This window comes from Ochlerotatus camptorhynchus, unplaced genomic scaffold (genome assembly GCF_037179485.1).
Source record: "Ochlerotatus camptorhynchus isolate MF236.1 unplaced genomic scaffold, CSIRO-AGI_Acam_v1.1 ptg000361l, whole genome shotgun sequence".
Taxonomy (NCBI): domain Eukaryota; kingdom Metazoa; phylum Arthropoda; class Insecta; order Diptera; family Culicidae; genus Ochlerotatus; species Ochlerotatus camptorhynchus.
In genome coordinates, this window is record NW_027040849.1 from 24,390 (window position 1) to 1,177,822 (window position 1,153,433).

Here is a 1,153,433-nt window from a genome sequence, read left to right on the forward strand (position 1 = left end):
AAGTCAGAACTCCGGTTGCATTTTTTGGAGGAATCATGTACTTGTCGTAAAATCCGTGAGCGTTTCAGAAGATCTATATAATGTTCAGAAGTTTTGTGAAAAATAGGATTAGTCAAACTTGTCAGGTGTTTCGATTTGTTCCTTGGGAACAACGGAGGAATTGCAGATATCTTGTTCGAGATGTCGAAAATGAAAGTTCCATAAACTATTACATTTGAAACTTGAGTAGTCCGGAGAAAATATTTATTAATAAGACTTTCAGTCAGAGGCTGGTTCATCTCTTATATTCCTAGAAGTCCAGGGAACTACCCAAGTCCGTGAAGCTTCTGTTCGTGAACGATCTGTGTAGTCGACTGTGTTCTTCGAAACTTATGTTCGCCGATGACTTAAAGATCTTTCGTACAATTAAGTCAAGACTTGACTGTTGCGCACTCCAGAAGGATATTGATTCCCTTTTGCGCTGGTGTACATTGAACGGTATGCAGGTTAATGTCACAAAATGCTGCGCAATATCTTTTAGCCGTTCACGCGAGCCCTTACGACATGACTATAGGATAGGACTCAGTAGTTTGCTCTTCGCTTCTTCAGTTAAGGATTTGGGTGTTATCATCGACTCTAAAGTCAGATTCAATGAGTACATCTCCATGACAACTGCTAAAGCATTCGCCACATTAGGTTTCTTGAAACGAAACACAAACGCATTCCAGGACATCTACGCGCTGAAATCACTATGCTGTGCTCTCGTCCGCAGTCTTCTAGAGTATGCTGTTGTTGTGTGGGCACCCTTTCACGCTATTCAAGCTAACAGAATCGAAGCCATTCAGCGAAACTTCGTAAGCTACGCTTTACGTGTTCTGCCCTGGAACGATTCGGTAAATTTGCCGCCTAACGAAGAACGGTGCAGGCTGATTGACCTGGACACGTTGGCAGCAAGGAGGAAACTACTTCGTGTTTGGATTGCTTAACGGTAACATTAGTAAGTCAACTTACAGACATAGAATTCGACACCTAGCCTAGAAAATATCTGTACAACATTATGTTGAAGATTTAATTAAATAAATAAATAAATAAATAAATAAATAAATAAATAAAAAAGTATGTAGAAATTCCGAAACGTCCTTAGAATATCCAAGACGTCCATAGAACTTCCGGACCGATCGGCGTGAAATTTTTAAAGCAAGGGTTTTTGGGGCCGCAACAGGTTCTTAGACCCCTCCCTCTCTGTAAGAGGGCTCCTCAACTCAAGCTAATATTGAATCCCGAGCAAGGCCGGGCACACTCAACTAGTAGTCTATAAAGCTTCCGAAAAGTCCATAAAATATCCGATAGGTCCGTATAACATCCGAGCAAACCGTAGAACTACCGAAAAGTCCGTAAAACTAAAAGTTCCAAGAAGTCCAAAATGCTTCCGAAAATACCGTAGTACTTCCGAGAAGTCTATAGAACTTTTGAGCAGTTTGTAGAACATTCAAAAGTCAATAGAATATCTGAAAAGACCGTAGATCTTCCAAAAAGTACGTAGAAAATTCGAGAAGCCCATAGAACTTTCGAGAAGTTCGTTGAAATTTCAAAAAGTTCATAGAACTGCCGAAAGGTCCGAGGATGTTCTGAAAAAAAAAATCCTTGAACTTCCGAGAAATCCGTTGAATGTCTGTGTATTCCGTTGAATATCTGAGATTTCTTAAGCACTTCCGAGAAGTACGTATAACATCCAAGAAGTCCATAAAACTTTAGTCGTTTTGTTTTTTTACTTCGTTCATCGAAGAGAGGGGAGGAGTGGACAATAATTGCGTGACGTAAAAGTGGAAAATGTGGCAATCTGAAACAAAAGGAGCAGGGGGGTTAATTTTGTACAATTTTCGCGAGACATAATTAATGGATACTCCCTTAGTTGGTAGCGTTGTTTATCTAAAGACTGCGTGTTTCGTTCGTGACGAGATTGAAATTGCAATGCAGTCTATCGGTAGTCAGCGACAAGAGAAACTAACCCAATGTTTGACGAATCATTTCCATCGTAGGAAAAAGTGTCACTCAAATCTATTCAATAGCGGCGCCAGTGGTGTAGTGGTAAGTGTGATTACCTCTCATCCCAGCAGGCCTGGGTTCAATCCCAGTCGGCGCCACCGGGATGTTCTGAGACATAAGATCTCTGATCAAGGGCCGTTGGTCCCCGGTTCATGAGTTGATGGGTCGATAGGTAGGTAGGCAGGTGTGAGAGCTGCCTCCCTGGCGTCGGTAGCATTGGTGCTCAGCACGGAAAACAAGATCGACGGAAAACAATACAAGGGAAACAAATCTATTCAAGCTGCTAGCTGGTTCAATTTGTTTTATTGAACCTAGTCTGTAGTGAACGCTGCGGAGATTTTTTAATCAATGTTCGTGCATCATACCACATTGGCACTGCACACCAATAACAACGCTTCATTTCAAAGTTTATCTAATCAATTGAATCCCACATTCAATTCAATGGTTTGTCAGTTGACGTACTGGTAATTGGCAAGTGGAAAAAATAATTCATTGTTCGAAACTTAGATAGACTTTATGTTTCAGTCGTTCATGCAACTTTGATTTTTGCTGCATATAGTATCAAATGAAAGCTTATTGTTAAAGGGTGTGCTTTGTTACACCGTTGCTGCAAATTCTGCGGTTACATGTTATATCAGTCTATTAATTGTGTTTTGAATCCAGGGTCGGGATATTTTACATACAAGATGGAATGAGGTGCAACTAGAGTAAGGTGGGGCAAAAGTTTTACCTTAGTTGCAAATGTATCAGTATATCAAAACTTAAAGCATTGAATCACAAACTTAATGGCATTTTTTTTTGGCATGGTTTGAGTTTTCTAAAAATATTTAAAAATAATTAAAAACCCAATACAACCAATTTTTATTCTTAGATTTCTCAGAACGTTTACTGCGTATTTTGTATCATGCTTCCCAAGTAATAATTTAATACCCTCTTGGCTTTCACACTGCTTTATTGTGGTTTTATAACGGCAACACGCTATTTTTTAGTTTAAATACAGCATTTAATAGTGCAACATATTCTTGATTAGTTGTTCAGCATTTTGCTGAGTTAAAAAAGCTCATTAAAAAGTAATATTAAAACCATTCGGTTTCAAACGGGATCAAAAATTGGTTTTTTGGTGTCAATAAAGTGAATCATAAAACCCCCCCCACTGTTTACAAAGTAAACAAAATATATGAGTTCGCCTTGGGATAGAGAAAAAATAAATCGAGTGGAGCTTTTGAACGCAGAACCACAAGGAAATTCCGAAGGATAGTCAAGTAATGATACTAGCGACATTAGGAGGAATAATTCTAGCGATGCTGTCGACGGACGGGAAAAGGAATCCAACTCCAGAACTTCCTGGGACCCCAGCAGCTCAGACTAAACCGGTCGAAAACAACAGAGCAGCCGACTGAGAAGAGTGAAGAGAATGTGATTCACGAAGCACTGTAATTGATGGGAATACACAAAATATTATCAATGGCGTTTGCGTTTGAGACCAGCCTTCTCCAGAAATTGTGTTTCGAAGATAACGAATAACTTGCATCAGTGCTAAACTGGGACTATACGGAAAACTGCCCACAGGAAAAATCAGAAGCTGTCAGTCAGTTTAAACTTGCTCATATCGTCCGGGAGAAGGGATACTTTTCGGGAACGATTGAGCTTCCACCTGTTCTAAATTGTGTAGATACATTTCCTGATTATGTGCTTCCAATGGTTGTTGATCCAACGCTGGAGTAGAACCTCTTTACAGTGATCGTACAACAAAACTATCGAAAGATAAACACATTTTGACGTTTTACTTTTTCCAGGCTACTTTGCCGTCATAAAACTTAACGGAATAGGATCATTCAAAATAGTTTCAGGTAAAAACAATTCAGTCCAAGGACTAGGTCATTTCGCACACCAATCATGCGTTCTCTTTTGACGTTGGATAACGTCTTTCGGCAACATACGGGGGTACAAAATTGAAAACAGTCATTTTGGATGCGTTACGAAAAATTAAAAGATTTTGAACGATAATAACTCAACCGTCTCTCGATAGATTTACGAGATAATGGCATCAATCGACTGGATATATTTCTAGCAATTTGCTGAATGTTTCAAAACTATTGATTTTATTCTGTAAACTATTAAAACATGGTTAAAAGTAAACCATTGTCTAAAGATGGTGAAAATCGATTGATTTTTTTATATTCTTATACTTTCTCCAACCGAGACATCAGATGCGAGTATCTGACACCTCTGATATTTTCTGTTCTACTATATAAGCGTCCAACAAGGTCGCCCGTTCCATCATTGTCTATCCGATCGTCGACCCAGCAGCAGAGCAGCAGTACCAGAGCAGCGGAAGCAGAGCAACGGCAGCAGAGCCTGGGGGCGAAAGGGCAACTACGCCCAGTGCGTTGGTGCCAGTGCTCCGGTATACTGGGCCGCCGTCATGGAATGCCCAGCTGCTGCAGTTCTCAGTCGGTCGTATTCACCGTCTGCTCCGCAAGGGCAACTACGCCGAACGCGTTGGAAAAATGGCCCTTTTCAGGGCCACAACATTATCAAGAAAGAGTTTAACGATTAATTTTCTAATGCTTTTCCGACACTTGAATATCGAAAGTTGAATCTTCGCAGAGCCATAGATTCCATTTTTATTGCATTTTTACAAAACTTATTTCAGAATCGAACTCGTCTTCACAGACTGTGTGAAGAAGAACGATGCATCATCGAGCACAACCCGTTCCGTTCCAAAATCGTCCTCATCACAACCTCTAAAACAACCATCTACCCTCTCGACATCTCGAGTGGATTTCCCGGTTCATCATACCACCTAGCGCTGTTCTACTGATTGGTGATAATAATTACCCGGAGTTCACCGCACTCCGGTACCCATGCTCGGCATAACCATCATTCCAAAACCGCAACCACCAATAATTCGACAAAGAGTTAGTTTTGAAGACAATTTCTTTCCAGAATATCACAGTTACACTTAAATTTGGGGACTATACTGGGGTGTGGGAACGCTGGAAGGGGAGATGCTGTCTGTCTTCGAACTACCAACATCATTCCAAAGCTCCTCCAGGGCGACAGAGTAGAGCAAACACAACAACATCAGCCCAACAACATCAGCCCAACAAAACGGCCCTTTTCAGGGCCACCAAACTTTCGCAAAAGAGTTATTAAGGAATATTCCTAAAATATAATATACACAATTAAGTACAACACATAACAGACGTTATCCAACGCCAACCCTGCGGTCGTATCTAGTATACAACCCTTCCAACTTTTTTGTCAGTGTGCCGGTTGTGCTGGTCATACAATAAGTTGCGATTGTTTGTTAAATAACCAACTCAGCAACCCGGTATTTCTGACACCTATAATGTTTTGGTTTGAAATCGCAAGGATAAATCGGTCTAGTGGCAACCAAGGAGGAATGCAATGTCACCAGCCGATTGAGGATGACGTGAGAAATGGCAGGTGAGTGAAATTTTTCTTGTGTTTATAGGATAATAAGTCCTGTATATTAGGGTTTAATAATGCCTTCAAAAAAGACCACAAACCTAGCCTTTCATTATGTGAAAAGGATCGGTCCATCAGCGGCCGGAAAAAGTTGAAAACGGTGGGGAACATTGTTGAAGACCGAATATAGAGGATTTTATTTATATTTTCTTTATTTTTTTCTTTTGTTTGTTTTCCGTTGATCTTGTTTTCCGTACATAGTACCAATGCTACCGACGCCAGGGAGACAGAGCTCCAACACCAGGACCCTACCTATCGACCCATCAACTCATGAACCGGGGACCAGCGGCTTTACTTCCCTTCCGAAGGAAGGCGTGATCAGAGATTTAATGCCTCAGAAAATCCCGGCGGAGCCGATTGGGATTGAATCCAGGCTTTTTGGGGTGGGAGGCCATCACTTATATAGATGATGATGAATATTACTTCTGTAATTTATTTTGTGTGAGTTGCCGCATTATTTAAATTAAGGGTACTAATTGGGTCTGATTACCTGCTTCTTTCTCTCGATCCCACGTTAAAACCTACATTTCGGGTTTTAAATCTATAAGTAAACCGAGAAGTGAACTGATTCAATTAGAGGATGTTCCTGATTATACAGTCAAATAGCACGTAATGATCTGAACAACTTCAATGACAGTTGTCCAGCAGTGCTCCCATTTTACTATTAACAATCCAATGCCTATGAGATTGTGCTAAAGGTGTGCCGCTGGACGTGCCCAAACTGTGCCGAATCTAATTTCGGCAAAATTTGTTGAGTGACTTACCCCTTCATTCAGTCTGTAAATTATCGCCATGAAAACCACCTCGCTGCAGACCTGGCTGCTGGAATACGAGCTGACCGATACGATTACGGTGCTGTGTAAAAATAACATCTTTTTCCTGACCAGCAAGAAGAAGATCGACTTCTTTAAGCAGATCGAGAAGGACGGTGAGGAGGGCATTCCATCAGTGAACCTGTTGGTTCGGGATAAGAACGTCAAAGACAAGGCCAATTTTGAAAAGCTGCTGGAGGCGATCAAGGGATCCAAGGATAGCAAAACGTTGGGCGTCTTCTCCAAGCCTCCGTCAAGGATAAGAGCTTCGACCGGTGTGGATAGCAACTAGTTGGACATGTGCTACCCGTTAATTATCCAGTCGGGTGGCAATTATGCTTGAAGTTCAGTGCATTAGCGACAAGAACTATCTGCACTTCGGATCGATCATCTGTACTCAGGGTGCACGTTACTAGTCCTACTGCTCCTATGTCGTCCGAACGTTGCTGGTCAATCCGACGGAAACGATTCAGAAGCTTCGACGTCGGAACGGACTATGCCAAGAAGGAGGATCCAAGCTAAGACATTCGGTTTTGCCATCGGGTTGGAGTTCCGGGAGAATTCGATCGTAGTACCTCAATCAGTGAAATTCGGTTTAAAAATTGTAATTAGATTGAGAGGAAGCAATAAAAAATCCGTGGCCTTGGACCCTACTTTTCAGCAGAAAATCACCATCACTCGGTCAATTGGTCATCTGCTAAACCATACTCACTTGAACAATACCAAACTACTTTTCACAACACAATCACACGGAATTTGTATTGCTTCCACTCAACCTAATTAATATATTTTTATTTTATTTTATGTTACAAAAATTGAAAACCATTTATTCCCTCTCGTATAAGATGACACATATGCGAAAATAAAGCTACTCTTTTACTTAATTCTAATTTAAACAGAAATCTCTCTTCAAATTTACATACGTCGCATCGGTGGTAGGGTCACAGTTGTTACCCTTCACCGTCATCAAAGCATATCCATCGTTGCCCCAGTAGTTGGACCAGGAGTTTTTGATTGGCCAGTAATCTACTCCTTCGAGTTTTTCGTATCCAACAGCCACCACTGCATGATCCAATTTATCCTAATTGTTCTTGCATTCCGGTTTGTAGTACACTCCATTTGCGAAGTAGCTGACTTGCGACCGGCATCGATAGCTATCGACAGCCCTCGGAAGCCTACATTTCGTATTTAAATGTGAACCGAGAAGTGAATTTCTGGTATGAGCTCCTCTAGTATATTCAATTAGAGTTTGTTTCTGAAATACACAGTCAAACAGTACGTAATGTTGTGAACAACTTCAATGACAGCTCCCATTTTGTTTAGTGAACAATCCAATGCCTACGAGATTGTGCTGAAGGTGTGCCGATGAATTTGCCCAAGCTGTGCCGAATCTACTTTCGGCACACTGTGCTGAGTGACTTACCTCTTGGGTTTTGGTGTATGCGATAAAGGCAAAACTGTCTTGTCCAGGGTGTTATGAATGATGTTTTATAGTAGCTTTGTTAGTACTACAGTAGTACTTCATAAAACCTAAATGTTACTTGGGTTGGCTGCTGCGCTGAAAGTAATCCCTCAGAATTATTTTCGTTCGGCCTCAGCCATTTATCGACAAATATCAAATCTTTTGGTACCATTTGAACTACATAATTTAAAGCTTTACCCGGTATCAACAGATATAAAATCTATCGATTAATTGCTGAGCAATGATTTTTCAAACATTGCCAAATTGCCGTTACACAATTTTACCGAAGGCATCGTGTTCGAAGTGTTAATAGGATGGGTCACCGTTAACAAGAACACTCTTGTTTTGGTTCCATTTGAGGTCCCAAACAACTGTGCAAAAATTGGAAGGATGATTGGCTGTGATAACAAAGCGAGTATCTCGTCAACACATTCCTACCCATTGCTAATTGACCTGCATTTAGACGCATCCGGTGCTGCTATTGTCTATTATAAAGTTTGAGGCACCAGTTTTTACACGTTGAGGATGATAGCTAGTCCCAAGCATCTTCTATTGCATTCAAAGTGTTTTTTGTTACCTCATACATGAAGTTTATAATTTTCAGAGTCAGTTGGAAATGTTATACTTATATCAACATGAAGCTTTAGTGTGATAATTTATTAGCTCGATAAAGTTTTGAAGAGGATATGTTCATAGTTCCGCTACGGCAGAGTGAATCTTGAACAGAAGTTGAAATTAAGCGAAGGGCCATTAATGCGACAGTGCTAGTCAAACATATCAAACGGTAGAGGAGTGGCTAATAAATTATCACACTAAAGCTTCATGTTGATATTAGTATAACATTTAGAAACAACTCTGAAAATCTTCTGTTGGTTATCTGTGTAACTACAGCTGCTTGGACAATAACGGCGTAGCAGTGGGCGGTAAATCATGCTCATGCTCATGCACATGCTCTACGTCCCCAAAGTTGGTGCAAATATGATAATAGAAACAAACTTTTATCGATAGCTCTTTGAAATCATCACCGATTTTTGTAATATTTTGGGGGAAAGTCTGGCTCTGAAGGATTTTCCAAAACAGAGCTTATTTTTGAACGGGCTTCGAAAAACTAAAAACGATCTTTTGCTCCAGTCAAACTGTTGCCCCAACTTACTCTTTGTGTTTTCGGCATAGTTTTATTTATCTAGCTTAAAAGATTGTTATTGAAGAACCCTCAATTTAGATAGAAAGCTACATCAAACTCGTTGAATATTCGGAGTGCACTCTCACCAGTGATCGAAGTTTATAGAATCACATATCTGTAACATATGCATTTTCACCAGTTTTGAGCTGACATCGCCCTATCTATTAAATTCTGCTTCCATAATGTTGGGGCTGCTTAGGATAAATAAGTATTGGATTTGAATGGTCATACTAGATTTCAAAATCATTCATATTAGGTCAAATATAAGTCATACAAAATAGAATTTGGCTTCACACTAACTCAACACTAATCGCATCTCTAGTAGCTTGTCATTTCGCCTGGTCAGCTGATCTACGCGGGACTGAGAAATAATCATTCCGGTACCTGATTGGTACACACTATGAAGGTCATGACTAAGGCCAAGCGGAAGGATCCACCCACTTTGCCGCTGATTGGAGCCGTTATCAAGCGAGTACTGAATTTTGAGGTTCTCGGATGCGATTCCAGTGATCCAGAATATATAATGGTGCTGGGCAGCTGATAACGGTCGACTTAAGTGGCTTTGGGGTCCCACTTCCATTTCAGTGAATCTGAACTTTGAGGACATTAGAAGGACGGGAACGGTGTTCTTGAACTCACTAATACCAAAATCTCTGCTGAAAGAAGTTCGGTCAGTCACTCAGAGTAATAATTGGTAAATTTAAACTGACCTAAGTTTAGTCACCATGTAGTAAACTATATTGCAGTGCCTTTTCCCAGTTATGTTCAGCTTAGGATCGACTAGGATGTGATGTGGCTGTCCGGGAACGATTCCTTCCATCAGTTTTCCGCTGTGTTCCACCTTCAAATGTGACGAAAAAAAAGCAGCGCATACAAAATCACCACAGGTGGAAATTGGACACTGAAACGGTGTCCGATCTATTTTAAGCTCTTTAGCTGACTTCATCGATAGAGTACCATCATAATCCAGTGGTTCATCATTTCTTTTTTCACGCTGGGTTGGCCTTGCATCCGTTTTATTCTTGGACTCTTTACACTTCTCAACGGAGAAATCTCCACAAAGGTTCTTCTTTTGAATGACAATTTCTTGTTCAACGGGGGTAAAGAGAAGATTTACGATCTCGTGCTGGCGTTGCGTATCAAGCCGCCTGTATCCTTCCGTTGGATACCTACCCTTCGATAGGGAAGAATGTATGTCTTCAACGAGCTTTTCCCTCAAGCATGCGTTAACATATTCAAATGGAAGAACGTAATTTTTTCCACCTATGCAAACGGTAACCAGTTCCCTGCTGGCGTCAGCATTAGAATGTTCCACCATTTTCGATGGTCTGTTAGCTGGAGGTAGATCATTGCTTAGCTGATCATTTTCATTAATCATGCATTTCCGACCACAACTTGAAGATTGTCGTTTTCGAGTTGCCGCTTTTTCTGTAATCACTCCCCTATGTGAGATACAATAACCTAAAGATATCATTGCTACATACTTTGCATCCAATCTTCCTCCAGTTCCGAAAACGATGAGCTGCTATCAGAATGTTGCATCCCCGAAACAGCTTGTCCTGAACTTGACTCAATCTTTCCTGAACCAACAAGTATCGCAAATTTCAAACAAACAAACTACCGTGGAGCAAATTGGAAAATTTTGTGTCGTGGCAAATCAAATTAAATATCTGATACAAAACGGAAGATGACAGTTTCATGTCACGTCCGCTGAAAATCACGGCTAAGTGGATCGCTTTGCTCGATGCCGGTGACTTCTGAAAAAAAAAAGAAAATGTTAGGCCATTCGCAATGCTGTTGTATTTTATAAGGACTGTTTCAATTTGAAACTACAACAGAAACGCACCTCTCGCAATACTGAGTTGCAATTTTATTATTCGAGCACTATTTTGCAACTGCTCGACTATTCTGTTTTATTTCTGAGCGAGTTTGAAACACGAATGGAACTCTGTTTCAAATTTCTTTGGATGTATTTAAAGATGTTTCGAAGAGCTTCACAAAAAAACGGAGAACTTCATAGAGAACAGTAAAGTTTATGGAACTTGATGATTACAAACATCTTTTAGAACTGTGCGTTGCGCTGGTCAAGATAGCTTTGCCTATATTACATCCACGAAAACCTCATTAAGACTAGAATCTGTCTAGTTGGCCCACCCTGAAGAAGGTTCTAACGAGTGTATTATCGAGACATAGAGAACCATTTTAAATCCTTATTAAAAGTACAATAAAAGCCATTTGGCATAAATACCTGTGCCATTTGCCTTTGACGCTTGCTAAGCGCACTAAAAGTAAAGCATCAATCAAGATAAAAAGGGATACATAAATATCGTCCGATCTTGCCACATTAATTGTTCAAAAATGAATCAATCCTCATAAATTTCCTCATCATTAAAGTGAATGAAATACTAAAATTATCGAAACTCATATTGTGGTCTATTTTTAGGTGACAGTTTAAATCTAATGTGAAATGTGCTTCGGAAGATCGAAAAAAATAAGTCCACTTTCTGGAAAAGTTGATTTGACTAATTATTTTTAATTAAGGAAGCAAAATATAGTTATTTGTTATGTTAATCATTGCTCCTAGTCGAGACAATTTATGAGAATAAAGTTATTTTAAAGGAAAAACGCTGGGGCAAGACAGCTGCTCTCAGAGTAAATATATTTGCAGCGAGTAAATTTGAGTTGCTCATATTTACTCAAAAATGAACAAAGTAGTCTCGATTTTCTGATCAAAGAAATATCGTCTGACAGCATATTTCGTTTGAAGCATCTGTTCGCACATTTGACAGATCGTTCGTTTAACAAATCGAATTGTAGACAAACGAAATGCTTCTGTGGTGGTTTGACTGCACGACGGCTTGGATGCCTTTCAGGCGCCTTCCCTCGTTGGTGAGGATTGACACGGCCTAGGACGATACAGGAGTGATTGGAGTGACCCGTTCCAAAAGGGGAATGCTCCTTTTTGGTTACCTGAGGTACAATCTGAGCTTGAAACTTCGTTCGTGGTCAATAGAATTGGTCCTTGACTGCTGATTGTGGTATATTATGTAGCTGATAATTCTTGGCCAGATTAGTTCAGCTCTGGCCAGCTTCGCCAGCGAAAGAAAACCACTTCAACTTTAGCGCTTTGCCAGCAATCGTAAATGTATCATTGAAAAATCCTCTAGCAATGAATTAAAGTTTATTAAAACAAGCAATTGCGAAGTTTGACTGGATGTATTTAATGGTGAATAAATATCAGAAACTGAATAATTTAAAAAAAATACCATTTTGGGCATTTTAGAGGTCCGATTAAAAATTTTACAGAAGATTAAATTCAATGCTAACAGGAGGCCACAAAGTATATTGCTCTAAGAATTAAATTTATTGAATTATTTAGCCTAATCCGAACCTATCGAACCGCACCAAAAGTCCCTACAAAGAAATTACAAAAATGCACGTCAACTTATTGCTTGACAGCATCGGTTTTAGCATTATTTTTAATGTAACAATCAGGTTGCTATGAGTATATAAGACATTGAGCAGCGTGAGTTACTCAGAGTTGCTCAAAATTAACTTCGGTTTTACTCATGATCGATAGCTGTCTTGCCCCCAAGAAAAACGTCTTGAAAAACGAAGATTGAAAAAAAGCAAATGGAATATTAACAATATGGCGATAGAATAAACATTAATTTTCCATAAGCCATTTGTAAAAAAGCTGTTTTGCTTTCATGAAACCGCTAACAAATGCAAAACATTTTAATGCGGCTGAAGATAATTTACAGACTTTATCTGAAATCATTTTGCTTGATCCTATTCCGTTTAGTTTTATGACGGCATTAATGGTGGCAAAGTTGCCTGGAAAAAGTTAAACGTCAAAATTTGTTTATCTTTCGATAGTTTTGTTGTGCGATCATTGCAACGATGTTGTACTCCAGCGTTGGATCAATAACACTAGTTTACAAAACAACATAAAAAGTGTGAACTTTAGTGGTTGACCAACGTTTCTAATGCAAAATCCTACGTTGAATTCAATGCCGTGGTCAGAAAAAATTAAAGTAGAGCCATTTTTGAGATATACAAAAATTTTGATTTTTTGAATTTTGGACAAAAGTACGATTACTAAAATGTCAATATCTTTGGAACTAGTGCACCAATTTTAAATATTTTTTATGAAAATGAAGCTAAATAAGTTTTCTATCGTTCACTTGAATATTATGTCTTGATTAAAAATTTAATTTTGAAGTCATTTAAAAATTTACAGCATCTTTTTTTTTATTTTTCCTGCGAATTTTCCATAAAAATCTTGTTTTAATCAACATTTTAAATTAGATAAAAAGATTCAAAAAATCATTCCATAATTTATTCTTAAAGTCCATTAAAAACTGAAGAAAATGAGCCTTTAATGGATGAAACCGGTTGGAAATTGTCGAAGTTATGAAATTTTTTGTAAAATCATGGAAATTGAATGTTCTAAGATTGGCCGCTGTCCCGCTCCTAGGTTCATGCACCACTTCCAGTAAGCCTTTCTGCGGACGTGTACGCATACGGTGCATTTCACTAACACTACCAGCTGTCACGTAAAATTAAATGGGATATTTTCAACAATATAATTTACGCTAGTGTTTGTGAGACCGCTCGGCGAGAACCTAACGCAACCAACTCAATTTGACAGCTTTCTTTCTTTAACATTGCTTAACGATGTATACGACAAAACGTGAATTCAAGTGTAAAAATGATCCTCAAAAGTTTTGTTACGCGTGTGGCAACTATATATTTACAAAATCGGTCAATTTAACTGCTTCGTTGCAAACTGCATACAGGCTTTATTTTAAAATTGATCCTGGAGACTTTGAAGAACCGTGGATTTCAAAAGTATTATGTAGTTCGTGCAAAACGTGCTTGGTTAGGTGGATGTCAGGCGCAAGGTAAATTGATTTTTTGAATAACTTTCATATAAACAATTTATGTACAGCATGGTAGTGCTTTGTTCTTTCCTGATCGACATTATCTTACTTCATCTATTTTTGATAAGTGTTAATGTCTTACTTACTAACTCACTTATTTGTTATCTGTCAGTCGCTATTTGTCCTTTGACATGCCCACCATATGGCGTCGACCGTTTTGTCATGCAACGGATTGTTATTTCTGCTTGACAAAAGTTAAGCAACAAGGACGTCACAAAACAGTTGAGTATCCACAAGTGGCTTCTATGACAAAACCTGTTCCACATTTAAGTTTGGTCCCGTATCCTGTTTATCCAAAGCGGAAACGAGCGCCCTCTGTTGAATCGACCGTTACAAAAAGTGAGGAGGAATTCAAGGAGGAATGCGAGGAAGACTTCGAGGTGGAATTGGAAAGAAACCCAAAACTGTTTGCACAATCCGAATTTAATGATTTGGTGCGAGATCTCGACTTATCGAAGGAGAAATCTGAATTGCTGGCATCACGCTTGAAAGAACACAACATGCTGAGCAAGGAGGTCAAAATTTCTTGTCACAGGAATCGTCACAAGAAATTTGACAAATATTATTCTACAAAGGACAAGGCATGTTTTTGCCATGACGTAAACGGCTTGTTTGAAGAGTTTGGTGAGCCATATGATCCAGCTGAATGGCGTTTATTCATCGATAGCAACAAATTGAGCTTGAAAGCCGTTTTACTGCATCAAGGGAATGAGAAACCTTCTATTCCATTAGCTCATGCCGTTAATATGAAGGAAACGTATGAATCAATGGCTCTATTGCTCAATTTGATAAATTACAATCAACACAATTGGAAAATTTGTTCCGATCTTAAAGTGGTTGCCATGTTGACTGGATTGCAACAGGGATACACAAAATATATGTGTTTTTTGTGTAAATGGGACAGTCGAGCTCGTAAGGAACACTACGTCCGAAAAGATTGGCCAAAACGGTATAATTTCACAATTGGTAAAGACAACGTTAAAAATGATCCTCTTGTGGTAAAAAAACGCATAATACTTCCACCACTACATATAAAACTTGGGCTATTCAAAAATTTCGTCAAAGCGTTGCAAAAAGAAGGGCCGGCATTCCAGTACTTGAAATCAGTATTTCCAAATTTATCTGACGCAAAGATAAAGGAAGGTGTATTTGTTGGCCCACAGATCAAAAAAACTGCTCAATGATTCCGCATTCAATACAGTTTTGACACCAGATGAGGAAGAAGCGTGGAAATCGTTTCAGCGTGTTGTCACAACCTTTTTAGGAAATTTCAGAAGCCCAGATTATGAGGAAGCCGTCGATGAATTGTTCAAAAATTATGAGAAAATAGGTATAAATCAAAAATATTGTGTTTGTTACATATAATTAATTTCAAATCCTTTTATTTCACTGAACACAGGTGTGAATAAGTATTTGAAGATACATTTCCTACATTCTCACATGGATTTTTTCCCGGAAAATCTTGGTGACGAGAGTGATGAGCACGGCGAACGTTTTCACCAACAAATGAAGATGATGGAACGTCGTTACCTAGAGTTTTGGGATGAAGCAATGATGGGTGACTATTGTTGGTTTCTGATTCGAGAAACAAGTTCAAAACATCGAAGACAAAATCATTCGATTCTCAATCATTTTTAATAAAACCTAAATAAATTTCTTTTGTATCAACTCGGTTTTCAATCCTGAAATGCCTTAATCAAATTGATATGTAGAGAAAAGAATCTCCCATTAAAACTTTGCATGCGATTTGGATGCTTACAACGACACCTAGAAAAGGAACTCTAAAGCTGTTGTATTTCAGCAACATTTTTAAGTGTTTTACAAAAATGCTCATAACTTCGACAATTTCCAACCGATTTCATCCATTAAAGGCTCATTTTCTCCGGTTTTGAATGGACTTTAAGAATAAATTATGGAATGATTTTTTGAATCTTTTTATCCCATTAAAAATGTTGATTAAAACAAGATTTTTATGGAAAATTCGCAGGAAAAATAAAAAAAAATCCTGTAAATTTTTAAATGACTTCAAAATTAAATTTTGAATTAAGACATAATATTCAAATGAACGATAGCAAATTTATTTAGCTTCATTTTCATAAAAAAAAGATTTAAAATTTGTGCACTAGTTCCAAAGATATTGACATTTTAGTAATCGTACTTTTGTCCAAAATTCAAAAAATCAAATTTTTTGTATATCTCAAAAATGGCTCTACTTTATTTTTATCTGACCACGGCATTGAATTCAGCGTAGGATTTTGCATTGGAAGTTAACATCACCTTACCGAGTTCAAAAATGCTGTAAACTAGTGTAATTATAAAGCAAAGATTTATATCGAAATTTTGACAAAATACAAATCAAAGCCTTGACCTGAACAACATATCACCATAAGAAAATAGAGTCTACCAAAATGGAGAACTTAATATAGTTCTTTAATGTCCTGCACCGATAACACATCAGAACGCCCTCTCATAACCATTAACAAGTGTAAAATTCTGAATTGAATTAATGTTTTAATGTTTGGAATATTTGTGAACATTCTCCATTAAAGCAACATAATTTCGGCCAGTAGTGTACGGTTCATCCAGATATAATCCAGCTCACTGAGCTGTTACAGAAGTGTTAAATAGTACGTTACAATAACGTAGCTATTTTTCAAGACATCGTGAAAAGTTTACAAGTATTTTTTACGTTGCAGATGAGTGGATATTAAAATTATTGATACATATTGAACTGCAACAATACCGCGACGATTTTTCAACATAACTGTACCATTACGTATTATCGATGGTATACATGTTCCAGTTATGTTGAAAATAAGTAGCAAATGCGTAGTTTGAACAATCATAGAATTTGTTGAATATGTGCGTGCTTTAAACGTCACTTGTCAGTAGCAATGTGACATCGAGTGGTAGCGACATCGGTGCAGCTCCTCCGCCAGCAGTCATCAGGTTTCGGCATTATAAGCCACTAGTTCTGGCAATCCACCCGCTATTTGGTGCCGTTTCCAGTTCGCCAGCAGTTCCGGCAAATACGAGCTCCATCTCTAACGGATCCTCAACGGCCACATCTCCGTTCGGCGGTATCAACATATTTGCTGCCCCCAGCTCATGCAACAACCAATCCATCGTCATCTCAGGCTTCTCACCGTTCTATTTAGCCCTTTGGAACACCCGGTTGGTTGATAGACTACGGCCACGCCAGCCGCTGTTGGCATCGTCTTTAGTCACCATCGTCCCCCGCCATCCGTAATCCTATCTTCCTCGTCGTGGTCTTCCATTTCCTATGCAGATGTTAGCACATGCATAACGATTTCTCCGCTTTTGCCAATGTTGTCCAAAAATATTTTGCAACATCAAAGTGACAAGACATATTTAAGCCATGGTAGATACTAGATGGTTACAACAAACCTTTATAGTGACAACTTGAGTCAATTGGTTGTAAAACGAAATGTGAAAACTTAAAGATTCATACGCTTAATTGGAACAAGACTGCAAATAGGTTCTTCAACACATCTTGGTTCGTCAACTTTTTAGTAACATTTCGAAACAGTTGCTCAATAGGTACAAAAAAAAAACATATAGTTCACACTCTGTTGCACCAAAGTTTTAAGAAACATAATGTTCTATGGAACTCTCATTCAACAAACACAACACAAGTTAGATTTGTTGCTCAAGTGTTTCATACAATATCACGTAGCATCAGGCCCGTAGCCAGCATTTGGTTTCGGGGGGAGCTAATTTTATGACATAAAAACTTCAATGATTTATAAAATGTGCACATAACTGAACATCGAATGATACACTGTTTTTTTACCTTAAGGTTCAATTTACTTTAATGCATTTTCGAAAAATTCAACTGCAGTTTTTTTCGACGCATCATTCCAGATTGCAAAAAGCTCGCGTCATTTTGTGTATAATAGCAAGAAGAGTAGAATGACGCGAGCTTTTTGCAATCTGAAATGATGCGTCGAAAAAAACTGCATTTGATTTTTTGGAAAATACATCAAAGTAAATTGAACCTTAACCAAAATGGTTCAAAATCATGTGTCATCATTTTTTTTTTTTTTTTTTTATTCGTTTTAATCTTTGATCGGAATTTTTAATGAACCATCAGAATGTAAAACAATAATTTTTAAAACTCTTTAATACGCAGTTATGAGAAAAGTTAAACAAATGTATGGAATTCAAGAAAATATTTGTAGTTTTAATTGTTTTCTGTTGGTAATGATGATCAAGATTTGCATTCTGTTAAGAAAGACTTTTGTCTTATTATATGCTACATATTTTTTAAAACATAATTATCTTAAGATTTTAATGGTGTTTAATCGTAAAATCACCGGTACCGGATCATAATTCATTTAAATTTATGAAGGCGGTAAAAACAAACATCCCTCGATGCAGTGGTAGCAATGTGATCCACACGAAACACGAACAGCGAATATTTTTGCCTTCATCATTCTGTATGTTTTTAAGTTTTTGTTTTAGAATCACTGTATTTTTGTTTTGTTTTTGAATTGATCGTTATTCTTTGATATTTTGTATTGTTCCAGTTAGCTATATAAGTGCAAATATTTAATGCAATTAGATTAAGGGTGCTGCCTGAAGGAGGTAATAAATAGTGAATGAGAAATGTATTCTTTTACTTCATTTGAATCAGTTGCCGATCTCCAAAATGCTGTCCAAAAATCTGAGCAACAAATTAAACACAACGTAGAGCCATATCCTGGACATTATACCTGGTTATTACAAAAGTAATCTTCTAGCTTTACTCTAAGCAGTTAATTGATATTATAGCCAAGCCCAAAAGTCGCTGGTTTCCCATTAGTTTTAATTCGTTTAAGTGTGGAGAAAGATCTTTCTACACTGGCTGTAGTGACCGGGAGTGTCACCAAAAACTTCAACAAAACATTGATTGTTGGAAAATACGTCGAGTCACATTTATCAAGCAGCCCAAATGCCTCAAAATTCTTGTTAATATTTATGGATGCCCGGCACCAGAGCTTGTATTCCACCTTTACCTGCAATCAGCCAGTGATGCAAAATATCATGACACTCACGTGACACTCGTCTTTGCATCAACTGACTATCGCTGACAGCTATGGCAAACAACAATCACCAGTAATGGTCGCTGCTCACAAGCAAAACGTTACGCTCGCTGCTGATGATGAAAAGCACAACGAAAACAGTGAAGAATTCTGCAGTACGATGATGAGAAAAAGCGAAGCGACAGAAGAAAATGAAAACAATGCCTACGCATTCCAAGTTCGTCTCGGCAGGTGCGACTGTGTGAGTTACAAACAAAGCAGGCGACTGTGTGAGTTACAAACAAAGAAACGGAAGCTGTTGGGCTCACTCACCAACACACTCAAATAAGCAAGCAAAGCAGCAACTGCTTCAAAACGAGCACAGATGAGTGTCGTGATTATCGGGAATGACAAGATCGGTGATGGATCACAACAGAAGACGACATTCACCAGTTGCTTTTTACTTCTTTCGTCAACTTGATGGATGGTCATAGAGAGAGCTTCGACGAGCACATTGATAGGAATGTACAAAGCGTTACTACCATCAACTGTTTGGCGATCGTGATTGTGATAGGTCACAACTCTGGCAACCGCGCTGGTGAAATCACAGAGATAACAGTTAAGTTTGTCAAGTTGGGATGACTCTCCAATATCTGTAAAACCAGGCAACAATATTTGGAACACCGGAAGGATGTCATCATTTTTTGTGAAACGTCCCATCATGTTTTGGATCAATCCATCGAGTCATGGAATGAAAACTGCTCTTCGATAGTATTCCTCTGGTGTTTCTACTGGTTGATTTGTACGTATTGCTAGCTTGGATGCACGTGGGTGCAGTCGTAACTGCGCATTCGAAAGGCTGCATTCAAAATTTTAGCAAATTTTGCTTCAGCGTCAGCTCGTCTCTCCTTAAAAACCTGTATTATACTGCTCGCATGATTAAGAGCCGATATGAGGTCCACATATTTAGATTGTAATCCTATTGAAAGTGGTTGTGTTGAAAGATCACATTGATGTAATAAATATATAAGATGTTTGTATCCTCTTATAAACAGAAAATGCATACATTGCCTGAAGAATAAACTTCTAATATTTAAATAAGTTTTTAGACCGGTCCTACTTAATAATGTGCCAATATGGTCTAGATCTTGCACTACCAGGAAAAAAGAACTTCAAAGGATTAAGAACAAAGTTCTGAAGATGATTTTGAAATTGCCTCCCTGGTACAGTACTACCGAAGTACATAGAATTTTGAATGTTGAGACTTTAGAACAAATCTAGATAGAGCTGGAATTAGGGCGAAACAGCTTTTGTAAACAAAGAATTCTCTCGTCGATTTCTAGCAACTCAAGGCACCCCTACACAAATCAACATATCCATCGGGCAGGGGAAGTCTTCCCCTATTCGATGGTAATGTTGATTTGCCAGGAAGAGCCATGTCTTTTGAGAAATCATCGAGAGAAGCCATTGTTTACTATAGCTGTTATGCCCTAATTCCAGCTCTATCTAGAAATGTCCAACAAAATAATTAATAATTTTAGGGAAAAATCGTTGCAATATTTAATTGCAACGAATAATTTCCTTAATACATATATAAGATATAGTTTAAGTTTTTAGTTTTGATGTGATGTGTTATACTGACATGCAGGTTTAGAAGACCTGTTTAAAATACTGAATTTCCAAGGCAGGAGCAATTTAAAATCACTTAGATTCATTTCATAAAAATTACAGCAGATAAGTTACTAGGTGGCTTGAGCACCTGGGTTAAAACGAAAAGTAATTTATTTTGAATTTCAAACAATTGAAGAGTTAAAATCTTAATAGAAGCAATGTGTGACTCTTTATCAAATCCAATGGTACATATGGAAAGGTAAATAAATTAAGAAGTCATTTGTTGTAGAAATATTCTATTTTGTATGAAATCCTGCTTGAAAAAGAGGGGTACAGTGCGGATTGTGTTAAGAAGGCTACAAATTGGGTCTACACCCTAGTTCCTACGGAAGTGAAACGAGGCTGATCTTTCGTAAAAACTCGATGGTCCCATAATCTTTAACCGAATCGCTGCAAACATAAATTGTTCATGCACACTATATAGGTACAGCCCGAGTCCCATTGCCAGAGGGGGCTGTAGGCCTGAAGCCTCGTCCATAAATTATTTTAATATAATATGAAAAATAAAAAAAAAACCTTACCCAGGTAATGGATATCTATTACCTGTACAGTACAGGTAACAGATATGCATTATCTTGGGTCAGATTTTTCTTTTTCACATGATTATAATAATTTTGGGTGGGGGGCTTCAGCCCCATAGCCCCCCCATGGCTACGTGCCTGCGTAGCATATAACTTCATACCAATTTGAGTGTAACATGTTTGCTCCTCCCATTTGAGGCATGATTTGACAGGTCATCCAAGCAGTACATTGAAACAGTTGAGTTTAATTATTGTAACCTAATGTAAATGAAGCAACAAAGCTGAAACTTAGTCGTATCAAGATGTATTTCCTGTACCATTAAAGGGATTTATGGGCAACTTCAATAAAAAAAATAAAAGAATTGAGATGTTTTCTGTGTTGCTTGGGTAGTGAGTTGCCAAACAAGATTAGGAATGATGTTCGATGAAATCCGTTTTCAACAACTGAAACCAGCTGATCCGGCTGATCTCAAGGACCTGGCATGCCGTAGCGTTTTAAGTTTTTGCCGCATTTCATGACTTTATCAACCCAAATCGAGCACAGCGCCCACGTAGAGAAGCCAATCAATGTTTTCACACTCACTTCCACTGAGGTATTACACATTCAGTCCCAATCATAAGCATCCGCATAAGCGTACCTTGGCCCCTCGCATCATAACACACAGATATTTATTTTAATTATGATTGTTTGCGAAACTATGGCACCAACAGGAAATTACCAACTTTGCCGGTTTACGTCATCATCATCACCTCTTACTGGGTTTCTTGTTCTCATGCAGCCATATCATGACCGGGGACAGCAGAACCTCACACACTAACCAGCTCTGTGACTGTTGATTCCACAGCCGGAATGTGACGGAGGGTTCCTGGAAGGAAGAAGAAGCTCTAGGAACAGAAGTAGAACACTTTGCAAAACTTTAACTGGCCATTGCTAGATGAAAAGAGAATTGTGGCTGTTGTATTGAAGGTAAATTGTCCTTGTGAAGTTGTAAATGTTCCTTTCTTAGGGAAAAAGTTGTTGGAAACTTTGGAAACCTGCTGCTCTGACGAGTGATATTTTGATTTCGTTGTCGGTAAAAAAAAAAAACAATTCAGATTTGTTACCAACAATTCAATAAGCTTTCCTAAAGAAATCATTTTGAGATGGTTTTCAAAGCGAAAATGTATTGAATTAATTTGAACCCAATCCATTCGATTGGAAGCGGAACCTGCTGGTGAATGTTTTCCATTTCAAGCAGAATAAACTCAAGCATCGTTGCAACTTCCAGTGACATTTTGTTTGCAAATATAAGCATCCATATCATGTTTATATATTCCTCCACCCTCCATGCAAAGTTTAGAAGTCTTGTTTACATACTCTGCATCAGAAGAGAACCATCGCAGCCATTTAGTTTGAAAAGTGATATTTATCTTGAAACTAGACACATGCAAGCTTTTGACCCCAACTACAGTTCCGCACATTCAGGTAACCCGCTCCGGCGGATGTTTGAATTTCGACTTACCCATGCATTAATGGGTAGGTAAAGTGAACATTCCGGAGCAGAAATGAGCAATCACTTTGCATAATTAATACTATAATGGCCGATAAGTTTTCCCTTTCACAACAATAGAACATGATCAATTAGCAAAAAAGATATTCCATCATCCTTATCAGCACCATCATCATCATTATAGCGACCATCGCGAAGAAGACGCTCACCAGCCATAAACGCCCATGGAAATTATCCATGAGTTGCCGTGTCCTGAGAAGAGGATAATTAGATTTTCAAGAACTATCTCTAATTGGCTATCTCCCGGGGGCAAGAGGTAATCTGTTCCATACTCAAAACCAATCTACCACTGCAGGTCCACTCAGGTGATACATCGTTAGCCACCTCCTCCGCAAACGGTAAGTCGACTGGGAAACAAGTGAGAGTGTATCATTTAAATTGATACCGGCTAGTAAAAAAGCAACACATAATTGGATATGTGCACGCGACGCAGACGTCTCTAGGACGAAAACGCAACTCTGGAGGCAAAAATGGGCGAGGGAGGTAAAACGATGATCACTTCTCGAGATGTTTTCTCGCGAGGAAACGGAATGTCTCGATAGAATCCTTATGGCAGGTACGAGAAGCTGCCTACCTACCAGCCACGAATGAAAAGTGAACGGAAGAAAATGATGCAACAGGTTTCGGTTCTCGGCAACAACTTTCCTCTGTTTGTGTATACAATTTTAATGAGCTTGGCTAATTGAACAATGTAACGATAAAAACACTTGAGATGCATTAACGGAGTTGTTGCGCTGTTGTTGACGGAGGATTATAAACAAATTGGTCTAATGAGGTGGGTGTGCATTTTCGTGGGAAGCGATGGAAAGAAATGGCTGATATGAAAATAATTTGATTAGAAAAGTTTTTCGGAGGATGTTTGAAAGAGTTTCCGGATTTTTTTTTATCCTAAACAACAATGCACAACCCGTTGGTGTGTTCAACAATAAGCCATAATGGTTAATTTTGAATCATTATTATAACAAAGGAACATATCGTTCATTATTCTTGTGTATCAATTGTGTGCCGAACATTTATGTTGAAATGTGTTGCAAATTGAATGGATTCGACGAGGTATAATTCAAACTCCTTGTTAAATTTCAAGAGTACGGTATTGGCGGGTTATCCCACGCAGGTTACAATTTCACGTGCTTGACATTAAACTTGATGGTATTCATAGATATAGATACAAATCAAATGTGCATGCATGGTTCAATATGTTGCCCACTGTTCTCAAGAACTGTCAGCTATTGGTTTTAAATTGATTTTTTTTTTATGAATTGACAAATTATGTATCTTGACGAAGTTATTTTTAACGGATTATTTTGTATGCATAGCTATTATAACGACATTTTAATAATTATTGTAGCACTGCAAAAACTATTTCTGTTTGCCACGATGATGATGGATTTTCAATATTTGATTTAATAGTAGATTAATTAAAAAAAAAAAGTAGTCTACAAAGGTTTGAGCCTCGCGCGCGAATTGCGGATACAGAGGACTGAATTTAACATGTGAAATGCAATTTTGAAGCTTATTTGGAAGATACCTTGAGGTAGTAGTAAGTTTTCTGGCAAATGTTGGGGGTTCGTGAGCATTCCTGACATTGCTGAAAATTATGATAGCATCAGATTGCGGGGTTGCTAGTGTAATAGGATGCTTTGTTGATTGTTCATTAACTCTTGATTGCTTGTAATACTTATGAATACGTATTTATTTAATTATCTTAAAGATAAATCGTCCAGCTCAAACCTTTGTAGAGGTAAGAGGTGGAACCATCATCATCATCATTTTCGCGATCGCAGAATTATAACCTGCACTCTATAAATATGTTTCGAATGACATTCTTCACCGAATGTAATTCAATGCAAGGCTATAACACAGATTTTATCATATATCTACTCTAGACCTATTAATTTCAACAGAAATGTTCGGAATGCACCGGATAAAGGGTGATACGGTCAAAATTTGGTCAATATCAACTTGACGTATTTCTTCCAATTTTGCATTTAAAAAAACTGAACACCCCTCATTTTGAAGGTGTGTGTGTGTGTAGAATGTTGCTCCTATTTTGATTTTGGAATTCACTCTTCAGTTGTCAAAATGCCGTCCAAGCAAGAAGAGCAGCGTATCAAAATTTTGCTCGCGCATCGCGAAAATCCGAGCTACTCGCACGCAAAGTTGGCAAAATCGCTAAAAGTTGCCAAATCAACCGTTACAAATGTAATTAAAGTGTTTGGGGAACGTTTGTCGACAGCCAGGAAGTCTGGATCGGGGGGAAATCGAAAACCGGAAGCCACTGAGACGACAAAGAGAGTTGCCGGTAGTTTCAAGCGAAACCCTAACCTCTCTCTCCGAGATGCCGCAAATAAGCTGGGTGTATCGTCTACAACCGTGCATCGAGCCAAAAAACGAGCCGGACTATCGACTTACAAGAAGGTAGTGACTCCAAATCGCGATGGTAAACAAAATACGACGGCCAAAGCGCGATCCCGGAGGCTGTACACGACGATGCTGACGAAGTTTGACTGCGTGGTAATGGACGACGAAACCTACGTCAAAGCCGACTACAAGCAGCTTCCGGGACAGGAGTTTTATACGGCAAAAGTAAGGGGAAAGGTAGTAGATGTTTTCAAGCACATAAAACTGTCAAAGTTCGCAAAGAAATATATGGTTTGGCAAGCCATCTGTACCTGTGGCTTGAAAAGCAGCATTTTCATAGCTTCCGGGACTGTCAACCAAGAAAGTTACGTGAAAGAGTGTTTGAATAAACGTCTGCTGCCTTTCCTGAAGAAACACGGTTGTTCCGTACTGTTTTGGCCGGATTTGGCATCTTGCCATTACGGTAAAAAGGCCATGGAGTGGTACGCCGCCAACAACGTGCAGGTGGTTCCCAAGGACAAGAACCCTCCCAACACGCCAGAGCTCCGCCCAATTGAGAAATACTGGGCTATTGTCAAGCGGAACCTAAAGAAGACCAAAAAAACTGCTAAGGGCGAGCAGCAGTTCAAGGCAAACTGGCTTTCTGCGGCGAAGAAGGTGGACAAGGTGGCTGTACAAAATCTGATGGCAGGGGTCAAGCGTAAGGCCCGGCAATTCGGATTTGGAAAAGCGGAAGCCTAACTGAATATTTTTCCTGAATTTTATACTAATTGAACTTGAAAAAGGAATTTAATTTGATTTTTTAAATAAACGATTTCACCGATTTACACGCGTTTTCCCTTGACCAAATTTTGACCGTATCACCCTTTAAACTGTGATTACTGTTCGTCATGTTAATTTGAACTTCTGTGCAAATTTTCAGCATAATCGGTGATGATTTTGGGGTGCTTCAAGTTAATTTTATGTTTTTAAGGTAATTTACGGCTAGTAATATTTTTATCTCGAGACTGAAACAACGAGAACTGCTGTAACAATTTTCATAGCAAAGCTTAATGTGTTATCTACCAACTTTGTGATCAAAGGCTTGATTCAAAGTCAAGAATTTAGAAGTATTTGTTCTATGAACTTTCCACCCATATGACATAAAAAAAAATTAAGTTACGGCATAATGTTCCTTATACTGTTGTAAAAATTTTGTTCAAACATAGTTTTCGTGTAGATTCCATAAATTTAAAGATAAAAATCAGAAAAGAGGCCATTATAGCTAGAATTCACAAGACAACAGTGCCAATAAAAGTTTCAATTTGATTGACAGAACATAGTTGCTTTACTTTTCAATGACGACCGATGACTGTTTCGTTGATAGATGATATTTTTAGAAATATGAATCCTCAGTAGACGTGTTTTTTGACGTAGGACTACGTCTGTGATTTCTATATAAGGGTACACTTTGTGAAAACCGAAAATGGAACATGTAACAAAATTATGAAAGATTTTGAACGTTAATAACTCAGCTGCCCTTGGACCAATTTCAATAATTTTCAGAAATATTTCGATGCATCTGTTTAATTTAACACTTTATTATTTTTTAAATGTCACTATTGAAAATTGCACGAAGGAAAATTATCACCGATTACCTGCGAAAAGCGATTTCCCTAACACAGATTTCAAAGTGACCGAATTCCATCCGGTCTCACAAAACGGTGTTAATTCGATCACCGCGTGGTGAGTGGTGGTGTTCTCCAGTACACAACGAAAAGTTGTTTGCAAGCAGCGAGTTGCAGCCGACATGAGCATCCATAGAAGGAGGAAGAAGCCACACCGCTATTGATCGGAATCAGTAGCTCTTCTTGAGTCGCTGTGGGTCATCTATGTCAAGCGCGTCATACTAAAGAGTATGAACAGAGAGAACCCCGCTCAAACTCCTATTCCTACACAAAACACAAGCTCCTGCTGCAGTTAACACATAATATTTATTATATAAGCACACGTACCGTTCCGATTCAAATTTCGGACGATTCAAATTTCGGACACTTTCATTTTTAATTAAATATTACATCCAGTTAGAAACAAAGTAATAATGTTAGATGATCGTGGAGGGCACTAGTCAAAAAAATTTAAAATTTACAAGACATGTGGATCATATTCGACCGAGATAATCAACTTTTAAAAGTGTCCGAAATTCGAGTTTAAGTGTCCGAAATTTGAATCGGCTTTTTGAAATTTGAAATTTGAAATAGTCCTACGTCACCATTGCGTACAACCCCATAGGGCTGTCCCTTGTAGTTTTTTTTATCAAAGGCAAGTATCACTCGGACCATAACAGCAATTTATGAAATAACGAAAATTTTGGATGGCTCGACACTTGCCCTTGATAAAAAAAAACACGTCTACTGAGGATTCATATTCCTAAAAATATCATCTATCAATGAAACAGTCATCTTTCGTCATTGAAAAGTAATGCAACTATGTTCTGTCAATCAATTGAAACTTTTATTGGCACTGTTGTCTTGTGAATTCTAGCTATAATGGCCCCTTTTCTGATTTTTATCTCTCACCTTTGACATTTTCAGTTTAAAAGTGATAAAAATCTTTAAATTTGAAGTGGCTAGCGCCCGTGATATACACGTTCAAGTAAAAATTAGCTGCCTGATAAATATGTTCCGGGAAAAATGATCAAAATTGAAAATTTTGAGTGATTAGCGCCCCTATAAGCTTAGGAAGAAATTAAAAAATATATATATTAGATTTGAAATAGCTAGGTCTGGTAAACATGTTCCGGGGAAAATTGAAAAAAATGTTAAATTTGAAATGGCTTGCGCTCCTGGTAAATACGGTCTAAAAAAAATTACAAAATAAGTTATAAAAAGATAAAAAAATATTAAAATAATTTAATTTGAAGTTGCTGGTATCCATGTTGAGGAAAACATTAAAAGAAAAATTTTAAATTTCAAAAGGATTGCACCCTTTATAAACACGTTCAAGGATAAAATTTTGATTTTTTTTTTAAATGACATCCTGGTAGACAAGTTTAAGCTATGATTGTAACAGTGTTAAATATTAAATGAATTGCACCCCTGGTAAACATGATCAGGGATCATTTAAATAGCTAGCGCCCCTGGTAAACAGATTCAGGAAAAAATTGATTAAAATTGTAAAATTTTAATTGGCTAGCGTCCAGGTTCAGGGAAAAAAATGATAAATTCAAATGGCTATTCAACTAACCTACACACTCCTACACACTAAGATTATTTTGCATATTTCTGTGAACTTTTACCGAAATCTCAACAGCTGAACGTTCGGTGATTTTTCACAGCTCACACAAATCGGTTTTTTCATCTCTCTTTACCAAACTCCCCCTTTGGAGAGGGATGGTGAGGAGTGTCCCCCCCCCCCCCGCCACCACTGGCAAAAAGAGATGAAAACCGACCCGCTTGTACCTTCCTTAAAAGTTGTCCTAGCTCTCTATTCTAATATCTATATGCAATCTTCACACTGCCGTACTCTAACGGAACTATCAACTCTATGCTTTCATCTACTCCATCTATCGTATAAAAATTACCACTACAGTCTGTTATTTGAAATTAACATCTTCAACTTAAGAAAAATTATGTTAAATTTTAAAATTTAACATATGTTTTTTTCTATTTTTCCCTGAACAATTACACTCCTGATAAACATGATCATGGAAAATTGAAAAATAAAAAAATCTAAAATGGCTTGCACCCAAGTTCAGTCTGTAGACTAAAATGGCTTGTAGACAAGTTCAGGGAAAAATAAAAATAGTTTAATTTGAAACAATTAGTGTCCCTGGTACACTTACTTACCTTACCAATCAGGCTAAGGCCTTGTTGTCCTCTGTTGTCCGAAAAAGTCGTCTCCACTCTACTCGATCCATGGCCACAGTTCGTCAGCCTCGTAGTCTGCGAAGGGTCCGCAGGTCGCCTTCTACTTGGTCGATCCACCTCTTCTTCTTGTTCCTGTTGGATTGCTTTTGAAAATCATTTTCCCTGGGTTGACGTACGGCATTCTTACGACGTGCCCAGCCCACCGTAGTTTCCCAATTTTTGCAATGTGGACGATGGATGGTTCTCCCAGCAGCTGGTGTAATTCGTTCTTCATTTGCCTCCTTCACGTTCCGTCATCCATCTGCACTACACCGCAACACTTTCCGTTCGAAAACACCAAGGACGCGTTTGTCCTCCACGAGCATAGTCCATGGCCGTTGAGGACCACCGGTCTAATCAGCGTCTTGTAGACAGTCAACTTCGTACGGCGGCGAATTTGATTCGACCGGAGCGTTCTCCGGAGTCCAAAGTAGGCACAATTCCCTGCCATAATGCGTCTTTGAATTTCTCTGTTGGTATCATTTTCTGCGGTCACCAGTGAGCCCAAATACACGAACTCATCGACCACCTCGATTTCGTCATCGTCAATCTGAACTCAAGGTGGGAGGCTAACATTGTCAACCTCTTCATTTCATGTGTTTTGTCTTTAATGCGTTGATGGCAAGTCCAATCCGCCTAGCTTCAGCCTTCAGTCTGATGTCCGTTTCCGCCATCGTCTCAAAGCTCCGTGCCATGATGTCAATGTCATCGGTGATGCTGGATGGACTTCCTGAATATCGTGCCACTCGTGTCTATCCCAGTTCTTCTGATCACACCTTCTAACGCGATGTTGAATAGCAGACACGAAAGTCCATCACCTTGCCGTAGCCCCCTTCGGGATTCAAAGGGACTCGAGAGCGTCCCGATACTCGAACAATGCACATCACTTTTTTTTTTTTTTTTTTTTTTTTATTTTTTTTTTTAACTCTTTATTTGTTCCAAATTCAAAATAAATTACATTTCATTTTAACCTAGGTGCTCCAGTTACTGCAGTAACGTAACAGCCTTAATTGTTATGATATATATCTAAGTGTTTTTACATTGTTATGTATTGGCAATTCAGTATTTTAAACAGGTTTTTTAAACCTGCATGTCAGTATAAGAGTTGATATCTTAAAACTAAAAACTAAAACTAAATCTTATCTAAGTATAAAGGGAATTAATCGTTGCAATTGAGGATTGCAACGATTTTTGCCTGAAATTATTAATTATTTTGTTGGACATTTGTGCTAAAGTCTCAACATTCGAAATTCTATGTACTTCGGTTGTACTGTACCAGGGAGGCAACTTCAAAATCATCTTCAGAATTTTGTTCTGAATCCTTTGAAGTGCTTTTTTCCTGGTAGTGCAGCAACTAGACCATATTGGCACAGCGTAAAGCATGGCCGGTCTAAAAACTTGTTTAAATATTAGAAGTTTATTCGTCAGGCAAAGTTTGGATTTCCTGTTTATAAGACGATACAAACATTTTATATATTTGTTACATTTGGCTTGAATGCCCTCAATGTGATCTTTAAAAGTTAATTTTTGGTCAAGTATTAATCCAAGATATTTCACTTGGTTTGACCAGGAAATTGGAACTCCGTTCATAGTGACTATGTGACTACTACTAGGTTTCAAAAAGGAAGCTCTGGGCTTATGTGGAAATATTATAAGTTGAGTTTTGGAAGCGTTGGGAGAAATCTTCCATTTTTGTAAATAAGAAGAGAAAATATCTAAACTTTTCTGAAGTCTGCTGCAAATAACACGAAGACTTCTTCCTTTAGCGGAAATGCCTGTGTCATCAGCGAACAAAGATTTGTGGCAACCCTGAGGCAAATCAGGGAGGTCCGAAGTGAAAATGTTATACAATATAGGCCCAAGAATGCTACCCTGAGGAACTCCTGCCCTAACAGGTAGTCGATTAGATTTGGAATTTTGATAATTTACTTGAAGAGTTCTGTCAGTTAAATAATTTTGAACTAATTTCATAATATAAAGTGGAAAATTAAACTTTTTCAATTTAGCGATCAAACCTTCATGCCAAACACTGTCGAATGCTTTTTCTATGTCTAGAAGAGCAACTCCAGTTGAGTGGCCTTCAGATTTGTTTGAACGAATTAAATTGGTAACTCTTAAGAGTTGGTGAGTAGTTGAATGCTCATGGCGAAATCCAAACTGCTCATCTGCAAAAATTGAGTTCGTATTGATGTGAAGTATAATTCTATTTAAAATTATCTTTTCAAAAAGTTTACTTATTGAATAAAGCAAACTTATTGGACGGTAGCTAGAAGCTTCAGCTGGATTTTTATCCGGCTTCAAAATTGGAACAACTTTTGCATTTTTCCATTTATCAGGAAAGTATGTTAAATAATTTTACCAAGAAAGACAAGGTACTCTCTGGGAGTTTTTTGATGAGGATATAGAAAATTCCTTCATCACCTGGAGCTTTCATATTTTGAAATTTTTTAGTTATAGACCTTACTTCGTCCAAATCAGTCCCCCAGGAATCATCAAAAATATTTTCCTGAGAGAAAATTTTCAGAAAATCTCGAGAAACCTGATTCTCAATAGGACTAGTAAGACCCAAACTGAAATTATGGGAACTCTCGAATTACTTAGCAAGTTTCTGAGCTTTTTCCAAATTTGTGATCAAAATTTTACCACCTTCTTTAAGCGCTGGAATAGGCTTTTGAGGTTTTTACAAAAATTTTGTGAGTTTCCAAAAGGGTTTGGAACTCGGATCTAATTTAGAAATATTATTTTCAAAAGTTTTGTTCCTCAGGGCAGAGAATCGCTTTTTAATTTGTTTTTGCAAATCCCGCCAGATAACTTTCATGGCAGGATCGCGTGTTCTTTGAAATTGTCTCCTACGGACATTTTTAAGACGGATCAAGAGCTGAAGATCATCGTCTATTATAATTGAATCGAATTTAACCTCGCATTTTGGTACTGAGGCAGCTCTTGCTTCAACTATAGAAGTAGTCAGAGATTCAAGAGCATAATTAATTTCATCTTTGGTTTGCAAAGGAATGTTTGGATCGAAGTTATATTCCATAAATGTTCGATACTGCTCCCAATCAGCTCTATGGTAATTGAAAGTAGAGCTGTTGGGATTAGAAATTATTTCTTGGGATATTTCAAAAGTTACTGGAAGGTGATCAGAACCGAAGTCAGCATGGGTAACCAATTGGCTACAAAGTTGACATGAATCAGTTAAGACCAAATCAATAGTGGAGGGATTTCTTGCAGAAGAAAAGCATGTTGGGCTGTTTGGATATTGAATAGTGTAATAACCTGCAGAACAATCATCAAACAGAATATTACCATTGGAATTGCTTTGGGCATTATTCCATGAGCGGTGTTTTGCATTAAAATCACCAATAATGAAGAATTTAGACCTATGACGGGTAAGTTTCTGGAGGTCACCCTTGAGAAAATTCTTTTTCTGACCTACGCATTGGAATGGCAAATAGGCAGCTATAAACGTAAGTTGTCCAAATTTTGTTTCAACAGAAACTCCCAAAGTTTCAAAAACTTTGGTTTCAAATGAAGAAAGAATTTTATGTTTGATTCGTCTATGAATAATGATGGCAACGCCACCACAGGGTCCATCAAGACGATCATTTCTATAAATCAAGTAATTTGCGTCCTTCTTAACCTTATGGTCAAGTTTAAGGAACGTTTCAGTTATAACGGCAATATGCACGTTATGAACTCTCAAAAAATTTAATAGCTCGTCTTCATTATCTTTAAGAGATCGAGCATTCCAATTTACAATATTTAATGCTTTAAAACCCATTACTGAATTTTAAAGTCATGACAATATTATTTGCAAATTTTACTCCAGTTTGAATAGCATCAAACATGGAGTTAGATTTAAGCATATCAGAAATCATGTCAATTAATGAATTCTGTAAAAATTCCATTTTGGGGGCAGTAATGCTTCCTAAGTCAAAATTGTCAAAATTTCCGTTAGAACGTTGGTTAGTATTTTGATTTCTACCCGCTGCAATAGCAGCATAGGTAGCTCCATTAACTCGCTGAACATTGTTAGCAGCGAGGGGAGTATGTACAGATGAAAAATTTGAAGCAGGGGTGATATTTGTACCTACGGGTACGAATGTAGGATTTGTTCCTCGCTGACCGTTGTTAACAGCAGAGGAATTTGTACCTGGTCGGAAACGTGGAGCGTTTCTTACCTGTCGGTTAGAACGAGATTGTAGGATCGCTTTGCGAGTCTTACATTCCCAAAAATTGGATTTGTGGTTTTCACCACAATTTGAACATTTAAATTTCTTAGGATCTTCCTTCACAGGACAGTCGTCCTTTGCGTGAGAGGAATCACCACAATTCATGCATTTAGCTGGCATGTAGCAATTTTTAGTTCCGTGACCCCATCCCTGGCACTTACGGCACTGAGTGAGGTTTTGGAAATTTCCTCCAGTCTTCCTGAAGTGTTCCCACTTCACTCGGACATGGAGCATAAGGCTAGCTTTTTCTAAGGCCTTAAGGTAGTTTAGTTTACTAGACTTGAAGTGAACTAAATAAAAATCATTAGAAATCCCGTTGCGCGAATCGCCAGGACGGGATTTCATTTTCATTTTGATTACTTGGAGTGGCACAACTCCATGTAATTTTGCCAGTTCATCTTTGATCTGATCCAGGGATTCACCACTGGGCATTCCTTTCATGACAACCTTGAACACACGTTCAGTTTTGGTGTCGTAAGTAAAAAATTTGTGCTTCTTCTCAGTAAGATACTTGAGAAGACATTTAAATCCGTCCAAGGTTTCAGCCAATACACGGCATTCACCCCGACGTCCAATTTGTAGTGAAAACTTAACTTTCACGAAATTCAAAAGTTCCATGCGAAGAGCATGGAAATCGGTAGTGGTTATCACAATAGGGGGAATCTTTTCCTTCTTGGCATTAAGCCGGGAAAGTTTACTAGAATTTTTCTTGGATGATGGATCATTCTCATCATCCGTGAGCAAATCAAATTGATTACTCAAATTAATTTCATCAGAAGGGGGGTCAACAGTTTGCCCCTTTCTTTTGCGTTTAGGCGCCATGGCGGCAGTAAATTTTTATCCAAATCGACTTCCAAGCAGATTACTATAAGAATCTGAAGGATCGAAGAGGAATTTTCCAAATCGATATCCAAGAAGGATTACCTCGGGTAGGGTCCAAACAAGGATCGAAGAGGAATAAGAGTTGAACAAGGTAGACAATTTTTACAGGTTGAGCACTGAAAAGTGCTGTTTAAATTTGTTGTAGCTTTAGGTAGTAGTAACACTTCCTTCAGCAAAAAGCAAATAGATCCGCACGGCAAGAGAGCACGATGCGGACTGGGGAATGCACATCACTCGATCCATCGTCGCCTTGACCAATCGCGTCAGTTTATCCGGAAATCCGTACTCGTGCATAATCTGCCATAGCTGATCTCAATCAATTGTGTTGTATGCGGATTTGAAATCGATGAACAAATGATGTGTGGGCACGTTGTATTCGTTGTACCTGCCTAATCGCAAAAATTTGGTGCGTGAAATCCCGCCTGGTACTTCCCCACGAACTCTCTTGCATATGGTGACAGGTGACGGCATAGAATTTGGGAGAGTACCTTGTAGGCGGCGCTCAGCAGTGTGATCGCGCGGTAGTTGCAGCAATCCAACTTGTCGCCCTTTTTGTAGATTGGACATACGACACCTTCCATCCACTCCTCAGGTAATATCTCCTCCTCCCAAATCTTGGCAATTACCCAGTGCAGCGCTCTAGCCAGTGATTCACCACCGTATTTTAATAGATCACTTGGTAGTTGAGCAACTTGTTCTTCAGCCGACCGATCTCCTCCTCAACTTCTTGTAGATCAGGGGCCGGTAGCGTGTCGTCTTCTGCGCGTGCTCCAAGGTCTGTTGCCGTACCACCTTCGTTTTCTGCTGCTTCACCGTTGAGGTGCTCGTCATAGTACTGCTTGCACCTCTCAATCACCTCACACTCGTTCGTGAGAAGGCTACCGTCCAAGTCCTTGCACATATCGGCTTTGCGCGAACTATTTAGCTTCTCGTAGAACTTCCGTGTGTCGTTTACGCGGTACAGATTTTCCATCGCATCGCGATCTCGGTCTTCCTGCTGACGATTCTTCCTTCGGAAAACCGAGTTTTGTCTATTCCGTGCTTGTCTGTATCGCTCCACATTCAATCTCGTGCGGTGTTGCAGCATTCTCGCCCGTGCTGCATTCTTCTCCTCTACTTACAGTTTGCATTCGCCGTCAAACCAGTCATTTCTTCGGTCCGGGATTGCAGTTCCTAGTGCCGCCCGTCTCTGGTACACCCGAAAGTAAAAAAAAAGTGTGCGAATAATTCAACCTGCCAAATCATGCGATTTTTGCAATCAAAACGTGAGAATTAGAAAATCATTTTTGCCCAACGCGATCCACTAAGCTTTTATGAAATAATAAATGCCGTGTAAACTTGTGTGCTGGCTGCGTTATTGGTGGCTCTGTAACAATTTACTCCTAAAGTAAAATCACAATAAGCAACCACTCCACCGAAAATTCCCGTAAGAACCTGCAAACCTTTGCTAGAAGCGACGATTTTTGACGTAGGATTACGTCTTTCGGCAACATATTGGGGGTGAAATTTCAAAAAACTAGAATCGCCCACTTTACGAAAAGTGGTCAGGTTTTAACCACTTATAACTCTGTCAATAGCAAATGGATTTTAATTCTAAATAAGCCAATCGATTGGAAATTTTTCTACAAATCTTCTAAAATAAACATTTAATCAATTTTCAATAGGTCACTGTTGAAAATTACTCAAATTTCCAACTGTTGCAATGGTGATTAAAATTATCACCGATTGCCTGCAAAAAAAGCTTTCCCTAACACAGATTTCCAAATCGAATTCCATTCGGTCTCGCCGAACGGTGCTATTCCATCACCGTGTGTGGTGGTGTCCGGTCGGTCGTCATCATCATCATCATCATCATCAGCAACAGCAGTGCTTTCGGTGCGTGGCGTTGAAAATTGTTCTCCAGTACACAACAAAAGGCTGCCCGCAAGCAGCTCGCCAACCTCATCTGTGTCGAACACCCTAATAGCTCAGCATTACTCAACCATCACGACAAAACAGTTCTTTTCAGGACCACCATACATTATTGTTTTTTTTTTTTTTTTTTAATACTTTATTATAGAGATTTTTAGCCATAGGCTAGTTCATCTCTTATACATTATTGTTGTTTAAGAGTAAATTGTCATTGAACGTTCGCTCGCTTTGCTGCCAGCCACATCACCCCCAAAGCTCTTTGATAATTTACCCAGCAACCAAACGTTTGTGGTCAAATGCGTAACAGTATAGAAGTCGTACATAAGATTCTCGCTATGACCGAATACCACATGACCTTGTCGATTAACCAGAAACACTTCAAATTAAGATTTGAATTTGATTTGCTCCATGACGCTAGAAAAAAAGCACATAAATCTCTAATTTATATGATTGATCGCGAATATCTTGCGACTGGAAAAATTTAGCATGAAATTCCCTCAATTAATTTTCGCTTTTGTTATTATCAATTGAATAAACTAAAAATTCCGTGCGTTTTGTGCACGAAAATGCGTAATTTTGTCATCAGAAAGCGAGGCGTTTCCGAGATGGGAAAAAGTGGTTTCCCTAACACAGTCGCCGAATATTGATATCGAGGCACGTAAGGCTACGTCAAATCTACGGTCGTGTCTTGGATACAACCTCTTACTTTTTGACGGTGCTGTCAACGCTAATCATTGAACCAAATAACCTCGGCTGTCGTAGAAACTGTCATAAATATAAATATAGCTGAATCGTTAGCAGTAATGACACTCACACTGGTGATCAAGTTTTGAGTGTAGTCCAAATAACTTTGTGATATTTTTATGTTTTTATTCATCACAAATCATTTTGCTACTGATTTTACCATCAGTAGCTTAAAAAACATTGTTGTTGGTTAGATATTAAATCAACTGATTTTGCTATTCTCCTATAACCAGTGCTGCAAAATTTCGACAATACACGGTGATACTCAAAATTCTGCTTTGGTCACTCGTTTGAGCTAACAGTCATCGTCAAGGCAAACCATGTCAATTGTCAGTAGCATTTTTGTCAATGACGAACATGTGCTGATTTGTTTATTAGCTAAATTTGAAATGAAATTAAATGGCTTGAGCAAAACAATTACATGGAGCCATTAAAGTGAATAAGCATCTACGTCCTGAACCGCTTGGATAACAACAATGTGTTTCAGAACGCAAGAAATTACACTTTCTGTTACCAGGTGAATCTTTGTCATTGACGAAAAAATGAATGAGATTTTGACAAAGATTTTTTTGAGGATCAAGTCTATCATTGACTATGTGAAACACAATTTTGTCAATATCGCGCAAAAGTCTGTCAATGACAATGACAAATCTCAGCACTGCCTATAACTACCGGGACGTAATAAATTGTGCAATTGATCGTATAGTTCCTCGACTTGGATCGAAAAGACTTGTAGCTGTAGCACAGTAATTAATTAACGGTTGTGACATGCATATGGACCATGGGGCCATAGAAAGTTAATTCAGAAGATCCTGAACATTGGCAAAAAAGATTTTGTACTCATGAAACTGATCCTTGAATTCAAGATTTTTCACTCGAGATTTTACTATTGTACTGATGTATTTTAACAAGAGTTGTAATCTGATTACGGACCCTACGGGTAACCAGAATGTCTGGAACATCCATACAAAGTTTAAAATTTGTGAAACTGATCCTATAGGTCTTGGGAAGATATCCAATGGTATATTCCTTCCTTGGAATATCAGATAAGATTATAATTATTAAAAAAGATTTTCAGCCTTCATCTCTTCGAACTAACTTCTCGATAGTGAGTATCACGCCCAGGTACTCCTTCTCCGTTGGAGCGTATTTCTTCTGGGTCACCGAGAGTTTCTTCGAAAAGACGGATTCCCTCCTGAATCTGGATCAACACCGCACCTACAGCAACGTCCAAAGCGTCTGACTCGACTATGAAGGGAAGCTGAAAATCCATACAGTGAGGATGGACCAAGAGAAGATACGGGAAGTGGGGTTTCAAGCGACTATCGGCTGCCACGTCTGCCCAGTGAGAGGAGGAGGATTTTACTCAGAGTCGTCAACGTGAGGTACCCCAAGAGATACCCGTGGACCGACAGTGACACAGTTCTTGAACAGAATCACAGAATCGAGATTCTGGCCAAAAACAATGCCGTATCCGATCAGGAGCTCCTCTGCCAGGCAAACTTTTTCTTTAATGAAGGTTCTGAGGCAGAGGAATGGTATTACACCTTTTGTCACAAATTCTCAACATGGACGGCGTTTAAACATCACTTGCGATTAAGATTTGAGCAGCCGAAAAAGGATAGGATTATTGAGAGGCAGATGCTAGACAGACGTCAGTTGCCTAGCGAAACGTTCAATGCATTCTTAAAGGCGATAGAAAAATTAGCCCAGCAACTTTCGAAGCCAATGCCCGAAAGTAGAAAGTTAGACATCTTAATGGATGATGCATATAAGCTGATGCATATAAGCCGTTTTTGACCATTTACCGAGTCGATCGTATTGAGGATTTGGTGGCAGTGAGCTACAGCCTTGATGAATCGATGTACAAACCATTTCCCAACAGAGTTAAACCTTACCATCAGGTTAAGGACGAGGACGACCCAGAGGTGAACGCCGTCACTAAGCAACAAACACGTAAAAAGTCAGGAGGAAGATCGAACCAAGGTTATCGGCCACCGCAGGAATGGACCGACGAACCTACCACTGGAAAAAGACCAAAAGTTCCACAGGACGACGACAACAATGTCCTCTGTTCGAACTGTCGTCAGTTTGGTCATTTCTGGCGTGATTGTGAAAACCCCAAAAAAGTGTTTTGCCACTTTTGCGGACAGATGAACGTGATTACGAAAAACTGCCCAAAAAAACGAACAGGAGGAAAGAGCGTAGGGAGGGTTCTTTCTAATACGTTGCCAAATCTTCCTCAAAGCCCACCACCAGCGGGGGAAAATATCCATCCCACCACACCCGTACCATATTCAAGGTTCGCGGTGGTGCAACATTTAAAAATCAAACCTAACAAATGTCCACACCTCTCTGTAAGCATTCTGGGAACCACAATGAACGCACTTTTAGACTCGGGAGCAAGTGCGTTCATAATCGGTTCCAGAAGGATCATCGACAAGCACCGTTTACAGGTTCACCATATCAACTTAAAAATTAAGACGGCAGACGAAACTTCCTATGATTGTGAGGGTGTTGTATATGTCCCATATACGTACAAAGACCGTACAAATATAGTCCCAACTCTCGTCGTCTCAAGGACATCAGCTTAGAAATACCAGCCGTTGAGGAAACATCGAACGGAAACGTTACCACAGTGTCTACGGAACACAATCTAACCCCTGAAGAAAGACAAGAACTGGAGGAGATTGTGGAATCCCTGAAACACACATGCGAAGGAAAATTGGGAAGAACGAACTTGACCAGTCACAAGATTGAGCTCATTGAGGGGGCGAAACCAAAAAAGCCGCCCCAGTATAGATGCTCTCCTCATATCCAAAATTAAATCGATAAGGAAATCCAACGCATGAAAGATTTGGATGTAATTGAAGAATCGAATTCAGAGTGGTGCAATCCGCTTCTACCAGTTAAGAAATCGTCAGGTGACTGGAGGATCTGCCTCGACTGCCGTCGAGTTAATGAGGTGACCAAAACCGAAGCATATCCATTTCCGGACATGCTAGGGATTTTAGGTAGACTTGAGAAGTCGAAATACTTCACGGTCATCGACGTCTCGAAGGCCTACTGGCAGATCCCACTAGAGGAAGGCAGTAGAGATCTCACGTCGTTCAGAGCGGGGAGGTCTTTATACCGGTTTAAGGTGATGCCGTTTGGCCTGAAAGGCGCACCCATAACCCAAACGAAACTTATGAACAGAGTTTTGGGTTTCGATTTAGAACCGCGGGTTTATGTTAGTTTGGATGACATAATTATAACATCCAACACCCTAGCGGAACACTTCTCACTCCTTCGGACAGTAGCAGAAAGGTTAAAAGCAGCAAATCTTACTATTAGCTTGGAAAAATCTCGTTTCAGTCAACGTCGGATCAGCTACCTAGGGTACACACTCTCAGAAGAAGGGCTGGCAATCGACAGCACAAAGATCCAAGCTATTTTGGACTACCCGGCCCCAAGGACAACGAAGGAGATTGGCTGATTTATCGGGATGGTGAGCTTCTATAAGCAGTTTATAGACAGGTTTAGCGATCTCACAGCGCCAATAACAGACTTGTTAAAGGGAAAAAAACGCAGAGCTGGACGAAAGAGGCTGAACAAAGTTTTCTAAAAATAAAGTCTATATTAGTCTCACCTAATGTACTTGCAAATCCCGATTTTCAGCTTCCCTTCATAATCGAGTCAGACGCGTCGGACGTTGCTGTAGGTGCGGTGTTGATCCAGATTCAGGAGGGAATCCGCCGACCGATTGCCTTCTTTTCGAAGAAACTCTCGGCGACCCAGAAGAAATACGCACCAAAGGAGAAGGAGTGCCTGGGCGTGATACTCGCGATCGAGAAGTTTCGTCTGTAGGCAAGTAGAGGAAAACCACCATAGGAAACCTCTTTTGCCGATGTATTAAGGCTTTTCCCTGTTGGTAAGTCCCCCTTGTAATAAGACTTGTGATATCTTCCTTGACATCAACAATCTTGTTTGACGGTTCAATCTCGTCTCTTTATTCCTTTGCATTTCAGTTTACATGTCACTTAAATTCTACACATTTACATTTCTCTACACTTAGGTAGGAGGTGCCTGGAGTTGCTTCTAATCTTTGCTTAACCAATAAGGAATCGATTTGTCAAAGAGAAATCGACGCTAAAGCCAAACGAGAAAGAGAGTTCGGCGCCAACACGTGTAACATGATGCGCTTGGCGCTGGTCGTGCATATTCATGCGCACGCAATAATTTATTGATTGGGTAGAAGTGTCCTGTGTGGGAACTTTGTGTTATGATAGAGAAAGAGTCGTATTACGTTTGGTCTTGTTTTTTTGAAGTGGCAATAACATGGGTCGTTGTTCTACGTTTCCCACGTTACATGAGAAAAAGTGTTTGCAATAATTTAGCTTGGAGTGGAGGTTTATACTTGTACAACAAAGTCATCAATTATAAACCTTCACGAAGCTAATGGTCAGAAGTATGGGAACATACGATTCAAAAATGAAGGCTTGGTTAATATTTGTAGCATGCATGTTTCGTGTCATTTGCGCTCAACCTAATTTCAAGTCATTGGATATGCTACAACCAAATATGCTACACCCTTTTCGGAGTTCACAACCGCTTTGCCGCCATTAAGAGTTTGATTGAACTCGTAGTTCGAAGTTTAGTAGAACATATCGATATCTCTTTTCCCTGAGTGTTTTAACGATGAACAAAAGATGAAAATATTTCTTTCGTTGAATATTTTAAATACATACGCTAATCTTGGCACATCTACTTTCCATAATTGAAGGAATTGGAAAAAATTCCTGCACGGAATATTTAAGAATTGAAGGAAATAATTCCGTTTTCTACTATTCAAACAAAGTAGAAATGTTATCGTATTTGAGAAAAGGTTGCAAATACTCATTTCAGCTAAAATAATGTTTTTTTTTAATTATGAAATAATTAGATGCTATGATCATTTTTTGAATTGGTAAGATACAAGTAGAGCTTGCAAAGAATGTGTTTGACATATTAAACCTGTTTATTCCACTTCATGAGAGTCACAATCAGCGATTTTTCACATACTCACTCGCTCACTCACTCGCTCACTCACTCACTCACTCAGCGAGCAGCAAATCGCTGATTGTGACTCATAGAAAGCAAAATTTACAGGTTTTATGTTCCAAACGCATACTTTGTAACCTCTTCTCGTAAGTTACAAGTAAAACATGTCATCATACCATCTTTTGGTTTTATTATTCCGTAAAACACTATTTTAGCTGAAATGAGTATTTGCAACCTTGGTTTGAGATTGATAGTTACAAAATAAATACTCCATGGTTATTGTATCAAAAACCAAAAACATGTCATCGCTCAGCCAAGTTTATTTACCATCCATATAATTATTTTGGTTATCCGTATAAATTGCAACTATAATTTTATTTTCATAATACATGCCAGTATCAAAGAAGATTTTTTTTTTTAAATTTGGAAGTGTGAATACACTTCAGATATATGCATTTGAAATGTAATTATGTTCATGTGGTACATATTGTATATGAAGATGACCTCAGAATGTACGTGTATGAACAGGCATTCTTGAAATTGGTGATTGGATAGAGCTATCACATTTCATCTCCATGGCTAGAAATGTTTGCATCTATCGGTAAAAACAGTTTTATCAACAAATATGTTTCTTCCATAAAAGCACTGCCTATTCAGTGGGAGATGGATTGTATCGACACACCACACTCGAACATCTGTGTGATGGGCTTCTACCATCGGAACAGATTGTCCGTAGTGCTATTCTCAGTAGGTATTAATGGCCGCTTCCAACACTAATTGAAGGGATTTCATAGAAGTTTCACCAACAATGTGGAAGTTAAATGATTTTAGTAGAAGTTCTGAGAAATTGATAGAAACCCTGCTTAGGTTTGTTGAAGTTCAGTATACTTAAAAGTTATGGGTAAGGTAAGGGTAAGGTAAAGTGACCAGATATTTTCCGGGCTAATGCGGGACGCTCTGTCCAAAATACTGAACACATTGTAGTTTCATTTTTATACCTATGAACTTGACTTTTTTACCTAGGGGATGAGTACTTATGGGGTTAGATTTTGATAAATTCTTTAGAGGGAATGACACTGATGAAGACTGCACATTGTAGTCGAAATACGTATCTGTCATGGATACCAAAATTAATTAAGTGGAATTAAATGGAAGATAACCTTTTTTTGCTGTTTCATTTAAGTATTCCGCTAGCAACCCAATTTCATTATTTGATTATGATGGCTACCAACCCTTTGGGATTTTCCTTATTAGAGAGTTGTATAGATTTTTCTCCTTATTCTACAATATACTCAATTTTTTTTTTTTTTTTTTCTAAACTCTTTATTTGTTCCAAATTCAAAATAAATTACATTTCATTTTTAACCTAGGTGCTCCAGTTACTGCAGTAACGTACCAGCCTTAATTGTTATGATATATATGTGTTTTTACATTGTTCATGTCTTGGCAATTAAGTATTTTAAACAGGTTTTTTTTAACCTGCATGTCAGTATAACAATTGATATCTTAAAACTAAAAACTAAAACTAAATCTTATCTAAGTATAAAGGGAATTAATTGTTGCAATTGAGGATTGCAACGATTTTTGCCTGAAATTATTAATTATTTTGTTGGAAATTTGTTCTAAAGTCTCAACATTCGAAATTCTATGTACCTCGGTAGTACTGTACCAGGGAGGCAACTTCAAAATCATTTTCAGAACTTTGTTCTGAATCCTTTGAAGTGCTTTTTCCTGGTAAGGCAACAACAAGACCATATTGGCACAGCGTGAAGCATGGCCGGTCTAAAAACTTGTTTAAATATTAGAAGTTTATTCGTCAGGCAAAGTTTGGATTTCCTGTTTATAAGAGGATACAAACATTTAATATATTTGTTACATTTAGCTTGAATGCCCTCAATGTGATCTTTAAAAGTTAATTTTTGGTCAAGTATTAATCCAAGATATTTCACTTTGTTTGACCAGGAAATTGGAACTCCGTTCATAGTGACTACTACTAGGTTTCAAAAACGAAGCTCTAGGCTTATGTGGAAATATTATAAGTTGAGTTTTGGAAGCGTTGGGAGAAATCTTCCATTTTTGTAAATAAGAAGAGAAAATATCTAAATTTTTCTGCAGTCTGCTGCAAATAACACGAAGACTTCTTCCTTTAGCGGAAATGCCTGTGTCATCAGCGAACAAAGATTTGTGGCAACCCTGAGGCAAATCAGGGAGGTCCGAAGTGAAAATGTTATACAATATAGGCCCACGAATGCTACCCTGAGGAACTCCTGGTCTAACAGGTAGTCGATTAGATTTTGAATTTTGATAATTTACCTGCAGTGTTCTGTCAGTTAAATAATTTTGAACTAATTTCATAATATAAAGTGGAAAATTAAACTTTTTTCAATTTAGCAATCAAACCTTCATGCCAAACACTGTCGAATGCTTTTTCTATGTCTAGAAGAGCAACTCCAGTTGAGTGGCCTTCCGATTTGTTTGAACGAATTAAATTGGTAACTCTTAAGAGTTGATGAGTAGTTGAATGCCCATGGCGAAATCCAAACTGCTCATCTGCAAAAATTGAGTTCGTATTGATGTGAAGCATCATTCTATTCAAAATTATCTTTTCAAAAAGTTTACTTATTGAAGAAAGCAAACTTATTGGACGGTAGCTAGAAGCTTCAGCTGGATTTTTATCCAGCTTCAAAATTGGAACAACTTTTGCATTTTTCCATTTATCAGGAAAATATGCCAGATGGAAACATCTGTTAAATAATTTTACCAAGAAAGACAAGGTACTCTCTGGGAGTTTTTTGATGAGGATATAGAAAATTCCATCATCACCTGGAGCTTTCATATTTTGAAACTTTTTAGTTATAGACCTTACTTCGTCCAAATCAGTCCCCCAGGAATCATCAAAAATATTTTCCTGAGAGAAAATATTCCGAAAATCCCGAGCAACCTGATTCTCAATAGGACTAGTAAGACCCAAACTGAAATTATGGGAACTCTCGAATTACTTAGCAAGTTTCTGAGCTTTTTCCAAATTTGTGATCAAAATTTTACCATCTTCTTTAAGCGCTGGAATTGGCTTTTGAGGTTTTTTCAAAATTTTTGTGAGTTTCCAAAAGGGTTTGGAACTCGGGTCTAATTTAGAAATATTATTTTCAAAAGTTTTGTTCCTCAGGGCAGAGAATCGCTTTTTAATTTGTTTTTGCAAATCCCGCCAGATAACTTTCATGGCAGGATCGCGTGTTCTTTGATATTGTCTCCTACGGACATTTTTAAGACGGATCAAGAGCTGAAGATCATCGTCTATTATAATTGAATCGAATTTAACCTCGCATTTTGGTACTGAGGCAGCTCTTGCTTCAACTATAGAAGTAGTCAGAGATTCAAGAGCATAATTAATTTCATCTATGGTTTGCAAAGGAATGTTTGGATCGAAGTTATATTCCATAAATGTTCGATACTGCTCCCAATCAGCTCTATGGTAATTGAAAGTAGAGCTGTTGGGATTAGAAATTATTTCTTGGGATATTTCCAAAGTTACTGGAAGGTGATCAGAACCGAAGTCAGCATGGGTAACCGATTGGCTACAAAGTTGACATGAATCAGTTAAGACCAAATCAATAGTGGAGGGATTTCTTGCAGAAGAAAAGCATGTTGGGCTGTTTGGATATTGAATAGTGTAATAACCTGCAGTGTAATCAAACAGAATATTACCATTGGAATTGCTTTGAGCATCATTCCATGAGCGGTGTTTTGCATTAAAATCACCAATAATAAAGAATTTAGACCTATGACAGGTAAGTTTCTGAAGGTCACCCTTGAGAAAATTCTTTTTCTGACCTACGCATTGGAATGGCAAATAGGCAGCTATAAACGTAAGTTGTCCAAATTTTGTTTCAACAGAAACACCCGAAGTTTCAAAAACTTTGGTTTCAAATGAAGAAAGAATTTTATGTTTGATTCGTCTATGAACAATGATGGCAACGCCACCACAGGGTCCATCAAGACGATCATTTCTAGATATCAAATAATTTGCGTCCTTCTTAACCTTATGGTCAGGTTTAAGGAACGTTTCAGTTATAACGGCAAAATGAATAATACGTTATGAACTCTCAAAAAGTTAAATAGCTCGTCTTCATTATCTTTAAGAGATCGAGCATTCCAATTTAAAATATTTAATGCTTTAAAATCCATTACTGAATTTTAAAGTCATGACAATATTGTTAGCAAATTTTACTCCAGTTTGAATAGCATCAAACATGGAGTTAGATTTAAGCATATCAGAAATCATGTCAATTAATGAATTCTGTAAAAATTCCATTTTAGGAGCAGTAATGTCCTAAGTCAAAATTGTCAAAATTTCCGTTAGAACGTTGGTTAGTTTTTTGATTTCTACCCGCTGCAATAGCAGTATAGGTAGCTCCATTAACTCGCTGAACATTGTTAGCAGCGAGGGGAGTAGGTACAGATGAAACATTTGAAGCAGGGGTACCTACGGGTACGAATGTAGAATTTGTTCCTCGCTGACCGTTGTTAACAGCAGAGTAACTTGTAACTGTTCGGAAACGTGGAGCGTTTCCTACCTGACGGTTAGAACGAGATTAAAGGATCGCTTTGCGAGTCTTACATTCCCAAAAATTGGATTTGTGGTTTTCGCCACAATTTGAACATTTAAATTTCTTAGGATCTTCCTTCACAGGACAGTCGTCCTTTGCGTGAGAGAAATCACCACAATTCATGCATTTAGCTGGCATGTAGCAATTTTTAGTTCCGTGACCCCATCCCTGGCACTTACGGCACTGAGTGAGGTTTTGGAAATTTCCTCCAGTCTTCCTGAAGTGTTCCCACTTCACTCGGACATGGAGCATAAGGGTAGCTTTTTCTAAGGCCTTAAGGTTGTTTAGTTCACTAGACTTGAAGTGAACTAAATAAAAATCATTAGAAATCCCGTTGCGCGAATCGCCAGGACGGGATTTCATTTTCATTTTAATTACTTGGAGTGGCACAACTCCAAGTAATTTTGCCAGTTCATCTTTGATCTGATCCAGGGATTCACCACTGGGCAGTCCTTTCATGACAACCTTGAAGACACGTTCAGTTTTGGTGTCGTAAGTAAAAAATTTGTGCTTCTTCTCAGTAAGATACTTGAGAAGACATTTAAATCCGTCCAAGGTTTCAGCCAATACACGGCATTCACCCCGACGTCCAATTTGTAGTGAAAACTTAACTTTCACGAAATTCAAAAGTTCCATGCGAAGAGCATGGAAATCGGAAGTGGTTATCACAATAGGGGGAATCTTTTCCTTCTTGGCATTAAGCCGGGAAAGTTTACTAGAATTTTTCTTGGATGATGGATCATTCTCATCATCCGTGAGCAAATCAAATTGATTACTCAAATTAATTTCATCAGAAGGGGGGTCAAGGGTTTGCCCCTTTCTTTTGCGTTTAGGCGCCATGGCGGCAGTAAATTTTTATCCAAATCGACTTCCAAGCAGATTACTATAAGAATCTGAAGGATCGAAGAGGAATTTTCCAAATCAATATCCAAGAGGGATTACCTCGGGTAGGGTCCAAACAAGGATCGAAGAGGAGTAAGAGGAGTTGAACAAGGTAAAAAATTGGTACAGGTTGAGCACTGAAAAGTGCTGTTTAAATTTGTTGTAGCTTTAGGTAGTAGTAACACTTCCTTAAGCAAAAAGCAAATAGATCCGCACGGCAAGAGAGCACGATGCGGACTGAGAGAGTTGTATAGATTTTTCTCCTTATACTACAATATACTCAAAACTTTTCTGAACGACTGACCATTCAAGCACAAACGAAGTGACAGACGGAGCGGCTCAAAAACTTTGGTGACGCACCTGCTATTGCAATTTTTCAGTGTACCACATGGCAACACCATTACTACTGGATTGTACCACATGGCAACACTACTAATGGAATGTTTTGGTTCTATCTCTTTCACTCTACTCTAAACTGAAATGCATTAAAAAATGACAAAATGATACACTCTTTGCACACTGTCAAAGATCATATTGCACACAAAATCAACTATGTTCAAATCAAAACAAAAATACTAGCCCATCTGGTGGCTGATGGTACAAACATCTAAGAAAATTCGATTACAGCGAACCACATTATTTTAATTGTTTTCTTCGCCAGTTAGTCGCCTGTCACTTCGTTTGTGATTCAAGTACCTTATTCAAACAAACCCACTTAAAGCAATCAACTTTTTCAAATTGAACAATACGAGCTTCCAAGTACAAAATACATGCTCGATAAAAATTCTGCGTGCTAGTTCTAAACACGCCTGCGTGTGGCCAAGCGTCGTCTACAAGCTTTGTCAACTGATTCCGTACTGCTAAAGGAAGGTATTCCATTTTCAGCCTCTATTCAAGCTTGAACTTCAGCTCTCCTACTTCTGACGCAACTTCAACGATGGTTACATTATTTCCTTCTATCTTTTTTACTGTTTGATGGAATATTGCCGCTTGATTGTGCACAAAATAAAGCCATATTTCGGAACCATCATCTTCGAAGAAATCTTTTAGCATCCTTGGGCAATTATTTTTTTCTTCTTTTGTTTGTTTTCCGTCGATCTTGTTTTCCATGCTGAGCACCAATGCTACCGACGCCAGGGAGGCAGCTCCCACACCTGGACCCTACCGCCTATCGACCCATCAACTCATGAACCGGGGACCAACGGCTTTACTTCCCATCCGAAGGAAGGCGTGATCAGAGATGTTATGCCTCAGAACATTCCGGCGGCGCCGACTGCGATTGAACCCAGGACTGCTGGGGTGTCCTTGGACAATTATCAATTGAGCAACTTTTTTTAGTTACCTTTCTCTGTCAAGCTGCACACATGGATGAATAGCTTCATTATTTTCCCACTTATCTGCATGCGTCTTGCTCGCACTCCTTCAATTTGCAGTGTGTGCAGTATTGGCAAATCAAAGTTGGCACTCGTGGAGAATAGAAGAACTATGAGAGTGATGATGGTTTCAAAATTTTACACGGTGAGGTATACGAGTGCAATATAAAAATACTTTTATTTTGCAAATCGAGCATTTTATTTAAATCATAGTTGTTGACAATAGTTGACAAAAGTTTTGTTGTTGTTGTTATTGTTGTTGTTCCGATTAATATTGTTCTCTTTCTTTAAATGTCATTTCATACCCTTCAGTATTAGTCGAACCCTTTAGAAATGGATTTAAAATAAGAGTGCACTAATGAAAATTTTAAAATCACTTATCAAATGCGGGACGTTTTCCGGGACATTTGGTAATCCGGGACGTTTTCCGGGACACTTGTAAATGCGGGACATGTTGGATAAATCCGGGACGTCTGGTCACTTTAGGGTAAGGGTAACTTACTGGTAGGTAGGTTTGGAAACTTTCTTTTGTTCGAGGTTTTGGTTTCAGTTCAAAGTTTTCCCTGAATGTTGGTAAAAATCAAGTATGATATGAGATAAATTAAAAAAAAATGATGGTGCTTGGAAAATGTAGACGGAACTTTTAGAAATTCAGAATAATTTGAAGAAACAAGGGTAAATGAACTTTACGATACTCAAGGAACATTAGAGCGGCTTAAATGTGTGGTAAATGCTACCTTTGCCACCAGATAATTACGGTGCGATACAGTGTAAATGTTTTGCAATGTTCCATATTAACTAGATAATACACCGTTTGAAACAACGTCATCAACCTCAGGGGCGGGTGCATCGTTATTTTAGGCAGATTTATATTTTTTATATTTAGTTCAAATTTCAGGAGCCGGAGCCGGTGGTGTAGTGGTAAGCGTGCTGCTTTCCAACACCCTGGTCTGGGTTCAATCCCAGCCGAGGTCGGTGGGATTTTTCTGAGGCATAAAAATCTCTGGTCACGTCTTCCTTCGGAAGGGAAGTAAAGCCGTTGGTCCCGGCCCATGTGCGTGTTGAATGGGTGCGATATCCTACGCAAGTGTGGAAGCTGCCTTTCTGCACATTCGAATGCCGTCAATGGATGGCAATCGATGTCCGTCGGTGATTGGCACTAGATTGCGGAACAGAGACCGACGTTAAATAAAGGAAAAGAAAAAAAGAAATTTCAGGAACACAGCACTGTACAAACCTGTGATGTATAGACTTTTGCTAAACACAGCTGAAAATGCACAATTTAGGTACCCTCTCTAGGAGTGACCTTTATCCAATTCATAACTTTCCAACAATCGGTTTAATACCTGATTCGAAGAAACTACTCGTCAAGTTTCCATGCTTTCGGACGAGGAGAACGTTCCACACATCATCAATCGATGTCCATTTCTTCAACTAGTTTCAACTTAAGTGAAGTGTGTCTGTCACTCTGCTGCTAACATCCCCCGCCAGTACCAGTAACAGCAGCAACTAAACCCTATGCGGCGTTCCTCTGGGGAAATCGATTTGAAATTCTGAGTGGATTGGACACTTTGGGGTCAGTAGCAGCGAGTTTTCCGACCGTCCGTCCGTCCGCTCGTCATGTAATACTGAAATAGAACGGAGGCAGAGGAACAAGTGCGAAGGGTTTTATATTGCAAAAATGTGTACAATTCTTTTACGCTGATAAATTTGCATAGGAAGTGTCCGGTTTCACTTTCCGTATTAAATTTTTCTTTGTGACGCCTTTATACACTGCTTTGCCAAGGGAGTCAATCCACAAATTGGGTTCCGGGTGAGAATACGTGGTGATACTTTATCCTCTCAAACCCCAGAGGGGCCAATATGGTGCGCGCTGCCTGAGTTGATGTCGAGATTGAGGGATCGCTGGCGTCATCAAATGCCGGATGGGGAATTGAACTCGAAGCTGGAATTTCAATTATTTCCTCGTTGCCTGGAAGGGATAAATATTCGGTAAGGTTAATATTTTTCAAATAGACAAGAGTTCCAGCACCCGGCGGATGAGGAGGAAGTTTGCATTTGTGATATAAAATCCAAGAAATGGGGAATTTCTTTCCGGATAATTTGATTCCTACACCTGTTGGAAACGATGTCAGTTTTGCAGCTCAGCATCATGGGTAAAAGTGTTGTTATTTGTGGCAGCCGCTTAATGCGATGATAATTGCAAGCTTTGCAGAAACAGAATCAGGAGTTGTTGCAAAGTGCGCAGGAAATTAACCGCAAACAGTCGAGTCAGTAATAGGTGCACAGTGTTTAACAATTCCGGTTTATTACAGCTTTGAGCATCGCTGTGTTCTGTGTAACATCATATTTTCAGAAGCTTGTGTATAAAATTCAATTTTCTTCCAGCAGAGCAATCCTCAATTTAAGTGCTGGAAGCGATAAAAATTACTCTGTGATAGTAAGGCTTCATGGAGAAAACTACCATCTATCCCGGATAACAACAGTCATTCCGCAAGTGGCAACAGGCAGAAAATGAATTGACATCTAGTTTGTCCTACAACTTTGTGTAAGACTTCTCCGGTAGAGCTGCTGCCATGTGCTGAAGGAACCAGTGGGTGTTAACGATGGGTGCTCTTTCAAATGCCATGTGACAGGATGGATACCCGCACATCCATGTCGTACACGCGACATACTGGAGTCAGTTTGGCGGGATGTTAAATTAGTAGGGCAGGAAAATGAGCGGATGTCAGATCAAAATCGAACTGTAATGGAAAGTAATCATAAAATCAAAACATCCATTCACACCTCCCATAGCTTAGTCGGTAAATGCGTACCGTAAAAAGGGGCTACATTGATAGTTGTTTAAAGTATATATTTAAATATTTTTTACAGCCCTGATGTTTTTAAATTTAATTTTTTTAAACAAGTACTCATGATCAGGCATGGAAAATCATTTGCATTCATTTCGTGCATTCATTTACATTCAGTTGCCCCTATTTTTTTTCTTCAACAGAATTCCGCAAAATGGTGTATAGAGCTTTTGTAGGTTTTATTAACTACAACTTTTGTCAATAAGTCAAATCCGTATCTCTTATGCATGACGAACAAGAGCGAACAGGAGCCACTATTGTTTTTCAGTGAATGTATTTGACATTCACTGAAAAACAGTAACAAGCTCTGCCCGCTCTAGATCGTGATGCATACAGATTTGAGTTATAAGCAAAAGTTATAGCTAATAACAAAACCTATAAAAGCTCTATATATCATTTTGCAAAATGCTGTTGATGAAAAAAGTTAGATGCAAATGAATGTAAATGAATGTATGAAATGAATGCAAATAATTTCCCATGCCTACTCATTAGAGTGATGCAAAATTTGAAATTTTCGCTCCACAATACTTAAACGATTCCAAATCGGATCCAGACTAACCTCTCAAAATTTGAACTCATTTGGTGAGAAACTGAGATGGCACAAACCATTTGAAGTTTGTATGGGAATTACTATGGTAAAACCAAGATTTTTGTTCATGTATATCTAATAATTCACCATATCGATTTGCTTCAAAAGCCTTCAACTCTACTTGTAGGAAATTTTTCCAGCTACAACTTTGCTCAAGACTATTTTTTGATTAAATGCAAGAATCGAAATTTATCAATGGTTCAATGCGCTGATGTCTTATGATCATGCTCAATCAACTGCTCAGCAGGCAACATTGGTGTTTCTGGGGCGTTGAATAGGACACAAAAATCATGGCTGCTATGTCACACTGCAAAATACAGTGTTGCCTACAGAGCAGCTGCTTGATCATGTCATAAGTTTACCAATCTCTTAAATAATTAATAACTTTTTCCTGTCTTGTTTTACATAGAAAAAATTTTCAGCAAAGTTGTAGCTGAGAAAATTTTCTATAAGAATGGCTATAGAACTGTTCCACAGCTCAATATGGAAAAAGACTAGAAGGCAATGAACAAAAAGTTGAGATTTCCCATAGTAATTTACATGTAAACTTCAAATGGCTTGTGCGAAGTCTGTTTCTAACCAAATGAGTTGTAACTTTGGTAGGCTTATCAGGACCCGATTTGAAACCATTTTAGCACTGTGGAGCGAAAAATTGAATTTTGCATCAGTCTACTGCTCATGATCCTAGAGTCAGTTTGTTAGTAATATGTTTAACGGAAATCTTCCAACACTGTCAGCTACGTGTTTAGTTGTAAATTATTGACACTTTGTTATGTTGTTATATCGGTCATAAATTATACCTTCATCGTTCGTTCATTCGTTTATGTGCTACTGCATTCGAGTGCCGTGAATTTCATTCGGTGTGTTGTGTTTCTGTGGCGCTGTATTGTAGTGAAAGTGATTCATTTTTATCATTGTTTACAAACACTTTCCTAAGCAAACTCCATGCGATTTTTTCCCCAAGTGCCATTTATCAGCAAAATTTTGAACCTTGCGAGCTTCTATTGAGCTCATGGTGGCACTGCTGTAAACATTTTGGAGCTTTGCTATCACCTGGATTCTTCCGTGGAATTTCGCTTTCACCGTCTAGCTTATCTGCTCTGTTGTTGCATACTACTCTATGCGCATTGCTTTTAACCATTTAGTACCGCTGCTTTGGCAATCGCATCAAATCCTGACAAGTATGTCCTACTTCTATCCTGAAAATGACTTCTACTTGCCACTGATGTCGGTGACGATTCCATTTCATGCAGCGGCTTCTGCAAAGCGGAATTCCACCTCAAATGCGTCAATATCCCTTCAGCTGTTAACGATGAGATGAAAATGCGCTCGCAATTGTTCTGTACCAAATTAAAGGATGACATTCGTTTCCGCAATTCAACGAGGTAATTATGAGACTGGGCAAGAACATGTCCTTGGCGACCATAATGACATCGTTCCAAAAATTAAGTCGGAAATCATGAATGAGTTCAAAAGTGCACTTCGTCTGAAATTCACCGCTTTGATCAATTTCAGTGTACTTACAGCAAAATCATCAACTCATACTACGAAAGCCACTGGGTATTTGCAAAGCCGACATAAACCTGAACCTCCTGAACTCCTTCAACAGGATTTGATGTGTGGAACTGGAAATTCAATATCTCCAATTAATGGGAGCTTTCGCTGTACCACCTCCCAGGCAGAAGTTTTGGCTCTAACTTTCGCGTATTTCTCGTGACGTCACAGTGGAGCAAGTACGTGAACTGGCGAAGCAGAGGTTAGGAACAAATAACGCTGAGACATTCAGACTAGTCACCAATGGGATGTCAGCAATCTGTCATTCATTTCGTTCTAACTCGGTATAAGTCCTGACCTAAAAGCAAAGTCTCTTTCGACTGCAACGTGGCCGTCAGTTCAAGAATAACAGGACCGTTACAATTTTTTGGAACCCTTCCCGAACGCCAAATTCCAGTTTATCCCCCAGCACGGAGTCACCCAATTGACACACATGTTTCACTTGGCTCTACCGAACTTGATCCACCTCTTGGCCACTCCAGCAAATTCCATCTGGATTTTCGCATCAGCCACTGTTAATTTACTGTGCACTGGGACGCACCGAAGTTGGTCTCATGGAAGCCCTTGTACTTCCCACCGCAGTCGAGCCATTTCTGCCTGCATTCAGCAGTCGTCCCGGCCCTGCGTGCGGAAGTAGTTCAGGAGTCATTCAACTCAACGTGAAAGGCAAATATGGTGATTTAGTGTACTCAATGACTTCTGATCCATTAATCGCTTGCAGCCAATTTCTGACAGCCTTACATCTTCAGCCATCACAAGTCATCCGGACACTGTAGCGCACCAAAGTTGTACTTCCCACCGCAGTCGAGCCATTTCTGCCAACGTTCAGCCCGGCCCTGCGTGCGGGGGTAGTGCAGGGGTCTTCCAACTCGACAGCATAGGCAAGTCAACTTCTGCTATCGATTCAATGACTCCTGATCCGTCCATTGATTCCAGCCAATATTCACCTGCACCATCAAGGCATCATCCGCAAGTTGCTCAAACTCTAGGACGTATTGAAACTATACCTGCTCCTTCAGACTCGCTGTTGTATTATCAGAACGTCGGAGGGATCAATAGCTCTCTATCTGACTACAAGCTCGCATGCTCCAGCGTACTAGCTTGCATGCGCGACAGTACTAGTCAAACGAACACTCCTTTACCTAACTCATACATTATGGCACAGATTTCAAAATTGAATTCCATCCGATCTTACTGAACGGTGCTTATTCAATCGCCGTGTGTGGTGGTGTCCGGCCGGTCGTCAGCAGCAGCAGCAGCAAAGCCTTCGGCGCGTGGCGTTGAACATTGTTCTACAGTACACAACGAAAGGCTACCCACAAGCAGCGAGTTGCAACCCACAAACAAATGATTGAACTATTCCACAAATGGTTTGGATGATACCCCGAACACGTCGTTAATCAAATTAACCATAACATTTTTATTAGGGATGTCAGTTCCCAAATGTTTAAATCTAACATACCATTGGCGCGTATTCAATCAGACTCGATGATGGTCAGTTATTGCCTGATGTATCTGTGATTTCCAGTAAATCTACTGGTGGAGGAGTCCTTGTAGCTGTCCGTAGCGAGTTGGAGGCAATGGCCATCGAGAACGATTCATGGAACAATGTTGAGCATGTACTCCCGAATCCTTCGATGCTAAACGATGCGTCTTCGTTATCCCCGAATGGTCCATCTGCTCATCCGAAACACACCTTAGATGTTTCCACGATTTCCAAGAATAATGCTGCTACCTCTACTGCTTCTGAACCACCACCATCACCACCGAGACGCATCGTGGATAGCATTGTGGAAGCCCCTGATTTCTCTGCCTCAGTCGCGCTTATTCCGGCCAGCGCTCTGCATAGTCGTCTCGGCCCTGAGTGTAGATGTAGGTTGGGGGTCTTCCAACCAGCTATTACTGGCAAGTATATTGACGATTCAGCCTCTCCTTTGCCTGATACCGCTTCAACTTCTAGCGGTGTTTCCGGTTCTGCGACCTCCACACTAGCCACATCATGTCCATGCATCCATCCTGCCAACTGCCAGCAGGTTTATGCCACCACCTGCTCTTCCTCGGATCCGGGACACCCTAAAACAGGCACTGAGGAAGCTTCCGAACCTCCCGACCCAGCCGCGCTTGCTGCAGACGTCCGCCATCGTCATCGTCCCGGTCTTGGGGTCGGTGATGGTATCGGGGCTTCTGGCCTGCAACCTCAGGCGAGTATGTTAGCGATTCCGATCTTTCGGTAACTGATGTCCTTTCGATTTCTAGTTCCCGTAATTGCTCCTCGAATGGTCTCCGGATCTACTACCAAAACGTGCGTGGGCAGAGGACTAAAACTGACTCATTTTTTTCCTGGCTGTTGCGAAGGCCGAATATGATTTGATTGTGCTGACGGAAACGTGGCTGGACGACCGAATTTACTGATCGAAAATTTTTGGGTCACCCTATTCCGTTTTCAGAAATGACCGGTCTGCCCTAAACAGTCGAAAACCGTGCGGTAGCAGAGTCCTGATTGCAGTATCTACTAGACTAGCCAGCTACGTAAGTACGTCGCCCATTTTCAGTCATGTGGATTGTCGTAGAACTTCCGCAAAGCTAGCTTAGTGTAGGCGCAATCTACCTGCGTCTATCGACCGTTACGAGTTCCAGAAACCGGAGATCGATGCGTTTCAACATCCAGCGTTTGACAGTAGATGGTGTTGCTGCAGAGTACCACCAGAAGCTGAATGAGCGGATAGCGGAAATCAACGTAAACGAGAATCTCAACAATCTGTGGGAAGCTGTCCACGAAGCGGTGAGCACAACAGGACGAGAGGTGATAGGTACAGCTCAGAGGCGTCCCCAGAACGGGTGGTTTGACGAGGAGTGCCATCGAGTGACAGAGGAGAAGAACGTCGCCAGAAGCCGGATGTTGGTGTCTGGTACCCGTCAAAACAGAGAGCGGTACAGGGTAGCAAGGTCAGCCGAGAAACGAACCCGTCGCAGGAAAAAAGGCAGTACGAGGAACGCGTTATTGCTGAGGCGCAAGAAAGTATGGAGCAGAATGATATGCGAAGGTTTTATGCAACTGTCAATGGCGTGAGGAGTAAGACAGCGCCGTCTCCCGCCATGTGCTATGACCGTGAAGGTAATCTGCTGACAGATAAAACGATGGTGGCTGCCAGATGGAAGGAGTACTTCGAGACGTTGCTGAACGGAGAGAACGAGAGAGCATCTACAAACAGAACACACATCGACGACGATGGTCAAACTGTGGAACCACCAACGCTAGAAGAGGTGAAAAAGGCGATACGAGAGCTGAAAAACAGTAAGGCTGCGGGGAAGGACGAGCTCCCGGCCGAACTTCTCAAACACGGAAGTGAGCAGCTGCACCAGATGATCCACCGTATACTGCTCAAGATATGGGAGGAGGAAGAATTGCCCGCTAGTTGGTTGGATGGTCTCGTTTGTCCCCTCTACAAAAAGGGACACAGACTGGAGTGCGCCAATTACAGAGGAATCACGCTTCTGAATTCGGCGTACAAAATATTATCACGTGTTCTGTTCAATAGATTGAGACCGCTTGAGGAATCTTTCGTCGGCGAATACCAGGTTGGTTTTCGTGAGGGTCGATCAACGACGGATCAACTTCTCAAGGGTTTGACGCAGGGTAAACGTCAAACCCTTGAGAAGTTCCGGGAATACAACTTGCAGACTTATCATCTGTTCATAGATTTCAAGGCAGCGTACGATACAGTAAAGATAAACGAGCTATGGCAGATAATGCAAGAAAACGGTTTTCCGACGAAACTAATTAGGCTGATTCGTGCAACGCAGGATGGTTCGAAATCATGTGTACGGGTTGCAAACAAGATTTTGGCCTCATTTGTGACCTTAGATGGGTTGAAGCAGGGAGATGCTCTTTTGAACTTGCTATTCAACATCGCCCTCGAAGGAGCGATTAGGAGAGCTGGCGTGCTCCTTGGTTTTGCGGACGACATCGACATCATCGGAATCGACCGTAGAGCAGTGGAAGAGGCGTTCGCGCCTTTTAAGAGGGAGACAGCGAGGATTGGTCTCACGATAAATTCTACCAAAACGAAGTACATGGTCGCCGGTAGAAAGCGTGGGAGCAACAGTGGTGTTGGTAGTGAAGTGGTGCTAGATGGCGAAAAATTTGAAGTTGTGGACGAATTTGTTTATCTTGGTACTTTAGTGACGTGCGATAATGATGCTACCCGCGAGGTGAAAAGGCGTATTGCAGCCACGAACAGGGCTTTCTACGGGTTGCGTAGCCAGCTGAAGTCCCGCAGCTTGCGTACGAAAACGAAATTCGCGCTGTACAAGACGTTGATTTTGCCGGTAGCCCGGCTTTGAAAGAGGCCGATCGGAGAGCTTTCGGTGTCTTCGAGCGTAAAGTGCTGTGAACAATACTCGGCGGTAAACTGGAAAATGGCATCTGGCGGCATGAATCACGAGTTGTACCAAGTATATAACGGCATGGATATTGTGAAGCTTATAAAACACGGCAGGCTACAGTGGGCTGGACATGTGGCACGAATGCCGGAAGAGCGTCAAGCGAAGTCAATATTCAGCAGGGAACCCGGAAGAGGACATCGGCTTCGGGGTAGACCACGCACGCGTTGGCTTTATTCAGTTGAGGACATTAGGTCGACGGTTACTTCGTTCGGCGCAGATTTGAATTCAACGAGTCGTCGCCCATCAGGTACTCAGGTAGGTACTATTAAAAATTGCACGAATGTGCAACTGTTGCTATGATAGTTAAAATTATCACCTATTGCCTGTGAAAAACCCTTTCCTAACACAGATTTCAAAATCAAATTTCATCATGTTCATCATAAGAAATCATGTAAATCCAATATTATAAGATATCATTTAGGACGATTTACTGATTTAAATACCATTAGTTTTTCAATTTAGTTTATTGTAACTAGTAATCGATTTGCCCCGGATTACGGTACTAGTAATGCTTTCCTTCGCCGATGACCGGTAGTTTCAATAGTTTTCATTTACTGTATCCATCAATCAAAATTCTCCTGACCTATTTTCCTCATTGCACACTAGCTCCACATACCACCAAACCAAACACGGAAGCCATCTAAGCATACACATGCCGGTCGCTGCAGAGGGCAAACTTCTCTACATATGTCTCTCCTCCTCTAATACGATAACAACAACTGTGTTGATGATGATTATCATCCAGCCGTGGTGACCGCGTGGTGCCGATAACGAGGCGTAGGTAAGGGAGAACAGCCCATAATGCACCCCTGTGGTAAAATGTCCACTCACAGAAAAAACAACGATAACTTTTCCTCAGAGGCATTTTCCGTTTGTTTTCAACTGGAGGTTTCACAAATAATTCCTGATCATAAAATCATATAATTGATCAACTGATTCCTAAACAAAAATACATTTTGTGCAAAACATGACATATCAAGAGCATATTGCTCTCCAAACCTTGTGTTCACAATCCCTACCCTGCCATACATTTGTTACAATTGGTTACCCCTAAACTCGAGATGGTTGCGAGAAATGGGCCCCCGCTCTACTAACGTTAGTTTTAAGTAATTTTGTAATCTAATTAATGAATATTGGCTCCGCAAAGCTACAGCAAATGAGCCTGGAAAAATAAACGCATTATAAAAAAAAAACATGACACAGTTGTTAAAATCATCGACAACAAATTAAGCTTTTAACAGCATAAATCGCAAAAGAGTGGAACGAATTCACTTTTCCTATATTTTTTAGATATTTTACTTCATGAATCACAGTTTAACACTCTATTGACACCTTATTTCTGATGTAACATAGCCCAAGTAACAATTTTGGTTTTATTAGGGTTCTGTAGACCATGAATTGGACTTGTAGAACGCTTTAAAACCTTGATAAAACTTGCAATGTTACTTTGGAAATGAATAAGCATTTGAAATACCTCATGCCTTTGCACTCTCTACTTGCAGGGGTTATGGTTTGTCTATCATGCGGTGCATTTTACCCCAATGTTGTGGTGCGTTTTGCCCCAATGTTGTGGTGCATGTTGCATCATAAATCAGGCGTTTTGCCCTGCTATCATTTTGGAATTGATATAAATAATACCTTGAAAATCATGAAAAATCATCGTTTTGTAGTTCGAAATCACTTGATATTCGTAGAAAATATGGTTATGAACCATACACCACGACTTTCTCCTTGATTTTGCTTAAACGGTGCGTTTTGCACCATCCTACTTTACTGGGAACGACCCATCCTTCTCCCGATCAAAATGTGATCCAAATCATTTTACGGCTTCCCATACCGCACCGCTGCTGTTGCCCAAAGAACGATGTTCAAAGTTTGTTTCGGACCGAGTCAAAGGCCTTCCAATGCGTTTTGTTTGCCTGTTGCTATTTTTGCCAAAAGGACTCCTCCCCCTAGTGCGTCCTATAGTTGAATAACAGCACTTGGGTGGGGATTTCTGGTATATTTCTCTCTCGCTCTCTATCTCTCTGTCTATTGCTTTCCCTGTATGACAGATGATGAATAGTCCACTAACGAGAGCTAATTCGAGTTTCAAATTACAGCACGCTGAGAGGACATATCCTTTTCAATTTAATTAGATAAATAAATATAGATCCTGACTATGAGGGACGCAGGCCTCGACTGAATTGGTTGTTTTTGGGTTGTTTATTGATTTGATGTTTTACAAACAACCTACAATTTGGATAATTCCATTGAAACACATTATATGGTGGATGAATAAAAATACTATCAGCATAATTTTACGCAGGAAAAAGTTTCATACAAATTGGTACTTTTGGATTTTGATCAAATTCGAAAAGAAAAATCTACGATTTTTCTTTGGGAATGATTGAAATTAAAATAAGTTACCTTAAGAAAGCAGTCCTTCTTTACCTTTGTTCGGATGTCATCATGGTAATTGTTCGTTGGATACCGGGAGTCATTCGAGTGAAGTAATCATCTTTAGTGAGATTGTTTATTTTTATTCCAGCCAAACGGTTTTCCTTTCTTTTTCCTCTAACGGATTCTTCGGACTTGCGGATTTAGGATCAACCCAAACCCAATGCAGTGGGAAAATTTCCATGCAATTAGTGCGGTTGCCAAGATGGAGTGGTTGATGGTATTAGGAGCTATCTGCCGTTACGTGACGGATTTTTCCGGGTTGTTGTGAGTTTCCTATTCCTTTCGCTGAAACGCGGGTCTTGTTTCTTTAACTTGGTAGTTTCTTTTTTTTTCACTGCCATGTGTTTCCACCGAAGACGGCGTCGGTCAAATGGTTCCACTGATGATTATCTCACCGTTCAACTTTGTTGCTTCGGGTGATTCCGAGAATCTGAAGTCCGGTGATTACAGGCAGAGATGTAAAATTGAAAGAAAACAACAAAATAATTGCAACCGAGGGCAATTTGAGTCAATTACTATTATTGGCCCCTGAGGGTGGATTATCCGGTGATTTGTGTGCCTACAAATAGCCAATTGGTTCTGTAACGCTGTATTTTGTATGCATGCTAAATGTTACTACCTAAACCACAAATTCAACAAGAAACGAAAAAGTTTAAAATATCTATTTGGCAGTAATTGAGTTACGAACGGTTTAAGCTCCTAAGTACCTATGTCAAGTAATTGATTTTACTCAATATAATTCCAAAAGATGCTCTAAGATGTGATTATCATGCTGCAAAGAATGAGCGTTGAATGGTTTGAATTGTTTACGCCACGCTTGGAAGAGGGTCTCGGCCATGTTATCCAACATGGTCCTAGTTATTCTCTCATTGACCCTATTTTATTTTGATTTATTCTTTGCAACATTTATTTCGATAATTCAGTGCAAACATTTTAAAAAGGGTGAAACTGTTTTTTTTTTAGCAATGGCTTTAGTCGTCGATTTCTCATGAATAAAAAGTCACACATGAAAAATTAACGATACCATCAGGTAGATGGCCATCGTTAATTTGTAGTAGTGAACTTTTATTAACGAGAAATCACCGGTTGAAGTCATTGTTTACAAAAGCTAGCATCCTACTAAAACTCTCAAAAATAAAGTTAAACAATAAAATAAAAACAGTTTCACCCTAATGAAATGTAGGCCCTGAAATGTTTAGAAGGTGTAGAGGGTGTTCCAAAATAGATTTTTTGTCATGAAACCTGGGGGCTCACTCTCTAAATGATAGCTTAGTGTGTTACCTAGATGACAAGCAAACTTTCTCTATTTGGCCTACTTCACTTCAAAAGAACGGATGTAATTCGGACTCTTTAATGCGAGTTCCAAATTTATCCAAACCCTGGCTTTTCATATTTTTTAGAATGTGTGTCTTTAAGCAGCCATAACTCCACAACAAAACAAGTTCCGTATTATCAAGACCCACAATTTCAAAGGTTTTTTTTAATCTGATTGACTCTTTAAAATTTGCGATTTTTCAAATCATAAATTTATGAAACCATAAAAATATGCCATTTGATTAGGGTTTGAATTTTTTTTTCCAACAGGGTAGACGTACCAGTTTTAGCTATTACGGTGTGTTCCATGTATGGCCTTATCAAGCAAAAAATAAGAGCTCCATAGACAACAAGCGTGCACTGTTATCACAAGGACATTTTTGGTACCGTAAAACGGGGTATCTTTGATAATGCGGGTAACTTTTAAAGTATAATATAAAGATTAAATTTACTCGCAAACCATCACTTATGAAATGTATTTCCAATATAGCCATCACAAATTCAATGTTGTATTCTTATTGGTTATGAAGTCTTCTGATTATATACTCATTCAAAGTTTCATATTAAAAGAACTAAATTGATTGAATTTCACTAATTTTTTTTTTTTCATTTATGGAGCATTATCAAATTAGCCCCAAATCAATATACTGAAGTTCGGTTACAAAACTATAAAAATAGTGCAAAAGCTTTAATTTTCGTTCAACATATTCCTTACGAATCAACTCTTGGAGCATCAGTACTTGTTTTAAGAATATAAAATTTGAAAAACATTCATTACTGTACAAAATATTTCGAATATACTTAAAAAAATTATCAATTTTACCCCGTTTTACGGTAATTTAAGTTTTCAACACTTTTTTTGAATTTTTACTGAACTTTTTTAGAATAAAATTTTCTGTGTTTATTTTTTCTACAAAGAATTCACTTTTTTCCTCTACAACTTCGGGTTGTCCATCATTTCGGTTTGAAGTGACGTCTTCGTGCAACGATTAATTGAAAAATGCCAAATTCGCAATTTTTAAAATATTAGCAATATCCAAACTGATTGAATTTTATCACAAATGTCCACAATTATGGATCTATTCAAAACATCATAATTAAGGTATTTTACTGTTTTATTGCAATGCAGAACACGCTTTTCCGTTCCTGAATTTTTAATCCCTCGTTTGGTTTGGTAATTATTTCCATGTAATGAAAATTTCAGAGGTCCTAATTATGGATAATGTATATAGGTTAGACACAGCGTTTCTTAAGAAATGCCGAAAATTAAATCTAACACCTATCAGTCATAAGATTAGGGTCAAGACACCAACTCCCTTAAAAGTAGTTTGGAAGATGGAGTCCGAATTTATAAAAGCATGCATTCAGAGTATCTACTCAGAGATGGAAACAAAGTCGTTGGAATGTTATTCCCTGCATTTGAAATTGGCGTAAGTATTGGAGGACTGCGAGGAAAAAAGGAAAAGAATGCAGCAGTTCTCAGAAGAACAATTGACGCTTCTCAACAAGGGATTAAGATATACGATCTCCTCATAACCTGACTTGGAAAAGGCCATCGTTGACATGGATACGGCAATCACTCACACACTTCCTGTTCAATTAGTAAAGGGACATTCACTTAGTAAAACCGAAAAAGAGGAACTTCGAATTCTCAATTAACTAAAAACAAAGCCGGTATTCTACACAAAAGCGGACAAAAGTAATGCAGTAGTGATTTTGGACAAAGAAGACTATGACAATCGGATGACGGAAAAATTACTAATGGCCCATACAGACAGTTGATTGATTTTTTATTCATTTTAGGTTCTTTTTTAGAAATAATATTCTTCCAAAGCACAGGTTGCTTTAATCTTTTGAACAAATACGTTTTACAGTATTTTGAACGTTTAATTCACAAACCGCGGCCAGTCTATTGTCTGTCCCACATAAATCGCCCCCTATAGCGCCTAAGATATGAGACTATTGGTTGACTGGCCCCCTAATGAAGAGCCTAAGCTTAGGAACTCTCAAGATATTGAATCGGAGACAGCTAGAGGGCCTAGAAATTTCAGATTAAAATAATAAAAAATAACACATTCTAAGGGGTCTGAATAATAACGTGTTTTTGAAAATAACACTAAAAAAACTGTAATTGCAAAAAATAGTTGTAAATGTTAAGAAATCATTTGGATTCTACACTAATAAAAAATCTTCAAACTATTGGAAGCATGAAACTAGTATGCTACCTATAATCGCATATCAGTACCATATTGAGTTTCATCAATTTTGAGATAACAACGCTATCCACTATCAATTGCCATCTACTTTCATATTATGTGATAAAACTATGGACTTTGATCATTAAAAATGTGAAAACATCAGATTAGTTTGTCCCTTTAAGCAAAATAATCGGATTTCAGTCCCATCCTGAAATTCAATCGTCCATAGTTCAAGTTAAAGGTCTGCTTTTCGAATTGCCATATTTTTCGCTGATATAACAAAACATGCAAGCTTCATTACAACAGATTTTACCTTGAAAAAAGTAGAAAGGTCTGTGCCTAGGGGCACAAACGGAAGCTTGACGTAGGACTGCTAGTGAACGGAACAAATGTGAAGAGCATTTAGTTCTTTTCATTGAAACTCTTTCCGTTTTTGATTTGTAAGCGTATCAAATTTGCAGTATTTTTTTTTTTTCAAAGAGAAGTTGATGAAGAGAATCAATCAAAATCACATGCACCCCTGCTTCCAGGTTTGGTTACAAGATTACAACTCTGGAGAGCAGTTTGTGTGGTCGTTGAGGGCCTGTGGTTCTGAATATGGACAAACAGGCACAGATAAATTCTATTCCTACTCTTTACTGTTAAAGGGTGAACACGAAATTATTGCGACACCGAAAATGTCATGCCAATTTTAGAATCAAACCAAAATTTTAGGGTAGTTTTATACATATATTTACTTCAAAAATCAAAAGAAAAGTTAATCGATGGAGCCTTGAGTGTAAAATTGAACGCATTTTCGCTTGATGCCCTCCATCAAAGTCTTTACAGTGTCATCCGGTACCAGTTTCTCAGTTTTTTTCCATTTTCTTAACATGTCCTTCTCGTCTTTGACTGTCTTCATGCTCTTCCGAAGTTCCCGCTTCATTATTGCCCAGTACTGCTCCACCGGGCGCAGCTCCGGACAGTTTGGCGGATTCATGTCCTTGGGAACAAAATGGACAGAATTGGCCTCATACCACTCCAGGACACTTTTAGAATAGTGGCATGATGCCAAATCTGGCCAAAATAGCGGAGCTTCGTCGTGCTGCTGCAAGAACGGCAAAAAGCGCTTCTCGAGGCACTCAGATTTGTAGATCTCGCCATTTACTGTGCCCTTTGTCACGAAAGGCTCACTCCTCAGTCCGCAAGAGCAGATGGCCTGCCAAATGAGATATTTGAAGGTGAACTTCGACATTTTCTTCTTCTTAAATTTGTCGTCCACATCGAACTTGTTCTTGCCGGTGAAAAACTCCAACCCCGGAATTTGCTTAAAATCGGCTTTTATATACGTTTCGTCGTCCATCACACAGCAGCCATATTTTGTCAGCATCTTCTCGTAGAGCTTCCGTGCCCGAGTTTTAGCCGTCGATTGTTGCCGCTCATCGCGGTTTGGGAAGTTCTGTACCTTGTATGTATGTAGTCCAGCTCTCTTCTTTGCATTCTGGACGTAGCTCTGCGACATGCCGATCTTTTTAGCCAACTCACGACTTGAGACGTTGGGATTTGCTTTAATCATCCGCTTCACCTTTCCCTCCGTCTTTTTGTTCTCCGGTCCCGGTTTTCTTCCAGCTACTTTGCCGTGGTCCAACGTCAACCGCTCCTGGAACCGCTTCAACACTCTGGAGACGGTTGAATGGTGAATGTTCAATATTTTTCCCAACTGCCGGTGCGACAGGTCAGGAAATTCCAGGTGTTTGGAAAGAATTTGTTCTCTCAACTCGCGTTGGTTCACCTCCATTTTCGTTGAATCGAAAAACACGACTTCGAGTTTGACAGCATGTACAAAATACACATCAATGAGAAAGTGTGCAAAATTTGGTTGATTTTACCCAATGGTAAAAAAGTTATGCCCTGTTGAATGTGTCGCAATAATTTCGTGTTCGCCCTTTATAAGCTTGATGTCCCTGAAAAGGGCAGTTTTATTGTAGGCGACTTCCATGGCCGCTTACGCTTGGCGTGTTTAGTGTAGGTGACAGCATCACGGATCTCATTTTCTAGGAACACCTTCAGCACACCTCGTAGATCAGATCGGAGATACGTTTGACACCACCACGGCGAGCCAGACGACGGATGGCGGTTATCTCGAAGAACTTTGCGATGACGCTTGGTGCCTCTTTGACCAAGACCTTTTCCTTCTTTGCCGCGACCAGTCTATTGTTGCTTGTTGAATGTAGAAGGGTGAACTAGCCACCACCTTCCTACTGCTGCTATTGCTGATCACCAGGCCGTTCGAAGCGAAAATGAGTTGATGCCAGACAGAAGCGCCTTTTTATAAAGCAGAATGATGTGCAACCAAGTGGTATAAAACTTACGAAGACTCCTCCCATTATGAGTAGTTTGCTATCAAGTAGCGACACTGGCTCCTTTCCTTTTGCGTAGTTTGCCAATGGCAACACCATGAAAGTTAGCCGCTCCGGTGGTGTAGTGGTAAGCGTGATTACCTCTTACCCCAACAGGCCTGGGTTCAATCTTAGTCAGCGCCACCGGCATGTTCTAAGGCATTTTTATTTAGCTTTATTAAGGAGGCTTTCAGCCTTGGGCTGGTTCGCCTCCAACCATGTTCTAAGGCATAACATCTCTGATCACGCCTTCCTTCGGGAAGTAAAGCCGTTGGTCCCCGGTTGAGTTGATGGGTCGATAGGTAGCGTCCAGGTGTGGGAGCCACCAAGTTCATTTAAGAAAAGAGTTAGAGTAGAATTTTTAAAGAACTACAAAAGTAGTTTTCACCATAACTTCAAGGCTATTTTGACGTAGGACTACGTCTTTGATTTCTATATGGGGGTACACTTTGTGAAAACCGAAAATGGAACATGTAACAAATTAAGAAAGATTTTGAACGTTAATAACTCAACTGCCCCTGGTTCAATTTCAATAATTTTATTACCAATCGATCAGAAATATGGCTACGCATCGATAACAATGCTTCCGAATGTTGAACAAGATACTATTGAAAAACTGGTAAGCATTGTCCAAAAGCGTCGAATTAACTAACAAATCCACCAATTACCTACATGCATATGCTGCTTCCCCAGCACAGTCGTCAGAGTCAAAGTGGCATTCGCCTCCGATCCTCGGGCGCGTGCGAATAGGGAGGATGGAATTGCGTAATATTTTGCACACTCATCGCCATACTCAGAACCACATGCTCCCAACGACCACACCACTGTGTGGTGGTGGTCGGTCGTCGAAATTAGTAGCAGCAGTAGCAGCAGTAGCAGTGCTTTCGGCATGTGGCGTTGAAAATTGTTATCCAGTAACAACGAAAGGCTGCCAATTAATACTACAAATTTGATACGCTTACAAATAAAAAAACAGAAATAGTTAAGATGATTGATGATTGATCAATTAAAAGAACTAAATGTTGACATTTGTTCCGTCCACTAGCGGTCCTACGTCAAGCTTCCGTTCGTGCCCCTAGGCACAGACCCTTCTACTTTCTTCTCATTGATGGCGCTGTTCCATTGATAGTAAGTTAGAAATTTGGAAAAGTGGATGGAACGCTTTGGATGCATATTATGGTCAAAATAAGTCAAAAGAAATCATTCATTATCGTTCAGTTTTTTCCTAGAAATTTTTGATAAATAGTATTTTCTTGCAGGCTTTCTTGTTAAAAGGGACGGAATTTGTATGTATTTTTTATGCAGAATATTCAAAATGGGAGGGACTTCAAATGTTGATCCTCCCTCCCCCATCAAATTTTACAGAGTGTCAACAAAATACATGGAATGTTGAGATATTGAGATCGTGAGAGTAAATTTTCTCCATCAAATTTGAATGTTTTGGCTCTCTGGGGATTGGTAGTAAAGCGGTTAAAAAGTATGGGAAAACCGTAGTCATATTTCTGATCGATTGGTGATAAAATTATTGAAATTGGACCAGGGGCAGTTGAGTTATTAACGTTCAAAATCTTTCTTAATTTGTTACATGTTCCATTTTCGGTTTTCACAAAGTGTACCCCCATATAGAAATCAAAGACGTAGTCCTACGTCAAAATTATCAATTAATTTACTATTATTTACATGGGAATTGGGAATTCGTAACTTCAACTGCCATTTCCTCAATGCCTACTTTTTCCATATGGGACTGGTATGGGATTATAGGCAGTATGGTTGTGGAGTAGTCTCTGATTAATGATAAACAATATAAAATTCTCTAAAATCCAAATTTGTAGTCTAGAAGACACAATGCAGCACGCAAAATCTTATTTCCCAAATTGAGTTTAATATTTAAATAAAAATGGATTCCTTGTGTTGTCATGGCATCGGAATGTTTCTATAAGTAATCTTGATAAAAGATGATTAATATATGAAGTACATCAATTCTCCGAATAACGTGATGGGTGGTACTGTCCACCAACCGCGGCTGTCCGTCAAACTATTGAGCTAATTATTTGTAGGTGACTAGTATATGATTGACACTAATCACAATCAACAAATCAGCTTAATTAGTTGGACAGCCGAGAAATAGTGGTTGTTGAACTACCCACCGTGCTATTCGGGTGATTCCTGTATACAGTGCTTTCCCGATTTTGTCAGCTTTTTTTTTCGATTTTGTCAGCCAGAATATTTCGCTGAACTTTTTGGTTTTTAAGCATGAATTCTCAAACATTTCGCTCCAAATGACACGTAATTGTTTTGTCGCAACAATAACAGAGGTAACTCAAACAAACCTCCATTATTGCGACACTGCACAGCTGTATCGCGTCCTTCCCGATAAAGGTAACTAGGTGGTGGAATGGCTGCAATACAAGCTATGGACAGATACTCCATTCAATAAGAAGGTTTCGTGATCGCCAAAATTAACGGAATATTCATATGCAGCTGCTACACACCCGATGGACGATGGATCAGTTCCACGAGACGCTGGTTGGACTTACCGAAGGGCTGATCGGACGAAGACCGGTAGTCATCGGAGGAGACTTCAATGCTTAAGAAGTGGAGTAGGGCAACAGATGTACCAACACAAGAGGGCACATTCTGCTGGAGGCTCTGGTGAAGCTGGAAATTAGGCTGTTCAATAAAGGCACCACTAGCAGAGATCACCGGGAATCCATTATCGACGTCACTTTATGCGGACTGCAGTCCGTCACAGGTGGAAAACATGAATTGGAGAGTGTGTGAAGGATATACCCATAGTGACCATCAGGCAATCCGATATGGCATCGGCCAACGGAATCTTGTGGCAGTACAGAGGTCGAGAACTTGCGACCTGAAGTGGAAGATGAGTTGACAGAATCGTTAGGGAGAGCATTTGACACGACCATGCCGAGGAAACTGGAGCTAAATAACAGACGGCCTCCAGCTTACTGCTGCAACGAGGCAATTTGCACCCTCCGCGTGCTAGTTGTCTCAGAGTCAGAAGACGTGTTTAGATAGCAAGAACAGAAGCAGACAGCGAGGAAGATAGAGGAATGTTCCGAGCACATAAACGAAATATAAAGCAGAGCAAGTCAAACTGTCAACTGGAGCTGGGTCGAGACGCTGCTGCCAACGACGCACACCGTGTAGGTCAAGTCATGGCCACTGAAATCAAGAACAACATAAGAAAAGGGCATACAAGCTTTTTGTTAACAAACCTTATTATGCCCTTTTCTCACCACCCATATGACACCAACGCAAACCATCAACTTCACCGGGTAGGGGAAACTTTCCCCTTTCCGATGATTTGTTGGTTTTCATGGGAGACCCTCGGTTGGTGAGGGCCTACAAAGGTTTGTTTACAAAAAGCTTTTATGCCCTTTTCACATGTGGCTCTTGAAATGTGCTTAGAGAACCTGGAAGTCATCGTGGAAGAACTATTCTCGAAGCAAGATCCAACGACCTGGCCACCAGCGTTGCCAGGTCATTTTCACAAAAATCTGGACCAGTTAAAATATAAAACCTGGAAAAATCTCTAAAAATCCTGTTTTTACCATAATGCTATTGAAATCAAAGTGATGTGCCAAACTCTCGTAAAAATCGGTCAGTAGTATCATCTGGAATTTATTCAAAGTACCAGAATGTTGATGAATTACATGTTTAAATAAAGTATATAAAACAAATAACTTGTTAGCATTGCTTAAATCGTCCAAAAGTTAAGAAAAGTATTGACACATTGTGCCCAAAAAGTTTGAATATCCATCATACAGCATTTCAAAAATTGAGATAATTCATTAGTAAAATACTGCAGAAAATGTTTTTAGAATTTCTTTTTAAACTGTAACTTTTTTAAAAAAAGAATGCAAAGAATCAAGCAACTTTGATGGGATGAATTTTTAAACTAATAGTCGATGTAGTCCTTACTTTTTGATGCAGTACCATAATATGTCTTAAAGATTTTAATAGTTCCAAATAATTCTAATATTACCCTGAGGTTGATCAGACTTACAATGTAATTCTTGACAATTTTAATTTAAAATAAAATTTTAATTTAAAATAAAATTCACCAAGCTGAAGTGGAAATCAAAGCTTAACATCATCGTATTCACACACAGTTTACCTAAACTACAGGTAACTCAACTGTTTGCATTGCCATTACGAATAATTTTATTATATAACTAAGATAAAAGTCTGAAAGTGGAATTTATATATTTGCTGGGTCCCAGATCATGAAACATTTTGTTATTCTGAATTTACATGGAACTCTTCGTCCTTTTTCAGAGTTCCATTTGAATCATCCAAGAATTCCATCATACGTCTTTTCTGGATTCCTCTAAAATAATCTTGATAATATCCAAACGTTTTCAGCAACATTCTAAGAGTTCTTGTGTTATCTCTTATAAGTCTCTCTCCGATTCCGCAACTTCCTAAAACTAATTTCCAAGAATTGGCACACTCTTCATAATGGCCGTCACACTATTCTCAGACTTATCCGATAATTCGTTTTGAACTGCTTTGTAGGTAAGGTCAGAATTGATTTTGAAATCCTTTTCAGTATTTACTAAGTAATCAAATACTTTGCCAAAATGGCACTGAAAGTCTCCCAGAAATTGCCAGATATTGTTTTGGCATAATTTCGATTAAGATTCTTAAAATTTTATAAAAATTAATCTCCATAGAAACATTGAACAGAATTCCATTGAAATTATTCTCACGATTCGTATCAGCATACTCCTTATGTTTCATCATAAGAACTTTCTTTGAGTTTTCTAGTGCCAAGTTTTCAGTCTGTGTTCGGAGTTCCGAACTCTATTTCCATTCTTCACAAAATCTCCATGCAATTGTCATCAGAGTTTTTAAAAGACAACTGACTCTGTCTTCAACCAGAGGTTGCACAGACTGAAAATTTAGCACTAGAAAACTGACAACACACCACACCCAGTAGACCAGTAGGGAAATTTCCAGGTTGTGAAAAGTTCCACTGGCTGGAGCGGGATTCGAACCCTTACTTCGTGGCACTCACAAAACGCCTGGAGGACGGGTGACATCGCACGACCACAAAGCTTACAAAATGGATGGAACTCTTCTAAGAATTAACTAGAAATTTTCCTTTGGTATCGCAAAGAATTTGCCTCACACTTCACTGTAAACTTCACCATTACCTTCTGGGGCAATTTAAAATTCTAAAGAAATTCAGACTACTATAACTCAATATTCACAGGTACTAAAAAAAATGGTAAAAATTATCAGATGCCTTTCAAATTTTCCTTATGCATTATCCTCAAAATTCTCACAAACATACTTCAAAATCCTGGTGGTTGTCTAGAATCAAAAGCCTTGCTAATTTTCCAAGGCTGAATTGATTGTTTTCAATCCTGAACAGTTTTCGATTTCTCTAAATTAAAAAAAAAATATAAAAATTCCTCCATGTTGAAATTTTGTTGTTTTTTTTTTTAATAAAGAAAATAAATAAAAAAATCCAATTAAACAAACATTCAGGCCCACTATTTTTAAAAGTTTGAAGATTTTATACAGCGAATAAACTTTAGAAAATGGCTCCATTTTCATGAATCTGCAACCCATTAACATGCAAACATGTTGTTACAATTCCATTGTAATAATTTCCAACGTTGATGGCCTTTAATAATTAAAGAAGAGTGTAAATCAATTGCAATGATATTTTTAAAGCAACATATTTGAAAAATCTGGAACATATTTTAAAAATCTGGAAATATACGTGATCTGTCTGTGTATCTGGCCAGATGACCGAAAATCTGGAAAATCCAGATAAATCTGGAATACTGGCAACGCTGCTGGCCACCTATATCGTACGGAGACAGAGAGGGAGATAACGATGAAGTCCCCAACAAGCAACTCGTAGCAGTGCCTGCTGGATAAACTCGGAAAACTCTTGGAGAGGATCATCCTAAACAGGCTGACGAAATGCATGGAGAGTAAGTAAAGATTGTCGGAGAGGCAGTTCGGATTTCGAAAAGGAAGAGCAAAAGTGGATGCAACTCGGACAGTTGTCGAGAGAGCCGAGAAGGCTTCAAAACTGAAGTGGAGAGGAGATCGATATTACGCCGTGATAACGATCGACGTTAAGAATGCGTTCAACAGCTCCAGCTAAGAGGCCGACGCTACTTCCAGAACCGGGTTCTGATCTACGAGCCAAATATGGGACAGAGATCGATAAGGATCACGGTGGGAATTTCACAAGTCTCCATCCTTGGTTCAACGCTCTGGAACGTGATTTAACACGGCGGTCTAACGCTGAAGCTGCCCAAACGAGTTGAGATCGTTGGCTTTGCGGACGACGTCGTCTTAAGGTAACAGACAAGATGCTGGAATAGATGGAAATGTTGGCGACCGAGTCGGTCGTCATGATTGGAAACAGCGTAAAAATCGGTCAGTATGATCTGAAATTTATTTAAATTACTACATTGGTTATAAATTACATGTTTCGGTATATTAAATAAAGCAAATAACTTTTTAGCATTGCTAAAATCATCCAAAAGTTGAAAAGTATTGACACGGTGTGCTCAAAAAGTTCAAATATCCATTACGCAGAATTTCAAAAATTGAGTTAAATGTGGGTAAAAAACAGCGAAAAATATGGTTATAATTGTTTTTTAAACTGTAACTTTTTTAAAAAGAATGAGAAGCAAATAATCAAGGAAATTTGATGGGGTTTGATTTTTTGAACTAATAGTCGATGTATTCCTTACTATTTGATGCAGTACTAGAAATTAAAGATTTTATTAGTTCTAAATAATTCTAATATTACTCTGAGGTTAATCAGATTAACAGTTTAGTACTTGACATCATACAACACACAACACCCAGCAGACCAGTAGGCAATTTTATTTTGAAGCAAAACTCACCGGGTTGAAGTGGGAATCAAAACCTAACATCGTGGAACTCACACACAGTTGACCTAAACTACGGGTAACTCCACTATTGGCATGACCATTATGCCAAAGAATAATTTTATTATATTACTAAAATGAAAGTCTGATAGCTTCATTTTTGAAGTCTCAGGATATTGCAATGATTCTAAATTCCGGAATTTGTATTTTTCCTGCGTCTCAGATCATGATTTTTTTTTTTGTTAGTCTGAATTTACTTGGAACTCTTCACAGGATATCTTCGCCTTTTTTTTAGTTCCATTCGAATCACCCTAGAATTACATCATATTTCTTTTCTATATTCCCCTAAAATAATCTTGAAAATATCTAAACGTTTCCAGTAACATTCTAAAAGTTCTTAGCATTACTTCTTGTAATCTCTTATAAATCATTCTCCAATTCCACAACTCCCTCAAATTGGTAATAATTCCCAAGAATTGGCTCAATTTTGTGTCCATTTTTCTCTATGAAATTCTTAAAATATTCTTAACAAATTCTTTTGTACACTCTTCAGAATGACCGTCACACTCTTCTCAGACTTATGCGATAATTCCCTTTAAACTGCTTTGTAGGTAAAGTCAGAATTGTTTTGAAATCCTTTTCAGTATTACCTAAGTACTCAAGTACTTTGCAAAAATGATTTTGAAAGTCTCCCAGAAATTGCGCTTAAAATTTTATTAAAATTAATCTTAATAGAAACATTGGACAGAATTCCATTGAAATGATTCTCACGATTCGTATCAGCATATTCCTTAATTTTCATCATAAGAATTTTCAATGATTTCTCTTTCGGATTGATTTCCTTTATAGACAAAATCTTCATGCAATTGTCATCAGAGTTGACAAGACAATTGACACCGTCTTCAACCAGAGGTTGCACAGACTGAATATTTAACACTAGACAACGGACAACACACCCCACCCATTAGACCAGTAGGGAAATTTTCAGGTTGCCAAAATTAGCACCGGCTGGAGCGGGAATCCTAATGTATGGAGCGAATGACCTATGCAGATAGCCCATGCGAAGCTGCAGATAGCCCACAACAAAAGCGAGGTGGTATTGATCAGTAACTTTAAAGCAGAAATTACCGTTGGGGAGCACGCAATAAACTAGAAGCGCGTGATGAAATGCCTGGGACGACCGTTTGGCTTCAATAGCCACGTAGAATACACCTACGAGAAGGCAGCTAAGGCCATCAACGCGGTAGCCAGAATCATACCGAACATCTTGGGACCAAGCAGTAGCAAGAGACGGCTCCTGGCTAGTATATTTACGTTGACACTATGATATGGAGGTTCAGCCTTGGTTGCAGCGCTGAAAACCAAGCGGAATTTAAGGAAACCGAACAATACATACCGGCTCAACAAACCGTACGAAAACTTTTCGAGACGTTTGGTGTACCCTTTGTTGTAAGAATAGTAAAAAGATATCAGTAATGCCATTAATAGTGGATAAATAATGGTTAAACTTTTCCCGATTTTTCCAGCTTCCCGTTTTTGTCAGCCTTAAATTTCATATGGGGCTAACAAAAACGGGAAAGTACTGTATTATAATTATTTGTTTTTCTGTGAATTACCAGATTAAACATAATAATAAAATGGAGTATTTCTTTGCCTTGATTTGTTTTCCATCTAACTTGTTTTCCGTGCTGAACACCAATGCTACCGACGCCAGGGAGGCAGCTCTCACACCTGGACCCTACCTATCGATCCATCAACTCATAAACCGGGGACCAACGGCTTTGCTTCCCTTCCGAAGGAAGGCGTGGTCAGAGATGTTATGCCTCAGAACATCCCGGCGGCGCCGACTGGGATTGAACAAAGGCCTGCTGGGGTGGGGGACTAAAATTATGTTTGAAGTTATTTACAGCTACAATCTTCTAACAGATGCAGTTAGACTCGTTATGTAGATAGAAGCACAATCAACATGTTTGTGAATGCTGAATAAAAAAATTGAATATTTTCCGCTGGAAACAAACTAGTTAGTTGAACGTAGCACCAAGGTCGGTGAGATTTTTCTGGGGCATAAAAATCTCTGGTCACGTCTTCCTTTTTAAGGGAAGTAGCGCCACTGTAACGTACACTGTCTTTCACCCTGCTTGATCATCTTATATGCATTTCTGAATCTGCATTACCGATTTGTAACTTTTATTCTTTTATTCTCCTTTCGAATGTAAATGACTCTCAAATGAAACTTTTTCACGACATTAAGCTGAAAGCTTAACGCATAAGCTTCTTATGCATGACGTCCATAAGTAGTAAGCACTAAAGCGGAGACACTCACCATGACTGTACTAAACATTCCAAGGCACTATTCGCATGCCCTCGTTACAAGGCCACTGAGATTCACTCAGTGAGAGAGCTACCTTTACGTAATTGAATGGTAAATATCAATATTGCGAAACTCTGCTCCTAACGATTTATCGCATACAACAGACAAGTGACTATATCTCACTGCTGTCTCCCCGGTTGTGTAAGTAACGCTCAACTTAGAATATGTTGCTTCAAATTGGGCATTCCTATTGAATTTCCATTTAATTCTATCTTTATAGTTTCTTTGCCTAATTTTTCTCTACTTACATAATAAGGACAACAGTCACTTTGAGTTTCATACTTGAATGCCATATTGGAGGAAAGCATCAATGCGCTTTCATAAGCTTTCATCCAAGTTGCATGCAATGGTATCGTTTTCCACTCCAATTGGATTTTTCACCCATTCTCGCAATTTCCATCCTTCTACACCCTTCGCATTCTACTTTGACAGGTCCCGTATGCTATGGTGTGGGTAATTTCTGTTTGCAAACGATAACTTCTCCCATGTCGTCTCTACATCTGCCGTGTGTGTTGCTTTTTTCCAGATAAGCTCGCCGCTATTTCTTCCTCTATGCTGCTGCCATAGATTCGCACCCATTGGCAGAGGGGGTGGCATTTTCCAAGCGGAAAAGTGTAAACACCATCGCATTGCTGCTCCACCATAGTGATTTTGCGGTGAGGTGGCGGGGTGGTGTTTTTTTCTACATTCTCGGTATGCGACTCCGACGATCGGGTCTGTTTGATTTTCGGCATTTTGGTCAGGGGAAAAAGTGTCAGAATAAGCTATTTAAATGTGAATTTGTGTACTGTTTTTGTTCCGTAAAGCCGGTTATCGCTGGATGAAAAGTGAAGAGAAACATGGAGTAAATGCATAGCTTTTCATTTTCGCTCGAGTGTGTTGTGTGAAATTTGTGGATGGCTAGCTGGTGGAACAAAAGTGTGCGGAATCGATTTGTGGTTTGTGAGAAGGAAATTGCTCGAGTGAATGTTTCTTAAAGTGAAAAATCAGGGATTCCAGAAGTTTCATGGCTACATTGCAACGAATATCAATTTTGACGGACATTTTATAGCAGTTAAGGTAGGTTCTGCTCTCAGTGTGTTCAGTTTTCATTCAACATTTGAACAACTCGAACTGCAAAAAGCAGAATGGATTCTTTTTGCTGTCAGTTTTTTATTGTTTTTTCTCCTCCGGTCGATTTTGTTATCAATGAATTTTTTATCGATTCCATTTAACTCAAGCTTGTCTCCTATAATTCAATTGTTGATTTCAATTGCAAAGTAGTATTGAATTCCTGATCTGCTCAGATCTTTTCGGATAATCAATGTTCCCGATTTGTCGAAGCATAGTGCAACAATCACTGGCATCGTTCATATTCTGTTTTGTCAAATCTACTGAATAAATCATTCTCTTGAATTTGATCAGATTTGATTTGATTTGATTTGATTCACCTATCTAGAGTTCCTTTTTTTTCGATGAATTCATCGTCTAGGTCTTCTCTTCTTTGGCTTATTACATCGACACTGAAACTTTCAGCTAGCTCTCAACTTGATGTTCTAGATACACTTCCAAAGTTATTGAGAGCTTTCTAAATCCGTACCATTTTTGCATTAGTAAAATTATGTAGCAAGTACAATCGTACTTATACCCAGGGAAGTCGAGAAAATTGTCAACCCGAAAAATTCTTAGACCGGAACATGAATCGAACCTAGCCACCTCCAGCATGCTCCTGCCCTGACTGAGCTAAGGGAGGCTCCTTCTGGGTCTAGTCTGTTAAAATTTATTTTTAATTGTTAAAAGTATGGAAATCATCCAGAAATCTTATTATTGCCAACAATGCAGATATGTGATATTTCGATTGGTATACTCAATGACGTCTCTATCGTTATTGTTTTTAAAAGCTTGAGCCAGTCTTTTAACATATTTTAGGACATTCGTGACTTGTCCGGGGATGCGATTTGAACTCGTGACTTGTAGCTTGAGAGGTATGAATGCTAACGACTACGTTAGACCCATACCCACGCTTTAAGCGTATATGTCAAAAGTTTGAATGGACAAAAGGTCGAAAGAACAAAAGGTTGAGTGGACAAAAGGTCGAGTGAACAAAATGTCGAATGGACAAAAGGTCGAATGGACAAAAGGTCGAATGGACAAAGTATCGAATGGACAACAAAATGAATGATGAGAGGGGGGACAAAAGTTCGAATGGGCAATTGATCGAATAATTCAAAGAGAGACAAAATAAAAAAGTCGAATGGACAAAACGTCTAATGTCAAATGTTCTACGGTACAAAAGGTTGAATGATTTAAAGAGGGAACAAGGTTGAATGATGAGAAGGGGGACAAAAGGTCGAATAATGATACATTGTGTGGTGAAACCTTCCTGGCCAGATGTCAAATAGTGTAAAGAATACTTGATAGACTTATGTCACCGTTTCGTTAAATATTAAATGACTAATCATCAAATTCGATTTTTTTTTGTTATATGAAAACAGTGATGAAAAAAAAAAGATATTGATAATTCTATTCTACACACTTAAAAATACTTAATCTTACACTTGACCGAATCCATCTTTGACATAAATGATGAGACGTACACAAACATGTCATGTAAAATTAAGTGCTCCGAGACTGAAAAGTTTGAAAGTACGTTTGATTGAGCTGAATTTCGCGTCTAATATGACTCAATTTTATGTCAAACTTGACGCTCGTATATGTCAGTCTCAGAGCACATAAATTTACATTAAATTATCTAAGTGTGTATTTTGCAGTTTTTGGGCAAATACGGTTGGTGATTTAGTTCAAAATCAGCTTGTAAAAAACATAATAAAGTATTTCCAATACCGATCCGAGATATTCGATAAGAGGTTATAATAAAGAACGAGAAAAGATGAAAAGGAGAAAAAATAATGATAATGGGATCATAATACCCAGTGTCATATGCCGTAAAAACATTACTAGTCGAAAGAACTGTACTTGTTTATTTAAATGCAATAAAATAAACAAATAAAAATAATGCTATGTGCATTATTATATTGTATGTCCCTTTTTGTACCATTAGACTTTTTGCATATTCGATCTTTTGTCCAGGGCCATCCATCGATAATTCGACCTTTTATCTCTATTTTAATTATTTGACCTTTTGTCCATTCGAACTATTGTAGCTCTTTGGATAATTCGACCTTTTATCAGCATTCAACGTTTAGTCCATTTAGTCCTCTTTGGGCCATTCGTCCTTCTGCATCTTCACGGGAAGAACACTTTTGTTAAAAGAGGATGGTGAATTAGATTTGGAAAGATAACCTGATAAGGGGCATGGGAAAGCAACCCATGTTATTCTATTCAGTCAGCAAAAACAATTGTCACTAGGCCTCCGAGCCCCATACCACTGCAACTATCAATCGTTCTAGCCATCCGACATGTAGTAATTCCTATAGATTGTGGACTACTGCTGTTCGGCTTTTCACTATTTTCCCAGGCAAAGTCACCCGAAAAAAGTTCCGTCATTTTGCTGATCCAGTGAATCTGAATTCCACCAAAGACATCATATCAAAAAGACTGGCAACTTTGCCAGAATCCAAGCGACAGATGCAATAGCGCTGCACTTGAGCAAAAGTGGAAGCAACGCATAGAAAAATGAGCAAATACACAAACCTTTCATCTGAGGATAGAATGTTTACTATCAAATTCGTTCGAAGCATGTACCTTTGAGCGGCAGATGACGCAATTGTACCTGTCTCTAGCGGTCATAAGAGAAAATAGAAGAGTTGCTAGTCTTCTTGATATGTTGTCTTTGATTCCACGTACTTGAACTGTAACACGTACAGACTGCATGTCCCTTTCGCGAAATGTTACTGGCTGATTTACGGTGAATTCAAAGCATGTGATTTTTTAGATTGAATTCAAATTCAAAATCCGTGATGACGGCCGGACTTCATGTCTTCAAGATAAGGAAGGTGCCTAACCAAATCTATAAATAGAATACGGTGGCCAAAACCCGCGCCAAGAAGCTATACCGCGAGTAGTTGGTGCAGCCGAAATGCATCGTAATGGATGACGAGACGTACATTTTAGCGGACGCTAAGCAGAACCCTGGCCTGGAGTTTTTCGTCGGCAAGTCCTGCCTGAATGTTCTGGAGATGTTCCGGAAGAAGAAGGATGACAAATTTGCCAAGAAGTACCTAGTGTGGCAGGCGATCTGTGGGTGCGGCAAGTTCAGCAAGCCGTACATAACGACCAAATATATCAAGAAGAATGCCTCCAGAAGCGCCTGTTGTCCTTCCTCCGGTCCCACGAAGGTGACACTCTGTTTTGGCCGGATCTGGCATCGTGCCATTACGCGAAACCGGTGATGGAGTGGTACGAAGCCAACGATGATGTTTTTGTGCCGAAGGAGGCAAATCCGTCAAACTCGCCAGAACTTCGCCCAATAGACAAACTCTGGGCGACTATGAAGGGCAAGCTCCGGAAAACAGGGAAGGTCTTCAAAAACGTCAAGGATTTGCAGAAAGAATGGATGAAAGTGTGTAAAAAAAATGGCGCAAGTGTTGCACAGGATTTGATGGGTAGCGTTAAGTCTAAGGTGCGGGCATTTAGCCTAGGAGAGGAGGTTTAATGAAGCAACTTTGCAAAGACATAGCTAATGTGAGTTTATTTATTCCCTGAAAATTTTTGGTGATCATTTTTGTCTGTTGCATTTTGACGTAGGACTTCGTCTTTCATTTCTATAATGGGGGTACACTTTGTGAAAAACCGAAAATGGAACATGAAACAAAATTATGAAAGATTTTGAACATTAATAACTCAATAATTTTATCACCAATCGATCAGAAATCTTTCTACGCATCTATAGCATTGCATTCCTCTGATGATTTTTAGCGTGAAACTATTGAAAAAGTGGTAATGTCAAGTATTGTCCAATGTACAAATAAAAAGTGATAATTTTAATCACTGTTTTCATGAAATAAACGTTCTTCCCAAACCCAGTCCTCATAATCGAGCACATCATTCTGCTTTAACCTGAAAAGATATAAAAGAGCGCTGCTATATGGCATTAGCTCATTCCTCATTTACGTTTTGGACGGCGTGGTGAACAGCAATAGCAGCAGTAGGAAGTTGGTAGCTAGTCCACTCCTTCACACTCAACAAGCAACAATTGACTGGTCGTGGCAAAAGAGGAAAAGGTCTGGTGAAGGAGGTCCCAAACGTCATCGCAAAGTTCTTCGAGATAACTACCATCCGTCGTCTGGCTCGCCGTGGCGGTGTCAAACGTATCTCCGGTCTACGAGGTGTGCTGAGATGTGTTCCTGGAAAACTGAGGTCCGTGATGCTGTCACGTACACTAAACACGCCAAGCGAGAAATATAAATATATGAGCAACTTCATGAATTAGCTACATGGGTCTCCCCCAGGGCTCATGTAAGCCCCCTTCTTTATAATTTTTATGGAAAAGACATTGATGGTTGTCTTGATGAAAATTGCTCGCTAAGGCAGCTTGCAGATGATGGCGTTGTGTCCGTTATAGGGCCAAATGCACCGGACCTGCAAGGACCATTGCAAGATACCTTAGACAATGTGTCTACTTTGGCTATGAAGCTAGGTATCAGAATCAATTTTCTTCGTACAATTACCGGAACCGGGGGAGCACACCCGGAAGATCTTTTTTTTTTATTTTTTATCTAGTTCGTTTATTTGTAAGGCTCAATTGCGTTAGCTTTAAGGAGCCGATAATTAATTGTTCTTTGTTTGTAACAAAATTCACTTAATTCTATGTCTAGTAGGAGTTGGGTCGTATACTCGCGGCTTACCCAAGGTTAGAGAGGTAAATTGTCGAAGGATAGGAAAAGGGGAGGAGCTTGGGAGTAGGGTTTCGTTGTCTCATCAGAGCGATGTCACCAGTATCAACGGTAGTGTGGTTCTAGATTCGTCTGGAGTTCGACCGGCTATGGTGACCAGTGGGCGACGATGAGACTCATCGAGGCCACCCGGAAGATCTGATTAGGTTGTATCGAACAACCATCTTGTCGGTTCTAGAGTACGGTAGCTTCTGCTTTCAATCCGCGGCAAAAACACATATCTTGAAGCTGCAACGGTTTCAATACCGTTGCCTCCGAATCGCGCTTGGCTGTATGCACTCGACACATACGATGAGTCTCGAAGTACTCGCGGGTGTTCTTCCACAGACAGATCGTTTCGCGGAACTGTCCTTTCGGTTTCTTATCCGTTGTGAAGTAATGAACCCATTGGTAATAGAAAACTTTGAGAAGCTGCTCGACAGAAATCCTCAAACAAGATTCATGAGTCTCTATTACGAGTACATGACGCTGGAGATTGGCCCTTCTTCATTCAATTCCTCTCGTGTTTGCCTCCAAGACTTGCCAAGATTGCCTCACTACCATCTGAGCACAATTTTATTTTTACGGATAGTCTTAGCTCGTTGGAGGCTATTCGATCAATGAGGCCGATAAAGCACTTCCTGACCAAAATCCGAGCTAAATTGAGTACGTTATCTAACTGCTCCTATACCATGACTTTAGTCTGGGTCCCATCTCATAACTCTATTCCGGGTAACGAGAAAGTAGACTCGTTGGCTGAAGTGGGCGCTATGGAAGGCGATATTTTTGATCGACAAATCGCCTTTGCGGAATTTTTCTTAATTACCCGTCAGCAAGTCCTCACCAGACCAGCTATGGTAGATTATGCACGAGTACGGATTTCCGGAAAAACTGACGCGATTGGTCAAGGTGACGATGGATCGAGTGATGTGCGTTGTTTGAGTATCGGGGACACTCTCGAGTCCCTTTGAATCTTGAAGGGGGTTACGGCAAGGTGATGGACTTTCGTGTCTGCTATTCAACATAGCGTTAGAAGGTGTGATCAGAAGAGCTGGGATAGACACGAGTGGCACGATCTTCAGGAAGTCCATCCAGCTTCTTGGCTTCGCCGATGAAATTGACATTATGGCACGGAACTGTGAGACGATGGCGGAAACGTACATCAGACTGAAGGCTGAAGCTAAGCGGATTGGACTTACCGTCAACACAACAAAGACAAAATACATGAAAGGAAGAGGTTCTAGGGAAGACAATGTTAGCCTCCCACCCCGAGTTCAGATTGAGGGTGACGAAACCGAGGGGGTCGATGAGTTCGTGTATTTGGGCTCACTGGTGACCGCCGAAAATGATACCAGCAGAGAAATTCAAAGACGCATTATGGCAGCAGACGCATCGTGCCTTCTTTGGACTCCGGAGAACGCTCCGGTCGAATAAAATTCGCCGCCGTACGAAGTTGACTGTCTACAAGACGCTGATTAGACCGGTGGTCGTCTACGGCCACGAGAACTGGACTATGCTCGTGGAGGACCAACGCGCCCTTGGTGTTTTCGAACGGAAGGTGTTGCGTACCATCTACGGTGGAGTGCAGATGGATGACGGAACGTGGAGGAGGCGAATGAACCACGAATTGCACCAGCTGCTGGGAGAACCATCCATCGTCCACATCGCAAAAATTGGAAAACACCCTTTGCGGCCCATAAGAGACATCTTGGCGAGCCGAGATCTCGATTATTTTAATTTAATTTATGTGTTTTCTAAAACGGATCGATCTGAGGATTAAGTAGTTAGTGTCATCTTGTGTTCTCTCAAGCTGCTAGGTCCCCATCGGTGTACCCCGATGTTCTTATTTTCCTCCAGTATATCGCTTAGTTCTAGATCAAGAGCACATTGCTCGAAAAACCTTGTGTTCTCAATCCCTACCCTGCCATCCGTTTGCTACAATTTGTTACCCTTAACCTCGAGATAGCCGCGCGAGTTATCGGCCCCCGCTTTACTAACGTTAGTTTTAAGTAATTTTGTAACCCAAACGATGAATATCGGCTCCGCAAAGCTACGGCAGATGATTCCTGTTATGTCCTGTCACATGGGTAGCACTCGCCCTCTTAATTAGAACACCTATTTAGCTCTTAGTCTAATCGTCTGACGCTATCTCGCTGCCAAAATATTGGGAACTTCCGAAAGTTTGCCCTGCTATCGTAAAGTTGTTTGGATTGTCTATGTCCGAAAAAACGAAAATTAAAAAAATAGGAAGCTATATTTAAAGATAAATTTGTAGCTACCCTACCAAGCATCCCCTAAGAAAAATCACCTCGTGAACACATCTCCCGTCACTCTTGAAAGCCGCTGTTTTCATTAGAATATATAAATAAACTTAAACTATTTACGTGTCGGTGATTCTGATAGTGAATAATTGCTCATAAATAAATCAATTTCACTAATACTTCACGCTTTTACTGCGCCCAAACGCCGCACTGCCCCATATTCACGCTTTTTTTTATTATTTTGGAAGCTTAATTACGCATCTGAATATTTATTCAATGTTTCATCAATCGATGCCCTCAGTTCAAAGTACCACATCATCTGGAACTCTATCACACAATGGCGATGAAAAAAATAAACTATCAACGAAATATGTGCACACCACACATATTAAACACGCATTCCAAAACCCCGGACACAATCAACGCAAAGGTCAGTGGATGTCATAAAAAATCACTTTTTCCCATTGATAGCAAACGCTGCACAGTTCAATCACTCTCACATAACAGCTCACAGCTCAATAATTTCATCGAAGATGTTTGTCATTGTCTTTTCTGCGTTTTTTTTTTCTCTTAACAGTTTGAATATGATAGAATTCGGTCCCTGCAGTTGACTGTTAAAAACTTTCTGCATTTCAATTTTTTTTTTACCATTATCGACGTTACCAAAAAGACTCTGTGATAATGAAAATTATTCGGAAGATGAGTAGTTTAAATCTGAATTGGAGTTTTCTCAGTGTGTTTACAAGGTTATAAATAACACATTTCCTGATCTTGCAACATCCCAATGTTTCTCCCCTTTTCCATACTCTTTGAAAGCAGTTCCCCAAGGCAAACACGTCAGAAATAAATCAAAATTTGTTCACTGTTTGAACGAATAAATCACTCTTTTAGCGTTGGCCCTTGCATGGAAACTGACTGCGTGAAGATTTGGTTTCGTCGATGAGTTCAAGGAATGTCCAAACCGAGACGTGTCATAAACATTATCTCAACTGAGTGATGTCACTTTACTTCATACGTTGACATAATCGTAGAACTGGTAGCTACTAATCTAATTAGTATGCCGCCCAAATGTGAGACTTCCTAGCGCAAATAATTCTCTTTGCATTCTGGGGCGCCTATACAGCAGATGTGATTTGATTCGGGATAAGCCACTTTGAGATTCGCTAAACCAAATTTTAATTGAAATGTAATCACCTGCTGGCTGCAATAAACTGCAGCCGTAAAAAGAGCGCCTCGCGATGGCTTTGCCATTTCTGGTGATTAATTTGCAATTTTCGGCAAATGGTCAGCGCATGCGAAGCGAACCTTGGCTACAATGTAGAATATGGTTAATTTTATTTTTGTGATTACGTTATGGTCTTTGCGGTAGCAAATTCCATACTCAGCAAGCGGGCTGACTGGCGACATGGGACCATCTTTATTCGGAAATCTACGTTGAAATCGGGACGTTGAAGAATGCTGATTAACGTGACGAATTTACACAATTTGCTTTCAGTACGCTAGGTGGGCCATGGGAATTAAGGAAAATATTTAAAGTTCTTTTGCCCGTGTAGGTAACAAATCGTCTGGTATGGAATAATGGTCTTTCATTAGTGGGGCACCGATTATTAGGTCACCGTCATATTAAAGTGAATTTCGAGCAGAAAGTTGGCAATATTTCACTCATATATTTTGTTGGTTGTAAATCATGTAAGTCATTGTAGGGTAAGAAATGCTGAATTAGTATTAACTAAGCATATATATTAAAACGTTTGAATTGAACATTTGTATTTTGATAGTTGATTTATCTGTTTCGATCTTATTATGTACGATAAACTTGCACCATCGGACGCACGGTATACATAGCAAGATAGGCTACTCTCGACAGTAAATATCTAGTTTGGATGTAAATATATGACGACATTCCTATCTTTGAGCAGCGCTGACCGTAGTAACGCGAATCGTGAAGTGCGGGTTTGATTTCTTGAAAATGGTGAAGTGCGCTGTTATTAATTGCCAAAATTATGAAGGGAATAAACTGTGTTCCGTACAGTTAAAGTATTTTTGGAAGCAGTGTGGTTGAAAGCCTGCGGCAGAGATTCAAATTCGCAACAACACTTGAAAATTTGTTCGGAACATTTTTGTGAGCAGGATTACAGGCTGAAGGATATCTTGTTGAACACAGAGTGGCCAAAACGAAGGCTGAAACCAGGAGCCATTCCTAGTCTGAAATTACCATCGCATGATGTAATTGTTCCATTTTTGACTTTGCCACAGAACTCCGAATTAAGGTTTAATTCAACGGGGTCTAAAAATAAATTTACCTCAACGATATCTTCTCGCACTCTCAGTCTACAATCGTCAGAGGAATACACGAATGCCTCATTCGAATATTCTCTCCATGGTACCTCGGCCTTAATTCAGAATAATGTTGCTGTTCAGTCATCAAAACGGTTATTTTTCATGACGTTGTTGTCCAATCTGGTAGTTGTACCAGAAATAAGGCTGTTCAAAGGGGTAATCAGTTAATCGACAGTTTCTTTAAAAATGTAGCTATGTGATGCTTAAACATTACTTTTAGGAAAATTTTGGAAAGTTCTTTGAGAGGGTAGAATTCGGAGTTGAAGAAAAAGCTCAATAAAGAGAACCGAAAGAATAAGGTTCCCTGCTCCGGAAGTCCAAAGAATTGAATGGCAATGTTTCCAAAATATTTTCAAACGGGCAGCTACGAAAATTAAGGGATCCTCATCGGGTTCAGTGGACACCTGATGACATATCTCGTGCAATATCGTTACATGCTGCTGGTGCCAAAACATACCGATTGCTTTTGTCACGAGGATTTCCTCTACCTGCAGTTTCGACTCTCAAGAAATGGGCAGGTATTTCAAGCTTACCCCAGGTATTTTGAAACCAGTGCTGAACCTTTTGGAAAACAGTGAATATTGCGAAAAAGAACGGGTTTGCGTTTTGTCATTCGATGAAATGAAAATCAAATCAGTTTTTGAGTATCACCGGAGTTGCGATAATGTTTTGAAACCATCGAAGTACGCCCAAGTAGGAATGATTCGTGGAGTGTACAAAAATTGGAAACAAGTAATCTACAACAATTTTGATTCTGCTATGACAGCAGCTATGATAACGGATATAATCAAAACACTCAAAAATATTAAATTTCCCGTTGCTGCTGTTGTTTGTGACATGGGTCCGACCAAGAGCTTGGCATCAGCTGCTAGAAAACCTATTTCACCGTAGATGACCTGAAAGTTTTTTACGTTCGCAGACCCTCAACATCTCATGAAACTTATTCCTAATCCTTTTATCGATACTGGTTACGTATTGGACAAGGAAGATCAGAAACACTGGATTACCTCCAAGTAAGCAGTCGAGTTTTTAAACCTCCAGCCAAATGAACTAAATCACGTTAACCCATTTGGATGTCAAAGATGCTGCCCGTCAAAAGGTGAAAAAAACGCGGTACAGCTATTATCAAACTCCGTCTCACATGCAATTAGGAGAGCTGTGAGTTTAGGCGAGATAACATCTCAAGATGCTTTAGTAACCAGTGATTTCATAAAAATAATGAATGATTGGTTTGATTTGTGCAATTCATCGTCGGCAACGAGGGGTATGAGAGAAAAACTTAAAGCATTCGATCATACAAACCATGTTCATCACAAAATCATAAGTGATTCAAACGAACTGATTTTACATCTACGAGTTGATTTTACATTCTACGAGATTGGTTTAGATCTTATATTAGTTTAATAAAACCTATTTCAGCTTCAAGCTGTCCAAAACGAGACTGCTCTGAGGAAGTTGCTATCATTAATCCGAAAATTCTTGAAGAACAAAATCGGATACAACCTCAAAATGTCAGAGGGATCAACACTACCGTTGAGTGAAGAACAGAACTGCGATCGCTTTGTGAAGGCCATGACCACGTAGATGATATGGTCCAGTGTGATGTCTGCGATTTCTGGACCCATTATAGTTGTGCTGGTAAGACAACAGCTGTAAAGGAGGTTCCGTAGACGTGCTCGAAGTGCACAAATATGCTGAAGGTGCCGAAAGGAATCAAGAAGTCTGTCCCAAAGAAACCACCTAGCAGAAATAATAGTGCGAGGAGTGATGCCGGATCCGAATCTGGAAAAGGAAGTACCAATGAGGTCAGCCTGGAGGAATCCCTACACCGAAAAAAGTTTTCATATAGTTTCCATTGGGAACGCACATGATATTTTTCCAATAACAAAATTAATGATTATTATCTAAAATTCAAATAACATTCATATGATCACATAAATTCTATGTGATAAATTACATAAATTTCATTGGACACATAAGGTTCATGTGATTTTGTAGTGCGATTCCCAATTATGAGATCACATGAAAGCTATGTGGAATTCTAATGGATACTTTCCATTGGAAATGTGATTTATTTTTTGAGTGTAGACCAGTTGCAGCAGGAGAAAAGCGCAAAGGAGAAAGCGCTGGAGGAAGAGAAATTCCTCCATGAAAAGCGATAGGAGGCTGAGCGGGAGATTTTTCAAACCGAGAGTTATCTTCCGTCACTCTTTCAACAAAGATTTGGCTAGATTTAGGATTTAAGGATTCATTTATTATTTTAGTTAGGCACGCCAACGATGTAGAATGAGCTACTTACTAGTTGATGATGATGATGATGATGATGATGATGATGGTCCCACCTCTTACCCCTACAAAGGTTTGAGCTGGACGATTTATCTTTAAGATAATTGAATATGACATTTTAACCAGGTTGGCAAACAAAATCGAACTGGTTTCAGTTACAGATATAAATTCCCTTTAAAGTTTACAGTTGCTTCACAGCGATATAAATGTGGAAAAGCTCAGGCGTCCACCTCTTAGTTCGCCTTTTTGTCCACCTAAAATATTCATAAGTATTACAAGCAATCAAGAGTTAATGAACAATCAACAAAGCATCCTATTACACTAGCAACCCCGCAATCTGATGCTATCAAAATTTTCAGCAATGTCAGGAATGCTCACGAACCCCTAACATTTGCCAGAAAACTTACTACTAACTCAAGGTATCTTTCAAATAAGCTTCAAAATTGCATTTTTTTTTTTTATCAAATGTTAAATTCAGTCTTCTATATCCGTAATACGCGCACGAGTCTCAAACCTTTGTAGACTACTTTTTTTTTTAATTAATCTACTATAAAATCAAATATTAAAAATCCATCATCACCCTCGTGGCGAACAGAAATAGTTTTTGCAGTGCTACAATAATTATTAAAAAGTCGTTATGACAGCTATCTATATAAAATAATCCGTTAGAGATAACTTCGTCAAGATACATAATTTGTCAATTCATAAAAAAATCACTGGATAACTGTTCAAAAGACAGTTTTAACGTGTGAAATACAGTGTTTCTTAAATTCTGTAAGTGTTGCTAAACGTTTGATATGTCTAGGCATCGAATTGAAAACATTTATTCTTTTATAATATAATGAATTTTGTGAAGCACAAGTCAAGAAATGTGGTGTTCTTATTTCAACCGCGTTGCTAGTATTATATCTATGAAAGTCACTTCCTCTTTCAATTCGATCACACAAATATCGAGGCAGCAAACCGTTAACTACTTTAAAAATGAACACCATAGTCAAATATACAATTCTTTGCTTCACCGACAACCATTGTAAGGCGTCTAACATCAAAGTTGAGGAAGTGAATCTATTACATCTCAAAATCAAACGCATTATTTTATTCTGCAAGCGCTGTAATCTCGATATTTGTGTTGCATTGGCCAGAAATAAAATGGAAGGGCAAAAGTCAAGATGAGGAGAGATGATTGATTTGTATAGCTGTATTTTACTGGCAATAGTTAAATCGTTTTTCAGTCGGCATAGAATTCCATACTTCTTGGCAATTTTCTTGATGACATTGTCAATGTGAGAGTTGAACTTAAGTGTGTCATCAATAATCACGCCAAGATATTTAATCTCCCGAACGCGATCAATAGTCTCATCATCAATTACAACAGAGACGTTCTCATTTACTCGATTCCGCGAAATTATCATAAATTTAGTTTTACTTGTATTCAATTTTAACTGCTTATACTTCAACCACTTAGGGTAAAACAAGTATATAGCGTTTAGGAAAAAATTGTAGGTTACCAGATTTAAGGATCAAATTGTAGTATCTAGATTAAGCAAATATAGGGTTATTAAATTCAATATTTTCACTAATTCCACCTCCAACTAACCTACTTCAGTAGCTAGTTCACTTCAAATCACTACCATTTAATTAAACGATAGGTATAGTAACAAATTTAGGCAATTAACTTAATTTAGCTGTAACACGTGTTCTAAATGGTTTGGAATTGTACCTTCTTTCCTCTTTTTTTCTCGTTCTTACTCTGACTTTTATAAACTCACAGTTCCGTTGAACCAAACCTGACATCTGCCATTTCTGACATCGACCGTTACCGTAGCTCTCCGAATCTCCCACAGGGTTGTCGCTGGGCTTCGCGGTACAGGGTTGTCCCGATATTCCGAACAGCCATGATCCATAAATTAGACGTATATTATTCACGTTTCGGACACTATATTATTAATTTTGATCCATAAACCATGCAAAATTGCTCCATTACTGCGTAACTACTTAGATTTACTGTCCTGCTGTGTTTTTTCAAGTAGAGGTGCGAGCGATGGTCAAGCGTGAAGAATTAGCTTCCAAAATAAGCTTCTATAATAAATTAAATCAAAATTTAAAAAAAAAAATGTGTCCTAAACATGAATAATTTACGTCTAATTTATGGATCATGCCTATATTTTTAAGTGCGCAAACTTGATTTTTTATGGATCACTTTCTTTAGTTTAAGGTTTATTGCTGAAAATTTTATGGATCAATTGCAAAATGTTTATGGGTAATTCAAGGCTCATTCTTAAGAAATTTAGCGGTACATTTTTACAATTGTATTACTAAATTTTACATAAAATATTGATAATATTGTTATTTTTTATGGATCATCCACACTTTTTTAGGGATTTTCTCCGATGTTTTATGGATCATTTGAATGTTTTTAATGGAACGATTTTGAATATTTTATGGATAGTTTTATCAATTCTAAAGGTGCATACTTAGGGTTGCCGATTTTAAGTATTCATCATAAAATTAAAACCTAAAATCTGATTTTGACTACAAGAGACTGAAAGCCTTAGTTCATACCATTCTATGCCGTCAAGAAAATCTAAAAGTTGCTTAACTTAATACTAGATCAACCCTAGCTAAAGTTTCAGTCTAAAAGCTTGATCATTTTTTTTCCAAATCCAAAAATACCCTAATCTTGAAATAACAAAAACAAAAAATATCACGAGATTCAAATATTTTCAGCCCAAGATCTCAAATAATTCTTATATTACCTGTATCTCGTTTTTATTCTTTATTAAAGTCTGTTCCATTTAGAATTTGGCCGCACAAAATAGGTCATTTCTCCAAGGGCAAATAAAGTACAAAAACGCTAAAGGTATCATTTTGTAGGATTTTTATTTAGCTTAAGGGAAAATACAACAAAAACTATTCGCCAACTTTTCGGATGAATTTTCGAACTTTTCGCGGAATACCTCTCATCATGTCTTGCACATTAGTACTGTCAATCTCATCTACCATCCTTTTCCACCACTTCTCCAAATCAGATGGTATTTTGATTGTTTTGCCACATTTCTTCAATTTGCGCTTGATAATCGCCCAAAATTTTTCAATGGGACGAAAATCTGGACAATTTGGTGGATTGATACTTTTTTCAATCAAATCGACATTATTCTGCTTATACCATCCTATGACATCATGGCTGTAATGGAAGCTGGCTAAGTCAGGCCTGAACTTTACGGGACCCTCGTGTGATTGAATAAACGGCAAAATTATGTTCTGAAGACACTCCTCCTTGTAAAGTTGTCCATTCATAGTCGCTCCAGTGATGAAAACCTTTGTTTTCTTTCCGCAACTGCAGATGTCTTGCCAAATCATCAACTTGCGAGCGAATTTATCTGCAAAGACAAATTTGAATGTATCCGGAGCATCCCCCTTACGTTTAGCAAAGTAACATATTTGGCCCGGGATTTGTCTAAAGTTCATTTTTACGTAATTTTAATCGTCCATCAAAATGTGCGTGTGCAGAATTTTTTCACGCCTGTCACGTTCCATATTCGATAACTTTTTAACAAGTATATGAATCCTGATGAAATTTTCACTACTAAATAAACAATCCTTCCGGATCAAAACACTGTCAATAGTTTCTTGCTACGACAGGTAGAGGTGCTAGTAATTAAAAAGAAGCGGCCATATACTAACTGGAACAGACTTTAGTCAAACATGGTAACATGAAAATATAGCCTGGAAGATTTTATTCTAGACTTTATATCAATCATGTACACTACACTCTCATTTTACGTTCAATTTTCGATCGCCAAAGGTTATTTGAATGGTATGAATGGTATAGCATAAGTGTTCTACTACTACTTTTATTTCAAAATTTGGCCAACCCAATTCTGAGAAAATCAGTCACGATTCTTCAGAGTAAATTTTGAAAAATATTGTAGCTTTGGGTGAACTTTTAGCACACAAAATTTGAAAATTATATTGAACAATTTGCCTACGAGGAAAGTTCATTTCAATACCTTTCAAATGATCTAAAGCGAACGAAAATTGGACGTAACATGACAGAGATATGAACATAACAAATTTGTCATGTTTTTTTGGGGGTGTCCTTTTTTAAGTAATATAAACACTATATAAGTACACATCATACTAAAATTTTAAGATCTCTGGAAGATTTCTAGATTTTTAATGAGCTTACTTGCAAGTTCATCTTAGTTTCAGCACCATGATTAGTTTTCTAGACACGTGAATTTGTAGTTACATTAGAATTTCAAGAAATTTTATAATAAATATGTATCGGACATGTGTTTTTTTTTTGGTTTCAAAATCTTGATACAATATTTGACTTGGATCTCATTTTTCTATTTAAGCTTCATGGAAAATTCTCATGGAAATTCCAGAATTATCAAAACCTGCTAACTCTGATATCTTGATAATTTTTCGAGGTCTTTTGATTAATGTGATCCGGACTGGTAGGTCGTCAGATTGAGAAATGACTGCTTTACAATATTATAAACTTATGGCCACTTGCTCAAAATCAGGAAGCTGATTTGGTTCCATCTCAAAGCTTATTTAACATTTTATCGAAAATCATTGCAGTCTTCTTATGAAGTTCATCTAAAAATATTTAAATTCCACTTTTTCTGTGAGATGTAATATTGCTGCAGAGCCTTAGAATCTTGGACCATTTCATGCAATTTTCCTCTAAATTTTTCTCACAACGATACTTACTTACCAATCAGGCTAAGGCCTTGTTGTCCTCTGCTGTCCGAAGAAGTCGTCTCCACTCTACTCGATCCATGGCCACAGTTCGCCAGCCTCGTAGTCTGCGAAGGATCCACAGGTCACCTTCTACTTGGTCGATCCACCTTGCCTGCTGCGCGCCTCTTCTTCTTTTTCCTGTTGGGTTACTTTCTAGAACCATTTTCACTGGGTCATCGTGCGGCATTCTTACGACGTGCCCAGCCCACCGTAGTCGCCCAATTTTTGCAAAGTGGATGATGGATGGTTCTCCCAGCAGCTGGTGCAATTCGTGGTTCATTCGCCTCCTCCACGTTCCGTCATCCATCTGCAATCCACCGTAGATGGTACGCAACACCTTCCGTTCGAAAACACCAAGGGCGCGTTGGTCCTCCACGAGCATAGTCCAGGTCTCGTGGCCGTAGAGGACCACCGGTCTAATCAGCGTCTTGTAGACAGTCAACTTCGTACGGCGGCGCATTTTATTCGACCGGAGCGTTCTCCGGAGTCCAAAGAAGGCACGATGCGTCTTTGAATTTCTCTGCTGGTATCATTTTCGGCGGTCACCAGTGAGCCTTAACACACGAACTCATCGACCACCTCGATTTCGTCACCGTCAATCTCAACTCTGGATGGGAGGCTAACATTGTCTTCTCTAGAACCTCTTCCTTTCATGTATTTTGTCTTTGATGCGTTGATGGCAAGTCTAATCCGCCTAGCTTCAGCCTTCAGTCGGATGTACGTTTCCGCCATCGCCTCAAAGTTCCGTGCCATGATGTCGATGTCATCGGCGAAGCCAAGAAGCTGGATGGACTTCCTGAAGATCGTGCCATTCGTGTCTATCCCAGCTCTTCTGATCACACCTTCTAACGCGATGTTGAATAGCAGACACGAAAGACCATCACCTTGCCGTAACCCCCTTCGAGATTCAAAGGGACTCGAGAGTGTCCCCGATACTCGAACAACGCACATCACTCGATCCATCGTCGCCTTGACCAATCGCGTCAGTTTTTCCGGAAATCCGTACTCGTGCATAATCTGGCATAGCTGATCTCGATCGATTGTGTCGTATGCGGATTTGAAATCGATGAACAAATGATGTGTGGGCACTAGATTGATGCAAAATTTGACTTTTTCGCTCCACAGTGCTTAAATGGTTTCAAATCGGGTCCTGACTAGCCTCCCAAAGTTACAACTCATTTAACGGTTACGAAACAGACTTCGCACAAGCCATTTGAAGTTTACATGTAAATTACTATGGGAAATCTCAACTTTTTGTTCATTGCCTTCTAGTCTTTTTCCATATTGAGTTGCGAAACAGTTCGACAGCCATTCTTACAGAAAATTTTCTCAGCTACAACTTTGCTGAATGTAAAACGAGACAGGAAAAAGTTATTAATTATTTAAGAGATTGGTAAACTTATGACAAGATCAAGCAGCTGCTCTGTAGGCAACACTGTATTTTGCAGTGTGACATAGTTGTCATGATTTTTGGTCCTATTCAACGCCCCAGAAACACCAATGTTGCCTGCTGAGCAGTTGATTGAGCATGATCATAAGACATCAGCGCATAGAACCATTGATAACTTTCGATCCTTACGTTTAATCAAAATGTGGTCTTCAGCAAAGTTGTAGCTGGAAATTTCCTACAAGTACAGTTGAAAGTTTTTGAAGTAGACCGATATGGTGAATTATTAGATAGACATGCACAAAAATCTTGGTTTTACCATAGTAATTCCCATACAAACTTCAAATGGTTTGTGCCATCTCAGTTTCTCACCAAATGGATTCAAATTTTGAGAAGTTATTCAGGATCCGATTTGGAATCGTTTAAGTATTGTGGAGCGAAAATTTCAAATTTTGCATCACTCTAGTGGGCACGTTGTATTCGCGGCATTTCCTCAGAATTTGAACTAATAAATTACCCACAGAAAAAAAAACAAGGTATATTGGAGTAAAATTTTCTATAATATTAATGTTATCTGATTTTCAAGATTTCATCATTAAGATTCATATTATAGCAAATAATATTATTTCTAAGAAACATGTGTGACCTATTTAGTGATATTCAATCCACATTGTAATATTGTGTAGCACTGCTCATTATGTTCATTACATTATATATTAAAGAATTCATTCATTTATTCCTTTATTTAACGTCGGTCTCTGTTCCGCAATCTAGTGCCAATCACCGTCGGACATCCATTGTCATCCATTGACGGCTCATTATTTTTAGGTTAGTTCCAAGTACTTCGAGGATGATCAGAAAAGTTCAGAGCAGTCCCACAAGCTTCAGGAAAATTGCACAAACTTTCAATAAGTTCTGAGACATTATGGAATATTCTGGGAATTACAAGAATGTTATTAATACCTCAGGGACAATGCGGGATCTTTATAGAAGTTATATGAATATCAGGATTATTTTCGGAAGATTAGAAAATTTAGAAAATATTTCAGAAATGCCGAAAACTTCAGGAAAGTCCATTGAAGATTGGGAAAGGTTATGGAAAATTTACACGAGCACCAAATTCCAGGAAAATCACGGAAACTTCAAGGAAGATCTAGGAACTTCATGGTAATTAAATTAATTTCAGAAGAATAATGAGAACTTTTATAATCTACTGAAATATTTCTGGGAAGTTTAGAGAACTATACATTAGTTCAAAGATCTTTCGGGCAGTTCAAACAATATCAGCACAAAACGAAAAACATCAGAATAGTCTAGACTTTTGGGGAAGTTCTAAAATGTTGAAGAATAAGATCTGATAATGCATGGGTATTTCCATGAATTTCAGGGACGTTCAAAGAACTCCACTGAGGTTAGGAAATCGTCGAGAACACTAGAGATCAGAGTCCTTCGGGAACCTTATACAGGTTAAGGGAACACCCAATAACTTCAGGAAAACTCCAAGAACTCCAAGAAAGTTTCATGCACATCCGAAAAATGCGGGAAAATTTTCAAAGAAATTCCGTAAGCCTCAGGGCAGTTTTAATAGTTGTGGAACTGCAGGGAAGATGATTGTAGTTCTATTAATTTCAGTATAATTTTGAAATGTTCCCAGATTTTCAAGTAGTTCAGAAAACTTCAAATATGTAGAAACTTCAGTTTTGAGATCTCCACCGAGATTTAGAGGTTATCAATGAGGCTGAGGGATTCTTATGATTGTTCTATAAACTTCAGGACAGTACTAAGAGCTTCAGAAGAGTTTAAAGAGTTCTGAGACCTTCAGGGAAGATCATAGTATATTAGGACGGCTAGTTCACTTCAGGAAAATTACAGTAATTAAAAAAAAAGTCAGATTCTAGGTAATTATTAAAACTTTAGGAAATTCCAAGAATTCCAGAAATATTGTGGTAACTTTTGGGAAGAACAGAGGAAACCTGGAAAGTGTTAATATTTAAAAAAAAGAAGTTCGATGAGCATCCAAGTAGTTACGAAAACATCAAAGCAGTTCCATTTACTCCAGGAAAACTTTGGGAACTTCTAGAACCTCGAAGAAGTCCAGATCAATTCACGAAACATTTCAAGAACTTCAGGATAATTTTAGGGTTTTCAGGGATGTTCTATGAATATCTGGAACATTGCAGGATCTCTATGAATTTTGACTATAGCAAATAACAGTCACGATTTAAGCTACGCTGTCTGCCAGTATCTGTTGGAGATTCTAATCCTCGATTAAATACACAATCGCAATGGAGTTGCCAGACGGCGGGGTACAAGTTTCGACAGATCTACATAAGCTTATGATGAGATTCTATGGTGAGCTATAGTTCTACGTATAACTACAAGTTGTTGGCAATGCCGATTGATATTGTCCTACTCATTACTGCCACCGATTTTATTCAAGGTAAACTCCATTCATGACCTCACGTGTCACGCAACGTGCGAACCAGTCGAACGACATTCAACGATTGGTTGGTATGTACCTTTTGGGAAATCAAAACATAAACACTCGAGATAAACGTTGGCCTGCCCGAAGCCAGTCTACTGCGGCGGCTGAACCACAGACGTGCCCAAGTGGAAGGAGTTTTGGCGTGAAATGCATCCTCCTCATGGACACCGACGATAGAGAAACCGAGAAACAAACAGCTGAAAAGCAAACTATAACGAATAGTACGAATGTGTACAATGTTGTTGGAAATGGAGAAGCGCACAGCAGCACAGTGGCAAAGTTGTAAATATTTGGCAAGATTGGTAGTTTCGGTTGGGAAACGCCATATATAAAGAGAACCAAAATACACCCAGTGATCGTAAAGTACTTGTGCCGGCTTTAAAAATAAACAGCTGTAAAATGCCGCAAAATCTTTCCTCACATCCTTGATTTACGAGGGATTTCGGTTCCTTTCGGAGTAAAGTGCACGAATGAGATTAATACTCTCCAGCAGGGCAGGCAACAGCAGTTTACGTTTCGGTGGGCACTCGAAACAGGCCCATTTCGAAAATGTGAGCGAGATATAATTTAACACCTATCGTAAATGGAGCAACATCTGACGCCTGGCTACAGTCTACTGGTACTCACATTCGATGCAGCAGTGCCAGTTTTCAGACGGTATGGGTACTCAAGTTACGTTTTAAGGGCCGGCAATTGCCCATGCCAAAAACTGGCAGTACCTGTTAGAGTGTTTCGGTACGGAACGACTTACAGCGATGACCCCTTTTTTGTGAGTTCATTTCCTGTTGTATTACCTTCGGGGAAAATGATCTGCTGGAACAGATGGTACGGCCGCACAGGAGCAACAGAGGCGGGAGTAGTTGCATTCTCAGCCAATGACTACCGAAGTGCATCCCAGAGGTGTGGTTATGAATAATTAACATCCATCCGGTGCAGCAGTGGGCAGAAGTAAGAGCGGAAAACCATGCCCTGTGACCAAGTGACTTTATTTAGGGTTTTGGGATGTAAGGAATGCAAATATGCTGGAGAAGTAAAGCTGTTTTGGTATAGTCAAGTAATTATTAAAATATTGGTCGATATTGCTCATATTGAAGGAGTTTTTCCCGGAAAAGTGAGGAAAAGTAAACTCACGACTCAGTTACTTAGTTACTCTCATTAGCCGTGTACACCATACATATGTACACAATTTCCAATCAACGGCAGCATACAATTGCGTTAATCTACCTGATTGAGTTGATAAACATGTGAATTCCTGCAAGTAATTGGATTTAACTTTTTATTCGCTAATAATCAATGCTCACCTCAAAGCAGCACATCAACTACATATTATTCCGTTTCAAAGAATGCACCGCGCTCGCTGCCACGCGATTGCACAAACTATCACCTACGGTTCAAGCCCTAGATCTTCATCATCTCCGAACTTATTCTTGGCATCATCCATTTCCAAGAAAAACCTCATGTCGATGACACTCGTGCGCTCCACCACCGGTACTGCCTCTAACCTCTTTCCTATCTCAGTCTCCACCCAACAAGCAAAAAAGCAGGACGATGATTGAAGAGTAGATAGTTCAACGATGCGCATACATTAGAGACGGGTGCCGCTGCTGGGCTGACTGCCTAGGTCCAGAATTAGAACACCGTCTACTGTGGTCTCTTGTGTACATTTATGCCGACTTCAACATACTCTACAACAACTATATACTTTGCCACGCATATGCGCGAGTGCCAACTATCTATCTGAGGCATCTGTGTTTACCCGAGTGTCGCGTCGTGCTAGAGTATATATTTGCGTTACTGATGAGACGTTGCGACTGAAGGAGTACCAAACTGACTACACTTCCGCGTTTTTCTGGAGAGCAAGCACAATCTCCAAAAATTTGGGATTTCCTTTACATCATATCTACCAACACATTTTCTCCACGATGGGTTCAATCCCAGTCGCCGCCCTGCTGGGATGTTCTGAGGCATAACATCTCTCATCACGCCTTCCTTCGGAAGGGAAGTAAAGCCGTTGGTCCCCGGTTCATGAGTTGATGGGTTGATAGGTAGGGTCTAGGTATGAGAGCTGCCTCCCTGGCGTCGGTAGCATTGGTGCTCAGCACGGAAAACAAGATCGACGGAAAACAAATCAAGGAAAAAAATGTGTCTCCACCATAACCAACTTTTCTTATCGGTGCTAATCGCCATTCCAAATTCCTAGTCGCTTTTTCAAATAACAACAAATGTAGCAACCATAAATAAGAACTAAAATCCCATTCCTAGGAAGTGAAACCATCCTCTCTGAGTCATGCTGAGCTCAGCCAGATGATTATTTTGTCGTTCGGATTCCTCGACAGAAAAAGGACATTTATAATTGTTTTCCGCTTCTTCTTGGTGCGACTATCTGTCGCAGACACGTTCTCCTGGTGCTTTGTGTTTTATGCGTTCTTCATCTGCGCAAAGGGGTTTCCTTCATTTTTCTACCTGACCGGAGGACCAACTCGCCTGTATTCGCCACAAGTCCACAAGCGCCATTTGTCTGAAGTTTATCTCCCTGTAATAAATTTCCCCCGTCTCCTAGGGCAAAAGAAGGAACGAAACACCTCCGGCGTATTTATCGGGTTGTTTTGCTGTTGCTTGCTGCAGTGATCGATGATTACAACCGTTAAAAGGTAGGGCGAACCCAAATCGAATTAGTTGGAATCATAATTTTCAATGAGTGGAATTGGTTCATTCTTAAAGTCGGTGAGTTGGATTTTACCTGAGTTGGATCCGCAGGGTTGCGAAAAAAAGAACATTCTAACCTTAAAATTGCCATAAATAAATATATCGAATTACTTTCACTGGAATGGTGGCTGCTCTTACGCTAGGATTTATTTCATGCTCTCAGCATGGAATATTGGGTGTTGTATTGAATTTATCGGATCCAGTTAGTTTTTTTTTCTGACAAACAAAAGTATGCATCAGATTTCAAGGGGAATTGACCTCAATCAGGGCGGAGCGGGAGCTGATGAAAATTGGTACAAGATTTATGGATGCGATTGTGAATTGTCAATCTATCAAACTATAAATTTTAAAAGGAATCTTTCGGAGTCCAATGGCATTGCCAGTTTTAGAATGAGGGAGAGTTGAAACCAAATGAGACGCGTTTTAATATTATTATAGGATTTAAGGAATGGTTTACTCAAACGGAATTGAACCGATCATTAGTCAAACCATCAACTGAAGCAAAGTTTTCATGTATCAATTAATAAACGTAAAGATACAACAAATTAGCTGCTAGGTCTTTGTGTGGGCCCCAATTTTATATATTAACGTAATTCCAAATCATTCTGATTCATCTTCAAGATGGATGTTTAAGGTATACTTTTATGCAATAAGACCACTGAAAAAAGGGCATGGATTTTGTAGAACATTAGGAAACATTTTCAAAATAGGGGCTGACAAAATCGGGTCATTACTGTTCTTATTTTATGTTGATGCAACTTATGGATGCGTATGGAGGTCCCCAATAACGGTGTCAAATTTGAACGAATTTTGTTATGATCTGGATTTGCGGGAGAATTTAAAATTGTGTATGGGAAAATGTATAGCAAACGAATCGAACCTATCCATTGGCTTGCGAAAAATTCTAACATTGCTCAAATTTCACCAAATTTATTGGGAATACTATGCAGAATAACTATGTCTGAAAACCGATTAGACTTCTGAGAAAAAGTTAATATTATATTCATTTAGGCCTATTGCCCCGCTCATACCTACAGGTGGATATATGAGCATGCAGGTATGTGTGGAACCAGAGTTGCGACCTATCACAATCACGATCGTCAAACAGCTGATGGTAGTAACGCTTGGTATATTCCTATCAATGTGCTTGTCGAAGCACTCTTCATGACCATCCATCAAGTTGACGAAAGAAGTAAAAAGCAACTGGTGGATGTCGTCTTCGGTGGTGATCCAACACCGATCTGGCCATTCTCGACAATCACGACACTCATCTGTGCTCATTTTCAAGTAGTTGCTGTTTTGCTTGCTAATGTGAGTATGTTGGTGAGTGAGCCCAACAGCTTCCGTATAATTTGCCAGCTTTGTTTGTAACTCACACAGTCTCGCGTACCGGGATGAACTTGGAATGCGTAGGCATTGTTTTCTAACTAGTTCGTTTATTTGGAAGGCTCAATCGCGTTAGCTTTACGGAGCCGATAGTTCATTGTTCTTTGTTTGTAACAAAATTCTTTTAATTCTATGTCTAGTAGGAGTTGGGCCGAATACTCGCGGCTTACTCGAGGTTAGAGAGGTACATTGTCGAAGGATAGGGTCAGAGGAGGAGCTTGGGGGTAAGGTTTTGTTGTCTCATCAGAGCGTTGTATAGGCATTGTTTTCATTTTCTTTTGTCGTTTCGCTTTTTCTCATCATCGTACTGCTGATGTAAAGCACAACGAAAACAGTGGAAGTCTTCACTGTTTTCGTTGTGCTTTACATCATCAGCAGCGAGTGTTACGTTTTGCCTGTGAGCAGCAGGCATGACACATTGCTGGTGATTGTTGTTTGTCATGGCTCTACCTCTCACTGCGTGACAAAACGTTCTGTCAGTGATAGTCGGTTGATGCGTTGATATTTTGCATCACTGTGTGGAACACTTGGTCTGAAGTGAAACATCAGTAAGTTTTTGTACAAAGATCAAATCGATTTACAGCCTTGAACAAAGTTGTTTTGTATAGTATTCTCAATCAAAGTCCGAGATTTGGTGATATTTGAGCAATACTTGGAGACTTGGTAGGCAAATGAATAGGATCGTTCCTTTTTCAAATCATAAAATTTTCCTACCAAATTTAAAATTCTCCCGCAAATCGAGATTATAACAAAATTCATTTAAATTTTGCACATTTGTTGGGAACCGGGGTTTGTAAAGTTGACCCATCCAAATGAGAGCGCACAACTAAGAACACTGACAGCCACACCCAAGTAAAAATTCAGTAACCATTTGGCATCCACTCTGATTTATGATGACTTTATAATGGCAATAAACAAACCGTTTAGTTTAAAATACACCATTTCAAAGTGTAACACATTCTTGCTTAGTAATTCAACTTTTTACTGTTTTAAAAACCTTTTGTAGTCTGGCAAGAAAGCCAAAAACTGTCTTGTTTAAAAAATAAATTTAAAACAGTTCTCAATCCCTCCTTAAAACTGTTCTGTAATTCAAGCATAAACGTTATTAGCAATTGTTTAGTAATGTCTTGATATAATACTTTATAAACGTGTTCTATCATTATAAAAGCAAGTATAGAACCATTAAGTTTTGCCATAGAGCAAAAAGCATTTATTGTTGCTTTTTAGGCTTTTTAAAGTGCATCATATACGCCCCAACCTACGGTTTACGGTGAGGAGGTTTACAAATTGAGCTTGAAACATGGTTCCTCATAGTTAATAAAAGCCAAATTTATGTAGGATGTAGTAGGATGAAAAATTCAAGTCGATTTCAGCCAAATTTACTTCTTTAGAAGAACCAGCACACCATCAACGACTGACCATCTGGCGGAGAAGAGTAAAGTGAGCGTGGCCTTCGAATATAACATAAACATAAACATTGTCGAAAGTTTAAAAACATACCAGCCTTCTCCAGATCTTGCGAATAGATACCAATCGAAGTAATAACCGACATCAAACCACTGAAACTGTTAGTTAGCGGAGATTAGCTGGTTTCCGAAAATTTCGGCGAAAGAATCAACTCTTCAAAAATGCGAAATGTTGTAAAACAGTATCGCAAACTATCTGAGTAACTGCTCCCAATCCATCGGGATAAAACCGCCTGGAAGAACCCTGGATCCCACACGCTATTTCAAAACTACCCAAGTTTGGGTAGAATCCACCCAGATCGGTCAATACTGAATCTACTTAAAATGGGTAAACTATGTTCGGAGTTGAGAAATGAACAAAGTCGATCGGATACATGTCGATATGGTCCAATTGTCAACTTGTCACTCCTAACATAGTTTACCCATTTTTGGGTAGATTATTTTTTTTTCCTTTATTATAATACCCAATTTGTCTTAGGGAGGGGGGTTTTGACCGATCTGGGTAGATTCTACCCAAATTTGGGTAGTTTTGAAATAGCGTGCACAGCGCAGCTATCGAAAGATACACACTTAGAAATGGATGAGACGTAAACAAAAATGTCATGTAAAATTAAGTGCTCCGAGACTGAAAAGTTCATTACTCGACGAAAAGTACATTTGATTGAGCTGAATTTCGCGTCTATTATGACTCAATTTTTTGTCATAATTGACGCTCGTATATGTCAGTCTCAGCGCACCTAAATTTACATGAATTTTTCTAAGTGTGTAAACAAACTTTGACGTTTAACTTTTTGCAGGCAACTTTGCCTCCATAAATGCTGCTATAAATCTGAACGGGTTAGGATCAAGCAAAATGGCTTTAGCTAAATACAATTCAGGCTGCAAGTTTTCTTCATAAAAGCCATTTTAAAACCTTATGAATTTGTTAAGGATTTCTTGAAAGCAAAACAACTTTTCACAAATGACCCATGAAAATCAACTTTTATGCCACCGCCATGTTACAATTAGTTTGCTTGTTTTTTACAATCTTCGATTTTCAATCTACATTTCCATGGCTATAACTATATTTTGGTAAATTTAGCGATGAGCAAACATTTAAATGCAAAAACCATAAAAAAAAATTTGGGCCAAGCTCGATCTAAAGAATATTTTTTTTTTTTTCAATGTAAAATAATTAGTTAAATCAAAGTTTTACGAGGGTGGACTTTATTTTTTTTTTCGACATTTCACATAAAATTTAATGAGGCACATAAAACTAGGCCACTTAAAGAGAACTATTGTAATAAATTTGGATATTCAACAAGATTTTTATACCATCAGTTTCTATTTGGATAAGATCGGATTCATAAATCCTTTTCTATCTTGATTGATGCTTTCCTTGTGGATTTAGCAAGCGGCTAGGGGAAATGGCTCGGAAAGGGTTTTTATTGTTGCTAAATAGCTTTTATTGTAGCTTTCAAATGGTTCTCAATGCGTCATACAACCTTTTGCAGTGAATCAATCTTGAAGAGCTTCGATAATACACCCTTCAGAACCTTCTCCGGGGTGGGCCAACTAGACATATTCTAGTCTCAATAAGGTTTTGGTGGATGTACTAATGACAAAATAGCCTTGAACATGGTTTTATGAATATTGTTGTATAGTTGCTTTGTAGTATTTCATAAAACTTAAAATGTTACTTGGGCATTGAGTATCCAGGGCTACTTTGACCTTCTGCGTTTCATTGTTGTAGGCCTTTTAACGAATTTGACTCAGTCAGACCCATGTTGATTCCGGTTTCATTTTTGCTGAAAACATCGTTTGTTATTGACATTTTTAGTGCAATTGTTCAGTCTTCAATTTAGGCGTTCCCAATAAATTCAGAGAATTTAGTGCAAAATTTATTAGGTAGATACAGTTATGAGGAGCGAAGAACCTATATTCTGCTCTCTGCGAAGGAACAAGAAAAGATTTTGAAGTTTGTGTGTGACACATAAAATCTGAAAATTTAGTTTTGACAGCGTCACAATGAGCGATTTTCAGATCGCCTCTTCGCGAAGAGTGAAGAGCAAGGAGTGTGTGAGATAAATGTCAAAATTTCTTACTGCGACTCTCATGTAGCAAAATTGGCAGGTATTATGTGGCAAACAAAAACTTCACAATCTTTTCTTGTTGCTCACACAAACAAAATATTTTCATATTATCTTATTAACTATTTTTTATTAAAATTGAATGCAAGTCACCCTGGTCTGGATTAAGGTATCAAGAGACGGAGAGTGAGCAACTACAAAGACCATGTCACATGTGACGATTGTCGTGAAAAAATCTCTCTACGGCACAAAACGATCAAATCGATGCTATGACATACAAAAAATATCCCCAAGCTTTCTTGTAGAATTAGCAGTCAGAACCCCAAGAGTGCACAGTGCATGGCGATGCTGTGAACAAGCACGTTACTCGACAAAAGGACAGGCGTGCTGTGTCATAGCATCGCCTCACATTTTTTTTTAAACTACATCGCCGCTGGATAGATGAGATATTTATACATCAAAAGTTATCTTTTTTGACTAGAAATCGAATGCTTAGGTGGTTTTGCACGGCACGAATCATTTTTGGGTAGGTTGAGGTAAAAATAAGGAATTTTACAATATTTGTTAGTGCTATTCCCAACTAACATTTTCAACTTTATAAGCCAACTTTTCTAGCGTTGTGCTGTAAAGTAGCTGAAACAAAGCTGCAGATGCAGCTACAAGCAGAAGCTAGCAAAATAGTTTTAGAGAGCGTTTACTCAACTTTTTCACAACCATTATTCAATTTCTCAGTCGCACTGATTATCATCACCCAATAAACGCTAATGTCACTTCTATGCAAATATTAATCAACTTTCAACTTGTAGCTTTAAAACAATGCTAATAAAGCGAATATATTACTTACTTGATGGCTTCTACACACCCACCCACTCTTGCTGAATAACATAAACAACATAAGTGCCTTTTCAACAACGGAACAACCTGTACGCAACTAATAAACTGTGTTAGCGCTACTTTGGATGTATTTTAACAGTCAACTAGGTTTATTTTTAGACGTATGCAGTTTCACAGCTTTTACTCCGCTCCTTTACAAAGTTGAATTAACTAGTTGAGAAAAGTGATTCATGTGCACTATTTTAAAGCCTCTACTCAGCGATCGTGTTGTAGAAGGGCATCTATTTTGGTTTACGTCAGTTCAAAGTGTTGGCGTAGCGAAGTTGGTAGTAGGTTCGCCAATGCGGTCGTCTCGAGTTCAATTCCAGGTTCCGGTACAGTGTAAATAACTTGGTGGTGTGCTTATAACTAATTTCGATTAATTGATTCGCAGTAAAATAAACATGATTAATTCCTCCAACACAAAAAAAAAACATGAACAATATTTAGCCTGGCGTCAAAAGAAAGCTGTGAAGTGATTATTGGATAATCGGTTAAAGGTTGAGTAAGCGCCTTTCAAGTTCACACACAACTTAAACAGCAGGATAACAACTGTATAGAAGCGTAAATAGATATGCAATAAGAGCTTGTCCCAACCGTCACAACAGACATAAGTAGACTGACTAAGTTCGCCAAATCTGCTTGTAAAGAAGTTGAGTAAAGGTTTCCTCATATCGTATAACATTTGAATACAGTTTGAGGCTGTAGAAATGAAATGAGTAAAGCGGTTACATTGCGAAAATTGTTAGTTGGGTTGTTGGGTAGTCGATTACTAAGTGAAATATCAATCGATTTTAATAAAACCAGTTTCATTTTAAAGCTAATATTGTCCTTCATAATCGTAAGTATCATCGACGTAGCGCCAAAAACTTCTGGAAGAACCAGATTCAGCGGAAATTATAACATCGAACTTTTCTCTACACGCTAACACCTAGCGAATGAATTTCTAAGCCACCATGGCCGAGGCATAAGTCTACTGATCAACTTTGCGGAAGACATGAACCATATATCTTGTATCAATATTAAAATATTGCACGACCAATTAGACCAACCCAATTTTGAGTTTCCTTCGCTCAAATTCTTAAAAATATAGTTTTCTCATTAAGGTGGGTCAAGTTTGCATGGTGGATCCCAACTCCTTGTTCCCCACTACTCTTTCGATGTGCATTAAGGTAATCAACAGCGGAGTCAAATTTGAAAAAAAAAATAGCTATGATCTGGATTTGTGGAAGAATTTTAAATTTTGTATAAGCAACGAAAAATTCAAATATTCCGTTTAGATTTCTGAGGATTTCTGAGTTAATGTTATATTAATTTTGACCTATTGTTCCGTGCATACCTATAAGCGTATACACATATGAGCTGGTAGATACGTGTAGAACACTTGGCCTAAAGTGAAAGATTAGTAACTTTTCGTACATAGAACAAGTCGATTTGCAGCCTTCGATAAAGTTGTTTTGTGTAGTAATTCCAATCTTATGCTGAGATTTGATGAAATTTGAGCTAAATATGGATTTTTGGTAAGCAAATTAAAAAGATCGTTCCGTTGCCCATCTTCTTCTTCTTCCTCGCATTTCAAGCTTATTGCGTATGTCATTAGATTATTGCGTGCTCTCAACTTAGTGTTCTAGATGCACTTCCACAGTTATTAATTGAGAGTTTTCGATGTCTGTACCATTTTTGCATTAGTATAATTGTGTGGCAAGTACCATCATACTCTATGCCCAGGGAAGTCGAGAAATTTTCCAACCCGAAAAATTCCTAGACAGGACCGGGAATCGAACCCAGCCACCTCCAGCATGGTCTTGCTTTGTAGCTGTGCCTTTACCGACTGAGCTAAGGGAGGTCCGTTGCCGATACATCATAACTAAATTCATTCAAATTTTGCACATTTGTTGGGGACCTCAATACGCATTGAAAGAACAGTGGGGAACAAGGGGTTGTAAATTTAACCAACGCTATTACTCATTGACTAAATTAATTTTTCCGCTTTTCCAGCACAATTTTTTCAAATATGTTGAAAACCGACAGTCTATTAATATAATCGTGGACCGAGTAAAATTTTCGTCGATTTTCCTCATATATTAAGGACACTGCACAATGGTGTATTGGTGAAAGTTGTTTGTGATGATGAGAACTGCTATTTGCATAATTGACGTATGATAAAATAAGTAATCGCAAAAGTATCTCAAATTCCATTATATGAAAAACTGGGAAAAATTATGATGACTTAGAGAAACTTGTTCATGATGATCAGGACGACTATTTACATAACACACATATTTTATGCGTAATGACTTATATGACAGACGGGCCAACTATTTTTTTTAAATTATAGTTACTTTAACACTCTTGACAGGCAAAAATTCTGAATTTCCACCATCGCGTAAGATCTCTCCAAATTTAATTTTAAGCTGAAGTTGTTATAATCAACAAAATTGTTTGCTTGCGACTAAATTTACTGAAATACTTAATACTTAATTTACACACTTTATTTTTAAAACAGTGTTGGGTCATTCGTTACTTTTGCGGGGTGAGATTTGAAATCGTGACTTTAGCCTGAGAGGTATGGATGTTAAACAAACGCCGGGGCCGTCCCACACAGGAGTATTCAATTTGAAAAGTAGGTCAAAACTCCAAATCGACTTTTTTTTTGTTGAAATTGATTCAATTGATTGATTGGCAAATAAACTAATTGAAACCAAAAACATATCTTTGGGAACATATTGGCCATACCTGGACAAGTTCAAAGCAAGGTTGCAAAGACTCATTTCAGCTAAAACAATGTTTTTCTAAATTATGAAATAATTAGATGCCATGATCAAATTTTGAATTGGTAGGATACAAGAAGAAGTTGCAAAGAATGTGTTTGACATATTAAACCTGTTTATTTCACTTCATGAGAGTCACAATCAGCGATTTTTCACAAACTCACTAACTCACTCACTCACTCACTCAGCGATCAGAAAATCGCTGATTGTGACTCATAGAATGCAAAATTTACAGGTTTTATATTTCAAATGCATGCTTTGTAACCTCTTCTTGTAAGTTACAAGTAAAACATGCCATCATACCATCTTTTGGCTTTATTATTCCGAAAAACATTATTTTAGCTGAAATGAGTCTTTGCAACCTTGGTTCAAAGTGCCCTCTGGATTGCAAACAAATCACGAGGTACACAAATACAAAATATAAAACCAAATTTCTTACAGATAATGCTAAGGCGATGTCATGAGAAATTTGTAATAAAGTATTTAGAACTAATTCTGACCTAATAAAATTAATAAATTGGCATTCGAAATCAAACGAAAATCTGAAAAGTGCAACGCTTTTTTTTTTAGTCTTCCATGTTAATCGATTATATCCAATTAGATAAGCTCAACCTTCAAATTAGTGTTATTCTGTTCAAGATTATCTTGAATTACACATCTGAGATTTTACCAGTTGCACATACGTTCATAATTCATAATCCAGAGAAAGTAAGGCCACCCTAGTATTTAGTAGCATGATTTCACCTGCTCATCTTCTCTTGGGAAAATATCTAAAAAGATTTCATTTATTTCGGTAAGGAGTCCCGATACTTGACTTGGGAGCCGAATTATAAAAAAGAGCTCTTTGGAATGCTGAAACATGCACTCTTGAGATTTTCTCCCATCAACGGTATCAACTACGTGCCGAAGTATTATGAACAGCGGCTATCCTACATACCTACCTAGTGAGCCACAAATAAAATAAACGAAAGAGAGAAGGAAAAACTTCTTACCCAAACCACATTTTGCGGTGCAGCAGTCGTCAAATGCACAGTCTAATCGTCATCATCGGCATCGGTTTATGTTTGTAGTGCAGGCCGTGGTCGATGCATTTGGATAGAAATCGATTTCTAAAGCTCCGAATAGAGTTCCTTCTTGAATGTGATACTCTGACACTAGTTTGAAGATTCATTTTTTTTCACGCCACTTGCAGAGACTGCCTGGAAAGCCTTTTTTAAGCTTGGTTTTCCCCCTTTTCTACCTTGGGCATGATTCCGAATCGTGGCGGTTAAAAAGAAGCGAAAAAGTTTTTTTTTATTTAACTTTGTTGGAATCGAGCATAAATGACGGGAACGAGCAAGATGTAGTTAAAATGAATATGCGGGTATGTTGAAACGTCGATGCTGGACTCCCGGATCGCTGCTGGGGAGGCGCTTGAAGGAGTAAAATCAGCAGCAGTAGCAGCAGTTGGTTCAAACCAGCATGGCGGTGTGGCGAGAAGGGTCATGTGGTTGATAAATTAATATTCAACGACTTTGGCGATCGGCTCTTTCGACCAGCCAACCGAGCGACGGCCGGGCCGATGTGTACTGTACTCTTGATAGTGATCTATAGCTCAATAAGTTGCATTATACACGCGGTAGGGGTGATCAATTAGATGGGAATGAAATGCATCGATCCTGATGAGGAAAATAAAGGAAGGTAACCCTACATCGAAATATCAACATTGCAGCTGGTGCAGTGTGCGGCATCGAAACTGAAGGATAGAAAGCCGAAAAGAAAATCTCAAGCGACATAAAACAAGCGAAAAAAGTGAAAATGAAGTGAGGCATGATTTATGTGCTGATAGCAAAAGAGGATAATGGAAAGGTTCATTGGTTGGTTTTGTAATTAAAGGACCGTAACGACAACGAGTAACAGTTGGTTGATTTCCGAGCATCGACAGTGATTTTATTTTAATTTTTAAGAAAAAAAGACTGACAGTGGAGCGACAACACAACAATTTATCTGCTCGTCATTGCTGTGTGCTTTATATTACATTAATCCGTCATCAGTCATTTCCACGGCAGTTAACACCGAGCAAAAGGAAAATAAAAGTGCTTTCTTCCCATACATCTCGCCCGTTTACGAGTGGAGATCACTTCAAACCCATTTTTTTTTGTTATGTTGAGTCCCGTAAATTGTGTGAGGCGAGATGCTTCTGTTCGTCGGAAAATCCAGGAAGCATCAAAGACAGGAAAAAAAAATCCACATCGTCACTGGCACTATTGTGGGAAATATAAATAGATTTGTAGAAATTAGTGCGACAAGAGTGGAGCTTCTACGCTTCACTTCCCGCAAATTAGTGGCAATCGACACGTGCTTCGAGATGAGTACTTGAGAAAACGGATGACGGATATGGGTTTGACGGGAATTAATTGTTGTTTTCTCATTAAGGTGGAAAGTCAACTAAAAACAATATGTTGGAAGCTGATAAATCATGGAGGTTGTCTGGTTTTGAGAAGTTTCAATGAGATCGTTGGTTACCAGTTAGATTGTTGACAATGTCCTTTTAAAAAAAGGTCCATTTTAATATCATCTGTTTAATAAATGAACATAGCAATACGGTATACATCTATCGGGTACTCTCAGAAGAGAAATATACAACTAATGTAATGTAATCTTGGAAAGACTGTACTTTACGTAAAAACATCCACATCGACAAAGTCACACATCCATACCTTACCGTTATGCACGCTACATCTATGTACATTAATCGCATAAGGGGAAACCGAATATTTAGCCACGAACCCGAGCAAAGGTAGAGATCAAATTGAAATGAAAATTTGCTGTTATGATGTTACTTATTTTGAATACTCCATATGATTTAATTTTGGTTGACATAACGGTCAACACAGCAAAAATGAGAGAAACATTTTAAACTGTTGAATGAAACAGAAAACAATTTAATTGCTCATTTTGCATTCATAATTTTTAACTGAATACGGGCCTGGCGTTAATGGTAAGCATTCATGCTTTTCACGCTGAAAGACTTGATTTCAAATCTCACCTCTGTTTAGTCACGAATGACCTAAAATGTGTTAAAAAAAAACAAATAAACGACAGATGAACTTATATAAAATTTTAAACAAATTATAGAACTATTCCACAAATGATACCCCGAACCAGTGCTGAGATTTGTCATTGTCATTGACAGACTTTCGCGCGATATTGACAAAATTGTTCGTCACATAGTCACTGACAGACTTAATCCTCAAAAAAACCTTCGTCAAAATCTCATTCATTTTTTCGTCAATGACAAAGATTCACCTGGTAACAAAAAGTGTAATTTAGTACATTCTGTGTCACATTATTGTTATCCAAGTAGCTCAGGACGTAGATACTTGTTCACTAAAATGGATCCATGTAATTGTTTTGCTCAAGTCATTTAATTTCGTTACAAATTTAGCTAATAAACAAATCTGCACATGTTCGTCACTGACAGCATTTCCATTGACAATTGACATGGTTTGCCTTGACTGTGACTGTTAGCTCAAGTGAGTGATCAAAGCAGAATTATCAATATCACAGTGTACTGTTGAGATTTTGCAGCACTGCCCCGAACACGTCGTTAAGCAAACTAACCATATCAATTGTATTAGGGAAGGCGGTGTTCCAATGGTGAATTATCACTTAAATTTGACCGATGTAAAAATTTCAAATAAACCTGCTATTCCAGCATACTTGTTTCTGACCGATCAGGAATCAATCTTGAAAACACCTGCTCAAAAATTGGACGATCAACATCAGAGGGATTTTCAAACGCTATAATTTATTATCAATGTGTAAAGTTTAAGACGAATTTCACGCTAACTTGACAAAGGAATTGGCAGCACCCTCTCAGATTTCAATGAAACTTTGTGGGTGTGTAGATTTCGTCTACTTAAGCAACTTTGCATACTTATTTTTTTCAAACGCTTAACATTTAAAAAGGGCGAAACTTTTTTTTTTATTAATACTTTATTCAAAAAATTATAACTCAATAATGTCAAGTCCTACAAAAATTTTGCCGAAAATGATTTGTAGATAAATAAATGAGCTTGCATAATAAAATACCAAAATATTAAAAATGTTATGAAAAAAATGTTTCAAATTTAACTATTTAAAAAATACAATTTTTTTAAAAATTGGAATTTTTTTCTACAGATAGGCAGACCATTAATCTATAACTCGTTAATATATCTCAAGATGGGCACTTTTAAAGAAAAAAAGTTATTGAACAAATACTTTTTCGTGTTCGTACTGAATAAAATCAATTATTTTTTTTTTAGTGTAGACATGAAAAATATTGAAATGTTGAGACTCATGTGAAACCTACCACTCAACAAATTCCAAATGAAAGGTACACCAAAAAAGATATTGAAGGCGTATTCAATCCTAATGTGAATGATCTAGAAAATTTAATTTAAATGTTATGTTTAATTGGCAGAGTATGAAAAAATGGTGTTCTTATTTCATAAGTTTTTATTTAATCTTATTTAGAGAATAACTTATACATATTATTTCTTAACATTGTCAAAAACAGTAAATTTTTGTGGATGTTCCGTTGAATTAGAATATTTTTTAGCTGGCATCGAATGTATAGAGCTTCACTGAAATAGTTGAAAACGTAAACCCGCTGGTGACAAATCGTCGTTTTACCCGTGTAAATTTGAACTGTTTTAGTAGTGCTTTGTGTTATAGAGTGCGAGTTCGTTTGGTGTACCTCTGTGAAGTGTAAGATTTCGTGTAGCTTTGTGGATAAGTTGAGAAATTGTAGATTGAAAGTGTCGTCCCGTGGAACAGTGGTGTCAATCTTCATTTTATTTACATTTTTTGTTTTGTATCTGTCGCTGCACTACTGCTACCGTACTTAGCGTACCAAATGGTCAGTATCTCTTGTTGCATTACACTCTGCTACCGTACTTTTGCGTATTGAATAGTGTTTCTACGTCTGATTGCCTCATTTCGCGCATCGGAAATTTGCTATAGTTTTTCGTTACGTGGTAGTCTTTGTTGCGTGTATAAAGTTTGCGTCGCATTTTTTGTGATCATGGCTTGCAAGAAGTGCCAAAAAACCATTTCGGACTCCGAACGTATTGTTTGTTGCGGTTTTTGTGGTGACACATTTCACGTGATTTGTGCCAAAGTTGATCTCGAACTTCTCGATCAACTTGGATTGTACGAGAAGAATGTCTTCTGGATGTGCGATCACTGTGCGGCGCTTTTTTCAAACGGCCACTTCCGTAATATCGTGAGCCGTGACGTCAATCAGACTTCTGTGGCTCCAAATGCGGTTGATTCGATGAAAGAGGACATCGAGAAATTGAATTCGGCTGTTATTGCTCTTGCAGCCAAAGTGGAATCGAAGATCCCAGTCGGCTCAACTCCACGTTGGCGTAAAAATGACCGCTTTGATTCCGGTCGTGGCACCCCGAAACGTCGCCGTACTTCATCTAGCACTGACGACAAGCCCATACTGTGTGGTAAGAAAGCACATATCGACTCGGTCAGAACCGTGGACCTGAACGATGATCTAGTGTGGGTGTACTTATCGGCGTTTCATCCCACTACTACGAACGATGAAATTTCATCTCTTGTCTCTAAGTGTTTGTGTCTGGAAACAGACGAGAAACCTCGGGTTGCCAAGATGGTTCCTAGAGGAAAAGATCCGTCAACGTTAAACTACGTTTCCTTCAAAGTCGGCGTCAACCAAAACAAACGGGATGTTGCCCTTTCCTGCGATTCGTGGCCGGAGGGCATTCAGTTCCGTGAGTTCGATGATTCCCGGTCAAAGAAGGTGACCAAAATCACCCGTATTGGTCCAGCACAGTGACACCAGTTCCAAGATACTTCCTTTTCAATTACTAACGTGCTGTTGGGCGGATCTGGGACGCAACAACACAGCGCTTCGGAAGCCTCTGATCCCTCCGAACCAGTCGAGCTGTTTGTAGATCTAATCATCAGAAGTCGTCCTGGCCCTGGTTTTGGAATCGGTGACGAGGTCTTCCAGCCTGTACTTACAGGCAAGTATCGATACGTTCCAAAACCTTCTTTTTCTGAGCCACCTTCCGCTTCCAGCAGCGAATACTTAACGCAACCATCCGATCCAACCTCGCCTTCTGAAAACGACGTAGTAAGCTCGATGTCTTCTGAACTCTGGATGAACCAATCTGCTTTGCAACCGGGACGCATCGTGGAAAGCTTTATGGAAGCCCCCGGTTCCTCTAACTCAGTCATGCTAATTCCTGTCAGCGTTCATCATAGTCGTCCTGGCCCTGACTTTAGATGTGGATTGGGGGTCTTCCAACTTGCTAGAACAGGCGAGTACATAATTAATAGCGCAAATACGATGTCTGATGCCGGTCCAAATTTCAGCACCTTGAATGCCGCCGAATCAACTCTCGTACCTCGGAGCCCGGAACGCGCCGTAGAAAGCCTCGTGGAAGCCCCTGATCCCTCCGTCTCAGTCCAGCCATTTGCTGCCGCCGCTCACCATAGTCGTTCCGGACCTGTAGTCGGATGTGGAGAGGGGGTCTTCCAACCCAGTCACTATGGCGAGTATCCGCATGGTATTGTTAATGTTCATTCGCTGCCTGATGCTTCCGTGATTTCCAGGGAGAACAGACGTTCGATTGTAAGCCGCAAGCAGGACATCGTGATTTTCTTCCAAAACGCCGGCGGAATGAATTCTGATGTTGACGACTACCGGCTTGCTGTATCGGATCGTTGCTATGATGTGATTGTCCTATGCGAGACGTGGCTCGATTCGCGAACGCTTTCCAGCCAGGTGTTCGGATCCGATTATGAGGTTTTTCGTTGCGATCGGAATCCAAACAACAGCCGAAAATCTACTGGTGGTGGCGTTCTTGTGGCTGTCCGTTCCGGATTGGAGGCGAGAGCAATAGAAAATGAATCGTGGAACAGTGTGGAACAGGTTTGGACAGCCATTAAACTGGGCGATCGCACATTATTTTTGTGCGCATTGTACATGCCTCCAGATCGAGTTCGTGATCTTGAACTCATCGAGATTCACTGTCAATCAGTCTTCACAGTAATGGAAAGAGCGACTCCAATTGATGAGCTATTCATTTTTGGGGACTTTAACCTAGCAGGCGTTTCGTGGAGACCATCCCATAGTGGCTTCCTCTATCCAGATCCAGAACGTTCTGTATTTCATGCAGGAGCTATCGGCCTTCTCGATAACTATAGCGTAGCAACGCTTTCTCAAATTAACTTCGTAGTCAACGAGAACAGCCGTAGTTTGGACCTCTGCTTCGTGAGCACTCAGGACAATGCTCCGTTCATTTCCACAGCACCTTGTCCACTAGTTAAGCTTGTTCCGCACCACCCTCCTCTGATTGTCACTGTTGAGGACAATCTCGTTCGTGATTTCGATAGTCTTCCTGCTGCGGTTTCTAATGACTTTCGAAAGGCCGACCATCGAAGCATTGTAGATGTGTTGTCAAACATGGACTGGGAGAACATTCTCGATCATGACGACGTTGAGGCCGCTGCGCAAACTTTTTCTCATGTCTTGGCATATGTCATTGACAGACACGTCCCGAAAAGAATTCAACGCAAAGACTCTCACCCTCCCTGGCAGACGATTGAGCTGCGTAGGTTGAAGTCGACCAAGAGAGCAGCATTGAGAAGATTTACGAAGTATCGCACGCTTCATCTGAAACATCACTACGTGAGGCTTAATCACGAGTATCAGCGAGCCAGTCGTCGATGCTTTCTGCGATTTCAACGAGGTATTCAGCGTAACCTTAAACTACACTGGAACTACGTGAACGAGCAACGCAGAGAATCTGGCCTCCCATCGTCAATGGAATTGAACAGTGAAGTCGCTTCCACTCCGCAGGATATTTGTCGCCTTTTTTCTGTCAATTTTGCCAGTGTGTTCACTGATGAGAGACTAAGTGACGACCATGTTTCCCTCGCAGCCAGCAACATCCCACTAAATGGTCAAACGCTGAGTGCAATTGATGTCAACGTTGAGATGATTTCTAACGCTGCATCGCAGCTCAAATCGTCCTTCAACCCTGGACCCGATGGAGTTCCGTCCGTGTTTTTGAAGAAACATATTGCTTTCTTGTTAACTCCACTTCACCGTCTATTCCGGATGTCTCTCTCCAGTGGTATATTTCCATCCTTCTGGAAATGTGCACACATGTTTCCTGTCCACAAAAAGGGAAGCAAACGAGCCGTGGATAACTATCGTGGAATTACATCGCTGAGTGCTGTTTCGAAACTATTCGAGCTTGTTATTATGGAACCGTTGCTCTCTCACAGCAAGCAGTATCTGAGTGCTGATCAACACGGGTTTACTGGCGGTCGCTCTACAACCACCAATCTGCTATGCCTCACATCCTACATTACCGATAGTATGACTGAACGGGTACAGACGGACGTTATATATACCGATCTATCCGCGGCATTCGATAAGTTGAATCATGACATTGCGATTGCTAAACTCGACAGGCTTGGGGTGAGCGGTAATCTCTTGAGTTGGTTCCGTTCGTATCTTACTGGTCGCCAACTTATGGTTGCTATAGGAGATTGCAAATCAGCTAGCTTCTTTGCCACATCAGGTATACCGCAGGGAAGCCATCTGGGACCGTTGATTTTTCTACTCTACTTCAACGACGTGAACCTGGTTATCGAAGGACCTCGATTAGCATATGCAGACGACCTCAAAATATTTTTACGAATTTGCTCGATCGCTGACTGCCACAATCTTCAACATCAGCTTAATGTCTTCGCCAGTTGGTGTACTTTAAATCGAATGGTAGTGAACCCAGCAAAGTGCTCTGCCATAACGTTCTCACGAAAAAAGCAACCGATTGTATTCAGCTATGACCTGCTTGGAACGACACTCGAACGCGTGAATCAGGTGAAAGACCTGGGTGTGGTGTTGGATTCACAGCTAACATTCAGGCAACACATTTCTTATGTCATCAATAAGTCGTCTAGGACTTTAGGATTCATCTTCAGGATAGCTAAGAATTTCACCGATATCTACTGCTTAAAATCTCTTTACTGCTTCCTCGTACGATCGACGCTTGAGTATTGTTCTGCGGTTTGGAATCCGAATTACAACAATGGTGCCGAGAGAAACGAATCTGTTCAACGTCGCTTTCTTCGTTTTGCGCTTCGTAGACTGCCCTGGAGAGATCTGCTTCGGCTGCCCAGCTACGAGAGTCGCTGCCAACTGATAAACCTTGAACCTCTCCGGATTAGAAGGGACACCAACAGAGCTTTGATTATCGCCGACACTCTACAGGGACGAATAGATTGTGAGGCTATCCTAAGGCAAATTGACCTAAACGTGCAACCCCGACCACTCCGTAACAACCTCATGCTGAGACTGCCACTGCGTCGCACGAACTACGGGGCATATCATCCACAGATGGAGGAAGAAGCCGCACCGCTATTGATCGGGGCCATCTAGGCCAAGTGCGTCACCCTCATTACAAACAACATACAGCTCACCAGCCTTATCTGTGTTTAACACCTAGCTATTACAGCATTACTCAACCATCATAACACAACGGTCCATTTCAGGACCACCATAAATTTGTAAAAGAGTATTTTTTGGACATTTGTCAAGGTCCTCAATCGTATGCCAGTTCCCATATCAACTTGAATTGGACCTTACAGCTTTTGTAAACAATGACTTCTTTCGATGATGTATTGAAAGTCAAGGCTCACCCACGCAAATCAACATCACCATCAGATTACGCCTAATGCCAGCTCTATCTAGATATGTTTAAATCTAACAGACCATGTACTTAAAGGCAACATTGGGGGTGCGATTTCAAAAACCAAAGTCGGTCGCGGCATGAAAATGGTCTGATTTTGATCCAGAGATGATGGATTTTAATTCTTAATGAGCCAATCGATAGGAATTTTGTCTACGAATTTGTTAAAATTAAGACTTTATCATTTTTCAAAATATCAATGTTGAAAATTGCACGAATGTGCAACTGTTGCTTTGATAGTTAAAATTATCACCGATTGCCTGCGAAAAGTGATTTCCCTAACACAGATTTCAAAGTTGTGCTTATTCAATCCCCGCGTGGTGAGTGGTGGTGTTCTCCAGTACACAACGAAAGACTACCCGCAAGCAGCGAGCAGCAGTCCACATGAGCATCCATAGGAGGGAGAAACCGCACCGCTATTGATCGGAATCAGTAGCTCTTCGTGAGTTGCTGTGGGCCATCTGTATCAAACACGTCACTCTTTAGGAGCATAAACAGAGAGAATTCCGCTCAAATTCCTATGCCTACACAAAGCACAAGCTCCTACGGCAGCTAAAAAATAAGATTTATTATATTAGACCACGTAGTCCTACGTCACCATTGCGTACAACCCCAAAGGGCTGTCCCTTGTAGTTTTTAATGAGTGTTTTTAATTTTTTTTTTCGTGGACCATTTATTAGCTTCTATATGCAAAAGTATGTTTGCCGCTGAATACTGCTCTATTGATGTTGATTCACTTCTCTCCTGGGTAGGCAGGTACCGTAATCCGAGTGCAAATTGATCACCGGGGTGAAATTGATCATTTCGGGTTGCGTTTTTAGTTGTCCCGTAGAAAATTTTCAGTGCTGGATATCAAGAGAAATCTTGACAGCATTTCATCATGAAACTCTAATAATTGCTGATTGCAACGAGTTTCTCTTGACAAAAAAGATAATTTTACTGCATAAATATCAATGTTGTTTAACTTACGTTCAAACAGCATTCAAACAAACGATCAAAGGGCTGTTGCTATGATTTTTGTCATTTGGTTGAAAGTGGTATTTTTCATTTCCCTAACTATCAACAATGCTGCATAAATTAATAAATTACGGTGAAATGTTTTCAATATTGAGAAATCAATGTTTTCTGTTAAATTTTACTGAGATTTTGAATGCAATTGCCTACATTTAGGCGCAGCTAAGCATTTCTTGTAATATTTTATGTAATTTCTGCTGAAAATACTCTTCGCACAAAGATTTAAATATCTGATTAGGATTTAAGAAACACAAATTAGATAAGAACAGTTACTAGAAAATTACTTGAAAGTCATTTGAGGGATTGATCAACTTCACTCCAAATAGTTTTGTTCAAATTTGAGATTTCAAAATGGTCCTTATAATAAACAAAATACTCAATATTATACGTTATCAAGCAGAACGATAGAGTCCTCATAGCTGCTAATTTTAGTACCATGAGTTTGACAATTTCATTTAATGTAGAACTTTATTTCTATTTTTACAATATTAAGTGATCAATTTGCCCCCGGATTACGGTACGTGCTGCAGACGGAAGGTGCCCTAACAAATTGTTCCACAATTACCCTCCAGGACATTTCACATCCTACCGCTCACGGAACTTGGCTCTCAACCTAGACCGAGGTAGTATTGATTTTTTCACACTCTTCAATTTTCAAGACCATCATCCACTTGTAATAGGGGACAAATCCGCACCCGGCGAGTGGGCAAACAATTTGCCGCATTGATGAAAGTGAAATCAACGCGAATGATTCGCTGTAGCACTGTACCTACCAGAAAATCTGTGTTGAAAATTTAATTTTCAATTCGTATGCCACAAGTCCAATACAGAAATAACATTCAACGTTGTATTGCTAGGCGAGTGTTTTATCCGAACGGAGGGAACGTGACTTCATCATAACGTGTGTCAAAGTTGCACTTCTTCAGACAGCTTTGCCCGTACTTTCCTGCTTCGCTGTTTTTTTGGCCATTGCATCCAGCCATTGCATCCAGAGGTGTTCCGCTTTTGTTTTGTGTAGCTGTTTTGGATGTTCCGGTCGCAGTTTTTACCGAAGCGAATACACCGGAAGAGACTGTTTCCTTTTCAGAATGATTGTGCTCCGTGAGGAATAGGTGCTGCAAGGTTATTTTTGCATTGTTATGGGTGTGCCACAGGTCATGTTTTGATATGCATTGGATGAAAATAAAAGTGGGAGATCGTAAAAAAAAATACTCTTGAATATCTAATCCAATGAGTAAGGCTTTACTTAGGTTTTTGCATTGCGGAACTGTTCGGTAAATGTAAAAAAATATGTTGAAAATTCAAAATGAGACCATGTATTCCGAACTTGCGCAGACTTAGTTCCATTAACCCTATTTAATGATAGAAAATAAAATTTGTAGATTTCATTGATTCCTAACGGTTAACGGTAATTTGAATTTTTACCGACTTTTTCAGCAATTAAAAAACCCAGTAAAATCACTGACTCCTGTAAAATAATCTAAATGTGTAGATTTTATTTAACGTCCGTTGATTATCGTTGATTACATCTTTAAAATCTCACCCATAAACACTAGGTATAGCGATGCCGGTAGTGTAGTGGTAAGCGTGACTGCCTCTCACTCGAAAGGGCCTGGGTTCAATCCACTAAAGCAGCTTGGTCACGAGCAATCCGAGGCAGATCCATGCCTCTACGTCCGGCGCGTCAATGAAGTGCTATCGTTAATTTTGCCATATCTCAACTATATGGTAGTACCAAACAACGAGTACAAGAGGGTCTACAAATAACTCACGTGCTTGGGGGATGTTATTAACTACCTCCGCATGTAAGTGGAGGAAATGTGTTCCTGCTGGTTCTCATTGAACAAATCAGCTTACACTCGTAAGATTGCTGGGAGGCTTGACATGCGTCAAGCGAAGCCATTAAAATCACCCATGGATCCTGGATACCCAAACGGGCAGCAAAAGAAGGAGAAAGGTATGCCATCTGGCGAGCGCTACCAGAGTCAAGTCGGTGAGATTGCGGTGTCGATTGTGGGACTTAAAGTCAGTCAACCTAGCGAAGCAGATTGGATCGAGGCAAAAAAAACCCTGTGGTACCTCAACGCAACAGCTGAGGTGAAGCTAGCGCTTGGCGAAACCGGTGGTCTTGAGGTATTGGTTGATGCGGATTGAGGTGGTGATAGGGTGGATCGAAGATCCAATTCCAGGTTCGTTTTCAAGCTCAGATTTGTTCCAATCAGCTGGGCTTCTAGAAAGCAGCAGTGTGTCGGCTTGTCGTCAACAGAAGCTGAGTACGTTGCACTTCCCTACTAAGAGCTTGTCTGGTTAATGAAGCTTTTTCACGACATTGGCGAGGAAGGCGATGAACCAGTAGTGATGCACGAGGACAACCAAGTAGCATTGCCATGCTGTTATCCGAAGGAGGGAGCTGACGAACCAAGCACATCGATATATCAACCTCAAGTCATGAATTTCGGAACACCTCTCTTTTTCATTTACGAAAGTACGCCATGAATAAAAATCATGAAATCGCGAACATTGTTCCGCAAAATATACGTAACGCCTGCGTTACGGTGCACCGGGTACCAGCAAAGGCAACTTAAGTCATAGAAACTTGAACTGTGTTCTGAAACTCATTATCTGGTTCTGGGGAACGTGATTAAAGTTCATGAGTTGTGCTTGATATCGTGAACCTTTTCTCGAAACGGGAACATGGTTTATGGACTGTAAAATGTCAACAAAAGTCGTGAAAGCGTGTGATGATTTACAAGAGACAACCAACAGAAGCAAAATTGAACAGGCCACTTCTTCTTCGCATTTCAAGCTTATTGCATATCGCATATTAGCTTATCGCGTGCTCTCAACTTAGTGTTCTACTAAATGCACTTCCACAGTTATTAATTGAGAGCTTTCGAAGTCTGTACCATTTTTGCATCGATATGATTGTGTGGCAAGTCCAATCATACTTCTATGCCCAGGGAAGTCGAGAAATTTTCCAACCCTAGACCGAACCGGGAATCGAACCCAGCCACCTCCAGCATGGTCTTGCTTTGTAGCTGCGCCTTTACCGACTGAGCTAAGGGAGGCCCCAGGCCACTGCGACGTCCAATTTTCCCACGAAACAGGCCACTTTTCCAATGCAAACGCCCACGGATTCTCAGCTCAGAAAACGATCTGAAAAATCTTCCGCAGGCAGAAAAGATTCGCATTATTCTCACCTCGATAATTTGACCGATCAACTGTTCTACCGCAGTTCTCATACCTTTGAACACACGAAAGCAAAGCAAATGTTCAAATTGACCACCAAATGCGCCGACCAGAAAAGCAAAGTGGTGCGGTTCTTATGCCACATAATAATTTTTGCCGCCTGTTCTGATATTGGTTTTGTAATTCGAACGATCTCCCAGGAAGATCGACGAATTCGCACTCAGTTCTACTACCGCTGCTTTTGCTATTTTGACCGGAATTGTTCATATATTCTGATATAAAGAACTCGTGCCTTGCCTACCGAACGGTAATGCATGGTAATGTGCCTGCATTGCTGGAAATAACCAAGCTGAAAATGACTGCTCCGACTCTGCACGTGATCCAAGCTCACGGTTACAGGAACGAAATCACGATTATGGGTTCATGGTATCATGAAATCATGATTTTATTTTGTGTTTCTACAGTGTTACGAATTTGCTGGTCGCGCTGAAAAAACGTGAACTAAGTTCACGGATTTGGGGTTAAGTTCTTGAAAATCTGATTTACGTGATCACGTTTACGGGAACTAAGTCATGAATTCACATGAACTAGCAGTACAGGTTATCGTGATTTTTTGTTCACGAATTTCGGAACGGTTTTTCTTGCGTGAACTGATGTCGACTAGTGTAATGGAAGTCAGGTACGGAATCAATGATCGCGGACATAAAGACTGGAACGCTCAAAAATTGGTCGACAAAAAATTGTTTCTTTCAGTCAAAATTCATATCACAAAAATCTTCTTATTTTTCTTTTGGTAGTTCATTCATATATTTAAAGGAAAAAATGTTCGTTTATTATTTTGGTTTTTCCAAATCCGAACTGCCGTGCCTTCCGCTTAACCCCTTCCATTAAATTTTTCACAGTGGTCTCATCGACCTTATTCGCCGCCGAACGCCAGTTAGATTTAAACTGCTGCTCGTTTTCCATGGATTTATTAGTTTTTTTTTTTTAGATTCCGTTTGACCAAGTCCCAATACCGTTCGATAGGGCAGAATTCTGGGCTGTTGGGATGGTTGTGGTCGTTGGGTACCACAACCACGTTGTTCGCATCGTACCACTCGATTGCCTTTTTCCCATAGTGGCAGCTCGCCAAGTCCGGCCAGAACAGCACAGGACTATTATGTTGCTTTAGGAATGGTAGCAGACTCTTTTCCAGGCACTCCTGGTGCGGTATAAAACTCTTGTCCCGGAAGCTGCATGAAATCCGCCTTCACATAAGTTTCGTCGTCCATGACGACACAGTCGAACTTTGTGAGCAGATTCGTATACAGCTTTCGGGACCACTGCTTTGCCGACGTGTTTTGTTTGTAATCTCGGTTCACCACCTTCAACTTCTTAAATGTCGAAAATCCGGCTCGCTTCTTGGCCCGCTGCACAGTAGTATGGGAGACATTGAGATTGCCAGCGACGTCCCGGATGGAGAGGTTAGGATTCCGCTTATATTTCACCGCCACCTTCTTCGTCGTCACTGCCACGTCCGGCTTAAAATTGCCGCCACTTCCAGCCCAACAAACAATCGTTTATTGAAACAAACGACTTCTTGACGATTTTATTCAACTGTATGCTTAATAATACTTTTAATAATACTATTGGTATTGTATAAGGTAGGGGAAATGGCTCTAATGCTGGGCCCATCGCTAAAAATCTGCTATTTATCAATTTTATATAGATGAACGCGTCATTGGGACGGTACTAATGGATATTTTGGTCGCTATTGAAAATTTATTCAAATGCTGAATTTATGTATGGGCCAAAATAAGGGGCATTTAGGCCAACATTAAATCCATTTCTCCTATGTCTAGAATCTGTTATTCGACTTATGGGAGTTGTAATAGAGCCTATTCGATAATTTTTTTGATTATTCAGCGTTTATTAGACATCACTGCTTCCCCTTAATTAAAACAGTGATGCTCTGTATACGCTTGATTCTCATGTGAAGTAACGTTTAATTACACATTATTATGAATTTATTAAACGATTATTCAACTGTGGAAAATTAACCCGAAAATAAGAGAGACGGGGGGACAGGGATGGGTGTTAGTTATTCTTAAGTAGTGATTGTTTTCATTTTTTCTGACGTGGCACGTACCACACAGATATTAGAAAATCAACTACATACATGCATATACATGTCTCGTCGCATGGACCTTCCGCTCACCAGCCGCTTGCCTTGTCATCTCAGCTATCCTAGAATTCATCATAAGGGCAGCTCAATAATCAATAAAAGCTTTCTTGAAAGTGAATACCTATCAGCACTCCCGATCGCAACTCTAGCTCCGTCAAGGCCCTGTGGGAATGATTAATTCATTCATCGTTGTTTTACATGAGACCAATGTTACCTCTTCACCTCTCCAAGGAAAGGATGCTCAGTTATTTTAAAACTATATCAATGCATTCATTTTTTTATCTAGTACGTTTATTTGGAAGTCTCAATCGCGTTAGCTTTACGGAGCCGATAATTCATTGTTCACTGTGTATAACAAAATTCACTTAATACTATGTCTAGTAGGAGTTGGGCCGATTACTCGCGGCTTACTCGAGGTTAGAAGGGTACATTTTCGAAGGATAGGATCAGGGGAGGAGCTTGGGGTAGGGTTTCGTTGTCTCATCAAAGCGTTGTCGCCAGTATGAACGGTAGTGCTGTTCTAGCTTCGTCGGGAGTTCGACCGGCTATGGTGGGTGACCAGTGGGCGACGATGAGACTCATCGAGACGGGGGGACAAGACAAACAAAAACTAATAAAGAGAGACAAAAGACAAAAGGAATTAAATTCTTATACTAGACATTTGAAGAAAAACATAAACGGACTGCATATAGCAGAGATCACGGGTTGCCAACACGTCTCTGATAGGAACATAGGGTTGTCTTCCTTGGGCCTCGAGGGTATTCAAAAGTCGCTCTCTGGCGGATTCATTATCCGTACATTGCCAAACTGCGTGTTCGATGTCATCGTAACCGTTTCCACACCGACAGATGTTGCTGTCCACGAGGTTTATTCTATTGAGATGAGCATCTAGCGAGTAGTGGTTGGACATAAGTCTACTCATCACGCGAATTAAGTCACGACTTAAGCCCAAGCCTTTAAACCACGCTCTCGAAGAAACATTAGGAATAATTGAATGTAACCACCGTCCAAGATTTCCAGTGTCCCAATCGGTTTGCCAGCTCGAAAAGGTACGCTGACGCACTAAATTGTAAAATTCATCGTGTGAAATTTGCCTGTCATACAATTCGCCTTCCTGCGCGCCCACCTTTGAGAGAGAGTCCGCCTTCTCATTGCCTGGGATTGAGCAATGTGAGGGGACCCATACAAAGGTAATCATATATGATCTTTCGACCAGTACACTCATCTGCTCCCTTACCTTTGAAAGGAAATAAGATGAGTGCCTACCTTGTTTCATCGACCGAATAGCCTCAATCGAACTGAGACTATCCGTGAAGATGAAGTAATGGTCTGCGGGCATGTTGGAAATCATCCCCAATGCGAAGTTGATTGCTGCCAGCTCAGCAACAAAAACGGAACAAGGTTCCTGAAGTTTGCGGAAGGCGCTAGAGTTTTCATTGAAGACACCGAAGCCAGTGGATCCATTGAGACGGGACCCGTCTGTAAAATATCTTTTCATGCAATTGACTTGTTGGTACTTTTCACTAAAAATACGCGGAATAATAATAGGATTTTTATTTATTTATTTGTAGTTTGTTACAGTCAACAGGTTAAAATACCCAAATGACAATTAAAACTTAGAACTATCGCACTATTGCTACTGTGACATAAATCTCAAGAAATTCTGCCTATTGGACGCACGTGAAAAACTAAAGTCAAATACATGTTGACAATGATTGAACACACGGCACATGCTACGAACTGGCTCATTCAAACCATAATTTGTCCTGGAAGTATCGATGAACAAAAAGGCGTGTGTACGTAGCTGACGTCTCCTAATGTTTATGTTTAGCTGTGTAAGTAGCGAAGGGCAGTCGATGAGAGACGTTAACAGATCACTGACAAAGCAAGCTTTTGCAACATCACGTCTAACACTGAGTAGGTCCAGATGAATGAGTTTGCAACGACTCTCGTAACTAGGAAGATCCAGACGGTCAGTCCAGGGAAGGTGTCGTAGAGCATAACGGATGAATTTCCGTTGAATCTTCTCAACGCGTTGAATTCCATTTTGGTAGTATGGACTCCAAACAACGGAGGAGTATTCAAGTATGGGTCGCACCAAGCTGCAGTACAAGGCCTTTAAGCAGTATACATCTTTGAAGTGCTTGGCAAAGCGAAATATGAAGCCTAGCTGGGAAGATGCTTTCGAGATGATGTATGTCAGATGAGCGTTAAACGTTAGCTTCGAGTCCAAAAGCACTCCCAGGTCTTTAACCAAGGATTCTCGTGCTAGAGACACTCCGGACAAGCTGTAGTTATGGATGAGCGGTGAACGTTTGCGAGTGAAGGAAATCACTGAGCACTTGAATGTGTTTAATACCATACGATTTCTTCTGCACCAATCAGCAAACGTTTCGAACTGATGTTGTAAGAACTCGGCATCGTCTAGTTTCTCGATGATCGCATAAATCTTGAAGTCGTCTGCATAGGATTTCTTGTGACACCTTAGAACTGAGTTGACGTCGTTCATAAACAACAAAAACAGAAATGGCCCCAGATGACTTCCTTGCGGTACACCGGATGTAACAGGAAACGAAGTTGAAAACTGGTTGCCGAGCCGTACACGCATGTTACGCCCCATCAGATATGAACGTAGCCATTTGAGTAGCCTAGCATCAGCGCCTAATTTATCATACTTGGCCAGAGCGAGGTCGAAGTTGATCGGGAATCCCATGAGTTGCTTGTTTCATGGTCAGATCATATTCAATTGAGGAACTGCGATTGGTGAAGTGAACACGGTCTGGAGTATAACAAGGAAGACACATATCTGATGATGTGTAGTGGTGGTAGATTCTCATAAATCGAGATTGTGTGTTCAGCCCAAGAATTTCTTCAAAATTAGCAATTATAAGTGTGTTCGTCACTCCGAATTTGATTAGTATTCTGAGAGAGAGCTCCCAGAAACGGTTCTGGAGGGGTGTTACTCCTGCCAGAACCTCGAGACTCATGTTATGCGTTGAGTGCATACAGCCTAGAGCAATACGCAGACAACGATATTGAATTCGTTCCAATTTTATTAGGTGACTTTTTCTTGCCGAGAGAAAGCAGAAAGAGCCGTACTCTAGAACAGAGAGAATTGTTGTTTTATAAAGCGTTATGAGGTCTCCTGGATGAGCACCCCACCATGTGCCACAAATTGAACGGAGAAAGTTGATCCTCTGCTGACATTTTTGCTTCAAACACGTAATATGGGTATTCCAAGTGCACTTTGAATCAAACCAGACTCCAAGGTACTTGAAAGACAATGATTGGGTAATGTTTCTGCCCAAAAGATTAAGCTGCATTTGGGCTGGGTACCGCTTTCGAGTAAACACTACCAGTTCAGTTTTCTGCGGCGAGAAATCGATCCCTAGATTCATAGCCCAAGAAGACAAGTTATCTAAGGAATTTTGCAATGGTCCTTGCAAGTCCACGGCATGTGGACCTCTTACGGAAACCACACCGTCATCTGCAAGTTGTCTTAGCGTGCATTGTTCTGCCAAACAGTTGTCGATATCTTTGACATAAAAGTTATAAAGAAGAGGGCTGAGACATGAGCCTTGGGGCAGGCCCATGTAACTAATTCTGGAAGTTGTCATTTTTCCAAGAGAAAAGTTCATTTGCTTTTCTGACAACAAATTGTACAAGAAATTATTTAAAATTCCAGAAAGTCCACATCTGTGCAGATTGTCTGACAGAATTTCAATGGAAACTGAATCAAAAGCCCCCTTAATGTCAAAGAATACTGAAGCCAATTCCTCCTTGTGCGCAAAGGCCAGTTGAATATCTGTGGAAAGCAGCGCTAGACAATCGTTTGTTCCTTTGCTCTTGCGGAACCAATGCATTCATTGTCCTGAGTCATGTGATCGATGATTAGCATTTTAATTAATTAGACGTAGAACACAAATAAAAAAAGGGGTGAGCTTGGGATTGAACTTACAGCCTTCTACTTGGAAAGCGGAAACGATAACCACTACTCTACTGATTTTGTCTTGTTGTTAGACTGAACCAGTGTTGTGGAATGATGAATCTAATACGTCGTTTATAAAGCATTTACAAGGCATGCAAATAAAATATGGACGCATAGAGCTATTATGCTGACTGTTTCCACCTTTATTCAGCAATATTGTAAATCAATGCATTGACATCTAATAATGGAGCTAGAAAACATTTATTAGACCTCTAAAAAAGTTTGTTATTAAATCAATTGAAAACAGTTGAATTAAAGTGTCAATGTATGTGCAAATTACACTTATCAGTTTGTTATTAGATCAAACTTCTGGTTCTGAATCAGGAAGACAGTCAACGTTTATACAGCTTTTAATAAGAAAATTAATCAGTTCAGAGCAAACAGTGGAATAAACCGATCTCAATGAGCTTTATTCAGCACATAATTCAACCACTCGTTTTATTCAGCATTGTACACTGTAATACAGCATTTATTCAATATATATGCTTATTTGTGACTCTGAATTGTTTGTTGGGAGGCTTCCTGCCGGTTGACAGACGGTCCCCAAACACTTTTAAAACGTGTGTCACGGTAGATTTGACCACATCCAGCAATGTTGCCAACTTGGCGTGTGAGAACGTCGGATTCTCTTGCTGCGCGAGCAAAAACTTTGACACGCTGCTTCTCTTGCTTGGACGTCATTTTCAAAACAGGAGAGCAAACGGCGAGAACTTATCATAGCAACTATTTTATATACATTCAACTTCCAAATGCAGCATTTTAGGTTTTTTATTATGCATTTTTAACAGAAATACACCAATTTGAAGTTGACCAATTTTTGTGCATTCCAGACTTTACTAACGAGTCAAGCTTGAGAGGTTCCGTACCATGATTGGCCTGAAGTTCTTACACGTTGAGGAGGAGTGAAGCGATGCGATTAGCAACGTGAAGAACTACATTTCTGGGACGGGACTTGACAATCGAGCTTCTCACTCTTCTTAAGGTTTCCGATGGATGCCCTTCGAAATATACCAATGATGCCAGCAGGGTTGCTTCCACACTCAGAGTGAGCGGTCACGAATCGTAAAATCGCTGATTGCGACGCTCTGAAAGCGGAATTGACAGGTTTTATGAGTCAAACACATTCGTTTCAACCTCTTCTAGTAACTCATAAGAATATTAAAACATTATTACATCTAATGATTGCATAAATCCGAAAAACAACTTTTTATAGCATGTGAGCAGAAGCAACTCTGGATGCCAGGATTGAAGAATGTTTTATTTGTATTTTCATTTGGACTTGATTCGGAGTTTCTACCGCAGTTTAGCACCTTGTGCATCATTTCTTCTTAACACAACAAAAACAACCATAAACAAACTGCAGTATCCAGCACTTAACATACTAAGTGATCTCAATGTTTCAACTTTACTATCGCAAATATAAACAACTAACAACGCCATTGACGTTAACATTGTTTACATTTAGAACTTTTGATGACGCATATTTTTGCTCAAGCAACTAGGTTACTATCCTTTTTTTATTAGAAAGATAAAGGCTTTTTTCATCGAAAAATGGCTCTTTTCAATTGTCAATATCTCGAAATGGAGCAAACCGAATATCAAACATCGTTTTTTCTTCATTTTTGGTAACAAAAAAAACGATAAGAGTATTTTTTTCTGTTTTTTTCGTTTAATTTTATTTAAAAAAAAGTAATATTTTTTAGCAAAAACCAGCCATAAATTTTCAAATAAAAGAGATAACAACTTAGCAAAAATATGCGTCATAAAAAGTTCTTTAAGTGTCTAGTATAAAAATTTCACGAAAAATGAACGTATTAAAATATATTTAAAGAATGCCGATTGTCTAGGGGCCACCCTAACCTGTTTGTTTAAAAAATCATAACTCATGAACCATAAGAGACAGATATATGGTGCGTGTGTATGTGTGTGCGTGTTGGTGTGCTTTAAAAAAGGCATTGTGAAGCTTGCTACAGTATATACCGCAGATTATGTAACTTAGAAACGGATATTTTCCAAATAACACTTTACTTGTTATTCCAAATTTCAACTCGCAAAACACATTAAAACCTATCTGAAAGCTTACTTTTCTAGCTATCTTTTGGTTACTAAAGGATAGTGGGTGGATGTGCCCGTCATATGTCTTGCTTATATTGCTTTATTAGAAACTAACACTTAAAACAGTACAGACACTCAAGGTTGCAAATACTCATTTCAGCTAAAATAATGTTTTTCGGAATAATAAAACCAAAAGATGGTATGATGGCATGTTTTACTTGTAACTTACAAGAAGAGGTTACAAAGTATGCGTAATCGCTGATTGTGACTCTCATGAAGTGAAATAAACAGGTTTAATATGTCAAACACATTCTTTGCAACCTCTTCTTGTATCCTACCAATTCAAAATTTGATCATGGCATCTAATTATTTCATAATTTAGAAAAACATTGTTTAAGCTGAAATGAGTATTTGCAACCTTGCAGACACTCTTTTTACCATCAATTTGACGTGAAATAAGCCTAGGAACATTTTTGCTGGAGCAACCAAGTTGGTAAGCACATTATTTTTTGCTATATTTGAGCAAAACAGTAACAAGAAACATTACGATTTTTTCCAAAAATTTGTGATATCGCTACACTATAACAACCATAAAAAAATTAATCGACAGAACTGCACAAATCATTCAATTTAAGATACTCTTAACATGTAAAAATGATAAAAAATATTGAAATAAAACAATATCAACTTTAATTTTTGAGGTTTTGGCCAGCCAGTGATCGGGTGAACTGTTTTCGAGTAAAATTTTCTGAAGATAAGCTTGATATTTTTCTATAGGCCCTTTTCAAAATCAATCAGAAACTGGCTCGGATTTGACAGAAAATTGGCTTGAAATTGCTTCCCGATGGTCAATTTCGGTCCCAGCTACAGTCTAGTATTAAATATAGATCTTAATTAGTTATAATGATTTGAATAAAAATAATCGTTCTCTTCTTTATAGTCACTTTACTTGGCTCCATTCCTCCCAAGAATTTGTTGTTACTCCATCACTATTGAGAAATGATGAAGTAGGGGAAATGGCTCTAATGTTGGCCTTTGGATCTAAGATAGGGCACATCTCTAAAAATCGGCTATTTATCAATTTTATCTAGATGAACGCGTCATTGGGTACTAATGGATATTTTCGGTAGCTATTGAAAATTTAGTCGATTGCTGAATTTATGTATGGGGCCAAATTAGGGACATTTAGGCACATCCACATCGATTTTCCCTATTCGGTTTTGATACAGTTGTCATTCTTATTTGTGCGAAACCGATTTTAATTTAATGGTTCCTCCAAGGGCACGTCCCTTTGTCAGTCAAAATCGGATTCCTTAGTAAAAAAAATCAAGAAACGACACCGATATTGACCAGGACCCTAGTCTCAACCACTTCAAACTAGAGAACAACGATTATAAGATTAGGAATCACATATTTAGATAAATACTAACTCATTGTATCCATGTTTCAAGATCATCCTCGGTGGAGCAACCCGAGTCTTGTCACTATTAACAAGGCAAAAAACATAGCAAGGACTATGATGTGTTTTTTTGATTACTGAAAAATCCAGATCTCCTAGTTTGATTCTGTCAGGACTAAGGTTCGCACGTTCGCACCTCGAAAAGCAGATCTACCAGTGTTACTGGTTAAATTATTAATAGAGTTCTGATCTTGTTTTATGGAAAGTTCCGCTTTATTAATTTTCCCAACAATCTTCTAACTTAAAACAATTTTCATTTCCCTAACGTTAGTCCCATTTCGCTCGCACAGCCTGATGTTTTTTATGTATCATTCTCAAACAGTGAAAACAAGTCTGTCAGCATCATTCAGCCTGTGTCATTTTTCAAACAAGCAACACTCGAAATATCCTAACATAAAGAAGCCGACAGACACGTTAACAATACGTCTGAATTCTGGCTACCAAAATGTACAATCCACTGTCACTGGCTCTCAACGGTCATCGCTTTGGCAAACGTGTGTGCATCATCACGAATACCAACCGAGTGGAAACTGATTGGTGGTGACAGTTGAACCACAGCAGGAAGCTGTAAGCCAGCATTCGCGCATTCCTGGCGAAATTTATAAACCAGATTCCTAGCCCTGTGGAAAAGTGAAAATTATATGAATGAAACGGTACTTAAATTTAAATTTCATCATCTGCGCCGTACGTGGGTTGAACTTTGGCACAGTTTTAACGGGTGGGAAAGCTAAATCTCGTGGTGAATAGTTTTCACTCTATCCCCTTCAATTAGCATAATCTTGCCATCATAGGATGGCATAGTATCCACACCCACCACCGTCATAATTATCGTTCGTAATGGAATTCAATTTCCTGGCCAGAAGCGGCATCAAATTTTATAACGCTTTGCAATTACTCTTTCGGGTGCTCATGAAACTTGATGAAAATAAATTTCCATCAATTAATTTACTCTACTCTCGAAAAATCGCTCTTGCTCTAGTGGGTGAGCTAAATTTTCGAAATCCCTTGAAAATTAATATAAATTCGGATTTTTCAACGAAGCGCTCACAGCCGGACAAGGGAAAACCGGTTGCGTTAAAAGATCTAATTTTATTCCAAGCTGGTTCAAATAAGCCAAACTATGGCCGCAGTCCATCTCTCCGGTTGGCGTGGAAAAATTTATCAAATTAATTGCTATTTTATTGGCGCTGATCTGGAATCATCGCCAGGAGAGTAGCAGAGTTACACCACATAGTTGATGACGACGAGCAAAGTGTTTCGTCGGTGTGCTTAATTTGTAGCGTTTTCTCCTATCGTGCAGGGCCAGACAGATGCTAGACTTGTGGTCGCTCGTGCTCGTAAGATGAATTTGAACGGGGGTGGCCAGATGTTATCGATCTTATTGCGTTACCAGTTAGCTAGGTTGGGAAAGTATATGAAGGCCAAGATTTCGAAGAAAAGATTTGCTGTTGGATGAAAAAATACGTTTCCTATTGAAGAATTACTAAGTAGTTAAGCAGTACCGTGGTGTCACATTAGAGAATCGAAAATATTTCAAAATTTATCGAGATTTTGAATCCATGAAACGTTCATGGTGTGTGTGAATCCGCACTGAAACATATTCTCCCCTCATTTTCAACTCAAGTCCCGGCGTTGATGGTTAGCAATCTCGCATGTGCACTGATTTTATTTAAAATCCATAACCCTTTCTCCGCCGATTTTATAGCCATTGGAACACGCCCTAAAGTGCTACCCTTCCGAATAACGGTCTCTTCTTGGCCTGAAATGTAGCATCAAGAAGACTTGGAGAAGCGTAAAATTAACTGGATTATTTTCCCATCTGCACCAAGACCCCTCCAAGCATGCTGCAATTCGCGAGGGCGCTCTCCGCAAGAATCGATTGTCATAAATTTCATGATGCTATGTAGTAAAATGTTCATTTTGCTATGTGTCAGCACCCTAATTCGCGTGCTTTTGGCATTTTATTATTGGTACACGATGCAATTTGCCCGGATCGAGAAAATCAACTATCACTATGTGAGTTGTACAAGCATGTACGCAAACAACTGACTGATGACGACTGCTGGGTTTATATTGACAGCATTAATGTTATCGACAGCTTGTTGCTCTTTTTGGCTTGTGTCACAAGGGATTGACTTTTATTACCCCACATTAATCTGAATCACTTTCTCTGTATTCGTTTCAGGTACTGACAGCTGATGGATTTCCTTCGCCGGGTTAAAAGGTATATATATTGTCACTGTCTAAGGATCATTTCCGACTCAGTGATCTCAAATTTAAAATAATCCATGAAATACATTTTACGTGACTCCACTTCGCTGAATTTGAATAGCAGACATAATTGCACAGACAAAATCTAATTCACTTCGATGCCAACGATTAGCTCTAAACCATCCATTGTAAGGGAAACCAAAAATCAAAAATCGGCTTCCACCACCCCGTGTGCCCCAGCTTGGTGGAGCTTCCGTTATGCACCCTTCTATCCGGAACCCACGCTTAACCATCCGGGAAAATTTCATGTCAGAAAGGTAGAAATCAACATTGGAGGGGCCCCCATTGATTGTCTGGTAGCAATTTTTCCTTCCCGCTATAGAAGAGCAAATGGCAGCAAATCTCTTAATGGAAGCGGGATATAAAATATCATGCCGGTGGAACTCAGGGACAGAGAGGGACACCCCAAGGGCTTTCGTTTAAAAGGGGCTCATAAGTTTCAGTAAACAATATAGGTAGGGGAAATGGATGTAATGTCGGCCTAAATGCCCCTAATTTGAGCCCATACATAAATTCAGCAATCGACTAAATTTTCAATAGCGGCAAAATATCTATTAGTACCCTCCCAATGACGCGTTCGTCTAGATAAAATTAATAAATAGCAGATTTTTAGCGATGGGCCCAATCTTAGATCCATAAGCCAACATTAGAGCCATTTCCCCTAGTAGTTATTCTTTTCTTTTAAACTTTTTTTTCATAGAAAAATATCTGAAAAAATTGTTGGAGTTGTGTATAAGACACGACCGCATGGTTGTCGTAGACTGCGTTAAGCTGTGTAGTAAAATTCTCGTGCATTTTTCTAGATATTTATTTAAAATTCAGTAGAAGTAACCTACGATTTTGATCCTATTTTGGATTTCCTACTTAGTAAAACTTGGTTAAATTCAGGACCTCATAAAAATTGCGAATACTATTCTATTACATTTGGTTCCTAAATTACAATCAGGTTTTTCTCAGGTGATTCATTGAAGCGTCCAACAATGACCGTCATGATGGCTGATATTCCCTATCACTTCAAGATTTCTAGGGCACAAATCTTGGACGGTTGTGACATCACTCATGAAATTGAAACTCTTTGTGTAGTGCACTGCAGCAAACGTGAAGTTCCAGTTTCTTTGCTATAAGTTTTGTGAAAGCTGATATCTGTACTCTTGAAATTTTTATGTGGTAATGAGATTGATCAGAAATAAGGTTTCCACAGCGATTCAACTTCAAAACGCAAAAAAATGCGCACAAAAAAACGGAGTGCACAATTTTGCACCAATGTTATGCAAGATTTCGTAGTTGATCGGGAATATCTCGATTAACCATAAATCCCTCAAATAAGTTCTCGATACATCTTTTATCAACCGATTGAGCAAAAAAAATTACTAAATATTGCTGTTTTTTTTTTTAAAGATTTCGTTCGCGTTTTGTAGACGCACATGCATCATTTGGCGTAAAAACACTAGGCGTTTCTATGGGTTCCCATAAGTGACTTCCAAAAGTGACTTCCATATCTATCACAGATTTCAAATTCGACAGTGAGCATACATAAGGACGTAACCGCGATGATCGATTTTCTCTTTTGTTAATAACTCGCTTGGATTAAAGGGTGATACGGTCAAAATTTGGTCAATATCAACTTGACGTATTTCTTTCAATTTTGCATTTAAAAAACCTGAACACCCCTCATTTTGAAGGTGTGTGTGTGTAGAATGTTGCTCCTATTTTGATTTTGGAATTCACTCTTCAGTTGTCAAAATGCCGTCCAAGCAAGAAGAGCAGCGTATCAAAATTTTGCTCGCGCATCGCGAAAATCCGAGCTACTCGCACGCAAAGTTGGCAAAATCGCTAAAAGTTGCCAAATCAACCGTTACAAATGTAATTAAAGTGTTTGGGGAACGTTTGTCGACAGCCAGGAAGTCTGTATCTGGGGGAAATCGAAAACCGGAAGCCGCTGAGACGACAAAGAGAGTTGCCGGTAGTTTCAAGCGAAACCCTAACCTCTCTCTCCGAGATGCCGCAAATAAGCTGGGTGTATCGTCTACAACCGTGCATCGAGCCAAAAAACGAGCCGGACTATCGACTTACAAGAAGGTAGTGACTCCAAATCGCGATGATAAACAAAATACGACGGCCAAAGCGCGATCCCGGAGGCTGTACACGACGATGCTGACGAAGTTTGACTGCGTGGTAATAGACGACGAAACCTACGTCAAAGCCGACTACAAGCAGCTTCCGGGACAGGAGTTTTATACGGCAAAAGGAAGGGGAAAGGTAGCAGATGTTTTCAAGCACATGAAACTGTCAAAGTTCGCAAAGAAATATCTGGTTTGGCAAGCCATCTGTACCTGTGGCTTGAAAAGCAGCATTTTCATAGCTTCCGGGACTGTCAACCAAGAAATTTACGTGAAAGAGTGTTTGAATAAACGTCTGCTGCCTTTCCTGAAGAAACACGGTTGTTTCGTACTGTTTTGGCCGGATTTGGCATCTTGCCATTACGGTAAAAAGGCCATGGAGTGGTACGCCGCCAACAACGTGCAGGTGGTTCCCAAGGACAAGAACCCTCCCAACACGCCAGAGCTTCGCCCAATTGAGAAATACTGGGCTATTGTCAAGCGGAACCTAAAGAAGACCAAAAAAACTGCTAAGGGCGAGCAGCAGTTCAAGGCAAACTGGCTTTCTGCGGCGAAGAAGGTGGACAAGGTGGCTGTACAAAATCTGATGGCAGGGGTCAAGCGTAAGGCCCGGCAATTCGGATTTGGAAAAGCGGAAGCCTAACTGAATATTTTTCCTGAATTTTATACTAATTGAACTTGAGAAAGAAATTTAATTTGATTTTTTAAATAAACGATTTCACCGATTTACACGCGTTTTCCCTTGACCAAATTTTGACCGTATCACCCTTTAACATCCCAGGAAACAATTTCGGTTTTATAAGGGTTCTGCGGACCGTGATTTAGACTTGTAGCATGCTTTAAAACCTCCATAAAACTTGCAATGTTACTTGGGATTTATCGGTGTGTTTGCTGTTGCTTTTGATAGCCAATACAACATGTTACAGCACTACATTGAACAAATTTCAGATATTATTCAACATAACCAGTAACATTGATCGATTCTCTTCGTCGACTTTCTCTTTCGCTAATAACTTGAGCATATAACCATAGAGGTAACTCTAGGGCCAGAAGGTCCTGAAGAAACGTGCTCAACTTTTTGGCTCACCGCTGGTACTATCTTCGGTCCCAAGCTAATCGATGCACCCCTCGAAACATAGGAAAATCCACGAACTCCTCATTTTATCTGTCAAACTTTCATAGTAAATCAAAACAAACATAGTGTAGTACGAGAATTTCGACTAGAATGAGGTACGCTTATAGATGTACTTGGGACCAATTTAAAATCGTTAGTTTCCACCGGTTGATATAATCCAGGACCAGCAAACCGGGAAAACCGGGAATACCGGGAAATATCCGTGAATTTAAAAAGCAACCGGGAAAACCGGGAACATCCGGGAATTTGACGAGAGAACCGGGAAAAATAAATTAACCATACCATTTTTTTACACCAGAATTTCAGAATAAACCATTAAAACAGAGTGATCCTTTACCAAATGAATGTCTTGCTCTATTTGCTGCATAATTTTCTTCAGTTTCCCGTCTTATTGTTTTGAAAATTTATTCACTCAGCAATATTGCTAATTGATTTTTGTAGTTTCAATTTCAGATTTAAAGTGCATGGCCCTTAAAAGAAAATATTGAAGATGCTGGACTTTGGAAACAAATATTTGTAAAAACCGAAACTGAATTATTCTTTTCCGGGGTTTTAATTTTTCGTTTTTCAAAATTCTCATGATATGAATTGCAGAATAAACTTGGAATTCTGCTTTGAATTGTCATGGAATTCTACTGAAATTAACCAGAAAACACTCCGCGTAATAATTACCGTTGAATTAGTTTTGGAATTTACTGGAAACCCCTTATAAGAATTTAATTGGAATCCTTCTTAGAATTCTCTTGAATCTATTCGGAAACTTGGATTCCTTTGAAAACCTTTTCAAAAATTTCTGTAAACTCTATTCAAAACAGCAGAAATCTTTCGAAATATTATTTAGAAACGCTTTGGAGTATTTTAAAGATTTTTTTTTCTAAAAAAAATGTTTTGCAATTCATGTTGTTGGAGTTCTGCGATAAATCTTTCGGACTAGGGTTGAAGTTATTGCCAGAACAATCTTAGAACTCAGTTTCTTGTTGAATTCTGATGATAATTCTCTTGGAATTATTTTAATTCATCTGTCATTTTCCTATCGATTTAAAGTTTGGTTTTTTACAACTCCTTGTGAAATCTTCTAAATTTACCTAAAAATTTAATTTAGAACTTGCATTCTTCTCCACAGAAATCCCTTCAAATTCATCTAACAATTTCTAAGGACTCTAATTCTGGACTTCTGCTCAGAACTTCTCCTTCGAAAACTGTGTGAGAATCCTTCTTAATATATGTTCGAAATCAACACTTTGAATTCTTTTAAATTTTACTAAAAATTTCAAGCTTTGTCCGCAAGATTCTATAGATTGTTCTGTAATTTGTTATTACCCTTAAAATGCTTCCAAGTCTCAGAGCGTGACAATTATGACTCCACGACTCATAAGTATTATTTTTTTCAAATCTATGATCTTGAAATTGTTTCAAAATCTCACATTCTAATTATTTTTTCTCCAAATCTTGCATCACCAAGATTGTTATTAATCACAAATGTTGAAGAAAAGTTCTAGTTTCAGACTCTACACAAATTTCAAAGCCCCAGAATCTTGGAAATCTTCATAAATCACATTTTTTTTTATCCTTTCAGTAAATTCCTTCCAGCTTTTTGTTGAATATTAATAACCGGGAATTTTTTAAGATTTAAACCGGGAAAACCGGGAAAAACCGGGAATTTCAAAATGAAAATTCGCTGGTCACCCTGTATAACCGTTTCTTGTTGTGTTTGTCGTATTAGATGCTAGATAAAAGCTTCTTCATCGAAAGTCGACGAAGAGAATCTTGTCAATGTTAATTAGGACCTAATGCAATGTTCAGCTTGAATTGTTTCGCTTAGCTGTAGCAATGTAAAGAGAAAATCGATGAAGAGAATCGATCATTTCATTTCAAGTCGAATTTCAGTACCTAGCACTGAAAAAAAAACTCGATGGTACCTCTATTTATGCTAAGAGATAAGCATTGTAAGTCCCTCCTACTTGCAGAATTTTGCAATCGAACGGCTTGCTATGCCTCGCTCCCATCAGTAACAAATCTGAGATTTTATAATCCGTTCTATATCATAATTTTCCAAGCATAGTAGGATGGACTTTCATAGCTTATCTAAAAGCATAAATAAAAGTACCGTGAAGGCACCATATTAGACGCTGTTCCTAACTTGACGCACTTGATCATTTTAGACTATTTTACATTAATATTTTTGAAAATTTAACGCTGCAAATATTAGTTCCAGTGCTCTAGGGATGATAGTGTAACAAAGCTTTTAAAAATATCTCGCCAAAATCGAAATGCGATTAAAAATATACAATGGCCTCACCATTAGGAACCGCGTCAAATGTTGTGCTGGCATGGTACCGTCTGATAATTTCAGAGTTTGGTACAGAAATCTGTAATCTGCGTAGAGATTTTTTTTTACCACTGCAGAAAAACCCCGTTTTCTTATGAATGAATGTGCGTTCACAAAACTCACGAAATCTAAAAGAAACAACGAATTCAGTATTTTTTATTAAAAACATAATGTTTATTCTTCAAAAAAAAAACGTCAATGAATACTGGAGAAGGGCCCTGGTTAGCCGTATGACACAACTTAGTCGCGATGCTCTCACAAGTGCGCTGGGCGGTACTGAAATCATTCTCATTTTTTATTGAACACCCGTTACTAAGCACAACCTGCGCTTTATCTCTCTTTTCTGAACGAGTTTAAACAAAGAAAGGAATATTGCTGTCAAAGATGGCTTCTAAATTTGAGAACAATGAGCGTAAATATTCATGCAATGCGCTCGAACAGGATTTATGTTGTAGCTAATGAACTAACGCATCTGGGCATGCAAAGAGCCGAAATGATTCTAGGCCTCCACAGAACCGTAATTCATCTGGGCTTTCAAAGGACCGGAATTACACTGAGTCTCTAAAGGACCGGAACATATCTGGGCATCCAAAGGGCCGGGATTGTTCTGGGCCTCTACAGGACCGTAAATTCTCTGGGTCGTTAAAGGACCAGAAGTAGAAGAAAAATGAGTACTAACTTAAAATTTATCCAAATAAATCTTCACCATGTCAAAGGGGCAACCGGAGTCCTTTGTCGAAGATTCGCGAAGGAAAATATAATCGTGGCGCTAATTCAAGAGCTCATAAACACCGAGTTATTGTAATAGGCACGGCAGGTAAGCTAATTTATGATACTTTTGCTTTGTTTTTTCCGTCGATCTTGTTTTCCGTGCTGAGCACCAATGCTACCGACGTGCCAGGAAGGCAGCTCCCACACCTGGACCCTACCTATCGACCCATCAACTCATGAACCGGGGACCAACGGCTTTACTTCCCATCCGAAGGAAGGCGTGATCAGAGATGTTATGCCTCAGAACATCCCGGCGACGCCGACTGGGATTGAACCCAGGCCTTCTGGGGTGAGAGGTAATCACGCTTACCACTACACCACTGGCGCCGCTATGCTAATTTATGATGAAAGCAATCCAAAACCTCGGACAGCAATTTTAATAAAAGTGGGGAACAAATACGTACCTATAACACAATATATTACCAAAGATTTAGTTGCACTTCGAATGGAAATTCCCACAACTCGGGGGAAAACCGAAGCCTAAATAGCTTCGGCTTACTTTCCTGGAGATGTGGATACAGTTCCTCCACCCAAATTAGCAGCCTTCATTAACTTCTGCATAATTAACAACAAACACTTCATCATTGGATGTGATGCAAATTCCCATCACATAACTTGGGGAAGCACAGATACAATAAAAGAGGTGAAGATCTCTTTGAATACATATCTTTGAATAACATCGATTTCTGTAACAAAGGAGACAATTTGTAGTCCTATGCTTTCGACAAATATTAGAAACTGGCATGTCTCAGATGAAGAATCTTTATCGGACCACAAACATATAGTGTTTGAGTACAATGCTGGTGAATTAATCAAAGTAGCCTACAGAAATCCTAGGATTACCAACTGGGAAAGCTACGAGTTGAAAATGCGATCTGTAGGTATAAAATTGGACGATAAAATAGAATCAATCAGACAACTGGACAAAGCAGCAGAAAATATCACTGGAAAAATCATACATGCGTATGAAGCGAGCTGTCCAGTCAAGGAAGAACTCTCAAACAGAGATGTTCCTTGGTGGAATAGAACTTTGAATAAGCTAAGGAAAACAACTCGGAAACTTTTCAATCGAGCAAAAGTTTCTGGACAGTGGGACCAATATAAAAAGGCCCTTACAGCATACAATAAAGAATTAAGGAAATCACGCAGAAGAACCTGGAGGTCTCACTGTGAAAACATTGAGAAAACTCCAGATGTAGGCAAACTACAAAAAGTACTTTCTAAGGACCATTCAAATGGTCTTGGAAATTTAAAGAAAACAAATGGTGATTTTACTATTAATATAAAAGAAACTCTTGAAATAACGATGAAAACTCATTTCCCAGGATCAAATTTGGTGTCGAGTGATAATGTAGTAGGAACAGAAGAAAATTGTAGGCCATCCGGGACTACGACTGTAAATTCAGCCGTACTTAATACCATCTTCACACGAACTAAAGTTGAGTGGGCAGTGAACTCTTTCGAATCATTCAAATCTCCTGGAAAAGATGGTATCTTTCCTGCATTTCTTCAGAAAGGTGAAGAAGTACTACTTGATTCCTTAACTAATATTTTTAAAGCTAGTTTAGTGCTTGGTCATATACCAAAAATATGGACCCACGTTCGTGTTGACTTTATTTCTCAAGCAGGCAAAAGAGACAAAACAAATCCAAAATCGTTCAGACCAATAAGTCTCACATCTACCATGCTTAAAATCATGGAAAAGATAATAGACGAGTATATAAAATCAAAATATTTGCAAACGAGCACTCTTAACAGGTCTCAATTTGCTTATCAATCAAACAAATCTACAGTCACAGCTTTACATAAACTGGTTACAAAAGTAGAAAATACTCTTGACAAAAAATAAATTGCTCTCGTAGCATTTCTCGATGTAGAGGGCGCATTTGATAATACATCTTACAAATCTATAAAAAAAAACTGAATGGAAAAAAAGGAACGTTGATCCTTGCATTATAATTTGGGTTATGAAAATGCTAAATAATAGAGAAGTATCGGCTGACTTGGGAGAATCATCAATAACAATAAAGACCACTAGGGGGTGTCCTCAAGGAGGTGTATTGTCACCCTTATTATGGTCACTTGTTGTTGATGATCTTTTCAATAAACTAGTGGAAGAAGGCTTCGAAGTTATCGGGTTTGCTGATGACGTGGTCATAGTAGTTCGTGGAAAATTTGATCACATCATCACAGATAGAATGCAAACTGCATTGAACTGCACATTTCAGTGGTGCCAAAATAAAGGGTTAAATATAAACCCATCCAAAACAGTTTTGGTCCCGTTCACTCGCAGAAGACAAGTAACACTCAAAAGTTTGCCAATTAAGGTGATACTCTAAAGAGGCCTTGGCGTGAAACTTCGAAGGCACAAATGTCAGCTTCCAGAATACATACAAACGTGAAATTGCTACTCCTTGTTTGCTCTGCTGCTACAAACAGAGAGTAGTAATTTCAAATTTGTATGCTTTATGGAAGCTGACATTTGTGCCTTCGAAGTTTCACGCCAAGGCCTCTTTAGAGTATCACCTTAATGTAAGACCTAGAATAGTATACGCTTCGCAAAGCGTGACCCAGAAAAAGCTAGAAAAATTTTAACGTTTGGCCTGCATGGCCATAACAGGAGCAATGCACAGCACACCATCAAAGGCCATGGAGGCAGCTCTCAATATGCTCCCACTGCATCAATACGTGAAAATGGAAGCTGGAAAGAGTGCACTAAGGCTACGCAGAACAAACGTCTATCTTGAAGGCAATCTTTCAGGGCACCTTAGTATACTGAAAAATTTTCTCATTAATCCATTAGTAGTAATGAACGAAGACTGGATGGAAAAAAGGTTAAACCTAGATATACCGTATAAAGTAGTTAATGCTAACCGCGAAATATGGGAATTAGGAGGGCCAATAATTCCACCAGGATCAATAATTTTCTACACAGATGGTTCAAAAATGAATGATAGCACTGGAGCTGGGATCACAGGCCCGGGGCTTAATGTTTCGATACCAATGGGAAGATGGACAACTGTTTTTCTTGCAGAAATTTACGCTATTTTAGAGTGTGCATATATTTGTCGAAAACGGAATTATCGGCACACGCGAATCTGCATATTTTCAGATAGCCAGGCAGCATTGAATGCACTACAATGTTTCACATGCCAAGCAAAACTGGTGTGCATAATGCATAATACTTCTGAAGCAACTGGCAATCAAAAACCAGGTTTATCTGTACTGGGTACCAGGCCATTGCGAAATCGAAAGAAACGAAAAAGCCGATTTACTCGCTAGACAAGGCTCAAGTGTCCAATTTATAGGACCAGAACCTTTCTGTGGGGTATCTAAATGTGTAATACAAATGGAAATGAAAAAAATGGGAAGACAATATGATACAGTCAAATTGGGCTTCTACGAATACTTCAAGGCAATCCAAATTGTTTATTACTGCAAACAAAGGAATTACGGAAAAAATACTAAATTTAAATAAAAAATCACTAAACACACTTATTGGGCTACTTACGGGACACTGTCCCGTTAGATATCATTAGAAAAAGATAAATCGAAGTCAAACACATATCTGTAGGTTTTGTGACTGTGAGACAGAGACCTCTCAACATTTGCTCTGCGAATGTTCGGCACTATTCGTGCGCAAAAGACAATATTTCAACAAAAGCATACTAAGTCCTTCTGACATTTGGTTAAAAAATCCCAAAATGGTGATTGAATTAATTCTAAGAATCATACCAGATTGGGGTACTCCGCATTATCAGGCAACAACGGCAGTTACCCTAAATGGTAACTCGTCGTCCTGAACAGATGCGATACTAAACAGGGGTATACCACAATAGATCAGCTTAATGGTCGCAGTAGTTCAAATCCCAAAAAAAAAACGCATCGGAACAAACATATTATTGATTTGTGCACGGTGAAATCATTGATATTATTGATCTTTTCTGATCGATAGAACGTAAATGGGCGATTACGACGAAGTAGTACTCTACCCTCTATAGTATTTTTTTTATTCAATCAATAGATAATGTACCCAGAATTAAATGGAGGGATTTCAAGCGAAAATGTTCTGATCGCGAGATATTCACGATCAATCCGAAATTTCGCCCTAAATGTCAAACCCGTTTGTGTGTGTGTGCTGCTGATTTTCACTGTTGCCCAATGCTTTCATAAATAACGTAGTAGTTGAAGGAGGAGAGGAGTTTCAGAAGTTGTGACCGGCCATGTATTAGGTATAGCAAAACACGCTACGAGGGGGAAAAGGGGTTACTGGTCAAAAAATATCTACGTCATTTATGAATGGCCTCTAATTTTACTTCAAAGGCTGTGTCCTAATGGGCGAGTTAAATTTAACTCATGGTTAAAAGTGACAGTTGCGTTAACTTATAACTCTGTTATCCGAGCGTGGTTATTTCTGATCGACTAGAAGTTAAATTTTGGCAACCGTGGTTGAGTTCTGTTTGAAAATCGATAAATTTCCGGGATTTTCGAACATTGAAAATAACTTTCGTTATTCACGTTTAACTACGAGTTAAATTAAACTCTGCAATTTGGACACAGCCTTAGAAGTATTTCTCGATTACTTTTTTGATGGGACGTATCAGCTTTTGTAAACAACGCATTTGATCGTCGATTTGGCGTAACTGGTAGCTCACCCACGCGCCACGCATGCTAACACTACCATCAGATAGGGGAAATTTTCCCTTACTTCAGTGGTATAGTGGTGTTAGTATGCATTGGCGAGCTATCAGTTACGCCAAATCGACGATAAAATGCGTTGTGTACAAAAGCTGATATGTCCTTTCGAAAAAGTAATCGAGATTTGTAGAACGAGGGATCGTTATCATTCAGGCAAGGAGGACGATCCACTTCGGAGAACTTGCGTCATTGAGGCGACGGCACTGCCAGCAGCCAGTGATCTCGACGAACGATGCGCGCTTGACAGGAACCGCTGCCTTCCTACTACTGCTGCTACTGATACTTGCTCACCCGCCGTCCGAAGCGAAAATGAGTTGAGCCACAAAAGCAGCGCTGTTTCATAACTTTTCAGATTCAAGCACCACGATGTGCAACCAAATGGTACTCGATTATGACGACTGGGTTTGGGGAGAACGTTTATTTCATGAAAACAGTGATAAAATTATCACTTTTTATTTGCACATTTTTCAACAGTTTTTTTTTATGGAAAATTGAAAAAGATGTAGCAGAATATGAGAGTTATTTCCTATCGATTGATGTATTTGGATTTTATTTTCTTCTTTAAATGACAAAGTTATAAGCGTTCAAAACCTTACACCTTTTCGTGACGGTTGCAATTTTAGATTTTCGATTTACCCCCAGTACCTTCCCGTAAGACGTAGTTTACGTCACAATATTCTGCACCTTAAAGTTAGTAAATGATCGAAGTTTTTAATAATACCTACAGAATCCATCGAAGAAGCTGTCCCACTAGCTACACAAACAATTGTCAAAATTAAATGTAGTAATAAATGATTTCAATCTAATGTGTTAGGACTTAAGGAGCATATATTTGTGGTTTTGTAAAAAACCAAAAAGCTTCTCCGTAAATAAGGCCTAACATATGATTTCAAATCAAAGGTTGCAATTCACATCTGCACAGAGGACCACCAACTATCGACGAAGGACATTACGATTTTACGGACAGTATCTACACCATGGAAACTGGATGTTGCAGAGAGCCTCGAGATCAACAAACAACGGAATTCAACTTTACTCAACAGGGATCAAGGAAACGGACACACATGGCTTTTCAAGTTACTACCTAGAAAACATCAACGAGTAAGCAGCGGAGTGGGTGCTCCTACAGAAAATTAAATTTAAATTTACCTAGCTTCTAAGTGATAATGTACCTGTGTTAATATATATTCGGTAAATGCGATGTTTTTCTTCAGTCGAGTATTAGTACAAGACACTGAAGAAGACTTAGTCTGCACATTGTAGACGAAATACGCGTATCTGTCGAGGATAAGCAAATAAGATAGTGGAATTAAATGGAAATTACTAATCCATCTCTCTCTCTTTATACAATCCCATAGAAAATCGCCGTAGCAAAAGCCATGAAATTAAAAACAAAACTGTGTTTTCAATTATTCAAAATTAAATAATTAAATATGTAGGAAGATTATGTAAACTTACAATATTTCGTTTGTTTTTTTTTTTTCATATTAGCAAATGTTGAAAATTTAGTAAGTCATCTGATTCTATGTCAACCGATGCATGAATGAGTGTACCCCATTAGGCATAAATACGTTAGGCATACGGATGTTAGGCATACGGATGTTAGGCATACGGATGTTAGGCATACGGATGTTAGGCATACGGATGTTAGGCATAATGGACGTTAGGCATAACATATATTAGGCATAATGGACGTAAGACATAAAATACCTTGCTGCTGTGCAACTCTAGAAACCTGTTTCGAGCATGGTAAACAATGCTTAAATTAGGCTAAGCGTTGAATAAAAAATCATACAAGTTAAACAAACATAGTTTATTTAATAAGCACAGTTTGGAATCCATTATTTATCATATCACAAGTGACGTAGCTACATATTTACTTAGATCCAAGATTAGTAGCGATAGCGGTTAAGTAATCTGGCAATGAAAACTCTGCATAGTTTTGAACTATATCTTGAAATAAATCGCATCTAGAAATAAAAAAAATAATCACACATTTGTGGTAATATATTCTTACACACATATTGCAATTGTCAAAGAAGAAAAGGTTTTCCTCAAAGAACAGCTCATGAAATAAAGAATGGTGAATTCTGTGGTTTTTCATCAACAACAAAAACATACCTGCTGCTTCCAGGGTTTCCTGCCATACTTTTTTATACAACGATTCTGTTTTTGTTGTCATCAGAATGAAAACTAGCGGAACCGTCTGCTGATGTGAGGGAGCGATACTTCCATGAACAGTGACGAGTTACCGAAACAAACAAGGAACTGTGGCAAACGTACCATCTGTAACTCAATACTTTGCCTGTCCAAGACGTCGCAAGTTTTCATGAGTTTCAAAAATTAAGGCTCTTTCAGCAATCATTAGATGGTCCCCATTATCATCCTTCTGGAATTCATCGGGTAGATTATGTCTAACGTCCTTTATGCCCAACGTCCATTATGCCTATCGTACATTATGCCTAATATCCGTATGCCTAACGTCCGTATGCCTAACGACCGTATGCCTTACGTCGTGTACCCGTTTTTCACCCAGTTAGTATATCATAATTATTTAATTAACCCTCCGTTACTCGCGCCAACTTTTGTAACACGAGTACTCGCGCGTTGTACTTTGTACAACAGTGTGAGTTTTCCATTGCCATTTTGCGGCCGAGCTACCAATCGATATGCAACCAACGGGTATTCCTTTAAAAACTTGTTTTTAACAAAACAAGCTAAACTTTTATCACAGTTAACCCCAAAACATGCGGATAATAGAGAAAATGTGACTGTAAACTGCTTAAACGGTGTCCGTACTACGTCGGATTTGACTTAATTGGTTACAACATGGAAAACCTCGAGATCCTGATCAGATAGAGAGTTACTGTCGTCGACAAAGTTGTTGATGAGATCAAAGCCTATTTTTTAGTGCACAATAGTTCAAAATTTTCTCAATATGCGGCGCTAGTATACACGTGAAATTCTCATATAAAATATCTCGAGATTCTGACCAAATAGAAAGTTACTGTCTTGGGCAAAGTTTTTCAGGAAGTTAAGACTTTTTCGTTGGTAGAGTAGTTCAGAAAATTCTCACCACATGGCGCTAGTATATACGTAAAATTTTCGCATCTACAATAGCTCGAGATCCTGAGCAGATAGAAAGTTACTGTCTTGGGCAAACTTGTTCAGGGAGTCAAGTATTTTTGGCTGGTGGACAGTAGTACAGAATTTTCTCACTACGCGGTGCTAGTACACACGTGAAATTCTCATATAAAATATCTCGGGATCCTGACCAGATAGAAAGTTACTGTTTTAGGCAAAGCTGTTCAGGAGATCATAGCCTTTTTGCTGGTGAACAGTAGTTCACAATCTTCACACTAGGTAGTGCTCGTAAACATATTAAGTTCTTGCATGTGATACATCACTAGACCCTGACCAGATAGAGAGTAAATGTCTTTGGCAAAGTTGCTCAGGAAGTCAAGATCTTTTCGTCGGTGGACAGTTGTTCAGAATTTTCTCACTACTCGGTGCTAGTATACACATGCAATTCGCGCATATACAATAGCTCGAGATCCTGAGCAGATAGAAAGTAACTGTTTTCGGCAAATTTGTTCAGGGGGTCAAGACTTTTTGGTTGGTGGACAGTAGTCCAGAATTTTCTCACCACGTGGCGCTAGCAAACGTGTACAAGAGGTACACGAGATTCTGAACAGGTAGAAAATTACTGTTTTCGAAAAAGTTGTTCATGATGTCAATGCCTATTACTTAATGCACAATAATTCAGAATTTTCACACTACGTGGCGTTAGTATACACGCCAAATTCTCGCATATAAAATATCACGAGATCCAGACCAAATAGAATATTCCTGTCTTCGGCAAAGTTGTTCAGGGGGGCAAGGTCTTTTGGCTGGTGGACAGAAATTAATTTTTTTTCACATCATTGCGCTTGTATACACGTGCAATTCTCGCATTAGATATATTTCGAGACCTGCTAAACTGTCATTGGCAATGTTGTCCAGGAGATCAAAACTGTTTCGTTAGTCGACAGTACATAATTTTCTCACTACGTGGCGCTAAGATATATGTGAAATTTTCACATATATAATATCTCGAGATCCTGAACAGCTAGAAATTTACTGTGTTTGGCAAAGCTATAAGGAGATAAAGATCTTTTGGCTGATGAACAGTAGTTCAGAAATTTCTCAAAACTTGGCGGGTAATTCTTGCATATCAAATATCAGGAAATAAAAATACAATTTACATCAACCTAAGTAGGATAAGACAAATATACTCTGGATTTCTTTAATTGGTGAAGATTTTCATGTAGATTTACGGATACATAAATTGGGGTGAGTCGTTAAACTTGTATACCTCTGATAAATTAGTGGTAACACGTATCTCAGATGGAAAACATTATCTTAAAAGATCAATATCGCTGAATCTGTCACCAAATTAATGTTAAGAGTCTCGCTTTCATTTTAGGCTTATTTCAAAATGTCTTATCGAGGGGTCTAGAACAAAACAAAACCCTGTATTAACGTGTGCACGGACAACGAGACTAACTTAGAGAGTGAGGCACTTTTGCTCAGTTGAATGAAGAAATTTATAAAACCGTACACTCACGATCTTAAGTTTAAGGACACCCCACGTCCAATTTTCGTTCTTTTTAGAGCATTTGAAAGATTTTGAATGGAAATGCGAAGAGGCAAATTGCTTAATATCATTTTCAAATGTTGTTTACCAAAGGTTCACCCAAAGTTATACTATTTTTCAAAACTTACTCTGAAGAATCATGATTGATTATCTCAGAATTGACTTCAAAAAAAAATTGAAACTAAAAGTAGTAGTAGCACCCTTATGCTATACCATTCATACCATTCAAATAACCTAAGGAGATCAAAAATTGGACGTAAAATGAGAAAGCTTTGAACAAAACACATTTGCATGTTCACCATCCGGAAGAACTTTGCCGCATGTACAACTTTGATGATGACAGTTACTTCCTGACCTTAAGCTATAGCATATACAAATATTTTACCTGCACACTAGCGCTGCATACCGAAAATATTCTGAACTATTTACTGTTCACCAGCAAAACAGCTTTGATCTCCTTAACAACTTTGTCAAAGACAGTAATTTTCAAGCTGTTCGGGATCTCGAGCTGTAGCATATATGAGGATTGCACGTGTATACTAGCACAGCGCAGTGAGAAAATTCTGAACTACTGTTCACCAGCCAAAAGACCTTGACCTCCTGAACAACTTTGCCGAAGACAGTAACTTTCTATTTGTTCAGGATCTCGAGATATTTTATACGTGAAACTTTACGTGTATACTAGCACCGCGTAGTGAGAAAATTCTGAAACATTATGCACCAAAAAATAGGCTGTAACCTTCTCAACAACTTTGTTCAAGGCAGTAATTTTCTATCTGGTCAGGATCTCGAGATATATCACATGCGAGAATTTTACACCTATACTAGCGCTACGTAGTGAGAAAATTCTGAACTTATGTCCGCCATCGACAAAACTATGCGCTCCTGAACAACTTTGTCGGAGACAGTAACTTTCTATCTGGTCAGGATCTCGAGATTTTCCATGTTGTAACCAATTAAGTCAAATCCCACGTAGTATGGTCACAGTTTACGCGGTTTCCATTTACATTTTCCCTATTATCCGCAGTGTTAGGTGTTTACTGTAATCAAAGTTTAGCTTGTTTCGATGAAAACAAGTTTTTTGAGGAATACTCGTTGGTTTCAGATCGATTGGTAACTCAGCAACAGAATGGAAATGGAAAACTCATGTGTGTTGTACAAAGTACAACAGCGCGAGTAACGGAGGGTTTAAACTTAAGAATGTTCTGAATCTATTTCTTGAAAATACCCTCCATTCTGTTTTTACGGACTTTAAATTTCATCTATTTTTGATTCTATGATCTCAATGTGCAACCAAGTTTGATGCAACTTGTTTCAAAACAATACACTAAAATCAAAAATGCTGTACCTATCCTGCATACCAACAACAACAAAGACTTCAATCAGACTTGAGATTTATCAACAAATTATGCATTTATCGATGTGTGCATATTAAATGTTATTTGAATTTTCATTTTCTAGAGACATTAAATTTGCTATTGTATGTGTGGTCTTCAAGGTTGAAACAACCTAAATTTGAAATCATCTAGCAAAAACGGAGAAATTATAATGTTTTTTTTTTATATAAAGCTCACATGATTTAAAAATTAATATAATTTTGTTTTTTATTAAGAATAAATAGAAAATTACAATTCAATTTCAAAAAGTTGTCAGAATACTCATATGTGACTTTTTCTAACTGCTGAACAGTAAATGTTTAAGCATTGACCGTTTTATTCTGTTTCACTTCAATAGCGACACCCTGTATATGTGTAACAAGAACAATGATACTACGCTAAGGCCAAGGCAAGCGGATAAATGTCATCAACTGCAAAATAGATAATAAATGATACCGGGTAAAGGGCGGCTTCAGCAATACCTTCATTTATTACCGTCAGAGGGTAAACAAAGTCCTTGAGCGCTCAACTTTGCAACTTTTCATGCAAAAAAATGAGCACTTAATGACTTCATTCACCCCTTGCGATAAAAGGTATTGTTGAAGCCGTCGTTTATCGGTGTACCCCCATGTTTGTCTTTTTCATCAGAGCGTCACTTAGTTCGAGATCAAGAGCGAGATCATTGCTCTTCAAACGTTATGTTCACAATCCCTACCCTGCCATCCATTTGTTACAATTTGTTACCCCTACCCTCGAGATTGACGCGAGTAATCGGGCCCCGCTTTACTAAAGTTAGTTTTAAGTAATTTTGTAATCTAAAAAAATAATATCGGCTCCGCAAAGCTGCAGCAAATGAGCCTGGAAAAATAAACGCATTATAAAAAAGCCGTCGTTTACCCTACCCAAGTAACCATCAAGCCCGCTAACTACCCGATAATCGCCTCTTTTAAGATGTAAGGTTTCCGAACTTTATATCAGTCGTACATCAGCCTTATAAGGCAAAAAGGGAGATTAGCGGCCTTGTTGGTTACTTGGGTAATTAGCGTTGACATTTCTAGAACTGCAGATAAAAGTTTCAAAAATTACCCAGATAATGTTCACAAAACCAGTCCTGCGAAAATGAAGCGTGAAAACATATTCTAATAAAATCAACTTTGATCAAATAAGCACAAGAGCCCAGGAGCCAGGGGCCTTCAGTACTCGAAACGGCTCTGACTGAAAACATAATCGTTGCTATAGCTATAGGATTTTCCACGTACCACGTCTGATGCCAAGCAAGGGGAATCATGGTATTGTCTCGGTTTATCAATATGCTGCACTCTCAATTCAGGTGGGTGCCATGGAAACATGGGAATTCCGGATTTGCAATGTCTGATGGGGTTACGGCGATAGTCTATTTGTCCTCCCTGAGTAATTTCCGTGCCTCGCTGGGGTTTTATGCCGTGGATATTGATGAGCTATTTTTGTCGTTCATTTTAACAAGATCATTCCTGCAGTAGCTAAACGAGGATGATGTGTTTTGGTGTTCTTTGAAAACAAGCTTGTTTGCACTAAATATGATGTTATGAGTTTACTTCGTTATCTTAGACAAGTGTTGATTATCGCTGTTTCAACGATGCCCATATATTTCCACAATATTCAAAATAAATTCAAAATTATTCATCATTTAAAACAAAGACGAAACACCAACCGTTTGCTACTTCCACTAGCAGCTGTCATGCTTGTTGATGCTGTCAGTCGCGCAGAAACGCCGAAATCGAAAAACAACGCTGATGACAGCAGCAACGAGATTAGATAACCATCTCCGGATTTGTCTCCAGCTTCAATATTGAATTTCTTTCTCTCGGAGTTTCTCGGAACAAAAGTAAACATCGTTCTCCTTAGAATTCGATGTCAGTGGGCAGCTGGAGTGTGGTTGTGCTAGCTGACATGGAATTAAGTTTATCTTTCGTGGAAAACATAAGGTCCAATAATTTCCATTCACAGATGCTGGGTCACACACCATCATAGATTACTGACGTTCTTCGTTCCACCATCAGGTATAACTAAATCAAAACGATCTACTTAGGAAGCAAAGTGAGCCTCTCTCGCACTACCATTGAAATATTCATCGCATTGAATGGATCCGGGCCGAATGAGATTAATTACAAGGAGCAATTGTAGGGACGTGACTGTCATACATTGACATCGCAACATGGAGGAATGACCAAATTTCGGTAGGCTTGGAATAACAGAAAGATATCGAGATAATCGGACATGACCTTCACCGGAGAGAGCGTCCCTGGTGAAGGTACGAGACAAGTGGCTGCCAAACTCGATTCATCGGCTCCTGGAATGTAGACCAATAAGATAAATTTGACTTTCAGTGGTAGAAGCGTGTTGAAGTCGAGGTCAGTTCGAGTTCTTGTGCTTACAAGTAGTAAAATTGATCCAATGGGATTCCCTGTGGAGATTACATAAAGTTTGATAGGCACGTGAATAGAGCTAGCGGCACACTGTCTGTGGTTTGAAGTGTGGTTGTTCATATTTGTGGCTGACACGTTTTTTTATGCTTGATTGATTTAAAATTGATGGATAACTTATTGAGATAGTTCTTTTCTATCCTGGAGGTATTTATGGAGGGGAATACCATTTATAATCCATACCACGAATATCACGATATTTCTCATCTCTCTTAACTTTAGAAACTCGGGGCTTCATAAAATGTTCGAGTAGTTCGAACATAAAACCAATCACAGACCTCACAATAGACATGAAATTTCGCATTATAGCTTGTTTGACTTATCCTATGGACAAGATTTCTACGTTAATTTTATTTTAGTTGAATATGGGTGAAAAGCGTGTTAATTCAGTTTTTCGTATATATACAGAAAATTGTATTACATCCTTCCACTAAAAGAGCACCATCTATGAGAAAAATAGCCAAGACAAATCGAGAGAACCCAAACTGGTTGTTCCTCTATAGATTGAAAAAGAATAAAAAGGCAATTGACCGTCCCCAGCCAACACATATGTTCTATAACAGCTTATATAACTTTTGTACGACTGGTTTTGGTTAATTCAACATAATTCTATGAATTAGTGTTACTTGGGTCTACAACCAGAGGTTGAACAGAATTAATACTTAACACTTAACACCCAGTAGACCACACCGGTTGAAAAAATCATGTAAATTTCTGCGATATCTAGCGCACATGTTACTAACGCTATTTACACGATAATTCAAGAAAATTTAAGCACGATATTGCTAATTTATGCAATGTTGTAAACAAGCTTGTAAACAACTTCGTAGTTTATGCCAACTATAGCTCAAAATTAAACGAGGGAGATTTTACGTTATGATTAGAATTCAGAAAAAATTTCAGTGCTGTAGGAAAAGTTACTTTTTACGAAACGTTCCACCAGGAATCGAACCCTCACTTCGTGGCGCTCACATCCCAAGTAACATTCCCAAATCTAATTTGATTTATTCAGGTTTTAAAGCTGATTTCGATAAGAATTGAAAATATAACATGCACTTAAGGCGGTTTTGATTGAGTAATATTGGTTTTATTTAAGTTGCGGTTTTATAATATCCTAGAGAATCCCTTAGAGAACACAAATAAAACTTCGTTTTACTTGAGAATATTCGTGCTTATAGCAACTCTTATGATGTACTTGAGAATGTTGTCTGACGATATGATTTATAATGGCAATAAATCTACTTCATAAGTGCTGTATTAAACTCCTTGAAGAATACATTGATTTACGCAAGTTTAAAGGATCTTATTCAATACCACGACAGAACAACACATTTTCTATCGAAATGGAGGTAAACAAATGGCGAAAAAATTAAATCAAGTGGAAAGGTCAGTGCAAATTATAAATAAAAAAAACATTGAACTCCTCCGGAAACAAAACCGGAAATGAGCATATACCCAACATTGTATCGGAAAGTTGCAGCCATCATAACGAGACTCCTAATGAAAGAATTCGTAGATCACCACTAGCATTGAAGCTTCTGTAGCTTCCCGCTTGCTCGATAATCATTCCGACCAGTGGCAGATTTTTTTTAACTAGTTCGTTTACTTACTAGGCTCAGTCGTGTGTGACACTTTGCGGAGCCAAAAATCAGTAATGTTTGAGGATGGACCGCTGGAATCAGTGAACGAGTTCGGGGTTTCACTGGAAACAACACTCAGGCAGGTTTCTCCGTCCTCAATGGTTTGCACAACCTTGAAAGGCATCCTTTGAACAAAGAAACATAGTTAATTCAAAGTGTTTTTATGTTACTTCATACGCGAAGTTAACGATTTTCAGAGTTGGTTGGAAATGCTAACATGAAGCTTTAGTGTGATGATTTATTAGCTAGAGAATGATCTTTAGAAGAGGGTATGTGGTTAGTTCCGTTAGAATACGGCAGTATGAAAATTGAATAGAAGTTAAAAATGAGCGAAGGGCCATTAATGCGACAGTTTTTCAAGATAGACGCACATTTTTGCCTAACCCGTACGATGTACGCGGGGACTTGAAGTATGTCTCCAAGTCCACAGGCAAAAATGTGCGTCCCTCTTTTTGCTCATAAACTGACTGCGGCTGTGGAATAGTTCTAGCGACGTTTTCATCACTATCTAAAGCCCCACGTTGCGAGAGCATTTCCAGTCGATGGTGTGTTATAATGCAGTTCTTCTTTACCCAACTATTGTGTTCCTCCTCTCGTCATGACCAACGTGATCATCTCAGAGAGAAAGCAGTAGGGTGGTTGTTGCGTGCTGTACCATCATCAGCATTACGGCTACTCCCGCCTTGAGTTGTTACATTCAAAGTGTTTTTATGTTACTTCATACGCGAAGTTAACGATTTTCAGAGTTGGTTGGAAATGCTAACATGAAGCTTTAGTGTGATGATTTATAAGCTAGAGAATGATCTTTAGTTGGTCACGTTGGTCATGACGAGAGGAGGAACACAATAGTTGGGTAAAGAAGAACTGCATTATAACACACCATCGACTGGAAATGCTCTCGCAACGTGGGGCTTTAGATAGTGATGAAAACGTCGCTAGAACTATTCCACAGCCGCAGTCAGTTTATGAGCAAAAAGAGGGACACACATTTTTGCCTGTGGACTTGGAGACATACTTCAAGTCCCCGCGTACATCGTACGGGTTAGGCAAAAATGTGCGTCTATCTTGAAAAACTGTCGCATTAATGGCCCTTCGCTCATTTTCAACTTCTATTCAATTTTCATACTGCCGTACTCTAACGGAACTATCCACCTACCCTCTTCTAAAGATCATTCTTTAGCTAATAAATCATCACACTAAAGCTTCATGTTAGCATTTCCAACCAACTCTGAACATAGTTAATGTTCGCTTGAACTCATTAAAAACTGAATTATTACCTGGTTGAATGAAAAAAAAAACTTACGACGCGTAGAAAAAGTTTCGTACAGGTACAAACGTAAATAAACAGATGTCAAACTGCTGCTCACGCTCACGTGTCTTCTTATTCAAGATTTCTATAAAACCTTAAATAAAATCAATTATTTTGAAAGTTGGTTTAATGAAGAGAGAATAATTATGTATAGCGCAAAATAAATTAATTTGAGAATAATTGATCTTGTTTGATAGTAAGTTCACTCATTATTATTTTAACCAAGTTAATAAATAATTAATTGCAATTTGGTGATGCTTTTGCATGCAAAATATCGTCGTCATACTTACACGATCGAATACCCAATGAAAATATTGTATTAAATATCGATCAAAGCTTAATTTTTTAAACAAAATACTGCAAAATTAATAATAAGCTAGCTAACTCCACTCTGTCGGTCATTTTTTATCAAAATAATATATGATTTTTTTTATTTAATTATTGCTAAATCTTTCTATTTCGCATTATGTTAATGGCGATATGCTTTTATCTTCGATTTTATAGTTGATATTAACAGTAAGTTTTACAGGGCAGTAAAATTAAATGTTCAATAAGTACAAAAACTAATCATTCCAATTCACTTGAAGCTATAGTATATTCATCATTCAAAATTGTTCATACAATATCTGATATGGCCATAAAAAATTACAAAGATCCAAGGTATTTTTATTTTTTTTTTTTTTTGAGATTTGTTTCATGAATCACACAGCGGTCCATTTTTCACGAAGTAAATTTAAATTCTTCAAGTGTTCTTGAAGAAGCATCGAATAAATCTATATATTCTTCATGTACTCTTTTGCCTGCTTTTATGTTGTCTTGAGAACCATAAAAATACACGTTGAATAAAACCTACCAGTTTTAAGAAAGTTTTAATATAAGTATTGACAACATCTTGTAGGGTGAGCCAAATTGAATTTGTAAGTGTTGTAAGAAGGTTTTATTACGGTTTATGAGATAGTTTAGCTTCAAACCTGGTTTTAATGGATTGAACTATAAGGTTTCTTCAAGAAGATAGTAAATTTAATATTGTTACTTGGGATTATGTGCTTGAACGCAGGGTGTCGCCGCTAACCCGCACGCCCACGGTTTCTCGAGTATCTTCGGACTGTTAGAAAAATTTCCTTCGTTTGGATTTGGGAGCCTTCGTTTCGGCGGGCACCTTTTAGTGCGGTGAGTAATCAGGAAACGATACTAAAATTACGTAACACAAAAAAAACGTGTTTTACCCCCTCACCCGCCCGTATGTAACAATAAGTAACGCTTGATAAGACTCCCCCGCTAAAATTACGTAACGCTAACTCATTCAGATTCCCCTTTTTTCCAATATAAAACATTTAAATTAACAGTTTGAATAGTTCAAAACCTAATCACCCTTCAAATAGCGATTAAGGCAATATCTCCGGAGTTAAACGGATTTATAGACTTGGAAAACCCGAATCATGCTTTGGGCCAAATTTAAGAAAATCAATCGGGTATAAAAATATTGAACTACTAAAAAGTGGAACGGTCAAAAATTGGTCAATCATGATTCAGTGCACACTGATTATGTTAGTGTATAAATTATTGAACTTTTTTCTTTTTGAAGTTCAAATACAGGAAAATTTTTTGATTAGGCTTCCGATTTTCCAAATTTCACACCTTCACGTATCACACCTTCCATCAGATTGTGTACCCATTGCTGTATCAACCTTATTTAATGCTGAACGTCAATTTGCTTTGAACTGTTTCCCATTTCCAACTGTTTTCTGAGTTTTATTGAGGTTCCGCTTAACGATTGCCCAATATTTTGACAAACAAACTTTGACAACTTGCTCTGGTTACACTTATCTTGAACCTTTTCTTTTTCGGTAGCCATGTAAACTCTTGACCTGGGAGCTGCTTGAAATCCGCCTTGACGTAGCCGTTAGATCCTTAACGTAATCTTAGTTTTTTTTTTATTTTGAAATTAATTTAAAGGAATTTTTAAATAAATTTAATGTTAATTCTGAAAAAATGATTTCTAAGAGAAGAAGTTCATGGTAATTGTGAGGAAAATTTCAAAAATATTGATAAGGATCGATAGTCCCAATTCGAGGAATATTTCAAGGAAATTTAGAGAAATGTTCCAAAAATGTTCCAGTGATATTTTAGAGAATTAAAAAAAGATTTCGGATGGAATTTTATGGAATTTCTAGAATAATGAGGGCTTTGGGAGAATACAAAGTGAACGCTTTAAAAAATGCCAAGTGAATGTTCAGGGAAAATCTTCTGGAACAGTCTGAGGTCTTAAAAACTACTTCAAAGTTCGCAAAATTTCCCTGCATTTGATGTTTGATTGTTGAAGATCTTTTGTAGTTTGACAAACAAGCCTGATAATACCACAATACTTCTCTTCGAAATTTTCAAATTTATCTGAACATAATTGGACTTCCCCAATTTTCCAATCGGTCTTGGATCTTCTCTGAATTTCCATGAGATCACAATGTGACGTACATCCATTTATTGAATTGTTCAGAAAACAGTATAGCTTCCGAAATGTTTCTAGAATTCTAGTATGCCCCTGATATTTTAGCAATTTGCTGAAACTCTTTTTTTTTTTATTATAGTCACTTTAACACTCTTGGGTCATTCGTGACTTGTCCGGGGGTGAGATTTGAACTCGTGACTTGGGCGTGAGAGGTATGGATGTTAACCACTACGCCGGGGTCGCCCCTTCTCCGAACTGTTATTAAACAGGCTTGCAATTGCTCATTACAGCTAAAATGCTATTTTTCGTAATTATGAAACAATAAGATACTATAATGATAATTTTTATTTGCAAGATGCAAGAAGAGGTGGTAAAGTTTGTGTATGACAAATAAAATTTGTCAATGCTGCTTTCACAAGGTCACAACTAGCGATTTTATGATCGCTGATTGCTCGCTTATCGCGTTGCTCATCGTTACAGCTAATCGCTAGTTGTGACCTTCTGAAAGCAAAATTGACAAATGTTATATGTCATACACAAACTTTACCACCTCTTCTTGCATCTTACAAATAAAAATTATCGTTATAGTATCTCATTGTTTCATAATTACGAAAAATAGTATTTTAGCTGTAATGAGCAATTGCAAGCCTGTTTTTAAAATATATGTTTTTTATCAAAAGTTTATGGAACTTCCCTGAAATTTTAGTTAAACTGTCCTGAAAATGTGTATGCTTCCGTGAAGTTCACTGAATTTATGTGAAGAACTCAAAACATTTCTCATCATCTCTGGAGTTCTATGAAAATTTGAGAACTTCATAAAACTTCCCGCTAATTTTCTGAAATTCACGGAACTTTCCTGGAGTTGAGGAAATTTTTGTGCTTTCGAAACTTGATTGAAATGTTCCCGCTTTTTTCTAATGTTCATGAATCATTCGAGGAGCTCTCGCATCTTTCCTTAAGTTCCATGGACGTGTCTTCCCTTAAGTTCCATGGACGTATCTTCCCTTAAGTTCCATGGACTTTAATGAAGTTTTCGAATGAGTTCTTCAAACTTTTGAAGTTTTTATGAAATGTCTTTACTTCCCTGAAATTTCTGGAACTTTATTAAGTTCCCTCAATTCCTTCTGCAATCAAAACGAAATAATTTATGTGGATCTCAGAATTTCATAGAAGTTCTCATATCGATCATCATGTTCCATACGCTTTCTGTCTTGCGCACTCGTGACTTGGTGTTCATAAGACCCCCTTCTGTCTTGTAAAATAAAATGAAATCAAAGATTTTCACTGAAGTTCTCGAGATCGTCCGGATGTTCATGGAACTGCCCTTAAATGATCGACACTAATTCATAAACTTTCAAGGAACTTTGCCTTACCTAACGATTTTCCTGAACTTTTCTGGACATCCCTAGTTTTCTAGGACAAGTTTTCTATGCTTCTATGAGGATCCATAAATATGTATAATTTCCTGACCCTTAAAATCTCGGCAAATGTCATTTAATTTAATGGGATTGCTCTGAAGCTATCTAATCGTCTTCAATGTACTCGGGACTTTGCTGAATATCATGAAACAATCTTAAAGTTTTTAAATTTATTTGAAGATCTCCGGATTTACTTGAGAACATCGCAATTTTTGTTTAAATTATTGCCACTACCTTGAAATTGTCTTATCAACTTCGATGAATTTTCGCCAAGTTTTGAAGTTCTTGAAATTCTAATGATAGTCATATATTTTTTTAAATACTCTCACATTTTCCTGATAAGGATTCCTTCCCTCACGTTCTAGAAATTTTGTCGGAACTTTGCTGAAGATTCTGGAATTTCCCCGAATTTCTAGAAACTACTGTAAGGCTTCTGCAATTTCCTAGAAATTATTTGAACTGTCCAGATCAGAGAAGCTTCCCTGAAAGCTCACAATTCTTCAATATCTTGGTTCTGCTTAATGATTAACAAACGGAACTCTCTTGAACACATTTGAACTTCCTGAAATTTTCTGGACCTCTGTGAAGGTTCCGAAATTTTTCTGAAGTTTTCATAATTTCTCTGAAGTTTTCATAATTTCTCTGAAGTTTTCATAAGCTCCCTGAAGGTATCCATACCTCACTCAAATTCTTGGCACTTCTAAAGTATCCTCGTATTTTTTTCCTGAAGATCATGGAGCTGTCCCGAATTTATCTAATCTCACACTTTTAAACTCCTCCAAAAGTCTGGAGTTTCCTGGAGTTATGGGAACAGCTCGTTAGTTCTGTGCAATTTACCAAAAAATCTCTAGGTTTAGGTTTTTTGAAGTACTTGGAACTTGTTAAAAGATTTCACAGCTTTTCTCAAATTCTCTTCACATCTCAGAATTTCTTTTGACTTACATTAAGTTCTCTGAATATTCACATTGAAATATAAAAAAAATCCTGCAGCCTTTTTGAAGCAAATTGAACCACTTTGAAGTTCATAAGACTTTCATGAAGTTCCCCATATTGTAAAGATGTTTAAAAGCAGTTCCCTTCCCCTCCCCCCCCTCTCAACCCCATCTCCAATATTTCGTAAAATTAAATGCAAGCATGAAATAAATCTTTTTTTCTCTCTCATCATTATGGCACATGGAATTTATTTAATATCTCGAAATTGAACTTGAAACACGAAACTTCAAAATATTCCATATTTTGAGATCTTCAACTTACTCAAATTAATTAAAGGTAAACCTTCCCTTACGTTCTAGATATTATGTCGGAACTTTGCTGAAGATTCGGAAATTTACCTGATTTTTCGAAACTTCTGTAAGTAAGCCTTCTGCAATTTCCTAGACATTATTTGAACTGCTCTTTGGTTCACTGAACCGTCCAGATAAGACAAGTTTCCCTTCCCCCTTCCCTTCCCCCTTCACAATTCTTCAATATACTGGTTTTGCTCTGTGATAAACAAACAGAACTCTCGTAAACACGTTTGAACTTCCTGGGCTACTGTGAAGGTTCCGAATTATTTCTGAAGTTTTCATAATTTATCTGAAGTTTTCATAACTATTAACTATTAACTTAACTATTCTCTTACTTATTTTTTTTTCTGAAGATCATGGAGTTGTGTGGAATTTATTTAATCTCACACTTATAGATTTTTAAAATCCTCCAAAAGTCTGGAGTTTCCTGGAGTTAGGAAAACAGCTGGTAAGATCTCTGAAATTCACCTAAAATCTCTAGATTTAACTTTTCTGAGGTATTTCGAACTTTTCAAAAGTTTCCACAGTTTTCTTAAATTCTCTCCACATCTCAGAATTTATTTTGACTTACGTTAAGTTCTCTGAATATTTCGGAAATTCCAAGAAAATATTAGGAGTTCCTGCATGTTTTAAGCAAATGGGACCACTTTGAAATCCTTACGGCTTACATGAAGTTCTCCATATTTTAAAGATGTTTTAAGAGCTTCCCGGGAATTCCCGGGATTCGGGAAATTTTACAATTTTTTCATTTATCAATTAAAAATGATTTAATTTTACGCTCAAATAATGATTTTATATAGCGATAAACGAGAGCAGGTGTATCTCACCAATTGGGATGTAAAAGTCAAAGAAAAATACCGCATTCGTTTCTTACTGCAAAAGTTGGTTGAACCAGAAAAAAAATCCGTTCATTCTCGGCAGATGTTGGTTTGATTGATTTTAAGTTGTTGAGCATTATGTTCAAGTTTGATGTTAATTTTCCATTAAGGTCGAAAAGAACAAGTTCTTTCTGGATCAATGTGCTCATATTTGTAAACTCTTCAATAGCAGTTGTCAAGGAATGCTCTCTTATAGCTGATTTAAGTTCATCCTGTATAGTTAACGGTGTGGTCATCATCTCTTCTGGAGTAGATGGAGTGGTAGCAGTCTCAGTTGTTGAACATCTCAATAAACGCATTGCATCATCCTTAGCGAACTTGTAAATTTGAGACTTCGAAGACACTGGAAGTTCAGGAACAGTGTGCAAATTTTTGTTTTGCAAGAAGCACATCAACGAAACCAGGTCTTTGTTCCGTCGTTCAGTTATTGTCGTACAAACAGCCGAATAAAGCTGTTGAGCAATGTTGTTATTTTGACTTTTCAGTTTCGATAGAAGAAAACTGAAGCTTCCCGCCGCTGAGAGTACTGTAGCATCTCGTCTGCTTAATGCTTCGGAAGCGGGTTTAATGGGGTCCAAAGCATTCATCAGGTTGGCTATTATCTCCACATCAGTATTAGAAAGCATCATCGACTGACCGAGGTCAGGGAGTTCGTTTGAAACACAATCCTTTACTCTTATGAATCTCTCCAACATCTGCTGGGTACTGTTCCACCGTGTTTTCACATCGAGTAAAAGCTGAAGTTGTTTTCCACATGTTGCCTCAATCTTCTCTAGAAGGATAGTGTTCTTAACCTGGTGAGTTGCGGAAATGCTTAACAACTTTTCGAAATAGCTTTAGAATAACGCCTAAGTCCTGCGTTTTGTATAAATCTATTAACAAACAATCATATTACAATTTTGACACTGTCTTAAGTACAACCAAATCTACTTGAACTGTAAATTCGTTTTTCATTTTCTTCTTCGTCGTCATCGTCGGTGCTGTCTTCCTCATCATCGTCGTCCTCTGAGTCCATTTCATCGTTCTCCTCAACTATCCTCTTTGAGTACATAACATCACATACGGCGAGGTGGAGACCATGATTATAACATAGCTGATACCAAAACTCTGATAGCTTTCCAAATTTCTTCATAACTAATGCTGCGTCAGTTTTTTTTCCTTGGTTTGTTTTCCGTCGATCTTATTTTCCGTGCTGAGCACCAATGCTACCGACGCCAGGAAGGCAGCTCCTACACCTGGACCCTACCTATCGACCCATCAACGCATGAACCGGGGACCAACGGCTTCACTTCCCCCGTGGTCAGAAATGTTATGCCTCAGAGCATCCCGACGGCCCCGCTGCGTCAGTTGTTCCGGCAACAACAAGATCTTCATGCACTCCGAAAGCTTCAATGACTTCACGTACCTTTTGCTTCACCTTTTCAGCAGGAAAGGATCCATGCACGTAGGCTAAACCAAGGTTGTAGAAAGATCCATCTCCGAAGTGACCGTTCACATCGATGAACCGTTTGTTGTTCAGACTGCTCCACTCATCCGAAGTTAAGCTCATCATTTGCCTTTCATCAAGTTTACTTGCTATTTGAGACCTTGTCTGACCTTAAGCATACTCGTAATAATCACGAATCAACTGCGTTTCCGATGATGGGAGTGACATTCCTCGCAAGGTGAACGATTGTCTAATGAATTCACTCCGTGTTATCGCTCATGTGGAAAAGCCATCGACAGATGTCAAGCGTGATGCTCCTCGCCGACGTTTCACAAAGTTTAACATTGATGATTGCTTAGAAATCTTATCACTGGAGGTTCCAGCATCTTCGCCATCGACGACAGTACGCTTTAGAACAAGTTTGTGTTTATAGCTCAGGTGCCTTAGTAAGCCGCTGGTTGAAGAACCCTTGCATGCGAGAATTTGAGAACATTTTACGCATTTAGCTATCTCCGTGTCACCCGGAACTTTGTGAAAGTATGTCCATATTTCTGACATAGTTGAAGCTCAATACGGAAACAATGTCATGCAATCCATGAATAATTTCAAACAGAATAAACACAATAATTCGTTTGTCACTTACTTCAAGGAAATTCCCCACATGAAATAGCCATTTCAATTGGAACTACAGCACTTCTTTTTGTAAAATTATCACACACATTCAACTGTTTTGTAAATGTCCGAACCGAAAAGTGCAATCAAATTGAAAAGTGATTCAGTGCCTTATCGTTGAATGGAAATTTCAGCCGAATAAAAACAATGCGACGGACGAGTGGAAGTGGATGAATGACATTTGAGGGACAATGAAAGAAGGTATGCCTATGGTATACACGAATACAATAATGCGCTACAACTTTTTAGCGCCTATGCTTTTCTTTTATTCACAAAAGAGTGTCCGGGTATTTCCCGGGAAATAAAGCTGGTTTCCCGGGAAATGGGAAGTTGCTATTTTTGTTGATTTCCCGGGACGTCCCAGGCAATAAACACTAGTTGTTGATTTATAGAAAATATTATATTTTAACGCATTACAAAATAGATTTTATATTGCAAACTCCGTTAAAGCTCTGGAAAACTCAGGGAATTCTTTTTAATTAAATGAGAACCCTGCCTTAAATTAAAGATTCATAAAATGTCTTCCAGATTTTTTTTTAAATAAATGTATAGCTAAAGCTTGATTTTATTATTTTAGCGCACTTTAATTGTGGATATAAATGCCACGCATCAGTGCAATAGATAATTTAGTGTTTTTATTGGTTTAAGTGCTTAGTATGCAATTGCTAACCGTGACCACGCACAACCCCAGCACTGGAATTTACACGACACAATTAAAGTTTATTTATGCATTGAACTCTTTCATTATTTAACACACTACATCTGAAATAAATTACATTGACCACGAAGTTCTAAATTTTTAATGATTCTGAAATCTATTATCCTGCGGTTCTTGGTCTACCAAAACAGTGCATGTGTAATTTATGTTTCATGTAATCTTATCTCCAATTGTTGTACTGTTGGAATCGGATAGTTGCAAAGATCGTCCAGATGAGACAATGACAACACAACACAACACAACATGCAGCAATCGGTTGAAAAGTTTTGTTTTTAAACGCACAGTTGCGATTTGAATGTTGGTAGTACACATCGGTACTGTTTTTAAAAGATTACAGCTTGAGCTTGAGCTTGATTGACCCCCCACGGTTGCTACTCTGTTACTGCCAGATCAGCTGTAATTACACAGAGAACCAATAGACGATGCTTGGGACTAGCAATCATCCTCAATGTGTAAAAACTGGTGATCTTAAATTAGGCAATACCAGCGCCGGCCGCGTCCGAACACAGGTCAAGAAAGGAATGGGAAGGATTGTGTTGACATGACACTCGCTTTGATGGAAGCCGAGAACACCTCTGCACTTCCACGAGGAATCACTGGGATGTTGGATAAGAGGGTTGGGTTTGCAGCAGGGTTCGTTTTGGTAAACGATAAGCTGAATTGATGTCCTAACGATCATATAACGCGAAGGAGCTTGGGACTAAACCCACGGTCTTCTGCTCAGTAAGCAAAAACGTTTGCCACTAGGCAGACGAGCACCTTTTTAATCACCGAGTTGCTGTTATTACCATGTAGTCATATTAACAAATAAAACGATTGACGAATCTTGAATGTGGATGGGCCTGAGATTAGACTCATGATTTTCTGCTCAGTAAGCAAAAACGGTTGCTCTAAGGCCACCGAGCCCCTCATATCACATAATACCGTTGCTCAAATGTTTGTATCCATTCAAACCCGGAACCAACGACAACAACGAGTTTCGCAAACTACACGATACACAAGCGATTTTACCATAAATCTCTTTGATATGTAAGAACCTGGGACCGCGTTTTTCTGCTCAGTAAGCAGGCCACTGTAACCGACGATCTTTCAAATCCGAAAACTAAAAACTACGAAAAAGTACTTAGGCCTTCATTAAGTTCCACTTTCACGCGACGTTCAATGACAGGGTCCTATCCAGGATTACATCTGAAAAATCCAAATCTGGCCAACGCCCACCTTAAACCTAAACCTGTTCTAATCCACCTGAAATGACTACACGGCGAATGAGAACGACTCAAATCTGAGTCTAGTCCACTCACAATCGCCAAAAGTGCAGGAACTTAGCGATGAGTAAAATTTGTCTTATGGTTTCCTGTGGAAAACCTAAAAAATCTGCCGGAAAATGAGGAAATTGACGAAAATTTTATTCAGTCTCGGAGTAGTACCAACAGACTGAGTGAATCCAATCTTTACTTTTCTCAAATTCGGGAATTTTTCCCTGGAAAATCCTGGAAAAACCTGGGAAAACATGAGGCAAATTAATTCATCGCTGAGTTCCTGCACTCCTGGCGACTATGAGTGAACCAAACTCAAACTTGAGTCGTTCTCATTCGCCGTGTAACGAATGGAAGACTTTTACTACCCAGCCATGCAATAGTCTCATTCCGTGCCTTATGGCAACTTGATGATTCTATTGCGCTCATCTTTTGGCACCACCCAGGGGAGACTTGGTCCTGTACCCAATGCTTAACTTATCTCCATTCCACTCAGCTACTCGCAATTTCTTGTGATATAGTGAGCGGAATATTATTATATGAGACAATTCAATGCAGACGTCTTTCCAAATTTGGCAGATCGACAGGTAATCGGTGAGTTACCACGATAGTTGCTATTCAACAACTCGACAACGTCCCATCGTCAACGCCTGCTATGAGAATTCCCCATTGCAGACGCCAACGAAATGACGTCATCGAGCTATCGATCAACTACCCTGGTTATCGCCTGGTACCTTATAGCACGATGCTAGGAGGCGAACCGGAAGAATCGATGAGCTACCTCTCCCCCGATACTGTTTTTAAAAGATTACAGTAGATTATCTTCCAGAAATTATGAATGTTTTTAAATTGATCCCTAACACGTTAATCACCAGATAAAAACGCCTAGCATTAGCATGCTGTAATAACGGACACACACCTCGTAATTGCAGATCACCCTCGTCAGCAGCTACGCCCCAAAAAGTCCGAAAAGGAAATGCAAAGTCCCAAAACTGTCCGTCGTCACCAATTACGTTCTTCAGCACCTTAACCTACAACTGCAATGCATCTCCTGCTGGGCGTTGATGTTGATGTTCAGTTGCAAAACCAATGTTAATAGGCGTAAAATCATTCAACGCGTGTTTCTTGTGCCGCTGGCTATTGGGCTCGTCGACTGACTTAAACGCACTACTCACTACCAGCAGTAGCAACACGGCCACGAACGGGGCAATGAATTCATTACATTTTATTTCCTCCCAGTATTCATTCATTGTGTGGCACACGTCTCGCAGTCTTGTGCCTATACCGGAGGAACGAAAGGTGGAAGAGAACTATAAACGGGACGGACGGGAACTCTGGGACCGGAACAAAGGCGCGTAAAACTGCTGCTCTATAGAGCATTCTGATGCCGGGGCAGATGGTACCTACTTGAATAAAAATGTTGTTGTGAGTTGCTGACAATGAATGGGGATTGACCTTCAAGCGCAACCAAACCATGCAAAAGTGTATACAAATGCGTCGGCAAACAGCTGATGTAAACAAATACCTGGTCAATTACAACACGGGTACTTACTGGACGGTGACGAACGACGATGATGAGTCGAATGAGTACAGATGCATCTGTCCCTGGTTGAGAAAGAGGTCTTCTACAGCAAATGCGATGAAAACTCGAAAAAGAGAGTTGGTAATTAGAGATTGTGGTATTGAACCTGGGTAATCGAAGATCGTATTACTGAACATTCATAGAGGATCCAAATGGTACCGATCTGATGCATTCCTTCGGGTGAAAACTGTAAAATCTCTGATGCTTGCGACAGCGACAGTGACAGCAATTTATCATCATGAGTTCTTTAGATACTGCTTTGTTGGGAGTCTGTTCAAGGCAATAAATTGTAACATGACAGACGGGTGTGTCTTCCATGCACCAATAAATTCGTTTTCACTCGGGAGTGGTGATTGAAAGTGCAACAAAGACTTTCTGTTTTCACTTTTTGAAATGTGACACATGTGACAAACATTTCCTCTATTGGTTGGTTGGAAAATCAGGGAGCAGGTTTTCCATAAAATGTTAGCAAGCTGATTTTCGACAGCACAATAAAATAAATAAAGAAGGTGGCGTTCGGATACCAGTTCAGTGACACATATTCTCCTTGAATAACTAAGCAAATTTCGTCAGTCTTCAGTTGGTCTTCTTCTTTATTGCACCTTTCTTCCTTTGCTTCTCATCACCAGCAGCAGCCAACCTTCTCTGGTAACTTTTTCTCAGAACAATTTGAATCAAAATGGCTATCATCGCAACCGGTAGCAGACAGATTCCTACGATGCACAATGCCACATCCACCAGGTGCCGCTCCCAGAAGGTCAAATTTAGAGCCCCGGAACGAAGCTTCGGTACACCTCCATCGTTCTTCAGAACATACTCAATGTAGTAGATCGCTTTGTCCATCGGTTTCATCGGTTGTTCTCGGAACTGTTTAGACGCTTTGAGGGCGTTCTCTCGGAACCTGTCGTTTAAAGAGAACGATATAGCAGATATAGAATATTAAAATTCTCCTCGATAATGACTTACGACGAATCTTCCATTATTCGTTTGATTGACTCCAGCACAATCTCCTGGGTAATATTCTGGTAATTCAACTTCAATCCATACCCTGCTGCCACTGCTCTATCGACCAGAATTTCCTGTTCTCCAGCCAGCGGTAGCCCCAGAATAGGTTTGCCGTATTGCACCGATTCCATCATGCCCAACAACCCCCCGTGGGTGATGTGCAATCTAACATTTGGATGCGCTAGCAATTGCTGCTGTGGCATCCAGGGCCCGATGATCACATTGGAACTTTGATTCTCCAGCGTAGCGTTTTCCCACTTCCAGATAATTAGTGTTCCAGATAGATGAGTAAACGCTCCCGTGAAAGCTTTCCGAACGTTTTCCGGGAGATCGATTGACTTGGTATTACCTCCCATGCTGAAGTAGATTACACCGTTCTTGGCCGCTTCGACCCAGTTGATGACGTCCTGAAATATACTGATTTGTATAGAAAAATCTTTAGTAATCCAATCGAAAATAGGCACCTGTGATAGTCCACTAAATTCAAATTTCCTCAGATGAAGCCCACCGATTTCGATCATGCTGGGAACGACTGGTCGAGGGTAGTTGATCAATGGGTGCGAGTTGATCAAAACCAGACTGACATTATGGATGACGTCCAACAGCGGCGGTAGGTTCTTCTTGGAAAAGTGCCGCTGGTAGACTGCTTCCTGTGACGGAAGGTACAGGTACTTGAAGTTGAACTGTTCCGAGATTGAAACAAAGGTGTTCCACAGCCTTTGGTCGAACGACATCCGGTCCGAGTAACCTAGAGAGCTGATCGGGTTGTATGCAGGATTATGCGGATTAGCAACCATCTCATTTGTGAACTTATTTGTAGCCGTTGAGCTGTAGACGATTGCCGGTACTCCGTAGTGATTCGCTAGGCTAAGTAAATTGAAATTGTTATCTACCAATTATGAAACTTCAATTCCATCGAACCATACCCCAACAAACTGTCGGAAAGCACCTGATCCAGTATCAACAAGTCAAACGTTGCATCGGATTTTAGCAGCTCCTGAACCTTGGGATGTCCCAAGGTGTAGTCGGCCATTGCTGCCGTACCGTATATCAGGTTACTGTTCCCATAGAAGCTCGATTTGTCCCACTTGGTGAAGATGTTTGTGTTCATGCCGTAATCTGTCGATTGAAGTAAGTGGCAAGCACGGCGGCGGTCAATAAAAGCATTACGTTTAGTAATCACAACAAAGCCTGATAAGAACTACTCCGCACTCTCACTCGGGTTGTCTACGCAAACGTACCTTCTAGATGAGCAAACATTCCGGTCAGCTTGATTTGCTTGATGTTTTCGCTGTCATACTCAATCTCGAATGGGCTTATCACTGTTATCTGCGTGAAAGTGAAGAAGAGTAATTTCATACATTCCCAAACGTGACTTGCACGTAGAGCACTTACCTCATGGCCTCTTGAAGCGAGCTGCTCGAACAGCACCTGTCCGAAGATATAGTTTGTTTTGCTGGTACTCGGAAACACTGCCAGTATTTGAGATGCGTCGATAATAGACTCACCAAGGATAACTAAGAATAGAAATGTACCGAGTATTAGCGTTCTCATTCTGATTTAGGTTAAACTTTCCCCCATGAACGAATAATTAAGACTAAGGCTGCCCGGAGTGAACTGGATTGAGACTTTGCTTTTGCCATTGCTTTTAGGGAGCTGATAAGAGGCCCCACATTGCTGATAGCTCCGTTGCATCGATAAAGTATCGCAACTGGGGAGCAAATACGGACGGGCCACGTTCGAATTCGATACTGGAGTATGCAATCTGACGTGTCGATGAGGTTGCGAGCTATGTGATGACGTTTGACGCTCACTACTGACTTAGGTAGTAGACTAGCGGTGTGATATTTATTTGTTTTTACTATTTATTATTGTTTGTTTGTTTTTTTTTTATTTATTATATCTCTGACTAGAATTTTACATGAATAAAACATAAAGCTTACAGTCAATAAACAATTCGTATAACAGATACAAATTAAATGCGACTCTTAAATGCTTCATCAGAATGGGGAATTCAAACACATGATACATGTAGTTGAATTCGCGACCCATTGCCAAATCTTAATAATGCTCTCGGTCTGAGTTCTGAGGCACTAGCACTCTGGCTCCAGAAGGATGGGGGGGGCACTTTTCTCCTCATTGTGGTCATGTTGACCAGTGAAGGACTTCGGGGTGAATAAATGTTTCCTAGCAGTAGTTTAACAACAAACAAAGCTCTGGCTGAGCTACGTCATTGCTGAAGAGTTTTCATTCCGAGCGACGGTGGCAGGTTAGACCTAAACGCAAATCTGAAAAGCATGCGGGCTTCATGCAACTGAACCTGTTTCAAGAACCGAACAAACTAAAGCGTAATACAGTACCCGTCCGATTTTGTCCACAGGCCCAAAAATCTAGTGTTTCCAAAATTGAACCGCGCCAAAATCGAACGGTTTTATTTTGAAATTTATTTTATGATTTCGTTGATTTTTAACCACCGAGTTGCTCCTAATTAATCATTTATTAAAATTTGTAATCACAAGAAGGGAAAACAAAAGCGGTGCCAAAATTAAAACCCGTACCAAAAACGAACGGTTTTGTGGTTTTTTTTTGCCAAAATCGAACCGTGCCAAAATCGAACGGGTATTATATAATGAATGTAGGCAGTAATAATCTCGAGAGTCGTTGCGCGTTGGCAGTTCTTATTTATTTTGAAACCCATGTTTCTGTTTTCTTCAGCAATAAAGCCGCGCATGTAGTAGACCTCAAAGGTCCATCACTACGCTCTTTCTCAACTGGATATCCATTGATTTCATAAACCTAGTCAACTAAAGATGTCTTCTGTGTGAAGGAGATGCCACTATTTCTGTTAACTAATGGTCAGCTCATTCACAAAACACCAGATCCAAAATAGCTGAATTAGTCGCTGTAGTTCCTTGCGATCCTCAATGGAATTGACGGTGATAAAAATTGTTAGATTATCCACATATACAAGTCAACGACTCGGTGGGATGTCGAAAACACAACCTGAACTGTTCGTGAAGCAACAGGTCTGCGATGACCATCTATTAACCAAATAAGACTCCAGCCAACCAGTCAAGTGTGAAGCACTCAATCGATTAAATAATCTTAGGTACTGTCAACATCGTACTTGTTAGAGAATGCTTCACTAGCCACATGAACCTTTTCAGAAGCAATTACATTGGATTCAAATCAAATGTTTTGTTTTTTTATTTTTATTATTATTCTGCCCATATCCGCAAGTTATTCCGACCTGCAAAAAACTAAGATGAGATGGGAAAACGGCGTTCATACATTTTGAAAGTATTTTTGAAACTTATTTCGGGGGGATGATTTATAAAATAAATATGCAATGTGATAGAATGTACCTATTTTAAAAAGTATTAGATAAAATATCGTGAAACTTTATGTTATGCTCTACACAGAGTGGGACTAGCTTGCGATTACATGTTACGTCATTGAGGAAAATAACCGCAAATAACTTACAACGCCAAGACGATGCTGTGTTAGTTTAGCACAGTAATGAACAGCAGAAACTAATCGGGAAGAATAAATTAACCATGCCATAGGAACAAACAAAAAAAATTAATCACTCAGCAAAATTGCAAATTAATTTTTTTCGTTTCAGTTTCAGATGTAAAGTGCATGGTTCTTAAAACAAAATATTAAAAATGGACTTTGGAAACAAATATTTGTAAAAACCGAAACTGAATTATTCTTTTCCAATTTTTAGTTGTTCAAAATTCTCATGATATGAACTCCAGAATAAACTTGGAATTCTGCTCTGATTTATATTGAAATTGTTCTGAAATAAACCAGAAAACACTCCTCGTAATAATTAATTTTAATGAATTCTTTTTGGAATTTCCATGCAACCCTTTCTAAGTATTCAATTGAAATACTTCTTAGAATTCCTTTGAGCCTATCCAGAGACTTTGATTCATTTGAAAATCTTTTCAAAAATTTCTTTTAATTATATTCAAAACAGCAGAAATCTTTCGAAATTTTATTAAGAAACCTTTTGGACTATTTTAAAGAATTTTTTTTTTTCTAAATATCAGCAAATTTTTTGCATTCAATTTTGTTGGAGTTCTGTGATTAATCTTTCGCACTATGGTTGAAATTATTGCCAGAACACTCTGTGAACCCTGTTTCTTATTGAATTCTTCTTAAAATGTATCTGTCATTTTCCTCACGATCCCCTTACGAATCTCCTGAGAATAACGTAGGAATTTTCCGCAAAGTTTTGTTTTTCCCAACTCCTTTTTAAATCCTAAAATTTTTTAAATCTTCTAAAATTACCTAACAATTTAATTCAGAACTTGCATACTTCTCGATAGAAATCCCTCAAAATCACCTAAGAATTTCTAAGGATCAGAAGTCCAGAATCCTCAGAATAATTCTGGACTTCTGCTCAGAACTTCTCCTTCGAAAACTGTGTGAAAATCCTTCTCAATATTTGTTTGAAATCAACACCTTGAATTCTTTTAAATTTTACTAAAAATTCCAGGGTGTATCCGCTAGATTATATAGATTGTTATATAATTTGTTATAACCCTTTAAATGCTTCCAAATCTCAGAGCGTGACAATTATGACTCCACGACTCATAAGTATGATTTTTTTTTGCAAATCTGTGATCAAATTTTTCAAAATCTCACATTTAAATTTTTTTTTTACTCAAAATCTTGCATCACGAAGATTGTTATTAATCAAAAATTTTGAAAAAAGGTTCTAGTTTCAGACTCTACACAAATTTTAAAGCCCCAGAAACTTGAGAATCTGCTTAAATCACATTGTTATTATCCTTTCAGAAAATTCCTTTCTGCACGTTCTTAAAAAAGCCGTTCAATTTAGTTTTATTTTTGTTGAGTGTTAACAATCGGGATTTTCTTAAGATTTGAACCGGAAAACCGGGAAAAACAGGAATTTCAAAATGAAAATTCACTGGTCACCCTGTATGGTTCATAGAACTTATTTGATTTTTTGGACGTAGTACTACGTCTGTGATTTCTATTTGTGGGTTTACTTTGTGAAAAGCGAAAATGGAACATGCAACGAAATTATGCAAAACTTTGAACGTTAATAACTCAGCTGCCCCTGAACCAATTTCAATAATGTTATCACCAATCGCTCAGAAATGTTTCTACGCGTCTGTTAAAACTAAGACTACATCATTTATCAAAATGCCACTATTGAAAATTGCATGAATGTACAACTGTTGTAATGTTACTTAAAATTATCACCGATTGCCTGCAAAAAGCGCTTTCCCTAACACAGATTTCAAAATTGAATTCCACCCGCTTGCCAGCCTCATCCGTATTGAACACCCTAATAGCTCAGCAGTACTCTACCATCACGACAAAACGGTTATTTTTAGGATCACCGTAAAATAATTGCCGTTTAAGAGTTAGTTTTCATTGAACATTCGCTCGCCTTGCTGCCAGCCACATCATCCCCAAAGCTCTTTGATAATGTACCCAACAACCAAACGTTTGTGGTCCCTGTCCAAGGATGAGGGGCTTGATGATGATTTGTCAAGTGTCGCTATGATTTTTTTTTTTTGCAATTTGTTTAAATTGTAGTTTTTCTCCAGTTCATTGATTTGAAAGGTTCATGCGAGTTAATTTCACGGAGCCGTAAATTGTAGTTTTATCATAATTTTAATATTAGCATAAAATAAAATAGTAATTTTAAATTCGCTTTTGTAATGCTAAGGTAAATAGCTTGCTTTGAGTGTAAAGTTAATTTATAAGAAAGTTCTAACAGTTTTTTTTTTTGCACTTCGAAAATGGACGGGTCATACCTCTAACATAATAGCAGTGACAGTGTCGCATGTCCTAACAACAACTGCCTGCGACTAGTGTTCGAGGGGCCGACAGGGCTGAATACGGGTCAATACTAACAAAACTCTAACACTAACATGAACCCGAAACTAACGTTCATCCATTGCACTAATAGTTATAATGTAGTTGTACTTTCCTAATAACCCATCTATCACAGACAAACAGACATAACACTCGGTTGGACAGGTTGTTCATCGAATACGCATTTGACGGTCAATTCGAGTGTTTTTGGTTGGTGGTGCCGCCACCTGTGGCGCGCACGGTCGGTTCCCTTGCGTTTGACGTCTGCATACTAGCGCCATCTGTTCAGCGTACTATCCATCACATGATACAGATGGCGGTAGTGTTTTAGTGACTATGGTTTGTGGAGAAAAATATTAAATGTGTTATTTCTGTTTGTCTGTGCATCTATGTGCATCATGTTTCTTTTTCGTTGTGTGTGTGTGTGTGTGTGTGTGTGTGTGTGTGTGTGTGTGTGTGTGTGTGTGTGTGTGTGTGTGTGTGTGTGTGTGTGTGTGTGTGTGTGTGTGTTGGGGGGGGGGGTTAATGTTACCAATACTAATACCTTTCTTTCTGTTCTTTTATTCGTCTTCTATATCCCTTCACCATCACCCCATATCCCATCATTTTGACGAGAGATGACTTACTTGCATGGTGCATGCCCAAGTCGTACAACAGGATACTCTGAAGTCTTTTTTTACACGGTTTTTTTTTACGCGGTTTTTTTACACGGTTTTTTTACACGGTTTTCTGCGATTTACACGGTACGTTTTAAACGATTTCTCAACAACGAAACAACCTATCGACTTGATTCCAATCACATTATCCGTTTCAAGCTATAGGTAATCAAGGAATGGTATACTTAGAAAAAAAATCACAATTTTTGGTGTAAATACAGAAATTTTTAAAATATGTCTATATGGACCATAGCATGCTATAATTACAAATGGCATCAAAATCCGATTTTTTTTAAACATTTAAACATGTGAAAAATCAAAATCTTGTAGGTTTTTTTTACACGGTTTTTTTTACACGGTACGTATCCCCCGTGTAAAAAAAGACCTGAGTGTAATATGCTGAGCGTGGTTCTATCACAAATCGATAGAACTGAGGAATAATGAGGTAAATTCTACACAGTATTTTAAAGGAGCCAACTCTTAGCAGGTAATAAAAGCAATTAATAATCAAACAACCATAAAAAGGTAAGAATGAATTTATTTATTTTAAATACAGTAATGACCCGATTTTGTCCTTCCGCGCTTCAGACTTTTTTCTTTCAATAATTTCACATAATCATAAATTTTTTCTCATTCGTCATTCGTTAAGAGGGATATTTAAAGTATACTTTGGTGCAATAGGTTCAAGAAGATTACTGAAAAAGGGCATGGGTTTTGTAGAACATTGGAAAACATTTTCAAAAAAGGGGGCTGGCAAAATCGGGACATTACTGTATTCCATTTACATTTACATGATTTATCACATATTTCCGGAGAGCTTCGAGGTTGGAGCGTAGTTGCTTTTGTAGATGGGCACGTCATTTGTCGGTTTCTCGCGAATTGGGGCTCAGTCTGGAAAAACTAATAACACAAACAGGTAGAAGAATAGTTCCTCTATGATTTGTTATAGTTTGTTTGCAGGATTGTTCTTTTGTTCGCGGGAGGCTGACGATTGACGTGTTTGTTTGCAGGGGCGATTGCGCCCAGATCTCGGGGTTCTCCAGATTTATGGTCGTAATCTAATACACACAGTTGATCATAATACGAGCCTAAAAGCTGCAGTGACCTAGTGAGCACCATAGCTCGAGTCGTCTGAAAGTATTGTGTATCGCATGGAGAGCCCAACCGAGATGCTAGCCTATTAAGACTGCAGTTGGTCAACTCTCGAAAAAAAAAAAAAAAAAAAACAACCAAACGTTTGTGGTCAAATGCGTCAAGTATTGAAGTGGTACATAAAAATTTTCCGCAATGAACGAATACCACATGACCTTGCCAATTAACCTGAAACACTTTGAACTAGAGCTAGAAATTCCTCCAATCAATGTTCGCTTTTGACGTAGGACTACGTCTGTGTTTTCTATATGGGGGTACACTTTGTGAAAACCGAAAATGGAACATGTATCGAAATTATGAAAGATTTTGATCGTTAATAACTTAACTTCCCCTGGACCAATTTCAATAGTTGTACCACCAATCGATCATAAATATTTCTGCGCATCGATAACAATGCTACTGATTTTAAGACATATTTTATATTGCAGATGTTGGACCTGATCAATTGCTAAAAATAAGTTCACAGTAATATTTGCGCACTGATCATCAAATTTAAATATTGAGCTTCTTATTAAAGTTTTCATGAGCTCGAATGCATTAGTGTAGCTTGCTAGTACTGTTCTATTGCTGCTACCAAGGGGTAGGTCACACCGTACACCAATCTTGGGTCATCTTTTTTTTATCAGTGTGCCGCAGGTGTGCCGATTGTGTTGGTCATAGAGCAAGCTGAAATTGTTTGTAAAATACCCATCCCGGCAACCCGGTATTTCTGACACCATGAATGTTTTGGTATGAAATCGCAAGAAAAAATGGGATTGAGTATGTCGCGGGAAGTGGCGGGTGTGCGAAATTGTGGTAATATGTCTTCATATGATAGTAAAAGTCCTTCAAAGGCAGACCAGAAACCTATCATTGCATGATGTGAAAAGCTATTATCGGCCGGAAAGAGTAGGCACCGGTGGGGAACATTATTGGAGACCGACTATACTGCCGTTCTACGCATATCATGTTTCAAAACTTGCTTCTGAGAAAATCTCGAATAATGTTTCGAATCATTTCTGCTTATTGGAATTGTTCACATTTCAACAGAATCAATATTTTTTATTGAAAACTACAGAAATTACCTTCAATGAAATCAGTTAAGCCTATTTTTATACGAACAATATTGTTATGCCTAGAAATTTGCACTGAAGTAGGGAATTCTACAAATGTTAGTCCCACTAGGAACTGTTACTGTCAGTGTTGCTTTGATGGCCACGTTGCGTTTGACGTCTTTACTCTTGTGACTACATGAGCGTGCTTGCGTTCTCCGCAGTTTTGGAAGATCCTGGGTAGTTTGTACAGCTTTCCATCATTAAATTATACCAACAATAAATTTGTTGACACTTCTATGAAACCATCTCAAGAAACTAATGATGAATGCACTATTTAGAACATAAACTTCTTAGCATCTTATTCTACTCCTTAGCAAGGAGTTTGCCCTTAGTGGGCAAAAGATCAATACGTCACACGATCGTTGAACGTGGGTTTCGATGATTTCAAGAAATACTTTGGAAGAGTTGACATGCACATGTAAATTTCTTCCGTACGGAGTTGACTACGTATTATTATATTATATAAGGGGCTTTTCATGAAACACGTTGCACTAGAGAGAGTCTAGTATAAGAGAGGAGCGGACTAGATGGTTTTGAGCGAAACGAACTGTCAAAGCCAGAGTCAATCGAGCAGCGCCTATCTGAATTGCATTGGCAGTGTTGCTAGAAACTACCCAGGCATAGTACTATGGGCAAAAATGGGTCCAAAATTACCCAAAATTCAATATCTCAACAGCACGCTGAATTCCGGCCATGAAAAACGACTTTTCCGAAGGGAAATCGTCAGGGGAATCGATTGTACGTGGTCCCGTAGACCGGAGAGCCTTGTAGGTATGTGTTTTGGACCATTTTACCCCATTTTCCCCTACTTTTTGGAAGAAATGTTTTTTCACAGCTCTATTTTTCGTAAAAAATAAGCACTTTATGCATGGTTTTAGAATACTATGTCTTTAAATAACAGCTCATGAGATATTAGGGGAATACGGGGTACACTTTATAGGGGAGTAAGGGGTAAAAGTGAAAATACAATCAATGTTTTTTAATACAAAATTCATTTTTTTTAATATTAAAATATTTTTTTTTCTGAAACAAAATTTTAATTAACTTTCATTTGGTATTTTGAATTCCATCATCGGCCAAACAGTTCAAAAGTTGTAAATTTTTGAAAAAAATCAAAAAAATATATTTTTTTTGAGCGCCCTAATATATAAATAGTCACCCTAATGACACAATAAAAAATACGGGTCTAATATGTTGCGATAAGGAACAAAACCAATTTTTACAAAATTCTGTGAACCACTATATCGTTTTGCTGTATACAGACAAAAAAAAGTGAAAACTCTTTTAAAACAGATAGCAGTAAATTAAAACTTATTTAACCTCAATTAACTTAAAATTTCGAGAAAAAAAATATCTTATTATTGCAGGCAACCTTTAGGGTCATTCAAACAACCGCATCGTTCAACATTTTTATGAATTAAAATAAATTTAGCGAGGATTCACTTTTACCCCTTACTCCCCTATAAAATGTACCCTGTATTTCCCTAATATCTCATGAACTGTAGTTTAAAGACATAGTATTCTAAAACCATGCATAAAGGGTTTATGTTTTACGAAAAATAGAGCTGTGAAAAAACATTTCCTCCAAAAAGTAGGGGGAAATGGGGTAAAATGGTCCAAAACACATACCTACACAGCTCTCCGGTCTATGAGACCACGTGCAATCGTTTCCTCAGACGATTTTCCTTCGGAAAAGTTGTTTTTCATGGCCGGAATTCAGCGTGCTGTTGAGATATTGAATTTTGGGTAATTTTGGACCCATTTTTGCCCATAGTGCATAGGGTTGCTAAGGCAGTTTGTTTTGAATTCGCTCCTCTTTTATACTACACCCTCTCTAGTAGACATTATAGGGGGAGTGTGGGGGGTGGCGAGTGTCTACGTTAGTGTCTAATATTGCATTGTTTTAAATTAGAAACTGGCGTTTTAATATGAAGTCACGTTTTTCTTAGTAGTATTTATCAACATTAAATAAAACTGCCACTTCCTAAAATGGTTCATACTTCATACTGTTTATTTTGATTGCATAAATCCTGTTTCCATAATGTGTGTACACAAATCAATTCGTTAATGATAAATTCAGTCGAGAAAATCTTGGTGGGACAGTTATGCGTAGAATTTCAACATGGGACAATTAGGCTTGATGTTGTTTTTATACAAACCCAGAACAAACAATATGTTTTTCTATTTTCAATCCAAAGTCTACCTAAAATTGTACTGTTTCATGAACAAAAGTTAAAAGCTCCCAAAAGTAACCTGGGACAGATATGCGTAGAACGGCAGTATAGAGGATGATGAATATGACTTCTGTAGCTTGTTTTGTGTGCAGCATTATTTCAATTAAGGGTGCTAATGGGGTATGATTAACTGCCTCTTTCTCTTGAGCCAACTCTGGAACCTACCCCTTGACTGCTACTGTTTTCATATAAGACAATTTTTCAATATATTACTGCGCATTTATTGTTTGCATAGGAGTCTAAAGTGGTGCAAATATTTTCCCTAAAATTGATAATTTATGAAAAGTTTAACATAAGCAATACCATTTTTCATTTTCAATTGACACATAACGTTGATTCTGAAATTATCAGAAAAATATGTTTTACATTAAATATCAATTAAAAGGAAAGCTTCAATTCAAAAACATGGTTCTATGCCATTTTTAACGGTAGCATGTCTGGGAAATTATCACTTATTTCTATTAGATAGCACATGAATGAAACCCACTTTTCGCACCTTAGCGCAGAAAAGCGCAAAGAATTCTAATTTTTTTGCAAAGTACTTACACACTTAGAAATTACTAATTTTACACGTAACTTAATCCGTCAAAGATGAGACGTAAACAAACATGACATGTGATATTAAGTGCCCCGAGACTGAAAAGTTCGGTGCTTAACAAAAAGTACGTTTGATTAAGTTATGTCTCAAACCTATGTCAAAATTTACGCTCGTATATGTCACTCTCAGAGCACCTGAATTTAAATAAAATTTTATAAATGTGTAGGCCACAAATCTTAGTCGGTCTGATCGTTTTATACCATTTTATAAATATGTTTCAGAAACGTTGAAAATTAGTAATAGAATGTGTTTCAGTTGTTAAATAGAGTTATACCCCGTTCACATAACAGCCTATATCACGTAATATAGGCTGTCTTGCAATGAGCACTCATACATAGGATTTCCAGTGAAAACTAGATGTATGAGTGCTCATTGCAAGATATCGTATATCACGTGATATACGCTGTAATGTGAACGGGGTATTAATCGTCTAACTCGGCTAGACTGTAATATTGATCCAAATTACTTCAAAACAATAAACGATGCTGTTGTTTTTTAGGTTTTGGCCGGGTTTAGATTCATTGTTTACGCTAATCATGACAAGATGTCTTCACATATCACTTTTGCATGCAAATGAAACAAATGAATTTAAAACGATGATTTTTTTTAAAGTGCAATAATTTTTCAGGAACTGTTTAGCAACAACAAACTTCAAATAGAAGAGCGAACCATTCTTGAAATTGAAAAATAAATCGAAAACCCCTTGAGCGATTTCCTAAACTCCACCGAGTGTTTCTAACGGTCTACTGTTTGAAGTGCAAACATCACTGCCACCTATGCGTTCGTCATCACCCGATCGGAGCAACCGGCCGGTCGGCTGTGCTGCAGACGTAAACAAGCCGTCACTCTTTGAAGCTGAACCACACCCCCAACATCCAGCAACAATGCAGAAGAGTGTAGCAGAAAAAAACGCAATTCAAAACAACAGGAGGCCACAAAGAACTGCCCATTACGTTCATGAGGGCGGCTTCCGAACAAAAAAAAACGCCAGGTTTGGACACTTCGGTTGAGCTGTGAGTGCAAAAGGACATACCTACTCGCCTCGAACGAGATTGGAGGTTGCAACATCAAACGTTACTAATTCATGTCTGCCAGGATGGGGTTTGTCACCGCTAGGTGTATAAATCCGGGAAGAAAATAGGGGAGTACTATGAGTGGGTATTTTTTCTGCTCTCTTCAGAATCCCGGTTCAGCTGTCTATCTTGTCTGGTTTGTGTTGGTTCGAAACATGATGTTTGAGAAGCTGTGAATGATAAGCGCACGTTCTTCCGTGTGATGTATGGCATCTTCATTATTAGCACTCTCCATTTGAAAAGGTTGAATTCAAACAGACTGTTGTCGGAAGCAAGACTTTCTGCGGTTGACTGGTTTTCCGACAGTTTTAGCTTCATGCATGAGTTCAAAGGTAAATTATTCCAGTGCGAATCTAAATTGGCTTATTTATCTTCCAACTCACATATTTTGGATAAATTTGAATCCATTCTGCGCTCAACCATGTATAATGTGCTGAGCAAATAACTAACATGCCTATAATCTACCGTGAATAGAGCGACCCTAGTCTACATCCCCAATTCCACTAAGTCATAATGGCATCATAATTTTAAGCGCACACCCATTCAACTTTCATCGCAGTTATAACTCTCAGTATGCGGATCAGAAGCCCTGTTTGCTACAGCAGGAAAAATCCACCCTCATGATCTGCTTGATTACTTTATCCTTTACGCCCTTTACGCATAGGGTTAAGATCTAATTTCCGTCAAACTAAACATAACCCGTAGTTTACCACTAACAAAAAAACGAATGTTTCTATCAGAGATGATTTCTAAATTTATTTACCTTCCTTAACGAATCACAAATTGTTGAAATATTGTTAAAAATCTAACGCTGCTTCTTGATTCCAATTTCATACGAGTTTAAATTCCGTTCAAACACATTGAACTGTCAATGGATTCACAGTGGCATACGGATTCGCTAGGTACGCATCTTCTGTTTTTGAGAATAATGGATGTCAATATTCATATTATGCGTACACTCAAACGCAAAATGTATGATTCTATTGCAGATTTGCATCAAAAGTATGCAGAACTTGCAATGTTTTACGACATGAACAGATTCCATAATGCGGTCGCCGGAAGGTGTTTAAAATATTTTATAAATGTTTATCTTCTTTCCTTTATTTAACGTCACACAGTGGGGAATCGCTGGCCATTATACAAAATTTGCAAATTTGCATTTCCTCCTCTATTCTATTTTTTCCAACATTCTACCCTATTGACCCGTTCGAATCCAAAATTGAACGCAATATGAGAAAATTTGAATTTTTTGTTACTTTTTGAAGTTGGTTACCTCGCATTTTTTCGACACAAATGGCATAATCATCTGGTGGTTTAACGGTAGCTTGGATTGTAATGACGTCCGAGAGAAAGTTGTGTTAAAAATAATGTAGAACAAATTTGTTTAATTCAATTTTTGTAGAATCTTATATTAGTAGGCCTAAATCTTTATTTGATTAAAGAAAATAGTGATTATTTTCATAAAAATGAAGGTTCAAAGTTATGAAGCCAGCGGCGCCGGTGGTGTAGTGGTAAGCGTGATAACCTCTCACCCCGGCAGGCCTGGGTTCAATCCCAGTCGGCACCGCCGGGATGTTCTGAGGCATAACATCTCTGATCACGCCTTCCTTCGGAAGGGAAGTAAAGCCGTTGGTCCCCGGTTCATGAGTTGATGGGTCGATAGGTAGGGTCCAGGTATGGGAGCTGCCTCCCTAGCGTCGGTAGCATTGGTGCTCAGCACGGAAAACAAGATTGACGGAAAACAAATCCAAGGTAAAAAAAAGTTATGAAGCCAGGTTTTGCCATGGTTGACACCAGTTGCAAAAGGTAGTTTAAAATGTAAGGTTTCAAATGAGCATAGCCTGTTCTTGCACAGACTTGCGCAGGATGCTGATAGTGCGAAATGAAAAAAAGATATTTTTACTCAGGTGGCATTCTACAATTTTAAATTTGAATCACGAAAAATGCTTTCCTTCGAATGCGAATAAAGGGTTTGAGATGTTTTGGAAAGTATTCAACAGAAAATTTCTACAATCCCAACGGAAACGTGACCACTTTGAAAAGAAATATTTGGATTGGTTAGAGGAATAAGCAATACCACCATATGATGCACCTTGGCGGCTAGGAAAATCTGAAAAAGCTAAAAAGCTTTTGAAGAATGCAGTGATCGATCGAAGCGGCGCCGTACTGAGGAAATTAAAGCAAAATATTTGTCAAATCAATTAAGCTTTGCTGCGGAAATTAGTTTGCGAGCCGACCAAAATTACAAAGCAGCAAATTTAATCTCAACAACCAAAACACTCTGAAACTCATGTATGTTTACTTTAAGAATATTAACCTTAGATTGTAAGTTTGATTAACCTTATGTTTAGTTTGTATTTTGTACGTGTGGGTTTTTTATGTTTGTTTTCAAGATGAATAGAAATAAGTTCATGTTTTAAGATTAATTAAACATTTGTATCGTAAGCCACATTTCAAACCTCCTTCTCCCTTTTCCCATCCAAAAAAATTGTAAATCTCCACTAACCTCGAGACAACCGCGAGTATCCGGTCCAGCTCCTTTAACTTTAAATATAAGACATCAATAATGTATAACGAAAATGATAACTCGGCTCCGTAAAGTTTATTCGATTGAGCCTGTACAAATAAAGTAATTAATAAAAAAAAACCAAAACACTCAAATTACATCTGAGAAGGCGTTGTCCATTTTAGTGATTGCAAAGCTGACGAAATATAGTAACAACATTATTAGGGAACCAGTAAAAGACAGGTATTAAGTTTAAAGTAAGGAGTTTGTATGCAAAATACCTACAATGGTTTTATTATTTCAGGTACCCACCGTACTACCAAGTACAAAGAGCCGAAAAAGAGCCCCCACAAAACGCATTTTTTGTCACAGAATGCAATGTGAAGATTGATCTCCAGGCTATTCTAAATAAAACCACTGAAAGGTTACTGCTGCAGCTAGAAAGTACTATTGAACCCCGATTGCAACATGGTAAGGAGGAGCATTTTACTTTCCGTATCAACACTGGAGAAAATCTGGTTTTGAAACGTAGTCCGAGGCGAACAAGAAAATAATTCAGGCAAGCTTCAAGAGCAAAATGGGTCTGATTGTCGACAAACCGGAGCCAGGAAGATTTGGCAACAGCAATGACGGCAATACAGATGTTTTGCCAATCCTGAAATCAGCTCGAGATCACAGGAGTAGATTTGGAGTTGATTAAAAGGCTTCGGAACATTCTCATTGCAATTTCTTGTTCCCAGCAAATAGACCCAGCTAAATTCAAAATTTACTGTGCTGATACCGCGAAGCACTACGTAGAGTTGTATTGCAAGAATTGTCATTACATTTCAAGACCAACAATTCGAAAGGCCTCAACTTCATTTTGTAAACAAACCTTGGAAGGCCATGTTGTCGCGAACCGAAGTCCACCAAAGCAAACCAACAAAATTAACAGGTAGAGCCAATTCTCCTCTACCCGATTGTGTTTTAGGTTTGCGAATGTACACCATTCCAATATATTCTCATACAAATTCAAACATCGATAATGTCACATCAGTTATTCAGATTTTATTAGTAGTTGTGCTTATTGAAAGGTAATATAGTATGGATCAATTACAGTACGGCTTTAAACTGAACCAAAGTGGACACCTTGTGTTCGTTTATTTTTGACAGCATGTATGACCACACAAAATAATCCAAGGGGTTTAGATCTGGTGAACTGGGAGGCCATTCATCCTTGGCCAAAAAGTCGGTCAAATTTGCTCGAATACGCAAATACCTCCCCATACCATCACGGAAGCGGTGCTTTGGAACCGTGGAATGTTTCTGTCCCTATCTTGGATGTCCCTGGACCTACACGCACACAACCTGTCGTTTTGAAGATTGTGAGACTGCTGCAGGACAAATAACTTTTCATCGGAAAAGACAAAGTCTCGTCCAGCGTGCCGCGATAGTAGGATAGTTGCTCTTTCAAGCCTTTTTTTCTTGGAAGGTTCCGAAACTCCGTGAACTTTACGTTTCTTGAAAGCTTGGCATCCCAGGTCCTTGAGTACATTGTGCATGGTCGATTTTGAGACACTGAGATCAGCGGCCATTTTGCGTACAAAGCGTTGTGATTTTCGTCGAACTCGTTCCCTGACGGTCTTAATCACTCGTTCAGTTCTAGCTGAACGTCTTCGGCCGGATCTTTTCCGGTCATCTAACGAGGAAGTCTCACGGTACCTTCTAATGGTTCGATACACAAAATCCCGCTTTACTCCCAGATTCCGCAAACTCTTGAAAATAGCGCCAAGGCGCTCTCCTTGCAAAAACTTTTTTATTACCACAGCACGAAATTCTTTCATCGTTGATAAAAGATGGATACTGAATGAAAATAAGCAAACAGAACCGTCAATGGTTTGTGTAAACACAGTGCAAGATTACACCAATCCATATAAACTATATGAACTGTAGCTTCATCACTACGACAAGATGAAAAGGTGTATGAGAATATATTGGACACGGTGTAGGTTTCGGTTCGCGACAAAATGGCCTTATCAGGTTTGTTTGCAAAATGAAACGCCTTTTCAATATGAAACATATGCAGAGGATGTAATAAATCCAACCACACATTGCATTGTAGTATCCGAATTAAACTATCGTACCAAAAGTATGATGGATTCGTTCACGTCAAAATCATTGATATAGGGGAAATGGATTACAGCCTAAATACCCCATACATAAATTCAGCATTCGAATAAATTTCCAATAGCGACCACAAATATCCAATAGTACCGTCCCAATGACGCATTCATCTAGATAAAATTGATAAATAGCAGCTTTTTAGCGATGAGTCCAATTTTAGATCAAAAGGCCAACATTAGAGCCATTTCCCGTATTTGATATTTCTGCTCGGTATGACGGAAATGAGCGCTTATGCCGAAGTAGAATTCCACCCTAGGACATAAACAGAAAAATAAATCCACCAGCAGCGTTGTTTTACTTTCCACCCGTCTTTGAACGTGCCTCGTATGCCGAACGAATATATTGCAGTTACACGCACTGCCAAATGTAGCGGTTTCTATGGTAACAGTTTCAGCCTGATGGTTCATTCGGTAGAAAAGGGTCCATTTGTATTGACTGTATCTCTAGCTGGAGGTGATGGTTTTGCATCGTGCACAGGGATATTGATTTTTACTAGCCATGTTATCTTGCAGCGGATAAATGTACATGTGTAGTGTACTATGTTATTTACACAAACGAATGGTTCCCTCGGGCTGCATACGGAGGAATCGATTTCAAGGTCAGTCTGATTGAATGGATATTGGTGTTGTTCTTTTGGGATCCTGCAATGATGGGATGGAATTGATGCATTTTGTTCGCTGGATTGGGTTTTTATTGAGTTTTGTCTGTGTTTTGGGATGTGTATTTTTTCAATTTGCGAATTGGATGTTTTGGACCGAATGAATAGGAAAAAAGTAAAATACAGTGTCCCATGTTTTCTCGTGAGTAATGATCCTATTTTAACAGTCCCCTTTTTGAACATATTTTCTAGTGTTCTGCACCGTATGAAAAATTAATGTAAATTTCTGCGATATATAGCGCACATGTTATTAACGCTAGATTTGGCGTAATTTTACATGATATTTCACACAAATTTAAGCGTAATATTGCGTAAATCTGCAATATTATAAGGATGCTTATAAGCAATTTCGATGGTTACGCCAACTATAGCTCATAATTAAACAAGAGGAGATTTTACGCGACACTTAAAACTCAGAACTTTTTTCTGTGTGCGCTTTTCATGTGGTCTTATTGCACCAAAGTATACAGATGAATATCGCTCACTAAAAGATACATCCTACACAGTTATAAGTAAACGTGTAATATTACATTAAACTGCATGTAACAAAAAGACAGCATGATATATAACGTATTTCTACATTAACTTGCAAATTTACAAGTTGATTTTTTCATAAATGAAATTTACATGCTTCGGTTCTGTAAAATTCAATCCTCACGTAATCTTGACACATGCGGCACAATTTTGAGGTTATGAATAACATTATGTTTTCGGATGATTCTGAATGAATTACACTCCATGACTTTTTTTAATTTATTCATAGCAACACACTTTTTCAATTAAGAACAATGCATGAATGGCACACGAATAGGTATCTTGAAACAAGCCTATCAAATAAACCCTTCAGTTTCCTGTAGGTCCATCACCACCAACCACTGGAACGGTAACTTTCGGCACCTCATCCGATATCTGGTAGCGGTGGATTTCAAGAAAAGCTTCTTTTCTCGGACAATTCCGGTGAGATTTTTTAATTTTAACATGCGATTCTCTATTCCCGAAGATGAACCAGCCTGCGGCTGAAAATCTCCTGAATAAAGGGGAACTCTGTTTTTATTATTTATGCGCTTCTATCATGGTGGCAACAAATCAAAACGACAAACGTCAAACGCTGCGGTAAACACATTTTACGTTGAGTGCATGTAAAATTATATCGTATATGATGGAATATTAAATGTGTTTCAGTAAAATCTAAAACAGTCATGTAAAATTAAATCAAAATGAATCCAATTATGCATTAGATATAATGTTTTTGTTGTGTGCCTGGCTTCAAATGGAATCTTGCGTGTGATATTGCATTACGTTACATACGGCTTTTATTTGATAAAACTCTTCTAAACCATCAAATAATTAAAATTATTGAATCAATTTTCCTTTGACGATAATGAAATCAGTATCAAAGCAGAGAAAATGGGGTGGGGGAGAAGTTCAAAAAGCCAGACCTGTATTGAAGTTGGCACGGGGTGGTATCCACTAGTTGCCTAGTGTAGCTCCACTAAAACCCATTCCTTACTCTCTCCTCTGCCTGGATCCCCCGGGACCACACTGAAGCGACTACTTCGAGGGGGCTGGCACTTCTCATACTCTCAGTGCTAGCTGGCGTTGCTAGATCGCTGCTCATCTCTCCATTCCAAGTGCCTTCCTCGGGACACATTTCATCGACGACATTCTCCACGTTAAGGATAGCCATCTCCCTTAACACTGCCTCGCACCTTGGACAGTCGAAGACCACATGCTCCGGCGTTTCATCCACGTTGCCACACTCCGGGCAGAGGGATGACGCTGCGTGTCCACACCGATGCAGGTATTTCCTAAAGCAGCCGTGGCCAGACAGGAACTGCGTCCGGTGGTGGTTGACTTCTCCGTGTTTTCTGTTCACCTAGGTCAAAAGAATCGGTAATAACCTATGTGTACATCTACCGCTATCCACCGTATTCCACTCATATTGCCACTATGCCAAAGACTCTGCTTCCGCCACTTTCCGTACTCTACCGGCTTCTCTCCGACTGTAGCACTCGCTGTCCTCCATCGGGTGATGCCGATAGGGATCATTCCGGCGATAGCGCATACTGCTTCCGATGAGATGGTTCTGTACGCACTCACGACTCGCATTGCCATGAGCCGGAACGTACTGCTCAGTTTCCTTTGGTTCTACTTCGTTTCCAGTGCTGCAAACCAGGCTGGACCTCCATACCTCATTATCTAGCCAGAAGACGCCTCTTGATATTGCTGGGAATAGAGTTGTTCAGCATGATTCTAGCTATTGTGTTGATGGCCTTCCAAGCATTCTCACAGACATATTCGACGTGGCTGTTGAAGTTTAGTCGGTCATCGATCATCACTCCCAGGCAGAGCGTAAAATTATTGACTGCTAAGGCTGAGTGTGAAAGCTCTGGACTATTCAATCCATTGCGCTGTGCAGACCGTTTGTACCAAACGGTAAAGGACTAGGCAATGAAAGAGCAAACAAAAACATTCAGTCACTCACGAGCAGGTGAGTCACACCGCTTGCCTTCGCTCAGACCAGAACCAGGCTCTGGAAGTAACTCCTCAGAATCCTGCACAGGTAGTCGGGGACCTTCATTCTATGCAGCGCTTTGGCAATGGCTTTTCAGCTGCGCTGTTGAACGCATTCTTGGCGTCGATCGTTACCACGGTGCAATATCGATCTCCTCTTCGCTTCGGTTTGGACGCCTTCTAGACTGTCTCGACCATTGTCCGAATTGCACCCACCGTTGATCTCCGTTTCCGGAATCCAAACTGCCTCTCCGACAATCCAAACCAAAAGCTTATAGGGCTAATTAAGTTGAAGCATTGTCCCTTTCAATTGACGATGTTATTTATCTCCGTTGAATTCGAGAATAAGCGATGACGAAATTTAATCAAAACTTTATTGTTCAATTCAATGCAATATTTAATGCTCATTTTTATTCTCTATGAATAAATGTTGCTGACTATAAAGCAATGTTATTATTACAATTGCAAAAAATAGACAGGTTTTCCGTGGTAAAAATGATTTTTAAAGCAAACAGCAATTGAAAACAAATAATAGTAGGAGTATATTATATTAATGTAAATTAATTAAAATGTAAAAGGTACATTGGATGAAAGACCTGTACGTTGAATTGATTGGTATTTGAATGAAAAAGCACTTAAAATCGTCAATTGTTAATTTTACCTCGTATGCACATTTTACCCCCGCTTCCCCTAACATTCAGATTACAGTGAAGTGTAAGAATAACAATTAGTCATAGTGTAGAATTTGAGAATTCATGTTTAAAAACTCAAAAATGTAGTGAAATCTGCAGGCTGACAAAATCAGGGGTAGACAAAATCGGGGGTAGACGAAATCGGGAGCTGACAAAATCGGGAAAGAACTGTAATTGTTTTTGGAATAAATACTGCTCGAAATAAAATATTTTTTGAAAAGTCATCATTGTTCCTTTTTCAGAGGAATAATTGTTTTGCTAGGCTCATTGCCGAAAACATATCCAGCGACCGAGTGTTCTTCGGGTTAAAGTTTCACAACTAACAATATTGCATGCACAAAACACAGTTTATTTTTCTTAAATTACACTACACTCATTTAATCAAAGTTTATTTTTGTAACTTAACTAAACACTAAACAAATAATTGATTATCTTCATCGTTTGCCGAAGATGGCGACATAGATTGTCGGCGCGATGAATTTGTGGGCTACGCACCCAGCTGCGACGGTGGATTGATGTGCACTGACTCGTCCTATGGTGTATTGGTTTTCCCTTCGGTGCGGATGCTGTAGAGAGATGACATCGCGAACAGTGGTATGTTCCGTACAGTCGATGTGTGGGATATCGATCGGTGATTGTCCATTGCGTTGTGTTGCTAAGTTGGTGGTGGAGCGTTCATCGGTCACAGATTCGAGGACAGACGTATTGATGGTGTCGAACATCCTGCCCTCTGCAGAAATAACTATTTCTGGACTTCGACGGGACGTTGATTATCAGATAATCGTAGACATGCAAAGAAATAAGAGATCCGGTAGGCCTTTTCTACTGAAGTAAAAGATATGGACAGATCCTCACCTGGACCCTCCGGTATGAGAGCCTTGTATTGATTTGAATGCGGCTATTGAGTATCGGTGTAAGGTTGATCAGCTTGCTGAAACCGACGTTGCCAGGTTGATCCAAAAAGGAAACCTCTAGCTAGACCGCGCGGGCGGCTCTTCTGATGTGGTCGTTTGGTCGTCGTTGGGTGGTGGTATGGGTAGAACACAGATCTTTGAAGTTGGGCGTGTAAGCAAACTGGAGCCAGTCTGCAGTGTGACGACGCGGACAACGCCATCTTGACCTGGGTGGAGCTCGTGGATTCGAGCGATAGGCCAACGCATTGGTGGTTGATTCTCGTCCACGATGACGACGACTTGATTCTTCTTTAGCTCTATTGGTGGTTTTATCCATTTGCTGCGAGGTTGCAGTGCTTGCAGATATTCTACGTGCCAGCGTTTCCAGACATCCTGAAGCATTTTCTGGATCTGCTGCCATTGGTGAAGCCGATTCATCGGAATAGACTCGTAGTCGATGTCTGGAACAGACTGTAGCGAGGATCCGACGATGAAATGACCCGGCGTTAGAGCCTGCAAATCCGATGGGTCGTCGGAGAGTTTGGTCAACGGGCGAGAGTTGAGGCAGCCTTCGATTTGTACGAGAAGTGTCTCCATATCGTCAAAGGCTAGTTTTCGGTCACCAAGCACACGGACAAAGTGTTTTTGCGCTGACTTGATCGCTGCTTCCCATAGACCTCCAAAATGGGATCCACGAGGAGGATTGAAATGCCAGCGGATTCCTGAAGTCGAACATTCACTGGCGATGGAGTGGCGAAAGTCTTCGGAGCGCAACAGTCTTCGAAGCTCGTTAGCGGCACCGACGAAATTCTTGCCGTTGTCAGTGTATACATCTGCGCACAGACCGCGACGAGAAACGAAACGACGGAAAGCTTGGAGAAATTTCGCCGTACTCAGATCACCAACAAGTTCTAAGTGAACGGCCTTTGTGCTGAAGCACACGAACACTGAAACGTAGGCTTTTGTTGGTGCGTCTCTACGGTGACGAGGTTTGAGATAGATCGGCCCCCAAAAGTCGATACCAACGACGGAGAATGGCCGTGAAGCAGTGACACGCTGCGAGGGAAGTTCGGCCATGAACTGCTCGATGGCTTTGGGCTTTGCTCGTACGCACGTAACGCAGTTATGAACAATGCGACGGGTAGTATTTCTGCCTCCTAAGATCCAGAATCGTAGTCGGATGGTGTTGGTAAGAAGCTGCACTGCTGCGTGAAGAAGACGTTCGTGCAGACATCGAACAAGAAGCGTTGTAAACGGATGTGATCCTGGGAGCAGAATTTGATGTCGCGAATCGAAAGGTTGGGAAGAACGATCTATTCGTCCACCTATTCGTAAAATGTCGTCGGAATCGATCATCGGATGGAACCAACGGAGCCGAGAATGAGTTGGAACTGTTTGATTTGCTTTCACAGCTTTCAATTCTGCCGGAAAAGCGTCCTTCTGCACCAGTCGCACAAGAGCTAATTCGGCGCTACGAATTTCCGAAGTAGAAAGCGGTGATGAGACGACTCGTTCAAATTTTGCTAGATGTAGATTTCTGAAGTACCGCCTCCAGTAGGCAGTAATCCGTAGCATGTGCTGATAGTTGGAGAACCGACCGATGTACTCTTCGACGAAAGTAATCGAAGGAGATGCGGTAGCGAGTGATGTTTTCCTTGCTTCCCTTTCGGCTTCTGAATCTATGGCTTCATTAACTTGAACTTTCCACGATTCTTTGTCGTTTTGAAGCCATGGAGGACCTTCCCACCACTGTTTACACTGGAGAAAATCTCCTGCTGCTATTCCTCTGGAAATGATGTCAGCAGGATTCTCACAACCAGCGACATGGTTCCATTTACAGTTTTCTGTCATTTGCTGGATTTTTGAAACGCGATTGCCAACGAAAGTGGACCAGGTTGACGGTGTTTTTGCCTTGAGCCAACATAGAACAGTTGTTGAATCAACCCAGAAGTACGCTTTGGATGTGATTCGTAGTGCAGCGGATACCTTACGATAGAGTTCAGCAGCTAACAATGCACCACACAGCTCCAAACGTGGAATGCTTTGTTGCTTGAGTGGTGCCACCTTCTATCGAGACGTGAGCAGAGCAACCTTTACTTCCCCCAAAGCGTTCGTTGATCTGATGTACGCACATGTTCCATACGCAGCTAAAGAGGCGTCCGAGAAGAAATGGAGTTCGGCAGAGATAGAATCAGGGAGCAAAATGAATCGGTTGATACGCAAGTCATTCAAACGAGGCAGTTCGGAGCAGTATTCGATCCAACGGCGTTTCATATCTTCTGGCAATTCCTTGTCCCAGTCGTACGGCTTGTCGTTGTCATCCTTAAGACCCCATAACGATTGCATAAAAACTTTGGCAACGACTACAACAGGTCCTACCAAACCGAGTGGGTCAAACAACTTGGCTATGCAGGAAAGAGAACTGCGCTTCGTAATTATTGTATCAGCGTCGACGGCAGCTTCGGGAACAATGTATTTTAACTGGTCGGAGCACGGCTCCCAATGCAGGCCAAGAGTTTTTATTGACTGATTTTTATCGAAGTTCACCAGAGGTTTTAACGCTCGATTCTCTGGAGGAATTCCATCAAGCACTTCCGGACAGTTACTCGCCCATTTCCGAAGTTGCATCCCAGCTGAATTCAACATGGCGTCCATCTGCTTTCGCAGTTCAATGGCTTCGGCGACAGTACTTGCTCCGGAAAAGAAGTCATCTACGTAAAAATCTTCGCTGGCTGCGCTTGCTGCGAGCGGGAAATTTGAGCTTTCATCCTGTGCGATCTGCTTCAACACTCTAGTGGCTAAATACGGTGCTGAAGCAGTGCCGTAGGTCACAGTCTTCAATTTATAGATTTGGATCGGTTCTTCTGGTGATTGGCGCCAGAAAATCAAATGAAATCGACAGTCTTCAAGAAACAGCAGAATTTGCCGATACATTTTGGCGATGTCGGCGATAAGCATTATTGGATGCATGCGAGATCGCATCGTGATAGCTCTCAAGTCCTCCTGAACGATTGGACCAACCAGCATGGCATCGTTAAAGGAAACTCCACTAACACTCTTGCACGAGGCATCAAATACGACGCGGACCTTGGTGGTGCTGCTGTCTTCGCGAATGACTGGATGGTGAGGTAGAAAGTATGCAAGCCCAGATGCTGCCTCAGACTCGTCGATTCGCTTCATATGTCCTAACTTCTCGTATTCTTCCATGAATTTCTTGTATTCTATAGCTAGCTTTGGATCTCGTCCCAGGCGATTCTCGAGCAAACGGAAGCGGTGAAGTGCAGTGCGTTTATTGTTCTCCAACTTCTTCAAAACCTCTTCTTTGAACGGTATGCGCACCATATACCGTCCATCTTCGCAGCGAAAGACCGTGTCAGAAAAGAATTTCTCGCAGTAGGCTTCAGCCGGGGAGTGTACAACTCCCGAATCATCCTCGATGGCCCAAAACCGCTCCATGTTGCGTTGTATTTCGGCAGTAGTAGCTACGTTGCAGACAATGGGTGATCTTGAATGTTCTTGAGAAGTTTTGCCGCTAATCACCCAACCAAAGACTGAATTCACGAGGCACGGAAGAGACTCGCCCAATGGAATGCGACCTGCTACGCTGAAGAGATCGAAAAACACCTCCGCTCCCAGCACAACATCAATAACTCCGGATTGATAGAAAGATGGATCTGCTAACTGAATTCCCGTTGGAAGCGACCATCTAGAGGCGTCAACGGAAATTGATGGAAGGTCTACGGTGATCCTCGGTAGGACGAAGGCTTCGATTGTGGCAACATAGTTGGAGATTCTGGACTTTATGGTGGACTGGAACTTGCAGTGAACTTCTGTAGCAGCTTCACCAATCCCTGCAATAGGCAGATTCACCTTGCACCGACGAACCTTCATTCGCTGGAGTAGCCGCTCCGTTGCGAAACAACATTCGCTGCCTGAATCCAGTAAGGCTCGTACCGGATGCTCTATCCCGTTGTTGTCCACCATGATGACGATGGCTGTAGCTAACAGCACCTTCGTTCTAGATCTGTCCAAGGAAGTGCAACTCGTGATGCCAGTATGTGCCGCTGGGGTGGAAGAAAGTTGTTCGTTGTTGCTGCTTTGCTGACTTGGCTGGATGAGGGATGCGGGTCGACTGCTACCCTCTGATCTTGAGGCATAGCACAACTGCGTATGGTGCCGCCCTCTACACTTGCGACAGCTGCTTTCAGATGAACACTCCTTTGCCAAGTGGCCTCGTCGTAGGCAGTTTCGGCAAAGCTGATTGCGTCGGATTACACGCTCCTTCTCGTCAACCGACATTTTTGAAAATTCTCCACACTGGTAGAGAGAATGCTGGCTAGAACACGCTGGACATTGGCGCGATGCTTGCTGTGAAGCTCCGTGATTTGCTGAACGAGGTGGATTATGTTTCTTCGCTAGTGTTGCCATCTCCGCTGACTTGCCGCTAACCGTTTCCAACACATTGACTCGACGTTGAAGAAACTCTATCAACTGCTGAAACTTGGTCGTCTCGTTTGCCTCTGCATACTCTTCCCAATCGCGTCTCGTAACAGCATCCAACCGAGTACTGAGCAAGTGAATTAGTAGCACATCCCAGTGTTCAGTTTGCTCCCCCAACTGCTTGAGAATTTTGACATTGGCTTGGAACTTGTCAATAAGCGTGTGCAAGTCCATAGCTGTCTCACGCTTCATACAAGGAAAATCGAAAAGTGATTGGACGTAAGTACGTTTCAAGCGCCGCGTGTTCTGATAATGGCTCACGAGCAGATTCCAGGCAACAGGATACTGTTCGTTGCTAATTGGAATCGTTTGTATGAGTTTTAATGCCTCGCCAGCCAAAGAGGAGCGTAAATAATAAATTTTTTGAATCGTCGACAAGTTAGTCGAAGTGTGCACGAGGGATTCAAATAAATCGTGAAAATTTAGCCAGCTCTCAAAATGCCCATCAAAAACTGGTAATTTAATATCTGGCAGCTTGACATGGGACACTTGATTCATATCATGGGGCCGGGTAATGGGCAACGAGTCATTTTGATTTAGTTGGAGTAACGTACCCTTCGTCTTGTAGTATATTCGCTCTACATCTGTGCGCTCCTTTAAATATCCATCCAAGACATCGTCAGCTTCTTCTAGCGTTTCCAATTCGCCTTGTACAGCGTTGAATTCTGTCCACAAAGCGATCACATTCTCCAAGCGCACGGGTACTTCGCGCTTATCCCTGTCGACTTGATAACTGGTGACGAAGGATCCAATCGCCGATATTGATGAGAGAATGCTGCGTTTGCGATTCTTCAAACCGCGCAATTTCCTCTCTGCCGCTGACATATCGATGAGTGATGGAAGGATCTATAATCAAAAGACCGCGTAGACCGCGCGAAACGAGTACAAAAAAAGGAACCCTATTTACCTGGGAGCAGGCAATTTAGTGCCTTGATATTAATCAAATTTGTCTCCTCACTATGGTTGAGATGTGCAATCACAGTAGACGGATCTCTCTAACGACAAATGGCGCTATCCAACAGAGCAATTGTACCGCTTCAATGGCTACGTGTCTGCGTCATTGACCAGTTTTGAGGTCATCGACCGACTCCGGGAGTATTGACTCACTAGCATACAATAAAGGCTTCCATAGTCAGTCCACCAATTGTTGTTTATAGTTCAGCAATACGAAGATCACAGCATCCAAGCAGTAATGAAGTGCACATGCAAAAAAGATTCCGGTAGAACAACTCTCACTGGGTTAGATTGAATGGAATTGCACTCACCTATGTGAGGCATGAAAATGCCTGGTATTATTTCCAATCAACAGAGCGGCAACGAAATGGCGCATTCGCCATACAGCTCATGCGAGGCACTCAAAAATGTAGTGAAATCTGCAGGCTGACAAAATCAGGGGTAGACAAAATCGGGGGTAGACGAAATCGGGAGCTGACAAAATCGGGAAAGAACTGTAATTGTTTTTGGAATAAATACTGCTCGAAATAAAATATTTTTTGAAAAGTCATCATTGTTCCTTTTTCAGAGGAATAATTGTTTTGCTAGGCTCATTGCCGAAAACATATCCAGCGACCGAGTGTTCTTCGGGTTAAAGTTTCACAACTAACAATATTGCATGCACAAAACACAGTTTATTTTTCTTAAATTACACTACACTCATTTAATAAAAGTTTATTTTTGTAACTTAACTAAACACTAAACAAATAATTGATTATCTTCATCGTTTGCCGAAGATGGCGACATAGATTGTCGGCGCGATGAATTTGTGGGCTACGCACCCAGCTGCGACGGTGGATTGATGTGCACTGACTCGTCCTATGGTGTATTGGTTTTCCCTTCGGTGCGGATGCTGTAGAGAGATGACATCGCGAACAGTGGTATGTTCCGTACAGTCGATGTGTGGGATATCGATCGGTGATTGTCCATTGCGTTGTGTTGCTAAGTTGGTGGTGGAGCGTTCATCGGTCACAGATTCGAGGACAGACGTATTGATGGTGTCGAACAATCATGTATATGGATTGGCTTCCAACGTTTCCAAAAAATATTTCCTTTGAATTTTATATATGAGCCCATACGGAACACATAGGCTGACAATAGGGACAATAACCCTATAACTTATATAAAACCATTTTTTTTTTTAACACTCCAAATACGGTGGGTAAAAAACTTTACGCCGAAACGGCAAGTTTGCAACGGCATAACATAGCCCTTTCTTGACGGATTTAAAAAATTGTGGTACTTCTAGAATTCCTAGGGTCTGTAGATTATTTTGATTGAAAAAAGATTGAAAATAAGATAGGATTGAAAAAACGAAAAGAGTCGCTACACGTTGTTTAAGGTATGTGAAAGTGACATAAGATCTATAATTTAGATTGATGGGCACCAATGTTCATAATTAGCGAGAATATCGTCATGGTTCCTTAATATGGATCCTGGAGATAACAGAACGGTCCTCCGGATGATCAAAAACATTCGTAAAAGTGGTCAATCCACGAAACTGATCCTAGAGCACCGTGGAATTTTTGAAAACATTAGGAACTGTAGTATAAGAAAGAATTTTGAGTCGTGGCACAAACATGGATCTTGATGGCCATGGTCAATCCATGAAACTGATCCTAGAGCTCCGCAGTTTTTTGAAAAACACTAGGAACTGTGATGATAGAATCAATTTGGGATCGTGGAATAAACATGGACCTGGATGGCCATGGGATCGTCATGCGGAAGATCCAGAATATCCTTAAAAGTGGTTGATTCATGAAACTGATCCAAGAGTTCCACGGTTTTTTTTTTCAAAACCACTTGGAACTGTGATGATGAGCGGCGACGGTGGTGTAGTGGGAAGCGTAATTACCTCTCACCCCAGCAGGCCTGGGTTCAATCCCAGTCGGCGCCGCAGGGATGTTCTGAGGCATAACATCTCTGCTCACGACCTTGTTTTCCAATGCTACCGATACCAGGGAAGCAGCTTCTACACCTGGATCCTTCCTATCAATCCATCAACTCTCATGGACCGGGGAGTAACGGCTTTACTTCAAAAAGTTAACAAAACAAAACTAACAAAAGTTTCAAAAATTTTACGAACAGTTCTTGGCGTACGATGTTTGTCAAGTATCCATAATTTTCACACTCCAAAAAATTATTTTACATGAGTCATTAAAAAAAAAAACAAAAATTATGTGTTAAACATTTATTTTGGAAGTTTTACTTGAAATTACTATTAATAATTTTTTTTCCCAGATTTTTTTTTATTTCTCTGCACTTTTGTCTAAGACGTCGTTTTGATCAGAAGTTCCATTTCCGTGATACATTTTTTTTTTAATTTAAAGGTACCATTTAAAAAATTGTCAAGATCCAAAATAGCCGAATTTTAGCAAAATGTAAGCAATGTAAAAATTTAACGAACAATTATGCAAATTTTCATGCAAATCCGATATGGTTGAGATATACCGATTCACCATTTGGCGTGGAATTGTTCATTAACCTCATTGGAATAATTTCTGAGCTGCCTGGAATTATATGAGAGAATATCTGAGATATGTGATTTGGATTGTTGGATATTTTCAGAATGATACCTGAACAACCTGAAGCCTTGAAAAAATATCAAAAGGACTTTCCATGTAGTTCTAAAGAAAACCCAAATGATATTTAGAAGTACAAAGATGTTCAGAAATTCGGAGTGATTTGAGAGTTGAGCGTAATTGCATTTGTAAACAAACACGTTAATCGCCGATTTCTAGCGAATAAACGCTCAAACTAGAAAACTAATAACACTAACAGGTAGAGGATTGATTCCTCTATCATTTGGTATATTTTGTTTATGAGATTGAGGTTTTATTCAAGAGAAATCGGGAATTGACGTGTTTGTTTACCAACGTAATTACGTCCAAATCTCAAATAACTCCGTAAATACAGATTTTCAAAAGTATGGATAGTTTATGATAAGATTTACTAACTAGATAGCACTAAAACGAAAATGATCAAGTTGCGCCTTTTTAAATAGGCATTATATGACGCTATTCTTTAGGGCCAGCTAAGCCTCATTCCTTGAATTTTCAACCTGCCTTGTTCAACGGACTCCTGACTCTACAAATTTAAAACCCCTTTTTTTTACTTACAAGTACAACAAATCATCAGAACATCACATGATTTAATAATTCCGAAAAAAAATCTACTGCTTATAGCAAACGAATGGCAAAAACCATGCTTGGTGCCGGTGTTCTTATCAGAGCTTTTATTTAAATTGTACATTCCCCGGAACTCAAACAAGTTTAAGTATCAAATCAGGCGTAACATTTGATAACGGTACAAAAGCTTTTGTACACAAACTTTCTAAGGCTCTTTACAAGCGAACCAAAGTACGCCTACGCAAAGCAATACCACTTTCGGATAGGTGAGAGTTGCCCCTATCCGATGATGTTGTTGGTTTGCGTGAGCGTACTTCGGTTCGCGTGTAAAGGGCCTTAAAAAGTTTGTTTATAAAAGCTTTTGTGCCGTTATCAAATGTAACGCCTGAAATCTCGTTCTCCATAAGCCACGATTAATCATAGTTTCCCATTCATAGCCATTCCCAACAGTTGTCAATATCGATTAGCGAGAAATGACTAGCCCCATAAATAATCCGCATCTCATCTCTCCGGGTTGACCGTGACCTCTGGGTGATCGCGAATAAACTCATCAGTTATTATAGTGCAGTGGCCAGCGATAACAATCGTTATGAAAAAATGAGGACACAGAAAGGGCATCGTGGTATGTTTGCTGAAATGCATCCGCTCCTGCCGCCATCAATCGGTCACTGAGCTATTGTTGTTGCACCGCACCGTGAGCTGTTGCTCTTCTTGATGAGCCGATGTCGTGTTTAGACTTTGTAACGACGCTGCATTTCCGTTTGCTCGTTCGTCGTCGTCGCCCGAGCTGATACCATCAGACGCATCATCAACATGTGCGTTTATTTAATTTCCACTTTTTTCCTCCTAACTTTATTATGCTGCCTGTTCTGCTCACCCTGATTCGAAAAGATTTTAAGCTGAGCACAGTCAAGGAGAGCAACTAATTCATTCTTAAAAACGCCCGATTATAGTTACCTAGTGTCGGACGCGGTTGCCGACAGACTGGTGCTGTTTTCCAGAACCATGCGAAGGATTTCATTCATAAGCCGAGAGTACAATCAGGGCATATATGTAAATGCAGATGGATCTGTTTTTTTTTCCGATGGAACGATTCATAAATCCCATCTCACCATCCCAAGCAGAACAAAACGTCATTCTGTTTTCTGTTGCCCGGACATGTGTAGGAGATTCGACCTTAATTAAGATAAGCCAAGTGCGCCCTTTCGACTGGGCCAACTACATTCGAATTTTGAATGCATCGTGTACACACAAGACCTGAGATTGTTCGAATTGAAGTAACCGAGGTCTAGTAGGCAAATATTGATTCTTGATGATGACGACGACGACGACGACGACGATGAAGATGATGAAGTTATTGACCCGGGGAATGACCTTTGCAGCCAGATCGTCTCCTACGATGTGCTAGGTTAATTGAATTTGTGAGAATGATGAATGGGCACCAGATTGAACGAAATCAGAATATAATAATCACGACACGTGCGAATCAATATGGCGTGTGGAATGGTTTTCCAATAATTAAAATTCATCAATCACGCTTCGCCGACAGGAGTCAATCAAATTCGAATTATTCATTGAATCGGGATACGGGTGCTACTCAGACACCAGGAAACAACGAACCACCCCTAGTTAGTGGATCGAGATGATGGGCCGCTTGCTAATTTGCGCCTGTTTTTTTTTTTTTAATCGATCCATCAAAATATTGCACATAAGGGCAATTGACGGGAAAACGAGCTTCTAGCTGCTTGGTCTGCGGAATGAAGGGGGATGAAACGGAATGAATTTTTAAGCAATGTTTTCATTTTCCGATACTCAATTAGGTGTAAAACTGGCTAAATGCTCAGCTCACTGGAATCAGGGTTTGCCTGATGTTGGTCGTGTGGTTTGATGGTTGAACGTTGCTGTATTAGTGAAAACAGGAGAATTGAGGGATAAGGTGGGTTCAACTGGTTTAACGCAAAAGTGCATCAATATTTAAAGTCCTATGATTGGAAAATCGATCCCGTATGAGGCCTGTGGGTGGTTGGCTGCGAGTGGTCCCGATGATTTAATAATGCCAGAAAGTTGGATTTTTTACCCTGCTTGATGTGGTGACAGAAAAGATACACCACTATAATATGGTCATATAACTGCGGGACCAGTGTTGGACGATTTTAAGGCCTTCAACAAGTTGGTGAGTTTTGTGTTTATAGGAGATTATCTCAGTTTGTTGGTAAAATCAGCACCGTCTTCGTAAGGTTTCCTAACCCATGATGAACGAATGAAAACCATACTGGAACATGGAAGCTGATTAGACGAAAAATCAGTACAGTCATGGATGATTTGATGATTTAGAGCTGGTTACTCACTGATTTTGCATATGTGAACCCCTTTTACGGAGCACCATTAATTGTAATTTCAAAATGAATACACAATTTAGTTCCCTCTGATTAAAACTACGTCACGTGTACTACTTTTATTCGGATATTGGCTTTTAATATTAGCTGAGGATGAAAACACTAAAACTTATTATGTCCAACTTTCCGGTCTTTGGACGTTACCTTCTTTAGGGGATATAAAGTTGTACCGTCTTTCGTTCAGCACAACAATTTTTACGATCGTAAACTAAAACTAGCCCTGATGAACATCCCAACGAGATGACAATGACGGATTTCACGCCAACTCATCCAGTGGTTGGCAGCACCCTCTCAGAACCTTATGGAACTTTGTGGGTGTGGAGACTTAGCAATTTTAAGCAACTTTGCGTACTTATTTTTTTCAAAATTTATCTCGCCTAGCATTTGATAAGGGTCAAAGTTTTTTGTCGATTTTTTTTCAAATCGATATAGCTTAAAAATGACAAGCCCTACAAAAAAGGGATGTATGGCGAACTTTTAGCAAATAATCTGAAATTTTATAAAAAAATTTAAATAAAATAAAAAATCGGTTTCTACACTCTAAAAAAATATATTTAAAAATTAAAAGTCATTTTCCCAAAAATGGTACCCCTCAGATTTGCTTGATATTTTTTCTCATGAAAGGCAATATAATTACCTAACTTTTCTTCATACATCGCAAAGTGGGCGCTTTTAAGGAAAAAAAGTTGTTCGAACAACAACTTTTTCATGTTAATTTTTTTTTTAGCGTGTTTCACTCAAAGTCGAATAGTAATACGCGCACAACCTTATTAAAATTCGATTAAACTTTATGGGTATACTTTTCGATAATCTGGGCGAAATCTAGCCTAACATTTGAAAAGGGTACAGAGAAGTTACCTACAAATCGTCCAATAAGAGTTCAGAACAAAACGTTCTAATGAGGAACAGCCATCTCAGCATGGTTTGCACTTTCCTGTGATGGATTGTATTATAATATATGCATACACTCTATCCAACTTCTATAAAACCACCCTCAAATTGTTCCAAATCAACAGGTAAACTAAGTAAAAATCACTTAGTATGTTTTATTCATGAAAAGATTTCAATTCATGTATTTGTGATTAATTTAAGTAGAAAAATAATCATTCATTTATTTTTATGTATTAGGTGTGTCCATTAGTAAGCAATATGCATAAATGTTTATACCTCATCTCTCAAGTGAATACATATAATAGCGCAGGTAACTTAACGATTATTTAAGGCATGCATGCATGCATGAAACAATGACAATGCTAAATTTGTATTTTTTTTCCTTGATTTGTTTTTCGTCGATCTTGTTTTCCGTACTAAGTACCAATACTACCGACGCCAGGGAGACAGCTTCAACACCTGGACCCTACCTATCGACCCATCAAATCATGGACAGAGACCAATGGCTTTTCTTCCCTTCCAAAGGGAAGGGGGTGAGGTGAGAGGTAATCACGCTTACCACTACACCACCGGCGCCGCTAACATTATTAATCCAAGAACTGTGCTTGTTTGTAGGAAATATAAAATTCTAATATTTTCTTAAGATATCTGTGTGCATTATTATATTGTTTTCCCTTTTTGTACGCGTTACGCAAAAGTTGCTCATGATATCATGAATATTATTCATGGTGTATTTTCATAACATGAAAATACGCTGTGTTCATAAAATCATGAGTAATTTTTCTCATTTCGGAGATCGGATTTTTTCCCGTGTAATGGTTTTGAGATTCCTGGTTGCGTGCAATATATTTGTGAGAATATCTTTTTGAGATTTTATTAGTCACGTTTTGTTTGTAGTTTATATTTTATTTCTTTCATGTAATTATCGTAAATAATAGTCATTCAATAATCGATAGTTCATCCATATATTCGTACTTTGACGCGAAGCGCTGTGGATAATGAGATGCTCGATGACCCTGGAGGAATCGATTTTGCTTACTGAGCAGAAAATCATGGATTTAACCCCAAGCTCTTCCACAGCACAATAAATCGCCACCAACATTTGTATATTTTATATTGAACATTAACCTCGGAAACTATTTGCATAAAACGTAGTCGTATTTTGTCGCGAAGGGTTATGGTTATGAGATGCTCAATGACCCTGGAGGAATCGTTTTTGCTTACTGAGCAGAAAATCATGGGTTTAATCCCAAGCTCTCCATCATGACTCTTAAAATTCATGATCACTAAACAAAATGAATATGTTCTTTCGATAGCCGGCTTTCGAGAGATTAAATAAACAACAAATAAAAAATACATACTTTTGGTTGCATCGCCAACTTGAGGTCCCAGACAACCAAAAATCGTATAACAATGTACACACAGTATCGTAAATTGCTACAGTTTAAGTCAAAATCGCATATAAGAATGGCATACCTCGCATTATGTTTAAGTTACATCGTATAGAATGCAAATTTCCGACCTATATGCGATGACTCATTTTCCCGTCGTACTGTATCCCAAATTAAATCGGATTACATCGTAAGACTTTTCAAAATGAATTTGTTATTACAGATTAAATCGTGTATGATGTTAAATCAACTCGTTTAAAATTAATTTAAAATATTCACGTATATGGCCTCCACTTTTGTACGTATAAGCCATTTATTTGCATTATATACGAATTGTTCGTTTGTATATATGTTTGTACATCACGAAAACAACTTTGAATATACGTGCATTCTGGTTGTCTGGGGTGAATCCTAACCGAATACCCTACCCAACCCTCCAACTCCGTAGCACTTATGAGGGTGATGCTAATAGTGTTGCCAGATTTTTTTAAAGTTTATCGGTATCAAAGATTTAAAAAAAAAAATCGGTATATATCGGTATTTACTATTTTAATTTATTTTAGCTGTTTTTAAAAGTAAAAATTTAACTTTTGGGCTATGATCGGAAAATTCTGAAAGAAAACTCTGGGGAATGTTTGAATTAGATTCCCAAGGAACATCCAGAGAAAGAAGAAAGAAGCTCTTCTGGATGAAACTACCAAGACAAGAATTGAAAAACTTCTAGTGAATATTCAAAGAAACCATCGGAAAAAAATTGGATGTCACATCCAAAGGAAGCCATAAAAGCTTCGAAAAATAGAAGTAAACTCCAGAAGTAGCTGGTTCTAGGGAAAACCAGAAGAAGTTCGGAAAAACCTTCGAATAAAAGTCGAAAACCTATGGCTTATGGACACACTTCCAGAAGAAGACGGAAGAAACTTCCTGAAGACGCTGGCAGACACTTCCTAAGGTAGATTGCAAGAATCTTCTGGAGAAATTCGGAAGCCAGAGCGCCTACGGAACAGTCAGAAGAAACAAGGACATAATTCCGGAAGAAAGAGATATCTGGGGGACGTTCTAATGATCCAGCAAATTTTCCTGATATTCATAAAACACCCTGCAATGCCCCTGAAGTCTTCGGAACATTCCTGAAATGCACTTTGCATATTCCATAATTCCACGGAATTCCTTAAAAGTTCTTGTAATTTTCTTGAAATTAATAGGGCTGTTTAAGAGTTCTCTGATCATCCTCCAAGTACTCGGAACTTCCCTGATTATAATGAGGCTACCTGTATATTTTTAATCATCTATGAATGTATCTGAACTTTCTTGAAGATTACGAAATTTCTTAAATGCTCTCACAATTTTCTTCAATTTATTGAATCATGAGCATTGAAGATCTCTGATCTTCCTGATTTTTAAAATTTTATTTCTTAGCAATGTTCTCACAATGTTTTAATGTGCATGTAACTTCTCTTACGTTTCCTAAATTTTTGGAACATTGCCTGAGTTTCTCGGAAATCCTTATATCAGCATTTCCTTGAAAAATATCAGCATTTCCTTGAAATTAATTGATCTGTCCTGATGTTCACGGAGCTTTCCTAAAGTTCTCTCAATTATTTGAAACAAATTCAACTTTCCTCAAAACCATTAAATTTCTCTGAAGTTCTTTGAACTAGTGAAGTTTTCAAAATATTTCTTTTGTTTTCGTAAGTTCACTGGAGTTCACTGGACTTTCCTGAAATTTTTGGGTTTTGGAATTTGAACAGAAGTTAATGAATCTATGATTAATTTATCAGAACTTACTAAAAAGTCTAGACTTTTCTGAAGATTCAGAACTTCTTAAAAATTCTTGCAGCTAGTGTGAATCCGCAATAAACATCTGGAAACATCCCTGAAGTTCAGGGGAAATTGAAAAAAAAAATGGTGGGAGAAGACGGAAGAACCATTCGAGTGATGGCTGAAGAAGCTTCCAAGGTATAAGGGATAAGTTTTCGGTAGGAATGGAAAACTAAGTTATGGTGAAAGGTGGAAGAAAAATCCCAGCGAAAGTTGGGGAACAATTCAGAAAGTAAAAAATTAACAAAAACTTTAGGAAGTTAAATAATGTGTACTTCGCGATTCTGAATGAATAATCGGAAAGAGCGATCCCAGTTTCTTGATTCATGGGTAGCCAAAAACGGTGAAAAAATGGAAACATTAGTCAAAAGAGAATCAAGCAAATGACATTTTCAAAAATGATTTTTTTTAAAGAATTTTGAGGGATCCAAAATGTAAGATTATTCAAAAAGATACAAGTCTCTCACAATAATTTTCTCTGAAATTCGAGCGTGGGTAGGCAATAACAATTTTGATCATTTAAAAAATCGGTATAAATCGGTATACAATTTCAAAAATCGATATTCTGAGGAATCTTATCTGTATATCGGTATCTAGTTCGGAAATCGGTATAAATACTGAAAAATCGGTATATCTGGCAACGCTGGATGCTAAGTCGGTGGCCTCTCGTTAAGTAAGTACTACATGAACATTTCCTTCCCTATCCCTAGTTATGGTAAAGATGGGCGTGGCCGGGAATAACGACAGTCATGCTTCTGTTACTCTTGTTTAGATTGGACGAATGTTTACTCCCCAGCATTATTCCTGAAAGTAGTCTAACTAAGAATTTCAGAATATTTAGCAGTGAGTGTCGCTAGTATCCAATCTACGAAGTATATCATAACAACGCTAACGCTATTCGAGCTATTTTCCATTCGGTCTTTTGTCCATTCGGTCTTTTGTCCTTCTTTGGACCATTCGACCATTTGTGTATTAAAACATTTGTCTACCTTATAATTTTGTCCATTCAACCTTTTGCAGCTCTTTGGATCATTCGATATTTTGTTACCATTTGAAGTTTAGTACATTCGAATTTTTTCTCCTCTGGGCCAATCGACCTTTTGTCCCTATTTGGGCCATTTGACCTTTGGTCCCTATTAGAGTCATTCGACCTTTTTTCAATTCGACTGTTTGTCCATTCGATCTTCTATCCATTCGACCTTTTGTCCATTCGACATTTTGTTCCCCTTCGCATCATTTGTCCTTTTGTCCATTCGACCCTTTATCCATTCGACCGTATGTACCTTCGATCTTTTGTCCCACGACCCCCTGACTAGAGAAGGTAAATTTCATATACATGTAAGGGGTTAAAATATCGGTAAATTTTTCCCCCATTCATTTTAGTAGTGGCATCTTTGCAGAAAAAACGTACATTTACCACCTCGGTCCCTGAAGAATTTTGGGAAATTTGTCTGAAAGTTTCTCGCTATTTTCCAGAATTAAATGGAGCTGCCCTAAGTACTCTAAATTTAATTGAACTTCCCCCGATTTCCTGATAATCATGGAACTTCCCTGACGTCTCAAAACAGCTCATAGTTGCGTAACTTTATAATGCTCATCAAGATCAACTTAACTTTAGTAAATCTCTTTCATTTGTCCTGAAGTTAATGGATGCTGATGCTCTTTGATCTTCACTTAAGTTATATATGGAAATATATGGAACTGGCTTTCAGCTATCGGAACGTACCCTAAGCATGTAAAAACTTCTATGTTAGACTGGAAGTTCTTGAAACAACCCTGAAGTTTTCGGAAAATTTTCTCTTAAATTCCAAACAGACATTTTTTGCAATATACACGCTTTACTCATTTCATTTATACAGCTAAAGCTGTATTCAAATGTTATACGATATGTGGAAACCTTTACTCAAAGCAAATCTGGCGAACTTAGTCAGCTACTTACTTATGACTGTTGTGACGGTTGGGACAATCTCTTATTGCATATCTATTTACGCTTCTATACAGCTGTTATCCTGCACTCAAAAAATTTTACACGTCATCATCATGTGTCTTACACTTAATTTTGCGCTTATTGTGAAACACATCCATTTCATGTGTGAATCTTATGCTATGAATCATGCCTGAACGCTATGGATTTGAATTGTGACACACTTGGATTCTATGAGCCTCATTTGGTGATATCAATAGCTCTTCACATCATAGTTCAATATTCTACTTTATCGACTTCTACTTTAACGACTCTAAAAATGAATCGACAAATATATAAACAAAACTGCCATAGGCCAGAGCTTTCACATATCTTTTTAATGGGTCTAATTTGGGATTCGATCATGGACTGTTGGGGTGTGCTGCTGTCGGAGTCTTCGTTCGATCTCACTGTGCCACGGTTGTTCTCATATATGAGGCGGGTTGATAGGATAAAGTCACAAGTCTTGTTTTCGATGTTTACCTTTCTGAGCAGGCAATTCACATCGCATTGAAATGCAAAACACTTTAAATGCATCTGTTTTGAACAGTAGTGTGATTCAATGTGCAATACACTTCAATAGATAGTGAAAGATTTTCAACATTTCAAAGTTTGAAACACTATAAATTAACGTGTATAACACATTGAACCAAGGTGAAATACACTTAGAGTAAGTGTGATTGTGCATTTAAAAAATCAAGTGTCAAATTATTCGAAATTAGTTATAAGCACACCACTAAATGATTTACACTGTACCGGAAACTGGAATCGAACTCGAGGCGACCGCATTGGTGAACCTTGACACTATCAACTGCGCTACGCCAACACTTTGAACTGAAGTAAACACATCTACATGACTTTCTGCAACAAGATCGCTGAGTAGAGACTTTATAACAGTGCACATGAATCACTTTTCTCGACTAGTTAATTCAGCTTTATAAAGGAGCAGAGTAAAAGCTGTAAAACTGCAGAATAAACCTAGTTGACTGTAAAATAGCTTCCAAAGTAGCGCTAACACAGTTTATTAATTGAGTACAGGTTGTTTAGCACTTTTGATGTTTATGTTATGCATCAAGAGTGGTTGGTTGTGTAGAACCCATCAAATGAGTTATATATTCACCTTATTATCTTTTTTGCAGCTACAAGTTGAAAGTTGATTAATAGTTGCATAGAAGTGACATTAGCGTTTATTGGCTGCTGTTATTCAGTGCGACTGACAAATTGAATAATGGTTGTGAAAAAGTAGGGAAAACGCTCTCCAAAACTGTATCTGCAGTTTTGTTACAGCTACTTTACAGCACAACGCTGGAATAGTTGGCTTATAAAGCTGAAAATGTTAGTTGGGTTATTGAAATTTCCTTTTAATTCTTGGAATTTCTTTGAAATTCTCAGAACGTCTTGAAGTTTTCCGAAATTTTCTTGATGTTAATGGAAGTTACATAAATATTTTAAAATTTTCAATAAGTTCTCGGTGATTTATTAAAGTTTCCGTAATTTTCATGGGCCTTTCAACTGCTTTGCAGTTTTTTGGACTAGTTTTCTGGTTCTTGGAACATTTTTAAGATCCTGAAATTGTTAAGAAGTTAATCGAATCCTGAAGTTTTCGGAACTTTCTTCTAATTTGCACAATTTTCCAGATGCTCATGAAACTGTCCTGAAGTTCTCAGAACTTTCCCGAGGCTCTCTGAGCTTTGCTGAAGATGTTATAATTTACTTTAAGTTTTCTTTGAGTTTTCTTTTTTTTTTAGTTTCAGTTTAGTGTATGGATAGGAATTTGAACGGGATTCTCTCTGTTTATACTCTTTAGTATGACTATGATTGCCCTGAAAAGAACCTTTTGATATGAATTTTGTTTGGGACATGTTCAGAAATTTAACTCTTTTGGAAAAAATGGCCCTGAAAAAGCCCGAAGGTAGTACAGGCTTAAAGCCTTTGGTAGATGATGATGACGTGTAGGCAGCTAGATCAGCAAATCGGACCGGACAATCCAATATTCTTCGGCTAAATGATGGGGCACTTGCAAGAGTCTTGGCCCGTCTGCTGCTGGACAGGGGTTGAACTGGTGTCTGCGACAAGTTGGAAGGCCTCAGAATATCAGTGTTCACCCAGCTAAAGCTCCTCCCCTTTTAAGTTTTTCTCGTTAAACTCCTTCTCTCAACAAGTTGGTAAATCTTAGCCTTTAGCAGAAAGACGCTTAACACTTTTTTCGGCGAATTAATGATCTTGTTTCAAGACATAGTTCTTCTCTATGGCTGTTCAGATAAATAAGTACTTTTATTTATTTTCTCTACTGCGCTAAATCAAACGAAAAGAAATAAGGGATGTCGGTTACGCGCTCGAATAACTGAAAATTCGATAAATATTTAATTGAATAGTTGGAAAAATCTTTATGATTAATCGTTAATCGAATAATTGGACTTTTAGGCATCCCTAGAAAATAGTGTTATTTCATGTTCTTTGGTGGTCCTTCGACAATGTCGACAGCAGAATTGCAACCAGCATGTGTATCCCAAGAACCAAAAGCGGTGCGATGCTAATTTTCATTGCTATTTATGACGACGACTTAATGAAGGGGCTTAGAAGCAGAGGGGTGAAAGTCAATTCTCTTCATCGATTTCCTCTTTTGATGACCATGGCTGGCTTCACTAATCTATGTCGCACTATTTCTGCTATGCTCTTCTATCATCCAGAACAACAAACGTATCAATAAATGTGTATGCAGTCGAGTTATTAACGAAACAGAAAGTCGATGAAGAGAATCGATCAAAATCACTTGCATCCCTGCTTCTAAGTTTGGTTACAAGATTACAACTCTGGAGAGCATTTTGTGTGGTCGCCCCGTGTGGTTCTGAATATGGCGATGAGTGTGCAAAATGTTACGCAATTGCATCCTCCCTATTCGCACACGCCCGAAGATCGAACGCGAATACCACTTCGACTTGTTTCGTCTACTAACGACTTTCTGATGACAGTGTTGGGGAAGCAGCAATGCTACATTGCCATTTTTCGTCTATAAACGACTCTCTGGTGACTGTGTTGGGGAAGCAGCATATTCATCTATGTAACTTGTGGATTTTTTAGTTATTTCGACGCTTTTGGACAATGTTTCTTATTGAAAATCAACAGTCGGAAGCATGCAATGCGTAAAAATACTGCTGATCGATTGGTGATAAAATTATTGAAATTGGTCCAGGGGCAGCTGAGTTATTAACGTTCCAAATCTTTCATAATTTCGGTACATGTTCCATTTTCGGTTTTCACAAAGGGTAGAAATCACAGACGTAGTCTTACGTAAAAAAAACGATTGTTATCTCGGACCATGGAACGGTAAGTTTCTCTTTTTTTTTTCATTATAATGAGAAATGTAAGGGAGTTCTGGCAATATAGGGGAAATGGCTCAAATGTTGGCCTATGGATCTAAGGTTGGTCCCATCGCTAAAAATCTGCTATTTATCAATTTTATCTTGATGAACACGTGTCATTGGGACGGTACTAATGGATATTTTTGGTCGCTATTGAAAATTTAGTCGATTTATGAATTTATGTATGGGCATTTAGGCCGACATTGCATCCATTTCCCCTATATATTAAATTGAATTCTAATGGTATATTGTGCAGTGATTTCTTAAGAGTAATTTATGGCAGTTCTGAGTAGAATTACAAAGGAAACGAGAAGTGAATTAAACTGAAATTTTAACTAGTATTCAGGGATTTTTTGTGGCATTCTCAGGAAATTCTGAGGGATTCAAAGGGAAATCGAATCAAAAGACTGTTTGAAGAATATTTAGGGAATTCATAGAAACATTCTATGAGAATTGCGGGAATAATTCTAGGTTAATGTTGAGGAGAATTCCAATGACAGACTATTGGTAAATTCAATGAAGAGATTCCAGAGAGATCCGTGGTGATTTTGTTGAATAAAAATTACACGCTAAGATTATGTATCAAAAATTATTTCGTTTAAATCCTTAGTATCATTTAAAATTGTTAGATATCACACAGGTTTTGCGTATGAAAAAAACTGAAAATTTTAAGATATCCATTTGATATTCTAATAAAATAAAAAATCTCGTTGTATAAATTATGTGCACTACACAAATTACAAAAACACCACATTTAAATAATACTCAACCTAGGTGATGATGGAAATCATCAAATCCATTAAACCACAACTAGTCGCTTTGTCAGTTTCTAAAACATCATAAATCTTCCCCGGTGAAACCAACCTCAGAACGCCAGAGTGTAGAGCTGTGATCTTTTGTCTTTCAGAAATCTCCCAAAACTTCCTGTCTGTCGGTTCAACCTCCGGAGGGGGGAATCACTTTTCCACTATTTCATTTTAAAGTCCGCTGCACCGATGCAACAGAGGCGAGGCGGCGACCGCAGATTCATTCGAAAAACGTACTGTCTGTGGTATGCTCTTCTTTACATTAACTACTGACGATGACAACTAGTGCAGTGTGCAGAGAGTCAACTACTGCGCCAGCCAGTCAAGACCAATCCTTAGTGGTGGAACGAAGAACATCATCAAAGTTAAACGAGCGCATAGATGATGTGACTGCGAGCACACTTCTACCTTTCACATTTATAATGGTAACATATTACCAGATTACAATTGTTCATAATTCATTCAGATGCATACGGTCGGTGGAAAGTCGTGGTGGTGAGGGGGTGAAAAGCTGACGGTTCCCTTCTGAAGAAAGACGAATAGGAGAAATGTACTTGGGAAACTAGTTGCGGCTGGATAGTGGGATCAAAGTGGATTTCAAAGGCAGAAACTTTTCCAACATTACGTAGAGGATATTGTTCAAGAGCTTCGGAATTCCATGAAAACCAAAGGAAACCCATAGTTGAGAAGCTTGGATTTCCCCCACCAGGCTAGTTAAGTGTACAGTTTTATGGAGCGGTAGATTCACCTAATGCATTCCACTGAAAAACTGCTTTCTTGCATGCATGCATACGTTTCTCATGCGGCCATATGACACACAAGCCATGGAAGTCAGTGGTAACGGAAAGCGGCTAAATACTGTTGAATGCCTGCGCCATGCGCCATGTACTAGAAACCCTGTCTGTGGTGGCGGTTACAAGAAAATAAGAATATTAATAGCGGCCAGACCGAGAGTGTTCAACGTTGGCATTCCAACCAACCAATGCAATGTACCGACTATGATACATGCACTGGAAAACGGTTCTATTGCATTGATAGTTGTATTATAGTGGATGAATGGATATGCTATCCGTTATAAAGGGGATCCATCACAATTATCCACTGAAAAACCAAAAACACACTTAGAATCTCGATGGATGCAATATTTCACAATTTCACTTGAAGATTGAAAGCAAACACGTGAGACAGCAAACAGCTTCTCTATTTGGGTCTGAGGACAGTCAAATTCATAAATCCCTAAATCATCGAAGCATCGGAGAAAGGAGGCAAATGATCCGAAACTATAAATATTATTTTCCGTTCTAAAGCATTGTGTAAACAAGAAGCGGCTTAATTTATTTGTGACATTAATGCCTCGTTCCAATTGTAGTGTGGGACGTTCTTGTTGGTTCCGTTTCAAGTAACTTCATTTGAGGTATGTAATTAACCTTGAAATGGGATAGGCCTGTGTAATCCGCTCCCGTCGACGTCGTCCCGTGTCGAAAGTTGAACCAAAGGACTGCCTGACTGACTGACAGCGACAGGTCTGGAGAAGTGAATCCATCTGGATGGGGAAAGAGGAAGCCAAAGATTTATGATTTCTTATGATGGGAATTTAGAGTGAGATTGGAAGCGTACGAGGGGGGAAAGTTGAAGAATGTAAAATAAGTAGCATTAATTTTCAAACAATTTGAATTATGGAAACGGCGCTCAATGAACCTAACCTGGAGATGTAAGATTCTTTTACAGTACACATAATTTCACCCAACCGGGGGATGTAAGATTCTCTTACAATTATGTGGGATTCATCATCAGAGGATGGTAGTGGAGACCGCATGAACCGAGGATGCAATATACCTAGCTGCGGTCCAATGCAAGAAAATTGGAGACCGAAAAATGTAGAGTGTATTAGTGACATAAATTAGTTATGTCGAAAAAAATTGGAAGCAGACTGCCGACTGGACTCGAACCACGAACGTTGCGATTATCGGACCTGTGTTTTCTTCCACTGCTCTCTCCATGCTTTTGAACATGAATAGCCTAAAAGCAATCATGAAGCGCTCATTTTCTCGCATACTCGACTTCGTATGCTTTTTCTGCTGGAGAGATTCGAGGCAAGTGTGTGCGTCGTTCTACAATGTTCTGCAATGTGCGTCGTTCTACAAGCTTACTGGTATAGTCGAAAGCTTAGATAGCGAGAACGAGAGAACGCGAAATAAAAAAGACAAAAAACCATTACATCGCCTGCATGGTCAATTTCTAACATTCGTTGCGATGTTCATGCCCAAGTAACACCAATTCATATCATTATGTTGAGTAAACTTCTTTACAACCAAATCCAGTCATATAAAGGTTATATAAACTGATATAGAACATGTGTGTTGCTAGGGTGAACAGAGGATGATAGGAAACGGAACTAACATTCATTGTAATAGATTTTTGGTTTGCGTGTTGTAATGTTTCACCGCATGAACAGATTCTGCAATGTGGTCGTCGGAAGGTTTTTCAGTTTTCATAACAAAGTTTGTTGCCCCAAATGCACTGCGGCTAGAAAATGATATCGCGATGGTTTTATTCCAAAAAATCATTCTGGAAAAACCTGCTTGTTTGCTACAGTTCATTGTAAGTACTTTCATTGCATTTGTTGTAAGAAACATCTACAGAGGATGTAAGAAATCTTGACGTGCATTTATTGCTCATGTCATATGTTTTGCGTGTGGAAGATGCTTGTGTTGGCAATATTCGTCGATAATTGATCAAGCAGATAAATTATGGCACGGAATCTTTGTGCAAGGTTGAAGTATGGCATAACAGGATTCTTATTATACTCTCTTAACCTTGTCTGGAGTTATTGTGTGGTTGGAATCACTGGAGGAGAATGTGTGCGGAATGATGGTCATGCATGTCGGTTTGTCGGTGAATATCGAGGAGAATGATTCGGGCCCGTCTACCATAAGTAGAATGTATACATTTTGTATATGTTGGACGAGTTCCGGGTCGTTTTCTGCCATTTCTGAATCAAGTGCAATTTGAATTCATAATGCATAAATTGTACCATTGGACAACGTTCTTATGCATTTAACATACATACACATCGAGTATTAGTACAATACATACACATATTTGTTAGCATTGATCATGGTTTCTTGATTTTGTGAGTTTTTGAGATTGGTTTTTCGCTGATCGAAGTTTGTGATTGGGATAGATGATTAAGGTTCTGGCCAGTGAAAACTATATGGAAGTATCGTTATTAATATCAGGTCATCGTGCAGCTTTAGAATTAACAGCACAACATTATTCAAGTTTATCAGAAGTTTCCTTAATAAAGAAACAACAACAACAACATCTTATTTAAGATTATTTTTAGCTGCTCGATGATGAAACATTTTTAGATTCACTGTTTTCAGCCTTCGTTAACGCTGGGTTTATTGATTTATTTTTTCAGCCCTTCGATGATGGAAAATCTTTGGATTTATATTGTACTAAAATTTTTTTTTTTTTTGAACCTCCGTTCAGGCTAAATTTATTGAATTAAATTATTTAAGTTTATTATCAGCTCTTCGATGATGGAACATCTTTAGATTCACCTTTTTGTCAGTTTTCATTCAGGTTGAGTTCATTGATTAACATTTATTATCAGCGCTTAGATGATGGGAAATCTTTAGATTTCAATTATACACTCGTATTCTCGTTGTCTTTCGAACCGTGTTTTCCATACAAAAAAATAATTAATCGCGTTTATCTCCTTAATTGAGGCCTAATCGCGATTTGAGGGGTTGGGGTTTTGAAATCTTTAATCACGTTTATTTCTTTAATTAAGGCCTTAATCGTTATTTGAGTGGTGTTCAAAATCTTTACTTGCGTTTATTTTCTTAATTAGGGCCTGAATAGCGATTTATACATCGAGTCGATGAAGGGTAGAAGTTTTTACGCGTGAATTTTCGAAATCTTTGAAGTTTAGTTTTTTTTTTCTTTATATATATAGAAATAAAGACGCAATAAAGTTAACTTTTTTTTTGTTTATTTATTTTCATCAACCGATTTAGACTAGTATAAATACATATACAAATTTGTTTTTTTTTAAAGGAATATTAAAAAAATATATGTATTGTCTGTTATTCTTTTTTTTAAGTCACTTAAGAGTGTTATTAGGTCATTAGTGACTTGTTTGGGGATGAGATATGAACTCGTGGCTTTGCCTGAAAGGTATGGATGTTAACCACTGTTGGCGATTGGATCGGTAGGACTTCTACGATATCGTATGCGGAGAAATACTAGGTCGATCAGCTGATGCAGCACTTGTCGATATATCTTCTCGACATCTGCTACGATGGCGACAGCTCTTGTCCGGAATCTCAAATAGATCGAGTAGAGATCTTGCTGAACAACAGGTCCAACAAGCAGAGTGTCGTTCAAGGAATAGCCCGATGAAGTCTTGCATGACGCGTCGAAGACAACCCTGACTTTCGTGGTCATATTGGATTCCTTGAATACGACGTGATGTGGAATGTAGCAGTGTTGAATGTGGTCATCTACAGGCTTTTCCACCTTCTTCATGTGTCCAAGTTGCACATACTCCTCCATGAACCTATGTCCTTGGTCGCAGGATCTTGCTCGAGTCGACGTTCCAAGATCAGAAAGCATCGATCTGCTATTGATCCCGATTATTATCCGAGCATGCTTGTGGAGGGATAGCAGAGCCGTGGAATGCAGGTAGCCGTGCGAGCTGTGGGACCAGTAACCACCCAACCAAATGGGGTTTCGACTTTCGACTACCCACAGAAGATAAATCTTCCTACCCGTGTGGAGTTCCCAATATGTTTCACTGCCGATGACTAGGTCGACACTTCCGGGAATACTGAACTGAGACTAATGTTAAGAGTTTGGACTGCCATGCTGACTTGGCGGGAGCCAGAAGGTTCCACGATTGGTGACGTGGAAGGAAGCGATTGTTGAACCGAGGAAGCTGATGGTACAGCAAGATTCGGTGACACGGTAGAACTTTGAGACTCAGCTGAACTGGATAGAATGGCAGGCGTAGCTGATACCTTCATTGCAGCACGATCGTGCAAGAGAGAATGATGTTTGTCGTGGCAAGTTCGACAAGTGAATTTGGATCCACACTTCTTGGATTGGTGACCGAAGCTTAAGCAGTTCCAACATAATCGTTTCTGGGAAATCAGCTCGCGTCGCTGGCTGAAATCCTTCCCAAGAAACACAGGACAGCTTCGAATTGAATGACTGTCTGAACAAGACAGTGGACATGAATACTGTGGAGACGAAACTGTTGCTGCATTGGCTGATACCTTTGACTTGAATCCTTTATTATGGATGCCGGCGAATTGTTGCGAATCAGGTCCGACGGAATTGAGAATACGAACTCGTTGATAGAGAAAATCGACCAGTTCCTCGTACGTCACGTCGCCCCGTTGACTTGCCTTCTCTTCCCAGGCTCGTAGCGTTGCTTGATCCAGTTTGTACGAAAGTAAACTGATGAGCGGCGTGTCCCAGTTTGGTTCACCCAGTTTGGCGAGGGCGCAAACATGACGTTGATAATCGTCGACCAAACCGTGAATGCATTTCGCACACTCCTGCTTGACTGCTGGCAAGTCGTACAATGCCCGGAAAAGTTGTTTTTTGAGGTATCGTCGGTTGTCGTACCTCTTGATCAGAGCGTCCCGAGAAAAATCCCCGTTGAATTTCGGTAAATCAATTTTTGGTAGACGGAGGTGGAAGTTTGGAGTGAAATGTTGCGGAGCCAGCATAGAATTGTTCATCGACTGATTTTGATCCCCAGTGTGTTTCGTAAGTAGAAAACCCTTTGCCTTGCAGTACCACTGTTCGAACTCCACACGTTCGACGATATGCTCATCCAGTGATTCCGGTTTATCCAACTGTTCAATGGCATCCTGACAATCCAAAAAGTTTGCGTCCAATTGATCCAACGAATTCAACCCTACACACAGTTGACTGGCATCGCGATCGTGATCGTACTCGTGAACAAACTTCTCCAATGCATTGCGAATCGCAAGGAGTCCCTTACGTTGGGCCAAACGATCACCCAGATTTTTCTCCTCTCTCGTCGGCATCGCGGACGAAATCGAAACGTATTGCTCCTTCCCGATGCGGTGTATAAACCCCTTCGCGACGTTTCAATCTAACGGAAGTGAGTCGTTGATAATCGAAATCGATCTCTCCTTCCCATCGCGAACGTACCCACTTCTACACGGTTTCGCAAATCGAGGGCGCGAACGGTTTTCCACTCGATATGCGGACCGTCAACCACCAGCCACAATAGCCCTTGGCTACCCACTTTCTTACGTTATAGAAGCTACTGCTAGCCACATGCCGAATAACTTGGAACGGACTCACCGGGAGCAATCCAATGGATAGGATGCTTTCCTTCAGGCACAACGGTATTGCGCTAAATTGATCCAATGGCGAGCGATGGCGCCCAGTAGCGTTCCCAAGCGACGCAGGCAAGCGTCGAAGATGGCAGCGACGTGATGATTTAGAAGGGTTAATCACCTCCCCCAATGGCCACGATCCACAATGGCCAGACACAATGTCCTTTATTCTCCACACAACAGAGTAACATTCGGCTTAGTGCACTCTCAAGCGCAATATTCTTGTCCCGCATAAAATGCACGCGCTTATTAATTACCGACGGTGAAAATGTACCGAATATCGATCGTTCTGCTTTTCTCTCGCGATCAGCACACTAGCAGCGATAGTCACTATCTTCACTCAGTTCACCGTCGTAGCGCGATCGATATCAGTAATCGAATTTTCACACTAAGGCTGCCGAATAGCACCCGTATTGGTACTATGTCCACGCGAAGCACTCACAGCAGGATAGTTCTGATTGAATTTAATTAATTCCCACACTGTGGTTTACCCGACGTGGTAGAAACCTTGTCACACTATCGCACTTGTTTTTGACCAATGTAACGGCAGCCCCGTTGACCCGCGTTTTCGGTCAGATTGGTCACTTTCACACACCTCCGCGAGGCGCACTTCTCGGTCCGAATTTCCGGCTCGAAGGACCAAATGTTGGCGATACTCGCCTTGCCGTACTCGAAGGTCTTTCTTCACTAGCCAAGTGAACTAGCACCGAAAAATTCACTCTTTAGATGTGCTTCACCAATTACAAAATTCTTCCAAGTCCCTTTTTACGGGAGGACTTTGTCATCGAAGGACCAAAGAAAATTATTATTTTTATTTTTGTCGGTTATTTACAAATTGTGCATCTACCTATCCAAATGTTGACCATCGGCTATTGTCGTTATAATACCCTCTCTGTGCTCACAAATTCAATGAAAACTCCAATCCATGTGTTTTGAAACTGTTGCTATCTACAAATTCAAAATTCTAATGTATTAACTCTAACAACCACTACGCCGGGGTCGCCTCCATCTGCTATTCTATTTTTACTTCTTACGAGTTATGATTCCATGTGGAATCATAATATTATTGTTTTAGTTTAGTATTTTGTTTTCGTGCGTGATTGAAAATGGAGACCATACAATGCTGCAATATTTAAGTATTGACCTCACATAAGCAATATATAATGTTTTAATTGTGTATGGGTACTGAAAGTTATAGCAAAAGTGCTTGATAAAGCCTAGCATGTTGTTTGCCCAGCGAATGATTGTATTGTAATGGTCTATGAAAGTTAGTTTGGAGTCTAAGATAATTCCTAAATCCCTAACTCTTTCACATTTTTCTACATTGTGATTTCCTAATGCAATTGAAATATTGAAGTTATTCTTTTTTCAGCTAAATGAATTTAAGTTGCATTTTTTTTACGTCCAGTTCTAATAGGCTTTTTTTACACCATGTGTAGAATATGTGTAATTCACTCTGGAATATATTGATCTCTTCATCATTTCTTATTTCCAAAAAGAGCTTGATGTCGTCGGCATAGATTAGCAATTTTTTTTTTTGAGAATGAAGGATATATCGTTTAGATACAGACTCCTGTGGTGACTTGAATTGGGGTCAATTTTTTTCCATTGAATTTAATTATTTGTTGGCGGTTAGTTAAATATGATTCAAACCATTTTAGGAGTCCTGCGAACGTGAACGTGTGTTTCACCTGCTATGTGAGATTTCACCTAAACATGCTCAAATTCATTACATTTTGCTGTAGAGATAATTTCTGAGTTAAAATTGGTCGAAATAGCTATGAGGGCTCCGCCGCCTGTGGCATCTGGCATCCTTTTCCGTCCTCTACACGTCATCCCCTTTCCGGAAATACCCATATTGTAGGGTATTTGACAGTTTTTCTTGAACCGATCGCCGGCATCTTGGATTCTAAAATGACGTCTGGAATAGATTTCCGGCCTCAACACGTTTGGATTCCAAAATTGCGTCTGGCATGCATCCATCCATGGCCTCTGCACGTCGTCCCCTTTCCGAAAATACCCATATTGTAGAGTATTTGACAGTTTTTCTTGAACTTATGGCCGCCATCTTGAATTTCAACATGGCGTCTGGCATCGATTTCCAGTCTCTACACGTCGTTCCCTTTCCGAAAATACCCATATTGTAGGGTATTTGACAGTTTTTCTTGAATCGATGACCGCCATCTTGGATTTTAAAATGGCGTCTGAAATCGATTTACAGCCTCTCTACACGTCATCCCTATTCCGTTTCGTGACCTCATATTGCACAGCAACATCTTATATGGACAAGCTTTCCAGACATAACATATTATGAAAGTTCATGTGCACACTAGCGCCGCGTAGTGAGAGAGTTCTTAAATAATTTGACCATCATCCGAAAGGTCTTGATCACCTGCACAACTTTGCGGAAGACAGCAACGTTCTATATGGCCAGGTTCTCGAGATACAGTTAATATAGGAAGTTCACATGCACACTAGCGCTACGTAGTGAGAGAGTTCTGAACTAATATGAACACCATACAAAAGGACATGATCACCTGAACAACTTTGCTCAAGACAGTAACTTCCTATATGGCCAGGATCATGAAATATTCTATGTTGCACCTATGATCCATATATTATAGTACCCGTCATAAGTAACATAAAAGTGAAGCGCCTCTAGCGGCGTAGTTCCCAATTAAACCTGAATCCAATGACACAGGCTTGTTGCTCTATCACTACAACAACTTTGTCGAAGACGGTATAGCTCTATATATTGAAACAAATGAGATAATCCACTACAGCCCCTATTAGTGAAAATCCCATAAGCTGTTAGTATCCTTATTCGCGGTTCCTTATTCACGCCCCTGTTACCCCGGCAATAAGGATTCCTGACTGTATAGACATTTTAAGCGGGGAACTTGGACTAGGTTTTAAGCTTATGCAACATGGAGAGCGGCTAATAACAGATAATTCGAATGAGATCCTTTACAGTTATTTGTTTAAATCTAATTCAAACGTTCCCAAATAACGTCTCAAAAAATTAATTGAGGAGCTCCGCTAGCTTTTGCTTACTAATTATGAGATCGTCTGTTCAAGACGAGTTGATCGGAAAGCTATAGGAGAAATGGATGTAATGTCGGCCTAAATGCCCCTGATTTGGGCCCATACATAAATTCAGCAATCGACTAAATTTTAGATAGGGACCATAAATATCCATTAGTGCCATCCCAATGACGCGTTCATCTAGATGAAATTGAGCCATTTGCCCTATCAAACCCTTCTCAAGAGCAGTTGTTGTCGTCATCTGTGAGGTCACCACCGTGACCCAAATCTAGCAAGTTGACCGGGAATCGTACTTTTTTGAGAAATAAGGAGCTCTGTGGCCTAGTTGCGACCGATTTTGCTTATTAAGCAAAAAATTATGGGTTCAATGTCAAGCTTTTTTACATTATATAGTTTTAGTTTGAATTGGATTTATTCTTAATATAAGGTAAAGCGTATTGAAATTTGGTTGGAAGAACGAGTAAGAAACGTGTTGATTGGGAATCTAAAACAAATCATTCTCAAAAGTAGTTTTTACCATAATAACAGTAAATTGAGCACGAACTTAGTCGTAATTTTTAGTGAAATAAGAAGCTCGGTGACCGATTTTGCTTACTGAGCATAAAATCATGGGTTCAATCAAAAGCTCCTTCAAGTTATTGAGTTATACTTTAAATCGGCTTCCTTTCATAATATGATGTAAAGCGTAAAAACATTCGTTTTGAGGGACGGGTACGTAAACTAAGCAATATTTGAGTTTCAGGAAAGACGTGTTGATCGGAAATCCACATCAAATCCCTTTTCAACACAAAAGTACACATGGTGACTGAAAAATTCTTACAGTTTGAAAACCTTAAGATTTAAACATTTTTAGAAAATAGTTTGTTAAATACTTTCGATTCATCCTATCACAAATGCCCATTATCATCAACATGTGCCTTCAATAGCTATTCAGCCGTAAATTCCCAACTTCCCAGCTTAAATCACAAATTTCAACCATTTTCATCTTGTGGCTTTTACAGTCAGCAAAAGAATTACAGCGCTCCCAGCTACGGATCGTGATTTCACTGCAAAATTCACCAGTCACCACCGTGTGCTCGTTGCTCGTTTTGGGGTGGTTCTACTTTTGGATGCTGTGATTCCCAATTACTGCAATCAATCCAGGGAACGAACACCACTCCATGACGTTCAATGTCTTCATTTTCCAAGTCAGTTTTCCCAGTAGAAGCCACCCGCTGTCCACCGTCCTCGCTTCACGTGTCTTGCACAGCGGACGGAGAAAACGACGGAGATATGACTTTGAAGGAGCAGTTGCTATAGAGTGCCAGAAGGGGTGCTCTTTCCCAAAGTGCCAGGAATGAAAACAAAAAGGTCCATTCCATCGTTGTTGTTTGCAGCCGGTGAGATTAATTCAATAATATTTAATGATGGCACAATGTTGGTTGGGAAATGCCTTTCCTGCAATAACTAAGCGCGTGAAGTGACTTCGCATGGCTTCAAAGAAATTTGTTGGACTCGAAATACTTGCTAACTGAATTAATTCAATTTCCCGGCACTTAATTGTGGATGTTTGACATAAGAAAAGATGATCAAACATATATTTCAAGTTAATAAAAAAAAATTACGGTTGCGGTTGATATGTGACTTACTCATGTGGGAGTTGATCTAGGTCATCGTCGATGGAACATGTGACTCTAATTTCCACATCCGCAATACTTTCAGTTTATGAAGTGACATGCATCCAAAGACTTACGTTGCGACCAGAAAGAAGCTACATTGAACACGAAGCCGCTGGTGGTGGTGAAACAGCTCCTGCATCGCACGGTACGACCAATATTTATAGTAGGAGTTATAAATTTTATGACCAGTCGGGCCCTGCAGGCAAAGAGTCACCGGTCCAGTAAAAGAAACCTTCCACGCTGTAATGCTTGCTGCTATAGGAAGGATGCAAACATAAAGAATGAACCAAAACTGTAGATGTTGTTTATTTTGGCTTCCAGTAACCGCATAGTCAAGAAGCTTTGGGAAGATTCTCGTTTTGCTATGAGATGGCAAATATTTAATAGGTACATTGGTGATTAAGTGGTTTCGGCCATTCCAGTCGAAAATCAGCTTCATTTATTAAGTAAATTCCTGCTAAAAACAAAAACAGTTTGTTTTTGTGTTCGATTCAAATATTGAACTGTTTACACGATCCATGCCTCAACAAATCGTGCTGAACCACAAACGAAGGCGCGCAGTTCTCTAAGAGTTTTCAAAACACGGTTTAGGATAAATGTTCTAATTTCTACGTCACGTTGGTTCTTGCACATTAATCAGTCGAGTGAACATTGGATTGATGAAAAATCACACATTTAAGTGAATCGCCACAAAAACTGTCCGGTTAAGCCTCGGTTCCCTACCCAAGTCTGTGTATTGTAATACGAGTGTTGTATTCGAAAAGTGATGTCATTTAGTCGTGAAAGCTTTTGGAACAATTGTGCTTCGAGGAACCGTAATGTTATTCAAATATGGTAGTTTTACGTGAATGTTTCACCATTCTTCCATGATAAGATGCGGTAGTGCTACGTTCCAATCAAACTTCATTCACGATTCCTCGAATGGGCACCATATCCGTTACATGAATACTTTGAATATCGTTGTCAAAGCACCGATGATTTATACGGACCGAATAGCGTAGCAGATAGAATCTTTCGTTTTGCCATCTGTTCACCTAGAAAATTAATGTAAAACTGAAATTTTAGGACATCGATTCCTGGACGCCACATGAGCCCCAATGTACTTATTGATGAATCATGATCGATCACGACTTCTTCGTTCTTTGCCAATGTCAACCTGTTATGCGTTGCAGGTCTGCTGGACAATTCGGAGCCGAATTGCGTAATTAAATTCTACCCCTTTCCAGTTCAACATCTAATCGTAATTCAACGGGCTCTTTCTCACTGTCAGCTCCTGGGAAAACGTCATCCGCAAAAAAGAAGATGGGACATTTACTGCTGACTCTTTTGAAACATTGAAAGAAATGATAAGGACTCACTTCCCAGGGTCGACTCCTTTGGCGGCTGGAGAAGAACAGGACTTTGACAAGGCAATACATGCATGGTCTGAAGATGCCTATCTGAAAGCTTGTGAAATCTTCACACCATCTAGAGTTGAATGGGCGTTGAGTTCTTTTCAACCTTTCAACTCTGCCGGGAAAGATGAAATATTCCCAGCATTACTTCAACAGGGAAAAGAAGGTACTCATTCCCCTCTTAACTGAACTATTTAAAGCCAGTGTTGCTTTGAGCCACATACCAAATACATGGAGAAAGGTTCGAGTTGTCTTCATTCCAAAAGCTGGAAAAAGGGATAAAACGACTCCGAAAGCCTTCAGACCCATAAGCCTTTCCTCTGTTCTGTTGAAGACAATCGAAATAAAAATTGTGAATGACTTCATTAAATCAACAAGTTTAGCTAGGTTACCTCTTAGCAAATTTCAATTCGCTTATCAATCAGGTAAATCAACGATAACGGCATTACAATCGTTGGTTATTAAAATCGAGAAATCGCTTGAAGCCAACAAAATAGCTGTAGGATGCATTTTCGAATGCTCCTTCAATATAAGGAAAAGCAACCACGGCGGTTGCTTTTCTTTATATTGAAGGAGCATTCGAAAATGCATCCTACAGCTCAATGCGTTCAACTATGGAAGCAAGGGGCTTAGATAACTGCATTATCGAATGGATAATGGCGATGCTCACAGAGCAGAGAAATTTCTGCTGATCTTGAAGGTGCGCAACTATCTATAAGATCGATGAAGGGTTGTCCTCAAGGAGTGATACTATCACCCTTATTGTGGTCTTTAGTAGTGGACGAACTCCTTAAAAGCTTAGCGGAGCAGGGTTTCGAGGTGATTGGTTACGCAGGCGATGTGGCCATTATAGTGCGGGGAAAGTTGGAGAACACGATTTCAAATCGGTTACAAACTGCCCTAAACATGACCTTCCATTGGTTTAGGAGAGAGGGCTTAAATGTAAACCCTTCAAAAACTGACATAGTTCCTTTCACCAAAAGGATAAAAAAATATGTTGACAAAGCCTACTCTAGATGGTGTTCGAATGCAGTTTGCAGATGAAGTTAAATACCTAGGTGTTACTTTGGATAGGAAACTGAACTGGAACTCTCATCTTAAGAGGTTATCACTAAGGCTACAAATGCACTATGGGTTGTAGTAAAGCAGTGGGGAAAACGTGGGGACTACGACCGAATATGGTACACTGGATATATTCGGCCATAGTTCGACCAAAAATTACCTATGCTTCACTGATAGGGTGGCCCAAAATAAATGAAATAACCACTCAAAAGAAGTTAAGAAAAATACAAAGACTTGCTTGTATATCAATGACAGGAGCAATGAGAAGCACATCATCAGATGCTTTGGATGCCGTTCTCAATATTTTGCCCTTACACCAATTTGTTAAATTACACGCAGCAAAAAGTGCTTTACAGTTTAACCGTCAAAATAAAATTTTGGATGGTGACTTGGTAGGACAGCTAAAGATCCTTAAGGATTTCAAGTTAAATTCAGCTATAAAAACAATAGTAGATTGGATGGTAACAAAGACAAACTACGATGTTCCCTTCAAAGTGATTAAACCAAGCCGCCATACATGGGAGTGTGGTGGGCCAAACATACGTCCAGGATCTATTGTATTTTACACCGACGGCGCGAAGATGGGCGAACATACTGGAGCTGGGGTCTTTGGCCCTTCTTCTTCTTCTTCTTCTTCCTCGCATTTAAAGCTTATTGCGTATCGCATATTAGCTTATTTCGTGCTCTCAACTTAGTGTTCTGGATGCACTTCCACAGTTATTAATTGAGAGCTTTCGATGCCTGTACCATTTTTGCATTAGTATAATTGTGTGGCAAGTACAATCATACTCTATGCCCAGGGAAGTCGAGAAATTTTCCAACCCGAAAAATTCCTAGACCGGACCGGGAATCGAACCCAGCCACCTCCAGCATGGTCTTGCTTTGTAGCTGTGCCTTTACTGACTGAGCTAAGGCAGGCTCCTGGGGTCTTTGGCCCTGAAGTCAGTAAAATTATACCGATGGGCCATAGTCCCACAGTATTTCAAGCAGAAATTCAAGCTATTATAGAATGTGCAAACATCTGTCTAACAAAAAAATACAGGTTTGCCAAGATCTGTACATTCTCGGATAGCCAAGTTGCTCTTAATGCGCTTAAGGCGTTCACATATCGATCGAAGCTAGTGTGGGAATTCCTTAAAACAATTGGCCGAAAGGAACGAAGTCATATTATACTGGGTGCCTGGCCATTGTGGCATTGAAGGAAATGAAAAGACGAGCTCCTGCATCGAACTTCATCGGTCCGGAACCATTTTGTGGAGTCTCTGAGTGTACTATAAGGATGGAACTAAAAAGTTGGGAAACGTCCATAGTAGAATCCAACTGGTACGCCACAGATGTGATGTATCCAGACAGGCGAAAAGATTTATAAGACCAAGTGCAGCAAAAGCCAAGATTTTGCTTAATCTTAGTAAAAGAGCTCTTCGGGTAATAACTGGTCTGATGACTGGTCACTGTCCTAGCAGATATCACTTATATAAAATAGGAAAAAATCCGCCTAGCGAATGTCGGGTTTGTCAATTTGAAAACGAAACTGCTGAACATATACTCTGCAGCTGTGGAGCACTGTTCAATCAAAGAATGTCAACAGTTGGAAAAGGGATATTAGAACCCTTTGAAGTTTGGCAGAGAAATCCCAAAATGGTATTAGACTTTATAAGACGAATTGGGTCTGATTGGGACAGCGTGCAATGTCAACAAATGTCTATCGCACCTTATTTGTTAGAGGATATGTGACTAGCACCAAAATAAAATGGGTCGGACAACAATATTCCTAAGTAATGGACGCAGTTGTAAAAAGGCTCTACAGATAAGAGAAAAAAAACGTCATCCATATAAACGTTTTCATCCATTACCTTAGCTGCCAGTGGATATCGTAGTTGCTCGTCGGAAAATAGTTGCTGATGAATTTTGTTGTTCCAGCCAGGGATGGAAAATCATTTACATTCATTTGCCTCTAACTTTTTTCATCAACAGAGTTCCATAAAATAGTGTTGGAAGGTTTTATAGGCTTTGATATTAGCTACATCTTTTGTAAACAACTCAAATCTGTATCTTTTATGCATGATTAATCAGAGCGATAAGAACCCACCATTGATTTTCAGTGAATGAAAATTGCATTCACTGAAAAACAATACCATGTTCTGCCAGCTCTATTTCGTCATGCATAAGAGATACAGATTTTAGTTATTAGCGAAAGTTGTAGTTCATATCAAAAGCTTCTAAAACTGTCTGCCTCATTTTACAGTATTCTGTCCATGAAAAAAGTTAGAGGCAAATGAATGTAAATGAATGCACGAAGTGAATGTAAATGATTTTCCATCCCTGGTTCCAGCATATGCTACACTGCCGTTATACGCATATCAGTCCCATGTTTCAAAAGTTGCTTCTAAGATAATCACGAATAATGTTTCGAATCATTTCTGCTAATTGGGAGAAATATACGTTAAAATAAGTTACCGCATTGTTCACATTTCAACAGAATCAATATGTTTTAGTGAAAACTACAGAAATTACCTTCAATGAAATCAATTAAGCCTATTTTTATACGAACAATATTTAATGGGACTGTTATGCCTAGAAATTTGCAATGAAGTAGGATATTCTACGCATGTTAGTCCCACTAGAGACTGTTACTTTCAGTGTTGCATTGATGGCTACGTTGCGTTTGACGTCTTTACTCTTGTGCTTGCATGAGCGTGCTTGCGTTCTCCGCGAAGTTTTGGAAGATACTGGATAGTTTGTATAGCTTTCGATCATTCAATTATACCAACAATAAATTTGTTGACATTGCTACTTCTATAAAACTATTAAAAGTATGGGCATTGCAAGAAACTAATGATGAATGCACTATTTAGAACATAAACTTCTTAACATCTTGTTCTACTCCTTAGCAAGAAGGATTGTGCTTAATCATTATGAGTCCAACCATAGATTTATGGCGGCTGACATGCTGTGGACAAAAGATTAATACGTTACACGATCGTTGATCGTGGGCTTCGATGATTTCAAGAAATACTTTGGATGAGTTGACATGCACATGCAAATTTCTTCCGTACGGAGTTGACCTTTATGCTGCGTATTATCATATTATAAAAGGGGCTTTTCATGAAACACGTAGACACTATAGGGGGGGGGGGGGGGGAGTGGGGGTAACGAGTGTCTACGTAAGTGTCTAATAATGCAGTGTTTGAAATTAGAAACTGGTGTTTTAATATGAAATCCCGTTTTTCTTAATATTTATCAACATAAAATAAAACTTCCACTTCCTAAAATGGTTCATACCGTTTCTTTTGATTATATAAATCCTGTTTCAATAATTTGTGTACACAAATCGATTTGTTAATTAAGGATTCAGTCAAGAAAATCTGTGAGGGACAATTATGCGTAGAATTTCAACATGGGACAATTAGGCTTGATATTGTTTTTATACAAACTCAGAACAAATTATATGTTTTTCTATTTTCATTCCTAAGTCTACCTAAAAAAGTACTGTTTTATGAACAAAAGTGAAGAACGTCCAAAAGTAACATGGGACAGATATGCGTAGAACGGCAGTACAGGTTTAGTCTCATATGTTACAGTGGCAAGCTTCCCCACAAGATATATTGCAGCTCAAAGTCGAGAGCGCACATACAGATCTGCATTTTTTGTCCGCGAACTGGACGAAGATCCTTTTGAAGAGTTGGAATCGTTCAAGAAGATCCCAGTTGAGGTTCTACTTGAAGCGTCAAATACCATTCGATCTTTGACGATTCGATACTGTATTCTAGATAGAGCTGGAATTAGGGCGTAACAGCTTTTGTAAACAATGACTTCTCTTGTTGATTTCTCGGAATTCAAGGCATGCCTACACAAACCAACACATCCATCGGGTAGTAGAAGTCTTCCTCTACTCGATGGTGATGTTGATTTGCTAGGGAGAGCCATGACTTCCGAGAAATCATCGAGAGGAGTCATTGTTTACAAAAGCTGTTACGCCCTAATTCCAGCTCTATCTAGTATTGTTTGGCCACGGGATGATAGGGTAGATAACAACGAAATCCATCTTTAGCTTCTTGTAGGTTACTGTCCACTTTACGAATGTTGCCTAGTCGATGTACTCCTTCAAATTTAAATCAAGATCTTGGCTAGTCTGTCCTACAACCCTTGAAGCCGATTCATAGCGATTTCTCTTGACTCTCCGACTGTTGCTAAACTATGCCATAATTTTTTGGGGAGTGACACCTTATACCAGCCATCCGATGCTCTACTCACTGAATGTGCAAATTGCTCCTCGCAACGACGTTCCTCAAAGGAATAGTTTTTGTGAGACCATATCTCATCTAAGCACCAGATTCGGGATAGTAAATCTTCTAAGTCAACCGTTGTTCCCATGCTGCACGATATTTTTAGATGCCTCGTTGCTGGGAAAATCATCACCCAAATGACTCTTTCCGTTGGAGAAGAACTCAAAAAACTACATGTAAACTCCGATGATTTGATTTGACACTACGTTTTACCTTCAACCGTTGGCATAGGCGATCAGTCGTGAAATTAAGGACTGCTCAAGTAATAAAAGAGACATCAAGGATTGTCAAAGTTTGTGTTCATTTTATAACTTGAACCGTCCGGATCCTGAAACCAGCAGAGCTCTAGCTAGATCTGTATCTCCTTAGTCACATTAGATGATAGCGCTAGACTTCATAACGAAGCCGTGGCTTTTACCAGATTAAGTAGCGTTGCGTTCCTTATCCCCTTCTCTACGTGTTGATGGGTGTAATCGTGAACATTAGATATCTTCCAACAGGAGATCCTTGTAATCTGCAGTGATGATAAGCTGTTCCAGCTCCAGTAAGGTCCAGATCCCTTCGACAGACAGGTCAGATTGAACAGAGCATGAACCTGTCACCGTTTTAAAAGCTTGCTATCGTTGAACCGCTTTACCAAGGTATCTCCAGCGATTTGCGGTCACAGTAGTCGACACCTTCCCGAAAAAAAAAATAACCATGGTAAAACAACGATATTCAAAAGCGGTACCGGTGATGTAGTGGTCAGCGTTTTTACCTCTCACTCCAGCAGGCCTGGCTTCAATCTCAGTCGGCGCCGCCGGGATTTTCTGAGCCATAACATCTCTGATCACGCCTTCCTTCGGATCGGAAGTGAAGCCGTTGATCCCCGGTTCATGAGTTGATGGGTCGATTGTAGGGTCTAGGTGTGAGAGTTGCCTTCCTGGCGTCGGTAGCATTGGTGCTCAGCACGGAAAAATAGATCGATAGAAAACAAATCAAGGAAAAACAAAGATATTTACAGACAGACAGACAGACAGACAGACAGACAGACAGACAGACAGACAGACAGACAGACAGACAGACAGACAGACAGACAGACAGACAGACAGACAGACAGACAGACAGACAGACAGACAGACAGACAGACAGACAGACAGACAGACAGACAGACAGACAGACAGACAGACAGACAGACAGACAGACAGACAGACAGACAGACAGACAGACAGACAGACAGACAGACAGACAGACAGACAGACAGACAGACAGACAGACAGACAGACAGACAGACAGACAGACAGACAGACAGACAGACAGACAGACAGACAGACAGACAGACAGACAGACAGACAGACAGACAGACAGACAGACAGACAGACAGACAGACAGACAGACAGACAGACAGACAGACAGACAGACAGACAGACAGACAGACAGACAGACAGACAGACAGACAGACAGACAGACAGACAGACAGACAGACAGACAGACAGACAGACAGACAGACAGACAGACAGACAGACAGACAGACAGACAGACAGACAGACAGACAGACAGACAGACAGACAGACAGACAGACAGACAGACAGACAGACAGACAGACAGACAGACAGACAGACAGACAGACAGACAGACAGACAGACAGACAGACAGACAGACAGACAGACAGACAGACAGACAGACAGACAGACAGACAGACAGACAGACAGACAGACAGACAGACAGACAGACAGACAGACAGACAGACAGACAGACAGACAGACAGACAGACAGACAGACAGACAGACAGACAGACAGACAGACAGACAGACAGACAGACAGACAGACAGACAGACAGACAGACAGACAGACAGACAGACAGACAGACAGACAGACAGACAGACAGACAGACAGACAGACAGACAGACAGACAGACAGACAGACAGACAGACAGACAGACAGACAGACAGACAGACAGACAGACAGACAGACAGACAGACAGACAGACAGACAGACAGACAGACAGACAGACAGACAGACAGACAGACAGACAGACAGACAGACAGACAGACAGACAGACAGACAGACAGACAGACAGACAGACAGACAGACAGACAGACAGACAGACAGACAGACAGACAGACAGACAGACAGACAGACAGACAGACAGACAGACAGACAGACAGACAGACAGACAGACAGACAGACAGACAGACAGACAGACAGACAGACAGACAGACAGACAGACAGACAGACAGACAGACAGACAGACAGACAGACAGACAGACAGACAGACAGACAGACAGACAGACAGACAGACAGACAGACAGACAGACAGACAGACAGACAGACAGACAGACAGACAGACAGACAGACAGACAGACAGACAGACAGACAGACAGACAGACAGACAGACAGACAGACAGACAGACAGACAGACAGACAGACAGACAGACAGACAGACAGACAGACAGACAGACAGACAGACAGACAGACAGACAGACAGACAGACAGACAGACAGACAGACAGACAGACAGACAGACAGACAGACAGACAGACAGACAGACAGACAGACAGACAGACAGACAGACAGACAGACAGACAGACAGACAGACAGACAGACAGACAGACAGACAGACAGACAGACAGACAGACAGACAGACAGACAGACAGACAGACAGACAGACAGACAGACAGACAGACAGACAGACAGACAGACAGACAGACAGACAGACAGACAGACAGACAGACAGACAGACAGACAGACAGACAGACAGACAGACAGACAGACAGACAGACAGACAGACAGACAGACAGACAGACAGACAGACAGACAGACAGACAGACAGACAGACAGACAGACAGACAGACAGACAGACAGACAGACAGACAGACAGACAGACAGACAGACAGACAGACAGACAGACAGACAGACAGACAGACAGACAGACAGACAGACAGACAGACAGATGTTTATATAGGGGAAAGACATAGTATTCTAAAACCATGCATAAAGTGCTTATGTTTTACGAAAAATAGAGCTGTAAAAAAACATTTCCTTTTTTTTTTTTGGTAGTTTTGGGCCCATTTTTGCCCATAGTGCACTGCCTCAGGACGATCACTTTTCCAACGGATTAACGAAGAATATAGATCACAGATACTCAACCACTTATCAGTAATACTGTTAGACAGTATGTAATGTCATTTGTTAGAACCACACATGTTTTTTTTTTATAACGCGTTTATTATTCCAGGCTAATTTGCTGTAACTTTGCGGAGCCGGCATTCATTGTTTAGATCACAATTACTTAAAACTAACGTTAGAAAAGTGGGGGCCGATTACTCGAGGCTATCTCAAGGTTAGGGGTAACAAACTGTAACAAATGGATGGCAGGGTAGGGATTGAGAACACAAGGTTTGGAGATCCATGTGCTCTTGATCTCGAGCTAAGTGGCATACTGATGAAAAATACAAACATGGGGGTACACCGATGGGTAGCTAACAACTTGGGAGAACACAAGATGGCACTAACTACTAAATCCTCAGATCTATCTGTTTTAAAAACACATAAATTAAATTCAAATAGTCGAGATCTCGGCTCGCCAAGACATCTCTAACGGGTATCGCGGGTTGTTTTCCTCGGGCCCTGAGGGATGTGGATAACTTCGATCTGGCAACACGGTGTAGGGTACATAACCAAACAACATGCTCGATATTGTGATAACCACTGCCACACGCACATAAATTGCTGCCTGAGAGCCCAATTCGATAGAAGCGCGTGTCTAACGTATATAACGCGTATAAAGTCACGGCTTATGTCCAACCATTTGAACCATGGTTTGTTCGACACCTGTGGGAGAATAGAATGTAACCATCTTCCCAAATCACTATCATTCCATTTTTGTTGCCAACTTATGAGGACTTGCTGACGAGAAATGGAGAAAAAATCGTTGCAGGCGATTTGTCGCTCAAAATATCAACTTCCATAATCAAACATGTTTGGCCGTAGGCTGTTACGATAAATCAAGTCCACGAGCCGAAGCGTTCTTCGATGGTTTTTCAGTGTCCCAAAGTTTCTCCAAAAATGCCAATTTCGCTTTGCAGTAGCGTATGCTGAATTTAGAACGTTGTGTGATATATGTATACGTTTACATTTATCGGGTTGTGATTGCCGTGTGTTCTAATATTAGGCAATTTAGATTGGTAATCTAGAAGCCGATCACTATCAATCTAAATCGCCTAATAATATGATCTCTGTATCACTGGTGAAATGATCATGTATCGTAATGTCCGTAATATATCCGTGGATCTTCTCCCAAATTGCTTCCAGCTTCTCCAACCGGATGGTTATATGGTTATCGTTGTTGAAAAACCAAGTTTTTTTGCAGATTCGTACACGCAAACCAAAAATCTATTACAATGAATGTTAGTTCCGTTTCCTGTCATCCACTGTTTATGAACATCGCAACGAATGTTAGACATTGACCATGCAAGCGTAATGGTTTTTTGTCTTTTTTATTTCGTGTTCTATCTACGCTTTCGACTATACCAGTAAGCTTGTAGAACGACGCACATTGTAGAACATTGTAGAACGACGCACACACTTGCCTCGAATCTCTCCAGCAGAAAAAGCATACGAAGTCGAGTATGCGAGAAAATGAGCACTTCATGTTTGCTTTTAAGCCATATTCAGAAGCCTGGAGAGAGCAGTGGAGAAAGCACAGGTCTAGTAATCTCAACGTTCGTGGTACGAGTCCAGTCGGCAGTTTGTTGCCAATTTTTTTTTTCGACATAACTAATTTACCTCACTAATACACTCTACATTTTTCGGTCTCCATTTTTCGGTCTCCAATTTTCTTGCATTGGACCGCAGCTAGGTATATCGCATCCTCGGTTCATGCGGTCTCCACTAACATCCTCTGATGATGAATCCCACATAATTGTAAGCGAATCTTACATCCCCCGGTTGAACGCTGGTAGGATTTAAGCGTATTTTTCAGCCCACGCTTTGTAACTGCCTTCTTCTTAGTCATATTGCCAATGGTACTCAGTCGTCAGCAGCACCAGGAAACGGGTGTCAGTATACACACAGAGAGGAGGAAGAATGTAATATTTTGCATGACAATGGTATTACATACTGCTTTTATCTTTCGCAACTCCACCAATAATACAAAGTTCAACAGAGCAGTGGGGAGCAAGGGATTCTAAAGTTGACCCACCCTAGTAGTCACCTTTACCTTTTCCCCGTTTCTTGATGGGATCCTCATTGTTTGCTGGTTGATACCTGGCTTCCTGGTCTTGCTTTCACTATTGGATGACGGCAGGGCTATGTTTGTTTTATCATATTTGCACTGGATAACTATCTGAGACGATTCATTCCACTGCGTCCTAGCAAGAAGTACGGTCGACTTAGTTCGCGCTCCGCTATTTTGGAAGTTTTCTCGCTATTCGCTTGATTTAAATTGTCAGTTTTTTTCTCGCTTAGAGTTCCCAGCTAAATAATTAACTAAAAGTGAGTTTTTTTCTGAGAAGAAAGTGTGTTTTCGGCATCATCGGAAGGAAAATTGTTTTTACGATTGCCAATTCGCCAACCATTTTGCGCACCATCGGTGCGTGGTAACGCATACCTGCACACGGATCATCGTCATCGAGTGTCAGCATCTGCCTCCGCATTTACACCGCTCATCTATCATCGTGTGTTCAGCTGAGTGCCGACCCTCACATAAGCACACACCAACGAAGACCGCCCGCACACACTGATCGAAGATCATCCACGCTGCGCGTCGCTCCGCTGCTGCCGTTTAAACGCTCGGTGGTAGTAGTATAGGATTATCAGATAAGTTTTTGTTCTTGTTTCTCTCTTTCGCCCACAGTTAAATTTTAAGTTTGTGTTCTGTGTTTGTATTTTTTTTTGTGTATTGTGTCCGAGTGATTATCGTTTCAGTGGTAGAGCGTTTTTCGCTCCCACTAGTACGGCAAAATGGACATTTTGTCGCAAGACGAAATGGACGTTTTGTCGGAAGATGACACCACTTTGCCACGCGATGGCAAGAAGGGTCGAAAACGTACGTCACCTCTCCCTGGTTCATCGTCTCAGTCTGGCAAAGGACAGGCTCAGATAAACCCCCGATCGCGAGCCTATCCAGATGACTCGACTGGCCCATGGGTTGTCTACTTTCAGCCCAGAAACAAACCTTTGAATGTAATGCAAATTACTAATGATCTGACGAAGCGATACTCGGCCGTGACTGAAATCACGAAGGTTAGGCACAATAAACTTCGTGTCTCCGTCTCTAACCTGAAGCAGGCTAACGAGATTGCTGCCTCCCAGCTCTTCACGCTCGAGTACAGAGTTTACATCCCAGCTCGTGATGTGGAGATCGAAGGTGTGGTCACCGAAGCGAGTCTGACCCCCGAGATCTTGGAGAAGCAGGCGGTTGGCCGTTTCAAGAACCGTTTGCTTCCTCCGGTGAAGATACTGGATGTCCAAAAACTGGGCTCAGTATCTGTCAGCGAGGGTAAAAAGAGTTTTACCCCCACAGACTCGTTCCGTGTGACCTTTTCTGGTTCAGCCCTTCCTCACTACATCGAGCTGGGAAAACTTCGACTACCTGTGCGTTTGTTCGTTCCCCGGGTCATGAACTGCCAAAACTGTAAGCAGTTGGGACATACGGCCTCCCACTGTGGCAGCAAGGCACGCTGTTCCAAATGCGGAGAGAAGCATGGGGATGACACCTGTGCAGCTACCGCACCAAAATGCGTGTACTGTAAGGGAACTCCTCATGGTATCTCGTCATGCCCGGTGTACAAACAACGCGGGGAGAAATTACAACGCTCACTTAAGGAACGTTCCCGGCAGTCTTTTGCAGAAATGCTTAAGACGGTCACGCCATCGACCAACGACAAAAATCCCTTTTCTCTTTTGTCAGATGACGAGACTGACTCTGACTTGGCTGAGGAGGGAACTTCTTTCTGTTTTTCAGCACGGAAACGAAAACGCATCCGTTCGCGGAAAGTTGAGAATGAAGAACCCCAAATCAGCTTGTCCAAATCAAGGAGTGGTGGAAAAAAGGAAGTTTCTACTCCTCCTGGATTCAGAAGAACTGACTATACCCAGGATTTTCCACCTCTCCCGGGGACATCCAAAACCCCTGATGTCCCATTTTTAAGAACAGAAGCCCCTTCTTCATCTGGGTTGTTCTCATTTGATAAAATTGTGGACGATATTCTCAAGTACCTGAATATTTCTGATCCTCTCAAAAGCATTGTTCTGGCAATGCTTCCTACTGTGAAGACCCTCTTGAAGCAATTGACATTGAAGTGGCCCCTCATTGCAGCAATCATTTCCTTCGATGGATAATTTTCCAAACGAGGTCGGGGATTTGATCACTATTCTACAGTGGAATTGTCGAAGTCTTATTCCTAAATTAGACTCTCTTAAGTTTTTAGTTCACAATAATGATTGTGATGCATTTGCTCTTTGTGAAACTTGGCTCTCTTCGGATATCGATCTTCCTTTTTATGATTTTAACATTATTCGACTGGATCGTGAGGATTCGCGTGGAGGAGGGGTACTTTTGGGGATCAAAAATTGCCATTCTTTCTATAGAGTGAATCTTCCACAATCTACAGGTATTGAAGTTGTCGCATGTCAGGCTATTATTAAAGGTAAGAGCCTTTGTATTGCTTCTGTTTATATTCCTCCTAGAGCCGTTGTTAATCGAAAACAACTTTCAGATATATGTTCAGTACTTCCTGCTCCACGGTTGATTATGGGAGATTTGAATTCCCACGGTACAGGCTGGGGGGAACTGTATGATGACAACCGTTCTACTTTTATATATGACCTCTGTGATAACTTCAATATGACAATTCTTAACAATGGAGAAGTAACACGTTTGGCTGGACCATCTTCGAATGGAAGTAAATTAGACCTCACACTTTGCTCTAACTCATTATCGTTGGATTGCACGTGGAATGTGATCCAGGATCCCCACGGTAGTGATCACTTGCCGATCAAAATTTCGATTGCCAGTGGGTTCAATCCGTCGGAATCCGTTAACGTCGCGTACGACCTCACCCGTAATATCGATTGGACAACGTTCAAGACCGCGATAGAGGAAGCCGTGTCGTCGGTAGAAGGGCTTCCACCGTTGGAGGAATATAACTTCCTCTCCAATCTGATCTTGGACAGCGCGCTTCGAGCTCAAACTCGGCCGGTTCCAGGAACGTCTTTGCGTAGGAAACCTCCTTCCCCTTGGTGGGACCACCAATGCACTGAGGTTTATCGTAAAAAGTCCGACGCGTTTAAGCTTTTCCGGAAACGTGGAACACCCGTGTATTTCGAAGCGTACTCGGCTCTTGAACGCGAACTCAAGAGCCTCATCAAAGCCAAGAAACGCGGATACTGGCGGCAATTCGTGGACGGATTATCGCGTGAAACGTCGATGAATACGCTTTGGAACGCGGCGCGAAGGATGCGTAACCGGTCTTCGAACAACGAGAGCGAGGAGTACTCAGATCGTTGGATTCTCAAGTTCGCGCGAAAAGTATGTCCTGATTCCGTGCCGGCACAGATGATTCCTCGCGAAACGACAAATTCTGTAGACGAGATCAGCCAGCCTTTTTCAATGCTGGAACTCTCACTCGCGCTCCTTTCGTGTGGCAATTCGGCTCCGGGGGCTGATAGAATCAAGTTCAACTTGTTGAAGAACCTCCCAGACGTCGCTAAGAGGCGCATGTTGAACTTGTTTTGTCAGTTCCTGGAGCTCAATATTGTTCCGGATGATTGGAGGCAAGTGAGAGTTATAGCCATTAAAAAGCCTGGAAAACCCGCTTCAGATCATAACTCGTATCGTCCCATCGCGATGTTATCGTGCATTCGAAAATTGTTGGAGAAAATGATCCTTTTTCGCTTGGAAAAATGGGTTGAGACAAACCACCTACTCTCAGATACTCAATTTGGATTCCGTAGGGGCAAGGGAACGAACGACTGTCTCGCGTTGCTTTCCACAGAAATTCAGTTGGCTTTTGCTAAAAAAGAGCAAATGGCTTCTGTATTCTTGGATATCAAGGGGGCTTTTGATTCAGTATCCGTTGAAGTCCTTTCAGACAAACTCCACGCTTGTGGCCTTTCTCCATTAATAAATAACTTTTTGTACAATTTGCTGTCAGAGAAACATATGAGCTTTTCTCATGGAAACTCTACAGCTTCTCGATTTAGTTACATGGGTCTCCCCCAGGGCTCATGTTTAAGCCCCCTTTTGTATAATTTCTACGTCAGAGAAATTGACAATTGTCTAAGTGACAACTGCACGTTGAGACAACTTGCAGATGACGGCGTAGTGTCTATGACAGGGCCCAAAGGGGTCGACCTGCAAGGACCCTTACAGGATACCTTAGACAATTTGTCTACTTGGGCTATTCAGCTAGGTATCGAATTCTCCACGGAGAAAACTGAGTTGGTCGTTTTTTCTAGGAAGCATAGCCCAGCACAACCAAAGCTTCAACTTTTGGGTAAACCGATCACTCATTCTATGTCCTTCAAATATCTTGGGGTCTGGTTCGATTCAAAATGCACCTGGAGATCCCACATTGAGTATCTGAGACGAAAATGCCAACAAAGGATCAATTTTCTCCGAACAATTACCGGAACGTGGTGGGGAGCCCATCCGCAAGATCTTCTAACGTTGTACCGGACAACGATTTTATCGGTTTTAGAATACGGTAGTTTTTGTTTCCAGTCGGCGGCTAAAACTCACATCATCAAACTGGAACGTATCCAGTATCGTTGTCTTCGTATCGCGTTAGGATGCATGCACTCGACTCATACGATGAGTCTAGAAGTGTTGGCGGGAATGTTGCCACTATCGGATCGGTTCTCGGAATTGTCCCTCAGGCTCCTCACCCGTTGCGAAGTTATGAACCCACTGGTAATCGAAAACTTTGAAAAGCTTCTTGAGCTGAACCCTCAAACTCGTTTTATGTCATTGTACTACGTGTACATAACACAGGATGTCAGCCCTTCACAGCATAATCCTCATCGTGTATGCTTCTCCGACTTCGGCAATTCAGTTAGTTTTGATTTATCTATGACGCGGGAGATTCGTGGGATCCCAGAACATCATCGTTCCATGATTGTTCCGTCAATTTACGCTGCAAAGTTTGGCCAAGTTGATTCCGCAAGATCGTTCTTCACAGATGGATCACTAATAGAGTCGTCCGCTGGTTTTGGTATTTTTAACGAATTTCATAGCGCCTCTCGAATGCTTCAAGCTCCTTGTTCCGTATATGTTGCTGAGCTGGCGGCAATACATTATACGCTAGAAACGATCGCCTCACTTGCACCAGATCATTATTTTATTTTTACGGATAGTCTCAGTTCTGTCGAGGCTATTCGCTCTATGAGGCCGGTAAAGCACTCCTCGTATTTTCTCATGAAAATACGAGAGCTTTTATGTGCTTTATCTTTAAGATCTTTTGTCATCACCTTTGCATGGGTCCCATCTCATTGCTCGATTCCGGGCAATGAGATGGCTGACTCACTTGCTAAGGTGGGCGCTATGGAAGGCGATATTTACGATCGACAAATCGCCTACGATGAATTTTTCTTCATTTATCGTCAACAGTCACTCGTCAGCTGGCAGAATAAGTGGAGTGAAGGGAGTTTGGGACGATGGCTATATTCGATCATCCCTAAGGTGTCGAAGAGTTCTTGGTTCAAGGGGTTGGATGTGGGTCGAGACTTCATTCGTATGATGTCTCGCCTCATGTCCAATCACTATTCGTTAAACGCTCACTTGTTCCGTGTTGGGCTGAAGGACAGCAGTCTCTGTGAATGTGAACAAGGTTACCAGGACGCTGATCACATTATTTGGTCATGTGCTGAGCACCGCGGAGTCAGATCCGAGTTGTACGATTCCCTTCGGGCTCGAGGTAGACAACCTAATGTTCCAGTTCGGGATATTTTGGCTAGACGCGATCTGGAGTTTATGAAACTCATATATGTTTACTTTAAGAATATTAACATTAGATTGTAAGTTTTATTAACCTTGTGTTTAGTTTGTATTTTGTATGTGTGTGTGTATTTTTTTTGTAGATTTGTTTCTGTAATAATTGTATAATTACAGAGTTGATATAACGTCGATAGGATTAAGTATTTGTTTTAGAAATAGTGAAATTTTTGAATCATAAATCATATTCCAAATCTCCTTTTCCCTCTCCCGATCCAAACAATTGTCATCCACTAACCTCGAGAAGACCGCGAGTAATCGGTTCCAATCCTTTAATTTTAGATTTAAGACATTTATAATGTGTAAAGAAAATGATAACTTGGCTCTGTAAAGTTTATTCGAATGAGCCTGTACAAATAAAGTAATTAACAAAAAAAAAAAAAAAACTATCTGAGACGCCTGAACGTCTAAAAACCGTTCACAGCGTATTTCTTAACGCATGATTCAGGGAACAAGAGTTATAAGTATAATTACAAACGAAGTAAATAGCACAATACCAGAAAACACGTAGCTCGGTTTGACAGCCAAAACTAATTTGACTGACTATTATTTGTTGGGGTCCTAAAAACGTTAGCATTTAGGTGTGTGTGTAGCAACAATAGCTATAACATAAAATCGTAGGTGTTAAATCCTCTCTTCTAGCGATCCTACACCATCTGTCTACCCGTTTATAATGACATTTATTTTTCCTGACTAGACTCTCTACTGTTCATCCCAGAATCACACCCGGCACCATCCAACAATTGCCCCTAAACCATTCCGAATCATACAATTATACCGTCTAACGCAAGCTAGCGACTCACTTCGTACTGTCTCAGTCCTGGCGCCATTAACCCATTCGTAATGGTACCCAAAATGGCACGTAATTTGTAGTTAATTAAGTCCAAAATTGATTTTATGATCTCAACTATGCCATGGTTCACGACGCCGAAAACGACGTCCCACGCCACATACCAACAGCATATATGACTGTCGCTGTAAGCTAAATCCGATTAATGTCCCTTTGGGAGCTTCCATAAACATCGAAGCTCCGGTGGTTTGTTTGCTAAACCATTCCAGCTATGGCGCCATTCCCGTAACAATTTCCCTAAATCTACCGAAACGGTATTCACACCAAGCATGCAGAATGCAATGGGCGGCAAAAGGAAGGGATCGCGTACATAACATTTTAATTAAAATAAATTGAATAAAATAAACTTTTCTGTCTACCTACCGGTGAATCTCCCAAAGCTACCAACAAGCGCTCGGCTGCCGGAAAATGGATTGCGTTCACCGTAAATTACATTTGGAGACCCTACGATGATGATGGTGATGATGATGCTGCTCCTACCGGGGGTCTACACATTCACAGGCTATAGTCGGAATTTCCTATTTCCTAGAGTAGAGGACGCTATAACTATAGTCCCAAAGGGTACAGTTCCGATTGTTTCCATATAGGGGAAATGGCTCTAATGTTGGCCTATGGATCTAGTATTAGGCCCATCGCTAAAAATCCGCTGTTTATCAATTTTATCTAGATGAACGCGTCATTGGGACGGTACTAAGGGATATTTTTGGTTCCTATTGAAAATTTAGTCGATTGCTGAATTTATGTATGGGCCCAAATCAGGGGCATTTAGGCCGACATTACATCCATTTCCCCTACGCTTTAATCACATTTGCAAAAAAAAGAGTCTGAAAATGCATTCTATTTATTTTCACACTCAGCACAGATGATGTGCAAGCGTTTCTGTGTCACTCATTTGCACCAGAAAAAAAGGGGTTAAGAGTTTTTTATTGTTTTAAATACATTATCATTCGCCACAAGGCGGCAAAGTCGTTGCATACAACTGACGAAAGCAGGATTATGTCCAAACCGAGGGGAATTAGAGTGGATTTCAGCTTCCAATTCTCTATGCGAAGAAGTTCAAAAGAATTAAAAAAAAAACCATGTTTATCCAGCTATGGTGAGATCTGATCCTTCTTAATACAATTTTCAGCCACCTCCCAGGTCATATCCGGAACATGTTCTAGCTTTAAACTAGTCGCTCCCTCGCCGTACTCTAACGGAACTATCAACTCTATACTGTCATCTCCTTATCTATCGTATAAAATGACCACTTTAAGTCTAATATTTGATGTTAAGCATCTCCAACTATAAAAATTGATTTTTTAGTTAAGTTCATGTCGTATTACTTCATCACTATTGCGAAATGATGAAGTATTCGGTTTTGATACACTTGTCATTCTTGCCTTTATCGCAAGGATCTGATTCTAATTAAAAGGTCTCGTTCTTTATACCCATCGGAGTGTTGAAACATCCTCCAAAAACGCGCCCCTTTGTCAGTCAAAATTGGATTCCTTAGCAACAAAATTAAGGAATGACACTGATAATGACCATGCATCAGAACCCTAGTCTTAACCACTTTAAACTAGGGAACAACGAATAGAAGATTAGCAATAACATAGATGAAGACTAACTGACTCATTTTTTCCTTGTTCAAAGATCATCCTCGGTGGACAAAGTCGAGTCTTGTCACTATCAGTAAGACATAAAATGTAACAAGGACTAAGATCTTAGTGTTCCATCTACATATGTGTTCCTTTTGGTTACTGAAAAATCCTGTTCCCCTAGTTTGAAGTAGTCAGGACTTGGAATCGGTGGTAGATGTTACATCCCGTAACGTACCACGAAAAAGTGATCTACCCACTGTATGGGGCAAGTCAAATAGTTCATTCCAGGTAGGTAATCGTTACGATTGTAAAAGGTCCTAATTAATTATTTAGTTGGTCTATGGACGCCGTGGTGCCCGTTCTAGGTTGTTTAGTAAACATTTAGCAGTTCTATATTTTCTCCATTATTTGCCGGTTGGTCTCGTTGCTACAATTTTCAGTTGCGGGTACTTATTTTGGAGTGTTGTATCGAATAATCGCTTTGTGGTTGACGTGTGAACAAATATTTACAACGATCGAGTATTTTCACGATAGTCTTAATGCCAAAGCAAAGCACAATATATCTTGTTAATCACCATGCTCATCCTTTTTGGGTATACTTTGAACATGTATTATGACTTTTATGTGACTGTCAATAGTTATTGATTTCAGATGATTTATCGGCTCGTTGAATTTTGTGAGACATGAGAGTGAATCCGGATGTGGTTAATGTAGTCTGGGTCACATCCTGATCCACCCCGAGGCCGGCAGTGTGAAAATTGAATAGAGTGAGTAGAAAGCGATCAAAGGTCAATTTTCAGGAAGGCACGAATCATCTCCTTTACCAAACTCCCCTGTTGGGGAGGGTTGGTGAGGGGTATCTCCCCACGCCGCCACTGGCAAAAGAGATGATCGCCGATTTGCTCACGTACCTTCGATGTGCGGAAACAGTTCTGTCGATTGTTTCACACTCAAGTCGTCATGTGACGTAAGCATCTAGTCGATAGGTTCGGAAGTTGATGCTGTATGTGCTCTTGTCATCCTGTCATACAGGCAATCCTGCTGGCCGGGATAAAGTCGCCCTCGAAGAGGGCCCCGACCTTCACCTGGAGGTAGGCAAAAGTGCGCATCAACCGGAATATACCTCGGCTGACTATGACCAGGTTCAATATGTTGACCAGGGCCACTGTGTACTTGCGTACTGTGGAGCAAATCTGCTGAATGTGAAAGAATCGTCGGTTGAACCGAACCGGTACTCCTCCTCTTCCTTCTCATCATCGTTGAAGTCATCACTTCGAGATAGCTCCGTTTCAACCATGGTGATCTCAAAGCTGGAATCCTTGCTGCGACATTTGGTGGGCATGGAGTTCTAGTACGGCAAGGAACCGCTTTGGGAACTTCGTCTTCGGATTCGTTGCCTTCGGATCTGGATTCTTTCTTATCCGTTTGCAATTCCGACTGGAGAGGGATGTATTTCTCCCGGGTCTTCGTCTTTGAATGTTTTCCTTGCTATCAATGGATTCACATTCTGCGTAATCTGTATATGAATAATTTGTTTCTCCTGGATGAAAGTAAGGCACTCTTTGTTGACTGGCTGCATTTTGCGGTTACATTCATTCTTCTTTTGTTCCTCTCAGCAGTTGGAGCATCTTTTGAAATCGTCGCAGTCCTTGGTGATATGCCAAATGGCCTGACATTTGCTGCAAACTTTGGGCATGGAGAAATAGGTCTTCATTCCTTTATTTAACGTCGGCCTCTGTTCCGCAATATAGTGCCAATCACCGACGGACATCGATTGCCATCCATTGACGGCAATGGAATGTGCAGGAAGGCAGCTTCCGCACCTGCGTAGGATATCCCACCCAATCATAAACATACATGGGCCGGGACCAACGGCTTTACTTGCCTTCCGAAGGAAGACGTGACCAGAGAATTTTATGCCTAAGAAAAATCCCACCGACCTCGGCTGGGATTGAATCCAGACCCATTGGGGTCACGCTTACCACTACACCACCGTCGCCGGTTATGGAGAAATAGGTGTCCATTTTAATTCTCAGTAGTGCAATTTCAATCGTTTTCGGTTTCTTCGATCCCATGACCGCCATAATTCTACGTTCAAGACAAGGGGTTAGTCAGTTTACCAAAAACAGATTTGGGCATTCCTGGGTTCATTCATTGGGAAGGAATTTGGTTTCCTGTTGCTCTGACTTAACAGGGATGGTAAAAAAAACCGGTTTTTTGGTCGAGGATGGTTCTGGAGGTCGCATCAACTGCCTTCTTTGCCGCTTCACCCACATTAAGGGGAAGCTCACCGGCCCAAAAATAAAAAAATATTTTCGGTACGTTTTTATTTTTCTAAAAATATTGGGAAAAATTATCAAAAATCCAAGAAAATCAGTTTCTTCCTTAGATTTTTGCCAAAAATTACATGCAAAAAATTTTCTTCTATCCCATAATGAAAAAAAATTGGACTCTCAGAAAAACCGAAAAGTTGATGTTTTGTGGTTTTTTGAGTCCAACTTTATGCCATAATGACTTATAAAACATGTTTTTGCACGTGAATTTTCTTTAAAAAATTAGAAAAAATTTGATTTTTTTAGATTTTTGATACTTTTTTTCAATATTTTTAGAAAAATCAAAACGTAATTATTTTTTTCGAAGCGGCCTTCGGATCCCTTGGTTTCAAGATTAGGTAGATGAAGTTTGCTTTTCTTGGCCGCATTTTTTTCTGTAAGAAAAGAGAGAGAATACCAATTGTATCATTGTTCGCATATTTATATTGATTTATAACCAACAACCCCATCGAGTTCCGGGAGGTGAGGATCAGAGTTTAGGTACTCAGAGGTCACAAGTTAACTGATCCTCGGACAGATTACCAGACACGAGTGTTCTTTGTGAGCTACTGACCGAAAACAAACAAACACGATCCGCCGTGTCCTTACGGTCACTTGATCGTGTGCCATCATGATCGTGTGAGGGAGGACACGTATGCATACGACAGCACATCAAAATCTAATCGGTTAGGTGCCAAACCTACATGATCGATCGCGATCGCATCACACGTACCCATCCGTACAACCCGAGCCGCATTGCCTCTTGTAAATTGTCTGTACAATAAATCTTTAAAAGATACTATGTTATAACGATATTATCATTGAAAAAATTAAATGAAGTGATATGAAACAGTTGTGAACTAAATCTAATTTAATAAAACATCATTTATCGTCGCCCACTGGTCACCATAGCCGGTCGAAGCCCAGACGAAACAAGAACCGCACTACCGTTAATACTGGCGACAACGCTCTGATGAGACAACGAAACCTTGCCCCCAAGCTCCTCCCCTGATCCTATCCTTCGACAATGTACCTCTCTAACCTCGAGTAAGCCGCGAGTATTCGGCCCAACTCCTACTAGACAAACAAACTACAAACAAAAAACAATGAACTAACGGCTCCGTAAAGCTAACGCGATTGAGCCTTCTAAATAAACGAACTAGATAAAAAAAAATAAAGCATAATTTTTCCATCAATCGACAGACAGTGGCGTAGCAAAAGTAACATCCTCATATCTAATTCGTTTTCCAACATCATTAACCTTTTAAAAGCAAAGAAAACGCAATGCACGGCCTCTATAAAAACAAGAGCCTCGCTAAACGATAAACTACCTCTCTGGTCTGGTAAATCATTATTTCAAAATTTCAACCATAATCATAACAAGCAAATATAGGAAAAGCACCACCTTTTTCCCGCAAAACCCTCTCCGCAAAGCATCCTATCCTAACTTTGTTTTCCTTTCCATTTCAAAAATCCTTTCAACACGCCTCGCTCCAATCCAAACAAAAATCGTCAGAGTGTTTCGGAGAATTAAACCACTCGTCTCTCTTCCTCATTTGACTATTACGCCTCAATTGGAGCTTTTAACCTGTCGTCAACGTGGTGTTTTTGAGCACTTCTACATTTATTAATGGAGAGCTTCTAAGCCAGTGCCATTTTTGCATTTGTACGGAAATCAAAAACTTTACCAGTCCAACTAATTGCTTGACTTGACTGGAAATCGAACCCGCCACCTCCGGTACACCGCGCCGTTACCGCCTAACCATTTAGATCTTCCAAATCGTTAAGTACCTATAAAATGCTCGTCCGTTTGGCTGTTCCACGTGGAAGCCGTTTAAAAAGCGCGCATGCAGTCACCATTGGTCGGTCTGAAAAGGCCGAAGAAGAATGGAAGAAAACTATAATAAACGAGCCTCACAAAATTAATGAGCTGACATCAGCCTGTAGGTGGTGTTGGTGGTCTTTTGCACCCTTTTACTGCCAGTGGATGGTGATTTTTGCTCGTGCCATCCCCATAGAACCAATGGGAAGAATGGTTCTTTCTATTCTTTTTTTTTCAGCACTGCCGCCAGTTCGTTCGAAGAAGGCAAAGAGAGCTCTTCAAGGCAAGGTTGGAAGAAATTAACTGGCACAAAATAACATAATCATCTTCCTTTAGCCTTTACGATGGTGGTTGGCGATAGCACCAACAATGTGTCCTGGAAAGGATTTTCCTGAGATTTTGCTCGCCTCGCCACTTTCACGCGGCGCGGCTCAAAACGGATAGCGACGATTTGCAAATGGAAGGAAGTGGCTGTTCCACCCTTGCTGAACGAGGAAGTACCTAGTTGAGGAATTACGAATCTTCTTTGTGAGTGAGTAGTAGCCTTTCCGAACAATACCAACGTACCAATTGTTGGGTTCTTCTTTCGTAGAACAGCTTCTCTCGGTGAGTGGAATCAGTTATGACAAAAACACTTGCTAAGAATTACCTGACACTGGCGGGTTTCTGGATCCTTAATGAGACAGAGAAGCCAAACCAAGCTGACGGTAGCAGGAAAGCGATTATCGGTGAGTAATTATATTCTAGCTAATGACTACCACGACCTTTACGTCGATTAAAGTGGAACGTATGCCCGTTCGCATTCTTACGTCGACCGAACCCGCCACTCGAGAATTGTGTACTCAATGACTATCGAAGCCCCCCTAAAGCAAGGTAATGAGCATGCTAATTTATGCCAAATTAGGATCGTAATTAAACTGTCCTGGGAAGATAGTGTAATTTATGTAGTCGATGGAAAGCAAACCCACCTATAAAACCAAATTAAGCAATACCGCGTAAGGAACTCAAACTTTCTCCCATCCTACGTTGGTAGCTGATCCTCTTAAAGTGCCACTTACCTTAAGCTGGCTTTTGCGGGAAATAGTTTAACGGATTATCACCTAGCATTGCTGCACGCAGTTCTTCCCCCACCTCACCGAACCCAGGTTGAAAGGTAGTAAGGCAATCACGTAAAGAGGATTTACGACCTAGCTCGAACCTTATTTGCTTGTATGCAAAAATAAATCTGCAATCGATTGGCGCCTCCTAGACCACACGTTGTGTGTTGCCTTAATTAATCATGGGTCGATAGAACTGCAACAATTTATTAAATTTTGTGTCTCCTCTTGCTCTTCATTACAGATTCTGCAAAACAAACCAAGCGGGCAGCAGCAGCAGCAGCAATAGTGTCAGCAATATATCTACGAACAACGAATTTTACGACGACCATTTTCATATTGCAGATGGAACGATTCTCAGCTTTGGAAGTTGTAGGGTTTATCATCGATGAAAATAGAACATAAATAAGGTAAGTAAACTAGGCTGAGAAGGGTTCAGCCTTAGTAGGTGATAAATTGTACGATGCGTGAGGTGCATAGAATGAGATTGGGAGACGGGAAACACGTTGATTAGAATTATTTTGATGTTACGGCTTCGCTTATCACACACAGTTCTGGATTTAAACAATGAATACACGCAAAGCAAATGGCATTAACATCAAATGAATGCCTTGTATCCTCTGCATTATTTATTAAAACAAATGAAATGTCAATTCTTACGACGGATTGTAAGTTTTTTTTTTCATTATGTAAATTTTCGTACCAAACTTCACTACATGATTTTCTAATCGTAGTACATTTGGCCAACCAAACTCTGCATATAAATAATCAACACTTTTTTGATTTTTTTTTTATAATTACTCAACAATTTTTGCCATTTATATATTTCCTACACGCTAACCAGAAATGTATTACATTGAATGTTAGTTCCATTTCCTATCATCCTCCGCTACGAATGATATAAGTTGACCTCGCAGACGTAATGTTTTTTTTTTTTTGTATTTTTGACGTAGGACTACGTCTGTGATTTCTATATGGGGGTACACTTTATGAAAACCGAAAATGGAATATGTAACAAAATTATGAAAGATTTTGAACGTTAGTAACTCAGCTGCCCCTGGACCAATTTCAATAATTTTATCACCAATCGATCAGATATATTCCTACGCATCTGTTAAATTTAAGATTTGATCATTTTTCAAAATGTCACTATTGAAAATTGCACGAATGTACAACTGTTGCTATGATAGTTAAAATTATCACCAGAACACAACGAAAGGCTCCCCGTCAAGCAGCTAGCTATCAAGGCTGACTTCAACCGCTGATCGGATTCAGTTCCAATCACCGTGTGTGGTGGTGTCCGGTCGTCGGCATCAGCAGCAGTAGCAGCAGTGCTTTCGGCGCGTGACGTTGAACATTGTTCTCCAGCACACAACGAAAAGCTGCCTGCAAGCAGTGAGCTACAGCCCACATGAGCATCCATAGAAGGAGGAAGAAGCCGCACCGCTATTGATCGGAATCAGTAGCTCTTCGTGAGTCGCTGTGGGTCATCTATGCCAAGCGCGTCACTCTCACTCTCAAAAAGAGTATATTTTAGACATTTGTCAAGGTCATCAATTGGATGTCAGTTCTCATATCAAGAGTATATCTAGAATTAGGACGTAAAAGCTTTTGTAAACAATTTCTTCTTTCGATTATGTCTTGAAAGTCAGGTAAGATAGGGTAAGACTTCTTCTACCCGACGGTAATGTTGGTTTGCGTGGGCGTGCCTTGAATTCCTAAAAATCATCGAGAGATGTCATTGTTTACAAAAGCTGCTAGGCCTAATTCCAGCTATATCTAGATATGTTAAAATCTAATGGCTAAATTGGGGGTGCAATTTCAAAAACAAAGTCGGTCGCGGCATGAAAGTGGTCTGATTTTGATCCAGAGATGATGGATTTTAGTTCTTAATACGCCAATCGATAGCAATTTTTTCTACGAATCTGTATCATTTTTCAAAATGTCACTGTTGAAAATTGCACAAATGTGCAACTGTTGCTATGATAATTAAAATTATCTGCGAAAATTGACTGCGAAAAGTGATTTCCCTAACACAGATTTCAAGGTTGAATTCCATCCGGTCTCACCAAACGGTGTTTATTCAATCATCGCGTGGTGAGTGGTGGTGTTCTCCAGTACACAACGAAAGGCTGCCTGCAAGCAGCGAGCTGCAGCCCACATGAGCAACCATAGAAGGAGGAAGAAGCCGCACCGCTATTGATCGGGATCAGTAGCTCTTCGTAAGTTGCTGTGGGCCATCTATGTCAAGCGCGTCATACTAAAAGTATAAACAGAGAGAGTCCCGCTCAAATTCCTATTCCAACCTAAAACACAATCTCCTGCTGCAGTTAACAAATAAGATTTATTATATAAGACCACGTAGTCCTACGTCACCATTGCGTACAACCCCATAGGGCTGCCACTTGTAGTTTTTTATTTCGTGTTCTGTCCATGATTTCGGCTATTTTTATTTTATTTATAATATTGTAGAACGACGAACACACTTGCCTCAATTCTCTCAAATTCCAATTCAGCATAAAAAGATACGAAGTCAAATATGAGAGGAAATGAGTGCTTCTTATTCGCTTTTAGCCTATCCATATTGCGAATCATGGAGAGAGCAGTGGAGTGATAATCGCAACGTTCGTGGTTTGAGTCCCAGTCAGCAACCTTTTTTCCATCGGCATGATTCATTTCATTCGCTAATACACTCTACATTTTTGTTTCTCCATTTTCTTGCATTGCACAGTGGTCCAGAATGCAGATTTAGGTGGAAGGATATGTTTTGAGCCTAAAATTGAAACTTTATACTAAAAGTCTATTCTACAAAGTTGTTCCTTATAGTTCGGTCCTCATTTTTATGACAATGATTTCTTGGGTAGTTCTTATTATCTTGAAAATAAAAAATCTAACTTTTTTGTTTGAATAAATTAAGGTACACATTCTTGGGCAAAGTTATAGCTGAGCTAATTTCAAGCAACTTTCTATAAAAAAAAAACTTTTGACCAATTTAGAGTTATTTTCTTGAATTGAGTTAGGGTGTCTCTAAAAAAACAGTTGTTTTCCTCTAGTTTTCTTATTTAAAATTTCTCAGCAAAGGTGCCTTGAAATAACTATTAGATCTTTAGAAGGCTCAAACTTTTGCAGCACAAAGCTTGTCAATATCTTTCGCCGATCAAGAGTTATTGACATTTTTCTACTTAAAATTTGCCCTTTTCAAATGTTAATATCTATGGTTGGGGCAAACAAAAAAAAGTGTTTTTTAAGACATTTGAAAGGATGTATATTATTCCAATATTGTGAAAAAATAGAGGTATGTTATTTTTTAAACTCGTTTTAAATCAATTTGAATTTATTCATATTTTTACTATAATTGGGTTTAACTTTTTTATTGAAAGAGATACAGACCACAACTCTTAGTATGAAACGTGCATCTAAAAGAGCTTTAAAAGTCTCTAGAAGATGTCATGCATAAGAAATTTCAAATAAAAAAGTTATTGGCAAAATATGGTTTTCATAGGACCACTAAATGACAAATTTAAATAAAATGTGCTAGTACATTTGTTTCAATATTTGGACATTTAGTGCCTTCGGAGAAGTTTTTGTACTTAAAACTTCCCTTCTTTTGGTGTTTGTAAACGTCAAGGTGGTCCTCAAATTAGGAGATATTTAAAATTAACTTTTTTGTTTTACAAAATAAAAACATATTTTTTTTTTGAAAAAAAGTTGGTGATTTCAAGCAACCTTGTGGAAGATAATTTTTTTATCTCTAAACGTTCTCATTTTAGAATGTTTTTTCGGTGTTGACTTAGGGTGTTCCTGGAAAAATAGTGTTGTAACACTTACTTTTTTATTTCAAATTTTTCATGAAAGTCATCTTCTAGAGCTTTTTAAAATTCTTTAAGACGAATGCTTAGTAGCGAAATTTGTTGTTCGTATCTCTTCTAATAAAAAAGATAAACCCAATTATAATAAAACATATGAATAAATTTAAATTGATTTTATACAAGTTTAAAAAGTAACTTACCTCAATTTTTTTTTATATTATTGAGAATAACATACGTCCTTTCAAATGCCCTAAAAATTTTTTTTTTGTTTGCCCCAACCAGAGATATAAACATTTGAAAAGGCCATATTTTTAGTAGAAAAACGTCAAAAACTTTTGATCGGCGAAAGATATTGGCAAGTTTTGTGCAGCAAAAATTTGCGCCTTCTAAATATCTAAAAGTTATTTGCAAACATCTTTGCTGAGAAAATTTAAATAAGAAAACTAGAGCAAAACCACTGTTTTTAGAGACACCCTAAAACAATTCAAGAAAATAGCTTTAAATCTGGCAATTTAAGAGATACAAAAAAGTTTTTTCATACAAAGTTGCTTGAAATTAGCTCAGCTATAACTTTGCGCAAGAATGTATACCTTAATTTATTCAAACAAAAAAGTTAGATTTTTTATTTTAATGATAATAAGAACCACCCTAGAATTCATTGTCATAAAAATGAGGACCTAACTATAAGGAACAACATTGTAGGAAAGATTTTTAGTCTAAAGTTTCAATTTCAGGCTCAAAACATATCCTTCCACCTAAATCTGGATTCTGGACCGCTGTGCATTGGACCACAGCTCGTTACATCACATCCTCCGTCCATGCGGTCTCTACTACCATCCTGCGATGATGAATCCCTCATAATTGTAAGCAAATCTTGCTTCCTTCGGTTGGGTGATAGAAAGACTTTATTTATCCCTACAATTTTGTCTCAGACTTCGATTTCGATTAGAGGTGACGTTTCCGTTATAGGATTTATTGAAAAATGTGGAGTAAAGGGTGGAACGTTCAAAAATTGGTCAACTCAATCTTGGCGATTTTTTTAATGGCGCATTTAAAAAACTTGAACATCCCTCATTTTGTAGATCTGTGCGTAAGGAATGTTGACTCTATTTTGTTTTTTTGCCATTTTTCATTCAGTTGTCAAATGGCGTCGAAGCAAGAAGAACAGCGTATCAAAATTTTGCTAGCCCATAAGTGAAATCCTAATTATTCCCACGCATATTGATTGCGTAAGAAATATGATTGCGATTAATCATACGTCAAGACGGATTTCAAGCAGCTCCCAGGTCAAGAGTTGTCACGGCTACCGGAAAAAGGAGGGATTTCCTGCGGTGTTTTATGGATCATTTGGATGTTTTTTAAAGAACGTTTTTTAATATTTTATGAATCATTTTATCAATTCTAAAGGTGCATACTTAGGGCTGCCGTTAAGCGGAACCTCAAGAAAACAGTTGGAAATGAGAAATAGTTCAGAGCATATTGACGCTTGGCATCAAATAAGGTTGATACAACAGCGGTACACAATCTAATGGAAGGTGTGAAACGTACCCCGCTCGACAGATCACATTTGGAAAATCGAAAGCCTAATCAAATAATGTTCCTATATTTTTAATCATTGAACTTCAAAAATAAATAAAGTTTCCTGATGAATGTGGGCGTCTTAGTGGAAAACCTGTATAAAGAGAGAGAGATTAGTAATTTCCATTTAATTCCACTACCTTATTTGTTTATCCTTGACAGATACGCGTATTTCGTCTACAATGTGCAGACTTCTTCAGTGTCTTGTACTTATACTCGACTGAAGAAAAACATCGCATGTTACCAAATATATATATTTACACAGGTACATTTTTACTTAGGATCTAGGTAAACTTAAATTTAATTTCTTGTAGGAACAGGTACTCCGCTGTTAACTCGTTGATGCGCCCTAGGTAGTAACTTGAAAAGCCATGTGTGTCCGTTTCCTTGATTCCTGTTTAGTAAAGTTGAATTTTGTTGTTTGTTGATCTCGAGGCTCTCTGCAACATCGAGTTTCCATGGTGTAGATACGGTTCGTAAAATCGTGATGTCCTCCGTCGATAGTTGGTGGTCCTCTGTGAAGATTATTATTATTATTTATCTTTATTAGGGAGGCTTTCAGCCTTGGGCTGGTTCGCCTCCACCCTCTGTGAAGATGTGTTCTGCAACCTTTGATTTGAAATCATATGTTAGACCTTTTTCCTATTGCTTTTTGGCCTTATTAACCTCCGCTATATGTTCTTTAAATCTAGTTGCTAAAGTTCTCTTGGTTTGTCCTACGTATACTTTGTTACAATGATTACAGCTTATTTTATATACACCTGCTTTACCTAAAATCAGTGTTGGCAAAATCAGAAATCAATTGATATTTTTCCGCTCTCATGCGCTCGCAATATCACGCGTGATATTGGAACAAAATATCATGCTTGATATTGATTTTACAAGTTCCTTTGATATTACGAGACTATTCACAACGTTTCCATTGCACATCGTTTTCGTAGAAAGAGAAAGAGAAAGTTTGCTATCTCTTTTTAATCTTCACCGATGGCAGACGCGAAAGACTGCTGCTAGCCGTTATGAGAGTTTCGACTGCATTCGGGTGTAAGCAAAAATCATTAAACTCAATCTCACTCAATCTCACCACAGTTTAATTTTTTTAATATTTTCCCAACACTGCCTAAAACATTAACTGGGTCTTTAGTGGATCCTAACAATGATTTCAACTGGTTATGTCTACTGGTGAAAACTAAATCTAATCCGAATTGTTTTAACTGTGGTCTTAGCTTACAAGTAATATCTTGATCAAATGGAACGAACACTCGTTTCAAGGGTTCAGGTGCTGCGGTGAGGGTTGTAAATAATCTCCTTTGTAGAATTCTCGCTTTTTATCAATGATTGCCTGGATTGTGGTCTCCTTGTATCCGTTGAGTCTCGCTGGTTCGAAGATGTACTGTAATTCCTTAACCTTTCATGTATCGCTGAGTGGAAGAGTCTGCATCCGATGAATCAAGTGGTGGAAGGCGGCCAACTGCGGTTGATATTTCAAGCTGTGATATTGCAGCTCAGAATATCAAGGTAACAAAACTCACCAGCTGCAAATCTCACCAAACTGTGGTGAGATTTAAGTACATGATTTTGACTTTACACCCGAACGCAACCGAAACTTCCATAACGGCTGGCAGCAGTTGCTTCGTGTCTGCCATCGGTAAAGAGAAAAAAGAGATAGTATTATTATACCTTCTCTTTCTAAGAAAACGAGGTGCAACGAAATCAGTGAGTGAATTTGATATCCTTGTGAATTCTGTTGATCTCATCTAAAATTTGTGGAAGGGCTTTCCGCTGAAGATATTGTCAAAAAATCTCCTCCAACGGTTTGGTAATAGTCCTTTCTCCTTCAAAATTGTCTCCAAGTTGGCCATGAAAAGTTCACACAGGAAGGGGGATAGGGGGTTTCCCATTGGGGCTCCTTTCGTCTACTTGTAGAAGCTACCTCGGGTCAGCTTAAGGTACGTCCGAACCTTGTTTCTCCATGCTGCATCCTCTCGTTGTGTTAATAGCCAGTCCTCCAAATGGTTGATCGCTTCCTTGACCGGTACGCTGGGAAAAAGAGCTGTGACGTCGAAAGATACCATAATCTCGTCCTCGTTGATGTCTCCTGAAGATTGTAGTTGCTGGTCGAACTCCTGGGTGTTGCTAACTGCTTCACTCTGGAACTGATTCGGTATACTCTGGAACTCTCTGACTAGCCACTTCGCTAGTTTGTGGGTGGGGGAACCAACTGCAGACACGATCTCTCGCATTTCATTCCCCGGTGTGTGGACTTTGGGGGGACCTTTGATCCTGGGTAGAATGGGATTGGGTTCCCGTAAACGACCTGCTCCATCTCCGAATATCGATTTGCACTCCTTCAGTGCTTTCTCCACGCGTTTCACTATGTTCTGTAAGGGGTCTACTCGAAGCTCTCTATACGGTCCGTTGTTAATCTTCGTTGTCATCTGATTGTCGTAATCGTCCTTGTCTATGATAACGACCGCGTTGCCCTTGTCTGCTTTCACATAGTATACTGCTTTACTTTTCAGCTCCTTTACAATCCAAATTTCCTTCTCGTTGGCGCGACTTTGTTCCTGTCCGTCCTTGATTGTGTTCGATGTGATAGTCCTGATCGTATTCTGTGATAATGTTAGAAGTGTCGTGGTAATCGCTGTCTCTACGTCTCTACGTCAATGATGATCTGCTCCACGTCTGGCTTGATTGTAACCGTGTATCCTAGCCCCTTGTTGAGGTGTGTCAAAATAATTATCACAACTTTTTATCAAATGTATTTTATGTATTTATGTATTTTATCAAATGCTAAAATTTTCCCAAATAGTTATAACAAATAATGAGGAATCTAAAAAAAGTATTTTCTTAACTGTTCCAAACTAGTGGTGTATAAATATGCCATTTATGCAAATTAGGACAGAAATAGATGGGGAATTTTATTCAGAGTTATTGATGTAGACCTAGTTAGATATTTTGATATGCATAACATAACGAAGATCAGCAAACATTGTTGTCATTAGAATATGTAAAATTTTAAACACATATTAAAATGAGCTTTGTTAAAATTTTTGAAATATCTATCTAGGTCTACACTAACCACTCCCATAAAAAATCTGGCTCGTTTTTGTGCTAATTTGAGTTATTGGTATTTTTATACTCCAATATTTTGAAATATAAATAAATATAAGGACGCCATACAAAAATTTATGGAAAATTGTTCATTGTCGAAACATTATTAAGCATGTCAACAATTATGTTGACACCAAAATAATCAAAGAGTTTGTTCAAATAATCATAAAACTTCATTTCTGAAAAGTTTTCAGCAGATCCAATCGCTAGAAGTTCTCAAAAATCATAACAATCAGCATTAATAATTGAAGTAAAAGTAAAATCAGCGATGATCATATACGATATGTATGTATCTCTATCCTATGTAATATGCTTATAACTTTTCAGAAATGAAGTTTATTGATTAATTTGAACTAACTCTTTGATTATTTTGGTGTTTCGAAAATGACTAATATTCCATACATTTTTGTATGGCGTCCTTATATTTCCTGATGAATGTGGGCGTCTTAGTGGAATATCTGTATAATGAGAGAGAGAAGGAATAGTATTTTCCATTTAATTCCACTACTTTATTTGCTTATCCTTGACAGATACGCGTATTTCGTCTACAATGTGCAGACTTCTTCAGTGTCTTGTACTAATACTCGACTGTCGAGTATTATCTTTCTCTCTCTCGTCCTTATATTAATTTCCGAAGGAGAAAATCACACTTCCATCTAATTCTCCCACGTACATGATGCAATTGGTTATTTCTTAGGCTCATATTGTAGCATGATAATGTGGCTCCCAAACACACATGATATAGAATTCCTCTGATTCTTAGATTTGGGAAGTGCCATGATTTTTAAAGAGTCCTCATATTAATTTCCCTAGTATATTATGATGGTAATCAATTCATTTTTGAAACTTTTATTATATTGTCTCCGTAAGCAATTTCACAGTCAACGACCGTCTTCAGCGTCTCTCAGCTCATAAGCAGTAAATTTTCGGCTGGTAATCTACAAACGAGCGATTACTTCTTGCTCGTAAATGGGAGTCACGGACACCCCACCTGCTGGCATCCACAGAGGTGACAACGACGCAATATCCTTAAACGTGCCTATGCCTTAGCTGCAAGGTTGGAATTCTAATATATATATACTAGACCTGTTCATTTTAAACGAAATGTTCGGAATGTAACGGGTCAACCGTGATTACTGTTCGTCACGTTAATTTGAACTTCTGTGTAATTTTTCAGCAAAATCGGTTAAGATTTAGAGGCGCTTCAAGTTAATTTTATGTTTTTAAGGTAATTTACGGCTTATAATATTTGTATCTCGAGACTGAAATAACGAAAACTGCTGTAACAACTTTCATAGCAAAGCTTAATGTGTTATCTACCAACTTTGTGGCCAAAGGTTGACTATTCGAAGTGATTTTATTGAATTTTCACTTAGTTTCATGCATCAACACCGATTTTGCTGAAAATTTGCACAAAAGTTCAAATTAACATGACGAACAGTAATCACGGTTGACCCGCTACATTCCGAAAATTTTGTTTAAAATACTATATTTCACCTAACCGGGGAATGTAAGATGATTTTACAATTTTGAATAAAAAAATATCGGAATGTGTGAGGAATCATGGTATAAACAGGTTCTGCTTATTTTATGAGGTAAACACACTCCTGCCGATAAATGAAGCCCGCACAACTGTCTTATGATGGCTTTAAATGAAAAATTGTCTCTGGAAAATTATATGAGTTTACTAATCTAAAGAGGACGAACGAAATTCATGCCTAAATTTTGTACACATGCCATTTGTTTCACGTGTAAGAGCTGATAGGCAGATTCTTGATTTTCACCAAGCGGTTGGTGTACAACTGATGTGGTGTCTTACTGAGTCGAAAATGTATGCCTTTTCTATTCCAGTGCCGTAGGGGACGTAAAAGATAATCAAAATAAGTGAAGAAAGATGCAGCACCAACGGAGGCGTAAAATTTTTTATTGCCATTTATTAAAGGGCATTAAACGGTTGATTAGAGACTTCTTGTTACGTGGAACGTGAAGTTATGTCAATTTTTCCCAAATAAAAAAGGCAGCACGATTGCCTTACGCTGGCAAGTACCTGAAGTTATCTATCACTTAAGCTAAAAAAAAAGCATTTTCCGAAAAAAGAAACTTGCTCCGGAAAAGATAGAAATCATACGGTGGTAGTTTGGGAAAACTCCACCCGTCCTAGTATTGAGGATTTTCATTTCTCAAGTCAACTGTTTAAAAATTCCTACCATGTTCAATCGCCTTCCGGTTCGGTCTCGAGCGAATTCTGTGGAGCTTTCTTCGGTAAAAAGGAACCACCTCAGATGATCAAAGTTTTCATTCTTTCTCTCTAGCTGGTTGGGTGTTTTTATTTGGAAATTTATACATTTTATCGTAGTGATTTGAAATTTTTATGAACTTTGAACTTTTATGCTGTAGTAGTGATTCGGGGGTTAGATTTCGCCGGTCTCCGCTGTTTCTACACAGGAACGTGACCGGACGGAAACGGCATCTCTCCCGTACGAATCGGCTGCTGCTACATACGGTGCAGTCATTGTAAAGTTGAGAAATTTATTCGAGCGTTGTTGGATTCAGATTAATGAGGTTTTCCGATTGTATATGAATGAAACCGGCACAGTTTTGCTCGTACAGCGATAAATAAAGTTGAATTCTGTGATCCAGAAAAAAAGCATTTAAATCATATGAGTGTCCGAAAGTTTGACCGAACGCCTTTGAAAATGGAATGAAATCAAACCATAAGTAATGTTTGTAGGTAATTAAATCAAAAACTGTAGTGTTGTGAACAAAACTATTGTGATAAATCAGAATACAATATAAATGTTATTTAGGCAGAGAAAAAAAATAGTTGAAAGGCATTCCAAAACCACTAGCCTTCACATTCATTTCGTTGTGAGGTAGGAACACCCAACCTGGAAATGTAAGATTCTTTTAAAGATTTGGATGAAAAGTATGCAGTATTTTCAATCTTTCACGCCATGAGCAAATTATGTGATCTGGTCGTTGGATGGTTTTTTATTTTATTTTTTTATTTAAATAGGTAGCTTATTTTTCGGGCAAACTTTTTTTTTTCGACTTTTTGATTGTTCCAAATTCAAAATAAATTACATTCCATTTTAACCTAGGTGCTCCAGTTACTACAGTAGCTTACCAGTCCTGATTGTTATGATATATGTCTTAGTGTTTTTACATTGTTCCTGTCTTGGTGGCAATTCAGTATTTTAAACAGGGTTTTTAAACCTGCATGTCAGTATAACAATTAATATCTTAAAACTAAAAACTAAAACTAAATCTTATCTAAGTATAAAGGGAATTAATCGTTGCAATTGAGGATTGCAACGGTTTTTGCCTGAAATTATTAATTATTTTGTTGGACATTTGTTCTAAAGTCTCAACATTCGAAATTCTATGCACTTCGGTAGTACTGTACGGGAGGCAACTTCAAAATCATCTTCAGAACTTTGCTCTGAATCCTTTGAAGTGCTTTTTTCCTGGTAGTGCAACAACTAGGCCATATTGGCACAGCGTAAAGCATGGCCGGTCTAAAAACTTAAATATTAGAAGTTTATTCGTCAAGCAAAGTTTGGATTTCCTGTTTATAAGAGGATACAAACATTTTATACATTTGTTACGTTTGGCTTTAATGTCATCAATCTTTAAAACTTGATTTTTGGTCAAGTACTAATCCAAGATATTTCACTTTGTTTGACAGGGAAATTGGAACTCCATTCATAGTAACTATGTGACTACTACTAGGTTTCAAAAACGAAACTCTAGGCTTATGTGAAAATATTATAAGTTGAGTTTTAGAAGCCTTGGAAGAAATCTTCCATTTTTGTAAATAAGAAGAGAAAATATCTAAACTTTTCTGCAGTCTGCTGCAAATAACACAAAGACTTTTCCCTTTAGCGGAAATGCCTGTGTCATCAGCGAACAAAAATTGGTGGCATCCCTGAAGCAAATCAGAAAGGTCCGAAGTGAAAATGTTATACAATATAGGCCCAAAACTGCTACCCTGAGGAACACCTGCTCTAACAGGAAGTCGATTAGATTTGGATTTTTGATAATTTACCTGCAGAGTTCTGTCAGTTAAATAATTTTGAACTAATTTCATAATATAGAGTGGAACATTAAACTTTTTCAATTTAGCAATCGAACCTTCATGCCAAACACTGTCGAATGCTTTTTCTATGTCTAGAAGAGCAACTCCAATTGAGTAGCCTTCAGATTTGTTTGAACGAATTAAATTGGTAACTCTTAAGAGTTGATGAGTACTTGAATGCCCATGGCGAAATCCAAACTGCTCATCTGCAAAAATTGAGTTCGTATTGATGTGAAGCATCATTCTATTCAAAATTATCTTTTCAAAAAGTTTACTTATTGAAGAAAGCAAACTTGTTGGGCGGTAGCTAGAAGCTTCAGCTGGATTTTTATCCGGCTTCAAAATTGAATCAACTTTTGCAATTTTCCATTTATCAGGGAAGTATGGAGTGGAAACATCTGTAACTCTCTGGGAGTTTTTTGATGAGGATATAGAAAATTCCATCATCACCTGGAGCTTTCATATTTTGAAACTTTTTAGTTATAGACCTTACTTCGTCCAAATCAGTCCCCCAGGAATCATCAAAAATATTTTCCCGAGAGAAAATATTCAGATAATCCCGAGCAACCTTATTCTCATTAGGACTAGTAAGACCCAAACTGAAATTATGGGAACTCTCCAATTGCTAAGCATGTTTCTGAGCTTTTTCCGAATTTGTGATCAAAACTTTACCACCTTCTTTAAGCGCTGGAATTGGCTTTTGAGGTTTTTTTCAAAATTTTTGTGAGTTTCCAAAAGGGTTTGAAACTCGGGTCTAATTTAGAAACATTATTTTCAAAAGTTTTGTTCCTCAGGGCAGAGAATCGCTTTTTAATTTGTTTTTGCAAATCCCGCCAGATAACTTTCATGGCAGGATCGCGTGTTCTTTGATATCGTCTCCTACGGACATTTTCAAGACGGATCAAGAGCTGGAGATCGTCGTCTATTATAATTGAATCGAATTTAACCTCGCATTTTGATACTGTGGCAGCTCTTGCTTCAACTATAGAAGCAGTTAGAGATTCAAGAGCATAATTAACATCATCTTTGGTTTGCAAAGGAATGTTTGGATCGAAGTTATATTCCATAAATGTTCGATATTGCTCCCAATCAGCTCTATGGTAATTGAAAGTAGAGCTGTTGGGATTAGAAATTATTTCTTGGGATATTTCCAAAGTTACTGGCAGGTGATCGCTGTTTGGGTATTGTATAGTGTAATAACCAGCAGAACAATCATCAAATAGAATATTACCATTGGAATTGCTTTGAGCATTATTCCATGAGCGGTGTTTCACATTAAAATTACCAATAATGAAGAATTTAGACCTATGACGGGTAAGTTTCTGTAGGTCACCCTGGCCTACACATCGGAATGGCAGATAGGCAGCTATAAACGTAAGTTGTCCAAATTTTGTTTCTACAGAAACTCCCAAAGTTTCAAAAACTTTGGTTTCATATGAAGAAAGAATTTTATGTTTGATTCGTCTATGAACAATGATGGCAACGCCACCACAGACTCCATCAAGACGATCATTTCTATAAATGAAATAATTTGCGTCCCTTTTAACCTTATGGTCAGGTTTAATGAACGTTTCAGTTATAACGGCAATATGCACGTTATGAACTATCAAAAAGTTAAATAGCTCGTCTTCATTATCTTAAAGAGATCGAGCATTCCAATTTAAAATATGTAATTATTTAAAATCCATTGCTGAATTTCAAAGTCATGACAATATCATTTTAATTAATGATTTCTGTAAAAATTCCATTTAAGGAGCAGTAATGCAGTCAAAATTTTCAAAATTTCCGTTAGCATTACGTTGGTTAGTATTTTGATTTCTACCCGGTGAAATAGCAGCATAGGTAGCTCCATCAACTCACTGAGCATTGTTAGCAGCGAGGGGAGTAGGTATAGATAAAAAATTTGAAGCATGGATGAAATTTGTACGGGTACGAATGTAGAATTTGTTCCTCGCTGACCGTTGTTAACAGCAGAGGAATTTGTACCTGGTTGGAAACGTCGATAGTTTCCTACCTGTCGGTTAGAACGAGATTGTAGGATCGCTTTGCGAGTCTTACATTTCCAAAAATTGGATTTGTGGTTTTCACCACAATTTGAACATTGAAATTTCATAGGATCTTCCTTCACAGGACAGTCGTCCTTTGCGTGAGAGGAATCACAACAATTCATGCATTTAGCTGGCATGTAGCAATTTTTAGTTCCGTGACCCCATCCCTGGCACTTACGACACTGGGTGAGGTTTTGGAAATTTCCTCCAGTCTTCCTGAAGTGTTCCCACTTCACTTGGACATGGAGCATAAGGCTAGCTTTTTCTAAGGCCTTAAGATTGTTTAGTTCACTAGACTTGAAGTGAACTAAATAAAAATCATTAGAAATCCCGTTGCGCGAATCGCCAGGACGGGATTTCATTTTCATTTTGATTACTTGGAGTGGCACAACTCCAAGTAATTTTGCCAGTTCATCTTTGATCTACAACGGCGCCGGTGGTGTAGTGGTAAGCGTGATTACCTCTCACCACAGCAGGCCTGGGTTCAATCCCAGTCAGCGCCGCCGGGATGTTCTGAGGCATAACATCTCTGATCACGCCTTCCTTCGGATGGGAAGTAAAGCCGTTGGTCCCCGGTTCATAAGTTGATGGGCCGATAGGTAGGGTCCAGGTGTGGGACCTGCCTTCCTGGCACGTCGGTAGCATTGGTGCTCAGCACGGAAAACAAGATCAACGGAAAAAACAAACCAAAGGAAAAAAAATCTTTGATCTGATCCAGAGATTCACCACTGGGCAGTCCTTTCATGACACGTTCAGTTTTGGTGTCGTAAGTAAAAAAATTATGCTGCTTCTCAGTAAGATACTTGAGAAGACATTTGAATCCGTTCAAAGTTTCAGCCAATACACGGCATTCACCCCGACGGCCAATTTGCAGTGCAAACTTAAATTTCACGAAGTTTAAAAGTTCCGTGTGAAGAGCATGGAAATCGGAAGTGGTTATCACAATAGGGGGAATCATTTTCTTCTTGGTATTAAGCCGGGGAAGTTTACTAGAATTTTTCCTGAATGATGGATCATTCTCATCATCCGTGAGCAAATCTAAATGATTGCTCAAATTAATTTAATCATAAGGGGGATCAAGATTTTGCCTTTTGCGATTTCTTTTGCGCCATGGCAGCAGTATTTTTTTAACCAAATCGACTTCCAAGCATACTGTAAGAATCTGAAGGATCGAAGAGGAATTTTCCAAATCGATATCCAAGAAGGATTACCTCGGGTAGGGTCCAAACAAGGATCGAAGAGGAATAAGAGTCAAACAAGGTAGAAAATTTACAGATTTATTGAACACTGAAAAGTGCTGTTTAAATTTGTTGTAGCTTTAGGTAGTAGTAACATTTCCTTCAGCAAAAAGCAAATAGATCCGCACGGCAAGAAAGCACGATGCGGACTATCCGTTGCTTTGCTCATCCCTTTCAATGAATGAAGCGTCGATTTTCGGGTTGAAACGAAACCCCATTATGGCTTTCAATCCCTTTCACCGACACTATCTCACCGCTCTTTCAATTTGGTTAGTATGCGTTATGTTCCGTTTTCGTCACATTTTTTTTAGATAAATTCAACATATTACGTGTAGTCTTCAAGTGTTTTCACGCACGCTTTAAATATGCATTTTAATTCTCCTTCATAAACGTCATGAAAACTCTGTTGATGTGATTCATGAAAGACGAAACTAGCAAAGTCAAGCTTGACGAAACTATCGCCGAAGCTTGAAAGAAAGACCAATTATGCGACGGGAAAAAGTGAGACAAGGCGATTGAACATTTGCTTGTAGACGCCAACTGAGGTTCTAGAATGCTGCGAAGCTATTCGACTTCAACAGAAAAAAAAGTAGTCTCTTCGTCGCATCGATTTTGTCGATTGAAGCTGATATTGTGACGTCCTGATTGTAAGTTAAACTCGGGGAAAGATATATGCATTATTAGTATTCCAATTCGTCAAGTACACTCAGCCAATAACGCTACAAACTTGATTTTGGATATTCAACCATTCAACAGTCAATATTACAGCAACTGACATCAGGGTTCCTTCCATTCATTTTGGCTAAAAAAATGTTTTATAAAATTATGGAATAATAAGATATTATAATAATATTTTGTTTGTGTAAGCAACAAGAAAAGATTGTGGAGTTTGTGTTTGACACATAATACCAGCCAATGTTGCTGCATGAGAGTCACAATAAGCGATTTTGTCATTTATCTCACCCACTCTTAACTCTTCACTCTTCGCGAAGAGGCGATCAGAAAATCGCTCATTGTGGCTCTGTCAAATCTAAATTTGCAGGTTTTATGTGTCAAACACAAACTTTAAAAATTTGTCTTGTTACTTATACATACAAAATACCACCATAATATCGTATTATTCCATAATTTCCTAGAACATTTTTTTAGTCAAAATGAATGGAAGGCACCCTGACTGACATTGATGTTTATCCAAAAAAAGTTACACTGTTTGACGTTTGACCTGATGGCTGTCTGCGTTTCATCATTCCTCATTTTGACTATCAGATGCGTATTTCAGGCATTCCTGGTCGAGCATCAAATCGTGAATTAACTCAATTTCACATTATTGCCTTACAACATTAATCGAATCAACATCTGTTGAGCCCATATAGCGCATGCACATCGGTGCATTCTTCCACACCAATTGCATAGTAGGTCAATTGCCGTATGTGTCACCAATTGACAGCCGGTAGGGTGCGGGCCGTACGACTTTATGACCCCTTTACTAATTGTAGCGTAAGCCCCCATCGAGGAGAACGAAACCGAAACTGAGTGCCAGTCTCTCTGATTCTGGTTGAACAAATTACTTAATATAATTTAACGCATGATCGGCTCACACAACGTCGAATCGAGCACGTTCCAAACATCCAACGTTGCACAAATCGACTTTAAGTGGAAAATTCGTCGGTTCGAACCGTCTACCTACTCTTGCGAGCGATAATAATGAAACCCTCTTATTAGAACTTCAGCGAGCGAGCACTAAAGGTAAGTGCGCGCATACGCAGAATAAAACACACAGAAATTATGAATATGCATTTTGAAATTAATTTCCGGCTTATGCGGCAGGCCATTGAATCCAATAACACATTTCATGCTTCTGTTAGCATTGAACATACCACCACCCCGGACCGCCACTCTCTGACCTCCCGTGTTCGCGTTCATTCATACGCACTCACGTTGATCGTTCGGACCTTTAATATGGCTTGTTTTTCTTTTTCTCCCGGCGACGCTGTTGGTCTTTTGGCTGAGCTGATGCCATTTGGAAAGGCTTTTGGCCCCGGACCAAGAATCATACCGTACGAAACGTGACAATTTTTCCTAATAGAATTAGCACTATTTAGTATTCATCATCTGCCGCGCAAATCTCGGTACCTCTAGCAAACCCTTCTTGTGCCATATTCTTTCTCGAGACAGCTCAGAGCTTATGACATGCTCCATTTGGTTGCCAAGTCGCCAATCCGAACGATGACGACGACGACGACAACGATGTGGGCATACTTTTTTTTTCGTGCGTTGTTATTAGATATAATTTGTATCCACGACGATGGAATGTTTTGAGATGCAAATTTGTATCAATGATGCCGTCCTACTTAGCAAAAGGTCATACTTGTGAAGAAAACTGAACTGTTTCACACCAAAAAATCCTCCAATCGAGCTGCAATTTCGACCATATTTTCATGCATATTAATCACCGGTCTTATCTCCCAATTCCAATCATGATCATCAACTTTCGCTACCGGAGAACACTTTCATTTATCTACATCTCATTTCCAACCGCATCCGACCGACGAACCGGAGGCGACCATAACTCATTTTCACATTAGACGCGATGCCGCCGCGTCTAGTTCCGTCACATCGCGTCGTCATCGGTCCGAGGGAGATGTCACGTGAAAATTATTACCATAAACGTGCAGCGGGGTGACTGGGTGCGAATGCGAGCTACTACACCAACCGTGACATCATTAATCTTGCTCCCTGTTGTTCACAGCTAATTCCCATGCGCCGTTAGAGTTAAGCCCTAAGCCTAAAACTGGTCGCCAGCTGTTACTCCTCGGCTGGTGCTGCCCGAAGAACATGGATACCATCTCACCTGAGAAGTGAGCGAGCTAGAGGGAAGGAGAGATTACCTACTGCAAATTTAATCAGGATCTCCGTGTGGCGCGGTCTGTTTAACGTTGGTTCCCATTTGATGATTAATCTTATCTTATCTGATCGCTGACGGCGACGACATCATCGTTCGGCAACCACGGTTGTTAGTTTTGTTTTGGGGCCGAAGAAAAGAAAGGCTGAGGAATTGGATGATTTCACGCTGATTAATCAATGTTGTTTAATAAATGAATAAGGTTATTTTAATTCAATACACACATTTTCACACAACAAATCGAATTGTGAAATCATGTGGTGTGAGGCGACATGCTAGCAGATGCCACACCGCCACCACAACAGTCGGTACTTTGCCTAAAAAGCCTAGAAGGAAAGCCAAATATCACAGATATGGAATCATGAAAATTACTGTAAGGTCACTATTGCGAGGCCATTGAGCTGAATAGGAAGTAAGGTCGAACTTCGGAGGGACCCATGGAATGATATATGCTCTAAACTAATAAAAACGATGATATGCAACCATTGAAAAACGTTCCATTACCGAGAAGATACTCAAATTTACTATCCTCCCAGAGGAGTGGAGTGACCGGTATGCGTCTAGAGTAAGCTTCGAAAAGAAGATTCTAAAAAGTAACTTATTAACAGCTTCGTATGTTCTCACCAGTGGAAATTAAAAAAAAAACACTCAATTCCAGTCTAAAATTTGAGCATCACAACAGTACATTCAATCACGCACAAATTAACATTAATTCAACCCTCTTAAATAAACGGCAACTTGTTTGCACGTCCATTTACCGATCTCGTTATCGATAACACGCCGGTCTCTTCTAGAATTTAGACGCCACAGTCCGTTGCTATCTTAGCACCACTGTCCTCACGATATGCATGCAGCAAATTATGATTGCCATCCAAATCACGTTTCCACTCGCGTCGTCGTTGACATCAGTAATTGTCCAAAAATAAACCCAAACACCGCAAAATGACTGAATTCCTATTACGTTTACACCATCCACATCAGTATTGATAACAACACAAATAGTCGCTGACGGGATCAACAGTCAAACGAGCACTATTCAAAGAGTGTCATCCTTTTCAGCATATTTTCCCGCGGACCTCGTCTTATCTCGTTTGTCTCACACGTTCGGTGAACTCAGTGATGGCGTGTGTATAAAATACTTTGCTTGGTTACTCTTGGGAGTGTTGAGCTATGCAAAGCTTGAAAAATTCGTGGAATTTGAAACATTATCGCAATCCGTCATCGAACCGTGGAATTTCTTTGTTTTCTGTGATGATTGTGGCGACGAAAACATTCTCAGAGTTTTTTCTCTGAGTAATTGTAGGTAATTCTATGTGAGTTTGAGTATACAGTCGCCTTAAAATCACTGGGAGTAGTAAGGATTTGAAAGAGGCAGCGGGGCTCTTTTGGTGGCTGGTGATAAGTATGATATCAATTAGGTCGTTACCCAAGTAACAATGTTGGTTTCATGAGGGTTCTGGAGACAATGATTTAGACTTGTAGAATGCTTTAAAACCTCTATAAAACTTGCAATGCTACTAGGGTACATCAAATGGCTCAATAGGCATCAGGACTGTTCCAATTCATACAAAAATACATCGGTCAGCTATTGAAAGAAGGCAACATATAAATGATTCGTAGTGATAGCAACTTTACTAAAGAATATACACAGCAAAACGTGGTCATCGAAAATATCGTTCGAAAAAATGCAGCAGTTTCATCAAAAACTACCTTAATTATCTCGCTGAATATCATATTGGCAAAATATAGCCAGCTTTGAATAATCGAAGGCTTCATATTGATCTGAGTAAACACAGAACTTATATTTGAGTAAAATTTTGCTCGATCTATGAGTGTACTGAAATTGAGAAATGTGTTGCATACTAATCGAGCACATTAAGGTGATTCCTTGTAGAGTTCACAAATGGCCGCAACGTCTCTAATTTGTTTTTCTTTGATCTCTGAACCGTTCAACTACAAGAACACCGTAGTTATAATTAAACATTATATGTGTATGATCAAATAATGATGATTCATTTGACGCATGCCAGTTGTATATCATATCTGATAATTTCGAACTATATAGTGTTAGGCCAGTACTTCTTGTCTAATTAAATAAACAAATGTTTACTCTAATATTTAATATCTAATAGCAGATGTGGTGAGCTTTTGCATCACAACCAATGATGAGCTATTTGTTCTTCAATGTACAATGTTCAATAAACACAGCAACTTCTATTGGAGGAGCTTCAACGTTGTCATTATTGGCAGCTCTGTAAACGTACCATTAAAACAATGAAAAGCTCCGTAAGCCATTAAAAAGAGCGTTTGTTTACTATTTTTTACTATATAGCTACTCAAATTGACTGGCCTTGCCCGGGGCAAGCTTCTAGAATGAGCTTCCAGAAGAATTTAAAAATAGAATTTTATTTAAAGGCTTCTTTTAGAATCTTCCTTAGACACTTTTTTAAGGGTCTTCTTAATTGGAATTACTGTAATCAGTTGTAACGGTGTCAAGCCATTAGGCCTAATGATCATTACACCGAATGATTTCGAGCTTACCCAGACTTAAATAAAGGTTGATACAATGATAAGCACTTATATATTTTTCAGAGTATTCAGACTTGCAAAACTTTTTGAGCGATCTTGACTGCAATTTTTACTTTTTAGAAGAAATTTTATACATCCCCTGAAATTGGAAAGATTCATGTTTAACAAGCAATTAAAAAACACTGTTTTAAAGTATTTTTCCATCTTTTAAACATGAGCAGTCTTTACTAGTTTTACTTGTATTGTGATTGTTGGCTTTACGAATAAAGTATGACATCACATTCATTTGTATGCCCGTTCTTTTCTCACACCAATCTATGGTACTAAAATTTATTATTGGGTGTTGAAGAAATTTTATATAGGGTTACGGGATGTAATGTCAGCCTAGCCCCTTACTTTGGCCTATCAAGCAAATAACTCATTCATTCAGCAATAATACACAATAATTATGAAAAACTAATACCACATCTGCAGCAAAACTCTAACCCGTAAATCGATTGCCAATTTTTGGGACAAATTTTGAACATTGATTGCTCTTTTTCAATTAAAAAGTTTATTGAAATTATCTTTTTTGTAACTCCAAATTCAAAATAAATTACATTTCATTTTAACCTAGGTACTCCAGTTACTACAGTTACTTGCCAGCTCTAATTGTTATGATATATATCTTAGTGTTTTTACATTGTTCCTGTCTTGGTGGCAATTCAGTATTTTAAACAGGTTTTTTTAACCTTCATGTCAGTATAACAATTAACATCTTAAAACTAAAAACTAACACTAAATCTTATCTAAGTATAAAGGGAATTAATCGTTGCAATTGAGGATTGCAACGATTTTTGCCTGAAATTATTAATTATTTTTTTGGTCATTTGTTCTAAAGTCTCAACATTCGAAATTCTATGTACTTCGGTTGTACAGTACCAGAGAGGCAACTTCAAAATCATTTTCAGAACTTTGTTCTGAATCCTTTGAAGTGCTTTTTTCCTGGTAGTGCAACAACTAGACCATATTGGCACAGCGTAAAGCATGGCCGGTCTAAAAACTTGTTTAAATATTTGAAGTTTATTCGTCAGGCAAAGTTTGGATTTCCTGTTTATAAGAGGATAAAAATATTTTATATATTTGTTACATTTGGCTTGAATGCCCTCAATGTGATCTTTAAAAGTTAATTTTTGGTCAAGTATTAATCCAAAATATTTCACTTGGTTTGACCAGGAAATTGAAACTCCGTTCATAGTGACTATGTGACTACTACTAGGTTTCAAAAAGGAACCTCTAAGCTTATGTGGAAATATTATAAGTTGAGTTTTGGAAGCGTTGGAAGAATTCTTCCATTTTTGTAAATAAGAAGAGAAAATATCTAAACTTTTCTGCTGTCTGCTGCAAATATCACTTCTTCCTTTAGCGGAAATGCCTGTGTCATCAGCGGAAGGCAAATCACGGAGGTCCGAGGTGAAAATGTTATACAATATAGGCCCAAGAATGCTACCCTGAGGAACTCCTGCTCTAACAGGCAGTCGTTCAGATTTGGAATTTTGATAATTTACCTGCAGAGTTCTGTCAGTTAAATAATTTTGAACTAATTTCATAATATAGAGTGGAAAATTAAACTTTTTCAATTTAGCAATCAAACCTTCATGCCAAACACTGTCGAATGCTTTTTCTATGTCTAGAAGAGCAACTCCAGTTGAGTGGCCTTCAGGTTTGTTTGAACGAATTAAATTGGTAACTTATGATGTTGATGAGTAGTTGAATGCCCATGGCGAAATCCAAACTGCTCATCTGCAAAAATTGAGTTCGTATTGATGTGAAGCATCATTCTATTTAAAATTATCTTTTCAAAAAGTTTACTTATTGAAGAAAGCAAACTTATTGGACGGTATCTAGAAGCTTCAGCTGGATTTTTATCCAGCTTCAAAATTGGAACAACTTTTGCATTTTTCCATATATCAGGAAAGTATGCCAAATGGAAACATCTGTTAAATAATTTTACCAAGAAAGACAAGGTACTCTCTGGGAGTTTTTTTATATGGGTATAGAAAATTCCATCATCACCTGGAGCTTTCATATTTTGAAACTTATTAGTAATAGACCTTACTTTGTCCAAATCAGTCCCCCAGGAATCATCAAACATATTTTCCTGAGAGAAAATATTCAGATAATCCCGAGCAACCTTAGTCTCAATAGGACTAGTAAGACCTAAACTGAAATTATGGGAACTCTCGAATTGCTTAGCAAGTATCTGAGCTTTTTCCGAATTTGTGATCAAAATTTTAACACCTTCTTTAAGCGCTGGAATAGGCTTTTGAGGTTCCAAAAGGGTTTGGAACTCGGGTCTAATTTAGAAACATTATTTTCGAAAGTTTTGTTCCTCAGGGCAGAGAGTCGCTTTTTAATTTGTTTTTGCAAATCCCGCCAGATAATTTTCATTGCAGGATCACGTGTTCTTTAATATTGTCTCCTACGGACATTTTTAAGACGGATCAAGAGATGAAGATCATCGTCCATTATAATTGAATCGAATTTAACGTCACATTTTGGTACTGAGGCAGCTCTTGCTTCAACTATAGAAGTAGTCCGAGCTTCAAGAGCATTATTAATTTATACTTTGGTTTGCAAAGAAATGTTTGGATCGAAGTTATATTCCATAAATGTTCGATATTGCTCCCAATCAGCTCTATTGTAATTGAAAGTAGAGCTGTTGGGATTACAAATTATTTCTTGGGATATTTCCAAAGTTACTGGAAGGTGATCAGAACCGAAGTCAGCATGGGTAACCAATTGGCTACAAAGTTGACATGAATCGGTTAAGACCAAATCAATAGTTGAGGGATTTGCAGAAGAAAAGCATGTTGGGCTGTTTGGATATTGAATAGTCTAATAATAACCTGCAGAACAATCATCAAACAGAATATTACCATTGGAATTGCTTTGAGCATTATTCCATGAGCGGTGTTTTGCATTAAAAACACCAATAATGAAGAATTTAGACCTATGACGGGTAAGTTTCTGAAGGTCACCCTTGAGAAAATTCTTTTGTTGGCCTACGCATTGGAATGGCAGAGAGGCAGCTTTAAACGTTAGTTGTCCAAATTTTGTTTCTACAGAAACTCCCAAAGTTTCAAAAACTTTGGTTTCAAATGATGAAAGAATTTTATGTTTGATTCGTCTATGAACAATGATAGCAACGCCACCATAGGGTCCACCAAGACGATCATTTCTATAAATGAAATAATTTGCATCCTTCTTTACCTTATGATCAGGTTTAAGGAACGTTTCAGTTATAACGGCAATATGCACGTTATGAACTCTCAAAAAGTTAAATAGCTCGTCTCCATTATCTTTAAGAGATCGAGCATTCCAATTTAAAACATTTAATGATTTAAAATCCATTACTGAATTTTTAAGTCATGGCAATATTGTTTGCAAATTTTACTCCAGTTTGAATAGCATCAAACATGGAGTTAGATTTAAGCATATCAGAAATCATATCAATTAAGGATTTCTGTAAAAATTCCATTTTAAGGGCAGTAATACTCCTGAGTCAAAATTTCCGTTAGAACGTTGGTTAATATTTTGATTTCTACCCGCTGAAATAGCAGCATAGGTAGCTCCATTACCTCACTGAACATTGTTAGCAGCGAGGGGAGTAGGTTTAGATATAACATTTTAAGCAGGGGTGAAATTTGTACCTACGGGTCCGAATGTAGAATTTGTTCCTCGCTGACCGTTGTTAACAGCAGAGGAATTTATACCTGGTCGGAAACGTAAATCGTGTCCTACCTGTCGCTTAAAACGAGATTGTAGGATCGCTTTGCGAGTCTTACATTCCCAAAAATTGGATTTGTGGTTTTCACCGCAATTTAAACATTTAAATTTCTTAAGATCTTCCTTCACAGGACAGTCGTCCTTTGCGTGAGAGGAATCACCACAATTCATGCATTTGGCTGGCATGTAGCAATTTTTAGTTCCGTGACCCCATCCCTGGCACTTACGACACTGGGTGAGGTTTTGAAAATTTCCTCCAGTCTTCCTGAAGTGTTCCCACTTCACTCGGACATGGAGCATAAGGCTAGCTTTTTTCAAGGCCTTAAGGTTGTTTAGTTCACTAGACTTGAAGAGGACTAAATAAAAATCATTAGAAATCCCGTTGTGCGAATCGCCAGGACGGGATTTTCATTTTGATTACTTGGAGTAGCAAAACTAAAAGTAATTTTGCCAGTTCATCTTTGATCTGATCCAGGGATTCACCACTGATTGTTTGTTTGTTTATTTTCCAGTAGCGTAAGATACATATATTTTCAAATTACTACCTCCGGCTTAGCAATGGATACAAATATCAAAAATATTACTAATTAAATTAATCATTACTACCTAGCCTATTCAATTTATAAAACTCTCTAATTAATTTGGGACCAAAAATTGATGCAGCCACTCTTGAAAATTGCTTCCGACGAAGAGCGCTTCACTGCGGGTGGTAACAAGTTGTAGTTTACCACACCTCGAACGAACAGTGAACTGGCGTAACCTGCGGTGTTGTCAGCTGGTATACTAGGTTCTGCAAGTGACGACCTCGAGCTAGGATGAGTCTGCCATGAAGTATAGCTGGGGACTGTGTTGATAGCAGTTATCTCAGGAAAATGCAGGAGCGATATGCGTAGAAGTTTTGTAACCAACATCCAATGAGGTTCTGTTGCAGGTGACTCACATGGTCGTAGCGGCTCAATCCATAGACATATCTCACACAGCAGTTTAGCGCCACACGTAATCGGTCGAAGCAGCTTGCACTAGGACGGATGTGTAGAACATCGCCGAACAAGAAATGTGGTAGGATCAAGGATTTGAAGAGTTTCAATCTGGTGGAGGTACAGCAGTATAGCGAGCGAAGACAAGCATAGATCTTTCCGCACTGTTGCGTTATCAGGCCATCCCACTGCAGATCACTTTGGAAGATGAACGCTAGGTTGCTCACACTTTCCGACCATCCGATGCTCTGACCGTCAACAAAGCCGCTGGCTCTGCGACGCCGACTTGTGATGAACATCGCCTTACTCTTTGCTGGATTCACGTGAAGCTCGTTTCGCCGCGACCAATCCGCAACTCGTTCGAGATCTGCATTCACCATCCTGACCAACTCACGAGCACAAAGACCGAGCCGGCTGACGTAAAGTTCCACATAAAAAATCAAAAGCAAAAATCCGAATAGAACAGAACTGCAGCACCGTCGGTAGGTCGTTAATATGGCAGCAGAAAAGTAGAGGACCAAGGACTGAGCCTTGAGGTACACCGGACGGCACCTCGGCGCTGCTGGAGCAGCGATCACCACAGAATACCGTCTGTCTTCTTCCACGAAGGTACGACTCCATCAGGTTTACAGCACCAAAGGAAAAGTTGAACTGTACTTCCAGCTTTGCTAATAGTTTGCTATGAGGGATAGTATCGAAAGCCTTGGAGAAGTCCAGAAGTAGCAGTATACCAGCACCTTTTTACCCTTCTTACAAAGAAGGGTATAGATATCACTTGAAAAACCGACTGTCGATCCGAGGCCCGGAGGGCCGAGTGTCATATACCATTCGACTCAGCTCGACGAGATCGGAACATGTCTGTGTGTGTGTGTTTGTGTATATGTGTGCATGTGTGTATGTGTGTGTGTATGTAACGAAATGAATGCGCTCACGTTTCTCAGCAACCGCTCAACCGATTTGGACAAACTCGGCGCCAAATGATAGGTCTTGGGGTTCCATTGAACGCTATTGAACGGTTTTGGAATCGGTGAACCGGTTCCGGAGATATGGCCGGAATAAGATCCGGTGAATATGGGCCTTCACGCTGGATTTAACGGAAAACGTATCAAAACCATCATATACCATTCGACTCAGCTCGACGAGATCGGAACATGTCTGTGTGTGTGTGTGTGTGTGTGTGTGTGTACGTGTGTATGTGTGTATGTGTGTATGTGTGTATGTGTGTGTGTATGTAACGAAATGAATGCGCTCACGTTTCTCAGCAACCGCTCAACCGATTTGGACAAACTCGGCGCCAAATGATAGGTTTTTGAACGGTTTTGGAATCGGTGAACCGGTTCCGGAGTTATGGCCGGAATAAGATCCGGTGAATATGGGCCTTCACGCTGGATTTAACGGAAAACGTATTAAAACCATCATGCGACACATCAAATTACTACAGAATTCAAAAATAAGATCAATGCAAGTCGTGTTAAGTGTTCCAGACCACATTGGACACACTTGGACATGTTCCGGGTACCCCGGGGAAGTTGCTTGAATATGAATTGAATTAAAACCCATTAAATCACATTAAAATACGATGATAAGGTGATTGGTAGCCTCACCAAATAGACTACACCCGGATATATTCCGGGTACCCCCAGGCAGAGGCGTAGCGTCACTGGATGACACGGGGGTGGGGGGCTTGGTCACTGATAATGACAATAAAATAAATAAACTTGAATAAGTAAGAAGGGTCTGATCACACCATATGTGGATAAATTCAGGTTTTTTTATCAACGATGGCTCCTAGGTCGTCGTGCACTCGAAGAACCGCACCCTAGTAGCACGCTTGTCACAAATCAATTGTAGAAACTTATATACGACTTATTTCAGTCATAAACAAGTTGCTGTAACTTATTGTGATGAAAGTGTGCTACTCGGGCAGTTTTGATACTCTGGCCTCGACGGAAACCAGCCTGACAGTCAGTCAGCAGGTTGTTACCTTCGATGTACAAGGACATTTGCTGTTTGAGAAGCTTCTCAAAAACCTTCGACAACGCGCATGCTGATTGGGTGCAGATTGGTAATATCGTTTAAATGCGCTTTCTTTTTAAGAGGCAAAATTTTTGCGGGCTTCCAACAATCGGGAAAAATGGTAGATGTTTCTATGAACATGTTGAACAGATGAGTAATGTGTTGCAGGACAAACGGTAGGATGATCTTAACGAAGGTAATCGGTAAGTCGTCCATCCCAATAGCGTTTTATTTAATATCCCAGATAGTATTGACAACTTCCCAGTACCGCACAGGTTGGAAAGAGAGGCTATACGGTGAAGGAGATGCTCTTGCTACTCGGGTGCTGTTTGTAAAGTTGGCGGCGAATGTTTGATTCACTTCGTCCGGATCAAACTCACATGGAGGTGACGATTTATCCTTGCCGACTCCAAGGCTCTTTACCCGTTTCCAAAGGGTTTTCGACGGAGTTTTGCTGTCCAAGAAACGGTCTATATATTGTGTTTGGCTTGAACAATTTTCATGATAGCACGGTTCCTCAGCACCTTATACCGCTGTCGCTTTACGTCCTTCAATTGCGCCAAGTCTCGTTCGAGCAGGGACTGACGTACACTATCAGAGAACCACGGGTTATGCCGCCGGCGATTGGTACTGGCTCGAAGAGGGATGCACGAATCATGCACAGTTTTGATATGCTCGTTGAAGAATTCCATAGAGTCATTCGGGTTTGCGATCTCGTAAAAGTGGTTCCATGGAATAGACAGTAAAGCATTTTCCAGAGCATGCGGATCGAAATTCACATAGTCACGATAAGTGCATCGGCTTGAGGGCCGTGAGATGTTGAGATCTACCAACGCAAAGATAAGATCATGATGGGACAACCCAGGAAAACTGACCTGACCGAACCGCATAACTTTTTCGTTGCTATTTGTTTGGAAGAGATCAAGTTGTGAACATCCGCCTCCATGGAAAACTGTTGGTTCTTCACTTACGGATGACAACGAATGGCTGCGGAGCATCTATTCAAATTGCGTGCGCTTGTAGCTAGGGAGGAGCATGTCAGTATTAAAGTCTCCCACAGGAAATATGTGTTCATAGTGAACAGCGAAATCGGCCAACTTCTCTGCCAAGAAAGATGAACAATCGATCGTTATCGGGAGGGTTGTAGATGGTCATCAGCAGAATCTTGCTGCCGTCCACTCGAAACTCTAACGCCAAACATTTTTGTCCGTCGATTCTGCTGTAAGTACCGTGCCGTTGGAGCAGTCAAGATGTTCCTTGTAGTAAGCAGCGATTCCTCCGCCGCGTAAACAGTAATTCCTCCGGTGAAGATATTAAGCCACTGGGCAGTCCTTTCATGACAACCTTGAAGAAACGTTCAGTTTTGGTGTCGTAAGTAAAAAAAATTATGCTGCTTCTCAGCAAGTACTTGAGAAGACATTTGAATCCGTTCAAGGTTTCAGCCAATACACGGCATTCACCCCGACGGCCAATTTGCAGTGCAAACTTAAATTTCACGAAGTTCAAAAGTTTCGTGCGTAGAGAATGGAAATCGGAAGTGGTTATCACAATAGGGGGAATCTTTTCCTTCTTGGCATTAAGCCGGGAAAGTTTACTAGAATTTTTCCTGGATGATGGATCATTCTCATCATCCGTGAGCAAATCAATTTGATTGCTCAAATTAATTTCATCAGAAGAGGGATCAAGAGATCACCCTTTTCTTTTGCACTTAGGCAACATGACGGCAATAAATGTTTTATCCAAATCGACTTCCAAGCAGATTACTATAAGAATCTGAAGGATCGAAGAGTAATTTTCCAAATCGATATCCAAGAAGGATAACCTCGGGTAGGGTTCAAACAAGGATCGAATAGGATTAAAAGTCAAACAAGATAGAAAACTTACAGGTATATTGAGCACTGAAAAGTGCTGTTTAAATTTGTTGTAGCTTTAGGTAGTAGTAACACTTCCTTCAGCAAAAAGCAAATAGATCCGTACGGCAAGAGAGCACGATGCGAACTATTCATATCATGCGTTATTATTAACTTCGTTCGGTAGCTTTTGAACTAAAGTATCGTACAATTGACTTGTTAATGCCGAAGCCATGGATTCATTCCCTATGCAATCACATTTTTTTTTTTTCGAGCTTTTAAAAGCTGATCATTCTTTTTTTCACACTGATAGTTTACTTCGGCTAAGATTTTCTATAGTAGAAGACTTCATCTTGACAAGAGACAAAATTATTATTAGCGCTTTGAGTATAATATGGAAAAGCCGTATTAACCCTTTTGCTGGTTATTCTCTCATTATTACCAGCAAATTTTCTTTGCAAATGTTAAAAAATAATTTTCCAATATTCGGCCACATGTCCATTCAGTCTAATGACCCTTTAACCTAATAACCATTCGGCCTAATGACCCAGTACCAGTTCTTCCGTGTTTAATCCAAATTGCTAGTTATTGTGTAATCCAACATAGTCGAAGAAGTTAAGATTTATAAGCATTTACGACTGCTAAATTACCACCATCACCCACCTAAGATAGCTGGTCGTCTGTAAACATCAAGGTGCTTAAATCTGCTCCACTGAATGCAATCAAAACTTGTTGTGTTTGCATATCATGCACTTTTCATGCATGCAATACAGCATGCATAAACCGTCCTTTGGCTGATCTGATGTCTCTGTATCTGAAGTTTTTTTTTATCTACAGACTGGTTCAAACAGGTCTTCGAAGATGTCCTTGCATCGCTTCATCGTTGTCGTTCAATACAAGTGGGGACTTGCCGTCAGTAGGGAATAGGTTGTGTACATGAGTATTCATATGTAAATTATGTAAAAAATGCGAACATTTCTGTCTATTGATTTCTGATAGAATCACAAGTTGAAGTTCAAAACAGAAAACACTGCATCAAAAACTACGTTGATTTGTTTTATCGTTCATGAATGTATCTTAATCACGGAACATTTAACGACACACAGAAGAGAAAACTCTCCAACACGCGAATCCATCATGTCCAAATTCATTTGACCTACGGCTACAAAGTAAGTGCGCCATATTTTCTTCTTGTTCGAAAACATAAACTTTTACGTCTACCCTTTATTGCCACCAACCTCGAAGCCATAGGGTTAACCAACGAGCGAAGCATCATTTTTTGGAGTTTAATTTTCTATTTTATTGCCTTCCTGTTTTGATAAGGCAACAAGAAGCATGTTCAAATGTACTTTTCCCAACCAGCTTGGCGCACCAAGAGTTTTATTTCGGACCTCTACCAATCCAAATTTGGACCCCTTTCAGACCGCATTTTTCTGGCTGGTGCCACATGCCCATAGGGAGGTGTTTTACGTCAGTAGCATACTTAGCAAGAGTCCATTAACCAACGAATGCGGTGTGTCACAGCCAGTGTCAAATAGATTGTACGTACGTACAGGTACACAACCAGACAATCTGTGTATAGGACGACGTTGTATGGTAAACAGGCGCAAATGAAGTGAACAGAGAAGGAATGAAATCGGTCACCGGGTTAAGGTTAACCGGTGGTAATAATATCACTTTGGTTTTCGGCGCTCGGTTGCTCTGCAGGTTGGTTGCTTTATTTTTTTTTTGCTTCGTCCATTCTTTTACATGGTTGATGTGAAATGTTAATTACTTTTCATCCGGTTTTTTTCTTTAGTTTGTATTGCCTGCTTTAGGAAAGAAACCTGCAGGCTTTTATGTAAATTTTCTGAGTTAAGCTGCTTTTTTCACTTCACTCGATGATGACGTATATAAATCATCACTGACTGGTTTGATTGAACGATGCATGAAATTGATGAGCAGCATCGTGGTTATCAAAATTAAAGTATGGGGAAAGTTTTAAGGGATGCATAAATCGTTCATGGGAAAGATTAAAAAAATTATCATTTTATGCCATCAGGGTTACCAGACAGAGCTGAAGTTAAAACTATTCATTGCCGTCTGTCACCCAACTATACGCAAAACAAACGGCAGCAGATATAGGTATGGTTATTTAACATTTCTTGGTTGCTCTTACCCGTGCAGAAAATGAATACAAAATGGAAACTAAATTTGATATTTTGATATAATCGTTCGTGATAACATATTTTGCCTACCATGGGGTCAAATTAACAGTAATCTTAACAAAAAATTAGATCTAAATGCACAGTGGTCCAGAATGCAGATTTAGGTGGAATGATATGTTTTGAGCCTGAAATTTAAACTTTAGACTAAAAGTCTCTTCTATAAAGTTGTTCCTTATAGTTACGCCCTCATTTTTATGATAATGAATTCTAGGGTGGTTCCTATTATCATTAAAATCAAAAATCTAACTTTTTTGTTTGAATAAATTAAGGTATACATTCTTCGGCAAAGTTATAGCTGAGCTAATTTTAGGCAACTTTGTTGAATGTAACTTTTTTGTTATATTGAAATTTCTCATGAAAGTTATCTTCTAGAGAATTTTAAAACTCTCTAAGACGAATGTTTTATAGCTGCATTTGTTGCCTGTATCCAGTGCTGGTAAATCTCATTGTCATTGAGCAAATTCACACAAGATTTACAGATAATTCGGTTCCTCTATCGTTCCGCCAAATTGAGATGACGAAAATACACTTATCTCTATCATGAACTCACTGCTTGAAAGATTAAAATTTTCGTCACTTCTCACTCATACAAAAAGTCTATCATGACAAAGCTCTTGTGACAGCCACAGAAGGAATATTTCTCTGTCGCATCCAAAGCTTACAGTGACATAATAAAATTTGTTCAAGCTTTTACTCATCATGAAATATTTCACATCGATGTAAAAGCAGCTCCAAACTCACGCTTAAGTAGAGTTACCCTTTTTTTTCTTTAAACAATCAAATAGTTTTACTACTAATATCGTCACAATAATTCTTATCAGCATCATTGCACTTATGCTATATTTTTATAAACTGAGCCGGTAATGTTCTTAAACGGCTTAAATCACCATCGAAAAATGTCAGCATAAAAGCAAAAGCTAACTTGAAGTGCCAAAAGAAAATTGTTATTCACCCACAAATTTACCCGATATAAGTATATTACGATGAGTGTGCAGAATCTGTCACTTGCCAGAGCAAAGCACTGAGCAAAACAAATAATGTCATTGCATTGCAAAACATACAGTATTCCGTGGGAGAGTATTTATTCTTCACAGAATATTGTGAGTGGCGCCTAATTTCGTGTAATGTGTGATCAAGCCTAGTTGTTAATAACATTCGGCCTGTCAGGATCATAACAAACGGATTAGTAACATGTAAGATTGTATCAACGTTGCTGGATTATTAACTGTTTTAAAATATTCGTAGATGGAGGTGCAGGACGATCCTAAATGCGGACATATCTTTGTACTTTGGACCAAGCCGTTCCGGATATATTTCAAAGCTTCATCACGGACTGCTACTTTTTTCAATCTACTCTACTTGACGAATCCATATATTTTCATCAATGAGGAAAGTTGCTATCGTCGCTATGGTGGTGATATGGTGCGGAAACAGATCTTTCAACCAACATTTGAATAACCCCTATGAGAAAACGTAATTAATTACTAAACATCGATTTCTCACGAATCACAGCTTACCTACCTTTTTTGTATAGAAAATACGGTTTGAACGTAAACGCGAATATGGGTGATTATTTGCGCCATGCTTGGAATAGTGCCTTGAATGGATTGAAGCCGTTCAACACCCTAGTGGTATACTTGCCTCTTCTTAACATATCCTCTGAAGTTTGCTTTTTTGTATTGTATAAGGAACTTGGTTTTGAAGTAAATATGTTAAACTTGACCTGATAAAAGGTTCTATCAGCAGGGTATCGTACACTTAACTCATTACAGTTACGAAAGCTTATTCAATTAAATGTAGTATTGGCAGATCTTATATATGTGTACAAACTTAAGGCAAACAAATCGACAGTGAGCATGCATAAGGGCGTATACGCGATGATCGATTCTCTTCGTCGATTTTCTCTTTTGTTAATAACTCGCTAGATTTAACATTTCTCGGTGCATTTGCTGTTGCTTTTGATAGCCGATACATCTTGTTACTACTCTACATTGAACAAATTCTTGAAAATTGTTTCGCTTAGCAGTAGCAATGCAAAGAGAAAATCGATGAAGAGAATCGATCATCGCGTATTCGCCCTTATGAATGCTCACTGTCGAAATATATTTATTTATTTCACATCCAAAATGTTATTTTATTTCATTACAAGTAGGTGTTGTCAGATTTATCTTATTATTTCATTCCAATTCAATTTAATCCTTTTTATAGTTAGTTGAAATCTGTCTCATTATGAAAAAGATGATGACTCTGCAATAAACGTTTTCCAATCATGGAGTGTTGGTAGCACCTTCTGCAAAATATCCATGTTGAGTTTTATAATAAGGATATCCTCAAGTGTATCGTCGGATAAACCCGCCCTGATGTTAGACAGTACTAGTGCCAGTGCACTAAACGAACGTTCCACGGACACCTGCGTCGATGGGACGGAATGGACAACAGTTGCTACTGCATAAAGTTCCGGATGAGTATGTTTTCGTGCCATCCAGTGCTTCCAAACATCATAAATGTGAGGTTGTCTTGGCTCCACTTCTAATTGCCGAAGTTGCTTTCGAAATGATGTAACGTGTGGTTCTGATTCTGATACACTACACTGAGGCCCTCCAAATAGTTTGGTAATGTAGTCGTCCATCACATCGACCGTGTCGGCTTTGGATTTTACAGCAGCTGTAGTTGCTGATGTGCATGGTGACAGGGATTGGATTCTGTTCCAAGTATTGATAATAAAATTCTGAAAATTGAAAGCATAATTTGTCTAAGTGACTTATCTTAGAGGCTGTCCATATCCCACGTGGGTTTTGGAGGGAGGCGTGGGTATGTTAATTCAGAAAGTGTCTACGTTTAATTTTATTTTTAAATTTGTATCAACAAACGGTTTATGAGGAATATGGACATCCCTGGGCCCTCTTGGAGTATCTGTGTACTTTATGGACAGCCTATTTTAATATACTATTACCTGTATCGCTTCTTTTCTGCAGCAGCACCAAAAACAGTAGATCCTGGAAAATTGAATCTTGGATCAAGATATACAGCAGCCTTAAATGCCATATTTTCAAGCAATTTCTTCAGCCTATTTTGAAGCGCTTGAGCCAACGCGATGCTGAGAGGGTTATCCGTTTCACTTTCTACCATCAACGTTGCTTGAAGCCACTGAATGTAGAACTCACTCAATGGAACGTGTTTGTTTTGTAAGTTTTTCGTCAGTTTGTAAACGGGCTTGAACGCAGACAAGTAGTTCTTCATGTAGGTCCAGTCATCATCCGGAAATGCTATGAAGAAAATTTATAGTATATTTCATCATGATTTCATTATAAACATATATCATATATTGCTAGATTGTTATTATGGATTAGATGAGTAGTTAATTGGATTATAATCTATGTTATCATTTTCGTTCGAACTCGTTCCATACAACATTTTTTTTGTATGAAAAATACGGTTTGAACGAGATTAATAATATGGAAGAATATATACATAAATTGTGGGGAATTGTATGGGGAATAGATTCGAACTCGTGACTTTGGCATGACAGGTATGGATGTTAACCACTACGCCGGGGCTGTCCCCACTCGATACTGACAAAAGTATTTATGAAGCCCTATCAATTATGGGATGTACGTTTACGTACATACACTTTTTGCATACTTATTTTATATGAATAATTTTATGACTTTATGAGTTAATATGAACAAGTACTGTCTGGACGGAGGTATTAAAAATTAGATATCTTACCAACTTCCGGATACTCTTGTCCAAGTAGGATGTAGAACGACTCTTGTTTGAGGATCGATTTTATCATTTTGTATCGTCCACCCCATCGAGTAAAGCTCCATAGGGGGGCCTTGGAAGCTTTGTTGTGGTCGAATAAGATTGAGTACTTTGTTTTCCTGGTGTCTTTAACGATGTCTGTGATTTTTCTTATTTTTGGGTCATTCTTCGTGATCACATCCGTAATGGCCAATTGTAGAGTATGTACACTACATCTAATGAGATTAAGTGCACTTCCGAATTCACTGGTGATTCCATCGATCATACCACACTCCAGTTCTTCCGCGCCCTCTTCGTCCATGAGAGATTCCAGTGGAGCAACAGAGGTAGCGGCTAGTTTTTGCATTTCTTTTATCGCCGCAACCATATTGGCACCGTTGTCAGTTGTCGCCGAGAAAACTTGGTTTACTTCGATTCCATATGAATGCAGGATTTCGACTATTTTGTCCTTTAGAAATTTAGCAGTCTGGGATTGTTTAACTTCCATCATAGCTGAAATAAATGGAGTATATTAATATTTTGAGTGAATATTGCAAAGATTTATCTTTTTTTTTTTTACCTAGGGTCCTTATAACGATTTCCCCGTCTAGTTCATATTGGACGTTGAGACCGATGATGTGACGTCCATGCCTAGAAGCTGAATCTATCTTGATGGATACAAGCTTACCCTCCATCTCATTCCTGATGAATGCCCGGATTTTCTGAGCCGTTTCGCGGATGTGAATTTTGATGTTCCTTCGATTTACATGGCAGCTCAGTGTTTCCATAATGGGATCCAAAAGCATTTTGAACCCATCCCACTCAAAGCAGTTGAATGGGAGGTGGTGCTGAGTCACCAATTTCAGACATGCTTCGTATAAAAGCCGTTTGTCAATCGGGAAACTTTGTTTTGTTACCAATCGTGGCTTTTTTGCAGGAGATTCTGTTTCTTTGAGCAAATTTTTGCTGATTGCTGCCTTTGGATGCTGAGTTCTGAAATGACGAATGAAATTTCCAACATCGTATTTCTCCTGGACGTAAGAACATCCGCTTGTGGGCTCAATTGCACAAATTGTTTTTCCACCTTCTTTTCTAACGCACTCTTCGGCAGCAGCAGTATACGTTAGTTTTTTCTTTTCTGTTTGATTTTCCGCCATTGTAGATGGGTTCGGATCAGGATTAGAACTCAAATAATTGCAACAAAATCTGGTACACGAGTAACTTACAGTTTTGCAATTATCGCACGGATTTAAAGCGCTCCATATGAAAAAGGCGTGACTGCTAACATGTTATATGCATAAAGTAGATTGATAATCCAAAGACTGCTGTTTGTTGAAATAACAACTTTTACACGATGCATTTTTGAAAATAGTCACAGCTGCACCTCATTAGCGGATGTCAAAGGCAGAATAAAATAAATTGCAAAGAGATCGAAATCTAAACAATGCAAATTAAATCTGAATTAATGTTTTTGAAACATGTCATTTTCAGAATACAGTAAAGCACTTTAGTAAAAGTGTGGACGTCTGTCAAAAAGTTTTCCAATCGCAGTGCATTTTGACGGTTTGATTGGAACACATTTTGACAGACGTCCACACTTTTACTTAGAGGACTTTAGTTTGTGTATGTGATAGCTTATGAGAGAATGAAAATTTCACAAATCTCATTCTATCTCACCTCCTCACTGTGACACACGAGGTATTGTCAATCATTGAAGGAAGAATGAGAGATTTTTTTTCATCACCATCATGACGAAGGGACTGCGTGATATAATCATTCAACTTGATAAGTAACGAGAAGAGAATTTGTGATCCTTCATTAGGTTGTAAGAATTTGATATCCGCAATATTGTCATTTTCAAATGATGGACATGAGATTTACCAGCACTGCCTGTATCTCTTCTAATGAAAAAGATATAACCAAATATAGTAAAAAATATGAATAAATTCAAATTGATTTTATACGAGTTTAAAAAATAACATGCCTCCATTTTTTCATATTATTGAGAATAACATACGTCCTTTCAAATGCCGTAAAAAAACTTTTTTTTTGTTTGCCCCAACCAGAGATATTAACATTTGAAAAGTGCATATTTTTTGTATAAAAACGTCAATAACTCTTGATCGGCAAAAGATATTGACAAATTTTTGGCAACAAAAATTTGCGCCTTCTTAAGATCTAAAAGTTATCTGAAGACACCTTTGCTGAGAAATTCGAAAAAAGAAAACTAGAGCAAAAAAACTGTTTTTTAAGAGCCACCCTAACTTAATTCAAGAAAATAGCTCTAAATCGGCCAATTTAGGAGATACAAAAAAGTTATGTTCAATAAAGTTGCTTGAAATTAGCTCAGCTATAACTTTGTCGAAAAATGTATACCTTAATTTATTCAAACAAAAAAGTTAGATTTTTTATTTTAATGATAATAGGAACTACACCCTACAACAACTTTGTAGAAGAGACTTTTAGTCTAAAGTTTTAATTTCAGGCTCAAAACATATCATTCCACCTAAATCTGCATTCTGGACCACTGTGAAATGGTATATGGAGGATGTTAAAAAAGTCGGATAGTAGGATAGATATGGGCACGAACGGAAGCGTGACGTAGGACCGCTAGTTGACGGAACAAATATGTTGAGTCTTCAGCTCTTTTAATTGATCGATAATCTATTATCTTAACTCTTCCGTTTTTGAATTGGTGGCTCTGAAAAGGGCTGGTTGTTTTTCGAATGGTGGCCCTGAGAAGGGCCGTTATTTGTTCTTTTCTGGTATCTTGATCGATTTGGAGTGCTACCTGATACCTGTAGTTTTAAAAGTTTGTTTGTGACATTAATTTCTGAATGATGATAATACTACTTACTTATATCAGTAAGTATAGGCCGATGGTAAGAGAAATAGGTGATGAATACTTTACATCTTAGATCTTAGTTCTTTTAATTATTCGAAATTCTATTATCTAACTCCTTCTGTATTTGGATTGGTTGCCACCAATGAGCCGTTTGTTTGTTGGTTGTTGGCCCTGAAAAGGGCCTTTTGTTTTTCAAATGGTAGCCCAGAAAAAGGACCGTTTGTTGTTTCTTCCTGGTGTCCATCGAAAGGGTTGTTGGAGTTGAAGAGTACGGAACGAATAGGTACTAATCGCTGTTGCCTTTTGGCGTTATTTGTTGACATTGCTGTTGTATTTGCTTCAGTGGATGAAGAACTAACACGAAATGCATAAACGTGCTACCAATTGACGTCTGCGGGAAGGTTTAGAGCTGGATGATCTACGCAAGTTTATTCTCTCACGGAGACTCAATGACCCAAAGCTGCTAGTGATTTTCCGAACACTGCTATTGGCACTGATTGATGATTCTTTGCTGTTATTTCTCTCCATGATTCAAACATATTTCAATTTTGTGAACCTATTTTACCCACCATCTAGAGATCTTAAAAGATCTTAAATCTTTAGTGTAGAAATATAGTGGCCCTGAAAAAGACCATTTGGGATCCAAGAGATTTACATGCTGGTACTTTCGGGATGGCGTGCTTACACCATTTCACAGCGGTTGAAATTTGCAGGTGTTCAATGTTGTAGTCAATCTAACGGAACGACTCAGCTGCCAATGTCCTTCTGTATCCTAATTTAACGGTGACCTTTTCAGTCGCTAATGAAAGTGCCATTTTGGATCGAAGCGAACAAACTGGTGTACTTGGATATATCCAGAGACAGCGTGCTCAGTTGGCTTTCCTGGCAGCGAACGCCGTTGGTAATGCTTCTCATTCCAATGTCCGCGTCCACTTTCTGGGTCTTTCAAATTAATTGTGACGACTGTCGCCACAGCTAATGGAATTGCAACAGATCACGATGAATTACAGTCTGTTTAATACTTGCAGAATAGTTCCACTCATACGTCGTGTCCGACGCTTGTCCATCCGTTGCAGAAATTAAATGACGAAGAAGACGATTTGTCCTCCCTTCCATTCATTGGTGAAATGGTGAGCGGTCAACCGAGCGGTGAGCTCGCTCATGTGAGCATGCGCAATGTGTCGTGTGTTTGATTTGCACTCTATCGTTACGTCCGTGTTTGGAATTTTTCGTTACATGTCTAAATTTTGTTTTTTTTTTATGTGACCCCCAGTATAGAAATTAAAGACGTAGTCCTCCGTGAAAAGATAACAAATTATGTTTTCTTGATAACAAATCCATGCATGCGTTTTGGTATTAGTAATTTCGTTAATAATAAACGGAATAAGTTATCAATATGTTGATTTCAGCGATATATATTTCAGCTTTTGAGTTATGACCGAAAAGCTAACGCCACCATAGAAAAGTTTTGGAAATTATCGTACAGTAATACCTCCATATGTGCGGTTGGTGGTACCATCCGCTATTTCTCGGCTGTCCTTCAATAAATTGTGCTAATTTTTGTAGGTTATTAATGTCCATCATAAACTACTTATTTACACACAAGCAGCTCTATTCGGTGAAGCACAACTGAGAAATAGCGGTGGGTGTGCTGTACCACATAAATTAAGGGATTACTGTACCCTTGTCAGATTTTTTTTTAGAATAGCGCGTAACTGGCCATTAGTGTTTCGGTCACAACTTCAGAGCTACACTCAGAGATATATTTTTCACTATTAAGGCCTGTACTCGAAAAAAATGCACCAGACAAAAGTGTTCGCAAAAAAATTATTTTATGTCGGATTTTCTTGAAACTTTCGGGGAATGAACTAATACATATGGATTATGTTTTGGCATAATTACTTTATTCAATTTCCTTTCCATCGCTGAAAGCCCGCACCTTTCCCTTAAGACCCCTCATTACATTTTGTGCAATGGTGGAGCCGACCTTTTTGGTCACTTTCATCCATTCTTACTTCAACTCCAGCTCGTTCTTAAACACCTTGACGGATTTTCGAACTTTGGTCTTCATTATGGCCCAGAATCTTTCCACCGGACGAATCTCTGGTGAATTTGGGGGGTTGGCGGTTTTTGGTACAAAAACAACGTTATTATCTCTGTACCAATCCAACGTCGATCGCGCGTAATGGCATGATGCCAGGTCCGGCCAAAATAATGTCTCGCCTCCGTGGGACCGCAGGAAGGGCAACAGACGCTTCTGGAGGCACTCGGTGCGGTAAATTTCGCTGTTGATGGTACCCATTGTGATGTACGGTTTACTCAGTTTACCGCATTGGCATATGGCCTGCCAGAGCAACTATTTTCTGCGAAAAGAAAAGAATGATGAGAAGTATCTTCATAGCAGCTGTCGAGGCATTTGGAAATCGAAGATGCCCGAGACTCGATTGAACACTCGTTGCAGCCCACCTATTGCACCGTTCATGCCATAGTTTGTGCGCTGAAGTGGCAATCTCAGCATAACGTTGTTACGAAGCGCACGGGGTTGGACGTTAATGTTGACTTGTCCCAAGATTGCACTGCAATCAATTCTACCTTGTAAAGTGTCCGCAATGAACAGGGGCCTAGAGGTGTCTCTTCTAGTTCGGAGAGGCTCCAGATCAATCAGCTGGCAACAACTTTCATAGCTGGGCAGATGAAATGCGTTTCTCCAAGGCAGCTTCCGCAGAGCGAATCGAAGAAAACGGCGTTGAACGGACTAAACTCTCTCAGCACCATTGTTGTAGTTTGGACTCCAGACCACAGAACAATATTCCAGAATGGATCGCACCAAGGAACAGTACAGTGACTTCAAACAGTAGATATCGGAGAAATTCTTTGCTATCCTGAAGATAAATCCCAATGTCCTAGACGCCTTGTCGACAACGTACGAGATGTGCTGCTTGTACGTAAGTTGAGAATCCAGAATAACACCCAGATCTTTCACATGGTTCACACGGTCGATTACAGTGCCGATAAGTTTGTATTCAAATGTGATTGGTTCTTTCTTCTGAGTAAAAGTGATCACTGAACACTTAGTGGGGTTAACCACCATTCGGTTCAAATTACACCAGCTGGAAAAGGCTTCGAACTGACGTTGAAGGAAGTGACAGTCATCAATCGAGCGGATTCGTAGGTAGATTTTAAGATCGTCTGCATACGATAGTCGTGGGCCTTCGATGACCAAGTTCACGTCATTGAAGTAGAGTAAGAAAATCAAAGGTCCCAGGTGACTTCCTTGAGGTATTCCTGACGTAGCTAGATAGATATTGAACCGGTTGTTACCAATGGCAACCATCAGTTGCCGATCAGTGAGATATGAACGAAACCATCGCAAGAGGTTGCCGCTGACCCCAAGTCTATGCAACTTGGCAATCGCGATGGCATGGTTTAGCTTATCGAAGGCAGCTGACAAGTCGGTGTATATGACGTCTGTTTGAGTCCTCTCTGCCATGCTTTCCGTAAGATACGATGTCAAACATAGCAGATTTGTGGAAGTAGAACGACCGGAAGTGAAACCGTGTTGATCACCACTTAGATACTGCTTACAATGAGAGAGTAGAGGCTCCATGATGACTAACTCGAATAACTTCGAAACTGCACTCATCGACGTAATTCCACGATAAAGGGTGATACGGTCAAAATTTGGTCAATATCAACTTGACGTATTTCTTTCAATTTTGCATTTAAAAAACCTGAACACCCCTCATTTTGAAGGTGTGTGTGTGTAGAATGTTGCTCCTATTTTGATTTTGGAATTCACTCTTCAGTTGTCAAAATGCCGTCCAAGCAAGAAGAGCAGCGTATCAAAATTTTGCTCGCGCATCGCGAAAATCCGAGCTACTCGCACGCAAAGTTGGCAAAATCGCTAAAAGTTGCCAAATCAACCGTTACAAATGTAATTAAAGTGTTTGGGGAACGTTTGTCGACAGCCAGGAAGTCTGGATCGGGGGGAAATCGAAAACCGGAAGCCGCTGAGACGACAAAGAGAGTTGCCGGTAGTTTCAAGCGAAACCCTAACCTCTCTCTCCGAGATGCCGCAAATAAACTGGGTGTATCGTCTACAACCGTGCATCGAGCCAAAAAACGAGCCGGACTATCGACTTACAAGAAGGTAGTGACTCCAAATCGCGATGATAAACAAAATACGACGGCCAAAGCGCGATCCCGGAGGCTGTACACGACGATGCTGACGAAGTTTTACTGCGTGGTAATGGACGACGAAACCTACGTCAAAGCCGACTACAAGCAGCTTCCGGGACAGGAGTTTTATACGGCAAAAGGAAGGGGAAAGGTAGCAGATGTTTTCAAGCACATGAAACTGTCAAAGTTCGCAAAGAAATATCTGGTTTGGCAAGCCATCTGTACCTGTGGCTTGAAAAGCAGCATTTTCATAGCTTCCGGGACTGTCAACCAAGAAATTTACGTTAAAAAGTGTTTGAATAAACGTCTGCTGCCTTTCCTGAAGAAACACGGTTGTTCCGTACTGTTATGGTCGGATTTGGCATCTTGCCATTACGGTAAAAAGGCCATGGAGTGGTACGCCGCCAACAACGTGCAGGTGGTTCCCAAGGACAAGAACCCTCCCAACACGCCAGAGCTCCGCCCAATTGAGAAATACTGGGCTATTGTCAAGCGGAACCTAAAGAAGACCAAAAAAACTGCTAAGGGCGAGCAGCAGTTCAAGGCAAACTGGCTTTCTGCGGCGAAGAAGGTGGACAAGGTGGCTGTACAAAATCTGATGGCAGGGGTCAAGCGTAAGGCCCGGAAATTCGGATTTGGAAAAGCGGAAGCCTAACTGAATATTTTTCCTGAATTTTATACTAATTGAACTTGAAAAAGAAATTTAATTTGATTTTTTAAATAAACGATTTCACCGATTTACACGCGTTTTCCCTTGACCAAATTTTGACCGTATCACCCTTTAATTGTCCACATCCCGTTTGCTGCCCTTTTTGTGGATAGGAAACATATGTGCGAATTTCCAACAAGATGGAAATGTACCACTCGAGATGGACAATCGAAATAGGTGAAGCATGGGCATCAACAAGCTGGCGATATGCTTTTTCAGGAAATTCAAATAAAATTCAAAGGATTCATTTTCCATTATTTATTATTTATTCGTTATTCGTTATTCTTTGTTCTTTATTATTTTTTATTTATGCTTTGTTATTAATTATTTGTCCTATATTATTTATTTTAACCTTAATTCTTATTTCTTTAAACAACATTCTTCATTATGCATTCCTATTTATTTTTTCATTATTTTTAATTCTTTTTTATTTATTTTTTGTCCTTTATTCTTTCATAGTGTTTAAATTAAATTTACTTTAAAATTATGTTACTTCAAACGCGAAGTTTGCGAATTTAAGAGTTGGTTGGAAATGCTATCGAACATGAAGCTTTAGTGTGATAATTTATGAGTTACCCAACAAACAATTTTAGCTGCAGATTAGCTTATACAGCCAAAATTTGCCTTATGCAGCTAATTTTTGCTTGTATAAGCTAAGCTGCAGCTAAAATTGTTTGTTGGGTAGAGAGTGGTCTTAGAAGATGGTAGGTAGATAGTTCCGTTAGAGTACAACAGTATGAAAATTGAATAGAAGTTGAAAATAAGCGAAGGGCCATTAATGCGACAATACACACACTTCTTTACCTTACTCGTACACTGTACCAAACCACCGTTCTCTGTTCGAATGAAACTTCAGACTATTAAAATCGAAACATCGAAATCGCCTTTTCAAATGATAGCTGCAACCGTATAGTCGCTATTTTTATAGTTTGGCGGATAGAATCTCGGGAACCAATTGAGCTGTCAAATAGTGGAACCAATCGAGCAAATCATGACCAACAACAGAAAAGAGCACATCAGGTATTGTGAACAAAACTTCGGAAACCCTTTTCTCGTGACTCAAGGCTTGCCTACGCAAACTAACACCATTTTGGGTTGCCGGTAATTTGCGTTTGATTGGCGAGGAAAGAATAATCAACGTTTTGTTTATAAAAGTTGATACTACCTTTTCAATTGTTGGTATACAATATATTGAATTGATTCCGCTTCTTGATTAATCGAAATTCTATCCGCCAGACTATGAATATAGCGACTATAGATGACGGTTGTTTTGAAATCAGATAATTTTCCTCTCGAATACAGAATGAACATTGTTATGAGAAGGGATAGAGCCTTCAGTTGGAATGCGTAACGTTCTCTGCAGAATGATCATTTTAAATTGAAATGCTTTTGGTATTGGTTCAGCCCCTTAACGCAAATCATTCAAAACGATGATGTAAATAATTCTATCGAACGTCATTTGTTGTTCTGAGCAGACAAACGATGTGGAAGCATAGTCATCGCTATCAGAGGTGTTACGAACATTGGTAAAGCGTAGAAACCGTAGATTGTCTATTTCGTGGTGGAGGAAGTTTCCTCTACCAACAAATTTGTTTGTGTGTCCATGATGAATGACCGTTCATGGCTATTCAATATGAAAATGTAAACAATTGAATCAGTAATCTTACCTAATGCATTTGCAAGTCATCCTATCCATAAACTGTTGTCCTCTGAGCCCTTTACGTTTTACAGCCAAATATCATCCTTTATTTGGAGGACAGTCATATGGATGCTCATCAGTTGATGACGAATTCAACCATAAGGAAATCATCCGAAATTCGACAGCATATTGTTAAGGGCTCGAGCAATCCAATAATCAGTAGAAGTATTGCGGAAGTTTTCGTTCAGTGTACGATGTACGAGGAGATTTGCTGCTTTCTGAGATGACTAATTTTGTCATGACGAGAGGAGCAACACAATAGTTAGGTAAAGAAGAATTGCATTATAACACACCATCGACTGGAAATGGTTTCGGCAAAATAGGGCTTTAGGTAGTGATGAAACGTCGCTAGAACTATTCCACAGCCGCAGACAGTCTATGAGCAAGCCAAGCGCACACTTTTTGCCTGTAGATTTGATCACATACTTCAAATCTCCGCGTACATTGTACGGATTAGGCAAAGAAGTGTGCGTTTGACTTGTTCTGTCGCGCATTAATGGCCCTTCGCGCATTTGCAACTTCTATTCAATTTTCATACTGCCGTACTCTAACGGAACTATCTACCTACACTCTTATAATATCGTTCTCTAGCTCATAAATTATCACACTAAAGCTTCATGTTAGGTAGCATTTCCAACCAGCTCTTTATTCTTTATTTATTTTTCTTTATTCGTTATTTTTTTCGTTTATTATAGAAATTTTCAGCCTTTGGCTGGTTCGTCTATTGTAGTATTTTATACATAGAAGAGAGCTTATAAATACCTCCTCTGGGCTTGTTATCACTAGCTAAGTTCTACTGGTTATCCGTAATCTTGTTCATTTGCCGTTAAATTTTATCATTGTCTATTCTTCCTTTTGTCGTGTGTATTTGGTTGTTGTCTTCGGTTGCCGTTAGTTTACACGGCCGTTGAATTGGTTGAATCTGTGGTTATGATGTGGTGAGTATATCCGTTGAGGTGTGGCGTCATGTTTCTGGCATTAACTTTTTTTGTGATTTGTCAAGTGATTATTTTATTTTCTTCTGTTGGAATTTCAGATGAGGTGGAAGAGATCTGCATCTTTTAGGAAACAGATCAAGGCTACTGATGAAGTTTGGTTGTCTTGAAGGACGTCGTGGATGCTGTTTGAGATTTGGTGTTTTCCCGAAGATCGGCATATTTTGGGCAGGCGCAGAGAAAGTGCTCAACTGACAAAGGGACCCGGCCTAGATCGCACTCTATATGAAAAGATCTGCCGCTCATGTCGTGTGAGATTCTGGTGTGGCCGGTGCGAAGTCGGGATATTACCTTTTGTTCTCTGTGATCAGGGAGGGCCTCCCATCTGTGGATGCATCCTATGACCTTGCGCGTAAGAACAGTGTCGTGCGATTATTCCAAATAGTTGACCAAGAGTTATGAAAGACAGAATTGAGCCACAATTGGTATCGTGGCTGGGGACTTCATTTGTGAAATGGTTCGCTGTTAACCTGGAGGCTGCTAGATGGTCCGCTTCATCATTCCCCTTTATCCCACAGTGGCCAGGTATCCATGCGATGACGGTGTTAGGCATCCTCCTGTCCTGTATGGCCTGAATCCATGGGTGACGAGAGCGTACAGAAGAGAGAGCAGAAATAACACTGGCTGAGTCCGATAAAATCAGGAGCGGTTTTGCTGACGATGTAGTGGCTGCAATGGATACTGCCCTGGCTTCGGCAGAAAAAACCGAACAAAGATCAGGTATACGATGGGAAGCGCAGAGATTTGGACCCGTTATCCCAATGCCTACGCCGAGGGAACTTTTTGAACCGTCAGTGTAGCGAATGCAATGTCCGCTGTATTTCTTGTTCAGCCATTCAGTGACCGATTTCTTTAGAACGAGTGAATTGTCTCCAGCTCTGAACTTGCTCCTATTATGATTGTCGGTTTGGATCTCAGGTAGGCTCCAACTTCTTGGGCCGCAGCAATGAAGTTCGGATATGGGTGGGAGGTTACAGTTGCAGAATCGATTCAATAGTCTGTTGGCCTCTGTGATGAGGGTTGTCTCGTCATTCCCGGATGTCATCTCCATGTAACTCACTGCTCGTTTGCACACCGTGCTGGCAACTACGTGGGCGAAAGGAAGCACCGATGGCAACAAACTGGATACGGTTCGGATCGCCTTGTTGTATGTAGAACTCAGCTTATCTATCACAGTGTCAGCTGCTGATCATAGAATTGCTCCAAGAAGCTGAGTTGGTTGTCAAGTCGTACTCCGAGGATCCAGATCGTCTTCTTGTAAGGAATAGGTTGGCTGTTGACTGTGATCGGTTGAAGCGGTGGTCCGTGCCTTGATTTGCAGATGTGAGTGCGCACGCTTTTTACTGCAGAAAGGTTGTATCCGGCTGAATCGGTCCAACGGACTACGGCGTTTACTGCTGCCTGCAATTTCCTTCTTAGAAGAAGGGGACTTTTACCTGGAACTACTAAGACGATGGCATCCGCGTACACCAGGATGTAAATACCTTTTGGTAGCTGGTCGAAGATGCTGTTCATAGCCACTAAGAAGAGGGTCACGGCAAGGACTGAACCTTGTGGTACCCCAGTTTCCTCGAGCGGTGATTCCCAATTGTCACTTAGAAGGTTCTTTTCATAAGAAAATTCTGTAGGAAATGCATGATGTTCCCGGAGAGTCCCCACTGAGCCAGTTGTTTCAGTATTGATCACATACTTCAAATATCCGCGTACATCGTACGGGTTAGGCAAAGAAGTGTGCGTACTGTCGCATTAATGACCCTTCGCGCATTATCAACTTCTATTCAATTTTCATACTGCCGTATTCTAAAGGAACAATCTACTTACCCTTTTCTAAGACCATTCTCTAACTCATAAATTATCACACTAAAGCTTCATGGTAGAGAGTATTTCCAACCAACTCTTTATTCTTTGTTTATTTTTCTTTATTCGTTATTCTTTATTCCTTATAATTTATTCTTTATTAATTTGTCTGCACTACTTATTATGTATTGTTTATTGTTTATTTAACTTATGCTTCTTTATTATATGTTATTCATCATGTATTCCTTATTCTTTAATGTTTACTTTTCATTGAGAAGTAATCGACGGCTGCTATGTGAATGCGAGCAATCTTTTTCCTTATTTAGCTCAGAAACCATTAACAGTAAACAGTAAGAACTCGTACAAAGCCGTTTAAAATCTTGATATTACACTGCAACAGAACACATGCGTGTTGGTTCAGCTATAAGCCCAGAAAAGTCATAATGGCAATGATCAATGACGATCAAGACTCGAAGCATGATGGCGACCGCATCATCGTCTGGCTTGGCAGGCGGCCGGTTTTATTTTCCCTCCGTGATCAGAACGGCTTCCATTCGCTCACACTTACCACTGGCTGACCCACCATCGAAGCGCTGAATCGCGAAATGAAAGGGAATCTCATGCGCCTATATGTAGCGTAGGTACCGGTACTCTTCTCCCGTGGTATGATCTGTTATTTTTTCGCTCTCGGTTACCAGTGCAGTGGTTGTAGTGGTAATTGTTATTGTTTTCTGCCGGGTGCTCTGCTACCATGCCCAGAATCATCTTTCGCGGCTAATGCTCTGGGGGGAAGATAATATGATGAGTCTGGCGAGCATAGCGAAGCAATAATAACAATAACAGCACCCGAGCATAGCGCAAGTAAACATAGGGAGAGCCAGTTTTGGATTCATGTTAGAAGAGTAGGCATTTTCATTCATGTGCGCGAGTTCTCACATTTGATTGTGTTACATTTTCTTCTTCACTCATTCTCCACTCTCTATAAATGGTCGATTCAGCTCTGAGAGAAAATGGATCCTCTATTTTGGTTTATATTTGCGTCGCTTCGATGCTATATGGACTCAATAAATCACAAAATTGATATTATCATTATCACAAGATTAAACGGCCATTCATTAGTCAATGACGAAAATACCTCTGACATTGTTCATGCTTTGTTCGTTTGGATTTTCTAATAAATCATTATAATTAAAATGAAACAAAAGTAAAGTTAAAAAATTAATGCTCTGCTTGATTCTTATACAAAAACTGTAAGAGAATCTTACATTTCCTTGGCAGCACTTCACTCTAACTCCTCCGATTTGTTAGCTACTCGTGAGCAGAAACAGCGTGAGCGCGATTCTATATCCTCTTGAGAGAGTGAGTGAGGGCTGCTTTGGTTCGGTGACTCAATCCGGCAATCGAAGGTGTGTTCTCGATTACTCATCGCTCAGTTTGTCCGTCGCCTGCAGTCGGTACGGTTGTTGAATCCGGCTTTCGGATTGTACTTTACCTAGCTCTGGCCGGTGTTACTTCGGGATCGGGAGTAGAGCGTCAATAGGGAGTGTGGAAAGAGAGAGTAGTGCGTGCACGGTTGGGACTTCTTGTCATCATCATCTCGCGACTGCGATGGTGTGTATTCAAGTGTGCAAGAGAGAGAGAGTTCAGTTCAGTCATCATCAGTCGGCTAGTCAGTAACCCTCTGCTGGGACCGGTTCTTTTCTGCTGGAAGTCTAGCTTTGCTTCTCGACCAGGATTGTAGCGGTTCAATTACCACAGGGACTGTCCTCCCATAGTGCTTTGTGGAACGGTGCCGGAAGGTGTGCTCTGTTGGATTGAGCGGGTGTGCGTTTGGGATTATTCTTCTCTGCGTTCTTTTCGGGCACCCCGGAGAGCCCAGAGCGGTTGTCGAATTTCGCGGAAGCAGGATTCTTCCTGTATTGTGTGTTTACCTTACACGCAGTGGATTCAGAGGGGATTCAGATTCTGTGCAAAGCATAACGACAGAGGGTAAAGTGAGCACAAAAAGTGCTGTTAGTTTGGCTCGAAGGAAGAAAAGTGTATTCGTGGGATGAATTAAAGCCGCAAGGTGATATCGACAAGCCTGGAAGGAAGAAGAATAAATTCTATACGTGCGAGTTGAAGAGTAGAATAATCGGAAGAATAGAAGAAAAACACGAAGCTAGGTGAATCGAGTGCCAGTGTGCGGCAAGGTTTAATTAAAATTTCTTGAATTTTTCAGCTTGGCCAGCAATCATCAAACTTTCTGTAAGTGGTAGTGCTGATTCAGCATTCGATAAAGAAGATAAAAATAACAACGTGTGCTAAAATAATATTACACCATCAATCTATAAGTAAAAAAAAAGCAACAATCGTAACGAAAAGTGTACTCAGTGTGCAGCTCATGTTGATTGTGCAGTTTTTGAAATCAAGTGCTAGTGAACGAAAAGCCGATTTTAATCGGCATTTAGAAGGGCAGCTGGCTCCGTGCCTTGGATTAATTTTCAACGCCCATCTCAATTTCAGCTGGATTAATATACCAACCCCATGAGGTTGATTTGCACTTTCATCTGTTTGACCAGCCGGGCAGCCTCGGTCTCGACAGCATATTGCATTGATATCGACGAATACTGGCTTTTTTAAAGCATCGTTTATTGGCAATAATAGCAGCAGCAGCAGCAACAGCAGTAACATCAACATACAAAAGGTAAACGAGAAGCAGAAATCGGAAGGGTTAATGAAATACCTTCCATCGAGTATTGGTGGGATTCAGTAGCGTATGCAGACTTGCATGGAAGGGAGAATCATGGTTGTGATTTAACGAACTCACTACTAATACACTACTAAAGCTTGTATACAATGATGATGTTTATTCCAACTATAGCTGAAAATTAGGCGAGTGTAGTTTTTACGCGATGGTTAAAATTCAGAACTTCACAGCAAAAGCTTTGTAAATTCACATGGAGCACATTGATGTATTTTCTGGCATTAGTTGACAGCATTAATTTTACATGAGTTTAACATGCATGAGCAGAGCCGGTAAATATCAAGGCCGTCATGTGACAATGAGAAAACTGGTCCTCTCCCTATCATGAGACGAAACTACCTATCATTAGCTTTCTTGTCATTTTTCATTGATCAAGCACTCATGAGAATAATTCTTATGCGGTTTTGACATCAACATTTCTAACTGATTAAGATGAATTTAAGCAAACAACCGTATGTAATCAGTAGAGTGAAGATATTATTAAGATTTCCTCGGTACAAGTAACTTTACTAGCTTTAAATGAGCTAATAATAACGATGATCACAACACTGTCACGTTCTGTCATGACGAAAAATTCGATGAGATTTTGAAGAAAATCTCTATCATCGTTTTCTCATCCCATAGATAGTGACAGAAGTATCTCTGTAAATATCGCGTGAGATCTTTCATTGGAAATGACATTTGACAGCCCTGTGCATGAGTGGAATGGAAGTCAAAAGTTCAATTGAAATTGATATAACTTTCAATGAACAGGGATATAAAATTTGTAATTATTTGAACTTTAGTGTGTAGTTCATAAGTCTTGACACTTTTGTAAAGTTGATTGTCACTGCCCACTATACTGAAAAGAGCACGTAAGAGTTATCATGGTATTTTGTTATGGTTCAGAATCATTATACATAGTTATTATGATGCAAAGTTGACGCAACATTTGATAAAAAAAATCAACAGACCATGAGTGCATTATGATATAATCAAAAGAATCTTCCACCACACACTCAATCAACTTATTACGTCAAAAAACTGACTACGAATGACGTGCTGGATGCGAGAGTAATTAATCATTTAATTTTAGGGCGACATTTGTAAGGCCATTATGAAATTTTAAAGATGTATTTACTAGTTCACCAGGTATCAACCCATGTCATAATTGACAAGTAATATTTTGATATTTGCCTATATTTTAAGAGTTGGTACAAAGGTAGATCGAGACGAAGGCAATGCCATTGACAAATAGATATATCGATTAATAAGCGTCGTGGAATTGATGATCGCTATTCACATTCGAATTCCAGGGCTGGTAGCGAGTCACTTTTTAGTGACTTGGTCACTTTTTTCATGCAAGTCACTAAAAAGTCTCCTTTTTTAAGGCCAAGTCACTAAAGTCACTTTTTCTTGTAATCAGTCACTATTTTAAACTTTTTTTAACGTTAATTTATTTCAAGATTGATCATTCTTCTTGCAGTGCGTAGGATAGGCCTACATTTTGTTCTAATTTTTCCATAGGCCTTAATTTTGTTCTAACTGTCCACGAGTCAGTTGCGATCAGCTGAATTTTTACCAAGAACTTTTGACAGATCACAGTAGAACTGGCAGTTTATTCTCATATTAATTTCTGGTTCATTAACACCAGATCACTCACTCACTCTGATTTCTAGCTGTCAGTTCCACTGAGAAACGTCCCTTGGATCACCTTATTCGAAGTTGACGACCTTGTATAGAGTTTTTTTTTTTACGTTTAATAGTCTTTTCTATCTACAGGGTGTCCACTTATTTGGCTAAATAAAGTTCCTTAAGTTTTCCAGGTTTTTCTATAACTTTGCCGGACTATTTATAAAATGCGTTAAACATATGATTGCAACAATTAATGCAAACGTTTTTAAGACATGACAATCAGTTTTAAAGTAACAGTTTTACTTTATTTTAGTAAGTCTAAGATCACAACATGTTTAATGTATCGAAGTTACGTACTAGCAAAATTGTGGAAACTTTTAAGAAGTTCTATTTATCTCAGAAAAACTAGATCTAGAGATCTTTGGGGAATTCCAGCCCGGAAGTCTCCGAAATTTTAGCCTAGACTATTGAATTGGTTTAAAAATCTAAAAGCGTGAGTTCAGACAAATTCAGGATAATTCCATTATGTGCTGAAATAAAATCAAGAATCCTTTAAATGTTCCGAGAGATTCAGTACAGAAACCTTCAGAAAATTTATGAAAACTTCAGAAATATTTCAGGACCTTCACAGAAATCCAGAGAATTCCATTGAAGTTTAAAGGTGTTCATGAGAATTCCATTTATTTTAAAGCAGACCCGAGATCTTCATTAGAATTGAGAGCTTTAGAGAAGATCCGAGAACATCAAGACAGATCATAGAATTAAAGGGCAGTTAAAAAAATTCAAGGAAATTACAGAAACCTTAAAGAATTTCTCAGAAAATTTCTGGAATGTAATAAAAATTATATGAGCATCCGGATAATGCTAGATTTTTTCAAGGATGTTATATCATGGAAATTTCAAGAACTCAAAAATTTCGAAAATTTAGCTTAGTTCATTAAAGAACATCAACGAAGTTCCATAAATAAAAAAATCTAGAACTTTTAGCAAGTACCGGTATTTTCAATAAATTCCAGAGAACTTCAAAGAAATTTCGAAATTTTTTTTTTTGTTTCGTTATATTCAGTGAAGTTTCGAGCACTTCGAGATCGATCAGATAACATCACAAAAATCCCATTAATTTAAGCAAATTTGCTGCGACTTACAAGGAGCTCCTTGAAATTATGGGATATTCCGAGAATACTACGGTTGTTCTGAAAACTTTGGAAGATTCAGGGAATTATAAATATGTATATATACATCAGATAATTGACCCGAACATTTGATCAATTTCGAGAAATTCAGGTAGACATAGAAAATTTCAGAGGTGGACTTTCCAGGGAAAATTAATGATTTAAGGAAAAGTTCCGTGAGCGTTTATAAACTTTATAAAACTGGAAAATTGTATAACTTAAAGGCAATTCAATCAATTCCAGGGGTTCTTTTAAAAAAAATACTAAGATATTCAGGGCAGTCTAGTAAATTTTAAGGAAATTGAGAAATATTTTGTGCTGTTTTAAAAACATCAAGAAACTCTAGACTATTGAAGAAGCTATGAATTAGTTTCGAAAATCTATAAATCTTGAGAACTTCAGTGTAAATCATAGAACTATATTAATTATTTCGTTGCGGGAGCTAAAAGAAATTCCTTAAATTTCAGAACAACTTCGAAAACTTCACAGAAGTACAGAGATCTTCAGAAACAATTCTAGAACTTCATAAAAGTCTATGGAGCCTAAAGGAAGATCCGAGAACTTCAGGAACTTATATGGACATTCCAGGAGCATTTCAAATAAGTTTAGTAAAGCTTAAAAACAAGGGGAATTTCAGGGGAGTTCAGTTCCATTAGTTTTCACATAAGTCCAGAAGTTCACGGAAGCTTGAACATTTTTTGAAAAGTTCTATTAAATTCAGGGTAGTACAACAAGCTTCATGAGAACTGCAAGGTTCGAGAACTTCAAGAAATATATTGATCGCGCTAAAAATCTCGACAACAAAACTTCATGAAAGAACAGATATCCTCAGAGCAGAGATATTCCAGACAAGCATAAATTTTAAAAAAGATTCGAGAAATTCAGTGAATTGTTAAAGCTTTAGAGAAGATTGATGATCGTTAGGAGAGTTGTGGAAACTTTAGGAAGTCCGAGAAGTTAAAAACAATGATGAGAAGTATTGCGAGCTTCAGGCTAGTTTCTCAAACTACAAAAGAACTTCAAGGCAGTTTCATTAACTTCAGGAATGTTTTGGGAACTATCAAGTTGTTCTGAAGACCTAAGAATAGTCCATTACATATTCAACGGAGATTTCTCATGAAAATTCGCTCGGAGTTCTCCTAATCATTCACTTGTATTCTATCGAAACTCTCATGAAATTATTTCAGAAATTCACTTGGAACGCTTCTCTGAATTCTCTAAAAAATATCACAAGACTATAGTTAGAATACTTCTCGCAACTATCCTCCGAATCGAATCTTCGTTTAATTTTAAAATTCTCTTCAGTAAGAAATCCTATTTTTTTTTTTTTTTTTGTTAATTCGTTTATTTGTACAGGCTCAGTCGAATAAACTTTACAGAGCCGATGTATTCTTTTTCTTCTACAATAAGAATCTTAAAACTAGAGTTAAGGGGTTTAACCGATTGCTCGCGGTCGTCTCGAGGTTAGGGAGTTTTACAATTTAAGGATGGAAAAAGGTTGAGAGGATTACGAATTTCATTTGTTTTAATATGGTAACTATTTCTAAAACACTTAAGAAATCCTATGGAAAGATTCTAAGAATTTTCATTGAATTCATTTCAGATTTATTTTTTAATCTCTCTCCTTCCCTTGGAATACTACTTACATTGAAATCCTCTAAAAATTAATTTTCATTTCTCCTCACAAATTCCTTAGATTTCTCACCTTAATTTGTTTGGCAATCTCTCCGGTAATTATTTTCCGAAATTCTTTGGAATTATTCTCAGATTTAACTGTAATCCTCCTTTAAGCATCCTCTTCACCCCTAAGTATTCACCTTACAATTACGAGGACTTTTGCTCCGATTTCAAATGTGTGAATGAAATTAACTAGGAATATTGAACGTTTTTATTTTTAAATGCATTTTTTTCTTTGGAATATACTTAGTAAAATAATATTAAATTTCCTGAGTACTGATGATATTCCCTGAGACTTTCAGGTATTTTCAGTAGAAATGAAATTCCCTGAGAATTCCCGTTTTTTCAGGTTTCTCCAGGTAGTAGACACTTGGAGGCTTAGTCATACACTTTCTATTGAATCTTTCGCTCTAAAGGTTCCTACACATTTAAGTGTTTATGAGATTCTAATTGAATAAATCTAAAACATCAAGCATTTATTTGGTATGTCATCAGAACGACTTATTTTCTTCCCTTAGGTCACTTTTAGTCACTTTTTTACAACTATAAGTCACTATTTGGTCACTTATTTCTTCAACATGGTCACTAAAATCACTATTTTTGACAGCATTAATCGCTACCAGCCCTGGAACTTCCCCTTAAATGTTCTCGCCTTTCTAAATGTGCATTTAACTTCCTTTTATATTCAGATTTTTTCTAAAGCTATCGTTTTTGGAAATTCCCTGCTTTCCTGAAGTTCCTGTAATTGACTAGGAGCTAGTGCAACTGCCTTGAGAGTGTGTGAAGGTCTCAGAACTTTCTTGAGGATCTCGCATTTCTCCAGACGTTCGTGGTACTGCCTTGAAGTTAAGGACAGTCCTTAAGATGTTTAAATTTCCTTCAGTGATATTTTTGAATTATTTCTGTAGTTTCCAAACTTTTCTCGACTTCATTGGACTTCAAAAAAATTTCCTTTACTTCTAAAAGCATGTGCTCAAGTTATTAACGGAATAGAAAGTCGACGAAGAGAATCGATCAATATTACTTGGGACCTAATGTAATGTTCAACTTGAATTAATTAGGTTTTGCAATTCCTCCTACTTCGGTTAGCGGGAAAAGGGCCATACAAGTTTTGTTTATACAAGATGATAGGCCCTTCAAATGTTACGTTAGGTAGTGATTAATATACTAATGGATAATATGTCCCTCGAATTCATGGAGCATTAAAAAATAAAACAAAAACTAATATGTGGTGGTAAACTATAACGAACAAAGCTTGGTGCACAGGTTAAAAATTGAGGCACGTGACGCCTCTGTCTAAAAGGTTCTTGAAGTTTTACTAAAGTTATGCAACTGCCCTGAATTTATCGGACATTAAGCTGGCAGATCTTCAAACTTCATCGAATGTCTGGACATTCCTGATGTCCTTAGAATTTAATTATAGTTATTGAAACAGCCCTAATGATTAAGATTCCCTGAAGTAACTGAAACTTCTTTAAAGATTCCACAGCTTCCCTCAAGTTCTCTGGACTTATTTGAAGTTCTCTTGTTATCCCTTAAGTTCTCAAAATTTCTTGACGTGTGGACCAGGGCAGTGCTCGCAGAATTTCTCTAACGCTGATTAAACCACTCTTAATTTCTCATAGCTTCCCTAAATTTCACAATGTTTTCCAGAAGTTCTTGGAACTTCCATAATATGCCCGCTGCTTGTTCGTGAAACTTACCTGAACTGTTGAAATTTTCTTTCATACCTTGGAACGAGCAGATTCCCTGAAGTAACCGAAACTTCTTTAAAGATTCCACAACTTCCCTCAAGTTCTCTGGACTTATTTGAAGTTCTCTGGATATCCCTGAAGTTCACAAAACTTCTTGAAGTGTGGACCAGGACTGTGTTCCCAGAATTTCTCTAAAGCTGATTGAACCACTCTTAATTTCTCATAGCCAGGCTTGCTGAAACTCCTCAAACTCACTGGAGGATTTAAAACACTCTTGTCCTGCGAGTTTAGCCAGCCCTCACATCGAGTGAGTGGCGGCAGGAATATGGAAGAAGGAAACAAAAACTCCTCGAAAGAGAGGGAGAGTGAACTTCAGTGAGAGGATGATTTGATGTGAGGTGCGCTTTTCGAGATTCCGGATGACTTTTTTGTTCGACGCAGAAGCTCAGAGTTCACCTAGAGTGAGAGTAAAGGGCCACCCAGATTAGATCCGTTTGCGTTGCGTTGACGTAAATTTGACAGTTAGATAATAGATTTAGCTGCCACTTTGCCGCAACGCGTCCGATCCGGATGAAGAGCGTGTGATAGAAAACATGAACATGAATGGCAGCAAACCTCACTCTCATTTTATCCCCCTTCGCTCACAAGCTCTGAAGTTCAGCGGAATGATTTGGCAGTAGGCATTCTACTCCTCAGAAAAATGCTGCGCCCGGCTCATTTCAAACTCGCGAGTGAGGCTCCATCAATCCTGCTCATAGCTTTCCTAAAGTTTGCAATGTTTTCCAGAAGTGCTATTTTCCTGAAATATATAGGACGGCACTGAAGTTCATGTAGTTCTCCTGAAGATGTTTCTGGAATTGTCCTGATATAAACTTAACTGTCCATTTTTATTTAATGCGCTAAAGAAGTCTTAACTTCCTTCAAGTTCTCTGGGCTGAATTTATCGAAAGTTCTATAAAATTCACGAATTTTTTTCTAAAGTTTTCTGAGTTTCTCAGAAATTCTCTGGACTTTTTCAGGGACACTCTGCACTATTTTGTTGAAATTAATGGAAATGCCCTAAAGTTATCTAAATTTACTCGAAATGCTCGGATCATCCCTGAAGTTTCTGCAGTTGTACTATTATTCACGGTAACTTCCCTAAAGATGTATAAGCATTTTTGAGACTTTGGCAACTTCTGTAAGGTTCTTAAAATTTTCCGGAAGTTAATGAAACTGTCTTGAAACTCTATGATCTTGGTTGAAGATCGCGATATTTTTTTCTGAAATCCATGTAAATACACTGAAGCCATCGAACATACCCTTAAAAATGATAAATGATTCCGGAAGTTCTTGAAATTCTTGAAGTTATTGGAACTACCCTGAAATCCTGAGAAGTACCATGAAGTTTTTGGAACATCCATGAAGTTTAAAAAAACTGATGGAAGGTTCTCGACATTTGCCAGCAGTTAATGGAACTACCATCCAGTTCTTAAAATTTCTTTAAGCTCAGAATTTAACGATACTTTCCTAAAGTTCTCTTAACTTCTATGAATGTATCTCGACTTCCTTCTTCTGTGTTCTTAGAACATCTGGAAGTTCCTACAATTTTTCTGAAGTTATTAGAATCGTCCTGAATTTTTCAAAACTTTTCGAAAGATCCCATATTCTTTCTGATGTTCTTGGAACTGACTAAAGTTTTTCAAACTGCCCCGAAGTTCTCTGATCTTCTAATTAAAGGTCTTACAACTTTTTCATTAAACAATGAAGGGCGCAGGTCTAGTATGGATTAGGGCAAACCTGTATCTGTAGTGGCATTTTGGTGGGCAGCTTTGATAAGAGGAGCGCATGTAGATCGATACATTCGGCGGTCAATAAGTTGTATTAAAAAAAATACGGTTTTTGGAGCCAGGTTACTAATGAAGTCAGCACCATGACAGGCCTAACTGAATCTCAATCTGCACTTAAAGGATAATTCAAGGTGTGTTTTCAGTAAAAAACCCTGCCCCTTCCTCTGCACATCACCGCGCAAAACTTAAACCCCCTGAGCTCTTTCGATTTCACGCAGCAGAAAGGGTTGCCACCATACCACCAGACAGTCCAAGCAGAAGGAGCCATTGGAAATCGGGGCTTTTGTGCGCAACATTTTGCTCTCTTCATGGACCTTCCGTTCGTTGAGTGTAGTTTTATGATTCGTCGTACTTGCTAAGGTACTCTTTTTTTTTCATCCACTCGTTGCTATGCTGGCGGACCGCTCAGAGGCCTGTCAATTGTGTGACTAAAACAGTGCCCAGTGTCTTCCCAGAGCTGCAGTTAACCAGTTTACGGAATCACTCCCGCGATGCTTGATTGCTGTGCTTGGACTCTGATGTGCCGTTCGCGAATGTGATTGACTTTGGCTGCTGCTCTTTCTCCATCGCCGGAGATTGATTGGTTTCAATGATCTCAATTATCTGAGAGCTGTCTAAAATGCTAGTTTCACTGATTTCACTTCACTGTGCTGGTTAATTTGTACATTTTGTTTACCCTTTGATTGTTTGGCTCCGAGTGAGGAAGTCGATTCGCAGTGGGGTAAGGAAGGCCGCGTTCCGGAATTCTGATTTAGATTGTACGCGCGTTCCACAAGACCAGGGGAGGAAATAATGAGCCAGTCACAAAACAAGTTATCCAATTAGGCATGATTGTTAACTGAGGGATCTGTATTTGCTGTATTGTTGGTGAAATTGTTTGCTGAATTTTATTTCGGTGATGTTGCTGCGGAGGTGAAAGTTTGTTGATAGGAAGTCAATCAATTCGTTGCTGCAAACAAAGGAGTTCCTTTACGGCGTCAGTTGGAGGGTTAGATTGTGGTTAGGTTTTATAGCAGGGCTGGTAGCGAGTCACTTTTTAGTGACTTGGGCACTTTTTTCAAGTCAGTCACTAAAAAGTCTCCTTTTTTAAAAACCAAGTCACTAAAGTCACTTTTTCTTGTAATAAGTCACTATTTTCAACTTTTTTAGCGTGAATTTATTTCAAGATTGATTATTCTTTGCGTTGTGGCGTTTAATCGTCTTTCTCTATACACAGGATGTCTACTCATTTTTCTGGATAAAATTACCTGAGTTTTCCAAGCAAGTAAGTCCAAGATCTAAAAATATTCAATGTGTTGAAGTTTCGTATTCCATACGTACAAGTTCAAGATATTGAAAAGATTCAAAGTGCCAGGATTAAGTAAAACAATAAATGATTTATTTCAAGTTCATAATTAACTTTATGAAAGATTAGAAATCTTCAATGCAGTCCCATTAACTTTACAACAATTGTAGGAACTTTGTAGTTCTGAGGAATGATAGGAAATGCTGAGAATTTCAGTGAAGCTCTTTAAACAAACTGCAGGAACATAAGTGGTGAAACTATGGCAAACTTACTGGAAGCTGTAAGAACCTCAAAGCGGTTCTTTTAGCATCCGTGACTTTTCAGGAACTTTTATGAAGTTCCTAGAATTTCAGAGAAGTTCACAGCTGTTAAGCGAACTTGAGAAATTTAGAAAACTTGAGGGGTATTGTGCACATTTTTAAGAAGTTCTAAGCATCTCAGAAAAGCTAGATCTAGAGATCTTTGGGGAATTTCAGATCTTAAGAGCAATTCCCATAACTATAGTCCAGAGTGTTGGAGCAGTTTAAAATCAATAATCGTAAATTTAGATTAATTCAAAATAGTTCCATGATGTGCAAGGAAATATTTGAAAACTAAAGAAGTTTCGAAAAACTCAGTGAATTTCCGAAAACTTCAGCAAAGAGAAAACTTCTGGAAATTGTATGAACATCCGGAAAACGTGAGAGTATTTTAAGGGTGATGTATCATTGAGATTTCAAGAACTTAAAAAAATGCGAAAATTTAGCTAAGTTGATTAGAGAACATCAACGAAGTTCCATTCATAAAAAAGCGAGAAATTTTAGCAAGCAGCGATATCTTCAAGAAATTTCAGAGAACTAAAGTTCTGAGTGCTTCGAGGACGATCAGATAGCTTCAGAATAATCCCATTAACTTAAGCAAATTTGCAGCGACTTACAAGGAGTTCTGTGGAATAATAGAGTATTCCAAGAATTCTATGAATGATCCTTAAACGTCAGAAGCGCCAGGGAATTATGAATATATATATCAGAAAATTTGCTGGATTATTAATCAAATTTATAGAACTTCAGGTAAGCATAGATAAGTTCAGAGAAAGTAAGCGAGTGTTAATAATGGCTATAATGCTTAAGGAACATTCTCGAAACTTCAAGGCAAGTTATTTGATTTCAGTAAAGTTGTGGGTTCTTAAAAATACTGATAAGTTCTGGGCAGTCTAGAGAAATTTAAAGAAATTCAGTAATCGTCTTGGCACCAGGAAAGTCTAGACTATTGAAGAAGTTTTAAATTAGTGGGGAAGTTTTATGAACTTCAGAAAAATCTTGAGAACTTCAATGAAAATCTTAAATTATTTCGTTCGAATTCCATGAAAATTGCGGAGCACAAAAGTTCCAGAAATTTAGAAAAAACTTCGAAAACTTCACAGAAGGACTGGAGCTTAAGATGAGATCCGTGAACTTCAGGAAATTTTATGAATATTAGCAAAATGCGGGAGCATTTGAAAGAAGTTTAGTATTCTCCAAAAATTAGTTTCAGAAAATTAGTGGGGAATTTAAAGCAGTTCCCAGATTTTCAGATAACTTCAGAGACGTTAAAAAGTTGTTTGAGGTCTTCGCATAAGTTCAGAAGTTCATTGAAGCTTAAACAAATTAAATTCAGCGCAGTACAACAAGCTTGATGAGAACTGCAAACACTTTAGAGAAGTTTTGAGAATTTCAGAAAAAGAACAGAGAACCTCAGAGGAGTTCCGTCAACATTAGAGAAGTCACATAAATTTTAAAGAAGTTTAGAGAACTTCAGTGAATTTTTAAACCTTTAAAGAAGATCCATGATCGTTGAAACAATTGAGGAAACTTTAGGAAGCCCTATAAAGTTCCGGATTTGAAGAGAAGTATTGTGAACATCAGGCTAGTTTATCAAACTACAAAAGAACTTCAAGGGAGTTTCATTAACTTCAGGAAAAAATTGAGAACTTTCAAGTGGTTCTGAAGACCTCAAAATAGTCCATTCCATGTTCAACGGAGATTTCCTCAAAATCTCGATGAATCTATCGTCAGGATTAAATTTTCTTTCAGTTTTCTTCAGAATTACCTTGAAATTCCCCACAATTAAAAATTCTTTGGAAAGATTCTCCGAGTATTCATTGAATTTATTTCAGATTTCCTTTCAATCTCACTCCTTCCCTTAGAATTTTACTCACATTGAAAGTCTCCTAAAAATTCATTGACATTACTCCTCAGAAATTCGGTTAGATTTCTTCTCATAATTTGTTTGGAAAACTCTCCTGAATTTATTTTCCGAATTCCTTTGAAGATGTTCTGGGGTTATTCTCACATTTAATTGTAATCCTCCTTTATATATTTTCAAAAAATGTCCAAGAATTTGAGCTCCGGATTAATTTTTTCCCACAAACTTTATGAAATTATCCTCTAAATGGCCTTGGAATTTTCCGGTGAAGTTCACAAGAGTTGTGCTCCTCAGAAATTCCTAAGATTTTTCATTAAAGTTTACTTTTAACTCAACTATTTACTTTTAACTAACTAAGGCTTCACATGAAATCTAAAATTCATAAGAAACAACCTCGATAGCAGATTGCATTTGATGTTTTTCTGAATGACTTTTTCCCAGAGCTCCCTTGGAATGAGGTCCTTAGAAATTATAATAAAATTCCTCGAGTCTTTAAAACTGTGAACGGAATTTGACTCAAGATTCTTGAAAATTTCTTGAAGTATTATAGCTTTTAAGCCCAGAAATAGTTCAAATTAATTTTTCTAGTAAATATGCATGTTCCAAAACCCAAAAAAAAAAATCATTTTAGTATTTTTTTTTTCGTAACTGAAGATTAATCGACTGCGAATCTTTAAAGTTCAAAGTGTGAATGAAAATAACGAGAAAAATTAAATGGTTGTATTAAATACCCATTTATTATTTTCTTTAAAAAAATATGTTTTTAAATTCTTTGAGCCTTCCAAACGAACAATTTCCTGAGGATTCCCAGTTTTCCAGATTTTTTAAGCTAGTAGACACCGTGACCAATTATAGTTATACACTTTCTATTGAATCTTTCGCTTTAAAGGTTCATATCGTGTTGATGAGATAATAATTGAATAATTCTAAAACATCAAACATTTATTTGATGTGCCTGCTCTTAGGTCACTTTTTAGTCACTATTTTTACAACTATAAGTCACTATTTGGTCACTTTTTCATTCAACATTGTCACTAAAATCACTATTTCTGACAGCAGTGATCCCTACCACCCCTGTCATAGGCACTTCAATTTACTGGCAAAAAAAATCGATCAATTCCGCAATTCATGTGACAACATTTATTAACCCCTTCGTCTGGGCCAAAAAAAACTTACGTTGTCTGTACCAAACAATTCAAAATGAATGTAACACTAGCACCGCCTTGTGAGCAAATTCAGAAATAAACTCTTTTCCTTAAGATAGGTCTTGTCCATCTGAAAAAAAATCTGAAGAAGGGAACCATCCATATGAGCAGGATCAGTAAATAGCGTTATAAACTATGTTAAATACATAGTAAATAACACTATTTAGATGACGAAACTTGATCATTTTCATTTTAGCACCATCTAGTAAGTAAATTCTGCCATATACTAACCATAGTTTTTAAGACCTTGTATTCTAAAATATCGTTGCAGAAGGAAGCATCATCCTATACGGTTGCAATCTCGTGAAATAAACATCTCTCTAACCAGGGCCCCACAAAGTCACTTTCAATCGAAAATCGTCAAGTGACGATGAAGCTGTCAACCATCACTTTCAATTGAAACTCATTCTGTCTTCTCTTCGAGCAGATCCCCGTCAACATCAAAAGAACCACTTTCGATCAGTTTTCATGCTGCTTGACTCGTGTTCATTTCTTCTTTCATTGTCAAATGAACTTACTTTTGCATGCATTGAAGCGAAGCTGTTCGATCCAAATTCGTGCAGTTTTTATGCCTTTTGTGAGATCTGTGCACGTGGATGTCAAATTAATCATTGTCGGGTGGTTTGTTTACCCATCAATACGGGCATTTTTTTTAATCGGGGTGACGTCTAGAGATCAAAAACTGATATGCGACGCCATTTTGAAATCCAAGATGGCGGCTTCCAGTTTAAGAAAAAGTGGGTGGTATTGTTGTCAAATACTTATCAATAAAGGTATTTTGGGAATCGGGATGATGTCTTGAGGATGAAAATCGATATCCGACGCCATTTTGAAATCGAAGATGGCGGCTTCCAATTTACGAAAAAATTTAAATACAGTCAAATACACATCAATAATAGTATTTTTGTAATCGGTTTGAAGTCTACAGATCGAAAATTGATATGCGACGCCATTTCGAAATCCATGATGGCGGCTTACGATTTTAGATTAAGTGGGAAATACTGTCAAATACCCATCAATATAGGTATTTTTGGAATCGGGATGGCCTCTAGAGGCCGGAAATCGATATCCGATGCCATTTTTAAATCCAACTGGCGGCTTACTATTTCAAAAACCCGAATTTATCCACCTATGGTGTGATCAGACCCTTATTACTTATTCAAGTTTATTTATTTTATTGTCATTATCAGTGACCAAGCCCCCCACCCCCGTGTCATCCAGTGACGCTACGCCACTGCCTGGGGGTACCCGGAATATATCCGGGTGTAGTCTATTTGGTGAGGCTACCAATCACCTTATCATCGTATTTTAATGTGATTTAATGGGTTTTAATTCAATTCATATTCAAGCAACTTCCCCGGGGTACCCGGAACATGTTCAAGTGTGTCCAATGTGGTCTGGAACACTTAACACGACTTGCATTGATCTTATTTTTGAATTCTGTAGTAATTTGATGTGTCGCATGATGGTTTTAATACGTTTTCCGTTAAATCCAGCGTGAAGGCCCATATTCACCGGATATTATTCCGGCCATATATCCGGAACCGGTTCACTGATTCCAAAACCGTTCAATAGCGTTCAATGGGACCCCAAGACCTATCATTTGGCGCCGAGTTTGTCCAAATCGGTTGAGCGGTTGCTGAGAAACGTGAGCGCATTCATTTCGTTACATACACACACATACACACATACACACATACACACGTACACACACACACACAGACATGTTCCGATCTCGTCGAGCTGATTCGAATGGTATATGATGGTTTTGATACGTTTTCCGTTAAATCCAGCGTGAAGGTCCATATTCACCGGATCTTATTCCAGCCATATCTCCGGAACCGGTCAATAGCGTTCAATGGGACCCCAAGACCTATTATTTGGCGCCGAGTTTGTCCAAATCGGTTGAGCGGTTGCTGAGAAACGTGAACGCATTCATTTCGTTACACACACACACATACACACATACACACACACACACACAGACATGTTCCGATCTCGTCGAGCTGAGTCGAATGGTATATGACACTCGGCCTTCCGGGCCTCGGATCGATGGTCAGTTTTTCAAGTGATGTCTATACCCCTCTTTGTAAGAAGGGTAAAAATGTGAAATGCTGATTCCGTCCCATCAATATGGGTATTTTTGGAATCGAGGTGACTTCTGGAGATTGGAAATCAATATCCGACGCCATTTTGAAATCCATGATGGCGGCTTCCGGTTTGAGAAAAAGTTGTAAATTCTATCAAATACCCATACAAACGGTTTTTTTAGAATCAGGGTAACGTCTAGAAGCCGGAAATCGATATCCGGCGCCATCTTGTAATCCAAGACGGCGGCTTCCGATATGCGGAATAGCGTCAAATATCCTAAAATATGGTCATTTTCATAATGGGGATGAGACGTAAATGCCGAAAAAAGGATATCACACCGTCTTTAAATCCAAGATGGCGGATTTGGTTCAGAAAAACTGTGAAATACTGTCAAATACCGATCTATGTGAATTTTTTGGGATCGGGCTGACATCTAGAAGAAAGAAATCGATATCCGACGCCATCTTGAAATTCAAGATGATGGCTTCCGATTTCAAAAGAAGTGTCAAATTGCCTACAAATGGCATCGAATATCGATTTTCAGCATCTACGCGTCGTCCTCGTTCCGAAATACCCATATCTTAGGGTATTTGACACATTTTATGAAACTTGATGACCACCATCTTGGATTCCAAAATGGCGTCGAATTTCGATTGTCGGCATCCCCGTTCCGAAAATACCCATATTGTAGGATGGATGAAACTTTCTGAATCCTGATGGCCGCCATATAGGATTCCAACATAGCGTCGTATATCGATTTTTGGCATCTACGCGTTGTTACCGTTCCGAAAACAACCATATCTTAGGGTATTTGACACTTAATAACACCAATGGCCACTATCTTGAATCCCAAAATGGCGTCGGATATCGATTTTCAGCATCTACGCGGCATCCCCGTTCCGAAAAAAAATCCAATTGTAGGGTATTTGACACTTTTTCTGAAACCCGATGGCCGCCATATTGGATTCCAAAATAACGTCGAATATCGTTCCGAAAATACCCGTATTGTAGGGTATTTGAGACTTTCCCTGACCCCGATGGCTGCCATCTTGGACTCCAGAATGGCCTCGTTAATTTAAGTTTCGTTTAATATAAAATTATGTATTATTACTACACATAATCCGGATGCCATCCCTATCGGCAACCGATATTGTGCGGATACTATATATTGATGCTTGACGACGCGATGCGTGACAAGTCGAATGACCCCGAATTAAAGTGAAAGTGGAAAAACGAAGGAAGCAGTTTTCGAGTCATTCATTGCGTCAATTGAAACAAGTCTTTGCTTCAAATGAAATGAACTTAAGCACTTGACGAACGAAACAAGTGATAGTCCAGTCATGTTTGAAATGAGGAATGTTCATCGTGTTTTCACTGAAGCTACACTCGAGAGCGCTCTCAAGTGTACCTTCAGTGAAAACACGGAGTGTGCCTCTACAGTGCTGATATTTAGAATTTTGATAAGGAGGTGAATATCACTAAACTATCTTCTTTAAGATGGGATAACTAAAAATTCACTTGGATTTAACCGAAGACTACAAATCAATTTGATTTTGAATTTATAATTTGACTTGTAGTCTTCGATTTAACGTAAGCATTCTATCGAAAAAGTCCCAAAAGAGCGATCCATTCCTGTCTACAAGGCATTCAGAAGAATCCTTGTGCCTATGAATCATTCTTGAACGCCCACCATCGATAAATGCTTGTCGACAACAACTAATGCACCATCGCCACACACCGATACGGCACTAATTTCGATATGAATACATCAATCGCCAGACCCCGTTTTATCAGTTTCATTGTCATGTCAAAGCTGATTCTTACCAAAAATAATGCAGTACACAACATACATTTATCACATAGAAACCCACTCAAAGGAGGACTACACCGGGTTGACAAAACGCAGAACCCGAACAGAGGGTTTCCACTTGATTCACACTGCTGCATACCGTGGTGAGTAAGGTCCATCCACGAACCGTTCAACGAGTCTCGGGTGTACTTATCGATAAGAGAAAGTGATTAATGGAGGATGGTCTTTGCGGGTGGTGGTGTGCGGTGGCGGTGGTTGTGACGTTTTGAGGGTGATTTAATTGAATCTACTACACTCCACGAAGATCGCCAGAACGCGCACAGATACAAATGGGTAAGGGTAGATAAGTCTGAGAGCTCGGGTCTCTTTTTTTGCTTCTGTCCGCTTTAAAACCAAGAATGACAAATTTCTCCGCATTATTTGGAAGGAATTTGAACTTTTTGTTCGTTATCAGTCTCAAATATTTACCCTCTTTTTTTGGATCACAGCACTCAAGTCACGAGTTTTGGTTCCGACGCCACTACTGTCGCACAATCATTGGGGAAGTGGTGGTAAAATGTCCATAGCAGGTAAAATGAACACTTGACGATTGTATGGGCTTACTCATCAAAATATCAACCAATTCAGGACACAGGCAATTCAATCGATGCGTTTTTCACCCCTTCAATTGTTTGCCTGCTATTTAACTCCCACTTCCCCTACGACAGCTCACACAGTCAGTGATGATGAACAAGTTGCACGCCGGCAAATATCATCCCAGGCCTCTAATTAGCAAAGCAGACGCGCCGTTGTTCTTCTTCCAATCGGGGTCCCCGGAAAATTATGATGTGAGGCGTCACATGGGAATTGCTCCACTCCGGGATGTCAATACACTGTGAAATTTTCGTCGCATATGTTTGCCCGGAGGGACAGCCCACCGAATGATGATGTCACACTCGAAGTAGCTCCCGAAGCAGCATTGCGATAGAATCATCGTTCGTGTCTGGTATTAAATTGCGCAATCTAATTTAACTGTGCAAGCAGCGGACAATACCATTCGTTATGGTGTGTGGGACAGTTTTGGGACGTGTGCATTTGGAGCCAATGCTAAACCACAATATTTTATGTTTTTGGTGCACAACTTCAATATGATGTCATTGGCCGAACCGGTTCGTTTGCTTGCAGAAGGCTCAAACTGGCAAAGTTCTGTGCCAAATAGGCCGTTTACTGACACCGGTACCACATTGCTCCACAGGAATGTGTACCCCTAAGTGTTGACGCTATCATTGGCGGTCGTTTTAGTTAAATGAGGTTATATGAAAACGGTACATTAGGTTTTTGGTGCAGCTAACAGGGCTGGTAGCAGGTCACTTTTTAGTGACTTGGTCACTATTTTGAAGCCAATCACTAAAAAGTCACTTTTTACACCAAAAAGTCACTAAAGTCACTATTTCCTTTAAAATAGTCACTAAAATCACTTTTTCACTACTAAAATAGAGTGAAATTTAAAAATATCAACAAAATGTTGAAATTGAGTACTTGGCACTAAGAAAGTCTACAGAAGTTTTAACATAATATACATATCTTTTAAAAAAATTTAGGGGGACCAGTGAACCGCAAAACTTTAGAGCACCAGGAAAACTATTGGGAAATGCCTTCAATTTCGATTAAAAATTGGGGAAAATACACCCCCTTTCCCAAAAAATAAATTGTAAACCTTAGAATCTTTCCAAAGGTATTTATCTGTAATAGATTTTCAAAAGTCTTGCAAGGATGATTAAGAACTTTAAAAAATCCAAAGTAAATTTTAAGAGAATTTTAAAGGATTCGAGGGATGACACCAAGATATATCAGAGAAGAATACCAAAGTACAGACTATGAAAGTCTAACGTAAAATTAAGTGCTCTGAGAACCGATTTTTTCATCTCCGCTTAAATCTTAAGCCAGTTTTACCCATATAGTTTAACTTGGCTTAACACATACGAGCGTCGCTATTGATTATTGTTTAAATTATTAGAGACGCAAAATTCAGCTCTGATACAATTTTGGAAATAATTCCAATATAATTTATAGTGCATTTTAACGAGAGTTCTGAGAAGAATTCTATGATGATTCTAATAAGAATTTAAATAAGAATTCAAAATTATTTCTGAAATTTTGCTTAAGGGAGCTTTGATGAAAATTCCATGAAAATCCCATGAATCCCATACGGATAATTCTAAAAGAATTCTGGGGTGATTTTTGAAGATACTTCCAGGAGAATTCTAAAGGGTTCGAAATAAATTCCGAGAAAAATTCCAATGGAATCGAATTTTGAGGGTTCAATCTTAAAGGAATTCTGAGAAGAGTTTCAAAGTTATTCTGTGATGGATTTTTGTTTTGAGAATTCTGAGGAAATACTATGTGAATTCTAAGGAGAAGTCCAAGGTTATTCTAAGCATTTTTTTTTTAAATTTTCAGAGTTAAATTGCATGGAAATTCTAAGGAGCATTCAAATAAATCTAAAATAGATTTATGGAAGGAGCCCTTCAGGGAGTTTCTAGAAGAATCAATAAAAAATCTAAAATAATCTACTTTAATCAAATATCAGACTTCTCACCCCAGCAGGCCTGGGTTCAATCCCAGCCGGCGCCAGCGGGATGTTCTGAGGCATAACATCTCTGATCACGCTTTCCTTTGGATGGGAAGTAAAGCCGTTGGTCCCCGGTTCATGAGTTGATGGGTCGATAGGTAGGGTCCAGGTGTGGGAGCTGCCTTCCTGGCACGTCGGTAGCATTGGTGCTCAGCACGGAAAACAAAATCGACGGAAAAAAACAAACCAAAGGAAAAAAAAAAAATATATCAGACTTGAACTGCCGATTTTATACGATAGATGAGGACATTAAATTATAGAGTTGATAGCTCCGTTATAGTACGGCAGTGTGAACATTGTATATACAAAGTAGAAAGCGAGCAAGAACAATTTTGAGGAAGGTACGAAACGGGTAGTTGTTTACGTCAGATGGCGACTTGAGTGTGAAACAATCGATATACTGTTTCCGCACATCGGAGGTACATGAGAAAATCGGTGATCAACCCTTTTGCCAGTGGTGGCAGGGTAAAACACCCCTCACCACCTGATTAACGGATGAGCTTGGTAAAGGAGATGCTCTACTCGATTCGTACCTTCCTCAAAATTGTCCTTTATCGCTTTCTACTTTCAATATAAAAATTTCTCATTGCCTTACTAGTTATCACAGAACTATCAACTCTTTACTTTCATCTCCTCATCTATCGTATAAAATGTTCACTTTAATGCTGATATTTGATGTTAAGCATTTCCAACTACGAAAATAATTTATTTCCAAGAATATTGTTGATTGTTCTGCAATGAATTTCAAGAATGCAATATTATTTTTTGTAAAACCTTATTTGCCTCTAAGTTTAAGAGAAGGGAAATTATTCTAAAAAAGTTCTTGAGATCATTCTGAAGAAATTCTGTGAAAAGTTCTTAGCGAATTATCAATGTTATCTACCTAGATATTCGATTAAATTAGAGGTATTTATGAAATTTGATTGTAAGTTCCAAGTCATAAAAAAGTTTATTTCAATATCAAACCGTATTTGTATTTCTAAGTTACCATATAAATGGTTACTTATTAAGTATTTACAAGTCACTATTTGGTCACTATTTCCATAATTTTAGTCACTAAAGTCACTACTAATATACCGCATCAGCACTACCATTCCTGAGCTAATTCAGAAAAGCTGAATGTATCCACCTGAAGATCTGACTTTTCTTAAATACACTAGGAAGATCGCTAGGAAGAAATGTAGAAAATTTTCACATAAATGTGTCCATGTGAACGCCATGTGACTATGAAAGATTGATTGGATGATCACATAATGTGGTAAATGACCGAATTCATGTCAGCAATTTTCTTTTTAGATCAAAATGATTCACAGATGTTTGAAAAAATGTGAAGATCTGTGATTTTTGAATCCCAGAATTTAAATCATTATACACATTTTATAATGATTTAAATTCTGAAATCAAAAATAACCAAAACCTAGTAGCCTAACACCACACGACTTTTGCAAGTCTGCTCCCGGGGAAGGCGCCAGTTTTAAGATTGGACCAAAACCATCATGGCAATTAAAAAACTAGCACAATGGTAGTTAAATAATTGCCCAGGACAACATTGGTTTCAGTACTCCCAGGGAAGCGGCCAGTTTCTGACTTGGAACAGAGGAGATAAATGCGATTTAATTTACACCCAAAATCTCCATTAGAGCATTTTTTTAAAGGGATAAATGCGGAGATAGGAGTACATATGTGACGCCTCCAATGTTAGTCATAACAAGTGCACCTTGGGTAGTTTTCAGTTCCTTTCAAGGGCAAAAACTCAGTGGCGCCGGTAGTGTAGTGGTAAACGTGATTACCTCTCACCCCAGCAGGCCTGGGTTCAATCCCAGTCGGCGCCGCCGGGATGTTCTGTGGCATTACATCTCTGATCACGCTTTCCTTCGGAAGGGAAGTAAATCCGTTGGTCCCCGGTTCATGAGTTGATGGGTCGATAGGTTATGCTTCTGTAGCAAGTAGGGTCCAGGTTTGGGAGCTGCCTCCCTGGCATCTTTAGCATTGGTGCTCAGCCCGGGAAAAAAAAGATAGACGGAAAACAAAAAAAAGGGCGAAACCCCATCATATGGCACATTCCATCACATGAAAACTAAAGAGAGAGAGTTCCCAGATTGAGATTCCCAGATTCCCAGTGATCAACATCGGTTAAGGAGGAAAATGCAATTCATGATTTCGAACCTCAAAACCCGCTAAAATCTCGATAATGGCATGATTCAAGGATAAAAGCGCGATTTAAAATTTCGATCTTCAAAACCCCCAAAAATCTTGATTAGGGAATTATTTAAGGAGATAAATGCAATTTAAGATTTTGAACCCCTAAACCCACCTCTCGTTTAGGGCAATATTTAAGGAGAAAAACGTGATTTTTGGTTTGGAGCCTGATTAAGCGGGGTCGACAAAGGCGCGAGAATCGGTGGCAATCGAACACTACTTCTTTCCGTTAGCAATAGGAAAAAAAACGCGCGGTTCAAAAACGACACGAATCAAGATTTATTTCACTCTCCCGGTTATCGTAAGATAGAAGCGGACGACGTGTATATAGGTACGTTTGGATTGATGTGTATATTTCGACTGATCTGTCGGTCCAGCACAGAGATCTGATCTCTGCTGGGAGAATCAATATGTGAAAACGGATTGGCAAAAGGCCTTTCCGATCGATCACTGCTTCGATAGCCGAAAGCAGTGATAAGCTTATCTAACTGTGTTGCTGTATACATATAATGATCGAATGTGTAGTGTGATACAGAGGACGGAAATTCAATTATATGCTAAATCAGCACGAGTATTTTCTTGTTAGGGTGGTGCTCTAACAGAGCCTCAAAACCCAACGTCACAACGTTTTCAACAAATTTCCTCACTTTTCCTATCTTTCAGAAACGAACATTTTATTGTCAAAAGAAGCTAGAAGTGGCGCTACAAAAAAAAAGTAACTGTTCGATCGCATCATCGGCGTCGGGCTCTGCCACATTTGAAAATTTATAGCAGCAGCAACAAGCAATAGTGACAAGGCTTCGGTTTTTTTTCCACCAATTAATTAGTTAGTTTTCATCCTTGTGATTCCTAATCTTCTATTCGTTGTACTCTAGTTTGAAGTGATTGAGACTAGGGTTATAATGCATGGTGCATACCGGTGTCATTGCTTGATTTTGTTTTTTAGGAATCTGATTTCCACTGACAAATCATCTCTCAAATATTATTGAGTACCGTGCAGAAGATCCAAATACCTAACAAATGCATCAAAATCCGTACACTTCATACAAAATACCTTCTTTTCCCTTGAATAATTTAAGGTTTATAGTCATAGCTTAATTGGACTCCTAGGCATTTTATGCTTCTGTAGCAAGTCTTTTGGTGGCAAAGTAATTAATTGAAAGCTTTCTATGCCAACCAATGCATGAATCTGTATTATTACAAGCACAGTGATACTCTATGCCCAGGGAAGTTGAGAAAATTTCCAACCTGGGAAAGGAACATACTGAGTTCTTAAGGTGATACGATTCAGCGTCCACAAATCATAGGCACATTCACTGCCACTTCGAGTTTTCTAGGGAGTTAATCTCGGGCACTATTGCGATTTCCAGGGACTAAATTGTCATCACAGTTTTGTTATTGTATGTTTTCCGGTAGCAGATAATGGACTCCTGGAAAAAGTGAAGTGGAACCTGAGCCCGAGGTTCTGGATCGTATCACCTTAAAACAATTTCTATGTTCTGCCTCCCGCTTTTCATTAGTCAGCCAAAAGATCCCTTTAGATCGATCGTGTTTATCATAGTGGTCTATGCTTTTTTATTCATGATTCCGTTAAAAAAATGAGACTTTGAACAGTTATCTGAAGTCTGTGACTTGGAAAATTCAGAGGCGTCGCGTACCTCATTTGTTTACCTGTGCACCAAGCTTTGTTCGTTATAGTATTCCACCACATATTAGTTTTTGTTTTATTTGTCAATGCTCCATGAATTCAAGGGATATATTCTTCATTACTATATTACCCAAGTAACAATTTTGGTTTTATGAGGGTTCTGTAGACTACGATTTGGGTTCGTAGAATGCTATAAAAACTCTTTAAAGCTTGCAATGTTACTTGGGTAAACACTACCTAACGTAACATTTTAAGCGCTTATCATCTTGTATAAACAAAACTTGTATGGCCCTTTTCGCTCTAACCGAAATAGGAGGAATTGCAAAACTTAACTAATTCCAGATAACATTGCATTAGGTTCTAAGTAATATTGATCGATTTTCTTCGTCGACTTTCTATTTCGTTAATAACTTGAGCACATAACCATTTCTTGTTGTGTTTGTCATATTAGATGCTAGATAATAGCTTTTTTTTATCGATTGGTGTGCTGAAAATACCTGGAAATGTCTTTACATGGCCGTGGAGATACAAAGAGAAAGTCGACGGAAAAAATCTGTCAATGTTACTTAGGACCTAATGCAATGTTCCGCTTGAATTCTCGTTTTTATCACAAGACTAACTCTTTCGACTGAAGTGTAATAAAGAATATCCGTCAAACACTTCCGAAACATTTTTTGATACAAAACAGTGTCAAAATCTAGAGAAAATTCATAGTCTCCTGGGTAGCAAACTTGAATTAAACAACTCTTTATTCATCAGAACAACACTATCAGACAGGCAGGCGCACCGGCGCAACTATCAGTAATTGAGAGATTCACAACTGACAAGAGAGTGAGAGCGGGTTTTGCGCTCTCTTTCTCCATTACTCTCTTTGTCTGAAATCAGATAACCAAGTGCACAGCGATAAATGCACACTTTGGGCACCCATACATCACAAATGTTCTTCTAATTTAAACTCACACATTCAAACCGGTCTGCAAGTATGATAACATCGAAAGCGTACCAGACTGCTATTTCCGTGTTGCTCCCGTTTGACGCGTAACTGCTGAAAGCTTCAAGTACAACCAGTGGTGCAAACCGCCATGTATTGTGGAAAATTTGTGGTATGTTTCAAGAGGTGATAGAAGGTCTGTTTGGCTTACATCAGGCATTTGACCATTCACAAACTTGCCAGCTCGCTTTTAGGTGCACTATTTAACGAGTTTTGTCATGGTAGTGTTATCGACACGCTTAGAAATCAATGCGTTAGGGATTAGGCAGACCATCCGACCTGAATTTAACCCTTTATGAAGCAAACCAAGGTCGAAGATTTAATTGAACCACACTATAAAGTAGTGTATTCATGGTCACTTGTGGTCTGAAGTAAAGAAGTACAGCTATAATGTGACCATTAAAATCTATAAAACTCTAAACGCTTTTTTTTTAATTATTTACACCTGTGTCGTGCACAGGTTGCACATGTTGACGCGACGCTACTGGAAAATTGGTAACTACACTGCAATGCTCATTTCTGATTGTCAAACTTTGTAAACATATCAAACAGAAATGAATAAATAGTGTATTACTGAATTATATGTGGGGATGGGTGGCATTCACTAGCCCGAGAATACCCTCGAGATCCTAGCCTCTTCACCAACCATACATCAGTACACACTTATCCAGTCAGTAATTTTTCCCGAGTTTTTGAAGTGCGAAACTCTTCGGTAAAATTCAAAAAATCTGTGAAAAATTCAAAGTTGAGAAAATGTGTTACGAAAATTTACAGGCTTACTTCTGTTAACCCCGTTTAATGATGAAAAATGAATTTTTTTGATTTCATCGATTCTTTACGAATAATAGTCATTTGAATTTTAACCGAGTTTTTCAGTAATTCAGTAAAAAATACTGACTCCTTTAAAAAAATCTAAGTGTGTATACAGAAGCAGCGAAGCTGCACACTCCTTCATCGAAACAGCTATGAAATAAAAGGGATATCGACTTATTACCACTACCTACTTCTCTCCCTTCCGCTCACAGAAATCGCCGATTCGGTGCCTCTTAGATTCGGTGTCTCTCGTTGCGTGTTCTACTGAGACTGAGCAATATTCGATACCGCGAAACATCTCCGCAGTGATGTTTTCTTTTGGCGCAGGAGATATGCGGTAATCGAAAGTTAAGAATGTAGCTCAACATTTACAATAATATTCTACCAAACTCGAACAGCCGAACGTACGAGCGAATAGGGTGACATTTTAAGAAAACGTCGCTAGTTCTTATGGCTGTTTTAAATCAATAATTACGAAGAAACCATAAAGTCTACAAGGTTACTACCAAAGACACAAATCTGGGGAACTGCATGGAGAATGTTTTGTAGAACAACTAAATTAACAGCAATGAAAATTTTCAACTTAAAATCACTAAAATGTACGAAATTTCACCATTTTTTTTTTTTGTACTTTCAACATACTTTTCAATTTTAATGAATGATGATTAACTTTAATCGAGTTCCTTTCTAAAGACCATTGATAGCTAAGACTTTAATCTTTCATTTGGTATCTTGAAATCAGTAAACCACATTAAGATTAAAAAATATAGCTAACCAAAGTTGGCAATCAAAAAACATAGAATGTTAAATAACTCACTTAGCAGTCATTTTCGACCCTATGTTTCATGGGGACTTTTTCATAACTTTAGGCGCCCTATCTACCCTAAAAATATGTCTTTTATATGTTTTCAGATTTTTACCCTAAATAACTAAATAAAAATTACTGTGCATGTTTTTACTGAAATGGCTATATTTATTCTACGTCTTTGTGATTATCATATTTTCCTGCTAGCGGCGCCGATGGTGTAGTGGTAAGCGTGATTGCCTCTCACCCCAGCAGGCCTGGGTTCAATCCCAGTCGGCGCCGCCGGGATGTTCTGAGGCATAACATCTCTGATCACGCCTTCCTTCGGATGGGAAGTAAAGCCGTTGGTCCCCGGTTCATGAGTTGATGGGTCGATAGGTAGGGTCCAGGTGTGGGAGCTGCCTTCCTGGCGTCGGTAGCATTGGTGCTCAGCACGGAAAACAAGATCGTCGGAAAACAAATCCAAGGAAAAAAAAAATATTTTCCTGCTGAAATCACTGCAATGCAAGCCTGCCAGCTATACTCAAAACGCTTATTTCCATTCTCTACATGGTGTAAAATTCCCATTGAACTGCAAAATCCATCACGCAAATTGAAAGTTCTAATCAATGGAAAAACGCATCATTCACCCAAAAGCGGCCGACAAAATTCCATCGCTCCTTTTGTTCAGAGAATGAAGTCCAGCATGCTCTCGATTGAATGGAAGTCTCGTAACAATTCAAATCTATTGACCGGCTGCAAGAGGCATTACGGCATGTCCCGGTTTGGAATGCCTTGGGAAGCTGAATCTGTCATGTCTGTTGAATGGTGGTGGTGGTGGTGGTGGTGGTGGTGGTGGTTGTTGTAAAACATGGCTCATTTCCTTTCAATTAATCCCCGTCGAACAATGGCTTGCGGAGCTACTATGAGCTGACGAACGAAGGCCTATGGTTAGTTAGAAGCGCTTTCAACAGGATCAAAATGGATTTGTCATACTGCCTCTGAAATGCTATGTTTGTTCGATTCTATGGGCAGCAAGCAGATGGATATTCCCATTTGGAACAAAAGAATGGATCGAATCTCACATTTCACGATTCCTTTCAATCACGCTAATCGGATATCCACTGCAACTTTCAATCGGCTCCCAACATGGATGGGTTGGATAGTTGAAAGTTGAAACTAACCACCATCAATTTCCTCGCTCGAGACTGCATGCTGAGAGCACCGCAAGAAAACCCGCCCGAAAATCTGATGGGAAATTGATTCAATTTCCCCAGTCTGATCGAAGCCAAGACCGAAATTAGCGGTAGAGTAGGTGGTAAGCCCAGAGTGTTTCCGACTAGGCTCCACTTCGCTTCCAGAGAAGATGACTTTCCACTTTCAGAAACGAATTTCACCTTGTTGGTACGTGCCAGGAAAGGACTGAAATCAATAGTCATTAAAATATTAATTAAGCAGGTACGGGGAACCGAGTAAAGGGAGAAGGTTTTGTTGAACCAGCTTTGGGCTCTGCTAGGCTGTCGTCATGTGGTCGAAAAGTACTCGATAGCATTCGATAAGTCTGACTCATAAAGATCATAAAATTATACCTCATTGAGGAGGATTAATCAATATTGCAAAGCGGTATAACCTAATCGAAATTTATGATCAAAGGTTAAACAATTTCGAATAACATATTTTTACAATTGACATTCTATTAGCAATAACTGTCACACAATTGTTTCTATTTTTTCCATTTCGATTTTTCGGCGTTCGACCTAATAGCCCATCACCCATCACTGCCGATACTTCCGGGAAGCAAAATAAAATCCCTATACGTTCTACAGCCTGGGCAGACCATATCAAGGCTCACAGCGACCCTCTGCTGAACTCCCGTTGTTGACAGGCCATTTCATAGGAAGATGCCTCCCGTGTGTTTCTCATTAATTATTCAGATTTTCCCTACGCTTCGTCACCGTTCTTCATGCTTCCCTGGCAATTTTATCGGTGCACATTCCTCCAGACATAGGGGGAATCGGACGGACCTTCAACGCTACGAAAGCAGAATGTTCTTCCGTTTTTTTTTTGATTTATGAAAAATAAAAGATTCCATTCGCCAGCCATCGCACCTTCTTTGTTTTCCTTCAACCCTGGTTGTGGAGCTCGGCATATACGCTGATGACTAAATGGATTGTTGGTTATGGTTAGGATGATGAGGAGAAAACAAAAACAACAGAATGGACCACCACATCCGATGAAATGCGTCGAGATCTGCATAAGAAGACTTCGATCGCTATCTAGATGTGCAGCACTGTTGCCGCCGTTGTCTTAGTACGAACGTCTGCTCCAGCTCCAGAGCGTGGTCCCGGCTGAAGGTTGCACATTAATATCTATACAAATGGGTGTATAAATATTTTACGACCGGCTCCGGAGACGTTGATGGTTGATGGAAAAGTAATTAGAATGATTTATGGTGCTGATGGGAAAGGTTTTTTACCGGTGACCATAGGTTACACAGACAGGCGGTAGAAAAGCGTCGATGAAGTCTGGATTGAAAATGAGATTTTTCACTTTTGTGTGCCGTGATGGAGAATGTAGTTTAGTTAATCATCGATACAATAGGTTCCATGTCCTGTAAATAACATTGTAAAAAAAGTTTGAGTTTGTGTCTTTAAGCGTGGTTTGAGTTGAAATTAAAGTTTAGGGAATCTTTGAGAGCATGTTTAATGAACTCTCCGAACTGAGACTAAATTATTCATACGCGAAGATATACTAGCTCCAAACTAAATACACGCATGTTTGGAAAGCGCAGCCTGAATCAGGGTTAATTTCATGATGATAAAGCATTTCTTCAGAAAAGGGATGTTCAAATTGGGCTCCATTAAGACTATTTAGAAGCTAGTCTTGAATTGTCATTCATATTTTGCAGAATCAGATGTTTTTTGGGTTTTACGGCCATTTTGGTGTTACCGGCGATGCACGAAATCAAAAAAAAGTGGGGCATGGCTATTTGCGACGAAACGAGTGAGTGTAGCATTTTGATGTCTTTATTTTTTGAGTATTTAATTCAAGTATTGATTTTTTTTTTTTTGGATAAAAGGGATATACCCTAAGATAAAAAAAAATATCTTTTTAAAATTGATAACCATCTATGGAAACAATTTAAATAAAGCCTTTTTAAGACACTTTTTTAAAGACACAAATGTCCTATCTCTCAAGTGAACGAAGTTATAGGATGAAAATGGAGTTCAAACGGTAGTACCCCCTTAAGTGTTTTTTACCATAACTTTTTTAATTTCCTAATTAGGCAATCGGAAATTTTTGACCATATCGTAAATACTTTTCTTAAGCACGCCGTCGTATATTGGCAATATGGTTGAAATTTTTTAACTATAACGCTTCGGAAATTTCGAATTATAAATGTGCTATTTTATTGGCTATTTTCAATTTCCGGCAACCGTTTCCAATTTTCCGTACACGCAAAATTCAGCATATTTGTAGTTCTGTGTCAAAATTTCAGCAAAACAAAAACATAGTTGCAACATGTTTGTATGAAAATCGGCCTATTGTCCTATTTTAATGACCAGGTGTAAGAGCCACGATTGGCCGCCCACGGTTGCTACTCTGTTATTGCCAGACCAACTGTAATGACACAGAGAACCAATAGACGATGCTTGGGACTAGCAATCATCCTCAATGTGTAAAAACTGATGATCTCAAACTAGGCAATACCAGCGCTGGCCGCGACCGAACACAGGTCAAGAAAAGAAGGGGTAGGAATATGTTGACGTGAAATTCGCTTTGATGGAAGCCGAGAACACCTCTGCACTTCCACGAGGAATCACTGGGATATTGGGTAATAGGATTGGGTTTGCAGCAAGGTTCGTTTTGGTAAACTATAAGATGAATTTATGTCCTAACGATCATATAACGCCAAGGAGCTTGGGATTGAACACACGGTCTTCTGCTCAGTAAGCAAAAACGTTTGCCACTAGGCAGACGAGCTCCTTTTTAATCATCGAGTTGCTATTATTACCATGTAGTCATGTTAACAAATAAAACGATTGACGAATCTTGAATATCGATGGGCTTGAGATTGAAAAACTGTTGCTCTAAGGCCACCGAGCCCCTCATATCACATTACACCCTTACTCAAGTTGTTATAACTATTCAAACCCGGCACCGACGACAACAAAAAATACACGATAAAACAAGCGATCTTACCATACATATTTAATACGAAAGGACCTGGGACCGCGTTTTTCTGCTCAGTAAGCAAGCCACTGCAACCGACGATCTTTCAAATCCTAAATCCTAAATCCTAAAAGCTACGAAAGAGTACTTAGACCTTCATTAATATCCATTTTCACGTGACGTTCAATGTTTCGATTTGCTCTTTACGCATGGTTCAGGCAATCATAACAAGCTATGACCGACGTGACGATTTTTTAAGCCAAATTCTGATTTAATTTTGCTGTACATTTGCTCTTGAAAAATATGTTGCTGCGGGTTTGTTTTCTTTGCCTTAGCATATATACTTGTTTTGTTATCAACAGGAAAAATTGATATCAAATTGAGTTTTCAGTTTGCTTTCACTAATAGCAGAAATAGTTTTCAATGTGATGTCACAGGAAGATTTTTTGCTCTCAATTTTGATATTTTAACCGTTAAAACGACCAAAACGACAGCAACACAGAAATCACAACATCAAATTTAGATTTCAATTTGATCTCAGACTTTGCTCGGGTAAGGCGAATACGACAACAACAACAGCGAATTTATAACTTACCATTTGTCTAGGGTATAACACCTTTGCCCGGCACCTCCACTTGAGCTCCATGTCTGCTATCTGTCACTGTTTGCAAAAATATCTAATACCAATTACCTTTGTGGTAATACTTCCTGCATAACCATGGTCATCTGGGATGAGGTTTGGGTCTAGTGCTTTCCCCTGGATCTGTTCACGGCCACCAGCTACCGCCCGTCCAGTCTTGGGCGTATCCAGCGAGGCATCCTTCAGCTTGCTCACAATATCCGACACTGGCGAGAGACCAGCAGACGAGCACTTTTGCAAGCCGTAAACTCGCTGATTCACGGCAACGTCGGCCACCGAATCACCACCAAAATTTTGCGGCGGACACATTATCAGCACTTTCCCCAGCTAATTTACCAACCGGACCGTGTTCAAACTATAGAACTACACGCCGAAAGCGTAACATCCGCACACGGTGAACCGGCCTCCCGGTAGGCAATGAAAATCACAAGCACAATTCCACACCGCTGGTTACAAAGAAACGGATCCAATCAACGTCACACTCTAGCGAAAGCAAACCCGTCGTCTTCGAACGGCAAAAAAAGGAACTCGGTGAGCTATTTTGTGATACGGAATTTCCACTGAAAATCAACCGGGAATGCACGAATTTCACCACACCCAACTGCAAAACACGTTTAGAAGCACTTTTGATACACTTTCGGTATCAATTTCGGTCGAAAACACTTAATTTTTTGGGAAATAGTTGCGAGCGAATTAACATCTACACCGGCTGCACCGCGAGAAGCTGATCGTCTGCACTATGGGTTAGGATGGGTGTCCATAATGACCAAAATAATGTTCGTAAAATGCGGTTCACATTCGGCGTGAACAACTAGACCCAGGCATGGAAAATCATTTACATTCATTTCATGCATTCATTTACATTCATTTGCCTCTAACTTTTTTCATCAACAGCATTCAGCAAAATGGTGTATAGAGCTTTAGTAGGTTTTGTTATTAGCTACATCTTTTGCCCATTACTCAAATCTGTATCTCTTATGCATCACGAATTAGAGCGGGCAGAACTTGTAACAGTACTGGCTTCTGTTCGCTCTGGTTCGTCATGCAAAAGAGATACGGATTTAAGTTGTTAACAAAAGATGTAGCTTAAGGTGCTGCCACACGGCGCATGATATTTATGTTATAGTTCTCTACACCCAACCGGGGGATGTAAGATTCGCTTACAATTATGTGGGATTCATCATCAGAGGATGTTAGTGGAGACCGCATGAACCGAGGATGCGATATACCTAGCTGCGGTCCAATGCAAGAAAATTGGAGACCGAAAAATGTAGAGTGTATTAGTGAGGTAAATTAGTTATGTAAAAAAAAAAAAATAGAAATCAGATTGCCGACTGGACTCGACCCACGATCGTTGCGATTATCAGACCTGTGTTTTCTCCACTGCTCTCTCCATGCTTCTGAATATGGAAAGCCTAAAAGCAAACATGAAGCGCTCATTTTCTCGCATACTCGACTTGGTATGCTTTTTCTGCTGGAGAGATTCGAGGCAAGTGTGTGCGTCGTTCTACAATGTTCTGCAATGTGCGTCGTTCTACAAGCTTACTGGTATTGTCGAAAGCGTAGATAGAACACGAAATAAAAAAGACAAAAAACCGTTACATCGCATGCATGATCAATTTCTAACATTCGTTGCGATGTTCATGAACAGAGGGTGATAGGAAGCGGAACTAACATTCATTGTAATAGATTTTTGTTTTGCGTGTATGACATAGCCGATTTAGTTTTCTATATCATTGTTCTATGAGATTAGGGAAACAATTTTCAAAAACTATGAACTAGTTGAAAACTATGACGTAATGCTATAAAATAGAATTTTCGTTCGCTTAATGAACCTGTGCACATCATAAAATTGCAGGAAAGCAAAAATAGGTACTTCTGATAGCCTTAGACAAAAACAGAAAAGAATTGCTGCAGTTTTAGCGTATCTCATCTTGAAGAGGCGAATTGAGCGGAGAAGTCGTACAATCTGGACAAAACCGTGGATTGCTCGGCGTGAAGGCTTCGGAATCTAGACTCATCTACTGAAGGAGTTGAGCGATGAAGATCCAGAATACTACCGTAATTTTGTGAGAATGACACAGCAGGATTTTGATTATGTCCTGGAGAAAGTTTCACCGGTTACTACCAAGCAGGATACCAATATGCGCAACATCCTGAACATCCGTTAAAGTGGCCAATTCATGAAACTTATCCTAGAACTATACTTTTTTTTTCAAAACCATTCATTGACATCTTATTAATATGAATTCGAAGTTATGATCGGTATATTGACTCTTGGGTCCACGAAATGGCCTTCCAGAAGATCAAAATCATCCCTTAAAGAGGTAAACTCATGAAACTGATCCTAGAGCTCTTCTGATCGTTCAAAATCACTCATAGATGTCTCAGCAGAATAGAATGGGAGTTGTGACCGGAAAATGGACCCTTGGGACCACGCTTTGGTTCGGTTTTTCTTTTTTCAAAAACCAACAACATTTCGTATAATGAACGTATGAAAAGTTATTCAACTAAATCTGTTTTAGGGGCCACCCTAACCCCTTGTTTAAAAAAATCATAACTCATGAACCATAAGAGATATAAATTTGGTGTCTTAAACAAAAATGCTTCGAATTTATTGTTCTACAACTTTTTTAAACATTGCATTGGTCTATCTCAAATAATAAAAAAGTTTGTATATTCAATTCACCAATTTTGTCGACCACCCTATTTTCATTAACATATAAAGATTGGTCAAAAAATATGAAGCAACTTTCCCCAAGACTCTATATACCTAAAACTGACGGTTTGGGCGCAAACATTTTTGTCTTCCTAAATACGGCTTTGGGACTTCTGCAGTGGATGGTCTTCCGAAAGATCCGAAACACCCGTAAAAGTGGTCAATTCATGAAACTGATCCAACAACTCCGTATTATTCGAAAACTCTCATAGTCGTCTTATAATTATGAATTCGGAGTTATGATCGGAAAATAAACCTTAGAGACCATGAATGCTCCTCTGGAACATCATAGACGCTCCCCTGGAAGACAATAGACGTCTCTTCAGAATGAACTCGGAGTTGACTGGAAAATGGACCCAGGGTCTATTGGATGGTGCTCCGGAATAACTGGATATTATTATTATTATCCGGATAAAAATTGAAGATCGTTCAAGAAAACTAATCTCAGCACTCTATGTTTTTTTAGAACTGCTCATAGACATAATTTTTCAATTTATCACCACAAATGATTTCTAGGCGGTATTTAAGTGTTTAATAACATCTAGGAATTTTTGAATATTATTCCTTGGAATTCTTGGATTTTATCTCTTGACTTCGTAGAGATCTTTCTTTGGAGTTTTGGACTATATTTTCAATGTTTATAGTTTTAATTCATCACATCAAAATTGAACCAATAAGCCATTTAAAAATACCGTCTTATTGAGTTATTTTCATATTAATTTATGAGTGGTTAAAAAAAAACACGTAACTCCAGGATCAGTTTCATGAATTGACCACTTTTAGGAACTTTCCGGATCTATAAGTGGTTTCCAGCATCCATTGTCTGGTCAAAACTCTGAATTTGTTGTCATAAAACGTCTATTAGTAGTTTAGAAAAAAACGTGGTGCTCTAGGATCAATTTAATTAATTGATCACTTTTATGGATGTTCCGGATCTTCCGGTGGACCATCCCATAGTCTCCAGAGTCCATATTCTGAACAAAACTCCGAATTTATTTTGATAAGATGTCTATGCGTGGTTTCTAATACAAAAACAAAGCGCCGCGCACAGACTGCTGTCCAAAAACTATGACCAATTAACTATGAACTATTCCGGCTTGATGGAATAGTTTATAGCTTGCAACTATGATATAAAGGGTGATACGGTCAAAATTTGGTCAAGGGAAAACGCGTGTAAATCGGTGAAATCGTTTATTTAAAAAATCAAATTAAATTTCTTTTTCAAGTTCAATTAGTATAAAATTCAGGAAAAATATTCAGTTAGGCTTCCGCTTTTCCAAATCCGAATTGCCGGGCCTTACGCTTGACCCCTGCCATCAGATTTTGTACAGTCACCTTGTCCACCTTCTTCGCCGCAGAAAGCCAGTTTGCCTTGAACTGCTGCTCGCCCTTAGCAGTTTTTTTGGTCTTCTTTAGGTTCCGCTTGACAATAGCCCAGTATTTCTCAATTGGGCGGAGCTCTGGCGTGTTGGGAGGGTTCTTGTCCTTGGGAACCACCTGCACGTTGTTGGCGGCGTACCACTCCATGGCCTTTTTACCGTAATGGCAAGATGCCAAATCCGGCCAAAACAGTACGGAACAACCGTGTTTCTTCAGGAAAGGCAGGAGACGTTTATTCAAACACTCTTTCACGTAAATTTCTTGGTTGACAGTCCCGGAAGCTATGAAAATGCTGCTTTTCAAGCCACAGGTACAGATGGCTTGCCAAACCAGATATTTCTTTGCGAACTTTGACAGTTTCATGTGCTTGAAAACATCAGCTACCTTTCCCCTTCCTTTTGCCGTATAAAACTCCTGTCCCGGAAGCTGCTTGTAGTCGGCTTTGACGTAGGTTTCGTCGTCCATTACCACGCAGTCAAACTTCGTCAGCATCGTCGTGTACAGCCTCCGGGATCGCGCTTTGGCCGTCGTATTTTGTTTATCATCGCGATTTGGAGTCACTACCTTCTTGTAAGTCGATAGTCCGGCTCGTTTTTTGGCTCGATGCACGGTTGTAGACGATACACCCAGCTTATTTGCGGCATCTCGGAGAGAGAGGTTAGGGTTTCGCTTGAAACTACCGGCAACTCTCTTTGTCGTCTCAGCGGCTTCCGGTTTTCGATTTCCCCCCGATCCAGACTTCCTGGCTGTCGACAAACGTTCCCCAAACACTTAAATTACATTTGTAACGGTTGATTTGGCAACTTTTAGCGATTTTGCCAACTTTGCGTGCGAGTAGCTCGGATTTTCGCGATGCGCGAGCAAAATTTTGATACGCTGCTCTTCTTGCTTGGACGGCATTTTGACAACTCAAGAGTGAATTCCAAAATCAAAATAAGAGCAACATTCTACACACACACACCTTCAAAATGAGGGGTGTTCATGTTTTTTAAATGCAAAATTGAAAGAAATACGTCAAGTTGATATTGACCAAATTTTGACCGTATAACCCTTTAGAAACTATCGCTAGAGTGTACACACCACAATGAATTTGGCTCTATGTCATAGCTCTAAACTATAACTTGCAAGTCATAACTATGAGCTATCACGTCATAGTTTAGGTGTTCCTATGGGCTATAATATAGTTTTCTATCACATAGCTCGCTATATACTAGAAATAGCCTTCGTGTGGCGGCACCTTTATAACAAAACTACAAAAACTCCGTTTATCATTTTGCGGAATTCTGTTGATAAAAAAGTTAAAGGCAAATGAATGTAAATGAATGCACGAAATGAATGCAAATGATTTTCCATGTCTGACTAGACCTCGTCTCGACAATTTATTTCTAAATCAATTGGCAAAATCAAATCCAAAATTTCCCTTGACTGAATGTTTGGTTAAAAAAAAATCAATCTTTGTCCGCTCTGTGGCACTCCTGACCAATCGAGCCTTAAATTTCAACAGAGTCTTTTTTCGAGGTAATCACCATTTTGTATATGAACCGTTTGGGAAATTCAAGATGGCCGTTTTCATTTATGTTCCCTAATGAATATGCTTGAAACCCCTAGCATTAGAAGAAAACCTGGAGCTAGCTAACAATCAGAGATGAAACCATCACTGGCTCCATACACGTTCCCACACTACCATCGAGTGTAAAACAAGACCCAAAAACAAAAGTTAACCGAAAACTAAAATGCAAATCAAGAGCCATTGACATCAGCAATCAGCTTTCAGTTTCAGAACATTGCAAAAAAAACGAAAAGAAAAACTGCCGACAGTTAGTAGCTACTACTTTCCATGTCGCTATTAGCTCTACTTCTCCGCCAATTCGTATACTTATTCGTACGTGTGTCGACTAGGGTGGGTCAACTTTATATGCTGAATCACAACGGCTCTTTCGATTTGTATTGGAATCCCCAGCAACTTATCCAAACTTGAATGAATTCGGTTACGATCTGGATTTGCGGGAAAAAGTTTGTATGGGGAAGTGTATGCAAATTTGATCAAAACTATTCATTTACTTGACAATTATTTCTCAATTTTCACTAAACGTTGGACTTAGCTTGAGAAAACTATACAGAACAACTTCGTCGACGACTTCTGTGCAATAAGTTCGATAGTTAGCATACATAAGGACCTAACTGCGATGATCGATTCTCTTCGTCGATTTTCTTTTTATATTGCTACAGCTAAGGGAAGCAATTTTCTGAAATTTGTTCAATACAGTGCTGTAACACGTTGTATTGGCTCCGCACATACCTACAAGCTTATGTGCACCCCAGAAGGTATGCGTGGAACACATGACCATAAATTAAAAATAATAACATTTTGAATAAAAGTCGTTTTCAACGAAGTTGTTCTGAAGAATTATCTGAATCTAAGGCCCAGGTTGGGTAAAAATTGAGCGGTTTTTGAATTTTTGACATGCAATTCCAGATCGTAAGCAAGTTCGATAAAATTTGGCACAGTTGTTAAGGATCCCGATACGAATCGAATGAGCTGTGGGGAATATGGGGTCGTTAAGTTGACCCACCCTAGTGCCGATGCAGTAAATATAACACAACCATCGAGGACATTCACTCGGCAAGTTTCCAGCACTCATTCGCTTTTCATGCCATGTTCCGGAGCAAACGCAGCAGACACAACAATACCACGTCTAATTGAAAACTGCCAACCAACCAGCACTGTGCTGAATTGATTTTGGAGACAGTTTAATTGAAACGTTACTGTTCTTCCGCATCGGAGCTGTTTTTACTCTCGTTAGCCGCCAAGTCAATCAGGAACTCGCTTGAAACTGTTGTCGTATACATGCATAGATATTCGGTTCGTCCTCCCGGGCGGGATTTTGCAATCTATCTTCATTTAGTTTTATTTAGGGTCTGCTGCTTCACGGTTTCAAAGCGGAAGCCGCCGCCACGTGAACAGTTTCACTTATACTCGAAAACACATAGAGCACAGACACACAGAACAGGTCAGGTTCGGGTAAATTAATTCCCAGCTGGGCCTTTCGGACGCGCGGTTTCAGTTTTATTGCCTTTCAAAATATTTTCGCTTATCCACTCGAAATGCGGTAATTTAATTCTCCCCGTATTGTGCACACAAACATATTAACGGAAGCGTGCGCGCTTACCAAAACTCAGAGGTATTGGAAATTGCTTTGCTTTTTTTTTTGTTCTAGGTGATTCAATGTCGTACAATATGCGTGGCTGAGTTAGTTTTCGTTAGTCTTTATGGTGTAATTGTTTGATGCTTCAACGAAAGCATAAGTAGAGCTTCAGATAACGCGTAGTGGAGTTTTTTTTTATGCTAAAATAGGAAGCTCATCTCAAACGTAAAAATTAATCAACATAATTAAAGAATTTTAGGAATAAATGCAAGATTCAATATGGCTGAATTTGAGCTTAAATGTGAATGATCCATAACAATCAATCATGCAAATAGGAGAAGGTCGAGTCAAGTTTTTTTGGGATTTGGCCATGTACTGCTCTATAGTAAAAAAAAAAACAAAAGATTGCATTTTAAGAAGAACTGAGTCTTCTTATGGAAATTAATCCTAGCACCGTAAATAGTAATAGATCTACAAAAGATGGCTCGAACACTCAAAGATTAAACTTAATTTTGTGTCACTTCCAAAAAATATAATTATATTGCGAAGATTTTAACTCAATTTTCTTTGTTATGCTCTCTTTTCAGGTAAAACACTGGTTCGGAAAAAAGATCGTAAAAACCCACTTCAATTACTTCATCCACGGACATGGTATATTGATTCCCAGGTTTGATATTCGCACTGATGTTTTTGTGTCAATACAATTGACACTAAAAAATTGAATTGACTTATCACTTTAACTACGATCTAGAAAATTTCTGGATACTTCTGGTTTGTTATGAATTCTCACGTTGATGCCGTAATAGATTGATCCAGATACTTTATTTGTTGTTTTCATTTATGCTGGTTGCTGTTTTCGGAAAACTATAATGATTTTTCTTTTGATGGTGGGTGTGCTTGACAAATATTTGTTCAAAAAAAAAATTGGTGGGGTTGTGTACAAGCCACGACCGCAGGGTTGACGTAGACTACGTTAAGCTGTGTAGTGAAATTCTCGTGATTTTTTTTCTAGATATTGATTTTTCAATATCAATAATTCGCTTTCGGTGCATATTCAGGTCAAAAAAGTGAACAACAATCTAAAGAAATTAGTCAGGGACTTTGTCGTTCACTTTTTTCCCGGAAATTATTGTTAAACAAGCTACAACTAAAAATACGATTTTTTTCCCATACAGTTTTACCTGCGTTACTATACCAGTCCCAAGAGAGCCAAGAAATTCAAATTTGAGAGAGAAAATTTGCTCTCACGACCTCAATCTCTCAACATGCCATGTATTTTGATGACACTCGATTTGTCATTTCCCTTTCACAGACTACAAAATAAAGTACCTGACACTACAAAACATGTCTGGTACCTCTATATACGCATTTACTTTAACATTTGAAGTCCCTCCTTTTTTACCTATTTTCCACAAAAGATACTTTTTTTTTTTATTATAGTCACTTTAACACTCTTGGGTCATTCGTGACTTGTCCGGGGGTGAGATTTGAACTCGTGACTTTGGCGGGAAATTCTGTGAGGGGTGAGCTATTTTGTGTGCAGAATGTGTGCAGAATGTGTAAAAAAGGAGGGACTTCGAATATTAATCTAAATGGATATATAGAGGTACCAGATATGTTTTGCACTGCAGTGTCCTCTGTGAACAATTAACGGAAAAAAGATTGTGTGCATTTTCCGATACATGTCACTGCAAATAACAGCAGTGACATCTGATGGAACATGAATGCAGAAGCTTGACGAAATGATTAATTGTTTCGCTTAGCTGTAAACAGAAAATCGATGAAGAGAATCGAACATTACAAGTAGGCCCTTTTGAACGCTCACTGCCGAATTTCAGAACCTAGCACTGAAAAAAACTCGACGGTACCTCTATTTATGCTAAGAGATAAGCATTGCAAGTCCCTCCTACTTGAAGAATTATGCAAAAAAAAAACTGGAGTTGTATAAACCGTTCCATAGCATAATTTTCCAAGGATGAGGGACTTTCATAGTTAATCTAAAAGCATAAATAGAGGTACCGCCGGATAATTTCAGTGCTTGGTACAGAAAACTGTAATCTGTGTAGGAAAATCCTTTTTATCACCACAGAAACACCCCGTTCCCTTATTTATGCAAAATAATGAATGTGCGTTCACAAAACGCACGAAATCTTTAAAAACCATATTAATTTTTTTTTTAATTCAATCAATAGATTAAAGATGTACCGAGAATTAAATGGAGGAATTTCAAGCTAAAATGTTCTGATCGCGAAATATTGACTATCAATACCGAAATTTCGCATAACTGTCCAACCCATTTTGTGTGGTGTATGCTGCTGTCTTTCAGTGTTGCCCAATGATTAGGGAACTTTCATAAATAACGTAGTAGTTGAGGGAGGAGAGGGGTTTCAGAAGTTGGGACCGGCCATGTATTAGGTGTGTATTGCAAAACACGCTCCGAGGGGGAAGGGGGGTTAATTGGTCAAAATATACGTAATTTATGGATGGCCCTAATTTTACTTCCAAGGCTGTGTCGCAATGGGTGAGTTGAATTTAACTCGTGGTTAAAAGTGACAGATGAGCTATCGAATAACCCTGCAATACGAGCGTGGTTATTTCGGACCGACTAGAAGTTAAATCTTGGTAACCATGGCTGAGTTCTGTTTGAAAACTGATCAATTTCCGGCATGTTCGAACATTGAAAATAACTTACGAAATGTCACGTTTAACCACGAGTTAAATTTAACTCGGCAATTGGTACACAGCCCAAGATGTATTTCTCGATTACTTTTTCGAAGGAACGTATCAGCATTTGTAAACAACGCCCACGCATGCTAGTACTACCATCAGATAGGGGAAAATTTTACAAAAGCTGATATGTTCTTCCGAAAAGTAATCGAGATTTGTAGTTATCATTCAGGCAAGGAGCGCTTGCGCCATCGAGGCAACGCCGCTACCAGCAGCTAATGATCTTGACGGGAACGACGCGCAAAGTTCGAGGTGCAAAACTCGAACTCTGCGCGCTTGACAGGAACCGCCTTCCTACTGCTGCTGCTGCTACCTGCTTACCCGCCGTCCGAAGCGAAAATGAGTTGCGGCACATTAGCAGCGCTGTTTTATAAATTTTCTGATTCAAGCAGCACGATATGCAACCAAATTGTACTTGATTATGAGGACTGGGTTTGGGGAGAACGTTTATTTCATGAAAACAGTGATAAAATTATCACTTTTTATTTGTCCATTTTTAAAACAGTTTTTTTTATGAAAAATTGAAAAAAATGTTTATTGCAACAGCTTACGAAAGGTATTTCCTATCGATTGGTGTATTCGGATTTTAATTTCATCTATAAATGACAAAGCTTATAGCGTTCAAAAAATTACACCTTTTCGTGACGGTCGCAATTTTAGATTTTCGATTTACCCCTCATTAACTCCCGATACGCGTAATCATTAACATGGTCACTTTCTATCGAACTCTATGATAGCCAATATGTCCATGTTAACATATTATTTTATTTGATAACACTGTGTTTGAAGTGGTGGATTATTCAACTTTCAGGTACCGTAAAACGGGGTATCTCTGATAATACGGGTAACTTTGATAGTATAATGTAAAGATTAAATTTACTCGCTGCGCTTTTTCCAAATTTGAAACATTGGTTCCATATTATAGTTTAGGGTATTTCCGATGATATTGTAGGTAGTTTTTATATTGTATGTGTTACATATTTTACACACATATTACAAAACAATTTTCGTGTTTTTCGCCTGTTTGAAAAAGCACTCAAACCATCACTTATGAAATGTATTTCCGATATAGCCATCACAAATTCAATGTGGTATTTTTATTGCTTATAAAGTTTTCTGATTATATACTCATTCAAAGGTTCATATTTGAAGAACTAAATTGTTTGAGCTTCAACCATATGTTTCTACATTCATCGAGCATTATCAAAGTAACCCCAAATCAAAAAACTGAAGTTTGGTCACAAAACTAAAAAAAAAATAGTACAAATGCTTTAATTTACACACTTAGAAATAACTAATTTTACACTGGACGGAATCTGTCGTTGACATAAAAGATGAGACGTAAACAAACATGTCATGTAATATTAAGTGCTCCGAGACTGAAATGTTCGTTGCTCGACGAAAAGTACGTTTGATTGAGCTTTATTTCGCGTCTATTATGACTCAAATTTATGTCAAAATTGACGCTCGTATATGTCACTCTCAGAGCACCTAAATTTACATGATTTTTTCTAAGTGTGTACTTTTAATATATTACTGACTAACTGACTCTTGGATCCTCAGTACTTGTTTTAAAAATATAAAATTTGAAAAACATTCATTGCTGTAAATATTATTTAGAATATACTTTAAAAAACTATCAATGTTACCCCGTTTTACGGTACATCGAGTTTTTTCTTCACCAAAAGTTAGTTTGGGTGCTTACATTCCTAAATCAGTTGAATTTTAAAATATTCTATCGGGGGAAAAGGTTGATGCATTCTTATATGGGAAGGTTTTGGCTGTTCAGAGCTGTATCCTAAAATGTGTATGGAAAATCAGTATAAAATGAAATAATTAAAATTTCTCCCGATAAAATCCGCCACTTCTGATAAGGCGTTTAACAGTGACACATCACACAAATTTGAATGTAATATACTAAATGTAATTAATGCAAATAATTTCACTTTTATGTTTGTAATAAGCGCTATTTTGATTGATTGGATGATTGTTGCCAACCTTTTTCAACGCTAGAACTGGCGACTTGAGTGTGAAACAATCGAAGGTACGTGAGCAAATCGGCAATCATCTTTTTTGCCAGTGTACTCTAACGGAACTGTTAATTCCATATCCTCATCTATTGTATAAAATTATCCCTTTAAGTCTGATATTTGACGGTAAGCGTCTCCAACTATGTAAACAATCTTATATGTTTATGTTTCTGCAATTGAATAATATTCATAGATAAAATTCAAGTGATATTTAATTAAAGATACCATATGTCCACCGATTGGCCATAAAGCAAACTGTGCTAGGGTCGATCCATGGGTTCAATTTCCGTTATCAATATAGAACATTGTCATTTAGTCAGTTCTAGATTTGCCACTAAACATTTCCTTTATATTCTACTTTATCATTTCCATGAATCGAGGTACGGTTAGGTTTCGTTATCAAATAAATTTTCTTGAAACCCACCAAACTCCCAGTTGGTCGTTTCTCCAGGATAAATCAACTGCCATCTCATTGAGCAAACGACTTAACCATTTCCAGACCATCAAACGCATTTCTTTCACATGCAGCACAAATCCCTCCCCCCTCGAGCTCCCTAGACAACCGTCGACGAATCCTGCTTTCACATCACGTAGCGCATTTTGCCGTGGAAGAAACACTGACGACTTTGCTGTAAAGAACATGCAACACACGAAAGCAACAGAGCCAACATTTATCTATCATCAAACGCGATATTATGACGATTTTTCTCGCTTGTTCGCCCCTGCCTAGTTGCCACCGCCTGCTCGCCCGCACTATCGGTTTCCAGCATCAAGCACAGCATGAGCCTTTCCTGCCGTTTACGTTGTACAAGCTGCAACCGACAGGGATGTCTCGACGCAAGAAGAACGCAAGGCTCGAAGGAGGATGGAGAAAATGTGCATATCAATTCATTTATGTGGAATAAGGAAGGCACGTTTCTTTCCCAGGAATACCTATCGTCGAAGCGTCTGCTGGAATCAAAATTAGTTGCTCGATCAATGCGCAACAAGAAAACGGCCGATGGCGTCCGCAGATCCTACTGTAGATAGCTTTTCATTAAATTCGCGACGAACGAACGACTGGATGTAATGGAGGAAACTTTTAATGGTATTTAATGGCTGGTACACAGGTTTTTTTTTTCAGATCACTGCGAATCATCCACCCAGGCAGAGTTTCTGATGGCACCAACGGAACTTCATTGCCCATGAAATTCACAGAACAGAAACTTTATCGCTGGTGCAACTTTGATTCCGAAACAAATTCGAAGAAGTTGTTTCACTTGTGTCTTTTGCCATCGACAAGTGGAATGCTTAAAATCTCTCTTTAATTGGCCTGTCTTATGAATAATTTTATCCAACAGAAACCGATTCCGTTTCGCAGATTCTCAATTTTACTGATACGATAGATCTCGACAAAATCCTCGGCGAAACAAATTTGTTCACGGCTAAGGAAAAATGAATGTTGAAACAAATTATCTAGGGAGAGGGATTCGTTCCAGCTCCCGGCGCATTGCTTTGAACCCCCCGAGGGAAACAGGCAGATATGGTGGGATCCATAGAGAGGATGCGGTAGACCAAGCGGCAAACTTGTTGATTGATAAGAATGGAAGTAACGGAAAGCGATTGATCCATCTTCTCTGAGCGCTTGGTAGCATCCATTTTTTAATCGAGCGAAGATAAATATCAGCGCTGCCACAGCTTGACGGTTGCGTGGATACTACAAATTAATCTTCGTGAGATTTAAGAAATATGCATCGAAACGATGTATCTTCGATTGGTTAGGAAATTGGGTGCTTTTACTTGAGAATTTCGAATGCTTATTGTAACACATCTATATTTATTTGCTAAATTTCGGTCAGTAACTGAGATATCGGCAAAAACTTACGTTCACTTGCTGAGAAATAAAATATCATATAAAGAAAGGGAGAAGTATCAGTAATTTCCGTTTAATTCCACTAACTTATTCCTCTAAAGATACGCGTATTTCGTCTACAATGTGCAGACTTCTTGTCTTGTACTTTTACTCGACAGAAGACATCATCGCAGCTTACCGAATATATGTTATCCTAGGTACCTTCTCACTTAGAAGCTCGGTAAACTTAAATCTAATCTCCTGTAGAAGCATTTCCCACCAAACCATAAATCGTAAAAGAATGTTCAAATCAAGTCGTATATACAGGCATATTAAATTAGAATTGCATAGTAGTACCCTCCCCTTGGCTAGTTTTTGCACCTTCCTGTTGGTGGGCGGGCTTAATTTCATGCTTTATAGTGGAGTGTTGGAGACGGTAGGTAGCGTTGCTGGCTCATGCCACGATAGAATGGCGCCATGGGCAGGCAATGGGGATTACTAACCTTCCCCTCTCTGATGAACCACTGCATGAGAAAACAAAGATCTAGTCCAGCAGTGATAGTATCACACTTGTTACTCCATTGTTTGAGAGCCGTGTTGTAGTACGCTTACGTATAGGCACTGACGTTGGGTGCGATGCTGATGGGTTTTGCCGCAAATCACTCTTTTTTTACGCAGATAGATTTATTTGGGTTTGCAAGGGAATTATACTATTGAAATATTTCAGAAAGTGCCCAACAGTGCTCCTTCTACAAGCTTTAATTGTTGTTTTCATTGAGGTATTACTCAGGGAATAATGTTAAACACCATTTTTGTACATGGTATTGGAACTAATCTTATATGTGCTTCATTTTGATTTGTTATAAGTGTTTGAACTATGGCTCGGGATTTCCACTGTTGCGTGCTTCTATTGTGACATACCCATACGTATTTTTGTGGTGCGACATAGTGGAAGCGTGTGAGCATAGTTGGAGCATATACCCTATATAATTTAAAAATCAGCTAGGAAAAATAACTTCAAAATGAAGCATTTTAGTCACTTGAAGGTGTCACTTGGGTCGAACTAAGATATAATAAATAGGTATAGGTCAAAATCAAAAGTACTTGAAACACGTTTAAGTTTAGATTGCAAGCACAAGTCTAGGTACTTAATAAAGCATGGGTTATGATTGATTAGGTGAATTAGAGAGTTCAATTATTTATTAAATTAGACTAATGATACATCATAATCATCAAACGAACGTAAATAATTAGTATGCGGGGGTCCGCTTAGGGAGGCAACTAACCTTTAAAGTTGTAGAATAAATCTTCTTATTTAGTCTTGAACTTTAATAAGAAAACGCAAGCAGACCAATAGCATTAAGCAGATTAACAAGGAGAGGAATAGTTTAGGAAATAATTAAAAGTAGAGGTATGTGACAATTAATAACTTTTAAACTTTTGGAGGTATTGTATTCCCCTGAGTTTGTTGTACTCGATTACTATATTATTCTCTCAATACGTGAAATCTCTTATATATGCGGTTAAAGCATTTGAGTTAACTCATTTCTTAGTGTTCAAATACTTACATTTGTAAACAGCAGTCAATGTTAATCTATGAAATAAACCCTACGTAAAATCGATCTTTCTTTATGTGGTATTGATACATGTTTAACTTTTCGTGGCTGTTGGAATCAACGCGCCTACGTCTACGGAGCTTACGCAGAAGTGATTCGCAATGCGATAGAGCTCACCAAAAGTAGTATAGAATTTGTTCGGTACGGTCGCGAAATCTTGAAATGATTGATACGTGCAGTAAAATAACTAAATTGAAACAAAGCTCAACAGTAAAATAAGTAGAATATTTAGGGAGGAAACCAAAATTAATCAACTTGCCAACATAGGCTATCACATTTATTTTGGTGGCACTCTTTAAGTGATAATAAGCTGTTTTTTCACGCTTCAGTTGTCTGGCACTGCTTTCGGAATTCGCACGGTTTTCGTAACTTACATAATTTAGATATTTCTTGAAAGAATACACACGGAATCCAGATCTTGAAACAATACACACGGAATCCAGTGTTCAAGCAGCCAAACCAAGTAACAATGAGGGTTCTGTAGATCATGATTTAGACTTGTAGAATACTATAAAACCTCGATAAAACTTTCAATGTTACTTGGGAACATAGGCTTGTCTTTCTACTGTATTGTCAAAGATAGAAACAAAATTTATTCAAATGGGTCAAGTCTTGAAAACTAAGCTGTCACGCAGCTCCAGCTTGATACCCAATATATATAAAAAAAAAGTTCGGACGAACTGTTTTTATGCAAAGGATGAGAGAAGAAGAATATTATATTCAATATGAAAAACAACATGATTGTCCGTTTTTACTTACTGCTTCCAGTTCATGTCTACAAATATTATGTAAAATATGTTGCTATCACTTAAAACATAGCATACGAGCCTAATTAGAAATGTAAACAATTACATTAATCGTCTTGCGACTTTCATAGACCCATGCCTACATTCCACACCATATTATAAAGCATTTGTTGTTTGTTGACTGTGTGGACATAAATTGTTTTAAGTAGAAAGAGAAAATATTCCATAAGGAGTCCATAAGTCCTTGAACAGGTATCAGACAAATTTTGTTTTAAGGGGGTAGTACACTTTGAACGTCCAAAAAGTAAGGCATTTTCGTTAATTTTTTAAGCAATAAAACACTCAGGGAGGGCAAATATGTTATAACCCACTTATTAGTCATCCTTCGAACTACAATTTGTATTTTTTTTTAACTCGATTGGCATCTTCCCGTTGGCGGTGCACCAGGTCGCGCGGGCGTCCACGCGCGGAAGTCGGAAAACGGCGTGGGAAAATACTCCTTTCCATGTGATCCTGGAACATTAATCGAACAAAAATCCTGATTAGTAATGAAATTTGGGTTAGAAATACGTATTCCGATTTTTTTTTAATGAATTTTTTCAAAAGTTGTGGCCTTAGGAAAAAAAAAGTCCATTTTTACCCTTCTTACAAAGAAGGGTATAGATATCACTTGAAAAACCGACTATCGATCCGAGGCCCGGAGGGCCGAGTGTCATATACCATCCGACTCAGCTCGACGAGATCGGAACATGTCTGTGTGTGTATGTGTACGTGTGTATGTGTGTATGTGTGTGTGTATGTAACGAAATGAATGCGCTCACGTTTCTCAGCAACCGCTCAACCGATTTGGACAAACTCGGCGCCAAATGATAGGTCTTGGGGTCCCATTGAACGCTATTGAACGGTTTTGGAATCGGTGAATCGGTTCCGGAGATATGGCCGGAATAAGATCCGGTGAATATGGGCCTTCACGCTGGATTTAACGGAAAACGTATCAAAACCATCATGCGACACATCAAATTACTACAGAATTCAAAAATAAGATCAATGCAAGTCGTGTTAAGTGTTCCAGAACACATTGGACACACTTGGACATATTCCGGGTACCCCGGGGAAGTTGCTTGAATATGAATTGAATTAAAACCCATTAAATCACATTAAAATACGATGATAAGGTGATTGGTAGCCTCACCAAATAGACTACACCCGGATATATTCCAGGTACCCACAGGCAGTGGCGTAGCGTCACTGGATGACACGGGGGTGGGGGGCTTGGTCACTGATAATGACAATAAAATAAATAAACTTGAATAAGTAAGAAGGGTCTGATCACACCATAGGTGGATAAATTCGGGTTTTTCACCCTAAAATGCTTACAAAATCGTGGATTAAATAAAAATCCATTTTTGACAAAATCGAAAATGTGGATACGTATTTCTAAGCAGAATTTAATTCTGAACAAGAAAACTTAGGCAATATCCAAATTTGATGATAACTGGTTAGAGTTATTTCCCACGCCAGTTTGAAAAACCCCGTTTCGAGATAAACGCGTTTAAAGATAAAAATGCTCTCTCAGCGCGCCGGTACAAGTTTTAGGAAATCGCTTCGTAAAGCGGTAAGGAATATTCTGGTGGACTTGGAGTCTTTTCTAAATTAAAGTATACATCCCAAGGAACATTTTAAGCCAAAACACAAAAAATTCATTTTTTTGAAAAATCAAAGTGTACTCCCCCCTTAATGCATACCTATTCAACAATGGGCTTTGGTGTTGGTAGCAAATATATATTGCATAGGTGCTCAGTTAAATTGGTTTATAATTCAAAATAATAACATCAGTGTACAAGTATCTTCCTAAGCAATCTAAGTATAGAACTATTTAAAATTGAGTTTGAATATTATTATTAAATTATATGTATAGCATTTCTTTCCAACTCTGAATAAAGGAAACTTCACGTATGAAGTAACAAAACTCTTTGATTGAATGTAATTGAACTTAGTGTCAATCGAACTATTTTGACGTAGGAATACTAATTAGATTTCTATATGGAGGTACACTTTGTGAAATCCGAAAATGGAACATGTAACAAAATTATGAAAGATTTTGACCGTTAATAACTTAGCTGCCCCTGAATCAATTTCAATCATGTTATCACTAATCGATCAGAAATATTTCTACGCATCTGTTAAATTCAAGACTTTATCATTTTGCAAAATGTCACTATTGAAAATTGCACGAATGTGCAACTGTTGCTTTGATAATTAAAATTATCACCGATTGCCTGCGAAAAGCGATTTTCCTAACAAAGTTGAATTCCATCAGGTCTCACCAAACGGTGGTTATTCATGCACCGCGTGGTGAGGGGTGGTGTTCTCCGGTACACAACGAAAGGCTCCCCGCAAGCAGCTAGCTACCAAGGATGGCCTCAACCGCTGATCGGATTCAGTTCCAATCACCGTGTGTGGTGGTGTCCGGTCATCGGCATCAGCTGCAGCAGCAGTAGTTCGGCGCGTAGCGTTGAACATTGTTCTCCAGTACACAACGAAAGGCTGCCTGCAAGCAGCGAGCTACAGCCCACATGAGCATCCATAGACAGAGGAAGAAGCCGCACGGCTATTGATCGGAATCAGTAGCTCTTCATGAGTCGCTGAGTCGCACGGCAAAACGGTCCTTTTCAGAACCATCATAAATTTGTAAAAGAGTATTTTTTGGACATTTGTCAAGGTCATCAATCGGATGTCAGCTCCCATATCAAGATAGAGCTGGAATTAGGGCGTAACAGCTTTTGTAAACAATGACTTATTTCGATGATATCTGGAAAGTCAAGGCTCTCCCACGCAAAGCAACATCACCATCAGGTAGGGTAAGACTTCCCCTACCCGACGGTAATGTTGGTTTGCGTGGGTGGGCCTTGACAACATTGGGGTGTGATTTCAAAAACCAAAGTCGGTCGCGGCATGAAAGTGGTCTGATTTTGATCCAGAGACGATGAAATTCAATTTTTAATACGTCAATCTATAGGAATTTTATTCTAGGAATCTGTTAAAACTAAGACTTTATCATTTTTCAAAATGTCACTGTTGAAAATTTGCACGAATGTGTAACTGTTGCTATGATAATTAAAATTATCACCGATTGCCTACGAAAAGCGATTTCCCTAACACAGATTTCAAAGTTGAATTCCATCCGGTCTCACCAAACGGTGGTTATACCACCGATGAACCGACATGCCACTGGAGCATTTCGTTTGTCCGCAATTCAATTTGGCAAATGAGCGATCAGATCTGTCAAATGAGGTGAGACGCAAACCAAGTCAATATAAATTTTACGTATGTTGAGGTCCTTGCTCATGATATTACGCGATCTTTTGAGTAGATGGCGGTAGTGTTTAACGTTATTTAAATATGGCGTCTCGGGCAAGATTTTGAAAGTAGCTTCTATGAGCTGTCACGTCGGTTCATCGGTGGTTATACACTCACCGCGTGGTGAGGGGTGGTGTTCTCCGGTACGCAACGAAAGGCTGCCTGCAAGCAGCGAGCTGCAGCCCACATGAGCATCCATAGAAGGAGGAACAATTAGTAGCTTTTCGTGAGTCGCTGTGGGCCATCTATGTCAAGCGCGTCATACTAAAGAGTATAAACAGAGAGAACCCACTCAAATTCCTATTCCTACACAAAACACAAGCTTCTGCTGCAGTTAACAAATAAGATTTATTATATAAGAGCACGCAGTCCTACGTCCCCATTGCGTACAACCCCATAGGGCTGTCCCTTGTAGTTTTTTTCAAATGGTAACATATTTCCAATGTTTAAAGATTTAATTTCATTTCATAAATGAAATATTAAAAAAAAATCTGTGAAACTACCAGTGATATACCACATTTCGTACAAGAATTTAAGGAATCCAAATTTAATAAGAATATCTCATAGAAAGCCACTCGAATGCCATTTGAGGGGTTTATAAATTTCAGCCAATATCTATTTATTCCAATTTGAGACTTCAAAAAGGTCCAAAAACTAAACAAAACACTCATTACAATAAGTCTTCTTCTTCTTCTTCGCATTTCAAGCTTATTGCATATCGCATATTAGCTTATTGCGTGTTCTCAACTTAGTGTTCTAGATGCACTTCCACAGTTATTAATTGAGAGCTTTCGATGCCTGTACCATTTTTGCATTTGTATAATTGTGTGGCAAGTCCAATCATACTCTATGCCCAGGGAAGTCGAGAAATTTTCCAACCCGAAAAATTCCTAGAACGGACCGGGAATCGAACCCAGCCACCTCCAGCATGGTCTTGCTTTGTAGCTGCGCCTTTACCGACTGAGCTAAGGGAGGCCCCGTACAATAAGTAACCATGCGGAATAAAATAATCATAAAATTCATAAAATACCATAAGTTTGTAAATTTTCTTTAATGTTAGAAATAATTTCCTTATTTATATTTTATGTGATCAATTTTCCCCCGAATTTATTCAATTCAAATTGCGTTTATTATTTTTGTTTCAATGCTAGATAACAAAAATATAAATGTTGACGTCAATGCGTCAAAATCAACCTTCTTAATAACATTACTTTCAATGTTCAGCAAACAAAAATAACTCAGTCATTCATTAGTTATCGATGTCTGCAATAAGCTTAATTTAAAATTAATCAAAGCTAATTTGCTGAAAGATCTTTTAACTCAACTCAACAAACTTAATGATTGAACCAAAAATGGAAACTATTTGGTTTGTAGAAACAATATGAAAAATTAAAAAATACAACAAATATTTCCCCCCCTATGCCCCATTTAAATCCGGCCCTGGCCATATGACCGCTCACTTTACGCTTACGACCCCCGAGGAACCCATTCCCTCAGCCAATACACTCCATAAAAAGCAAGCATTTCCTGCTTCAATAAGTACTGCAAAATTATTTACGAACGTAGCGTAGAATCCCAAACTCTCGATTCTGTCACCAGCTTCATGCCATGTGGTGTCAATTTCCTCTGGATAATTGAATACATGCTGGTGGAAATCGATGACGCGGCGGCGCATGTTACACCATATGCGATCGGTGTGCTTAAGTCGTTTCGAGTACGAATCTAGAAAAAAAAAAAACCGCACTAATCCGTTTTGCCAGTCAGTTGCTTTCGTAAGTGTGACTCACCGACCGTCGACGTCGTACATTACGCCGCTCACCGCGTGTGCGGCTTTAGGTAGCACCAATTTCGCCGGTTCTATGCGCGCGCGGTGCTAGTTCTGTCCATGTCCGTCAAAGTTTATTATGCGCCAACGCAGGGAAGTGGGGTGGTGTGGCCACGCGAGTGCGGTTCGATTTGCACGCATAATGCGCGACTTCTGTCGGCTCTGCAGTCTAAAAATAAGCCGATACACGGACTCCTTGGCGAATCGTTCGGAGGTAGGTTGGTAAGAGAACTCCTCTGCCTACCGGTTCCCACAACTCAGCGAAGACGAAGACCGGAGTTTGGATTTTGCACTCGCCTTTCGCGTTTGTTAGTGCGGGATGATAGTTGTTGTCGTTGTTAGTGGGTTGAGCGAAATGTGCGCCCAGCGACCTGCGATGAAGGAGCACGAGTGCCGGGTTGGCGAGCGTGTTTTAACGTTTATTTATGGTGAAATGCGCAGGAAAATTAATGATCCGTGTACAAATGCCTAGACGCGTGTGCAGAGTCTGGTCCGGCGGTGGTTCATTTGGAAGATGTTTTATTTAAGAGAAAAAAATATCAAGGTAATTAAAATGAAACACGTACCTGAATTTATCAAAACCGCCCAAATTAACATTTTGGTCGGATTACCCAGTTGCGATTTTTTCGATTGTATTCCGATTGTCATCGCTTCGCGCACCGCTGATCATATGTCTCGTACATGGCACCAGTCATTTAGCGATGTTTTTCCTATTCTACTGACTGACGACGACGACGACGACGACGACATTCACGAAGGGGACGCAATATGATGACAACGGCAATTCAATAGTGTGTTTAGTAGCACTCTTTGGCGAAGAGGAGCGAAACGGTTGTCACTGAAGCGTCATATGTGGCACGTCGCTCGCTTTGAACCGCAGAATGACCGCTGCAGCACAAGCGCGCCGCTATGAAAGATGGGATAGCATCAGACGAGAGGAGAAATGCGAGTCGTTTTCTTTTCTAGCAGTCGTCGTAGTTACATTATGCGTCACAACTTCACTAGGAGTTGCATTCCATGCTGAATTGTGCAACGGTTTATATAGTGTTGTCGTCAAAAGATCTGTTTTGTATAAATCAAACGCCCACCTTTGTATTTTTACCCTTCTTACAGAGAAGGGTATACATTAGGGTGGTTCCAATTATCGATTTTGCCCATACCACGCCCCTGCACATACCCACATATCAGAGTTTTTTTTTCTTCCCTGAATGCAGACTTGACAATTTTTTTCCAGAAATAAAATACGTAAGATGTCAGATATCAACATTGGTGGATATATTCTGTTTTTCGTTATTATGTGAATTTCTATCACAAACTAAAAGAGCTGTCTATCTTATCTAATGTAATCTGAAAACAGACGCGAAAATTATTAGTTTAGATAACGCCTTATCATTGTTCTTGTCAATATTGATGTTTACAGCTTATCTGAGAAATAACGCAAACACCAAAAAGGGCCAGGCCTACTGCATTTTATTTGCCGCAAAAATGATTCTGTAAAATGATTCGAATTCAGGCGTAACATTTGATAAAGGCACAAAAGCATTTGTTTAAAATAAACTTTCTAAGGCCCTTTACGATTGGCGTAGCTACTGGGGGTGCCAAGGGGGCCAGGCCCCCTCCAGAATTATCTAGACCCCCCCCCCCCCCAGAACTTTTGGTGTTTTTTTTTATTCACCGGTATTTTGTCAAGCTTGTCAAGTTCGATATTACTAATCTTTTTTTAAAGTCCTTTATGTTGACTACTTTTCTCACGTTCTGAACTAGAAGAAGCAATTTTAAAAAATTATATTATAGGGTTAACTACCCCATTTCCGGCCTATTAAGCACAACTCGTACTTAGTCTTTCTTAACCTAGCGCAGTTTAGCATCAAACGAAATGTTATCATTACTGATGGCTTCCAAATTTATTTACCTTTCCGTATGTACCGTAAGATTTGATAAAGAGAAACCAATCGTTGAGATATTGTCAAAAGTCTAACGCTGCTTCTTGACGCCAAACTCGGCCTAACGCATTGAAACGCCATTTGAAACGCTAATGAATTTACTTCGGCCTATCGGATGAAGATAAAAATTGATTCGGTCGGAGCGCTTCTTTTGTTTTTGGGAATAATTCATATCACGCGTTCTCATTGACTTCGTTCCGTAGCTTATTAACTAAAGTATCGTACCAAACGCATAATTGACTTGTTAACTCTGAAATCATGGATTTATTTGAAGTTTTCTGCTCGATAGGCCCAGAATGGGCAATTAGGCCGAAGTAGCTCTCTACCCTATAGATATTTAATCGATGGCATAATAAGACTTCTACAGGATCTACAAATTGGTAATGAGCCCAGGGATTTTCTTTAACTTCTGGGAACTTTGCTAAACTTCAAGGACTTCTAAGATGTTCAGGAAACATCGTAAAAATTTAGAAAACTTATTAGAAATTTTGGGAACTTAATCGATCTACAGAAAAAAAATCGTAGAAACAAGAAACTTGGAAAAGTTCTAAAAACTGCGTAGAAGTGGAAAATTTATTTGAGTTTGAGAAGCTTTCGTCGACGTTAAGGGAACGTTATTTTATTTCAGGGAAGCTCATTATTGATCGGAAACATCTACATAATTTTAGGACACTTTTCTGGAGCCTCATGGTCTTGGAATAGCTGTGGAAATTACGTACAAATGCTAGAAATTTCGTTCGTGGAACTTCACGGAAAATCATCGAGAAACATAGAAGTACAAGAAAGTTTGTAGAAGTTTTGTGAATTTCGTAGCATTTTGAGAAGCTGCCTAAAACTTCATATAAGTGTAAGGAATATTTATTAAGTTCAGGGAATTTTGTAGCAGATCTAAAGATAGTTCAATAAACTTCTAGGAGATCTTAATTCTAAAAAGCTCCATGAACTTCTTGGGGGTTTTGAGAACTTCGTTAAATTTCAAGGAACTTTCCAGATGTTCAAGAATATTTGTAGATGATAGATGCCTTTCCAGAAGTGCAAAGATGTTCAGAGATCTTCGTAGAATTAAGAGAGACTGACAAGACTGGAATTTGGAATAAATTCAGGGAACTTCGTAGAAGTTGAGGAAATTTAGTAAAAGTTAAGGGGGTTTTGTAGACGTTCAGGAAACGTTGTATAAGTTACAGGATATTCTTTCAGACATGCTTTCTAGAAAGCGGGAAATATTCAAAAGATATCCATATAGACAAAGATATTTGTAAAGGTCTCTGAATATTTTTCCAAGTGCCACCGGTGGTGTAGTGGTAAGCGTGATTGCCTCTCACCCCAGCAGGCCTGGGTTCAATCCCAGTCGGCGCCGCCGGGATGTTCTGAGGCATAACATCTCTGATCAAGCCTTCCTTCGGATGGGAAGTAAAGCCGTTGGTCCCAGGTTCATGAGTTGATGGGTCGATAGGTAGGGTCCAGGTGTGGGAGATGCCTTCCTGGCACCTCGGTAGCATTGGTGCTCAGCACGGAAAACAAGATCGACGGAAAAAACAAACCAAAGGACAAAAAAAAAAAATGGTCGGTGATAGATATCAAGAGAAATATTAAAAGTATATCATCATGAGACTCCAATGAATGCATTGATCTCTTTTCCTAACAAAAAGAAAAAAATATTGCACAAATTTCAATTTTATAGATCTGACGATAAGTAGCATACAATATCAACATCCAAACAAACGATCATAGGACTGCAACTATTGATGTCATTACCATTCAAGTATCATTTTTGACTAAACTAAGTGTCAATGAATCCGGTACAATGTTTCAAATATCAAGACATCCAGAGATGTTCGCAAAATTACCAGTAATTTTGAATGAAATTGCTTACATTTAGGCGCAACTGTGCATTTAACACTTCTTTTTCGGCGTTTCTGCTCAAAACACTTTTCACACAAGGGTTTTAGCCATGCTTGGCATGCACAGTTGTACACACCAATTACTCATTTGTTATTAACTTTTCACACAGTTGTTGAAATTTAGTGTTATTTAAAGTAATTAATAGATTAGTACCATAGTTTACTGTAGACATGCAAAGAGTAGGTAAATCTTATCATTTGAATCAACACCAATGATTTTTTACACTTAAAGTCCGAGATGTGCAGCAAGCATTTCTCACTTCATTTTTGCAACGCAAAATCAAATACAGTTTATTGCTAGTATTAAAATATTCTTTTTATCGCGTATCTATAAGAAGCTTAAACTCTATTCTATCGACTGCTTCAAACAGAACTATGTTTCCTCAACTTTGTGAAAAGTTATTAGCAAATGAGCAGTTCGTGAGCAAAACTGTGTATGCCAAGCATGGCTTTAGCATCTGAATCGGATTCAGGGAACCGACATTTAATAAAAACAATTACTAGGGAACTGGGCACATTTGAGGGGTTGATAAATTTCACCCCATATCGACAATTTAAAATTTTAGATTTCAAAAATTTCCTAAACATTAACAAAACATCCAATATTATAATTAATCATGTACGACAATGGAGCCCTTATAGCTACTGATTTAAATACCATTAGTTTTTCAAATTAGTTTATTGTAGGAATTTATTTATTGACGTTAAATAGTGATCAATTTATCCCCGGATTACGGTATTCAAAAGTTTTCCAGCTAATTGAATCTGGTGGAATTTATATATATGAATCTAGATTCTCTTGGTGATTTAGCTATATTGGTAAGAATTAACGCTCCAGCAGCTACACATATCTAATGTGTACAAATTTCTTTCTTTTCGAAGAAATTTATTTCCGGAATTCAGCTGCAGGATAGTTTGAATGCCTAAATCCGTACTTTTTGTGTGTATTTTATGATTAAAAAAGCTCGTGTAAATAATTAATTGATTCCAAATGGGTATAACCAAAACTAACTTCATTTAAAATTTTAAAAAATCCCAATGCTAAAAATAAATTCAATTATTATCTAGTCACAAGCAGAGACACAATCATTCAAGTTACGAGTTCATTCCTTTCGATTAGAATTAAAGTTAAATCTTGATTGATTCCGAATGTTAGTAAGTCCGATGCATCGAATAAAAGATTGTTCAGCATAAGTGCTTTATTACTTTCTTTTCTCTTCAAATGTCAGAATCATGACAAATTATAACCAGATTGTTCAGTAATTTTCGAAATTTTTAAATTCTAACCTTGAACATATTTAAGTCCTAAATGTATGAAATTTATTCTGTTTATTCATGTTTCAAATTCAAACTCCTAGAATTTAATTTTGGTTCCCGTCTGAGATTTAACTGATAATGAAATATTCAGAATCTATAAAAAAGCTAGTTACAAAATTCATGGAATTATCTAGCTCTTCGCATTTTCTTAAGTTTGAGTTGGTTAAATGGTCGCTATGTGATTTCATTACACAAAGCATGAACAAAGGATCATTGCTTGTTCAAATTCAGTAAGTTTTTAAGGCTCTCCCAATCGAGGTCCCAATCATTGCTATGAAATAAATGTAATCAAATTTATTGTTTCACCATTAAAATAAAAGTAAGTTTCAATGTCATATTATTGGTCACAGAAAAAATGTACCCACAAACAAGCACCCCCCCCCCCCCCATAGGCCCCCTCTAGATAAATTTTCTAGCTACGCCAATGCCCTTTACACGCGAACCAAAGTACGCCCACGCAAACCAATACCACTTTCAGAAAGGTGATAGTTGCCCCTATGCCGTTATCAAATGTTATGCCTGAATTTGAATGAATATATTCAAAGAACGATGCATTTCGTGAATCTATAGTGGTGGAAGTATGCGTGGACATTAGACTGGCTCACATTTATATGGGGGAAATTTTTTATGATTTTTTTTCAACTGGCCAACCACTAGATTTCGGCCATTTGATGAGAAAGCCACTCTCTGCTCAGCTCATTCGGATGTACAGGGCGAATGAGAACGACCCAAATTTGAGTTTAGTTCACTCATAATCGCCAAAAGTGCAGGAACTCAGCGATGAGTAAATTTGCCTCATGAAATAGAAAGGAGGGCCATATAATGATAATCCAAGTGCTTTACACGGTAACCACAAAATACCCAATAATGACTACAAAGTAAGCATTTTCGAGGGAGACTGGGACTACCCATTAAATTAGTAAACATATTACCCATTTATGAGTATTTGTTACTCAAAAATGAATAATTACTACTTATTTTTGTAGTTTTTATTACTCATAAATGGTTAAAATTTTACTCATTTAACGGGTAGTCCCAGTTTCCCTCGAAAATGCTTACTTTGTAGTCATTATTGGGTATTTTGCGGTTACCGTGTAGTAAGCGAAACGCATAAAGTTTGACTGCAGTCATCGCTTGGCAGTCGAATGATAAATAGAGGTGTTCGTTGTGTTGCACACTGAAAACGAAGCTAACTCAGAGAGTGAATAACTTTTGCTCAGTTTTGAGTCACTTTTACTTATTCGTATGAATCGTGTAGGTTATTCAACGCATGAGTAACCTACGATTTGAAAAAAAAATCTCCATACGAATTAGTTAAAGAGACTAATTCTCAGAGTAATATTCGTTTTCAATGTATTTAGCTTGCCATCTCGGCTAGAAATTGGTAATTGGAAAGTCAAGCTCAGTGTGCAATTTGCATCTAATTCCATGTTTTAACTTGACAGCACGGCCAGAAAGCAGGTTTCTGTATTCAGTGAAGTTATTCGGATGGACAATGGACGCATGATTAGACTTTTACTTAGAATTTACTAGTAACATTTGATTCAAAAGTCTTGCTTATGCAGTGTACATTCACTGAAAACGAATTTTATTCAGAGAGTGAGTTACTATTACGTAGGTTACTCATGCGCTGAGTGACCAACGCTTTTAAAAATGTATCCTCACGAATGAGCAAAAGTTACTCACTCTCTGAGTTAGCTTCGTTTTCTGTGTTTCGACTAGATAGATAGATAGGAGATTGCTATATCTACACTCAAAAAAGTCCACATGTCTGATCGAAGTGTTTAAACACTCGATTTTTCATATGCACAATCACATGCACGGGGAAAAATCCGTTCCGAAATTCGTCAATCTCCAGTCACGATTTTCGGAACAAGTAAATTTTTCGTTTACGAAAGTACACCATGAATAAAAATCATAAAATCGTGAACATTGTTCCACAAAATAAACGTAACGCCTGCAAAAGCAACAAAAGTCATAGAATCGTGAACTCTGTTCGGAAAATCATGATCTAGTTCTGGCAAACGTGATTTATGTTCATGCGTTGTGATTGATACCGTGAACCTTGTTCTCAAAAACGGGAACATGGTTCATGGACTGTAAAATGTCAACTTCATTATAATTACCAATATTTTAAATGGAGTGAGGAAGCCTTGATGCAGGTTTTACCCGCATCCCAAACTGGTAGCAGGTATGTGTCAAGATGGAATGAACACACTTTCAGCCAAGTTTCAGCTCAAACACCACTTTCGACTTCCATCGGAGCGGCGGGAGAAAGAACAACGGATGCGTTCGGGGATTCTTTTTCTTCTAGGACGGCCAGTATGATGACATGTACCAGCCACTGCCATTGTGCCAGACCACCATTCTGATGATACGGCTCAGCTCACTCACTAATAATTACACTAGTTTACAGCATTTTTGAACTCGGTAAGGTGATGATCATTTCCAACGCAAAATCCTACGCTGAATTCAATGCCGTGGTCAGAAACAATTAAAGTAGAGCCATTTTTGAGATATACAAAAATTTTGATTTTTTGAATTTTGGACAAAAGTACGATTACTAAAATGTCAATATCTTTGGAACTATTGCACCAATTTTAAATCTTTTTTTATGAGAATGAAGTTAAATAAATTTGCTATCGTTCACTAGAATATTATGTCTTAATTAAAAATTTAATTTTGAAGTCATTTAAAAATTTACAGCATTTTTTTTATTTTTCCTGCGAATTTTCCATAAAAATCTTGTTTTAATCAACATTTTTAATGGGATAAAAAGATTCAAAAAATCATTCCATAATTTATTCTTAAAGTCCATTCAAAACCGGAGAAAATGAGCCTTTAATGGATGAAATCGGTTGGAAATTGTCGAAGTTATGAGCATTTTTGTAAAACACTTAAAAATGTTGCTGAAATACAACAGCTTTAGAGTTCCTTTTCTAGGTGTCGTTGTAAGCATCCAAATCGCATGTAAAGTTTTCATGGGAGATTCTTTTCTCTACATATCAATTTGATTAAGGCATATCAGGATTTAAAACCGAGTTGATACAAAAGAAATTTATTTAGGTTTTATTAAAAATGATTGAGAATCGAATGACTTTGTCTTCGATGTTTTGAACTTGTTTCTCGAATCAGAAACCAACAATAGTCACCCATCATTGCTTCATCCCAAAACCCTTGGTAACGACGTTCCATCATCTTCATTTGTTGGTGAAAACGTTCGCCGTGCTCATCACTCTCGTCACCAAGATTTTCCGGGAAAAAAATTCATGTGAGAATGTAGGAAATGTATCTTCAAAGACATATTCACACCTGTGTTCAGTGAAATAAGATCGGAACAAATTTTCCATTTGGGTTGATTGTAATTTATCAAATTGAGCAATAGAGCCATTGATCCATACGTTTCCTTCATATTAACGGCATGAGCTAATGGAATAGAAGGTTTCTCATTCCCTTGATGCAGTAAAACGGCTTTCAAGCTCAACTTGCTGCTATCGATGAATAAACGCCATTCAGCTGGATCATATGGCTCACCAAACTCTTCAAACAAGCCGTTTACGTCATGGCAAAAACATGCCTTGTCCTTTGTAGAATAATATTTGTCAAATTTCTTGTGACGATTCCTGTGCTCATTTCCGCTTTGGATAAACAGGATACGGGACCGAACTTGAATGTGGAACAGGTTTTGTCATAGAAGCCACTTGTGGATACTCAACTGTTTTGTGACGTCCTTGTTGCTTAACTTTTGTCAAGCAGAAATAACAATCCGTTGCATGACAAAACGGTCGACGCCATATGGTGGGCATGTCAAAGGACAAATAGCGACTGACAGATAACAAATAAGTGAGTTAGTAAGTAAGACATTAACACTTATCAAAAATAGATGAAGTAAGATAATGTCGATCAGGAAAGAACAAAGCACTACCATGCTGTACATAAATTGTTTATATGAAAGTTATTCAAAAAATCAATTTACCTTGCGCCTGACATCCACCTAGCCAAGCACGTTTTGCACGAACTACATAATACTTTTGGAATCCACGGTTCGTCAAAGTCTCCAGGATCAATTTTAAAATAAAGCCTGTATGCAGTTTGCAACGAAGCAGTGAAATTGACCGATTTTGTAAATATATAGTTGCCACACGCGTAACAAAACTTTTGAGGATCATTTTTACACTTGAATTCACGTTTTGTCGTATACATCGTTAAGCAATGTTAAAGAAAGAAAGCTGTCAAATTGAGTTGGTTGCGTTAGGTTCTCGCCGAGCGGTCTCACCAACACTAGCGTAAATTATATTGTTGAAAATATCCCATTTAATTTTGCGTGACAGCTGGTAGTGTTAGTGAAATGCACCGTATGCGTACACGTCCGCAGAAAGGCTTACTGGAAGTGGTGCATGAACCTAGGAGCGGGACAACGGCCAATCTTGGAACATTCAATTTCCATGATTTTACAAAAAATTTCATAACTTCGACAAGTTCCAACCGATTTCATCCATTAAAGGCTCATTTTCTCCAGTTTTTAATGGACTTCAAGAATAAATTATGGAATGATTTTTTGAATCTTTTTATCCCATTTAAAATATTGATTAAAACAAGATTTTTATGGAAAATTCGCAGGAAAAATAAAGAAAAATGCTGTAAATTTTTAAATGACTTCAAAATTAAATTTTTAATTAAGACATAATATTCTAGTGAACGATAGCAAATTTATTTAGCTTTATTTTCATAAAAAAAGATTTAAAATTGGTGCACTAGTTCCAAAGATATTGACATTTTAGTAATCGTACTTTTGTCCAAAATTAAAAAAATCAAATTTTTTGTATATCTCAAAAATGGCTCTACTTCAATTTTTTCTGACCACGGCATTGAATTCAGCGTAGGATTTTGCATTAGAAACGTTGGTCAACCACTAAAGTTCACACTTTTTATGTTGTTTTGTAAACTAGTGTTATTAGTGAGTGAGCTGAGCCGTATCATCAGAATGGACACAGAATAGACACTATTCTCGACGGATCCGAGCACTCTATAAGGATAAAATCAACAACAACTGAAAATGACAGCTGCAGCATTGCATCACGAAAATCACACTTATGGGTTCATGGATCACGAAATTATGATTTTATTTTGTGTTTTCTGTAGCGTTATGAAATCGATGATCGCGCTGAACAGGAGTGACTTAAGTTCATGGATTTGGGATTTATTTCATGAAAATGTTATTTACTCGATCACGTTTACGGGAACTAAGTCATGAATTCAAGCGAACTAGCAGTTCATGCTTTCGTGATTTGTTGTTCACGAACGGTTTTTTTTTTTGCGTGTGGCTCACCGTGTTCTACACAAGTTGATTTCTAGTGTTCCAAACTTTGAAATGTTGATAATCTTTCTCTATATAAATTCAAGCGTATTGCACATTGAATCACACTACTGTTCAAAACAGATGGATTTGAAGTGTTTTGCATTTCAATGATATGTGAATTGCTTGTTCTGCAAGGTAAACATCGAACACATGAGTTGTGAATTCATCCTTATCAACCAGCAGCCTCATATATGAGAACAACCGTGGCCTAGTGAGATCGTACGTAGCCAACGGCAGCAGCACATCCCAACAGTATAGGATCAATTCCCAAATCAGACCAATTAAAAAAATAAGCATGTGTATGCTCTGCCTTCTGGCAGCTTTGTTTATATATTTATCGTTACAACTTTTTGGAGTCGGTAAAGTAGAATTCGATAAAATAGAATATTGTAGAACATTGATATCACCAAGTGAGGCACATAGACTCCAAGTCTGTCACAATACAAACCAATAGTGTTGACGTATGGTTCAAACCAAAAGATTCACACATGAAATGGATGTGTTTCACAATAAGTGCTAAATTAAGTGTGAGACACATGATGATGACGTGTGGAGTGTTTTGAGTGTAGTAATGTTATTCAGAATGATAGGACGTATTTTATACTGGACACAGGGTGACCAGTAGACTGATGCAAAATTTGACTTTTTCGCTCCACAGTACTTAAATGGTTTCAAATCGGATCCTGATTAGCCTCCCAAAGTTACAACTCATTTGGTTAGAAACAGACTTCGTACAAGCCATTTGAAGTTTACATGTAAATTACTATGGGAAATCTCAACTTTTTGTTCATTGCCTTCTAGTCTTTTTTTCCATATTGAGCTGCGAAACAGTTCGATAGCCATTATTAAAGAAAATTTTCTCAGCTACAATTTTGCTGAAGATCGTTTCTATGTAAAACGAGACAGGAAAAAGTTATCAATTATTTAAGAGATTGGTAAACTTATGACATGATCAAGCAGCTGCTCTGTAGGCAACACTGTATTTTGCAGTGTGGCATAGTAGCCATGATTTCTGTGTCCTATTCAACGCCCCAGAAACACCAATATTGCCTGCTGAGCAGTTGATTGAGCATGATCATAAGACATCAGCGCATTGAACCGTTGATAACTTTCGATCCTTGCATTTAATCAAAAAGTGTTCTTGAGCAAAGTTGTAGCTGGGAAACAAACATACAAACAAGTACAGTTGAAAGCTTTTGAAGCAGATGGATATGGTGAATTATTAGATAGACATGAACAAAAATCTTGGTTTTACCATAGTAATTCCCATACAAACTTCAAATGGTTTGTGCCATCTCAGTTTCTTACCAAAGGGGTTCAGATTTTGAGAGGTTAGTCAGGATCCGATTTGGAATCGTTTAAGTATTGTGGAGCGAAAAAGTCAAATTTTGCATCAGTCTAGTGACCAGTGAACCGGGAAATCGGGGAAAGCCGGATATTCTAAATCACCGGAAGAAGTCCGTGAATTTCGATGATGAACCGGGAAAAAATATACTTCGTCCTCTCTTTGGAAAATAATAATCTTCTCAACTACTAGGTTTTCCGGATACAATCACTTTGAAGAACTTATTCGATAATTTGGATGAAATTTCCAAAGAAATTTAGAGGAAATTTTAGAATGAATTCTAGAGTTTTTGTCTTACCAATTGAAAAGAGGATTACATGTTAATTTCTAATGAATATTCTATTCTATTTGTCATTTATATATTATTGAATGGAACAGCACATCTCGTAGTTCTACGTCAACAATGCGGTCGTGCTTCAACTTTTTTGTTTTTGCTGTAGGCATCTTTCTGTAGGATGCTGTAAAACAATAATATGATCCAGCAAGTACAGGTAATATACGATAGCTTTCTGTATTTTTTTTAAATACAACAAAAAACAAAAATATGTTCCCGTACTTGCTGCACTATATTATTGTTTAACAGCATCTTACAGAAATCTGCAGCAATCTTCAACAAGAGCAAAAAAAAAGCAAGTACGGGAATAGATCTATTGGCACTTGGTTGTTAAAATTTTCGGATCTCTTTCGTTCTCTTCCTTATGATTGCTGCACTGACGTTGAGATCCACTCAAATTTGTAAAAATTCAAAAGTCTTTCCTGGAAAAGCTTGCAAAATGTTACTCACTTTGTGAGCTAATCCATTTTTTTTTTTTTGCAAAATTGAGCCGAATTCAACTCAATTTTGAGTCGATCTGCGAACCGAGCTATATAGGGAAAATGTCTCTAATGTTGGCCTATGGATCTAAGATTGGGCCCATCGCTAAAAATCTGCTATTTATCAATTTTATCTCGATGAACACGTTATTGGATACTTTTGGTTGCTATTGAAAATTTAGTCGTTTGCTGAATTTATGTATGGGCCCAAATTAGGGACCTTAGGCCGACATTACCTGCATTTCCCCTACTTCCTATTACGGACATCACATAAAAACAACAGTTGAAAACTACTCACGACGAGCCCTTCAAGGTGATACGGGAGACACTACCGTTGATACGGCAATACGCAGGAGTTTTTCTCTTCAACACTTGAGCACTTTTCCAATAAAAATGTTATACGTTGGCAAACCGCCATGGTCCGAAAATGACAAATAAAACGAAAAAAGAGATAGGTGGAAAACTTTTTGTGTCCACTTACAAGCACAAGCACGCTTCGATCTTAATATCACAAATTAAAAGATATCTCATGGATTAATATTAAAAGCTAGGTTTGATTAAGGCACACAAATAGTAATAGCTACCATTTTTGCATGTCACATTTGACGGTAGGTTTTCCCAAATAATCAACCTTTTTCACAGACAAACAAGCTTAACACATTTTTGATTGAAAAACTTCCTCTGTAAAACACTATCGCCATCACTCTCGACAATACTGATGTAGGACAAAGCGCGCAACGTATGGCGGTAGTGTTCAATCCTAAAACTCCAGGTGGCCAGCAAATATTGTTTCAACCAACAACCGTTAAATGAGTGAACGATGAAAAGCACGTGGAGTGCTACGTCTGTTTATTTGTGAGTTTTTGTTAAATCTATACTGCCACTCATCGCATGTCGGTCTCATTTGCGTTTTGGCTAATCTTAGTTTATCAATGGAGGTGTTAGCTGCTCACCCATAGATTCATTATACTGCATGAACTTTGTTCTGGAAAAGTTTGGAAAATCAGCCAAACGGGTTATCCCATTGCATAAGAAACAATGTTACGATGCATACTTAAAACGCGTTTTTATCGATTTGTGCCATGAGCGACAGTATATTCTGGAGAATATTTCACATTAAAAAAAAGTCCAACGTTAGAGCTTTCTTCAACTCGGCATGGAATTCCCCAGGAAAGTAAAATATATGAACCCGACCAACGCGTCGTCTTCTTACCATATATGGAACAGACTGGACTGCGGCCAGCACGTTGATATTGATAATGTCTGCTGCTTGAGGAACCGCTACTTCGGGACGTGGCAGTTTTATTTATTTATATATTTATTATTTAAATACACACATTGTTCCAAGAATTGATGGGCTCGCTCTTGCGTGCGCTTGGGTATCGTCATCGTCGTCGTCGTTGTCGTCGTCGTCGCTCAGATTGCCCGGTAATGATTGGATCGATTTCCTCCTTTCGCTGTACAGAATGTGTACGCCTTATGACACCCGAGGCCGTTTATTAACAATTTTTGGTCCGAATTTCCTCTATCGGCGTCTACTACGTACAAACATACGGTACATGCATTCAAAGTTCGTTCACCTTCTTGACTTGTGAGCGAACTGTGTACGTACACCAATCCAAAGAATCATGTGCTTTATCTAATTGAATCAAAAGAAATCATCTGCCGGCTTTTCGCTTCTGGTTCGTGTCTTGCAGCCTTTTGCTTGGTCTAAAGCGCTGGTTAATTAATGAATGAAACGAAAGGGAAAGCTGATGGGAGCGGAAGGCAAAAAACACTGACTTGATGATAAAGGAATGCCTTGTAGGAGATGTTCACGTTCTCGCATTTTTGCGCAAAAGTTTACAACGCGGTGGTATGATGATGAGTGAATGATTTGTTTGTTTATTTGCCAGTGAAAACTTTTGAACTTCCTTCATCACGATTGATCAGATGCATTTATATGACGTAATTCAATGTTATTATGAGCTTAAAATACATGGATTCATACTGCTGTGCCAAATATATTAAAACACCGTCGTAAGTTAATTGTTTTGCTGTCAAATGTCAACCGATTTGACTGAAACTGGTGTTGAATTGGCGTTGAATTGCCGGTCGAGTCTCTCCGTCTCCATTTTCAACTGGTGCAGATATGGTCGATTTGAATTTCAGCATGTGCATTTCATCCGATCACCATGTCGTTATTGCCACGAAATTCCGCAAACAGCTCGCTCATTTCCCCAAGACCATGGCAAATTTTGTGAGAATGGAATTACGCCCGGAGATTTTATTTTTGTCTTCTTTTTGTTCGTTGTTTACACGTGAAATATCAATCGGATGCATTTCAAATTAATCGGGCGTGACTAGATACTACAGAATCAGTACGTTTGGCATATTAAAACAATATAATTCGTAGCTCTGGTGCAAGGCGTAACAACCAGATGTATCATAGAGTTGAAAGTTGGAAATACGCCATGTGAGAAGAAACGTTTTTGATGATTTGAAGAGATATTTTCTTCTACTTGTTCGTGTTTATCGAGTAGTTTGTGAACTGTTCTCTCTATATGTGACATAATATGGTTTGTTTACATTTTGAAGTTACGCGCTTTTCAAATGTTAGTCTAGATTTGTTCAAGTATTTTGTAGCTAAATTAAATATTGTCTGGATCTCATAAGGATTTTAAGGATCTCAAATTTTTCATGTTAGATTATTCTCAGAGTTAGATAATTCCATAAATTTTGTAAACAGATTTTTCTTAGATTTTCCATATTCAATCGTCAATCAAATCTAAAAAATAGGAACCAAAATTAAATGCTAGGACTTTGAATCAAAAACCATAATTTCATAAACATTAAAGTCCATGAATTTAAAAATTAGGCATTTTAATTATTTTACTATGTTTCACCTGATTAAAAATTCAAGCTTCATAAAAACTCATAAAAATAAATATGCCTGAAAAATATTCCACCAATTTTTTTGAAATAAAAAAAATCTTTATTTAAAATCTTGGAAAACTTGCTTAGATTTTGAGATTTACATCATTTTTCGGGAGAGAAATTCTTCGAGATAAGAATTACAATTAAATTAATTTTTTTAAACTTCGAAAACTGAGGAAGCGTAGTCATAGAAAAATCATGAAAAATCAGGTTATAATTTAATTTTCTTCAGTCTTTTAAAACAACAAATGGATTTAGAATTTCCAGATTCTAATGCCTGATGAAAAAAGAAAATTATACAGCATTTATTCAGATTATTTTTATACCTCGGACTAACTTTCAAGATCACGAAATTAAATATAAAATCAAGATTAAAGTCCAAAATTTAGCTTCAATTCCAATTGAAAGGAACTCCAAACTTTTATGATTGTGCCCCTGTCTGTAACTAGATACTATTTATATTTCTTTCTACAAAAGCATATTGGGTTATTTTTTTTATTTGGAATGGAGTTAGTCTTGGTTGAACACATTCAGTACCAATTTTTTATTTACTCGTACGGAGGCGAACCAGCCCCTTGCTGAACACCTATCTAATAAAGAAAAGCTAACCCTAACCTATTTACTCGTACTTTATTCGGATAAGAGCTATTTTGGTGTTTTTATTTTATTAAAAAGTACACACGTAAATGATCGGAAATTTTATTAAATGTTCTAAGCCTTCCAAAACAACAAGCCGGTGGTGTAGTGGTAAGCGTGATTACCTCTCACCCCAGCAGGCCTGGGTTCAATACCAGTCGGCGCCGCCGGGATGTTCTGAGACATAACATCTCTGATCACGCCTTCCTTCGGATGGGAAGTAAAGCCGTTGGTCCCCGGTTCATGAGTTGATGGGTCGATAGGTAGGGTCCAGGTGTGGGAGCTGCCTTCCTGGCACATCGGTAGCATTGGTGCTCAGCACGGAAAACAAGATCGGCGGAAAAAACAAACCAAAGGAAAAAAAAAAAGCCATCCAAACTATCCTGGAGTGCTTATTCTTGGCAAAATAGCTAAATCACCAGGGTAAGGGTCTTCCCTATAGAAAATGTACAATCGTTATTAGAATTACCTGGAATACTTTTGAATACTTTCTGATCAACCTACAGTCTTCGAAGAATATATGACAGACGTCATTTGTACTTTCTAACCACTGCACGGAGGGGTATTTGCTCTACGCTAGCTGGCGATTTCTCAAAATAAGCCTAAACAGATTCTGAAAGCATGCATTGTATACTTCAGAGGGTAACAATGCCCTGTACTCATAATTTCTTTTTCTAAACTGACCGCGTTGTGGCATCAGTTCAAACTGGCCAGTTGTTGAATCGTGTTGGTTTGTTAGAAAAAATCGTTCCGCAGTGCCTTTGTTTTCGTGTCTCTACTTAGTGTTCAAGCAGGTATTGAAATATTTATTCCACATGACATCAGCTGATTTGACTTAGTTTTGACTTTGTTGAAGCAGTATTTGAAAATCTTGTCTTCAAGTGCTATTTGAACTATAAAATAAAAATATCGTGATAAAAAAGTTGACTGTAACATCCTGTAAAGCCATATATGAGGCATTATATGTGCATATGTAATGAAAAGCAAATCGTCAAAGAAAGAAAAGAACACATTCAAGAAAACTTCAGAAAGAATTGGGACTCCTTGTGGATTTTGCTGATCCGGAAACCGCTGCTCAGGTTGATTTTAACATTAGGTGTTGATTTTAACATTAGGTGTTGATTTTAATTTGATCTACCGGCTTCAGAGATGCGACCTATCACAATCACGATCGTCAAACAGCTGATGGTAGTAACGATTTGTACATTCCTATCAATATGCTCGTCGAAGCTCTCTCTCTTGACCATCCATCAAGTGGACGAAAATAGTAAAAAGCAACTGCAGGGAATAACGGGAAACATCCAGGAATTTGAAAAGTAACCGTGAAAACCAGGATAAACCCGGGAATTCGATAAGAGAACCGGGAAAAATAAACTAACCACACCATAGGAATAAATTTTGAGATCAAAATTTCAGAATAAACCATTAAAACAGAGTGATTCTATAATTTTCTTCAGATTCCCGTCTTATTGTTTTTAGAATTTAATCGCTCTGTCATATTTCAATTTGATTTGTGTCGTTTCAATTTCAGATGAAACGTGCATGATCTTTAAAACAAAATATTGAAGATGCTGCACTTAACAAACAAACATTTGTTATAACTGAAACTGAACTATTCTTTTCCGGAGATTTAATTTTATTAAAAAAAAAATTCTCATGACTTAAATTCCAGAATAAACTTGGAATTCTGCTCTGAATTATCATGGATCCTTCTACCCCCTCAGTAGTTAGTGTGAATAAGGGCGTCTATGTGATGTTTTGCTGTACCTGTTGTAGACATTTAGTGCATCCTGTTCCCTTAACCTGTTGAGGACACCCTGTCTTGCCTCAAAAGTTATCCTTTTTGAAGTACTAGTCTTCACAACATAAAGGGCGCCATTACGGAGTATGAGATTTGATCAAATTATTCGCAGTTCTACTTGTCCAACGCCCCCAGCTGGGTGAGGGATAGAGGATGACACACACACACACACACACACAATTCTGCTCTGAACTATCATGGATTTCTTCTGAAATTAAACAGAAAACGCTCGGCGTAATAATTATAACAGGATACATTTCTTGAAATTTTATTTAGAAACCCCTTGGAGTATTTTAAAGAATTTCTTTCTAATTATTAGCAATAAATGTTGTTGCACCTCTGTCATGAACCTTTCACACTAGGGTTTTAGTTATCGTCAGAACACTCTTAAAACTCTGTGTCTTGTTGAATTCTCATCATAATTCTCTTTGAATTATTCTTTTTTTCTCACGGTTCACATACAAATCTCCTCAGAATCACGCAGTAATTTTCTCTAAAGTTTTTTTTTCACAGCTCCTTTTGAAATTTTCAAAAATTACCTAAGAATTTAATTTTGAACTTGCAATCTTTTCCATAGAAATTCCATGAAATTCTTCTAACAATTTCTATGAACTTCATGTCAGAATTATTCTGGAGCTCTGCTCAGAACTACCCTTTCGAAAACTATGTGGGAATCCTCCTCAATATTTGTTTGAAATCAACTTTTTTGAATACTTTTAAATTTTACTAATAATTCCAGGGTTTGTCCGCAAGATTTTATCGATTGTTCTGTAATTTTATATTACCGTTAATATGCTTCCAAGTCCCAGAGCCTTAATAATTATAACTGCACGACTATTTAATAAATATGATGTTTTTTTCAAATCTGTAATCTTGAAAAATTTCAAAATCTCACATTTTAACTACTATTTGTTAAAATTTTGCATCACGAAGATTGTTATTAATCCCAAATTTTGAAGAAAAGTTCTAGTTTCAGACCCTATACAAATTTCAAAGCCCAAGAATCTTGGGAATCTACTTAAATCAATTTTCTATTATTTTATTAAATAACCTTTCAGTAATTTTTTCAAGTATTGGTCAATTGGACGTGGGTATTAAATTTCATTAACCATGTTTACTTTCACGTTGAGCGAGTTGCAATGTCAGTAGGTTTTACATTTTTATTTCGTGTTTAACGTTGTACATCAGCGCGAGTGTTGTAAGGTTAATATTTATGTTAAAGTAGGCAAGGGAGTCAAGACACATTTTTTTTCCGATATTCCTAACAATTTGCTCTAATTCTCATTTGTATCAAGTTCATTTTTTCTGATATTTTAAAATTTAAACTCTTATTCTTCAAAATTTTGTCTTACAACCCATTCATCCAGATAGCATTTACCCTAGTGACGTTAATTTCTGTTACTCTATAAATTCTAGGGCTTTTAAATCATAAGTAAAAAGTGGTAGAATTTGATTTTTAAAAGTATCTAGAAAAATCAATAAATTGTTTTGAATACATTAAGTGACTCATAGAGTTGAATTTTTTCTTTGGCTTTAGAAAATACTTTTTGTAATTTTGCTTTTATTTTTCCCACAAATAACCTCCAAAATTTTACAGTTGACCACTTTTTAAAAAATGCGTACAATTTCGTTTTATGTTAAATATAAAAAAACCGGGAAATTTCTATGAAAAAAACCAGGAAATTTCAAAATGAAAAGTCACTGGCCACCCTGCAACTGGTGAATGTCGTCTTGGGTTGTGATCCATCCCCGATCTGGTCATCGATCTGGTATCACGATACTCATCTGTGCTCGTTTTCAAGCAGTTTCTGCTTTGCTTGCTTAAAGGGTGATACGGTCAAAATTTGGTCAAGGGAAAACGCGTGTAAATCGGTGAAATCGTTTATTTAAAAAATCAAATTAAATTTCTTTTTCAAGTTCAATTAGTATAAAATTCAGGAAAAATATTCAGTTAGGCTTCCGCTTTTCCAAATCCGAATTGCCGGGCCTTACGCTGGGAGGGTTCTTGTCCTTGGGAACCACCTGCACGTTGTTGGCGGCGTACCACTCCATGGCCTTTTTACCGTAATGCCAAGATGCCAAATCCGGCCAAAACAGTACGGAACAACCGTGTTTCTTCAGGAAAGGCAGCAGACATTTATTCAAACACTCTTTCACGTAAATTTCTTGGTTGACAGTCCCGGAAGCTATGAAAATGCTGCTTTTCAAGCCACAGGTACAGATGGCTTGCCAAACCAGATATTTCTTTGCGAACTTTGACAGTTTCATGTGCTTGAAAACATCTGCTACCTTTCCCCTTCCTTTTGCCGTATAAAACTCCTGTCCCGGAAGCTGCTTGTAGTCGGCTTTGACGTAGGTTCCCGGATAAAAATAACCATAAAATTACAATAAAATACCAATAAAATACAATAGATTCTATTGTTGACAATTAATATTATTGTAATTCTATTGTATTGGCCAGATAATCAAATAGTCACCACAATAGGTTTACAACAAATTCTATGGAATCAAAATTTAGCACAATAAAACAACAATAAAATTTATTGTAATGAGATCAAATTTGTTAGAGAAAAAATTGATTTTTTTATGGTTACGGTAACTAACAACCCCCCTTTTCTATTGTAAATGTCTCATAAACAATAGATTATATTGTACATAACAATAAGTTCTATTGTATGTTTATTGTTTTTGACACTAACATTTATTGTTTCTACAATAGATTTTATTGTATTGTAACAATAGGTTCTATTGTTTTTGTATGGTAAATTTTTATTCGGGTTTCGTCGTCCATTACCACGCAGTCAAACTTCGTCAGCATCGTCGTGTACAGCCTCCGGGATCGCGCTTTGGCCGTCATATTTTGTTTATCATCGCGATTTGGAGTCACTACCTTCTTGTAAGTCGATAGTCCGGCTCGTTTTTTGGCTCGATGCACGGTTGTAGACGATACACCCAGCTTATTTGCGGCATCTCGGAGAGAGAGGTTAGGGTTTCGCTTGAAACTACCGGCAACTCTCTTTGTCGTCTCAGCGGCTTCCGGTTTTCGATTTCCCCCCGATCCAGACTTCCTGGCTGTCGACAAACGTTCCCCAAACACTTTAATTACATTTGTAACGGTTGATTTGGCAACTTTTAGCGATTTTGCCAACTTTGCGTGCGAGTAGCTCGGATTTTCGCGATGCGCGAGCAAAATTTTGATACGCTGCTCTTCTTGCTTGGACGGCATTTTGACAACTGAAGAGTGAATTCCAAAATCAAAATAGGAGCAACATTCTACACACACACACCTTCAAAATGAGGGGTGTTCAGGTTTTTTAAATGCAAAATTGAAAGAAATACGTCAAGTTGATATTGACCAAATTTTGACCGTATAACCCTTTATGTGAGTGTGTTCGTGAGTGAGCCCAACGCTTCCGTTTAATGTTGCCTTCTTTTTTATTGTAACTCACACAGTCGCGCCTGCCGATACGAACTTGGAATGCGTAGGCATTGTTTTCGTTTTCTTCTGTCATTTCGCTTTTTCTCATCATCGTACTGCAGAAGTCTTCACTGTTTTCGTTGTGCTTTTCATCATCAGCAGCGAGTGTAACGTTTTGCTTGTGAGCAGCGACCATTACTGGTGATTGTTGTGTGTCATGGCTCTACCTCTCACTGCGTGACAAAACTTTATGTCAGCGATAGTCGGTTGATGCGTAGACCAGTGTCCAGTGAGTGTCATGATATTTTGCATCACTGACCGGCGGAGATGAACCAGCCTACGGCTGAAAATCTCCTAAATAAAGAAAAAAAAATCTCTGACCGGCTTAAAGTTATATTGGAGTGGGTTTAAAATTGATACGAAAAAGTTTGAAACATTTACTCAAGAAACGTTCGACTGTATCCATGGTATCCGATGACATTGCAGAATTGAATTTTGCATAAAATTTTAATCCACGGTTATAGAACATGCACTGCTACCAATAGGGCAGTTGTCAGAAGAAGCTATACAACATGGATGTACTGGATAGACTGCTGCTTAGTTCTGATCCTGTAATCACAGGTAAACAAAGTGATGATTATCATACGTGGAAGTAAATAAATAATCTTTTAGGTTTAATAAAAATCCCGCGAAAAAAGTCAAGACAGAAACATTGCAAATGTTACTCCCAGAGGACCTCATGTAAGAAAACGAAGATAGGATGGAAAAATAGAGATAGACGAAACATGTCTTCCCAAATGCGGAATGAGGTTTTTTTTCGTGTAATTTCATTTGTTTTTTTTTTTTTACTTGTTGTTTTGTTTTTGTTTTTGTATTGTTAGATATGTTGTTTCTGTGTAATACTCGGTGTAATATAATTATTTTCTTAAGTTGAAAGTTGATATAATCCACAAATAGCCTCTATTTTGTTCATTTTGCCTTACCATTTCGAATTTTTGGCAGCACGAATCTCAGAAACTACAACGCTTCCATTCATGAAATTGTAATGGCATGTATGCTACAGTGCAGCAAAAGAGTGATTATAATTTGACACCCGAAATTCTTTTAGTTTGTGAGATCTGTGCCGCCAAAAATTCGAAGTGGCAAGGCAAAATAAACAAAATAGTGACCATTTGTGGATTCCATCAACTTTCACCTTAAATCTCAAATCTAAATAAAACTATCTTGTTCTTTTTTAGCTGAACTTATTTTTCAATGACTGATTTAAAACTTCAAAAAAAGCTTCAATATTTTGTATTCTTATAAATTGTTACACCTGCAGCCAAGAAAATAGCATCATAGGCGGATTTTCATGTAAATTAGCCTACTGTTATGTAATTTTGTTTTGTTATGATCAATTAAGGTAAAACTGTTTTGCAAAACCAAACTGTGGTGAATTTTGCGTGCACGAAAAATAATTTAATGTAAGGATCTTGAAATATTTCGAATATAAAAAATGCAATTATTTTAAACATTTTTAACCATATCGCCAATTTTCGCAGGATTTTCAAAAGGTTTGGCCTTTTGCTCACGCAAAATTCAGCATATTTTTGGTTCTGTGTCAACATTTGAGCTCAATTGATCGTAACAGAACAAAGTTACAGCATGTCAAATTTAGCAAGTTTGTAAACAAAGTTCGGCCTTTGATGCTTTTCTATTTACGCAGGTGTAAGTGATAAAACTTCGTCTTATGACGGTAACTAAATCCGAAGAATACTTAACAACTTAAAAATAATTAACCCCCCCCCCCCCCTTACAGAACACAACTCCGCCCTTTAAAAAAAAACAATTTTATTATCCTTGAATAATAAGACGTATGCGACAACTTAGAGTTGTTAAATATTTTTGGCCAGCTAGAATTAATAAAAACCCCACTATGCGCTGGAGATCTTCTGAACTTTATTGACCTGAAATCTTGAAAAACTACAGCGATACATCGGACCACATGCTTCTGTTTGGCAGTACAGTCAATTCTCTTTTACGCGATTTTTAACGCTTTTGATTTTTAAATCTCAAATTGCAGCCAAAGGAGATTGGGCAAATCCGGTCCTGTGATGTACACAAATGACATATATCTCATTTGAAAGGTCTCATTAAGACAAGAAAAAGTTGGTATGGGGTCAACATTGTTTATCGCGGGAGAAAAAAGTTATCCCGTATATTCTAAATGAATTTGAGCAGTTTTAGATTTTTCCATGAATATTGAAAAAATGATGTCTTACATGTCAGTCTTACAATCTGAAAACACTTTTAAAACTAAAGTAATAAGAATAAATCAAAGAATAATATGAAAAAATAAAGAAAACCTTTTTTATCTACTGGAGTTAGTAAACTGATTAAAAACATTTTTAAAGCTTTATTAGCGATATTTTTAGGCCTCAGTAGTTCATCTCGTGACATTATGTTAGCATACACAAAAAGAGCATATATATGAAATGTTATTTTGTTGGATGTTGTTCAAATTAATTATGAATCTCGTAGGCAGGTCAAATCATTTGTGGATATTGGTTGATTTAAAGCAATCATATATAACATTTATTAGAATCAGTAGGACGTCAAATATCGAGGAAGTTTAGTGTTCATTAAAAAAACATCAATGGTAGCTCTTCACAAGATTTTTCAGCTGCAAATGAATAAAAAGCACAACGAAAAATGGTTTATTTTATTTTTATGTATAAGAAGGTGAAACATAAAATTGTAATTCTCTGATATTTGATAAAAGATAATAGAGGTTTTTGTCATATTGCTTATTCAGCAATTACATTATCTAAAAATTGGGCAGGAAGATTAATGTAAGGCTGGAATCTTGCGGATCTTAAAAACCATACTACAATCATAATATTTGCGCAACATCCTAGGGTTCTTTTTCCAGAAATGCATGAGCAATAATAATTACCTAAGACTTGGAAACCGAAATTACCCACTCGCGACAATCGATTTTACTCTATGTACGTTACACATAACGTCGCATTTAGTGCGCTGTATTCGTTAAATGATGCGCTATAGTTTGCACTAGATGCGACGTTATCTTTAACGTAAACCACGAGAGTAAAATCGATTGTCGCAAGTGGGTCTTTCGGATTCCAACTCTAGTGACAATATATATGCACAAATCTGATTTGTGTGAGATTGAATGATATTGACAAGGGTTGTCAATCAAAAAGTCGACAATGTCTTTTCGTAAACGCCTACTGTGTGAATTTTTCATTGCAGACGTATACGAAAAGACGTTATCGAGTTATCGATAAACAATCCTGATATTGCACTCAATTCGTAGTCAAAATAAAAGGCCTTATCACGGTGAAAACGAAGTGAAATCATAGCTTGTCACTCACGGTGAAGTGATTTCCTATTCGATTTGCCCAGGAATCACTTCCCGTGAAATAACACCCGTAATAAGGGCCATATACTTTTTCCATAACACTAAAACCATACAACTCAAAAAAATCTTTTGCTTATTGAGGCACTCATCCCAAAAATATAAACGAATGTTCTCCCAAGTAACATTGCAAGCTTTATAGAGGTTATATAGCATTCTACAAGTCTAATGCATGGTCTACAGAACCCTCATAAAAACAAAATTGTTACTTGGGCTACCTCATTAGGTGCAACTGCATCAGCAATGTTTTTTTTTTTTTTTTTTCCTTTATTAACGAGACTTTCAGCCTTAGGCTGGTTCATCTCTAGTTGCATCAGCAATGAAAACGGCCACATCAGGATGTAATTCGAAGAAATCTCTAGTTAATAGATGAAGACATCTTTGAAGTACCGAACAATTACAAAGTAGGCAAAACATGATTTCTGTGTTGCACGGGAAATCTATTGAATTTATTCTAAGCGAATGCTCAGCAAAGTATCTGCACAACAAATAAATATTTTAAAGATAGTTGTCATTTCTCTTATGAATTTGATTACAGGGAAAAAATGTAACACAAAATACTGATATGTTAACAAATTCCGGTAATCAAAATGGAGCTGGCAATAAATCTGAGTGAATTTGGTTTAGATAGGATACACTACTCGAGCTCCGTCGAAACGTGACCTGAACTGATAGCAAATCAGAAAAAAGAGTGAGATCAACAAATGAGAGAATAATTATATAATATAGGCCATAGAGTGAATTTATTTTCACGTATTCAAAGCATCGACCAATGGTGTATGATAATGGTAAGCATATACGGGATTCTGAGGTCACTTGATTCCCATTATTATTTTCCGGCGCTATTGGATCCTTGTTATTAAATTGTTTATGGAATTCTCTAACAATCCTCAATTCCGATACATTTATTCAATACTCATTATTTGGCTACTCATCCTCATGTACTTGTTACATTCCGTTGATACGTAGCGTTAATTTGACTTAGTAGGCGCTAAAGCCAGATTTCTTTATGGAGTACCCCGAGAGACCCAATTAAAGAGATTACTGGTGTAAGGCTGCTCGTGTTTACCTACAAGCGTATGTGAGATCAGCGAGCTTGTAAATCGGAGCCACGGAACATTTGAAAACCACCGCTCTAAGTGAGTGCCGGGATGATATAGGCTACAGGTGACAAACACACACGCACACATAAACACGTACGCACGCACGCACGCACACACCACATGCAAAAAGGAAAACATGATTGAATAGCAAAATGAGCAAAAATGGCCAATTGCTAATATTACGCCTTGACTAACTTTTTTCTGCCACGGTTAATTTTTTTGACTACCAACTTTTTCTTGTCTCAATGATACCTTTCGAATGAGATATCAGTCATTGATGTACATTCTTGGACCAGTCTCCATACATTTTTGCCCAATCTCCTTTGTTTCCAAAAATCACTATAAAATCCTATAAAAATATGGAGGTTAATAAAAATGCTTGCATTAAGGCAAAATCGAAAAAAATAAAATCGTCGAGTCGAGAATACCTAAATTTATTTATAGGCCGATACCAAGGATATGTTCTAGATTTCTACTTGCGGAACCACAAGCAAGTCAAATATGGTTCAAATTTTCTAAACTAGAATAAAACATTCGACGTGCGTTGCGTTTACCTAACACGGTGACACACGAAAAGCGTTTAGCATGAAAGAACCGTTCATCATTTCTCATCACGATTCCGCCTGATGAACTTAGTGATTTACTCTCTGAATGTGGGATGACAAACATAGACTACGCAGTAGATGCGTGAATCATTTATGTCACTTTCCCAATTCTAGCACGCTCTGGCAAGAACAGTAAACCCGATACTGGTCGCATATGGTGGTGCTTTCTTTCTTCTGCCATCTGCCAATGGAATTAGTGCGGTGGTAACATGGTCGTAAATCTTAACAGTTTTACACCATCAGGCGGCGAACCGATACGATAGGAAGCGGCGCTTTCCAATGCCCTATTTCGAAATGTTGCTCCGTCGAAAGTGCATTCACATTCGCCGTCGTGACTGCCAGATGAGTATCGTTTTCATTGTGTTTTTGCTACACACTGACTGGCGCTGAGCAGTTTTGCATGTTGATACATATTCTCTTCATCATCGCCACTATATACGGAAGAAGTTGCTTTTGGGGTCACGTGCATGTCAATCTTTCCAGGCCGGGCAACGTTATGAACTCACGATTTTCCCCGAACAAGTTACAGCTGGCTGTTCAATGACCCTCAAAAAAAAAGCTGACTGCTATCCGTTTTTGGATTCCGTTTCAAATGGGCTCATTGTTGAATGGTTAACATCCACCCATAAAACCGTTCTAACATGTTGTAAAAGAGCGAGGAGGTCTGAAAAGTGGTACGATTATTATTACAACAGTCAGAATCATTATTTGTTCAGTCAAGGGGTTTGCCCGTGTGGAGACAGGGACATTAAAACGCCCTTGGTTGATCAATTGAGATCTCTCGAGCTCCTCTCAGGCAGCTGAAAATTGAACAAACAAGAGCTATAGTTTCGAGCTTCCTCTTCAAGTAGAAAAGCGTGAGTGATCTGGATCTGATTTGAGTACGCGTTCACAAGTTCCGTGCAGCTCACGTGTGCATGCGTGGGACGAAGTACAATCATTGCCGGGAATATTATTTTAATAACTTTTCTGTCGCTCGGAAAGGGCGAGGTCTTTTTGTTTACATTTCATGGCGGCGAGAAAACATCAAATCGACAAAATAAAATCAGTGCGTTAATGGAAACAGTGGGAGACAATTTCCGGGTGCTGGGAGTAGCGGTGAAAATACGGACGCATATGGTTTGACCTTTTCTTAACATAACGTGTCCAATGTCCATTTGGATGTGATTCATGCCATCTTGTGATGATGGCACACGGATAGAAGAGTCCAACCTTTATGGTGGAGGTTTGGAGATAAATGGTAAGCAAACAGAGTGCAGAAAAACAAATAGCCAGGAATAATGTGAATTTCTGTTTGTCCTTCCACGCCGTATGTCCGGAAATGTGTCGTGTCGTGTCGTGGATGCTGCCTCACGGATTATTTGATGCCTGAAGGGGCTTGTTGAGATGTGTCGCTCTTTTGTTCGTACAATTTACTGAAAAGTGGAACTAATTCCTTCCTACAAGGTGGCGCCCTTGTTGAACTGGAGTAGCTTTTGTGATGTTGAACTTGAACCGACCAAGTCGACCATTCTACAAAACACACAAAAAACAAAAATCAGGGACAAGCGGAATATGCTTGACCTTGACTTGGTACGAATCGATTTTGAGTCAAATAGTTTGAGAGAAGAAACTTGATTCATCTTCTCGGATCTTGCATCGAAAATCCAAACTGACCCAAATTAGTGTTATTGAAATGCTCTTGTAAGTGTGAAGTGAGATCTTGCTAAGCTAGAACTTTTTTTGCATTCGAATATTGTGTAGCAGACACAATGATATACTTTATCCAGCAATGTCGAAAAATTGTCTAAACCGAAAAAAATATTCGATCACATTCGATAACACGTGGGCTAGGATACCGAGGTTTCCCAACTTTATTCATACATAATAGATATTGAGTGATGTGCGACATCGTCGCAGCCGTGGTTGACCCACAAAATCTGAACTCCAGGACGGTTTGGAGAACCTTTATTATCCAATGCCTATGCTGGAGTCGGCTGGCGATATACCTAGCTGCGGTCCAATGCAAGAAAATTGGAGACCGAAAAATGTAGAGTGTATTAGTGAGGTAAATTAGTTATGTCGAAAAAAGATAGGAATAAGATTGCCGACTGGACTCGAACCACGAACGCAATGATTATCAGACCTGTGCTTTCTCCACTGCTCTCTCCATGCTTCTGAATATGTTTAGCCTAAAAGCAAACATGAAGCGCTCATTTTCTTGCATACTCGACTTGGTATGCTTTTTCCGCTGGAGAGATTCGAGGCAAGTGTGTGCGTCGTTCTACAATGTTGTACAATGTGCGTCGTTCTACCAGCTTACTGGTATATTCGAAAGCGTAATAGAACACGAAATAAAAAAGACAAAAAACCATTACATCGCCTGCATGGTCAATTTCTAACATTCGTTGCGATGTTAATGAACAGAGGATGATAGGAAACGGAACTAACATTCATTGTAATAGATTTTTGGTTTGCGTGTATAATATACATAGAAATGGATCTGGAATGTTGCGAATAAACTCTATAAATCAGCATAGACAGGGTGGTTAGTGAACCGGGAAAACCGGGATAGCCGAGATATATCCGGGAATTTGAAAAAATAACCGGGAAAACTGGGAAAAACCCGGGAAAACCCGGGAATTCGGTGAGAGAACCGGGAAAATAAATTAACCACACCATAGGAATAAATTTTTACAACAGAATTTCAAAATAAACCATTGAAACAGAGTGATTTTTTACCAAATGAATGTCTTTCTGTATTTGCTGCATAATTTTCTTCAGACTCCCGCCTTATTGTTTTTAGAATTTAACCACTCAGCAATATTTCAAATTGATTTTTTTGATTCAATTTCAGATGTAAAGTACATAGGCCTTAAAACAAAATATTGAAGATGCTGGACTTAAGAAACAAATATTTGTAAAAACTGAAACTGCCTAACAAACATTGAATGTTTAATAAGAGGTTATTCAGGCAAAAATAAGCTTCTTTAGCTAAAAAAATTGCTTATTCAGCTGTTAATCAACTCAAATTGTTTGTTGGGTGCAAGGTTGCTGATCCCCACAGCGAAGCAAAATTCGTTATATATTCCTCTCGCTGTTGCTGAAGTAGTGCTACAGTAGAGCGGCTCTCTTCTTGTGCACGAGAATATTTCTCCCACGAATGATGTAAAATAATTCGGTTTTGCGCTTCTTTTACATTCTCTCGTCGTTCGCTGAGTTACGGCTTTAGGCAAAACAACAATCGTCACTCATCCGCTTGTTCGTTACTGGACGAGTCTAGCGGGGTCCATTCAATTCGATTGCTATTCGTTTCTGGGTAATCTTCACAACGAATGCAAGATTCCACTCGCCATGAGCGTTTATGGCGATGCAATGTACTGAGCTGGACGCTTGAGTGGTAGCTTGACGCTGGACTGGAGTGAATCATTTTTATCATTCAGCAATCGCACTACTGTGGGCGAGACTGTGGGTACAGATCAGGTGTATGCGCGAGAACATAACCTTGAGTTAGCAAAAATACGTCATTAGCCTTTGAATATGCGGTTGCAATGTGTAGTATTGAATGAAAGGTGTTGGTCATTGCCTAAATTGGTAACCGCGTGACACTAAACAGTCGGTAACGCCACTGAATATAAAACGAAGATCTATTAAATTTTAAGCAATCTAAAGGCAGTATGTGAACACATTTTGATGCGTTTCCTTAAGAAAAAAAACGTAAGCATAATCGCATGTGGTCGGAAGTGTAGAACTCACTATGGCTGTTTCTGCTAAACTGTGGGTAGGACAGGAGTTATGATCTGCGAAGTCACATATACCGGTTACAGTAATGACCAGAATTTGTCAGCCTCTGCACGCATCAGACTTATCGGTAAATCCGTAATTCAAAATATTTCTCATGCCTTTCTTACTGTGCAATAAGACCACTGAAAAGAGCATGGGTTTCAAAGTGTATTCTAAAATATTTTCAGAAAGGGAGCCAGGTTCATTACTGCATTACTAACCCAGGGAAATATTAGCAGTGCATTTGTAATGCAAATTTTTCTCTGGATGTACATGGAGAGTAAATAAATAAAATGTATTACGAAGCAAGCTTCACCAAATAACAAATTGAGGGGGGATCCCATAGTAAGATTCATGGCTCTCGAACTTAAGTCAAAAATTTAAATCTCACAAATTACGAATGATCCAAGACTGTTAAACTGCTCTACATTTGGTTGACGACGAATAAATAAATAAATAAATCCTGTTAAATTGACCACAATAAAATCAAAAGTGTATTTTTTTCACAGGTTCAATACCCATTTGTCGATAAAAAAAACCATTAGTTTGATTCGCTTTCACGATGGATGTACAATACAGTATCTTCCCGTTTTTGGTAACGCATAATTTTCGACTTTTTTATTTTTTAGAAAGTCCATCCTATGTTAAATTCTTATTCTGATTTCACTAGACCATGGATGGATTCTTTCTACTTGGTATTGTATGATAAATTGCCCAGAAAGTACCAGCAAAAAAATGAGAAAAAATTTAGCTGATAAGGTGTTGCAAAAAACAGGAAGGCACACGGTGTATTAGTTGGAATAACTTTAAAACAAAAAAATCAGCGTTAGGAATTAACCTGGTCGACTCACCACCAATAGGAACCTTTGGCGTGCAAGCCAAGTGCAACATGTGAGAATCTGTGGTCTCTGGGCTGATCTGTCTCCGAATTTTTTGCTTACAGATAGAGTTCATCGTTTTGTGTACGAAAATAAATTTCAAAAAATTTTGGTGGTTAATTTTCCCTAAAGTTTTAGTTGAAGTTTCCGGACATCACGTACATTAAAAATTCATAACACATTATCCAATCATTGTAGAATGAATGTTATGTAAAAATATAAATAAGTTATCTCAGCAATCCATAAAAAAATGTAACCAGAAAAATTAAATCCACGAATATTTTCATAGTATAGGAAAATAGCAAGAAAAATGAGGAAAATCCATAGATGAAAATTGGTCAAATGATTTTTGTCATGAAAGAAAACTTCTTAGCTTTCAATGGTGAAAATTTCAGAGTGGTGTTTTTGACTGGTAATCACTTAAAAACTTCATCAACTTTTGGGCAAAATACCTTCTGCCAACATTTTGCAGACACAATTTGCCGCCTTATTTCAGAGCCTTTGTAGATGAACAGAGGCAGAGTATTCCGGGAGATTTTCAGACCGCACGCCTTCCACAGGGGCTCCAAAAGCAAATTGGCACATCCCAGTATGGATAACTTATGGGAAGGTTGTGCTCCGTTACCATTTGCAACGTACCCAGGAGCACATCACCGCTAGTCCGCGTCACTTATCTTCCTTTTTAAATTTCCATGATTAGTCTTGCTCATATCGGCAACTCGTAGCACTCGCCGCGAGTATTAAACTGACTCACCGTGAACGTTCACTCTTATCCGATCACACCAGTTCGTAAAGAACGATGAGAATAGAACGAGAATGAATGGAATGCAGCACGAAAACTCTTCGCACACATGTTACTCACGAAGGCTCACGTTAATGGTATCGTTCGGTTCGTTCAGGAATGTATGCTTTGCTTTCGTTATTCCAAACGCGTTCGGAGACGGAAAGCGTTTTTGAGTCGTACGATGCGAGTATCAGTAACCTTGGTTGGGTGAAATATTCTTTTCCCGGATTTTAATTTTATTCAAAATTCTCATGATATGGATTTCAGAATGGACTTGAAATTTTTTTTTTAACTCTATTCAAAACAGCATAAATCTTTCGAAATTTGGAATTATTTAGAAACCCCTTGGAGTATTTTAAAGAATTTCTTTCTAATTATTAGCAATTTTTTGCTATAAATGTTGTTGGAGCTTTGATGAATCTTTCACACTAGGGTTGAAATAATCGCCAGAACACTCTTAGAACTCTGTGTCTTGTTGAATTATCATCATAATTCTCTCGGGATTCTTCAATTTAGATTAGATACTTTAATTTAGAACTTGCAATCTTCTCCACAGAAATCCCTCCAAATTCTTCTAACAATTTCTAAGAACTTCATGTCAGAATAATTCTGGAAATCAACACTTTGAATACTTTTAAATTTGCCTCAAAAATTACATCCATTCCGGTTTGTCCGCAAGATTCTATCGATTGTTCTGTAATTTTCTTTAACCCTTAAAATGCTTCCAAGTCTCAGAGCCTTGACAATTATGACTGCACGACTTTTTAATAAATATGATATTTTTTTTCCAAATCTGTGATCTTGAAAATTTTTAAATTCTCACATTTTAACTATTTTTCTCCAAATCTTGCATCACGAAGATGGTTATTAATCCCAAATTTTGAAGAAAAGTTCTTTTTTCAGACTCTACACAAATTTCAAAGCTCCATAATCTTGGGATTCTATATTTTTATTAAATAATCTTTCAGTAATCTATTTTTTCCAGGTATTGGTCTATTGGTCGCCCGTATTAAATTTTATGAACCATGTTTAGTTTCACGTTGAACGAGCTCAAACGGAAGTAGATCTCACATATATTTTTTTTTTTTTTCGTGTTCAACTTTGTACACCAGCGCGAGTACTGAAAGGTTAATGTTTATGTTAGTATACACAATGGAGTGAACACAAATTTTCTTTATCCGAAACCACTATCAATTTGCTCTAATTTTCATTTGTATCAAATTCATTCTTCTGAGACATTTTTTAAATTAAATCTCTTATTCTTCACAATTCTGTCTTATAACCTATTCATCCAGATAGCATTTGGCCCATTGACCTTAAGGTTCAATTTACTTTGATGCTTTTCGAAAAATTGAAGAGCAGTTTTTTTCGACGCATTAGTTCAGCTTGTAAAATGCTCGCACTATTCGATTCCTTTTGCTATTCTACACAAAATGACCCAAGCTTTTAGCAATTTGAAATAATGCGTCGAAAAAAACTGCTTTTGAATTTTTCGAAAATGCATCAAAGTAAATTGAACCTTAATCTCTGTCATTCAATAAATTCTAGGGCTTTGAAATCCTAAGATGTATCGAGCATAAAAAGTGGTAGAATTCGATTTATCAAAGTATCTCGAAAGATCAATAAATTGTTTTGAATACATTAAGTGACTCATAGAGTTGAATTTTTCCTATAGCTTTGGAAAACACTTTCTGTAATTCGGCTTTTATTTTTCCCACAAATAATCACTGAAAATTTACAGTTGGGCACGTTTTAAAACATGCGTACAATTCCGTTTTTTGTTGAATATCAATAACCGGGAAATTTTCAAGATTTGAACCGGGAAAACCGGTAATTTCAAAATGAAAAGTCACTCCCGAGCAAAGTCGGTTAACAAAATGAAAGCAAATCGATATTAAAGTGTGCAGTTCCTATCATAATGAAAACTCATTTTGATTTCAAATGTGGCGACATAAGTCTGATATCATATTGTGCTTTTATTATGCAGTCAAGACGTTTTAAATGAAAGCAACTTAACTTGAAGTTCTGCTGTTTACGTCTTGTTTAAAATTTAATTGAAATTCATCTGTCGTTGAACTAATGATTATCGTTTATCTGATTTGTTTAACACATTTTAGGTCATTCGTGACTTGCCCGCGGTAAAATTGGAGCCTAAGTCTTTCAGCTTGAGAAACATGAATGGTAACCATTTACTCTAGGCCCGTATTCAGTTAAACATTATGAATGCAAAATCAGTCAAATTGATTTCATTGAAAGCAGGATTAGTTTTCCGTTTGCTTCAACAGTGTAAAATTTTGCTCTCATTTTTGCTGTGTTAACCGTTAAGTCAACCAAAATGAGATCAACTGGAGTATTCAAAATAAGTTACATCATAACAGCAAATTTTGATTTCAATTTGATCTTCAGCTTTGCTCGGGTGGCCCCCCTGCATAGATATGTTTCGTTGCTATGGACATTGTACAAGTCGTAATTGAGCTAGTTGATCATTTTATTTGAACTACAGGTTAATTTGGAGAACCTAGAACATCTAATATACATAGAAATGCATAGAGAAAATATTATGCACATATTCTCTATGAATCTGCTTCGACCTGTTTCGTTACTTTGGACATCGTCCCAGTCGTGGTTGATCATGTGGGGCCAATGATCTGAACTTTAGGATGGTTTGGAGAACCTAGAACATATTATATACATTTAAATGGATCGTAAATGATGCTCATAAACTCTATGAATCTGCTTGGACAGGTTTCGCTACTATGGACATTGTCTTAGTTGGGGTTGATCTTGTGGACCGAATGATATGAACTCCAGAATGATTTGGAGAACCTAGAACATCTTATATACATGTAAATTGTCACTCCACAAATACTTTACAATATGCGTATTTTTGAAACTGGAAGCAATCATCTTGGATTTAAAAATGGCATCGTATATCTATGTCTGGCCTCTAGACATCACTCCGATTCCAAAAATAGCCGTATTGATGTGCATTTGACAGTATTTCCCACTTTTTCTAAAACTGTAAGCCACCATCTTGGATCTCTTCGGATATCGGATATTGATTTTCGGCCTCAGCAGCCACACAGATTCGCAAATCGTTTCGGATCGACCTTTTACGATTATGATGAAACTTTGCACAGTTGTTTGTTATTGCCCAACATGCCATTTTACATATATGGTTCCCTAGTTTTGCACACGACTAACACTTGAAAAGGGCTTATGCAAAAATGATACGCATCAATAGAAAAATATATATCTCGTGAACGATTTGTTTGATCGAGATGGTGTCTTCGAAGAAGTTGCGGACAAGTATTGTGCCTTCCAAGAAAAAATATACACTGTAAAAAATTATACTATTTTTTTACAAAAAAAAAATCAAAATTATCAAAAAAAAAATTGAAATTACTCCAATTGCATATTTTTTTAAATTCTTTTTTATATTTATTTTGTAGTTTAGATCATAAACAAAAATGTAATGAATTATTGAAAAAATAAGTATTTTCCAAACAAAAATTTTTCCTACAGTTATCGAATATCTTTTAAATAGTGTTAGTATAGAACCACATTAAATTTACAACAAAAAAGCTAATAGTGCTTAAATTGCCCAAAGTTGTTATTTTCGAGATACTCGTAGGTTAAAATTTACTTATCGCATATTTTATGAAATTTTCGCCCTTTTGAGATGTTTACTCAAAATGCATATCTTTTTAAAATATTTTTTTATAATATTTTGTAGCTTAGGTAAGGAAATACCAATTGACACTGTGTATTTGCTGGGCAAATCATAATTAAAAAAGTTATGAATTATTGAATAAATAAGTATTTTCCAAAATACTACCGATAGTTATCGAATATCTTTGAAATAGTGTTAATATTAAAATACATTAAATTAACAACAAAAAGCGCTTAATAATTAAATTGCCCAAAGTTGTTATTTTCGAGATACTCGTGGGTTAAAATTCACTTATCGCATAATTTGAGCAATTTTCGCTCTTTTGAGATGTTATTCGTGAGTCATCTGTACGAAAGACATCTCAGACAAGTAATGCTGCTAAAGTTCGTAAAAAAAACGTAACCGAAATTCTGACAAGGTTCATGCAATTTTCGCATTCATGGAGATAACAATATTTTGATCTGGGCGACGAATCACTTTTCGAAATATAGTTAACAATCAGTCTTGAATGAATATTCTACGAAAGTTTGAAGCATTAAATCATTATTTTCGTGAATTGTGCAAACTCAAACATTACGTGAACCTGAAGCATTATGTAATTTGCAATGTTTCGCAAATCCACATGTATATCGCTGTGAAGCAACTGTAAACTCTAGAGGGAAGTTATATCTGTAACTGTAACCAGTTCGATTTTGTTAACAAACCTGGTTAAATTGTCTTATTTAATTATCTTAATCGTCCAGCTCAAACCTTTGTAGGGGTAAGAGGTGGGACCATCGTCATCATCTTTAAATGTACTGAATCCAATTGTATGTTCACTGATTTCGTTGAATCGATTACAATCCAAATCCTCTTTTGTATTTGTTAATGCTTACCATTATTGTTCACATATGTATAATCTATTTGTACTGACATTGCACAGTGGGAAAAAATCGACATAAAAGAAGCAAAATTCATTATCTCTGATCAGCGCTGATTTAACCTTTGCAAATATAATCATTCTTATGGGAAAAAGTCTCAGAAATCCAGTGGAAATAGTTTCGTCCTGTGCAAAATAGGGCAAGTTGGGGTTTTTGGAGCATTTTCCTCAAATTTCTTAAAATTTTGTATAAATGACTTTAAAAATGCCTCATTGTGGTTAAAATACGTTCCGAAATATTGTCATTCTTGTAGAAAAACATCTGGAGAATCCATTAAAAAATGGTTTCACACATCACCAGTCTGTGCAGACTATGAATTTTAGTAAATTTTATCCCTATTACCTTATTTTCGATATTTTTTAAAAGACAGTAGTCAGTGATAAGTGGGGCCTCATAGCCTAGTCAGTAAAGGCACGGTATTACCAAGCCGGAGGCGGCGGGTTCGATTCCCGGTCTGGTCGAGGGAATCTTTCGGGTTGGAAATTTTCTCGACTTCCCTGGGCATAGAGTATCATTGTGCTTGCCACACAATATACAAATTCATGCATTGGTATTGGCATCGAAAGCTCTCAATTAATAACTGTGGAAGTGCATTTAGAACACTAAGTTGAGAGCACGCAATAAGCTAATATGCGCTAAGCAATAAGCTTGAAATGCGAATAAGAAGAAGAAGAACAGTGATAAGAAAACCTCTCCCAAAGATAGTCCTTCTTGAAGGAAAACACCTTAGGGATCCAAAAAATACGTTTTAGATTACATCGAAGGGTAAGCTGAGGTACGGAGCCATTTTTTTCCTAATTCTCCCCTATTTATAAAGTTAATCAGTAGTGTTACACGATTATACGCGTTAGTGCCTGTCATACTATACCCTCGTGTACTGTATTACTGTAAAAATGACTGAGGAATCGAATGTTGATGTACATTACAGGTGACCCAGATTCTGCAACCGGCTTCAGCCACTACAATCAAGCAAACATGTTATCCAAAAACGATTCTTTGCTCACTGAGCATTATATGAGCCTGCAATTACGCTCGAATAATGGAGATATTATTTGGGAAAATCCAAGCCCACAATCACAATCATTTTGTAGAGTTCGATCGATGAGCTGGATTAAGGAAAGCGACAAGTTATCGAAGAAATGTTTTAAAAATTTCATCTTTGAGGTTGATTAAATTAACGCTAAACCAATCGGCATTGAGTTGATGGTTTCAATTTCAGCTTTGTACAGCCTGTGGGATGGAAAAGTAGCCAACGCGATCGTTGGCAATCGTGACACCCACGCATGCCCACTTTGCGCACTGGGTGCGGACGAACGATTAGGACCATCGTATTTTCATTCCCGCTTAAATTGTGTGGAGTGGATGATTCGGAAAGCGGCAAAAAAATCGGTCCCAGGACACCCGGCCCCCACACATCCCGACGTAAAATCTAAAACCAGACAGATGGCGAACGAACTCGAAGGGCATTTCTAGATGCACGTAAACCGCCCGAAAATTTGAGGTAGTGGAAGTTCCAATAATGGAAACATGGCCAGAAGGCTACCCTCTGAGCCAGAAAAGTTTGCAGAAGTTCTCAAGGGGAAGATTACCACCCAGGAAATAAAAAAAAAAATATTTTCGGCACATTTTTATTTCTTTAAGAGCATTGGAAAAAAATACCAAAAATCAAAGAAAATAAGTTTCTTCCTTAGATTTTTGAGAAAATTTACATGTAAAAATAGTTTTTCTATCTCATCATGAAAAAATATTGGACTCTCAGCAAAACCAAAAGGTTGATGTTTTGTGGTTTTTTGAGTCCAACTTTATGCCATGATAAATTACAAAAAATATTTTTGCACGTGATTTTTTTTTTTAAATACGAAAAAATGTGATTTTTTAGATTAATACTATCCCAATAATTTTAGAAAAATCGAAACTCATTTTTTTTTTTCGGAGCGGTATACTTCCCCTTAATGTGGATGCTGATATGATGAGAAACCTGCGTTTGATAAGCTGTTTGGCCTTGTCAAACCAATTTTTGAACAAGGACAAGTTAGCAGAGTTGCACAACATCCTAGAAGAGCTGTGTTTACAGAGTTCTACCTCCATGTATTCATAAATTCAAACATTTAGCAGAATACGTGGATAAGTTGGTAAGATCATTGCTTACAAATCTATGCATTATAAACAAAATAATTTCGTTTATTTTAAAGCCATTTCCTTTGAGTTTTGTGGATGAACAACCTGGAAAATCTTGCTACAATAATTATAAATATATTCGTCTCCATCTTGCTCGCGAAACTTCTCCAGAGGCCAATTTGTCAGATTTGATGAAGTCTGCATTGGCTCGTTCAGACCCCAAGATCGGAACATTGTTTATGGCACACAGTTCTAAACGAAAAAGATCTTCTGACGAAACATTCAGTCAAAAAATGAGAGAATTTTTCATAAATCCTCAATGCGAACCTTGTAACAATGATGACGATTCAGATGAATATGATAACTATAAAGGGTGATACGGTCAAAATTTGGTCAATATCAACTTGACGTATTTCTTTCAATTTTGCATTTAAAAAACCTGAACACCCCTCATTTTGAAGGTGTGTGTGTGAAGAATGTTGCTCCTATTTTGATTTTGGAATTCACTCTTCAGTTGTCAAAATTCCGTCCAAGCAAGAAGAGCAGCGTATCAAAATTTTGCTCGCGCATCGCGAAAATCCGAGCTACTCGCACGCAAAGTTGGCAAAATCGCTCAAAGTTGCCAAATCAACCGTTACAAATGTAATTAAAGTGTTTGGGGAACGTTTGTCGACAGCCAGGAAGTCTGGATCGGGGGGAAATCGAAAACAGGAAGCCGCTGAGACAACAAAGAGAGTTGCCGGTAGTTTCAAGCGAAACCCTAACCTCTCTCTCCGAGATGCCGCAAATAAGCTGGGTGTATCGTCTACAACCGTGCATCGAGCCAAAAAACGAGCCGGACTATCGACTTACAAGAAGGTAGTGACTCCAAATCGCGATGATAAACAAAATACGACGGCCAAAGCGCGATCCCGGAGGCTGTACACGACGATGCTGGCGAAGTTTGACTGCGTGGTAATGGACGACGAAACCTACGTCAAAGCCGACTACAAGCAGCTTCCGGGACAGGAGTTTTATACGGCAAAAGGAAGGGGAAAGGTAGCAGATGTTTTCAAGCACATGAAACTGTCAAAGTTCGCAAAGAAATATCTGGTTTGGCAAGCCATCTGTACCTGTGGCTTGAAAAGCAGCATTTTCATAGCTTCCGGGACTGTCAACCAAGAAATTTACGTGAAAGAGTGTTTGAATAAACGTCTGCTGCCTTTCCTGAAGAAACACGGTTGTTCCGTACTGTTTTGGCCGGATTTGGCATCTTGCCATTACGGTAAAAAGGCCATGGAGTGGTACGCCGCCAACAACGTGCAGGTGGTTCCCAAGGACAAGAACCCTCCCAACACGCCAGAGCTCCGCCCAATTGAGAAATACTGGGCTATTGTCAAGCGGAACCTAAAGAAGACCAAAAAAACTGCTAAGGGCGAGCAGCAGTTCAAGGCAAACTGGCTTTCTGCGGCGAAGAAGGTGGACAAGGTGGCTGTACAAAATCTGATGGCAGGGGTCAAGCGTAAGGCCCGGCAATTCGGATTTGGAAAAGCGGAAGCCTAACTGAATATTTTTCCTGAATTTTATACTAATTGAACTTGAAAAAGAAATTTAATTTGATTTTTTAAATAAACGATTTCACCGATTTACACGCTTTTTCCCTTGACCAAATTTTGACCGTATCACCCTTTAGTGACAGCCACGATGAAGAATAAGTATTAGAGATGTTACTAATTATAAGTTTGGTGTAGAAAGCCCTAAACAAGTACTTTGATCTTATGATTTAATAAAATGTATATTGAAAGAAATCGAGTTTTATATCAACTTCCTGCATCCTAGCCCTGTCACTGTAAAAAAGATAAACTGTCACGTCTTTTCCTTGAGTAAGCCATGAATATATGATTTCACATTTCACGCATCGTGAACATAATCGATTTTATCAGCAGAGTTAATATTTTACAATAGTTTTCATCAAATCCAATATATTTGTATTTTCTATTTACTGGTTCATAGAAATGAACGTTTGAAGGAATATAGATAAAAAGATAAGCGGTAAGGAACATACTCTGTAAGGAATTACCTACTAAGATCAGTTGAAACGGAACAGAATTGGAAATAAGCTGATATTTAGAAAGTTGATTGATTTTTGTTTGTTTCCTTACACACGAAACACGGATTGTGCAACTTATGAAATAATTAATTTTCTGTGATACATAAAGTTATTGAATGATATTTCTACGGTATGTGAGGTTCACTTAAGATGGGATTATCACCAGGACAGTGCTTGAGGATTTAATATGAATATGGCGTATAATCGTATGATTTTACTTTTTTCTTCAATAAAAGGGGTGTTCGTGCAAGCAACGATTACCGCCTTTACCCTAACCATAACACAGTTATTGAACCTGTCCATAGATGTCGCCCCTTGTCCATCTATAATTGTCACTTTTAGCATGGATCTACTGTAATGTGCTGTACTTGTATGTAAAAACAGACAATAAATATATAGTTTAATGCCTCCGCTATGGCAGGACGGCCAATAAATAGTTCTGTTTCAATTAATTATCACACAACGTAGAAAATCGGGTCCTACCGTGCGCGATCAAGGGGAGAATCGGGTAGAATGTTTAATTATTCAAAGTCTACGCAAGATGAGCCAAGCTTTTTTATGCTTTTAACATATTTACAATGATATAATAAACGAGTATTCAATATAACATGCGTGAATTCGAATACTACTTGATTTATTAAATTAAAGGGGATAATCGGGAAAAATGGGTAATAAGCTGATGTCAGCACAAAATAAGACCATCACCATTCAATTCCTCACACATGTTTACAGAGGGAAGGTGCCCGAACGATCAAAATAACAGACCTTAATTCGTATAAAAGTATATCATGATTTGTTTTCTTCAGTAAAAGGGGGAAACTGAAAATGCTCCAAAAACCCCAACTTGCCCTATTCTGCACAGGACGAAACTATTTCTCATAAGAGTGATTATATTTGCAAAGGTTAAATCAGAGATAATGAATTTCGCTCCTTTTGTGTCGATTTTTTCCCACTGTGCATTGCTCTGCTGATGTCATCGTCGTCAAAAAAGTGCAACACTTCGTGCTTTATTTATCGATCCAAACGACTGCCTCATTTATAATTGGCAGTAGCCAATACTCCTTTTTTGCAGCTAATTATTTTGCTGATACTGCAATTTTCACCTGACCATGAATTCGGTAAAACCGTTAATATCCGGAGTTTGTCAATTTTCGAGCAGTATGGTTCTAGAAATGTATCCTTTAATTTAGCAATAATTTCATCAAATGCCACAACCTTTGTTTTCAACGTATGTAACTCTTCGATTTCGTCTTGCGGTGGAAATCCAAACAAATGTTTTCTAATGCCTCCTGAAGCACTCAAGTGAATATAATAATAGAACAAAGTTCGTGCCGTTACCGGAAACAATATTATTCCCCAGCAACCATCCCAAATCTCTTCAGAAACTAATAATCTCCATTAATAAAGATTAATCCCATTGCAACATCCGCGCTGATGTTTTCATCGCAATTTTTCCTCCTTTACATCTTCTTCCCGTGGAAACATACAATCGTCTCCATTCACAATTCAGATCCAATTTTCGGCTTAGTCCGGAACGCGACAATACAGCAGCAGTTTTTGGAACCCAGTCCCATTGGCAAGTAGGAAAGAAATGCTCGAAAATCCACTCCCGGCTGCTACTCGTGGCTGCTTTGGGCACTGACTGAGATTCACCCAACGAAAAGAAAGGCACATTTATTTTTATGCTGATTTTAATATCAGTTTGTAATAATGATTCGCGTTTATTATTGTATTCCAAGCCTGCGTTGATGGGCTGTGCGGCTCTTGAAGAACTTTACTACTCAAAATGACATCTCGCGGCCTAAAGGAACGATGGAACACAACAAGTTGAGTGTGCAGCAGCTCACGAGCGAGCGGTACAAAAGATCGTCTTATTGGTCTTGGCAAAGTCAACGGAGAACGAAGAAGGAAAAGGATTTTAATCGAGACGACTGCTTTTTAATTAAATTTTTACTGCTCGTCATTTTTCTCCAGTGGATGCAAGCACTCGCGATACTCTTCGTGTGCTGTAGCTATAAAACAACACGCTTTAAAACAATCGCATCCAGCTTCAACTGATGCCATTGAGTATGAGCTCAACAACGATCAAAGGGTGTTTACGCTGGACGGCAATAAATGGCGATCATTGGTGTTGGTTTGCAGCTTTGCACTCTTGTATTGACCCTTTTGAAGCGAATGCGATAATTTTAAATAAAGTTTTCAGGCAATTGCCGACTTTCCGGCACTGAAAGGGTTGATTCAATTTCACCGTAGTTTGTTTTTCTAGAATATTTACAATGATTAATATTATCACAATTTGTTACGTCGGTGATTTCCCCCGCTATTTAAACTCCCATGTTCATCCCAGTAGCAGAGCATGCCCATAACCGACCTAGAAAATATCAGATTTAACTAATTTATTTAATGATGGCCCAGCCGCATTTTACGCTTATAATATTATAAATAAATGGTTCATTACAACTATTCTCTACCGCCTTATGAAGCGAAACCAATCGCTCTTGACTATTGCCACAATTTACAGCACTTAATTGTCTATTATTTATTCTAATTTCCTGATTTTCTCATTTTCTCCTATTTCAGGTGAGTCCGTTTCTTCAAATTTATCAAATCTGATCACAGTGGGTGCGCGCTGACTGCCGGCTTCCATATCTACAGAAAAAAACACAGGCATTTGAATGCAGCGAACAGCAGCAACAACATCAAAAGGTAACGTAACACAGCTCTAGGGGGGGAAAAAAAGTTGCTCTAATCGGCTTAAATATTACAACCCTAACGGGATCGTAAGGGCGGCAGCGGCGTCGGCCACGATGGTATCAGCATGAGGCTTCAGCAGCCATGCGTTGTTCCGCGGCGCATAGGAAATTTAAATTGAAATTAGCTTCTGCTAATGGATTCTTGGCGCACACCCTACCCTCAACTGTCCGAAAGAGAGAAAGAACATGGAGAACAAAGTCAGGCGTAACCAATTTGTCATGATCACCTGGTTTTTGGGAAGTTGAACAAATATGCATGCAGTCGATGCATGCATGATGAAGGAGGGAATTTGCTTTGTTCGAGGAAAAAGTCACAGCTTTTTCCCACGTGTTCGATAGGGAGCCGGCTAATGATGTGGGTACCGAATTCTAATTCGAACATAATTGGATACATTACAACGTATTTGAATGGCGAATGAATGGGTTTGGGAATCATGCGTGGAATCGATTATTGGTTGACTTTATTTTTCTGAGAACAAAAGATTTGAATAGCCTATAATGCGTTGCTCGGCGGCAAATACAAAGTGAGAGAATATCGAATACGGGAGCGTTGAGTTGAGTGCAGAAAATTAACGAGAGTTAACATTATTTTAATTCGCTATTCTGAAGAAACAGGCTGTATTTCAGATGATTAGACAATTCGATTTCAAGCTCACAACTATCCCATACAACACTAAAAATACTTCTCTATCTTTCAAAAGAGCTAAACAAATTCCGTTATCGTGGTATACATTAAGTGATCCAGTGAAATTTACTGTTGACGTAGGACTACGTCTTTCGGGAAGGGTGCCAATCCAGGGAAATGCAACGAAAATTTGTCCGTCTTTAAATGCTAATAACATGGCCAATAATCAATGGATTTTGATGATTTTTATGTCGATCGATTCAGAAGCTTCATAAGATTTATGTTACACATTCTTCTTCTTCCTCGCATTTCAAGCTTATTGCGTATGGCATATTAGCTTATTGCGTGCTCTCAACTTAGTGTCCTTGATGCACTTCCACAGTTATTAATTGAGAGCTTTCGATCAGTCCGCATCGTGCTCTCTTGCCGTGCGGATCTATTTGCTTTTTGCTGAAGGAAGTGTTACTACTACCTAAAGCTACAACAAATTTAAACAGCACTTTTCAGTGCTCAACCTGTAAAAATTTTCTACCTTGTTCAACTCTTATTCCTCTTCGATTCTGTTTGGACCCTACCCGAGGTAATCCTTCTTGGATATCGATTTGGAAAATTCCTCTTCGATCCTTCAGATTCTTATAGTAATCTGCTTGGAATTCGATTTGGATAAAAATTTACTGCCGCCATGGCGCCTAAACGCAAAAGAAAGGGGCAAACTCTTGACCCCCCTTCTGATGAAATTAATTTGAGTAATCAATTTGATTTGCTCACGGATGATGAGAATGATCCATCATGCAAGAAAAATTCTAGTAAACTTTCCCGGCTTAATGCCAAGAAGGAAAAGATTCCCCCTATTGTGATAACCACTACCGATTTCCATGCTCTTCGCATGGAACTTTTGAATTTCGTGAAAGTTAAGTTTTCACTACAAATTGGACGTCGGGGTGAATGCCGTGTATTGGCTGGAACTTTGGACGGATTTAAATGTCTTCTCAAGTATCTTACTGAGAAGAAGCTTAAATTTTTTACTTACGACACCAAAACTGAACGTGTGTTCAAGGTTGTCATGAAAGGACTGCCCAGTGGTGAATCCCTGGATCAGATCAAAGATGAACTGGCAAAATTACTTGGAGTTGTGCCACTCCAAGTAATCAAAATGAAAATGAAATCCCGTCCTGGCGATTCGCGCAACGGGATTTCTAATGATTTTTATTTAGTTCACTTCAAGGCTAGTGAACTAAACAACCTTAAGGCCTTAGAAAAAGCTAGCCTTATGCTCCATGTCCGAGTGAAGTGGGAACACTTCAGGAAGACTGGAGGAAATTTCCAAAACCTCACCCAGTGCCGTAAGTGCCAGGGATGGGGTCACGGAACTAAAAATTGCTACATGCCAGCTAAATGCATGAATTGTGGTGATTCCTCTCACGCAAAGGACGACTGTCCTGTGAAGGAAGATCCTAAGAAATTTAAATGTTCAAATTGTGGTGAAAACCACAAATCCAATTTTTGGGAATGTAAGACTCGCAAAGCGATCCTACAATCTCGTTCTAACCGTCAGGTAGGAAACGCTCCACGTTTCCGACCAGGTACAAATTCCTCTGCTGTTAACAACGGTCAGCGAGGAACAAATTCTACATTCGTACCCGTAGGTACAAATATCTCCCCTGCTTCAAATGTTTCATCTGTACCTACTCCCCTCACTGCTAACAATGTTCAGCGAGTTAATGGAGCTACCTATGCTGCTATTGCAGCGGGTAGAAATCAAAATACTAACCAACGTTCTAACGGAAATTTTGACAATTTTGACTTAGGAAGCATTACTGCCCCCAAAATGGAATTTTTACAGAATTCATTAATTGACATGATTTCTGATATGCTTAAATCTAACTCCATGTTTGATGCTATTCAAACTGGAGTAAAATTTGCAAATAATATTGTCATGACTTTAAAATTCAGTAATGGATTTTAAAGCATTAAATATTGTAAATTGGAATGCTCGATCTCTTAAAGATAATGAAGACGAGCTATTTAACTTTTTGAGAGTTCATAACGTGCATATTGCCGTTATAACTGAAACGTTCCTTAAACCTGCCCATAAGGTTAAGAAGGACGCAAATTACTTGATTTATAGAAATGATCGTCTTGATGGACCCTGTGGTGGCGTTGCCATCATTATTCATAGACGAATCAAACATAAAATTCTTTCTTCATTTGAAACCAAAGTTTTTGAAACTTTGGGAGTTTCTGTTGAAACAAAATTTGGACAACTTACGTTTATAGCTGCCTATTTGCCATTCCAATGCGTAGGCCAGCAAAAGAATTTTCTCAAGGGTGACCTCCAGAAACTTACCCGTCATAGGTCTAAATTCTTCATTATTGGTGATTTTAATGCAAAACACCGCTCATGGAATAATGCTCAAAGCAATTCCAATGGTAATATTCTGTTTGATGATTGTTCTGCAGGTTATTACACTATTCAATATCCAAACAGCCCAACATGCTTTTCTTCTGCAAGAAATCCCTCAACTATTGATTTGGTCTTAACTGATTCATGTCAACTTTGTAGCCAATTGGTTACCCATGCTGACTTCGGTTCTGATCACCTTCCAGTAACTTTTGAAATATCCCAAGAAATAATTTGTAATCCCAACAGCACTACTTTCAATTACCATAGAGCTGATTGGGAGCAGTATCGAACATTTATGGAATATAACTTCGATCCAAACATTCCTTTGCAAACCAAAGATGAAATTAATTATGCTCTTGAATTTCTGACTACTTCTATAGTTGAAGCAAGAGCTGCCTCAGTACCAAAATGCGAGGTTAAATTCGATTCAATTATAATAGACGATGATCTTCAGCTCTTGATCCGTCTTAAAAATGTCCGTAGGAGACAATATCAAAGAACACGCGATCCTGCCATGAAAGTTATCTGGCGGGATTTGCAAAAACAAATTAAAAAGCGATTCTCTGCCCTGAGGAACAAAACTTTTGAAAATAATATTTCTAAATTAGACCCGAGTTCCAAACCCTTTTGGAAACTCACAAAAATTTTGAAAAAACCTCAAAAGCCTATTCCAGCGCTTAAAGAAGGTCGTAAAATTTTGATCACAAATTTGGAAAAAGCTCAGAAACTTGCTAAGCAATTCGAGAGTTCCCATAATTTCAGTTTGGGTCTTACTAGTCCTATTGAGAATCAGGTTGCTCGGGATTTTCTGAATATTTTCTCTCGGGAAAATATTTTTGATGATTCCTGGGGGACTGATTTGGACGAAGTAAGGTCTATAACTAAAAATTTTCAAAATATGAAAGCTCCAGGTGATGATGGAATTTTCTATATCCTCATCAAAAAACTCCCAGAGAGTACCTTGTCTTTCTTGGTAAAATTATTTAACAGATGTTTCCATTTGGCATACTTTCCTGATAAATGGAAAAATGCAAAAGTTGTTCCAATTTTGAAGCCGGATAAGAATCCAGCTGAAGCTTCTAGCTACCGTCCAATAAGTTTGCTTTCTTCAATAAGTAAACTTTTTGAAAAGATAATTTTGAATAGAATGATGCTTCACATCAATACGAACTCAATTTTTGCAGATGAGCAATTTGGATTTCGCCATGGGCATTCAACTACTCATCAACTCTTAAGAGTTACCAATTTAATTCGTTCAAACAAATCTGAAGGCCACTCAACTGGAGTTGCTCTTCTAGACATAGAAAAAGCATTCGACAGTGTTTGGCATGAAGGTTTGATTGCTAAATTGAAAAAGTTTAATTTTCCACTTTATATTATGAAATTAGTTCAAAATTATTTAACTGACAGAACTCTTCAAGTAAATTATCAAAATTCCAAATCTAATCGACTACCTGTTAGGGCAGGAGTTCCTCAGGGTAGCATTCTTGGGCCTATATTGTATAATATTTTCACTTCGGACCTCCCTGATTTGCCTCAGGGTTGCCACAAATCTTTGTTCGCTGATGACACAGGCATTTCCGCTAAAGGAAGAAGTCTTCGTGTTATTTGCAGCAGACTGCAGAAAAGTTTAGATATTTTCTCTTCTTATTTACAAAAATGGAAGATTTCTCCCAACGCTTCCAAAACTCAACTTATAATATTTCCACATAAGCCTAGAGCTTCGTTTTTGAAACCTAGTAGTAGTCACATAGTCACTATGAACGGAGTTCCAATTTCCTGGTCAAACCAAGTGAAATATCTTGGATTAATACTTGACCAAAAATTAACTTTTAAAGATCACATTGAGGGCATTCAAGCCAAATGTAACAAATATATAAAATGTTTGTATCCTCTTATAAACAGGAAATCCAAACTTTGCCTGACGAATAAACTTCTAATATTTAAACAAGTTTTTAGACCGGCCATGCTTTACGCTGTGCCAATATGGTCTAGTTGCTGCACTACCAGGAAAAAAGCACTTCAAAGGATTCAGAACAAAATTCTGAAAATGATTTTGAAGTTGCCTCCCTGGTACAGTACAACCGAAGTACATAGAATTTCGAATGTTGAGACTTTAGCACAAATGTCCAACAAAATAATTAATAATTTCAGGCAAAAATCGTTGCAATCCCCAATTGCAACGATTAATTCCCTTTATACTTAGATAAGATTTAGTTTTAGTTTTTAGTTTTAAGATATCAATTGTTATACTGACATGCAGGTTTAAAAAACCTGTTTAAAATACTGAATTGCCAAGACATGAACAATGTAAAAACACTTAGATATATATCATAACAATTAAGGCTGGTACGTTACTGCAGTAACTGGAGCACCTAGGTTAAAATGAAATGTAATTTATTTTGAATTTGAAACAAATAAAGAGTTAAAAAAAAAAAAAAAAAAAAAAAAAAAAAAAAAAAAAAAAAAAAAAAGAGAGCTTTCGATGCCTGTACCATTTTTGCATTAGTATAATTGTGTGGCAAGTACAATCATGCCCAGGGAAGTCGAGAAATTTTCCAACCCGAAAAATTCCTTGACCGGACCGGGAATCGAACCCAGCCACCAGCATGGTCTTGCTTTGTAGCTGCGCCTTTACCGACTGAGCTAAGGGAGGTCCCCACACATTATAAATGTTAAATATTTAAATAGCTAAAAAATTAAGAAATATGGAAACAATCCAATTTCTCATACATTTTCTTCGACCGTAAGGTGCTCACCCCTAACACAGCCATCAGAAAGTTGGTCCCTAACAACACAAGCCGAAGCCGCATAATCATTCAAATGCTTAAGTAAGCGAAACGTAGAAAGTTTGACTGCAGCCATCGTTTGGCTGCCGAGTGATAAACAGGGGTGTTCGTTGCGTTGCACACTGAAAACGAAACTAACTCAGAGAGTGAATAACTGTTACTCATTTGTGAGTCACTTTTACTCATTCGTATGAATTTTTTTCTCAAAGCGTAGGTTATTCAACGCATGAGTAACCTACGATTTAAAAAAATCTCCATACGAATCAGTAAAAGAGACTCTCTCGGAGTAATATTCGTTTTCAATGTATTTAGCTTGCCATCTCGGCTAGGAATTGTATATTGGATAGTGAAGCTCAGTGTGCAATTTGGTTCAAATTCCATGTTTTTTAACTTGAAATCACGGCCAGAGAGCAGGTTTTTGTATTCAGTGAAGTTATTTGGATGAACAATACATATCGCATGATTGGACTCTTAGTTAGAATTCACTCACCATGCAGCGCTAGTAACATTGGATTCAAAAGTCTTGCTTAAGCTACATTCACTAAAAACGAATCTTATTCAGAGAGTGAGTCACTATTACGTAGGTTACTCATGCGCTGAGTGACCAACGCTTTTAGAAACGTATGCTTGCGGATGAGCAAAAGCTACTAAATCTCTGAGTTAGTTTCGTTTACTATGTTTCGACTAGATAGGATATTGCTATATCTAGTAATGTTATTCAGATGGATAAGACCTATTGTATACTGGACACAGCGTGACCAGTAAACCGGGAAATCGGGAAAAAGCAGAAAATTCTAAACCACCGGGAGAAGTCCGTGAATTTCGATGATGAAACGGGAAAAAATATGCCTCGTCCTTTCTTTGGAAAATAATAATCATCTCAACTAAGGCCTGTACACGAAAAAAATGCACCAGATAAAAGTGTTCGCCAAAAATTTATTTTAAGTCGGATTCTCTTGAAACTTTCAGGGAATGAATTAATACAGATGGATTGTGTTTTGGCATAATTACTTTATTCAATTTCCTTTCCATCGCTGAAAGCCCGCACCTTTCCCTTAAGACCCCTCATTACATTTTGTGCAATGGTGAAGTCGACCTGTCACTTTCATCCATTCTTTCTTCAACTCCAGCTCGTTCTTAAACACCTTGGACGATTTTCGAACTTTGGCCTTCATTATGGCCCAAAATCTTTCCACCGGACGAATCTCTGGTGAATTTGGGGGGTTGGCGGTTTTTGGTACAAAAACAACGTTATTGTCTCTGTACCAATCTAACGTCGATCGGGGGTAATGGCATGATGCCAGGTCCGGCCAAAATAATGTCTCGCCTCCGTGGGACCGCAGGAAGGGCAACAGACGCTTCTGGAGGCACTCGGTGCGGTTTTTTCGCTGTTGATGGTACCCATTGTGACGTACGGTTTACTCAGTTTACCGCATTGGCGTATGGCCTGCCAGAGCAAGTATTTTTTTGCTAATTTGTCCACTTTCTTCTTCCTTATGCCTTCCGGAACATCAAACCGTGATTTGGCAACGTAGAACTCCAGCCCCGGTATCTGCTTTGCGTCTGTCTTGATGTAGGTTTCGTTATCCATAACCACACACATCGGTTTCGTTAACCACTCTCGATACAGCTACCTTGCGCGGGATTTGGCCGCCGTGTTTTGTTGATCACGCCGGTTCGGTGCATTCCGGACCTTGAATACACGAAGCCCAGCTCGTTTCATGGTTTGCATCGCGAATCGAAAGGTTCGGATTACGCTTGAAATAATCCAACACCTTCCGGGCGATCACAGGGTTAGCTGTCTTAGATTTTCTTCCACTTCCAGCCCGGAGCTCGGTCGTCTGGGACTCCGTAAACGATTTTACCACCCGAGACACAGTTGTATGGGTGATTCCCAGTTGTCTTCCTGTCCATCTCATGGTCGCAGTCGGATTTTCCATGACGGCGCGCAAAATTCTCCGGCGATTTTCTTCTTGTTTCGATGACATCTCAATAACCACTGAACCGATTGTTATGAAATTTTGCACATGTAAACAATTCACTCCAAACTAGTTATACCCAGATTTTTATCAATTTTTACCCACAGATAAAAAAAAGATGTATAAAAATGGTGCATTTTTTTCGAGTACAAGCCTTAGGGGCTGTTAATAAACTACGTGGACAGTTTTTTGGTATTCTGACCCCCCCCCCACGTAGACAATTGTCCATACAATTTTTTTTAAATTTGTATGGACCGTGGATAATTGTAAACCCCCCCCCCCCTAAATTGTCTACGTAGTTTATGAACAGCCTCTTACTAAATTTTCCGGATACAATCACTTTGAAGAACTTATTCGATAATTTTGATGAAAATTCCAACGGAATTTAGATGAAATTTTATAATGCAGTCTAGAGATAATAAGGTATGTAAGAAACAAATTCCAATGGAGTTTTTGGAAATATTATACAGTTTTGACTACAACGCCAAGTCAATTGTTTAAGATCAAAGTAGAATTATTAGGTGGTTCTATGTGAAATTACATGACGACTGTAAAGAGGATTACAGGTTAATTTCTAATGAATATTCTAAATAAATTCTGAGAAGAATGTAAAAAGAGTTCTTATGAGAACTTCAAGGAAATTCCGAGAGTATTGAATTCTGAGGGGATTAGGAAGATAATTTCAAGTGAATTGTAATGAAAGTTCCAAGAGTTTCGGATTAAATTTCTTAACCATTTATTTTTTCATTTATATATTATTGAATGAAACAGCAAAATAGTCTCGTACTTCTACGTCAACAATGCGGTCGTGCTTTGGACACAACCTTCAACTTTTGTGTTGATAAAGAGAGAGAAAATTTCTGCCTAATTGGTATGGTTGCTATATTCGCCATGATTTTTCCTGAATAACTAATTGAATATAAGCCTTCAGTAGGAATTCATAAAGTTCTTTTAATTTACACAGCCTAACTCAGAGACTAACTCACTTCTACTGAGTTGTATGAGTAGTTTCTAAAAACGGAGGTTAGTCAGTGCATTTTTATTACTTTCACCAACAACGACCAGTGCTGAGATTTTTCATTGTCATTGACAGACTTTTGCGCGATATTGACAAAATTGTTTTTCACATAGTCAATGATAGACTTGATCCTCAAAAAAATCTTTGTCAAAATCTCATTCATTTTTTCGTCAATGACAAAGATTCGCCTGGTAACAGAATGGGTAATTTCTTGCATTCTGAGTCACATTATTGTTATCCAAGCTGTTCAGGACGTAGATGCTTGTTCACTTTAATGGCTCCATGTAATTGTTTTCCTCAAGCCATTTAATTTCATTTTAAATTTAGCTAATAAACAAATCAGCACATGTTCGTCACTGACAAAAATGCCACTGACAATTGACATAGTTTGCCTTGACGATGACTGTTAGCTCAAACGAGTGACCAAAGCAGAATTTTGAGTATCACCGTGTATTGTCGAAATTGTGCAGCACTGACAACGACAAAGCGATCGAGCTGCAGGCAATGAACGAAGCCCATCGAAACAAAAGCTGGTATCTATTACATTAGTTTATAAATAAAAGTTAAAAAAAAAAAGAATTTCAATGTTTGACCTATGATTCTTATGTAAATTCGTGCGCTGAATCCAAAAATGTAATTTGAAAAAATCTCAGTAGGATAGTTTTCTTCATACAGCTTAAACATCAGAGTAATAAATAATAATTACTAAAACACAAATATCTCCTGCTGTAATGAAGCTATATCAATTATATGAACGCCAAATTAAAGATGAGAAAATTTGAATTTGATCAACTGAACATCATTTGTCAGTGATATTAGTGGTACTGTTGTTAATTAATAGTTTGTATTTTTTATGTTTCGCATATATTCAAGAAAAATTGGATTTCAGCAAAGTTTTTAAGCAAGGTAAATACAAATGTTTGTAGTGGTTGTGCCGACAATACAACTAATCTCACTGAAAAATAGTATGCTGTTGATCGAAAGCCAAACAATTTCACTTTTAATTTGGTATTTAAATAATTGATATAGCTTCATTACAAAAGGAGATATTTGCATTTTAGCAAACAAACTTTTATTAGGTGAAATTTCATTTTTAAGCTGTATCTAGAAAACTATCCTACTTAGATTTTTTCTGACTACATTTTTGGGTTCAGCGCACGATTTTACATGGGAAATGACCATCAGCGTACAAAGTTCAAATATGCTGTAAACTAGTGTTTTCCAAACTATCGCGTGATTCACACCGAGTTGTACAATTGCTACTGCCAGTCTAGACAAAAGCTGAAAGTTATTCTTCTTCTACGCTTCATACGATTCTGTAGCTAAGTGCCTCGTTCCACCAGTAAACTGGACGCCGTCTGTTATTTGGCTCCAGTTTCCTCGGCATGGCAATGTCACATGCTCTCACTAACGTTTCTGTCAGCCCATCCGCGTTCAGAACCACGGGGCTCCTTTCCACACGGAGTGCCTCAACGAAAAGGTCCTTGTTGCCTTCATCTTCCGGTCACAAGTTCTCAACCTCCATACTGCCACAGTATTCCGTTGGCCGATGCCATATCGGATCGCCTGATGGTCGCTATGGGTATATCCTTCACACACTATCCAATCCATGTTTGCCACCATCGACGGACTGCAGAAAGTAACGTCGATAATGGATTCCCGGCCATCTCTGCGAAAAGTGCTGCTGGTGCCTTTATTGGCCAGCATAACTACCAGCTTTGCCAGAGCTTCCAGCAGACTGTGCCCTCTTGCATTGGAACATCTGCTTCCCCACTCCACTGACTGCCCAAGCATTGAAGTCTCCTCCGATGACTACCGGTCGTCGTCCAATCAGCTCTTCGGTAAGCCCATGCAGCATCTCATGGAACAGCTCCATCGTCCATATGGGAGGTGCGTAACAACTTTGGCGACCACGAAACCTTCGTATGGGCTGGCAATCACTTCTTGAATAGGGTATCTGCCCATAACTTGTATAGCCGCCATCCCAGCTCTATCCGCCTCCCAGTTACCGTTATCGGGAGGGACTCGATACGGCTCCGCAATGACTGCAACGTCGCACATTGTTTCTGTTGTCGACTGCCACTGCTGGTTGATTTGGGTTATCTCCATTACTGTTGGCCGGCCATCGCCTTTTTGTATGCTAGGCATTTGAAGCCTCCCGTCGTATGATCGTTTCCGTCCTGTTTTTTGCAGAGCATACACCTCGGTTGCTTCGTGCAGCCTCTCGCAATATGACCTTTCTCCCCGCATTTTATGCACAGATCAGATCTGTCAGGGCCATTGCAGTTCCTCGCCTGGTGACCGAAACCCATGTACTTGAAACATCGCTCTAGTTGCTTGGTAACCCGAGGAGTGGCTTTCAGTGAGCACACTTACCACGCAACCTTGACCTTGCCCATCTCCATCTCGCTGCAACTATCGAAAGTCGTATCACCGCCGTTTGCATGCCGCCATACGCTTTCCTCATCCGGATTGACATCGGGACATCTCCCAGATCTCAACTCCTCTTCTGTAGTGATTCGTCCAGATCCCTGCACTCGACCACTGTCTCATGGGATAGAGCTCTTACGCTCGCCCCTTTGCCAAGAGACTTTTCAACGAGCTCCTTGAAGCCTGGGTTTTGATGCGCAAGCTTTAACATAGAAAAACGATGGGAGTAGCCTGTGCGTCCGTACGGCCATGACGTTTGTTTTCTTTAACGCGTTTGAAAATTTGGAAAAAATTTAAAATTAATAATTTATGTGAGATAGTTTGTCTGCACATTTTCCGCGATTCGAAATTCCAGTGATGACCTGTGTTATATTTATACTTGGGTGCTGATCCAGTCAACAACTACCATAGATGGACCCGGATTCGATTGCCCGGTTCTGGGTCGCCACCAAAGCCGAGATTCAAGATGTTATTTTCACGAGCAGCTCAATTCCTTGCGCAAATAGCCAATCATCAGCAACGGAAGGTCTTCCATTCAGAACGCCGCGAGTGCACGTACATCGACGGTCTGCAGGACCTACAATATCCCCCAGCTTGTTCCTGGGGCCGCTGTCAAGCCACCAAACCCCCAACGTCCCATCGTTCAGTGCGATCATGTTGCCGAGGTAGGACTTTCAAGTGCCAGAGAGAAGTTTACAGCTGACAAACGTCAAATGGAAATCGGGAATTTGGTTAACATTGGCAGGGCTGTTACAACAGGCGCGGATTTGAACTTTCAGTCGCGAAAATCGCGGAAACATTAAATGATGTCGCGAAAATCGCGAAGGAACTGATGTGCTGTCACAAAAAATGTGGAATTCATTGTAACCGTCCCGGATTATTTTGCTGTCATCAATTTTGTTGTTCATTTGGCTCTCCGTTTTTGACCGGTTCAAACCAAATACCCAGTAAATAATCGATAAATGATCTCAATTCCATGAGTCACACCGGATTTACACGGAAATTCCCTGAAGTCTGTCCAATGTGAGACATTTTCCTTTTTTCCAATAAGAACATAGCATTTTGCGTTGTCAAATCATAAACGAATCGTATATAAGCGAGTAATTGCCATGTATACCGGATATTCTAGGTTCTCCAAATCGTCCTGGAGTTCAGTTGATTTGTTCTACTATATCAACCAAGACTGCAATAATGTCTGTAGTATCGAAATATGTCCAATCAGATTCAAAGTGTCTATGTGGATTGTACCCGACCTATGCGACCTACGTATACAAGATGTTATAGGTTCTGAAATCATTCTGTAGATCAAGTTATTTTTCTACTAGATCACCCAAGACTAATTCAATATCTGTAGTATCGAAGTCGCGGATTTCTTTTGAGAAATCGCGGATTTCGCGGATCAAATTTATAAAATCTTGTAACAGCCCTGCATTGGAGGAATTTGGTGAGATCCTTTCATTACACTGTATTTTATATACCATTCATTACATTGCATATTACTGTTACATTCACTCATAACCTAGCTCGGAGCGTTTGGTACGGTATGTCCACGCATCCTTCCACCCCTGAAGATTCACGAAATGCATCGCTGTTTAGATATACCATGCCAGCACCATATTTGACGCGTTCCTAATGATGACGCACTCGTCTATTTTGACAAGATATTTTTTAAAACCTTGTAACACCATCATCCCCTAGAGCACTGAAATTAATATTTGCAGAAGTAACATTTCAAAAATAATTATTTAAAATAGTCGAACATTATGGAATGCTTCGATTTAGGAACTGCTTCGAATATGGTGCCTCCACGATTTATTTGAACTCGAATCCTTTCATAGAATCATCTTTGCGGCAAATGCAACGCAGTAGGCCTGGCCGTTTTTATGTTTGTGTCATATCTCAGATATGGTGCAAACATCAATGTTGACAAGAAAAATGATTAGGTCTTATCTAACCTAATGATTTTCCAGGATGCTTTCTCTTAATGGCTGCGATTGTATTAGATTAGATTAGATTAGATTTGATTATATAGAAAGCTTGAACATAGAAAAACTATAAGGGGCAGCCCTATGGGATTGTACGCAATGGTGACGTAGGACTACGTGGTCTTATTTAATAAATGTTATTTGTTAACTGCAGCAGGAGTTTGTGCTTTGTGTTAGGATAGGAATTTGAGCGGAGTTCTCTCTGTTTATACTCTTCAGTATGACTATGATTGCCCAGAAAAGAACCTTTTGATATGAATTTTAAATGAGACATGTTCAGAAATTTAACTCTTTTGGAAAATCTTGGTGGCCCTGAAAAGGGCCGATGGTAGTACAGGCTTTAAGCCTTTGGAAGATGATGATGACGTGTAGGGAGCTGGATCAGCAAATCGGAACGGACAATCCCATATTCTTCGGTTCAATTATTGGAAGTCTCAGCCCGTCTGCTGCTGGACAGGGGTTGAACTGGTGTCTGCGACAGGTTGAAAGGCCGCAGAATATCAGTGTCCACCCAGCTAAAGCTCCACCCCTTTTTAGTTTTTCTCGTTAAACTCCTTCGCTCAACAAGTTGGTAAATCTTAGCCTTTAGCAGAAAGACGCTTAACACTTTTTCGGCAAATTTATGATCCTGTTTCACGTGGCTCTTCTCTATGCCTGTTCAGATGAAATAGTGATTTTATTTATTTTCTCTACTGCGCTAAATCAAACGAGTAGAAATAAGAAGGGATGTCGGTAACGCGCTCGAATAATAGAAAATTTGATAAATATTTAATCGAATAGCTGAAAAAATCTTCAAGACTAGTTGGTAATCGAATTATTGGGCTTTCAGGCATCCCTAGAAAATAGTGCAATTTCATGTTTTTTATGGTGGTCCTTAGAAAATGTCGAACAGTAGAATTGCAACCAGCAAGTGTATCCAAAAACCAAAAGCGATGCGATGCTATTTTTCAATTCTATGACGACGACTGAATTAAGGGGCTTAGAAGAAAAGGGCTGAAAGTCAATTCTCTTCATCGGTTTCCTCTTTTGATGACCATGGCTGGCTTCACTAATCTATGTCGCATTATTTCTGCAATGCTCTTCTTTCATCCAGAACAACAAACGTATCAATGAATGTGAATGCCGTCGAGCTATTAACGAAACAGAAAGTCCGCTTCTCAGTTTGGTTACAAGATTGCAACTCTGGAGAACATTTTGTGTGGTCGCCCCGTGTGGTTCTGAATATGGCGATGAGTGTTCAAAATGTTACGCAATTGCATCCTCTTGTTTCGTCAATTAACGACTCTCTGATGACAGTGTTGGGGAAGCAGCAATGCTACATCGTAATTTTTCGTCTAGAAACGATTCTCTGATGACTGTGTTAGGGAAGCAGCATATGCATGTACGTAATTGGTGGATTTGTAAGTTATTTCAACGCTTTTAAACAATGCTTGACATTTACCATTTTTTCAACAGTTTCTTGTTAAAAATCAACAGTCGGAAGCATTGCTATCGATGCGTATAAATATTTCTGATCGGCTGGGGATAAAATTATCGAAATAAATCCAGGGGCAGCTGAGTTATTAACGTTCAAAATCTTTCATAATTTCGATATATGTTGCATTTTCGATTTTCACAAAGTGTACCTTCATATAGAAATCACAGACGTAGATTTGAATTCTGGATCAAAATCTCACACGAAGAAATCAAAATTAACCAATTTTGGGGATTAGAATAATTAGAGATATTATTCCGAGAATTGACAAAACACAGGTTTAGGATTCCGAATTCAGTCCAAATAAATCAAATAGTAGAATTATGCAAAGTTCTGGTACAAAAAATAAATAAAAATCTTAGGCGTAGAAAATGTTTTAGTAACATACTTTAACTCGATTTTTTCCAGAATGTTGCCATTACCCACAAAATTATGGCCTCTCTGTTCGGTCTTAGTTTTTAAACAGCTAAAACAGTCAGATTTTAAAAATAATGTTTTTTTTTATTCGGTAAAAAATTCTAAATTTTACAGACTGTCGCTTTTTCATCCTATTCGTTTGATTATAAAAAAATATGTTAGTATTGACCATTTCATGACGTGTGACGGTTTTTTTTTCCGGTATACTAACTTTTTCAGCCGTTTGAAACCCTGTTAAAAAATAGTGAACCCAGTCAAATAATCTCTGTGTATAGGAACATTTTTGACGAGCAATTTTCAGCTTTTGATTTTGCAAAGCAGATATTTCCTCTTTAAATCTCGAGCGGTTCTTTCAGGGCACATCTTAGCAATGGGTTTTGACTCCATGGACAAACTTTACGTCTCCAGGGCTCTTCCAACACTTTTTGCTGCTCGTTATGTTCTTAAATAAAACATTACATTTACCGTATGATAGAAACATGTTTGAAATCACAGCCTTATGCCCCATTTGGCCCCGATAGCATTCGACCTAATGGCGTCCACTCCGGTGGTATTTGGCTTAATGTCCCATCTCCATCTTGTATATCAAGGATCGGATCGGGAATTGATCCACGACGCTCTATACAATCATGGCTATTGGAATAAACCACCCGTATATTTCATATTCACAAAATAACCAAGCCGGTCCTAATCCACAACACCTGCTGCGGGAGAAAATTGCCCTCGTATTGCCCTAATATCGAGCAAAATGCACTCCAACCAAACCCCCACGGTGGGAACGCCTGTCTTCACAGGCGGTTAATGCGCACAAATGTTGTGTAAACTAACCAACATGGAAGTTTGTTATTTTACTCCGTTTCTACAAAAGTTCAATACCTACCGATTACTAAATACACCGACCCAGCAGATCACTGACTACTGCGGTGTTGGCCCTAAATCGAGGTTAAATAAACTGCACATCACACCAACGGACCCAGCTTCACTCGCTCCACCAATCGCACACGGTGAAATCGGATGCGTTGAGGAAATTTTACAACACTAGCAGTAGTCAAATGTGACTAAAATTTCTGAGTGAGAAAATGGGTATCCATAAAAAAAATCTTCCAAAGGGTGTGGAAAACCGCAGAAAGCGCGGGCTCAGTGAAAGTGTGATTTGTTTTCCTCTTCCAAACCAAAATCTCTTTTCGACACACGGTGGTTGATAGTAAGAGCTCGCAAAGTAGGAAAAGCTAGGAAAACAGATTGTGATGAAATTTGTTTTCGAAAAACGAGATTGTTTTTGTGCTCGATGAAAAAAATACTTCCTCAAATTTTGACATGCTGACTGGCATGCAGCACAAACACACGCGAGAACGCGATGGAATGACTGTTTTGGACATAGCGAAAATTTCAACCGGATCGTTTGCCTTAAGAAGGCTGGTTCAAGCGGCTATTTGATGTGTCATGTGAAATATGTGTTTATGTTTGAACAAGGGATGCTCGGCGCTCGGAAAAAAGATGACGTGCTTTATTTCCAAATTTGAATATTGTTCGTCTCCAACGAACAAGAAGCTGAATTGAAAATTCCAAACCCTCCCGGCTCATAACGAAACCGTCCAATTACATCACATCAAGATGAATGATCCAATTTTGCGCAGTGATTCCCCCCAAACTCCACGGCACACGTTCGAATGGGATTCAGACGAAATTCCTTGTCTTTGCACCTCTGCCTCTGTAGAGAAATAAGCGAAATAAAACCAGTCGAAATCACTGACGCCGGCTTTCGGGTTCATCGGGGATTCAGAGACCTGCGATGGGTGAGAACTACACAACACGCAATCATTGCGACGGCTGCTGCGTTGCATTTCTCACAGTTTTATTTATAGCCGGAAAACTGCATTTGGCATCGTTACTGGTTCGCTGCTACTTAGTTAGATGGCCTGCCGGTTTGGTTACCACTATTGCTGCTGCACTGACTGGCTAGTGTTGGATCCGTTGTTCGTAGGAAGGGCAAAGAATTTTCACGCTTTTCGATTTTTATGCACATGTGTTTTTCGCTGCAGGAGATTCATTTTAGTGATGCACTTGTTTGAGAAAGGAAAAGAAGGAAAAATGTGATCGAAATTTGGAAATGTTTCATCACGCGCGACACAGTGTGTTAAATTCAATTATGGCAATCAATGTCATGCGTCCGTTTCGTTTGGATCGAGGTAATGGTATTACAACAGACTTTGGATGTTTTATGCTAACAAAAACGGTATGTATTATCTGAGTTATTGCAAATCATGAGTTCTAAGAATTGTCTCCATAAGAGATTATAATTTTATCGAAAGCCTTCGTTTTAAGCAATTGTACAGATATTAAAGAAGACCTTTCTAAGCCTATTAATATGATAATCAAACCCGCCACCTATCCTGAAAACAGCAGATTATTTATTATATTAGAGGATATGTACCAATCAGGCCTGTTATACTGGTTATTCATGGGTACTGCAGAAGTACCCAGCTCCGAAAACTGATTCTTATTATTAATATTTTTTTTTTAAATATATGCTGCCAAAATACATAAATGAAGTGATGGACTCCTATCCAAATAACTATGCACTAATGTGAGCACAATTGCCGTTAATACATACAACATGAGAAATGTTCTGTCTTAATCTAGAGTCAATCTGCTCCAATAAATGTGGATGGAAATACTGAAGTTACAAAAACAAGCGTTTGAAAAAACTCCGCTTTCAAAAATGTGATACGCCCATCAGGAACAAATTGTTTGCTTTTAATAGGGTCGCCTATGAAGACAGATACCTACATCTCCAAATTCATTTGTTTTGAAAATAATTTTATATATGTGCTCTTATAGATAAGGGCCTGTTCATAAACTACGTAGACAGTTTTTTGGGATTCTTGACCCCCCCTCCCCCTGCGTAGACAATTGTCCATACAAAATTATTAAAATTTGTATGGGCCGTGGATAATTGCCAACCCCCAGCCCCCTCCCCCCCTAAACTGTCTACGTAGTTTATGGACAGCCCCTACAGAAAATAATTTTCACAAAAAAAAATGTTTAACTTACATGAGAAAACATAATCCAAAAAATTAAAAGTATTTTAATTTGTGTGGTAGTTCCATTGACATCATAAAAATTGCGAACACTTTTAAATAGTAGATTCAAGAACATTAAGAACGTCCAGAACTGTGAGGAAATTTAAATATGCATCTCGAATGGTAATTTCCGATAGCAATACCCATATATTATGGGTAGATACATATTATACAGCCATTCCATAGCAAAACGGTATAGCTGTTCTCAGAATTTCGTCAAGATTTCTAGTTTTGTTTCTTATCGCAAAATATTAGACCGGTATTTTCAAGTCCCCGGCAAGGTGACAGATAACCTTAGTTTAACGTATCCACTTGCAAATAGTAGATGTCGCCACACGACGTAAAGAAAGAGATTGTCGTTCACCGCCGCAGCGGTATTTCTCTATGGAAAACCAACTTTTTGTTTCACCATGTGTGGATGTCAAACAAACAGACAAGAATGCCATATGAAAAGAGCTAATTTATGATTTTCGTGGTGAATTGAAATAAATCCATACAAATTGAACCGTGTTTCATCTTCTTATACCATCGAATGGCGATAATAATACTTTGGTTTCTTCAGTTATTTTTTGCTTTCAAATTTGACTATCCTTCAGATTATTGCTTTGAGCATAGTTGTAAAATAAAAAAAAGTTTACTTTCCCGTGTTTCTCTTACGGGGTAAGTGAAGTTAACAGCTGAAATAAAATATTAGTCAAATTGCATGATGCATTACATATTTAGCTTTAATGCATTAAAGGCCTTCAAAAGACGCACAAAGTTCACCACTGTAAAATGAGTAATCAACTCTGCACCATGTGCTGATACACAGCATGGCACACTGTTCGGCACGTTAAGGCACACTTTGACAAGTAGGACACAAATAATATAAAAGTAAACGGCATCACTGTTGAGTGTTGACGTTTTGCCAATCGTTGCTAAGGTTTACTACTCGGTTGAATACTTTGCTTATTCAAAAACTCACAGTTCGAAAAAGTAGTGTAAATTTCTGTTCAATATGATGCACATAAATGGAGCGTCACATATCATATAAGTTTACACTATAAATCATGTAAAGTTCTAAGATATTTTATGCAATGTATCAAATATTGCATACAAAGGCGCATCTTTTTAAACAACATTGTTTACAAGTTGCTCGGTTGCGTGAAATGAAATACAAGTTTACGTGAATGAATGTTTACATCACAATTAAAATTCATATTTTTTATCTGTGTAAGCTAGTGAGAGAATTTGTTATCATACCGGTTAAACATCGATTCAGTCAAGAATTAAAAAACGACAAACGGATACCCTCCGGTTTTTGAGGATCGTTCGAAAAATTCTGTAAGTATTCTCTGAAACGTGAATCTCTTCAAACCTAGCAATACTAAGTTCGTCCCATAGGTTCGTTCATCCATGCCATGGGTGGTTGGTCTTGTTGATACAGCAGTCAAGATGGCTGAAACGGGTTACCTCTAGTGACGATTCGTTTTCGATACGAAAATAAGAATACCATGCATCCTGCGAATATGGGATTTAAGTTTGGAACGGTAAGTATCGAGTATCTATAGCTCGATGAATCCACACATTGAGTATTGGAAAACTTCACCAAAAATCAATATGACTCGCGAACTTTTCCAACGCTGCTCCCATTCACGCTTTACACAAAAGTACTGGAGGCTCATTCCAAAAAACGTTTCTTATTTTTGAACTAAACATTTTGTACCGTCATGGATATCCAATTTCGAAGCGTACAATGAAGGATCTTCTGCGAGAGCTGAGCTACATTAACAATTTTGTTATGGAGAATGAACAATAAAGAAGAACAAAAACTTATCATAGGGTAGGCAGCCAGATTCTAAATCCGGGTTTGCCGAGCATCTTCTGGGATGGCCCTGCATTTTTCCTCGGATATTAAGGCCTGTACTCGAAAAAAATGCACCAGACAAAAGTGTTCGCCAAAAATTTATTTAAGTCGGATTTTCTTGAAACATTCAGGGAAGTATAGAAGTTGTATGGATGATTCCCAGTTGTCTTCCGATCCATCTCATGGTCGCAGTTGGATTTTCCATGACGGCGCCCAAAATTCTCCGGCGATTTTTTCTTGTTTCGATGACATCTCAATAACCACTGAACCGATTGTTATGAAATTTTGCACATGTAAATAATTCACTCCAAACTAGTTATACCCAGATTTTTATCAATTTTTACCCACGGATAAAAAAGTTACACTCGGATAAAAATGGTGCAATTTTTTCGAGTACAAGCCTTATTCCCAGTCATTAGTTTCATTTAGTATGGACTTCAATCAGCTGGGGATGTCAATACGTATTAATCTCAAATATATAAGCTCTTGAATCACGAATCGCTAACATTTATCATCTGTGTGGAGCTGAATGGATTGAGGGGAAACTTCTCTAGTTCTACACAGACCTACAGGCGCTTCCACTGAAGTCTGCGGTGGCCGAAAATAATCACCGATACCATAGGTTTGAGGAATATCTTCGAGGACACGCACTTCTGAGTCGATCAGATGCTTTATAACTGGTTCGAAGATGTTGTTCCTAGTGGGATTGAACTCTCGCCCGTTCAGGTTCTGGGGGATAATTTAATAGGCAGAAAATCACCTGTACTGTACACCTGTCCATCAACAATTCAAAGAGACATCGAGCCAGAATCTTGTGGATGGGTTAAATGTGCTTGAACGTATAGCCAATATAGCCATCAATCCCAGTTCCGCTTTCACCTCCAGACCTTACCTTACCTTACCAATCAGGCTAAGGCCTTGTTGTCTTCTGCTGTCCGAAGAAGTCGTCTCCACTCTACTCGATCCATGGCCAAAGTTCGCCAGCCTCGTAGTCTGCGAAGGGTCCGCAGGTCACCTTCTACTTGGTCGATCCACCTTGCCCGCTGCGCGCCTCTTCTTCTTGTTCCTGTTGGGTCGCTTTCTAGAACCATTTTCACTGGGTCGTCGTGCGGCATTCTTACGACGTGCCCAGCCCACCGTAGTCGCCCAATTTTTGCAATGTGGACGATGGATGGTTCTCCCAGCAGCTGGTGCAATTCGTGGTTCATTCGCCTCCTCCACGTTACGTCATCCATCTGCACTCCCTCTCTGCATGGTACGCAACACCTTCCGTTCGAAAACACCAAGGGCGCGTTGGTCCTCCACGAGCATAGTCCAGGTCTCGTGGCCGTAAAGGACCACCGGTCTAATCAGCGTCTTGTAGACAGTCAACTTCGTGCGGCGGCGAATTTTATTCGACCGGAGCGTCCTCCGGAGTCCAAAGTAGGCACGATTCCCTGCCATAATGCGTCTTTGAATTTCTCTGCTGGTATCATTTTCGGCGGTCACCAGTGAGCTCAAATACACGAACTCATCGACCACCTCGATTTCGTCACCGTCAATCTGAACTCTCTTGCAAATGGTGACAGGCGGCGGCATAGAATTTGGGAGAGTACCTTGTAGGCGGCGCTCAGCAATGTGATCGCGCGGTAGTTGCAGCAATCCAACTTGTCGCCCTTTTTGTAGATTGGGCATACGACACCTTCCATCCACTCCTCCGGTAATATCTCCTCCTCCCAAATCTTGGCAATTACCCAGTGCAGCGCTCTAGCCAGTGCTTCACCACCGTATTTCAATTGCTCACTTGGTAGTTGATCTACACCAGTTGCTTTGTTGTTCTTCAGCCGACCGATCTCTTCCTCAACTTCTTGAAGATCAGGGGCCGGTAGCCTGTCGTCTTCTGCGCGTGCTCCAAGGTCTGTTGCCGTGCCACCTTCGTTTTCTGCTGCTTCACCGTTGAGGTGCTCGTCATAGTACTGCTTCCACCTCTCAATCACCTCACACTCGTTCGTGAGAAGGTTACCGTCCAAGTCCTTGCACATATCGGCTTGCGGCACGTAGCCTTTGCGCGAACTATTTAGCTTCTCGTAGAACTTCCGTGTGTCGTTTACGCGGTACAGATTTTCCATCGCCTCGCGATCTCGGTCTTCCTGCTGACGCTTCTTCCTTCGGAAAACCGAGTTTTGTCTGTTCCGCGCTTGTCTGTATCGCTCCACATTCAATCTCGTGCGGTGTTGCAGCATTCTCGCCCGTGCTGCATTCTTCTCCTCTACTAACAGTTTGCATTCGCCGTCAAACCAGTCATTTCTTCGGTCCGGGATTGCAGTACCTAGTGCCGTTGCAGCAGTACTACCTATGGCTGAACGGATGTCCCTCCAGCCATCTTCAAGAGAAGCTGCGCCAAGCTGCTCTTCCGTGGGTAGTGCAACTTCCAGCTGCTGCGCGTAGTCCTGGGCAACTCCGGTGTCCCGTAGTTGCTCAATGTTGGGTCGTGGCGTTCGACTTCGACGTGTGTTATGCACCGTCGAGAGTTTTGAGCGCATGCATACTGCAACTAGGTAGTGGTCCGAATCTATGTTCGCACTGCGGTACGTGCGGACGTTGATAATGTCGGAGAAGAATTTCCCGTCGATTAGAACGTGATCGATTTGGTTTTCTGTGTGTTGGTCAGGTGATCTCCAGGTGGTTTTGTGGATATCCTTGCGGGGGAAAAAGGTACTTCGAACTACCATACCCCGGGAGGCTGCAAAGTTCACGCATCGTTGGCCGTTGTCGTTCGATACGGCATGCAGGCTGTTTGGCCCGATTGCCGGTCTATACATTGCCTCCCGTCCTACCTGAGCGTTCATGTCGCCGATGACGATTTTGACGTCCCGTTGCGAACAGCCGTCGTACACCTGCTCCAGCTGCGTATAGAACGCTTCTTTCTCGTGGTCGGGTCTCCCCTCCAGACCTGCTAACGCTTTAATGATAATGAAGGTAAATGTTTGCCATGATCAGAGAAATTGATTATGTAAGCATAATCACAAAAGTCATAGCTTTCAGGGTTGCCAAACTCATTGAATATTGACACTTTGATTGGCACACTTTGATTGAGCTTGATAGGTACGTTCAGCACAGTGCTTGGCACAGCTCTCGGCACGCTCAATCACTCGGCATGAATTAAGGTGTGCAGAGTTGAGCACTCCTTGCCATTGTACTCTTTTAAGCTAGTTCCTCAAATTGTACATTTTGCAGAACTAGCTGCGTATACAGTATCTCCCCACTTCGGCTTCCTTAATCCGACATTACGGTCTCATTGTCATTCGGGAAAAATTTCCAGTTGCCTTGCGCCTGGATATGCTGACAGGTGTACGCGGAATTTACATGGACGTAAAAGAGGAGATTCTCAACTCGCTATTTCCTCAATTAGAAGGGACCAAAAACTTGTGTTTACTTTAGAAGATGGAGGCCAGGAGGAGATCGGATGAACTCCTGCCCCAGGCGGAAGGAATGGAAGCTGTCAGTACAGCAAAAACAGGATGAAGAGAACAGACAACGGAACGAAGAAGAAACCAGTGCAGTGTCAGTACGTACGCTGGTGTAGTGACTGGAGGTGCATAGCCAACCGAGGAAGCGGTTGAGGTCCTGGAAGAAGAGATGGTGGTGATGGATGTGACGTCCCCGGATGCTGACAAGAACAATGGAGAGGAAGCAAGCGCTGCTGAGAAACAGCAGGAGCCTGTATTCAAACATTAATACGACGCGTATTGCTGCTACAATTTCGGGATAGTGGACTATACCAAGAAGGAGCGGATAAAAGGTAAAAAGGGCGCTGAACGGACGGAAAACAATTGGAAGAAGCAAGGGCGTTGAAGGCACGGCTGAAAGCAGATGCTAAGCTCAAGTCGTCTCCCAGAAAGAGTTAAAATAACTCATAAACATTGTCCCTCATTAATATTTATTGCCATTTAAAAAAAATACTGGTTTTCGGCCTCGTGGAGTTCATTGAGTATAACGAACAAACTAATTTAAAAAAAGTATAAGTTCCAATAAATTCAGAACAGTTCCATGAACATAAAGAAAGTTTTAAGAACCGTAAAAACGATCCGAGAATTTCAAAATAATCCAGAGATCTCCAGAGAACTTAAGAAAACTTCATAGAAAATTCGGGAACTTCAAAGAAGCTATGAGAACATGAGGAAAGTTTATAGGATTCATAGGACAGTTCCATTTATTGCAGGGCCGGAATTCAGAGAACTTTACGGGTGCTGCGAGATCATTAATATTAATCAAAGAACCTATAAGGGCAGCTTAATAAATGTCAAGGAAACTGTAGGAACTATAAGAAATTCTAGAAAACTCAATAAATTCTGAGGTTCCGTGATTAACATTTTGGAAAGAAACATGAACATCAGGAAATTGTGAACTGATTTTAAGGGAATTCCGTGGAAGTTTCAAGAACTTCAAAAAATAGCAGGAACCTCAGAGAAGAAATGTTTTTATGAATTTCCATTATATTCAGTGGTTAGATTTGAAGTACTACGATCAGAGATCTTCAGAGCAGTTTTATTAATTTAAGGAAAATTTCAGGGAGTTCCAACGAATTTTCCGAGAATTTTGGATATTTTAGGCGAAGTTCCGTGAGCTTTTAAAAAGTGTTCAAAACTTAAGGAATGTTACGGGAACTTCAAAGAATACCAGGGAACTTTAGGGCAATTGAACTAACTTCAGTTAAATTAAAGGTCAAAGTCCCTTGCTAAATTCAGGGAAGTCTAACGCACCTAAGGCAGATCTTTCTGGTAGTCCCAATATCATAAGTAAAGCACATGAAACATCAGGCAAGTCACTATTAGGAAATTTTAAAATTACGATGAATTTGTTTTCATTATTTTAGGGTGTTTTCATGAGCTTCAGAAAAATTTAGAGAACTTAAGTGAAAATCTTAGAAAAACATATATTGTTTCGATGTAATGAAATGTGGTTACTAGCGGAATGCTTGAATAAACATCAACATTTTCCTTATTGAATGTTTGAATTGATTTTTCTCCTTTACTTTACTTAAATCTTTGGGTATTGTAAGTTAGGTAGGTTCCGATTTTACAAGTTGTAATTTCATTTTTATACCATGACAGATACATAGATCACATGACATTTTTACCAAGGGGATGTGTACTTAAGGGGGTTAGGTTTTGATAAGTGTTGACCCTGGTGAAGACTGCACATTGTAGTCGAAATACGTATCTGTCATGGATACCAAAATTAATTAAGTTGAATTCAATGCTGTTTTATTTATTGTTTCGATTTTATTTCAGATAAACTGCAGGGACTTAAAGAAGTTAAAAACATTTCAGGAAATTCCAAAGAACTCCGGGAAGTTAAGAAATTACTGGAAAACTATGTAAACGTCATAGAATCCATGGAGAACGTTAGCAAAGTTTAAAATTTTTTAGTTAAATTCTGAGAACATCAGTAACATGCCGAAATATGTTAAAAGAAGTTCCGCAAGTTTCAGGGCTGTTTTGAGAACTTTACAGAAGATCATAGGCAATTCTATTAATTTCAGAACAATAGCGGGCAATTTTAGGAAGTCCCCAGATATTTCAAGAAGTTCAGAGATCTTCAGAGATGATGATTTTTTTTTTTGAACTTGATAGAATTTCAGAAAACTTAGGAGAATGAGAATTTTAAGAATTTTGGAGAGGTTCCGAAACTCCAGGAAAGATCAGAGAACCTTAGGACAATGCCATTAACTTAAAGGAAATTTCAATATTCTTAAAGAAGTTTCTAGATTTTCATAGAAATTGTTAAGACTTCAGGACGTTGCGAGAATTCCAGAACAATTTCGAAAACTTTCAAAATGATACATGATCGATAAAGAAATTGAGGAAACTGTAGGGACGTCCAGAGAAGTTCCAGGAAATTTAAGGATTTCAAAGGGAGTACCGTCAGCATCACAATTTATTTTACGAGATGAGGCTTATTGGTTTATTCATACTGCATTGGGCAACCCTAATCCAACAGGTGTGACGAGCTGTGTTTGTTTACATTGACTGATACTGAGTGGTTGAGCACATATCGTCGATAATAGACGATTGTTGAGTACTAGAGAACGCTTACGCAAAAGACTAGGGAGGGAAATGGAGTTGAAACTCAAATGTCATCAGCCAAATACATATAGGTCCACCGTTGTATAATTGGCAATGCACCCGTGGGGAATAAGATTTGTCGGTTTGAATCCCACCGGTACGGTGCCCTTAGATTTATTAGCAAACTAACAGTTAGGCATAATGGACGTTAAGCATAAATACATTTGGCATAATGGACGTTTGGCATAATATACGATAAGCATAATGGATATCTTTAACTAGGAGAGGTTAAGACTAGGGTTCTGATGCATGGTCATTATCGCTGTCACTCCTTAATTGCTTAGGAATCCGATTTTGGAGGGTATTTCAACACTCCGAAGGAAATAAATAGCGGGACCTTTCAATTGGAGTCGGATCCTTGCGATAAATGCAAGAATCACAACTGTAAAGAAAAATCGAAGTATATCTCAATAGTGATGGAGTAATACGACATGCACTAGTAGTGTTAGGTCCCGAATAGGAAAAAAACTAGTAAAGGTATGCCAGTTATAGAACTAGTACTCCCCTAATTGGTCATACGGCCTAACTCATGTTAAAAATAAGTTTTTCCATATTTTCAAACGTGAGCATAAATAACAACATTGAAATGAACTTCCTGTAGAAGAAATTTTGAGTTTAATTTACATGTACATGTACCTCTTTCTAAAGCAATCAAATTTTCATCCAAGAACAAGATTCATCTTACCATATCCCTCCATACAAAGTTAAATTATCATACTGTATCACTATCTCTCCAATCCCAAAAGCTATTGTTTCTTCCTAACTAAATTTGCATAACAAGCCTTGTTTTCAATTATTTCCTATACGCTTGACCTTTTTCCCATCTAGGTTTGTGCTTCCATGCAATGAATAAAGAAAAACTGATCACCCTACGTTGGCATCACCGCCTGCAGTAAAGCTTGCATGGTTCCACATGTTTCGGAAATCTAGGCCTAAACCGATCAAAACATACCAGCACAAACGAGAAATATGTGCACATATCCTATACCTAATCAAATTTGGCAACTTTGTTCTTCCGTACAAGCTTCCATTCACTGCGCCCCGTAAAATAAAATCACTCGCTTTGGCCCAAACGGTGCCGTGTTGAGAAAGTCAAAAAAAGGAAAAACAAAATCGCTTGGCGGTTCGATAAACTTCATGCGAACCCGAAAAATATTCACTGAACCGAAATACTCTGCCATGGTATGTGCGAAAGCTCGATCCTCCTCGAGCGCCTAGGTCATGTCGTGGAACCGCAGCAACGCGCCAAATGACGAGCCTCCGGTGTGTGTCAATTATGCATGAAAATGTTCACGCAAAAACGGCGCCGTTGGCTTTTATCGGGTTCCCTGTTGTGGTTTGGCTATTTGAGAAAAACCCAATTCATCAGAATTGAGAGGAATTTGTGAAGGATAAAAGGTATGTACTCTGTACGGTAGCTGAACGACGATATTCTGAGCGGTCGCTTAGCTTTGTACCGTTGCAACAATCCAAAAACTGTTACTGACTTGGGTGAACATAGAAAACTGTCTGTCTTTTTCTACCGTTTTCCAAGGCATCTTTCATCTGACAGTCCGTTAGCCACTCACTTGTCACGTTCAGCATTTAATCGCATAATCTCATCTTAAACACAAACTCATCAATCCTTTCATCATTTCTCTCTGTTCATGGAAAACACCACTGACAACATTGCTATTCCTCTCGCAACGGCAGATTTCTAATCCTAATCCTATTGTTCAGATTAATATGGGATCAACGAAACTCCGGTTGAACCGTCACAGCACAATACATCATTCTCACCTACATACATACTATCGCTCTGATAATCACGAAAGAGGCAGACAAATCATTGGTCAAACGAATCGCCGCCAACCGGCTGACCCGATCCATTCATCTGTCTCTTAACCGCTTCCGCCCTACCGATCCGATCCAAACGAACGCTCCTGGCAAAGTCCCAAAAGCCATTAATGTGGATCATGTCTTACAGCTGAATAGAGGAACAGATTGCCCCAATATCTTGGCTGCTCCAGCTGCTGCTGACTGGGGGTAGAACGACTTACAACCAGGAAGGTGTGGGTGGTGGTAGGTGGCAAGCGCTGTGGTCACCTTTTGAATTTTTATTGGAACAACTCATGTCGGAGCAGGAGACATATCAAAACATTTCAACGACAATAAATATACCTCCGAAGGACCGGATCGGAGAAGGGAAGCACCATATGCAAGAACGTGTCGTTTGTTCGAGTGCTCCATTTTGGTTCCCCACCAACACCGCCCGGTCAGAACGATGCACATGTTTTTTGTTGTTGTTGTTTTTGATGCTGCTGCTTGTTGAGCCATTTGACCACCAGCGGAGTCGATTCAATAAACTTTGTGTATGTAGTCTGTTGAAGGCGATGGGGAGGAGATGCTACAGGGACTACACTTTCACATCACGACTACTAAACCGCAACCAAACAGAGAAGATCCGAACGATTTTTATCCTCCCACGTTGGTCATGTTCACAGCCAGATTTGAATGAAGTTTTCGTCGTTCTGGTCAACAAGCTGGCTGAATCGATTAGATGCTGTATAGATTGCAATAGCATCTGCTTTGTTAAGGCAATCCAATTTCTAGTGTTTACTCCGGTTAGACAAACTGTTAACCGTTCAAATCACAACGCGATCATCTATCATCAACTCCTTATTCAGGGGCCTTTTAAGCATTTTTGGAATTTCCGTTTTCTAACATGGGATGGAGTATAACTTAGAAATAATTGATATAATCATGAACGGATCAAATGCAGAACATTTAAATATTTGATGTATGTAGAACAGTTCCACGTCAAATTCTAGACGCTTTTCGGTCGCTGCGCTCAGCTTTCTTTCATCTTTCCTTTATTTAACGTCAGTCTCGGTTCCGCAATCTAGTGCCAATCACCGACGGACGTCGATTGCCATCCATTGACGATAATCAAATGTGCAGGAAGGCAGCTTCCACACCTGCGTAGGATATCGCACCCATTCAACAAACATGGGCCGGGACCAACGGCTTTACTTCCCTTCCGAAGGAAGACGTGACCAGAGATTTTTATGCCTCAGAAAAATCCCACCGACCTCGGCTGGTATTGAACCCAGACCCATTGGGGTGAGAAACCAGTCACGCTTCCCACTACACCACCGGCAATAAAAAAAGATCTCGGGAAGGATAGTAAGTCTGACTACCAATGCAGTAAAAGAGCATTCTTCGAACGTTTAAGGAGCATTCCATCGTTTTAATATTGCAAAAACCATAACTTCCTTAAAAACAACTACAAAGATCGACCTTTTGGTTTTGTTTACATAGCAAAAAATTAATTTTAATATTGCATCCAAGAGGATGCACTTCAATCATGTCGAAAATCTCACTTAATTTTTATGGCCACACATATAAACAAATGCAGTAAAAGCAACGTAATGTCAGCACATGCACTGTATTAATGATAATTTTGCCCTTTTTGGCAAGTAATATTACACCATATTATCGAAACGATTGAAGTGCATCCACTTTGATGTGTGTGTGTGTGTGTGTGTGTCATCCTCTATCCCTCACCCAGCCGGGGGCGTTGGACAAGTAGAACTGCGAATAATTTGATCAAATCTCATGCTCCGTAATGGTGCCCTTTATGTTGTGAAGACTAGTACTTCAAAAAGGGTAACTTTTGAGGCAAGACAGGGTGTCCTCAACAAGTTAAGGGAACAGGATGCACTAAATGTCCACAACAGGTACAGCAAAACATCACATAGACGCCCTTATTCACACTAACTACTCAGGGGGTAGAAGGTCAAGAAGAGCCACCGCCGCCAACTAAAGCTTGAACCGGGTACCTGGGACTCCCACGATATACCCGCGGCAATGGTCAGCAGACGATGCCCTGTGCGTATTTAGTATGTAATATGTTTTATTTGGATACACAAAATGTTTGAAGCCATGCGTCATCTAAACCATAATATCACCACAAATACACTTGTCAACAATCTTCAACTGGAACGTACTCACCAAATCACTTCACCCGGGAGCGCATTCCCGATGCTTCCACGCATATTTTTTTCCCTCCACTCCAACCAAACAACAACCAAATATCACTTTTCTTCACTTTTCTTTTTCAAGTCACTCCGTACACAAAAGCAATGCACATCTCAAAACCCTGACAATAGATCAGCGCACTTCTCATCACCGCGTAAATAAACAGAAATTAAATTTTTCACTCGCGATGCCACAAATTTCTGGTCCGGGAGAAACAATCAAACCACGCCAATTTTGCAAACATGATGAATCTTGTTTTCTTTCTCGATTCTAAAACTTCTCGGAAAGCGAGAAACCAACACTCACACACGTATAACCGTCCGGGAGGCAGAGTGCCAGCGCTAATCCGGCAAATGCAGCCGAAAACTATGAAAGCGAATGCACGCACAAAACAGAGAACGAACTTAACACACAACCGTATCCAAAGGCGTTAGAAACTCGACTCCTGAAGTGCATCCACTTTGATGTGATATTAAAATTATTTTTTTGCTGTGTAGAGTTTCTACATTTTTTCATTTTTACATTTAAATATCAAGAATCTAATAAAACTAATTTTCTTATATTTTGGACATCCTTTCCCAGTTTTTTAATTCAAACGTTCCAAAAATAACATTATCAGTGTTCACTCGGCTGTCGTCAGAAGCAGACAACTCTCGATGTGTGTCACGCGATCGCCTGTTGGAAAGCAACCGTTTAGTGATGAGTGTGTGAGTGCTCACCACGTTTTGCGTCAATTGCTGCAATGGAAGTGCTCTGACCCCTATTGGCGTAACTGCCATACAATGAAACCATTGGAAGCAGAACCCATTCTGTTGGAGGACGCTTATTGGATACTGGAAGATAAAGTGTTTATTGTGTTGTACCGTTAGACTATAGTTTTAAGATATTTTGTATAGTGAACAAGAATCCTCGGCTCTGTAAAGTTAATTCGATTGAGCCTTATCAAATAAATTAATGGTCAATAAAAAAGAAATAACATTATGAATGGTAAGCTTCCCGTTCTGTACATGAAATCGGCAGCCAAAATCCATCGACTAAAAGCTAGCCAATTGGTTGGTGCACCACAAGACTTCGTCAACGACGAACATTACTGACGAGTCACCAGATTTTGGATGATTTCGTCAACAATCGATTTAATCTACTGTTTAAATAGTAGATGTCCCTTATGATATCCAATTTACGTCGGTGCATCAATCGACTGGCCTGTCGGAATAAAATTGGTCTTATGAACTTTGCCAGCTGGAAATTTTTATATGACGTTTACTTTTGATCTAAATTGCCTCCCAGTTTCAAACTATATTTTATATTAATTCTCGCGCAACACGAGAAAAGGGCCTATCATTGTTGATCAATTCTCTCAAACATTCGTGAGTGACTTCCGACCGAGTCGGACGTGTGTGCTGTTGCTAAGGCGTACAGTGTTTTCTGCTGGTTGGATGAAAGTGTTCTGCGGAAGCCGGTCTGGTGATACGGATTAGGAGGGGGTTTGTTAGTTAGTGGAGCGTTCACGAAGATTCGATAGAGTGTCTTGAAGATCCGGTGAAGACCGGAGTATTAAAGGCGAGCAGGAGTCCATTGTCAGCGGTGAAAATTATTCAGCAAGAAGAATAAGAAGCAGGAAGAAGCTGCAATTGTGTGCCTGTGTTTGGCAAGATAGGTGCAGAAGGGTAATCGGCAGTATCAGACGGCCCAACGACGGACATACAGTGAGCAGGTGGATAAACAGGATAGTGTTGGAGGAGTGTTAGGAAATTAATTGAGATCCAAACGGCGTCATTGGCAGTGCAGTAAATATTATAAAAAGAAGAAGAAGAAAAGAAAAATTATTATGCGTGGCGAGAAAAAGCAGAAAAAGCGGTAACCGAAAGCGCATGTGCGAGTGGCGTAGGGGCAGGTTCATCCTCTCTTACATCGCAGTGGGTTTGGAACGAAAAATAAGCAGAAAATAAGAGCTTTAAAATTTGAGAGACAGAAACAAAGAGAGAGAAATAGAGAGAGAGAGCGAGAGCGGTTAGTTGGGGTAAAGGAAAACGCGATAGCCGATGGGGGGAGAGTGAGTGCCACAACGAAAAAGGTATGGGAGCTCTTCGAAATCGCCGTTAAGTCATGGATTCCTTTGCAACATATCGGGTGATATTTTTCCCTTATTGTTCTCGTAACATTCATTCCATTATTATATGAAACATTTTATGTTGGATACCCGAGCAAAGTTAGAGATCAAATTGAAATCAGAATTTGCTGTTATGATGTAACTTATTTTGAATACTCCATTTGATCTCATTTTGGTTGACTTAACGGTTAACACAGCAAAAATGAGAGCAAAATTTTACACTGTTGAATCAAACGGAAAACTAATTCTGCTTTCAATGAAATCAATTTGATTACTGATTTTGCATTCATAATGTTTGACTGAATACGGGCCTGTCGTTAATGGTTAGCATCCATGCTTCTCACGCTGAAAGATTTGAGCTCAAATATCACCTCGGGCTAGTCACGAATGACCTAAAATACGTTAAACAAATCAAATAAACAATAATGGTTAGTTCAACGACAGATGAACTTAAATCAAATTTTAAACAAGAAATTAACAGCAGAACTTCAAGTTAAGTTGCTTTGATTTAAAAAGTCTTGACTGCATAATGAAAGCACAATAAGATATCAGACTTCTGTCGCGACAATTGAAATCAAAATGAGCTTTCATTATGATAGGAACTGCAAACTTTAATATCGATTTGCTTTCATTTTGTTAATCGACTTTGCTCGGGTATGGGTCCTACCATGGCACCCAATTGAAGCGATTTGGATGGGGAGAGTGGAATTTCCAGCTTCCTGTCTTAAACAGATCGTGAATTGAAGGCGGGCCTAGGATTTTATTGATGGCAGGAGATTCTCTTTGATCCTGCGGACTAAGCGTAAGTGTCTCTGCTTACAGGTTCGCCCTCCGTTTTTGGCCCTTCATACTTGATCAAGTCGTACGAGGTGGACAGTCCACTGTCTAATGGTTTTGCCTGCAACAATGAGTGGTTCCCTTTACATCATTGTTGAACGATTCTCTTCATCGATTTTCTATTTCGCGAATAACCCGACTGCAAATAAATTTTCAATTTAGTGTGTTGCTTCAGGCGCAAGCTAACATCATCTTCTGTCGAACTGTGCTGTGAGCCTAGCGAGAAATTCGTCTATGTAGCCGTCGTAAACCAAAGAGAAAGTCGATGAAGAGAATCGATCAACGAGGATAGGCCCTTTTCTCGTGTTGCGCGAGAATTCATTCATAAACAGCCTCACAGACAATGATGGGGTAGCGTGACCAAAACCTCTACTCGGCAAAAATGTGTTCCCATATTCGTGAACGGTCCGCGTAGTAGGAATTGTACACCGTGAACTATAGATCACGGCTCTGGATCACGAATATGGGAACTGATATTTTTGCGAGTAGCGCCGTGGGAATGCATACTTCGACATAGTTTTTCAGCCAGCTTTTGGTGGTTTCTGATTAGTTAGTATTCCTGAACGGAGTGTCCTACAAGGATGGTATTCAGAAATGTTGTCCAGGACATCAAAGACTTCAGACTCGCACAAGAAAATAATTTTAATAACGTTTTAAGCCCAGAAGTGTAAGCCTAATACGTAGGGTAAACGCTCCTATAGTTGGGGTACGTTAGAAGCGTTAGGTTCCTATAGTTGGGGTACGTTAGAAGCGTTAGGTTCCTATAGTTGGGGTACGTTAGAAGCGTTAGGTTCCTATAGATGTGTATTGAGTCTCCATGCACAACTATTTATTAGTTAGGTAGGTTCCGATTCAACACATTGTAGTTTCATTTTTATACCTATGATCTTGACTTTTTTACCTAGGGGATGAGTACTTAAGGGGGTTAGATTTTGATAAATTCTTTAGTGGGGATGATACTGATGAAGACTGCACATTGTAGTCGAAATACGTATCTGTCATGGATACCAAAATTAATTAAGTGGAATTAAATGGAAGATAACCTTTTTTGCTGCTTCTAACGTACCGCAACTATAGGAGCGTTTCCCCTAGTGCTTTATCAACATGCTAAAATTGTCCAGATTATTCCAAAATTGGAGGTATCTCATACATTTTATAAAAGTATTTTCTGAAATGTTTCAAATTAGTGGCGTATAAAAATACCATTTACCGAAATAAATGGACGAACAAATATAATCAGAGTTAATAAAGAATACCTAGTTGGACATTTCAATGTGTAGCATGCTTTCACTCGAAAGGCCTCCAATGGCCACCAGCATAGCCATTGTTTACGTTTGGTTGTTCCGCCTATTTCAATTGTTGGTCTAGATTTATCAAAAATGGTAACAAGTGTTCCGTCAGAGAGGCTGTTCTCTAAAACTGGTGAAACCACACAGAATCGATATCGGCTAAATGCAAAACGCATGGCTCAATTAGCTTTCTTGGGAACCTTTTCGGATGAGTTGTGATATTTGAAAGTAGATGAAATGGCTCTAATGTTGGCCTATGGATCTAATATTGGGACCATCGCTAAAAATCTGCTATTTATCAATTTTATCTAGATGAACTTGTCGATGGGACGGTACTAATGAATATTTATAATCGCTATTGAAAATTTAACCGATTGCTGTATTTAGGTATGGGCCTAAATTAGGGACATTTAGGCCGACATTACATCCATTTCCCCTACTTCCCGTACTTACCTGCTTTTACACCCTGACCATCTAATCGTTTTGTTTCATATGTTAATCTTTCATTTTTTAAATCGTTCATTTAATACTAATAAAACGAATATTATAACCTGTTAAATCATTTACCTAATCAAGTATCCTGAGCAAAAACTTCCACATGTCAAATGAAATAAAAATAGTCATTTACTATATTCGCATCTTGTATGTATGTTCAACACACAACTTTTTCTGCTTACGTACTACACAGTTTATTACTAAATTATATCAATCATCACACTAAATGACTATTATAAGTGAAATGTCATAGCAAGATAGCTTATGTAACGTATTATCAACTTTAGACTGATTTTGCATCAACTTTCCTATGATCCGTTATATTTGAAACATTTATGTGCCATTTTGAAAAATGAATCGATTCAAAAGATCGCTTCAAAATGATTGATTAAATCGGCAATCGGTTATTTTCAAAAAAAAAATGAATCGATTCACTAAGATCGATTCTTGCCTCAAGATCGCCCAATGCTAATTGGTACCGGCTGCTGAAACATTTGAGTTGGCAGGAAACGCCGGCTGTGAGAACAAAAAGACATTATCCCTCGTCAATTGACAAATCCATGTTTCAATCGACCACTGTGACGCTGCAATCGCAGCGGTGATAAGTCCGAAATAATGTGTCAAACTGAATACATTTTTGAAATTTCAACCAAAAAGCTATTATTTTCTATTTATTCTAGCGAGTTTCTGTGGAAGTCAAAACATGATCCGAGCAAACAAGTAGTTCTCGTAATAATGGTATATAATGCTGAATTTTATCGTGCTTTGTTTCGAAAATATCTTCCAAATAAACAAACATCATCCAAATCACCCGAATCGTCCACCGACTAAATCTATTGTCACTTAAAAATTAATTTCAGTCGGTGTATTAATCAGCAGATTAAATCGTTTTTCGTCTGGTGCTACACCGACCAATCGGCCTATTTAATAGTTTTTCGTCGATTGATTTAGTCGGCCAACTTTGTCTGTTGTTTAATCGGCAGATGATTTCAAACCTTAACATGTTTTCAGTAATTTATAAGTCTTGAAGTAGCTTTCTATTTAAGAACAATGCATTACAAAATAGTTTTATGCATTTTGAACAAGATTCATCCATGCTGACAAGAAATTTTCATGAAATTACATTGAAATTAAATAATTTTGCAAACAATCAATGAAATTTTCAAGGGCTGTCACAGACTTATCACCGTCGGTTTGTGCTTATTCCTGCCACCAGGCGCGCATGAGTTTAAGTTGGATTTCTCAATTGACAAATCCAACATTTTTCACGTTTTCATAGAAAAAAATGTATGAAACGGGTAGATTATAATTTCAATTTCAATTTTACTATCGCATTTTACTATTGAAGGTCTTAAAAATGTCAAAAATTGATTTGGTTTAAAATAGTATCAAAAAAGATTTTGTCAATCTTCAACCTCTCTTCATTCTTCATTCCTTTATTTAACGTCGGTCTCTGTTCTGCAATCTAATGCCAATCACCGACGGACATCGATTGCCATCCATTGACGGCAATCGAATGTGCAGGAAGGCAGCTTCCACACCTGCGTAGGATATCGCACCCATTCAAACACACATGGGCCGGGACCAACGGCTTTACTTCCCTTCCGAAGGAAGACGTGACCAGAGATTTTTATGCCTCAGAAAAATCCCACCGACCTCGGCTGGGATTGAACCCAGACCCATTGGGGTGCTAGAAAGCAGTCACGCTTACCACTACACCACCGGCGCGGGCTAATCTTCAACCTCATTTTTCTCGAAAAGAGTTAAATGTTAGATAGGACCTTTTGAAAAGTTAGGCGAGATTTGAATCAATACCAAAAATATATTAGGCCCTGAGCCAAAAATATATCTATTTGAATTTAAAAATCATTTATTTGCGTGTAGCAAAATCCACGAACCCCTTATTTTATCTGTCAAACTTTCATAGCGAATCAAAACAAACATAGTGTAGTACTAGAATTTCGAAACTATGCACTCATAATGTTTAAAAACAAACAAATAATGTTGAAAACATAAATGACCTATGTAACTGTGATTATAACAAAACGTCCTATATAATATGTCCAATGTACACCTGACAAGAGCAAAATGTCATATGTAACATTTTTCACGTTTTCATAGAAAAAAATTTATGAAACGGGTAGATTATAATTTCAATTTTACTATCGCTTAGGTCTTAAAAATGTCAAAAGTTGATTTGGTTTAAAATAGTATCAAAAAAGATTTTGTAAATCTTCAACCTCGTTTTTCTCGAAAAGAGTTAAATGTTAGATAGGAACTTTTGAAAAGTTAGGCGAGATTTATTCGGTGAACGAATCGGGTGATTTGAATGATGTTTGTTTATTTGGAAGATATTTTAACTTCCACAGGAACTCGGTAGAATATGTATTCAGTTTGACACATTATTTCGGACTTATCACCGCTGCGGTGGTTTCCCGTAACGACAAAGAACTAAATAACATTTCTAGATAAACATTTCAAAAGGTCCTATCTGCATTGATCGATTCTCTTCATCGACTCAAACTATGTGGTAGAATTAGCGCGAAATCTGTTTGCATAGCAGTGATTATGAAAAGAGAAATTCGATGAAGAGAATCGATCAAAGCAGATAGTACCATTTGAAATGTTCATCGAGATTTGATTTGCACAGAGAGTATTTTTTGTCACCTCACTAGTGACAGAGGGTCACGCTCTGAAAAAAAACCCAAAGTGCTGCTTGGCGTTACCATCTCCCAGAGTGGACTATCGTCTAATGTCCAGGCTACCCTTTAGCCTAAGTATGAAAAAGGCATGCATTACTTTCCGCTCGATCGATGACCATGCGCATTAAATCAAACCCTTCTTTTTCAGGGCGACAATTTTCGTTTTACCACTAAAGAGTTAAATTTGATAATATTGCTTCTCAAGTTGCCAAAAACCTAGCGAAGCAAAACCCACATGAAATATTCTAGGAATCACCCGCCAGTGGTACAACTTGACTTAATCATGCAATTAATCAATCGCCAATTTTATAGGAATCATACAAGAAATAATATTGTACTTAAAATAGGTTACATTTCAAGCTGAAAAATGCATTTAGGTCCAATGTAATGTTGACAGATTCTTTTTGTCGACTTTTTCTTTGTATCCTCACGGTCATGTTAAGACGTTTCCAGCTAATGATAAAAAACACAGATCTATGCAGCATTTGATATGACAAACACAACAAGATGCAGTTCAATACCCAAGCTATTTACGAAAGAGAAAATCGATTAAGAGAATCGATCAATGTTACTTAGTACCTAATGCATTGTTCAGCTTGATTTAGTAGCGTTGTTCTACGTCTATAGTTTATACAACCGCATTGGGCTGTCCCTTGAAGTTTTTTACTGAAGATCATAGACCATATTTTTTCAACATAACTTCACACTGAGACTTTACAATGGCTCTTATCTTAGTGTCTTTGAGCATTTCCATAGTTGTTAGTTGAAAGCTTTCTAAGTCTGTACAATTTTTGCATTAGTATATATTGTGTGGCAATTACAATCATACTCTATGCCCAGGGAAGTCGAGACATTTTCCGACCCGAAAAATTCCTAGACCGGGACCGGGAACCGAGCCCAGCCGCCTCCAGTATGGTCTTGCTTTGTAGCTATGTCTTTAACGGCTGAGCTAAGAGAGGCCCCTAGCATCCAGATCACAAAATCCCATCAATTGAAAAGTAAACAAAGTATGAGAAAACGTGTCCCGAAGTAACGGATAGGCAATGCTAACACCCACCAGCTCTCCAATAAACCTCGTTTCCTAGTTCAATAAATTTCCATCTGGACCACATGATGGTAACTACGTACGACGATTTGTTGTGAGAAGAAGCAACTGGAATGCTACAGCAATCCTCCCGCTCGGTGGTCGTGTTTCGATCGGTTTCGTTTTAAAAAGTCAATAAAACAGCATGCGGTCCTCCAGGCACCGTTTCCTTTCTTATGATTTTGTCTGGCAAGTGATACACACATACAAGGCAGAAGAAATCCTAAGGATTACCATTACCCCTAGGTACTTTAGAAAGAAAAAAAAACGGTGCAGGAGAGAAAGAATAGTTCCGAACTATCCCAACCGGAGGTGCTAAGCCCGGTATCTTTTTCTCAATGCTGTGCAAGAAAAGGGGTCTCAATAGCCGTTTGTGGAAAGCGAAATGGGTTTCACGGAAGCCGTGCTGAGAGCGATGGGTTCGAAAGGGCTGAGGTTTTTCTCTGTTAAAATAACACTTAGTTAAGTGTAGACGTATGTTCCAGCAGGAGCGTTGCAATCTACGGAGAATAATAAGAGGCACCGATTGAAGTTGCCAAGCAAAGCTTCTTAGGGACCTGTGTGTACCTATTTAGAGATGGAAGCTTTTAAAATCCTGTAGAGAAGAAGGAGAAAGGAAAATCCGACATCGGACGAAGGTTTTGTGCCAACCAACAAGGGAGAATAGAAAGGCAAAAATAGGCGACGGAAGCTGCAAATCACCGACTCCGTATGGAACGGAAGCACGGAGGTGAACATTTTCTTAAAGCATCAGCACTTCACAGTACGACAGTTTCGGAGGGGTGGGTAAAGCTATTTTCCATTAGCATAAGCGAAATTTCCCCTTCGGCACAATAACGGGCCGGATGGCGGTGGATGAAGACTGGGGAACGAATCTAGGTGTGAACACAGGTAGCACGATGATGACGACTCTCTTTGGAATGATAATTGTACTTTTTCAACCCAAGTGGTGCTTCAGGCTGTTGGGGAATTGCTACAATTGAATGCTGAAGGATTTTGGAATCCGTTTTTCGTTGAATTGATTGCTACTCTTTTTCGAGTGTCAAATACACTTAAGAATGAATGGTTTGTCAAGTTTTACAGAATTCAATAAACTCTGCTCCAAAATGCCAATTTTCCATTGAACATCATAGTTCAAATAAACCAATTTCCCTTATGAGTCATACGATCAAGCCCGGAATCATCGTCAATTGGATGTAATGGTGGCGCCCGGCTGTTTAACGACAAGGCGCGACTGGCAGTGGCGGCAATTCGACCGATCTTGAAAAAACAATGAACTGAAACGCACGTATGCCTCAGTAATAGTTTCCGACGGGCTAGGCAGCGAGAAAAACTGCAGTTTCATTAGCAGTTTGTCAATACCCTTGGAAAAAGTGTGGGAAGTTGTGAATTGTCTACGATGAGATGGCCATCTTTTTCTCTATAGTCGAATTAATATACGGGTGGGTACTCGTTTTGAAAGCTTATCTCCGACATCAATTGCTTGCTTAATTTTTCAGTTCTAAAAATATGACAACGTTATTAAAATTTGTTGAAAGAAGCTCATAAATCATGGACTAATTTAATCATAATTAATTTTCTAGTTCTCCTATGAAGAACAGCCCCTTGGGACGATAACTAGATTACACATACAATTAAGAAACTAGCAGTTGAAGCTGTTAGAACAAAGAGCACCCACTTCAAACGCTTGGTGCAAATGGTGCTGGCGGAGAACAGAAAAAAAACGGGAAAATAGGATGTTAATGGTACTTATGTATGTTTGCTGTGAATCCCCGCCCGACAGAGCTGATGTAGTTAACTCTCGCATTTCCAACTTGTACATAACAACAAAAAGGTTTTTCATTAAACATCGCTTTTTTTTTGCATTCCCAAGTGCAACTGATATGCGAGGTGTTCATGCTGCCAGTGCTTTTTCGAGTGTGCTGCATGAGCCTGCAACGAGGGGTAACTTTTTCTTCTTCCTGGGGGCTGTTTCCGGAGAGTGAGTTCACTAGGATACGATTGCATAATGTAAAACACTTTAACTGTAACAACTGTATGTTTTTGGTCACTCGACTCGAAGTGGCATTTAATTAAAATTCTAATTTGTTTTTCTCTTTCTTTTTCTTTCAGGTACTGAAGAGTGGCAAAACAAGAGGCGACTTTTTTAAATTATTCTGTGAGTGTTTTACAAAATGAAGTCTGAATGGAAACAGGAACAACTTTCCTTATAGTAACAGGAATGAAAAATCACATATTGCTTTATGATAACGATTCATTAGAATACCATTGAAATTTGTTATTCAGGTTAATCAGGATTTTTCATTGGTTACATACTCCAAAGCAATGAACAGAAATCAATGACCTCGCAGGAAATGGAGACCCCAACAAACAATTGTAGCTGCAGATCAGCTTATACAGACAAAAAATAGCTGTATAAGGCAATTTTCGGCTGTGTAAGCTAGTCTGCAGCTAAAATTGTTAGTTGGGGTGTCTTAGGGTGATCAAGAATGACGCACCTTCAACACGCCGCCATTTGTATCCCGATTGCGTTTAGCAGCTGTTCATCGATGTATGATGTTGTTTAAATATTGCAGAACAAATTTGTGTGCCGAAAGTGCATTTATTACTAATCATCAGATATGAGTGATTTTCCCGGAAAACTGCAAACAAATCGTGAACAAATTAAGTATTTCCTACCATTCACGAAGTAGGAAGGAAGTTGTTATTGGTGCAGCCGAAAGGTTTGAGACACATGGAACCTGTATACTGATAGCCAAACTAAAAGATTACCCGCACAGATTGTAAAAGAGTGCACTACACATTTTGAGAGACGTGCAATTCGGATAAGAGAGCACACGTGCAGTTCATCGTAGATGACATATAAACATATTAACAGCCTCGTGATAATAATAGTAGTAACTAGAGCAAGTTGTACAAACTCGTAGCTGGTACAAGTCCTAGACCATTGTTTGAGAGTATTGCCACCTCCGTCCATTACCATATTGACCACGATGTGGGATTGATATCAGTCTCTTAGATCTAGCAGCTAGAGTAGCACTATCTCCAACAATCGTGAACTGTCCTGGCCACGTCCTTGCAACTGCGGGGGATGGGAAGGATTGTTATTTGGACACTTACTCAAGAGACATGCAAATGTCACAGAAGTTTGGATGCCTGCCCAGGAAGCGGTTTGAAGTCTGCCTTGACGTAGGTTTCGACGTCCATTACCACGCAATCGATCTTCGTCAGCATCGTCGTGTATAGCTTCCGGGATCATGTTTTGGCCAACTTGTTTTGTTTATCGTCACAATTTGGAGTCACTACCTTCTTATAAGTCGACAGTCCGGCTCGTTTTCTCGATGCATGGTTGTTGACGACACTCCTAGTTTGTTTGCGACATCTCCGACGAAGAGGTTGGGGTTCTGCTTGAAACCGCTGGCCATTACTTCTGTCGTCGCTGCGGCTTCCGGCTTTCGATTCCCCCGATCCAGACTTCCTGGCTGTCGACAAACGTTCAGTTGATTTCGTGACAGTTGATTTCGCCACTTTAAACGATTGCGCTAACTCGCCGTGCGAGTAGCTCGGATTTTCCCAAAGCGCAAGCCAAAGTTTTGATGCGTTGCTCCTCTTGCTTGGATGCCATTTTGATACCTGAATAGCAAATTTCAAAATCAAAATAGAGGCACGCACACACCTATAAAATGAGGGGTGTTCAGGTTTTTAAATACTCGATTAAAAGAAATGCGTCACACGGTAGAATGATCGGGGATCATATATTCGATTTGCGTTTCAGACAGACTAGAATTTATCGTGGTTGATTCAACGAAAGTACGATACTACCGTAAGCTTTACGGTTGAAACTGCTAGGACCTGTGTTCGCGGTGGGGAATTCGAAATAGCGATCAGCTAGGCAACCTTCGGGGTCTGGTTCGGGTTATTCAAGGCGATTGTTTCCGGGATATGTTGTGCAAACCTCCACTTTTCCTCCTCTCCGTATACTACCTTTCACTTTCCTTCAACTTTCGTTTAACCTTCGACTCTAACGCCGAACTTCAGGTTTTTGCTGCATTACCGTAGTCTTTGGTGATTACTAAATTAATGAATTTTAAATTAGGTAAGCGTTGACCCTAACACACCAGCCGTTGACCCACAGCACGTGCCTCGAATTCTCCATTATACCATCCCCATGACAGTCCAATCATTGCTGCGCCAGCGTACTCTGGTGGTGTGGCTAGTGGCATTTCCCTATTCTTCATGGGGTAGTGTCTTCTACTGACTGCGTTCGTGGAGATTCTGGGACGTCTACCTTTCACAAACATACAAGTACTAGCTTGCTGTTATTAATCAAACTTTTCGAAACTGCACGCAGCAAATGTCACCAATCTCGGATGTAACGCATACAGTTGTTACGTAATGCATACAGTTGAAATTAGGAGCTTCATTGAGGTTTAAGAAGCGGCGAAATGATACTTCCAGAAAATTAAAAAATCCAATTGTATTGAATATTGTGTGTAAGTTCAAAATTTATGTATCAATAGAAAACCTGAAGTAGAAAAGTTATAAAAATGCAAAGTACTGAATAAGTCAGAGAGATGCTCGATTTGAAAGAACTGCAGAGAAAAATCGGAGGAGCTGTCCACGGAATCACTGCAAACCTATATGAATAAAATCAGTTAGCTTCACAATTAACTATGCTCTAAAGAATCCTAGTTCCCTTTCATTAACCCAAGGTTTCACAAACTTGCTCTACCTGGAAGGAATATTAGCCCGTCGTTTGTGCAAAAAATAATATTAAGTTATCTTTACCCTGGTGCCTCAGAAAATCCCGGAGGCACCGACTGGGATTGAACCCAGGCCTTTTGGGTGAGAGGGAATCACGCTTACACCTACACCACCGGCGCCGTTAATTGAACGGGATTTTTAAATTTCATATGTTATGTAAAGTAAATTTAGAGCACTTTAAATTAAAACAGTCCAAAAATGTGGTCTAGAAATTTTTCGAGTTGAACAATTTCTGGTCTTCCCTGGGCATATAGTATGATTATACTTGCAACATAATTACACTAATGCGAAAATGGCAAAAAAGCTCTCAATTAACAACTGCGTATGTGCCCAAAGAATTTAGCGTAAAGTCCCAGTAGGTACGTAATAAAGCTTAGAAAAGAAAGAGGTCTATCGTTGGGAGCTGTCATTGTAAACTTGTGCCTATGAAATGGAATAGTGCGAGGTTACAGATGTTTATACCACGAGATCCTCAACTAGATGATATTACATCCTTCAGCATTTGTATTTACAAAACCCCAATTTTTTTTAATAGTTTAAACTTAAATATCAAAAAATCATAGAAACATCTCTGACATACGACCATTTGAATTTGGGTCAAATCCAGGGTTCCAGGGTAGACAAACAATGTAAGTTTAATTACATATTCCAAGTAAACAAACCTATTCAAGTAAAAAATTAGACAAATTCATTGCCAATTATACAAGTTCTAGCCTGTCAAATTGCCTTTGGAGTAAGCATTAGACTGATGCAAAATTTGAAATTTTCGCTCCACAGTACTCAAACGGTTACGAATTGTGTCCTGATTAGCAATGGGCGATCTTGGATCGAAACACAAAAGATCGATTCTTTTGGTTCGATTAATCGATTTTTAGAATCGATCTCAAACACGACAAAAATCGACTGGATCTATCCTTTTCATTCGATTTTTGTTTCGATCAAACTTTTTTTTTTTTCAATATTGCAATTTCATATTGATTTCTTTTTGTCTTCACCTTTGCACATCACTTGCCTTGAACATGAATTCTGTAAGCAACCAGTGTGACAGTTCAGTAGAAACATTCACTTCTGATGACATATTTCAGGTTCTTCAGTCCTCTGCTATGTCAGAACTGAATCGCCATGGCAGGGCTGGTAGTGCTGAGGTTATACATAAATAGTAGTGGCTTTAGTGACTAAAATTACGGAAATAATGTCCAAATAGTGATTTTTAAATAATTGATAAGTAACCAATAGTGACATTTGATTTGATATTGAAATTATTTTTTTATGTCATGCAACTTAAAATAACAATATCATAAATTCTTCTAATTATATCGAATCTCACAAATGAATTTCCTATAAAGAGCATTTGAAGTGGTTTGAATAATTTCCTTTTGATTACGTTATACATGATGACTAACAAATAGCAATTCCCGGATTTTTTTTTAAATTTTACTGGTTGTGCGATATACGTTTAAATTTATGTATAAACCAATGAAGCCGTTAGCTTAAATAAGATTATGTAGATTATCACAACGACAGCATTTTTTGTTTTTGGAGATCTTGAATTTGAGGCTACGTTCGAAATATTTAAAATTAGAGGTAGATAACTTTGATAATTCGCTAAGATTTTTTCACAAAATTTCTTCAGAATGAACTCAAGAACTCTCCCTCTCTTAAATTTTACTCTAAAATAAGTTTAACAAAAATAATATTGCATTCTTGAAATCCTTTGCAGAACAATTAACAAAATTCTTGTTAATAGATTATGTTCGTAGTTGGAGATGCTTAAGGTGATTCCTTGTAGAGTCCACAAATGGCCGCCACGTAGACTATACATGCACTTCCACTTCGAATTTTCAACTACTCAACTTCGGAAATCAGTGCCTCACTTCATTTGAAAGTGCTACTTCATGTATGCTGCAGTTCAGCAAACATGGAGTAACAATTTGAATGTTGCACGTGTCGTAGGAGCTGATATTTGTGCACTTAAAGTTTCGAATTGGTCACGAGAATAAGAATGTCACAAAGAATCACCTTAACGTCAAATATCAGACTTATATACGATAGTTGAGGAGATGAATGTATAGAGTTGATAGTTCCATTCGAGTACGGCAATGTGAAATTTGTATATAGAAAGTAGAATGCGAACAAAGGTCATTTTTGATAAAGGCACGAATCGGATCGAACATTCCTTTTACCGAACTCACCCGTTGATGGATGGTGAGGGGTATTTCCCCTCGCCACCACTGGCAAAAGGGATGATCGTTCTATCGATTGTTTCACACTTAAGTCACCATCTGACATGCATCTAGTAAGCTTATGGTTATGCTCAATCAACTGCTCAGCAGGCAACATTGCTGTTTTTGGCTCGTCGAATAGAGCCCAAAAATCATGTCTGCTATGTCACACGGCACAATTCAGTGTTGCTCACAAAACAGCTGCTTGATCATGCCATAAGATTTTCAATCACTTCAATAATTAGTAACTATTTAATATGATGTTTGATGGAAAAAAGATTGCCCGCAAAGTTGTAGCTGAGAAAATTTCCAATAAGAATGGATATAGAACTTTTCTTCAGAGCAACATGGAAAAGGCTAGAAGACAATGAACAAAAGTTTGGTTTTCCCATGGTAGTTAACAGTTAAACTTCAAATGGTTTGTGCCAAGTCAGTTTTTTACCAAATGAGTTCAAATTTTGGAATAATCAAAACCCAATTTGGAATCGTTTGAGCCCTGTGGAGCGAAATTTTAAAATTTTGCATCAGTCTAATAAGCATACACAAGATTTTTAACTGAATAAAATGTACAGAATCTATATTTAAAACCCTGGACCGATATAAGATAATCTATACAAAAATCTTAAACTGTATGTCTGTTTAAATAACTGTCGAAATCATAATACAATATAATGAGAGAGAGAAGGATTAGTATTTTCCATTTAATTCCACTACTTTATTTGCTTATCCTTGACAGATACGCGTATTTCGTCTACAATGTGCAGACTTCTTCAGTGTCTTGTACTAATACTCGACTGCACATTGTAGACGAAATACGCGTATCTGTCAAGGATAAGCAAATAAAGTAGTGGAATTAAATGGAAAATACTAATCCTTCTCTCTCTCTCATTATACAGGTATTCCACTAAGACGCCCACATTCATCAGGAATCATAATACAAGTTTGTTGATCGTTGTTGATGAATTAAGGAGAATTCTCTGTAGTTTCTTGATCTTCCCTGAAGTTGAATTCTGTCTCTGATTTTTTTTTTGTTCCTGTAATTTGTATTCTGATCTTCGTTGTTGGAAGTACCACAATGTTTCCTCTAAATATCCCTGAACTTATTTCTGCGAGTTCCTTGAACTTTACCTCTGAAGATCCTTACATTTATTCCAGTTTTTCGTTGAATATTTTCTCTAAACATTAATCTGAAATTCCCTTGGTTTCCCAAATAAACAACAAATCCCTTATTTATTTATTTTTTATTAGTTGCTAAAATGCGGCTCAAATATATTTCCGGTTTTTTTTCCAAAACAATGAATTATCGGACTCATTAGTGATTTGGTTTTTCTCTTCAGTTCCCTGAAACTTCTATGAAGCTCCCTAAACTCTTAAATGATCTTGGATCTCCCTGAACATATTTTCTGAATTCATATTAAGTTGAATCGCTGTGACATCCTTATTCTCGGAACCACTTCGAAAATTTAAGTGCACAAATATCAGCTTCTATGACACGTGCAACATTCAAAGTGTTACGCCACGTTTGCTGCACTGCAGCATACATGAAGTAGCAATTTCAGGTGAAATAGTGGACCGATTTCCAAGATTTGTGTAATTGAAAATTCGAAGTGGAAGTGCATGTATAGCCTACGTGGCGGCCATTTGTGGACTCTACAAGGAATCACCTTAAGGCTTTCTAAGTCTGGAAACAATCTAAACCAGCGCTGCTTGGTTTCTGGATCTCAGCAATGATATCATTCTAGCCCTATTTTATTCATCAACGAAAATATTTAAGGATGCCAGATTTATTCGAACTACCAAAATCAATCATTTCGTAGGATTCCTGTATTTCACAAAGCGTACCGAATTATTCGTGTAAACAAAATGCCAGGATTGTAAATAATACGAAACATTTGTATATCCATTAAATCAAATACATTCATTGTACCAAAAGCGATTCGAAGGGGAAAGGGGTTCCTAGATTGTTCCTAGATTTCACGTGACGCACTAAATGGATGCTCCCATAGAGTCATGCTGCTTTCGCATCCATTCAAATACGATGAATCGCACAAACAAAGAATATACGACTACCAACTAGATTAATTCCATTTCCTGCACTCTCGTCTTACTTTTGCGACCCCATTCCGTATGCAAAAGCTATTTGGGTTGGGATTTCCGTAAAAATCTCACTCTCCCTAGCCATTTACTTCCACCGCTCCACAGTAGTTCATAACTTCACACAAAGCAGTCACGAACCCCCTCGATGGAGAGAATCCTTCTCTACCCGGGTAGAATCTTTTCTATTGATTTCTAAAGTTTATATGGATTAGCATTGCAGAAGAGGTAAAATACCAAGAAAAATGCCAAGTACCATTTTATAAACAAATCCTGATATTTGCATATCAAACAAATACCTTAAATGTAGAACTTTGTTATTGATTTGATACCGTAAATACTGCACTTGCTATTGTAACGGTATCGAAGGAACCATTTTCAGATATTATCTCTTGATATTTTACCTCTTATATCGTGCTAATGCATATCATTTTTTTTATATCAAGGACCTAATTTTGTACGACTAAGATATTTTCATCTACCCGGGTACCTACTCAAGCAGCTCATGCCTTGAATATCCTGACGACGATGCGACGGCGACGATATGGCAATGTTAGTCAACAGAAATGCGTTAAACGATGGAAAAATATCATTTTGCTACACCACCACCACCGCCGCCGTCGCTGTGCAGTAAAAATCCAAAACTTTTCTCGTTAAGAGAGCATGTTCACTACACTGTGAATGTTTTCCGTGCCCTTCTGTATTTGCTCAACTTTTAGTTTGCAAATGTACTCAGTCAGCAGTATAGCTACGAAGGACTCCTGCCGGTCCATTCATGCAAGAACTTTATCGATGTAACAGTGATAATTACGCTTTTTTTTTCCCTCGGATCAAAATCAAGAGAGGTGCTTCTGGAAATTGCCCTCATACATTCTAGCGTTATTTTTTATGACACCAAACCCTTTTAACTATTACTGCTCTGTTTGTGTGCTTATTTAGCAACTTTGTGCTGCCAGCAGAGAGCATGGATCGGTCGCTTTCATTAGCTCCGCTGCAGCTTACCAGCTATCTACTCAGCAAAGGTTTTTTTTCGCAATAGATTCACAAAGTTATTCTAGTGTTTTTTTTTTTTTTTCTTAAGCCAATGTGGTTAGAACAATTATAATAGTAGAAAACATAAACTGCAATTGCGGCTTGACAGTTTTTCATAAACGATAGGAGCACACAGTTGGCGCACCCCAAAAACTGCCCAATGGCAAAATTGTCTGCATGCTTCTGCTATGAAAAAGATAAACAGACATGTATGAACCCGAAAGAGGAGTGTGGTTTGCTGGTACTACAGAGGAAGGTCGAAGATGAAGGGTGAAGTAGGAGACAAATAGAAACGAGTGGGACAAGCCTCATAAATGCAATTAATTTCAATCATCGGGTTGTATGCAGATGCACGAACGCGTTCCACTTCTTCGCATGGCTATGGAGACTCAGTGGCTGGGACGAGATGAATTTTTACGCGGTAGGTTCAAATAGTACAAAGCAGTGCTGATAAAAATCATTCCTTCTACACTCAACTTAGCTGAAAATGAAGACAACCTCAACAGATAGACCAACTATCTGCATGAATTTGAATTTTGACATAAACACGTTCTCTTGATCAAGGCAACCTCTGAGTATCGAAGTCAACATTTGTTTTTGTTCATTCGTGGCTGGATGTTGTCAATATCAATATTCATCTTCATCTTGGTGGGGATGATTTTGAGGATCAAATGCAATATAATTATTTTCATATAACACAAATACAACGCAGTATTGATGGAAAATTATTGTCTCATGCTGAATTGAATATAATGTCGAGGTTTAAGGCTCTGGAATCTACAATATTCAAAATAATCATTTTGCCCAAAATGAATTTGATTGTTTTGCTTTTGAGGATCGCTTCTGATTTTGACAATTTTGGGTTGGATAATCAAGCAGTGGTGAATATCAACAAACGTGTATTTGTTGATGCATAATGAACTCATTTGTTCGTTTCGCTCGTTCTTCACAGCGAACATATTCAAAACGAACGCAATTCATCTACACTGGGTTGAAGCGCTACTCCTAGCGTGTGATGGTAAATAATGAAAACATACACTTTTACAAAGTATTTGGTGGGTACAAGATTACGTCGCACTCGGTTGGCATTTCAACTTATAACAATGCATTCAAAATGACACGTTGCTCACATGATCGTATGAACTAAATTTTCAACCAAATTTAAAACTGAATTTTAAAAATTTTGAAAACAGTCAAAGAATAAATACATAGATGGTATTAAAATTGCTGTATAAATCATCCTGAGTACCAATTAAAAAATTAAAAACAATAATAAAAAACATAATTGATATACTCAATGTCAATGCCTCCAATGTAGAGTTAAATAAATACAAATTTTAAAATAGTCTCAAAAAATGTAGATTGAAGCTCGATTGAAGATACGAAACTAACGATTTTAAATTGGCTCACTACTTGACTAGCCTATTGGTCCCAAGCAAACGATTAACGTACCCCATTCTAGTCGAAATTCTAGTACTACACTATGTTTGTTTTGATTCGCTATGAAAGTTGATAAGCTTAAATATAATGAGGGGTTAGTGGATTTTCTTATGTTTCGAGGGGTGAATCGATTAGCTTGGGACCTTAGACAGTACCAGAGCTGTGTGTATGTGTGTGTACAATCTAACCCCCACTGTCCGGCAGGGTTTTTATGGAAGAAAACTGCTTTTTATTACCCTTAAATTAAAGCAGGTTTAGTCCGGGAGTTAGAAGGTGTTAGCTCTATTGCAGCTCCAGTGACCCATTTCAGAATGCCTGGTAATTTACGACCACTCCGAGGTCACTTTTACTTACAATAAGCCCCGCATGTTCACTCTACCTTTATCAAATGGATAATGATATCATAAACACACTTCCAGATTCCAAAAATTTTATTTCCAAATCTGGCACGTATATAGTTTTGAAATTTGTTCAACTTGTATTAAATCGATTTGATTACCAATTTTGTTTCGAATACCTCTTGATTCATCTGCTGGCAGCACTTACTGGCCCTTACCGGCGACCAACTCGTCTGCCCGCAAAAGCAACAACGCCTAAATCTCAAAGCTCTCCGGACGTCCCCTCGAAAAAGCAATCGAGATATGTATAAGAACAATCTTCAACTGGAACGTACTCACCAAATCAATACATCCGGGAGCACATTCCCGATGCTTATTTTTCTCTCGCATGCCCGTCCGGGAGACAGAGCGCCAGCGCTTATCCGGCAAATGCAGCCGAAAAGCTATGAACGCGAACGCACGCACAAAACAGAGAACACAACCGTATCCAAAGGCGTTCGAAACTGCACCCCTTAGAGAGTACCAGAGCTGAGCCAAAAAGTTAAGCACGTTTCTTGGGGACCTTTTAGTCTTAGAGTTACCTCTATGGTAATACCCTGTATATTGTAATGCACCGAATGCCAGACAGTACTTTAACCCGTACATTTGTCATTTTATTTTTTATTTTTAACATCCACTTGGCAACATCAAAATCAAAATAATGTTTGATGAACATGGACGACATAATAGGATCATCATAAAATTTACGTGGAAATTCGATCATGTTACATGAAACTCAATCTCACCACAGTTTGTTGAGATTTGCAGCTGGTGAGTTTTGTTAGCTTGATATTCCGAGCTGCAATATCACAGCTTTCAAAATCAACCACAGTTGTTTGCTTGTTGAGTTTTGTCTACGAAAATCAAGCGTGATCTAGGACGTTGGTGAGATTTGATTTTTTAATATTTTCCCAACACTGCAATTGATTATGTCTTGTCATTGTAAAGAAAGTTTTAGACTTTGTAGCTTTAAATAAAAAAAAAACTTATTTTTACTGAACAGTTCAGCTGGGTAAAATTTCGGCTATAAATTATTCATGTGTAGATAAATGTGTTTATTATGCCTCCCAGATCACTTTCCTGATCTTTGACTTCCCTAATTTCCTTGAGATTGGCTGTGCTTTGTTTTTCTCAATTTTGGGTAGCCCTATTTTTGACCTCTGGAGAAACGCCTTAATTTTTCTTCAACCAAAACTCTCACGTGACATATCAATTGCATGGGCCCGAGAGGGATTCTGGAGAATAATAAGAGAGATTCCTAAAATTCTCAAAATTTCCTAGAATTCCTAGACATTTACAAAGTTTTCGCAACTCTCCAGATGATTATAAAGCAGCAGTTAAGATCTTGTATTTTTTTTACAGTCCTCTGAAATGTCGTGACGTTTACGTAACTTTCATAAAGATCACTAAACTATCATAAATTTTGAAGTACAAAATTGGGTTGTTAGCGGAATGCTTGAAAACAGCAAAAAAGGTTATCTTCCATTTAATTCTACTTAATTAATTTTGGTATCCATGACGGAAACGTATCAGTATCATTCCCACTAAAGACTCCCTTAAGTACTCATCCTCTAGGTAAAAATTAATTTTCATACCTGTGATCAGTGTTGGCAAAATCATCAATCAAATAAAAAATTTCCGCTCTCATACGCTATCAATATTACGCTTGATATTGATTTTACAAGCTCCTTTGATAAAGCGAGACTATTCACAACGTGCAAAAATCGAGCTGAGAGCTGACTCGACACAAAAATGATTCCGTTCCACATCGTTTCTTAGAAAGAGAAAGTATAGTTATCTCTTTTTACTCTTCACCGATGGCAGACACGAAGGGACTGCTGCCAGCCGTTATGGAAGTTTCGGTTGCATTCGGGTGTAAAGCAAAAATCATGAAACTCAATCTCACCACAGTTTGTTGAGATTTCCAGCTGGTGAGTTTTGTTAGCTTGATATTCCGAGCTGCAATATCACAGCTTGCAAAATCAACCACAGTTGTTCGCTTGTTGATTTTTGTCTACGAAAATCAAGCGTGATCTAGGGCGTTGGTGAGATTTGATTTTTTGATATTTTCCCAACACTGCAATTGATTATGTCTTGTCATTGTAAAGAAAGTTTTAGACTTTGTAGCTTTAAATAAAAAAAAATATTTTTACTGAACAGTTCAGTTGGGTAAAATTTCGGCGATAAATTATTCATGTGTAGAGAAATGTGTTTATTATGCCTCCCAGATCACTTTCCTGATCTTCGACTTCCCTAATTTCCTTGAGATTGGCTGTGCTTTGTTTTTCTCAATTTCGGGTAGCCCTATTTTCGACCTCTGGAGAAACGGCTTAATTTTTCTTCAACCAAAACTCTCGCGTGACATATCAATTGCATGGGCCCGAGAGGGATTCTGGAGAATAATAAGAGAGATTCCTAAAATTCTCAAAATTTCCTAGAATTTCTAGACATTTACGAAGTTTTCGCAACTGTCCAGATGATTATAAAGCAGCAGTTAAGATCTTGTATTTTTTTACAGTCCTCTGAAATTACGTAACTTTCATAAAGATCTCTAAACTACCGTAAATTTTGAAGTACAAAATTGGGTTGTTAGCTGAATGCTTTAAATAAAACAGCAAAAAAGGTTATCTTCCATTTAATTCCACTTAATTAATTTTGGTATCCATGACGGATACGTATTTCGACTACAACGTGTAGTCTTCATCAGTGTCATTCCCACTAAAGACTCCCTTAAGTACTCAACCTCTAGGTAAAAATTAATTTTCATACCTGTGATCAGTGTTGGCAAAATCATCAATCAAATAAAAAATTTCCGCTCTCATACGCTATCAATATTACGCTTGATATTGATTTTACAAGCTCCTTTGATAAAGCGAGATTAGCGGCGCCGGTGGTGTAGTGGTAAGCGTGATTACCTCTCACCCCAGCAGGTCTGGGTTCAATCCCAGTCGGCGCCGCCGGGATGTTCTGAGGCATAACATCTCTGATCACGCCTTCCTTCGGATGGGAAGTAAAGCCGTTGGTCCCCGGTTCATGAGTTGATGGGTCGATAGGTAGGGTCCAGGTGTGGGAGCTGTCTTCCTGGCACGTCGGTAGCATTGGTGCTCAGCACGGAAAACAAGATCAACGGAAAAAACAAACCAAAGGAAAAAAAAAAAGATAAAGCGAGACTATTCACAACGTGCAAAAATCGAGCTGAGAGCTGACTCGACACAAAAATGATTCCGTTCCACATCGTTTCTTAGAAAGAGAAAGTATAGTTATCTCTTTTTACTCTTCACCGATGGCAGACACGAAGGGACTGCTGCCAGCCGTTATGGAAGTTTCGGTTGCATTCGGGTGTAAAGCAAAAATCATTAAACTCAATCTTACCACAGTTTGGTGAGATTTGCAGTTGGTGAGTTTTGTTAGCTTGATATTCCGAGTTGCAAAATCAACCGCAGATGTTTGCTTGTTGATTTTTGTCTACAACAATCAAGCGTGATCTTGGGCATTGGTGAGATTTGATTTTTTGATGTTTTCCCAACACTGATTCATAATGTTCAATAATCTTTCCTGAAGGTCCCCCCATATTCTGGAATATTTATAACTTCCTTTCCTGGTGTATTCAGAAGTTCCCCGAAGCTCCCGAAACTAATGTAAAATATAAGCACTTTCCCTAAAGTTAATATAATTGCTCTGAAATTCATTGATCACTGATGTGCTCGAAATTCCTCTTTAGATCTTGCAATTTTCCTGATACTGTACTTCCTTGGACTTCTCTGAACTTCTGTGAAATTCTTGAAATATGTCTGAATGTTTCTTAACTACTCTGATGTTCTCTGAACTTCCTAAGAAACTGGGAACTGCTCAAAGTTTCCCGGAATTTGGGTTATTTTCCCGGTTGTTTTGAGATCAAAGAATTCATCCTAAGATTCGTTTCGAAAAAACTTACTGAATCTTCCTTACATACTCCTTGCATTCTATTTATAATTAGTCTGAATATTCCTTACAATTTTCATACAATTCTGCTGATAATTATCTTGGAGCTCTCCACTAAATTCATTCTGAAAATTCATTTGGAAATGCTCGAGATGCTCTTGGAATTAAACTAGGAATTCTCATAAAACTCATCTCAGAATTCCTTTGGAATTGTTCCCTCAAAATTCGATTCCCTTGGTATTTATCGTCAGATCCTTGAAACTCTCTTTAGAGTTCACTTCACTATGTTATCTTAATTTTTTTAAGAATTTCCTTCGAATTGTCATCACAATTCTACTAAGAACTTATTTTGAATATCCATTTGACATGGACCTGGAATCCGCTTCACAATCGTTATGAATTTTCCAGCAGAACTACCTAAAGATTCTTCTCTGAACATCTGAAGACAAATGAGCGGGAGTTCTATTGAAACCTCTCTTAGAGTTCTTAGAAAAGATCTATTGGTATTGGTATATCTGCAGAATGCATCCTACAATATTTTCAATATTTTGTGTCCTGAAAGCATTTTCCAGTCCAGGGGTCTTGCAATTGTTGAAAGGTCCAGAATCTTATTTTTCACGGTTTGTCATCGAAATTCACGGGCTTTTCCCGATTTTTTCCCGGCGATTTCAAATTCGCGCCTTTTTCCCGGTTTTCCTGAACTCCTGGATCACTGTAAAATAAATAAATATCAAACCATCATTTGCTTTATTTTAAAGGAGCATGACAAATGCTCAGGAGGGGTTGTGATTGTGAGTTTATAAAATTTCTCGATGTGGGTAGCAGTCAACGAAATATTGTAACCATTTTTTCCCGATCAATAAATGTCACTATTAGTCACTTTTTTTATTGCTTTAAAGCCACTATTTGGTCACGATTTTCGTTATTCTAGTCACTAAAGTCACTACTATTATATTACATATCCACTACCAGCCCTGCTTGAAAATTTTCGAAGTAAATAGTACTGCCCTGAAATTCACTAGTCTTTCCAGAAGTTCAAACGTTTTTTTAATCATGATGGGTGGAGCAACATTCCTTCACCTATAGGAAGCACCAATTGAAATTGGGATCCATTTTGACACATTTAAGATCATTTTTGGTGTTTTCGGCTGTTCTAACCATCTACCATTAACATATAGTTGGGCGCTTGGCATTTTAAGGGCATTTTTGTGGTTTATTGATATGTTTTAGCGTGTTTGACGCATTTTAAATATTTCAGCAGTTTTAGTTCCTTAAATTTTAACGATTTTAGGGTTTTTATTTTGGCTTTTCATAGCCATATAAAATACACCGATATACGGTTGTTAAACCACTTTTTTCAGTTTTGGCATTTCCATGGCATGTGTTAGCCTGTTTTGACGTAGACTCCGTCTTACGGGAAGGTACAGAGGGTAAATCGAAAATCTGAAAATGCGACCATCACGAAAAAATGTTAGGTTTTGAACGCTTCTAACTTTGTCATTTATAGATGAACTTAAAATCCAAAAACACCAATCGACAGGAAATTACTCTACAAATCTGCTGAAGTAAATACTTTTTTTTTCAATTTTCAATCATTTTTTTTTTTTAAATGTACAAATAAAAAGTGTTTAAATAAACGATCTCCCGAAGCCGAGTTGTCATAATCAAGTACCAAATGGTTTAAAAGTTATAAAACAGCGCTGCTGTCGTTCCTCCGCTCATTTTCGCTTAGGACGGCGTGTGAGCAGTAGGAAGACAGCGAGCGGTAAAAGGTGGATTTTCAACCTCTCTCTCTCTCTCTGCAGTCGAACAGAAGCAGAAGTGAAAGATAAATGATGTACCGATAATTCTTTTTTATTTTATTTATTCATTTAATTTCGGTCTCTACTCCGCAATCTAGTGCCAATCACCGACGGACATCGATTGCCATCCATTGACGGCAATCGAATGTGCAGGAAGGCAGCTTCCACACCTGCGTAGGATATCGCACCCATTCAACACACATGGGCCGGGACCAACGGCTTTACTTCCCTTTCGAAGGAAGACGTGACCAGAGATTTTGACGTAGGACTACGTCTGTGATTTCTATATGGGGGTACACTTTGTGGAAACCGAAAATGGAAAATGTAATAAAATTATAAAAGATGTTGAACATTAATAACTCAGCTGCCCATGGACCAATTTCAATAATTTTATCACCAATCAATCAGAAATATTTCTACGCATCTGTTAAATCTTTATCATTTTTCAAAATCTAACTATTGAAAATTGCTATGATAACTAAAAAATTATCACCGATTGCCTGCGAAAAGCGATTTCCCTATCCCTATGAGCATTCATAGAAGGAGGAAGAAGCCGCACCGCTATTGATCGGAATCAGTAGCTCTTCGTGAGTCGCTGTGGGCTATCTATGCCAAGCGCGTCACCCTCATTCCAAACAACATATAGCTCACCAGCCTCATCTGTGTTTAACACCCTAATAGCTCAGCATTACTCAACCATCACGACAAAACGGTCCTTTTCAGGACCGCCATAAATTTGTAAAAGAGTATTTTTGGACATTTGCCAAGGTCATCAATTGGATCAAGATAGAGCTGGAATTAGGTCGTAACAGCTTTTGTAAACAATGACTTCTTTCGATGATGTCTTGAAAGTCAAGGCTCGCCCACGCAAATCAACTTCACCATCAAGTAGGGTAAGACTTCTCCTACCCGATGGTAATGTTGGTTTGTGTGGACGTGCCTTAAATTCCTAAAAATCATCGAGAGAAGTCATTGTTTACAAAAGCTGTTACGCCTAATTCCAGCTCTATCTAGATATGTTTAAATCTAACATACCATGTACTTAAAGGCAACATTGGGGGTGCAATTTTAGAAACCAAAGTCGGTCGCGACGTGAAAGTGGTCTGGTTTTGATCCAGAGATGATGGATTTAAATTCTTAATACGCCAATCGATATGAATTTTTTCTACGAATCTGTTAAAATCAAGACTTTATCATTTTTCAAAATGTCTTTATTGAAAATTGCACAAATGTGCAACTGTTGCTATGATAATTAAAATTATCACCGATTGCCTGCGAAAAGCGATTTCCCTAACACAGATTTCAAAGTTGAATTCCAGCCAGTCTCTCCAAACGGTATTTATTCAATCACCGCGTGGTGAGTGGTGGTGTTCGCCATTACACAACGAAAGGCTGCCTGCAAGCAGCGAGCTGCTGCCCACATGAGCATCCCTAGAAGTAGGAAGAAGTCGCACCGCTATTGATCGGAATCAGTAGCTCTTCGTGAGTCGCTGTGGGCCATCTATGTCAAGCGCGTCATACTAAAGACTATGAACAGAGAGAACCCCGCTCAAATTTATATTCCTACACAAAATAAAAGCTCCTGCTGCAGTTAACAAATAAGATTTATTATATAAGACCACGTAGCCCTACGTCATCATTGCGTACAACCCTATAGGGCTGTCTCTTGTAGTTTTTATGCCCCAGAAAAATCCTACGACCTCGGCTGGGATTGAACCCAGACCCATTGGGGTGAGAAAGCAGTCACGCTTACCACTACACCACCGGTGCCGGCTTTGTACCGATAACTGATTGGAGGGATTTATCGCTAATCGAGATATTCGCGATCAATTATGAAATTTCGCATAAAATAGGTGTGTGAAATTTCGCGTTTTTGTGTGTATTTTTGTAGCGTTCTTGTGAATCGTCGTGGAAACCTTATTTCTGATCAATCTCATTACCACCTCAAAATTTCAAGAGCAGAAATATCAGGTATCATAAAACATACAACAATGAAACTGAAACTTCACGTTTGCTGCAGTGCAGTACACAAGTAGTTCCAATTTCATGAGTGATATCACAACAGCGTCCAAGATTTGTGCTCTAGAAATCTTGAAGTGATAGGGAATATTAGCCATCATGACGGCCATTGTTGGACGCTTCAAGGAATCACCTGAAGAAAGTCCTACCTTCATATCTGATTGCAATTTTATGAGGTCCTGAATTGAACTAAGTTTTAATAATTTGTACATAGGACTGAAATCATAGGTTACTTCTATTGTATTTTAAATCAATATCAAGAAAAATGCACGAGAATTTCACTAAACAGCTTAACGTAGTCTACGTCAACCATGTGGCCATAGCTAGTACACAACCTCACAATTTTGTAGTTTCCATTCCGATTTAAGCTTTTAAGGGGTTTTTTTTAACTTGGATAGCCAAGTGGATGTTTAAAGATAATTTTGACATAACTATTAATTTAGTAATTTTAGCGTCTTAAGGTGATTGTTTCGTTTTTAAAGATCTTCTTTGCTAAACCATTGTTGAACTTTAAGCTGATCAAAATCAATTAAATGAAATGCTTAATATTTTAATAATAGTTTACGAGGCTTAATGACACGATAGCACAGCTCGGAGAAAACATAACTTCAAATTTGTCATTTTTCGACCAATAAAATCACCACCGCCATTTTTACTTTAAACTAATTCGCAGGTTAGTGCGTACCGTAAAACGGGGTGCGGACTTTGATAGTAGAATATAATGATTTAATTTACTATGCACTATTTGCGAATTGAAAACTTTGGTCCTATTTTGTAGCTTTGATATCGTATAGTGTTTTATATGGTACGTTTGATATGTTTTACAATTTTCGTTTTTTTTTTTGCTGATTGAAAAGGCACTCAAACAATTATTTATTAAATGTATTTTCGATGTACCCATCACAAATTCAATGATGTCTTCTAATTGCTTATGATGTTTCTGATTATATACTCATTTAAAGTTTTCATATTTCTTGTAGGGTTTTGAACTAATTTCCGTCCTACTAAAAACAACCCACGCTTTACTTCTCTTTATTGAATGGATTTTAACAATAAATGAAATATTTCTACCAAAGATGACTTCTAAATTTATTCCCCTTTCCATAAGTACCGTTGAATTTGATAAAGAGCCACACATTGTTGAGATATTGTTAAAATCTAACACTGCTTCTTGATTCCAAATTCGTCCTATGAGTTTCAATTCCGTCCAAACGCATTGAAACGCCATTGGCTTTTCATCGTCCTACGGATGAAGGTAGAAAAAGCGAGTTCGCTAGGAGCGCTTCTTTTGTTTTGAGAACAATGAGCGTAAATATTCACACAAAACGCTCTAATAGGCTTTGTGTTGTAGCTTGTGAACTAACGCATCGGTACAAACGTATTACTGATTTGTGCACGGTGAAATCATTGATTATACTAATGTTTTCTGCTTGATATAACGGAAATGGACGATTACGACGAAATAGCGCTCTACCCTACTAAATTGTTTAACACTCCGAATACGATGCCTCCGAAAAACGTGTAACAAGTTTGCAATGGCAAGAATTAGCCATTTCTTAATGAATTTCAAAAATTATGGTACCTTTAGAATTCCTAGGGTTTGTAGATGATTTTGATTGCAAAAAGATTGAAAATAAAGTCGTCTGCTTTTTCAAAAAGCGAAAAGAGTTGTTGCACGTTTTTTTTGAAAAGTGTGTTTGTAGGGTTTTGCAAGTGGCGCAAGATCTGTAATTTAGATTAATGGGCACAAATGTTCACAATTAGCCAGAAAACAGTCATGGTTCCTATATATGGATCCTGGAGACAACGGAACGGTCCTCAAAAAATCCGGAACATCCGTAAAAGTGTTCAATCCATGAACCTGATCCTAGAGCTCTGCGTTTTTTTTTTCAAACATTAGGAACTGTGATATAAAAAAAAAATATTTGGGGCCGTGACATAAACATGAACCTGGATGGCCATGGGACCGTCCTCCGGAAGATCCGGAACATCCGTAAAAGTGGACAATCCATGAAACTGATCCACATTGATCACTTTTCCGGTTTTTTCGGATCTTCCGGAGGACGGTCCGATGGCCATCTGGGTTCATGTTTATGTCACGATCCCAAATTCATTCTAATATCACAGCTCCTAACGTTTTCAAGAAAACCACGGAGCTCTAGGATCAGTTTCGTGAATTTTCCACTATCACGGATGTTTCGGATCCTCCGGAGGACGGTCTCATCACAGTTCCTAATGTTTAAAAAAAAACCGCAGAGCTCTAGGGTCAGGTTCATGGATTGACCACTTTTACGGAGGTTCCGGATTTTTTGAGGACCGTTCCGTTGTCTCCAGGATCCATATATAGGAACCATGACTGTTTTCTGGCTAATTGTGAACATTTGTGCCCATTAATCTAAATTACAGATCTTGCGCCACTTGCAAAACCCTACAAACACACTTTTCAAAAAAAACGTGTAACGACTCTTTTCGCTTTTTAAAAAAGTAGACGACTCTATTTTAAATCTTTTTGCAATCAAAATCACCTACAAACCCTAAGAATTCTAAAGGTACCACAATTTTTGAAGTTCATTAAGAAATGGCTAAGTTATGCCATTGCAAATTTGCCGTTACACGTTTTTCGGAGGCTTCGTAGTCGGCGTAAAGTTTTTTACCCACCGTATTCGGAATGTTAAGATACACGAATGTTATTCTACATTCATCGAGTATTATCAAAGAAACCCCAAAAAAACTTATGTTCGGTCACAAGACAAAAAAAGTGCAAATGCAATAATTTAAACATTTTAGTTATAATGAACTCTAGGATCCTCAGTTCTTGTTTTAAAAAAAATATATTTGATAAACATTAATTGTTGTAAAAATATTTAGAATATACTTCGAAAAACTATCAAATTTACCCAGCTTTACGGTACATTGAAAAGTTAAACGACCGTTTCGTAATATTTTTTAAGCTTTTATTTTCTTCGTTAAGCCCACCTTTCCAAACGATTTGCTTTCAATGTAGATATCTACCGTACCGCACGAATCGCCTTATTTTCGCTCCCAGTCAACCGGCCCGAAGGCAATTCAAACGACAACAATCCAGCCTTGTTTGCCCGCTTTTCGCTCAATGTTTACACACATTCACTTTTGTGTCAACCAACTACTGAGGAGACTCGGTGCACTTTCAATGAATGGACTTGTCACAACAATCGATAAAGATGGGTGACAGGCACATAGCGGAAACGACAAATAAATATTAGCGGCGTTATTTTTATTAATTTAAATTGACAAACGGTTGAAAAGCAATCAACGCTGCGGCCAACTCACCGCATGCTGGAGAAGCAGAAGGAGCTGAAAATTCCTCGCAAAGCACGTTCGTTTTTCTCCATAAATCATCACCCATGGGAGGATGAAATTCTATGAATTGAACCATGCCGTTTTCACTCCAACGAACTAGAGGCACAATGTGTTGCATAAGAATTATAGATTTGTACAAATCGTCGGCTGGTATCCCTGCACCTGTTAGTTTTACGTTCATGAATGAATAGAAAATCAGTCAGACTACGCCCGTAAAACAAATTACCGGTAATTATACAGTCTGCCTTCTCTGAGCCAGACCTCTGCCTTCCATAGGCGGGAATCCTGCAAGTTGGCTGGTACATTGCTAGGTACTGCATATTGTATGATTTATTTCCATGAAAATGAAACACCACGTTCAAGAATGCAATGGATCATCTTCACTGTGAAGCAGACCACCCAGCAACGAACAACGTACCACTTCTTCGTGTAGTAGGATCCAGTGCCTGATGTTCCACGCAGTCCTATTGATGATTGTGCCATGTTGAAACATTGTAATTATTAAGTACCAAATTTGCTCGTAAACGGGTGGCGTGTGTGACCGCGTACCTCGAATCGAGTTGGTTGTCACCACGCTTGTTTGACACGTTTTCCGCTCGAAAAAAGAGAAGGGGGCTTAATTATGGCGACCACCACCACGTTGATTGCATTCGTGAGAACACTGGAACTGGATGCAAATGGGAAATCACCTACCACGGTGCGCCAAATGTGATGATTACGGGGGTGAGTGCATTGCTTAATTGTGCGTGACATGTGCGGTTGCATGCCTGTCATCAAATTGTTAAAATCGAATTGCTTTTTTATGGGCTTCTAAAAGAATGATTTTTGGTGACATCTTTAATGGCAATCAAAGCCCGAAACGTTTTGGTATCCGAGTTTTCTTTCGACAAAGGAAGTCAACCAAGATAATTGATTTAATTTTTTGGATTGTTCGTCATGAATAATTCCACCAGATGTTTTTCAATTCACAATTTTTCTCGTGTATAGAAATCACATAGGTTGTAAAAACGTGAGACGAAATTTCTTGTTTACATGACTACACCCCTTTCAGCCGCACAATTCTCTTTATCGTAAACGATCATCCGAGATCCAACTGTGCATACGCCTACAATCCGAAACGAGCTCCCCCAGACTGTTCTTGAGGTCAGCTGGCTCACAAGCTCTTGAAGGTTTTCTGGGTTCTCATTGCCATAAGAATTCATTCATTCATTGGTGTCTGCAAGCCGACCGCCACGTCGTGAAGCCCTGGGACAAAGAATTCCGTGGGGCACACAAGACCCTTCGGTGCAATAACATTGGATGATTGATGTCGAGCTAAGCGGACGACGCGGGTCGTAGGCAAGAGAAGGCATCGATTCTCCACCCTCACGCGCGCTGCTCAAGACAAGCAATTCATGCGAACAAGTAAATTGAAACGAGAAGATTTACAGGTTTACTTTACTGCTGCTGCTTCTGCTGCCGACTGCCCCCTTCCGCCTTATCGATGTATCAGACCTTTCTTACAATTTTATGATCATATGAACGAATTAATGGTAGGGCCAGTCTTATTAGGAACGTTCTGCTGAAAGAAAAAAACATATGTGTGTGGCGGGTTCTGAGCTTTGCAATACCAAATGTATGTGAACCGTCGAGATTTAATAGTTCTAGTCCCTGGAAATGGGTGCTCAATTATTGAGAGAGAGTTGGAAGAAACGACGGGAAAATTAACATTGACAACGACGTGGTAATTGCCATTTTGCCCTCGACAGCGTGTACAATTCATTCGCACTCACTATTGAATCCGTCGATCAAAACTTGCTCTTGCCTAAGCTTCGACCGGGTAGAACTTTACGCATTAATTCTCCATACAGTTCCAATCCCGGTAAGAAGCTGATGTCATCCACTTTCCCGACAGCAGCTATAATAACGAACGGCTCCAACTTGGCGCGGGGTCTGGGAATCGGTCGCAACTGAGGGCGTCAGCTGAAGTACCTACTTTGACAAATACGGTTTGTAATTTCCCCTTTTCCAGTGCTGTTTGAGTCATAGTTTTGGCCCACACCAGAGGGAACAAAGCCCCATTAAGGCAAACGTCGCCATCCATCCTCGTCCTGGGATGATGAGTAAGTGTTTCGATTCCAGGCATCCTATGAGTGGATTACTGAAGTATAAATACAACAAACGAGAAAGCAATGCTGAAAAGAGATTAACTTTGGCAATCCACGTCGCTCGTCGTCCCGGTTGAACGTGGCAAAATATCTGTTGTGTTATTGGTACGGACAATCAACATCCGTTCCGATTGCGCCGATTCACCCGAATCATCATTGTCGTCTTCGAGTTAACTTCAACTGCCTATATTGTGTATAGTGTAACGTTAAGCACTCTAGCGTGCATACGGTACACAGATAGCAATGCAATCGGTCATTTGAATGCTAATGAGATGGGACGACGTGAATAGGAAGGGTCCTCTCTATCTGCCTTTTGAAGCGATTTACTCCTGGACCCGTCCTGCATTGATGATGAACTTTGTCAGATTTGGCGCCCGGAGCAAATGGGCACTACTTGGAAGAGATTGTTGGAGAACAATAGCGCGACAAAGTTGAAATCATTTCCTTAATTCAATTCTCCGGATTCTTACTTTTTCGGATCCCGTTTAGTTAAATAATCAATTCCAATCGTGCTTGAAATGCAATTTAACATTATTAAGTTTTTAATCCAGCGATATGATCTTCTCTATTTCATAACAATTAAAATGTTACTATTCGTCCAGGAAAGTTGAGCTGTGCTCTTTAAACTGTTCCCCTGGTAGAGGAGAATTTAGTTCATTCGAGACGGCATAAGGGATCACCTTCCCGAGCTTCAAATAGCTCCCCAATGTCGCTTACCCTCACACACCATGGTCTTTAGGACCTTAAAGACTACCCTCTTGTCAAAAAGAAGTGAGGTTTTTTTTTTTTTTTTTTTCCTTTATTTTAGAGATTTTTAGCCTGAGGCTAGTTCATCTCTTAACTAAGAAGTGAGGTGACTATACAAGTCATTTCCTTTCCAATGGCACTTCAACCTACATAAGCTTATATCAAGTCGTATAAGTCAACCGCCCGCAAGAAATTGAGTACAGTCTGTTCTGTACTCCTGTCGTTGTACAATACCTCATGAATTGAAGCAACGACACCCATTTCTTCCCTCAATTGGGCCCGAGCCGGACACTCCACTAATAGATGATTTACATCTAACACCGCTCCGCAACCCTGGCAGTAGGCCACACTGCCGCTAAAACGAGGTCTATGGGTGAGCCGTGTATGACCAATCCTCAGCCGAGTCAGAACTTTCAGATCTCGAGAATTGGGTACATTTTTCCACTCTTGTGTAGTGTTCTTGATTCTACGCAGGAATGCATCACGGATGTTATGCCAAGATACATTCCATGCGAATCGCGAGGTCTGTTTCACCCAGCGGGTACTGTCACTATAGGGCACCGAAGTGACCTCTAGCTGAGCAAGACGACCCTGGTTAGCTAGTCTATCAGCAACCTCATTCTCTGGTATACCTGCTTGTCCAGATACCCATACAAAGGTTATGTTAGCGTACCGCTGCACCTCCAACAACCACGGGTGTCCAACCTGCCCATGCTCAATGGCAGAAAGACAACTCGCTGAGTCAGATAATACAACGGCCGGGAGACCCGTTTGCTAGCCTACAAGCTTGCAGGAGAGCATAGGCCTCAGCTGAGAAGATACCACAGAGACCGGATAACCGGCTGCAGTGGCTTATGGCCTCCCCAGACACCCCATAACCAACTTCCTCTTGGATCAATGAACCATCCGTAAATAGCATAGGCCTTCCCTCGTATGGGGCAGCAATCGACTTTCGGGGCAGTAGCATCCCATGCCCGTTGCCACAGCCTAACTCGCTGGGCTAACGTGGGAAAATCGACTCCCGTCAAGTCGCTCCACCATCCTCTTGCCCTTGCAAGCGTGGGCCTGTCATTGAGGATGGGATCCCTTTCTAACAACCTCCAGTGCCTTAGTGGCCAGGTCTTCGGTGACAACATTCACCAAAGGTACCTTTCCATTCTCCACCAACAGAGAAGCTATTGGAGCATGACCTCAGCGCTCCTTTACAAATTCTATACGCCTCATTGTACTGAGGTTCCAGAATCTTGAGCAGGGAGACACCACCCCTGCTCCCCAGTTCCGGCCGTAAAGGATGCTAGGGACAACCAGAGCCCTAGCAACCTTGGTCAATCTACAACGAGAGGCTTCAGAGAAGCGACCATTTAAGGTCCGAAGAATATTCAACTTGCTGGCGCGAAGACAAGTAGAACCTCCATGAGGCGTCCCATCATTAGTTCCATCATTCGTCTCAGCGTTGAGTTGCAGCGCTGAACCTGACAATTGGCCACGAAAAGGCTTGCCACACTTAGAAAAATTAATGTAAATTTAGGTGTTCTGAGAGTGACATATACGAGCGTCTATTTTGACATAAATTTGAGTCATAACAGACGCGAAATATAGCTCAATCAAACGTACTTTTCGTCGAGCAACGAAGTTTTCAGTCTCGGGGTACGTAATTACATTACGTATTACATGACATGTTTTTTTACGTCTCATCTTTTATGTCAAAGATGGATTCCGTCACGTGTAAAATTAGTTATTTCTAAGTGTGCATCAAAAATCGACTACATACATCCGAACATTTTTTATCTCAAATCGAGGGAAGACTACCATAAACCTGCACTCGTTCATGTTGATCTTCGTCAAGCTTCGTCTACAATTTGGACTTCTACATCAACACATGTCAAGCTGTCTTCAGGTTGAATTGGCTAAACTTGGTGAGTTCGTTCCATTTTGAAATTTTTATCTTTTCAAACCAGTAACGTTGCGAGATCACCTTTTTGTGGTGCGTTACTGGTAAAAGATCTACCTCCGAACCCTAGTCGTGATAACTTCAAACTGGGGAATCAGGATTTTCCAGTAATCAAGGGATCACATTTCAGTTCTTGTTACTTTTTATGACTTGATAATAGTGACAAGACTCGGGTAGTGACCACCGCCGTTATGCATTTCTATATTGTATATTTCAATTCGAAAATATTTTTTATGTTCATAGAGTTTACATAATCCTTTTCCCTTTGTCCTTCTTCTTTTCCTTTCCCTCTTCTCTTTTCAGAAAGCGAGTAATGGCGCTATAGCCATAAGCCATAAAAGGCTAGGACAAGAGTTAGTGCTCACGTCCCAACCGTCAGAAGAAAATGGAGCATCACTTAACCTTTCTAGCTTTGATGCTTCCAACAACCAACCAATCATATAATTACCAAAATCGGAACGTACGGTACGAGATGTCCACGTTTCATCCATTTATTGGATTCTGAAGCATCGTGTTTAAATCTTCGATTTAAACAGGCCCGATGTTTTCTGAATCATCTTGCCCCTTAAATGCTGCACAATAGGCCTGGCCGTTTTGATATGTGTGACGCATCTTCGATGTGAAACATATATCAAATAGACAAGAAAAATTATGGAGGTATATCCATCATTTTCCAGGACGTTTTCAAGAACTGGCTGTGTTGGTGTTAGATTAGATTAGAGATTAGAATAGTCACACCAAGCAGTTTCATCTCGCGCACGGTCTTGACTGCATGCTCACCGATGCTAACGAATGGCAGACTCGGTCTGTGATGATGACCAAAGCAGACGTGCATCAGTTTGGACTTCTCGGGGGAAATCACAAACCCAACACGATCTGCCCAGTCAACGACAGACTGCACTGCATCCTGAATTTTATGCCTAACCATCCTACCGTATCTACCGAATACGATAAGAGTAATATCATCGGCGTACACAATAATGTGTACTTCCTTGAGAATGCGTTCAAACACTGAGTTAATGGCAATGAGAAACAGTTTAACCGAGATGACAGACCCTTGCGGGATGCCATTCTCCAGCAACCCTGGGCTAGAGGTTGCACCAGCGTTCAAAACTCGGAACCTACGGTTCTGTAGAAAGTGTTCTACGTAGTTAAACATACATCCTTGGAAGTCTCACTTCATGAGGGAAGTCAAGATAGGAAGCTTCCATGTCATATCATATGCCTCGGACAAATCGAGCGAGACTACATCTACATGCAAATCTTCCGACGAGACCTTGTCTAATAAATGATCGAGCTCAGAGAAGAACTTCTCCGATCCATAGCCGCACCGAAATGCGTGTTGCTGTGGATGGATCCGTCCTTGCCTCTCCAGCTCTGTTGACAGACGACTTTCCGTTCGAGTGTTTTTTCCATACAGCTCAGTAGGGTTATCAGACTGTTGACAGACGACTTTCCGTTCGAGTGTTTTTCCCATACAGCTCAGCAGGGTTATCGGTCGATAACCATCCGTTTGGGTTCTATCCTTCTTTCCACTCATCAGGTATCTGGCCTGAAAGCCAGATTCTCAGAATTTAATTGAATTCATTTCAGAATTCTCTTTGAATTTCACTGCTTCCGTTGTTATTCTACTCTCATATTTTTTTATTCCGTATTGAGTATATTCATCACTGCCACCATATAGAGGAATCCATCTGGCCTGAAAGCCAGACCTAATTCATTGTGTCAAGAAGAGCCAATCGGCCGATAATAGGTAATCTCCTAAGCAGGGGATACCCAATATCGTCAGGGCCCGCAGCCTTACCAATGCCGCGGCGCAGGGCCCAGTTGAGCTCTTCAAGTTCGAAGACCCTGTTATAGTCTTTTACAAGACTATTCTGCCTGTAACGGGAGTAGCGGTAATCCCCCTCTGGGGAATATAAGCAAATGTCCAACCTTACAAGATTCTCGACCAGACCGGGAATGAAATTCGCAGCATCCAACAAGGCATGTACTGGCCTAAAGGGTTGGCTAATTATAGTTGCCCTTTGGGCTTACCTCGAAAGTCTTTCAGACTTATGCTCGCAGGGCTGCTGAATGAATAAAAGCACAATAGATTTTATATATGGTCGCAGTGATGAATATTCTCAATACGGAATAAAAAAATATGAGAGTAGAATAACAACGGAAGGAGTGAAATTCAAAGGGAATTCTGAAATAAATTCAATTAAATTCTGAGAATTATTCCACTGGGTTTCATATTGAGAAGAATTTCAAGGTAATTCTGAGGAAAATACAAAAAACTCCAAATTTTGAATTGGGAGGACAGTTCCAACGTTTTCAGGAATATTTCAAGTAAATTCCAGAGATTTTCTTTTCCTTTGATTTGTTTACTGTCGCTCTAAGTCCCAATGGTACCGACGCCAGGGAGGCAGCTCCCACACCTGGATCCTACCTATCGACCCATCAACTCTTGGACCGGGGACCAACGGCTTTACTTCCCTTGATCAGAGATGTTATGCCTCAGAAAATCCTACCGGCGCTGACTGGGATTGAACCCAGGCTCCTTGGGGTGAGAGGCAGTCAAACTTACCACTACACTATCGGCGCCACTTATTCCAAAGATATTCCGGAGAATTCAGAGATGCGTTTGAAGCGAATTCTGTGGAGAATTTCAAAAAATTTATGGAATTTCTAAATTTGATGAGAATTTCGGGAGAATGCAAAGTGAACACTGAGGAACACTCCAAGAGAATTTTTAGGAAAATCTCCCGGACTGATGTATTCAGAACTACTTGAAAGTTCCCAACATTTCCCTGAAGCTAATTAAGCAGTCTTGGAGTTCTTTTGTTGTTTGAGAAACTAGTCTGATGCTCATAATACTTTTCTTAATATTTTTTTATTTCTCTGAACTGCTTTGGATTTCTCTAAAGTTCCTCCATTTTTCGAACTGTCTGTTCTCAGAAGTTTCAGAAGCGGATGATTCTGAAGATTTTCTGTAAAAAGATGATGCGCGATCCAAGTAGATGCGAGATATGAAAGAAGATTTTTCGAAGATTGATGAGATTTTTCGAGAAAATAGTATTGAGATTTAGATGTGACGCATCCCTCGGAAGTTTCCGCAATTTTTTCTAAAATTCTAGGAAGCTCATTGTGATTTAACAATTCACTAAACTGTTCTAAATGACTAAAATTTTCCCAGAAACCTGAAAATTTATCAAATTTTTTGACACATTTTCTGTGCAACTTCTTTGAAATGTTCCCACATTTTCCTTCTGTTCACGAAACATTCTTGGATTTCTCGGATCTTTCCTACACAGCAAAAAAAATAATATCACATCAAAGTGGATGCCCTTCATTCGTTTCGAAAATATGGTGTAATATTACTTGCAAAAAAGGACAAAATTATCATTCAAATAGTGCATGAGCTGACATTACGCTTCTTCTACTGCATTTGTTTATTTTCGACATTATTGAAGTGCATTCTCTTGGATGTAATATTAAAATTTATTTTTTGCTGTGTATAGTTCCATGGATTTCTATAAAATTCTCAAAGTTTTTCTTAAGATCTCTGGACATCTGTGCAGTTTTGAAGTTTTTCTAAAATGTCATTACTTCCCAGAAATTTCTGAAACTTTTTTAATTTCTCTCAATTTTTCTGAAAAAAAAACAAAATAATATAGATCTAAAATTTTAAACAAAGTTCTCATATCGATCAACATGCTCCACTTCTCTTTTGGATTTTGGCCTGTGCACTTTTGCTTTGGTAAGACCTTCTTCTGTCTTGCAAAATAAAAATCCAATATTTTTACTGAAGTTAAATCATGTATGTGTGTATGTGTGTGTATTCCCTCTAACCCCCACTGGCCGTCAGTGTTATTATGGAAGAACTCTCTCTACAATGTCGCATTTATGGTCATTGTAGACAGCTTTAGTCCGGGAGTTAGAAGGTGATAGCTCTATTGCAGATCCAGTAACCCATTTCAGAATGCCTGGAGAGTCACGTAGTATTACACACACACACTTCCAGTTTCAAAATGTGCTTTTGAATCCTGGCACGTATTTAGTTTATGTTTTTTTTTTATTGTAAAAAGTATTTGGACTGGTCTCATCATTTTAATTAATACTTCCTTCGATGAACACAATTTTTCTTGCATTGCCATGGTCATCAGGGAGGAGGTTTGCGTCTAGTGCTTTCCCCAGGAACCATTCGCGGCCACCAGCTACCACTCGTCCAGTCTTGGGCGTATCCAGCGAGGCATCTTTCATATTGGTCGCAATATCCGACACCGACGAGAGACCAGTTGCCGAGCACTTTTGCAAGCGGAAAACTTGCCGATTCACGGCAACGTCGGCCACCAAATCACCACCAAAACACGCGACGGCACATTATCAGCACGTTCCCGGGCTAATTCATTAACCGGACTGAGTTCAAACTCGCCCACGGTGACGAATCTTTCAATAGAACAGAACTATACACCGAAAGTGTGGCATCTGAACTCGGAGAACCGGGCTCCCGGGAGGCAATGAAAACCGACACCAAACAATGGAACTGAAGCTGCGTCTTAGATTTTGGAAGTTAGATTCAAGGTCAACCGAGTCACTCAAGGCAAACACAGGCAAAACACGATATACCACTAAATGATAACTTTATGAACACTTGAAACTAAATTTCAGCACACAAATTAAACAATGTTTAATTCGCTGACGAAAAACACGCAGCAAAAGAAAAACACGTCAGTTTTCAAGCCATTTTTACTGAAGTTAAATTATCGACACTAATTCATAACTTTTCCAAAAGTGTATTGATATTGATGTACTCGGCACTTCGGTGAATATTTTTGGAAAAATCTAAAACTATCTATTTTTTATTTATTTATGAAACTGCCTTGAAGTTTTCTAATCAACTGAGTTGAATGTTACCCAAATTTCTTGAAATTAGCATCACAATCATATAAAATTATTAAATTCCTCTTACAATTACCTGATGCCAGTTCATTTTACAGGAGTCAGTATTTTTACTGGGTTTTTTAATTGCTGAAAAAGTCGGTAAAAATTCAAATGGACATTATCCTTAAGGAATAAATGAAGACATTTTAGTTATGTAAGTAAATTTTATGTTAACGAACATGGAAATGGGGCATCTCGCCGCAGGAAACTGAACTGGTAGTGTTTACTCGAAAGCGGTACCCAGCCCTAATGCAGTTTAATCTTTTGGGCAGAAACATTACTCAATCATTGTCTTTCAATTACCTTGGGGTCTGGTTTGATTCAAAGTGCACTTGGAATACTCATATTACTTATTTGAAGCAAAAATGTCAACAGAGGATCAACTTTCTCATCCGGGAAACCTCATAACGCTTTATAAAACAACAATTCTCTCTGTTCTAGAGTACGGCTCATTCTGCTTTCTCTCGGCAAGAAAATGTCACCTAATAAAATTGGAACGAATTCAATATCGTTGTCTGCGTATTTCTCTCGGCTGTATGCACTCAACGCATAACATGAGTCTCGAGGTTCTGGCAGGAGTAACACCTCTTCAGAACCGTTTCTGAGAGCTCTTTCTCTAAGAATACTAATCAAATGCGGAGTGACTAACACACTTATAATTGCAAATTTTGAAGAAATTCTCGGGCTGAACATACAATCTCGATTTATGAGAAACTACCACCACTACATATCCTCGGATATGTGTCTTTCTTGGTATAATCCAGACCGTGCTCACTTCATCATTAGCAGTTCCTCAATTGAATATGATATGTCCATGAAACAAGTGATTCATGGATTCCCGATCAACTTCGAACTATTATTATCTCACGTATTTTTACTGAAAAGTACCAACACGTCAATTGCGTGAAAAGATATTTTATAGACGGGTCACGTCTCAATGGATCCACTGGCTTCGGTGTCTTCAATGAAAACTCTAGTGCCTTCCGCAAACTTCAGGAACCTTGTTCCGTTTATGTTGCTGAGCTGGCAGCAATCAACTTCGCATTGGGGATCCAACATGCCCGCAGACCATTATTTCAACTTCTCGGATAATCTCAGTTCGATTGAGGCCATTCGGTCGATGAAACCAGGTAGGCACTCATCTTATTTCCTTTCAAAGGTAAGGGAGCAGATGAGTGTGCTGGTCGAAAGATCATATATGATTACCTTTGTATGGGTCCTCTCGCCCCGTAACGTGGGTAGATCACCTTTTCGTGGTACGTTACGGGATGTAAGATCTACCACCGATTCCTAGTCCTGACTACTTCAAAATAGGGGAACAGAATTTTTCAGTAATCCAAGGAACACATCTTAGTCCTTGTTACTTTTTATGCCTTGTCGATAGTGACAAGACTCGGCTTTGTCCACCGAGGATGATCTTGAAACAAGGAAAAAATGAGTTAGTCTTCATCTATGTGATTCCTAATCTTCTATTCGTTGTTCCCTAGTTTGAAGTGGTTAAGACTAGGGTTCTGATGCATGGTAATTATCAGTGTCATTCCTTAATTTTGTGGCTAAGGAATCTAATGTTGACTGACAAAGAGGCGCGCCTTTGGAGGGTGTTTCAACACTCCGAAGGGTATAAAGAGCGGGACCTTTCAATTAGAGTAGGATCCTTGATATAAATGCAAGAATGCAAGAATCATTCGCGTGATGTCAAGACTTAAAGGGTGATACGGTCAAAATTTGGTCAATATCAACTTGACGTATTTCTTTCAATTTTGCATTTAAAAAACCTGAAAACCCCTCATTTTGAAGGTGTGTGTGTGTAGAATGTTGCTCCTATTTTGATTTTGGAATTCACTCTTCAGTTGTCAAAATGCCGTCCAAGCAAGAAGAGCAGCGTATCAAAATTTTGCTCGCGCAACGCGAAAATCCGAGCTACTCGCACGCAAAGTTGGCAAAATCGCTAAAAGTTGCCAAATCAACCGTTACAAATGTAATTAAAGTGTTTGGGGAACGTTTGTCGACAGCCAGGAAGTCTGGATCGGGGGGAAATCGAAAACCGGAAGCCGCTGAGACGACAAAGAGAGTTGCCGGTAGTTTCAAGCGAAACCCTAACCTCTCTCTCCAAGATGCCGCAAATAAGCTGGGTGTATCGTCTACAACCGTGCATCGAGCCAAAAAACGAGCCGGACTATCGACTTACAAGAAGGTAGTGACTCCAAATCGCGATGATAAACAAAATACGACGGCCAAAGCGCGATCCCGGAGGCTGTACACGACGATGCTGACGAAGTTTGACTGCGTGGTAATGGACGACGAAACCTACGTCAAAGCCGACTACAAGCAGCTTCCGGGACAGGAGTTTTATACGGCAAAAGGAAGGGGAAAGGTAGCAGATGTTTTCAAGCACATGAAACTGTCAAAGTTCGTAAAGAAATATCTGGTTTGGCAAGCCATCTGTACCAGTGGCTTGAAAAGCAGCATTTTCATAGCTTCCGGGACTGTCAACCAAGAAATTTACGTGAAAGAGTGTTTGAATAAACGTCTGCTGCCTTTCCTGAAGAAATACGGTTGTTCCGTACTGTTTTGGCCGGATTTGGCATCTTGCCATTACGGTAAAAAGGCCATGGAGTGGTACGCCGCCAACAACGTGCAGGTGGTTCCCAAGGACAAGAACCCTCCCAACACGCCAGAGCTCCGCCCAATTGAGAAATACTGGGCTATTGTCAAGCGGAACCTAAAGAAGACCAAAAAAACTGCTAAGGGCGAGCAGCAGTTCAAGGCAAACTGGCTTTCTGCGGCGAAGAAGGTGGACAAGGTGGCTGTACAAAATCTGATGGCAGGGGTCAAGCGTAAGGCCCGGCAATTCGGATTTGGAAAAGCGGAAGCCTAACTAAATATTTTTCCTGAATTGTATACTAATTGAACTTGAAAATGAAATTTAATTCGATTTTTTAAATAAACGATTTCACCGATTTACACGCGTTTTCCCATGACCAAATTTTGACCGTATCACCCTTTATGTCCAATCACTTCTCGCTAGACGCACATCTCTACAGAATAAACCTCGTTGACAGCAATATATGTAGGTGTAGAACCGGTTATGATGACATCGATCACGCAGTTTGGTATTGCCCGGGTAATGACGCCTCCAGAGCACGACTGTTGGATACCCTAGTGGCCCGAGGTAGACAACCCTTCCGTGAAGTAACTTTACCACCTCTTCTTGCATCTTACAAATAAAAATTATCATTATAGTATCTCATTGTTTCATAATGACGAAAAATAGCATTTTAGCTGTAATGAGCAATTGCAAGCCTGTGTTAGAGTTTGAAGTGACCATCCCCTTCTTTCCAAACAACTTCCAGCCATTGTGTCCCAGTCTTATTATCATGAAATATATTTTATTTATTTTATATATCACCGTCTTCGACTAGTCGTACAGACTGAACTATTTTCTTATAAACTAAAGATTGCTTCTAATCCTATTTCTAAAAACATTTTTGGTCAAATTAAAATCAAATTCGTCACAAACAACATTGAACGAGCGAAGGCACGAATCGAACGGGTTGTTGTATCCGTAGTTTGTTCTGTGGTATGGAACTGCTAATAAAGGTGAGTTCCGAAACCGTCGGGGAGGAATGTTTAGTGGGATCTGTGCGAGAAGTTCAGGACAATCAATAAATCCTCCGATGACATCAAAAATAAATAATCGCTGCATCGTAACTCGTCTGGTAGATAGTGGCTCCAATCCTATGAGCTTACATCGGTCAGAATAGGGAGGAAGATTAGACGGATCGTTCCAGGGAAGCTGTCTCAATGCAAAACGTACGAACCTTTTCTGTACCCGTTCAATGGTAAGAACATGAACTACATAGTAAGGGGCCCAAACTGGAGCAGCGTACTCCAGAATGCTACGAACCAACGAACAGTAGAGAGTTTTTAACGCGTAAATGTCGGTGAACTCGGACGCATGGCGACGGATGAATCCCAGCACAGAAAAAGCTTTGGCAGTCATAATTCCCACGTGTTCGTTGAACCTTAGTTTCGTATCGATGGTAACACCGAGGTCGCAGATGGACGAAACTCGTTCTAATTCCGCCGTTTCCATCCTGTATTGATGCAGAATGGGGCTATTGCAGCGACTGAAGGAAATAATTTTGCATTTCTTGTTGTTAACTCGCATGCCGTTATCGCTACACCATATCATCGTAGTGTTGATATCCTCTTGCAGAGCAAAGCAGTCCAAGAGAGAAGCTATGACACGATAGAATTTAAGGTCATCAGCGAATGAGAGCTTGAACGAGGAAAGCCGCAAACACAGATCATTGATGAAAATGTTGAATAATAGTGGTCCCAAAACGCTTCCTTGGGGTACACCAAACGTGATGTTGAAAGAGCGGGAACGAGCCGAGTTGATCACAACATATGCGGTACGATCACATAAGTACGAAGAAATCCACTCCGTAATCCAATCTGGAAAACCTATGTGCCTCAGTTTCTCAATGAGCTGAATGTGCGGTACGGTATCAAAGGCTTTCGCGAAGTCAACATACACCGCGTCAACTTGCCGCCTCTCTTCTACTTCGCGGGACACTGTGGTGACGTAACACATGAGGTTCGTTGTTGTAGAGCGATGCTTCATGAAGCCATGCTGACCTTCGAAGATACTCGGAGACGCTACGTTGTATAAAACATTGTGCACCAGTTTTTCAAATATTTTACTGAGACAACAAAGAATAGATACTCCGCGATAGTTTGTCACCTGGTTACAGTTGCCTGACTTGTGTATAGGAACAACGTAAGCAGATTTCCAAGCCGCTGGAAAGGTCCTTTCACGAAGCGATTGATTGAATAAGTGAGCAATTGGATTCGCCAGTTCTTCGGAACAGTTTTTCAGCAGCAGAGGTGGTAAACCGTCTGTTCCGGATCCTTTTTTGGTGTCAAGGTCATCGAAAGCTCGTAGAACTTCTTCGGTGGAGAACTGAATGACAGGAAGGTTGATGATGTGCGACGGAATATGTGCAAAGCAGTCGCGCCTTGGTACAGGTGACACTTTGCTAAACACGCTCTCGAAGAATATGGCAAAAAGGTTAGCAGCATCCACATTTGTATTAGCCTGGAGATCATTGTAGCTAACGTTACATGGGATGCGAGTAGATGCTTTCCGATTCCTCACGAAGTCCCAGAAACACGACGGGTTTTGTTTTACACTGTCCTGGATCCTGGATAGGTAGCGTTCATAGGTGGATAGAAGAACTGTTTTGTACTGCAGCTCCACTTCACGAAGGTACTCGCGGTCGTTCTCAGATTTCGAAAGAAAGAAACGGTGACGTGCTTTTCTGAGGATGTTGCGAAGATGTCGTAGTTCAGGGGTCCACCATGGTTTACTGGAAACTGGACTGAACGTTCGCCTTTTCCGAGGTACATAGTCGTTGAGCACTGCGTAAAGTTTTTCATAGAATGCTGATAATAATTCATCCAAAGGCTCAGATAGCAGTAAAGCTTCCCAGTCGATTGCAGCCAGAGCCGATTTCAACTGTCCAAAATCGTACGAGTGGAAATCGAAGTTAAGATTTTCGTCCGACTCATTCTCTACCACTAAATTGTCATTGCTCTCATTGAACAGCAAAACAAAAGGCACGTGGTGAATGTCAGCGGGCAGCAGAGGCGTGGAGGGTTCAACGAGGTCCAGTTGCTCTGGAAGACTGGCGAATACGAGATCGAGTAGTCTGCCATTCCCATTCACGTAGCGGTTAACTTGCTGCAAACCAGTAGCAAACATAGTTTCTATGAGTGCCTGCTCGTGTTCGGAATGAACATTCAAGGGTATGAAACCGTTTACATCTTCGTCCAACTGCCAGCGTAAATTAGGAAGGTTGAAGTCACCCAGAGACATAATGATGTCTGCTGCGGTGGCACAGTTTGCAACATGTTGCACTGCGTTAGCATGTGCAGAATAAAGGTCGGCGCTTGAGTTTGGTGGAAGGTAAATCGCAACAAGGTAAAGTGATCGAGATTCCAGTCGTACACAAACTGCGACTTGCTCAAGATGATCGCAATCCAACAGTGGCATAGCTTTGCAAACGAGATGAGTTTTGACCGCGATTAGCACTCCTCCTCCACGAGAATGCTGACTAATCAATGCACTACGGTCGCAACGGTAAAATGTATAGTCGGACGAAATTTCAGTACTATCGATATCTGCTCGAAGCCAAGTTTCCGTGAAGACGAGCACATCGTAGTCGCAGCTGGAGAGAAGCAAACGTAACTGCACAATTTTGGTACGCATGCCTCTGACATTCTGATAGTACACCGAGATGAGGCGTTGAGATGAACTTGTTTTAGTTTCTGATCCAGAAACAACGGAGCATTGTAGGGACGTCGTAATGTTGACTGGACTCGTTGTGATAACTTCAGTGATGCATTGAAGAGCGGCTGAGTGGAACTGCGCTGACGGCCCTGGGCAGCTGGAAGCGATAGACGTTACCCGACAAGGAATGTTCTTACTGTGCGCGTACTTGCCTGCTGCGACGGAGTGGAAGACCCCTTCTCCAGCTTCGTACACAGGACCGGGATGACTGCAGGTCGCTGGCGGTGTAGGCTCGACTGTGACGAGAGGATTAGGGGCTTCCGTGAGGCTTTCAGGCATGCATCCCGGTGGCTTGAGTGTTGATGATGAGAGTGCACAGTGGTCTCCTGACATTGAGCGGCTGGAAGCGATGTGCATTACCGGGAGTGAGGTATTCAAATTGATTGTGTACTTGCCTGCGATAACGGGTTGGAAGACCCCTTCACCTGATTCGTACACAGGACCGGGATGACTGCTGGTCGCTGGCAGGAATGGCTCGACTGTGACGATAGGATTTGGGGCTTCCGTGAGGCTTGCAGGCGTGCATCCCGGTGGCTTGAGTGCTGATGATGAGAAGGTAGGAAACGATGATCGACTGAATTCGCCGAGATCCTCCGAGAAGCATCGGTGAGGTTTCGAACTTTGATCTCCTGGCGTTGAACGGCTGGAAGCGATGGGCATTACCGGAAGTGAAATGTTCAAATCGATTTTGTACTTGCCTGAAATAGCTGGTTGGAAGACCCCTTCACCGATATCGTGCACAGGACCGGGATGGCTGTAGGACGCTGGCAGGAATGGCTCGACTGTGACGATAGGATTAAGGGCTTCCATGAGGCTTTCAGGCGTGCATCCCAGTGATGAGGTGAGTTTTGGTGGAGTCGGTTGCTGCAGGTTGGGAGTCTTCAAGTAATGATTGCAATGATTAGTCTTCTGATGGCTTCCGAAAGTTTTTCGAACCATAATCTTCGAATTCTCTGAACATGATTCCTTCTGGCCATGTTGAGGGATCCAATGCCGTTGTCTTCAAATCCTGGTCGAGGCCGATTTTGAAAGAGATGAATGACAAGCCAGCGGTGTCCTTGCCCTTTGGTACCAGTTTCACCACTTCAGGATCAACGGTGGTTTCCAAGCATTCTTTCACTATCGCCGAAATCAATTCGTTCGTTGCGTCGGGACGGATGCGCGACAGGTAAAGCCAGAATTTGTCATTGCCGACAGTAGAGTTTTGAACTGTGACAATATTCTGACTTGATTCTTTCGATCCGTATTGAGCTGCTGTGTTTGCCATGTAACGTGCCTTTGGAGCTTGAGGGGGCCGGGGTTCAGGCCTTGGTAATGCAGGAGGAGCAGGAAGACTGGCGGGTTTGGTTGAAAGCTGTTTAATTTCGGTACGTAGTTCGTTGATTGCTTCCGATAACGATGCAAGCGGAGACGGCTCATGTGAACAACACGAAATTGAACGAAAATGGCTATTTTCGAACATTTCGGCACACTTCACGCACATCCAAAATAAATTCTTCTTGTGCGACGTAAAGTAGCTTAGAAGCGCTCGTGACACACCAGCGCACGTCATGTGAAAAATTCCACCGCAGTAACCACGACAAGCCACTTGATCGATACCAACGATAGCTTGGCAACATTCTGAGCAAGCCTTCTCCATCATGTGTACCGCGTTGATGTAAACCAAAATCGCCTACCAGTATGCTTGGAAAATGATGATGTGCCCACAAAGCAATGTTGGTTCGCGCTATTCGCCAGCAGATGTCGCTTCAGGAGAGAAAATCGGCGTGGGGAGGTAATAGGCCTTTGTTGTTTAATCACACTGACGAAAACAAAACACTCGCGGAATGGGATAAAATATCACCGTAGCACAAATAAACTAGCACGTACACACACGAATTTCGTTAACCGAGCTTAACTGGACGACGTAACAACGGAAATAATATTTACGGAGTTGAAAAACACGGAAAATAACAGAAAAAATCACGACCGATAATTGTCAATATTACGCACACAGAGCAGTGATGCTAGATTCATGCAGTTACATCCTCCTGTTTCTGTGCTACTTGGCCCTGCCCAGCCAGGATTTGGTCAACCGTCCGAGAGTAGTATCTGAAGGAGGCTTCAGAAACCAGTTTCCTACCTAGCTCCTTCCAGTCGAAAATTGTTACCCATTTACCTCGAGCCCGCCACGAGTAATTCTTACCCAATACTAACCTAGAACTACCGCTGTGTAAAATGTTAATTCAAACATTACTGATTTTGGCTCCGCAAAGTGTCACACGTGACTTAGCCTAGTAAATAAACAAACTAGTTAAAATAAATCATACATACCATTCTGAATGTGTTGATATAGATTGTCACATCTTGCCAAAATCTTTGTTCGGAAGATTGTAAGTTTTTTTGCAAAAATCGAATGCACCAGGGTGAGTATGCAACTACCCAACGAAATCTAAAATGACAGAAAATTAGATGCATAATACTACTCTTTTACTTAATTTTCTTACCATGATGCCATCAAATGCTTCATGTTTTCATGAAATTCTCCTATCTTCCAGTTGAAGGTTGGAATAGTGAACGTTCAACTGTAATGCGTCACCAAGGATAACCAAGAGCTCAGTGTACACGTAACAAAACTCCGTAAACAAAATATTTATGCGATTACTCGGTATTATGCTTTACTGAGACTGTTGATTTTACCGATTTTTTATAAATAACTAAACAATATCTTCTGTGAAAATAATTGCCAAATTCAATTTTGATTTAAACAAAACAGACAAATCGGTAATAAAAGCAACATAAATGTGTAAAGTTCTCAATTTTAGCTGATTACTCGTCATACTAGTGAGTTTACAGGGTAAAATCTGTAAAAAAAAAGACATTACTGAGGAAAAATGGAATCATTTCATACTTTATACCCTTTTTAAACAATTTAATGTTAAAATCTCATGGTAGCACATAAATTATAGAAAATTTCACTAAATGCATTCTTGATTATAACTTTTCAAAAACAATAAGATTAGATTGCTTTGGAATTGTTCCTGAAAGACTGAAATTAGCAGGACAGAACGAATGTTTCATATTCATAATCACACCAAACTTACTGTGGTAGAAGCTAACAACGTTGCGGCCGGTGGTGTAGTGGTAAACGTGATTGCCTCTCTTCCCAAAGGGCCTGGGCTCAATCCCAGTCGAATTTCTGATCATGCCGTCCTTCGAAAGGGAAGTAAAGCCGTTGGTCCCCGGTCCACGAGTTGAAGGCTCGATAGGTAAGGGACCAGGTGTGGGAGCTGTCTCCCTGGCGTCGTAAGCATTGGTACTCAGTACGGAAAACAAACCAAGGAAAAAAAACAGCTAACAACGTTGATTTGAACCAAATAAAGAATCAACCTGCCAGTCTAATGAGATAAACCGAAGCCATTTGGATCCATGACAGGCCATAAGCTCTATCACAAGCCTCCTAGCTGGCCACATTTTACCTGCCTTGATTTCAGATCATAAACTCCTTCCAGCACCATACACCATCGATTTATTACTGCATACACACTCGTCATCTTTGTGACACATTCACTCTCTGATCCTAGTCAGTCCATGGCTACTGCTCAGTCTCAAACCTTCAGCTCGAGCTGTCCGGATTGCCAGCCGAACCAAGGCATGATTTATGAAGAATCGATACTCCCAGTTGTGAAAATCTTCATCATAACTCGGGGTTTGTAGCTGCCGGCAGAGGCTACACAAAGTTGTTCACTTTAAACAAGATCCCACCGTACCCACATGTGAGTCACTGTCGAGCCAGTGAAATGCACAAATGATTCTACTTGTAAGATTTATGGGTAATCTTTATTTTTATTACCCCGCTTTTCTTTGGTTGGTCGCGTACGCTCGCTAACTACACATACATTCAGTTCATTTGCTTATGAGCAACATTTGTCTTCGTCTGTTTCGTGTCTGCGACCAGCAACAGAGACAACAAAAACTTGAATGTGTGGAAAAATGAACACCGCGAGCCAAGTGGCCCGAAACAAATACTCATAAATTGATCCCGACACGAGACGGCGAGGAAAATTCCTTTCCACATCACGAAAATTATGGCCTTGTATCGGGAAACGAGTATTGGGAACATTGCTATAGGAAGCGGATAAAAAATGGTTTATTTATGGAATAATTAATCAATGTTGAACAAATGAAGTCATTTTAAGGGGGATGCATGACACGGAATGGTGATTTCACTTGAACAAACAAAGTGTCAAACACTCATTTTATTTTTTTCTTTTTTCAATCATCTCAGATTTAAACTCGTGATTTTGGCGTAAGAGCCATGGATGTTAACCACTTCGCCAAGGCCGTCCCCTTTGAAACACAATTGAAATTGTCCTTGAACTTCAATATCCGAGTTCAAACGAGCGAACAAGGCAACAACATTAGCAATTCGGCCAAGTTCATTTTCGATTCACTCATGGGCACGGAGCTTCACATATGTATGTACATTTTACGTGACTTTCTCCCATTTACGACAGTGCTCCATTGTGGTGCCACTTTGGCACCATTTTCCTGTAAATATATTACATACACACGCACCAAAGCTCAAAACACGGTTTAGGGATTCACCATTAGTTCGTGTGCAGAACAACTTTTTTTTTCAAACTTGCTCAATTGGGCTTTGATGTACGATGTGCAAAATCCCCAACCACCCAGCTGGGCGGGATAGGAAATCTTACTTGAACAAGCAAGAGTGCTCGTAAACATTAAATATTTATGCACAATCTAGGTGGATTAACTAAGTTTGAGTGATCACTGTTGCCGAAAACTTTTCAATGTTGTCTGTACTGGTAGAGCTATTTTGAGGCTTATAATAAAACTTGCACTAGGGGTAAACAATTTTAGGAACCAGTTGTAGAAGACACGTACAAACTTCCAAAACTACTCCGATTGATGCTATACATATATATTTATGTGGTCTATTCCAATCACTAGTCTGCTGGTGGCTGTTGCTTCCACGTACTCTGTTGTCGACAAATTCACTCTACGCTACGCTTATGGCCCTCCGTATCGGAAGAAAATGATGTGTTGCTAATATGGAACCACTCTCGTGCCCAAGGAAACTGACTGGCTGGTTGGCCCTGGCTGGCTACGGAGTGGAAGTGGCTGGCGTGAAGATTTATAGTGCTGTGAAAGTTTTTGATTTGGTCTCGTGATTGGTTTTTCGTTATTCCATTTTCGTGCTAACACGATGTTCAAATAAACATGGACGAGTCGAGGGTGTTTCGGAATTCATATTCTATACCTTTTCTATGTTGTAGGGGAAATGATGGCTTCGGCATGACAGACTATTTTCGGCAACCCAAATTGAAACACTATTTTCACTGGATTTTCTTACGAAAACACTTCGCTGAATGTATGCAAACGATTCTTTATGCTTTCAGCTTCAATTTGACTATATTTTTACCACTGAGAAAAAGCAATCTAGCAAGGTTTTCTTGAAATGCAACACACGCACTACAAATTGTAGCTGATTTCGAGTTGCCGATAATAGAACAGCAGATTTACATGCAGTTCAAATGGAACGGTTGCCGAAGAAAAACTGGTTGCCGACAATACTCGCTCTCACTAGAGAAGATTGGAGCTTTGTAAAAGCGTTTCAAAACAGTTTTTGACAATTCTTTCGACTGAAATTGTTAGAGCAGCTGGCAGCAAAAGATTGTAAACAAACCAATACTGCATATGTGTGCGTTCCTTAGAGAAAAAGGCTATAGAAAGAAGGTTTGTTTAGGTTGCCGAGAATACGTAAATTCCCTTTTGTGCTTTTATGGTTTATTAAAAAACTTGTATTTCGAATATGGTAAAGATGAGTGAAAAATCCAACTGACAATCTTTTCTAATTATGCGGAAGAATATTCTGTGAAATTTTCAAAGTCCTGGGACTTCCCAACTTAAAAAAAAAACTACGAGGGAAAGCCTTATGGGGATGTACGCAATGATGACGTAGGACTACGTGGTCTTATATAATATGTTATGTTAATTGCAGCAGGAGCTTGTGTTTTGTGTAGGAATAGAAATTTGAGCGGGGTTCTCTCTGTTTATACTCTTTAGTATGACTATGATTTGCTGAAAAGAACCTTTTGATGTGAATTTTAGTTGGGACATGTTCAGAAATTTAACTCTTTTGGAAAATCTTGGTGGCCCTGAAAAGGGCCGATGGTACTGCAGGCTTAAGACCTTTGGAAGATGATGATGCCGTGTAGGCAGCTGGACCAGCAAATCGGACCGGACAATCCCATATTCTTCGGTTAAATGATTGAGCACTCACAAGAGTCTCGGCCCCTTCTGCTGCTGGACAGGGGTTGTGCACCAGGAACAACTGGTCACGGAAGCTGATGTTGTGGTAGGAACGCCGGTTCATCGGGTATACCGCCTCAGGTTTAAGCCCAAGCCGCTCCAGCTCGGATTGTGTTTTACCAGTTCGGCACCCTGCTTGGCAACTTCCTTCACCGGCGTGAAAAGCGGGGGAATCCGCTCTCTTCCGCCATTAGCACTTTCTTTGAAAGGCCCGCTGCTGTCTCATTGGTACGTTTACGTACCATTTGTTTCGTGTTTGCAAGTTCCAGTAGACTTGCCAGAACGCGAGAAGGTGGCGACAATTCCACGACGCAACATGACAGCACAAAACAAAATTACAACTCTGGAGAACATTTTGTGTGGTTATTGGGGGCGTGTGGTTCCAGGATTGGTAGCGAGTTATTTTTCAAGCCAGTCACTAAAAAGTCTCTTTTTCTTGTAATCAATCACTATTTTCAACTATTTTAGCGTGAATTTATTTCAACATCATTCTTTGCTTTGTGGCGTTTAATCGTCTTTCTCTATCTACAGGGTGTCTACTCATTTTTCTAAATAGAATTACATGAGTTTTCCAAATTTTTCCAGTAATTTAACGGATAATACTTTATATATAACTTTTTTAAATGCGTTTAAATATGCTTTTTTTAGATCAAAAACAACAGCAATTTACCCAACCTTTTTTTAAGACATGGCAATCAGTTTTAAAGAAACAGCTTTGCGAGAACTTTTAGCAATCAGTGGTATCTTCAAGACATTCCAGAGAACTTATTATAAATTTAGATACTGATACCGAGTACATCAAGGACGATCAGATAGCTTCAGAATTATACCACTAATTTAAGACAATTTTCAGAGACTTGTGTTCCGTTATGGGGTATTCTATGAATTCTATGATTGATCCGAAAACGTCAGAAGCGCCAGGGAATTATGAATGTATATCAGAAAATTTGCCGGATTATCAAACAAATTTAGAGAACTTCAGTTAACCATAGATAAATTCAGGGAAAATTAGTGAGCGTTTATAATGGTTATAATACTTAACGAAAATTGTCGAAACTTCAAGGCAACGTTAGAAACATTGAGGAAACTTTAGGAAGGCATATAAAGCTCAGGAAAGTTTAAGAATTTGATGAGAAGTATTGTGACCATCAGTGAGCATAGTTTCTCAAACTACAAAAGAATGTTAAGGCAGTTTCATTAACTTCAGGAAAAATTTGGGAACTTTCAAGTAGTTCGGAGACCCCAGAATAGTCTATTCTGATTTCCATTGAAATATTCCTCAACATTTCAATAAAGCTATCCTAATTCAATTTTCTTTTAATTTTCCTCGGAATTACCTTGAAATTCTCCACAAGAAGAAACCCTTTGGAAAAACTCTCCGAATATTCGCTGAATTCATTTCAGATATCCTTCCCTTGGAATTCTACTCACATTGAAAGTCTCCTAAGAATTCAGTGGCATTTCTCCTCACAAGTTCCTTAGATTTCTTCACATAATATGTTTGGCAAACCATTCTGAATTTATTTTCCGAATTCCTTTGAAGATGTTCTGGAGTTATTCTCAGATTTAACTGTAATCCTCCTTTTAGTATTTTCAAAAAGATTCCAAGGACTTATGCTCCGGATTCGTTTTCTGCCACAACTTTATAAAATTATCCTCAGAAGGCCCTTGGAATTTTTCTCTCAAGGAGTTGTGCTGCTCAGAAATTTTCAGAGTTTTCATTAAAATTTGCTTTTAATTCAATTCAGGATTTCTTCAATTTTTAGTCAAAACTTTCAGGCTTCACAAGAAATCTAAAATTCTTCAGAACTACCTTAAAAGCAGATTGCATTTGATGTTTTTCTGAAAGATTCTTTCCCAGAACTTCCTTAAAATAAGGTCCTTAGAAATTAAAGTAAAATTCCACGAGCTTTTCAAACTGTGCATGGATTTTTACTCCAGATTCTTGAAATTTTTTTGAAGTATTATAGCTTTTAAGGGAAAGTTCACCGCTCCGAAAAAAATAATTACGTTTTGATTTTTCTAAAAATATGGGAAAGAAATATCAAAAATCTAAGAAAAATCACATTTTTTTCTAGTTCATGATTCTCTGATGACTGTGTTGGGGAAGTAGCATATGCATGTACGTAATTGGTGGATTTATTAGTAATTTCATCGCTTTTGGACAATGCTTGACATTTACCACTTTTTCAAAAGGTTCTTGTTGAAAATCAAGAGTTGAAGGCATTGCTATCGATGCGTAGAAATATTTCTGGTCGATTGGTGATAAAGTTAATGAAATTGGTCCAGGGGCAGCGGATTTATTAACATTCCAAATCTTTCATAATTTCGTAACATGTTTCATTTTAGGTTTTCACAAAGTGTACCCCCATATAGAAATCACAGACGTAGCCCTACGTCAAAAAAATTACGCTTTCTGGCACCACATTTCAGTGACTTCTCAAAGTTTCTAGTTGTTAGAGTAAAAGGAACGAGAATTCCTCCTGACAAAAGATTTGTATTTCCCTAAGGATCATTTTAGCACAAAAACATGTGTGTATTCGCTTTAATGTTTGAGAAGTTCCTTCTAATGTACATGAATTTCTAAATTGGGAGAAAATCTTTGAGATAATCCTTTGCTGATCCCTCTGAGTAGAAGAGAGAATGAAGCATATACCATACTCGAGCAAGTACTGTGTTGCCAGTTGGAGGCCTATTTTTTTTCTTTTCGGCAAAGTGCGTAATAAATTATTTCATCTTTTTGATGATCGGAAATTTTACTGTAAATGTAGCAGCATCAGAATCTTTTCGAGTCTGTGAAGAATGTCTAGAATACAGTTTATCAAACCATTAAGTAAAATTGCGTTTATGTGAAAGTGTAAATAACTATTATCCCTCGGTCATTTATTACTGACAAATGCATATAAATAAATCAAAATCCTGTACGAGCTTGCAACTTGGTTATGTATGATCGTTGAACCCGAGAGAATGTTAACAAAGAAGTATGGAAAAACTGTCTAGTACTGTTTAGTAGCAATTTTTATTCCAAAGTTGCGTGACGTCTCATTTTTTTGACGTAGGATTACGTATTTCGGTAACATATTGGGGGTGCAATTTCAAAAAAAAAACAAAATTGACCGCATTACGAAAAGTGGTCAGGTTTTGACCACATATTACTCTGTCAATAGCGGATGGATTTTAAATTCTAAGCAAGCCAATCGATTAAAAATGTAGCTACGAATCTGCTAAATTGAACGCTTCATTAATTTTCAATAGGTCACTACTAAAAATTACACAAATGTCCAACTATTGCAATAGTGATCAAAATGATCACCGATTGCCTGCAAACAGCGCATTCCCTAACACAGATTTCAAAATCTAATTCGATCCTGTCTCCCTGAATGGTGCTTATTCAATCACCGTGTGTGGTGGTGTCCGGTCGGTCGTCAGCAGCAACAGCAGCAGTGCTTTCGGAGCGTGGCGTTAAACATTGTGCACAACGAAAGGCTACCCGCAAGCAGCGAGCTGCAGCCCGCATGAGCGCGTCCATTCACCGAAGAAGAAGGAAGAAGCCTCACCGCTACTGATCGGAATCCATCTTCGTGAGTCGCTGTGGGCCATCTATGCCAAGCGCGTCACCCTCGTTCCAAACAATAGCCTCATGCGTGTTGAACACCCTAATAGCTCAGCATTGCTCAACCATCACGAAAAAACCATCCTTTTCAGGAACACCATAAAGAGTTTTTTTTATTTTTTCAAGCTGAACATTGCATAAGATCCTAAGCAGTGTTGGGAAAATATCAAAAAATCAAATCTCACCAACGCCCAAGATCAAGCTTGATTTTCGTAGACAAAAATCAACAAGCAAACAACTGCGGTTGATTTTGCAAGCTGTGATATCGCAGCTCGGAATATCAAGCTAACAAAACTCACCAACTGCAAATATCACAAAACTGTGGTAAGATTGAGTTTAATGATTTTTGCTTTACACCCGAATACAACCGAAACTTCCATAACGGCTTGATGCAGTCCCTTTGCGTCTGCCATCGGTGAAGATTAAAAAGAGATAGCAAACAATGCTTTCTCTTTCTAAAAAAACGATGTGCAATGGAATCATTTTTGTGTCGAGTCAACTCTCAGCTTGATTTTTGCTCGTTGTGAATAGTCTCGCAATATCAAAGGAGCTTGTAAAATCAATATCAAGCATGATATTTTGTTCCAATATCACGCGTGATATCGCGAGCCCATGAAAGCGGGAAAATATCAATTGATATCTGATTTTGCCAACACTGGTCCTAAGTAACGTTGATCGATTCTCTTCATTGACTTTCTCTTTCGTTAATAATTTGAACACATAACCGTTTCTTTTCGTGTTTGTTGTAATATATGCTAGATAAAAGCTTCTTTTATCGCTCAGTGTGCTGAAAATACATGGGAATGTCATTACATGCCCGTGGGGATACAAAGAGAATGATTCAGAGATGATGGATTTTAATTCTGAATACGCAAATCGATAGGAAATGTTTCTACGAATCTGCTTAAATGAACTTTTTGACAGTGAGCATGTATAAGGGTGTAATGAATCGAGTTCGATGAGTTCTTGCTTCTTTTTCTTCTTTTCTGGTTGATTCCTTGTTGTTTTTTTGCATCCGGATACGTCGTTACTCTTCACGTTTGGTGCACGCCTTGTCCGTTGACAAATGATTTACACCGCAATTTGCACTTTCAAACAAGCTCCTTCAAGGATGCAGTGTTCAGTGCTATGCTCTTAGGAGCAAAAGTTACACTTTGGCTTCAAGTTGCAGTTCCGAGTGCCATGCCCAAAGTTTAAGCAGCGCTTGCACTGCGTGACACTCCGGTTGGGTCCTTTGTACGCCTCCCATTTGATGATGATATTGTTGATCGAGTGGATAGCTTGCAAAGCAACGAGTGTTGCACTGCCTTTGGCAAAATGTACCAAATACAGGCAATCGCGATACTCTTTGTCCTGATTTCGTTGGTTCATGGGAAAAACCGCCAGTGGATGTAGCTTGTAATTTGTCCTTGGTTTCCATGATGTGTAGTCCTCTGACCACTGCCTTGAATGGTTTCTCGGCTGCCACGTCATGCGTATAGAACTCTACGCCAGCCTTGCTCAGGTACGTCTTGAATTTGTTGTATTTATTACAGGTTGAGGTGACGATTTTTATCCCCATCCTTGTGAGCTGGAACTCGACGGTGTCCGTGGGACCGATTTAACTACCAGAGGGGGCAGCTCCTTCGCCATGATGTTTGCTTGACTCGGTATCAGGGTAGTTGCCTGCAGGTATTGCTTGCGAGAATTGGTCGTCTTCCACATCTGCGAGGATCGCAAATCGGTTGTTGTTCTGACATTGTCCTTCCTGTTAGTGGTATGAAAATCCACTGAACGGTTAGACATGTTACTGTTCCGTTTATCCTTCTTTCCAATAGGGCTTTCCTTCGTGTCGTTGGGGTTGAGACTTTTTTTCTTTTTCTTTCTACCCATGTTTTTGTTGAAAACTTGACTACACTTTCCGAATGTTCCAATATGTGTTCGCTTACTAAATATTTACGCTGAAATCCCAATCTTACAGAATTCTCTTAATAGAAGAGGTTTAAAATTTGCATCAAAAAGCATAACTGTAGGGTACCGTCTAGTAGACTCAGAACCGAGGACAAATTTCCATAACATTGTTCTAAACTGGCTTCCAAGCTTCCAACCCATCGGTCCTTTCAGGGCCACAAATGACTGATAAAAGAGTTAACTAAAGAGTAAGAGCTTGTTTCCAAGACATACCGTCCAGGATTGGCTTGTACTACATGGACATCGACAGAGCACCTCACTAACAGAACTCTCAAATTCCTTCCGAATTTCAACCTATCGAACTTTTTCTCTGATAACGAGTTAAGAAATCAATTTAATATATACTATACTTTTGCTGTGACATCAAAACTACCTTTCGTAATCCTACGTTAAATATACGGTCGTGTCTTGGATACAACCTCTTACTTTTTCAAAACTGGTTTTTATATGAACAAAATAAGAGGTTGTATCCAAGACACAACCGTAGATTCGATGTGGGATTACGAAAAGTAGCTTTGAAGTCACAGCAAAAGTATAGTAAATCTTAAATTGATTTCTGATTTTCCAATCTCTGACCAATCCCTCTAATAGGAAGGGCTTAAAGTTTGCCTCAAGAGGCATAAAGATAGGTTCCGTCTGGCATGCTCAGTGCTTGGTATCAACATTCGGCGACTGTGTGAGGGAAACCACTTTTCCCATCACGGAAACGCCTCGTTTTCTGATGAAAAAATTAGGCATTTCGTGCACAAAACTCACCGAATTTTTGTCTTATTCAATAGATAATAAAAAAGCGAAAATTGTTTGGAGAAATTTCTTTGCTATTTTTTTCCAATCGCGAGATATCCACGATCAACCATATAAATTCGGGTTTTGTTTTGCTTTTTCTAGCGTCCTAGAGAAAACCTTACCTTAATTTGAAGTGTTTCTGGCTAATTGACATGGTCATGTGGTATTCGGTCACTGCGAGAATTTGTATGTACCACTTGAGTACTTGACGCATTTGACCACAAACGTTTTGTTGCTGGGTACATTATCTTCCTCGTTCCTCAGCGAATGGACCGCTCAGTGGGCTACAGCTCGCGCTTGCGGGCAGCCTTTCGTTGGGCTCTGGAGAAAAATCTACAACGCCACACGCCGAAAGCACTGCTTCTACTGATGATGATGAACACTGGAAACCACCTCTCACCACACGCGCTAATTGAATAAACACCGTTCGGTGAGACCGGAATGAATTCGATTTTTAAATCTGTGTTAGGGAAAGCGCTTTTCGCATTCAATCGGTGTTAATTTTCATTACTATAGCAACAGTTGCACATTCGTGCAATTTTCAACATTAACCTTTTGAAAATTGATTAAGTGTTCATTTTAGCAGATTCGTCGATGACATTCAAATCGATTGCCTTATTCAGAATTAATTTCCATCCGCTATTGACAGAGTTATAAATGGTCAAATCCTGACCACTTTTCGTAACGCGATCGATTTGGGTTTTTTGAAATTTCACCTCCAATATGTTGCCGAAAGACGTAATCCTACGTCAAAAAACTGCATTGGGTCAATTTGATTTTGTTCTTATTTGAGTCAAAAAATCATCAGTCCGATAATAGTCAATGTGGTTCAGGGAACTCAACATCATATTTTTGAGTGTTCGATGTGTTATCAAATGTTCCATTTGATTTTACGTTTCGCATGATGAGTTTTGGCTCAAGTCAGATTCTGGTCACTTCTCCGGGACATATCCGTGTGTGACCATTTTGCTCTGAAGACTAAATGTGATCAAAAATGATGTTCATTTGAAGTCTGGTTTGATAGGTATGATTAGTTTGGACTCAAATAAGATTCTGACCACGTCCTCGAAGGCACTCGAAAATGTGGTTTGTGGGATCTTTGAATTAACAATCTCTCTTTGAATGTAATTATCTTATTGATTGGCTTTTTTACCATTATATTGGCAACACTGCCAGTGCTCATTCGCAACACGTATTGTGACTCTTTGAGAGAGGCAACACGTGGTTATTTAACGATTAAACGTGGCAATTTTGAACTAAACCGATAGAAGCCATTCAGATGATTATTATCACAATTGGAAACGAACATTTGTGGAGTTTCACGTGACAATACTAACGGGAATCTTTTTCTTTCTTTCTTACAGGTTGGTATATTTTGACTGATACCCGTGACTTTCTCAAGGATTAATTCTTTTTCAGATGAAAGGTAATGTTCGATATACGTTTAAGAATTTTCACTATGATTTATGAACAGAATAAGGCATTTATTTATATTCGGAACTCAATTTTCGATTTAAATATGTTGTGTGTGTATCGGTCACTTCATAATCCTTTGAAAATGTTAACGATTGAACTATTTAACTTATGCAGTTTTTTTTTTGTTCAAAAGTGGATGATATATTCAGCAAAGCAATACAAAACAGTAATTTAAGTAACTGTTCTGAAGACATGAACGCCGAATACGAAGTGAGTAATAAGTTGTAGATCGTTTACTATGACAACTATCCTCTTAAAATCAATAACTATGGTATATAAACTCAAGAATTCTGGTTTCTAATTATTCTATTCACATTAATGTAATAGGAGAAATGGCTCTAATGTTGACCTATGGATCTAAGATTGGGCCCATTGCTAAAAATCAGCTATTTTTCAATTTTATCTAGATGAACGCGTCATTAGGACGGCACTAATGGATGTTTTTGGTTGCTATTGAAAATTAAGTCGATTGCTGATTTTATGTATGGGCCCAAATTAGGGGCATTTAGGCCGACATTACATCCATTTCCCCTATGAAGACCTTCAAAATTCAGAGCAAAGGTAATTCTATATTTCAAACATTTATTTTAACAATCATGATGGACTCTCAATTTTCACCAGCGCAGGATTATAAAAATGTCTTAATTAGATATAATAAGTGATTTTTTAATTCAGGTGATGAAGATGTGTATCTGCTGTTGAATTGAAACCAAAATTGCATCTGCTGTTGAATCAAAGAGTGAAGGTTTAGTGGTACAATTTTGAGTCTGAACGGTTGAGTTAGTGAGAAGTTTGAGTACTTTTAGATTATTATTTGACTACATTTTGTTATTTATTGAAAAACAATGAACCAAATGAACTGTAACTTTCTCTGTTTGTAGTTTTTTGAAATCTATTCACCACGTAAAAAGTTTGAATTTATTTTCAATTTACAAGAAAATTGGGTGATTTTGTAATTAAGCCGTTTTGGTTTTTTAATTTGCGGTCAACAGTTCCATCTTCTATGTTACAAAAATATTCATATTATAGAGTTTGAGAAGGTATTTGAAAAACGGAAGCCCTCATCTGGCATAATTGTTGTTATCCATTGACATTGAGTTTTGGGATTTTTAACTTTTTTCACAGTACTATTTGCTGAACATTTAGAAAATTTACCAAATTGAGAATTTTTAATTTGGTGAATGGTTTGACTAGACAAGAAAAAAGGACAGCTCATTTGGCATTTAGTGCTTCAAGAAATATCAATTTAAAACTCAGTCAATAAATTTCATAACTTTAGCAATAAACCTTGAATATTTTATCCAGTATTTTAGAAGCAGCCAATAGTTTAGAAGGTTTGATTCAAATACTGGAAAATTACATCAATTCAAAACATTTAAGATAAACAAAACAAATTGCAGTGTTTGCTTTAATATTGCCAGTTATGTAGAAACGAATTGAGGAAATCTAATGCTAAAAAAATAAGACCCAACATTTTCATGACTTCAAACTAGGGAGCTTCTCAAACTGCCGAACTAAGAAAATAGTCAGAATTATCGAAAGAGAGCATTTAAGGGTTGAAGCAGATTTGATTATTCAAGACATCTGTAAATACAATCGCGGATGTGAACATTGACCACTATCATCTGCAAATATGCACACGAACGTTCTGTGTTTACGGCAACCATAAATATGTATAAGTACAGCCAGGCATGGAAAATCATTTACATTCATTTCATACATTCATTTACATTCATTTGCCTCTAACTTTTTTCATCAACAGCATTCCGCAAAATGATGTATGGAGCTTTTGTAGGTTTTGTTATTACCTACAACTTTTGATCATAACTCAAATCTGTATCTATTGTGCATCACGGACTAGAGCGGGCAGCACTTGTTACTGTTTTTCAGTGAATGTAAAATACATTCACTGGGAAACAGTAGTGGCTTCTGTTCGCTCTGGTTCGTCATGCATCAGAGATACGGATTTGACTTGTTATCAAAAGTTGTAGCTAATAACAAAACCTACAAATGTTATGTACATCATTTTGCGGAATGCTGTTGATGAAAAAAGTTAGAGGCAAATGAATGTAAATGAATGCATGAAATTAATGCAAATGATTTTCCATGCCTGAGTACAGCCATTCCATAGCAAAACGATATAGTGGTTCACAGAATTTCGTAAAAATTGGTTGTTATATTAGACCGGTCTTTTTTTGTCATTAGGGTGACCATTTCCATGTTAGAGGCTGGTCCAAAAATGACTTCGATTTCAAAGATCAAAATATCAAATAAAAGATAATTAAATATTCTTTTTAGGAAAAATATAATAATATTTAAAATTAGGACTTTGTCTTGAAAAACATTGATTGCATTTGCTTTTTATGATTTTCATGGTTTGTAGACAGAGGGCGCAAAGTATTTTTTATATTTTTACTCGAAAATTTAGGCTTTTTTACACAACATATAAAAATCAGCATTGTGTTTTTGAGTTATTTTTTTTTTAAATCATCAAGTTCTGGGTTTTCGCTCAATACTCTTATGCAACTAGTTACAGTCACTATAAACCAATACAGTAAGATAATAAATTTTCCAAATTTTGGAAATATTGGAAGTTCACGAATTTTGAAACATTTTTTTTCTTAGTATGTACAGGATTTTTTTTTAAACGCGATCTCCAAAGCTTTTCAAAATCAAATAGAAGGATTGGACTTTGGAATTTGAAAAAGAACTGGAATGAAGATTCTAACGGACCTTGAAATTTTTATTTGAAAGCATATATAAATATAATGGATCTTAAAAAATGCTCAAGGTTCATGGGCTTGAAGCAAATAGTCATGACTGTGGAATTTCGTGGCATCACTGAGAATTTCTGATGAATTTGGAGGCGAACTTAAAGGAAATTCTAAGAGAGATCTGACAGAAATTCCATTTTAGATTTTAGGAGAACTTCAACTTAAATCTATGGAATGCTTCCTAGGTAATTCTGAGGACCTTTTGATTCCTAGTCAATGCTCAGGACATTTCCACGGGAGTTCCAAGAAGAATTCCTAGGTAGATCAGAGGAGAACTCAAACGAAAAGAGTTTCAATTTCATTCCATGGAGAATTCCAAGGTGAGTAAATAATTCGAAAGATTATTTAAGCATTAATTACTAGGCAAATGTGAGAATAATTCCAACGGTATTCTGAGAGTTTTCCAAGTGACGCATGATTTCACGGGAGGAGAAGAGAGAACATAATGAAAGCCAAATAATATTGACTAGAAATTGTGAGGTGAGTTACAGGTGAGTTTTAGAGAATTCTGACGAGAATTCCAATGCAGATTAGGATAATTATGAGGAGAATTCGATGGAAATTTTGCGAATAAATCAAAATCAAATTAAAGGTTTATTCCAAAGAAATTGAGATACGATTTCTAGGAGAATTCTTAGGAAAGCCTTAATAGGAATTCAATTGAGAATTCCAATTAAATTCCTATGAGAATTCAATGAGAATTCTGAAGTATATTTTGAGAAATTCCTGAGCAGAAGGAGGAACACTTTGATACTTATAATATAAATACTACAAAGAAAATGCTGAAGAAAATTTCAAAAGAATCAAGAATTTTTCGATGAATTTTAAAGTAGTTCTACTAGCATCATTAGAAATTCGAGATGATATGAATACCGAGTAAAATATGCACAGAGTTTTCTGTAGATAATTTCTATAGTGTTTTGAAGAAAATTATATGGGTATTACCATAGAGTCCGAGTGCCTCGATGGATTTCTTAGATGATTTAAAGAAATTCTTGAAAAATCCTGTGAAAGGATCCAAGATAAATCTGTTTTGTAAAAAATAAGATTCTGATACTTCGGGATACTTTTTACCCTTCTTACAAAGAAGGGTATAGCTATCACTTGAAAAACCGACTATCGATCCGAGGCCCGGAGGGCCGAGTGTCATATACCATTCGACTCAGTTCGACGAGATCGGAACATGTGTGTGTGTGTGTGTGTGTGTGTGTGTGTGTGTGTGTGTGTGTGTGTGTGTGTGTGTGTGTGTGTGTGTGTGTGTGTGTGTGTGTGTGTGTGTGTGTGTGTGTGTGTGTGTGTGTGTGTGTGTGTGTGTGTGTGTGTGTGTGTGTGTGTGTGTGTGTGTGTGTGTGTGTGTGTGTGTGTGTGTGTGTGTGTGTGTGTGTGTGTGTGTGTGTGTGTGTGTGTGTGTGTGTGTGTGTGTGTGTGTGTGTGTGTGTGTGTGTGTGTGTGTGTGTGTGTGTGTGTGTGTGTGTGTGTGTGTGTGTGTGTGTGTGTGTGTGTGTGTGTGTGTGTGTGTGTGTGTGTGTGTGTGTGTGTGTGTGTGTGTGTGTGTGTGTGTGTGTGTGTGTGTGTGTGTGTGTGTGTGTATGTGTGTATGTGTGTGTGTATGTAACGAAATGAATGCGCTCACGTGTCTCAGCAACCGCTCAACCGATTTGGACAAACTCGGCGCCAAATGATAGGTCTTGGGGTCCCATTGAACGCTATTGAACGGTTTTGGAATCGGTGAACCGGTTCCGGAGATATGGCCGGAATAAGATCCGGTGAATATGGGCCTTCACGCTGGATTTAACGGAAAACGTATCAAAACCATCATGCGACACATCAAATTACTACAGAATTCAAAAATAAGATCAATGCAAGTCGTGTTAAGTGTTCCAGACCACATTGGACACACTTGGACATGTTCCGGGTACCCCGGGGAAGTTGCTTGAATATGAATTGAATTAAAACCCATTAAATCACATTAAAATACGATGATAAGGTGATTGGTAGCCTCACCAAATAGACTACACCCGGATATATTCCGGGTACCCCCAGGCAGTGGCGTAGCGTCACTGGATGACACGGGGGTGGGGGGCTTGGTCACTGATAATGAAAATAAAATAAATAAACTTGAATAAGTAAGAAGGGTCTGATCACACCATAGGTGGATAAATTCGGGTTTTTTAATTGAGATCTGATATGAATATTCCGATTAACAGAGATATTCAAAATGCTGGACATTACTAAAATTAAGAATAATTCTGACTTACTTACTTAAGGGTCCTGTGCACCACCAGCGGTGCAAAGGGCCAACCAATAATTCTGAGCAACGATAAAATTTAGGCTATTTCTGAAGTCCTAAATATTTGTTAACGATTGGTTGATAAACAACAGAAATACAATGTTTTTAATGAAAATATAATTTAAGGTGGCACTTTCTATTAACACGCACTGTATGAAATTATCTAAATTAATAGATTTAATTTTTCAGAAAACCCAACAATCGAGCCACCGCCCAAATCAGCCCAAGTTCAAATTTGGCACTTGGCGCGGAGATATGGCGTGATCAAAAGAATTTCCTTCCTTCTTTTTATTTTTCTTTTCCGTCCTCCTAACTCATTCAACTAACAAACAATATTGGCGGAAACTTTTCCCAGTTTCTGATTAAACCGATCCCCGACCATATGGTGGCAATACACATACAAGCGAGCAGGCAGGCAAACAGGCACTGCAACATGTTAAAGCCTGATCTGAGCGGAGTTCTGCCTCCATACTAGCCCTTAAAAGAATTCAGCCTCTTGATTCTCTTTCCCCCCAGCCCGGGTTCACAAAAGCCGTCATCATCGTGGGAGAAGAAGCAGCATAACACGAGCGGTTCTTTGACCTCTGGTAGCACAAAAAGCATCTCCAACTCTACATATCAGTATCCATCTAGCAGCATATCTTCTGCCACACTGAATGAGGAAGGAACGGTCCCCTTTCTTTTGGGTTTCCTCCTTTTTTCCAACTCTTGTTGACTTTTGCGCCGGAATGGTAAACAATAGCCAATTTTGAAAGATGACTTCATCATGTACTTTTAGGAGAGGCCAAACAATAATTCACTCAGGCTGGGAAGGGCGATGCTAGGGCTGAACAAAAATTGAACCCGCTGATGAAACCAAATTTAAAGCAATCCAACAGATAACTGGCCGCATGCAGTGTTCGAGTAATCGAACCGACCGCAAATGATACAAAGAATTCCACCAATGAATGCCCAATCAGTGGGTGGTATGCCGGGCACGATGCATTGGCATAGGAAACATACATATCCAGTTTCCAGCGCAGATCACTGCACATTGCTCGCTTTCTGCTATGCTAAATATGTACATCGTGGAAAGAACAACCGAGCAGCAACCTTCTCCCGGTCTACCCGGTCCTATCACTGGCGGTTAGTCAACATAACCCAGCCGCACGAACAGTCTATGGATCATTGGCATGTCGCGTCGTCGTTGTCGCGCTGGAAATGATGTTTACGCCCTTTTATTGTTTTGCTATTGTTTCTTCGTTTCCCGCAGCCTGAGCTACCCCCTGTTCCACTTGATGTGCTCCCCTTCAGTGTGGAAGAGCTCATCATTTCAATTTCACTCCAGTTTTCCGAAACCGCGCGCTGTGGTGTTCGTCATCTGTCTGACATCACTCAGTTTGGAATGTGTCACAGTTTGAGGTTAACCCGTTGTTTATGTTTAGATTATGATTATGATTGTATGATTGTATGATTGTTTCCATGTTGAGCATGTTTATGCGTCTCGTGGGGAATGTTCTCATTCAGCCCATCGGGGATGAAGTTGGATTCATTGTACATACACATTTCATGAAAATTGAAACCACTGAAAACCATAAAGCGCACGAGACATTTGGGAATATGTACGCTATTATGGTTAATTGTTGTACTGGATGAGTTGTGCGCGGTTCGTCTTTTGATGGGCATGTCATTCGGATCAACGGGAACTGTAAAAAAACGCCGTTGGAAGATAATTTAGTCCAGCAAGTTGAATTGGAAATGATGATTGTGGTGCTTTTTTCCTGGTAGTGTAACAACTAAACCGTATTGGCACAGCGTAAAGCATGGTCGGTCTAAAAACTTGTTTAAATAGGGGAATTTACGTATTATCGGCAACCTAAGCAGTGACCTTCTTTCTATAGCCTTTTTCTCTATGGAACGCACAAATATGCAGTATTGGTTTGTTTACAATCTTTTGCTGCCAACTGCTCTAACAATTTCAGTCGAAAGAATTGTCAAAAACTGTTTTGAAACGCTTTTACAAAGCTCCAATCTTCTCTAGTGAGAGCGAGTATTGTCGGCAACCAGTTTTTCTTCGGCAACCGTTCCATTTGAACTGCATGTAAATCTGCTGTTCTATTATCGGCAACTCGAAATCAGCTACAATTTATAGTGCGTGTGTTTCATTTCAAGAAAACCCTGCTAGATTGCTTTTTCTCAGTGGTAAAAATATAGTCAACTTGAAGCTGAAAGCATAAAGAATCGTTTGCATGCATTCAGCGAAGTGTTTTCGTAAGAAAATCCAGTGAAAATAGTGTTTCAATTTGGGTTGCCGAAAATAGTCTGTCATGCCGAAGCCGTCATTTCCCCTATTAGAAGTTTATTCGTCAGGCAAAGTTTGGATTTCCTGCTTATAAGAGGATACAAATATTTTATATATTTGTTACATTTGGCTTGAATGCCCTCAATGTGCTCTGTAAAAGTTAATTTTTGATCAAGTATTAATCCAAGATATTTCACTTGGTTTGACCAGGAAATTGGAACTCCGTTCATAGTGTCTATGTGACTACTTATAAGGTTTCAAAAAGGAAGCTCTAGGCTTATATGGAAATATTATAAGTTGAGTTTTGGAAGCGTTAGGAGAATTCTTCCATTTTTGTAAATAAGAAGAGAAAATATATCAACTTTTCTGCAGCCTGATGCAAATAACACGAAGACTTCTTCCTTTAGCGTAAATGCCTGTGTCATCAGTGAACAAAGATTTTTGGTAATCCTGGGGCAAATCAGGGAGGTCCGAAGTTAAAATGTTATACAATATAGGCCGAAGAATGCTACCCTGAGGAACTCCTGCTCTAACAGGCAGTCGTTAAGATTTGGAATTTGGATAATTTACCTGCAGAGTTCGGTCAGTTAAATAATTTTGAACTAATTTCATAAGATAAACTTTTTAAACTTTTTCAATTCATTCACCTTCATGCCAAACACTGTCGAATGCTTTTTCTATGTCTAGAAGAGCAACTCCAGTTGAGTGGCCTTCCGATTTGTTTGAACGAATTAAATTGGTAACTCTTAAGAGTTGATGAGTAGTTGAATGCCCATGGCGAAATCCAAACTGCTCATCTGCAAAAATTGAGTTCGTATTGATGTGAAGCATCATTCTATTCAAAATTATCTTTTCAAAAAGTTTACTTATTGAAGAAAGCAAACTTATTGGGCGGTAGCTAGAAGCTTCAGCTGGATTTTTATCCGGCTTCAAAATTGGAACAACTTTTGCATTTTTCCATTTATCAGGAAAGTATGCCAAATGGAAACATCTGTTAAATAATTTTACCAAGAAAGACAAGGTACTCTCTGGGAGTTTTTTGATGAGGATATAGAAAATTCCATCATCACCTGGAGCTTTCATATTTTGAAACTTTTTAGTTATAGACCTTACTTCGTCCAAATCAGTCCCCCAGGAATCATCAAAAATATTTTCCCGAGAGAAAATATTCAGAAAATCCCGAGCAACTGATTCTCAATAGGACTAGTAAGACCCAAACTGAAATTATGGGAACTCTCGAATTGCTTAGTAAGTTTCTGAGCTTTTTCCAAATTTGTGATCAAAATTTTACCACATTCTTTAAGCGCTGGAATATGCTTTTGAGGTTTTTTCAAAATTTTTGTGAGTTTCCAAAAGAGTTTGGAACTCGGTTCTAATTTAGAAACATTAATTTCAAAAGTTTGGTTCTTCAGGGCAGATAATCTTTTTTTAATTTGTTTTTGCAAATCCCGCCAGATAACTTTCATGGCAGGATCGCGTGTTCTTTGATATTGTCTCCTACGGACATTTTTAAGACGGATCAAGAGCTGAAGATCGTCGTCTATTATAAGTGAATCGAATTTAACCTCGCATTTTGGAACTGAGGCAGCTCTTGCTTCAACTATAGAAGTAGTCAGAGATTCAAGAGCATAATTAATTTCATGTTTGGTTTGCAAAGGAATGTTTGGATCGAAGTTATATTCCATAAATGTTCGATACTGCTCCCAATCAGCTCTATGGTAATTGAAAGTAGAGCTGTTGGGATTGGAAATTATTTCTTGGGATATTTCTAAAGTTACTGGAAGGTGATCAGAACCGAAGTCATCATGGGTAACCAATTGCACAGCTGTTACAACAGGCGCGGATTTCGCGAATTTAGCGGGTTTCGCGATTTTGGCGGATTTGTCGCGGATTTGAACTTTCAGTCGCGAAAATCGCGGAAACATTAAATAATGTCGCGTAAATTGCGAAGGGACTGATGTGCTGTCACAAAAATTGTGAAATTCATTGTAACCTTTCCGTCCCGGATTATTTTGCTGACTTCAATTTTATTGTTCATTTGGCTCTCAATTTTTAACCGGTTCAAACCAAACACCCTGCAAATAATTGAGAAATGATATCAATTCCATAAGTCACACCGGATTTACACGGAAAATACCTGAGGTCTGTCCAATGTGCGAAATTTTCCTTTTTTCAATAATGAATATAGCATTTTTCGTTGTCAAATCATAAAAGAATCGTATATATGCGAGTAATTGCCATGTATCCCGGATATTCTAGGTTCTCCAAATCGTCCTGGAGTTCAGTTGATTTGTTCTACTATATCAACCAAGACTGCAATAATGTCTGTAGTATCGAAATATGTCCATACAGATTCAAAGTGTGGATTGTACCCGACCTATTGCTACGTATACAAGATGTTATAGGTTCTGAAATCATTCTGGTGATCAGATTATTTTTCTTCTAGATCACCCAAGACTAATTCAATATCTGTAGTATAGAAATATGGCCAAACAAATTTGCAGTGTCTATGTGGATCATGCCAACATATTTTCGTGTATGCCAAATGAGCTAGGACTTCCAAATCGATATTTCGATACTACCAATATTATCCCTGTCTTTGTTGATCTAGTAAAACAAAACATCTGAACTGCAGGACGATTTAGAGATCCTAGATCGTCTGGTATACGTGGAAATAATTAAACATTATCCATATAGACACTATGAATCTGTTTGGATATATTTCGATACTACAGACTTTATCCCAGTCATGGTTGATCTAGTAGAATAAATCATCTGAACTCTAGAACGATTTGGAGAACTTAAAACATCTACTATACATGGCAATAGTTCATGCATGATCCGCATAGACACTGTGCATCTGTCTGGAAATATTTCAATACTAAAGACATTGTCCCAATCTCGGTTGATCTAGTAAATCAAATTATCTGAACTCCAGGACGATTTGAAGAACCTTGAACATCTGGATTACTCGGAAATAGATCATGCATGATCCAAATAGACACTTTGAATCTGATTGGACATTTTTCGATACTACAGACATTATTGCAGTCTTGGTTGATCTAGTAGAACAAATCAGCTGATGTCCTGGACGATTTGGAAAACCGATAATTTCCGGTATACATAGTTATAATAATGCATGATACACAAAGTCACATATACACGATTCGGTTACGATTTGACAACGAAAAAGTGCTAGGTTCATATTAGAAATAAAAAAATATCATGAAAATCTCTCACCATTGGAAGAGATGAACTAGCCTATGGCTAAAAATCTCTATAATAAAGAAAAAAAAAATCTCACCATTGGACAGACTTCAAGGAATATCCGTGTAAATACAGAACCGTGACGTGACCAACAAGTGTGACTTATGAAACTCTGGTAATTTCACGATTATGTGCAGGGTGTTTGGTTTGAATCGGTAATAAATTGAGAAAACTAGAGCCAAATTAACTACAACATTTAGGACAGCAAAATACGACAGAGACGCAAAGGTTAACTTTCAAGAAAATTTGCATTTCAAATGAAAATGCATTAATTTTTTTTAAAAAAAATAATGTTTCATTAAATCTAGGCCGGTATTATTCAACAGAATCTCGTTATGTAAGGGTGTTTTATTATGTTCACTAATTACTCAGAATTTATACTATACATAAATAACTGAAGATGATACTTTGTTTTTTTTTCAAAGGTTACAAACGATACTCCTTTAGCTCAGTCGGTAAAGGCGCAGCTACAAAGCAAGTCCATGCTGGAGGTGACTGAGTTTGATTCCTGTCCGGTCTATTAATTTTTTGGGTTGACACATTTCTCTACTTCCTTGGGCATAGGATGGTACAGGCATAGAAAGCTCTCAATTAAAATGTGAAAGTACCTTAAAGAACACTAAATTGAGAGCAATAAGCTTGAAATGCCATGTAGTAGTATGCAAATGGTATTTTTAGGCAATGAAAATTTTTTTTTTGTCGTGGATTAGTATTTGAAGTCGCGGATTTCTTTTGAGAAATCGCGGATTTCGCGGATCAAATTTAGAAAATCTTATAACAGCCCTGCAATTGGCTACAAAGTTGTCATGAATCAGTTAAGACCAAATCAATAGTTGCGGGATTTCTTGTTGAAGAAAAGCAAAGGAATTTGAATAGTGTAATAACCTTCAGAACAATCATCAAACATAATATTACCATTGGAATTGCTTTGAGCATTATTTCATGAGCGGTGTTTTTAATGAAGAATTAAGACCTATGACGGGTAAGTTTCTGAAGGTCACCCTTGAGAAAATTCTTTTTTCTGGCCTACGCATTGGAATGGCAAATAGGCAGCTATATTTAAACGTAAGTTGTTCAAATTTTGTTTCAACAGAAACTCCCAAAGTTTCAAGAACTTTGGTTTCAAATGAAGAAAGAATTTTATGTTTGATAGTTAGCTCCATTAACTCGCTGAGAATTGCTAGCAGCAAGGGGAGTGAGTATAGATGAAAAATTTGAAGCAGGGGTGATATTTGTACCTACGGGTACGAATGTAGAATTTGTTCCTCGCTGACCGTTGTTAACAGCAGAGGAATTTGTACCTGGTCGGAAACGTGGAGCGGTTAGAACGAGATTGTAGGATCGCTTTGCGAGTCTTACATTCCCAAAACAATGTATTTGTGGTTTTCACCATAATTTGAACATTTAAATTTTTTAGGATCTTCCTTCACAGGACGAGAATCACCGCAATTCATGCATTTAGCTGGAAGCATGTAGCATGTAGCAATTTTTAGTTCCGTGGCCACATCCCTGGTACTTACGGCACTGGGTGAGGTTTTTGAAATTTCCTCCAGTATTCCTGAAGTGTTCCCACTTCACTCGGACATGGAGCATAAGGCTAGCTTTTTACTAGGTCTTAAGGTTGTTTAGTTCACTAGACTTGAAGTGAACTAATTATAAATCATTAGAAATCCCGTTGCGCGAATCGCCAGCACGGGATTTCATTTTCATTTTGATTACTTGGAGTGGCACAACTCCAAGTAATTTTGCCAGTACATCTTTGATCTGATCCAGGGATTCACCACTGGGCAGTCCTTTCATGACAACCTTGAACACACGTTCAGTTTTGGTGTCGTAAGTAAAAATTTATGCTGCTTCTCAGTAAGATACTTGAGTCGACATTTGAATCCGTCCAAGATTTCAGCCAATACACGGCATTCACCCCGACGTTCAATTTGCAATGAAAACTTAAATTTCACGAAGTTCCGCGCAAAGAGCATGGGTATCGGAAGTGGTTATCACAATAGGGGGAATCTATTTCCTTCTTGGCATTAAGCCGGGGAAGTTTACTAGAATTTTTCTTGGATGATGGATCATTCTCATCATCCATAAACAAATCAAATTGAGTGAAATAATTTCATCAGAAGGGGGATCAAGAGATTGCCTTTTTGCGTTTAGGCGCCATGACGGCAGTAAAACTTTTATCCAAATCTACTTCCACGCATATTACTATATGAATCTGAAGGATTGAAGAGGAATTTTTCAAATCGATATCCAAGCAGGATTACCGCGGGGGACCCTACAAGTATTGAAGAGGAATAAGAGTCAAGCAAGGTAGAAAATTTACAGGTATATTGAGCACTGAAAAGTGCTGTTTAAATTTGTTGTAGCTTTAGGTAGTAGTAACACTTCCTTCAGCAAAAATTAAAATCGATCCGCACGGCAAGAGAGCACGATGCTGACGTTTTTGTCTTTTTTATTTCGTGTTCTGTATACGCTTTCGACTATACCAGTAAGCTTTTTATTTATAACATTGTAGAACAACGAACACCCTTTCCACGACTCTTTCCAATTCCCGATCAGCAGCACTCATCTTACATCCTTCTTTTGGGTGCAGGGAAGATCAGTTGCTCGCGCCGAAATAAGAAAGTTTCCATTTGAAACACCGTCGACAATCGTCGAATATATAACCTGAAACATAGCTTCTTATCCCCTCGATTTGATACAACAGCCTAGTGCTGCAAACGGCATCAAAACAAAGCAAACCCAGTTGATTGAACCATTAATTTAGGAGAGAAACCCTCGGCAGTGGCCCTCTCCATGTGCTGGACGTTGATCGAAAACTTTGTTTCAATCACATAAATTTGTGTTATGTTTACGCCTGCGGTACATAAATCAACTAATTCACTAATTGCCATTGTTGTTGTTGGGCTGTTGTGTTATTAGCATTAACGGCACGCTATATGTAGCCTTTGAGATCTGTCGCCTAGCGTGTGTGGAGGCTTTTAATGTTTTAATTTGGAGAGAAATTCCACTGTAAGATGGAGGAAAGGGCGTGTATACAAGAGGGAGAGAGATCATGTTGATATGAAATGTGATATCCATTAGCAGTAACCGTTTTGCATATTTGTGAATAAATTTTCACATGAGGCAGCACTTTACTTCGGTCAGAGTAAACGATTTATGAGCTTCTTGGGCACTTTGCCATTTTCAAATGTATTTTTTTGTTTCTTACAATACCAAATTCGATTTGTGACCCTCATATCACATAATTTCCCTATTCCGATCGGACATTGAGCAAGACTTTATACAAACGGCCCATACTGTTTCAATTTCAAGCAAATTGAATCAACCGCAAATGTGTCGGTCCGATAAAGCTGGTTTCACTTTTTCCTGTTCTGTCACTGCTTAAATTCGATCACCTCCGGCCTCCTACGAAAACAAAGTGGCAACAAAACCGCAAATGCCACGTTCGCCAAAAATCATTCAAGCCCGGGAAGACAATTCTCCCTTCTCGGAAGACGCAGACTATTGCCCATCGCCATCACAGGCGCGCGCGTACTGAAAGCAGAAATTCATCCATTCCTTCGCTTTTGGCTGTTTTTATCGGCTCTCGGGTGCATAAGGGTGGAGAGCTCGTCGTACCCGTATCAATGTCATATCTCTCATCTGTTCTCTGACACTTGTACTGATATGACGATGTGGTTAAGTAGATACCTACATTTCGGAACTTTTTTGGGTTCTCAATGATTGCACATTTGAGCAAAATTCCACTTACCCTAAATTTCAAGCAAAACTATTCCAATAATAAAGTCACTATCATTGCAATGACATGTGTCACATGGCGGGATTTGAATCATGTTCAAATGGAGTCACTTAAAATCCGTCATACTCCGGTCAGACAACCGTAAACAAAAGATTGATTCCTGAGGTTCTTAATAAAATTTTGTGGTTCTGGAAAAGATTTATATTTGCGATTTGATCAAATGTTTTAAAGTGTGATGTACCATACCACTGAGATAATATAACATTTACGAGTATTTGAGAGATCGTGACTGGTGTATAGAAGGGACTATCATGAAGATTTTCGGCTCTTTCAGGTTTCAAAAAGCACGAACACGATTTGCATGAAACTTTGCCTAATTGTTTGTTATGGACAATGATCCACATTTTTGCGTAAATTCAACCAATTTGGATCTTGTAAAATTTAACAAAATTGATCTTGTAAAATAAAAAAAAATAAATTCATTTCAAGTAAAAATTCAAAATAAATTAATAAACGAAAATATCTCAAAAAGTCCTTGCCCGAGATTTGAAACAAAAAAAAAATAAAAAAAGTTTCATGAAAAATACAAACTTTTAGGACATTTAAAATTATGGTCATTGACAAAAATCGTAGAACAAGAACATATGGTAAAATTTTAGAACTTTTTGTTATATCGCTATTATGTGTATATACAGAAAATGATTTATCTTGTCTCAAACATTACTTTCTTAGTATAACAGGGTATCTACTACCTGGAAAAACCGGGAATTTACAGGGAATTTTATTTTTTTCTGGAAAATCCTAGAATATTCAGGGAATTTTGGTTCCACTCAGGGAATTTTCCAATTATCACTTCATTCGTAATTCAAAAGAAGTTTTTCGTTCAGTTTCTCGAAACGTTTCTTAAGGACACTGAACTTGACAAGCATCTGACAGCTAAAACAACGTGTGCGAACGAGACAAGTTCATTCAGAGAGTCTTGTCACGCTCGCTCTTCGCTGATTTGTATGTGGAGGATCAAAATCGTCGTAAAAAGGAAACAGCCGAAAAAGAGAGACTGGCAACCGTCAAAAGGAAGCATACGAAGTATGTATTGTATAAGAATAAGCATGCCAGACAGCAGGTCTGAGAGCCTACATAGAATTTTTTTGAGCTTCAGAGAGGGTCGGAGATCTACTGAGAAATTTGTTGTGCTTCAGGGTAGTTCGTAGATCTTGAGAACAGAACTACAAACAAATTAAAAGTAATTAACAGAAATTCATAAAAACAAAATCACAAGAGAGGTCGTAGATCTTCAGATAAATGTTCAAAGAAATTTTCAAAACTTCAAGCCAGCAAAAATAAATTCAAATGAATTTGTAAAACTAAACAGGGAAATTCGCATAACTTCAGACAAGTCCAAGAATATACAGTGAAATATAAAGTATTTCACAGAAGTTTGGAGATCCTCGAAACATTATTCAACATCAGAAAAGTTCTTAGATCTTCAGAACAAAGCTACAGAACTTTGAAAAAAATTACAGGACTTCTGAAAAAATCTCAGAAATGTTAATGGATCTTCAGTAAAATTTGCAGAACTTCAGGGAAATGTCCGAAATGCCGTATTAATTATCTTTTATGTACATCGGGGTTTTTCTCACCAAAAGTTAGTTTTGGTTTTCGCATTCCTTCAATTTTATCATAATTTTCCATATAAATAATCATCCCATACAAAAATGCTCCAACAATTATTTCCTCCGACAGAATATTTTAAAACCAACCGATTTAGTAATGTTAGAACCCTACATAACATTTGGTGAAGAAAACTCACAATTATGGATCAGCTTAAAACAAATATCTGTCAGTCAATCTAGCGTGTTAATCAAATGGAAGTGATCCATAATTGTGAGGTCAGTGTACATAAAAGTTGATTAATCCGCCACATTGGACAAAAAGGCCGATTGTTTTGCAAAAATGATAATCATTGCCTATTAGACTGATGCAAAATTTGAAATTTTCGGTCGTACGCGGACCGGATGAAGGTTGTGAATCGCTGGAAGCTGTGCCACGTGTGTCTGAACGAACACGGTTCGGCGCAGTGTAAGTTCAAGCTGCGATGCAACGTTGGAGAATGCAGACAAGCTCACAATTATCTTCTGCATCCGATCGATGGTGCAATTGGTACCACAGCGCACATTCGGACAAACAACGTCACTTTGTTCCGAATGATACCGATTAGTCTTCACTGCGGAGAAATATCCATCACTGTGTTGGCTTTCCTAGATGAAGGTGCATCGGTGACTCTAGTGGAAAGGAACTTGGCGGATCGCTTGGGAGCAGTCGGAGTCCACGAGAAACTCACCATAAAGTGGACGGCCGACATTGCTAGAGTGGAGAAGGAGTCAAAGCGGATGAATTTGTGGGTCTCGGCTGTTGATGCGGATGAAAAACTTCTTCTGAAGACGGTCCGCACTGTCGAAAAGCTGGTGTTGCCTACAAAAGCCTTGGACGCAAAGGAGCTTTTGCGGCAGTATAAGCATATATGCGAGGATTGCCCATCACCTCGTATGACGGACGGCCGGAAATACTCATCGGGTTGAACAACATCCACTCGTTCGCCCCGATTGAAGCAAAGCTCGGTGCAGTGGTTGATACCGCACGATAGCCGTGCGGTGCAAGCTCGGATGGACGGTCTACGGACCGAAGCAAGCGAACGCTGGCGAAGCAAACAGCGAATATCTTAGAATCCACCAGGAAGTGACCAACGAAGACCTTCATAAGCTGATGAGAAAGCTCGCGAGATCCTCGAGAAGACCACGAGACGAATCGGTGACCGCTTCGAGACCGGGCTACTGTAGAAGACGGACGATCCAAGGTTCCCGGATAGCTACCCGATGGCGTTACGAAGGCTGAAGCAGTTGGAGAAGAAGCTACAGAAGAATCCGGAACTTCACGTGAACGTTTGTAAGCAGATCGATGAGTATCAGGAGAAGGGGTATGCGCACCTTGCTACTCCGGACGAGCTCGTCGGAACGGAACCCGATAAGCTATGGTACCTTCCACTAAACGAGGTACTGAACCCTAAAAAACCAGGTAAGGTACGCCTCGTGTGGGATGCAGCGGCAACGGTGCAAGGCATCTCCCTGAATTCACAGTTGTTAAAAGGGCCTGACTAGCCCTGGTCCTCACAAGTTCCTACTTCACGCCTCCTCGAGTCATATGATAACAAAAGACTACCAGCTGAAACATGGACACAGCTGGTTGGCGTAGCCTGGGCAATGTTGCCAGTCCGGCAATAGCAAAGTGAAGAGGTGCGACGCGAACACTGGCGCGGTAACCATACACAGCAAAAAAATAATTTTGATATCACATCAAAGTGGATGCACTACAATCATGTCGAAAATTTCATGTAATTTTTATGACCACATAAATAAACAAATGCAGTAAAAGCAGCGTAATGTCAGTTCATGCATTGTATTAATGATAATGTTGTCCTTTTTAGCAAGTAATATTACACCATATTTTCGACATGATTGTAGTGCATCCACTTTGACGTGATATCAAAATTATTTTTTTGCTGTGTAGTACGGTGATAGAGGAAATGCTTCACCAAACCTGAGCGTCTGCTCACCATGGAGGTGCGGCTCAAAACGGCGTCTGTTCTCCATGTTAGGAGCGGCTGATCATCGTCCTAGTGCCAGCGTGGGACTCTAAACAGAGCTGTGCACGATGGTCCCCCGGCGAGACAGGGGGTTGAGGCAGGCCCAACAAGCCGCCCTGGAAAAAAACAAAGTTGCAAATACCGAAGAAAGAAATACGGATCGGAACAATCGGCACAGACCTACGCGACGAAATAAGGACTACGATTGGAAACTCGGAACATGGAACTGCAAATCGCTCGGCTTCCCGGGTTGCGATAGGTTAATCTATGACGAACTTCAACCACGCAACTTCGAAGTCGTAGCACTGCAGGAACTTTGCTGGACGGGACAAAAGGTATGGAAAAGCGGGCATCGAGCGGCTACTTTCTACCAGAGCTGTGGCACCACCAACGAGCTGGGAACCGGCTTTGTAGTGCTGGGTAAGATGCGCCAACGCGTGATTGGTTGGCAGCCGATCAACGCGAGGATGTGCAAGTTGAGGATTAAGGGCCGTTTCTTCAACTACAGCATCATCAACGTGCACTGCCCACACGAAGGGAGACCCGACGACGAGAAAGAAGCGTTCTATGCGCAGCTGGAGCAGGTGTACGACGGCTGTTCGCAACGGGACGTCAAAATCGTCATCGGCGACATGAACGCTCAGGTAGGACGGGAGGCAATGTATAGACCGGCAATCGGGCCAAACAGCCTGCATGCCGTATCGAACGACAACGGCCAACGATGCGTGAACTTTGCAGCCTCCCGGGGTATGGTAGTCCGAAGTACCTTTTTCCCCCGCAAGGATATCCACAAAGCCACCTGGAGATCACCTGACCAACACACAGAAAACCAAATCGATCACGTTCTAATCGACGGGAAATTCTTCTCCGACATTATCAACGTCCGCACGTACCGCAGTGCGAACATAGATTCGGACCACTACCTAGTTGCAGTATGCATGCGCTCAAAACTCTCGACGGTGCATAACACACGTCGAAGTCGAACGCCACGACCCAACATTGAGCAACTACGGGACACCGGAGTTGCCCAGGACTACGCGCAGCAGCTGGAAGTTGCACTACCCACGGAAGAGCAGCTTGGCGCAGCTTCTCTTGAAGATGGCTGGAGGGACATCCGTTCCAACATAGGTAGTACTGCTGTAGCGGCACTAGGTACTGCAATCCCGGACCGAAGAAATGACTGGTTTGACGGCGAATGCAAACTGTTAGTAGAGGAGAAGAATGCAGCACGGGCGAGAATGCTGCAACACCGCACGAGATTGAATGTGGAGCGATACAGACAAGCGCGGAACAGACAAAACTCGGTTTTCCGAAGGAAGAAGCGTCAGCAGGAAGATCGAGATCGCGAGGTGATGGAAAATCTGTACCGCGTAAACGACACACGGAAGTTCTACGAGAAGCTAAATAGTTCGCGCAAAGGCTACGTGCCGCAAGCCGATATGTGCAAGGACTTGGACGGTAACCTTCTCACGAACGAGTGTGAGGTGATTGAGAGGTGGAAGCAGTACTATGACGAGCACCTCAACGGTGAAGCAGCAGAAAACGAAGGTGGCACGGCAACAGACCTTGGAGCACGCGCAGAAGACGACAGGCTACCGGCCCCTGATCTTCAAGAAGTTGAGGAGGAGATCGGTCGGCTGGTGTAGATCAACTACCAAGTGAGCTATTGAAATACGGTGGTGAAGCACTGGCTAGAGCGCTGCACTGGGTAATTGCCAAGATTTGGGAGGAGGAGATATTACCGGAGGAGTGGATGGAAGGTGTCGTATGCCCAATCTACAAAAAGGGTGACAAGTTGGATTGCTGCAACTACCGCGCGATCACACTGCTGAGCGCCGCCTACAAGGTACTCTCCCAAATTCTATGCCGCCGTCTGTCACCATATGCAAGAGAGTTCGTGGGGCAATACCAGGCGGGATTCATGGGTGCCCGCGCTACCACGGACCAAATTTTCGCGATTCGGCAGGTTCTGCAGAAATGCCGCGAATACAACGTGCCCACACATCATTTGTTCATCGATTTCAAATCCGCATACGACACAATCGATCGAGATCAGCTATGGCAGATTATGCACGAGTACGGATTTCCGGATAAACTGACGCGATTGGTCAAGGCGACGATGGATCGAGTGACGTGCGTTGTTCGAGTATCGGGGACACTCTCGAGTCCCTTTGAATCTCGAAGGGGGTTACGGCAGGGTGATGGACTTTCGTGTCTGCTGTTCAACATCGCGTTAGAAGGTGTGATCAGAAGAGCTGGGATAGACACGAGTGGCACGATATTCAGGAAGTCCATCCAGCTCCTTGGTTTCGCCGATGACATTGACATTATGGCACGGAACTTTGAGATGATGGCGGAAACGTACATCAGACTGAAGGCTGAAGCTAGACGGATTGGACTTGCCATCAACGCATCAAAGACAAAATATATGAAAGCAAGAGGTTCTAGGGAAGACAATGTTAGCCTCCCACCCCGAGTTCAGATTGACGGTGACGAAATCGAGGTGGTCGATGAGTTCGTGTATTTGGGCTCACTGGTGACCGCCGAAAATGATACCAGCAGAGAAATTCAAAGACGCATTATGGCAGGGAATCGTGCCTACTTTGGACTCCGGAGGACGCTCCGGTCGAATAAAATTCGCCGCCGCACGAAGTTGACTGTCTACAAGACGCTGATTAGACCGGTGGTCCTTTACGGCCACGAGACCTGGACTATGCTCGTGGAGGACCAACGCGCCCTTGGTGTTTTCGAACGGAAGGTGTTGCGTACCATCTACGGTGGAGTGCAGATGGAAGACGGAACGTGGAGGAGGCGAATGAACCACGAATTGCACCAGCTGCTGGGAGAACCATCCATCGTCCACATTGCAAAAATTGGGCGACTACGGTGGGCTGGGCACGTCGTAAGAATGCCGCACGACTACCCAGTGAAAATGGTTCTAGAAAGCGACCCAACAGGAACAAGAAGAAGAGGCGCGCAGCGGGCAAGGTGGATCGACCAAGTAGAAGGTGACCTGCGGACCCTTCGCAGACTACGAGGCTGGCGAACTGTGGCCATGGATCGAGTAGAGTGGAGACGACTTCTTCGGACAGCAGAGGACAACAAGGCCTTAGCCTGATTGGATTGGATTGATTGCCTGACATGCTTGTGCCGCTAGTGACTGTGGTCGTTGGGTTTCGGGAATACAGAATTGCTGTAGGTGGCGATCTGCGTGAAATGTATCACCAGATGAAGATTATCGCTCGGGATCGGCAAGTACAACGTTTCTTCTTCCGGAAAGATTCCAAGGGACCTCCACGCGTGTTCATCATGGACGTTTCCACGTTTGGATCGACGCTCAAGAGTACGCTGGGCAATATCCGGAGGCAGCAGCGGTGCTTATTAACCGTCATTACGTCGACGACTACTTTGATAGCAAGTCAGGTTCATTCACCAGAAGGGAGGCTTCGAGATTAGGAACTGGGTTTCGAATTCGCCGGAGGTACTCCAGAGCCTCGGTGAGCAGAAACCGGTTTCAGCCGTCCACATCACCGAAGACAAAGTAACGGTCACACGAACGCGTGCTGAGTATGATCTGGGATCCGGATCATGATGAATTATCTTTCTCTACCCAACATCGCCAAGAGCATCTTCCGTACCTATGCGGAGACAAACGGCCAACGAAACGTGCGGTGTTAAGCTGCGTCATGGGCTTCTTCGATCCGCTTCGATCGTGCAGCACTTATGGCGTAGTGGCTGCGATTGGGACGACGCGATTAACGATGATTGCTGGGAAATGTGGAAGCGCTGGATTGCTGTACTGCCGGAAGTCGAGAACATTAGGACTCCACGTTGCTATCTTGGAGATTCCTTGTCGTCTGCGGTTGAGTCAATCGAAGTTCACATCTTCACGGATGCCAGCGAACACGCATACGGCTGTATTGCGTATCTGCGAATAGTCATCGACGGAGCTGTGCGGTGTATTCTAGCTATGTCTCGATCGAAAGTGGCACCGTTGAAACGCCAGCCAATTCCACGACTGGAGTTGATGGCGGCTGTACTAGGAACACGGATGAGTCAAACGATGATCGCCACGCATTCACTGAAAATCGATCGATGCGTACTGTGGACAGATTCACGAACGGTTTGGAGTTGGATCCGGTCTGACCAATATAAATACAAACAGTTTGTTGCGTTCAGGATCGGAGAAATACTGGAGTTGACACGAGCGACGGATTGGCGATGGGTTCGAGGTAACGATCTGGAAAGCGATGGGGTATGGTTCACGGGTGCACCGCTCCTGCACCAGCCCGACGACCAGTGGCCGACTATGGAGGTGCCGATCAAAGAGACGTACGAGGAAGCCAGGGGCCACGTGACATTCCATGGCGTGGTTGAAGTAGACCGATGCTCGAGATGGACAACGCTGCAAAGGGTGATGGCGTGTGCGGTCAGGTTCATCGATAATTGCAAACGCAAGGTAGCAGGGCTGCCGATAGTCACCTTGAAGGCAACAGATAGCCAGCAACATCAAATCCTGGTACCGATGCAATCGATACAACGTCCGCTCGAGAGAGATGAGTTTCGAACTGCACATATCATCCTGTGGAAGCAAGCGCAGTTCGAAGGTTTCCCAAATGAGATGAGCATCCTCACCAAGAATCTGGAACAACAACCAGATGCAGTAATGGAAACGGCGAAGAAGAGCAGTTGCCTGTACAAATTGACTCCGATTCTGCCACAAAAAAGAGGCTGGCTACAAAAATTTTGGTTTGGTATACGAACATTCTCAATCGGTTCCAAATCGGGTCCTTATTAACATCCCTAAATTGATGCTTATTTGGAATGAAACTGACTAGGCACAAACCATTTGAAGATTATATGGAAATTGCTATGAGGAAACCAAATTTGTTGTTTATTGTCATCTAGTATATTGCCATATTGCACTGTTAAAAAGTTCTATAGAAATTTGTATGTGAAAGTTTCTCAGCTTTGCAGTAGATCGTTTTTCAGCTAAACGTGAAATTAAATAGTTAATAATTGTTTAAGATATTGCTAATCATGCCATATGATCATGCAGCTGTTTTGTGGGCAACACTGTATTGTACAGTGTGACATAGTAGCCATGGTTTTTTTAACTCTATTCTACATGGTAACCGCAAAATACCCAATAATTACTATAAAAGACTCAATATTATCTACAAAGTAAGCATTTTCGAGGGAAACTGGAACTACTCATTAAATGAGTAAAAAAATACCCATTTATGAGTATTTGTTACGCAGAAATCAATACTTACTACTAATTTTTGGGGTTGTAATGTTTGAAACAATGAGTAAAATTTTATTCCCTTAATGGGTTGTCCCAGTTTCCCTAAAAAATGCTAACTTTGTGGTGATTATTGGGTATTTTGGGGTTACCGTGTAGGCGCTAAGAACATCAATGTTGCCTACTAAAGAGTTTATTGAGCATAATCATAAGCCATCAGTTACTTGAACCATAAATAACTTTTGTTCATTTCATTTGATCGACAAAGTTGTAGCTGAGAAAATTTCCTACAAGCACAGCTGTCAATTTTAACATCAGAGCGAAATGGCTAATTTTTAGATAAGTATGAACAACAAAACGGTTTTCCCATAGTAATTTCCATATAAACTTTGAATGGTTTGTGCCATGTCAGTTTATTAATAAATGAGTTAAAATTTTGGTAGGCTAATCAGGACCTAATTTGGAACTGTTTGAGTACCGTGTAGCATGTGTGAATGAAGGCCAGCCATAACTCCAAATCGAAACCTTTCCTTGACTTGCTGCCTTCGACAAAGTGTCTCATAAGGACCAGCTTTTGACATAAATGGTAATAAAATCAATCCATCTTCTTTGTCATTCTGGAGTTTTAACGTCTTAGTTTATAAATTTCCAATGGATTTAAGACACACACAGCTGTTTACCTCGCTTGATACGATCTTCAATCGCCTCTAATGAACCGTTTTAAAATTCCTATATCAAACATGAACATCGACCAAAATGAATTCGATGCACCCCCCAAGAGGTTACCTTCACAGCAACTTCATCGCTACTGTTGAATTACGGTGCATTGTTGTATTAATCTCAACCACATGAATGCATGCTTCGTTTTGTGCGGTGGTTTTTTCACTTCTCTCAAATCACATTTGCACTTGGATGACCGAAACGAAGAAAAGCAAGAAATTATCGCAGAGTCGACAATAAGTATAGGATAAAATCTTGCTGTGAGATGCTTAATTTAATTGCGATTGCAGATGGTTTTCAGATTTGAGTGAAAAACGCTCAACTAACGTTTTAGTTTTTGCATAGAACTGCTGAAGCTCTGCAAAAAAAATGGAATGGAATCCTTAGTGTCATTTCATTGGAAAACACAATCCAGCCCATCGAAGAAAAAAAAAAGATGCATAAAAAGGACAAAGTGCCAACCGCTATGATTGAGCATCTGCGGTTCGTTTGTTCATAACACCAACACTCCACGCATTTATTTATGCTTCGTAACGCTTCATCATCAAGTCGCAATTCAAACTTCCCGGCAAAGGGTTTGGTTTGATGTGACGCATCGTGCATATATTTCCACAGCTGCAAATGATGCACCATGTTGCATTTTGTGTGTGTGTGCGTGTTTTACTCTTCTAGAGCATAAGATAAATATTACATTCATTCAGTCATAAGTTTTATGTAAAGGTTGGGAACGAGAAAACACTGAGTTGGTTGGATCCCTTTTTTCACCACTAGAATTAACATAGTCTGTTCGCATTTCAAATGCTCTAAAGCGGCTGAATCCTCATCTGCAAAAACTGTAAACCGCGTAACAGGCGGCCCCGCATTCTTGTCGTGCGGTTTTCAGGAAAAGAGCGAGAGACCTCCTGGGTGTATTCAAATTCTTCTGCCCAACCGGCACAACGGGAGTTTAGTTTAGTTCCATTTAAACGAAACTTTGCAAGTTCGATTGGTTAGCGCAAACCGGAGTGCAAATTATAACCGTTTTGCCTGGTTGCTAATTGATTTCAATTAGTCACTCACTTGAAGCCGCACTGCACTACAACACACTTTGACATGCACCCGGTCACCGCTGGTTGGCCTGCAGTGCAGCAGTGAGTGCGAAATGATGTTGGTATTAGCCGGCCAGGAGTGATTATTATTAATCGAGATCTCGGTGGAAAACGGGGAACTCGGCCCGGCCCGGCCGGCCCGTTTGGATAAGTACAATTATCCTATCGCGAGAAGAGGTTGGGATTTGAATTGATAGTTTGTGGCTTGCGTTCAATCGATCGATTAGAGAGGGACCTTCAATTAGTGCGATGGAAACCAATAATGGCTTGTGATAAATTATCGGATATACGTGTTGATGTTGAGATTGTGTACATAGCGATGAGAATTAGAGCACTTTGTAGAGCATGACCAAGATGCAAATGAAATGTCTGAGGATCCATTATCACAAACTCAGTAGGAGATAAGCGCATGCCGCAATACTTTGTGCTCTATCGTGGAATTAGCATTTCTTCACAATAAGCGCAATGACATCCGTTGAGTGGGTAGAGCACGTATTTTGTTATCTAAGCATAAATTCAAATGATGATATTGTGAAATTATTAAGTACTTGAGTTCCTTACGGGTGCACAACTACTAAAATTGACTGTTATCAATATCATTATGAATAATTTTAATCGTAAAATAAAAATTACATCATTTAGGGGAAATGGCTCTTATGTAGGCCTATGTATCTAAAAATTGGGCCCATCGATAAAAAAAAACTCATGTCCTTAAATGTTTCTAAGAACAATGCGTAAACTGGACAATACACACTGATATTTTTGTGGATGCCAGCGAAAAATTGTCAAACAATTCTATCCTTCGAAATTTATGTATGGGCCCAATATTAGGGAAATAGAATTGCTAAAGTTTCAGAAATTTTACAGTAGAAAATGTAATGCTTGCACAGAAAACCAATATTTTGAATTCTGTTGAGAGGTCAATCATTTCACAATGATGATTATAAACAGTCATCATCTGATTTACCGGTCCAAATTTAGCGTAATTGGTCCGATGGCGATCTACTGCGAACAAGTGTCGATTGCGTAATTGTTGGGAAGGTGCATACAAATTTAGTCTTGACAATAGATCAGCTGAGTCCACCTGTAAAAAAACATGTATTTCATTGTGAAACACATTCATATCGTTATCGCTTCCTATTTCTAAAAATAACTTCATGTCATCAGCATATATAAGTACCGTAAAACGGGGTAACATTGATAGTTTTGTAAAGTATATTCTAAATATTTTTTACAACAGAGGCATTCCACGAAGGTTCGCAAATCGATCCTGACCGATCATTTCCAATTACGCTGAAACTTTGCACAGTTGTTCCTTTTTAGTAAAGGCGCCATTTTGTGCTCTCAGTTTTTTATATTGAATTACGACTACTTTTTGAAAAGGGCCTGTGTAAAAATAGTACTAATGAGTTTAAAAATATATATTGCCGAAACGCTTTGTTCGATTGATTTGGGGTCTAGAGCAAAGTTGTAGATATTATTTTGGCAATTGTGTAAAAAATATACACTGTAAAAAATTTCGTTTGTATCAATGAAAAAAATTATATTTATTATTAAAAAAGTTAATTTCTCAAAAAGTACATTTTTGAAAACTTTCGTTTTAAGCCTCATTGAAGCTCATAATGTTTGCTACTAATTGGCAAAGTTTGGTGATGGTAAACTCAAAAAAGTTATGGTTTTTTGAATATTTCACGATTTTTACATTTTCATTAAAAACACATTTTTTTTAACCGTGTATATTTTTTCAAGAATTGCATTTTAATTTTGCACAACTTTTCGGAAGACACCATAGCAATCAAGCAAGCCGTTTTTGCAATGTATTAAAATGTTTATTTTATAACCGCTTTTCTACACAGACCCTATCGGAAAAGTAGTCGGGGCTCGCTATTACAATTTGTAATAGCGAATCCCGACTACTTTTTTTATTTTAAAATCTCAACTTAAATCCACAAAATACATTTATCTGCTCTTTTTTACTTTTCTTTTATTCGAAAACCTTATGGACAAATGATACATAATTTATTTTCATTGTAATACACTTACTTTCTATTTTTATTTACATTACTTCTTAAATACATCGAATATTTTGGCATCATTATCATTACAGTTTGAGTATCGTTTGGCTTTAATTTTATTTTCTGATACAGGAATGAAAGAATGAAACTTTTGAGTTCCTTGAATTATTTTTGCATTATTATATTGCTCGTTGAGGTGTGAAGCCATACTTTTCCTTCATGTTTTCTAAAACTTCTTTCAGTTCATTCACTTCGTCAGCCTCAGGCTCGAAGTTGAAAAGATTCTTTCTAATACCTTCGTTGATTTCACGGTGCTTCTTTTCGGGGTAGTGGATGTAGTTGAGTTTTCCCACGTCTATCGGTGATACCTGGATTCCTGCAATGCCTCGGTTGAATATCTCGATGTTGACTGGTTGATTAAATTCTTGGTACGATTGAACTGAAGTAACTGATGTCATTGATGGTACAGTTGTAAGGCTTTCACAGCTCGGTACGACAGGTACTATCACTGTAGTTGGCATCTTTGAACTTCCGGCAACATGCTGTTCCTCGTTTGAGATGAAAAGAGCTTGTTTATCAACACGAAGACGACAGGACGTGCAAATGCGAAAACCAGTATTCAATCCTGATGCTGCAGAATATCCAATCGATTTTAATTTCTGGATGGTAATATTCGAAATATTCCTCAGCTCTTTCGAGCACTTGACTTCCTCGAACGGCCGAATGCACCTGATAAAACATGCTCGTTCACTAATGTTGCTTCCTGTATTAAAAAAATTAAAAATAATATTCTTTAAAAATGATTTCATTGAAATACAACTGAAGGTTATGCTTACCTTTTAACCAAATGGTGTTACACTTATTTCCTATGATAACTTTTTAAGATGTATGCGGTAAAAAGCAATCTTTGTGATCAACTGCTTGTAACTATATAAGATATTAATGGAAATACCTTAAACTACAATATGGAACCAATGTTTCTTATTTGGAAAAAGCACAGCGAGTAAATTTATTCTTTATATTATACTATCAAAGTTACCCGCATTATCAAAAATACCCCGGTTTACGGTACTCTCATATTTTTTTTTAAATAAGTGAGATGTCATTAATGTACAAAATAAAAAGAAGTGGACCTAGGTGCGAGCACTGGGGAACCCCTAACGGGAAATGAATTGGCTTAGATGTTTTCTAGTTGAATCTTACAATTTGTTGGCTATCAACTAAATACGACTTAATCCAGGTGAGGAGCTTCATCTCAATTTCCATTTTTCTAATTTAAAAATCAGCACTGGAGATATCAATTCTGTCAAACGCTTTGCTGAAGTCCATATATTAGGGCTGGTAGCGAGTCACTTTTTAGTGACTTGGTCACTTTTTTCAAGCCAGCCACTAAAAAGTCTCATATTTTTAAGGCCAAGTCACTAAAGTCACCTTTTCTTGTAATCAGTCACTACTTTAAACTTTTTTAGCGTGAATTTATTTTAAGATTGATCATTCTTTGCTTTGTGACGTTTAATCGTCTTTCCCTATCTTCAGGGTGTCTACTCATCTTTCTAAATAAAATTAGCTGAGTTTTCCAGAACATTAAGAAGTTTTTTTAAGAAGTTCTAAGTACCTCAGAAAAGCTAGATCTAGATATCTTTGGGGAATTTCAAATCTTTTGGAGCAGTTTAAAGATCTATAATCGTAAATTTAGAAAAATTCAGGATAGTTCCAAATTCAGATAGTTAGAAAAATTCCGATTCAAGGATGTACAGACGCCTTCAGATAAATTATGAAAACTTTAAAAATATTTCAGGAACTTCACAGAAGCCCAGAGAATTTCCGGGAAATTTAAAGGTGTTTACGGGAATTCCATTTATTTCCGAGCAGAACTGAGATCCTCTAGAGCTTTAGGGAAGCTTCGGGAACATCAAGACAGATTAGAGAATCAAAGGGCACTTCAAATAATTTCAAGGAACTGTAGAAACCTTAAAAAAGTTTCGAGAAATTCCGAGAGAATTTCTGGAACGTGATGAAAATAATATAAACATCCGAGAAACGTGGGAGTATTTTAATGGTGTTATATCGTGGAGATTTCACGAACTTAAAAAAATGCGAAAATTTAGCTTAGTTGATTAGAGATCATCAACAAAGATCCATTAATTTAAAAAAAAAATGCGAGAACTTTTAGCAAGCTTCAAAGAAATCCAGAGAACTTCTAATACATTTAGATATTTTTAAATGGTTTCATGATATTCAGTGAAGTTGCAAGTACTTCGAGGACGATCAGATAGCTTCAGAATAATCCCATTAACTTAAGCACTTTTCAAGCGACTTACGGAGTTCCGTGGAATTATGGGGTATTCCAAGAATTCTATGATTGATCCGAAAACGTCAGAAGCGTCAGGGAATTATGAATATAGGGGAAATGGCTCTAATGTTGGCCTAAGGATCTAAGATTGGGCCCATCGCTAAAAATCTGCTATTTATCAATTTTATCTAGATGAACGCGTCATTGGAACGATACTAATGGATATTTTTGGTCACTATTGAAAATTTAGTCGAATGCCGAATTTATATATGGGCTCAAATTAGGGGAATTTAGGCCAACATTACATCCATTTTCCCTATGTATCAGAAAATTTGAAGGATTATCAAACAAATTTAGAGAACTTCATTTAATTTCAGTAAAAATGCGGGTTCTTAAAAAATACTGATAAATTCAGGGCAGTCTAGCGAACTTTAAAGGAAATCCAATAATCGTTTAGGCAGTTATAATACCACCAGTAGAGTCTAGACTATTGAAAAAGTTTTAAATTAGGGCCAATAATTTACGTTTCATGAACTTCAGAAAAATGTTGAGAACTTCGGAGAAAACCATAGAACTATATCAATTATGTCATTCTAATTCCATGAAAATTGCGGGAGCGCAAAAGTTCCAGAAATTTTAAATCTTCACAGAAGGACAGTGATCTTCAGAAACATTTCGAGAACTTCATAGAAATCTATGGAGCTTAAGAAGAGATCCGCGAACTTCAGGAATTTGTATGAACATCAGCAGAATGAGGGAGCATTTGAAAAAAGTTTAGTAAGCTTAAAAAATTGGAAGAATTTCAGGGGAAGGTCAGTTAAATTAGTGAAAATTTAAGGCAGTTCCCAGATTTTCAGATAACTTCAGATACGTTAAAAATTTAATTCTTCCCATGAGTTTAGAAGTTCAGTGAAGTTTTAACATTTTTAGCATGGTTCAATTAAATTCAGCGCAGTACAACAAGCTTCATGAACTGAAAAAAAAACTTTAGAGAAGTTTTCAGAATGTCAGAAAAGAACAGAGAACCTCAGAGCAGCTCCGTTATCATTAGAGAAGTCACATAAATTTTAGAGAAGTTTAGAGAACTTCAGTGAATTTTTAAACCTTTATAAAAGATCTATGATCGCTAGAAAAATTGAGGAAACTTTAGGAAGTCCTATAAAGTTCAGGGAAGTTTAAGAATTTAATGAAAAGTATTGTGAGCATCAGGCAAAAAACAACTGCAAAGCAATTTCATTAACTTCAGGACAAATTTGGAAACTTTCAAGTAGTTCTGAAGATCTCAGAATAGTCCATTCTGATTTTCATTGAAATATACCTAAGCTTCGAATTCAATTTTCTTTTAGTTTTCCTCGCAAATATCTTGAAATTCACCACAATAAGAAACCCTTTGATTAGCCTCCCAAAATTTAAACTCATTTGGAAAGAAACTGACCTGGCACAAACTATTCGAAGTTTATATGGAAATTACTATGGGATAACCAAACTTTTTGTTCATTGTCTTCTACCCATTTTCCATATTGCTTTTTCGAAAATTTCAATAACCATTCTTACGGGAAATTTTCTAAGCTACAACTTTGCCCAATATCGTTTTTCAGCCAAATGTCAAATTATATTGTTATTAATTGTTAAGAGCTTGATAATCTTATGGCATGATCAAGCAGCTGTTCTGTGGGCAACACTGTATTCTACAGTGTGACATAGTAGCCATGATTTTCGTCCTCTATTCTATGCGCCATAAACACCAATGTTGCCTGCTGAACAGTTGAATGAGCATAATCATAAGACATCAGTGACTTGAATCATTAATAACTTTTGTTCCTTACTTTTGATTGAAAAGTGGTTTTCACCAAAGTTGTAGTTGAGAAAATTTTCTACAATTACTGTTATCATTTTTAAAAGCAGAGTGATGTGGTGAATTGTTAGATAGTAATGAAAAAAAACATAAGTTTTCACATAGTAATTAACATATAAACTTGAAATGGTTTGTGCCAAATCAGTTTCTTACTAAAGTAGTTCAAATTTTGGGACGCTAAGCAGGACCCAATTTGGAACCGTTTAAGGGGTAACGCCTACCTGCAAGACCGAAAAAAGCGAAAGTGTGGATTTTTTTTTTCTCGAAAACGACGCAACATATTGAAAATCGGTTTTCTGCCGTTTATTGAACACACATTAAATGGTACATTTATCAGTCGATGCTGTAAAAACGAGGTCCTGGTGCCCCGCACGGCTGCTCCCCGTGGACGATGTTCTAAAAAACGCTTTTTGCGGTGCCAACTGCGGTTTGTGATGTAACCATCTGAAATAAAAAAAAACCATGTCAAATCGTTAAGCATGTGTTAAACTAGTCCTTGATCGTTCGGTTTTTTTTTTTAATTTTTTTTGACAAAATGGCGGCCTTGCAAAGTTGAAGTGCCGATTTTTTATCCTTAAAATTTGTCTTTGATCGGCTGTAAAAAATCGAAATTAAATGATAGACGCAATTCGAACGATCGTGGACTGCACAAAATAGTACTGAATAGAAATCAAAACGAATCGGACGAATCGAATGTATGCATTTCGAGAAATTTTTGGCACCGGTTTTGAAAATATGATTCCGAGATAATCGCGTTTAAAGTTTCAAGCTGGGTTTAGTCCACTATAAGTGAATATTTTTGTACGTCGCATAACTTTCACAATTTTCATCGGATCAACTTGATCTTTTGAGGAAATATTCTTGACTTTGTATACTTTCGATTAGGACAATAAAAAAATCGATTTTTTGAAAGTTTGCAGGTAGGCGTAACCCCTTAAGCACTGTGGAGCGAAAATTTCAAATTTTGCATCAGCCTAGTAGACACCCTTGACAAACACCGTGGGTTTGGTCATAAACTTTCTATTGAATCTTTCGCTTTAAAGGTTCATATCGTACATATGTCTTTATGAGATATTTGTTGAATAAGTCTAAAACATCAAACATTTAGAAAAACTACTTTTCTTCTCTTAGGTCACATTTTTGGTAACTATTTTTACAACTATAAGTCACTATTTGGTCACTTATTTCTTCAATATGGTCACTAAAATCACTATTTTTGGCAGCAGTGATCACTACTAGCCCTGATATATAGAGCTTCTACTTGGTTACCTCTGTTCATTGCATTTAATACGAAGTCCACAAATTCCAAAAGGTTTGTGGTGGTTTAACGGCCTTTAAAAAAACGGGTACACGACGTTAGGCATACGGACGTTAGGCATACGGACGTTAGGCATACGGACGTTAGGCATACGGACGTTAGGCATACGGACGTTAGGCATACGGACGTTAGGCATACGGACGTTAGGCATACGGACGTTAGGTATACGGACGTTAGGCATACGGACGGTAGGCATACGGACGTTAGACATAATGTACGGTAGGCATAATGGACGTTAGGCATAAAGGACGTTAGGCATAATGGACACTAGGCATAATCTACCCGATGAATTCCAGAAGGATGATAATGAGGACCGTCTATTGATTGCTGACATCGGTGACAATAATGAAAGAGTCTTAATTTTTGGGACTCATGAAAACTTGCGACGTCTTGGACATGCAAAGTACTCGGTTGCAGATGGTACGTTTGCCACAGTTCCTTGTTTGTTTCGGCAACTCGTCTCTGTTCATGGAAGTATCGCTCCCTCACATCAGCAGACGGTTCTGCTAGTATTCATTCTGATGACAACAACAACATAATCGTTGTATCGAAAACTATGAGTAAATCCTGGAAGCAACAGGTATGTTTTTTGTTATTGAATGAAAAACCACAGAATTTCATGAGCTGTTCTTTGGCATCATCTTTTATTCAACTTTAGCTGTTTTTTTGTTATTGAATGAAAAATCACAGAATTCACCATTCTTTATTTCATGAGCTGTTCTTTGAGGAAAACCTTTTCTTCATTTCCGGGGAACTTCGAGATTAATTGCTTTTGTAAACAAACATTTCATTTGAAGATTTCTCGCGAATTGAAGCTCAATCTCAAAACCTAACAACACAAACAGGTTGATGAATGGTTCCTCTATCGTTTGGTATAGTTTGTTCACAAGATTTTTCTTTTATTCACGAGAAATCAGCGATTGATATGTTTTTTTTTTTTTCAAAAGCAATTACGCCCAAATCTCAAAGTTCTCCAGATTTGCAATATTTGTGTAAGAATATATTACAACAAATGTGTGCTTTATTATTTCTCGATGCGATTGATTTCAAGATGTAGTAAAAAACTATGCTGAGTTTTTATTGCCAGATTACTTAACCGCTATCGCCAGGGATGGAAAATCATTTATATTCATTTCGTGCATTCATCTACATTCATTTGCCTCTAACTTTTTTCATCAACAGAATTGCCGTAAAATAGTGTTTGAGGCTTTTGTAGGCTTTGATATTAGCTACATTTTTTAAGAACAACTCAAATCTCTATCTCTTATGCATCATGAATCAGAGCGATAAGAACCCACCATTGTTTTTCTGTGAATGTAAATTGCATTCACTGAAAAACAATAACGTGTTCTGCCAGCTCTATTTCGTCATGCATAAGAGATTCAGATTTTAGTTATTATCAAAAGTTGTAGTTAATATCAAAAGCTACAAAAGTTTCATAAATTATTTTACGGTATTCTGTGGATGAAAAAAGTTAGAAGCAAATGAATGTCAATGAATGCACAAAATGAATGTAAATGATTTTCCATCCCTGGATACCGCTACTAATCTTGGATCTATGTAAATAGGTAGTTACGTCACTTATGATATGATAAATAATGGATTTCATTGTTTACCATGCTCCAAACATGTTTCTAGAGTTGCACAGCAGCAAGGTATTTTATGCTTAACGTATATTATGCCTAACGTCCATTATGCCTAATGACTTTATGCCTAACGTCCATTATGCCTAGCATCCGTATGCCTAACGTCCGTATGTCTAACGTATTTATAATGGGATACACTCTAAAAAAAACCTTGTTGTGCACTAGTTATTCTTTGTTTTATTTGGCCAAAAACGTTTTATTTATAATTGATTCGAAGAGTTTTGGACTGCACAAAATGATAGCAATCCGATGATAACTTCGAATATCGGGTATTAAGTAGAATATTTTCCATTCCTTCGGGAATATACCGGATTCAAGTGACATATTAAACAGCCAGAATAAAGGGGTTGTGATTTCAGTTGCTAAGTTTTTCATAAAAATAGGTGGGATTTCATCTGGTCCTGAACCTTTAGTGGCATCCAAATCTCGTAGTCCATTCCATTTGTCATTTTGATGGAAAGCTGCACGATTTCATTTTAGTTTTGACGTAATTGAAGAAGTTTCTTGGACATGATTTAATTTCATTCTCAGGTTTTTTGGTGTACTCAGACAGTGCCAAAGAAATTGCATAATTAAGTTGATCACGAATACTTAAATACTTATCGAGATTATCACGATTTTTATGTTTTCTGTATATTTTGTGAGCAAAAAGTTTATTATGATTATTGAACCAAACCGGATGCTTGGAGAAATAATTGCGTCGTCTCCTTTTCAATAGAATTTCCTCGTGAATTACGTCAAACAAAATTTTATAAAAAAAACCTCCACTGCACATTCAACATTTATCTGATCCTTTAAAATGGTTTTTCAAGTTACTCCATTGAATTTATTTTTAATATTATCATAATTAGCATTCTTGTAGTCGAGCACATTTTCATACTCACTGTCGTTGGGGTGTTGACTGTCATGAACAAATATAGAATACTCGATTGCTGTGTGGAATGCTTCATTCTTCCATAAAGGAGAAATAGATTTACTTACACAGAAATCTTCATGTATATTCGTTAACAAGAAATCTAGAAAACAATTCTGTTGGTTTCTTACATGGTTTATTTGGTTTAATCCTAAAAACGCCATTTTTTCAAATATAAATTGTAATGTTTCGTTTTCACCAACGACTGGGAGAAAAAAAATCGCATTATCTGAATCAGGAATAAAATACGATTTCTTCAGCTATTTGGAAGAAGTTGTCATACAAGCGTAGTCTGGGGGGAAATAGACTGTGGCGAAAATATGAGTTTCACCAGCTATATTTGTCTTTACCCACACAAAATGCTTGATTAGCAGGATGCATGAAAAAGATCGTGTGATTCAAGTTCGATATACCTCGTTATATCGTGTACCTTTCACAACTTTTGCGGGAATTTCCTTAGACAATGACATCAACCTTACTCATCCCTCAATTTGTCATCGGCGGAGTACGCTGGGATACCCCAGCATCTGACCACAATTTTGCGTCAGTTACAGGAATCTTCCGAATAGCGCGATGGGTAATTCCGTCCTCCCACCGCAATTTATCGGTTGTCCTCGTGATTAGGACCAACCATAAACTCGTCAGAAAATCAGCTCAATTGGTTGGAAAACAGCCACGTTATTCGCGGGATTCCTGTATTGCTTTACACAACTTCTCGAAACGGACCAACGCACGTGAATAAGCGAGTGTATGTAAGCTTACTTCAACTTCCAACAAACCGCCAGTGAGTCCAGTGAGCTAGCGCTAGGTAAACAAATCATGCACTCACCGGTCGTCAGTCATCGTTGGTCAACCTTGGACCGATTGTCTAACTGACTTTAAGCAGAGAAGTTGTGGGGTTTGTTGCTTGCTTACACAGTCGGCCAGCGTTTGTATATGAAATGAAATGGAAAAGATAAATATTTTCCTGTTTGTCCATCGGTTTCTGCTGTCATTTCCTTGACATGATTGAAACAAGAAGCAGTTCAGTAGGAACTCACGAGTGCGCTTTCAAGTAACTTATATTATCGTAACGGAAAGTCGGAACATTTTCCAGAACTAGATTACTAGATATGTTCTGCCATGACAACGTGACTGCGACATACGAGTAGAGGATTAAATCATCCCGGCGCACAGATCGGACGGACATCCTTCAGAAAGCCAAATGGTAAACAGAGCCGATTGAAATCAAATTCCTACGTATGGATCACCGCAGTTCTGCTGTCCGATTTTTTTTTTCAAAGCAGCAAGAACGGTGGTGGTAATTGAGCCCGCGTCACCACCCAGGAAGTATCACTGCCACCACGAGTAGAGACATGTGATGACTAGCAACTGCACGGTCATTTATCCCATCTCACATTTCTCGCGGCGCTTAGCTAATGAGAGTGCACGGACGGGGCGCGAAATCAAGCACACACAATCTATAGATAACGACGACCGGGTGTGGACTACACACTACCCTTTTCCAGCAATCATCGATCAGCATCGAATTTCCAATGGTGATTGGATGGTAAACACATGCTTGTTCAGGGGCAATCGTCGAGTTTGCAGTTGCATGCGACTGAACTGATTGACTTTATTGGCTGTTTCGTGAATGTTTGCTTTGCTGATATTGAAATTTGAAATTGACTATTTTAAACAACATTTAAATTTAATTCTATGGAAAGCTTACAACTCGATGATTACAATCATTGAAAATATCACCAAGACATTAAGTTAGATTTTTTTAAATATTAAAGGAGATGATGATGATTCGTAAAATAAATATGCAATCAATGTTTCGTCTAAGAACTAGACCAAGGGGGAAGTGTTCACTCGACAATCGACAAAAGCAGGGCACTCTCGATCGTCTGTTTACTCTGCAGCAACCAGTGTGTGGTCCTCTCCATTGTTCTTCTTCAGCCGTTCTTTCAGTCGATGCGTCGTCGACTTTGGAAAGCAACCGTTTCGTGATGAATGTGTGAGTGCTGACCACGTTTTGCGTCTATTGCTGCAATGGAAGCGCTCTGCCCCGGTTGCCCATACTGCCAAACAATGAAACCACTGAAAGCGGATCCCGTTGTGATGGAGAAGGCTTGTTGGATAGCGGAAGATAAAGTGTTTATTGTGTATCTTTTGACTGTAGTTTCAGGATGTGTTGTATGATGAATAAGAATCCTCGGCTCTGTTAAAATAATTCAATTGAGCCTCATAAGATAAATTAATAAACAAAAAAAATAGACCAAGGGGTTTAATATGATGGGTCAGCAGACTGAATATTAAAGAAAGACGTAGTCCTACGTCAAAACAGACACATAATTAGATTACATGCAGGGTTGTTAATAACGTTATCGTGGATAACGTCATTAACAACTCTAGTTAATGTCAACACATTCAGTACCCTTTATTTTTGACGTAGAACTACGTCTTTGTCGACTATACTGGGGTGCAAATCAAAAATATGTGTGGTGAAGGAGTGTTAGGTTTTGAACGCTTGTAACTTTGTCATTTATAGATGAAATTAAGATCCAAATACGCCAATCGATAGGATTGCTAAAAATAAATATTTTTCCAATTTTTCTTTAATTAAACTTTTGAAAATGTACAAATGATAATTTTATCACTGTTTTCATGAAATATTTTTTTGGCACTAAGAGCAGAAAAGTGTCAAATTTCAACATCGCTTTAATAACATAATGGCCTACTTTTCTAACTAAAATAACAGTGTCGAAAAGTGCTACTTTTCATCACCCAGTGCCGAAAAATTCTACCTTTCGACACTCTTTTGAGTGCAAAATAGCTATTTATGCAACATTTTACAAAATGAAGATTTTTTCAGCACAAGTCGAGGCTTGCCGAGTTGGAAAATTACTACGAGTGCTAAAAAAACATCAATTTTTCAACTAGTTCTACTTTTCGACACTCTTTGAGTGCAACAAATGTAGATTTATTGAACTCAACCCTGTTATTTTAGTTAGGAAAAGTAGACCATTTTGGTATTGAAAACTAAGACCCTTGCTGAAAAAATCTTATTTTTGCAACTTATTGCATAAATAGCTATTTAGGGTACATGTCCCTAACCTCGGTCTAATATCCCAACTAACAATTTTCGCAATGTAAACGCTTTACTCATTTCATTTATAAAGCCTCAAGCTGTATTTAAATGTTACACGATATGAGGAAACCTTTACTCAACTTCTATACAAGCAAATCTGGCGAACTTAGTCAGCTAATTATGGCTGTTGGGAGAGTTGTGACAAGCTCTTATTGCATATCCATTAACGCTTCTATACAGCTGTTATCCTGCTGTTTAGTTGTATGTGAACTTGAAAGGCGCTTATTCAACCTTTTCCCGGTTATCCAATAATCACTACACAGCATTGTCTTGAAGCCGGGTTAAATATTATTTACGCTTTTTTTGTTGGAGGAATTGAATTGATTGAGTTTATTTTGCTGTGCGAATCAAATTATTCGAAATTAGTTATAAGCACACCTCCAAATTATTTACCATGCACCGGAACCTGGAATCGAACGCGAGACGACCGTATTGGCAACCTTGACACCACCAACTTCGCTACGCCAAAACTTTGAACTGACGTTAACAAATATACATGACTTTCTACAATAATACCGTTGAGTAGAGGCTTTACAATAGTGCACATGAATCACTTTTCTCGACTAGTTACTTCAGCTTTGTAAAGGAGCAGATTAAAAGCTGCACAACTCTAAAAATAAACCTAAATAGTTTACTGTAAAAATGCTTCCAAAGTAGCAGTAACACAGTTTATTCGCTGAGTACAGGTTGTTTAGTTGCTGAAAAAGCACTTTTGATGTTTATGTTATTCATCAAGAGTGATTGGTTGTGTAGAAGCCATGAAATGAGTAATATCAACACAGGTAGGGAAAATTCTCCTCTACCCGATTGTGTTTTAGGTTTGCGAATGAAGGTTTCGGTTCGCGAGAAAATGGCCTTACAAGGTTTGTTTACAAAATGGAGTAAAGGCCATTTCAATTTTGGGTCTTGATATATTCACTTTGTTTGCTTTGTTTTGCAGCTACAAGTTGAAAGTTGATTAGTCTGTGAATAGAAGTGACATTAGCGTTTACTGGCTGATGTTATTCAGTGAGACTGATGAATTGAATAATGGTTGTGAGAAAGTTGAGTAAACGCTCTCCAAAACTATTTTGCTAGCTTCTGCTTGTAGCTGTATCTGCAACTTTTTTTCAGCTACTTTACAGCACAATGCTGGAAAAGTTGGCTTATAAAGCTGAAAATGTTAGTTGGGATGACGCCTTCAATTACATTGTATGCCGTATCATGCGTAATAATTGAGCTGCAGTTGTTATTTTACTGCCAATAAGCGAGCTTACATATTTTTATTATTTGGATATTAATTAAGCAAGACTGAAAATTGTAAAACTCACCATTTTAACAGGAAAACTTTCGAGGTACGTGGATGTAATGTCAGTCTACTGTACTCAAATTGGGTCTATAAATGGATGCAACATGGACCTATCAAAGATGACCCTCGATCTACAAAGGTCCGGCATGTGAAATCGCGCTACTTTTTCACTCCTTATCATTCATACGTAACCACATTGTTGACGTCACTTACACTTCTTGCGTAAGAAATGATGAGTAAGAAAGAGACATTGTTTTCTTCGCGGTTGATCCAAATAACATAAACCACGATGCTTTTAGAATCAACATAAAAGCCAAATAGATCATCTCACAACCACACACGCTATTTCAAAACTACCCAAATTTGGGTTTAATCCACCCAGATTGGTCAAAACTGAACGTACCCAAAAATGGGTAAACTATGTTGAGAGTAACAAGTTGACAAATGAACAACATCGACATGAATCCGATCGACTTTGTTCATTTGTGAACTTGTCACTTTCAACATAGTTTACCCATTTTTGGGTAGGTTCAGTTTTGACCGATCTGGTTCGATTCTACCCAAATTTGAGTAGTTTTGAAATAGCGTGCACATATAACGAACTGTCAAGTCCATTCTAGATCAATATGTGAAATGGGCATTTTTTTTTTTAAGGCTTTATTAAAGAGATTTTTAGCCTTGAGCTAGTTCATCTCTAAAATGGGCCTATGTTCAAAATGTAAACAATGACTTTAAACGTCGATTTCTCGCAGATTAAGACTCTTTCAGGCAAACCAACTGCAGCATCTGGTAGAGTAAGTTTGTTCTATCAAATGGTGTTGTTAGTTTGCGCAGACGTGTTGAGCAATCGTGTAAACTCTGGATGAACAATAGAAAAGGGCCCATCAGCATTTGTAAACAAACCGTTCCTAAGCCCTTTACTCACAAAGCGATGGCCACCCACGCAAACCAACACCATCATCGGATAGGAGAAACTTCCACCTACACGATGATGGTGTTGGTTTGTGTGGGCAGCCTTCGATTTGTGATTAATTGGCTTTGGAACGGTTTGTTTACAAATGCTGATGGGCCCTTTTCTATTGTTGATCCAGAACTCATTATTTACATTCGGCTCATAGGACCTTATAACATGTTGCTCAAGAAGTAAAGTCCGAAGGGACCTACACGCTATTTCAAAACTACCCTAATTTGGGTAGAATCCACCCAGATCTGTCTAAACTGATAGTGCCCAAAAATGGGTAAACTGTGTTGGCAGTTACAAGTTGACAAATGAACAACATCGGCATGAATCCGATCGACGTTGTTAATTTGTCAACTTGTCACTCCCAACATAGTTTACTCAGTCTAAGAGTATGTTCACACTTAGAAATACCTAATTTTACACGTGACGGAATCCATCTTTGACATAAATGATGAGACGTAAACAAACATGTCATGTAAAATTAAATGCTCCGAGACTGAAAAGTTCGTTACTCGACGAAAAGTACGTTTAATTGAGCTGAATTTTGCGTCTATTATGACTCAATTTTATGTCAAAATTGACGCTCGTATATGTCAGTCTCAGGGCACCTAAATTTACATGAATTTTTCTAAGTGTGTATACTAATAGACTGAGTAAAACCTTTCTCGACTTTCTTCATACTCGAAACGTTTTTCTTGGAAAACCGAGGAAACTTTTATTCAGTCCTGCGTTTTTGCGAATTTGAGTAAACGGAAGTCAAATATAAGTCAAATTTGGCGGTCGTGTGCCTTATGAAGTTAAATAATTTTTTTCTAATACATACTGATTTATTCTAAATCTTATAAATTTTTTTTGAACATATCTTACCTTTCGAATAATATTATTTTTTGGAATAAAAATCACTGTCGCTGTTTCCCAATGAGTAGCAATGAATTAGTAAGTTTTAACAGAAGGTTAAACACTCTGTCCTTCAGAACCTACCGGGCAAGCACCCTCTAACACACTTCCACCAGTGATGATTACTAGAGACGCACAAGGAATTATAGTCATTAGGCATGGTTCATTTTACGCGATGACAGCAGCCAGTTTGCCTGACATAACTGATAATAGTGTTGTTAATTCTCTCAGCGGGTAGGTAACTGTAAAAGTTTATTAATGAATTGAAAAAAATCCGTTCATCAGAGACGTCTCGTGAAATGGTGTTTCTCCCCAAAGCCTATGAACAGAATCATATTTCAGTTAATTAGCTAAACATCCTACAGTGCCTTTTTGCAATTCTTAGCTTGTAGCAAATACCAAAATTACAAATCAATTCAGGGACCACTGCAATGAATGTCAACATTAGTTGGTCAAATTGTTTATTGTGTCGCCAGCATGACGAATGTAAACATTCGTGTTAGTTTTAAATGGCAGAGTTATTTACTCGCTGGCTGTTTTGCATTTCTTAACATAAGAGACATTTCTAAATACCCATATAAAATAACTCAACTGTTGGGTAGTTTTGTTTTTTTCGTGTACGGGTATACGCCCTTTTAGAAAACTAGTTCGCTTACGGACATGGAATTTTCACGCAAAGATTGACACTTGGCTACGGGATTTTTCGGAAGAGCGACCGAATAAGAAAAAAGTCGCCATGTTTCATGCATCCAGTGACGTTTCCTTATCGGATTTCCCCATAGGAGTAAAGAGTTATAGAAGCTTTGTAGACGCGAATTGACGTACCGTTTGACCATTGGGACTTTTCAGTGGAGTGAAAAGGTAAAAAAAAAATAATTTTCATAAAGGAGTAAAGAATTGTAGACTCATCGTCTACGCAAATGGTTTCACCAATACCAATATACGGTCATCATATAAATTCCGTAGGCCATAATTAAAATCACGTCCCTAAAGTTCGGCCCATAGTTTTAAAACGCAAATTGCGTTAAATCTTCTGAATCAACGACACAAGTGAAAAATGTGATATTGATTTATTAGGCTACCATGTTATAAAAAGTAAGTAAAGGGTGTCCACGATGAAATTGCCACACTATGAAATTGCTCTAACTTTTTAACCGTTGGGTAGAATTTAATGAAAATTTGGGTGGATTTAGTTCATAGTGCATTATTTACATCCTGCAAGTTTTAAAGTCCTGTGATCAAAACTCGCGGAAATGGAGTCGAAAGAACAGCTCGTGCGTGATAAAATCTTGCGCATTCATCACGAGAACAAGGATCTCTCGCATCGTTCCATCGCTAAAACGTTGGGAATCGCGAATTCCACGGTGTCGCGAGTGATTAAGCGGTTCGAGGAACGGTTGACCACCGATCGGAAGCCCAGAAGTGAAGGAAAAAGTATTCCGTACAACACCAAAAATCACAACCGCGTAGTTGGGGCCTTCAACCGAAATCCGAACGCCTCCGTTAGGGATGTGGCTAAGAAGCTGCACCTAAGCCGAAGTTTTGTCCAGAAGGCCAAAACTAAGGCTGGGCTTCGAACGTTCAAGGTACAAAAGGCCCCTAATCGCGACGAGAAGCAGAACAAGTCCGCCAAAACCCGTGCCAGGAAGTTGTACCTCAACATGCTGACGAAAGACAAACAGATCCCCGGCAACCTGTTTTTCACGGCCAAGGATAAGTTCAGCGTTCCGGAGCATGTCCGCACTCAGAAGATGTCCAAATTTGCGAAGAAATTCCTGGTTTGGCAAGCCATCTGCACGTGCGGGAAGCGGAATGCACCTTTCGTGACCCAGGACACGATGAACGGACAGGTGTACATAAAAGAGTGCCTCCAGAAGCGGCTGCTTCCTCTCCTGAAGGCCCACAACGTCCCAACAATCTTCTGGCCGGATTTGGCCTCATGCCACTACTCCAAGGACGTGCTGAAGTGGTATGCGGACAATAAGGTCAATTTCGTGCCGAAAATGTTCAACCCTCCCAACACTCCGGAGCTCCGCCCCATCGAGAAGTACTGGGCGATTATGAAGCAGCACCTTCTTAAACGACCTAAGGTAGTGAAGACAGTCGAGGAACTGAAGAAAGTATGGGTTTACATGCAAAAAACGGTTGATTCACAGGTTGTGCAGAATCTTATGGCCGGGGTTAAGGCCAAGGTGCGGGCATTTGCGTATGGACTGTAAATAAAATACGAGTAAAATGGTAAAATGAAGTTTAATAGTTATTTCTCAATCCCTGAAAATTTGATGGCAATCGGATGAAAACTCGAATTTTGCGAATCAATTTTGTGTGTGGCAATTTCATCGTGGACACCCTTTAATTTCAATTCATGAAATTAACTGGTTTTTAGATGACCATCGCAGTGTAGATTTTCGATAGTGCAATAATACCAACCCGTGGAAACTAACGATTTTAAATTGGCTTACTACTTGACTAGCCTATTGGTCCCAAGAAAACCGATTAACGTACCCCATTGTAGTCGACATTCTAGTACTACACTATGTTTGTTTTGATTCGCTATGAAAGTTTGAAAGATAAAATGAGGGGTTATTGGATTTTCCTCTGTTGCGAGGGGTGCATCGATTAGCTTGGGACCGAAGAGAGTACCAGAGCTGATCCAAAAAGTTGAGCACGTTTCTTCGGGACATCCTGGTCTTAGAGTTACCTCTATGATAATACCATAGAGGTAACTCTAAGACTAGAAGGTCCCGAAATAACGTGCTCAACTTTTTGGCTCAGCTCTGGTACTCTCTTCGGTCCCAAGCTAATCGATTCACCCCTCGAAACATAGGAAAATCCACTAACCCCTCATTTTATCTGTCAAACTTTCATAGCGAATCAAAACAAACATTGCGTAGTAGTAGAATTTCGACTAGAATGGGGTACGTTAATCGTTTGCTTGGGACCAATAGGCTAGTCAAGTAGTGAGCCAATTTAAAATCGTTAGTTTCGTATTGATTGTTGATAACACGGCAAGATCATGGCGTCTCAAAATCGAAAAATATGAAAATTTCACTCAACTTTTTCTTTGAAAAAAAGAGCAACAAATGTACAATTTGTCCCGAAAATAGGCAATTCATTTACGGATTACAATTTCACAGCAGATGGGATATTAGTTGTTCATTAATATTGTGTATTATTGCTGAATAAATTAGTTATTTGCTTCATAGACCGAAGTGAGGGGCTAGGCTGACATTACATTCCGTAACCCTACGACCAGAATTAAAAACATAAAATCTAGCATACAAACATGCCACCGCCAGATGGGACTCCGCATTAGATCTGTCTCCGATCTCAAGTCTGCTCTAATTTCGATGGCCGCACCGAAATCTTGCCAATAAATATCAAGCTGCGGTATGAATTTACTGCTGCTCTTGCTGCCAAGCTACGCTGTGATGTGGCAACTCTATAACAGTCAGACAGGAAGATGAATCTTATAAATTCTTATACATTTTATCGGTGTGTTCGTGTGCTGTAAAACTGAAAATGAATCCGAGACCCCACTAACCTACTTGACATCCAGACAGATTCCATTTCCCTCCTGACCAAGTTAATAATCAAATCGCACCTGGGATGCCTCAGATGGTTATATTGGCATTGTTCTTCTGCTTTTTAATTAACTCCATCCACCGACCACCTGACACTTACGTAGTTGGTTACATCACCTACTTGTAGCCCCAGCAGCCAAATGAGTCAGCTTCGTTACGGGCGACGCATCAAAGATCGACGACACACCACACACACACAGCATATAAATGGCCTCTTTCGATGACCCTTCTAAGCTTGAACGACCTGAGCCATAAAACCATTTGATGCTCTCACACATCTCGTTCTTGCTCATCACTATAACAAAAATGATCTCATAAAACCATTTAGTGTCAACTAATGGTAACAATCGCCATCAGCTTCTCAGTTGTGTAAAAGTGTTTTTATTTTTTAATTTTCTCATTTTTTTTTGTTTTTCATTCTCTTACAGATAATAGTAAACAAGGTCCCATCAACGAGTTGCTGCTAACAATTCGGGCATCTTTAAACAATCTCAACCAGCAACAACATAACCAGGAGACCAAAGCTCACACGCACTGTGAAGTTGCTTACCTCCATCAGTAAACTAGGCGAAGGGATGTCAGGAATCCACGTGTAGCTGTTCGACAGGCTGTGTGTATGCAGAGGAGTTTGTGTGTGGTCGTGAATATAACAACGAAACCGGTCAAGTGGCAGTGTTTGAAACAAGTGAAACCAATGCAAAAGAATCGTCAATCAATAGTGAATAAGCAAGGAAGAGAATCCCATTTTTAAGTGAATATTCAACCGTAGTAAGATAATTCAATTTTCGCATCAAGTCTACAAATAGGCAATACGGCAATAGGTGATACGCCATCGAGAAAGGGGAAGTTGGAGATATATTTCGATTTTGGAAATAGGAAACTCCAGCTACAATGAATTTACGACATCAGGAAACGTTTTGTATCATACTTTTGATATGTACCGTCAGTATTACCTTCGGGCAGGACTTCCAGTTTGCCAGCGATAAGGAGGAGGAGGAAGTGCAGGTGAGAATTTTGCAACAACGGTTTCTATTGATGTGACTCTTGAAGGGAGATATGCTGACCAAAATGTATAACTTTGTTAGGTTTGTTGGCAGATTTGGGTTCAGTACTTGTGAATAGATGGTAAAATTTCAAGGGACTTTTATGTATAATCAATTATATGCGTGATGGATTTTTTGCGTCTTTCTAAACCAAGCTGTTTCAAATAGAAGCTGAATACATGGGTATCCCATTGCACATTTAACAGTAAAAAAAATAAGTTCAAACTAGTGTTCGTTTTGTTCAAAAATTACATAAATTCTTTTTAAAAAAATAATGACGTTTTCCTGGTCGTTTTTCTAAGTAAAAATAAATTTATATAAATTACGAAACAATTTACAAGCAAAACGATGCCGTTCAGTCCAACGAAATTATCCTAATCCACCGTAATCTGAAAAAGCAATCATATCGTAAATCGTGTTACCTACTTTGGATTGCAAAACTTTCAAGAAGTATACTTCCGTTCACCTTCTCTGGGCAGGTTTTTCTCAATATCCTCAGCAAATTTTCGTCAATTCAATTTCACAAACAAAAAGTAAAGTCCCGATCCAACTTTATGCAAATACAATTCCCTTTCCGGTCCAACTCCAACCAGCTGCTCTTTTGACAGTCATCTCCTTCCACACAAAACCACCGCGAATCAGAAAACCACTAAATCAGTTTAATTGATTTACAAATCGCTCCATTCCCCGTCGTCTCCGTCTTCCTGACTGATGATGACGATTTCCTTTCTCAAATCAAACTCCATGCACCTTTGCGTTGGGCACTGACTGATTTATGAAACTTTGCGTCGTCGTGTGCCGCTGCTGGATGGAAGGGGCAATGAAGCTAATAAAACACGCTGCCGAAAAATTGTGGTGAATTTGATTGGCATTCCGATAATTGAGTTTAACAGCTTTGCTGGGTTGGGATTCGGAACTTTCCCGTTGCTGCCAATGCAATGCTGCTGCTACTGATGATGATGATCGTGATGATGATGATGAGGTAGAATTTTAAGAATGTTTCGGGAAAAGCTCACGGTGAGGTTTGCACATCCATGATAGATTAAGAACTCGTGGTTGTTATGTTTAGAAACGTAGCTCAGGATTTTTGTCTAATTGGAAACGAAGGAGCTAAGATTCTGAAATCCGCAGCGAGGGGAAATTACTCAACATTCAATTTGTAATATGATTTCATGTGTCGTATGATAAATTTAGGCTCATATCTGGCATTTTATTTTGCTGGATCTCAATGAAAAATTTGCCGAGATTCAGTTAACAAACGGGAATTTTGCCGATCAGCTATAAATCATTAATTTGGCTGAATCTTGGTAAATTTTTCACTGGGAACCAGCAAAATAAAATGCCAAGCTGCTCGGTGGTGCCCACCTGGGCATAACATCTAAGTGTGCAGAATTGAAAAAAAAAACAATATTCTGAGTCTAGGATTTTTTTTTAATATTTATTTTAGGCTAATGTCACTTTGAAGAAATTTAAGCGACAGTCACTTTGCAGAGTTCCAAACGAATTTTAAGGGGAAGAGAACAATTATTTTAGGAATAATTTCACGAGTAGGTATTCAGAGCAATTGTAAGGACAGCTCCAGGAGAACTCTATGGAAAACTCTAAGCTAGTTATGATTATAATTTCAAAATAATTCTAATGAGATCTCCATGGGAATGGAAGAGAATTCCAATTCTGATGATAATAACAATTCATATACGAGAACGATTGCAAAGGATTTTTTTTTTTCAAATAATTCTAAAAGAATGTTGAGTAGAGTTCCAAAGGAATCCCAGTCTGAGGAGTTTGCTAAAGGAATTCCTAATAAAATTCCAATTTTTAATTGAGTTTAAAGGGAATTGCGAGGTGAATTCCTTCTTAAATAGTTCCTTTGGAATTCTGAGAAGGAATCCAAAGAAATTTTGGGGAAGAATTCTAAAGAAAGCTAAAAATATATTCTGAGAGAAAAACGAAAAAATCGGTAAAAAGAAATCCTGGAAACAATTCCACACAATTTCTTAAATGAATTCGTTGGAAATTCTGGAAAAAAAATTCAGGGGAATTCTAGAAACAATTCTAATTTACTTAAAGGTCCTGTGCACCACCAGCGGTGCAAAGGGCCAACGTGAAAGACTTCCATCCTGGGCGGCTTCTCGCTTTTGCCTTGACATGGGCCCAGGTCAGATTCCTATCGACTTGCTTAATTTCCTTATTGAGGCTCTGCCGCCATGAGCCCCTGGGTCTGCCTCTGCTGCGATGTCCTGCCGGATTCCAAACCAGCCCGTTTCCGCCCCGTCGAAGTGTGCGGCCGACCCACCTTCACTTTCGCTCTCGAATTTCTGTTGCTATCGGCTTCTGATGACATCGACGATGGAGCTCGGCATTCGAGATTCAGTTGTGAGGCAACCAGGCACGAATTATATACCGCAGGCATCGGTTGATGAAGACCTGCAGCTTTTGAGTGTTCTCCGCTGATACACACCACGTCTCGCTGGCGTATAACAACACAGAATTCACGTTCGAGTTGAAAATTCGGATTTTGGTGCGTTGACTTATCTGGTTGGATCTCCATACGTTTCGTAAACTCGCAAAGGCAGCCCTAGCCTTCTTGATTCGTGCACCTATTCGCTCTTGGTCCCACCGTCCGACGCTATTTGGCTGCCAAGATATTGGAAACTTTCGACCTTCTCCACTGCTTGCCCCGCTACCGTAAAGTTGGAAGGGTTGCCCGTGTTGATATCCAACGATTTGGTCTTGTTGAAGTAGATGGTGAGACCCGCCGCAGAGGAGCGTTCGGTTAGGTCATTGAGCTTACTCTGCATATCAGAGTGCCGTTGTGCTAGTAGAGCAACATCATCAGCCAAATCGAAGTCGTTGAGATGCTCCATGGTGATAGGCTGCCAAAGCAGCCCACGGTTCGGTACACGGTCAATTGCACCCACCATGATCTCGTCGATTACGATGAGAAATAGTAGCGGTGATAGTATACATCCTTGTCTCACACCAGCGACTACCCGGATAGGGTCGGACAAGGCTCCGTTATGCAGAACTCTGCACGTGAAAGCCTCATACTGCGCTTCGATGAGGTTGACGATTTTATCCGGGACTCTCTTGCGTCTCAGGGCACCCCACAGATTCTCGTGATTGAGACGGTCGAAAGCTTTTTCGTAGTCAATGAATACCAAATAAAGGGACTCTTGGAATTCATTGACCTGCTCCAGGATGATGCGTCCACACAAGATCTTCCGGCACGGAATCCTGCCTGCTGCCGTCGGAGAGTCGCGTCGATCTTCTCCTGTATCCGATTCAGGATAACTTTGCACAGAACTTTGAGAACAATACACAGTAACATGATGCCTCGCCAATTGTCGCACACAGTCAGATCCCCCTTCTTTGGGACCTTCACTAAGATTCCCTGCATCCAGTCGGCCGGAAAAGTCGCGGTGTCCCAGATATTACAGAATAGTTGATGCAACATTTGTGCGGATAGCCTGGGGTCAGCTTTGAGCATCTCTGCTGATATGCGATCGACCCCTGGAGCCTTGTTGGATTTCATGCTTCGGATAGCTGCTTCAATCTCCTGCAAATGGGGCCTCTGAATTGACGCGAGTGATGCGCCGCACCCTAGGCGGATCATGCCGAGATGTTGATGGCTGGTTGGCCGTCGAAACTTGAAGAAGTTGTTCGAAGTGCTCAAACCAGCGTTTCAGCTGGTCAGTGGGGTCGGTAAGCAATTGTCTAGTCGTGTCCTTCACTGGCATCCTCGGGTTCATTCTTGCTCCACTCAGGCGTCGTGAGATATCGTAGAGGAGGCGTATATCGCCAGTGTTTGCGGCTTTCTCCCCTTCGTCGGCCAGGGAGTTCACCCACGCTTGCTTGTCCCATCTGCAAGAGCGCTTGACTTCCTTCTCTAGAGCCGAGTACCGTTGACGGGCTTCGTTCTTGGCTCCTCTGGTTCTCGCCCGCTCTATCGCGGCTTTTGCTTCTCTACGCTCCTCAATCTTCCGCCAGGTTTCATCTGTGATCCACTCTTTCCTCTGGGTGCGCAGCTCACCCGGCATTCTTGATGGCCGTCCATTGTTCTTCTACGCTGCCACCTTCTGGAACGTCCGCAGCTCGAGTCTCAAGTTCTTCAACCGCTGGATCTTCAAGTCGGCGTGTGTTGAACCGCCGCCCGATGTGGTCGATCTGATTTTCGGTATGTCCATCACGGGAAACCCACGTGACTTTGTGCACTGGCCAATGGGGGAAGAGCGAGCCCCCGATCACCATGTCGTTATTGCCACAAAATTCTGCAAATAGCTCACCGTTCTCGCTCATTTCGCCGAGACCATGGCGTCCCATGACACGCTCATAGTCCGTGTTGTCGGAGCCGATCTTCGCATTGAAGTCGCCAGTGTAGATCTTGATGTCACCCTTTGGAACCTTTTCCACGACGGCATTAAGTTGACTGTAAATATTCTCCTTGTCCTGTAGCTCGGCAGCATCGGTTGGCGCATAACATTGGATTATGGTAAGGTTACGAATCCGTGTTCTAAATCTGGCAACGATTATCCTCTCATTAACAGGCTCCCACTTGATGAGCGCAGCACTTGCCTGGACGCTAAGTAGGAGACCAACTCCATGATGGCGGGGAGCGTTTTCACCTCGAATACCAGAGTATAGCAGTACCTGTCCCGACGGCAGTTTGAGTTCTCCAAAGTTTGGCCAACGAACTTCACTCAGTCCCAGGCTTTCTAGCTTCATGCGTCGCACCTAGTTAGCGAGTTGTGACAGTTTACCCTGCTGGGCTAACGTCAATACATTCCATGATCCAATTCGTGTCCGTTGTTTTGCGCTAAAAGTCGTTGCCGTTAAATCAGTTCGATGTCTTTCTCTGTTGGTTTCTGTAACAATTGTAAAGGTTTCAGAGACAGTAGGTGGTTGGCCTAAGGTCTCCTATCCGCCGTGATGGGGCTGCCATCTTAGGTGTAGCTTCCGGGGAAGAGCATTTCTTATTTCTTAGCCGCTGGATGCCAGTCAGACGCTGTTTAAGCCGCACCTCCATGGTGAACAGACGCTCGGGTTGGCGAAGCATTTCCTCTATCACCGTGCTATGGTTACCGCGCCAGTGTTCGCGTCGCACCTCCTCACTCTGCTATTGTCGGATTGACAACATTGTCCAGGCTACGCCAACCAGCTGTGTCCATGCTGGCAGTCTTTTGTGATCATATGACTCGTGGAGGCGTGAGGTAGGAACTTGTGAGGACCGGAGCTAGGTATATCGCTCCTTCCAGATTGTCACTCACCATTTTGTAGCCCAAAAACAATTCTAATGGAATTCTGAAAAAAATTTCAAGGCAATTCTGGAAACAAATCCATCGGAATTTTGGGAACGAATTCCAAGCGAATTCCAAAATAATTTTGGAAGAATATTCAGGGAAGGCTGGAAATCCGTGTAGAGATTTCAAAGACAAATTTGGAAATAATGACATGGGACTGCTGTGAAGAATGCCAAAGGAATTCATCGAATGATCAAATGTAATTCCGAAAATAATGCCAAAGAAATTCTAAGCAGAATTCAAATTTGGAGAAATTTGAGAGAAGTTTAAAGGTAATTTCGATATGAAATCCAAAGCAGTTCATGGAAGCATTCCAAGGGAAAATTGAGAAGAAATTCATGGAAATTTTTAATAGTATTCCAAGGAAAAATTATGCGGAAATAATTAGGGAACGCCGAGGATAATTGCTAGGATATCCAAAATATTTCTTCGCATTCCAAGATATTTCTAACCACAATTTCTAACCGATGGAGAATTCCGAGGTTATCTAATGCTAAGGAATATTCCAAGTTAAGGTACACTGGGACAAGTAGCAATACGTTTGTAAGTTGAAACGGAAGGCGTCCCTCTTAGTGGAAGTGACATCAAATATAACTGGACAAATACTACATGATACGGTTAAGTTTTTAAAAACAATGCTTACTTTAAATTTAGATTCTATAGATTGGAGACACTCGGATCATGTCAAGAGGCGATCAATGAAATTCTGTGATCATTAGCACCGTAAAACGGGGTTACATTGATAGTTTTTTAAAGTATATATATATTACCTACCCCACCCGTGTCCCCTCGAGATCGTCAAGTCGACGATGACAGGAGCACATATCGTGGTAGGGGTAAACAATAGTTGCAATTTCCAAACCTACGACTGGATGCCTTCCTTCAAATAACAATTGAAGTGCGGTAAAAATCGGTAGAACTGTTTCAAACACACAGTTGGTACTTGAACGGGTCGGTTTTCATCTCTTTTTGCCAGTGGTGGCGGGGGGGGGGGGACACCCCTCACCATCCCTCTCCAAAGGGGGAGTTTGGTCAAGAGAGATGAAAAAACCGATTTGTACCTTCCTTAAAAGTTGTCCTAGTTCGCTATTCTAATATCTATACACAATCTTCACACTGCCGTACTCTAACGGAACTATCAACTCTATGCTTTCATCTACTCCATCTATCGTATAAAAATTACCACTACAGTCTGTTATTTGAAATTAGCATCTTCAACTATGTAAATCGTTGACTTCACGTAGAAGTAATACTAAAAACATATAGTCAAAATATATTAAATATTTTTTACAGAAATGAATGTTTTTCCTATTTTATATTTTCAAAACAAGTACTGGGGATCCAGGAGTTAATAAGTTAGTAATATGTTTAACGGAAATTAAAGCATTTGCACTATTTTTTTTAGTTTTGTGACCGAACTTCAGTTTTTTTTATTTGGAGTTTCTTTGATAATGCTCGATGAATGTAGAAAAAAATGGGTGAAATTCAAACAATTTAGTTCTTGAAATATGAAACTTCAAATAAGTATATAATCAGAAAACATCATAAGCAATAAGAATTGAACATTGAATTTGTGATGACTATATCGGAAGTACATTTCATAAGTGGTGGTTTGAGTACTTTTTCAAACAGGCGAAAAACACGAAACTTGTTTTTAATATGTTTGTAAAATATGGAACACATACTATATAAAAACTATTTACAATATCAGAGGAATTAACCTACGCTACAATATGGAGCCAATGTTTCAAATTTGGAAAAAGCGCAGTGAGTAAATTTAATCTTTTTGTTATACTATCAAAGCTACCCGCATTATCAAAGATACCCCGTTTTACGGTACCTTTTAAAGGTAGTCTTTATAGAATAGTGATCTTAGTTCAATTTGTAACTATTCTAACTATTCGGTTCAATGAGTCTTGACCTTACCAAAAATGGTTAAACAACACCATGTATGGACAAAACAACTATTTTGAATGGTAATGTTTCTTAACAACCCATTATTTGTAAGGTTCACTTCCAAAGAACCATAATACATAAGGTTAAAACTTTATCACACAAAACGTTTATGTATAGTTCCGTAACCATTTCAGTTAAAGTTTAGCAGGGATTATAAATTATTTGTAACCATTTTCGGATAGGTCAGGTTATGATTCGCGTTTATGCGGGTAAACAACCGATTTGGATTGGTCTAATGATATTCGTCCTAATGATCCATCACTAAAAGCCTTAATGATGGTGACGAGTGGAACTTGAGAGGAATTGCTTGGTTTAATGGCTTTTTCAGTTTTAACCTTAACTACTTAGAGTCGTTAAACCAAGCAAGTAAATTGCCTTCTTTTAAAACCTGGCTACGCCCATGATTAATTTTAAATCTATAGCAATCGCACCTCCCTGGGACCTCCCTTAGCTCAGTCGGTAAAGGCACAGCTACAAAGCAAGACCATTCTGGCGGTGGCTGGGTTCGATTCCCGGTCCGGTCTAGGAATTTTTCGGGTTTGAAAATTTCTCGACTTCCCTGGGCATAGAGTTATGATTGTACTTGCCACACAATTATATTAATGCAAAAATGGTACAGGCATCAAAAGCTCTCAATTAATAACTGTGGAGGTGCATCTAGAACACTTGAAATGCGAGGAATAAGAAGAAGCAATCGCATCTGGAAAACACGTAAATTACACGTGTAGAAGACGATGGAGGAAGACGGCCACCCTAAGCTTGAAGTAAAATTTAACCAAAACTGTATAAAATTTCCGCGATATATTTAGTGATTATTTAGGCTTAGAGTACTTTCCCTAATTAGATTGATTTTCAGAAAATTTCCTTTTCATTTGATGATGTTTTATCACGAATCAAAAGCAGACTTAATATACATGCTGAGTTGGCCACCCGTTGGCCACATGGAAGATATCATGATCCTGGCCATATAGATGCTTAGTGCCTTCGGCAAAATTACACAGTAGGTCAAGGTGGATAGCGACCAGTAGAACAGAATTTTCTCACTATGCGGTGCAGATGTGCAAGTCAATTTCCTGTATAAAATATATCTTGAGATCTTTACTATTAAGAATGGTTCCGTCTTCGGGAAAGATGTGATCAATGTCTTCAAATTTGTGGGTTAGTTAGATCAGAATTCTCTCACTACGTGACACTAGTTTACGTGTGGACTTTTCATAGATGGTGAGGATTTCAGGATATAGCTTATAGATACAGAAAGTTCACATGTTCACTAGCGCCGCGTAGTGATGGGATTCATAATTTACTTGTGCACCATTACCACTTGGAATGCCTTGATCATCTTACATATAATGCCAGTAACAGAAGCTTTTTAGAAGTCCTGAACCTAGTTTTATGAATTGACTACTTTTACGGGTTCTGCATACGTTGCTGACGTCTGATGACGACTTGTGAAACAATCGATAGAACTGTTTTCGCTCATCGGAGGTACGTGAGCAAATAGGCGATCATCTCTTTTGCCAATGGTGACGGGGGGAGATACCTCTCATCATCCCTCCCCCAACAGGGGAGTTTGGTAAAGGAGATGATCAACCCGATTCGTGCATTCCTCAAAATTGACCATTGCTCGCTTTCTACTCTCTATATACAATTTTCACACTGTAGTGCTCTGACGGAACTTTCATCTCTATACTATCATCTCCACATCTATCGTTTAAAATGACCACTTGAAGTCTGATATTTGACGTCAAGCATCTACAACTATGGCAATATTGTTATTTACTTTCGGCTTACCCCGACATATGTCAAACTGTAAAAGCTTCTGTTATACCCCATAATTTAATGAAAATCGTATATTTTTCACAATAAATACATCCAACAGACATGTGTTTTCCTTAAAGTAACGTTACTTTTACATGATAAATTATATGATAGCTCTAAAGCAATAAATTCAGTAAACAAAAATTAACGAATGCAGGCCGCCGTCATGCGCAAACTATTTATACTGTAGCAAAGAACTCTGCAGCATTAATTTGCAAGAGTAGATTGTTTCAATAAGCAAAAGAGTGGTCGTCTTACCCCGGGTGGCCATCTTATACAGTCGTCCCCTATTTTAGCTTGTCTGTACACATATGTTCAATAATGAAAAACTACAAGAGAACAGCCTTCTGGGGTTGTACGCAATGGTGACGCAGGACTACGTGGCCTTATATAATAAATCTTATTTGTTAACTGCAGCTGGAGCTTGTGTTTTGTTTGAGAATAGGAATTTGAGCGGGGTTCTCTCTGTTTATACTCTTCAGTATGACGCGCTTGACATCGATGGCCCACAGCGACTCACGAAGAGCTACTGATTCCGATCAATAGCGGTGTGGCTTCTTCCTACTTCTATGGATGCTCATGTGGGCTGCAGCTCGCTGCTTTTTGTTGTGTACTGGAGAACAATGTTCAACGCCACTTGCCGAAAGCACTGCTGCTGCCTGTTGATGCCGACGACCGGACATCACCACACACGATAATTGGAACTAAATCCGATCAGCGGTTGAGGTCAACCTTGATCGCTAGGACCGGAGAACACCACCACTCACCACTAATTCAACTTTGAAATCGTTTTTCGCAGGCAATCGGTGATAATTTTAACTATCATAGCAACAGTTGCACATTCGTGAAATTTTCAATAGTGACATTTTGACAAATGATAAAGTCTTTTAACAGATTGATTGCGATGCGTAGAAATATTTCTGATCGATTGGTGATAAAATTATTCAAATTGGTCCAGGGGCAGCTGAGTTATTAACGTTCAAAATCTTTCATAATTTTGTTACATGTTCCATTTTAGGTTTTCACAAAGTGTACCCCCATATAGAAATCACAGACGTAGTCCTACGTCAAAACATGATTGCAAAAAACCGGCTCATGAGTGAGAAAATCATCTGTAAGCCATTCAGATCTGAACATTTAACAGAACGCTTCCTACCCCGCAATGGCCAAGTAGGCGGTTTGGCCCAACACCGATAACACGAACAATAATAATAATCATTATTGGACTGTTTTTAAACATTTCGAGTTAATTTAATCTGTATTTTCGAGATATTGTTAAAATAATTCTAAGGGAGTTGTAAAGATGTTTTGAGATTTTGAATCCAAAAGATTCAACGAGAAAGCTGTCATGATGGTGGCCATTTATCAACTCTATCCTCAGTATGTCGTTAAATAATATGTTCCATTCCAAAATAAGCTATGTTACCTATAAAGCAAACTTTATATTACTTGCCGTTTTGTGGGGCGGTGTATGTGAAATCATCGATATTCATACTAGTAAGAATTTTGATAAATCTAACCCATAAAATCCGCTGGATTGTCGAAATTCAACCACCGCAGAGCTGTGGAGTCTACTAATTATCGACAATCATTTGTTTCGACATGATTAATTCCGATATTTACAACTTGTTGATACTTCCCACTTTTCCGGCGGCGGCAAACTAGAACGCGTAACCAGATATCCCGTGTGAACGAGCCCGTTGCCGCAGAGGTACCTCCTAAGCCCCAAAGGCCAACCATGAAGCGTTAAGATATTCAAATTTATTCTCTGGCTTTGGCTGTGACACAAGCTCGTTCTGCCTTCTAATCGGAGTATTTATTAACGGTACTCGGACGCTTGACACCTCTCGCTCGGTTGCTTTCCATGGTAGTCTGCTGCTCATCGCATATGTGCAGGGAAAAGTCCTCTCCTAATGCGCCCAAACGTTGATATTGATTGCGATGGCGTCCAGATTTAATTAATTGCTACATTTTACTTCTTTCTCTTTTTTCCACAGCCAATGCCAGCGGCAGAACCACTGGACGTAGTTAGTAAAGCACAACCCATCAAATCAATTTACTCCAAGGTAGGTGGTAGTACAGCTCAATTTGTAATTTATTACCCTGCTGTTTGCGTAGGTTCTGGCCTTTCCGTCCGTCGGCGCCTTCGTCTTTGTCGTCGTCGATCCCAACGACAACGGCGACGGTGACGACGGCGGGATTTTCAAATTGATTCTGAGTTGATACCAACCAAGTCGAAGGCTGACAAAGGCGCCATCAGCTGCAGAACCAAGTCAAAAGTCTTAGTCCCTGCATTGACGGCAGAGGAACCAGCGACGTTACTCTCTCACACTGAGGAATGATTGATTACCCAGGACTTTGATCCTTCTTGGGTCGTGCATCTGAGTATAATTCATTTTCCTTTTTAGCCTTTTTTCTGTGTATAATAGAACAACCAGGAAAACGGCTTTGTTTGACAAGTGTTCTATCTTCATTATGTCCCCTGTTGGTTTCGTTTGTTCGGTTTTGTGCGAGATTACCTGGTAAAAGTGACATTGTGAACGTGAAGAATAAACTTTTAGAGAAATATACACAATTATTTTTTTTTCCTTGATTTGTTTTCCGTCGATCTTGTTTTCCGTGCTGAGCATCAATACTACCGACGCCAGGGAGGCAGCTTCCACACCTGGACCCTACCTATCGACTTATCAACTCATGAACCAGGGATCAACGGCTTTACTTCCCTTCCGAAGGAAGGCGTGATCAGAGATGTAATGTCTCATAACATCCCGGCGGCGCCGACTGGGATTAAACCCAGGCTTCTGGGATGAGAGGTAATCACGCTTACCACTACACCACCGGCGCCGCTTAATAAACAATGAATGCACTTATTGAAAATAAGCCTTCTTTTATTTTTGAGCTATTACTTCCGACTTGAGCTTTTACTTTGCCTTCAACTCAGTATTCATTGAGTACTTGACCATATATGTTAAGATCAGTCTTATCCTATAAGCAAATTTACATTCTAATATTATGTCTATGTCCAACGAAATCGCTAAAATTTTCATTCAAAAAATCCTGTCCCGAACTGGAATTTAACTCACCCCTTTCAGCAAAGGCTTACTGTGAAGCCTCACCTTAACTTTGTTCTAGGCTGTGTCCGATAGGTACTCAAACATAAAATGCATACTTCCCAACAGCCCAGCGGCGCCGGTGGTGTAGTGATAAGCGTGATTACCTCTCACACCAACAGGCGCCGCCGGGATTTTCTGAGACATAAAATCTCTTCGGAAGGGAAGTAAAGCCGTTGGTCCCCGGTCCACGAGTTGATGGGTCGATAGGTAGGGCCCACGTGTAAAAGCTACCTCCCTGGCGTCGGTAGCATTGGTACTCAGTACGGAAAACAAGATCGACGGAAAACAAACCAAAGAAGAAGAAAATCCCAACAGCCTGTTCACGCTCATTCTCTCTAATGTTTCCTATTTTTCAAGGAAAAAGCACAATGTCCACCATCGCAAAGCAGGATTATGCTGTCACTGGTGCTCCGGTCGCACAGCTGGGACGACATCGTCGAGAAGAAGCGTCAAAAGGCTATCAACAAGCTGTCCAAGTTCTTCCTGATTCCGAAGGTAAGCTCCCAATTCCAAAATGATGGATTAGTATACTCGCCCTAGAGGGAATATCCCCGTGGGAATCCTAGCAAGCTTTCCACGAATTCCGAATGCTGCCTCTATTGAAAAATTTCCGTTAATCTCTGAAACTCGTCACACGACGCAAGATCAAAGTGTGGCTCAAATTGTAGCGCCTTAAGATAAAGCGATTTTTGTCATCAACGATGATTTCACGCAGTAATGAAACGGTTTTATGCCCCTCAACGAATGGGTTTCAACTCGCACACGCGTGCCTCCACTAATGGACCCTACCTATTAATCATGATAAAATAATCCAATTTGTGTGTTTCTTCTACTTTTGCTCGAATGCAACTCGGCAGAGCGGTCGTCGTGTTTGTTAGTTTTTTTTTCGATTGGAGCGCAGTGGATGTGTCTCTGTCCATTGATAATGGAACGAATATATGAAGATATAGGCCTGTACATTCGATTTCAATCCGGTTCACTGATCCTCTCCATCTTGTTATATAGCTATGTTGAAACTTTTTATATGTGATGCGTGTTTCGGTGAGTGTTACGATAGGTGGGTCCAAAACAAAGGAAAATACCGCCATCTAACTATCAAAACGTTCCAGGAAAGGGATCTTCAAAAGAATCTTGATTATCAAACAAACCAGAGACCACCGAAGAAGACGCCAAATGGGCCAATTTTCTATCAAGAAATATGCAGGTCAATTGCACGCATACATTTGTTTTTACTTTTTAAAGTTGGGATTCACAGTGAATCACGATAAGAAAAAAATAAACAATATGGAAAGAATGAGTAGGCAAACCATAACTGCCCTATGACACAAAACAATTAAATTGCTTCACTATTTATGCATATGCATTGATGCGCAAATGGAGTGTCACTATTTTAATCGATATCCAGTATCATTAAGTAATTAAACTTTCTAAGCGGAAATATACAAAGTCACGTTGCTGGTTGTCGGTTGATACATCATTATCAATAGCACTTGAAACTCACGTTCTGGATATGATAAACTATCTAGTGCTCTCCAATAGTCTATTCAGTAGCTCAAATTACCTTCAAGTGAACACCTGCAATTAGTGAAACCAAAAATGACCTGTAAGTTTTAGAATTTTCATTTAACTAAATTATGATAACTTATGGATTTGCCTTCAGCTTCCCAGTTATGGATCCCAGCTCTTTTCTCCCTACTATCGACATCGGTAGTACTCAGTGAAAACGAATGCTCTTACAATGTACAATCTGCGGTGCAAATGTTGGCACATGCCGAAGATTGTGAGAAATACATTACCTGTGCTGGACAAATAAAAATCGTCCAATCATGCCCTGTAGGCTCATTCTGGAACGTGTTGGAAAAGACATGTTCATCAAACATTACCACAGTGAAATGTAGAAAGAAACGGAAAATTACGCTGATGAGCAAACTCGACATAAGGACTGCTTCGAACTCCGACGTAGAACCATCCATGTCTTGTGGCGAAAAATCTGGCCAGTGCCCAGCCGTATTTGATCCTACGCATTTGGTTCTGCGGCCACATGAAAACTGCGCAAAATACTACCTGTGTATTTCGTTCCTCCCGGTGGTACTATCGTGTCCCGTTAAGTTACACTTTAATCGTGAATCGTGTCAGTGTGACTTTCCTGAGAATGCCAACTGCGGTTTGACAACAACGCAAACGGAGTCCACTCCGATGGAAACAGAAACAGCTCCAACGCAATCCGAAACGGCATCAACTCCAACGGAAACAGAACCTGATTCGACGGAAACGGAGCCTACTCCGACGGACACAAGTCCAACGGAAACAACTCCAACGGAAACAAGTTCAACGGATACAAGTCCAACGGAAATGGATACAACTCCAACAGAAACAGAAACAGCTCTAACGCAATCAGAAACGGCATCAACTCCAACGGAAACAGAACCTGATTCGACGGAAACGGAGCCTACTCCGACGGAAATAGGTCCAACGGAAACAAGTCCAACGGAAACAAGTCCAACGGATACAAGTCCAACGGAAACAAGTTCAACGGATACAAGTCCAACGGAAACAAGTCCGACGGAAACAAGTCCAACAGAAACAGAAACAGCTTCAACGCAATCAGACACGGCATCAACTCCAACGGAAACAGAACCTGATTCGACGGAAACGGATATAACTCCAACGGAAACAGGTCCAACGGAAACGGATACAACTCCAACAGAAACAGAAACAGCTCCAACGCAATCCGAAACGGCATCAACTCCAACGGAAACAGAATCTGATTCGACGGAAACGGAGCCTACTCCGACGGAAACAGGTCCAACGGAAACAAGTCCAACGGAAACAAGTTCAATGGATACAAGTCCAACAGAAACAAGTCCGACGGAAACAACTCCGACGGAAACAGATACAACTCCAACAGAAACAGAAACAGCTCCAACGCAATCCAAAACGGCATCAACTCCAACGGAAACAGAATCTGATTCGACGGAAACGGAGCCTACTCCGACGGAAACAGATCCAACGAAAACAGGTCCAACGGATACAAGTCCAACGGAAACAAGTTCAGCGGATACAAGTCCGACGGAAACAAGTGCAACGGAAACGGATACAACTCCAACAGAAACAGAAACAGCTCCAACGCAATCCGAAACGGCATCAACTCCAACGGAAACAGAACCTGATTCGACGGAAACGGAGCCTACTCCGACGGAACCAGGTCCAACGGAAACAAGTCCAACGGAAACAAGTTCAACGGAAACAAGTCTAACGGAAACAAGTCCGACGGAAACAAGTCCAACGGAAACAGAAACAGCTCCAACGCAATCCGAAACGGCATCAACTCCAACGGAAACAGAATCTGATTCGACGGAAACGGAGCCTACTCCGACGGAAACAGGTCCAACGGAAACAGGTCCAACGGAAACAAGTCCAACGGAAACAAGTTCAACGGATACAAGTCCAACGGAAACAAGTTCAACGGAAACGGATACAAGTCCAACGGAAACAGAAACAGCTCCAACGCAATCAGAAACGGCATCAACTCCAACGGAAACAGAATCTGATTCAACGGAAACGGAGCCTACTCCGACGGAAACAGGTCCAACGGAAACAAGTCCTACGGAAACAAGTTCAACGGATACAAGTCCGACGGAAACGGCTACAACTCCAACAGAAACAGCTCCAACGCAATCCGAAACGGCATCAACTCCATCGGAAACAGAACCTAATTCGACGGAAACGGAGCCTACTCCGACGGAAACAGGTCCAACGGAAACAAGTCCTACGGAAACAAGTTCAACGGATACAAGTCCAACGGAAACAAGTCCAACGGAAACAAGTCGAACGGAAACGGATACAAGTCCAACAGAAACAGAAACAGCTCCAACGCAATCAGAAACGGCATCAACTCCAACGAAAACAGAATCTGATTCGACGGAAACGGAGCCTACTCCGACGGAAACAGGTCCAACGGAAACAAGTTCAACGGATACAAGTCCAACGGAAACAAGTCCGACGGAAACGGATACAACTCCAACAGAAACAGAAACAGCTCCAACGCAATCCGAAACGGCATCAACTCCAACGGAAACAGAATCTGATTCGACGGAAACGGAGCCTACTCCGACGGAAACAGATCCAACGAAAACAGGTCCAACGGATACAAGTCCGACGGAAACGGATACAACTCCAACCGAAACAGAAACAGCTCCAACGCAATCCGAAACGGCATCAACTCCAACGGAAACAGAACCTGATTCGACGGAAACGGTGCCTACTCCGACGGAAACAGGTCCAACGGAAACAAGTCCAACGGAAACAAGTCCGACGGAAACGGATACAACTCCAACAGAAACAGAAACAGCTCCAACGCAATCCGAAACGGCATCATCTCCAACGAAAACAGAATCTGATTCGACGGAAACGGAGCCTACTCCGACGGAAACAGGTCCAACGGAAACAAGTGCTACGGAAACAAGTTCAACGGATACAAGTCCGATGGAAACAAGTCCGACGGAAACGGATACAACTCCAACAGAAACAACTCCAACGGAAACAGAATCTGATTCGACGGAAACGGAGCCTACTCCGACGGAAACAGGTCCAACGGAAACAAGTTCAACGGATACAAGTCCGACGGAAACAAGTCCAACGGAAACGGATACAACTCCAACAGAAACAGAAACAGCTCCAACGCAATCCCAAACGGCATCAACTCCAACGGAAACAGAACCTGATTCGACGGAAACGGAGCCAACTCAAACGAAAACAGAAACAGCTCCAACGCAAGCCGAAACAACTTCAACTCCATCAACAGAGCTCCCCACCACTTCCACAGAAAAGTCCACTACTACAACAACTAGCATAGCTTCGAGTAGCACTACTGCCGAATCCACCACTACAACTCCCGCAACGGCTACCGCTACTGCGAAACCTCCCATGGCCCAGGAAATAATAGTTGCAGTTGGCAAAGCCATGAATGTTGTGAATAGCCTGATGGATATATTTTTCAATTATGTTATATAGTGGTAACTGATCTGTGCTAATTTATTCGTTAATAAAGTTGTTTTTTTTTTATTGAATATACCTGTTACTTATTTTGATGACTTAACGCCACACAATTTGAGTGTCCATTCGCAGTTTACTTTAACCTAAAAAAAATGGTCTTTTCTTCCGCAGGAAAACTTCATAATCGATGACGTCAACCGCGTGGAACTTCACGAGATGGCAGCAAAGGCACTGCGACGAGGTCGAAACAATCTGAACAGCAACAAGCGGAAGCAGGGACGTGTTGGATTTTTGGTAATTAGTACAGCTAATTCGTAGCATTATCGTAAATTTCAACCATGTTGTTCTCTTCTTCCTACGTAGATTGGCTGTGGAAAGACGATTTTCCCGAGCGAGAAACTGATTGTTAATACCATCGCTCAACAGATGAAAGAGCGAGCGCTGGATGACATTTCCGGATTAGACTTTGGTTGGTGGTCCATCTGGACTTGGCAGTCAGAGGACAATCTACCGCGGCGGGTGAAGCGGCAGAACGATCAGGATGAATACGAGAATGATGAAGACTACGACTACAACTACGATGATGAGGATGAGGCGTAAGTCAATCGAAACTGGGAGATTGATTGAATTGTTCACATGTTCCTATTTATTTCAGTGAGCCCACCGAGGTTCCTCAGCACGCTCACCGTCACCATCATGGAGACACCTCGGTAAGTTTGATTGTTCCTGTTTTTAGATTGGGTCTACTTTCCCTCACAAAACAGTTAAATTATTCTCATCTTAAAATAGTATTAGGAACTCACCCTCGATACTCATGTTTCATTTTCTAACATTTTCCAATAGTAGGATGCATCATATAAAATCATTAAACTCTCGACCACACTCGCATTCATCGTCCCATTCCATGCATAATCACATTTTCAGATACTTTCCACTCTCTCTCTCTATCTCTCTATGTACAGGTTTCACATTTAGAGCATTTCATGTTTCACTTCCCCTTCTTTACTTCTTCACCCCCATTGCCCTAATTCCTCCGAGTGTCTGTTTGGGTATGTGTGTTTCGGGTTAGTCACTAGAAATTTCAATTTTTTGATCTACTACTACATCCTCATCCACTAACCTTTGTGCCCCGATTGCCACCATCACCTATCGGACTTTGACATTTATGTGCAGTTTCATTTGAAATCATATTGATTCACTAAAACACAAGACTTCCACCATTTTTTTTTGTCGTCTGGTACACAATCATTTTACTTGGTTTTTTTTTCCTCCTGCATCATTAGATTCCATAGGAGTTGAAATTTTATGCCATATATCTTTCATCATGTTCAGGATTATTTGGTTTGGTATAAAAGATCATGTGTCAAAATTTTAATAACAAACGAGTTTATACCAAATCAAATTAGTTCACTTCTGATTTTAGTTCTCCCACTATAAGATAGATTATTTTTCACTGTACAAAACACCACCTCTACACAGGAAATGCGTTTGAACAGTTGTTTGTTACTAAACTAATTTAATTATTCAGAAAAAAGACAAACCTAACACTAGATAACCAACCAAATATCAATAGGACCATTTCGGTAATGTTTAGTTGTTACTCAAGCATTTCGTAAAGTCGAAAACTGTTTTGTTCATGTTTCTCTGTTATTTAACCGTTTGTTTCATTTCATTAGACTCTACTAATCGAGAGACAGTCCTGTTGTACAAATGTTTATTGTTCTTGTTACCGTTTTTCGCCCGCGATGCTACGAGGAAAGCTCATTTTCAGATGCTTGGGGAAACTAATTCTACAACACTTGTTATGTTAACAATCCCATCATACAAAGTGGTACAATTTGGCACCATCCCTAGAGTAAGCATAACTTCAAAATTAATCTACCAGCTCGGTTCCAGCTCGCTGAAGGAAGCGAACTACGAAAATGCCAACCAAATTGCCACGATCTCCGGACTAGATATGTAGTCGCATCATATATGTATGTCAGGTGCCATTCACTAGAAATGAATGCGAATGTTTGCAGCCTTTAAAAGCTGGGAAGCATTCTGTTTGGTCGGTCGTTCGTTCCTTCGTTCGTTCGTTAGTTAGTTCATCTGAAACACAATAAACTTTTCACACATGACTGCAAGCATATATACCTCATCGTTTTCGTCATAACTTTTCCAACACGAAACTTGAACTATTTAGGTAGGTTGATTGTCGCAACCGTTCGTGGAAGAGTGAAAGCTTTCTATTATCCCGACACAGAGTAGTGAAGAAAATATTTATGGTCTATGAAACGATTATGTCAGGACCATAACGGTAGGATGGAAGGATGACCGTGATATTGCCTTCCTGACGGGAGATATAGGGCAAAAGAGGAAGTCCGTTTCCCCTCAGTCGGCTAGTGAAGCCCCTTCTGCTTCATCGTTGGCAGCTTGAGTAAAACCTAATGTGGGATGCTTAACATTTCTGCGTGCATTATATTCATATAGCAGGGTAGTAGTACTAGTAAAGGTTAACTTCCACACGTTAAGTGAAGAATGAGGTCACGGATACTCACTGGAATGTCGAAAACGTTCGCAATTTTCAATTGCAAAAAAACCAAATCCACTTGAAATTTGCGCTTGCGTTTATTCTTGCTCATATCGATTGCAAATTGAACTCCACATGTACTCCGGTTCTAAAGTTTGACTTTTGGAACGCACTAAACAGGAAGGGTTCGATGACCTGCGCTGCAGCTGCACATCTGTCCAGTGTGCTCAACTTCAATCCACTTACCACTTGATGCACTCGCTCCAAGTATGCTTCCCTATGCTCGGTAACGCCAAGTTGAACATATAAATGGTCCCACAGTAATCCCGCATCATCATCGTACAGAGCAATGGCTTTTGCAACACATCGCACAAAGCACGGCTGTTGACAGCTATTTTGCAAGCTACGGTTTCCGTATCGGTACTCAGCCACAACCGCTCGTGAAATATCTAGTTTGTCCGCGCAGTCGAACATAGCCTGTGCACCCTGGATGTCCGTGGCTGGTACAAACTGTTCTCGACTGAAGAAATAGTTTCCAAAATGTTGTTTGTAGCAGTTCATCGACCAATACGCTTGAGCACATTTATCCGCCGCTAGACAGTTGTTTGCCACTAGATGCAAGCAGGCCTGCACTCGAACGTACGCATCGGCTGGATGATCTTCCGGTGTGAAGTACTGCTGGAGTGCAGAATGACGAACCCCGGTTTGATCATGCCACGCTCGTATTCCTGTGAGGATGCATCGCATGAAACAGTGCGTATACGGATCGTCGGGGAAGATCAACAGCTGGTATTGCGCATATCGATCCTGGGGAACTGACAGATCACGAGCACAAACTTCTAATGCGTGATAGAATGGTGAATCCTGCAGCAAGCCACTGTTACCTGCCACTCGGATGATCAACAGTATTAACAGGGGCAGCATGGTGAAACGGGTGCGCTTAGGATACTTATGGCGCCCGAAAGGCTCCCGACGGGAGTTATATATTGCTGGCGACGACGTATTGTACAATTAACCGTTGAAGACGAAAAACAACTCACTACGTGGTTTACATCACCGTGTTTTGAAAATAGGCATCATAACCATAAGCGGTTATGCGTGGTACGTGCCGAAATACATCACCTTCCCGTTAAGCGCATCATCCAAATGAATTCACCTTCCGCGTGACGATCTTATAAAGCCTGGGTTGAAATCTGGCACTACAGTTAGTCCTACACGAGAGCTAAAATGCTATCGATTACAATTGCAATTTTTCTCGCTGTTTTCGTTGCTTCCGAAGTAATCGTTATACCACTCGATCACGCCATAGAAACCTGCGGCCGTGATCTCCAAGTGTGTGAAAGTCGTCTTGCGTCGTACCGAGCGCTTACCTTCCCGGATGACCGGGACACGCAATGCTTCGTCAAGTGTGTGCTGATCGAACTTCACGCCTGGTCCAACCCCCGGGGACTTCTGAAACATTCCACGATTCAGCAGTACTTCATTCCCGATTCAGCCGACTGTGATTACGAAGAGCGCACTCGACGCTGCCTGGACCAAACCTTGCCAAATTGCATCCCCGGAGACAGCTGTTCGCGAGCGTACTGGTCGTTTCTCTGTTACAAAGACAACTATGGCAACTTGGTAAGACAGCTAAACCAATTCATTCCACCAACGGAACTGGACATCAGTCAGCATCAGCTAGATTGCGTAGATATCCTCAAACTTCCGCGAGAGGAACTACTGAATTCAGCTTCTTTAAACGATTCATCGAATTGCTATGCACGGTGCTTACTGCTGCGCAGCGAAATCTACACTGACGAGAACGGCTTGGATTTGGATCGACTCTATGTGCTGGTGGGATACAATGCTAAGAAAAAGGCATTTTTGGAATACGCTAAACAGTATCTGGCCGCAACTTCATACGACTGTCAAACGGACAGGTGTCGTGCTGCACAGGTACCTTACCAACTTTTCCACGAACAGCTGGTGCATATGTTCCGCACCGACGGCACGAGGGACATTTCCTATGTCTTTGATGTGAATAACGTATGAAGGAATAAATAATCTTTCACAACCCGGCACTGACACATAAATCTAACGCGAAAGAAAAGTAATTTAAAACCGGTATAATCCAACGACAAACTGTCAAAAGATCATATTTGCTTTCGCAATTTGTTTATCGTTTGGTAGTCTTATATACTCAATGAGCAGGGAAATGTAAAATGACATCTTTGCAGAATGCAACTCCTTTCAAACCATACTATGTACGTCTGGGGAAATTGGAACCCTTTGCCAGAGCGTTCGAGTCGTTGGAAAATGCAAAACCCAAACCACAAGCTACGGGAGTGGGAATGCGAATGGTATTTGAACAAGTTGAAATTCGAATCGCTGAAGTGTGCTGCTGTTGACTTGCCTTGCCTCTTGTCCGACACCGTCTTCCAAATTATCCTTCCTTTCACAAGTGAAACTTGACTGTGAGAGAGGACTCCCATGTTCAGTGGCAGCGGTGGTTGACAGTTTCTGTAAATTAGCATGAATACACACGACGATGGAAGCGACGGCGTTGGCGTCTTGGAAAATGCAAACGACAAATTGGATCCCGCTTTATCCTATATAGCACTGATTCAAGTGGGGGGAAAACTTTGCAACATGTCTTTTCTCTACAATGAGTGCAGGCGTGCGTGAAAGTGGAGCTAATTTTCTTCGTTCAGGACTAACGGCTAGGGAGGTGTGTAGATTTGTACAACTTGTAAATGTATTTAAATTGCACCGGGAGTTGGAATAGTGGTAGTCGGAGTTTTACAAAGAATAATTAAAAATTCTCAAATAATATGTTACTGATTGATTCATTTTTCATATATATTCTGCCAGAATATGCATCGACATAATAAGTTTCATGTACTTCGTAATGCCTTTATAGCTTTGCTCAAATAAAATCAGGAATTAATTCTACTAAACATAACAGGACCAATATTTCAAAATAATTTATCTCATATATCTAATCTAATCTAATCTAACACAACATAGCCGGTTCTTGAAAGCATCCTCGCAAATGATGGATATACCTCCATTGTCTATTTTTTATATGTTACATATCACAGATGCGCAACACCCTACTGTGCAGCATTTAAGGGGTAAGATGATTCAGGAAGATCGAGCCTGTTTAAATCTAAGATTAAAACACGATGCTTTAGAATCCAATAACTGGATTGAACGTGGACGTCTCGTACCGTAAGTTCCGTTGTTATGTTATTTATAAATAGTTGATCGTTGGAAGTATCAAGTCTAAAAAGGTTTTGTGGTCCTCAATTTTCTTTTGGCGGTTGGGACATGATCACTAACTCTATTTTGCTTATGATTTTAGCGCTTTCTGAATAGAAAAGAGAAGAAGGAAAGTTAAAAGAAAAGGGAAAAGAAGCTAGCCTTGTGAGCAGCTTGAATCGGATATCTATGTGTGTGTGTGCGTTTGAGTTTATGTCTTTAATACAACTCCCACTGGAGCAATATGGAGAAAATCGTGTCTGCATTACCAAAGGATTTGAATGCACACCAGCAATGTCTAGACCCCAGCACACAGCTTGATGTCAAATATAAATTAAAATTGTTCGAAAAATTATATAATAGGGGAAATGGCTCTAATGTTGGCCTATGGACCTAAGATTGGGCCCATCGCTAAAAATCTGCTATTTATCAATTTTATCTAGATGACCGCGTCATTGGGACGGTACTTATGGATATTTTTGGTCGCTTATGGATATTTTTGGTCTATCAAAAAGTTCATATTTTTTACCAAAAGTTCTTGTTCTACAATTTTTGTGGCATTTCGATCAGAAGTGCCGTTTCCGTTTTTGGAAATTGTCAAAGATGCCATTTTGAACAGAAATACAAGATCCAAAAATTTCAGATTTTAGCAAAAATGTGAACCAACTATGCAAAGTTTCATGCCAATCGGAGAAGGTTGAGTTTTTCCGATTCATCATTTAACGAGGAATTAATCTTCCCGTAAGGAAAAGCAGCTATATTTTTACTTTAATTACGGAATAATCACGCAGTATTGGAAAAATATCAAAAAATCAAATCTCACCAATGCATAGGATCATGCTTAATTTTCGTAGACAAAAATCAACAAGCAAACAACTGCGGTCAAGCAGTGATATCGCAGCTCGGAATATCAAGCTAACAAAACTCACCAGCTGCAAATCTCACCAAACTGTGGTGAGATTGGTTTAATGATTTTTGCTTTATACCCGAACTCAACCGAAGCTTCCATAACGGCTGGCAGCAGTCCCTTCGTGTCTGGTGGAGAGTGAAGAGTAAAAAGAGATAGCAAACCATACTTTCTCTTTCTAAGAAAACGATGTGCAACGGAGTCATTTTTGTGTCGAGTCAGCTCTCTGCTTGATTTTTGCACGTTTTGAATTGTCTCGCAATATCAAAGGAGCTTGTAAAATCAATATCAAGCATGATATTTTATTCCCATATCACGCGTGATATTGAGAGCGTATGAAAGCGGAAAAATATTATTTGATTGATGATTTTGCCAACACTGTAATCACGTTTACCCGTTGTTTTGGGAATAATTTTCGTGTAAGTCATTGTGTTTCTAGTTATCAAGTCACGATGAACATTCCTCCTGTCAAACATGACATGGCTATCGTTTGTTTCGTCCGTCAAGATCATCAGTTCATTTCATTTGAAACAAAGATTTTTTTTTTCAATTGACGCAATGAATGACTCGAAAAGTGCTTCCTTCGTTTCTTTCACTTTCACTTCAAATCGGAACTCATTCGACTTGTCACGCGTCTCGTCGTCGGGTATCAAAATATAGTATCCGGATAGTATCCGCACAATATAAATTGTTATTTTATATTAAACGAAAATTAAATTACCGAGGCCATTCTGAAGTCCAAGATGGGTATTTTTGGAACGGGGATGACGCGAAGGTGCCGAAAATCTATTTAAGACGCTATTTTGAAATCCGAGAAGGTGACCATCGGGCTCAGGTTAAGTCTAAAATGGGTATTTTCAGAACGTGAACGACACGTAGATGCCGATAATCGGTATTCGACGCTATTTCGGAATCCAATATGGCGGCCATCGGTTTTCAGAAAAGTGTCAAATACACTAAGATATGGGTTTTTTTCCGAACGGCGTTGATACGGAAATTGGATATTCGATGCCATGTTGTAATCCAATATGGTGGCCATCGGGTTTCGAAAAAAGTGTCAAATACCCTAAGATATGGGAATTTTTGGAACGTAGAACGAAAATCGTTATTCGATGCCTTTTTGGAATCCAAGATGGCGGCCATCGGTTTTCAGAAAAAGTATCGAATACCCTACAATATGGCTATTTTGGGAACGGGACGACGCGAAAATCGATATTCAACGTCATTTTGGAATCCAAGATGGCGGCCATCGGGTTTCAGAAAACGTGTCAATACCCTAAGATATGGATTTTTTTCGGAACGGGAACCACGCATAGATGCCGAAATTCCAATATGGTGGCCATCGGTTTTCAGAAAAGTGTCAAATACACTGAGATATGGGTATTTTGCGAACCGGAACAACGCGTTGATTTGGAAATTGGATATCCAATGCCATTTTGGAATCCATCGGGTTTAAAAAAAAAAAGTGTCAAATACACTACTATATGGGTATTTTCGGAACTAGGACGACATATAGATACCGAAAATCGATTGTCGACACTATTTTGGAATCCAGTATGGTGGCCATCGGTTTTCAGAAAACGTGTCAAATACCCTAAGATATTGGTTTTTTTTTCGGAACGGGAACGATGCATAGATGCCGAAAATCCAATATGGCGGCCATCGGTTTTCAGAAAAGTGTTAAATACACTAAGATATGGGTGTTTTCCGAACGGGAACAACGCGTTGATACGGAAATTGGATATCCGATGCCATTTTGGAATCCAATATGGTGGCCATCGGGTTTCACAAAAGTGTCAAATGCCCTACGATATGGGTATTTTCGCAACAGGGATGACGCGTAGATGCCGAAATCGATATTCGACGCCATTTTGGAGTCCAAGATGGTGGCCATAGGTTTACAAAAAAAATGTCAATATTGATCGGGATTTCACAGTATTTATGAAATACGGGACCCGTCATGGCGTCAAATATTTATTTCCAATCTGAAGACCACACCCCGATTTCAAAATTACCCATATTGATGGGTCGGCATAAGTATGTCCCCCTTTTTGTCTGAAAACGGAAGTCTTTATCTTGGATTTGAAAATGGTGTCGAATATCCATTTTCATTCTCTATACGTCATCCCGATTCAAAAATACCTATATTAATCGATATTTGACAGTATATTCCACGTTTTATTAAACTGGAAGCCGCAATATTGGATTTTAAAATGGCATCGCATATCGATTTTCGATCTTTAGACGTCACCCCAATTAACAAATACCCATATTGATGGGACGGTGTCAGTATTTCCCAATTTTTTCTGAAGTCGGAAGTCGCCATATTGGATTTAAAAATGGCGTCGGTCATCGATTTCCAGCCTCTATACGTCACCCCGATTTCAAGAATACCCATATTGATAGGTAAACGAACCGTACAGATCTATGCGCATGAACCGAGTGAGCGTGAATTTGGATCGAACAGCTTCGCTTCAATGCGAACGTAAGTTCATTTGACAATGAAAGACGAGATGAACACGTGAGCCAAGCCAAAACAGACAGCATGAAAACTGATCGAAAGTGGTTCTGTTGATGTTGAAGGGAATCTGCTCGAAGAGAAGACAGAATGGCTTTCAATTGAAAGTGATGGTTGACAGCTTCGTCGTCGCTTGACGATTTTCGATTGAAAGTGGCTATGTTGGGCCCTGATAGAGACTCTATGCTCTATTCTAACGGATAGCCCACCACTCACTAAAGGTGTGACATTCCCCAGAGCATTAATTTTAGCATCTAGCATTTCTCAAAAACCTTCAAAATATGCATCCTCTCATGATCTTGTCAGGCATGGCAAATCATTTACATTCATTTCGTGCATTCATTTACATTGATTTATCTTTAACTTTTTCCATCAATAGAATTCCGATCGATGATGTATGAAGCTTTTGTAAGTTTTCATGTTAGCTACAAGTGTTGTCAATAATTCAAATCTGTACCTCTTATGCATGACAAACTACAGCGGGCAGAACTTGTTATTATTTTTCAGTGAATGTAATTTACATGCACTGAAAAACAATAGTGGGTTCTGTACGCTCTGGTTCATCATGCATAAGAGATACAGATTTGAGTTTTTTTTTACAAAAGTTGTAGCTACCGTATGCGTGATAATGTTTGCAGCATTGAGCAATGTCAAAATTTAAAAAAAAATCTCAAAAATGTCGTTTTCGAGTTTTTTTTTTATTTATTCAAAAGGGGGATGTTTCTCAGAGTCTTAAACTAGGTTAATCATCGATCGAGTTTCCACTTGCTGCAATTACGGTCTCCACACGCTTCCGGAATGCACGGCAGGTGCTAATAATTTAGTCTGGATCCATTTCTCTCCAGGTACGGGTCAATGTTTGTCTGAGGCTTGCTGTACTCGGGTGGCGTTTAGAACAGGCCTTGGGCTTCATGACGCGCCATATTGAGTAATCCAGCGGATTAAGGTCGGGGCTGGATGGCGGCCACATATCCTTCGCCCAGAACGGAAGATGTTCCTGCAACCACTTCTGAGTGCGGTTCGAGGTGTGGCACGGAGCCCCATCTTGTAGAAATACAACATTTGGCTTTGGACCGTACTGTTCTTTGATCCACGGAAGAACATACTTACTTAAAATCCCCATGTAGACCTCCGTGTTGACCTTGTCGCCTGCTGGAATGAACACCGGGAGCATTGTTTTGCCAACGGAAGCCACCAATCCAAACACCATAACGCTAGCAGGATGCTTGGTCAGATACACGTTCTTGTGCTCATCGGCCACGTCTTTTACTGGAAGAGAACTAATATACCGGTTGGTTCTGGAATTTGATACGGGATCGACGGTAAACATGCTCTCGTCGGTGCACAGGATTACCGGATTTTTTCGCTTAAGGAAGTTCAAGATGTTCTTGCATCGTTCGACTCGTAGCTCCCGGATGCGGTTGGTAATCATGTGAGTTTATTTCCGTGCCCTCGACTTCGCCCCGCAATCTTCCTTTACGATCTTCCGTGCCGTAAAGTCACTGATCCCGTGGTCCTTTGCCATTTTCCTTATTGAACGCACTGGATCCACCCGAATCTTCCTTTTGATAGCAGCGATAACCCTCGGAACCCGAGCTAACCTCGGACGACCTGTATCCACCTTCGCGGATAGTTGTCCTTTCTTTTCTCGGTCTAAAACCCTTTTGACGGTCCACCGGGATACTCCCACGGCGATTGAAATGTCTTTTTGCGACATTTGCACGTGGGACAAATCACGAATACGCTGCCACTTCGTCATGGTGCAACTGTCAAACTAAGTAAATCATTTTCTTTTATACTCAGCCTACTACGGTATGAGCTATAGGTTACGTGCATGCAAAGAAAACCAAGGCATTGTATGCACAGGTGAAACGGGAACCTTATTTGTACGATGGTGCAAACATTATCACGCATACGGTAATATCAAAACCTGCAAAAGCTAAACACATCATTTCATGAAATTCTGTTGATGAAAAAAGTTACGGGACTGATATTTCATGTTTGTAACAAAATTAACTTATTTCTATGCCTAGTAAATAGGAGTTGGGCCGAATACTCGCGGCTTACCCGAGGTTAGAGGGGTACATTGAAGGATTGGATCAGGGGAGGAGCTTGGGGTGAGGTTTCGTTGTCTCATCAGAGCGTTGTCCCCAGTATGAACGGTAGGGCGGATCTAGCCACCCTAGTCACCTTCGCCAAAAGGAAGATCTTTTCTTGTGGACAAACTCTTCCGAAGAGTGCATAGTTTTCAAGATACAGATTTTTAACGTGAAATTTTGCGATTTCAACCATAGTGCACCCCCTGTCCATATAACATATATGGAACTTCTTCCAAAGTAACTGGCCCCTTTTTTGTATTGCCTCAGTGGTATAACTGGTATAGTTGGCCATCGATCTGTCAAAATAAAAATTTCATGATATCGACACTGAGCGTTCACAAGGACCAATGTTGAAAACGTAAGCAATGGCTTCTTTCGTAAATTTCTCCTTGTTCAAAGTCAATCCATGTTAGCCACCAATTCTGTCAGATAGATCTCCCTCTACATAATCATCGTGGTCGTTTACTTGAGTGGAAAAAGTAATCGTTAACGTTTGCGACATTGGCTCTTTTGGAAGAGAAGCAGATATATGGTTGCATGCTCAGTAAACATTGACGTTTTTCGACGACTCTGTATTGCAACTCTTTACTCCTATGGTAAAATTCCATAATCAGCTGTCAAACTGTGCATGAATCTAGCGAACTTTGTATTATATCTTCACTCCACCATAGTACCAGTGAAGCACCGTCTCTTCACGCAAAGCTTGACAGTATCTTATGGGATTTTCATAAGAGTTAAAGGGTAAGTTTTCGCGCACAGACTGACGTTTGCTGAAGGGAATTTACCCTAGGAGTAAAGAGCGATTTGTATATTATCAAGGTATTGCGGCCATTCTTTTTTCGACTTGCTCTACAGGGGGGCTTTTCAAAGGATTTTTTAACTATTATTTTCAAGTCGGTCAGATACGAATCAAAAGCGTTATTAACCAGTAATATTTTTCACTGTGCTTTTAGTAAGTCAACTTATGAATGTTATGATTTCAGCACGAAATATACTGTTGATGGATGTTAACATTTACATTTAAAAAAAGTCGTAGTTTTTCTGAAAAACGAAGCAATAAAACTAGGGTAACTGGCACACAGCTTTAGGCCCTAATGGTGCTCGAATTGACCCTATCTTAAATCCCCCCGTTCACTAGGTTTATATTACACATTTTAGCACAAATTTTCATTTATTTTACAATACAAGGTTCGAACATATGTTTAATTTAAAAATATATTTCAAATTTGATTTAGAGTCTTGGGTAAAAAACTGGACCACTATTGGCAAAACTAGTAAACTAACCCTACGCTAAATAGATCCAAACGATTGCTTTCGTTTGTAAATAGTGCTGAATCTTGATAGGAAAAATAGCCGTTCCTGGTAACTTCGAGACAGCTAGCTGGGAGTCTTAGCCTGGGACCTTAGCCATAGTGGTCGAACAAAGTTTATTAGGATCCTGTTTCGCCCCTCCTTTCCCTTTTAGATCAATCTTTCCACGTTTTTTTTAGTCCAAAGTAATTGGAGTAAATCTTTGTGTTGGCCGCAGTTGAGAAACATATGAAGGGTTGAATCCTTGGGTATTACAGGTATCAAAGCGCTCGATTTGATTTATCGTCCAGCTTACGAAATTCTTGCGAATGGAACGATGGTCACCTCAAAACACTGCATATTTTCAGCATATTTTATGCTGCTTCTCTCTGGACTTCAAAATGAATGCAGTAAACTACTAATTTACACAGTCATTTTTTTCCTCCTATGAAATGAATTCAAAGGTTGATGCAATTGGTTCCAAACAATTAGGAAAATTTTAACAAAAAAAATTGCACATACATTCTTCTTCTAAGTTTACAGAAATAAAATAGAAAAATATATCCGCACAATTTTAGAATGAGAAGAATTAAACCAGTATTCGCGTGGAGCTACCATTTTTGCCATAACTACAGAAAAACAATATCAGGTTAATATTATTTTAATAGAATTGACTACCCGCTTGATTCCCTTTCTCATTTTACAGCTGGTATAATCAATTTGTCAGATCGATGTCTTTCTACCTATACCACTTTAAATCACTGGAATGGGGTCGATTTTTGATGATCCAGTACCACATATATTACGTGCCCTGTCTCACAAGAGGATCGTCGTGCACAGCTCTCCTTAAATTTCACGCTGGCACCAAGACGATGATCAGCCGCCCCAGAAAAATCTCTCAAGTTATGAATGAGCTTTTTAGCTATGTAAGCGAAAGTTGTAAACTGTTTTCCCTCTTATAACTGTGCTCCATAAATACTCATCACTTTGCTTATTAAAAAATTATTGATACTCTGGAAATAACACCTTAAATAACTTATATAGAACGTTTCAGCATGAAACAAAAGAATCGCTGTAATAACTGATAAAAGTTTTTAAGTTAAGCTTTTTGTTTTATAAGTTTTATAAGAACTATAAAGACCCAAAACCAATTGAATAACTTCATCATTATCAATTTGTATCCTGAAATACCGAGTACCACAAATTTCAGATGCAAATAATTATAGTAAAAACATTCAACGAATGCAACGGTGTCAAGGAGGATACCTTGATTAAAATTTGAATTAAACTCAGAGAAGTTCTCTTGACCTAAAAAAAACTGATGAAAAAAATCCAACATCCTTTCTCGTAACATGTTCCCTAGTTCACGAGAAATGAGTTTCCATGCACACAAAAACACCCGTAGCAATCAGACATATAAACGAACGAACGAACCAACGAACGAACCGTTTCAAAAACACCGACGCATTTTCCTCATTCGGGTAAAATTGACTCCCAAACGCTCCATCGATGTTTCTCGTTTTTTTTTTTTTAATAAAGAAATTTTAACCGAGCAAAAATCCAACAGCGAATGACATCGGAAAAATCAAATTACACCACGAATCTACGGTCATACCCTTTCGTGTCGTTTCCGGTTCCCGTTCATTGATACTTTGTTCCCGGTTTTCCATGTCATCGTACAACTACGGTCAACTAGAAAATCGCAAAAAAAACACCAGGGCTGCAATATATTATGACCGCCTATGTCCCATCCTATCATGGTCCCATCCAGAACGAGCGGAAATATGCCATTACCGACTGGTAAGCGTATAATGGATACCTACCTCTATGGAAAATCTACTCACTCTTCCGTTTTCCTGCTTCCCATTCCTTAGGGTTCCGCGCTGCTTTGCCTGGTGGAATCTATTTTCGTTTTATGCGTTTAAAAAATGGGAATGCCTTGTTCTCATCATCGTTTTTGCGCTGCATCGCCGAACAGCCATTTATAAGTGCGTAAGACGAAGTTCCACAAAGTAACGCGAAACCCTACACCTATAAAGTTTGGAGAAAATCGATTGTTTCGTGTGGAAACGGGAAAAAATGCTTTCCCTTAATATTTTAATTGGCCCCTGAGGGACGGGCCACGGGGTTTTTCTTTTGGGAATAGTAGAGTCATTGGGTTCGGTAATAAAGGACGTTTTGAGTCATTTTTGTTTGAATAGACCCAGGGAGTTTCCCTCAATTTACACAATGACCATTTGTTTTCCCACAAATTCATCATAATTTCGTGCCATTCAGCAGGAGCTAAGTTCAATTCTGAGTTGTCGTCCCTGTAAACTTCCATAAACTGTTTTCGTGTGTTTGTGAAGTAAAACCCTTTAATGCCCTTTGTTTTCTCTCGTTGTGTAAATAACGTCATTGCTTTTTCTCTTTCCTGCGCCCCGGCACCCGTCATCCACTAACCGCCATCATCACCATCGCGTTACACCACCTGAACCGCAACGACAAACCATCGTGCGGCCGTTTCACTACTGTGTATGATTGGTATCTCTCCCCTCGATCGGTGGCGCCATCTACGTCAACAATGTTGCTTCCATGGAATGTGGCTTCCCCTATTTAGCCTTCACACGTGACCGTTACTAACAGTGAAAAATATAGTCATAAGCATAGCGACAACAATAACAAGTCTGGGACTGTGGGTGGCGGGCACAGACATCATGGGGAACCGGACGAAGACAATCAGATTGTACCTGCTGGAGTGCTGGATCGAAGCGTCGAAGGGCATGGCAAGAAGAAATCCTACACCAAGAAAATGGACGCAACACAGACCGAATCGAATGATCAGTTCGATTTCACTCAGGCCGACATCCGGGAAAGTGTTTCCCAGCTGGAATCGACCATTACGAAAACGATTGAGAACAACGAACAGCTGAAAAAGGAAGAAGAAAGCTTGCTGGCAAAGAAAGCTTCCAAACATAAGAAAATTGACATCCAAAGAATCGTCGAAACCGAACTGATGCTACCGGACATTGAGCAACTCAAAGGACGGGATGTCTTCAAGGACGATTACTCGATTGAAGATGCTGTGACCCCGGTGGTCCATTCAAAGACAACTACGACTACTCAAATCACTTCAACCACTGACAAACTTTCAACGACTCAGAAAACATTCCAATCAAGTGCAAACATCAAAACCACTACGAAGGAACCCGTCATCCTCCAAGCCAAAAGTAGAAGCTCGCTAACAAGCTCCAAAGTTGTCCCGCCAATAACGACTGCTACTACCGATGCCAGCAGCAGTACTACGACAACGACATCAACCAAAAACACGACACCGGCAACCAGCACTTTTGCCTCCACTCCGGAAATGACCACCGCCATTGATCCAACTAACGACGATAATTTATCTAATCAAGTGTGGACCGAAGAATCCCCACTGAGCACCGCCAGGAGTGGTAATCCCACATGGACCACCAAATCCTCGACCTTACCAATGACGATGACGACGACGACGACGACTATGAAGACTACAGAATTAACCACCTCGAATCCACCACCACCCACGACCACTATTCGCAGTCCCCTTACTTCGACTGGTACATCCCCCGGAACAGCACCACTAACCACCACCGGTAGCACCACCACCACCACCACCACGGCCATCATTATCAACAACAGCAACAATGAACTTGAAGACTTGGCGGAAAGCATCTCCACTGCCGCTACTAATGCTCGTTCTACTAACAATAACGACAAGCTTAGCTACATCGCCGCCGTCGATGCTGGTATGCCTTCTCCAGGAAGGCAGGACGGTCAAGCGAAGGTAAGCAGACCCCCTCGCGTGAAATCCGAGTGGCCCACCACCACCTCAGTTTTCTCAGTTTTCTTCCGCTTCCGTGTTGCGAATGACTGCTCTCGCGTAGGGCCGCACACACAGCCCCAAGTTCGATTTACTCTATATTACTCTTTTGCTCTCACGTATTTTTGGCTGTGTTCGTGCGTGATGATGATTTATTTTTTTTATTCTCGCGAAAAGTTTGATGAAATCAACTTATGATTTATTTGCGTTGCAATTCCTTGCTTGATGTTTTTTCTTTCTTTAATGGGTGATTTCAGTTACAATGGGATTCCTCCAGAAGCCTAGTAAAACGTTCTCGAAAACGTACTGCGCGGACATTCAGACCGACTCAAAATTGAGTCAAGTCAGAGTCGACTCCATTTCGTCAAAAGTGGATTTACAAAAAAGAGCGTTGAAAGGAAAAATTTCTTGAATATGAGAAAAATCGATAGAAGCTTTACCGAGTCTATTAGTAGACTCCTAGACTGAGTAGAATTTTCCTCATATTCAAAAAGTTTTTTGCCCGGAAAATTCAACTCACTTTTTGACTAAATCCACTTTTGATGAAATTGCGACGACTCGACTCCACTTTGAGTTGGTTTGATCGACCGTGCGGTAAAACCGTCCTAACAAAAGCTTCTCAAGAAGCTTGCTGAAGCTTCTCAAGAAGCTTGCTGAAGCTTCTCAAGAAGCTTGCTGTAGCTTCTCAAGAAACATACGGAAGCTTCTTAAGAAGCATACTGAAGCTTCTTAAGAAGCATACTGAAGCTTCTAAAGAATCATACAGGAGCTTTTCAAGAAGCTTGCTGAAATTTCTCAAGAGGCTCTTCTGAAGAAGCTTGCTGAAGTTTATCAAGAAGTTCTTCTCAAGAATCATACAGTAGCTTTTAAAGAAATTTATTGAAGCTTCTCAAGAAGCTTGCTGAAGCTTCTCACGAAAATTGCGGAAGCTTCTTAAAAAGTCTGCTGCAGCTTCTACAGAAATTTGCTGAAGCTTCTCAAGAAGCTTGCTGAAGCTTCTCAATAAGCTTGCTGAAGCTTCTCAAGAAGTTTGCTGAAGCTTCTCACGAAAATTGCGGAAGCTTCTCAAGAAGCTTGCTGAAGCTTCTCAAAAAGCTTGCTGAAGATTCTCAAGAAGCTTGCTGAAGCTTTTCAAGGAGCTTGCTGAAGCTTCTCATGAAGCTTGCTGAAGCTTCTCAAGAAGCTTACAGAAGTTTCTCACGAAAATTGCGGAAGCTTCTTAAGAAGTCTGCTGAAGCTTCTAAAGAAGCTTGCTGAAGCTTCTCATGAAGCTTGCTGAAGCTTCTCAAGAAGCATACTGAAGCTTCTAAAAATCATACAGGAGCTTTTCAAAAAGCGTACTGAAGCTTCTCAAGGAGTCTACTGAATAAATTTTCTGAAACTTCTAAATAAATTTTACTGTAGCTTCTAAAGAAGCTTGCTGAAGCTTCTCATGAAGCTTGCTGAAACTTCTCAAGAAGCTTACGGAAGCTTCTTTAGATGCATAATGAAGCTTCTAAAGAATCATACAGGTTCAGCAAGCTTCTCAAGAAGCTTACAGAAGCTTTTCACGAAAATTGCGGAAGCTTTTTAAGAAGTCTGCTGAAGCTTCTAAAGAAGCTTGCTGAAGCTTCTCATGAAGCTTGCTGAAGCTTCTCATGAAGCTTGCTGAAGCTTCTTAAGAAGCATACTGAAGCTTCTAAAGAATCATACAGGTTCAGCAAGCTTCTCAAGAAGCTTACAGAAGCCTCGCGAAAATTGCGGAAGCTTCTAAAGAAATTTGCTGAAGCTTCTCATGAAGCTTGCTGAAGCTTCTCAAGAAGCTTACGGAAGCTTCTTAAGAAGCATACTAAAGCTTCTAAAGAATCATACAGGAGTTTTCAAGAAGCTTACTGAAGTTTCTCAATAGGCTCTTCTGAAGAAGCTTGTTGAAGTTTTCCCAGAAGTTCTTCTCAAGAATCATACAGTAGCTTTTAAAGAAGTTTACTGAAGCTTCTCAAGAAGCTTATGGAAGCTTCTCAAGAAGCTTACTGAAGCTTCTCAAGAAGCTTACTGAAGCTTCTCAAGAAGCTTAATGAAGCTTCTCAAGAAGCTTAATGAAGCTTCTCAAGAAGCTTAATGAAGCTTCTCAAGAAGCTTACTGAAGCTTCTTAAGGAGCTTACTGAAGTTTCTCAAGAAGCTTACTGAAGCTTCTCAAGAAGCTTACTGAAGCTTCTCAAGAAGCTTACTGAAGCTTCTCAAGAAGCTTACTGAAGCTTCTCAAGAAGCTTACTGAAGCTTCTCAAGAAGCTTACTGAAGCTTCTTAAGAAGCTTGCTGAAGTTTCTTAAGAAGTCTGCTGAAGCTTCTAAAGAAGCTTGCTGAAGCTTCTAAAGAAGCTTGCTGAAGCTTCTCATGAAGCTTGCTGAAGCTTCTCAAGAAGCATACTGAAGCTTCTAAAAAATCATACAGGAGCTTTTCAAGAAGCGTACTGAAGCTTCTCAAGAAGTCTACTGAATAAATTTTCTGAAGCTTCTCAAGGAGCTTACTGAAGCTTCTCAAGAAGCTTACTGAAGCTTCTCAAGAAGCTTACTAAAGCTACTCAAGAAGCTTGCTGAAGCTTCTCAAGAAGCTTGCTGAAGTTTCTCAAGAAGTTCTTCTCAAGAATCATACAGTAGCTTTTTAATAAGTTTACTGAAGCTTCTCAAGAAGCTTGCTGAAGCTTCTCAATAAGATTGCTGGAGCTTCTCGATAAGAATTTTGAGGGATCAGCTCGAAAACCGTAACGAATCTTTCAGTCAGCTTTCAAAAGCATTTCATAAATGTTAATGCAGCTTCTTGAGAATCATGCGAAATTTCTCAAAAACCTTGATGTCTCAAGAAGCCTGACCTTTGCAGAATGTTGACGAATCTTTTCAACAAGTATACTGCTGCTCTGAAGCACCTTGCTGAAATGTTTCAAAAAGCTTGCGAAAGCTTATCCATAAGCACCCCAACAAACATTGCAAGCGGAACAAGAGCATATTCAGGCAAAATATGCTTGTTCAGCAAAAAACTGGATTATTCAACCATTGTTCAGCTCAAATTGTTTTTTGGGATACTAAAGTATCTCAAGAATTACATAAGTCTCATAGGAAACATGCTGCAGCATTTATAGAATCATATTGTAACTTCTCGAGAAGGTGAAGATAGAAAAAAAACTGAAAATTCTCAAAATGTTTGATGAAGCTTCTCAAAAGCAAGCAAAAGTTTCTCAAAAAGCTTGATATAACTTCGCAAAAGTCTAGTAAAAGCTTCTAAAAAAGCATGCAAAAACTTCACAGAAAGCTTGCTTCTTCTCAGTCTGCTCTACCATAAAGCATGCTGAAGCTTTTTCAAGTGCTTCTCGAAAGTATTAATGAAGCTTAAAATAGCATGGCGAAGCTTTTTCAAAAATGTTGGCGAATGCTTCTCAAAAATTCGATAGTACTTCAAAGCATCCCAGAAGTACGTTTCCTAGAGTTTCCAGAAGCATTAGTACCTTGACAACAGATTTAGGGTGAAACGGTCATTTATGGACATCCTAGTAGGTAAGCTTCAGATTGATGTCAAATTTATACTTTTTGAATTAACATTTAGGGGACGGCCCTGGCGTAGTGGTTAACATCCATTCCTCTTACGCCTAAGTCTCGAGTTCTAATCTCATACCCGGACAAGTCACGAATGACCACCCGAAAGCGTTAAAGTGACTATAATAAAAAAAATCCACGAAAATCTACAATTTAAGTTGAAGTGATGGTAAACCTTTAATGAACCACCCCGGGCCACTATAAGATTGAACGCTATCTAAAGCATTCACATCCGTGACTCAAACGTTTTACATTTTTAATTGCCACTTTTCAATATTTAAAAGAAAAATCAATTCGGGTGTTTGTCCATAGCAAGCAGGCTTATTGGAAATTTCGTATCGATCTCCAAGAATTCCGCTTTCTTTTAATGGATGTTCATTACACTGCAATATGAATATTCACCGTTATGTGATTCATGTAAAACAAAAATCCATCGGAGGCAGCAAAATGAGATAAACAAAAATTGCTCTTCTCGGTCAATATTTAAATACCAATCAGTGAAATCATTACATGACACCACTTCCCACTTCGTTAAATATTGCATTTGGTTAAGTTTCCCTCCTTCTGTTTCACTTCTCCTTTTGCCCAAGGGCAGCGTGGAAAACCCACCAGATCACCAAAATCATATTATCTTTGTCCGATACACGTTTCGTTATTGATAACAAAGGACCAATTTATTTTACCACCCCTGCCCTCCGGCGAATATTGCTCAGCGGTATTATTTCTACCACCAACCATGGCTCCCAAGTACTTCCGAATTTCCTTCATTTATTCAGTTTTTCGTAGGGTAAATGTACTAATTTTCGACTAACTGAAAAATCAGCACTTCCTGTTTGAAACATAACGAACCTATTTCGGTATGAAACCATCAGTTGCATCGAAAATAGGCAGAATATGATTTAGTTGTATGGAAAATGTCGATAATTTGCACACTTACCCTACTTCTGGTTTCCCGTCTTATTTTTTGTTGGCTTCGCTGTCGGGATTGCTTTAGTCTACTTATTTCCTTTCGGCATTTTGATTGTTGTTTTCATTTATTAGATCGAATCTCGCTTACCTTGACCGAATTCCGGCAAACTCACTTGTCTTGCTATCTTTCTCTCTCTATCTCTTATGAGCCTTTACTGCTGCTTTTCTGTCTTTATTCTTTATTGGGTTGGTTTCCCCCGTTTTGTTTTGCTTATCAATTTTGGCTTGGTTTGGCAGTTTTCCTTTTATCTTGAATTTATGAGAAGTAAGCTAAACATCATTTTTAAAGTATTTAGGTTTGGTCTGCGTATGCGGTTTTGATTTTATGGAAAAATATTACGTGAAAAGCACCCACTACTTGTGTAGTTAGGAATTGGTTGATTTGCAAACGTTTGTCAGCTGCGCACCTGTGTATATTTAAACACACACACTTTTCACATGGAAGAAAGTAAAGCAGCACCTGTTGAACCTTCGTAAAAAGAGTTTGTAGTAGGTATCTGGTGTCGTTCGTAGAAAAACACATTAACTGCTCCAAGCTAAAAAAAAAACCTTCACCAAATTGAATGACATCAGTAATTACATGGACAACTCAGTATAGCTACATAAGAACTCGCTAGAAGTCATCGACACACAACATCATGTGGGAATTAACACCCACTTTTCCCAGTATGTAGTGTTGGGGGGAAGGGTCAGAGGGTGAGAAAAAAGTAGGAAAACATCACTTTCACCGGCAAGAAGCAAATCAATTCGGTCGTCTTTTCGTCTATCATCGTGTCATTCTTTTCCTTGCCGTTGTGACATACTATATTCAGCTTCAGAAGACGACTCATTCTGAAAAACCAGAGAGAGGGCTGGACATCGGATGGGGGCTGTTCGCGAATGGCAAAAATGACACAAACCGTAACAGTTGATGAGGTATCCACAGACAAATATCATTTCTTGATAGATTGGGACTTGGTTCCCCCAGCAAGAATCACCCATAAGTTGATCCTTCCAGCCCATATAAATGTCTTAACTAAGCAATCTGTAGCGCCTCGTAGACGGTGTTTGATGTCAGTGCACTCCTCTACTTTTTTTCACACCCACTCTACCCCCAAAGCACTCTCTCTGAATTACGGAAGCTCCCGCTGTTTTTGCCTCTGGTTGTACCACTCTGTTCGACTGGAAGTGATTGACTGGCTGTGACAAAGCGTGATGTAACCTAAGGCGACGAGTGGTGCCTCGCTCATTCCGTTCGAAGTCTTGGTCGCCCATTTTAGTTATTGTATATCTTCCTTGTACTACATAGGTATAGCCCTCTATCTCTACACTTCCCCGATGCTAGCGTGTGATTTGGTTCTTGCTTCAATATTTGTTTTGTCATTACTTTAATGCAATCATAATTATTTTTATTTCGGTGTGTGATTGTGCCTTTGACTTTTGACTTCGGTGACTAAAATTTCTTAACTGGTGGTTCTTGATTCTATGAATTATAGTGCATAGTGACTTAGTGGTCTATTTTTTTTATTTTAGTGTTTAGCTTGATTACATCGTGTTTTTGTTTCTAATTTTTTTACTTGTTAGCGCTTATCTATTAAAAGCATCATAAAATGAGACAAATATTTACATAAATGATTTTTATTTTTGAATATCAAAAAATCTGAAGAGGCTGTTTGATATTAATTCTCATTTATTTGCTATTATACATCAGTGTAGGAAAATCATAAACAACAAGCTCCCACTCAGCTTACGAGAGATTAGTTTTGCTCAAGAAACGTTTTGAAAAATATCTTCACTGAAAAATGGTGCGATCTCCTATCACTCGCATCGAGTTGGAAAAAGTTTAGTTGAATAATACCGAAAAGCAGTTCAGTTTAGATTAGTTTCCTTTATTTCAGCGTTGGGCTGGGTCATTTACGGACAGTCCAGAAATTGATCTCCCTAGATAAACGTTTAATTCAGTTCTATTAATTTGACATGCTTAAAAGATTACTTTTCTACCAACAGACATCAATAAAAAAAAAACCAAATGCTGTAATTGTACCTAGAGTTGTAACACGATTTTGATTTTCAATTGTCGTTTCGTTTTTGCTGGCGAGATGAGTCAAACAGAAACAGCATTTCGATATTTCTCTAGTACTTTTCAAACCGACCAATCAAACATTCCCGCCCTATTGAGAAGAACTAAGTTGAAGTTCGACAGATTATTTTCTAAACTACTTTGAAACCATACATTTAACAAAAATATTTGTGCCGTAGTCAGTGAATAATATCGGTGAACATTCAGTATGAATGGTAAAATCACATTTTTATTTTGAATAACGTGCTACAATCATGCTTGCTGAAACTCCTCAAGCTCATTGGAGGTTTTAAAACACTCATGTCCTGTGAGTTTCGCCAGCCCTCACCTCGAGTGAGTGCCGGCAGGAATATGGAAGAAGTAAACAAAAACTCCTCGGGAGAGAGGGAGAGTGAACTTCAGCGAGAGGATGATTTGACGTGAGGGGCGCTTTTCGAGACTCCGGATGACTTTTTGTTCGACGCAAGAAGCTCAGAGTTCACCCAGAGTGAGAATAAGAGCGTGTGATAGAAAACATGAACATCAATGGCAGCAAACCTCACTCTCATTTTATCCCCCTTCGCTCACAAGCTCTGATGCTCAGTGGAATGATTTGGCAGTAGGCATTCTACTCCTTAGAAAAATGCTACGCTCGGCTCATTTCAAACTCGCGAGTGAGGCTCCATCAAGCTGGCTACAATATGTGAAAAAATCACATACGTCGTTTTAACTAGTCAAGTTTTTTTTTTCCTTTGATTTGTTTTCCGTCGATCTTGTTTTCCGTGCTGAGCACCAATGCTACCGACGCCAGGGAGGCAGCTCCCACACCTGGACCCTACCTATCGACCCATCAACTCATGAACCGGGGACCAACGGCTTTACTTCCCTTCCGAAGGAAGACGTGATCAGAGATGTTATGCCTCAGAACATCCCGGCGGCGCCGACTGGGATTGAACCCAGGCCTGCTGGGGTGAGAGGCAATCACGCTTACCACTACACCACCGACGCCGCTAACTAGTCAAGTTGTTCTTCGGACATTGGACGATTTTTCACAATTACATAATTTTGTTCCACACCATCTAGAATCCCTTTCACATACTTCAGAATAGAGTACCACATACCGGGAAAATGACTGGTACCCTTTCTTAGAACCTTAGATTGGTTTTCCATGACCCGCCTGTAGAAACTGAGCACCAATTAGGCAGACAAATTAACCTTAGTAACAATCAAGCACCTATCATTCTAAACTGTACATTGGACAATTTGCTACCTATGATTATCTTAAACAAATGTGAGTAAATTTAAATGGGTGTTAGTGTATAGAAGAGAAATAGTTGGCGTCGAATAACTCTATTAGTTAAAATTAGTTACTTAGGACCTTTTAAAAAAGTTCTCGAGATTTCGAGAATTTTTGCAAAGCTGCTCTACATTTGGGCTCGGTTTGGCGCTGTTTTTCTGTGTTGGATTTCTCCATTTAATGAATAAACAATTGCAAGCCTCTAAAGCTAGTCTACACTGGGGCTTTCGAAATTTTTGATGGAATTTAACTGATCTGGGGAATTGATTCCGCAATTATTGAAATCATTTATAAAGTGATTCAGTACTTTATGAAGTTATTCCAACACGCAAACCAAAAATCTATTACAATGAATGTTAGTTCCATTTCCTATCATCCTCTGTTCATGAACATCGCAGCGAATGTTAGAAGTTGACCTTGCAGGCGATGTAATGATTTTTTGCCTTTTTTATTTCGTGTTCTGTTTGTGCTTTCACCTACACAAGCAAGCATTTGCCTTGATTTTTATGTATAACATGGTAGAACGACGCACACACTTGCCTCGAATCTCTCCAGCAAAAATGAGCGCTTCTTGTTTGCTTTTACGCTATCCTTATTCAGAAGCATGGAGAGATCAGTGGAGAAAGCACAGGTCTGATAATCGCAACGTTCATTGTTCGAGTCCAGTCCGACAACCTTTTTCCTATTTTTTTCGACATAATTAATTTACCTCACTAATACACTCTACATTTTTCGGTCTCCAATTTTCTTGCATTGGACCGCAGCTAGGTATATCGCATCCTCGGTTCATGCGGTCTCCACTAACATCCTCTGATGATGAATCCCACATAATTGTAAGCGAATCTTACGTCCACCGGTTGGGTGTAAGTTTTGCAATGCTTTTCTAAGCGATTCCAGATTTAAAACTAACATGGTTCACTTCATATTCAAGTGATTTAAAACTTTTCACTTTCAGTTCTAATTCACTTCATATTCAAGTGATATCAACTTCAAACTTTTCCGGACTGATTCACGTCATATTCAAGTGATTCCAAGTTTTTAAGGTCTGATTATCTTCTTATTCTAGTGATTCAAAATTTTACTAGCCTGGTTCGGTTCATATACAACTGATTCCAAACATTTCATGCCTCATTCATTTCATATTCAAGCACAGAAGTGTCACGTAGTTACATAATTCATAAACAAACTAAGGAACTATCTGCTAGCCTCATGCTTGGCATCCACAGTTGTTCACATCAACTGCTCATTTGTTAATAACTGTTCACTCAGTTGTTGAAATTAAGTTTTCCTTAAAGTAATTGATAGATTAGTTTACTGTACACCCAACCGGGGGATGTAAGATTCTCTTACAATTATGTGGGATTCATCATCAGAGGATGTTAGTGGAGACATGGACATGAACCGAGGATGCGATATACCTGCTGCGGTCCAATGCAAGAAAATTGGAGACCGAAAAATGTAGAGTGTATTAGTGAGATAAATTAGTTATGTCGAAAAAAAATTGGAAGCAAACTGCCGACTGGACTCGAACCACGAACGTTACGATTATCAGACCTGTGCTTTCTCCACTGCTCTCTCCATGCTTTTGAACATGAATAGCCTAAAAGCAAACATGAAGCGCTCATTTTCTCGCATACTCGACTTCGTATGCTTTTTCTGCTGGAGAGATTCGAGGCAAGTGTGTGCGTCGTTCTACAATGTTCTACAATGTGCGTCGTTCTGCAAGCTTACTGGTATAGTCGAAAGAGTAGATAGAACACGAAATAAAAAAGACAAAAAACTATTACATCGCCTGCATGGTGAATTTCTAACATTCGTTGCGATGTTCATGAATAGAAGATGATAGGAAACGGAACTAACATTCATTGTAATAGATGTTTGGTTTGCGTGTAGACATGCAAAGAGTAGGTAAATCTTATCATTTGAATCTACACCAAATCTAGAAAACTTGAGTCTTGAGCAAAGGCAAAGGTTCAAAAGGCCAAGGGTATTCAGAAGGTGTAAAGCTTGAATTGAAATTCTATCAGTAGTGTACATGTAAAATTGAGCATTTTCGAAATTATTTTATCTCGTATTCCGACCTGATAGAAAGTTGGAGTTTTCTGAAAAATTGCTTAGAAGACGTAGGCTGTTTGACAGAGATAGTTTGGTTCACAATTCTGACACTGCGTGGTGATATGCGCTAGCGTTCTTGTAAAATTGAGCATTTTTGGATTTATTTTAGTACGTGATCCCGATGACCTTGAAAGTACGAGTCTTCGGCAAAGTTGTTCAGAAGGCCATACACAGTTTTGGCCACGAACTGCTCATTTGCTAATAATTTTGCACATAGTTGACGAAACATAGTTCTGTTTGAAGCAGTCTATAAAATAGAGTTTAAGCGAAGACAACAAATCAAGAAGACTGGCAACTTTGCCAGAATCCAAGCGACAGGTACAGTAGCGCTGCACTTGAGTGAAGGTGGAAGCAACGCATAAAAAAATGAGCAATACACAAACCCTTCTTCTGATGATGTAATCTTTGCTATCAAATCGCGGCAGATGACGCGATTGTACCTGTCTCATAGCGTTTGTATGAGAAAATGGAAGAGTTGCCAGTCTTCTTGATTTGTTGTCTTCGGTTTAAGCTTGTTATAGATACATAAAAAATGAGATTTTAATTCTAGTAATAAACTGTATTTGTCTTTGCGTTGTAAAAATGAACTGAGAAATGCTCGCTGCACATCTCAGACATTAAGAGTAAAAATTCATTGGATTCAAATGCTAAGATTTACCTACTCTTTGCATATCTATAGTAAACTATGATCCCAATCTATCTTTTTTTTTTCCTTTGATTTGTGTTCCCTCGATCTTGATTTCCATGCTTAGCACAAATGCTATCGACGCCAGGGAGGCAGCTTCCACACCTGAACCCTACCTATCGACCCATCAACTCATGAACCGGAGATCAATGGCTTTACTTCCCTTCCGAAAGAAGGCGTGATCAGAGGTTATGCCAGGGATTGAACCCAGGTCTGCTGGGGTGAGAGGCAATCACGTTTATCACTACACCACCGGCGCCGCTTACCAATCTATCAATTACTTTAAAGAAAAACAAAGTTCAACAACTGAGTGAAAAGTTATTAACAAATGACCAGTTAGTGTGTACAACTGTGCATGCCAAGCATGGGTATATGAACAGAATCAAGCCCCGTGCTCCATATCAACAATAGGGAAATTACAAATGTCAAGTGTTAAAGCGTCATCGGTCACACTGTTACTCCTGGGGATGAACATTAGGGTAGGTCTTGTTTGTATGGTGCCTCACAACCCTCTGTTGCCCACTACTCTTCCGATATGCATTGAGGTCCCCAATAACAGTGTCAAATTTGATCGAAATTGTATGGAAAAATAGAGCCGAAATGAAGCTAATCAGTCGCTTACCCGAAATTCGGATATTGCTCAAATTTCACCAAATCACAGAAATTGATTGGGAATATTATGCAACAACTTTGTCAAAAACTGAAATTGATTTTCTAATAAAAAAGATATTATTATTTTAACTTAGACCCATTATTTCGCGCATATCGACAGGCGTAAATATGAGCTTGTAGGTACGTGTGGAATACTTGAACTAAAGTGAGAGATTAGTAACTTTTTGTACAAAAATCAAATCAATTTGCAGAAATGCAGATGCAGATGCAGAGAACTCTACGGCCTTTTATAAGTGTCAAAGGAGTTTGGAGGTTTGTTAGTGAGGAGGGTAAAGCCGGTAAACGTTGCTGGCAGATTTTTATAGTAGAATAAAGCATAGTGAAAAAAAAATGCAAATGACCTTCTGCTCAGTAGCAGAAACGGTAATCTCTAAACTACCGAGTCCATTATTTTATGCTAATTGATCATAAGTAACATCAACATGAGAATTATTTCCCTATGTCTTCTTGTTCTACGCATTTCAAGCTTATTGCATATCGCATATTAGCTTATTGCGTGCTCTCAACTTAGTGTTCTAGATGCACTTCCACAGTTATTAATTGAGAGCTTTCGATGCCTGTACCATTTTTGCATTAGTATAATTGTGTGGCAAGTACAATCATACTCTATGCCCAGTGAAGTCGAGAAATTTTCCAATCCGAAAAATTCCTAGACCGGACCGGGAATTGAACCCAGCCACCTCCAGCATGGTCGTGCTTTGTAGCTGCGCCTTTACCGACTGAGCTAAGGGAGGCCCCGATGTAAAGTATATGAAAAATTTCATAATTTGAAATTTTGTAAGTTTTTAAAGTATAATTTGTGATCATAAAAAAATTGTGAAAAAATAAAATCATAATTTACAAATTTTGGAACAGTAGTAGGGATATCTAGTGTCCACAGCCTGTGTTTTAATAATATCCTCACGCAGAGGTTGGGGGATTCTAAAATCTATCAAAAACTTATTTGAGTTGATTAGAGCCTATAGCTAGTTCAAAATTTAGAATGATTACAAAATTTACAAAATTTTCAAAACTATCCAAAGTAACTAAATTTTCAAAACTTTCAACAACAACATTTTAAGTGTTTGCAAAACATTCAAAACGTACAGCACTGCTATAACTTTTAATAATTTATAAAATTTTAATCAAATTTATCAAAATGAAAATCAGATTTAATAATTATTACGATGAGCCCCATATTTAAATCCATAGGCCAACATAATAGCCATTTCCCTACATTACAGTTTTTTTTTTCAAAATTTATAATTATTAGAAAAATGACTTAATGAAATTATAAAATCAACGGAAATACAAAGTGGTTTGTGATCTAGGACTTGGAAAAACTTTAAAGATCAATCAGGCTAAGGCCTTGATGTCCTCTGCTATCAGAAGATGTCGTCTCCACTCTGCTCGATCAGCCACACATCACCAGCCTCGGAGTCTGCGAAGGGTCCGCAGGTTGCCTTCTACTTGTTCAATCCACCTTGCCCGCTGCGCGTCTCTTATTCTCGTTCCAGTTAGATTGATGGTTCTCCCCATCAGCTGGTGCAATTCGCGGATCATCATTCAATCGTGACATAAATTTATTCTTTTAGGATTGATGAATAGTTGAATAAAACAGTGTCAGTGCAGTTCCAGTTTACCACCAAATGAGCTCAAATGTTGGATCAGGGCTTGATTTCGAATCGACTGCACCGTGTGGACTAACAGTGATAATTTGAACCACCCCAATATCAGTTGCCAGTAGTGATTGCCAGTACTTCAATTATGACACGCATACGTCCCACTTTGCCACACTCTGGACAAACGAGCAGTGTACTTGCAATGATGATTTGATTTATGGGGACACTTCAAACCCGGCTCGTGGCAGAGGTTATCTCGAATACGCGCTAAGCACGCATTCAAAATAACATTTGAAGCGTGCTGCTCGAAAACAAGAGCGAGACTATAAATCCGCTTCTCCGACCAAACAAAAATTGTGCCCAGAGGCAATCCTCAAAGGTCCATGCGCTTCCAATGTTTAATAGATAAGTCAAACAATTATCCCAAGCAGAAAAGTTTCCTCATTTCACGTATCTCATTCCTAACTCTGTAACCCATATTCAATTATTCCAAAAGTATAAAGATAAACTGAACTAACTTTTCTCAACCGAGCAAACCGCCATTCCGGCGATCACCGCTCACTAACCAGAGTTGGTGAAATCCAAATTTCCTTAAATAAAAGAAAGGAAACTAGCAGCATAATGAAAATTTGTTGGCAGTACTCAAATATTCCCCCTCTGTTTTTATATATTCATCAGCGCTCTATCGCGGTTGTCGGATGAGCACCTTCATCCGTAGAGAGGTTTTGCCTTCTAGCACTGTCACCGAGCATTCCTTGTTGGCAGCCAGCATTTCACCCATAAAGCGAAAAGTTAAACACAGAAATCTAATTTCTCGTTATCCTTGACGCTCCTTTGCTTCTTTACGAGGATGTTTGCGATTTACGAGAAGTTTTGCTTGTGCTCGTCTTGAGTAGCGAAATTGTGTGCGCTGCTTGGAACCACTCGCTCAAATTATGTGACGATGTTGGATGTTTGCTACTCTCATGGTGGGTGTCTTTGTTTTCACGGGCAAATGTGATTAAATGTACCCTTGTGCAATGTGAACCATTGCCGGCGTGTGCGTTATAACCACGCACGCACAGCATTATCAAGGTCGGGCTACGTTTTCTGAATGGCTGTGTTGTTTTGGAGATAGAGTCCTCCGATAAAGTGACATACTTAGTAGGTGAGAGTGTTTACACTACTGTGTGGTGTAGGGGCCATTGGGCCGAATGGGTCATTAGGCCGAAAATATAAAGGTGATAGATTGAACTTAGAATGTTCTCTGCAACACTTTTGGCTGTTCGAGTAGAGACGTAATAAAGCCAAAGAAAAAGTGAATTAAATCTGAAAGAAGACAGAATATGTCTTATGATGTTTTTTTACTCATACAATATTGCCCATAGAAGTTATAGTAATCTGTATGGGCATCCACATTTTTTCCGCCCGCTCAATATTGATTAGAATAAAATAGTTTTCGGAGCTAATTACTCGTGGAGTAACCATGAGTACCTATCATGACACGCCTGTCCCCAGTGCATCAGGGGGGAAACAGCTTTTGTCGGGGGCTGGCTAACATAAACAAAAATAAACTACAATACAGAATCTGTTTCATGTAGTGAAACATTGCATTTCTGGATATCTTATCTTTCTTCTTTTTGATATCATTTATACAAATCTGTAAGAGAATCTTACATTTTTGTGACGGAAACATAATTGAGTAAAATTTTACCCATTTTAAAGAAAAGCTGCTTAGCTCATTAAGTGAGTAAAATTGTATTCATTGACTGAGTAACTGTTACGCATGAACGAACAATTGCTAGTAATTTAGAGGGTAGTAGTGACTCATAAATGGGTAACAAATTTACTCTTTTGACGAGCAAAAATTTCACTAATTAATGAGGAATTTAAGGATTTAGTCTATATTAAAGAGTGAAAATCGTCTGTAGATAAATAACTTTAGACGTTATTAAAAATATTAATGTAATACTGTATATTACTGAAATCCGGACACTTCTCAAAGATAATTATGAATATCAAAACAAACTTAAATAGCACGCAAATTGTATAATGGTTCTAAAGTTCTGTTCATCTAATCAAAACACATCCTGCACAAACAAAATTGAGCAATTTCTCTGTATTCAATTCACATACTATATATCGGCTAACAATCACTTGGACTAATTAAATACAAACACCTTTGTCACATCTCCAATTCCCGGCTATGGAAGAACCTGAAAACTGATCTCTCCCGAAACAATTTTCAATTTCATCATTGGCGTAGCTAATGGGGGTGCCAAGAGGGCCAGGCCCCCTCCAAAATGATCTAGACCCCCCCAGGAATTTAGATGTTTTTTAAACACCGGTATTTTGTCAAGCAGTTTTGAGGTTATCTTTTATTATTATTTATTTTTTATAAATGTCTACTTTTCATAATATTCTAGACTAGAAGAATCAATGTTGAGAGAGCTCTACAAGTTTGCCAAGAGGGAATACTTCAAAGATCTCTAAGAAGTACAGGGGAAATCGTAAAATTTAACGAAACTTAGTAGAAATTCTGGGAACTTCATAGAGCTTCAGGAAAATTCATAGAAACTCAGGGAGCTTTGGAAAAGTTCAGAAAATTGCGTAGAAGTGGGAACTATAATTAAGATTTGGAATCTTCGTAGAAGTTAAACACTATTTAATTTCAGGGAGCCTTATTATTGTTCGGGGATCTTCAAATAATTTCAGCACATTTTTTTTTTTTGAAACGTCATGAGCTTGGAATAGTTCAGGGAATTACGGACAAGTTCGAGAAATTCCATACGTGGAACTTCGCGGAAAATCAACGAGAAACGCATTTAGAAGTTCAGATCAAAAATAGTTCAGCAATCTTCTAAGATCTTCAGGGATTCTTTCTTCAGTTTAGGGAATTTCGTTGAAGTTTGTCAAAGATCTTACTTCAAAAAAGTTTAATGAACTTTTTGGAAGTTTTGATAACTACGTCAAATTTCAAGGCACTTTCCAGATGTTCCAGAATAATTGTAGATGGTGGGGTCTTTCCAGAAGTTGTTCAGATATCTTCGTAGGATAAAAATATGGAATTTGGAATAAATTCAGAGAACTTCGTAGAAGTTGAAAACTTTTTGTAAAACTTAAGGTCGTTTTGTAGATGTTTAGGGAACGTCACATACACAGGAAAAAATAAATGTTAATAAAGAATGGAACGCGCAAAAATTGGTCGACATAAAAATCAGTCAAAATTCATATCACAAAAATCTTCTTATTTTTCTTTTGGTAGTTCAATTCATATAGTTAAAGGAAAAATGTTCGTTTATTCTTTTGGTTTTCCAAATCCGAACTGCCGTGCCTTTCGCTTAATCCCTTCCATTGAATTTTGCATAGTGGTCTCATCGACCTTATTCGCCGCCGAACGCCAGTTAGATTTAAGCTGCTGCTCGTTTCCATGGATTTATTAGTTTTTTTATTGAGATTCCGTTTGACCAAGGCCCAATCCCGTTCGATAGGGCGGAGTTCTGGGCTATTGGGAGGGTTGTGGTCTTTAGGTACCACAACCACGTTGTTCGCATCGTACCACTCGATTGCCTTTTTCCCATAGTGGCAGCTCGCCAAGTCTGGCCAGAACAGCACAGGTCTATTATGTTGCTTTAGGAATGGTAGCAGCCGCTTTTCCAGGCACTCCTGAACGTAGATCTCTTGATTGATGGTTCCCGTAGTAATGAAAATGCCGCTTTTTAGACCACACGTGCAGATGGCCTGCCAGACGAGATATTTTTTTCGGGAACTTCGATAGTTTGATGGTTTTGAAAATTTCAGCCACCTTCCCTTTTCCTGATGCGGAATACTCGGTAACTCCTGTCCCGGAAGCTGCTTGAAATTCGCCTAAACATAAGTTTCGTCGTCCATGACGACACAGTCGAACTTTGTGAGCAGATTCGTATACAGCTTTCGGGACCGCTGCTTTGCCGACTAGTTTTGTTTGCAATCTCGGTTCGCCACCTTCACTTTCTTAAACGTCGACAACTCGGCTCGTTTCTTGGCCCGCTGCAAGGTAATATGGGAGACATTGAGCTTGCCAGCGACGTCCCGGATGAATAGGTTAGGATTCCGCTTATATTTCACCGCCACCTTCTTCGTCGTCGCTGCCACGTCCGGATTACCATTGCCACCGCTTCCAGGCTTTTTGGCGGTCGACAGACGCTTCCCGAACACTTTTAAAACGCTTGTCACGGTCGATTGGGCCACATTCAGCAATTTTGCCAACTTGGCGGCGTGTGAGAATGTCGGATTCTCTTGCGCGAGCAAAATGTTGACACGCTGTTCCTCTTGCTTGGACGTCATTTTGAAAACTGGAGAGCAAACGGTGAAAACTCATCATAGCAACCATTGTACATACACTCAACTTCCAAATGCAGCATTTCTGGTTTTTTTTTATGCATTTTTAATAGAAATACACCAATTTTTGCGCGTTCCAGACTTTATTACATTCAAGAGGATGCACTTCATCATGTCGAAAATCTCAATGCACTGTATCAATGATAATTTTGTCCTTTTTGGCAAGTAATATTACACCATATTTTTGACACGATTGAAGTGCATCCACTTTGATGTGATATTTTAATTAATTTTTTGCTGTGTAGGTTACAGGAAATTCTTTCAGACATTCTTCCTAGAGAGCAGGAAATATCAAAACACCTCCAGATAGACGAAGATATTAGTGAAGTTCTTTTGATATATTTGATCAAGTTCTCCAACTGTTAGAAAGAACAAATGACGTCTCTAGTATATTCTTCCAAGACTGTTGATCAGAAAGTTTTCAAAAGTACTCCGGCCAATCGAGTCTGATGGAATCTTGAATGATGAATTTAGATTTTATGGAGATGTTTGTACATTTTCTATAGCTAGACCCTTACCCTGGTGATTTAGCTTTTTTTGTCAAAAATTAGCACTCTAGGATTGCTGGGATAGCTTGAAACATGAAATAGAATTTGCGTTCTATTATTTGTGTAGTTATTGATATAACCAAGGGGTAGGTCACTCCGCGCACCAGTCTTGGGTCATCTTTTTTGGCTGTGTGCCGCAAGTGTGCCGCAGGAGTGCATATTGTACCGCTCATAGAGCGAGCTGCGATTGTTTGTAATAGGGGAAATTACGGCTTCGGCATGCCAGACTATTTTCGGCAACCCAAATTGAAACACTATTTTCACTGGATTTTCTTACGAAAACACTTCGCTGAATGCATGCAAACGATTCTTTATGCTTTCAGCTTCAATTTGACTATATTTTTACCACTGAGAAAAAGCAATCTAGCAGGGTTTTCTTGAAATGAAACACACGCACTACAAATTGTAGCTGATTTCGAGTTGCCGATAATAGAACAGCAGATTTACATGCAGTTCAAATTGAACGGTTGCCGAAGAAAAACTGGTTGCCGACAATACTCGCTCTCACTAGAGAAGATTGGAGCTTTGTAAAAGCGTTTCAAAACAGTTTTCGACAATTCTTTCGACTTAAATTGTTAGAGCAGCTGGCAGCAAAAGATTGTAAACAAACCAATACTGCATATGTGTGCGTTCCATAGAGAAAAAGGCTATAGAAAGAAGGTCACTGCTTAGGTTGCCGAGAATACGTAAATTCCCCTATATCCATCCCGGCAACCCGGTATTTCTGACACCGTGAATGTTTTGGTTTGAAATCGCAAGGGTAAATCGGATTGACGATGACGTGGGAAGTGACGGGTGTGCTATTTTTTTTGTAATGTTGTGAACAACTTCAATGACAGTTGTCCAGCAGTGCTCTCATTTTATTTACAACAATTCAATGCCTACGAGATTGTGCCGAAGGTAGGCCGAAGATGTGCCGATGGATGTGCCCTAGTTGTACCGAATCTAATTTCGGCCCAATGTGCTGAGTGACTTACCCCTTGGATATAACAACACCGAAAAAGCTTAAATAATTATAATAAATTGGTACCAAATGGGTTCAACCCAAACTAACTCCACTTCAAATTAAAAATTAAAATAACCCAATAAGCTTTTGTAGAACGGATTTAAAATAGTATCTAGTTACCAACAAGGGCCCAATCATACAAGTTTGGAGTTCAATCCTTTCGATTAGATTCTTGATTTTTTATCTAATTCCGTGATCAGGAAAGTGAATTACTCCGATGTATCGAAAACAATTCTGGATAAATGCTTTTTAATTTTCTTTTTTCTTCAAACATTGGAATCCTGACATTCGAAAAACAGTAGGTATCTTATAAGTCTGAAGGAAATTAAATTATAACCTTATTTTTCATGATTTTGCAATTTTTGTCTTACTTTCTTATCTCGAAGAATTTTCCTCGCAAAATGAACCAATGTCAGTTGTACAAGGTCTTTAATTACGATTTTATTTTGAAGTCCAAAAGATTAAAAACTGGTATAGTGTATTGAAAAACATTTGGTCGATTTTTATGACGTTTTTATGAAACTTGGTGGAACATAGAAAAATTGTTTTAAATTCTGGATTATTTTTTTTTTAATATTCATGCATTAGAATTTTTAAGAAATTACAGTCTAAGATAGAGTTTGCAATTTTACATTAGAGCAATTCCGTGCGAATACGCAAATCGGTTTATTTTTGTATTTTTTGATTTGGTTGAAAATTTGCAGAAACGTTTTTTATGACCGACAATGCTATTTTGCATCTTCAAATCGCCATTTTGAATCCAGCCTTATTTTTGAAAAGGGCATATAGAAAAATATCAAGCTTATCTTCAGAAAAATTTTACTCGAAAACTGTTTGCCCGATCGGTTTGGTGTCTTGGGCAATATTGCAGATAATGGATGAGACTATTTGAATAAAAATATGCACTCTAAGAAAAATTACCCAACTTTTTTTTTCAATTTCAAGTTAAACCTTAAAAACAATTCGACAGTGAGCATGCATAAGGGCCTATACGCGATGATCGATTCGCTTAGTCGATTTTCTCTTTTGTTAATAACTGGCTAGATTTAACGTTTCTCGGTGCGTTTGCTGTTGCTTTTGATAGCCAATACAACCTGTTACAACTCTGCATTGAACAAATTCTAGAAAATTGTTTCGCTTAGCCGTAGCAATGCAAAGAGAAAAACGATGAAGAGAATCGATCATCGCGTATTCGCCCTTATGCATGCTCACTGTCAAATTTTTCTCAAAAAAGGAGTTTTTGTATTTTTTTTTTATTTGTTGATATGTTTTAGGGGACAACAATGCCATCTATTGCACTATAGTTCAAGATGGAGAAATGATGGTCAAAAAAGTTAAAATGTTTTAAAAAACTCAAGTTTTTGGGAAAATATCCAAAACTTGGTCCAATTACTGTTTCGACTTTATATGATGAAAGTACACCAAATTTACAATAAAAAAACACCTGGGTAAAATTTTGCTAAGTCGCACTGTTTTCAAGATGTAGCGGTTTGAAAGTAGATATTTTTTAAATGTAAAATTTGCATTTTTAAGGGAGCCCTGCGAAATACATTTAAAAATGGCCAAAAACTACCAACATTTTTAAAATATCTACATTCCAACCGCTACATCTCGAAATCGGTGCGACTTAGCAAAATTTTACCCAGGTGATTTTTTATTGTAAATTTGGTGTACTTTCATTATATAAAGTCGAAACAGTAATTGGACCAAGTTTTGGATATTTTTCCAAAAACGAGTTTTTTAAAAAATCATAACTTTCTCCATCATTTCTCCATCTTGACCTATAGTGCAATAGATGGCATTTTAGTCCCCTAAAACATGTCAACAAATAAAAAAAAAACGAAAAATCATTTTTTAAGAAAAAATGTTTTTAAAATTTTATTTGAAATTAAAAAAAAAGATAGGTAATTTTTTTTTTGGAGTGCATATTTTTTTCAAATAGTCTCACCCATTTTCTGCAATATTGCCCAAGACACCAAACCGAGCGGGCAAACAATTTTCGAGTACAATTTTTCTGAAGATAAGCTTGATATGTTTCTATATGCCCTGTTCAAAAATATGGCTGGATTGAAAATGGTGATATGAAAATGCAAAATGGCATTATCGGTCATAAGGAACGTTTCTGCAAAATTCCAACCTAATAAAAAAATACGAAAATAAGCCGATTTGCGAATTCGTGGGGAATTGCTCATTAGTCTTAAAATTATGATAATGGATCAAATTTCGCGAACTTTTATTGACATTAGAATTCGAAGAATTATTGCTTACAACCTGTTATTAAGATATTTATTTCACAATTACAAAATCTTGACAACATATGGGTTTGACATCTGAAAACTATTTTCGTTTTAACTTTCAGAATTTTAAGAATTGTTCATTGACATATATTTTCAACGACAGCCAGAATTATTTTTAAATTATAAGTCCTTGAATTTAATTTTGGTACCTATGTCTGTGATTTAATTGATGCTTGAATATAGAAGATCTGAAAAAATCTAGTTGCAAAATTCATGGAATTATATAACTCGCAGAATTACATAACATAAGGATTTGCTTAAGTTCGAGATCCTTGAAACCATTATGAGATCCGGACAATATGCTTGTTTTGAAATAAATATAAGGAAGAGTTGGTTGGAAATACTAACATGAAGCTTTAGTGTGATATTTTATTAGCTAGAGAATGATCTTTAGAAGAGGGTAGGTGGATAGTTCCGTTAGAGTACGGCAGTATGAAAATTGAATAGAAGTTGAAAATGAGCGAAGGGCCATTAATGTGACGGTACAAAGTCGAACGCACACCTTTTTGCCTAACCCGTACGATGTACGCGGAGATTTGAAGTATGTCTTCAAATCTACAGGTACGACTTTGTACTGTCGCATTAATGGCCCTTTTCAACTTCTATTCAATTTTCATACTGCCGTACTCTAACGGAACTATCCACCTACCCTCTTCTAAAGATCATTCTCTAGCTAATAAATTATCACTCTAAAGCTTCATGTTAGCATTTTCAACTTTGCGTATGAAGTAACATAAAAAACACTTTGAAAATATAATGAAATTTAATGTTTCACAATTAAAATAATAGTAAGTCTCGCCATAAAAGGTCATATTATTTGACGAAAAGGAAATGTATCCCACAGGATAATTAAATAACAAATAGCCTTGACGCCTTTTGATTGAATAGCAGTTCAAGAGTTTATATTCAACCGTATTTTAACAAAACAAAAAAAAAGCCACGGACCCCCCTAAAATTTTCTAGCTACGCCAATGAATTTCATACGCTTCATTTCAATTGAACACGATCGTTGCGTTTTCCCTACTTTATTTCCAATCGACTGTTTACATTTGCTTCTTTTTTGCTGTCATCGTTTGCCATATTTACACAATTGCTGCTCTGTTTATTTTTTCTCCGCAATTCACTGTACTATATACCCGAGCAGGAACGAATATCTCGATACCTTAAATTGGTATGGATGAGCCTGACCTTTTACCTCTTATTAAAATACCAAAAAATAATACCAAAAAAATGTTCCCACAATACCATTCCAATACCAATTATGATAATGCAATACCAAAACAATACCACACAGGTATTCTTTTGGTATCCAAATATCAATTTTTGGTATTTACAAAGTATTTTCTATGTAATTTTTTGGTATTATTCTTTGGTATTTTACCTCTTATGTCATGCTGGTCAGTACCAAATTTTGGTATCAGATCAGAATTAGGTATTCATTAGTTATTCTCCTGCTCGGGATATCCATGCCAATGCGTGATATATACTCGATTAAATGGCAACTTTTTGTTTTGTCCCGGCTCTTTTCATTTAATTATACCGTGTAATCACGTTTTTATGCTCCATCCACCTCCCAGACCCGGGCATGTTTTATTTACATTGGAACTTTTTGTGACCCACCGCCGTGCCGAAGCGCAGCTACTCATTCTGTCTCTGTGTAGTTTGAGTCGAGGAGGTCCAATGTGGGAGATAGGGTAAATGCTGTCCGATGGTTGTTTAAAATTGAATTGATTTTTGCCGGTTCAGTTTTTTGCTCCCGAAAACGATAGTTTAAACGGCGTGGACTGGGAGGAATAATTAATGTAATTTTGTGTGGATTCAATTAGTGTTTCACTTTGTTGCGGAGTCCGGATTGAGCTAATAAAGGAGACGCATGGTTCTTTCGGTTTCATTTTGTTTCAACTCATCATCGTATCAAGTTGTCAAGTGTCATATTTCCAGCAAGGCATCTCAATTTTCCCTCGTAATCCTTTGTTTTCATCAGATTTATCATCACCCTCGTCATACGGTGTCAAGTTTTGTCGTTCTTTTCCACCGTTGTTGAACCTAACAGACGTCTATTGGGGGTGTGCTTCCATGAAGTTTGCGAGCACAGGTGGACTACGTTTCCCGTTCAGTAGAAGCCTTTGCTTTGGAAATATACTCGCTACGTTCTATCAAGATGTTAATTTTTCATTTCGCTCTGTCGGGGGCCTGCCTGCTTCGGTACCTCAAATTTTCCGGGCGCCTGTGCAAAAACCTCGCCAATTTTCCGCTGTAACTGTTTTTGCATCTGCCACAAGAAAAGATTCCCGGCCCGGAATTGGATTCTCGGCGGTAAATTGCTTCCAGTACCTATCCGCCGCCAGTCCGTCAATTCCCGGGTCATAAAAACGAACGTTGTTCAATCTCAACTGATAGTAGGTACCTAGGAACGATTCAAATACAAAGGTACTTTTTATGGAGCCCAAGTTTCCCTACGTGATAACCTAGCATAAAGCGAAATCCCTCCCCCTCAATGTCGCTTTTTGCCGGCCTCCGCCGTCATTCTGTGCACCATCGCATTTAACTTTCCATCTTCTGCGCGCTTCTCTAGAGGCTTCAAAATTAGCTTTCCTTGTAGTTTTTTTTATTCAGTTTGCAATTTTGCTTGTGCATGGAACATTTAATGATAAAATAATTTGGCATTTGTTAAATTTAGTAAAACATGTGGAGTTATGAGATCAGTAATGTATTATATTAATGTGCATGTGTAAAAATTTAAATTTTTTAATGTTCGCTTACCCCTCCTTAATGATCTTAGATACAAGTATATTTGCATGAGCACCGTAAATAGAAAAATAAATAGATGAATTATCCCAACACAAAGAATTTCTGACAAAAAAATATGATTTTTCTGGATGAAACCATCCGGAAGTGTGAGATTCTCCTGTATAACAGTTAAACATAATCTGTTATAAATCGCCGCATATACCGATTTTGTGATAAATTGATAATGAGTTTTATTAAATTCATGTTAACTAACGGTATAATTTTAATTTGCCCAATCAAAGTCTCATGTATGGACTATAAGGAACCACAAATGAATTTTATGCTAGCAAAATATAACTTTCCGTTTCCAAATCATGTTCCCAGTAGTAACAGTAGTAAGAATCCATTCAAAGATCTCCTATAGTTTCTAGGTTACAAAAAATCACTCGCAAAATAATCATAAGTTTAAACTTGGAAATCTGACACGTCAGGATGGAGTTTACACTAAAACTCCAAGTGATACTTTGGATTCACTGATGGATTCGCATTTTTCAGGCTCGTTAGTGCACATTAGGGTAGCCCAAAATAGTACTTTGTCTAGAAACCTGGGGGCTCCCCGTCCAGATGATAGCTAAGGATGTCACAAAAATCATTGGCGTAGCTAATGGGGGTACCAAGGAGGCCAGGCCCCCTCCAGAATAACTAAAGGCTGGAACGCGCAAAAATTGATCGACAAAAAAATCGTTTCTTTCAGTCAAAATTCATATCACTAAAATCTTCTTCGTTGTTCGTTTGTTCGTTTATTCTTTTGGTTTGCCAAATCCGAACTGCCGTGCCTTCCGCTTAACCCCTTCCATTAAATTTTGCACAGTGGTCTCGTCGACCTTATTCGCCACCGAACGCCAGTTAGAATTAAACTGCTGCTCGTTTTCCATGGATTTATTAGTTTTTTGAGATTCCGTTTGACCAAGGCCCAATACCGTTCGATAGGGCGGAGTTTTGGGCTGTTGGGAGGGTTGTGGTCTTTAGGTACCACAACCACGTTGTTCGCATCGTACCACTCGATTGTCTTTTTCCCATAGTGGCAGCTCGCCAAGTCCGGCCAGAACAGCACAGGTCTATTATGTTGCTTTAGGAGTGGTAGCAGCCGCTTTTCCAGACACTCATGGACGTAGATCTCTTGATGGATGGTTCCCGTAGTAATTAAAATGCCGCTTTTTAAACCACACGTGCATATGGCCTGCCAGACGAGGTATTTTTTCGGGAACTTCGATAGTTTGATGGTTTTGAAAATTTCAGCCACCTTCCTTTTTCCTGATGCGGTATACAACTCCTGTCCCGGAAGCTGGTTGAAATCCACCTTCTCATAAGTTTCGTCGTCCATGGCGACACAGACGAACTTTGTGAGCAGATTCGTATACAGCTTTTGGGACCGCTGCTTTGCCGACGTGTTTTGTTTGTAATCTCGGTTCGCCACCTTCACCTTCCTAAACGTCGACAACCCGGCTCGTTTCTTGGCCCGCTGCACAGTAGTATGGGAGACATTTAGCTTGCCAGCGACATCCCTTCTTCGTCATCGCTGCCACGTCCGGATTACGATTGCAGCCGCTTCCAGGCTTCCTGGCAATCGACAGACGCTCCCCGAACACTTTTAAAACGTTTATCACGGTCGATTTGGCCACATCCAGCACTTTTGCCAACTTGGCGTGTGAGAACGTCGGATTCTCTTGCTGCGCGAGCAAAATTTTGACACGCTGCTCCTCTTGCTTGGACGTCATTTTGAAAACTGGAGAACAAACGGTGAAAACTCATCATAGCAACCATTGTATATAGGGTAGGATGGTGCAAAACGCACCCTTTAAGCAAAATCGTCAATGGCTGGCGAATGGAGGCTAAAATCAAGAAGAAAGTAATGGCGTTTGGTTCATTACCATGTTTTCTACAAAGATCGAGTGATTTAGAACTACAAAAGGATGATTTTCCACGACTTTCAAGGTATTTTCTAAATTGCTTCCAAAATGATAGCGGGGCAAAACGCCTGATTCATGATGCAATATGCACCACAACATTGGGGCAAGACGCACGACAACAATGGCCAAAACGCACCACAACATTGGGGTAAAATGCACCCCATGGTAAACAAACCATAACCCCTGCAAGTAGATAATGCAAAGGGATGCGGTATTTCGAATGGTTATTTCTTTATGTTACATCAGAAATAAGGTCTCAAAATCTCAATAGAATGTTAAACTGTGATTCATCAAGTAAAATATCTAAAAAAATATACGAAACGTAAATTTGTTATATTTTTTTTGTGATATATGATGTTAAAAGCTTAATTTACAGTCGATGATTTTAACAACTGTGTCCTGTTTTGCACAAAATGTAATTTTTTTAAGGAATCAGCAGGTCAATACATGATTTTATGATCAAGAATTATTTGTGAAACCTCCAGTTGAAAACAATCACAAACCGTTACCCGGAAAATGCATCTGAGGAAAAGTTATCGCTGTTTTTCTAAAAGTGGGCATTTTACCCCAGGGGTGCATTATGGGCTGTTCTCCCTTACACTCAACTTCCAAATGCAGCATTTCAGGGTTTTTTATGCATTATTAACAGAAATACACCAATTTGAAGTTGACCAATTTTTGCGCGTTCCAGACTCTAGGCCCTTTCAAGAATTGATGGTGTTTTTTTGTCAACCTTGTCAAGTTCGATGTTACTATTTAACAGTGATTAATAAAACTTTAAAACGAAGATTTTTTAAAGTCCTTTATATTGATTACTTTTCTTATCTTCGGGATTAGAAGAAAAAAAATTGAGAGTTTGTTTTATATCCAATTTTAATCTGTTTTTTTAACTTTATTAGAGAGATTTTGAGCCGTTGGCTAGTTCATCTCTATAAAATAGGAGGCCCCAGAGGGGGGTTCTGCCAGCAAATTTTGTTACGGAGTTGGCTTACAATTCACATGTACTCAAATAGAAGCAATTAAAACAGATTCCAGTAAAAAGGCAACGAGAAAAAAAAATCTGGTACATCAAAGTTAGGTAGGGTTTTGAAAGAGATCGGAGCTCCACTGTAGGAGGGGTAATCCCCCGTCCGGTAGAGATGTACCGTCAGCCAAAAGAAAGTTAAAAGGACCTAAATGTTGTTGTATAACCCAGCGTCCTTGAGGAAATAAATAACTAAAGTGGAAGGTTCGTCGCCCAGTATGTCCCTAATGCTGCAGGGAAGTGCGTACTGCTCCCGTAGTTGTTGGTATTGCTGACACAGGCATAGGATGTGTTCCACCGATGCAGTGGTTCCGCAAATGTAGCACATTCTGTGGAACTGCGTCCCACCAAAACTATGTGAGATCCTTGTATGGCCTGTCCTAAGACGAGAAACCACCTTCTGGTCCCGTAGTTTCGACATATCCCTCCACTTGCTCGTCGTTCTTTTGATTCTTCGGATGAAGAGGGATTGGGATTGGCACCACTCTGCTTCCCAGGCTTCCCAAATTTTGCTGAATATCCATTGCTTTATGTCCTGTAGTGGCACTTCGTCGGTGTAACGGGGGCCAGCTGGTCCAGACCCTGCCTGGCTGTCGGCTTCGCTGTTTCCTGGGATACCGCAGTGCCCAGGGATCCAGGAAAACACCGTGTTCGGAGGTGTGGCCTCCACAATACCCTGTATCCAGGGGTGAGTCATGGTCTCCGATGTAAGGGCTTGTATCACGCTGTACGAATCGGATAGCACCAGTATGGGCCGGTCCGAGGGTGTTGTAACGGCAACAAAGATGGCCGCAGCTTCGGCGGAGAAAACCGAGCATTGTGGCGGTAGGCTGCTACTCAATTTTAATCGATGGCATAATCAGGCGTCTTCAGGCTCTACAAATTGGCCACGAGCCCAGGGATTTTTCTGTAACTTCTGTAAAACTTCAAGGACTTCTAAGAAGTTTTGGGAAAAAATTGAAGAAACTTAGTAGAAATTCTGGGAACTTCATAGATCTTCGTAGAAAAAAAGCAACTCGGAAAGATTCTGCAAACTGCGCAGAAGTTTGAGGAAATTCGTTGAAGCCTCATGAACTTGGAATAGTTGTGGAAATTACGTACAAGTTCAAGAACTTTCGTTCGTGAAACATTGCGGAAAATCAACAAAATACGTAGAAGTGAAGCAAACTTAATAGAAGTTTTGCGAATTTCGTTCCATTTTGAGGAGCTGTACAAAACTTCTTATAAGTGTAAGGAATTTTTAAAAAAGTTCAGGAAATTCTGTACAAGATCTAAACATAGTTCGATAAACTTCTTAGAACTTCAGGGATCCTCGCTTCAGTTTAGGGGACTGCGTTGCAGTTTGTCAGAGATCTTACTTCGAAAAGCTCCATGAACTTCTTGGAGGTTTTGGGAACTTCGTTAAATTTCAAGGAACTTTCGAGATGTTCAAGAATATTTAGATGTGCCTTTAAAGAAGTGAAAAGATGTTCAGAGATCTTCGTAGAATTAAGAGAGATGGAAATATGGAATTTGAAATAAATTCAGGGAACTTCGAAGAAGTTGAGGAAATTTCGTAAAACTTAAGGGAGTTTTGTAGATGTTCAGAAAACGGTGCATAAGTTACAGGATATTGTTTCAGGCATCCTTCCTAGACAGCTGAAAATATTCTAAAGATTTTCATACACACGACCATCTATTTAAAAATTCAAATACTCTTTCAAGACTGTATGTTGTTCAGCTAATTGATTCTGATGGAATCTTGAATGTTGAATCCAGATTTTATGGACATTGGATAGATGTTTGTACATTCTCTGTACACCGAATGGGTTTAACCAAAATTAACTCCATTCAAAATGGTTTACCCAAAATTAACTCCAATTATTAACTAGTTACAAACAGGGACACATTTATTCAAGTTTCGAGTTCTTTCCTTTCGATTATTTCATTCTAAATCTTGAAATTATATATAACTCCGAATGTTAGTTAGTCCGATGTATTGAATAAAAAATTGTTCTGCATAAGCTTTATTACTTTCTTTTCTCTTAAATTATCAAAATCATGACGTTCGAATTCCAGTATCTTAAAACCTGATGAAATTAAGTTATAACCTGATTTTCCGTGGGATGCGACACATCTAAATCTTAATTTTAGATTGTCGAAAAATCTGATGCTAGCGAATCAATCTAAAAAAAATCTTTTTTAATCTTTTGCATCTAAATCCATCTACTCGCATCGGTCTCTACCTTTTTAATATTCATGTACAAGATTTTTTATTAAATGACTGTCTAGGAAGGATAATGCAATTTTATCGTAGGCTTCGAATTAAGACAGTTGATCTAATTTTATTGACTTCAGTTACATTTGTATTCGAAGAATTTATATTTACCATCTATTTGTTATTAGTAAATCTCGAAAACCTATGGGTATGGGATCTTAAAACTATTTTTATTTTAACATTTAGAAAGTCCTAAATGTATGACATTTATTCTGTGTGCACTTTACCAGAGCCAGAATTTTAGAAAATTATAAATTTTAAACTAATAGCATTTGATTTTGGTTCCTATGTCTGAGATTTAACTGATGATGTAATATTAAAAATCTAATAAAAAATTCCAAGGGACAGCCCTATGGGGTTGTACGCAATGGTGATGTAGGGCTACGTGGTCTTATATAATAAATGTTATTTGTTAACTGCAGCAGGATCGTGTGTTTTGTGTAAGAATAGGAATTTGTGCGGGGTTCTCTCTGTTTATACTCTTTAGTATGACTAAGATTTCCCTGAAAAGAACCTTTTGATATGAATTTTAGTTGGGACATGTTCAGAAATTTAACTCTTTTGGAAAATCTTGATGGCCCTGAAAAGAGCCGATGATGGTACAGGCTAAAGCCTTTGGTAAATGATCATGACGTGTAGGCAGCTGGATCAGCAAATCGGACCGGACAATCCCATATTCTTCGGTTCAATAATTGGGCACTCGCTAGAGTCTCGGCCCGTCTGCTGCTATACAAGTGTTGTACTGGTGTCTGCGATTGGTTGGAAGGCCGCAGAATATCAGTGTCCATCCACCCGTTTTTAGTTTTTCTCGTTAAACTCCTTCTCTCAACGGTTGGTAAATCTTAGCCTTTAGCAGAAAGACGGATAACACTTTTTTCGACGAATTTATTATCCTGTTTCACGTCATAGATCTTCTCTATGCCTGTTCAGATAAATTAGTGCTTTTATTTATTTTCCCTACTGCTCTAAATCAAACGAGTAGAAATAAGAAGGGATGTCGGTTATGCGCTCGAATAATTTAAAATACAATAAATATTTAATCGAATAGCTAGAAAAATCTTTACGATTAATCGTTAATCGAATAATGGAATTTTAGGCATCCCTAGAAAATAGTTTAATTTCATGTTTTTTGGTGGTCCTTCCAAAATGTCGATCAGCAGAATTGTAACCCAAGAACCAAAAGCGGTGCAATGCTAGTTTTCATTGCTATGACGACGACTGAATTAAGGGGCTTAGAAGTAGAGAGGTGAAAGTCAATTCTCTTCATCGATTTCCCTTTTTGATGACCATGGCTTCACTATCCTATTTTGTATTATTTCTGCTATGCTCAATAGCAACAATAATCAATAAACGTATCATTGAATGTTTTTGCCCTCGAGTTATCGATGAAGAGAATCGATCAAAATAACTTGCAACCCTGCTTCGAAGTTTGGTTACAATATTACAACTCTGGAGCGCATTTTGTGTGGTCGTTGGAGGCGTGTGGCTCTGAATATGGCGATGAGTGTGCAAAATGTTACGCAATTGCACCCTCCCTATTCGCACACGCCCGAAGATCGGAGACGAATGCCACTTAGACTTGTTTCGTCTACTGACGACTCTCTGATGACTGTGTTGGGGAAGCAGCATATGCATGTACGTAATTGGTAGATTTGTTAGTTATTTAGACGCTTTTGGACAATGCTTGACATTTACCACTTTTTCAATAGTTTCTTGTTGGAAATCAACAATCGCAATCGACGCGTAGAAATATTTTGATCGATTGGTGATAAAATTATTGAAATTGGTTCAGGGGCAACTGAGTTATTATCGTTCAAAATATTTTATATTTTCGTTACATGTTCCATTTTCAGTTTTCGCAAAGTGTACTCCCATGTAAAGATCACAGACGTAGTCCTACGTCAAAAGTTAGTTGCAAAGCTCATGGAATTACCTAACTCTGAGAATTTTCTTAAGTTTGAGATGCTTAAATTTATGAGATCACGCTATGTGATTTCATAGCAAAAAGCATGAACAAACGATCATTACTTGTTCAAAATCAGTAAGTTCTAAAGGCTTCCCGTATCGAGGTCCCAATCGTTGTTATGAAATAAATATAATCAAATGTATTGTTTCACCATTACAATAGTAGTAAGCCTCAATGTCATATTATTGGTCACAGAAAAAATGTACCCAAAAACAAGTTGCCTTGACGCAATTTGAAAGAATAGCATCTTGGTGAGTTTTTATTAAAATCGTAGTTTTGCAAAATAAAAAATGCAACAGGCCTCCCCTAGGCTCCTTCCAGATAAACTTTCTAGCTACGCCAGCTAAACAGTGAAATTTGAATTTGAGCTATTTGAGACCATAGTACAATCATAGAGGTAACTCTAAGACCAGAAGGTCCCGAAGAAATGTGCTCAACTTTTTGGCTCAGCTCTGGTACTATCTCCGGTCCCAAGCTTATCGATGCACCCCTCGAAACATAGGAAAATACACGGTCCCCTCATTTTATCTGTCAAACCTTCATGCGAATCAAAACAAACATAGTGTAGTACTAGAATTTCTCATAACAAGTTGTTACTGAAATTGGACTGAAATTCTGAAATTGTTACTGAAATTCAAGGACCGTTAGTTTTCATTATACATTAATGATTTATTTACTATGTTAAAGTTTTGTTTTCGCTGATGCCGTCCAAATATATTTATGCTCTATAAATATTTATATTGATGAGATGGTGAATCTCTTGAAACGAAGAGTCCAAAAGTTGATGTTCATTTCAAGGATCAGAAATCGTATCCCGTTACCGGGTGTAATCCTTGTTCAACATATTATTCAATACGTTGATAAGTGTACTAATATTGGTTTCATTCTTAACTCTGATCTTGATTGGGACAGTCACGTATATGCTTTGTGTTCCAATGTATACAACGTTCTTGGATATCTATGGCTGACATCCAATATGCTTAAATCCGATTTAAAATGAAAGCTATTCAAGTCGTTAGTTATATCTCATTTTCGGTATGGTGCAGATTTTCTCATAAATGCTCATAGAGCTATCATAGAGCTCTGAATAAAATATGCATTGCTTTAAATAGCTCTGTTAGATATTTATTTAATTTAAATCGATATTCCCCAGCTAGTCACCTTCAAAAGCTATTACTCCGATGTAAATATAATGAATTTGTCAAACTGCGTGTTTGCTTAATTATATTATTATAACTAACTCATTATTTAAAGGGTGAATTGCAACCGTTTCGAAGTTCTCATTGGAACTCACTACCTTAAAAACAATAATCTATTCAGTGTATTTTGGCGAGATTGCGCGGCTTGGACCAAGAGGGGAAATCAGCAAAACTTTTGAATTATTCGTGTAAGTTAGTACTAACTTACATAAGTTGTTTTTGTTTTTCAATTAATATCTATCAAAATTAATTAGCATCTGGCTATGGTTATTTAAAGGTTTCACCTTACATCATAACAATTTAAAAGTAAATAAATAAATAGTTGAATAATTTTTTCAAATGCATCGACAATAAGTGCAACCGAGCCCTTTTATGTTTTAACACTTTTTTTGAGGTCCATACTATATGAGAAAAAACTATCACAACCTGCTAGATGATCCATTTTGTCATGGCATTTTTTCAATTCGCAGAAATCATGATTTTATAGATGCATAATTTCATTCAAGCGTCAAAAGTAGGTCTATAGATGATTTAATACAGCAGAGGAAATTTTATAACAAACAACTTAGCCAAAGAAAATGTACATCTTTTGTTGAAAGTTATTAAGTTAATTATGATTTTCTGGAGAAAGGGGGGTGCATCCTACCCCATTCAATATTACTTTTTTTGAACCCAAAGTGCTTCTAGAACCTTTGTAGTTGGCTAATAAATAACTGTTCTGAATGTCAATCTCTCCCTACCCCGATTGAGCAGTGCACGGTTCCTAACCTCACTTTTTGGTTCCAATCATTTTGTCTCTGAGTAAAAGAGATGGCAACGAATGGGGGCCAAAATAAACCACCCAAAACTGTCAAAATTTACGGGTGAGAGAAGAGTGCAGCAAATCTTCGTGCACTGATCTATAGCACCTTCAATTGGCGTTGACGGCGACTCTGTATCTCTTTACTCCTATGAGAAAATCCATAACCAAACGTCAGACTTTGTGTGAAACATGGCGGACTTTGTACTATCCTTTCATTCCACCGAAAAATCCCATAAGAAACTGTCTATATTTGCTGGAATAGCAAATTTTTCGACGGTCCCGTCAACGCCAATATATCATTGTACAAAACCTTACCAATATCTCCCTGTCTCATTTCCTCACGAATTTTGACAGTTCTACCAGGTTTGTTTTAGCTCCCGTTTGTTGCAATCTCATATACTCTCATGGCAAAAATTGAGGTTAACCTTTGCGTGGAGTGATCTACAGGGTGCGTGACGAATTTTTGCAGTAAATGACATATTTGAGAAAAATTACACCAGTTAGCTATTCTAGCAATGAATGTTATGTGATTTATTTTCTTTCGCAAAATATGGAAGTTGTTACTAATTTTATTGAAAAAATCGCCTTCCCTTTCGACGACTGTAGCTAGACGCTTCCGGAAACTGCCATATGCACGTTTGACAATGTTTTAATCCATAGATGTCATCACTACCTTGATTTTAGCTTTTAGGGACTTAAGTGTGGTGTTAGGGGTTCTATTGGTATTCCGTTCGACGATGCCCCGTACAAAATAATCCAACGGATTGATATCGGAACTGCTTGGGGGCCAAATTTCTTTCTCCCAAAATTCCGAAATATTTTCCGCAAGCCATTTCTGTGTTTTATTAGCAGTATGAGCAGGTTCTCCATTTTATCACTTTCCCAGGCCTTTTTTTTATATTATACACTGTTCTTTCAGACACATTTATCCACCGAATTATTTCTATTAAGCTTACTCCGGCGCGCAACAAAGCGACAGCGACTGACCGATTGCTCTTTTGTTTCGACATCTTTACGTTTACTCAACACTGTTTGTTTACATCTTACACCTAACAGTATGAGCAATTCAGTGCTGCCAAATATATCTAAATCATGATCCGCAAGCATGAGAAATTACTATTTGAAATTTACTGCAAAAATTCGTCATTCGAGAAATGGAAAGTTAAATGTACACAGTCGCCATAAACAGCACTTCATGTCATTTGACTTGAAATCACGTGGCTCTCAGCTATCTCAAGCTGAACAATGCATTAGGTATTAAGTAGCATTGATCGATTGCCTTTATCATCTTTCTTTTTCTTTAATAACTTGGGTACTGAACCGATTCTTGCCGTTTTTTGTCGTTTAAAATGAAATTAGCTGGGAATGTCTTAACATGGCCGTGACAATTCAAAGAGAAAGTCAACGAAGAGTATCTGCCAATGTTACTTAGGACCGGAATGCATTGTTCAGCTTGATCTAGGAATAAGCACAGACAAACAGACATAACACTCACAATTTGTTCATCGAACATGCATTTAACGGACAATTTAAAAGTATCGTAGTTGGTAGCACCACCACCTGTGGCGCTCATAGTCAATTCCCTTGCGTTTGACGTTTACACACTACCGCCATCTGTTCAGCGTAGTGCCCACCACAGTGTATTCAACAGATGGCGGTAATGTTTTAGTGACGATGTTTTACAGTGAGAAATATGCAATGTGTTATGTCTGCTTGTCTGTGGAATAAGCATGCATTGCAAACCATGCCAAGACGAACAGGTCTGTGGATTAGTCACTATTTCATTCTCCCTCATTATTCTTATAAGATAGCTCGTGTGACGTCAAAATCACAGTTCCTTTTAAAATCGAAGGAAAGAAAGAGACGACTAGTTTCACATATTCAAACCCCTGGTTCTCCTGGACATGACATTTCCAGCAGTCATAGAATTAATAGATCCTGTTAACTGAATTGATTGAAGGAATGTATATTAGCATGATGTAAATTAGAAACCTGCATAGTTTGGTTGCTGCACGATTTTAGCTTGACCAGACACCGAATCGCACCTTGATAATACCCAACACCACTTCCTCGCAACTACAGCACCCTCGATAATTTATAAAGTACAGTGCTACAAATACCATTCACTCTGATTGCAATATCTACCCATAACAATCAAAGTTCACTGATGATGATGAAATAACAAATCCCTCGTTCACTTTTACCCACCTCGGCCCGAATGATACTTAACAACCAAAACAAAACCTTCGAATCTTCCGATCGCGTTCGCCAACAACCGGAAACCATCGCCGCAAAATCGTCCCAAATGCCATAATTGCAAAATCACTTGATCAATCATCCCTTAGACGGCCGACAAGGAAGAAGAAGCACCTACCGTGCTAGTGACATCGATGGGAACCTCGCCACCCTCAGCCTCGTCCACCATTTCAATAACTTCGGCCGCACTGTTACCAACCGACAGTCATACGGTTACCAGCCAGGCTACGAACGTAGCTACCACAACTTCTTCAACCCCTACGCTCTCGTTTGGTCTGGATGAAGAAGTCGAAGAAGAAGGAGAACCGGAAGAGGATGAAGATGAATACGAAGATACGGTTATAATTACAGAGCTACCTGCTTCTGTAGCTCCAGTAGTAACGGTGGTTACCACTAGTACCATGCCTTCAACGACTAAGATGGCAACAAGTACTAGCACACCAACGGAAACGGAAACGGAGGCTTCCATTTCAACGGGTGTCGCTTCAACGATGACATTCGAACCATCATCACAGCCACCTCCAACAACCAGTACTCCGATAGTAACAACAACAACAACAGCTACAACAATAATCACAACAACAGCAACACCATCTACAACACCGCTTGAACTCGTAACAGCGCCACGTGTGGTTTTTGTTGAAACTACTACCGCCGAAACTAGTGCCACTACTACCACTACCTCTTCTTCTACCACTACTACTACTACTCTTGAACCAAAGGTAGCGAACTGTTAGAATCCAGTTTTGATTGTTTACATTTTATTTGAAAGCTAGAGCAAGTTTTTTTCAAAAGTGACACACGCAAACAAATCAACTATGAAAACAACTTTTTGACAAGCTTTGCTGATATAACAAAACCTGACATGCACCCAACCAAATGAAAAATGAAATAATCGCAACAAAGTTATTCTTTTTGCAACGGATAGTGTAAAATTTCGCAGCTGCTAGTTATATTTGTTTCGAAACTTTTGTATAAATTTTGTTTCCTTTGTTTCTACTTTTTTTTTTTGCAAAACTAACACCTTCATTTATCGTACCGGTTCGTTTCTTATGTACAAAGCAAATTTCCGATTTTGGGTTCATGTAATTATAACTGTAATTATCATTTTAACGCTTTTGGATCCCTTTCGTTAGTTACACTTATCATTTCATTTTTTTTTTTTCATTAAATTTTTGGATAACAATTTCCAAATGCTTTATTCGTCCTTCATTTTCAAAGAGCAGTTTTCTAGTATCTTAAAGTTAGAAGAAATGTGTTCCCTAATCGTCTTTATTTTCTACTTCCTAATTGAACCTTACGTCACAGATAACGACAGAACCAAGCGTAAGTAGTGGCAGCGGCAATAAAGCTCAAACAAAGCTGGATACCAAAGAAGACTACGATAACTACGACGACGAGTACGATGATGACATTGAAGAGGAACCTACTACGGTAGCTGTTCCCACCGGACGGCAAGCTGGAAGTCAACTGCCGGCGGTGATCAGCACAGAGGTAATTACTGTAAATTATAAACTATATCCTGGTTAGTCCAATTTCAATCAAATGTGCAACTTCGCCGGAGCCCATTTTTCATAAAAATTTTGTAAAGACGAGAGCGAACACTAGGGATTTCGATATTACTCGGGTTATCTCTAACTTAACAAAACATATTCCCACAGTCTACGACGACCGAACAACCAACGACAACTCCAGCAGCCACAACCGTCCCGGCCACGAGCCCTACCACAACGAGCACATCAACGACGCCAGCAACCACCACTAGCACCACCACCACCACAACTACTACAACGACAACACCTGCCCCGACGACCACCGTGCCAACAACAACTGAACTGGATGAACCGACCAACATGTATCCTATCATCAAGAACCGCATCCAGAAGCAGGCCATCATTGCCGGCAAAGTGTTCAGTCTGCCTGTCCCACTGGACACGTTCTATGATACGGAAGATGGCAACAATCTACGCCTGGAGCTGTTCGACAGTCACGGCTTCCCGTTGAAGAACAATTCCTGGATCCAGTTCAATGTGGAAACACGGGAAATCTACGGTCTTCCGCTGGAGAAGGACGTCTCCAAATGGCACTACATTCTGCAGGCCACCGACTCCGGCGAGAAGTCCGTGAACGAAACGGTAGACGTCGCCGTCCAGCAACATAAATCACACCGTAGTGTCAATCACGAAATAAGCCTAGCTCTCAAACTGCAGCGCAAATTCGGTAGGAACGTGGACTGGCAGATTGAAATCATCCGAGGAATCACCAAAGTGCTAGGAGATGCATCCCTCTCCAACGTAGTCGTGCGTGAGGTTCGCAACAGTATCCAAGATCCCAATCTCGCAACTTTCGTGTACACTAATGAAACCCTGCCAAAGGACCGCTGCCCGGAAGAGAAACTGGACGAACTAGTAGCTCAGCTTACCGAGAAAGCCCTGAACGATGCACTGAATCCAGATATTATGGTCAAATCGGTACAGGGACAACAAATTGGACAGTGCCTGAAGTCGGTGATTCCGAAGGTTAAGCCAACACAGACGATTGCTACGAAAAATTATGCCCCAACGACAAGAAACCAGGTTGACCGAGTTAATGCTACGGTTGGTCACCTGCTCGTTTACAAAGTACCGGCTGTAAGTTTTAAAATATTTGTTTATTCTCTCTAATGATCCCCAGCTAGCTACATAATCTAACATATTGCCTATACATACAGGATACATTCTACGATCCGGAGGATGGCAACGATCTTAAGCTGAAGCTATTGACCACCGAACGGAACCCGTTAGATCAGTACCATTGGTTGCAGTTCGATTCAAAAAATCACGAATTCTTCGGTATTCCTCAAATTCAGGATGTTGGTCAGAAGGAATATCTTCTGGTAAGCTTAACTCACAATCAAACCTAAAAAAAAACACTTTTTCCTAATCTCTTATTCTTACTGCAGATGGCTGAAGATCGCGAAGGTCTGACGGCCACCGACGCGCTAGTAGTCGTGGTCCATCAAGCGCACTACAAGCGCGACTACAGTGTCCTCTTCGAGCTTACCTTGGACACCACTCAGGAGCAGTTCAATACCGCACAATCCCAACGTAGATTCATCGAACGGCTGGCTCAGGTTTTCGGAGACTCGCATACCAACTTCATTCAGATCCGAAAGGTTCACCCAATGCGGCACATCGATCAGGTGCAAGTAACCTTCTTCAATACGACCCTCTACCGGCAGCACCAACGCTGTCCGGATGACGAAATCGAAGCCCTGCGCAACATGCTGCTCTATCCGGACGGAACGGTCCGCAACAAGGTGAAGGACATCCTCGGCCAAGAGTTCAACCTCTTAAATATGAGTATGATCCCGATGGGCACCTGCCAGGGCTTCGATACTCCCATCTACGTGACAAACGAACCGGAGAAAGCGCTCCCGCCTCCGATCGCCAAGGATGACTACCTTCTCACCTTTGTGCTTCCGGCTGTGATAATCCTGGCGATGCTGTTGATCGCTTCCATAATCGCTTGCGTTCTCTATCGGCGGCGGCTCACCGGCAAGATGGAACTTGGTAAGTCGATCAAACTCTAACTCGTGCTCAAAATTCAAATCACACTAACCCCAATTGGTGAAAGGCTAATACATTATCCAATAATCGAAGAATATATCAATTTCCAACCAATCGCATCCCAATCCAATCAAGGTACCGACGAGGAACGGAAATCGTTCCGCTCCAAGGGCATTCCGGTGATATTTCAGGACGAGTTGGAAGAAAAGCCGGAAATTGGCAACAAGTCGCCGGTTATTCTGAAGGACGAAAAACCACCGCTGCTGCCACCGTCCTACAGCAGTACCAACAATGATGGTAAGTGCAGGGTAGCGGGAACCGGTAAACCGGGTAAAAGTCGGGAATAGAAATATACTTCGTCCTCTCTTCGAAACCAAAATATGATGGTAAGACCCTTGGACTGGACTGGATTTACAGGATACAGTCACTTTGAAGAGCTTTTAAGAAAATTTAAAAAAATCTCAAAACAATTTTGAGCAGATTTTGGAATGAGTTCTAGATAAAACACCAACGTACTTCAGAGGGAAAAAATCCTTGGGAGTTTTAGGAAGAAGTCGAAGAGAATTTTGACTCCAATTATGCGGGATCAGAGTAAAAAATGTAAATAGCTCTGTGGAAAATTCAATGGCGATTGTGAAAAGGATTCCAGGATTCAGATCCGAGAAAAATACCAAGAACGATTTTGAATCGTTCCGCAAAGAGTTTTATGAAAATTTCGAGGATAATTTCCGAGTCATTCAAAGTGAATTTGCAGAAGATTTTATACCCCGTTCAGACTATGGCTTATATCATGTAATATAGGGTATCTTGCAATGAGCACTCATACATGAAGTTTTCACTGGAAATCCTATGTATGAGTGCTCATTGCAAGACAGCCTATATTACATGATATCAGTTATAGTCTGAACGTACTATTAGAGAAGATCTTCAAGATAATTTTGAGTATAATTTTAAGACTATTCTGAGGTGAGTTGCATGTAGGGTTACCATATCAAAAACTTGAAAAGGAGGACATTTCATTTGAGGTTTGGAGATTAAGGAGGACAATGATTCATTTTCTTAACAGTGTGTTACAGACAATGAGTTTTTATCAAACGTTTTAATAATATGTGCGCTATCACAACGTTCATGATTTGCAAAGGGTCAATTGAGATTGTTCATAGCTTGTAGTCGTTACCAATTCTCGGTATACTTCTGAAAAATGCATCAAACTAGCCTTCATAATTCAGTTTTGATACTTGAAAACGATCTAGTCTAGCTGATTTGCATGAAAACTACAGCTTTACAGCCTTAAAACCATCCCAACTTTTATCATGTACAAACATCAGGATACATCTCATCGCTGATTGAAACTAACATGGAACATCTAAGGCTCTGAACTATTTGGTGGATTATTTTAACTTTTGGTTAAAATTTGACAGATGGAAAGTTATCGATTAACCCTGCTATCCGAGCATGGTTATTTCTGACAGACAAGAAGTTAAATTTTGACAACCGTGGGTTGAAAACCGGTCGATCGACAGCACGGGGATTTTCGAACATAGAAAACAACTTTCGAAATGTCACTTTTAACCGAGGGGGACGACTCTATCTACGATGCAGAAAAGATTGTGTTTTACTGTGGCTAGCTGCGCGCACGCTGAGTAGACAGAAAGAAGATTGATGACGATTCAGAAGATTTCCTGCAAAAAGATGATGCACGATGCAAGTAGATGCGCCAAATGAAAGAAGATTTTTCGAAGATTGATTCGCTAGTGTGAGATTTGTTGAGCATCTAAACTTGAGATTTAGATGTGTCGCCCCCCTCGCTTTTAACCACGAGTTAAATTTAACTTGGCCAATGGTTCACAGCCTAAGCAACCTGTTAATTTTATCATTGATTCAGCATAGGACTCTTAGGCCGCTGCCGTAGTAGGAGCGAAGAGGCGCGCTTAGCGTTCTATACAAAAGAATTTCTATTATTGATATTATTCCTTACACTCGATTTCATGCTTCGCGTGCCTCTTCGCTCTCAGTATGGCAGCGGCCTAAACAAATCAAGCGTAACTATTCAAATTGACGTATCTGTTTTTTTATAAACAATCTCTTCAATCGACGATTTGTCTTAACTGCTAACTCACCCACGCAAAAAAACACCTTCATCAGGTAGGGGAAACTTTCGCCTACTAGCTGGTGTTGCTAGTTTCTGTGAGTGAGCTTGCAGTTGCAGCAAATCGTCGATTGATGTGATTGTTTACAAAATCAGATACATATAATGAGAGAGAGAAGGATTAGTATTTTCCATTTAATTCCACTACTTTATTTGCTTATCCTTGACAGATACGCGTATTTCGTCTACAATGTGCAGACTTCTTCAGTGTATTGTACTAATACTCGAATACTAATAGTAGTCGAGTATTAGTACAAGACACTGAAGAAGTCTGCACATTGTAGACGAAATACGCGTATCTGTCAAGGATAAGCAAATAAAGTAGTGGAATTAAATGGAAAATACTAATCCTTCTCTCTCTCATTATACAGGTATTCCACTAAGACGCCCACATTCATCAGGAAATCAGATACGTCGATTTCAATAGTTATGCTTGAAATACCTAAAATCCCGTAGAACCAGAACGTTAAAATCGAATACTATGGTTGGATTCAATCTGTGTGGCTGTGTTCCATTTGGTGAATTTTAACTTAAATTTGACAGATATAAAATTTTCAAATAAACCTGCTAAAGGGTGATCAATTTCAACTTGACGTATTTCTTTCAATTTTGCATTTAAAAAACCTGAACACCCCTCATTTTGAAGGTGTGTGTGTGTAGAATGTTGCTCCTATTTTGATTTTGGAATTCACTCTTCAGTTGTCAAAATGCCGTCCAAGCAAGAAGAGCAGCGTATCAAAATTTTGCTCGCGCATCGCGAAAATCCGAGCTACTCGCACGCAAAGTTGGCAAAATCGCTAAAAGTTGCCAAATCAACCGTTACAAATGTAATTAAAGTGTTTGGGGAACGTTTGTCGACAGCCAGGAAGTCTGGATCGGGGGGAAATCGAAAACCGGAAGCCGCTGAGACGACAAAGAGAGTTGCCGGTAGTTTCAAGCGAAACCCTAACCTCTCTCTCCGAGATGCCGCAAATAAGCTGGGTGTATCGTCTACAACCGTGCATCGAGCCAAAAAACGAGCCGGACTATCGACTTACAAGAAGGTTGTGACTCCAAATCGCGATGATAAACAAAATACGACGGCCAAAACGCGATCCCGGAGGCTGTACACGACGATGCTGACGAAGTTTGACTGCGTGGTAATGGACGACGAAACCTACGTCAAAGCCGACTACAAGCAGCTTCCGGGACAGGAGTTTTATACGGCAAAAGGAAGGGGAAAGGTAGCAGATGTTTTCAAGCACATGAAACTGTCAAAGTTAGCAAAGAAATATCTGGTTTGGCAAGCCATCTGAACCTGTGGCTTGAAAAGCAGCATTTTCATAGCTTCCGGGACTGTCAACCAAGAAATTTACGTGAAAGAGTGTTTGAATAAACGTCTGCTGCCTTTCCTGAAGAAACACGGTTGTTCCGTACTGTTTTGGCCGGATTTGGCATCTTGCCATTACGGTAAAAAGGCCTTGGAGTGGTACGCCGCCAACAACGTGCAGGTGGTTCCCAAGGACAAGAACCCTCCCAACACGCCAGAGCTCCGCCCAATTGAGAAATACTGGGCTATTGTCAAGCGGAACCTAAAGAAGACCAAAAAAACTGCTACGGGCGAGCAGCAGTTCAAGGCAAACTGGCTTTCTGCGGCGAAGAAGGTGGACAAGGTGGCTGTACAAAATCTGATGGCAGGGGTCAAGCGTAAGGCCCGGCAATTCGGATTTTGAAAAGCTGAAGCCTAACTGAATATTTTTCCTGAATTTTATACTAATTGAACTTGAAAAAGAAATTTAATTTGATTTTTTAAATAAACGATTTCACCGATTTACACGCGTTTTCCCTTGACCAAATTTTGACCGTATCACCCTTTATTGTACCAGACTTATTTCTGGCAGACCAGGAATCAATTTTGGCAAAAACCTCGAAAATCACACGATCAACAACAGAGAGATTTTCGAACATTATAATTTATTTTCGAAATGTCAAATTTAAGTAGTTCATCGACACACTTGTTTGTCAAAATTGATTCCTGGTTTGTATGAAATAAGTCTGGTAGAATAGCAGGTTTATTTGTAAATTGCCCATTTGTCAAATATAAGTTAAAATTCACCAAATGGACCGCAGGGGGGTGGGCAGCTGTAGCAACAATCAATACGAAACTAACGATTTTAAATTGGCTCACTACTTGACTAGCCTATTGGTCCCAAGCAAACGATTAACGTATCCCATTCTAGTCGAAATTCTAGTACTACGCAATGTTTATTTTGATTCGCTATGAAAGTTTGACAGATAAAATGAGGGGTGATTGGTTTTTCCTATGTTTCGAGGGGTGAATCGATTAGCTTGGGACCGAAGAGAGTACCAGAGCTGAGCTAAAAAGATGAGCACGTTTCTTCGGGACCTACTAGTCTTAAAGTTACCTCTATGGAGTTACCTCTATGGCTGTAGTATACTCCTACACACCAAATTTTAATTTTCATTATCAGTAAAACGAATTGCTGGATCATGATCAGCAATCCAATGCTTTACTGAAAAAAATCAAACGATATTTTTACCGAAAAAATCAGCTGACATAAACTAACACCCAGTCAAAGAGCTGTCCAACTGGTAGCATCACAGTCGCAAGTATTGTACATCACCGGTCAAACCGCAGGAGGAAGAGGTAAAAAAACTACAAATAAATAAAATAACGTAGGTAAGGACACTGGTTCGGACACTGGACACTGGTTATATTTAATAAATGATACTTGGAAAAGAGTCTGGCGATTTTATCTTTATTATTCGTATAAATCGTATATTTGTATCAACGATCTTTTACAGAAGCTGGAAGCTCATATAGTGAAAACAAATTCAATTTACGGAATTTAATAGTTTAACCAGCAAAATGCTGCCAAATGTCAGAATTTTGAATTGCTGAAAGATCAGTAAAGAAATATTGCTGATTTTCAGTAAAAGGTTGTCATATTTTGCTGGAACGTTTGCTGATCCTTCATCAAGTCAAAATTTTGCTGATTTTCAGCGATTTAAATTTGGTGTGTAGTCCCACCATTGAATGGCATTTGCTTGATAAGATGAAGTTGTAACGTATTTTTTCCTTATTAGAGATTTGAATAGATTTTTCTCCTTTACTTTACTAAAACCTTTGGTTATTATTAGTTAGCTAGGTTCCGATTCTACACATTGTAGTTTCATTTTTATACCTGTGATCTTGACATTTTTTACCCAGGGGATGCGTACTTAAGGGAGTTAGGTTTTTGATAAGTGTTTAGTGGGAATGACACTGATGAAGACTGCACATTGTAGTCAAAATACGTATCTGTCATGGAAACCAAAATTATTTAAGTGGAATTAAATGCTGTTTTATTTGTTGTAATCAAGGTCACTCCGCACACCAATCTTTCGTCATGTTATTTGTCAGTGTACCGCAAGTGTGCCGATGTTGCCGGTCATAGAGCAAGCTGCGATTGTTTGTAAAATACCAAAGATATTTAATTAACAAGATATCCCATTAATTAATTCCTCGTACAAGGTAATGGATACACTACCCTTATGTGATCGCAGTGACATCTAGTGAGTGCACATTGAAACTGTGAGGGTCCCCCGCCAACTTTACCACCAGGGTTCAATAAATGACAGGTGTCAGTATGACATATGCCAGTCGAGGGAAGAAGATGATCGATGTCATCATCATTATATTTCGATAGCAAAATTCTTACTTTGTTACGATTGTATCGATTTTCAATCATTACCACGTTATACGCAACAGAAACGCTTGAGAATACAAGGGCACACCCAAGCTGGGCTTGTAATATGTTTTACTTTCGAGTGAACGAGTTTCCAATATCACCACCGGTATCAGTAAAATGCATTGTTTACAATAGCAGATACGTCCCTTCGAAAAAGTAATCGAAAATGGATGATTTGTGAATTTGTTGCTCAACATAATCTTTATAAGCATAGAAGTATATTTCGAAAAACGCAACGTATTCAAATCATTGCTTTGTAAATAAATATGCCGTCTTCCTTGGCCAACGCTGCACGCATCTATTAAAAAATTACGTTGGAATAATGATTATTTTCCTATTTTATAAAGAAGGTATTTGTCAACGCCGCCGGAATCGCAAACTAAAGCTACCAGAACTGAGTGATGACACTACTTCGTGTTTTGATTTGCACTGTACCCTCTGCTCAGTGGTGTGGATTCTTACATGCATAGATGTTGGTGTGCGTGTTTTCTTTCAACGCTGCAGTTCAAAGTTGTATCGTCACAAACCTATTGGCGCTGTTATCTGTCTCTATAAATTCCAAAGAGTGAAAGGGGTCTGAAAATACCCATCTCGGCAACCCGGAATTTTTGACACCTTGAATGTTTTGGTTTGAAATCGCAAGTATAAATCGGATTGAGGATGACGCGGGAAGTGGCGGGTGTGCGAAATTTTGGTGTTTTGTGTTCATAGGATAATAAAAGTCCTGCCCTCAAAGATAGACCAGAAGCCTGGCCTTTTGTGATGAGAAAAACAACGGTCTATCAGCGGCCGAAACCGGTGGAGAACATTGTTGGAGACTGACTATTGAGGATGATGAATATGACTTCTTTAGTTTGTTTTGTGTGAGTTGCAGCATTATTTGAATTAAGGGTACTAATGGGGTTTGATTAAGTCCTCTTGAGCTCACTCTAGAACTTACATTTCGTATTTAGTGTGAGTTGCAGCATTATTTGAATTAAGGGTACTAATGGGGTCTGATTAAGTCCTCTTGAGCTCACTCTAGAACTTACATTTCGTATTTAGATCTATAAGTGAACTGCTGGTTTGAGTTCCTCTGGTATATTCAACTAAAGGATGTTCCTGTACATACAGTCAAACAGCACGTAATGCTGTGAACAACATCAATGACAGTTGTCCAGGAGTGCTCCCATTTTATTTTCAACAATCCAATGTATACGAGATTGTGCCGATGGATGTGCCCAAGTTGTGCCGAATCTAATTTCGGCATAGTATGCTGAGTGACTTACCCTTTGAATCAATCAGTTTGTGGGTTGTTAAAAGGGCTTGTTTACCGATTCGACTAATTCAAAATTAAATTAACCATAGTACCCAATACCTTGTGGTATGGTTAATTAAACAATAAGAAAGAAGAACTCACATCCCTTCTAACGGGAAATAAGAACATCTGAACATCAGAAGTCCGATTAGAATTAACGAAGATAATAAAATAATACTTTATTTAACGAAAATACGATTTGGGTTTGGTGCTCATAGCGGCTCCAAAGGAAGAAACTATTATGTATCGGAATGAATTAATATAATCTAGATTTAAATATATATCCTGCTTATTTTAAATATCTGAAAATTCTGTTTATTTCAAAAAATTCTGTAATCTGTATATACAGATATCTGTATCAAAATATCGACAAAAATCTGTATGATTACAGATAAATCTGTATATGTGCCTACTGCTGCTGCTGCTACCTGCTCACCCGCCATCCGAAGCGAAAATGAGTTGAGATTGAGGCACAAAAGCAGCGCTCTTTTATAACTTTTCAGATTCAAGCAGCACGATGTGCAACCAAATAGTACTCTATTATGACGACTGAGTTTGGGCAGAACGTTTGTTTCATGATAAAACAGTGATAAATTATCACTTTTTATTTGTACATTTTTCAAAAGTTTTTTTTTAATAGAAATTGGAAAAGCATTTATTGTAGCAGATTTTGAGAGTTATCTCCTATCGATTGGTGTATTTTGATTTTAATTTCATCCATAAATGATAAAGTTATAAGCGGTCAAAACCTTACACCTTTTCGTGACGGTCGCAATATTAGATTTCGATCAACCCCCTGTACCTTCCCGTAAGACGTAGTCTACATAAAAAAAATTAAGTAAGCTACAGTGAATTCTTAAACAAAGTTTAAGGTTCGAAGAGAACGATTCTGAAAAGAACTCTGTAGAGGGAAATGAGTTTAACCTTTCAACAATCGCGCCGCTGTACAAAGTAGAACATGAAAGCAATAATTAAAAGCCTATGTATCAGATTCACATTTCAAAAATATTGACACAGAACATTCAAAATTCATCATCACTGTCGCAACATCACGGCCAAAACTCTCCGCTGGAAGCCTTAATTTACAAAATAGAAAGAGAACCAGTTCCCTATACCATTCAAAGTTGCATGAGACCTCGCATATCAATGTGGACCATAGATGCTCTTCCCAGGCATGGAAAATCATTTGCATTCATTTCGTGCATTCATTTACATTAATTTGCCTCTAACTTTTTCTTCAACAGCATTTCGCAAAATGATGTATAGAGCTTTTGTAGGTTTTGTTATTAGCTACAACTTTTGTTAACAAGTCAAATCCGTTTCTCTTATGCATGACGAATCAGAGCGAACAAATGAATATAAATGAATGCGCAAAATGAATGTAAATGATTTTCCTCGCCTGGTGGGGAGCAAGGGGTTGTGATCCATCATATAAAGTTGACCCACCCTAATGGACTTACTTCGTCAAAATAAAGGGGTAATATCAACAATCAATACGAAACTAACGATTTTAAATTGGCTCACCACTTTAGTAGCCTATTGGTCCCAAGCAAACGATTAACGTACCCTATTCTAGTCGAAATTCTAGTACTACGCAATGTTTGTTTTGATTCGTTATGAAAGTTTGACAGATAAAATGAGGGGTTATTGGTTTTTCCTATGTTTCGAGGGGTGAATCGATTAGCTTGGGACCGAAGAGATTACCAGAGCTGAGCCAAAAAGTTGAGCACGTTATTTCGGGACCTTCTAGTCTTAGAGTTACCTCTATGGTAATATCATAAAGGTAACTCTAAGACTAGAAGGTCCCGAAATAACGTGCTCAACTTTTTGGCTCAGCTCTGGTACTCTCTTCGGTCCCAAGCTAATCGATTCACCCCTCGAAACATAGGAAAAACCAATAACCCCTCATTTTACCTGTCAAACTTTCATAGCGAATCAAAACAAACATTGCGTAGTACTAGAATTTCAACTAGAATGGGATACGTTAATCGTTTGCTTGGGACCAATAGGCTAGTCAAGTAGTGAGCCAATTTAAAATCGTTAGTTTCCACCGGATGGTGCTAGCAACAATCAATACGAAACTAACGATTTTAAATTGGCTCACCACTTTAGCAGCCTATTGGTCAAAAGCAAACGATTAACGTACCCTATTCTAGTTGAAATTCTATTACTACACTATGTTTGTTTTGATTCGCTATGAAAGTTTGACAGATAACATCAGGGGTGTGTGGATTCATGCAGAACATGCAGGGGTGAGTGAAATAGCTTGGAACTGCTTGGGACCGTTGTTCTGGTACTGAGTGAGCCAAAAATAATAATGATTTTCTTCGGGACTCAGTGGTCTTAGAGTTACCTCTATGGTGCTAGTGCGCAAGCAAAATACGCTTGACGATATTTTTTGAAGAATTTTCTTCTAAGAATTATGTCTGTTTGTCTGTGTCCAAACTTTTACCACAGACAAACAGACGTTGGTAATATTCTGTTTTAAATTTTCCTGCCCAGCAGTAGCTTTTTGACTCGTAAATGCTAATAATGCTTCACCTGTGTTCCCCTTTCTATCATTCCATTGAAGGCGACAACGAAGACGTCGACGAGTACGTTCCGCCGCCGGCTATGGTCATGGGTGGCCGCGAATCACGAGGCAAATCTCCGGTAACCCCGTCTTACCGAAGGCCCCCGCCGTACGTGTCCCCTTAGAAGCGAGCCAATCGCAGTGCCACCAGCACCGCCAGCACCACCACCTCCATCTCCAGCAACAATAGTAACAACCAGAACAGTTTCAACGGTAGGAAACCTACACGTAGCTAGGCAGGTAGCGCAGCACTACGATGGATAAGACCGGAGCATGCTCTTGGAGGAGTGATTAACTCCAATGAGTACGATTAATGAGTTAATATGTATGTAGGAAAGAACACAGGAAGCAAATATCCTCAAACATTTTTTTTCACAGAAAAAGTCTTTCGAGAGGATTTAGGTTTTTTAGAAGGAAGGTAATAGGAAGAAGGAGTTTCATATTTTTGTAAACAAGTGTTATAGTCATCGTATGCTAGTAAGGGATGGAATTAACCATTGCATGAAGGATACAAACTACAGGATAAGTTTTGTGTCTAGGACCGGTACCGGAAACGGAAAAGAATTGTGAATCCATAGTGTTCCCCGCCTCGATCACTCGAAATAGGTTTTAGTTCGTTTGATTTTTTTTTAATCTTTCCCTTCTCTTGTTGAAACATTTTTCGAGAGAAACGCACAATCAAGTTTTAAAAAGTTGTTCCCGTCACACAGCAGCAGCAGCAGCAGTTTAAGAGCTTAAGATGATAGACGAAAATACAAAGAATTTTATTCAGTTCTCGAAATCAATCGGCTAGCAAAAAAAAAAGTAGATATTATAGTGAACGTGTAATAATGCGCGCATAAAATTGCAGTAAATTTGCTCGTAGAACTCGTTAGGCTAATCAATCTAACTATTAGGCGGCAGCCAGAAGTGTGAATAATGTAATTTTATAAATTACAAAAAGAGTCATCCGAAGGCGGAGAACAGTTCTATATTGCGCTGTAAAAACGAAAATGATTGAAATTGAAATAAAGGTGAATTTACATTGGAAACGAACCGTGAAAGGCAAACACATAACAGAACGAACAGATCTTAGGAAAGGTAAACTGCTGCTCATCGCAAGTCGGTCCCATTTGCGTTTTTGTCAAAATTGATTTTTCAATGGAGATGGCAGCTAATCACCCATATTATCATAATACTAGACGAACTCAACAACTTTGTTATGGAAAAGTTTGGAAAAATTACCAAACCCATTACTTAAGAAACAATGATGAGAAGCAAACATTAAACGCATTTTTGTCGGCTTGCTGGTTTGTGCTATGGGACGGACTTGCCATGAGCGGCAGTTAACCAAAATAAAAACCATTACTATTGGTCCCACCAATTATACCAGGGCGGTTCTTCATGTAGCATGAAGTTGTCTTTGATATGACGGTAGAGTGAATGTGAAACGTGAGACTTTGATTTCAAATGTCACAAAATGCTCACAAATCTTGAAGCTTAGGTAACTAGCAGATTTTTCGTTGAGTTTTATTGCCTCATTTATTTGTTCCAATTTAGATCGTATTTCAAGACGTGTTGGATATGCAGTTATGTTGGATCATTAAGACAAAGTCCTTGATTATATCACATAATATTATCTAAGTAAACGCCGAATGGCTTCATCATATATGTTCCGTAAAAAGTATAAATGTTGACTAATTTCCAAGAAGAAATAATCTCAAAATAATATTTTATTTCTAAGTTCGAGTGATTGCAATTGTCATTTTAAACTGTTCAAATGAAGTGTTTATAATAGACAGTGCAAAGTGTTGACGAAAATTCATATGGCACTGCTATGTGAACGTAGGCAGCTCATGCCAAATGAAGAACCCCTTACGAGAATGGTTCTGATCTCAATTCTTTCAATTTTCCTGCATGGGAGCACACGAGACGATTTGATTATAATACCGACTTATCAAAGTTTCCAAAACTCGCGAACAGACAACTGCCATAATTACGAAATGTAGTAAAACGAACGGGAGAGGTATGATTCTTTGCCTTTAATTTTCAAACACACACAAAAAAAAAACATGCATTTAGTCACGTCCCACTAAAAATAAACAAAAAAAAACTTAATGCGGAATTGAAACTTCGCAGACCAGCACCAAATGAACATTACATAAAATTGCATTGGTTTCGAATGAACAGAAAAGGCAACAACAATCGACTACCAAAATCAGACAAAAAAATTTGTAAACTATACAATTTGCCATTTATCGAGCAACACAAAATAAAGTATCAATGTTTCGATGGTTATTTTTGTTTTCATCTTTACTGTAAATTATTATCTCTTTAACTCATGCAACAAAATGATAGTAATTCGGTAATTTTAATTGGATTTATTTAAGTGTAACGCTTTTTACAAATATATATAGATATATATACTTTTAACCATTAGGGAGCCTATCATTAGATTCAAGCAAACATGATACAGTCGCATACAATTATATTCAGTACGAATGTGAAAAAAACACACACTTGGACAAGTCCAGTTTCATGATTTATTTAAAACAAAACAAAACTAAAACCGAAAAATGTACAGCATTACTTTGAATTCATTATGTAGAACGTAAAACAATTTATCAATCGTCGTAAGGGACAGAAACAACGTACTTTAAGTATACCAAGAGCGTGAGAAGTAACGAGAATCGCCTCACTTCCCGTTTTCCCCGCAATTAAAAAAAAAGTCATTGAAGAGTCGGGATTCTCCTCCGTGCCCTAGGTATTTAATTCTTCTCGGGAAGCAAATAATTAAGTTTTGCTTTCCTTTTCTCGGTTGGTACGGAACTTACCCCATAGAACTGAAAATCAAACAAATCACTTTCATAGCAACAAATTAGTTTTCAAAAACAACCCAAACTGCAATTCAATGTCTAAAACGGTAAACACAAACACAACAAAAGAGAAAAAATATCAGAGAATAACAAGCAAAACCAAGGGAATGAACGAAAACTAAACTGTAGAATATACTCAAGCACTGATAGAGGACTTATACAAAAACAAGAATTATAAAAGAAAACCTAGTAAGATGTAATCAATGCGAAACCACAACCTTAAATCAATTTACGAAAACGATAAAAAAACGAACATAAAATATGAACTGGAAAGCAAAAATTGCCAACGCAGGAAGTACAGATAATGAGGTATGAAAAAAGTGAAAAAGATAACCAAATTGTACATTTTTTTAATAAAACGTAAGAAAAATCAGGATTTACTTTTGCATTGCATATTACATATCACATTCCCCGATAATCTACGTCAACGTGACTTCAACGTGACTTCTTCCATCTATTCCAATAGAGCAGTGCGCGGTCCCTAACCTTACTTTTTGGTTCCAATCATTTTGTCTCTGAGTAAAAGAGATGGCAACGAATGGGAGCCAAAACAAAACTGTCAAAATTTACGGGTGAGAGAAGAGTGCAGCAAATCTTCGTGCACTGATCTATAAATGCTGCATCCGCACTAGGACTGATGATGACTGTATTACTTCGGACCCGTTTTAGATTAAATTACGATATTTAGACTTATCAAACTTCAGCTTGTATTAATAATCCTCAGACCGACGTGTACTCTCTTTGATCGCCTTTCACGCTGTCTCTCTTACCTCCTGTCGCTACCATCCACCGTTACCATAACGAGGGGCTAGTAGATGTGCTCCGCTACCACATCTCCTTTTCTGTTGTAGACCGGAAGTATCACCTTACAACGTACAGTCTCTGGATGCATCTGGTAATCCTGGATATTTGCGTGGATTCTTCCGAGCTTCAGCATCAGCAATCTCTTGCTCGTGGCATCCGTCAGGTGGTGATTCTACCAACCTTCTTTAGATGAGATGAGTATATAGGTATAGGTAAGTTTGTGTTGTCTTCCACAGGTAATGTGTTGTCTTCCACAGTCACACGAGACCCATTGGCGTTGACGGGACCGTTGAAAAATTTGCTCTTCCTGCAAATATAGACAGTTTCTTATGAGAATTTTCGGTGGAGTGAAACGATTTTTTTTCCTCTGTTCAGGACCTAACACCACTGCGACCAGTAATTTGATCTATTGTAGTATATACCGTGTCCTTAGTTTAGTGCATGTCGTATTACTCCATCACTATTGAGAAATGATGAAGCATTCGGTTTTTTTACAGTTGTCATTCTCGCATTTATCGCAAGGATCGGACTCTTATTGAAAGGTCCTGGACCGTGGAAGAGGCGAGAGTGCGTGAAATAGTTTTCTTGTGTCGCGCTGTGTTTTAATTGCCTAAAGTTCATCAGTTAGGTCAAAGTTGACGTGCGGTCAATTTTTGAGAGAAAAGCCGTTCGACGGCTTTTTATGTAGGATTCGCTTCTAGCGATATACGGCCGAAGCTCGGCACACCGCATCTCGAGATAAAGCGCGACTCTCGACCCCACGATTCTGCGTCAAAAGTCCCGGCTTGAGGGGAAAGCCGGAAGGAAACAAACCGTTTCGACAGAGCGGCCATTTTGCCATTTCCGCCACGTACATCGACGTCCCAACGTCGTCAACAGCGCCAATTCATATTTCGGCGCGATTTCAGTACCAGCTTCGAGACCATCCATCGACTGGGAATTTCCGCAGCATCATCGCCAATCGCCGCATTTCGGGCGATAGCCACAATACCGCGGCAAACCAGCCGGTATCTGCTTTGCCGACCAATTCATCAGGCAGCTATTTCGGTACCGTGAGTAAACCCAACAATTTATCTAACCATGCGCATGCGTTAACGACACCACACACACACCACGAAGAACTCGATGAGAAAAGCTAGCTAGCGATCACTAGATCAAAATCCGCACACAGTAGGGAACAAGAGAGGAAGAAACACGAAAAATGAAAACCTAGGTTATACAATTAAATAAACTTACTTAAATGTTTTATAGTAGTTTACCCCAATAAATGTTTTTCCGTTAAATGTTAAAGTTTCCCATGTAACTTATTTTTTGGTTTCGAGTATTCTCACATTTCGCGTCGTTCTACTTTTTTGTGTTAATGTTCTTGTACGCCAGGTTAGACTGCCTGGGAAATCAGTCTCTCCACTCACGTGTCTCGATCGGCGGGGATCTTTGAATAAGTGAGTTCCTCCGGTGATGATACTGGTGAGTGTTGTTTTCGTGAGTAGGTAGAACGACCGGTAGCATCAACTATTCTCTCGTTGCGATTGTGGCGACCTCTTTGTGTGGAGAATCTCGATCCATCGTGCTGTTTGAGTCTTCTGTTTCGTTTGAAATTAAATTTTTGGTTCTGATTGAACAAACCCGCCCTGAGGTCGGGTTTCTAGCCGGGCAAACAAGACTCGACGGACGGTCCTCCTTGGAGGTGGCGCTTAAGCCGTCCGTTTATCGAGCCAGGGAACGATCCAGAAGACGGAAAACCGTTAGCCGCATTTTGCGCGCTACAACTCTAAGACCAGAAGGTCCCGAAGAAACGAGCTCAACTTTTTGGCTCAGCTCTGGTACTCTCTTCGGTCCCAAGCTAATCGATTCACCCCTCAAAACATAGGAAAATTCACTAACCCCTCATTTTATCTGTCAAACTTTCATAGCGAATCAAAACAAATATAGTGTAGTACTGGAATTTATACTAGAATGGGGTACGTTAGTCGATTTGCTTGGGACCAATATGCTAGTCAAGTAGTGAGCCAATTTAAAATCGTTAGTTTCGTATTGATTGTTGCTAGCACCATCCGGTGGAAACTAACGATTTTAAATTGGCTCACTACTTGACTAGCCTATTGGTCCCAAGCAAATCGATTAACGTACCCCATTCTAATCAAAATTCTAGTACTACACAATGTTTGTTTTGATTCGCTATGAAAGTTTGACAGATAAAATGAGGGGTTATTGGATTTTTCTATGTTTCGAGGGGTGAATCGATTAGCTTGGGACCGAAGAGAGTACCAGAGCTGAGCCAAAAAGTTGAGCACGTTATTTCGGGACCTTCTAGTCTTAGAGTTACCTCTATGATAGTACCAGAACTGAGCCAAAAAGTTGAGCACGTTTCTTCGGGACCTACTAGTCTTAGAGTTACCTCTATGCTTGCACCATCTATCATCCACATTCCCAAGCAATGTTTTGCAACCGGAGCATCCCTCGTGCTTGTAATTTTTTCACTAGTTGCTTTTCCCTCGTTCTGTCAACGCGTCAGCTGTGTTGAATAAAAACAAAACAGATGGAAGTCAGTGATGTCGGTTCTATGAATTTTTCAGAAGATCTATAGAATTGATTGAATTCTGCAGAAATACGGATCCGTAGGGAAAATTCTCAGAAGCTAATACTTTTTTTTATGGATTTGTTTGGTTTGCTTAGTGTGCTTTTTCTTTTGCAGGAGAAACGTTTTTAAACGAAGCAAAGCATCACTTATTAGTGCCGTTTTTACCACCGCTCATCACTTCAATGTGTACACAGAAGAAAAAAACTAAAATGTATCAATCAATGATATTCATGGTGAAGTATTGAACATCAATAACTGATAAAAGTTGATAGAATATTACAGTCATCAACATGATTTGTTCTCGAATGCTGTGTATATCGTACAACGTAATGAATGACTAATGTGCAGTAGTTTTGATGTAATATTCAACAATTTTTTTCTGTATTCGTCAGATGAGACACACTGAAGACCAGTGGGATGCCTTTACCACTTATCATTTTCAAGAGCTGACATCTACTAACTAGAAGTGAAAAAGAACTGGCAACACTGATAAGTTTGAAATGTGGTGGCTTGCTCAATGCTTCAGTTGCGCCACCATGACACATGCAAGCACATTCCCAACTAAAACATTATTTGCGATGAATGTGATTGGAAGTGTTATGTCTGTTTGTCTGTGCTTGAAGGTCGGCCTTCCAATCTCTTTTCAGTCCATGACTGAACTGAAGCCTTTTCAGCAAGGAACGATTTTATCGTTCCACCAAGCCCTTTTCTTGTGGCCAATAAGGTGTTGTGAAGTTGAGAGTGATCCCGCGTGCTTTAAGCAAACCCCACACGCATCAATATATTGACGCGAAGGGGAATTATTGACAATAATATTGATGATGTGAATTCATGAATATTGTCAATCTCGATATATTGACGTCAATATAGCATGTATTGACAATACGATTATTGTCAATAAAAGCAATCGTGTAGGGTTCACTTTACAATATTGGTCGAACTCATCATTGACGCGCGTTGTCGAGTGTTGAGTGTTAAGGGCCACCCACATTAGATCCGTTTGCGTTGCGTTGACATAAATTTGACAGTTAGACAGCTGTCACTTTGCCGCAACGCGTCCGATCCGGATCTAATGTGCGTGGAAACGGAAAGTTTGACAGTTGTCGCAAATGACATCAAGATGCCTAACCGAAGTCGATTTGATTCTAACTAATTTTTAAAATTTGTCGAACCTCTTAACGGAATCCCTTTATGAAGAGCTTTGAGTGTGTTGGTTTATTTGCTTTGAATTCTGTTATAATTGCTTATCTTTTGACAAAAGATAAGCAATTATAACGGAATTTAAAGGAAATAAACCAACACATACAGTAAAAAAGAAATCTAATATCGATCATATTAATTCAAGCTGATGTATGAAATAGTGATGTAATAGCAAAAAGCAGATACAATATTACATCAGTGGATGTAATTTTGTTCGCAAAATCGATGTACATCGTACAACGTTATATTACACAACCGATGGACTGACCTGGTTGCAGCAGTTTGTTTGTAATATTCAACAACTTTTTTTTATGTGCACTCAAAGCTCTTGATTCTAACAACACGGAACCGAAAAATTACCCAAAATTAAGTTCTTTTCACTCATCTCCTATGTTCCGTTCAAAAAGCTAATTTTCAGTAAACCGCTTATAGCAGTTTACATTTGACTACGGCAAAAATAATTACTTACTCGTGAGTATTTTCTACCCAAAATTAAGTTCAATTGACTCAAATTTGAGAATATAATATCATATACTCACTACAAACAAAAAAATCTCTCAATTACAAATTATTTTTTAAATTAATTGCTTTTATGATGCATGCAGAAAATAATCAATATTTATTTTAATGTAAGTCAGTGCCAACATTTCATTGCATTTGTAAACATTGGCTTTAGCCGTCGATTTCTCGCGGATAAAAGCTCACTCATGAAAAATAATAACACCAATAGGTAGAGGAATGGGAGAGGAACCATCTAGCATTGTTATTTTGAAGAAGTGAGCTTAAAGATGCGAGAAATCGACAGCTCAAGCCATTATTTACAAAAAGTAATTAATTTTTATGTTTCACTAACTGATGGATGTTGTTTGGAAAAATCTAACTCAGTCTCGGAACAGATAGTAGTCTTCGGCGGATAATGAAGGTTTTCTCCTAAATGCGGGGTTCCAACGTGCAGCGGACTTGGTCGAACGAAAGTGCATCTTGCTTTCGTTGCTGGCCGACGATAAGCACCAAAGCCGGGTATGGATCGGGCGTCTGAATTTTACCAGTAGGAAAGAACGGAGTCTATAATCCCTATTGATAGCCACCAAAAACGTCTCGGCTGTTATCAATTTCATGTTCAAAATCATCCTTGAAATATGTAGACAGTTAGCAATCTTACCTTCTGCGAAAAACTCAATCTTTTTCACTGCCTCCGGTACCTGAATCGGTTCCCCCGGTTGTGGAATTTCGGAAGTGTACGATGCACAATTGATTTTCTGCGGTCTGCGGTCTGCGGTCTGCGGTATCTTACCTTATATGCCCTATTGACTTCTCGACGCAAGATCTCACTAATACAACCTAGCGAGCGTAGCCGTGTAAAATCGATTTGTTTATTATTTTCAACCACGAAATCAGCTGTCAAAGTGTTCGACTTGACATCGGGTTTGTTTTTTTATTTTCAACCAGTAAAATGCATGTGTTAGTGAAACTTCTCACTAATACTAACGGTGGTAGCGAACTCTATTAGATTTTTGGACAATGACAATGAGCTTTTCAGGAGGTCATTTTGACATTTGAACAATTTTTGTTTTAAAAATGTGAACTTTTTAAATTACGTGTCGATAGTCAAATAAAAACTTTCAAATCATAGAAAATAAATTCACTTTGACTATTTTCGTATGTTGGCAAGTTGATTAATTTTGGTTTCCTCCCTAAATATTCTACTTATTTTACTGTTGAGCTTTGTTTCAATTTAGTTATTTTACCGCACGTATCAATCATTTCAAGATTTCGGGACCGTACCGAACAAATTATATACTACAGAAGCTCAAAAAACTTTTAGTGAGCTCTACCGCATTGCGAATCACTTCTGCGTAAGCTCCGTAGGCGCGTTGATTCCGACAGCCACGAAAAGTTAAACATGCATCAATATAACATAAGAAAAGATCGATTTTACGTAGGGTTTATTTCATAGATTAACATTGACTGCTGTTTACAAATGTAAGTACTTGAACACTAAGAAATAAGTTAACTCAAATGCTTTAACCGCATAAATAAGAGATTTCGCGTATTGAGAGAATAATATAGTAATCGAGTACAATAAACTCAGGAGAATACAATAGCTTCAAAAGTTTAAAAGTTATTAATTGTCACATACCTCTACTTTTACTTATTTCCTAAACTATTCCTCTCCTTGTTAATCTGCTTAATGCTATTGGTCTGCTTGCGTTTTATTTTTAAAGTTCAAGACTAAATAAGAAGATTTATTCTACAACTTTAAAGGTTAGTTGCCTCCCTAAGCGGACCCCCCGCATCCTAATTCTTTTGTAAATCTACTTAATGTCATTAGACTTTCTGAAGTTTCTTATTTAACTTCATTTGATGATTATGATATCTCATTAGTCTAATTTAATAAATTATTAAAAGCTCTAATTCACCTAATCAATCATAACCCATGCTTTATTAGGTACCTTCACTTGTGCTTGTAATCTAAAACTAAACGTGTTTCAAGTACTTTTGATTTAAGCCTATACCTATTTATTATATCTTAGTTCGACCCAGGTAGCACCTTCATGTGACTAAAATGCTTCATTTTGAAGTTAGTTTCCTAGCTGATTTTTAAATTATATAGGGTATATGCTCCAACTATGTTCACACGCTTCCACTATGTCACACCACAAAAATACGTATGGGTATGTCACAATAGAAGCACACCACAGTGGAAATCCCGAGCCATAGTTCAAACACTTATCCCAAATCAAAATGAAGCACATATAAGATTAGTTACAATACCATGTACAAAAATGATGTTTAACATTGTTTCCTGAGTAATACTTCAATGAAAACAACAAAGAAAGCTTGTCACGGAAATAGAAGGAGCACCGTTTTGCACTTTTTGAAATATTTCAATAGTATAATTCCCTTGCAAACCCAAATAAATCTATCTGCGTAAAAATAAATAAAATAAGAGTGATTTGCGGCAAAACCCGCCAGTATCGCACCCAACGTCTGTGCCTATACGTAAGCGTACTACCAACAATCAATACGAAACTAACGATTTTAAATTGGCTCACTACTTGACTAGCCTATTGGTCCCAAGCAAACGATTAACGTTAGACAGATAAAATGAGGGGTTAGTGGTTTTTCCTATGTTTCGAGGGGTGAATCGATTAGCTTGGGACCGAAGAGAGTACCAGAGCTGAGCAAAAAGTTGAGCACGTAATTTCGGGACCTTCTAGTCTTAGAGTTACCTCTATGGTACTACGGCTCTCAATTAAAGGAGTAACAAGTGTGATACTATCACTGCTAGACTAGATCTTTGGTTCTCTCATGCAGTGGTTTATCAGAGAGGAGAAGCTTAGTAATCCCCATTGCCTGCCCATGACGCCATTCTATCGCGGCATGAGCCAGCAACGCCGGCCATAAACCTACCGTCTCCAACACTCCACTATAAAGCATGACATTAAGCCCACCCACCAACAGCAAGGTGCAAAAACTAAACAAGGGGAGGGCAGAACAAGTTAAACATTGTTCTAGAGCCAAATTGGTTTTGAAGGAAGGTCAAACTACAACCGAACAGCTCAGTCGCTCTGAGAACCCTATGAAAATTATGCTTTCCCAATATGGTACATTCTCTCACTATAAACCTGTCATTTCTAGCCTATCTGAACTATTTAATAAATGGAAACCATAACATGGGTTACGCTCCTCCTAAGCGGGCCCTCCGCATCCTATCTCTGTCTTATCTCAAATGCCAATAGTTTGAATGTATCAATATATACATTGGAAATTACGTTCAAGCAAATAAACCCATACCCCACTCACTTGGCCAGGCTTCAGAATCATCCAGTGGGCAGTGCGCTCTACACTCCAAGTTCTCTTTCTTTCAAATTTACCCCAAATTTTATATTTTACCCCTTTGAGTGTAGATTAATCACAATGAAACATTGTGACAGAGCACGGACTTGAGATTACTAGAGTATTGAATAATCTAGGTCCTATTTAGGATTATATCTGAAAAATCCAAATTTGGCCAACGCCCACCCCAAACCTGTTCTGATCCACCTGAAATGACTAACGCATGGAAGACTTTGACTAACCAGCCATGCAATAGTCTCATTCCGTACCTTATGGCAATTTGATGATTCTATTGTGCTCATCACCTTGGTCCTGTACCCAATGCTTAACTTATCTCCATTCCACTCAGCTACTCGCAATTTCTTGTGATATAGTGGGCGGAATATTTTTATATGAGACAATTCCAAATTTAGCAGATCTTTCCAAATTTGGCAGATTGACAGGTAATCGGTGAGTTACCACGATAGTTGCTATTCAACAACTCGACAACGTCCCATCGTCGTGAGAATTTCCCATTGCAGACGCCAACGAAACGACGTCATCGAGCTATCGATCAACTACCCTGGTTATCGCCTGGTACCTTATAGCACGATGCTAGGAGGCGAACCGGAAGAATCGATGAGGTACATCCCCCAAGTTCCCTTTCCTTAAAATCGCCCCAAATTTGATATTTTACCCCTTTGAGTGTTGATTAATCACAATGAAACATTGTGACAAAGCACGGACTTGAGGTTACTAGAGTATTAAATAATCTAGGTCCTATTTAGGATTATATCTAGACTAACATTTGAAAAGGGCGTAATTCCAAAATGACCATATCGAGAAAATCGCTTCTGAATTTTGATGACCTAAAAATTAATCCTATTTCACGACTTTCCATTTTCGGGATGATTTTATAAGCTTTACGTATAGTTAATAGTGTAATCTATCATCATGCATCACTAAAAACTCAAAAAAAGTTTTCTTTGTCGTGAAATTGAGAAGAAAACATCATACGCCCTGATAATTTCATACATGTTGTTACCCCCCGGATCTTCCACCCTTTGAACTGCCAGCACTGGTGATACGCCGTGGAAGTACACCCTCTGGATTTTTTGTTTGTTGTTCCGCCTTGGTTCTTCGTTCGCAAAGTTTGTTAGAGTGGAATTACGTAAAATGTAAAAAATAAAATGTCCTTAATAAACAAACAAACAAAACATTACACCCGAAGATTTTTTTGGTCTTCTTTTTGTTCGTTGTTTACACGTGAACTATCAATCGGATGCATTTCAAATGAATCGGGCGTGACTAGGTACTACAGAATCAATACGTTCGGCATATTAAAACGATATAATTCGTAGTTCTGGTGCAAGGCGTAACAACCAGATGCATCAGAGTTGAAAGTTGGAAATACGCCATGTAAGAAGAAACGTTTTTGATTAATTGAAGTGATATTTTCTTCTGCTTTTTCGTGATTATCGAGTAGTTTGTGAACTATTCTCTCTATATGTGGCAAAATATGGTTTGTTTACATTTTGGCTCTTCCGCCCCTTTCAAATGTTAGTCTAGATATCTGAAAAATCCAAATCTGGCCAACGCGCACCAGCGTTGTTATCTTAAAATTGGCCCAAATCCATATGGGACTGATATGCGATTATAAGCAGTCTAGGTTAGATAAATGAACAAGATAAATATGCACAAATAGATTACTTTGTATTGCTTTTAATGCACGCAAACGCATTTAACTGGGAAATAAATACAACCATCTCAACACAGAATGTACAGACTCTTAATCACTAACGGTACCGGTAACTGTTTCCCAGTCTCTTCAGTCGATGTTGTACACATAAGGAATACTTCCTTGAATCTTGGCGCTCTGCCGTAGGAAGACAGCATTCGGTAGACTGCTGCTGCAGATGGCCAACACGTTCACATCGGCCAGCCGTTCGGCCGGAAGCGACTGCAGCAGATATACGTTATTGTTCTTGTCCACGCCACGAACAATTCCTGGAGGAAAGTGGAAGAGAGCCGAATTGATTAAGCTGTTACTCGATTGCTAATGTTTACTGTTTACATACCGATTCCCAAGCACTCGTACAACCCACCGTCAACTTTTTGGCAGAGATAGACGAGAGTGGCGTTCAACACCGATGGTAACTGTTCATCTGCCAAGGTTTGATCTTCCCGGGTGACAAGTACCTGCAGCTGACTTAGCGGGGCACAGAAAGGTTTCACATCGTTGAACCACTCACTGGATGTGTCGTTCAAGATGTCTGCCAAATGGGCCAACAGCATCAGAAACCGGCGCTTCGGGGCATTTAGAGTGAATCCCTTTTTCGGGTAGCAAACATTCAGTTCATAATGTTTGAATGTTGCTTTCCGTTGGATGTATTCTTGAACTTCGCTTCGTAGAATGTTGAAACTGAACTGATTGATGAATTCGCATGTTAGGCGGTTCTGGTAGTTTGGTATGGCCAGTAACTTGTTGGTCGACACAAGCTGAATCACGTCCGTAGGAGAGAACATCCGGAGTATCACTGCCATCAGTTCTTCGCCAAAGTCCGTCACGTACCCCATGGTGTTGATAATCCAGGGCACGTTGGCAAGTTCGGATTTGTGCTGCTCGCAGTAGCGGAGCAATTGTCGTACGTTCTGAATGTAGAAGATAAGTGATGATACGATGTTGAGGCTTCCGAAAAGCCAACTCTTGACCGGTTTGATTGGACTAAATGTGGCAACTCCCAGTAACGGTCTGTCCACGATTGTTACGCTTATCGTTTCCGGAATGTGCTGGATCGGTTGACCAATATCCAAGTCAATCAGGATGACTTTCCTAAACTTGGCTACGTTCCTATTGACAAGATACTGACACAGCGTAGACTTGCCAGATCCCTTTCCACCCATCACTACGATTTTGCTGTTATTTTTCACGTCTATCTTGTCCCACTCTGGATCGCTCCGGTACAAAGATGTACTCTTGTCCACGTGCTCTGTGTAGAACTCAACATTCAGCAAGTATTCTGTGGTGAATAATACGCTTTTCTTCAAAAACTCCACCCTTGGGAAAAGCAGATCTTCCGAAAGGTACTTGTCGACTACCGTAATCTTTTTGTTATTACAGTTCGCTTGCAGTAAAACTAGAACTGAGACCGCCGGATCGAAATTTTCCTGGATTTCCTGCAAATCCAAAACCTGGAAGTGCTTCTCCACGCGCGTCATCACCTTCCGAATCGTTTCCATTGAACTTGGAGTCGCTTCGGCGTGGGGACTTAAATTCAAGCTATGGAAACCTCGAACGGCATACACACTGCGGCATTCGCCAGGTCTCAGATAGTAACCCATCACTTCCAATCCACCAACCAACGGTTGAATCGTCAGGTGTCCACTGAAGTAGAGGGTTTCCTTCAGCACCAACAGCGACATACGCATATCGATCGAATCATAGATCCGGTAGTTGGAGTCGGCATCAGCATTTTGATCCACATCTTCATCCATCGCGTCATCCTGTTTGGCAAGATCTTTCAAATTGCGGGTGGGTAGCGGTGTATCCTCTTCCATCAATTCTCGTTCAGCACTGCTAGGAACTGGCGAACTCTGGTTCAACAACGATGGCTTTTGACTTGCATTTGTTTCAAGAATCTGAAAAAAGAAAACAAAATCCATTCACTTTTCCATCTTACATATAACCTGTTTTTCTTACCTTACTGCGATTCAATTTTTCAAGACTGTCGATCAAATTTCCCTCCGCGTCGTAGATGGGAACCAATTCCGGACAGCCTACCTTATCATCGTGTGGCTCCTGACTCTCGATTACGCTGAATATACACGAGCGCTTTCTTACGTCGTCGCATGGTAGTTCCACAATCTGTGCCGATTCCACATCACTGTTGAATGAAACCTGGTTGTCAGTGATTTCGTAAATCTGCGCTGCACCTCGACTGATGTACAGATCGTCCTCGTCCCCAGCGATGTAATCTTCGTCCTCATCACTATCGTACGACTCGTCCCAGTACGAAGGATACTCATCATCCGAGTCATCCAAATCGTCGGAATCATCTGAATCGTAGTCCGAAGAAAACTCATCATCTTCCAGTTCGGATTCATCATCATCCACTTCACTTTCAGAGTAATCCGAATCGGAAGTGGCTGAGTCATCATCAGAATCAGCCGCTTCCTGTGAATCCGATCCTTCATGTTCCAAGGACATCTTTAAAAGGGAAACAACCATGAATTATTGTACAACATAGAACATTTCAAATTTACCCATCCATTTTCGTCCTCTTCTTCCTCGCCGGACTCCTCCGACGACGCAGATTCCTGCTCATCATCTGATTTTTCAATTCGACCATTACCAGCTGGTACCAACATTTTGCAACCGGCTTCCTTTTCTCCGTCGGAATCATCGTAAACCAGATCCACATCGTTATCTTCCTCAATCCAATCGTTTCCCTGAGAAGATTTCGATTTCCGCTCTACCTTACCCGCTTTACCAGCTGTCTTCTTCTGCTTCCCGGCTTTTCCACCATCAGTAGCCCTATCTTGATGTTTGCCGTAAAAGTCGACCAACTCTTCCAACGACATGCCATTCTCATCGTTCTCTTGCTCGTTATCACCACCGGTGGACTCGCTTTCGTTTAAGTCCGATCCTTCCTCTTCCTCGCCACCAATCGGTGGAAGACCGTAAAGATCCGGCGCCGTCGGGTCTTCTTCCGGATCTCCATCCGAAACATCCTGGAAGAATCGGTCCATATAATCGTCCGCATCGCTGTCGGATTCCGACTGCGAACGTTTCTTTTTCTTCGCTTTCGTCTCTACGGCATCGATCTGGCTCTTCTTTCGCTTCTGCTGGCGATCCGCTTTAGTAGGTTCTGGTGGCGTTTGCTTTTTGGTAGCTTTTCTGTTTTCGACACTCTTCAACGAGTGTCGATCAGTCTTCTTCTCTTTTCCAACTTTCGTTTGAACCTCCTTGCGGGTGGTACGCTGGGGTGACTTTTGGGCTGATGATGTTTTCTCTTTTTGGCCGAACAGCTTCTGTTGATTGGATTTCTTTAGATTTTTCATATCAGCAAATCCGTTGGCCATTTCCGTGTATCTCAGATCTTCCGCAGGCAGCAGCTTAGTCTTGGCTTTCTCCGTAAGCGTTTCTTCACTTGTGGAAAACTGCTTCTTCCATGGTTTGCCAGGTTTCTTACCTCCGATTTTCTTCTGTTTGCCACTAAAACTGTGATTACGCGACAAAGTATCCTGTTTGGACTTGTTCATTCCGGAAGCTTCCTGTCTATGGATGAAAGTGAAAAATGTATACTATTCCTGATCGATGTGAACACAGACAGGTTATGTTGAGCCGGGGCAACGAACATGCTTTTGAAACCGATCAGTAGCCGATTTCTCGAGGTGAAAAGCTCAATCACTTTAACATACTATAATAAAAATGGTAGAGTAATCATTCCTCTCCCTAATTGAGTTTATAGTTTCCGAGATTGAGCTTTTATTCGTAAGAAATCGGCGATATAGGTATTTGTTTACAAAAGCATGCACGCCCAAATCACGAATCAATCCGGTCTTACCAACCTTTTATGCTAATACATCGGTGACTAATTCCAGATATTCGTGAACTTCGTTTAAGCCAAATTATGTAGATAACTAGTTAAAAAAGATTGAATCTTTTGAAAAAATGTTTTGATAGCCTATTCCAGTAATAACGAGTAAGCAAGTAGACCGGAATCCAAATACTGATTACAGGAGGGACGCATGCAATGATTATATTAGGTACAGCTCAACAGGCAGCTTGTTGGTGTTAGAAGTAAAATATATTGTAAACATTGCTGAGCATTCAAGGGACGACGTCACTCTACCATAACATTCCACACTGCGAACAGTGAGATTTACGTCAGTGCCAACAGCTGTTTTCGTGAATTCCAATGAAAGAACACCACTAAATTTGCACATTCACTAACACCAATAAGCCTGTTGGCTTGTACCTTATAATTATAAAAACATTGGGACGCAAGTACCAGCTTTCAAAACAGCAGCAACATCAAAACAAAAGTTTGACACTTCAACACGTGAAAGTGACCGCTGCGTAGAACTCGTGAGGGGCATTTTTATGAATTGAAAAGGCTTTTTTCGAGGGGTTTCTACACTGAGCGAATTTACCATGTCGTCATTGCATGATTAATCATTCAGAGCTATCCGATTTCTTTAACATCGAAAATAATATGAGATACCCGATTGACTGATAATTGACATTAAATGGGATGATTCATCATACATATCATAAAAAGGAAATAACATCAACCACTTAATGAAGTACCGTTCAAATTTTGAAAGGTATTAACAATAAATGAATTCAAGAACAGAAATGAACTAAAATCATCCAAGTGAACCCAACAACGAAAATCATACAACAACTGTCATACGATTAATTTTTTTATCGTTTCAGTCTCCCATTGCGTTTTGGCCTTACCATTTTTTCGCAGTTTGTTGCGTCTCTCTCGAATAGCAGTACACAGTTTTTTCGCATACCACGGGGAGTGTCACCAAAAAGCGAACGAGAAAAAAGTTTTCGGATTCATGTGGCAAAAAAATATCTACTCGTTCCGTTCCCGTTTGATTCGAATGCTTCAGTGCCCGTGGATTGTTCGCGATCCAGCCCCCCCTCGAGGAGGTGGTCAGCGACTTTGAGGAAAGCAAGTACCAAAACGCCGAACTGCCTCTTTCGTACTACGGCAAGTCGTCGAACGAGTGGAGTTTTACAAACTAGCCAAGTGGCCATAGACAGAAACGTGTAATCAAAACAACATCCGCTGGTTGATTCAAATTCCTAGACTTCAGTAAGTTACTGGGAGAGAGGTACTTTGTTTCAATCAAAACGATTCTAACAAAACAAATTTATCTTCCAGTGATATCATCAAGACCAACCAGCTGATGAGCTCGTTTAGCAGATTTTGGGACAACATTTTCAAACTGCTTTTTGAGGCCACAAACAACCCGAGCCAACATCCTACATTGCACAAGTTCCGACAGAACGTGATTGGGTTCGATTCCGTGGATGACGAGTCCGAACCGGCGAATCCACTGTTCGATGGGGACGCCAGGGGCGAGGCCGGCCCAGTGCAGCATTTAGTGTGGTTGTTTTATCATAAATAAATAAAACAATTGTTCAGCTTATAAAACAGAAGTGTTTCATTTACAACATTAATTAACAGTTCCAACAATTTAGAAGAGATATATTTCGTTATGATCACAATTTTTAAACAGTAAAATAAGCTTTCTGCTTCCATATATTTTTCATTCAGATTGCACTTATATTTCATTTAAACATTGCATGACAATTTATTTTGAAACTGTATGACGAGTCCGTATCTTTCTCAATGTTAATCATACGGTTTGTTCATTTCAAGTCTTCCTAAGAATGGATGATAATCATGCTAATGGTTTACAGCGTGCAGAACGAAAATCATCCTGTTTTAGAATTAATGCTATTCAGTTCTTCTGTGCTTTGAGAGCTGAATCAGAGAATGATAATCTTTCACAAATAGAAAAATAATCCGTATGGGGCTCAAGTGAAGCAATAATCATACATTGATGTATGGACAATTTGGTTCAGTGTACTGTAGATTAGGATTGGGCGATCTTAGATCGATCTTTGGAAGATCGATCTTTTTCATCCCGATTTCCGATTTTTCGGATCGATTCTTTGTCCACGAAAAGATCGAAAAAATCGATCCCTTCTTTCGATCTTTTCGATCTTCAATTTCTTTTAAAGTATATTTAAATCGAAAAAACGATTTACTCTCACCACAGACTGCGTAGTAAATTTAACGAACATAACGTCAACATCAGCATCGCTCCCTACAATGACGTCCCTATTTGCGTTTTAGATATTTACGAATACAGCAACATTTGAAGGTTGGTCTACCTCCTTCCTGTACTCATTGCTCATTAGGGGTTGTTCATAAACTGCGTGGACAGGTTAGGGGAGGTTAAAAATTCAGCAGTTCCACACAGATTCGCAAATCATTTCGGATCGACCTTTTACGATTATGATGAAACTTTGCACAGTTGTTTTTTATTACCCAACATGCCATTTTACATATTTGGTTCCCTAGTTTTGCACACGACTAACACTTGAAAAGGGCTTATGCAAAAATTATACGCATCAATAGAAAAATATATATCTCGTGAACGATTCGTTTGATCGAGATGGTGTCTTCGAAGAAGTTGCGGACAAGTATAGACAAGTAAAGAGTGAAAATTGCTCAAATTATGCGACAAGTGAATTTCAACCTACGAGTATCTCGAAAATAACAACTTTGGGCAATTTAAACATAATGAGCTTTTTTGTTGTAAATTTAATGTGTTTTAATATTAACACTATTTTAAAGATATTCGATAACTGTAGGTGGTATTTTGGAAAATACTTATTTTTTAAATGATTCATAACTTTTTTGTTTATGATTTTCCCAGCAAATTCACAGTATCAGTAGGTATTACTTAATCTAAACTACAAAATAAATATAAAAAAAATAAGCAAATTGAGTAATTTTAATTTTTTTTTGATAATTTTGATTTTTTTGTAAAAAAAATAATATTTTACAGTGTTTATTTTTTTTTCTTGAAAGGCACAATACTTGTCCGCAACTTCTTCGAAGACACCATCTCAATCAAACAAATCATTCGCAAGATATATGTTTTTCTATTGATGCGTATCATTTTTACATAAGCCCTTTTCAAGTGTTACTCGTGTACAAAACTAGGGAACCAAATATGTAAAATGGCATGTTGGACAATAACAAACAACCGTGCAAAGTTTCAACAGAATCGTAGAAGGTCGATCAAAAAATTAAAAAAAATCGTCATTTGAAATGGAACTGCTGAATTAGCAACGGCCCATACAAATTTAAAAAAAAACTTGGTATGGACAATTGTCTACGCAAGGGGAGGGTCAATAATGCAAAAAAACTGTCTACGTAGTTAATGACCAGCCCCTTGCCATCACGACAACAATTGAATAGTATAAAGGAAATAATTTCTAGAGGTACCAACGTAAACAAGCGTATTAAAATAAAAATCAAAAGATCAATCTATCAAAGATCGATTCTTTGGTACCGATTTAATCAGTGGATCGATTCTAGAGCCGAATCAGTGTTGCCAGATATACCGATTTATCCGAGGGGGACGACTCAATCTACGATGCAGAAAAGATTGTGTTTTGCTGTGGCAAGCTGCGCGCACGCTGAGTAGACAGAAAGAAGATTGATGACGATTCTGAAGATTTCCTGCAAAAAGATGATGCACGATGCAAGTAGATGCGCCAAATGAAAGAAGATTTTTCGAAGATTGATTCGCTAGTGTGAAATTTGTTGAGCATCTAAACTTGAAATTTAGATGTGTCGCCCCCCTCGGATTTATCGGTATTTATACCGATTTCCAAACTACACAGCAAAAAAAATGTAATATCGATCAATGTAAATCAAGCTGATGTATGAAATAATGATGTTATAGCAAAAAGCAGATACAATATTACATCAATGGATGTAATTTTGTTCGCAAAATCGATGTACATCGTACAACGTTATATTACATCCAAACTGCTGCAACCTGGTTGCAGCAGTTTGGATGTAATATTTAACAACTTTTTTTTCTGTGTAGATACCGATACACAGATAAGATTCCTCAGAATACCGATTTTTGAAATTGTATACCGATTTATACCGATTTTTCAAATGATCAAAATTAGTATTGCCTACCCGCGCTCGAATTTCGGAGTAAATTACTGTGATAGACTTGTATCTTTTTGAATAACCAAAATTTTTGAGCCCTCAAATCATCTTGTGGTGGCCAATTGGCGTCTTGCAGTGAAACTTTTCCAAGCTTTCGCCTCCTACATTTCGAAGTGAGAACTACTAGAAGGAGGATAGTTTCCAAATTTTCCAAGTAAAACAGACGATTTTTGGGGCAAATTGGTCCATAAAGAAAAACTAATAATTTCCCGTGGAAACTTTTGCTTGAATCGTGTAAGAAAACGTGTTTGAAAACTAATTGTTATTATTTCGGTATGGATCGGAGAGGTTTTCATGGAAAATTATGCATAACAAGTTTGCACCCACAGCAAGAGGTTACCTCCTGCGCAGCTGCATTTTTCGGAAAATGGTGAATATGTGCGATTTCCACTAAGATGAAAGTGTAAATAAAGTTAATTTACTTAGGAAAGTTTGTATCATGCTGGTGGTAATGGAGAATTGGTTGTATAGGACGCCAATATTCAATAAATGTTCATTTTGGCCTTTTCTAAGCAAACATATTGATACTCACAATTTTCGACGGAAAACGCAACGGAACTTGATTTACTCAACACGCACCATACTATAAAATGGTGCTAGATGGTCTTCAAAGTGATAACAAGATGACAAATCATCTTTATTTTGAGTAATTGAGAATTTCACATGGATGTGATCAAATTTGTGTAGTTAAATTATGGACGACTGTCACCACAAAACTGAAAAAAGCTGTTCCAATAGAGCAAAGCGGTGCATTTTGACGGTTCTATTGGGACAATTTTTGACAGACGTCCATACGTTTACTGTAAAGCTTTAATGGGATGTGCTGTCAAATCGGCCTACTGATCATCCATCAATGAGATGTAAATAGGTACCCTAATAAAAATAACCATAAGATAGATCTTAATGACGTGTACGGGGTATCATCCAAACCATTTGTGGGATAGTTCTACCAACCGGTGGAAACTACCCTAATAAACAAATACCATAAACGAACAATATCCCTGATGGGTTAACTATCCCACAAATGGTTTGGATGATACCCCAAACACGTCGTTAAGCTCTCTTTTATGGTTATTTTTATTAGGGTAACGATTTTAAATTGGATCACTACTTGACTAGCCTATTGGTTCCAAGCAAATCGATTAACTTACACCATTCTAGTCGAAATTCTAGCACTACACTATGTTTGTTTTGATTCGCTATGAAAGTTTGACAGATAAAACGAGGGGTTCATGGATTTTACTTTGTTTCTACGGGTGCATCGATAAGCTAAAGGACCGGAGATAGTACCAGAGCTGAGCCAAAAAGTTGAGCACGTTTCTTCGGGACCTTCTGGTCTTATCGTTATCCCTATTGTTCTATCATCCAGGTTACCGTTCGTTTATGGTATTTGTTTGTTAGGGTAAGGCCCACTAAATGTGTCGTCTCTTTCGTTCTCCCGCTGTTAAAATGGTTGAGAGTGTGATGTCAAACTCTGTCACCCATTTCACCAGACGGAGAACGACAGAATCGGAACTCATGGATTTTCCACAGACAAATTTTCTATATGTGAATTTGGCTCCAAACATCAACAAATCATCGTTTCTTGTTGTCGTTTGGAACCTCGTTGGAACCCGTTATGCGAGCTAGGCGACGATTGTTCGTATTTGACAGTTACCTCCTCCCCTTTGGTTTCTACCAACGTTGATTACCGTCTGCCGGCATGCCTATGAATTGGGTTCTTTAATTTTCAAAAAAATATGTCAGTTTTCATACATCATCTGAAAGGGCGTCTTTTTTTTTTTTTTTTTTTGAGCAAAATGATATTTTTTTTGATCCCATATACTTCCATCGCAATTCTTAAATCAAGATTTAAAGCAAAATAATCACTTCACTGCTTGACACAAAACTAACAAACTGACAGCTCGTTCTCATACGAAGTACTATCGAGGGGCGTTAAGATGGTGATTTTTTATAATGTAATCACACTTATTTAAAATAGTTCCCGTGCTCCAAAATTTATGAAATTTTGGATTTCGATTCCATTTGTAATGCAAATTAGGAATATGCAATTACCTCAATGTCAAAAAGTAAAGTGGATTTTCGCTTTAAACACAGCAAAAAATGTAATATCGGTCAACATAATTGGGTTCTTCAATTTTGAAAAATATATCGGTTTTTATATATCATCTAAAAGAGCTTCGTTTTCTGAGCACAGCGATATTTTTTTCAACCCACACACTTTCATCTCGATTTTTAAATCAAGATTTAAAGCAAAATAATAACTTCACTGTTTGACACTAAACTGACAAACTGACAACTCGCTCCCATACAAAATGACACCGAGGGGCGCTAATAAGGTGATTTTTGCAAATGTAATCGTACTTATTTAAAATAGTTCCAGTGTGCCAAAATTGATGAAATTTTGGGTTTGGGTTCCATTTTTAATGCAGATTACGAATATGCATTTACCTCAATATTTACCCCTAAAGACCCCAATTCCGAAGTCCTTTTTGATTGGGTCGCATGTAACATTTTTGTCAATTGAGTTCTTTTAAGGGTATTGAGGTAATTGCATATTCGTAATCTGCATGTCAAATGGAACCGAAATCCAAAATGGAACTATTTTAAATAAGTGTGATTACATTAGCAAAAATCTACATCTTAGCGCCCCTCGGTAGTACTTTTTATGGGAGCAAGATGTATTTTTTTAGTTTTGTGTCAAAAAGTGAAGTGGATTTTGGCTATAAATCTAGATTTAGAAATCGAGAAGGATGTTAATGAGATAGAAAAAAATATCATTGAGCTCAGAAAACAAAGCGCTTTCAGATAATGTATAATCGCTATAATATATTTCAAAATTAAAGAACCTAATTGGCTTCATTAAGGGTATTGAGGTAAATTCATATACGATATCTGCATAAAATATGGACCCGAAATCTACAATTTTATCAATTTTGATAAACTGGAACTATTTTAAATAAGTCCGATTACATTAACAAAAATCATCACATAGCGCCTCTCGGTGGGACTTTATATGGGGGCGAGCTGTCAATTTGGTAGTTTAGTGTCAAACAGTGATGTTATTATTTTGCTTTATATATAAGCCGATTTGTTGCATTTCTTATGGCAAAATAGTGAACTTTTCATGAACATTAACAGCAAAGAACTTTCTGACTGAAGGGAGTTCTATTCCACCTGTTATACCAACACCTAGATCCACGAAAATACCAACTTAGCCAAATAAAAACCATCGTCGTCAATCGTCATCGGGCCTTTTCGATGTATGAATGTATGTGCGAGTTACCCGCTGCTCTGCACAGGAGCTCAAAATGGGAGTTTTCCAACGGTGTGTGCGTGTCCAGCGATGAAGCTGTGTTGTGCGATACGCTTTGGCAGGCAGAGTGGCAGACCAGAGACTACTAGCTCGAGAGCCAGAGTGCATCAGCAACAGAGTGCCAAGTAGCTAGGAGTGAAGTGAAAACAGTCTGCGGCTGGGTTTGTAAACGAGTGCTCACGCGAATTTCTACGTCTGGACGTCGCCGTCGTGAGTTGTACGCTACTAGCATCCTGGAAAGTTGATTTTTCTTCCTTAATGTGAATTTCTGTTGTTCTAGTTCCTGCTCTTGTGCTTTCACGAGGAATTTCACGGTGGAAATTATTAAAAAAAATCCTGCTCTGCACGGTAAAAAAAAAGAGAAAAAAGTGGAACATTTGCCACAGAATTATTGTTGATCAAAGAAGGCGTTGTCGCGGTCGCGTAGCACTACGAGTGTTTGTGTGTGTGCTTCTTTCTCGCATCCGTCGTCAGACGTTGTGTCTACATTTGTGCTTTTTGTGTCCCATTGTTTCTTCGATTACTGCACACGTTTGTGTATTGTAAAAAGTGGTTTCGCAGTGCGTACAGTGGCTGAAAAATAAATCAAAAGGAAAATTTCCCTTCCGTCATAATATTATTTGCAGCCTGAAATTTAAGACGACAAAGTGAAAAAATAGAAAAAGAGAAAAGAGGTACCTTCTCTTCTGCACAACCTACACCCGAAACCAATAAAAAAATCATCTTACCGCTGCAGTCTGTCTCGTTCTCTCCTATTCCACACACTACTACCTATTGCTCTCGTTCTTTCTCGTGTGCGTATTTTGTGTCTGGAGGAAAATAGTCTACAGAAAAAGCAACCGAATCAAAAAAAAATAGTGTCCAACTCCTTGCATGTGTGCTGTCCGGCAGTAAAGTAATGTGGTGTTTTTCATGCGTCTCTGCTCCAGCTAACTCAGGTATATATTTTTTTCCTTTCCTATCTATCTCACTCTGACGTATACAAGCGCGCGCATACGCATATGAATGTCGAATTTGCGTCGCTGACTTGTACATTTTTAGCAGACTGTTTTTTTTTTAATGTGTGTACGTAATTTGCTTATGTGTGCTTGTATTCCCATATTTTCTTATTTTATAATTAAAATACATCGCTTGCCCATTTTTACTTAATGGTACATACTTTTGGCACTAGATTGCCGAATTTTTTCTACAAGACGAAAATAAACAAACTACGATTCACAATTTTTCGCTATCAATGTGTTTCCTCTACGGTGGTGATTTAAACAACGCTCTAATTATAAATGGATTTTTGTTTATTTTTCGTTCCATAGTAATTTTGTGTTGTGCTCTTGTTTTGCTATGATCATTTATGTAATTATTATAAATCTTGTAGGTTGTTTTCCTTTTCATTGAGTGTTTTCGTTCTTGATATTGGGTCTGTTCCCGTACATGATTTTCTGAAAGATTCTGTACAGCAAGATGCAGCAACCTACAGTAAAAGCAAAAAAGAAAACAAGTACGGGAAAAGACCTATTGTTTCGTATAGAATGTCATACTTACTGGAAACCTATAAAAAAGTATATAGAGGACGGAAAAACAAATTCACATTTTGACGTAGGACCACGTCTGTGATTTCTATATGAGGGTACACTAAGTGAAAACTGAAAATGGAATATGTAACAAAATTATGAAAGATTTTGAACGTTAATAACTTAGCTGCCCCTGAACAAATTTCAATAATTTTAGCATCAATCGATCAGGTTTATTTCTACGCATCTGTAAAATTTAAGACTATCATTTTTCAAAATGTCACTATTGAAAATTGCACGAATAACATCTGGTTTTGATAGTTAAAATTATCACCGATTGCCTGCGCAAAGCGATTTCCCTAACACAGATTTCATAGTTAAATTTCATCCGGTCTCACCAAACGGTGCTTATTCAATCACCGCGTGGTGAGTGGTGGTGTTCTCAGGGTGTCGACTACCTGGAAAAACCTGGAGAGTCAGGGAATATCAGGGAATTCCTTTTTGGACCTGGAAAATCAGGGATTGTCAGGGAATTTCATTCAAAGTCAGGGAAGTATTTCTTTATAACAGAAACATATTAATAAGTATGGCTGATTACGCTAGTTTCAAACAACTTAATTGCTCGTTGTAGTTTGAGGTTGGTTTTAAATTTCAAATTTTAAATAGAGTTGCGCAGTTGTGGTTGTTTAATGCTTGCTGTTGCATTTTTGCAAGTGGAGCAAAAGTAACGCAAATAAGAGGGTATTCTGATGATTTTGAGCCTATTATAAATTCAGCTCCACTGGGTGTTGTCACATTCCTGAGTTGAATCGAGATAAAAATTCAGTTCCGTAGAGAGGCTAGACGTTGTTAGATGTTGCAAAATTAAGCTGCTTATGGAAATGTGCGTTCCTTAATAGATGTTATACCCAATTTCGTCTGACAAAATTTAACTTTCAAGTAGATTCTGCGTCTGCTCTATCCAGCTGTGTCCAACAAAAATCAATCCCTTGAGTGCATTGGAGCACTTTTGAGTAAATGCAAGAATGATTAAGAGTTAAGCTGGGCTTAGACAAGGCAAGTCATTGATTAACTCAGTTGAATTCAATTGGCTTGAAAAGTTGAGCCTGGTTCAACTTTTTTCAATTTAAGTCAGTTAAATGGCATAGTTTACACGTTCAAGTCAGTTGAATTCAACTGAGTTGATCAATTGACTTGCCTTGTTGAAACCCAGTTTTAAGAGAAGATAATGATTTTTTTTCTAAATATTTCTAGTTCTTGTTCCTTATTGTGTTCCTAACAGCTTGATTAGCTCAGAGAAATAAATAAATGAGAATTTAGGATAATGGTCTTGCTTGGGAGGTTTTTTTTTTATTGCTTGGAGTAGCACTTTTATGATTGAATAATGATTCAAAGATACGTAGACAAGAATTGCTTTGACAGCATAGAGTGGCTGTGTTAAGTATTCTAGGTCTTCATTGAAAACCTGGTTAGCTCGTAAAATTAGCTTCACAGTAAAGTTTTAGTATGGTAATGTTGCTGCTACTGCAATTTAGATGGATTTAACTCAAAGAATTTTGGAGATGAAAGCGTCATTTTTACTTTTTCCCACCAGTGGAGACCGCCCGTACACTAGCTTTTGGTTAAACATATTATCCGGTATAATTTTCTTATGAAGCTGAGTCTCAAAATGTGCTCAAGGCAAAACAAATATAATGGGATTAAAAACAAGTGTTTCAGATGTGAAATGCAGAAATGCAAATCTGGAAAAATATACCTCGTTCTTTCTTCGAAAACAATAAGATTTCAAGACCCTTGGACTGGTCTAGATTTTCAGGATAGCTACAGTCACTTTAAGGAGATAACACCAAGATATTTCTGAGAATATTTTCTAGGGAGCTTTAGGAAAACCTCTACCAGGGTTTTTACTAGATCTCCCAAGAGTAAAGAGTATTCCAGGATTCTTGAAAAATACCAAGGAACGCGAATTTCGATGGGACAATTCCAAGATAATTATGCGAAGATCTATAAGGATAGTACAAGTATAATTCCAAGCACATTTCGAAAAAAAATTCTAGAGAATGTTAATGAGAATTCCATGCAATTTTCAGAATAATGTAGAGGAGAACTCTAAGATAATTCTGACCAAAATTTGGAGACAACTCTCGGCGTGAGAATTTCGCCTGCCAGATGGTGTTGGTGGGGAAGGGGGATTACAAGTTTAGCTCAAAAACGCTAATAAGCTCTTTTGAATTGATGGTCTGAGGTGAATTCTACGGAGAATTTCATTCAAATATAACAAAATTTAAGCTCCAGCAAATTCTTAGAAAGAGTCTAAAATTCGTAGAAAGGATGAAATTTAAATTTTTTTTTAGTGTTCTACAGAGAATTTCTGTACTATTATAAAAAAATCAAGGGCTTTCCAGAGAGAATTTCAAATTTATTTTAGAAGAATTCTGGAATGATCTATGTGAAAGGAAATTAATCTAAAGGAAAGGCTTGAGAACAAGGAAATAAAAGCCTGTCAAGTGTTGAGCGAAATTTACATAAACAAATTGTGAAGACTTCAAACCTGTCGCAGATCCAAATTCAAGATCCAACAAAGGTGTTGCTGTCTTAGAAATTACCCATTTAACCTTAGGTTTAATCGCATTCAGATTTGTGCTTAATTAAAATACCTAAACCGCGATAATTTCCAAAATTCCGGGAGAAAAACGGGAAAATTGCTAATCGAGATTTGCTGGTCACCATGAAGATGAAGGAGATTTGGATTAATGTATATGTCTCTAGGGTAGAATGCGGATCCTTTCCGTTCTTGGTAACACGAGATTTCTGCCTTTTTTGCATTCTATAAAATGTATGGAACGCTTTATTTAATTTGAAATTGTGCTGGACCACTCTTCATGGGTTAGAGCCTTAGAGGTCCTTGTGGTATTTCATGAAAAAAAAAAATGTCCATAAAGCACTAATATATTCTGAGGAAAGTTATAGCTGAGGTACTGTACCTGGAATTTTTTTGAAAATTACTGGACAATCAGGGAATATCAGGGAATTTTGTTTTCTTAGTTGAGTCGACACCCTGTGTTCTCCAGTGCACAACGAAAAGCTGCCTGCTAGCAGCGAGCTGCAGCCCACATGAGCATTCATAAAAAGAGGAAGAAGCTGCACCGCTATTGATAGGAATCAGTAGCTCTTCGTGAGTTGCTGTGGGCCATCTATGTCAAGCGCGTCATACTAAAGATTATAAACAGAGAGAACCCCGCTCAAATTCTTATTCCTACACAAAACACAAGCTCCTGCTGCAGTTAACAAATAAGATTTATTATATAAGACCATGCAGTCCTACGTCACCATTGCGTACAACTCCATAGGGCTGTCCCTTGTAGTTTTTTCATCAATGCAAAAATTAGATCTGGGTATCCAGAGCATGTGTGTAGAATATTTTAAAATGCTACCTCGACATTTCATCCCTCATTTCGAAAATAATTCTAATAATAGGCAATGTCTTCTGCAAGTTCGTAGATCGCATAAAGATCATAAAGAGAGTGGTATCTAAAAAGTGTGACGTGTTAGAGAATAGATTCATTCTAGACTTTAATTCAGGAGACCATAAGCATTTCAAATATGGTAAAATATCTCTGTTGTTGAAAGTCGTGTTATACACTGTTGTTAGTTTGTTAAACTACACACTTATAAATAACTACTTTTACAAGAGACACAATCCACGTAAATCATGGAACGTAAACAAACATTTCATGTAAAATTAAGTGTTCTTAAACCGAAACATAAGCAAGTCGACGAAGAGAACGTTTGTTTTCCGTGTTGGGTATATTCATCACTGCGACCATTACTTTGATCTATTGTGATATTCTCCGTTTTTATATTGCTTTATCAGTTATGTCGTAGGGTTAACCACCCCATTTCCGGCCTATTATGCACATTCAGCACTTAGTATTTTTTAATCTAGCGCAGTTTAGCACCAAACGGAATGTTATTATTACTGATGACTTCCAAATTTATTTACCCTTCCGTATGAACCGTAAGATTTAGAGAAACCAATCGTTGAGATATTGTCAAAAGTCTAACACTGCTTCTTGACGCCAAACTCGGCCTACGGATTCTAAACTCGGCCTATCGCATTGAAACGCCAATGAATTCACTTCGGCCTATCGAATGAAGATAAAAATTGATTCGGTCGGAGCGCTTCTTTTGTTTTTTGGGAATAATGGTTGCAAACCTTCATATCATGCGTTCTCATTGACTTCGTTTGGTAGCTTATTAACTTAAGTGTCGTACCAAACGGATAATTGACTTTTTAACTGTGAAATCATGGATTTATTTGAAGACTTCTGCTCGATAGTCCCAAAGTGGCGATTAGACCGAAGTAGTTCTCTACCCTATCACTATTTTGTGAAGCGACCGACATAGACTGACCAAAAGCATTTTCCCAGCCAGGTATTACATTTCGAATGAAATGTACTACTTGACTGGGACCTGCATTCCAAATATCAAAGGGTTCTGCCAGCCCCTTATCCAGAAAACATACGCCTTTTATTGAAGATTGCTGCACAAGAGCATAGCAGGTGTTCAGAGTCTTCCTTTTCTATGCCACAGAATCGACACATATCCGCTTGAAGTTTTCCTATTAACTTCAAATGATATTTACATGGACAATGTCCATAAAACCAGTATAGACACTGAGATCTTTCTTTGATAATTCAAGAATTTTGCTAGTCATTGAAGTGTTCGGAATTATGAACCGTTTCGACTGCCTAACAATGGAAGTGTTGTACCAATTGGTCTCCACTTTCATTTTTTTCCATTTCTTGATCTCCATTTTAAGAGAACAAGCAGAAACTCCATAGAATTGTTCTGGTCCTATGAATTGCTGAGATGATCCTTGCCTGGCTAACAAGTCGGCTTTTTCAATTCCACGGTGGCCAGGAACCCAATATAGGTTTACTTGTTTTTGACAGGCCAATTCCTGAAGTGACATTGCACATTCCCATACGAGTTTTGAATTGCATGTTGCTGATTTTAAAGCATTTAATCAACAATCAATACGAAACTAATGATTTTAAATTGGCTCACTACTTGACTAGCCTATTGGTCCCAAGTACATCTATAAGCGTACCCCATTATAGTCAAAATTCTAGTACGACACTATGTTTGTTTTGATTCGCTATGAAAGTTTGACAGATAAAATGAGCGGTTCGTGTATTGGTATTACCATAGAGGTAACTCTATGACCAGAAGGTCCCGAAGAAACGAGCTCAACTTTTTGGCTCAGCTCTGGTACTATCTTCGGTCCAAAGCTAATCGATTCACCCCTCGAAACATAGGAAAATCCGAGGGAAAATCCACTAACCCCTCATTTTATCTGTCAAACTTTCATAGCGAATCAAAACAAACATTGTGTAGTACTAGAATTTTGACTAGAATGGGATACGTTAATCGATTTGCTTCGGACCAATAGGCTAGTCAAGTAGTGAGCCAATTTTGAATCGTTAGTTTTCACCGGTTGGTATTACTGAGCATTTCTTTGGGTTTAAGCGAAGACAACAAATCAAGAAGACTGGCAACTCTTCCATCTTCTCACACGAACGCTATGAGACAGGTACAAACGCGTAATTTGCCGCTCAAAGGTTAATGCTTCGAACGAATTTGATAGCAAAGATTACATTCTCAGAAGAAGGGTTTGAGGAAAGGCCCGAGGTGACTTCCCTGGGCCTGAGTTTGCTGGGAAGGTACACGAATAACACTCCTCTATTGAAACACAGAGTTGGCGCTCGGTGAGATATGACTGGAACCAGGACAGTAAGGATCCGTTGATCCCCAGTCGTTCAAGTTTAGCTATGGCGATTGCGTGGTTGATTTTGTCAAATGCTGCTGATAAATCCGTGTAGATAGCGTCGGTCTGGTATCGTCCACCATGCTATTCGTAATGTATGATGTGAAGCGCATCAGGTTTGTTGTCGTTGATCGATTGGACACAAAACCGTGTTGGTCCTCATGGAGATATCAACAATCAATACGAAACTAACGATTTCCAATTGGCTCACTACTTGACTAGCCTATTGGTCCCAAGCAAATCGATTAACGTGCCCTATTCCAGCCGAAATTCTAGTACTACACTAGGTTTGTTTTGATTCGCTATGAAAGTTTGACAGATAAAATGAGGGGCTCGTGGATTTTCCTATGTTTCAAGGGGTGCATCGATTAGCTTGGGACCGAAGAGAGTACCAGAGTTGAGCACATTTCTTCGGGACCTTCTGGTCTTAGAGTTACCTCTATGATTTAACGCTGCTTGACTATCAGACATAATGCAGATATTCGAATGTTTATAGTTTCTGCGCAAGCATATTACAGACCATTCAAGAATTGCTTGGAACACGGTTGGGCAGTAACCCATAGATATTGAGATAGCTATCCATGGATCAGTTACCCCTGCTTCCACACCATTGTTCAATCTTGAACCGCCTGTATAAAAAAAAAACAGTTGGACCCGGACTGATGTTTGGTTCCCCACTTTCCCAAACATTACGATCAAATTCTGCTGCATTGTGCATCGAAATTATATTTTTTCTCCATCCAGTCTTCATTTTTTAACACAAGAGCATCAATATCAAACAATTTTAAAATGCTAAGGTGTCCTGTAAGATCACCTTCAAGGAAGTACTTTGTTCGTTGAACCCTTAAAGCGCTCCTTTCAGCTTCTAATTGGATAAACTGATGCAACGGAAGCAGATAAAGTAGAGCATCTAGTGACATACTCGGTGTGCTGTTTATTACACCAATTATTGAGAGAGTAGCAAGTCTTTGCAGTCTCCCCAGCTTTTTCTGAGCCGATTTTTCATTAGTTTTCGGCCGCCAAACCAATGATGCGTAGGATATTCGTCTAATAAATCCAGTGGATCATTTTTGGTTTTAGGCCCCATTTCCTACCAAAAGTTTTCTTACTTATCCAAAGAGCATTTATTGCCTTATTAACAACCTGCTCTATATGTGAGTTCCAGTTATGTTTACTGTCAAGAATGACTCCCAGATACTTGACCGTTCGTGAAAGTTCTAAAGAAGTTTCTTTAAATTTAAAGTTATTTATAGAAAATTTCCTTTTCCGTGTGAACGGTACAATAGTGGCCTTAGAAGGGTTTACATTCAACCCTTCTTTAGTGCACCACGACGAAACATAATTTACAGCAGTTTGCATTCTGTTTGAAATGACATTATCATTCATTAGAGAACGTTTGATTGAATTGATTTTCTCATTTCTTTCAACGAATTCTTATGTCAAAAGAGCCGCTTACATGTGTTGGTCTCAGAGAACTTTCGTAGTGTGTAGCTGTACAAGATCTTGCAAAATAAACTTTTGACACATGCGTACCGATGCTTGCCTTTTTTGGATGACTGACGAATCAATTTTCTTGATTCTATTTCCGAAAGTTTTATGATAATTTTGAAGTCTCATTTTAAATTTGTTGGTCACTTATTCATTATTTCAGGGCTGGTAGCGAGTCACTTTTTAGTGACTTGGTCACTTTTTTCAAGCAAGTCACTAAAGTCACTTTTTCTTGTAATCAGTCACTATTTTAAACTCGTTTTTTAACGTGAATTTGCTTCAATATTGATCATTTTTATTGCAGTGTGTAGGAAAGGCCTACATTTTGTTCTAGTTTTTAAACAATTCGAAGTTGATGACCTTGTAAAGAGTTTTTTTTTTACGTTTAATCGTCTTTCTCTATCTACAGGGTGTCCACTCATTTGGCTAAATAAAGTTTCCTGAGTTTTACAGGTTTTTCCATAACTTTGGCGGATAATTTCCAGGTTTCTAATAAGAAAGCTATTTATGAAATGCTTTGAAAATATGATTTATTTCGTAAAACAACAATTAACGCAAACGTTTTTAAGACATGACAATTAGTTTTAAAGAAACAGCTTTACTTCATTTTAGTAAGTCTAAGATCACAACATTTTTTAATGTCTCGAAGTTTCGTACTAGCAAAATTGTGGAAACTTTTAAGAAGTTCTATTTATCTAAGAAAAACTAGATCTAGAGATCATGGAGAATTCCAGAGAAGCGGAAGTCCGCGAAATTTTAGCCCAAACTATTGGATTGGCTAAAAAATCTATAAGCGTAAGTTTAGACAAATTCAGGATAATTGGGTTCTTTAAAGGTATCGAGGTAAATGCATATTCGTAATCTGCATTAAAAATGGAACCCAAACCCAAAATTCCATCAATTTTGGTACACTGGAACTATTTTAAATAAGTACAATTACATTTGCAAAAATCACCTTATTAGCGCCCCTCGGTGTCACTTTGTATGGGAGTGAGCTATCAGTTTGTCAGTTTAGTGTCAAACAGTGAACTTATTATTTTGCTTTAAATATTGAATTAAAAATCGAGAAGATATGTGGGTTCGAAAAAAATATCGCTCTGCTCAGAAAACAAAGCTCTTTCAGATGATGTATAAAAACCGATATATTTTTCGAAATTAAAGAACCCAATTCCATGATGTGCTGAAATAAAATCGAGAACCCTTAAGATGTTCCGAGAGATTCAGTACAGAGACGTTCAGAAAATTTATGAAAACTTCAGAAATATTTCAGAAACTTCACAGAAAGCCAGAGAATTCCAGGGAAGTTTAAAGATGTTCACGAGAATTCCATTTATTTTAAAGCAAAACCGAGATATTCATTAGAATTGAGAGCTTTAGGGAAGCTCTGAGAACATCAAGACAGATCATAGAATTAAAGGGCAGCTTAACAAATTTCAAGGAAATTGCAGGAAGCTTAGAGAAGTTTCAAGAAAATTTCCGGGAATATCCGGAAACTTCGCTTTGCTCAGAGAAAATTTCTGGAACGCAATAAAAATTATATGAACATCCGGAAAATGTGATAGTATTCAAGGGTGTTATATTATGGAAATTTAAAGATTTAAAAAAATCGAAAATTTTGCTAAGTTGATTAGAGAACATCAACGAAGTTCCATTAATTTAAATAAATGTAAAAACTTTTAGCAAGCACCGATTCAAGAAATTTAGATTTTTACGATTGTTTCGTTATATTCAGTGCAGTTCCGAGTACTTCCAGGACGATCAGATAACATTACAAAAATCCCACTAACTTAACGAAATTTGCAGCGACTAACAAGGAGTTCCTTTGAATTATGGGATATTCCGAGAATTCTATGATTGATCTGAAAACTTGAGAAGATTCAGGGTATTATAAATATATATCAGAAAAATCTACCGGAAAATTTGATAAATTTAGAGAAATTAAGGTAAGCATAGAAAACTTCAGGGTTGGACTTTCCAGGGAACATTAGTGATTTAAGGCAAAGTTCCGTGAGCGTTTATAAACTTTATACAACTTAAGGAAAATTGTAGAACTCAAAGGCAATTCAATCAAAATCTGTAAAATTGCGGGTTCTCTTAAACAAAATACTAAGATATTCAGGGCAGTCTAGAGAATTTTGAGGAAATTGAGGAATATTTTGGACAGTTTTAAAAGCATCAGGAAACTCTAGACTACTGAAGAAGCTATGAATTAGTTTCAAAAATTGACAAATCTTGAGAACTTCAGTGAAAATCATAGAACTATATTAATTATTTCGTTGCGGGAGCTCAAAGAAGTTCCTGAAATTTCAGAATAACTTCGAAAATTTCAAAGAAGTACACAGATCCTCAAAAACATTTCGAGAACTTCATAAAAGTCTATGGAACTTAAGGGAAGATCCGATAATATTCTATGTACAAGTTCGAGATATTGAACATTTTCAAAGTTCCTGAATTAAGGAAAACATTAAATGATATATTTCAAGTTCGTAATTAACTTTATGAAAGATTTGAGATCTTTATTGCAGTCCCATTAACTTCACAACAATTGTAGGAACTTTGAAGAAGTCTGAGGAATGAAAGGAAATGCTGAGAGTTTTAGTAAAGCTCCATACATAAACTACGGTAACATAAGGGAACTTAACACACTGAAATTATGGGGAGCTTACTGGAAGCTTTAAGATCCTCAAATCGGTTTTTTTTTTAACATCCGAAAATGTTCAGGAAATTTTATGAAGCTCATAGAATTTCAGAGTACATCACAGGTGTTAAGCGAACTTGAGAAATATAGAAACCTTGAGGGGTATTGTGCAATTTTTTAAGAAGTTCTAAGCACCTTAGAAAATCTAGATCTCGAGATCTTTGGGGAATTTCAGATCTTAAGAGCAGTGCCCATGACTTTAGTTCAGACTTTTTGGAGCAGTTTAAATATATATGATCGTAAATTTAGAAAAAAAAATAGAACCCTTAAGATATTCCAAGAATTTCAGGGCTGTACAGAGACCATCAAAGAATTTATGAAAACTCCAGAAATATTTCAGGAACTTCAAAGTCCAAAGAATTTCAGGGAAATTTATCTTAAATAGAATTGAGAGATTTAGGGAAGCTTCGAGAACATCAAGACAGATCAGAGAATCAAAGGGCAGTTCAAATAATTTTAAGAAAATTGTAGAAACCTTATGGAAGTTCCGGAAACTTTAGCAAAGCTCCGATAGAACTTCTGTTGCAGGAAAGTCTAGACTATCGAAGAAGTTTTAAATTAGTGTCGATAATTTAATGGAAGTTTCATGAGAACTTCAGGGGAAATCATAAAACTATATTAATTTTTCGTTCTAATTCCATGAAAACTGCGGGAGCACAAAAGTTCCAGAAATTTTGAAAAACTTCAAAAACTTCACAGAAGGACAGTGGTCTTTAGAAACATTTCGAGAACTTTATATAAATCTATGGAGCTTAAGAGGAGATCCGTGAACTTCAGGAATTTTTATTAACATTAGCAAAATGCGGGAGTATTTGAAAGAAGTTTAGTAAGCTCCGAAAATTGGAGGAATTTCAGGGTCAGCCATTAGTCAGAACATTAGTGGGAAATTTAAAGCCGTTCCCAGATTATCATATAACTTCAGAGACGTCTTCGCATAAGTTCAGAAGTTCACTGAAGCTTAAACATTTTAAGGACGGGTCAATTAAATTCAGCGCAGTACAACAAGCTTCATGAGAACTGCAAAACCGTTAGAGCAGTTTTGAGAATTTCAGAAAAGAACAAAGAACCTCAGAGCAGTTCCGTTAACATAAGAGAAGTCACATAAAGTTTAAAGAATTTAGAGATCTTCAGCGAATTGTTAAACCTTTAGAAGAGATTCATGATCGTTAGAAAAATTAAAGAAACTTTAAGAAGTCATATAAAGTTCAGGGAAGTTTAAGAATTTGATGAGTAGTATTGTGAGCATCAGGCTAGTTTCTCAAACTACAAAAGAACTTCAAGGCGGATTCATTAGCTTCAGGAAAAATTTGGGAAGTTCTCAGAATAGTTCATTCCATATTCAATGGAAATTTCGATGAAGCTTTCCTCCGAATTCAATTTTCGTTTAGTTTTCCCCGGAATTACCTTGAAATTCTCCACAATAAGACACCCTTTGGAAATATTATCAGAATATTCATTGAATTCATTTCAGATTTCCTTTTGAATCTCACTCTTTCCCTTGGAATTCTACTCACATTGAAAGTCTCCTAGAATTCATTGGCATTTCTACTCACAAATTCCTTAGATTTCTTCTCATAATTTGTTTGGCAAACTCTCCTGAATTTATTTTCCGAATTCCTTTTAATCGTGATCCTTCTTTTAGTATTTAAAAAAAATGCAAAGACTTATGCAACGAATTTGTTTTCTCCCACAAACTTTATGAAATTATGCTCAGAATGCCATTGGAATTTTGCTTTGAAGTTCACATAAATTCCTAAGAGTTTTCAATAAAATTTACTTTTAATTCAATTAAGGGTCACTTTTTAGTCACTATTTTTACAACTATAAGTCACTATTTAGTCACTTATTTCTTCAACATGGTCACTAAAATCACTATTTTTGACAGCAGTGATGGCTATAATGAGGTTTTCACATAAGTCCAGAAGCTCACGGAAGCATAAATATTTTTAGAACAGTTCAATTAAATTCAGGGTAGTACAACAAGCTTCATGAGAAATGCAAACACGTTAGGGAAGTTTCGAGAACTCCAAAAAAAATATTGATTTCGCTAAAAAGCTAAAAAAAACTTCAAGAAAGAACAGATATCAAGCTTAAATTGCATTAGGTCCAAAGTAACATTGACAGATTTTCTTCGTCGACTTTCTCTTTGCATCCCCACGGCCATGTAAATACATTCCCAGGTACTTCAAGCACACACATCGATAAAAGATTGATTGATTGATTTCTTTATTATAGAGACTTTCAGCCGTTCGATAAAAGAAGCTTTTATGTAGCATCTAATACGTCAAACAGATCAAGAAACGGTTATGTGCTCAAGTTATAAACGAAAGAGGAAGTCGACGAAGAGAATCGATAAATGTTACTTAGGACCTAATCAGGCAGGGAAAATCATTTGCATTCATTTACATTCATTTGCCCCTAACCTTTTTTCAGCAACAGAATTCTGCAAAATAGTGTATGGAGCTTTTGTAGGTTTTGTTATTAGCTACAACTTATGTTAACAATTCAAATCCGTATCTCTTATGTATGACGAACCAGATTGAACAGAAGCCACTACTGTTTTTCAGTGAATGTATATTACATTCACTGAAAAACAGTAACAAGTTCTGCCCGCTCTAATTCGTGATGCATAAGAGATACAGATGTGAGTTATGGGCAAAAGTTGTAGCTTATAACAAAACCTACTAAAGCTCCATACATCATTTTGCGGAATGCTGTTGATCAAAAAAGTTAGAGGCAAATGATTGCATGATTGCATGAAATGAATGTAAATGATTTTCCATGCCTGGACCTAATGCAATGTTCAGCTTGATATCCTCAGAGCAAAAATATTCCAGAGCAGCGAAATTACATAAATTTAAAAAAATAGTTTGGAGAAATTCAGTGAATTGTTAAAACTTTAGAGAAGTTTCATGATCTTTAGGAAAATTGTGGAAACTTTAGGAAGTTCGAAAAAAATTAGAAAAGTTAAAAACAATGATGAGAAGTATTGTGAGCATCAGGCTAGTTTCTCAAACTACAAAAGAACTTCAAGGCAATTTCATTAACTTCAGGAATATTTTGGGAACTTTCAAGTTGTTCTGAAGACCTCAGAATAGTCCATTGCATAATCAATTGAGATTTCTCATGAAAATTCGCTTGGAGCTCTCCTGAACATTCAATCGTATTCTCCCGAAACTCTCCTGGAATTATTCCAGAAATTCACTTGTCTGAATTCTCTAAAAAATATCATAAGAATATAGGTAGAATACTTCTCGCAACTATCCTCTGAATCCAATTTTCTTTAAATTTTTCTAGGAATTGCCTTGAAATTCTCCTCAGTAAGAAATCCTATGGAAAGATTCTCAGAATTTACATTGAATTCATTTCATATTTCTTTTTTTAATCTCACTCATTCCCTTGGAATTCTACTCATGTTGAAAGCCTCCTAAGAATTTATTTTCATTTCTCCTCACAAATTCCTTAGATTTCTCCCCTTACTTTCTTTGGCAATCTCTCCTGGAATTATTTTTCGAATTTCTTTGAAGATCTCCTGGAGTTATTTTCAGATTCAATTGTAATCCTCCTTTTAGCATCCCCTTTACCTCCAAAGTATTCACCAAAAAAAATACGAGGATGCTCCGATTTCAAATGTGTGAATGATAATAACTAGGAATATTGAATGTTTTTATTTTAAAATGCATTCATTTCTTTGGAATATCCTTTGTAAAAAAACATTAAATTTGTGAATCCCTCATACGTCCAGGTATTTTCAGGAGAAATAAAATTCCCTGAGAATTCCCGGTTTTTCAGATTTCAGCTCTTGAGATTCTAATTGAATAAGTCTAAAACATCAAACATTTATTTGACATGCCATCAAAACGACTAATTTTATTCCCTTATTTCACTTTTTTACAACTATAAGTCACTATTTGGTCACTTATTTCTTTAACATGGTCACTAAAATCACTATTTTTGACACATTGATCGCTACCAGCACTGTTATTTGTTATTGCCTAACACTGCTATCAGCTATGGAATGTTTAAGCCTGGTAATTTTGTACCGAAATCAACTGCTGAGCTTTCATCTCATCTCTCATCTGCAGACTAAGTAATTTGAGGCATTCTTGTGAGTATTTACTTTGGTTGTGTTAACACAAAATTGGCTTATCGCACGGAGGATATACGGAGGAGCATGGGTTAATGAACTCGTTTATCTGTTCCGTACGGCAAAGTCATCGGTTATCAAAGTAAAGTAATGCTTCGGTAGAGGCACCTTTCGCATTTCAAATTTACTATGACTACAACTTCTTTCGAACCTGCTTTAAATCCTTCTTCATAATAGAGTATCAGTTTTCGAATAATGGATTAAATTTCACAGTGGCACGGCAGGTGTTGTCGCTGTGTGTGAGGTGCTGCCATATTACCGATAGTCTTCCGCTATCTCTATATCATTGGCATCGCCGTCGTAGGTATGGATCGATGCAAAGCCGAAAGAGAGTGATTGTTGTGCATTATACAGATAACAAAACAGACCGACAAAACGAACGTACGCACGGAACCGACCACCAACACAACACATCACAGAGGTGGAGAAAAATTATGGTCGAAATTCGCACTTCCAACTCTTACAAAACCGACCGACATGGGAAAGTTGCCGACAATCAGAGACGTGATAGCGTATTTTTTCTCTTGCTTAGCTCGTTCCATTCCTTCACTCATCCATCATTCAACGGATGTCCGAAAAGGGAAACTGCGCCAAACGGTACCCTATATTGGGGGTATAGGTACCTGTTGTTGCTTCAGAAAATCAGTGGAGGAAAAAAACGACGACTGCCCAGTTGGCTCGAATGGTACAAACCGAGGCCTGGGAGGGAAACAGAGTGAAGAAATTATGTGAGTTGATGTTTTCGGCTTGTGTTCGAAACCTAGTTGTACAAGTTGAGATTTGTTATTTTGCATTTTTTTTTCTTCTTCTGATACTGCAGCCGTAAAGCTATTGTTGTGCTGACGGAATGGTTGAATAATTTTGTATTCAATTACTGGTACCGACTACGGTGTAGCTTCAATTATTTCCAGTCAACCGATTTGAGGCACCTTAGAGGAAGAAACAGCAAAACGTTATCAGTGCACACTCAACTTTTGTTTCCACCGAAATCGGATGACCTAACCAGTAGCAAACTGATAACGGTATTATAATCTTACGCTTAATTGCTCTCTATGACGACCGGTAAAGGATGTGAGTAATCGCTATTTGTATTCGCACAGTTGGACCGACTTAACTTTAAACCCAAGTAAAGCTTCATTCTAAAAAATTGAGTCTCAATCTTACGATCTCACTGTCGCTTAAAACATTGAATGATATTCCCGCCAATAAAAACTGAAACCAATGAAATAGCGTTTTCTATTTTCGATGCATATTTTTTTGAATGAGTTCAGCTTTTGAGCAAAGCAAAAAATCATAAGACACAATTGTTGCAACAAACAACAAACACACAGTGGAAGCAGTAATGATCGTGCATAAGAAAACGCAGAGGGAATATTTATGTAGTGTAATTCCACCCGACCAAACGCGGAAATTGGCGGATTGGGCCTAAGTGTATTTCGGGGCTTAATGAGTTTAAATATCGCTTCCCCCAAGCCCCCTGGGGGAGTCGGGGCTTTTAAAAGAGCAACAAGGTCGCGTTCCGGCTGACTGTTTGTTTTGTTCGGTCGGTATGTAAGACTGTGTGTTAAAAAAGTGTTCTCATCGCTGTGATTGTGTATGTTTTCAGTCTTGTTCTTTTATTCTGAAACCGTATCTTGTGTATTAGCATGCACTTTATGGTTTCAATAACTGTCTACTGAGCTACCGAGTCATGTTTCTATTTACGCTAGTTTTGCAACAATTATATATGGGTTGAGGCTCAATTCGATGTTGAGTTTATAATTCAAGAACAACATGTGAAAAGGGCATACAAGCTTTTTGTAAACATACCTTCTTATGCCCTTTTTTTTCGCGACCCATGTGACACTAACGCAAACCATCAACATCACCGGGTAGGCGAAACTTTCCCGTTCCCGATGATGTTGTTACTTTACGTGGGCGACCCTCGGTTGGCGAGAAAAGGGTTTACAAAAAGCTTGTATGCCCTTTCCACATGTGGCCCTTGAATTTGTTTTTCAGTGTTAAAAAGTTCTCTAAATCATCTCGTGGTGAAATTTGCGAGGCATCGTGAGGTTTTTCAGCAGTTCAATCTACACAGACGAATACAACTACCGAAATTTTGGGTTCTTTAAACTCAAATTTGTGTCAAGCGATCTCTCTCCATTTCATTCCTTCTCCGTGCAAGATGCCTAACTTGAGTAATATGAGATATTCTTGAATGAATTGATCTTAATTTTGCGTAGAACTGGGTGGCAAGTCAACCAAAATTTTATTTTCACCAGCAAAACAACAACAGTAAAAATATTCAAAACTAATCATTTCGTTCAAACAAAAACATCTAGGCAACTAAAAATGTGCTGCAAGTTGAACAGAATTAACCTCAAGTAAGAGGTTAGTAAATTTATTACGTATTTATCGGTCTTTTCATGATTTTTTTTTACATAGGACTACGTCACATTACGAAATCGAAAATGAGCCATATAACGAAAATGGGAAATATGTCATGCAAAATGTCGTTCGAAATGTAGGCCTGGTAGCAGATCACTATTTTCAAGTCAGTCACTAAAAAGTCACTTTTTTCATCAAAAAGTCACTAAAGTAACTATTTCTTAAAATTTAGTCACTAACGTCACTTTTGTATGACCAATGTTGAGAGTAAAGAATTTTGGCTTTAAAAACTCACTTCAAATTACTGCTTGATGTGGTAACAAATGTGTGTTAGAAAGATTAATTAAAAATCCGTGTGTAAAATCTCACAAGAAGAGTTCCCTAATAAACAAATATCATAAACGAACTGTATCCCGAATGAGTAAACTATCCCACAGATGGTTTGGATGATACCCCGAACACGTCGTTAAGCTCTCTTTTATGGTTATTTTTATTAGGGTTGTGAACCCTTACGTTAACTGTCCAATTGCAGGGCTGGTAGCGAGTCACTTTTTAGTGACTTGGTCACTTTTGTCAAGTCAGTTACTAAGTCACTTTTTCTTGTAATAAGTCACTATTTTCAACTTTTTTAGCATGAATTTATTTCAAGATTGATTATTCTTTGCGTTGTGACGTTTAGTCGTCTTTCTCTATATACAGGATGTCCTACTCATTTTTCTGGATAAAATTACCTGAGTTTTCCAAGTAAGTAAGTCCAAGATCTAAAAATATTCAATGTCTTGAAGCTTCGTATTACATGTACAAGTTCAAGATATTGAAAATATTCAAAGTGCCAGAATTAAGTAAACAAATAAATGATTTATTTCGAGATCTTCAATGCAGTCCCATCAACTTTACAACAATTGTATTCCTTTGGAGAAGTTCTGAGGAATGAAAGGAAATGCTGAGAATTTCAGTGAAGCTCTTATAAACAAACTGTAGGAACGTAAGGGAAGTTAACACGCTGAAACTATGGGAAACTTACTGGAAGCTGTAAGAACCTCAAAGTGGTTCTTTTATGAAGTTCCTAGAATTTCAGAGAAATTCATAGGTATCAAGCGAACTTGAGAAATTTAGCAAACTTGAAAGGTATTGTGCAAATTTTTAAGAAGTTCCAAGCACCTCAGAAAAGCTAGATAGATTAAAAATCTATAATCGTAAATTTAGATAAATTCAAGATAGTTCCAGGATGTGCTGAAAAACAAATCGAGAACCCTTAAGATGTTCCGCGAATTTCAGGGAAGTACTGAGCCTTCAGAGAATTTATGAAACTTCAGAAATATTTCAGAAACTTCACAGAAGTCCAATGAATTTCAGGGAAATTTGAAGGTGTTTACGGGAATTCTATTTATTTCCGAGCAGAACCGAGATCTTCAATAAAACAAAGAGCTTTATGGAAGCTTCGAGAACATCAAGACAGGTTAGAGAATCAAAGGGCAGTTCAAATAATTTTAAGGAAAAAGTAACACCGGTATAGAAGTTTCGAGAAACTCAGAGAATTTCCGGAAACTTCAGCAAAGCTCCGAGAGAATTTCTGGGTGTTATATCATGGAGATTTCAAGAACTTACATCAACAAAGTTTCATTAATTAAAGAAAAATGTGAGAATTTTTGCAAGAAACTCCAGAGAACTCCTAATAAATTTAGATATTTTTAGATAATTTCATGATATTCAGCAAATTTCCGAGTACTTCGAGGACGATCAGATAGCTTCAGAATAATCCCATTAACTTAAAAAAAATTTGTAGCGACTTACAAGGAGTTCCATGAAATTATGGGGTATTCCAAGAATTCTATGATTGATCCGAAAACGTCAGAAGCGTCAGGGAATTAAGATATATCAGAAAATTCGCCGGACTATTAAACAAATTTAGAGAACTTCAGGTAAGCATAGATAAGTTCAGGGAAAATTAGCGAGTGTTAATAATGGCTTAAGGAAAATTGTTGAAACTTCAAGGCAAATCTATTATTTTCAGTAAAGTTGTGGGTTTTTAAAAAAATACTGACAAGTTCAAGACAGCTTAGAGAACTTTGAAAAAATTCAGCAATCGCTTAGGCACCAGGAAAGTCTAGACTATTGAAGAAGTTTTAAATTAGTGTTGATAATTTAAGGGCTGTTACATGAACTTCAGAAAAATCTTGAGAACTGCAGTGAAAATCATAGAACTATTTCGTTCTTATGCCATGAAAATTGCGGGAGCACAAAAGTTCCAGAAATTTAGAAAAACTTCGAAAACTTTACAGAAGGACAGTGGTCTTCAGAAACATTTCGAGAACTTCTTAGAAATCCATGGAACTTAAGAGGAGATCCGCAAAATTCGGGAGCATCCAAAAAATTGGAAGAATCTCAGGGGGAGATCAGTTCCATTAGTTTCAGAAAATTAGTGGGAAATTTTAAGCAGTTCCCAGATTTTCAGATAACTTCAGAGACGTCAAAAAGTTAATTGAGGTCTTCGCATAAGCTCAGAAGTTCACAAACATAAACATTTTTGGACCGTTAAATTTAATTCAGCGCAGTACAACAAGCTGCATGAGAACTGCAAAAACTTTAGATAAGTATTGAGAATTTCAGAAAAGAATACAGAACCTCAGAGCAGCTCCGTTAACATGAGAGAAGTCACATACATTTTAAAGAAGTCTAGAGAACTTCAGCGAATTGTTCAACCTTCAAAGGAGATCCATGATCGTTAGAAAAATTGAGGAAACTTAAGAAAGTCCTATAAAGTTCAGGGAAGTTTGAATTTGATGAGAAGTATTGTGGGCATCAGGCTAGTTTCTCAAACTACAAAAGAACTTCAAGGCAGTTTCATTAACTTCAGGAAAATATTGAGAACATTCAAGTAGTTTTGAAGCCTCAGAATAGTCCATTCCATACCCAACGGAGATTTCCATTGAACTATTCCTCAAAATTTCGATGAAGCTATCCTCCGATTTTTTTTAGTTTTCATCGGAATTACCTTGAAATTCTCCACAATATGAACCCTTTGGAAAGATTCTCCGAATATTCTTTCGAAGCTATAGAACATCAGTGGGAGTGAGAGAAAACGACTGTCATTTTTGACGTCCATCGCCGATTTCTCGGAATCGATCATTCAATCAAGCATCGGACAGATGAAACAATCCCCCATCTATTGATAATAGTGATTTGTATAACTGAATTGTCAATTTCGAGATATCGACAATGGAAACCAAAAGTGACAGTTACGTTATATCGAGGTATACCTGTATAGATATTCAAGCCCGTTATTTTAAAAATTTGTCTAAAGTATGATTTTTTTCGTTTTCCTGTGATCTCGGAAATTGTCATAGACCTACACACTTAGATTTTTTGCCGAGATTGGCACCACCGAGCAGGCTCGGCATTTATTGTTACTGAGATCTCAGCAAAATTTATGTTTGTTAGCCGAGATCTCGGCAAAATTCCCGTTTGTTAACTAAATTTCGGCAAATTTTTCACTGAGATCCAGCAAAATAGTTTGCCGAGCTGTTCGGTGGTGCCCATCTCGGCAAAAAATCTAAGTGTGTATCACAAATTTTCGAAAAAAAACAATCTAGAACCAATGTTCTGACTGTTTTACTTGATGATCTTGATATTTTTCCAAATCTATGATGTCAAAAAATCGTCTTGGAAAATTTTCACGCACTCAATATTTTTTCAAAAGCTTTAGTATTTGTCCAAACACCAAGAAAAAAACATCTCACCGAATCTTGAATTCGTTTTTAAGTAAATTAAATTGTCCGGACTAGTGAGCCGGTAATCCGGAATCAGAAATGTCCAAGTCCAGTTTTTTTTTAAATGTATTGTCCATGATCATAAAATGTTTTCTATGTTTCAGGAGCATTTAAATTGGTCAAGGACTGTGAACTTGCATTCTATATGATCAAAATATAGAAAATTAGTCCAGGTCAAACAATTTCCTCAATTTGTTAATCTTTGATATCTCAAATTCCCAGCAATAAAAAAACATTGGTCCAAAACTCTTAAATTAATCCCTTATTTTTCAAGATCTAAATTTTAAGTCCTAGACGCATTAAAATTTTGTTTTATGTTCGTGATCTTCCATCTTGCAAAATATTCCTCGTTGCAGAATAATGAGATTTTGTATATGTTTGAGGTGTTACAGATCCTATTCTTGGGAAAAATGGAGGAAAGTAAAAAGACGACCAGTACGTTATAACTACACTACATACTTTGTGTGGAGAACGATGATTTTATTCAAATACTCATGGCTAACTTAGATTTACATTTAACTCTAGACTGCAGCTCTTCACGTTGCTGAACGAATCACTTCATCTATATCCTAGATCTTTAGAATTGACTGTCCTACAATTGTGAAAATTTGTCTAAATCCTTTACTGAACATTGTTATGAAAATATCAAAAAAGAATCTAAAACGAGGTGGACAAAAGAGTGCAGGGTGAGGAAATGGAGAACCGTAATCTTGCTTATTCAATTGAAAATTATTTTTCATGATCAAACTTATGAGATTCTGAAACAATTTGTTTTATTTTCAAGAAGCATTGAACATGCGCATGATGGGTTTGAGGCTTTATAAAATTTCTCGAAGTGGAAATGGGGCCTCATAGCCTAGTTATTAAAGGCACGGTATTACCAAGAGACGGCGGGTTCGATTCCCGGTCCGGTCGAGGAAATCTTTCGGGTTGGAAATTTTCTCGACTTCCCTGGGCATAGAGTATCATTGTGCATGTCACACAATATACAAATTCATGCATTTTTGGGTCGTCGTGCGGCATTATAACGACGTGCCCAGCCCACCGTAGTCGCAATTTTTTTTGGAATTTGGATGATGTATGGTTCTCCCAGCAGCTGGTGCAATTCGTGGTTCATTCGCCTCCTCCACGTTCCGTCATCCATCTGCACTCCACCGTAGATGATACGCAACACCTTTCAAGGGCGCGTTGGTCCTTCACGATCATAGTCCAGGTCTCATGGTCGTAGAGGACCACCGGTCGAATCAGCGTCTTGTAGATAGTCAACTTCGTGCGGCAGCGTATTTTATTCGACCGGAGCGTCGTCCGGAGTTCAAAGTATACATGATTCCCTGCCATAATGCGTCTTTGAATTTGTCTGCTGGTAGCATTTTCGGCGGTCACCAGTGAGCCCAAATACACGAACTCATCGACCACCTCGATTTCGTTACCGTCAATCTGAACTCGGGGTGGAAGCCTTACATTATCTTCCCTAGAACCTCTTCCACTCATGTATTCTGTCTTCGATGCGTTGATGGCAAGTCCAATCCGCCTAGCTTCAGCCTTTAGTCTGATGTACGTTTCCGTCATCGTCTCAAAGTTCAGTACCATGATGTCGATGTCATCGGCGAAGCCAAGAAACTCGATGGACTTCCTGAAGATCGTGCCACTCGTGTCTATCCCAGCTCTTCTGATCACGCACATCACTCGATCCATCGTCGCCTCAGTTTATCCGGAAATCCGTACCCGTGCATAATCTGCCATAGCGGATCTATGCTGATGCTGATGCTAGCAGAGATGCCAGGTTTATTTAAAAAACAAAGCCCGAAAAAAAAGTCTGGCGCAGCAAATTAACATAGGGAATCTGCCAGATTTCTCAAAAAAAACTTTCTGGCAGAGCATAAATTTCTCTGACTGTCCAGATAAATCTGGCAACCTGGTAACGCTGCCTGACAGTCGAGCTGGTCGAAGCTACGAGGCATGACTACATTAATTATTATACAATACATTATTTGCAAACGAGGTCTGGAAAAGCAACGCGAGGAGGAAAAAGGTGGATAAACTTGTGCATGCAAGTTTTAAGGGACAAAATTGAACTAGTGCTTCAGTTTATGTTAGAATACATAGTCACGAAGTCGGTGATAATTTCTAAGTGTGTATACTACAGATCATGATAATCAAGCAATTAAGACAATAAACTTTATTTTTTCACATGTATGTCAAATGGCTATTATGCCAAACGGCAGTTATACCAAATGGTAATCATGCCAAAAGGATATTCCCGCGGATTGTGCTTTAATAGGAAGGACATTAAATAAAAACTCTACATATACAAGTTATTAGGATCAAAAAATCTGCCAAATTGACGATTCAGTCCGAAGCGCAGACTCGACTAAGAAATAATTTGGTAATGAGCCATTTCCTCTTATAAATTTACATATTCAACGTACAAATGCATTAATAGGCGAATGGATACAGAGAAAAAACAAACAAATAGGGGAAATGCAGGTAATGTCGGCCTAAGTGTCCCTAATTTGGGCCCATACATAAATTCAGCAATCGACTAAATTTTCAGTAGCAACCAATGACGCGTTCATCTAGATAAAATTGATAAATAGCAGATTGTTAGCGATGGGCCCAATCTTAGATCCATAGGCCAACATTAGAGACATTTCCCCTATCTCTTCACAATCTATCATCGTGTATTGCATTTCAATTCACTGAAAAACAATGCTTGGTTCTGTTCGCTCTGGATCAGCATGCCTAACATAGAGTAGAGAACTACCTAAGCGCCCATTTTGGGCCTATCAAGTAGAAAACATCAAATAAATCCATGATTTCTCGCGTAACATTTGAAAAGGGCCTATGTCCAAAATGTAAACAATCCAGAAAATGAATTGTAATTTTTTCCGCCAGTATTTAATTCCTATATAAATAAATTGAAGTATTTTAGGCATTTATATTGTTCACAATAACAATAATAACTATATCTCAGTACACAACATCCAAAACATGCGAAACGTTTTCAAAAATACATGAAAAACGATAAAAATGTAATATCACAGTAATAAGCCTTTTTGTGAATCTTTAAATGGTTAGGCCCTTTTTGTTAAGCCGTTGTGCTTGTCATCATAAATTGTAGGCCCTTTGCTAAGCCTTTTCTTAACGTCAAATAAATCATCGGCCCTGCCTCAAGCAGTAGGGCCTAGCTTTGATTTGAAATTTTTCAATCATCGGCCCTTCTACGTCGCTAGGCTTATGAATGGAACTTCATCGAACGAAAAAAAATTTATGTTAAGCCCGAGGTTAGGCCGTTTTAGCATGAATGATTGGAAAAATTTCGTGGATCGGCCGTTTTTAAAATCAAGTTATTTTTAATGATTTTTATCGATAATGCGGAACATTCCTATACGACTGGTAGCTAATTACCAGTGCTACAGAATGGTATCAAAAATCGGTTTGTTTACATTTTGATCATAGGCCCTATTCAAATGTTACGCGAGATTTCGCTTTTAACAGGCAAATTATGGGTTTGGTACGATACTTTAGTTCATATGCTACCGAACGAAGTCAATAAAAACGCGTGATATTTGCATGCGGGTTCATGGATTAGATAAATATTCCCACGAACACGGAGCCAGATGTCAGTAGTGTGCTTTGGTCAGAAATTTTATTGTTTTTGCTATGGTCATTCATGTCGGTTTGTCGGTGCCCAATGTTCTCAAAAACAAATGAAGCGCTCCGACCAAATCAATTTTTATCTTCATCCGATAGGCCGACGTGAATTCAATTGCGTTTCAATGCGTTAGGTCGAATTTAGAATCCGTAGTCCGAGTTTGGCGTCAAGAAGCAGTGTTAGGCTTTTAAAAATATCTCAACAATTTGTTTCTGTTTTGTTAAATCTTACGGTACGTACGGAAAGGTAAATAAATTTGAAAGCCATCAGTAATAATAACATTCCATTTGGTGCTAAACTACGCTAGATTAAGAAAGACTAAGTGCGGGTAGTGCTTAATAGACCGGAAATAGGGTAGTTAATCCTATACAGATTTGAAACATGTTGATGATGAAATGAATGTAAATGATTTTCCATGCCTGCTTTGGCGTGAGAGTTATGGATGTTAACCACTACGCCAAGGTCGTCCCAACACAATGAAATGTTTTTAAGATTGCGAAAATTAACGGCGCCGGTGGTGTAGTGGTAAGCGTGATTACCTCTCACCCCAGAAGGCCTGGGTTCAATCCCAGTCGGCGCCGCCGGGATGTTATACCTATCGACCCATCAACTCATGAACCGGGGACCAACGGCTTTACTTCCCATCCGAAGGAAGGCGTGATCAGAGATGTTTCTGATCACGCCTTCCTTCGGATGGGAAGTAAAGCCGTTGGTCCCCGGTTCATGAGTTGATGGGTCGATATGTAGGGTCCAGGTGTGGGAGCTGCCTTCCTGGCACGTCGGTAGCATTGGTGCTCAGCACGGAAAACAAGATCGACGGAAAAAACAAGCCAAAGGAGAGAGATGAGATGTTTTTGGCCCGTCTTACGATTATCATTACAGTTTAAATTAGTCGGCATTGATATAAGTTTCTCTTGTGCCCAATGTTTCCCTTGATATTTTCGTCTCGAAAATTACTAGAAGAATTATAATATTTAAACACATATGTTCACCTCGGAACTTCTAAATTGAAAAAAAAAAATCCATCAAATTTCCACAAAATTCAAAAGCTTGAAAATATTAAAAGTCTCAGAATCTAAACAAATTAATCTCGAAAGCCAAGACCGCGGGGCGACTCTGCTGTGGTTAGATGACGATTCTGAAGATTTTCTGCAATAAGATCTCTTGCTCGATCCTGTCTTGGCCGAGGGGGGCGACGTCATCTAAATCTCAATTCTAGACTTTTATTCAGAAGACCATAAGAAACTCAAATATGGTAAAATATCACTATTCTTGAAGGTCGTGTTATACAGTGTTGTTAGTTGGTAATCTATTTTTGCAAGATCTTGCAAAACAAACTTTTGACGAATGCGTACGAATAGGAAATCGATCGATGCTTGCCTTTTTTTTTAATGATCAAACAATATTCAATGATTCCGAAAGTTTTATGATAATTTTTAAGTCACATATGGGTAACTTTTTTAAATGATTTTGGTCACTAAATCAATATTTTTATTGCTCAACACTGCTATCAGCCGTGTAAAATAATAAAAAAAAAGTTCGATTTTGGCTCCATTCAATTTCCAGGCTTGTCGCAAAAATCGAACGGACACTCTGACCCTTTGCAGTGTAGCACAATCTTCATTCGTGTCTGCCAACACTGGTTACTACTGTCATCTTTTACAACTTTGTTGTGACTCATTCATTTTTGTATAGGGAGGCATCTGTGGTTCCTATTGGAATTCTCTTCTGCCCGGTTTATCTCGTTCTCTCGCTCGTATCCTCTGCTCTGTGTTGCGCATTCCGAGTATGTTGAATGATTCAACAAAACACACCCCGCATAGTTGCACTGATATGGGTGAGTTACTAGCCGACATTTTCACAAACACCTGGCTGTGCTACAAAAATGCATTCATTCATATACCGATGATACGCCAGTTCCCGTACGCTGCATCAGACAGATTGAGTGAATTGTAGTAGTATTAGTAGCAGAGAGCTGTTATTGCCTCTGTAGAGACAGAACGGTGGAATGTTTTCAGAAAATCACTCATTGTATTACCAACTGTTTTCAACCGAAAAGGCCTTTCTGACTTTCGGTTTCTGTTGGGAGAGCGAAACTCACTCGCTCCGGAAAGTGGCAAATTCGCTCTCAATCGCCATTTTGTACTTTTTCATCCGTCGCGAACCCTGTTGGTTGTGGCTGAATTTCGTGGTCATCATCGTCGCCTGTGTGTCAGACGTCGGATTCGTATCCAGCCACGGTGGGTGAGAGAGTGCAAACAAGAGAGCAAAGAGACTTGGCTCGCTGGTTTGGTAGTGTCAAACGACAAGCCAGGCAACCAACAGGCAACACACCCCTATAACTACAGACCGACGACCGTTCGTCGTACGCTCGCAAAAAGGAGAAAATCTTACCACTAGGCGTTGTTCATCTCCATCGCAGCCTTTTTATTCTACACCTACTCTAGTAGTTATTCAATTTTTTATGTTGTTTTAACCAGAAGAAGGAATTTTTGAAGTGATATTTTTTAGTTTTTAACTCGGATTCACGTTTCCTGCTGTAGAAAATCGAGTAAGCGAAGAAAAAGTTTTTGTGAGAAGATTTTGAAAATTTCTACTTCTGCCGTATGAAAGGCAAATCATTGTAGCTATAAAAAGATAGTGAATCGAAATTAGTAAAAGTTCCATTGTTCTAATGTTTGTTTTTCTTGTTCTATCTTTCCGGAAAATCTCTTCGCGTGTGCTGTGGTGAATTGTGGAAAATTCAACGCTGAAAAAATAATCCGTACCGAAAATTGATTGGAATATTTGACCAACCGTGTGCTTGTGTGTGCCCCATCATCGTCATCGTCACCATCACTCATACTCGGATCCAACACTCTACGGGCGGACAAACGCTGTTTCATCGTATTCGTCCCACTGGATCGCTCTTCTGTCGACTGTTCTTTCGCGCTGGGCAAATTGGAATATTATCACACATATTCTCCGGAATCTTCATCACCGCCAACGTTGCTAAATCATCGTCTGGTTCGCGACTTGATCACGCGACGACCTACCTCATACACACCAATCGGAAACTGCCTCGCACCGGAATTTTATCCGTAACCAGAACCAATGGCAGCCATCCGAAAGAAGCTCGTGATCGTCGGCGACGGTGCCTGTGGTAAGACATGTCTGCTGATCGTCTTCAGCAAGGATCAATTCCCGGAGGTGTACGTGCCGACAGTGTTCGAGAACTATGTGGCCGATATCGAGGTCGACGGAAAACAGGTGAGTCCGAGCTTTTATTTATTCACCTTCATTAGGGGGGGGATTATGGCGTGGGACAGCCTCGAGACAGATACCTATTGGTATCGGGATGGAACCGATAAACGACGGGGAGCGGCTCATAGCAAGCATTCAATCAGTAGCCAAGAAGAAGAAACTCTAAGGGAATTTGCCCCACGTCGTCGTAGTTGTGTTTGCTCTTGGAACGTCTTTTAGTTGCCTGTGGACGTCTTCGTCTTGGTTGTTTCTCCTACTCTCTGATTTCCGAGGGAGTCCGGTGCTCGCAACAGTCTCGCGACTGATTGTGTGCAGAATGAGCAACATTTGGTGCTGACGCGATATGGCCTGTATAGTGTAGTACCTATTTGCTGGCGAATGTGTATGCGTTCCACTGCGCTCAGTAGAGTGGTAGCCTCTTTGTGCAAAATTGTCCCAAGTATTATTACTATATTATTAGTAAGCATTATTATAATACTTGCTCTAAGGATCCGTCCTCTGAAGAAGAACTGCCTGTTAGCATAAAGATAAATATTCACATTTTCCTTGGTCAAATAGTAAGCTGATGTTTTTCAGCAGCAACTAAACGTAAACAATGGTTTCAATTTCTATGCTTCGCTCGGCTCGGCCTTGAAGTCTTTAGTAATCTGTATTTATAATAGAGGTCTTCTAAACGTACATCCAGCTGGGTTAGCATATGTAGCCTTCCCGGAGGAGTATGGCTGGAGCTCCTTTGGGCTTATAATCGAGGTCCTTTTGAAACATATTTTTGAGGTTCACTGCTCAGTGAGCTTGTTTTTGGTATTATTTCTGGATCCAATCTAAAACTTCTCTGGCCTTGAGGAGCTTTTTGGAATGTTTTAGACCAACTATTAAAACCAAACACGCAAACAATGGTTTTAAACGCAAATTTCTCGAGAATCAGAACACATCCACGCAATCCAAAATCAGCATCAGGAAGAGCAAAAACTTCCTTTATCGAATGGCATTGTTAGTTTGCGTGAGTGTGTTTTGATCTCGAGAAATTTGCATTTAATGTCATTGTTTACGTTTGTTTGTTCCGCTTGTTTCAATTATTAGTGTAGTGTTCTCCTCTTTCCCACGAAGTCCTCTCGAATTGTTGAATTAGGTAACATATTGATATTTCTCGAAGGTGCCACTGGTTGATGATCTCTTGATTTGATCATGAAATTTGTTTGGCTACACTTCGAAGAATTTTGGATTTGCTGTGGAAACCCTCTGCACTTATCCTGAGAATCCATCCGAGCTCTTGAGTCTCCGATGCATAAACATGATCAAAGAGTGCCTCACAGTGCTCTGCACACTAGCAATCTCCCTGATGTGGCACATTAGTCACTTCTGCGATCACTTGACGACGCACACACCTCTTATGAACCCACGATATCCGCTTGTTCGCACCACTAGGCGAATAGAATACCAACGTACACATCAAGAGAGACAGACAAAGATAGAGAGAGGGAGCAACATCGCGTTTTTGCTTTACCTTATTCCAACTTCCAACATTCAGTCCGTCTACGGAATATGGAGCCAAAATGCTGCACAATGCTGAAGTGACTAACAATAATAATTATTATTGGGCCAAACTGACGCAAGGGTGCACGACGGGAAAGGAGTAAAAATGGAACTTCGCCGTTCCGTTGATATTTTGCGTTATTCTGTGAAACCGGACGTGTCCAAGAGAGAGGGAGAGAAATTCGGCAACCGGCAGCTTCTTAGTACCTATGCAATTCAAAGCAGGAAAAAACCAATCTTGCCAAGCAAGGAGAAAATAGCACTCTAGGTCTGGGTAATTTTACTCGAAAATAGACTACATACCTACTGTCCATAAAGGAGTCACCAAGGGTGATAGTTTTTGTTGCAATCAGTTACTACTATTGCGCGATAAGAGGAATAAAAGAAAATCCCCTTTGTGTAGTTGAGTACCTTCTTGATACTATATTATACAACGACTGATTGTGGGAAGTGTCATTCCGAGTTGTTGATTTTTTTACAACTTGATGAATTGCCCAACGTTTGGAATTTCAACGTTGAACTCTATCTACAGAAAACCAAATTTGCTACTTCACTCGGCGGCGCATATGTGGATACCTACCGCCAATTATTTCCGACTAAATTAAACTAGCGATTGAAATGCAATACGCGATGATAGATTGTGAAGAGATATTTGTTTGTTTTTCTCTTTTTCCATTCGCCTATTAATGCATGTGTACGTTGAATATGTAAATTTATAAGAGGAAATGGCTCCTTACCAAATTATTTCTTAGCCGAGTCTGCGCTTCGGACTGAATTGTCAATTAGGAAGATTTTTTGATCCTAATAACTTGTATATGTAGAGTTTCGATTTAATGTCCTTCGTATAAAAGCACAATCCGCGGGAATACCCTTTTGGCATAATGACGATTTGGTATATCTGTCGTTTGGCAAAATAGCCATTTGACATGAATGTGAAAAAATGCAGGATATATCATAAACATCAAATGGTCAAAAGTAAGGAAAACACAAATTAAATTATTATTTTCCCTTCTTTTGAACATGAGCCCTGATATCCGAGTATGGTTATTTATGACCGACAAGAAGTTAAATTTTGACAACCGTGGCTGAGTTCTGCTCGAAAACTGATTGATCCGGTACCACAGGGATTTTCAAATATTGAAAATAACTTTCGAAACTTTTAACCACGAGTTAAATTTAACTGGGCAAATGGTTCACAGTCTATGTAATTTACCTTTCCAGGGCTGTTACAACAGGCGCGGATTTCGCGAATTTCGCGGATCTCGCGATTTTCGCGGATTTGTCGCGGATTTGAACTTTCAGTCGCGAAAATCGCGGAAACATTAAATTATGTCGCGAAAATCGCGAAGAGACTGATGTGCTGTCACAAAAACGTGGAATTCATTTGCTGTCATCATGTTTGTTCATTAGGCTCTCAATTTTTAACCGTTTCGAACCAAACACGCTGCAAATAATCGAGAAATGATCTCAATTCCATAAGTCACACCGGATTTACACGGAAATGTCCTGAGGTCTGTCCAATGTGAGACATTTTCCTTTTTTTACAATATGAACATAGTATTTTTCGTTGTCAAATCATAAACGAATCGTATATATGGGAGTAATTTTTGCATGTATACCGGATATTCTAGGTTCTCCAAATCGTCCTGGAGTTCAGGTGATTTGTTCTACTATATCAACCAAGACTCCAATAGTTTCTGTAGTATCGAAATATGTCCAAACAGATTCAAAGTGTCTATGTGGATTGTACCCGACCTATTGCTACGTATACATAATGATCTGAAATCATTCTGGAGATCAGATTATTTTTCTATTAGATCACCTAAGACTAATTCAATATCTGTAGTATCGAAATATGCCCAAACAAATTTGCAGTGTCTATGTCGATCATGCCAATCTATTTCCGTGTATGCCAAATGTTCAAGGATTTCCAAGTCGATATTTCGATAACACAGATATTATCCTAGTCTTTGTTTATTTAGTAAAACCAATCATCTGAACTGCTGGACGAATTGGAGAACCAAGATCATCTGGTATACGTGAAAATAATTTAACATTATCTGTATAGACACCATGAAGCTGTTTGGACATATTTCGATACTACAGACTTTATCCCAGTCATGGTTGATCTTGTAGAATAAATCATCTGAACTCCAGAACAACTTGGAGAACTTAAAACATCTGCTATACATGACAATAGTTCATGCATGATCCCCATAAACACTGTGCATCTGTCTGGAAATCTTTCGATACTAGAGACATTGTCCTAATCTCGGTTGATCTAGTAGATAAAATTATATGCACTCCAGGACGATTTGAAGAACCTTGAACATCTGGCTTACTCGGAAATAGATCATGCATGATCCACATAGACACATTGAATCTGGTTGGAAATTTTTCGATATTACAGACATTATTGCAGTCTTGGTTGATCTAGTAGAACAAATCAACTGATGTCCTCACGGAGAAAAAACTAAAGCAGACGTAATTATTTTTCCGGTCAAAATAACAATATTGTTCAATTGTTTTAGAGATAACCCGAAACTATAGTTGATTTGACTGTATATAGAGGGCAACAACTATAGTCCTTAGTTGGCTCCTCGGTTGGCTCAACTATATTTTTCAATAGATGAACAAACGTCAAACTTCAAAATACAACTATGCTTTAGTTGATTCAAGAAAACTATTGTTAGGGAAGCAAAATTTTACAATGTTTATTAAACGAACGAACTGCTCTTCATTATCGACATATTAAGGAAGTTTGTTTTGCTTCTTTATCGATCTCAAAAACACAACTGCAAAATCATAAAAAAGGTGAACAAGAACATTCAACTAAATTTAAACCGTGTTCATCTGCGTGAGAGCCAGCTATCTTATCGCCTGCTCTACGCATCACAAGTTAAAAGTATGTGGATTTATGATAATCACTTGAAACCAAATTATATAACTAAATTACATTCGACGGTTGTTATAATTGATCAAAGTTATAGTTGAATTGAGTATAAGATGAACAGTTGAATCTATAAGGTAGATATGATTGAGTTGACGGTCAAATTAATGTTGGAATAACTATAGGTTTCTTTCAAACAACAATATTTTTCCATGTGAAAGTAACTATTAGGATTGTTATCTTAACTTAACGAATTTGTTCTCCGTGCTGGACGATTTGGAAAACCTATAATTTCGTGACCAACAAGTGTGACTTATGAAACTCTGGTAATTTCTCGATTATGTGCAGGATGTTTGGTTTGAATCGGTAAAAAGTGAGAAAACTAGAGCCAAATTAACTGCAATATTTAGGACAGAAAAATACGTCAGAGACGCAAAGGTAAATTTTCAAAAAAATTTGCATTTCAAATGAAAATGAATTATTTATTTTTTAAATCTTGGCCAGTATTATTCAATAGAATCTCATAATGTAAGGGTATTTTATTATGTTCATTAATTACTATGAATTTATACTATACATAAATAACTGAAGATGATACAATGTTATTTTTTTTATTTTAAAGGTTACAAACGATACTCCTTTAGCCCAGTCGGTAAAGGCGCAGCTACAAAGCAAGTCCATGCTGGAGGCGACTGATTCCCGTCCGGTCTATTAATTTTTTGAGTTGGAAAATTTCTCTACTTTCTAGGGCATAGGATGGTACAGGCATAGGAAGCTCTCAATTAAAATGTGAAAGTACTTCAAAGTTGAGAGCAGGCAAAAATCTAATATGCTATAAGCAATAAGCTTGAAATGCCATGTAGTAGCAAATGCTATTTTTAGTCAATGAAAACAGTTTTTTTTTGTCGCGGATTAGTATTTGAAGTCGCGGATTTCTTTTGAGAAATCGCGGATTTCGCGGATCATATTTAGAAAATCTTGTAACAGCCCTGCCTTTCCTTGATAAAAAAAAAGGTTTAAGGCAGGGCTGGTAGCAGGTCACTTTTTAGTGGCTAGGTCACTATTTTGAAGGCAGTCACTCAAAAGTAACTTTTTTCATCAAAAAGTCACTAATGTCACTATTTATTCAAATTTAGTCACTAAAGTCACATTTTAAGACCAATATTGAGAGTAAAGAATTTGTTTTTAAATAATCATATCAAATTTCAGCTTGACACCTTAGCTGAATATATCAAAATATTTTACAATATTTTAATATTGTTGACTTAGACTTAAAAACAAAAGTATCTGTAGAACAAACATTGCTCAGCACAGAAAGCTCTATCTTTTACATTTATTAGTTTTTGTCTTTTGAAAATACCTAAATGTTTTCGTTAATATTTAGCAACATTTGCTTTTTTTATTATAGAGATTTTAAACTTGATATTCATGATCTGGAAGGTTGTCGAAGCCTAAGATGTCGACAAATGGCATAGGAAAATTGCAGAATATTTTTCTCAACTTGTAATCTGAAATCAAGAAATGTCCATACCCAGATTTGAAAAAAATCTTTGTTTTATGAAATGTTTTCTATGTGCCAGAAGCATTTGAATTGTTGTAGGACTGTGAAATTAATATTCAGAATATCGAGAAAAAAAACTTCATGGCCGCTAAAATTTTCTTGATTTGTTTATTTTTGATATCTCGAATTTTTAAGTCGCAATATTTAAAAATAATGGTCCAAAATCTCTCAAACTTATACCGGAATCTTAAAATGTCTTTTCATGACGCATGCAACATTTTCTAGTACGTTTGGCATATTAAAACAATATAATTCGTTGTTCTGGTGCAAGGCGTAACAACCAGATGCATCATAGAGTTGAAAATTTTAAATACGCCATGTAAAAGGAAACTTTTTTGATGATTTGAAATAATTTTTTTTTCTACTTTTTCGTGTTCATCGAGTAGTTTGTGAACTGTTCTCTCTATATCTTTCAAATGTTAGTCTAGATTTGGTCTCTATTTTTGTTATTTTATTTACTAAAGTCACTACTATTGTGTCATATACCCACTACCAGCCTTGCAATAGGTAGGGTCCAGGTGTGGGAGCTGCCTCCCTGGTGTCGGAAGCATTGGTGCTCAGCACGGAAAACAAGATCGACGGAAAACAAATCAAGGAAAAAAAAAGATCCGGACTTCAGCAGAACTTCCCTGAACTTCGACAGAACTTCTTTGATTTTCCGCAGAACTTCCCTGAACTTCAGCAGGACTTCCTCGAACTTCGGCAAGACTTCCCTGAACTTCGGAAGGACTTTCCTGAACTTCGGCAGGGCTTCCCTGAACTTCATCAGGACTTCGCTGAAGTTCGGCAGGCCTTCCCTGAGCATTAGTAGGCCTTCCCTAAACTTGGAATCTTTGAATTGAAGTTGTCATTTCAGTAGTAGAATTATTATAATTATACAAGAATATTGCGTTTACGAATACGGTCAAAATTTCGATACTTCTCATTTTCCTCATTTGCAATGCTTGCTGGTATTGGTGCATTTTGAATTTGGGTGTGGTTCGGACGGGTGGGGATTCAGTATCAACGGAAAAGTGTTAGCTTTCACCTTAAGCGATCTCAAAGACATGTGACCATAACACCTATCATTTGGTGCTTGTTGCGTCCAAGTTGCCGAAAAAACGGTGGTGGTCTTTTTTTACCTCGCCTGTAAAAAAGCGAGTAATTTTTAATCGTACAAAAATTAACAATGAAAAATCATAGAAAAATTTTTATAAATCAGTACATTGGTAAATGATTGCTAATTCATATGTAGCATAGCAAATTGTGAAATATCTTGCTCATTTTGAGCTACTAAATTTATTTCTTAGGGCTGCGGTCTTACCCCGTCTTCCCCTACAGCATTTTAATACATCCTGATTTTTTTGTGATTTTTGTTATACAAGTTGCATTCAATTTGGTTACAAATTGAGATGAAAAAAAAATCACGTAAGAACACAATTTGAGTGTATTAATTTAAGGGTCGTTCAATTTATTTTGATGCATTTTCGAAAAAATCAAAAACAGTTTTTTACGTATCGTTTTATATTGCGAAAAACTTGCATCATTAAATTTATTACTTTATGTTGCGCGTGTTTTTTGCCAAAAGTTAAATAGTTTAAACCATGAATTTTAGAAAGGGTGCCTGCGTGGACATTGTTGACTGCTTTCAGAGACGTCGCTTCATTTGAATAACTTTTTGTTGAGTCGGTCATAGATTGTGCTAATGTAAGAGGCACGGTGGCTATAGAGCAACTGTTTTTGCTTAATGAGTAGAAGTTAATATATCCAGGCCTCTATTGTAGAAAATCGTTAATAACAGAAATTGGAGGAACGATTCAGAAAAGTAATAAGTATATTTAGACAAATTTAACGTACGCCTGAATCGGTTCGGAAGACATTGTTAACTACTTTGGATGATTTCATTTTATTGTAATAGCTTCTTGTAACCGATAATGAACGATCCCCGGTCGTAGCTTATTGTGATGTAAGGGGCACGGTGGCCTTAGAGCGACCGATTTTGCTTACTGCATTTTTATATTACTGAGTTGAAAGGGTCGCGTCATTTGCTGAACAGGTTTTAAAAGATCGCATCACTTTCCAATGTGACCCTTCCCACTAACAAAAACGTCTTTCCCGTGACAACCGTGGAGATGCAAAGATATAGTCGGTCTCTAGTAGCAACGGTTGCTGGAATAACAATCCTTTCCTTCCCCGATGACCTTAAGGACGTGGCCGGCGCCATTATTGACCTCAAAAATATGGATTCTACGGATTTTGTACACTGAGAATGGATTGCTAGTCCCAAGCCCCATTCATATGCACAGATAAAAATTATGAATTTTAATTGTGATGTAAACATTCATTCACGTAAACTTGTATTTCATCTCACGCAACCGAGCAACTTGTAAACAATGTTGTTTACAAAAATGGGATTTTGCATACAATATTTGCTACATTGCATGAAATGTGTCAGAACTTTGCATGATATATAATGCAAACGTATATGATATGTGACGCTCCATTTATGTGCATTATATTGAACAGAAATTTACACTACTTTTTCGAACTGTGTGGTTCTTTGTGCAAATTTCGCTAAATCTAGTCAATCACGGAGTAGCAACTACTGAAATGTATGGCCGTCAACGCTCATGCTCACTAAATGACGCGTGTTTTTTGCGATCTGAAATAAAAACTGCTTTTGAATTTTTCGAAAATGCATCAAAGTAAATTTAAATTTTAATTAAAAAAATATAACGATCCATTATAACATACCTCACACGATGGTGACCCACTACACTCAAGTTTTATTTTACACGTTTTTTGGCGCGGTTTTTTCAACACGGTTGGCGCCGCTGAGTCACAATTTACACGGTACGATAATCTCTTCGATAACGATACAACCTATCGACTTGATTCGAATTACACTATCCGTTTTAAGCCATAGGTTAATCGAATGGCATATTAAAAAATAAAAATGAACATTTTTGGTGCAAATACAGATTTTTTTTTAATATGTCTATATGGACCATAGCATGCTGGCATCAAAATCCAATGTTTTAAACATATCAGAGCAAGTGAAAAATTAAAAGCATGGTAGGCTTGTTTTAAGCCGGTACATATCCTCCATGTAAAACAAACTAAGTATGTATAGATGTTTTGATAAGTTTGATAACTAAGCATATGGGATGAAAATATGCAAAGCGACAACCAAGTCATAATTTTTAAGAGCGCTCCAGAAGTTCTGCTTGGTACAGCATATTTGACAATTTGAAGAGACATGCAATTTTCAGAAAAGCAAAACAAACTATTTGACGTATTTTGTCTCACTCAATTTGGCAATAAAGATAGTAATGACTCGATTTGAACATATTTTCTAATGTTATACGAAACCCATGCGCTTTTTCAGTGGTCTTATTGTACCAAAGTATACCTTAAACATGAAGATAAATGAGAATGATTTGGAATTACGGCTTTGTTGGATGGAATTTTAAAATATTGTTTTATATTTAGGGGAATTTACGTATTCTCGGCAACCTAAGTAGCGACCTTCTTTCTATAGCCTTTTTCTCTAAGGAACGCACACATATGCAGTATTGGTTTGTTTACAATCTTTTGCTGCCAGCTGCTCTAACAATTTCAGTCGAAAGAATTATCAAAAACTGTTTTGAAACGCTTTTACAAAGCTCCAATCTTCTCTATTGAGAGCGAGTATTGGCGGCAACCAGTTTTTCGTCGGCAACCGTTCCATTTGAACTGCATGTAAATCTGCTGTTCTATTATCGGCAACTCGAAATTAGCTACAATTTGTAGTGCGTGTTTTTCATTTCAAGAAAACCTTGCTAGATTGCTTTTTCTCAGTGGTAAAAATATAGTCAAATTGAAGCTGAAAGCATAAAGAATCGTTTGCATGCATTCAGCGAAGTGTTTTCGTTAGAAAATCCAGTGAAAATAGTGTTTCAATTTGGGTTGCCGAAAATAGTCTGGCATGCCGAAGCCGTCATTTCCCCTATATTAATCGAATGCAAGCCCGGTTTCTCGAATATTTCTGCAAGCTCGGAATTCTTATGTTTTTCATAGTACGGAATACCAAAAATTAGATCAGAATTCTAAAAAAAATGAGTGATGTCACAGAGTATCGATTTTTTTTTCAAATATTTTTCTTAAATGATTCCAATGATAATCCTAAACAATTTCGAAGGCATAGATACGTGATTTTTGGCTAACTATGCAGTCTCAATAGTTTTTCGATGCCCAATGTTCTACGTTTTCAATGTTTTTTTGTAATTTTAGAATCTTGAAAATATTTTATATCTCAAAATTTAGAAAACTTCTCCATATCTGGAATATTGAATTAACGTCTGGCGTTTAAAGGTTTTTTTCAAAGTTTGAGACTCTTTTCAGACTATCGTTTTATCTCAACCAGGAGAACCAAGAATTAACTGGGAATTGAAATGAACCGGAAAAAACGGAAAATAATATTTTTTTTAAATATTTAAAAAAAATCTAGTTGGGTTCACCGATCAGACTTATAATGTAGTTCGACTCGTAAAGAGTATTCATAGACCCGAATCTTAAATCTTTTGACGTAAGAATGAAACCCTTAAAACTCTTTAAAGTCGTAGAGTTTTAAAAGTACAAAATCTTGAATATAGAATTCCTGTGTCTGGGATCTTCAAGTATTTTTAATTTCCGAATTAACTGAATCATCGATTCTGAACGTTAAACTACCGCGTGGTAAAGCAAAAAGGGTGTCAGTCAACCGGAAAAACCGGGAATTTTATTGAATATTTAAAATATTTTTCGTACCTATGGTATGGTGATGGAGTTCTACTAATTAATTAATCTTTCAATGTAGATTTTTGATGACTTTTCCTTAGCACCAAAAATTCAGCCTTAGACCTAATAAATAGCAATATTCCAGAGTCTAGGATTTAAAATATGATTTTAGATCCTATATAAAATGGAACACTTTTTAGAAAATGTCTCCATTTTTGGAATATTGAAAGCACGTTTGTAGAGGATTCTTCCAAGTTTGGGATCTCCCGAACCTTACTGTTCCCCTTAACTGAAATGTTATGTTCAATATTCTTGAACAGTTTTCTAAGACCAGGATCTTATCATTTGTTTTCAAAAATTTGATAATCTCTAATCTTGAATTTCTGTGCACGGAATCTTGAAAATGTTCCATTTTTGAATTTGCTGAATTATTTCAAAGGAAGGAACTCATCTTAGCTCTTTTGGCATTTTCTTATTATTATATTCTAGCCAATCAAAAGTCATGATTTTTTGTTTAAATATGAGATTGTCAAAATACGCGTACGTCATTCATAATAAAATGCTGAATCTTTTTTGCCAGTGACAACAATTTCAGAAATCTTTCATGTCGGTATTGCTTTTTTACCATATTGAGCTGTTTATATGAAACGGGGAAAACATAGGGGAAATGCAGGTAATGTTCGGCCTAAGTGTCCCTAATTTGGGCCCATACATAAATTCAGCAATCGACTAAATTTTCAATAGCAACCAAAAATATCCATTAGTAACGTCCCAATAACGCGTTCATCTAGATAAAATTGATAAATAGCAGATTTTTAGCGATGGGGGCCCAATATTAGATACATAGGTCAACAATTAGAGACATTTCCCCTATGTTGAGCAACCGGGAAAAACCGGGAATTGAATTTCTTAGATTGAGTGGTGGCCACCCGAGTAAAGTTGGACATCGAATTGAAATCAAAATTTGCTGTTATGAGGTAACTTATTTTGAATACTCCGGTTGATCTCATTTTGGTTGACTTAACGGTTAACACGGTAACAGCAAAACTTCAAGTTAAGTTGCTTTCATTTAAAAAGTTTGACTGCATAATGAAAGCACAATATGATATCAGACTTATGTCGCGACAATTGAAATCAAAATGAATTTTCATTATGATAGGAACTGCAAACTTTAATATCGATTTGCTTTCATTTTGTTAACCGACTTTGCTCGGGCACCCTGTCAATATTACACTCTTCAGAAATGTCTAGCCCCATAATCTTGACAAATCTTCTTCGACCAGCATCAAGGAATTTCTTTTCTCTCAATCGAAATCCCAGAATCTTGATTTTTTTTTCTAAATCCTGGATCTTCAATTCCTGTGTAAGGGGATCTTCAAAATGGGTAATTCATGAGTCTGATTCAACTAAATTAATTCTATAGAACTTATCTCAAGATATTTTAACAATTAATCAAGGTTTTACTTAGGATCATTCCAAATCGTCTTCATTATGCTTATGATTCTCATCGAGATTCTCTATAACAGCAGCCATAGAATTTTGTGCCGAACACTTTAGAAATTCCCTGGAGTATTCCTGAAATTCACTCTACGATTACCTTCATATTAATAATGATTCTCGTGAGAATTAACCTAAATTTCAGTCCGTAATTTTCCACATAATTCCCGTGGAATATTCCTCAGCAATATCTTGGTATGTTCTTTAGAATTTGAAAATATCCTCCCAAATTTTCTTTGGATTTCATCTCGGAATTCCACAGGAATTTGCCTTAAAATGTTGTTGAAATTTGTTGGAAGAATCTCTTGGAGTTTTATTTTTTTTTTTTTTTTATTTGGGAATTCGCTTTGGAAAACACTTGAAAATCTCCTTATAGTTTCTTGAGAATCATCTTGAGCACCGAATTTCTTTGAAAATATGCTCAAAATTCCCAAACTATGCTCATTGCTTGTCTGTTTGTCTGTGGCCATATCATTATTAAGTTTGTCGTAGAGTTCACTTGAATTCTCCACTAGATTCCCGTAGAATATTACCTTAAATTCCTTAAGATTTGCTTTAGAATTACCTGAAATTCTATTCATAACATCCCTAATAGTCTTTTCAGAACTACTTGGAGCTAACTTTTAGCTCTCTTTACACTTCTATTGAGATACCTACTTTTCAAAATAAGGTATAACATAATAATATATTACAATAATATAATAAATTGCTTTGAAATTCTTCTGAAAACTCACTTGGCATTCTTAACAACATTTTTTAGATGATTTTTTAAGTGTCATAAGTCACAAGTCATGTTAAAAATACGCCATGTTTGACTTTTTAAAATTTTAAGAATGTAAAAAAGTGGATTAACCTTAAAATCTTTAAAATTTTCTCATGTAATATCCTCTATCTCGAAATATCTTATTTCGAGATCTCAAATTATCATCCGTAGATTTCATTGCTTTAAATAAGAATTTCTAAGTTCAATCTATCACTTTATAACATTCAGTCCAATGACCCACTGGACCCAGTAGCATTCGGTCTGTAACTTTGAAAAATTTCATAAATCAGACTGAGTTTTTCAAACTTCGAACTTCAAAAAATTTAATTGTTTGCTCAGTTGCTGAAACCTACCGCTATTCAGTTTTAACCTTATTTAGCTGTTTACTTGCACTCAATTTTGGCCAAACAAAATGCATTTTCAAGCGAAAAACGAGCATTCATGACATGAATGATCATAGAAATAACCATGCACACTGCTAACAACTGCCTCCATGTTCGCGAAAAAGCGTTCATCTAAGCCACGAACACGCGTGTAAAATGTATTAGTTGGTTCGTGTCTGGTATATTTTTTTTTCTTGGTGTGTTTTCCGTGCTGAGCACCGATGCTACCGACCCCAGAAAGGCAGCTCCCACACCTGGACCCTACCTATCGACCCATCTACTCATGAACCGGGGGGACCAACGGCTTTACTTCCTTTGGCGTGATCAGAGATGTTATGCCTCAGAACATCCCGGAGGCTTGCTGGGGTGAGAGGTAATCACGCTTGCCACTACACCACCGGCGCCGCTTTAATCTGGTATATTCTGGACAAGCTATTTTTATCTAGATAAATATGTTCTATGGTGTTGACAGATGGGATCGCTGCACATTCGAATCGGTTGTTATAGATTTTTCATCAAAAGTTTTACGTCGGTTTGTCGGTGGTAATTTCCTCTATTTACCCTTTCTAGTCAACTTACCTGCAATGCGGTTCAGTTCTTGAAACTGCCGAAAACATCAGCAGCACTGGTGATCCTTAAAATATTTAAGCTCCAACCATGTAACATTGAATGCGTCTATAGGTGGCAACAAATGTAATGCCTTCAAAACCTTTCTTACTTTCCCGCAATGGACAATTAAAAAAAAAAATTTAATTGTTTGCGTGAATCATGCTTTCCTATAACGTTATCTAGAAAACTCTATCTATTTTCCGCAACGTGGCGTGACATGTACCAAGCTTAATCATAGAGGAAAAGGATGAACTTACTGTCGAATTGGCACCAGAGAAATTTGGCTTCACTCGATTTGTTCGCAGATGACAGGCGTCGTTGCAGTCATGTGTTTCTAGTGGATTACTAACATAATCAGGGTGGCAAGTGAACCAGGAAAACCGGTAAAAGTCGGGAATTTATTTTCACCAGGAAAAACCGGGAAAAAACCAGGGATTTTATAAGTCTACCAGGAAAATTATCTTGTTTGTATAATTTAAATACGTTTTAAATTTTATGTATGTCAAAGTTTCTTTTTATAATCAGGTCAAAACTAACCATTTTGTTCAAGCTAAATGTTTCACACAACTAAACATTGATGAAGAAAATTTACCCTGAGAATTTAGTAAATATATTTTGTATTTATTTTCAATTTATTTTTTTCTAGAATCAATTGCATGCATGATTTGTGCTTATTTGATAGCACACTTAAGCAGTACCGACGAGTAACTACTTTGAAGTACCTGTTCAACATGTTCAATAAAAAAGTTCTATTTCTAAAAACTTCAGATAAGGCCTTCGAACTTCATGCAAGTTCTACAAAATTCGGGAAAGTCTTACAAGTTTCAGGAAAATCATGTGAACTACTGTGATGACCTACGACGGCCAGGAAATCTCTCCGAACCTTCAGAGAAGTTCTACAAATTTCAGAGAAGTCTTATAAACTTCAGGGAAGTCCTTTAATCTTTGGGGAATAACTACGAATTTTACAGAATTTTCTACCGATTCAATGTAACTTCTAGACATTTAGGCATTGCTTAAAACTTAAGGATAATCCTATGACACATATGGATTTTTTTTTTCCGAGCTTCAGAGAAGTCTTCAATACTCTTGGGAAGTCCTCTGAACTTAACATAGTTCTCCAAGCTCAAAAAAGTTCCTAGAACTTCCGAGAAGTCGATTGAACTACAGGTAGTCCTACGAAATTCATAAGAGCTCTCCAAATTTCAGGGAATTTCCAAGAAATTAAGGAAAGACCAACAAACTTTTGGAAAACCTTTCGATATTTAAAGCCTTATGAACTTCAAGGAAGCTCTTCTAAATTTAGGGTCCTCATATATTCAGTTAAGTCCTTCAATCTTCAGGGAAGTCCTCAGATCTTGGAGAAAGTTCTTCGAACTTCGGGGAAGTCCCATGAAATTCAGGCAATACAAACTTCAATGAACCCTTCAGGAAAGACCCTAACACTTCAGGGAAGTTCTACGAACTTTAGGGAGTTTCTATGAACTGCAGTCAGTCTTTTTAATAATAAAAGTTATTAAACCAGCGTTGTTTATGAAATCTTTTAATCATATGATTTTGAAATCATGTTGTAATCAAAATTTCGCTAAATAAGATCCTTAATCGTTGACAATTTGCGGAAAATTGAAACAAACTGGAAATCCGTAAAATTGTTAGAAGCAATCTCAATAATAAAGTTAAAAAAATCACAGTTTCAAAAACAGAAATCTCAAGATTTAGGGGCTTATAGATCTTAAAGAAACTTCAGACATTAGATAGGGCTCCGCGCTAGTCCGTCGTATCTCAGCTTTTCTTTGTCATACACCCCTAAAATCGCTCATTTTACGGGTTATCGCAAATGTTTCAGTGTCAATCGTAATTAATCTTGTAAGCAAAGATGTTTTTGCAAAAATATGAGTGAAAACGCTTTGCTATTATAGTTTTAGCACATAGAACGGAAATAGGCGCCATGATACGACGAAGTAAGGCGGCTCCCTACTAGCTTCTTTACAGCAAACAATCAGATAAAGATTTCACGGGCATTCACAAGAACCTTAATACCTATTTTTGTTTGTGAAATTCCGCATTGCGCGAAGAATGATGGTACAAGGATTCACTTTATTTTTTTTTTTATTAAAAATTGTTTTTTAAATACATGGTTTTTAAAACCAGGAAATTTTTAAATTATTGACCAGGAAAACCAGGAATTTCAAAATGGAAATTCACTTGCCACCCTGCATAATACCACAGAGAACTGACATCCAAGCTTAAACAAATTTTTCGAAAAATTATGAGTAAGAATTAATCATGTTTTGTTGTCTTTGACATCATCCACATCCAGAGGGCCAGTCACTTTCGAATGTATGGGAATGGTAGGAAACCATTTGGAAATGCATGAAAATTTTCAGTTTTTATTCATTATCGTCTTTATGGGCAATTTTAGATGCATGAAAATTGCACGAGTACATTACTATGGTAATAAGGTAAACACTCGTTTATTTGTTTCCTTCTGTGAAAGCATATTTAGTCACAAATCGTGGATTTTCTGATATTCTCCATACTGCAAAAATGATTTTCCTACCACTGAAGGGGCGACATCTCTCGGATCTTTAGTATAGCTACTACTCAAATCATATAATTAATTCAAATTAAAATACGTTAGAAACACTAGCGCTGCCATGCGGAATGTTGCGACTCGAGTTATCACTTTTTACGATTAGTGAGTAAACTAAACTGAAATTTGGGTTGATTATTTTGACCGTGTATCCAAATGGACTGTCAAATCAGTTCAAAACAACGGAAATTAATCAAATTTCGGCGGTACTATTATTTTCGAATAAAAAACTAAGCTCTTTTACAGTTTCCTGTAGATCTACAACCGTTTTCGTTCCAATTTTAACTGGGCATAGTAGTGAGGGTAAGAGATGAACTAGCCTCAGGCTAAAAATCTCTATAATAAAGAAGAAAAAAAAAAAAAAAATAGTAGTGAGGAGCAAAATTGCTAGTTTCAAATGTCTATTCAAAATTTCTTACACACTTTATTAATTTGACTTGGTTGTCTGTTCTCTGTGATAATACAGTGTGATGGTCTGTTTGACCGACTGATCGTTTCTTAAAATTTTACATCTCCTCCTGCCCGGAGCAGACACAGTATTCAGGCAAGATCGAATGTTCGATTGATATTCTAGGTTAATCGCCGGGCGTGCGCGCAGTTCGATTCCAGTTGTTTATTGCCATATTTGTAGATGTACACACAGCCGGAGGGCCACCGTCCGGCATCGCTGCGGTCGTTAGTTGCTTTGCTGTTGGAGGAAGGAGCATTTTTCAAATTCCTTTCTAATTGAATCACTCGACACATTCGTCGGTTTCGTACGGTTCATGTTTCGAGCGGGTGCTCTTGAAATGCCACTGGGGCGCGCCTGTACTGCACCCATCAAGGGATAGGGCGATCTCTGTTCGGTGCTCGAAATTTGCCCTTGACACGAGACCAGCCACCACACCGTGCCATACAGTATGGGCAAGTTTGGACGACGCCACTAGAAGCGCTGTGGTCTGGTTGTTGTTGATTTTGCCATATAGCATTCCTTTTGATTCTGGGGAAAGCACATATTACTGTTGCCCCCATATGTTTAGCGAAAAATATAGCTCTTTCTGTCACGTTTGTTTACTTTTTCGTGATCGTTTTGCATTTAGCGATGTGAGAGCGGGTCGAATGGGTTGGTGGTTAGAAGAGCAAAAGAAGAAAAAATAGATCTGGGAAAAGTTCATAACACTGATAAGTGGGAAATTATTACACCTTTGCTCAATGTGCTCGACAAATGTCCCACATCTAAGCAGACATCCGCATGGGTTTTTTGTTTTGTTTTCAATCGTTTCGGCAACTTTAGCCTTCTCGACGTAAGTGTGGAGTTGTATAAGCAACATCGAGTACATCTTTGTCCCTCTTCTCTCTTGCACACAGCGGTGGTGATTACCGACGCTGCGAGATGCTGTGGTGATGTCAGACATCGTCTGTGGCGCGAGACCGGATCAGGTCAAGCATCTGCTGACAGGTGCGGGATGGTTTGCGCATATGTCCATAGCTACCTACGCCTACCTATATGTTTGTGAGTGCACGGATTTAGCTTTGAAAGTGATTGTGCAAAGATCTGCTCTTTTTCTCATCACATTACTCATCGATCCCCCCATAACATTACGGTTGCGCGTGAGAAATGGTTAATGCGTTTGTATTGATTTGATTATATCGGTTTTAGATTTAAGCCTATTAGACGTAGTGATGGATTCCATCCAAATGATGATGGGTTTGAAATATTGAGTGATAATTTTTGTGTATGCATTATTACATTCCAATATAATGTTTAGATGATTTGAATGCCTGCACAGGTCTGTCAGAAACTATAAAAAGTAACCCGTTTAGGGTCTTTGGATAGTTAAGTCAGTAAAGGTGCAGTATACCAAGCCGGAGCCGGTGAGTTGAATCTCCGATTCGGTTGAGGATATTTCCGGGTTAGATTTATCAATGTTGTGCTAACCTCACATTCATTCTAAGGCTGCAATAGGCTATCGTAACTAAAACTCTAAATTCAAAAACGTATGTTCTAAAACATATAATGTTGAGGCTAGACGTAAAGTTGCAGTTGATTCGTATTATCTTCATTTAGATTTAACAACATTCGCAACAATTAAAATTATTGGATTGTTTCATTTTGACCTTGACCTATTTGCGTGCTGTTTATTATTTTTTTGTTTCCCCTATCCATTTTCCCTTTTCGCGGACGCAAATTGATTTTTTCAATGTAGGCAACAAGTATGCGCTTGCTGTTAATATCGTACCGTCAATCGTACTAGAAGGATTATTGATTGACCATCGGCAAATTATCGTTTATTCATTATTCTTCCGATCGAATGCGGGTTCGGTCGTACGCAATGGTCCATTTCCTGTTCAGAATCTAACAGACTTATAATGTCCGACAAACATACCATCGCCAACTATGCAAGCAGTGCATACAGCGGAATAAATTTAATTTTCAGCATGATCAAGCCTATTTTTTTTTAATAATAAGGTACTAGGGTTAACTACCCCATTTCCGGCCTATTAAGCACAACCCGCACTTAGTCTTGATTAATCTAGTGCAGTTTAGCACCAAACGGAATGTTATTATTACTGATGGCTTCCAAATGTATTTACCTTTCCGTACGTACCGTAAGATTTGATAAAGAGAAACCAATCGTTGAGATATTGTCAAAAGTCTAACACTGCTTCTTGACGCCAAACTCGGCGTACGGATTCTAAACTCGGTCTAACGCATTGCAACGCCATTGAAACACCAACGAATTCACTTCGGCCTATCGGATGAAGATAAAAATTTAATCGGTCGGAGGGCTTCTTTTGTTTTTGGGAATCATGGGTGCAAACCTTCATATCACGCGTTCTCATTGACTTCGTTCGGAAGCTTATTAACTAAAGTATCGTACTAAACGCATAATTGACTTGTTAACTCTGAAATCATGGATTTATTTGAAGTTTTCTTATCGATAGGCCCAAAATGGGCGATTAGGCCGAAGTAGTTCTCTACCCTATTCAGCTTTCAAAGTTCGTTAGGATGTGAGCGTAGAGACGAGTCATACACTTGCTAGAAGTGTCGGTGATGTAAACAGTCTTTACTTATCCAGTACTTGCTTGCAGTTGCCTTATCGATGCGGAACAATGCATCATCATTCTAATACATTTCTGAGAATTTTAAGAATGACGTGATGGCTCTTCGTTCTTAAGATATTATCTAACTGTATGCCGTTATACGACTTTCGGCCCCTTGTTCTATGAAATTCTATGATGGAACGTGGGACATCTATACGTATAAGGGTAGAAGTTATAAGGCTTACGTTTGCTTTTAACTTACGAATAATCAATAATAACACGTGGATCAGGACTTTCTAAGACAGACAAATTGTTTCATATTTGACTTTCCTATGGTCTTCTGAGCAGACATGGTAAAAGTAAATTTTACTGTACCACTAAAATTTAATGGGAACACTTGTAGGGTAGAGAACTACTTCGACCTAATCGCCCATTTTGGGCCTATCGAGCAGAAAACTTCAAATAAATCCATGATTACAGAGTTAACAAGTCAATTATGCGTTTGGTACGATACTTTAGTTAATAAGCCACCGAACGAAGTCAATGAGAACGCGTGATATGAAGGTTTGCACCCATTATTCCCAAAAACAAAAGAAGCGCTCCGACCGAAGCCATTTTTATCTTCATCCGATAGGCCGAAGTGAATTCATTGGCGTTTCAATGGCGTTTCAATGCGTTAGGCCGAGTTTAGAATCCGTAGGCCGAGTTTGGCGTCAAGAAGCAGTGTTAGACTTTTGACAATATCTCAACAATTGGTTTCTCTTTATCAAATCTTACGGTACGTACGAAAAGGTAAATAAATTTGGAAGCCATCAGCAATAATAACATTCCGTTTGGCGCTAAGCTGCGCTAGATTAAGAAAGACTAAGTGCGGGTTGTGCTTAATAGGCCGGAAATGGGGTAGTTAACCCTACTTTCTCCCTAACATTTGCATGACATTTGAATAGTTCTCGATGAACATTTCAAATGGTCCTATCTGCTTTAATCGATTCTCTTCATCGACTTTCTCTTTCGTCAATAGCTCAGTTGCAAAACCTTTCCCTGTTGTATTTGACGTTTTGGACGCTAGATAAGAACCCCCTTTATCAAACGATGTGGTAGAATTAGCGCGAAATCTGTTTGCATAGCAGTGGTTATGAAAAGAGAAAGTCGATGAAGAGAATCGATCAAAGCAGATAGGACCATTTGAAATGTTCATCGAGAGTTCTTTGCCAAGCGTGTAGCAAAAATAAACTGAATTTTTGACTAGACCTTCTCAGATTTGCATGAAAATAATTCACATTTATGCTATCCATCTGCACTCCACCGTAGATGGTACGCAACACCTTCCGTTCGAAAACACCAAGGGCGCGTTGGTCCTCCACGAGCATAGTACAGGTCTCGTGGCCGTAGAGGACCACCGGTCTAATCAGCGTCTTGTAGACAGTTCTCCGGAGTCCAAAGTAGGCACGATTCCCTGCCATAATGCGCCTTTGAATTTCTCTGCTGGTATCATTTTCGGCGGTCACCAGTGAGGCCAAATACACCAGCTCATCGACCACCTCGATTTCGTCACCGTCAATCTGAACTCGGGGTGGTAGGCTAACATTGTCTTCCCTAGAACCTCTTCCTTTCATGTATTTTGTCTTTGATGCGTTGATGGCAAGTCCAATCCGCCTAGTTTCAGCCTTCGCCATCGTTTCAAAGTTCCGTGCCATGATGTCGATGTCATCGGCGAAGCCAAGAACCTGAATGGACTTCCTGAAGATCGTGTCACTCGCGTCTATCCCTGCTCTTCTGATCACACCTTCTAACGCGATGTTGAATAGCAGACACGAAAGTCCATCACCTTGCCGTAACCCCCTTCGAGATTCAAAGGGACTCGAGAGTGTCCCCGAAACACGATCAACGCACATCACTCGATCCATCGTTGCCTTGACCAATCGCGTCAGTTTATCCGGAAATCCGCACTCCTGCATAATTTGCCATAGCTGATCTCGATCGATTGTGTCGTATGCGGATTTGAAATCGATGAACAAATGATGTGTGGGCACGTTGTATTCGCGGCATTTCTGCAGAAGAATTGCGAAGATGTGGTCGGTGGTAGCGCGGGCACCCATGAATTCCGCCTGGTTTTGCCCCACGAACTCTCTTGTAAATGGTGACAGGCGGCGGCATAGAATTTGGGAGAGTACCTTGTAGGCGGCGCTCAGCAGTGTGGTCGCGCGGTTGTTGCAGCAATCCGACTTATCGCCCTTTTTGTATATTGAGCATACGACACCTTCCATCCACTCCTCCGGTAATATCTCCTCCTCCCAAATCTTGGCAATTACCCAGTGCAGCGCTCTGGCCAGTGCTTCATCACCGTATTTTAATAGCTCACTTGGTAGTTGATCTACACCAGTTGCTTTGTTGTTCTTCAGCCGACCGATCTCCTCCTCAACTTCTTGAAGATCAGGGGCCGGTAGCCTGTCGTCTTCAGCGCGTGCTCCAAGGTATGTTGCCGTGCCACCTTCGTGTTGCATCACCGTTCGTGAGAAGGTTACCGTCCAAGTCTTTGCACATATCGGCTTGCGGCACGTAGCCTTTGCGCGAACTATTTAGCTTCTCATAGAACAACGGATTTAACGGACAATTTAAAAGTATCGTAGTTGGTAGTACCGCCACCTGTGGCGCGCAATGTCAATTCCCTTGCGTTTGACGTTTACACACTACTGCCATCTGTTCAGTGTAGTGCCCACCACAGTGTACTCAACAGATGGGCGGTAATGTTTTAGCGACGATGTCGAACTTAAAACTAAATCTTTTCTGAATATAAAGGGAATTAATTGTTGCAATTGAGGATTGCAACGATTTTTGTTCTATAGTTTCAACATTCGAAATTCTATGTTCCTCGGTAGTACTGCACTAGAGAGGTAACTTCAAAATCATCTTCCTGAATCCTTTGAAGTGCAACAACTAGATCATGGCACAGCGTAAAGCATGGCCGAAGTATAAGATACAATCCCGAGGTGAGGTGGAACGGGTTTGGGGTCATTTTTCAGGACCTTGGCTACCTTCCAGAATGGTCTAGTGCGATCATCCAGATTCTGCACAACAAACTTTCATTTCGGAGTGAGTTCATTCTGGAAGCAATCTGCCTGTTCAGATTGGCCATTTCACGTTTTATGTCCAGATCTCCAGTCCTCTGAAACTGGCGTCTACGAACATTTCTCAACCGAATCAGTAATTGGGTGTGGGAATCAATAGCAACAAACTTACCCCGCACAGGAACTTGTCGAACACATGCTTCGTCAGCCACGTATATGGCCTGTTGGAGTCCTTCCAACGCCCGGTCGATGTCATCTACGGTGTCAAGCGGCGGATCTTCGTCGATGCCTCTGTCAACCACACGTCCAAACTTCACCCAGTTGACGTGGTGGTGGTCTTTACCTTGGAACTGGAGCCACGTTGATGCCGATTTCAACCACCACCGGTTGGTGGTCGGAACTGAGATCGTTGTGCACCTCCGGCTTGGATTCGTTCCGGTTCCACTGGTAGTTCCGCCAAGCTTCATGACGGGCATTCAGGTCACCCCCAACGATGAATCGGAAACTAGAACGAGTGATAGCGGTCAGGTGGTTCTTGAATTTGCTTACTAATCCGTTGTTGGCGGCACACAGTAAACAGCGATGAACCGGACATTTCCAGTTGGTGATTCGACCTCCACACTAAAAGCCTCGATGATAGAAGTGCGGATGTGAAGCAGGGTGTAGAACTTAATTCCTTTCTTGACGATGACCGCAACACCACCTCCCCCTCCCGCCCTGGAGCTGGTGCGATCAAGCCGGATAATGTGGTCAGGCAGCCAGATTTTGTCGCCGGACTTGAGGTGGGTCTCGGTTAGAAGGCCCACGTCGATGCTGTGCTTGCGGAGGAAGTCGGCAAGCTCAATGTTTTTTGCTCTTACAGAGCAAGCATTCTAGGTGACAATAGTTAGCGGCTTAGACGCCATACTGAACTTACCGAGGACTTGGATTTGCTCGGGCTTATTGCGGCACTTACGAAGAGCACCGGTCATGTCATGTTGACGAAGATTTCCATCAGTTCATCCGCTGAAAACAGATCGGGGTTGTTGTTTTGCGCTGTTGGTTGTCTCCAGAATCCAGGGGGATGGAGAGCTTCGTCCAGCAGAAGATCCTGCCGTTTCTTGAAGGGAGGCGGGATGCACACGCAATTTCTCTTGCCTTTGCTGAGGAACACGAAGACGCGGGAAATCCTCCGTCCTAATGTCGGGGTTTTGTCCTGATTGATTGTTGATTGCCGCTTGCTTTCGGATGCGTTTGAAGTCCTCGAGTTTGGGCACTGTCTGTCGGAACCTTGATGCGCACTAGACTGATGCAAAATTTGAAATTTTCGCTCCACAGTGCTCAAATGGTTCCAAATTGGGCCCTGATTAGCCTCCAAACATTTAAACTCATTTAGTGAGAAACTGACTTGGCACAAACCATTTGAAGTTCATATGGGATTTACTATGGAGAAACCATAATTTTGGTTCATATCTATCTCAAAATTTACCAGTTCACTCTACTTTAGAAAATGATAGCTGAGCTTGTTGAAAATTTTCTCAACTACAACTTTGTTCAAGACCACTTTTCGATCAAATGTAAGGAATTAAAATTATTAATGATTCAAGTCACTGATGTCTTATGATTATGCTCAATCAACTGTTCAGCAGGCAACATTGGTGTTTATGGCGCGTAGAATAGAGGACGAAAATCATGGCTACTATGTCACACTGCAGAATACAGTGTTGCCCACAATACAGTTGCTTAATCGTGCCATAAGATTATCAATCTCTTAAACAATTAATAACTATTTAATTTGACGTTTGGTTGAAAAACGATTTTCTGTGAAGTTGTAGCTGATAAAAATTCCCATAAGAATAGCTATAGAATTTTTTAACAGTACAATATGTAAAAAGGCTAGATGACAATGAACAAAAAAATTTGTTTTCCCATAGTGATTTCCATATAAACTTCAAATGGTTTGTGCCAAGTCAGTTTCTTATCAAATGAGTTTAAACTTTCGGAGGCTAATCAGGACCCGATTTGAAACCGTTTGAATACTGTGGAGCGAAAATTTCAAATTTTGCATCAGTCTAATGCGCACCACCACAGTTGGCGCATTTTAGCACCACGGTTCCATCCGCAGGGCTTGATGTTACAGTTGCGGGTACCGTGTCCAAAGTTGAGGCACAGCGTTACGTCACGGTATGACTCCCACCGTACGATGATGGAGTAGATTGAACAGATGATTTGCACCGTCCCTTTCTGGAAGTGCACCAGGAAAAGGTAATCCGGGTACGTCTTCAAGTTTTCGTCTCTTCTCGTCATCCGGAATACAGCGATTGGGACCAGCTTGTACCGGTCCTTGATTTCGGCTTCGATAATCTTGGGGTCGAAGTTTGGTAGGCCCCTGATTTAAGGGCTTCTCACCGGGGATGTCATGCGTGAAAAATTCCGCCTTGGAATCTTTCAGGTGTTTCACGGCCACATCATCCTCCGCTTTTGTACCTAGCATGACCTTGCTGCCGATCCTACTGAGCTTGTACTCAGCTGCGACGCCCAGCGATATGAAATTGCCAATGAGGGTGTTGAGTGGCACCTTCATTACCACCAGTCCGGGAAGCTGCATTTCTACCGCACTAGAGCCGGCAGAATCCTCGTTGTTGACGGCGTCGCCGAAATCATCGATGTCACTTACGTTCACCGTCACGTCCACTCGCACCATCGGACTGGCCCTGATTTTTCTACCTCTTCTTCGTCCGCTTCACCGTGACGGAGGTGGTATTCCCAAAACATTCCAGATCCGATCGCTAGGAGCACTCCAAATCTCCTTAAAACTAATTTGGCATTCACATCAAATTTCTGTGAAAAATTCTTCTTATGTTGACAATCATATAGGGGAAATGTTGGCTTCGGCAATAACTTAACCTATTATCGTCAGAAGGTAAACAACGTCCTTGAGAGCTCAATTTTATTATTGTGCTCTAGGATTTTGTTTACCCCCTGACAAGAATAGGTTAAGTTATTGCCGAAGCCAACATTTCCCCTAGCTCTATAGTTTTTCAAAATTCTGAAAATCTATTTTGTTTTGGAGGGTTGAAGAGTTAAATTTAGCTGAAACCCTAAGGACTTAATAAATTTTATGGTAGGTTTTAATACCTGCAGTTTTATAATTAAATTAGGGCGAGTAAGAGAACTCTTCCTCCCCTTCACTTCAAAGAATTCCTACACTCTTCCTTTTCGAACCACATTCATAGTTAGCTAATGCTTAAGTTAAATGACATCTTCGTCAATTCGTGTATCTAGGTATTATCGTCGGAAGGTAAATGAAGTCCTTGAGCGCTTTAGGACTTTATATACCCCCTGATTGTAATAGGTAGATGAATTGACGTAGACGTAAAGCATCCTATGCATCACGCGACACTGTTTCTACTGCTGGGTCTATCCGGTTCAAAATACATAGGGTATGACTCAGCGATGACCAAACCGAACGGATGCGTTGTCGATACAACTTGATAGTGATGATTTGAGCTTGCGAGTTGTACAGAACTGATTCTCACAGTCATCTCTGTATGTGTGCAGCTACCCGGGGTTTGTTATTCCTGTATCTCCATGCAAATTGAACTCGCTGGAACTTAGATTTGTTCATGTTTAAACATGATAAACTAAATCGAGGAAAACATAATTGAACAGACAGCCTAACAATGTAACTTAATATTGTTTGGTCCATTAGTTTTTTTTCTTGTATAACATAAACTCCATTTCACCACATATGCATTGGTCATATCATAGTTGTTTGTTATTAGAATTTCCACGTCTCAATTACGGACTATGATTTAATACCCAAGCACAGCCAAATTATGGATGTCTCCATAATTATTGATTCCCTTCATTAGACTATCATGGTGAATAACACTTTCGTTTTCTTGTTCTGATATCTAGGTTGAGCTAGCGCTATGGGATACTGCCGGGCAGGAAGACTACGACAGGCTCAGGCCTTTGAGCTATCCAGACACCGACGTCATACTGATGTGCTTCTCGGTCGATTCGCCAGACTCGCTGGAAAATATTCCAGAGAAATGGACGCCTGAGGTTAGTTTCCTTTTCTCATAAACCTAATTCCTTTATTGATACCTATTTTTTCGGTTTTATTTTTGATAGGTCAAACATTTTTGTCCAAACGTACCCATAATCCTAGTTGGTAACAAGAAAGATCTCAGAAACGATCCTCACACTATAAAGGTAAGATCTTCGCTAGAATAAAGATTCCTTGCGTTTCCTCTACCTAACTTTCTCTTCTTGCAGGAATTGGCCAAAATGAAACAGGAGCCAGTGAAGCCACAGGAAGGACGTGCAATGGCTGAGAAAATTAACGCTTTCGCTTATCTGGAGTGTTCGGCCAAGTCGAAAGAGGGCGTACGCGAGGTGTTCGAAACTGCCACCAGGGCCGCGTTACAGGTCAAAAAGAAGAAGAAGAGTAAATGTGTGTTGCTCTAAGAGAGCAATGGTAACATTTTTTTCCTTCGTGAGATGCAAACACAAATACACAGCAACAAGAAAAAAGAAGAAAACAAAAAATGATAAAAGTTTAATAAATATGGTGGTCGTCGTCGATCGGCTAAGAACAGGAGATGAAGAAAAATCTATAAGGAAAGGAAAGCATGTTAGGAAAATGCTGGATCTGTTTTGATAGAAACATAGGATAGGAAAGCAGTTGTGCAGGATATGTAAAATGCCAGATTGGAATACCAGCTACGAACACGAAAAAAACAAATCTATCTCTACCGTAAACAATATGCAAAAAAAAAAATCCATAATGCAACATACACATCCTCAGATATGCGAGGTGAAAGGGATGATACGACCCAGACGACAGCAGCCAAGCACATATATGCTGACATTTTTTTATTTCAATTTGTCTTGTGGAAAAGTGTGCGAAACACGCGCGGGAGCAAACGGAAATTGTTAGCGTAATCTTAACCAATCATTCGCATCAACAGCAGTAAATTTTAGTATCGCGAAGTATTCGAATCGGATCAAAATAAGGAAACACGGAACCAGAAAGGCAAACGTATAGCATTTTTTCGGCAGGGCGAAGCAAACTACCGGTTTTTTTTTCTCTCCATTCTTTTTTACTACTTGTCGCGCGGGCATCTATTAGATGTGTTTTTATTACTAATTAATAATGGTAAAAACTCCTATTATTATACTTTAGAATATATGAAGCAAAGATTATCGGAATGAAAAGAGAAGCAGCAGCAGAAGAAGAATAAGAAGAAGCAGAGAGTTGGAGATAACAGTCTAAATAAAAGGCTAGATTTTTAAACAAATACACACAAAGACGAATCGGTGGCGAAATAAAGTACTAACAAACTTATGAGAAACACTTGTCGTCAAATTGTGCGTTGCATCGCTTTATGTGCATTAGACCTGTTCATTTTAAACGAAATGTTCGGAATGTAACGGGTCAACCGTGATTACTGTTCGTCATGTTAATTTGAACTTTTGTGCAAATTTTCAGCAAAATCGGTGATGATTTTGAGGTGCTTCAAGTTAATTTTATGTTTTTAAGGTAATTTACGGCTTACAATATTTGTATCTCGAGACTGAAATAACGAAAACTGCTGGAACAACTTTCATAGCAAAGTTTAATGTGTCATGTATCAACTTTGTGACCAAAGGTTGACTATTAGAAGTGATTTTATTGAAGTTTGACTTAGTTTCATGCTCGAAGATATCTTAAAATGTGAAGAATTTTAAAGTATTTGTTCTACGAATTTTCCACCCGTATGATATAAAAATGTGTAGTGTACGGCATAATGTTCCTCATATTGTTCTAGAAGTTTCATTCCAACATAGTTTTCGTGTTTATTTCATAGATTGAGAGATAAAAATCAGAAAAGAGGCCGTTTTAGCTAAAATTCACAAGACAACAGAACCAATAAAAGTCAATTAGATTGACAGAACATAGTTGCATTGCTTTTCAATGACGACCGATGACTGTTTCATTGATATATAATTTTTCCATAACTATGAATCCTCAGTAGACGTGTTTTTTATCAAAGGCAAGTGTCACTCGAACCATAACAGCAATTTATAAAATAACGAATATTTTGAATGGCTCGAGTGACACTTGCCTTTGATAAAAAAAACACGTCTACTGAGGATTCATAGTTATGGAAAAATCATATATCAATGAAACAGTCATCGGTCGTCATTGAAAAGCAATGCAACTATGTTCTGTCAATCTAATTGACTTTTATTGGTTCTGTTGTCTTGTGAATTTTAGCTAAAACGGCCTCTTTTCTGATTTTTATCTCTCAATCTATGAAATAAACACGCAAACTATGTTGGAATGAAACTTCTAGAACAATATGAGGAACATTATGCCGTACACTACACATTTTTATATCATACGGGTGGAAAATTCGTAGAACAAATACTTTAAAATTCTTCACATTTTAAGATATCTTCGAGCATGAAACTAAGTCAAACTTCAATAAAATCACTTCTAATAGTCAACCTTTGGTCACAAAGTTGATACATGACACATATAACTTTGCTATGAAAGTTGTTACAGCAGTTTTCGTTATTTCAGTCTCGAGATACAAATATTGTAAGCCGTAAATTACCTTAAAAACATAAAATTAACTTGAAGCACCTCAAAATCATCACCGATTTTGCTGAAAATTTGCACAGAAGTACAAATTAACATGACGAACAGTAATCACGGTTGACCCGTTACATTCCGAACATTTCGTTTAAAATGAACAGGTCTAATGTGCATCCATCTTTTAAGGAAGAAATACCCATATCGACCATGATGCTGTATACTTTCATGGAATTGTACGCTTTTCCCAGCTGGAGATCCGAACTGGTTGTTCGAATCGGAATACAAGAATTAGATGTACCGTGTGGTGCTCGTTTACCGCTCATTTTTTTTAATTTGTCGAAAAAGTTCACAAAATAAGTACATTTTATCAGCTAATTCTCTCATTTTAGATGCCTGTTCATGATTTGCAACGTTCTCAACATTATTACACTGATTGTTGTCGAACAAAATAACTTTTGATCAACAACTTACAAACCATATATCATGTTAAATGGTTAGAAAATGTAAAATAAATATTGAAGTAAATATTTCCACTAATAAAGGGCGAACACGAAATTATTGCGACACATTCAACAGGGCATAACTTTTTTACCATTGGGTAAAAATCAACCAAATTTTGCACACTTTCCCATTGATGTGTATTGTGTACATGCTGTCAAACTCGAAGTCGTGTTTTTCGATTCAACGAAAATGGAGGTGAACCAACGCGAGTTGAGAGAACAAATTCTTTCCCAACACCTGGAATTTCCTGCCTGTCGCACCGGCAGTTGGGAAAAATGTTGAATATTCACCATTCAACCGTCTCCAGAGTGTTGAAGCGGTTAAAGTTGGACCACGGCAAAGGAGCTGGAAGAAAACCGGGACCGTAGAACAAAAAGACGGAGGGAAAGGTGAAGCGGATGATTAAAGCAAATCCCAACGTCTCAAGCCGTGATTTGGCTAAAAAGATCGGCATGTCGCAGAGCTACGTCCAGAATGCAAAGAAGAGAGCTGGACTACATACATACAAGGTACAGAACTTCTCAAACCGCGATGAGCGGCAACAATCGACGGTTAAAACTCGGGCACGGAAGCTCTACGAGAAGATGCTGACAAAATATGGCTGCTGTGTGATGGACGACGAAACGTATATAAAAGCCGATTTTAAGCAAATTCCGGGGTTGGAGTTTTTCACCAGCAAGTTCGATGTGGACGACAAATTTAAGAAGAAGAAAATGTCGAAGTTCGCCTCCAAATATCTCATTTGGCAGGCCATCTGCTCTTGCGGACTGAGGAGTGAGCCTTTCGTGACAAAGGGCACAGTAAATGGCGAGATCTACAAATCTGAGTGCCTCGAGAAGCGCCTTTTGCCATTCTTGCAGCAGCACGACAAAGCTCCGCTATTTTGGCCAGATTTGGCATCATGCCACTATTCTGTCCTGGAGTGGTATGAGGCCAATTCTGTCCATTTTGTTCCAAAGGACATGCATCCGCCAAACTGTCCGGAGCTGCGCCCGGTGGAGCAGTACTGGGCAATAATGAAGCGGGAACTTCGGAAGAGCAAGAAGACAGTCAAAGACGAGAAGGACAAGGAAGAAAATGGAAAAAAAACTGAGAAACTGGTACCGGATGACACTGTAAAGACTTTGATGGAGGGCATCAAGCGAAAATGCGTTCAATTTTACACTCAAGGCTCCATCGATTAACTTTTCTTTTGATTTTTGATGTAAATATATGTATAAAACTACCCTAAAATTTTGGTTTGATTCTAAACATTATAAGAAAATTGGCATGACATTTTCGGTGTCGCAATAATTTCGTGTTCGCTCTTTACACAAACACTAAACGAACGATAACCCGGATGCGTAAACTATTCCACAAATGGTTTAGATGATACCTAGAACACGTCGTTAAGCTCATATTTATGGTTATTTTTATCAGGTATGAGCGGTGAACGGAACTCCTTTACTAATGAGTCTCCAATTCATTGCTAATTAGGCCTATTCTGCGCGGTGTGTGAGGTGAGGTGACAGTGAAGTGATGGTGAAGTGACAATTGTCACCTCGGGTGAGGTGAGTCTCCGTTCAAATCAAATGGAGTCACCTCACCTCACACGCCGCGCAGAATAGGCCTAAATAGTATTTTTTTAGAAGTTTTATGTTTTTTCCGTATTCCAATGGTAATAACCAGGGCTATTCTGCGCGGCGTATGAGGTGAAGTGACAGTGAAGTGATGGTGAAGTGACAATTGTCACCTCGGGTGAGGTGACTCTCCATTTGATTTGCACGGAGAGTCACCTCACCCGAGGTGACAATTGTCACTTCACAAGTGAGAGCGTGTCACCTCACCTCACACGCCGCGCAGAATAGGCCTGAACCTTTAAGATAGCGTAAAAATATGTTGGCCTATGAATCTAAGATTGGGCCCATCGCTAAAAATTTAATGGATATTTAAAAATTAGTCGATTGCTGAATTTATGTATGGGCATTTAGGCCGACATTACATCTATTTCCCCTATGTTGATAAGGAAACATTCCTTTTTTGTAATTATAGTCACTTTTTAACACTCTTTGGTTATTTGTGACTTATCCGTTATCATCAATTTAGCCGACGATGACAAATGAATTCGATGATGATTTATATCAATTTATTGTAGCTGCGACATATTACTAAACGATGATGTTGAAATATCAGACGGAGCATAGCATAGCATAAACCAGGTTGCACAATGTCGTAGGTGGTACGAGCTCCAAACTGTTGTTAAGAAGAAAACTCACCTTCATCCGTTGCGGTTAGGTAGTAATTTGTGATTAATTACTACCTCTTAGATAAAGGATGCCTCTCCTTCCAACAGACCAGAGCTGTCCTGGCCACGTCCTTGCATCTGGTGGGGAAAGGGGAGGAATGTTAGTCCGACACTTACTTAAGAGAGATGCAGAGAACTCTACGACCCCTCATAATTGTCACGGGAAGAGTGGATTTTTGTTAGTAGGGAGGTAAGCCGTAGGACACGCCCAGCCGGCGTTGCTAGCAATCGTTATATCAAGCATTTAATAAATAGAATCTGTACCGTGCCAGCACCACAAAGGTCCTCAATGATGACGCACTCGTCTAATTTGTATCGCATTTTGACAGGATATTTTTTGACGTAGGACTACGTCTTTCATTTCTATATGGGGGTACACTGTGTGAAAACCGAAAATGGAACATGAAACAAAATTATGAAAGATTTTAAACATTAATAACTCAGCTGCCCCTGGACCAATTTAAATAATTTTATCACCTATCCATCAGAAATATTTCTACGCATCTTTAGCAACTGATGATTTTTAACAAGAAGCTATTGAAAAAGTGGTAATGTAATGTCCAATGTACACATAAAAAGTGATAATTTTATCACTGTTAAACGTTCTTCCCAAACCCAGTCCTCATAGTCGAGTACCACTTGGTTGCACATCATTCTGCTTTAATCTGAAAAGATATAAAGCAGCGCTGCTGTCTGGCATCAGCTCATTTTGATTCGGACGGCGTGGATAGCAATAGCAGCAGTAGGAAGGTGGTGGCTAGTCCACTCTTCTACAACCCAACAAGCAACAATTGACTGGTCGTGGCAAAGGAGGTGCCAATCGTCATCGCAAATTCTTCGAGATAACCACCATCCGTCGTCTGGCTCGCCGTGGCGGTGTCAGACGTATCTCCGGTCTGATCTACGAGGTGTGCTGAAGGTGTTCCTGAAAAATGAGATCCATGATGCTATCACCTACACTAAACACGCCAAGCGTAAGCGGCCATGGATGTCATCTACGTTTTGAAGTGACAGAGACGCACTCTGTTTGGTTTCGGAGGTTAAATCATCACCAACTTTGGCAACAAAACGGTCCTTTTTCAGGGCCACCAAGCTCATTACAGTAAAGAGTAGGAATAGAATTCATCTGCCTGTTTGTCCATATTCAGAACCAAACGCCTCCAACGACCACACAAAATACTCTCCAGAGTTTCAATCTCGTAAACAAACTTGGAAGCAGGGGTGGAAGTGATTTTGATTGCATCTCTTCATCAACTTTCTCTTTGAAAAAAAAAATACTACAAATTTGGTACGCCTACAAATCAAAAACGGAAAGAGTTAAGATAATAGATGATCGATCAATTAAAAGAACTAAATTTTCTTCACATTTGTTCTGTGCCCTAGCGGTCCTACGTCAAGCTCCCGTTCGTGCCCCTAGGCACAGACCCTTCTACTTTTTAAACTTTGTTATACCTCCCTAGAGCACAGGAATTAATATTTGCGTATAGTCAATAATATAGTCGAACATTATTGAGTGCGTCGATTTAGAAACCGCATCAAATATGGTGCCTGCATGGTAAGTAGTAAACATATTATTCAAAACAGTCTTCAGATTTTGTTAATTATCAGCTCGATCCTGTTGCTCCATTGCGCCTGAAAATGTTTTTTTTATCTAGTTTGTTTATTTGTAAGGCTCAATCGCGTTAGCTTTACGGAGCCGATAATTCATTGTTCTTTGTTTGTAACAAAATTCACTTAATTCTATATCTAGTAGGAGTTGGGCCGAATACTCGCAGCTTACTCGAGGTTAGTGGGGTACATTGTCTAAGGATAGGAAAAGGGGAGGAGCTTGGGGGTAGGGTTTCGTTGTCTCACCAGAGCGATGTCACCAGTATGAACGGTAGTGTGGATCTAGATTCGTCTAGAGTTTGACCGGCTATGGTGACCAGTGAGCGACGATCAGACTCATCGAGACGGGGGACAAGACAAACAAAAACTAATAAAGAGATACAAAAGACAAACGAATTAAATTCTCATACTAGACATTTGCAGAAACACATAAATCGACTGCATATAGCAGAGATCGCGGGTACCCAACACGTCCTGAAAATGTTTGTTGATCCTAAACATATGCACAATTAATTCTGTTTACACATCAGGTTATTATGTATGTGGAATCGTAGATTAGAATGAAGATTCGCCCTTGACCTAACTCCCACTGTCTGGCAGTGGTATTATGGATAAAAGCTGCCTGCAATCATTTCTTATGAGTGCAAAGAAGCTTGAACCCGGGAGTTAGAAGGTGACAGCTCTACCGCAGCTTCTTCTTCTTCTTCTTCTTGGCATTTCAAGCTTATTGCATATCGCATATTAGCTTATTGCGTGCTCTCAACTTAGTGTTCTAGATGCACTTCCACAGTTATTAATTGAGAGCTTTCGATGCCTGTACCATTTTTGCATTGGTATAATTGTGTGGCAAGTCCAATCATACTTCTATGCCCAGGGAAGTCGAGAAATTTTCCAACCCGAAAAATTCCTAGACCGAACCGGGAATCGAACCCAGCCACCTCCAGCATGGTCTTGCTTTGTAGCTGCGCCTTTACCGACTGAGCTAAGGGAGGCCCTACCGCAGCTACAATAGCCAATATCAAGAACGCAAGCATTCCGAAGCTATTTTCACACATGATAAGCCCCGCTTCAATACATTATCGATGCAAATATACACCATTGATAATGTACTGAAACTTTCAATTCAGCAGTAGTGCAATACTTGATTGAAACGTATTTAGTAAATTTTGAAACAATCGTCCTGAATTAGATGAATATTTTCTATCGAGGACAGAGGAACGAAAAGGTAAATAAACTTAGCTGTGCGTAGCCTATGCGCAGGTTAGAACAGTCGGCACCACATACAACGGATAGGAATTTGAAAATGTTCACTTAATTCACTTTTCAACATCACTTCTGTTCTGTCAAATTAACACTTTTTAAAAATTAAATTGTAAATTTATAACATTTTCACTAGAACGAAGACGACGCAGCAAAACAAAAACACGTCATTTTCGCCAAATTCAGTTTGAAAATGTAGCAAATCAGAATTGTTACAGATTTCCATGTACTGTTCCATATCGTCAGCATATATGAGCACATTTAAGCGATTTAACACAAACTTCACGTCGTCCACAAATAAAATAAATAATAAAGGACCTAAATGAGATCCCTGTAGAACTCCCGAGCATGAGCATGAGCATTGACGACCATACATTTCAGCAGTTGCTACTCCGTGATTGACTAGATTTAGCAAAATTTGCTCAAAGAACCATATGAATGGGACTTGGGACTAGCAATCCATTCTCATTGTAACGTTGAAATATCAGACGGAGCATGTCGAAAATTGGACTTTTTACCCTATGAGTTAGTGAGGGATTTATGATCAATGACGTTGCCATCAATTTAGTGAATGATGGCAAATGAATTCGATGCATTTACCCTTTGAATTTGTGAGGGAATTATGCTCAATGACGTAATCATCAATGTAGGCGATGATGGAAAATAAATTCGATGATGGTTTATATGCAGCAAATATTTTTTTTTATAAATACTTTATTTGTACAGGCTCAATCGAATAAACTTTATAGAGCCGAGTTATCTTTTGCGTTATACATTATTACTGTCTTAAATTTAAAGTTAAAGGAACTGGACCGAGCACTCGCGGTTGTCTCGAGGTTAGTGGAAATTTACAATTTTTGGATGGGAAAAGGGAAGAAGGAGGTTTGAAATGTGGTTTACGATACAACTATTTAATTAATCCTAAAGCATGAAATTATTTCTATTCATCTTGAAAACAAACATTGAAAAAAAAACCCCACACGTACAAAATACAAACTAAACACAAGGTTAATCAAACTTACAATCTAAGGTTAATATCCTTAAAGTAAACATATCAGTGCTAACATTTGAAAACGGCACAAAAGCCATTTGTAAACAAATGGTTTGTGGGCCCTTTACTCACTACTTGAAGTACACCCACGCGACACAACAGCAACATCGGGTAGGGGAAATTTTCCCCTTCCTGACGATGCTGTTGGTTTGCGTGGGCGTTCTTCGGGTAGCGAGTAAAGGGCCCACAAACCATTTGTTTACAAATGGCTTTTGCGCCGTTTTCAAATGTTAGCACTGATATATGAGTTTCATAAACTCCAGATCGCGTCTAGCCAAAATATCCCGAACTGGAACATTAGGTTGTCTACCTCGAGCCCGAAGGGAATCATAAAAATGTGATCTGACTCCACGATACTCCGCACAAGACCAAAGGATGTGATCAGCGTCCTGGTAACCTTGTCCACATTCACAGAGATTGCTGTCTCCCAACCCCACACGGAACAAGTGAGCGTTTAGACAATAGTGATTGGACATGAGACGAGACATCACGCGCAAGCATGGGAAAATTCATTCACTCGCGCGAGCACCACAGAATCAAAATAGCCATCCTCGCCTACAAACAGATTGCCGAACGAGTGTAAATTTTTCCTACCAAGTGACTCTGCAGCTCGAATCAGAACTGACAGCAGTAGAAGGGAAGAAGGATAATCTGAAAGGCAGCCGAACAATTTTCTCTAGCGAGGGAGAACCAGATTGAATGCGTTAGATCTGAATGCTAACGATTTAAATAGCCGAGTCAGATAGTTTTTGGCTCACTGATTTAAATCAGTTGAATTGGCCACAGCAGTTTTAAGTTATTTGCGTGACGTTTATGTTTATGTGTTACAGTATAACAGTTTTCTCGAAATTAAAAGCGATTTAAATGTGTCAATGTATGTTTAAAGCTAGAAAATAAAAAGTGATTCTTTCTGCAAAATTCTCATTCAGCTCACTCAGCAGAATGCAATCGTAAAAGGCTCAGCATGGAAAAAATAATAAGAGAGGAATCATCCACACTACTACACTCAGAATCATTCATGTTACGCTCAGCTGTCTGTTTTGCTTAATTCTGCATTCATCGATGAAAATAGAAGCAGTGCGAATACGAACAAAATCAGTGCGGCTCGCACAAGCTGCTGTTCGTTTCTGATGTTATATGCGTGTGAGTGAGTTGAGAATGCAAAATTGAATGATTTTTCCCATGCTTGATCACGCGTATGAAGTCTCGACTCAAGTCCAACCCTTTGAACCATGCAAACTTCGACACCTTAGGGATAATTGAATGTAGCCATCGTCCCAAGCTCCCTTCACTCCATTGATGTTGCCAGCTAACGAGCGACTGCTGACGATAAATAGAGAAAAATTCACTATAGGCGATCTGTCGATCATAAATGTCGCCTTCCATAGCGCCCACCTTCGCAAGTGAATCCGCCTTCTCATTGCCCAAAATTGAGCAATGCGAAGGGACCCACACGAAGGTGATGATGAAAGAGCGCACGGATAAAGCACTAAGCAGTTCTCGTATTTTCAAGAGAAAATACGAGAAGTGCCTTACCGGCCTAATGGAACGGATAGCCTCGACAGAACTGAGACTATCCGTAAAAATAAAGTAGTGGTCTGGAAGAAGTGAAGCAATAGTTTCCAAAGTGTAGTGAATTGCTGCCAGTTCAGCCACATACACAGAACAAGGAATGCAGCAAATATAGCTGTGGAATTTCCTAAACGATAAAGTTAAAATATTGGACGGAGCATATCGAAAATTGAATTTTTTACCCTATGAGTTAGTGAGCGATTTATGTTCAATGACGTAATCATCAATTTAGCCGATGATGTCAAATGAATTCAACCTGGGGGCAACTTGACAAGTCCAGTACATTTCCAGTGTACCCCGAAAATTTGGTGCTGGTGGTTCTGTCAAACTCATAAAGTTCAGAAGTAATGTTCTCTGAATAGGGCGAATGCGGAAATGATGTACAGTAAATAAAATGTAATATTAAAGTTAAACTTATTGCATATACATCATCAGTTTATGAATCTTTTTTTGTGTAGCCACGTATGTCTTTGAGTAGCAAAGTATTTTTATTTCCATTTGATTATATAAGGAAGACCTCCATCAATATGTTTCAATTTGCTTGGATTTATTTCATTTCACCTCTAAAATCATAAATTCGCTCTTATTCATATGGCATTCTTGCTAGTTGTTTGACATCCACACAAAGTGAAACAAAAAGTTGGTGTCTTATAGAGAAATACCGTTGCGATGGTGAAGGACAATCCCTTTGTTTACGTTGTGTGGCGACTTCTACTATTTGCAAGTGGGTACGTGAAACTAAGGTTATCTGTTACCTTGCCGGGAACTTGAATGAATTCGACGATGGTTTGTATGCAGCAAATTCAGCTGAGACATATTCCTAAACGATGAAGTTGCAATTTGGACTGAGCATGCCCAAAATTGGACTTTTGCCCTGAGTTCAGGAGGGATTTATGCACAATGACGTGATCATCAATGTAGCCGATGTAATGATGGTTTATATGCAGCAAAGTTAGCGGATACATATTCCTAAACGATGACGTTGAAATATTGGGCGGAGAATTTCGAAAATTGAACTTCTTACCCTATGAGTTAGTGAGGGATTTATGATCAATGACGTAACCATCAATTTAGCCGATGATGGTTTATATCAAGCAAATGTAGCTGAGACATATTCCTAAACGATGACGTTTAAATATTGGACGGAGCATGTCGGAAATTGGACTTTTTACCCTATGAGTTAGTAAGCGATTTATGGGCCGTTCGCGCCCGCCGGCGGTGTAGTGTGACCTGATAATACGTCAACTCATCGAGGTTGACTTCTGCTTAATAGGACAATCCGTGATGCCCTTAGATGTTCTGGGCTGCACGCGCACTACAATGTGAGCAGCAGCGTGTATCCTAGCCCGAGAGGGCCGGGAAATCACCGAAATGCTCATCCACTGCCCTAACGGAGACACCCTTGACGAAATAACTCTAGGAGTTAAAAGTCAAATAAATGTTCATGCCTAGCCTGAAATCATAGAGGTAACTCTAAGACTAGTATAGGTCCCGAAGAAACGTGCTCAACTTTTTGGCTCAGCTCTGGTACTATCTTCGGTTCCAAGCTAATCGATTCACCCCTCGAAACATAGGAAAATCCACTAACCCCTCATTTTATCTGTCAAACCTTCATAGCGAATCAAAACAAACATTGTGTAGTGCTAGAATTTTGACTAGAATGGGGTACGTTAATCGATTTGCTTGGGACCAATAGGCTAGTCAAGTAGTGAGCCAATTTAAAACCGTTAACTTCGTATTGATTGTTGCTGAAATGCTCATTTATGGGATTATGGATTGAAATGGTCCATATGAACCTGGAATTCTCAGTAAGTGCTGGTCATTAGCTAGCGTTGATTACGTCCCTGCCCTTTGTACACACCGCCCGTCACTACTACCGATGGATTATTTAGTGAGGTCTTTGAAGGTGAACATTTGCTAGTCCCTCGGGAATACATTTGACTCGCTGAAGTTGACCGAACTTGATGATTTAGAGGAAGTAAAAGTCGTAACAAGGTTTCCGTAGGTGAACCTGCGGAAGGATCATTACTATATGATTCTCACCCATCAAGAGGTTTTCTTTCTGTGTCTAGATCGAACGTGTGTCTGGTGGGTCGCGATGCTGACCCAGTTCAACCGCGCGAGCACGTTACCCTGTGTGTGTGTGTGTGTGTGTGTTTTCTGAGGACTCTGTGACCACGCGACGAAGAGGTGCGCCGGTGTTACTCGTATGGTGTCGTTCGCTCGACCCGTGTACGAACGTGCACCGTACCGTGCACCAGTGGTGTGCAGTGCCAGTCCGCGATGATTTGCCAACCCGACCCATGTGCAGTACAGCACTACAGCACATGGGATATACCTAACCCCAAACCTAGGCAGAGGATCACTCGGCTCGTGGATCGATGAAGACCACAGCTAAATGCGCGTCAGAATGTGAACTGCAGGACACATGAACACCGACAAGTTGAACGCATATTGCACATCGTACAACAGTACGATGTACACATGTTTGAGTGCCTATATTTATCAATTCAACTATACGTGCGTACGCGTTTCACTTCAGGTGGACAGGCGCACGGCCCACAACAGGCAGAAGATAGTCAGGCACGGCCTCCCCCCCGGCCGGACGTGGTTGATGAATACATCCCATAGGCCACACACACTGTAGGCTATGTTGTATTCCATCACACACCAACCAACCAACCAACCAGTAGGCCGCAAATAATGTGTGACTACCCCCTAAATTTAAGCATATTACTAAGGGGAGGAAAAGAAACTAACAAGGATTCCCTGAGTAGCTGCGAGCGAAACGGGAAGAGTTCAGCACGCAGAGGTGATGCACTTGCGCATATACCTGGTTCCATATACTGGAGATTTCGTCATCTGCCGTAACCAGCGGTTACCAGTTCAAGTTCAACTAGAATGTGGCTTTAACTCCCAGAGAGGGTGATAGGCCCGTAGAACGGCGCTGATGGTAGAAGATGTTTTCATGAAGTCGTGATCCACTAAATGGGAGCTTCCATGCTTCCATTTATTAACGTCCTTTTAAACAAACCACCTTGAGGAGGTGGTCTTCCTCCGGAACACCAAAGGCGCAAAAAAAACATAACTTGAGTTGCGCGCGATTACTGGCGCGGCTCTCTGTAGCGTGCCTCCATCCCCGGGTGTTGTACCAGGCATATTGTGAGGCCCTCCGTGAGTGTGCAGGATGTGACCCGAAAGATGGTGAACCCTGATGGAGGACCGAAGCAGTTCTGACGTGCAAATCGATTGTCAGAATTGGGCATTCCTCAAAATAGCTGTGGATAGTTTTGAGTGATTAAAAGATCTGATCGCCTTCAGAATCCTCCATCGATTCCAGGAAAATGGCCATATCTCGGTTGATTATAGGCCGATTTAGTCATATCATTCGCTTTGAAAATGGTTCTTCTTTCAGTGAATTTACTAAAAATATCGATTTTTAACCGGCATCCTAAAGAAAATTACATCACAAATTTAGTAAATTAGGCAAGCCCTCCGGAAACCTGGATTATCTCCAGTATCCGGTGACAATGATAATTTTCGTGGCTACACCATAAAGCTATATTAGTTTTCTAGTCGAATGCTTTTGGAAGAATTGAAATCGGACCATATTTGACGACGTTACAACACTCCAAAGTTGACCAAAAATTTGCATATCCTAGTTATTTTGGGTATCCCTTGTAGCTGTAGAGGCCATTCAATGTTTCAGTAAGTTAAAACTTTCAAAACCTATTTGGAGCCATCAGCTTGTAAGTGAATTCATTGCTACCTAATCCTACCAAGGATTTCTCATATTTTCCATCAGTTAAAAGACAGTACTGTTTACTTTGGCATGCATTCATTCCCAGTTGAGGATAAGGCTATATAAAATTAGGTAAACAATTACTTCACATCTACTACGAATGTCTCGCATGTGTAAATATGTAGAACAAATGTCTTATGTATGCTAACCGATGCTCGATGAATTTGGAAAAACAAAATACATTTAATTTTACTCTGACCTAAACCACACGTGTATTGACAAAAATGCAGATGGACCTTTCATTTCCGAAAACGTAGAAACTTTCAGTTTTCGTTAGGATGCATCAACTTAAGGTATGCTATAAAACGTCTGTTGGATGGTATTTGGCAGCATACATCAGATAGCTTTCTCTAACTGCTCATCTATGCTGGATAGTCGTCATGAGCAAATAATATGTTGTGCACACAAATATGCGATCACGATATAAAAGCTTGCACATGCACATTTTAGTTATAAAAATACACTAGCACGATCTCCGGCAGTTGAGCTTTTTAAAACCTATATATGATCTAATAGTAATAATACCTGTGATAACAAAAACACTGAACCTTTAATTCGGCTAGTGTTATTTTATAGTCAGCAGCTTATGTGGAGGTAACTCCCTTTCGAGCCACCAGCAGATTAAGCACTGGATTTTTCCTAATGTAACTGACAGCCTTTTTGTGTGTAACCATTGTAAAATCATAACCATTGCACTGCAAAATTTTATCGTGCATTCGAAGACCAGACTTTGCAGCGGGACTACCTTCGTGAACTTCCGTTACATAGATACCCTGGAAAGAGTTGGAACAAACGCATATTAACAAACTGCTCACCTCAGTGCAGCTTTTGAGAAAATACTTACATAATCTGTGTATCCTTGTGGGCTTTTTTTAAAATCCTGATCTATACCACCACCTATTTTGAAACCACATTTTAGCACTTCACGGCCTTCTTCGTCCACATCTTTTTCTTTGTGCAGGGTAATTGGAATCTGTAAAAATAATGAAAAAAAAGCAACTACAATTTGTTAGTTCGTAGCACAGAATGTTAGAAAATAAGACAATGTTCAGGGTGGCAACTGAATTTACAATATTTCAAAGCGTAATTTTTGTTGTTTAGCAATTAATCGGCATTTTTGTAAGAGCCTTGTATTTTACTACAAGTACTCAAACTTTTACCTTATTCCGCTAGCAAAGTCCAAAATTAACCTTGAATATTAGATCAACGACGATCAACATCAGCATTCACGATTTCAGAAGCTTCGCTGCACATCTTAAAAAAATTGCGTCATTCGGTAAGCTTTTTCACACAGTCCAATTTTATTATAGGAGATCGAAGTAACCTACGATTTCCGGATACTATGTACACTACAGTGGGGGAAATTCGTTTAAACGCAATGTCATTTTTGCGTTTATTTTCAACACAAAAGATCGAGACAAAAAATCAAATATAGTTTGTCATAGCCCATCAGAAGTCTCGTATTTGAGAACACAATTTGATTGGAAGTTCATAATGACTTTTGAACAAAATCCCAAAAAAGGTGATTTTGGGGGGGAAATTCGTTTAAACGCACTTTTAGTTTTATTAATCAAATCGAGTTCACAGTTCAAAAATCAACAATAAACAATAGTTAATACTTCGTTTGCTTTCCGTTTTTCTGAATAGTTTCGAAAATTCTGTTCGGCATTGATTTCACCAGCTTCTGCAGAGTTGTATCAGGTATCAAGCTCCAGGCTTCTCTTACGGCTGACTCAAGTTCACGAACTGTTTTAAACTGCCTTCCGCCTTTGTAAACCTGTCGTGCCAGGATGCCCCACAAGTTCTCGATAGGATTTAGATCCGGACTACGAGCTGGCCAATCCAAAAGACTGATGTCTCGTTCAGAAAACCATTTCAAAGATTGCTTGCTGACATGAATTGCTGCATTATCCTGTTGAAATACGAAATTTTCCGGCATAACGTCTTCAGTAAACGGGATCAAAACATCTTCCAGAAGCTCCAAGTACTTTCCCGAATTCATCCTGGTTGAAATGGTGGCAATAGGGGTCTTTCCATGGATCGAAAAAGCGGCCCAACACATTAGAGTACCACCTCCAAAGTTCCTGCTCAACTTAACCTGCGGAGATTTCCTCAAATCGTGCCAATAATATGCGGTGCAGTCTGGGCCGTCCAAATTGAATTTCTTCTCGTCAGAAAAAAATAACATTGTCCCATTCCGTAGTCCAAGACATGTATTTTTTAGCGAAATTCAATCTGGCGCTAATGTGGGCCGGTTGAAGATTGGGTTTTTTTGCTTTTTTGGTGTACTTTAAGTGGCCACTTCCATGTAGAATCTGCCGTACACGCCTCTTAGAAATGGAAAGCCCCATTTCTTGCTTGATTTGCGCAGCAGAGAAGTTTCCAGAGTCTCCCATTTGTATGATTTGGTTTCGGACACGGTTGGTGATCTTCGAATTTCCCTTTGTTTTCTTTTTTACGCCATACGTCTTGCCTTTTTTCAGCAGGTTCCTGATTGCTGCTTCCGATCTGTGGATCACACGTGCAATTTTGCGATTGCTCTCACCGCGACTTTTGAGTTCTCGAACCAGTATTTGCTCCGACTGGCTTAAATACTTTCCTTTACCCATTTTGCCGAAAACAAGCAACAACTACCGCGCAACGCAAATTTAAACTCGTGTTAATGGCGAACGAGGGCTATACAGTGTAAATATGACAGATGCGCAAGATAACAGGAGCATAGGTACGCTCAATGCGGCTTTACGTTAGTGTGCGTTTAAACGAATTTCCCCCCCCAAAATCACCTTTTTTGGGATTTTTTCAAAAGTCATTATGAACTTCCAATCAAATTGTGTTCTCAAATACGAGACTTCTCATGGGCTATGACAAACTATATTTGATTTTTTGTCTCGATCTTTTGTGTTGAAAATAAACGCAAAAATGACATTGCGTTTAAACGAATTTCCCCCACTGTATCTGGATACTATGATCGTTTCACCAAGCGTTGCTATGCAAAACATTTCTTCAGACTTTGGATTTTAACATTCTGTGGTATTAGAATCATGGTGTCGTGGCAGTGAAGATGGTGTACTCAGCTACTTCTGCACTAACGATGGATTAAATATGGTAATGCCGCGGATACATTTGGATGACAAACTATGAGCATGAGCATTATTTGTATAAAAATTATGAGCACTGTACAACAACTATACAAAAACTATACAAGTGTGACAATGGAAGTGCTCATAATTTGTTATTGTTATTGTTATAGCTCAGTTCACACCCTGACTGGCTGCTGCCTACCGATCTGCACTTAAGCCAGGCATGAACCTACGGAAATTTAGTCGTGGCCTATGCTAGACCGTATAGCATAACGACTTTCCTTTCACTAGCAGGCTTTTTGGTCCCACTAGCGTCCGATTAGGGGATAGTAAGAGATTAAAAGAATAAAGAAGAGAGATAGAGGATTTTGTTGTTTTGCTGAAAAGAAATAAAAAGAACACGCCGACTTGTTGTGCAACATCAGGTATGTTCGCTTTCATTTCCGTTCCAAGGGGCAACGTCCATCGTCGTCGTACTCAAATACCTGGGAACCTCCAGAGGTGCACAGGGCCAACGTGAAAGAATTCCATTCTGGGCAGCTGCTTGACCTGGGCCCAGGTCAAATTCCTATCGGCTTGCTTGATTTACTTGTTGACGCTCCACCGCCTTAGTATTTGCCTTTGCTGCGATGTTCTGGCGGATTTAATTTATAATCAAACGCTTGCCGGCAGAATTCGTTTCTATTGCTATCGGCTTCTGATGACATTGACATTTGAGATCCATTTGTGAGGCCACCAGCCACAAGTTATATACCGCAGGCAGCGGTTGATGAGACCTGCAGCTTTTGAGTGTTCTCCACTGGTGCTGCACAGATTCCACGTTTTAATCGAAGTTTCGAATTTTGGTACGTTGACCAATCTGTTTTGATCTCCGCTTTTGTGTAAATGTCATATTATCACCGACCTTATTACCATCACCTTAGAGTGTGACATCAGGTGTACGCTCCTCTGTGTTTTCGTTACCAATGCAGTTAATTTGACACGTTTATTGCATTTCCGTATGTCTCACTCGTTCATTGTGTTATGAAAAAAAAAAGAAAGTTAAGGTTAGATACTATTAGCAACAATCAATACGAAACTAACGATTTTAAATTGGCTCACTACTTGACTAGCCTATTGGTCCCAAGCAAACGATTAACGTACTCCATTCTAGTCGAAATTCTAGAACAACACAATGTTTGTTTTGATTCGCTATGAAAGGTTGACAGATAAAATGAGGGGTTAGTGGATTTTCCTAAGTTTCGAGGGGTGAATCGATTAGCTTGGGACCGAAGAGACTACCAGAGCTGAGCCAAAAGATGAGCACGTTTCTTCGAGACCTTCTGGTCTTAGAGTTAGCTCTATGGTTATACGGTCCTACCAAGCCAGCAAAGTGATCAAACACATCAACCCACCCAATTGACAGTGACGATGAGCTTCAAATGAGAAAGGGGCTCGCTCTTCAAATTATGGTCATGTGAGAATTCGTTTTAGCCGGCGCTGGTGGTGTAGTGGTAAGCGTGACTGCTTTCTCACCTCAATGGGTCTGGGTTTAGTCCCAGCCGAGATCGGTGGGATTTTTCTGAGACATCAAAATCTCTGGTCAAGTCTTCCTTCGGAATGGCCGTTTCTTCAACTACAGCATCATCAACGTGCACTGCCCACACGAAGGGAGACCCACACGACGAGAAAGAAGCGTTCTATGTGCAGCTGGAGCAGGTGTACGACGGTTTTTCGCAACGGGACGTCAAAATCGTCATCGACGATATGAACGTTCAGGTAGGACGGGAGGCAATGTATAAACCGACAATCGGGCCAAACAGCCTGTATGCCGTATTGAACGCCAACGGACAACGATGCATGAACTTTGCAGCCTCTCGGGGTATGGTAGTCGGAAGTACCTTTTTTTCCCGCAAGGATATCCATCCTGACCAACACACAGAAAACCAAATCGATCACCTTCTAATCGACGGGAAATTCTTCTTCGACATTATCAACGTCCGCAAGTACCGCCGAAAATGATACCAGCAGAGAAATTCAAAGATGCATTATGGCAGGGAATCGTGCCTACTTTGGACTCCGGAGGACGCTCAGGTCGAATAAAATTCGCTGCCGCACAAAGTTGACTATCTACAAGACGCTGATTAGACCGGTGGTTCTCTACGGCCTCGAGACCTGGACTATGCTCGTGGAGGATCAACGCGAGGATCAACGCACCCTTGGTGTTTTCAAACTGACGGTGTTGCGTACCATCTACGGTGGAGTCCTCAATTATAACGATTAATTCCTTAGATACATACTTACCTTACCAATCAGGCTAAGGCCTTGTTGTCTTCTGCTGTCCGAAGAAGTCGTCTCCACTCTACTCGATCCATGGCCACACTTCGCCAGCCTCGTAGTCTGCGAAGGGTCCGCAGGTCGCCTTTCTTCTTGGTTGATCCACCTTGCCCGCTACGCGCCTCTTCTTCTTGTTCCTGTTGGGTCGCTTTCTAAAACCATTTTCACTGGGTCGTTGTGCGGCATTCTTACGACGTGCCCAGCTCACCGTAGTCGCCAAATTTTTACAATGTGGACGATGGATGGTTCTCCCAGCAGCTGGTGCAATTCGTTGTTCATTCGCCTCCTCCACGTTCCGTCATCCATCTGCACTCCAACGTAGATGGTACGCAACACCTTCCGTTCGTAAACACCAAGGGCGCATTGGTCCTCCACGGTCCAGGAGACTAACATTGTATTTTGTCTTTGATGCGTTGATGGCAAGTCCAATCCGCCTAGCTTCAGCTTTCAGTCTGATGTACGTTTCCGCCATCGTCTCAAAGTTCCGTGCCATGATGTCGATGTCATCGGCGAAGCCAAGAAGCTGGATGGACTTCCTAAAGATCGTGCCACTCGTGTATCCCTGCTCTTCTGATCACACCTTCTAACGCGATGTTATATAGCAGATACGAAAGTCCATCACCTTGCCGTAACCCCAACCGGTCCGCACTCGTGTTTATTTCAGTTACCATGGGGACGTAATTTGTGATTAGCCCTGGTCCCTTTCAAATTGTATCATTATTTATGTACGGCCTTAAATTTGAAATGACGTTTCACATTCATCTAGTGATGGCCGATTTTCATTCGAATAATCGATTAATCGATTAACGAACCGAAAAGTAAAATATTTGTAATCGGTTATATCATGCCGATATAAGCAGTAACTTCTCCAGAGGATCATCACCCATCGTTTCACACATATGCTGCACTCTCATTGGTGGAAAAATGACAGCACAGCGAACAAAAAATAATCGATTAGATGTTAATCGAATAATTTAAAAAATGGGACATCTCTGATTTTGGTGTGATTGTTTTGATAAAAAAGAGCGCAAAATTTCATCCTTACCGAGGGGGCAGCAAAACCACAAAATTACCTTGCTTACGGGGGTATTCATTGGATGAAAGGGACCGTGAAAGAGGACACTAAAATAGAAAGTTTTTCTTCCGACTGTTTCATCTTAGTATTCTTCTTTGGTAACCCCCTTCGAGATTCAAAGGGACTCGAGAGGGACAACGCACATCACTCGATTCCTCGTCGCCTTGACCAATCGCGTCAGTTTATCCGGAAATCCGTACTCGTGCATAATCTGCCATATCTGATCTCGATCGATTGTGTCGTATGCGGATTTGAAATCGATGAACAAATGATGTGTGGGCACGTTGTATTCGAGGCAATTCTGCAGAACCTACCGAATCGCGAAAACTTGGTCCGTGGTTGCGGGTACTCATGAATCCCGCCTGGTTTTGCCCCACGAAGTCTCTTGCAAATGGTGACAGGCGGCGGCATAGAATTTGGAAGAGTACCTTGTAGGCGGCGCTCCGCAGTGTGATCGCGCGGTAGTTGCAGCAATCCAACTTGTCGCCCTCTTTGTAGATTGGGCATACGACACATTTCATCCACTCCTCCGGTAATATCTTCTCCTCCCAAATCTTGGAAATTACCCAGTGCAGCGCTCTAGCCAGTGCTTTACCACCGTATTTTAATAACTCACTTGGTAGTTGATCTACACCAGTTGCTTTGTTGTTCTTCAGTCGACCGATCTCCTCCTCAACTTCTTGAAGATCAAGGGCCGGTAGCCTGCCGTCTTCTGCGCGTGCTCCAAGGTCTGTTGCCGTGCCACCTTCGTTTTCTGCTGCATCACCGTTGAGGTGCTCGTCATAGTACTGTTGCCACCTCTCAATCACCTCACACTCGTTCGTGAGAAGGTTACCGTCCAAGTCCTTGCACATATCGGCTTGCGGCACGTAGCCTTTACGCGAACTATTTAGCTTCTCGTAGAACTTCCGTGTGTCGTTTACGCGGTACAGATTTTCCATCGCCTCGCGATCTCGGTCTTCCTGCTGACGCTTCTTAATTCGGAAAACCGAGTATTGTCTGTTCCGCGCTTGTCTGTATTGCTCCACATTCAATCTCGTGCGGAGTTGCAGCATTCTCGCCCGTGCTGCATTTATCTCCTCTACTAACAGTTGGCATTCACCGTCAAACCAGTCATTTCTTCGGTCCGGGATCGCAGTACCTAGTGCCGCTGCAGCAGTACTACCTATGTTGGAACGGATGTCCCTCCAGCCATCTTCAAGAGAAGCTGCGCCAAGCTGTTTTCCGTGGGTTGTGCAACTTTCAGCTGCTGTGCGTAGTTCTGGGCAACTCCGGCGTCCCGTAGTTGCTCAATGTTGGGTCGCGCCGTTCGACTTCGACGGGTGTTATGCACCGTCGAGAGTTTTGAGCGCATGCATACTGCAACTAGGTAGTGGCCCGAATCTAAGTTCGCACTGCGGTACGTGCGGACGTTGATGATGTCGGAGAAGAATTTCCCGTCGATTAGAACGTTATCGATTTGGTTTTCTGTGTGTTGGTCAGGTGATCTTCAGATGGCTTTGTGAATATCCTTGCGGGGGGAAAAAGTACTTCGAACTATCATACCCCGAGAGGCTGCAAAGTTCACGCATCGTTGGCCGTTGTCGTTCGATACGGCATGCAGGCTGTTTGGCCCGATTGTCGGTCTATACATTGCCTCCCGTCCTACCTGAGCGTTTATGTCGCCGATGACGATTTTGACGTCCCGTTGCGAACAGCCGTCGTACACCTGCTCCAGCTGTGCATAGAACGCTTCTTTCTCGTCGTCGGGTCTCCCTTCGTGTGGGCAGTGCACGTTGATGATACTGTAGTTGAAAAAAAACGACCCTTAATCCTCAACTTGCACATCCTCGCGTTGATCGGCTGCCAACCAATCACGCGTTGGCGCATCTTACCCAGCACTACAAAGTCGGTTCCCAGCTCGTTGGTGGTGCCACAGCTCTGGTAGAAAGTAGTCGCTCGATGCCCGCTTTTCCATACCTTTTGTCCCATCTAGCAAAGTTCCTGCAGTGCTACAACTTCGAAGTTGCGTGGTTGAAGTTCGTCATAGATTAACCTATCGCAGCCCGGGAAGCCGAGCGATTTGCAGTTCCATGTTCCGAGTTTCCTTATTTCGTCCCGTAGGTCTGTGCCGATTGTTGCGATCCGTATTCCTTTCTTCTGTATTTGCAACTTTGTTTTTTCCAAGGCGACTTGTTGGGCCTGCCCCAACCCCCTGTCTCGCGGGGGGACCATCGTGGACAGCTCTGTTTTGAGTCCCACGCTGGTACTAGGACGGTGATCAGGCGCTCCTAACATGCAGAACAGACGCCGTTTTGAGCCGCACCTCCATGGTGAACAGACGCTCGGGTTTGGTGAAGCATTTCCTCTATCACCGTATTATGGTTACCGCGCCAGTGTTCGCGTCGCACCTCTTCACTTTGCTATTGCCGGACTGGCAACATTGCCCAGGCTACGCCATTCAGCTGTGTCCTTGTTTCAGCTGGTAGTCTTTTGTTATCATATGACTCGGGGAGGCGTGAAGTAGGAACTTGTGACCATGCTTGGCATACACAGTTTTCTCCACGAACTGCTCATTTGCTAATGTAACAACTTTGCAGTCAGTTGACAAAGCATAGTTATGTTTGAAGCAGTAGGTAGAATAATGTTTAAGCTTGTTATAGGTACGTAAGAAAAAGTAGATTTTAATTCTAGTAATAAAATTTATTTGTTTTTGCGTTGTAAAAATCAAGCGAGAAATGCTCGCTGCACATCTTGGACTTTAAGCGTAAAAATTCATTGGTGTTGATTCAAATGTTAAGATTTACCTACTCTTTGCATATCTATAGTAAGCTATGATCCTAATCTATCAATAACTTTAAATAAAAACAAATTTCAATAACTGAGTGAAAAGTTATTAACAAATGAGCAGTCGGTGTGTACCACTGTGCATTCCAGGCATGTTGTCAACTCACCATTTTGTAGCCCAACACTTAGATATATATATATATATATATCATAACAATTAAGGCTGGTAAGTTACTGTAGTAGCTGGAGCACCTAGGTTAAAATGAAATGTAATTAATTTTGAATTAGGAACAAATAAAAAAAAGCGTTAAAAAAAGATTTATAATAAATCGTATTGTCCATTACGATAAAATGACCATAGATTTTTGTTTTGTTTTTAGATATGTGACCCGATAACAGAGATGTGAACGACACAAAAAGATATTCATTTTTAGAGATTTAAGCTCGATTATAGCGGATATAATCGATAAAATGGATTTATACGACTAGGAATCGATTCATCTAGCTTTATAGTTTGTTTTGGGTTGTTATGTATCTTAACCGTACATAAAATCAATTTTTCGCTAACAAACTTGAGCCATTTACCATTAATGTTGTTTTTTCTATTGTTGAAAATTCCTACCATATAGGACGTATTGTAGATCTATTGTAATAACAATATTTTAAATTTGCTTGTATGATATACATGCAATAAGATCGATTGTTGTCAATAGATTTTGTTGTGATTGTATTTTATTTTATGATAATTATGGTTTTTTTTTTTTCCTTTGGTTTGTTTTTTCCGTCGATCTTGTTTTCCGTGCTGAGCACCAATGCTACCGACGTGCCAGAAAGGCAGCTCCCACACCTGGACCCTACCTATCGACCCATCAACTCATGAACCGGGGACCAACGGGCTTTACTTCCCATCCGAAGGAAGGCGTGATCAGAGATGTTATGCCTCACAACATCCCGGCGGCGCCGACTGGGATTGAACCCAGGCCTGCTGGCTGGGGTGAGAGGTAATCACGCTTACCACTACACCACCGGCGCCGTTAATTGTATGGTTATTTTTTAACACATACACAAATTGAATATCTTATAAAAAGTATGTCCACCAACCAAATAAACTTTAAATTTAGAATTTATTAGAGTAGACATTGCACGCAAGGTTAACAGAATATATAGAACCCAGGGTACTGCGGACTCACTCAATATGCTCGTCAACTGGGAGCCAATGTGAACTGTCAGACGGAAGCCAAACATTCAGAAGCCACTCATGTAGTTACTATTTTTAACGATCGTCAAGAATCGTCATCTCATAGAAATGAAACGCACTTTTGTAACCAACCAGGCAGAAACCATAATGCTCAGTGAACTTATCTTCAAAAACAGCACCGATTTGATATCTCAACTGAGTTATAATTTCAATAAAACATACTGGGGGCGACCCCGGCGTAATGGTTAGCATCCATGACTCAACCCCAGACAAGTCACGAATGACCCAAGAGCGTTGAAGAGACTATAAAAAAAAACATGCTCTGACGAAAAACTAATGTAAACAAACTTTATGAGAGTCGTGGGAGCTCGAGCACTCCTAACTCAGAATTTTTGGGTTGATTCAACTGAAGAAGAGCAAAACAATTTGCTGGTAGTGAAATTTTTCAAGCAGTTTTCCATTTGCTTGCAAAATAAAATCGATTGACTCCGCAAAACCCAGATAGAACCGTCAAAGTGATCCGATCCGCTACGTCTGTTTGTCTGTGCTTTTATTGTAGGTGCTTAGTTTTAAAACACGGACGAGAATGGCAAATCTATCAAATACAAAACAAAAACATTCACATTTTAGCCCAAAAGCCAACCTGTTGACCAATGAATTCCATTCATAAAATTTGGGATCACTGCTCCGAAAGGGAAAAAAAAATAGCTAACTACACTTCGTACATACACTTAAGCACTCCATGGCGGTCCCCGCCTGGTGTTGAAACGCCATTTTTGCCATCCTGTCGCCTTTATCAGCCCTCAGCTGACCTTCTGGATGATGAACACAATCAAGGGTAACTATTAATCACTCACGGAAAAGATTAATCACGATTTTTCCACTCCTTGCGTTTCGGTTAACCACGGACGATTGGAAACTTTTTACGAGGAAACGCACTGCACTTCGACTACCGAAAAAAAACAAGAACCGACCGCGACAAATGAAGCACAAGAACTAACGAAATGAGAGAAAAGCGTGCTGTGAAACGAACAAATTGGCGTTGACAGCACCGTCGAAAAATTATTGTCTCTTCTAGAAAAGATTGACAGTTTCTTATGGGATTTTTCGATGGTGTGAAAGCATAGTACGAAGTCAACCATGTTTCACGCACAGTCTGACGTTTGCTTATGGATTTTTACCATAGGAGTAAAGAGCTACAAAGTCGATATTAACGCCAATTGGATGGGGGATCTAGCCGTTATGCGACTAGGATATGTCGACTAGCATTAAATTGCGTACACGGTAACCAACGTAGCACATTAATGAGTAAAAAATACACATTTTTTTTTGCTTTATTATAGAGACTTTCAGCCTGTAGCTGGTTCGTCTCAAAATACACATTTTTTTATGTTTATATGCAGCTGTCAAAAACTGTGTAAATTAGGAGATCTTATAATGTGTAAAAAATATCCATTTTAAGAATGTAGTACCAGTCAAAAAAATGTGTATTTTTATATTCATTAATGGGTAAAAAAACTTCAAACCTTGCTGCATCCTGCTTCGTTGATGCACGCCATTTGCCTAAGCGAAAAAAATCAGCAATTTTAGCATAAAATTGGAAGAAATACGGTCCAAACTGTACAGGACAACGATGAACAAGCTAGTGCGTAAGTTATTTAGATTCTATAACATTCCCCAGAATTCGAATTCCCAGAAAAGCATTCCCCACAGTGTACCATTCCCCAGAAAAATATTCCATGTATTAGATTGACTATTTTTGTTTATTATAGTCATTCCTGGAATATTCTTTCGCGTATATAAAAAAAGAAAAAAAAAACTTCCTAATGGGTCAAGGGGTTTTAGGAGACCTTAATAGATCAAGGGGTTTTCCCTTCTTTGAAAATATAAGCAAATGAAATAATTAATTCTTTAGATATACGATAAAGAAGGGAATATTCCCTTCTTTAAATATATAAAAAAAGAAAATAATTAATTCTTTGGATGTATGATCAAGAGGGGAATATTTCCTTCTTTATCGTATATCCAAAGAATTAATTATTTCATTTTGTTATATTTTTAAAGAAGGGAAAACCCCTTGATCCATTAAGGTGTCCTAAAACCCCTTGACCCATTACGAAGTTTTTTTTCTTTTTTTATATACACGAAAGAATATTCCAGGAATGACTATAATAAACAAAAATAGTCAATCTATGTCAATCTAATGATTTTTTTTTAATAAAATAGTATTGAATCCGAACAATCTTTATTTTATCATTGACACAAATAAGAAAATTCCATTTGTTCCCATCATATTTTAATTCTATAAATGATTAATTTTTACACATTTTGCAGTAAAAACCATGCTTGAAAAATGTGTAAAAAATACTCTTCAATTGAAGTTTGATGGGCTTACACATAAATATGTAAACGCAGTTTACACATTTTATGAGCAGACCCTTTTTTCACAAATTTTTTTAAAAATTTAACACATTACTGAGTATAATTTCACACATTTATGAAAAAAGGGACCTACTTAGAAAATGTGTAAACTGCGTCAATAGAAGAATATTTTCAACACATTTTTCAAGTACGGTTTTTACTGCAAATTGTGTAAAAAGTAACCATTTCTAAAACTTAAATATAATGGGGACGCATGGTTTTATAAAAATTTCGGAGCTTTCTTATGTTATGAAGTTATGAAGCAAGCGAATTCGCAGCCAGACACCGGACATATGCTGAGTGCCCGCGTAAACGCGAACCATAAATTGACCTTACCTAAAATGGTTAAAAATTGTTTATAATCCCTGCTAAACTTTAACTGAAATGGTTATGGAACTTTACATGAACGTTTAATGATAAAGTTTCAACCTTATGTATTATGGTTTTTCGGAACTGGACCTTACAAATAATGCGTTGTTAAGAACCATTACCGTTCCAAATTCTTGTTTTTTCCATACATTTTCGGAAAGAGAACTATATTAGAACCTTTTAACTTATGGTCCACGAATAGTTTTGTAACATCGATCAACTTTATGTGGAATATATCGCGAATTGGTTGCCTGTCATTTACTGATTACCAATTCACGATATATTCCACGTAAAGTTGAGCGATAATACAAAACCATTAATGGACCTTACTGACTACCATAACCATTACCATTAATGTTCTCAAATCATAAGTAAAAACGTTCTTATATAGTTCTCTTTCTGAAAATGTATGGAGAAAACAAGAATTTGGAATGGTAATGGTTCTTAACAACCCATTATTTGTAAGGTCCAGTTCCAAAAAACCATAATACATAAGGTTGAAACTTTATCATTAAACGTTCATGTAAAGTTCAATAACCATTTCAGTTAAAGTTTAGCAGGGATTATAAACAATTTTTAACCATTTTAGGTAAGGTCAATTTATGGTTCGCGTTTATGCGGGTGACTTACCCCTTGTACAAAACAAACTTTAAACACGTTTCTCTCGGCTGACTCAAGCCTAAAGTCCCACGCACATTAGATGCGGATCGGACGCGTTGCCGTAAAATGACAGCTAAATCTATTGTTTAACTGTCAAATTTACGTCAACGCAACGCAAACGGATCTAATGTAGGTGGCATTTAAGCCTTTAAGCCCCCAACCCAAGTAACCATAGACACGTTATTTCGCCTTTTTGGCTGTATACAGCTTAACAACGGGTATAGCAGTGTTTTTAAGTTCTGATGAGGCCCGTATATAGCCGAAAAGGCGAAATAACGTGTCTGTGGTTACTTGGGCCACGCTTTCGAAGAAACATTAGGAATAATTAAATGTAATCACCGTCCAACACCGTTTTCCAACTAGAAAGGGTACTCTGACGCACTAAATGGTAAAATTCATCGTGTGAAATTTTCCTGTCATCAAGGGATGGTCACTCTACACACTTATTTTGAGCCAATATTTTTCTCAGTGTACCTCAGTGTGCCGCAGCTGTACAGGCAGTGCCAAGAAGTCATTGAACTGACTTTTGTTTGCTTGTGAATAATGCCTTGTTTGGCAACCCGGTATTTTAACAGCTCTTGTTTTTGTTTTGTTTTTCAATGTTTTCAAAACTGACATGGACTCCAGTTGGGACTACACACTGGATGCATCCGTCTCCAAGGATGCCTGCAACGGACGAGCTCGGTTGCTACATGATTCTTCCATCTTAAGCGGAAGGCCGACCCGGCACAACGAACGTCAATCATTATTCAACCAGCGCTTCTGGGAGCCGGATAAGGAAACGGAAAATCGGAAAACTGGAAACCAACACCGGCCGGACCACACGTCGAACTGATGAAGGGCCCGACCCGATGACCCGAAACGGACCAGCCAACTTCATTCAACCGGCACAGCAACAGGGCGTGGTCTACGGACTCGGTACCGCCATGGTCCAGATGGGAGACGCCATCGCAGCCGAACCAGTCAAACGCAGCATCCAGCACTTGAACAATGGAAATGATGGTAGCAAAATTCAAATTGCATTTTCCAAGCAGAACTACTTGTCAGAGTCCACCAACCCGTACACTTTGCTGGACAATTCGATCATCTTCAAGGTGTATTGCACCTCCAAGAACAATAGCTTCCATTCCCGAGCAAGCTTCTCCACTTCTTCAATACCCCACCCGGTATGTCCGAGAATCTGCTTCTGACTGCATTCACCACCAAGGACTGCCACCCGTCGCAATTGCGAATGTTCCCGCTGAAATCGGAATGTTCCTCCTTCGGATTTAACGAGTTCCCGAGTGAAGCCCTGGCGGTGTACGCCATCATGAAGTGCAACCACAGCGCGATCGATCTCAAAGGCACAAAATTCCCGTTCATTATGAAGCTGTGCTTTTCCTCTGCCAAGCCTATGAACGGTGCGTGGAGCAACGAGAACATCAAAAACCCGTAAGCTTGGAAAGAGCGGAAGCTTCTTTTTCTGAGAAAAGAAAGAAAGGATTTTCCTTTTTCTGTGTAGTTAATGTTATGATTCGTAATTTTAATTTCTTATTGTGTTAGTTGGAAGTGTAAAAAGGTAGGAGAGTAAAAATAATTTGTTGAACTATTTTAGATTTTGCCAAGACGGTCCTCCAACATTATATGTTGGACGATGGAATGGTTGGTGTAGCAGCCACCGCCATGGATGTATTCGAGCAGTTCGAATGGTCGGATGGTATAGTTTTTGTTTGGTTGTTGACTTTCCGATTAAAACTCAAGCACCGTTTGTCGTGACCGGCCCAAGATTTCCAGCGTCGGCCGCGGCTACACGAATTAGCGATGCAGCTCCCACGGCTGCGGCTGCTTCAAATGCTGCTGCTGCTGTTCCTTCTGCTGGTCCGTCTCCTCTAAAATTCGTCAGAAAAGACGGACCAGCAGCAGCATTGGAAGCAGCCGCAGCCGTGGGACCTGCATCGCTTGTTCGTATAGCCATGGCCAGAAACCTTGGTCAGGTCAAGATACCGCTGTCAGCTGTTCTTCGTCTGGTAGGAAATGTGGACGCGACTGCCGTCACGGGTGTAACGATGGTGAGAATCCGTGGCGGGACTTGGTTGAGATTCACGGTTGTGTTTTGAAAATAATTTGATTATATTGTGGCAACATCAATAACAAATTTTGACACATGCAAACTGCGCAGGCGCAGAAAAAGTTCAGTGTTGCCAGTAACTTTAAAATTGTAACCATGGCAATGGTTACCAATGACTGCACCCGGGTGTGCCCAAGTTTGATTTTGGCACACTGTGTAGAGTGACCAACCCCTTGCCTGTCATAAAATTCGCCTTCCTGTGCACCCACCTTGCGAGAGAGTCCACCTTCTCATTACCTGGGATTAAGCAATTAACCAGCACACTCATCTGCTCCGTTACCTTTGAAAGGAAATAAGAGGAGTGCCTACCTGGTTTCATCGACCGAATAGCCTCAATCAAACTGAGATTATCCGAGATGATGAAGTAGTAGTCTGCAGGCATGTTGGAAATCATCCCCAATGCGAAGTTGATGGCAGCCAGCTCAGCAAAAAAAAACAGACAAGGTTCCTGAAGTTTGCGGAAGAGGCTAGAGGTTTCATTGAAGACACCGAAGCCAGTGGATTCATTGAGACAGGACTCGTATGTAAAATATATGTTCACGCAATTTAAGTGTTGGTCCTTTTCATTAAAAATACAGGGAATAACAATAGGTCGAATTTGATTGGGAATACAATGAATTGCTTGTTTCATGGTCAGATCATATTCAATTGTCAGGAGTATAACAAGGAAGACACATATCTGACGTATGCAGAGGTGCACAGAAAAAAAAGTTGTTGAATATTACATCCAAACTGCTACAACCAGGTCAATCCATCGGTTGTGTAATATAACCAACAATCAATACTACTTGACTAGCCTATTGGCCCCAAGCAAACGATTAACGTACCCCATTCTAGTCAAAATTCTAGTACTACACAACAGTGATGGCATCATCCTCACTCAAATGATTTTGTTTCGCTCTCAAGGGCTCCCAATATCACGCATGATATTGGAATAAAATATCAAGCATGATATTGTTTTTACAAGCTCCTTTGATATTGCGAGATTATTCAGAACATGTAAAATTGCAGCCACGAGATGACTTACCACAAAAATGATTCCTTTGCACATCGTTTTCTTAGAAAGAGAAAGCATATTTCTTTACGCTTCACAGATGGCAGACACGAAGTTACTGCTGCCAGCAGTGATGGAAGTTTCGTTTCGTGTTCGGATGTACATCAAAAATCTTGAAGCTCAAACTCAACATGAATCAAAACAAACATAGTGTAGTACTGAAATTTATACTAGAATGCGGCACGTTCATCGATTTGCTTGGGACCAATAGGCTAGTCAAGTAGTGAGCCAATTTAAAATCGATAGTTTCGTATTGATTGTTGATATAACGTTGTACGATGTACATCGATTTTGCGAACAAAATTACATCCATTGATGTAATATTGTATCTGCTTTTTGCTATTACATCATTATTTCATACATCAGCTTGAATTACATTGATCGATATTACATTTTTTTTGCTGTGCAGGTCAATCCATGCTGACCTGGTTGCAGCAGTTTGGATGTTATATTCAACAACTGATTTTCTGTGTTGTTGCAGCAGTTTGGATGTAATATTCAACAACTTTATTTTTCTGTGTTGAATAACGTTGATCGATATTACATCTTTTTTTGCTGTGTATGTTTATTCGATATTTCAGTGTCAACATTTCATAGGGCGTAATTGTATTAGTAAACAATGGCTTTAGCCGTCGATTTCTCGTGAATAAAAGCTTACTCATGAAGATTAATGACACCAACAGGTAGAAGAATGTCTTCTTTACCAGCTAGCATTGTTAATTTGAAGCGATGGGCTTTTATTTGCGAGAAATCGATAGCTAAAGCCATTGTTTACAAAAGCAATTACGCCCCTTTGAAATGTTGGAACTGATTTAGTGAAAAACCCGAAAAACCATCAATTTTGAGTTAATCTCATCGGCCGTGTAACTTTTGTGGGGACGTGACTTCAGAATAACGGTTTTACGAGTCGACATTATCTGCTTGTCTAAAGAGCGACTGTCGAGTGATGAGAACAAACAAAAGTGTCAGATACTAATGTCAAAATTTTGGCATTCAGTCGTTACCAATTTGATTAGCGATCAGGCGAGTAGGTGAGTTATTTACGAAATAATATTACCAATAATTATTAGAATTAATGAAAGAACGTTTACTGAACGTTTAACATTTTACAGGATATACGCAAAGCTGCAACGATGTCTGGCGCAATGAAAAAGGTAATAATTTCCTTCCGATTGTATGTGAAAACTTAATTTCTGTAGTGTTATTCCCGAATGTTGATTATGTCATAGCTTCCAATGTTTTGATGTTTGCTTCTTCATCGTTCAGGCTACCGGATTAACGGGAATGGCTGTGGCCAAGAACCCGCACCACACACTAACGGCCTTGTACAACAAAATCCTTCGCGCCGTAGCTAAAATGCCTCAGGATGCTGCGTATCGACGCTACACCGAGCAAATTGTGGCAGACCGTGCCAAGATTGTTGCATCGGTGAGGAAGATGGGTATAATTTTGGAAGAATCACATTAATCTGGTTTGCCTTCTTACATTCCAGACTCCGTCGGTTAGTGAAGTTGAAGAAAAGATGAATTGCGGTCAGGTGGAGGAATTGATCCTCCAGGCCGAAAATGAACTGAATCTAGCCCGTAAGATGCTTGGTTGGAAACCTTGGGAACCACTAGTCAAGCAAGCTCCGGCAACCCAGTGGGCATGGCCACCGGCAAAGATTCATGAACTCAAGTAAGGTGGAAAAATAAAGGTTTATTCTCTGTTAACTGAAACTAGAAGCCATGTAAATAGAATGAAGTATACCTGCTTGTTCAGACAGGTAAACTGAAAGTCACCAGTATTCAAAATGTCTGAGAAAGCCTTGTCTAGGTGAACACTACCTTCAGCTTGAGGCGATAGTCACGACCTGTAGAAAAAAATTTGAATTATTAGTTCGTTCCAACTTTCGGGAGGATTTTCGCAGAGTGACATGAATCCAAGAAAAATAGCAATTTCTTGCAATATATTCCTACTCAAACATGTTGCAGAGATTCGCTTCCGACTATCCCCGTAAACATTTTAATTTTGTCCTAACACTTTGCACAATTCTCAATAATTATGTGTAAATGTAAGCATTCCACTGATTTTAGCTTTACCATCGCCTTCAAATCCGCCAAAATGTTGATTGTAGCTGGCCGATCCTTGCACTTCCGTGTTTCCGTTGCTGCTTCGCCACAAACGAGCAATTGCTTCGGCCGTTACGTCCGTTCCATCATTCTGCTGGTGGGTGGCTCCAAAGTTCAACGAAAACTGTCGTTTCACTCGGTTTGAATAACTCACTGCTGACTTCTGGAAAGTAGGGCGTTCCTATGTAGTTATATTTGTTTTCTCTTTGAGGCGATTCAACAAATACCTCGTCTGGAATGGGTACACATGATACCAGGTGGAGTATGAGTATAAAGATTAGAGCATATGATTTGACCATTTCGCGAACTGTACTTCGATGATGACCTAATGTGGGTACTTTTCAAAACGCAATCACTTCTCTGGTAAAAGTCAATAGATCAACTGACTCATGCTGCCTTCTGGGAATCAACGCGAGGATTGATAATAGCGTATTATTGTTTTTTTTTTCAGTATGTTTGAACTGATAACGTATGGAATTTCAATGATTATTGAAAAGTACTCGTACAGTAAATCATTTGAATCTAAAACACACATGAGTTTGGAGCTCAAAATTTAGATCATATTATTTATTACTTTATCTAAGAAGCAGGAAAGATTGTTCTTGCTTTGTCGAGAAGCTCGCAATATGGAGAAGTTGAAGAGTTGCCACACGCAGCGCCGTACTCAGCAAAAAATCCTGAAGGTCGGAAATGTTGCTCTAATGTTGCTTGATCATCTACAAAGATCCCTTATCTTTACTTCTTGAAAATTATCTCAACTTCTACGAAGTTCCATAAACTTCTTCCAAGTTTTATAACTATTTTTTTCAAGTTCGGTCAATCTGACCAAGATCTCAGAACATCGATGAGCTTCTCCAAACTTCTGGACATACCTTGTACCTTTTCTACGAATTATCCTAAACATCTGTGCGAAACAAAGTTAAGTTTCGAAATATACTGAGCTTATACGAAATTCCCTAAACTTCTACATTTTTGACTAAACTTTTAACTAAAATCTCAGCACTTCTATGAAGTTTTATGAAGTTCCTCCAGTTGCTACGTAATGCCACGTAATTTGATCGACTTCTACAAAGTTCTCAGAATTCCAATTAAGATTGCTGAACTTCTACAAATATGAACTTTTTAGAATTTCGTCGATTTTCTGCGAATTTCCCTGAACTTCTACGAAATTTCCTGAATTTCTACGGATTTTTCTTATCTATTTTAAGTCCATTAATCTTTAACGAAGTGCCCTTAAGCTAAAATAATGTTTATGAAGTTTCTTAAAACTAAACAAAGTTTCCTTAACTTCAACGAAGTTTCCCAAAAGGTTCCCAGTTCTACGAACTATTCCTACATACTTCAAATCTCCGCGTACATCGTACGGGTTAGGCAAAAGGTGTGCGTTTGACTTTGTACTGTCGCATTAATGGCCCATCGCTCATTTTCAACTTCTATTCAATTTTCAAACTTATCCGAGGGGCACGCAATCATCGATTTGACTGCGTGGTAATGAAAATACCGTTAAAATATTTATGAATAATTAAAATATTTCAAGCGGTATTGAAATAATAATCAGAATATTTAGAGCAGTATTGAAAATAATTAACAAATATTTTGCGATAATTGAATAATATTTTGCGTGGAATGTATTTTAAATATTCATTTTTGACAGTATTTTATTATTCATAAAATACAAGAGTGTATTTGACATAATGAATGCAATAATGATAAGATTTTAAATATTTGTTGATTGGGCTGCGTAGTATTGTGCGTGCCCCTCGTAATTATCTCTTAAATAAAGATTGAAAAAAAATTCATACTGCCGTATTCTAACGGAACTATCTACCTACCCTCTTCTAAGATAATTCTCTAGCTAATAAATTTTCACACTAAAGCATCATGCTTGATGAACATTGTCATGTCATGAATAATGAACATTTAGTGTTCATGATTAGTAAACATTGCCCGCAGCTTGTGTCACTTTTTCTCGAGTGAGTGAACTCAAATTCATCGGTGCACTCGTCCATATTATGGTATATTTGGCAACCCGGTATTTCTGACAGCTCGACTGTTATGCAATCACAAGGATAACATCGGTCTAGCTGCAACCAAGGAGGAATGCAATGTCGTAATAAGAAAATACCATCGATATATACTAGGAAGGAGCAACCAACAATCAATATGAAACTAACGATTTAAAATTGGCTCACTACTTGACTAGCCTATTGGTCCCAAGCAAATCGATTAACGTACCCCAATCTAGTATAAATTCCAGTACTACACTATGTTTGTTTTGATTCGCTATGAAAGTTTGACAGATAAAATGAGGGGCTCGTGGATTTTCCTATGTTTCCAGGGGTGCATCGATCAGCTTGGGACCGAAGATAGTACCAGAGCTGAGCAAAAAAGTTGAGCTCGTTTCTTCGGGACCTTCTGGTCTTAGAGTTACCCCTATGGAGCAACCGCCGTCGAACGTATGAGAAGAAATAATGCTCCCATAAATGTGGTTATTGTCTCATGGGAACTGAAACAAAACAAACATAGTGTAGTACTATAATGTCAGCAAGAATGGGGTACGTTAATCAATTTACCTGGGACCAATAGGCTAGTCAAGTAGTGAGCCAATTTTAAATCGTTGTTAACCGCAGCGCAAACACAACCGCACTTCTATCATCGAAGCCCTTGGTGTGGAGATGGAGTCGTCGACTGGATACGCCCAGTTCATCGCCGTCTACTCCTATCGACAGTGTGCCACCAGCAATGGACTAGCGGCTAAATTCAAGAAGGACCTGTCCACCATCACCCGTACCGGTTCCCGCTTCGTTGTTGGAGGAGATCTGAATGCTCGGCATGAGGCCTGGCGAAACTACCAACATTCATCTCACCGGCGGGCAACCCATCGACCTATTCCTGACAAATACCGGCTTGTCCAAGCCGGCAGCCTTGACCGAACTCAGCTCCGACCACCAACCGGTGGTGGCTGAACTGGGCTGCAACATGGCCTCTGCTCCAAGCCTACGCAAGGACTACCACCGCGTACACTGGGTCCAGTTTGGACGCGTGGTAGATAAGAGGACATTGACCGAGCGTTCGAGGGACTCCACCAAGCCATAAACGTGGCTGATGAGTTCCAGTGAGGGGTAAGTTTATTGTCATTGATTCCCACACCCCACTCTTGATTCGCCTGACAAATATTCGTAAACGCCAGTTCCAAAGAACTGGAGATCTAGCGATGAAACGTGAAATGGCCGATCTGAACAAGGAGATTACTTCCAGAATGGCCCTCAATCCGGAACTAAAGTTTCGGGCGGCTCGGCCAGAATCTGTACGACCGCTCCAGACCATCTGGGAGGTTGCCAAGGTTCTAAATACGCACCGCATAATCACCCATCAGGAGAAAGCAAATGCGATTGGTGAGCATATTGCCAAATCGCACTTGCTTGGCTCCAACATCCAAAGTCCGCTCGAAGATCAGGTTGCGCAATGCGTATTCAACCTTGATTCCTCCCCTTGTGCTATCCCTCCGGAGGATATGATCTCAGTGGAACAGATTTGTTCAGCGCTGAAATGCACCAACAAAATGAAGGCCCCCGGGTTCGACGGAAAATTCAATCTAGTGTTGAAAAACCTTAGCATGAAGGTTCACTCTCTGCTGGCCGCTGTCTTAAACAGATGCTTGGAAATGCACTACTTCACAAGCATCTGGAAGACAGCGAAAATCATACCTATCCGCAAACCCGAGAAGGACCTAACATTAGCTTCAAGCTACAAACCGATCAGCCTCCTTTCAGCGCTGAGCATATTATTCGAGAAGCTCATTCTCATTCGTTTGCTCAAGTTTGTCGAGGAAAACAACATCCTCCTTCCGGAACAGTTCGGGTTCAGTCCACCAATCACCAGCTAGTACGGGTGATGAATAATATCCGTAGTAACAAAGTTATATCCAAGCGTTTGACAATGTCTGGCACGATGCACTTGTATACAAGCTTTGTAACTTCAACTTTCCTTTGCATCTTGTTAAAATCACCCGTAACTATCTCCAGCAAAGGTTGTTTAATGTATCGTTGAATGGTTGTCTTTCAGACACGTTCCATCCCAGTAGGTGTTCCGCAAGGAAGTCTGTTGGGCCCTTTGCTTTATAGCATCTACACTTCCGACATTCCTCCTCTCGAAGACGGTTGCGTGTTTTTCCTGTTCGGAGATGATACCGTAATAGCCGTTTTTTTTCACAGATGGGTCAACTATAAACGCTTCCACTGGATTTGTAGTATTCAACGAATTTCATAGTGCCTCTTATCAACTTCAAAACCATGTTCCGTATATGTTGCGGAACTATCAGCCATATTCTACGCAGTAGCACTGTTGGAGTAAATCGGTAACGCAGTGTGCTGATCACCTCCTTGGAGACCGAACGTCACCCCTAGCAACCTAAGTTTTCTTAAATAAACAACGGTGAAAAACTTTTCATTCCTGTTCAAGACTCCACTCAAGCTAGTCGTTAAATAAAATCCATTCTACTTTTAAACTTTGCTGTTCCGGTTCTTTCTAACCATCAAGAGGTTATGGGCGACTCACGCAAGGATTTGGTCCACGGGATCCCGCAGTTCTCGGGCACCGGTTTCGACAATTGGCAATTTCGAGTGGAGAAGTATCTGAAGTCCGTGAAGCTGTTGGATATCATCAAGAAGGATCCTCCGATGGAAGCGGCCGAGCTCACGAAGTTCCAGGAAGATGACGGTAAGGCGGCGTTCCTGCTGACGTCATTTGTTCATGACGATTTGCTGCATTTGGTGCGGGACAAGGAGACGTCCAAGGAGATGTGGATGAGCCTTGAATCCGCCTACGCCAAGAAGTCCGTCTCGTCGCAGACATTCGTCAGGAAGCAACTTGCGAAGCTACGAATGATGGAAGGTTCGTCTGTGAAAGATCACCTGAAAACCTTCGAAGAGCTGATCCGACAACTGAAGATGGCCGGAGCGAAGCTTGAAGAGAACGATATTGTGTCCCAGCTGTTTGCTACCCTTCCCGAGTCGTTCGATCCGTTGGTTACGGCACTGGAAAATCTAGGTGAGGAAAACCTAAAACTGGATGTTGTTCGCGAGCGCCTTCTTGCCGAGGAGCTCAAGAAAACCGACCGGGCAGCGGATTCCTGCCAAGAGAAACCTGCAGCATTCCAAGGATCGAAGCAGAAGCCTGGTAAGTTCACCGGAAAGTGTAACCGTTGCCAGAAGAAGGGGCACAAGGCCAAGGACTGTCGTGTGAAGTTGAAGACAGATGGGCGCGCTGAAGCTAACGCTGCTGCTGGAGGTAAGGCGGTGGCTTTTATGACCGGGAGATGCTCCCAAACAAAGGACGAGGGAGCAGTTTCCTTTAAGCTGGATTCCGGAGCCTCGGACCACCTTGTGAATGTGAAGCACTGTTTCGCCGACCTCACGAAGCTGAAGCACCCTGTCGTCATAAACGTGACGAAGGATGATCAATCCCTGATTTCCCGGCACAGTGGCACGATCAACGGCGTCAACAAGGAAGGTAACTATATCAGCTTGAAGAACGTCCTCTTCGTACCAGATCTTCGAGCGAACTTGCTATCTGTGAAGAAGATGGCAAAAGCGGATCTTGATGTCACATTCACGAAAAAGGAAGCGATCATGAAGCAAGGTCGTGACCTGATTGCGAGATGTCCCATGCGGGGCGATTTTTACGAGCTCGATCTCCGTGTCGATACGGTGGCGGCCAACATGTGTGGAGCTGTGACTGGTAACCTGTGGCATCGTCGACTGGTTCATTTGGGGAGCAAGAGTTTGCAGACACTCGCGAAGCATGGCATGGTAACAGGTATTCCCGAGAAACCAGATAAATTGGATTTTTGTGATGTTTGTGTTCTCGGAAAGCAGTGCCGAGAACCATTCACGGGTACTAGAGTCCGTGCTACAAGACCTCTAGAACGAGTGCACTCCGATGTGTGCGGTCCAATTACACCAGCGGCTTGGGATGATTCTCGGTACTTCGTCACCTTTATTGATGATTACACGCACTTTGCAGTAGTATATCCCATCAAGAAGAAGTCCGAGGTGTTCCAGAAGTTTCGAGAGTACGAGGCCATGGCGAGTGCCGCTCTGGGACATCCCATCAAGAAGAAGTCCGAGGTGTTCCAGAAGTTTCGAGAGTACGAGGCCATGGCGAGTGCCGCTCTGGGACATTCGATTTCGAAGCTGACTGTCGACCAAGGGCGCGAGTATTGCTCCAATGACCAGCGTGATTGGTACGTTTCCAATGGGATCCAAGTCGAGCCAACCGCAGCGTACACACCACAGCAGAATGGAGTGTCCGAACGGTTCAATCGGACAATCGTCGAAAAGGTGCGTGCGATGCTGATTGAAGCCCAAACTCCGAAGAATCTGTGGAATGAAGCGGTTCTAGCGGCGGTATACCTGACGAACAGAAGTCCAACCACCGCGGTATCTGATTGGAAGTCTCCTGCGGAAATGTGGACTGGTCACAAGCCGGACGTTAGTAAACTACGTGTGTTCGGCTGTAAAGCATTTGCTTGGGTGTCCACGGCACAGAGGAAGAAACTGGATCCGAAAAGCAAGCCTGCTGTGATGATCGGCTATGCGCCGAACGCCTACCGCCTGTGGAACAAAGAGAAGAAGCAGTTATTCCTAGCCAGAGATGTCAAGTTCGATGAAAACAGTTTTCCGTTTGCCACCCAGATCCGTGACGAAACTCCTTTGGTTGTTGCTCCGTACGAGTTCGAGGATCAAGATGAGGAAGACGTGCAAACCCCTGAACAGTCCGTTCAACCCGATGAGCCGCTGGTGGCTCAACATGACGACATCCTGACTGATGATGAAGAAGGCGAGGTTGAAGACGACGGTGTTGAAGAAACCGGAGCGCTCCCTTCGCAACTAGACCGTGGTTCAAACCTCGAAATGGAAACCCCGAGGCGCAGCGAACGGGAGCGCAGACTCCCCGGTAAGTTGAAAGAATTTCTGGTTGGAAAAATTTTCACTGCCGCGCAATCCCATTCTGCAGATGTTCCCCATAACGTTTCCGATGTACTATTTGACGGTTCCGTTGGACGAGATGAGGCCGAGCGTTCGATCTTCGATGTCCCGGAGGCGTACAAGGAGATCGCTGGACGAGCCGACGAAGCTCTTTGGCAGCAAGCGGTCCGTGAGGAACTGCAGTCGCTAGCGGACAACCATGCTTGGCGATTGGTGAGATGCCCTGCTGGTGTGGTTCCGCTCAAATCGAAATGGGTCTTCCGAATCAAGCCGGACGAGCATGGCGAACCGATCCGTTACAAGGCGCGCTTGGTGGCGAAGGGATTCCAACAGAAGCCCGGAGTCGACTACAACGAAACATATTCCCCCGTAGCAAAGTTAGCCACGATACGAACCGTTCTTGCTGTAGCAACCCACCGAAGGATGCACGTTCACCAACTCGATGTGAAGACCGCATTCCTCTACGGTGAGCTTGAAGAAGACGTCTACATGGCCATACCCGAAGGAGTTGCAGCACCACCGAACTTCATTTGCAAGCTGGATCGATCGCTGTACGGACTCAAGCAAAGCCCCCGCTGTTGGAACAACAAGCTAAACGACCTTCTACTGGATTTCGGCTTTACCCGTTCCCGGCATGATTACTGTGTATATACCAGGATCGACGATCGAGGGGGGGTATACATAATCATCTACGTGGACGGTTTGCTCATTGCTGGCGATCGACTGGACCTGGTGAAGGAGATCAAGCGTGCTCTTTCCAAGAAGCTCCAGATGACGGATTGCGGCGTGGTTAATCATTTCCTTGGAATGAAGATCCGATACGACCGCGCCACCGGATGCATGTACCTGGCGCAAGAAGCTGCTGTGGACCGTGTGCTGACGAAGTTCGGCATGCAAGACTGTAACCATGTCAAAACCCCAATGGAAAAAGGCTGTTTCCTGCCACCACAAGCTGCGAATCCTGTGTCGCATCCATACCGTCAATTGCTGGGCAGCCTGATGTATACGATGCTGTGTGTTCGACCGGACATATGCTACGCTGTTGGATACCTAGGGCGCTTCCAAGTTCAACCTGATGGGGCCCACTGGCAAGCCCTGAAGATAGTGGTCCGTTACGTGAAGGGAACGAAGAACTTGAAGCTCCAGTACAAGCAAAACGACGACGCCGAGGCACTTGTCGGGTACGCAGACGCTGACTGGGCATCGGATGCTGAGGATAGGAAATCCGTTAGTGGCTTCGTCTTTAAGGTCTTTGGGAACACCGTGTCTTGGGCAAGCCGCAAGCAACAAACCGTTGCACTGTCGTCGTGTGAAGCCGAGTATGCAGCTTTAAGTGCCGCGGCCTCCGAAGGGCTGTGGCTGCACGGAATCCTTGAAGACCTGAAGCAAGTTCGACCGGACACGGCATTCAAGGTGTACGAAGACAACCGTGGGTGCATTGCAATGGCCACAAACACCGAAAGCAAGCGTGTCAAGCACATCGATGTAAAGCACCATTTTTTGCGCGACCATGTGGCACAAGGAAGACTTCAAATCGAAGCAATTGATACAGCAAACCAAATAGCGGACACGTTCACCAAGCCCCTGGAACCTGGACGTTTCCGCGAACTGAGGACCCTCCTAGGACTGACCGATTCAGGGGGGGTGTTGGAGTAAATCGGTAACGCAGTGTGCTGATCACCTCCTTGGAGACCGAACGTCACCCCTAGCAACCTAAGTTTTCTTAAATAAACAACGGTGAAAAACTTTTCATTCCTGTTCAAGACTCCACTCAAGCTAGTCGTTAAATAAAATCCATTCTACTTTTAAACTTTGCTGTTCCGGTTCTTTCTAACCATCAAGAAGCACAAATTGCCTCACTACCTTCTGACCATTATTTCCCACTTTAGCCAACGAGTCCGCTTTCTCGTTACCTGGAATAGAGCAATGAGATGGATCCCAGACTAAAGGTATGGTATAGGAGCAGTTAGATTAAGTACTCAATTTGGCTCGGATTTCGGTCAGGAAATACGAGGAGCGGATAGGCTAGCGGATAGATAGATAGCTGAGCGGATAGTCTTAGCTCATTGGAGGCTATTCGATGAAGCACTCCTCGTATTTCCTGACCGAAATCCGAGCCAAATTGAGTACTTTATCTAACTGCTCCTATATCATCACTTTAGTCTGGGTCCCATCTCATTGTTCTATTCCAGGTAACGAGAAAGCGGACTCGTTGGCTAAAGTGGGCGCTATGGAAGGCGATATTTTTGATCGACAAATCGCCTTTGCAGAATTTTTCTCAATTACCTGTCAGCAAGTCCTCACCAACTGGCAACAAAAATGGAATGAGAGTGATCTGGGAAGATGGTTACAGGTGTAGATCAAGCCGTGGTTCAATGGGTTGGACATGAACCGTAACTTTATACGTGTCATGTCGAGGCTCATGTCCAATCACTGCTCGTTAGACTCGCAATTCTTTCGAATTGGGCTCGCAGGCAGCAATTTGTTCGCTTGTGGTAGTGGTTATCACGAGATCGACCACGTGCTTTGGTCATGCACCCTCCATTGTGTTGCTAGATCCGAGTTATGCGCATCCCTCAGGGCCCGAGGAAAACAACCTATGCGAGCCAAGATCTCGACTATTGCAATTTAATTTATGTGTTTTTAAAACGGATAGATCTGAGGATTTAGTAGTTAGTGTTCCCCCAAGTTGTTAGCTGCCCATCGGTGTACCCCCATGTTTGTCTTTTAATCAGTTTGTCGCTTAATTCGAGATCAAGAGCACATTGCTCTCCAAACCTTGTGTTCTCAATCCATACCCTGCCATCCATTTGTTACAATTTGTTATTCCTAACCTCGAGATAGCCGCGAGTAATCGGCTCCTGCTTTACTAACGTTAGTTTTAAGTAATTTTGTAATCTAAACAATGAATATCGGCTCCGCAAAGCTACGGCAAATGAGCCTGGAAAAATAAACGCATAGTAATAAAATAAAATAAAACGCAATAGCCGTCAAAGAAAGGATGCCTCGCGAAATAACGAACAAACTTCAACGATGCTTTAACGTTTTTGCTGATTACGCAAACACGTGGAAAATCAAAATCAATGCCTCTAAAACTCAAAGAATTATGTTCCTCCATTGGTAACTAAAACCGGCTCCCTCTTGTACTGTAATCATGGATGGCCCGACGAAAAGCTCCTTTTCCATTCGCATGTAGAGATGTGTTCTGCCTTGGTTAGGTGTCTGTATCCGCTGATTTGTCGTAGATCCGGCCTCAAATAAACAAATAAACAAAATCCAGGTTGCTCAAAATAGAGTGCTGAGGATGGTTATTGATCGACACAAGAATTTCCTATCTTCATTTAGAGGCGAACATTTCAAAATTAGATTTTAAAATTGATGGCACAAAGACTAGGTTTGTACAGAAATGCAACACATCTGAACATACTTTGATAAGCAATTTGTATATAGTAGGTTAGGTTAGTTGTAGTAGTAAATAGTAGTTCTAAGTAGCCTTTTCCAATTTCAAATAAACCAATCTCACAAAGGTGGGAATGCTCTAAACAAGCCTGATAGGATTAGGAACTTAAACAATAATTGTTTAGCACTTAACCACTTTTCTTTTCAACAAAAACGACGGTGGAAATAGTTCCCTGGCTGTGGTTCTTTCACCTTCCACCGCAATTAATTAGCTCGACAAAAAACGGATTCACTTGTGTAAGAGGTTTCGCGACCGAGGCACTTCGGACACCACACACGGAAGTAGAGCAACTTTCATCTAAACGCGACGGGATGCTGATTTCAACTGATTTTTTATTTACATTTTCTGTACATCCTATGCTACTATAGAGATTGCTAAAGTATGATTGTGTAAGTGATTTGTTTTCATCGGGAAAATTTTCCGCTATGAAGTTTTTTTCCCGATGAAAACATTTTGCGTATACGTATACGTGACGCACACTACGTACGACAAACGTCAGCAATCTCTATTTACATGTTTTATGTTGCGTTGGTTTGACAGCGCAAGTGCGTTGCTGTTTTCACCCGTCTGTGCTATTCGTGCGCACAACGGGTGCAGTGCGCGTTTTTATGGTGAATATTGAAGTTCATGGAATTTAATTATCTTAATGATTTTGAACAATAATTATATAAAATTCAAATTAACTAAAGATGAAAAGACACGTATGTTAACCCACAAATACAAGAAATAAATATCATTTAAAGTAAAAAAAAAAGGTATTCATATGTACATACCTATGGTCTTGCCGCGAACATTGTTCGGATCGGAAAGTAAAACAACGAACCGTGTTAATCATTTTCCAATGATCCTTGAAGAAGGACATCTATTTTAGCAAATATTTCAATATGTATCATTAGAAGACCAATCTTGAAAATTGTTGATTCCTAAAAAGAGAGAAGCACTGAAAACTACTGCCTTTTTTTTCTTCGTCTTTCTTATTCTTGCAAGCACTCTACCAAGTCAAAATTAAAACACGTTGTTTGGATAACATACTTTTCTACCGCATAACACGGTCGACCGACGCAATCGCCGAGGGGAAACTTATGCAAATTATATGCCTAAATTTGTTACCTTTCGCACGAAATTAAGATAAGATTTACCATTCGTTTCTGCCGTCACTCTTCAAAATGTTACACTTTACTGAGATTTTGCGCTCAACTTAATAACTGAGAACTGTTTCACAACGTTCGTTTCCTTATAAGATTATAATTTCTCTATCGCTGGTTCTGCCTTAAAAGTACGTGTTTTTTTGTCTTACCTTTTAGTTAGAATTTTGTTACTTTGGCCTAAAAATGTGTTTGTTTCTTTCTGAAAAATCTAAACTTGACTACAGTTACCTCTCAGAGTTTTCGTTTCTCCAAACCAAATTGTAAATGAAGTAAGTATCTATTTTTTCTTTATTTTGCACTTCTCTCCTGGAAAAATGTCAGTTCTAAATGTCACACACTTTACTTACACGATTGCGGTTCTTTTCTCTCTGTGTGTTTACTGTTAAGTATTCATACGTATTTTAGTTTGTAAGTGTTTTTTGCAATATAGTTTTGATTAACTGTTATGCTTCACAATTTCTTTTCCACATATCGGCAAAACGAGAGGAACGATTTTTTTCATGCAATTTTGAGCTCTGTTGCTTCTGTGTTTTTTGCTGGTATGGAACTATGGGTATTGATGTCGATTTAATGATTAATGTTTAATTGTATTGGCTGTTGGTTCGACTTGAATGAATGGATAAGACATAAATTCCGTGTACTATGTTTATGCTATCTGGGATAGGATTGAGCAAGTAATATCATTTGTTCCGTGGATTAACAACTACGAATAGAGCAATATCTAGTGTGGGCAGAGAGGAGAGGAAGTGAAGTTGAAAACTGGTAGACGCTTGAGGCAACTTCGATCCTGTAATGAATCAAATATCTTTATATCTATTTATAACAGGATTGACTTTACCCTAATGGTGATATGCAATAACCGTTTTTTTTTTCATTTCGTTTATTTGATTAGGCTCAAATGTCTTAAAAAACTTTGCGGAGCAAAATGTGCAATGTAACTAACGTATACAAATGAAAAACGAGAAACGCTGAACAATGCAAATGATCCAATGTATCGTATATTTACTGATTGACTCCCTCTTTCGCTTATAACTCGGCTACAAATACGATTCCAGCTGTGTTTGACGTTGTAGATGTTATTTAATAATGCGCATTTTCGTAGAGTTGTCTTGGTATCTTCGGCGCTCTTATTCCTTTTGAATAAAGAAATGAGTGCGCCGAAGACTCCAAGACGATTTGACAGAAACACGTCCTTTTATCACAGTTTTTTGCACTTTTGGGGGGTATTCAAGCTAAAGTTGCAAATAAGTATACCTTCTTTTAGCGAATTGTGGGTAGAACATAACCGGAAATTTGTTTACGGAGCTGTCGTGCTCTAAAGAGAAAATCGATTATCGTGCAGTGGACCTTTTGTAATGTTCGTCGAGAATTGAGATTTCAGCATAACATAAATTAGAGCCCACACTTTCTACCACTTTGTTCAAAACTGAATATGATCTCCATAAACCTACTATTCATCATTCTTAAATGTATTGACAGTTTTGCTCCAATCGAAAAACGTGGAAAATAAATTCAAATATTAAATCATAGAAACTGTGTACATCGACATTCCTCACGGTTGGAGAAATAGGACACAAACGAAATTGTACTCTAGAAAACTAACTTTATCTCTTGCGTACATTTTTTCTGCGAAGGAGCGAAGTGTGCACAAACAAGCTTAACTTTTCTCACTTTTTTCGTTATTACCTATTAAAAGCTAGATGCTTCTCACAGTTAGAAAACCAAAGAATTATGATGCAGTTAAAATATCGTAAAAAAAACTAAACGAAGTTAAAAACTAAATATTGTATACGCACCACAACTTTTGAACAATTTGTGAGTTTGAAACGAAGAAACCAACAACGGGAAACCCCAGAGGATCGAAGATCCGAGGGCTTTTACGTAAGGAGCAATAATAGGTAAGACAAAGTAACAATCTGGACTGGAGCCGTCCGCCCGTCACGAGACAAATGGTGCACAGCCGCACAGCGCTTATGATTTCCAATTAGACTGACGGTTGTTGCTAGGTCCACTCTGCGGCAGCATCTCCAGATACTGACGCTGCAATTCCATGGCTCGTTGCATCTCGGCTATCGACGCTGCGGTGGCAGCTGCGGAATTACTACTGCCCCCACCGCTGCTGCCGCCACCACCGCCTCCCTTGCCGGCCGCTGATAGGGATGCTGAAAAAGAAGATTATTAAAATCAACATCAAATGCAAATCAAATGGTCGATTTAGCTAAATTTTCCGTTTTCCTTTCTTATTTTTTATTGATTAAGCTCATTTCTCGTAAACTTGCTTGTTACACCGCAACCCATTCTAATATTTTTTAGTCTGGTATGTTTGGGATAAAGGACGATTGACATGAAGGACACTTTTTTGTACATTGTTTTCACAGCTTATCGAAATTCCAAACATGGCGCTAATTATAACATTCCAGATAAAAAAAACATTACTCTTGGAATTGGAATTCTGATACTACGAGAATTTATTTTTAAATTGTTGAGAATGTTTTGACGAGAATTCCAAAGAAATTTTACTGCAATATAAATTTCAAGTTATTTTGTGAAGCATTTCAATAACATTGTAAAGAGAACTAAAAATTAATTCAAGTGAACCCTACGACAAACATAATGATGATATCACATGATCACACATGATATGACAATCCTAACACTACCCCTAATGATCAACTACGGTTGAAAATCATTTTAATATCAACCCAGTCCGCATCGTGCTCTCTTGCCGTGCGGATCTATTTGCTTTTTGTTGAAGGAAGTGTTACTACTACCTAAAGCTACAACAAATTTAAACGGCACTTTTCCTCTTCGATCCTTGTTTGGACCCTACCCGAGGTAATTCTGCTTGGATATCGATTACAAAAATTCCTCTTCGATTTTTCAGATTCTAAATCACAAAAGAAAAGGGCAATCACTTGATCCCCCTTTTGATGAAATTAATTTGAGCAATCAATTTGATTTGCTTACGGATGATGAGAATGATCCATCATCCAGGAAAAATTCAAGCAAACTTTCCCGGATTAATGCCAAGAATTCCCCCTATTGTGATAACCACTTCCGATTTCCATGCTCTTCGCACGGAACTTTTGAACATAGTGAAATTCAAGTTTTAACTGCAAATTGACCGTCGGGGTGAATGCCGTGTATTGGCTGAAACCTTGGACGGATTCAAACGTCTTCTCAAGCATCTTACTGAGAAGCAGCATACAATTTTTTACTTATGACACCAAAACTGAACGTGTGTTCAAGGACTGCCCAGTGGTGAATCCCTGGATCAGATCAAACATGAACTGGCAAAATTACTTGGAGTTGTGCCACTCCAAGTAATCAAAATGAAAATGAAATCCCGTCCTGGCGATTCACGCAACGGGATTTCTAATGATTTTTATTTAGTTCACTTCAAGTCCTTGGAAAAAGCTAGCCTCATGCTCCATGTCCGAGTGAAGTGGGAACACTTCAGGAAGACTGGAGGAAATTTTCAAAACCTCACCCAGTGCCGTAAGTGCCAGGGATGGGGTCACGGAACTAAAAATTGCTACATGCCAGCTAAATGCATAAATTGTGGTGATTCCTCTCACGCAAAGGACGACTGTCCTTGAAGGAAGATCCTAAGAAATTTAAATGTTCAAATTGTGGTGAAAACCATAAATCCGTTTTTTGGGAATGTAAGACTTGCAAAGCGATCCTACAATTCCGTTCTAAGCGACAGGTAGGAAATGCTCCACGTTCCCGACAAGGTACAAATTCCTCTGCTGTTAACAACGGTCAGCGAGGAACAAATTCTAGATAAACATTTCAAAAGGTCCTATCTGCATTGATCGATTCTCCTCATCGACTTTCTCTTTCGTCAATAACTCAGCTGCAAAACCTTTCCCTGTTGTATTTGGACGATAAGAACCTCCTTTATCAAACTATGTAGTAGAATTAGCGCGAAATCTGTTTGCATAGCAGTGGTTATGAAAAAAGAGTAACTCGATGAAGAGAATCGATCAAAGCAGATAGGATCATTTGAAATGTTCATCGAGAATTCTACATTCGGACCCATAGGTACAAACATCACCCCTGCTTCAAATTCATCATCTCATCATCATTCATGACTGAGAAAATTTCCCATATTTGACTTTCTTGTTGACCCCTGAGTAAAAGTCCTGAAAATCCCTATATCCTAACACGTCCTAATTTTTTGATACCGCCCTCTTTATGAATTTTGGTATGTTGTCCCGATGTCGGTCATATACTGCCTAACTAAAGCATGTTTCGACATTGCCGTCGAAGAATTTTTTGTAGGAAATGACTTGAGGAACATTTTTCTAGAACACTTAAAAACGATATCTCGTTGCATTACCCCTCGTTTGGGTGATTTTTTTTTAATAGGGTACCCCCTTAAAAATCTAGAATTCATGTAAATTCACTGTAAAAAACCATATTATGTGCTAGTATGTTGAGATTTCCATAAAGTAATTATTTCAACAACCCAAAAGAATGAAAACACTCTAAATCGGATTATTTTAATCATACCTTTAAGGTACAACAATTGTTAATTTATTTAATTCAAAAAATATAATTGGCCTTGCCTGATTAAAAGAGTAACACAACTTTCTAGGACTGAGAAAATTGAACATATTTGACTTTCTTGTTGTCCCCTGAGTAAAAGTCTAGAACATACTTATATCATAGAGGTAACTCTAAGACCAGAAGGTCCCGAAGAAACGTGCTCAACTTTTTGGCTCAGCTCTGGTCCCAGACAACCAGAAGTCGTATAAAAATGTACAAACAGTATCGTAAATTGCTTCAGTTTAAGTCAACATCGCATATAAGAATGACATACATCGTATTACGTTTAAGTTAAATCGCATAGAATGCAAATTTCCGACTCATATACGTTGAACCATTTCTCCATCGTATTGGATCACAAATTAAATCAGATTACATCGTACGACTTTTCAAATTGAACTTGTTATTACAGATTAAATCGTATATAATGTCAAATCAAGTCGTTTAAAAAGGAATTAAAATTCCTTATACGTTTATAGCCTCCAGTTTTGTACGTATAAGCCATTTTTTTGCATTCTATACGATTTGTTTGTTTGTATATATGTTTGTAAATCACAGAAACAACTTTGAATATACGTGCATTCTGGTTGTCTGGGGTACTCTCTTCGGTCCCACAATACACATGGGCCGGGACCAACGGCTTTACTTCCCTTCCGAAGGAAGACGTGACCAGAGATTTTTATGCCTCAGAAAAATCCCATCGACCTCGGCTGGGATTGAACCCAAACCCATTGAGGTGAGAGAAAAATGTTATCCAAGAAATTTTCTACAAAATACACTTTACAGCAACAGCACAATTATAACCTCAACATCCCATCGCATCCCTAAGTTGATGACTGTAAATTTCCATGAATTTAATATTTTTACGGGGGGTATCCAATTTGAAAAATCACCCGAAAGTGGGGTAAGATGGCGAGATATCGTTTTCAAATTTTCTAGGAAAATGTTTCTCTAGTCACTTCCTACCAAAAAAACTTTCGGATGACAATGTCATGACATACTTTAGTTAGGCAGTATACGACCATCATCGGGACCACACACCAAAATTAATAAAGATGGCGATACCAAAAAATTAGGACGTGTTAGGATATAAGCACCGATTGGAAACTAACGATTTAAATTGGTCCCAAGTACATCCATAATCAAATAGAGGAAACTCTAAGACTCTTCGGTCCCAAGCTAATCGATTCACCCCTCGAAACATAGAAAAATCCACTAACCCCTCATTTTATCTGTCAAACTTTCATAGCGAATCAAAACAAACATTGTGTAGTACTAGAATTTTGACTAGAATGGGGTACGTTAATCGATTTGCTTGGGACCAATAGGCTACCCGAAAAAAAATAACAACAAAAATACAATAAAAAAACCATGTAACAATAAGACGAAAATTATTGTCTTAACAATGATTTATATTGTTACGTCTACAATAAATTTACCTTGATTTATGTTGTACAAAACAGTAAATTTCATGGTAAATGGAAAATTTACAATAAAAAAAGGGGGGTTGTTAAGTATCTTAACAATGAAATTTTCGTGATTTCCCCATACAATTTTTTTTTCAATAACATTATATATTATTGTTATTTTACTGTTGGTTGGCGAATTTATTGATTAAAAAAATAACAGTGTACTTTAGAGTGTATGTGTTGGCTTGACAGATCTACTTTATCGACTTTAAAAATAAATCGAAAAAATAAAACATCGACCCGGGAAGTGAAGGGATGGTATGTATGTTACGGGTGATTCCTTTTTTTACTGGTTATGGATTGAGATTCGATCCGGAACTTGTGAAAAGTGGAAGCCAACTCCCCTGCACTCGATCTCTCTAGGTCACGTCTCCTTGGTGGTTGAGCGTCGTTGATAAGTTAATGCATTCAACTGGAGAGAATCGCCCATGAAATATGCTTCCACCTGAGAGTTATTTCCTGACATCTTCAAGTGGTGGATTTTTTTATTATTATTGTATGATTATTGACTGCACGGAAAAGGTCTGCACTAAGCGGGATTTAGATGATACAGGAGAGTTGAGTTCAACTCAAACCGATCTGGTCGTAGGCGTTCAATTGACTTGGCAACGAATAGAGCCAAACGAACTGTCAAAGCAAGAGCCATACGAGCAGCGCCTATCTTGAATACATTGGCAGTGTTGCTGACCCTCTCATAGTCTGCATGCTTCAATCAGATTTATTTTTATTGTTCGTGAAGTAACCCACAATGAAAACACACCAATATTTAATGTAACAACAATTTTTATTGTAATAGAGTTGTTCATTATTGTTCGTGATCGAATCATGTTAACAATAAAATAAATGAAAAATACAATAAAAGTCATTGTAACAACATTTTATTATGTACATTCATTGTACAGATAGGTAGCAGTTTTGCCGTTTTCGGAAGGGTACAACATTATAACAATCATTTGTATTGTCGACAATAAATATTAATGTCAGAGCATTGTTTCCACTGAAAATTTCACTGTAATTTTTTTTTCGGGTAGTCAAGTAGTGAGCCAATGTAAAATCGATAGTTTCGTATTGATTGTTGGTATTACTATCTTTGAGAAGTTACCTGAATTTGCAGGTGAAATTTATGTTTCTCGTTGGTTCAGTGTACAGTAGCAGCGTTGATAAGGAGTGTTGAGTATATACAAATACATCGAACTCTGGTCCGAAGCTCTTCTTGTTGACGGTTATGAACCTCGGTTGAGATTGGATACAAGAAAAGGTTCGGACCAGGGTTCCGATGCATGGTCAAATATCAGTATCATCGCTTGTTTTTCTCACTAAGAAGACCTATTTTGATTGTTGAGAAGGTGCATATTTGAAGAGATCCCAGAATTTTTCATATAATGCGGAACATCACAATTGAATGAGGATTCATGTAAGACCCATTTTGATTGATTAGAGGGCGCATCTTTGGAAAGGTCCTAGAACTCTTCAAATGATACGGTTTGAGACCTATTTTGATTGATGAGAGGACGATTGAAATTCTCAAAAGAAACGCATCAAATCCGTTGCAGTTGTCCTGCAAATAATTATTTAAACAACCTAACAAACAAACAAACTAAAGCTATTCCGCATTTCACACCAAATTGGACTAATAAGCGCGTTTTCACTTATTAAAAAGTGTGATAAAGTTGCAAGTTTACATCATATCGTCTTGGTGTCTTCGGTGCACTTATTCCTTATGATGCAAGCAATAACTGCTTCCAAGACATCAAAACGATTTGACGGAAATGTGCACTTCTATCAAACTTTTTTGCATTTTTGGGACAGTCCAGTTTCAGATGGAATCTGCAATACATCACTGCCATATTGAATCGCACTATTTTTTCATACTTGAAAATCACTTACCATTTACGTGAAATTCACTTAATATCGTCGGACATGAAAATCAGTTTAGATTTGGTATATTTCACGATATTTTCTGAACAAAACATGTGACTATTATGGTGGTAAGCTCCAACCGGTATTAGTGTGGGGTTCGTGGTCGTGCGGTTAGCGGCGTCACCAGTCGTTCAGGCGTATTGTGAGTGCCACGAAATGAGGGCTTGATTCCAGCTCCAGCCGGTGGAACTTTTCGCAACCCGAAAATTAACCTACTGTGGTCTACTTGGGTGTTATGTGTTGTCCGTTGATTAGTGTTAAGTGTTCAGTCTGTGCAAGTTGAAGGCGGTATCAATTGTCTTATCTAAATCCCGATCAAGAATGTCCGGTTGCTTTGATGTCGACATCAGAGTTAGTTAATCAACGCGACTAATATTTTGCAGATCATCCAAACAGGGACGGTATTTAAAAGTTAATCCGAGTTGGCGCTTACCGCCATTAGAGCACCTCATTAAATTCCGTTTATTATCCTTTATTATCGATGTACACTGGAGTCGCTTTTTACGCGGGGGATACGTGTCGCGTAAATTCCGTAATCCTCGTAAAAAAAAAACCACGTAAATTCCGAACTCCGCGTGAATTCCAAAATTCACATAAATTCCAACCAATAGAGATTTAAAAAATGTAATTGTTCTTTTAAGTTGTGTCCTGTATCTTCAGCATATAAAAAAATATTGGTTTACACAAAGCGTTGTGTTTTTCTGCCGTTTTTCCAAAGGAGGTACCTATTTAAAGATATCTCAAAAATTCTAAATACACTGAAACCTTCGTTTACGAAGTCTTTTTCTATGCAGTTTACGTCTCTCTTTTTACGAAGTAAACCCAAATAACGAAGTTTCTCTTTACGAAGTAAATTTTACGATTCTGGGAAACTGAAAAATATTGTCAAATAGCCAATATTGAATATTTTTGGAATCTGGGCAACGTTTAGGGACTTGAAATCTATGTATGACGCCACTTTAAAATCCAAGATGGCCGCTTCCGGTGACAGAAAAAACTGGGAAATACTGTCAAATGTCCCACAATATGGTTACTTTTTGATTTGAGGTGACGCGTGCAGAGTACTCAACGGCCTATAAAAGCATAACAGCCCCATAAGGATGTTTGTCAGAAATTAGTTATCTATTAAAATCGATTGTAAATTATCGACATTTTATATACATTGTGCACTAAAAGTTACATGTTTTGTTCAGAAATTATCGTGAAAAATACCAAAACTAGGTTGTCCCATCCATAAGAGCACGTGGAGAAATAAATTTTCAACAGCGTTTTTCTCGACTTGCTGTTTTTTTCCAGATGAGACTGATATGCTTTTATGGGCAGTCCAATGCATAACTATTTTTTGACAAAAATCCATATGGTGGGACTGTTATGCTTTTATCGGCAGTGAATTAGCCAACAAAGAATCTGTACAGTGTTTAGAGAGGATTACATATTCTTAAATAAAACCCAGTAATAATTACTTAGGAGTACTTACCGGCCGCTTGTGCCATCGCAAGCTGATACGAATAAATCAGCGGTGAAAATTGCATCATATGTGCCTGTAGATTGTTCAGATTGCCCGCGGAAAGCCCTTGCTGAAGGCCTGTACAAAAAAATTGGGGTAACGGTTACATTTGGATGGTTTTGTTTAACCTTTTGTAAAATACCTCTGAACAATTGCTGCTGAAAGGCCTGCATCGCAGCTGCCGCCGCAGTCGGATTCAGATTGCCCAGGCTACCCAAGTTTCCTAGAGCTCCCAACTGACCCAGTCCTCCGAGACCGGCAAGAGCCGTTAGCTGTGCAGCCGCTGCTTCCGCTGCCGCATTGGCCGTGGCACTGTGCCGACTGGATCGTGAACTCGATTGCGGTGGCGGAGTCTGCTGGCTCGGTGGGGTTGGTGTCGGTCGAGGCGTGGGGGTTGGCGTTTTCGACTTCGATGGTTGCGATTGGTGATGAGCGTGCTGCTGTTGCAGCTGGTGGACACGTTGTTGCTGTTCTTGTTGTTGCTGCAACTGTTGCAGCTGTTGCTGCTGAAGCTGCTGCTGGAGCTGTTGTTGTTGCAGTTGTTGGAGCTGCTGCTGGCGTAACTGTTCCTGCTCTTTCTGGCGCTGTTAGGTTTGGACAATATTATTTTGTTAGTGCTGCACAACTGCCAAACGGCACAGTCAGTTACCTGTGCTGCTGCTTGGCGTTCCTGTTGTTGCAGACGTTCCTGCTGCTGTTGGCGTTCTTGTGCTTGTTGGCGCTCCTGCTGCTGTTGTTGTTGCTGTTCGAGTTGTAATTCACGTTGCTCTCGCAAGTTCGGTGTAGACGAAGGTGTTGGGCGAATATCCACCGGTGAAGGACTACTTTGAGTTGCCAACCGGGCCTCGATCTCCTGTTCCTGCTGCAGTGCTTTCACAAAAGCAGTTTTCAGACGATTAGTGTGCTCGGCTTTGAGTGCCTTCTTAACATTACTCGTTACACATTGTTCGCAGATAACCTTCGGATCCTTACCGACTAGAATAGAATGGTAAAATGTGAGAAGTGATGCTTTTTGTCTTTCTGCTCACTCAAATGCAAATTAATATTGAGTAACAAAGAATGAACTGAAACAACACAAAACCTGGACTGTTCTGAAAAGTGGGATTTCCTCTTTTACCCTGTTTTTCCCATTTCCAAACCGGGGTGAAGTCGATTTTGCATTGAGCACAGCGATACGGCTGCTGTGGTAGGTTCGGTTTTTTGTCCTTGGTAAGATAATCGACGACGTGTTCGAGCCCCAACAAGTACACGAATTCGGTATTGCTCGGGTTCGGAATGAAGTGCATCTCCGGTGGTGGAGGCTTTGGCGGTGGGATCTACAACAAAATGAAGCATTAATCCAATTATTGAAGCAAAAACGTACGATAAGGACTTGAGAGGAATTTCAGACAGGGTTCATGACTCAACTTAAATAAGGTATGTTCAGTATTGCATATAGGATAAGGTGGGACAAGATGGGTCATCTACTGGTGAATTTATTCATATTTTTGATAGTCAACATCAATGTATGCGGGTTTGAAAAAGCTGTTTGAACTGTCAATGGGGTTGCATTATACCTGTTGATATCGACAACAAATAAACTAATTAATTTACTAGTTGACCCACCTTACCCCACCTTCATCCTACTCATGAGGAAAAGAACCAATATCTAAATCAAGATTTGCCACAGTACCCGCACGTGCAGAATTTGAAGAGTTGGAGTTGATTGATACCTGTCTAAGGACAATAATTGTATCTTTCTTACTGTAAGTGACCGATAAGACGATAAAAAAAGTCGATTGTGATTGGATACGGGTTAGGTCGCTTAAGGCAAAATATGGTTAATTGTTCTTAGATAGCTATCGATTACATTATTGTTTGTTGCGATTTAAATTCTATTTGTTAATAGATCAATAGTATTCAGCTTTTATACAGCCGAAATGTTAGTTAGGACAGGCGTGAAACACTTGGGTATCTAATTTACCGCACTTACCTGTAGTAAAGTTTTCTCCAGTTGTTTCCTAAGTGCTAGTTTGGCTGCAGCTTGGCGTTGCGCCTGGGTTTGTGTGTCATCTCTGGTTTCTCGATCGCGCTGCATATGAAACAAGGTAAAAATTAGTAATTATGACCATGTTTCTGCTTCACAACGTAGACTATTTTCGAAAGCGGTTCTTACTTTAAGCGAAACCGGTTCCACCGTTGTGCAACTGATTTGTGCTGGGATAGGTGGTGCTGGAGTGATAGACACCGAGTTGCTAATCTGGCCGGACTGTACCTTCAAATTAGTATCCATATTAAGATTATTGCCGCCGATAGTGCTACTATTCGGTAGCTGTTGTATTGTTACGTTTGTTAGTCAAGCAAGCATGGTGTTTGTGATGCGTTATATTGTGAAAGTGATAAGAGTCGAATAGCAATAAAAAGAATGGAAACAAGAACACGTTAATGGAAATAAGCGATATTGACAGACGATAGTGTTAGTAATATGAATGGAGAAACATTACAGTCTCGGACTCACATTACGCTGCTTGACACTGCTAGATGGAGCATTGGTTGGAGTGATTGTAACCGAGGGTGTAATTGTAAGATTAGATCCAGTTCGGGTCAATCCCATTGGAAGCCGCTGACCAGGAGTGCTAGGAGTCAGAGTCGCACCTCCTGGAAGTGACGGTTGTCTAGCTGGTGGTTTCGTTACCGGAGTGATGTTTATAGGAGAACCACGACTGAAATAGAAACAACTAAGCATAAAACGATTCGAATCGTTGGATAACAACTCTAGAAGGATTTTTCATACTCACTTTACCGGCATTGCCGTGACAGCCTTAGAAGATTTCGAATGTGCAGGCAACGGAATCGCATTCGTCGGCGTAACACTTAGCGAACCTTTCGTCAGGGCTGCTGGTATTGAAGCCAGTGGATTGTTCATATTCACATTGCTCGGAGTCACAATCAAATTTTCCTTCATCATCACTTGTTGAGACTGTTTTAGTTTTTTCAGTAGCACGAGTTTGGTTTCTTCACTGCGCAGTTCTTCACGTAGTTTGCGAAGCCCCCGTTCCCGTTCCCAAATCTCCGCTGCGGTGAGCTCTTTGATAGGAAACACCGGAGGCATTTCATCGTCTTCCGATTCGGACAAAGCTGCTGCCGCAGCACCATTGTACGAGCGACCATTTACCTTAGCCGGCAGCAGTACTATATCGGGTACTTCAGCGTAAGATTTTGGTTCGGTACGCGGACGAAGGACACGTCTTCCAGGAACGGGAGAAGTACTGCCCGATGCAGACGGTGAAGATGCCGAGGGGGGAGGGGGCGCCGGTGTTATGGTAAGACCCGAGTTTTGTGTCAGAGCACGCAAATCCCGGGCCGTCGATGGAGTGATCGTCAGCGAATCCCGACCGGACCCGACACTCAAGTCAACGACATTATCATCGACTTCCATTCTCTCCATGTTCGACTAGTTAGGCTAAAGCAGTGAAACGCGAATTATTAATATCTAGAACGATGTTAACATTGTTTGGATCATAATAAAATGCTTTGTACAGAACATCAGTGTGGTAAATATCTCTGCTTTTGGTTAGCCAGAAACACCTGAGAATGTCTTAATTCTTTTCAAAGAGCAATCATAACGCAATAATGGAAACCTGTCAGTTACCAAACTGATTGTACGGAGTCATAAACTGAACGTCTTAATTTTTAATTGTTATGAGCATGAGCATTGATGACCGCACAACTCACCAAATCATTACTGCGCGATTGACCATGGTCTGCACTAACGGCGGACGCATAATTGTCCCATGGGCTATGGAGTTTCATATACACATGGGATAGATATGTATCCACCGCCAATGCAGATCCAGTGGAATTTGCCCCTAATTAAAATCGAGTTTCTGATCGACTTGTTGTGTTTAATTCCAACAGTGACTTAACCGACGACGACAACCACTGTCGTCTTCTTCTTCGTCGCATTTCAAGCTTATTGCTTATCGCATATTAGCTTATTGCGTGCTATCAACTTAGTGTTCCAGATGCACTTCCACAGTTATTAATAGAGAGCTTGCCATTTTTGCATTAGTATGATTGTGTGGCAAGTACAATCATACTCTAAACCCAGGGAAGTCGAGTAATTTTCCAACCCGAAAAATTTCTTGACCGGACCGGAAATCAAACCCAGCCAACTCCAGCAGGCAGGGTTACTTCCACTCATTTGCTATAAAAAAATGTTTTTCAGAATTATGAAATCACGAGATGGTATAGTGATAATTAGTACTTGTAAGTTACAATATGACGACGTGAAGTATGTGTTTGACACATAAAATCTGTCAATATTGCTTTCAGTGCGTCACCATCAGCGATTTTACGACTCGTGAGTGCTCACTCTGAGTGAACGCTCACGAATCATAAGATCGCAAATTGTGACGCTCTGAAAGCGAAATTGACGGTTTTTATGAGTCAAACACATACTTTACAGCCTCTTCTCGTTACCTCCAAGTACAACATACCATTATATCATCTAATGATTGTATAATTCCGAAAAGTATAATTTTATAGCAAGTGAGTGGAAGCAACCCTGCCAGCAGGGTCTTGCTTTGTAGCTGCGCCTTTACCAACCCGGGAGCTATTTGACAACTCCAGTGTTATGTCAATGTACCCCGAAAATTCTGGTACTCTGGTTCTGTCAAATCGAATAATGGTGGAGTAAATTTACAATTGGTCTTATTTTTGATCAACTCTTTTTTGAACGTTCTTGAGTTTTTTTTTGTAAAAATATTGATATTTTTTCTAATAGTTTTCCTATCGACTCAACTTGACGGTATCTGGAAATGTCTGTCAGTGTATGTGTGTGTGTGAGAACGTAACACATTTTTCTTAAACGTATTTCTCGGCAACCACTCTACCGAATTGAATGCAACAGCCACCAAATGAAAGGTACCATTATTCTATTAAAGGCTTAATAAACGGGTACCATACACTAACGACATCATAGATGGTACTACCATACCACATAAAGTAGCAGTGTTGGCAAAATCAGAAATCAATTGATATTTTTCCGCTCTCATGGGCTCGCAATATCACGCGTGATATTGGAACAAAATATCATGCTTGATATTGATTTTACAAGCTCCTTTGATATAGCGAGACTATTCACAACGTGCAAACATCAAGCTGAGGGTTGCCTCGACACAAAAATGATTCCATTGCACATCGTTTTCTTAGAAAGAGAAAGCATAGTTTGCTATCTCTTTTTAATCTTCACCGATGCCAGACGCGAAGGGACTGCTGCAAGCCGTTATGGAAGTTTCGGTTGCGTTCGGGTGTAAAGCAACAATTATTAAACTCAATCTCACCACAGTTTGGTGAGATTTGCAGTTGGTGAGTTTTGTTAGCTTGATATTCCGAGCTGTGATATCACAGCTTGCAAAATCAACTGCAGTTGTTTGCTTGTTGATTTTTGTCTACGAAAATCAAGCGTGATCTTGGGCGTTGGTGAGATTTGATATTTTGATATTTTCCCAACACTGTAAAGTAGGGATGATAACCCGAATTTATGGTTAGGCGCTTCGTATGGTTATTGTTTATGGTGGTGTTAATTAATTGATTTTCAATCGATCAACTGGTTCCGGAGATATGGACGGAACAAGACCCAAAAATCGCGGAATTCGGGAACTAAGTGTTGTTTTTCAGCAACCACATAACCGAATAAACGGAACAACCAGCAAATAAAAGGTATTATGGTCACATTGAATGCTGTTGATCAAATTTAGAATCGGTCAACTATTTCCGGAGATATGGGCATCCGATAAACATGGATTTTTGGAACTAAGTCGTATTTATCGGTAATAACTAATGTGAATTGCACGCAACAACCACCAAATGAAAAGTATCATGCTCCCATAGCCTCGCCCATAGAACATTATTGAACAGATTCAGAAACGGTCAACTGGTGCAGGAATTGTGTCAAGAACATATTTCAGGGCCATGATACTAAATTTGACCGGTAAAGAGTAAAACCTATCATGTGACAAAACAAATTACTTCAAAATATGACAACCAAATCAATGTTGGCCATTTCGAGCGCCGCGGACCACAATGGTCGGTTCCGGGCATGTCCCAGATGCCTTCGGGGAATTAACCAGACCAGACTTGAATTAAAACCCATCATGCCAAATAATGAATTTTGATTTCATAAAAGCGATTAAATTCCGAAAACAATGCAACATCAGTTATACTATACGTCTCACTCAAAATTTATTCCTGGCTTGCTTTCGACGTCCACATGAAGTGAAACAAAAACATGTTTTCTGATGTGAAAAAAGTTGTGCCACCAACGATGGCTGACCCCATTGTTTACGTACAGTGGAGACATCTACAATTTGTAAGTGGGTACGTGAAACTAAGGTTTTCTGTCTAGATACTCGGGGGGTGGCCTTTACCGACTGAGTCCGACTGTCTCTAAAAATTAAACATCAGCATGAAACAATGCCGTAGCTTATGGGGTGCCTATAGGGAGCCAGGCCCCCTCCAGAAGATCAATATAATTTAAACTGTCGGTACAGTGCTTGTTCGCTAACTAGGCCAAAAGCGCAGCCCAGTTAGCGAACAAGCACTCGCTAACTGGGCTGGCTTGTCAAAACACTGAGGGGAGCTTCAATAGATTGTTTGATCGCCGTTAAAAAAATATTCACGTGCATTGAATTGAAACAGTGTAAAGTTTGTTATTGTTATTTTAACAGCTTTCAAAGTCGCGAGTTTAGAAAGGCTTAACGCATTCGCTAAAAACGCTTGTAAGCCTTGATTTTAGTATGAAATGAAAATAATTTCAAATTTATTTATATTAATACTCCGTTCGAATGCTCCTCACTAATTTTGACAACGAAATGTCAAACTAAAAGTGACGTCTATTTTTGACGTATAACTGATTTAAAACGAACGCCCAGTTAGTGAAAAAGTACTGTATTAGCATCACAAAAATATCTGGGATCAATGACCGTAACGGTTAAAGTCCCATTAACCTTTCAGTACTCCCGCCGTTGTACAAAGTACAACACGAAAAAAAAATAAACTACCCAACAAACAATTCACAGTCACAAATAAGCATACACATTGAATTAATGCTGAATAACAGTGTACAATGCTGAATAAAACAAGATGTCGAATTATATGCTGAAAAAAGTTCATTGTGATCGATAGATGCGCCTTTATTCCGCCGTTTGCTCTGATATGACTTATTTACTTATTAAAAGCTTTATAAACGTTGACTGTCTTCCTAATTTAGAACCAGAAGTTTGATCTAATAACAAACTGAACAAGTGTAGTTTGCACATACATTGTCGCTTTAATTCAACTGTTTTCAATTGCTTTAATAAAATGCTTTATTAGACGTCTTATAAATGTTTTTTAGCTCCATTATTAGATTTCATTGCATTGCTTTAAAATATTGCTGAATAAAGGTGAATAAAGTCAGCAAAATAGCTCTTATACCACGATGCGTCTATGTTTTAATTGAATCCTTTTAAATGCTTTATAAACGACGTATTAGATTCATTATGCCACAAACAAGTTGGAGTCACAAATAAGCATATAGATTGAATAAATGCTTTATAACAGTATACAATGCTGAATAAAACGGGTTGTCAAATTATGTGCTCAAAAAACCTCATTGAGATCGATGATGCGCCTTTATTCCGCTGATTGCTCTGATTTGATTAATATACTTATTAAAAGCTATACAAACGATGACTGTCTTCCTGATTCAACACCAGATGTTTGATCTAATAACAAACTGAATAAGTGTAATTTTTACACACATTGACGCTTTAATTCGACTGTTTTAAATTGATTTAATAACATGCTTTATTATACGTCTAATAATTGTTTTCTAGCTCCATTATTAGATTCCATTGCATTGCTTAACAATATTGTAGAATAATGGTGAATACAGTCAGCAGAATAGCTCTTATACCACTATGCGTCCATGTTTTAATTTCATGCTTTGTAAATCCTTTACAAACGGCGTATTCATTCATTATTCCACAACACTGCTTCAGGCTAACAACAAAACGAAATTGGTAGCATAGTGGTTACCGTTTCCGCTTGCCAAGTAGAAGGTCGCGAGTTCAATCCCAACCTCAACCCTTTTTTTTTTATTTATTTTCTACGCCTAATTAATTTAAATCGTAATCATAGATCGTATCACTAACGACAACCAATTCATGGCTCTATTGAAAAGAATAGCATCCTTTCCATCGAAATTAGAGAGATTGAGAGGTAGCGTTGGTCTCATGTTAAACAACTATGAATGAATTAATCATTCTCACATCTCCTTAAATTAGCTAGAGTTACGGCTGGGAGTGCTGATAGGTTTTCAGATTCAAGCTTTTATTACTTATTTAGCTGCCCATTTGATGTATTCTAGGATAGCTCAGACGGCAAGGCAAGCGGCTGGTGATCGGAAGGTCATGGTTCGAATCCCATCCAACGATATGTGTGTATGTAATAAATTTTCTAGGATCTATGTGCCGTGCTTCGACAAAAGTAATAACACTACAAAAATACTAACGAGAGAGAACAACAACCCCTGCTCTCTGTCCCGTTCTTATTTTCGGATTAATTATCCCGTAGTTGAATAATCGTTTAATAAATATATAATAATGTTTGATTAAACATTATTTCACATGAAAATCAAGCGTCTCTATACACCTTTATACCAACGCTGTTTAAGAAAGTAATGATGTCTAATAAACACTGAATAATCAAAAATTTGAAATTCGAATAAAAGCTTCTCGACCACCTTATTCAACACCAAATATTTCGATGTTGTGGTTGAATAAATTCTCCAGATTTGCCTGAACAGAAGTTATTATTAAAAATAGTACAAGTATTATTAAGCATGAAGTGGAATAAAATCGTCAACAAGTCGTTCTTAAACAGGCAATTGTTTGTTGGGTATGTACTGACTTTGGAACTCTTTCAACGAGCAACTCAACATGTTTCATGAATGTTAATAACCCATGTCCAATGGACCAATACTTGAAGAATATTTTGGAGAATATCATGAAGTGCCCTCGTGGTGACAATTTTTTTTTTTTCCTTTTGGTTTGTTTTTTCCGTCGATCTTGTTTTCCGTGCTGAGCACCAATGCTACCGACGTGCCAGGAAGGCAGCTCCCACACCTGGACCCTACCTATCGACCCATCAAACTCATGAACCGGGGACCAACGGCTTTACTTCCCATCCGAAGGAAGGCGTGATCAGAGATGTTATGCCTCAGAACATCCCGGCGGCGCCGACTGGTATTGATCCCAGGCCAGCTGGGGTGAGAGGTAATCACGCTTACCACTACACCACCGGCGCCGTTCTCGTGGTGACAATAACATACTGTTGTATTTTGTATGTACAACGCGCGAATGCTCGTGTTACAAAAGATGGCGCGAGTGCTGAAAGGTTAAAAGACAAAAACAAAAACAACAAACTAAAAAATCTGGGGGGCGTGGAGTACCCCCATTAGCTACGCCATCATGATTTCCAACTCCCCACCCGAGCAAAGTCCAGCATCAAAATGACAGCAAATTGAAATCAAGATTTGATATCAACATCAAACTGAAATCATAATTTGATTTCAGTTTCGCAATTCACAAATTTGATACCAAATTTTGTTTTCATTTTGCTGTACATTTGCTCTTCAACAATATGTTGTTACGGGTTTGTTTTCATTGTCTTAGCATAACATCAAATTGAATACTTGTTTTGTTATCAACAGGAAAAATTGATATCAAATTTAGTTTTCAGTTTGCTCTCACTGATAGCAGAAATAGTTTTCTATGTGATGTCACAGGAAGATTTTTTTGCTCTCAATTTTGATATTTTAACCGTTAAAACGACCAAAACGACAGCAACCTGAGCAATCATTATCAGCGAAATCACAACATCAAATTTAGATTTCAATTTGATCTCAAACTTTGCTCATTGTATCGCGAATGACACTTTTTTACCTTACAGTTTCGATTAATTTCTATTACGTTTTAACGAAGACTACAAATCATTGATTTGTAGTCTTTGGTTGCAATGATTTTTTTTTCAGTTAATTTATTTGGAAGGAGCTTTACGGAACCAATACCGTGGACCCCCGGTAATATGACCGGTTTTAATCTGAACACTTTTTAATTTTAACCCCGCTTATCTGCACGGCGTGCAAACTAAAAATTGCCTTAACGTCATTTTGCACATGAAACGGAGTAAAGCGAAATGGAACATTGCAAAACGGAACGCAGAATCAAAACAAAACAGCAAATAAGGCAACCAGAAACACGCTGATAGGGTTACTAGAAGTTCAAATTAAAAATGAACCCCGTTAATATGAATGAGGTGTCGTTCAGATTAGCGGGGGTCCACGGTATGTCATTGTTTCTAGATTAACAGAAATAACTTAATACTAAGTCTACTGTGCTAGCCCTAATAAAAAAAAACCATAAAAGAGAGCTTAACGACGTGCTCGGGGTATCGTCCAAACCATTTGTGGGATAGTTTACGTTTACCCATCCGGGACACAGTTCGTTTGTTTATTAGGGAGCTCACTCATAACGAATATACTATGTATCCGCGGTGCACCGGATGCAACGTAAAACGTATACCTCGTCTATTTAACATAGGTAAGACAGTAATAGGGGTAGACCCATTACTCGCGCTTACTCCATGGGAAAAAAAGGGAAACATTTTTGAGGGAAGGATCAGGGGAGGAGCTAGGATATGGGGTATCGTTGTTTCATCCGAGAGTTGTCGCCAGCCCTTTTATGCCATGATAAGAAAGAAAGCAAAGCAATTATAACAACTATACAATGCAAAGGATCCCCTTACTTTCTGATCAGTATGCAAAAGTGGCCACCACTAGGCCACCAAGCCCCTCATTACAACAGATCGAAAGCTGTTGTTATCACCATTCAAATCAGGCAGTGACGAAGATGATGGCAACTTTCCCGGCAAAACGGTTAGTATGGGAGTCATTCACATGGAATGAGTTTCTCGGAGAAATTCAACAATGATCGAGAACTCATCTGATTTCACCGTGAATAGTACTGCTCTTACGTTACACACCATTTCCAACCTAATTAAGTCACCCTTGATGACGATTATCTACGATTTATGATCAAATATTATTTTACGTGAGTTTTGCTTCGTCTATTGTGCAGTGAGGTTGATTGATTGCGCTTTTGTGCGGTATATGCGGGAGGCACATATAATGAAGAAGGTCTTGGTACGACCTATTGTGCTTGCGAGTGTGATACTTTTATTTTTATAACAATGGATGCCGCGATCAAGATTATTCTTGTAGTGTCTAGATTTGCATCTTTTGGTTCATTTATGTGCAGCTGTGTTCGATAAAATAGCAGCGCATGCCGATTTTCATAAAAAATGGTCAACTTTGACATGATGTAACTTTGTTAATTTATGATCAATTGAGCTGAAACGTTCACCAAATAACTACAAATATGTTCAATTTTACGATTACAAAATAATAAATTTCTGGAAGCACCTGCCGGAAAGTGAGACACCAGGTAAAATTGTTCAAAATAATACCATGTTCAACTTGATACGACAAGATGTTTTTTCTAGTTTTTAATAAACATTAAATATTTTCTTAACAAAAGATTACTTAAGCCCATTCGGGGCAATATGAGCACCACTTATTTCAACTTAAATTTAAATTCAATTTTAATTCTTCAGTTTTGCATTGTTCCTTTCATAATTATGACTGTATCATATGAAATCACGTTTTGAAGTAGTTGCTTTGGTACAAAATCTTCTTAAATTTAAATTTATTCTACAGAAAATAATTGTTCCTTTTAAATCTTTGTAGGAGACTGCGGGGTAAAACCAACAATCAATACGAAACTAACGATGTTAAATTGGCTCACTACTTGACTAGCCTATTGGACCCAAGCAAATCGATCACGTACCCCATTCTAGTCAAAATTCTAGTACTACACTATGTTTGTTTTGATTTGCTATGAAAGTTTGACAGATAAAATGAGGGGTTATTCGATTTTTCTATGTTTCGAGGGGTGAATCGATTAGCTTGGGACCGAAGATAGTACCAGAGCTGAGCCAAAAAGTTAAGCACGTTTCTTCGGGACCTACTAGTCTTAGAGTTACCTCTATGGTAAAACCTTAGACGGCCACCTTTGGTTGGTTAAAACTGAATAGGGGAAACGCTCCTATAGTTGCGGTACGTTAGAAGCGTTAGGTTCCGATAGTTGTGCATGGAGACTCAATACACAACTATAGGAACCTAACGCTTCTAACGCACCGCAACTATAGGAGCGTTTACCCTACGTAAATAACAATATTCGTTTCTGAAACATATCAGGCTTTTTTCGAAAATATTTGTAGATCTGTCATCAGTATGAATTCTTGATATGGAGGCCTCGGGGGATCCACCAGAAATCCAGAACATCCGGAAAAGTAGTCAATTCATAAAACTAGGTTCAGGATTTCTATGAAGCTTCTGTTACCGACATTATAAGTAAGATGATCAAGGCATTCCAAATGGTGATTGTGCACAAGTAAATTAGGAAATCCCTCACAACGCGGTGCTAGTGTGCATGTGAATTTTCTGTATCGCCCCAACGCCCCAACTACGCGGTTGTGATTTTTGGTGTTGTACGGAATACTTTTTCCTTCACTTCTGGGCTTCCGATCGGTGGTCAACCGTTCCTCGAACCGCTTAATCACTCGCGACACCGTGGAATTCGCGATTCCCAACGTTTTAGTGATGGAACGATGCGAGAGATCCTTGTTCTCGTGATGAATGCGCAAGATTTTATCACGCACGAGCTGTTCTTTTGACTTCATTTCCGCGAGTTTTGATCACAGGACTTTAAAACTTGCAGGATGTAAATAATGCACTATGAACTAAATCCACCCAAATTTTCATTAAATTCTACCCAACGGTTAAAAAGTTAGAGCAATTTCATAGTGTGGCAATTTCATCGTGGACACCCTTTACGAGGTCCATACGCAGACTAGTGTAACGTAGTGAGATAATTCTGAACTAACTAACCCACAAATTTGAAGATATTGATCACTTGAACAACTTTCCCGAAGACGGAAACATTCTTAATAGTAAAGATCATAAAATATAATTTATACAGGAAATTGACTTGCACATCAGCGCCGCATAGTGAGAAACTTATGTACTACTGTTCCCTAATAAAATGTGTATGGTTATTTTGCCTAACGACATGTTTGGGGTATCATCCAGACCATTTGTGGAAAAGTTCGACAATTTGGGTTATCGCTCGTTTATGGGACCGCAAGACGGGGTGACATTGGGCCCAATGAGATGGATTACCGAGATGAAGCAATCACTCACACAACCACTGTACGATACACGCAAGTACACGTAAGTAGTGACGTCACTACTTGCTTTTACGTTGATTTTTTGGTTTACCAATACAACCCTATTTCACGATCTGCGCCACCTCTCTCTGTACCTCATTAATTGGGCCTAGTGGGTGACAATGGGCCAAAATTGAAAAATGTTTATTGATACCGATATCTTGAATATAAAAAAAAAAATGATTACTAGAATATGTGCCTTGAACTCCTGGAGTAAAGTGTAGATAACATTAATCAACATTAATTTTATTTAAATAATTCTGTAAATTCAATGTAATAAATAGTAGCAAAAACACGTTTTTAAAAAATGTTCACAGGGGACCCGTACAGAAGGCCGAAGCACAAAAGGCCGAAATTATTCTAAGGTACCACAAAAGGCCGAAAACCAAAAAGGCCTAAAATTTATCAAAAATCGAATTTGTTGAAAACCGCATCCAAACAATCTGTTAGCCTTTCTACTTGCACAACTGACTCGGCTCGTTAAATTGTTTGCATGCACAAAAATGAAGCCAAGATGAAATTAGATTAGCTGACTTTTTGGGGAAAACCAGTAAGTGGTAAGTTGCGGGTAAGAGAAGGTTAAGGAAATGAGAGATGCGATAGAGTTGAACGGTTTATTTACGCATACACAACATTCTGATTGGGTAGCGAGTTGCGCAAGCAGTTGAATGTGTGTATCTAGAACGTTCAGCAAAACGGACCAAGAGAACTATCGCTGCTAATGACGATTTTCGATTTAAGAATACCTCCCATAGGGTAGAGAACTACTTCGGCCTAATCGCCCATTTTGGGCCTATCGAGCAGAAAACTTCAAATAAATCCATAATTTCAGAGTTAAGAAGTCTATTATACGTTTGGTACGATACTTTAGATAATAAGCTACCGAACGAAGTCAATGAGAACGCGTGATATGAAGGTTTGCACCCATTATTCCCAAAAACAAAAGAAGCGCTCCGACCGAATCAATTTTTATCTTCATTCGATAGGCCGAAGTCAATTCATTGGCGTTTCAATGCGTTAGGCCGAGTTTAGAATCTGTAGGCCGAGTTTGGCGTCAAGAAGCAGTGTTAGACTGTTGACAATATCTCAACGATTGGTTTCTCTTTATCAAATCTTACGGTACGTACGGAAAAGTAAATAAATTTGGAAGCCATCAGTAATAATAACATTCCGTTTGCCGCTAAACTGCGCTAGATTAAGAAAGACTAAGTGCGGGTTGTGCTTAATAGGTCGGAAATGGGGTAGTTAACCTTATTGAATTTCATCTTGAACGCAGCCATCATCGTCATTGCATACTCAATGGACAAATAAAGCTAACTATCACTTTCTCTCATTCAGTATCTGAAGCCTTTCTTCTCTTACAACTGAGTCACCTAGTTGAATTGTCCGCATTCACAAAAAACGAAGTCATCTTGTCATTAAATCATCGATAAACACTAAAACAAACAAAAAACTAAAGCTACCCAAATTTTAAGTTTTTTTTTTCATTACGGAAATCGAATGGCAATTAAATAGCTTCCATTATATTTTATTTCGAAAATGCAGAATAATAATAACTGTAACGTAACTTTACTTTAATAATGTAATTTAATTTATTAAAAAACAAATTAACAAAAGCCCGAATCGGGAAAGCGACTACTAACACAGCTAACATTTGTATATTTTGATATATTGTAACCAAATATATGTTTTAGCTCAATGTCACACCACATAAGGTTTTACATTGGTATATTTTTTATACAATTTTAGTGAAATGAGATATCAATTTCAATCAGCCATTGCCATGTTAGTCGTTGATGAATATATTCACATGCTTAAAATTTGATTTTCCTGCTAAAATGTGAATGTTATAAGGTAGGAAACGACAAATTTTGATGTTTTGACCCATTGTCACCCCCACTATTTGTTTATTAAGGTTCTCTAACCGCCTTGACCGACTGTGCAATTTTGCCGAAGACAGTAACCTTTTACCCCTTACCCCTAGGGGTGGCCAACCTTACCCCGCATGATTTTTTTCTTTCATTTTTTAGTCTGTTTTTGATTCGTGATAAAACATCATCAAATCAAAAGGAAATTTTCTGAAAATCAATTTAATTAGGCAAAGTACTCTAAAGATCAATAATCACTAACTTTATCGCGGAAATTTTATGCAGTTTTGATTAAATTTTAGTTCAAGCATAGGGTGGCCATCGTCTCCTACACACTTAATCGCATACTCGGCTATCGACTCATATTTGGATATTTTAGCCGAAAGCTTTGTAAAAAATTACTGACTTATCGTAACGCTAAAGCAATCGTTTCGATAATATTTGACAGCTAGTCCCTTAACTACCGAATCCTCACCATATCAGGCGTAACATTTGATAACGGCACAAAAGCATTTGTAAACAAACTTTCTAAGGCCCTTTACACGCTAACCAACGTACGCCCACGCAAACCAATACCACTTTCGGAAAGGTGTTGTTGGTTTGCGTGAGCGTACTTCGTTTCGCGTGTAAAGGGCCTTAAAAAGTTTGTTTACAAAAGCTTTTGTGCCGTTATCAAATGTTACGGCTGATATGGTATATTTACCGAAACAATTGCCGAGTGCTCAGCTGTTCTAATCTCATCAAAAAATATACCAAGTTCGGAGAAAAAATTAATGTGTATACTGAAACTGATCATTGTTGAACCGGCATAAAGCCTCAAGGGAATAGAATATTCATACCGGTTGTTTACAAGTTTGCCCATACCACCCCGATAGGGTGCCCATTTTACCAAAACGGTTTAATTTCGGTTACAAAACGAAATCTTTTTTTATAAGGTTCAAAACTTTGCTTTTAATATTAATTTTGTATTCTTGATGTAAATAGAGCATGAAATTATCCATTTGATTGAACAACGTTCGAATTTTGCACTGAATTTTGTATTATTAGTGATGATTTTCTTAAGGTAGCCAAACTGCCCCGCTTTCCCCTATATGGGAGGAATAGACTTGAATGACTTCTTAGTGGCTTTGTACCGCACAGCTATTGGTACAAAGAGGTATTGTATGTAGCAGTGATCAATTCCTGGCTTCTATATCGCCGTCATCAGAATCAACGTTCTCACAACTCATTATATGAACCTTTTGAAGTTTAGATTGAAAATTTGCGAAAAGTTTGCTGCTATACGGTAAACAAGTTTTGAAACGCAGAGGAAGGCATTCTAATAGCGATTTTTTTTTTATTCAGTTCCAACCTGGATCGGGTATCAAGATTGGGTCGGCTTGTTGTTTGTCAAATGTCACTGTAAACGTTTGTTTTTGTAACCTGGCTCGGGTTGAGGTTCGCACGTCGCTGGAAGAGTCACCTTACCTGGGCCATCCGTTGAGGTAAGATATGACTATGTCGCCCATTTAGAGGACCGTTCGAATTGCTGCTACTATTGCAATGACCGCAGCCGTTTCGCTTTTTTTTAATGTTAAAAATGTCAAATACCACTTAAAAAAAAAGATTTGAATTGTTTCTATGACTTTCACACTGCACAACCGCAAGGATAGATAAGCAACCTGTTTTCAAGTTTGATTAAATAATTTAAACAATTATTGTTAAACCTGAAAAAAAAGCCTTTATTTACTATTTTAAAATGATGTTATGTCCAATGGATCACCTGTGATCCATTCTACTAAATTCATGTTTTTTCGATGCAGATCATCAATTTATGCAAAACACAACAACTTTTGTTGTGCAGAAATCTTCTGGGCGGTAAAGGTTTAAACGCTGGCAAGACAGAATAGCTATAACATGTTATAAGTATATCTTGATGACATTTTTCTTGTCGATAATTATTGTACCATGTTCCAAGAAATGCAAAGCGAATTTGCACTCTATCGCAATGTTTGTTTCAATAAAAAAAATGTTGACTGCAATAATGCGGCATACTTTAATATTTACATGATTAAAGAAACGCACAAGCAGAAGAAACATCGAAACACTAAAATACGTCCAATATTGATATCTATGCTGTCGACGACCCGCGTACTAGCACCTACCTATACATTATCATCGCATCATCGTTATGCATGTAACCCAGAACAACCGCGGCAGTAGCCAGTCGCGAGATGTGGCAAGGCGATTCTCCACGAAAATTGCAGTGCGTATTCCCCCCCGTGGAACCTACCTACTACTCCTCTAATATAATGCTGTGCTGCTGCTCTTGTTCCGCAAAACGAACGGCCTCGCGAGAATATGTGTGTGAGGTCAAACACTGAATACACTTTTCTCCACTCTTCTCGTTTGTCACCCTCCGCGCTCGAGTATCCCTCCTCGCGTTTCTGTACAAAGCACTTTATAACAACCCCAACAACAGCAGCAGAGTGCTCCGCCACCGCTGCCGCGCCGAAAAAATAAAAGGTATAGGAAGAAAAGTCCATCACCCTAGGAAGTCTACCTACTCTCTATATATAAGCACGGTACTGATAGTAGGATTCACTTTTTTCAAATGCACATTTTTGGTGTTCTTCACGCACAAAACCAGCCAAAAACAGTTGCAATAGTTGCAGCGCACCTTCGTTCGTGCTTTTTCACTAGTATCGGGCTAGAATTTCACTTTTTGATAGTATATTTTTTGCAAAATAAAGCGACCACAACGGAGGTGCTTGTTTTCCTTTCTCTCGCGACGACGTCGACGTTTGATCAGACATTAAATTTTCGTGAAAATAGACTGCTCGCGCAGGGTGGCCAAACTATTTCCTTCATTACCGGCGTTTTTATTTGTATGTTTATCGGTAGGCTATATTTATGTTAACATAAAAGCCCAAATTACTACTACTCATACTTGATGTTAAAAATAGTCATTGATATTAAGATAGATGCTTTCTAAGGCGCCAATGTAGTAATCCTATATTACTACAGGTCCATATTCACAGCAAAAAAAAAATGTAATATCGATCAATGTAATTCAAGCTGATGTATGAAATAATGATGTAATAGCAAAAAGCAGATACAATATTATATCAATGGATGTAATTTTGTTCGCAAAATCGATGTACATCGTACAACGTTATATTACACAAGCGATGGATTGACCTGGTTGCAGCAGTTTGGATGTAATATTCAACAACTTTTTTTTCTGTGTTGCATTTAACAATGTTAGTGAGAGGAAACCATATATATAGAGCGCTTAAGTGAAAATTAATATGTTATTCCCAAATTGAATTCAATAATTGGGTAATGTAGAATCACTCTACAAGCTGAAGTACTATTTTCAAGAAATGCGAAAAATTGGTGATTGTTAAATATTTTAGTTTGTTAATCGAAAGCTAACTCGAAAAAATCTGTAGGTCTGCCCACTCTGCTCTTCAGCTCGCATTGCCGTCAATCGTCATCAGTATGCGCATCAGGGGTGGAATCGAACTCGAGATATTGTGTTTTTATTTGGAATAAATATTGTCATGCGTACACACGGTAATTTTTATAATCTCACCGATAACTAAACTTAACCACTTTCGTGTATTTAGGAAACTAAACGCACACATAGAGACGTATTTTTCTGATTTCAACAATATTCTGTATTGAAATCAATAAAAAAATGCTTCAACGAAATTAGCGTTTAAATTTTGGCTGCCGAAAACAGTCAAAGGGTGCCAAAGCCGTCATTTACCCCAAATAGATGGGCACTTGCTGTTAAATGAACCTCCATTGGAGGTAAATGAGGAAAGAAATACTATCAATGTCAGGGTGTCGACTCAAAGTCGAAAATAAAATTCCCTGACTTTCCAGTCGGTTTTAAGAAATATTCCAGTCATCAAAACTTCGTTATTTTAACCTAAGAAGCTACAACGTGATGTGCTTTATTACACCGTAGTGTAAATTAAGGTTAGTTTAAAATGAGCAGCAGGGTAAGCTTTCGAAGATATCAAGAATAGCATACTCATGGCACGTACAACAGAACTTGATACTAATACAATTTTTACAAAACATATGACCGACTATCTAGGAAGGATGTGAATATGCCTAGGGCTATAAATACATATTACAATATAATAATGAATAACTACTGCTCATAACTAGGCTCACTATTCATTACTAAGTAAAAATATGAATATTTAATCAATGTCACCAAGCTCTCAATTTGTGTTCATAATTTCACAGCCAAATAAAAATCAACCCGTAGACGATCCTTTCTCTTAACATATAAATTATTGTAAAATAGCATAGCAGTGATTATTCTTGCTTTGGCAACCGAACCTGAGGATGCACTGCTCATGCATTAGTCAGTTTCGTACTCTCTGGAACTCCATATGAAAACCACAGACATAGCAAAATTCCACAGACATGGCAAATGGATCCTTGTCTACATGGAAAGCGAATGAGATTTTTCGAACTCGCTGAATAAGTTTATTCAAAATTTGTAAGTTTTCCAACCCGCCTGCATGAGTAACACCATCATAGATCTGACGTTGCGCTACGACTGAAGGCCCAAACGCAATGTGGGCGGAAGCGGAACGGAAACGGAAAGTTTGACAATTGTCACAAATGACATCAAGATGCCTAACCGCAGTCGATTTGATTCTAACTAGTTTTTAATCCGACAAATAGGCTTACTCAGATCGGGCTTTTCCGCTGCCACTGCCGTTCCGCTGTCATTGCGCTTGGGCCTTGATAGGAAAGTCCTCATGTCTTCACAAAGATATTCTGCATTTACCGAAAAACCTCTCTCTGCATTGGCGTTGTCATGCGATAAGCAGCAAATCATTTTCACAACCAACAATAGTTCTAAATACGCCGACCAATAACCTGTGCCAAAAAACGTCCAGTTGTTCCTTTTTGCGATCTAATTGATCAAATGTGCATTTACCTGTGCAATATTGTTCAGATAATCAATATTAATGAACCTTTCCATAATGCCTCTAACCATTTGAGACATCGCGTTGCACAAAAAAGACACCATAGGGTTGTCCGTCTGAAATTCGCATTGAAATGGCTTAACTTCCACACAAACTGATTTGAAGAAAGCTAGCTTAATACCACGACGTTCAGACTACTACAGAGTTATAACATGTTATAACGGTTGTCAAATAATTGCAACACAGAAACCACCATCAAGATAGTGCTATAACATGTTATACATCTGTAATCTGAACTTACTATTTGCCATCAGCAGCGAGTCATTCAAACCGTTTTTAACATCTTGGTAGGAAGCTGACGTTGATTCGATTTTGTCTTTCTGGACGCCTTGAATAAATTTTCGTATTTGCGGAGTAATTTTGCCCTCTGTAGGGCTGGTAGCGATCACTGCTGTCAGAAATAGTGATTTTAGTGACCATGTTGAATAAATAAGTGACCAAATAGTAACTTAAAGTTGTAAAAATAGTGACTAAAAAGTGACCTAAGACCTAACACTTATGTACGATATGAACCTTTAAAGCGACATATGCAATAGAAACTTTATAACCAAACCCACGGTATTAGTCACGGTATCTATTAATTTCAAAAATCTGGAAAACCGGGAATCTTCAGGAAATTTTTTGTTTCCCTAAAATACCTGAAAGTCTCAAAGAATTAAAAATCTTACTAAGGAAATTTAAAGAAAATGATGAATTTTAATATAAAACCATTTATTTTTTCTCGATATTTTTATTCACACTTTGAACTTTTAAGATTCACAGTGGATTAATCTTCAGTAAGAAATAAATTTAAAAAAAATATTTTTTTTTTTGGTTTTTGAAGACCATTGTCTTTCTGTAATGTTTCCAAAATTTTTCTAAATTTATGGAACTTTTGTGCTCCCGAAATTTTCATGGAATTAGAACGAAATAATTAATATATTTCTATGATTTTCACTGAAGTTCTCAAGATTTTTCTGAAGTTCATAATACTTCCCTTAAATTATCGACATTAATTTAAAACTTCTTCAATAGTCTAGACTTTCTTGGTGCCTAAACGATTACTGAATTTCTTTAAAGTTCTCTAGACTACCCTGAATTTATCAGTATTTTTTAAGAACCCGCAACTTTACTGAAATTAATTAATTTGTCTTGAAGTTTTGACAATGTTCCTTAAGTATTATAACCATTATTAACACTCGCTTTTCCCTGAACCTGTCTATGCTTACCTGAAGTTCTCTAAATTTGTTTAATAATCCAGCAAATTTTCTGATATTCATAATTCCCTGACGCTTCTGACGTTTTAGGATCAATCATAGAATTCTTGGAATACCCTATAATTCCACGGAACTCCTTGTAAGTTGCTGCAAATTTGCTTAAGTTAATAGGATTATTCTGAAGCTATCTGATCATCCTCGAAGTACTCGGAACTTCGCTGAATATCATTAAACTATCTAGAAATATCTAAATTTAGTTCTCTGGAATTTCTAGAATATATCACTGCTTGCTAAAAGTTCTCTATTTTTTTATTAATGGAACTTCGTTTATGTCTTCTAACCAACTAAGCTAAATTTTCACGTTTTTGAAGTTCTTGAAATCTCCATGATATAACACCCTTAAAATATTATCACGTTTTCCGGATGTTCATAAAATTTCCAGGAATTCTCTCGGAGCTTTGCTGAAGTTTTCGGAAATTCACTGAGCTTCTCGAAACTTTTTTAAGGTTTCTAATATTTCCTTGAAATTATTTGAACGACCCTTTCATTCTCTGATCTGTCTTGATGTTCTCGAAGCTTAAATTTGTACATGGAATACGAAACTTCAAGACATTGAATATTTTTAGACTTTGGACATACTTACTTGGAAAACTGAGGTAATTTTATCCAGAAAAATGAATAGACATCCATACATAGAGAAAGACGATTAAACGTCACAACGTAAAGAATAATCAATCTTGAAATAAATTTACGCTAAAAAAGTTGAAAATAGTTACTTATTACAAGAAAAAGTGACTTTAGTGACTTGGCCTTAAAAAAGAGACTGCAACTGACTTGAAAAAAGTAACCAAGTCACTAAAAAGTGACTCGCCCTGCCTCTGAACAGCAGCACTATTTTCCAACCATCGGTGACCGCAAAACTTTAACGGGAATATGGTAGATCCAGAATACATCGTGATAAACGCTCGTCTTGCTGGTACATCTTTGAAGATAGTGTAGATACCACGCAAATATTGGACAACATCCCAACTGATACTGCGAACACTATCCTTGAAGCGATCGTCAATGAAAAACTATTCAATCAGGTCAAAAACAGAATCACTAACATGCAACATGATTTCTTCAAAGGACGATCAACTAATACAAATTTACTTGAATTCGTCAACTATTCTTTGGTTGCAATGGATAATGGAAACCATGTAGAAGCACTCTATACCGATTATAGCAAAGCATTTGATTGTATTGATATACCCATGCTTCTTTTCAAATTACAAAAAATAGGAATTGAACCTGGACTTCTCAAATGGCTTGAGTCATATTTAACTAATCGCCAACAAATAGTTAGATTCAAAGGTGAAAAATCAAACCCTATCACTGTTACTTCTGGAGTCCCCCAAGGCTCGCATCTAGGCCTTCTTTTGTTTATTTTATTTGTAAACGACATCTCCTTTATTCTTAAAAACATAAAAGTTTTAATCTATGCGGATGACATGAAGCTCTTTCTAGAAATAAGAAATAAAGAAGATATACAGACATAGGTACCAGATTGAAATAAACTTATTCTATGTTTGGTGTAACAAAAGCCTCCTGCAACTAAACGTTCAAAAATGTAAATCAATAGGGTTTTCGATCTAATTTCCGTCCTACTAAGCACAACCCGCGCTTTACCTCTCTTTTCTGAACGAGTTTAAACAAAAAATGTAATATTTCTGTCAAAGATGACTTGCAAATTTATTCACCTTTCCATACGTACCGTTGGGTTTGATAAAGAGTCACAAATTGTTGAGATATTGTTCAAAATCTAATACTGCTTCTTGATTCTAAATTCGTTCTATGAGTTTCAATTCCGTCCTAACGCATTGAAACGCCATTAGATTTTCTTCGTCCTACGGAAAAACGTAGAAAAAGGGGATTCGCTAGGAACGCTTCTTTTGTTTTGAGAACAATGAGCGTAAATATTCATACAATGCGCTCTAACAGGATTTATGTTGTAGCTAATGAACTAACGCATCGGAACAAATCTATTATTGATTTGTGCACGGTGAAATCATTGCTATTATTGATCTTTTCTGATCGATAGAACGGAAATGGGCGATTACGACGAAGTAGCGCTCTACCAGCTATTAGTAGAAAAAGAAACAAACCAGAAAATACAATTGTATTAGGAAATCAAGCAGTAGAAAAGTGTGAACGAGTTAGGGATTTAGGAGTTATAATTGATTCAAAACTAACGTTCAATGATCATTATAATACAGTTATCAACAAAGCAAATAATATGCTTGGCTTTATCAAACGATTCAGTTACAATTTTCATGACCCGTATACAATAAAATTACTGTACATTTCATATGTAAGATCAATACTTGAATATTGCAGCATAGTTTGGTCACCTTTTTCATTCACGCATGAGGAACTATTTGCTCTTCGTAAATTAGGTTGGACAAGATTTCCTCTTCCATCTTATGAAGCACGCTGCATGCTCATCAACATTCAAACATTGAAAGCGCGTCGTGAATTTGCAATGGTTTCGTTTGTGAACGATATAGTATCGCATCGAATTGACTCAGTAGAACTGTTATCAAAGTTTAATTTTTACAAACCTTCTCGGCAACTGCGAACTCGAAATATATTTACTACAAATAACTATCGCACAAATTATGCCAAATTTGGTCCACTAAATCAAAGTATGACTGCTTACAATAAACATAGTGAAGCTATTGATTTTATAATGACAAAAACCAGATTAAAGCAGTACCTTAATTCTATTCGTAATTTTAACACATGACTTGTAACTTGTAAAATATGGTCTACATCTGAATGACGACAAAATAAATAAATCAATAAATTAATAAATGAATGCATTATGCAAAATAAACAGCTCACAGCTTCCCAGATCTATCAGCTTCTCGCCACCTTTTTGTATCTCTAGCTTCAATTCACATTGGGCCCATCCATGGACACTTGCAGCAACTTGTTCGAAGAGATACCGGCAAGGGCGTCCATAAACTCAGCGAGTAGATCTGATACCCGGGATCTTCCCAAAAACATTGACGTCATGCACTGATAAAATTTCAAAGATTGTTTTTATGAGTTCCACACATGATTTTTTGCAATGTGTTCAACATAATTTTTTTCCCTGACCTACACTAAAATTCCCTTACATTCCCTGACTTTCCAGATCATAATTAGAATTCCCTGACATTCCCTGACTTTCCAGGTTTTTTCAGGTAGTCGACACCCTGAATGTCTTGCCCTACGCCTCATTGTTTGTTATTTTTTGGCAGTTTTCATTATTTCAACAACAACACGGTTTGTAGAACCTACAATATTTCCGTTTCAAACCCATTCTTGAAAGGATGACACAGAATAATTATATTCTTGAAACAGATATCTTTATTAGATAAGAATGACAACGTTTTCATTTAAAAGAAGAAGAAGAAAAACAAGAAATAACTTAAACAAAATAAAAAGTCAAAATGCAAAATAATATGTAGGGTAAGGTGGGGCAAGATGGGTCATCTACCTAATTTATTATTTTAATGATTGTCAATATCGACAGGTTTACTGTAGCCCTAATGCTGGTTTGAACAAGCTGACCCATCTTGCCCCACCTTACTATAAATATTAAAAAAGTTACTCCATTTACGGAAATGAAAAGGAAACGGCCAATTTTCCAACTCAATCACACCTGATCGGTGACAATCCGGGAGAGAAACGGCACGGCTCTTGCGATCCTTTTACGCTGCTGCAAAAAGCTTGACGGTCATTACAGTTCATGCAGGCTCCATTACCTGAGATGTCAGACTCTTTAGTTCTTCCAGTTTCGTGGCATTTCTCGCTTTCATTTCTGTAAGGGCCAGACATAATCAAACCTGAGTCATTTGATTCTTGATTTTGGTCTATGTTTCCGTCTGGACAGAACAAACCCCATTGTATATCATTAGTCCCCATCTCATCAGCCTCTTCTCCATACAGCTCTGCTAGCGTCTTTAACTTCCCATTTTTATGATCTTCCAAGATGCTTTCTGCAATGTATTCCACGAAATCTTCCGGGTAGTAATTCGGATCGTTGAACGGACCAGCCTTTGGTTCAAACATGTCATATGTGGGAGTTCTGTCGAAATCAGGAAGATCATCACCTGCTGAAGTGTCTGCTGCTGACACAGCAAGACTAATTGTTTTCACTTTCGGATACGACTGACGCCTGTAAAGCCGCATGCGCTCGTTGAACGGTTGGCTAGAGGGAATGACTTCGCTTTGTGAACTGGCGGACTGCATACCACTTAGACGAAGTTCGTCGATTCGTTGGAAAAACGAATTCTCCTGATCAACACTAGTGAAGACGATGGTGGCGTTAGGGCAGTAGATGGTGCTCGGCTTCAGGGTCGATGATAACGAGTTAGACGCGTCACTCGCCTGAGTGTTGAACTGTTGCGGAGAACGATAGCAACCTTTTGTTGAGTTTTGTTTTGAGGATGCCTACAAGAAATGGTAGAAAGAAAGAAAGCATGATTGTAATAATTAACTACCAAAAATAAATATATTCAATTGCTAGAAATGAACTGCCGCTACCCTCTCTGGGCAATATGTAAAATTTGTGATAGAATTCGACCATTTTGACTTACGCTTGACAGTATTTCAATCCGAACAATTCATTTTTGATTAAATATTACATCCACTTGGCAACATAATAAGATATGTTAGATGAACATGGAGTACAATAATAGGATCCTCATACAATTTAAAAAGTATAATCAACTTTCAAAAGTGTCCGTTTCATAATTGAACTCGATGTTTTTCAATAAATCATTGCACGAAAACGACACTTGAAATCGAATTGTCGTCTGAGACGAAGTTGTAGCAAACTGAATTGTCTTTTCAGAAAAAAAAAACACACACACTAAAAACATTACAAATTTTTGGTAAAAAAGAAATTGTAAGCTGTTAAAAATTTCAATAACAAACAATTTACATTTTTGTTATTTTTAAACTTAGTTTTGAATTATCAAAAATATTTTCTTTTCTGATATTGGGCACAAAAGAGACTTAAAATTGACAAAAATCGTAGAACATAGATTTTAAGGATTTTTTTATATCTTGGGTCTTTCGTCCCTTGTCGGGGTTTGAGATGTGAACTCGTGACATTGGCGAGAATGTTATGGCCACTAACCACTACGCCAGGGCCATCCACCCTTTTAGTAAAATGTTTGATTTTTTTTTAGCGCCAAATTTTTGAAACGATTTTTTTTTATCGATCTAGCAAATTATTTTCTGCAAAAAAATAATCGCTATCAACCCATAGTGTGAAAATAGAAATTTCCTATAAGCACTGGATCCCGTTCAAATGGAAGCGACATACACTTACGCGGTTTTTTTATGCGGTTTTTTTTACACGATTTTTTATACGGTTTTTTTACACGGTTTTTTTTTACACGGTTAGTGCCGCTGAGTCGCAATTTACGCGGTACGTTTTTAACGATTTCTCGACAACGGTACAACCTATCGACTTGATTTCAATCACATTATCCGTTTCAAGCTATAGGTAATCGAATGGCATACTTAAAAAAAAATCACAATTTTTGGTGTAAATACAATTTTTTTTTAAATATGTCTATGGACCATAGCATGCTATAATTACGAATCCGATTTATAAAAAAATATTTAAGCATCTGAAAAATCAAAATCTTGGTAGTTTTTTTTACGCGGCACGTACACACTTAATTTAGCTCGGTAAAATCTCCAACAGGTGTTTACCTCGGCATTTACTTTTGCTGATATCTCAGCAAAATATTATTTGTTAGCTGAGTCTAGGCAATTGTTTTACTGAATCTCAGCAAAATAAATTGCAGAACTGCTCGGCTGTTGGAATCTGCCGTATCTCCCGCGTAAAAAGCGACTCCAGTGTACATGATAACGAGAAATAACTCTTCTTAAAAATTAAATCCAGAGGATCGATGCTCCATATATTGACGTTTAATTCGGAAGGTTTTATTTTCCATTATGCGAATAGAAAGGCAGACGCATATCGCATGCGGGGGATTATGATCAATATGTGCGTGTTTATGATCTTTCACCAAAAGTTCCTAAACGCGATCTACCGTTGCTGCTAGGGAAATACGGTAAAGTGAAGCTTGTCATCCGAAAAAAAAAATCTCAGCTGAGCTGTGCTGCGTCATAAACACTGATGTACCTACGTGGTGTAATACATATAGTCGCTATATTTATAGTCTGGCGGATAGAATTTCGATCTATCAAAAAGCGGAACCAATACAATATATTGTACACCAACAATTGAAAAGGTACTATCAACTTTTATAAACAAAACGTTGATTATTCTTTCCTCGCCAATCGAAGGTAAATTACCAGCATCATCGGATAGGAGAAACTTTCCCCAACCTAAAGATGGTGCAAGTTTGCGTCGGATTCTATCCGCCAGACTATGAATATAGCGACTTTAGTAATTAAATGTCATTTTCAATGAAAGATCTCACGCGATATTTACAGAGATATTTCTGTCACTATCATCGGATGAGAAAATGATGATAGAGATTTTCTTCAAAATCTCATCGAATTTTTTGTCATGATAGAACGTGACAGTGTTGTGTTCATTGTAATTACAAGCTCATTTATTGCTATTAATGTTACTAGTTCCGAGGAAATCTCAATAATATATTCACTTTACCGACTACATACGACTGCTTGCTTTAATTTATCTAAACCAGTTAGAAATATTGATGCCAAAACCGCATAAGAATTATTGTCATGAGTGCTTGATCATTGGAAAATGACAAGAAAGCCTATCATAGGTAGTTCGTCTTGTGATAGTGAGAGAGCCTGTTTTCTCATTGTCACATGACGGCCGTGATATTTACCAGCTCTGGGTGAATATATGGATGTGGAAAAAGGAAATTCCCACCTCGCTGCATTTTCTCAATCGGAAGGGGAATATATTCTATCCAGGAAATAAAAACATGTTTTTTTTTGTGGAAGGCTCGAAAGCAGTTAGAGAGGCAACAATAGTACGAAGAAAGAAAACAGGATGAAGAGATCCGCGAAGATCGGTCCGGTAGCAGTTTTAATAGAACACGAAACGAAAATTAATTATTTTATTCATGAGTTTCACATTCACTTATACATTTTTGCCATTCCATAAAACAAAACACATACACGCAGAGAAACAAGGCGTATTAGAATCAAAGAAACAGAAAAAATGATTCGTCAGAGGATGAAGTGATTGAAGAGCTGGAGTTAGAAACGCTCGATGCAGAAGATTTGGAATTATTTAAATTATTGGGTTTGAGCGCAGTAGTCGGTGCTTTATAGGTAGGGAAATTCTAATTTAATGCATTTTTTCCCTATTAATAATTGTAATTATTTTAGCGAATCGACAGTTGACATCTTGAAAATCAACATTACACAAAGTAAATGAAAAATTGTTATTTAGATACTGTAATTTTGTATTGTTTGACATCCTAAAAATGATTTTAATTATTTTATTTAATCTAAAATGTGCGTCCCTCTTTTTGCTCATAAACTGACTGCGGCTGTGGAATAGTTCTAGCGACGTTTTCATCACTATTCCGACGTTTTGCCTGTAGACTTGGAGACATACTTCAAGTCTCCGCGTACATCGTACGGGTTAGGCAAAGATGTGCGTCTATCTTTAAAAACTGTCGCATTAATGGCCCTTCGCTCATTTTCAACTTCTATTCAATTTTCATACTGCCGTACTCTAACGGAACTATCCACCTACCCTCTTCTAAAAAAGATCATTCTCTAGCTAATAAATTATCACACTAAAGCTTCATGTTAGCATTTTCCAACCAACTCTGAAAATCGCTAACTTCGCGTATGAAGTAACATAAAAACACATTGAATGTAACAATTAAAGCTTGTCACCAGGGATGGAAAATCATTTACATTCATTTCATGCATTCATTTACATTCATTTGCCTCTAACTTTTTTCATCAACAGAATTGCGTAAATAGTGTTTGAAGCTTTTGTAGGCTTTGATATTAACTACATCTTTTGCAAACAACTCAAATCTGTATCTCTTATGCATGATGAATCAGAGCGTGAATGTACCATTGTTTTTCAGTGAATGTAAATTGCATTCACGGAAAAACAATAACATGTTCTATTTCGCGTGCATAAGAGATTCAGATTTTAGTTATTAACAGTTGTAGTTAATATCAAAAGCTACAAATGCTTCATACATCATCTTGCGGTATTCTGTTGATGAAACAAGTTAGAGGCAAATGAATGTAAATGAATGCACGAAATGAATGTAAATGATTTTCCATCCCTGCTTGTCACGCAAGTAGAAGGAGCTCTGTTGGACACTTTCTGAAATATTTGAATAGTATAATTCCCTTGCAAACCCAAATAAATCTATCTGCGTAAAAATAAATTAAGAGTGATTTGCGGCAAAACCCGCCAGTATCACACCCAACGTCAGTGCCTATACGTAAGCGTGCAACGACGCGGCTCTCAATCAAAGGAGTAACAAGTGTGATACTATCAGTGCTAGACTAGATTTTTTTTTTCTTTATTTTTGTGATTTTTAGTCGTAGGCTAGTTCATCACATCGCTAGACTAGATGTTTGGTTCTCTCATGCAGTGGTTTATCAGAGAGGGGAAGCTTAGTAATCCCCATTGCCTGCCCATGGCGCCATTCTATCGCGGCATGAGCCAGCAACGCCGGCCATAAACCTACCGGCTCCAACACTCCACTAAAAAGCATGGAATTAAGCCCGCCCACCAGCAACAAGGTGCAAAAACTCGCCAAGGGGACGATGTTTCAGAAAAAAGCGCGTGATTGGAACAACATATATTTGTTTTGATTCAAAAAACGTCATGATAGAATCAAAGAAAAATATTGTTACAATTTACTCAATGTGATTTATTTTTGAAATTAAAAGCCATTTCTCTGCGTGTAGGTCATATACTGCCGCTTTTCGCATGTCCGTCCCATAGCGAAAAACAGCAAGCCGGAGAAAATCGCATTTTAAGTTTGATTCATACCATTGCACATAGGAGTATTTGACCCAAAAAGTTGGCCAAAACTATAAATCGATGAATTTTTGTTGACATTGATTCAAATTTTGATAGTAATGTGTTCTCACACAAACACACCCTCTCTGTACCCATCTCATCGTTCAAGCAATTAGGATATGCGAAAGCTTTCTTTTTGGGTCGATTTTCCCAAAAGCTTTAGAATAAAGTCGTAAAATTTAATGCATTCACTAATAACCGTACCTTAAAGGTTTGATAGTAATGTGTTGTCATGTAAAATTGTATGAATAAAGTAAAAAAATAATCCCCCTAAAAGTCCAATTTGATTTTTTCTTTACCTAATTAAATTTATATAATACATTATTTCATCATCGATTATAAAAATACTCTTATACCCCGTTCACATTACAACCTATATCACGTAATATAGGCTGTCTTGCAATGAGCACTCATACATAGGATTTCCAGTGAAAACTAGATGTATGAGTGCTCATTGCAAGACAGCGTATATCACGTGATATACGCTGTAATGTGAACGGGGTATTAATATACTCAAATACGACGTTCTAGACTCTAAAACAATCAATGCAATGAACTGAACCTGAACTTTCAAAAATTGCATGCAAGCATATGCAAAATAAAATATTTACCTTGGCAATAAATACCTTCTTCTTCTTCTTTTTCGCATTTCAAGCTTATTGCTTAGCGCATATTAGCTTATTGCGTGCTCTCAACTTAGTGTTCTAAATGCACTTCCACGGTTATTAATTGAGAGCTTTTGATGCCAATACCAATGCATGAATTTGTATATTGTGTGGCAAGCACAATGATACTCTATTGCCCAGGAAAGTCGAGAAAATTTCCAACCCGAAAGATTCCCTCGACCGGACCGGGAATCGAACCCGCCGCCTCCGGCTTGGTAATACCGTGCCTTCACTGACTAGGCAATAAATACCAATACATCGTAAATTCGCAAAAGTTTGCAAAATGTTCTGCCGTAGATCATTTGTTAGAACTAGAACCTTAATCCATCCTACAGTATCAAATATTCTGCCCGGATCATCCCTAATAAAAATTTCAAACAACAATGCATTGGTTCTTATGTGATGGGACAACCAATTTGGCTGTCTTTCCAAACTTTTTCAGAACAAAGTTGTTGAGTTTATCCAGTATTATGAAAACATGGATGATTAGTTATCATTTACATTGAAAAATTCAGTTTTGACAAAAACGACTATGGAAACGACATGCGAAGAGCGGCAGTATAAGAGCACATTTTTTTTTATCTAGTTCGTTTATTTGGGAGGCTCAATCGCGTTAGCTTTACGGAGCCGATAATTCATTGTTCACTGTGTGTAACAAGATTCACTTAATTCTATGTCTAGTAGGAGTTGGGCCGATTACTCGCGGCTTACTCGAGGTTAGAAGGGTACATTTTCGAAGGATAGGATCAGGGAGGTATAAGAGCACATAAATGGCGATCATTTATACATATAATTTGACACATGATCTTCATTGACTTTTTTGCAAGGCGTCTGTTTATTGGTTGACTTATACATTTTATGAATAATCAGCAATACAAATTTGCCAAAGGTATAAGGGGATTTCTATCTGTGTAGTTCGTACGCAGGTGTGATAGCCCCGGAAGTGCCACAACGGAAGACTACCGGAAATACGCGACGTATTTAACAGCAAAGGATTTGTTAGAACAACAACAATGCAGGGCAGAAAGGATAACCGAAGAAATAAGAAAGTTACGGGCGCGGGCGAAAGTAAGCAGGAAGCACGCTTACCACTACACCACCGGCGCCACTAGATGATCAAACAATGAATTTTAATAAAATGCTATTCAAAATAAATCTTTTTAATTATTCATTCTGGAGATTTGGTGTCTTAGACTAAGTTGTTTATTTGTCAAAAATATGAAACTCTTAAGAAGACGTCAAATTTGTAGCTCTCAGTTGTCAAGATATTCACCCCTATTCTGTATTTCACTTAATAACTACGTCATCAAAAGTAGAAGTTTTTATATTTTTGACTGACTTATTCCGACGAAACTTGAAAATTTGCGGAAGGTACTACCGAAACTACTGACGAATCGTTTCAAAGATATTGAACTAAGACCATTAAATTTTACATAATTTTCAGAAGTCATAGCTTCGTAAATGCACAAAATTGCACCCTAGAATTTTCAGGGCGAAGAACATTCAATATTGGATAAATATAGACAAAATTTAATGTCGAAACTCTTTGGTGCTTTTGATCAATGGAACTTTTAAATTTTTCACTACGCTTCGATCTATAAACAGGCCATTAGTTGAGAGCAGGTACAACTGTTCAGACTGTTATACTGCCGTTATACGCATAAGAGTCCCACGGTGCATGAGGATTACAGAGAACATGGGACAGTTATGCGTATAACGGCAGTATAGCCGTGAAGAAGACTATATGAAGTAGATTTTTCGTAGAATTGATTTTTGACATATACAAACAAGTAATAGGTAGATATGATATACAAATTACCACATTGGACAGCAAGTTTTGAACAAACTGATGCTCATTTTCCTGAACAGCTGCTTTTGTTTTCCTTTGCAGATATTGCGGCATTGTCATCTGTTTGTACCCATTGTTGTCACTGTTGAGATTCTTATCAATTATCGGCTGTTTATTGACTGTGCTAGAGCTGACACAAACAGGTACCGTGATACATTTTTTGGATTTTCTGCTGTTCTTACGGTTGGATTGCTGGACGATTGCCTGGTTCTCCTCTAGTTTTGTATCATTCCGCTTAACAGGCATGCTTTGAGAGGCCTTTGTGGCTATCCTTTCCGCTACATCTTTTTTGGTGTATGTCCTGCTCTGATGCTTGGGCTTTTCGATGTTTTTATTGTTATATTGAGATGTTCTGGCATCACTGTCAACATTTAACAGGCTTTGATTGATAGTTGTACTCTTCTCATCATTAATAAACAATACCTGCACTTCTTTATCCTCGCTGAGCTTCAAATTTTTCAGCGGGCTATGAAGGGTATTTGTGGATTTGTCCTCAGTAATAAACACCTGTACCGCCTTATCTTCGCAGGGCTTTCGCTTCGGTACGAAAAGCTTCTTCAGCACCATTTTTCGAGGAGGCGCTGATCGTCGAAATACTCGGCGTCTTCGAGGTTTTCGAGTGGATTTCATGACATCCGTAATCACTGTTCTGATGATTTCCGTGAGCCTTTCTTCGCTGATATTAACGGTTTCTGACGTTGCTGTATGGTTGGTCTCGATCTTTTTATGATTAACATTCATTGCATCATTAAAGCTCTGTTCAGTTTCTTGCAAGATCGATAAAATATTAAATCGCATGCTATCCATTGAACTTTCGGAAACAGGAGACACCTGAGGCTCAGCAGCTTTCTCCTTCCTTTTCTTCTTGTTTCGTTTCGATGTTTTCTTGTTCGATGCCTCCGGAGTTGTACGACGCCTTGTAAAAAGATTCTCAAACGTTGTATCTCCATCGTCGTCGATATGCGACACGTCATACGGATCATATTTAGCGTTGGCAGACACCGGAGTGTTATTTTTCTTTGACCAATTTGTGCGGTACGAGAGGGGGGAACCTGTTCGAACCAGAGAAAGGATAACATTTATTTAAAATAATAAGAAATCAGATCACATCATAGAACAATAGCCCTAGCCAGATAAGGATGGATAACCAACTAGTCATTAAACAGCAAAAATTGTGATCAGATCACCATATGCAACCCGATTTAACAAAATAGGCCCATTCTACGTTGGGAGGTAATTCTCTGTCACTAGTTAAGTAACAATAGTCACGTGTGACGTAGTTCCAATTTGGTTTGCACGGAAGCTCGCATCACACTATGTGACTTTTGTCGCTTTACTTCACATGCCACACAGACTCTCTGTCACTTCTTGAGGACTGAGCAGTGTTACGATAATGCTTGCAATTTCTACTGTGCGATAATCACCGATGAGATTTCCGAAACAAAAATTTATTGCTTTATATTTTGGTCTGGTCAGGTTCTCTGTCACCAGATATGTGACAAAAGTAACCGAGATTTTCACGTCAACCGAGATGGTGGATAAAGGCTGACAAAATGAAAAGGAAAAAAAACTTACCATTTAATCTTGCGTCCTGGTTCATAACTTTAGGCGTCAAGTTGAATTGAACTTTCTTTGGCAGATTAGGTGACGTTGCTGCAATAAGCTTCCGTTTGAGTGAGCGACAGTATCTCACTCTTTTCGTTGTCGGCGTAGCAGGTTTTAGTGCAGATTTCCTTTTAGTAACAGCAGCTTCTCCATTTGGCTTAGACCGGCGCGGCTTCACAGGCTTTACAACGGGTGTTACAGTTGTAACAGAAAGTGACTTAGACTCCTGCCACGTGGAATGTGGAAGTCCAAACGGATCGTCCGGAGAAGGGGACAGTTTAACTTCCGTCAGAGATTTTGGATCGGTAACAGACACCTAGGAAAGTAAAAACGAGTACAGCAAAATATTATATTGATGTAAAGACAATAAACAATTATTGCTTATTTTACCTTTGTTGCTCCATCAAACGCTCCACACGCAATTTGCACACCGCAATCTCGTGTTCGATTCTTCTGGTCGTAAACAAAAGGGGAAACAGTACATTTGGATTCCTGCGTTGCGATAGCAACCTCGGGTATTGTTTCAGGAACTACAGCGCAGTCTACTGTCGTCTCTGTGGTATTGAAGATCAGAACGTGAAGATAAATACATTAGATAGGGTAAATGTTGGCTTCGGCACCCATTGACTGTTTTCGGCAACCAAAATTTAAACGATAATTTCACTATGTTTTCCCATCAACACACTTCCCTGAATGTATTCAAACGATTCTTTAGTCTTTCAGCTTCAATCTGATTATATTTGTACGACCGAGCAATCCTATTATGCCAGATTTTTCTTCAATTGAAGTATACGCACTACAAAATGGGGCTGATTTCGAGTTGCCGATAATAGAACAGCTGATTAATACGCAGTTGTAATGGGAAGGTTGCCGAAGAAAAAGAGGCTGCCGACAATAGTCACACTCACCTGAGAAGTTTGGAGCGTTGTAAAATCGCTTTCAAACCGGTTTGAAAAATTCTGTCGATTGGAATGGATAGAGAAGCAAGCAGCAGATGAATGTTAACAAACAGACACGTGATATATGTGCGTAACGCTGACAAAATGCTAATAGAAGTGCGGACGCTGCTTAGATTGACGAGAATACGTAAATTCCCCTATAAAGACTGGAACGCGCAAAAATTGGTCAACCAAAAAATCGTTTCTTTCAGTCAAAATTTAGTCGGCGGAGCAGTACACCAGGCTGAAACGTGAAACAGAGAAGATTGGATTAAAGGTGAATACGTCGAAGACAAAGTATTTGTTAGCTGGAGGAACCGAGCGGAATAGAGCTAGCATAGGCAGAAGCGTGACAATCGACGGAGATAAGTTCGAGGTGGTGGATGAATGTGTGTACCTCGGATCATTGGTGACATCGGATAATAACTGCAGCAGAGAAATTCGTCGGCGTATTATTGCCGGAAGTCGTGCTTACTACGGACTCCACAAGACCCTGAGGTCGGGTAGACTTGGCCTCCGTACTAAATGTACCATGAACAAGACGCTGATAAGACCGGTAGTTCTCAACGGGCACGAGACGTGGACGATGCTCGAGGAGGACCTGCAAGCACTGGGTGTTTTCGAAAGACGAGTGCTTAGGGCCATCTTTGGCGGGGTATGAGAGAACGGTGTATGGAGGCGAAGAATGAACCACGAGCTGGCACGACTCTATGACGAACCCTGTATCCAGAAAGTTACGAAAGCTGGACGGGTACGATGGACGGGACACGTTTTAAGAATGCCGGACAAAAATCCCGCAAAAATGGTTTTTGCCTCGAATCCGGCCGGTACAAGACGAAGAGGAGCACAACGAGCAAGGTGGTTAGACCTATTGGAGCAGGATCTTGGAAGTGTGGGACGGTTTAAGAAATTGGAGACAAGCAGCCACGGACCGAGTGAATTGGCGTAACATTGTGATGCAGGTGCAATCCTGAGGGATGTCGGACCAGGATAAGTAAGCAGTCAGAATTCATATCACAAAAATCTTCTTATTTTTCTTTTGGTAGTTCAATTCATATATTTAAAGGAAAAAATGTTCGTTTATTATTTTGGTTTGCCAAATCCGAACTGCCGTACCTTCCGCTTAACCCCTTGCATTAAATTTTGCACAGAGTGGTCTCATCGACCTTATTCGCCGCCTAACGCCAGTTAGATTTAAACTACTGCTCGTTTTCCATGGATTTAGGGTGGAGCAGAAAACATCAAATATATCTATGATTGCGGCGTGAACGTATCAAACACACGTTTTGAACGATGCTTCTATTCAATAGCTGCAAGACGAAGTGTTGAAGAACGCAAAATAAGATCTCGAAAACAAAAGGTGCACCTGAAGTGTAAAAATTGCGCACGCGAATTCACTTTTCTTTCCGTTCGATAGGCCAAAGAGAATCCCAATGGCGTTTCAATGGCTAATAGGCCCAAGAAAATCCGTAGGCCAAGTTGAGCCTCCAGAAGCAGTTTTGCATTTTCAACAATAAAGAAATAACGGTACATACGGAAAGGTAAATAAATTTGGAAGTCATCTGTAATAATAACATTCCGTTTGGTGCTGAAATCCGCTAAATTAAGTAAGACTAAGTGCGGGTTGTGCTTAATATGCCGGGAATGAGGTAGTTAACCCTATTAGTTTTTTTTAGATTACGTTTGACCAAGGTCCAATACCGTCCAATACCGAGGGTTGTGGTCTTTGGGTACAACAACCGCGTTGTTCGCATCGTACCACTCGATTGCCTTTTTCCCATAGTGGCAGCTCGACAAGTCCGGCCAGAACAGCACAGATCTATTATGTTGCTTTAGGAATGATAGCAGCCGTTTTTCCAGGCACTCCTGGACGTAGATTTCTTGATAGATAGTTTCCGTAGTAATGAAAATGCCGCTTTTTATACCACACGTGCATATGGCCTGCCAGACGAGATATTTTTTCGGGAACTTCGATAGTTTGATGGTTTGGAAAATTTCAGCCACCTTCCCTTTTCCTGATGCGGTATAAAACCCCTGTCCCGGAAGATGCTTGAAATCCGCCTTCACATAAGTTTCGTCGTCTAACTTTGTGAGCAGATTCGTACAGTACAGCTTTCGGGACCGCTGCTTTGCCGACGTGTTTTAGTTCACCACCTTCACCTTCCTAAACGTCGACAACCCGGCTCGTTTGTTGGCCTGCTGGACAGTAGTATGGGAGACATTGAGATTGCCAGCGACGTTCCGGATGGAGAGGTTAGGATTCCGCTTATATTTCACCGCCACCTTCTTCGTCGTCGCTGCCACGTCCGGATTACGATTGCCGCCGTTTCCAGGCTTCCTGGCGGTCGACAGACGCTCCCCGAACACTTTTAAAAAGTTTGTCACGGTCGATTTGGCCACATCCAGCAATTTTGGCAACTTGGCGTGTGAGAACTTCGGATTCTCTTGCTGCGCGAGCAAAATTTTGACACGCTGCTCCTCTTGCTTGGACGTCATTTTGAAAACTGGAGAGCAAACGGTGAAAACTCATCATAGCAACCATTTGCTGCACCAAATGCAGCATTTCAAGTTTTTTATACATTTTTAACAGAAATACACCAATTTGAAGTTGACCAATTTTTGCGCGTTCCAGACTAACATAACTGGTTAACTGGTCACCCTGATTATTGCATTATGCAGTTGAAATTGGACTCCTCAAAAGTGCGGAATCGCAAATAAAAGTGTGCTTTGATGATACATCTGATATTTCTGGTGTTTTAATTGATCACGAGCAATAACGTGAAATTTTTGGGAAATACCTCAATATTAACAACAGTTATCAAATTAAAAACACTGTTTCCACCTTCTGAAATTATACAAATAGAACAAGGCACAGATGGCTGTAATAAAAAATAAATTGTGTAAAAGAATCACATTACCGTCCAATATTTGAAGCAAGCTGTTTAAAAATTATTTATCTTATATCTTCTACCTCGCTCAGTGACGCCATATTTATTTGTCAGACATGCAGAAAATCACGTAAATCTCGTTTCGCGAACATGTCGGAGACCCAAACACACTAAATCTGTTTACGTCGATTTTACCAATTTTTAGTGCATATGACGTGTAATGCAGGTCAAAGCTACTAACGTCACGTAGCATTTGAAGTTTTCTAAATAGAGACCCAGGTACGTGATATTCGGAGTGTACAGTTGGTAAGCCCCTGAATAAAAAACATTGTCTTAGGCGTCATTTTGACTAGAAGTGACGATTTCGTGCTACGAATTTTGGAAAAATGTCGAATACACTATATTGAAAAAAAAAATGCACATTAATGGTCGAATTTTAGCACAAATGTAAATGAATGGCCATAACAAACAAGTTTAAAGCAAATCGGAGAGGATCGAATGTGATCGATTCGATATTTGACGTGTTTTCCAAATTTTATTTTTTCACTCGTTATTTGGCACTGTTAATGAATCTTGCAATAACGGCATTGTAGACTTTGAAAAGCTTGTGAGATAAAGGATTTGAAAGTTTAATGAAAAATCTTAAAATAGTTGAGATCACTTCTAGATAGAGCTGGAATTAGGGCGTAACAGCTTTTGTTAGCAATGACTTCTCTCGATTTCTCGGAATTCAAAGCAAACCCCCGAAAACCAACATAACCAACGGGTAGGGGAAAACTTCCCCTACCCGATGCTGATGTTAATTTGAGCTTTCCCGCCTTGACTTTCTAGAAATCATCGAGAGAAGTCATTGTTTACAAAAGCTGTTACGCCCTAATTCCAGCTGTATCTAGACATAGTTACTGTTTTCGAAATTATGTATGGATTCAACCATTTTCCGTTCTACCTGTTATGTATTTACGTAGGTAAGTCAAACCATAGAGGTAACTCTAAGACTAGAATGTCCCGAAATAACGTGCTCAACTTTATGGCTCAGCTGGTACTCTCTTCGGTCCCAAACTAATCGATTCACCCCTCGATACATAGGAAAAATCAATAACCCCTCATTTTATCTGTCAAACTTTCATAGCGAATCAAAACAAATATTGCGTAGTACTAGAATTTTGACTAGAATGGGATACGTTAATCGTTTGCTTGGGACCAATAGGCTAGTCAAGTAGTGAGCCAATTTAAAATCGTTAGTTTCGTATTGATTGTTGGTTAAACTGCGCTGAGCCGACCTTCAAAATTTATTTCCATATACCATATACCATAGAGGTAAGTCTAAGACTAGTAGGTCCCGAAGAAAAGTGCTCAAGTTTTTGGCTCAGCTCTGGTACTATCTTCGGTCCCAAACTAATCGATGCACCCCTCGAAACATAGGAAAATCCACGAGCCCCTCATTTTATCTGTCAAACTTTCATGACAAATCAAAACAAATATTGTGTAGTACTAGAATTTCGACTAGAATTGGGTATGTTAATCGATTTTCTTGGGACCAATAGGCTAGCAGACCCCCTTCACTCTTTGGAATTTATAAAGACAGTTACAGCGCCAAATGGTTTTCGACGAGACAACGTTGAACTGCTGCGTTGGAAGAAAACACGCACACCAACATGTACGAACCCACACATCTGAGCGGACGGTACAGCGCAAATGAAAACACGAAGCGGTGTCATCACTCATCGTAATCATTCAGCTACGGCTACTCCCGTTTGCGTTTGTTTTCACCGGTGTTGTCAAATACTTTTTTTTTTCTTTGGTTTGTTTTCCGTCGATCTTGTTTTCCGTGCTGAGCACCAATGCTACCGACGCCAGGGAGGCAGCTCCCACACCTGGACCCTACCTAGCGACCCATCAACTCATGGACCGGGGACCAACGGCTTTACTTCGCGTGATTAGAGATGTTATGCCTCAAATACTTCCTACGTTATAAAATAGGAAAGTAATGAGTATTCCAACGTAATTTTTGAATGAAATGCGTGCTGCGTTGGCCGAAGAATGCAGCATATTATATTACGTTTAGCAATGATTTCGATACTTTGCATTTCCAGTGGTTGGGTTGTTGGAATAATTTAGAGAGAGGGAAGGGGTTTTTCCTATGTTTACTTCTATGCTTATTAAGATTACATATGTTGAAGAACAGCTCCGCAAATCATCAATAGGCTCTTTCCATGCACCATCGATGTAGAGCGCGCTAGCCGATTTTGAGAGGAAATGTCATCCAATCCATTTGTTTACATCATAATGACGATTTTTAAAACTCAAAATAATGTACATTTTATTGCACAACTTGCAAATTTCTATCGGGAGTGGTCTTATTTTTGGATTACCTACAGATCTGAACAGATTAACAGCTGACATAATCACACATTAAAAATCCGGAAGATCATAACCGCTGAGACAATTTTAGTAATCCAAATTTTTCTCATCAAAAATATATGGAAGCACCAGCCGGATCACTGCAAACCCGATACAGAAAACCGAGAGGAAAACAAAATATTCCACGTGGATGATGATTTCAAGCACTTGCGGTGGATAAATAAATAAGGAAATGCGAAAATATTGTCCTCTCTCTATGCTTCACGGTGAAAATTTCCACCCTCATCACTCTTTGAGGGTTCCCCTATTTACTGACAGAGGCTGAAACAATTGCTTAGTTTAATAGAGCTAATAAACTATAGAGGAAGAATAGCGCTGCCTTCGCTGTCGAAACATCTTTTCCTTACATCTAATAGGGACACAACTGTCATAGCGAGAAAAAACTATGCAGTTTGACAGTTCGGTATTATTCAACATCGGAACAAAGGGAACACCAGCTCTATTCTTAGTTTCTATTGGATTCGCCTATTACTGTTAGAGATTTGCATCTTACTGATACCGGTGGTACATTGGAAACTCTTTCACTTGAAAGCAAAACATATTACAAGCACATCATGATGCGCGCTTGAATGTGTGATTATCTTCTCAAGTGTTTCTGTTGCGTATAAAGTGGTAATGATTGAAAATCGAAGCAATCACAAACAAGTAAGAATCTTGCTATCGCAATATAATGATGATGACTTCGAGGGTGATATCGTCCTCTTCCCTCGGCTCATCATCAACGTACGCGTTGACATCTGTCAGTTATTGAGCCCTGGTGGTAAAGTTGGTGGGGAACTCCCAACAGTTTCAATGTGCACTCAACAGATAGCACTGCGAAGGGTGGTAACTATATGCCTTGTATGAGGAATTGATTAGTGGGATATCTTGTTAATTAGATATCTTTGAGGGTAGTCAAGTAGTGAGCCAATTTAAAATCGATAATTTCGTATTGATTGTTGGCTATACTGCCGTTATGCACAGAAGTGTCCCATGGTCCATAATGAATGCATGAAAGATGGGACATTTATGCGTATAGCGTCAGTTAGTATAATCTTTCACTTATTAGTTCTTCTAAAAATGTTGGTTCTTTTGGGGAGATTTCATTCAATCGTGAATGTGATCAGTTTTTTTTTCATTTTACTGAATAAAATCATCGAAATACCGTTGTCAATGACCAGTAAAAATTACCTTCGAAGCTTTCATCCTTGTCCAAAGTTCGTGGCGTTTTCTTTGGTGAAGCAGGTGGCGTTGGATGAGTATACTTTCGATTGGATGGGAGTTGAAACGGAAATTCACTTACAGTACTAGCAGTACCTAGATCATTCGATTGCGGGAGTTCCACCGGCGATACAACCGGCGTTAGGGTTGAATCAGGAGAGGTAGACTCCTGCCACGTGAGATGCTGGAATCCTAGCGGATCATCCGGAGATAGAACTACGACTCCCGTTGGCGAATTCTGATCGGTAACAGACACCTAACGAAAACGATTGCAGTAAAATAATTTATTGATGTCAAGATAGAAGACAATTATTTATATTACCTTATGTGTTCTATTAAAATCAGCACATGCAACTGGAACACTGCAATCTTGTGTTCGTGTTGTGTAAACAGAAGCGGAAACAGAACATCTCGATTCTGATGGGATAGCAACCTCGGCAATTTGTTTAGGGACCACAGTGCAATCCAATACCAACAATTGGAACCGTGTTTCTAAATATTTGTCCCGGCACTGGACATCTGAACCATCCACTGGATTTTCTGGTTGCGGTTCTTTTGGGTTTGAAACATTGCCTCCCGAAGTTCGAGGCGTTGTATCCTTCTCTAGTTCAGAGTTACTAGATCTCAATGAGGGGATAATAACGTCGTTTTCGCTGCTAATAGACGCAAACTCGTTGTCCAGGCCTTGCGATATGCGAATGCACGCTGGAGGTTCTTCCTTATTGGTTGTAGCTTCCTCATTTTCATCTTCGAGGCTTGATGACAGAATTATTAAATCGTCTTCTTCTTTTACTTCGGAAATACGCCGAAATTCTGTATCCAGGCTGCGTACGAAGCTTATGTTTTTAACAGAATCTGAATGCTCCTGAATAGACTTATGTACTGCCACTCCAACACAGCATTTACTCGCTGAGTGGCACATATCATCATCGCGTCTCGACTCTAATTGAAGAGCCAAGGGTGATTCATTCGAATTGAGATCAGCTGGGGTTCTAATTTCCCATTCTTCGGATTCGATAGCCTCCAGGTATTCCAAAGTTCGACAGCACCTTGTAAACAACAAATTAGCGTGCTTTTTTGCTTGCAAGACCTGTGTATCCTCGATGTCCGTCGGTACCATTGCAATACTACTAAGTACATTTTCGTCGATGGCTTCTGATCTATGCATGGTTTGTCCAGAGTTACGTGACGTTTCCTCAATATAATCCTGCCATTCATATTCGGCCGTAACTTCCCAATCAGAATCTAATCCTTCTAGAAAGTTGATCAGATGCCTGTGTTTGTTCATGCTCATCCTCTGTCGCCGCATGAGCTGTAGTTCATCTCGATCATCTGTCAGATCCGAACAGTTGAATGTCGCCTGTGTTGAAACAGAAGACATGTCCATCCTCGATTCCTTGTCCGAGCTCGACCAGTTGAAATATTCGAACGGTAAGTATGATCTTGCTAGACTGCACGTAAGGTCTAAAAACTCATTCCAATCATTACAGTGAATCGTATCCATTCTTGTCTGGAAATGGCAGGGTAGTAGTGTTAAGCAATAAAAATAGCGAATTAGTGAACAAAATCATTTAAAAAAGTGACCAATATGATTTAAGTTTAAACAAGATTTAAAAAATGTTCGTTACGTTGTTCGTTAAAACTGAAACCCGTTGGGGTGAATGAGCCCCCTGTCGGGGTGGTTTGAACAACCTTGCCAAACAACCGATAATATCATACTTGCCATACACAGTTTTGGTCACGAGCTGCTCATTTGCTAATAACTTTGCACACAGTTGACGAAACATAGTTCTTTTTGTAGTAGTCGATAGAATAGAGTTTAAGCTTGTTATAGATACGTAAAAAAAGATTTTAATTCTAGTTATAAACTGTATTTGTTTTTGCGTTGTAAAAATGAAGTGAGAAATGCTCGCTGCACATCTTGGACAAGTGTAAAAATTCATTGATGTTAAGATTTACCTACTCTTTGTATATCTGTGGTAAACTATGATCCTAGTCTATCAATTACTTTAAAGAAAAACAAATTTCAACAGCTGAGTGAAAAGTTATTAACAAATGAGCAGGTGATGTGTACAACTGTGCATGTCAGCAATGAACAGTTTTAGCGTAAAAAGATTTAAAAGAAAAAAAATATTTTCTCTGTTGGTTGAAAATGCTAGAGTCGGTGTATAATGTGTCACGCCAAGAGAAAAACAGTTGAACTCGCATCACGGTTTTCGAAAGATTCCAATTCTTTTCACTTGGCAACAGAGGACTTCTACAACAACTTCAACTGACTTCTAGCGAGAGAAAAAATACTGCGGCTGTAGTAAATCATTATATCAGTGATTTTGTCAAATTATCTTAACAAAAAATAGTAGAAATTTACATTACTAATCATTACCGAGCGTATCCCATGACAATTTAACGCTCACTGCGTGTTTGTGCTCATTTCTTCGATTATATTTTATATTTTATTGCAATACCTTTCGTGAACCTTTCATAGCATCGTAATGTGTATTTACTTTGCACGATAGGTAGCCGCTTTGACAGTTCAATAGGTAGACTTGGCTTCACTCTTGGCGTGACTCATTATACACCGACTCTAGAAAATGCTATCTAACATGAAGCCTAGTGTGATAATTTATTAGCTACAGAGAAAGGTCTGCAGATGGTAGGTAAATAGTTTCGCTAGAGTACGGCAGTATGTAAATTGAATTGAAGTTGAAAATGGGCGAAGGACCATTAATGCGACAGTACTAGGTGGTACTAGTCAAACGCACACTTCTTTACCCAACTCATGTTTGGGGAGATTTGAAGTATTTTTTGCGTAAGTATTTTTGCGTTTGAACGACAAAGTCCCTGACTAATATGCACCGAAAGCGAATTATTCGCACTTATCTCAATTTCCATATGGGTATTTTAATCACTTCCTACAGCGGCATCTCTGTGGAAAATGGCCGGACGATTATAGTAGAAATACTCAGAGGGAGAGATGGGCGGAGAGAATGTTTTGAGCCAAATGAACTGTCAAAATCTGAGCCAATCGAACATTCCAATATTAGAATTTTCCCGAGGATTTCTTATTCTTACTAGAATAAATTTGAGAGTATTGCAATCGAACAGAAATTCAATCACCTTTGTTTTGTGTGCTTCTCAAATTCAACTAATTTTTAGAACCAAAAACAATATTCTAACTCTATTGATTAATTGATCTTCGTTGGTTAATGAATGGCACCAAGAAATGTGCAAAATATTGCGATGCAATCACTTGGGTTCTTTAATTTTGAAAAATGTATCGGTTTTTATACATCATGTTAAAGAGCTTCGTTTTCTGAGCACAGCGATATTTTTTCGAACCCACACACTTTCATCTCGATTTTTAAATTAAGATTTAAAGCAAAATAATAACTTCACTGTTTGACACTAAACTGACAAACTGACAGCTCGCTCCCATACAAAGTGACACCGAGGGGCACTAATAAGGTGATTTTTGCAAATGTAATCAAACTCATTTAAAATAGTTCCAGTGTACCAAAATTGATGAAATTTTGGGTTTGGGTTCCATTTTTAATGCAGATTACGATTCTGTGACACTACCCCGAACGCCATAACCCCGAACGCCATTACCCCGAATGCCACTACCCCGAATGTCCTACTACCCCGAATGGCCATTACCCCGAATGCCCTACTACCTCGAATGGCCATTACCCCGAAATTAAGACAAATGAAAGAACAGCAAGGGGTCAAAAGAAGGGTACATTTTTAAAAGGAAATTTCGTTTTGGAATTTATATATATATATTTATATTATTAAATGATAATTTTTTATTGGAATTTTGAAGCTTGCAAGCGAGCAAGCTTGTTTTACGCGAGAAGCCCGAGAGATGTCGTTACTGAGGTCCTATGTTTTGAGATACTATGTTTTCAAGAAAAACTTTTTCAAAGTGTTATGTCTGTTGTCTGTGATTAAACTCTCTGATTAGTTTCACTTTACTAAATTGATGATACACTACGTTTACTTTTATGAAACTATGTATTTATCAATTCCAAACCATTTTAAAGCTCTTTAGAAAATGACAACCTTCAAGTTTTCGAGCACTTCGTTCACCATTTAAAAAGTCAAAGGGTCTAATATGCAATCCAATTCAATATGCAATACCAGTTGGAAACTGTTAAACCTTATCAAAGAATTGTTCGACCTGAGTCTAGACCTGAGTTGAAGAATTTCTCGTTATGGATTGAAAAATCGGTGCATGGAACGTTGAACTATCGATTACAAATTTATAACATTATTCCACACGTTATTATCCCAAATGGTCACTACCCCGAATCCCTTGCCAAAAGCTATTGATTACATATTTTCCTTATATATTAAAAGAAGGGAATATTCCCTTCCCTTCTTTATCATACATCCAAAGAATAAATTATTTTCTTTTTATATATTCAAAGAAAGGAATATTCCCTTCTTTATCGTTCATCCAATAATTAATTCTTTCCTTTTGTTATATTTTCAAAGAAGGGAATATTTCCTTCTTTATCATATATTTAACGAATTGATTATTTTCTCTTTTATATATTAAAAGAAGGGAATATTCCCTTCTTTATCGTATATCCAAAGAATTAATTATTTCCTATTGTTATATTTTCAAAGATGGGAAACCCCCTTGAGCCATTAAGGCTGTTCATTAACTACGTAGACAGTTTTTTTTGGGATTCTTGACCCCCCCCCTTCCCCTGCGTAGACAATTTTCCATACAAAATTTTTAAAATTTGTATGGACCGTGCACAATTGCCATCAACCCCCCCCCCCCCCCCCCTTCCCTAAACTGTCTACGTAATTTATAAACATATCCTAATAAGTTTTTCTTTTCTTTTTATATACGCGAAAGAATATTCCAGGAATGACTATAATAAACAAAAATAGTCAATCTAATACATGGCATACTTTTCTGGGGAATGGTTCATTCTGGGAAATGCTTTTCTGGGGAATGGTGCATTCTGGGGAATGGTTTTCGGGGGAATGGTTTTCTGGGGAATGTTATAGAATCCTATCATTTGTATTCAGTATAAATTGACCACTTTGTCAAGCAGTTTTGGCGTGACTTTCTACCAGCGATTTCACAAAACTGGACCAACTAATTTCTATTTTTAATTATAAAACGCACAAATGTTGGCTACTTTTCTCGAAGTTCTAGAAGAAAAAATCTCAAAATAATGTTTTATTTCAAAGTTCGAGTGGTAGTAAACGTCATTTTAAGTGCTCGAATGAAGTGGTTAATTAGAAAAGAAAATTTCCTTCTCAAAAATTTATCCCTTGCTGTTCTTCTATTTGTCTTAATTTCGGGGTAGTCGCCATTCGGGGTAGTGTACTATTCGGGGTAACGGCGTTCGGGGTTATGGCGTTCGGGGTAGTGACATTCGGGGTAGTGTCACAGAATCGCAGATTACATATGCTTTTACCTCAACACCCTTAAAGAACCCAATTATTATTTTGCACGTAAATCGAATCAAAAATACAAGTCATTTGAAATGCTAGCTTCTAGCAAGGGTTGCAAGATAATTTAGGAACAAATCCCTGCTGCCGAATTGTATTTTGTTTTCTCCACCTATCTCTCCGCCATAACCCAAATGATAGAACTATTCCACAAATGGCTTGGATATTTCGAACACGTCGTTGAGCAAAATAACCATACAAAAGTATTATGGTAATTTTTTTTTTGCTATGGCGGTTATTTTTTCCTGTGCAACAATTTGACTTGGTATTGCTTTTCACTTTTACTAAACAAAACACCTTTTTTGAGTAGCACAGCTCAAAAAATAAACTGAATAATGATGCTAACGCTAAATCGATAAAAATGCAGATGGGACTGACTTACGGATACCTGCAGCAAAGGCGTCTTCACAAGAGCTTCCCTTTGATTTCCCAAGAAAAAAAAAATGGTTAAAAAATATTTAACAACTGAGATTACTAACCGATGGCGATAAACTTCTCGAGTTTGATAGTATTTTGCAATTATTTCATTCGGATAACTTTTAAAATTACACGAATAACAAGCAATTTGTTCGTTACTACAAAGCACAACAACTTTCCATGGAATACGAAAAATGCAAAAATAAAATAGTGAAGGGAGGTAAGATTGGGCGATTTTTGATCGATCTTTGGAAGATCGATCTTTTTCATCCCTTACACGGTAACCGCAAAATACCCAATAATGACTACAAAGTAAGCATTTTCGAGGGAGATTGGGACTACCCATTAAATGAGTAAACATATTACCCATTTATGAGTATTTGTTACTCAAAAATGAATACTTACTACTTTTCGGAAAATGGTGAATATGTGCGATTTCCACTAAGATGAAAGTGGAAATTAAGTGAATTTACTTAGGAAAGGTTGTATCATGCTGGTGGTAATGGAAAATTGGTTGTATAGGACGCCAATATTCAATAAATGTTCATTTTGGCCTTTTCTTAGCAAACATATTGATACACAATTTTCGCGGAAAACGCAATGGAACTTGATTTACTCAACACGCACCATACTATAAAATGGTGCTAGATGGTTTTCAAAGTGATAACAAGATGACAAATCATCTTTATTTTGAGTAATTGAGCAATTTACTTCTGTTTACATCATATTTACGATGCAGCACACGGAGAACAAATTCGTTAAGTTAAGATAACATTCCTAATAGCTACTTTCACATGGAAAAATATTGTTATTTGAAAGAAACCTATAGTTATTCCAACATTAATTTGACCGTCAACTCAATCATATCTACATAATAGATTCAACTGTTCATCTTATCCTCAATTCAACTATAACTTTGATCAATTATAACAACCGTCAAATGTAATTTATTGATATAATTTGGTTTCAAGTGATCATCATAAATCCACATACTTTTAACTTGTGATGCGTAGAGCAGGCGATAACATAGCTGGCTCTCACGCAGATGAACACGGTTCAAATCTAAGCTGAATGTTCTTGTTCACCTTTTTATGATTTTGCAGTGTGTTTTTGAGATCGATAAAGAAGCAAAACAAACTTCCTTAATATGTCGATAATGAAGAGCAGTTCGTTTAATGAACATTGTAAAATTTCGCTTTCCTAACAATAGTTTTCTTGAATCAACTAAAACATAGTTGTATTTTAAAGTTTAACGTTTGTTCATCTACTGAAAAATATAGTTGAGCCAACCGAGGAGCCAACTATGGACTATAGTTGTTGCCTTCTATATATAGTCAAATCAACTATAGTTTCGGGTTATCTCTAAAACAATTGAACAATATAGTTATTTTGACCGGAAAAATAATTGCGTCTGCTATAATTTATTCTCCGTGCATTGATGGAGCCGCAAAATGAAATGAATATATCTTATGAAAGTTCATCTGGAAAAGTCAAAGATGCACATCAGTCTGATCGTAAAAACGTTTTCTTCTTCAATTCGAATGTTATATTGGAAGGATTTTACACAGGCTTTATGAAAATTATGATTTAACGCTAATTTTCACGAATTTTATATGCAGTCTGTCAACATTATCATCATCATGCAGTGGCGACATCTGCGTTGAGCTTTTACGGCAATCTTCCAATAGATTCCATAGATAAGCGGAGACAAAGCACATACTGCTAAGAGGACCCGAATAGAAATTGTAATGTAGAAAACATCAGCAGACATCTTCAATACATTAAATTTTAACGTGTATTGCTGTACCCTTAATGTATTCAGACTTCAGTGTGACGTCCAAGTACATAAAAATACATTAGCCTCAAACGTTACATCAGAATCAAACGTCTTGACGATGTAAAATTTGACATCAGAATACATCCAATGACAACAGAACCTAACGTTACATTAGAATCAAAATTCATCACGATGTAATTTGTTGCACGCATAAAACATCAGAATACATCCAATGACAACAGAACCAAACGTTACATTAGAATCAAACTTCATCACGATGTAATTTGTTGCATGGATAAAACATCAGAATACATCCAATGACAACAGAACCTAACGTTACATTAGAATCAAACTTCATAACGATGTAATTTGTTGCACGCATAAAACATCAGAATACATCCAATGACAACAGAACCTAACGTTACATTAGAATCAAACTTCATCACGGTGTAATTTGTTGCACGCATAAAACATCAGAATACATCCAATGACAACAGAACCTAACGTTACATTAGAATCAAACTTCATAACGATGTAAATTGTTGCACGCATAAAACATTAGAATACATCCTATGACACAACAATAAAAAGAGGCTTGCAGTGCAGTGATGCCTCCTATGCATAGTTTTGTGACATTATTAATTGCAAATAAAATTGAACTCTTTAGAAGAGTGGAGACGCTAATAAAAGTGCACTTAGACGTTGTATCGTCTTGACGCCTTCTGCGCACTTATTATTCATTCACCAAGGAATAAGTGCGATGAAGACACAACAACAATTTAACATAAAACCGCACTTTTATTAGTGTTTCCGCATTCATAATCTCATAAATGTGCCCAATGCGCAATTCTCGGCGCAATCATATAAAATAGCACATTGCGATTACAAGGTAGAGCTTACCATCATTAACTCTTACACGACTGACATAGCCTCAAATCACTGAAGGAAATTGTGGCATGCCCTGTGGTCAATGTTTATTTGTATGTAAAACAAATGCCCTGGTGACGTTACAGTGCAAGAGTTAATTAGTGTTTTAATTGATTATTATCGTTTCAATTGAAACCGATCGGCCATAGAGATTGCTAAAGTATGATTGTGTCAGTGATTTGTTTTCATCGAGAAAATTTTCTGCTATGAAGTTTTTTTTCCCGATGAAAACATTTTGCGTATACGTATACGTGACGTAGTGTGCGTACGATAAACGTCAGCAATCTCTATAGTGTGCTGTATAGCGCATCAGTGTACGAATACAGCACACTATGTCCGACGTTATGTTTAACGTATACAGAACGTTTTCAACGAGGTTTTCATTTGAAACGATAATATTAATTCCAAGGCAAACGAAGAAAACCATCTGGCCACCCTGCATGGGCCGGCGCAGCCTGCATGCATGCATTCCTCGGTACATTCTATGCGCTCGAGTATTGATGGTCCGAATGTGAGGATAACAATAACAAACCAGCATATCTGGCTGAAGCGAAAGTGAGGATAACAAACTTCGCACTTGAAAATGGGATTGCGCAAGTGTGCGTGTTATGAACGACAGAAAGGTCATTGTCGTTCTCATTTTTGAAGTAAAGCTATATACATCGCTGCTGCATTAGCGTATACCAAAATTATTCAGGGTGTAGGTGTCAGATCGACGTTCCATTACAAACAACTGATGTTGACCTGTCAATAATTCGCGTTATTTGGGGTTTATTAGCTGAATCGCAAAAGAAAACTAGAGTCCCTGAGGCCCTTCACGGTGTTTCGCAAAAACCCATTAATGGGTATAAAAACACCCATTTCCGCTAAAAGTGCCCCTCTTCATTTAATGGGTAAACTATGGTTTACTCATTAATGGGTAAAAGGGGGAACTGTCAATAAATGGGTGTTTTTTACCCATCTTCTTAAATTGTGTTTTTCGTAAAATGGGTAAAAACTACCCATTGCTTCAAATGGAGGATGCTGGTGCTGGGTTATTTGTCCTCGTTGATATAAAAAACTTTCAAATATTTACATTGAAAATAAATGCAGTAGTAGCGAAAAAAAAAAATATTACACGAGATATTACAATACCATATTGGATAAAACTGAATAGACTTATCCGTAAGCCTCTCCAATGTTTCGGAATCTAACCTTTTCCGGAGATCGTCCATTTTTGCTAAAAAAAAAGCGGACAGAAACTGCCCACATAAACAATAACCATAAGATGCGCCTAACTACCAATTCGGGATATCATCCGAACTTTATGTGGTATGTTCCTACCATCTATGATATCGTTAGTTTATGGTACCCGTTTATTAGGGTGTTTGCATTCCTAAATGGTCGGTGACGGAATGAGACGATAAAATTTCGAAGTGTTTTTTCACCCATTAGTGGGTAAAAAATATACCCATTATGCAATCGTGAACTGATTCATAAAATGGGTATTTTTTCACCCATTTTATGATTTCCAAATTCCCCCATTTTTTGACAGCTGCATACATGGTTTGAAAATGGGTATTTTGACGTAGAACTACGTCTTTGTCGACTAGGGGTGCAAGTCAAAAAATATGTGTGGTGAAGGAGTGTTAGGTTTTGAACGCTTGTAACTTTGTCATTTATAGATGAAATTAAAATCCAAATACGCCAATCGATAGGATATTACATTACGAACCTGTTGAAATAAATATTTGAAAACGGCACAAAAGCCATTTGTAAACAAATGGTTTGTGGGCCCTTTACTCGCTACCCGAAGAACGCCCACGCAAACCAACAGCATCGTCAGGAAGGGGAAAATTTCCCCTACCCGATGTTGCTGTTGTGTCGCGTGGGTGTACTTCAAGTAGTGAGTGAAGGGCCCACAAACCATTTGTTTACAAATCTCGATGAACATTTCAAATGGTCCTATCTGCTTTGATCGATTCTCTTCATCGACTTTCTCTTTCGTTAATAACTCAGCTGAAAAACCTGTCCCTGTTGTATTTGACGTTTTGGACGCTAGATAAGAACCTCCTTTATCAAACTATGTGGTAGAATTAGCGCGAAATCTGTTTGCATAGCAGTGGTTATGAAAAGAGAAAGTCGATGAAGAGAATCGATCAAAGCAGATAGGACCATTTGAAATGTTCATCGAGAAATGGCTTTTGTGCCGTTTTCAAATGTTAGCACTGTTTTGTCCGAGTCAGCACTACACGGCAAATGAGAACACCCAAATTTGAGTTTAGTTCACTCATAAATCGTAAAAAGTACAGGAACTCAGTTTTGAGTTAATTTCCCTCTGTTTTTCCAGGTTTTCGAGGTTTTTCCAGGAAAATTTTTCCGAAAATAAGAAAAGTAAAGATTGGATTCTGTGGATTTTCGTCAATCCTAATTTTCTGGAAGATTTTTGAGGTTTTCCACAGGAAAACATGAGGCAAATCTCGAGGCAAATTTACTCATCGTTGCGTTCCTGCACTTTTTTTTTGATTTTGAGTACACTGTATTCAAATTTGCGTCGATCACATTGGCCGTGTTTTCGCGGTGTGTGTTGTTTTGGCAAATTAGTCCGGGAAAGTGGTGGTAAATCAGCAAGGCTGTTTTTCAGGTAAGTAAATGTGAATTAATGTACCTATTTAATGTAATTAAGTTTTTTTTTTAGAAAAGTGCACCAGTCCGAAGCCGGATCCCGGTAGGAAGTCCGACGCTGGAACCCGGCGGGGAGTACGAAGCCGGATCTCTGCAGGTTAGTGCATGTGTTTTTTTTATGGACGAATAAATAAATAAATCCGGAGAACTTTGAGATTAGGGCGTAATTGCTTTTGTAAACAAACACGTCAATCGCCAATTAAAGCTCAATCTAAAAAATTAACGGCACAAACAGGTAGAGAAATGATTCCTTTATCATTTAGTATGGTTTGTTCGCGATAATAAGTTTCAATTTACGATTAATCGGCGATAGACGTGTTTGTTTACAAAAGCAATTACGTCCAAATCTCAAAGTTCTCCGGAAATACTAAATACTAAGTGGAAGTGGACCCCGTTGGAAATCCGATGACGGATCCCAATGATGGGTTCCGTAATCGGATCCCGATAACGGGTTCCGTAGACGGATCCCGATAACGGGTTCCGTAGACGGATCCCGATGACGGGTTCCATAGACAGATCCCGATGGGGAAACCGAATACGAGTCCGGATTGGGATTCCGTAAAAGGATCTCGATGGGAAAACCGAATACGGATCCCGATGGGGAAACCGAATACGGATCCCGATGGGGAAACCGAATACGGATCCCGATGGGGAAACCGAATAAGGATCCCGATGAGGAAACCGAATACGAATCCCGATGGGGAAACCGAATACGGGTCTTGATGGGGAAACCGAATACGGATCCCGATGGGGAAACCGAATACGGGTCTTGATGGGGATTTCATAGACGAATCCCGATGGGGAAACCGAATACGAATCCCGATGGGGAAACCGAATACGGATCTCGATGGGGAAACCGAATACGGGTCCCAATGGGGAAATCCAATACGAGTCCGGATTGGGATTCCGTAAAAGGATCTCGATGGGAAAACCGAATACGGATCCCGATGGGGATTCCGAATATGGATCCCAATGGGGAAACCGAATACGAATCCCGATGGGGAAACCGAATACGGGTCTTGATGGGGAAACCGTATACGGATCCCGATGGGGAAACCGAATACGGATCCCGATGGGGAAACCGAATACGGATCCCGATGGGGAAACCGAATACGGATCCCGATGGGGAAACCGAATAAGGATCCCGATGGGGAAACCGAATACGGGTCTTGATGGGGATTCCGTAGACGGATCCCGATGGGGAAACCGAATACGAATTCCAATGGGGAACCCGAATACGGATCCCGATGGGGAAACCGAATACGGGTCTTGATGGGGATTCCGTAGACGGATGCCGATGGGGAAACCGAATACGAATTCCAATGGGGAACCCGAATACGGATCCCGATGGGGAAACCGAATACGGGTCTTGATGGGGATTTCATAGACGGATCCCGATGGGGAACTCGAATACGAATCCAGATGGGGAAACCGAATACGGATCTCGATGGGGAAACCGAATACGGGTCCCAATGGGGAAATCCAATACGAGTCCGGATTGGGATTCCGTAAAAGGATCTCGATGGGAAAACCGAATACGGATCCCGATGGGGATTCCGAATACGGATCCCAATGGGGAAACCGAATACGAATCCCGATGGGGAAACCGAATACGGGTCCCAATGGGGAAATCCAATACGAGTCCGGATTGGGATTCCGTAAAAGGATCTCGATGGGAAAACCGAATACGAATCCCGATGGGGAAACCGAATACGGGTCTTGATGGGGAAACCGTATACGGATCCCGATGGGGAAACCGAATACGGATCCCGATGGGGAAACCGAATACGGATCCCGATGGGGAAACCGAATAAGGATCCCGATGGGGAAACCGAATACGAATCCCGATGGGGAAACCGAATACGGGTCTTGATGGGGATTTCATAGACGGATCCCGATGGGGAAACCGAATACGAATCCCGATGGGGAAACCGAATACGGATCTCGATGGGGAAACCGAATACGGGTCCCAATGGGGAAATCCAATACGAGTCCGGATTGAGATTCCGTAAAAGGATCTCGATGGGAAAACCGAATACGGATCCCGATGGGGATTCCGAATACGGATCCCAATGGGGAAACCGAATACGAATCCCGATGGGGAAACCGAATACGGGTCTTGATGGGGAAACCGAATACGGATCCCGATGGGGAAACCGAATACGGATCCCGATGGGGAAACCGAATACGAATCCCGATGGGGAAACCGAATACGGGTCTTGATGGGGATTCCGTAGACGGATCCCGATGGGGAAACCGAATACGAATTCCAATGGGGAACCCGAATACGGATCCCGATTGGGAAACCGAATACGGATCCCGATGGAGAAACCGAATAAGGATCCCGATGGGGAAACCGAATACGAATCCCGATGGAGAAACCGAATACGGGTCTTGATGGGGAAACCGAATACGGATCCCGATGGGGAAACCGAATACAGGTCTTGATGGGGATTTCATAGACGGATCCCGATGGGGAAACCGAATACGAATTCCAATGGGGAACCCGAATACGGATCCCGATGGGGAAACCGAATACGGATCCCGATGGGGAAACCGAATAAGGATCCCGATGGGGAAACCGAATACGAATCCCGATGGGGAAACCGAATACGGATCTCGATGGGGAAACCGAATACGGGTCCCAATGGGGAAATCCAATACGAGTCCGGATTGGGATTCCGTAAAAGGATCTCGATGGGAAAACCGAATACGGATCCCAATGGGGAAACCGAATACGAATCCCGATGGGGAAACCGAATACGGGTCTTGATGGGGAAACCGAATACGGATCCCGATTGGGAAACCGAATAAGGATCCCGATGGGGAAACCGAATACGAATCCCGATGGGGAAACCGAATACGGGTCTTGATGGGGATTCCGTAGACGGATCCCGATGGGGAAACCGAATACGAATTCCAATGGGGAACCCGAATACGGATCCCGATGGGGAAACCGAATACGGGTCTTGATGGGGATTCCGTAGACGGATCCCGATGGGGAAACCGAATACGAATTCCAATGGGGAACTCGAATACGGATCCCGATGGGGAAACCGAATACGGGTCTTGATGGGGATTTCATAGACGGATCCCGATGGGGAAACCGAATACGAATCCCGATGGGGAAACCGAATACGGATCTCGATGCGGAAACCGAATAAGGATCCCGATGGGGAAACCGAATACGAATCCCGATGGGGAAACCGAATACGGATCTCGATGGGGAAACCGAATACGGGTCCCAATGGGGAAATCCAATACGAGTCTGGATTGGGTTTCCGTAAAAGGATCTCGATGGGAAACCCGAATACGGATCCCGATGGGGAAACCGAATACGGATCCCAATGGGGAAACCGAATACGAATCCCGATGGGGAAACCGAATACGGGTCTTGATGGGGAAACCGAATACGGATCCCGATTGGGAAACCGAATAAGGATCCCGATGGGGAAACCGAATATGAATCCCGATGGGGAAACCGAATACGGGTCTTGATGGGGATTCCGTAGACGGTTCCCGATGGGGAAACCGAATACGAATTCCAATGGGGAAACCGAATACGGATCCCGATGGGGAAACCGAATACGGGTCTTGATGGGGATTCCGTAGACGGATCCCGGTGGGGAAACCGAATACGAATTTCAATAGGGAACCCGAATACGGATCCCGATGGGGAAACCGAATACGGGTCTTGATGGCGATTTCATAGACGGATTCCGATGGGGAAACCAAATACGAATCCCGATGGGGAAACCGAATACGGATCCCGACGGGGGAACCGAATACGGTTCCCGATGGGGAAACCGAATACGAATCCCGATGGGGAAACCGAATACGGGTCTTGATGGGGATTCCGTAGACGGATCCCGATGGGGAAACCGAATACGAATTCCAATGGGGAACCCGAATACGGATCCCGATGGGGAAACCGAATACGGGTCTTGATGGGGATTTCATAGACGGATCCCGATGGGGAAACCGAATACGAATCCTGATGGGGAAACCGAATGCATATCTCGATGGGGCAACCGAATACGGGTCACAATGGGGAAATCCAATACGGATCCCGATTGGGATTCCGTAGAAGGATCCCGATGGGGATTCCGAATACGTATCCTGATGGGGAAACCGAATACGGATCCCGATGGGGAAACCGAATACGGATCCCGATGGGGAAACTAGTAGGTCCCGAAGAAACGTGCTCAACTTTTTGGCTCAGCTCTGGTACTATCTTCGGTCCCAAGCTAATCGATTCACCCCTCGAAACATAGGAAAATCCACTAACCCCTCATTTTATCTGTCAAACTTTCATAGCGAATCAAAACAAACATTGTGAAGTACTAGAATTTTGACTAGAATGGGGTACGTTAATCGTTTGCTTGGGACCAATAGGCTAGTCAAGTATTCAGCCCATTTAAAATCGTTAGTTTCGTATTGATTGTTGCTATTATTGTATCTGCTTCTTGCTATTACATCATTATTTCATACATCAGCTTGAATTACGTTGATCGATATTACATTTTTTTTTGCTGTGTACAGCCATAAGTGATTTTTTAATGAATTCGCTGATTGTGACTCTCTGAAAATTAAATGCCCAGGTTTTATACGTCAAACTCATCCTTTGCAACGTCCTCTTGTAACTTAAAAATACAAAATGTCATCATAACGTATAATGACTTCATAATTCCGAAAAAACATGTTTCCGGGCGGAATAAGTTTCATCAAGCATTATGATGGTACACAAAATGGGCCACAAGTTTATATAAAATTTAAAGTGTGGTTCGCAATCAGGGAAAGACTGAGATTTAAGAAAGCACAATTCTAATGTAAATTTTTCATAAATAACATCAATTTAGAATTCTGTACTATTCAATAACTATTTCTTCGAATTTTTAAGCAGTTCGGATAACAATTTGGCCAACGTATAAGATACTTTACTTTTGCTGGTCCGATGTCCCTCAAGATTTGACCTGTATAACAAAGTTGTGCCAACTAACTCGGTCCCTGGCTGCTTGTCTCCAATTAATCATGTTTTGTGGTTTTTGACATCATCCAAATCCAGAGGGCCAGTCACTTCAAATGTATGGGAATGGTGGGAAACCATTTGGAAATGCATGAAAATTTCCAGTTTTTATTCATTATCGTCTTTATGGGCAGTTTTAGGTGCCCAAAAATTGCACGAGTACATTACTATAGTGATAAGGTAAACACTGGTTTATTTGTTTCCTTCTGTGAAAGCATATTTCAAGAGCAAATTTTCATTATGTCGTAAGTAACATTCGCACCGATCCGAGAAAAATAAAGTTTTGTTTTGATGACCGAAAAGTTATTCCTATTTCCAATTAAACACATATAATCTCATAGTGATAGCAATGTTTAACATATTTAGCCGGGTTTTAATCATACAAAGGCAAATCGCTAGCTAGTTCTTATACGTCGTTTGGTGGCCCCTATTGTTACTTAAGTCAAAGTGCATTTATCAGGATATTCGGGAGAATTATCAATTATGTCTCCTTACGTGCAGCCCATTCATCATTTTAGGACCACCGAAATCATCTTAGCAACAAACAGTTCGATTTATTCACTTTAATAATGAGAAAGCGAAACGACGAAAGTACACTTTTCACGGGTTTCTCAGTGCTGTTACTTAAGGCAAACGGCATGTCCATAGAAATCGGGTGACGTAAGTAACATCGAAAACTATTTTGATCGGAAGGTGATTACGTCAAAAAGCAATTTGACTGGTAAATAAATTTAAAAATGGGATGTGATCCTATATTCGGACAGTATATAGTGTAATAGCAGGAGCATCGATTGACACTGATAGCTCGACTTTGTTTACCTTTGTTACATTCGACGTAATGAAAATTTGCTCTTGATTTAGTCACAAATCGTGGATTTTCTGATATTCTTCATACTGCAAAAATGATTTTCCTACCACTGAAGGGACGACATCTCTCGGATCTTCAGCATAGCTACTACTCAAATCATATAATTAATTTCTCGAGCGTCCCACACTTCCTACATCTTGCTCCACTTGGTCTAACCACCTAGCACGCTGTGCTTCTCTGCGTCTTGTACCGGCCGGATTTGAGGAAAACACAATTTTTGCGGGATTGTTGTCCGGCATTCTTACAACGTGTCCCGCCCATTGTACCCTTCCACCTTTAGCGACTTTCTGGATATTGGGTTCGCCATAAAGTTACGCCAGTTCGTGGTTCATTCTTCTCCTCCATACACATACACTTCATATACCCTGCCAAAGATGGTCCTAAGCACGCGTCGTTCGAAAACTCCCAGTGCTTCTCGAGCATTGTCTATTGTCATATTTTTCGTGCACAATAATTTTGTTTATTATATATTTGCAGTTCGTCAATAAGGCAGCCCAAAACTTTCCGCATTTTTGGATCATCTGTGGAACAGGCAGCAATTTTTGGAGCGATCCGTGAAGGGGAAGGCTTGCCACTTGTAACAGTGGACCAAACAAGCCAGCAACCCCGTCCAAAGTGTCTTGCATTATTGGCAAATTGGCACAGCGGGTCCATTTAAAGGGAGATCTGGAGGCGCAGCTATCACATTGTCATGATTGTCTGGTAGTTTACTCAAAAATGCTATAACAATCGCTAAGCTCGCTGTAATGTCACCAAGTGCCTCGTCACCTACAAATTGGCGCCTATGTCAGTGGTCTAATAACTCTTAGCGTGCTAATGGCATAGTTCCCCTGCCGCATAGAGAGTTGCCACAATGATATTAGGTTAGCTAAGGTCAGTTAACTGACTGGTGGGAAACGGGAGCTTAAGCAATGGCTATTCTGTATGCATTTAAGAGATAATCTACCAGAATGGATGATTTTTTTTTGTACAATTTTATGTTTTCTGATGGTTTTGGTTGTGCAAAACATGAGAATTAACTTTTCCAATGCTTTTAATTGTACAAAGCATTACAGCTAGAAACATGATCTTGTAAACACTACAAACCTTAACTGGTAGTTTGCTAAAAAAAAATGCTGCAACAATCGTCAAGCTCGCTGTAATGTCACCAAGTGCCTCGTCACCTACAAATTGGCGCCTATGTCAGTGGTCTAACAACTCTTAGCGCGCTAATGGCATAGTTCCCCTGCCGCATAGAGAGTTGCCGCAATGATATTAGGTTAGCTAAGGTCAGTTAACTGACTGGTGGGAAACGGGAGCTTCAGCATTGACTATTATGTACGCATTTTTATGATGTTATCTAACAATTATGGTGTGTAGTGTTTACACGATCATGTTTCTAATTCTAATGTGTTGTAAATATAATTGAAAGCATTTGAAAAGTAAGATTCTAGTGTTCTGTATATCTAAAAACATGTTCTCTGATGTTTTCAGATGTACAAAACGTTTAAAGGAAACGTTGTTTGAATGTTTTCAAATGTAGATGTTTATACATTTGAAAACATTCAAACAACGTTTATTTCAAACGTTTTGTACATCTGAAAACATCAGAGAACAACAAACACGAAGTACAATTGAAAACATCAGAACCACGTTTAGTTCTAACGTTGTGTACATCCGAAAACATCCAAAAAACGTTTGGTTCTAGCATCAGGAAACATCTACGTTAGAAAACATCAGAATACATTTACATATAAAAACATACCAACAACGTTTAGTTCTAACGTTTTTTACATCCGAAAACAACCGAAAAACGTTTGATTCTAACATCAGGAAACATCTACATTAAAAAACATCTGAAAACATTTACATATCAAAACATCCGAACAACGTTTAGTTCTAACGTTTTTTACATCTGAAAACATCCAAAAACGTTTGGTTCTAATGTCAATAGATTGAAATTTTTGACGTCAGACCGACATTAGAATGGCAAAATTTTGTTCCAAAATTTCTGATGTATACACCATGTTACGTTGCTTAAATACAACTAAATCATAATGTTTTCTAATGTTTGACATCAGGCATACATTTGATTTCGATGCTGATGTAGACATCAAAATCAAACGTTGGGCTAATGTAAATTTCTATTCGGGGAAGAGGTGACAATTGGCTTCTTCCTCTTTTATTTCTATCTCTATCTTTATCCTAAGAGGAAAAGGTGACAATACTCTTTAATTTATATCTCTATCTCTATCTTTATCTATGTCTATCTCTATCTTACGCACATCAAATCAGCCAATCACGAGCTGGTTCACGTTTGACAGAAAAGTGGTTCATTCATGGTTCCCGTATTGTCACCTCTTCTCTTAGTCTTTATCTATCTCTATCTCTATCTTACGCACATGACATCGACCAATCAGGAGCTGGATCACGTTTAACCCTTAAATGCATAGTGTTGCCGTTTGGCAACATACCTACTTTTGTCAATAAACATGATAAAGTAACTTTTTTTTTGATCGTTTTTACATTACAACGAAAGTTTATACATTAGCCGACAACTACGGTAGGATGAAGTTACACAGGTAACGGTTAATTTTGACATATCATGCATTTTCCATTCATTTGCCGGAAGTTTTCCGTCGCATCGATTCATTGAGAATATTTATTGGGTTTTTGTGCATAATACGTATAATTATTTGCTGAAAAAAATCGTGACTGTGTTGCAATACGTGTAAGTAACTGACGTGTTATTTCAGAACGCTATTTTACTATCCGTACTTTACAATATTCAGCAAAACTTATATGTTGCCAAACGGCAACACTATGCGTATACCACTTCTATTTATGTGTTGTGTATGGCAAAAATTCGCATGCAAAATAAACTTAGTACATATTTTTTTCAGAATGAATAATAGAATATTCAGAGAAAAGGATATCGAAACATATCTAGCGTCACTGCAGGATGGTTTCATATCGGAGGATGAGGCAGATTTCACGGATGTCAACGAATTTGATTATTACCTTCACAGTGATGACTTGATACGTGATTTGGAGGGAACATCTGACTCGGACGATGAAGAACCTAACAGATTTTTCCGGAATCCGGGAAAAAACGATTCACCGAACGTCAATCCTGAACGACCAGCAGTAGTCAATAAGCCAGGAACCCGTGACTGGATATGGAAAAAGGATAAACTGATTTATGACGATGATCGGGTAAAATTTACCGGAAACGTCAAACCCTACGAAAGTACAACAGCAATGCAGACACCGTTTCAATTCTTCTCACTGTTTATGACGGATGATATTTTGGTAAAAATAGTGGAGGAGACGAATTTGTATATTGTTCAAAGGGGAATTTCACACTGCCAACCGGTCACGTTATCGGAAATTCGAAAGTTTTTTGGTATTCTTATCTTCATGTCTGTTTACCATTACCCGAATGTGAGATCTTATTGGTCAAAATATGGTTTTGCAACGATAATGGAGTCAATGACCCTAAATCGGTTCGAAAGAATTCGTTCCGTAATTCATTTCAATGATAATGATCTCCACAAACCTGTTGGTCATCCCATTCATGACCGCCTCCACAAAATTAGACCTATAATAGATTATATGAACAATACTTTTGCTTCCGTCACGCCTTTCGAGCAAAGATTGTCTCTTGATGAGCAAATGTGTGCTACCAAAGTTGGCCACTTCATGAAGCAATACTTGCCAAACAAGCCTCATAAGTGGGGCTTTAAGCTGTATGTGTTATGCTCCTTGAGTGGCTACACACTTAAAATTTTTCGCCGAGATTCCAACAGCCGAATAATTCTGCAATTTATTTTGCTGACATTCAGTCAAACAATTGCCGAGACTCAGCTAACAAATAACATTTTGCTGAGATATCAGCTAACAAACATATATTTTGCAGTGATATCAGCAAAAGTAAATGCCGAAGTAATCGGCTGTTGGAGATTTTGCCGAGCTAGATTAAGTGTGTACGCTTACAGGTTTGAAATATATAGCGGAAAAAAAGAGCATGTAAGATTTTCGGAGGAGCCTGATCTCGGATTAGTGGGAAAAACAGTAGTTCGTTTATGTCGACCACTTCCCAGGAATGTAAACCATATACTGTACTTCGACAATTATTACACAACCCTACCATTGCTTCATTATTTGTCTACTCAAGGTATTCATGCATTGGGAACCATTCAAAGAAATCGGCTAGGCAAACATTGCAATCTTCCTACACAAAAAGATTTCATGAAGCCGTCTGTAACACGTGGAACTTATGAAGAACAACTTACCGACTATGAAGGTGTGGCTATTAGTGTAACATGTTGGAAAGATAGCAAACTCGTGACACTAGCTTCCACGTATGTTGGTGCTGAACCTGTGGATACCATCAGAAGATTTGATAAGAAGGATAAAAAGCAGATCACAATTGTTTGTCCGAAAATCATCAAAGAGTATAACGCTCATATGGGTGGGGTGGATCTCATGGACAGTTTTCTTGGCAGGTACAAGATTAGAGTCAAAAGTAGAAAATGGTACATTCGACTTTTTTACCATATGTTGGATATGACTGTAATCAATTCGTGGGTGCTATACAAAAAATCTAACGAAGACAAAGAGCCAAAACTGCTGAATTTGGCTGACTTCAGAACAGACCTGGCTGATTCATTGTGTAGATATGGCACAAGTAGTGCCAATAAAAGAGGCAGACCAACAAATAATATAGAAAAAAATTTAAGGACAAAAAAATTTCGCGGTCCGATGAGTTACGTTCCTTCGCAGGACGTTCGTACCGATGGAAGTGATCACTATGAACAACGATGTGATAAGAAAACAAGATGTAAATTGCCAGGATGTAAAGGGTTTTCTTGCATACAATGTACCAAATGTAAAGTTACACTTTGTCACACTAACAAAAGAAACTGTTTTCACACATTTCATACATAAAGATAGTGTGTTGCCAAATGGCAACAATATGCGTTTGACGTTAGGCAGTGAGAACATTATTTAATCGTCTAACGCATATTGTTGCCATTTGGCAACATACCTTGATTTTGCAAAAATAAAGTATCAAATCACATTTTAAAAGTTTTGTATCACTTGTTCAGTAATATTAAGCCCAATTTCTATAACTAGAATTTTTTTCACCGCAAAATAAAAAATCATGCATTTAAGGGTTAACAGAAAAGTGGTTCATTTTCGCCCCCGTATTGTCACCTCTTCTCTTAGGTATAATGTAGCCAAACGAACTGTCAGTTAGTGTAGCCAAACGAGCATGACGTCATCATGGTGTTGTTTGAGGGAGAAGTATTGTAATATTATGAGCACAAAACGCTTTCCACACTCCACATTCCGATTTATTTCGCGGACAACGGAAGAAGGAAAGAAAAAGCAACCTTAATAAACAAATACCATAAACGAATTGTATCTCGAATGGGTAAACCGTAAACTATCCCACAAATGGTTTGGATTATATGTTGATTATACTCCGTACACGTCGTTAAGCTCTCTCTTATGGTTACACTGGAGTCGCTTTTTACGCGGTTTTTTTTGTACACGGTTTTTTTTTACGCGGTTAGTGCCGCTGAGTCGCAATTTACGCGGTACGTTTTTAACGATTTCTCGACAATGATACGACCTATCGAGTTGATTCCAATCACATTATCCGTTTCAAACTATAGGTAATCGAATGGCATACTTTAAAAAAATCACAATTTTTGGTGTAAATACAGATTTTTTTTTAAATATGTCTTTATGGGCTATAGTAACGAATGGCATCAACATCCGATTTATAAAAAAAATATTTAAGCATGGGAAAAATCAAAATCTCGGAAGTTTTTTTTTACGCGGCACGTATCCTCCGCGTAAAAAGCGACTCCAGTGTATTTTTATTAGGGAAACCCTGGGAAACCATTCCTCGATTAATTGTTGCAAAGATTTGCTTTGCACTTCATTTTGAACTTTTACGCACGAAACAAAACAAAACTGCACAACGAAGAGCTCTATGATGGCATGAATTTTTTTCACGGATGCCACACGGATCACATTTATTTTTCGGTTGCCAAAACAACTTTTTGTGCATCCGGTTATCTATGGAATCTATAGTATCTGTAGTAAATACCTGTAAATACTATAGCTCTGTTTTTTACTCGCACATATATAACCCCGTGTGTAAACTTTAAAATCTTTTGAATCTTTTTTATTTGAAACAATTGCATGCCTAGTAAATAAACGAACTACCTAGGTAAAAAAAATAAATAAATCAGTTTACAAGCTGGCTGCCCCATGATATTTATTCGGAAAGGCACTTTGAAATAATTAACAACACATAAGTGGTAGGTAGTATACTGTCCATACAAGCATATCTGTCCCATAAGGAAAAACAGTAAGCCGAGAAAAACACTGTTGAAAATGTATGTCTCCAAATGGTCTTATGGATTGGAAAACCTAGTTTTGAATTTTTTCAAGTTATTTTCTGAACAAAATATGTAACTTTTAGTGCACAAGTAAAATGACGGTAATTTACAATCGATTCTAATGGAACTCACAACAAAATCCATATGGGACTGTTATGCTTTTATGGGCAGTATATCTGCTTCTACAAAATTTGGTAGCCTTAACACATTTACGTTACGTTATGCAGCAAAACCAACTTCCAGTTTGCGCAGGTAATCCTTGCGGCATTGCATATCGTCACATGGGCGATTATATGGTAACCAAACCGGTTCTCCAACAAAGTAACGCTTGGCCCGAATGTAGTTCTAAAACAAATACAGGAAATAATGTAGCAAATCTAAAAATTGTATTCACATTACAACGCTACCTTAACATCCAACGTGAACCTATGATAAATACCCGCTGGGATAACAATCATATCACCAGCAACAACTTCAACTCGAATCCAAAGGTCATCTTTACCACTGGAACAGTAAGAAAGAAATTATCTCTACTAATGTCATCACCTACCTCACGAGTAACCTACTTGCGAACGTCGAAGTATCCCGAACCATCAATAACGAAACGGATCTCTTCGTCCGTATGCAGGTGCTCGGTAAAGAAGTTTTTTAGTTTGTTTTCGTAATCCGGTAGACATTCTTTGGAACAGGTAATCTCATCCTCATAACTGTAGCCTCGGGCCTTGCGAATCTTTTCCAATACTCCATCGGAGTCATAGGTCGGCACATTAATCTAGAGAATTACGTTTGCGTGAACCAGACATTAGAATTCATCGCCTATGAATATAACGATTGCTTACCTTAAAGTACTCAACTCCAGTGCTTTTGAAGAGCTCTTCTAGTGTCAAGTATTCCGGGGGATTTAGGTGATGTTCCAACCGCTGATCGGTGGTTTCGTTGTCCATAAACCAAGCCCGCACCATTGTAGAACAATTTCCGAATAGCTTCCGTATCAGCTACCAACTGAGATTATAGAATGGAGCAGAATGTTCGGAACGATCTTTATCAACCAACACACGCACTATGAAGTTACAGCGAATGCCATAGGGGAACAGGGGCAAGAAGGTCACCCGAGGCAAGAGTGCCATCCTCAATATATTTTGAAAATGAAATCATTTCAATCCTATCCCACGATGAACCTATGCACGGTATTTCTATGAAACATTCTAAAAAGTTCTGTCCGAATAGAAGTCGAAAAAAAATGCGAAAAATCATTTTGTGTTGATGCATTGAAAAGCTAGTTTTTTATAAGAAAAAGGCATCATAAATTAAGGTTTTCGACATTTCTATTTTATTTTTTTCACAATTTCTGCATTTAGACGTCACTATTGATGGTTGATTCTTGATTGAAACATTAGTAACAATAAATTATTAAATATTTTCTTTAATTAATCAAAAATTATATTCCTAAAAATAAACTTTATACGGGGCAAGAGTGCCACCCCTACATTTATGTATTAAATTGTACAAAACTGTTCAGAAATTAGCACAATTGGGCATTTATATTTCCAATATGCATTGTTTTCAAACTGTATAAAATAGTATCAAAAATAGTTTCCATTTGAATTCTTTGACGCACATGGTTTATTTTATATATTTTTGATAAAAAAAAATACCAATATTTTAGTGGAAGAAACAATACAAGCAGTTGCTGTCATACTTAAGAATAGTAATTTGTTGTTTAGAAATGAACATATTTATCATTTTCACATAATTTTAGACATATTGTCTTTTTGCCCCATAAGAGTGGCTCTCCTATAAATATTCACGGAATCGCATATTAAAACGCGCTATCGTTAGGGTGACCTTCTTGCCCCTAGTTCCCCTATATACCGACAAGTTGATTGTTGCTGTGACCTGATGCTGTGACGAATGATAATATTAACCTACCTACACAGTAACCGCAAAATACCCAATAATGACTGCAAAGCAAGCATTTTCGATGGAAACTGGGACTATCCATTAACTGTAGTAAGTAGCTAGTATTCATTTATTAGAAACAATGACTATAAATGGGTAATATATTTACATATCTAATGGGTGTCCCAGTCTCCCTCGAAAATGCTTATTTTGTAGTCAATATCTAGTCTTTTTTAGTCATTATTGGGTATTTTGCAGTTACCGTGTATACAACTACATACACAACTGGTAGGGTAGCCGCTCCTATAGTTGCGGTAGGTTAGAAGTGTTATACCTTGTACTGACATATGCCTTGTTCAGACTACAGAGTTATAACAATCAATACGAAACTAACGATTTTAAATTGGCTCACCACTTTAGTAGCCTATTGGTCCCAAGCAAAGGATTAATGTACCCTATTCTAGTTGAAATTCTATTACTACACTATGTTTGTTTTGATTCGCTATGAAAGTTTGACAGATAACATCAGGGGTGTGTGGATTCATGCAGAACATGCAGGGGTGAGTGAAATAGCTTGGGACTGCTTGGGACCGTTGTTCTGGTACTGAGTGAGCCAAAAATAATAATGATTTTCTTCGGGACCCAGTGGTGTTAGAGTTACCTCTATGGTACAACGGTACTGCTTTGTATGTCTGTCAATGGGTTCCTATAGTTGCTTATGGAGTATTTTATAGTTTTTGCACGGGAATATTATTTGAAAAATTAGAAAATGTGTTTTTTATTATATATCAAAAGATACCTTTTTCCAATATTTTTAGAAAAATCAAAACGTTATTATTATCCTGATAAATGTGGGCGTCTTAGTGGAATACCTGTATAATGAGAGATAGAAGGATTAGTATTTTCCATTTAATTCCACTACTTTATTTGCTTATCCTTGACAGATACGCGTATTTCGTCTACAATGTGCAAACTTCTTCAGTGTCAGTGGGTTGTACTAATACTCGACTTATATATTATATTTTTCGGAGCGGTGAACTTCCCCTTAACGAGGGTTTTAATCATACAAAGCAGATCGCTAGCTTTCATGCTAAAAATACTGGTTTTTGAGTCAAAAGTTATTATACGTCGTTTGGTGGCCCCTAATGTTACTTAAGTCAAAGTGTATTTACTAGGATATTTGGGAGAATTATCAATCACGTCTCCTTACGTGCAGCCCATTCATTATTTTAGGGTCACCAAGCCAAAATCATCTTAGCAACAAACAGTTCGATTTATTCACTTTAATAATGCGAACAACGCACGTACACTTTTCACCTCGCTTTTCACGGGTTTATCTGCGCTGTTACTTAAGACAAAGCGCATCTCCATAGACATCGGGTGACTTAAATAACATCGAAAAATAATTGATCGGAAGGTGATTACGTCAAAAATCAATTTGACTGGCAAATAAATTTAAAAATGGGATCGGACAGGACCTCCTATATAAATCTGTCTTCCGACAGTCTCGTAGAATTTGTTTTAAATAGTTTTACATCAGCAAATTTGCTGTATAAATGTTGGATGTAGCTGTTTGTGTTCATTGTTTTTGACGCCTAGGACGGAAATCGGTCCCATAAGGCGAAGTACTATACTTATACAGTTGCAGTTCACAGGATGCATTCGTTACGTGCTTTTGTGTTGGCGTTGATTGCTGTATATAGGCATGTAGGTGCGTTTGTATTTGAAGTCTTGTCATTATCACAAGAAGTTGAAAAGAGCGATCGATTTGGATGTTTTGGATATGCGGGAGACGCATTTATCATTTATCATCCATTTTTTTTATCAGCAATAGTTCTTCACCACAATAAGCATTAGGCAGGCAAGAGAACGTACAGTGGCATCCCAGTAATTAGAAATCGGAAAACAGCACAGCGTTCAAGAGCAAGGGAAGCAGATTAGATAAGGCGGTCTTTGTCGGATTGTCGTCATCGCTTCGTCAAATCGACCGCAAGCGGCAGGTAGGTCCATCGGTCATTCGGTGTTTGAAGAAAGCAGTCGCATTTTGAAAATATTTTGTTTTTACAATCAGGTCAATCAAAAGAGGTAGTATCCCAAGATGGCTCAGAGCAAAAAGTTTGGCGATTTGGTTGGGTCTATCGACGAGGGAACCAGTTCGGCACGGTTCATTCTATTTCGGGCGGAAACTAGTGACATTGTGTGCTACCATCAGAAGGAGTTGCGCCAAATGTATCCCCAGGAAGGCTGGGTAGAGCAAGATCCGAAGGAAATTCTTTCCGTAGTAGAGGAATGTATCGAGAAGACAATCGAAAAGCTGCAAGAACTCGGTGGCAATCCACAGGACATCGTGGCAGTCGGAGTCACCAATCAACGGGAAACGACAATCGTATGGGACAAGACTACGGGAGAGCCGTTGTACAATGCTATTGTGTGGTTGGATATGCGAACTTCCACCACCGTTGATCAACTCCTGGAGACCGTTCCCAATAAGACGAGGAACAAGAATTATTTAAAACCGCTGTGTGGATTGCCGTTGTCGCCATACTTTTCGGCCGTGAAGCTTCGCTGGTTGATCGATAATGTACCAAAGGTGAATTGCATTTTTATAATTAGCCGACGTTGGGACGGAGGTCGAAAATCAAAGAGCTTTTTTTTTTATCTTATCGTAGATTTATAATTGCCTTGCCTTGGCTGAAGGAGATTTGACTATCTCCTTCTATTCGATAGGTACCCATTGAATTTAAGTATTGCTATTGCTTAAGCTTAACAGAAGAGTTTAGCCTCTCTGTTCATGAAATTCCTGAGATTCTGTCGGTCCTTATTAGTTTTGTACCGTAAAGTGCCATAATTATGCGCGCCTAAGGCCTAATCCTGCGCAATTTAAATTCAATTTAAGTTCAGAATGTGGATAGGTGTATTATTCACTTGTATATAGGCAAAATGTGGGGTAAAGAGGGGCGGCAATACATTTATTAATTTATTTGTTTAATGGAACCTCAATAATGGTTTGGTTTTTCAAAACAGCATTGAGTCTATTGATGTTTACAATCAAAAATATAAATAAATCAAGTAGACGATCCATCTTGCTCCACCTTACCTACCATACATTTAGAAACTGGCACTACAGATTTTTTTTTTGCTAAAAGCGCGTAATCAGACGCTGCGCAGAATTATGGTGCTTTACGGTAATTTTTATCAAAATATGAACTAAAAAAGTATAGAAAGATAATACGAAAGCAGAAGATAATATAAATCAAACAGTGAGCCTGTTTATGCAATTAACCCTATATCCATAATTTCCAAAACATTAATATTACCGACCGGAACCTAAGTATCTCATTTCATGCACAGGTAAAAACGGCCATCAAAAACGGTAACTGCCTATTCGGTACGGTAGATACATGGCTGATCTGGAATCTAACCGGCGGTGTGGACGGAGGCGCTCATATCACGGACGTAACGAATGCTTCCCGTACCATGCTGATGAATATCGAAACGTTGCGTTACGATAAAACCTTGGGCAAATTTTTCGACATTCCATTCGATATTCTTCCAGAGATACGCTCCAGCTCAGAAGTATATGGTACCATTTGTCTAAAAGCACTGGAAAACGTTCCGCTAAGCGGCTGTTTAGGAGATCAACAAGCTGCTCTGGTTGGTCAGCAATGTCTTACAAGGGGTAAGGCGAAAGCCACGTACGGCACGGGATGCTTTCTGCTGTATAACACCGGAAATGCTCAGATTGATTCCAACCACGGTTTGATCACAACCGTTGCCTATCAAATGGGTCCGGAAGCTCAGCCGGTATATGCCTTGGAGGGGTCTGTTGCCATAGCGGGCGCCGCTCTAGGGTGGCTACGGGACAATATTAACATTATCAATAGTGCCAAAGAATCGGAAGAGGTGGCAAAGTCGGTTGAGAACAATGGTGATGTGTACTTTGTACCGGCCTTCAGCGGTCTGTATGCCCCTTATTGGAACCAAGAAGCACGAGGCGTGATCTGCGGTATTACAGAGGATACCCAACGTGGGCATATTGTACGAGCAAGCTTAGAGGCTGTCTGCTTCCAGGTGCGAGACATTCTGGATGCAATGAACAAAGATTGCGGATTTCCGTTAATCAAGTTGAAAGTTGATGGTGGAATGACGGCAAACTCGTTGCTTACCCAATGGCAGGCGGATTTGATTGGACTGGAAGTGCAACGCCCGGCGGTGGTTGAAACGACAGCTTTGGTAAGTTAATTATCACCCCTAATAGTAATAGTAAGTAATAGTAATAGTACTATTAATCTTTGTAATAGTAATAGTACTATTAATCTTGTTAATCAATTTTCAATACTTATGGACAATTCTTCAATACACGACGTGTAAATATTTACAAGATTGACAAATCTCAAGTAATCATGACATTTTGATCTTTGAAAACAACGCGCATGAGAAAAAGAGACCTACTGGGTCAGGATCTGTCATGATTACCTGAGTTTTGTCAAAACATCGTAAATATTTACGCTGTGTGCAACGAAGAATGGTTGCCCATAAAAGCATATCAGTTCCATCTCTGCAAGCAGAGAAAAACGCTGTTGAAAATGTATCTATCCGTTATTTTCAGAAATCAACATGTGACTTTTAGTGCACAGTTTAAAATACAGGTAGTTTACAATCCATTTCTAATGGATAACTCATTTCTAATAAACATCCATATGGGACTGTTATGATTTTATGGGTGGATTTGTTAATGTTCCTCAAAAATCACCACGTGTTAAAGTACAAATTACTGATTTATTTTTATAAACTAAGTGAACAAAAAAAATGTGTAAAACAATATCTGTGCACTTGCACGTCAATCTATTTAGCGGGACAAACTTAATGAATTTCAAAGTTGATACGTATTTTGGAATGTACCAATAGCGTACCTTCAAAGGTTTTGAACGTATCTCAAAGCTTCCCAGAAAACCCGTGTCCCGCTGGATAGACATACGATTCGAGCAAAGACCGCGTGGATCGACCAGATTTCCACGGAAATGTGATTGTTCGTGCAGGCGACTACTACTGCCTCTACCCTTAACATAAAATAGATACTGTGCCTACCCATAGATGTCACCACTTTTCCCCTTTTAATTGTTATAGCTTATTATGTACTGTTCTTGTTATGTTATAGTAAATAAACGTCTGTAGTACTTTTACCTCCGCCATGGCAGGACGGTCAGTAAATCGATCGTAAATCATTATTTTGAACTATCACACAACGTACAAATTGGGTCCTATCCGTGCGCGATCAGTGATGTATTACCAAATGCGTACTTTACGAATCTGTAATTTATTTTTAACGTACCTCTCATTTTCACTGAAATGCTTGTACTAAACTTTTGAAACCGGTTTATATATGAATTCTGACCACGGAATTGGATCTCTCAGTTATTTTAAGCCCGATTTCATATAAAAACATTATACTTAAGTGCATTCTAGCCCATTTGAAGGCCAAACCCGTTTTTTTTTTATTTTGATCCCTTAAAAATATACTAATTACGAACAAAATCGATAAAAATCTGTAATAATTATGGAGACGCATGGTGCTGTTTGGAAAACTTCATCATAAGATATCCCTTGGACACTTTCTGATCGGTCATGACCAACGTACCTAACTGAAATTCACTTGCTGATAGAACTTACCAGTTATTTAAATAAAAAATAATATTATTTACAAAAATTTCATTTTACCGACGGTGAAATTGTAAATTTGTAAATAATATTAATTTTTATTTAAAACACTAGTAAGTTCTATCAGAAAGTGAATTTCAGTTAGGTACGTTGGTCATGACCGAAAAGAATCCCAAAAAAGTAAGAGGTTGTATCCAAAACACGACCGTACATGTGACGCAGGATTACGAAAGGTAGTTTGGTTGTCGCAGCAAAAGTATAGGAAATATTAAATTTATTTCTTAACTCGTTATCAGTGAAAAAGTTCGATAGGTTGAAATTCTGAAGCAATTTGAGAGTTCTGTTTTTAAGGTGCTCTGTCGGTGTCCTGGACGATATGTCTTGAATAAAAGCTCTTTCTTGAACTCTTTAGTTAACTCTTTTATCAGTCATTTGTGGTCCTAAAAAGGACCGATGGGTTGGAAGCTTGGAAGCCAGTTTAGAGCAATGCTGTGGATTTTTTAACTCGATGTTCTTGGAGATGATAGAGGTGCGGAAATGAAAAATGTATTACGGAAAACACATCAATCACAGAAACTGAGCATACTGGATGGTACCTACGTTTATGCTTTTTGATGCAAATTTTAAACCCCTTCTATTAAGATAATTCGACAAGATTTTTTTTTTTGGCATGGTTCTTTTAATAGGAGGGGCTTAAAAGTTGCATCAAAAGGCTTAAAGATAGGTAGGGTAGAGAACTACTTCGGCCTAATCGCCCATTTTGGGCCTATCGAGCAGAAAACTTCAAATAAATCCATGATTTCAGAGTTAACAAGTCAATTATACGTTTGGTACGATACTTTAGTTAATAAGCTACGGAACGAAGTCTATGAGAACGCGTGATATGAAGGTTTGCACCCATTATTCCCAAAAACAAAAGAAGCGCTCCGACCGAATCAATTTTTATCTTCATCCGATAGGCCGAAGTGAATTATGTGGCGTTTCAGTGTTAAACTTTTGACAATATCTCAATGATTGGTTTCTCTTTATCAAATCTTACGGTACGTACGGAAAGGTAAATAAATTTGGAAGCCATCAGTAATAATAACATTCCGTTTGGTGCTAAACTGCGCTAGATTAAGAAAGACTAAGTGCGGGTTGTGCTTAATAGGCCGGAAATGGGGTAGTCAACCCTACTGAAAACGGGGTATCTTTGACAATGCGGGTAACTTTGATAGTAGAATATAATGATTTCATTATATCCATCACTACCTTTTTCCGAATTAGAAACATTGGTTCTATATTGTAGCTTAGGGCATTTCCCTTGGTATCGCAAGGGGTTGAAACAGTTGACGTTTTTTACTACACTTGCTTCGTTGTCGTGCACGACAGTCTGTTTGTATTCGTACACTCATGCTCTACTGTCATCTCTCTCACACAACACAACCGGTAGAATAATATTCGAGCAAAAAGAAAATTATCAAATAATTATCATATGGCATGTGTGATTTTGTTCTAATTCCACAATTTGGTGTAAATTAAACCATTTCTGATACGAAATGTTATTACAAGGACATTGTTGCTTGCCATTTTCAGAATTCACACAAGCACAATATCAGCAGCTCTTATTATGAGAAAAACTAAAATACATACATTCTTAGCGGTTTTCGACGACAGTGTCGTATGGCATATGACATTTTAGTTTGGTACTGTACTATGATAGTTTGTTTTGCAAGTGTCGGAGGCAAAGGCAGTCGATTATCACAGATAATGTGTCGACTACCGTGACTGCTTACAAGACTAGGTATCGCATATAATTTTGATATAGGGGAATTTACGTATTCTCGTCAATCTAAGCGATTTCTCAGCGTCACAAACATACATGACAGGTTTGTTTGTTGACATTTATCTGCTGCTTGCTGTTCTACCAATTCCAATCGACAGAATTGATCAAAACGGGTTGAACATGTTTTTACAACGCTCCAAACTTCTCAGGTGAGTGTGACTATTGTCGGCAGTCTCTTTTTCTTCGGCACCCTTTCCATTTGAACTGCGTGTTAACCAGCTGTTCTATTATCGGCAACTCGAAATCAGCCGTATTTTGTAGTGTGTATATTTCATTTAAAGAAAAATATGGCAGAACAGGATTGCACAGTCGTAAAAATGTAATCAGATTGAAGCTGGAAAGGTAAGGAATCGGCTTAATACATTCAGCGAAGAGTTTTGATGGGAAAATACAGTGAAATTAACTTTTCAATTTCGGTTGCCGAAAACAGTCAATGGGTGCCGAAGCCATAATTTACCCTAGTTTGTGTTACGATTGTTTGGTTTATTCAGTAGATAATAAAAAAGCGAAAATTGTTTGGAGGAATTTCTTTACATTTAACATATAGTCCAATGTTTAGTATTACTTCTGCGTGAAGTCAACGATTTACATAGTTGAAGATGCTATTTTCAAATAACAGACTAAAGTGGTAATTTTTATACGATAAATGAGGAGATGAAAGTATAGAATTGATAGTTCCGTTAGAGTACGGTGATAGAGGAAATGCTTCGCCAACCCGAGCGTCTGTACACCATGGAGGTGCGGCTCAAACAGCGTCTGACTGGCATCCAGCGGCTGAATAAGAAATGCTCTTCTCCGGAAGCTACACCTAAGATGGCAGCCCCATCACGGCGGATAGGAGACCTTAGGCCAACCACCTACTGTCTCTGAAACCTTTACAATTGTTACAGAAACCAACAGAGAAAGACATCGAACTGAAATAACGGCAACGACTTCTAGCGCAAAACAACGGACACGAATTGGATCATGGAATGTATTGACGTTAGCCCAGCAGGGTAAACTGGCACAACTCGCCAACGAGGCGCGACGCATGAAGGTATTCCTGGGACTGAGTGAAGTTCGTTGGCCAAACTTTGGAGAACACAAACTGCCGTCGGGACAGGTACTACTATACTCTGGTATTCGAGGTGAAAATGCTCCCCGCCATCGTGGAGTTGGTCTCCTACTTAGCGTCCAGGCAAGTGCTGCGCTCATCAAGTGGGAGCCTGTTAATGAGAGGATAATCGTTGCCAGATTTAGAACACGGGTTCGTAACCTTACCATAATCCAATGTTATGCGCCAACCGATGCTGCCGAGCTACAGGACAAGTAGAATTTTTACAGTCAACTGAATGCCGTCGTGGATAAGATTCCAAAGGGTGACATCAAGATATACACTGGCGACTTCAATGCGAAGATCGGCTCCGACAACACGGATTATGAGCGTGTCATGGGACGCCATGGTCTCGGCGAAATGAGCGAGAACGGTGAGCTGTTTGCAGAATTTTGTGGCAATAACGACATGGTGATCGGGGGCTCGCTCTTCCCCCATCGGCCAGTGCACAAAGTCACGTGGGTTTCCCGTGATGGACATACCGAAAATCAGATCGACCACATCTGCATCAGCCGAAAATGGAGACGGAGCCTTCTTGATGTTCGGAATAAACGCAGCACCGACATCGCGTCTGACCATCACCTTCTAATCGGTGAAATCCGCCTACGCATGGCGCGGATCCAGCGACGGGAGGAGAGACTCGGACGGCGGTTCAACACATGCCGACTTGAAGATCCAGCGGTAAAAAGGTCTTTTGTTGAAGAACTTGAGACTCGAGCTGCGGACGTTCCAGAAGGTGGCAGCGTAGAAGAACAATGGACGGCCATCAAGAATGCCTTTATAGAAACAAGCGAGAACAACTTGGGTGAGCTGCGCACCCAGAGGAAAGAGTGGATCATAGATGAAACCTGGCGGAAGATTGAGAAGCGTAGAGAAGCAAAAGCCGCGATAGAGCGGGCGAGAATCAGAGGAGCCAAGAACGAAGCCCGTCAACGGGCACAAGCGAGCGGGGGTGAACTCCCTGGCCGACGAAGGGGAGAAAGCCGCAAACACTGGCGATATACGCCTCCTCTATGATATCTCACGACGCCTGAGTGGAGCAAGGATGAACTCGAGGATGCCAGTGAAGGACACGACTGGACAATTGCTTACCGACCCCACTGACCAGCTGAAACGCTGGTTTGAGCACTTCGAACAACTTCTTCAAGTTTCGACGGCCAACCAACATCTCGGCATGATCCGCCTAGGGTGCGGCGCATCACTCGCGTCAATTCCGAGGCCCCATCACTGCAGGAGATTGAAGCAGCTATCCGAAGCATGAAATCCAACAAAGCTCCAAGGGTCGATCGCATATCAGCAGAGATGCTCAAAGCTGACCCCATGCTATCCGCACAAATGTTGCATCAACTATTCTGTAATATCTGGGACACCGCGACTTTTCCGGCCGACTGGATGCAGGGAATCTTAGTGAAGGTCCCAAAGAAGGGGGATCTGACTGTGTGCGACAATTGGCGAGGCATCATGTTACTGTGTATTGTTCTCAAAGTTATGTGCAAAGTTATCCTGAATCGAATACAGGAGAAGATCGACGCGACTCTCCGACGGCAGCAGGCATGATTCCGTGCCGGAAGATCTTGTGTGGACCATATTGTCACGCTCCGCATCATCCTGGAGCAGGTCAATGAATTCCAAGAGTCCCTTTATTTGGTATTCATTGACTACGAAAAAGCTTTCGACCGTCTCAATCACGAGAATCTGTGGGGTGCCCTGAGACGCAAGAGAGTCCCGGATAAAATCGTCAACCTCATCGAAGCGCAGTATGAGGCTTTCACGTGCAGAGTTCTGCATAACGGAGCCTTGTCCGACCCTATCCGGGTAGTCGCTGGTGTTTTTTTTTTTTTTTTTTTTTTATGCAAGGGGGAATCTGCTCCCAGACTCCTGAGAAGGTAACTCAGGGTGTGGGGATGGGAGAAATAGCTCTCCCGACCCACTAAACATTACCCTGTGCTCTAGGCCCTTGCCCTCCCCGGAACCGCCCGAAAGCATTACGTCATGGGAGGGGGCCGTTTGCGCTATGGCGCATCACTAGGTGTTGTGTCCGACGTGACACTCGCTACTGCACAGTGAGCAGCTGTGCAGGGCCTTCCTCTTGTTGTTCGCTGTTCGTTGTTCGCCTGAGTTCTAGAGCAGACGTGATAGCCAGCCAACTGTCCAACAGGGCAGCTTAGGACAGATGTGACCGCTTACCAGCTGCGTGTGCTAAGCACTCTAAGAACCCGGCGTCACTCCTGCCTTTGCACAACGAGGGTTTGTGCAGGGTTTCTCAACCTCCTGGGACGAGCTGGATGGGGTTCCAGCGTCCCTAATCTGCGGTAGTTCGTTTAGCCGCAATATCTCTCCCTTGGGTTCGATAATTAGCGTTTCCAGGGCACACCACGAGGAGGCGAACTACTTCATGCCCCCCTTGTGGTAGTCGCTGGTGTGAGACAAGGATGTATACTATCACCGCTACTGTTTCTCATCGTTATCGACGAGATCATGGTAGGTGCAATTGACCGTGTACCGAACCGTGGGCTGCTTTGGCAGCCTATCACCATATCGATTTGGCTGATGATGTTGCTCTACTAGCACAACGGCGCTCTGATATGCAGAGTAAGCTCAATGACCTAGCCGAACGCTCCTCTGCGGCGGGTCTCACCATCTACGTCAACAAGACCAAATCGTTGGATATCAACACGGGCAACCCTTCCAACTTTACGGTAGCGGGGCAAGCAGTGGAGAAGGTCGAAAGTTTCCAATATCTTGGCAGCCAAATAGCGTCGGACGGCGGGACCAAGAGCGACATAGGTGCACGAATCAAGAAGGCTAGGGCTGCCTTTGCGAGTTTACGAAACGTATGGAGATCCAACCAGATAAGTCAACGCACCAAAATCCGAATTTTCAACTCGAACGTGAAATCTGTGTTGTTATACGCCAGCTAGACGTGGTGTGTATCAGCGGAGAACACTCAAAAACTGCAGGTCTTCATCAACCGATGCCTGCGGTATATAATTCATGCCTGGTGGCCTCACAACTGGATCTCGAATGCCGAGCTCCCATCGTCGATGTCATCAGAAGCCGATAGCAACAGAAATTCGAGAGCGAAAGTGGAGGTGGGTCGGCCACACACTTCGACGGGGCGGAAACGAAATCTGCAAGCAAGCGCTAGATTGGAATTCGGCAGGACATCGCAGCAGAGGCAGACCCAGGGGCTCATGGCGGCGGAGCCTCAATAAGGAAATTAAGCAAGTCAAGGCTAAAGCGAGCAGCCGCCCAGGATGGAAGTCTTTCACGTTGGCCCTTTGCACCGCTGATGGTGCACAGGACCCTTAAGTAAATAAGTAAGTTAGAGTACGGTAGTGTGAAAATTGCATAGAGAGTAGAAAGCGAGCTAGGACAACTTTAGGAAGGTACAAATCGGTTTTATCATCTCTCTTTAACAAACTTCCCCGTTGGAGAGGGATGGTAAGGGGTACTACCAACAATCAATACGAAACTAACGATTTTAAATTGGCTCACTACTTGGCTAGCCTAGTGGTCCCAAGCAAATCGATTAACGTACCCCATTATGGTATAAATTCAAGTACTACACTATGTTTGTTTTGATTCGCTATGAAAGTTTGACAGATAAAATGAGGGGTTAGTGAATTTTCCTATGTTTTGAGGGGTGAATCGATTAGCTTGGGACCGAAGATAGTACCAGAGCTGAGCCAAAAAGTTGAGCACGTTTCTTCGGGACTTTCTAGAGGTAACTTTAAGACTAGTAGGTCCCGAAGAAACGTGCTCAACTACTTAGTGAGCCAATTTAAAATCGTTAGTTTTAGCGATAGTGAGTAATGGGACTGGTATGCGAGTACTTTGGCACTCGACTCAAAATGTACTCGCATATGAGTCCCATCTGATTTCATTCCACAAATCCAAACGAAAGGCCACTGATATGAATGTATTCAAGATCCAACGATAGACTTGTGCTGCAATGAAACTATTTTGACCATAAGTACTGGATATTATGACCAGATGAAGCTGAAAAACAGCAAATTATACAAATATCTTTAATCGTAATTTTCTCAATATGACGATTTTCCAAATGGGACTAATATGCGAGTACCGGCAGTAAAGCACTCATACAAATCCAGATCGTAACCAAATTCGTTCCAATTTGGCACAGTTGTTGAGGATCTCAAAACCGATTAAAAGAGCAGTGGGTTGTGATCCACCATACACACTTGACCCACCCTAATGTACACCTACACATATACCTGCCTTGTTTTTAATTCCTTCATGATCGTTTTACTGTGATTCTCAATAGGGTGCTGCAATGGCTGCGGGACGAGCTGTCGGATGCTGGGACATCGAGAACGTCAGCGTTGAAAGCAATTGTATCTCATTCAAGCCGATGATCTCCGACGATGAAAGGGACATGAGATACAGCAAATGGAAGATGGCTGTTGAACGCTCGTTCGGTTGGGATGGAAACTCCATGATGTGAAATGTGTACTTACCTAAACAGGAGGTTTTCGATTAGATATTTTAAGTGAAAATGCATGTTTATCCTATTAACACAAATATTATTTTATTTTATTTTGACTTTTACATTTTGCCATATACTTAAGAGAATTAATTCAAAGATGGAGGACAATCAAGGAGGAATTTTATTGTTGCCGCAGTTCTCTATCCGGTTGTTCAGTTGATGTTTATTAATAAAATTGAATAAAGTTAGATGGTGCTACACCAAATATTGAGATATATGTTAATAAAAAAAATTAACTCTAGCACTATATTTCTCCTACAACTTTTGAGCTTTCGTACCGTCTTCTTTTATATTATTTGTTAAACAAATTTTGAAACAATCAAATTTAAAGAAGATATCAAGGACTGGACATACAGTGTATGAAAAATGCTGTAGAAGGTGAAAGCAGTAAGAAACCAAAAAAAAAAACAATGAAATTACATCCGAAATCCGAGCCCATTTGTTCCTTTTCAACTTCTGACGAAGAGTTTTCTGAGATATTTTTGCTTATCTAGCACAGCTATGTAATGGTAATAGTTGTCAAATAGTAACGAATACAGCAGTTCAATTATAGCATATGTTTAAGTTAGTTCAGATAAAATTTCCATAGTGCGCTAATTTCTCGCTCTGCAGCTGTTTACGGTTCGTCAGCACCACAGGCATCTTCTGGGTTAACTAATCCACCAACGGCGCCCTCTTCACCATCGATGGCAATAGCCGCCACAATGGGACGAATCGCATCCACGTCGGGTTCGTTGGAGATGTCGAAATGTCGCTGCGGTAGAGGATTTCCAGCTACAAATTAAACATAAACCATAAGCAAGCTATCAGTATATGGCTAAGTAAACTCAATATTACCTGAATCCAATTCTAACGCCGGATCAGCCGTAGCTTCTGCCAGGTTGGTAACCGATTTAGATTTGACGCATTGGAAATCCACATGACGGCTCTTGGCTTCCTCTTTCTCCCAGGACATGTGAATAAATGGTCGCTGCAAGTAGTTGTAGATCACCTCAACCCGACCACTGGCTCGTTTCTTGATCTTTTCCTTGTACGTCGGATACCCTTCAATACCGAGACGGATTTTCTTCAATCCTCGATCTTTTAACACCTGCTTGGCCACATCACGATTTTCAATATACTTGAAGAAACGATACATAGCTGTGCTGGACACGGTTTGGCAGTACTCTTCACCCATTTGAGGAGGATATTCTTCGTCCCAGTCGACAACATCGTCTAGAAGAGGAAAGTTTTATGTTTAATTATACTGTTTGGTTTACTATCTGTTTACTCAATTTACCATCTGAAAGCACAACTACGTGACATTCGCGATCTCCGCGCTCTGCTGAAGCCACCATAAGCGGCAAGATCAACGATTCTAGAAATACTTCGAATTGTTCGCGGGCTCCCTCGTTGCTCAGTTCGTGCAGCAGTCCACGTAGATTTTGGCATCGGATCGTATCAGCCGTGAATGGAATCAGCAAGTAATCGCAGGCCTCGCGAAGTTCCTGCACGGAAACCGTCGGTGGACAGCGGATCACCCCGTTGCGATAGTATTCCAAAATGGCACGAAAAACCGTGTGTGAGATACCATCTGCCACTTCGTACTCACCGCGTTCGTTGGGATGTGTGAATTCCAAACCGGAGCTGAACATTCGGCCCAACATGGTGTTCGGATGTGCAGTGAACAGGGCAGGATTGATCGAGAAGGTCGTATTGTCCACGACCAGTGTGATGCGATCTTCAGCGTCTAGCTGCTTCTTCAAAGCGGATGATGGTTTAACTAGCGCTACCGAGCTCTGTTGTTGGTGTTGCGCTTGCATCAAACGGTTATTTCTGTGCGATAAATGCAGGGGAAACATGATTTGCGTTTTATTGCGAATGTGATTCTGGAATTCTTGAACAGGAAGAACGTATCATCTACAGCTGAACTTCATACACCTTAGCTAATTTATTGAGACACTGTGTTGTCGAAAACTTCGGACCCCTATCGGCTTTATCAAAATAATACAATAGAAACAAATCAGCTGGATCTTTCAAAAATGAATGCAACAAAACATAATGACTGGCAAGATATACAATCTCATTGTACCCAATAGTCGCTATATTTATAGTCTGGCGGATAGAATTTCCATCTACCAAGGCTGTGGCCCGCATAAGCGCGAACCATAAATTGACCTTACCGATAATGGTTATAAATTGTTTATAATCCCTGCTAAACTTCAACTGAAATGGTTATGGAACTTTACATGAACGTTTAATGATAAAGTTTTAACCTTAAGTATTATAGTTTTTTGGAAGTGGACCTTACAAATAATGGGTTGTTAAGAACCATTACCATTCCAAATTCTTGTTTTCTCCATACATTTTCGGAAAGAAAACTTTACTAAAACCTTTTAACTTATGGTTTAAGAACATTAATGGTAATGGTTATGGTAACCAGTAAGGTCCATGAATGGTTTTGTAACATCGATCAACTTTATGTGGAATATATCGCGAATTGGTTGCCTGTAAATTACTGATTACCAATTCACGATATATTTCACGTAAAGTTGAGTGATAATACAAAACCATTAATGGACCTTACTGACTACCATAACCATAACCATTAATGTTCTCAAACCATAAGTAAAAACGTTCTAATATAGTTCTCTTTCCGAAAATGTATGGAGAAAACAAGAATTTGGAATGGTAATGGTTCTTAACAACCCATTATTTGTAAGGTCCGCTTCCAAAAAACCATAACACATAAGGTTAAAACTTTATCACACAAACGTTCATGTAAGGTTCCATAACCATTTCAGTTGAAGTTTAGCAGGGATTATAAACAATTTATAACCATTATCGGTAAGGTCATGTGATGGTTCGCGTTTATGCGGGGGTCCATTTGGTGAATTTTCACTTAAATTTGACACTTCGAAACTAAATTATAATGTTCGAAAATCCCTCTGTTGTTGATCGGCCAATTTTCGAGAAGGTGTGTGTCAAAATTGATTCCTTGTCTGTCAGATATAAGTCTGCTGGAATAGCAGGTTAATTTGGAAATTTTCCATCTGTCAAGTTTAAGTGAAAATTCGCCAAATGGAACACAGCCCAAGGCTCTGAAACCTTCTGAGGCTCTGAACCATTTGGTGGTAACTTCTGACAGATAAGAAGTTAAATTTTGACAACCTTGGCAAAGTTCTTCTCGAAAACCGATCGATCGACAGCACAGGGATTTTCGAACATAGAAAATAACTTTCGAAATGTCACTTTTAACCACGAGTTAAATTTAAATTGGCAAATGGTTCACAGCCTGAACCATTTGGCGAATTTTTTAACTTTTGGTTAAAATTTGACAGATGGAAAGATCGATTAAGGCTCTTAGGCTCTGAACCATTTGGCGATTTTTTTAACTTTTGGTTAAAATTTGACAGATGGAAAGTTATCGATTAACCCTGCTATCCGAGCATGGTTATTTCTGACATACAAGAAGTTAAATTTTGACAACCGTGGCTCGAAAACCGGTCGATCGACAGCACGGGGATTTTCGAACATAGAAAATAACTTTCGAAATGTCACTTTTAACCACGAGTTAAATTTAACTCGCCAAATGGTTCACAGCCTAAGGCTCTGAACCATTTGGTGGACTTTTGGTTAAAATTTGACAGATGAAAAGTTATAGATGAACCCTGCTATCCGAGCATGGTTAATTCTGATAGACAAGAAGTTAAAATTTGACAACCATGGGTTGAAAACCGGTCGATCGACAGCACAGGGATTTTCGAACATAGAAAATAACTTTCGAAATGTAACTTTTAACCATGAGTTAAATTTAACTCGGCAAATGGTTCACAGCCCAAAAAGCGGAACCAATTCAATATATTGTAGACCAACAATTGAAAAGGTACTATCAACTTATATAAACAAAATTTTGATATTTCTTTCCTCGCCAACCGAACGCAAATTAACAGCATCACCGGGATAGGAGAAACTTCCTCTAACCCGATGATGGTGTTAGTTTGCGTAGACGAGCCTATAGAGTCACGACAAAAGGGTTTCCGAAGTTTTGTTCGCAAAAGCTGATGTGCTGGTCGTGATATGTTCGATTGGTTCCGCTATTTTACAGCTCAATTCAAGCTGAACATTGCATAAGGTCATTGACAGATTCTCTTCATCGACTTTCTTTTTGTATACCCACGGCCATGTAAAGACATTCCCATGGTATTTTCAGCTCACAGATCGGTAGAAGAAGCTTTTATCTAGCATCTAATACGACAAACACAACAAGAAACGGTTATGTGCTCTATTAACGAAAGATAAATTCGACGTAGAGAATCGATCAATGTTACTTAGGATCTCGCTTAGGACCTAATGCAATGTTCAGCTTGAATTAGATTTCATGTATCTAGAAAAAAGTTTAAATTTTTAGTTTAACTAGCTTTTGTCAACTTTTTTTAATTTTTATCTTTTACATTCTTAATGTTTGAGTTTCCGAATCAGATTGAAGTAAGATTCATTATTTCAGTAAACTCGAAAAAAAGCAACAATTTATTTTTCTTGATAATTACAGGCTACGAAAATCCTCACGATTCTTGGTTTTTGTTAAAGGAATGAGAAATATTATTCAGATTTTAAAATTTTAAAATATTTTGTTCTTTCCAATTTGCAAAAATCTGACATATTGAAATATTTTCAAAGTTCTTGTAATTAGCTTGTTTTTCAACAGTCTCTGGCACTTCAAAGATTGACAATGTTGGCTAGAATTCTAAAGAAATTTTTAGCTCGAGAGATAATTTCAATGGGTAAAAATTAGGGAATTTTAAGGAGGATCCTTGCAACATTCTAAGAAGAATTTTAACAAAGTTCGGAGGAAATTTTCATGAGTGTTCTGAGGAAAGTTTTAAGAAAATTATTAGCAAACTTCAATAGCAGGGCGGAGGTGAATTTAGAAAGGTTTCTGAAAAATGCTTATAGGTAAATTTGAAGAAATTACCAAAGGAACTGTAATGAATATAACAAGAGTATTTTATACATAGAATAAACTGAAGTGCGAGGTTTCATGAGAATACCAACAGTACTGTAGAGTGAATTAGAAAAGAAGAAGTAGATGATGAAAGTTTGAAGGGAATTCCAGTTAGAATTAAAAAGTAAGAGGTTGTATCCAAGACACGACCGTAGATTTGACGTAGGATTACGAAAGGTGGTTTTGATGTCACAGCAAAAGTATATTATATAATAAATTGATTTCTTAACTCGTTATCAGAGGTTCGATAGGTTGAAATTCGGAAGCAATTTGAGAGTTCTGTTTGTGATGTGCTCTGTCGATGTCCATGTAGTACAAGTCAATCCTGGACGGTATGTCTTGGATACAAGCTCTTACTCTTTAGTTAACTCTTTTATCAGGCATTTGTGCCTGATAAAACCGATGGGTTGGAAGCTTGGATGCTAGTCAAGACCAATACTGTAGACATTTGTCCTCGATGTTCTTGGAGATGATAGCGGTGCGGAAATGAAATATGTATTAGGGAAAACACACCAATCACAGAATCACGACAAGCAACTGAATTCGATCAGTGGTTGAGGGCAGCCTTGAAAGCTAGCTACTTGCGGGGAGCGTTTCGTTGTGTACTGAAGAACACCACCACTCACCACACGCGGTGATTGAATGAACAGCGTTTGTTGAGACCGGATGGAACTCAATTTTGAAATCTGTTCTAGGGAAAGCGCTTTTCGCCGGCAATCGGTAACCATTTTATTATCATAGCAACACTTGCACATTTGTGCAATTTTCAATAGTCACATAGAATTAAAATCCATCATCTCTGGATCAAAATCAGACCACTTTCATGCCACGGCCGACTTTGGATTCTGATATTGCACTGCCAATGTTGCCTTAAAAATATATGGTATGTTAGATTTTACCACATGGGAACTGGCATTCGATTGATGACCTTGACAAATCAAGCTGAACTTTGCATTAGGTCCTAAGTAACATTGACAGATTCTCTTCGTCAACTTTCTCTTTGTATCCCCACGGCCATGTAATGACATTCCCAGGTATTTTCAGCACACTGATCGATTAAAGGAGCTTTTATCTGGCATCTATTACAACAAACACAAAAAGAAACGGTTATGTGCCCAAGTTATTAACGAAAGTGAAAGTCAACGAAGAGAATCGATCAATATTACTTAGGACCTAATGCAATGTTCAGCTTGAAAATGTCCAAAAAAGACTCTTTAACATGTATATGGTGGTCCTGAAAAGGACCGTTTTGTCGTAATGGTTGAGTAATGCTGAGCTATTAGGGTGTTCAACACGGATGAGACTCGCGAGCTGTATGTTGTTTAGAGCAAGGGTGACGCGCTTGGCATAGATGACCCACAGCGACTCACGAAGAAACTGATTTCGATCCAAAGCGGCGCGACTTCTTCCTCTTTCTATGGATGCTCATGTGGGATCTGCAGCTCGCTGCTTACAGGCTGCCTTTCGTTGTGTACTGAAGAACAAAGTTCAACGCCACACGGTGAAAGCACTGCTGCTGCTGACACCGACGATCGGACACCACCTCACATGGTGATTGAATAAGCACCGTTCAGTGAGACCGCATTGAATTCGATTTTTAAATCTATGTTAGGGAAAGCGCTTTTTGCAGGCAATCGGTGATAATTTTGATCACCATTGCAACAGTTGGACATGAGTGTATTTTTCAATAGTGACCTATTGAAAATTAATAAAGTGTTCATTTTAACAGATTGGTAGATCAATTTCCAATCGTTTGACTTGTTTAGAATTAAAATTTAAAATCTGCTATTGACCTCTTTCCGTAATGCGGACGATTTTGGTTTTTTTGAAATTGCACCCCCAATATGTTGCCGAAAGACGTAATCCTACGTCAAAAATTAGATAAACTGCGTTTTTCTCGACTAGTTGGTTTTCAACATGGGACTGTTGTGAGTTTATGGGCAATTTAGATGTTCGGAGTAATATCACGTTTTATTGCATGCAGTTGAAAGTTAGCGAAATATTGTGTTCATGTGGTTGTTGTAACATATTACAAGACTATCTAAATTATGCATTATAGGTAACACATGACCTCTAACCTGAACCTAGCACGTACAACACAGTGCCTTATCTATTTTGGCAAAACATGATTTCTTTTTCCACTGCTTTCTATAACTGTATTATCATTTAGCTATAACAGAACATCTTCTAATAAATAAGTAACGATTTTAACGTCACTTACCTAGCACAACATAATATAAATGCGCGTACCAACATTCGCAAATATGGCACGGTAGTTTGCAATGATACTACCTAAAATCGACGGATAACATGCACTTTTCACACAATCCTTTTCAACAAAATAATTTTAAAATCATAGTAGATAGCACCAACTGTTACAGACTAGTTTTCATGGAATTACTACGAAGTAACGGTTCCAGACTAGACATGGCTCCCTTATCCCAAAAGCAACTGCACCCACAACAGCAGATAGACAACAAAAGGCAAGGGTGCACGAGACACAAAGAAACTGGGCCAACATGACTAACTCGCGTCTGCCAACTATATGCAACTAGATATATACCTATATCCTTTCATCAGTATCACACGACGCGCACTGTGCAAACGCAGGACTCGCCATCAGGATTATATATCTATCATGTAGTTACCCACTTATGTACGACTGCCTGGCATAACTATAATAGAAGGGAAAACACTGATGGCTTACCTTGCACGGCTCTTCATGATCCGACGGCGCCGTTCGTCAGTCTCTGTGTAGTCTTCGGTGTTGCTGCTGCTGTGGGAACTGTCGTAGTCGTTCTTGTTGCTTGCACTGGTACCACCTACTGCGTTTCCTGGCGATGCACCAGATGAGGATGAGGAGGAAGTCGAAGTCTGTTTGCGTTGGAGCTGTTGTAATTCCATTACCAAATGTTTGATCCAAATGCTGATCTGACCAAAGTATCGCGTACAAAGTGCCCCGAACTTATCCACTGCGATATGATAGGCTATGTCTAAAGGAGTTATATACGATTTTTTCTTATATGCAACCTACATATTGGAGTACACAAATTAAAATACCTATTGCGAAGAGAATTCGACATCAATTTGGATTTACCTATTCTCAGCTTCAATACCGAAATTTAGCTCGTCCTTCGGCCAGCAATCGAAATTTAAAACAAATTCTGGATTACACACGCCAATTTACGCCACAAACATCGACAAAATACTGGAGAAAAGTCGTGAAACTTTGATGAAAAATTTGTGTTAGCTGTTTTTTTTTCTCTGGTCAGTCCTTTGATTCTTTTGTCTTTGGATTTCGAAAGGAACGAAGTTGAAATGTCAGTTTTGGGCGTTGCGTGCCACTTTTTGTTTTGCGTATAGAAAACTGTTATACACACAAACATTTCCCACTGCGCTTATTCAACGGGTCAAACGAAAGCGTGACTTGCTAAAAGTAAATAAATATATTTTCCAATAGGCCTTTGTAATGCCCAACCAACGCACACAGAAAAAAAGTTGTTGAATATTATTGCTGATTGCATCTGAAACTGGACTGTCCCAAAAAGGCAAAAAAGTGTGATAAAAGTGCACGTTTCCGTCAAATCGTTTTGATGTCTTCGGAGCACTTATTGCTTGCATCATAAGGAATAAGTGCACCGAAGACACCAAGATGATTAGACGTAAACTTGCAGTTTTATCACACTTTTTAATAAGTGAAAACGCGCTTATTAGTCCAATTTGGTGTGAAACGCGCAATACATCCAAACAGCTGCACAGAGATCATTCCGTCGGTTGTGTAATATTGATATTACGTTGTACGATGTACATCGATTTTGCGTACAAAATTACATCCATTGATGTAATATTGTATCTTCTTTTTCCTATTACATCATTATTTCATACACCAGCTTGAATTACGTTGATCGATATTACATTTTTTTTTGTAGAGTGCGAGCTCCAGAGGAAATGTCAACCAAACCGTTTGCTTACATCAGAATAAGTCTTTTAAATTTGTCGAACCTCTTAACGGAATCCCTTTATGAAGAGCTTTGGAGCTTTGAGTGTGTTGGTATGTTATTTTATATCCGATATAATTGCTTATCTTTTGACAGATACACGTATTTCGTCTACTATACTTGCATCGAGACTTGCAATAGTGGTGTTGAATACTTGGCACTAGGAATAGTCAGAGGGAGAGATGGGCGGAGAGCGAGGCGGAGAGAATGTTTTGAGCCAAATGAACTGTCAAAATCTTAGCCAATCGAACATTCCCATTAGATTTTTCCGAAGATTTCTTATTCTTACTACATTAAATTTGAGAGTATTGAATCGAACAGAAATTCAATCATCTTTATGTTTCGTGTGCTTCTCAAATTCAACTAGTATTTCTATTCAAAAACATTACAACAACACTATTGATTAATTGATCTTAGCGAGGATCTTAGTTGGTTAATTAATGACACCAAGAAATGTGCAAAATATTGCAGTGCACTCAAATATTATTGTGCACGTAAATCGAATCAAAAGTAAAAGTCATGTGTAATGCTAGCTTTTAGCAAGTGCTGCAAGACAATTTAGGTACGAATCCGTGCTGCCAAATTGTATTTTGTTTTCTTCGCCCATCTCTCCCTCTGAGTATTTCTACTTGGCACAGATGAAGTCTGCAAGTAGTAGACGAAATACGCGTATCTGTCAAAAGATAAGCAATTATAACGGAATTAAAAGGAAATAAACTAACACACTCAAAGCTCTTCATCAGAATAAGGATGTTTCCCAACGCAAATTAAAGCATTTTTCATTGAACATTTTGTCAACTTCCCGCAGTTTCCACCAGTAATTGTCTTATTTTACGATTTTCCACAGATCTGAACTGATTTGTACCTCAACTATTCACGCACAAGAAATTTGGAAGATCATAACCACTAAGGCATTATTCTAATTTTCCATTTTTCTTAACAAAAATATTCCTGAACACCAGCCGAACCCTTGCAAAAAACGATACAGAATTAAAATTTTCAACTGTAGATCAATTTTTGGAGCATCTCAGATGAATCAAATCATGAATAGCGAAAAAGTGTTCCGCTTCCAATTTCTCACGGCAAACATTTTCTGCTCACAACCTAGCTCACAACACTCTTTTAGAAGTTATCTTATTCACCACCAGAGGCTGAATCGATCACTTAGTTTCTATTAAAAAGGCATATTGAGTTTTTTTAATTTTGAAAAATATATCGGTTACTATAAATACACCATCCGAAAGGGATTCGTTTTCTGATCACAATGATATTTTTTAATCTTATTTACTTCCATCCCGATTTTCAGGGGGGAGAGGTAGCTCATCGATTCTTCCGGTTCGCCTCCTAGCATCGTGCTATAAGGTACCAGGCGATAACCAGGGTAGTTGATCGATAGCTCGATGACGTCATTTCGTTGGCGTCTGCAATGGGAAATTCTCATAGCAGGCGTTGACGATGGGACGTTGTCGAGTTGTTGAATAGCAACTATCGTGGTAACTCACCGATTACCTGTCGATCTGCCAAATTTGGAAAGACGTCTGCATTGAATTGTCTCATATAATAATATTCCGCCCACTATATCACAAGAAATTGCGAGTAGCTGAGTGGAATGGAGATAAGTTAAGCATTGGGTACAGGACCAAGTCTCCCCTGGGTGGTGCCAAAAGATGAGTGCAATAGAATCATCAAGTTGCCATAAGGCACGGAATGAGACTATTGCATGGCTGGGTAGTCAAAGTCTTCCATTCGTTAGTCATTTCAGGTGGATTAGAACAGGTTTAGGTGGGCGTTGGCCAGATTTGGATTTTTCAGATGTAATCCTGGATAGGACCCTGTCATTGAACGTCGCGTGAAAGTGGAACTTAATGAAAGCCTAAGTACTTTTTCGTAGATATTAGTTTTCGGATTTGAAAGATCGTTGGTTACAGTGGCCTGCTTACTGAGCAGAAAAACGCGGTCCCAGGTCCTTACATATCAAAGAGATTTATGGTAAAATCGCTTGTGTATCGTGTATTTTGCGAAACTCGTTGTTGTCGTTGGTTCCGGGTTTGAATGGACACACAAATTTGAGCAACGGTATTATGTGATATGAGGGGCTCGGTGGCCTTATAGCAACCGTTTTCGCTTACTGAGCAGAACATCATGAGTCTAATCTCAGGCCCATCCACATTCAAGATTCGTCAATCGTTTTATTTGTTAATATGACTACATGGTAATAACAGCAACTCGGTGATTAAAAAGGTGATCGCTAGGGGCATCCCACTCTAAACTTTGTATTTTTCCTAACATACATATAAAGATCTTAGTGATATCTAAGATACCCAAAAATACTTAAAAATACTTATAAGAAATATCTAGCGTTAGTTTATTTGCTTGATTGCTATGTCAATTTAATTTGCTTGTTTATCCAATGTCAGGCGTTTTGTGTGGATATTGGTTAATTTGCTACACAATTAACATTCATTTGATTAAGAGCGTGAACAGCTTTAGTTGTTCCGAACCATTTTCGGTGTAATCTGTTCACCATGTACCAGAAAGAATTAATTATGATAGGCATTCCCTAATAAAAATTGTATGGTTAATTTGCTTAACGACGTGTTCTGGGTATCATCCAAACCATTTGTGGAATAGTTCAATGATTTGGGTTATCGTTCGTTTATGGTTATTTTTATTAGGGTTGGAACCTTTGTTGTTACTCGTTCGAGTTCCATAATTTGTATAACCAATCTAATAGTGAATTTTGTGTTGTTCTTTTTTTCCGCTCGGTTCTTGGCTGTGTGACTATGACAATGCCTGATAAGAACATAATTGGATGTACGAAACCATATGACCACATATGACCATACTATCACCTATATTCTCGTTTACGTCCGGACAGTATGTTAAACGAGAATATGGGCGTATTGCGGAAATGCAAATCTCTTAGCTTTCCACCTTCTAAACGCAGAACATGTTTATTACAGTAGATTGGGGTAAAAGGGCTATGAGCATCCCGTGCACCAGCTTGAACTTCCGGCCGTTCGGAACAAATTGGTTAGTGGTAGGATCAATATCATAGTGATATTGAACTACCAGTTGATTTGTTTCATGCAGCTGGAGATCCAGAGCCAAAGTGTGGGATGCTCACTATGCCCCACCTGTTCACTATGTCCCTCCTTCCCCTAATAAACCTTAAAGGCCACTGGACACAGTATAAGCAACATAGTCAGAATTATTTAAACGAATGGATTTAGTTTTCGTTGTTTTCCTACGTATAATTAAAACAAGTAAAACGTTGTGTCCAATGTGATATAATAATTGCATTAATTTTTCAAAATAGTAGTTTTAGTAGTTTATTCAAAAGGAGAGTCAAAACGGCCATTCCCATTCAACACCCGGTAGATCGACAAACTTTTCATCCTGCATTTGCTCAGGCCTGCACGTTTTCACGGCAACAGTTCCTCGATACTGCAAAAACAAAATCGTAGTCAGATGATTCGCTGCTAGGTAGGTCCACGGTACGAGAGGGAGAGAGAGAAAGAGAAAACTACTAGCTGTCTCTCTCATGGCATCGCAAATTTTTGCTCGGGTCAGCTAATGCACGCTCATATCTGAATATACCAATATTCATCATCGCAGGATCTTTGTACACCGAGAGGGTATATGTGAGCCAATACACACTTTGAGTTCAGTCGATCGGTAAACACCGTTCAACTTGTACTGAAAATATCATTCTTTGTAACCAGCTCTTGAAGCATATTTACAAGCTGAATCGCTGAAAAATATAAATTAAATAATACTAATTTAAACACATAATAAAAATACTTAACACTCCTATTTGTATAAATACAAGACGGCCGACAACAACAAACACATGCACTAGCAACCGGTCATCAAAAAATAAGTGTTACTTCGATGGAAATTTATAGCCATGGTTTAAAATACTTAAAAATACTTAAGAATACTTACACGGGATTTACAAATATTTTACTGATATTAGGTATGAAGTTTAGAGTGGGATGCCCCTAGGGTGCTCGTCTGCCTAGTGGCAAACGTTTTTGCTTACTGAGCAGAAGACCGTGGGTTTAGTCCCAAGCTCCTTCGCGTTATATGATCGTTAGGACATCAATTCAGCTTATCGTTTACCAAAACGAACCCTGCTGCAAACCTCGCTGCAAACCCAACCCTCTTATCCAACATCCCAGTGATTCCTCGTGGAAGTGCAGAGGTGTTCTCGGCTTCCATCAAAGCGAGTGTCATGTCAACACAATCCTTCCCATTCCTTTCTTGACCTGTGTTCGGGCGCGGCCGGCGCTGGTATTGCCTAATTTAAGATCACCAGTTTTTACACATTGAGGATGATTGCTAGTCCCAAGCATCGTCTATTGGTTCTCTGTGTAATTACAGCTGATCTGGCAGTAACAGAGTGGGCGGTCAATCAAGCTCAAGCTCAAGCAAGCTTTACTTCCATCCCGATTTTCAAATTAAGGTTTAAACAAGTTTAAAGTAAAATAACCACTTCACTGTTTGACATAAAACCACCGACAAACCGACATGACACTTAATTCTGACTTATGCCCGAAAACCGTAAACGGCCGATTTAAATGTGCAGTGATCCGAACTGTTAAAACCTCGGTCAAAACTATAGGATTTTTGATGATAGATAAAAATATATTTTCCAGAATAGATCAGACACGAACCAATTCATAATTTTGGATGCGGGTTCATGGCTTAGCTAAATATTTTTCGTGAACATGGAGCCAGATGTCAGTGTTGGACTTTGGTCAGAAATTTTATTGCTTTTGCTATGGTCATTCATGTCGGTTTGTCGGTGATAAAACTAACAAATTTACAGCTCGCTCCCATACAAAGTACCAAAGAGTGGCACCAGGGGTAAATATAAACGTAAAATCAGTTTGTTCTGGCCACAAACATAAACTAGGTTGATTTCAAACGTATTCCATGTTTAAATCCATTGATAATAGTGTTTAAAACAAAAATAATGTTACGTTTATTTTAAAAATATTCGTGTTGAAAATAAACGTGAATATTTTTATTTGATTTGACAACTATACACAGCAAGAAAAAATGTAATATCGATCAATGTAATTCAAGCTGATGTATGAAATAATGATGTAAGAGCAAAAAGCAGATACAATCTTACATCAATGGATGTAATTTTGTTCGCAAAATCGATGTACATCGTACAACCATAGAGGTAACTCTAAGACTAGTAGGTCCCGAAGAAACGAGCTCTACTTTTTGGCTCAGCTCTGGTACTATCTTCGGTCCCAAGCTAATCGATTAGCCCCTCGAAACATAGGAAATTCCACTAACCCCTCATTTTATCTGTCAAACTTTCATAGCGAATCAAAACAAACATTGTGTAGTGCTAGAATGTTGACTAGAATGGGGTACGTTAATCGGTTTGCTTGGGACTAATAGGCTAGTCAAGTAGTGAGCCAATTTCAAATCGATAGTTTCATATTGATTGTTGTTCCAACTGAGTGGGGGTTGAGTCTTGTCGTGGAGTACGACCACCATTCCAGGTCGAAGGTTTGGTGTCGTTCGTAGATTCTTCTTGCGTGGTTGGAGAGAATTGAAGTAATCCCTGGACCACGCTCGCCAAAAATGCTCACGCATCAGTTGAAGATGTTGCCATCGATCGAGTCGGTTAACGTTGATATCTTCCAAGGACGGCTCGGCTGGAGCGATCAGCGGACGACCTATAAGCTGGCATAATTACCTGTGGATCTGCAGGATCGCTGGACACGCTGTACAACGGACGCGAGTTTGGATAGCCTCTATCTCCGTCAGGATGGTCGCCATTTCTTCGAATGTTAGCTTCACGTTGCATACGACTCTCTTCAGGTGGGGTTTCGTCGCCTTAACCGCCACTTCCCAGAGACCACCGAACTCTGGTGCGTCCGGCGGGATGTAATGCCACTGTATCTCACGTGCTTGGCAGAACTGTTGGATTTTCTTCGCAGTTTGTTGATCTTGGAATTGCCGATACAACTCGTGTAGTTCGTGGTTTGCTCCGTGGAAATTTGTTGCATTGTCCGAAAGAATTTGTTGGACCATTCCTCTTCGACTGATGAATATCTTTAACACGTAGACTGCTACATACGCGTTCACGAGCTTCGGACGATGTGAACCTTGTTTCACCAGAAACGGACCGGCATAATCCACACCAGTCACTGCGAACGGAGGCGATGGTACGATTCTCGATGTCGGTAGATTTCCCATTAGCTGTTTGGTTTCATCAGGATTCGTGCGAAAACATTTCACACAGACCGTGTTACTTGTCGCACAGTAGACTTTGCGTTCAGAAGCCAGTACCTCTGCCGAATGATGTTGATGAAACCTGCTTGACCGATGTGAAGATGCTCTAAATGCAATGCACTAATCAACTTTCTCGTTACAGGATCCTTGTCGGGAAGAATGAGTTGATGCTTCGCTGCAAACGGTAGTTTCGACCGATCCAATCGCCCTCCGACTCGCAGCAAGCCGTTTTTATACACCGGGCGCAGGTTGCCCAGACGTTTGCATGGTTGATTGGAGACCAGTCGTTGAATTTCATCACCAAGGTGCACTTGTTGAATCACCTTGACGATTGCTTCCGATGCTTGACGTAGCTCTTCGACAGTGAGATGGGCTTGCTTCACACGATCGGGTGACCGTGGCCTTCGGCAGTTGCTGACGAACCTCAACACGTAGCCCATGATGCGTTGAATTTTTCGAAAAGAGCTGGGTTTGAAGAAGAACGGAAAAGGCTCACAACTTAACGCAGGAGTTGCAATTAGGACCTTCAGCTCGGATTGTTGTCGAGAATCTCTTCGGTGTCTTCACCGTCGTATTCGGATGAAGACAGGAACTTCGGACCATTCCACCAGAGGCTGTTCTGTCTCAAAGCTTCCGGCAGTTGGCCTCGAGAGACGATATCGGCGGGATCAGGGTGTCTACTACCTCGAAAACCGGGAATTTACAGGGAATTTTATTTTTTCTGGGAAAACCTGGAATATTCAGGGAATTTTGGTTCCACTCAGGGAATTTTCCAATTATCACTTCATTCGTAATTCAAAAGAAGTTTTTCGTTCAGTTTCTCGAAACGTTTCTTAAGGACACTGAACTTGACAAGCATCTGACAGCTAAGACAACGTGTGTGAACGAGACAAGTTCATTCAGAGAGTCTTGTCACGCTCGCTCTTCGCTGATTTGTATGTGGATGATCAAAATCGTCATAAAAAGTAAACAGCCGAAAAAGAGAGACTGGCAACCGTCAAAAGGAAGCATACGAAGCATGTATTGTATAAGAATAAGCATGCCAGACAGCAGGCCTACATAGAATTTTTTTTTTTGAGCTTCAGAGAGGGTCGGAGATCTACTGAGAAATTTGTTGAGCTTCAGGGTAGTTCGTAGATCTTGAGAACAGAACTACAAACAAATTACAAGTAATTAACAGAAATTCATAAAAACAAAATCACAAGAGAGGTCGCAGATCTTCAGATAAATGTTCAAAGAAATTTTCAAAACTTTAAGCATGTAAAAATAATTACTATAAGCGAAATTTTGCAAATCTTCAGGGAAATTCGCATAACTTCAGACAAGTCCAAGAATCTACAGTGAAATATAAAGTATTTCACAGAAGTTTGGAGATCCTCGAAACATTATTCAACATCAGAAAAGTTCGTAGATCTTCAAAACAAAGCTACAGAACTTTGAAAAAAAAAATACAGGACTTCTGAAAAAACACAAGAATCTCATAAATGTTAATGGATTTTCAGTAAAAATTGCAGAACTTCAGGGAAGCTCGGCGAATCAAAAAAAAATATTAACACGATTTCAGGAAAATTAAAACTTCTAAGAAGCTCAAATATTTTCAGATAAATTTTGACAACCTAAAGGTAATCTTCAGTTTTCAAATCTTCAGGGTAACCCGAGAGGAATTTACAAAACATCAGAGAAGTTTGCAGATCTACTGAGAAATTTATTGAGCCTCAAGTTTTTTTGTAGATCTTGGGAATAGAGCTACGCAGCTTAAGACAACTTTACAGAACTTTAAAGATATTTACAGGAATTTGACAGATAGTTTCACACAAATGTGAGATCTTAAGAAAAATTCGTTAAATGTCAGAAAAGCACCTCAATTCCAAAAACAAATCGCATCGAAGTACAAAAGTACAATATTTTGCAGAACTCCATGGAAGTCGGAAATAGATAGATCTAAATAACTTCAGAGAATTCCGTAGACCTTAAGAGAAGTAGAACGTCAGAAAGTTCGTACGTTTTTAGAAAAAATTGCAAAACTTCAGCAAAACTCACAGATTTTCGGGAAAGTTCGCCGATCTTTAGATAAATAATCCACAAAGAAATTTAAAGAACTTTATAAAAGTTCGGAGATTTACTGTGAAATTTATTGAACTTCAAAGCTGTTCGTAGATCTTTAAAGCAGAAATACAGTACTTCAGAAAACTTTACAGAATTTGAAATAAATTTTAGGAACTTCAGAAAAGTTCAGAGGGTAGATCGTAAATCTACTCAAAAATTAGCAGATGTTTAAATAAATTTTCAGAATTTTACTGCGGTTCTTGGATTTTGAAAGACATTTACAGAACTTCAGTTAAGTTCATTTATCTTTGCACAGCTTCAGAAAAATTAGAAAAACTTTAGAATACTTCTTAAAACTTCCGGAGAGCTCAAAAATTTCTAGATAATCTTTTAATTCTTTAGAAAATTGTATAGATGTTCAGAGATATTTGCAGATATTCATTGAATCATAAAAATCTGCAGAGAAAATTACAGAACTTTCGAGAAGTTTTTAGATTATTAGAAATTTTGTGAACATCAGAGATAATTGTTGATCTTTAAGGATCTTAAATCTTCAGGGATTCAGGAACTTTGTAGATTTTTAGGAAAATTTGCAGAACTTCTGAAGAACACATAGAATTTCAAAGAAATCTGTAGAACTACCTAGACATTTGCAAATTGTTAGGAAAGATTGTTGATCTTTAAAAAAAAATTACCGGAGAACAGAAACAAAACTTCAGGGACGTCAGAGGGTTTGAAGACCTTGCAGAATTGAGTTGTTAACATAAATTTTCAGAACTCAAGGAATCATGTATTTCTAGTGAGAACTTTTCCCACTAGCTTGTTTAAAGTTGGTATCGACATCCTGGCGAAGTTTTGAAATCCATTTTCATCTTCATATCGCAGCTCTTGATGGACAAGATGAGCCAGATCCCTGCCGGTGTTCCTCCTGAGCAACCATTTCCTACTCCACAAAGTTCACCTTCTTTTTCTCATTTTATTTAAAATAATAAAAGCAAATACGTCTGCCGAAACTAGAGCAATTTTCCGGTAATTCATGGTGGAAGTATTTACTTTTGATTGACAGTTCTTTCGACATGTGCAAGCAGTGTGAACACCAGCAAACATGTGCAAGCAGTGTAAACACCAGCATTTTGATCTATCGTTTTATCGAAATAGTATAGACAGGTTTCTTACTTGTATTTATATTCTTGAATTAACACAAATACCAAAAAAGAATGTAATATTGATTGACGTAATGCATGTTACTGTATGAATAACTAATGTGATTGCAAAAACCAAATACAGTATTACCATAGAGGTAACTCTAAGACCACTGGGTCCCGAAGAAAATCATTATTATTTTTGGCTCACTCAGTACCAGAACAACGGTCCCAAGCAGTCCCAAGCTATTTCACTCACCCCTGCATGTTCTGCATGAATCCACACACCCCTGATGTTATCTGTCAAACTTTCATAGCGAATCAAAACAAACATAGTGTAGTAATAGAATTTCAACTAGAATAGGGTACGTTAATCGTTTGCTTGGGACCAATAGGCTACTAAAGTGGTGAGCCATTTTAAAATCGTTAGTTTCGTATTGATTGTTGGTACAACGTTATATTACACAACCGATGGATTGACCTAGTTGCAGCAATTTGGATGTAATATTCAACAACTTTTTTTTTCTGTGTAGGTGATCAAAAATAAATATGTTGATTTTAAAATAAACAAAAATATTTTGAAATTATTTTGGATAAAATGGATAGCAAATAAATGGGAATCTGCAGACAGGGCATCTAAATTCCTGGGATGAAAGAAGGGGTGTTGGATCCGGGAGGCCGTCGGGGTGGGTGTCCCGGGGGTCCAGTTCAGTAAAACTGGTGAAAATTTGTGATATTAGCGTCGTTTTGTCGTTTCTGACGGTGGACCTCATACCGGCCTCTTTGGCCTTTCTATATTGTGGGTTTCCACCAGTTTCGTCGAGCTTGGAACACTTGCTTGCGTGGGTTTCCAGACCCTTCGCTTTTCAGTTGAGTTTGCTGAATGTAAACAAGAAGGAAAAAAAGGACACGCTAAAAATTGTTTACCCAGATTATGTAATGTTGAAATAAATATGCTTTTGTAGATAGAAAGAGGATTGATGACGATTCTGAAGCTTTCCTGCAAAAAGATGATGCGCGATGTAAGTAGAAGCTAGAAATGAATGAAGATTTTTAGAAGATTGATTCGCTAGTGTGAGATTTTTCGAGCATCTAGCATTGAGATTTAGATGCGTCAAACATACATATTTTTGTTGAAAACATGTTTTTAATTTACTTTGAACTATATATACATATATATTTTTGATTTAAATGAACAAAATTTGATTCCGTGCTGATGGTACAAGCTTCTAAGAAAATTCTATTACGGCGAACCATATTATTTTATTTTAACGGCGCCGGTGGTGTAGTGGTAAGCGTGATTACCTCTCACTCCAGCAGGCCTGGGTTCAATCCCAGTCGGCGCCGCCGGGATGTTCTGAGGCATAACATCTCTGATCACGCCTTCCTTAGGATGGGAAGTAAAGCCGTTGGTCCCCGGTTCATGAGTTGATGGGTCGATAGGTAGGGTCCAGGTGTGGGAGCTGCCTTCCTGGCACGTCGGTAGCATTGGTGCTCAGCACGGAAAACAAGATCGACGGAAAAAACAAACCAAAGGAAAAAAAAAACCATATTATTTTAATTGATTTCTTCGCCAGTTAGTCGTCTGTCACTTCGGTGGTTAGGGTACGGCCAGGGTAGACACGATTCGCGACGCGAATCAAAACAAACATAATGTAGTTCTAGAATTTCGAGGAATGGGGTATGCTTGTAGATGTACTTAGGACCAATAGGCTAGTAAAGTAGTGAGTCAATGGGTTAATGAAAATACTGAGGTTTTGACATAACTATGCTGCGGCTACCACAGTATTTTACATTTGATCGTCCATATACAGTAGCGCCAAAAGCATACTGTGGTGGGTTCAAAACTTGACCATCTAAAAATCTTGATCAATTTAAAAGCGTCAGTTTCCACCGGTTGGTATCAAAATTTATATTTTTGATTTAAACGAACAAAATTCGTATCCGTGAAGGGTTTGCGTAAAATCGTTTGGTTGCGAGTACCTAAGTATTTTCAAAAGCTTAAACATGCAAAAGCCTCTCTCAGGAAGACCAGTGATGCCAGCAAAAATATATCGGTGGGGACTTGTTGAGACTTTCAAAATAAGACCTCAGCATTAGCCCCAGCTGGGTGATATGCCACCATGTTATTGAAACCAACATCTGAAACGTCACAATTAATTATATGATTTGAGTAGTAGCTATACTGAAGATCCCAGAGATGTCGCCCCTTCAGTGGTAGGAAAATCATTTTTGCAGTATGGAGAATATCAGAAAATCCACGATTTGTGACTAAACATGCTTTTACAGAAGGAAACAAATAAACGAGTGTTTACCTTATCACCATAGTAATGTACTCGTGCAATTTTTGTGTATCTAAAACTGCCCATAAAGACGATAATGAATAAAAATTGAAAATTTTCATGCATTTCCAAATGGTTTCCTACCATTCCCATACATTCGAAGTGACTGGCCCTCTGGATGTGGATGATGTCAAAAACAACAAAACATGATTAATTCAAGTGTGAACTGCTAAAATGGCGTGACTGAATTGTCTTATTTATCAAATGAAATTATTTTCCCTTTTATGCCATATAAATGGTTGACTTCGTGGTAGACAATCAGAAAATAATATTTTATAAGTTCTGAGTTTATTTTTCACAAAATGTAAGCAAAAATATTGAGAATATCTATAAAATATCAGTCACACCTTTTTTGAAATTCTGGCTTGAATCTTCTTTTTGTTTACAAATTATGAGCTGTCAGTGGGGCCCACAATTCTCGGGCCCGCAGCGATGTTAGCTCTTTTTAAGGCAAGGCAAACAAGATAGGGTTGCCATCTACACGAAACGAAAATCAATTATTTAATTCATGTGTTTCACTTATACATTTTTGCCAAAGCATCAGCCTTATACATTCCATAAGACAAACCACATAGGTCCTATTAGAATGCATAAAAGGTATGTGTGACAGCTTATACATTTCATTTGACACATGATCTTTATTAACTTTTTGCAAGGCGTCTACTTATTAGTTGACTTAAACATTTTATGAATAATCAGCAATGAAAATTTGCCAAAAGGTATAAGGAGATTTCTATCCGTGTAGCTGATTAGCCCATACGAATTGCTGGCGAAAAAGTTACGTCATTTGACATTGGGCGCTTGAAAACTGATTCACCCTTCGTCCGGGATGGGGACCGCTAGAGTAATTTCATCCGACGGGCTACCAAATGGCGAATGGAACTTAGCAATTTGTTTTGTGATTTTTTTCCGCGCCGGCTGATTGCGTGGTCAGCCATCCCTAATAAAAAATACCATAAGCGAACGATAACCCACATAATAGAACTATTTCACAAATGGTTTGGATGATACCGCGAACACGTCGTTAAGCAAAATAACCATAACAATTTTATTAGGGATGTTTTCTCCTCGTCCGTGCAGGAAGTGTTAGTTTTTATTCGGTGTGTGTGCGATGATAACAATACTTCACGCTACATTGGAATTCTTTTTTTGGTTAAACTGTTCTACGTTTTCGACCAGTTTTTGGGCATTGATTCTGTTTTGTTCCACCGCACACGCAAAAACTTTGACGTTGTTGACGTTTAACTTTCACAAAACGTCGCTGTATATTTTCTCATCTACTGAAATATTCGACATGAAAAAAACTCCCAAGGAGCCTATCAGTGTAGAGTGAAAAAAATCTTAATATTTTTCCATTGGTGGGTAAAACCAGGAAAAATCCTCCGTAAAATAGTGTAAATCTGTCGAGCCACATCCACTTCCGGTCGTGCAAGTGTTATCCCGACGCGAAAAGTTTGTTTTGTGCGTTAATTTTACAAAATGGAAATCGCAAGCAATAGCAAAAGCGATGATTGTAATTGTTTTGAAGGGAGCAACAGCGAATCGATAGATGAGATTGATCATCATCATCGCAAATGAAGAGCATTTGTGGAGTAAAATTTCTGGCTTTAAGCGAAAATATTATCGTTATATGCAAATTGTCTAGTGAATTGTAGTGTTTTTGCGAAAAATAACTTGTGCAAAAATGAATTTTCTCGAATCTGGAGTTGGTTAGTGACAGGAAAATCAGCAACTATGGAAGATCAGAGGGTGGTGAAAAAATGTCAAAAAATAATCTGTGTTTCTACATGATAGCGTTACGGCTGCGACATTAGTATCTGAGCCAAACAAAAATGTTGATCAAGTCTATCGCATTCACTGAACTTACATTGCACGAAGTGCACAGAAGATTAAGTGATTAAGTGAAAGGCTTTTTAAGATGTAACTGGAAATAGGAAATTCCGAAAAGTATTGGAAAAAGTGAAGTATATAACAAGTGTTTGGGTATAGAATTGTAGGTAGCAGCACCAGTAAGGTTGCTGCATAAGCTGTTAATAACAAGTGTCATCTAGTGTGAAAATCAGCAATTATAAGAACTGTGACGTCAATGCTTTCGGCACAGTGGTAAAAGTGTAAATAATAGGTAAGAACTCAGAACAATTTTAAAATCGTATAGAAAAAAAACCTGAATTTATCCACATTTGGTGAGCTCTGCCCTTCATACTTATTTAAATTGAGACGAAATTGCTCCGTTAATTAGCATTTAGGGAAGAAAGTAAGATAATGATAGGATGGGTCTGTATCTGAATTTCGGGGCTCAAAATTACCGCAAATGATAATATATTTGAATTTTGATGATCTTGAATGATCTCCGGAACCAGTTGACCGATTAAAAAAAAAATCAAAAGCGTCTGGGACCATGGTAGCTTTTGTGTGGCGGTTGTTGCAGCCTTTTTGGTTGCCGTCCAAGTGGTACCTGGAATCACGGCGCCGGTGGTTGACTGGTAACTAATGTCGTTTTCGTTTTTGCGGTGTAGCTACACCGGTGCTACACTGCCGTACACCGAAATATTTTAGGGTGTAGATATAGAATGCACCTACACTACACCAGTGCTACACCGCAAAAACGAAAACGACATAAGCGTGTCTACTGTATCACCCGAGTTTGGGATTTTTCTGAGGCGAAAAATCTTTGGCCACGTCTTCCTTCGGGAGGGAAGTAAAGCCTTTTGTCCCGGCCCATGGGTTCGATAGGTTACAGGTGTGAAGTTGCCTCTCTAGACACTATATTGCCGCCTGTGATTAATCACCAATTTGCAATCGACGCACATCGGTGATTGGCGCTGGATTGCGGAACATAGAGTTAAATAAATGAAAGAAGAAGAAGGTTTCTGGACAGCCTTTCTCTGGGCAGTGGTTAATTCCTGGAAATGCTGTTAAAATGGATTTGCGATTACATCAAGAGACGCATGCGTCAGTTTTAAACTATTTTTTTTGTTTAATAGAGATTTGGTTTCTTAAAAATGCGAGGAAATATGCTCTGAATATAACCGTTTTCTGCATAGCTCAGAACAAACAACATTAAGGGCCGATTTTTACACCTCCGCTTAAATCTTAAACCAGGTTCACCCAAATAGTTCCTGGTTTCCCTTAAACTGTTATTTGGATATTTTTTCTTCGAAAATCTACCTATCCTTTACCGTTTTACGGTCATGAAGTTTACGCATTCTGAAAGGTTTATACGTTTACGATGCACCAAGTGCAAACCCTTATTTGTAAAGTAAAAGTTTATGAAAAACCTGGCACCTGAACACTTTTAGCTATCCTTTTAATCTTTGGAGCTGTGGTTGACAAAGCACACCGCATGAGTGTCTGTAATTCGATAGCAACTGTTGTTGCAGTGCTTGCTCACTGCCTGAAGCTCGTTCGCTTTTGTCGTTGCCGGTGGAAGCAAATCGAAGTGCGAAACCCATCATGGGTGAGATAGAAAATTTTGTGAAATCACTGGGCTCGGATCTCGTATAGATGATTGATACATATCGGATAGCGGAGGAGAAATCAAATACAAATTCGGGATAGTGGACTATACTGAGACGGAGTGGATAAAAGACGAAGATCAAGCCAAGCAGCCGGCGCTGGTAAAGGAAATACATTTGGAAGAATTAAGGGAGTTTTGAGCACGGAAGAAAGCGGAAGTAAAGCTCACGTTGCTTTCCATGAAAAGTAAGACCCATGAAAAGTAAAAAAAAACAATTTCTCGGCTCCGTGGAGTCCTTTTGGACATTTGACCCAACACAAATAAATTAATTGAAAAAAGTACACCACATGTCATCTTTGAATTCTAGTGTAGTAAACTTTTTCGTTTTCATTTGCAATATTACAGAAAATCCAGATCCGCACATAACATTTTATACGAATGACAGCAGCACCCGCAAAGCTAATTCTAAAATATTACTGACGAACAAGTCCAAGGGAGATGACTCTAGCTAAGATATAGGGAAGATTTTGATTTGGTTTCGTGCGATGCATGCGTAGATAGAAAGCAGATTAATGGACGTTTTGAAGATTTCCTGTAAAAGAATGAATCACGATGAGAGTAGATGAATTTTGATGCAAGACATGGTAGAATACTTTTCGAAGATTCATTCGCAAGCGAGAGATTTTTAGAGAATCTAGATTGCTCGTGTCTAGTAGAAGTTTGGCCGAATACTCGCACATTACTCGAGGTTGAAAGGGTACATTGTCAAAGGATAGGATCAGGAGATGAGCATGGAACATGGAACAGGAAATTGGGTATCGTTGTGTCATCAGAGCGATCGCATTTTACTGACAGATCTCTTCATCCACTACCCAGACGTTACGGACGGACGTTGGCCCTATGCAGCACTGGAGGCTCTCAGGATACTTGAGTTGGCGAATGGTTCTCTAAATCAAGTTCCATTAAATTCAAGTCGAGCAAGAACTTTTTCATTACATCTTTAACCGTCTTTATATCTCCGCCTGGCCATTGATTTGGTGATTTGAAATTTAAATGGGAATTACAATAGGAAAGTGAACATTTTGTTCTACTTGCCCTAGCCATAATGAGTTACGGGTAAGCTGGCTATTTGTTCTTATAGGAAATGTTCTCAGCCTAAGTTTTGTAGAAAATCCCGTTCAATTGTCTAGAAAATTAGTTATTATAATTAAAAAGTAAGATGACGATCCTCTGACATGAAGGTCATAGCAACAATCAATACGAAACTAACGAATTTAAATTGGCTCACTATTTGACTAGCCTATTGGTCCCAAGCAAATCGATTAACGTCCCCCATTCTAGTTGAAATTCTAGTACTACACTGTGTTTGTTTTGATTCGCTATGAAAGTTTAACAGGTAAAATGAGGGGTTATTGGATTTTACTATGTTTTGAGGGGTGAATCGATTAGCTTGGGACCGAAGAGAGTACCAGAGCTGAGCCAAAAAGTTGAGCACGTTATTTCGGGACCTTCTAGTCTTAGAGTTACCTCTATGGTCATAGAGTGAAGAATAGTACAGATCATTCTAGCCTATTATGTCAAAATGCAAGTTACAGTTCTGAAAGCAGTCTACTAATCATAAAGTTATCTGCTTCTGACTCAATGAATTACTAAGTTACTGAATTACCATTACTGAAGTTCAATAAAAATTGGGCTTTGGTAAAGTTGTAGCAGGCAAACATTTATATGTATACAAGTAGCAAGCGTACACGTTAATCATTAAAACGGAAGGCTAGATCATGAAGAACAAATTGTTCAGTTTTCCCTTAGTTTGAACCAGTTTACTGGTAAATCATCAAAAAGGGATATTAAGGTTCTGAACCATTTGGCGAATTATTTTAACTTTTGGTTAAAATTTGACAGATGGAAAGTTATCGATTAACCCTGATATCCGAGCGTGGTTACTTCTGACAGACAAGAGGTTAAATTTTGACAACTGTGACTCGAAAACCGGTCGATCAACAGCACGGGGATTTTCGAACATAGAAAATAACTTTCGAAATGTCATTTTTAACCACTAGTTAAATTTAACTCAGCAAATGGTTCACAGCCTAAGTTCACCCTTTCAGGAACCAGTTAACCGGATAAGACTGTGTTCCATTTGGTTAATTTTCACTTAAATTTGACACTTCGAAATAAATTATAATGTTCGAAAATCCCTCTGTTGTTGATTATCCGATTTTCGAGAATGTGTCTGTCAGAAATAAGTCTGGTGGAATAGAAGGTTTAATTCGCAGGATACTAACACCACTATAAGGTAAGGGGAAATTTCCCCTATCTGATGGTAGTGTTAGCATGCGTGGACGAGCTACCAATTACGTCAAATCGACGATCAAATGCATTGTTTACAAAAACTGATACGTCCCTTCGAAAAAATAATCGAGAATTGTAAAATTTTCCTTCTGTCAAATTTAAGTTAAAATTCAACACAACCTTTAATCAATTAATTTCATAGAACCATATTGAAATTCATCCTGATCAATTTGTTTTTAGAAGATATCATTTGGTTACAAAACCTATATTCAAGTGCATTTTGCAATTAAGTTTATTGTTGATTAACCTGTGAAAACCTTGGTCATAACGGATGGAAAGGTAAAACATTTTTAGAGTATTTTTTTTCCTTTTTCTGGCAGTTTATGTCAAATATAAATCCTGCGATTCTCGAAAAATCTCACGCTATCAAATCAATCCACGATTTTTTTTCACACATTTAAGGCTGTTTCATTTGGTGAATTTTCACTTAACTTCGACCGATTGGAAATTTTGAAATAACTCTGTCGCTATAGTCGCTATATTCATAGTCTGGCGGATAGAATCTCGCGAACCAATTGAGCTGTCAAATAGCGGAACAACTCGCCTAAGCAAACTAACACCATATTTGGGTTGAGGAAAGTTTCCCCTATCCGATGATGCCGGTAATTTGCGTTCGATTGGCGAGGAAAGAATAATCAATGTTTTGTTTATAAAAGTTGATAGTACCTTTTCAATTGTTGGTCTAAAATATACACTGATAAATTGAACTATTCCCATTTTGCTTGAAATTGAATCAATTTGACATTAAGCTCAGTTTAATCATATCGAATGATTAAAAATTAATCCTCTCTATCTAAAAAATAAGCATCTGATAGTAATCCCAGTTTAATCATGGTTGATTAGATTGTAGATTATCTTTTTTTTGAATAAAATTTAATCTTTTTTGATTCTATTTTATTAATTTTGGATTGAATTTTGATCTCTTTTGATTATATATCAGTATTGAAAAAGAATAAAATATAATACTGGAAAAATTATTTCGATTTTAATCATGCATGACTACTGCCGAAGTAATCATGGCTCGGACTCAATAAGGTGAAGCGGGAAACTGCATACTTTTTAAGCTTTTTTGATTTAATTTATCTTTGAGTGTATTGAATTGGTTCCGTTTTTTGATAGATCGAAATTCTATCCGCCAGACTATGAATATAGCGACTATATGTTATTCCACCAGACTTATTTCTGACAGACAAGGAATTAATGTTAACGCTCTGAACCATTTGGTGGATTATTTTAACTTTTGGTTAAAATTTGACAGATGGAAAGTTATCGATTAACCCTCCCGTAAAAAAAAAATCCAATAATAATACAATGATTTTCATTGTCATTGTAACCATGATATTTACTGTCAAAACATTGGACATTTTTGTCCATTACCATAAAATCACAACGAAATTCATGGTTCATAACAATGAAAATCATGGTATTTGAGAAATTTACAGTAAAAAAGAGGGGTTGTTAAGCATCTTAACAATATAAAAAAGTGATTTTTCGCGATCAAATTTGATCTCATCACACTAATTTTCGTTGTTAGAGCATTGTATCGTTCAAAATCGAAATCTATTTTTTCTCCCATACAATAATTTAACAGTAAATTTTAATGTACTCAAAATTCAACAGTAAAAATTATTGTAATTTCATTGTTATATTATAATTTTTTTTTCGGGCTGCTATCCGACCGTGGTTACTTCTGACAGACAAGAAGTTAAATTTTGACAACCTTGGCTAAGTTCTTCTCAAAAACCGGTCGATCGTTAGCACAGGGATTTTTGAACATAGAAAATAACATTCGAAATGTCACTTTTAACCACGAGTTAAATTTAACTCGGTAAATGGTTCACAGGCCAACAAACACGTTGACCCATCAAACAACAGAGAGATGTTCGAACATGTATTATTTTCGAAGTGTAAAATTTAAGTGAAAATTCACCAAATGGAACACAGCCTAAATCTATCTACTCGCACCGTTTAGAAGTAAATCCTTAAAATCTTAGTCTATTCTCATTAAAATCTACCCCCACTCGGTAAATACTAATGAATCACTAACCTCATCTGCTCCCGATGATATATTCAACAGAATTTTCACTACCCCATAAAAAATCCTCCCGATTTTCCCCTCGACTAAATCGGTTCACGTCGGTAAGATTGACCGACTATGAAACCGACGTATTTATAAATTGTTGCATCGACTCTTATGGGACTGCTTAAAGGGAGGTTGCCGACGCGTCAGCACACGAAATCGGTAGTCGAAAACATAGGAAATTAGTCTACCAGAAGCGACCAAATTGAACGATTAGTAGAATGGCAGAGTTGTAGCCGGGCTTCTATGAAACCAGACGAAATATACTGGTTGATCAGTTTATTAAATTATTGTTTCTACGATGAAAACAGATTAAGTCGACAAATAAATCAGCATACGCAATTGATGAAACCAAACGAAATAGAGTGGTTAATCGGTTCATTCAGTTGTTTGTACGATGGAAAAGATTAAGTCAACTGTTAAATCGGCTTATGAAATTGATGAAACCAGATGAAGTACACTAATTAATTGGGTAATTAAATTGTTTCTTCTAATAAAACATACTAAATCGACAGATATAATTGAATAATGCATTGGCAGACAACATTATTGATATCAAGTGAGCGTATACTAGATGGTACAGAAGAGGAAATTGAATTCAACAAATAAACATTATACACATTTGGTTTTGAAACGTTTATTTATTTATTATATAGAGAGAAAAAACCGACAACAGTTTACGACTATTTCAGCGGAGTATAGGCAGAGGATTCAACGTCTTCCTCGATGTCATCATCAGATTCCTCCGAACCCTGAACCGCTGAATCCGATGGAGAAGCATCTACATTTTCAACCATATGCACCACAACACGCGTTTCCTCCTTTTTAGTTTTCTTCGCATTGATGGTTTCCCAAAGAGCTCTACAGTTCTGGAAGGTGGAGCCAAGAGTGGGGCATTTTCCTTGGCCACAGATTTCTTTGCTTCTCTCCGTCGTTGTGAGTATGCTCTTCCTTTCCCTTGGTTCACCAAGGCTGTGAACTGTTTGTCCGTGGTAAATGTGATGTTATCTATACGTAAGAAAAATACAAACACGGTTAATAAATATGAAATCAATAAAACCGAAACAACTTACGCGATTTGTGAGTGTTATGTCTGTTTGTCTGTGGTTAATATATGGAGATTTTTTATTATCGGACAAAATAGGCCGAAGGGTCTAAGAATTTTATGAAATTTTGCCCACATGTAGATTTTATGGATCTAAGAACGATAAAAATATTAAAAAAATTGTAGGTGGTCAATTTTCCTGGAAAATTTTAGTTGAGCTTTCAGATTTTCTCGAACATGACATATTTTGAAAATTCATAACTTTTAAGCCATGCGTATAAGGAATAACGTTTTTCAGTGAACAATTGAATAACAATATAACCTTAAAAAGTTTACTCTCTAAACTTTTCACGCGAAGGAAAATTGCAAATAAAATCATGGAAAACAATTTTTTAAGCCATGATTCTTTTTAATTTTGTTTTATTTGCTTGAAAACTTCTTTTCTTTTACTGGTGGAAATTTCAGAGTTATAGTCGTTAAGTTATGAATTTAAAAGACTTAAGGAATTATTACTTTTCTGACAAATCACTGATAACTATTCTAAACAAATTAAAACTTACACCTACATCTTAACCTACTCGTAACCTACATGAAGAAATTTTAATATAATAAAACCATTATTAAAAAGAGCTTTGATCAACTTTTCATTAATTGAACTTAGTGCTACAAATTCAATTTCTTCGGTTAAATTTTCAGCGTACCGTACACCAATCTTGGTAAAATCAATTGGTGATTGAAAACATGGGCGTAATTTTGAAAAAAAAAATTGATAATTGCGCCTCTTTGGCCTTCATAATCTGCAAAACCAAGAACATTAGCAGGGATTCCATCTATCATAACACAATCATCTTTGCCGTTTACGCTAATTACTTTTCTATTATTAAAATAGCAGGTGCGGTATGCAAATAAACAGTAGACTGATGCAAAATTTGAAATTTTCGCTCCACAGTACTTAAACGGTTCCAAATTGGGTCATGCTTAGCCTCCCAAAATTTGAACTGCTTTAGTAAGAAACTGATTTGGCACAAACCATTTCAAGTTTATATGGGAATTACTATGGGAAAACTTATGTTTTTGTTCATATCTATCTAACAATTCACCGCATCAATATGCTTTTAAAAATTGTAGCGGTGATTGTAGAAAATTTTCTCTGCTACAACTTTGTTGATAACCATTTTTCAATTAAATATAAGGAACAAAAGTTATTAATGATTCAAGTCACTGATGTCTTATGATTATGCTCATTCAACTGTTCAGCAGGCAACATTGGTGTTTCTTGTGCGAAGAATAGAGCATAAATATCATGGCTACTATGTCACACTGCAAAATACAGTGTTGCCCATAGAACAGCTGCTTGATCATGCTATAAGATTATCAATCTCTTAAACAATTAATAACAATTTAATTTGACATTTGGCTGACAAACGATATTCCGCTAAGTTGTAGCTTAGAAAATTTCCCGTAAGAATAGTTATTGAAATTTTCGAAAAAGCAATATGGAAAATGGGTAGAAGACAATGAACAAAACGTTTGGTTTTTCCATAGTAATTTCCATATAAACTTCGAATAGTTTGTGCCAAGTCGGTTTCTTACCAAATGAGTTTAAATTTTGGGAGGCTAATCAGGACCTGATTTGAAACCGTTTGAGCACGGTGGAGCGAAAATTTCAAATTTTGGATCAGTCTAATGAACAGCCATATAGAAGCTTTTTCATTTGAAATTTTTCTGCAAATTGGTTTTGATAACCAGGCTTTTCAGTAATTTTTGTATGTTCAACTGTTCGATTATAAAGTTGCTGCAGAAGTTGATGCTTTTTAGTTAAAGTTCTTTTTATCTCTTGCATAAAGTTTTCATACCTGAAAGCGCTGATTGAGGGCAGATTTCCATACAATTCAACATAGTCTGCTAAATGCAATAACATATGCACGTTGTGCGTAAGACCAGTTGCACCATAGAATCTATGAAACATATGAACAAAATCTCTAAGAAATTGTCTTGCTAACTCTATGTCATTGTTTGATGGATTTCTCATAGAAAGCAGACGAAGAGCACAATAGTACAACATAAAATGCTCGTGTTGTTCTTTTTCAAAGAACTTCACGGTGACAAGCAAACCAATGTAAGAATCAAACAAACGAAATTCGGTTGCTTTAAAGTTAGACAATTCTTCGAATGGTTTTGGACGCCTTGCAAATTCCTTTGTAATGAACTTCCCTAATTCAAAGTAAAATGAACCTTTAAAGAAAAAAGTGAAAAATTAGACAAATATTTCATCTTTATCAAATCCAGCAGAACAAACCTGCTTTAATTCGATAAGTTTTACGCAATCTCCTCCCTTTGTATCCAGCTTTTTTCAACTTCCCGAACATGCTTTCAAGTATCTTTGTGACAAGCGTGCATAGGATCTACTCCTAGTTGTAGAATCATATCCAATCCATTGATGCGCTCAACTCCGTAAACGGACTGGACACGGTGATGTTCAGGATCCACTCGCTGACGAAAAGATTCGTTAGTTCGTGCGCAGCTCTCTTCCTTCGAATAAACAATGACACAATTTACGCGGCTACCAACTTGCTCGCAATTCGGACAACCGTGTTTGCTGACGTGTGACACCGTTCCGCTTATTTTACACGTTGCTGGGCGGTCACATATGAACAGGCGAATTTTAAAATTTAGTCTGACCGTTCCAGATTCACGAGTTATTTCAATACCGTTTGCTATCAATCAAATCGTTGACAAAGTAAGCCAGAAAGTCATCAAAATTAGATGGTTCTTTCAGACCTGCATAGCACCCAACAACAAACGGAGAGATTTCGCACACGTTTGGGAATGCAGCTAGGATAGGCCATAAGCATCTTCCATTTTTTAAACGGGGAGACCATCGATATTGATGTCTAAATTTATCTCGCTCATTGTTGACACAATTGGATCACCAACCAAATTAGAAAACGTGTTTTCAATTCCAAAATGGACGTATTCACCAGGGTGAACTTTTCTAGGCAGTAAAGCACTTTGAGGAGTTTCCAACAAGGTCATACGACTTATCGGAACATCGAGACCTTCATCACGAAATATTTCTAATAATGTTTTGGTAGCTTCAACACTCAGGTGGTAACGTGACACGAAATATGCAAGCCGATATTTCAGTGAAACGTTAGATTTGAGCACGGTGTCGCTGCTGCTAGGAGAAACAGAAAAAAACACTGCTTTGGTGCATTGTGGCTTTGATAGTTTGTATATAAATTAAAACATATTCTAGCACTCAGAATCATGAGGACCTAACTAATGTGACAGATTTTCTTCATTGATTTTACCTTTGGGGTAAGTTGTAATTTTTTGTAATTCTAATAATTTTTCCTTGCATTTTCCTGAACATTTTTCAATACAGTATCGTAAAAGGTTGTATTTGCTAACAAAAGCAACAGCAAATGCACCGAGAATTGTCCCAACGCAAGGAAGACCGCCCCCCCCCTTCTGCATCCACTGATTAGATATTTGCATCCATTTTCTGGTCTTATATGTGGATAGGAGTGGGCGTCTTATATCATGTACAGATCCAAAATTCAGCAAATCTGTAAGTCAGTGGGTCCTTTCACTTATAAGACCAGGACCAGCTTCACTTATAAGACCTGTAGTTGGTGGATGGAAATAGGTGGGCTTCACTTTTAAGATTGATGCCAACCGATTATCGCAGTTAGGCCCTTATGATTCTGAACGCTAGATATGTTTATTATCTGACCACTGTCTACATTACTAGGATACCTCATAGAATCATTATGATGTATTTCATCCTTTTGCAGTGTCTCAATCAAGGGCTCTCCATTTCCTTCAAAACTGCTTTCAATTCCGTCGTTCATGCTCCATTGTTCATGCTCCATTGAGGGCAGCAGATCATCATCGGAATCACTTTTCATATCTGATTCTTCCAGGTATTGGCGATATAACTTGTCGTATTCTTTGCGTTTAGCAGCTTTTTTTTTACTACGCCAAGTACTCCACCTGCTTGCCATTGTATGCTTTCCTAAAAAAATAAAAATATTAGTACCAACTTACCAGGTTGTAATGAAATTTGAAAATAAAGCTGCACTCACTTAACTCACTGTCACTATTTTATAATCACTACGTAAACCAAATTCGTCTGTATATTAATACGTACAATAAAATAATCACCGATCAAAAAACATACAATTTCCAGATTTTACACTAGATAAAATCTATGGCCGACGGTCCCGGCGGAATCCGATTAAATACACTAACGAATATGTTGACAAAAATAACTAGTGTACTAATCCCGACGTTGTCGGTTTATTAATAGGCCTTTTTTTGTATACAACCGATTTCGTCGGTCGACAGGGAAATTCCCCATCTGTCAAATTTTTTATGGGGTATTGGCTCTCCGCGTCTAGCTGGATTTGCTGGTGCACCTCTTGGTGTAGATACTTTGGCGTCCCGTTTTCATCAGATTTTTGTTCGAACTTCGAAAAGTGCTCGTCGAACGCAAAGCGAAGAGGAGTGAGCGAGACAATGCGAGAGAGTAGTAGAGGAGAAGGAGGGCACACACATATCAAGAAAAAGATGGAAAATTATAATGGCGGCGCTGTCTCGCCGTGTCGATTATTTTCTTAAATTAAACGCATTTAATCCGATTCGGGACGGAAATGGTACGCGCTTACGGGTGGCTAAAGTGACCGCGAACCCACGGATGGGTAGTGTTCGTTGCGGACGTGATTTTTCGGCGAAATATTTTGTGAAAACAATGGCGGGTAGCAATTGTTGTTTACTCTTGTGAGAAACTTTTTCACTCTTGGAGACTTCGCAGCAGCAGCAGTAGCTCCAATCATCATCGCCAGCAGCAGCCAACAGTCGCAGCGAAAAAGTTTTTTTTTACGAAAGGAAGAAAGAAGAGGAGCCCCATCAGCAACGACGATGAATATTACTAAAATTGAAACTACAATATTTCCTTGCTGGACATTACACAATTGGAGGAAAAAGTGAGTGAATTGTGTGTGTGTCGCTATAAATGATTGGTTCCTAACGGAGGTGTTTGGGAGTTAGTTGAAAAGCGCAAAAATGCAATTGTGAAAATGGGGATCGCTGGAATCGATTGGTGAATGTTCCACCGTCGCAAACTCTGGATATAGGTGCAAAATGAAAATTAATGCGTCGCAAGGAGGGGCAAAGATGGATCCAGTGCGAAACAATACATTTTCGGATTTTTTCCTTGCAAAACGGAACTCCTCGTTCGTGATTCCCACCTCGATCCTCCCGTCGAGCCACGGTCCAAGTCCGAAGTAGTTGCTTAGACCTTCTGCTATACCTATTACCTATACCTACCCACTCCCTACCTACATCACATCCATCCAACCTACATCAGTCAGTACATCAGTGTATAGCAGTTTCTCTTGCGCCGCTCTTCTGGCTGGTTGAATGGTTGGTTGGCTGATTCGACCATCCGCTCTTCTGCTCACTGCTCGCTGCTCTCGCTCGCCCCGTTGCACAATACGAGGATGCCGATGAGATGAGGAGCAGTGCTTCTTATCAGTATTGCCAGTTTAATGGGGAATCATTCACAAGGAACAGGCCCCTAAAGTAACAGAAACTTTTGAATATGACAGAGGAGGAATCTGATGCACATAAGGATCTCAGCAGGACGGTGATCTAGTGCGAAACAGTTGCAGTTGGAGACCACATTATTGGAAGTAAAGTCAACACTAGTGTGTGCGATTATTCTGCCGATCGTGTTCAGTTATGTGTTAAACAAATAATATCGCATTGATAACTATGCACAATAACAAACAAGTACAACAAGCGAATAAAATGAATGCAGAGAAAATAATACTTCCATTGTTGTTTTGTCGTCATTGAAAGTCAGGTTTTACTACTAACTGCAAAGATCACGTAAAAACTTTAATGGAACGCATTCTTGTTTGAGTTTGAGAGATACAAATCGATTATATCGAAAATTAAGTGACATCGTACAACAATGCCTTCGTCTCATAGTGTTTATTCTGATGTCTGTGTTAGGAAAGTTTATTTTCTACTACTTAGCTGACACATTTATATATGCCACATTAAGATGAGCTTATCATTTGCAATCTCATACACTACGACGTAATTTTTCGATAGTTTTGTTCTTAACTAAACTAGGTTGTTCACAAGGAATATTGTATCTTTTCGTGTCGACAATATACCTTACCTATCGTCTTATAGTCAAAATAGGTATTTTAAGGCATGTATTAATTTGACTGATTAACTATTCGTTCTTTTTGAAGAAGTACGACAAGGCAGTGTGATTTAGTTGATAATGGGCTCTCAGCTGGCAACTCTGGCATCCATATACCATAGGTATACACACTTCTCTCTATACCAATGCACAGCAGCGGTATTGCTGCTACTCTTCTAGTGGTAGTGGTGATGGTGGCGTGTGGCCCGTTACTATACACCATGCACACTTTCCGCACTTTACACCCGCGCCCCCGCCTGTCGCTATTCGTTGGGGCGCACTCTATCCATTCCATTCATCATCACTCTAGCAGCCCAGCAGTAGCACTGTAGCACGCATTGTCATCGTCCTCTTGCTGCTTCTCGCAGAAACGACGAAACAGCACAACACAAGTCGAGTGTTTTTGTAGGGTAAATTAGCCTATTACGGTGTAGCTGTTTACCCTAGTAGCTGTTATAGCCATTTACGATATATTCATAACCTTTTAATTATACCGTCAGCATTGTTCTTCAATAAGGTGCATATTTATCCTTCACGTAAAATAAATAAATTACTTTATTTTACCCATGAAAATCTGCGTTACAAAATGAAGTCATCATTACCCTTTTATGGGCCCAGTAACGCTTGGTAGATTAACTTTTCGTGGCGCGTTACTGGCATTAAGATCTACCACCGAAGCCTGGTCCGAACTACTTAAAACTAGGGGAACAGAATCAAAGGAACACATCTTAGTCCTTTTTACTTTGTATGCCTTGTTGATAGTGACAAGGCTCGGCTTTGTCCACCGAGGATGATCTTGAAACAAGGAAAATATGAGCTAGGTAGTTATTTTTCATCTAAGTGATTCCTAATCTCTTATTCGTTGTTTTCTAGTTTGAAGTGGTTAAGACTAGGATTCTGATGCATGGTTGTTATCGGTGTTATTGCTTGATTTTATTGCTAAGGAACCCGTTTTTGACTGTAAAAAGGGCGCGGGTGTTCCAACACTCCAAATAGTATAAAGAGCGGGACCTTACAATTAAAGTCGGATATAAATTTGCGATAAAGGCAAAAATTACAACTGTATCAAAACCGATTACTTCTTCTTTTCTCAATAGTGATGGAGTATACGACATGCACTAAACTGAGCACACGGGGTATACCACAATAGATCAAATAACTGGTCGCAATGGATTTATGTTCCGAACAGAGGAAAACAAATCTTTTATGGACTAACCTAGGGTCGATTATATGATTGTTTACATCATATGATGGATCGTCTAGAATAAAAACACATTTAACATTAGAATTCGGATAATGGATGGGATTGAACTATTTTTAATTCAAAAAACAGTTTGTTAAAATTTCGTGAACTGATTTTGACCCGTCGTTTATTTGACAGCTGCCGGGCTTTACATTTAAATGTATTTTCTCCATGTTTTAAACAGTATTTGACTATTTTTTTCCATGAATTCGATGCAGATGTGTTTAATCCGTAAATGGTCAACTAAGGAGAAAAGGTCCATAAAAGCCAAATTTACCATACTGTGTGTTGCTGGGTGGTGTGCCTATTCTCTTCTGTCTATAGTATATTGCTCGGACAAACACTAGAAAGACGGCAGCAGCAAATCTTGCGCTCTAGAAACACGTACAACTCGTTGAGCTTTGCGCTTGTTGGATGGATGAATTGCTGCTAAAAGAGCATTGATATGATATCTTCTTAGTGTGTTGCATCTTTTCGGGTGGTAGATTTTCGAAAACTTAGAAATTTGGATAATGGACATGTTGTTGCGATTCGGCATATTGTCGTTATAGCACCCCGTAAAAAAAAGAACCGTAGAGGTACAATGAAATGTATTTGAACCATACAATAGAGTTTATTCTATTTACAATAAATCGTATTCTTCACAACGATAAAATTACAATAGATTTTTTTTTCTAAAATAGAATCTATGTTAAATGGGGAAATATACACTAGAATAAAAGGGGTCGTTATGTATCTTAACCATACGAAAAATCACTTTTTCCCGTAAAAACTTGAGCCATTTACCATTAATTGTATTGTTTTTCTATTGTTGAAAACTCTTACTATATGGGACGTATTGTACATCTATAGTAATAACAATATGTTAAAATTTCGTGTACTATATACGCACAATTAGATCGATTGTTGACAATAGAATTGCTTATAATTCTATTTTATTTTATGGTTATTGTATGGTTAGTTTTTTTTCGGGACCTCTGCAAGTTTAAGGATGCGCCATCTCCACTTACGTTGTCGAATATCTGTTGCTATCGGCTGCTCATGACATTGACGATGGAGCTCTGCATTCGAGATCCAGTTGTCAGGACCGTTTGATAAATACCTACAGCTTTTGAGAGTTCTTCACTCAAACACACCATGGTGTATATCAGCCAAGATTTTACATTTAAATTAAAAATTTATATTTTGGAGCGTTGATTACTCCGGTTTGATCTCCAAATGTGTGTGTCGGTAACTAGCGCAGGCAGCCCTAGCCTTTTTGATTCGTGCACCTTCACACAAGATCTTCTGGCTCGAAATCCTGCATGAAACTGCTTGATTCAGCATAACTATGCTCAGTCACTTCACAACTTTTAAATATTTGAAGCCTGTTAAAAAATAATGAAAATTGTTGAAGGTTTTGGGGTTGTGTATGAAGTTAGGCTTTTTTAAGGTCATTCTAGTGCTTTCAAGATCATTTTAACGTTCCATGGGTTCTTTAATTTTGAAAACATAATATCGGTATTTATACATCATCTGAAAGAGCTACGTTTTATGAGAACTATGATAATATTTTCGAACCTTTAGACTTTCATCTAGATTTTTAAATCAAGATTTAAAGCAAATTAATAACTTCACTGTTTGACACTAAATTAATAAATAATTTAATTATGTATTGACAGCTCACTCCCATACAAAGTCCCACCGAAGGGCGCTAACATGGTGATTTTTTTTTCTATGTAATCACTACTTACCTTACCAATCAGGCTAAGGCCTTGTTGTCCTCTGCTGTCCGAAGAAGTCGTCTCCACTCTACTCGATCCATGGGCACACTTCGCCAGCCTCGTAGTCTGCGAAGGGGTCCACAGGTCGCCTTCTACTTGGTCGATCCACCTTGCGCGCCTCTTCTTGTTGTTCCTGTTGGGTCGCTTTCTAGAACCATTTTCACTGGGTCGTCGTGCGGCATTCTTACGACGTGCCCAGCCCACCGTAGTCGCCAAATTTTTGCAACGTGGACTTCACCGTAGATGGTACGCAACACCTTCCGTTCGAAAATACCACGGGCGCGTTGGTCCTCCACGAGCATAGTCCAGGTCTCGTGGCCGTAGAGGACCTACGGTCTAATCAGCGTCTTGTAGACAGTCAACTTCGTGCGGCGGCGAATTTTATTCGACCGAAGAGTTCTCCGGAGTCCAAAGTAGGCACGATTCCCTGCCATAATGCGTCTTTGAATTTCTCTGCTGGTATCATTTTCGGCGGTCACCAGTGAGCCCAAATACACGAACTCATCGGCCACCTCGATTTCGTCACCGTCAATCTGAACTCGGGGTGGGAGGCTAACATTGTCTTCCCTAGAACCTCTTCCTTTCATATATTTTGTTTTTGATGCGTTGATGGCAAGTCCAATCCGCCTAGCTTCAGCCTTCAGTCTGATGTACGTTTCCGCCATGGTCTACAAAGTTCCGTGCCATGATGTCAATGTCATCGGCGCAGCCAAGAAGTTGGATGAACTTCCTGAAGATCGTGCCACTCGTGTCTATCCCAGCTCTTCTGATCACACCTTCTAACGCGATGTTGAATAGCAGACACGAAAGTCCATCACCTTGCCGTAACCCCCTTCGAGATTCAAAGGGACTCGAGAGTGGCCCCGATACTCGAACTATCTCATCAATCTTTTAGTGTTTTCAGACCGTATTTGCGTTTTGAAGGCTGACTTGTCGTTCGTTGACTTTTGGGCGTTTTTAATCAATTTCAATGTGTATTATCTGTCCTAAATATTGGTGGGTCGGAGATATATGGAAGTGATTAGTGAATTTGAAAGATTTCCCACTGTAATGCGTCAACAGATTTTTCGCGCATGGTTTCTTTTTACCTCTATAATGATGCGAAAAATAAATTTTATTCTTTCGCAGAGAATTTATGTTTCTAAAATATACACGAATATATACAGATTTATGACATGCTCCATTTTTACGTCCATGACTGCTTGAAATGAAAACGAATTAAATTTTCAAATCCTACTATCAATACAAACTGATAAAACAAAAATACTTTAACATATACCCATTTTACCCATTGAGAATTGCATATTTGTGATATCGGTGGCAGTTATTCTGAATCACCTTGTAGAAATGCCTATATGTGATGTAGACACTTACCACAGTTGTTTGATATAGGGTTGATGTTGCCCCGTAACGTGGGTAGATAACCTTTTCGTTGTAGGTTACGGGTTGTAAGATCTACCACCGATTCCTAGTCCTGACTACTTCAAACTAAGGAAACAGGATTTTTCAGTAATCCAAGGAACACATCTTAGTCCTTGTCACTTGTTATGCCTTGTTGATAGTGACAAGGCTCGGCTTTGTCCACCGAGGATGATCTTGAAACAAGGGAAAAATGAGTTAGTCTTCATCTATGTGATTCCTAATCTTCTATTCGTTGTTCCCTAGTTTGAAGTGGTTAAGACTTGGGTTCAGATGCATGGTCATTATCGGTGTCATTGCTTATTTTTGTTGCTAAGGAATCCAATTTTGACTGACAAAGGGGCGCGCCTTTGGAGGGTATTTAAACACTCCGAAGGCTATAAATAGCGGGACCTTTCAATTAGAATCGATTCCTTGCGATAAAGGCAAGAATGACAACTGTATGAAAACCGAATACTTCATCATTTCTCAATAGTGATGGAGTAATGCGACATGCACTAAACTAAGGACACTGGATATACTACAATATATCAAATTACTGGTCGCAGTGGTGTTAGGTCCCGAACAGAGAAAAAAAATAGGGTTGATGTTCCTAATATTGAGCCCATGCATTCCGGAATAAAGCATTTTTGATTATTATTTTTTGCCATTAGCAATCAAAAATAGTTTTGTCCAGATTACGTATTGTTTTAAGGAAAATTCAATATTTGTATCGATGTCTCCAATCTTTAGATACACATACCAAAATTAGAGCCATTTCTCCTATTTTCTATTGATAAGGAAATCACGGCAAAACACCATCATGAACGCAACTTTTGATTTGGACAGTTTGGAACACAAACGAAGTGACAGACGGCGGCTCGAAAAATTTGGCGACGGATTTGTACTGGATTGTACCACATGGCAACACTAAATGTACTATAATGTTTTCAGGGCTGGTAGCAGGTCACTTTTTAGTGACTTGGTCACTATTTTGAAGTCAGTCACTAAAAAGTCACTTTTTACACCTAAAAGTCACTAAAGTCACTATTTCTCTAAAAATAGTCACTAAAGTGACTTTTCACAAAATGTTTAAATTGAGTACTTGGCACTAAGAAAGTCTACAGTAGTTTTAGCAAAATATACATATCTGTTAAAAAATTGCAAATTTTAACCAGAGTGACCAGTGAACCGCAAAACGTTAGAACACCAGGAAAACTATTGGGAAATGCCTTAAATTTCGATTAAAAAGAGAATTTTAAAGGATTCTAGGGCAGACACCAAGATATATCAGAGAAGAATACCAAAGTACAGACTATGAAAGTCTCATGTAAAATTAACTGTTCTGAGGACCGATTTCTTCATATCCGCTTAAATCTTAAGCCAGGTTTACCTATATAGTAAAACTAAGGGGGTAGTACACTTTGAACGTCCAAAAAGTAAGGCATTTTCGTTAATTTTTTTAAGCAATAAAACACTCAGGGAGGGCAAATATGTTATAATCCATTTATTAGTCATCCTTTGAACTACATTTTGTATTTTTTTGAACTCGATTGGCGTCTCCCCGTGGCCGGTGCACCAGGTCGCGCGGGCGTCCTCGCGTGGAAGTCGGAAAACGGCGTGGGAAAATACTCCTTTCCATGTGAACCTGGAACATAAATCGAACAAAAATCCTGATTAGTAATGAAATTTGGGTTAGAAATACGTATTCCAATTTTTTTTTAATTAATTTTTTCAAAAGTTGTGGCCTTAGGAAAAAAAAGTCCATTTTTTCACCCTAAAAATGCTTACAAAATCGTGGATTAAAAATCCATTTTTGACAAAATCGAAAATGTGGATACGTATTTCTAAGCAGAATTTAATTCTGAACAAGAAAACCTAGGCGATATCCAAATTTGATGATAACTGGTTAGAGTTATTTCCCACGCCAGTTTGAAAAACCCCGTTTCGAGATAAACGCGTTGAAAGATAAAATCTCTCTCAGCGCGCCGGTACATGTTTTAGGAAATCGCTTCGTAAAGCGATAAGGAATATTCTGGCGGACTTGGAGTCTTTTCTAAATTAAAGTATACATCCCAAGGAATATTTTAAGCCAAAAAAAAAATGCATTTTTTTTTTTGAAAAATCAAACACATAACCCCCTTAACACATACGGGCGTCGCTTTTGATTACTTTTTAAATTAATAGAGACTCAAAATTCAGCTCCGAAATAATTTTGGAAATAATTCTAATGTAATTGAGAGTGCATTTTAACGAGAGTTCTGAGAAGAGTTCTATGATGATTGGATGAGGATTCTAGGTCTAATTATAATAAGAATTCAAAATTAGTTCTGAAATGGCTCTGATGAAAATTCCATGAAAATCCCGTGAACTCCAAAGATGGTCTCTGCGGATAGTTCTAAAAGAATTCTGGGTGATTTCTGACGATACTTTCAAGAGAATTCTAAAGAGTTCGAAATAAATTCCGAGAAGAATTCAACTGGAATCGAATTTTGAGGAAGGAATTCTGAGAAGAGTTTCAAAGTTTGTGATGGATTTTTGTTTTGAGAATTCTGAGGAAATACTATGGGGATTCTAAGGAGAATACGAATTGAATGCAAGGGAGAAGTCCAAGATTATTCTAAGCAGAAATTTATGAAACTTCTGAGGTTAATTGCATGGAAATTCTAAAATAATCAATAAAAAATCGAAAATAATCTACTTTAACTAATCATGTGTTATTAATTCATGCGTGAATTTAACAATTTACATAGTCGGAGATGCTTAACGTCAAATATCAGACTTCAAATGGAGATTTTATACGACCGAGGAGTGTGAAAATTGTTTATCAAAGTAGAAAGCGAGCAAAGGACAATTTTGAAGAAGGTACGAATCGGGTAGTTGTTTACGTCAGATGGCGACTTGAGTGTGAAACAATCGATAGAACTGTTTCCACACATCAGAGGTACATGAGCAAATCCGTGATCATCCCTTTTGCCAGTGGTGGCAGGGGGAAACACCCCTCACCATCCCTCATTAACGGATGAGCTTGGTAAAGGAGATGCTCTACCCTATTCGTACCTTCCTAAAAATTATCCTTTGTTCGCTTTCTACTTTCTATATAGAAATTTTACACTGCCACACTATAACGGAACTATCAACTCTTTACTCTCATCTCCTCATCTATCGTATAACATGTCCACTTTAGTTCTGATATTTGATGTTAAGCGTTTCCAAATACGAAAATGATCTATTTCCAAGAATTTTGTTGATTGTTCTGCAAAGAATTTCAAGAATGCAATATTATGTTTGTAAAAGCTTATTTGCTTCTAAGCTTAAGAGAAGGGGAATTATTCTAAAAAAGTTCTTGAGATCATTCTGAAGAAATTCTGTGAAAATTTCATAGCAAATTATCAAAGTTGTCTACCTAGATATATCAAATATTTAGAGATTTCGAACGCAGAATCAAATTCAAGATCATAAAAATGGGAATTACTATTTGCTAGTCATCATGTATAACGTAAGCAAAAGTAAATTATTCAAATTACTTCAAATGCTCTTCACAGGAGTTTCCGTTGTGAGATTCGATCAAATTAGAGGAATTTATGAAACTTGATATTGAGTTCCATGACATAAATTTACAAGTCACTATTTGGTCACTATTTCCGTAATTTTAGTCACTAAAGTCACTACTATTATATCGCATCAGCGCTACCAGCCCTGTGTTTTGGTTCTATCTCTTTCACTCTACTCAAAACTAAAGTGTATAAAAAATATCAAAATGATACACTCTTGCACACTGTCAAAGATCATTGCACACAAAATCAACTTTATTCAAATCAAAACAAAAATACTAGCCAATCTGGTGGCTGATGGCACAAGCTTCTAAGAAAATTCTATTACAGTGAACTACATTATGTTAATTGGCAAATCAAAGTTGGCTCTCGTGGAGAATAGAAGAACTATGAGAGTGATGATGGTTTCAAAATTTTACACGGTGAGGTATACGAGTGCAATCTTAAAATGCTTTTATTTTGCAAATGGAGCATTTTATTTAAATCTGGTTGATGCTATGTTAGTAGAAAACTTAAGGACTACTCAATAGACAAATAATACAGAAAAATTAATTTCTTTTCAGATTTTTAGGTGTACACATAGATTTGAGCTTTTCTTCCACTGTAGCAGCAACCAGATTTAAATAAAATGTTCCATTTGCAAAATAAAGGCATTTTAAGATTGCATTCGTATACTTCCCCGTGGAAAATTTTGAAACCATCATCACTTTCATAGTTCTTCTATTCTCCACGAGTGCCAACTTTGATTTGCCAATTGATTTCTTCGCCAGTTAGGCGTCTGTCACTTCGTTTGTGGTATTAGGTTCACTTCCAGCTTCAATCTAGCAAATAACAGAGAATCTCTTGAAATTCAAATTTAATTCATATTAACGCTGATATTTGAAAATCTGAATTTTCCAGCATAATTTGTAGAGCTTATAAAGCTTCCTTAAGGAAGTTGTATAGCAAAGCCTCATCTGGTTATCGTATTCTAAGAAGTTCACCAGTTGTGTGCGTAAGGATATACGAATAAGCCCATAAAAATTGTGTATGACAAGGCTTCCGTGAGACATGGAGCTTTTTTTTATATCTTATACCGTGGACCCCCGCTAATCGCTTAACCGAGTTTATTTTTAATGTTCAGCTCTAGAAGAAAAAAGCGAGATTCTTGTAGCCTTAGTTGCTGTTTTGTTTTGATTATGTGTTTCGTTTCGCTTTGCTCCACTCCATGTGCTGAATGACGTTTGAGCCATTGGTTATAGTTTACACGGTGTGCATATTAGCGGGGTTCAAATTAAAAGCGGTCATATGACCAGAGGTCCACGGTATTTTATAAGTACTCTCTGTGGTGATAGAACTAAGTTAAGGACACAGACAAACCGACAAAAAAATTGGGCATGTTTTTCATTATAACATTGTTTATAAAAGACTATCGCCATCTGTTGATAAACACTATGAGCGCCGCCGGTGGTCACACTGCAACTGGTAGCTAATAAACATATCAAATCTTCGCTTAAAAGAGTGAACGATGAACAGCATGCCGAGTGTTATGCCTGTTTGTCTGTGTTGAAGATATCGGTCATAAGAAGGACCATTTTCCCATATGCGCCTTATTACCAATCTGTACGTGTTCACACACCTGTACATAATAATACTAATTGTTTCCTTTATTTTTCTCTCCATCGTTTCCACCAGGAACATCAGGATTTGTAGAAATGTCACGCATTGCCCCGCGACGGTCTGCGACAAAAGTTTAAATTTCCGCGGAGAAATGTAAATCGATTGATTTTCAAAACGAGAAAGAAAATAAAAGCGTAAGTATTCGTGATAGATTTCTCTTTTGCGCTGACATTGTACACTCTTTCGCAGGAATTTATAGTGATGCTTTGCAGTGTGTAGTGTTGTTTTGACGTTTCGTTGCTACATGATCTCTCGCGCTCTTCGTCGTCAATGGTTGCTTCTGGCTGCCTACAACATTCTCATCACCAAGGTTTAATAAATTGAACGATCCTCACAGCGTTGATTATTTCTCGATCGTCCCCAATGTAGTATTTAGGCAAGGTTCTCTTGTTTAGTATGAAGAAAACATAAATAAAAGGATACTATCGCACAGCATCCAGTGAGCGTGTTCAACTTGTTTGATGGTACCATCGTAGTCAAGTGAGAGTTATTGATCGCATACTCATGAGCATATTGTGACTGCGGGTTGCGCGTTATATTTGTGTGTTGTGTGTAAAGATAGCAACACTGGCTACTACACTTCTGCTCTGATGCTTTTGGATCCAGTGAACGGGTGTGTATGAAGAAAGAGTGCAAAAGACACCATTGGGTCTAGATAATGAAGATGGGTACAGAAACGGTGCCCAAGACGACGATGATGATGACGACGTCGACGGTATAGAAAAAAGTGTACAGAGTGATTATAAAGAAAAAGAAGTCTTACATTATTTTTTTTTGATCGTGTATACTCTCCCTCTCTCTGCCAAAAGTACTTACTCGCGCAAAGCGCAGCCATCGAAACAAGTGATAAAAAGAGATGGATGAAGTGGTGGAAGAGAAATCTGCATATGTGAGAATATCGGTACACCGCTACCGTACACGTACAACACATCACGGACGGAAAAAGAAAGGAGAGCAAGTAGTGTTATACGAAGAAAAAAAAAGACCAATGAAAGCAATAATACTAAAATAACGTGAATATGTTGGTGTGGCATTGCTAGGCTGTGTTAATGTTAGTGAAGTAGTACAAAACATGGAGCTGAAGTGTGAGCCAAGGCGTAATGCCGTCATGTTTAATTGTGATTTGTTTATTTGCTCTAATGTATGTGGTCGGCGAGCCTATCGGAGCTGGATGGAATTAGAAGATGCACATTCTCGCAATTTATTGATTAATCGTGTGATAAGCAGCAGCAGCATCAGGACAGTATGGACTGGAACAGTGTGCTAATATGTGACCTCGAGAGTGATTGTTTTTTTTTTTCTTTTGGCACCCAATGTTGGTGCGTGTGGCAGCGTACAACCTAGCCAAGTGGTTCAATACAATCCACTTGGCGTCGTTGATAAGGATACTATCTACAACAGGTGTATATGGATGTTACATGCGCGATATTTTGAAATACACAGCTGAGACATATAAATTTGGAAGCACTAACTCTGCCCAGTCATAACAACCAGTAGCATGGAGGCAAAACGAATGAGCCAGACAGAATAGAATCCAAAAATGTGCTTGTTTTGGTTGATAACGAAGATAATATTCCGTTAATAGTAGGATTTGAGACAGTCACAATAAATGAAAATTAGTTTTAATGCAGACAATGAAAGTTGCTAACAAGACTAGTTGATGACTGTAGTCTTGTCTTGGACACTACATGGCAAAACGCCGTATGATGCCATTAGAGAGTGTTTCGTATAAAGTAAACCATAATTTTGCAAAAACGCATCGCAAACGATACATAGATTCTGATGTCTGCGTTAGGCTGTGCACCATTTACCAATTTTATACTCGGAATATCTGCTTTCAAGTTGTGGTGCATTGTATGGGCGCAGATATAAGTTTCTAGGAAAGTGGTTGTGGCCAGGAATATTATTCAGAGACAATACAAAACGGAAAGGGACATTCACTTAGTAAAACCGAAAAAGAGAAAATTCGAATTCTCAAAGAACTAAAAACAAAGCCGGTATTATATACAAAAGCGGACAAAGGTAGTGATTTTATACAAAGAGGACTATGACAATCGGATGACGGAAAACAATTAATAATGGCCCATACAGGCAGTTGAGGATTGACCCCCTCCCATCTATGGTTAAACGTGTGGATAAAACGTTGAAAGAGTGTAAGGCGTTTATTGGCAACACTACGAATCAATTGAAAGTTTCAAACCCTATTCTACCTAGGATCAAAGGTTTACCAAAGATTCACAAACCAGGAAACGAAATGAGGAAGATTATCTCGGCTGAAGGATCCTCCACTCATAAGCTTGCCAAATGGCTAGTAAAGGAATTTCAAAATATGCCTAAACCCTTTACATCAGTTAACAGCACACAGGAATTCGCAAATCAACCTCAAGCATCAGGAGAGATTCGAGAAGATGAAGTCATGGTCTCATTTGATGTCACAGCACTTTTAGATGACTGGCTTCTGAAGCAATGTGAGGATTCTTCTTGGAAAAACAAAGTTCGGTCATATCTCAAGCTTACTCGTCTTTGAATGGAGGAAAATAATTTCATTTTCAGAGTAAATTTTTATAAACAACAATCTAAAGGTGCTCCTATGGGCAATCTGCTTTCTCCATTTTTATGTGAATTGTTCATGGCTAACCTAGAAAATACTCTGGAGGATAGGAATTTGTTGCCCAAGTGGTGGTATAGGTACGTAGATGACATTTTTAGCATTGTCAAAAGGGAAGATTTATCAAAAATTTTGGAGGCCATAAGCAACGTTCACAAGGACATCAAATTTACTCACGTAGAAGAGAGAGAGACGGCAAACTCCCCTTCTTAGGTCTTCTCATCATCAGGGAAACGCCTTCGTTCAATTTCGAAATCTATAGGAAACCAACAAATACAAAGAGAGTAATGCCATAGAGGTAACTCTAAGACTAGAAGGTCCCGAAATAACGTGCTCAACTTTTTAGCTCAGCTCTGGTACTCTCTTCGGTCCCAAGCTAGTTTACATTTAGCTAGTTTCGCCCTAATCACAATTTACTCCGGAAATATCGAATGGGCCCAATCTTAGTAACACTTAGATCGACACAATAATTGAAGGCACAAAGAGACAGCAACCCAATGTGATACCTCAGAACAAAATTAAGCAAAGGTAAACTCATCATAATGAATACAGGAGCTATTGCTCATCTGTCTAACACTTTTAGCTATAAAAGTGAAAATTTACTTCTAGTCTACTATTCAATTTTTATTTTGTTTCTTGATTCACTCTCAGCTCACAACTTATAAAAAGAGGTGTGTGGTGACTGTTTACTTCACAAGCCGTTGCACAGTGGTCCCAAAGCCTTATTTAGGAGGATTAAATAGTGTGTGTCTAAATCAGTAGTTTAAGGTAAATAGTATCTTGGAGAAAAGTTCTTCAATTTGTTTTAGCCAATCTATTGATGTGATTGAAGTTAGGGTGGTCCCTATGGTTAGTGACTTTTTAAGTAATTTATTTGAAACAAATTTGCTTAAGAAACTAATTTTCTGTTTCTAATAGTGCACGTTTTATACTTGGTTTTATTATGTATCTTAGGGCAACCCTAATAAAAAATATCCATAAACGAATGATAACCCAAATCATTGAACTATTCCATAAATGGTTTGGATGATACCCAGAACACGTCGTTAAGCAAATTAACCATACAATTTTTATTAGGGAATCCCTTAGTATAAAAGGTTTTATTAAACTAGATTTTTATACATTGATTTCTCCAACATAATTTATTCATATATTTTTGCTGAAGCAAACAAATTGATTTCTATTTTAATCGGAAAATTATAAACGATTCTCGTTAAAAAAAATGCGTTGCAGTTGCATAGAGGTGCACCATCAAAAGTCCTGAAAGTCCTAATTACGAATTTGGGATCATTGTACATTGAAAGTTGCTCACGTAAACTATAGACGTTCACTAACTGAAAGGCTTTTGACTGAAATGTTAAAAAACTCTAATTTGTGCATTTCACCCCTCCCCTTGGCTAGTTTTTGCACCTTGTTGCTGATGGGCGGGCTTAATTTCATGCTTTATAGTGGAGTGTTGGAGACAGTAGGTTAATGGCCGGCGTTGCTGGCTCATGCCGCGATAGAATGGCACCATGGGCAGGCGATGGGGATTACTAAACTTCCCCTCTCTGATGAACCACTGCATGAGAGAACCAAAGATCTAGTCTGGCAGTGATAGTATCACACTTGTTACTCCTTTGTTTGAGAGCCGCGTTGTAGTACGCTTACGTATAGGCACTGACGTTGGGTGCGATACTGGCGAGTTTTTTCCGCAAATCAATCTTATTTATTTTACGCAGATAGATTTATTTGTGTTTGCAAGGGAATTATACTATTGAAATATTTCAGAAAGTGCCCAACAGTGCTCCTTCTATTTGCGTGACAAGCTTTCATTGTTGTTTTCATTGAAGTATTACTCAGGAAACAATGTTAAACATCATTTTTGTACATGGTATTGTAACTAATCTTATATATGCTTCATTTTGATTTGGGATAAGTGTTTGAACTATGGCTCGGGATTTCCACTGTGGCGTGATTCTATTGTGACATACCCATACGTATTTTTGTGGTGCGACATAGTGGAAGCGTGTGAGCATAGTTTGAGCATATACCCTATATAATTTAAAAATCAGCTAGGAAACTAACTTCCAAATGAAGCATTTTAGTCACATGAAGGTGTTACCTGGGTCGAACTAAGCTATAAATAGGTATAGGCTTAAATCAAAAGTACTTGAAACACGTTTGATTTTAGATTACAAGCACAAGTGCAGGTACTTAATAAAACATGGGTTATGATTGATTAGGTGAATTAGAGCTTTCAATAATTTATTAAATTAGACTAATGAGATTTCATAATCATCAAATGAACTTAAATAAGAAAATTCAGATAATAACATTAGGTAAATTATCAAAAGAATTAGGATGCGGGGCGTCCGCTTAGGGGGGCAACTAACCTTTGTTTACGCTTCTGTCAAATTTGTTACATTCGACGATTGACACCCCCATAGAAGTTAGGTGTCGTATGTAACATTGAGCTATGTTTTGGTCAGTTGACACATACGACGAATAGTTTTTGGACGATAAAATGAAACAGAAATGAGGTAGCGGGCCCAAATTTTTAGGAAGAGTAAGCAGAGTAGTGTCTGGTAGTATTAAAATGCCAATTTGTTTACGTTTGTTACATACGACCCAATCAAAAAGGACTTAAGATTTAGTCTTGAACTTCAATAAGGAAACGCAAGCAGACCAATAGCATTAAGCAGATTAACAAGGAGAGGAATAGTTTAGGAAATAAGTAAAATTAGAGGTATGTGACAATTAATAACTTTTAATCTTTTGTAGGTATTGTTTTCCCCTGAGTTTATTGTACTCGATTACTATATTATTCTCTCAATACACGAAATCTCTTATATATGCGGTTAAAGTATTTGAGTTAATTTATTTCTTTTTGTTCTAGTACTTACATTTGTAAACAGCAGTCAATGTTGATCCATGAACTAAACCCTACGTGACCGTAAAATCGACATCGGCATTGATGCATGTTTAACTTTTCGCGGCTGTCGGATTCAACGTACCTACGTCTACGGAACTTACGCAATTCGGTAGAGCTTGCCAAAAGTTTGTTGAGCTTATGTAGTTTAGAATTATTTGTTCGGCACGGTCGCGAAATTTTTAAAGGGTTAATACGTGCGGTAAAATATCTAATTTGAAACAAAACTCAATAGTAAAATAAGTAGAATATCTAGGGAGGAAACCAAAATTAATAAACTTTCCAACATAGGCTATCACATTTATTTTTGTGGCACTCTTTAAATGATAATAAGCCTTTTTTCTCGCTTCGGTTGTTTTGCACGGCGTTCGGAATTCGCGCGGTTTTCGTAACTTACATGATTTAGATTTTAAAGAATTCGACACGGATTTACTTATTCAATCGGATTACAACGCGGATGTATCTATACGCACACGTCACAGCATTTTTTCTATAACTATATTGAAACAACACACACGGAATCCAGTGTTCAAGCTGCCAGCATAGGCTAGTCCTTCTGTTGTACTGTCAAAAATAGAAGCAAAATTAATTCAAATGGGTCAAGTCTTGACAACTATACTGTCACGCATCTTCAGCTTGATACTCAATTAAAAAAAATGTGCATTTCAAAACATCTACATAGATGAACCAAATGGACACGAAGATAAACATTGATACATTTAATTGCATTTAACCTTTTAGTACTCGCGTCATGGTACAAAGTACTACATGGAAAAGAAAACGAAAAACCTATTGTACTTTGAAAGTTGCTCAACGCGAAAATAAATATGTTGCATGAAATCTAATAGGGGAAGTGCACCAATATTGGCCATATGTTCCTATTTTGGCCACACCTCAGAAAACCGATTAAATTACAATATTCGTGCATGTTGTGGTCGACATGCTTATGTACACCGATGAATATGATTTATACCAACAAACTGAAAGCAACTGAACATCTCAACATTGTAAACAACGTGAAATATCGTCAAAAGGTGGCCAATAAAGGAACATGGTCAATACTGGAGTGTTTCCCCTACCCATGTCCAATATACTAATAATTAAAGAATATTTTGGAGAATGTCAGGTTTCATGAAGTGGTGAAAATAACATACTGTTTTTACTTTGACTATATGTTTAGTATTACTTCTGCGTGAAGTCAACGGGGGGAACACCCCTCACCATCCCTCTCCAAAGGGGGAGTTTGGTAAAGAGAGATGATCAAACCGATTTGTACCTTCCTAAAGTTGTCCTAGCTCGCTTTCAACTCTCTATATGCAATTTTCACACTGCCGTACTCCAAACGGAACTATCAATTCTATACTTTCATCTCCTCATTCTATCGTATAAAAATTACCACTTTAGTCTGTTATTTGAAATTAGCATCTTCAACTATACTGTTTTTATACAACTGGTTTGACAAATGAAATGCATTTCATTTAGCGAATGCCGCTCGCTAAGTGAAAAGTAAACATGCTTTAGTTAGCAAACGTCTAGTGTATATATAGAATCTCAGCACATCACTCTGCTCCAAACATCTTTGGGCTTTCTTCAATCACTCGTTCTTCGTGCGTTCTGCATGCAATGGGTTCGATGTTACCCCTGTTGGGTGGCTGTTTAATGATTCAATTCCTATTAAATAATAATTTATTATTATTAGCAATAACTTTTACCGATATCAATCCACGTCTGCCTTCCGCTGATTTGTATATCATTCAATCATAATTATTAAGTCGTTTATTGCTTGCATGCAAATATCTAGACTAACATTTGAAAAGGGCGTAACTCCAAAATGTAAACAAACCATATTTTGCCACATATAGAGAGAACAGTTTACAAACTACTCGATAAACACGAAAAAGTAGAAGTAAATATCACTTCAAATCATCAAAAACGTTTCTTCTCACATGGCGTGTTTCCAACTTTCATCTCTATGATGCATCTGGTGCCTTGCACCAGAACTATGTAGAACTATTATATTGTTTTAATATGCCAAACTGAACTGATTCTGTAGTATCTAGTCACGCCCGATTCATTTGAAATGCATCGGATTGATATTTCACGTGTAAACAACGAACAAAAAGAAGACCAAAAAAAAAATCTCCGGGCGTAATTCCACTCTCAAAAAATTTGCGAACGAAGAACCAAGGCGGAACAACAAACAAAAAATCTCGAGGGTGTATTTCCACGGCGTATCACCAGTGTTGGCAGTTCAAAGGGTTCCGGGAGGTAACAACATGTAATTAGAAATTATCAGGACGTATGATTTTTTATTCTCAATTTCACGACAAAGAAAACTTTTTTTTTGAGTTTTTAGTTATGCATGGTCAGAGCAAATTATTGACTGCCTAGGCTGAGTGTGAATGCACTGCTCAAAAGGACGAGGTAATGAAAGAGCCAACAAAAACATTCAGTCACTCACGAGCAGGCGACGCACACCGCTTGCATTCACTCACACAGCATGTAATTGAGTCATTTTTCCATAGAAAATGCACGCTCAGTCATTCAAAACAAATATTGGGTACCATCACGGCAGAATAAACGTGTTGACTGAGCTACTGACTGAGTGCTCGGCTGTCAGTGACTCGTTTACCTCTGAATCATTCAGACTCTCACGAGGCAGTGAATGATGAGACAGATGGCAGTTCATATTCATATCAAAATGACTCAATGAACCTGACTGTTTTGCGCACTTACAAAAAAAAAAGATTTCACTATTAACTTTATGTCAAGCTTATAAAATCACCCAGAAAATGGAAAGTTGTGAAATAGGATTAATTTTTAGTTCATCAAAATTCGGAAGCGATTTTCTCGATATGGTCATTTTGGAGTTACGACCTTTTCAAATGTTAGTCTAGATATGTGCTCCAATTTGTATATAGGAGCTTGTAATTTCCCCCATTCCTTACTAGGTATTGTCTGCTTCATTATAGGCAAAACGCTTTGAAACTGTCGCAAAAATCATCGCCATAGGAATTCCTATGACGACAATTTCTGCGACGGTTTCGGCGCGTTCGTTTCCAATGAAACAGACAATATATTCGCTTTGACGCACACATGAAAACATTCTACTACTTCTACTGTGTTGTGTATGTACTGCTGTTTTGCTTCGATCAAGCACTTCTGCTGGTGGTATGGTGCTCCAAAACTAATACACACCACTTATCCATGTAGTTAATTTACACACCTCAGCTATCGTCATCCACTTTTGTCATATATTGGGCACATCCAGTGTCAATTGAGATGGCCACGGGCAAATCGATCTCTCGTATCTGCTTGGTTTCAATAATCAAAAATCGTTCCTTCTCTGGTCTAATTATTACGTAATGACGAGTTACTATATTTTTGATGGTCCCCCCCTCCCCACAGTCAGTGTCACGCTGCTGCTATCAGGGCGAATGTACCTACCCATATAGTTAGTACACACTATGTAGGTACCAAGAAAAAGCGACCAATGCCGATGGAGCATGCCTTCACTCGTTCAGCAGCGGAATTCCTTCTGCACATCTTATCAGCAAGGAGAGTTAAACATCGGAGGCACTTTTCGGTCATGATTCATACGTGCGCACGTATACTGTTTACGCAGCTTTTGTCTGCTGTGTTGTTACGGCAGAAGTGTGTACATGCTGTTGTTTGGTTGTTTACCTGATTCACGATTCGGCAGTTGTTGCAAGCCGAGTCGTTCTAATACTACGGTTTGTAAACAGTCTAATGACGATTAGAGGGAGAGAGACGACGGCGTTGCAAATAAATTGAGGGTACTTACTGGTTTTGTTATCGGAATTAAGTGTACAATTTAGGTTCATTAATTATACCACCGATGGCATGCCATGTAGGCTTTGGCGAGAGATCTGTAGTAATTGAAACAATGTTATGTGATTGGCCATCAAGATTTACCTTAATTTTTGTTTATCTTTTCAGATTGTCACATATAACTACTTACCCATATGAAATTAACAATATTTAAAACCAAGCATTAATCGTACATAAACCATACAAGAAATACATAATACTACTGAAATAAAAAACGACCTTATTAGTGAGTGTTCTACATTCGAGGGACCGTTTCACAGAACGAGTCCCGAAAAACCGAAATCCAGGGACTCAACAGTCACCAAAGTAAACCACTAGAAGCATTCGATCGTCGAAATCCTACCTGCACGGTGGCAAACGACAGCAGTGACTCGTCGTTGGCAAAGTATGTCGCAGAAGGGCCAGAAACGATCGAACCGCGCAGAAAATGATGGACCACCGCCGATCAAGAAACGTAAGGGCCGCCCCGCGGTCTCGTCGATGGAGGACGACAATTCTCTCACGTCCAACACAGGTGGTCCGACGACGCCAACTAAGAACTGGCAACCGCGGGCGGTCATCGACCTCAAAATGTCCAGTATATACAACCGTACTGCACCGGAAGCACCGGCTGAATTGTTTAGGTAAAATATTTCAGTTCTATTAAAACCTTAGGTACACATGTACTTACTTACTAATGCAATCGTTCTCAAATCACCAACAGGAAAGATCTTATCAGTGCCATGAAGCTACCTGACTCGGAACCACTTGCCGCCGATGAGTACTGGGTCATCAACGATCAGTGGAAGCAGGAGTGGGAGCGTGGCGTGCAGGTTCCAGTTAATCCGGATTCGTTACCAGAACCTTCTGTATCCATAATTCAAGAAAACTTCTACAAGAAACGACAGGACTTTAAACTGTAGGTTTTAGAAAAAAATAACGTTTTTGTAGAAGTCAAATCTATAATTTTGAATTGTTCGCTTTTACAGCCCTAAGAACAAGTACATCCGGATAACGAAGGATGAAACATTCTCACACGATCAACATTACTTATCGAACACGCCGGCCATCTCGGAGCAGGTGTGTTACTATGACCTCGACCAGTGCGATGAAGCGTGGTTGAAGGTCTTCAATGGAGAACGGAATCTAGCCGGACTGGTGCCAGTGACTGATGAACAATTTGAAAGGGTCGTTGAAGAACTAGAAGTAAGATCACCGTGAAGTTTCCTTTTAGAGTTTATCTAAGCATTACATTTTTTTGCCAACGCAGGTTCGATGTTGGGATAAAATCCAGGCAATCATGAAGAGCGAAGAAGGTCTTGGCATCGAGTACGACGAAAATGTCATATGCGACGTGTGCCGTTCACCGGACTCGGAGGAAGCGAACGAGATGGTGTTCTGTGATAATTGCAATATTTGTGTCCATCAGGCTTGTTACGGAATTACGAACATCCCATCTGGTAAGTCTTGCTACATTTTATACATTTGGGAATTGTAGGCGGGGCATCCTTTAATGCAGCCCAGAAAAAGCGTAGGAAAATTATGCCGGTGGCGAGGGATTTTTTTTAAGACTTGTGCAGAGTCATTATGCTTGCTAACGTAAAGTCAACATTCGGGATTGCAACAGAAGGCTTAAATGATGAACATGTATCATAGGTTAAAAATTCGAATGGTCGAAAATCGAAAAAAAGTTGCTAATAAATTACCAGTTAGGTAGTTTAGCTTTATTATAGAGACTTTCTGCACCTGGCTGATTCGTCTCTTTAATAAATTATCAAAATGATTACTGACTAAAAGGAAATAAAAACAGAATGCCGAGAATAAATACTTCGCTAATGAAGGCAGTATTTTCTTCTTTGGGTATTTAAAGAAAGAAAGGAATATCTCCTTCTTTGAGAATAATTTGATAGAAGGGTAATAGTTCCTCCTTTTAACCTATTACTTAACCGATCGGCGTGAAAATTAGTATGCAGGGGTTCTTGGGGCCGGGAAAGGTTCTTATGATGGTTCGAGACCCCTCCCTCCTCTGTATGGGGGGGGGGAGTCTCATACAAATGAAACGGTGCATACACTCAAGCTAATATTGAATCCCGAGCAAGGCCGGGCACACTCAGCTAGTAGTATAAAGAAGGGAATAGGTATTTCTTTCTCTTTCAGTCAGTTTGTGGCCACCTTAAGAAAATCATCAGTAATGATACCAAATGCAGTAGAAAATTCAAATGATTTTTAACCAAATGGATTTCATAAAGAGACACAAATTGTTGAGATATTGTTTAAAATCTAATACTGCTTATTGATTATAAATTCGTCCTACGAGTTTCAATTCCGCCCTAACCCATTGAAACGCCATTAGTTTTTTTTTTCGTCCTGCGGATAAACGTAGAAAAAGGGGATTCGCTAGGAGTGCTTCTTTTGTTTTGAGAAAAATGAACGTAAATATTCATACAGTGCGTTCTAATAGGATTTATGTTGTAGCTAATGAACTAACGCATCAGAACAATGCCAACCGGAGTCTAGGAGGGAATGTGTGCTGTCATTTTAGATAGTTACATTTCACTCCAACAGTTGCAATGAATTTGACGCGCTCTTCTTAAACAAACCATCCCGTGGAAAGCTTAACATGTATTGCGAATTTCGTTATTCATTTTGTTGGATCAGGAAGGAGATTCTTTTATTCCCACGGGTTTCGCGTAAGTGCCTCTGCTTACGGGCCCGTCCAACGCTTTTTGGCCCTTCACACAGCAGTATGTTGAATTCAGAATGATGACGGAATTTGATCTTGCTGTTGAGTGGAGCCGCATGCAGGGCAAGACCCAAGGTGGCTACTTACATACATACATACAATGAACTAACGCATCAGAACAAAGCTATTATTGATTTGTGCACAGGGAAATCATTGATATTATTGATCTTTTTTTAATCGATAGAACGGAAATGAGCGATTACGGCGAAGTAGCGCTCTACCCTACTGCGGATTTTGCAAGTCAACTGAAAACAGCCTGAAAATGTTCTCAAGTAGCAAATTGTTTTGCTCTTCTTCAGTCAAAAACTCTGATCTCAAGAAGTGCTCAAGCCCCCATGGCTCTAGAATATGTTTTATTGGAATTGTAACTCAGCTGAGCTATCGAAACTGCTGGCTTTTAAGCTTTCTCCACTAAGCCTTTTGGTTTCTGCCTTTGGGTTCACAGTTAATAATGTGATGTGTTATGAAAAAGTATGGATAATTTATATGAAATAATAATACTTGATAATAGCTAAGAAGAGTAACAACATTTGTGGCTTCTAAATGTTTGGCTCCAGTTTGACAGTTTACATTGGCTCCCAGTTGACCAGCATATTGAGAACCCAGCTAAAAACTCTTGGATCAACTCCAAAGGCCGTATGGGTCAACTCCAGATATCTCCAGAGGCCTTTTGGGTTAACTTAGCCTTTTGAGGCTAAAAGTATCTCTAATAAAGGACAAGAAAAAAGTATATGCCTTATGGAATCAGTATAATAATCACTCATAAACGCTTATATAATTTGTGAGTGACCCCTATTGGGTTAACTTCAGAGACCTTTCCTGCCGCTCTTCGCATGTCGGTCCCATAGTCGTTTTTGTCAAAACTGAGTTTTTCAATGCAAATGGTAGCTAATTACCCATATTTTAATTATGCTGGATGAACTCATCAACTTTGTTCTGAAAAAGTTTGGAAAGACAGTCACATTGGTTGTCCCATCACACAAGAAGCAATGGTAAGAAGCAAACTTAAAACGCGATTTTCTCGGCTTGCCGATCTTCGCTATAGCCGGCGCCGGTGGTGTAGTGGTAAGCGTGTCTGCTTTCTAACACCCCGATGGGTCTGGGTTCAATCCCAGCCGAGGTCGGTGGGATTTTTCTGAGGCATAAAAATCTTTGGTCACGTCTTCCTTCGGAAGGGAAGTAAAGCCGTTGGTCCCGGCCCATGTGTGTTGTGTTGAATGGGTGCGATACCCTACGCAGGTGTGGAAGCTGCCTTCCTGCATATTCGATTGCCGTCAATGGATGGCAATCGATGTCCGTCGGTGATTGGCACTAGATTGCGGAGCAGAGACCGACGTTAAATAAAGGAAAGAAGAAGAAGATTTTCGCTATGGGACGGACATGCGAAGAGCGGCAGTTTCGGTCACAGAACAGAAGAGGAAGTATATGAACGAATCAGTGTAACAAAAACTGAGTCAACAGTTGTGATCACCAAGCGATGCTTGTAGATGCACCTTCACACGGGTTCTCTATGGGCACGCACACCAATGCTGTCCATGTAAACTGCAGGTTTATTGTTTATTGTTGTTATACATCAACAGGCTGGATGAAGCCCCAATGATGTTGACCTTATCAAATATCAAAAAAAAAATACATTCAAGCATGGTCATAACATTAAAAAAAAACATTAAAAAACATTTCTTATAGTCAGTTACTCCTGCCGGCGGAAAACAGAAGAAAACTTTCGACGAAGCGCATCACGGGAGAAATAGAAATGAAAGTCGAAAACAGATGCAACTCTGTTGAATGTTCTCTGCAGTCCGCAAATCGCACCGTATGCTCTATAATTTGTGCGACTTAGAGGCAGTCTTAGCATAAGGTTATTACGAAGCGGTCGGGGTTGAACATTCAGGTAAATTTGCCTCAAGATAGCCTCGCAATCTGTCCTTCCTTGCAGGAAATCGGCCACGGTTAGGGCTCTGCTTGTGTCTCTTTTAGTCCGGAGAAGTTCTAGGTCGATAAGGTGACAACGGCTTTCGTAACTGGGTAATCGATCCGTATTCCAAGGCACGCAACGCAAAACGAAGAAAGCAAAGTTGAACAGATTCAATTCTCTCGGCACCGTTGTTGTAGTTTGGGTTCCAAACCGCTGAACAATACTCAAGCGTCGATCGAACAAGCGAACAATAGAGAGATTTTAGACAGTAGATTTCAGTGAAGTTTATAGCTATGCTATAAATTAACCCTAATGTTCTTGACGCCTTATCAACAACATATGCAATGTGTTGCTTGAATGAAAGCTGCGAATCCAAGATCACACCCAAGTCTTTCACCCGCGTGGGTTCGATTGTCGAGCCAAGCAGGTCATAGCTAAATATTATCGGTTGTTGTTTTCGCGAGAACGTAATAGCGGAGCATTTGGGCAGGTAAAGCTTGCCTTCTACCGCTAGCCACTTTTGGATCCGAAGTTCCATTTCTGTTCTCTGTTGCGGTTCAACTTCAGAGATGATACAGGTTATGCCTAAAGTCAACTTCAGCGGGCTTATGGGTAATTTCTTGAATGATTTACAAAGTTGAATATTTAGCCTTATGGGTTAACTTTAGAGGGGCTGTGCACATTCCACGTTGACAGTTTTAGAGAGATTCTAGACTCCCTGTCTCCCTGCGGGACAATTGTTCATATAAATTGTTGAAATTTGGTATGGACCGTGGACAGCAGATAGATATAGGGTAAAAATGTATATTTTGGAAATGCATGTATTTTGGATACGTTGCACATGTTTCGAGCAGTTATTAAATATTTAAAATACGACATCTCAGTCTGATTATTCAGAGCGTCTAGCACATCTCTGGGTCTCAAAGCTATCTGATTTTATGGGACAAAATATTCCATAAATATTGAAAATTAAATAAGTTAAAAGAAAATTTAGTTATTTGTAGGCAGAACAAGAGGAACAGTGGAAAACCGAACTCACATCATTTGGCTATAAGTGTTGATTAAAAGCATATATCACTGAAGTGATTGCCGTATCCCATTCAAATAAGTTAATTTCACACTTCACTAAATAGAATTTGAAAATCGTTTAATACGATGAGACTAGTACTGTACTTTGAATAAAAGTGCAAACATATATTTGGAACACCATGATAGCTTTTGAGAAAGAAAAACAGGTTTGACCATGTGAACTAATCGCAAACCAGGCTTGATGGAGCCTCACTCGCGAGTTTGAAATGAGCCGAGTATAGCATTTTTCTGAGGAGTAGAATGCCTACTACCAAATCATTCCACTGAGCTTCAGAGCTTGTGAGCCTAGGGGGATAAAATAATAGTGAGGTTTGCTGACACTCATGTTCATGTTTTCTATCACACGCTCTCGCTGAAGTTCACTCTCCCTCTCTCTCGGGAAGTTTTGTGGGAACAAATCTCGTGAAAGCTGTTTCTTTATATCCTCATTTGTCTGAATGGGTTACCTTCTGTTACCTATGTTTAAATGTTTCGGCACAGACAAACAGATATAAATCATTGAATATTTCTCATTGTAAAACATCATCGCTAAAATACTTCTGCCATCTGTCGAGTACACTGTGATGGGCAGTACACTCAAAAGACAGCGGTAGTGTGTAGACGTCAAGCGCAAGCGAATTGACTATGCGCACCACTTGTGATGGTACTACCTAAAGAGCCTGAATTTATCAGGCTCTTTAGTACTACCATAGAGGTAACTCTAAGACCAGAAGGTCCCGAAGAAACGAGCTCAACTTTTTGACTTAGCTCTGGTGCTATCTTCGGTCCCAAGCTAATCGATGCGCTTAGTGTGGTACTGGAATTTGTACTAGAATGGGATACGTTAATCGATTTGCTTGGGACCAATAGGCTAGTCAAGTAGTGAGCCAATTTAAAATCGTTAGTTTTGTATTGATTGTTGGTACTACCAACTAAGATACATTTAAATTGACCGATAAATTCGATGAATAACTTGCGAATGTTGTCTGTTTGTCTATAGTTTTGGTTAAAAGTGTTTTTTTTTCAAAGAGATATTTAAGATTCAATTCGACCTTAGTCTGTCCAGAATACATCAATAACCCTAGGATTTTCTTCCGATAATAGAAGAACTAGTACAGACTATGTTATAACATTTTTACAAAAATTGGTTGTAATTTCAGAAAGTTATGGCTCACAATGTTAAAAAAGGCATGGTGCTCCAGAGTAAATAAAAAGTTAAAAGCTAGAGCTGACGAAGACACATCGTAGTCACCGCTCGGTGTCAAGTTGTTAAACAAAGCAAATCAGTGAGCAAGATTCTCTTGGAACAACAGTACCTACACAGTAAAAAAAGTTGTTGAATATTACATCCAAACAGCTGCACAGAGGTCATTCCGCCTGTTGTGTAATATTACGTTGTACGATGTACATCGATTTTGCGAACAAAATTACATCTATTGATGTAATATTGTATCTGCTTTTGCTATTACATCATTATTTCATACATCAGCTTGAATTACGTAGATCGATATTACATTTTTTTTTGCTGTGTAGTTGTTCGTTTTTTTTCATTTCTCGTAAGCAGTTGAAATGCGATGTCACACGAAGAAAAACTAAACTTATTCCGCTTCTCCAAACGATCGAAATGGATCCCGAAACTTCTATTCCGTGCAGAGGAAAAATTCTACCGATGCCAGGGATGCAGCTCCCACACCTGGACCCTACCTATCGACCCATCAACTCATGAACTGGGGACCGAAGGAAGGCGTGATCAGAAATGTTATGCCTCAGAACATCCCGGCGGCGCCGACTGGGATTGAACCCAAACCTGTTGGGGTGTGAGGTAATCATATTTACCACTACACCACCAGCGCCGCTCAACACAAAATGTTGTACACCGGAAGTTCCAATAGGTTTGCCTGAATGCCATGATTTTCAGTCTAAACTGATCAATTAATTCATTCCACATCGTTTGAAAACATGAAGAAGTTTGAAATTGAGAAAAGACGATTCAATAGCAAATCTATAATGATGTAAGATTTTACCAGTTGACAATTTTCTGTTTCCTTCTTAAAATAACAGTAAAAACAGGTTCGATTTTGGCGCTTCAAATTGGTTCGAAAATCATTACGTCTTCGCCAGACCCAGGTTAAATGAACATCCACAAGTAAGGCGTGTTTTCCATGTATCGAATGCAGTGATGCAAAATATCATGACACTCACTCGACACTCATCAACGCATCAACCGACTATCGCTGACAGAACGTTTTGTCACGTAGTGCGAGGTAGAGCCATGACAAACAACAATCACCAGTAATGGTCGCTACTCACAGGCAAAACGTAACACTCGCTGCTGACGATTTAAAGCGCAACGAAAACAGTGATGACTTCTGCAGTACGATGATGATTAAAAGCGAAACGACAGAAGAAAATGAAAACAACCCAGACAACCAGAATGCACGTATATTGAATGTTGTTTCTGTGATATACAAACATATTTACACACAATCAAATCGTACATAATGCAAACAAAGGGCTTATACCTACAAAAGTGGAGGTCATATACGTGCAAATTTTAATTTCTTATTAAACGAGTTGATTTGACATCATATACGATTTAATCTGTCATAACAAATTCAATTTGAAAAGTCTTACGATGTAATCCGATTTAATTTGTGGTAGAGTACGATGGAAAAATGATTCATCGCATATAAGTCGGAAATTTGCATTCTATACGATTTAACTTAAACACAATGCGAGGTATATCATACTTATATGCGATGTTGACTTAAACTGTAGTTATTTACGATACTGTATGTACATCGTTATACGACTTCTGGTTGTCTGGGAATGCCTACACACTTAGTAGGCGAGGCATTTATTTTTACTGAGATCTCAGCAAAATTTACGTTTGTTAACTTAATCTCGGCAAATTTTTCACTGAGATATTAATTAAATCGGTGATGGATAACCACCGAAGACGACATTCACCAGTTGCTTTGTACTCAGTAGTGGCACGAGTACTGGAGTTTAACGTTTTTTCCTTAACATTTGGTACTTTGTAAAATGACCATAGAGAAGACACACAAACACAAACTGGCAAGCGGAAAAAATGTCATGACATTTCTGCCAGGCGACAAAACATTTTTGCACAATGAGCCGACAAGAGCGCCGCTGGTGCGACATAAATTTATGTCATGTAGAATTTTGCTGATTTCTGACTAATTATAGCATTTATTTGAGGCTTATTGTATGGAAATATAAGACAAGAATGAATACTAACCACTCATAAGCATAGATGTTAAAATTATGCGTAAATAAGGGAGTTGATAATTTACTGTCACACGTAAGCTTGCAGCTAAAATGTTATTTCAATAAACTGTTTGAAAAATAATGGGCTACGACATTTGTCCTATTCTCTATCTCCACTATTTGCTTGTAATGTAGAAATACACGACCGGCCGTGTGCTGGCTGTTTTGTTTTGCTCTGGACGATGGTTTTGCAAAAAATGTACTGTTGCCACCTCTGTTTGTACTTCTTTCATCAACTTGATGGATGGTCATGGCGAGTGCTTCGACAAGCACATTGATGGGAATGTACCAAGCGTTACTATCATCAGCTGTTTGACGATCGTGATTGTGATAGGTCGCAACTCTGCATGCCAATATGGGGTACTTTAGTCATATCTGCCTGTGACCAATAAGAACCAGGCCATAATGACCGCCAAAGCGGACCTCACACACATCAATATTATTGACAATAATCGTATTGTCAATATTTCTGTCAATCACATCAAAACATGGAATTGATAATAGCTTTGTATAATGAGAGGTTGAAATAACTCTCAACAATTGAAATTCGGCCATTTTGACTCGCGCCTAATTTTAGCGTATTCAATTTTTTCAATAAACCATAGCACTAGAACGGCTCCACTTCTAATCGAAATGTCGTCTGAGACAAAGTTGTAGGAAACTGGATTGCCTTAAAAAAATACACACTGAAGTTTCACAAACTTGCGATCTCCTTTTTAACGTTCATTCAGGCGATTCAACCAATCCGCTGGCATGACCATTGGTTCTTGAAGCTACCGCGAGTGATAGCAGTAGCGTTGATGTCGGCTTGATTTTAAGCTTCGTTCATACGTTACCATCATCATGGTATGCCGATGAGATCCACCCATCCGAGTATGACCAATCGATTGCACAGTCATTGGTTCTTGAAGCCACCGTGAATTCTATTTCATGCACTTCTTTCTTATAAATTCATGTTTTTAGAAGAACAACTGATATACACCGAGACAACCATCGAAAACACCACGCAATTGATAAATTTTCTCCAAAGGCATAAGCGAAGCTGAAACTCGTAATGTTTACATCAGCTCTCAATAGCTGGCGTATAATCAAACCAAAGAACCAAACAAATCTGCTTCAAGCAAAGTGTTCTTGGATGACTTTAGTGCCACCGGAGTGGATTCAACCTAGTTCGTGTTGCTCGTGTTGGTATTTATTCAACCAACATATAACCGAATGCAATGTAGTCGAAATAGCTCGCTTTATTTAGTGCGAGTTAGTTCTATCTCGGTTGAACTCGGTACAGATTTTGACATAAGACCAAGTGTATTTTAGAGAAGAACAAGAAGAAACGAATCTACATCATTTCAGCCCAAAAAATAAAGACAATGAAAATTAGATCAAACGGGCGTTTATTGAGACAAAAAAGTCGAACAAGGTTGTATTTGGTCGGGCTAGGTTTGACAGTTATTTTTGACAGAAAAACCCGAGGAACTTTTCTTTTCGGATATATTTCAGGGATATCACCAATGGATCCGGGAAAAATACCAAAGGAGTCGAATTTTGAGGGTACAATTCCAAAGGACTCCTGAGAATAATTTTAAGGGAATTTTGAGGGCATCATAAAACGAATTTCTAGAGAATTTTAAGGAAATTTTCAAGAGAAATTTCAGAAAACTTTAGAGGAGAACTAATTCTGAACAAAATTTCAAGACAGTTCTCAGGTCAATTGCTTAGGAATTCTAATGAGAATTCTGGTGAATTTTTAATATAATTATAGAAGGAAGCTTCATTGAATTCCTAGAAAAAATCTTTATAATTCGAAGGAAATACCTATAAGGATGAATTTCATGATTTTTTTAATTGGTCTGCAAAGAAATTAATGAACTGTTATAAATATTTTTTAAGGGATGCCCAGCGATAATTTTTAAACTTATTTTTGAAGAATTCTAAAATAAAATCTTTGGGAAATATTCCAAAGGACGGGGGACACACCCCTCACCATCCCTCTCCAAAGGGGGAGTTTGGTAAAGAGAGATGAAAAAACCGATTTGTACCTTCCTTAAAAGTTGTCCTAGCTCGCTTGTCTAATATCTATATACAATCTTCACACTGCCGTACTCTAACGGAACTATCAACTCTATGCTTTCATCTACTCCATCTATCGTATAAAAATTACCACTACAGTCTGTTATTTGAAATTAGCATCTTCAAAAATAGTTCGGTATTTGATCGTATAGATACATCGGGCTTCTTTCTCATTTGGGCATTTATTTTTCATAAACCTCTTTTCTCCCTTTGTTCTCGCAACAGGTCAGTGGATGTGTCGAACGTGCTCCATGGGTCAGAAACCGGATTGCGTTCTGTGCCCGAACAAAGGTGGTGCGATGAAGTCCACTCGATCCGGACAAAAATGGGCTCACGTGTCCTGCGCCCTGTGGATACCGGAGGTCAGCATCGGGTCCGTCGACCGGATGGAACCGATCACGAAAATCTCCAGCATACCAGCCAGCAGGTGGGCGCTAATATGCGTTCTCTGTCGGGAGCGAGTCGGAGCCTGTATCCAGTGTTCGGTGAAGACCTGCAAAACGGCGTATCACGTGACGTGCGCCTTTCAGCATGGGCTGGAAATGCGTGCTATCATCGAGGACGAGAATGCTGAAGATGGTGTGAAGTTACGCTCGTACTGCCAGAAGCACGGTGTCCACAAAGGTAAACGTGATAATAAAAATGCTAACAATAATGCGGGTTCCGGCAGCGACGAAGAGGCGGGTACTACTGGGGAAATAAAACGTAAGAAGCGTAAAGATATGACTTCGGAGGAACGCAATCAAGCTAGGGCTCAACGCATGCAAGAAATCGAAGCTGAGTTCGATAAGCATGTCAGTGTTAAAGATATTAGTTGTCATTTATTAGATGTTGATCAGGAAGCTATTCATTACATTTATAACTATTGGATATTGAAGCGTAAGTCTGGTCATAATCGTCCTCTCTTACCGCCCAAATCCGACGATGTGGACATGGTTGCCCAAAATCAGGAGCAAGCGGATGATTTGGAAAAAATGAAAATGTTTGTTCACCTGCGGCAAGATCTCGAACGGGTTCGTAACCTGTGCTATATGGTTAGTCGACGGGAAAAGCTATCCCGCTCGTTCTTCCGTATGCGGGAACAAACGTTTCACAAACAGATTGCCGCACTCAGCCAGCGACCAAACGACAAGAAACCTTTAGACGAATCTACAATCGATGTTATCATGCAAGCGAACCACGGTCCTACGATATATGATAGACTATATTCAAGTGATTCCGTTAGTAATAGGGCAGTAATGAGTTTAGAGGATATGTTAGAACGAATAATTGGTGTACATAGTAGTAGCAGTTCTGGTAGCAACAGTAAGATAAATAATCGTAAACAACAGCAGCAGCAGCCACAGCAACAGCAACACGAGAAAAGTAAGGAGGACATCGTGGTTCCTAGCGGCAAGAAACCTACGGACGTAAATGGCATGAACAAAGCCACCACTCAACGTTCAGCAGCTAACAAGCAGGATAATCCCTACAAACGGACCTACATTAATGGTGCCGCACGGCGAAGTGTTAGTGATATTTCTAGTGAAAGTGACAACCATTCCCGGCGAAACATGAGCACGAGTGCAAGTTCTGCGGAGGAAGATGATGTCAAGAAAAGTTCACCGCCAGCAGTGTCGAAGAAAAAGGCGCGACAAACGAAAGCAGCTGATCGGAAGCGGAGAAAAGTTAGCTCATCGGCAGAGAAACCCCGCAACAACTCGGTGGAGAGCTCCAGCGAAGACGAAGCTAACGAACGGCTCAAAGGAACTCCCAGTGCGTCTGAAGCGCAACAATCCAAGAAAGTCAACCAATCGCGAAACCAATCACTTCGGCAAATGGAACGCGAGCTGGTTGATGATCGAATGCATTTATCCGATTCGAACGATAGTGACGAAATAGTTCCGATAGTTTCGCGAACTGGCCAGCAAACGGCCGGATCGAATACCTATTCGAACAATAAAATATCGAACATCTACTCTGACTCGGATAGCACCGATAAGGATAAGACTGATAATACGGCAAGCGACTCGCAGCAGCATCCGTTCCGTACCAAAGCAGCGATGAAAGAATTTAATTTGGCGGAAGCTGACAGACTTAAGCAAAAGTCTGTATCGCCAGCCAAGTCAACAAAAACGTCGACTACAGCGGCACCGGTTACGGTTGCTCCTACGGTTTCACCCAGATCGGAGGCAAAGAAGCCGATTGCCGAACCCGTTGTAGCAACGGCCGGTGGCAGTACTAGTAGCGGTTACTCCTCGTCGAATAAACCTGCTAAGGAAAGTGCTGCAACCACCGGGAGGAAAAAGTCTGAAAAGGATACGGCCGCCAATAAGCAGCAGAGCAAAAGAGAATTCACCTCTGACTTTTTGGTTGTGCCTCAGCGTGAGGCTGCCAAGAAGGCATCTGAGAATATGATGAAAACCAACATTGTCCCACCAGTGCAATCAAACTCGCAGGTTCCTAGCGGAAGTCAACAGCAACAACCACAACCACAACCAGCAACTAGCAGTAAGAAAGATCTGAAAGAGAGTCGAGAGCCTGCCTCTATTAGTAGCAGCAGTAGCAGCAGTAGTTCCAGTAGCAGTAGTAGCAGCAGCAGTGGAAGTACAAGTTCAGTGGGAAGCAATAGCAGTAGTGGTAGCAGTAGTAGCAGCAGCAGCAGTAGCAGTGGCATCAGTACTGGAAGTGGCACGAAAGATGCCGAACCAAAACTTCCTGTCAAATCAATCAAAGAAGTCAATTCGGAAGTACCTCAGAAGGTTTCCGCCGCTGCTAAAAGAAGTAATAACAAGGCTGCTAAACAAACTCAATCGACGACTACAGCGCCGGAGCCGGCACCTAAAGTCCTTAATGACAAAGAACGACCAGCTGATAAGGATGTCAAGCGGGAGAAATTGTCTGCCAAAGAGCGCGTGCTACAAAAAGAACGGGAAGATGTTGAAAAGGATAAAATTCCGGCTTCCGAAAAGCCACGAGAAAGTTCAAAAGAAACATCCTTGCTGGATGTGTTGGCTTATGTTCCGCAACGACAAGCAGCGAAGAAAGCCGCCGAACACATCAAAAGCGGTATGGGCAAACCCGCCGAAGTGGCAGCCGGTGTACAACCGACAGCACCTGCTATTACAGAAGAACGTTCGACCAAAGCTGCAGCAAAAGCACCCGTTTCTACTGCCGCCAGCCGAAAAGAGGACAAGAAAGCTTCTACGCCTTCTAGCAGCTCCAGTTCGGAAACCAGTTCGTCATCATGCTCGAGTTCTAGCAGCTCGGATTCGGATAGCGATGAAGAAGAGGAAGAAGCCGCCAGCAAGAAGACTCCGACGGCACCTGTGCCAACCAAAGCTGCAGCTAAGGCCAGTGCGCCGGCGTCGGTTGCAGGCAAGACGGCAGCCACTGCTGCCGCAAAGAAGACAGACCGGCAGATGCCCTTTCTTGACAAGAGTAAATCTTCCGAGTCTGGTTCCAGTTCTTCCTCGTCTGACAGTGATTCCGACTCCAGCAGCAGTCAAAGTGATGACTCGACGCGATTACAAACAAAAGGTAATCGAAGAAAATCAGTATCTTCAAAGCGAGAAGCTAGTCCTAAGAAGCAAATCAGTAGAAAGGAACCCGAGTCCGGAAAGAAAGGTACGGCCACCACCACCGCTGTTGTCGCACCAGCAGGATCTGCAAACAAATCTGTTACATCGAGTACAGCCTCACGTGCAGCTGATAAGGCTTCAGCAACCGCTAAAAGAGAACAATCACCATTACCACTCCCAGCGAAACCTACAGGTGATGCAATACCAAAACAGCCGAACAAGACTTCACCCGTATCAGTCGTACCTCAGCCGCCAAATAGCAGCAGCACTGCGGCTGCAAAGTCTACCCCACCCACAAAGGATAAAGTGTCTAACGATCGCTCCCGAACTGCTGACCTGCTCAAATCGGGAGATCATTCTAAGAGTACCCCTGGCGGCAAAATGATTCCAAACCGACGAAATTCCTGTCTAGTAACACCCAACGAAATTAAGCCACCTCCACCGGCAGTAGAGAATGCCAGCAAACCGACGCCACTACGTAGCCGAAGGAAATCGGTTTTCGTGGACTTTGAGTGGGAAAAGAAGGAGCGGTTGGCTGCCGAAGCGGAGAAGATGATCAAGGAAGCGCAACTGAAGAAGAAAGCTGAGAAACTGGCAGCGGCTGAAAGGGCAGCAGCAGCAGCTGAAAGGGCAGCAGCAGCTGAAAGGGCAGCAGCAGCTGAAAGGACAGCAGCAGCTGAGAAGGCAGCCGAAGAGAAACAACTGGCAGCTGCAAAGAAGGCCGCAGAATTAGAAGCGGCAGAGAAACAAGCTGCGGTCGAGAAGGCCGCAATTGCTGAGAAGGCCGCGATTGCTGAGAAGTTAGCGATTGCTGAGAAGCTTGCTTCCGATGCCGTTGCGGCAGCTGAGTCGCCGACAATAGTTGAGCAAAAATCTAGTCGGAAAGAAGTCGAAGCGCTGTCCTCGGTGGCTAATGATAACCGGAAAAGGGAAAGAAGTGGCAGCCGTGTCCGACCTGGTTCGAATGCTGCTCGTAAGGAAAAGGAAGATATAATACTCATTGATGATTCTTCGTCACGAAGTAGTAGCAGTGGCAAAAAGGAGGAGGAACAAGCAATGCCAGTAAGATCCTCTCCACTTTTGGCAGGGCCTCAAAGTGTGGAGGATGGCAAGAAGGAAATACGATCGTCAAGTGTACTAGCTGCTGAATCTAGTGTAATAGATCGGCACGATGAGGTCAAACCTGCAACAGGCAGTGACCAAAAGCCAGTGGCATCCGTTGTTAAAGATGATACAAGCGATAAATACTCAAAGAGTCCCATTAGTAGTGACGCAATTAAATTTAATCCTTGCGAAAACGATTTGTCTAGTAAAAATGATATTATGAAGTCGATTGAGCAACCCAAAATTGAACTGGATCTGGCGAAGCCGAAAAAAGATGTTGCAAATCTTCTGCCGGTTACTCCGGTGAAGGACAAGTCCAAGGGTCGGCTGGTGGATAGTAAAAAAGATATCGAGATTATTTCGTTGGTAGATGATTCAAGGTCCAACGACGGTCGAGATGTGGTTATCGTGGAAGATGGTTCAAATGACACTAAGGTGGAAAAAGTGGAGGAGAATCCTAATCCGAAGAGCACGAGGAAAGATCTTTCGACTGAACCAATGGTACCGGTAGATATTCCATCGATTGCAGCAAATCCTGTTGCACCCATTGAGGAGAAGAAGCAATTCGAACTAGAATCATTGGCAATGGCTGCAGTACCGGACACGAATATTCCAGTTACAACTTCATCGTTCCAACAACCGCCTTCCAGCATGGAGAACATTCCAACTACCGCCAACAGTATGAGCAACGTTATGAACAATTTCACTAGTAGTAGTAGTAATAATAACAATAGCAATAATTCGGCTGCCAAGGATGCCGGATTGACCACAGCCAGTGGAGGTTTGTGCCCGTCGATATTCGACTTGCTGTCGTTGCCAACGGAGGGTGAATCGGTAGCGGATGATACGTTCGGTCCTCCCCTAAACTTCCCATTTATGGAGGATTGTAAGGAAGACACTCAGCGAGAAACCCTAAATCTTGTTGAAAAGCTGCGGCAAAAGTATAAGAAAGGATCTGGCGGTGGCCAGGACAGTAAACATGACGATCCAAAAGATACCCGGTCGGATATCATCTCTCTGGACGACGATGGTAAGCTGTTCGATACTGGAAATCAGCACTCGGGGCTTGATTTCAATACGAGCGGTAAAGACATTCCTGCCATTGCGCAGGCCCTCGAAAAAAGTAAACCTTTGTCCAATAACGATATGGAATACTTCAACAAGTTCAATACGAACGAAGATGTTGAAAATTCGTTACACCATAACAAGAAGAACTTGAAGGAAGATCATCTGGATCATCTCACTAGCAGACCATCTGATGAACGGTGGGTACCTCCGTCCATGTTGCAAGATCACAATCAACAGCGGCAACAACAACAACAACAACAACAACAACAACAACAACAACAACAGCAGCAGCAGCAACAACAACAACAACAACCTCCTACCACAATGAATGATAATCGTGCAATGCTGCATCAACAACAACAGCAGCAGCAATCACAACCTCCGAGCTGCATGGAAGCTTTGCTCAACAGTCAAGCCTCTGCTGGAAATCAGAAGCAATCATCACACATGGGTCCACAAGTTCCGGGACTGTTCGATGCCTTGGTGCAACCGCAGACCAATCATCACCAGCACTCACATCTCGACAACATCAATCATCTACCAGGGTTGGACTTTATGCAGACCATCAAAAGTGTTGCAAATCAAAATGAAGCTACCTCATTGCTGTTCGAGAATCTTCAACAACAAGCCCAACAGCAACAGCAACCACAGCATCCCCAGCGCCGATGGAACGACATGGTACCGAATCAGAAGAAGCACGAATGTTCCGTGATGCAGGAGAAGGAGAACATGCTCCTCAAGCAACAACAGCAACAGCAGCATGATCTGAATGCCAATAATCATCGGAACAAGCTTAATGATCTCAACAATTTCATGGACATCCAAAATCAGATGCTACAGCCTCAAACTCAACAGCAACAGCAACCAAACAATACCATGAATCCGTTGGAGCAGTTCAATTTCAACGAAACCTCACAATATCCAGGCGCGGTGGCGCTTTTCCCTCCCACTAACGTACAAGTTCCTTTTCCGTCTCCCGGGACGGCCATGTTCCCACCAAATTATGCTTCCAACTTTCAATCCGGAAAACAACAGCAACAACCTCATCATCCAATGTTGCCTACGGCAGCTGCTGGCGGACAGCAACAACAACCGCAAAATGCTCCTCAACAACAACAACAACAACAACAACAGCAATCTCAACAACCTTCAGTGCATGGTGGTAAACCGGATGATATGGTTGTTCCGAACAGCCTTTGTGGTGCCACATTATCCTCATCATCACATAATATTGCGCTAACGGAAGCAATCGTTTCGCCACCAACACCTCAGCAGCAAAAACAATCCCTGACGCCACAGATGACGGCAGCATCGCCACTGGCGTCCATGGTTTCACCTAATAACCAACAGCAGCAGCAGCAGCAACAACCGACGCCAGAGCATAGCTTTATGATGAACCATTCGCCAGCCATGATGGGACCACAGACTCCACAGATGCAACAACAGCGTACACCACAGCAGGACAGTTCCGGTATACTGCAATCACTAGATCAGAATAGTGCCTCGAAGAAGTCCCCCACCAAATCGTCACGATCTTCCTCGCGAATTCAGAACCAAGTTCATGAAGCAGCGGGACTAGGTCAGATGAAGTCACCACCAAACATTAGCCCCGGAAAAAGTCCGAAGACCTTCGATGCTAAGCAACAGCAGCAGCATCATCAACAGCAACAGCAACAGCAGCAGCAACAGCAACAGCAACAACAACAGCAGCAGCAACAACATCAACAACAACAGCCGCCGCCACCGCAAGTACCTCAACCTCCTGTGGTAGGTGGTAAGGGTCTCGGAAAGCCAGAGGGTGGTGCCAAACGGGGTCCACGCGGCCCTCGTACCAACAGCCAAAGTCAACGGGGTGGTGCTGCAGCAAAGAGCAAAAACGGAAGGCAGTCTCGGGGTGGTCGGCCGCAAATCAGCTTCATTCCGCAGTTGCCACATAATGACTATGATTTTATGGGAGGTACGATACACAACAAACTCATCGGTACGGTATACGATCCGGACTTTGACGATGATCTAGCGTGTAATAGTATGGAAAAATTGCGGGACATGCGCGATCGGCGGCGTTCGATCGACTGTCGCATGCCGGATTCATTCCGGGCATCTCGTGAACCATCCAAGTCGCCTAAATTCCCTAGTCTAAATCTGTATACTTCCCAGAACAGCGCGCTTGGTTCGAAACAGAATCGCTCCTCATACACCCCGACTTCGATGCAATCAAGCTTGGGTTCTGGAATGGTAACGGGGGCGGATATTAGCGTAACGCAACCAAGTGTTTCAACCAGATTGCAGGACATGGTACAAACAGTCCTACCAGGTCCGGTCGACATGCGAACGTACAACAGTGGATTTGATTCTGCGACCAATACGGATGCATTCAACAATCATCTACTTGGAGCGTTTGCTAGTGGCACTGCTGATCAGACGCTTGTAGATATAGACGAGGACATGGAGAACGAGTTGCAATCCGCCTTGAAGGCTAGTAACAACAAGGTTGACACGACTCCTCCTGCTTCAGCACCGATGACGCAGTCGGTTGTATCAATGAATTCTTCCAGTACAACATCAACTTCGACAACTTCGGCAGCTGGAATGGCTTCGACTTCCAGCTTGTTGGAACCTGTCGAACAACCGCAAGAGGAAACGAACGATTCCGATAGCATCATCACCAAAGTTTCGCTGTCTGATTCCAGGAATATCATGAAGCTGAAGATCAAGGGACCACTAGCACAGCTAGACAACAGCTCATCATCTTCTACGGCAACGTTACAGCAGTCCAGCGTACTGGATCCCAGCTTGAATGCACCCATCATGTCGACACCAATGGCCAGTATGGGTGCTGGTTCGTCTAATTTGAGGCGAATGCGAAAGAAGGAATTGCTCCGGCAGTATTGGACCCAGGATATGAATCATGACGATCAGACTGGACTGCAGGTTGTGGACCAAATTCCAAGCTTGACTTTGACTACGTCAATCAGCAGGACTGTTGGCATACCGAAGGCGGTGGATTCTTTGTGCACAATGCCCACGAGGGACGATTACAAGGACTATGGTGGAGTCGACTTCAAAAAGCGGAAGAAGCTTTCGTCGAATATGTCACGGGAATTGCGTGGGTTGGTACCCACCGAGCATGAAATTATGGAACGAAGAAGGAGCGTTGGATCTACGGGAAGCAATGGATCGAACAGCAATCTGGCGGTAGACGTATTGCCGGCTGTGAAACGTCGATCTAGAACGAACCGGACGGCAACGCTTACAACGGTAAATCAGCTGCAGGTGGCTCCAAAGCTCAAAATCAAAATTGGCTTGGATATGGTGCAAGCTTCCGGTTCCTATAGCGATCGGATTCGGCCGCCTAAGAAGAGATTGGCTACTGCGATGGCCCCTCCTAGCCTGGAAGATCTTCGTCGTGATGCGATGATGTTTGCTGAGCAAATGATGTTCGACGACGAAGAAGAGGGACGGAAGCCCAAGAAGCACAAAAATAAAGACAAAGAACGTGATCGAGAGCACAAGAAGCGCAAAAAGGAAAAGAAGCACAAGAAAGAGAAGGGCGAAAAGGTGGAAATCATCAACAAGTCGGAAGATGCTCCGCGAATTGTGATACGGCTTGGTGTAAAAAAGCCACAGATGGCGGATGAAGCGATGAGCGTTCCGTTACCGGATCCACCGCGCAGTGGCCACAATTCACCAGAAGTGGACCCGCTGGCACTGGATTCCGTTGAGATGGACAACTCCAATGAAAACAGCAATTGCAGCAGTGGCGTAACGAAACCACTCATCACACCGATACGACTCAAGCTTGCCCGCAGTTCTTCTGGTGGTGGATACGTAATGTCTTCGAAGAACAAGGGTTCTGCCAATGCCGACCACCAACAGACAGTAGGCAAACCATCTCAGCCGGGTGCTCCGGCTTGTGAGGAAACGAAAACTCTCAACATAGTCCTATCAAAGTTGGACATTCCGCTGGATACGGGAACGATTGACCTGAGTGCCGCTTCGGTACCGGGTGTTGAGAAATCATGCACGGATACTGTTGCCAACATTACTCCCCCTGCCGTGCCTTCAATGAGCATGGGTGGTCCTCTTCTGACAAATGCTGCTACTGTTCCAACAACAAGTGGTGGCGGTATTTTCGAACCAAACAAATCAGTCGACTTGGGTGCAATGTCTTCCGCATATTCCTCTTTCACCTCCACAATGTCTTTCAATAGTCTTGCTAGTGGGGCTGCTGCTTTCAATCCTTTTGCACCACCATTGGTAGCGCAACATCAGTCACAGTCACAGTCACACCCACATCAACAACAACAACAACAACAACAACAACAGCAACAGCAACAACAACAACAACAACAGCAACAACAACAACAACAGCAACAACAACAACAACAGCAACAACAACAACAACAACCACATAGTGAAATCAACGCTGCAAAGGATTGTGAAGTTAGATGACGGTTTGTGTAAATAGTCGTGTAAATGTTTCATTGTTGTGCTAAAATCATCAGTCAAATTGTGTATATTGTTTTTTTTTGCTTCCTGTTGGTACTATTTTAAAATATTTTGTTTTAACTGTAATTGTCTTTGAAAGAGACGTCCAGCAAAGAATGATATATTGTGAAAAGGGAAATATTTTCCCGCCACTTTAAAGTGTATTTTCATAGCTTTTCGAAAATCTACTTCCTGTGTTTTCTGTGAGAGATGATGGTACATAAAGTTTATTCTGTTTTAGAAGTTTATTATTTTTAGATCATAAAGGAAACCATTTGTTCAAATTCAAACACAATTTATCCGGTAAGAACATACAGCTAAGCTACATACATCCATTCACACACACACATACACACACTCACACAAAATACACACCTTGTACATAGTCGACCAGACAAATTTTAATTGTAGCATAACTGGAAGCAACATATTTAAACCACAAAAATAGGAGTAGCATACTTTGAAAGTTTATAAAAAAAATCAACTTAGTTAAACAAATAACACTATACCTTAAAGCAGCAAAGGAAAAATATATTAAAAAAAATGGTAAAATCACTAAAAACAGGCAAACAAAAATCTTAATGTAGCGCATAAAAAAAGGAAAAAAAAGAAAACATTGTTTCAAATTTTTACACCACTGAGCAGAACAATCTTGTTTATCCTGTTAAAAATATTTGAGAAATAATGACTAAAAAAATCACACAAGGAAAGTGCATAGGTAAAGGAAAGTAGCATAGTGCAAAAAAAAAAAACAAAACTAGAAGGGCGATAGTAAGAGCAAATGAAAAATTGCATGAATAACCAATCGATCTCGAATGAAGACGTTGCCGTTTAATGATGTGTGTGGTGTGATGCTAATACGCCGTGCGTGATGTATGTATGTGGTAGGTGTGACAACAAAAATGAGATTGTACGTGACTTCCCCCACCCCTACTCCCAAACACTTCCCAGCATTGTAAATATAATTCATAATTATTCTTGGGTGCGGGGTTTCGTTCCCCTTACCCCTGGTCGGTGCCCGAATATAAAGGCAATTTGCTCCACTGGTGGATTGAATAGAAGCAAGTAAATGGTTAATTGCGGATCTATTGTGTACAGAAAACTACAAAGCTGTGTAAAGCTGCTGTAATTTTAAGAGGGTTTTTGTTTTAATATATTTAAAAAAAAAATGTAAGGAACAGGAATTCATTCATCTGTTGAGTGTATGTACAGTAGCGAAAGGAAAGAGAAGAAATTGTCACCCGTGAATCGCGGTACAAGTAGCTAAAATGAATTATAAGAAGGAAACCTCTTGTAATAAAATTATGAGTAAACACATAACAAATGTGAGAATGGAACTAGCGAATGAAAGTAGTACTTTTAGTTGCTATTAGTATTAATTTTTGTGTCGTGCGCGTACGAATTCTGTTTTTCGTGTCCAATAAGCTATTTAATTTATTTATGAAAAAAATCCCCTCCTTTGCATATAGATTTAGTTATCATTAAATCTAATGCAAAACAACAGTTAATATTAGCGGTCAGAGAAAAATCACACAAATTACTCTTATTTTTAAAGAAAATGGAAACCAACTAGTTGACTATTTTAAAGAGGACAGCGACTAAATGAATCGTAACTATAAATGTATTATACCTTTAATTAACAGGAAAAAAAAGTTAAATGATAATCCAACAAGTGGAAGAACAACAGTAGATGAATTAAGTAACAAGGTATAAAGATAAAATACATTATCTTTAAGCACGATCGAAGACAGTGGAGAACACAAGTAACGAGAAATAAACAAAACTGAAGAGGTAATTTGTGAATATGAGTAAAAGATTCTCTCTTAGTTTCTTAGAAAACGTAAATGTCAGATATCATGTAACAAAGCATTATTATTAAAAACCTGGAGAATTCAACAGAGAAGAGAAACAAGAAGGAATCCATTAAGAAAAACGCAATATATTTTTATTATTATTTTATATTTAATTTCATTTAAATCTCTGTAAATTATGGAAAATTTACGACAAAAATCAATATAAATAAATTATTCTTAAAAATACATAATTGAAAAATAATAATTAAACAACGGTGTTTCATTTCGCACACTTTGCCATATCAAATGTGTTCAACTCCAACACATGTCTCTTCAACCAGCGTCTTTCGATTACGCGAACCCATCAACACTCTCACGGTACGGTCTTATCAAGTGGTCTAATCAGGCATGGTCTATCGATAGGAAAGCAATTGCGAAGAAGGTAACACTCGTTGACCGTCGTGTCGCACAGCAGTACAGAGATAAAATCCAATCCGACAGCCATCAATGTCAGTTTTGTGCTATTGGTGATTTATTTTTGGTGAAATTCCTCGTTGTTCTTCATTTGATCGGATACTTGTTGTTTTTTTTTTTTGTTTGTTTATTTGTTTTGTAACAGCCTCCGATATGGAAACGAGGAAACCGCTAAATTTGAAGTTACACCGGAGAAAAATTCGCTTCCGCAGAACGGTGAGTAGACCTATATATTATTCAGGTACCCACACGGTAGTTTGGTGTTTGGTGACGAGGCAAAATTTTACTTCTGCTTTTTCTTTGGTTTTATTACGTCCCTACTGGGACTTTACGCCGGCTCTCAAAATTAGTGTTGTTTGAGCACTTCCACAGTTGTTAATTGAGAGCTTTCTAAGCCTGTACCATTTATGCATTAGTATTAGGGGCTGTTCATAAACTACATAGACAGTTTAGGGGGGTGGGTTGGCAATTATCCACGTCCCATGTAAGGGGGAGGGGGAGGGGTTAATAAAAAAAAACTGTTCGTAGTTAATGAACAGCCCCTTATGAGGTTTTTTTTCCAGTACCTGCATTTTTGCTTTGGCTGTAGTTGCTGTAAGGAAATAATACAGGAATCCCCTACCCACCGCAATTTCTCAACAATCTTTCAACCAATTGAGCTAATTTTTGAATGTGATTAGGGCCAACAAACAACAAACTTGACATTCACAAAAAAGTCAGCTCAATTGGGTGGGTAGACGGCACCACACACAGGTTGTATGGGCTATCGAAAGCAACAGTAATTGTTAATCCAAGTGAGTTATTAGCAAAAGAAAAAAAAATCTACGAAGAGAATCGATCAGCGCGGTTACGCCCTTATGCATGCTCACTGTCGAATCTATCAGGCATAACATTTGATAACGACACAAAAGCATTTGTAAACAAACTTTCTAAGGCCATTTACACGCGAACCAAAGTACGCCACGCAAACCAATACCACTTTCGGAAAGGTGATAGTTGCCTTTATCCGATGGAAATGCTTTTGTGCCGTTATCAAAGATCTAGAATCGGTTGCTGATCTGGCCATAACCAGGCCCAGGAGACAATTTGTAGGTCCCTATTATTTGCCGCTGAAAAGCTGTTCCGAAGCCAAGTAGAACCTCCACGAGGCGTTCCATCATTAGTTCCATCATTCGTTGAGTCGTAGCGTTGAACCTGACTATTATCGAAGACAACAAATCAAGAAGACTGGCAACTCTTCCATTTTCTCATACGAACGCAATGAGACAGGTACAATCGCGTCATCTTCCGCTCAAAAGGTAAATGCTTCGAACGAATTTGATAGGAAAGATTACATCATCACAAGAAGGGTTTGCGTATTTGCTAATTTTTCTATGCGTTGCTTCCACCTTCACTCAAGCGCAGCGCCATTGTATCTGTCGCTTGGACTCTGACAAAGTTGACCAGTCTTCTTGATTTGTTGTCTTCGCTATTATCCACGAAAAAGCTGGCCAATGCACATCAAAAATCGACTATTTACATCCGTACATTTGTTTATCTCAAATCGAAAGAAGACATTCCGCGCAACTACCATAAACCGGACTAGTTTATGTTGATCTTCGTCAAGCTTCGTCTACAATTTGGACTTCTACATCAACACATGTCAGGCAGCTTTATCAGGTTCAATTGGCTAAACTTGGTGAGTTCGTTCCATTTTATTAATTTTTATCTTTTCAAACTAGTAACGTTGGGAGATCACCTTTTTGTGGTGCGTTACTGGTATAAGATCTATCACCGAACCCTAGTCATGACAACTTCAAACTAGGGAATCAGGATTTTCCAGTAATCAAAGGATCACATTTTAGTCCTTGTTACTTTTTATGACTTGATAATAGTGACAAGAGTCGGGTTCTGCATTTCTATATGTTCTATATTTCAAATCAAAAATATTGTTTATGTTCATTGATTTCACATAATCCTTTTCCTTTTGTCCTTCTCCTTTTCCTTTCCCTCTTCTCTTTTCAGAAAGCGAGTAATGGCGCTATAGCCATTAGTCATAAAAGGCTAGGACACGAGTTAGTGCTCATGCCCCAACCGTCAGAAGAAAATGGAGCATCACTTAACCTTTCTAGCTTTGATGCTTTCTACGACCAACCAATCATATAATAACAAATCTTCAATTTAAACAGGCCCGATGTTTTCTGAATCATCTTGCCCCTTAAATGCTGCACAGTAGGCCTGGCTGTTTTGATATATGTGACGCATCTTCGATGTGAAACGTATATCAAATAGACAAGAAAAATGATGTAGGTATATATATCATTTTCCAGGATGCTTTCAAGAACTGGCTGTGTTGGTGTTAGATTAGATTAGATTAGATTAGAAATGCTTTTGTGCCGTTATCAAATGTTATGCCTGATATTTTTGAGCATTATGAAGGCTAAAAAAAATTGACATAGGCAGGCATGGAAAATCATTTACATTCATTTCATGCATTCATTTACATTCATTTGCCCCTAACTTTATTCATCAACAGAATTCCGCAAAATGATGTATGGAGCTTTTGTAGGTTCTTCTATTGGCTACTTTTTTTGCCAGTAATCCAAATCTGTATCTCTTATGCATCACGAGTTAGAGCGGGCAGAACTCGTTACTGTTTTTCAGTGAATGTAAAATACATTCACTGAAAAACAGTAGTGGATTCTGTTTGCTCTGGTTCGTCATGCATAAGAGATACGGATTTGGATTCCTAACAAATGTTGTAGTTAATAACAAAACCTACAAAAGTTTCATACATCATTTTGCGGAATTCTGTTGATGAAAAAAGTTAGGGGCAATTGAATGTAAATGAATGCACTAAATGAATGCAAATGATTTTCCATGCCTGGACATAGGTATTCAAAAAGATAAAAGTCTTTTTCATAATAATTTTCTCTGAAATTTGAGCGCGGCAGGCAATAATTTTAATTATTAAAAAAAGTCCGTATAACTGGTATAAAATCTCTAAAACCGGTAATCTAAAGAACCTTATCTGTATATCGGTATCAAATTTGAAAATCGGTACAAATACCTATAAATCGGTATATCTGGCAACACTGGTAGGGCCTAGCTTTGATATGAAATCTTCAATCATCGTCCCTTCTACGTCACTAAACTTATCAATGGAACCTAATGGAATGAAAAATATATATATGTAAGGCCGTTTTAGCGAAAGCACTCTAGTAAAAGCACAGACAAATAGACGTTACTCTTTGAAAACGTTTTTTTTAAACATAGTATCTCAAAACCTAGGACCTGGGACGGGACTTGACAATCGGGTAGCGATTTAGAGCCAATTTGCTGTCAAATCTGAGCCAGTTTCTCATTGGTCGATTTGACAGTAGCAATCTTGGAATTAAAAAGACAGAGGGATCGCATCAATCTGGCTGGTATAATGACGTGGGGATTTTCTTCTTCACATCCATATACATTGTATCTCGAAATTGAGCGTACAGCTATCCGTACATTTAAGAAAAAACTGCTGTACGAGCATAACTTAAAAGGGTAGTTTTTTTTAAATTTGTGGCTGTTGGCTCATCAACCATTTACAAATAATCGGTATAGTATTGGGCTTTTTTGGATAAGAGCTATTTTAGAAAAACTAGATTTCCTAAAAAACACATTTTCTTGAAACATAATGAGCCAAACATATTGAAATTTTGCTATTCTGTAGCCATAATAAAGATCTTTAAAATGCCGCTAATTTTACTAAAATCCACTCACTATGAAAAAAGTTAAAAATCGACCGTTTTACTGAAATTACTCAAACTTCATACATACTCTGCGAATAAAGTCCAAAGCTCTACTGATAAATCAATAAATAGTTGTTCAACCACTAGCCAAGATTTCAAAAATCTATCTACTCACAGTCTTTCAAAAAATTGTCCATTCAGGTGTACGCTCAATTATGCGATACGCTGTATATACCGCGTATCCCTGTATATTAGGGTGTCCCAAAATTGCACTATGTCTGGAAATCTGGGGGCTCACCCTTCAAACGATAGCTAAGGGTGTTACAAACAAAATTTCAACCACAACTTGAATGCTTGGTAACCACAAATTGAATGCTTGGTAACCACAACTTGAATGCTTTATCCAATTGAAAGTTGTTGGGTTTCATGCTTGAATCGAAAGTACCTGATGATGTCCAACTCCGACGACAAACGGTTTCTGGGCAAATGCTTCCTCGCAATACCGGTGATGAGGTTCCAACTTGAGCTTGGTTTTTGGTGACATGATTTTCTTTTTTGATTCTGCTTGCTACGACAATCAAATGGAAACTAATAAATTGTGTGATCCCTATCCGCTCATATACCCTCCTATTGAATTCTAGAAACTTCGAAATAAATGTTATCAAGTGATTTGCAACAAAGTAGGTGATTTGTATTTATCGATTCCAATGATAGTTTGATTTGCTGGTGGACATACTGCAAGTATTGAAATTCTGAACTTTTCTTTCCACAGTAACTCCACGGATAACTTTTTAACGGTTAAAAATGAAGTTAAAGTGTCTTGGGCAAAGTTTTTGCTTATAAAGTTTCCCATATATCTGCGGTATTTGATTGATAATAGCGCTATGATTGATACCGACTTTTGATGATTGAATGCAGTGATGTACAACAAAAAACATCATTTTAGAGAATTTGAAAAATTGTAACTAACAAATTGGACACAGAACATGCCGTAGCAATTTTTTCTCTTATAGTTTTGACCCTTCGGAATCTGCGAAAAATATAAAAGGGTGAGATTTCACTGAAATTTAAAGAACTAAAAATATTTAATGGATAATAGCTATGAAAAATGGACTTTTTTCAAAAATCTCATCGGGGCGACCTCTAAACAGCATTTGAAGGTTGAGCCCCCAGATTTCCACACATAGTGCAATTTTGGGACACCCTACTGTATATACCTCAAAGCACAGATCAGTGGGAAATTTCTCCCGGATGATGCGTTTAATTTTTCCATGTTTCCCCAGCACTTTATCCAGCTCGTTGTCGCAAGTAATACACACGCACATAGTGGATGAATTCACCAGCATGCGACATGCGTACCTTTTCCGTCTAATCCGTCGTTCTATTCGCATAATGGAAGATTAAATCCTCCGAATTGTATGTCAGAGCATGGAGCATCGCTTCCTCTGATTTGAACTTCATGAAGACTCCCCTTTCCTCGAGGGGGGCGACTCTATCTACGATGCAGGAAAAATTGTGTTTTGCTGTGGTTAGCTGCGCGCACGCTGAGTAGATATGAAGAAGATTGATGACGATTTTGAAGATTTCCTGCAAAATGATGATGCGCGATGCAAGTAGATACAAGAAATCAAAGAAGATTTTTTTCGAAGTTTGATTCGCTAGTGTGAGATTTGTAGAGCATCTAGAATTGAGATTTAGATGTGTCGCCCCCCTCGCCTTTCCTCACCAATGCGATAAACAGCTTCCATTTCAGTCGGATCCGCGTCGAGTGGTTTGGCGAAATTTAAAATCTCTCCAATGTTTGGTTTAGCATCACCATGGCTGAAGCTAAACTTGATGGTGTTTTTTTTTATTTCACACATCTTGCACCGTAGCAAAAAAAGGCACCGAACTGCTAGCAACGAACAAAGAGCAACCACAGACAAACAGACATAACACTCGCAAGTTGTTTATTGAACAAGCATTTAACGGTAAATTTGAAAGTATCGTAGTTGATAGTACCACCACCTGTGGCGCGCATAGTCAATTCCCTTGCGTTTGACGTTTTCACACTACCGCCATCTGTTTAGCGTACTACCCACCTAAGTGTACCCAACAAACAAGTGCCTATTGAAGAAACGACTTCTTGACGATTTTATTCAACTGTATGCTTAATAATACTTGTACTATTTTTAATAATAACTTCTGCTCAGGCTTTGTTCACACAAATCTGGAGAATTTGTTCAACCATAACATCGAAATATTTGGTGTTGAATAAGGTATGTCGAGAAGCTTTTATTCGACCTTCAAAAGTTGTAACAGAGCTTATTCGATCAAATTTTTGATTGTTCAGCGTTTACTAGACATCATTACTTCCTTAAACAGCTATGGTATAAAGGTGTATATAGACGCTTGATTCTCATGTGAAATCAAGAGCAAATTTTCATTACGTCGAATGTAACAAAGGTAAACAAAGTCGAGCTATCAGTGTCAATCGATTCTCCTGCTATTACACTATATACTGTCCGAATATAGGATCAAATCCCATTTTTAAATTTATTTGCCAGCCAAATTGCTTTTTGACGTAATCACCTTCCGATCAAAATAGTTTTCGATGTTACTTAAGTCACCCAATTTCTATGGAGATGCCGTTTGACTTAAGTAACAGCGCTGAGAAACCCGTGAAAAGTGTACGTTCGTCGTTTCGCTTTCTCATTATTAAAGTGAATAAATCGAACTGTTTGTTGCTAAGATGATTTCGGTGGTCCTAAAATGATGAATGGGCTGCACGTAAGGAGACGTAATTGATAATTCTCCCGAATATCCTGGTAAATATACTTTGACTTAAGTAACAATAGGGGCCACCAAACGACGTATAATAACTTTTGACTCAAAAACCAGTATTTTTAGCATGAAAGCTAGCGATTTGCATTTGTATGATTAAAACCCTGCTAAATATGTTAAACATTGCTATCACTATGAGATTATATGTGTTTACTTGGAAATAGGAATAACTTTTCGGTCATCAAAACAAAACTTTATTTTTCTCGGATTGGTGCGAATGTTACTTACGACATAATGAAAATTTGCTCTTGAAATAATGTTTAATTAGACACTATTATACATTCATTAAACGATTATTCAACTACGGGATAATTAATCCGAAAATAATAACGGGACAGAGCATGGTTGGTTGTTCTCGTTAGTAAAGGTTGTGTCATTATTTCTGTCTAGGCACGCACCCCCTCGCACACATAAGATCCTAGAAAATTTATTACATACATACATACATAACACACACATGTCGTTAGATGGGATTCGAACCATGACCTTCCATTCACCAGCCGCTTGACTTGCCATCTGAGCTATCCTAGAATACATCATATGAGCAGCTAAATAAGCAATAAAAGCTTGAATCTGAATACCTATCAGCACTCCCTGCCGTAACTCTAGCTAATTCAAAGAGATGTGAGAATGATTAAATCATTCATTGTTGTTTTACATGAGACCAATGTTACCTCTCCATCTCTCTTATTTCTATGGAAAGGATGCCATGAATTGATTGTCATGAGTGATACGATCTATGATTACGATTTAAATTAATTAGGCGTAGAAAATAAATTAAAAAAAGGATTGAAGTTGGGATTGAACTCGTGACCTTCTACTTGGAAAGCGGAAACGGTAACCACTATGATACCAATTTCGTTTTGTTGTTAGCCTGAAGCAGTGCTGTTCAATAATGAATCAATACGCCGTTTATAAAGCATTTATAAAGCATGCAATTAAAACATGGACGCATAGTGGTATAAGAGCTGTTATGCTGTTACATTGTATTCACCTTCATTCAGCAATATTGTTAAGCAATGCAATGGAATTGTTTTTTGGGCAGTGTTGTGGAATAATGAATCTAATACGTCGTTTATAAAGAATTTACAAAGCATTCAATTAAAACATGGACGCATAGTGGTATAAGAGCTATTTTGCTGACTTTATTCACCTTTGTTCAGCAATATTGTAAAGCAATGCAATGAAATCTAATAATGGAGCTAGAAAACATTTATAAGACGTCTAATAAAGCATTTTATTAAAGCAATTGAAAACAGTCGAATTAAAGCGACAATGTATGTGCAAATTACATTTATTCAGTTTGTTATTAGATCAAACTTCTGGTTCTGAATCAGGAAGACAGTAAACGTTTATAAAGCTTTTAACAGGTAATTTAGTCATATCAGAGCAAACGGCGGAATAAAGGCGCATCTATCGACCTCAATGAGCTTTTTCAGCACATAATTCGACATCCTGTTTTATTCAGCAATGTACACTGTTATACAGCATTAATTCAATGTGTATGCTTATTTGTGACTGTGAATTGTTTGTTGGGTACTCAACAGATGGCGGTAATGTTTTAGTGACGATGTTTTACAGTGAGAAATATTCAATGTGTTATGTCTGTTTGTCCGTGGAGCAACTATATAATAGCGAGTCTCGAAAACAGGCTATCGCGTGGTTCACACCGAAGTAGAAAATCGACAGCTGCTGTAGACAGCTTTGGCACAACCGATGACTCAGAGTTCTAATCTTGTTTATTTAACCGTTTTTTTTTTGCACAGCTTTTTGCAATTAATTTTGCTCAAACCGCGTCGAGTGGTTTGGCGAAATTTACAATCTCTCCGATAATGCGTAACCGTGATTGTCTGTTATAGTTTACAGGGATCACAGTGTGTTCTTCCTTTTAGCCATGAGAAGGTCTATTTCACGATTGGAGTAGCTTTTCTTATCGCTACTGTTGTTGCCCTCCGACTCCTATGCACTTTGGCGGGAGCAAGTAACGTAACGTCATGTATAGTGCATACATTTTTGACACGATAAATGAAAATGTATGCACGTTAGCCAAAAGATCTCACCGTTTGTCAGATATCTCTAGCTTTGTAAATGAAGATATGACTACTGCGTTGAAAACTATGCTCAAATGAAAATTGGCTATTTGTTTCCAGTTATTCAACGGCATGAAATCGGCATAGATGAAGAATATTATGCACAGTTTAAAAGTTAAAATTATCTAGTAAAAGTTACTGTACCGACAAAATCGTTAAAGTAGTATATTCAAGCTTTCATTTCCTCATTAATGGGCACTATTGGTTTTTAAGTATCTTATGAAACCAAAATTGTTTAGGTTCATTATTCATGCCTTATTAAATTTTTAAGTTTGGTTTTGTCTCATTGTACACATATCATGCTTTGTGATTCATCAGTTTTTCTTTAACCTTTAACCGGAGTGGTTCGAAACATAACTGTGTTGCGCACCGTGTTCAAGATTAAGACCGTTACTACAACGATAACTGCTTAAAATTTGCGTGATATAGATAGAGATAGCTATACAATTTTACTCAGTCACTGTATGTTGCATAGAGGACTAGCAAGGTGTCGTTACTGAGTTCTGTGACGATGTTTTAAAGAAAAAAAGAAATTCGAAGAGATACGTCTGTTTGTCTGTGTTCACCAAATGGAACACAGTCTGATTATCAATGCCAGTCTACCCAGAGTCAATGTTATAATAAGAGTCCCGCCAAGACAAAATGTTGCGAGCAAGCAGCACTGTTTGTGATTTATTTTTCATCAGAGTAAACGGCAACCAGATGTTTTGCGTTGGCATAGGATGACTTTCATTCAGAAGTGACAATTTTCATGTCGACGGAGCTTCTGGTAGACAGAAAGAATTATAGAACCTGAAAAATGTTCAAACAAGTGCTTGGTATAACTTATAAATAGTACACTGTTCTCAATAAAGCGAAGAAATGGTTTTCATCTAAAATTACTTAACTATTGTCAGAAATCAATGCAATACTTGTAGTTCACTGGCTGTGGGAACAATAATGCTTATTTACTTTGCTTGTTTGGTACCCCGCTTGACAATTCGATTGGTACTTCTGGCTTCACTCTTGGCCGGACTCTTATCACCGACGAACCGACATGCCACTGGAGCGTTTCGTTTGTCCACAATTCGATTTGTAAAATGTGCGATTCGATCTGTCAAAAGGACGATCAGATCTATCAAACGAGGTGAGACTCAAACCAAGTCAATATAAAGTTTAAGCAACAATCAATAAGAAACTAACGATTTTAAATTGGCTCACAATAGCCTATTGGTCCCAAGCAAACGATTAACGTACCCCATTCTAGTCGAAATTCTAGTACTACGCAATGTTTGTTTTGATTCGCTATGAAAGTTTGACAGATAAAATGAGGGGTTAGTGGAATTTCCTATGTTTCGAGGGGTGAATCGATTAGCTTGGGACCGAAGATAGTACCAGAGCTGAGCTAAAAAGTAGAGCCCGTTTCTTCGGGACCTACTAGTCTTAGAGTTACCTCTATGGTTTAAGTGTGTTCGTGTCCTTGCTCACGATATGACGCGATGGGATGAGTAGATGTCAGTAATTATGGCGCCTTGGGCAAGAATTTGACTGCAGCTTCTATGAGCTGTCACGTCGGTTTGTCGGTGCTCTTATTATAACATTAACTCTGAGTCTACCTATCGACCCATCAGCTAATGAACCGGGGGCCAACGGCTTTACTTTAGACTGCAATGAAATTAAGTGGAATTAAATGGAAGATAACCCTTTTTTGCTGTTTTATTTTAGCATTCCGCTAACAACCCAATTTAATTACTTCACTAGCGTTTATGATTTTTTTTCAGCCTAACAAGAATATCTTTTAGCAATTTCAATCAAATAATCTGTCCATTTGATAAAGATTAACGGTCAGAAGTGGGCTGAGGGGATTTATGATTTATTACATGTTCATTTCATCTAAAAAACGCATACCGTGAAGGTGGTTTATTCCGCGCACCTAACGCGATAGTAAAGTCTTTCTCTCTACATAGACTTGGTAAGAAGAGAAAAGTTACCGTCAAATATAGTATTTGATAGATTTTTTATCGCCATCATAGATTTTCAACCTCTATACGTCGTCCCCGTTCCGGAAATACCCTTATAGTAGAGTATTTTACAGTTTTTATAAAACCAATGGCCCATCTCGGATTCAAAAATGGCATCCAACATCAATTTTCGATCTCTACACATCGTCCCGTTCTGAAAAAAACTCATATTGTTGGGTATTTGACAATATTTATAAATCCAACAGCCGCCATCTTAGATTCCAAAATGGCATCCAACCAGAGTTAATGAACACGTGCATCCATCCCGCGTGATAGAGACACGCTTTCTATAAGATCGTAGGTGCCTGGTACATTTCAAGACGTATTATTTCGCGTTTCTTTTTTGTTCCTACGTGCCTCATTCGTGTCACATGTGCTGTGTCTCATGAGCTAAGCTCGGCGAGCTCCAGGGAGATCGGCAGCGTACCTACGTCCTGCGTGCATGCTAAAAGTGGCTGGTTGGTGATAAAAACAAAAAAACAGCAGAGAACTGTTGTAGTCCTGTCACATTTTCGTGTTGTTGGTACAACTGATTGATTTCAATCAGTTGGTATTCAGTTTTTGAGGGTTGAGAGAGAAGTATTTCAAGCGGAAGATGAGTTAAACGATTACGAACCAATTACCGGCGGGGTTATTTGTTACCGATCAATGCGCATGGAATTTTCATGGTTCAAAATATTGATTAAGCTCCACCAAGTTCAAACGATTTCAAATCAGCTCCTGATCATTCTCACAAAATTTGTTCTCATTAGGATGCGAACTCATACTGAAGTTTATGTGGGAATTGAAAAATTGAACGTTAGGATAATTAGTTATTAATTCATTAGGAAGACGATGTTCTTCTGATATGGTTAATTTACTACTCAGTAGACAACATTGGAATAATAGGACAAAAAATCAAGGCTATTATGTCACAAGGGCAAGATGCAGTGTTGCCCTGAAAACAGCCGATTAATTCTACCAGCAAGTTATCAACTTGGAAATTAATTAATAACCAATTTTCTTGACATTCAATAAGTGGTTTTCAACAAAGTTGTAGCTGGAAAATTTTCACGTTAGAGGGAGGGGGGGGGGGGGCTCTGATGGACAACTTTTCCGTAAATCATTATGGTGCAGAGCTAGAACGATGAGGACAAAAAATACATTTTTCTTATAGTAATTCTCATATAAACTTCAAAGAGCCAGTGCAGAATCAGTTCGCCACCAAATTAGCTCAAATTTTGGGATATTGATCAGTCTGATTTGGATCCGATTGATCTTGGTGGATCAAATTGATAGGTATTTTGCAGCTGGCAGAGAACTAATAGTTCGGAGGGCCCTTTAAAAAAGCTTCGTTGTTGAAATTGATTCGTGTGACTTCATCCATCAGTATTTTCAGCCTTTCAAGCTGTAGCTGACATCGCTAGTTAATTCAAACATGTACTTAAATTTGAGAACTGTTCAAATATATTTAGACAAAAAGCATGGTGTGTTCGTCCCAAGTAGTAGTCAACCTGAAAATATTTTGAGAAATAAGGAAACTGGATTGTAAATTTTGGAATGAATCCAACATATTTGTCACACTCAACGGTCAGTATCTGAATCGCAAACCATGTTTTCCAAAATGTTTATTTAGTAGGCTCAATATATTTGAAAGCTCTGCGGAGCCGAAGGACTAAACAAATATTACAATGGAGATCTAAAACGATTTCCTATATTTTTTTGTGCTTGCAACGCATCGAATCTCGACAGATCCGCAAACCCTTTCTGCCGAGGATGCTGATGTTCGTTTTGCATGCTTTATCGGCCTCCTGAGGGCACGTCCATTATCACCACCTCTTCATGTAGCACCTCTACCACTTCCTCTGTTGATTTGCTGGTGCTGTCTGACAATGCACCTACAGCCACTACACCAGGGTACGAACTGCTATCCGACTTGCAAGGAATTTAGTAGTTCTTCAAGAAGCTTCGTGGTACTTGAGGGAACTTTTTAAAAGTTTAGGAAACTTTCTTGAAGTGCAGATTTTTCTTTAAAGTTCAGCTAACTTTGTAGAAGCTCACCGAACTTCAGTGAACTTCGTAGAGTTTCATCGAACTGCTTCGGTAACTCTTCTTCTACGTACCTGAAAAAGTTATAAGACAACGACACTTCCTACACCTCGCAGCTCGTAATTGACAGTATGGGCTGAAAGAGGCTATTCATACTGTCGCTAATGTGATTAGTAACACTTATGCTTCGTTTGACTCTAATGTTCCGTTAACTGTTTTCACTAGACACTGTCCTGATTTTGAATGTTTCTATGGTATTATTATTATATTTTGTTTTATGCATTAAGACCAACATATGTCAGATGAATCATGAGCTAAATTTAGTGAAATTGTTTGAAGTTCTGAGATCATGGAAAAGTTCAGAAAACTTCGTAGAGGTGGGAACTTTATACAAGTTTAGGTATCTTCGTAGAAGTGTATTGTTTAATGGCAGGGAACCTCTTTATTATTCAAGGACCTTTTTTATAACTTCAGAGCTTTGATGAAACCTCATCGACTTGAAATAGTTCAGAGAATTCCACACAAATTCAGAAAATTTCGTGCTTCGAACATTGCGGAAAATCAACGATAAACGTAGACGTGAAGCAAGCTTTGATGAAGTTTTGTGGACTGCATAATAATTCGAGGAACTGCGTATAACTTCATAGAAGTACAGGGCATTTTCAAAAAGTTCATGGAATTTCGTAAAGATAGAAGACTTCAGGGATCTTCGTTTCAGTTTAGGGAACTTCATAGCAGTTTGTCAGAGATCTTGAAAATCTCAATGAACTTCCTGAAGATAAAGATTTTGGACCATCGTTTAATTTCAAGGTAGTTTGAAATTTTAGTAAATTTTCTAAAACTTAAGGAAATTTTGTAGATGTTCAGGAAACGTTGCATAAGTAACAGGATATTCTTTCAGATATGCTCCCTAGACAGCCAGGAAGTTTTGAAAGATCAGCATTTGCTGATGTTCTTCTGATCTGAATTAGCGAGTTGCTAAAAAAAAGGATGACTTAAGAATGTGCTTAAGTTTTTGAATGTCATAATTTTTCAAATGGATAGTTCAACTTTCAACACGGTATTTTCCAAATTTAAACCATACACTCTGGCAACATGGTGATTTGATTGGTTGATCTGTTGCAGGTTGTAGCAATAGCTGGTTTGTTGTAGCGAGATGGTGGCGCTTGGTGGTCACTTTGTGGAATTGGTGCCGATACTCAGGCGCTTCCTTTTGACACTTTTGGTATACAAAGGCAAGTCGCCATTATCTAACCGAAAAGGTTATTTCTTCTTAGCGATTACGGACATCGACGCGAAAACGATGCCATCGAAACCCGCAGAGCAATGGTCAGCAGATGCCACCTAGATCGTACCGTGCTAACCAGAAAGCGATTTGAAGGAACGGAACAGAAGGTCGGTAGACTTGGTGATATTAATAATTGGAATGGTAAATATATCACTGCATTGGTCTACACGCTAATCTGAGCTAAAGCCAACGATGCCCGTTCATGTCACTATTTTGCAGCAGCTATTTAGTATAGACCGCGCCATCACCCAGTGGGTCACCGCTTCTGTTATAGAATTTATCTGAATGCTCGATCACATGAGGCACATTAAAAAAATCTGAACATTTTTAAAGTAATGGTAACAAAGTACAAGTGAAAGCGTAAAGGTAATACGCCAAGAAAAAAATGTTCTGCGAAAAATGCTTCCACCCATTGAATTATCATAACATTGCTGCATTCGTAGCATTCCGATATAATCTATTCAAAATACATAACATCCCATCTAACAATGTATACCAGTTGTGTTGCCGATGAATGGTTAAATTACGTTGAAAATGTGTGAACGTCCTGCAACGGCCAAATCCCCGTACTAAACAATACCGATACACTTTTTGTAGAATTTTTGTCCATTCTATATTTTGAAAATAACGTGTTAAAAGATGTTAGTCATGCAAGTGCAGTTAAGTGTTGAACCGGAAAAAATAAACAAAGAATATTCTAATTGACCGGAAAATTAATGGCTTTTGCTATTAGAGGATTTCAATAATTTAAGCACTGCAAACATATGCTACCTTTCCTCTGAAATAGGAATGGTTTGTTCAAACGCAAATGAAATGTCGGTCAAAGCAACCAAGTTTCAACAGCCTGTATTTCGCTTACCTACATCTTCCAGAACTTCGAGCTGTGCAGTTCTAGCATTAATCGTAGCACATGAGATGAAGCACATGAGATCAGCGCGAGCCTCGCGCACGCCAGGATTTTTGGGTGTCGCATTTGATTCTCGCTCGTATCTTATTCTCGCGTGTCTCTTTCTCGCTCGTCACATGTTGTTTTCGTTGCGATGGGAGACGGTTTGTTGAGAGTCTCGACAGCACATTTTTGCACACACGAGGAAAATGTAACTCTGCATCCAACATCGATGTTTGACCTCTACACGTCACCCCTATTTTTAAAATACCTTTCAAATAAACCTGCTATCCTAGCAGACTTATTTCTGACACACAAGGATTAACTTTGCCAGACGCTTTCTCGAAAACCAGCCGATCAACAACAGAGGGATTTTCGTACATCTTAATTTAGTTTCGAATTATCAAATTAAGTGAAAAATTTCCAAATGGAACACAGCCTCACATTGCACAGCAACATCCTGTATGGGCAATAGACTGATGCAAAATTGGACTTTTTCACTCCACAGTGCTTAAATGGTTTCAAATCGGGTCCTGATTAGCCTCCCAAAGTTACAACTCATTTGGATAGAAACAGACTTCGCACAAACCATTTAAAGTTTACATGTAAATTACTATGGGAAATCTCAACTTTTTGTTCATTGCCTTCTAGTCTTTTTCCATATTGAGCTGCGAAACAGTTTGTTTGCCATTCTTATAGAAAATTTTCTCAGCTACAACTTTGCTGAAGATTGTTTCTATGTTTATTATTTAAGAAATTGGTAAACTTATAACATGATCAAGCAGCTGTTCTGTAGGCAACACTGTATTTTGCAGTGTGACATAGTAGCCATGATTTTTGTGTCGTATTCAACGCCCCAGAAACACCAATGTTGCCTGCTGAGCAGTTGATTGAGCATTATCATAAGACATCAGCGCATTGAACCATTGATAACTTTCGATCCTTGCATTTAATCAAACAGTGGTCTTCAGCAAAGTTTTAGCTGGGAACAAGTACATTTGAAAGCTTTTGAAGCAGACCGATATGGTGAAATCTTGGTTTTACCATAGTAATTCCCATACAAACTTCAAATGGTTTGTGCCATCTCAGTTTCTCATCAAATGGGTTCAAATTTTGAGAGTTTAGTCAGGATCCGATTTGGAATCGTTTGAGTATTGTAGAGCGATAATTTCAAATTTTGCATCACTCTAATGGGCAAGCTTTCCAGACATAGTCAAGCATGGCAAATTATTTACATATTTTTTCCTCTAACTTATTTCATCAACCCAGACATCAATCAAATTTCGTAAAATAATGTATGAAGCTATTGTAGGTTTTGATATTAGCTACAACTGTTGTCAATAATTCAAATCTATATCTCTTTGCATGATGAATGTAAATTACATTCACTGAAAAATAATAGCAAGTTCTGTCCGCTCTAGTTCGTTTTGCATAAGAGGTACAGATTTGAGTAATTCACAATTTTTTTTAGCTAATATCAAATTCTACAATCATGTTTTAATCATTTTACGGAATTCTGCTGATGGAAAAAGTTAAAGGCAAATGAATGTATATAAATGCACGAAAAGAAAGTGAATAATTTGCCATGCCTGGACATAGTATATTCAGGAAGTTGCACACTAGCGTCACGTAGTTAGAGAGTTCTGAACTAGTATGACCACCATCCGAAAGGACTTGGTTACCTGAGCAACTTTGCTCAAGACGGCAACTTTCTCTATGGTCATTCCCTAGCACCTCTTCCTTTCATGTATTTTGTCTTCGATGCGTTGATGGCAAGTCCAATCCGCCTAGCTTCAGCCTTAAGTCTGATGTACTTTTCCGCCATCGTCTCAAAGTTCCGTGCCATGATGTCGATGTCATCGGCGAAGCCAAGAAGCTGGATGGACTTCCTGAAGATCGTGCCACTCGTGTCTATCCCAGCTCTTCTGATCACACCTTCTAACGCGATGTTGACTAGCAGACACGGAAGTCGATCACCCTGCCGTAACCCCCTTCGAGATTCAAAGGGACTCGAGAGTGTCGTGTCCCCGATACTCGAACAACGCACATCACTCGATCCATCGTCGCCTTGACCAATAGCGTCAGTTTATCCGGAAATCCGTACCCGTGCATAATCTGCCATAGATATATACACAGCAAAAAAAGTTGTTGAATATTACATCGAAACTGCTGCAACCAGGTCAATCCATCGGTTGTGTAATATCACATTGTACGATGTACATCGATTTTGCGAACAAAATTACATCCATTGATGTAATATTGTATCTGCTTTTTGATATTACATCATTATTTCATTCATCAGCTTGAATTACGTTGATCGATATTACATTTTTTTTGCTGTGTAGCACTGCTACATTCATTTCATGCATTCATTTACATTCATTTGCCTCTAACTTTTTTCATCAACAGAATTCCGTAAAACGACGAATGAAGCTTTTGTAGGCTTTGATATTAACTACAACTTTTGTCATTAACTCAAATCTGTATCTTTCATACATGATGAATTAGAGTGGGCCGAATTTGTTATTGTTTTTCAGTGAAGTAATTTACATTCACTGAAAAACAATGGTGGGTGTTGAATCGGAAAGACAGCCAACGTTTATAAAGCTTTTAATAAATAAATAAGTTAATAAGATTAGAGTAAACAGCGTGGATTTATCGATCTCAATGAGCTTTTTTCAGCACCTAATTCGACAACCTGCTTTATTCAGCAGTGTACACAGTTATACCAACAATCAATACGAAACTAACGATTTTAAATTGGCTCACCACTTTAGTAGCCTATTGGTCCCAAGCAAACGATTAACGTACCCTATTCTTGTTTAAATTCTATTACTACACTATGTTTGTTTTGATACGCTATGAAAGTTTGACAGATAACATCAGGGGTGTGTGGATTCATGCAGAACATGCAGGGGTGAGTGAAATAGCTTGGGACTGCTTGGGACCGTTGTTCTGGTACTGAGTGAGCCAAAAATAATAATGATTTTCTTCGGGACCCAGTGGTCTTAGAGTTTCCTCTATGGTTATACCAACAATCAATACGAAACTATCGATTTTAAATTTACTCACTACTTGACTAGCCTATTGGTCCCAAGCAAATCGATTAACGTGTCCCATTCTAGTATAAATTCCAGTACTACACTATGTTTGTTTTGATTCACTATGAAAGTTTGACAGATAAAATGAGGGGTCAGTGGATTTTTCTATGATTCAAGGTGTGAATCGATTAGCTTGTGACCGAAGAGAGTACCAGAGCTGAACCATAAAGTTGAGCACATTTACTCGGGACCTACTAGTCTTAGAGTTACCTCTATGGTTATAGCATAGAGGTAACTCTAAGACCACTGGGTCCCGAAGAAAATCATTATTATTTTTGGCTCACTCAGTACCAGAACAACGGTCCCAAGCAGTCCCAAGCTATTTCACTCACCCCTGCATGTTCTGCATGAATCCACACACCCCTGATGTTATCTGTCAAACTTTCATAGCGAATCAAAACAAACATAGTGTAGTAATAGAATTTCAACTAGAATAGAGTACGTTAATCGTTTGCTTGGGACCAATAGGCTACTAAAGTGGTGAGCCAATTTAAAATCGTTAGTTTCGTATTGATTGTTGGTTATAGGTTATACCAACAATCAATTCGAAACTAACGATTTTAAATTGGCTCACTACTTGACTAGCCTATTGGTCCCAAGCAAATAGATTAACGTACCCCATTCTAGTCAACATTCTAGTACTACACAATGTTTGTTTTGATTCGCTATGAAAGTTTGACAGATAAAATGAGGGGTTATTGTATTTTCCTATGTTTCGAGGGGTGATTCGACTAGCTTGGGACCGAAGATAGTACCAGAGCTGAGCCAAAAAGTTGAGCACGTTTCTTCGGGACCTACTTGTCTTAGAGTTACCTCTATGATATTATCAAGCATTGCTAATGCTCATATAAAGAGGATTATGTGCATGAAACATTAGGAGTGTTGATTGAAGGCTTATAGCATTAGCAATTACTGTCTAAGGGCTTATTAACACTAGTAATGCTGAAATAAAGCCAATTAAAGGCTACATACTAATGCTTATGGTTACTTGGGGTTTCTTCGGGACCTACTAGTCTTAGAGTTACCTATATGGTTATATAGTATTTATTCAATATATATGCATATTTGTGACTCTGAATTGTTTGTTAGGATTGGCTTACAAAATCTTGAAGTTTGACACCCTTATTCATGTGTTCGAAGTGTTAATGGGTAAAAAAATACCCATTTTGAAGAAAAGTTGCTTAACTCATTAATGAGTAATTTTTCACCCATTAATGAGTATCTGTTACAATAGAAACTCATTCATGGGTAAAAATACTCATTAATTAGCTAAGCCACTTTTCTTCAAGATGGGTATTTTTACCCATTCATGTGTGCCTTCATGTAAGCGTGTACATTCTATCGAACTTGTATGCAACATTGGGCCGTATGAATAAAAAGAGTTTACTTTACTTTCCCGTGCTATTCTTACGGGAAAAGTAAAGTAAACGCTTTTATTCATACGACCTATTGTTTGTGGTTTGGAAAATCGCCAATAGCTCGTCGTCGTTGAAATGTCGTTAGTGAGATATTTTTAACGGAAATTTATTTAAAAAGACACATCTGTTTGTCTGTGATAAAACGCTTTCCACACTGAAACAAATCGACATGTACCGTTTACTGGATCCATCTTATAACATAGCAATGTCAGCAGATTTATTCATTCTATGTGATGATTGATAGATTCCATTGTATTATCACTTTAAAACTATGACTGCGATATGGAATGATTTCTATCGTAATTTCACATACTTTGTACTTGATAATACTTTGCTTCGAACGTGGTTAGCGATAGGTAAAAAGTATATGAATATTGTCTGATATATTTCTTGGTGAAAAATTGTTGATATGTCATGTTGATATATGTGGGAACAGACATCTAAAGAGCCTGAATTTATAAAGAGGCGACATCTTATCTATTTGACAGGTCTTCTGCTCGATTGGAATGACTTTTCCTATGACTTTGACAGACAATCGATTTTTCCAATTTTGACATGTCGTCTCTTTATAAATCCAGGCTCTTTACAGACATCTAGAAACTAATGGAAAATCATATAAGTTTGCATTATGAGAAAATTCAGTACAATATACCTGGTTTCATGATGAATATTGCTCACTAAAAGATATATCTTATAAGATAATCATGTATATTTTATTGAAGTTGCTTTTAACGATTTTTGACGTTTGTTGATATGTCGCGTGTAAACAGACATGTAGAAACTATTGGACTGTCATTTAACTTTGCAGTATAGGAAAACATGTATATCTCATATCTCATTGGAATAGCTTCCTTTGATTTTTGAGGTTCAAAGATTGTAAAAAGATTTATCCCAATCATTATATAGTCATATAGATTTGCCTTTTAAGAAGTCCAACAGCAAACATTTGTTTTGGCATGTTTTTCTGGGATGAATATCGCTCAAAATAAAATACATCTTACATGATTCCTTTTCATAAATTATTGACACCACCGAAACGGAACATAAATTTGTCAGTGCTATTTGTCTTCACTCTAGCAAAACGAGCATAAAGTTGCACTACATTCCATGTCGGGAGAGCTGTTCTTACTTCATGCTAATTGAACGAGCTCAATCTTGAAGTCAGCCGTGTCCCAGTGGAATCGAGCGCAGAAACCGAAAGCATCACACCTCAACAGTTCTTGATCGAATCCCAAATCAGCTACAATAAAAAAAAAGACACAACTGTGAAAGCTCCCACTGCCTGATGTTAATTTTTCGATTTATTTTTAGAAATCTATTAAATATATGTGTCAAAAGAAGAAGTAAATTTCATGTGATTTTCACATAAACTTTACTTCGATTGATTTATGACACATATATTATATTGTGGTGAAACGTAAAGCTTATGCTTATGGGTTTCAAATCCATTTCAGTTAATTATTATAATTTGACTGATTTTCATTTATCATATGACGATCATATAAAAGTTACCAAATTATCAGCATTGTAAATGTATCAGATATTCATATAGAATTTACCTGACACATTTTCAATCATATCATTTTCAATGGATTATCTTATAGCGCAAATTTATTAGATTCCCACATAACAGGAATATGTCAAATTGGTTCAGTGCAGCAAGATGAAAACACCAAAAAATCGTTTAAAATTACAGAAGATATTGCAAAAAATAGTGAAAAGGAGATTAAGGTTTGGTGCTCCAAAAGTTTAAAAAAATATCTAGAAAATATGTTCTATTCTGTTGTCCTGTTCTTATTTTTATCTGTGTAAACATACTTCGAAATCCATTCACTAAAGGAAAACTCGCTACGAAAGGAAGGGGTGTTCTAAAGTCATTCAAAATGAGCTACGTCTTTTATGTCAGCCCTCTAAAGGAAAACTAAAACGTTTGGCTCTAGAAAAGTGTTGCATAGTTGTGAACTCACTGGCAGAATTAAGACAGCAAAGTTTCATGACGTCAAAAGAATGTCCTGCCATGTACGTAAAATGACGTTCCGTGTACCCGACAACCCCGCCACCCCCAACCGGATAAAGTAAAATCGCACCTACACGAATGCATTTCACATTCTCTTTCTCTCGGATATGCCATCTTCCTGATGTGCTTCATCGGGAGAGACCGACGGAGAGAATTGTTTGCGTTGATAAACAGTAGATAGATGGATCCTACCAGTCATCCGTATGCCAATGTGTATACTAAAGGGCATAGGTAGTAGCATGCGATCGGTTCTGGGAGCTTTGCTATTCCCAACGTGCTGAGTGAGAGACTGACGGGAGAGAAAATAGGCGAGAGCAAGTGGTTGAGGAAAACTTAATTTTCATTCACTTTGGCAAAATTGGAGAATCGATATGTGTGTAACACTCGGTTGATTAGGGTGTTCTACGTTGAGGAATTTTTCGCTGCGTTGAAATTAGGCACTGCGGGTGGAAAAATGTGAATTTTCAGCACCTTTTCGAATTACGTTAATGTAGGGTTGGAAAATCTGTGTTGGATTGTGGAACAAATGTCGATTCGCGTCGGATAAAAGTGTGGAGCAGGTTGCATTGAAATCGGGTCGCGAGAAGGCAAGGAAAATTTCATCTATTATTGATCTGGGTGAAATTTGAAGCACGGGGTCCAATCGAGCGCTTCCTGTGAGCGTGTATCAATCAGACATTCGGATTAAATCTACCGATAACATCATTTGTAATCCGGAAATTCAGGAATATCCGTCAGTCCAGAACTGGAAAAATTGTACAACCTTAGAAGTTAGCTACGAAGTGGGTTCAAAATGCAGCCCCCACCACGAAAAGTAAGCTCCTTTTTAATGTGAGAGTCGTGAATGAGCCCAGCGAGACTGAGCGATGTTTAATGTGAATGGAACATGTCCAGACATTTGTGGAGTATTAATTACGGATTATGCTTTCTTTTACTACTTTTAGGGCAACTATACAAAATTTCTGAAGAATCTTCATTCGGAGCAGTTGGCAAAGCTTGCGTTGAAAAATCAAAATGAGTGCGAGCTACTCGAAGACATTCGACAGTTCACGCTCAAACGTTCGGCGATTGAAAAGTCATACAGCGAGGCCCTGCTGAAAATTTCGTCGGCGTATCTCAACAAGAAGCAAGCTTGTATACCGGAAATTAAAATGGACGGAGCTGAGGAGAAATGGTAAATGAATAAATTTTATGATAAAAATCCTAGCAGCAGCGACCTATGTTCCAAGATGAATGACTGGATATGGGAAGAAAACTTTTCGCAATGCTATTTTGTGTTCTGCTGCGAAACGAGCAAAAGACGATGAATGTGTTTAAATTGACAATTGTGTAGAACAGGGACCAACCAGGGATAAACCATGGAGCTCTAGTGGAACTTGTAGATACTTGGCAAAGGGTAATGAAAACTGTTCTTTTTACATTGACTTCATCAGATCGCTAGTGAACAAATTTATATATTATTCACCAAAAAATGGGTCGATATCAGATTGATGTAATAGTGTGTATTCTCTTCAGTGATAGATCCAAAGGCAAGTGTCAATTCATCAAGATTCGATCTTAAACTATTGACCACTTTGTCAAGCAGTTTCGGCGTGACTTTCTACCAGCGATTTCTTAAAACTGGACCAACTAATTGCTATTTTTTTTATGAAACGCACAAATCTTGCCTACTTTTCTCGTGGTTCTAGAAGAAAAAATCTCAAAATAATGTTTTATTTCAAAGTTCAAGTGGTAGTAAACGTCATTTTAACTGCTCGAATGAAGTGGTTAATTGTTAAAGGTTCTCTGAAATTTGATTTATTTTGAAAAATTTTGTTCGACGAACTTTTCACCTATGCGCACAATGATTTCTATACTTTTTTGATTATTTCGTCTTAAACACATTACATGAAAAACAATTGGCGTGTACATCAAATGTAAGTTTTGATTTCTTACATATTTTGCATATGTTTCTAACGAGAATTGAAATGGCAGGACTTACAGCACCGGCGCCGGCCACGTCCACACCTAAGACTAGAAGGTCCCGAAGAAACGTGCTCAACTTTTTCGCCCAACTCTGGTACTCTCTTCGGTCCCAAACTAATCGATGCACCCCTCGAAACATAGAAAAATCCACGAACCCCTCATTGTCAAACATTCATAGCGAATCAAAACAAACGTAATATAGTACTAGAATTTGAACTAGAATGGGGTAAGTTAATCGATTTGCTTGGGACCAATAGGCTAGTCAAGTGGTGAGCCAATTTAAAATCGTTAGTTTCCACCGGTTGTCCACACGGTCTTTTGTTTGGCAAGGGGAAGGATGATTAGTATGACAAACGTTGTTATAGAGACCGTGTTTACCTCTGCTTCTCACGATTGCCATTGGAAGGAAAGTTATGATAGTGTGGGTAAGGTTTCTTTTTGATCTAGATTCACTGTGGGAAAAGAAGCGATCGATAAAGCAGATTTGTTTATTTAAGTCTAATAGGGATAAAGATTTAGCACAGAACAGAAGGGGAGCTGCAAAGGAATCAGAGAACTTTAACTACAGACAAAAACATGCCTTCTGTCGCCAGGTGCGCTAGTGTTCTAGAATGAAAAATTCTCCACTTTTGGATTTGAAGTTTCCTTTATGTTCTGTGAAATGATACATAAAGACAAATACGAGGAAATGAACGGGCCTGGGATTGAACTCACGACCTTCTTTGCTCAGTAAGCAGAAACGGTAACCACTAAGCTAATGAGCATTCGTCTTGTTTAGTTGCTTAGCACTAACTTTTTTATTTAAAATTTCTCTTTATACTTTCTTATTACTTATTACTTATCTTGTAAAGCCATTTGAAGCTTCTTAAGATGCATGTTTTGTAGAAAAATGTCTGAACCTCTTTTTATACAGAAGTTATTCCTAATTATATTAAAAAAATAATGCATATAGTCAAATTAAATTCATACGCGTTCAAAAAATAACATATTTCTATTTTGTTGTATTATGTACTTCACGTTGAAATTTGAAACAAAAGATCTATGAAACTTTTTTTTTCAGTTGCATTCTAATTTAATTCTGAATAATTATTCAAAAAAGAAAACGTTAAGAGATAGATAATATGTTTCTTGAATAAAGTTGCTTGAAATTAACTCAACTACAAATCTGCTCATGGTAATGTCTTCAGTTTCAAAAAATAGTTTTTGAATATCAATTAATTTTAGGATTACCCTATTATTTACAAGCCTAATCATGATTGACCTCCTGTGGTTTTGGATTACTCTATTATTTCCAACCACCAACAGTAGGATATCTTAAGGTGAATCGCCTAATTTTGATCAATCTCATTACCACCTCAAAATTTCAAGAGCACAAATATCACCTCTCACAAAACATACAATAATGAAACTGGAACTTTACGTTTGCTGCACTATACAAGGAGTTTCAATTTCATGAGTGATGTCACAACAGCGCCTAAGATTTGTGCTCTAAAAATATTGAAGTGATAAAGACGGCCATTGTTGGACGCTTCAAGGAATCACCTTAAAGCGCAAAAAATTCACCGATGAACGAAACGTCTAGGATTATTTTCCTGCTATATTCCCATCCTGGATCACTATGAATTGGGCCCAAAATACCACAGACCAACTATATTTGAAAAGTTAGCTAAAATATATTTTACAAAATTATTTTAAAGGCCTTGTAGAACGCCTGAACGAGGAAACACTACAAATTCGGTATATGTTCGGTATATATCATAGAATCTTACATTTTAAATTAAGTTTCGGAAGGTGCTCGATGGGTGTTTAGAAAAGGCTAAAGCGAACTATACTGACTGAAGGTCCAAACTGGAATGATGTATTAGGTGTCCGGCCATTAGGCCGAAGGTCATTAGGCTGAATGGTCAATAAGCCTGTAAGAAACGGCTTACCTATAGGCTGCCTCGAGCAAGGGTACTTCCCCCAAAGTCAGTCGGATTAGGGTGAAAGAACAAAACATCAAGAAGGAATCAATTTTGGACGTCTATTAGCTACTAAGCTTTGTCCTCCTACTGGCTGTTGCTGCTGCTTTCGCTAGGCCTTTCGATGACGGTATGGTGGCGGTTCTGCTGCTACAAAGCATGGACTGAGCGGAGCAGTTTTCTTCTTCTTCTCGTGGTCCTTGGCAATTAGCGGGGAGTATGAGCAGGGCTCCTTTGTCAGGGCCCCCTCGGCGACGGTGATGACGAGCAACCGGCCTACCCACTCGCCGTAGGCAATCATGGGTAACACCGTAATGTCAACAATCAATACGAAACTAACGATTTTAAATTGGCTTACCACTTTAGTAGCCTATTGGTCCCAAGCAAACGATTAACGTACCCTATTCTAGTTGAAATTCTATTACTACACTATGTTTGTTTTGATTCGCTATGAAAGTTTGACAGATAACATCAGGGGTGTGTGGATTCATGCAGAACATGCAGGGGTGAGTGAAATAGCCTGGGACTGCTTGGGACCGTTGTTCTGGTACTGAGTGAGCCAAAAATAATAATGATTTTCTTCGGGACCCAGTGGTCTTAGAGTTACCTCTATGGTAATGTATCCTAGGTGGTACAACCAACAATCAATACGAAACTAACGATTTTAAATTGGCTCACCACTTTAGTAGCCTATTGGTCCCAAGCAAACAATTAACGTACCCTATTCTAGTTGAAATTCTATTACTACACTATGTTTGTTTTGATTCGCTATGAAAGTTTGACAGATAACATCAGGGGTGTGTGGATTCATGCAGAACATGCAGGGGTGAGTGAAATAGCTTGGGACTGCTTGGGACCGTTGTTCTGGTACTGAGTGAGCCAAAAATAATAATGATTTTCTTCGGGACCCGGTGGTCTTAGAGTTACCTCTATGGTACAACCATATAGGTAACTCTAAGACTAGTAGGTCCCGAGAAAACATGCTCAACTTTTTGGCTCAACTCTGGTACTGTTGTCGGTCCCAAGCTTATCGATGCACCCATCGAAAAATAGGAAAATCCACGAACCCCTCATTTTATCTGTCAAACTTTCATAGCGAATCAAAACAAACATTGTGTAGTACTAGAATGTTGACTGGAATGGGGTTCATTAATCGATCTGCTTGGGACCAATAGGCTAGTCAAGTAGTGAGCTAATTTAAAATCGTTAGTTTCCACCGGTTGGTACAACCTTCTATATCACCTACTTCGTCCTGCTTGACGATTAACTCCGGTGGCGAAACTGGCTATATTGTCTGAGCCACCGCAGTCAGGACGGCGAGTGTCTACCAGATCCCTTGTGGTCAGCCGGGGAAGTAAATAGCTCGATCGACGTAGTACGATCAACAATCAATACGAAACTAACGATTTTAAATTGGCTCACTACTTGACTAGCCTATTGGTCCCAAGCAAACGATTAACGTACCCTATTCTAGTTGAAATTCTATTACTACACTATGTTTGTTTTGATTCGCTATGAAAGTTTGACAGATAGCATCAGGGGTGTGTGGATTCATGCAGAACATGCAGGGGTGAGTGAAATAGCTTGGGACTGCTTGGGACCGTTGTTCTGGTACTGAGTGAGCCAAAAATAATAATGATTTTCTTCGGGACCCGGTGGTCTTAGAGTTACCTCTATGGTACAACCATATAGGTAACTCTAAGACTAGTAGGTCCCGAGAAAACATGCTCAACTTTTTGGCTCAACTCTGGTACTGTTGTCGGTCCCAAGCTTATCGATGCACCCATCGAAAAATAGGAAAATCCACGAACCCCTCATTTTATCTGTCAAACTTTCATAGCGAATCAAAACAAACATTGTGTAGTACTAGAATGTTGACTGGAATGGGGTTCATTAATCGATCTGCTTGGGACCAATAGGCTAGTCAAGTAGTGAGCTAATTTAAAATCGTTAGTTTCCACCGGTTGGTACAACCTTCTATATCACCTACTTCGTCCTGCTTGACGATTAACTCCGGTGGCGAAACTGGCTATATTGTCTGAGCCACCGCAGTCAGGACGGCGAGTGTCTACCAGATCCCTTGTGGTCAGCCGGGGAAGTAAATAGCTCGATCGACGTAGTACGATCAACAATCAATACGAAACTAACGATTTTAAATTGGCTCACTACTTGACTAGCCTATTGGTCCCAAGCAAACGATTAACGTACCCTATTCTAGTTGAAATTCTATTACTACACTATGTTTGTTTTGATTCGCTATGAAAGTTTGACAGATAACATCAGGGGTGTGTGGATTCATGCAGAACATGCAGGGGTGAGTAAAATAGCTTGGGACTGCTTGGGACCGTTGTTCTGGTACTGAGTGAGCCAAAAATAATAATGATTTTCTTCGGGACCCAATGGTCTTAGAGTTACCTCTATGGTACGATCGCCGTACTCGCAACGAACGGCACCGATGTTGAAAGCATCCGATGTGATGCCATTCAGAGAGACTCGGAACGTCCTGTCTGATAGATAGTTGTTTATTATCTTCCCTAGGAAGATTGGAAGACCGTACTACTGCAATTTGAACACCAGGCCATCATGCCAGACATTGTCGAACGCTTTTTCAACGTCCAACAACGCCATGGCAGATGTTTTCGAAACAGACTTGTTCCGTCTGAGAATGTTTGTTACTCGAGACAGCTGGTGGACGGTCGAACGACCGTTCCGGAAACCAAACTGTTCCTCGAGTAACAAGTTGTTTTCATCGGCAGATGTTAGGAGCCGGTGGTACACTGCTCTTTCGAACAGTTTTGATAACCCTGAGAGTCGATAACTTGAAGGAGAGGTCGGATCCTTCCCAGGTTTCCGGATGGGTATGACTTTAGCTGACTTCCAACACGAGGGGAAGTAGCCAAGTCTGAGGCACTGATTAAAAATCAGTGCCAGATGGTTGTAGAATCTGGAACTCAAGTGTTTGATTTCCAGATTTAGGATGTTGTCGAAACCTGGGGCCTTCATGTTTTTAGATGATTTGATATAGGCCAACAGTTCGTCAGCCGTAATCTCGGATACCTCTGGAAAAATGTTAAGAATCTGAAGAAGATTGGTTGCATCTTCAGCATCCTCAGATTCATGAGGGCTGACGATGTTTTGTCCGAGATTATGGGAGCTGACGAAGTGTTGACCTATCGCGGCAGCCTTCTCTTCAGGAGTATTCAGATCAACCGCCGGGACGATCCAGTGGGGTCAGTGGTGGAATGGGCCTAGGCTTGTTTTTAAGAATTTTTGTAAGTTTCAAGAAGGGCTTAGCACAATCTGGGAGAGAGCGGATCTTTCTAGCAAAATCGTTATTTCTGAGATCCACCATCCTGGCCTGAATGATCTTTGTTAATCGATTACAACTGGTCTTCAAGTTAGGCAGGCCAGTACGCTGGTACTGCCTACGAATGATGTTACGGAGTCTAATGAGATCTTTGGTAGGGCTGTCAAGGTTCAGAGTGTTACTCACCTGTCTGGATACTGGCACGTGTTGTTCCTTGTCCAGGAAATCGCCTTCTCGATGGTTTGTAGACACCGGTCAACATCTTCGGACGTCCCCGGTTGGACATCGTAGTCGATGGTTGTGTCGACGCAGTGTTAATATTGCGCCTCGTCAACACTCGATGGTAGTTGCACCGGGAAGCTTCGAATCGGTTTACCGAGGATCCAACTTCGGCCACCACCGGGTAGTGGTCCGAGCTCAGCTCCTGGAATGCCACAGGTTGCGAGATGTTGTGTCCCATGTTGCTTCCGAAGATGTCGATGACTCAACCGGGTGGAAGCGTCTGGGGCCAAGATGGTATAGTGGTCTTTATTGAGGATGATGCCGTTTCTATTGCTCCGACCGTTGCCCCAAGCTTGGTGTTTTGCGTTCAGATCGCCAGCGATGATAAAGTTCCCGCTCCTCCGGGTGAGTTTGATGATGTCTTTCCGGAGGGCCACTGACGACCCGTCCCTGATGTTGGTTTGCTTGGGGCAGTAGGCCGCGATGATGGTGATTGGGCCAAGTGATGTGCTCACCTCCACTCCGATGGCTTCAATTGTTTTCAGCTGGAAGTTTTGTAGCAGCCGGCAACTGATGTTCCGTCTTGCAGCGATTGCCACTCCTCCACCTCCAGAGCAGGTGCGATGAAATCTGGCGAGCCGGAAGTCGGGAAGGAATACGTTCAGTTCGGGCTTCAAATGCATCTCGGTGATGATAGCAATGTCGACCTCCTTGGTGTTGAGGAAATCGAGTAGCTCTCTATGCTTGTTCGTCAGTGAGCAAGCGTTCCAATTTGCATTTTTTTTAGCTTCACGGTCCATACTTGGTGACGAGTGACAAGGCAGCATGAAGCTGTTCAGATCGAGTCTTGCAGGTGCGCATGATGATGATGACCTCGGCCACGAGCGTCACAAGTTCCTCGGAGGTGAACGGAGAATCGTCGACAGATTCACCTGAGACAGCACCAGCGTATGATAAACCAGGGGCGGTGGATGAACCTGGAAGCGGGGCTAGGTTCGGAACATGTCGACGGGGCTGGAGAGCTGGGTACTGGACTTCCTTGAGTGCAGGAGGCGAACGATGATTACGGAGGCGACCGAGCTGGTTATTTATTGTGGCCTTCCGACGGATATTAATGAACTCCACTCGCTTGGGACATCCGAGATTGGAGGCTTGGTGGTTTCCACCGCAGTTGACACACGTCAGCTCGATGTCATCGACTTGCTCACAGGATGCAGTTGAGTGAGTTCCAGCACACTTGCCGCAGTTTGTCTTCATGTGGCAGTTTTTGGTGCCATGGCCATATGAGAGGCAGTTCATACACTACGTTACATCACGATGTTGGGGTTTGTAATGCTCCCAAGTGATGATGACCTGAAACAGGTCCCGGATTTTGGATCTCAGAGCCGCAAGACTAGTGGATCCCTTCGTGAAATGCACCAGGAACAACTGATCATGGAAGCTGGTGTTGTGGTTGGGCCGCCGGTTCATCGGGTACACTGCCTCAGGCTTGAGCCCAAACGGCTTCAGCTCGGATTTCACCGCAGTCGCCACGAACGACGGTAATCCACGCAAAATCACCTTCAGTGGCTTGCTCGATGGCAGATCATGCGTGAAGAAGTCCCTATTGTTGTCCTTCAGGAAACATCTTATTTGTTTGTACTCCTCCAGGCTGGAGCACATGATTTTGGTACCGATGCTGCAAAGCTTGAAGCGAGGCAGCAGCTTGTGTTTTGCCAGTTCGGCACCCAGCTTGGCAACATCCTTCATCGGCGTGAAAAGCGGGGGAATCCGTCACCATCGCCATTTTCTTCCGGGAGTACTGCAGCGACGTCATCCTGCGACGCACTGGGCTTGATTAGCACCTTCTTTGAAGGGCCCGCTGCTGACTCATTGGCACGTTTACTTACCATTTGTTTTGTGTTTGCAAGTTCAAGTAAACTTGCCAGAACGCGAGAAGGTGGCGACACTTCCACGGAGCAACGCGACAGCACAAAACGAAACAAAATTGAATCGAGAACTCGAGTGAAAATACGGACTGAACAGCTCGACAGTCGAGCAAAGAATAATGTAATGAACACTGGACAACAAACTTAAAGGCTAACAAATTAAAATATTCATCCCCGATGGGATAACCAATCGTCCTATACGGTGATCGAAACCAACTGATTATTTAATATTGTATAGCCCTTATTATTTCTCTGTATGTGTCTGAAAAGGGATATAAAATTAATACATCAATCTCTTACTTCCGGTGCAGGAACATGTGGAGCGTATGGCAAACAGTTTTGGAAGAGAACGAGAAGCTGGCACGTGCCCGTCTCGCAGCCGTCGAAGTATTTCAGCAGCAGATTGCCGACGAAGCTAAACTGTTACGAAACTCGAAGCTAAACACCAGCAAGAAATCTGTCGAACATCTCGGAGTAGTTCAGAAAGAACTTCAGCTCTCCGTGCAGGATGTCGATAAGACGAAAAAGTGTTACTTCGACGAAGAGCACTGCGCTCACGATGTCCGTGACAAGGCGAGGGATATTGAGGAAAAGTTGAAAAAGAAAAAAGGTTCATTTTTCCAGTCGATAACGTCACTGCAGAAGAACAGTGCTCGCGTGACCTCACGCAAGGAGCAGCTTGAGGAAAAATCAACCGGAGCCAGGAACGACTACATTCTCAGCCTGGCTTCGGCCAATGCACATCAAAATCACTACTTCACTATTGATCTACAGACTACGATGGCCACTATGGAAAATTACGTCTACGAACGGGTTGCTGACTATTTGGCACTGATTGGCCGTACCGAATTGCTAACCTGTTCGGCTACGCAGAATTCGTTTGGAAAGATTCGAGATCAGGCTCAACAATTGACGCGTGAGTACAATCTACAGTGTTGTTACCTGTACTATCCGGTGCTGAAGCAACACATTCAGTACGAGTTCGAAGCATGCGATAATGATCCGGTTAGAAAGATTACTGCGGATCATGAATCCGCCACAGAAACTTTAAATAAGGAAGGCAAACGTTGGGCTGGACGTGTGGCCCGCGAAAACAACGTTATTAGGGAAAATGCTCGTAAACTAGCCATATGTACGGCTCTGCGTGAAGCCGGTCATCGCACGGATCCTAACGATCAGAATGGGCCAGATCTGGAAACGAAGATCGATGAGTTTCGCGAAAACATTCGTAAAGCCGAAACCGCCAAGTGCAAGGCTGAGTCTCGGCTGGAGTGCCTAAGAATTGGCGGAATCAATGTGGACGAATGGCTACAGGAGGCAGAAACTCTCAGCGTACAAGAGATGCCACGCTCGGCAAGTTCATTGTCCATGCGCACTGATGCCTCAGGACAAGGGGTACGTAGAATGGATCAATTTGGAGAAAACGTCAAATAATTTGATTTTTCTTTTCAATTTTACTAGGAAAATCCAAGCTCTGATTCCTTCTACGATAGTGATAACGCTGAACAAGATCAACCAATGTCAGAATCTTCACCGGCTCCCAAGCAGCCAGAACCACTAGCCGAAGAATTTGCTCCAGACAGCGATGAAGATGAAGGTTTGTTGATATTGGCTCTCTGAACATAAAGACTTGAACTTTTTTTAAATTTGATTCTCAATTTTCAGACTTCGAAGTTGAACAAGAACGCCAGAAGATCGAACAGATTTCTCATGAATGGGACGATCCAATTCATACAGATTGGGGAGGTGAGGAAGCTGCCACGGCTGAAGACAGCCTTCCTCCGCAACAGCCCACAGCACAGACCTTCAAATGCACCGCACTATACTCATATACTGCACAAAATCCAGATGAGCTGACCATAGTCGAGAGTGAACAGTTGGAAGTGGTTGGAGAAGGCGATGGTGACGGTTGGCTTCGGGCTCGGAATTATCGTGGCGAGGAAGGCTTCGTGCCGCATAACTATTTGGATGTGGAGAGAGACACACCGGTGGACACCCACACTACAGCTCAGCTGTCGACGCAAATCTCATTCTCTTCCGTCGATTACACGGTAGACAACGAAGATCAGGACCAGATGCAGGATTCTGGGCAGTCACCAGATCAAATTTCTGTTATCTCAGCACCGAGAAAGGTTCATCAAATGTACTGCATTGCATTGTACGACTATGATGCTACAGCAGAAGACGAGCTCACCTTCGAAGAAGGACAGGTATGTTACCGAAGATATGTTGGAATCGTACCGTATGGACAATGAACATCTAATGGACTTAAATAGTCAAAACCAAAGGTTTTATATTTTTCTTGCATTTTCCATTGTTTCATTTTTTTGTTATATAAAATAAGCATTTTTTAATTAATCTATTATGAGTATTACTATCATTTCTTTAATTACGTTTACTTAATACTTGCGTACCGTTTACTCAGTGCATAAGAGCAGTCACGATTTTTGCCAACATTAGTGAAATTTGACACATTTTTAGTAAGTCTCAACGGCCGTGCAGAACACAGGAAACTAGCACTACTGTGTTAACTGTCTTATAACGAATATACGTTGTATACGAGTACCCCAAATACAACGTAGAGTTCGTCTAATTTTACATTGCAAATGCTATGCAAAATTAGACGAGTCATACGTTGTATTTGGGGTACTCGTATACAACGTATATTCGTTATAAGTCAGGTAACACAGTAGCACTATCCTTCCCATATAGTTTAAAGGGTGATACGGTCAAAATTTGGTCAATATCAACTTGACGTATTTCTTTCAATTTTGCATTTAAAAAACCTGAACACCCCTCATTTTGAAGGTGTGTGTGTGTAGAATGTTGCTCCTATTTTGATTTTGGAATTCACTCTTCAGTTGTCAAAATGCCGTCCAAGCAATAAGAGCAGCGTATCAAAATTTTGCTCGCGCATCGCAAAAATCCGAGCTACTCGCACGCAAAGTTGGCAAAATCGCTAAAAGTTGCCAAATCAACCGTTACAAATGTAATTAAAGTGTTTGGGGAACGTTTGTCGACAGCCAGGAAGTCTGGATCGGGGGGAAATCGAAAACCGGAAGCCGCTGAGACGACAAAGGGAGTTGCCGGTAGTTTCAAGCGAAACCTTAACCTCTCTCTCCGAGATGCCGCAAATAAGCTGGGTGTATCGTCTACAACCGTGCATCGAGCCAAAAAACGAGCCGGACTATCGACTTACAAGAAGGTAGTGACTCCAAATCGCGATGATAAACAAAATACGACGGCCAAAGCGCGATCCCGGAGGCTGTACACGACGATGCTGACGAAGTTTGACTGCGTGGTAATGGACGACGAAACCTACGTCAAAGCCGACTACAAGCAGCTTCCGGGACAGGAGTTTTATACGGCAAAAGGAAGGGGAAAGGTAGCAGATGTTTTCAAGCACATGAAACTGTCAAAGTTCGCAAAGAAATATCTGGTTTGGCAAGCCATCTGTACCTGTGGCTTGAAAAGCAGCATTTTCATAGCTTCCGGGACTGTCAACCAAGAAATTTACGTGAAAGAGTGTTTGAATAAACGTCTGCTGCCTTTCCTGAAGAAACACGGTTGTTCCGTACTGTTTTGGCTGGATTTGGCATCTTGCCATTACGGTAAAAAGGTCATGGAGTGGTACGCCGCCAACAACGTGCAGGTGGTTCCCAAGGACAAGAACCCTCCCAACACGCCAGAGCTCCGCCCAATTGAGAAATACTGGGCTATTGTCAAGCGGAACCTAAAGAAGACCAAAAAACTGCTAAGGGCGAGCAGCAGTTCAAGGCAAACTGGCTTTCTGCGGCGAAGAAGGTGGACAAGGTGGCTGTACAAAATCTGATGGCAGGGGTCAAGCGTAAGGCCCGGCAATTCGGATTTGGAAAAGCGGAAGCCTAACTGAATATTTTTCCTGAATTTTATACTAATTGAACTTGAAAAAGAAATTTAATTTGATTTTTTAAATAAACGATTTCACCGATTTACACGCGTTTTCCCTTGACCAAATTTTGACCGTATCACCCTTTACTAGCTATATTGTACCATGCTCCTGTCGTAATGGAAGCTTTCCGTAAGCAAAAATGCCGTCTGATCGCCTCAACAATTTATCTTCATGAACATCAAAAAGCTTTTCTCATCTATTTCTTCAAAAAGAATATAACTATGTATCACGCTTGTGCTTTCTTTTCACTTTTAACTATTAACATATGAAATCAAACAATCCATGAGTCACGATTTGGCTTGTGTAAAATTCTGTTTGATAGCTCTCTCTCTACCAGTCGAACAAAATTGATTTATTGATTATGATTCGTGAGCGTTCACGAATCATAAAATCGGTGATGGTGACGCATTGAAAGCAATATTGAAAGGGTTGATGTGTCAAACACATACTTTACAACTTCTTCTTGTAACTTAAAAGTACTAATTACCATTATAATATCTAGTGATTTAATAGCTCTGAAACTATTTTTTATAGCAAATGAGTGAAAAACTGATGATGTATTTTGGCTCAAGTTTGAATTCTCATGTAATTTGATGTTTCGCATGATGAGTTATAACTTATCCCAGTTTCTAGACACATCCGTCCTTGGCCTGCTCCTTGGGTACTGTAACATGTCCGGGTGTGGTCAATGTGTGATCAATGGCACAAAGTTTGACATCTATAGTTTGACCAGGCATGGAAAATCATTTGCATCCATTTCGAGCATTCATTTACATTCATTTACCCCTAACATTTTTCATCAACAGAATTCCGCAAAATGATGGATCGAGCTTTTATAGGTTTTGTTATTAGCTTAAACTTTTGTTAAAAACCAAAAACCGTATCTCTTATGCATGACGAACCAGAGCAAACAGAATCCACTACTGTTTTTCAGTGAATGTACTTTACATTCACTGAAAAACAGTAACAAGTTCTGCCCGCTCTAATTCGAGATACAGATTTGAGCTATTGGCAAAAGTTGTAGCTAATAACAAAACCTACAAAAGCTCGATACATCATTTTGCGGAATACTGTTGATGAAAAAAGTTAGGGGCAAATGAATGTAAATGAATGCATGAAATGAATGTAAATGATTTTCCATGCCTGAGTTTGACTGCCATTTTCTTTTCGAATTCTTATTCGATTTGATGTGTGTCACATATTAATAGGTTTGTTTAAAAATATTCAATTCCGTAAGCAAAAATGCCATCTGATCGCTCCAACAATATTTACTAGACTCAAATTCCCTTTGGGGGCGTAGGATCCAGATTGTAACTATGGAAATAGAAATTTCATTTGGGAGTAACAAAATGCAGTGATATGAAATGCGCTTGTGTCAAAATACAGAGAAATTCCGGAGTGATTTGAGATTTGGGCGTAATTGCTTTTGTAAACAAACACGTCAATCGCCGATTTCTCGAAAATAAAAGCTCATTTTCGTAAACAAGCTATGCCAAATGATAAAGGAACAATTCCTCTAGCTCGTAGAGTTATTAGATTTCAAAATTGAGCTTTCATTCACGGAAATCGGCGATTGACGCGTTTGTTTACAAATGCAATTACGCCCAAATCTCAAATCACTCCGGAATTGTGAACATTCGAGCTGATTTGAAATATAGGGATTTACATGAGTTTAGAAAATACCATGACCTGATGTATGGTAAAGTACCCGGAAAAAATAAGTTAAAGAAGTAACTGTGTACCATTTGGTGAATTTCCACTTAAATTTGACAGATAGAAAATTTTCAAATAAACCTGCTATTGTACCAGACGTATTTTTGACAGACTAGGAATCAATTTTGACAAACACCTTCTCGAAAATCAGAAGACCAACAAGAGGGGACTTTCGAACAGTATAATTTATTTTCGAAGTGTCAAATTTAAGTAAAATTTCACCAAATGGAACACAGCCTTAGTAGGCTCGTCATAGGATAAGGCCGTCTTCCATTTGGTGAATTATCACTTAAATTTTACACTTCGGAAATAGATTATAATGTTCGAAAATCGTTCTGTTATGGATCGTTCGGTTTTCAAGGAGGTCCTTTTTTATTTAACGTCGGTCTCTGTTCCGCAATCTAGTGCCAATCAAATGTGCAGGAAGGCAACTTCCACACCTACGTAGGATATCGCACCCATTTCAACGCACATGGCCCGGGACCAACGGCTTTACTTCCCTTCCGAAGGAAGACGTGACCAGAGATTTTTATGCCTCAGAAAAATCCCACCGACCTCGGCTGGGATTGCACCCAGAGACCCATTGGGGTGAGAAAGCAGTCACGCTTACCACTACACCACCCGCGCCGGCTTTTTCAAGGAGGTTTATGTCAAAATTGATTATTTGTCGGTCTGAAGAAAGTGTGGTAAAATAACAGGTTTATTTGAAAAATTTCCATCTGTCAACTTTAAGTGAAAATCTGTGAGGGAGAGGCAGACTCGAAAAATATGAACATCAAAACATTTAGTGGCATATTAAAACACAGAACAGAAAAGTACATGTTCTCACTGCACACTGGACAATCTCAAACAATCACTACACGCTCAAAGCAAAACAGGCTATTTTGCTACGCCTATTTGGATTTGATTTGAATGGCAAAAAATTTCATAACAAGAACAACAGAATACTACTTTGTCGTAATCGCTCATTTCCGTTCTATCGATCAGAAAAGATCAATAATAGCTTGCTTGAGCTTGAGCTTGATTGACCGCCCCCGGTTGCTACTCTGTTATTGCCAGATCAGCTGTAATTACACAGAGAACCAATAGACGATGCTTGGGACTAGCAATCATCCTCAATGTGTAAAAACTGGTGATCTTAAATTAGGCAATACCAGCGCCGGCCCCGCCCGAACACAGGTCAAGAAAGGAATGGGAAGGACTGTGTTGACATGACACTCGCTTTGATGGAAGCCGAGAAAACCTCTGCTCTTCCACGAGGAATCACTGAGATGTTGGATAAGAGGGTTGGGTTTGCAGCAGGGTTCGTTTTGGTAAACGATAAGCTGAATCGATGTCTTAACGATCATATAACGCGAATGAGCTTGGGACTAAACCCACGGTCTTCTGCTCAGTAAGCAAAAACGTTTGCCACTAGGCAGACGAGCTCCTTTTTAATCATCGAGTTGCTGTTATTACCATGTAGTCATGTTAACAAATAAAACGATTGACGAATCTTGAATGTGGATGGGCCTGAGATTAGAGTCATGATATTCTGCTCAGTAAGCAAAAACAGTTGCTCTAAGGCCACCGAGCCCCTCATATCACATAATACCGTTGCTCAAATTTTTGTATCCATTCAAACCCGGAACCAACGACAACAACGAGTTTCGCAAAATACACGATACACAAGCGGTTTTACCATAAATCTCTTTGATATGTAAGGACCTGGGACCGCGTTTTTCTGCTCAGTAAGCAGGCCACTGTAACCGACGATCTTTCAAATCCGAAAACTAAAAACTACGAAAAAGTACTTAGGCCTTCATTAAGTTCCACTTTCACGCGACGTTCAATGTTTCAATTTGCTCTTTACGTATTGTTCAGGCTATAAATAGGCTCTTTTCAAAAGTTACGCGAGAAATACGCACAATCGTCGCCTACCTCGCAAAACTGGTTCCAAACGACAACAAAGGCATAAGCAACGATGGATTGTTGAACTTTGCTGGCTGGTGTAGTGCTGTTGCGGCATACTATTTTGGGAATGTATATGAGCGTGTACCATGTATGGTAGCTCATCTCTCATCGTGATGGTGGGACATAGTAGACAAATTAGAGAGAAAACAAGGAGGTATTAGTATTAGTTATATGTAAACAAACAAAACAAAAGAAGAGAAGAGGAAAGAAGAGCAGACAAATAAAAAAGGGATGAAGTAGATAACAAATAAAAGAAACGTAGGTAGATTATAAGAAAAGGCATTATCCGAGACTCGGCAATCAAATGTCACTCCCGCCGAGATCTCAGCGAAACCCCCTCCCCGCCGAGACCCGCACAGCCGAGCTCGGTAGAAAAAACTAAGTGTGTAGATAGATTAGTAGGAAAATAAATAAAACTACTTTATGACTCAAAGTGCAATGAATGAGCGTTAGTTTCGGGATCATTTCAGTGTTAGAGTTATGTTAGTTTTGATCCGTAATCAGCCATGCTGACCCCTCCAACATTAGTTGCAGGCAGTGGTTGTTAGATAATGCGGCACTGTAACTACTACTATTTTAGTGGTATGATTCGTCAAGTTTATACAACTCAATGTTTCAATTGAGCCAATCTATCTATCTTACAATTACAAAAGCAAACCTAAACTTACAATTATATGCAAATGCAAAATGAAACTTGGCAAATCATCGTCAATCCCCTTATTACAGGGCAGGGCCTGACGATTTGAATCTAATTTAATTTTGATCAGTGAACGGGCACCATATGGTACATTTTCTCAACATGAACCTATCATTTCCAGCCTATCTGAACTATTTAATAAATGGAAGCCATAACATGGGTTACGCTCCCCCTAGGCGGGCCCTCCGCATCCTGTCTCTGTCTTATCTCAAATACAAAATGCCAATGGTATGAATGTATCTATATAGGGGAATTTACGTATTCTCGTCAATCTAAGCAGCGTCCGCACTTCTATTAGCATATTCACAGCGTCACGCACATATATGACGTGTCTGTTTGTTTCAATTCATCTGCTGCTTGCTTCTCTATCCATTCCAATCGACAGAATTCTTCAAAACTGTTTGAAAGCGTTTTTACAACGCTCTAAACTTCTCAGGTGAGTGTGACTATTGTCGGCAGCCTCTTTTTCTTCGGCAACCTTCCCATTAGAACTGCGTGTTAACCAGCTGTTCTATTATCGGCAACTCGAAATCAGCCCCATTTTGTAGTACGTATGCTTGATTTGAAGAAAAATCTGGCATAACAGGATTGCTCGGTCCTACAAATATAATCAGATTGAAGCTGAAAGACTAAAGAATCATTTGGATACATTCAGGGAAGTATGTTGATGGTAAAACATAGTGAAATTAACGTTTAAATTTTGGTTGCCGAAAACAGTCAATAGGTGCCGAAGCCGACATTTACCCTATATTGGTCAGGCTTCAGAATCGTCCAGTGGGCAGTGCGCTCTACACTCCAAGTTACCTTTTTTCAAATTTACCGCAAATTTGATATTTTACCCATTGAGTGTTGATTAGTCACAATGAAACATTGTGACAGAAGTTGAGGTTACTAGTGTATTAAATAATCTAGGTCCTATTTAGGATTATATCTGAAAAATCAAAATCTGGCCAACGCCCACCCTAAACCTAAACCTGTTCTAATCCACCTGAAATGACTAACGAATGGAAGACTTTGACTACCCAGCCATGCAATAGTCTCATTCCGTGCCTTATGACAACTTGATGATTCTATTGCGCTCATCTTCTTGCACCACCCAGGGGAGACTTGGTCCTGTACCCAATGCTTAACTTATCTCCTTTCCACTCAGCTACTCGCAATTTCTTGTGATATAGTGGGCGGAATATTATTATATGAGACAATTCAATGCAGACGTCTTTCCAAATTTGGCAGATCGACAGGTAATCGGTGAGTTACCACGATAGTTGCTATTCAACAACTCGACAGCGTCCCAGCGTCAACGCCTGCTATGAGAATTTCCCATTGCAGACGCCAACGAAATGACGTGATCGAGCTATCGATGAACTACCCTGGTTATCGCCTGGTACCTTATAGCACGATGCTAGGAGGCGAACCGGAAGAATCGATGAGCTACCTCCCCCACAATCAGAAAAGATCAATAATATCAATGATTTACCATGCACAAATCAATAATAGGTTTGTTCCGATGCGTTAGTTAATTAGCTACAACATAAATCCTATTAGAGCTCATTGTATAAATATTTACGCTTATTGTTCTCAAAACAAAAGAAGCACTTCTAGCGAATCCCCTTTGTCTACGTTTATCCGTAGAACGAAGCAAATCTAATGGCGTTTCAATGCGTTAGGACGGAATTGACAATCGTAGAACGAATTTAGAATCAAGAAGCAGTATTAGATTTCAAACCATATCTCGACAATTTGCGACTCTTTATCAAATCCAACGGTACATATGGAAAGGTGAATAAATTTAGAAGCCATATTTGACAAAAACATTACATTTTTGTGCAAAGATAACCCGTTCAAAGAACTTTTTCTTTGTTAGGTAAAGCGCGAATTGTGCTTAGTAGGACGGAAATTGGATCAAAACCCCTATATGAGCAAGTCAAACGCACACTTTTTTGCCTGTAGATTTGAAGACATACTTCAAATCTCCTCGTACATCGTACGAGTTAGGTAAATAATTGTGCGTTTGACTTGTACTCAGGCTTGCAATTGCTCATTACAGCTAAAATGCTAGTTTTCGTAATTATGAAACTATGGGATACTATAATGATAACTTTTATTTGTTAGAAGCAAGAAGAAGTGGTAAAGTTTGTGTATGATATATAAAATTTGTCAATTTTGCTTTCAGAAGGTCACAACTAGCGATTTTATGATCGCTGATTGCTCGCTCATCGCGTTGCTCATCGTTACAGCTAATCGCTAGTTGTGACCTTCTGAAAGCTAAATTGACAAATTTTAAATGTCATACACAAACTTTTCCACCTCTTCTTGCTTCTAACAAATAAAAGTTATCATTATAGTATCCCATAGTTTCATAATTACGAAAACTAGCATTTTAGCTGTAATGAGCAATTGCAAGCCTGCTTGTACTGTCGCATTAATTACCCTTCGCTCATTTTCAACTTCTATTCACTTTTCATACTGCCGTTCTCTAACGGAACTATCTACTTACCCTCTTCTAAGACCATTCTCTAGCTAATAAATTATCACACCAAAGCTTCATGTTAGATAGCATTTCCAACCAAATCTGAAAATCGCAAACTTTACGTATGAAGTAAGAAAACAAGCTGGTCTGGCAGAAATAAGTCTGGTGCAATAGTAGGTTTATTTGAAAATTTACGGTGAACATTCCGAATAAGATAGGATAAATCTGATCACGCCTTCCATCGGAAGGGAAGTGTCGTAACCTCTATCTTTTCTACTTTCCTCCATTTATTTAACGAAAACTCGGACACATACGTCTGTTACTTTCAATATTAGCAGAGTGAATATTATCTGTTTGAATTTCATATCTCTGTAATCCCGAAGGCCAGTACCGTTTTCCGAAGCCTTATCTATTTCGTCCCATGTTACATCCATGCATCCCGCATCTAGTGCATAGAGGACATGATTCTCGTCGTTTTCCTCAAACGGTATCGCTGGTTGAGGAAAAACGGGACAAATATAGTCACATGCTACTAGAAGTAAAATACTCTGTTTCGTGAGAATATTTTAAGATGATTTCAAACGGAGATGAACTAGCCTACGGCTAAAAATCTCTTAAATTTAATAACAAATACACAATTTAAAACATGTTTTACAAGCATTGTCTAAAGTAAACCTCAATTTAAAATAATAGCAACACAGAAAATAAGAAATGCAGTTGAAAAGTCACGGTAAAGAACTTCATGGGATGGGTCAAAGTTGTAAAGCACGAATATTGTTAATCCTATCCTTATCCAACAGCAACAATATTAATCAACTGATGTCCAAATGTTATCTATTGCACATTAACTATATAAGTACACATTACTATCTCCACAGATAATCAAATTAATCACCAAGAGCCCCCATGGAGTGGACGATGGATGGTGGGAAGGCGATCTGAATGGTAAAATTGGAAACTTCCCGTCGCTAGTGGTGGAGGAATGCGACGAAAATGGTGAACCGTTGACCGAACCGGAAGATGAATCTCCCCCGCCATCTGCGCCTCCTTCTATTGCAGCACCTGCGCCACCGCCCATGGTTCTTCAGGAGGCTACCCCTCCGGAGGGTCAGAGTCCAAGTACGTCCCGGAAACAACACTTCCTGTTTGATCTCTGAATAAATTTGTGTGGTTTCAGCTTTTGACAGCCGAAGCTCCGAGCCGGTGGTCGATCGGTTTGAATTTGAGCTCAACAATGATCAACACGACAAATATGGATCCCAGTTCTCGGCACCTCCACCGTCGCAGCCACCTCCAGGTATGATAGAACCGTAAGAAAGCTTAAGGATATGTTTTATGCTCATTCTTTATCTTAACATCGTCGTTTTTATGCTGCGCAGTAGTAATATGTGAGGAACCTGAGGTAATGTATACATACCTACCTACCAATGTCGCATTGTTCTTTGGGTAATGAAAATGCACATTTTCGATGCAACAGTATGGTTCCAAATTACTTGACACAAAAGGGGGTGAACAGAGTGAACTTTAGTGTGGAATCTCATTACGGTTTGTTATAAGTGGAGTTCGAGAGTGCTTCACGGAAACGGATGTTACCCCAAAGCGAGTAGCGTGAAATGCTTGCCAGACTGAGCACTTATAACACGTTATAAGCCTATCTTGATGACATTTTTCTTGTCGATAATTATTATGACATTTTGTAATTTTATTTTCTGTAGTATTTTGCATTTCTAACTGACTCCTCAAAAGTGCGTAATCGCTAATAAAAATGCGCTTTTTCGTTGTATCGTCTTGGTGTCTCCTGCGAATTTATTCCTCATGAACCAAGGAAAAGATGCCCAAATCAATGTTGTAAAGGGTGATACGGTCAAAATTTGGTCAATATCAACTTGACGTATTTCTTTCAATTTTGCATTTAAAAAACCTGAACACCCCTCATTTTGAAGGTGTGTGTGTGTAGAATGTTGCTCCTATTTTGATTTTGGAATTCACTCTTCAGTTGTCAAAATGCCGTCCAAGCAAGAAGAGCAGCGTATCAAAATTTTGCTCGCGCATCGCGAAAATCCGAGCTACTCGCACGCAAAGTTGGCAAAATCGCTAAAAGTTGCCAAATCAACCGTTACAAATGTAATTAAAGTGTTTGGGGAACGTTTGTCGACAGCCAGGAAGTCTGGATCGGGGGGAAATCGAAAACCGGAAGCCGCTGAGACGACAAAGAGAGTTGCCGGTAGTTTCAAGCGAAACCCTAACCTCTCTCTCCGAGATGCCGCAAATAAGCTGGGTGTATCGTCTACAACCATGCATCGAGCCAAAAAACGAGCCGGACTATCGACTTACAAGAAGGTAGTGACTCCAAATCGCGATGATAAACAAAATACGACGGCCAAAGCGCGATCCCGGAGGCTGTACACGACGATGCTGACGAAGTTTGACTGCGTGGTAATGGACGACGAAACCTACGTCAAAGCCGACTACAAGCAGCTTCCGGGACAGGAGTTTTATACGGCAAAAGGAAGGGGAAAGGTAGCAGATGTTTTCAAGCACATGAAACTGTCAAAGTTCGCAAAGAAATATCTGGTTTGGCAAGCCATCTGTACCTGTGGCTTGAAAGCAGCATTTTCATAGCTTCCGGGACTGTCAACCAAGAAATTTACGTGAAAGAGTGTTTGAATAAACGTCTGCTGCCTTTCCTGAAGAAACACGGTTGTTCCGTACTGTTTTGGCCGGATTTGGCATCTTGCCATTACGGTAAAAAGGCCATGGAGTGGTACGCCGCCAACAACGTGCAGGTGGTTCCCAAGGACAAGAACCCTCCCAACACGCCAGAGCTCCGCCCAATTGAGAAATACTGGGCTATTGTCAAGCGGAACCTAAAGAAGACCAAAAAAACTGCTAAGGGCGAGCAGCAGTTCAAGGCAAACTGGCTTTCTGCGGCGAAGAAGGTGGACAAGGTGGCTGTACAAAATCTGATGGCAGGGGTCAAGCGTAAGGCCCGGCAATTCGGATTTGGAAAAGCGGAAGCCTAACTGAATATTTTTCCTGAATTTTATACTAATTGAACTTGAAAAAGAAATTTAATTTGATTTTTTAAATAAACGATTTCACCGATTTACACGCGTTTTCCCTTGACCAAATTTTGACCGTATCACCCTTTAAGCGGTCACTGTGGTCAACGCATTTTCTGTGGGCTGCCTTTCTGACACAAGTTATCAAAGTACAGTACAGTACGAAACTAAAATATCATATTATTACAGTCAATCTCTGCCATACTATACTGTCGTCGAACACACTGGGGGTTATTCCGAGTGTCGAAGTGACTCTCCATTTGATTTGCACAGAGAGTCACGTCACCACGACGTAACTTTTCTTACTTCACTAGTGACAAAAGTCACTTCGACTCTCGGAAGAACCCCGACTTAGCTTTGTCTACCAAGCTTAGCTGTGCAAATCTCGGCAAAAGAGGTTTTTCTGAGATCTCAGCTAATATTTCATTTGTTTGCTGAGATTCAGCTAAGCATTATCCGAGACTCAGTAATCAAATGTCATTTTTGCTGAGATCTAAGTGAAACATTTTTTTTGCCGAGATTTGCACAGCCGAGCTCGGTTGAAAAAACTAAGTGTGAAGACCGTCACATAATTATGTACTGTAGTTTTACTCATAATAAGAGCTGCCATAATGTTGTGCTTGTGTGAATTCTGAAATTAGCCAGTAATGATGTTCTTGTACATTTCTGATCAGAAATGGTTTAATTTACACAACATTGAGGAATAAGAACGAAGTCACACATTGTCATATTATAGTTATTTGATAATTTTCTTGTTGCTCGAATATTGTTCTACCGTTTGTGTTTTGTGTGAGAGACGACGGTAGAGCACAGCGCTTGCAGATATTATACCGATTTTCAAACTTGATACCGATATACAGATAAAGTTTCTCAGAATACCGATTTTTGAGTTTTAATACCGATTTGTACCGATTTTAATTAATAATAATCACAATGATTACTGTCTGCCCGCACTGAATTGTCAGATGAAACTATTGTGAGAGACATTTATCTTCTTGAAAATTAAAACTTTTGAACCTGCACACTTAGAAAAATTCATGTAAATTTAGGTGTTCTGAGAGTGAAATATACGAGCCTCAATTGTGACATAAATGTACGTCATAACAGACGCGAAATATAGCTGAATCAAACGTACTTTTCGTCGAGCAACGCATTTTACAGTCTCGGAACACTTAATATTAAATGACCTGTTTGTTTACGTCTCATCTTTAATGTCAAAGATGGATTCCATCACGTGTAAAATTAGTTATTTCTAAGAGTGTGCTCTAAAAAAAATCATTTTCCAAAATGTCTTATGCTTGATACTCTTTCGACTAATACTTACATTTCCACGCGTTTTTGTTTACCAAGGAGTCGAGAAACAGCTGCTAGTTTATCCCAATAATTTCTGGAAATCGTGTGGAAAAATAGGCCCATAAAAACTTTATTTTTTTGACTACCTGAAATTTCTTTGAAGTTTCTTGCAACTTTCCCTAGGAATTTCCGTTCACCTTACCCTGCCCTGTAAGTTATTTCCGATTCCTTCCGGAAAGCTATTTCGACTTCCCTTGGAAGCTTCTTCTGGTTTTGCTCGAAAAGTTCTTGCGTCTCCTCCCGTCAGGTTTTTCAACTTCCCCGGGAGTTCAGAAATGCTTTCAGAATTTTTTGCGGTTCCATTAGTTTTAGGAAAACTTCAGGAACTTTTCAGAAGTTCTGAAACTTCAGAATAGTTCGGACTTTTGGGTAGGTTCTGATAAATTATAGACAGTTTCATTAACTTCTGTTCAAATCCAAGAACGCGGGAATCTCAGGAAAGCCCAGAGAACTCCAATGAACTTAAGGAAACTGAAATATTTTGGAAACTTCACAAGCCTAAAGAACTTTAAAGAAATTTAATGGTTTTCAGGATTGTTCCATTTGTTTCAGGAGAATTGAGTTAACTTTAGGGAAGCTTTGAGAACATAAGGACATATAAATTCAAGGAAATTTCTGAACCTTTAAATGAGTTCCGAGAAACTCAGACAATTTCCAAAAACTTCAGTTAAGGTCCGAGAGGTTCATGAAAATTTTGGAAACGTAAGGGAAGTTACATGAACATTAGAAAAGTGTAAGAACATTTTAAGGGAAGCTCTGTGTTTTTTATCGGCAGTTTCGAGAACTTTAAAAAAAATAAAAAAAATTGGGATGTTCAGAGAACCTTCCAGGTATTTTCCCATCTTCTCCTTGAAGTATGTTTCGACTGTTTCGTAAGCCCTCTTCGACTTTTTCCATAAGTTTCTTCCAATCTACCGTAGGAAGTTTCTCCCAGTGTCTGCTGGAAGTTTCTTCCGTCTTCTCCAGGAAGTTCAATTAAAGTTCTACCGGATGTATCTATCGAGTTCCCCTAGAAGTTTCCTTCGTCTTCCTCTGGAAATTTCTCCATAAGTCACTCTCCGTAGCTTTTTTCCGACTTATTGTGAGGTTTTTCCGAGCTTCTCCTAACTTCCCCTGGAAATGGCTCCTCCGAGATTGGCTTCCAAACTTTTCTTGCTTCTGGATTTTTTTTTACGATAGTTTCTAAAAAATTTTGCTAGAAGTTTCTCAATATTTATCTTGGAAGATCCCCATCGGATGTTTTTTCGACATCTTCTAGAACTTCCTTCAAAAATCCTAAACACGAGATTTCCTTTGTTCTTCCTCTGGAAGTTTTGTCGGTACCATTAAGAGAGTAATTCAAATATTTCCCAAAAAATTCTTCCGACTTACATCGAAAGTACATCCGTTGATTTTAGTCCAAAAGTTTGAAATAATTGAAAATTAATTAAAATAGTGAATACCGATAAATATCGATTTTTTAATCATTTGATACCGATAATCATGAAAACAATCTGGCAACGCTGGTAGAACATGAGTGAATGAATACAAACATAAAATCTAATGCTTACTTACTTACTTACTTAAGGGTCCTGTGCACCACCAGCGGTGCAAAGGGCCAACGTGAAAGACTTCCATCCTGGGCGGCTGCTCGCTTTTGCCTTGACCTGGGCCCAGATCAGATTCCTATCGATTTGCTTAATTTCCTTATTGAGGCTCCGCCGCCATGAGCCCCTGGGTCTGCCTCTGCTGCGATGTTCTGCCGGATTCCAGTCCAGCGCTTGCTTGCAGATTTCGTTTCCACCCCGTCGAAGTGTGTGGCCGACCCACCTCCACTTTCACTCTCGAATTTCTGTTGCTATCGGCTTCTGATGACATCGACGATGGAGCTCGGCATTTGAGATCCAGTTGTGAGGCCACCAGGCACGAAATATATACCGCAGGCATCGATTGATGAAGACCTGCAGCTTTTGAGTGTTCTTCGCTGATACACACCACGTCTCACTGGCGTATAACAACACAGATTTCACGTTCGAGTTGAAAATTCGGATTTTGGTGCGTTGACTTATCTGGTTGTATCTCCATACGTTTCGTAAACTCGCAAAGGCAGCCCTAGCCTTCTTGATTCGTACACCTATGTCGTTCTTGGTCCCGCCGTCCGACGCTATTTGGCTGCCAAGATATTGGAAACTTTCGACCTTCTCCACTGCTTGCCCCGCTATCGTAAAGTTGGAAGGGTTGCCCGTGTTGATATCCAATGATTTGGTCTTGTTGACGTTGATGGTGAGACCCGCCGCAGAGGAGCGTTCGGCTAGGTCATTGAGCTCAATGAATACCAAATAAAGGGACTCTTGGAATTCATTGACCTGCTCCAGGATGATGCGGAGCGTGACAATATGGTCCACACAAGATCTTCCGGCACGGAATCCTGCCTGCTGCCGTCGGAGAGTCACGTCGATCTTCTCCTGTATCCGATTCAGGATAACTTTGCACAGAACTTTGAGAACAATACACAGTAACATGATGCCTCGCCAATTGTCGCACACAGTCAGATCCCCCATCTTTGGGACCTTCACTAAGATTCCCTGCATCCAGTCGGCCGGAAAAGTCGCGGTGTCCCAGATATTACAGAATAGTTGATGCAACATTTGTGCGGATAGCATGGGGTCAGCTTTGAGCACCTCTGCTGATATGCGATCGACCCCTGGAGCCTTGTTGGATTTCATGCTTCGGACAGCTGCTTCAATCTCATGCAGTGATGGGACCTCGGAATTGACGCGAGTGATGCGCCGCACCCTAGGCGGATCATGCCGAGATGTTGATGGCTGGTTGGCCGTCGAAACTTGAAGAAGTTGTTCGAAGTGCTCAAACCAGCTTTTCAGCTGGTCAGTTGGGTCGGTAAGCAATTGTCCAGTCGTGTCCTTCACTGGCATCCTCGGGTTCATCCTTGCTCCACTCAGGCGTCGTGAGATATCGTAGAGGAGGCGTATATCGCCAGTGTTTGTGGCTTTCTCCCCTTCGTCAGCCAGGGAGTTCACCCACGCTTGCTTGTCCCGTCTGCAAGAGCGCTTGACTTCCTTCTCTAGAGCCGAGTACCGTTGACGGGCTTCGTTCTTGGCTCCTCTGGTTCTCGCCCGCTCTATCGCGGCTTTTGCTTCTCTATGCTCCTCAATCTTCCGCCAGATTTCATCTGTGATCCACTCTTTCCTCTGGGTGCACAGCTCACGCAAGTTGTTCTCGCTTGTTTCTATAAAGGCATTCTTGATGACCGTCCATTGTTCTTCTACGCTGCCACCTTCTGGAACGTCCGCAGGTCGAGTCTCAAGTTCTTCAACAAAAGACCTTTTTACCGCTGTCGGCGTGTGTTGAACCACCGCCCGAGTCTCTCCTCTCGTCGCTGGATCCGCGCCAAGCGTAGGCGGATTTCGCCGATTAGAAGATGATGGTCAGACGCGATGTCGGCGCTGCGTTTATTCCGGACATCAAGAAGGCTCCGTCTCCATTTTCGGCTGATGCAGAGGTGGTCGATCTGATTTTCGGTATGTCCATCACGGGAAACCCACGTGATTTTCTGCACTGGCCGATGGGGGCTCCCCCGATCACCATGTCGTTATTGCCACAAAATTCTGCAAACAGTCACCGTTCTCGCTCATTTCGCCGAGACCATGGCGTCCGATGACACGCTCGCATTGAAGTCGCCAGTGTAGATCTTGATGTCACCCTTTGGAACCTTATCCACGACGGCATTCAGTTGACTGTAAAAATTCTCCTTGTCCTGTAGCACGGCAGCATCGGTTGGCGCATAACATTGGATTATGGTAAGGTTACGAACCCGTGTTGTAAATCTGGCAACGATTATCCTCTCATTAACAGGCTCCCACTTGATGAACGCAGTACTTGCCTGGACGCTAAGTAGGAGACCAACTCCACCATGGCGGGGAGCGTTTTCACCTCGAATACCAGAGTATAGTAGTACCTGTCCTGACGGCAGTTTGTGTTCTCCAAAGTTTGGCCAACGAACTTCACTCAGTCCCAGGATTTCTAGCTTCATGCGTCGCGCCTCGGTGGCGAGTTGTGCCAGTTTACCCTGCTGGGCTAATGTCAATACATTCCATGGTCCAATTCGTGTCCGTTGTTTTGCGCTAAAAGTCGTTGCCGTTAAATCAGTTCGATGTATTTCTCTGTTGGTTTCTGTAACAATTATAAAGGTTTCAGAGACAGTAGTTGGTTGGCCTAAGGTCTCCTATCCGCCGTGATGGGGCTGCCATTTTAGATGTAGCTTCCGGGGAAGAGCATTTCTTATTCAGCCGCTGGATGCCAGTCAGACGCTGTTTGAGCCGCACCTCCATGGTGAACAGACGCTCGGGTTGGCTAAGCATTTTCTCTATCACCGTGCTATGGTTACCGCGCCAGTGTTCGCGTCGCACCTCCTCACTCTGCTATTGTCGGATTGACAACATGGCCCAGGCTAGCCAACCAGCTGTGTCCATGTTTCAGCTGGCAGTCTTTTGTGATCATATGACTCGTGGAGGCGTGAGGTAGGAACTTGTGAGGACCGGAGCTAGGTATATCGCTCCTTCCAGATTGTCACTCACCATTTTGTAACCCGAAAATCTAATGCGCGTGGGGGTTTTCCGGTGTCCAACTTGACCGACAATACGTTGCATCCAGGGGAACATGAACTATTCGAATTTTTCATTGAAAATGCTATGTTAAATTAGACGAAGTATTCGTTGCATCAGGGGCCCGCGGGCACTACGTCTATTCATTATAGGTCAGACAACACAGTAGGACTGAAAAATCTAACTGACTTTAATGTTCTCCCTTGCATTAAAGCACAACACGCCTATTGTGTTGCCTGACTCATAACGAATATTTTTGTATCCGCGGATACAACGCATACCAAAATTACACGAGTTACAATAGGCAGAACATCAAATTGAATACTTGTTTTGTTATCATCTAGAAATCATCAATCAAATTTAGTTTTCAGCTCGCTCTCAATGATAGCAGAATTAGTTTTCATTTTGATGTCACAGCAAAATTTATTCAATTTTGATATTTTAACCCTTTAAACGACCAAAACGACAGCAACATGAGTACCGTAAAACGGGGTATGATAATGCGGGTAACTTTGATAGTATAATATAAAGATTAAACTTACTCGCTGTGCTTTTTCCAAATTAGAAACATTGGTTCCATATTGTAGCTTACGGTATTTCCGTTGATATTGTATATAGTTTTTATATAGTATGTGTTACATATTTTATAAACATATTAAAAAACAATGTTCGTTTTTTTTCGACTGCTTGAAATGTATTTCCGATATAGCCATCACAAATTCTATGTTGTACTCTTATTGCTCATCATGTTTCCTGATTATATACTCATTCAAAGTTTCATATTTAAAGAACTTTTTTTTTGAGTTTCACCCATTTTTATTCTACATTCATCGAGCATTATCAAAGTAACCCAAAATCAAAATACTGAAGTTCGGTCACAAAACTAAAAAAAAATAGTGCAAATGCTTTAATTACCGTTAAACATATTACTAATGAATTGACTCTTGGATCCTCAGTACTTGTTTTAAAAATATAAAATTTGAAAAACATTCATTGCTGTAAAAACTATTTAGAATATACTTTAAAAAACTATCAATTTTACCCCGTTTTACGGTAATCATTATAGCTGCATCACAATTTAGTTTTCAATTTGATCTCAGACTTTGCTCGGGATACTTATCAATCGTAAATTGAAATCAAATCATGGTTTCAATTTGTTGTTGACATCAAAATTTGATTTCGATTTGCTATCATCATTGACATCAAGACTTTGCTCGGGTTAGGCGGTGTCTTTCAGAACGCGGAGCAACTCCGTATTGTAAGCTCGCTGATCTCACACACGCCTGTAAGGCGGAACAGTCTCATAGGGCAAGATTATATTCTATAGATATTAACACAGAAGACCCTAAGAAAGTCAAATACATATGATATCAAATTGATGTCAAATAGAAATTCGTGAGGCACAGTTTGCTTACGATTACTTGGGGAATTATTAAACACGCGTCTTTCTAATGTGAGCGTTGCTATTGTGAACCCTTAATTGCTATTTATGATTAATTTGTTGATTAGCTTCTGAAGTATAACTATCTGCTTTTGGAACTAGCTTCTGAAGTATATCTGATACATCCCTTATTCACAGGCCGAGGAGGAAGAATCTCGCAAAGAAACAGAGACGGCGGTTCCAGCTACTGCTAGCAGCAATTCAAACGAGCTGAATTTTGCACACATCATCGTTACAGCAGCGACTCCGATGCACGAGGATGCGGACAAGCAGTTCTCTCCTCCACCAGAGGAGCAGAATGAAGAGCAGGCCGAAGATCAAGCGACAGAGATAATCGAAAAACAAGAGCAAGAAACTCAAGAGGTTAGTGCAAAGGAAAAATCCAAGGTAGAATCACCTCCCAAAGAGATACCACAACCGAAACCACAGCCGAAGCCAGAGCAGAAGCAGCAGCAGCCAACAAAGCCACCAACTCCACCGAAGCCTGCTAAACCGCCATCTCCACCAAAACCAGTAAAGCCTGCATCCCCTCCAAAGGAACAGCACAAGGTGTCTTCTCCGCCATCCCAAGAATCAGCACTAGCAGAAGATCCGTTGCCAGCACCGTTGGAAGAACCAGCGGCACCTTTTGAATCCACCGCCTTCGAGGCCAACTTTGAAGCCAACTTTGCTGCCAACTTCGACGACGCTTTTGGAAACAATCAAGTCGAAATACCAAAACAGGTGGTCGGAGGAAGGGCCAGCATACCGGAAGAGCTTGAACCGCACCAGTTGGCGCGCTTGCAAAACCTCAAGGAATCCAACGCATAATGCTCATTCCCGAAGGTAAACCGTACGGATAGCACAATGGGCAAAATACAAAGATCAACTAAGCCAATAATATGAGGGAGATTATGATTTAGTTTTAAATAATGCATTAGCATTAATTTATTGATTCGCAATATTAGTGAACTGATGTGAAAAGGCTACCTGAACCCGAGGTCGTGGACCTTTTCGATTGTTCTATAATGGGCGATCATTGAAATTTGTCGTGAGTCACAGCTTTTACCATTTCAAGCGCACTACCCTTCTTATATGGAAAAAAATACCGAACATAGCTCAATCATTGAATGATTTTTCATAGGGATTATTTTGCCTTCTCATTGTATAAGTCGTTTCAGATGACTTCTATACCACGTTGAATAGGAAAATTCCGCATTTTGTAGATGCATGTTTTTAAAATACATCTCACTATTTCCTAAAACTAACTCAGAATAGGCCGTGATGATTTGGGTAAACATTTGTAATTCACTTGGCAAGGGGTCGGTCTAGAACGATGTTAGGATGTTAGTCTACGACGGCGTAGAGGCGAAGAACAAGCACACTTATGAATGGAGATTCGACTGTAATGATGATTTTTGTGATATTCGGCTAAGCAGTCTTTTTAATTTAGAACAAACAGTTAAATTTTGTCTAACGTGTCGATGCCGGTTAGCATCTTCTTCAGCGAAAAAAATATGTTTGTTCTTCGTCTAATGACTTTCCTAAGCGTGTAATTGTGTGTGTAATTACATAATTACACCGGCTCCGCAAAACTACAGCAAATGAGCCTGGAAAAATAAACGCATTATAAAAAAAAATTATACGCTTAGAAAAGCCGTTAGACAAATATTTTTTTCCCTGAAGAAGATGCTAACCGGCATGGAAACGTTGGACAAAATTTAAGCGTTTGTTCTATATTAAAAAGAATGCTTAGCCGAATATCACCAAAAAACATGCGCACTTGTTAACTGTTAACAGCTAATTGTCCCATAAAAAAATGAGCAAAGGTGGGACAGATATACTTTTATGCGAGGAGGGCGTCACATTTAGACTGTGTCCCAATGGATCAATGAAAATGCTGAGGTTTTCACAGAACTATGGCTGTGGCTACCACAGTTTTTTACATTCGATCGTCCATATACAGTAGCGCCAGAAGTATGCTGTGGTGGGTTCAAAACTTGACCATCTAAGTTGATCAATTGGCGAGTTAAATAACTTTCGAAATGTCACTTTTAACCACGAGTTAAATTTAACTCGGCAATTGGGACACGAATTTTCACTTAAAATTGACACATCGGAAATAAATTAAAATATTCGGAAAACAGGGAAGGCCCCAGCGTAGTGGTTTACATTCTTACCTCTCATTCCAATGTCACAAGTTCAATTATTATCCCCAGACCATAATGGGCCATGAGTCACGTGTGTTCTTCGGAAATTTTATCAGTTCCCGAAACTATGCTTTTGTGTTACTGAAGCGTGCTTATACATATACCTAAATTATTACTTCGTCCAGCGCCTCAAACTTTACGACAGTCTGAAAAAAATTGAGGTTTGTTTCAGGTGATTAGCATTTCTAAGTACAAGTTGTAAAACTCACACGTTGTTGTGCATCAATGCTGATCAAGTACTCCAGTTTGAAAGAATGTTTTATGACGTTCATGACTTATCAAAGTCTGCTTAACTGTCTTCGTTATGTTTTTTTGATCTCGTGAAAGATTATCTAGATATGAAAACATTTCTTAACCTCTTCATATTAAAGATGCACACGAAGTTGTTTCCTATGCAAGATTTTGACAGTCTTCTAAGTTTTGCAACAGTTCCAAAAGAGGCGCTTAACTTTCCATTGATCCATTTTCCGATTTTGTTGGTCTTATTTCAGAGTTATTTCAGATTTTGGTTTCAGTCTGCGTAACTCTTCTATTATTAACTCTGCCACTTGACAGGTCTTCTGCTCGATTGGAATGACGTTTTTTCAAGCCGTTGACAAATAATCGGCTGATCCTATTTTAAGGTGATACGATCCAGCGTCCACAACCCATAGGCACTTGCACTGCCACGCTGCCACTTCAAGTTTTCTATAGGGAGTGAATCTCCTCGGACACTATTGCGATTTCAGGCATTAAATGTGCATCACCAAACATGAGAAAGCAGTTTTTATTGTATTTTTCGGCAGCAAAAACTTCCCAACAAACAATTTGAGCTGAACAAAAGTTGAATAAGCCAATTATTATGTGAAGAAGAATATTTTTGCCTGATTAAGCTTTAATGCAGCTGTCAATGTACGTTGGGTTGTCCCCTGGAAAACATATCACCTTAACACGTCGTCACTCTACTGATTGGGATGTTTCTTCTTCTTCTTCTTCTTCTTCGCATTTTAACTTATTGCATATCGCATATTAGCTTATTGCGTGCTCTCAACTTAGTGTTCTAGATGCACTTCCACAGTTATTAATTGAGAGCTTTCGATGCCTGTACCATTTTTGCATTGATATGATTGTGTGGCAAGTCCAATCATACTTCTATGCCCAGGGAAGTCGAGAAATTTTCCAACCCGAAAAATTCCTAGACCGGACCGGGAATCGAACCCAGCCGCCTCCAGCATGGTCTTGCTTTGTAGCTGTGCCTCTACCGACTGAGCTAAGGGAAGCCCCCTTGGGATGTTTGCGTCCGGTTGAATTGGTGCTATCGGGTGTCCACTAAAAATTAAAATGAAAAGAATGGGTCGGGAAAAAACACCAGCGAAGTTTAGTTCAAACTTATTTATTTCATACAGCATAGTGAATATTGGAACATGACCGTTGAACGGCTGCCACATCGATTTTCCGGATGAAGCTTTTGATCCTGTAGATGAGTTGCTTGATGTCCTTGGCCTTCCAATTATCCTTGTATACCATGAAGCTCAATAGACCGAAAAAATCCTCGATAGGACGACGCAGCGGCAGATTTGTCGGATTCCGGTCTTTTGGTACATATGGTATATTTTGGCTTTCCGCCGTACTTCCGGGTCATCCAGCAGCATTGGCATCTCACGATTTGGATTTGCCCTTTGCTCGAGTCTTGCAGATGTTTGACTTCGAACAACGGAACTACCTCTGTTCCGGGTTACTGCCATGAATGCTAGGATACGGTATACGGCGGATACCGGATTTTTTTTTCCATTAAAATGGTCCACTGTGTACTTTTTTCCACGATCTTCGTTCGCTTGAACGAATTGTACAATGCGCGCGTGCAGTTCTCCCTATTTCGACGGCATGCTGAACACGATTATACCAAATTATACCATAGAGGTAACTCCATAGAGGTAACTCCATAGAAGTAACTCTAAGACCAGAAGGTCCCGAAGAAACGTGCTCAACTTTTTGGCTCAGCTCTGGTACTCTCTTCGGTCCCAAGCTAATCGAGACACCCCTCGAAACATAGGAAAATCCACGAACCCCTCATTTTATCTGTCAAACTTTCATAGCAAATCAAAACAAACATTGTGTAGTACTAGAATTTCGACTAGAATGAGGTACGTTAATCGATTTGCTTGGGACCAATAGGCTAGTCAAGTAGTGAGCCAATTTAAAATCGTTAGTTGCCACCGGTTGGTAACTCTAAGACCAGAAGGTCCAGAAGAAACGTGCTCAACTTTTCGGCTCAGCTCTGGTACTCTTTTCGGTCCCAAGCAAATCGATGCACCCTTCGAAACATAGGAAAATCCACGAACCCCTCATTTTATCTGTCAAATTTTCATAGAGAATCAAAACAAACATAGTGTAGCAGTGATGGAAAATTTCGCGAAAACTCACTATGACTCGCGAACTTTTCCCTTGGTGAACTTCGTGAAATATCGCGAACTTTTCCAACACTGTAGTGTAGTACTAGAATTTTGACTGGAATGGGGTACTTCAATCGATTTCTTGGGACCAATACACGGATAGAAATCTCCTTATACCTTTTGGTAAATTTCTATTGCTGATTATTCATAAAATGTATAAGTCAACTAATAAGCAGACGCCTTGCAAAAAGTTAATGAAGATCATGTGTCAAATGCAATGTATAAGCGGTCACACATACCTTTTATGCATTCTTATAGGACCTATGTGGTTTGTCTTATGGAATGTATAAGGCTGATGTTTTGGCAAAAATGTATAAGTGAAACACATGAATAAAATAATTGATTTTCGTTACGTGTAGGCTAGTCAAGTAGTGGCCAATTTTAAATCGTTAGTTTCCAACCGGTGTGTATAGTAAATTAAAGTGTGTGGCAGCGCCAAAATCAAGCTGTGGTGGGTGTAGAATCAAAACCAAAAATTTAAAATTATCCAGTGAGCTAATTTGGAACTATGAATACAAACTATATATAAAATATGCAAAAGGTTCGTTAATTTCTGTTTTAATTCTTTATAAAATCATGGGAGAGACTTTGCTTTGACTGTCCCACCCGGGTATTTTTGTGCGTAGTCATGACCTACTCGTCCCACCCACTTCCAGTGTCTCTACTGTTATCCAAACTATTTATGAACAAAAAAATACCATCAAGATTTCGTTCGTTCATGAAATTTTATTATTAGTTAAAACTACATACCGAGAAACCGGAAAGCTATCTTATACAAACGACAACTTACCATCTATCGCTCCAAGGTAAAAGCTTCGAACGAATTTGATAGCAAAGATGCCAACCTCAAAGGGGCGTGTTAGAAATTTGTGACAAGTAATGCATAGGAAAAAGTGATGAAAGCGAAGTTGATTTTTTTTTTCCTAAATTTATCGTGGCTTACTTAATGCATATGCTCCCAAAATAAAGTTTTGCACCATTTCAAGCTGAACATTGCATTAGGTCCTAAGTAATATTGACAGAATCTCCTCGTCGACTTTCTTTTTGTATCCCCGCGGCCATGTAACGACATTCCCAGGTATTTTCAACACATAGATCGATAAAAGAAGCTTTTATCTATCACTTAATATGACAAACACAACAAGAAACGGTTATAACTGTGAACAAGTTTTTAATGAAAGAGAAAGTCGACGAACATAATCGATCAACGTTACTTAGAACCTAATGCAAAGTTCAGCTTAATTACTCATTTTCAATATCCGCTGATTTCTCCTTTGCTCAAACGCATTCATTTTGATATGTTGTCTTAGTTATTAAGGTAGACTATCAGATGGTTGTTTTAACCAATTAACATCGTTCTAGATCCCAAAATGATTCGTCTCAATCAACACACTGCCTATCAACAGAATGTTACATTTTAAGCTGCATGAAACAATCACAAATAAATGTTTGAACATACAAGTTCGCCACAAACTTTACACTATACTGGATGTTGACGATTCTTCAAAATTGCATCGTTAGAGATATAGCCAATAAATGTAAAAAAAAGTAGGACCATTGGATGTATTTTACAATGATATGATGTTTCAAACCCTTCGATAAGATACTTTTATATGGTCCACCATTTCCATGTGCATGTGCCTCCTGTTTGTATATGCACGTGCCGACGGCAATGTGATAAATTTGACCTTTATGTTTTGAAACGAGTCTAATCCAAATCTTCCATTTTAAACGACATATATGTTCAGGATATGACAGAATATGTTCGGATAAAGCGTGATTGCGGAAAACACGACATGGTTTATAACGTTACACAATTCAGAAACCTCATGATCATCATGTCATCTTTCGTTCAGTATCCATTCCGTTTTTCAAAACTTAACTGAACATTTGGCAGAGAACATATATTATGGTAACGATCATTAACAATAATACTGAACATCATAACAAACATGAATAATAGCGTGGTAAATAAAAATTAATGCATAGACTATTCTAAACTGTTGAACAAAAACACTATTGCCTATAACTAATTAGTCTATTGATATTTCGTTAGTTGAACATACCTTTATACAAATCCACGAACAACAAAAGAACATAATGCGCTATTATGTATAATGCGACTAAAGCATTTTGCAGATCCATTGAATCCCACGAGCAAACGCGCTAATCGCCAATGATCTGACATTCGAATTCGTAAAAACAAAAGGTATATCGCTATTATTGAAAGTGTAGGTTTAATGAAACAAAATTTACCTTTCGAGAAGAAGCTTTCTGCTAAACTATATTTATTAATCGCGCCATTACCGCAGAAAACATAAGTATTGTTGATATGATTGACATTGCTTGTTCGTTTAGTGTTTCTCATATGATTTGCCAATATTATACTTGATCCATTAGTCACTTAAATCATTCTAGAAGCATATAAGATGTACAACAGTTTAGTTTACTGCAGTGGATGATTCATTTCTAATTGTATCGACGAAACATATTAATCAACCATAGGAGACTTTGAGTTACTGCTTCTATCAACCTATAACTAGAGATCGTTGAAACTGTTACCGCTTGAAGTTATATCCCATCGTCAGCGAATTGGATTGAACAAACCAAAAAAAAAACAAGATTAGTGAACGCAAATCGCAAAGTAATCATATTTACGTAACTATTGGAACAGCACGAAATCAACCTAGTACATAATACAATAGCATATATTCTGTGTAGCAATAATTATTTGAACGTTGGAAAAGTCCTTATCGGAAAATGGAATATACATCGGAGCGGTATTAAAGCAGCAACATGCTGCTAATTCAAACACATAAATGGCGGATCGTCACACTGTCAAAGGCAAATCAAGACAACCAAAATATGAACACAGCTTCATTGTGCAGACCAAGCAATCTAGCGAGAAATGGAAGACCCAAAATCCATACAGCAACTTTAGAAAATTCTTCGCTCGTACCTTTTGCAAAACAAATATCGATTGTTCTATTACTTCTATTAACCGGGTACATTCACTATCAGGAATGAATAAAAATCATTACAGACGAAAGCATTCAGTTAGATTACCTGAAAATAATAGTAAGAAAAAGAGAAACACCTGTGTTATTATCTGACGGATTTACTGTTATTATTATTATTACTACTTACTATTGTATTTAATTCCACCGCAAAAAGGTCATGAAAGAAAACTAAAAAAAATAAAACATACAAAAATTCAGTCAATTGCAATGATGTTTTACTTTTGTATTAAATATGAGAAAGCCTGAAAAAATCTAATGAATTGTTGTAGACGTGGATACTATTGAAATTTACTGTGGATTGTTATGTTTGATTCACAACCCACCCACACTAAGTAAAAAAAGTTACCATGGAACCGTCAACAATTTAAGATTACGAAAAGCGATGTAATATTTTCACCTCGTGATGTCATGTGAACGGTTGGCAATAACGTGAATTATTTTGGAGCAGCGGACTCAAACTGCTAAAGCCAAGTTTTGATGATCGATCCTATTGATTATTGACGCTAACTTGATATATTCTCATATATTCGTTATTCGTTGTGAGTCAGGTAACACAATATTAAAAGCAACAATTGTCGCTCCGAGAACTGATAATCAAGCCAAGCTATAGACCAAACAGACATTCGGTTATTGTCCTATTATAGTTCTTACCAATTAATTCCTGTTTTCCATGAAAGAAAAAAACACTATCCGGAGGCTCGCCATCGGTGTGGTCATATTGGGTCATATTATATTCGGATCCATAGGATTTTAGGGAGCTTCAAAATTCAGAATGTCGAGGAAGTGATGAGGACAGTATTTCAGATCATTATGGTACGTTTAATTTTTAAGTTTAAGTTTCAAAATCAAAAGCAATTACTAATTACAGATACACGTGAAGAATGGATTCAGGAGGAATCATTTTCAACCCAATCGGTGGGATATGATTCAGGTGATGCAAGTGGATCGTATTCTGAGAATTCACCGTCGTCTTCGACAGGACCGGAACGTTCAGCTGCGAAAAGAAAAGAAAAACGTTAGCATGCAGCAGGAGATTCGACAAGAGATCCGAATTGACCATAAAGTCTGGAACGCGCAAAAATTGGTCAACTTCAAATTGGTGCAGTTCTGTTAAAAATGCATACACACAAAAAACAAACATTGTTGCTATAAAAATAATGCAAATTTAAAATAAAAGTTTCGCAAATTTCGTAGTTTTAACAGTGAAAATTTTCAAAACGGTTTGAAAGTTTTTCTTTCACTTATGACTTGTAATTTTAAAATTGCATTGTTTTTTTTAATAAAAGTTGTTCAACCACAGACAAACAGACATAACACCTTGAATATTCATCACTGTAAAACATCGTCGCTAAAACATTAGCGCCATCTGTTGAGTACACTGTGGTACGCTGAACAGATGGCAGTAGTGTGTAAACGTCAAGCGCAAGGCAATTGAATATGCGCGCCACAGGTGGCGGTACTACCAACTACGATACTTTTAAATTGACCGTTAAATGCATGTTCAATGAACAACTTGCGAGTGTTATGTATGTTTGTCTGTGGTTCAACTGTCAAAAATACTTCTTCATAGTAACGTTTTTGGCAGCACTGAACCCTACATTATTTGCCGCCAAAGTAGATTTGACGAGACGAGAAAAAAAATCGTTCTATGGAAATTCAATGAGTTAAATTAGTGTTCGGAAGCTGCCTCCGGTGATCAATTGTGATTCAGCCGCTGCAACAGGGCATGTAGGTGAGTTAGAAAATTCTTTTTCTTAGGATCGATTAAATTTATGTTTACATTGTAGCTACGCTTATACTTGACAAACAAGCGCTTACATCGGATGGTTCCGGCCAACAAATCCCGTAACAGAGTGAAGCGTCTCGACCGAAAAAGACTATCCTTATAACAAACCCCGTTACATGGCACCCAACCCATCATTCCGGAATCTGACCACCAAACGTACGTGGGCGTAGAACAAACACAGTTCGAAAAGTAGTGTAAATTTCTGTTCAATATGATGCACATAAATGGAGCGTCATATATCATATAAGTTTACATTATATATCATGTAAAGTTCAGGCACATTTCATGCAATGTAGCAAACATTGTATACAAAAGTCCATCTTTGTAAACAACATTGTTTACAAGTTGCTCGGTTGCGTGAAATTAAATTTAAGTTTACATGAATGAATGTTTACATCACAATTAAAATTCAGAATTTTTATCTGTGTATGAACGTATACAAGGCAATGATGTACAGGGAATTACCCATTAGTGAGCTGGTTTTGGTCCAGCTGAAAGATGTCTTCACGGCGAATAAGAACACCCAAATTTGAGTTTAGTTCACTCATAATCGCCAAAAGTGCAGGAACTCAGCGATGAGTAAAATTTGTCTCATGGTTTCTTGTAGAAAACCTAAAAAATCTGCAGGAAAATCAGAAAATTGACGAAAATTTTATTCAGTCTCGGAGCAGTACCAACAGACTGAGTGAATCCAATCTTTACTTTTCTCAAATTTGGGAATTTTTCCTTGGAAAATCTTGGAAAAACCTGGGAAAACATGAGGCAAATTTACTCATCGCTGAGCTCCTGCACTTTTGGCAATTGACCACTTTGTCAAGCAGTTTTGGCGTGACTTTCTACCAGCGATTTCACAAAACTGGACCAACTAATTTCTATTTTTTTATAAAACGCACAAATGTTGGCTACTTTTCTCGAGGTTCTAGAAGAAAAAATCTCAAAATAATGTTTCATTTCAAAGTTCGAGTGGTAGTAAACGTCATTTTATCTGCTCGAATGAAGTGGTTAATTATGAGTGAACTAAACTCATATTTGAGTCGTTCTCATTCGCCGTGTTCAAGAATGCCGTTTCCATTGAGTAGTACGAAATGACCGTGGAGCTTAGGCTCAACTCAATTGGGAGATTGCCGTAAAAGCTCGTCGCAGATGTCGCTACTGTATGATGATGATAATGTTGACAGACTGCATATAAAATTCGTGAAAATTAGCATTAAATCATAATTTTCATCAAGCCTGCGTAAAATCCTTCCAATATAACATTCGAATTGAAGAAGAAAATGTTTTCACGATCAGACTGATAAGCATCTTTGACTTTTCCAGATGAACTTTCATTAGATATATTCATTTAATTTCACAGCTCCATCAATGCTGCATTGTACATTTGATGTAAACAGAAGTAAATTGCTCAATTACTCAAAATAAAGATGATTTGTCATCTTGTTATCACTTTATAAACCATCGAGCACCATTTTATAGTATGGTGCGTGTTGAGTTAATCAAGTTCCGTTGCGTTTTCCGTCGAAAATTGTGAGTATCAATATGTTTACTTAAAAAAGGCTAAAATGAACATTGACGTCCTATACAACCATTTCTCCATTATCACCAGCATGATACAATCTTTCTTAAGTAAATTCACTTAATTTATTCTTTCATCCTAGTGAAAATCGCACATATTCACCATTTCCGAAAAATTCAGCTGCGCTGGAGGTAACCTCCTCGGTAACCTCTTCCTGTGGGTGCAAACTTGTTATGCATAATTTTCCATGAAAACATCTCCGATCCATACCGAAATAATAACAGTTAGTTTGCAAACACGTTTTCTTACACGATTCAAGCAAAAGTTTCCACTGGAAATTATCAGTTTTTCTTTATGCACCGATTTGCCCCAAAAATCGTCTGTTTTACTTGGAGAATTTGGAAACTATTCTCCTTCTAGTAGTTCTCACTTCGATATGTAGGTGGCGAAAGCTTGGAAAAGTTTCACTGCAAGACGCCAATCCGAAAATCGAAAATCGGGATGAAAAAGATCCAAGATCGCCCAATCCTATTTTGAAAAAGCGTGTAGATCAGTCCGCACAAGGAGATTTGCGTACAGTGCACAATCTCTTGTCGTACCCGTCAATTTTGACAGTTTTATGTGGTTTGTTTTCGGCTCCCATTCGATGCCACCTCAAGCAAAAGTGAGGTTAGGGACCGTGTACTAATCTGTAGCTGTGTTGCTCTTTGTTTATTTATTTAAATGTAAAGGAAAAACATTTTTTGTCATCCTATTATTTATTTAAACGCAAAGATATCGTTCAATTTATAACCCACCGCTGTGCTTTGCTGGAAAAATGTCCGACGGTGACGTATTTATCCTGGATAATGGGGCGTTCTATGCCAAGGCGGGAATGTCTGACTGGAACAAACCAAAGTAAGCACTTATCTACATGTTCGTCGGTACAGCCGGCATTGGATTCTGAGGTAGGGTCATTAACAGTTTCCGCATTTTTGTCCAGGACCGTTTTGAATTGCATCACCAAAGCAAAGTCTGAGCGACGACGTCCGTTCGTTGGCAACCAGATCGAAGAGTGTCGCGATGTGTCCGGACTGTTTTACATACTGTGCTTCCAGCGAGGATACCTGGTCAACTGGGACATTCAGAAGACGGTGTGGGATTACATGTTTAGCCAGGAGTGCTGCTCAGTTAGTTTCGTAGAAACTCCTCTGTTGATAACTGAGCCCCTATTTAACTTCCAGTCGATTCAGGAAGCCATGCTGGAGATTCTGTATGAAGAGTACGATTGTGATGCGGTGTGTAAAACGACTTCCGTCGATCTAATTGCTTTCAACTATGTGCACGGAGATCACAGTATTAAACCCCTATGCTGTGTAGTGGTCGATATGGGTTATAGTTTTACCCACATTGTCCCTTTTATCAAGGGAGCAAAACTGAAGAAAGCAATCAGGCGAATAGACGTTGGGGGGAAGCTACTCACAAATCATCTAAAAGAAATCATTTCCTACCGGCAGCTGAATGTGATGGATGAATCGTATGTGATAAATCAGGTTAAGGAAGACAGCTGTTTCGTTTCCCAAGATTTTAACGAAGACATGCGAATTGCTCGTAAAAGATATCCAGACAATTCCATCGCTCGTGATTATGTGCTACCTGATTATACACAAATCCGTAGAGGTTACTTAAGACTTTTGGATCCAACAAAGAACTCGAATGATGAATTACAAACGTTGCGACTGAACAACGAGCGGTTTGTGATTCCCGAAGTACTATTCCACCCGTCCGATATAGGAATACAGCAGATGGGTGTAGCAGAAGCAATTGTGGATGCCATCAATGCTTGTCCGGACGAGACCAGGCCACACCTCTTTAGCAACATAGTCGTTTGTGGAGGATGTGCCCTGTTTAGTGGAATGCAATCACGGTTACAAAAAGATGTTCGAGCTTTGGCGCCTGAAGAGTTCAATGTCAACGTCATCGTGCCGAAAGAGTAAGTAGTATCCATCATTTTTAAATACGGAACTTGATTTCTGTAACCCATATTTGTTTCCTCTCTATCTCAGTCCTATTACCTACGCTTGGCAGGGAGGAAAGGAATATTCGCAGTCGCTCAGCTTTCTTAAATCCTGCATGAGTCGGAGTCAATATGAAGAAAATGGTATAAAACATTTAATTGAAAAATATGATCATTGAGTACAGAGGTAAATGCTTTTGTTCACTTTGTAAAGAAAGAATCAACCATGCTAAGTGCTACCCATTAACGCGACATATACATTTATTCGACAAATGTTGGACAGTAAATACGGCTGAATTAACATAAAATGTAAATATTATCTAGAACATTGGTATGCTTGAAACGTAAACACGGGAACGACACAAAACTGAAATATTAACTAAATCTGGCGTAATCAGAACATAAAATGATAATTATGTTGATGAAAATAAGAGAAATCCCACGTCAGAACTAGGTCGTATATCTTTAACATTAACTTAGTTCTGGTAGACCATTCTCTCATCCGAGTAATTATATATGGCAATATATGCATGCTGGTTTAGTACTGCTGACGCCTTCTGGCAGCTCTTTGCTTATCGAAGCGTAGCTCCATTTCCTCCAGAACCTTCGGAGTGTATCGGACGACTAATTTTACGGATCCAACGGCTTGCTTAAGCAGTTCTACAGCCTTTTCATGATTCTCGCCTTCAACCGATACACCATTCACAGAAAGCAGTTGATCGCCTCGCTTTAGTCCACCGTGGCGATCTGCAACACCCCCGGGGATTATGCGAGAAATGTAGATGGGTGAATTTTGTTCCTTTCCACCCATAACGTTGAAACCGAGACCTGATCGGGAAGGAAAATAAAAACTAGTACATTCGTCCTGCCGAAATATACCTACTCCTTGCTTTCCGTTCGTATCATTCTTTATGGAATGGAATGCAGGATACCTTCTACAATATTGTACCACATACACACCTTCATCTGTCTTTGGTAACTCAACAACCCGCGGATGGGCATGTCCCTCGCTAGCTGCGAAGGCTGCAATAGTTGCTTTAGCTGTTGCAGAAGCCCGCACGTCCAGAGAGCCCTGGATGTCCACAGTTTCATAGACGTGCTCGTACACCTCACGCACAGCGTTCAAAAAATCACTCTGGAGAACCTTCTGCAAGGCAGCCAGCTTAGTTGCTGGTACCTCTCCACTCATCTGCAGCTTTTCCAGAAGCTCTATTGAACGTTTCACATCTAGAGTAAAAGAATCACGGTTAATAGTCTAATTTTACAAATTCATGTTATTTTTAGCCGGAGCTGAAGTAATCCGAGCAAATACCTTTGGCTAGGGTTAATGGTTCGCAAACGTTGGCCATTTTCTTGGCTAGAAGTAAAAATCAAACTGTTGGCGACGATGCAATCGATTTTCCTTACTAAAGATTATAGTTCACTTCCTCGCGTCTTGCTGTTTCGTCATCCACTCACAATTAAATCAAAAATAATTTGGAATCGTGTGACAGCTACTCGCACCACCTTCGAGGACCGTTTTTCGTCCAAAAATGGTAAAAATTAGTATTTTTGTAAATAAAAATAGGTAATGTTATTTTTTCATCCAACACTGATAGAGCTCACTCGCGCACCACAAACGAAACGATCCGCACCCCAAACACATCAATGAAAAAAGACGTGCTTTTGACAGACGACAACGTCATTACTCCGGGATTTTAGAACGACATGTTCATCATCAACCAACGTCATTGCATCATCAAAGGGTGGTGTGCGTGATTTTAGGTTTAGTGCACCGACAAACACGCTATTTCTAAATAACCCTAATTTGAGTAGGATCTACTCATATCTGTCAAAAGTAAGGCTACCCAGCCGGCGCCGGTGGTGTAGTGGTAAGCGTGACTGCTTTCTCACCCTAATGGGTCTGGGTTCAATCCCAATCGAGGTCGGTGGGATTTTTCTGAGGCATAAAAATTTCTGGTCACGTCTTCCTTCGGAAGGGAAGCACAGAGAACAGACGTTCAAGTTCGGTCAGAAACTTGTGTAAAATAAGTGGGAACGTCGCCGTTACGTGGTGTTAGCACAGAGAACAGACGTTGAAGCTCGGTCAGAAACTTGTGTAAAATAAGTGGGAACGTCACCGTTACACAGCAAAAAAAAAATGTAATATCGATCAATGTAATTCAAGCTGATGTATGAAATTATGATGTAATAGCAAAAAGCAGATACAATATTATATCAATGGATGTAATTTTGTTCGCAAAATCGATGTACATCGTACAACCACAGACAAACAGACATAACACATTGAATATTTCTCACTGTAAAACATCGTCGCTAAAACATTACCGCCATCTGTTGAGTACACTGTGGTGGGTAGTACGCTGAACAGATGGCGGTAGTGTGTAAACGTCAAACGCAAGGGAATTGACTATGCACGCCACAGGTGGCGGTACTACCAACTACGATACTTTTAAATTGACCGTTAAATGCTTGTTCGATGAACAGCTTGCGAGAGTTATGTCTGTTTGTCTGTGGTACAACGTTATATTACACAACCGATGGATTGACCTGGTTGCAGCAGTTTGGATGTAATTTCACAGAGAACAGACATGGAGGCTCGAACAAAATTTCTCTAAAAACTTGTGTAAAGATTCCTATTCGACTTAAGCACCACTAACGGCGACTTCCCCACTTAAAAAACCTCTTTGACAGCATGATGGCGCTGGCGTTGCACAAATTAAACTAGACACTAAGTGCTAGTAGCGCCAAGTGGCAATTTTCAACAGAAAATTTATCGATACTAGCGCCAAATTGGTCGAAAGTGGAAAATTTATAGAGAAAAATCAGGAGATGCTAACACCACGTAACGGCGACGTTCCCACTTATTTTACACAAATTTCTGACCGAACTTGAACGTCTGTTCTCTGTGGTAATATTCAACAACTTTTTTTTATGTGTACGTGGTGTTAGCATCTCCTGATTTTCTCTCTAAATTTTCCACTTTCGACCAATTTGGCGCTAGTATCGATAAATTTTCTGTTGAAAATTGCCACTTGGCGCTACTAGCACTTAGTGTCTAGTGTTATTTGTGCAACGCCAGTGCCATCATGTTGTCAAAGAGGGTTTTTAAGTGGGGAAGTCGCCGTTAGTGGCGCTTAAGTCGAATAGGAATCTTTACACAAGTTTTTAGAGAAATTTTGTTCGAGCCTCCATGTCTGTTCTCTGTGAGGGAAGTAAGCCGTTGGTCCCGGCCCATGTGTGTTGATGAATGGGTGCGATATCCTACGCAGGTGTGGAAGCTGCCTTCCTGCACATTCGATTGCGATCAATGGATGGCAATCGATGTCCGTCGGTGATTGGCACTAGATTGCGGAACAGAGACCGACGTTAAATAAAGGAAAGAAGGCTACCCAAAAAATTGAGTAAACAAAGTTGGAACTTGACGGCACCGCCGAAAAATCGTCTCTTCTAGCAAAGATTGACAGTTTCTTATGGGAACTTTCAGTGGAGTGAGAGGATTTGGCGCTGGCGTTGCACAAATTACACTAGACACTAAGTGCTAGTAGCGCCAAGTGGCAATTTTCAACAGAAAATTTATTGATACTAGCGCCAAATTGGTCGAAATTGGAAAATTTATAGAGAAAATCAGGAGATGCTAACACCACGTAACGGCGACGTTCCCACACAAGTTACACAAGTTTTTAGAGAAATTTTGTTCGAGCCTCCATGTCTGTTCTCTGTGATTTGGCGTTGACGCCATACCACAGAGAACAGACGTTCAAGTTCGGTCAGAAACTTGTGTAAAATAAGTGGGATCGTCGCCGTTACGTGGTGTTAGCATCTCCTGATTTTTCTCTATAAATTTTCCACTTTCGACCAATTTGGCGCTAGTATCGATAAATTTTCTGTTGAAAATTGCCACTTGGCGCTACTAGCACTTAGTGTCTAGTGTAATTTGTGCAACGCCAGCGCCATCATGCTGTCAAAGAGGTTTTTTAAGTGGGGAAGTCGCCGTTAGTGGTGCTTAAGTCGAATAGGAATCTTTACACAAGTTTTTAGAGAAATTTTGTTCGAGCCTCCATGTCTGTTCTCTGTGGCCATACCGTCGAAAAATTGTCTCTTCTAGAAAAGATTGACAGTTTCTTATGGGATTTTTTCGGTGGTGTGAAAGGATAGTACGAAGTCCTCCATGTTTCACGCACAGTCTGACGTTTGCATTGCTTATGGATTTTACCTGATTTTACCATAGGAGCAAAGAGCTACAGAGTCGCCATCAACGCCAATTGATGTTAAAACTTTTGCTGACAATCTATCGTATCTTTGTGGGATCGTGAAGCATACTGTTCATAAAACAACGCGTTGCCAAGTAGCTCTCCATAAGAACAAACGAATGTTCAAATCTGTTAAAAGGACAAGGCAGGACAAGGAAGATTTGTACCTTCGAAGATGGCAAACTGTATCAATCGTAAGATTTTTTTTTTAATTCATTGGGATGCTGTAAAGGCAAACAAAAAGTGATGACTAAGCTGATTGAAGCTTTCCTAAACCTTACTATAAAAACACAGACACACACACACACACGCACACACACTAGAAGAGGTTCGGATCACAAATTTACGACATTTTAACCTTTCTGCAGAATCAACCTTTAATTGCTCCTCAAATTTTACATCAGTTATCCTACGTTCATTCATTGCTAGTATTGTTTTTTGGTGAACATAAATACAATGTATTATTATCTAACTACGATTCCGTTTTTTTTTGTTATACTATGTAATCAATATTTTTTGTATTTTTTTAAACTGTAGTAATGATAGTTGAGTGCTTTTGTTTACATATTTCTAGAAGCTTTCGCCTCTCTTGTTCAGACTTTTCATTTCTTTTCTAGATGTTTTGCATCTTTCGTGTTACTAGTAGGAATTGTTAATGTTTTCTGTTATTGTTTGTTGAATTTTAATTGTGTACTTTTTGCACATTGTCCATAATCCATATGAATAGTGTTGGCGTGAAGCAAGAAAAAAAAACTCGCCACATCATTCAACTGAATTTTCGTGGCTAACATTATACTAGACTACACTACACTGTTAGGCATTATATGTAGAGTTTATTCTACATGTACCCTTTATTCGTTTACCGCAGATACAGATGCTCTATACAAATTACATATGTATTTGTTTTATATTTAGTAATGTAACATATTTTTTTCTAATTTAAATTAAAAAAAACGAAAACTAAGTATTGCTTTTCGGTTTTCATTACAAATCAAATTGATGTACATTTAGGTACGAGAAAGCAATAAGTTCTTATTGATCAACGTTAAGGATTCCCAACAAACATTGAAAGCTGAATTACAGCTTATACAGTCAAAAGTAGTAGACTAACAACAGGTTAAAGCAGCATTTAAAAGACTAACATGTTTGTTGGGTTGTGAACACTAGCATGAGGATAAACTAAATTTAAAGAAATGAAAAAAATACAATTTGATGGTTTGTGTGCATCACATTTTGTTAAGCGTGCGTAATGCTTTGAATGATGTTTAAGGGTACGATGATACTACTTCTTGCCAGTATTACTACCATTATTCTGATTACTAGTGCCGTAGTACAAAGTTGGTAGGCTGGTGCCAAGATTGTTGCCAGACATCTTCGTGGCACTGTTGTTGGTGTGCTGCTGCTGTGGAGCAGCGAATGGTCCGAACTGACTAAAATACTGCTGCTGTTGTATTGTTGGAGCTTGAGCGTGTTGCATGTAATCGAAACTAGCGGGATGGTGTGGAACCATCGCCGAGGCTGCTAGTTGTTCCGCTGTCATTTGATTAAGGGAATATTGCTGTTGTTGTATGGTAGGAATACTTTTCTGTGAAGAAGAAAATAAATTCGGCATTAGGGGCCATTGGTGATTGGAAGTATGCATCCTACGAACTTAATACTCGTGACGTCACACTTTCGAATCCGAATGCGAATGATATTCATTGTGAGCCTTGTTAACAGGTCGTTTCTGAGGAAAGTAGGTAGTTGGTATTGTTGGTATTTTGACGTAGGACTACGTCTTTCATTTCTATATGGGGGTACACTTTGTGAAAACCGAAAATGGAACATGAAACAAAATTATGGAAGATTTTGAACATTAATAACTCAGCTGCTCCTGGACCAATTTCAATAATTTTATCACCAATCGATCAGAAATATTTTTACGCATCCGACTTATGATTTTTAACGATAAGCTATTGAAAAAGTGGTAATGTCAAGCATTGTGCAATGTACAAATAAAAAGTGATAATTTTATCACTGTTAAACGTTCTTCCCAAACCCAGTCCTCATAATCGAGTACCACTTGGTTGCACATCATTCTGCTTTAACCTGAAAAGATATAAAGCAGCGCTGCTGTATGGCAACAGCTCATTTTCGCTTCGGACGGCGAACGGCAACAAGCAACAAGTGACTGGTCGTGGCAAAGGAGGAAAAGGTGCCAAGCGTTATCGCAAAGTTCTTCGAGATAACCACCATCCGTCGTCTGGCTCGCCGTGGCGGTGTCAAACGTACCTCCGGTCTGATCTACGAGGTGTGCTGAAGGTGTTCCTGGAAAATGAGATCCGTGATGCTGTCACCTACACTAAACACGCCAAGCGTAAGCGGCCATGGGTGTCATCTACGCTTTGAAGCGACAGAGACGCACTCTGTACGGTTACGGTTTAAATCATCACCAACTTTGGAAACAAAACGGCCCTTTTCAGGGCCACCATGCTTATTACAGTTATTGCCTGTTTGTCCATATTCAGAACCACACACCCCCAACGACCACACAAAATGCTCATGTAACCTTACTTGGACAAATGACTTTGATCGATTCTCTTCATCAACTTTTCCTTTGAATCGCCACGGCTGGATATTTTCGATGGAAGAAGCAACAATCTAGCATCTAATTCGACGAAGACGGCCATTTTTGAAGCCGAGTTATTTACGATAGAGAGTCGATGAAGAGAATCGATCAATGTAGATAGAACCTATTAAAAAGTGACGCGAGATTTGTTTTCCGTGCTGAGCACCAATGCTACTGACGCCAGGGAGGCAGCTCCCACATCTGGACCCTACTTATCGATCCATCAACTCAACCGGGGACCAACGGCTTTACTTCCCGAAGGAAGGCGTGATCGGAGAGATGTTATGCCTTTGAACTTTCTCTTTGAAATAAATACTACAAATTTGATACGCTTACAAATAAAGGAAAGAGTTAAGATAATTGATGATTGATCAATTAAAAGAACTAAATGTTCACATTTGTTCCGTCCACTAGCTGTCCTACGTCAAGCTTCCGTTCGTGCCCCTAGGCACAGGCCCTTCTACTTTTTTTTTTAATCTAAATGACCAGGAATCCCAGACAACCAGAATGCATCTATATCAAAGTTGTTTTTTAAGATATACAAGCATATAAATCTATTACAATACAAAAAAAAGCTTGTACATACAAAACTGGATGCCATATACAAATTTATGCAAATTTTAAAATACTTTGTAAGCGACTCAATTTGACGACTTAACCTGTAATAACAAATTCAATTTGACAATTCTTACCAGTTTATCCGAATTAATATATACTCTTCTTGTACGATGAAAACATTATACATCATATAAATGTAGAAAGTTTACATCATATACGAAGCAACTTAAACATCATGCAATGAAATTCATTCTAATATGGGATTTGGACTAAATCTGTAGTATTTTGCGATTCTATCTATCCATTGTTATACGACTTCTAGTTGTCTGGGAAGTGCATTGATACTCGACAAAAATCACACATTAGCCTGTTTTCATTTAATTATTAACAATAAGAAGCAGGATAAGAATGCTTCGTCACATCTAAAGCTCAATTATAGAAGCTCGAAAAATCTCAAGCTGAAATCTACGAAAAATCTACATACTCTTTTTTGACATAGGATTACGTCTTTCGGAAACATATTGGGGGTGCAATTTCAAAAAACCAAAAATGACCGCATTACGAGAAGTGGTCAGGTTTGACCACATATAACCAACAATCAATACGAAACTAACGATTTTAAATTGCCTCACTACTTGGCTAGCCTATTGGTCCCAAGCAAACGATTAACGTACCCAATTCTAGTCGAAATTCTACTACTACACAATGTTTGTTTTGATTCGCTATGAAAGTTTGACAGATAAAATGAGGGGTTAGTGGATTTTCCTATGTTTCGAGGGGTGAATCGATTAGCTTGGGACCGAAGATAGTACCAGAGCTGAGCCAAAAAGTTGAGCCCGTTATTTCGGGACCTTCTAGTCTTAGAGTTACCTCTATGATATAACCATAGAGGTAACTCTAAGACCACTGGGTCCCGAAGAAAATCATTATTATTTTTGGCTCACTCAGTACCAGAACAACGGTCCCAAGCAGTCCCAAGCTATTTCACTCACCCCTGCATGTTCTGCATGAATCCACACACCCCTGATGTTATCTGTCAAACTTTCATAGCGAATCAAAACAAACATAGTGTAGTAATAGAATTTCAACTAGAATAGGGTACGTTAATCGTTTGCTTGGGACCAATAGGCTACTAAAGTGGTGAGCCAATTTAAAATCGTTAGTTTCGTATTGATTGTTGATATAACTCTGTCAATAGCGGATGGATTTTAATTCTTAACAAGCCAATCGATCAGAAATTTGGCTACGAATCTGCTAAATTGAACACTTTATTAATTTTGAATAGGTCACTACTGAAAATTACACAAATGTTCAACTGTTGCAATAGTGATCAAAATTATCACCGATTGCCTGCAAACAGCGCATTCCTAACACAGATTTCAAATTCGATCTGTCTCCTTGAACGGTGCTTATTCAATCACCGTGTGTGGTGGTGTCCGGTCGGTGGTCCTTTCGGCGCGTAGCGTTGAACATTGTACACAACGAAAGGCTGTCCGCAAGCAGCGAGTTGCAGCACACATGAGCGTCCATTCACCGAAGAAGGAGGAAGAAGCCTCACCGCTACTGATCGGGATCCATCTTCGTGAGTCGCTTGGCCATCTATGCCAAGCACGTCACCCTCGTTCCAAACAACATACACGGATAGAAATTTCCTTATACCTTTTGGCAAATTTTTATTGCTGATTTTTCATAATATGTATAAGTCAAATAATAAGCAGACGCCTAGCAAAAAGTTGGTTAAGATCATGTGTCAAATGAAATGTATAAGTGGTTACACATAACTTTTATGCATTCTTATAGGACCTATGTGGTTTGTCTTATGGAATGTATAAGGCTGATGTTTTGGCAAAAATGTATATGAAACACATGAATAAAATCATTGATTTTCGTTTCGTGTACAGCTCGCCAGCCTCATCCGTGTTGGACACCCTAATAGCATAGAGGTAACTCTAAGACAAGAAGGTCCCAAAATAACGTGCTCGACTTTTTGGCTCAGCTCTGGTACTCTCTTCGGTCCCAAGCTAATCGATTCACCCCTCGAAACATAGGGAAAACCAATAACCCCTCATTTTATCTGTCAATCTTTCATAGCGAATCAAAACAAACATTACGTAGTACTAGAATTTCAACTAGAATAGGGTACGTTAATCGTTTGCTTGGGACCAATAGGCTAGTCAAGTGGTGAGCCAATTTAAAATCGTTAGTTTCGTATTGATTGTTGCTAATAGCTCAGCATTACTTAACCATCACGACAAAATGGTGATGGGAATAATGGACCATAAATTAGATAAAGAGTCTTTTTTGGACATTTCAAGCTGAACATTGCATTAGCTCCTAAGTAACGTTGATCGATTCTCTTCGCTGAGTTTCTCTTTCGTTAATAACTTGAGCACATAACCGTTTCTTTTTGTGTTTGTTGTAATAGATGCTAGATAAAAGCTTCTTATATCGATCAGTGTGCTGAAAATACCTGGGGATGTCATTACATGGCCGTGGGGATACAAAGAGAAAGTTGACGAAGAGAATCTGTCAATGTCACCTAATGCAAAGTTCAGCTTGATTTGTCAAGGTCATCAATCGAATGTCAGTTCTCATATGTTTAAATTTAACATACCATATATTTTTAAGGCAACATTGGGGGTGCAATTTCAGAATCCAAAGTCGTTCGCGGCATGAAAGAGGTCTGATTTTGATCCAGAGATGATGGAATTTAATTCTGAATACGCAAATCGATAGAAAATTTTTCTACGAATTCGTTAAAATAGGGATTTATAATTTTTCACAACCTCACGATTGAAAATTTCACGAATGTGCAAGTGTTGCTATGATCATAAAATGGTCACCGATTGCCTGCGAAAAGCGCTTTCCCTAACACAGATTTCAAAATTGAATTCGATCCGGTCTCACCGAACGCTGTACATTCAATCACCGGGTGTGGTGAGTGGTGGTGTTCTCCAGCACACAACTAAAGGCTCCCCGCAAGCAGCTAGCTATCAAGGCTGCCCTCAACCGCTGATCGGATTCAGTTGCTCATCGTGAGCCGCTGTAGGCCATCTATGCTGAGCGCGTCACCTTCGTTCCAAACAACATACAGCTTGTCAGCCTCATCCGTGTTGTCATAGCTCAGTATTACTCAACCATCACGACAAAACAGTTCTTTTCAGGACCTGCATAAATTATTGTTGTTTAAGAGTTAATTTTCATTGAACGTTTGCTCGCCTTGCTGCCAGCCACATCACCCCCAAAGCTCTTTGATAACACTAGTTTACAAAACAACATAAAAAGTGTGAACTTTAGTGGTTGACCAACGTTTCTAATGCAAAATCCTACGCTGAATTCAATGCCGTGGTCAGAAAAAATTAAAGTAGAGCCATTTTTGAGATATACAAAAATTTTGATTTTTTGAATTTTGAACAAAAGTACGATTACTAAAATGTCAATATCTTTGGAACTAGTGCACCAATTTTAAATCTTTTATTGTGAAAATGAAGCTAAATAAGCTATAGTTCACTAGAATTTTATGTCTTAATTAAAAATTTAATTTTGAAGTCATTTAAAAATTTACAGCATTTTTTTTTATTTTTCCTGCGAATTTTCCATAAAAATCTTGTTTTAATCAACATTTTTAATGGGATAAAAATATTCAAAAAATCATTCCATAATTTATTCTTTAAGTCCATTAAACACTGGAGAAAATGAGCCTTTAATGGATGAAATCGGTTGGAAATTGTCGAAGTTATGAGCATTTTTGTAAAACACTTAAAAATGTTGCTGAAATACAACAGCTTTAGAGTTCCTTTTCTAGGTGTCGTTGTAAGCATCCAAATCGCATGTAAAGTTTTCATGGGAGATTCTTTTCTCTACATATCAATTTGATTAAGGCATATCAGGATTTAAAACCGAGTTGATACAAAAGAAATTTATTTAGGTTTTATTAAAAATGATTGAGAATCGAATGACTTTGTCTTCGATGTTTTGAACTTGTTTCTCGAATCAGAAACCAACAATAGTCACCCATCATTGCTTCATCCCAAAACCCTTGGTAACGACGTTCCATCATCTTCATTTGTTGGTGAAAACGTTCGCCGTGCTCATCACTCTCGTCACCAAGATTTTCCGGGAAAAAATCCATGTGAGAAGACATATTCACACCTGTGTTCAGTGAAATAAAAGGAGAGAAACAAATTGTTGAGATATTGTAAAAAGTCTAACACTGCTTCTTGACGCCAAACTCGGCCTACGGATTCTAAACTCGGCCTAACGCATTGAAACACCATGGAAACGCCAATGAATTCACTTCGGCCTATCGGATGAAGATAAAACATGATTCGGTTGGAGCGCTTCTTTTGTTTTTGGGAATAATGCGTGCAAACCTTCATATCACGCGTTCTCATTGACTTCGTTCGATAGCTTATTAACTAAAGTATCGTACCAAACGCATAATTGACTTGTTAACTCTGAAAGCATGGATTTATTTGAACTTTTCTGCTCGACAGGCCCAAAATGGGCGATTAGGCCGAAATAGTTCTCTACCCTACATATTTCGTTTCCGCACCGCTATGATCTCCAAGAACATCAAGGACAAATTTTCACAGCATTGTTCTAAACTGGCTTCCAAGCTTCCAACCCATCGGTCCTTTTCAGGACCACAAATGACTGATAAAAGAGTTAACTTAAGAGTAAGAGCTTGTATCCAAGACATATCGTCCAGGATTGGCTTGTACTACATGGTCATCGACAGAGAACCTCACAAACAGAACTCTCAAATTGCTTCCGAATTTCAACCTATCGACCTTTTTCACAGGTAACGAGTTAAGAAATAAATTTAATATATATATTATTATACTTTTGCTGTGACATCAAAACTACCTTTCGTAATCCTACGTCAAATCTACGGTCGTGTCTTGGATACAACCTCTTACTTTTTTAACTGCAATGGGGCAAAAGTGCGAACCCGTGTGGAGCAAAAGAGCTATGCCTCTTAAATTGAGTGAAATCTATTCATGCTTGTTTATAAACATACTTACCTTACCTTAACTTACCAATCAGGCTAAGGCCTTGTTGGCCTCTGCTATCCGAAGAAGTCGTCTCCACTCTACTCGATCCATGGCCACACTTCGCTAGCCTCGTAGTCTGCGAAGGGTCCGCAGGTCGCCTTCTACTTGTCGATCCCTCTTGCCCGCTGCGCGCCTCTTCTTTTTGTTCCTGTTGGGTCGCTTTCTAGAACCATTTTCACTGGGTTGTCGTGCTGCAATCTTACGACGTGCCCAGCCCACCGTAGTCACCCAATTTTTGCAATGTGGACGATGGATGGTTCTCCCAGCAGCTGGTGCAATTCGTGGTTCATTCGCCTCCTCCACGATCCGTCATCCATCTGCACTCCACCGTAGATGGTACGCAACACCTTCCGTTCGAAAACACCAAGGGCGCGTTGGTCCTCCACGAGCATAGTCCAGGTCTCGTGGCCGTAGAGGACCACCGGTCTAATCAGCGTCTTGTAGACAGTCAACTTCGTGCGGCGGCTAATTTTATTCGACCGGAGCGTCCTCCGGAGTACAAAGTAGGCACGATTCCCTGCCATAATGCGCCTTTGAATTTCTCTGCTGGTATCATTTTCGGCGGTCACCAGTGAGCCCAAATACACGAACTCATCGACCACCTCGATTTCGTCACCGTCTATCTGAACTCGGGGTGGGAGGCTAACATTGTCTTCCCTAGAACCTCTTCCTTTCATGTATTTTGTCTTTGATGCGTTGATGGCAAGTCCAATCCGCCTAACTTCAGCCTTCAGTCTGATGTACGTTTCCGCCTTCGTCTCAAAGTTCCGTGTCATGATGTCGATGTCATCGGCGAAGCCAAGAAGCTGGATGGACTTCCTGAAGATCGTGCCACTCGTGTCTATCCCAGCTCTTCTGATCACACCTTCTAAAGCGATGTTAAATAGCAGACACGAAAGTCCATCACCTTGCCGTAACCCCCTTCGAGATTCAAAGGGACTCGAGAATGTCCCCGATACTCGAACAACGCACATCACTCGATCGTCGCCTTGACCAATCGCGTCAGTTTATCCGTAAATCCGTACTCATGCATAATCTGTTATAGCTGATCTCGATCGATTGTGTCGTATGCGGATTTGAAATCGATGAACAAACGTTGTATTCGCGGCATTTCTGCAGAACCTGCCGAATCGCGAAAATTTGGTCCGTGGTAGCGCGGGCACCCATGAATCCCGCCTGGTATTGCCCCACGAACTCTCTTGCAAATGGTGACAGGCGGCGGCATAGAATTTCGGAGAGTACCTTGTAGGCGGCGCTCAGCAGTGTGATCTCGCGGTAGTTGCAGCAATCCAACAATTGTCGCCCTTTTTGTAGATTGGGCATACGACACCTTCCATCCACTCCTCCGGTAATATCTCCTCCTCCCAGTGTAGTGGTAAGCGTGATTAACTCTCACCCCAGCAGGCCTGGGTTCAATCCCAGTCGGCGCCGCCGGGATGTTCTGAGGCATAACATCTCTGATCACGTCTTCCTTCGGAAGGGAAGTAAAGCCGTTGGTCCCCGGTTCATGAGTTGATGGATCGATAGGTAGGGTCCAGGTGTGGGAGCTGCCTTCCTGGCGTCGGTAGCATTGGTATCGGTAGCATCAGCACGGAAAAAAAGATCGACGGAAAACAAACCAAGGAAAAAAAAAATAATATCTCCTCCTCCCAAATCTTGGCAATTACCCAGTGCAGCGCTCTAGTTAGTGCTTCACCACTGTATTTTAATAGCTCACTTGGCAGTTGATCTACACCAGTTGCTTTGTTGTTCTTCAGCCGACCGATCTCCTCCTCAACTGCTTGAAGATCAGGGGCCGGTAGCCTGTCGTCTTCTGCGCGTGCTCCAAGGTATGTTGCCGTGCCACCTTCGTTTTCTGCTGCTTCACCGTTGAGGTGCTCGTCATAGTACTGCTTCCACCTCTCCATCACCTCACACTCGTTCGTGAGAAGGTTACCGTCCAAGTCCTTGCACATATCGGCTTGCGGCACGTAGCCTTTGCGCGAACTATTTAGCTTCTCGTAGAACTTCCGTGTGTAGTTTACGTGGTACAGATTTTCCAACGCCTCGCGACCTCGGACTTCCTGCTGACGCTTCTTCCTTGGGAAAACCGAGTTTTGTCTATTCCGCGCTTGTCTGTATCGCTCCACATTCAATCTCGTGCGGTGTTGCAGCATTCTCGCCCGTGCTGCATTCTTCTCCTTTACTAACAGTTTGCATTCGCCGTCAAACCGAACCGTTTATAAACTTAGCCTTTGGATTATTAAGCATGCTAGCAACAGCTGTTATTGTTTACTCAACTATTGAATTTTACATTATTATTCAATACATAACAAATGAAACATGTTTACCAATGAAAACTAAGGTATTGCTGTTGATATTTTATGTAGCTGGTTTTGCCAATTTGGTGAAAATAAGCTTACCGAACACTTAAATCACAGACAAACAGACGTAACACTTCATTGTGTATCTTCGTTCAAGTATTTAACGGTTGATTTGAATACTATCAGTTTCGCGAACTACTCGCCGCAGCAGCGCTGGCATCGGATCACTTTGACGTTTCTATACATTCTATAGAACTTTTATGCAATATTGTTTGCGAGCTAGCGAGCAAGCTTGTTTTCCGCGAGAAGCCCGAGAGATGTCGTTACTGAGGTCATATGTTTTGAGATACTATGTTTCCAAGAAAAACTTTTTTAAAGAGTTACGTCTGTTTGTCTGTGCTTAAATGTACAATGAAGCAATTTCTTCAACATTTTTGTATAATTTTATTCATATATATTGGGGTGGCACTCTTGCCCCGTGTGAGGTTCATTTTTAAGAAGATGCTTTTTGACCAATTATAGGTAATGTTTGCCTATTCTTTGTTATAGATGTTTCAATTAATCATTATTAGTGATGCCTCAATGCAGGAATTGTAGGAAACAATATCAAAATTATCTTAAAATATACATTACTACCAATATATCATAACAAAGGAGAGTGTTTAGTCAATATCTAATATCTTAATACAAACTTACAAACCATATAATGCGTTAAAACGGCCAGAAAAGATGGACAATTCAAAAAGTAAATATTTCCACTACGACATGAGTGATGAATGGAACCCCTGCATTGTTTTGGTTGTTTTATATTTTATCCACAATCTTATTATAATGACCTTCAAGCTAGTGCAAAAATATGCTCAATATATCTATGAAAAGTAATTTTACTACCGATGTGAACTTAATTTTGCTCTAAAGTGAGTGGTGAACGGGCACCACACGGTATTTCAACTGTGACTAAATCTATAGTATTCTTACAAAAAAAAATGCTGTGCTTAATCATTTCAGTGCAAAAAAGTATACGGTGTTGATTAATCTGTTAATATGCTTTTATGAGCGGGTTCAAATGCACTTTTGGTCCGCGTCAACACTAATCTGGCAAAACTAGTGTGCATCATTCCAGCCAGCTTTGGTAGCCTAATTGAATTACCACAAGGTTTTACCAAAGCCCAGGGAACTTATGCAGAATGAAATTTTAGTTATAAAGTGGTCTTATTCGGAAATATTCGACCGAATATTATTGCTACTATTCAGTACACCGGATATTCGGCTAATATTAAATTTGATGGGTATTCGGACCTAATATTCGGCCATCGAATATTCGGTGCAGCTCTAACAACTGCAGCTACCAAAGGTTAACAACAACAAGAATGTTCTGCGCTAAACTGAATCGATCGAGTAACTTTGATCATGAAGAATTGCTTTCAACTTTGATGTTTGCGAGAAAATTCAGAATTACATGCCTTTGATCTAGAGCAGCGCTGCCCAACGTCCGGCCCACGGGGCGGACGTGGTCTTTGGAACATGTTAATCGAACAAAAATACAGCCATTTAAAAAAGCAAGATTAGAAAGGTTGGACAGGCCTAATCTAGAGCATGTTAGAATTGAAAACCGCAACATTTTACATTGTAATCCCTGACATATAGGGAGAGATCAACGTGATACCTAAACCGAGCGATTCGTCCATCCTTCCTAAGACACGCCATGTGTATACAATAAGTTGATTTTGGATAGATACCTACTATTCACACAAAGAGATTACCTACCAAGTAAACTTGCCTTCCCAAAATCCAACGGATACTCCAATGCTCATTTAAGATAAAGACTACTTAAGGCCGACTAATCAAATACCAGAAAAACAACTACGTATCGAAGACTTTTAGAAGACACTGCAGCAGGTGAGCACTTATTCGACTCATTCGTTTTCGCACAACAGAGAGGAGGAAGATTATCATCACTGCAACAAAGTTCGAAAACTGGGGGGGGGGGTAGTTGAACATCGGAAGATTTCTTTCGGAAACTGTCCAGCAGATAGACTAGAATGAAGTAATTACGAAAAAAATAAATTGCACATCACGGTTTGGTTTTCTGTAAAAAATGCGTTTTTATTTAATACCATTTTCAGCGCTCTTTCAGTTCATGACAGTTAAACTTTTCTCTCCAACTACAGTTAAGCCAACTTTTTGTTTGCCATTTTGCCATACAATCGCACTTATTGGCAGTCAGTAACCTATCACATAGAAAAAAAACGATGGAACAATTGCGCATTTATGTGAAAATCGAACAAATTTTGCTTTGTTTTTTTTCTCTGAGAGTTTCAATTCATTAGATGAATTGATTTTGATGTTTAGGTTAACATTTTATATCAAAATCCGGACGAATTATCTAAATTGTCGTTGTTTAAACTAAGTATTAACCAAATGGAGAATTTATTGTGACCTACTTACATAAAAAGATGTTGAAGAATTCCTCATTATCACCGCTCAAGCCAAATATCTTGGAACTGATATTCGAAGAACATATTCATGTGTAGCGAATTGGGTATTGGGTAATTTTATTGATATGAAAGGGAGTAATATTACATTGTAGGTTCAAGAAATATCCGAATATTTCACTCTTTTCATATTGATTCGCAAGTGGGCAATCTCAAATGTTGCAAACATGCCCAGATTGGTGATATTTATATACAGTACGCATTTAAGAAAAAAAAGAAGGATTTGTTCAACAGTATAAAGTTTGCGACACAACAGCTTGAAGCTGCAAGGCGCACAGTTTAACAAATTTCTCTAGTTATAGCAAAATTTTCTATCAGAAAAACAACGACAGATCGTCACTTACCTTGCTGGAGGAAGATTTACTGGAAGAATTGCCAGCCTGTCCACTGGCGGAGGAACCGCCGCCACCGTTGCCGTTACCATTATGCTTGTTGTAATCGATCGTGGACGACGACGTAGATTTGTTCGATTTGCTCTTGTCGCGGTCCTTGTCGCGATCCTTCTTCTTGCTACTGTGACCGTGATGTCCGCCGTGTCCATGTCCGGAACCATTATTGAAACTACTTTCGCCTCCTGCGCTGATGTTGTAGTGTTCGATTTTATCCTTGGAGATTTTAAGTTTGAGCGGGTTAGGCGGTTGTGTTGGCTGGTTTGAAGAAGTACTTGCCCCAGGTGGTGCAGTGCTGCTGTGTGTCGTGGTGCTCGAGGTAGCAGCACTGAGAGACGAGGTACCGGATAGTCGGTCTTTTGGAATTTTGATTTTCAATCCCATATCGGAAGGTGGGGGATTGCTGCTAGTTGTGCTTTCAGTAAGCGGATGGAGATTCAACTTGTCCTTTGGAAGTTTGATTTTAATCGGTCCCGGTGGCATCCCGCTCAGTGCCGGATCGATGGCTTGATCAGATTTTTCACGTTCCCGATCACGGTGCCGTTCTTTGTCCTTCTTGTGTTTCTTGCGCTCTTCGCGGTCTTTGTCCTTCGATTTATCCTTTTCCTTGTGCTTGTGTTTGTCTTTCTTTTTCTTCTTTTCCGACTTGATACGACGATGGTCGTCATCTTTGGCAGGATTTGTGAGTACATCGCCCGTTAGGGTTGGAATTTCACTACTAACGGTACTGGCAATCGCGCTGATATTAGCAGCAGCCCCCGTTGTTGGAGTAGTGAGGGCAGCAGTTGCCGGAACTGTGGGTGCGGACTGTGCAAGCAAACTACTAATTGCAGATGGTGCATTCACGTCTAGTGATGGAGCCTCTGTTTTGATCGCTTCAGGTACATTGGACACTATGCTTGCAGCCGACGATGTGCTCAAGCTTGAAACCGATAGCGCAGGAGCGCTACTCGCGGGCATTGCTGATACACTGCTTGCTGCCGAACTATTGGATGCCGTAACATTCGAAACATTTCCTCCTGCTGTTGCGCTGCTATTGAGTGTGCCAAACTTGCTTTCGTTGTTGCAAAGGCTTTCTTTGAGTAAGCTGCTAACCAAAGCTGGATTGGTTTCGATTCCGTTGATTGTATTGGTGAAGCTAGTTTTGCCAGTAGTTACCGGTTTTGAATCACTTAGCAAAGGTTGAGACAGCAGCGAACCGGGATCATGGAACGGAAACAAAGAGAAGCTATCGTCCTGCTTGTCGAATGTACTAGACAAATCAAACGAGGAGGCAAACAAACTTTCCGATGGTGACGAAATTTCCACCTTCCGTACTTTCGATTCCCGAAAATCGGTTCCATCTTCCTGGCGAACTTGTTCGCTGCTTGGAAGTGAACGCTTCAGCGGCGCCTGGCCACTAGGTATCTTATTGAATCCTAGCAAATCTGCTGTATCTATCGATGATGATTCTAGCGATCTTTTCAGACTCGAAGATGATGACGATTTCTTCTCGCTAGATTTCGATGGATGACTTCCACCGGTTGTTGCTCCCATTTCCGGACGACGTTCCTTCTTCGGCGTGTCGGAACGCTGCTTCTGCTGTTGATCTGAGTAGGGTGGCAAAAGTGGTTTCTTCTCCCTGCTACTGGGGCTTTCCTTGATTGGCTTCGCAAGATTGGTGCTGACTCCCGCAGCCTGGCCTTGAGACCGAGATTTACCACTACTGCTGCCAGTAGATGTGTTTGAAAGACTTGCATTGTTGCTTTCCGCTTGGGTATCCTTCCAATCTGGGCTGAAAATCGACGATGGTTTTGATTGCTTTGGTGGTGTGCACATCTGCATCGGTTCTGTCAAACGATTACTATCATCAATAAGGCGAAAAGAGGATTCAGAACCGGCTGGTAACTGCTGTTGCATCTGGTTCTTGAACTGTTGCTGATTAGGGACGGAAATAGATTCATTTGAAGGCATATTGTTGTTCCGATTACTCATCGATTGGCTATAGCTAGGTGGGTGTGACCCGTAGGATGCTGAAGGTTGTTTCATCATCGAAGACGACGATGTTCGACTGGGCATGTCCTGATTGCTACCAAACAGCGGTGCCATCATGGAATTTTGCGATTTAAGTGGATTTTTACTGTCCATATGGGACATGGATGGTCCTTTCTGACCGCTACTGCTGCTACTACTGTGGCGATCCGCTTTACTTTGGCCGTACGGATGCAGCTGCATCGACGACGAGGAACTACTCGCTGCCGCTGTTGGCATCATGCGAATCTTTGGATCTCTTGCGCCTTCATGCATGTTACCATATCTGGATGATGATGATGACGACGAGGACGATTGTGTAGGCATACCAGAACGACTACTGCTATGATGGGGTACTGGCTGCGGTTTGCTACTGGAACCACTCGTTCCGTAATGACCGCCGCTCGCCATCATCTGCTGCTGATGAAGTGCCTGCGATGACGACGAAGGTGGACGATCGCCGCGGGAACGAGAACTACTCGATGACGAAGGAATCTTGTGATTGGAAGATGATGGTTGTGATGCTTTTAACGATGGATCACCTGATACAAATAAGGAATTAAACATTAAAATCCGAATCTACTGGCCCATAATAAACTGCAAAAACTCACCACTAGAAGAGCTCTGCTTAGAGTGCGAATGTTGCGAATGAGACGATGACCGATGATGACTAGAGGACGAACCAGCGTCGTCGATACCGCGAGAAATGGACGACGACGAGCTAGGCATCGCGGAAGTAGTTCTCCGTCCCGAATCATCCTGTGAGCAAGATTTGCAGAGATAAAATTGTATTCGTTCTCCTTGAATCAATGATGCCACCTACCGTTTGCGGTTGTTCAGCACGTATCGATTTCATTTTGCTCTTCAACCGAGTAGGACACCGGTCAAAGATGTGAAGGAACTCGTCTGTCAGCTGTTTTAGCAGATCCAGCGTGACGGTTTTATCCACATAATGAAACCAATGTCGGCCTTCATTTGATTGTGGAATCTGAGTGATGCGGAATTGATAAAAAGAAATAGACTTAGTAGGTAACAGTATTATAAAATAGATTTATTGTGCAAGCCGATTGGAATGTTTACGTTACATATTGCGCTTTGCGCACATTATAAGTGCGACCATATATAAAAGTGCGCTTTTGGTGTCTTCAGCGCACTTATTCCTTGGTTCATAAGGAATAAGTACGCTGAAGACACACTAAGACGGAACAACGTAAAAGCGCATTTTTATTAGCGTTTGAGCACTTCTGAAGAGTCCAGTTTCAACTGCAAAATACAATTCAACAAACAGGTAAAATGCCACGCATTGACGAAGATACGACTAATATGCCAATATCTATGCCTAAGCATTCCTACACAGTAAAGAGGTTGAATTTATAAAGAAACGACGTGTCAAAATTGGAGCAATCGATTATCTGTCAAAGTCGTAGGGAAAGTAGTTGTTTCAATCGAGCAGAAGACCTGTCAAATGAATAAGATGTCGCCTATTTACCCAACTCAGTCTCTTTACTATACATCACAGAGTGGACAAGAATAGAGTGCCTATAAGTTGAGTGTCGTCACGACTCTGCTCTTCTTTTCCTCATAGGTACTCTAGACAAGACCATGCTTTTTGGCACACCATCTAATGTTAGAAAAGGTAACAATCAAATATTTGTTTACAATCGAGGGGTGCTGAGTGAATTTCAATGATTACACAAGGAAAATGCAATTTTATTATATTAATTACAATAAGGGAAATAAATTGCACACGTTGCACAATCTTTTACTTGCGAAAACTAGAACATATTTTCTTGTGTTTCGGTATGCGAGCAAAGTCTAGAACATAAAAATGTGTTATATTAGTTAACTTTTTTGTTGCAAAGGAATATGCTTAAATAATGTGTTGTGACCGGCCATGTATTTATTAGGTACAATTTTTTTTTTTTTGCACGTTCGTATTTCTAGTTGATCGATGATTTCTCAAAAGTCATGGTTCCCTGGCAAATCGACATCACCATCGAGTAGTGTAAGACTTCTCCTACTCGATGGATGTGTTGGTTTGTGTAGGCGTGCCTTGAATTCCTAGAAATCAACGAGAGAAGTCATTGTTTACAAAGGCTGTTACGCCCTAATTCCAACTCTATCTAGATTTTTTCTTTTACTGTCTTTAAATGACACCAAAATTAAATGCAACTGGTTTCAAAAGATTTAAATGAGTACAAAATTACTGCCCGAACAGTTTGTATTGATTTAGCACGGATAATGATCAACAGAGACTGCAGTAGCGGATGAAAAACCTACGAAAAGGATAAAAAGAAGCCATATGTCCTGTCTTGCCTTAGGAACCTTTTTTATAAAATAAGTTTTTTTTTTGACATATGAGCCATATCTTCGTTTATGGGTATAATAGTAGCTACTAACCTCCCAACGCGACCATTTACACGCTAAGTGTATACAAAAACAAGCGACCACGGTCGGTTTATATTGCAGACACATGGTTGTCAGGTGCAAACTGTAATAAACGTACATTTATTTCATACATGTATATTTAAACAATATAACAAAAATTGAAAAAACAATCGCCCGGTCCCTCACCTGTTAGATGCCATGAAGTAGGAAGTTTGGGCCAAATCCTTAGAGGCTGCAAAGGGACGCAAAATGTAGTCAATCGAACTGGTACCTACAGATTGGGTGATCGTACCTTTGACCAAGTGGCATGTCTTGACAACGTGCGTATGCGGATGATCGATGGCTACATCGAAACCCAGCGTCTGCAATAGCACATTTTCATTGAACACCAGATCTTGAGCCTGTTCGGCGTAGCTCTCCTTGAGCGGATCCGGTGCGTCCATACCCAAACATATATGTACCACTTTGATGATGTGCTCTAGCTTTCGTGGTTGTTCCTCAACCTGTTGCAAAGAAACGTGGTATTATTGTATTTGTTGCATGTTCAAAAATAGTAATATTGATATAAGGATCTGGGATTTACCTTAGCAGCTAGGAAAAGTGCAGCAGCAGCAATGCTATTTCGGTGAAATTGTGTGAAGGAATGAAATGCGTAGAACCGGTGCATATATACAATCGCTGTGTTGATGCATAATTGTGATCTGTAAATAGAAAAGGAGAAAGGATAAAGTAAAGGAATTAACTTTTTTTTCTAAACTAAACGGATTGATTGCAAAAGTCAGCTGTTCCCGTTTACTGATTCTGTTCGACAATTTTTTTCCAACAAGAACAACTACCGAGCGATTATTATACACAACGTAGCCTACAAAGTGCTTTCTCAAATCAGTGTTTTACCGTAGGGGTAGACTGGACCAGTGATGCAAGAGGTCACCGTAGTTGACGCATTTTCTGTGATAATCGGCTACCTTTGCTTACGAACTTGCAAAACAAGCTATCGAAGTACAGTACCAAACTAAAATGTCATATGACAATCTCCGTCACTCTTCACGTATTTATGTATTTTAATTGTTCTCATAATAAGAGCTGCCAATGTTGTGCTTTATTTTTCACAAAGTTCAGGAATTAGAGCGAAATCACACATTGTCATATGATAGTTATTGATAATTTTCTTTTGCTCGAATGTTGTTCTACCGTTTGTGTTGTTTGAGAGAGACGACGATACAGCATGAGTGTGCGAATACAAACAGACTGTCGCGCACGACAATGAAGCGAGTGTAGTAAAAAACATCAACCGTTCCCTGGACGGGACAAGATCGCCACCCGGAGAAGATGAGCACTCAGTGGTGTCTATAGCACTAGACTGACCCAGACAAATACAAGTTCTAATTTTCTACGGGCCAACCCCTAGATTTGTTCCTTTAGGCGAGAAAACCATTATCCAAAAGTTTCTGCTCATTTGGTTCTGAGATGAGCTGGCGCTGTTTCACGTCATTGTTCTTCTCTATGCCTGTTCAGATAAATTAGTACCTTTATTTTTTTTCTCTACTGCGCTAAATTAAACGATTAGAAATAAAAATTGATGTTGGTTACGCGCTCGAATAATTGAAAATTCGATAAATATTTAATCGAATAGCTGGTTTTTTTTTTGGACTTTTTGACATCACTAGAAAATAATGAATAATTGAACTTTTAGGCATCCCTAGAAAATAATGTAATTTCATATTTTTTGGTGGTCCTTCTAAAATGTCAAACAGCACAATTGCACCCAAGTAACCAACAAGCCCGCTAATCGCCTTTTTTGCAATATAAAGCTGATATACGACTGATATAAAATTTGGAAGCTTTATACTAACCTCATAAAAAAGGGCGATTAGCGTGCTATTAGCGGACATGGTGGTTACTTGGGCAACCAGCAAGTGTAACCCATATGAACCAAAAGCGGTGCGATGCTGGTTTTCATTGCTATGATGACGACTGAATTAAGGGGCTTAGAATCAGAGGGGTGAAAGTCAATTATCTTCATCTATTTCCTCTTTTGATGACTATGGCTTCACTAACCTATTTCGCACTATTTCTGCTATGCTCTTCTATCATCCAGAACAACAAACGTATCAATGAATGTTTTTGCCGTCGAGTTATTAACGATCAAAATCACTTGCACTGCTGCTTTAAAGTTTGGTTAGAAGATTACAACTCTGGAGAGCATTTTGTGTGGTCGTTAAGGGCGTGTGATTCTGAATATGGCAATGAGTGTGCAAAATGTTACGCAATTTCATCCTCCCTATTCGCACACGCCCGAAGATCGGAGGTAAATGCCACTTCAACTTGTTTTGTCTACTAACGGCCCTCTGATGACAGTGCTGGGGAAGCAGCAATGCTACATCGACATGTTTCGTCTAGATACGATTCACTGATGACTGTGTTGGGGAAGCAGCATATGCATGTACGTAATTGGTGGATTTGTTAGCTATTTATACGCTATTTAGATGTTCCTGCAAACACTTCTGAGTGCGGTTCGAGGTGTGGCACGGAGCCCCATGTTGTTGAAATAGAACATTTGGCTTCGGACTGTACTGTTCTTTGATCCACGGAAGAACATACTTACTTAAAATCCCGTTGTAGACCTCCGTGTTGACCTTGTCGCCTTCTGGAATGAACACCGGGTCCATTTTTTGCCATCGGAAGCCACCAATCCAAACACCATAACGCTAGCAGGATGCTTGGTCAGATACACGTTCTTGTGCTCGTCGGCCACGTCTTTTACCGGAAGAGAACTAATATACCGGTCGGTTCTGGAATTTAATACGGGATCGACGGTAAACATGCTCTCGTCGTTGAACAGGATTACCGGATTTTTTCGCTTAAGAAAGTTCAAAATTTTCTTGCATCGTTCGACTCGTAGCTCCCGGATGCGGTTGGTAATCATGTGAGTTTTTTCCGTGCTCTCGACTTCGCCCCGCAATCTTCCTTTACGATCTTCCGTGCCGTAAAGTCACTGATCCCGTGTTCCTTTGTTATTTTCCTTATTGAATGCACTGGATTCACCCGAATCTTCCTTTTGATAGCAGCGATAACCCTCGGAACCCGAGCTGACCTCGGACGACCTGTGGCCACCTTCGCGGATAGTTGTCCTTTCTTTTCTCGGTCTAAAACCCTTTTGACGGTCCACCGGGACACACGGCGATTGAAATGTCTTTTTGCGACATTTGCGCGTGGGACAAATCACGAATACGCTGCCACTTCTTCATGGTGCAACTGTCAAACTAAGTAAATCATTTTCTTTTATACACAGCCTACTACGGTATGAGCTATAGGCTACGTGCATAGACGAGTGCAAGGGTGAACTTTTGTTCATCTACTGAAAAAAAATTGACACAACAGCGGGGCCCTGTTTATTAAAAATGAACACATGAATAATGCTCGCGCAACATTCAAAAAGAGCCTATCAACTTTTGTAAATAATTTGCTAGGTCCTTTCCACGAGAACCGAAGTACGTCCACGCAAACCAAGAGCATTATCGGGAAGGGGATAATTTCCCCTACCCGATGGTGTTGTTAGTTTGCGTGAGCGTATTCGGTTCGCGTGAAAAAGGCTTAACAAGTTTTGTGTACATAAGTTGATAGACCCGTTTCAAATGTTACGTGAGTATTATTCATGTGTTCATTTTTAGTAAACAGGGCCCCGCTGTTGTGTCACTTTTTGTCGAGTGAGTGAACTCAAATCCATCCGTGCACTCGTCAATGCAAAGAAAACCAAGGCATTGTATGGACAGGTAAAACGAGAACTTTATTTGTACGATGGTGCAAACATTATCACGCATACGGTACAACAACGATGATGTTCCTGGGGTAAAATGCACTAGTTAAGGAAATCAAGGTGAAACCAGAGGAAAATAATAAACAACTTTACACGGCGATATAACCGCTAGTGTGCGTGCGTTAAACGTCTCTAATCTCTATACCTTTGAATCGAATTTAAGGGCGCTTACTACAGCGAGGAATCCTAAGTAACGGATGGTTTTTTTGTTCATATTATTTTTTCCAGATGCTTGAATGCCGTTAGTTTACTGAAAAGGATAACATATCCGGTCAGCATTCTACCTGTCGAATCCCAGGCATCTAGGTGTGGATCACGCGTTTATATAGCCGATAGAGGCTATTGTCCCGACTGGTTTATTCATTGCCTGCAGCTCGGTCGATCGGTGAGGCAAATTAAATTTGATGATGCCTGGAATTGAGATCAAGAACACCGTTTGTTTTAACTTCGAAAATGGAAGTGCAACACAGTCCTTGTGCGAATTTTCCAAGACGCTGGACGCAAATGCTGCTGAGATGGAAGCAAGTTACCGGATATCGGAGAAGAAACCCCTATTCATCAAGTTTAAGTCGGAGGAGTAACAGAGTAGATTCAAAGATGAATACTAAGATGAAACTGTCGGAAGAATGTTTTTTTTTATTTTGGTGTCCTCTTTCACGGTCCCTTTCATCCCATGAATACTGGGGTAATTTTGTGGTTTTTCTGCCCCCTCGGTAGAAATTAAATTTTGCGCTCATTTCAATCACACCAACATCAGAGCAACTAATCAATTACTTTTTGTTCGCTGTGCTGCCATTTTTCCACAAATGAGAGTGCAGTACATGTTTGAAACGATCGGTGATGATCATCTGGAGATGTTAATACTTATATCGGTTTGTTATAACCGATTACAAATATTTTACTTTTCGGTTCATTAATCGATTAATCGATTATTCGAATGAAAATCGGCCATCACTAGATGAATGTGAAACGTCATTTCAAATATAAGGACCGTACACAAATAATGATACAATTTGAAAGGGACCGGGGCTAATCTCAAATTACGTCCCCAGGGTAACTGAAATAAACACGAGTGTTCACCGGTTGGTAGATTGCTGCGTTTCCGAATTGTACGAACGTATCTCTAGTCTGTTGCGTGATTGTTGAATGTTTTCCGTGAATAACCGAATAATAGGGTTAAGATCTATATTATTCCGTCATGCTAAGAACAACCCGCACTTTACCTCTCTCTCTCTTACGATCGGATTTTAATAAATAATGGAATGTTTTTATCAAAGATGACTTTCAACTGTATATACCTTTCCATACGTACTGTTAGATTTGATAAAGAGTAACAAATTGTTGAGATATTGATAAATATCTAATATCGGGTCTTGACTCCAATTCCGTCATAAGAATCACAACTACTTAAAAAATAATCCCGCGGTCACACCATAGACGTAACTTTAAGACTAGTAGGTTCCGAAGAAAAGTGCTCAACTTTTTGGCTCAGCGCTGGTACTATCTTTGGTCCCAAGCTAATCGATGCACCCCTCGAAACATAGGAAAATCCACGAACCCCTCATTTTATCTGTCAAACTTTTATGGCAAATCAAAACAAACATTGTGTAGTACTAGAATTTCGACTAGAATGGGGTACGTTAATCAATTTGCTTGGGACCAATAGGCTAGTCAAGTAGTGAGCCAATTTCAAATCGTTAGTTTCCACCGGTTGGTCGCACTCTTGATGCATCTGGAGAACTCTATAGGATGCTGTCACGATTGAACGGATGAACCCGCGTTCATCAGTTTGACATCTAGTGGTGGTTTGTTTACCTTTGCCTGTTAGTTGATTCAAGTAGATTCAAGTTTTTAACTAAAAATGACTACAAGATATCAGTGCCAACATTTCAAAGGGGCGTAATTGCATTTGTAAACAATGGCTTCAGCCGTCGATTTCTCGCAAATAAAAGCTCACTCATGAAAATTAATTACATCAACAGGTAGAGGAATGTTTCCTCTGCCAGCTAGCATAGTTAATTTTGAGGAGTGAGCTGTTATTTGCGAGAAATCGACGGTTAAAGCCATTGTTTACAAAAGTAATTACGCCCATTTGAAATGTTGGCACTGATATGTTATCCAACTATGTTCTTTTACAAAAACTTCCGCTTTAAAAAAATATTGTTTTTTCTAAGTCCATGTAAACAAACCACCACTAGATATAAAAAGTGAGGTTAACCGGGTTAACCCGACGCTGCAACTCCCTATGTGAAAAGATGACACAGAATATATTATAAAACGGCATCACTGTTTTTTGTTGACGATTTTTCAATAGTTGCTAAGGTTTCGCACTTTGTTGACAGTCGCTGGTCTTCGATTCAGGATGAATTTAATAAATCCATCAGACTAGACGATCGTATCTCGGAAGTCAAACCTATAAGACATTGCTGGGATCTCTCCAACAGCCAGTACTTCGTCTAATTCCCTGCAAGAGTTGTTAAAGTGTGGTGATGAATAGCAGCTCCGAGATCATAACCAGCAACAGCAATAACTAGATCACTCTCAGGGTCATCCACTTTTGCGACACACGTGATTGCAGCAATTGCTTGTCGTTTCCGGTAGCGACAATATCGGAAATCACGGTTTACATGGGTCAATTCCACAGGCCACCGTATACATAGCGTCATACAAATCATCTTCCTCGGAAGAGCGATCTTCATAGTCACCGGTAGCTCATCCTGTTTATGATACCCTATTGTGCAGTCTTCGACATATTAGATAGGTTTCTTTAAACATTGTTTTATGTTTTTTTCGTCTAACAATATAGGTATAGGGCAGAGAACTACTTCGGCTTAAGCGCCCATTTTGGGCCTATCAAGCAGAAAACATCAAATAAATGCCAGATTTCGGTGTTAACAGGTAAATTGTGCTTTTGGTACGATACTTTAGTTCAAATACTACCGAACGAAGTTAAAAAGAACGCGTGATATGATGTTTGCACCCAATATTCCCAAAAACAAATGAAGCGCTCCGACCGAATCAATTTTTAACTTCATCCGATAGGCCGAAGTGAATTCATTGGCGTTTCAATGCGTTAGGCCGATTTTAGAATCCGTAGGCCGATTTTAGAATCCTTAGGCCGACTTGGGCGTCAAGAAGGAGTGTTAGAGTTTTAACAATATCTCAACAATTTGTTTTCCTTTATCTATTTTACGGTACGTACGGAAAGATAAATAAATTTAGAAGCCAGTAATAACATTCCGGTTGGTGCTAAACTACGCAAGATTAAGAAAGACCAATTGCGGGTTGTGCTTAATAGACCGAAAATGGGGTAGTAACTGTTACTTTTGACTTCCGTTGTCGATATCTCACAAATGACAGTTCACTTATTCAAGTAAGAATGAAAAATAGATGGAGCAGTGGCGTTTCCTTAACCTCAATCTACCGGTGCACCAACTCTCAAAACATAAACAATTATCAAAATATTACTTACAATGGTTTTGAAAGTTGGTGCACAGGTAAAAAGTGAGGTTACGGGACGCCACTGAGATGGAGGATTGTCTCATACCTTCGATGGTGTTAAAGCCCGATTCAAAGTAAATTTCGACGCATTTAAGTGATCATAACTCAAGAATTAAACAACATACACGGTTGATCAAAACGTCAAACAAAAGGGTATTTATTCAGCTTTCAAACGATATATAACAAGTTATTACATTTCACCGTTTCGAACGAACTGTCGCACTTTACTTGAGATCGATGCCATCATGATCTGCACAGTCGCTGGTGACACTGTACCGGCGAACTTATTCCACTTTAAACGCATTTGTTGTGCATTTGTCACTTCTTTACCGCATCCTCGAAGTTTTCGCTTGACAATTGCCCAATATTTATCGATCGGTCTGAACTCAGGGCAATTCGGATGATTAATCTCTTTGGCGACGAAATTAACATTGTTTGCAGCATACCATTCTAGTACCTCCTTAGAGTAGTGGCAGCTGGCTAGATCCGGCCAAAACATTACGTTGGTCTTGTGTTGCCGAATGAAGGGTAAAATCCGCTGTTCCAGACACTCTTTAATGTAAACCTTCGACGTCATTGTGTGAGATGTGATGAAAACCTTGGTTTTAAGACCAGAACTGCAGATTCCTTGCCAAATCATTTCTTTCCGAGTAAACTTATCAGCAAAAATAAATTTATACCTGGAAGGGACATCCCCACGACCAGTTTCCAGGTAATTTTGTTTATCATTCATTTTGACATATGTTTCGTCATCCATTAAAATACAGCCATGAAATTTCGTCGAAACTCGTTCGCATAGTAATCGTGCTCACTTTTTGGCCACTAAATTTTGTTTCAGGGAATTGTAAAGGATCATGATCGGATTTACCGGGAAATACCGATTGGAGCTTATGGCCATTAAGGACAGGTAAGTAGTTGGTCCATCAAGGTAAGATAAATTAATAAACATATAAAGTATCCGTTCGATTTTGGCAACTCGTTCTCAGTATATTTAAACTGCTTGAGCTCTGCAGTTATATTATTAAATTCTATTTAATAATTTGCTTAGATTTTCAGTAAAATTGTGGAGCTTTAAACGTCACCTGCAGGCCTGTTCTGCGAGTAGTATGGCTCTCTGTCGCTAGTAGGGTGACGGTGGTTGCCTCGTGTGAGGTGACTCTTCATTTGATTGCACGGAGAGTCACCCCACTAGTGCGTGACTTTTGTTGACTCATTGGTGGTGGAGATTCGCACGACTCGCGGAATAGGTCAGACGATAAGATTTGCATTTATTAAAGATTTTGAAAAGCTAAGAAGGCAAAATTGTGTTGACAAAATCTAACGGGTAATGCCGATATAAATATATATATATACACACATTAAATGCAAAGGGGAGGGATGGGACCACCAGGGCACCGGATTGAAGCGATTTGGATGGGGAGAGTGGAATTGCCAACTCCCTGTCATTAACATTTCGTGAATTGACGGCGGGCTCTTCTCCCCACTCATTGGGACGTTCCCTCGTATGATGGCTTGTTCTACATCGGGTTGTAGGATTTTATCATTGGAAGGCGATTCTCCTGATCCCGCGGATTGCGCGTAAGTGTATCTGCTTACGGGTCCGCCCCTCCGTTTTTGGCCCTTCTTACAATGGTAAATTGAATACAACCAGGTATCGTACTTGATCAAGTCTTACTTGGAGGATGATCCACTGTCTAATGGCTGTGCCTTGCAACAATGAGTGGTATCCTTTACATACATACATACATACTAAATTTTGTTTCAGGGAGCGATTCGGATGTTTACTGGCACAAAAAGACTTCTATCCTTCCCTTGAAAGGATGTTACGCACGGTGGAAAAGTTGGAATCGTATTTCTTTGCCAAATCACGTATGGAGACAACTGGGTTGCTTTTCACGTACCGCAACACCTTTCTCCTCAGCTCTTTGTCCCTAGTGCCACTTTTATGATAGATGCATTGTGCTCTATCCACACTCAGAGTATCCTTGTAACGTTGACTTTGGGAATTTTAACACTTTTGCTCTGCTTGAGGCAGACCACGAAGGGTTCTCTAGATGTTTGTGCACAATTAATTTTCTTTTCTCAAGTTCCATGATCCGTAATTTCGGGATGCGTCGATCAACCGAGAAAAACTTTTCATCAATGAAACATCAACAAATGCCTATCAAACGTTTTGTGTTCCAACCACCAGGGGCGCGGTGGTGTATAAAACCGTGCGTCCAGATTTACTTTGAATCGAGCTTTATTAGTTTATTACATTGCTTGATTTAATATGGTTGTAAGCTAGAAATCAGCGATGGAATTCAAAAGTAACAGTTACGTTCCATCAAGGTATAACTGAATACATTTCAACAACCTAAACCCGATCCTTAACCCCTTCGAACCTTCCCCTTGTATATCTCCAACAGAATCACATTCGACACCTCAAAGTTGTTCATCTCGAGGAAATCGATAAACTTTTTTTTTTCAAATCACCCGCTAATCTTTATGATTACCGTCCTCCGCTTGCAGCCGATTGAACAGTTCCACCTCAACCTCGCAGTTGTTATCGTTGTTGTACTGTTCCATGGTCAACGCAACGAATGAAGAACCACATCCAGCTTTTCGGAATCCATCCGACGGAGTATAACCATAGAGGTAACTCTAAGACTAGTAGGTTCCGAAGAAACGTGCTCAACTTATTCAGGGTTGCCAAACTCATGGGATACTTGATTGACCCGCTTCGGCACAGCGTTTGGCATAGCTTTCGGCAAAGCGAAAACTGTCAGCACAGATTGAGGTGTGCAGCGTTGATTCCCCCTTGATGCATGCTTTTATTTATTTTTTTGTCTCTAATAAAAAAATAAAAATAAAAAAAAACCAAATATCTCATAAAGTATATCTTCAATGTTTATAATTTTTTAGGAAAAAAATGCAAACTTTTGGAAAATTTAAACAAGGGACACTTGAAAATTGACAAAAATCATAAATATATAGAAGGAGAGAGAGAAGGATTAGTAATTTCCATTTAATTCCACTATCTTTTTTGCTTATCCGCGACAGATACGCTTATTTCGTCTACAATGTGCAGACTTCTCAGTGTCTTGTACTAATACTTGACTGGCACTTTGACTTTGACAAAAATCGTTGCACAAGAACTTTTGATCAAATTTTTGAACTTTTTGCTAGTACGCTTTATGTGTAATTTCTCCACAGGAAACAGTATGAGATATTCTAACTCGTTATATGTACATAAATTATATAAAAAGCTTGCTAACAAGAAGTTTAAAAATCTGACCAAAAGTTGATGTTCTACGATTTTGTCAATTTTCATATGTTGGATTAAAATACTCCTAAAGTTTGCTTTCATGAGCTTTATTCAATAAATAAATTATAAATATATTTTTTTTTAGAGTTTTTACTCAAAATTACAAAAAAAAAAAATTACCGTGTACATTTTACCCAAAAAGAATTTACTTTTCTAAACAGCTTTGCATCAAACGTCATTTAGATCAGAAGTAACTAACTCGTGCTTCACTCTATTGAAAAAATGTAAAAGACGCAATTTAAAAAAATACCAGATCCAAATTGGCCGATTTTTTTTGCAAAAATGTGAATGATGCCCATAACAAACAATTACGCAAAGTTCCATGGAATTCGGAGAAGGTCACAATAGAGAGACAGAGAGTACATGTGCAAGTGATACTATATGCCCAGAGAAATCGAGAAAACTTCCAGCCCGAAAAGGTCCTCAACCGGGACCGGGAGTTGAACTACGCGTTTCTTCGGCACGGTATGCCACGCCTTTGCTGACTAGGAGGGCGCAAAATAAGACCGTCAAAAAAGCATGCTAGAATTTATATGAAAAGATAAGCGAACATTCAAAAGATTCGTAGAGGGGACTAGTGATATTAGAAAGCTGCATCAACATCGCGTCAGGTATTGCTAAGACAATATATTTCATAGATTTTGTTTTTTACCATGCAAATAGAGAATACGAAACACAAAACCATATTTGAGCTGTGAAAGATATTTGAAAAAAGAATAGAGAATAGAATTATTAAGACAAAGTTGTAGCTGAGGTTTTGCCGTAAGGGCCGGGTGCCACTCATAATTACAACCGTAAATACATTTTCTACCAAGTTGTAGTAGGTAGTATTTGTTTCGCGTGAGGAATCTATCAGATCGAAAACCTGTCTCCAAGGGCTTGTTGCCGAACGGACCACCTACTTTTTGGCTTAAATCTTCAGTCTCAAAACGTAAATAAATCTCGCAATATTACTTGAAATGAGTAGACATCAATTAAACCAGAAGATTATGTGGATTTTGCAAACGATTTTAATATAAACGTAAAAAGTGAGGTTACGTAACACCACCGACCTCAATAGAACTAAATCAGGTATTGAATAGATCTCCATACTCCGTAAACTTCCCCAGACCCGAAAGAGGCTCTGTTGCCCACTAGACTGACATAAATTTTGGAAAAATCGGTTTATTTTTGTATTTTTTGATTTGGTTGAAAATTTGCAGAAACGTTCCTTATGACCGACTATGCCATTTTGCATCTTCATATCGCCAATTTGAATCCAGCCTTATTTTTGGAAAGGGCCTATAGAAAAATATCTAGCTTATCTTCAGAAAATTTTTACTAGAAAACTGTTTGCCCGATCGGTTTGGTGTTTTCGGCAACATTGCAGATAATGGATGAGACTATTTGAAGAAAAAAATATACTATCTAAAAATATTACCCAACTTTTTTTTTAATTCAAATAAAATGTTACATTTGTTTTTTCATTTGTTGATATGTTTTAGGGGGCAAAAAACGCCATCGATTGCACTATAGGCCAAGATGGAGAAATGATGGACAAAAATGTTATGATTTAAAAAAAAACTCTTTGGAAAAAAATGTATCCAAAACTTGGTCCAATTACTGTTTCGACCTTATATAATGAAAGTACACAAAATTTACAATAAAAAATCACTAATGTAATTTTTTTCTAAGTCTCACAGTTTTCGAGATGTAGCGGTTTGAAAGTAGATATTTTTAAAATGTTGGTAGTTTTTGCCCATTTTTAAATGTATTTCGCGGTTCTCCAGTTTTGAAAAAAAAAAGTTTCGGGGAGATCAGTAAATTTTACAATAAACATGCTCTTGGTGGCTCATCAATATATTAAATGTCTTCTAAAATATAAAAATAAAACAATGCTTTTAAACTTGTTGCTACAATGCTAACATGCTACCTATTGCTAAGCAGTTCATAATGCCAAGTGGGTTGGTTTTGAATTACCTACGTCCATATATATGCCAAATCTGGCACGTAATCAACAAAAGAATATAATTAGCTGTGCATCTGTGAAAGTGACCTGCTTAAGTTCAGTAATTCAGAAGACCACTTCGGTAGTTAAAATGAATACATTTCATTATAAGTGCATAAACGTGTTTAAAAAAGATGCTCGAAAAATTACCGAAATCTCACGGATACTAATATACAGAAATTGGTTGATATGGGTTTTTTAGGAACAGAACCAACTTAACAGTAACAGTAACAGCTTTCTTAACGTACCGAACTATCAAGTAGCACGAGTTATCGAACTGCGATGAACAAGATATCAACATGAATGTTTCAAGTCAGGAATCTTTAGTAACTGTACCATCAATAACATCGTTAGAAACAATCGACTCTAATGTTGGCGAATATTCGCAAAGCGTTAATAGGGAAGAGCACTACTTCGTCGTAATCGCCCATTTCCGTTCTATCGAGCAGAAATCATCAATAATATCAATGATTTAAACTTTCCCCATTACAAAAATACGTTTGTTCCGATGCGTCAGTTCATTAGCTACGACATTAATCCTATTAGAGCACATTGTATGCATATTTACGCTCATTGTTCTCAAAACAAAAGAAGTGCTCCTAGCGCATCCCCTTTTTCTCCGTTTATCTGTAGGACGAAGAAAATCTAATGGCGTTTCAATGCGTTTGGACGGAATTGAAACGCGTAGGGCGAATTTAGAAGCAAGAAGCAGTGTTAGATTTTTAATAATATCTCAACATTGTTTGACTCTTTATCAAATCCAACGGTACGTATGGAAAGGTGGATAAATTTAGAAGTTATCTTTGATGAAAACATTCCATGTTTTGTTCAAACGCTTTCCAAAAAGCGTGGTAAAGTGCGGGATGTTCTTAGTAGGACGGAAATTAGATCAAAAACCCTATTGAACTTTTCAACAAATCTATATCTAGTATTTTGACATCACCAATTGATATGAAAAAAATCCTGGAATATAGCAAGTGAAAAATAGAAAGATGCAGTGACAAAAGAAAGAAGCAAGAAAAAAAATGGGCGCCTTGAGTGATTCGGTTGACCTTTAATTTAACCTACAAAATCTACGTCGCAGCTTCAGTTCCATTATTTGGTGTCGGTTTCATCGAGGGTTTCATTTCCTCCCAGGAGCCCAGTTCTCCGAGTTCGGATGCCAATCTTTCGGCGTGTAGTTCCATTGAGAGATTCGTCATAGTGGACGAGTTTTAACCCGGTCCGGTTGGTGCTGGAATTAGTCCGGGAAAGTGCTGATAATGTGTCCGTTGCGATTTTTGGTGGTGAGTCGGTGGCAGACGTTGCCATAAATCAGCAAGTTTTCCGCTTGCAAAAGTGTTTGGTTGCTGGTCTCTTGCCGGTGTCGGAGATTGCGACTAATCTGAAAGATGCCTCGCTGGATATGCCCAAGACTGGACGGGGTGGTGGCCGCGAACGGTTCCTGGGAAAAGCACTAGACGCGTACATCTTCCCAGATGACCATGGCTGTGCAAGAAAATTTGTGTTCGGAACTACGGAGCCCACACGAAACGAAAACCAATTATTTTTTTCATGTGTTTCACTTATACATTTTTGCCAAAACATCAGCCTTATACATTCCATAAGACAAACCACATAGGTCCTACAAGAATGCATAAAAGGTATGTGTGATCGCTTATACATTTCATTTGACACATGATCTTCATTAACTTTTTGCAAGGTGTCTGCTTATTAGTTGACTTATACATTTTATGAATAATCAGCAATAGAATTTTGCCAAAAGGTATAAGGAGATTTATATTCGTGCATGGATTGGAACATCAAATTAACATGGTGAGACCAGTCCAAATACTTTTTATAATTAAAAAAAAAAACATAAAATAAATACGTGTCAGGATGCAAAAGAACATTTTGAAACTGGAAGTGTGTGTGTAATACTAATATCCAATTGATAGAGGTAATACATACATGCGGGGCTTATTGTAAGTGAAAGTAACCTCGGAATGGGCGTGACTCTCCAGACACTCTAAATGGGTTGCTGGATCTGCAATAGAGCTATCACCTTCTAACTCCCGGACTAAAGCTGTCTACAATGACCACAAATGCGACATTGTAGAGAGAGTTCTTCCATAATAACACTGCCGCCCAGTGGGTGTTAGAGGGAATACACACTCACACACGGTTAGCTGTTATTAAGAGTTTGCCAAACTCGAAAAACCGTTGTACCCAAAACATTCAAGGCACTTTCCCGAGGACACCCATGATACATCCGGAAGAGACTAGCACGTCCAGGATAAAAGATGACGCTAATACTTACTTCACTTTACTTTTGGCCCGACGAGCATTTAAAGGGTGTACCGTTTAAAATCCGCACACACAAAATTCATTCTCAAAATTCGAGTTTTTTGTCCGATTATCACCAAACTTTCAGGGAGTAAAACAAGAAACAATTAAAGTTAGTTTTGGCATCATTCATTTGATTTATTTCGTCTTTATATCCGAATACGTGAACCTTGGCGTTAAACCCAGCCATAAGGTTCTGCACGACCCCATGCTTTCTTCATTTCTTCTACATTCTTCACCACTTTAGGTCGTTTTAGAAGGTGCTCCTTCATAATGGCCAGTATTTTTCTATTGGGCGCAGATCCGGAGTGTTTGTGGGGCTCAGATCTTTCGGCACGAAATCGACATCATTCGCCTTATACCATTCTAGCACTCGTGTTTATTTCAGTTACCATGGGGACGTAATTTGTGATTAGCCCCTGTCCCTTTCAAATTGTATCATTATTTATGTACGGCCTTAAATTTGAAATGACGTTTCACATTCATCTAGTGATGGCCGATTTTCATTCGAATAATCTATTAACGAACCGAGAAGTAAAATATTTGTAATCAATTATATAATGCTGATATAAGCATTAACTTCTCCAGAGGATCATCACCCATCGTTTCAAAAATATGCTGCACTCTCATTGGTGGAAAAATGACAGCAAACCGAACAAAAAATAATCGATTAGATGTTAATCGAATAATTTAAAAAATGGGACATCTATGATTTTAGTGTTATTGTTTTGATAAAAACGAGTGCAAAATTTCATCTCTACCGAGGGGGCAGCAAAACCATGAAATTACCTTGCATACGGGGGGTATTCATTGGATGAAAGGGACCGTGAAAGAGGACACTAAAATAGAAAGTTTTTCTTCCGACAGTTTCATCTTAGTATTCTTCTTTGGTGGCATGATGCCAAATCCGGCCAGAAGATCGTCGAACCGTCGTGAACCTTCAGGAAAGGGAGAAGCCGCTTTAGGAGACACTCTTCCAAATACACCTGTCCATTCATGATGCTTGCTGTAACGAAAGGTGTACTCCGCTTGCAAATCGCTTGCCAAATTAAGAACTTCTTGGCGAACTTCGACTTCTTCTGTGTCCGGAGGTACTCGGGAACATCACACTTATCCTTGGCAGTCACATACAGGTTTCCTGGAATCTGGTTGAAGTCCGCCTTCACATATGGGTCATTCCAGCTCAAGTGGGTACAAAATTTAAAAAAGTTGTGGTCGATGTCACCGATATGAGCCAAACTTGGTCAAAACGCTTATTTTGGAATTCTGAACAAACGCCTTTTTCGATTTTACTCAAAAGTTCCTAGATCCTTCTCGGCTACAACCCTGGATTTTCGAGATTTTTAAAAATGTCAACTTTCAAAAAAAATAAAAATAAAATATTAAATAGCATTGCTTTTCCACCAGAAAAATCATTTGCCCTTGGAAACACATCAAGTAGAAGTGTTTTCCAAAATGTGGTGAAAATACTAGCCCAAAAATATTAGGAAATAAAAATTTGACAATTTTGATACCTGCCGGTAATCAGTCTGTTTATTGTAGTTACTATAACAAAAACAAAATGTGGGTAAACCTATGAGAATCTACATAAAAAAAACCTTTAAATTGGGGTTCTAAGACCACGAATAGCTTATTTGGTTGTGTAGTAATCTCTTCTGATATAGCGGCGCCGGTGGTGTAGTGGTAAGCGTGATTACCTCTCACCCCAGCAGGCCTGGGTTCAATCCCAGTCGGCGCCGCCGGGATGTTCTGAGGCATAACATCTCTGTTCACGCCTTCCTTCGGAAGGGAAGTAAAGCCGTTGGTCCCCGGTTCATGAGTTTATGGGCCGATAGGTAGGGTCCAGGTGTGGGAGCTGCCTCCCTGGCGTCGGTAGCATTGGTGCTCAGCACGGAAAACAAATTAAGGAAAAAAAAAATCTCTTCTGAAAGACATTTTTAAAAATCTCGAAAACCCAGGGTTGTAGCCGAGAGGGATCTAGGCACTTCAGAGTAAAATAAAAAAAAGGCCTTTGTTCAAAATAAGCGTTTTGGCAAAGTTTGGCTCAAATCGGGGACATCGACCACAGGTTGAGGTGAGCTTTAATGACCCATATGTCTCATCATCCATTACGGAGCAGTGTGGTTTCGTTAACTTCTGGTCGTACAACTTCCGGGCACGGCTTTTTGCGTTCGCATTCTGTTTCTCGTCACGGTTTGGGGATTTCTGAACCTTAAACGTACGTAGTCCAGCTCGAGTTTTGGTATTCTGCACGAAAGTCTTGCTCACATGCAACTTTTTAGGCACATCTCGAACTGAGGCATTTGGTTTCCGTTTAAAGGCCCCAGCCACGCGTTTGTGATCGTTCTCGTTGACATAATGGCTTTTTTCCCGGATCTTCGCTTCCGATCAACAGTTAGACGTTCTTCGAACCGTTTTATGATACCAGACACCGTGGAATTCGCGATTTCCAACTTTTTTGTGACAGATCCTTATTCTCAAAGTACACGTGCAAAACTTTTTCGCGCACGCACTGTATCATCGAAGGCATTGGATTCGTTGCTTTATATGAAACCCTTGCATCAATTTGTACAATTAGAAGCCCAAAAGTTTGCTCTAAGGATTACAAGGTCAGTGAAACTCTTTGAAGGAGACCTTAGAGGACATCTTAGGATTCTAAAAACTGTTAGTATCAACTCTCTAGTAAGCAACAACGAAGACTGGAGGGAGAAAAGATACAATTTCAATCGACTTTTTTAAGTATTTAACCCTGGGCGATTGTTTTTTATACAGATGGTTCAAGATTAAACATTCAAGTGGGAGCAGGAGTAACTGGCCCAGGGATAGACATATTGGTTCCTATGGGTAGATGGCCAACTGTGTTCTAAGCTGGAATCCTGGAAGAGTGTTCTATTATATGTTTGCGTAGAAACTATAAGAGTACAATATATGCATAATGTCCGACAGTCACGCGCTCTAAATGCTTTAAAATCGGTGACATGTACATCAAAACTTGTCTGGGAGTGTGTTCAATCACTTGTCATAATCAAGTCAACTTATATTGGGTTCCTGGTCATTGCAGGATTGACGGAAATGAAAGAGCTGCTGTAAAGGGTGATACGGTCAAAATTTGGTCAATATCAACTTGACGTATTTCTTTCAATTTTGCATTTAAAAAACCTGAACACCCCTCATTTTGAAGGTGTGTGTGTGTAGAATGTTGCTTCTATTTTGATTTTGGAATTCACTCTTCAGTTGTCAAAATGCCGTCCAAGCAAGAAGAGCAGCATATCAAAATTTTGCTCGCGCATCGCGAAAATCCGAGCTACTCGCACGCAAAGTTGGCAAAATCGCTAAAAGTTGCCAAATCAACCGTTACAAATGTAATTAAAGTGTTTGGGGAACGTTTGTCGACAGCCAAGAAGTCTGGATCGGGGGGAAATCGAAAACCGGAAGCCGCTGAGACGACAAAGAGAGTTGCCGGTAGTTTCAAGCGAAACCCTAACCTCTCTCTCCGAGATGCCGCAAATAAGCTGGGTGTATCGTCTACAACCGTGCATCGAGCCAAAAAACGAGCCGGACTATCGACTTACAAGAAGGTAGTGACTCCAAATCGCGATGATAAACAAAATACGACGGCCAAAGCGCGATCCCGGAGGCTGTACACGACGATGCTGACGAAGTTTGACTGCGTGGTAATGGACGACGAAACCTACGTCAAAGCCGACTACAAGCAGCTTCCGGGACAGGAGTTTTATACGGCAAAAGGAAGGGGAAAGGTAGCAGATGTTTTCAAGCACATGAAACTGTCAAAGTTCGCAAAGAAATATCTGGTTTGGCAAGCCATCTGTACCTGTGGCTTGAAAAGCAGCATTTTCATAGCTTCCGGGACTGTCAACCAAGAAATTTACGTGAAAGAGTGTTTGAATAAACGTCTGCTGCCTTTCCTGAAGAAACACGGTTGTTCCGTACTGTTTTGGCCGGATTTGGCATCTTGCCATTACGGTAAAAAGGCCATGAAGTGGTACGCCGCCAACAACGTGCAGGTGGTTCCCAAGGACAAGAACCCTCCCAACACGCCAGAGCTCCGCCCAATTGAGAAATACTGGGCTATTGTCAAGCGGAACCTAAAGAAGACCAAAAAAACTGCTAAGGGCGAGCAGCAGTTCAAGGCAAACTGGCTTTCTGCGGCGAAGAAGGTGGACAAGGTGGCTGTACAAAATCTGATGGCAGGGGTCAAGCGTAAGGCCCGGCAATTCGGATTTGGAAAAGCGGAAGCCTAACTGAATATTTTTCCTGAATTTTATACTAATTGAACTTGAAAAAGAAATTTAATTTGATTTTTTAAATAAACGATTTCACCGATTTACACGCGTTTTCCCTTGACCAAATTTTGACCGTATCACCCTTTACTAGCAAGACTCGGATCTTTTCATAAGTTCATAGGGCCAGAGCCCTTTTGTGGCTTATCGGCTGCATCTTTTAGAATGGAGCTAAAAGCGTGGGATTCGTCAAAAGTGGAGGAAAACTGAAAGAACACTTCCGCGATTCAAACATTTCTGTGACCCACAAAATCCTGGAACTTTCTAAAAAAAAGATCTTAGCATATATACAGGTGTTATAACAGGTCATTGTCCGAGCCGTTATCACTTGAAGCTGATTGGAAAACTCCAAGATGATGTATGTCGCTTCTGTGGCATAGAAAAGGAAGACTCGGAACATTTCAAGACCAACAATTGAAAGGCTTCAACTGCATTTTGTAAACAAACCTTGTAAGGCCATTTTCTCGCGAACCGAAATCAACATTCGCAAACCTAAAACACAATCGAGTAGTGGAGAATTTTCCCTACCTGTTCATTTTGTTTGTTTGCGTTGGCGGACTTCGGTTCGCGACAGAATGGTTGTAAGGTTTGTTTACAAAATGGAGTTGAGGCCTTTTCAATTTCTGGTCTTGATTTGCGATGCCACTGTCCGGCAATTTTCAATAAAAGGCGTAAGTTCTTCGACAAGGGGCTGATAGAACCCTTTAACATTTGGAGAACAACTCCCAGTACGGCAGTGCACTTTATTCGAAGTGTAATGCCTTGCTGGGATAATGCTATTAGTCAAACAATGGCGATCAATCCTAATAATAGTGATGCGGCATCTTGATATAGCTATAAAAAAGGGGAATATATCACAATAGATCAGAAAAATGGTCACAGTGATGAAAATACTCGAAAAGGATTAAAAAATCCTGCAACTGGGATGCTATATTAGACCAAATTTCTTGATGTTGAAGATATTTGGACAAATTTCGAAATTTGAATTGTTCTATCAAATTGTCTTAGGGTAAACGCTCCTATAGTTGCAGTACGTTAGAAGCGTTAGGTTACTATAGTTTTGTATTAAGTCTCCATGTACAACTATAGGAACCTAACGCTCCTAATGTTCCTGAACTATAGGAGCGTTTCCCCTAGTCCTTTTCTTTTCCATGGTACTTATAGCGAATTTGTTTATTATCCAGGTTGGAACCAGTTCCAACCTGTGTGAATCCGAGCTTATTGTCAGTGCGAACTTCAACCCGAGCCAGGTTACAAAAACAAACGTTAACACTGACGTTTGAAAGGCAACAAGCAGACCCAATCTTGATACCCGATCCACACGGAGATGAAAAACTACTCAAATTTGAGTTAATCTAATATAGTAGTTTGCATTTAACACCAGCAAAAAAAATTACTTACTCTTAAGTATATTCTACCCAAAATTAAGTTTAATTCACGTACATTTGAGAGTATGCAATTTACTCAAAAGTAACATATTGAGCTGAACTATATTGTTGGGTCAAATCTCTCGTTCATTTTTTGACAACGATAACGAGTGCAAGCGAGAGGATCAACTCAAAATCAAGTCAAAAGAACTCAAATTTTGGGTAGTATTTTTTCTCCGTGCAGGTTGGAACTGAATAAATAACAAATTCGCTATTATGCGGGCTGTTTTAAAATTTAGACACTACCCAACCATTTTCAAAACTGTTTACGTAGTTTATGGACAATCAGCAAGATTCTTGCTGGCTGCATTACCATTGTGACACATCTCACAAATTATTTCATTAAGGGAGCATGCTTTACGTACGACACGTGAAATATAAGAAATATCAACCTCCCTTCCTTCCCCCCTTTTGTCACGTTCTCGTTATACCCTAAGAGGAAGAGGTGACAATCTCTATCTTACGCACATCAAATCAGCCAATCATGAGCTGGTTCAGGGGCCTCCCTTAGCTCAGTCGGTAAAGGCGCAGCTCAAAGCAAGACCATGCTGGAGGTGGCTGGGTTCGATTCACGGTCCGGTCTAGGAATTTTTCGGGTTTGAAAATTTCTCGACTTCCCTGGGCATAGAAGTATGATTATACTTGCACACAATCATATCAATGCAAAAATGGTACAGGCATCGAAAGCTCTTAATTAATAACTGTGGAAGTGCATCAAGAACACTAAGTTGAGAGCACGCAATAAGCTAATATGCGATATGCAATAAGCTTGAAATGCGACGAAGAAGAAGAAGAGCTGGTTCACGTTTGACAGAAAAGTGGTTCATTTTTGCCCCCGTATTGTCACCTCTTCTCTTAGGTTATACCTAAAGAGCCTGAATTCAGGCTTTTAGCTATACCTAATGCATTGCTTGTTATACATTTGTAAACCCCCATTGCCTCCTTAGAGCGTAACGTGCTTAATTGATGCTCTCTAAGCATTATCACTAGTTCATACGAGCACATTCGATTGGCTTTTTTTTTTCTTTTTTCTATGAAACCCTAGATTGACCAAGTTAGGTACCTATCAGGAAAATCTCACATCGCATTCACTGAACGAAGATAGGAAAAATAATGCCCTCTAAGCATGGCAATATTATAAACATTCTCTACTCCAAGAATCCATAAGTTTGTTTTGTGTTGGAATAAACAGTCCCACAAAAAGAACTGCTTATTTAGCATTTTGGAAGATTTTTCATCACTCAATGAAGGAACATAAACAAAACAATGTGCTGCATGCTTTTGCTAGGAAAATAACAACGCAATTCAAAACCCAGCCTGCGTTTCATATTGTCACCATCTTGCTCGTCAATGTACCATTATTGCTACTCGCCCCTCGTTTTTTTCCTGGTGCCCTTCATTAGCTACTCCGCAAATAATCGATTTTTTCCGCTGACGTTTGCACAATCTTATGAAATGGTAATAAATACGAAAAAGGCATCCTTACACTTGCAGCCGCTGCCCCATGTCCTGGATCAGGTTTGCCGCCCGTTGTCTGTACATTAGCTCCTGGTCGGCATCCATGCCGCACTTGCGGCTGGGTGAATTGGCCAGCTGTTCTGCAGTGAAGTACCATTTGGAATCATCCCTTGCTAGGGTTCCGCTGCTGCTGCTGCTACTGCTACTACTGGTTCCTGCACTTGCGCTCCCACCTGCTCCAGACGCCATCGAAAGACTAGGACACTACCAGCCTCTCAACAGCGAATTACCGGAACCAGAAATTTTCGATTACAAAATCACACTCCAAAACACCGTATCACTATGGTTATGATCACAGCCTATCGGCTATACTACTTGTATTTTCTTAACTTCTTGAAGATGAAAGTATTGATTTAACTCCTCTTCGAAAGCACTGCTCGTTTTCTCCGTAAACAAAACACTAAACCAACTACTTAAATAGTGGGAATACAAAAAAAAACAGCGTCGATTGACAATCAATCGGATCCTGCGCCTGTTGTGACGACGTTCTTCCTCACGTACACAACTACACCTGCTTCCGCTTTTAGTTTTGATCCCTTGCGACAGTCGGTAAATAACCGCACACGCAACACACACACACACCTGCTAAGCTACACTCACACAACCGTACCAGTCTGTGGAAACGAATGAGAATTTTACAATATGGCTGCCACAGTCTAGTGATTTGTTGTTACCCGTGGTGGTCGCTGCGTGAGCTTCGCGCGTGGAATTTTCTTATTTTCCGCTTGTCACCGATTGTGAGTACTTCCAATTTACCCACTGTTCGCTAGTTGAATACCTAGTCAACATAAACTAGATAAAATCATGCACTAGACGCCTACGATAGTGCACAAAAATCGGGCTGCAAAGAAAATTTCATCATCCATTCATTGAAGCCAGCAGACGGCAAGAAAAAATCCCTGAGACGCCATTATTTGGTAGCAGGGAAATAGCTGACTGGCTGTTACGTGTGTTTTCCGCCGTGTCGCGAAACCAGACTTTCACCTCGTCTCTTGTTTCGACGAGCGCTCCGAATTTTCTTGCTTTTTGACCGTTACGTGTTCTCCCGGCGATGGAAAACTATCGGAACTGCTGGACGTTTATGTCCTTCGATAGACGGAAACGGTTCCAGCAAGTGGTATGTGAGTTTTTTGGAGATTTTCACGCGTAGAAAAATGCACTTCACTGAGCTATGTTTCGCACTCCGTAATGGCCGACCTCACAACGGCAAGATTCAGCAGTCGTCAGTTTGACGTGCACGCGTTTTGACGTTTAGGAACGCTGCCCCGAGTCGCAGGGGTGTATCACATAATTGTACTAAAATAAAATAGCCTGAAGTGGCTGCGTTTCGAATAACACTGTACACGCTATTTCAAAACTACCCAAATTTATTTATTTATTTTATTTGTCGCCAATCAATGTAGACCGTTGTACAATTGTTGCCTTAAATACGTGTTCAGAGTATCGATATATTCAAAGATATTTGTGGAATAGATCAATAATTTGGGGTATCGTTCTTTTTTATGAGGGAAATTTTACCGCCCCGAAAATATATTTTCGGCAAGTTTTCATTTTTTCTAAAAATTTCGGGAAAATTTATCAAAAATCCATGAAAATCAGTTTTTTCTTAGATGAGAAAATTTACACGTAAAAATATGTTTTTTTCTATCTCATCATGAAAAAAAAATGGACTCAGTAAAACCGGAAGGTCGATGATTTGTGGTTTTTTAAGTCCAACTTTATGCCAAGATGACTTACAAAAAATATTTTCTTTGAAAAATTGAAAAGGGATTTATTTTAGAATTTCGATATCTTTTTCCAATATTTTTTTCGGAGCGGCGAACTCGGGTGAACTTCCCCTTAAGTGCTATTTTTTACAATTTTGTCTTTTTTATATAGGGTAGATAGAATCCACCCAGATCGGTCAAAATTGAACCTACCAAAAAATGGGTAATCTATGTTGGGAGTGTCGAGAAACTAACGATTTTAAATTGGTTCACTATTTGACTAGCCTATTGGTCCCAAGCAAATCGATTACGAACCCCATTCTAGTCAAAATTCTAGTATTACACTATGTTTGTTTTGATCCGCTATGAAAGTTTGACAGATAAAATGTGGGGCTAGTGGATTTTCCTATGTTTCGAGGGGTGAATCGATTAGCTTGGGACCGAAGATAGTACCAGAGCTGAGACAAAAAGTTGAGCACGTTTCTTCGGGACCTTCTGGTCTTAGAGTTATCTCTATGGTAGTAGCATAGAGGTAACTCTAAGATCAGAAGCCCCTCGAGCCCCTCATTTTAGTTGTCAAACTTCAGAGGACAGTCGTGTATTTTCGGAAGTGTGTATTTACAATTCAGCTGATTTATGAAGTTGATCTCTTGCTTAAACATCAAAATAAACGGGACTGAGGGAAATCATCAAAAGCATATTCGACCGTTGCCGGCGCCGGTGGTGTAGTGGTAAGCGTGACTGCTTTCTCACCCCAATGGGTCTGGGTTCAATCCCAGCCGAGGTCGGTGGGATTTTTCTGAGGCATAAAAATCTCTAGTCACGTCTTCCTTCTTTTTTTTTTTCCTTTATTAAAGAGAGTCACGTCTTCCTTCGGAAGGGAAGTAAACCGTTGGTCCCGGCCCATGTGTGCTTGAATGGGTGCGATATCCTACGCAGGTATGGAAACTGCCTTCCTGCATATTCGATTGCCCTCAAAGAATGGCAATCGATGTCCGTTGGTGATTGGCACTAGATTGCAGAACAGAGACCGACGTTAAATAAAAGACTATATTATATTCGACCGTTTAACTTGATATTGATTAGCTTTTAACTTGATAACCATTTTAAAGCTTATTTCGAACTTTACAAAATATGGGCTCATTCAAGCAATTTTAAGCTGTGAAAGTCATGAACGAGTTCTCATTTTTGCTCTGGAAAAAAAAAAATGCGCCAATTGGTGAGCGGTGTTGAGAGGATGTAAACCTCGATGTAAACAAAGTAAATTGAATTTGGAATTGAAAATTATTATTTTTCAGCAAAATAACTTCAAAATTAAAAGTGATCGACTCCGCACCCCTCAGGTTTGAAACATACTTCTAGCATAGAGGTAACTCTAAGACCAGAAAGTCCCGAAGATAGGCGCTCAACTTTTTGGCTCTGCTCTGGTACTATCTTCGGTCCCAAGCTAATCGATTCACCCCTCGAAACATAAGAAAATCCATGTACCCCTCATTTTATCGGTCAAACTTTCATAGCAAATCAAAACAAACATAGTGTAGTACTAGAATTTCGACTAGAATGGAATACGTTAATCGTTTGCTTGGGACCAATAGGCTAGTCAAGCAGTGAGCCAATTTAAAATCGTTAGTTTCGAATTGATTGTTGCTTCTAGCACTACATTTCTGGCTACATTCACATTTCTGGGCCAAGATGGCACAATATATTTTTTTTTGAGTGAAAGGTTGAAAAATCTAGATCTTGGTATTTCAAGCTGAACATTGCATTAGGTCGTAAGTAACATTGACAGATTCTCTTCGTCGACTTTCTCTTTGTATCCCCATGGCCATTTAAAAACATTCCCAGGTATTTTCAGCACACAGTTCGATAAAAGAATCTTTTATCTTGCATTCAATACAACAAACATAACAAGAAACGGTTATGTGCTCAAGTTATTAATGAAAGAGAAAGTCGACGAAGAGAATCGATCAATATTACTTAGGACCTAATGCAATGTTCAGCTTGATTTATTTTACAGAACGGATTGTAAAAAAGAAATCAAAACCTGGGTCCCCAGTAATTTTCAAACCAAGGTTTGATAATGCGACGAGAAACTAGAGAAAACATCCCGAAAAAATTATAATAAAACAATGAAATTACAATGATTTTTACTGTTGAATTTTGAGTACATTAAAATTTATTTTTCAATTAATCTACGGAGAAAAATTAAATTTAAATTTTTAACGACACAATACTCAAACAATGCAAATTAATGTGGTGAGATCAAATTTGTTCGAGAAAAATCAGTTTTGTATCGTTAAGATGCCCTTTTTCACTGTAAATTTCTCCATGTGAACCATGAATTTCGTTGTGATTTTATGATAATCAACAAAAATGTCCAATGTTTTTACTATAATGTCTACACAGGAAATAAATATAATACCGTAGACCCCTGGTTATCTGACCGTTTTTAATTTGAACACTTTTTAGTTTGAACCCCGTTAATCTGCATGTCATGGAAATTATAAATCGCTTAACGGTCATTAAGCACATGGAATAAAGAAAAGCGAAATAGAACGATACACGGATAGATATCTCCTTACACCTTTTGGCAAATTTCTATTGCTGATTATTCATAAAATGTATAAGTCAACTAATAAGCAGACGCCTTGCAAAAAGTTAATGAAGCTCATGTGTCAAATGAAATGTATAAGCGATCTCACATACCTTTTATGCATTCTTATAGGACGTATGTGGTTTGTCTATTTGTAAAAATGTATAAGTGAAACACATGCATAAAATAATTGATTTTCGTTTCGTGTATGAAACGCAGAACAAAACCAAAGCAGCAAATAAGGCTTCCAGAAACTTTCTTTTCTGATGGCCATAAGGTTTCTAGCAGTTCAAATTAAAAATTAATCCCGTTAGAATGCACGATGTGTCGTTTATATTAACAGGTGCCCACGGTTTGTATCAATCAATGCTATTCATGATGATGTACATAACTAAATATTCGAAAACGGGAACATTAAGAATATGATCCATTTGGAGAATTTCCACTTCAATTTAACGCTTCGAAAATAAATTGAAATCTTCTAAAATTCCTCTGTTGTTGATCGACCGATTTTAGAGTAGTTGTTTGTTAAAATGATTTTTTGTCTGGTAAAATAGACCAAAAAGAACGGGAACCAAAACAAACCCGGCAGAACTTCCAAAATTCACAGGTGAGGGAAAAGAACGGGATGATTTTAGTTAAGTTTCGCGCAGTTTTATCATCTGTCAAATTAAAGTGAAAAGGTCTACATAAAAATTTGAATTTACCTTCTTTATTTATTATTCAGTTGTTTTTTATTTTGTTCGCTATTAGATGAGAGAAATTTGATGACACCGTGGAAACCTTGGCAAAAATTACTTTTTAATCTTAATTTATTTGAGCTTCTGTTAACGGTCACATTGATAAGCGTTTATATATTATCGTTTACGAAAGAAAAAAATTTATTTGCAAAAATAATGCGCAGCCAGAAAAATGTTCTAAAACTTGTTCTTTCCCACATTTCCTACAGTGTAATTTAGTACAAGCCAATCCCTCTTTTGTCACCAAATTTCTGCCATCAGGATGATGCAGAATCAAAACAATCCAGTAAGAATTCCACGTTTTCCTTTTTAGAAATGTGTGTGCTTTTTTCTCAAACCTGAATGCTTCTTCATTTCAGAAGGGTCCCAGGAAGATGAGCAATCCTCGCGGACAGCAGAGGACTCGGCCATATCAGCACCATACTAGTAGCAGCACCGGAACGACAACGGCATCAACAACAGTAGGAGGAGGAGGACGCATCGCAGCATCAGGCCATCGCAATAATACAACAGTTGCAGCCGTAAACGCGATCGATCAGGAGAAAGCGCTCCGTAATCAAATTCACATGGAGATCGAAAAGAAGTCAAAGGCTTGTTCCAATCAATCCTTCGAATGTACACTTCCGCGCTTGGAACAGTACAGTTATTGCAAGCGACATATCTTGCAAGATACTCGCGCGCCGTACAAACAATGCGCTTTCTTTTTCGCATCAAATGGAAAGCGCTGCCTGGAACCGGCTCCAAAGTACGACAACAAGAAAGATTACGGCACGAACTATTGCTTCGAGCATAGCCGGCTGACGCAGCTGACAAAGACTAAATCGACCGTCGGAAAATACACACCGATCGAAACGACCGAGACGCTACTGCACAATCTTGCGCATCATGTCAAGGTGGACAAGGCCAAACAGCAACAACAACAACAACAACAGTTGGCAAATTCATCATTAAAAATAAGTGTCCATGAGGACGATGAAGATGGAGATGTTGATGTCGTTACACCGTCAGTCGATCCCTATGGTAAGTTGGGAATTGTTTCGGAATTTCTAGGTAAGGGTTTTAATCAAACGTTTGTATTTATTTCAGTTGATATTGATGTAGCCACAATCAACGATTCAGCTCGCGTCGTTCTGGATTATGCTTCCGACAGTAGCACTGATGATGAAGCCACTCTGGTGGGTAATACATGGCGCGGGTATGATGTGGACAATTCCGATAACGAGAGCGTCGACTCGCAGAATGAAGATCTACTGAAGCATGCTGGGATTTACACAGTCGAGGAAGCCACCATGATCACAAAGGAAAAATTGATCAGGTTGCAAACCCTGTATATCGATCAGTTCCATCGGCTGCAACATGTATTGAAAGAGAAACGTCGACGATATCTTCATGAGTTGCGCCGTGAGCGCGAACAGTATTGCAGTATTCATGATCAGGTTAAGGATTCACCTAAGGAACGCAAACTCTATGAAAAGTTAAAAGCATTTAATCATTATCACCGAAAGTACGGAATGGAAGCTATTTTGCATCGGAAGTATTTGGAAAAACGAGCTAAGGCAACGGAAGGATTGCATCAGAAGGTAGCATCACATCCGAAGTGTGCATTTACCGAGGGAGGAGTGAAGTGCGGAGAAAGGACATTACCTTGTTGCAAATTTTGTCGAAAGCACATCCTTGAAGACAAAAAGCAAGTGCTGTTCAAATCTTGCGGAGTCGAAAAGAGTGGTGTCGTCTGTCAGGAACCGTTGGCAAACCTTTTCGAGAATTCCACTTGTTATCTCCATGTCGAGCTACCGGCACAGAAAACTTTTAGCAAAAAGAAGTACGAATCGGAATCGGATGGCGAAGATGATTCTCAGGAAGTCAAGAAGGAGCCGCTGGTCATTCCGAAGATCGAAAAAGAATCACCGTCGCAATCGTCTAGCACCACGGCCACTGCTGTCGAAACCGGAGATCAGGAAATGTCCTCAGAGCCACCGATTGTGGAACATAACATTACCATTGCCCACGACAGTGATCCAGCGAATCTAGAGGATTCCCTTCCGGTGAGTGTCATTGCCAAACCAAAGCCAGTGTTGGAAGCTAAAGTGGAAGAGACCACCGATTGCGGCAGCAAAGACACATGTGCAGACGAAGAACCGAAAGAGGCAGATGAAGAGAAGGAAACCGACGAGCCTACCAAAATGGCAGAGTGAAATGAAAAGTCTACCGATTTTGGTCTCAATTTAATTGATTTTTATTGTGTTTCTTTCCTTTCATTGTAATAGTTTCATTAAATACAGTCGCGCGATAATTCGAAACATAAAAAGAACACAAAAAATACACTAGAGAATAGGCTGAACAGATAAAATAATAAGAAAAATCACCTCGATCAAATATGTATCTCTTCGGTAGTTGTTTTAGCATTAATTTGGAATAAACTTTTTAGCTAAGTCGATCACGTATTGTTTTATTACTACTACTTTGTTGTGTTTGTTTGCATGCTCTGTTTTATACGACTACGTTGTTTTTTTTTGTTGCTGATCGGATCATTTATGGGTGTTTAAATCAAAACTGCGTTTAATTTGCCAGCAGTTAGAATCATTGTTAGCTTTGCGAAGTCCGAAGCTAGATGGATGTTGGTCTGTAGGAATTTTGAGTGATGGTTTTCCTCTCCGGATGATTTGCCACGAGGTCAAGAGGTCAGGACAGTATTTATGGATTATTTGCTAATTTGGAACTGAGCAGCGACGTAGTGAAGGGGTAGCGAAATTCAAAGAGTATCTCCCTAGCAACTTTTCCACGACATTAATTTCAATTCCATTTAATCAATGGCCGGAAAGCTTTCTTAATGACTTCCAAGGAGAACTTCAAAGTAAGAGAGGATTCAGCCCTGTGCTTTATAATAAAGTAAATTTTTTAAAAAGAACTTCAATGTAATCCTGAAAAAATAATTCAATGAGCTTTGCGATGAAAATTTCAGGTAATTCTTTGCAGAATTCCAGGGGTTAATTTAAAAGCGAGCTTAAAAGTTTGTCGGTGTTAAAAGTACATTAGGTGCTGTGTACCGATGTAAGTCATGACATTGTCAGGCCTATTCTGCGAGTCGTGTGACTTTCTGTTAAACGTGACAGCTGATTCTCGTGTACAGTTGTCATTGAGAGACTCCTCGGCCAAAGTGACATCCATCGTTAGCCCAGACATAGTTAAGTTCATTCCTGTGAAAACAAGCTGGGTGATCAGTCCTTGGTTAATGCCCTTCCTAATTGCGCATACCTCAACCATATCACAGAGAACAGACATGGAGGCTCGAACAAAATTTCTCTGAAAACTTGTGTAAAGATTCCTATTCGACTTAAGCACCACTAACGGCGACTTCCCCACTTAAAAACCCTCTTTGACAACATGATGGCGCTGGCGTTGCACAAATTACACTAGACACTAAGTGCTAGTAGCGCCAAGTGGCAATTTTCAACAGAAAATTTATCGATACTAGCGCCAAATTGGTCGAAAGTGGAAAATTATAGAGAGAAAATCAGGAGATGCTAACACCACGTAACGGCGACGTTCCCACTTATTTTACACAAGTTTCTGACCGAGCTTCAACGTCTGTTCTCTGTGACCATATGGTGGACCCACAGACAAACAGACGTAACTCTTCATTGTGTATCTTCGTTCGCGCATTTAACGGTTGATTTGAATATTATCAGTTCCACGAACTACTCGCCGCAGCGCTGGCATCGGATCACTTTGACGTTTCTATACATTCTATATAACTTTTATGCAATATTGTTTGCGAGTTAGCGAGCAAGCTTGTTTTCCGCGAGAAGCCTGAAAGATGTCGCTACTGAGGTCCTATGTTTTGAGATACTATGTTTTCAAGAAAAACCTTTTCAAAGAGTTACGTCTGTTTGTCTGTGGTGGACCCATGCGGTGAGATATGTTATGAAAGTGTCCCTACATGACCAGAAAACTGCCACGAACAAACTAGAAGTCGTGACGATGCCCAAAGCCAGTACTATCTATGTTCCTGGTAATGCAAATTACATATGTCTCGCCTTGGTGGACGCAGAGGACTCAAGCTTTTCGCCAACCAGAGACTATTTGCTAGGACCAGGTACCGAAAATATAACATACAGGGTTGCCTGGAACGGAACCAAAACACTCGCAAAATATGTAAATCAGTACTTGGGGAGGGCGGCTGATGGCATTAAGTACAGCCCCATTGATTTCGTTGAGGCATGGAGGCGGATGTGTTCTCAATCTGTCCAAGTGTATGATCCCATGTCAATACAAATGATGTTGGCGCTACTAGCACTTAGTGTCTAGTGTAATTTGTGCAACGCCAGCGCCATCATGTTGTCAAAGAGGGTTTTTAATTGGGGAAGCCGCCGTTAGTGGCGCTTAAGTCGAATAGGAATCTTTACACAAGTTTTCAGAGACATTTTGTTCGAGCCTCCATGTCTGTTCTCTGTGCCGCTAGCATCTCCTGATTTCCTCTATAAATTTATCACTTTCGACCAATTGGGCGCTAGCACAGAGAACAGACGTTCAAGCTCGGTCAGAAACTTGTGTAAAATAAGTGGGAACGTCGCCGTTACGTGGTGTTAGCATCTCCTGATTTTCTCTATAAATTTTCCACTTTCGACCAATTTGGCGCTAGTATCGATAAATTTTCTGTTGAAAATTGCCACTTGGCGCTACTAGCACTTAGTGTATAGTGTAATTTGTGCAACGCCAGCGCCATCATGTTGTCAAAGTGGGTTTTTAAGTGGGGAAGTCGCCGTTAGTGGCGCTTAAGTCAAATAGGAATCTTTACACAAGTTTTTAGAGAAATTTTGTTCGAGCCTCCATGTCTGTTCTCTGTGGCGCTAGTATTGATAAATTATCTGTTGAAAATTGCCACTTGGCGCTACCAGCACTTAGTGTCTAGTGTAAGTTTTGCAACGCCAGACATGGAGGCTCGAACAAAATTTCTCTAAAAACTTGTGTAAAGATTCCTATTCGACTTAAGCGCCACTAACGTTGACTTCCCCAATTAAAAACCTTCTTTGACAACATGATGGCGCTGGCGTTGCACAAATTACACTAGACACTAAGTGCTAGTAGCGCCAAGTGGCAATTTTCAACAGAAATTTATCGATACTAGCGCCAAATTGGTCGAAAGTGGAAAATTTATAGAGAAAATCAGGAGATGCTACACCACGTAACGGTGACGTTCCCACTTATTTTACACAAGTTTCTGACCAAACTTGAACTTCTGTTCTCTGTGTTTCAGTGTTCAATAGTATTTTTTCCAATGTTTCACTGTAAGCTAAACTCAAATTAGGGTCATTCTCATTTGCAGTGTGCACTTTTTGCGATTTATGAGTTGATCTCATTTTTCGTGTATTTTGTTATGCGTTTGTGTGCCATTTTTTTCCTGGTGAAAACTGTCGTGTTTTTTGTTAAAAACTTGCGTCTAAATTCTTGTTCGAAATAAGATACGTTACCATCTGGTCCATTTGCGTCATGGATATGCAGGACCTGCCCAAGTGCTGCATCCGGTCAGCCCAGATCCGGCGGTCGGGGAATCTGCTTTATGCGAAGCGTCAATATAGGGACGCCATGGAAAAGTACAACCAAAGTATCTGCTCAGCACCCAACGATTCGGCAGATTTAGACATCGGATTCGCTAATCGGTAAGTAAGTGGTACGTCGCCCACATGATGGTTTTTCACTACTAGCGGGTAGTTTTTTTTCTTTTTAGATCGGCTGTCTACTATGAACAATGTGACTACAAAATGGCTTTGGCTAACATTGCTTTGGTCAGAAAGCACATTTATCCGGAACAGTTAATGCCAAAATTGGTGATACGTGAAACTAATTGTCGGGCAAAACTCGAGGAAATCGATCGGAATGGCAGTGCTTCTAAACATCAGTCTCTAACGTTCAATCTTGAAGCGAATCCCACCATTCCTTTTCTCGCTAAGGGAATCAGCGCGCGAAAACATCCCGTCTTCGGTACCAGCATGGTAGCCGAGCGAGACTTTAAAGCTGGAAATGTGATTCTTCAGGAGAAGCCGATGCAAGTCAGTGTTTGCCACCGAAACCTATTCACCAACTGCAATCATTGTTTCTCGGAGAATCTACTCCATTTGATTCCCTGTCCGAATTGTACTTCGGCCATGTTCTGCGACGCAGATTGCATGCGGCATGGTTTAAAAATACACCGTTTCGAGTGTGGCGTCACGGCGAATTTGAGCGAGCAAAATGACTATTGGATAGGCCCAAGATTGTTCTTCCGCGGATTGACACTGTTTGACGACGACATCCAGAAGATGATGGCATTTTGCAAAGCCTGCAAGCAAACCGAACGCAGGTTCACTGATTTAGATTACATGAACTACAACCCACTGGAGGAATTCAAGATGTTCCTTACGTGTAGCCTTCGATTGCGTACAAAACCAGTCATTAATAATATTCTACACTTGAATGCTATGATCTGCTTTATGGTGTACATGCAGGTTCCATTGGTTAAATCACTGATATGCGATGAAACAGTAAAATATTTCACTCTGAAATGCTTCCTTGAATTAATGATCCAAGATAAAGGTTTGTCGATCCAGCAGGAGCATAACTGCCGTCTGTATCCTGTTGCGTCGGGTTTTAGTCACTCGTGTGATCCAAATACGCTGCTTTTGGACTACGGTGGCCAATTAAAATTAATCGTGCTGCGTCCCATTCGTCGTGGTGCACAGGTCCTCATATCGCACGGGCCTTTGTGTAGCCAAGAACCGGAAGAACGACAAATCCGGTTGGATGCGCTACAGTTTCATTGTCGGTGCAATTTTTGCGACGAGGAAAAGCACCGAAAGTGGTTAGCTAAACTCAACAGACGTTGCCGCATCGTTCCGGCTCATTTGGAGATCGTGCAGAGATTGTTGACGGGAGCAGAATTCTGCAACGCAGATAAACTAAACGCACTGCAGCAGTTTGTTCAGCGATACTCATGGACCCATCCACATAATCACTTCGATATATACTTGGAAGCTTACAGAGTGGTGCTTAATGTTTGCTATCAAAACGAAATGACGGCCGCCATGCGACAGAAAATTGCACGTTGAAGGAGGTTGCCTCGATCGGGACGGGTTTTTTTTTATATCTGCTTTGATCCGAAAGTTAAAAGCAGTCAAAATAATGTTTTTTTTTAATTATATTTCTGCTTTGATCTGAATGATCAATGCATTTTGTGTATCCTGCGTTTCCTGTTGCAAAAGGGTTAAAGTTGCCTGATACTGTTCAATTTAGTACATATCTAAGAAATAAATAACTCGATGTTTGACAAACTAAAAACTAATACAAGTTGCGTCTCTAATATATTTAGTAAGAGCGTGGTTTCCCACCTATGCCACTCCCTTATCTCCCGCTTCCAACAGCCATCGTTGTGAACAACATTCCAATACCCAACAAGAAGACCATCCAGGTTCTTGGTGTACGCTTGGACCGGGAGCTGAGGTTCGAAGCACATTTCAATGAGATCAAAGCCAACTTTCTCCTCAGGGAGGGCAACAGAGCTCTCGGAAACTTGGTCCATAAGGGGCTTCCACCCGTGTCCAGGGTACACTGGAACGGAGTCAGAGGATGGACAGAACCAACCATACGCGTTGACCTTTCAACTGACAGGCGCTTCAAGGCAGGTAACGCCCGTCCATGCAGGCCCACGTAGCGGAGCTGCTGAGAACTAAATACGCAAATTTTCAACACCGTTACACGGACGGCTCTAAGGCCATGAGGAAGGTCGGATTCGGAGTAGCGGATGTATCCAATAGTTACTTATTTCGACTACCCGATCAGTGCTCCGTCTTCTCGGCGGAGGCGGAGGCCATCCACTTCGCCACCACATCACCCGCCAATAAACCCATCCTAACAGACTCCGCCAGCGTTTTATACGCCTTGAATTCAGCAACATCCAAACACCCCTGGATACAAGGGATCCAAAAGGCCGCGCCGCCGAACACCTCATTTGTTTGGGTACCCGGTCAGTGCGGTATCCGGGGCAACCCCCCCAGAATTAGAGCTGACCCTCCTCAGAGAATTTCAGAAATAAATACCAGAGCAATATATTTTTGCATTACATGGAGCAGTTGCGAAATTTTCCAGATCACGTAAAAACAAACTCTGCTGCGACTTTGAATTTCTTAATAAAATACCTATTCACGGCTGATGATTGGTCTTAATCTTTTATTATTATTTTTGCTACACACAAACGTCTCATATGAGGTTGAATCCCTTCATTCGTTTTGAAGACATGTCTTAATTTTGAAAACATTTGGAATTCTGTGAAGAAGTGTTTCTGAGGCTTAGAATAATACTGAATGAAGCTTTTCATTTTTCAAGACTTCGAAAAACATCCAGGAACTTGATTGAAATCATATTGAACATCCATGGATATCAACTAAGTTCTATAAAACTTTACGCAGGTTCCAGTACGTTTACAAAGTTTCTTTAGCTATTAAACTCAATGAACTCAAATAAAGCACCCTGAACTTTTTCCCAATCTAGATTTAACTGTTCCCCGAGCCTCTATGAAGTTCCCGAAATGTGTGGGAAATTCTGCGAATTGCTGGTAAGTTGCGTCCACGAGGTTTTCTGAATTTTGTGAGTGTTCGCGTCTCAGTGTCGAGTAATTTTTAGAATATCGTGTAGAGTACTCGTTAATATGTTGAAAAATCATGGCAGGTAGTTTTTGCACAGACAAACAGACATAACTCATTGAATATTTCTCACTGTAAAACATCGTCGCGTCCAGAACTCTTGGCTTTGTCTTCAAGATTACTAAGAACTTCACAGACATTTACTGCTTGAAATCAGAGAGCAATCTCGTACGATCCACGTTGGAATACTGCTCTACAGTCTGAAGCCCGAACTACAATGATGGGACCGAGCGAATTGATTCTGTGCAACGACGTTTTCTTCGCTTCGCGCTCCGTAAGCTGCCTTGGAGATATTCACTTCGTCTTCCAAGCTACGAGAATCGCTGCCAATTGATCAATGTTGAGCCCTTACGTATCCGAAGAGATGTTTTCAGAGCCTTAACCGTCGCCGATACTCTGCAGGGAAGAATCGACTGCGAAGCAATTCTCCAACAAGTGAACATTAATGTTCAACTTCGATCACTACGTAACAGTCTTATGCTGAGACTTCCACTTCTTCGAATTAATTATAGCTTAGGGAGCGCTATTTACGGCTTGCAGAAATTGTTCAACCGATTGGCTCGATATTCGATTTCCACTTGACACGGAATATGCTTCGCCGAAGATTCTCTGCCTTTTTTGCTGACCGAAGGCGCTTGACGCCCAACAGCTAAGTGTAAAATTTAAGACTTATACATTTTTAGTTGCTTGAAAATGCTTTCCTTGTTATTTTCGTTTGTAACTGTAGTATATGTAGTCTGTATAATCTGTACTTTTTTTTACAACACATCATTGGGACTATTTCTAGTCTGTTGATGCAAACATAACAAATAAACAAATAAACCTAGTTCGGTAAGCGTGCCGACCCTGAAGCCATTGTAGTCAGGGAGTCTCAGAATTGCTCCTAACTGAGGTGGCTAATATTGAGCTTACACAAACTACAACTAACTAATTTTTTACCAAGATAGCTGTACTTGCAAATATTTCTTATGTCTCATTCATTGTCTGTTCCTGGAAATTTGACCAAGATCTCAGAACATCATGTTGCATTTCTACATTATTCCAATCTACAAATTCTCGAAAATCTAGCCGACCTTCTAAGAAGTTCCCTGAACTTATTCAAGTTACCAACGGCCCCATCATATCATCCATCACACCAGCCACAGTACAGTCAACAATTACAGACGCCACTCTGCACGGTCAGTACTTCGGCCAACCACCCGATCATCGCACCAGCCAGCAGAGTCAACATTCTAGCCAACACCTCGTTCAGTCCATCAGCCAGCGCAGTCAGCATTCCGGCCATTAACCCAGTCGATATCACACCCGGTCAGCACATTCACCAGGGTAAGCAGCCACGGAACCGAAGTCCACGATAAACCGCCAGCATTAGCAACCTCAGGAATAGGCACACAGCTCCGAGTAAATAGCAACAGGAAATAAAGCATAGGCAGTTTAACAGGTAGAACCATTTTTATAATACCAAAATTGAATAATCGACGAAAAATTGACGTATCAGCTTTTGTAAACAATGCATTTGATCGTCGATTTGGCGTAACTGGTAGCTCGCCCACGCAAGCTAACACTACCATCAGATAATGGAAATTTTCCCCTACCTGCTAGTGGTGTTAGTCAAGCATGGGAAAATTCATTCACTCGCGCGAGCTCCACAGAATCAAAATAGCCATCCTCGCCTACAAACAGATTGCCGAACGAGTGTAAATTCTTCCTACCAAGTGACTCTGCAGCTCGACTCCGAACTGACAGCAGTAGAAGGAAATAAGGATAAACTGAAAGGCAGCCGAACAATTTTCTCTAGCGAGGGAGAACCAGATTGAATGCGTAAAATCCGAATGCTTACGATTTAAATAGCCGAGTCAGATAGTTTTTGGCTCACTGATTTAAATCAGTTGAATTGACCACAGCAGTTTTAAGTTATTTGCGTGACGCTTATGTTTATGTGCTACAGTATAACAGTTTTCTCGATATTAATAGCGATTTAAATGTGTCAATGTATGTTTAAAGCTAGAAAATAAAAAGTGATTCTTTCTGCAAAATTCTCATTCAGCTCACTCAGCAGAATGCAATCGTAAAAGGCTCAGCATGGAAAAAATAATAAGAGAGGAATTATCCACACTACTACACTCAGAATCATTCATGTTACGCTCAGCTGTCTGTTTTGCTCAATTCTGCATTCATCGAAGAAAATAGAAGCAATGCGAATACGAACGAAATCAGTGCGGCTCGCACAAGCTGCTGTTCGTTTCTGATGTTGTATGCGTGTGAGTGAGTTGAGAATGCAAAATTGAACGATTTTTCCCATGCTTGGTGTTAGTAATCGTGTACGAGCTACCAGTTACGCCAAATCGACGATCAAAAAATGCATTGTTTACAAAAGCTGATACGTCCCTTTGAAGAAGTAATCAAGTCTTGATGTTTAGCGTTAGTTGTGAACAGTTCTTTTTGAAAACCTTTATCCGAAGCTCCCGGACGTAATTTACATAATTCCTTGATCTTCAAATAAGTTTTGCGAAGTTCTTCGATTTTCTATTTAATTTGCTCAACTTGTACAAAGATTGCTGAACTACTTTAAATGCGTAGCCTTTCTATGCAGCTTTCCGAACTTATGAGAATTTTGTTTCTGTTCCTTGAAGTTTTATACAAAATTTTAAATTCTATGCAATTCCCTAAACTAGTTAAACTATTTTTTTAGGAAGTGCTAAAGATGTTCCCGGAATTTTATTAGAGTTTCCTGCAATAAAAGAAAGTTTCATTAACTTCATTGAAGTTTCCAAAACTTCATGTTCCCCAATTTTACTTTTAATGTTTTCAACAAAAAAAATCGAAGCTTTCCGAATTTCCGCGATTTTGACATCTACAAAGCCACTAAAGTTTAAAGAAACTCAATGAAGGCAAAGAAAAATGCCAAAACTTTAACGAGCTTCCCCAAATTTCTATAAAGTTTGATGATAGTTCTACTAAATAATTTGCATTTCCTCGAAGTTCACTGAGCATCTACAATAATAACTAAACTCCTATAAAATTTGTTACACCTCTAAAAAATCTTCAGAACTTCTACGCAGTTCCTGAAGTTCTACAACGGTTTTTTTTAAGTTTCCCAACAATTTACGAAGTTCCCTAACATCAATCTCGTGTGTTATCTTACAGGTACAAAGGGAACCATGCTTGGAAAATGCGTTCATTATCAGAACTTAGACGCATTGCCAGAACTCAAAAAGTGCTGGAACTAAAGCGTGCGTACCAGCTGTGGTTAAATTTCGTGACAGATGTGGCTGGTAATTAAGGTAAAGGGAGAGAGATTTGAATTAAAGTATGCTAAGTTGAAGGTTATATGTGTAGTATATCCGGAATATACTGATATCAAAAATGCATGCAAGCGTTCAATCGTTATGACCATTTTTAACCGTGACAGTTATTTCGAATCATCCTGTATTTAGAAGTGAAGACATTTTGATGATCCCTCCATACCACCGATAGTTTACGGTTTATGTCTAGTCACCTAGGGCCTGGCCTAGGCCCCCCTTACCCGTAATCCTAGTTATGCCTATGCATGTGAACTAGTTTTTTACGGACATTTTTTCATTCGCCACTCTTGATCTTCATAGCGCCTTGCTCTTGACCTCTATGTAACATACGCTAACTGAGCTTCAAAAAGTTTAAAAAAATACCTTATGCGACAATTAAATAAAGAAGTACCTAAGCGCACAAAAAAATATAACCTGATTGCTTGTGAATTTTTGGTTTCCCGGACAATCTTACAGCCTATCACACGATACACGATTGCTTGAAGTGTATTGTTGTTGTTGTTAATTTTGCGTTACACGAAACGAACGCAAACGAGCTCAGATCACACCGCGTCAGACGCGTGGTACCTTGTAGAACCAAACGAACTTTTTTTTTCTCTTCGAACTAGGACGACGAAGGACGTCGATTCTTGCTCTGTTCCGTGGTAGGTATATGGCATTGTTCTGTTGTAGGAAAATGATAGTTAGGAAGTTGCTTTCGGGAGTAGGCAGGCACCTTTCCTGCTATCATATGTTGGTATGGTTGATTTTTTTTTCTGCTGTGAGCTGGTTACGCAAATTAAGGAGGGCCTTTGATGTTATCTAAATTAGTTTGTGTGCTTCGATCGACTGTCGCAAACCATTGTTGACTAATTGAAATCTTCCTCTCTTCGGCTACTACTTGTTTAATGTGTGCTGTTTTGTTGTTCTGTAACTGATTCGCTCAATATAAGTAGGATATTGGTTAGCTTTTTTTTTGTTCTGTCAGCTGGTACTAGTTTTCTTTTTAGGTGAATAATATTGTGCTATATTATTCGAATTTAATTGATAACTGCTGCATTCTCGTTAAATTGGTACATTGTAACTGTCTTCGACCTTCTAAATGGTCGTTTTGCCGATCGTTTTTGTTTATCATCTTACCATGGTTAATAATTATTCAATAACTCCTTTTTGTGTTGTAGTAGTAGTACTTTTTTTTCTGCATCAACTAACTTCGTCGTCGACGTACACAATTCGTTACAATTCGCTGCGTTTGCATTTCAGAAATTTATTGTTTATATTTGCATTATAAATGGGGTCAAAATGTATAATCTAATAAAAAAAAATGGAAAGGAACAACGGAGAACAAATAATCAATTATTTTTGACTAAAAATCGAAACTTATCAATGGCATTTTTTCCTGGCAGTGAGGAACAAAAATATATTAACTGCCAGGTGTAAATAAACTGATCGGGGGCTACTTCTACATGAACCAATCAATACTAGAGAAATACGGCATCACTGGATAAGTGGGTTTTTTGTGTGTGGATCCACTGAGCAGCGCAAACAATGATTTGCGTTCACCTGGAGCCCGTAAAGGCTACAATTTACCAGAATGTAAATCCAGCTCCATTGCCACCGTGCACGAAGTTGTTCTTCTTTTTGGTCATCACAACTTGCTGGCCTTGCATCGCGGCTATCTGGGCTGGGTTGGGGGCGATTCCGGGTGGTGGCGGAGGAATTGTGGCCGCTCCTCCACTCTTACCAAAGCGAGCACCGGCGTCATACATCGTACCCTGACGAGAAAAGAAAGCAACATGTTAATTGTGGAGCCCCAAGAATTCAATACCAGCAGTTCCATTGTTTGGCTACGACAGCGAAACTCACCTGCACCTGGTACATTGGCGTCTGATACACTTGTGGTTGTTGCGCTTGTTGTTGAGTGGCGATCGGATATTGATACATCGTCTGGTGTACGGATTGAGCTTGGAGGGCCGCAACGGCAGCCTGCTGTGTGGCAGCGGCGTACGGTGGCGGCGGGGGAAGATGATGAGGAGCAAACTGCATCGGGGCGGCCTGCTGTGCGGACGGATTCACGCTCCAGCTGTTGGTATAGAACGGTTGCTGGTGAACAATCCCCGGCGGGTATGGTGGATAACCAGCTGGTGTCATGCTAGTTACCACGGAGTTGTACGATGGGGGTAGCTGTGCGTGCGCTGGAATCTGAAAAAAAACATAGGTCTTTCGTTAGGTATGATTCAATTTTTGAAATAAACAAATTACAAAATTTTAAATTCCGAAAATAAAATTTAAAACTGCAGATTTTGAAGAAATTGCATCACAGTTAGCAACGAAGCATTAAGTACAAACTGCCTCCCAGTCCGCATCTTGCTCTCTTGCCGTGCGGATCTATTTGCTTTTTGCTGAAGGAAGTGTTACTACTACCTAAAGCTACAACAAATTTAAACAGCACTTTTCAGTGCTCAACCTATCAAATTTCTAACTTGTTCAACTCTTATTCCTCATTCCATATCGAGCGCTGAGCCAGTTAACAGCGTCCTGGTCTCTTCATACGACACTCGTTTTTTGACCGCGTTTCCATCGCTCTCGTTGTTAAAAAAAAGTGTTCAGGTGAATCGCGCACGGTTTTCGGAAGCAGCTATCGTAAGCTGAGTCTTACGAATAGACTGTCCATCTTTAACCCAGTGATCGATCATCATAAAATCACAGACAAACAGACGTAACTATTTGAAAAAGTTTTTCTTGAAAACATAGTATCGTAAAACATAGGACCTCAGTAACGACATCTCTAGGGCTTCTCGCGGAAAACAAGCAATATTGCAAATATTGCATTAAAGTTCTATAGAATGTATAGCAACGTTAAAGTGATCCGATGCCAGCGCTGCAGCGAGTAGTTCGCGGAACTTATAATATTCAAATCAACCGTTAAATGCGTGAACTAAGATACACAATGAAGAGTTACGTCTGTTTGTCTGTGATAAAATCATCACCATCATCATCGCACCAGCTCCGTCAATAGCCGCATCGTAGCAGCAGCAAACGGAATACCTAGCTGCTCCGGCTGATAGGTTGTTTACACAACCGGCATAAGTATTAGACAATACATTTTGCAAGTCCATTGCCTCCCTATTGGAAGATTGCCGTAACAGTTCAACGTAGATGTCGCCACTGCATGATGATGATAATGTTGACAGACTGCATATAAAATTCGTGAAAATTAGCGTTAAATCATAATTTTCATCAAGCCTGTGTAAAATTCTTCCAATATAACATTCGAATTGAAGAAGAAAACGTTTTTACGATCAGACTGATGTGCATCTTTGACTTTTCCAGTTGAACTTTCATAAGATACCTATATTCATTTCATTTCGCGGCTCCAACAATGCTGCATCGTAAATATGATGTAAACAGAAGTAAATTGCTCAATTACTCAAAATAACAATGATTTGTCATCTTGCTATCACTTTGAAGACCATCTAGCACCATTTTATAGTATGGTGCGTGTTGAGTAAAGCAAGTTCCGTTGCGTTTTCCGTCGAAAATTGTGAGTATCAATATGTTTGCTAAGAAAAGGGCAAAATGAACATTTATTGAATATTGGCGTCCTATACAGCCAATTCTCCATTACCACCAGCATCATACAACCTTTCCTAAGTAAATTCACTTAATTTCCACTTTCATCCTAGTGGAAATCGCTCATATTCACCATTTTCCGAAAAATGCAGCTGCGCAGGAGGTAACCTCTCCCTGTGGGTGCAAACTTGTTATGCATAATTTTCCACGAAAACATCTCCGATCGATACCGAAATAATAACAGTTAGTTTGCAAACACGTTTTCTTACACGATTCAAGCAAAAGTTTCCACGGGAAATTATTAGTTTTTCTTTTTGGACCGATATGCCTCAAAAATCGTCTGTTTTACTTGGAAAATTTGGAAACTATCCTCCTTCTAGTAGTTCTCACTTTGAAATGTAGGAGGCGAAAGCTTGGAAAAGTTTCACTGCAAGACGCCAATTGTAGTTTTGTTTTGCCTCGTGGCGCGTGGCTCTGTCTCTCACCCCTGGTAAGGGAGTATGGTTCATAGTGAGACAACTTGTTGAAACTAGATATAAATTTTTTTCTCGATTTTTTTTTCTCTTTAATTTGCTTGTACGCCGTGCAAAATATTTAATTACTAGTAATTAAAATTAATCAATTGGAGAAGGTTTTTATTTGTTTTCCTTTTTAAGCGATTGCGCACAGCTTTTGCGCAACACTTATGGCATCCCCGCATAAACAATAACCATAAGATGCGCCTAGCCACCAATTCGGGATATCATCCCAATTTTATGTGGTATGGTCGCACCATCTAAGATATCGTCAGTATATGGTACACGTTTATTAGGGTCTTCCGATGCCAACGTTGCGCGAACCAGGTATTACCAACCACTTTCGAAAGGACCTTTTTCCGGCCTAAAAATAAACCTTTGAAAACTCTCGACATTTTGAGAGACTTGCTGCGTAAGTATCCAGGAATCTCGGTACATAAGGAGAGATTCAACAAACTGCGTGTAGAAGCACCGAATTATGATGTAGCAAATAAAATTGCTGATCACCCCTCCCCTTGGCTAGTTTTTGCACCTTGCTGTTGGTGGGCGGGCTTAATTTCATGCTTTATAGTGGAGTGTTGGAGACGGTAGGTTTATGGTCGGCGTTGCTGGCTCATGCCGCGATAGAATGGCGACATGGGCAGGCGATGGGGATTACTAAGCTTCCCCTCTCTGATAAACCGCTGCATGAGAGAACCAAAGATCTAGTCTAGCAGTGATAGTATCACACTTGTTACTCCTTTTATTGAGAGCCGCGTCGTAGTACGCTTACGTATAGGCACTGACGTTGGGTGTGATACTGGCGGGTTTTGCCGCAAATCACTCTTATTTTATTTATTTTTTACGCAGATAGATTTATTTGGGTTTGCAAGGGAATTATACTATTGAAATATTTCAGAAAGTGCCCAACAGTGCTCCTTCTATTTGCGTGACAAGCTTTCATTGTTGTTTTCATTGAAGTATTACTCAGGAAACAATGTTAAACATAATTTTTGTACATGGTATTGTAACTAATCTTATCTATGCTTCATTTTGATTTGGGATAAGTGTTTGAACTATGGCTCGGGATTTCCACTGCGGTGTGCTTCTATTGTGACATACCCATATGTATTTTTGTGGGGCCACATAGTGGAAACGTGAGAGCGTAGTTGGAACATTTACCCTATACAATATACAATTTAAAATTAGCTTGGAAACTAACTTCAAAGTGAAGCATTTTAGTCACTTGAAGGTGTCATCTGGGACGAACAAAGATATAAGATAAGATATGTAAAAGCCAGAAGTACTTGAAACACGTTAAATTGTAATTTAAAAGCATGGGTTATGTAGGTAGATTAGAGATTTCAGTTATTTATTAAATAAACTTCAATTATAGAATTCAGAAAGTTAATTAACATAAGAGATAGGACGCGGGGGGTCCACTTAGGGAGGCGACTAGCCTATGAAGTTGTATAATAAATCTTCCTATTTAGTGTATTTGTTAATTACAGACAATGTCAATAGCGAAAGTCATATCTTCAACCAGGCGCTTACGAACAAGTGAAGTTTTAGGAAAGATGTGTTAAATATGTTGATAGGTTTGAAATAAGAATTAGGATTGTTGTGCTTTAGTTTTCGGTAAGGTATGATGTGTCAACAAAGCCCTTTTGAGCAAATTTTCAAACATCAAATTGATTGAGTGATTTATTGAAAGACATTGCGTTGCGAAAATTGACAAGTCATACAACTAACATAGTAGTAGTAGCAGTGTCGCATAATCTTATCACAATTGCTGCAAATAGTGCTTGAGGGGCCAGCAGGGCTGAATACGGATCAAAACTAACATAACTACTAACACTAAAATGATCCCGGAACTAACACTTATCCATTGCACTTTTAGCTATTTATTAGTTTTATTTTTCTACTAAGTCATTTATGCTTCTTTCTATTGTTTGGATCAAGTACAACTAATACTAATCTACCTTTATGTATGTTTTACTCCCTTTTAACCCATTATCTTTATGAATGGCGAATCATATGACGTGAGACACGTACAAGCTGGAACTCAAAGAATTACTTCGAACAGGATGTCAAACAAATTCAGGACCAATCCAAATGAGACCAGAAACCAACAAAGCATCTGGGAGTTATATATTCTGGGAGAGGTATTTGATAAATAATCAAAAAGTGGTAAGTTAAAATCAGAGCCAAGGATCATGAGAGGTAATTGTCAATAATTCATTAATTAGTAGAAATCTCGATAACTTTTTCAAGGGAGCGTATCGGCTTTTGTAGGCGGTGCGTTTGGTCGTCGATTTGGCTTAACTGGCACTATCATCAGATAGGGGAAATTTTCCTCTACCTGCTGGTGGTGTTGATAAGCGTGTGCGAGATGCCGGTTGCGCCGGATCGACGATCGGATGCATTGTTTGCAGGAGCTGGTGCTTCCCTTTGAAAAAGTAATCGAGAAATAACCATATTATCCTGTAATTGATATTACTATTTTTATATATCAATGAAATTAGTCATGACAGAGTAACAGATGGGGAAGGACAATAGACACAAGTTGACACAATAAACAAGACAAGTGGGGGTTAATACACAAGAAAAATGACAAAATAAGTGACGACAGAAGACAAGACTGGGACAAAATCAACATTAAAAAAAAAAAAAAAAAAATGCGCAATTATATTATCAAAACTATTTGGATCAGCACAAAAACAACAGTGACCAAATGGGCACCATAGCCTAGGAACGTCTGTGTGTTGATTTAAAATAGAGGCTCATAGAAGCAAAATTTATCAATAAAAGGGGTCCAGTGTAGAGTTTTAGCAAGTTGCTGCCACTGGATCACTACAAAAAAAAAAAAAAAAAAAAAAAAAAAAAAAAGCAAATAAAATTGCTGATCACGAGTTGTTCAGTGTTGAGTACAACATCTACATCCCTTCTCGAGATGTGGAGATAGAAGGCGTGGTCTCCGACGCGAGTCTGTCTGTCGAGGACTTGAAACGTGCCTCGGGTTGTTTTAAAAACAGAAAAGTCACACGCGAGCTTGTAAAGATACTGGATGTTAGGCAACTGCATTCAGTGTCTTTACAAGATGGCAAATAAGTTTATCAGCATTCAGACTCGTTTCGGGTGACTTTCGCTGGTTAAGTTCTCCCAAACATTGTCAAAGTTGATGTTGCTTTTTTTCCGGTGCGGTTGTTTGTACAGAGGGATTATAATTGTACCAACTGCAAAAGGCTGGGACACTCGGCCAGCCATTGCGGGAACAAAACTCGTTGTGGCAAATGTGGTGAAAACCACAAAGAGGATTATTGCCACAAATAATCAGTAAAATGCGCTTACTGTGGCGAGAATCTTCACCCCTTGCAGGAGTGCCCGATGTATAAGCAGCACTCCGATAAAGTGCAGCGTTCAATCTCAGGACGCTCCAAGCAGACATATGCTCAAATGGTGAAGGCTGCATCAGCCGTCCAAAACGCAAACCAATTTTCGATTTTGTCAGCTGAAGAATCGGACTCTAACTCATCCGATGAAGGTGATTCTACGGTGGTACACGCTCCTTCAAAAATGGACGGATCCGCAAAAAGAAAATGCCCCTCCCCGAAAGTGCGCCGTAAGAAAAATAAAGTCACCTCCAGAAGATTACCAAATTCCCAGGGTAATGGGGATGAAAAAACGAAACCTAAGGCTCCTGCTGAACCAATCCCTGGATGCAGCAGGAATTTTCCACCATTGCCCAAAAAAGATAAGAAAAATAATAAAGCTGCTCCTCAAATTTCTCAAAAGAAATCCAAGTCCGAACGTGGTTTGCTAGCTTTTTCGGACATTGTGGAATTCATATTAAATATGTTCAACATACAAGACCCTCTTAGAAGCTTAGTTTCTGCCTTGCTTCCAACATTAGAATCATATCTTAAGCAATTGACTGTTTCATGGCCCCTCCTTGCATCAATCATATCTTTCGATGGATAATTCGTCGAACGAGGTTGAAGATATGATCACTGAGCTACAGTGGCACTGCCGTAGTCTAGTGCCTAAACTAGACTCGTTCAAATTTTTACTTCACAATTCTGATTGTGATATATTTGCTCTCTGCGAAACATGGCTTTCTTCCGATAAAGAACTCAACTTCCACGATTTTAACATTATTCGCCTGGATAGAGACGATTCTTATGGAGGAGTACTTTTAGGGATCAAAAAGTGCTACCCTTTCTACAAAATTTCCCTTCCTGCTCTATCCGGCGTCGAAATCGTTGCTTGCCAAATAAATGTGAAGAACAAAGATCTTTGCATAGCTTCAGTATACGTTCCACCAAGAACCTCCATTAGCCGTAGTCAACTCTGGAATCTAGTTTCGATTCTTCCATCCCCAGTATTAATTCTGGGTGATATGAACTCCCATGGTACTGGGTGGGGCGATCTATATGACGACAATAGAGCGGCTATTTTTTACGATTTATGTGACGATTTCAATTTGACTATTTTGAACACTGGTGAAGCGACACGTATAGCAAAACCTCCGGCTCGAGAAAGCCGACTCGACCTATCTTTGTGTTCAAGATTGCTATCATTGGATTGTCTGTGGAAGGTTATCAATGATCCCCATGGTAGCGATCATTTGCCAATCATCATTTCAATTAAGTGTGCCCCTCACTCTGCAGAACCATCTCGAGTTCCACTTGATCTTACAAGGAACATAGATTGGCATAAATATGCAATAGATACGCTTCCACCATTAGAAAAATATCGATTCCTCGCCGATTTGATATACAAAAGCTCACTGGAAGCACAAAAAAGAAAAGTTCCAAGTGCGCCCTTCAAAATGAGACCAGCCACACCTGGATGGGAAGAAGAATGCACAAAATTGTATGTAGAAAAATCTGATGCTTTCAAAGCTTTTCGTAGACACAAAACCTCCACATACTTTGAGGAATATTCAAAGTTTGAGACAAAGCTGAAACAATTAATCAAAGCAAAAAAACGCGGTTTTTGGCGCAATTTCGTCGAGGGACTCTCACGAGAAACCTCAATGAACACCTGCGTAACCGCTCATCTTCTAAAGAGAGTGAAGAATACTCCAACCGATGGATATTCGATTTCGCTAAAAAGGTCTGTTCGAACTCAATTCTAGCACAACACATTCTTCGAGAAGCGTCTCCGAGCGGCAGCTCTCTGGATAGACAATTCACAATGCTGGAATTCTCTACGGCTCTTCTTTCATCGAACAACTCCTCACCGGGAAGCGATATGATTCAATTCAATCTTCTGAAAAATCTCCCAGATATCGCTAAAAGACGCTTGCTAGACTTATTCAATTCCTTACTAGAAAACAGCATTATACCGCCTGAATGGAGACAGGTCAAAGTAATAGCCATTCGAAAACCTGGCAAACCAGCGTCTGACCATAACTGCGATGCTTTCGTGCATTAGGAAATTGTTGGAGAAAATGATCCTTCGGAGACTCGATCAGTGGGTCGAATCAAATAACTTGCTATCAAATACACAGTTTGGGTTCCGCAAGAGCAAAGGAACAAACGATTGTCTAGCGCTGCTTTCCACAGATATTCAACTGGCCTTTGCGCACAAGGAGCAATTGGCTTCAGTATTCTTGGACATTAAGGGGGCTTTTGATTCAGTTTCCATTGAAATTCTGTCAGACAATCTGCACAGATGTGGACTTTCCGGAATTTTAAATAATTTCTTGTACAATTTGTTGTCAGAAAAGCAAATGAACTTTTCCCTTGGACAACTGACAACTTCCAGAATTAGCTACATGGGCCTGCCCCAAGGCTCATGTCTCAGCCCTCTTCTCTATAACTTTTATGTCAAAGATATCGACAACTGTTTGGCAGAACGATGCATGCTAAGACAACTTGCAGATGACGGTGTGGTTTCCGTAAGAGGTCCACATGCCGTGGACTTGCAAGGACCATTGCAAAGTTCCTTAGATAACTTGTCGTCTTGGGCTAGGAATCTAGGGATCGAATTCTCGCCGCAGAAAACTGAACTGGTAGTGTTTACTCGAAACCAGTACCCAGCGCAAATGCAAAAATCTTTTGGACAGAAACATTACTCAATCATTGTCTTTCAAGTACCTTGGGGTCTGGTTTGATGCAAAGTGCTCTTGGAATACCCATATTACGTATTTGAAGCAAACATGTCAGCAGAGGATCAACTTTCTCCGTTCAATTTGCGGCGCATGGTGGGGTGCTCATCCGGGAGACCTCATAACGCTTTATAAAACAACAATTCTCTCTGTTCTAGAGTACGGCTCTTTCTGCTTTCTCTCGGCAAGAAAATGTCACCTAATAAAATTGGAACGAATTCAATATCGTTGTCTGCGTATTGCTCTAGGCTGTATGCACTCAACGCATAACATGAGTCTCGAGGTTCTGGCAGGAGTAACACCCCTCCAGAACCGTTTCTGGGAGCTCTCTCTCAGAATACTAATCAAATGCGGAGTGACGAACACACTTACAATTGCAAATTTTGAAGAAATTCATGGGCTGAACACACAATCTCGATTTATGAGAATCTACCACCAATACATATCGTCAGATATGTGTCTTCCTTGTTACACTCCAGACCGTGCTCACTTCACCAATCGCAGTTCCTCAATTGAATATGATATGACCATGAAACAAGCAACTCATTCCGATCAACTTCGACCTATTATTATCCCGCGTATTTTTACTAAAAAGTTCCAACACGTCAATTGCGTGAAAACAAATTTTACAGACGGGCCCCGTCTCAATGGATCAACTGCCTTCGCGGTGTCTTCAATGAAAACTCTAACCTTGTTCCGTATTTGTTGCTGAGCTGGCAGCATTCAACTTCGCATTTGGATGATTTCCAATATGCCCACATACCATTACTTCATCTTCTCGGATAGTCTCAGTTCGATCGAGGCTATTCGGTCGATGAAACAAGATAGGCACTCATTTTATTTCCTTTCAAAGGTAAGAGAGCAGATGAGTGTGCAGGTCGAAAGATCATATATGATTATCTTTGTATGGGTCCTATCACATTGCTCAATCTTAGGCAATGAAAACCCGAGCAAAGTCCAGCATCAAAATGACATCAAACTGAAATCATAATTTGATTTCAGTTTACGTAATGGACAAATTTGATACCAAATTTTGTTCTCATTTTGCTGTACATTTGCTCTTCAAAAATATGTTGTTGCGGGTTTGTTTTCATTGCCTTAGCATAACATCAAATTGAATACTTGTTTTGTTATCAACAGGAAAAATTAATATCAATGTTTGCTTTCACTGATAGCAGAAATAGTTTTCAATGTGATGTCACAGGAAGATTTGTTTGCTCTCAATTTTGATATTTTAACCGTTAAAACGGCCAAAACGACAGCAACCTGAGTAATCATTATCAGCGAAATCACAACATCAAATTTAGATTTCAATTTGATCTCAGACTTTGCTCGGGAAGGCGGACTCTCTCGCAAAGTCAGAGTGCGACAGAGTACCCTTTCGAGTTGGCAAACCGATTGGGACACTGGAAATCTTGGACAGTGGTTACATTCAATTATTCCTAACGTTTCTTCAAGAGCGTGGTTTAAAGCATGGGCTTAAGTCGGGACTTCATTCGCGTGATGAGTAGACATATGTCCATCCACTACTCGCTAGATGCTCATCGCAATAAAATAAACTTCGTGGACAGCAACATCTGTCGGTGTGGAAACGGTTACGATGACATCGATCACGCAGTTTGGCAATGTACGGAGCTAGAGAGCGACTTTTGAATACCCTCGAGCCTCGAGGCCCAACGAAGACAACCCTATGTTCCTATCAGAGACGTGTTGGGAACTCACGATATCTGCTATATGCAGTCGGTTTATATGTTTCTTCAAATGTCTAGTATAAGAATTTAATTACTTTGTCTTTTGTCTCTCTTTATTAGTTTTTTGTCGTGTCCCACCGTCTCGATGAGTCTCATCGTCGTCCACTGGTCACCCACCATTAGAGTGATGCAAAATTTAAAAGTTTCGCTCCACAATACTAAACAATTCCAAATCGGATCTTGACTAACCTCTCAAAATTTGAAACCATTTGGTGAGAAACTGAGATGGCACAAACCATTTGAAGTTTGTATGGGAATTACAATGGTAAAACCAAGATTTTTTTTCATGTCTATCTAATAATTCACCATATCGGTCTGCTTCAAAAACTTTCAACTGTACTTGTAGGAAATAATCCCAGCTACAACTTTGCTCAAGACCACTTTTTTGATTAAATGCAAGGATCGAAAGTTATCAATGATTCAATGCGCTGATGTCTTATGATCATGCTCAATCAACTGCTCAGCAGGCAACATTCGTGTTTCTGGGGCGTTGAATAGGACACAAAAATCATGGCTACTATGTCACACTGCAAAATACAGTGTTGCCTACAGAGCAGCTGCTTGATCATGTCATAAGTTTACCAATCTCTTGAATAATTAATAACTTTTTCCTGTCTCATTTACCATAGAAACGATCTTCAACAAAGTTGTAGCTGAGAAAATTTTCTATAAGAATGACTATCGAACTGTTTCGCAGCTCAATATGGAAAAAGACTAGAAGGCAATGAACAAAAAGTTGAGATTTCCCATAGTAATTTACATGTAAACTTCAAATGGCTTGTGCGATGTCTGTTTCTAACCAAATGAGTTATAACTTTGGGAGGCTAATCAGGACCAGATTTGAAACCATTTAAGCACTGTGGAGCGAAAAAGTCAAATTTTGTATCAGTCTACCCACCATAGCCGGTCGAACTCCAGACGAATCTAGAACCGAACTACCATTCATACTGGCGACAACGCTCTGATGAGACAACGAAAACCCACCCCTAAGCTCCTCCCCTGATCCTATCCTTCGACTATGTACCCTTCTAACCTCGAGTAAGCCGCGAGTATTCGGCCCAACTTCTACAATACATAGAATTAAGTGAATTTTGTTACAAACAAAGAACAATGAATTATCGACTCCGTAAAGCTAGCGCGATTGAGCCTTCCAAATAAACGAACTGGATAAAAAAAGCTATTACACCTGATTTGAATAAAGAGAGTTGATAAAGCTCGTTGAAGTATCAGTCAGTAACTGTTGGTTATAGGAATTCATCAACAAATTCATCAAATACCTAGTGTGTTAAAAATCGGACGCAAGTTTATTCACCTTGTTTATTCTGCAGGAAGCCAAATTTACGTAAGGTCTTATTTCCTCAAAAATTTCAATTAAGCACATCCAAGACCTTTAAAACTAAAACAAATTTTATACTTGCACAGGGCTACTCATGGATAAGGTAGCGTACTACAACGTTCAAGCAAATTGCTGTAATCCCTTCGAAATAGATGGCCACAAAGAGGTGAGGAAATCTTTGCGGTGTGTTACTCAGAACAATATGTTTGAGTAACATTCGAAAGGCATGCAATAGCAGGCCTGGTAGCAAACACTGCTGTCAAATAAAGTGAGTTAAGTGACCATGTTGAAGAAATATTTGACCAAATAGTGACTTAAAGTTGTAAAAATAGTGACTAAAAAGTGTCCTAAGAGAAAATAAATGTTTGATGTTTTAGCATTAGCATTAGCATTATTGACCGCCCACGGTTGCTACTCTGTTATTACCAGATCAGCTGCAATTACACAGAGAACCAACAAATGATGTTTGGGACTAACATTCATCCTCAATGTGTAAAAACTGAAGATCTAATATTTAGCAATACCAGCGCCGGCCGTGTCCGAATGCAGGTCCAATAGGGAATGGGAAGGAATGTGTTGACGTGATACTCGCTGTGAAGGAAACCGAGAAATCCTCTGCGCTTCCACGAGAAATCACTGGGATGTTGGATGTGGGGAAAGGTTTGCAGCAGCAGGGATCGTTTTTGGTAAACTAATGCTGATTGTAGTGATTTATAATAGGTACACAAACACAAAAACGCACGCATACACACGCACACACACGCACTCGTGAGTATAAACAGAATATAAAATGATATTTAATTGAACTATAACTTAATTTTAACTTAACTTTAACTTAACTTTGACTTAACTTTAACTTAACTATAGCTTAACTTTTACTTAACTTTAACTTAACTTTAATTTAACTTTAACTTAACTTTAACATAACTTTAACTTAACTTTAGCTTAACTTTAACTTAACTTTAACCTTACTTCAACTTAACTTTAACTTAACTTTAACTTAACTTCAACTTAACTTTAACTTAACTTTAACTTAACTTTAACTTAACTTTAACATAACTTTAACTTAACTTTAGCCTAACTTTAACTTGACTTTAGCTTAACTTTAACTTAACTTTATCTTAACTTTAACTTAACTTTAACTTAACTTTAACTTAACTTTAACTTAACTTTAACATAACTTTAACTTAACTTTAACTTAACTTTAACTTAACTTTAACTTAACTTTAAATTAACTTTAATTTAACTTTAACTTAACTTTAACTTAACTTTTACTTAACTTTAACTTAATTTTAACTTAACTTCAACTTAGCTTTAACCTAACTTTAATTTAACTTAACTTTAACTTAACTTTAACTTAACTTAACTTTAACTTAACTTTAACTTAACTTTAACTTAACTTTAATTTTTCTTTAACTTTACTTTAACTTTACATTAACTTTACTTTAACTTCTGTAGGGTAGTTCATCTCTTAGCTGAAAAAGTGAATATTTATAATATAAATGCAAAATTCAATAATACAATTGAAATATTATAATACAATCCTAGAGGTGTTTCATCATCGAAGAGCTGAAAGCAAACTTAAATAATTATAATCCATACATCCCGCATGCCACCACCCGATAATTTAGAAGAGTGGTTTAACCTAACATTAGAATTATACATTAAACTGGTGCATCAATAACCGCAACTGGACCTGAAGTATTACATCAAAGATTTGCATACTTGAACAATGTAAAACATATAAATATTTTGTATATAATTTAATAATGTAAAAAATATTATCAATACCGACATCATAAGTAATGCAAAACAATATATGAATATAAATATTCCAACTAATATAGATTAAGTTGAAGTATGTAGTAAGAGTCTGGATCCACATTTAGGGCAAGTCATGAATCTAAATCCTGTAATTTGATAATTCAATCGAAAGAATCAACAGCATGGAATACGGAATAGACTTATGTCATATGATTTAATATTATATAGTAGCATTTAAAATATGACATTGAAAGAAAAATATATAGAGCGCTAGGTACCGAGCACCAACAACAAAAATACATTGGATACGTGTTGCCATAATCTGATCCACACTGCTGACGCCTGAAATAAAGTTAGTTAGTGAGATAATACGAATCTGAAAAATACTTAGCATCATAGCATCAAAACATAAAACTAAAAACAAAGTGACCACCTCGACCATCATGATTGAAAAATATTAATTTAAATTAATTCATGTTAAATTTTAACACATTTCAGCTGATCTGGCAACATCTGGAATCGTAAATTTATGCTTGTTCCTCATGGAGCATCTCATTCGTACTCTCCTGCGTTAGTTTACGCTTTTCTGTCGCTTACACACAATCCTTCATGCAACTAGCCGAGCTATATTTTAACCATTTTCTCCATAATCAACGGAACCGCAAAAACTCTCTTATGAATATAAATCGAAGGAAAACGAAACACTCATAAAATGACTAAAATCTCACGCATCTATGAGTAGCTGCTAGTACACAAATGAATAAAAGTTATTCATTTATAAGCAAGAGACACTCATAAGAGGCGTAAAAAATAAATAAAATAAAAATACCCAGATTCTAGGGGTATCCCCGCCTTCCCCGAATATGCATACCTCATAGTAAAAATTAAGTACTTTATAGTCATTTTTTGCGTATTTTGCGGATTCCGTGTAGTAAAGTGGTCCCACTACACGCTTTAAACGCTTTAAGGTTCAATCCACTCCCATGCCTCCTCGAAAAATTCAAAAGCAGAACACCACCCCCACCCCCACCCCCAACGCATCACTTCTGACTGCAAAAAGCTCGCGTCATTCTTTTCCCTTTGCTATTTTACAGAAAATGACGCGAGCCTCCCGCAGTCCGAAATCATGCGTCGAAAAAAAAAACCGCCTCCGAACTTCTCGAAAATGCACCAAAGTAAACTGAACCTTAACTGCCACCAGCCTCACACATACGTATTGCTTTCTCATCCATACCAACACCATGAAAAGATATTCCAGATCAATGAGCTGGATTATCGAGGTGAAGCAGTCGGTTAAGTTGTGTGAGTAAAACCCCTGTACGATACATGCAATTAGTGACGTCACTAATTGCGTTTACGTTGATTTTTGGATTACTAATAAAACCATATTTCACGATCTGCTTCACCTCGCTCTGTACTCATTGATTCCAGATGACGTTGCTAATCGCAAATGTGCCCCAATAAACGAGAAAAAAAAACAGGTTCCTAAGGCTACCGTCCGCAAAACAACCAATCCCCATGGGAACATTGCTGAAACTGCATAAGTCGCCTATCTTTCAATAATTCTAGACCAACAACTGAAATAGGCGGAACAACCAAACGTAAGCAATGGCTCCAATCGCAAACCTCTGGAGAATCAAAACACACCCACGCAAACCAACAACACCATTCGATAATTTCTCTATCAGATGGCGGTGCTAGATCGCGCGGATGGTCTCGACCCTCGAGAACCCACGACTAAATCCACCGCTCACACCTCAATCGTTGGTCTAGAATTGATGTTTTCGTCCACCATTGCTTCTAGAGCTAGTTGCGTCTTTCTAAACACCACAAAACCCGCCCGAACGCTCCTCACACGCACACTGCAACACTGCTTAATGGTTTCCCACGCCGTCCATCCTCTAATGTGGACCCTACACGATTGCTTTTATTGACAATAATCGTATTGTCAATACATTCAATATTGACGTCAATACATCGGTATTGACAATATTTCTGTATTCACATCATCAATATTAATATCAATAATTCCCCTTCGCGTCAATATATTGATACGTGTGGGGTTTGCTTAACACATCCCCGTCTAGAATATAAACATGGTAAGCACCAACACCTGTACCATGTGAAACGGCACCCCGAGGGCATGAAGCGAGTTGAAACTGAAATTTTATAAGGCGAATCTAAATAAACGAATGAAGTTTGATCACTCATCAATTTAAGTCCCGCAAAGTTGGACAAAACTACAGGTCATCTCGACAACCTCAACACCCAGAATGAAAGTATAATTCCCATAGAAAACAAAATTTAAATACAAAATAAAAATAATTAAAAATACAATTATTGCAGTTCCACCGTGCATAATTTCCGAAAATGTATGATTATACTTAGCTTTGTCTGTAAGTGTGTTCTCGCAGCTACATTTTTGTTTCGCCACATTCCTCAAGGCGTTGCGTTGACTGAGGTTCTCTTTCACTCCTCGCACCTCTACCTGAACTCTTTCGTTCACCATAGCCATCTCATTCACGACAAGGCATCAATTCGGATGCCATTTTCCATTTCATTTTTTTACACAGGAAACAAGCATACACACACCGCGAACTTTAACACTACGGGATTGCTACATAGCACACATACACACTGTAGCACTTCCATTCTTCGTTCGCTTCGAACTTTTTCCAGCATGCGTTAGGTAAAATTTACAAATAAAACACCTCCTGTGAACGATTTTAAACTTTGTGAACCGGACCAGATCAATAAAGCCTTTGAAACCTAGATTTAACTAGAACCACAAGCACTGAAACACCTCAATTCGCTCAAAACAAACGTGAAAATGGGAGCTAAGTCGACGCACATCCAATCACGACGGATAGTTGATCTCAACTCAGAAAATAAATGTTTGATGTTTTAGACTTATAAGTATTTCATAAACACTTATGTACGATATGAACCTTCAAAGCGAAAGATTCAATAGAAAGTTCTCTACTAACTACAAAACTTGGAAAACCGGGAATCCTCAGGAAATTTTATTTATCCTTAAAATACCTGGAAGGCTCAGAGAATTTAATAATTTTCTTACTAAGGATATTTTAAAGAAAAGAATGAATTTTAAAATACAAGTATTTAATTTATTCAATTTCGTTATTTTCATTCACACTTTGAACTTTATAAATCCACAGTGGACTAATCTTCAGTAACAAATAAATTAAAAAAAAAACAGAGACTTGATATTTTTTTTCTTCTTTGGAACATGCATATTTTCTAGAAATTTTAAATTTGAACTAGTTCTGGACTTAAAAGCTATAATACTTCAAGAAATTTTCAAGAATCTGAAGTCAAATCCATGTACAGTTTAAAAAGCTCGTGGAATTTTATTATACTTTTTAAGAACCTCATTTCAAGGAAGTTCTGGGAAAAAATCTTTCAGAAAAACATCAAATGCAATCTGCTTTTAAGGTAGTTCTGAGGAATTTTAGATTTCTTGTGAAGCCTGATAGTTTTGAGTAGAATTTCATTAAACCCTGAATTGAATTAAAAGCAAATTTTAATGAAAAATCTGAAAATTTTCAAGGAGCACAACTCCTTCAGAGCAAAATTTCAAGGGCCTGCTGAGGATAAGTTTGTGTTTGTGGGAGAAAACGAATCCCCTTGGAATCTTTTTGAAAATATTAAAAGGAGGATTACAAATAAATCTGAGAATAACTCCAGAACACCTTCAAAGGAATTCGGAATATAAATTCAAGAGGGTTCGCCAAACAAATTATGAGAAGAAATCTAAGGAATTTGTTAGAAGAAATGTCAATTAATTCTTAGGAGACTTTCAATGTGAGTAGGAAGGAGTGAGATTCAAAAGCAAATCTGAAATGAATTCAATGAATATTAGGAGAATTTTTTTAAGGGTTTCTTATTGTGGAGAATTTCAAGGTAATTCCGAGGGAAACTTAAAGAAAATTGAATTCGAAGGATAGCTTTATTGAAATGTTGAGGAATATTTGAATGATAATCAGAATGGGCTATTCTGAGGTCTTCAGAACTACTTGAAAGTTCCCCAACTGTTCCTGAAGTTAATGGAACTGCCTTAAAGTTCTTTTGTAGTTTGAGAAACTAGCCGGATGCTCACAATACTTTTCATCAAATTCTTAAACTTCCCTGAACTTTATAGGACTTCCTGAAGTTTTCTCATGGATCTCCTCTAAACGTATAACAGTTCGCTGAAGTTCTCTAAATGTCTTTGAAATTTATGTGACTTCTCTTATGTTAACGAAACTGCTCTGAGGTTTTTTGTTCTTTTCTGAAATTCTCAAAACTTCTCTAAAGTTTTTGCAGTTCTCATGAACCTGCGCTGAATTTAATTGAACCACCCTAAAAATGTTTAAGCTTCAGTGAACTTCTGAACGTATGCGAAGACCTCAATTAACTTTTAAACGTCTCTGAAGTTATTGGAAAATCTGGTAACTTCTTTAAACTTACTACTAATCTTCTGAAACTAATGGAACTGGCTTCCCCAATTCAAGAACAACATGTGAAAAGGGCATACAAGCTTTTTGTAAACAAGCCTTCTTATACCCTTTTCTCGCCACCCATATGACACCAACGCAAACCATCAACATTAGCGGGTCGGAGAAGTATTCCCCTTTCCGATGATATTGTTGGTTTGCGTGGGCGACCCTCGGTTGGCGAGAAAAGGGCCTGCAAATTATTGTTTACAAAAAGCTTGTATGCCCTTTTCACATGTGGCTCTTAAATTTTTGAAGCTTATTAAACTTCTTTCAAATACTCCCGCATTTTGCTAATCTTCATAAAAATTCCTGAAGTTCGCGGATCACTCCTTAAGCTCCATAGATTTCTATAAAGTTCTCGAAATGTTTGTGAAAACCACTGTCCTTTTGTGCAGTTTTCGAAGTTTTTTCTAAATTTCTGGAACCTTTGTACTCTCACAATTTTCATGGAATTAAAACGAAATAATTAATATAGTTCTATGATTTTCACTGAATTTCTGAAGGTTCTTAAGGAAACTTTCCTTAAATTATCGACACTTATTTAAAACTTCTTTAATAGTCTAGACTTCTAGACTAGGACCTGGTGGTATTGAAACTGCTTAAACGATTATTGAATTTCCTTAAATTTCTCTAGGCAGTCCTGAATTGAACAGTATTTTTTAATAACCCGCAACTTTACTAAAATCAAACTATTTGCCTTGAAGTTTCGACAATTTCCCTTAAGTATTATAACCATTATAAACGCTCACTAATTTTCCCTGAAATTATCAGTGGTTACCTGAACTGCCGGTAATCGCAAGTCAGTCCCATCTGCATTTTTTTTTAATTTTGAGTTAGCATCATTATTCAGTTTATCTTTCTATGTTTTTTGAGATGTGCTGTTGAAAAAAGGTGGTTTGTTCAGGAAAAATGAAAAACAATACCAAGTCAAATTGTCCCACAGCGAAAAGTAACCGTAAGGCAGTCCCATTAGAAAAAATAGGATTTCATTAAATAAACTATAAGCCAACGTCACAAATGTTTTTAGGATTGCTTATATAGAATTCAAATTGTTAGACAATACATCGCATCATGAGATTTGTCTCAAGACAGATTTTGTCCACATTCCCTACTAAGGTATCTAGAACATGTCCGGATGTGGCCAATATAGTTCTTACGATACTCAGTTTGACCGCCAATGGATATATCTTTGAATTATCATGTGATTTTATGTATCGCTTGATGGATTTTGATTTAAAAAGGACGTACCACTTCCCCGGGGATACCCGGAACATGTCCGGGTGTGACCAACATGGTGCTGGTCACTCATCATGACTCTTATTGATCTTATTTTTGAATTCGCATGTGAATTAATTTATCTCATGGTGGGTTTGGCACGTTTATGATAAGCTCTGGTCTGATGAAGACCCATACTCACCGGAATATGTTCCGGCCATTGCTCTGGAACCAGCGGAACAAATCCAGAAACATTCAATAACGTTCTATAGGACCGTGGTATCTTTCTACTGTTCAATACTGTGCTAAACTAATGCAACATTGTCATGGAATTGTGACTGACTTGCGGTTATTTTTCTCATTGACGTTAAATGTAATCGCAAGTCAGTCCCACTCAGTCAGTCAGATTTTGACCATAAAATAAAAATTTCACTATATTTTTCCAATATTTTTGGGTAAACATAGATGCATTCTATCACATTGTACGTTTATTTTTAAATTTATCCCTCCAGAATAAGTGTCAAATCAGAAAACATGAAAAATCTTTGAACGCCGTTTTCTAATTTCCAAATTTTTACAGATGGGACTGACTTGCGATTATGGGCAGTGAAGTTCTCTTAATTTGTTTAATAATCCGGTAAATTTTTTGATATATATATATATTCATAATTCCCTGACATTTCTAACGTTTTCGGATCAATCATAGAATTCATGGAATACCCCACCCTTCCACGGAACTCCACAAATTTGCTTAAGTTAATGGGATTATTATGAAACTATCTAAAAGTATCTAAATTTATTAGAAGTTCTCTGGAATTTCTTGAAGATATCACTGCTTGCTAAAATTTTTCGCATTTTTTTTTATTAATGGAACTTTGTACATTTTCTCGAATCAATTAGCTAAATTTTCGCATTTTTTAAGCTCTTGAAATATCCATGATATAACACGCTTAAAATACTCCCACGTTTTCCGGATGTTCATATAATTTTTATCACGTACTAGAAATTCTCTCGGAGCTTTGCTGAAGTTTCCGGAAATTTCCTGAGTTTCTCGGAACTTCTTCAAGGTTTCTACAATTTCTTTGAAATTGTTTGAACCGCTCTTTGATTCTCTAATCTGTCTTGATGTTCTCGAAGCTTCCCTAAAGCTTTCAATTCTATTGAAGATCTCGGTTCTGCTGCTCGGAAATAAATGGAATTCCCGTAAAAATATTTAAATTTCCCTGAAATTCTCTGGACTTCTGTGAAGTTTCTGTGCTTCTGTGAATATTTCCTTAGTTTCTATAAATTCTCTGAAGGACTCTGTACTTCCCTGAAATTCTCGGAACATCTTAAGAATAATTCTCGATTTTTTTTCCAGCACATCATGGAACTATCCTTAATTTTTCTAAATTTACAATTAGATAGATCTTGAAACTGCTCCAAAAGTCTGGACTAAAGCTACGGAAACTGCTTTTAGGATCTGAAATTCCCCAAAAATCTCTAGATCTAGCTTTTCTGAGGTACTTAGAACTTCTTAAAAATGTGTACAATACCCCTCATATTTCTCAAGTTCGCTTGACACCTGTGAAGATCTCTGAAATTCTAGGAACTTCATAAAAGTTCCCGAAATTTTTCGGATGCTAAAAGAACCGCTTTGAGGTTCTCAATGCTTCCAGTAAGTTCCCCATATTTTCAGCGTAGTAACTTCCCTTATGTTCCCGAAGTTTGTTTATGGAGCTTCACTGAAATTCTCAGCATTTTGAAACCGTCCGCGAAGAATGCTCGAGGTTCAAGTGAAACTCGACAATTTCTTTTCATTAAATTTTGAATTTTAAGTTCAAAGTTCTAAATTCACAAGCTTTTGAAACATAGAAAAAAATTTATGATCTTGGGCTTGGTTTTTTTTAAATTTGTCCATGGGTATTTTTTTTTATTCCGGACTTCAAGTTTGGAAAAAATATACTATAATTTAATGGTCTTAGAAAAGAACTCAAGATTTTGTGATATGATTTTTTTCGATGTTTGGACGATAAGCTAGGATATTGGGATCAAGGGGCAAGAAAACAGTATTTAAAAAAAAAACTAATACATATAAAATATAGGACTTTTTGCACTGCGCAATGTTTGTTTTACGGATACTTTTGTTTTAAAGTCTAAGTCAAGAAAATTAAAATATTAAAACATATTCAGATATATTCTGATAAGATTTTTTTTTTCGAAATCTCAGCAAATGTTTGAAAAGATCCCAGGCAAGGGAAAAAATGAATAAATTCCAGATTGTTAAAAAAGGCCCTATTTTCTCGAAATTCTAGAAGAAAATATATCAAAATATTGATCCACGGCAAAGTTCGAGTGGTAGAACTGTAGAAGTGCTCAAAGAAAACAGTTGAGAGCCGACGTCGAGTCCCAGTATCCCTAATAAAGCCAAGCAGAACCGTAAGGACAGGGTACCTAAGTAACCATATCCGGAATTGTTTCGAACTTTACTAAGCATAATCGCATATGAATAGGCAATCAAGCAAACATGACACTGATATGCGGCTTTATGCAGATTAGAGATTGAACTATAAGTTGGTCAGGGATTCAATACATTTCACGTTTTACGGGACTTACTTGGCTGTTCACATATTGCTGATATGCGCCTTGTTGAGCCGCATCGTATGGATAACCTGAAAAACATATAGAAATAGCGTTAGCAAAAGCGAACTGATAGTGATTCATAGTCAGTTAAATGTCACCAACACTATTAAATTTCACATTTTTTAAAAATATATTCTATTGAAGTGGCTAACAGTAGACAAAAGCTTTTACCCATTCTGTAGATTAATTTTTAAGTCAGTTCATAGAATATATTTTTATATTTTTTTATCGATCTTTCTTTTTGCATAAAAGCTATTATTACGTCGTAGTACAATATTGTCAAAAATAAGTAGATACCTAGTGCATCCGAACGGATGTGCAAGAGCCTCTTTTCATATCGTTCTTATTTACACCTACTACTATTATTCGTGCACCAACACTAATCACACTTCCAGAGCAGAAGAACAAAGATTAGTGGAGGTCATTAAAAATTGATTATTCATCAGGGCAAAGCTGAGACCTAAGACCAAGGGATAATAAGCCATTCTTCGGAACTAGATAATCTACAGCAAGTCTCAGTGGTTGCATTCGGACGGGATGAAGCCATTGAATTTCGCAAGTTGAATATATACTTGAAACATATTTTCTAAGAACCTTGTGATAATCATGTCATGTTTTTTCTTTTCGGCTGTATCAATGTTCGCTTCGCGTTAGCCACCATCGCGAAAAACGCTTTGCGAGTACCACTTACCATTATTTGCTTTGTTGTTCATGTTGTAGGATTATCTGCCCTTTTGCTAATGTTGTTAACTTGTAAATTTGTAACTATATATAATTTTTAATACTATATAAGTTAAAAATAAATACAAAATTGCGTTAAAGACTTTTCTCCTCCTTGGTAGTAACTTTAATATCGATTTGTTTGTCTAGAAAATGTCAACTTCGCTTGCTTCCCTTTTCGCGTTTGATATCGCTTGCGTGCGAAAGAGGGAGAAAGGGAGGGAGGGAGAAAAAGCGAGATAACTTTTCGCCCGGTTTTTTTGACGTGCTAAAAAGATTCGCCCGTTGACCAGAGTTGCCGGATATATTGGGCCGTATGAATAAAAAGAGTTTACTTTCCCGTGCTTTTCTTACGGGAAAAGTAAAGTAAACGCTTTTATTCATACGACCTGTTGTCGGTCAAGTTGGACACCGGAAAACCCCACTCGCGACATTCGATTTTAATCTAGTTCTGTGCGTTATTTCCTAAGAGGAAGAGGTGACAATTGGCTTCTTCCTCTTTTATTTCTATCTCTATCTCTATCTAACGCACATGAAATCGGCCAACACTGAACCAAATTGTCCACACATGAATGTATGATTATTGCTTCACTTGAGCCCCATACGGATTATTTTTCTATTTGAGAAAGATTATCATTCTCTGATTCAGCTTTCAAAGCACAGAAGAACTGAATAGCATCAATTCTGCAACAGGATGATTTTCATTCTGCACACTGTACACCATCAGTTCTAAATCAGCATGATTATCATCCATTCTTAGGAAGACTTGCAATGAACAAACGGTATGATTAACATTGAGAATGATACGGACTCGTCATACAGTTTCAAAATAAATTGTCATGCAATGTTCAAATGAAATATAAGTGCAATCTGAATGAAAAATATATAAAAGAAGAAAGCTTATTTTACAGTTTAAAAATTGTGATCATAACAAAATATATCTGTTCTAAATCGTTGGAACAGTAAATTAATGCTGTCAATGAAACGCTTTTGTTTTACAAGTTGAACAATAGTGTTATTCATTTATTTGATATATTTTTCTGCGATACATAACTTTTCTTCCTGGTTGGTCCGCCGGATAGTGTTATTCCGAATTCTTCGGTGGTCTCTCGTCCTACAACAGTTCCTTTCCGACAGAAAAAAAACCCGCACCACACCTTGCACCGGACAACAATCCAGCAGCAGCATCAAGGCAGGCGATCGGAATTGCTTGTTAGCTTCTAGCTGCTGTTTTATCTTGTTCCGTCCGTCCGTCGGACAAAACCCCACGCACACTCTCGGAAGCTCACGGATAGGAAAAAAAAAATAACCAGCCAAAAAACAGCGAAGAAAGGCTAGCACTGCGGCAGCAGCAGCCCGAAAGAATCTTTCGCACAATCCTTCCCCGATCGGAAACGCACCTTTTCTGCGGTCACACTCGGCTTCTCGCGGCTTTCGTCAGTAATTTTGCACCACTTTGCGACAGTTTTTCACTAATTTTCACCAATTTTTCGATGGGAGCCACCAATGATGCCCCTTTGCTCAGTGCGCGTTCATCCAAGCTGCGAATATAAAATGGCGAAGCCAAAACGCAAACGCATTGCAATGGGAAACTGGAACGATATGAAAATGAATCGCATGACAGTTGTTGCATGATTTTCGTCATGGGGCTAACTTGGATGATTTTACTTCATTTCTGTTCTTGAATTCTTTTTTTGTTAATACCTTTCAAAATTTGAACGGTACTTCATTAAGTGGTTGATGTTATTTTCTTTTATGATATGTATGATGAATCATCCCATTTAATGTCAATTATCAGTCAATCGGGTATCTCATATTATTTTCGATGTTAAAGAAATCGTATAGCTCTGAATGATTAATCATGCAATGACGACATGGTAAATTCGCTCAGTGAATCAGGAGCTGGTTCACGTTTGACAGAAAAGTGGTTTTTTTTCGCCCCCGTATTGTCACCTCTTCTCTTGGGTTATTTCTATCTCTATCTCTATCTTTATCTATCTCTATCTCTATCTTGCGCACATGAAATCGGCCAATCAGGAGCTGGTTCACGTTTGACAGAAAAGTGGTTCATTTTCGCCCCCGTATTGTCACCTCTTCTCTAAGGTAAAAATCCGAGGAGAACATAACAAATCGCTGTCAAACTCATTTTGACAGAACTAATTTCATTCATTTTTTAGGTTAGCCAGAGGAAAATAATAAACAACTTGACACGGTGATGCACCCACTAGTGTGCGCACGGTCAACGTCACTAATTTCTATAGCCACGGGTCAACACTACAGTGTTGCTACAGTCGCTGGTGGAGAGAATTTCGGGAACCGATTGACCTGTAAAATAGCGGAATCAAACGAACATATCACGACCAGCAACAGAAAAGATCATATCAGGTTTTGCGAACGAAATTGCGGACACACTTTTCTCGCGATTCAAAGATCACCAAAGCAAAACAACACAATAATTGGCTAGGGGAAAGTTTCCCCTATTTTATGATTTATTTATTTATTTATTATTCTCTTCATCTTGCTTTTGTTGTCTAAATGAAGATTGCTGGGGAAAAGCCTATTTGGCTAATATTTGCGCAAATAGGTATAAAAACCCCATATTTTTTCGAAATACAAGAAACAATATCAGAACAATTCTAAAAATAAACTCCGATTAATAATATTAATAATATGGTCTTCAGTATAAAAAATAATCTCGTCCTATGGCACGGAGTTGCCCTTGGATCAGTCAAGTCGAGGCCGTCATCGCAGAGTTGATCAGGAACAAAAAAGGAAACAGATAGCAAAATTCATAAATGCAGCTACTCATCGTATTGCAACTATTTGCTGATTGTATAACGATCGTGTAACAGAAATGGATTGGTCATCGATATAGTACACACCGCTTGAGTGTTCATCACCATCACTGACTGTCTTGTTTATTCAAAGTTCTTTTACTTAGGCTCTGAACCATTTGGTGGATTATTTTAACTTTTGGTTAAAATTTGACAGATGAAAAGTTATCGATTAACCCTGCTATCCGAGCATGGTTATTTATGACAGACAAGAAGTTAAAGTTTGACAACCGTGGCTCGAAAACCGGTCGATCGACAGCACGGGGATTTTCGAACATAGAAAATAACTTTCGAAATGTCACTTTTAACCACGAGTTAAATTTAACTCGGCAAATGGTTCACAGCCTTAAAAATAGTTCTCGGCCAGAAGTGAACAGCAATGTCCAAGTCATAATAATAATAAGACAAAACCTAAACCACAGACAAACAGACGTAACTCTTCATTGTGTATCTTCGTTCATGCATTTAACGGTTGATTTGAATATTATCAGTTCCGCGAACTACTCACCGCAGCGCTGGCCTCGGATCACTATGACGTTTCCACAGACAAACAGACATAACACATTAAATATTTCTCACTGTAAAACATCGTCGCTAAAACATTACCGCCATCTGTTGAGTTCACTGTAGTGGGCACTACACTGAATAGATGGCGGTAGTGTGTAAACGTCAAACGCAAGGGAATTGACTATGCGCGCCACAGGTAGCGGTACTACCAACTACGATACTTTTAAATTGTCCGTTAAATGCTTGTTCGATGAACAAGTTGCGAGTGTTATGTCTGTTTGTCTGTGACGTTTCTATACATTCTATACAACTTTTATGCAATATTGTTTGCGAGCTAGCGAGCAAGCTTGTTTCCCGCGAGAAGCCCAAGAGATATCGTTACTGAGGTCATATGTTTTGAAATACTATGTTTTCAAGAAAAACTTTTTCAAAGAGTTACGTCTGTTTGTCTGTGCCTAAACGTTCACTAATAAAATTCAACACATTTTTTTTTGACGAATTTCCATGTGAAATTCCACATGATTTTCATGTGACCACACATAAACAGAATCCACCCAGAAGCACACATGAAATTTATGAGTCAAATGAATGGTATGTGTGGTTACACGTGGCTTTTATGTGTACACATATTAAGTATGTGTCCGACACATAAATATCATTTGTTGATCACATTGCAAAAATTCATGTGAAGGACACATAAAAACAATCTTTGAAATTTTATCAGTGTTGGCGCACCTTGAGATAGGTTGCAAGGAAATCATAATAATTTATTGCCTCCCCGCATAAATCACAACCATACGATTACCACATTAAAAATGGTTTATCTTCCTCTGAAAACCATAATGAGAAAGGTTCAGTCAACTTTAATCAAACCATACCTAGATAAAGTTTTGACCATATTGATTAAGGTTTTCGAAGACCCAACCATATGAACAATGGGTGGTTAAGAACGTTCACCATACGAAATCTCGCTTTTTCTCATACATTTTTAGCAAAACAACTATAGCCTTACCACATCAGAAAAGGTTCTAGTTGGATATGTGAAACTATTTCCATTAACTTTCGAATAAGGTAGTACGGTCACAGAGAACAGACGTTGAAGCTCGGTCAGAAACTTGTGTAAAATAAGTGGGAACGTCGCCGTTACGTGGTGTTAGCATCTCCTGATTTTCTCTCTATAATTTTCCACTTTCGACCAATTTGGCGCTAGTATCGATAAATTTTCTGTTGAAAATTGCCACTTGGCGCTACTAGCACTTAGTGTCTAGTGTAATTTGTGCAACGCCAGCGCCATCATGTTGTCAAAGAGGGTTTTTAAGTGGGGAAGTCGCCGTTAGTGGTGCTTAAGTCGAATAGGAATCTTTACACAAGTTTTCAGAGAAATTTTGTTCGAGCCTCCATGTCTGTTCTCTGTGGTACGGTTTAGAACCAACCATTGTTGTTAACTTCATGATATACTATGAAATGGTATAAATTACTATACTTATTGACGTTATAATAAATACTGTCGTAGCTTATCCGGAATACAGCCATCATGGGTTGTTCTTTAATTTTAATGTGATTTACAAGATTTCTTTTTGTGGACACCTCCCTTGCTCTTGGTAACATGTTTATTGATCTAATATAAAATGAATAGATAAATGAATTTGCCCTGCAAAACAAACTCCATTCCATTTCTGGAAGATAAAAAGGCCCCGGCATAACGTACCTGCTTCGATTTCCTTTTTGGATGATGTGAGCCACCAACATCGAAATCTCCTTCACATGTAAACCGCTGTTAGCCCTGAATATTTGTGTAGAAAATGCATGCGCTTTTAAGAAATATTTTATGCTTTAAGCTAATATTACCAAGGGTTTTAAAAATAAAATAACGAACAAAACAACACAATGAACTCACGAGCACCGTTTCAATCAAAAGCGTTTTCTTCTGTTTGTACAAATTGTAAAAACATAAAGCAACCATAATCGAAACACGTAAGCGTTGTACAAGTTGTTTACAACTTTTATTCGTAATGTTTTGTAACAGTTCAGTATAGTTGATCAACCGTAACAAAATTTAGCTGAAACATACCAGAAACTGTAACAGTTGAAAGTAGTGTTTCTTTAATGTTTATTACATTCCATAAACCATAACAAAACTATTTTGTGAAAAGTTAACATAGCTAGTAAGGTGTCAGTGAAGTTTGAACTGTTCTAGAAATGGTATTTTTCTATGTGAACTCGGAGTGTGGCAAAAAAAAACCATAACAACTTACTCGCGCACTCTCGGAAGGTCGTGCATAAATGGTGACAAATAATAATGTTTACTACCCGCATGCAATGAAGGTGTTCGGCACGGATGGCAGAGGAGTTAAAACAAGCTGTCCCGAGCTTGTTTAATCACGCGAAGGTTTACTTACCACGCCGAACGGTTTGGATGGTACACCGTTGCCCTGCCGGGACTGCTGGAGCGAGTGCCTATTTTTTCTCGATTCTATCAAAGAACTGTTCAAGACGCTAAGACAGTTACTCTACTAAATTAAGAGACTGTTACAATAGCGTGGTTCAGATTTTGATAGAAAGAAAAGGAGTGCCTTTAGCATCAGGTGTTTGGACTTTGATTGTAACTGAGGACTGAACTTCTCACTAAATTAGAGATTCTGGTCTCATCAGTAATCTTAGTTTAAAACCTGATGAAGGTACTGGCTGGAAGGAATTCGGATCTTAACAGATCGACAGACGTTTTAAGACTAACGAAAACATTCAGTTTATTAAGTTGAAAATTTGCCTTATATAGGGGTTTAAGCCTAGAAAGATTTGTCTCCTGCTAAGATCTTCCTAACGTAATGTTGATAAGAATGAAAGAGACAAAAAGTATTCCTGATCTAAACTTATCCATCGTTCTCCTTCAAGATCATGTGATGCATTTTGGGACCAACGCAATCCTTCCAGAATAATCTCACATGTATGCATACGTCTAGGATGCACTTGACTCCTACGCAGCGCCTATACCAAAGCTAAACTGGTGAAAGCGTATAATTTCCCTATGCTGAGTTTATTGCCTGTTTTATGCTGCATGCACCCGTTGGGTACATCCTATACCGAGCAAACGAGAGTGTACCGCATATGCGTTCTCTTATAACATAGAATTGACCTATATAATATTGTGTCATTTTCGTTGCTCTCGTGTTCATTGAACCTGACTAAGCGAAGGGATGATAAAACAGAACAGCTGTTTATATTTGACTTTGAAATTTTACTTCTTTGCATCGTCTTGGGTGATTCGAGAACGTTCTTCAATTATTGCTAATTTATCGCATTCACAACAGAAGGTCACACACGAAGCAAACCCAAAAGTTGTCTGAGCTAGCGAATTATGTTCTTGAGAAACATTTACATCTGCTCAGCACATTGAGGAATTTAAAGGAAAGTTTATTGCCGACTTCAAACCGTCCAAATGCAAATGGTATGGAATAGCAAAGATGCTACAATTGAAAGCAATTGCATGTGTCGAACCGTATCGTCACCTATCCAGCAGACTACGTTAAATCCGGTGACGAAAGGTTTTCGCTGTGCAATTGAAATCGAAAAAAGCGTAGAACTCATTTAAACCACAGAGAACAGACATGGAGGCTCGAACAAAATTTCTCTGAAAACTTGTGTAAAGATTCCTATTCGACTTAAGCACCACTAACGGCGACTTCCCCACTTAAAAACCCTCTTTGACAACATGATGGCGCTGGCGTTGCACAAATTACACTAGAGACTAAGTGCTAGTAGCGCCAAGTGGCAATTTTCAACAGAAAATTTATCGATACTAGCGCCAAATTGGTCGAAAGTGGAAAATTTATAGAGAAAAATCAGGAGATGCTAACACCACGTAACGGCGACGTTCCCACTTATTTTACACAAGTTTCTGACCGAGCTTCAACGTCTGTTTTTAAACGTATTTGATCATGTAATCCGTAATTAGCTGCTCGGGGTCCGAGATGCAGGAAACTTCTCAATCGTATAACTCGTTCAGGTGCATACATTTCAAATTCAGCCAAAATCCAGGGAGAGTCGATTTCGCTTATCAGCACTTTTGCTACAAAAACCTCGGCAAAAACTGCCTGATGACCTTAAAAAATAATAATAAATTATAATAAAACAACGAAATTACCGAGGAAATTAAAATGATTTCTACTGTTGAATTTCGAGTACAATAATTTTTTGTTGCTAAATTGTTGTACGGGGAAAAAGTATCGATTTTTAACGATACAATTAGATTCAAAGTGTTTTATGTTACTTCATACGCGAAGTTAACGATTTTCAGAGTTGGTTGGAAATGCTAACATGAAGCTTTAGTGTGATGATTTATTAGCTAGAGAATGATCTTTAGAAGAGGGTAGGTGGATAGTTCCGTTAGAGTACGGCAGTATGAAAATTGAATAGAAGTTGAAAATGAGCAAAGGGTCATTAATGCGACAGTTTTTCAAGATAGTTGCAGCACAGAAACCACCCTCAAGTTAGCGGTATAACATGTTATAACCAAAACTTCTGATGTATACACCATGTTACGTTGCTTAAATACAACTAAATCATAATGTTTTCTAATGTTTGACATCAGGCATACATTTGATTTCGATGCTGATGTAGACATCAGAATCAAACGTTGGGCTAATGTAAATTACTATTCGGGATGATATCAAAAACAACAAAACATGATTAATTATTGCAATTGCACAGGAGCACAGAGAACAGACATGGAGGCTTGAACAAAATTTCTCTAAAAACTTGTGTAAAGATTCCTATTTGACTTAAGCGCCATAAACGGCAACTTCCCCACTTAAAAACCCTCTTTGACAGCATGATGGCGCTGACGTTGCACAAATTACACTAGACACTAAGTGCTAGTAGCGCCAACTGGCAATTTTCAACAGAAAATTTATCGATACTAGCGCCAAATTGGTCGAAAGTGGAAAATTTATAGAGAAAATCAGGAGATGCTAACACCACGTAACGGCGACGTTCCCAGGGGGAACGACACTTCAAGATTATCCCATTTTTACCCAAATCTCTCATAAAATTATCAACGTGCACAAAATTTGAATCCATCACATCTATTCTTTCTATTCCCAACTTATCCCTTCTGCAGGCACACTAATTATCAAGCAAGTCGTGCAGTTTCTCGCAGTTTTTAGGTCGACCACGAAGCACTCTGCCATAATCGCTGTCAGTTTTCAACGATCTCATTAAAATAAACGATGGACCACTCGTTCATAATCGGTCACGGGGACAAAAGCATCAAGCGCATCATGGAGGAGACGGCAACGTACATCCACTTTCCGGGATTAAAACGATTGAATCCGAAGGAAAAGAGGATTCAGGTGTCGGTGTATAGTAGCTTGCAAGGGGCCAAACTGCTGATCCTAGCCCCGGGAAAAGCATCACCGGACAATGGAACCGCCTTCGTCGAACAGGTGGAATAAGAATTCATTTTTTTCTAATCGGCCCAAGTTGTACTCTTGGCTGGGGTTGGTCATGAGCTTGGAGAAGTAAGCCGCCCGCTGGCTGATGGAATTTTTGTACGCGAATTTTGCGAATCAAATTCCCGTCCAAATAGAGCTGGGATATTAACCGGAACCTAGTGATCCATCGCCATTTACTTATACACTTGTTTTTCTTCCGCTGCACCTAGATAGAATCGAGCAAGTCTGACAGCCACCAAATCTGACAATAAATCATTCAAAATTATTATTTGTTATTTAATACAATCATGGAAAACATTTTGTTGCTGGACATATCGACTAACATTTGAAAATGGTCTAAAATGTTGATTTTTCATAATTAATATCTTGTGATCCGCATTAACTTAAGAACGTCTGGACTTAGGAAAAAAGTTCATGTAAACAAATTTAACAGAAATTAAGCGAAAATCTAAATTAATTATTATTTTACTAAAAAAATGTGCAATTTCATTATATTTTAAAAATCAATAAAACTTAAAAATTACTTAAAACGTCAATTTGTTTAAGTTTATCACATACGACCAATTCAAAACGCACTCCAGACTTATCCTCTTCGCGTTCAGACTCGTATCCCTCTGAAATTTTTTTACACCTCTCACATCCATTCCATCCCCTGATCCATTCCAATTTATTTTTTTCTATCCTTGCTCCATTTTCATCAAGACGACACACTCAAAAAAATCCCATCAATTATGTTGTCCCCGAAAATCCCAAGTAATTATTAAAGTGAAAAAATGCATCCAAATGAGTGTCGTTCCCCCTGGACGTTCCCACTTATTTTACACAAGTTTCTGACCGAACTTGAACGTCTGTTCTCTGTGACAGGAGTCTAATTTGGTGCAAAATGTGCAATAGTATTTTTCCAATGGATTTTGTTTCAGTGCAGGCTCAGGCATTTCTTTTTTATCTAGTTCGTTTAGTTGGAAGGCTCAATCGCGTTACCTTCACGGAACCGATATCCTCAGGCAATTTGAAAATGAACTAAGATCACAGAGAACATACGTTCAAGTTCGGTCAGAAACTTGTGTAAAATAAGTGGGAACGTCGCCGTTACGTGGTGTTAGCATCTCCTGATTTTCTCTATAAATTTTCCACTTTCGACCAATTTGGCGCTAGTATTGATAAATTTTCTGTTGAAAATTGCCACTTGGTGCTACTAGCACTTAGTGTCTAGTGTAGTTTGTGCAACGCCAGCGCCATCATGTTGTCAAAGAGGGTTTTTAAGTGGGGAAGTCACCGTTAGTGGTGCTTAAGTCGAATAGGAATCTTAACACAAGTTTTTAGAGAAATTTTGTTCGTGCCTCCATGTCTCTTCTCTGTGCTAAGATGTTCTTTTGTTGATCGGCCGAATTTTGTGAAGGTCTGTCAACATTGATTCCCTGTCTATCAGAAACAAAGTCTGCTGGAATCTCGGCTGGAATTCGACAGTGAGCATGCATAAGGGCGTATACGCGAAGATCGGTTCTCTTCGTCGATTTTCTCTTTTGTTAATAACTCGCTAGATTTTATGTTTCTCGGTGCGTTTGTTGTTGCTTTTGATAGCCAATACAACCTGTTACAACCATAGAGGTAACTCTAAGACTAGAAGGTCCCGAAATAACGTGCTCAACTTTTTGGCTCAGCTCTGGTACTCTCTTCGGTCCCAAGCTAATCGATTCACCCCTCGAAACATAGGAAAAACCAATAACCCCTCATTTTATCTGTCAAACTTTCATAGCGAATCAAAACAAACATTGCGTAGTACTAGAATTTCGACTAGAATGGTGTACGTTAATCGTTTGCTTGGGACCAATAGGCTAGTCAAGTAGTGAGCCAATTTAAAATCGTTAGTTTCGTATTGATTGTTGTTACAACTCTGTATTGCACAAATTCTAGAAAATTGTTTCGCTTAGCTGTAGCAATGCAAAGAGAAAATCGATGAAGAGAATCGATCATCGCGTATACGCCCTTATGCATGCTCACTGTTGAATTCTTCGATACAATCGATGTAAATATTTACTTTTTTTGAAAAATCTCAGGTAATCATGACAGCAGTTGGTCTCTTTTCTTCATTCATATTGTTTTCAATAATCAAACGTCATGATTACCTGGGTTTTGTCAAAAAAGGTAAATATTTACGTTGTTTGTACCAATTAAAGAATAGCAGGTTTATTTGAAAATCGATTTTAAGTGAAAAACCACTCAATTATGATTTCTCGCGTCACTTTTCAAATAGACCAATGTAACAAATGTAAACAAATCGAGTTTAGCGATACTAACTATTGCTCTTCTATCGTTGTATGTGATACAAAAACATCCATCCTAATTTAATTTCATTTATTTAAAATAATCATTGATCAAAAATTGTCCAATGTACAGTTTGAAATGATGGGTACATGATTGTTACTTCGGTCATTCGGACTGCTTAATATGATTGGTGCTCATTTTCCAAAGGCGGGGCCAATCTAAAGTTAGATACTATACTCTGAAATCTGTGAAAGGGAATCTAATATTATGTAGACAAAACGTCCAATGTAACACTGATTGATTATGTCAGTGAGAAAAATCGTCCAATGTAACATGTCCGATGTACAACTCGACTTATCAAAACGTCCACTAAGATTTTTTTACAGTATACTGTAATTTTTTACCGAATATGGAACAGCTGAACATTCGGTAATCGATTCGGTAATTTTTTGGATTTACAATTCATTCGGTAAATTTGTCTTACCTCTTGAGCTGTCAAAAGTTACTGACCTGGACTGTGAATAATACTGAATGATTGGTAAACTTTACAGTAGCGTTCAGTAATGTTTTAACCGAAATATCTGTAAATTATTTTCCATTGTGGTAATATAAATTGCAATTTAATCAGCAATAATTAACGAACTGTTTGTTCCATTAACATATATTTTATTGTATTCTCCCTGGTATTTTGAACAACACAGCAAAATTTGCGAAGCCAAGAAAATGATTCTTCAGGTCCAGTTCCTGCAGGGAATCCAAACCAGGTTATCGCCGGCAACATGCAGTTGCGGGAAACATCAGGTCACCTTAAGTCCAAGATGACTGGAAGCGATGGCCTATAGGATCGAAATTAAAGTAAAATAATTCTCCCCTCCATATATTCAGCAGACTATAGCAAAATACTTACTTTTACAAAAAACACTCCACTTCGAAATAGCGGCAAAGGATGTTTTTGACAGTATGACATTTACAAATCTGTTCCGTAATATTTACAAGAATCTGGTATTTTACTACCATTTGTTTTTGTAAAAAACTAGTTTTACAGTACGTTCGCCACTTTTTTTTACAGTATAATAGAATTGCAGCCATTTACAGTTTAGATCAGTAATTTTTATTTACAGTTTTCGGTAATTTACGGAAAGTACGTAAATTCAGTATTATTTTTTGCTGAAAGTTTGTAAAACGATACATTTTGCAAAGCTTTCGGTACAAAATATATTTTACAGAACGAATTCAGCAAAAAAAGTACCGAATAGAATTTAAGAAATTTGGTGTGTATGTGGTTTTTTCTATGTTGTAGCATGAAATTCAAAGTAAAATTGTGATTTTACTGTTTCTTCTGAATTTTCAACGTTATTATACACTGACTACATTAAAAATAGTATTGCAAAATGTATTGTTTTTAAACAGTTAAAATAATAATCTGTTGAACTTCAACTTCGATTTTCTCAAAATGGTGGATATGTTACATTGGTCTATTTGAAAAGTGACGCGAGAATTTCGTCTCATCGGCAGTGTTCTAAAAGATTGCTGTCAAAAAGACGTCAACTTTTTTAGAACACATTTTCTCTCCAATCAGTCTCTTCTGAGAGCGACTAATATTCTCCCATCAGACCAAATGTACAGTAAATGTGTTGTGGCAGTGTTAAATCGTCGTCTCTTTCGTTCTCCCGCTATTTCAATGGTTTACGGAGTGTGACGTCAAACTCCGTCGTTCATGGAAACGCATTTAAATAGCCGAGGAACGAAAGAGACGACGAATTCTCTGAGTCTCAAATGCTTACCCTCATAGGCCCAGACCAGCAACAGCAACCACCTGAGAGCAAAAGAAACGCAACTAGCGTGCCGCGTGGGGATCCACGAAAAGATCATATGAATGAAGTTGGACTCTCCGGTGGTGCGAGCTAGACGGCAGCAGTCTCATATTGTTGGCCTTCAGCGCAAGCCGACCTGGCGAGAGAAAAACCGGATTCTGGCCCCAACTCGACTCGACTCACGACTCGGCTACAACTAGCAGAGCTATCCGGCGTTCATTCTCTTTGGATTGTGCCCTCCGTACGGTTAGGAAGCTCGCGGCCTTTGTACCTTCAGTGCGCTCATCGCCTAGTGTGTGTGTCAGAAAAAAAGAATCAGAAGCAATGTCTGGAAAGAAGCCTGATCCCTATGGCTTCGCCAAGGATTTCCTGGCTGGTGGTATCTCCGCCGCCGTGTCCAAGACTGCCGTGGCCCCGATTGAGCGCGTCAAGCTGTTGCTGCAGGTACAGGCTGCTTCAAAGCAGATCGCTGTCGAGAATCAGTACAAAGGTAGGTGGTGTGGTGCTGTTCTGTCGGTCCCGGGTGTGCTGCCACAGTGCTATGTTCCAACATGGCTGCCGCCATCTTTCTTTTTATTAATATGCGAAATTTTTGCAATTTTCGATTCCACTCGGCAATGATTTTATTTTTTTTTGAACGGCATTCCGGGTGCAGTTCTATTGAGAAGACGATTTTTAAAATTCAGCGCAGCACACCTCGGGCGGGGTTGTTAGGTAATATGTCCGTGGTGGAAAATACCGTTTCACGTGACGGGGTTGAACAATATAGGGGTTATGTAACACTGCAGGGGTTGATGATTGTGGTACGGCGACTGGAAAATTCTTAAACTCCAATTCTATTCTTCCGGGACAGCCGAGAAGTTCCGTGTTTTGGGAATTTAGGGAATGATTTAGGAATTTAGGTAAAGTAGGTAGGTCCCGTAAGGTGGTTAATGAGTAAGGTTTGGTGAACGCGCAGTGACGCATTTCGAATTGATCAATTCGAAGGACAGCAGAATGCAAACGTCCGAATAAGTTGAAATGAATTTCTGGGAATTATTTAAATTTTATTAAAATAGCTGTATAGAGGCTCTTTATCGATCGGTGTCTGGAAAACGGTTGCGTAATCGGCTACCAGTACCAATTAAGTTGTAAATGGAGTGACATAGATGCAGGGAAATGTACGCCAAAGAATGTTCTTTTGTAATGTAACTAAATATTTTAAATTGTTGTAGTTTGGGTACTTCTGCACAAATGTTAATTTAATTTCCGCTTAAAAAATGTAGGATGAGATCTCGTAATCAGGCAGGTGTATCTCCTGAAAATGAGGAGAGCCATAACAAACAGACTTTTAATTGTTTTAATGATACTTAACGTATATAGATTTCATGAACAAAGTTCTGGTTGTGTTTGTATTTTGTAACAAATTAATTGATCATGACCGAATCCGAATGGAAAGCATATTATTATGTTTGACTATTATTATGTCAAAGAAAAGTGAAGTTAATCGTTCTCTTTTATTAATATTTCTTACATTGATAAACTTAATATTCTCATCAGAATATGTGGGTGTTATAAAATAATTTGTTTTGATTAAAAACAGTATCGTCTGAATTATTCATGCAACGGCTAAGAATCCTAATCATTTAACAGGATCTCGCAACAGCAAACAATGCTAGATAATAGCTTCTTTATCGAACTATGTGTTGGAAATAGCTGTAAATGTGCATACATGGCCGTGGGAATGCAATGAAAAAATCAACGAGAGAATCTGTCGCATTTATTTAGGACCTAATCCATTGTTCTGCTTGATTTGGGAAATAAGCATATATCTAATACATAGTTATTAGACCTGAAAAAAGTGTAAGCGTTTTGTGTTATACATTACAAAACCCTTTTTTCTCTAGGTTCTAGAAGAATACAATATACAAAAAAAAATATTTGCTCCTTGGTAAAGTTCGAGTGGTAAGAAACGTTCTTAAACTGCTTTAATATGATAAATTAAACATTTATGTTTCAACTGGTGTTTACTGTCAAAACTACTTCAAACATTTTTTTCTTGTTAAGTAATATGTGAAGTATTACATAAAACAAGGCGCGACCGGTTGAACATATCAAGTTACTTGAGAAATTGACGTACCTCTTCACTTGAATGGCTATAAATATCAAAATACCCTTGCAATGTGCTTACATTCCACAAAAGAGCTAAAAGTCACCCTAATGAAAAAAAAAAACTTTAAAAAAGAAAGAATATTGAATCTTTTCCCTTGTTGAAACCCGATACACAGACTTTATAGATGTTACCTGAGGGATATTACGAAACACAAATATACTGATCCTTCTTTTATGATTTCTACGTTTCCCCACACACAGGCATCGTCGATTGCTTTGTTCGCATCCCCAAGGAACAGGGCTTCGGAGCTTTCTGGAGAGGTAACCTTGCCAACGTGATCCGGTACTTCCCGACCCAGGCGCTGAACTTCGCCTTCAAGGATGTCTACAAACAGGTGTTCTTGGGTGGCGTTGATAAGAACACACAGTTCTGGCGTTACTTCCTGGGTAACCTGGGATCGGGTGGTGCCGCTGGTGCCACTTCGCTGTGCTTCGTCTACCCACTCGACTTCGCCCGTACCCGTCTGGGCGCTGATGTCGGCCGTGGTGGACAGCGTGAGTACAACGGTCTGATCGACTGCCTGAAGAAGACCGTCAAGTCCGATGGTATCATCGGTCTGTACCGTGGCTTCAACGTATCCGTTCAGGGTATCATTATCTATCGTGCTGCCTACTTTGGTTGCTTCGATACTGCCAAGGGAATGCTGCCAGACCCGAAGAACACCTCGATCTTCGTCTCGTGGGGTATTGCTCAGGTAAGTTTTTTTTTTTTAATTTCCTTCATCGAAACCGCAAACAGATATGACCAGGACTGAATGGATTGCATAACTCCAAACGTGCTCCAACAAAGTTTCACTCCTCCCTATCACATTTACCGATTCAGGTCCCCCAGACGCTTTTCGGTGACGTCATTTTTACACACGTGCATGGAAACCAAGGATGGGCTGCGAGCCCTTTTTGCTGCATTTCAAGCAAATACAAACTCCAACTGCATTCTGAATACAGGCGTACCAACCCACCAACCACTGATAACGTCAATCAATCCTCTGCCTAACTGTGAGGTGCTGATTGTTGTAGTAAACAGAAGTTGTAGTGTAGATCATGTGGTATCGTACGTACATGTTCCTATCTTATCAGGGTCAACGCGTACTCACACAAAACGGCAGTATTGGTCGTGGCAACAATGTTAGTGATCGTCCCTGAAGAAGGCAAATCTGTTACGTAAAATATGTGACAGAGGAACAAGTGCGTCTTACTTGAAAAAATCATACCAAAAAGTGTATATTTTCGGCACTACCGGATGATGCACAGTGGTAGTGATTGACATCAGCCGTGAAAATGACCAATTGTTTTCCAAAAAAAAACAGACCTTATGAACATTTCACTGTTATGTAACGGTTTTTCCTCTCGATGGAAGAAGGTGTCTAAAATTAGTATTTTCTTTTTTGTTTTGAATGACGCTCGATTTTCACACCGACTGACGCGCATACTTAGGAGATTTTCGAGGTGGACCTTAAACGAAATACGCAACGCGGTTTCGAGTGGCTGCCAGTGGCGTATTCATATTTGCCATAAAATGATTCAAGGTCATTTCAATCAACTCTCGTTGGACGCTCTCTATCTTAGTAATTGTTTCTGCTACGATTGTGTATGCTTCTGGTTGTAGCTACGCCGAACGAGAAAGAAGTTCTACTTGCATAGTGGTAAATTTTCATCGTTCTTACATAACGACGAAGGAGCTCATCCTAACTGTGCCGACGACAGCTGATATAACCTAACAAAAAATCCCCGCTGTTCGAATGAACCATGATGGGTACAGAAGGCAGGAGTGCGTCGTAGGATGATGGGATGTTGCTGTGCTCAAGAGAGAAAGAGAGAGATACTATATACGAGAGAGGCAGAATGCGAGAACGTTTATAAAATCGATACTTTGTGCCATGCCGACCGATTCGATGCATTCAAATTCCTGACCTTTGTCTCCGGGTGGGGTGTTGAGAATGTTGAACCGTAGATTGGCGAGATTCCTTGCGATCGACCGAGTTCAAATGTCAGCTCATACAAGATAGAGGCTTGGCGCAGTCAGCCGTTCATTCTACACTACACGATAGCAAAAACATGGTGGCGAACGATTTCGAAAGGATTTTGAAACGCTATTTTTAAAACGGTTCATGCTTTGGTACTCGTATGCCAAGAAATCTGGGCTAAGTTGCGATTATTTTTTTTCAGGGCACATCGGTTGACAAGAACAGATGGCATTTTCTTTCTATAATAGCGAGGAAAAATTTGTCGTCACCTGAGGGGGAAAAATCGATTTCATAGTCGCCTGTCCACCGAGGCACGTGCCTTTGAGTTCGCTAAGTGACGTAACCAATTTAAAGGTGCATCATTCTTAAGATAGCTCCTTGTGACGTCACAGGAAGTTTTCCGTTATTTTCACAAATTCGTGACGTAATGGATGTTTTTTGTGCGATTGTTTTGTTTCGTAACCAAGCAGTTGCTTGCCACGTAAACCGTGGCTGTTATCACCTGTATCACCACTGGTTATCGAGCGCGACGTGATAAGTGATAGGAGGACCTTCAAAAGGATTAAACTTCTGCTAGCGTCGTAGTGAGCACGAACAGTCTGACTACATGTGACAGTGATAAGATTGAAAACCGTCTCCGTCACATTTTTCGTCGATGGCTGTTAGGTAATAAGCAGAGACAGGCCTTGAAAATCGCTGAACAACCTAGAACTTGACACGCTAATTGACGATGGACTGCTTTATATACGCACCAAGGGTATGACCGTCATGATAAATGAAATGGCAGATAACTAAATTTTCCATTTCGGCGTAAATTACTTATAAATATACCAGAGAACTTTCGTTCTAAACTGATCATAAACACGTCCCATTTTCAATGAGATATCGTAGTAGCTAGCGTCTTTACATTGTTTATTAAGACTCGACTCGACATTCTCAAACAAAACAAAAACCACGTTACGAGTTACGTGATAACATGCGTAGTTTTTGCTCTATAGCTACTGTGATTTACAAGTGGCTGTATGTACATAGTCCCTTTTGAATCATGCTTATCACATTTCCACGTAGGTACACTGAAACAAAATCTATTGGAAAAAATACTATATTGCAGGTTTAAATTAAATACCTTCACCAATAGATTTTTGCAGAAAACAATTTCATTTAATTGTACTAGGTATTATTTCTATCATAATTACTATGCATTTTGAGCAAGCATAGTAGTTATACCAGAATCATAGTAAATTCGTTAACATTCATAGTCAACTATACTGAATTAATAGTAGATTTAACGGTAATAAGCGTGGTTATTTTGAAAATAAGTTTCTGCAAAACAGTATTCTTAACTATGGTCCTTGTTTCAGTGTACAAGCTTCTTGATTTCTCGAGTACTTTTTCAAAAGGTCGTAAGTAACAAATCGATTTAATCGATGCAAACTATTGCTCTTCTGTCATAACTATATTCTACGAAAAACACCTTAAATTTACTTTCATTTAGGTTTTAGTTGCAATATATTTTCGGTAAAGGGTTGTAAGGCATATAATTCATGGATCATTATCCAACTTTTGTGCCTACTAGCTAAAATGCTAAAACATTAATTTCCTTTGATAGAATCAAGGATTAATTTTATTCTCTTTATCAATCGTAAAAATGGGAAGCTAGACCAACAATTGAAATAGGTGGAACAAACGTAAACAATAGCTTAAAACACAAAATTCTCGAGAATCAAAACACTCCCACGCAAACTAACAATGCCATTCGATAAAGGAGGTTTACTCTATCAGATGATGGTGTTAGATTGCTTGGATGTGCTTTGATTCTCGATGAATTTGCGTTTAAAGCCATTGTTTACGTTTGGTTGTTCCGCCAATTTCAATTGTTGATAAACGAAACATATTATCTCAACCTAGACACTCTGTAGGACATGGAACAGGGTCGATAGGATTAGCAAATCATCCAGCTCAACCTCTTTATTTTCCAACCTTTCAACTATCATCTCTGTTACTTTGACTATCCCCTATATTCAACAATTTTCCTTACTATCGGCCTTTTAAAAGCAGGATTCATTTGACCTCTGTAGTTATTAGTCTGTATCTCTACCCTGGTGCTTTATGGACAGTGATTTTCCACTGGAGACTGGAGAAAACTAAAACGAATTGAGCCAGAAAAATCCTATTTCATGCTCATATTATTTTTTCGTCGTTGCGAATGGATTAGCATCATCACGTCAACTCTAGACAAACATTTCAAAAGGTCCTATCTGTCATTGAAGCTGATTGGAGAAAAATTGATTTGAACTTTTGCAATATATTTTTAAATGCCTTTTTTAATTACGACATAAAACGATAATCTTTTGTATTCTCAAATGCATAGGAAATACATAGAATTCGACTGAAGTGTATGTTTCTTCGTTTTATTCATAATTTTCAGGTTTAATTCGTGGTTTTGTTACATAGGACCCTTGGCTTTTTTCTGTATCAGTTAGGACCTGTCAAATTGGTCTGATTGCAAAGTTAATGTTACTTAGGACCTTGGTAAGAATTCGGTTTAGAGGTCAGATAATTACAACTACATCATTATTTGTAATTGTTGATGGGCTTAAAACTACTATTCTGCCAATTTATTAAGTAAACTACGTTTATAATAAGAACTTGTCCATTATTTTTTCTGATGTATGCAGGAAAAATGTAAGTGTATGGAAAATTTGCATATTTTTTAATATTCGGTATATTTTTATAAACAAACTCCGTTTTTTTCATTCTACATCATTCGTTTTATATTTATTAGCTCAAGCTGTTCATCAATAATTTACATTCATTCATGTTATTCGATCAAATCTACATCGCTGTCCTCCAGTGGATTGAGATCCACATCAAAGTGGTCTACAACCGTATTATTGTTCTTCTTCCTGTTTTTTCTGTTGCAATGTTGCAAAATAATCTTTTTGCTTGACATATGGCATCAGTTTGCGTAAATCGTCCAATTTAGCACTTGGCAATTCAAGTGGTTGATCCGCAATTGGATCGAAATCCTCGTCCAAATTCACGCTTGTAATATCGCATGTCGGATTTGACAGAATTTTGAATAAGCTTTTGCCTTGGTGTACTCCTGGAATCGCAATTAATTCGTCAACTCCATACCAGAAGCAGAGCGATTGATTACAGGCATCGTAAATGAAATTTTCTCATATCCCACTTCCCAGATGTTGGATCCATAGGAATTTCTAAAACTTCATGTTCATATTAGTATAGCATTTCCAACTAACTATTATGAGTTTTAGTTTTTCTATTCCACGTGAAACACGAGATGAAACAAAGGTCCTAATAGCATTTGTATTTTTTTTTTGGTTGAATGACAGATTGGACTGTAAACATGTTTAAGGTCCAATCAGAGAGCTGTGCGATATTATAAAAACTTTCAAATTGGACGTTTTTTTCACATATTTTTATAATTTTCCGAATATTGATAATTAAAATTTCTAGAACAATACTTAGAGATGGTGAGCTCTGCAGTACAGAGAAGCATTAAACTCGATTTGTTTACAAATGTCAGATAGGACCTTTTGAAATGTTTATTTAGAACTGTTCACCGGTCAGTTTCAGCGTATGTTGTTTACCTTTGCCGTTATCAACCAGTCGCATGATGTTTGTTGAATATCATCTTCGCCAATGCATAACCAGCTTATCTCCCGTACCTATTAGTAGTCACATAAACTCGCACAAATGTACGCAACAACTATCTAACAGAGCCCTGTTATCGTAACGTAACACGGTGACGGAATTTCCAAATCCTTGGTCATTTTCTAATTGTTGGTTGATCTTCAATTCTCAATAAATAATCCTGTGGCACTTGACTAAAATTCCATGTTCCCCTATTCTATTCCAGGTTGTAACGACGGCCTCCGGCATCATCTCCTATCCATTCGACACCGTCAGAAGACGCATGATGATGCAGTCTGGCCGTGCCAAGGCCGACATCATGTACAAGAACACCCTCGACTGCTGGGTCAAGATCGGCAAGCAGGAAGGTTCCTCGGCCTTCTTCAAGGGCGCCTTCTCCAACGTCCTGCGTGGTACTGGTGGTGCTCTGGTGCTCGTGTTCTACGATGAGCTGAAGGCTCTGATGGGTTAGATATAAGTTTAGCGAAAACATTAAAAAAGTTACAAAAAACCAGTAAACTAAACCAGCTAAGGTGGTAAAAATCAGCAGTCAAGCAGTAATTTATTTATTTAAAGTTAGAAAGAAATTCAAATGCAAGCAAGCAAGCAAATCATGCGTTACTAGGAATGACAAAATTAATCACACACTGAAATGATATTCTTACCAGTCAGGACAACAATGATGATACTGTAATTAAAAAAAAAAACACGAGAATAAAAGTGTTTCCTACGAATATAACGAAACATTAGCAGAGTTCGGAAATAAGCAGCAGGTACACATTCCGTATTTTCCAAACTTGCAACTGCGGATTAATGTGTGACGGGACCGGGGCCGGAAGATTACAGTTGTACGGTATCATTTCAGGCCGAATCCAACCAGAGCCAGAAAGACAAGCAAGGAATTAAAAGAACGAGCAAAAACTCTTATGAAGAGTTCCACGACCAGTCTCGGTTTGCATGATATCTATAAAGCAGGACTTAAACCTTTATACCTAGGCACAGGCCATCACAGCTCCAAACAAAGTTTCGTATGACGAGAAAAAGAGATAATGCTTTTATTGATTGGCTAAACTGAACAGATGATCGAATCGCGAATAATAATAGTTACAACCTGAGTAAAACACAAAATTGGCGGTGCTGTTGTTATTCTGTTTCTCACGCCTCGGCGGGCTGTGATGCTGCAGCAGCTGAAAGAAAATCCTCTTTGATGTGATTCTTTCTTTTTCGTATGAGTCTCTTTTTTTCACTGGACATATGCGGTAAATGCCGTCAAAATGTTATGGGGAAAAATGTCGTCAAAATGTTATGGGGAAACTAATGAAGCCTATTCTGCGCCGCGAGTGATGTGAGGTGACTTGCTGTCACAAAAGTCACCGCGAGTGAGCTGACTCTTCGTATGGAGATTCACCTACCTCACCTCACTCGCAACACGGAATAGACTTCTCTGACGTTTGTGAATTGCACAAGTATTAGTGTAGAACTTTGGGTAAATTCAAAGGTTTTCTTGCACTAATACTTATAATTTACCCCAAGTTCTACACCGAAAAAAGTTTTCATGTAGCTTCCATTGAAAACGCACATGATTTTCATCCATAATCAAAATTAATGGAATTCATCTGAATTACACATAAAATTTATGCGATCACATTAATTGTATGTGATTTTTCATATGAATTTCATCGGCCTCATAAAATTCATGTGATTTTGTGGTGAGATTTGCTGCTATGTGATCACAGGAAACCCTAATAAAAAATTACCATAAACGAACGATAACCATAATTATCGAACTATTCTACAAATAGTTTGGATGATACCCCGAACACGTCGTTAAGAAAATTAACCATAACATTTTTATGTGGGAAGTTATGTGAAATTCACATGGATTTCATCCATAGATATGTGATAAATTTTTTGAGTGTACACTAATACTTGTGCATTTCACCAACGTCAGAGAAGTCTACACCGAAAATAGTTTTAATGTAGCTTCCATTGGAAACGCACATGATTTTCATCCATAATCAAAATTAATGGAAGTACTTAACCTATATAATTCATTTATGGAATTCAATATAGTTCCACCAGCATGGAGACAGGTTAAAGTAATAGCTATTCAAAAGCCTGGGAAACCAGCGTCTAATCACAATTCTTACCGTCCGATCTCTATGTTATCATGCCTGAGGAAATTATTAGAAAAAATGATCCTATTAAGACTTGACCATTGGGTTGAATCAAACAATCTACTTTCAAATACGCAATTTGGTTTCCGGAAGAGTAAAGGAACAAACGATTGTCTAGCGATGCTTTCATCTGATATTCAACTGGCCTTTGCGCACAAGGAGCAATTGGCTTCAGTCTTTTTGGATATTAAGGGCGCATTTGATTCGGTTTCCATAGACATACTGTCAGACAATTTGCACAGTAGTGGATTACCCGGTATTTTGAATAATTTTTTGTATAATTTGCTGTCAGAAAAACAAATGACCTTCAATCTAGGTCAACTGACAACTTCTAGAATTAGCTACATGGGCTTACCCCAAGGTTCATGTTTAAGTCCCTTACTTTATAATTTCTATGTCAAAGACATTGATAACTGCTTAGATAATCAATGCACGCTTAGACAGCTTGCAGATGATGCCGTGGTTTCCATGAGAGGTCCACGTGCAGAAATCTTGCAAAGACCATTGCAAAATCTGTCTCTGGGCAAGAAATTTAGGGATCGAGTTTTCACCGCAAAAAACTGAATTGGTAGTGTTTACAAGGAAGCGGTTTCCAGCCCAACTGCGTCTAAATATTTTGGGCAGAGACATGACCCAATCTTTAACCTTCAAATACCTTGGAGTCTGGTTTGATTCAAAATGCACTTGGGGTACCCACATTACGTATTTGAAACAAAAGTGTCAACAAAGGATCAACTTTCTACGATCAATTTCCGGGACATGGTGGGGTGCTCACTCGGAAGACCTCATTAAACTATATAAAACGACTATTCTTTCAGTTCTTGAGTATGGCTCTTTTTGCTTCCTCTCGACAAGAAAAAGTCACCTAATCAAATTGGAACGTATTCAATATCGTTGTTTACGTATTGCCCTTGGCTGTATTCATTCAACACACAATATGAGCCTAGAGGTCCTACACGGAACCGAATTTTTTTCATTTAAATCAAAAATATAAATGTTTATTCTATAAACATATGAATAATTCAAAATAAATTAAAACCATGTTTGCAACAAAAATATATATAATTGAATTAAAGTCATAAGCATGTTTATTTCAACAATATAGAATTTGGGTAAACGATTTTTAGCGTGCCCTGCATTTTTTTTTTTCCTTCTTGTTTATATTCGGATAAAAAATTGCCCCAGCTTTGCCGATCAACTGAAAACGGCCCGCAACAAAACCGAAGTCATGGATCCGGAAAACCACCTAGGTAAGTGTCTTAACAAAGTTCCAGCTCGATAAAACTGGAGGAACCTCACAGTATCGACGTCACTCTGTCGTTTCTGATGCCGATCCCTGTATCATCCTCCTCCACAACTGACGTCGGAAGAAAAACGAAAATCCTAAATTGATTTTGAATCTATCCCGGATCCTCCAACATCGAACGTAGAAATAGGCCGGTATGTGGACCAGCGTTAGAAACGACAAAACGACGCTAATATCACAAAGTTTCACTGGTTTTACTGAACTGGAACTTCCGGACACTCACCCCGACGGGTCTTCGTATCCCGGACCAGGGCCCCAAAAGCTACAGCCCACCCTTAATCGCACCCGAAAAAGAGCAGGAGTTAAGATGCCTTGTCTGCAGATCGTTTTTTTTTCACCTCTTTGCAATCCATTTTTTGCTTTATCCTACATTCAAATGCTAATATAATTTAAAATTAAGTATGTTTCTTTCAAACATAAGAAGCATGTTTAAAATAAACATATTTATTTTTGTTTGCATATTGACAACCAAACAAAAATATTCACGTTTATTTTCAACACGAATATTTTTAAAATAAACGAAACATTATTTTTATTTTAAACATTAATATCACATGACTTCAAACATGGAATACGTTTGAAATAAACCTTGTTTATTTTTGTGGCCAGAACAAACTGAGTTTACGTTTAAATTTACCTCAAATATTTTTGTTTCAACGATAAATTTTTCTGCGTGTAGCGGGTGTAACACCCCTGCAGAACCGTTTCTGGGAGCTCTCATTAAGAATATTGATTAAATGTAGTGTCAGTAACAACCTTGTGATTGAAAACTTCGAAGAAATGCTCGAATTGAGCATCCAGTCTAGATTCGTGCGAATCTATCTTAATTATATCACAGAGAACAGACATGGAGGCTCGAACAAAATTTCTCTAAAAACTTGTGTAAAGATTCCTATTCGACTTAAGCGCCACTAACGGCGACTTCCCCACTTAAAAACCCTCTTTGACAACATGATGGCGCTGGCGTTGCACAAACTACACTAGACACTAAGTGCTAGTACCGCCGAGTGGCAATTTTCAACAGAAAATTTATCGATACTAGCGCCAAATTGGTCGAAAGTGGAAAATTTATAGCGAAAATCAGGAGATGCTAACACCACGTAACGGCGACGTTCCCACTTATTTTACACAAGTTTCTGACCAAACTTGAACGTCTGTTCTCTGTGATTATATGTCATCGGATATTAGCCTTCCTTGCTATAACCCCTCTCGTGTATGCTTTACTATCTACAGTTCCCCCATTGACTACGATCTCTCCATGAAACAGGCTATTCAAGGAGTTCCAGATCAACTTCGACCTATCTCAATTCCCCACATTTTTGCTGAAAAGTACCAACAAGTCAATTGCAATAGAAGATTTTTCACTGATGGATCACGCATTGATGGATCCACTGGCTTCGGCGTCTTCAATGAATACTCAACCGCCTTTCGGAAACTTCAGGAACCTTGTTCCGTTTATGTTGCTGAGCTAGCAGCAATCAACTTCGCATTGGGGATGATTTCCGATATGCCCATAGACCATTACTTCATCTTCTCGGATAGTCTCAGCACAGAGAACAGACATGGAGGCTCGAACAAAATTTCTCTAAAAACTTGTGTAAAGATTCCTATTCGACTTAAGCACCACTAACGGCGACTTCCCCACTTAAAAAACCTCTTTGACAGCATGATGGCGCTGGCGTTGCACAAATTACACTAGACACTAAGTGCTAGTAGCGCCAAGTGGCAATTTTCAACAGAAAATTTATCGATACTAGCGCCAAATTGGTCGAAAGTGGAAAATTTATAGAGAAAAATCAGGAGATGCTAACACCACGTAACGGCGACGATCCCACTTATTTTACACAAGTTTCTGACCGAACTTGAACCACAGAGAACAGACGTTCAAGCTCGGTCAGAAACTTGTGTAAAATAAGTGGGAACGTCGCCGTTACGTGGTGTTAGCATCTCCTGATTTTCTCTATAAATTTTCCACTTTCGACCAATTTGGCGCTAGTATCGATAAATTTTCTATTGAAAATTGCCACTTGGCGCTACTTGCACTTAGTGTCTAGTGTAATTTGTGCAACGCCAGTGCCATCATGTTGTCAAAGAGGGTTTTTAAGTGGGGAAGTCGCCGTTAGTGGCGCTTAAGTCAAATAGGAATCTTTACACAAGTTTTTAGAGAAATTTTGTTTGAGCCTCCATGTCTGTTCTCTGTGCTTGAACGTCTGTTCTCTGTGGGCATACCATAATAAAAAATTACCATAAACGAACGATAACCATAATTATCGAACTATTCTACAAATAGTTTGGATGATACCCCGAACACGTCGTTAAGAAAATTAACCATAACATTTTTATGTGGGTAGAGAACAGAAATGGAGGCTCGAACAAAATTTCTCTGAAAACTTGTGTAAAGATTCCTATTCGACTTAAGCGCCACTAACGGCGACTTCCCCACTTAAAAACCCTCTTTGACAACATGATGGCGCTGGCGTTGCACAAATTACACTAGACACTAAGTGCTAGTAGCGCCAAGTGGCAATTTTCAACAGAAAATTTATCGATACTAGCGCCAAATTGGTCGAAAGTGGAAAATTTATAGAGAAAATCAGGAGATGCTAACACCACGTAACGGCGACGTTCCCACTTATTTTAAACAAGTTTCTGACCGAACTTGAACGTCTGTTCTCTGTGCTACCGGTACGGACTACGGCGAGTAAATTGATAACCGCGATAGCAGCGACCGGTGTGGAGAAGAGTGACTAAACTAAAATGAGAGCGCTTTCGGAAAGGTGATAGTTGCCCCTATCCGATTATGTTGTTGGTTTGCGTGGGCGTACTTTGGTTCGCGTGTAAAGGGCCTTGGAAAGTTTGTTTACAAATGCTTTTGTGCCGTTATCAAATGTTATGCCTGAAATAGTCGCGCAAATGACAACGACCGTTACAGTTGCTCTTATAACGCTTGGTGTGGGATGACGGAGAAGCACCAAAATCACACTCCTTTCGCTATCCCAAGTGATAACAAAAACAAAAGCCGACTGTAAATAACACGTCAACTGCTGCGGTTGAGAGCGAGCATATGAAAATTTGTGTTTTTTTCTGGATAAAAGTGAATAATTTTGCTAGTGAAAGGTTGTAATTTGTGCTGTGTGAAAAGCTTAGTAATTTGTACACGTTGACCCAGTTTCATAAACTCGTCAAGACTAAACATGTCCCTAGAAAACCACCTAGCCGATCAACCAGACTGTAGTTCGTCGGATCCCAATCGCCGTATTGCATTAATCACCGGCATAACCGGGCAGGTAAAACAGTAGGCAAATTCGTTTTTTATTCGCCATCTAAAACGGATATTAATTCTAGGATGGATCCTATTTGGCCGAGTTTCTGCTGAAGAAAGATTACGAGGTGCATGGAATCATACGGCGAGCTAGTACCTTCAACACATCCCGAATCGAGCATCTATATGCGGATCCGCACAGCCACAAGCAGGGTAAAATGAAGTTACACTACGGGGACATGACCGACAGCAGCTGCCTGGTGAAGATCATAGCCCGTGTTCGCCCGAGTGAAATATATAATCTGGCGGCTCAAAGTCACGTCAAGGTTTCGTTCGATCTCAGTGAGTACACGGCGGAAGTGGATGCGGTGGGAACGCTGCGGCTTTTGGATGCAATCAGAACTTGTGGACTGGACAAAACAGTCCGATTCTATCAGGCGAGCACTTCGGAGCTGTACGGCAAAGTAGTGGAGACGCCGCAGAATGAAAAGACACCGTTCTACCCACGGTCGCCGTATGCTTGCGCCAAGATGTATGGATACTGGATTGTGATCAACTATCGGGAAGCCTACGATATGTTTGCATGTAATGGTATTTTGTTCAACCATGAGTCGCCCCGACGGGGGGAGAACTTTGTAACCAGGAAGATCACCCGATCGGTGGCGAAAATATTCCTGAATCAGCTGGAGTGCTTGGAGTTGGGTAATTTGGATTCGAAACGTGACTGGGGTCACGCCCAGGACTACGTGGAAGCCATGTGGATGATGTTACAGCAAGAGCAACCGCAGGATTACGTAATTGCCACTGGGGAATGTCACTCGGTGAGGGAGTTTGTAGAGCTGTCATTCAAGCACATCGACCGAGAAATAGAATGGCGAGGGACCGGTGTGAAAGAGGTTGGTGTGGAGAAAGGAACGGACATCGTTCGCATCAGAATAAACCCGAAATTTTTCCGCCCAACGGAAGTTGACTTGCTGCTGGGCGACGCCAGCAAGGCTAAACGAGAACTTGGCTGGGAGCCGAAGGTAACGTTCCTGCAGCTGGTAGCCGATATGGTGGCAGCCGATATTGAATTGATGGAGAGGAACCCGAATGCCTAGATCTCGGGTGGGCATCAAATTTGTATTATGTGTATACTGGATTGATGATCCGACTAGTGAAGTTTAAATTTACGACACACTATAATTATATCTTTATAATTAACATTCCTCGTGCAAACACTATCATATAAAATGAGTATGTAAACAACAAGTATGAGTAATATTTTGTAGGCATTGTGCATTTTAATATAACTAATTATCAAATTTTACTAAAACAAATGTTCAAGGCTTTCTTTCGAGTTGAAAATTGGCAGGCAAACGATTTTATTTTATCACATTAGGTTTAAAAAGTTTTATTACCACTGCATTATGCCACTATGCTTGTGCAGTAAATAGCTTAGACGAACAATGTAGAAAATAAACCATTTACGATAAACAAGACAAACAAGAGTTATCAATGACTATCAATTTGTTGCAGTTTGTAGCTGCGGGATGCGAGTTCTACTTAAGAGGACCGTCCGACTCCTGGTGGTAGCTCTTCACGCGCGAAAAGAACAGCGGCGGATATTTGTTGGGTGCCAGCTCGAAGGCAGTAGTCTTTTCCTGGTCATCACGCAGTTGTACCATCTGGAATACAATTGCATGGTAGAAGTTTGTAAGATTGTGATTTTTCTTCGGAAATTTAGTGATGGCTTTCCACTGTGCCTGATTTAGGCATATTTATATGCTTGTTATTCAATGTGGGGGTGAGTGGTAATTCCTGTCAGTAAAGTATATGGTCATGCAAATGAGAAGCTCATATGAATTTTAATTTTCAGTGTATTTCCTGTTGGGTATATCTATAACATTAAAATCATTGTCTTGACTTAGTCCAGTTCAAATCTTTCTCTCTTTGCCTTAATTACCAGCCGCATGCGTCTTTGAAAAGCAGCTGCCACGCACGATATCTTGAGGCATTTCGTCACTTATTTTCACTAAATGTTGCTTAAAAGTTTCCACTGTTAGTCCCTTGGTATTCCCTTAGTTTGCCTAGCATGTAGCCACATCCATAGAAGTCGAGAAGATTCAAATCGGCTGAAGAGGCAGGCCACTCTTTCGACGAAATAAAATCCGGATAAATGACCTCACACCAAGCCTGTGTAGCTTTTGTCTGGTGGGACGGTGCAGAGGCTTGTTGGAAGCAGTATGGTGCATTCTTGTAGTGTTTCTCAAAATCGAAATAATAGTTACTGATGATTTTAACATCAGATTCAATGAACAACAGCAATGGAACCTTCAAAGTTTTGGAGAAACATCTCGACACCATCATCCTGGAAACATTATGGAGCCAGTTTGTCCCAAGGAATCTCAGAAAGAAATGCTGCATATACCCGATTATTTTGCTGGATGTGGCTCGGGTTGTGGTGATTCTGTAGCAGGAACATTTTCTCGTCCGAAAACATAATTTCACAATCACCGTTTGTCGACAACATAGTAGAAGCGATTCGATGCGTTGGCAGTAAGCGAAGCGCTTCCGCGAAAGCTCCCTCTATGAACGTTCTATGGGAATCGCCCAAACCTTTTTTTTCTTTTGGTTTGTTTTCCGCGTTTTCCGTCGATCTTGTTTTCCGTGCTGTGCACCAATGCTACCGACGCCAGGGAGGCAGCTCCCACACCTGGACCCTACCTATCGATTGATTTCCCTTCCGAAGGAAGGCGTGATCAGAGATGTTATGCCTCAGAACATCCCGGCGGTGCCGACTGGGATTGAACCCAGGCCTACTGGGGTGAGAGGTAATCACGCTTACCACTACACCACCGGCAACGCTCTATCGCCCAAACCTGTCATAGTGAAAGCGATGCTATGAGGTGTGCAGCGTTCAGCAAAGCGACAAAGCTATTCGTGTTGTGTTTCGACGCCTGCGAACGCAAATGGACTGATTCGATTGAGGAAAAATGGACACCAATATCGATTCGGAAAATCTGATTGCTCAGATCGAATGTGTCCATATCCATTCTTGTGTAAGACCGAAACTTCTCTGGATATTTACGAAGATCTTCGTACAATCTGAAGAACTCTCCATCTCGCCTTCTATTTCGATTGATCGGGTGAACTGCAAACTCTCTTTCGTTGTTCATTTGTTCATTACGAAATTAATCGTGCTTGAGGAAGCGAAATATTTCTCATCGGATGAATCCATGCTGAATTGAAACAAATTTGAACAATTGCACTGCGCGCGCGACTGTAATGTTTTCAAAAACGCTTTCACTATGTCATAGGTTGCTTTGCTTGCCGCAACCAGGGTAGACGCGACACGCGACGCGAGGCGATGCGACTCACGCAAGGAATAATAATAAATAATAAGATTCTTTTGAATTGGTCGCGTCTACCCTGGCCGTACCCTTTGCAATTGCTATCGCATCGAATCGCTTTGAATCGCTTCTACCACAAACGAAGTTACAGACGACTAACTGGCGAAGAAATCTATTAAAATAATGTGGTTCACTGTAATAGAATTTTCTTGGAAGCTTGTGCCATCATCCACCAGATGGGTTAGTTTTTTTGTTTTGATTTGAACAAAGTTGATTTTGTGTACAATGATTCTTTGACAGTGTGCAAAGAGTGCGTATCATTTTGTCATTTTTTATGCATTTCGGTTTTGAGTAGAGTGAATGAGATAGAACCAAAACATTCTAGTACATTTGGTGAAAATGCTAGTTCAATCTAATAGTAGTGTTGCCATGTGGTACAATCCAGTAGTAGTGGTGTTGCCATGTGGTACACTGAAAAATTGCAATTGACGAGTGCACGGATGAATTTGAGTTCACTCACTCGACAAAAAGTGACACAACAGCGGGGCCCTGTTTACTAAAAATGAACATATATGTGTTCATTTTTAGTAAACAGGGCCCCGCTGTTGTGTCACTTTTTGTCGAGTGAGTGAACTCAAATCCATCCGTGCACTCGTCAATAGCAGGTTAGTCACCAAAGTTTTCGAGCCGCTCCGTCTGTCACTTCGTTTGTGACTTCTACTATGTTGTCGGCCTTAGGGTACGGCCAGGGTAGACGCGATTCGCGACGCGACGCGACCAATTCAAAAGAATCTTATTACATATATATTATTATTCCTTGCGTGAGTCGCTTCGCATCGCGTCACGTGTCGCGTCTACCCTGGCCGTTCCCTTACACTTGAGCAGCTTATCACTAAAGAGCCTAAATTTATAAAGAGGCGACATGTCAAAATTGGAACAATCGATTGTCTGTCAAAGTCATAGGAAAAGTCATTCCAATCGAGCAGAAGACCTGTCAAATGGATAAGATGTCGTCTCTTTATAAATTCAGGCTCTTTACTTATCACGAGTTTCCTTTTCGCGTCCATGATTACCACGAGTCTCATGTCTAGATAGAGCTGGAATTAATCACTTTGTCAAGCTTCTGCATTCATGTTCCATCAGATGTCACTGCTGTTGTTTGCGGTGACATCTATCGGAAACTACACACAATCGGTTTTCCTATAATTGTTCAGAGAGGACACTGCAGTGCAAAACATGTCTGGTACCTCTATATATGCATTTAGATTATTATTCGAAGTCCCTCTTTTTTTACACATTCTGCACACAAAATAGCTCACCCCGCACAGAATTTCCCGCCGATTTTTATGAATGGGGCGGGGCAGAAAGTATCTTTTGCGCCGAATATGTAAAAAAGGAGGGATTTCAAATGTTAAAGTAAATGCATATATAGAGGTACCAGACAGGTACTCTATTGTATAATCTGTGAAAGGGAACTCACAAATCGAGTGTCAACAAAATACATGGCATGTTGAGAGATTGAGGTCGTGAGAGCAAATTTTCTCTTTCAAATTTGAATTTTTTGGCTCTCTGGGAACTGGTAGTAAAGCAGGTAAAACTGTATGGGGAAAAATCATTTTTAATTAATTTTAGCTTGTTTAACAATAATTTCCGGGAAAAAACTGAACGACAAAGTCCCTGATTAATTTCTTTAGGTTGTCGTTCACTTTTTTCACCTGAATATGCAATGAAAGCGATTTATTCCCACTTCTCTCAATTTCTATATGGGGATTTTTATCACTTCCTACCAGCGGAACAGCGCCATCTCTGTGGAAAATGGTCGAACAAAATGATTAATTAGGGCGTAACAGCTTTTGTAAACAATGACTTCTTTCGATGATTTCTAGAAAGTTTAGACTCGCCAACGCGAATCAACAACACCATCGGGTAGAGGAAGACTTCCCCTACCCGATGGTTATGTAGGTTACGCCTTAATTCCAGCTCTATCTAGATGTCGTTTTCGTTTATGCGGTGTGGCTACACCGCCGTACACCGACAAAATTTAAGGTGTAGCTATCAGTTGTTTACAAACAAATGATGATGAGCTGTCAATGACTCGTGCTTATTGCTGCTTACACTACACCGGTGTAGTTTAGTAAAAACGAAAACGACATCAAACGAATGAAAATTCAAAACGAACTTGCAAGCTGGGGGGATGTGCTGTCAAATCAGCCTACTGATCATCTTGTATGAAACTGGTTCCAAACGTAAACAAACGCTGTAGGTTTCTTATGGCTTGTTTACGTTTGGAACCAGTTATGCGAGGTAGGCGACGATTGTTCGTATTTGACAGCCACCTCCCCCCCTTGCTTGCAAGCCGTGTTGACATTTGAATACACACTAAAAGAAAAATACGCAGACATGTATGTGATTAATTCATCCGAAACTACAAACGTTAAAAAAAAACACGGACAGGAATTACCACGCACCCTGGATATGTAAAACATGGTAACATGTGTGTATTTGATGAATTCTGTTAAACAAATAGGAGAAGAACGTTAAGTTAATCCGTGGCATCTTCCTCCAGTGTGACGCTAGCGATGATAGTAAAGGCAAGGTATTATCTAGCAGTAGACGGCGGGTTCGATTCCCAGTCCAGTCTAGAACCTCTTTCAGGTTGAAAATTTTCTCGACGTCCCGGGTATAGAATAGGCCTCAAACTACTATTGTGCTTTTGCCACACAATATACAAATTCATGCATTGAGGGAAAGCTCCCAATTATTAACTGTGGAAGTGTCTTAATGCAAGGAGTTAAATAGAGAGGCGGCTTTACGATACAAAAGGACTATAAGGACACCCACAACAAACCCACGGAACCAGGACCTTGCACAAGACACAAGACAAGACGATACTCTGAAATAGAACCACGGTACGACACTGGACAACGATTAAAGCACTATCAATATACCTACAACCTATAACTACTCTGTTACATTGTTACCCTGTTATACCCTCAATTATGGGGCATGAAGTAGTTCGTCTCCTCGTGGTGTGCCCTGGAAACGTTAATTATCGAACCCAAGGGAGAGATATTGCGGCTTAACGAACTATAGCAGAGTAAAGACGCTGGAGCCCCATCCAGCTCGTCCCAGGAGGTCGATAAGCCCTGCACAAACCCTCGTTGTGCAAAGGCAGGTGTGACACTGGGTTCTTAAGGCCCAAGCGCAATGTGGGCGGAAGCGGAACGGAAGCGGAAAGTTTGATAGTTGTCACAAATGACATCAAGATGCCTAACCGAAGTCGATTTGATTCTAACTAGTTTTCAATCCGACAAGTAGGCTCAGATCGGGCTTTTCCGCTGCCGCTGCCGTTCCGCTTCCGCTGTCATTGCGCTTGGGCCTTTAGAGTGTAGACGACTCTGACCAAGTCACAGCACACTCAGCTGGTAAGCGGTCACATTTGTCCTGTCCTGCCGTGGACAGTTGGCTGGCTATCACGTCTGCTCTAGAACTCAGGCGAACAATTAACAGCGAATAATAAGGGGCTGTTCATAAACTACGTAGACAGTTTTTTGGGATTCTTGACCCCCCCCCCCCTCCCACTGAGTAGACAATTGTCCATACAAATTTTTTTAAATTTGTATGGGCCGTAGATAATTGTCAACCACCCCCCCCCCCCCCCCCTAAACTGTCTACGTAGTTTATGGACAGCCCCTAAGAGGAAGGCCCTGCACAGTTGCTCACTGTGCATTAGCGAGTGTCACGTCTGTAACACACCACTAGTGTGATGCGCCATAGCGCAACCGGCCCCCTCCCATGATGTAATGCTTTCGGACGGTTCCGGGGAGGGCAAGGGCCAAGAGCACAGGGTAAGGTTTAGTGGGTCGGGAGCGCTACTTCTCCCATCCCCACACCCTGAGTTATCTTCTCAGGTGTCTGGGAGCAGATTCCCCCCTGTATAAAAAAAATACCCTCAATTATACCCAACACTATTTGAAGTCCCGGCTGATTAGCCAGCATGCGAAGTCAGAAGAGGACTATATTATCATCGCTAGCGTCACACTGGAGGAAGGTGCCACGGATTAACTTCATGTTCTTCCTCTAATTTTTAGAGCCGTCGCACAAAGCACTCAGGCCGTTCCGTTTCGTCAAGGCCTGCGAGCAGTTGCATCCGTTGCGAAGTCTCCTACACATGATACACCGATGCTGTGGCCAAAAATAGTTGCCCTTTACACTCCAAGTGGCTTGAGATTGTCAGATCTCGCAGCATTAGGTCAATCTCCACAATCGCCATCTCGCATGAACTCTTCGACCGACTAGGGTGTCGGCATGGTTACACTGGTCTCCTACAACGAAACACAATTAACCAGTGCGGAGTTCAAAAAACTTCTGCGCAACGAACGGCAGCGAGCACCTCACGAGAGCCCCGTTCCATCCACAATCGAACGGATAGACAGAGCGTTTCGTGGATACATTCATAAGGGTCGAAGAGAGGAACGACGCATGAAGCAAGCGATACAGGAGCACGCCAATTCGCTCTGTACCAGAAAACAAGACTCCGTCCGACGCTCTGTTCGGCCGTAAAATCCGAACCATCCTCCCTTACTTACCTTACCAATCAGGTTAAGGCCTTGTTGTCCTCTGCTGTCCGAAGAAGTCGTCTCCACTCTACTCGATCCATGGCCACAGTTCGCCAGCCTCGTAGTCTGCGAAGGGTCCGCAGGTCACCTTCTACTTGGTCGATCCACCTTGCCCGCTGCGCGCCTCTTCTTCTTGTTCCTGTTGGGTCGCTTTCTAGAACCATTTTCACTGGGTCGTCGTGCGGCATTCTTACGACGTGCCCAGCCCACCGTAGTCGCCCAATTTTTGCAATGTGCACGATGGATGGTTCTCCCAGCAGCTGGTGCAATTCGTGGTTCATTCGCCTCCTCCACGTTCCGTCATCCATCTGCACTCCACCGTAGATGGTACGCAACACCTTTCGTTCGAAAACACCAAGGGCGCGTTGGTCCTCCACGAGCATAGTCTAGGTCTCGTGGCCGTAAAGGACCACCGGTCTAATCAGCGTCTTGTAGACAGTCAACTTCGTGCGGCGGCGAACTTTATTCGACCGGAGCGTCCTCCGGAGTCCAAAGTAGGCACGATTTCCTGCCATAATGCGTCTTTGAATTTCTCTGCTGGTATCATTTTCGGCGGTCACCAGTGAGCCCAAATACACTCGGGGTGGGAGGCTAACATTTACCCATATTCTTGTTTTCGTTCGAACCGTATTTTCCATACAAAAAAAAAAGTTTTTTGTATGGAAAATACGGTTCGAACGAAAACAAGAATATGGATGATTGTCTTCCCTAGAACCTCTTGCTTTCGTGTATTTTGTCTTTGATGCGTTGATGGCAAGTCCAATCCGTCTAGCTTCAGCCTTCAGTCTGATGTACGTTTCCGCCATCATCTCAAAGTTCCGTGCCATAATGTCAATGTCATCGGCAAAACCAAGGAGCTGGATGGACTTCCTGAATATCGTGCCACTCGTGTCTATCCCAGCTCTTCTGATCACACCTTCTAACGCGATGTTGAACAGCAGACACGAAAGTCCATCACCCTGCCGTAACCCCCTTCGAGATTCAAAGGGACTCGAGAGTGTCCCCGATACTCGAACAACGCACATCACTCGATCCATCGTCGCCTTGACCAATCGCGTCAGTTTATCCGGAAATCCGTACTCGTGCATAATCTGCCATAGCTGATCTCGATCGATTGTGTCGTATGCGGATTTGAAATCGATGAACAAATGATGTGTGGGCACGTTGTATTCGCGGCATTTCTGCAGAACCTGCCGAATCGCGAAAATTTGGTCCGTGGTAGCGCGAGCACCCATGAATCCCGCCTGGTATTGCCCCACGAACTCTCTTGCATATGGTGACAGACGGCGGCATAGAATTTGGGAGATTACCTTGTAGGCGGCGCTCAGCAGTGTGATCGCGCGGTAGTTGCAGCAATCCAACTTGTCGCCCTTTTTGTAGATTGGGCATACGACACCTTCCATCCACTCCTCCGGTAATATCTCCTCCTCCCAAATCTTGGCAATTACCCAGTGCAGCGCTCTAGCCAGTGCTTCACCAGCGTATTTTAATAGCTCACTTGGTAGTTGATCTACACCAGTTGCTTTGTTGTTCTTCAGCCGACCGATCTCCTCCTCAACTTCTTGAAGATCAGGGGCCGGTAGCCTGTCGTCTTCTGCGCGTGCTCCAAGGTCTGTTGCCGTGCCACCTTCGTTTTCTGCTGCTTCACCGTTGAGGTGCTCGTCATAGTACTGCTTCCACCTCATCCTCCCGCTCTCATGGTATTTACAGAAGTGACGATCGTTCAACCGTGACGATGCTGTCTACGCCAAGAAGACCTGGAAATCGATACCTGGCATAATTCTCGAGATAATCGGCAACGTAATGTATAACGTGTGGACCGATACTCGGTTGCTGTGCTCGGACGTCAACCAGTTACGTACTTGAACCGCACTAGCTCGAATGCCAAGTTATCAACCGGAAAATACCCTAAGCTCACACAGCTCATTTCCGTTGAACGTCCTTATGTCTGCGCCGGAAGAGCCAGTTCAATTGCCATCTTCGCAACCCTCTAAGCTTAGCATCAACTGCCAAGGCTATGACGCTTCAATCATTGCCGCCGTCATCGAGATGTGATCCAACACCAACAACGATTACGTCGATTTTTTTTCCTTTGGTTTGTTTTCGGTCAATCTTGTTTTCCGTGCTGAGCACCAATGCTACCGACGCTGTGGAGGCAGCTCCCACCCCTGGACCCTACCTATCGACCCATCAACTCATGAACCGGGGACCAACGGTTTTACTTCCCTTCGGAAGGAAAGCGTGATCAGAGATGTTATGCCTCAGAACATCCCGGCGGCGCCGATTGGGATTGCCTGCTGGAGTGAGAGGTAATCACGCTTACCCCTACACCACCGACGCCGCTGATTACGTCGATTTCCTCAATGTCCTTTACGACAGCAGCTAGATCAACATTAACTGAGTTCGAGTCAGCAGCTGAAACCGAAGCGCTTTTCCCATCTTCGAAGGCAGTTTTTCTAGTTTGAGCCCAGCCAGCACTAAAGTGCACCTCATCTTACGTAAAGAAAAGGGATAGACGAAAGCTACTTATATTTTCACATAATTTTATCACCGAAAACCGACATGAATGATCATACAAATAACAAAGAAATGTCTGATCAAGGCACACAACTGACATCTGTCGCCGTGTTCGCGGAAAATATGTATTCTAGCCACAAACACGCGTACAAAATTTATGAGTTGGTTCGTGTCTAATCTATTTCAGACAAATTATTTGTATATCTAGATAAAACATTTCTATGGTTTTGACAGATGGAATAGCTGCACATTTGAATCGGCCGTTACGGATTCTCGATCAAGAGTTAAGTTTATGTTTTATGTCGGTTTGTCGGTGATTTTATCGCACACAAAACAAAATGCATCAGGGTTACATAAAAATATAGGTAGCTTTCGTCCATCCCTTTCTTGACGTAAGAACTACGTGAATCTATGGTGACGACCATAAAAAAAAATCAAAACCCGTTATTTTTCGAAACGCAGACCTAGAATTTTGTCTGTGAATTCTAGACAAACAAACAGACCATTTCGATCAATGAGTAAGACTCATCCAGGTAGACAGGCAGACCAACTGCAGCATCTGAGAAGAAGAAGTTTGCTCTATCAGATGGTGTAGTTAATTTGCGGGGGTGTGTTATAATTTATCCTGTCTAGTCTTGGCCTTGGTCGTTACAGACAGTCCAATATTGCCCGAAGTTAGCGTCCGATGGGCGCATCAAAGATCAGCGCAAAATCGGCACTTACCGAGTATTGCTTCCAGTGCAGCTGCGAGAAGGCCCGTTTGGCGGTGCTCACAATGTTCAGCTCAAGGTAGAACGTCTGCTGACTACATTCCACTTCGATTTCCTGCTTGCGTCCCGGACGCTGGCTTTGCACGTTGGACCGTTTGCGCTGCACTGCTATGATCACTTCATCGTTATGCAGCCTGTTGAAGCGAAAAAAAAAACAGTGAATGATTAACTGTCTCCAGCTAACTACACAAGGGCTTACCTGTAGTGACCATGTAGGATCTCGTTTTGCATCGCAAAGCGATTCTTAAGCTTGCCAACGCACATCTGCGGCTCGTCGGCACTGGTCAGCATCAAAACCTTCCCATCGGCAAAGAATCGAAAGTATCGGTAGTACTCGACCAGCTGCATCGGTCGGTAGAATTGATCCTGGAAACTGTTCTCTCCATATCGTAGATAGCTGGTGCGGCTAATGTAGCACCCGTGGAAGTGCACACGAGGTCGATTGATGTACATTTCGCGCCACGTTGTGAATGGCGATCCCTTAAGGTGGCCAACGTTGACACCCCATATCCTGTGGAAGAGAGTTTTCATTGAAATCGTTTCAGTTTGCGGTGAATGTAGCTTGCTTACGAAAAACACTTACCTCACGCAAGCGCGTTTCCAAATTTCGGCATCCCTGGCCAGTAGGTAGAATCCACGACAAACCCTTGCGAATCGTTCCATCGACTTGAGGTCCAACTCGCTCGAAACGACCCACTTCAGGATGTACAAAATCACCTCCATCGGCAGATCCGAGAAGTGAGCCGACGTCACAATCAGCATCCTGTCAGCAGCCGAAGCACTTTCGAACAACCTGCCCGATTTGGCCAGCATAGTTTGGAAGCGTAACACCAGGTCAACGTTTTCCAAATTCTCGTTATCTTCCAAACTGGCCTTGATCAAACTTTCGGATAGATTTTCCATTGACTGCTCCTTGCTCCCGCTGGGACCCTGCTGCTTTGTGATGTCGTAGATTTTGAATTCGATATCAGGTACCAATTGCACTGCCTTCCGGTAGAGCCGCATCGCTTCGAAGACCTTCCCTGTGTGTTCCAGATCAGAACCTTGCAAAAATAAAGCTCGCGCCTGTTGCTCGATCGAAAAATTCTCCTTATCGGTTGCAACAGCTGCGTGGTTAGGACGAGCTTTCTCTTTCGAACCAGAGCTACTTCCACTGGGGACATCCTGCTTCAGTTCTTGCTGCCATTTTACGCGGAACTCGTTCAAAGCCGATGTGATATTTTCGGAGCTTTTCCTCCTTTCCGGCACAATCAAAGAGGACGAACTCTCGTCGTCGTCCTCCTTGCCAGCGTCTCCGGTGGACTCCATTTCCCTTCGGTTAGTTTGCGATGGATGACCTTGAAAATTCGCAGTCGTTCAGTAGTGGTGGGATATCAATAGTCGCTGCCTAGTTCACGGTCGGAGTAGCGGATAACAATCGGCGAATGGTAGCAATTCTCGCGGGAGCCTCCAATTTTAACCACTTGTTTCCACTGCAACAGCGATATGGCCATAGTATTTCGGACGAACAGGGTTTGTGGATGCTGAATTTTCCAATCACTGGGCTGGCGAAAATTACGCGTTGCACATCGTTGAGGCGACTTGAGAAAAACAGACACACACGAAAATACAGTGCGCAACATGAGAAAAGGTCCTATAATTGTTGATCGATTCTCTTCATCGATTTTCTCTTTTGCGAGTAACCCAACTGCAATTGCATTTTCCATTGAGTATGTTGTTTCAGGCGCAAGCTAACATGCGAGCATAGCGAAAAATTCGTTTATGTTGTCGTGGTAAACCGAAGAGAAAGTCAATGAAGAGAAACGATCAACGATGATAGGCCTTTTTCAAATGTTACGCGAGAGTTTTGTGGTTGTTGATGTTGATTTTGCACTTGATGTGAAAAGCTAACGCCTCTTGAGCTAACGGTAAATAAACGTCATTGTCAGCTGATGGCTGAAGTGTAATCGCGGCTAAACGTTGTTCTCTGGGAACACTATGAAGACACTGTGGTGCTTTAAATTAAAAATGGATATAATTTATAAAATTTAATCCAGCCTCAAAAACAATGACCGGACAACAATTGGGATCTTTAAGGTGTAGGGATACGACATAAGGGTATTGAGTTAAATACATATTCGTAATCTGCATTAAAAATGGAACCCAAACTGAAAATTTTATCATTTTGGGTACACTGGAACTATTTTAAATAAGTACGATTACATTTGCAAAAATCACCTTATTAGCGCTCCTCGGTGTCACTTTGTACGGGAGCGAGATGTCAGTTTGTTAGCTTAGTGTCAAACAGTGAAGTTATTATTTTGCTTTAAATCTTAATTGAAAAATCGAGATGAAAGTGTGTGGGTTCGAAAAAAATATCGCTGTGCTCAGAAAACGAAGCTCTTTCGGATGATGTATAAAAAACAATACATTTTTCAAAATTAAAGAACCCAATTTTAAACGTATTAGGGTTATTGCGTAATTCTAATCAAAACGGACAAATAAGCACGTTTTCACTAGAAATCCTCAGAGGGAGAGATGGGCGGAGACAACAAAATACAATTCGGGTTTGTAAGTCAATTATCTTGCAATCCTTGCTAGAAGCCCCCTCTTAATTCTAGATGATCAATAAATCTCACACTATCAATCTACGAAAAATCTTCTATAATTTCTCGCATCTCCAGGAAATCTTCAGAATCGTCATTAATCTACTTTATATCCGCTCAGCGTGCGCGCAGCTAACCATAGCAAAACAAAATCTTTTCTGCATTGTTGATAGATAGAGTCAACCCCCTCGGCTAGAAGCTAGCAATTCACTGACTTTTCTTTTTCGATTCGATGTATGTGCAAATAATAATTGAGTGCACCGCAATATTTTGCACAATTCTAGGTGCCATTGCACACAAAAATCAATTAATCGATATGTCGTTGAGAGAACGTTTTGAGCCAAATGAACTGTAGAAATCTGAGCTAATCGAACATTCCCATTAAGAATCAAATATTATTCTTACTGGATCAAATTTAAGAGTAACTGAATCGAATAGAAATTTTACCACATTTATTTTTGTTGTGCTACCTACATAAATTCCTTTGGTTTGTTTTTTCCGTCGATCTTGTTTTCCGTGCTGAGCACCAATGCTACCGACGTGCCAGGAAGGCAGCTCCCACACCTGGACCCTACCTATCGAGCCATCAACTCATGAACCGGGGACCAACGGCTTTACTTCCCATCCGAAGGAAGGCGTGATCAGAGATGTTATGCCTCAGAACATCCCGGCGGCGCCGACTGGGATTGAACCCAGGCCTGCTGGGGTGAGAGGTAATCACGCTTACCACTGCACCACCGGCGCCGCTCTACATAAATTCAACTAGTTTTTTTTCAAGTAGTTTTTGGAATCAAAAATAAAATTCTAACTCGATTGATTAATTAATCGTTCGTTAGTTCATGGTACCAAGGCAATTTATTGTACAAAATATTGCAATACACTAAATTATTATTTTGCACGTACATACATCGAATGGAAAAGAAAACCCTAATAAATTTGGTAGGGTTATTTTGCTTAACGACGTGTTTGAGGTATCATCCAAACAATTTGTGGAAAAGTTCGATTATTTGGGTTATTGTTCGTTTATGGTATTTGTTTATTAGGGAAGTTAAATTTAGGTTTTGGCATAATTTTTTTTTCAATACGGCACAAGGATAAAGTTTAATTGTTTTTATTGGTCATTCTTGTGTTTCAAAGCTATACCAACCAGTGGAAACTAACGATTTTAAATTGGCTCACTACTTGACTAGCCTATTAATCCCAAGTACATCTATCCAGCTTTCCATGCTCGGTAATGGCGGCCTGTTTGTATGAATAAATGTATCCTTCACTATGCTTTTTGACACTATCTGGAGGTTTGAATTTTGACCCCTCCCTTTCCCTCTCCCAGGAACAGAAGAAAATGGAACAACATACGCCCTCCAGTTAGTGTCAAAAAGCACAGTGAAGGATAACATTATTCATACAAACAGGCCACCATTACCGAGCATGGAAAGCTGGATAAGAGTACCGTAAAACGGGGTAACATTGACAGTTTTTTAAAGTATATTCTAAATATTTTTTATAGCAATGAATGTTTTTCATTTTTTTTTTTTTTTAGAACAAGTACTGAGAATCCAAGAGTTAATTCGTTAGTAATATGTTGAACGAAAATCAAAGCATTTGCACTATTTTTTAGTTTTGTGACCAAACTTCAGTATTTTGATTTGGGGTTACCTACGTTGATAATGCTCGATGAATGTAGAAAAAAACTCGGAAAAAAAATGAGTGAAACTCAAACAATTTAGTTCTTTAAATATGAAACTTTGCATGAGTATTTAATCAGAAAAATTCATAAACAATAACGGAAATACATTTCATAAGTGATGGTTTGAGTACTTTTTCAAAAAGGTGAAAAACACGAAAATGGTTTTTTAATATTTTTGTAAAATATGTAACACATAGGGGAATTTACGTATTCTCGGCAACCTAAGCAGCGACCTTCTTTCTATAGCCTTTTTCTCTAAGGAACGCATACATATGCAGTATTGGTTTGTTTACAATCTTTTGCTGCCAGCTGCTCTAACAATTTCAGTCGAAAGAATTTTCAAAAACTGTTTTGAAACGCTTTTACAAAGCTCCAATCTTCTCTAGTGAGAGCGAGTATTGTCGGCAACCAGTTTTTCTTCGGCAACCGTTCCATTTGAACTGCATGTAAATCTGCTGTTCTATTATCGGCAACGCGAAATCAGCTACAATTTGTAGTGCGTGTGTTCCATTTCAAGAAAACCTTGCTAGATTGCTTTTTCTCAGTGGTAAAAATATAGTCAAATTGAAGCTGAAAGCATAAAGAATCGTTTGCATGCATTCAGCGAAGTGTCTTCGTAAGAAAATCCAGTGAAAATAGTGTTTCAATTTGTGTTGCCGAAAATAGTCTGTCATGCCGAAGCCGTCATTTCCCCTACTATATAAAAACTATATACGATATCAACGGAAATACCACAAACGAAGTGACAGACGACTAACTGGCGAAGAAATCCATTAAAATAATGTGGTTCACTGTAATAGAATTTTCTTGGAAGCTTGTGCCATCATCCACCAGATGGGTTAGTTTTTTTGTTTTGATTTGAACAAAGTTGATTTTGTGTACAATGATTCTTTGACAGCGTGCAAAGAGTGTATCATTTTGTCATTTTTTTTTATGCATTTCAGTTTTGAGTAGAGTGAAAGAGATAGAACCAAAACATTCTAATACATTTGGTGAAAATGCTAGTTCAATCCAGTAGTAGTGTTGCCATGTGGTACAATCCAGTAATAGTGGTGTTGCCATGTGGTACACTGAAAAACTGAAATAGCAGGTTAGTCACCAAAGTTTTCGAGCCGCTCCGTCTGTTACTTCGTTTGTGGAAATACCCTAAGCTACAATATGGAACCAATGTTTCTTATTTGGAAAAAGCACAGCGAGTATATTTATTCTTTATATTATACTATCAAAGTTACCCACATTATCAAAGATACACCGTTTTACGGTACTCCATTCTTGTTGAAATTCTAGTACTACACTGTGTTTGTCTTGATTCGCTATGAAATTTGACAGATAAAATTAGGGGCTCGTGGATTTTCCTATGTTTCGAGGGGTGTATCGATTAGCTTGGAACCAGACGACTAACTTTGGTTCGCTGTAATAGATTTTTTTAGATGCTTGTGCCATCAGCCACCAGATGGGCTAGTATTATTGTTTTGATTTGAACGAAGTTGATTTTGTGTGCAATGATCTTTGACAGTTTGCAAAGAGGGTATCATTTTGCATTTCAGTTTTGAGTAGAGTGAAATAGAAAGAACCAAAACGTGATCAACTTTTTGGCTCAGCTCTGGTACTGTCTTCCGTCCCAAGCAAATCCATGAACCCCTCGAAACATAGGAAAATCCACGATCCCCTCATTTTATCTGTCAAACTTTCATAGCGAATCGAAACAAACCTTGTGTAGTACTAGTATTTTGACTAGAATGGGGTACGTTAATCGATTTGCTTGGGACCAATAGGCTAGTCAAGTAGTGAGCCAATTTAAAATCGTTAGTTTCGTATTGATTGTTGGTAGTAGTGCTGCCATGCTGCCATGTCGTTCACTAAAAAATTGCAATAGCAGGTTCGTCACCAATGTTACCGATTCTCGAGTTGGCAGAAAAAAAAATGCTGATCTGAAACGGCAAATCATAATTTTTCTAAAATTTCAGCATATCAAATATATTTTCCGAGATTCGTCAAAACGTTGTCGAAATTTTTGCAAGTGCAAGTACAGACATTTATCAAAAAATTTGCTGAGCACATCAGCAAACAGACATGATACCGATATCAGCAAATACACAGCAAAAAAAATGTGATATCGATTAATGTAATCCAAGCTGATGTATGAAATAATGATGTAATAGCAAAATGTGTGTTGTGAATGGCTGTTCAGTCTCGACAAAATCAAAATACTGCTATTTAATTCTTGTCCTGTAATAGCAAAAAGCAGATACAATATTACATCAATGGATGTAATTTTGTTCGCAAAATCGATGTAAATCGTACAACATTATATTACACAACCGATGGATTGACCTGGTTGCAGCAGTTTGGATGTACACACAAAAAAATAATCGTTACTAAAATTAAAAATCATTGGTAGAATTAAAAGTTTTCGTTGATTCTTTTTGGTAGAAAGTCTGAAGCATTCAAAATAAAAATATGTAACTTGTCAAATCAAAAGTTTACCTCTTCGTTAATTTTAAAAGTTGATGCTTTTGAATCAAATTTTAGAACTGTCAAAAAGAAAACCAATGCTTTTAAAATGAAGTGCAAACTGTTTCAGTTCGAAAAGAGTTGTTTTTTATTATGACAATATATTTTTTATCTAAAATTTTATATATTATCATATTAATGATTTTCAAGATTAAGAAAAGTAGCCAAACTCATGTTTGTATCATATTTAAAACATAAATGTATTCATTTATTTTATAAAAAAAAAACAAAGAAAATAAAACTTAGTTTATGTTACCAGCGCATATTGTGTCCCAGCTCTATTAGGAATCAAAGGAAGGCTAATCCTACTGTTCATAGTCCTGAGTCTTCTAAGTGGCATGGGTTGAGTCAGATTCTTGTCCGTCTTGTAATGGTCGAAGTATTGAGTCGAACCTAAGCTCCACGGTCATTTCGTACTACTCAATGGAAACGGCATTCTGGAAGACATCTTTCAGCTTGAGGTTTACCAACACCAAAACCAGCTCACGAATGGGTAATTCCCTGTACATAATTGTCTTGTACGTTCATATGTTCTACGCCCACGTACGTTTGGTGGTCAGATTCCGGAATGATGGGTTGGGTGCCATGTAACGGGGTTTGTTGTAAGGATAGTCTTTTTCGGTTGAGACGTTTCACTCTGTTACGGGATTTGTTGGCCGGAACCATCTGATGTAAGCGCTTGTTTGTCAAGTATAAGCGTAGCTACAATGTAAACATAAATTTAATCGATCTCAAGAAAAAGAATTTTCCAACTCACCTACATGCCCTGTTGCAGCGGCTGAATCACAATCGATCACCGGAGGCACCTTCCGAACACCAATTTAACCCATTAAAAAAATTGAAATTCCGTAGAACGAACCCTACTTTGGCGGCGAATAATGTAGGGTTCAGTGCTGCCAAAAACGTTACTATGAAGAAGTATTTTTGACAGTTGAACAACTTTTATTTAAACAAATGCACTTTTAAAATTACAAGTCAGAAGTGAAAGAAAAACTTTCAAACCAAAGATATAGCTTTCATTTTGAAAATTTTCACTGTTAATTCAGGAAACTTTTATTTTAAATTTGCATTATTTTTATAGCAACAATTTTTGTTTTTTTGTGTGTAACAACTTTTTATTCTGTGTATATTTACTGAAATTTCGACATTATTTCACCTATTCATTTGCTGGCGAAAACAAAACTAAGAGTGTATGTTAATGTGATGCGATATTGTAGTTTTTATTTTGCAAAATTATTTAACATGTCCTTATTCATATTTTTAATTTGCAGAAATTCAGTAAATTGTTTTGTTTTACAGCCAAATACTTTACCGAGCTCTACCGAGTCACTATTTTATTGCTGAGATTTTCAGTAAAAATTGATAACTGCAGTTTTAGGGTTGCTAAGATCCCCGGAAACTTTGTATTTTGCCAAGATGATTGCCGATCACTCGGCTGTGGCAATCTCGGCAATTTATGAGATTCGGCAAAAAACCTAAGCGTGCAGATTAAAGCCACGCCGAAGTAATGTGAAATTAAATATTTAATACCAAAAAAAATTACCTTTTGCATTGGTAAACTAGTTTCAGCATTTCAAAAGAAAAGAAAAGAACTGTAGTCAATTTTGATTGTGACTCACTTACATCGTATATCTTGAATATCATTTAAGTTAAAACATAAACATCACCTTCATTTTTCGGAACGAATGATTGAGTAAACCTTCAGCACAATTCTACACTTCCTCTACTCCCATGAGACTTTCAATCACACAGTTTACGTACGGTATACTGAAGGAAGAGTGAATGAGTTCCTGGGAACCAATTTCCCAAAATATACACATTTATACCATGAACTGATGGTGCCGGCTGGAACAAGTGCCAACTGCCAACTGACTTTCTTTTGTCTGCATTGATTTGAAAATACATAAAATTTTCCTCTCAAGTTCATGGATGTCAGTAGGGTAAGTGGGCCAATTTCGGCGCTAGTGCTCCAGTTTTTGGCCCTAAGGTCTAACTCAAATTAGATGTGTACTTTCATAATTTAATTCACGTACAGATATGGCAAAATATATAATCCAACCGATGTGTTGAATAAATTATGTAAACAAGGAAAACAATTGAAAATTAAGATAGGGTCAATCAGATGACCAGTAGGGCCAAAAACTGGCACACTTATCGCAATGGTTAATAAAACAACATCCTTGGCTAGATTCATAACCACAAAACTTTAAAACGTGGTATTTTTTGTGAATTCAAATAATATTAAGCAAACTAGACCAAATCGATCACAACAAGTACCAAGAATAGGTCATAAAAGAACGATATCAGATTCACTGCGACTGAACTGGGACCGAATAATAATGGCTCTTTTAGGATATCGCATCATACAGAAAAAAAAGTTGAGGAGAGAGTACTCCAAGAATGGGAAAAATTGAGTCTGTTTACGAATGACTTCTTGGAAATATGCGAGAACCATTTAAAGGGCATCACCAACAGCATCAGAGTTGTTTAGTGGAGGATGGAATTGCAGCCATATACAGTAGGTTAACACGCTGCGCTGATGCAATGTGTCGTGGGCATTCTCCGGATGATGAAAGAATAAGATCAATCGTGCCTTTCGGGGGCACGGCTTGGAATGGGAAAACGCGACACGCTGAAGAATTTTTGGCAGTAAAACTGAATGCGTGGAGATTATGTTTACGACTTCTTAAGACGTTCGAGTCACAATATGTCAATGAGCTATTTAGAGTGAATCTGTTTTTAATAGATGTACTTTGGCAGTGCGGGCCCGTTAGCGTTTGATGAGTTTGGGAATGTTGGGAATGAATGTTTTTTTTTAATTCCTTTGGATTGATTCATCTAATCGATTTAAAGTCAGTTCCATACCATTGATGGAAATTTGAAATGGTCGTTTGACGTTTTTTACCATATGATTACTCAACTTAAGTAATTTTTTTTCCTATAACATGAAAATGATATATTGTTTTATCTATTGATCATTCAAATGCTCTCCAGATAAAATTATTGCTAGCTGATGCTAAGAAGTTATCTTTACTATTATTAAGGAGACTTTCAGCCGAACGCTGGTTCGTCTCCGTGATGCTAAGAACGAATCTTATTAATCCAGACATACCATGTTGCAATGCAATTTTGCATTGCAACATGGTATGTAGATTGTACAATTTATGGCATGGTTCTTTTTGTTTGGTAAATAATATCATACATCTTCAGCTCACTCTCAGCTGTTGTCAAGTTGAAACCGACAGCAGGTGAGGATCACGCGATAGCTGTGTATTGTATTTTGTGCGCTATATTTTTTCCGCTGATCGTTTATCCGACTTTAACCCTCTCGTAGGCCTCCCTTAGCTCAGTCGGTAAAGACGCAGCTACAAATTATAACTATGGTGGCTGGGTTCGATTCCTGGTCTAATCTAGGACTTTTTCGGGTTGGAAAATTTCTCTACTTCCCTGCACACTTAGAAAATATTACCCAACTCGGTTTGATTTCAACCGAGTTTATATCTGCTGAACGCTCGGTAGTCTGTTCGGTTCAAAGATGAATAACCGAGCTGTCGTAAGTTCTTTTGGCTACCCACAATCTGTCAAAGTTATCGAAAATCTCGGTTGATGAAAAATAAATCCAAGCAGAAATAACCGAACATCGGTTTACTCAAGCATTACCGAACGCTGTCAAACAAACCGACCCACCTGTTGTAATTACGGAATTCGGTTCTCTTGGGCAGCGCTCGGTTTTCACTTCAAATCCTGCTTTAAATTTGGATTGAGGATACGTTGCTTCGAATTTTCATAAAAATAAGACCAGTTTTGTCAAAGACATGTATGAAATACATTTATTGAATTTGTTTTGGCGAATAAAAACTTCCGAGTTGCAGCGTGGAAAAGTACAGTCAAAAGAAATATGTTAGTGGATTTCCTATGTTTCGAGGGGTGAATCGATTAGCTTGGGACCGAAGATAGTACCAGAGCTGAGCCAAAAAGTTGAGCACGTTTCTTCGGGACATATTAGTCTTGGAGTTACCTCTATTATTATACTGCAAAAATTGTACAAGCATCGAAAGTTCCGAGGGGCACGCAATACAAAGAACAATACAATGAAGTTAAAATGCAATCAAAATTAATTAAAGTAATTAATGCGTTTTGAAGTAGTACTGGCGTTAATTAAAATTATCTATCCGTAATTAATGTTTAATGTAATTAATATACTTTAATTACGAAATTTCAACTGTAATTAATGGAATTAAAAAGTAGTTAATGTTCTATATTGTGTAATTAATGTAATTAAAGCAGTAGTTAATGGAATTAATTTAATAACAGCCGTTGCCTGCGTTGGAGTTAAAGGTTATTGCGTGCCTCTTGGTAAGCTCTCAATTCATAACTGTGGAAGTGCATCTAGAACACTAAGTTGAGAAAACACAATAAGCAATATGCACACCAAAAAATAAGGAAAATTACATGACATGTAAACCAAAACCATTTTAAAATTACATCGCTTTAAACTATGTTTTAATTTAGAGTTGGTTGGAAATGCTAACATGAAGCTTTAGTGTGATAATTTATTAGCTAGAGAATGATCTTTTAGAAGAGAGTAGGTGGATAGTTCCGTTAGAGTACGGCAGTATGAAAATTGAATAGAAGTTGAAAATGAGCGAAGGGCCATTAATGCGTCAGTTTTTAAAGATAGACGCACATCTTTTGCCTAACCCGTACGATGAAGGCGGAGACTTGAAGTATGTCTCCAAGTCTACAGGCAAAAAATGTGCTTCCCGCTTTTGCTCATAAACTTGCTGCGGCTGAGTAAAAGTTCTAGCAACGTTTTCATCACTAACTAAAGCCCCACGTTGCGAGAGCATTTCCAGTCGATGGTGTGTTATAATGCAATTAACCACTTCATTCGAGCAGATAAAATGACGTTTACTACCACTCGAACTTTGAAATGAAACATTATTTTGAGATTTTTTCTTCTAGAACCTCGAGAAAAGTAGCCAAAATTTGTGCGTTTCATAAAAAAAAATAGAAATTAGTTGGTCCAGTTTTGTGAAAACACTGGTAGAAAGTCACGCCAAAACTGCTTGACAAAGTGGTCAATTCTTCTTTACCCAACTATGTATCGGGAAGTTGGCCAACTTGCGTGCGAAGAAAGTTGGAGTTCGCAAGTGAATCGGAAGATTCCGGAAAGATCACCTTGTGTATGGTGTTAAATCGGTGGAACCGCTGCCGAAAGTGAGACGCCATCTTGGGTGATTCGAATGAAAAGTGCTATCGTCAGGCAAAGCTTTGTCTGCGTTGCAGTTTTGTGAAGATAACCATCAGCACGGTGTTCCGTCGGCGGGATTGCACCCGATTTGTGACGCCTTTTGGCGAATCGCGTAATAAATATATCACCCATAGCGGTGAAATTTGAAGCTAGTGCTTTCGTTTGTTGGAAAACTTCGCGTGTGCATGGTGTTGCAGCCGTAGCTGAAAGTGTGACGCCATTTTGATTCGTGCATCGAAAAGAGTGATAATTGCTGGCAAATTTTTGCATACCGCTTGTCCGGACTTTTCCGGTAGTATCGCAGCTGAATTGTGACGCCGTTTGGCAAATCGCGTTGTGAAAATATCACCCATAGCGGTAAAATTGTTGTAAAAAAAAAGTTTGTGCTTTCGTGAAGAAAAGAACGCCACTGCCGTGAGTGCGGTGTTGTGTTGATCGTACTTCTTCAGTGAAGAATTGCGAAGCCATTTTGGCGAACCGTTTGAAGCTTTTGCTTTAGTGAAAAGAAGAAGTCTTTCCCTGATGTTGTGAAGATGATGCACACTCCGAAAAATACAAAAAGCAACGCGCAAGCTGGAGCACAATCCAAAAACGGTGAAGATCAAAAAGACGAACCAGTCAGTGAACAAAAGAAAAAACAAAAGAAAAAAGAAGAAATGAAGAAAATAAACGAAAAACTGAAAGTGATCAAAATCCAATTGGATGCAGTGAGAAGAAAGCTGAACAGGGTGCAGACGGCACTCAAAGTGAATGCGGAGGTGCCAAATTCTTATTTGGAAAATAGGCACTTTCTGCAACTGCAGCTGAAGACCATCGAAGATGCGTTGGTGGAATACAATGCCAACCAGCAGCGCATCTACAGCTTGGACGTGGGTGATGAGGCCCGCGAGGAAGCAGACGTAATGTATGTCCGATTCGAGCAGCGATACGGTGAGTTGTACGTTTTCATTATTAAATTGCTGGACGATATTGTCAAGAAAGAGAATGTTCCGGTAGTAGCAGCAGCTCCAGTACCGGTAGCTTCCGCTGCAGCGATGCACCTACCGCCGCTCAAGGTACCGTTGCCTACATTTGACGGTACATACGAGAACTGGTATGCATTCAAGTCGATGTTCGAAACGATTATGAATCGCTATCAGTCGGAGTCCCCAGCGATAAAATTATACCACCTTCTCAACTCGCTGGTAGGCAAGGCTGCAGGAATAATTGACCAGGAGATAATAAACAATAACGATTATGCAGCTGCTTGGTCGACATTAACCGAGCGATTCGAAAACAAACGGTTGATCATCGATAAGCATATCGATGCCCTTTTCGATCTTCCAAGGATGACGAGCGAGAACGCAACAGAATTGCGTAAGCTGATAGACGTCTGTTCGAGAAATGTTGATGCCCTCAAAAACCTTGAGCTTCCAGTTGAAGGATTGGGAGAAAGTATACTCATCAATCGAATCACAAAGAAGTTAGATGACGAAACTCGCGAGGCATGGGAATTGGACCAATCCGCAAACGAAATGCCGGATTACGATTCAACGATGGAATTTCTGAAAGAGCGATGCCGAGTGTTGGAGAAGATCCGTGTTCCGGAGAAGCGCATCGTTAAACCCGTGAAACTACTGAAGCCGACCGTAGAAGTGAGAACCAAGGGTAGCAGTCTAGTGGCAACCGCTGACAAATGTCCACAGTGTTCAAACAACCATGCGTTATGGAAATGTGACTTCTTCAAGAAGGCAAACCTGACAGATCGATACAATACCCTTCGACGCATCGGAGCGTGCTTCAACTGCCTCCAAAAGGGACATCGGACAGTCGAGTGTTCATCGGAACATTCTTGCAAGAAGTGCAACAAACGGCACCACACCTTCCTTCATCCAAACGAGACATCTACAAAAAAGAGTGAAGCTCCGTCAGCGGTAAACTCAAAAGACGATCAGCAGAATCAGAAGCGAGAGGTACCTGCTGGGCCTAGTACTTCAACACCTGCAATCAGTAAGGAGGAACAGCAGTCAAACTTCTGTACTCGACCAAAGTCGGGTAGACAGATACTACTCTCAACAGCGGTAGTACTGGTCTATGGAAAAGCGAACAACCCGTACCCTTGTAGAGTTCTTCTTGACTCGGGGTCACACACAAACTTCGTTTCGGAACATTTCGCTACGTTGTTGGGATTGAAGAAGCAACCTGCTAACTTTTCGATCGGTGGGTTGAATGAAACGCAAACGAAGGTTCGATTCAATATACACACGCAGCTGAAATCTAGAGTAACTGATTATACTGCTTGTCTTGAGTTGCTCGTGGTACCGAAGATAACTGGAGAGCTGAAGAAGATATTGGAGAGCTTGTGAAGCGATTCTGGGAAATCGAAGCGTATTGCGATTCCGAGATTCGGGATGAATCAATCGAAGAGGCTTGCATGAATCATTTTCGTGAAACTCATGAGCGGACTGCAGAAGGACGATACGTTGTTCGTCTTCCGTTTAACGACATGAAGTTGCAGCTTGGTGACTCGCGAACGATGGCAGAAAGGCGCTTCCTGACGTTAGAGAAGAGGTTGGATAGAGCACCAGAACTAAAGGAGCAGTACATGGCGTTCCTACGAGAATACGAGCAGCTTGGCCACATGAAGCTGAACAACGATGTAACCGATGAAGATCCACACTCGGTATTCTATCTCCCTCATCACTATGTCTTGAAGCCCAGCAGTACGACAACAAGGCTTCGCGTGGTGTTCGATGGTTCTGCTGAATCGAGCACTGGTATCTCTATCAATCAGACGCAGATGATCGGACCTACAGTGCAGAATCACTTGGTTTGCATCGTATCGAACTTCAGGGTTTTCAAATACGGCTTCACTGCGGACGTCCCCAAGATGTACCGTCAAGTTGGAGTACATCGAAACGATAGGCGGTACCAAAAGGTTGTAAATAGATACGACAGCAACCACCCGCTCCAAACGTATGATTTACAAACGGTAACATACGGATTAGCTTCGTCTCCGTTCTTGGCCACGATGGCGCTTCTTCAACTAGCCAATGATGAAGAGCAGCAGTTTCCACGAGCTGCAGCCGCAGTCAGGAAATCCTTCTATATCGACGATGTACTGACTGGAGCGAACACACTGGAAGAAGCTCTAGAGTTGAAGAATCAGATTATCGGATTACTGAAGAAGGGTTGCTTCAGTATGCACAAGTTTTGCTCGAATTCGGAGGCATTACTGGAGGATGTACCGGAAAACATGCGAGAAAGTGTTATCAACATCGAAGACCCAACCATTAATGCAGTCATCAAGACTCTAGGTGTAGCTTGGCAGCCACAGGAAGATTGCTTCACATTTGTCGTTCCAGTTGACACTACAGTTGAACCGAATCGACTCACAAAGAGGTTGATTCTCAGCCAGATTGCGAAGATTTTCGATCCATTGGGTTTCGTGGGCCCTGTGGTGACAGCAGCGAAGTTGATCATGCGGGAATTGTGGTCTCTCAACTTGGATTGGGACGAACCTGTGCCCACTGAAATGGCGAATCTTTGGACGGACTTTCGAAACGAGCTGCACTGTCTAAATGAGTTGAAGATACCGAGATGGATCCTTTCGGATGAAGCATGTGCTGTGGAGCTCCACGGGTTTGCAGATGCATCGGACTTGGCATATGGCGCTTGCCTGTACAGCAGGTTGGTGAAAGGCGATGGATCGGCTGATTTGAAGCTGATCTGCAGTAAATCAAGGATTCTTCCGAGAAAGAAAGGAAAGCAGAAAGAGATCACCACCCCGCGAGCGGAGCTGTTGGCGGCTCAACTTCTAGCAAGGCTTACAGTGAAACAGTTGGATGCCCTCGATGTCCAATTCGAATCCGTGGTACTTTGGAGCGATTCACAGATAGTATTGTGCTGGTTGCGCAAATCACCCGATTATCTTGCAGTGTACGTCGGGAACAGAGTCCGAGAAATCCAACGATCGACGGATAATTTCGCTTGGAAATACATCCCTTCCAAGTCGAATCCAGCTGACACGATATCCAGAGGCATACAACCCAAGAATTTGAAGGCGCATGAATTGTGGTGGAATGGTCCACCAAACCTTCGATATCCTGACGGGCGATTCGATGAACCACCACCTATTGCCGGACCTTCGTAGCGTTGTGCTCGTAACGACACGTAGTCATCCGAGATTGGAACTTTTCGATCAAATAAGCCGATATAGCATCATACAACGTACCATGGCGTATGTTGTTCGATTCTGTGACTACGTCAAGAATGGCAAGAAAACTTTGACCAACGGGCTGCCTACTGCATCTGAAATGACACGAGCAAGCACGTTGATTGTCCGTATGGTGCAGAATGAAGTTTTCGAATCGGAAATCAGCACGCTGAAAGCAGGGAAGGAGTTCAAATTTCCAGTACGTAATTTGAATCCATTCGTCGACGAAAGTGATGGAGTCCTACGTGTGGGAGGTCGATTGAAAAATGCGGCCATTCCATATCAACATAAACATCAAGCGCTGTTGCCCGAGAAACACCCAGTGACGGTAACATTAATACGATACCTGCATCGTACGAATATGCACATCGGACAGCGAGGTCTCCTAGGAATTGTTCGACAGCAATACTGGCCGCTGAATGCGAAGAACCTGATTCGAAAGTTGGTTCATCAATGTGTTCCTTGTTTTCGGACGAAACCAACACGATCCTCACAACTAATGGGGAATTTGCCAGACTACCGAGTGCAACCTTCACCAGTTTTCGCGCACACTGGAATCGATTTTGCTGGCCCATTCAAGATTCGATCGAACACGAAAATAAGGAATGCTGCAGTACTGAAAGGCTACGTGTGTGTGTTTGTATGCATGGCTACACGTGCTCTACATCTTGAAGCTGTCTCCGATTTGACGTCCGAAGGTTTCATGGGAGCCCTTCAACGCTTTGTAAGCCGTCGAGGACTCGTTGTGAAGCTGTATTCTGACAACGCTTCAAATTTTGAAGGTGCTAATAACGAAATGAATCGACTGGCAACCCTGTTCCAGGAAGAACAACATCAGCTGAAGCTCAACGAATTTTGTGCCCAGAGAGCGTGGTGGTCATTCATTCCGCCACGCAGTCCTCATTTTGGTGGGATTTGGGAAGCCGGCGTAAAGTCGGTGAAATCGCATCTAAAGCTGATCATGGCAGAACACAAGCTGTCATTTGAACAATTTGCAACTGTGCTGACACAAATCGAAGCCGTGCTAAATTCACGCCCCCTCGTGCCAGTATCAGATGACCCGAATGACATCAATGCCATTACTCCTGCCCACTTTCTGATCGGGCGTGAGTTCCAAGGAATCCAGGAACCGTCGTATGAACATATTCCGCAAGGCAGACTGTCCCAGTGGCAACTGGTTCAAGACATGAAGCAGAAATTTTGGAAGCTGTGAATGTGAGACTACTTGCACGAATTGCAGAAGCGCCCGAAGGATTTCAAGGTCACCGATTACCAGGTGGGAGCCTTGGTCCTCATCGTAGATGAGAATACTCCGCCACTGCAGTGGCAGCTGGCTCGAATCATAGAGTTACATCCCGGCAAAGACGGCCACACACGCGTGGTTAGTCTTCGAACGAAGGATGGAACGACGAAAAGGGCCGTAAAGAAGATCTGTCTTCTGCCCTTAGACAACGAGAGAGATCAACGAGACGAGTAAGGTTTTGAAATTCCCAATTTCAACGGCCCGGAGGATGTTGAGTGTAGCAACGCACCCGCAACGCTGCCAACCTTGAAGAGAGAAACCCATTTCATTTTTTACCAACACACCTAAACTCTGTAAAGTACGCAGTCAATTTTCTATAGCAGAACAGACCAGACGCGTTTTCTTTCGTTCCACGCGGAAGAAAATTTTCATTTACAGTCCACTGTTTCTCCCGAGCTCGTTCAATGGTTACAATACATTTCATTGTACCTCTATCCCTTCAGCTTTTTTAAGGCTCATGGTGATATGTAAAATTGTCACTGTTAAAATTTCAATTTGACCAATATTTTTCAAGAATCTGACTCAGATTCTTGGGAAAACGCATTTTAAATTTTCCAATAACATCGCATTTATCCTTAAAAACGTACGGGATAGAGCCCACAAATGGCCGTAATAAAGATTGATTTGCTCTGTTGTAAGTTCAAAATTTTTATGGCACAAATATCAAAAACTGTCGTGCATGAAATTGATACCCAACATTTTTTGCGTGTAGATTAGTGATTTCAGAGCTGTAAATTTCATGTTAATTGTAATTTTGAAGATGTAAAGTGAATGTAAGCACTATCGGAAATAAGGAACTAATAGCGAATGAAGAGAAATAAGTTGCATTGGAGCAGTCCTCTCTATATTAAAGTAAAAAAAGATGAAGAAGTTACATTGGAGAATAGATCAACACAGTAAAAATTAAATTTAAATATTACATCCAAGAGGATGCACTTCAATCATGTCGAAAATCTCATGTAATTTTTATGGCCACAACAATAAACAAATGTAGTAAAAGCAGCGTAATGTCAGTTCATGCACTGTATTAATGATAATTTTGTCCTTTTTGACAAGTAATATTACACCATATTTTGACACGACTGAAGTGCATCCACTTTGATGTGATATCAACATTAATTTTTTGCTGTGAATGAACATTGGGTTTTTGCTATGTTCGTTGGGCAATGTTATATGGGACCATGTTTGAGTCTTTCGTATTACAGATCAATAACTCTCAAATCACCGAATCACGGATCCCGAAAATTTTCAATCCCGCAATGAGTATACAAAGCAAATACAGCGTGTTTATTTACAAAATTACCACACCATTGTCAGTGAGCTCGTAAATGAAACTAGGTGGCCAAATTTTATAGGTTTCGCATTGGGTGGTTTTTCCCATATTTTCCTTTCTCTCGAATCGAGATGTTCAACGAGTTCCTATGGTACCTACATGTAAACATACGTGCTGTGGGGGTCGGGATAAGCTGAGAGAAATCCGAACCGTAGTAAAATGTGGCCCCCAGAACCAGAAAGCAACAAGCATCAAACGGCACACGGAGGTTTATGGCGCGGATCCGTGCTTTCTCTAATTATGGCTTCTTCCAAACCTCAAGATTGGCTTCCATACTGACGACTGCTGGCCGCGGTTGGTTTCGGGCCGTGGTTATGGACTATTTATTTGACCGGTTGTTTGTTTGTTTTAACAATTTTTATGCTAGTTAATCTGTTCGACCACGATGTGTTCATTTGGCGGTTTCTTGGATCGGCTGTTTCTCGAACGGTGAACTAAATGGCGGCACATTTTGTGGGAGTTTGATTTTCCTCAAGGTAATAAAAGTTTCACGGGAGTTTCTTTGATGTTTCAATCGGGATTTTCTTTAATATACAGGCAAGCTCTGTAGTATAGTTTCAAGAATTTTACCCTTACCTAATGTTATGTATCATTGAAACATTTTGAAAATATTTAGCTCTTCTTAGCAAAAGTCGTGCAGTTGAATTCCTTCCCACCCAGGCTGACATTTGGTATATCGTTTTCGGTGGTCCCAGTGGCGTGCAGTGAAATGAAGTCTACTTAACCGCACCGCGCGGGTTTATCTTGTCAGCGCAGTGACTAGGGCCATTAATCTTTTCCTCCATGGAGGAATTCCGGTCTTTGGTCTCTGATGGGCCATTCTTCTTTATACGCTTTGTTTTTAGCACATCACGTTGCTGCTTTACAACTTGCAGACAGCGAACGTAAAATAAAGAATTTCCATGGCTTTTATTTTTTTCTTCTCGCTACTAAATATACCCAACCACTTTGTCACTCAAGTCGAAAGTATACCTACATCAGGAAAAATAAATTAATTCGGGCATCCGATTTTATTTTTCGTTCCTGGACGCGACAATGTGCTAAAAGTCAAATTTTCCACGAGAGGTCGCTCTGGCGCTGAAGTTGGAATTTCGTAGCCGAAAAAAAGAAAGAGTGAGTGTATGAATTTGTCAGCCAAGTGAAAATTCAAACACCGCAAAGCAGCATATAGAGGAAACATTCTTTTCGGATTTCCTGAACGGACACATTTTCAAGTCATTTGTGAAGACGAATCAAAACAAAAATTGAAACCTCAAAAAGACACCACCGTGGTTATGCTTCAGAGGAAGCAGAACGTGCAACATGCGTCATTCGAAAATACTTGCTTATTTTAAAAGTAGGATCGTATTCCTCATCGATGGTACCGAAGAAAAAAGTGTTAGGCAAAGTTGAAATGCTCAACGATCAGGATTGGCGCAGAGACTTTTTTTTCAACTTCTCCTGACATAGAGAACAATCATTGTTATTGCTACATAATATACTCATACGAATGGAAGAATGGTATATGATGGATCTGACGCGCAACTTCGGATGGGAAGTAAAGCCGTTGGTCCCCGGTTCATGAGTTGTGATGGGTCGATAGGTAGGGTCCAGGTGTGGGAGCTGCCTTCCTGGCACGTCGGTAGCATTGGTGCTCAGCACGGAAAACAAGACCGACGGAAAAAACAAACCAAAGGATCTGACGCGTTGCGGCAAATTGACAGCTAATTCTATTGTCTAACTGTCAAATTTGCGTCAACGCAAAGCAAACGGATCTAATGTGGGTGGCCCTTTAGAGAGAAATTTTTATTTTGTTACATTTAAATTAGCGAGCAATTTGCTCTAGGTTTTGAGTAAATGTTATATTGAGACGTACGTACGAACGTAAGAATTCCATAAGAACCACTTATTAATTTTAGCCACATGAAATCGGTATGAATTTCATTGAGTTGCCTTATGAAAAATAATGTTGACAAAAATAATAAAACGGAGCAGACTGGAACCGAACCATGGACGTTAATATTACGAGGCCCGAGGTGTTCACCACTCGTCTTTCAACGATAATCAATGGTTAAAGGGTTAGAAAAGCTACCACATGTTAAACGAAAATCATTCATCTTGATATCAACAAATTATATGGATTAGCATGGCATAGGGGGAACGGCTCTAATGTTGGCCTATGGATCTAAGATTGGGTCCATCGCTAAAATTCTGCTATTTATCAATTTTATCTAGATGAAGGCGTCATTGGGACGGTACTAATGGATATTTTTGGTCGCTATTGAATATTAAGCCGATTGCTGAATTTACGGCCTAAATAAGGGGCCGACATTACATCCATTTCCCCTATATAAGGTAAAATATCAAGAACATATATCAAAAATTTGTTCCCGCCATAGAGCAGTTCCACGCAGACTCGCGAATCGTTTCGGATCGATGTTTTTAGAAATACAGCTTTCCCCCGAAGAACGCGTTACCCACTGAGTTGCACCCACCGCTTTGTCTCGGTGGATTTTCAACCAAGCGCTCTGATTTTCTGCGAGTGACTAGTTCTCCATTGACCCACTCACATGCAAAAAATCAGACCGACTCGCAAACCTCGCCGAGCAAAATCGTTGCGTGCAACTCAGTGGGTAACGTGTTCTTCGGGGGATAGCTGTACTTGTAATTTTTCACAGCTGTTTGTTATTGTCCAACATGTAATTTTATACCTTACTCGATACCTTGGCTCCTTAGTTTTGTATGCAACTAACTTCTGGAAAGGGCTTATGTAAAAATGATACGCATCAATTAAAAAATACACATCTCTAGAAAGGTTTATTTGATCAAGATGAAGTTTTGGGCGAAGTTCAATAAAAAATATGCACAGACAAAAATATGTTGCCCAATAAAGAAAAAAAAATTAATATCAACAAAAAAATAAAATAATTACTCAAATTGCATATATTAAACAAAATATATTTTAATTTTTGTTTTGTAGTATAGATAACGAGTGACCTATTGACAATGTGTTTCAGTTGGACAATTCATAAAAAACAAGTTATGAATTATTGAAAATAGTAGCATTTTCCAAAAAAATACTACCTATAGTACAGCACTACTACTTGATTGTTTTGTCGCAACAATAACAGAGGTAACTCAAATAAACTTCAATTATTGCGACACTGCACAGCTGTATAAAGTCCCGATAAAGGTAACTAGTAGGCGGATAGAGCTGGAATGGCTGCAATACAAGTTATGGGCAGATACCCCATTCAAGAAGAAGGTTTCGTGATCGCCAAATTTAACGGAATATGTGGTGTGTGACGAACCTATTGAAAGACATGAGGAACGACCTCTAAACTTTCGATTTGATTTTGCGGCCCTTTCGGACTTGTTGCTAAACGTTGACTGGAATGCGATATCTACTATAATAGATGTCGATGAAATGGCGGAAATGTTTTGTTCCATTTTGAACGATTGGCTTGTTTCGAATGTTCCACGAATTCGGCCGTCAGTTTCGCTTGCCTGGAGTACTCTCCGTATACGGGATTTAAAACGCACTCCCAATGCTTGTCAACGGAAACTACGTCGTCAACGAACGCCTGGCAACAAACGAAGTTTTCAACAAGCCAGCAATGCGTACCGGTTTTTGAATGCCACTATCTACAAATCTTACGTATTGCGTGTGCAAATGGGTCTGAGAATAAATCCACGTGGTTTTTGGCGCTTTGTTAACTCCAAACGGAAAAGTGCAGTGATCCCAACGAATGTCTACCTGAACGAAACGACTGCAGCGTCAGCTACAGAGTCATGCCAGTTGTTCGCCAAGCATTTTGCATCCGTATTCACGACGAATCCCGCCTCATACTTGGAAATCGATGAAGCCACCAGTGATGTTCCTGCTGATTTTGTTGAGTTTGGACTATTTGCTGTAAATCCAGAAATGGTCTCATTGGCTGCAAATAAACTGAAACGTTCGTTTGTCCCTGGTCCTGATGGTTTGCCTGCAGTTATATTATGCCGTTGTTTTGCCGCTTTAGCACAACCGTTGTGTGATATCTTCAATCGCTCACTTCAGCAAGCAAAATTCCCTCGCATTTGGAAGCAATCGTTTATGACAGCCATTTTCAAACGTGGGGATCGGTACAATGTTGTTAACTATCGGGGAATCACGAGTCTCTCAGCTGTCTCAAAATTGTTTGAGATTATAGTGGGTGGAGTTATTCTCGATGCCACAAAAAGCTACATATCCACTGATCATCACGGATTCATGCCCGGACGATCGGTTACCACCAATTTGTTGAATTTTACGTCGAAGTGCATAACAAGTATAGAGGAAAAAGCGCAAGTCGATGTAATTTATACCGACCTGAAGGCGGCGTTCGATAAAATTGATCATAACATACTGCTGCACAAGTGATCTCGTCTTGGAGTTTCTATGCAATTGGTTTTTTGGTTGGGATCCTACCTTACAGAGCGTGTTCCTCGAGGTTGAGGGTTGTGTATCTTCGCCGTTTTCAAACAAGTCTGGAGTTCCACAAGGTAGTAATCTCGGACCGTTGCTGTATATTCTGTTCTTCGACGATGCTGCTTTGGTTCTGGGTGAAGGATTCAAACTGGTCCATGCAGATGATTTAAAGCTGTACATTGTGGTGCGCACACAAGAATATTGTTGGCTTCTGCAAAACTCGCTAGCTTTGTTTGCCGATTGGTGCCAGAGAAACAAACTGACTATTAGCGTGGAAAAATGTCAGATAATCACGTTTCACCGCATGGTACATCCAATTTTGTTTGACTATCATATCGACGGCGATACTCTTACCAGAGTTACCAGTGTGACTGATCTAGGAGTTCAACTAGACACAAAAATGACATTTGATTTACACCGTTCAGCGATCATATCGAAAGCAACGCGACAGTTGGGCTTTATTTCCAAAGTTGCGAAGGATTTTTCGGATCCACATTGTTGGAAGTCATTGTACTGTGCACTTGTCCGTCCAAATTTGGAAAATGTGTCCGTCGTTTGGCATCCTCACCATGTCACGTGGTGCCTAAGGGTCGAACGGGTTCAGAAACGGTTAATTCGTCTGGCACTGAAAAACTTGCCGTGGAGTGATCCTGACAATTTGCCGCCGTATCCTGATAGATGCCGACTGTTGGGCTTAGACACACTGGAACAACGACGGAAAGTATAGCAATCGTTGCTTATTGCTAAGCTGTTGAATGGTGAAACTGATGTCCCCGACCTGCTTGCGATGTTGAACTTCCGTGTGCCGAGCAGACCTCTTCGGAATACAACGCTACTGCAACCAAGTTTTCACCGAACCATGTTTGGGAACAACGAACCAATCTCAGCGTGAATTCGTGCATTTACGGCTGTCGAAGAGTTTTTCGAGTTCAATGAACCAACCGAACGTTTTGCAAATCGGATTAGGTCTGTGTTAAATTAGCTCTAATTTTATTCATTAAGACTAAATTGTCAGATGAATTATTTTAAATACAAATACAAATACAAATATAAATATGCAGTTGCTACGCACCCGATGGGCGATGGAGCAGTTCTATGAGACGCTGGTTGGACTTACCGAAGAGCTGATCGGACGAAGATCGGTAGTCATCGGAGGAGACTTCAATGCTTAGGCAGTGGAGTAAGGAAACAGATGTACCAACGCAGGAGGGCAAATTCTGCTGGAAGCTCTGACGAAGCTGGAAATCAGGCTGTTCAATAAAGGCACCACCTGCACTTTTAGCAGAGATGGCCGGGAATCCATTATCGACGTCAATTTATGCGGACTGCATTTTGTCGCTGGTGGAAAACATGAATTGTAGAGTGTGTGAAGCATATACTTTTAGTGACCATCAGGCAATTCGATATGGCATCGGCCAACGGAATCCTGTGGCAGTGCAGAGGACGAGAACTTGCGACCTGAAGTGGAAGACGAGTTGACAGAATCGTTAGGGAAAGCATGTGACACGACCATGCCGAGGAAACTGGACCTAAATAACAGACGGCCTCCAGCTTACTGCTGCAACGAGGCAATTACCACCCTCCACGCTAGTTGTCTCAGAGCCAGAAGAAAGTAACGTAGAGGAATGTTCCGAGCACATAAACGAGAGATAAAGCAGAGCAAGTCAAACTGTCAACTGGAGCTGATTCGAGACGCTGCTGCCAACGACGCACATCGTGTCGTGATGACGAAGATCAGATGTCAAGTCATGCCCGCTGAAATGTGCTTAGAGAACCTGAAAGTCATCGTGGAAGGACTTTTCTCGAAGCACGATCCTACGACCTGGCCACATCGTACGGTGACGGAGAGGGAGATAACGACGAAGTCACCAACAAGCAACTCGTAGCAGTGGCTGCTGGATACACTCGGCAAACTCTTGGACAGGATCGAGATGTTTTTATGACAGGTGGGCAATAACTCACGGTCTCCCAGTATTGGTGAGTTCTTTGCCGTTAATGTTCACGAAAAGTTCACTATTTTGCCATACAGAAATTCAAAACAAAATTTTTTATGGGCGGATTTGGACAGTTTTCGACCTGTTTCATACGACCGGAAGGTCGACCAAACAACATGCTCGATATCGTGATAACCACTGCCACACGCACATAAATTGCTGCCTGAGAGCTCAATTCGATAGAAGTGCGAGTCTAACGAGCAGTGATTGGACATAAGCCTTGATATAACGCGTATAAAGTCGCGGTTCATGTCCAACCCTTTTAACCATGGTTTATTCGACACCTTTGGGAGAATAGAATGTAACCATCTTCCCAATTCACCATCATTCTACCGTTTGTTGTAAGAATAGTAAGCATTTATCAGTAATTCCATGAATAGTGGATAAATAATAGTTAAACTTGATTTCAAAATCATTTTGATGGTTAAAATATTGAAAAAGAAAATTTCCCGATTTTGTCAGTTTCCCGTTTTTGCCAGCCTAAAATTTCAGATGGGGCTGAAAAAAACGGGAAAGTGCTGTATAGATAATGTGACCATGTTACAGTCGCTATAGATCAATGGAGACGCATGAAAGCCTAGTCGCTTAGGCGTATTGAGCAAACACCTTGAACTTGATAAAAAAAATTTATAATTTTTTTTTTATTTACCTTTCATTTGATATTTTGATCTTTGAAATCGGCCCAGTGCACAGTGGTCCAGAATGCAGATTTAGGTGGAATGATATGTTTTGAGCCTGAAATTTAAACTTTAGACTAAAAGTCTCTTCTACAAAGTTGTTCCTTATAGTTATGCCCTCATTTTTATGACAATGAATTCTAGAAGGGTTCCTATTATCATTAAAATCAAAAATTCAAACAAATCGGAACGCCACTCAACTGGAGTTGCTCTTCTAGACATAGAAAAAGCATTCGACAGTGTTTGGCATGAAGGTTTGATTGCTAAATTGAAAAAGTTTAATTTTCCACTTTATATTATGAAATTAGTTCAAAATTATTTAACTGACAGAACTCTTCAAGTAAATTATCAAAATTCCAAATCTAATCGACTACTTGTTAGGGCAGGAGTTCCTCAGGGTAGCATTCTTGGGCCTATATTGTATAACATTTTCACTTCGGACCTCCCTGATTTGCCTCAGGGTTGCCACAAATCTTTGTTCGCTGATGACACAGGCATTTCCGCTAAAGGAAGAAGTCTTCGTGTTATTTGCAGCAGACTTCAGAAAAGTTTAGATATTTTCTCTTCTTATTTACAAAAATGGAAGATTTCTCCCAACGCTTCCAAAACACAACTTATAATATTTCCACATAAGCCCAGGGCTTCCTTCTTGAAACCTAGTAGTAGTCACATAGTCACTATGAACGGAGTTCCAATTTCCTGGTCAAACCAAGTGAAATATCTTGGATTAATACTTGACCAAAAATTAACTTTTAAAGATCACATTGAGGGCATTCAAGCCAAATGTAACAAATATATTAAATGTTTGTATCCTCTTATAAACAGGAAATCCAAACTTTGCCTGACGAATAAACTTCTAATATTTAAACAAGTTTTTAGACCGGCCATGCTTTACGCTGTACCAATATGGTCTAGTTGCTGCACTACCAGGAAAAAAGCACTTCAAAGGATTCAGAACAAAATTCTGAAAATGATTTTGAAGTTGCCTCCCTGGTACAGTACAATCGAAGTACATAGAATTTCGAATGTTGAGACTTTAGCACAAATGTCCAACAAAATAATTAATAATTTCAGGCAAAAATCGTTGCAATCCTCAATTGCAACGATTAATTCCCTTTATACTTAGATAAGATTTAGTTTTAGTTTTTAGTTTTAAGATATCAATTGTTATACTGACATGCAGGTTAAAAAACCTGTTTAAAATACTGAATTGCCAAGACATGAACAATGTAAAAACACTTAGATATATATCATAACAATTAAGGCTGGTACGTTACTGCAGTAACTGGAGCACCTAGGTTAAAATGAAATGTAATTTATTTTGAATTTGGAACAAATAAAGAGTTAAAAAAAAAAAAAAAAATTAAAATCAAAAATCTAACTTACTTGTTTGAATAAATTAAGGTATACATTCTTCGGCAAAGTTATAGCTGAGCTAATTTAAGGCAACTTTTTAGAAAACAACTTTTTTGTATCTCTTAAATTGGCCGATTTAGAGCTATTTCCTTGAATTGAGTTAGGGAGGCTCTAAAAAAACAGTTGTTTTGCTCTAGTTGTCTTGTTTCGAATTTCTCAGCAAAGGTGTCTTAAAATAACTTTTAGATCTTAAGAAGGCGCAAATTTTTGCCGCACAAAGCTTGTCAATATCTTTCGCCGATCAAGAGTTATTGAGCAAAACAACTGTTTTTTTTTAGAGCCACCCTAACTTAATTCAAGAAAATAGCTCTAAATCGGCCAATTTAAGAGATACAAAAAAGTTGTCTTATACAAAGTTGCTTGAAATTAGCTTAACTATAACTTTGCCGAGGAATGTATACCTTAATTTATTCAAACAAATAAGTTAGATTTTTGATTTTAATGATAATAGGAACCCTTCTAGAATTCATTGTCATAAAAATGAGGGCATAACTATAAGGAACAACTTTGTAGAAGATACTTTTAGTCTAAAGTTTCAATTTCAGGCTCAAAGCAAATCTGTATTCTGGACCACTGTGCAGTGGTACAAAATTTATGAGTTTTGAAAAAAATCGAAAAAAAATCGATTTTTACGACCACTTTAACATGGAAATGGTCACTCTAATGGGAGAATAAAATAAATACGGATCTTATATTTTGCGATAAAGAATAAAACAAAAAAAAAACCAACTTCTGAGAACCAATACATTGTCTTGCTATGGTATGGCTGTTAATGCGCAACAATATTTATAGTCTGGCGGTTAAAAAATTATGAAAACTGGCAACTTTGATTTCTCAAATAATAATCTGGCACCCCATGAAAATGCTCAAGCTTTTGCCGAACGTTTTCGTTTTACGTTACATTTTCTTATTATCTGTGTAATACCAATTTCAATGTAGCAGCGCCGGTGGTGTAGTGGTAAGCGTGATTGCCACTCACCCCAAAAGGCCATAAAATCTCTGATCACGTCTTCCTTCGGAGATGAGTAAAGCTGTTGGTCCCCGATTCATGAGTTGATGGGTCGATGGGTAGCTGAGGGAGCTGCCTCCCTGGCGTCAGTTGCATTGGTACTAGATTTTTTTTTCTTTGGTTTGTTTTTTTTCCGTCGATCTTGTTTTCCGTGCTCAGGAACCAATGCTACCGACGTGCCAGGAAGGCAGCTCCAAAACCTGGACCCTACCTATCGACCCATCAACTCATGAACCGGGGACCAACGGCTTTACTTCCCATCCGAAGGAAGACGTGATCAGAGATGTTATGCCTCAGAACATCCCGGCGGCGCCGACTGGGATTGAACCCAGGCCTGCTGGGGTGAGAGGTAATCACGCTTACCACTACACCATCGGCGCCGTTTGCATTGGTACTAGATGTCATTGCAAGACAGCCTATATTACATGATATAAGCCATAGTCTGTACGGGGTATAAAACAGTTTTGGCCAATTCTCGCGTCACCTTTCAAATAGACCTATCTACATTGATCGATTCTCTTCAACGACTCTCTCTTTCGTTAATAACTTATTTCGGGCAAATTTTTCTACATAGTCTGTTAAAAGAAAGTATTATCAAGCGTGTTGGATGATAAGATCAGCTGAACATGTTTTTGGAGCCGAGTTATTAACGAAAGAGAGAATCGTTGAAGAGAATCGATCAATGTAGATTGGTCTATTTGAAAGGTGACGCGAGAATTCTATCCACAGATCGAAATTATTACTGATGTGAGAAGAGAAACGACACTTTTCACCGGTACAGAGAATCAAAAGTTAAAACAAAGAGCGAGAGAACTTTGTTCACTCAAAGTAATTCTCTCGAGAAAAGTAGCCTTGATAATTTCTTCTCACACAGTAATGACAGCCGATAATTTCATTTCCTTTTCGGTATTTTTTATAGTGATTATGATTTTTAACCCTTCCCGAGAACCCGATTTCATGCTGTCTTCAGACAAAATCGAGCTTGGTCGTACGGGTCTGATGGATTCGCGGTTGTATGAGAGAGACAACTTGTACTCAGATATGCCACATATACAATGTTCAGTGTAGCATTCAAACCATTTGTGGAATACTTCTATCATTTGGGTTATCGTTCGTTGATGTGTTTTTTTTTTTTTTATTAGGGATCATTCCCAAAAAATTATTTGAGCTGAATAGAGGCTGAATAAGCCATATTTTAGCTGAAGAAGCATATTTTTGTCTGAACTTACAATGTTTGTTGGGTTCAACACGCAGCAAACAAAATAAATCTAGCATTCAGAATCATAAGTGCTTAGCTGCGATGATCGATTACCTTCATCGATTTCCTCTTCGCATTTATACAGTTAAGTGATCAAATTTTCCAAAATTGTTCCAGTACAGTGTACTAAAACGATGTATTAGCTAGCAAAATAAACATCAACGGCTCCGCAAAATGTTAAACCTGCCAAGATATTAACAAAAGACAAAATCGATCATCGCAGTTAGGCCCTTATGATTCTGAACGCTAGAAATATTGCTTACGAAAGAAAACAGTGACTTCTTCTTTATCTTTTGTTTTGGTCCTTGGTTGGCTCAAATCAACATAGCATTTTATGAGACGTTTCTAATCAGCTGATTTTTCAATTTTGAATGAACTTTGACAGGAGGCAATAACCTAACGACTGTGTGAAACAACATTAATATCAAATTCTGTCAGGCTGGCTCCTGTTATTTCGTAAAATTAACTTTGTCATGTGTTATCAACGTTCTCCCACTGTTTAAATAATTGACGGAGTGTGACGTCAAACTCCGATTGGTAGTAAATGTCATTTCAACAGCTCGAATGAAGTGGTTAATAGGATATGAAATAGTGCACTCACCGAATTTGGGAGAGAGATATTTTCATGGTTTGGATGGGAGAGGAAAATGAATAATCATTGAAGAATGAGAGATGAAAATAGAGTCTATTCTCAGCTCTGCCAAAAGCAGCTTGAGTGATGCTTCGCTTATCTTGCAGCTGAGTGAGAATTTCGATCGCTGATTCTATCGATTGGAATGGATGGAATGGATAGATCAGTAGGCAGCAGGTGCGACACGCTCTACACTGAACCAAAACACCCGCCGCCCGTTGTATGAAATCTCATTCAGCGTCAATCAAAACTAATGATTCCTGAGATTGAATGACAATCAAGTCGAATGATTTTAAGATCAGCAATATGTTATTTTTATTTATGTTTTTCATCATGAACCAAAATGCATATATTTCTTCATAGCCCCTTTATGAAAATCATTCTATTTCAGGTTTATCATCATCTTTCGGTTATTCATTATATCAGTTAACAAATGTTGGCGAACAAACAGCATTGTGACTGCGCGAGTATTTAAATATAACAGAAATATTTAATTATACCGAGGGCGGCGACTCTATCTACGATGAAGGAAAAATTGTTTTTTGCTGTGGTTAGCTGCGCGCACGCTGAGTAGATAGTAAGAAGATTTATGAAGATTCTGAATATTTCTTGCAAAAAGATGATGAACGATGCAAGTAGATGCGAGAAATTAAAGAAGATTTTTCGAAGATTGATTAGCTAGTGTGAGATTTGTTGAGCACCTAGAATTGAGATTTAGATGTGTCGTCCCCCTCGAATTATACAACCATTTCATTAGAGATGACTCATGTAATCTCAACAGTAGAAAAGAAGCATTTTTTTTCGATATTAGTAAGTAACTGATTGAAATGGTTGTGTAATTATTTATTTCAATAATATTTCTGAAAAGCAAATACCTCTATTAGCCAACTACATAGATATGGGCAACATTTAAATACGATCTGATTTTTTTCCATTACCAGACTGATGAGTTGAAAAGTTTATGTATGCAAATCATTCACATCAGTTCTATTTTTAATTTGATTGATGTATGATAATAACGCTGATTTTAAATTATATTCATACATTTATCTTTATTCTGTCAAAATATGAATTGAATGACGATCTTCTTAAAATCATCTGATTATAAGCATGGGGCTTGGGTGAGGCAAAAATCATTCAGTAGGTGGCGGGTGTTTTGGTTCATTGTAAAGAGGGATGGAGGGTTTACAAATGTGTGTCAAGTAATGCATTAGGTAGGGTTTTTGATCTAATTTCCGTCCTACTAAGCACAACCTGCGCTTTACCCCTCATTTTTGAACGGGTTTGAACAAAAATCGGAATATTTCTGTGAAACATGACTGCTAAATTTATTCACCTTTCCATACGTACCGTTGGATTTGATAAAGAGTCACAAATTGTTGAGTTATTGTTAAAAATCTAATACTGCTTCTTGATTCTAGATTCGTTCTACGAGTTTCAATTCCGTCCTAACGCATTGAAACGCCATTAGATTTTCTTCGTCCTACGGATAAACGTAGAAAACGGGGATTCGCTAGGAGCGCTTCTTTTGTTTTGAGAACAATGAGCGTAAATATCCATACAATGCGCTCTAATAGGATTTATGTTGTAGCTAATGAACTAACGCATCGGAACAAACCTATTTTTGATTTGTGCACGGTGAAATCATTGATATTATTGATCTTTTATGATCGATAGAACGGAAATGGGCGATTACGACGAAGTAGTGCTCTACGCTATAAGACACATTTGATAAGGGGGTTGATTTCCTGTAAATTTCACGTGACGCACTTAATGCATGCTTCCATATGTGTCGGGAAAAAGCTCATAGAAGTGCCTATGTTGCTTAGAATGGCGAGAATACGTAAATTCTCACGATTGAATATAATTTATATGTATGCAAATTCAATCAATCTCGTCGGCAAGAAGCAACACAGTTAAAGTTCCTGTATCCAAAGACTCGGCTTTCAAATAATGTTCGGCTAACAAGCGCTTCAAAGTGCTTATTTTTCTCTGCAGTGTTTGTTATGATTGATTCGTGGTTGTTTATTTCTACAAAAAAAACTTCTAGTTACAAAGAGATCGTTAAAGATGAAAGCACCAACTGGAGATCAAACGAGATCGTTGGAAGGTGTTTATTGACTGGCTTGATGTTTGCCATTTGAAGCGGAAATACCTAGATTTCCACTTATTTCTGTAGGTAAACGCGATGATGTGCCAGAAGAAAATTTAACTCGAACTCCACAAATCCGGTACTTTCTGAGAATGATGGCTCTACGGTGCCAACTGTTAAGCTATTTATTTTCAGCTCAATAAATATCCCATCCACTTATGACAAACTATTTGTTTACCCACCGTCTCGATGGCCGAAGATTTATTTCCCCAAAAGATTTGAAGGATTTTCCGGCGGCATCATTATTTTTACAATCGATTTCTTCCAGCCACTTTTTGTTTCAGAATTGTCGTTCTGTTGTTGTTCCAGGTTCTGTTCGGAAATGCGGTAAGTTTTCCACAGCTCAGCACGCCAGCTATACCAACCCGGACAAGTGTTGTATATTTTGCTTACCGAACGGTAGAAAAGCCATAAAAAATCAAACCGCTCTGGGAACTGAATAAGTGGCTGCTGCTGCTGCTGGATGCTAGAATACGACAAATCTATCCGACAGCGAGTTGAGAAAATCTTTAGACAAACAGGAGCAGGATGTGTGGTTGAACTTAACAGTGAATGCTTTCTTCGTTGCTGCAGGTAGACTATGTGAAAGAACTATCTCGATTTATTAACATAAATTTCAAATCAAATAAGAGCCTAAAGAGTATTTCACTAAGTCATAACTTCCATTAAATCACATGGTTTGAGTTTCTATAATTAATCGTTTTAGTCTGTCAAAGACGATTCCATCTTTTTTGTATCAAGAAAAACTTCAGTACAAGGACGCGACCAAAATTAATATCCCCGAAAATCATAGGCAAGCCGATCTCATCCTTCTAGTGCGAATAGGCGGCTCAGCACTCAGAAGCATGCAAAAACAAAACAAATACAAATGCATGCAGGAACCTATAGGGACCGTTGCAGTTGGAGTCAACCGTGAAAATCGTGCTATTTTCCCAACATCTTGTGCCTCTTCCACCAATCTTTTTTCGCTCCATTCTGAAGCAGTCCTTCAGATCAGCGATTCGTATTCGGGCTTACGGAACGGAATGCCGTGATTGTTTTTTTAGCGGCTTTAAATTTCCACTCTTTTTCCAATCGTCGTAGTCGTTGTCGGCGGTCGTACTACGGGCTCGGATGAGCAAGTTTTATAACACACCAGCAGTCTGCTGCATGCCAACAGCCTAGAGAAAGTAAGTAGGTAGGTATATTCTGCTGTTTTTACTCAATCGGGCAGACGCACACACAGCACGTGACATTTATGAGCTGAGCCAGCTCGCTAGAAGGAAAATATTTTATGTTTAAAGAAAAACACGGCCATATACCTACTACTACTGCGGCGCAATGCAACAACAAATTAGTCGTCCTATTTGTTTTCGTTATGTCTTCTTAATTGTCGTTCATTTCTCGAACGATACACGCACTGAAAGATGTTGGTGCACATGCATAGATCACGACTTGGCGGTACTTATGACTTTATATCAATACTTATAAATCGCCATGGTTATTTTATTTCAGCTTGTTCACTCTATTATACCCAACTTTTCATATGAAATCTAAATGTCCAAAATAGTTTAGAATACCTTAATTTGATTTCCCAGCCAGCATAGAAATGTACACATTAGGTCACATCAAATGAATCGTAATTAGTCGTCAGTGCTTTCCCGTTTTTGTCAGCCAGATTTCACTAAATTGTTCAGTTTTTAAACATGAATTCTCAAACTTTTCGATCTGAATCTGAATTTTTATTCTTACCCTTCGCTGAAATGTGAATGTTAGGGGAAGTGAGATAAAATTTGGCATGCGGGGTAAAATTAACATTTTACTATTTTAAGTGCTTATTAATTCAAATATCAATCAATTTAACACGCACTGGTTAATTTCCTTTAAAAAATACATTCATATAATTTGAATTATTTCACCGTTGTTTCAATTGTTCATTCTACTAACTGTCTCCCTACCTGGAATTATTAGTGTTGAATTTATCAGTCCACATCGCGCTCTCTTGCCGTGCGGATCTATTTGCTTTTTGCTGAAGAATGTGTTACTACTACCTAAAGCTACAACAAATTTAAACAGCACTTTTCAGTGCTCAATATGCCTGTAAATTTTCTACCTTGTTTGATTCTTATTCCTCTTCGATCCTTGTTTGGACCCTACCCAAGGTAATCTTTCTTGGATATCGATTTGGAAAATTCCTCTTCGATCCTTCAGATGCTTATAGTAATCTGCTTGGAAGTCGATTTGGATAAAAAAAATACTGCCTAAGCGCAAAAGAAAAGGGCAATCTCTTGATCCCCCTTCTGATGAAATTAATTTGAGCAATCAATTTGATTTGCTCACGGATGATGAGAATGATCCATCATCCAGGAAAAATTCTAGTAAACTTTCCCGGCTCAAAACCAAGAAGGAAAAGATTCCCCTTATTGTGATAACCACTTCCGATTTCCATGCTCTTCGCATGGAACTTTTGAATTTCGTGAAAGTTAAGTTTTCACTACAAATTGGACGTCGGGGTTAATGCCGTGTATTGGCTGAAACCTTGGACGGATTTAAATGTCTTCTCAAGTATCTTACTGAGAAGCAGCACACATTTTTTACTTACGACACCAAAACTGAACGTGTGTTCAAGGTTGTCATGAAAGGGCTGCCCAGTGGTAAATCCCTGGCTCAGATCAAAAATGAACTGGCAAAATTACTTGGAGTTGTGCCATTCCAAGTAATCAAAATGGAAATGAAATCTCGTCCTGGAAATTCGCGCAACGGGATTTCTAATGACTTTTATTTAGTTCACTTCAAGTCTAGTGAACTAAACAACCTTAAGGCCTTGGAAAAAGCTAGCCTTATGCTCCATGTCCGAGTGAAGTGGGAACACTTCAGGAAGACTGGAGGAAGCTTCCAAAACCTCATCCAGTGCTGTAAGTGCCAGGGATGGGGTCACGGAACAACAAATTGCTACATGCCAGCTAAATGCATGAATTGTGGTGATTCCTCTCACGCAAAGGACGACTGTCCTGTGAAGAAAGATCCTAAGAAATTTAAATGTTCAAGATGTGGTGAAAACTACAAATCCAATTTTTGGGAATGTTAGACTCGCAAAGCAATGCTACAATCTCGTTCTAATGGACAGGTAGGAAACGCTTCACGTTCCCGAACAGGTACAAATTCCTCTGCAGTTAACAACGGTCAGCGAGGAACAAATTCTACATTCGTACCCGTAGGTACAAATATCACCAATGCTTCAAATTTTTCATCTGTACCTACTCCCCTCACTGCTAACAATGTTCAGCGAGTTAATGGAGCTACCTATGCTGCTATTGCAACGGGTAGAAATCAAAATACTAACCAACGTAATTCTAACGGAAATTTTGAAAAATTTGACTTAGGAAGCATTACTGCTCCTAAAAGGATTATTTTTACAGAAATCATTAATTTACATGATTACTGATATGCTTAAAACTAACTCCATGTTTGATGCTATTAAAACTGGAGTAAAATTTGCGAACAATATCGTCATGACTTTGAAATTCAGTAATGGATTTTAAATCATTAAATATTTTAAATCGGATTACTCGATCTCTTAAAGATAATGAAGACGAGCTTTTTAATTTTTTGGGAGTTCATAACGTGCATATCGCAGTTATAACTGAAACATTCCTTAAACCTGACCATAATGTTAAAAGGGACGCAAATTATTTCATTTACAGAAATGATCGTCATGATGGAGCCTATGATGGCGTTTCCATCATTGTTCACAGACGAATCAAACATAAAATTCTTTTTGAAACTTTGGGAGTTTGTGTTGAAACAAAATGTGGACAACTTACGTTTATAGCTGCCTATTTGCCATTCCAATGCGTAGGCCAACAAAAGAATTATCTCAAGGGTGACCTCCAGAAACTTATCCGTCATAGGTCTAAATTCTTCATTATTGGTGATGTTAATGCAAAACACCGCTCATGGAATAATGCTCAGAGCAATTCCAATGGTAATATTCTGTTTGATGATTGTTCTGCAGGTTATTACACTATTCAATATTCAAACAGCATGCTTTTCTTCAGTAAGAAATCCCTCAACTATTGATTTGGTCTTAACTGATTCATGTCAACTTTGTAGCCAATTGGTTACCCATGCTGACTTCGGTTCTGATCTTCTCCCAGTAACTTTTGAAACATCCCAAGAAATAATTTGTAATCTAAACAGCTCTACTTTCAATTACCATAGAGCTGATTGGGAGCAATATCGAACATTTATGGAATATAGCTTTGATCCAAACATTCATTTGCAAACCAAAGATGATGGTTATTATGCTCTTGAATCTCTGACTACTTCTATAGTTGAAGCAAGAGCTGCCTCAGTACCAAAATGCGAGGTTAAATTCGATTCAATTATAATAGACGCTCTTGATCCGTCTTAAAAATGTCCATAGGAGACAATATCAAAGAACACGCGATCCTGCCATGAAAGTTATCTGGCGGGATTTGCAAAAACAAATTAAAAAACGATTCTCTGCCCTGAGGAACAAAACTTTTGAAAATAATGTTTCTAAATTAGACCCGAGTTCCAAACCCTTTTGGAAACTCACGAAATTTTTGAAAAAACCTCAAAAACCTATTCCAGCGCTTAAAGAAGGTGGTAAAATTTTGATCACAAATTCGGAAAAAAACTCAGAAACTTGCTAGGCAATTTGACAGTTCCCATAATTTCAGTTTGGGTGTTACTAAACTTATTGAGAATCAGTTTTCTCGGGATTATATCAATATTTTCTCTCGGGAAAATATGTTTGATGATTCCTGGGGGACTGATTTGGACGAAATAGGACCTTTAACTAAAAAGTTTCAAAATATGAAAGCTCCAGGTGATGACGGAATTTTCTATATCCTCATCAAAAAACTTCCAGAGAGTACCTTGTCTTTCTTGGTAAAATTATTTAACAGATGTTTCCATTTGGCATATTTTCCTTAGAAATAGAAAAATTCAAAAGTTGTTCCAATTTTGAAGCCGGATAAAAATCCTGCTGAAGCTTCTAGCTACCGTCCAATAAGTTTGCTTTCTTTTTTTCCCTTGATTTGTTTTCCGTCGATCTTGTTTCCCGTGTTGAGCACCAATGCTACCGACGCCAGGAAGGCAGCTCCCACACCTGGACCCTACCTATCGAGCCATCAACTCATGAACCGGGGACCAACGGCTTTACTTCCCTTCCGAAGGAAGGCGTGATCAGAGATGTTATGACTCAGAACATCCCGGCGGCGCCGACTGGGATTGAACCCAGGCCTGCTGGGGTGAGAGGTAATCACGCTTACCACTACACCACCGGCGCCGCTCAGTTTGCTTTCTTCAATTAGTAAACTTTTTGAAAAGATAATTTTAAATAGAATGATGCTTCACATCAATACGAACTCAATTTTTGCAGGTGAGCAGTTTGGATTTCGCCATGGGCATTCAACTACTAATCAACTCTTAAGAGTTACCAATTTAATTCGTTCAAACAAATCTGAAGGCTGCTCAACTGGAGTTGATCTTCTAGACATAGAAAAAGCATTCGTGGAAGTTTGATTGCTAAATTGAAAAAGTTTAATTTTCCCCTCTATATTGTGAAATTTGTTCAAAATTATTTAACTGACAGAACTCTTATCAAAATTCCAAATCTAATCGACTACCTGTTAGAGCAGGAGTTCCTCAGGGTAGCATTCTTGGACCTATATTGTATAACATTTTCACTTTGAATCGGTTCAGGGTTGCCACAAATCTTTGTTCGCTGATGACACAGGCATTTCCGCTAAAGGAAGAAGTCTTCGTGTTATTTGCAGCAGACTGCAGAAAAGTTTAGATATTTTCTCTTCTTATTTACAAAAATGGAAGATTTCTCCCAACGCTTCCAAAACTCAACTTATAATATTTCCACATAAGCCTAGAGCTTCGTTTTTTGAAACCTAGTAGTAGTCACATAGTTACTATGAATGGAGTTCCAATTTCATGGTTAAACCAGGTGAAATATCTTCGATTAATACTTGACCAAAAATTAACTTTTAAAGATCACATTGAGGGCATTCAAGCCAAATGTAACAAATATATAAAATGTTTGTATCCTATTATAAACAGGAAATCCAAACTTTGCCTGACGAATAAACTTCTAATATTTAAACAAGTTTTTAGACCGGCCATGCTTCACGCTGTGCCAATATGGTCTAGTTGTTGTCCTACCAGGAAAAAAAGCACTTAAACGGATTCAGAACAAAGTTCTGAAGATGATTTTGAAGTTGCCCCCCTGGTACAGTACTACCGAAGTACATAGAATTTCGAATGTTGAGACTTTAAAACAAATGTCCAACAAAATAATTTATAATTTCAGGCAAAAATCGTTGCAATCCTCAATTGTAATGATTAATTCCCTTTATACTTAGATAAGATTTAGTGTTAGTTTTTAGTTTTAAGATTTCAATTGTTATACTGACATGCAGGTTAAAAAAACTTGTTTAAAATACTGAATTGCCAAGGCAGGAACAATGTAAAAACACTTAGATATATATCATAACAACTAAGGCTGGTAAGTTACTGTAGTAACTGGATCACCTAGGTTAAAATTAAATGTAATTTATTTTAAATTTGGAACAAATAAAGAGTTAAAAACAAAAATTGAATTGGCACCGCTCATGCTTCCTTTACCACTCACGATAAGCGTGCCGACCCTGAGTGCACACTTAGAAATAACTAAATTTACACGTGATGGAATCCATCTTCGACATAAAAGATGAGACGTAAACAAACATGTCATGTAATATTAAGTGCTCCGAGACTGAATAGTTCGTTGCTCGACGAAAAGTCCGCTTGATTGAGCTATATTTCACGTCGGTTATGACTCAAATTTATGTCGAAATTGACGCTCGTATATGTTACTCTCACAACACCTAAATTTACATTAATTTTTCTAAGTGTGTGGTCAAACAAATAGAGTCTCAAAAGCCTCTGGGGAAGAGTCACCCTTTGTGACACTCCCTGTCATGTAGTATATGCCATACGGCCATTTGTTATAATTTATGCAATACTAATTCAATACCATCATGGAAATGTTTCAATCTTCAGAATCTTTTAAAACTACGGAATTCTGAAAAGTCAAGGATCTTGAACATGTAACTCTACTGTCTGTATCCCGGTAAAAACGCTCAGTAGCAAGAAACCTCTCGAGCTGTGTCTCAAGGTCGGCTTACTACTGGGTAATCTGGAGGGGCTTCGCGATCTTAACGTGCAGTACTGTCACCTGACTAAAAGCTATGGAAAGTTTAAGTGACACAGTAATCAAAGGGTGTATACTATTATTTATTAATAAAAGCTATAGCAGGTGTGGATTGGATTTCTAATAGTTCTATTGAATTTTATGGATGTACAGTGGGTTTTTGGGGGTTTAACGTACCGGTACTGAACTGCTGCCGTTGATTCTGCTCTGCCGAAGACTACTCTGCCGATGTGCGAGCGCTCGCCGATGATCCTACGTACGACGAGCTTGACGTCGGGCGAATCAAGCCTGACAGGGTGGTGATGTTGGAACAACAGATCGACTTAACTCGATGGCGATCTGCGGTCTCCTGGCGTCTACCCTCGTTGACGAGAATCACCAGAGTCCAGGCAAGGCCGGAGTGACTCTGCTGAGAGGGGTCCTCTTTAGCGTTTAGAGCCGCCTTGGCCCGAGGAATGCGACGATTTTGACCTTGCAATGCCAAATCGAAATGATGTCCTTTACTGTTAGGATTAATAGCCACTAAGGACCAATAATCCGACTCGTGTGCTTCCTAACCGACTTAGTCGGTTGGTTCACAAAATGGCGAAAAAGGTCCTGATTGAACAGATAGGTATTCCCGCGATTCACCACTCACTTTTATTACTTTGAGGACACTTGATTTTAACGGTCCGAAGCACTCGAACGCCAGATACTGATTAAGGAATGGCGGTTTTCCTTCGCGCTTTTCCCATCCCATTGCTCTCCTCGTTAGACGTTATTTTCCACCCATTTTGAATTCGTAGTTTCGCCCGAATGTTGTTGTACCCACTGTACTGTTGTACGGTTTTATATAATTTTCAAATTTAAAAACAATTAATCCTACCAACAAATTAACATTTTTTTTTTACAACGACTACTAACCCTACTAATCCAACACCAAATAACTTTAAGAGACGTGACGGTACATTTAACAACTATGCACAAATTAAAAATCTAACATGTTTTGTAACAAACGGTTACAAACATTTTGCCAAATCCCGGATCTTGGGAGCTACGATTTCTAAAAAATGGGGAGTTCATATTTCAATTCAGGAATCTAGTTTTGTTCGAGAATTCTTCTCAAGTTTTCGGTCAACCGACATTCGGACAAATGACCCATTTGGCCTTACATCAGTACATGAGTACATTTAGAACTAGAAGGTTTTTGAAAATTATCAAATAGCAACCAAATACCGAAACTTCCATACAGCGATTCAAGCTGAATAGTACAGCCAACCTGGAAATGTAAGATTCTATTAAAAAATTGCGTTAAAAGTATGAAGAATTTGTAATGATGAACCGCATGAACAGATTCTGCAATGTGGCCGTCGGAAGGTTCAAAAAATGTAATTTATATGTAAGTTAGATATTCGAACATAGTTTCCAAATGCACTGCGGCTAGGAATTCATTTCGGGACGGTTTTATACAACACATATTTATTTTGGAAACCAGCATGAATGCTACTGTCCATTGTATTTGACGTAACATACATACACAGAGAATGTAAGAAACTCTTCCTTACATTTGATGTTCATGCCAATTGTTTTACGAGTAGCAGCTATCTAACTATAGGATGATTGAAGGTGTAGAAAACTGATTAAAAACAGGCTGACTACAAAGTTGATTAGCATGTAATCATGAATCAAATTAATTTATTTCGATCACTGTCGATCGTAGGGTTTTATTGAATGATATTTTTACTCTTAAAACTATCCACCATTGTGTATTGCCAGTATACTTGTCTGAATGATAATTTTATCACTGAATACAGATTTCCAACAAACAACATACTTTCTGGGATCGTAATATAATCACACAGATTTTTCAACAAAGAGGCAGCACCAATTCATCAGAGCTCAAATAAAACAGCAAACATAATTCAAAAGGATTGTAGACGAGTGAATCTTTGTTGAATAAACATGTAGTCCACCGTGGAATGTCATATATCACCGCTTGCTAATCTTCCGAATCCCATGTGAACGAAACATAGTTTAGTGTTGATCATATAACATACCGAGATCAAACACGCAAACATCAACCAGCAGCTGTGTAGAGGAAGATTGGATCGTCACGCCCGTTTGCCTTTTTCGCGCTTTCATGCATGGACGCATTGCGCAGTAGGTACCAACGGCAGAGTCAGTTGGTGTCCCTCGGAATGGAAGGGGACGCGACTATTTGGCCACGCGCGATCGCCCAACCGTCGGCCGCCATTGGGGAAAAACGATTTTTCTTCTGGGCGGCGGCGCTCTTTTCTCTGTTCTTCGCTCGATGAATTTTGTTTCAAAATAAACAAATGGGCGGAGCCATACAACAGAGTGTGTCTGTGAGAGCGAGGGTGAAGATCGGTCCGTTTTGTGTGTCGATCAGTGCTTGGGATGGCCCGAGCGCGAGGAAAACAAGCTAGATTGAGAGAAAGAAATGCGATCTATGCCGGGAGTACAAGGCACGATCTGTCGGTGAATGTCCTCTCGCTTTCGTCTGCTTCGGGAGGAAGTTGTAAAAGTTATGAGTTGTGGTGAACTGTTAAGGGAAATTTAATCGTATGAGTGATCCTCCTAAAAGTGTGTTGATTGCAGCGTGCGGTCATGTGGGAGGATTGAAGTTTGGAATTACATCAGCACACGGAACTGCACGGAATTAAGATCATTAACATAAGTCATAAGAAACTGGATTCTCCTCAAACAATTGTATATGAATAGAATTTTAAAATTTTATAACTGAATCCAATACTTTATCAGGTGAACGACCAAACGTGAAAAAAGGATAAATCGAATTACGGAGAAAAGTCGTAAAGCAAATAGTTATTATGTTTTCAAACAGGCAATTTTCCCTCCACACGGACATATCCCGGACAAATGCACTATAATACAGGGCGAGAGAAATACATGCTTCTCGCTAAACACTTTGAGAGTAGGAAAGAGCAGCAACAAAGCACTGCCGGGGTTTACCGACTTTTCGGCGTTTTTGTTTTTATTACTCTCAATGTAGTGTAAAACATAAATAAAATGAGCATTCTAAACGCTGTGTGTTTATTGTGGTCTCGGTGGAGGAAAAACGAGGAAAGTGTGTGCGCGCGCGCTGCGGAATGATGTTTCTGTTATTCGCGTCTGTTAAACAAATAGATCGAGCGCCCGCAGGAATCGTTGGAAGATCATTTTCTCAGTCACTAATTGATTGTCACGCGGGACGGTAAACGGGAGAGGATCCGATTTGAAGACACCGTCAGTACGCAGGCGCGAGTGATTTGAACGACAAGTTTTCCGTTTTGCAACATTTGTGGAAAAAAATGTTGCCATACAGTTCGTATGCCGCCGCGTTGGATCAGATACACAGCATCAATCAGGAGTTGTCACTATTTGCACAAAATGGACGATACTTTCCGCTGGAAGCTGGCGGGGGTGCCGCTGGATTCGCAGGAACGGCGTACTTTGGATTAAATCAGTGGTCTTTGCCGTTTTCATTTCTCAAGGCTGCGCATCGACCGGAAAAGCCACCCTTTTCCTACATTGCGCTGATTGCCATGGCCATCAGTAGTGCACCGGATCAACGGCTGACGCTTAGCGGAATATATAAATACATTATGGATAAGTAAGTTCAAGCGATTGTGATTGATAAACTATGTTTTATTTTGATCGAAAGTTGATCTTGATACGGTATGGGATTCACAGTTGACTCTGGTTTAGTTGCGATAATTTTGCAAGTCTTCGTTAATTAATTAATGAATGGAAATAATTTTAACCTTAATTTACATAGAGTAGTTTTTGTTTAACAAATATTTTTCAGTTTTCTTGTGATTCATAGCAAGATTTTCAACCCAATTTTTCCAGCTGAAACTAGAATTCAAAACCAAACATTGGTGCAAATTTCAGTCAAACATATTGATACGTAGGTTACAGCGGGATCAATTTATAAACTTATGAGTTTTTTTAATTGTAGGGGACACCTTTTTAAATGATTTTATCACCAATTGCTTCCGAACATTTACTCAAATAGTTGATAAATTGAGATGAATATTACCTTGAATTCCATTACCCCAATTGAACCATTACTCCGAATGACATTACCCCGAATTCCATTACCTCGAATTCAATTTCCACGAATGACCCATCACCCCAGAATTCTATTAACCCGAATATATTACTACCACGAATTTCTAAATTAACTATCTATTTTATTAAAGCATGTAGCATATAAAATATTTAAAGCCCATTAATTCATTCTTTGATGCTTTAATTGAATTTCAATACATCATATTAAATTCCATGGAAAATAAAGGCGATATAAACTTTCTTAAACAAAATATAAAAAAAAAATACGAAATTTTTAGTAAACTTATGTAGGCACAATTTTAACGTCTATAATATTTTTTTCATAATGCCTAATTAGTTCCCTACAACTCTTTCTTAGTCATCTTTCTGTTTCCGCACTGCATTTTTTAAATGATGTGTGTGCGAAAACACATAGGCCTGCGGAATCGTTTAATTGTCTTCGAAGCAATAATTTGCAACTTCTCTTTTTACCTGTGCACTAACTTTCAAAACCGGATTTAATACCATATTTATACTCGAAGTGGTTTCAAAATCCACAAAATCTAGTTTATTCGATATTTTACCATTTCAAGCAATATTTTAGTATTTGTTTATATTTTGAGAGTTGGTGCACAGGTAGATTGAGGTTAAGGCGTCACCACTGAATTTTGGTTGACCATATGCTGAACCACATAGCGATGAGAATAATAACAGAAGAATATTTATTACCATAGTTAAGGATCGAAGTGTGCGATGTTAAAAGATTGACATGATTTTTTCCCCGTCTAAAACATTGATTTTATTCCGTTTTTCGTGTTTCTGGTATTTTCAGTTAGACTTTAGTGCGATGTTATAGAGAAGGTTTTCATGAATCGCCAATGACGAAGAAAGATCTACTGAATCCAGAATATTTGGAAACTGGCCAGAAGCCCAACCCAATGAAATTCCGTGAACTTACCATAAAGGAATTCAAATAGAACAAGAAGCAGCTTTCAACATCACAAAATAGTAATTTATAAAAAAAAATCACACACTCACACACAAACACACATACACATTTACTTTTTTTTCGGCACACACATAGATCCTGTATCAGCATATTTCTCCTTCAGTAGTTCGACCATCTCGTTGTGTTCCGCAGCTTTCAACTTGAATTGCTTGAGATCATCTTCTTACGCTTGAAAACGGAAGATGTGTTTCCTAATGCCGTTGGAAATGTCCGTACCTTACCTTACAAATCAGGCTAAGGCCTTGTTGTCCTCTGCTGTCCGAAGAAGTCGTCTCCACTCTACTCGCTCCATGGCCACAGTTCGTCAGCCTCGTAGTCTGCGAAGGGTCCGCAGGTCACCTTCTACTTGGTCGATCCACCTTGCCCGCTGCGCGCCTCTTCTTCTTGTTCCTGTTGGGTTGCTTTCTAGAACCATTTTCTCTGAGTCGTCGTGCGGCATTCTTACTACGTGCCCAGCCCACCGTAGTCGCCCAATTTTTGCAATGTGGACGATGGATGGTTCTCCCAGCAGCTGGTGCAATTCGTGGTTCATTCGCCTCCTCCAAGTTCCTTGATTCATCTGCACTCCACCGTAGATGGTGTGTGGTATTAATACCCCTCGAATAGAGATGTTAGGCGTATGCTATAAAACCCGAACATAACTCGGCTTCGGGTCCGACTAACATCGCGACGAAACCATAACACGACAAATAACGATTAAGGCGCGTCACGAACAATCCTCGTCCTCTTTCATCTTAGACCCGTCACCACGTGCAGACGCTTGGGTAAGTAACTGGCGAGGTCCCAATTGGATTCCGCAGCAAATAGCAGAGTTTCACAGATGGTACGCAACACCTTCCGTTCGAAAACACCAAGGGCGCGTTGGTCCTCCACGAGCATAGTCCAGGTCTCGTGCCGTAGAGGACCACCGGTCTAATCAGCGTGTTGTAGACAGTCAACTTCGTGCGGCGGTGAATTTTATTCGACCGGAGCGTCCTCTGGAGTCCAAAGTAGGCACGATTCCCTGCCATAATGCGTCTTTGAATTACTCTGCTGGTATCATTTTCGGTGGTCACCAGTGAGCCCAAATACACGAAATCATCGACCACCTCGATTTCGTCACCGTCAATTTGAACTCGGGGTGGGAGGCTAACATTGTCTTCCCTAGAACCTCTTCCTTTCATGTATTTTGCCTTTGATGCGTTGATGGCAAGTCCAATCGGCCTAGCTTCAGCCTTCAGTCTGATGTACGTTTCCGCCATCATCTCAAGGTTCCGTGCCATAATGTCAATGTCCTCGGTGAAGCCAAGGAGCTGGATGGACTTCCTGAATATCGTGCCACTCGTGTTTATCCCAGCTCTTCTGATCACACCTTCTAACGCGATGTTGAACATCAAACACGAAAGTCCATCACCTTGCCGTAACCCCCTTTGAGATTCAAAGGGACTCGAGAGTGTCCCCAATACTCGAACAACGCACATCACTCGATCCATCGTCGCCTTGACCAATCGCGTCAGTTTATCCGGAAATCCGTACTTGTGCATAATCTACCATAGCTAATCTCGATCGATTGTGTCGTATGCGGATTTGAAATCGATGAACAAATGATGTGTGGGCACGCTGTATTCGCGGCATTTCTGCAGAACCTGCCGAATCGCGAAAATTTAGTCCGTTGTAGCGCGGGCACTCATGAATCCCGCCTGGTATTGCCCCACGAACTCTCTTGCAAGTGGTGAAAGGCGGCGGCATAGAATTTGGGAGAGTACCTTGTAGGCGGCGCTCAGCAGTGTGATCGCGCGGTAGTTGCAGCAATCCAACTTGTCGCCCTTTTTGTAGATTGGGCATACGACACCTTTCATCCACTCCTCAGGTAATATCTCCTCCTCCCAAATCTTGGAAATTACCCAGTGCAGCGCTCTAGCCAGTGCTTCACCACCGTATTTCAATAGCGGTGGTAGGTAGTTGATCTACACCAGTTGCTTTGTTGTTCTTCAGCCGACCGATCTCCTCATCAACTTCTTGAAGATCATGGGCCGGTAGCCTGTCGTCTTCTGCGCGTGCTCCAAGGTATCTAACTATGTAACTAAAGTAAAATATACTTAAGTTTTGAGCTCCTGTTAAACGGCTGCTGCAGAAATATAGTTTAATTCAATTTAGATACTAATAAAATTCTAATGTGTTGCCTCCCTTAGTTCAGTTGGAAAAGGCGCAGCCATAATGCAAGACCATGCTGGAGGGGGCTGGGTTCAAAACCAGATCCGGTTTAGGAATTTTCGGGTTGAAAATAGACCTGTGCGCCGATCAAAACATTTTCGGCGGCGATTTAGAAAAAAATACTTTCCAAACCAATCGCACATGGACAAAACATGCTGTCCACATTTGAGCTCAGATTACTTAAAATCGCTAAAACGTAGGTCACTCATAGTATGAGTAAATTTTCCGACACTTTCCCGGGGAAAACTTCTCGAATATGGGGAAATTTTAAGAAAATTATACACAGGTTAGAAGTGTACTATTTAGTAGACAGACTAAAACCACAATCAGTTTTCCTCGTATTCGAGAAGTTTTCCTCGGAAAAGCTTCGGAAAATTTACTCATTCTATGAGTGACCTACTATTTCGTGAATTTGAGTAACCTGAACTCAAATATGAGTAACTCTTACTCAATTTTGAACCGTGCATTCGGAATTTGTTTCCATTTGCTTAGAAAAGTATAACAAGTGCTTGTTAAAATTGCAGGGGGTGAAGTCATACGGTAAAGTGTTACAGCCCTTTTATTAAGTATAAGAAAAGTACGTTATGTAGGTGGTGGATAGCAATCTGTTGCAATCAAATTGCCCCGTAACGTGGGTAGATCACCTTTTCGTGGTACGTTACGGGATGTAAGATCTACCATCGATTCCTAGTCTTGACTACTTCAAACTAGGGGAACAGGATTTTTCAGTAATCAAAGGAACACATCTTAGTCCTTGTTACTTTTTATGCCTTGTTGATAGTGATAAGTCCTCGGGTTGCCTGGACCGAGGATGATCTTGAAACAAGGAAAAAATGAGTTAGTTAGTCTTCATCTATGTGATTCCTAATCTTCTATTCGTTGTTCCCTAGTACTGAATTTTCATCGGCTTGACATAAATTTATTCGGCGGCGTGAACCATTTTACTGCAGCGGAGCGCCGGCTCGATTTCATCGGCGGCGGCGACGTATGAAAATCGGCGGCGGTGGTGGCGTGTTGCGGCGGCGCACAGGTCTAGTTGAAAATTTCTCTACTTCTTGGGCATACCGTATCATTGAATTAAACACACAATATACGATCGCAAAAATGGTACAGGCTTAGAGAGCTCACAATTAACAACTGTGGAAGTGCTTATAATACATTAAGTTGAGTGCAGGCGTAAAGTTCCAGCTAGGACGTGATAGCCAAGAAGAAGAACATGCTAATGTAAACAACAGAAATAGATACATATGAATGTTAACAACTTAAGTATCTAAATTGATAGATGAGCGTTTTTGGAGGATAATTGTATACTTAAGTATGATGAAACTTGTGTTGGTTTCTATTTTTAAAACAATAGTGTTTTTATTTTCCCTGTCAATTTTTAACCGGTCGTCATATCGATAATTTGAAGGTAAATATGTGTGTATTTTGCAAAACTTATCATTACTGATGGAGAATCACGATTAACTTATGAAAAGGGCATATTTTCTATAAAAAATAATTTGAAGCAACTTGAAATAGCTCGAAAACGGTTACATTTAGGTTGTTTATTAATATAAATACTATGGTTTGAAATTATTTTTAATGAAAATATTCTCCCATCAAACTGTACCTTTTGTTGTAAATAAACGCCTCAAAAGTCGCTCTTAAAAACCTTTTTTTTAAGTTGCTCCATCCTGGAGTTGCTTTCAAAACGTCTGTTTTCTCTCTTTTTTTTATCATTTGAATTACAAGGGATTTTTTTTGTAAAAACCGATTTTTTCCCTACAACTTTTTGTTGGCAAATTTTTCTCTACAACCAACTGTTTTCGAACTAATCTTTTTTTTGATAATGTGTACAATAAAATACTTTTGGACGTTTTTCACTTTTGTTCATAAAACAGTACTTTTTAGGGTTAACTTTTGAATGAAAATAGAAAGACATGTTATTTGTTTTGGGATTATTTAAAAACAATATCAAGTCAAGACCAACAATTGAAATAGCCTTAGCTCGATTTTGTAAACAAACCTTGTAAGGCAATTTTCTCGCGAACCAAAGTCTGCAAAGGCAAACCAACATAATGAACAGTTAGGAGAAATTCTCCTCTACCCGATTGTGGTTTAGGTTTGCGAATGAGGGTTTCGGTTCGCGAAAAAATTGCCTTACAAGGTTTGTTTACAAAATGGAGTTGATGCGATTTCAGTTGTTGCTCTTGAAGCCTAATTGTCCCATGTTGAAATTCTACGCATAACTGTTCCACAAAGAATTTTTTACTGAATCTTTTATTATCGAATCGATTTGAGTGCACGAATGATTGAAACAGGATTTATATGATTAAAAGAAACTCAATGAGTCATTTCGGGTAGTGGAAGCTTTATTTATGATGAAAAATAGAAGTAGAAGCTTTATTTAATGATGAACAATATTAAGAGAAACGGGAATTCATATAAAACACCAGATTATAGGTCAGATTTCGAACTGTGCATTATTAAAGTAATAATAATCAATTGATGAGATGCAGTGTAATGATCTTAAAATAAACCAAAGAAAAAATAACATGATTTAAAATTCAATTATATGTAGCAACGATGTATAAACATCTTCCAATATTGGCATGATTGAAAAAGTCCGTATTATTGTCTAAAACAACTCGAAGCAACGCAGTTAACAATGATGGAACTTTCTGTCACTTGATGTGTTCATTCATCTAGTTGATAGCTGCTACCATATTTTGTAGTTATACATAAGGTTCCTGTTGACTGATTCAGAATATCCGTTGTCGTATCGTCCTTTCGTAAATTTAGTCGTTAGAATGTTCTCAATATATATGGGGCCTCCCTTAGCTCAGTCGGTAAAGGCACAGCTACAAAGCAAGACCATGCTGGAGGTGGCTGGGTTCAATTCCCGGTCCGGTATAGGAATTTTTCGGGTTGGAAAATTTCTCGACTTCCCTGGGCATAGAAGTATGATTGGACTTTTGCCACACAATTATACTAATGCAAAAATGGTACAGGCATCGAAAGCTCTCAATTAATAACTGTGAAAGTGCATCTAGAACACTAAGTTGAGAGCACGCAATAAGCTAATATGCGATATGCAATAAGCTTGAAATGCGAATAAGAAGAAGAAGAACAAGAAGAAGAAGAAGAAGAAGAAGAATGTGCTCAATATTCTGACGTGGATGCATTTGGTTGAATATAATGAAATCCTTACTATGTATGTTAGCTTTTCCGAAGTCTTTCTTGAAATCATCGATCGACAATCTTATTGTGTTCTGCACAGAGCATTAATTTTTTTTTTTTTTTTTTTTTTTAGCTCTTTATTTGTCCAAATTCAAAATAAATTACATTTAATTTTTAACCTAGGTGCTCCAGTTACTACAGTAACTTACCAGCCTTAATTGTTATGATATATATCTAAGTGTTTTTACATTGTTCCTGCCTTGGCAATTCAGTATTTTAAACAGGTTTTTTAAACCTGCATGTCAGTATAACAATTGATATCTTATCACTAAAACTAAATCTTATCTATGTATAAAGGGAATTAATCGTTGCCATTGAGGATAGTAACGATTTTTGCCGGAAATTATTGATTATTTTGTTGGACATTTGTGCTAATGTCTCAACATTCGGAATTCTATGTACCTCGGTAGTACTGTACCAGGGAGGCAACTTCAAAATCATCTTCAGAACTTTGTTCTGAATCCTTTGAAGTGCTTTTTTCCTGGTAGTGCAACAACAAGACCATATTGGCACAGCGTAAAGCATGGCCGGTCTAAAAACTTGTTTAAATATTAGAAGTTTATTCGTCAGGCAAAGTTTGGATTTCCTGTTTATAAGAGGATACAAACATTTAATATATTTGTTACATTTAGCTTGAATGCCCTCAATGTGATCTTTAAAAGTTAATTTTTGGTCAAGTATTAATCCAAGATATTTCACTTGGTTTGACCAGGAAATTGGAACTCCGTTCATAGTGACTATGTGACTACTACTAGGTTTCAAAAACGAAGCTCTAGGCTTATGTGGAAATATTATAAGTTGAGTTTTGGAAGCGTTGGGAGAAATCTTCCATTTTTGTAAATAAGAACACAGAGCATTCATCATTTGTTTCTCAAGATGCCCATACTTATAGGCTTTACAGATGTAAGCAAACGACGATTGCGGCAATGTCAACTCACTTATTGTTGGTTTCAGTTAATGATGCAAACCTATGCAAACTATCCACTTTCAAAACTTCGCGGAGAACTCAAGCACGCTCATGTAAATACAACTACAACCACAAGAGTAAAGACGTCAAACGCAACGTGGCCATCACAGTAACACTGATATGCGTAGAATTTCCTACTTCATAGCAAATTTCTCGGCATAACAGTCCCACTGAATTGTTTTCGTATAAAAATAGGCTTGACTAATTTCATAGAAGGTAATTTCTGTAGTTTTCACTAAAACAAATTGATTCTGTTGAAATGTGAACAATGCACTAACTTATTTTAACTTATATTTCTTCCAATGAGCAGAAATGATTCGAAGCATTATTCGCGATTTTCTCAGATGTTACTTTTAGAACATGGGACAGATATGCGTAGAACGGCAGATAAGCCCATTTCTAAAATTACTCTTGAATCAAAATGGTATCCTCTCCTGCAGAAAATACTGAGTCTATCATAATGAAAATATGTGCCGTCATCCAAATCGAAGATGGTCGAGCACGATTTCAGGATTTGTTAGTTCATTATGGATGGAATTCCTCATAATACTTTCTCGATTTTGTTGTTCAAAATTTCTTCAATACCGAAAAGAAACCGAAGTCACATAGATTGGTGTTAGAAAAGAACGAGCAGCTTTTGAAAGAAGGAAAATTAATGCAATGGCATAGTTTATTCGGGATTCCAAAAACCACGAAAGCAGTAAGACTCGAAAAAAAAACTCCTCATATTTGAAAGAAGGATAAGTATTTTAAAACATCGCATTTTAATTGCATGCCAAACTAACGTTCAAATATCTGGGAACGTATAAAATTTCTTCTATTCCTAAAAAAAAACAAAAATCGCAGTCCGAGATCTCTCGAAACGTTTTACATGCTTGCAAAAATATCTTAGTGTTGAAAATCTTAAAAATATAACTGTGCAAGGAAGTTCGTTAAAAAAATAAGTCTGGATAAATTGAAATAAAAATTGAGTCTGATGACCATTCGCCCAAGTAACCATTCGGCATAACGGTCTTAGATTTAATTTCCTTTGACCTATTGACGTTTAGCCTAATGGCCGGACACTTTCAGTTAGTTTGTCCGAAAGTATTTATCTGTTAAACAACTGCTCATGTTTTAAAAAAGGAGTCAACTCCAAGAGATTGAGAGAGAGATAAATGTATTACTAGTATTTCTGTAAGATTGTTCAATAGGAAATGATTATTCCGATTCGTACCTTCCTTAAAATTGACCTTTGCTCGTTTTCTGCTCTCTATATACAATTTTCACACAGCCATACTCTAACGGAACTATCAATTCTATACTTTCATCTCTTCATTCATCGTATCAAATGACCACTTTAAATCTGATATTTGATGTTAAGCATCTCCAACTATGTAAATCGTTAACTTCACGCATGAAGTAATACAAACATGATTAGTTAGAGAAAAATAATTATTTTTGCGAACAATTTTAAATGTTCAACGCATCATCTTGTGAATAACTTGGATAATCAATTCTTTCCCCAAATCACCCTTCTCTATAATTGAGCTTGTCACACAGCGTATTAATGAAGAAATATTAAACACCTACAGGCTTAGAAACCTGTCAATGGATCACATCATACGAGCAGTTTAAAAAGACGTTTCCTACCACTCGAACTTTACCACGGAGCAATATCATGAGATGTTGTTTTTTTTTTCTTCTAGAACCCTCAGAAAAGATAGTTATAATATAAGTTCAATTGAAAGTTGAGTTTCAAGGAGAAGAAGAAAAAAAATCTTCAAAACCGTCTTCGTAAACGACCGCAAAGTTGTGCCGGCATAAAGAGCTCAATCACTTCCTCGAGATGAGCTCTAAATTTTCCAATTCCATCCACACGAACGCCTCTTCGACTTGAACACATATAGTCATCATCGGGATTGCAGTGCTTGATGCTTTTCCACATTGTTATATTATGGATTTTCCCATACTCGGCCACCCGCCGCCCCCTAGCCAAATGCCATTCTTCCCACATATGCACCACCAACAGGCCATATAGGGGAGATAACACTCTCAATTGCGACGGAGATTATTTTTCTAAACGATGTGTTCAGTGCTCGCAAAATGGGAAAACTATCGTTAGTTCTATTCCCACTATTTTTTTTCTTTCTCCACCGTCCTTCTTGTGGCCCTGTTGTTGCAGTGTGAAAAGAATGGATACTCTTGTCAGATTCAACCATTCACCTCTATATGTGTACTATACTTCTCCATTTTGCGCCTTTGCGCTTCTTACTCTGGAAGTATGGCAATGAAAAATTGAGGATTTTTTTTTAGTTCGGAAGACGAAGGAGGACATGGCCCCGGATCTATTCATCTGACTCTTCAGACAAGATGAGAAATCAGAGAAAATAAGCGTGTATAGGATATGCCCGAATTTCAGGATTGGCAATAATCGTTCTTTTCTGGTGCACCCATCAAATCGAAACTGTGAAGTCCCTGCAATGCTGCTGGAGCAGTGCCAACTTCTCAACAAGTCCCACTATGATTTTCAACGTGGATGATTGTTTATTTCGAAAATTGAAAATTGGTTACAATAGGTACATTTGGACAATATGAGCTAAAGAAATTTTATGATGATTAGCATCAGCCACTAGTGTCCCGTTTGACTGACCGTAATTTATATGGGAGGATTTTTTTCAACTTTTTCTAACGGGCATCCCGAGAATTGTGCCTTCAGGTGAGATAAGCACTTTCCGAAAGTTTTAGCTCATTTGGTTGTAACACGAGCTGGCAATTTTGGTTCAAAGTTTATGTAGGATTTCTGGTCAAAATGTATAAGAAAATGACACCCCTTCACTCTTTTGATCATAGAATTGGCTTATTCATTATACTCGGATTCAGTGAATTATCTGTTTTATCTCATACATTCAAATGCGAATATCTCAATAACACTAACTTGAATTGTGAGACAGTCTTCAGCAAAATTGTTTATGCTTCAAGCCCTGAAAATAAGCTGAGCTAAATCGAGTTCAGTAAACATAAACTGGCAGCACCCTCTCAGATTTCAATGAAACTTTCTGGATGTGTGGACCTAGACTACATAAGCCACTTTGCATATACTTAGTTTTTTTTTCCAAAATTTATCTAGACTAACCTTTGAGAAGGGGCAAACTTTTATAGCCGATTTTTTTTTTCCGAAATTGTCCAAATTATCGATAAAAAAAATATGTTATGTAATTATGTTTAATACCAACCGTCCATCCATTACGAGATGGGCACTTTTAAGGAAATTTTGTTTTTCTAACTGTAGAGTTGTGAATAGTGAGGAATCATGAGAGAGTGAGAGGATATGTCTAAGAGAGGTTATGATGAAACGAGGAGGCCGACAACAGGTCAGTCGAGAATGAACTATAGCTACGATCGGTTGCAAATAAAGAACCCTTAGTAAAGTGTACAGTGAGTGTGAGTTTTTAATATTCCGTTTGTGAAGCGTCTCCAAAGAGTCCCCACAGGATCCTACACTAACAAAAACTTTTTCATGTCTGAACTGATTTTTTTTAATTTGCCATTTTCACACAAAACTAAACCAGTGAAGCTCAAATCATCTCAGAATCCAAAGAAGCTCAATTTGCGATTCAATTTGGTCTAGTCAGCACTTAAGTTCACTTTGATTAATCGAAAATTTCATATGAAAAGGGCTCATGATGCATTCTCGCCAAATCGTATTCGGAATTGGCAGCACCCTCTCAGAGTTCAATAAAACTTTCTGGACATGTAGACCTTGTCAAAAAATATCATTCCCTTATTCTGTTGTCTACTACTGAGGTAAAATCTGATAATATGTGAGAGAAAAAAGACAAGATTTTTCATATATCATTTCTAATCTAACACAAACATAGCCAGTTCTTGAAAGCATCCTGGAAAATGATGGATATACCTCCATCATTTTTCTTGTCTATTTGATATATATTTCACATAGAATATGCGTCACACATATCAAAACGACCAGTGCAGCATTTAAGGGGCAAGATGATTCAGAAAATATCGGGCCTGTTTAAATCGAAGATTTCAACACGATGCTTCAGAATCCAATAAATGGATGAAACGTGGACATCTCGTACCGTACGTTCCGATTTTGGTAATTATATGATTGGTTGGTCGTTGGAAGCATCAAAGCTAGAAAGGTTAAGTGATGCTCCATTTTCTTCTGACGGTTGGGACATGAGCACTAACTCTTGTCCTAGCCTTTTATGGCTTATGGCTATAGCGCCATTGCTCGCTTTTTGAAAAGAGAAGAGGGAAAGGGATTATGTAAACTCTATGAACATAAACAATATTTTTGATTTGAAATATACAATATAGAAATGCATAAAGGCGGTGGTCACTACCCGAGTCTTGTTACTATTATCAAGTCATAAAAAGT

The 1,153,433-nt window shown here is 39.3% G+C and overlaps 35 protein-coding genes and 1 non-coding gene across 75 annotated transcripts in view; 19 read left to right on the forward strand and 17 right to left on the reverse strand.

Annotated features, from left to right (window-relative positions):
- Window positions 1-9,229: 9,229 nt before the first annotated feature.
- Window positions 9,230-10,519, reverse strand: LOC135709553 (uncharacterized). Its single transcript, XM_065231945.1, has 3 exons — window positions 10,462-10,519; window positions 9,688-10,063; window positions 9,230-9,630 (listed from the first exon to the last, which is right to left on the reverse strand). The coding sequence occupies exons 1-3, from the start codon at window positions 10,517-10,519 to the stop codon at window positions 9,273-9,275; spliced, it is 792 nt and encodes a 263-aa protein (XP_065088017.1). The 3' UTR covers window positions 9,230-9,272.
- Window positions 10,520-76,226: 65,707 nt separating this feature from the next.
- On the forward strand, window positions 76,227-618,695 carry Dg (Dystroglycan). 7 transcript variants are annotated; one of them, XM_065231770.1, is made up of 17 exons: window positions 298,623-299,860; window positions 532,609-533,185; window positions 544,295-544,363; window positions 545,768-545,905; window positions 550,577-550,699; window positions 550,769-551,001; window positions 551,061-551,115; window positions 565,574-566,794; window positions 594,475-594,508; window positions 599,618-599,625; window positions 602,259-602,891; window positions 603,478-603,663; window positions 603,831-604,799; window positions 604,880-605,044; window positions 605,111-605,720; window positions 605,853-606,014; window positions 615,467-618,695. In XM_065231770.1, the coding sequence occupies exons 2-17, from the start codon at window positions 533,072-533,074 to the stop codon at window positions 615,589-615,591; spliced, it is 4,845 nt and encodes a 1,614-aa protein (XP_065087842.1). In that variant the 5' UTR covers window positions 298,623-299,860; window positions 532,609-533,071; the 3' UTR covers window positions 615,592-618,695. The 7 variants fall into 7 exon arrangements, with proteins under 7 accessions (XP_065087837.1, XP_065087838.1, XP_065087842.1 ...); XM_065231765.1 differs by lacking the exons at window positions 298,623-299,860; window positions 565,574-566,794; window positions 594,475-594,508; window positions 599,618-599,625 and adding exons at window positions 76,227-76,680; window positions 134,035-134,073; window positions 249,340-249,505 and having other exon boundaries at window positions 605,811-606,014; XM_065231766.1 differs by lacking the exons at window positions 298,623-299,860; window positions 565,574-566,794; window positions 594,475-594,508; window positions 599,618-599,625 and adding exons at window positions 76,227-76,680; window positions 249,340-249,505 and having other exon boundaries at window positions 605,811-606,014.
- LOC135709614 (UDP-glycosyltransferase UGT5-like) lies at window positions 168,853-170,905 on the reverse strand. The gene is made up of 6 exons (XM_065231998.1): window positions 170,679-170,905; window positions 170,525-170,612; window positions 170,210-170,402; window positions 169,748-170,150; window positions 169,245-169,690; window positions 168,853-169,179 (listed from the first exon to the last, which is right to left on the reverse strand). The coding sequence occupies exons 1-6, from the start codon at window positions 170,835-170,837 to the stop codon at window positions 168,855-168,857; spliced, it is 1,614 nt and encodes a 537-aa protein (XP_065088070.1). The 5' UTR covers window positions 170,838-170,905; the 3' UTR covers window positions 168,853-168,854.
- On the reverse strand, window positions 191,457-191,975 carry LOC135709554 (uncharacterized). Its single transcript, XM_065231947.1, has one exon. The coding sequence runs from the start codon at window positions 191,973-191,975 to the stop codon at window positions 191,457-191,459; it is 519 nt and encodes a 172-aa protein (XP_065088019.1).
- On the reverse strand, window positions 193,446-196,052 carry LOC135709555 (uncharacterized). Its single transcript, XM_065231948.1, has one exon. It carries the CDS (start codon window positions 196,050-196,052, stop codon window positions 193,446-193,448), a length of 2,607 nt encoding a protein of 868 aa, XP_065088020.1.
- Window positions 217,441-218,694, reverse strand: LOC135709556 (uncharacterized). The gene has a single exon (XM_065231949.1). The coding sequence runs from the start codon at window positions 218,692-218,694 to the stop codon at window positions 217,441-217,443; it is 1,254 nt and encodes a 417-aa protein (XP_065088021.1).
- LOC135709557 (uncharacterized) lies at window positions 283,434-285,461 on the reverse strand. Its single transcript, XM_065231950.1, has 3 exons — window positions 284,936-285,461; window positions 284,168-284,472; window positions 283,434-283,943 (listed from the first exon to the last, which is right to left on the reverse strand). Exons 1-3 carry the CDS (start codon window positions 285,459-285,461, stop codon window positions 283,434-283,436), a joined length of 1,341 nt encoding a protein of 446 aa, XP_065088022.1.
- LOC135709401 (mucin-2-like) lies at window positions 546,973-550,434 on the forward strand. 15 transcript variants are annotated; one of them, XM_065231701.1, is made up of 5 exons: window positions 546,973-547,013; window positions 547,071-547,982; window positions 548,088-548,243; window positions 548,430-549,860; window positions 549,999-550,434. In XM_065231701.1, exons 1-5 carry the CDS (start codon window positions 547,007-547,009, stop codon window positions 550,421-550,423), a joined length of 2,931 nt encoding a protein of 976 aa, XP_065087773.1. In that variant the 5' UTR covers window positions 546,973-547,006; the 3' UTR covers window positions 550,424-550,434. The 15 variants fall into 15 exon arrangements, with proteins under 15 accessions (XP_065087773.1, XP_065087772.1, XP_065087775.1 ...); XM_065231700.1 differs by having other exon boundaries at window positions 548,430-549,719; window positions 549,846-550,434; XM_065231703.1 differs by having other exon boundaries at window positions 548,430-549,704; window positions 549,846-550,434.
- LOC135709515 (general odorant-binding protein 45-like) lies at window positions 553,848-555,640 on the forward strand. The gene has a single exon (XM_065231912.1). The coding sequence runs from the start codon at window positions 554,145-554,147 to the stop codon at window positions 554,949-554,951; it is 807 nt and encodes a 268-aa protein (XP_065087984.1). The 5' UTR covers window positions 553,848-554,144; the 3' UTR covers window positions 554,952-555,640.
- Window positions 618,696-628,422: 9,727 nt separating the features above from the next.
- LOC135709615 (polynucleotide 5'-hydroxyl-kinase NOL9) lies at window positions 628,423-632,449 on the reverse strand. 2 transcript variants are annotated; one of them, XM_065231999.1, is made up of 5 exons: window positions 632,297-632,449; window positions 630,989-632,003; window positions 630,426-630,932; window positions 628,804-630,364; window positions 628,423-628,732 (listed from the first exon to the last, which is right to left on the reverse strand). In XM_065231999.1, the coding sequence occupies exons 2-5, from the start codon at window positions 631,985-631,987 to the stop codon at window positions 628,554-628,556; spliced, it is 3,246 nt and encodes a 1,081-aa protein (XP_065088071.1). In that variant the 5' UTR covers window positions 631,988-632,003; window positions 632,297-632,449; the 3' UTR covers window positions 628,423-628,553. The 2 variants fall into 2 exon arrangements, with proteins under 2 accessions (XP_065088071.1, XP_065088073.1); XM_065232001.1 differs by having other exon boundaries at window positions 632,293-632,449.
- Window positions 632,450-640,506: 8,057 nt separating this feature from the next.
- Rho1 (ras-like GTP-binding protein Rho1) lies at window positions 640,507-695,844 on the forward strand. 2 transcript variants are annotated; one of them, XM_065231920.1, is made up of 5 exons: window positions 640,507-640,764; window positions 668,378-668,538; window positions 695,091-695,240; window positions 695,310-695,390; window positions 695,454-695,844. In XM_065231920.1, exons 1-5 carry the CDS (start codon window positions 640,725-640,727, stop codon window positions 695,643-695,645), a joined length of 624 nt encoding a protein of 207 aa, XP_065087992.1. In that variant the 5' UTR covers window positions 640,507-640,724; the 3' UTR covers window positions 695,646-695,844. The 2 variants fall into 2 exon arrangements, with proteins under 2 accessions (XP_065087992.1, XP_065087993.1); XM_065231921.1 differs by lacking the exon at window positions 640,507-640,764 and adding an exon at window positions 667,628-667,840.
- A 12,539-nt stretch (window positions 695,845-708,383) lies between these two features.
- LOC135709710 (5.8S ribosomal RNA) lies at window positions 708,384-708,535 on the forward strand. The gene has a single exon (XR_010518359.1). It is a non-coding gene; the product is annotated as a 5.8S ribosomal RNA (ribosomal RNA).
- A 1,323-nt stretch (window positions 708,536-709,858) lies between these two features.
- LOC135709529 (tax1-binding protein 3 homolog) lies at window positions 709,859-721,369 on the reverse strand. The gene is made up of 3 exons (XM_065231931.1): window positions 721,004-721,369; window positions 710,684-710,812; window positions 709,859-710,612 (listed from the first exon to the last, which is right to left on the reverse strand). The coding sequence occupies exons 1-3, from the start codon at window positions 721,055-721,057 to the stop codon at window positions 710,424-710,426; spliced, it is 372 nt and encodes a 123-aa protein (XP_065088003.1). The 5' UTR covers window positions 721,058-721,369; the 3' UTR covers window positions 709,859-710,423.
- Window positions 721,370-724,575: 3,206 nt separating this feature from the next.
- LOC135709558 (uncharacterized) lies at window positions 724,576-725,159 on the forward strand. Its single transcript, XM_065231951.1, has 2 exons — window positions 724,576-724,890; window positions 724,932-725,159. The coding sequence occupies exons 1-2, from the start codon at window positions 724,576-724,578 to the stop codon at window positions 725,157-725,159; spliced, it is 543 nt and encodes a 180-aa protein (XP_065088023.1).
- A 2,783-nt stretch (window positions 725,160-727,942) lies between these two features.
- ND-13B (NADH dehydrogenase (ubiquinone) subunit ND-13B) lies at window positions 727,943-728,603 on the forward strand. The gene is made up of 3 exons (XM_065232002.1): window positions 727,943-728,039; window positions 728,152-728,313; window positions 728,378-728,603. Exons 1-3 carry the CDS (start codon window positions 728,019-728,021, stop codon window positions 728,564-728,566), a joined length of 372 nt encoding a protein of 123 aa, XP_065088074.1. The 5' UTR covers window positions 727,943-728,018; the 3' UTR covers window positions 728,567-728,603.
- Window positions 728,604-740,272: 11,669 nt separating this feature from the next.
- On the reverse strand, window positions 740,273-768,054 carry simj (simjang). 6 transcript variants are annotated; one of them, XM_065231811.1, is made up of 10 exons: window positions 767,829-768,054; window positions 752,821-753,485; window positions 752,541-752,745; window positions 752,199-752,291; window positions 752,016-752,114; window positions 751,125-751,359; window positions 750,693-751,018; window positions 750,186-750,627; window positions 750,014-750,121; window positions 740,273-742,755 (listed from the first exon to the last, which is right to left on the reverse strand). In XM_065231811.1, exons 2-10 carry the CDS (start codon window positions 753,468-753,470, stop codon window positions 742,565-742,567), a joined length of 2,349 nt encoding a protein of 782 aa, XP_065087883.1. In that variant the 5' UTR covers window positions 753,471-753,485; window positions 767,829-768,054; the 3' UTR covers window positions 740,273-742,564. The 6 variants fall into 6 exon arrangements, with proteins under 6 accessions (XP_065087883.1, XP_065087882.1, XP_065087879.1 ...); XM_065231810.1 differs by having other exon boundaries at window positions 752,199-752,297; XM_065231807.1 differs by having other exon boundaries at window positions 752,199-752,354.
- A 6,919-nt stretch (window positions 768,055-774,973) lies between these two features.
- On the reverse strand, window positions 774,974-798,172 carry LOC135709436 (uncharacterized). 2 transcript variants are annotated; one of them, XM_065231760.1, is made up of 7 exons: window positions 798,054-798,172; window positions 792,422-793,609; window positions 792,070-792,355; window positions 785,043-785,206; window positions 784,623-784,968; window positions 783,018-784,099; window positions 774,974-775,957 (listed from the first exon to the last, which is right to left on the reverse strand). In XM_065231760.1, the coding sequence occupies exons 2-7, from the start codon at window positions 793,601-793,603 to the stop codon at window positions 775,157-775,159; spliced, it is 3,861 nt and encodes a 1,286-aa protein (XP_065087832.1). In that variant the 5' UTR covers window positions 793,604-793,609; window positions 798,054-798,172; the 3' UTR covers window positions 774,974-775,156. The 2 variants fall into 2 exon arrangements, with proteins under 2 accessions (XP_065087832.1, XP_065087833.1); XM_065231761.1 differs by lacking the exon at window positions 798,054-798,172 and adding an exon at window positions 797,953-798,037.
- Window positions 798,173-815,499: 17,327 nt separating this feature from the next.
- Adi1 (acireductone dioxygenase 1) lies at window positions 815,500-816,685 on the reverse strand. The gene is made up of 4 exons (XM_065232003.1): window positions 816,491-816,685; window positions 816,218-816,423; window positions 816,059-816,155; window positions 815,500-815,996 (listed from the first exon to the last, which is right to left on the reverse strand). The coding sequence occupies exons 1-4, from the start codon at window positions 816,611-816,613 to the stop codon at window positions 815,871-815,873; spliced, it is 552 nt and encodes a 183-aa protein (XP_065088075.1). The 5' UTR covers window positions 816,614-816,685; the 3' UTR covers window positions 815,500-815,870.
- A 2,615-nt stretch (window positions 816,686-819,300) lies between these two features.
- Window positions 819,301-830,841, forward strand: Gk1 (Glycerol kinase 1). 2 transcript variants are annotated; one of them, XM_065231708.1, is made up of 4 exons: window positions 819,301-819,550; window positions 819,622-820,140; window positions 820,902-821,783; window positions 830,415-830,841. In XM_065231708.1, exons 2-4 carry the CDS (start codon window positions 819,649-819,651, stop codon window positions 830,592-830,594), a joined length of 1,554 nt encoding a protein of 517 aa, XP_065087780.1. In that variant the 5' UTR covers window positions 819,301-819,550; window positions 819,622-819,648; the 3' UTR covers window positions 830,595-830,841. The 2 variants fall into 2 exon arrangements, with proteins under 2 accessions (XP_065087780.1, XP_065087779.1); XM_065231707.1 differs by lacking the exon at window positions 819,301-819,550 and having other exon boundaries at window positions 819,570-820,140.
- On the reverse strand, window positions 830,653-838,901 carry mri (mrityu). Of its 2 annotated transcripts, none has more exons than XM_065231710.1 (5): window positions 838,718-838,901; window positions 838,328-838,613; window positions 831,916-832,451; window positions 831,474-831,851; window positions 830,653-831,410 (listed from the first exon to the last, which is right to left on the reverse strand). In XM_065231710.1, the coding sequence occupies exons 2-5, from the start codon at window positions 838,522-838,524 to the stop codon at window positions 831,253-831,255; spliced, it is 1,269 nt and encodes a 422-aa protein (XP_065087782.1). In that variant the 5' UTR covers window positions 838,525-838,613; window positions 838,718-838,901; the 3' UTR covers window positions 830,653-831,252. The 2 variants fall into 2 exon arrangements, with proteins under 2 accessions (XP_065087782.1, XP_065087781.1); XM_065231709.1 differs by having other exon boundaries at window positions 838,328-838,650.
- Window positions 838,902-845,339: 6,438 nt separating this feature from the next.
- On the reverse strand, window positions 845,340-846,322 carry LOC135709559 (uncharacterized). Its single transcript, XM_065231952.1, has 2 exons — window positions 845,903-846,322; window positions 845,340-845,849 (listed from the first exon to the last, which is right to left on the reverse strand). The coding sequence occupies exons 1-2, from the start codon at window positions 846,320-846,322 to the stop codon at window positions 845,340-845,342; spliced, it is 930 nt and encodes a 309-aa protein (XP_065088024.1).
- Window positions 846,323-852,680: 6,358 nt separating this feature from the next.
- On the forward strand, window positions 852,681-908,535 carry rno (rhinoceros). Of its 6 annotated transcripts, none has more exons than XM_065231733.1 (7): window positions 852,681-853,534; window positions 876,202-876,320; window positions 885,666-886,180; window positions 886,261-886,455; window positions 886,526-886,742; window positions 886,807-886,996; window positions 896,846-908,535. In XM_065231733.1, the coding sequence occupies exons 3-7, from the start codon at window positions 885,945-885,947 to the stop codon at window positions 906,802-906,804; spliced, it is 10,797 nt and encodes a 3,598-aa protein (XP_065087805.1). In that variant the 5' UTR covers window positions 852,681-853,534; window positions 876,202-876,320; window positions 885,666-885,944; the 3' UTR covers window positions 906,805-908,535. The 6 variants fall into 6 exon arrangements, with proteins under 6 accessions (XP_065087805.1, XP_065087804.1, XP_065087808.1 ...); XM_065231732.1 differs by lacking the exon at window positions 852,681-853,534 and adding an exon at window positions 865,007-865,337; XM_065231736.1 differs by lacking the exons at window positions 852,681-853,534; window positions 876,202-876,320 and adding an exon at window positions 876,342-876,496.
- A 413-nt stretch (window positions 908,536-908,948) lies between these two features.
- Window positions 908,949-962,528, forward strand: nwk (nervous wreck). Of its 2 annotated transcripts, none has more exons than XM_065231787.1 (9): window positions 908,949-909,323; window positions 931,413-931,642; window positions 940,163-941,246; window positions 941,313-941,448; window positions 941,517-942,061; window positions 951,494-951,734; window positions 951,793-951,912; window positions 951,995-952,017; window positions 961,211-962,528. In XM_065231787.1, the coding sequence occupies exons 1-9, from the start codon at window positions 909,261-909,263 to the stop codon at window positions 961,880-961,882; spliced, it is 3,114 nt and encodes a 1,037-aa protein (XP_065087859.1). In that variant the 5' UTR covers window positions 908,949-909,260; the 3' UTR covers window positions 961,883-962,528. The 2 variants fall into 2 exon arrangements, with proteins under 2 accessions (XP_065087859.1, XP_065087860.1); XM_065231788.1 differs by lacking the exon at window positions 908,949-909,323 and adding an exon at window positions 930,702-931,282.
- Window positions 962,529-972,678: 10,150 nt separating this feature from the next.
- On the forward strand, window positions 972,679-974,415 carry Arp6 (Actin-related protein 6). Its single transcript, XM_065232004.1, has 3 exons — window positions 972,679-972,909; window positions 972,995-973,984; window positions 974,058-974,415. The coding sequence occupies exons 1-3, from the start codon at window positions 972,830-972,832 to the stop codon at window positions 974,185-974,187; spliced, it is 1,200 nt and encodes a 399-aa protein (XP_065088076.1). The 5' UTR covers window positions 972,679-972,829; the 3' UTR covers window positions 974,188-974,415.
- Window positions 974,239-975,587, reverse strand: veli (L27 and PDZ_signaling domain-containing protein veli). Its single transcript, XM_065232005.1, has 3 exons — window positions 975,321-975,587; window positions 974,969-975,235; window positions 974,239-974,836 (listed from the first exon to the last, which is right to left on the reverse strand). Exons 1-3 carry the CDS (start codon window positions 975,355-975,357, stop codon window positions 974,547-974,549), a joined length of 594 nt encoding a protein of 197 aa, XP_065088077.1. The 5' UTR covers window positions 975,358-975,587; the 3' UTR covers window positions 974,239-974,546.
- Window positions 975,588-978,814: 3,227 nt separating this feature from the next.
- LOC135709433 (cyclin-T-like) lies at window positions 978,815-1,018,443 on the reverse strand. 2 transcript variants are annotated; one of them, XM_065231753.1, is made up of 9 exons: window positions 1,018,221-1,018,443; window positions 996,653-996,770; window positions 996,362-996,572; window positions 996,256-996,301; window positions 996,082-996,172; window positions 994,505-994,669; window positions 994,293-994,440; window positions 991,627-994,223; window positions 978,815-979,846 (listed from the first exon to the last, which is right to left on the reverse strand). In XM_065231753.1, the coding sequence occupies exons 1-9, from the start codon at window positions 1,018,439-1,018,441 to the stop codon at window positions 979,544-979,546; spliced, it is 3,900 nt and encodes a 1,299-aa protein (XP_065087825.1). In that variant the 5' UTR covers window positions 1,018,442-1,018,443; the 3' UTR covers window positions 978,815-979,543. The 2 variants fall into 2 exon arrangements, with proteins under 2 accessions (XP_065087825.1, XP_065087824.1); XM_065231752.1 differs by having other exon boundaries at window positions 996,256-996,572.
- A 435-nt stretch (window positions 1,018,444-1,018,878) lies between these two features.
- On the forward strand, window positions 1,018,879-1,026,551 carry dgt1 (dim gamma-tubulin 1). 3 transcript variants are annotated; one of them, XM_065231823.1, is made up of 4 exons: window positions 1,018,912-1,018,989; window positions 1,023,501-1,023,577; window positions 1,023,651-1,024,311; window positions 1,024,378-1,026,551. In XM_065231823.1, exons 2-4 carry the CDS (start codon window positions 1,023,554-1,023,556, stop codon window positions 1,025,484-1,025,486), a joined length of 1,794 nt encoding a protein of 597 aa, XP_065087895.1. In that variant the 5' UTR covers window positions 1,018,912-1,018,989; window positions 1,023,501-1,023,553; the 3' UTR covers window positions 1,025,487-1,026,551. The 3 variants fall into 3 exon arrangements, with proteins under 3 accessions (XP_065087894.1, XP_065087895.1, XP_065087896.1); XM_065231824.1 differs by having other exon boundaries at window positions 1,018,967-1,018,989; window positions 1,023,511-1,023,577; XM_065231822.1 differs by lacking the exon at window positions 1,023,501-1,023,577 and having other exon boundaries at window positions 1,018,879-1,018,989.
- A 1,947-nt stretch (window positions 1,026,552-1,028,498) lies between these two features.
- Window positions 1,028,499-1,033,550, forward strand: LOC135709406 (SET and MYND domain-containing protein 4-like). Its single transcript, XM_065231711.1, has 2 exons — window positions 1,028,499-1,028,951; window positions 1,029,020-1,033,550. The coding sequence occupies exons 1-2, from the start codon at window positions 1,028,782-1,028,784 to the stop codon at window positions 1,030,374-1,030,376; spliced, it is 1,527 nt and encodes a 508-aa protein (XP_065087783.1). The 5' UTR covers window positions 1,028,499-1,028,781; the 3' UTR covers window positions 1,030,377-1,033,550.
- A 2,643-nt stretch (window positions 1,033,551-1,036,193) lies between these two features.
- On the reverse strand, window positions 1,036,194-1,059,520 carry LOC135709522 (DAZ-associated protein 2). The gene is made up of 4 exons (XM_065231922.1): window positions 1,059,308-1,059,520; window positions 1,058,590-1,058,645; window positions 1,037,117-1,037,452; window positions 1,036,194-1,037,025 (listed from the first exon to the last, which is right to left on the reverse strand). Exons 1-4 carry the CDS (start codon window positions 1,059,327-1,059,329, stop codon window positions 1,036,837-1,036,839), a joined length of 603 nt encoding a protein of 200 aa, XP_065087994.1. The 5' UTR covers window positions 1,059,330-1,059,520; the 3' UTR covers window positions 1,036,194-1,036,836.
- A 12,853-nt stretch (window positions 1,059,521-1,072,373) lies between these two features.
- LOC135709407 (ADP,ATP carrier protein 1) lies at window positions 1,072,374-1,080,527 on the forward strand. Its single transcript, XM_065231712.1, has 3 exons — window positions 1,072,374-1,072,696; window positions 1,074,559-1,075,052; window positions 1,080,205-1,080,527. Exons 1-3 carry the CDS (start codon window positions 1,072,531-1,072,533, stop codon window positions 1,080,448-1,080,450), a joined length of 906 nt encoding a protein of 301 aa, XP_065087784.1. The 5' UTR covers window positions 1,072,374-1,072,530; the 3' UTR covers window positions 1,080,451-1,080,527.
- Window positions 1,080,528-1,086,485: 5,958 nt separating this feature from the next.
- Window positions 1,086,486-1,087,986, forward strand: Gmd (GDP-mannose 4,6 dehydratase). Its single transcript, XM_065231887.1, has 2 exons — window positions 1,086,486-1,086,748; window positions 1,086,807-1,087,986. The coding sequence occupies exons 1-2, from the start codon at window positions 1,086,656-1,086,658 to the stop codon at window positions 1,087,821-1,087,823; spliced, it is 1,110 nt and encodes a 369-aa protein (XP_065087959.1). The 5' UTR covers window positions 1,086,486-1,086,655; the 3' UTR covers window positions 1,087,824-1,087,986.
- A 99-nt stretch (window positions 1,087,987-1,088,085) lies between these two features.
- Window positions 1,088,086-1,099,565, reverse strand: LOC135709487 (F-box only protein 9). Its single transcript, XM_065231859.1, has 4 exons — window positions 1,098,545-1,099,565; window positions 1,098,161-1,098,472; window positions 1,097,915-1,098,095; window positions 1,088,086-1,088,390 (listed from the first exon to the last, which is right to left on the reverse strand). The coding sequence occupies exons 1-4, from the start codon at window positions 1,099,267-1,099,269 to the stop codon at window positions 1,088,265-1,088,267; spliced, it is 1,344 nt and encodes a 447-aa protein (XP_065087931.1). The 5' UTR covers window positions 1,099,270-1,099,565; the 3' UTR covers window positions 1,088,086-1,088,264.
- Window positions 1,099,566-1,110,657: 11,092 nt separating this feature from the next.
- On the forward strand, window positions 1,110,658-1,112,346 carry LOC135709560 (uncharacterized). Its single transcript, XM_065231954.1, has one exon. It carries the CDS (start codon window positions 1,110,658-1,110,660, stop codon window positions 1,112,344-1,112,346), a length of 1,689 nt encoding a protein of 562 aa, XP_065088026.1.
- Window positions 1,112,347-1,112,486: 140 nt separating this feature from the next.
- Window positions 1,112,487-1,114,133, forward strand: LOC135709561 (uncharacterized). Its single transcript, XM_065231955.1, has one exon. It carries the CDS (start codon window positions 1,112,487-1,112,489, stop codon window positions 1,114,131-1,114,133), a length of 1,647 nt encoding a protein of 548 aa, XP_065088027.1.
- Window positions 1,114,134-1,114,992: 859 nt separating this feature from the next.
- Window positions 1,114,993-1,115,409, forward strand: LOC135709562 (uncharacterized). Its single transcript, XM_065231956.1, has one exon. It carries the CDS (start codon window positions 1,114,993-1,114,995, stop codon window positions 1,115,407-1,115,409), a length of 417 nt encoding a protein of 138 aa, XP_065088028.1.
- A 25,410-nt stretch (window positions 1,115,410-1,140,819) lies between these two features.
- The window catches only part of LOC135709477 (forkhead box C1-A-like), a 19,455-nt gene continuing 6,841 nt past the window's right edge, over window positions 1,140,820-1,153,433 (forward strand). Inside the window, exon 1 of the mRNA XM_065231840.1 lies at window positions 1,140,820-1,141,218. Within this exon, the coding sequence (XP_065087912.1) occupies window positions 1,140,917-1,141,218 (302 nt within the window). The 5' untranslated portion in view covers window positions 1,140,820-1,140,916. The remainder of the gene's footprint in view (window positions 1,141,219-1,153,433) is intronic.

Excerpts from the sequence above, each read along its gene's own strand:
- LOC135709553 (XM_065231945.1), bottom strand. The coding sequence starts at position 10,519 with ATGCAACATTCTGATAGCAGCTCATCGTTTTCGGAACTGGAGGAAGAT. Across the intron at positions 10,064-10,461 it reads GGAGGAAGATTGGATGCAAA|AAATTGTCATTCAAAAGAAG; the intron begins GTATGTAGCAAT and ends CCGTTGAACAAG. Across the intron at positions 9,631-9,687 it reads TACATGGTGACTAAACTTAG|AGATTTTGGTATTAGTGAGT; the intron begins GTCAGTTTAAAT and ends TTCTTTCAGCAG.
- LOC135709614 (XM_065231998.1), bottom strand. The coding sequence starts at position 170,837 with ATGAGAACGCTAATACTCGGTACATTTCTATTCTTAGTTATCCTTGGT. Across the intron at positions 170,613-170,678 it reads TCGCTTCAAGAGGCCATGAG|ATAACAGTGATAAGCCCATT; the intron begins GTAAGTGCTCTA and ends ACTTTCACGCAG. Across the intron at positions 170,151-170,209 it reads CTTTCCGACAGTTTGTTGGG|CCTAGCGAATCACTACGGAG; the intron begins GTATGGTTCGAT and ends CAATTTACTTAG.
- LOC135709554 (XM_065231947.1), bottom strand. The coding sequence starts at position 191,975 with ATGGAGACACTTCTCGTACAAATCGAAGGCTGCCTCAACTCTCGCCCG.
- LOC135709555 (XM_065231948.1), bottom strand. The coding sequence starts at position 196,052 with ATGGACTTGCACACGCTTATTGACAAGTTCCAAGCCAATGTCAAAATT.
- LOC135709556 (XM_065231949.1), bottom strand. The coding sequence starts at position 218,694 with ATGCCGACGAGAGAGGAGAAAAATCTGGGTGATCGTTTGGCCCAACGT.
- LOC135709557 (XM_065231950.1), bottom strand. The coding sequence starts at position 285,461 with ATGATGGAAGTTAAACAATCCCAGACTGCTAAATTTCTAAAGGACAAA. Across the intron at positions 284,473-284,935 it reads ACAAGAGTATCCGGAAGTTG|CATTTCCGGATGATGACTGG; the intron begins GTAAGATATCTA and ends TTTTCTTCATAG. Across the intron at positions 283,944-284,167 it reads GTGCTGCTGCAGAAAAGAAG|AATTTTCAGAATTTTATTAT; the intron begins CGATACAGGTAA and ends AATTATGCTTTC.
- Dg (XM_065231770.1), top strand. The coding sequence starts at position 533,072 with ATGAATTTACGACATCAGGAAACGTTTTGTATCATACTTTTGATATGT. Across the intron at positions 545,906-550,576 it reads AGTTCTTCCTGATTCCGAAG|GAAAACTTCATAATCGATGA; the intron begins GTAAGCTCCCAA and ends TTTCTTCCGCAG. Across the intron at positions 605,045-605,110 it reads GTCAGAAGGAATATCTTCTG|ATGGCTGAAGATCGCGAAGG; the intron begins GTAAGCTTAACT and ends TTCTTACTGCAG.
- LOC135709401 (XM_065231692.1), top strand. Across the intron at positions 547,983-548,087 it reads AACAAGTCCGACGGAAACAA|GTCCAACGGAAACGGATACA; the intron begins GTCCAACAGAAA and ends CAACGGAAACAG. Across the intron at positions 548,244-548,429 it reads AACAAGTCCAACGGAAACAA|GTCCAACGGATACAAGTCCA; the intron begins GTTCAATGGATA and ends CAACGAAAACAG.
- LOC135709515 (XM_065231912.1), top strand. The coding sequence starts at position 554,145 with ATGCTATCGATTACAATTGCAATTTTTCTCGCTGTTTTCGTTGCTTCC.
- LOC135709615 (XM_065231999.1), bottom strand. The coding sequence starts at position 631,987 with ATGAACAAGTCCAAACAGGATACTTTGTCGCGTAATCACAGTTTTAGT. Across the intron at positions 630,933-630,988 it reads AAGAGGACGAAAATGGATGG|ATGTCCTTGGAACATGAAGG; the intron begins GTAAATTTGAAA and ends TCCCTTTTAAAG. Across the intron at positions 628,733-628,803 it reads GTACGAGTGCTTGGGAATCG|GAATTGTTCGTGGCGTGGAC; the intron begins GTATGTAAACAG and ends ACTTTCCTCCAG.
- Rho1 (XM_065231920.1), top strand. The coding sequence starts at position 640,725 with ATGTGGTGTTTTTCATGCGTCTCTGCTCCAGCTAACTCAG. Across the intron at positions 640,765-668,377 it reads CTCTGCTCCAGCTAACTCAG|AACCAATGGCAGCCATCCGA; the intron begins GTATATATTTTT and ends ATCCGTAACCAG. Across the intron at positions 695,391-695,453 it reads ACGATCCTCACACTATAAAG|GAATTGGCCAAAATGAAACA; the intron begins GTAAGATCTTCG and ends CTCTTCTTGCAG.
- LOC135709529 (XM_065231931.1), bottom strand. The coding sequence starts at position 721,057 with ATGGCAAAAATGGCGTTTCAACACCAGGCGGGGACCGCCATGGAGTGC. Across the intron at positions 710,813-721,003 it reads CCGCCATGGAGTGCTTAAGT|ATTCCAATTACCCTGCACAA; the intron begins GTATGTACGAAG and ends TTATTTTTACAG. Across the intron at positions 710,613-710,683 it reads CACAAGGATACACAGATTAT|GGTATCTATGTAACGGAAGT; the intron begins GTAAGTATTTTC and ends AACTCTTTCCAG.
- LOC135709558 (XM_065231951.1), top strand. The coding sequence starts at position 724,576 with ATGACCCGAAACGGACCAGCCAACTTCATTCAACCGGCACAGCAACAG. Across the intron at positions 724,891-724,931 it reads CTTCTTCAATACCCCACCCG|GACTGCCACCCGTCGCAATT; the intron begins GTATGTCCGAGA and ends TTCACCACCAAG.
- ND-13B (XM_065232002.1), top strand. The coding sequence starts at position 728,019 with ATGTCTGGCGCAATGAAAAAG. Across the intron at positions 728,040-728,151 it reads TGTCTGGCGCAATGAAAAAG|GCTACCGGATTAACGGGAAT; the intron begins GTAATAATTTCC and ends TTCATCGTTCAG. Across the intron at positions 728,314-728,377 it reads GTGCCAAGATTGTTGCATCG|ACTCCGTCGGTTAGTGAAGT; the intron begins GTGAGGAAGATG and ends CTTACATTCCAG.
- simj (XM_065231806.1), bottom strand. The coding sequence starts at position 753,470 with ATGGAGAGAATGGAAGTCGATGATAATGTCGTTGACTTGAGTGTCGGG. Across the intron at positions 751,360-752,015 it reads TGGAGAAAACTTTACTACAG|ATCCCACCGCCAAAGCCTCC; the intron begins GTAAGTGCGGTA and ends ATTTTGTTGTAG. Across the intron at positions 750,122-750,185 it reads TCAGCAGCAATTGTTCAGAG|GCCTTCAGCAAGGGCTTTCC; the intron begins GTATTTTACAAA and ends TTTTTTGTACAG.
- LOC135709436 (XM_065231760.1), bottom strand. The coding sequence starts at position 793,603 with ATGGATACGATTCACTGTAATGATTGGAATGAGTTTTTAGACCTTACG. Across the intron at positions 792,356-792,421 it reads ATTTTAATAGAACACATAAG|GTGTCTGTTACCGATCAGAA; the intron begins GTAATATAAATA and ends CGTTTTCGTTAG. Across the intron at positions 785,207-792,069 it reads CAAGGATGAAAGCTTCGAAG|AGACGACAGTAGACTGCGCT; the intron begins GTAATTTTTACT and ends TCAATACCACAG.
- Adi1 (XM_065232003.1), bottom strand. The coding sequence starts at position 816,613 with ATGGTGCGGGCTTGGTTTATGGACAACGAAACCACCGATCAGCGGTTG. Across the intron at positions 816,424-816,490 it reads CTGGAGTTGAGTACTTTAAG|ATTAATGTGCCGACCTATGA; the intron begins GTAAGCAATCGT and ends GTAATTCTCTAG. Across the intron at positions 815,997-816,058 it reads GGTTCACGTTGGATGTTAAG|AACTACATTCGGGCCAAGCG; the intron begins GTAGCGTTGTAA and ends TATTTGTTTTAG.
- Gk1 (XM_065231708.1), top strand. The coding sequence starts at position 819,649 with ATGGCTCAGAGCAAAAAGTTTGGCGATTTGGTTGGGTCTATCGACGAG. Across the intron at positions 820,141-820,901 it reads TGATCGATAATGTACCAAAG|GTAAAAACGGCCATCAAAAA; the intron begins GTGAATTGCATT and ends TTTCATGCACAG. Across the intron at positions 821,784-830,414 it reads TGGTTGAAACGACAGCTTTG|GGTGCTGCAATGGCTGCGGG; the intron begins GTAAGTTAATTA and ends GATTCTCAATAG.
- mri (XM_065231710.1), bottom strand. The coding sequence starts at position 838,524 with ATGGAATTACAACAGCTCCAACGCAAACAGACTTCGACTTCCTCCTCA. Across the intron at positions 831,852-831,915 it reads CGTAGTTGTGCTTTCAGATG|ACGATGTTGTCGACTGGGAC; the intron begins GTAAATTGAGTA and ends TTCCTCTTCTAG. Across the intron at positions 831,411-831,473 it reads GGCGTTAGAATTGGATTCAG|CTGGAAATCCTCTACCGCAG; the intron begins GTAATATTGAGT and ends TTTAATTTGTAG.
- LOC135709559 (XM_065231952.1), bottom strand. The coding sequence starts at position 846,322 with ATGGGCTACGTGTTGAGGTTCGTCAGCAACTGCCGAAGGCCACGGTCA. Across the intron at positions 845,850-845,902 it reads CAAAGTCTACTGTGCGACAA|CTAATGGGAAATCTACCGAC; the intron begins GTAACACGGTCT and ends GAAACCAAACAG.
- rno (XM_065231733.1), top strand. The coding sequence starts at position 885,945 with ATGTCGCAGAAGGGCCAGAAACGATCGAACCGCGCAGAAAATGATGGA. Across the intron at positions 886,743-886,806 it reads GGGTCGTTGAAGAACTAGAA|GTTCGATGTTGGGATAAAAT; the intron begins GTAAGATCACCG and ends TTGCCAACGCAG. Across the intron at positions 886,997-896,845 it reads AATTACGAACATCCCATCTG|GTCAGTGGATGTGTCGAACG; the intron begins GTAAGTCTTGCT and ends TTCTCGCAACAG.
- nwk (XM_065231787.1), top strand. The coding sequence starts at position 909,261 with ATGGAAACGAGGAAACCGCTAAATTTGAAGTTACACCGGAGAAAAATT. Across the intron at positions 942,062-951,493 it reads TCACCTTCGAAGAAGGACAG|ATAATCAAATTAATCACCAA; the intron begins GTATGTTACCGA and ends CTATCTCCACAG. Across the intron at positions 952,018-961,210 it reads TAATATGTGAGGAACCTGAG|GCCGAGGAGGAAGAATCTCG; the intron begins GTAATGTATACA and ends CCTTATTCACAG.
- Arp6 (XM_065232004.1), top strand. The coding sequence starts at position 972,830 with ATGTCCGACGGTGACGTATTTATCCTGGATAATGGGGCGTTCTATGCC. Across the intron at positions 972,910-972,994 it reads TCTGACTGGAACAAACCAAA|GACCGTTTTGAATTGCATCA; the intron begins GTAAGCACTTAT and ends ATTTTTGTCCAG. Across the intron at positions 973,985-974,057 it reads AACGTCATCGTGCCGAAAGA|TCCTATTACCTACGCTTGGC; the intron begins GTAAGTAGTATC and ends TCTCTATCTCAG.
- veli (XM_065232005.1), bottom strand. The coding sequence starts at position 975,357 with ATGGCCAACGTTTGCGAACCATTAACCCTAGCCAAAG. Across the intron at positions 975,236-975,320 it reads ACCATTAACCCTAGCCAAAG|ATGTGAAACGTTCAATAGAG; the intron begins GTATTTGCTCGG and ends CTTTTACTCTAG. Across the intron at positions 974,837-974,968 it reads GTTACCAAAGACAGATGAAG|GTCTCGGTTTCAACGTTATG; the intron begins GTGTGTATGTGG and ends CTTCCCGATCAG.
- LOC135709433 (XM_065231752.1), bottom strand. The coding sequence starts at position 1,018,441 with ATGGCGTCTGGAGCAGGTGGGAGCGCAAGTGCAGGAACCAGTAGTAGC. Across the intron at positions 996,771-1,018,220 it reads ATGGGGCAGCGGCTGCAAGT|ATCACAATTATGCATCAACA; the intron begins GTAAGGATGCCT and ends TTCTATTTACAG. Across the intron at positions 996,573-996,652 it reads CACTTTTCCTAGCTGCTAAG|GTTGAGGAACAACCACGAAA; the intron begins GTAAATCCCAGA and ends TCTTTGCAACAG.
- dgt1 (XM_065231822.1), top strand. The coding sequence starts at position 1,018,879 with ATGAGAATTTTACAATATGGCTGCCACAGTCTAGTGATTTGTTGTTAC. Across the intron at positions 1,018,990-1,023,650 it reads TTTTCCGCTTGTCACCGATT|AAGGGTCCCAGGAAGATGAG; the intron begins GTGAGTACTTCC and ends TCTTCATTTCAG. Across the intron at positions 1,024,312-1,024,377 it reads ACCGTCAGTCGATCCCTATG|TTGATATTGATGTAGCCACA; the intron begins GTAAGTTGGGAA and ends TATTTATTTCAG.
- LOC135709406 (XM_065231711.1), top strand. The coding sequence starts at position 1,028,782 with ATGGATATGCAGGACCTGCCCAAGTGCTGCATCCGGTCAGCCCAGATC. Across the intron at positions 1,028,952-1,029,019 it reads GACATCGGATTCGCTAATCG|ATCGGCTGTCTACTATGAAC; the intron begins GTAAGTAAGTGG and ends TTTTCTTTTTAG.
- LOC135709522 (XM_065231922.1), bottom strand. The coding sequence starts at position 1,059,329 with ATGAACAACAAAGCAAATAATG. Across the intron at positions 1,058,646-1,059,307 it reads GAACAACAAAGCAAATAATG|GTTATCCATACGATGCGGCT; the intron begins GTAAGTGGTACT and ends TATGTTTTTCAG. Across the intron at positions 1,037,026-1,037,116 it reads CGCCAATGTACCAGGTGCAG|GGTACGATGTATGACGCCGG; the intron begins GTGAGTTTCGCT and ends TTTTCTCGTCAG.
- LOC135709407 (XM_065231712.1), top strand. The coding sequence starts at position 1,072,531 with ATGTCTGGAAAGAAGCCTGATCCCTATGGCTTCGCCAAGGATTTCCTG. Across the intron at positions 1,072,697-1,074,558 it reads TGTCGAGAATCAGTACAAAG|GCATCGTCGATTGCTTTGTT; the intron begins GTAGGTGGTGTG and ends CCCCACACACAG. Across the intron at positions 1,075,053-1,080,204 it reads TCTCGTGGGGTATTGCTCAG|GTTGTAACGACGGCCTCCGG; the intron begins GTAAGTTTTTTT and ends ATTCTATTCCAG.
- Gmd (XM_065231887.1), top strand. The coding sequence starts at position 1,086,656 with ATGTCCCTAGAAAACCACCTAGCCGATCAACCAGACTGTAGTTCGTCG. Across the intron at positions 1,086,749-1,086,806 it reads TCACCGGCATAACCGGGCAG|GATGGATCCTATTTGGCCGA; the intron begins GTAAAACAGTAG and ends TATTAATTCTAG.
- LOC135709487 (XM_065231859.1), bottom strand. The coding sequence starts at position 1,099,269 with ATGGAGTCCACCGGAGACGCTGGCAAGGAGGACGACGACGAGAGTTCG. Across the intron at positions 1,098,096-1,098,160 it reads ATCCTACATGGTCACTACAG|GCTGCATAACGATGAAGTGA; the intron begins GTAAGCCCTTGT and ends TCGCTTCAACAG. Across the intron at positions 1,088,391-1,097,914 it reads TGCACTGGAAGCAATACTCG|ATGGTACAACTGCGTGATGA; the intron begins GTAAGTGCCGAT and ends ATTGTATTCCAG.
- LOC135709560 (XM_065231954.1), top strand. The coding sequence starts at position 1,110,658 with ATGAAGAAAATAAACGAAAAACTGAAAGTGATCAAAATCCAATTGGAT.
- LOC135709561 (XM_065231955.1), top strand. The coding sequence starts at position 1,112,487 with ATGAAGTTGCAGCTTGGTGACTCGCGAACGATGGCAGAAAGGCGCTTC.
- LOC135709562 (XM_065231956.1), top strand. The coding sequence starts at position 1,114,993 with ATGAATCGACTGGCAACCCTGTTCCAGGAAGAACAACATCAGCTGAAG.